The sequence below is a fragment of the Hemitrygon akajei genome, chromosome 9 (assembly GCF_048418815.1).
Source record: "Hemitrygon akajei chromosome 9, sHemAka1.3, whole genome shotgun sequence".
Classification (NCBI taxonomy): domain Eukaryota; kingdom Metazoa; phylum Chordata; class Chondrichthyes; order Myliobatiformes; family Dasyatidae; genus Hemitrygon; species Hemitrygon akajei.
Window position 1 is genome coordinate 136,371,353 of NC_133132.1, and position 1,054,570 is coordinate 137,425,922.

At 40.3% G+C, this 1,054,570-nt stretch overlaps 7 protein-coding genes, 1 long non-coding RNA gene and 1 other non-coding gene across 32 annotated transcripts; 1 reads left to right on the top strand and 8 right to left on the bottom strand.

Moving 5' to 3' along the window:
- Nucleotides 1-29,632: 29,632 nt before the first annotated feature.
- cimip2c (ciliary microtubule inner protein 2C) lies at nucleotides 29,633-177,879 on the bottom strand. Of its 3 annotated transcripts, none has more exons than XM_073055455.1 (4): nucleotides 177,694-177,879; nucleotides 171,198-171,471; nucleotides 169,150-169,262; nucleotides 29,633-29,755 (listed from the first exon to the last, which is right to left on the bottom strand). In XM_073055455.1, the coding sequence occupies exons 1-4, from the start codon at nucleotides 177,765-177,767 to the stop codon at nucleotides 29,674-29,676; spliced, it is 543 nt and encodes a 180-aa protein (XP_072911556.1). In that variant the 5' UTR covers nucleotides 177,768-177,879; the 3' UTR covers nucleotides 29,633-29,673. The 3 variants fall into 3 exon arrangements, with proteins under 3 accessions (XP_072911556.1, XP_072911555.1, XP_072911557.1); XM_073055454.1 differs by lacking the exon at nucleotides 29,633-29,755 and adding an exon at nucleotides 150,976-151,131; XM_073055456.1 differs by lacking the exon at nucleotides 29,633-29,755 and adding an exon at nucleotides 157,247-157,812.
- A 30,521-nt stretch (nucleotides 177,880-208,400) lies between these two features.
- otofa (otoferlin a) lies at nucleotides 208,401-569,119 on the top strand. Of its 10 annotated transcripts, none has more exons than XM_073057033.1 (48): nucleotides 208,401-208,719; nucleotides 219,482-219,540; nucleotides 300,508-300,596; nucleotides 362,519-362,618; nucleotides 393,780-393,994; nucleotides 437,338-437,382; nucleotides 444,787-444,869; nucleotides 450,627-450,750; nucleotides 456,851-456,905; nucleotides 461,263-461,394; nucleotides 462,751-462,813; nucleotides 465,715-465,799; nucleotides 469,085-469,244; nucleotides 470,158-470,344; nucleotides 474,651-474,837; nucleotides 475,006-475,229; nucleotides 477,004-477,112; nucleotides 479,349-479,532; nucleotides 482,343-482,463; nucleotides 484,799-484,899; nucleotides 485,708-485,798; nucleotides 486,693-486,809; nucleotides 487,795-487,947; nucleotides 495,238-495,427; nucleotides 496,311-496,435; nucleotides 500,859-500,993; nucleotides 509,304-509,465; nucleotides 510,748-510,867; nucleotides 512,151-512,312; nucleotides 514,602-514,764; nucleotides 517,465-517,595; nucleotides 519,157-519,186; nucleotides 520,440-520,565; nucleotides 522,092-522,161; nucleotides 524,745-524,887; nucleotides 530,008-530,142; nucleotides 534,006-534,143; nucleotides 534,914-535,041; nucleotides 536,073-536,243; nucleotides 541,965-542,125; nucleotides 542,422-542,564; nucleotides 545,250-545,338; nucleotides 548,683-548,781; nucleotides 555,063-555,304; nucleotides 561,020-561,198; nucleotides 561,320-561,420; nucleotides 567,052-567,245; nucleotides 567,519-567,654. In XM_073057033.1, exons 1-47 carry the CDS (start codon nucleotides 208,641-208,643, stop codon nucleotides 567,230-567,232), a joined length of 6,087 nt encoding a protein of 2,028 aa, XP_072913134.1. In that variant the 5' UTR covers nucleotides 208,401-208,640; the 3' UTR covers nucleotides 567,233-567,245; nucleotides 567,519-567,654. The 10 variants fall into 10 exon arrangements, with proteins under 10 accessions (XP_072913134.1, XP_072913136.1, XP_072913137.1 ...); XM_073057035.1 differs by lacking the exon at nucleotides 548,683-548,781 and adding an exon at nucleotides 548,867-548,965; XM_073057036.1 differs by having other exon boundaries at nucleotides 524,775-524,887.
- Nucleotides 512,467-550,724, bottom strand: LOC140733560 (uncharacterized). Its single transcript, XR_012100313.1, has 4 exons — nucleotides 550,582-550,724; nucleotides 524,119-524,233; nucleotides 517,351-517,518; nucleotides 512,467-512,705 (listed from the first exon to the last, which is right to left on the bottom strand). It is a non-coding gene; the product is annotated as an uncharacterized lncRNA (long non-coding RNA).
- A 1,227-nt stretch (nucleotides 569,120-570,346) lies between the features above and the next one.
- Nucleotides 570,347-662,080, bottom strand: drc1 (dynein regulatory complex subunit 1 homolog (Chlamydomonas)). Its single transcript, XM_073057043.1, has 17 exons — nucleotides 656,334-662,080; nucleotides 655,828-655,918; nucleotides 647,441-647,553; nucleotides 630,621-630,804; nucleotides 623,717-623,854; nucleotides 611,082-611,168; nucleotides 607,598-607,720; nucleotides 604,099-604,238; nucleotides 598,751-598,885; nucleotides 595,537-595,772; nucleotides 590,251-590,438; nucleotides 584,987-585,076; nucleotides 583,221-583,310; nucleotides 576,809-577,023; nucleotides 573,585-573,728; nucleotides 572,130-572,232; nucleotides 570,347-570,692 (listed from the first exon to the last, which is right to left on the bottom strand). Exons 1-17 carry the CDS (start codon nucleotides 656,447-656,449, stop codon nucleotides 570,636-570,638), a joined length of 2,250 nt encoding a protein of 749 aa, XP_072913144.1. The 5' UTR covers nucleotides 656,450-662,080; the 3' UTR covers nucleotides 570,347-570,635.
- Nucleotides 662,081-662,202: 122 nt separating this feature from the next.
- Nucleotides 662,203-727,395, bottom strand: selenoi (selenoprotein I). 2 transcript variants are annotated; one of them, XM_073057044.1, is made up of 10 exons: nucleotides 727,183-727,395; nucleotides 692,282-692,350; nucleotides 691,688-691,796; nucleotides 690,509-690,583; nucleotides 684,643-684,905; nucleotides 672,338-672,446; nucleotides 669,835-669,883; nucleotides 668,222-668,402; nucleotides 664,205-664,387; nucleotides 662,203-663,436 (listed from the first exon to the last, which is right to left on the bottom strand). In XM_073057044.1, exons 1-10 carry the CDS (start codon nucleotides 727,378-727,380, stop codon nucleotides 663,371-663,373), a joined length of 1,302 nt encoding a protein of 433 aa, XP_072913145.1. In that variant the 5' UTR covers nucleotides 727,381-727,395; the 3' UTR covers nucleotides 662,203-663,370. The 2 variants fall into 2 exon arrangements, with proteins under 2 accessions (XP_072913145.1, XP_072913146.1); XM_073057045.1 differs by lacking the exon at nucleotides 690,509-690,583.
- Nucleotides 727,396-737,142: 9,747 nt separating this feature from the next.
- On the bottom strand, nucleotides 737,143-873,017 carry agbl5 (AGBL carboxypeptidase 5). 10 transcript variants are annotated; one of them, XM_073057049.1, is made up of 19 exons: nucleotides 872,499-873,017; nucleotides 857,922-858,221; nucleotides 856,428-856,599; nucleotides 841,959-842,125; nucleotides 838,794-838,971; nucleotides 833,229-833,407; nucleotides 830,849-831,419; nucleotides 824,405-824,574; nucleotides 823,420-823,558; nucleotides 820,472-820,653; nucleotides 815,238-815,458; nucleotides 807,518-807,724; nucleotides 783,369-783,484; nucleotides 769,102-769,179; nucleotides 764,963-765,015; nucleotides 761,444-761,598; nucleotides 760,651-760,766; nucleotides 740,039-740,134; nucleotides 737,143-738,953 (listed from the first exon to the last, which is right to left on the bottom strand). In XM_073057049.1, exons 2-18 carry the CDS (start codon nucleotides 858,140-858,142, stop codon nucleotides 740,063-740,065), a joined length of 2,997 nt encoding a protein of 998 aa, XP_072913150.1. In that variant the 5' UTR covers nucleotides 858,143-858,221; nucleotides 872,499-873,017; the 3' UTR covers nucleotides 737,143-738,953; nucleotides 740,039-740,062. The 10 variants fall into 10 exon arrangements, with proteins under 10 accessions (XP_072913150.1, XP_072913147.1, XP_072913149.1 ...); XM_073057046.1 differs by having other exon boundaries at nucleotides 761,441-761,598; XM_073057048.1 differs by having other exon boundaries at nucleotides 761,441-761,598; nucleotides 823,420-823,555; nucleotides 872,499-873,016.
- A 681-nt stretch (nucleotides 873,018-873,698) lies between these two features.
- On the bottom strand, nucleotides 873,699-873,771 carry trnaa-agc (transfer RNA alanine (anticodon AGC)). The gene has a single exon. It is a non-coding gene; the product is annotated as a tRNA-Ala (tRNA).
- Nucleotides 873,772-883,106: 9,335 nt separating this feature from the next.
- Nucleotides 883,107-923,090, bottom strand: tmem214 (transmembrane protein 214). The gene is made up of 17 exons (XM_073057058.1): nucleotides 922,882-923,090; nucleotides 916,449-916,651; nucleotides 915,431-915,581; nucleotides 912,553-912,687; nucleotides 909,381-909,463; nucleotides 907,327-907,429; nucleotides 905,010-905,091; nucleotides 901,988-902,089; nucleotides 900,905-901,046; nucleotides 898,385-898,476; nucleotides 895,743-895,791; nucleotides 894,850-894,963; nucleotides 892,275-892,392; nucleotides 886,767-886,863; nucleotides 886,036-886,204; nucleotides 885,427-885,578; nucleotides 883,107-884,996 (listed from the first exon to the last, which is right to left on the bottom strand). The coding sequence occupies exons 1-17, from the start codon at nucleotides 923,012-923,014 to the stop codon at nucleotides 884,870-884,872; spliced, it is 2,052 nt and encodes a 683-aa protein (XP_072913159.1). The 5' UTR covers nucleotides 923,015-923,090; the 3' UTR covers nucleotides 883,107-884,869.
- Nucleotides 923,091-940,329: 17,239 nt separating this feature from the next.
- mapre3b (microtubule-associated protein, RP/EB family, member 3b) lies at nucleotides 940,330-1,008,027 on the bottom strand. Of its 3 annotated transcripts, none has more exons than XM_073057061.1 (7): nucleotides 1,007,874-1,008,027; nucleotides 974,055-974,182; nucleotides 971,604-971,749; nucleotides 953,860-954,016; nucleotides 946,683-946,825; nucleotides 943,365-943,517; nucleotides 940,330-941,119 (listed from the first exon to the last, which is right to left on the bottom strand). In XM_073057061.1, exons 2-7 carry the CDS (start codon nucleotides 974,173-974,175, stop codon nucleotides 941,048-941,050), a joined length of 792 nt encoding a protein of 263 aa, XP_072913162.1. In that variant the 5' UTR covers nucleotides 974,176-974,182; nucleotides 1,007,874-1,008,027; the 3' UTR covers nucleotides 940,330-941,047. The 3 variants fall into 3 exon arrangements, with proteins under 3 accessions (XP_072913162.1, XP_072913160.1, XP_072913161.1); XM_073057059.1 differs by having other exon boundaries at nucleotides 953,815-954,016; XM_073057060.1 differs by lacking the exon at nucleotides 1,007,874-1,008,027 and adding an exon at nucleotides 977,778-977,799 and having other exon boundaries at nucleotides 953,815-954,016.
- Nucleotides 1,008,028-1,054,570: the final 46,543 nt, after the last annotated feature.

A 1,054,570-nucleotide genomic window follows, 5' to 3' on the forward strand; every position in this document is an offset into this window, starting at 1 on the left:
AATGTATGAAACACCTAAAAGTAATAGAGCTCTGTTTGTAATTGTAACAGCCTGGTATACATCCCTTTCAAGCCCATCTTCTGACCAACCAATTTGTTAAAACACACTAGTCATATTTAATCAACTACTAATCATGGCATCATTAATTTTCACAAAACAGCCCATTAGAGTGTTCCAACAGAAATAGATGTGTCTCCTTGGAATTTCACACATAGCTTCCTGCAAATTAATTTTCAAATAATGTTGTGATATTCTTGCAAAAAGTGTAATTATAATTTCCGCTCCTGAAGCAAATGTGCTTAGAAAATGTCATACAATTCTTCTATATGTCCAACATTGGCCAGGGGCTCGGGTTTTAGATATACAATCACACATTACATACAAATGCTGCATTCAGCAGTTCTCTGCGTTTGTTATTTTTGTACTGACTCCTAAATAATATCTTTATGAGTATCACTGATTTTTGCACATTATGCTACATTTTAAAGTGCATAGAACATTATTGGCATGAACTTGAGCAGTAACGTTCCAACCAAGTCCAAACCAGATGTGTGTCATCATGGAATGACGTCTTTAAAGAATTGATTTTAAATCAGCTGGAATTCATATCATGTACTTATGATTTTAGCAGAAGTATACTGGAAGCATATATGGGTGCATATAGCAAGCAGTAGTTTTTTTTTATAAATAAAGGTGGCAGAGGGAAATGAAAGCAACATGTTGGGATGACTGCCATTGCCTGGCAAGCTCAGTACATTGTGAAGTTATTAGTAATGCAGTCATAGCTGGGCACCTAACAGAGGTTACAAGTGGTGTGCAAAATGAGGCATGCTATCACAATGGTGTCTGTTGCAATGTATGCTTTATCTACAGATGTAGACATTTTAATTTTTGTTTTATAATGAAACACAGAGTTTAAGGATGTATGTTATGCAGAAATGAATGTTGTTTGGCAGTTTTGTCAAATCTGTACAAAGGGTTGTTCCCAAAAATACAGAATCCTTCAAAAAGTACAAAAACTTACCTTGTAAATAATGGAAGAAAAACTCTAAAACTACAGTACTGGCACATACAAACTATGAACAGCCTGACTTGAAATTATCAAACCTTTTTACCCTTTACAACATGGGAAATAGAATGAATCTCTCTTTCACATGTTCAAAGCATATACAGAGTCCAAAGATCCAGGGAATTGTTACTGAATTCATTTTGGTTCCTCCTAGTAAACGGATGTTTTATCCTTTGTGTTCATACAGTCCCTCCAGTATGCAAGTTTTCAAAGCTCCATACACATTTTGTTCCAGCTTGTATCCTGACTTTGAATTCTTCCAGCAACTGTAGCTCTCACTGCTGCCCAAGGGTTTAAATCCTCCATGCATTCAGAATTGCCATAGAGCCATAAAGTGTAGAGACAGGTACTTCCGCCCAACTTCATGCTAACTCCTTATCTTTTCTAACCCATTTGGCCCATTCCCCTCTTCTCATTTCCTATCCATGTACCTATCTAAATGGCTCTTAAATGTTGTAACTGCATGTACCACTCCAACTTCATCTGACAATTTGTTCCATGCACGCAATGTGTGGAAAATATGCCCCTCCGATCTCCTTTAAATATTTCCCCTCTCTCCTTAACCCTGCCCTAAGGGTAAACTTTCCTACCCTGAGAAAATACCGTGACTATCTACTATCTACCCCATCAAAGCCTCTCATAGTTTCATAGACCTCTATAAAATGTACCCTCAACTTCCAGTCTATCCAATATCTCATTTAAACTAAAGCCCTCCATTTCAGGCAACAATCTGGGGAATCTCTTCTACAATCTTTCTAGTGCTAGTTCATCCATTCTACAGTGTGTCAGCCAGAAATTATCACAATATTCCAAATGTGGCCTAACCAATGTCTTTCAGAGATGCAACATGATGCCCCGACTCTTACATTAAATACTCCTGCATTTGAAAGCAATCAAGCTAAACACCTTCTTCACCACACTATTCGATGTGTCTCCATTCTCAAGGAACTATGAAGTTGCAGCCTTCGGTCCTTTGGTACATCATTTTTTCTAAGGTCCCCACCATTTACCATGTATGTCTAGTCAACATTAGATGACCTAAAATGCATTAACTCACACTTGTCTGGATTAAATACCATATGCCTTTACTCTACCCAACTTTCCAGTGATCAATGTATCTCTGTATCCCTAAGCAACCATCCTCACCATCTACAATCCCACCAATCTTTATGCCATCTTATCAAACCACATACATTCTCATTGAAGCCATTTGTACAAAAAACTAACACAAAGGTCCCTGCCCAGATGCTAGTTGGAAAAATAAATCTCCATGTGACAAGTCAATTGTGGATCCAGTTTGCCTCAATATCTTGGATCCTATATGCCCTTATATTCTGAACCAGCTTACTATATCAAAAACCTTGCTAAAGTCTATGTATACCACATAAACTGCCTTCCCTTCATCAATTTTCTTCATAACTTCTTCAAACAACTCAAATAGATTTATGAGTTTCATGGCTTATCCTTTCTGCCCTTCTTAAAAATAGGAAAAATGGTAACCTCCAGTTTTTGGTACCTCACCCATTGTTAAAAATGATGCATAAATCTCTGAGAATTCCAGCAATCTCCTCCCTTGCTTCCCATTGCACCCTAAAATAGATTTCTTCGAGCTTTTGAGATATGTCCACCTAAATGTGCGTGAGTATCACTGGCACTTCCACTTCTCTGATAGACTCTGTCAGTGAACAAATTCCTTAATTCTCTTCTCCCCATTGTAGTCATTCAGGACGACACATGTATTCCCTGACTTCACACAAAGACCTACTCTTTCTTAGATACCCTCTTGCTTTTAATATATTTGTAAAAGGTTTTTAATTCTGTCAGGCAAGACAATTTCATGTCCTCTTTTTGACCCTACATGCTTCCTTAAGATTTCTCCTACATACGCAATAAACCTCAAAGGACTCACTTGATCGTGCTTCCTCCTACTTCTTGGTCAAACGCTCAATTTCCTTTGCTAACCATGTCCCCTAATCTAACCATCTCTTCATCTTAGCCCTACAGGGACATGCTGACTCTGAATTCTTACTATTTCACTTTTAAGTGCTTCCCACATATTTGATGTTGTTTTTCCTTCAAGCAGCTGATCTCAATCTATTTTAGCTAGGTCCTTTGTTATACTCTACTATTGAAGGTAGATTTTAATTCCAGTTCTAGCCTTATCCTTCTCCAGGAATACCTTAAAACTTACTGACCTATGATTGCCATTACCAAAGGATTTCTCTTCTGGCACTTCCAAAACTTATCTATCCTCATTCCCTGAGTACAGTTCCTGCCTTGTAAGATTCTCTTCCTTTTGCTTTAAAAACCCTTCCTTTATACATTTAACAAATTCCACTAAAAAGGCTGCTTCGACGAAGGCAATCGCAGTCAATATTAAGAAAGTTAAACTACTACAACTTAATTGCTTTTATATACCACGCTATCTGTCTACATATCTGTTCTTCTAAAACCTGCTGACTATTTGGTGGCATTTTGTTTAATTCCATTAAAGTCATTGCCCCTTTCTTATTCCAGATTTAGACTCATCTAGTTTAATTTGCTCGTCCTTAGAGGATATATTCTATGAGTACTGCTCTCCCGGATGAGCAGTGCAGCACCTCCTTCCTCACTGGAAGTTGCTCTCCACCCCATCACACCTGGAGAATACTATACTCAGGAACAATGAGCTGCCGTTCCTGTCCTTCAATCAGCCACGTCTCTGTGATGGGTCCAATATTGTTATCCCACATGTTGATCCACGCTCTGAGCTCATCCATCATGCTTGCGAGAAATCTTGCATTAAAGTAAATGCAGTTAGCCTTCAGCCCTCTTATGTTCCCCCAACCATCTCCAGATGCTCTGCCCACTAAACTTGCCTGCTCCATTCACTACATATGCTTCTCTCTCACCTTCCGCTCTGCTGCTCACTTGTTTAGGGTGCCATTCCCTTATATCTTAAATTAAAACCATCCTAAGGAGCACTGGCAAACCTTCCTGCCAAGATATTAGTCCTCCTCCTGTTTACATGCAACCACGGGTCACCTGTACAGGTGTTCTGGTCACCTCTTCCCTGCAGGGAGTCCAGTTATCCAAACAACTGAAGATCTGCCCCTGCACCAGCTCTTTAATTGTTTCACCTTCCTATTTCTGTTCTCACTACTTTGTGGCACGGGAAGTAATCCTGAGATTCATTTAGGACTTTCATGACTACAGGCACTTTTGGACAAGAAAAGAAGTTATGACAAGCCTGAAAACACTAGTTATCCCTGGAGCACAGTATCCAGTTCTGTGCATTGCCCTGTAAGAAACATGGGTGGGAAGAACAATGCCTGCTCGCAAAACAGCTAAGAGCAATCTTAACAGCGGTGGAACTAATGGAACTGCTGTCTCACAGCGCTAGAGACCCAAGTTCACACCTGACCTCCAGTGCTACTTGTGTGGTCCCTGTGAGAAGGTATGTTGGTTTCTTCTCTTGTGCCAAAGACAAACGGATTTTCAGCTGAATTGGCCTTAGTGGTAGAATCGAGACAGAGTTAGAAATATAGAATACGTGGGTGCTTGGAGGACTCGGTGAGCCAAGTTAAGACTCTATAAGAATCTAAAGCACTTAAGTCCACTGTTGTAATTGCAAGCAATATATATATATAGTATTGTATATAAAGTGGTATATATTATTAAAGACAAAACATTAATTTATCTTTAACTTTCTCCTTTCCAGACTGGACTTGCATATCCTGGCTGTGGTCAAAACAGGCTCAGGAACCAAGATCAGATTTCCCAGCATAGGTACTGGGAAACTCAGCAAGTTGTGTTCGGTTGTACGATGCCACGCTGAATATAATGAACGAGTACAGCCTGGAAGTCATTGGATGGGCTCTGCCAGCTAGTTTGGGACTACAGTTTCCTAAACTCACTGGCACTTATGCTGAGGTACTCTGGCAGTCTGCATAGGGTTTGATCCAATGTCTCCAGCTAGTTTAATTGGTAAGGTCTGGACAAGACCAAACTTTGGATGAGCAGTTTCACATCTCAGAAAGCATATGTGAACGTGGAACCTCACCCCATCAATCTATTTGTGGACTGGCTCTGTGCCTGCTCATGACACATCCACGAGGAGGCATATAAACGAGATCAATCTTAATGCAACCTGCAAGACAAGAATATCTCAAAGGAAGCTTACTGATTGAGATGTGCTCATCTTGTACAGTAGAAGGAAGGCACAGGAGGAGGATTTCAAAGTCCTCACTATGTTTACGAAGGAAGGAAAGAGACCAGGTTGCTTTAACCCTAAGGGTATACAGCAGCTGTCTTTCTGATGGATAGCTGATCAGTCCTGAAAGTTACAGTCAGTTTTCTGTAGGGGAATACTGCACGCTTTATGCAGTGGCATCCAAAGCCCCTGGATGCTAACAGAACTGTGGGCTTTCACAAAAGGTTCCAACTTGCTGGAATACTCTGTGAAAGAAGATAAAAACACATGTCCCATATAGCTACGTTCATAACTTAATCGCATTCCGAAACATTTAAGAGCAAATGAAATATTTTTCAAATGTAGGATATGCAACAACCAATTTTTTCATAAGCATTCACAAACAGCAATGTGAAAATTGTCAGATAATGGGCCAAACTAATGGCTATTTGGAGAATTATTTTAAATCAGAATACTGGTACTAACCTGTCATTTCTTCATTAAGTATTTGAAAGGCAGATGAGTTCTTGGTTTAACACTTAATCTGAATGGAAGATACAGAAGCCTGAAGGCACACACTCACCGATTCAGGAACAGCTCTTCCCCTCTGCCATCCGATTCCTAAGTGGACATTGAAACTTTGGGCGCTACCTCACTTTTTTTTTAAATATACAGTATTTCTGTTTTTGCACATTTTTAAAAATCTGTTCAATATACGTAATTGATTTACTTGTTTATTCATTATTGTTTTATTTTATTTGTTATTTTTTTCTCTCTCTGTTAGATTTTGTATTGCATTGAACTGCTGCTGCTAAGTTAACAAATTTCATGTCACATGCCAGAGATAATAAACCTGATTCTGACTCCAACAATGTGCCAGTTATTTAATACCACCCTACCATAACCCCAGATGAGTATTGGTCATGTTAGAACTCTCTCCTTGAGCATTCACAATATTTTTTACTGATGGATCTTCTGAAAATATTGTATCATATAAAATGCTGAAGGACTTCACTTGCATTCAGTGAATTACAGCTACTGTTTTTTATTATGCAAACAGCAAAATTCTTCAAACTACAGTGAAATGAATCTGCTTTGGGTTATGTTATTGAATTTGAGTGCTGGTATGCTTGTCTCTTTGTTGGGTTGTAGGTTCAAGTGCTGAAATGTGTATGAAACAGTCTGAATGTTACACTGCTGTACAAGGCACTTTGTTGAATGACATATTGCACTAAGCCCATCTGCCTTTCAAGGCTGAAGTGAAAGATGACAGTTTAAATAAAAGCAAAAGCAGTGGACTTCTGCAGATGTTTTCATGACCATTGACACCATCAATGGTTGATGGCTAGGATGATCCTCAGATATTCTCAAACACTGCTGACATTACTTTACCAGAAATGCAAGCAAGAAGCACAAGTTTCTGTTGGATGTTGAGGAAAGAACTGCAGGAGCAGGAGCACCTGTCATAAGTCACACCACTATTTGCAGGAACAAATAAAATGTTGGAGGAACTCACCAGGCCGAGCAGTATCTGTGGAGGGAACTGGACAGTCAACGCTTTGGGCCATGACCTTTCATCTAGACTCTTCACGGTTTGTGTGGCTTTGCTATGCCTAGCTTGGTTTCCACCTTCCGCTAAATTGAAACAGTTACCACAGTAAGAAGAAACTTTTTTGATCAGAAAGTCCTTTAAGAGTTGTTGAGATGGAGAACAATGCAATATGCTGTCTCATTTCCTCCAGATAGAGATAAGTGACTGGGATCACCGAATGACATTAGAAATCAGTTGTGGTTTGAGGATGCCCCGTGTTGCAGCAACCTCACAGCTTGAAGATCCCAAGCTTAATTTGGATCTCATATACTGTGTGCATTGTCTGTACATTCTCCCCTGACTCCATGGGATTTTCTTGGCTGCTTCAGTTTTCTTCCACATCCCAATGGTGTGGGGGAGGTTAACTGGCTACTTTCAATTGTCCCTTAATATAAGTTAGTGACAAGAAGAATCAAAGGAGAGTTGATGAATCTGTGAGAACATTGCAGGGAAAGTGCATGGGGAATGGGATAGCTCCCGTGAGATCTAACATGGGCTTAGTGAGTTAAATGACCTCTGTCAGTGTCTAAAGCGAAGAAAGGAGGAAAGAAATTGTAATTTTAAAGATCTGTGTGTACTTATATTTGGAAAGTGAATTGCCAAAAGACAAGCTTTTATATATATATTTGTAAAACAACAATTCCCAGAAACTATGTAGCATCATTTTGATTCCCTGGGCGTTGTACTAAGTTGATAGAAAGTTCACTGGATGTATTTGTTTGTGTGTTTCTGATGGTTGGATCTGGCACTGCTTAATGCTTTACATGCTGGCAAATAAGGGACTCTCAGTCACCATGATGATCAAATCCTCTCTCTCACAGCCTGTTAAGCACCAGGCTACAATATACAATCTCCACTCATCTCAAACATTTTCTCCACCATGCCATCACGAATAAGATGTGTAGCCCTGACTACTTCAACATTTCTTCATGCACTGTAGTTTCCCAACATGCCTGTACTGATCTCAGTTCCGTTGTTAAAGGCACCTGGGATTCACCTGTTCTGCCGATAGTTTCCTAAGCCAAACAAGAAAGGCATAAAACATTGCTGCAGAAGGGCCTGGACCAAGGTCTGCACTGCTGAGGTCTATTGATGCTCTAACTGCCTACCCTCTTATACAGACATTCTGTAGAAGTTAAAGCTGACCAAAACAGAGTGATGAGTTTTCTTCTTTACATGATGTTTACAGAACCATTTATTTTAGTTTGAAACCAGATGAATGTAATTCTATTTCAAAGGAATATACTCCTGGAGTTTACCTGTGACCAGAAAATCATATTTCTTGGGTGTAAATACTAATCCTCCAGTAAACTTCACTCTCCGTAGGACAAGAAAGAACACCCTTTCTTCTCCTATACCCTTCTCCAACAAAAGTTCTGTCACTTTTTTTCCCACTAGAAGAGTCATAAGACTCACATTTTCATATCTATCTTTTCCACTGTCATGTGGTCTCTATGATCACATTGATTTCTGGAATGAATTCAAAACTCCTTACGTCCAGTTCGGTTTTTGTGGGTTTTTTTGATCTTTTGAGACACAATATGAATTAAGTAATACATTATTCATATAGGTGCAGGATAAGAGAGGAATGAAGTTGTGCATGTATTCCTTTGATGGTGGTAAAAGAGAATGAAAATTCTGCTTAAAGTTTGGATCATTTCACTTCAAGGAATATGTGAAGGCCTTGGCAATGGTTTGATATTTTCTGCTGGCTCCTTGGAAAGAATTCCTTGGCACAAAAATTCAAGATTGTTGCACCTTGAATGTCACCCTAGAATTGAGGTCAAATGCTCTCACAACATATTGAACCCTTGGGAAACTGATAACTTGCAGCAGTATTATTAGTTTGTGCTTGTTACTGTAAAGTAACTATTTAAATATTTTGTAAACTGACTGTGTGTTTCTTGTTATCTAAGCAAACTGCTTCTTTCAAATGATATGTACATTGAAATTGCAAATTCAGCCACCTTTGTTGTTAGAACAATGCCAATGCTCCCAAGTGCTTTGAAAGGTCTTATGTATCATAAAACCTCAGTCTAGAAGCTGTGAACTTTGTGTGTTTTCTAATCTCAATGAAAAAGAATCCTCACTTTCTATTTCAATATCTTGCTGATTCCTTTGTTTGTTCACCAATTAAAATGTGGTGCATAGGAAATGACAGCCAGTTTGTGCCTGGCTGACAGAGTAGAAAGTAAAGACGACAACATCTGAGACACATCACATTGCTTGTTCTTCCTTGAAGTTACAATTAAAGTTAAATAAACAACCAACCAAAATATTTCACCATGTAAATCTCATGATTAGAGTGCATTTAAAGCACAAAAGAGTTCCACCCTCTTTTCTTCATATTGTTTGCCAAATATTGACATAAATATACCCGATGTGGTTGTATATCAGCCCAGTAATCTCAACCACTGAGTCCCACATGGACTGCCTTCACTATTAAATGTGGGGAAATCAACGTTAGCAGAACATTTATATCATCCAGGAATAAATTTCTCATCCTACATCAGACATTGTTTGCCAATATATTTAGGAGGCTATTTTTGTTTATTTCAGTATAATTGTCAGGAAATGTGGAGGAAGCTTGATCCAAATGCAAAGCAGTGGAGACAGTTTAGTGGTGAGCAATAACTTTAATAATAAATTGCAAACTAACAAGCCACAAAAAAAAAGAGAACAGATTAACAGGTCAAGACAACAAGGTAGCTGAAGGCTAGGAGCAACTGGTTGAGGCTGGGTGGTTTGATAAGAGAACAAGGGCTACGGATGAGAGTTGCTTTAAATAGGCTGCAGGTGATTCCTGTTAACTGGGTGGAGACTGGAAGGTGTCTGCCTTTGCAGGCCCAAGAATAATTCTGTGTAAAAGCATTCTGAGGCAACATTCTCTGATTCCAAATTCCATAAAATAATTTAGATAATTTCAATTTCACAGTAGCATGCACAAAATATTGGCAAACACAAGCTTTACTATGCTCTGCTAATCCTGAATGCTTGGTGCTATCTTGCAGTGAAACAGACACTGTTGTTAAAAATGTTCTTGCTGCCAAGCTGATTATTATCTGAGCTGATTTGTAAAAGCTTAACAGTAGCAGAGTTATTTGATGGTTAGTTTATGGTAACAATAACCATTTGTAGCATTTGTAAGCGGCTGAGGTTCTAAGGCTTTTTATTTTACCCGACCAATTACTTGGTATCCATTGTGGAAATGGGTTTTGAGCAGTGGAGAAAAATGGGCCTTCCGATGACATTGTAAAGGTTATGCCTTGTCAGTTTCATTTTACTTCCCAAGCCAAGTTAAAATTATAGTTCAAGAGAAGGACATTTCCCATGGTATTGTGGCAATGATTGTGTAACCCAATCACTCTTTTTCTGAAACCATGCTCCCAATGGAAAATCTTGTCTCCCAGAACATCCAAATTTCAGAAAATATCCCCAAAGGGGTTTGATATTAATGATATTATTCATGCCTCCTCAATCAAGTACATCAAAGTTGGAAAAGATTTAAGCCTGGAAGATTGGACAGTGGATGAAAGAAGCAAGCTAAAATGGGACTGCGGGGGTGAGGGGTGGAGAGGGGTCGCATGGTAGCTTTATACAGAACCATGAGGGAATAATTTCCATGCCTTTGGAACATGCAAGGGAAGATACACAAAAGAAGTGGAGAACCCAGAACTTTGCTGCAATTGCATCAATTAACCTCTTGTAATCACAGGAATTGCCTAAGACATCAGCTTACCATTTTTGTTATGGGTTAAACATTCAAAAGCGTAGTTTTCGAGGGCAACCACTTCCAAAGGAGTGTAGTGATCTCAGGTGATCTAATGTTAAGTTCCCCATCGTCCTCTGCTGCTTGCTTATACACCAAAGAAATCAGAAGATAATCCGAGTGATTGATGAAGGGGTGGGAGGGGAGTCAAAAAGAAAATTGAAAGCTTCTTCTGCAAATGCTGAGAGAATGTGGTCTTCTAGAGCTGAATCATGGCATGATCTTCAGTAATAGTGCAGGTGAGTTGAAAACTCAGTCAGCTCCATCATGGGCAATAGCCTCCCCAGTATCCTGGACAACCTTCAAAAAATGATGCCTCAAAAAGGTGGCATCCAACATTAAGGACTCCCATCACCCAGCACATGCCCTCTTCTCATTGCTACCATCAAAGAGGAGGTACAGGACCCTGAGGACACACACACACACTTTAGGAACAGCTTCTTCCCCTCTTCCATCAGATTTCTGAATGGACAAAGAACCCATGTATGTAACCTCTATTTTTTCCTGACTTTTTGCTCTCTTTTGCACTACTTATTTAATATAATTATATAAATATTTCTTATTTTAATTTATAGTTTTTTTAAATGTATTGCCATGTAGTGCCGCCGCAGAGCAACATATATCATGTCATATGCCAATGATATTAAACCTGATTTGGATTTTGTGATTATTTCATTTAAGAAGTGTGCAAGAAGTCTTGTTTTTTTTTTCATTAATGTCTTGCTTCCTGATCAAACATCATGGTGACACATAGTCATAAATCTGTAACTTATTGTTGCCAAACACTCTGAAATGTGTAAGGAATGATGAACCCACAATGCCCTTGAGAAATCTGTGTCACGTGGTCAACCATTGTAACCATGCTTCAATTCAGTTGAGAGGCCACAGTCTTGTATAAAGATTTGTCTCCCTGATGCTCCGGGTGTGTTATGTAATACTTTACAATATGAACTTAAGAAAAATCACCTTGAGGGTGGCCACAATGAGGCTGGCCTCAGGGTGGAGGAAAAAGACCTTATATTCCATCTGGGTAACCTCAAAGCTGATGGGAATGAATATTGATTTCACCTTCTTGTGTAAACAAATCTCTCCCCCTCCACCCTTCTATTCCACACTCTGGTCCCTAACCTCTTTTCATGTGCTTATCACCTCCTCCTAGGTCCCTTTCTCCTGTGTCCACTCTTCTCTCCTATCACGTTCCTTCTTCTTCAGCCCTTTACCTTTCCTACCTACCTGGCTTCACCTATCACCTTTGAAATATCCTCCTTCCCCTCCCCAACTACTTTATTCTGGCATCTTCCTGCTTCCTTTCCAGTCCTGAAGACAAGTCCGAAAAGTTCACTGTCCATTTATTTCCATAGCTGCTGCCTGACCTGCTGAGTTGTTCCAGCATTTTGTGTGTTTGATAGTAAAAATCCAGTTCAACAAGAATGAATACCTCTTGGAGAGTTTGTTCAGGCGTGACCGATGAGCCTGGCAAAACAGGAGGATGAAATTGCCAATACTGAGGTAAGATGTATAAATGGGGTTCAAGACAAGATGTCAGATGCAGCACAGCTGGGTTGCTTCAGAAGTCTTTGTTAATATGATAGAATCCTAGAGGCATTTACCATTTAAATTGAAAATTAAATATGTCTTTCAATGCCAAAAACATTGGTATTTTTTGTCTGTGAGCAGTACAAAAATGTTGTTATCTTTGAATGAAAGAAAGACATGCTAACTGTGAAAGAGGGCTTGGACTCTTAAATAACACAACGTTCAGTCATTACTGTTGCATAATACAGCACTATCTGAAATGTTTAATATACAAATCCAATATACATAACTGGATACCAGATGAGGCAATCGGTAAGTGTGTGGTAAATTTGAGGGACCATGCGAAACATTGCAGTATTAGAAGATGACTGGAATAAGTCTTAAAGAAAGCTGATATGTGGGCTAACTGATGAGTCTATACAGGTTAAACTATAACCAAACCCCACTGGCCAAAACAATGTCTTACTGCACATGGGCTTAACAGAAATGCTCAAAACTGGAAAAAAAAGTGGCAAACCAAACTTGGGAAAACAGTTTTGGTCAGAGATTAGATCACAACATTTGAGCAATGATGTGTTTAAGCACCATGCCCGGTGTGGAAGAAGACACGCAAGTAGCTGGATTTTCCCTCCTAAGTCCCATGGTCCACTCTTGATCCAACATAGTGAAGCAGAGTAAATGAACGTCAAAAAAGCTGCTGATGCTTGAAAACTGAAAAAGCGGGGAAAAGATTTCGGCAGGTCTCACAAAATATTGAAAAAAGAAACAGTTAATGGGACTATCCGACCTGGGATTTTCCAGTGTTTTCGTTTTTTGTTTCAGCAAAGTGGAGATGGTGTATAGCAACTCAAGTAAAAGTGTAACACGATTAAGTAGTACTAGTGAGGATCAAAGAATCACCATGAATCTCCATTCAATTGTTACTTCAGGACTGGTGGTCTACCAACAACTATGCAAAACCATGTTGCATGACTAACTACTATAACTACTAACACAAGCAGGTCTGCAGAAGATGCTTCATGTCCGTTGAGAGTCCACCACAACCATCGCAAATTTATTTAATACTCCATGTGACTTAATCCATGTCATAATTCATGGTTCAAGTAGAACTCAATACTCTATCTTGAGTTGAAATTCCTAACTAGTTTACTGCTGCATGCCTTGCTGCTTTATGTGTGAGCATAACACACATATAGTTCAAAGTATATATTATATGCACTTTGTAATTGATTTTATTTTGCTTCAAACTCATAATGCAAAAATATTTTGAAGTAAAATCTCTATGCTCTGTTCTTTAGCTTGGGATCCTCCAGCACAGCCTACAACATGGCAGTATTTGGTCTTTATATTTAAGCATTGTCAAATTTTCCAGTTGCCTTCACTTGTGCTTTATTTATATTATTCTTCAAATAATTTCCCTATAACACCTATGGAAGTGCTCAACCCTAGTTGGCTATGTATCATGATGTTCACAGCCTTCAGGATGATCTCATTTAGCACCAGTGACTGGGACCTTAACAATTCTGCCAGTTGGCAGCTGATTTAGGTGCATCTCCTAATTATAGCATACTTAAATAGAAGGAAAAACTCAAAATGCTGGAAATCTGAAATAAAATTAAGAACTGTTGTAAGTACACTACAGACTGGTCAAATGCCAGGAAATGGCAGTCTATAATGTTTGGGGTAAATTAGCTCCCATTTTGTTAGCTTTCTGAAGCTTGATTTTAAGACTGCTGAAAACATTTTGATCTTGCCACTTCTTGTCCTTCCTTGGACTTTGCCAATATTGGACCCACTGGGAATTTCAGTTTGCAACACTCAGGATGCTAAAAACAGTATTAATTAATTATTTGTTCACCTCTAGGTCTGACCCTACCATTTCTGGACTATTTACTTCCTTTGCTTCTAATTACTTAAGGTTGATAGGGTCACTGTTAGCTAAAAAAATACAATGTCATGTGGTTAACAATTGCAACGTGTAATTTTGATTCTGACATTCAATGATTTTCTGCAATTATTAGAGCTCCACAATTCTTTTGACTTTGTTTCCCAACTTGGTCTTAACTTGGGGCTACTGGAGGGCCCCATTTTGTAGGTAGGGTCTGTGTAAACATTGAGTGAACAAGCCAGGAAAGTGAGCCAGTGTCAGGATAGGTCAAAATGGCAGAGACGGAGATATGGCCTTACCGTGAAAGGTAGATTATTGGGATAGCAGTCTATTCAGCTATTATTTCATGTGGTTGAATTCCTGTGCTTTATGGAAGGTTTAACGATTCATTTCTATGCAAGGCAACTATAGATATTTTCACCTTACAAAAAGTAACAACATATCTCTGGACTCATTCACTTTAGTTGTTTTGCCTTAAAGTAAAATAAAATGCATCCTCCTTTTTTATCAGGAAATTATTTAAGAAAAAGGGAAATCTATCGTCACACATTTAAGCAGCCTTAATCAGGACTGAACTGAACAAGGCACTTCAGGAGGATTTTTTTTTTAATCTTATAACCAGTTGGTAAATTTATGAGAAATTAGGTTTGACTGGAAGCATTCAACTTGAATCAGTCTTCACGATATGCTAATAGGAAAAGAATAGTAAGAACAACAAATGTAAAGCAGGATTTTGGTGTAAACTCTTTTAATAGCTAGTTTGCGGCAGTAATTGAATTTGTTTGCACACATTCCCTTACTCCCCTTGGAAAATGAGGTCACAGTATGGTTCAGTCCTTGCTTTCCACTTGACATGCACAACCAAGTGAAGGAGGGCAAAGGTTTCCATATAGAATTAAATGTTTTCAAACAAACAATGACATATTGCTTCTGAAAATCTGAAAATATACTGAGAAGCCACTTTGAACAATGATCTCTTTATCAGCATTGTTTTAAGTTTAGATTGCACATTTGTCTATTTATGAATATAATTTTCCACACTTGGTAACTCAATCAATAATTTGTGGTCAAGGATCACTTACCTGAAATGCTTTGTCTCCTGAAAACGCCTGAGCTGCCGGGCCCTTCAGGCATTTTTTGCTTTAATTAATTAATTATGGTTTGTGGTTTGTGTTTATTTTTCATTCCCATTTGAAGCTGAAGCGATAAGAATAAGGCAGAAGAAGTAATAACTAAATGGATGGCATAGCAGACTCAAACAATGTTGAGAAAATCAGATATTTGGTTCAGTCTTTTACATTTGGTTGCAGAGCAATTAAATGGAATGTCTATCGATTATCCTGTTACTATCAGGAATTAACTGCATCAGACAGGGGTTTATGCTAACAATCAGTATGATGGAGTTGCCACTGACAGAAATATTTTATTTAACCTGTTAACATAGTGTCAGACAGAGAAGGGCACCTATACAGGCTGCTCAGCCCAATGAGTCAGGCACATTTTGACACTTAACATACTTTTCCCCAATATTTTCCCCATGTTGCCATTTATTCATTGTTACCAGGACTCCCTCCTGACCCGCGGGTTCCTCTCAAAACATTAATTCACCAAACTTAAAATCTTTGAGGAAACAACTGAAGCTAGCAGTCATAGGATGAATGTGCAAACTCCACAGACGTAGTAGCATGGAGGTCAACTGGGTCAGTGGAGATATGAAGTTGTGGCTCTATTTATGCACTATGAACTGGCATTACAGTTAAGTAATAGGTCCAGCAGCCAATATTCTAGGCCACTGAGGCCAGTAAGTTTGAATCCCAGCATATCTACAGGTGGAATTTAAGTTTGAGCCATTGCACACTCATGAAATGTATTCTTCTTAAAAGAAAACGAGGCTTAACAGCAATAGTCATGAAGTAGTAAAGATCCACTGATGCCCTTCAGGGAAAGAGATTAGTCATCCTTTCCTAATTTAGCCTGAGACACTAACATGGTTGACTCTTCACTTCAGAAGCAATTGGCAGTGGGCAATAAATGCTGATAGTACCAGCGATGTTTATCAATTAAAAAAAGGTAAACGTCAGGAGCTACTCTAGTGCGGTATTAAATATGGGCTTTGGAAATTTGAGGAGCGTGCAGTGAAATCTGTGAAGGCAATTAGCAGCATTAAGAGGATGCAGAAGAAAATGTTTCGAATACTGCGACTCTTGACTTCTGATAAAAAGATAAAAGAGAAATATAGCAGATACTTATGAAATTATAAAATAAATCTACAGTGTGAAATTGACAAGACTATAACTATTTGTTGGTCATTCCAAAGCAACAGTTCATAAATAATAAATAGCCAATGTCAGTTGAAATGTAAGTTGAAGTCTTAAAATTAGAACAAAAAACTTCTGTCAGCAATTGAAAAAGTTGAAGTTAATGTTAATGTGGATCCTGCGTCCAAGTACATTCATAACCTTTTCAAGTTTCTAATACTTTATTTTCCCTTTAATAGTAAATTTATGGATTTATTAAAAGAATAGTATTCTTTCCCCAAACCTATATAGTCCATGGCAAGCATCTTAATAAAAAAAAAGTCCATTGGGTTTGTAAAATACTTTGCTGTATATCAGAAAATAGCATTCTAAGAAGCTTGATATTTTTCTTAGATTATCCTGACACATTATATAATTGAATATAGTTTTCCAAATGTTTGGTTTTATTGTAGTTTTGAACTCAAATTACCATTATTGCATTCAGTAAAATCCTGCTTTGAGACTACAGTTTCTTCATCTGAATTTCCTCAAAATTCTGAGATCAGATGTATTTGACCTAAACTTCTTTCAGGAAAACAATCTAAATTTGGAAGTGTGAACTTTACAAATTGTGGTAATCGAGGATATTGAAAGCAATTTTCATATTCAGCAGAAATAAAAAAGATACATTGCCAATTCCAGAAAATTTAAATAAAAACAGAAAATGACAGAAAATACACAGCAATCCAGAACTTCAAAGAAGATGAGGGTTAATGTTTTGGGTGTAGATCCTTCCATCAGACCCTGTACAACTGCTGCTAATTACAACATGTTAGTGTTTCCTCTATGCTCCCTTTTAAGGTCTCTAAAATTACAAACCTGTGAGCTCTCTGTTATTTGGAGATTTAGCCATTCAACATTTCAACTTCTATTTATTTATTATTCTGACTTTTCAATTTCAGAAGAGTGCTTGTGCCACCTGATTAATGACAGTGGGAACAATATTTCCAGACAAATAAATGAGAAGTAGCATAACAGTGGTGGTAACCAAAACCAAAGGTATAAAAAAACACGGAATGCTGGCAGAACTCAGCAGGCCAGACAGCATCTATGGGAGGAGGTAGTGACAACGCTTCGGGCCAAAACCCTGCATCAGGAGGGTATAACCCTCATATAACCCTTCACCCTCCTGATGAAGGGTTTCGGCCTGAAACGTTGTCACTACCTCCTCCCATAGATGCTGTCTGGCCTGCTGAGTTCTGCCAGCATTTTGTGTTTTTTTGTTATTTATTTCCAGCATCTGCAGATTCATTCGTGTTGCCTTTGAAACCAAAAGTATTGTTGTTTTCATGTTTTCAGACTTTATAAGCACACCAGGGCTTAGCCATGGCACAATCAATTTATGGTGGAAGCATATGTCTAACTTTCATCAGATTATGCAGAGCAATTTGAGGACTCCGATTGCCTGATTTTTCCATATTCATCTCCACCTAGTGCACATGAAAAAATACTCAGGAAATTTCACCCAATTTATTTTTTGAGAAATAGAAAATTACATTATGAACAATTGAGTTTCAAACATGGATTCTCCTCTCGTATCAACCAGAGGTACTGGTCATGTGAAACTCGGAAAATCCACAGAACTCTCCGTACTAAAGCACGAAAGAGTGAACTCCTTGACATCAAGATTCCAGTGACAGTCAACAAAGAAAGCAAGGCAATCAAACCAAAAACAAAAATGCTTTCAGCAGAAAGATATAGCATAAATGAATTTGAGCAGAAGATATGTAAGAGCATGATGTAATGATAATAGTAATCCAAAAGTCTAAAGCTGCACGTAACTCAAGTAGGGTACAGCAAAACATGTTCTGAAGAGACCCATAAGGATTCCCTGAATGTCATTATTTGCAGATTTCTACGTACTTAGCAAACCTGTTGTATCTATTAGAATATGTTTGGGGAGTAATCTTTGTAGTCTTAATCCTACAAATGTAGGGAATCGTAAAAAGCGAACTATAAACTTAGGAGAACATAGATTTGGCTGACCTTAGAATGTTTCTTATAGTCATGCTCCTGGAAGGCAGCGTATGTGTGTAATTTCAAATGTGGGAGCAATTTTACTTGTAATGAAGCAAATCTCAGTAGATTTTGCCACTGATTTGTTCATTCTTTCATCATACTCTGTACAGCATACACTAACATATTACATGAAGGTTCACAAAAGGGCCAATTAAGACAGGATTAATCATGCTGTAAGAGCAACTATGTAGCAACAAAGATTATTTAAAAGGTACATTAAATGAAGACATAATAAATGTAAATAAAAAACACATGGGCCTGAACAGAAAACAACAAAATTTAACTTGACGCTAATTAAAATGTACTTAAAGATTAAATTTCATCTATATTGAAATGCTAAATGGGCACTATATTTTTACCAATACCAAATCAATTGTTACAAAAAATAAGCACAAAATTTGGGCATTCTTGCTTTCAGGGTTTTCTCCTTTTAAGAAACATTAATAGTAAGGCCTGTCAAAGACATGGGGAAAAACTGGTGGAGTGATTGTGGAAAAATAGAATATGTAGAAAAACGAGTGAGTTATGGTTCATAGATCTTCAGATATGCTTTCACCAACCCCAAGGTACATAGAGTGGACGGTGGCAACAATAAGGCCACAGATTAGGGCTTCTGTGAACTGAAACTATTAGTGGACAAAGGTATTGAAGTGTATTCAGAATTGTGGGCAATGTATGTATTTTGAATTGACCAGAAGAGCTTATAAGTATAAAAACATTATCCAGACAGACATACTTTAGATCCCAGGATTCAATGCTTTCCATATCATGATCTCTTTTTTGCTGTGAGTTATAATTAAAAGATATTTATAACCTCCAACTTTCCTCCAGTTTTTCTTGGTAATTAAATGACGAGTTTGGTTCAATTTGATGATGTCATTGTGACAGCAAAGTATGAGGGGATAAGAAGCAGAAAACTTCCTGGAAATAATAGGTTGGGAGTAAATAAGGAGCTCAAAAATGATAGTAACGCTGGCAGAAAAACTGGTATTTGAAAATTACTCATGACCTGGTAATGTAAATTTAGAATTTTTATAAAGTGGGGTTGCACTAGTTATCATCTTTCTAAATTCTGTAGATTCTACAACAGCTCCCAGAAGATAGCAAATGTAACTCTAGTATTTAAGAGCAACATAAACCATGAACTAGTTAGCATTACATATGTAGTAGTGAAAATTCTGGAAGCTATTATTAAGAGAGTAGTTCTACAACTCTTGCAAAATAAAAATAGGATTAGGCAAATTCAGCATTAATTTCTGAAGGGAAATCCTGTTTGACAATGTTTTGAAACTTTTTTTTTACAGTTATATCTAATAGAATTGATAAGTGTTGAGTGATGTAATTAGTCTTTTTGAAAGCCTTTGCAAAGATGCCACACAAGATCAGTCAACAAATTTAGAGCAGTTAATGTCGGGATAATCACTGGCATGTTCTGAGCATCGGACAGAGAGCAGGAAATTGGAATAAATAGATCGCATTTAGGTTGATACGTTGTGAACTGTTGGGTGCTTCAGCTATTTGCAATCTAAATTAGTGCGTGAAGTCATCAGATAATCTTCAGATGTATTGCATATAGACTGGCAAATAGATGGGCAAGGACATCCCAGATAGAATATGAAATACATTCCTGATATAATGTGGAATAAAGTGAGACAACCCTCTTTTGATTGAAAAAATCTAAAGCTATAGTTCTAAATGGAATATGGAATATATTGTAGAAGAGTATAGCACATGAACAAGCCCTGTGGCCCATAGTGTTGTGCTGCATTAACAAAATTCATAATTAAAAGTCTAACCAAACTATTACCTTCTGCCCACACATTCACGTGCGTAAGAATCTCTTGAATGCCTCTATTGCACTTGTCTCCATTAACACCATATGCAGCACACTCTAGCCACCCAAAAAAAGCTTACCTCACACATGTCCTTGAATTTATCCCCTCTCACTTTAAACGCATACCTACTGGTACTAGATATTTCAACCCTGGGAAAAAGATACTGGGCTGGAGTACTCTATCTATGCCTCTCATAATCTTATAAACATCTATCAGATCTCCTGTCGGTGTCTGCCACTCCAGAGAAAACAAACTAAGTTTGTCCAAACTCTCCTCTGAAAGCATCCTTGCAAACTTCTTGTGCACCCTCTCCAAAGTCTCAACATCCTCCCTTATAAAGAGGCAACCAAAACTGAATGCAATATTCCAGATGCAGCCTAGATAGAGTTTTATAAAGCTCCAACATTATCTCGCAACCTTTGAACTCAATTCTTCACCCAATAATGGCAAGCATGCTATATGCCTTGTTTGCCACCTATCAATCTGTATAGCCAGGGAGAAATGGTGAGAAATTGAAAAGAATTTATGTTTAGAGGGACCTGGCTGTATTTGTACTTGAATAACAAACAGGTCTGATTTCATGAAGGCCCTGTATAATTGTAACAAGGCATCTTTGTTCTTGAACTCAAATCTTAATTCTACTGAACCCAGATAAGTGTGAAGTGGTTCATTTTGGTAGGTCAAATATGATGGCAGAATATAGTATTAATGATAAGACTCTTTTGGCAGTGTGGAAGATCAGAGGGATCTTGGGGTCTGAGTCCATAGGACACTCAAAGCAACTATGCAAGTTGACTCTGTGGTTAAGAAGGCGTATGGTGTATTGGCCTTCATCAATCGTGGGATTGAGTTTAGGAGCTGAGAGATAATGTTGCAGCTATATAGGACACTGGTCAGACCCCACTTGGAGTGCTGTCCTCAGTTCTGGTCGCCTCACTACAAGAAGGATGTGGAAGTCATAGAAAGGGTGACTTTCATGTTCTAAACTTTTTTTCTGTCATTCTGAAGTTTTTCTGTAGTTCCTTTACTGCAGTCTCTAATGATATTGCCATGGTTAATGCCTGATCTAAGGTTATGTCTCTTTCTGACAGTAGCCTCTGTTGAGTGCTGTGATTATGCCTGTCCTTTAATGCATCAGAATGTCTACATCCAAAGTCCCCGTATTGAGAAAGTTTGCACAGTTCTGCAAAGTATTCAGAGGTGCTTTCATCCTTTGACTGGTTCATTTTGTAAAACCTAAATCTCTCAGTTATTACCAGTGCTTTTGGGCTCAAATGATTTTGTAAAGTTGAAATAATCTCATCGAACGTTTTGCTGGCTGGCTTTTCAGGAATTCCTAAGTTGCACAAAAGCCTATATGTCTTAGCACCCATTAAGCTAAGAAGTGTGGATACTTTCTTTTCCTCATCCACATCATTCACATTACAGTTAAACTCTCTTGATATAAGATTCCCAGTTTTCATTAGCACTCAAATTCATCAACTTTCTTGAATAAGGCCATCATTTTATTTTCACTTTAACTTTGTTAGTTGTGCATCTTTCACTGTTACTCACTCATCCCTTTGTTAGGATCGTGACTGCCTTCTTTGTACTGTTAAACACTTTCCTCTCGCTGTCTCTTTTCCTTCCTCTGAAGGCAGTCATCCTGTAACTATCAGTGCAGTTGGTGAGATTCACTGACGTTCAGGTTCATACTTATCACCAATTTGTTGTGTCTGTGTCATTACTCTAAAAGACATAGATCCACACATTACATTCCTGCCCATTGATGATGTCACAGTTATCAATTTTCTACTACATTTACAAAATTTTTCCTCAACTTGTTCAATTTATCCAAGTCAGCTCATATGGATTTACATCAATCGACATCTCAGCGGCATCCGGAACAATGGTGATCTGCTGAATTTTTCAGTAATGATTCCATGGCTTTAGAAAATGTTCTTGGTGTTTACTCCCTCCTGCTTCCACCAGCTTCTAAAGGCTCGAGTTTTTCATTCAACAATTGAGTCCATGCGTTTTCTATTTTACACGAGAGATACATTGATGATTTAACCATGACATATTGGCAAAGAGGTAAAATCCAGTTCTTGAGAAGGTTTACTTGTGTTCTGAATGAAATGAATCTTTGTAGTGTGTACATTGGCACAACACTGTTGATTGTACAAACATTCATGCTTAGAAACAAGCACCAGAATTGTTTCATGGTATCAGTTGAACTGATCTACCCCAACAAATTCAGCTGAAATCCGCACCTGGATGGAGAAATATGCAGATGCCAGAGCTCCATCGTCAATGGTATGGGACCCTTCTGAGTAGAAATACATGAAGAGAAAATTATTTGTGCAAACAGAAAAGTCCCATTCTGTCGCTTTCCAGTTCTAATGAAAGATCCCACCCTGAAATGTCAACTATTTATTCACCTGATTGAAATTTTTGAGGACCTGATTGAATTTTTTGAGGATGTGATTCCTGATTAATTTGTTTTGAGGATGTGACTAAACACATTGATGAAGGTAGAGCAGTAAATGTAGTGCGTATGGATTACCCCATGCAAGGCTTATTGAGAAAGTAAGGAGGCATGGGATCCAAGGGGACATTGCTTTGTGGATCCAGAACTGGCTTGCCCACAGAAAGCAAAGAGTGATTGTAGATGGGTCATCTTCTGCATGGAGGTCGGTGACCAGTGAGGTGCCTCAGGGATCTGTTCTGGGACCCCTACTCTTCGTGATTTTTATAAATGACCTGGATGATTAAGTGGAGGGATGGGTTAGTAAGTTTGCTGATGACGCAAAGGTTGGGGGTGTTATGGATAGTGTGGAGGGGTGTCAGAGGTTACAGCGGGACATTGATAGGATGCAAAACTGGGCTGAGAAGTGGCAGATGGAGTTCAACCCAGATAAGTGTGAGGTGGTTCATTTTGGTAGGTCAAATATGATGACAGAATATAGCATTAATGGTAAGACTCTTGGTAGTGTGGAGGATCAGAGAGATCTAGGGGTCCAAGTCCATAAGACACTCAAAAATGCTACGCATGTTGACTCTGTGGTTAGGAAGGAATACGGTGCATTGGCCTTCATCAACTGTGGGATTGAGTTTAAGAGCTGAGAGGTAATGTTGCAGCTATATAAGACCCTGGTCAGACCCCACTTGGAGTACTGTGTTCAGTTCTGGACACCTCACTACAGGAAGGACGTGGAAACCATTGAAAGGGTGCAGGGGAGATTTAGAAGGATGTTGCCTGGATTGGGGAGCATGCCTTATGAGAATAGGTTGAGTGAACTCGGCCTTTTCTCCTTGGAGCGACAGAGGATGAGAGGTGACCTGATAGATGTGTATAAGATAATGAGAGGCATTGATTGTGTGGATAGTCAGAGGTTTTTTCCCCAGGGCTGAAATGGCTAGCACAAGAGGGCATAGTTTTAAGATGCTTGAAAGTAGGTACAGAGGAGATGTCAGGGATATGTTTTTTACGCAGAGGGTGGTGAGTGCATGGAATGGGCTGCTGGCAGCGGAGGTGGAGGTGAAAATGATAGGGTTTTTTAAGAGACTCCTGGACAGGTACATGGAGCTTAGAAAAATAGAGGGCTATGGGTAAGCCTAGGTAGATATAAGGTATGGACATGTTTAGCACAGCATTGTGGGCCGAAGGCCCTGTATTGTGGTGTAGGTTTTCTATGTTTCTATCTCCATAGATGCTGCCTGACCTGCTGAGATATCCAGCAATTTGTTTGTGCTGATAAAGAAAATTACTGCCAAATTCTCGATCACAACTTGGTACATCTGCAAGTGGAAACCACAAACAAGCTGTTGGAGGACCAGCTGGCTTGTCCTTACTAAATCATCATCTGATAATGTTTCAGGCATGATATCAAACACTGTTAATAGTGTATATACAGTTCCAAGTTGTTTACAGTAGCACTTCATATCTGTGCTTTTGCATCCCAAATATAATATTGTGTGGATTGTCAGAGGCTTTTTCTCAGGGCTGAAATGGCTGCCACAAGAGGGCACAGGTTTAAGGTGCTTGGGAGCAGGTACAGAGGAGATGTCAGGGGTAAGTTTTTTACGCAGAGAGTGGTGAGTGCGTGGAATGGGCTGCCGGTAACGGTGGTGGAGGTGGATATGAAAGGTCTTTCAAGAGACTTTTGGATAGGTACATGAAGCTTAGAAAAATAGAGGGCTATGGGTAACTTCTAAGGTAGGGACATGTTCGGCACAACCTTGTGGGCTGAAGGGCCTGTATTGTGCTGTAGGGTTTGTATGTTTCTATAACTGTCTACATCTATGCCTGTACGTATAATTACACACTGTCTTGTCCAGGTTCTGTACTGATGAGAGCTTGCCACATTTTGCCATAAAATAACTTAACTACTGCTTCAAATTTTACTCCATTACATAGTTGCTGTCAAGAATATATTTTCATAAATTTATTTATCAAGATTTATTGGTAAAATTTAAAAATCATACCACCAGAGGCCATTTGTCATCTGTGTCATCAACAAAAACATAATATTTCTTCAGTTAAATTTCTTCAGCTTTTGTTAAGCCACTACGGGATCGGCTGTGCTGGATTGGGTGTTGTGCAATGATCCGGAGGTGATAGGAAAGCTTAAGGTTAAGGAACCCTTAGGGAACAGTGATCACAATATGATCGAGTTCACATTGAAATTTGAGATGAAAAAAAATCAAATCCAATGTGTTGGTATTTCAGGGGAATAAAGGAAATTACAATGACATGAGAGGGGAACTGGCCGAAGTTGATTGGAAAAGGACAGGAAGGACAGCAGAGTAGCAATGGCTGGAGTTTGTGCGAGAAATGAGGGAAGTGCAAGACAGATATATTCCAAATAAGAAGAAATTTTCAAAGAAAAGAAGTGTCTGACAAGTGAAATCAGAGCCAAAGTAAAAGCAAAAAAGAGGGTATACAAGGAAACCAAAGCTAGTGGGAAGATAGAGGATCGGGAAGCTTTTAAAAATTTGCAGAAGGAAACTAAGAAGGTCATTAGGAAGGAAAAGAGGAATTATGAAAGGAAGCTGGTGACTAAAACGATACTTAAAGCTTTTTTAAGTATATAAAGGGCAAAGATGTATAGGACCAATACGAAAAGACGCTGGAGATATTGTAATGAGAGACGCAGAGTTGACAGAGGAACTGAATGCGTATTTTGTATCAGTCTTCACAGTGGAAGACATCTGCAGTATACCGGACATTCAAGAGAGTCAGGGAAGTGAAGTATGTGCAGTAAAAATTATGACTGAGAAGGTGTTCAGGAAGCTTAATGGTCTGAGGGTGGATAAATCTCCTGGACCTAATGGAATGCACTCTCGGGTTCTGAAGGAAGTATCTGGAGAGATTATGGAGGCACTAACGATGATCTTTCAAGAATCGATAGATTCTGGCATTGTATCAGATGACTGGAAAATTGCAAATGTTACTCCACTATTTAAGAAGGATGGGAGGCAGCAGAAAGGAAACTATAGACCTGTTAGCCTGGTATCAGTGGTTGGGAAGTTGTTGGAATTGATTGTTAGGGATGAGATTACAGAATACCTGGAGGCACATGACAAGATAGGCCAAAGCCAGCATGGTTTCCTGAAAGGAAAATCCTGCCTGACAAACTACTGCAATTCTTTGAGGGAATTACAAGCAGGGTAGACAAAGGAGATGCAGTATACGTGGTGGACTTGAATTTTCAGAAGGCTTTTGACAAGGTGCTGCACATAAGGCTGCTTAGCAAGATAAGAGCCCATGGAATTACAGGGAAGTTGCTAGTGTGGGGGGAATACTGGCTAGTCGGCAGAAATCAGAGAGTGGGAATAAAGGGATCCTATTCTGGCTGGCTGCCAATTACCAGTGGAGTTCCACAGGGGTCGATGTTGGGACTGCTGCTTTTTACGATGTATGTCAATGATTTGGACTATGGTATTAATGGATTTGTGGCTAAATTTGCCGATGATTCAAAGATAGGTGGAGGATCGGGTAGTGTCGAGGAAACAGAGAGCCCGAGAGAGACTTAGATAGTTTTGGGGAATGGCAAAGAAGTAGCAAATGAAATACAATATTGGAAAGTGTATGGCCATGCACTTTGGTGGAAGAAATAAATGGGCAGACTATTATTTAGATGGGGAGAGAATTCAAAATGCAGAAATGCAAAGGGACTTGGGAGTCCTTGTGCAAGATACGCTAAAGATTAACCTCCAGGTTGAGTCAGTTGTGAAGAAGGCAAATGCAATGTTGGCATTCATTTCTTGAGGTATAGAATATAAGAGCAGGGATGTTATGCGGAGGCTCTATAAGGCATTCATGAGACCACACTTGGAGTATTGTGTGCAGTTTTGAGGTCCTAACTTTAGAAAGGATCTGCTGACATTGGAAAGGGTTCAGAGAAGATTCACAAGAATTATTCCAGCAATTAAAGGGTTACTGTATGGGGAACATCTGGCAGCTCTTGGGCTGTATTCCCTGGAGTTCAGGAGAATGAGGGGGGATCTCATAGAAACATTCCAAATGTTACAAGGCCTGAACAGATTAGATATAGCAAAGTTATTTCCCATGGTTGGGGATTCTTGGACAAGAGAGCATGACTTCAGGATTGAAGGATGTCCATTAAGAACAGAGATGTGGTAAATCTGTGGAATTTATCGCCATGAGCAGCTGTGGAGGCCATGTCATTGGGTGTATTTAGGACAGAGATAGATAGGTTCTTGATTAGTCAGGGCATCAGGTGGTATGGGGAGAAGGCAGGGGAGTGAGGATGACTGGAAGAATCAGATCAGCCCATGATTGAATGGTGGAGCAGACTCAATGGGCTGAATAGCCTACTTCTACTCCTATACCTCTGGTCTTATGGTCTAAATGAGTTTTATTTTCCAGCATCTTATTGTATGTATATTTTTATATAGAGTACATGGTATATAACTGTTGTGTAAACACAAGAAATACTCAGTTGCTAGAAATCCAAAGCAAATTACTTAAAAAGAAAATGAATAAACAGTCCGAAACCCTCCTTCAGGACTGCAAAGAAAGGGAAAGATACTAGGATAACAAAGTAGGGAGACGGGGAGACAGGGAGAAAAGCTAGAAGGTGATAGTTAAAGTCAGGTGGGTGGGAAAGGTAACGGGCTGGAGAAGAAGGAATCTGATTGGAGAGGAGAGTACGCCAGAGGAGAAAGGGAAGGAGGTGGGGCACCAGGAGGGGTGGGTGACTGTCAGGTGAGTATTCAGCATATAATCAGAGTGTTGGTGATACCGTACTGGAGCCATCATAAGTACAATGAGTTGGCGAATCCAGGCTTCATGTGTTTACTCTGCCGATATTAAAAGGCCTACACTATTGCACTATTTCAAAAGCAACAAGGAGATTCTTTAGGGCTACTGACCAATATTTATTCCTAAATTTAGAATACAAAGGAACATTATCAGCAATTCGAGTGAATCTGCAGATGCTGGAAATAAATAAAAAACACAAAATGCTGGCAGAACTCAGCAGGCCAGACAGCATCTATGGGAGGAAGTAAAAACGACGTTTCGGGCCGAAACCCTTCATCAGGAGTGAAGTAACATGGGATGGTGGAGGAGGGATAAGAAGTGGGGGAAGGGATGAAGTAGAGAGCTGGGAAGTGATAGGCTGGAGGGAAATGGGCTAGGAGGAAGGTGGAGAATTATGGGAAATAAAAGAGAAAGAAAGGTAGGGCTGGGGGGAGAGATTATAGTGAGGGGGGGGGAAAAGAGAGAGAAAGAGAACCAGACTAAAATAATAGATAGGGATGGGGGTAAGGGTGGGGGGCAGGGAGATCTCCCATCCACAGCGCACCAGTCCATTGTCTCCCAAACCATTTCCGATCTCATCAGCTCGGGAGATCTCCCATCCACGGCATCCAACTCACTGACCTCCATTGATACCCCTGCCCCCCACCCTTACCCCCATCCCTATCTATTATTTTAGTCTGGTTCTCTTTCTCTCTCTTTCCCCCCCCCCTCACTATAATCTCTCCCCCCAGCCCTACCTTTCTTTCTCTTTTATTTCCCATAATTCTCCACCTTCCTCCTAGCCCATTTCCCTCCAGCCTATCACTTCCCAGCTCTCTACTTCATCCCTCCCCCCACTTCTTATCCCCCCTCCACCATCCCATGTTACTTCACTCCTGATGAAGGGTTTCGGCCCGAAACATCGTCACTACCTCCTCCCATAGGTGCTGTCTGGCCTGCTGAGTTCTGCCAGCATTTTGTGTTTTTTATTATCAGCAATTAATTATTTGGTGTTTGTAGAGATTACTTACCTAAAACTTCAACACTTTTTCCTGTCTTTATGTAAATCAAAGTCAAACATTTAGAACATGCTCAAAATAAGAATTTTTTTAAATATCAGATAATACTGGAACCCTCTGCAGGTCTGGCATCCTCAGCAGAGATTGACTTAATATTTCAGATTGAGAAAATATCTTTAACCTGAAAGGTTCTCTCTGGTTTTCCTACCACGGATATGCTTGATCTGCCGAGTGCTTCCAGTATTTTCTGTTGAAATTGTGTGCTATTTTTAAACATTTGTGCAAGCTTATTCCCATCGCTTTTATCTGCACCTTATAAAATGTAATCCAGATTTCTGCTGCTTATTCTGCATCTAAAGTCACTTGTGATCTCCAGTAACTTGCATTTATGTAGTTTAAAAGCTTCTTTGCTCTTCCATACAAAACCTATTGCTTGTTGAGTGCCTGTTCCTCTGATTACATTCTATACATTCTCCTTCCATTCAGCCCAAATTCTATGGATTATCACCCATAATCCTTTCTTCTATATACAAAAATAATCTAAGGTTAGTTCTTCACTAAACTTTGATAGCACATTTTGTCATTTGTTTCCCTTTTGTCTCTTTGTAAATTTGGTTTGTGAACACTTTCTTGCAATAATCAGTAAAATATAAATTCAATTTCTTTTCCTGTGAAGATTGTGTTTTGAAGTGATGCATGGAGGTAATTATTAGAGAAATGTTTCGTAAACTACTGCCATCAACAACAAGATTCAGAAATTAAGACACACATCAGACATTATTTTCTGTCCAATTATTTAAGTAGCTGAAAAAGCATGCAAAGCCTAAATATTTACAACAGGAGAAAATCTGCAGATGCGGGAAATCCAAGCAACACACACAAAATGCTAGTGGGACTCTAGAGACAGCATCTGTGGAAAAGAGTACAGTCGAGGTTTCGGGCTGAGTCCCTTCAGCAGGGCTCAATATTCACTGTGTGTTGAGCCATACCATTGGAAATATCTTAATCATAGTCATTGCAATATAGAATGGTACAGAGTTTCACATAAAACATTCATGTTATCGCTGATATGATTTTATTGAAATCCATGCAAGTATCTTTGGGTGTGTGTCCTTTTCATTTATACAAGTACCTTTTAAATCATTTTTGTTCTCTTAAGAAATGGGACGCCATGGTAGCATAGCAGCTAGTGCAATGTTATCACAGCTTGGGATGTCGGAGGCTCGGAGTTTAATCCCGGCGTACTCTGTCAGCAGTTTGTCCATCCTCCCCATGGTAAGAGTGGGTTTTCTTTGGGTGCTCTGCATTCCTCCTACAATCCAAAGATGGACCGGTTAGTTGGGTGATTGGTCACTGTAAATTGTCCCGTGTTTAGATTAGGGTTAAATCAGGGTTTGCTTGTTGGGTCGAAGGACCTGAACAGCCGATTCCGCACTGTCCCTCTAAATAAAATAAAATAAAATTCCTCCCCACTTGTGAAGATTCCTTTGTAAGAGCAGTCATTTCTCTATATTATTGTTGCCATGATGTAACTGTGCTGAATTTTCCAGCAATAGAAATTCCTCTATATTACAAAATCATTTCAAGCTTCTCCAGCATGAGGTACAATGTCACCTTTTGAGTTTGAAGGAACACAGACTTACAAATACTGCACACAATGACATGAAGAGTTCTTTTTTCAAATATCTGAGATGATATGAGAAGGATATTACACTTTATTATGTTGATGATAGAAAGTAGAGCAATGATGGAAGAATTCAGCCAAAGTAGTCAGATATATATCAGAAGACAGGAGGGGGAGGGATAAAGTTAACATCTGGAAAGCTGATTGGAAAAAGGAATACTCCATCTTCTTCTGGTGCTCCCCTCCCCATTTCGTTCTCCCTAGGCCTCCCATCACATGATCCTCTCCCTCTCCAGCTGTGTATCCCTTTTGCCAATCAACTTTCCAGCTCTTAGCTTCATCCCTCCCTCTCCTGTCTTGTCCTATCATTTCAGATCTCCCCCTCCCCCTCCCACTTTCAAATCTCTTACTATCTCTTCTTTCAATTAGTCCTGATGAAGGGTCTCGGCCCAAAACGTCGACTGTGCTTCTTCCTATAGATGCTGCCTGGCCTGCTGCGTTCCACCAGCATTTTGTGCGTGTTGCTGTGACTACAATTACTGAACTAAAGCTAACCCTCTCTTGAAGAGAACCTCAGATAATGGTAGAGAAGGCAAAACTATTGATATAATTTGAATGTCACTCAATATTTTACTGTGCTATGAGTAGTTTACCTAAGTAAGGTACATTACTTGGTTGGTCACGTTCAGTCTCATTAAATTGTTACTCTTAAAAAAAGTTATCAGGCAAGAACTCTGATGGCACTATTCCATCACTGGGCTTTTGTGGTATCATGGTGATGTATTTTTTTTATTTAAAGCTGTAAAAAGATTTCTACTTTGAAATGCTATGTGTAAACATTAAACCCAATACTAGATTTAAAGGAAGGGCTTAATTAAGATACACATGCAGCATCTCGCTTTCTTGGCACTGAGAATGTGTAAATAAAAAAGCATATGTGAACTGAAAAGGAACCAAATGATAAAACAAAGTTTATGAAGTCATTGAGGCCCGTCTTGCCATGAACTTTTTGTGGAAATGATTGATGTGATATTTTTATAAGAATAGAAGTTTTGCATTCCTTTTTAGGGACATATCAAATGCAATTAATTATGAAATACTGCGGGAAAATGGATTATTGTGGATGATGAAATACTTATACATAATTAAAAGTACATATTTTCAAGAATGATCCCATTCACCAGTCAGCACTGATTAAAGCTCCTTTAGTGGCTTTGCCACATATGGGTTCAACAGTACATTCCCTTCATTAACACAAACCTAAGGGCACTAAGAAAAACAGGTTAAATGTGAAAATAGTTACTAACCCAGAGACCATTAATCATTGCCTTATGTCACATCAGAATCAGATGATCAGTCGCATTCTGTAATTTAGATTGCAGTTGGTAGAAAGAGATTTTTAATGTGCAGATGTCATAACTCTAAACCACATAGAACCTTGGAAAAGCTGGATCTGAAACAGATGCATTAACAACCCATAGCAAAATAAGATATATTACAATTAATACACAAAGTAAAAATCTCATTATATGTGGGGGTAGGGGAAGGAGGAATGTGCCAGATTTCTGAATTAAGCTTCCTTTTGTATTAACAAACTAGACACGGACTATCGAAGAGATAATTGATCCATTGGCAGTTTCACGTTTAATTATTTATCCCCTGTACATTGAAAAAAATGGTGAAATGTGTCAAATGCTTTAACAGCCAACAAGCACAAGGATGTGCTGGAGGCAGCCCACAAGGGCTGCAGTATATTCCACCGCCAACACAGCATGCCCAAAATGTTCATCAGAGCAACACAAGCAGAAGCAGCAGCAACAACGAAACAAACAAGACAATACAAGGAAAACAAGTTCCTTTTCCACTCACACAACAGAGACAGAATCAGAATCAGGTTTATTATCACCGGCAGGGGTCGTGAAATTTGGTAACTTAGCAGCAGCTGTGCAATGCATAATATAGAAAAAAAAATAATAAATAAAACATTCAAATACAGAATACATATATTGTATAGCTTTAAAATCATGCAAAAAACAGAAATAATATATTTATAAAAAGTGAGGTAGTATTCAAGGGTTCAATGTCAATTTAGGAATCGGATGGCAGAGGGGAAGAGTTGTTCATGAATCACTGAGTGTGTGCCTTCAGGCTTCTGTACCTTATACCTGATGGTAACAGTGAGAAAAGGACATGCCCTAGGTGCCGGAGGTCCTTAAAAATGGACGCAGCCTTTCTGGGACACCACTCCTTGAAAATGTTCTGGGTACTTTGTAGGCTAGTACCCAAGATGGAGCTGACTAAACTTACAACCTTCTGCAGCTTCTTTCGGTCCTGTGCAGAAGCCCCCTATACCAGACTGTGATGCGGCCTGTCAGAATGCTCTCCACAGTACATCTATAGAAGTTTTTGGGTGTATTTGTTGACATACCAAATCTCTTCAAACTCCTAATGAAGTATAGGCACTGTCTTGCCTTCTTTATAAATGCATCAATATTTTGGGACTAGATTAGGACCTCAGAGATCTTGACACCCAGAAACTTGAAATTGCTCACTCTCTCCACTTCTGATCCCTTTATGGGGATTGGTGTGTGTTCCTTCGTATGACCCTTTCTGAAGTCCACAATCAGCTCTTTCGTCTTACTGACGTTGAGTGCCAGATTGTTGCTGCGACACCACTCAACTAGTTGGCATATCTCACTCCTGTATGCCCTCTCATCAGCATCTGAGATTCTACCAACAATGATTGTATCATCAGCAAATTTGAGCTATGCCTAACCACACAGTCATGGGTATGGAGAGAGTAGAGCAGTGGGCTAAACACACACCCCTGAGGTGCACCAGTGTTGATCGTCAGCGAGGATGAGATGTTATCACAAATCCAGACAGATTGTGTTCTCAAAAAGGAAGCCAAGGATCCAATTGCAGAGGGATGTACAGAGGCCCAGGTTCTGTAACTTCTCAATCAGGATTGTGGGAACAATGGTATTAAATGCTGAGCTCTAGTCAATAAACAGCATCCTGACCTTGGTGTTTGTGTTGTCCAGGTGGCCTAAAGCCATGTGAAGAGCCATTGAGATTGCATCTGCCATTGACCTATTGTGGCGATAGGCAAACTGCAATGGGTCCAAGTCCTTGGTGAGGCAGGAGTTAAGTCTAGTCATGATCAACCTCTCAAAGCATTTCATCACTGTAGATGGAGTGCTACCGGGCAATAATCATTATGACAGCTCACATTATTCTTCTTAGGCACTGGTATAATTGTTGCTTTTTTGAAGCAAGTGGGAACCTCCACCCTTAGCAGTGAGAGGTTGAAAATGTCCTTGAATATTCCTGCCAGTTGGTTGGCACAGGTTTTCAGAGCCTTACCAGATACCCCATCGGGACCTTCCACCTTGCGAGGGTTCACTCTCTTTAAAGACAGTCTAACATTGATCTCTGAGACAGAGATCACAGGGTCAACAGCTGTAGCTATATTCTCTGTTTCAAAGTGGGCAAAGAAGGTGTTGAGTTCATCTGGTAGCGAAGCCTCCAACCCCAGCACAGGCCACCTCTGAGCACTCAGTCCATGGTCCCAGACACTCAGACTAACAGACACTGAGCCTCCAACCACCAGTCCCTAGCCTAGGCTCACAGAAATTGGGCCTCTAACATTTATCTCCTTCATTCCCATTATTACCAGCTACTTCATTAACGGCTCATTCTACATAAAATGACAATTTCCCTCAGTGACATGTTAGATCTGATGAAGCACCTTAAGTAAGGTACATTATTTAGTTGGTCACGTTTAGTCTCATGAAGATCTATTGGTAACATGATTTTTTTCTTTAAACATTTCAGAAATTAATCTCTATTCATATCAAAATATGAATGATTTAATTAGATTATTTAAATTGTGATGGGGCATTGCAATTTTTTTACTTTGATAATTCAAAGAGCCTATTGTCACAAATGTGTAAGTACTAAAATGGTGTTTTGATGCAAAGCCTTCTTCAAGACTACTTTGGAATATTGCAATAAGTTTAAGTCTGTTTGACAGATGTTACGAAAAACAGTTAAGTTATAGGAAGCATCTGCAGGCAACCTGCTCCCTGATTTTTTAACAATTTCATTCAGAATTTAAAACTTCAGAGCTGCTCTGCAAAACATCTGCCTCTGTTCCATCTAAACGTTCTGCACAACACTATCTCTGAATGTGCAGCCAAGATAAAGGTAAAATTAAATGAATGGCTGATACAAAACAACTTCTGTCCATACTGCATTTATCAGAATGTCATCACACATTGCGATCAGTGATACTGCATTATGCAATGTTGAATTTCACTGCAAAGATACAGAAAACAACAAATCCAAAATTATCATTCTTTGTACCACAGACACTCAAAGGCATCAGTTTAAAATATTTGACTAATTTGTAACTATTTTTTCTTCAAATTCTTCAGAAATGCATTTGTTTATTAGTTGGAGTAAGCAGGGGAACTGGGGGGCATGATCCTCCTCTGAACAAGTATTTTCCATCTGCTATAGAACAATGAGTCATTGCCAAGATTAAAGAACAATCAAACTCACTCTGTACTTGATTAACAATAATGATGTAATTTGCAAGTAATGTTTTGGATTTATTCAACACTTGTGGAATTAACCCTTTAAAACAGTAACACTGAATGAGCAGACAGTATGATAGAGTCATATTGTCACTTTCAGCTTCTCAAGATATAGAAAAGTAGCAGTGATTGTTAAATAACTACAGCATGGCTTCAGTACAACCCACACGATAACATTCAAATGAATGCCCCCAACTTTCTGGTAGCAACACAAGTAGGTCAGAAGATTCCTTGTTCATGATAATTCATTATCCCGTGACAAACAAGAACCACAAATTAACAGACCGTATACCGCATACAATTAAAGGATTTAGCTTTATAATTCTTAGTTTGACTAAAGTGTTAGTAAAGAAAAAGCAAAAGGGCCCATTTTAATGAAACAGTTTAATGTGCACAAGTTGAAGCTCACGTTTCCCTTTTGCTGATCCTCCTTCAATCTCCCCGAGCATTGTCAAATCATGGCCCCGCTCTGGGTCAAGTCCTACAAACTCTTCCCTCTGGTGTCTTCTCCCTTCATCTCCCACCAAACAAAAGACCCAGCTCACACTAGTGTAAGGCACACAATATGAAAAACACACTCCCTTCATTGGGCGGCTCACATTCCAAAGCCCCCGTTATCTCTAACCATAACCCAAACACTGCTTCTAAAGAAAGACCATTACATTAGCAGTGAAACCTTTCCCAGGGTGTTGCATTCAATTCTTCATCCATCTGTATCGATGAGTTAAAATCTGATGGTCCACAATTTAGACCATAAGACCATAAGTGATAAGAGCAAATTAGATCATTCGGCCCATTTTTCCTCTCAACCCTAATCACCTGCCTCCACCCGGTAATTTTTCACACCTTAATCAAGAACCTATCAACCTCTGTCTTATGTACACCTAATGACCTGGCCTCTACAGCCACCTTTGGCAATGATTTCCATAGATTCACCACCATCTGACGAAAGAAACTACTCCTCATCTCTGTTCCCTCAAGTCTGAGGCTGTGCCCTCTGGTCCTAGAATCCTCCCAATATAGGAAATACTCTCTCCATATCCGATCTATCTAAGTGTTTCAACATTCGAGAGGTTTCAATAAGATCCCCCTTCATTTTTCTAAATTCCAGTGAGTACAGGCCAAGAGCCATCAAATGGCCTTCATACAATAGCCTTTCCATTCCTGGAATCATTCTCCAGAATCTCCTCTGAATCCTCTCTAATGTCAGCTCATCCTTTCTTAGGTAACAGACCCAAAATTGACAACAATTCTCCAAATAAGGCATCACTAGTGCTTTATAAAGCCTCAGCTCTACTCCTTGCTCTTATATTCTAGTCCTCTTGAAATGAATGCTATCATTGCACTTGCCTTCCTTACCACCGACTCAACCTGCAAGTTAGCCTTTAGGGAAACCAGCTTGAAGACTCCCAAGTCCCTTTGTACTTTGTATTTTTGAATTTTCTCCTGTCTGGAAAATAGCCTACACTTTTGTTCCTTCTACCAAAGAGCAAGACCATGCACTTCCCAAAACTGTATACAATCTGCCACCTTTTCCTAATCTGTCTAAGTCATTCTGCAGCCTCTCTGTTTCCTCGCACTACCTGCCTTCTTTGTATTATCCTCAAATTTGGCCGCAATGCCATCAATTCCATCATCCAAATCGTTGATATTTATTAGAAAAAGAAGTGGTCCCAATACCGACCCCTGCAGAAAACTACCTGCCACTGGCAGACAATCAGAAAAGGCCCTCTTCGCTCCCACTCTTTGCCTCCTGCCTATTAGCCAATGCTCTATCCATGCAGTATCTTTCCTATATAACCAAGGACTCTTATCTTATTAAGCAGCCTCATTTGTGGCACCTTGTCGGAGCCCTTCTAAAAATCGAAGTATGCAGCATCCAGCAATTCTTCTTCGTCTATCCTGCTTGTTATTTCCTCAAAGAATTCCAACAGTTTTGTCAAGTAAGATTCCCCTTAAGGAAACCATACTTACTTTGGCCTATTTTATCATGTGCCTCATCCTTAATAATCGATTCCAACATCTTCCCAAACACTGAGGTCAAGCTAACTGGCCTAAATTTTATTTCTTTAGCTTTCCTCCCTTCTTGAAGAGTGGAATGACATTTGCAATAATCCAGTCCTCTGGAACCATGCCAGAATCCAATGATTCTTGAAAGATCATTATGAATACCTCCAAAATCTCTTTCAGAGCCCTGGGGTGTAGTCCATCTGGTCCAGATGACTTATCTACATTCAGGCCTTTCAGCTTCCAAGCACCTTCTCTCCAATGTTAGCAACTGTACTCACTTCTGCCCTCTTGAACGTCCACAGTGAAGACTGATACAATATTTAGTTCATCTGCTATTTTCTTGAACCCCATTACTACTTCTCCAGTGTCATTCTACAGCAGTCCAATATCTACTCTCACCTCCTTATTATTCTTTATGTATCTGAAAAAACCTTTGGTGTCTGCTTTGATACTATTGGCTAGCTTACCTTCCTATTTCATCTTTTTCCTCTTTATGACTTTTTAGTTGTCTTCTGTTGGCTTTTAAAAGCTTCCCAATCCTCCAACTTCCCAATAATATTTGCTCTATTATATGCCCTCTCTTTTGCTTTTATGTTGTTTATGACTTCTCTTGTCAGCCACGGTTATGTCATCCTGCCTTTAGAATACTACTTCTTCTTTGGATTTAAGATAAATAATTGGTTTTATTATTTCTCTGTGTCCAATTGAAGGTTCGCAACCTGAAATGTCAACTCTTCATTGCCCTGCATAGATGCTGTCTGACCCACTGAAATCCCTCAGCACTTTGTGTGTGGGTTTATGAGTTCCATTGCTTCCACGTGGAGTCAGAGTCCAGTAAATCAATTTCCCCTGCTGTATCACCAACAACAATGTCTTGGAGGGCAGACCTTGGAGACAAGAGTTTGTGAAAGTACTCTGGTTGCCTGGTCCTCGTTTTGCATCAATAAAAAGTTTTACACTTAGCTTATTAGACCTTTCTGTTGACTGCTGGCATCTACTAAGCAGGCTAATTTTCATTGGTAATGGAGTTAAGATTCTCCCTAAAATTTTACAGCAACTATTTTTCCTTGCAGTGACAGTGACAGGACCTGCAATGACATATGTTTGTGAAAAGCCATTCCTATCTTCATCAAAGAAAGCAAAGAGTCTCTGCCAGCCATCATCTATTTAGATACACTGATGCTCACCAGCTGTAAGTCAATGGGGCCCATGATACAGCAGGAAAGACTAGTATACCCAGTACCTCCAAGATGTGTCTTCTCTTAAAGAAGCAGAGAACATTTGGCAATGATCTGTAACCAAACTGTATACTTATATTTTCTGATGATCAGTAGTTCAAACTCCAGCCATTATCATTTCATACATGAGGATTCTGCTGTATAGGGATATCTGTCTCTGGTGTTCTACCCAAGGCAGGTTCTGACTCGAGTTTCACATATGAATTTTCAAAGCCACGTACTAAGAAAAAGTAGTTAAGCTAGCATTCCATTATTCATGATTGTACTTCCATAAGAATCTTCTCACAACTACAAAATACAGAGATCTCTACATTGAAAGGGGTGGGAAATCATTTGGAGTCAGGGCTAATCATACCCATGACCATCATATTGAAGAATTTCCATGAATGTTAATCCAAAATTTAGGCCTATGTATATCTGGTGTGGTACTTGAACTTAAGGCATCTATATCAAGTTGGGAATATTGTTATTTAGCCAAAATAGTGACAGTCAAGTTCAAAGTCGAGTTCATTATCACACACACACACTAGTACACACTGTATATATGCAACTGCAATTTAAAACGTTGCCATGAGTTAATAATGGCATCAGATAAGCAGCATCCACAAGAAAAGTATAAAATAAATAGTTGCAGGAAAGAACACCACCAGAACAAAAAAAAGCCAAATGTAGTGCAAATGGAGAATGTGGTCATAGTGTTACAACATTGAGGTTTTGATTAGGATTGTGCGGGTTGGTTCAAGAACCCAGTGGTTGAAGGGAAGTAACTGTTGTTGAACCTGTTGGTGTGGGACATCAGGTATCTCTACCCACTGCCTGATGGTAGCTGCAAGAAATGGCATGGCCCAGATGGTGTGGATCTTTGATGATAAATGTCACCTTCTTGAGGCAGCACTTCATGCAGATAGTACCGTTACAATAAATATGCAATCAATAAGGTTTTTAAAAATTGTCTGATTCCCCATCCCAGGTGTTATATATTTATTCTCTTAACTATTTAGTGATTTAACCTTCCTAGCTGGAATTTATAAGCTGTACTTTGCCTTTGTTATAAGACACATTACCTAAAATTCTCCTATATTATTAATTTTTTGCAAGGTTTGCAAAAAGTGCCTTGGCTTATGCAGAAGTTCCCATGAAAGTCTGCTGATATTCAGAATGCCTCGGGTCTCTGGGGAGTGTGAACTGTAAGAGGCCTACACATATACCCATTCCATCTAAAGCTGTACTTCACTGGCGTTGTGGCTTTCAGTTACTTCCTCCTATGCCTGCTACTTAGGATTATTAATTTTGTTAAACAATTGATTGCTTCTTGATAATCAATTACAGTCCAGATTTTGTTGGATTATATTAAAACTCACTCCAAAGTATACATTCTTCAGTCAGTTTTTGATGAAGTTATTATTACTTTTACCGCTATGTTTTTCAGCTACTAATTAATCACCATATTTCAGAATGACAAAAATTTTAATATTAGATTTCCATGCTGCAGAGAAAGGAATAACATGATTAAATGGTTAGAAATCTATGATGTACAGGTAATCTAAGAAGTGACTACTGCAGATGTTAGTTGTTAATTTCATTCTGAGTAATCATAGAAAGAGATCTTTTTTTAACTTTAGTTTTGGGAAAGGAAGCCCCTCTATTGCTCAAAATTTATTAGGGAATGGTGACATTTAATTGAGTTAGAATTTTCGCTGGACATTTGAAACTGAGTATTTTACCAGCTCCAAACTGAATAAACAGCCTTAAATATACTTTTTTAAGTTAAAGCTGAACTTATTTGTTATTTATTTGTTGAAATCAGGGCTGTATCTGTCCCCCTCGCCCTTCAAGCCGTACTACCCAACAATCCTATAGTTAATCGTAGCCCAGTCACAGAATAAGTTACAATAACTAATTAACCCACCACTGTTAAGTCTTTGGACTGTGCGAAGAAACTGGAGCAGCCAGGGGAAACCCACACAGTCATATACAAACTCCTTACAGGCAGCAGCGGGAATTGAACCCGGGTCGCTGGTACTGTAAAGCATTGTGCTGATCACTACACTACCATCTCACCTACATTGTTGAACACAAGCCCTTTGCAATTACCATCAGGATTAGTTTCCATTGTTACATCCATCATATTCTGCCCTCTAATTAAGCTGGTCCATAAATAGCAATTGGTGCCCATGGCACAGAGAGTGTTTTGCAAATCTTAATCAGAATCAGGTTTAATATCATCGGCATATGTCATGGAATTTGTTAACTTTGCGGCAGCAATAAAATGCAATACATGATTAATAAACAAAAAAACTGAATTACAGTAAGTATATATGAATATTAAATAGTTAAATTAAGATAAGTCATGCAAAAAACAGAAATTTTAAAAAGTAGTGAGTTAGTGTTCCTGGGTTCAATGTCCATTTAGGGGAAGAAGCTGTTCCTGAATTGCTGAGTGTGTGCCTTCAGGCTTCTGAACCTCCTTCCTGATGTTAACAATGAGAAGAGGGCTTGTTCTGGGTAGCAGGGGTCCTTGATGATGGAAGCCGCATTTCTGAGGCACAGTTCCTTGAAGACGTCTTGGATACTACGGAGGTTATTACCCATGATAGAACTGACTAATTTTACAGCTCTCTGCAGCTTGAGAACTGGAAGTTCACATATTGCATGAATTCATGGCTGCCTCATCTTGTCCTTTGTGCTATCTGCAGCCACCCTTGGAATGCAAGAGGCAGAATAACAGTGAGGTCAGTACGGAGACAATTATAACATGCATACACTTTCTGTATAGTTGGATAAAATCTATTACATGCTGTAAACCACCCTGCAATCTCTCATGTAGTTTCATCTTAATAGATTCAAAGATTAGCTGTTTTTCCACATATTTCATGGTATATTATATTCCCAAGTGTGCAATCAGTTTCCTCAGCTATTTCCTCCAAACAGATTTCATCAATTCTGCACTTATTTACACACATGTAATCACCCACTATGATGATAGTTTCATTCATCTTATTTTTCCCATATGTTATTAAACATTGTCCATAGACCAGAGATATCTTTCCACTCCATTACAAGGAACACACACAAAATGCTGGAGGTACTTAAGTCAGGCAGCATCTATGGAGGGAAATAAACAATAGGTGTTTCCTACTAAGATCTACTTGTGTGTGTTGCTAAGATTTCCAGCATCTGCAGAATTTCTTAAGCCATCCTTACTCAATCCAAAATTACTTGTCAAGCCATTCAGTTATTTTTTTGTTCCTTCACCCACTTCACAAAGGGCAAGATTGGCAATAAATATTGGATTTGCCAGTGATATCTAGATTAAAACAAATAAATAGATGAAGTGTTATGTCTTTTACAATCACACAAATTTTGTCTCAAAACATAAAAACATTGTCATAATGGTGAAGGGAGATGGGTGGGAATGTAAATTTGGATCAAGATCTGCTGTTGTGGAAGAAAAGCTTTATTCTAGCTGAGACTGAATTAAATAAAAGGGTTTGTGCACAACAACTCATAAGGCTCAAGGAACAGGGGTGAAAATGTTTTTAATGAAAAGAGGAGAAAAGCATGTTGAGATTCTGGCTAAGGTGATGAAGATATCCAAAAGTTCTAAAAGTTTAATTTGGATAATACCTAATGGAAATTTGTGATCATTTACATGTTTTAAGAATTCTGAATATAATAATAACTCATGTATGAACTCAAAAGCACAAAACAGAAATGTATCATCAGAGAAAGCTATTAGACTTTATTAAAAAGGCTTAAATATTATCAATTCACTCTAATGTTTTCAGTTCTGTATTAGGACATTTGTGTTCAGTTAACCAATTTTAGTTGCTAGTAGGTGGAACGTGATCATTGGCATCTGCGTTTTTAGGTTACAAAGAAGAAAGTCATTTTGGGATTTTCTGCCTGATTACTCTCTAATGGCTCCTGCTGGCAGATGTGAATGAAAAGACATTGAGAACAAGAACTGAGCTCAGATGTGATATTTTCTACCGCAGAGTGGACATGAGCACTCATTGTCCTGACTTCTTCCTGAATAATGGTGTCAGAGTGTTTTTGTCTTGTTCAGAACAAATTCGGCATGAAGAAAATTGAAAAGGAGGTAGAGGTGTAATGCGTGAAAGCAGTTGTTAGTGTTCTAAATCAGCCAATTGGAATATTCAGCATTCACATGTCTATATATAATATAATTGAGCACATATATCAAAACTATAAAGGGAGAAATGCAAATCAATACCACACGTTTCAGCTTAAAATTATTTTTTTTTCTTTCATAGGCTATATAGTATTTCACCTGAGGCAGGAAGATTCTTAGCAAATGGCATCACCTTTAAATATGTGTTCCTGAGTTGTAAGCATAAGCTTTTATTGAGCCAGCTCTGTTATCAAAATGGTGTAAATAGAAACTCCAATGCTGCTAATTTCTATACAGCAATAGCATATAGATCTGCACAAAGGGTATGTTTCTTCTTAAACATTGGTACTGTATACCTGCATTCAAACTTTGAATTGTGCTGACAAATTTGAAGAAAGTCCATTCATCCAGTGATAAACATGGATACAGGCCTGTGATTTGATTTATTTACTGATACTTATGCCACTTTTCAACTCTGTCACATATTAGCAAGTGAATCATATGTTGTACTTGCATCTGTTCATTAGATATTTTGTTTAAAGTCAGAATAAAAGCCCTTTTATTGAAATGTGATACCTACCCTCTTTGTCCAGTCCAAGTTCCATTTCTTTCAACTTCAAGATGTTTAAGAATTGTGGCTGTTCAGAAAATCAGGGAAATGTGATCCACATGCATTTCATCCACTATATTTTGTTATGAGAAGCTTCAAAAGTAGTCATCTCCTTCTGAATGAATTTGCTTCAGTTTTTTTTCTGCACATATGCTTTGGCAAGTTATTCTTATCAGTTCTCATTTATTCTCATTGCTTAGGGAATACCACTGATTATTATGGTAAACCCATGGGTTCTCTAATTATGTGAATGGCCATTATTTGCCAGGTTTGTATGCAGTATCTAAAAGGAGAGAATATATTTTTACCCTTCTAAGCTAGCAGAAAGATTCAAACTGCAATTTCTTTGCACCAGAATTTACAGAACTTTGTGACCTACCTATGTTATATTTTACCAGCACTGCATCCCTTACCCCACTCTTGCTGTGACTTAGTTGTCACTTTTTGCAAGTAAGCAGATTCAATTGAATATTGTTTAACATTTCATCTACACTTTACATCAATATTGTAAATGGAAATTGTTTCTGAAATAAACCAACAGAAGATGTAATTGCATAGTAGGCATAGCGACTATTCACCAATATTGTGATGGAAAAAGCAATTTCAATAATGGCCACACTTGACATAATGCCATAGCCAGAGACTTCAATGAAAGCAATTCAGAATCCAATCTTAAAAGTGATTTAGGTATTACCAACTTAAGATCATAAAAATAATCACACTCTGCCAGACATGTGATTACTGAATTATATTTATGTTGATTTGAGTGAGACGAAGGAAACAATTTTCTTTAAGTTTTCAAATTAAGTTTGTTTTTCTTTCCCGTGGCATATTAACGTAGTCTTCTGTCAGTGCAAATGCAAAACATATCTGACAAGCTTAAGAGGATGTTGCAGTGTGAGTAGACACTATAGCAAATGAAACGCAGGTTAATATACTGTATTTTGGATGAATTTGCTAAAATGTTAAAGCCACCCATCGACCACCGATGGTGAAAAGCAGTCACAGATACTGTGCATTATTTTTCCTAAAATCTGATGCACACCTAAAATCATAATTAATATCAATGTAGTTATATCACAGCAAAGCCTGAATGATTTTAAGGTGGTTTGTGAAGTGCTATTCAGGACTAGAAGAGGGGAAATGACATCTTTTTCCCCAATAACTGGAGGAAATAAAATTGAAGCTTGCACCAAGATTATGTGGATTATGTGGATGTAACATCAACTCAGGTGGTTTAAAATGGTTTATTAATAGTCAGAGCAGGAAAAGCAGCTGTGTTTGCTGATCGAACCGCATTCTGAGCTAACAACTACCACGGCCACACTCACTAACTTTGCTCAGTATACTTCCAAAGTTCAAAGTAAAATTTATTGTCAGAGTTCATACATATCATCACATACAACCCTGAGATTCGTTTTCCTGTAAGCATACGCAGCAAATCAATAGAACAGTAACTGTAAACAGGATCAATGAAAGAGCAAGAGCATAGAAGACAAGAAACTTTTACAAATGGCAAGTGTAAATAATTAGCAATAAATAATGGGAGCATGAAATAGTAGATAAAAAGTCCTTCAAAGTGAGACCATTGGTTGTGGGAACACCAGAAATAGAATGAATGTAATTTTCCTTTTTTGTTCATGAGCCTGATGTTTGAGGTGTAGTAAATGTTCTTGAACCTGCTGGTGCGAGTACTGAGGTACTAGTACCTTCTGCCTGATAGCAACAGCAAGAACACAGCATGGCCTGGGTGGTGAGAATTTTGATGATAGATGCAGCTTTCCTACGACTTCATCACATCACACTGCCCAAATGCCCAGTTTTCATTACCCCTAATGCAGTGCACGTGTGGCATGTGGCCAAGTGGTTAAGGAGTTCAACTAGCGATCTGAAGGTCATGAGTTCGAGCCCAGCCGAGGCAACGTGTGTGTCCTTGAGCAAGGCACTTAACCACACAATGCTCCAGTCTACCCAGCTGAAAAATGGGTACCAGCAAAAAATGCTGTGGGGTCAACCTCACAATAGACTGGTGTCCTATCTGGGGGGGGGGGGGGGGGGGAAGTCTCGTACTCCCAGTCGCCTCACAGAAACCGGCACAAGCATCAGCCTAATGAGCAGGCGCGGGACAGGACTTCGACTTTGAATGCAGTGCACACACACATGATCAATATGTGAGAAGTTCCAATATTATCCATATATTTGGGAAAGAATGTTATTATGTATGTATTGAACCAATCAAGCCATTCTCCTCTGACCTTTCTCATTAACAAAGCATTTTCGCCCATAGAAATGCTGCTCACTGCATTTTTTTTGTTTTTCGCACCACTCTCTGTAAACTCTAGCGACTGTTATCCATGAAAATCCCAGGAGATCAGCAATTTCTGAGACACACAAACCACCCTGTCTGGCACCAACTGTCATTCCAAACAGTCAGTCACTTAGATCATATATCCCTCCCCATTCAGAATAACAACTGTACCTCTTGACGATGTCCTCATGCTTAGTCACTTTTCTTGCGATTGCAGGACCCTGTTGGATTTTGTTATTGTGGATTGCTGCAAGTCCAATTCACTGGTTTATTGGCGGGGAGCTGCGTGGCCTCAGTTATAGTGAGGACTGGGCCTCGAGCCATTCGATTGGCTGTTTACATTTGCCCAGGAGAAAGACATCAGACGCAGTGCACTCTTCCAGAGCTGGTGTAGCACGGCATCCAAGCTGGACTCAAGGCTGCCCCCAGTGGTTGTTCAACAGAAGACAAGCTATCTTGTGTTTCCCTACAGATTTCTGCAACATTCATGAGTTCAGGGTATTGGAATCTATTTTGTTTTGTGTGAATAAATTGTACAAATAACTTACGCGTGCTTGCTATCTTATATATGCTTTGTGCTGTATATAACTATTTTGCAGCTTAACTCTGGAGTAACACTGTTTTGTTTGGCTGTATTCATGGGAATTTCATGTATGGTTGAATGACAATTAAACTTTAAGTATGAACTACTTGCCATGGACTTGTTTTGGTGGTAGGTGAATTGCAGTGGGTTGACTATGTGTGGGAGGCTGGATTTAACGCATACCCTGACCAGCTTCATGCTAGCGGATGACTGAGCCAAAGGGCGACGGTCAGGAAAACACATTACTTTGTTCTCATAGGTACCAGATGATGGTAGTCTTCTTAAAGCAGGTGTGAAGCTCAAATTGAAGCAGGGTTGGGTTAGCAATGACTGCAAATTCCCCTTCCACTGATGTGCTTAGTATCTAAGAACACAACTAGGGATACCATCCAGACAGGATGCTTTCTGTGGTTCATTCTCCAAAGAACTAATCTTGCATCTGCAGTGTTGACTGGGGATCTAGTTGTCTTGGAGACTGTCAGGGAGGGTGGTGACATTCAAGTCTCCTTCTGTTCAGAACATGCATAGAATGTATTCAGCTCATTGGGAAGGAATGCACAGTTGTTGACAATGCTGTCTGATCTCATCTTGTAGCCTGTTATAACATGTAAGCCCTGCACAAATGACAGTGATTTGGGACTCTATTCTGGATTGATATTACCTCCTGGCATCCCTGATAACTTTATCGAGATCATGTTGTTCAAAAGATCTGGGCCATCTGATTTGAACACTGCAGATCTGGACTTCAGTGGGGAGTGGATCTCTCAGTTAATCCATGGACTTTGTTCTGGGAACTCCTCACTTTTTCCCTTTTTCACAGTTCTCAACACACCTGCTCATCAAGTCTGTCACAGTGGTGATGGTCTCATCTAGGCTGGCTGCTAGACAGAAGGTAATTACATAGAAGCTCATGTTTTTCCTCAGACAAGCATGGTATGACTTTCAGTATTGGATCTTCATGTTTCAACTTCTGTTTGTATGCAAAGAGAAGGAGGCCTGCTGGTCTGATTTGCCAAAGTATGTACCGGGAGGGTGGGGATGGTGGGATGCATAGATGTGGGTGCAATGGCTCAGCAGGCATCTTTAACTGTGTAGCAATAGTCAACATATTAGCAGGGCAAATTGCCACAAAGTTTGTAAACACAAAGTACAGCAGCCGGGGACAGTCACACAGCCTTAGCCTTGCAGTGTGAGGAGCCCCCAGACTACCTGGACTGGCATTTAAAGTGTCTGAGCCTCACAAAAGGAACCAGGTCCCACGATGGTGAATCACTCTGGGACTAGATTTCACTGCCGGAGACGTCGTTCTCAACCTCTCAAAATCAGCTCGGAGCTTAGACCGATCCGGCCTCGCCGGACTCTCAATATCCTGCCTGTCCAGTCTATCTGGGCCGGCTTTTAATTTGTCCAAACAGCATATGTAGCTCGCATTTAGGACCCAGGCCTCACTGTAGCAGGTCACTCAGAGTCCAGAACTTGCCGATTTGTTTCGGACCTGGATTTTGCTGCCAAAAAAGCCAATCTCAACCTCACCAAATTGGCTCGGTGCTTATAGTGATCAATCCTTGTACTGGGGTAAATTGGACAGGCATTGGAACTTCTCCACTCCAACCAGCATGGCTCCAACTCCCAGTACATCGATCTTGCAGCACACCAGCAGGGCACATCTCTCAAGTTCACTTTGCCCTCACTTGTCTCTTCATTATCTGAGGTGATAGCTTACCACAATTTAATTCAAAAAAGTGTATCAATAATGTTTTTTAATCAAGTTCATTTGCTTTCCAACCACAAGTAAGCTGTCGCACATTTTCAGTAGTGCCATCTTAAACCGGAAAACTCTGAGTAATATCGTAAATATATTGCATGATTAAGCATTCTTTAATGTTTATAAAATTGATTGGAGTTATATGTAGGAAGTACTTGAATGGAAAACGTCATCATACTGCCTTGTCATACGTATCTGCGTGACTTGTTATAGAAACTGAGACGTTCTCCTGGGCTCCCATTTTTTTCAGTTACAAAACATAATGGTTTGGGCCTTTAGTGAGACAGGAGACATGCTGGTAGTACTTTGGTAAAGCAATCTTGAACTTCCTCATGTTCCTCAACTTCCTCAACACAATCTTCAAGTCTACCATCTCTTAAACAGAACTGTCACCCTGCCAGTCTCAAACGCCACTGAGAGAGGGATTCCAAAAAGAAAGCTCATGACTAACGTTTCATGGCAACTAAAGAAGGACGTTAGCCTTAAAATATTAATCAAAGCAATATTGCTAGTTCAACAATTGCCTTAATTCATTGGAGTTTGAAGTGATTTGGTGTATCACCAAAGACCGTTACAAATTTCGACAGATGTTCAGTGGAGATCATTCTGACTGGTTGTATCACAGCCTGGTATGGACCCTCCAACACACAGGATCACAAGAGACTGGAGAGGGTTATAGATTCAGCCAGCTCCATCATGGGCCCAACCCTCCCCTCCATCGACAACAGCTTCAAGAAGTGGTACCTCAAGAAGACAGCATCCATCCCTCACTATCTAGGACATGCCCTTTTCTCATTACTAACATTAAGGAGGAGTTACAGGTGCCTGTAGACCCATATTCAATGATTCACCTCTACCATCAGATTTCTGAAAGTTGTGTGAACCCATGAACACTACCTTATTATTCTTTATTTTGCACTATTTATTTATTTATTTTTAATTATGCATTTTTATGACTTTGCAATGTACTACTACATCAACACAACATATTTCACATCATGTATCAGTGATGATGCCCATAAATAACAAAAATTACTGAAATATCTTATAATTGGCACGGTGGTCTGACTTTTTTTCCACTGTTGGGGTCCATGCCCTTCATTGTGACTCTCATAGAGATGTTTATGTCTCAGTATATGCTTCTATTCCCATGCAATGATTTAATTCTGATTGAATTTTCTGTTTTTTCCCTCCTGCTTTACAATCTGCATGTTTCTGGAAACATGCTATAGCTGTTTGCATATATAATAAATCTGCTGTTCATATAGGCCAACTCAATCAATAGAAATTTCTATCAACAGGCTTACAATAAGTTTCTTGCAACTGTACCTGAGAACTGAGCATTCTCACAGCAAGATTCAAAATATTAAAGTTGACATGTTCAACTTCTTTTTCTGTCGATCGCACCTCATCACATATTTCAATCAAAGAAGAATGCTAAGAAATGGAAATTATCTGGACTAGTTAACAGTCCCATGTGATTGAACTTCCATGTGAGCTCTTACACTGACTGACAAGATTCATATGGCAGGAAAATTTTAGAGGGTCCCGTATCCCATACTGTGAAGGTGGGACCACTGGTACTAGCCAAAGAAATCTCCATTCATTAGGTGTATCTGATTAGACTTTCTGCACTTCTGATTAAGAACATTCATTACTAATGAACCATGGACTCAGGTGAAGTTGGTTAAGTCTGCTAAGTTTAGTGGAGAATCTATACTTAAAATATAAAGAGCAGAATTAGCCCATCAAGTCTGCTCTGCCATTTCATCATGGCTGATCGATTTTCCCTCTCAACACCATTCTCCTGCCATCTCCCTGGAACCTTTCATGCCTGACTGATCGAGAACCTATCTATTTCTGCCTTAAATACACCGAATAACCTAATGTGTAGCTGCCTGTGGTAACAAATTCCATGGATTTTCTACACTCTGGCTATAGAAATTCCTCTTCATCTCTGTTCTTAATTGATGTCCCTCTATTATGGGGCTGTGTCCACTGGTCCTAGACTCCCCCACCAAAAGAAGCATCCTCTCCACATCCAATCTATCTAGGCCTTTCAACATTTGATAGGATTCAGTAAGATCCCCCTCATTCTTCTAAATTCCAGTGAGTAGAGGCCCAGAGCCATCAATCACTCTTCATACAATTAACTTTTCATTCCCGGAATCATTCCCGTGAACCTCTTCTGAACCTTCTCCAATAATAGTACATCCTTTCCTGCATAAGAGACCCAAAACTGCTCACAATACTCCATGAGGCCTCCTCAGTGCCTTATAAAGCCTCAGCATTACATCCTTGTTTTTGTGTTCTAGTCCTCTCAAAATGAATGTTAATATTGCATTTGCTTTCCTCACCACCAAGTCAACCTGTAAATTAACCTTTAGGTAAGCTTGCATGAGGATTCCCAAGTCCCTTTGCATCTCCGATTTTTTAATTTTCTCCCCATTTAGAAAGTAGTCTAGGCTTTCATTCTTTTTATCAAAGTTCATGACCATATGCTTCCTGTCACTGTATTCCATCTGCCACTTCTTTGCCCATTCTCCTAATCTGTCTAAGTCCTTCCGCAGTCACCGGCTTCCTCAACAATATGGTCTGCTTACTTTTGCATTCTGACAAAAGCTTCCATAATGGAAAGACTTTTATCACAGTGCCTGAGAATCATTTTTTCTTCTTTAATTTTCTTCAAAAATATCAAAGGGGTTTTCCACAGAACTAAGACCCTTCTAGATATTTAATATTTTGAGTTTCATCATAACAAATGCTTTACAGATGTTTGCTTATTTCATTGTTTCCTGGCTCTATATGACTTGGACTGTGGTTGTCATTTATGAAGACTAATTTAAAGAATTAATTTAATGCATCTGCTATTTCCTGATACTCTCTATCAATGATTTTTAAAACTTTCTGTGGATTCAGGAGGCATCTGCCTTTCATTCCAAAGACAATGTCTGCCACATAAAGGAAATCCACAAAGCCATCATTTATCAGTAGAAAACAATTATAGACAACAATGGCAATCGTCCGGATATCTAAGCTTGAAATATCTATCTCCTCTTACTTGAAAGTCATATTATGTACCAATGTTTCCAACTTAACTCTTTAACAATCAGAGATACTTTATTATGGCATTATTTTTCAAAGTGCTTTGGCAAATATTGTTCCCGCCAAGAATGGAAGTGGGTAGCAACAAACATGAAGCAGACTTAGAAGAAAAGCTAAGGAAAGCAGCCAAAGGCATTGTCAAACAGTGTGGAGTTTAGAAGGATTTATAGATTAAGAGTATTGTATCAAGACAGCTGAATTTGGAAAGAAAATTTAAGAGTGTATGTATGTAATGAATTATAGATTTATCACTGACAAAGGATCAGAGAAATATATCATGCTGATGGATTTTTTTTCTATTTGTCGCGTTTCTATTTATAACTACAAAACTTCAACATGGGAAAATCAATATATGAGAATTTATGTGCATTTAGACAAAATTTGTGAATTCCACTGACGAATAAAAACTGGTGTAAGAGATTCAACCTTGATTCCACAGCTTGCTCTCCTCTCATAGATTGACGAGCAAAAGGTACTTCAATACCTTGTGCAACAATGCTATGATGAATGCAGTATTCGTTTACACAGACCAATGTTCATAACTAGCATGAAATTACTGAGACAATTAAGTGATGGGATTGGAAACTTTAAGAGGGAATATCTAAAGCATAAATCTTGTAACATCCAACCTGGGACATTTACACAAACGGTACCCTCCATGGAAGTATTTGTTGTGTGCAGTGAACTCAAATAGGAGGTCAGGTAAAAGTAAACTCATTTACTGTGCTTAAGTCGGCCATCTACAACAGGCTGAGAAGTGTCAAATTTGAAAGCTAGACCTCAATAAATTTATTAAATTGTAAAATAACTACATATACCAGACAAAGACTTCATAGGTCACTGCCAAACAAACAGACCAAACTAATACATATTCTGGCCTGGGTGCATTAAATCCCCATTCCATTGTAATTAAGGGGCCCATTTAGCCTTTGTTCACTAATATCCCTGTAGTCTGGCAAAACTGTAGAACTTGCCGCCTGTTTCTATCGGATCAACATAATCATGCTATACATTTTTTTGATATACAGCAGCATAATTGTATTGTACAATACCAGAATAGTTGTTGCTTGACATCAGAATACGCATACACTCACTGCAAAGAAGCTTATAACACAGAACTTATTCTGGATACATTCCAATTGACTGTTTCCATAAATCCAGAGCAATGTTTACCAGATATCAAATATAATCCAAGACAAACATAAGCATTTGTCAGCTAAATCATAGAATTAGAGCCTAGGTGTTCTGCTTATTTGTCTTGGGCGGTGAGAAATCTCCATTCAGTGATTCCAGAGCGAAGCGAGTTCTTTCTGCAGTGTATTGAGGAAAATTGCCTTTAAGTGCAAATGCTGTAATTTTCCATTGACTGCTATTTAGTGTAATATGTTAGAAACAGGAATAATATTCATAAACAATACAATTATACTACAAGTAGGAAAGACTTCACAAGCCTATGGTGTGCTGTATCAATTCCCAAGACAGGATAAAAAAAACTCTTTATACATACATAAATCAAGTCTTGCTAATGCAAAAATTATGGAAGTAACCGGCTGTGATTAAGTCGGAAACCATTATCAAAAGGTTGATTCAAGAGAACTGTAAGATGATTTTAGATATCACATTATTAGGCTGTTGCCAGGGGAGAAATTCATTTTTGCTGCATTTCTGTCCACTTCTCTATTCATTAAATATCTGTCTCAACCTCTATAATACAGTGAACACAACGGTGTGTTTGGAATATAATGCTCTCTCAGCATCAAAAACATATTTCCAATATTTACATCTCACATTTCCTGTAGAGCATTGGTACAATACAGTTAATATAAAGTGAGTTTGCAATATAATGTGAAATAATCAAAACCAACAAGCAAAATTTGCTGATTTTTTATAACTTTACATTGTCAATTTTTATACTGATTGCACACTTTTAAACTTCTCCCGTTACTTGTAATAACAAATACCATTTTAACCCTTGTTTATTTATAGATCAAATATTGTTCCACACTGTATACACACTGTAAATATTGTTGCACTATATACACATTTAAATACATATCTATTGTATTGAGAATTGTTTTATGATGAAGCAATTTTGCTATCATTTCAATTAAGTGGGTCAAAGAGAAATTTGTGTTATATTTGAGACTTTGAATAAAAGTAGTAGATTGAAGAGGTAAAACAAAAAATACTAGAAATATTGAGACAGCTGGGAGATTTTGTTGTTTTCTGAACGTTAACAGCATCCACAAATTTTTTTTAAAAATCAGGGCATGAGTCTCAAAGTGACAAAAGATTACTTTGGTAGCTCTGCAGCAGAAAATACTTGAAAAAGTACATATTAATGCTGGTGTGTTTGATCATTAACTTCTGTTGTATTTGTCTCATCTTTTCATTTACCAATTTTTACCAATGCACCATAGAAAGTAACTTATCCAGATACATTACGGCTTGGATCTACAGCTGCTCCTGCTTCCCCAGCACAATAAGTTGGATTCTTGGCCTCACTATTTGTTTACCTGTACTGCACTTTTTCCGTAGCAATATTTATTTCAAATAAACATGAAAAAGTCCTAGTGTTGAGTATATAAAAATGAAATTTGCTTCAGCTGAAATAATTCATAATTCTGGGCCACATCCCAGCAAACAAGATCATGTGTCCCAAGATCCACTTGTCAGAGTCCTTCCCAAGCAACTGGAAGAAAATCGAGTTTGAATTCCTCTTGACTGGCACCCTTGGAATCTGCTTGGTTCCAGACCACAGAAGCTACCCCCAATCATCTCCATCTGAGCAGAACAGCCCTTTTTTTTAGTGCAGGCCCTCCCCAGAAAACATATGGTTTCCAAGAACTATCTGTAATCTGAAGTTTTTCTAAGTCAGATATGATGCTGGTAGAGATTGCAAAATTTGTACTGGTTGGTTAATTAGCTACAGAACTGTTCAAATCATAGTTAATTGCAGATCTTAGTATTTCATAATATGCCGCTCCACAGGAATTGCCAGACCACAGGGTTTAAACCTGTACACACTCTGAGAAAAAGGTATCCAGTCATTGAGAACAAATTCCCAAGCTGAAACTAGGCCCTACCTGTTTCTATGAAATACATCTGGGTCAAATATTCAAACACCTTTATTGCAGTGATTACAAGTACCAAATAACAGACAGTTTAATTTCATGATCCTTTGCTGAATCACAACCTTACCACCAGTAAAATCTGTATAGCTAATGTAAAGCTTTCATCTTATCATTCTGGAATGCATGCTAACTAAAACCAAAGATTAAAGAAGGTATTAATTCACTGTGGTAATAAGCCTTCTTTATACACAGTCGAGTATATCATTTAAGTGGAAAAACAGTATTCCTTTTTTATCATACATTGCAGCTGTAAAACATTTACTCTGTCAAAGCATGTGTATCTACAGAAGCATTTGAGCATATAGAACAACATTGGACTTGGACACCAATGCCCAATGACCACTTTGAAGTCCTGATTTATGAGCAAAGACCTTCTGATCAGTCATGCTTGCATATAAACGTGTTAATGCTTATATAACACACACAAGAATTTTTATGTGCGCAGTGTTGCAACTTTGAATGAGCCACACAGAGACCAAAGCTGTAGATGTAACGGGTCTTTATTCAACACAAGCAGACACTCAGGTGAATGACCTGGTAGGAAAGTCTTATGGTGGCATCTCCCTGAAATGAAAATTCATCAAGCTTTTAAACTATTTAACCACAGTGATAACTACAGGCAACTGAGTACTATTTCAATATTGTAGAGTTTATACTTTGATTGTAGACAAATAGTTCCATAGAATTACATCTTAACTGACAATATTTTGAATAATCTTTGCTGTGACAAAGTAGTTTATGTGGGTGGGCTAAAAATTTCTAGGATTAAAAAAAAGACTAAAACTTTGGTGACAAAGAGAAATTGAAGAGAACTTGGAAGGGGCATATAAAAATGTTCAGCCATGTTCACCAGTTGCACTAGCAAACCCATTGGTTAATGCTGGGAAGGACTCTGCTTGCAGTGGCATTAATCAAGGGGCACACTTGGAAGCTGACAACTTGTATTTAAAACAAGGCATTGCAAGCCTAAGTGCAGAAGCTGCAACATTGAAAAAACTCATAGAAAAGCAGCAGGTTACTGCTTCAGACTCTAGTAAAAGCTCTACTGAGAAACGATTTGCCAATAAGATTACCAAATGTAGTAAAGTAGTACATTTTATACTAGATAAATTTTCACTGGAACTGTTGTCATTTCACTATAGTTAACTTGTAATTTCTTGTAAATGCTTCTGTATGTTCTGAATCGTACATTATGAAATTTGTCTTTTGTGAACTTTGTGATAAACATTGTATGATGAAAACATTCACTTCTGTACATTCAACTGCCTGAAACAATTCTACAGATGAACCTTTTATATTTTGTTTTATCAGACATCAAAAAGCCAAGTATCAGGTACAACAATTAAACAGTTGATGGAAAAAAATTATGTTAAAAAAAGGATTCGGAACAAGAAGGCATCAGGAGAGCACCTAAGGATTTGCAGCGGGAAGACATTTTGAGTTCTCGGGGGAAGAGACAGGTCAGACTGCGCAGGCATGTGACGTCAGCCAGCTGAGAGCGAACAGTTTAAAAAGAAGGCAGCCATATCCAGTGGGCAGCGGAGTGAGAGGCAGCAGAGTGAAGGGGCTTTGGCTCCACGGGCTTCGGCGGTAACAGGACAAGGTGAGGCAGTTGTTGATTGCAAAAGGAGGTAGTATGTGTGTGAGGCCAGTTTTCTGTGGTTGGTGTCAGATGTGGGAGGTCCTGGAGTCCCCCGGCGTCCCGGACGGCCACATCTACACCCAGTACATCAAGATGCAACTCCTAAGGGACCGTGTTTGGGAACTGGAGATGCAGCTCGATGACCTTCATCTGGTCAGGGAGAGTGAGGAGGTGATAGAGAGGAGTTACCGACAGGTGGTCACTCCGGGGCCATGGGGGACAGAGAAATGGGTCACAGTCAGGAAGGGGAAGGGGAATAGTCAGGTACTAGCGAGTACCACTGTGGCTGTACCCCTTGACAATAAGTACTCTTGTTTGAGTACTGTTGGGGGGGACAGCCTACCTGGGGGAAGCGACAGTGGCCGTGCCTCTGGCACAGAGTCCGGCCCTGTAGCTCAGAAGGGTAGGGAAAGGAAGAAGCAGGCAGTAGTGATAGGGGACTCTATAATCAGGGGTTGAGACAGGCGATTCTGTAGACACAGGAAATAAACTCGGATAGTAGTTTGCCTCCCAGGTGCCAGGGTCCGGGATGTTTCTGATCACATCCAAGATATCCTGCAGTGGGAGGGAGAACAGCCAGAGGTCGTGGTACATATTGGTACCAATGACATAGGCAGGAAAAGGGAGGAGGTCCTGAAAGTAGACTACAGGGAGTTAGGAAGGAAGTTGAAAAGCAGGACCTCAAAGGTAGTCATCTCAGAATTACTGCCTGTGCAACGTGACAGTGAGAATAGGAATAGAATGAGGTGGAGGATAAATGGGTGGCTGAGGGATTGGAGTAGGGAGCAGGGATTCAGATTTCTGGATCATTGAGAACTCTTTTGGGGCAGGTGTGACCCGTAAAAAAAGAACAGGTTGCACCTGAATCCCAGAGGGACCAACATCCTGGCGGACAAGTTTGATAGAGCTGTTGGGGAGGGTTTAAACTAGTTTGGCAGGGGGGTGGGAATCAGAATGTGAGTGCAGAGATTAAGGTAGAAGGACAAGGGCATGATGCTAAGAGTTCTGAGTTGATGAGGAAGGACAGGCAGGGGACAGAACATAATTGTAGCCAGTTAAAGGGGTTGAAATGTGTCTATTTCAATGCTAGGCTTATTAGGAACAAGGAGGATGAATTTAGAGCATGGGTTAGTACGTGGAACTACGATGTTGTGGCCGTCACTGAAACTTGGTTGGAGGAAGGGCAGGATTGGATGATGCAGTTCCCGGGATTCAGGTGTTTTAAAAGGAATAGGATGGGAGGTAGAAAGTGGGGGGGGGGGAGTGGCATTGCTGGTCAAGGATAGTATCAAGGCTGTAGAAAGGGAGGACGCTGCAGAAGGAGTGTCCATGGAGTCAGTCTGTGGAGGCTAAACTGGATCTAGTTCTGGGTAATGAACCTGGCCAGGTGACAGACCTCTTGGTGGGGAAGCATTTTGGTGAGAGTGACCACAACTCCCTTAGCTTCAGCATAGCTATGGAAAGAGATAAAATCAGATGAAATGGTAAAGTGCTTAACCGGGGAAGGGATAAGGCAGGAACTAGCGAGAGTAAATTAGAAACAGATGTTCAAAGGGGAAAACACAGAAGTAATGTGGGAGAAGTTTAGGGATCACTTGAGCTGGGTTCAGGATAGGTTTGTCCCACTGAGGCAAGGAAAAAATAGTAGGAAAAGGGAAACGTGGCTGACGAAACATGTGAGGCAACTCGTCAAGAGGAAAAAGGAAGTATATGTTAGATATAAGGAGCAGGAGGAAGGAGGGGCTTATGAGAAATATAGGGTAGCCAGGAAGGAGCTAAGAAAAGGACTTAGGAGAGCTTGAAGGGGACATGAGAAGGCCTTGGCATGTAGGATTAAGGAGAACCCCAAGGCGTTCTATGCGTATGTGAAGAATAGGAGGATGATAAGAACGAAGGTGGGACTGCTAAAGGATAAAGAGAGCAACATGTGCCTGGAGGCGGAGGAGGTTGGGGAGGTCCTAAATGAATACTTTGCTTCAGTATTCACAAGTGAAAAGGATCTTCATCAGGATGAGTTCGAAGTAGAGCAGGCCTGTGTACTGGATAGTGTGGAGATTAAGGAAGAAGTGCTGGATCTTCTTAAAAACATTAAGATTGACAAATTCCCAGGGCCGGATATGATACACCCAGGTTGTTGTGGGAATTGAGAGAAAAGATCGCAGGAGCATTAGCTATGATCTTTGAATCCTCTTTGGCTGCAGGGGAAGTGCCGAAGGACTGGAGAATGGCAAATGTAGTTCCTTTGTTTAAAAAAGGTAACAGGGAGAAACCTGGGAACTATAGACCGGTGAGTCTTACGTCAGTGGTATGCAAACTACTGGAAAGAATTCTTAAGAATAGGATCTACGAGCATTTGGAGAAGTACAGTCTACTCATGGATAGTCAACATGGCTTTGTGAAGGGAAGATCCTGCCTCACGAGCCTGATTGAGTTTTTTGAAGAGTTAACAAAAGGAATTGATGAGGGTGGGGCAGTGGATGTGGTCTACATGGACTTTAGCAAAGCATTTGACAAGGTCCCTCATGACAAACTCATCCAGAAAGTCATGAGGCATGGGATAAGTGGAACCTTGGCTGTTTGCATAAAAAATTGGCTTAAAGGAAGAAAGCAAAGGGTGGTTGTGGAAGGAAAGCATGGAGGTTGGTGACTAGTGGAGTGCTGCAGGGATCTGTTCTGGGACCCCTGCTGTTTGTGATTTTTATAAATGACCTGGATGTAGAGGCAGAAGAATAGGTGAGTAAGTTTGTGGATGACACAAAGATTGGAGTTGTGGATGGAGCTGTAGGTTGTCGAAGGTTACAAGAGGATATAGACAGGCTGCAGAGTTGGGCAGAAAAATGGCAGATGGAGTTCAATCTGGACAAGTGTGAGGTGATGCATTTTGGAAGGACAAACCAGAAGACTGAGTACAGGATTAATGGTCAGTTACTTAAGTGTGTGGATGAACAAAAGGACCTTGGGTTTTAAATCCATACATCCCTTAAGGTCGCTGCACAGGTTGATAGGGTAGTTAAGAAGGCCTATGGGATGCTAGGCTTCATTATCATGGGGATTGAGTTCAAGAGGGAGGGAGGTCATGTTGCAACTCTACAAATCTCTGGTGAGTCCGCACTTAGAGTATTGTGTTCAATTCTGGTCACCTCATTATAGGAAGGATGTGGAAGCTATGGAGAGGGTGCAGAGAAGATTTACCAGGATGTTGCCTGGTTTGGAGAACAAGTCATATGAAGCAAGGTTAGCAGAGCTGGGACTTTTCTCTTTGGAGCATAGAAGAATGAGAGGGGACTTGATAGAGGTCTACAAGATTATGAGAGGCATAGATAGGGTGGATAGCCACTACCTGTTTCCCAGGGCACCAATAGCAAACACCAGAGGGCATATGTACAAAATTAAGGGAGGGAAGTTTAGGGGAGACATCAGGGGTAAGTTTTTTACACCGAGGGTTGAGAGTGCCTGGAATGACTTGCCAGGGATGGTGGTGGAGGCTAAAACATTAGGGGTATTTAAGAGCCTCTTGGACAGGCACATGGATGAAAGAAAAATGGAGGGTTATGGGGTAGTGTGGGTTTAGTACTTTTTTTAAGGATTATATGGGTCAGCACAACATGGAGGGCTGAAGGGCCTGTACTGTACTGTAGTGTTCTATGGTTCTATGGTTCTAAAACATGGAGCGACCACTCCCCATTGAACATTGATGGCTCCTCAGTAGAGATTGTAAAGAGCACCAAGTTTCTTAGTGTTCACCTGATGAAGAATCTCACCTGGTCCCTCAACACCAGCTCCATAGCAAAGAAAGCCCAGCAGCATCTCTACTTTCTGCGAAGGCTAAGGAAAGTCCATCTCCCACCCTCCCCATCCTCATCACATTCTACAGGGGCTGTATTGAGAGCATCCTGAGCAGCTGCATCACTGCCTGGTTTGGAAATTGCACCATCTCGGATCGCAAGACCCTGCAGCAGATAGTGAGGTCAGCTGAGAAGATCATCGGGGTCTCTCTTCCCGCCATCACGGACATTTACACTACACACTGCAACTGCAAAGGAAACAGCATTATGAAGGACCCCATGCACCCCTCATACAATCTCTTCTCCCTCCTGCCATCTGGGAAAAGGCTCCGAAGCATTCGGGTTCTCACGACCAGACTATGTAACAGTTCCTTCCTCCAAGCTATCAGACTCCTCAATACCCGAAGCCTGGACTGACACCTTGCCCTACTGTCCTGTTTATTATTTATTGTAAATGCCTGCACTTTTTTGTGCACTTTATGCAGTCCAGTGTAGGTCTGTAGTCTAGTGTAGCTTTCTCTGTTGTTTTTTTTGCCGTAGTTCAGTCTAGTTTTTGTACTGTGTCATGTAACACCATGGTCCTGAAAAACGTTGTCTCATTTTTACTATGTACTGTACCAGCAGTTATGGTCAAAATTACAATAAAAGTGACTGGACTTGACTTGACTTAAAACAAGAGATTCTGTAGATGCTGGAAATCCAGAGCAGCACACACAAAATGCTGCAGGAACTCAGCAGGTCTGGAGGCTTCTATGGAAAGGAATAAAGAGTCAACAGTTTGTGCCAAGACCTTTCATCAGGACTAAAACTTCTTTTATTTATACACACGATTGTGAGTGTTGTGATGTCCATAATTGTGTCTGATGTGCTGAACAGCAAATTAGCCAATCAAAAACCTCCCTTAAATTTTGTCAAATAGTATGAAATATCTTACTTCAAGATATCTAATGATTGGTTCATGTGGACCAATTAAGATTAAGCTATACATCTGGCCAGTGCAGCTGAGAATATCCCATGGTCATATCAGTTTCCAAAGTATATTTCTTAAGTAGCCTCCTGCTGGTAATTGGTAACCGGTTTCCTTCGCAGTGTTTCATATTCAGTCTATGTACCATAATTTCAACACTGACTATAATTTATAGGTTACATTTGAAAACATTTGAAGATTGAATATTATTTGTACTAATAGCCACACTCTATAATTCTTGATGCATAGCTGCTTCTCCCTAACACATTTCTGCGAAAACTTTACATATAGCAAGTACTATCTGATGCCATCAAAGGTGTTTTCATTAAAACCAACATATTCAAAGCCCTGTATACAAAATAGAATAATGGAAAGCTGAGGCAAATATCTTTTTCAGAATCAGAATCAGCTTTAATATCACCGGCTGCTATGCAATGTAATACAAATAGTTGAGAAAAAAAATTGTGAATTACCTTAAGACCATAAGACATAGGAGCAGAATGAGGCCATTTGGCATTCAATCATGGCTGATCCTTATTTTCCCCTCAATCTCATTCCCCCCGTCTTCTCCCTGTAACCTTTGATGCCATGTCCAATTGAGAACCTATCGATCTCTGCCTTAAAGACACACAATGACCTGGCCTCCAAAGCTGTCTGTGATAACAAAATCCACAAATTCACCACCTCTGGCTAAAGAAATTTCTCTGCATCTCTGCTGTAAATGGATGCCCCTCTCCCACTATGGGAAACATCCTTTCCACATCTACTCTGTCTAGGCCATTTAACATTTGAAAGGTTTCAATGAGATCCCCCTCATACTTCTAAATTCCAGCGAGTATATTCCCAGAGCCATCAAACATTCTTCATATGATAGCCCTTTCATTCTCATAATCATCCTTGTGAACCTCCTCTTGACCTTCTCCAAAGCCAGCACATCTCTCCTTAGATGAGGAGCCCAAAACTGTTCAAAATACTCAAGCTGTGGCCTCACTAGTGCCTTATAAAGCCTCAGCATCACATCCCTGCTCTTATATTCAAGATTTTTTAAATGAACACTAACATTGCATTTGCCTTCAATTACAATAAGAATCTATATTTAAATATATTAAAATATTAAATAAGTAATGAAAAATAGAAATTAAAAAACAGTGAGGTAGTGTTCATGAGTTCAATGTCTATTCCGAAAACTGATGGTAGAGTGGAAGAATTATTGATTGTGTGCCTTCAGGCTTCTGTAGCTCCTTCCTGATGGTAGCAAGATAAGAGGGCATGCCCTGGGTGATGGGTGTCTTTAATGATATACACCGCCGTTTTGAGGCGGCTTTATGCACAGTTGTTCCCTATATCCTCAAAAATAATAATGACTCGTATACTTGACCAAATTTCACCAATGGCAAGCTGGAATAAAGAACTACTCAAATTTAAACATTATCATGTTATCCTTCTTGTTTATAATTGAGATTTTCTGTTCAAAATTGGACTAAATAGAAAATCAAAAATTTTTGTGTAACCTTTCTGATATTAAAAGGAAAATTCTACCTTGAAACACAATTTTGCAGACCTTCGAGAGGAGATTTGAACACACTAAAGTGACTGAAAGACAGAAATATCTCATCTATTTAATGAAGCCATATTTAACTCAAATTGCACATATTGTTGTAGGAACTTCAGCAATGACTTACATGGGTCTAGACTTCATGAATTTGTGTGTAACAGGTGGTATTGAGTTAGGATACGATTTTACGATTCTCCAGTTTTTAATTCCAGTAACCTTAATTGCACCAATGAATTGTTATGGTAGCATAATTCAGACTAATTGCAAAAGAAAAAGTAACTTGTTTAAAATGACTTTATTTAAGTTGATTCGGTCCAGTAAATAGTATATTAATGATTGCATCTCAATAACTCATGGCATTCCAAACCCCAGAACACTTTACACAATTTGTTGAATACTTGGCACTGCCTCAATGTGATATCATTAAAACAACCACTTAGGGTAGTGGGAAACTATGCAGAGATTTTATTTAAACAGGCCCCAATGTTGTTAGTGCACTTGTTTTCTTATAAGATTTTAATTATTGCTAATTCTTTCCATACATTGCAGATGGATATCCACAGACACACTTTGAATATATTTTGATATTTTAGTAAGAAATATAAAACTAGTAAGTTTGTTTATCTTAGGGAAATCAGCTTGACCAGTCTAGTAGGTCTCTATTGGGAAGACATCAAATGAATGTTAAAGGCCATATCTCCATGAAGATTACTGCAACCAAGTAAGACCCCAAAGTTGAACATTTCAGAGTAGCGTCATATCATATTGAACACGCATAATGATAGCACATTTCAATGTTCTTAAAATGAAAAAGTATAGTTTACCTTCAATATTAGAGTTTTCCACATCCACCACATACTAACATCAATGACAATACTCAAGAGATTTGGAAGCACCCAGACAAAAAAACGACTGGAATTCCATTCACCAGCAGAATGTCTGCTCTCTGCACCACTGACAACTTTCCCTAATTCTACGATCTCGGCATCTAGGGCATATTGTGACCAGTTGTGTATATCTGAAGTGTCATAGAGAAGCAACAATAGAGCTGTTGCTTCACTGTGCCGGAGACCCTGGGTTCAATCCCGACCTTGGGTGTTGTCCAGGTGGAGTCTGCATGTTCTCTGTGTGACCACTAAGACTTCCATTGTATAGTCCAGTTTCCTTTCAAATCCTAAAAATGTGTGTAGTTAAGTTAATTGGCTGCTGGGAGTTGTCCCAAAGTGTATAGGTGAATAGTAGGATCCGGGCTAGAGTAAATGGGAATGTGGGGGAAATGGAAATATGCCCATTTGCCTCTATAGATGCTGCTTGACCCATGGAGTTGCTCAGATTCAGCATCTATAATCTCATGTACCATGGAGAGCATTCAGACAAGCTGCATCACTGTCTGGTATGGGGGCAGTGGGGGGGGGGGTGCTACTGCACAGGACCGAAAGAAGAGAGTCGTAAATTTAGTCGGCTCCATCTTGGGTACTAGCCTACAAAGTACCCTGGACATCTTCAGGGAGTGGTGTCTCAGAAAGGCAGCTTCCATTATTAAGGACCTCCAGCACCCAGTACATGCCCTTTTCTCACTGTTACCATCAGGAAGGAGGTACAGAAGCCTGAAGGCACACACTCAGTGATTCAGGAACAGCTTCTTCCCCTCTGCCATCCAATTCCTAAATAGACATTGAACACTACCTCACTTTTTAAATATATATTATTTCTGTTTTTGCACAATTTTTAATCTATTCATTATATGTATACTGTAATTGATTTACTTATTGATGTATTTATTATTATTATTTTTATTTTTTCTTCTTCTTCTAGATTCTGTATTGCATTGAACTGCTGCTGCTGTTAACAAATTTTACGACACATGCCGGTGAAAATAAACCTGATTCTGATTTTGATGTGGGCTTCTGAAGGGAATAAATATTTGATTAGAGTAGGATTAGTGAAAAATGGGTGATTGGTGGTTACCATGGATTCAGTGGGCTGAAGGGTCTGTTTCTATGCTATCTGATGCTGTGATTCTATGTCTCATTGCAGCATTCAAGTTAATGTTAAAATTCTTCATTTTGTAAGAGTAGCACAGTACTCTGCAACTCCCAAGTGCTCAATTATAATGTCCAAAGAAAATAAAACATCCTCGTCTTCCTACAAGTTGCTTGTTTCATCGGGAAAGTACTGAAGCAAACAATAAAAGCAAAGGAGCTAGAATTATTGGAGTGTATTTACAAAACATACTGCAATTCAACCAGAGACCTTGGCACAACTTTCTCGAGGGCAATTGGAAATGGCAATTATTGCCACTTTGGCTGTGGCATACAGACTCTAAAAACGAACAAGAGAACTTCCAAGTTAATTAAAGTGGCACGAGTCATGAATAGACTTGAGAAGATTTAATTTAGCCGGAATGTGAGAATTAGAAGCACATTAAAATTAAATATTCTGCAGACAGCAGTTTAATGAGGATCTGATGAACATCCCATCACAAAAGCACATTTACTCTAAGGGAACAATGGGCAGAAATATCATAAAGCAGAATGGCTGTAGTCCTGCTGGGATTATAAAAATGTTGATTGTGGAATGCAACTGAAGTTGAATAATTTGGACTAATAAAGAATTTTCCACTCAATTGCTTTCCAACATTAGGGAAACATTTTACTGTTTCCTCTTTTTGAAACTATTACTGATGACTATTTCTTTCAGGAGGTTAAATAAATGAGCGAGAATGTTTGACACTGTAAATTGTAATCATTCAAAGCAGAAGTGTGTTAGATCAGTTAAGTCTCCTCTTTCTTCCATTTCATATGTTTCTAGACACATACAATCATATCTGGACTAAATGATGCCATGGAGTTGAAGTGAGCTAGAATCTGAACAAATTTTGATAGCCAAATGAACTCTCACATGAACTGGAAAATACAACTATTTGTTATAAGCTCCTCTGCAGAATATACAGGCTTCTATGCATGGAACACTAGCAGCTCAAAGAATGTGTAATTTATTTAAGACTTCTTCAAAGAGTGTCTCAGCATATTGTTGTAACCCAAAGAGCAATTAGTCCTGTCATTAGACAAAATCTTCAAAGAGTGGCAGCCTTAAAGAATACCATTCACAACCATTTTTTAAAAAAAGAACTGCTGATGATTTGTTGTTATTCTGGCAGAAGGCTATCAGAACCCAGAAAATGGTTGAAAATGGTTGCTTAAGCTGCTTTCCTGTATTTTTTGTCACTTGTAAGCGAGAGTTTCGGAAACCAGAAATGTGGCTTATGGGATCAGTACGGTATCGGGTGCACAAGGTAGCACAGCAGTTAGCATAATGCTATTGTAGCTGTAGCGGCCTAGGTTCATTTCCCACCGTGGTCTGTGGGAGTTCAGATGTTCTCCCCGTAACAACATGGGTTTCCTCCAGTTGTTCTGATTTCTTTCTCCATTCCAAAGAATGGATTAGTAGGTTAGTTCGGTTCTTGGGCATAATAGGGTGGAATGGGTTTGTTGTCATGTTCCAGTGTATCTCTAAATAATTAAAATATAAATAAATTTTACAATGAATTCTCTTGCCATGCATCAATATTGGTTGCTCTGCAAAATCCCCTAAATAATGTGGGAAAGAATATCGTTAACAATATTGTTTCAGAGTGAGAACCTTCATCAGCCACAGCTCCGATGAAAGGCCTTAGCCTGAAATGTCAACTGTTCCTTTCCCTCCATAGATACTGCCTGATGTGTTGAATTCCTCAAACATTTTATGTAGCTCATGGTTTCCGGCATCTGCAGAGTTTCTTGTTTATCCAACTCCTTGGCTCAGTACATTACAAAATCCCCGTGGAACCAATGGTGCACCTAAGTCCAAAATGTGTTGATGTATTTTCTACAGCTGACAGGTGACTTCCTGTGGAACCACCAGCTCATTATCTGTGTGTTCTAGCCCAAAGGGCAAAAATGGAAAACAAAGTTAAGTCAATAGCAAAATGGATGTACTATTGTTGAAGATGGAGTCTGTTCGGAACTCTTGCAGTAAGTAAGAGAAATCTAACTAAAGTTAGAACAGGCTTAAAACATCACGGCTTTTATTTCATTTTGCTTCAAGGAATCTGATTTCAATAGTCAATTACCTTCAATCCATGATGTTCCTTTCAAACCTTCAAGTACATTTAGGAAATTGAAAACAGAGGAAAATATGTAAAGAATATATGGAGTTCAACTGAAAGTTCTTATTTATGTCCAAGTATCTGAAGTTGCTGATATTAATACAGTGAGTAGCTGGGCAAATAGGATCAAAGGGCTTCTCCTGCCTAAAGCTGTCTTTGTGTACATACATCTACATATTATGGACGTTCTGATGTAGAACTCCTCCATCAATGAGACAACAGAAATAAGTATTACCCTTCCAAAAATCCAGCCCATGGAATCTTAACAGCAAAACCCAGAAAAGTACCAAATGTAAATGCAGAAATACAAGAGCTTTCTGGACTGTAAAGCTGTTTGCTGCACTTTTATATGAATCTTGGCCCATTGCTTGAACACCTTTATTCACGTACAGTAACACTCTTACAAATGAAATTGCAATGTATTAAGTTGCAGCCTTGATATTTCATTTTTATCCCATGAAATTGATGGCTCTGAATTTACACAGTTTTTTGAATATGGAATTAGTGAGATGTCTAAATAAATGACTATAATGGCTATTGTGATTGTATGAGCCCCAGATACATCATGTCTTCTTGCTGATTTGCTCTTCTTATAGTGGCCAGATTGTGGCTTTCTGTACAGACGTGCTTAATTAAAAGTTCCAAGTTGCTGTTATTCTCATTGAAGTTGTTCCTAGGATAGATATTTGAATTTGCGCATTGAGGCCAGGGCACATGATTTGCCACGCTCACAAGTTTCATTGCTGATGAATCCAGAGTTGAATGGTGATGAATGCCGACATGCCAGCTGAGCCCGAAGTTGCCCTACCATAAGGCAGCTGAGTCTTGAGTTAGCTCTGGTGAACATCTTGCTGCCATTGCAATCTGGGAGCCCTATCTCATCCTCTGTCATTCTGTGTCCAGTCCATTTCTGTGCCTGTGTCATCTGAAATAAGGCTTTTAAAAACTATGGATTTCACATCAGAATGCAAATAATTAGAACAGAAAAGTGTTTAAAATAAAGGTGAAGAATTTTCTGTTTGGATGATTTATGTCCTCCTGATGGGAGAATGACATAAAAACATTGCCAGCACTGAAAATTATCTTAATTAGTGGTAGAGGTTGTGGCTTTGTGAGATGCTACTGGAAAAGTCTGGGCAATAACTGTGATTTTTTTGTAGATGTCACACACTGTCTGCTGCTGGTGGAGGGTTGAATGATTAGGGTGATTGATGGGGTGTTAATCAAATGTACTGCTTGAGTCAAGGTTCTTGTGAGCTGCTGATTTTGCACTTTTTCCGACAAATAGAGTGTATTCTGTCATGCCCCCGACTTGGGCTTTGTAGATGGCAGAATGACCCTGGAATTTCTAAAGTTGAATCACTCACCTCAGGACACTCTGCCCAGGACATACTTCCTTAATTCTTTATGACATAGGAACTGTTGTTGCGTAAATGAAGTCCCCGGAGAAAATTACTGGTAGATACAAAGCAGCTTCTTTATTCGACAAAACAAGGTACAGCAGGCATCTTTCGGTGTAAAGGTCTCCCGGTCCAACATAGAACTCGATATTTATTTGCTAAACACAAAGGACAATTCCATATTTACAACATATAGATAATGTTGTCTTTGCAACTGCGTACAAATCTCACACCTTCTGACTCGCATCCATCCCACAGACGCCAGCAGTATCTGGACTGGGATCCACAGCTTTTAGTTCCAAATTAAATCCACAATACATTGTCAAGGAACAGAAGATTGGTAGCCAAAGCCATTTGCTAAATGTAAATGACTTAAACCCAAAAATCACTCTAGTGGGAACCATTTCTTCCATAAAGCCCACACTGGCCCACTGAGTAATCCCATTCCGCATTAATTTTCTCTGTCATCATCATCTGATCAAGTTCCCCCCTCCTTACAGATTTCCCACTCACCAACAGATTAGAACCTATTTCTTGTGGGTATTATCCATCCAAGATGCAGATAGGATGTGGGGAAAATCCAGTAACAAGAAGTATGTGTAAACTTCATACAGATGAAATCAAAGGTCAGCATTAAACCTGGGACACAGGAGCTATGCGAATCAAGTTTCGGGACAGCGTGACCCAACAATGGCACTTATCAGTGGCCTATTCCTGAAGGATCAACTTTATTCACCGAATTGTTATTCCTCTCCACACCTTGTGGCACATCGGGTGGCAACCTTGTCATTTCTTTAGCATTCTGCCTGTCCTTTATGAGGCCAAGTTGCTAGCTCAACGCTCAACCTAGCGTGCACAGAGCCAGTCAAACTCGAACCCAGGTCCATTCACTGCAAAGTCCAGTGCTGATGCCACTACACCACCAGCTGGCCTTTATACATGCACATTTACATGCATTAGGAATTTGCTGTGGTATGTTGGCACAACATGCAACAGAAAAGCAGAAGTCACCATTTATAAGGAATAAAGAATTATATAAAAAATAAAGTTAGTGATTAAGGTTGTAACAGTCATATTGCATTGTTTCATTTGCAGAGAGGTTGCAAATGGAATTGCAACGTGTGCAAAAATTAGCAAACATTCCCATTTCTGACCTCATGAGGGAATTAAAATCAATGATGAAGCAGCTAAAATGTTGGACCTAGGGCACACTGCTGAGGAACTTTAGCAATGATGTCCAAGAGCTGAGACAATTGACCTTCACCAACCAGAAACAGCTTTCAATGTAGTGTTTTCCCTATGAAGTCTATTAACCAGTTTTACTGAATAACCTGGTGCCACAATTGGTCAGATGCTCCTTTGATGCCAATTGCAGTCAATCTCATCTTAACTCTGGAATTCAGCTCTTTGGTCCCTGTTTGGAGCAAGTCTGCAATGAGGTCTGCAGCAAGTGGTCCAGTAAAACCAAAACAGGATACTAGTGCCTAGGTTAATCTGAGAAACTGTTTGTAGTATAATTGATGACAAATTTCCAACATTTTACTAATGATTGATTGATTGCAATTGGATTCATCCTACTTTTCATGAGAAAGATATATTTGGGCAGTATTCTGTTATTGACTAGATAGTGGTGGTGTCATTGTGTTAGAAAAGCTTAGCTAGAAGCACTACTATTTCGAGAGAATAGGTCTTCAGTATTACTGCTAGGATTTTGTCTGGTGCTGTAGCCTTTACTGCATCCATTGCTTTGGGAAATTTCTTGACACCACATGGAACAAATTGGTGAAAGACAGGCTTCTGCAATCATACTGGCTAGATCTCAGGAGGAAGAAAAAATAGGTAATCTATTTGGCTAAATGTATTTGTAAATGATTCAGCCTTTTGTTCAGCAGCTACTGGCTAGGTTCTGTCATCATGGAAGAAGATAATGTTCTTGAAAACTCCTTCAATTTGCAATGAGATATGATAGGAATATATTTAATGCAGAATTAAAACCTAATCTATTATTTAGCTCCCTTCATTGTGTAAAATTCCTGAAATGTAGTGTACAGTTATTCCTGTATTGTGGTCTAACTCAGCTGGTGCTGCACTTGGCATGCCCTTCTGCACTTCCCTTTGAACCAGAATTGATTGTATGGCAAAGTGAAGGAAATGCCAGGCTGGGAATTCACAGATTATGTTGGTGTATATTTCTATTGTTGCTGCTGCGGGTCTACAGTTCTTCATAGATACTTGGCTTTGAGCTGCAACAACTATGGTATTGTAGAACCAGGATGGAGGAGGATCCTTGGTGTGAAGGTGGATGACATTCTGTACAAGGGATTATTTCTGCCAGGGCTGTCATGGACAGATGCAATTGTCACAGGAACTTTAGTGAGAATGAAGTCAAGTGGGTTTCTCTCTCATATTGAACCCCCCTCACAATAATCAGCACTCAAACTACCTCAGCTCCAGTCTGACAACTATGTCCTCCAGGACTTGGTGAACTTGGTCTGTGATGCTGCTACCAAGAAAAGCTTGGTGATGAACACTCCACAATGCACTACCGCTCACTGTGTAAGACCTATCCTGTTTGGTCCTACCAAAGTGCAACACCTCACATTTGTCTGCATTAAATTCCATCTGTTACTTTTCAGCCCATTCTTCCAGCTCATCCAGATCCCGCTGCAAGCACTGAGAGTCCTCCTTGTTGTCCGGTACATTCCCAATCTTGGGGTCATCTGCAAATTTACTGATCTAGTTAACCACATTAACATCCAGGCCGTTGATGACTGACAACAATGGACCCAGCACTGATCCCCACAGCACTCCGATACTCACAAGCCTCCACTCAGAGAGGCAATCATCTACTACCACTCTCTGGGATCTCCCTCAAAGCCAATGTCTAATCTAATATACTACCTCATCTTGAATGTTGAGCAATTGAAACATTTTGACCCACCTCCCAAGCTGGACCTTGTCAAGTGCCTTGCTGAAGTCTATATAGACAACAACCACTGCCTTGCCTTCATCAATCCTGGTAACTACCATGGACAAAACCTTGCTGGCTATCCCCAGTCAGTCCCTGTCTATCCACATACTCATATATCCAGCATCTTGGAATACCTTCCAGTAATTTTCCCACAGCTGATGTCAGGCTGACTGGGCTGTAATTTCCTGGTTTATTCTTAAAGGCTTTCCTAAACAGTGGAACAACATTAGCTATCCTCCGATTCTCCAATACCCCACATGTTGCTAGTGATGATTTAAATATCTCTGCCTGGGCCCCTGCAATTTCTGCACTTGCCTCACACAGGGTCCGAGGGAACACTTTGTCAGGCCCCGGGGATTCATCCACCATAATTTGCCTAAAACAACAAACACCTCCTCCTCTTGTAATCTGTACATGACCCATGACCTCACTCTGCTTTGCCTCACTTCTACAGACTCTGTATCCGACTCCCAGGTAAATACAGATTTTTAAAAATCATTTTAAGATCTCCCCCGACTCTTTTGACTCCACACATCCTATTTGGATGCCTGCAATGAGAACGTGAGAAACCAGAGCAGGCGTACGCCATCTGGCCCAACGAACCCGCTTCACCATTCAATAAGATCATAGCTGATCTGGCCATGGACTCATTTCCACCTACCTGCCTTTTCCCCATAACCCTTAATTTCCCTAATAAGCAAAAATTCATTCAAACTTGTCTTAAATATATTTACTGAGGTAGCCTCCACTGCTTCATTGGGCAGAGAACTCCACAGGTTAATTTTGCTCTCAATATTTCTGTAGAAGCCCTTGGGCTTCTCCTTCACCTTGTCTGCGAGAGCAACCTCATGCCTTCTCTTAGTTCTCCTGATTTCTTTCTGAAGTTCTTTTGCATGTCTTATACTCCATAAGCACATGATTTGTTCCTATCCTGCTTATACCTGTTACGCAGTTCTATTTTTGTCTTAACTAAAGCCTCAATATCTCTCAGAAACCGAGGTTTTCTAAACCTGTTATCCTTGCCTTTTTTCTGACAGGCACATACAAGCTTTGCACTTTCAAAATTATTCCACTTTTGAAGGCCTCCCACTAATCAAATATACATTTACCAAAAAAAAAAAGCCTGTCCCAATCCACACTTGGCAGATCCTCTCCGACGCCATCAGAATTGACCTTTCTTCAATTAAGAATCTCAACCCAAGAACAAGATCTATACTTGTCCATAATTACCTTGAAACTAATGACTTTATGGTCACTAGATACAGATCACAGAGTGTTCCTCTACATAAACTTCTGCCCTGTCCCATTCCCTAATAGGAGATCAAGTATTGCACACTATCATTAGGACTTCTATGTACTGATTACAGAAACTTTCCTGAATACATTTGACAATCTCTATCCCATCTAGCCCTTTTACAGTATGGGAGTTCCAGTTAAAATATGGAAAGTTACGTTTCTTACACCAGTCTGTGATCTTAAATTTGTTCTATAAATTCTACGATCTACAAATGTGTTCCTCTAAATCTCCTGGATTGTTGGGTGATCTATAATATAACCCCAGTAACCCATAAAACCTCACTAGATGAGTTCTCCAGCCTGTCCTGACTGAGCACTGCCGTGACATTTTCCCTAATCAGTAATGCCACTCCTTCTCCTTTAATCCCTCCCACTCTATCATGTCTAAAATAATAGAAACCCCCAATTTTGAGCTGTCAGTACTGCCCCTCCTGCAACCCAAGTCTCACTAATAGCTACAATATACATGGTAAATGGTAGGGTATTAAGGAATGCAGTAGAACAGAGTGATCTAGGAATAATGGTGCATAGTTCCTTGAAGGTGGAATCTCATGTGGATAGGGTGGTGAAGAAAGCTTTTGGTATGCTGGCCTTTATAAATCAAAGCATTGAGTATAGGAGTTGGGATGTAATGTTAAAATTGTAAAAGGCATTGGTAAGGCCGAATTTGGAGTATTGTGTACAGTTCTGGTCACCGAATTATAGGAAAGATGTCAACAAAATAGAGAGAGTACAGAGAAGATTTACTAGAATGTTACCTCGGTTTCGGCACCTAAGTTACAGAGAAAGGTTGAACAAGTTAAGTCTTTATTCTTTGGAGCGTAGAAGGTTGAGGTGGGACTTGCAGAGGTATTTAAAAGTATGAGGGGGATAGATAGAGTTGACGTGGATAGGCTTTTTCCATTGAGAGTAGGGGAGATTCAAACAAGAGGACATGAGTTGAGAGTTAAGGGGCAAAAGTTTAGGGGTAACACGAGGGGGAACTTCTTTACTCAGGGAGTGGTAGCTTTGTGGAATGAGCTTTCAGTAGAAGTGGTAGAGGCAGGTTCAATTTTGGCATTTAAAAAAAATTGAATAGGTATATGGACAGGAAAGGAATGGAGGGTTATGGGTTGAGTGCAGGTAGGTGGGACTAGGTGAGAGTAAGCGTTCGACATGGTCTAGAAGGGCCGAGATGGCCTGCTTCCTTGCTGTAATTGTTATATAGTTATAATGTCATAATTCCATGTGTTGATCCATGCCCTGAGCTCATCTGCCTTTCCTACAATATTTCCTGTAGTGAAATATATGCAACTCCGAACATTAGTCCCACCACGCTCAAATTTCTGATTCCTGATTTTGTCTGAGGTCTTAACAACATCTGTCTCCATAACCACTCTACTATCCGTTCTAGTATTCTGGTTCCCATCGCTTGCATCTCTAGTTTAAAGCCCCTCCACCACCTCCCCCCTCTGTACAGTACTAGCAAACCTTCCTGCTGGGATATCAGTCCCCGTCCAGTTTAGATGCAAACTGTCTTTTCTGTACAGGTCTCACCTTCCCTGGAAGAGAGCCCAATGATCCAAAAATCTGAAGCCTCCCTCCTACACCAACTCCTTAGCCTTATTAGGCTCTGCTCAAACTCTGAGACTGCCACAAAGCGCTCCTTTTTAATGCACACGCGCCCACCTGGCTCTTCTCTGGCTCCTGATCTCTGATTGGCCGTTGTACAGTGCAGCCGCATGTCTTAATACATTTGGTCTTGGGCCATCACAATACTTGAATTTGTTTCTCTGTCCTCTGAGACTAGAACACCTGCAGATCTTGACTAAATATTGCATTTGGAAGAAAGTATAGAGAAGTCTTGATCCCAGTTCCTACTGTTGATCGAAGGGTTTTTGCTGCCTTGCACCTTTCCCATAAGGTTCAGCTATTAGTTTGACTTCCTTCTAATAATGACTGTTCAGTATGTATCCGGAAAGTAACTTTCTGATGTTGGTCAAAACAATATTCCCCTTAACTTCCCATTGTACAACTGTCCCTTTGAGATTCTGTAAGCATTTAGACTAAGCAGCAGCTGTATATTTTGACGTAACAACTTTTCACAGGATGATGACCCAAGGTGGTCATAAACATTTTAATGAGCTGACATCGGAAGTTCACTAGAGGTCAGCATTTTAACTTGTTAAAGGCCTGGAGAGCCATCTCACCAATGATTTTGGAGCCATTTTCTTTTCCTCTGTTAAGATCAGGATGCTAACCGACTTATTTGTCACTTCTTATTGAGTAGCTGCAGCTCCTGTTGAAACTGCGCTGCTGTAAAATCACCCAGGGAGCTTAACTCCCCATTGCCAAATCACATTTGAACAGGCAGTGATTCAGAACGATAACCTAACTTATTATTGTGTCATTAAGTTAATAAAGCATTCCAAGTCTCTTTGCAGCAGCAATATCAGACAAAACTTGACTCCGAGCTTCATGTGGGGATTTTAATTATGTTCATGGCCTTTAACATGATAGGCAATGAACAAGGTAAAAGCAACCCCAGTATCCCAGCCATTTTCCTCTCCTTACGTTCTCCCAGAGGACCGACGCCGATTTTCTTCCACCCCAGTCTGTGAAGTTCTAAGCGAGCTCACAAGGCCCATGTGGACTCTCCCGCTGGTTGGATCATTGTGAGTGAGGGACATGTGAATGCTCTGGGAAGTGATGGGTTCCTTACACATTTGTGCTGAGCTTCCACATGTTCCCAATGCCCTTCGCAATGCTCCAAAATTCTGAACATGGATGGCTGTGGCTCCCCATAACACTGAGGATATTACAATTTTCCAAGGTGCATCTGTCTCCATGTAATCTCTTACCTCTTGCCATGAAACAGCTTGGAAGTCCGATGCGTGTGATGTGAACGATATAGCCTTTCCAACAAAGCTGGTAAGTGTAATCAGTGGCTCAGAGTTGTGGATATTGTCCAGAAAGAATTAGTTTACTTAGCCTGAAGGATAATAGGTTAACAGAAACAGCAGCATCCTTCCAGGGCTTTAATGGTCTTTAGTAGATAGTCCATGTCTCAGATGCATACACAGAGCTGAGAATCATAGCTGTTTAGTAGACCACAAGTTTTCTACTGGGTTAGAGGCCTTGAATTTGAAACATTTTGTTTCCCTTAGATAGTCAAAGGCTTGATTAATGCACTGAAATTTCATCATCCTGCCTGCTTCCCACTATTTGGGACACTTACAGCGACAGGTGTGTAAAAAAGGCCCGAAAGATCACTGGGGACCCAAGTCACCTCAAGCACAAACTGTTTCAGCTGCTACCATCTGGGAAATGGTACCACAGCATTAAAGCCAGGACCAACAGGCTCTGGGACAGCTTCTTCCACCAGGCTATCAGACTGATTAACTCATGCTGACACAATTGTATTTCTAAGCTATAGAGACTGTCCTGTTGTATATTTTACTGTACGTACTATTTATTACAAATTTCTATAATTTCCACATTGCACATTCAGACAGAGAAGTAAAGATTTTTTTTTCTCCTCACGTATGTAAAGGATGTAAGAAATAAAGTAAGTTCAATTCAATGACTGCCAAGATATGGAAAGTGATTGATATTTTCCTAGGTCTCATAATGGACATGGACATTCATTGTCGGGGTGGTGGTGCGCAGCAGGGAAAGGTTGATAAAACACTGCTCTTTCCTAGGCTTCAGTGAATAAGTCAGTAATAACCAGGAACTCAACATTAAAATGTATTTAGACAAGCATCCTCAGAATACTATAGCTAATAGACAATAGACAATAGACAGTAGGTGCAGGAGTAAGCCATTTGGCCCCTCTAGCCAGCACCGCCATTCACTGTGATCATGGCTGATCATACACAATCAGTACCCCGTTCCTGCCCTCTCCCCATATCCCTTGACCCCGCTATCTATAAAAGCTCTATCGAACTCTCTCTTGAATGCATCTAGAGACTTGGCCTCCACTGCCTTCTGGGGCAGAGCATTCCACATATCCACCACTCTCTGGGTGAAAAAGTTTTTCCGCATCTCTGTTCTAAATGGCCTACCCCTTATTCTTAAGCTGTGGCCTCTAGTTCTGGACTCACCCATTAACGGGAACATGCTTCCTGCCTCCAGCGTGTCCAATCCCTTAATAATCTTATATGTTTATTAATCTTATATGTTCAGCTAAGTGACTGAAGCTAGACTAGCTTTGCTTTTGGAGGAGTGGGATTTTCAGTTCATATCCCATCATTCTGCAAAGGTCACTGTCAACAACAAATCTTGCTGTTCTAGTTGAGCATTTATTCATCAATGAAGAAATTAATTAAGTACATTTCTTTGAAAAATGCCTGTCCAAAACATTCAAATAAAGAAAATTAAGAAATAGTGGGCCCTGTGGGGTGGAATTCAAAGTGCTGGCAAGGCTGGGCTGCAGTTGGCCACCGCCTGTTGTTTGGAAGCATTTGTACTATTCCCTGTGAAGCAGAGGGAGAAAGATTGGAAACACTGGTGCTCAGCTGGTGAAACCGCCGTTAGTCCCATTCAGATCTGGCAAAAGAAACAAGATTCCATTAATTTCCTTGCAGAAATCTTGCCTGACAAATCTGTTGAAATTCTTTGAGGAAATACAGGCAGGATAGAGGAAGGAGAGTCAGTGGATGTTGTTTATTTGAATTTTCAAAAAGCTTTTGACATAGAGCCACACATGAGGCTGCTTAACAAGATAAGCGTCTGTGGTATTACAGGAAAGGTACAAGTAAGGATAGAAGATTGGCAAACTGACAGGAGGCAAAGAGTGGAAATAAAAGGGGCCTTTTCTGATTGGCCGCTGGTGACTCATGGTGTGCTGCAGGGGTTGGTGGTCAGGACCACTTTTTTCATGCAGCACCATATGTCAATATTTTGGATGAAGAAGATAATGGCTCTGTGGCCAAGTTTGCAGACAATACAAAGATAGGTGGAGATACAGGTAGTGTTGAGGAAGCAGGGAGTCTGCAGAAAGACTTTGACAGATTAGGACAAAGAAGGCAAAGAAGTGGCAGATAGAATATAGAAGCAGAGAAACATAAGAAAACTACAGCACAATACAGGCCATTCAGCCCACAATGCTGTGCCGAACATGTACTTACTTTAGAAATTACCTAGGGTTACCCATAGCCCTCTATTTTTCTAAGCTCCATGTACCTGTCCAGGAGTCTCTTAAAAAACCCTATCGTATCCGCCTCCACCACCGTCGTCGGCAGCCCATTCCACGCACTCACCACTCTCAGCATAAAAAAATTATCCCTGGCATCTTCTCTGTATCTGCTTCCAAGCAGCTTAAAACTATGCCCTCTCCTAATAGTTACTTCAGCCTGGGAAAAAGCCTCTGACTATCCACACTATCAATGCCTCTCATCATCTTATACACCTCTATCAGGTCACCTCTCATCCTCTGTTGCTCCAAGGAGAAAAGGCCAAGTTCACTCAACCTATTCTCGTAAGGCATGCTCCCCAATCCAGGCAACATCCTTGTAAATCTCCTCTCCACACTTTCTATAGTTTCCACATCCTCCCTGTAGTGAGGTGACCAGAACTGAGCACAGTACTCCAAGTGGGGTCTGACCAGGGTCCTATATAGCTGTAATATTACCTTTCATCTCTTAAACTCAATCTCACGGTTGATGAAGGCCAATGCACTGTATGGCTTCTTAACCACAGAGTCAACCCGTGAAGCAGATTTGAGTGTCCTATGGACTCAGACCCCAAGATCCCTCTGATCCTCCACACTGCCAAGAGTCTTACCATTAATACTATATTCTGCCATCATTTTTCACCTACCTAAATGAACCACTTCACACGTATCTGGGTTGAACTCCATCTGCCACTTTTCAGCCCAGTTTTGCATCCTATCAATGTCCCACTGTAACATCTGACAGCCCTCCACACTATCCACAACACCCCCTACCTTTGTGTCATCAGCAAATTTACTAAACCATCCTTCCACTTCCTCATCCAGGTCATTTACAAAAATCACGAAGAGAAGGGGTCCCAGAACAGATCCCTGAGGCACACCACTGGTGACTGACCTCCATGCAGAATATGACCCATCTACAACCACTCTTTGCAAGACAATTCTGGATCCATAAAGTAAGGTCCCCTTTGATTCCATACCTCCTTACTTTCTCAATAAGCCTTGCATGGGGTACCTTATCAAATGCCTTGCTGAAATCCATATACAGGTCATCTGCTGCTCTACCTTCATCAATGTGTTTAGTCACATCCACAAATATTCAATCAGGCTCATAAGGCATGACCTGCCCTTGACAAAGCCATGCTGACTATTCCTAATCATATTATGCCTCTCCAAATGTTCATAAATCCTGCCTCTCAGGATCTTTTCCATCAACTTACCAACCACTGAAGTAAAACTCACTGGTCTATAATTTCCTGTGCTATCTCTACTCCCTTTCTTGAACATCTGCAGATCTCCAATCCTTTGGAACCTCCTCCGTCCTCATTGATGATCCAAAGATTATTGCCAAAGGCTCTGCAATCTCCTCCCTCACATTCCACAGTAGCCTGGGGTACATCTTGTCCAGTTCCAAAAGCTCCAGCACATCCTCTTTCTTAATGTCTATATGCCCAAGCTTTTCAATATGCTGTACATTAACCCTACAATCGCCAAGATCCTTTTCCGTAGTGAATACTGAAGCAAAGTATTCATTAAGTATCTTTGCTATCTCCTCCTGTTCCATACACACTTTTCCACTGTCACACTTGATTGGTCCTGTTCTCTCACGTCTTATCCTCTTGCTCTTCATATACTTGTAAAATGCCTTGGGGTTTTCTTTAATCCTGTTTGCCAAGGCCTTGTCATGGCGCCTTCTGGCTCTCCTAATTTTATTCTTAAGCTCCTTCCTGCTAGCCTTATAACCTACTAGATCTCTATCATTACCTAGTTTTTGAACCTTTCATAAGTTTTTCTTTTCTTCTTGACTAGATTTACAACAGCCTTTGTACACCACGGTTCCTGTACTCTACCATCCTTTCCCTGTCTCATTGGAACCTACCTATGCAGAGCACCACACAAATATCTCCTGAACATTTGCCACATTTCTGCCGTACATTTCCCTGAGAACATCTGTTCCCAATTTATGCTTCCAAGTTCCTGCCTGATAGCTTCATATTTCTTACTCCAATTAAATACTTTCCTAACTTGTCTGTTCCTATTCCTCTCCAATGCTATGGTAAAGGAAATAGAAGTGTGATCACTATCTCCAAAATGCTCTCCCACTGAGAGACCTGACACCTGACCAGGTTCATTTCCCAATACCAGATCAAGTACAGCCTCTCCTCCTGTAGGCTTATCTACATATTGTGTTAAGAAACTTCCTGAACACACCTAACAAACTCCACCCCATCTGAACTTCTTGTTCTAGTGAGCTGCCAATCAATATTTGTGAAATTAAAATCTTCCACCATGACAACTTTGTTATCATTACACCTTTCCAGAATCTATCTCCCTATCTGCTCCTCGATATCCCTGTTACTATTGGGTGCTCTATAAAAAACACCCAGTAGAGTTATTGACCCCTTCCTGTTTCTAACTTCCACCCTCTGAGACTCCGTAGACAATCCCTCTATGACTTCCTACTTTCCTGCAGTCATGACACTATCTCTGATCAGCAGGAATATAGTGTAGTGAAATGCATTATCATGCACTTGGCGCAAGGAATAAAGGTGTGGACCATTTCCTACATGAGGAGAAAATTCAAAAATCAGAGGTGCAGAGGGACTTGGGAGTCCTCGTGCCGAACTCCCTAAAGGTTAACTTGCAGGTTGAGTCAGTGGTAAGAAAGCCATTCATGTCAAAAAGACTAGAATACAAAAGCAAGGATGTAATGCTGAGGTTTTACAAGGCATTAGTCAGTTTGCACTTGGAGTATTCTGAGCAGTTTTGGGCCCCTTATCTAAGAAGAGATGTTTTGGCATTGGAGGGTCCAGAGGAGGTTCATGAAAATGATCCCAGGAACGATCCAGTTAACATGTAAGGAGCATTTGATAGCTCTGGGCCTATATTCACCGGCTTTTAGAAGAATTAGGGGGGAAATCTCATTGAAACATATCAAATATTGAAAGACCTGGATAAATTGAATGTGGAGAGGATGTTTCTTATAATGGGAGAGTCTAGGACCAGAGGGTACAATCTCAGAATTGAGGAATGTCCATTTAGAACAGAGATGAGAAAAAATCTATGAAATTCATTGCCACAGATGGCTGCGCAGGCCAAGTTACTGGATGTATTTAAGACAGAGTTGGATAGGTTCTTAATTAATCACAGTGACAATTGTTACAGGGAGAAGGCAAGAGAATGGGATTGAGAAAGATAATAAATCAGCTATAACAGAATGGCAAAGCAGACTCAATGGGCTGAATGGCCTAAATTACCGCTATAGCTTATGGATCTTAGGGCAGAGGATTAGAAGACAAGTTACTTTTTCAAAAGATGTATTTTCCTTATTTTAATATGTCTATGAAGGTTTTCACTCATCCGGGTCATTGTATATCAAGGGCACAGGACTTGCTGTGTTGCCTATAAGATGTTTTGTCACTCATCTGAGAGACTTCTTCAGTTCTGATCCCTGGTGGGTAGTTTTCCGGCTTATAAACTCTGTGAACCATAGAACCATAGAACACTACAGCACAGAAAACAGGTCATTCGGCCCTTCTAGTCTGTGCTGAAACCTTATTCTGCTAGTCCCATTGACCTGCCCCCAGTCCATAACCCTCCAGACCTCTCCCATCCATGTATCTATCCAATTTATTCTTAAAACTTACGAGTGAGCCCACATTTACCACATCAGATGGCAGCTCATTCAACACTCCCACCACTCTCTGAGTGAAGAAGTTCCCCCTAATGTTCCTCCTAAACCCTTCCCCTTTCACCCTAAAGCCATGTCCTCTTGTATTTGTCTCTCCTAATCTAAGTGGAAAGAGCCTACTCGCATTTGCTCTGTCTCTACCCCTCATAATTTTGTAAACCTCTATCAAATCCCCCCTCATTCTTCTACGCTCCAAGGAATAAAGTCCTAACCTGTTCAATCCTGTTTAATACTATAGCAATCACATGAGGGTCGCTAAGTGTCATAGAAGTAATGAGAGGGTCATTAGTCTTATCTTCGCATGAGTGGAGGTGTGAACTTTTGTGGAGCCACCGGGATAGAGATGTTCGGATTGCACTGTAAGAAGAAGCCTCTCGGATGAGTGGCGAAACAACTTCTAGACAACACAGCAAGTCTAGTTGCCTTGATTTACAACTGCCTTACTTTAATGTTTTAACATCTAAAATCTCATTTTTGCCAACGTTTCAATGTTTTTAATTACTTACTTTAGTCTGAAAAGTTTTGAATTTCTCTGAATATCTGCAACATTTAAAAACTATTAAAAATTAATTGCCTCTCATCCAGCAAACAAAACCTTGCCTATGGTTCAGTTTTCCTGGCTTCCAGAGCCCGCCAGGTGCAGGGCCTCCCTGCTATGCTGCTGAGAGCAGGCTGCCGGACAGGATGTGCAGGGCCAGCAAAGCTCCACGGCCACAGAGTGAAAACCACAACACCAACAAATGACGTAGTCCGCTTGTCAACAAGTTAAAGTTACAACTCCAGCCCGAGCCAGAAGACAGAAAGTAACGCCAAGTTGATGAACATCGAATTTTTTTTTGCATTTATCAGGATTTTCTTTATCAACTACAGCTTGGCAATCAACAGTACCCTCAAAACTAAATCACTAAGCTTCAAGACCTTAGCCTCAATACCTTCTTGTGCAATTGTATCCTCGATTTCCTCACATGAAGAGCCCAGTCTATTCTGATTGGCAACAACATCTCCCCCAGAAACTCCATCAGCACTAGTGCACCACAAAGCTGTGTGCCTAGCCCCCTGTTCTACTCAGTTTACACTATGACTATGTGCTGCTTCAATGCAACACTAAGTGTGCTGATGACACAACTTACTTTAATCCTTTTCGCTCCTTATGGAGCATAGGGCCTCAACAGAAGTCCTCCACTTCCTGCGATCTCTAGCAGATGTCTTTGCAGTCTCCCAAGTTTGGCCGGCGGCTTTCAGTTCATCCAAAAACCTACGCCTCCAGGTTTGCTTTGGGCGACCTCTTCTTCTCTTCCCTTGTGGATTCCATTCGAGTGATTGTCGAGTGATCTCACATTCCACGTTCCGATTAGGATAGATTTCTTCTGTGAGAGCAGCTTTGGAACCTCCATTATGGTTTTCCTCGGGTGAAGGAGGGTTGTCAGCCCTGCAGCTTCCTGACGGGTTTGGTTGCAGCGCGTCATCAGCCTCCTGAATGGGGCCCTGCTTTTCCCGAGATCTGGGTTAGTGGTTGACAATCTGTTGACGGTTTCTGTGACAATTGCTTGTTTTACGTGAACGGGTTGTTAGCCCATTGCACAACCCCCAATCTGGAGGACCAGGGGTTTTCTGTCAGGGTCACCTTCCCCTAGGCAATGGCATTTCCATGCTAACGAGCTCCTCCTGCCCGGGTTTGAAATCAGAGTTTACCCTCTCCTGGATAGGCTGCCATCCAAGGCTAACAAGTCCTATCTACCTGGGTTTGGAATCGGAGTTCCTTCTCCTAGGCTATGTTGGTTCGTGGCACCTTCTTCCATATTATCCGGTGCACCCCTCACACGAGGGATCCCCCATCCACCACCCAGGGGACGCGCCCCAACGCCGTATAGCCCCAGCGCAAGGTGATGACACAACTGTCACAAGCCAAAACAAAAGTTGTGATGAATATGCATATAGGAGGGAGATTGAAGATCTGGCTGACTGGTGCCAAAACAACATCTCACTCACTGTCAGCAAGACTAAAGAGCTGATTATTGATCTCAGAAGAAAGAATCCAGAGGTTTGTGAGCCAGTCAGGGGATCAGAGGCGGGGAGGGTCAGCAACATTAAATTCCTTGCCGTTATATTTCAGAGGACCTGTCCTGGACCCGGCATGTAAATGCAATCACAGAGAAAGCACCACAGTGCTTCTGTTTCCCAAGGAGTTTGTGAAGATTCGGCATGACATCTAAAGCTGACAAACTTGTACAGATGTATGGAAGTGAGTATATTGACTGACTGCATCACAGCCTGGTAATGGAAACTCCAATGCCCTTGAATGTATAATCTTACAGAAAGTAGTGGATACGCCCAGTCCACCATGGGTAAAAGCAGCATCCATCATCCGGGATCCCCACCACACAGGCCATGCTCTCTTCTCACTGCTGCCCTCAGGAGAAGGTACTGGAGCCTTAGGGCTCACGCCACCAGGTTTGGCAACAGCTACTACCTCTCAACCACGGCACTTTTGAACCATAGGAGACTTCACTCGATTTCACTTGCCCCACCACTGAAATGTTCCCACAACCTGTGGACTCACTTTCAAGGATTTTTTAACTCATGTTTTAATATTTATTCCTATTTATTATTATTTTTATCAGTTGTTTTCCTTTTGTATTTGTACAGTTTATTGTCTTTTGCACACTGATTGTACACCCAGTTGGTTTGGTCTTTCATTGATTCTATTATGGTTGTTAGATCTATTGGGTATGCTTGCAAGAAAATTAATCTAGAGGTTGTATATGGTGACTTGTATGTACTTTGATAATGCATTTACTTTGAACGTTGAACTTTGAATTCTTTTGACCAGTACTATTCCCTAAAGGTTAATTTTTTCATTGAGGAAGACAAATGCAATGTTAGCATTCATTTCGAGAGGACTAGAACGTAAAAGCAAGGATGTGATGCTAAGGATTTATAAGGCATTGGTCAGACTAGACTGCACTTGGAGAATTGTGAGGAGATTTGGGCCTCCAATGTGCTGGCATTGAAGAGAGTCCAGTGAAGGGTCACAAGAATTATCCCAAGAATGAAAAGGTTAATGTATGAGGACCATTTGATGCCTGTACCCATTGGAGTTTAGAAAAATGAGGGGGTCTCATTGAAACCTAGCGAATGTTGAATGGCCTAGATAGAGTGGGTGTGGAGAAGATGTTTCCTATAGTGGGACTAATCATGAACATCTACGGCTTATTTGCACTTGCTTATTTCAAGACCACTCAAGGCTTGTGTTTTTGCTATGAGCATGGAGGTTGTGAATGAGGGGGTAGGCATGGGGACAAAGGGAGATCAGATCTAAAGGTGTGCAGTGAGAAGGGAGCTGGAAGAAGGAATTGGAGATGCCCTGAGTAGGGGATGGAAGGGGCAGACAGGCAGCAGCTAAGGATTAGTGAGGGTGTCTTGGAATCAGCAGTGATTCGCCAAGAATTTAGGAATTTGGTGCGGGGCAGGGGAGGGGTGAAAGGACAATGTTGCGAGTGGGTGGTGAGAGCAATATTTGGGTTGTGTAGGCAACAGGCTCCATTATGGCTGCCAAGAAATCAAGGGGTCTGCAGATATTGCTGAAGAATTTTAGGGAATCATGGAATTGATGCATTGTAAGAGCAGACTTTATAAGAATTTCAGGGATTGGAAATTCTGGCGTTCAGTTTGCTGGAGGTCCACAGTATCTGAAGGTTGCATCCTGAACAGTGCAACGTGATGGGATGCCCATGCATCATGATCAGCTCAGGAAAGCTGACTCATTTAATTTAATACTTATTTAACAGGTTTACTGATCTGGTGTTGCATGGGGAAGTCCTGAGATGTCCAATAGTCATCACTCCTGGGAGAACTTGGTTCAGCTTCCCCTGAAATCTGTCTGAACCTTCTCTCTGATGATTTTCAATTGCATAACATTAAATACAGTCAGTGTTGTGCAATCAAATGTCTATAAGACCATAAGATCTTAAGACATACAATTAAGCCAAACTATTTACCAAAATAAGTAAGTTGTACTCCTTAATATCATTGCCAAAGTGGGTCATAGTTGATGCTCCAAATATGTTACAATCATCATCCCATGCACCATCAATCTTCAGGCCATGACATTCAGAGGCTTGTGCTAATACCATTATTATTTCTTTTTTATATAACTGTATGTGCTATCTTAAATATTTGTGCAACAGTATGTGCTGTGTGTGACTGTATGTATTGTCTTTTGCACCTTGACACTGGAGGAACACTGTTTCATTTAGCTATCACATGTGTATGGTTGAATGACAATTAAACATGAACTTGGACAATGCCCCCTTATCCACTTGAAAAATTTATCACATAGATATCACAACAACTTGCTGATTGTCCTGCATGCAATACACAGACATCTTTTAAAAATACTGCTTTAAGGGATAATGTCTGAATAGCATGATGGAATGGAAATCCAGATTTTGCTTATTTTTCCATCCATTTTCAATATTCTACTAAAGTATCTCCAAACCACAGGCTGTCTCTCATCAAACCCAGGATGAAGTTTACCAAATTCCATTCAGGATTTACAGATTAACCTAATAGATGTTAAAAGTTGTAAGAAGCAGTAGAATTGAATTCAATGTTGTTTTTATGTATATATGGCAGGTCATAATGTTTTCCTGAAGTAAGCCTCTTTGACCTCACAATGCACTGATCTCTGCCTCACAGCCACATCGATAATGTGTTGCATTCAGCTCAGATGTACTTATCCGGGGTTTGCATTATGACCTATGCTATAGAAGAAAATGTTTACCCTAAAATGCTGTTTTAAATTAAAATAAATAATGCATTGAAGAACTACTTCAAAACATCATCCCCAACTTTCCCCTTAGCACTTTGGCGCAAATATATAATCCATTGGCATAATTTGACTTTCCATTCTGTTTTTTTGGCACACGTTGCCTTTGTGGTGTAATCTACATTTTTAACAGATTTTCCCATTAATACCAGTAACTTTATCTCCACTGTGTTATTAATTTAGAGTGGATATTGTTTTAGGCAGAGTGTTATTTACAGCCGGCCATGAACTATTTTAACATCATCTCCTCATTCCTCATCAAAGATGTTCATTCAATCATCTTGCAGCTGGTCTTAATAATGTCCCAGATAGAAGAACTAAATTATCTTCAGCAAGCAGCTGTCACAGTGATGGAGATCTATTTTGAATGTACATCACTAACTGCAGGGAAAAGAGGAGAATGCTTTCTCTATTGTTTTTCTCCAAATTTTCTAGTCATTAGTGAAAGGTACATCAAAAAGTTTTTGACCAATTATATAAGTTCACTCTTTGCAGACTTAAGAGCTAGTTAACAGATCCATCCACAATTAATTGATACTGTGTTTCCCATAGCTTAAATACTACATCCTTAAATGTTTTTCTGACACCACTTGGTTTCTCTCATTTAAGTGATTAAGTCACATTGTCAGAGTATCGGTCAAAAGGTCTTGCGGGTTTAGATTGCCTGTTGTTTTTACCCAGGAGAATAAAAGAGCTGCATTACTAGACTCAACAGGGCTGATGTATTCCTATTTGGTCAGTTAGACGTAGTACAATTGGCACACATACTAAAACAACATCCAATCAACAATTTGGAATGATGCAACCCATTTGGCCCATCATGTTTAAAAGAGCTGTCCAATTACATAAATTTTCTCCCACTTATATCACTTTTGCCAAACTCTTTTGTTCTGGCTTGACCACGATATTCTTGAGAGGCTTAAGTGTAAAGGAAGTTGAATTACATTCTAGGCTATGGAATATGTCGGGTGCCATTCAGCTGAAGTCCTTGTCAGCGGCTAAGCATCTGACGGCAAGCTTGCAAGCAGCTCATTATTCAGCAAGTCCAAAAACCCTAGTAAACTCATACAGAACCAAGTGGTCAACCAAGTGGTGATAACAGAGTAGAAAAAGTAAATAACTGGAAGCAGGGAGAGTGAAGCAGGAAGGGTCTGGACTTGATATCTCCAGGAACCTAAAGAAATATTTATGCTTCACTAATGCTAGAAGGTTTTACTGCTGAGTGCAGCATGTTACCCAGCCTGCAGAAAGAAGGTGGTCTTAGCCACATTTTGAAAATGGCAGGATCACCTGTCAGGATTTCAGCAGCAGAGCTCCCACAGAGCTTAGCCATGGAAAGGTTCTGTCATTCATCCTGCAGTCTACTTTCACTGTCAAGAAAAAGGTGCTCTCCTATATTAGGCCAAGAAAGTTTCTGTATGTGCTCTGCAGTATCATAAAGTAACATATATTGGTTGATGTCACTGCTGTGCCTCTCATGCCCTCTCTACACAAGAACATTGGAGGCACAAACACCACATCTACAGCTTACACCATCTACTCACCTACAGTTTCACCACCTGCAAACTCCATCACCTCACCTGCACGGAGTTAATTTTTGTACTGCTATGTTTAAGGTTTGCTTGTTGCACCAGGCAGACTTCCCCATCTTGTTTCTCATAGCTACCCACTCATGATTACTCACCCTCATTCACCTTAGCAGACAAGATCAAGGAGAATCCCAAGGACTTCTACAGATACATTAAGAGCAAAACGATAGCAAGGGACAAAATTGGTCCTTTTGAGGACCACAGTCATCAGCTATGCATAGTGCCAAAAGAGAAGAGGGAGATCTTGAATGGATTCCACCTGGGTAGCTTTCAACCTGAAGGCACAAATATCAATTTCTCTTTCCAGTAACAATTTTTTCCCACCCAGCCCCAGCTTTTTGTATTCCCCATTCTGATTTCTTACCTCTTCTCACCAGCCTATCACCACCACCTGAGTCCCTTCTTCCTTCCTTTCCTCCTACAGTCCACTCTCCTCTCCTATGAGATCACCTATCTCCTTCTAACTATCTCTTTCCCCTCCATTCACCTTTTTACTATGGTGTCTACATCCTTCATTTCCAGACCATAAGACAAAGGAGAAGAAGTCGGCCATTCGGCCCATCGAATCTGCTCCATCATTTCATCATGAGCTGATCCAATCTCCCCTTTAGTCACATTCCCCCGCCTTCTCACCATAACCTTTGATGCCCTGACTACTCAGATACCTATCAATCTCTGCCTTAAATACACCCAATGACTTGGCCTCCACTGCCGCCCGTGGCAACAAATTCCATAGATTCACCACCCTCTGGCTAAAAAAATTTTTTCACATCTCTGTTCTGAATGGGCGCCCTGCAATCCTCAAGTCATGTCCTCTCGTACTAGACTCCCCCACCACGGGAAACAACTTTGCCACATCCACTCTGTCCATGCCTTTCAACATTCAAAATGTTTCTATGAGGTCCCCCCTCATTCTTCTAAACTCCAAGGAGTACAGTCCAAGAGCGGTCAACCCTCTCATTCGCGGAATCATTCTAGTGAATCTTCTCTGAACCCTCTCCAATGTCAGCACATCCTTTCTTAAATAAGGAGCCCAAAACTGCACACAGTATTCCAAGTGAGGTCTTACCAGTGCCTTATAGAGCCTCAACATCACATCCCTGCTCCTATACTCTATTCCTCTAGAAATGAATGCCAACATTGCATTCGCCTTCTTCATCACCGACTCAACCTGGAGGTTAACCTTAAGGGTATCCTGCACGAGGACTCCCATGTCCCGTTGCATCTCAGAATTTTGAATTCTCTCCCCATTTAAATAATAGTCTGCCCGTTTATTTTTTCTACCAAAGTGCATGACCGTACACTTTCCGACATTGTAATTCATTTGCCACTTCTTTGCCCATTCCCCCAATCTATCCAAGTCCCTCTGCAGACTCTCTGATTCCTCAGAACTACCGGCCCCTCCACCCATCAATAGTCCTGACATTGGCCACTCCAGGACATTAACTTTGTTGTCTGCAACATCGACTGTTTACTCATTCCATAGATGCTGCCTGATCTGCTGAGTTCCTCCAGTATTTTGTCTGTGTTTTGCAGAATTTCTTGTGTTTTTATTTTTTGCATCTGCATTTACTCATGAGACAGACACAGAGTCTAGAGAAGTGAGGCAAACAGCAGTGAAGTCATGGAGTGTACAGATCACAGAGGAGGAGGTGCTTGCTATCTCGAAGAAAATTATAGTGGATAAATCCTCAGGGCTTGACAAAGTAGTCCGTCAGCCCTTGTGGGAGGCAAGTGCAGAAATTGCAGGGGCCCTAGCAGAGATATTTAAAATGTTCTTAGCCACGGGTGAGGCGCCAGAGGATTGGAGGGTAGCTAATGTTGTTCCGTTGTTTAAGAAAGGCTCTAAGAATATGCCAGGAAATTATAGGCTGGTGACCCTGACATCAGTAGTGGGAAAGTTATTGGAAGTTATTCTAAAAGACCGGATATATACAGTGCCTATAAAAAGTATTCACCCCCAGCGTTGGAATTTTTCATGTTTTATTGTTTTACAACATTGAATCAATGGATTTAATTTGGTTTTATTGACACTGATCAACAGAAAAAGACTCGTTCATGTCAAAGTGATAACAGATCTCTGAAAGTCATCTAAATTAATTACAAATATAAAACACGAAATAATTCATTGCATAAGTATTCAGTCCCTTCAAGTCAGTATTTAGTAGTTGCACCTTTGGCGGCAATTATAGTCTTGAGTCTGTGGGGACAGGTCTCTTCCAGCTTTACACATCTGAACACGACAATTTTCCCCCATTCTTCTTTACAAATCTACCCAAACTCTGTCAGAATTCACGGGGATTGTGAGTGAACAGCCCTTTTCAAGTCCAGCCACAAATTCTCAGTTGGATTGAGGTCAGGACTCTGACTTGGCCACTCCAGGACATTAACTTTGGTGCTTTTAAACCATCCCATTGGCTTTATTCTTGGTGTCATTGTCTTACTGGGAAACAAATCTTCTCCCAAGTCATATTTCTTGACTGCATCAGATTTTCCTCCAGGATTTCTCTGTAATTTGCTGCATTAGTTTACATTCACAAGCCTTCCAGGGCCTGTTGCATGATGCAGCCACCACCGTGCTTCACTGTACGGATGGTGTGTTTTTGATGCTGTGCGGTATTTGTCCTACACTAAACATAGTGTTTAATCTGATGGCCAAAAAACTCAATTCTGGTTTCATCAGACTATCGAACCTTCTTCCAGCTGACTTCAGAATCTCTTACAAGCCTTCTGGCAAACTCTAGCTGAGATTTAATGTAATTTTTTTGAACAATGGCTTTCTCTTCGCCACTTTCCAATGAAACTGCAACTGGTGAAACACCTGGGCAACAGTTATATGTACAGTCTTTCCTATCTCAGTGACTGAAGCTTGTAACTCCTCCAGAGTTGTCATAGGTCTCTTGGTGGCCTCCCTCACTTGTGCCCTTCTTGCACGGCCACTCAGTTTTTGAGGGCGGCCTGCTCTAGGCAGATTCAGAGCTGCGTCATATTTTTTGTCCATTTCTTAATGATTTACTTGACTATACTCCAAAGGATATTCAGTGACTTGGAAATTTTCTTTAATCCACCTGCTGGCTTACACTTTTCAATAACCTTTCCACAGCGTTACTTGGGGTGTTCTTTTGTCTTTATGGTGTTGCTTTTGCCAAGATACCGACTCACCAGCAGTTGGGCCTTCCAGATCCAGGTGTATTTTTACTACAATCAATTGAAACACCTTGAATGCACACAGGTCTCCAAAAACAGATCTCCATTTAACTGATCATGTGACTTCCAAAACTAAATGGCTGCATCAGTGATGATTTGGTGTGTCATATTAAAGGGGAGTGAATCCTTATGCTATCAATTATTTTGTGCTGTATATTTGTAATTAATTTAGATCACTTTGCAGAAATCTGTTTTTGCTTTGACATGAAAGAGTCTTTTTTCTGTTGATTAGTGTCAAAAAAGCCAAATTAAATCCACTGGTATTCAATGTTGTAAAACAATAAACCTGAAAACCTCCAAGGGGGGAATGAATAATATTGATCGACACTGCTAGTATTTGGATAGACAGTATTTAGGATAGTTAATATAGCTTTGTGTCTGGTACTTAATGACTGTGACTCATCCAAGTCTTATTGATCGCAAGACCCTGCAGCGGATGGTGAGGTCAGCTGAGAAGATCATCAGCGTCTCTCTTCCCGCCATTACGGACATTTACACTACACGCTGCATCTGCAAAGCAAACAGCGTTATGAAGGACCCCACACACCCCTCATACTAACTCTTCTCCCTCCTGCTGTCTTGGAAAAGGCACCAAAGCATTCGGGCTTTCATGACCAGACTATGTAACAGTTTCTTCCCCCAAGCTATCAGACTCCTCAATACCCAGAGCCTGGACTGACACCTTCCTGCCCTATTGTCCTGGTTATTATTTATTGTAATGCCTGCACTGTTTTCTGCACTTTATGCAGTCCTGGGTAGGTCTGTAGTCTAGTGTAGTTTTTTTCTGTGTTGTTTTTGACGTAGCCCAGTCTAGTTTTTGTACTGTATCATGTAACACCATGGTCCTGAAAAAACATTGTCTCATTTTTACTATGTACTGTACCAGCAGTTATGGTCAAAATGACAATAAAAAGTTATTTGACTTGACTTGATTACATTCATTTCAATATTGGCCTTCATTAGACTATAAGACCATAAGATATATGAGCAGAATCTGGCCAATTGGCCCATCAGGTCTGTTCCACCATTTCATCATGGTTGATCTAATTTTCCTCTCAGCCTCAATCTCCTGCCTTCTCCTTGTATCCCTCCATGCCCTGACCAATCAAGAATCTATTAACCTTTTGCCTTAAATATACATAAAGACTTGGTCTCCACAGCTGCTTGTGGCAAAGAATTCTGCAGATTCAATGCCCTCTGACTAAAGAAATCCCTCCTCATCTGCATTCTGAAAAGGCACCCCTCTATTCTGAGACCGTGACCTCCGGTCTTAGACTCTTCCACCATAGGAAGCATCCTCTCTATCAAGGCCTTTCTCCATCTGATGAGGTTTCAATGAGGTCACCCCTCATTCTTCTGAATTCTGGTGAATACAGCCCCAGAGCCATCAAACACTCTTCATATGACAATCCATTCAATCCGGGAATCATTTTTGAGAACCTCCTTTGAACCCTTTCCAGTTTCAGTACATCCTTTATAAAATAAGGGGCCCAAAACCACTCACAATACTTCAAGCAAGGCCTCACCAGTGCTTTCTGAATTCTCATTAGTTATCCAGTAAGTGTATTGTTGTCACTTCATGAACAGTGTCTATTCCATTTACTTCAATCGAGCAAATGTCAGTGAGCAGAGTGATTTGTAAGCTATTGCCACTGACATTAAAATATTAAGATCATCTACTTGGTCTCTCTAATGGCATCATTTGTATTTCTCTTCTCCTGGTTCAAGTTTTCGTCCTCAGCAATGATCTCAGATACTAATCCAGAATACCAGCTCAGAATTTTTTCATTGCTTTATATTGGCTAAAATGCTGCAACTTTCTAAACCTTATTATATTTGTCTATGCCTGAGAATTCCAAACATTGTTATCTATAGATCCTTTTTGCCCGTTTGTCCATTGACACTATCATATACACGCTGAAAACTGTAAATCTGCAGGAGAATAATTCTCCCTGTCATACTTGGCAGTTTCTTACCAAGGATCCAGTCTCCAAAACAAGTTTCCTGATGAAAGGGAATGTTAGTATGATGTGAAAGTTACGTGTGACATTTTATGATGGTGTTTTTCAGAATAATTGTTTTTCACTCTCAGTAAGTGCATCAAACCATGTGAAGGAGTGGAACTATCCTTTGCAAAGTATGTGAAATAATTAACCAATTTGATAGGACAAGAGGTGGCTGGAGATTTGAGAATGGTAGCTTAGAAATCAATGAAGACTCTAGGTCGCTTATGTGTCTGCTCAATATTTCCTTTAATTAGGAAGGTTCTTGGTTTGATTTGTTTTTATTTTGATCAATTGGATATTATGTATTTTCTGCCCTATGCATTTGTGAATCTCTGGAAAATACAATTTGTATAGGCAGGTTGCAATTTTTAATTATATAAATCTAACAATTCTCCAAGTTAAATGGGTCTATGAATTATTTGATCCTGCTTCCCTAAGCCATGTAAAATTTGTACAAGAATCCTTGCAAATGTCATGCCTTAAGGGAAGCCTGCAGAAAACAATAACAATGAGCCAGAGTTTGCTGATGCGATGTTCTTTATTCTAGTTGAGGCAGGTTTAAGCTTGAAAATGTCTTTATACTTCCAGTTTAGTTTCAACAATCAGAAGTTTAATAAAAAAGAAATTATGAATTCCTAAACTTTATTTTTGCAGTTCAATGGATAATTAATGAACAAATGCAATAACTACATGAAAACTGCTAAGAAAATAAGCACAAGATGCCTCTTCCAAAAGCTAATGGAATTGCAAATCAAATAAGACAGCTGCTTGCAGCAATTTTCAATTCACGGGTGCCTTCTCCTCACAACAGTGCAGTCAGCGAGGAGCAGTGAGCATCATTTGAAAGCTGTCATTTCTTTCGGCAAAATCTTCTACCATGTTTTAACAGTAAGAGCTCTGCCAACAAAATTGTCACTGCCATGTCCATATCAGCAGTTGTTTCAGATCTTTGGATATAATTACTTGACTTCAGTCAGTAGAAGTATTTAAGTGCAATTATGTTAATTATTACCTAACCATTAAAAAAATCATTTGTAACTATAGTCATTTTCAAACAGTTAATCAAGACTCCAAATCAAAGTAGTTCTATTGAGCCTTATTTTTTTTATTTTAAGTGTATAATTTTGCATATATCAGGAAAGTAAATTGACTGTGTTTATGAATTATATTTTTTTCCAGTTTGAATATTGTCATTGAGATTCTTTGTACAGTTAAATTTTAAAAAAAGTTCATCAGGACTTTTCCCAACAATCAGTTGTGCAGCAGCAAAATCTACAGAGATTCTATTTAAGTACCTTAAGCTGAAGTTACTGGAGGTAATTGGAAGGAAACTTGAAGAAATTCTGGATGTTAAAAGTAATCTTGGGGGGATTAATGAGGGAATTGTCTGTCCATGTTGAATCTTCCAAAAAATAGGAACTCTGCAAGTTTCAAATAACAACTCCATCTCCAGCTTTAGAAGCCATAATGTGTTGTCATAGAAGTTGTCATAATTCCAATATACTGCAGAGAAAAATGCAACCTAAATGTGTCTGCAATAGAATCCTTGGCAAAGCACCAAGTTAAGTTCTGAGGGGAAGTGGATGAAAATTAAAGCAGGCAAAATATGAGAAGAAAGTAGCAGCTGATTTAAGAGTGAACCCAGAAGTCTTTGAGGCAAATGGAGTGAGAGGAGGCATGAGAATGATGAAGAATAAAAATGATCTATGAATAGAAGTAGATATAGTGATTTGTTTGGTCAAAGGCAGAGGATGCTCCCAAAGTCTTAGTAGGAGGTTTGTTGTTTGGAAAATAGGATGGGCTCAAATTAATAAACCTGGTGGTACTGGAAGAGCAGCTTTTGTTTGAAGTGTGCAAATTACCAGGTCTGAGTGAAATGCATTGTAAGTTGCTGTGGGGGGAGGGAGTGGGGTGGTGGGTACAGATTACAGAAGCGTTTGCCATAATTGTCCAGTTCCCCGTAGATACAGTGCAGTGGCCAAAAAAAACCTAATAACCTTGCTCAAAATTAAGTGCAGGGCATTCCAGATAGCAATATTCCCCTCAGGTTGATCTCAACTGGAGAAAATTATCAGAAACTAAACTGAGGATGAAAATGATAAATAGGGACATTGAAAATTGGAATTGATAAAGGAGAGCCAGCTCAGTTTTGTTGATGGCAAATGGCAGTTGACTAACCTGACTTAAATCTTCTGTCTAAATAACAGAGAGATTTGAAAGATGTCATCTGCAATGTTTTCAAAAGGTTTTTCATGAAGCCACATACTAAGAGCTTAATAAAACTGATGCCTGAGGGGACTGAACAATTAATTATATATTGATAGGAAATAGGCTTTAAGACATAAAGTGGAGTGTTTTATGCCTTGAAGTCAATTCAAGGCATATAATATTCTCCTATGCTTTGTCCACACAAGGACCGGGTGTTTATTGGTTGATTTACATATTGTAGGATTGTGGACTATCGCATTCCCCAGCAGTTATTGCAGGAACCTTCTGATTTTGTGAATATATTAGTGGTTTAAATATACGGTAATCATGCAGGGTAATATTTTGAAATTTGCAGATGACACCAAGTACTGAAGAGTAGAGAACCTTGAGGATAGGAGTAGACTGCAAAAAGTCATGGATAGGTTGCTGAATGGACAGGCAACTAGCAGATGAAATTCGTTCAGTGGTGAAGTGATACTTTGGCAGGAAAAATAAGAGGGAATAAGAGAGACTAAATGGCACAACTCCAAAGGGTGTGCGGGAGCAAAGAGACCTTAGTGTACATATGCATAAATCTTTGAAAGAGGCAGGGGACATAGGTAAAATAGTTAATAAAACACATGGAGTCCTTGGCTTCATAAATAGAGGTATCAAATATAAGGAAGCAAGTTATGTTGAATTAGAACATAACATCTACCCCGCAGCTGGAGGACTATATCATTTCTCGACACCACCTTTCAGGAGGAATATGAAGATGCTTAAGAGGCTGCAGAAATAAATATTACACTGGTTCAAGGGATGAGGGATTTCAGCTGTGAATTTTGACAGAAGAGTACCACGGTATCATAGCAGTTAGTGCGACACAATTACAACTGGAGGCATCAGAATTCAGAGTTCAATTGCAGCACCATCTGTAGTTCCTCTCATGAGAGTGTGTGTCTCCTCCAAGTGTTCCATTTTCCTCTTACATTTCAAAGATGCAACAGTTAGGAGATTAATTGCTCATTATAAATGTATCCTGTGATTAAGCAGGTGGGTTTTGGGTGGTGCAGCTTGGTAGGCCAACACCATTAAGCAAGGGGTCCATGGACTCCAGGTCAGGAACCTCTTCTCTAAATCAATGGAGGTTCAGAAGAGATTTTACAGACATTATTAGATACATGGGTTATGACCAAAGGAAAAATGGCTGGAGTTGCTTAGCACTTTAGTTCAAGGGTGTTTGTTTGATGCATCAAAAATCAAACTGAAAAAAACTGAGTGAAAACAGTGAAAAGAAAACTGCCAATATTTACAAAAATTTATCTATGAGAAAGCAAAATAATAGCTCCATACATTGTTCAGTGTGAACTCCTGACAACCTTGACCTCGCTCTCTCACTGAGGGCAATGACCTTTTTATTTGGCACTAGGACATACTGTACCATCTTCAATTACTAACAAAGTTAACTTAACACTACACATGAATTGGAATTAAGTAACATGAATCCAACCCAAGCACATCAGCTTGGTTTAGGACCCATTATGTGAATGTACTGGGGAAGATACTGAAATGTGTCCACTCAGAGAAAGACAAAGTGGCGTTTGTGTGTGTGCAAATGCGTGTGCGTAAGTAATGTATTTACTGAGAGTTCTCCATCACATTGTCACCATCCCCTCCTGCGGCAACAATGCTCGGCAGCCGAATCAGGTGATTTGCAGTAACATTTCCTTTCCCTGCTTGATGGTGTACACACAATTTGAAGGGTTACAGCTCCAGGTACTTCCGGGTCACTCTGGCTTTACAGTCCTTTATGTCAACACTCAGTGGTCTGTGCAAAGGTCAAACTCCCTACCAAGGAGGTAGTACCGGAGGCTGTCAAGGGCCCATTTAATTACCAGACACACAGTGGTGGAATATCTAGTTCCCCTCGAGAGGAGTTTGCATCTCCGGTAAAGGATAGGTCTCTCTTCTCTAGGTTCTCCTTGTGCCAACGCTGCTCCAGTGCCTACTCCTGAGACAAGGAACTTTTTGTCAAAGTCAGGTCTCTGAAGGACCAGTGAAGAACACCTGTGGACTTCAAGGGCTTCAAAAGCATTTTCACATGCACTTGTGCACATCACTGGCTTGCTTACAAGCTTCCCAGTAAAATTAGACAGAGTTTCAGCCAGAGAGGTGCACTGGGGAATGAACCTGCAATACCACACTACCAGACCCCGAAGGACTTCACTTCCTTTTTGGATGGCGGGCTCCATTTAGAAGCAGTCGTACCAATACTGTGCTCAATCTGCATCAGCTGTATCGATAGGGTTAAGACTGGGTGAACTTAACTTTCACTTTCTGACACAGACACGGTTTAGGAACGGCGATTGCCACGAGTTTCAACAACAGCACTACTACCAAGACATTTTGGTGGTGCACTTTGAAGTACTTCACTGACAGAACTTCATGTTCTTTGGCTCATGGGCCTGAAGATAGTTTTACCTGATACCCTGGCCCAAGGTTCTTCACAAAGAATGATCAAAAATCATGATTATTTGGCCCATACAATTGCCAACTATGTAACAATTCACAATATTTGTATAGTCTCCTTGCTGAAGCAAGAAACTTATGATAAGCCAATACATAGAAACATAAAAAACCTATGGCACAATACAGGTCCTTTGGCCCACAAAGTTGTGCTGAACATGGCCTTACCTTAGAAATTACTAGGCTTACCCATAGCCCTCTATTTTTCTAAGCTCCACGTATCTATCCAAAAGTCTGATAAAAAAAACCCTATCGTATTCACCTCCACCACCATTGCCGGCAGCCCATTCCATGCACTCACCACTCTCTGAGTGAAAAACTTACCCCTGACATCTCCTCTGTACATACTCCCCAGCACCTTAAACTGTGTCCTCTTATGGCAACCATTTCAGCCCTGGGAAAAAGCCTCTGACTATCCACACGATCAATGCCTCTCATCATCTTGTACACCTCTATCAGGTCACATCTCATCCTCCATCGATCCAAGGAGAAAAGGCCAAGTTCACTCAACCTATTCTCATAAGGCATGCCCCCCAATCCAGGCAACAACCTTGTAGATCTCCTCTGCACTCTTTCTATGGTTTCCACATCCTTCCTATAGTGAGACGACCAGAACTGAGCACAGTACTCCAAGTGGGATCTGACCAGGGTCCTATACAGCTCCAGCATTACCTCTCGGCTCCTAAATTCAATTCCACGATTGATGAAGGCCAATACACCTTAACCACAGAGTCAACCTGTGCAGCTGCTTTGAGCATCCTATGGACTCGGACCCCAAGATCCCTCTGATCCTCCACACTGCCAAGTCTTACCATTAATACTATATTCTGCCATCATATTTGACCTACCAAAATGAACCACTTCATACTTAGCTGTGTTGAACTCCATCTGCCACTTCTCAGCCCAGTTTTGCATCCTATCAATGTCCCGCTGTAACCTCTGACACCCCTCCACACTATCCACAACACTCCCAACCTTTGTGTCATCAGCAAACTTATTAACCCATCCCTCCACTTCCTCATCCAGGTCATTTATAAAAATCACAAAGAGTAGGGGTCCCAGAACAGATCCTTGAGGCACACCACTGGTCACCGGCCTCCATGCAGAATATGATCCATCTACAACCACTCTTTGCTTTCTGTGGGCAAGACAGTTCTGAATCCACAAAGCAATGTCCCCTTGGATCCCATGCCTCTTTACTTTTCAGTAAACCTTGCAAGGGGTTCCTTATCAAATGCCTTGCTGAAATCCATATACACTACATCTACTGCTCTTCCTTCATCAATGTGTCTAGTCACATCCTCAAAAAATTCAACCAGGCTTGTAAGGCACGACCTGCCTTTGACAATGCTATGCTGACTATTCCTAATCATATTATACCTCTCCAAATGTTCATAAATCCTGTCTCTCAGGATCTTCTCCATCAACTTACCAACCACTGAAGTAAGACTAACTGGTCTATAATTTCCTGGGCTATCTCTACTCCCTTTCTTGAATAAAGGAACAACATCCACAACCCTCCAATCCTCTGGAACCTCTCCTGTTCTCATTGATGATGCAAAGGTCATCGCCAGAGGTTCAGCAATCTCCTCCCTTGCCTCTCACGGTAGCCTGGGGTACATCCCATCCAGTCCTGGAGACTTATCCAACTTGATGCTTTCCAAAAGCTCCAGCACATCTTCTTTCTTAATATCTACATGCTCAAGCTTTTCAGCCCAGTGCAAGTCATCACTGCAATCACCAAGATCCTTTTCCATTGTGAATACGGAAGTAAAGTATTCATGAACTAGCTCTGCTATCTCCTTCGGTTCCATACACACTTTCCCACTGTCATACTTGATAGGTCCTATTCTTTCACGTCTTATCCTTTTGCTCATCACATACTTGTAGAATGCCTTGGGGTTTTCCTCAATCCTGCCCACCAAGGCCTTCTCATGGCCCCTTCTGGCTCTCCTAATTTCCTTCTTAAGCTCCTTCCTGTTAGCCTTATAATCTTCTAGATCTCTAACATTACCTAGTTCTCTGAACCTTTTGTAAGTTTTTCTTTTCTCCTTGACTAGATTTATTACAGCCTTTGTACACCACGGTTCCTGTACCCTACCATAACTTCCCCGTCTCATTGGAATGTACATAGGGGCATAATATCAATGTAATACCAATGTAGGGGCATAATCCATTGCAACAACAGCAGTGAACAGTAGACATTTGCCTAACATCTGTGTCACCTACTTCTCCCCCCCCCCCCCCACCCACCCCATCATAAGCCAAGTCAGAACTGGTAACAAACACGATTAACTGGACACCACTAAGAAGGAATACTTGGAATTGTTGGCATAGAAACCTCAAATGCATTGTGTAATAAATAACTCCTGACTAAAGAAAGACATACTACACTAAATGTGTATTCCATTGTTTTTATTTGATACAATTCGAAAGAAGTACATTTACAGAATCAACTATTGTTGCTTGCCAATTCTAAATGTGTGTAAATAAAGAAGAAAACATTTCAACAACTTGTCTAAGATTATCTTGAATGCATTACACATTGTATGCGCCTTGCTTTGCAAGACTCTGTTGACAATAACAATTTGGATATGTTTCCCATTAGGATTATTGTTTGGAGATCTCTCGTATTCCTGTTTTCACATAAATAACTCTAGAAAAAAGGGTCTCATGTTTTCATGCCATTGAAAGGGCATCTGCAGTACAGGTAATCTCCTGTAGTTTGGCATTCAACATTTGGCATTGAACAAGTTAGGTCTCTATTCATTGGAGCGTAGAAGGTTGAGGGGGGATTTGATCGAGGTATTTAAAATGTTGAGAGGGATAGATAGAGTTGTCGTGAATAGACTGTTTCCATTGAGAGTAGGGGAGATTCAAACGAGAGGACATGATTTGAGAGTTAGGGGGCAAAAGTTTAAGGGAAACACGAAGGGGTATTTCTTTACTCAGAGAGTGATAGCTGTGTGGAATGAGCTTCCTGTAGAAGTAGTAGAGGCCAGTTCAGTTGTGTCATTTAAGGTAAAATTGGATAGGTATATGGACAGGAAAGGAGTGGAGGGTTATGGGCTGAGTGCGGGTAGGTGGGACTAGGTGAGATTAAGAGTTCGGCACGGACTAGGAGGGCCGGAATGGCCTGTTTCCGTGCTGTGATTGTTATATGGTTATATGGTTATGGTTATTTCAAAATTACAAACAAAGCAATGCTGCTTTTAAATCCAGAGAATTGTATTTTCTAATCAGTATAACCAGAGGTAGTACAGAGACATTTTTCATTCACACTGTCACGGGTGACTCAGGGAAGTGCGCAAAAATCAAGGTATTAAGTGGATCACTAAATAGCAGATATATTTGATAAATAGTACCAGACTGGACATAATCATTGCTGTTGCAAGTTATAATTTTTTGTTGGCCTTCTGTGCTAATCATTGTTTCTTGTAGATTTCATTATGTTTTGTCAGTCACTTCTTCATCTGTTGAAGAGTTGGAACTTCAGGGCTCTATCTCCAGTACCTTTGGAAATTCTCATTTTTTTGTTTTGGAGACTTGAGAACAAACTAAGGTCCTTCTGATCCTAGAAGAGGTACTTGCAGTGTATCCAAAGAGGAATGAGCACATTAACAAAACAAAAATACTGACATGCTGACTGAAATTTCAAAAATTCAGCATCTGATGTTACATGGGTCCTAAGTCCCCATCATATCCAGGCATCTTTCTTTGGCCCCCATCACAAATTCTGAACTTGTTCCATTTATTCTATCCCCTACCCAGATACTGCCTCAAGCTCAGTAGAATACTTTGCAACTTTTTTTCTGTGCTCATCTTAACCCAGTGCTCACTTCCAGGATTCCGCTTATACCTTGTCATCATCTGACGCAAACAATCAAATGTTCTGCCCACAGTCTTCACATCTTCTAGTTTCTGAGCTCTTCCAAAACACCTGCATGCAGTACCTTCATCTCTGGTCAACCTACACGTGCAAGTTAAAATTCTCAGTGTTATATTTTAAACCATTTTGTCAATGGTCTTTTTTTACTAAAATCCTTCAAGCTCGCCATTTACGTAGATTTTTTTCTGCACCATTGCCCACCCTTTTCACTTTAATTCATCATTGGGATGTATGTGATGTCCAGGGAGGGGAGACACCTCTGGTGAAGGGACTTATCATGTCCATTCTGGGCAGCTCACTCACCTTTGGTCCCCACTGGACACTCAGCTCTCACCTGTGTCTTCAAGTAGCTGATTGCATGCAACAACAGCCACACCCTTGCACACCACTTCAAAAAGTGGGCTAAACTTGGTGAAGGTAACCAGCAGGTCCCATAGGAACATGCCTGTCCAAGCATGCAAAGTCATCTCCAGCGGACTGGGCAGATAAGACCTTCAGTGAGATCCAACAGCCAGAAAGGTGGTTCTGCAATGCTTTGTGGAGTGCATAGGGCATGGTAAGGCAGAGAGGAAATCACGGTTATCCATCGCGACCAAGGAAGGGCCCAGTTTGTGATGACTACTTGTAACCCTGGACTCAGACAACCGAGGTTGAGGGAGTGGAACTGTCCCAGCTTTTCCACTCCTCTTGAAGGATCTTTCATGAATTTTCTTAGTTGGCAACTATCTTCGATAAAGCAGTACATGCATAAACTGGATTTGCCTCCAAGAGCCAAGGTTTAGAGATCAAGAGTGACATTATGGCAATACTGAAGCAAGCTGGTTTAGCTAGCTTATGGAAGAAATTAATTCCGCTCGTAATACTGACGAATGGGTTGATGTCTTTTAAAATACTCTGTCCAATGAGAGCAAATGAACATTGCAATTTTATTAATTCTACTGGGAGGAATGTGAAGAAATAATGTCAGGTTATTTGTATTATCTGATTCAGCTTCTAAATGGTGTAATGTTGGTGGAGACCTGAACAGCTGCTCAGTTAATAATCAATTTTGAGAAGTGTGTCGATGTGCCAACAATTGCATCTTGCTCCAAGGCATTGTTTTTGCTATTTTATTCACTCTGAGAGAGCCAGAAAATTAATGGATATTTATTTATTTCCTCTCTAAATCTCCAGCACTCGGAGGGAGCGTTACGGTTGCAGTGGGGTAGAACTTGAATCCTCTCCGCACCTTGTGGTGCATCAAGCAACAACCTTGCCGTCTCTTTAGCATTTGTCTACTTTTGCGAGGCCAAGTTGCTAGCGCGATGCTCAATCTAGAACAAATGGAAAACATGCAAGGGGCTGGCCAGATTCAAACCCAGGACTACTCGCCTCAAAATTCGGTGCAGAAGTAGCATAGAATGGTACAATCTAAATGCCAGTCTATTAGCATACCAACGGAGAAAGGAAATAGTTACTTTAAAAAATTCTAGGAGCAGAGGGGAAATAGCCCATCACAATACATGAGCCAAAAAACCAGTCAAGAGCAGCAACCCATATCACTAGCTAAACAGAAACCTTAGTTTTCCCACCATGTCCACCTCTACTAAATACCGGCCATTCATAATAAATATCTTCAAACCTTAAAAAGGCATTAACCCAGCATATAAGCTCCAGTGCCAAGAAATCTGCAGTCTCCATAATCAATGTGATTACAAATTTTACTCTGGCTTCAAACTATTCATATGTGTGTCTGTGCATAGTCTTGGAAGTGTAATTAAAATATAAACAAATGGTACCAAAATATCAAGCTTTAACTTTATTTTAAAAATAAATGTTAATGACCCGGAGAGCTATTTTAGCTGGAACCAGGGCTTTATGTTTTGGCTCTTGGTTGGGGCATCCATGCCAAACAGGTCAAAGGGTAGAGCACAAACTAAGAGTGGACCACTGGTCCTCCAGGTTCGGGCGTTTAACTCGGGGCTAACAATTCTGACTGGAAACAGCAATAAAAAATATTTCTACATCACTGGAAGATTTTCATTGTTGTTCTAAACGCAGGCAGGCGTAACAGGCAGTAAGTAAATGCATTTTGCATAAGCTTAAATGCTATCATTAGTTCAGAAACCCATGACTGGCTCCTGAAGTAAATGGATTTATTTCTTTGAAAATAAATGAATCAGGACAGGACACTAGATTCCAGCTCCACATTGTCTGCCTAGTACTTCGAAATGAAGCTGAACCATGATAAAAGTCTGAAAGATGCAGGGTGACACATATGAAATGTATTTACCAAATGGATCACATTCAAAATGGGGTCATAGAAGTCCTCCATTAGCTATCTAGGTAATTAATAGCATCAGCTGAATTGCCAGGTGTCCTCTCACTTCTGAGTACATACGTTTTGTCCAAAGTACTAGTCCAAAGCAGAGGGCATAACCCAAATGTATAGGCCCATGCAGAACCCAGGGAAATATGCAGTGGAGAGTAGCTGTATTTGGCAAGTTACTGGAAGTTTGCATCTGCCCTCTTACAGCATATAAAACATCCCATGTAGAGTGTCGAGAAAAGCAGGAGAATTTCCCTAATGTCCTACAGCTATTGTTTGTCTTTTGGCTAATGCTACACCATCGTATTATCTATCCAATATCAATCTATTTCGTCAACCCTGAACAAGGAATATTACATTTTCACAAGTTGTTGAGATGATGGATATTTCTCCTGGGCAATTACTATAGAAGATATTTCCATCCAAACGTAGCTTTGAATTCCTTTCTCTCCCGAAGTGGAGATTGAATATGACACGTCATTTATAAATTTTAAAGGGAGGAAGATAAATATGAGAAGCCCAGTTATAAAAACACAAGTAAATAAGTAGAGTTGACAAACATTCATTATTAGTTACATCATGTATATGCAGTATGCATGGCTTGCAAATCACTTGTGAAATGCAGTTTCTGGAACAGCGCTAACTGTTCTTGTTTTTTCAAGCAAAGTTAACAAAATAAAGTGTTAAATATGCATTTTATCAACATTATCTTGTCTCAGTTATGAAATCTAATAACCCAGTTGTCTAGTGAAATTCATTTGATCACACCTTTGGCATCTCCTCATTATGCTTCAGTTGTTACAGAAGGCAAAAGTATGAAGCCTCATTATTTATGTTTCATTACTTTAACTTAACAACAGATCTTACGGTTTAATTCTTTGTATAGGCAGCTCTTTAACTGCAAAAATTAGAGGAGAGCTCTGGGCAGGATCTCAGGAGAGAATCCCGACCACGATTAAGGCCTGAACTAAATTGTGATATTAATGGAGGTCCTGATTCCATGATATCAGGCCTCAGTCTCTTTGGATTTACCACTTCATGTTTCTGAGGTGTCCTAAGGAGTCCAACCTCATTCTCCAGTCCTCCCACAGTCTCTGACCTCTATCTCAATGGCTCCAATGGTTGCTGATTTCCATCTCTGCTGCTCTAGGCATCTCCAGCTTCCATCTGCACTGTCCCCACAGTCCGTGACCTCCATGTCAATTGCAATCACTAGTTGCTGGCCTCTTGCCATAGCCAATCCTGTGACTCTGGTCTCCATCCCAGCCACTTTCATGATCACTGGACTCTAGTTTAACAGCTCCCAGGATCACTGATTTTGCCAGGTTGCCTGACCTCCATTTCAGCCACATGCAAATGTTACCATCAGCCTAGCCAATCCCAGAGCCAGATTCACTGGTTTTGCCTGCTGACCCTGTAAACCAAGCCAATCGTACAATATGTCTGAGCTTCCCATGAACTGCAGCACTTCTTTATGAGGAAAAGAAGCAATTACTGAAGAGAAGTTCTCCATGTACATAATTCAACAGCATAAATTTAATAACTTACAAAATATAAAAGATTATTTTGTGGTTTAGGCTGAATTCCCTCATGAATTAAATATACCTGGGGCATTGATAAGAGCAATCAGCAAGCAAATTAGAGGAAAGATGTAGACGGGTCATATTCTATATGAAGGTTGGTCACCAGTGGTGTGCCTCAGGGATCTGTTCTGGAACCCCTATACTTCGTGATTTTTATAAATGACCTGGATGAAGAAGTGAACAGATGCGTTAATAAATTTGCTGATGACACAAAGGTTGGGTGTGTTGTGGATAGTGTGGAGGGATGTCAGGAGTTACAGCGGGACATTGATAGGATACAAAACTGGGCTGAGAAGTGGCAGATGGAGGTCAACCCAGATAAGTGTGAGGTGGGTCATTCTGGTTGGTCAAATATGATGGCAGAATATAGTATTAATGGTAAGTCTCTCGGCAGTGTGGAGATCAGAGGGATCTTGGGGTCTGAGTCCATAGGACACTCAAAGCTGCTGCACGGGTTGACTTTGTGGTTAAGAAGCCATACAGTGCTTTGGCTTTCATCAATCATGGCATTGAGTTTAAGAGCTGAAAGGCAATGTTACAGCTATATAGGACCCTGGTCAGACCCCACTTGGAGTACTGTGCTCATTTCTGGTCACCTCACTACAGGGAGGATATGGAAACTATAGAAAGTGTGCAGAGGAGATTTACAAGGATGTTGTCTGGATTGGGAAGCATGCCTAACGAGAATAGGTTGAGTGAACTCGGCCTTTTTTTTCCTTAGAGCGACAGAGGATGAGAGGTGACCTGAGAGAGGTGTATAAGATAATGAGAGGCATTGATAGTGTGGATAGTCAGAGGCTTTTTTCCCAGGGCTGAAATGGCTAGCACAAGAGGGCACAGTTTCAAGGTGCTTGGAAGTAGGTACAGAGGAGATGTCAAGGGTAAGTTTTTTACGCAGAGAGTGGTCAGTGCATGGAATGGGCTGCTGGTGATGGTGGTGGAGACAAATATGATAGGGTCCTTCAAGAGACTCCTGGACAGGTACATGGAGCTCAAAAAAGTAGAGGGCTATGGATAACCCTAGGTAATTTCTAAGGTAGAGACATGTTCAGCACAGCATTGTGCTGTAGGTTTTCTATGTTTCTATGAGGAACAAAAGCATTCAGCATTCAACCAGAAAATGCTTAGGAGACAGGAACTCACTGCTTGAAACACTTGTAGAACTCCACTATCTCATTTAAGTATGAGATGCATATTTGAAAGCCATAATGAGCAGAAACAGAGACAGATTGCTGGAAGATGGGATTAGACTTGGTTTGCCTTTCACAGTTACACACACACACTCACACAATAAACTGAACGGCCACATTCTATATTGCAACTATTAATGCCACCCTCGCCTGCATTTCCTCCATTTCCCCCATCTTCCATGTTCACCCCATCTTCCCGCCACCTTAAAAGTGATAGAGTTCGTCTGCTTCTTACCCACCTGCCCAACAGCCTCTGCATCCGACATGTTACCCTTCACAACGTACGTACGCCATCTCCAAAGGGATACTACCACTAAACGTATCTGCTGCCACAGTGAAACCACACTCGGGGTGAAGGAGCAAAACCTTATGTTCCATCTGAGCAGCTTCCAACCTGATATGGCATGAATATCAGTTTCTCCTTCCAGTAAACAAATTCCACGTGCCACCACCTCCCCCCTACTCTCTATTCTCCACTCTGGCCTTTTACCTTGATGCCCCTCCTTCACCCTCTTCTCCTATGGTCCACTTGCCTCTCCTTCTTCTCCACCCCTTGATCTATCCCACTCACCTGGCTTCACCTATCACCTTCCAGCAAGCCGCCTTCCCTCCCCTCACTTTTTTATTCAGGCATCTTCCCCCTGCCTTCTCAGTCCTGAAGAAGGGTCTTGGCATGAAACGCTGACCCTCTATTCATTTCTATAGATGCTGCCTGACCTGCTGAGGTCCTCCAGCATTTTGAGAATGTCGCTTTCTATGTTGTAATTTATTTTTCCTTTTTTTCTATTTTATGCCTTCAGACTCCTGCAAATAACGTAAATTAATACTTTGAAATATTACTTTCTAACAAGCTTTTCAACCAAACGAGGCAAATTTTTAAAGTTCATTGTCACTTAGCGATAATGGAGTTTGGACTTGGATCCATATAGCAGCAATGCATAACATAAATACACATTCCTTCAATTTTATTTTGTGTTAAAAGAAAGTGGCCAATGAGAGATACCTGAACTGCAGCCTAGGTAAACATATAAATCACTGCAACTTCAGCAGCAGAAAACTGAGAAATGCAAAAATAATTCTTCTGAAGCCATGTATAATACTTTGTAGGATCAAGTTTCTGCTGCATTAATGAGACATGATGTTTTCGACCATGATCTGGACCAACCTTCTCAGCTTTTTGAGAAATAGGATGCGATTGGATTCCCACTGCTGTCAGCTCCTTTATGCAGGGAGGGTGAGCACCAGCAGACCAGTCAAGAATAGCGGGGAGGAATTACCTAGTTGATCTGACTCAATTAACATTGTCAGTTCTGGAAATTTCAAGTGTCCGATAAACCAAGACATTGCCTAAAGGAGTTTAAGGTCTGCAAGTCATAAGTTCATTCATAAGTCTGTGAGTGAATATTTCCAGATTGTACAGCGAGGGCAGTGAGTGCTGAAAAGTATTGGTGAAATATACATAGGCAAAGTAACTTACTGCCTCAGGTGATTTTGTAGCATCCAGTGTTTTTTTTGTTTATCACCTCACAAACACAAGCTCGATTAAAACCAGCTTTGTCTCAGCTTCCAGATAATACAGTGCATGATACAAAGTAAAACTAAATGCAATGTCTCAGCTGAACTGCTCAGAACAATATAAAGCTAATGTTATTGAATATCCCTTTATAGTACTCAGACAGCGATTTTCCAGTTCTTGTTTACAACATGATATTGACTTCTCCGCTCGCCTCACCCATTCCAACCCTAACCCCACTGAATACGCAGCACCCCACTCACTTTCTACTAATCCCAACTTCCTAAATGAAGCCACGCTGGCAGCAATGTGATCTTGCGCCTTGCAGATGCTAGTCAGCTCCTCAATATCGTGCTCTGGATCGTGACTTCATGAACCAACACAAGGTCACTGTCTCCCACTTTGAGCCCACCAGTCCAATAAGATTCTCATTCTCTTTGTTCACCTTTTCCATTTTCCACTGACTTCCCCCTTGTGTTACCGACATTCATCACCCTCTCCCATCTGCTTGCCTTTGCCTGTCGCCCACATATTTACGTAGCTACCTAGCAGACTTCTCTGTTTCATCTTCTTTATCCCTTACCCCTCTACGTTACATCTTCCCATTGTCCCTCCCTTATCTGATACCACTTAGCACCTACCACTCCCTGCCTCAGCTCTTCCACTTCCCCTCCCCGAATGGCCTCACCAAAACATTTTTTCTTCTTTTACATTTCCACCCCGTCACAATACTCTCTCCCCAACCATCATCTGATTCCACCTATCACCTACAAATTCTGCCTCACTCCTTCCACTCACCTGTAAATACTGGCTACCTTCCCTCGATGCTCTCCATTCTGGCATTGGGTCTTGACTTGAGACCTTGGCCATGCCTTTGCACTCACCCACTGAGTTATTTCAGCAGCTTATGTTTTCATTCATGTTCCAGCATCTGTAGTCATCTGTATCTCTAGTAGCTTTTTGTCTGTTTGCGTAGTGATGTCGTGGAAATACCTTCCATCACATGACCTCTTACCAGAATAGATTCTTCCAGTTTTGTTGTGGATGTAATGAGCCTTGAAGAGGCTTAGGAAAGTTATCTATATACCAGAAGGACTAATAAAGAGGATAACTGTCTGATCCTATGTTACCAATGTGAACAATTATTTTAATTTTATTTAATTTATTTAGAGATACAATGTGGAATCTAGCCACCCACCTATTTTAGCCCACAAGCCTAATCGCAGGACAAATTACAATGAAAATTGGCCTACAAACCAGTCTTTTGAACAGTGGGGTGACAGGGAGAACATACAAACGGCACCAGAATTGAACTTTGAACTCTAGCACCCTCAGCTGTGATTGTGTCGTGCTAACTGCTACGCTACTGTGGTGCCCTGCTGATGGCACCTACCAAAATTTCTATGAATAATTTCATTGGCTTCATTTTCATGTCCCATTGTGTAAGAAATTAAACTTCCCATTCATACCAGGAAGATCTTAGAGGAGAGAAGATCTGAAACTTCACTTCCAGCTGCTCATCGTAGTGTCAAATGGTTGACGAACAGGTGTGTGATGGGTCAGAGTTTCAATTGACTGGTACTAGTTCTCATTAGTTCTGCATACACTCTGTTAAGTGGAAAAAATTAACTTCTTTCAGAAAATAAAGGGGAATTCCAAAGAGTGAGATGTATGAACCTTGCTTTTGAATGGGGAAGGAGTTAAAAGGCTACCTGTACTGGTTATTTTCATGTATAATGTATGGCCCATTCTTAACTGTCCTTGAGAAAACAGTGATGAGCCATTGCCTTATAGACTGTTATGTTACACCAGGCAGCAACCTTGCCATTTCTTCAGCATTTGTCTGTTTTTTACAAGGCTGAGTTGCTAGCTTGATGCTCAGCCCAGCACGGATGGAGAACGTGCAAGGTGCCGGCTGGATTCGAACACAGGACCTCTTGCCGCGAAGTCTGGTGCTGATGCTGCTACACCACCTGCTGACTTTCTGGTGAAGGTGCCACCACAAGTTTGTTAATGGTTGGTGGCGGTGTAGCGGTGTGAGAAGAATGAGGAAAGGCTTCAAAGAGACAGAGGCAGCGACAGGCAACATAACAATCAAGGACAAAACAGATGGAATACAAATAATACAGAAAATATAGGTCACCCAATTTGATAGAAGAAAAACAGAAAGAGCATTTTTAAATGGTGAGAGACTGAAACCATTCAGATAATTCCACTGCACAAATCTGAGAAAATTAAGATGCATTTGCAAATTGGGAGGACAAATGCAATGAGGTCTTTGATGCAAGAGGAATTGAGTACAAAATTAGTGGTACCTTGTACTAATAAATTGTTCTTTTGTGAAGGTGCATCATGAATCTTATGTACAGATCTGATCTTTGTAAGGGTGAATGGAGCTGTGATTGAGTGAATGATATAAAGCTTCAACTAGATTACCACAAAGACTCTGCCATACACCCACAACACCACCCCCAACCCCCCCTCCCCGCTCTATAAGCAGATTTTGTTTGACAAATTGCCAAATTAATTCCTGGAATAGTAAGTTTGACATATGAGGAGGGATTAAGTAAATGACATGGTGATATGACCTGTGATATTGTGTCATTCTGTCATGCTTAACAATTCACTAAGCTCCAACTTTTTAAAGCCACTACCAAAATTTGTGTGAACTGGAGGTACAGGGAGGGTGTCTTTCGACTAGATCATGTGAAGTACAACACTAAATCTCTTCAGGGATTTGTTTCCTGGTGAACTCTTGATGTGAGATAACAGCAAGCTGCTTTATTCCATTTTCACCATCCAAATCCACCCCATAAAGTACGGCATCTGGACCGCTGCAAATCTCTGATATTTAGAAATCATTCAAAATAATGCAGATAATGCCAAGAAATTAAACAAAGTCTGCAGTTATAACATTAATGAGGTACTACCTTCTTCCTGATTTCATACTGAAAAATCTGACAACTGACGTTGAGCACATTACCACAGAGAAATTTTGTGGGGTGGGAGGTATGGTGCAGTTAAATAAAGAGAGGGAAATATCCATTGGAAGGGAGACCATAGGTTTCAGGGTGCTCCATCACAACGTAGAGCATCTGCTGCCAGCCTCCAGCAACATCCACACTCACCATAAAGACGAGGGTGTCCTGACAATCACACCACTGTAACCTATACAGGCAGTCTTATCACACTGAGCCAGACGGAAATCTATTGTTAGGTTTACACCAGATTTCTCATCCAGCAGTGCAGCCAGAAATGCTTTATATGTTAAAGTAATAACACCTTTTGGGCACTTCCATTTCTGGAAACGCACCCTCGGCAGTAGCTGAGTTACCAGTGTTTTGAATGGAAGTCGCATTAGCAAAGAAACAGTAGTTCTAGAAGTGAAATGGTACATTTAAAAATGCAAGTTGGAAGTATGTTAAAAAAGACAGTACTATTATTTATTAGGCAAGAGAAAAGAAAATGATTGGTCGACACACACACAAAATGTTGGAGGAGCTCAGCAAGTCAGGCAGCATCTATGGAGAGGAACAAAGAGTCAATACTTTGGACTGACACCAAGATTTCCAGTATCTCAGAATCTCTTGTGGTTAGAACATGATTGGTTCTGAATTTTTCATTATTTATATAATGGTGCCAAAGTGTCTTTCTGCCATATTCTAATTTAATTCTAATTTTAACAATGGCTCAGTTTTCAGCGGAATTCAGTGAAACAATTATGATTTCAGTTTAAAATATCTGTTCTGGGATCAATGAGGCCTAATACCTTAATTGTTTAGCAACATTGAAATGCCATCAATGGAGTTCAAACCTTCTTCATTTTTCAGGAATTTTCAGGACCCTTCCCATCATTTCAAAAACACAAAGCCATGAAAATTCTCCATTTGCAGAGCAATAACCTTCCAGAATCTCTACTCCAGGACAATGCAGAGTGTGCCTAGGCTACTCTCAAACTTATAACTCTACCACAGAAAAAGATCAAGGCATAGGAAGATCACTACCAAACTGCACACTTTTGTGATCTGGAAATACATCTCTGATCATTCTTCATGGGTCAATATCTTAGAACTTCTGACCCAACCAAGAAGTTGGCTTACTGAAGGCAACAAGAGATGAGGTACAAGTACTTAACTTGCCAACGAGACCAGTTCACAAAAATTAAGCTAAACAAAATGGCAACTGATCTATACTTGCAGAGCACAAAGGCCACATGCAAAAAGCAACACTAGGCTGAGTCTCCATACTGTCCAATGGTAACTTGTGAACTGTACCTATGAAGGAGAAGAGGCCATAGATCATGTTTACATAAGCTCCATGCCCTAATAGCCACCTAAGTTTCTTTCTGATTGATGTTACCTTTTTGGACTCATCTTGCCCTGAGTTAGGTTCTCCCTGTGTCAGCCAGTTTCTATCTGGCAGAAATTAAAGTCATGTCCCACAGATATGACTAGGTATGGACCTCCTTCAGCCGGCAGCCTAGTGGTTGGTTTCAAGCTATTGCACCAGTGGGGATGTGGCCAAGGTCAAACTTGAAGTCCTCTTAATCCAAAAATGGGACTATGAGAATGTAGGGGAGGGTGATGAGGAAGACAATATGTTCTCCATGTGATATCTTATGGTGGTTCCTCCCAACAAGATCAGAGTCTTACTGGTTTTCTTCATCAATACGCTTCACAGATTTTACTTAATTAAAATCCCAACAGTATCACTCCCTGCACACCATCTCCATACCCCAAGGCACTGCCAAATGACACCCACAAGGATGGAGTATGCATTCTACATCAGACAAACAGAAACAATGCTGTACGTTTCTTAATGGTATACGTTGGAGGTTTGAAAACATGCAAAGATGGGCCTTCGCTGTATGGTGGACGCACCGAGTAACCAAACATAGGTTTCAGTCGGAACCATTCACCCTGAACCTTTCTTGTTCTACATGACTCACCGTGCATTGCAGTTACCCAAGAATAATCACTTGGGAGAACTATTGGAAGCCTTCCATCAGTTGAGGATCTTAACTCAACAAAAATAAAATCTTTCTTTAGAAAAGGACTAGCCGGGAGGACAACCGGAAAAGAAAAATGGAATGTTCGTCAAAATAGATTAGTAACGTTCATAGTCTGCGAACCATTTACTTTTGGTCCTTGGGTTGGAACAGATTTATGCACAAGTCTCGTGGTAATTGTGCAGTACCTCTGGATTCATGGCTGTTGCATACAGACTCACTGAAACAACAGGAACAAGAAAGAAAAGAGGAATGTAGAGAAGTTTTTTTTAATCAGTTTTTCACATCTCACACACCCTACAATTATCGCTTTTGTTTTGGACTCGTACACGCTGATTTAAGCTTTGTGATGCATGAGGCCATTCATATCGAAAGACTTAGAAACTGTGAATAACAGATGTGGAAGTGACTATACAACAATGATACAACTGGTGGTTTCAGATTATATCATTGGGCACAAGAGCAAAATTTATGCAGTTTATATCCATCATTTGAACCCTGAAGTTTAAAACAGTCTTAAACCACTCTTTTATAACTGTTTTTGTTTATGATACTCTCTGTTTCAATTTGATGTGGAATTTTATTTTGTTGTCATGCTGGCAGTGACCAAGCATGGGAGTGCCAGCTGGTGGAAAAGTCATGTCCAAAATTCAGAAAGACATTCAAGCAAGAGGATTAATGGCTATGATGTAAGTGCTGTAGACTTACTGAAAAATAAGCTGCAACTAATTGCCAGGAAATTCAACGCCCAGTAGGTATGGCATGTTAATAAATTAAAGATATTTGTGACAATCATTTCAAGTGATATTATAGAGCCATTGTACATCAATAAACTTCTTTTTATTAGCTAAACCATGAAGAATACCAGCAGTGGTTTAGTCAATTTTCAGGACAATGTTGCGAAATAGATGGAATGGATCTCCGCTGCCATCTTAAGGGCAAATCCTTTTTTTCATAAGTTTTTAGACTCAGGGATGTAAGTCATGTTTTAAAGGATCGAACAAGATTTATGTTCCTAACATAAATGTAATCATATCCTGAAAATAATATTTTACCTCAAGCATTAGTAGTCCTGCATCGTGAAATTAACTAAATGCTTTAAATTGGTATTTATATATTATTTCATTCAGCTTTCATTTGGATTTAATTTATAATTTTGTTGGCTTGGACAATACTGGGTTTACCATTGGCTGTGTGAGAGAAAATACTGCATGTGCACACTCATTTTCATCTTTCAGTAAAGAAATAGTATGGGTGGACAGCATTCGTTTTTTTACATTGAAGTTCCATCCATTTTTTTCCACCACTTACTTAAGAATATTGATGTTACAGTAGCTCAATGGTTCAATGTAATATCAGTGAAGATCCACCTGAAATTCTCAAAAGTGAGAAGTAAGATTCAATGAACTTCCTTACCTTAACTTCAGTGGCTATTACCTACTTGCAAAACCAGAAAGAAGAAAAAAAATCATTCTGAATTGCTGAATTGCTTCTCGTTTCTGATTGAACACTGAGAATCAGGTTACTGCAGGTGGTTCTATGTCCCTCGGCATCCACTATTTCCTTGTGCTTTACTTGTGTGACTCTTTTTTTAAAAATTGGCTTGGTATCTTCACAATTTCCTCTTTTTCTGTTGTAATACTTAAAATGAATGAAGTGTAGGGGCAGGTACTTGGCTTAGGTGATTCCAGACAGACAATCCATTGAAACCAAATGTTTCCACCCCCAGTTTAACAGCAGAGGTTTTGCAGTAAGTTATACTTTATTCTCCATGCAGATAATGATAATAAAAATAATATTTTAACCCTTGAAGTACAATGTAAGGGACAATTTTACAGCATTCAATTTCCTTGTCATCTTGGGTGATTAGAAAACTTTGCCGGCCTATTGAATTCATAAGTTCACCATCAGTCCAACAGGTTTTCATTCAAACATTCAGAACAAACAAAAGATTTCTGGACTAAATATCCTTTACATAATAATTAACAAGAGATGACAGGCAACAGCACCATTCTGAGCAAAACTCTGCACTGCTAACAAGCAGGAATGAATCTAACCCATTACCTAAAACTCAGGCAGCTCCCCTAGGCCTCACTTGTCTCACTATCTGTTAAACACATCTATTCCATTACAAGTTACCTTGAATGCTCTAGTAAATGATCATAAACAAACTATTATATGTTCTGATACCCTGGGTACCACGTCTAGCTGCAATCCAACAGTGCTTTCCATCTAACAAAGAAGGAATTTGCTCCTAATATTGACCCAGTGTTGGTTGGTGCATTTTTAAATACATTTATGAATCTCACTTTCAATGCAAAACTGCAATTCCTGGAAATCATGTGTCAGGTAAGCCAATATTAGATTCAACTTTCCGACAAACAGGTGTTCTGGGTATCACAAAAATCAGTCAGAAAAGGTACGGTAATTCATTTTTTTCCTGGAAATCATATGACCTGTAAATTCAGTCAAGTGATCGGAAGAAGATCCCAATTTCCACAGCTTTCTACTTCTCCTCAGATAAGCTATATATCAAAGAGAAAATTAAAAATAGTTGTGAAACCCTGTTGCTATAGATTTACATGCAAACAAGAAAGTTGCTAATCTATAGCAATTAGCAGAAATTTAAAAGTGGCAGAATATCAGTTTCACTTTCTGTAATGTCAATTTGAAACCAGATAATGGCCAGATATTTAAAGCACCCTGTTTCTCCTTACTGTTGGCAAATTTGTTGACATCGACAAAGTCCATCAGAGCTTACAGTAAGATCCAGACCAACTGATGAAATGAGCTGAAAAATGGCAGATGGGATTTAATGCAGACAAACGTGAGTTGTTGCACTTCGGTAGGTCTAACCAGGGTAGGTCTTACACAATGAACAGTAGGGCACTGAGGAGTGCAGTAGAACAAAGGGATCTAGGAATACATGTCCATAATTCATTGAAAATGGTGACACAGGTAGATAGGATCATAAAGAAAGCTTTTGGCACATTGCCCTTCACAAATCAAAGAGTCTCAGCCTGAAACCTGGACTGGTTATTCCTTTCCATAGATGCTGAGTTCCTCCAGCATCTTGTGTATGTTGCCTTGGATTTCCAGTATCTGCAGATTTTCTGGTGTTACTGAGTACAGGAGATGGGATGTTATGTTGAAGTTGTATAAGAAATTGGTGAAGCCTAACCGGGTGCAGTTTTGGTCACCTACCTAGAGGAAAGATGTAAATAAGGTTGAAAGAGTGCAGGGAATGTTGCCCAGACTGAAGGACCTGAGTTATAAGGGAAGATTGAATAGGTTAAGTCTTTATTCCATGGAAGGTAGAAGATAAAATGAATGCAAGCAGGCTTTATCCACTGATGCTGGGTGGGACTACAACAGGTTATGGATAAAGGGTGAAACATGAAAAGTTTAAAGGGAACATGAGGGGAAACTTCTTCACTCAGAGGGTCATGACCTCGGACTTCAACTACTGCACGGAGTCTTGCCATCCTCAGAAGTTTTCAGATGACTCTGCCATAGTTGGATGCATCAGCAAGGGAGATGAGGCGGAGTACGGGGCTATGGTGGGAAACTTTGTCACATGGTGTGAGCAGAATCATCTGCAGCTTAATGTGAAAAAGACTAAGGAGCTGGTGGTGGACCTAAGGAGGGCTAAGGCACCGGTGACCCCTGTTTCCATCCAAGGGGTCAGTGTGGACATGGTGGAGGATTACAAATAGCTGGGGATACAAATGGACAATAAACTGGACTGGTCAAAGAACACTGAGGCTGTCTACAAGAAGGGTCAGAGCCATCTCTATTTCCTGAGGAGACTGAGGTCCTTTAACATCTGCCAGACGATGCTGAGGATGTTCTACGAGGCTGTGGTGGCCAGTGCTATCATGTTTGCTGTTGTGTGCTGGGGCAGCAGGTTGAGGGTAGCAGACACCAACAGAATCAACAAACTCATTCGTAAGGCCAGTGATGTTGTGGGGGTGGAACTGGACTCTGATGGTGGTGTCTGAAAAGAGGATGCTGTCCAAGTTGCATGCTATCTTGGACAATGACTCCCATCCACTCCATAATGTACTGGTTAGGCACAGGAGTACATTCAGCCAGAGACTCATTCCACCGAGATGCAACACTGAGCGTCATAGGAAGTCATTCCTACCTGTGGCCATCAAACTTTACAACTCCTCCCTTGGAGTGTCAGACCCCCTGAGCCAAGAGGCTGGTCCTGGACTAATTTCCACTTGGCATGATTAACTTATTATTATTTAATTATTTATGGTTTTATATTGCTATATTTCTACACTATTCTTGGTTGGTGCGGCTGTAACGAAACTCAATTTCTCTCGGGATCAATAAAGTATGTCTGTCTGTCTGTCTGAGAGTGTGGAACGAGCTGCCGGCACAAGTGGTGCATGCAAGCTGAATTCCAATGTTTAAGAAAAGTTTGGATAGGCACATGGACTGTAGGAGTATGGGGGTCAGTGGTCCTAATGCAGGACTATGGGGGTAGGCAGTTTAAATGTTTTGGCATGGACTAGATGGGCTGAAGGGCCTGTTTCTGTGCTGTACTTTTCTATGACTTTATGACTCTTTGTCATGAGCTGGAGATTTGAGTAAAACCAATAAAACTGAGAAAAAGATTACCGTAGATTCCGGACTACAGAGCGCACCTGATTTTAAGCCGCTGGCACTAATTTTAGAAATAAAATCATTTTTTTAAATGTAAAGGCCGCACCGGATTTTAGGCCGCACCGGATTTTCGGCCGCAGGTGTCCCACGTTGTAATATGAGATATTTACACAGAAAGATATTACACGTGAGGATTTTTTTAACTTTTAATTAAATCCATATGGTAACAAAAACAAATACATATTGCAAATGCTTTTTTTCGAACCGTGCCCGTACGCGGCTACTTTTAAATATACGTTGCGTATACTTCTTTACTGAACAACATTCCAATATCTCCTAACGACTGGTAAAAAATATATATACTGCAGCCTACCAGGAAAAGTTATTGATACCTTTAACTTAAAAGCAGAGTTCGCTCAGATCCAAAGCCGCTCGCGTAATCCGCTCCCCCCCTCCTTTCCGTTTCATCGCAAACGGCATTTTCCCACAAGACGCCGCGAAACCGGGTGTGACGTCATAGCATCCCGCGATGTAGTACAGAAAACAAATATAGTTTAAACTAAGTAGGGTAGGTAGCACAATGCTTCGAGTGTTTTCCATGTTGATGAGGGTGAGTACAAATGACTGATTTACAATAATTTAATTGTGAAAGTGCGCTTGATTTATCGTACAATTTCATTGGACCTCTGTGAACTACTCATCAATTTTATTGGTCTACTGTTACGAGGCAAAATGTTTACGAGGCGGCATGAAAAAATTAATGTATTAGCCGCTCTGGATTATTGGCCGCAAAGTTCAAAGCTGTTCAAAATGTGGGAAAAAAGTAGCGGCTTAAAATCCGGAATCTACGGTAGATGGAAGAACTCTAGCAAAAGAACTAATGAACAGAATGTTCACTAGACTGGTGGGCTGGAGATAACCACAGTAATTTTCTCAGACACCAGACCAAGGCTACAGTTACCTCAATGATCTGAAAAGGGAAGACAAGTTAAAATACACACATTATTTGCATCACAGGATTCTCCAATGAATTACTCTCACTTCTTAAAAGTGTACATATTCCTCATGTAGACAACCACACTAAGCTATCGAACCATTATTCTTCCACATAATGCAGCTCGGAACTCCTCTCAAGCTACCAGATGGTGAGCACCTTCCTGAACAAGATCACTTACTGCTGTGGCACCTGAGAAGTAATCTTGAAAATATCTAGGGAGAAAATCCAGGATTAGGGCAAATCTTACTACACAAAGATGTACCGGTTAGTAGGTTAATTGGTCATTGTTAATTGTCCCGTGATTAGGCTGGGGTTAATTCGAGGGTTGTTGGGCAGTGTGGCTCAAGGGCCAAAAGGGCTTATTTCATGTTATATTTCTAAATAAAATAAATAACAATTTTTTTTTAATGGTAAGCTGTGAAGCTACTGTGCAGACATCCTGTCTAGGCTATTGATAGCTGGAGATGGCTGTTGTAATTGTGTACAAGGTATTGGTAAGGTGATAATATGAGCATTTTTGTAAGGTCTATGCTTATTATTACCACCATCCATCATTTGAAGAGGATGGTGGAGGAGTAGACTGAACCCTTTATTTCTTGGGCTCTCTCTTTCACACCATGAATTATTCATTCTCCTTTCAGATTCATTAGCTCAGATAGGATCTTAGAGTTGGGATGGGGGAAAATAAAGTATCATGTTATGGGGTCCAACCACAGAGCGTAAAGGGGCCCGCAGGATGCAAGAGAAATCAGTGCCAGGGCAATTTTGGAACAGAAAAGAGTTGGCAGGGTTGAAGGATAATCAGCACCAGACAAGGGAGGAGGAGCCTCAGTTGGTCTATGCAGAGAAACAACTGGCCTTGCTCGAGGAGACAAATAGATTCAGGTTAACTTATTTTGCTCTGAAGAGAATAAACATCGGCGCTAATCTAATCAAAGTCCTGACAGAAGGTGTATCTGCAGAACAAGACCATTAAGCCACTTGTAAATGATACATCATATCTGAGAAGTTCTGTTTTGAATTTATTAGATGTTCCCTTTCTTAAGTGCCATCAACAGATGTGGCTGGGTGGGTAGATGCGTGAATATTGGGTCAAGATGTAGTTGGGTTTGGCTCCCCTGGCTTCCAGCTGAAAATTGGCACTCAGACAAGGTAATGCTGACAATGGAATTATCCTGAGGTAATTGGCTACTCATAGCAAAGAAGGAAAGGAAAGAATGTTTTTAAGTTCTCTAGCATTTAGTGAATGCCATATCCTTCCCAACATGAACAGAATACATACAAAAGTGTTTAAAATAATTTAGCAATCTCTTCCTTCCTCTTTCCCTGACCTTTGTATCCTGTCTCCTACCCAAAAGCTAAATGCCAACCGTTAAGAATTTCTCTTAACACAGAAAGATTCCAAGAACAATTAGAAGCTAACAATACAGTCATCCCTGAGCACTCTGGATTTACTGGTGAACAGCTCTGGTTAAATACCCCACTTCAACTAAAACAAACAGTCTTTGCAGAAACCTTTTATCAAGACCAATGAAAGGGGTCAAGTAGTACAAAGAAATATTAACAAATGATTAATCAATGCAAAATAAAGATCCAATTTAAAATAGAAATATCTATCTCCTGGCTTTGACTTTCTTCAAACTCAGTGGTGTGTCATTAACCACTTCAGAACTACAACAGGTCATTGAGCATGTCTCTTCTACAAATTAAATTAAAAACATCTAGTCACAATGCAGCTGAGGCCATACAATCCAAACTATAGGCCATGTAACAAATCACTGCAGTCTGCACTCTTTCAGCAATGACACAGTGAAACAACACAAACTCTCCTTTAAGGCCCTTTTGTGGCTCTCAGAACTCAACATTGACATTTAGCTCCTGAACATATTGCCTTACACAAGAAGAATGTGACATTTATCTAGATAAATTGGTGATGACAAATAGGGAGAGAAAAAAATCACCATGGAGTGCAGGCAGTGGCTACTAATATAGATAACATTCTCTCTTCATACTGTTTATCAATGAAATCCTTCCACTGATATTTCAGAATTTGCTACTAACAAGCTATGTGGTCAAATGATTAATATAAACAAGGCTTTAGTTTAGAATGGGATCAGGATTAATTAAATGAACTAACTAATTAATGCCAGATGGAGTTTAATGTGGACAAATGGGAGGTAATAGACACTGGAATATGAAACCCGTCTCTTTCATAAAGGTGTGGAATAATAAAGATGGAAAGGCATTTGATCATTTAAGTTAATGTATCTGGTCAATGTGAAGCTGTTGGCAACAAAATTAATCAAGTACTGGAATGCATCACAAGGGAATTCGATTATAAATCAGAACAAATTATTTTAATCCTGTGGAGATGAGGATATATTTGAAACCTCATTAAATTTGAGACCCCTGCCTCAAAGCGGCAGCAACGGGTCAGTGAGATTGGAAAATAAAAAGGAACCAGTAACTAGGGCATTAAATTATGAAGACAGTTCAACAAAACGGAACCATTTTCATTAGACAATATAATTGACAAAGGGACACAACCTCAAGAACAAACGTATTCTTAATGGAATATTACTGACAGGACAATATCAGAGTAAGACATTATTTGTCAACCATTATTGACAATTCAGTGTACTTGGCACCAATCGTTGCAGTGCAGGTGATTAATATCTCGAGTTGGCTTTGGACTAAGGTTGCATCTCATCCATGATGCTGGAAATCTTGAGCACACACAAAATACTGGAGGAACTGATGTCCTCCTCGTGTCCTGATAAAGAGTCTCAGCCCACAACATTGACTGTTCATTTCCCTCCATAGATGCTGCCTGACACGTTGATTTCCTGCAGTATTTTGTGTGTGTTACCCCCTCCATGATGTTCATTTCATGATGCCAAATTTCTTACCATGGGCAATATCTTAAAAATCAGCAATAATATGTGGGGTTAAAGGTACTGCTGGGAATTATGATTACTTTCACAGGATCAGTCTTTATCCCAAACACAATCGTTATTCAAAATTAGCAAAGAATGTCAATGATTTGAGATGAAAACTTTGAACTTTGTCATAGCTAATTATTAAAACATTGTGGTTGCATTTGAAGCTGCCCTACAATGAACAACAATGACTATATTAAAGCAATATTAATATTAATTAAATATAGAATCTGCCCACCCCACATCAAAATTGCCCTGATGTGGAAGGCTGGCTAACTGGGTGTCCATCTCCTGGAGCCTTGAGCAGGAGCTGCCCTTGAAGCACTCCTGACAGCCAGCAAATCCGGTAGCAATGTTGTAGGTACAGGTGGCCCCCATTTTTCGAACGTTCGCTTTACAACACCTCGCTGTTACGAAAGAGCTATATTAGTAACTGTTTTCACTAACCAAAGAGGATTTTTGCTTTTACGAAAAAAAAATGCCTGCTTTATACATGTGTTTACCCCGAGAAAGACCACCATGACTGTGAAGCCTTGTGCGGGCAGTTATGTGCACATGCGTGTACGTGCGTAGGCATGTATGTGCGCATGTGTGTACGTGCAGATTTTTTTTCTCCAAATCGATTTTGGCTCGCTGTCTTCCCGATTCTGATAAGTGAAACTACACCGTACATGCAATATTTCTACTTTATATAGGCTGAATATTTATCATATCATTCCTGCTTTTAATATATGTTCGTGTTGTTTTAGGTTTTATGGGTTATTTAGTATGAGTTGGTAGGTTATGTTTTTGGGTCTGGGAGCGCTCAAAAACTTTTCCCATATAAATTAATGGTAATTGCTCCTTTGCTTTATGACATTTTGGCTTACAAATGGTTTCATAGAAATGCACTACCTTCGGATAGCGGGGAAACCTGTAATTTTAATATTTTTAAAAGCTGTGGGAGACTGAAGTGATAAAAGAAAATAAAAAGAAATAACACAATTTAAGAAAAACATTTTTTGAACTCATTTTTTCCTTTGTCCTGAATATCTCTGCCAGACAATCCCCACTGAAGTCCACAGGGCCTAGTTTCAATCATTAGTTTAAAGATTTTAGCCTGATTTGGGATAAGGACTCTGCAGCGTAATGCAGTGGTCCAGCAAAACAGGGGACCGTAACTGAAATCCGTGTGAAGGTTACACAGCAAACCGAACTGCCAGATATGGACTTTTAATAGCAAGTCTCTGTCAAGAACTAGGAGTCAAAAATCCACAAACGGCACATTTGTGAAATCTGAAACGTAACTGGAAAGGTTCTGAAAACCCTTCATTTGAACTCTGTTGAATTGTTATAAGCCTGAAATATTGGCCCCAGAATCAGAAGTCAGTACTTAAAAGTAAGAGGCCGTCCATTTAAGACAGAGGTTTTCTCGAAAGGTCATGAGTGTTTGTTCTCTTCCTCAGCCTAGGATGGAAATTATACTCGGTACTTTTTTAAACCAGAGGTAGATGGATTCCTCATAAAGGAGTAAATGGGAACATGGAGTTGATGTTACAATCATATCAGGCATGATCTTATTGGATGGCAGAGCAGGCTCCATGGGGAAAGAGGCTTACCACTTCTGCTCTTACTTAATGATTGTATATACTTCCTCCTTTCATATCAAATCTCCTAAGGTTGTACTCTGATTTCACTCCAAATGGCAAAGCTCCGTCAGCTCTACTCGCTACAACAAGCATGTTCCAACCCACATATATAATGATTCACAAAATCAAAAACGCATTCACTAGAAGTTTATTACAGAACACTCCAGGGAAAGAAGCACCCATTGAGGGAGCGAATAGAGATGTAGGAAGAAAGCAGGGGCACTTCAAAGGCTGGTGGTAGTCAGCTTTGTAAGGTGGGACTTGGTTTGGCTCAGATGTGTCTGCTTCTTTCTTCCTGTTGAAATTTAAAAGCATTCCAATATTGCTTGGCCTCAAAGCTCTAAAATGTTTTCAGGAAATTATTCCCTTTCAATTTTACTCTCTCAAGTTGAAATGTAAAGCTATAATCTGTAACGTCTAATTGAACTAATAATTCTTTCATAGAGTTTGCTGGATTTATGACCATGGATTTAAGTTCAAAGGATTATTCTCTCTGAAATTCTCATGAACTTCAGTAAGTTTGTGTATTGTACTTCATTTATCTACAACTCACTGAGCAGACAGACCATTCAATCTATATTTTTCATTATTAAAATGACTAACCACTTGTTTGTTGCACGGCTATGAGAAAATTTTCTAAACAAAATTATACATCTTTAAAGTAAAGTTTAAATGTAACACGATATTGTAATTGGAATGTTAGCATTATTGGTGTAATTAACATCCATTCAATTTATCTTTATTAGTAAGTATTAAATTAAAATCAAGAATGTTAATTTCCCATTGGAGCTGTCTATTTCTATTATGAGAAACATTTTTGTATTCAAGTTTATCCTTTTTATTTTCCTTTCAGGAAATTGCCACATCTCAAGTCTGACAAAATTGTTCTCTGAAAGATAAGGCACATTTGAAAGAATATTGAATATCAAATTTTAAAATGTGCATGTCCTTTATAGAGTAAAGAAATCTTTCTTCATGGGACAAGAACCAGATTAATTCTTTACTTGTAACCTAGGTTATAAAATGTGATAAATGGGATTAGTTTTCTTGTATCAGTCAAGTTTGCTGGACACTGCTGCATTAAAGAGTCAGTTCAAAGATACAATCCATGCCACAACTAAAGCAGATAAGAGTTCAGCACAGGTTTATCATCACTTCCTTGTGTAGTTTGAGTTTGGGCTTCTTGTTTCATGCTGGGGGTGATTTATAGGGGAATAAAATTGACAGATTAACAGTTAAAAGTTACTTATTAATTAGCTGGAAAAGTTATTTATGATTAACTAAATTTCTTAAAATCAGTTTAGCTTTATCTCTGTGAAAGTATTTTCTTTACAGGAAAGCTACTATATAGTTTTTGATTACCAATAATACAAGGCAATAGTTTAAATTTAACCCTACTTAGTTACAGCAACAAAGAATGAATTGCATTCCATTGAGAAATCATCAGTTGATTTATGACGTAATAACATTTATCAGTGCCTTGTCATACTCTGTTGAACATAGCCATCCAGAATTAACTCTTGTCACACTTTGTCATTCTCACCGACAACATCTGCAGCCATAAACCTTTCCACACGAAAGATGAAAGAGTGGCTTTTCATTTCACCAGCAGTAAATATTATGCACATAAAGTTGCAAAAACAAAACAAATTTGCTACAAAATATCAAATTAATTATGCTTTTGTACTTATGCATATTATTACAAACAAGTTCACAAAATCCAATTATTCCCACTATCATACTGAGTGAACTTATTGCAGAAATATTATTAAGTGTGGGTGGGTTCTTAATCATCTCTTTGTAGCTGTGTAATTGGACAGATTTCAGGAAGGAGAATTAATAGTGTTAATTAGCATGATGGCAGTATTGAATCGCAGTTCAGCTGCCAGTTAACACTGGCATGCACTGGGCATTGTTTAAACTGGGAGAGATATTCTTGGTTGAATTTGAATCAGAACAGTTCCAGTGATTCCATATGAGATGAGTGTTTCCAACTTCTTTGTCAAAACCAAACTTAATTAGTAATGAATAAAAATGAAAAAAAGTACTTTTTTAAAAAATACAAGTGAAAGATATATGCTTTAAATAGTTTCCTGAAAAAAAATGACCACTGTATTTTGAAGATATATTGCGTATCTCAAGTCCAAATGTAAATGGTGATCATTAATAATGCTTTTCAGTAATTCCTAAACCTTTCTAAAATAATACTTAAGGAACAGGATGAACTTTGGGGGAAATAGCTGCAAAATGTGCTTGATAATTTCATGTAATTCTTCAGTTAGGGACATTTTTGAAATGAAGACTTGCAAGTTTGTATGGCTTCAATGACAGGCGATTGACAATCATTCATTTTAGAAGCATCGAAACATAGAAAAACATACAGCACAATACAAGCCCTTCAGCTCACAAAGCCGTGCTGAACATTTCCCTACCTTAGAACTACACCTAGGCTTTACCCATAGCCCTCTATTTTTCTAACCTCCATGTATCCATCCAGGAGTCGCTTAAAAGACCCTATCATTTCCACCTCCACCACCGCCGCAAGCAGCCCATTCCACACACTCACCACTCTCTGCAGAGTCTCAGCAATCTCCTCCCTCGCTTCCCACAATAGCCTGGAGTATATTCTGTTTGGTCCCGGTGACTTATCCAACTTGATGCTTCCAAAAGCTTCAGCATGTCCTCTTTCTTAATACTCTCAGCGTAAAAACTTACCCCTGACATCTCATCTGTACCTACTTCTAAGCACCTTAAAACTATGCCTTCTCGTGCTAGCCATTTCAGCCCTGGGGGAAAAGCCTCTGATTATCCACACAATCAATGCCTCTCATTATCTTATACACCTCTGTCAGGTCACCTCTCATCCTCCGTTGCTCCAAGGCGAAAAGACCAAGTTCACTCAACCTATTCTCATAAGGCATGCTCCCCAATTCAGGCAACATCCTTGTAAATCTCCTCTGCACCTTTTCTATGGTTTCCATGTCCTTCCTATAGTGAGGTGACCAGAATTGAGCACAGTACTCCAAGTGGGGTCTGACCAGGGTCCTATATAGCTGCCATATTACCTCTTGGCTCTTAAACTCAATCCCACGATTGATGAAGGCCAATGCACTGTGTACTTTCTTAACCACAGAGTCAACCTGCATAGCAGCTTTGAGTGTCCTCTGGACTCAGTTGCCAAGATCTCTCTGATCCTCCACACTGCCAAGAGTCTTGCCATTAATACTATGTTCTGCCATCAAATTTGACCTACCAAAATGAACCACCTCACACTTATCTGGGTTGAACTTCATCTGCCACTTCTCAGCCCAGTTTTGCATCCTATCGATGTCCCGTTGTAACCTTTGACAGCCCTCCACACTATTCACAACACCTCCAACCTTTGTGTCATAAGCAAATTTACTATTCCATCCCTCCACTTCCTCATCCAGGTCATTTATAAAAATCACAAAGAGTAGGGGTCCCAGAACAGATCCTTGAGGCACACCACTGGTCACCGGCCTCCATGCAGAATATGATCCATCTACAACCACTCTTTGCCTTCTGTGGGCAAGCTGGTACTGGCTCCACAAAGCAATGACCCCTTGGATCCCATGCCTCATTACTTTCTCAATAAGCCTTGCATGGGGTACCTTATCAAATGCCTTGCTAAAATCCATATACACTACAACTACTGCTCTACCTTCATCAATGTGCTTAGTCACATCCTCAAAAAATTCAATGAGGCTCATAAGGCATGACCTGCCCTTGACAAAGCCATGCTGACTATTCCTAATCATATTATGCCTCTCCAAATGTTCATAAGTCCTGCCTCTCAGGATCTTCTCCATCAACTTACCAACCACTGAAGTAAGACTCACTGGTCTATAATTTCCTGGGCTATCTCTACTCCCTTTCTTGAATAAGAGAACAACATCCGCAACCCTCCATTACTCCGGACCCTCTCCGGTACTCATTGATGATGCAAAGATCATCGCCAGAATCTCAGCAATATCCTCCCTCGCTTTCCACAGTAGCCTGGAGTACATTCTGTTTGGTCCCGGTGACTTATCCAACTTGACGCTTCCAAAAGCTTCAGCACATCCTCTTTCTTAATATCTACATTCTCAAGCTTTTCAGTCCACTGCAAGTCATCCCTACAATTGCCAAGATACTTTTCCATAGTGCACACTGAAGCAAAGTATTCATTAAGTACCTCTGCTATTTCCTCCAGTTCTATACACACTTTTCCATTGTCACACTTGATTGGTCCTATTCTCTCACGTCTTATCCTCTTGCTCTTCACATTCTTGTAGAATGCCTTGGGCTTTTCCTTAATCCTGTCTGCCAAGGTCTTCTCATGGCCCCTTCTGGCTCTCCTAATTTCATTCTTAAGCTCATTCTTGCTGACCTTATAATCTTCTAGATTCATATCATTACCTAGTTTTTTGAACCTTTCGTAAGCTCTTCTTTTCTTCTCGACTAGATTTACAACAGACTTTGTGCACCACGGATCTTGTACCCTACCATCCTTTCCATGCTTCATTGGAACATACCTACTCAGAACCCCACACAAATATCCCCTGAACATTTGCCACATTTCTTCGGTACATTTCCCTGAGAACATCTGTTTCCAATTTATGCTTCTAAGTTCCTGCCTGATAGCCTCATGTTTCCCCTTACTCCAATTAAACGTTTCCTTAACTTGTCTGTTCCTATCCCTCTCCAATGCTATGGTAAAGGAGATAGAATTGTGATCACTATCTCCAAAATGCTCTCCCACCGAGAGACCTGACACCTGACCAGGTTCATTTCCCAATACCAGGTCAAGTACAGTCTCTCCTCTTGTAGGCTTATCTACATATTGTGTTAAGAAACTTCCTGAACACACCTAACAAACTCCACCCCATCTAAGTCCCTCACTCTAGGGATATGCCAATCAATATTTGGGAAATTAAAATCTTCCATCACAACAACCCTGTTGTTATTAATGCTTTCCAGAATCTGTCTCCCTATCTGCTCCTTGATGACACTGTTACTATTGGGTGGTCTATGAAAAAACACCTAGTAGAGTTATTGACCCCTTCCTATTCCTAACTTCCACCCAGAGACTCCATAGACAACCCCTCCATGACTTCCTCCTTTTCTGCAGTGGTGACACTATCTCTGATCCTCAATGCCACGCCCCCACCTCTTTTGCCTCCCTCCCTTTCCTTTCTGAAACACCTAAAGCCTGGTACTTGAAGTAGCCATTCCTACCCCTGCACCATCCAAATCTCTGTAATGGCCACAACATCATAGCTCCAAGTGCTGATCCACACTCTAAGCTCATCCGCTTTATTCATTATACTCCTCGCATGAAAATAGACACATCTCAAACCATCGGAGTGAGCACGTCCCTTCTCTATCCTCCCTTTCGCACTGTCTCCAAGCCTTCTCTATTTGTGAGCCAACCTCCCTTTCCTCCATCACTTCAGGTTGGTTCCCATCCCCCAGCAATTCTTGTTTAAACTCTCCCCAATAGCCTTAGCAAACCTTCCCGCCAGGATATTGGTTCCCCCTTGGAATCAAGTGTAACCCATCCTTTTTGTACAGGTCACACCTGCCCCAGAAAAGGTCCCAATGATCCAGAAATCTGAATCCCTGCCCCTGCTCCAATCCCTCAGCCACACATTTATCCTCCACCTCATTCTATTCCTATACTCACTGTCACTTGGCACAGCCAGTAATCCTGAGATTACTGACTTTGAGGTTCTGATTCTCAACTTCCTTCCTAACTTCCTGTAGTCTGTTTTCAGGACTTCCTCCCTTTTTCTACCTCTTTGTACCAATATGTACCACGACCTCTGGCAGTTCTCCTTCCCACTTCAAGATTACATGGATGCGATCAGAAACATCCTGGGCCTTGGCACCTGGGAGGCAAACTACCATCCGCGTTTCTTTCCTGCATCTACAGAATTGCCTACCTGACCCCCTAACTATAGAGTCCCCTATCACTGCTGCCATCCTCTTCCTTTCCCTGCCCTTCTGAGTCACAGGGCCAGACTCTGTGCCAGAGGTGCGACCACTGTTGCTTCCCCCATGTAGGCCATCTCCCTCAACAGTACTCAAACAGGAGTAAGGGGGACAGCCACTGGGGTACTCTCTAGTACCTGCTTCTTGCCCTTCCCTCTCCTGATGGTTACCCACTTCTCTGCCCCCTGTGGTCCACGGGGCGACTACCTGCCTATAGCTCCTCTCTATCACCTCCTCACTCTCCCTGACCAGACAAAGGTCATCGAGCTGCAGCTCCAGTTCCCTAACGCGATCTCTAAGGAGCTGCAGCTCAATGCACCTGGTGCAGGTGTGGTCATCTGGGAGGCTAGGAGTCTCTAGGACTTCCCACATCTGACACCGAGAGCAGAAAACTGGCCTCACACACATACTTTCTGTCTTTATTTTGTTGAAAAACATACAAAGCAAAAAATAGGATGCACTTTGACAATCCGATAACTGAAAAAACTTGGTCAATCACTCTCAAAGTACAAAGTACATAGTAAATTTATCATCAAACTACACATATGTCACTATATACAACTCTGAGATTTGTTTTCTTGCGGGCATGCACAGTAAATCCAAGAAACACAATGGAATCAATGAATGACCCCACCCAACAGGATGGGCAAACAACCAAAGTGCAAACTCTACATAGCACCATCCAGAGACAGAGAAGCAGTTTCAGCGACAGGTTACTATCGATGCAATGCTCCTCAGACAGGATGAAGAGGTCAATACTCCCCAATGCCATTAGGCTTTACAATTCAACCGCCAGGACTTAAGAACTTTTTAAAAGCTATTATTAATGCTTTTTGAGATAGTGATTTAGATGCATATCATATTTTTTTACTGAGTTAAGTATTGTATGTAATTAGTTTTGCTACAACAAGTGTATGGGACATTGGAAAAAAAGTTGAATTTCCCCATGGGGATGAATAAAGTATCTGTCTATCTATCTATCTATCTATCTATCTATCTATCTATCTATCTAAATGTTGGAAATGCGAAAGGAAAGATAATAAGGCGGCAAAAGGGTTTTCTGCCCAGGTGGTGGATGGGACAATGATCTGTAGATGTGTAAGGCAGGTGGAAAAATAAAACACCACTGATGGACCAAAACAGAAACAAATCCAGCCATGTCTGCACTCAGATTGGGCGATCTCGTGTCAGCATCTATTCTGCATGGTTAGGGGCGACTAAAATCAAATCCTGGCTGCAGGCATAAAACACTATATACCCTTTCACTTTAGAAATGGAGAGATACCGAGGAAATAGAAAGACCATGGAAAAATGGACAGGGTATACATTGTCCCAATAGTAATAACCACAACTGGTTTCATCCCAAAGTCACTACACAATAGCATCAAACAATTTGGCCCACACAGCAATATTTATGTAAATCTCCAGAAGGCCACAATATTAAACACTACTAGAAAAGTACAAAAGTTCCAAGCAATTAAGAAGTAAGTGTGTTTGGCCATGCCTGTACATCAGTTTTTACCAGCCTGAGCCGAAAAGAAAAATAATAATAATAATAATAATAATAAACAATAATAATAATAATGAAAAACAATAGAGAGAATATAGCTTGAAGGTGAGTCCATAGGTTGTGGGAACAGTTCAGTGATTGGGAGAGTGAAGTTGAGCCTGATAGTGTGGCGGTGTGGGTCCTGAATCTCCTCCTGAAATCAATCATCATCTCCGTGGTCTTGCTGACATTTAGTGAGAGGTTATTGCTATAGCACCACTCAGCCAGATTTTCAATCTCTTTCCTATAAACCAATTTCTCACCACCTTTTATCTTTCAGATAGCGACAAAAACTTAGTTTTAATTAACTGCTGGATCTAGTAAACAATTAACTGCTAGGAAAGCTACCAGCACTTTGAAAGTAGCTAATCTGTGATAAATTAAGTGATTTGAAATTTGCTCAAAAACATACGTATCTGAAGTGAGGAAACACATTGCACACCCTGCATGATCTGAGCCCCAAGCACAATTCTGTCACGTTCATAACGTGTTGGTAATCAGCATCCACAATGTGTGCTGGTGATTCAGAGCTACATTGTTGGTGGAACAAAGCAACTAAAATTATTCTGTCGGAGAAAAGAGGAACATAATTATCTGAGAAACCTGAGTAGGGACTATTATGTTTTGTATCTTCAAAACATTAAATTAATTCAAAGGAAGACACGGGGTTCTGAAATGTGACTCTAACTTCATGTTTACTTTGAGTGAGGCACATACGTATCCCATGATAGTGCCGTGATGTTTGCATTTAACACATTTAAAACACATTATGAATTATGTAAATAAACAAGAATGCTTAATCATCCAATACAGACATGCAAGATTACTTAAATATTACTGAAATATTAAATACTCCTCCCTGCTCAGCTATAAACACCAACTCAATATAGAGTGCATCTCAAAACAGTATGCCATATAATACAACTGCTATACAGACATCCACAGCATAATAAATTTTAAATTGTCACTTTCAGGCTTAAAGATTGGATCACTGCGGAGGCTTTCTTAGTTGGGATAACATCTTTCCTGACAAGTGGTAATCACTCTGCTTGGCAGAAGAGATGTGTGGCTGTGAAAACAATCTCAGTTGAATCTCAGACTGCAAAAAGTGGTTCTGACACTTCTGGACAACTTTCTTCTCCTTCCTTCTAGTTTGAACATCTCGATCTTGGGAAGGTGCATTTACTTCGCTGGAGTAAACTCTTAGTCATCCTTCTATTGCTCCTTTTATGATCTGATCTCTCCACATCCACAACATCATCTGATGGATTGTCTGTTTTCGTATCTCCACTGACTCCTTTCTTTTTGACCTTCCATTCACCCAGCTGGGCTTTGGTCTTCACATTTACTTTTACAAGCAGATTTTTGTCTCCCACTTGAAGTTCATGCAATAACTTCAATGCATGCAGGGCAGATTCTGGTTCTTTATACTCACAAAAGCCAAATGCTTGCAACATTCTCTTACAGCTTCGAACCAAGCCACAGTTCACAAGTAACTGCCTGATTAACACATTGGAACCTTTCTCAGTTATGTTGACTACAAAAACTCTTGTAGTCAGATCACTGTTTTCATAACTTTCACTATTCCTCTGAGCAGCATGGTTCTTCCATAATCCAATATGCTTTCCAACCGGAGGCACAGAGGTTGGTGCCAACATCTGTTTATCTTCTGTTGGGCCATGTTTCATAGTATACAACATGGAGACAGATTTGGCATCATCCAATACCTTTCTTAATTTGCATTCAGTTGGCTTCATTGCAGGATATGTGGCATGAAAACAGTGGACAGATCTCCAATCAAGTTGTAGCTGTTTCAGCCAATCATACTCCACAATGTCGGTCCTCATGTTTTTACCACATACAAGCTCAATGTGGCTAATGTATTTCACCAGCATTATATTTTCTCCAGTAAAGTTCTTAGTTAGATATCTGCAGGCTTCAGTTCAGTATCTTTGAAAAGCTTCTCAAACTCTCTTGTGGAATGACTGAAATGTCCAATTCCATTTTAATTAATTTCCCATTCTCTTCTGATGTAAGTCATATCTGAGGTTTCAATTTTGTAAATCTCAAAGCAACACAGTACTGTGTCAATCCCATCATTATCAAATTTTTCATCAAAAGCATGCAGATTAGTTCTCTTTTTGAACTGCAACTTAACTTTTAAGCTTTTCTCTTCCCCATGAAATCCATTAATTATTGCCTGTCCCAAACAGGCTCTTTGTCTGTGTCCTACTTTGTTGCATTTTCTGCATGTTACATCTTTATATCTGCATTGGTCTGGTGTATGTGAACCTCTGCCACAAAGATAAACAAATTTGTTAGATCAGATTTCAGTTTAGACATTGCAATTTTGTTCACATCCACTTTCATTCTTGACTGCAACTCAATAGCATCTCTGTCTGCAGTTTCCATTGATACAGCTATTTCAACAGGTCTTTTAAATGTAAGTTGTGTTTCAGTTAGGAGCCATTTTTGAATGCTTTCTTGTAAGATTCCATAAACTAAACAATCTCTCAGTGCATTATTAAGCCCACCATTGAACTGACAATGCCCAGGCAATCTCTTCAATTCATCCAAGTATGCTGAAATAGACTCCCCTTCTTTTTGATTCCACTCATTGCATCCTGCAATCAACAATGACTTTGGTTCTAAATGTTCCTGCATTACTTTCACAATATCAGCAAAGCTCAGTTCTGCTGGTTTGGTTGGAGCAGTTAAAATTCAAACCAAGCTCTATGCCTTTAAACCCGATACACTCAGCAAAATTGGTTCTTGTTTCTCTTTGACGATTTTATTTGCTTCAAAATATTGTTCAATTAGCTCAGTATACATGAGTCAGTTCCCCACTGAGCAATTGAACATATCTATCTTTCCAAAGTAGCAAGCCATTTCTGATCTTCTTTTATGATTACTATCACCCAGTACTCACTGTATATGAACCCATGAATTCTTATATTTACTGTCTCTGCACATGCTGCACTGTTTTTCACTCACCATGCTCTTTCTTTTTACTCGAATGTTTCATTGTGCATTAACAATTCACGGGCCATTTTTACAATACCTCATCACCACCGTTAGGTTTTGTGAAATCAAAACATTAAACTAATTCAAAGGAAGACACAGGAACCTGAAATTTGATTCTATCTTCATGTTTACTTTGAGTGAGGCATGCACGTATCTAATGGTAGTGTCATGACTGATGTAAATCACATACATAGACATATAACCCGCAGTGATTTACTTAATTATTTAAACAAACAAACCCTGGAATCACAACAAGGAACTGCCAGTTTATTGGTCAACTCCTGTATGAGTAACCTTGTTTCGTGGTTATTTAGGGCTGTCAGTTCTAATTTCTGCATTGGCTTCTGGATTCTCTATGCGAACCTTGTCTCTGTATAAAGACCCTCCTGGATACTGGCTTTCCATTCGCAGTGGTGCTAATGCCTAACAAGTCTGCCTCAGTGCCTGTGTCCTGCACCTGAGTTTGTCCCCAGCCACATCCTTGCAACACACACTCAGATTGGAGGAGCAACACCTTATATTCTGTCTGGGTAGCCTCCAACCTGATGACATGAACATCGATTTCTTGAACTTACGGTAATTGCTCCCTACTTCACCATTCCCTTTTCCCATTTCCCTCTCTTACCTTATATCCTCACCTTCCCATCACCTCCCCCTGGTGCTCTTCCCCACTTCCATTCTTCCATGGCCTTCTGGCCACTCCTATGAGATTCCCCCTTCTCCAGCCTTTTATCTCTTTCACCAATCAACTTGCCAGCTTTTACTTCACCCCTCCCCCTCTCCCAGTTTCACCTATCACCTACTACCTTGTACCTCCTCCACCCCTCACCCCACCTTCTTACTCCAACTTCTCGTCTCTTTTTTCCTGTCCTGATGAAATGTCTTGGCCTGAAACGTCGACTGTACTCTTTTCCATGGATGCTGCCTGGCTTCCTGAGTTCCTCCAGCATTTTGTGTTTATTTGATCTTCAGCATCTACAGATTTGCTGTTTTTTGTGTACGATCAATGCCTACGGCAGACCCAGGGTGATTCATGAGTTGGAATTCAGAGTTCCCCCAACAACAGCGGCAATCAAGTCTCCCAGTGACAGCAACAATTGAGTGCTGACTAAGAATTGTGAGCCCTGAAATCTTTATGGAAATCTTACCACGTAGTATTTAGTGTGGTTCATTTGTGCTTTTTGTTTTACTTTGTTGTGCTTGTACATGTCCCGGACACTCGAAATGGTTGGGGCTTTTACAAGCCCATTACACAGCCATGATAATGCAGAGCAGACTCAATAAGCCAAATGGCCTTTCTGCTCCTGTGTCTTATAGTCTTATGTTTTCAGTATCTTATTGAAAAAGTGTCAATATCCCATTGATTCATGGGAACTTCTGAATGCAGGACGATTTTGGGATGGCATGTGAGTTTAATTCCATTTATAGGAAAGCACGAAAGACCAGCATGAATGCACATGAAGGAAAGCTTGCTCAGATGTTGTGGAACTGCGTGGTGCACAGGAAATCTTCTCATAGGATTTTAGGCAGAGCTAAGAACGTACTCCTAGTAGTCTGGAAGTGCAGTCTATGTGACTTAACATTTTAAAGATGTTCCTTATCATTCTTCACAGATATTTGAACTCACTACTCCCGAAAGGAAGCATCTTATAATATTTATTTTTTATGTCTTGCACTGTACCACTGCTGCAAAATAACAAATTTCTCAGCATTCAGTATGTCAGTGATAATAAAACTGATTCTGGCTGAGTTAGTCTGTTTCCTTTCACATGAATCATCTAAGATTTATGTTAGTTAAAATCTTTTCTTCAGACATCTTGGTCTGAAGAAATATGTAGTTTAGAGTACAGGAGAAGGCTTCAGAAAAGTGCAACCATTCATAGAGCAATAGATTTAAAAAGCGAGCGGGGCCTGTCAGGACTTGTCTGTGGAGTCGGAGATCATGAAGAGTTGAGGTGGCCATTGCGGTAGTGGGCCAGGCTTTGGTTCAACAGATTTCAGCGAGAATAGGTAGAGGCTCTAAGTAAGTTTTTAATAGGTTTATTTTTCTCTTTCTTGTCTATTAACATGTAACTAGTGCATTCAAGTCAAGTCAAGTCACTTTTTATTGTCATTTCGACCATAACTGCTGGTACAGTACACAGTAAAAATGAGACAACGTATTTCAGGACCATGGTGCTACATGAAACAATACAAAAACTACACTGAACTACACACTGAAAAAAAAATCTACAGAATGGTCCTTAGTGGTATGTTCTTCGTGTGAGATGTGGGGACTCTGTGAGACCTCCAGTCTCCCTGATAACAACATCTGCACAAGCTAAATCGAGCTGCAGCTTCTCAGATAAAGAACCGGAGCAACAGCTGGATGACCTTTGGAGAATGATGAAGTGATAATTTGGAGCTACAGGGAAGTAATCACCCCTAAATTGCAGGAGGCAGGTAGCTGGATGATTGTCAGGAGAGGGAAAGGAAATGGGCAGCCAATGCAGAATACCCTGTGGCCATTCCCCTCATTAATGAGTATTCCACTTTGGATACCGCCGGGGGAAAACTTACCAGAGGGAAGCCAAGGTGGCCTCGTCTCTGGGACTGAATCTGGCTCTGTGGCTCAGAAGGAAAGGCAGGTGAAGGAGAGTGCAAAAGTGACTGTGAATTCCATAGTTAGAGTGGTAGACAGGAGATTCTGTGGATGTGAAAGAGACATCCAGATAGTATGTTGCCTCCCAGGTACCAAGGTCAGGGATGTCTTGAATCAGGTCCACAACATTCTAAACGGGGAGGGTGAACAGCAAGAGGTCATGGTACATATTGGCACCAATGATATAAGTAGGAAAAGAGATGAGATCCTGAAGAGAGAATATATGGATTTAGGTAGAAATCTGAAGAGCAGGACCCTAAGGGTAGTGATCTCTGGATTGCGGCAGTGAGGGTAAGAATAGGATGATTTGGCAGATTAATACGTGGCTGAAGAATTAGTGAAGGTGGCAGGGTTTCAGATTTCTGGATCATTGCAATCTCTTCCAGGGAAGGTATGACCTAAACAAAAAGGACGGGTTACACCTGCACTCGAGTAGCACCAGTATCCTTGCGGGCAGGTTTACTAGAGATACTGGAGGTGTTTAAATTAATTTGGCAATGAGATGGGAACTGGGGTGATAGGGCTGCAGATGGGACAGTTGATATACAAGTCGATGCAGTGTGCAATCAGACTGTGATTGGCAGGTGGCAAAAGAGTCCAACTAAAGGAGTTGATGCTGGTTAACGCTCGTTGCAAGTGGTGTTTTGCATAAGGCATAGATGCAGAATCATGATATTCAGCCCATCAAGACTGCTCCACCATTCCTTCATGGTTGACTTATAAGGAGCAAAGTTATATTGTGTTAGAGAACTCAAATTAATAATATAGAATAGTCCAGAAAATCCACCAGTCTGGCACCAACAAATTCTCAAGCATGTGCTTTTTCAGATTTTACTGTAACTTGTTACTGGATCTCTTGTGAATTGGAGGAAAGTCATACTCTTAGTGTCTTCTTGACTCGATTAGTATGAAACTGTATTTTGTTGGTGCTCAGTCATGGGTGCTGTGGCTTTAATTAATGTCCTTCTCTGCTAGAACCTTTAATTAAGCTAATTGATTACAGTTAATGATTTCTGTGCTCAGTGAGAAATCCTCAACCACAGGTGTTGTTAATAAAGCCAGCTGCATTCATCCCTTCTAATGAAGTCTGAACCAGTCAAAGTCCAAAATGTTTTTTCACTAAGAAGAAGATAGAACAACACTTAAAACTAAAACCTTATCGTGTAGAATTAGTACAGATACCTTTAATTTTTTTTTAGGAATTTGGCTTGATAAAAGACTCATGTTGTGAATGCTTAAGGAAGTAATAACCAAAAGTAAAAAATGCTAAATGCTCTGAGGAGTTTAATAGGAAATCCTTGAAAGTAATGTGTGTCAGTGAGCCGATATTTGACTCCATTTCACCGATTGTTCACCAATTAAATGCGACGAGGGAGACAAAAAGACCAGCTGCCTGCCTTTTTATCGGTGGGGGATCACTCTGCTATGGAGAGGGGAGATTGCCTTTTTAATCACTGGTGAGATCACTCTGCTATGGAGAGGGGAGATTGCCTTTTTAATCACTGGTGAGATCACTCTGCTATGGAGAGGGGAGATTGCCTTTTTAATCACTGGTGAGATCACTCTGCTATGGAGAGGGAGGATGTTGCCCAGGTTTTATGTGTTTTGGATGTGGGCTTAGACTGTGGACTCTTGGTGATCTAATGGATTTTTTGTATTCTGTGTTTTTTGCCCAAACTTTTTTATTTTTTTTGTGTGCAGGGGAGGGCGACTTGGGGGTTGATGTGCCTGTTCCATTTTTGATAGCATTTTTGTGCAGTGGTTGATGATTATGCTGCTGTTCTTTTCTTTCTTGGATTTGTGGCTATCTGAGGAAGAAGAATTTCAGAGTTGTATATTTTGATAATAAATTAACCTTTGAACTTTTGAAATAATTATTATGGATATTTACAAATGTACACAAATGCTCCAAAAATGCTAATAGTAGAGTAGGGGTAGGATTTGTACTGCCTGGTTTTAACATAAGGATAACTGATGGTTTCTCAGTGAATACAGGTGAAATTACCGACTGTAAAACTAATAACATAGCTGTTGAGGAAGTAAGACCAATGAGAGTTGTAATATTGCCTGATTCAAGTACAACAATCAGGAATCTAAAAGATTTGCATTCAGAGGCAAGACCAGATATTATGTATGAGACAATACAAATGTTTTTAGACTTAAAATGATGGGAATCTCTGTATATTTTATATGTATTCCAGCACATGTTGGTATTAGCAGGAATCAAAGGCAGGCAACTGTTTGAGCTGAAGTGGACATTCAAATAAATTACAATAAAGGAGAAATAAAAAACTTTATTAAAAGTGGAAATTAAAAAAAAGTGGAGAAAGCAATGGGATAAAGAGAGAATAGTAAGAAGTGGGATGGTCAAGGAATGCAGGAAAGAGCAGGAGGGAGGAGGTGATAATCCCTTTTCCTCTAATCCACTCTCCTCTTCTATCACATTCCTTTTTCTCCAGCTCTTTACCTTTCCCACCCACTTGACTTCACCAATAGTCTTCTAGCTAGTCTCCTTCCCCTTCCCCCACCTTTTTATTCTGGCATCTTCCCCCTTCATTTTCAGACCTGAAGAACAGCTTCAGCCTGAAATGTCAACTGTTCATTCCCCTCCATAGATGCTGCCTGACCTGTTGAGTTCTTGCAGAATTTTGTGTCCGTTGCTTTGGATTTCTCATGTTTATGATCATATCTGATTGAGGTTTGGGCACACAAGGTTAAATAGCACATTGTTTTTAATGAAGAAACATAGTAATGAGAGGTGTGAGTATTGTTAACAAGAAATAGTGAAGCATTAACTAGGGAGGTGTTCACTATGAGGCAGATACGATGGAGTCTTTTAAGAGACTCCTGAATGGCTACATGGAGCTTAGAAAAATAGAGGGCTATGGGTAAGCCTAGGTAGTTCTAAGGTAAGCACAGCTTTGTGGGCCGAAGGGCCTGTATTGTGCTGTAGGTTTTCTATGTTTCTAATATATAATCAGGAAAGGGGATGGTTGATTTTAAAGTTATCATGGAATAAAATACAACTTAACATTAACAATATTTTGCAGAAAGGATCACAGGATTATTGCTTTAAATACATAGTGCAGTTCCTTAAGAATACAGGTTTTTTAATAGAATTTGATACAAATATAAATACACTGGATTTAGATATCCTGTCCCACACTCCAGTTCAGAAGGTGGTGGTAATGCACCTTAAAGCTGTTTGCCAACCACAGTAAAACCCCAGAAGAAGCAGAATAAGGAGCTTTTGGTTGCTTTCAGGAAAACAAAGTGGTGGATTGTCATTGCTGGGCTGGCTCTCAGACTGCATGCAGTTGGATTGGGGTTACAGCGAAGGATGGAGCCTGTTTCTGGGAGTTTGCTCTCAGGCAGGAAGGGGGTAGAAATGGTAGGAATTGATTGTGAAGATGAAGGTAGCGAACTGGAGATGGTATCGGGTGATGGAGTTGTATGGAGGAAGGTGGATGGTAGGTTTCTGGGAAACAGAAAAATAAGTGGCTGATTTTTGTATAACAAAGGATTCTCTGATTGATGATAAACCAAAGTTTGTCACTTTCATGGCAGATGTGGTAAATTGCTAAGGACAAACTAAAAGTAGGACAAAAGAATTAACATTATATTAAAAGCTGCAGAAAAACATCTAGAGATCAAAGAGTTAACTCTGTTAACAATGCCTTACAAAGAAGAATAAATAATATTCAGACTTCAAAGGAGGTTTGTCAATTTTTTTTCCTAATCTTACAATGAAATGCTAGAAGCCTGTTAACTAATGGTCAAGAATTAAAGCCATATTTTAAAGATTTACCAAATAAACCTGATGTTATGCGTACAGGAAACCTGGTGGAAATCTTGTCTAAGTTTTATGATACAAGGTTATGGTTATATAAAATAATTAATGGAGGAGGAGTGGCTGGAACTCCTAAAATGGCAAAACATACAGTTTTGGAGATTGGGGTTGTTTATGTGTCAACTGTGGTTGAAATTAGGAAAAGAATAGTGAAGTACAGATATTAATTTGCTATAACCCTTGTGAAAGGTTAACACGTGGGTGGAAATTGGAAAAATAAGGTTATCAGGTGTAGGGCTTGTAGTGACACAAATGTGAATGGGATGGTGGTGGAAGACTTTCTGGAAAGAAAAGTGTAGTGCTTGAATGATAGCAGGAGTACAAGGATAAATCTATTTAACAACACCATTTCTGCTATAGATCATACGCTGGTATCTAAGGATACAGCAGGTGTAACTGGGAAGTGTATAATGATGTAACAGTGGGGAGTGTTCATTTCCCCATTATCTGTACAATGAGAACAGATTTGAATCAGAGGAGAGGTTCTCGTATACCCAGATGGAATTTTAAAAAGGCAGATTGGGATGTATTTGGTGATTTACATGAAAGTAAATTCCCTGGTCATTTGGTTTTTGGAAGATATTGTGTTAAGTAATAATACAAAATAAAAGATCTCAAGCTGTAGTTAGAAAAATAGTGAGAAAGGCAATGAAAATGTACTGTGATAACATTGGGAAAGAGATCCAGGTAGGGGAAGTTTGGGGTTGGATACATGAGATGTGGGGAGTTAAACTTGATGTATTACCACAGCAGCACACACAAAATGATGGGGGAGCTCAGCAACTATAGAAAAGAGTAGACAGTCGATGTTTCCAGCCAAGCCCCTTCATCAGCACTGTGAGTTAAAGGGCAATTTCCTGCTTGCTGGAAATTCAGTTGTTATCCCTATATTGAAATCTGATAAGAATCAATCTGATCCTTCCAGTCATAGACATTTTTCACTAACTTTACATGTATGGAAGATAATAGAACAAATGGTTATGGCAAAGCTTTCTTCTGCTGTGGAAAACAGTGAATAATTAGCTGTATATCAATCTGGATTTCGTAAAGGGAGAATGACCATGAACTCGGTGTTAAATTTGGCATCTGATATTCATAAGGTCCAAGTTAATTAAGAATCAGTGGTAGCAGATTCCTTTGATGTAGAGAAAGTTTATGATTTGTAATGGACACAAGGATTGCTGCTTAAACTGGAAAAGATGGGAATAGGTGGCAGAATGTTCAATTGAATTCAAGTTTTTTTATGTAATAGGAATATAAAAGTTAGGGTGGCAACAACATTCTCCAAGGAGTATAAGATAGACAATGGGACTCCACAGGGGGGGGTACTCCTTTTTAATATTATGATTAATGATATTTTCTTAAATGTTCGCTCAGACATTTCAAAATCCTTATATGCTGAAGATCAGGCAGGAATATAAATTATCTGGTCAAGAAAATGCAGGCAGCTATTAACGAAGTAGAGGAATGGGGACATCGGTGGAGTTTCAGTGATAAAGTTTCTAGATATGTGAATGCACACAAGGTTAAAGTGGAAGGTGCATGTGAATAAAGTTGTAGAGAAGTGTACAAAAAGCCCTTAATATGTTCACATGCTTAGTTGGGTGTCAATAGGAGGTCACTTAAACAAATGAATAGTACTTTAATCACATCTGTCTTTGATTGTGGATTTGTTGTTTATGGGTCAGCCCCACCTGCAGCAAAGTCCCTAGGTAAAGTTTTCAAGCTCAAACATTGAGATTATGTTATGGTGCTACCAAATCATCCCCAATCGGAAATACCTTTACATCTGTGCGGCTAACATTTGGCAATGTTTTTGGGGTTAATGTAAGAAGACATGAAGTTGGTAATGTAATATTAGCAATATTAATAGTGTTGGGAAGATTGCATTCGTAAGGTCTTCAGTTTTGGATGGATGGGAAATGAATGTGACCAAAAACTTGGGTTGTTTATTGTGGATTATGGCCCCAGTGTACCCTTTTGTCACTACACCATGGTTTTTCCCTTTGACTGTTGTTGATTTGGGCCTTCAGATAAAGATTAAGATGAGGAGTGATTGGTTATTGGTGGCACAGGAATTTCAGTAATATATTTAAGATAGATATTATGGATTCTTACATCTGAGGTTCAAAAGATTGAGTGACAGATAGATTGTTCATATGCTTCAGTTTACATTCCAAAGTTTCAGGTGACCATTAAGAAAATATTATCAGATAAATTATCAGTATTCAGGTTTCAGATGGTTGCTATCATTTTAGCCTTGGAATGTATTGGAAATGTACACCCTGATTATGTACTTCTCTGCTCTGATTCACTCTTGGTCTTGATACCTATTAAAACATGTATTTCTAATTGTAGGCCAGACATTCTTCTTGATATTGGACAACATCTGAGGCTGCAGCATCTGGCCCTGTGTATTCAGTTGGCCCTGCAATTCATATGGGTTCCTGACCATGTTGGGGTTGAAGGAAACAAGGTGGTATTCATTCTAGCCAAGCACTCACTTAAAATTAAGGATATAAATGTAGGATATATAAGGGAGAGATGAAAGCCATAATTAAAAAGTTACTGTGGCCACAAAGTTGGGGTAAGGAAAAGAAAGGGGGATATTTATATAAAATTCAGAGGATGGTGGGAAATCAACAGCAAGCTGGGTATAAGAGGAGGGAAAATGTTATATTTACATATTGGACTTACTAGGTTGAATAATTGCCTGTTCACAATTAATATGCTTGATACAGGCATTTGTAGGGAGAGCACTTGTCAAGAAAAGGTGCAGCATATATTGTTTGAATGTAGTTCCTGAGGTGCAAACGAAACATCTAATTTCTAAATTGAGATTTTTGGGACAGGCATGGTTTAACATTGTAAGTTTATTAGGATTATTACTGTCATCGTAATGTATATAATTGTGTACTTGACTTTCTGAAAAGCATTAGACTTTTCGATACTATTTGAGATTATTTCGGGGGGGGGGGTATTTAGTGGGTGTACTTCCTGTCTGTTTGCTCTGCACTCCAATTCAGTAGGTGATGGTAATGCACCTTATGTTGGTCTGCCAGCACCATTAAACTTCACGAGAAGTAGAACTAAATGGTGTTTTCTCTGTAGTTACCTCACTCCTCCACTGTTGTCTGCTTTTTTTATTATTGGAATCTGGTTGGTTTTGTGAAAATTTGGTGCTTGGAACTAGCCTTGGTCTGTAAAAACAGAAGCAGGTGAGGAGTATAAAGTGAAAAAGTAAACACCTCCGGTTTCCTCCTCTGTCACAAAGATGGCTCTGATTTGCCACGGTGAGTGAGTGATAGATTTCAAAGGAGGTTGATGAAAATGTGGAAAGGAGAGGTTACAGGGACAATGACTAAGAACTGGATTCCTATGAAAATTGACACAGACCTCAAGCTAAAATGGCCTTCTAAATTAGCTATAAACATGGATGCTTTAATGAAATGTAAATGCCAGCACTAACTGGTAGGCTAAATGGCCAGTTTATTTACTATATAAGCTAAGTGTTATCCTTGACCTTTTACAGATATTGACCACAATTCCGGTCTAGAAGGTCATGGCCAGTTAACTTACTCCTCAGAAAGTCATTGGTAGGACTGTGGTTTAATGAACAGGCATAAGGCAGGGAGAGAGCTTGCTTTTCAGTAATCACTCAGAATATGTCTTCCCCGCCTAAACGCACTTCCTCGGTGCAGCACCAGCACGGAAATATTTGAGCCCTCATCTGGCAGCTGATAGTAACCAGCCTCTGAGGTATAGCATACTCTGTAGGTTATTGACTGAGTAGTTCTTTTTCACACAGCAAAACTGTACAATTTAAAAAATCTCTATGAGCAGCCAACAATGCTTGTAGGACAGGGAGAAAAGAAATTGAGGTAGTTTCAATTCCAACTGAGTGTTGCATCTGCAAGACATCATTATGCCAATGTCTTAGATGTCTCATCTGTATTGATGCAGCTTGTGACCAGGCATTGAGTGGCAGTGCATAAAATGTTTAAAAGACCTGTGCTTGGAACATTGTTTTCCAGTCCCATGCACTTGAATTTCACAGTGCTATGTAATCCAACTATTAAGCCAGAAAGACACTTTGCGGGAGATCAGCCAACTGAGATGTACATTATGAGGTACAACAGCGCCATCTATAGTGAGTATGCTGGAAAAAAACAACAGGAGCCACAGGGCGAGACAAAACTCCCAAATGAGAATGGCGATCAGCAGCCATGCAAATTTTAAATAATTTGTTACACTGCTTTCTGAAAATCTTAACCACCTTCAAATTCTAGATTTTACCATTTCTTGGGAAGAGGATGCCGCAGGGACGGTGGGCATTTAATGCCCATACCTCATTACATTTTGAATTAGACTCAAATTTAATTATCCCATTTATAGCAAAACACAGTGAAATGTATCATTTGCACTAACTTAAAGAAGGCAACCCACAAGAGCCTCCACACACTCTGTCACCAGCATAGCATTCCCATAGTGTTCATCAGAACAATACAAACAACAACAGCAAGTGGCGTTGATTTGCATAATATTTTGTTTCAGTGGGATACTTAAAGAGGCTTTAACCAGTTTTTCTTCTCTTTCTAAAATTTGGTTGTCTACTTGATAAAGGAGGAACAAAATTTGACGATGTGAGAATCAATGGAATGGAAAACAAAGGTAACAAAAGTAAGTAACTTAAAGAAATGCCAGTAAGCCACCCTCCTAAACCACTGCAGAATTTCCATGTCACTATTTGGCACCCTAGAATGGGTCCTCAGTTACTATGAAGAAAAAGTGTTACACTTTCAAGTCAGGGTGGTATGCGTCTTGAACAGGAGTTTGCAAGTGGTGGTGTACTCTTCCTCAGAAGTAGAGACTGTGGGCATTGGTAATGCTGTTGGTGAATCCAGGTAACAACAAGGCATTTTGTAACAGAGGTAGGCATTGCATCTATGCTTGAAAATGAATGTTTAGGATGGTGGATAGAATGCCAGCCACACTTTTTTTTTCTTGAATGATGTCAAGATTCTTGTTGCTGAAGCTGCCCTCCTTTAGACATGTGAGTAATATTTCTTCACAACTGACTTGCACCTTCTGGATGGCAGAAGAGCTTTGGAGTGTCAGAGAGTGAGTCATTTTTGCACTACATAATTTGAACAACAGTGAACACCTTATTAAAGAGGAGATGCTGCTTAATAGTGTTGCAGTTGGAGATACTTTAATTTCCATTTTAATGTTAGGGCTTTTCATGTACATTTACACTTGCCATTTAAGTGTAAATGATAATATGAAACAAATTGATGTGGAGTTGTTTCTTGCAGAGCTTGTGCTTTGGCAGAAGAATAGCAGTGGTACTTTGTGAAGCCACTATTGCAAGATGTAGTTGTAGCATTAAAAGACTACTGAGGCTACTTCCATCGTAAATATGGAAAGATCAGGTTTAACATTACTGGCATAGGTTGTGAAATTTGTTTTGCAGCAGAACATTGCAATATATAGTAATAATAAACTATAAATTACAATAAGAAATACATATAAAAATTAAATAAATACTGTAGTGCAAAAAGAGGGCCAAAATCAGTGAGGTAATCTACATGGGTTTATTATCCATTTAGAAATCCGATGGTGGAGGGGAGGAATTCTTGAAGCATTGAGTGTGTCCCTGTAACAAGGGCATGTTCTGGCTGATAGGGTTCCTTAATGACGGATGCTGTCTTTTTCGGGCATCACAATTTGAAGATTTCCTTGATGCTGAGGAAACTAGTGCCCAGGGTGGAGCAGGCTGTGTTTACAACTTCCTGCATCCTTTTTCCAATCCTGTGCAGTGGCCTCTCCATTCCAGACAGTGATGTAACTAGTTAGAATGCTATCTATGGTACATCTGCGGAAATTTGCAAGAGTCTTTGGTGACGCAAAAAGTTTCTTCAAACTTCTAATGGTAGCCACTGTCATGCATTCTTTGTAATTCTTTCCAAGGTTTTTTTTTAATTATCATGGTACAATTTTAAAATATGATATATGCAGCTACATAGGACCCTGGTCAGAACCCACTTGGAGTACTGTGCTCAGTTCTGATCGCCTCACTACAGAAGCCATAGAAAGGGTGCAGAGGAGATTTACAAGGATGTTGCCTGGACTGGGGAGCATGCCTTATGAGAATTGGTTGACTGAACTCAGCCTTTTCTCCTTGGAGTGACAGAGGATGAGAGGTAACCTGATAGAGGTCTATAAGATGATGAGAGGCATTAATCGTGTGGATAGTCAGAGCCTTTTTACCAGGGCTGAAATGGTTGCCACACAGGTTTAAGGTGCTGGGGAGTAGGTACAGAGGAGATGTCAGGGTTAAGTTTTTTGCGCAGAGAGTGGTGAGTGCATGGAATGGGCTGCCGGCAATGGTGGTGGAGGCAGATACCATAGGGTCTTTTAAAAGACTTTTAGATAGGTACATGGAGCTTAGTAAAATAGAGGGCTATAGGTAAACCTAGTAATTTCTAAGGTAGGGGCATGTTCGGCACAACTTTGTGGGCCAAAGGGCCTGTATTGTGCTGTAGGTTTTCTATGTTTCTATGTAATTATTAACACCAAGAATTTCTGCAAGTAATCACCAATAAAGCATTTTAATTAGCAGATTTTTGAAATATTACAAGTATATAGATGTTTGCATTGTCAAAATTACAAAGGATAAAAAGAATCTTGGACAAGGAAGAATGCAATGAGTAGTGATAACAGGACTTAAATTTGAGTCTGATCTAATGTGTTGAAGTTATAAGTACTAACAATGGGCCAAAAGAAAGAAGCTGCGTGAAGCAAGAGTAAAATTTGGGGTGCTGTTGGGTTGGAAGGAATTAAGTTAATGGAGAAGAATTTAACAAGACTGTAATTGAAAAGATGAATGATTGAACCTAGATGCAGAGTTTAGAATGCACTAAAATTAATGGCAATGATGAACAAGATGATTTATTGGTGAAACAAGTTTTTAAAGTGACAAGCATGAATAACAGTATCATTAGGTAGCTGTGCTCTTTCTGCAATGTGGAGGTGTATTGGCTAAATCATGGAAACTGGAAACTCTGCTTCAGCTCAATGATGCAAAAGATTGTGAGTAATCTGGTTTAACTGCAAATAATAACTAGGAAGAGAATAATCCTACTAATAGAAGAGTGTGGACCTCGCAGCAGTACCCGTGCCATGCTCTTTTTGTCTCATCCCAGACTTTAGTTGGTGAAATGACTTGTCAAGACTGAGCATTCAAAAGGGAACTGTGGCTGTTGTGAGGAGATTGAAAGATGGTAGGATGTTTGTGGCTATTTATCATTAGTGCATTGGGGGTGCTCCTCATTATTGTGTCCCCCTGCATGTGAGATTTTTGGGCTAGAGTTAGAGTGTTGCATCCTAGGGACGAGGTGATTGGATGGGTAAAAGTGGAATCCCTGAAGCTACAATGCAGGAGAGTGATTAGACCATTAATCGAAAAAAGGGGTCAAAGGAATTGAAAATCCAAGGAGGGTAATATTGCCATATACCTTGCACATGATTTAATTTGAGTCACTTCATGTTTGTAAGGGACATTGACCTGATGCTGGATTCAGTCAAGGAGTTGTAAGACAAACTTTTCTCAGGAAGGTGTCAAATACTCAAGCAATATAGGAGAAAACTTTTGTCAGTGGACAGAAGTTGTTGAATTTTGGGGTGTTTTGCATTGAGGAAGATTGATGACCTCACCAATGTTTGTATTTTGCATCACTGAAATGAGGGGCAGCTATGGTGTAGCAAAGAATATAATGGGAGTCTAGTGAGTCATGTAGATAAGCTAAGCTTGAGATGGTGAAGACTGGTACATTTATTCTACAAGAAAAGAATTGAAGTGAGTTTAGGTCTATTGGACATACAGGAGGGAGAGAGAACATATAGCCTGAATTTAGACTAATAAAGGAGTTGTGAGTTCCTTATGCAATAAAGTTAGGATTGGAAGAGCAATGCACATTTTCAGTTGGTTAAAATGAGGCACAGTTTTTAATCTCTGGGGTTAATTTTGAATATCTTGATGAGTCTGATAAAGCTATGGGGTGAGCAGTCTATTGTCAGTAATTTAAACCAATTGCTAATTAGGTGCACATCTACAGAATAGGGGTGTGCATACTTAAAGGAACTTGACATAGGAGTAAACTTTTTTTGTTGCTGGAGCTGTCAGCCTGCAATTTCCCTGTTTTCTGACTTTATGCGTGATCAGATGCTTGTCATTGTTATAGTCGTGAGGAGTGAAGTGTTAAACCTGGGAGAGTGAATAATTGTCAGTAGCAATTTATCTTTTGCTTTTTCTGTGGAAAAATGCTGTGTTTTTATTTTGTTGCAACGTGGTTTTTCCCTACTAACTGTTCCATAAAGCCTAAGTTTGTAAATATGTTTTCCTAATAATTTTATGCAGTGTACAATCTGTTATTCCGTGCCGACCGACAATTGTGTATGGGTAGTGTTACACAGCATCAGCTCAAATCAAGGTATCTTTAATCAGAACATCACAACATTTCTATTTGGCTGAATCCCAAATCATATTGACCCTAGATGCATATTGTTTATGAAAGGTGACCCTTTCATCACTGAGTCCCATGGCTGTTAGTAAAGTTGGCAAACAAGTCAAGTTTGCATACGAGACTTGTGAGAGGGTTGCACTATTGACACCAAAAAGAGAAGTGTGTGGTCAGCAACTTAGTGAGGAAAAGGATTGAGGAAGCAGGTCTCTAATGGACAAATTGAGTTTAGCAAAGGTCTCTTGTCCAAAGCTAGTCATTTAAAGATATAAAGATTAGCTTCATTTGTCACACATCCATTGAAACATACGGTGAAATGAGTTGCTTCTGTCAATGACTAATGCAGCCTGAGGATATGCTGAAGGCAGCCCAAAAGAGTTGCTATGCTTCCAGAGTCAACATAGCGTGAACAACTTACTGATCGTAACTTTGCAACGTGGATAGAATCTGGAACACCCAGAGGAAACCCATATGTGCGTGCAGAGAACATACCAACTCCTTACAGACATTGGTGGGAAATGAACCACACTCTTCCAATTGCAGACGCTGTGAAGTGCTATGCTAACTACTGCACTATTGTGTCAACCTCTTTCTTGTGGAGGCCACCAAGTACAGATTAATCCTAAACTGGAAACTAATATCATTAGTTGGGGCTATGGCACAAATGATTTTCTTTTCATTTTGTCCTTTGTTGTGCTGAAGCACACTTCTCTTGAAGGTGGAGATAGTAAATGTTCAATTCTCCAGTCCTTTTGGTATTAGGTCCTTTCGCAGTTGATTCAAAAACTATACAAGGGTTAACAGTGATCTAAAAGGCATTACTTCTCCTTCTCATTCTAACAGTATAGATACAGCAGTCTGCTTAGATGCACCTATAATGGCTACTTCTATAACAGTTCTCCAAAATTATTATTTTGTGGCCTGGCTACAGCTTTGCATCAGTTAGATCACTGGTTGATATTAATGTGGTGTCATTCACAATTGCACCCATTGAAAGCTCTAATGAATTGATGCCTCATTTCCAAAGTGAATGTAACAGTGATTTTCTGCCTTGCGATTATGAAGCCTCACATTCATTTAATACAATCACGGACTGATGTTTTAAATGTGCCTCTGAAACCACTGAGTGTGGCAGTAGTATCACAACTTCATATTGTGGTAACATTCACTTCTATTTGCAGGTGGAGAGACACTCCCCAGTCAACCTCTGCTTGATGATTGCAGCATTGATCCAGCTAGTCACCCATCTATTATCTTCTGTAAACCAAAGTTGTTTAAAACTCTGAATCCTGTCCTTCATCAAAAACATCTTGTTCAAGGCCAGAAGTAATTCACTACTTTCAGATTTTAAGATCTGTAAACTAGGATCTTCTTTGTGTTTAAATGTCTTCATAACGCTGTCCTTCCTAGTCTCTGAAGCTTTCATTTCTGACTCCAGTATTACTGTATTCTCTACTCCTTTGTCCTACTACTGAAGCTCCTGTATTCAGCATTCTGTGCCTAACCTGTTGGAAGTCTCTATTGATTACACCATCTTTGACACTTGACATTTAACCATGAAAAATATTCTGCTGCAAAACTCATCTATTCGTCCTTTTTCTTTGTTTGGCTCTATACTCTACTTTGTGCTTCTATAATATCTTTCGCTCTAATCACTTCTGTCTTTAAGAAAATGCATGTACAACACAAAACACATCTGAACAGATGTTTGGTAGGTAAGGTGTAAAAGGGTATTTCCTAATGCAGGAAGTTGAAATTCACATAAAAAATCATCATGTCAGCATGGACAAGATGGGCCAAATGGGACATTTTTGTGCTGTATGATTCTATGATCCTTTCTTTATGTTAGACCAAGCTATTCTATTGTTATCAGGACATCAAATTCAACACTTTCATACCTTACTACAACCACCGTTTCACACAAATGTTGGAAATGATTCTGCTGTTTATATATCTTATTGCCTTCCATAATATTTTTGTCATTTTTTTTCTTGCTTCCCTTCTCTACCTGTTTCTACAGAATGTCATTTACTGAAAGCTGATTAATCTGAAATGTTTCTTTTCTCCATTACTGCTACATGGCCAGTTTCCAAAGTTTTGAACAACTGAGTGTATTGTCGTCCAACTCTACATTTTCTTCTAATTTGTCCGCAGAAGTCTTACATCTATATGCTTTCTGCTGGCCAAAAGAAATGCAAAAACTGACAATTTTGATTTCAATGTAGAACTTCCACCTTCCTCATTGCTCTGTTGTTACATTGTCATCTTTCATACAAACATCAGAATGTTGTGCTATTTTATCCCCGTTGAATATTTTCCAACTGGAACATTTACCACCAATCACGCACAAATCCAAGGTACATCGTAATTGTACTATTGTGTTGTATCCCAAAAGTAACTAGTATCTCAAGCATTCACTGTGCATTCACGTCATTTGAATCTCTCTCGGTTCTTTTAATTCATATCATTCTGATTTAATCCTAATTTGGATTAATGTGGATTGTGCTCATGTGGCAACAGGGAGCCACTGACAAAACCTAGATTAACAGACATGAAATATAGCAATGATGACGCCCAAGTTTTGGGAGCTTGTGTTATAGTGTACACCTATTGTTGTAATAGAAAACTAGATTTCCTTGTAAAATGTGGAAATATTTTGTTCTGCACTCAGTGCCTACTCTGTTACTTAAATATTTTTAGAGCCACCTTTCTGTTATCAAAGTGTAGTTTTACTGGTAATCCTGTCAACTGAGAATGTACGGGAAAAGCTGCACCAAATTCATGTTCAGGCAGATCAGCTTTGACTGCTCTCCTGCTGCACACCAGTTTTTAATAAATTGTCCGTTATTTTCAACACCAACTCCATGCACCCTTTCAGTTTGTTCCTACAGTGCTGATATGGGTTATCTTGACCTGGGTAGTTGAGCTGATATGAGGACAAAATGCTATTAGGATAGAAACGGAAAAATACTTGATCTGATAAATACGATAAAATTGCTCTGATATCACTTTCTCCATTTTCTCCCATCTCGCTTGATTTATTGACTTGGTTTGTAAATGGGCAATTATCAGGGCAAGAAGAAGCAGTATAAAATGATTGCTACCACATTCTGAACCGTTCATTCCCTAAGGCTCAGAGGAGAAAAAGACAAAAGTAAGGAATATGTGCACCTTTTTATTACAATTCAAGCTCTAAATTAGTTAAAACGGTAATTTTTATTTCTTGCAGTTATTTGTCTTCACAAAAATATGTTGTTTGATCGTATCCTGCTTGGTAGTCAGTAACTTTCTGGGGACTACATCGTAGTGGGGATGTTGGGCCATTGCCACCAAAGAGCATCCCCTTATCCAGTTCTGGGCAGTGCAGGTATCTGCAAGAAATGAATGAGTGAAGCAAACAGTGTTTCAAGTCAAAGCATTTTCTCTAATGTTGCTGGAAGTTGAATAGAGCTTGCTTATCTGGTGTTTCTTGTTTAATAAGTGTTCTGCTTTCCTTTGAGCATTTTTAAACATTAACCTGCACAGTTGTTTTTCTGAAAATACACCGGGTAGCAAAGCTCATCATACAGTGCCACAACTAATATCCGGCCTAACCTGGACCATGCTTGTCTTTCAGGATTTCAGGTGGAGCAGGCAGATGATGCCAGGTAAGGGAGGACAGCAAGCGTGGAGTTAGAAGACTCTGGCTGGGGAATGATAGATTAAGGCAGAGGATTAAGATTAACAGATGGAACAGAAGGTGGGAGGAGTGAAGTATGAAGATGGGGACACTGCTGGAGGGAGATAAGCAAGAACACAAAGAGCTATTAATGTCAGATTCAGATAAGGAGATGTGAATGGGAGGCATTGGAGAAGAAGGGAGAGGTGAATGATAGTTGGAACCAATATAGGGTGGGGGCAGAGAACCTGTGTGTAAAATGGCTGGATGGAGCCATAAGGGGGAAAGGGATAAAAATGGAGGGGAGACTGGAACTGGAAGAGAGATAAAAATGGGATCACCAGAAGATCAGAAGGAAGCCGGAATGGGGGGGGGGGGGGGGGGGGAAAGAAAGAAGTGAGGTAGGTGGGAGTTGACCTAAAGCTCAATAATCATGGCACTGCAGATGCTGGAATTAGTAGCAACAAGATGAACTCAGCAGGTCAGGAAGGGTACATGGAGGGAAATGGACAGTCAATGACTCGGGTCATGACTTATCTGCACCAAAGGGGGAAAGGGGTCAATGAATGGAGCAGGAGCTCAGAGGCAAAAGGTGGACATAAGTAAGGAGTGGTGAGAGGCAGCTGGAGGAGAATGGAAAGGTGACAATGATGGACAGCCCTTGCTCTCTATCACCCCAAGTCACTGTTATTGCTGAAAGGAACCATTCACAGCTTCAAACATAGCATGGCTAATAAACTCCTCTTGGATATTAGCATGGCTGTTATTAACTTCTGCAGTAAATTTGCAATATTCATTGAAAGGTTCGAAACTGTGTTCTGCCAACTAGTCAAGTAGTCTCCTACACTAATTATTATCATCTAAGTGAGTTAGATGGGCGTTTTCCCTCATCGAACTGAATTTTGACATGTTTATTCACCTCTTCTGGGAGATAACATGGTTTTCAGGTGCACTGAGACAGTTTTGGGTGGGATATGCTGAGATCGTTAAAATGATTGTAATTATCTGAGGTGTTCTTGCTGAAACAATCACTGTCCACTGTCACCTGGATGTTGTGCATCCTTAGCCTGGGGATATGGTGATTGTATCAGATACTTAAACAACTATCGTTCTCGAAAATAAGTTAGTCCATCTCATTTCTATGTTAAGTGTACCTGCTGGATATTAAAATGAAGCTTATTACTCCTTGGCATTGCACATTTAGATTGAGACATAACAAAGATTTTTACTCCTCATGTGTATGACGGATGTAAGTAATAAAGTCAATTCAATACTAGCAATGCTACTCACGGGGGTTTGTTCACGGCAACATGTGTATCTCCTCTAGGAGAGATGCAGAGAGCAGCTTCCAAATTATCTTTGCAGAGACTATCTAAGCACTCGCGTGGCCACGAAATGTAGTTAGGAGAAGGGCAATCATCTTTGTCTCGTTGGCTGTTTGAAGATTGTTCACGACAAGAGTTAGTTCTTTTTTCCAACGCCTGTTTATTATTTTCACTTTTCTCTTGATATCACAATGGACATAACTTTATTTCCATAAATCAGTTTCATTTGGTTCATTGGGTCATTATTGTACAGCTCAACATCTTAGCCTTATTGTGTGTATAAAATAAATTATTTTTACTGGAACAAAATAGCTAAATTAACATCCTTTGAACCTATAAGAGATACGCTTATTGGGGAAAGATATTGGATGGCTTTTTGTCCACTTAATTCTATTCCACTAGCCAATACTTCAGTTGCAACACTCTTTGATAAATTATCTGAAATATTAACTCTGTATTTCTTTCCAAAGTTGCAACCTGACATGCTGACTTCAAGCATTTGCAAATCCTTGAGTAATTTCAACTCTATTCCACTAGATGGCATTGTTTCTTTTGTAACAAAAATCTGCCAAGTTTACCAAACAGATTTTAACATATTGCATAATGTAAATGTTTTAAATCTGCAAACCAGATTAGTAAACTCTAAATCTGTGCTCATGCACATCTCTAATCTTCTTCGCTTGATGCTAGACTGAATCTCAGGAAACACAGAGCATTTCAACCTATGGAATGTAATTCCCTTAAATCCAGCTTTTGGACAGATTCTGTGTTTTCTATGTGGTTTCACACATAGCTGAATTGAAGCTAGAGGATAGCATCTTGAAGTGTTAATTTTGGGAGATGAATACAAATTTTATTGACAAAAATTAAGTATAATTTGAGTTCACCTGCTATTTCATGTAATTGATACAAGTCAACAGTGTGATGTCAAATTGATTAAGACAATGATGCTTTGCTTTTAACTTGTGGTGGCCAGTGCTATCATGTTTGCTGTTGTGTGCTGGGGCAGCAGGCTGAGGGTAGCAGACACCAACAGAATCAACAAACTCATTCGTAAGGCCAGTGATGTTGTGGGGGTAGAACTGGACTCTCTGACGGTGGTGTCTGAAAAGAGGATGCTGTCCTAGTGCTTATAAAGTTTGCTTTGAAACATCATTTTACAGCAAATCTATACAGGCATTCATCTTCAAGTCAAGTTTGTTGTCATTTAACTATATACGTGTATATAATGTATATAACCAAATAATGTATGTGGAAATAAGGCAGCATTTCACCGAACCAGAGTGTAGAGTATGAGGGGTGATTGATAAGTTTATGGCCTAAGGTAGAAGGAGTCAATTTTAGAAAACCTAGCACATTTATTTTTCAGCACCCCTACTGTGGACACTTTCTGGAGGTCCAAGATCCGTATGCTCCACGACTGCTGGACTAAGTGTGTAAATGTAGGAGGGGACTATGTTGAAAAATAAATGTACTAAGTTTTCTAAAATTGACTCCTTCTACCTTAGGCCACGAACTTATCAATCACCCCTCATAGTATACATAACACACACTACACATGATAATTTATGGATAAAATCTATAGATGAATCACACAAAAATAACAAACTAAAGTGCATTAATATTAAATATTAATACAAAACAAATTAACCAGTGACACTTCACAAACGGTGCGGCAAGGAGATCAGAAGCCTAATGGCCTGGGGAAGAAACTTAGCAAACAGCTTATCAAATATATAAACTATTTTCTCAAGCATTAATAAAAGCACTTGGAAAACAAACTGGATTTTCCACAGATCATCTAAAAATCAAAGCAGAGTATAATGTAAAAGTAAGTGTTTCACCTTCCCTTCTATCCACTTCTACAGGTGGAATTTCCTCTGTAATGAGACATGCATATAAAAAAACAATCTAAAATAATATTTATAGAAGCACATACACACCAGTTTCTAACTTTTTTGATCCAGTTCCAGTATACATTTCATTCCATTAAAAAAGGCTCCACTCTCAGGGTAAAAAGAAGCATTGGGGTTTTATTGTAATCTGTGTGTGTTTATTATTCGTATCTGGCTATTTCATTGAATGTTAAATGGCATCTGTAAAAGTTGCCCAGCAAATCTGGGAAAAGCCTCCAGACTTGCATGTTGCTATTGACTAATGTAAATAAATGATGTTTAATTTGGAACTGCACTGTACGCAGGGACCATCTTTGAACCTTATAACTTCAACGATCATTTTTAAAGAACAACACTATATTCACACTTCCATTAAGCCTTGAATATTTCCATTTATAAATTAATGAGGTGTTAAAGAAACTTGAGTGAAAATATAACCACAAAATGATATTTTGAGTGTAACCTTCAATTAGTCTCCCTGGAAATTTCACCCATACACAGGAAGGAACAATTATAGAAACAGCACGTAGAAAGTTCTGCTTTAATAACTGAGAATGGTCATACAATTCATTCCCTTGCCCATCCTGCTTAATTGTTGCTTTGCATTTTAAGCTAAATCCCAGAAATGCTTGTAGCTGTCACTTTGCTTGCAACCACTAAACTCAACTCATTGCATGTCACAAGCTATAATTTAAACTGGTTTTTGAGATTACCCTCAGCCATAGAAAATTCTTTGGGCTGCAAAATATAGAACAGTTGGCCTGTAAGTGATGAGTCACCAAGCAATGGAGGAAATAATAATAAAAGGATAAAATTAACTAAGCCTGAGAATCAACCAGGCTTGGCGCTCTCACTGTTTCTAATTCACGTCCGTTTTTCGCTGTCTCCATGATTTTGAGCGAACCCTCACCACGCAAGGTGGACTTTTCATTAACTATCCTGGGATAGGGCAGAGGTTCTGTGTTCATTAACCTAGCAATATTCTTTAGGGCAACACCAATGTTCCTGAAGCTTCCAGTTGGACTGTACATCACATCAGCACTGCCTCATAATGTTTAAAGTACATAATGCACATTCTGGACAGGTTTGCCCTAAGTCACAGGCCCAAATTCCATTTCACAATTGTGTTAATAGTAAATGCAACTATAAACTGTTTCTAATTTTTAAAAGAGAATATCTTATTTGCCAATGCTCCTTCATCTAGCTTGTGTATGAATAGGACCACAAAGTATTAGATTTTCTCTGCATCCCTCTTTGGCAGTTTATGGAGGTCCATCTTTCTGCAATGTTTCTGCTCAGGCAAGGGAGAGTCTCCACAATCCTACCACAGAAATGTAACTTTGTTCCTAAAGTTTTCCAGCTTTAGTATTCTACTGGTCTCTCTTGTTGCTTTCCCCTCTCAAGCTCTGCCTTAAGGCTTTGTTGTCTGTCATTTTACTCCCTATCGCAACATCATCCATACAAATAAATACCGCAGAATTTAAAGCTCACTTTCAAATGCATCTGGTGTGATATTACATATTGTGTACTTGTCATTATAATTGCTTAGTGTATGCAGTGCTCAGCCGGTGGATAGTTGACCTCTTGAACTTACTACTGTGGTTGGCCTTCCAGTTGAAAACTAAGAAAACAACTGGAATTATTTGGGGATATATGCTCCCAGTGCATCTGGACTGAGCCGCGGCATTTTGAAGCATTTTTTGTGTGTGATTTTTGTCAGAGCCCACTGACAACCTATTTGTTTACGTTCAATAATATTGTGATTCTTCTCAACCAGCAGCAGTTCAAATGAGTTTGGCAAACTGTGGGAGCAATTGTAGACATGGTTGCTCATCCAGTCCTCACTGTAAGTGTTTTTAAATATGTTTATATTAAGGATCGAACGTTCAAGTGATAGGTATTGCACATGTTGCTGAAGGATCCTCACCACTACAGTTTACATGTCTTGCTTAAAGGGGATAAGGTTAAGTATGGAGAACACATTTTTAGGGGTTGCCAGGGTCTCGGCTCAGTATCCTTAAGGTGCATGATGTTGGTAACGATTTTGACTTGGATTCATTTTGTACTCATTAAAAGATGTATGAAGTCTAATTTCCAGCTAATTCTATTAGACATCAGCATTTACCTTCCATTTACTGTTTTAAAAAAAAATATTATTTAACTGATGTTATGACGCACCCCAAGCTTGGCTCCTCTGCGCTGTTAACAAGTGAAGTTGACAGCCTTGGCTGGATTTATACAAAGACTCCAACTCTTACAGCATTTTCCCAACCATCCATTCTCATAACAGCTGGAAAGATGACCATACTCTTCAATACTCCAGGAGATATTCCCATCGCCAGCAATTTTTTTGTAATTCATAATTTCCTTTCAATGCACTTTTTTTTTTAATCTGGGGTACTCCCTGCAGAATCCTCAGATTAATCTACAAATATTAGAGATGCCATAACAATCCAGGAGGATTGGCAACCTTTGAGACTTTGGTCATCAATAGGAAGCTAGAAACTTTCCAGATTGAAGACAAATGTTCGAATAACATGCAACTCCATGGAACTGAACATCCTCATAAACATAAGCTAATAATAAGAGGCATGTTTTAAATCACAGTGTATTTTACTTGGCAATAAACATAAAGTAACAATTAAATTATTGTCTCAGCTGCTTTGGCATACTTCCAGAGAAGTGACACATATTGATAGTAAGAGAAAAATGCATCTGGTAAAACATCACTTTCCATTAAACATAAATGTTAATTGACCATTAAAGAACTCAAGCTTTCGAATAAAATTAACTCTTTTTTTCTTACTAATGAGAAGATAAATGGTTACAACTTTCAATCGTATTGGATGCCAAAGCAGCAGTTGAAGATTTATCTTCAGTTCAGTGATTTGGCAGGTATTAAATAAAGCACAGAGCAACTTAAGTACAGTCATTTACAAAATTACTTAACAATCATGTAGTCACTTAAAATTAGACCTCTTTAAAATGAAATTAGGACTTGGATAAAAATTAAAACCATATAGATTAAAAACTAGAAAAAATAAATTGAATTTCAAAAGTCAATCATTCCTCAGATCTGTAAATATTATTTGCCCTGAAAGTCCTCCTTTTCTCCCAGATCTATGAAGCTTGGTTTTATTGCAGATTTCTGGTGTGTTGTGTGGAGTAAGCTACCTGCAGAAATGTATAAAAATAAAGGCAAGTTATGCATAGTAAAGCACTTCATTAAATAAAATATAATAAAAAAAAATTGCAGATCCTGAAAACCTGAAATAAAAATGAAATACTAGAACTGCTCAGGAGACGCAAATGGAGAAAGAAGCAGGATTAGGTCAGTAATTTCTCAGTACCAGAGTGGAAAATAAGCATGATTTAAGTTAAAAGGGGGTGCAAGGAGAAGCGAACCAAGGTATTGGTACTGGTTTGTAATTCTCACATGTGCTAAGATGTAGTGAAAAGCTTGTCATTCATATCGTTCGTACAGATCAAATCATTACACAGTACATTGAGGCAGAACAAAGGAAAACAATAACAATTACAATAACGATAACAGAATAACAGAATAAAATAACAAAAACAATAACAGAATAAAGTGTAAAAACCACAGAGTGCAGTGTAGCTAAACAATAAAGTACAAGGTCATAACAAGGTAGATTGTCAAGAAGGTTAAAGTGATCTAAGAAACGTTTCTGGTGCTTTCCAAAGAAGGTAGTGAAAGCTTGTAAGTCCTAGCTGCTCTGTCTGGAGGAGTGTATGTACAAGGTGAAGAATGATGATAAGAGAGAAGAGAAACCAACGCTGAAAATGAAATATAAGCCCTTATTTTATTTCTTCATGGGATTTGGGTATTGCTGGTGTTCATTGGAAAATCCTTTGAAAACTAGTGATGAGCCATTACTTTAGGAGATTGCAGTCTTTTTGATGAAAATGCTGACAGTGAAAACCTTTGGCAAACTCCTTATAAAGCATACACACAGCTGTTGTGTTGTGCAGTGGTGAGAGAGAGTATTCAAGATATTTGATTGCCAAGCAAGCAGACTACTATACACAGAGTGGTACTGAATTCATACACAGTGGATTCTGGTTAATTGGTTCATCAGTTAACCAGGGCAGATGCTTATTTGGGACAATGCTTAAAGAACAAAAACTAATTGAGAAAAAAAGCAAGTATTCCCTTCATTTATTTGGAGCACCATGCCACTTAATTCAGACAGGCTGCTGCTGAACAGTTCCTAACTAGCATCAGGTGCATGAAGTTGTGTGGCCATTACATGCTACATAGTGTTTAGAGCAAACAGTTTGTAAGTAGTATCAGTTATGTGTGCTTGTGTTCAAAACCATTGAATTTTGTCACTGACAGTTGTTGAGAAATAAGCAGCAAGACAATTTAGAATTATTTTGCTCACTGCAGTTTCAAGCATTCAGGCTTGGAAATGCCAGAGACAGCCAGAAGTGAAAATGAAACAATTTTACTACTTCAAGTTAGGAACTGCAAAGAATTTGAAGACATCACCAATCATCTTGAATGTTACAATGAAAATGAAGTTATAGAGGACGTAATCATTGAAAGCACTGAATGAAGGCAGTCGTTTAAATGCACTAATTATGTTCATTGACAGTCAATCAAAAGAACACAGCAGCATGTTGGTTGTCCGTCACATCCAATTATGACAGCGAAACCTGTGCCGGAGAGATTTTGAAGTAGAAAAGTCATTGCACTGGGACTGTTCCATGCTCTCGACCTCGGAAGTCCAGGTCCAGTGGTATGAATGCTCATCACAAACTGGAGTCTTCCTTGGGTGCAGTGGGTAACTTCTATGCCTTGTCATGCCCTTTGCTCTCCATGGAGCACTGCAGAACCACCTTTTTGCCCAATGGATCTCACGGATGATCTAATCCGCCCAGTCCGCTGGAGCTGACTTCACATGCTAGGACAGGTATGTCCTTAGTTTACTCGGGTATGAGGCCCGCCAGCTACCCTCCTCTGGTTTAGACTGCCTGTCAAAGCAGCAAGCAGGGGTAGAGATTCTATCACATGCAGACAGCTTCTTGGAGCCACAGGTGAGAACTGAGTGTCAGGTGGGGACCAAAGGTGAGTGAGTTGCTCCAGAATAAACACAAGCCCCTTCACCAGAGGTGCAACCCCTCCCTGGACACCCCATACACGAGAGCATACATCCATCAATAATTAGCAACTGCAGAGTTTTTATAGTACCGTAGTAGCATTGACAATGTTCTCACTTGTTCTGTACTTCATTTAAATACATAATTTGTTGCTCAGTTAAATGGTATTTTGACTTTTTTTTTTATACCTTTAACTATTTCCATAAAACCAGCTAATTGAAGCAGCCACGTAATTGGGCCAAAATGTACTGCTAGATTTGTCCCAATTAACGAAAATCCAGTGTTTTATGGAACTGCACTCATCTTGGGCAAATGCAGAATATTAAATCCTGATGTAGTACAAATGATGTAAAGCTTTGGGGGCAACAGAGTAACTCAGGTTGCTAACTACCTAATTTTCCTTGCAAACATTGTACTTATGTGGCCGGTACAATGGGTTAATCCAAGATACTGATGCGACTTCAGCAATGTTGAATAGCCATTGAATAGCCAAGGAAAACTGACCAAACTGGAGATAGTCATTCTCTCTCAATTGTACAGCACAAATGTTACTTGAGACTACTAGCTCAAGCATGAATTGTAACTAGATCTTGCACTACCATAAGACATAGGAATAGAATTAGTCTATTCAGCGCATCGAATCTGTCTGTCATTCCTTCATAGCTGATTTATTATCCCTCTCAACCCCATTCTCCTGCCCTATTCCCGTAACCTTTGACACCTTTAATAATTAAGAACCTATCAACTTCTGCTTTATGTATAGCCAATGACTTGGCCTCCAAAGCTGTCTGTGGCAAAGAATTCCACAGATTTACTGCGCTCGAGCTAAAACTTCCTCTTCATCCCTGTTCTAAAGTGACATCCTTCTGTTCTGAGGTTTTGCCCTTTGGTCTTAGACACCCCCAGAAAGGAAACATTTTCTCCACCTCCACTCTATCTAGACCTTCCAATATATGATAGGTTTCAATGAGATCCCTCCACATTTTTCTAAACACCAATGAGTATAGGCCCAGAGCCATCAAATACTCCTGATACATTAAACCTTTCATTTCCAGGATCATTCTTGTGAACTGCTTCTGGACACTCTCCAATGCCAGCACGTTTTCCTAGATATGGTGCCCAAAACCGTTCACAATACTCCAAGAAGAGCCTGAAAAATGCCTCATAAACCTTCAGCATAACATCCTCTTCCCACCATCGCCTGTAAAATTGCCATTCCCTTGTCTCAGTGCCTTCATTTCTGCTGCATCTGTTGCTCAGATGAGGCTTTCTTATCCAGCACTGGAGGTTTCCTCCTCCTATGAATGTGGTTTCACTTCCTCCGCCATTGAAGCTGCTCTCACCCACATCTCCTCCATTTCCTGGACTTCCACGCTCACCCCATCTTCCCACTGCCTTAACAGGGATAGAGTTCCATTTGTCCTCACATACCACCCCATGAACTTCCACATCAAACACATCATTCTCCCCAACTTCCACCATCTTCAACAGGACCCTACCACAAACACATATTAACCCCCCCCCCCCCCACCATTCTCCACTTTCCACAGAGATCAATCCCTCTGATTCCCTTTTCCATTTGTCTCTCCCCCTGTATCCTGGCACTTATCCCTGCAAGCAGAAGAAGTGCTACAACTGCCCATTCATCTCCTAAAACAGTTGAATTTCCCCATGGGTCGGTCGGTCTGTCTGTCTGTCTGTCTGTCTGTCTGTCTGTCTGTCTGTCTGTCTGTCTGTCTGTCTGTCTGTCTGTCTGTCTGTCTGTCTGTCTGTCTGTCTGTCTGTCTGTCTATCTATCTATCTATCTATCCTTCCCGAAAGGTCCTTCCAGCTGAGGTAACACTTCACCTATGAATCTGTTGGGATTGTCCACCGTATCCAATACACCTGATACGGACTCCTCCTCCACATTGGTGAGATCTGACGCAGAATGGGGAACTGCTTTGTTGAGTCTCCCATTCTTCCATCTGCAAAAAGCCGGATCTCCCAATGGCCAGCCATTTTAATTCAAACCTTTGTTCCCATTCCAACATGTCAGAACATTCTCTCCTCTTCTGTTATGATGAGGCCACTCTCAGGTTGTAGAAACAACATCTCATATTCAATCTAGGTAGCATCTGCAGAATCTTTTGTGTTTTGAACTACATCCTTGCTTCTATATTCTAGTCCTCTTGAAATGAATGCTAACATTGCACTTGCCTTCCTTACTACAAATTCAACCTGCAAGTTGACATTTAGCAAATCCTGCAGGAGCACTTTCAAGTCATTTCGCACCTGATTTATGAATTTACTCCCCAGTTAGAAAGTACGCTATTCCTTCTACCAAAGTGCATGACTATCTATTTCCCTACACCATATTCCATCTGCCACTTCTTTGCCCATTCTCCTAATCTGTCTAAATCCTTCTGCAGCCTTCCATCCTCCTCAACACAACTTGCCCCTCAAAATATTGTCCACACGCTTGGCCAAAAAAAAAATCAATTCTACATCAACCAAATCATTGTCATATTATGTGAAAAGGAGCAGCCCCAACACTGATCCCTGCAGAACACCATTAGTCACGAGCCAATCAAAAAAGGACCTCTTTATTCCCACTCTTTGCTTCCTGCCAAGTCAACAAGATGAGTTGTTTTATTTTCTGAGGAGTTGAAATTATACTGAATTTCAACACTGCCAGTTAGATGATTTCTATATTATGTGTTGTGTAGGAAATATATGGGCATATTTTTCTAGTTTTTAAAACAATTCAAGCACTTGCATATTTTTTAAAAATCAATGTAATAACCGTTTTTAGAATGCATTTGATCAAGTACAGTTTGCCTATTTTAACATTATTTAATGGCAAAAATTCTGGCATATAGATGAAAATGATGTGTTTTAAAAATAGCATGGAAGTTACAAACTGCTTTAGCTCAATCAATAGCACTTGCGTAAGTTCAGTAATCTATTTCAATCTCGGTCTTTATAGTGTATGAAAGAAAATTGCTGCTTGTCATGTAAAGTCAGCTGATAATGCAATGTAGTTTAACAAGCAAGAGAATGAATGTTAGAACCAAGAGGAATGAATGGAGGTGGGAGAATGTTGATCATTTGGTAAAAGGTGCCAGCCATTATAATGGCTATTAACAAAATGCCAATTTGCCAAAACTGTTTACTATCCAAATACTGATGTGTACACCAGGTCTACAGAATTAAGACACATCATCCAATCTCACATGTTCTCACATGCGTCAACTCATGCCAAGCCAACCTGAAATGTTCCCTATGGAAGCATCTCACTGTTCTCAGCTCTATTTGGCAGTAAAGTAAAATTATTATTTACTTTTTTTTATTATGGCTGGGGTTAAAAGAATCAAGGGGCAGCTCTGCAAACCATTTTTTGTTTGCGTGCCATAGGTTTGCCATTCCTGAACTATGCACTGATGCTCCTAGGCCTGTGGTATCATTACCCTGCCCAGTGCTCATAGTACATGTTCTATGTTGGTTTGACTTTGCAAACACATTGAAACAATCATGAAAATAGTACACCAGTGATTCTACTTTATTCACCAAAGACTTGCAAATTTCCACAGATGCATGTTGATGAGCATTTGAAAGCATCATAGCCTGATATGGTGGCTCCAATGCTAGGGGTTGTAGACTCAGCCAGTTCAATCATGGGCACAACCCTCCTTATAATCAAGGGTTAATGCCTCAAGAAGATGGCATGCATCATTAAGCATACTCGCACACTTGTAACCCCCATCAGCAAGGAGATATGGGAGCCTGAACATGAAAACTCAATGAATCAGGAACAGCTTCTTCCCATTTGCCATCAGATTTCTGAACTGTCCATGAACATTTCATTGTTCCATTTTTATTGCACTTTATTTTGCAATTTATATTAATTTTCATGTCTTTGCACTGTACTATTACAAGACAAATTTCATTTCATAGACAACCATGATAGAAAATCTGATTCTGATCAGTCTCCTCACACTTATTTGTAAGATTTCTAAAAGGATGCAGGGATACAAGGGCACAATTTGTTTTAAGTGACAGGCTGGGCTGGGATTTATCCAGAGAGGCACAGAATACAAAACCAAAATGAATTGAACCTTTCTACAATACTGCTGGTGATTATTAACTCATTATAGAGAGATGTGGAAACATTCAGGAAAGAACAGAAAATATTTACAGGAATCAATGAATGATTCCTGGGTCGGATTACAATTACTGTACATGGACAGAATGGAGATGCTGGGACTGTTTCCGAAGAGAAGACTAGGGTGAGATCTAATGGAAAATGGTTAAGACAGCATGGAAATGGGAGGGATTGGTGATGGGATAGAGGATTAGAAGTTGCAGGTACAAATTAAAGTGGAAGAGTTTTTTTTTACATAGCACTTAGTTGGAATCTAGAAAGTGGAAGCAAGTTTCATTGTGGCCTTCAATAAGGAATTGGGTATGGCAAAAATAAACTTGCAGGGCTATAGAGAAGAGCCTAAGAAGGTGGAATTAGTGGGTGGCTTTAGTGGAGAGCTGTACATGATGGGCCAGATGGCTGCCTCCTGTTCTGTATCGATTCTGTCTTCATGTGTATTGTGCTTTAGCAAAGAAACCAATGTTATAATGAAGTATTACTTCACTGTAATACAGTGAACTGTATTACTGTAAGTAATACACTGTGAGTGGATACACATTCATCTGTCAAAGCACCAGCTCTGGTCTCACAGCAAATTTAGATGTTGTCCTGTCCTTCTTTCAGCAAAAGATAGAGCAGCTGTGCACTGCATTTTACTCTACATTAAATGACTGCACATCCATCAAATGCACAGACTGATACAAAGCACTAACATAGCTGTATTTTGTCCTTAAAGGAGCTACTCTAATCAGGAAATACTACTAGTAATCTTGTGATTCTTTTTTCAAATACATGAAGTCTTATTGGCCAACAGGAATGGGAATAGTTTTCAGATTCCATACTAAATGTAGTACTGTTTTGTGAAGCTAAATCAATGTGAAGAGGTTTATAATAAAGATATCAAAATTTAACTGGACAGGGATCTAACAATTAAATTTTTCTTGTTTCAAATTGAACTAGCAGCTTCCAATACTGATTACTGTAATGTGCATTTCTGTTAAAGTCTAGTACAGTATTATGATTCAAATAGCTCTAGTTAAATAGTGAATATATTGATTTAATGTCTTAGCATTGAAGTTTGCTACATTGATCGATTTCTCAATTGAAGTAATGTTGATCAACGTCCAATATTGCTGTTTGTCACTTTTTGGGTCAAACTCTACACACGATGTCAAATTAAATCTGTACACTCAAGCTATTACAAAACAAACTACAAATGTACTTTTGTGATGCATCTGCAAATCTACAAAAGTAATAGAAGATGAGTGGCTATTCCAAAATGCCCATTCTTTGGATAGTGATTCCATCATAAAATGATGTAAACTGTTTCAATATTTGAATGATACTTAGCTTGAATAATCTTGGATTGATATCTTTCTAAATCAAAAATGTAATCATCTATCCATCTGTATTTGTGTAAGTGTACTAGTTTACAGCAGTAATGGACCTTGCTAAGCACTATGAAGAATTACCAATACTAACTGATGCTTCAGTAAGGATGGAGCTAAAGTACAAATGGCCCTATAACACATAGGCTTGATCAAATGCAATACCATAAGAGCTGATTTAAATTCCTAGAGAAAAAAAATCAATTTCTCAGCAACACATTTTGGGAAAAAATAAAACAACAGACACTGGAAATGTGAAATGGATAAAAATGCTAGAAATATATGATGCCTATGCAAACAGAATGGAGTCAACATTTCAGGTGAAAAACCCTCCATCAAAACTGGAAAGGAGAGAAACGCTATTATCAGCTTGCAGGGATGTGGATACCATATCATGAATACTCTCAGTATTCTGAATACTCCGCTCTCAGGATGAGGCTTTTCATTCCAGGATGAGGGAGATGTCTTCCTTTTTTAACCAAAGGGGCTTCCCTTCTTCCACCATCAACTCTGCTCTCAAACGCATCTCTCCCATTTCCCGCACATCTAGCCTCACCCCATCCGCCCACCACCCCACTCGGGATAGGGTCCCCCTTGTCCTCACCTACCATCCCACCAGCCTCCGGATCCAACGTATAATTCTCCGTAACTTCCGCCACCTCCAACGGGATCACACTACCAAGCATATCTTTCCCTCCCCCCACCCCCCCTGCTTTCCACAGTGATCACTCCCTACGCGACTCCCTTGTCCATTCATCTACTCCCCCCATCCCTTCCCACCGATCTCCCTCCTGGCACTTATCCTTGTAAGCGGAACAAGTGCTTCATCTGCCCTTACACTTCCTCCCTCACCACCATTCAGGGCCCCAGACAGTCCTTCCAGGTGAGGCGACACTTCACCTGTGAGTCAGCTGGTGTGGTATACTGCGTCCGGTGCTCCTGGTGTGGTCTTTTATATATTGGTGAGACCCGACGCAGACTGGGAGACCGTTTTGCTGAACACCTATGCTCAGTCCGCCAGAGAAAGCAGGATCTCCCAGTGGCCACACATTTTATTTCCACGTCCCACTCCCATTCTGATATGTCTATCCATCGCCTCCTCTACGGTCTAGATGAAGCCACACTCAGGTTGGAGGAACAACACCTTATATACCGGCTGGGTAGCCTCCAACCTGATGGCATGAACATTGACTTCTCTAACTTCCATTAATGCCCCTCCTCCCCTTCTTACCCCATCCCTGATAATATTTAGTTTTTTTCCCCCCTCCTTTATTTTTTCTTTCTCTCTCTGCCCATCACTCTGCCTGTTCTCCATCTCCCTCTGGTGCTCCCCTCCCCCTTTCTTTCTCCCTAGGCCTCCTGTCCCATGATCCTTTCCCTTCTCTAGCTCTGTATCCCTTTTGTCAATCACCTTTCTGGCTCTCAGCTTCACCCCGCCCTCTCCGGTCTTCTCTTATCATTTTGCATTTTCCCCTCCCCCTCCTACTTTCAAATCTCTTACTATCTTTCCTTTCAGTTAGTCCTGATGTAGGGTCTCGGCCCGAAACGTCGACAGCGCTTCTCCCTGTAGATGCTGCCTGGCCTGTTGTGTTCCACCAGCATTTTAACCATATAACCATATAACAATTACAGCACGGAAACAGGCCATCTCGGCCCTTCTAGTCCGTGCTGACGCTTACACTCACCTAGTCCCGCTGGCCTGCACCCAGCCCATAACCCTCCATTCCTTTCCTATCCATATACCTATCCAATTTTACAATTTTACTTTAAATGACAATTTGTGCTTCATGAATACTCTGCTTTTTCTAAATAATCTTCCTCCAATTTTATGCAACATAAAAATGGTTTGCTTGTTTCCAATATTACCCAATCTGCTACGTGTTTTCAAATTTCTATTTTGGAGGAATCTTTGTAGTTGGTTTGAAGATCTTATCCATATTTTTTTCCATTTTGCCATCATAAATATAAAAATGTTTGGATCATAAACTTTGGATGAGATATTAAATAGTTTGAAATTAGCCCAACTTGTTTATCTGTGCAGAAGGAGCTCTCAAAGTTGTAAGAACAATAAATGCAGATTTCATTTGGTTGAAGTATCTCAAAACACAAATGTAGTTGAGACTCTCATTTTGATTTAACCAGAGGAACCATGTTGGATGATTACCAAGTTTCAATCTAAATTTGCTCAAGGGTTTATATATGTTGTACTTTCATTCACTAATATCATTTTAAGAAATGGTAACAATGAAAGTTGTATGGGAATCTGTTAGATTTTATTAACAGTCAATACTCTAAAAATCAGTATTTTTTAAACTAATGGAACCTGCATTTAGTAACATTGTATAAGACTTTCCTTTCATTATTTGCAGCATTGTTCCTGATTTCTAATTTTGCTGCAATTCAAATGCACATTTTTGTGAGCAAGAAAATTTAATATTTCATAACATGGAGATATAAATTCTGTTTTCATTTGGATTAGATGTTGATATTAACTTAAAGGCAGGGGTACATCATAGTTTAGATAAAGGAAAATTAATGCATCTGGGATAATGAACATTTGGAATTCACTGAACTGCAAGGAAGATACTTGCAGGGATAACAACTGTAATTTTTGGCAAGGAGCTATTGAAAGATCCAAGGGGAAAGTAAGCTTTAAAGTCCATGCCTTTTGAGTAGGTTAATGTTTGGAAATAATTCTTGGACCTTCAGTGGAATTTTATTTTGGCCTCCTTAGTTGTACTCAAGTGTTTAGAGTCACACCTCATGCATTAACCACACTAGTCACTAGTGGACAAAACTCAAGTAACGATTATGTATAAAATGAATTCTTTGGACGTTTCTCATCCTTCAATGCATTCTTAAAATTCCTCAGGATTGAAATTGATAGTAAAAGTCTTCTTTTCAGTGACAATTGCACTAAAACAAAAATCACATTAATGCTATTCGATCTGATTTACAAATAGTTTTTGCACTTATGCACTCTATCAGGAAGTTGGAATATTTCCACTGCTCTCTAATGCATGACACAATGCCAGAAATTCAACTACATGACTAGCAATCTGTAGACTAAGCTCTAATACCACAATAACAAGTTTAAAAACATAATTAAATGAAATCTTTGATTAAATTTAATTAGGTTACTAAGATCCTTATCAAAAGATTGCCAACATTCCTAGTTTAACCCAATCTTATGGGGTTCTTCACTCTATCAATGGGGCCAGCAAGCCAGTTTAACTATGACTAATTACTAAGTGTTATGGAGAATACGAACAAAATTATACAGAGTTATCATGATGACACATCCCATGATATTACCACTGTCACACAAGAAACAGCAGATCTTCGAATCTGGAGTGAAAAATAAGCTGCTGGAGGAACTTAGCAGGTCAAGCAACATCTGGGAATGCCAAAGAATAGACAACATTTGGGCAAAATCTGAAATCGAATCTCATCTTTCCCTCTGCCTGCACGGATGTTGTTTTATCTGCTGAGTTCCTCCATCAGTTTGTTACATTATACTATAGTTACATTACATGACAGAGCCCATGATAATACAGCTTTGCCAACCAACACCACTTGCATCCACACTGGCCACGTCCCACTTGAAAGTGAAGATTTGAAATAAATAATAACCGAGAATTTCCTATTGCAGTCTATTCATTTCTGCATTCAGGAGGCCTCTATCTTGGAAAATATATATGATCAGTGACACAGGGTAAGTATATTTTGAATATCTTATTACAAATTTACTGTAAACGATAGCATAAGCAACCAACTTAATGAAGTTAAATTAATGCATTAAATTCATTTTCAAATGATCTATAAAACACTATTGTTTTAAATTGGTGAAATGATCTTGCATCATGTTATACTCACATTTTAGGTAAAGAAGGGAATGTGTCTTCCTCTCTTCCGGGCAGCACAAAATGATCTACTCTGGGTATTATGCCTGTCTTGTCTTTGTAGTTCTCCCGGTGTTGCTGAGATAACTAGTGAAAGTACATTTCATTAACAGTTCAATAAAGATGGAGCTGTAAGCTATCTAATGTTATTTCCTTCCTCATTGTTTTCCTATGAGCCAGTAATATGCCCTAGGTTGTCCTAAGTAATTTGTTTTTCTGTAATATTGCTTGGCAACACAGTTGTACCCAACTTCTTTATTCCACCATTTCAGTTTTGCAATATAATCAATTGTTTTCTCACATGTTTTATAACTACATTGATCACTGCTTGAACTGTGGTGTCACTGGTTCCTGTTTGACATTGTAAAATAATTCTTAGATTCTTGAATAATTTTCTAACAATACTGTGTGGTGTCACGTAGAACAAATGATATTAATCCTTCTTGGCACAGAAACTGTGGCTGACACAATAGCACAACTAGTAGAGCTGCTGGCTCACAGCACTGCTGACTTGGGTTCAATCCTGACCTTGGCTGCTATCTATGTTCATTTACTTGTTCTCTCATGTAACCACATGGATTTCTTTCCCACATCCCAAAAATGTACAAGTTGTTTGGTTAATGCTTAACAGACAGGGCGGGACTTGAGGCTCTGCTGTATAACTCTAATTTCTTCATTCCCAATTGGTAGAATTTTAAACAAATTTTGACTTAATAATGAGTCCTCATTGAGGAGGTGATGTACCAAATAATCTGTAAATTCCAAATCAATGGGAATGTTCAGTAAGATGAATCATGCATCTCAAACTAAAATGTCTGAGGTTATTATAAGCCATTTAACTTCCCAGTAGTTCCTGAAAGTGTGACTTAAGCACAGCCAGCTACTTTTTCAGCGACCATTCCTCTATCACAAGCTGAAAATTAGTGGCATTGCTAATTGCAGTATTTATTCCTACTTCAGCTCTAATAATTCATTGCTAAGTGCCTACAGGCAACAAGACCTTGATAACATTCAGGCAGGTCCTGCCAAGTAGCTAGTAACATTTACACCACACAATTTCTGATCAATAATCATTTCCAGCAAGAGCAACTCTAACCACCATCACTTGATAGTCATTAACAATGACTTTGCCAAAACCCACACAATCGACATCCACAGTTATCATCGACTGATAGAATAAATGGCTGGGTATTCTGTGGTAAATAATTCTCCCCTGACTCCCATTACCCTCCCACCATCTATGTGTGGCATGACAGTTAGATACAAAACTCTTCATTTGATTTTTTTTTTAAATAGTTGAGTTCTCAGTCTGGTCTCCCCAGGCATTTCTTCTGGTTAAAATTATTAGAAATTATTTTCACCTGTTGATTAAGCCGAAATTAAGCTTTTCCTTTAATTTAAGAAAGTGCTCTTCGAAGATATGCAGCGTGTTTAACAGTTTTTGTTGATCTAAGCAGAAAATTGCTGTCAATTCACCAACAGCTTGATTTGTACTTCTGGACCTCATTTTGGCATGTACTGCAGGATTACCCATGAATCTTTGCAGCCCATTTACTTTGCATTTTGTGGCATTACAAAGTGGTTTTAGCTCTTCTGATAAATGGGTAACGAAATCAGCTAGCTTGACTCTTGGCCAAGAATGTGAGAACACCAAGGAGGTGGCCCCATAACACTATCAGCGCCGACATAACAGCAAACTTCACCAAACAATGTGCCGTCAGCAAGAAAACTTAAATTTTAAATCTTTCATTTTAAAAAAAAAATCTTGGCAAAGGACTGTGTTGTCCAAACCTTTTAATAAGCATAATATTTCAGTTGGTTCTGAGCACAGGGGAGTCATCCGGAATGATGCATATTTATAAAAGACACCAGCAATGTCTGAGGAAAATCAGGCAAGGGTCTGCACAGGATAGGCAGTAGATAATGCACATCCACGCAGACTGTCTACTCCAATCTAACTAAGTAGACACTTCTGGTGCAAAAGGTATAATTGTTCCATTAGTTTCTCAGATATTTTGTTACCTTATTGAACACTTTCATTTCTTCCTCTCTGTCGAAATCCACATCATAGCGAGACCATTGTGGTGCATATAGCCATCTATTCCTGTTGCGCATCCTATTTTCTATCACAAGAGATGGGTTGTTGGAATAAATGGTTGGAAATTGCCCTCCTTTGCTGTAAGGACTCTGACTTGTATTCAGAGCTGACATACGGAAATCTTCAAAGTATTTCCTGGTGGTGTTCCCATAAGTATCGCCATGTGTAAAGTTTATTGTTGGAACAAAGCCACGGTATCTGGAATCAAGAACATAATGTCAATAGTGTAAAATGGATGGATTATTACAGTACAGGAAGGGGCCTTTCAACCTATTGTGTCTGGCTAAGTAGTTCCATTGCTCCTGCTTCCCACTTTTTTTCCCCTTAAACCCTGCAAATTGCTCTCTCTCAAATGCCCATCCAATTTCCTAGTGGAGACAATAATTGATTCCTTATCCACCAGCCATACAAATAATTCCAGATCTTAAATAGTTTGGTTCAGTACATAAAAAAACTCAAGGATGAAAGGACACTGTCCCAATTATTTGTCATTATACATCAATGAATGAGTGAAACATGGTGATCCAATCACAGGCACACCGTCAGGCTGAGATCTGAGAATTCTGGAACGGAGAGTAATTCACCCCAGAATGGAACTGGAAAGATTTAGCCACAAAGTCAGAACAGAGGCAGCATCTTGTGGAATTTGGGTGGGAAATAAATGAGTTATGAATTTCTTTATACCATGCATGATTTTATTTCTGGTGTCTGTATTGCTAGAGCTAGCAGGAAACTCTGATGCTGAAAAACCCGGCAGGGAGGGAATTAAGAGTTTTGGTTGGGTTGTGCTCATCTCCATGCTGCCAGCACAAAGGCAGTCATGTCAATCTCAGCCCAGAATTCAGACAGCACTGCCACATTAGGGACAATACTTTTCTTAAAATCATGAAATAACAGTAACAATTCCTGTCCCTTTACATCGTGCTCAATCGCAAACAAAAGCAGTTGATTTAGTGGAATAGGTATTGCCCGTTGTGATGGAAAAGTATTTTGCATTATGATGCAGAAGTTGATTAATATGGTGTCTATAGTTTGCACTTCATGCACTCACCTATTTTGAAAGGCTATTCCAACCATAAAGCACATGCTGAAAGGCTGACCAGAAAATAATGAGTACCAAATTACAAATACGACAGACTGAAAGTCAGAACATTTATCACTAGAGAATTATGAGCACTGTGAAAATGCCAAAATTCCAAAATATTTTGACAGGTTAAAGAGCAAAATTTTGCTTCTACGGGTTGCAATAACATTCCAAATGGGTGTAATTTGTTGATTCGTTGATCTGGAGAATTTGATGCATCAGAACTGAATGTTAGAAATACGGAAAGGTTGTGCGTAAAATATCCTTTATAAATAAACATTTTAAATTGATTCGACATTGGATGCCAAAGCTAGGAACATAGATTTCACTCTGTATAGGAATGAAAATTAACCCTAAACTATTACAATTTTACAAATGTATTTCATGTGATTCAGAAAAATGAAATGAATTGGCTGTTCAATGCACTCAAAGAGAATGATTGAAGTCATAACAGAACAAATGGCTTGAATTTTGAGTAAATGTGTTGAGGGCCTCTAAAGCCCACCTGGAATTTTACTACTTTTAATTAAAAACACAAATGTGATTCCAATGTTCGTAATCTCTGAGTTCCCTTCCATGGCATCTAGTGTCATCCCTCAGACGAAATAGAGAAAATAATTCATGTAGATGAAAAGATAGAGATTTATCTTCAGTTACAGTCAGCCCATTACAGGAAGGATGCCAAAGCTTTGGAGAGGGCACAGAAGAGTTCTACCTGATGCTGTACGGATTAGAGGGCATATGTGCTATAAAGAGCAGCTGGACAAACTTGGGTTGTTTTCTCCGAAGCAACAGAGGCTCAGGGAGACCTAATCGATGTTTAAGATTATGAAAGAGATACACAGCCAATATTTTTTCCCAGGATTGAAATATCTAATACCAGAGGGCGGGTATTAATGTAAGTTCAAAGACAATGTGTGGGGCAAGTTGTTTCAGAGTGGTGGGCGCCTGGAATGCAATGCCGAGGGTAGTGGGGGTGGCAAACACAATAGAGGTGTTCAAGAGACTCTTGGGCCCAGATGTACAGGAAATGGAAGGACATGGATGTTGTGTAGGCAGATGGGGTTAGTTTAGCTGGGTATTTAATCACTAAATTAAATTAGTTCAGCACAACGCTGTGTGGTGAAGGCCCTATTTCTGTGTTCTAGGGTTGAAACAAATCAACAAAAATGGTTTAGATTCCAGGTCATTTAACATGCCAAGAAATTTTAAGAGAATGTAATCTTTTAATAAAAGACAAGTATTTTGAAGTTATGTTAAATGTAAAATGGGTTCTCAGTGAATGTACATTTGTTACATGTAAACTCGATGTAAGTACAACTCTAATCCACTGCCAAAAGTACCCATTGTCTGAAAAATATCCAATAGCACATGTTTAAAGTATGTAAAGCCTCCGTCTTTGTAAATCAATATATTCCAAAGGTCTTGGAAACAATTCCACATGTTAAACATGCTGGTATACTGGAGGCACTTGAACAACTTATTTAAACATTCCTTTCCATCATCTCTAGCTTAAAGAAATTTAGTTTTCTATTGCCAGTTGTCAAGGGAGCTGAGGTTAAACTTCTCATATGTTCAGACTATTCAGCCCTTTGTGTCAATGCCAGCTCTCCAAATGATTCCATTACCCTGTAACTATACCCCCTTGCATGCCTATCAGCTCCCTGATTCTCCTATACTGACAGTAATTTACAGTAACCTATTAACGTACCAATTATCATACCTTTGTGATGTAAGAAGGAACAGAAGCACCCCTGAGAGAAACCTATGCAGTCACAAGACGAACATGCAAATACTGTCCAGGTCAGAATCAAACATAGTTTACTTGAGCTTAGAGGCCCTACCCTGTCACCCAATACTGTATTGATGGATTTTCCTTTTCTGCGATATCTTTCCTGCCTGATAGAAATCAGTATTACACTTAGTGCTGCAAACTAGCAGTGATGGTTTTCTTGACAGGATCACTTTCTTTAGAACTGATGATTTCACTTTTCCAAATGATGTAAAGGAGCAAAGGGACTTTGAATTAAATAAGGAGCTGATGAAAACTTGAGGATTAACTTATGGAGGGAATTTAATTATAGGTAATGATTTTTTAACAGAAGGGCCAAAAACTAATAGACACAAATTTCAAGTAATTGGTAGAAAGATTAGAATGGAAATGAAGAGAACACTATCACCCATGGAGTGTAAAAGGATCCCATTGCCCAAACAAACAGCAGAGATGAAGTCCCATCAAATTTAAAACTAGCATCCTTGATTTTCAGACAGAGTGCTGGAAGACAAAATTAAGCTTCTTGATCTTTTTCAACAGGTACAAATGGCATATTGTAATTTTTTTGTTATTTTACTCTGTATAAATGGTTTCAATAACCTATTTAATGACTCAAATTTTTCCAACGTTTTACCTGTTAATAGTGCAATGGGTTATCACATTTACTTCATAGTTTTGTTTACTGATATTGAAGGTACTTTGACTTGTTAACATTTAATTTCCATGTTTCTGAAGCCATTTCCCAGTACCTGACGGGCTTGGCCATTATCAAGAAATTCTTCCTGATGAAAAGTTCTCAAACAGATGGTTGCTGATCCTGATGCAGGATCTTGGCTGGAAATTCTGATGATTTTTTTGCCTTTACAGACCCACAAGTTCCACCAGCATTTTTTATTTGTTCCAGATTACAGCATCTGCAGTCTCCTTTCTCCAGCCTCGAGGTCATCAGCAATGGTCAAACTTTATCAATTCCCAATCAATTATATCAAAAGCCAATTATAAGGGCTGCAATACTGATCCTTCAGATACTGCACTTGTTCTGCAGCATTCCAGTTTAGCTACTTGCATGACCAAGGCCATCTTTCACCTTGTGGGTAAATACAAGTCTATTTTAGTGATTCTGTGATAGGTTTTTTGTCCTTGTATGCGGCCTCCGTCGGTCGTGGTCGACCATTTGTACTGCGCCTCTGGTAGTCACTGGTTTGTCGAGCAGCATCGACTGTGGGTATTGAGGCTGATCCTGGAACAGCAGGCTCTGCCACAGTTGCTGCACGTGTAGGGTGTCGTGGAATTGTTGTCCGCTGTGCTCTCTGTTTAACTCTCCGCTCTTCAAACTGACTCAGGATCACTCTTTCGCCTTGCTCTCGGTCTTGCTGAAGAGTACCTCGCCATTTATTGTGGTCATCTGCTGTGTCCTCCCAGCACTCTGCGTTGATTTTTAAGGCTTTCACGCAGAGGTCCTTGAAGCAAAGTTGGGGTCTACCAATGATCCTCTTGCCTGTTGCTAGTTCTCCGTAGAGGATGTCCTTTGGCGGTCTACCCTCCTTCATACAATGGACGTGGCCCAGTCAGTGCAGTCTGCGTTGTCTTAAAAGCGTGAACATTGTGGGAAGTCCAGTGTGGGAGTGGACCTCAGACCTTATGCTGACCACCCACATAACACTGCAATAAAGATTTTGATCACGTCTGGATAATCAATACCTTTACCTTTTGGGCTCTCTTTACGTCAAAAGTTCTCAGACCTTACAGATTTCTACATTCGTCATTGTTTCATGACAAGCTGAAATGGATCCCACCTCTGAAACTTCTAAATGGGTATAATGACCTCACGGATGAACCTTTATTATTTTGTAATGCATTCTTGCCAAGGTTTTACTCAAAAGATGTTGCAAACAAGAGCAAGGGTATAAAATAATTTGTCAACAGTTTATACTAAATGCCACAATACCTGGGTGTTGTACCTTCATGATCAACCCGTTCTATCTGTGTCCAATTAGTCCTAATTCTTTGCATTTTCCCTCAGTTATTTGACCAATTCCCTTCTTAAAAAAAATAGATGGATGGTAGAAATATGGAGGACTATTTGGAAGGGAAGGATTATATTGACCTTGTGGGTTTTAAAAAAAAAGTTGGCACAACATTGTAGGCTGAATGGTCTGTACTGTGCTGTATTGTTCAATGTTTGGATTGGTACATGGATGTACCGGTACAGAGGGCTATGGTCCAGCTGCAGGTCAACGGGAGTAAATAGTTTTAATGGTTCAGCACAGACTAGAAGGGCTGAAGGGCCTGCTTTGTATTTTTCTACCCCATCAGACAATCCATTCCAATCTAGAACCTCTGGTTCCTGACCGCAATAAGGGTGAAAACAATTTCTTCTTGAGCAACACACACAAAATCTTCTTTTTGAAATGTTCAATTATTCTGAATATTTTCATTATTTTTATCTGTTTGATCTACATAACAGCTATCACTGCAGAGGATATACTACGTATTCAAAAGGAAAAAGCAACCTTCATTAAATAAGAGAAGTCAGTATTTCTTTCTGCAAATAGTTAAAAGTCTGTCCCGAGCCTTATAGGCTCATCTGGCCAGTGCTTATGCCAGTTTCTGTGGCATGAAGTGACTGAGAGTATGAGACTCCCCCTCCCCTCCCCCCCAGCCTCGGATAGGACGCCAGTCTATCGCGAGGTTACCCCCAGCATTTTGCCGGTACCCATTTTCAGCTGGGTGGTCTGGTTTCTGCAAATACTTACCGGTATTCAATAAATGGAATTTGTCCAGAGCAGAGTTAGTTGCCTATCAATTTGTTAATCATACCTTTGATAAATCATAAACACAAGAGATTCTGCAGATGCTGGAAATATTGAGCAACACACTGAAAATGCTGGAGGAACTCAACAGATCAGGCAACATCAAGACCTGGTCTCAGCTGGAAAGGTTGACTTTTTATTCTCCTCCATAGATGCTGCCTGACCTATTGAGTTTAACTCCAGCATTTTGTGTATGATACTGGGACAAATGGTGAGAAAGGAGGAGCTGTTTTTGAAAGGTTAAATCATGAATTTACTTAGCTAATGTAATTGTTCAATAACTTAATGAATAATGAAATTTATAACCATTTAAACCAATGGCTATAATCTAAATCTAAGGAACCTCCTAACTGGGATCTAAGAGTGGGTATTTAGTGTATAGTTTACTGATGGAATCTAGTTTCAATCAACAGATGCTAAATCTTTCATTATTAATGGGTAGGGTAAAATTTTATGATTATTCTCGACCAGATCACGACAAATTTGGATAAATTTGGGAATGACTAGAAGACTGAAAATCTCAAAACAACGGTGGTTTCTGAAGCATTATCAGCTACAACATAAATATTCAACATGACCAAACATTTGGTCGATCTTCTGAACATTAGCTTTTATTAACACACCCAAAATAGTATTTTCAATGTGCTCTTTATTCTGGTATTGTATTCGCTCATTGCACAATATAAACAATAACACAAAGCCTGACAATATTAACAAACACGAGAAGATCTGCAGATCTGTTTTCTTACCCCGGCATTAAGGCGGGAGGAATGTATGTAGCATTGTAGTTAGTTATGAGAGTTCCAGCACTCCGGGAAGCCATGACTCCAGAAGGGAAATGCTGTTGACCACAACGACCTGCTTTTATTTATCACTTTTTTCCTACGCCCGCGACATTTCCCTGGGAGAGCTGTCAATCAGCGCCGTCCTGTGTGTAACAATCTGTAACCAGGCAACCACAGCGCGCTGCCCGCTGCCCGCTGCAGTACAGGAAGAGAAACGCTCTCCCTGTGAAGCGGGCTGGCATAATAGCCAATGTGTCTCTGCCATCGTCGATAATGCTGCGCTCATTGCAAGTTACATTGCTTGCATGTGGATATGTTTAACAAATCCTCTTCTTTTTCCAAATCGCTGTAACCTGTATCACTTTGTTTAACTTTCAGACCGATTAGTATTGCAAAAATATTTTTATTGCTAATTAATCAGTTTAAAGGGGAATTATAAAAATTCTCGGCTGATTCTGACATGAATGCATGCTATACATATTCATAATAGACTTCTGAACTTGCGCTTAAAATTTAAATCGTACACACTAAAATAGTAAAAATTAAGCTAAAGCCAAATACACAAGAAGCTACTGGGACTTTTATTTTGACAGTTGGGGGGGGGGATCAAATCTCATTTTGTTCCAAATACACGATTTTGTATGCTTCAGTAGAATCGTCTTGTGTTTCCAATGAAAATTATTTGCTCAAATACAATTTTTCAACAGTATATAAAATGAAGTGATTACAAACCTGGTTGGTAGCATTTTGCCAAACATCAAGTTCTTGGATAACCCTACTGTGAAAACTCTACTTAAGTAGTACCAAGTTACATTGCAAATCCAGCCTCCAAGTTACCAGTTACAGTAGGTGTAATGCGAATTTTAGACGTTAGAAAGTATCAAACATGTTGTATTTGCTTTAGTACAATAATATTAATGTAGCATCACAGTATGCATACTATCTGTTGGCTTGGATTAAAAATACTCTACCTAGCAATTTGGATATCCAGTCCTTTTTTTTTGCTGTGTAAAAATTCATTTGATAATCCGAAATATGATGCATTTGCAACCATTCCAGATGAAATACACTAGGAGTGAAAGTCCATCTGGGTTCAGATTTGTCCTTGTTTATCTGATTTGATGTAGGTTGGATGCTATTAAAGTTTGCAGAGAGGCCAATAAACAAAAAAGTTCATTGGTGTGCCTTGCAATTGCACTACAGATTAGTTATAAGGGTGCCAATGATCTCTAGATCACAGAACTATTCAAACTGCTTTGCTTAGTTGAACTGCATATCTGCTTTTTAATGTATTCAACACAATTTTCAAGATGCAACTCAATACTTTCAGAAGAAATATAGAAATGACATTATTTTGTTATTTATAGGTTCAGTCAACAGGAGCTCTGAAAATCATTACTAATTTTTATCATTCAGTGATAGGTTTGTTCTTGCCTGTGTGCCTTTCTCATGGTTACTTTCCTTTATTTCATTTACTAACACAATGTATTTTATATTTTGTTGCTTGTTTGTCCCACCTACTTATAATGTTCTCCCTAATTTACTTTGGTATAAAGAATAAAGATGTGGGCTATTTTCTAAATGGATAAAAAATTCAAAAATTTGAGGTACAAGAGGACGTGGGAGTCCTCATGCAGGGTTCCCTGAAGGTTGACTTGAAGGTTGAATCAGTGATAAGTAGGCAAGTGCAATGTTAACATCCATTTTGTGAGGACAAGAGTCAAAAACAAGGATCCAGTGCTGAGACTTAATAAGGCTTTGCTCAGATTACTCTGAGTATTTTGAGCAGTTTTGCACCTCTTATTTAAGAAAAGATGCACTGGCATTGGAGAGTGTTCAGAGAAAATTCATGAAAATGATTCTGGGATTGAAAGTCTTACCATATGAGGAGCATTTGATGGCTCTGGACCTAGTCACTGGAGTTTAGAAGAATGAGGACGGAATCTAATTGAAACCTATCAACTATTGAAAGGCCAAGATGGAGCGGATGTGAAGGGAATGTTTCCTATAATGAGAGAGTCTAGGACCAGGGACCACAGCCTCAGAATAGAAGGACATCTATTTAGAAGACCAGAACCATAAGACCATAACATATAGGAGCAAAATTAGACCATTTGGCCCATCAAGTCTGCACCACCATTTCATCATGGCTGATCCATTTCCCTCTCGGCCTCATCCTGCCTTTTACCTATAACCCTTCATGCCCAGACTCTCAACTCCTGTCTCAAATATACCCAATGGCCTGGCCTCCACAGCCGCTTGTATCGACAAATTCCACAGATACACAACCCCCAGCTAAAGAACTTCATCCTCATCTCTGTTCTAAATGGTTGTCCCTCTCTTCTGAAGCTGTGTCCCCTGGTCTTAGGTTCCCCCACCATAGGAAACATCCTCTCCACATCCACTCTATCGAGGCTTTTCATCATTCAATACCCTTCAATGAGATCCCCCCACCTCATTCTTCTGAATTTCAGTGAGTACAGGTCCAGAGCTCTTCATATGATAAGCCTTTTAATCCAGGAATCATTTTTAAGTACTTCCTTTCGAGCCTCTCAAATGTTAGAACATCTTTTTTTAGATAAGGGGCCCAAAACAGCTCTCAATAGTTTACATATGGGTCTCACAAGTGCCTTATAAAGCCTTAACCTTACATCCATGCTTATATCTTCCAGTTCTCTCAGAATGAAGGCTAACATCACATTTGCCTTCCTCACCACCTACTCAACATGCAAATTAACCAGGGAATCTTACACAAGGACTCCCATGTCTTTTTCCACCTTAGATTTTTGATTTTTTTTTTCTCAATCTAGAAAATAGACAAGCTTTTAGCACTTCTACCTAAGTGCATGACACAGTTCCTGGCACAGTTTTCCACCTACCATTTCTTAGTCCGTTCTCGTAATCTCTCTAAATCTTCTCTGCTTCCTCAACTCTACCTGCCCCTCCTCCTATCTTCATATCATCTGCAAACTTGGCAACAAAGCCATCAATTCCATCATCCAAATCATTGACATATAGCGTAAAAGGAAGCTGTCCCAACACAGACCCTGTGGAACACCACTAGTCACTGGCAGCCAACCAGAAAAGGCTCCTTTTATTCCCACTCGTTGCCTCCTGCCCATCAGCCACTGCTTGATCCAAACTAGTATCTTTCCTGTAATACTATAGGCTCTTAACTTGTTAAGCAGCCTCAAGAGCGGCACCTTGTCAAAGACCTTCTGAAAATCCAAATACACAACATCCACTGATTCTCTTTTGTCTATCCCACTTGTTATTTCTTCAAAGAATTCCAACAGATTTGTCAGGCCAGATTTTCCCTTTAAGGAAACCATGCTGACTTTGATCTATTTTATCATGTGCCTCCATATACCTAGAAAACACATCTGTAACGATCAATTCCAACATCTAACATACACTGAGGTCAGACTAACTGGCCTAGAATTTCTGTTCCTCTGCCTCTCTCCCTTATTGAAGAGTGGAACGACTTTTTCAATTTTCCATTCCTCTGGAACCAGGCCAGATTTTCAAAGGTTTCAAAGGTACATTTAATGTCAGAGGAATGTATACAATATACATTCTGAAATGTTTTATGAAAGATCATTACTAATGCTGCCACAATTTCTTCAGCTACCTCTTTCAGAACACTGGGGGTGTACGCCATCTGGTCCAGGTAATTCATCTACCCTCAGACCTTTCAGTTTCCCAAGCACCTTCTCCCTAGTACTGTATGGGAACTTCACTCATTTCTGCTCCTGACATTCTCAAACTTCTGACATGCTGCTACTGTTTGCACTGTGAAGACCAATGCAAAATACTTATTCAGTTTGTCCACCATTTCCTTGTCCCCCATTACTACCTCTCCAACATCATTTTCCAGCAGTCCGATAACTATTTTCGTCTCTCTTTTACTCTTTATATATCTGTCCACTATCAGTAATCTCAGCACATGATGATCAAGAAGGAGACCACTTTAACTGGGACACAGTGGAGATACTGGTGCAAGCAAACACAATACAAGCATGAGAAATTTTATAAGTGTGGCTCTCTTCTGAATACTCCATAAACAAACATTTAGAATTAGACGCCATCCACGAACCTCTAAGAGCCAAAGAATCATGAGCCAATAAAATTCAAAGGTCATCTGAGGGGGTATCCAATCAGCACTGAGGCAAGTGAACAGGGGCTTTATAAACGTGAGCACTCCCAGAGAGAAACACGGGCAACTGCACACTGAGGATGTCACTTTGACTGGTGATGAAATGCCCGCAAGCTAATCGTCAAATTCGGTTAACACTACAAAATCAAACATCTGAAGAAACCTTTGGTATCTGCATTAATAGTATTAGCTAGCTTACCTTTTCATTCCATCCTTTCCCTCTTTATATCTTTTTTACTTGCCATCTGTTGGTTTTTAAAATCTTCCCAATCCTCTAACTTCCTTCTCTTTGGCTTTTATGTTTGCTTTGACTTACTTTGTCAGCCACAGTTGCATCATCCTGTCTTTATAATACTTCTTCTTTGGGATGTATGTATCCTGTGCCTTCCGAATTGCTTACAGAAACTCAAGACTTGCTGCTCTGCTGTCATCCCTGCTAGTGTGCCCTTCCAATCAGTTTTGGCCAATTCCTCTCTCATGTTTCTGTATATCCCTTTACTCCACTGTGAGGTTGATACATCTGACTTTAGCTCTCCTTCTCAAATTGCAGGGTGAATATTATCATGCCATGATCACTGGCCCCTTTGTGTCCCTTTAGTTGAAGATCTGTAATCAATTCCGGTTCATTGCACTACACCCAATCCAGAATAGCTGATGTCCTAGTGGCCTTTAACGCAAGCTGCTCTGAAAAGCCATCTCATGGGCATTCTACAAATTCCCTCTCTTGGGAATTTGTAGAATAATTTTCCTGATCTACCTGCATATTGAAATCCCCCATAACTATTCTAACATTGCCCTTTTGACATGCTTTTTCGATCTCCCATTGTAATTTATAGCTCACATCTTGCTGCTGTTCGGAGGTCTGAATGTAACTCCCATCAGTGTCTTCATACTCCTGCAGCTCTTTAGTTCCACCCACAACGATTCTATACCTTCTAACCCTATGTCACCTCTTTCTCAGAATTTGATTTGATTTTTTACCAGTAGAGCCACGCCACCCCCTCTGCCCACCTGCCCGTCCTTTCAATATAATGTGCACCCCTGGATGTTAAGCAACCAACTATAGCCCTCTTTCAGCCATGATTCAGTGATGCCAACAACATCATACCTGCTGATCTGTAACTGTGTTACAAGTTCATCTACCTTGTATGGAATGGCTTATTAGACTTGATGAGCCAAATGGCCTAATTCTGATCCTTTGTTTTATGGTCTTAAGACCATGAAGGCATAGAAGCAGAATTAAACCATTTGGCCCATCAGGCTTTGCCCGCCATTCAATCATGGCTGATCCATTTTATCTCCTCCTCAGCCCCACTCCCCAGCCTTCTCCCTGTAACTTCTCATGCTGTGGTGAATCAAGAACCTATCAAGCTCTACATTAAATACACCCAACGACCTGACCTCCACAGCTGCCTGTGGTAACAAATTCCACAAATTTACCACTCTCTGGCTAAAGAAATTTCTCTGCATCTCTGTTTTAAATGGATGCCTCTCTATCCTGAGGCAGAGCCCTCTTGTCCTAGACTCCCCCACCATGGGAAACATTCTTTCCACATCGACTCTGACTAGGCCTTTCGAGGTTTTAATGAGATTTCCCCCCTCAACCTTCCAAATTCCAGCATGTACAGGCCCAGAGCCATCAAATATGCCTCATACGATAAACCTTTCATTCCCGGAACCATCCTTGTGAGACTCCTCTGAACCTTCCCTGATGCCAGCACACCTTTTCTTGGATGAGGGTCCCAAAACTGTTCACAGTACTCAGGGTGAAGCCTCACCAGTGCCTTATAAAGCCTCTGCATCACATCCCAGCTCTTATATTCTGAACCTCTTGAAATGAATGCTAACAGTACATTTGCCTTCCTCACCACCGACTCAACCTGCAAGTTAACCTTCAGGGTGTTCTGCACAAGGACTCCCATGTCCCTTTGCATCTCAGATTTTTGGATTTTTTCCCTGTTTAGAAAATAGTCTGAACATTTATTTCTACTATCAAAGTGCATGACCATGCATTTTCAAACATTGTATTTCATTTGCTGCTCTTTTGCCCATTCTCCCAATCTGTCTAAGTCCTTCTGCAGCCTATTTATTTCCTCAACATTAGCTGCCCCTCCACTAATCTTCATATTATCTTCAAATTTAGCAACAAAGCTGTCTATTCCATCATCTAAGTCATTTATATCCAGCGTGAAAAGATCTTTACTAATGCCTCCACAATCTTTACCCCTACCTCTTTCAGAACCCTAGGGTGCAGTTCATCTGGTCTGCGTAACTTATGTACCCTGAGATCTTTCAGCTTTTTGAGCACATTCTCCCTTGTAATAGTAACTGCGCTCACTTCTCTTCCCTCAGACCCTTCATCATCTGGCACACTGCTTGTTTCTTCCACAGTGATACAAAATACTCATTTAGTTCATCTGTTAACTCCATGGCCCCAGTTATTATTTCTCTGACCTCATTGTCTAACAGTCCTATATCCACTCTCTTGTCACTTTTATTTTTTCCATACTTGAAAAAGCTTTTATTAGTCACTTTGATATTGTTTGCTAGCTTGTTTTCATATTTCATCTTTTCCCTCCTAATCATTCTTTTAGTTGCTCTCTGAAAGGTTTTTAAAAGCTTCTCAATCCTCTCCCCTCTAATTTTTGCTTTGTTGTATGTCCTCTCTTTTGCCTTTACATTAGCTTTGACTGCCCTTGTTAGCCATGGTTGTCTTTGTTTTTGGAATGTCCTTCCAATTTACTTCAGCCAACTCCTCTCTCATAACACTGTAATTTCCCTTACTCCTTTTCTCATTTTCTCCCTATCAAATTTCAAGTTGAACTCAATCATATTGTGATCACTGCCTCCTAAAGGTTCATTACCTTGCTCCCTAATCGCCTCTGGTTCATTACATAACACCCAATCCAATATAGCTAATCCCCTAGAAGGCTCAACAACAAATTGCTCTAAAAAGCCATCTCACATGCATTCAACAAATTCACTCTCTTGAGATCCATTACCAACCTAATATTCCCAATTGACCTGCAAGTTAAAGTCTCCCATGACTATTATAACATTGCCCTTTTGACATGCCTTTTCCATTTTCTGTTGTAATCTGTAGTCCACATCCCAGCTTGGAGGTCTGTATATAAATACCATCAGGGTCCTTTTACCCTTGCAATTTCTTAACTCGACTCACAAGGATTCAAAGTCTTCTGATCCTATGTCACATCTTTCTACTGATTTGATGCCATTGTTTACCAGCAGAGCCACGCCACCCCCTTTGCCTCTCCGATACAATGTGTAACCTTGGACATTCAGCTCCCAACTACAACCATCCTTCAGCCACGATTCAGTGATGGCCACATCATACCTGACAATCTGTAGAAGTACAATGTGATTATTCACCTTATTTCTTATACTCTGTGCATTGAGATATAACAATATGAGAACTGTATATGCTGCCCTTTTTGATGCTGCATCTCTAAGTTTAGTCAATTCAGAAGAGTTGTTACTCTTTTGGAATACAGAACTAAACCATTTCTTTACTGCAATTGATCTCTGTTACTGGGATTTTATCACTGCCAAAATACTGAAAGAAGTCCCCTCAGAGTTAGTGACAATATCCATTAAGACTGCAATAAAGGTCATCTCCTTTATCTTTCCTGACTGTCTGCAGACTTTGATCTGATTGAGTTAAATGTCCACATTCATCACTCACCAGAAGAATCTAGCTGAGTAGCACTGCATTCTCTGGTTCCATTCTTTTCTAAGAATTTGCTTTGAGTTCTCAGAAAATAATGGAATGTTTTGCTACTCATTCTTGTTCATAATCTCAAGAGTCTCTTAACCACCTTCTGTTTCTGAGCACATTCTGTCTGCAAAAATACCATTAGTTTCTTACCTCTTCTCACCGGCCTATAACCACCATTACTCCTCCTTCTTCTCTTTCTCCTGTGGTCCACTCTCCTCTCCTCTCCAATTTTTATTTTGGCATCTTCTCATATCCTTTCCAGTTTCGAAGAAAAGTCTTGGCCAAAAACATCTATTGTTTATTGACTTCCATGGTTTCTGCCTGACCTGCTGAGGGCCTCCAGCATTTTGTTCCTTTTGTTCCAGTATCTGCAGAATTTCTCGGTGTTTATTATTAGTGTCTACATGTTGCTGACAATGTTCCTCAAGGATCAAGGATCAAATATTCACCATACTCTATATATTTGCTGTGGTGTGTTGGCACATTATGCAACAACAAAAAAACATTATTATAAAGAATAAAAAAATTATATTAAAATAATGTTGGAGGTTAAAGTACAGATATTACATATAATATACATAAATATACAAAGCCAGCATGCATTTACAATATAAACAGCATTATCAAAAGTGATTTAAGGTGTTTACAATGCATTACATTGACTGCGATCGTGGATAGAAAAGGGTGGAGGCTAATTAGAATTGTTGATCGGGTTAACTGCCTGGGGTAAGAAACTTTTAAAATGGCATGAAGTTTTTCTTTTGTTTTATTAGCCCTGTAATGTTTTCCAAAAGTCAGCTTTTGGAATGGGCAGAAAAAAAATCTTTACAGAAATCTACCCACCCAGCAGTGTCCATAATGATTTTTTCTGCCTGTTTCTTTCTCCTGGACATACACAAGTCCTGCAGCGATGGTAGACTGTAGCCAATGATCCTTTTCTGCTGACCTGACAGTTCATTGTACTGTACGTATACTGTGAGAGGATGCTAAGTCAAACCAGATAGTAATAATTAATGTGAGGATGCTCTTGATGACAACAGTGTAGAATTGCACCAGTATGTTCTAGAGCAGATTGAACTTTACCAATTTCACCAACAAGTTTTTTTGGCCCTTTCAACTGCTTCTGAATATTGGAACTGTTTTTCCAAAACTTGTTACTATTTCTGACTATTGAAGCCGTTGTCTCTGATCTCTACCATAGGAGAAAGGGAGGCACAGGAATTTGCTGCTTATTTTCAAGCATTTAACTGATCAAAAGCTCAGGATTCCTGAGCAGGCATTAATGGTGGCACGGTGGTGCAGATAGAAATTCCAATAGCTGGTGGTCTGAACTGATCATGATTTCTGGTGTCTGCATGAACAGGTATAATCAGCAAGCAACTGGCTCCACCCTAATCAAGCCTTAGATGTTGGGTGAAGAGCCCCAAAACCAGTGGTCTGAAAATCTTGCGTGAAGAGTCTGGCTCTGGTGGAAAAGGTGAGGAAATAGACCTTCTGCATTAAATCTCTCACGTGACATGTCTGACGTGAGGGGGCGGGGTGGTGGGATTTCATGCCTGGCAGCAATAGGTCATCTCAATCAGAATCAGAATCATCGCCATGTGACATGAAATTTGTTAACTTAGCAGCAGCAGTTCAATACAATACATAATCTAGCAGAGAAAATAAATAATAATAAATAAATAAAATAAAACATAATAAATAAACAAGTAAATCAATTGCGTATATTGAATAGATTTTTTAAAACGTGCAAAAACAGAAATACTGTATATTAAAAAAAGTGAGGCAGTGTCCAAAGCTTCAATGTCCATTTAGGAATCGGATGGCAGAGGGGAAGAGCTGTTCCTGAATCGCTGAGTGTGTGCCTTCAGGATTCTGTATCTCCAACCTGATGGTAACAGTGAGAAAAGGGCATGCCCTGGGTGCTGGAGGTCCTTTATTAAGGACACCACTCCCTAAAGATGTCCTCAGTACTTTGTAGGCGCACACTCTCTGTGGTACAACTACAGAAGTTTTTGACTGTATTTGCTGACATGCCAAATCTCATCAAGCTCCTAATAAAGTATAGCCGCTGTCTTGTCTTCTTTTTAACTACATCAATATGTTGGGACCAGGTTAGATCCTCAGAGATCTTGACACCCAGGAACTTGAAGCTGCTCACTCTCTCCACTTCTGATCCCTCTATGAGGATTGACATTTGCTCCTTCATCTTACACTTCCTGAAGTCCACAATCAGCTCTTTCGTCTTACTGACGTTGAGTGCCAGATTGTTGCTGCAGCACCATTCATATGACATATTTCACTCCTATATGCCCTCTTGTCACCACCTGAGATTCTACCAACAATGGTTGTATCGTCAGCAAATTTATAGACGGTATTTGAGCTATGCCTAGCCACACAGTCAATTGTATATAGAGAGTAGAGCAGTGGGCTAAGCACACACCCCTGAGGTGTATCAGTGTTGATCATCAGCGAGGAGATGTTATCACCAGTCGGTACAGACTGGGGTCTTCTGGTTAGGAAGTCAAGGATCCAATTGCAGAGAGACATACAGAGGCCCAGGTTCTGCAACTTCTCAATCAGGATTGTGGGTATGATGGTATTAAATGCTGAGCTATAGCCGATGAACGGCATCCTGACATAGATGTTTGTGTTGTCCAGGTGGTCTAAAGCCATGTGGAGAGCCATTGAGATTGTGTCTGCCATTGACCTATTGTGGCGATAGGCAAATTGCAATGGGTCCAGGTCCTTGCTGAGGTAGGAGTTCAGTCTAGTCATGACCAACCTCTCAAAGCATTTCATCACTGTAGATGTGAGTGTGACCAGGCAGCAGTCATCGAGGCAGCTCACGTTATTCTTCTTAGGCACTGGTATAATTGTTGACTTTTTGAAGCAAGTGGGAACTTCCACCCATAGCAGTGAGAGGCTGAAAATGTCCTTGAGTACTCCTGCAAGTTGGTTGACACAGGTGTTCAGAGCCTTACCATGTATTCCATTGGGACCTTCCACCTTGCGAGGGTTCACTCTCTTTAAAGATAGCCTAACATCTGCCTCTGAGACAGAGATCACAGGGTCATCAGGTGCAGCAGGAATTTTCACATCTGTAGTTGTGTTCTCCCTTTCCAAGCGGGCATAGAAGGCATTGAGTTCATCTGGTAGTGAAGCATCGCTGCCATTCATGCTATTGGGTTTCACTTTGTAGGAAGTAATGTCTTGCAGACCCTGCTAGAGTTGCCGTGCATCTGATGTTGCCTCCAAGCTCGTTCGAAATTGTCTCTTCATCCTTGAAATAGCCCTCCGCAAATCATACCTGATTTTCTGGTACAGGCCTGAGTTGCCAGACTTGAATGCCACAGATCCTTCCTTCAGCAGACAACGTACCTTTTGGTTCATACCTGGCTTGTGGTTTGGGAATATACAATAAGTCTTTGTAGGCACACACTCATCCACACAAGTTTTAATGAGGTCGGTAACAACTGCAGCATACTCATCCAGATTCAAAGATGAATCCCTGCATATAGTCCAGTCCACCGATTCAAAGCGGTCCTGTAGGTGCTCCTGGGCATCCCTTGTCCATATCTTCTTGGTCTTCACTACTGGTGCTGCAGTCTTCAGTCTCTGCCTATACTCAGGGAGCAGAGGTACAGCCAGGTGATCAGACTTCCTGAAGCGAGGGCGTGGAATGGCACAGTAGGCATTCTTGATGGTGCTGTAGCAATGGTCCAGTGTGGTGGTTCCTCTGGTATTGCAAATGATCTGTTGATGCTGTTGCTTAATCAGACTGGTCTGGTTAAAATCTCCCAAAATCATGGTGAAGGCATTAGGGTGATCTGTTTTGTGCATTTTATCCCACTACGCAGATCGTCTAAAACCTGCTTGACATTGGCCTGTGGTGAAATGTAAACTGCTACCAAAATGACCCCAGAGAACTCCCGTGTTAGGTAAAGAGGACGGCAATTTACTGCTAGATGTACCAGGTCTGGTGAGCAGAACTGGGACAGCACTGATATACTTGTGCACCAAGAAGAGTTGATCATGAGGCATACTCCTCCACCTCTGCTTTTGAGAGACTCTATAGATCTATCCTGATGGTGTATAGTAAACCGGTCAATCTAATCAGGATTCCGTGAAACAAAGGTCACGCGGTCCTAATGTCCCTCTGCTCTGAGATCATTTATTTTATCCACCAGGGACAGCACGTTCGCCAGCAAGATAGTCGGTATAGGGAGTTTAAAACCCTGTTTCCTTAAACGCACTTGTAATCCTGATCTACACCCGCGCTTCCTCCGTGGGAATCGGTGTTGCTTCCGTCGGTTTTAAGCAGCGATAGTTCATTTAAAAGCATTAAGACATCTTTGTTGACTGTACAGACCTTGGAAGCAGTTGCGCTTTTTAGCTGTACCAGGCTGAAACGGGCTTATTTTACTGTAATCATATCTATTAAGAGTATTGCTGCTACTCGAGTCGCGCTGAGGCGCCCCGGAATCTAAGCCATGTGCCGTGCAAATTAACAAAAATGTCTTAATGAGTTATTGAAGGTTGATTTAAAACAAGCTAATACATAAACCTCACAAAAAATATTACAGTCCAAAGTATTTTTAACATAAAATAGTGAGCACAGCCTCAGTCTTCTGTAGAATAGAAGACAGAGTGGTTGCTGGGGTAATGTATTGATGGTGCTGAGAAAGGGATTGAAATGGGCAGGATGAAGCCAACAGCCAGCAGGTGCCTTCTTTATGATAATTATACAGCGTAGTTCAGAATAGTATGAACATACAAATTACTCTTAGGCCACTTAGCCCTTCAAATCTGTTCCATCATTCATTAAGGTGGAATGCGGAGTTGAGATTGCAGTCATGGCTGATCTGAAAGCAAACTCAATTCCTCATTGTCACCTGCCTTCAGTAGCCTTACGTAGGGAAAATGAAAGAGTACCCCCAGCTGAAGGTGGATGGAGAAGGTTCTGATTTTGCTTTTAATATGAGAGGCTGATGGAAAGTCTACCTCCTTGGTGTGGCTGAATCTTCAGGCTGTCCAAATGCAGTGATGAAATAAATAGACATTCCACCAGCTCACACTAATGTTAACAATCTTGAGCATGCTTGGACAGTTCTTCTGTACCACAATATCACCAGGCACTTGAATCCAACATTGCCAGTCATTGAAACTCTGAGCAGGTAGTTGAGCAGTATGCACTATTTCTAAAGCTAGATAGGCAATTCCATAATGGTGCAGCTTCAAACATACTCTGCGGAAGTTTGGGTATTTGATGTTGGCACACTACATTTTCTGAACTCCATCACGGACTCAATTGAGAACATAGAACATAGAAATATACAGCACATTACAGGCCCTTCGGCCCACAATGTTGTGCTGACCATGTAACATACTCTAGAAACTGCTTAGAGTTTCCCTAACACATAGCCCTCTATTTTTCTAAGCTCCACGTACCTATCTAAGAGGCTCTTAAAAGACTCTATTGTATCCGCTTCTACCACCACCACCCACAGTGCATTCCACGCACCCACCACTCTCTGTGGGAAAAACCTACCCCTGACATCCCTTCAGTACCTATTTCCAAGCACCTTAAAACTATGCCCCCTCATGTTTCCACTTCAGCCCTGGGAAAAAGCCTCTGACTATCCACACAATCAATGCCCCTTGATGATCAATGATGATCATTATACACCTCTATCAGGTCATCTCTCATCATCTGTTACTCCAAGGAGAGAAGGCCGAGTTCACTCTATGTATTCTCATAAGATACACCCTCCAATCCAGGCAACAGCCTTGTAAATCTCCTCTGCACTCTCTATATAGTATCCACATGCTTCCTGTAGTGAGGTGACGAGAATGGAACACACTACTCCAAGTGGGGTCTGACCAAGGCCTTATATAGCTGTAACATTACCTCACAGCTCTTGAACTCATTCCCATGATTGATGAATGCCAACACATTACACGCCTTCTTAACAGCACTGCAACCGGCACAGCAGCTTTGAGTGTCCTATGAAGACCTTTCAGATCCTCCACACTGCCAAGAGAACTTCATATTTAAAAAAAACTTAGAAAGATGGATGTGCAGAGGAATGTTCAGAATAAAACAACCAACACATGCAGTGAGAAAATAGATAGATTGACTTATTATTGTTACATGTACTCAGATACAATGAAAAAAACTTGGACTGTACACCGATCAATTCATTACAACAGTGTACTGAGACAGTACAAGGCAAAGCAATAACAGAGTGCAGAATAAAGTGTGATAGTTAGAGAGTGCAACGCAGGTAGACATTAAGATGCAAGGTCAGAACAAGGTAGACTATGAGGTCAAGAGTCCATCTAATCATACTAAGCAGCCTTTTAATAGTCTTGTTAAAGCAGGGCAGAAGCTGCCCTCGAGTCTGGTGGTATGTAATGCAATGAGACTTCCATCAGTCAGGTCGACCATGGATGTTTCACCCCAGCTGTCTAGGTACACAAACCAGGGCAGTACAATATGGAGAGGAAGCTGTTGCCCATGTAGCAAGCTCCCCCTCTCCATGCATCTGATGAACCAAAAGGAGCGGCAGAGACCAATACAGTTTGGTAGCAGGAGCTTCGCAGGAGTTGCCAGTCAACATTAAACTCAATGTAGGATGGCCTTAGGGACTCCAGCTCTGGATTTTTCCCTTGGAGTTTACTTCCAAAGCCTTCCCCATGAGTGGGTATAGCTGCAAGGCAGCCGAGGTTCCTTCTCCTGGATGAGCTGTCAACCACAGCTGACGAGGCCCATCTACCTGAAGCAACTGGTTTTAAAGCACCAGTAGCCCATCTTTGCCCCTTCTCCTATCAGTAGAAATAATTCTGCCAGGCTTAGTAGCTAAACAATTGAAGGCCAGGAGCTGGACTTGGTAGTCAGAGGCTATTTGAGTCGCCCGCCATTGGGGCCATTTAATAGATAGTGGGAGCTTGTCCCCATTATCACTCTCACCTGTAACAACCTTAAGGAACCAATGGTATGTGCTTTCAGGCTTTTGTATCTTCTACCTGATGGGAGGGAAGAGAAGAGATGATCTCCAGGGGGAATATAGTCTTTGATACTGTCTGCTTTACTGTGGAAGTGAGAAGAGTAGACAAAGTCAATGGAGAGGAGGCTGGTGTCTGTAATGTGCTGAGCATGTCCGCAATTCTCTGTAGTTTATTTCAGTCCTGGGCAGAGCAGTTGCCATACCAAGATATCAGGCTTCTAGATGCGCAGAGATAAAAATTGAAGGTTGAAGGGGACAAGTGAAAATCTTTTTAGTCTCCTAAGAAAATAGAGGTGCTGGTGAGCTTCCTTGGTCATGGCATCTACGTGGTTGGAAGAAGACTGGCTAATAGTGAAGTTCACACCTAGTAGCTTGAAGATCTCAACCCTTTTGACATCAGCATTGATGTAAACGGGAGCATTTATACTGCCCCCCCCCCCACCATGCCCTTTCTGAAGGGAATGAACAGTTCTTATGTTTTACTGACAATGAGGAAAAAGCTGTTTTCATGTCATCATGTCACCATGCTCTCTCTGTCCTTCCTGTACTCCAACTCATCATTATTTGAGATATGGCCCACTATGGGGCAGCAGTGCTGAGAATTACAGTTACTGCTTTTCCTGCTGATTCTGGTCTGTTAGTCAGGAAGTCAAGGATACATTTGCAAAGGAAGAATTAATTCCAGGTCTAGGAGTCTGGAGATGAGTTTTTTTTGGAAATATAGTATTGAAGATAGACTGGTAGTCAATAAACAATAGTCTAGCATGGGTGTCCCTACTGTCCAGATGATCTGGAGATGAGTGTCTGCCATGGACTGGTTTTGGCAATAGGTGAACTGCAGCGGGTCGAGGTTGACAGGGAGGTTGGAGTTATTGTGTCTGATGACAAGCCTCTCGAAACACTTCTTAATGGTGAATGTCAGAGTCACTGGACAGTAGTCATTAGGACTCAGTAAACAGAGATTATCAATGAAGGTTGAAGTAAATCCTTTTTGGTTTTCAAAGTAGGTGTGTGAGTCTTCTGATTCATTGAAAGGGAAGGAGTTGCAGGAACCATGCTGTAAAACTGAGTGTTGACAAATCTGTCCTGTTAAGCCATTCCTTTGATGTTGCATTCTGCTCACTCAGCTGTTTCCAAGCGTTGTGCAAACCCAAAACTTTATTCAGAAGGGGGAAATTGAGGATAACTCTGACTACTATCCCTAGGGATTACTGCAACATTTCCTGCAGTTTATACAGGCACCAGCTATGGCTCTTTTGGAACTGTTGATCATTTCACCTCCTACACCAATATAATGTCACATTCAAGGACGCTAAGTGTCTTTTTACAATCAGCCAACTTAAATTGTACCAACAAAACTTTGGTGGTTGATCATTATTTACGAGGTTTATGTTTCATATATTTTTCGGAGATCTAAGGAGGGAACTTTTCACACAGTAGTCGGAGCCTGGAATACAAACTCTTATGACATTTATGGAGCATCTGGACAAGTACTTGGGTTACAATGGTATATAAAGCTATAGACCATGCAGGTAAATGGGGTCAGAGTAGATCAGCACAGTGGGGAAGTATGAATGTGGTGGGCCAAAGGGCCTGTTTCTGTATTGTATAACTCTATGATGATTCTCTGAACCTGTTGAGTTCACCTGTTTATAGCATACACAGATATCAATCAATGGGGCATCTGGCAAAGATCAAAACAATGAATGAAAGCCACTGTTAAAAGCGTCGTGACCCCTGATGGCTTGGAGGAGAACAGCTACAATGATATATGTTCGATTACATACATTCAGTGGCCACTTCATTAGATACAGCTGTACACTAGCAAACACCTAATCAGCCAATCATGTGGCAGCAACTCGATGCATAAGAGCATGCAGACATGGTCAAGGGATTCAGTTGTTGTTCAGACCAAACATCAGAATGGGGAAGAAATGTGATCTAAGGAGCCTCAGGATTTACACATCCAGGTTCAAGAACAGTTACTACCCCACAACCATCAGGCTCTTGAACAAAGGGAAGGAGTACACTCATTTGCCCATATATTGAAATATTCCCACAGCCAATGATCTCACTTTAAGGACTCTTCATCTTGTTATTTCATGACCTCGTTACTTTATTGCTCTTTATTTATATTTGCATTTGCACAGTTTGTTGTCTTCTGCATTCTGGTTGATCTTTCACTGATCCTGTTATAGTCACTATTCTATAGATTTGCTGAGTATATTGCAGGAAAATGAATCTGGTGACATATAAATTAACTTGAGCTTTGAACTTTAAGTGACCTTGACCGTGAAATGATTGTTGGTGCCAGTTGCGGTGGTTTGTGCATCTTAGAAGCTGCTAACCTCTTGGAATTTTCACACACATTAGTGTCAAGAGTTCACAGAAAATGGTGCGAGAAACAAAAGAAATCTAGTAAGTGGCAGTTCTGTGCATGAAAACAGCTTTTAATTGAATAGGTCAGAGGAGAATGGCTTGACTGGTTCAATGTATACAATTTATGTAATAATATATATCACTGTATCAATTGTTGGCCAATTATTTTTCCCTAAAAATATGGATTATTTTGGAACTCTTAACAATAGAGGCACCATACATTGATCTTTGCACTGCATGAATATTCAGGTTTTGCAATCAGGCACTTCACATTAATTAATGTTAAAGAATGGGAGCCCTCATATATGGTGTTCAAAGCCACATGAATGTCATCAATTATCCCTACCATTCTGTGGAAGCCAACTATTTTGTAAATTACCAGTAGCCTCTGCCACCTACTCAATGCTGGTCATCATTGTCTATTGGTCCCACACTGGCATCTAGAATGAGCCAGGCCTGTTAAAACATGAAAAGTGTTCTGGGTCTGAATGATGGCTGTGCAGGAAAACACCTATACTCTCCCTTAGTAAATCGTAGGTTAGCACAAACATTGTCTTTGTGAGGCACACAATAAAATTACTGCCAATGAAGTGAAATCTTCACTTCTATGGCTGAAATTTGAGAGTATGCAACTTGCTCTCTTCCTCCAGTTTAATAAAGGCAGGAATGACAGGGGTAGGATGAGCCAATTTAAACCATTACTAAAGTAAATAAACAGGGAATTCCCAGCAATCTACTGATATATTATTACATTATTTTAATATATTATTTGGGAATATATGGGAAAAGTCCAGATGGACTGAAGTGCAATTTTTTTAAAAAATGACTGGAAGATTGATGGGAATGTACTGAAGAGGGCTGGAAGAACAACTGCATTGACAAATGTTCAAAACCTGTCCAAATAGCAAGGTAATAATGACAAATAAATCCAACTACACTTACAGTGATAAAGTAACAAGTAAAGAATGTACAATCTAGCAAGTCCTGGAAAGAACATCTGAACCTCCTTCTGTAAGTGAATCATTGATTTCCTCACTGGGAGACCACGGTAGATCAGTAATAGTGCTTCCTCACTGACAATCAACACAGGCACATCTCAAGGAAACGTGCTTAGCCCGCTGCTCTACTCACTCATGACTGTGTGACTAGACACAGCCCAAATACCATCTATAAATTTGCGAATGACAGCACTGCTGTTGGTAGAATCTCAGATAGCGATGAGGAGGCATACAGAAACAAAATAGACTGGTCAAGAGGTGTCACAACAACAGCCTTGCAAGAGCAGGGAAATGACTGTGGACATCAAGAAGAGAAAGTCAGGAGAACACACACCACTCCTCACTGGGAGATCAGCAGTGGAACGTGAGCAGTTTCAAGATCCTGGGTGTGAACAACTCAGGGGTTACAACACATTGATGCAAGAAAGCACAGCAGCAGCTAGAATTCATTAGAATTTCGTGAATATTCGGTATTTCATCAAAGACTCCAGCGGATTTCTACAGTTGTGCAGTGGAGAGCATTCCGACCAGTTGCATCACATCCTGATATGGAGGCTCCAATGCGTACGATCACAAGAGGCTGCGGAGGGTCGTAAACTCAGCCAGCTCCAACATGGGCAAAACTCTCCACACCACTGAAGACATCCTCAAGCGGTGCCTCAAGAACTCAGCATCTGTCATTAAGAATCCTCACCATCCAGTGCATATACTCTTCTCATTACTAGCGTCAATCTGAAGCCACACACCAAGCGCTTTAGCTTCTTCTCCTCTGCCATCAGGTTTCTGAACAGTCCACAAACATCACTTCATTATTTATTTATCTATCTATTGATTGATTGATTGGAATTCATGGTGATTTTTATGTCTTGCATTGTAAAACAACAGATTTCACAACATACGTCAGTAATAATAAACGTGATTCTGATTCTGAATGGGTGGTATCAGACTTTTAGTGGACAACCTAGGGCCTATAGAGTGGTGGAGCTTACTCAGGAGCAGCATTTAAAAGTCAAGCAGAGTTACACTGATTATAGAAAAGGACAAAAACAGCTCAGGAGTGAAAACTTTAAATGGAGGAAGTTTCAAGTTAAACTTTAAACTTGACTACGCCAAGGTCACATTTACTGATCTGAGATACGATTTTGGAATAACTGGCTGGAAGCAACGTGGAAGGAAATTAATTTCAGAAGCGAGGATTCCTGTGAAACGTTACCCCATTTAAAGGTGAAAACATTCAAAAGCTAGAGAGGATAAGGCAAAAAAAAGGGAAGATTATGCAACTAGCAAACTGTGGAAAATCTATAATTTGGAGAAGAGTTGAAAATTTAAAAAAAGTAAATTATGAAGGCAAAGTGGTTACATAGAAAAATACAAGCAGGTAGTGTCAAAAATGTCTATTGTTTTATAAATGCTTAAAGGTAAAGAGGAAACCAAAGAAAGAAATTGTTCTTTATTAAGGTCAAAATGAAGATTTGAACGTGGTTGCAGAAGAGCAGCAGATGCAAACAGATTCAAGTAAATACTTTTATTCTACCTTTACTGAAGGGTGATAAAATATATTGACACTGAGAAAGAAAATTGTGAAATATATAAGTAAAATAATTTACACTGTGGTCTTCGAGTCTGGGGGTAAGAGTTGAGCATTTCTGTTCCTAGCTTTAGATGCCCTCACAGTATCTATCTTGTCAATCCCTCTTGAGGTCCCAACCTATTGCTTTTCTATTCTCCAGTGTATATAGATTAATTTTCTTCAATCACTCTTTCAACCCAATAACGTATCTAGTGAATCTACACTGCACTAACTCCAACCAAGCATATTCCATCTTCAAGTACAGATCAAAGCTAGACACAGCATTCTAAATAAGATCTTACCAAAGTGCTCTACAACTTGTGCCATATTTCCTAACTTATGTACTCAGAATTTTCATAATAAAACTCAATGTAGCATTTGATATGCTAATTGTGTCTTACTATTTATTTCTAAATCTTGTAAACCACTGAAAGCAGATGTGTGTAGCCCAATAGTTATTGATTTGTTACTTTTTAAAATATATTCTGTTTTCTGTTCTTTATCAGAGTATTAAAATATCAAAGCATTTCCAGACATCCTCACAGATTACCACACATTGTAGATGTTGCCCCATTGGTTACTAATCATGGAGACCTCTCAATCCATGCGCCTATCAACCTTTACAGATATCTGTAAGTATGAATTTATTTTTCATCCATGTCATTAAAATGGTGAATGGTTGAATATACAAGATTGACCTTGCTAATAATCATCTGCCTACCTGGAAAAAGGCCATTAACCCAACTTGTTCAGGACATTGTTGGTGCCAGACTAGCAGATTTTCTGGACCATTGGGTATTATTCTACTTAATGATCCATGTTCTTTTTATGTTTTCATAAAATTTTCAGTGAACCAACTGAGTTTCAAGGGAATGCGGGAAACAGAACCATGCGAACTTAAGTTGGAGGAAAGCAGGACATGCAGGCACTGGGATATTTTAAAGGAATCATCTCCAGTAAGCTCATCATTAGATATAGAACTGCCACAATTTTACTCCTTATCGGGGACATCACGTGATGACGTAGGATCGAGACGCAGGGACCCAGCACTCCCATAAAAAGTTAATAAATTAATGTTTAAATGAAGAAAAGTTAGTCAATACTTTCTAAAAGTTACTTATAAACGACTCTGGACTGTGTCAAGCTATGCCTCAAGGAAGGAAGATGAAGAAAACTAATACCGGGAAGACTACGCAAGTTGGAACAAGAACAAGGCCCACGTCTACCGAGGAACCGCGGTCTCAGGTACATTATATCACCGGCGATACGGAACATGAGACTGTGGCAACATTGGCCACAGGAAAAGACCATCGTGAGCTGCGCAAACGGGAGCATCAAGAACTACAAAGCCCAGCTACCACTGCAACTGAAAGTGATAGCGAATCGGAGGGAGAGTCAAATCTCTCGGAAGGATCAGCTGAAGAAGGAGATAAAAGTCCTTCTAGAAATATAGAAAAGACTTTGAGGCAAATAATGCGTAAATTAGACACATTAAAAGTAATTAAAAATAATCAAAAAATACTCGAAAAAAGAATGACCAATATGGAGACTATGCTTGATAAAATGGCAAAGAGACAGGAAAAAATGGAAAAAAGAATTACGGACTTGGAAACTACAACGGAAGATATGGTTGAAAGAATGGACAAAATGGAAAAGGAAAATACTGCTTGGACATCAGAAAGAAAACAATTTATGGAAAAAATTGATAAGCTTGAAAATCTCAGTAGACGAAATAATATTAAAATTGTTGGACTTAAAGAAGATATAGAAGGAGAAGATCCAATAAATTTTTTTCAAAAATGGATCCCTAAAAAATTGAAAATGGAAAGAGAAACTCCAATTGAGATTGAAAGGGCGCATAGATCTTTAAGGTCAAGACCTCGAGCTGATCAAAACCCACGATCAATTTTGATAAAATGCTTACGATACCAAGACAAAGAAAAGATCCTGAAGGCCGCTGCCCAAAGTGCCAAAAATAGAAACGGGCCATTGATGATAGCAGGGAAACCAGTTCTTTTTTATCCGGATATAAGTTACAACCTGTTGAAGAGAAAGAAGGAATTTAACCCAGTGAAAAAAGCCTTATGGGAAAAGGGTTATAAATTTACAATGCGTCATCCAGCAACACTGATAATTTTTTTGGAGGAGGGAAAAAATTTTTTTTCCGATTATCGAAAAGCGGAGGAGTTTGTACAAGAACTTCCATCTATTCGCTAATTACATATAGAGGCTTCCAAACGTAATGGATTAAAGATGAAGATAGACCCAAGGAACAGAAGTGATGGACATTTATGGATATTATAGAAGAGAAAAGCAAAATTTTAGAAATACTAAATGAGAATAGTATTTTTTTTCTCTTCTTATACATATACGTTCTTATGTTGCGGGGGGGCTGGGAGGCTGTGGATCGGTTACTGCGGGATTCACGTGTGTAATCATGGCGGTTGCCATGACCCGTACAGCAGAGGGGGGTAATGTTGTGTTTTTTTTCCACAACATTAGTAAGGGGGTATTTTGGGTTTTTTTTCTTTATATTTTAATTTTTTTCTATTTTTTTGCCTGGATGATTGGTGGGGACACACATAGCAACATGGAGATTTTTATAAAGATTTCCCAGGATACCACGAAAGTGGAAAGATTAGGTATTATTATAGATTGGAGTAATATAATAATAAAAAAATAATGACTAATCTACTAAATTTTTTAAGTTTTAATGTTAATGGGCTTAATGGGCCAGTAAAAAGAAAAAGAATTTTAACATATATTTTAAAAAAATGAGAACTCCGTGGGGCATGTGGGGATCTTCCAACATCCAGGCATTCCCTTTTTTTTTCTTTCTTATTTTTTTTTAATAGGGATGTTGGGGGGAGGGGTTAAGGGGAGGGGGGCTGGGTAACACTTTTTTTTCATACATTTATTCTGTAACTATTTGAAAACAATAAAAAAGTTTTTTAAAAAAATTTACTCCTTATCTATTGTTTTCCAAATGTCAACTAACCACTATCCATGATAATTTTACTCCAAACCTTTACAAAGTAGCATTTTGGAATCAGGTTTAATGTTATTGACATTTGTCATGAAATCTGGATTTCAGCATCTGCACATTTTCTCCTGTTTGTGAGTTGAGAGTTTGGTTCATTGAGTCTTTGGCAAGGAGAGTCCAGGCCATAAGTAGATATTTTTTCATTATTTATTCTTTTATTTCTTATTGCACATTTAGGGCAGTGTGGATGCCAGACAGGGTACTGGAATGTTCCTCTTGCTGGATGTGGGACCTTGGTGTCACCGATGTCTACACCTGCAAGAAGTGCATCCAGCTGCAGCTTCTAGCAGTGGAGCTGGAACTTAGTGAACTCCAGATCATTCAGGAGGCTGAGATGTTGCTAGACAGGACATACAGGGAGGCAGTCACACTGAAGATGCAGGACATAAGTAACTGGGTGACAGTCAGGAAGGGGAAAAGGGTTAGGCATCCAGTGTAGTTAACCCCTGTTGCCATCCCCCTCAATAACAGGTACATCACTTTGGATACTGTTGGGTGGCATTACTAGTTGAGGAAAATGTCACGGCAGTGCTCCATCAGGACAGACTGGAGAACTCAACTAGTGAGGCGTTATGGGTGCAACTGAGAAATAAGAAAGGTATGACCACGTTAACGAGTTACATTACAGACCAAGTAACAGTCCTAGGGATTTAGAGGAACAAATTTGTACAGAGATCGCAGACTGTCGTAAGAAACACAAGGTTGTTATAGCAGGTGACTTTAACTTTCCACGTGATTGACTGAGAAGCCCATACTGTAAAAGGACTAGGTGGGAGAGGGTTTGTCAAATGTGTTCAGGAAAGTTTCCTCCATCAATATGTAGAAGTCCCAATGAGAGAGCTTATGATACTGGATCTGCTATTAGGGAATGGGACAAGACAGATGTCAGAGGTTTGTTTTGTTGTCTATGGCAGATTTAAAATGCGGAAGAAAATGTTGAACTTGAATGGGTCAAGGATAGGTGGAAACAGATCAACTGTCTTTGTTTCTGCCGTGTGCTTGAAGATGGAGGCCACCATTTTGTGGAACTGTTTACTGTCCTCCATTTTGTGAGATGAAGTTGCTTCGTTTTCTGTGTTTTAAAGTGAAAACAATGTTGCTTCAGGTAATCTCTGCTGGACTAGAGATAAGTTCCCAATAAGAAGTTATTTGTGAGGTGTTCTTGATGTAATATAACATGCAGCTTTGCGAATATTGGGGCCTATGCCTGCCTGGAATAATTTGAACTGGTTACTGAAGAGAACAAAGAGCCAGAAATTACCGATTTCCGCTTGCTGGGAAGAGGGCAACAAATGGATGCTGACCTGGAGCAGAGCCAATAAAAAGGTTAAAGGTCAGACACATGACCTACAGCCTTTGACACTGGAATGCAATATTTGAATTGGTTAGGAGCAAATATAAAAAAAAAGGACACTTCAGTGATGCTATCAGCAAAAACTCTCTCAAGAGACTCACCATCACAAGGAAGAACTCCCATGCCAGGGGCTGGGTGAAGAACGGATTGATCATCTGGCCAGTGGAGATCCACTCTTTCCGTTATAAATTGGAAAAGTGGTCTGACTGAGTATTGGTACAGAGAGAACAGTAGAATTCATGTTCTAAGTTGTTGGCCCAGAGTCAATATAGTTATGTTGTTGTTTGTGCAAAGACAATGAAGTATGAGCTTCAATTAATTATGAGTTGCATAGTGAATTTCCTAACCTAGTTCTGTTGACAAATGATGAATAGCGTAGGGGAACACTTTGCATCCAGTTACTGCAATGCCATTAGTTTCAAAGTAAATATACAAAAAGGTAGGTCTGGTTGAGATTCTAAATTGGAGAAAGGTCAATTTTGATGGTATCAGAAATGATCTGGCAAGTGTGAATTGGGATAGGCGGTTTTCTGGCAAAGGTGTACTTGGAATCTGAATATTCAAGAATGAAATTTTGAGAGTACAAAGCTTTTATGTGTCTGTCGGAATAAAAGGTAAAGGTAACAAATGTAGGGAACTACATTTTCAATGCTGTACTTCTCTATGAATCTATGACTCCCTAAAATCCCTCTTCAGGGTGTTCTTGTCATTCTTACCTGTGCCATTGGTATCAATATGTACCAAGACTTCTGGCTGCTCACCCTCCTCCTTTAGAATGCCATGGAGTCGAACTGAGACTTCCCTGACCCGGCTGTCTCTTTTGTGTCTACAGAATCTCCTCTCTATTCCTCTGATAATGGAATCCCCTATCACTACTGCAGTCCTCTTCATCTCTCTTCTCTTCTGAGCCACAGCACCAGATTCAGTGCCAGCAATCCAGTCGCTGCAGCTCCGCCAAGGTAGGTCACCCCCTCAACAGTATCCAAAGTGGATATTTATTATTATGGGAATTGCTGCAAGGATACTCTTCGTTGACTGCCAATTCCTTTCCTTTTCCTGACGGTCACCCAGTTACTTGCCCCTTAAAACCTAATGGTGATTACCTCCCTGTAGCTTTTTCTTATCCGAAGGTCATCAGGTTACAGCTCCAGTTCCTTAACACGTTCTCTGAGGAGCTGCAGCTCAGTGCACTTGGTACAGGTGTGGTTATCTGGGAGGCTGGAGGCCTTCCAGAATTCCCGCATCTCACACACAGAAAAAAGTATTGCCCCTGGGCCCATTCTCATTGCATTAACTGTGCCCTAACAGACAAAGAATGAAGAATAAAGGGAAAAAAAGGAAAATTAGCAAATACTTACCTTACCCAAAGCCTGATGAGCTAAATCCTCTCCAACACTTGTCCACTCACAGAATGGCCGCTCCGACAAGGTTTGCACCACATGTCCCTGCCTTATATTTATTTGTCCTTTCTAATGAATCCTGATCAATGATTTAGTACTGTGCAACTCTGAAAAACTATAGTGAAACGCTGCCTTTTTAATCTTGAATGCAAATCTAAGTGAAAAATGGAGCTCACTTCTCATGCTCTGATTAGGCAACTCCCCTATTTTAAAAGGGCTGGATGGGAAACAGTTTGATAGATGTGTTCAGAAACTTTCCTTAATCAATTCATAGAAGTCCCAACTAAAGGGAGTGCAATACTAGACCTCCTATTAGGGAATGAATTTGGCATTCAACACCATAATTCCCTCCAAGCTCAACAAGAAGCTCAGAGACTTCGGCATTCACCCTGTCTTGTGTAGCTGGATCCTGCACTTCCTGTCAGATCGCCGGCAGGTGGTAAGAGTGGGCTCCCTCACCTCTGTCCCTCTGATCCTCAGCACGGGTGCCCCTCACACCTGTGCCCTAAACAGACAGACTTTATTGATCCCGAGGGAAATTGTGTTTCATTACAGCCGCACCAAGAATAGTGAAGAAATATAGCAATATAAAACCATAAATAGTTAAATAATAATAAGTAAATTATTCCAAGTGGAAATAAGTCCAGGACCAGCCTATTGGCTCAGGGTGTCTGACACTCCGAGGGAGGAGTTGTAAAGTTTGATGGCCACAGGCAGGAATGACTTCCTATGACGCTCAATGTTACATCTCAGTGGAATGAGTCTCTGGCTGAATGTACTCCTGTGCCTAACCAGTACATCATGGAGGGGATGGGAGACATTGTCCAAGATGGCATGCAACTTGGACAGCATCCCCTTTTCAGACACCACCATCAGAGAGCCCAGTTCCACCCCCACAACATCACTGGCCTTACGAATGAGTTTGTTGATTCTGTTGGTGTCTGCTACCCTCAGCCTGCTGCCCCAGCACACAATAGCAAACATGATAGCACTGGCCACCACAGCCTCATAGAACATCCTCAGCATTGTCCGGCAGATGGTAAAGGACCTCGGTCTCCTCAGGAAGTAGAGACGGCTCTGACCCTTCTTGTAGACAGCCTCAGTGTTCTTTGACCAGTCCAGTTTATTGTCAATTCGTATCCCCAGGTATTTGTAATCCTCCACCATGTCCACACTGACCCCCTATTAAACCCCCTCCTCTACTCTCTATGTTGCCACATACAGCTCCAATCTGCTAATTAAATTTGCTGATGATGTTACACTGATCTAATCTCAAATACTAATGAGGCAGCCTGCAGAGAAGAAGACATCACCCTGACACAGTGGTGTCAAGAAAACAACCTCTCCCTCAGTATCGCAAAAACAAAACGGCTGGTTGTGGACTACGTGAGGAATGGAGATGGGCTAACCTCTGTAGACATCAATGATCAGGGGTTGAGAGGGTGAACAGCTTTAAGTTCCTCGGCATCCAGGTCGTCATGGATCTCACGTGGTCTGTACATACATGCTGTGTGGAAAAAAGCACAACAGCGCCTCTTTCACCTCACAGTTGAAAAAGTTTGGTATGAGTCCCCAAGGACTTTCTACAGGGGCACAATTGAGAGCAGTCTGAACTGGCTGCATCACTGCCTGGTATGGAAACTGTGCTTCCCTCAATCACAGGACTCTGCAGAGAGTGGTGTGGATAGCCCAGCATATCTGTAGATGTGAACTTCTCTCTATTCAGGACATTTACAGAGACAGGTCTGTAAAAAGGGCCTGAAGGATTATTGGGGACACGACTCACCCCAACCACAAACTGTTCCAGCTGCTACCATCTGGGAAATGATACCGCAGCATAAAAGCCAGGACAACAGGCTCTGGAACAACTTCTTCCACCAGGCCATCAGACTAAATAATTCATGTTGATACAGTTGTATTTCTATGTTACATTGACTGTCCTGCTGTAAATACTATTAATTATAAATTACTATATATTGCACATTGCACATTTAGACAGAGATGTAATGATTTTTACTCCTCATGTATATGAAGAATGTAAGGTCAATTGAATTCAAGATAGGGCAGGTGACAGAAGTTTATGTAGGGGGACACTTTGCATCTAATGATCACAATTGCATTAGTTTCAAGATAATTATGGAAAAGGATAGGTCTGTCCCTCAGGTTGAGATTCTAAATTGGAGAAAGGCCAACTTTGATGGTATCAGAAAGGATCTGGCAGGTGTGGATTGGGATAGGTTGTTTTTGGCAAAGATGTACTTAGTAAGGGGGGTGTCTTCAAAAGGGCAATTTTGAGAGGACAGAGTTTATGCAGTATGTGCCTGTTGGAATGGAGGGCAAGGATAGCAGGTTCAGGGGACCTTGAGGAATATTGAGGCCCTGGATAAGAAAAAGAAGGAGGTGCATTGCAGGTATAGGCAAGTAGGAACAAATGAGGTACTTGAGATGTATAGGAAAGCACGAGAACACTTAAGAAGGAAATTAAGAGGAAAAAAATAGAGTCATGAATTTGCTCCAGTAGACAGGTGAAGGAGAATCCTAAAGTCCTCTACAGATATATTAAGAGCAAAAGAATATGAAGGGATAAAATTGGTCCTCTGTAAGGTTAGAGTGGTTATCTATGCATGGAGCTGAAAGAGATGGGGGAGGTCTTAAAAGGATTTTTTGCATCTGTATTCACTTGGGACATGAATAGGGTCTATAAACGTGAGGCAGTACAGCAGCAATGTCATGGATCCTATACAGATTATAGAAGAGGGGGTGTCTGCTGTCTAGAAGCAAATTAGGGCAGATAAATCCCCAGGGCCTGACAAAGTTTTCCCTCAGACCTTAAGGGACACGTGCAGAAATTTCAGGGGCCCTCGCAGAGATATTTAAATAATCCTTAGCAATAGGTGAGGTACTAGAGGATTGAAGAATAGCAAATGTTGTTCTGCTCTTTAAGAAAGGATCAGGAGTAAACCAGAAAATTATGGTTGGGTGAGCCTGAGATCAGTCGTAGGAAAGTTATTGGAAGGTGTTCTGAGGGACCGGATATACAAGTATTTGGATAGACAGGAACTGATTAAGGATAGTCAACATGACTTTGTGTGTGGTAGGTTGCCTCTAACCATTATTTTGGAGATTTTCAAGAAAGTTAACAGGAAAGTTGATGAAGGCAAGGCAGTGGATGTTGTCTACATGGACTTCAGCAAGGCCTTTGATGAGGTGCCACTTGGGAATTTGGTCAAGCAATTTCAGTTGTTTAGCATTCAAGATGAGGTAGTAAATTGGATTAGACATTGGGCTTCGGAGAAGAAGCCAGAGAGTGGATGGAGATGGTTGCCTCTCTGTCTGGAAGCCTGTGACTAGAGGTGTGACATAGGGAATCAGTGCTGGGTCTGTTGTAGTTTGTCATCTATATCAACAATCTGGATGATAATGTACTAAACTGAATCAGAAAATTTATGAATGAGACCAAGATTGGGAGTGCAGTGCATAGCAAGGAAGACTCTCAAAGCCTCCAGCAGGATTTGGACTGACTGGTGAAATGGGCAGATGGAACTTAAGGCAGACAAGTGTGAGGTGTTGTGTCTTGGTATTACAAGCCAGGGTAGGTCTTACATGGGGAGTGGTAGGGCACTGAGGTGTGTGGTAGAACAGACAGATCTGGGAATATAGGTCCATAATTCCTTGAATGTGGCATCATAGGGTAGGGAGGTTTGTAAAGAAAGCTCTTGGCACATTGGCCTTCATAAATCATTGTATCAAGTACAGGACTTGGGATGCTTAAGATGTTGGTGAGGCCTAATTTGAAGTATTGTGTCCGGTTTTGTTCACCTACCCATGGGAAAGATGTAAGTAAAACTGAAAGAATACAAAGAAAATTTACATGGATGTTGCCAGGACTTGAGGACCTGAGTTATAGGGAATGGCTGAATAGGTTAGTACTTTATTCCCTAAAACATAGAAGACTGAGGGGAAATTTTAAAACATAGAAAAACCACTGCCACCAGCAGCCCATTCCACGCACTCACCGCTCTCTGCATAAAAAAACTTACCCCTGACATCTCCTCTGTACCTACTTCCAAGCACCTTAAAACTATGCCCTCTCATGCTAGCCATTTCAGCCCTGGGGAAAAAAACTCTGATTATCCACATGATCAATGCTTCTCATTATCTTGTACACCGATATCAGGTCACCTCTCATCTTCTGTCACTCCAGGGAGAAAAGGCTGAGTTCACACAAACTATTCTCATAAGGCATGCTCACCAATCCAGGCAACATCCTTACAAAATCATGAGGGTATATGCAAACAGGCTTTTTATACTGAGGTTGGGTGAGACTGAAACTGGAGACCATGGGTTATGGATGAAAGGTGAAATGTTTAAGGGGAATGTGAGGGGAACTTCTTCACTCAGCGGGTGGTGAGATTGTGGAACAAGTTGACAGTGAGAGTGGGGGATGCACGGTCGATTTCAACGTTTAAGAGAGATTTGGATTGGTACATGGATCCAAGGGGTACGGAGGGCTATGGTCCTGGTCAGGTTGATGGGACTGGACAGATTAATGGTTCGGCATGGACTAGATGGGCCAAAGGGCCTGTTTCTGTGCTGTAATGTACTATGACTCTAACTTTGGATTCAGGCCGAGAGGTTCTAGAGCCCTAACTCTTCCCCCCTTTTGACCTGCGGATCTGTTCACAGTGCTCTCAATTCCTTCACAGCCCTCCTTCAGTGCCACCACCTACCTTAGCTTCCTTTGCTGCCACTAGACCTTCTGTTTTCACTCAGCTGTCACTGTTCTGCCACAAGGAAGAGGGATGCAAAATATTTGACCAATGCTTTGGCCAATTCTTTATTTCCCCGGATAGGAAGAAGCCCAATGCAGGCTGCATGCTGTGCCACACTAACTCCCAGTGCACCAGGAAACCCTTTCCCTGTGTGCATGTGTATATTGGAGATGTATTTGCAGCAATCCCACACCGCATATGGACGCCCCCAACAGCTGGATAGACTGAACTGACGTCTGGTGAATGATTCTGAGTACGATCGTGGGGCAGCTTTAAAACATGTCAGCGATATCCGCTCTGTTAATGAAGCTCCTGAATAATTTAGGGATCCCGAACAACACAACGGATGATCCACAGTGAGTTGTACACAGGGGAGGAGACTCCGGGAGCTGGTTCTCCCTGCCGCTGCTCAGCAGTGTGGTGTAACTGACCGAGGGAAGCGAGTCAGAGTCCAGCGGCACCTGCTCGGGGAGCAGCACTGACCGGAGTCGGCATGGCTCTCACAGTGCACCTGAAAACCGTCACCGACCTCCGGGGGAAAGGAGACCGCATCGCAAAAGTGTCCTTTCGAGGTAATTGGAGCGATCCTTCTCCTGTGCACTTACAGAGCATCGCGCCGCATTTGGATGGAGGGTTGTGATTGTAATGCGATGCCAGATTATCGGAGGTGACACCAAATGTATATCCAGGTGTCGGCTAGGCAGAGGCAGCTGACTTGTACTGTATTGTGCTGTGAGCCGGGCGAAATCCATTCGATGTTGGCACCAAATAATAAAAAGTTATGTTGCCCTGAGCGGTAGCGCCGCGTTTATGAACTGAAAGTCGGTCTGAATTAATTAGTTATGCTAATCCCGGTATATTTTGATAATCCATCTATCATCCTGCGTATGCTAACTCCGGAATATTGTGGCATTGCATCCTGTCAATTACTTCTTGTAAAAAGTACTGTAATAATTATAAATGTTGCATAAAAAATCTGTGCAGCCCTGCGACATAAATGCAAGTTGTGCCTGATGTTGGTCACAGCAGAGCTGATCCACATTTCAATCTATGGGAACATGCATGGGAATCCTAAGGAAAAAGCACCATTTGTGTCCATAGCCACTGCCGTGGCCGCTAGCGAAGCCGGCGAACTGAGGTGTGAGGGCAAGAATTGTTGAAGTGCTGGTGAAGCACCTGCCCTGGCACTTACCTCCGCCTTTCCCGTTATACCGGGCGAGTTGCGAGAGCAGGAGTGGTGGAAGGAAAATACTTAAACCAATGTGTGTCTGTGAATTAAGGGAGCAGTCTGTGTGTAAGTGTATGAACATGGCTTTGGCGATGTTACTGAGTCGAGACCTGCTTCTTGGGTTCTTCAGTCTGCTCATCATGAAGCGTTTTACTTCAATGAACTGAGCGCTTTAATATTGCCGTTGAAATAGCGGAAGGGGGAAACATATCCCCGAAATCTTAAGCATTGGTTCACTAACGTGGCCAGTCATAACTCTGAACCCGTGTAGCATTATGAAGTGCAGAATTCCTTCGTTTTCCTTTCTTCATTAAAAAGTGAACATTATGCAAACATTCAGTGGGCCAGGCTGCAACGAAAGAGAGTCCTCGTTTCAAGTCAATTCCTTTTTTTTTATTCAGTTGATATTGGACGTAGGAAGCGGGGAGAAACATTATTCACGTGTTACTAAATAATCTTTATTGGGCGACGGCTGAATATTTATTTTAGAAATATGTATAATCTTCACAGGAAATCCAGTTTAACTTTATTGATTTGATCAAAGAAATACTCCATTAAGTTTAGAGTCGCTGTCATTTTGGTGAAGACCGGAGGATAAGCAAAATGATATTTTGATCTAATTTTTGATGCTGAAATTATATTGCATTTCTTCTTCTCTGAGAGGGCTAGTTGTTTGGAGAGACCTGAATTATACGGAGAGCTGGGAGTTGACCTGTGGAGGTCTGGGGCTCCACAGACCCCAGTGGTTAATCTAAATGGATAAACTGTGGCTAATTAAATCAGCAGATTATACTGATGAAATTGCAGTTATGGAAGTAACTTTGGGCTCAAGAATATCATTGAAGTTTAAATAGAACCAAATATAGCTGCCAATGTACAAAAGTCTGCCTGACATGAGATAAACAACCTCATTTAGTGAGGCCAGTTGGTGGATAAATATCATAGAACATCTGCAGACTTCTCCAGATGCCTTTGACCAACATTATCAGTCTATGAATTAGAGGAGGGGCTGCACGTATGACCCACAGCAAACAGAGGAACAAACATAGTCAATTTATTCAGTAAACAATCTGTTTAAGGTGCAGAGGAAATAAATTACTGCAACTTCTCTCAGTAACAACATGAGAATTTTCTCACATCCCCTTCTTAAAAAATAGGTGTTAAAGAACATCTATAGAACAACCAAGCCTATGAATGTGGTGTAGGGAGGGGCGGGGGGGGGGGGGAAGAAGGAGAAAGGGGAAGAGTGGGGGAAAGGATGAGGGGAAGTGGAGGGAAGAGAGAGCCCACGACCTTAATGTGAGCTCTCATTAAACCTCCCACCCACAACATCATTAAGCCTGCTACTTTCTGATTTTTTTTATTACCTTCTGACTCCAGCCAACTTCAGACTATATATTCTAAAAAAAAACGTTATTCTCTCTATGAACAACAGTAAACTCTCACACATGTAATTTCTTTGTGTCATGCTATATCACTCTGTGCTTGCCGACATACAGGACATTTATTGTTAATTAAGCAATGTTTCAATTTCACAATCTCACTCTTGTTCCAAATCCTCGCATAAACTTGGCTATCACACCAATATAATCTCCTCCATTTCTGTTGTTATCTAAGATATCCACAACCTTTTCGTTCTATCATTTTGATTATTCATAGTTTTAATCTGCTCCTCACTTGCGACTGCACCATTATGTGGTAAAGTGGCAAGCTCTGGAACTCCCTTCCCCGATGACTCTACCTCTCCAGCTCTCTCTCTCTCTCTCTCTCCACTGCTGAGACACTTTTTTAAAACTATGTCTTTGATTAAACTTGTGACCATCTTCCCATGCACGACATCAAATATTTTTGAATATTCTACTATGAATCACCTTGGTACAGCTTACATAGTTACAAATGCTCCATAAATGTAAGTTGCTGCTGAAATGTGGCACTTTGTACAGCGCTATATCGCTTCAGTACTGCACTAATGTGTGGGAATCAAATGTAAATTCTTCTGTAACTGAATGTTGTCATCAATCTCCACTCAGTCTGAGGAGTGGCTTACAACTTCCAATAGCATTTACATCCAATTCTCCATGTCCATTCTTAATCTGACATATCATCTGTACCCCCACCCCACCCCCACCAGGTTTCAAACAGGATGCCCAGTGTAAGCCTGGGGAACAGATGAGCTTCAAGACTTAACAATACACCCCCTTTTCTCCTTGCACCATAATGGGCCAGTTCTGCTGTAAGGCTATTCATCTGTAACTTTGATTAAAATGTCCTCTCTCCACACACACGCAAACACTTCTGGTGTGCGGGGCATTTCCAGCATTTTCCCTTTGGTTTCAGATCTCAGCAACAGCTCTGACCTGAATTTCACAGCTTTAATATGTCCTTTTGCCTGTCTTATCTTCTTCTGTCACCTTAATTGACTTACTGGCTTGCTCCATAAACATTAACGCTTCTCAACTGCCCTGGTAACATCTTATTCCATTTTAGCATAGCCATCCTCCCCACTCCATCCTCTCTGCTCTTAATAAAAACACAAAATGCTGGCAGAACTCAGCAGGCCAGACAGCATCTGTGGGAGGAGGTAGTGACAACATTTTGGGCCAAAACCCTTCATCAGGAGTTTTTTTTCCCTCTTTCCCAGTTCTGACAATATGGATCTAATCTGAACAGTTCACCACAGATATTACCTAACCTGCTCATAGTTTTAGCATTTTCTGTTCTCATTTTTATTCTTCTGTTTTGTAGATGAAAGTGTTATCAAACTGATAACAAAATGATTGAACACTGGAGAATGTCTCTGGGATCCACCTAATCACCAGTGCCTTTTTAATGTATTTCAATTCTTATCAAGATGGTTTTGTATTTAGTGTATTTCTTGGTATCAAAGACTTGGATAATGACTCACACTACTTGGTTTTAACATATTCAGAAATCATATTGAAGAAAGACTGTGAGGTTATGTTCAGCAGCATCTATGGAGGAGAATGGAGAGTCAACATTTTGAATTGAGGTTGGACTTAATGAAGTCTCGACTCAAAACATGAACTGTCCGTTTCCTTCCATAGCTGCTGCCTAACTGGCATAGTTCCTCTAGCATTTTGTGTGTTGCTCCAGATTCCAGCACCTGAAATCTCTTGCATCTTCTTAGGTTGTGGTGCTTTGGTTGATTTGAAAATTATATGAAAAAAATTTAGATCGATGTAATTGTGTTAGTTTTACCAGTCTTAAAATCATTGTCACCCCTAAATACTTCTCAGTTTCCCATCAGAAATACTTTTTACAGTTGTAATAACTATGAAATTACTTTTTAATCTAAGTTCATTGTTGTACATGTATTGTTGAGTTCCATGCAACCAAGCAGGTCAGATTCTGAGTGAGCAGTCTGAAATTTGAAATGCACTTGTGCCAAACCCCCAGGCTATAGTCAGAATGAAAATTAAAGAGAAGGTTTTCAAGGAAATGTCTTTAAAACCAATGCGAGGAGATTTCACAATCGGAGTTTAATCACAACGAGCATGTAACCTTTAAAACATATTTTACAACTTGACAAAACACAAAATGAAGGACGTGAAGCATATATTGGATCCACATAAGATAAAACCGTTAGTAAGTATGAACATATAATGTATCTCACAGCCATATAACGACATAATCTGCAATTTATATTTTTGTGTTTGTCATTATCACTCCACATATTGTTCAAGGTTCAAAGTATGTATACATTATACAACCTTGTGATTCATCTCCTTACAGGCAGCCACAAAACAAACAACCCCAAAAATCCCATTAAAAAGAGAAGACTGTCAAACACCCAATGTACAGAGAAAAAAACAATAAAAGCAAGCAAATAGCATTTAAAACTGAAGATACTGGTGTTACTTTCTAACACAACTGTCATATCTGCTACTATTGTTAAAGATAATGAAACCTGTTTTATTTCTTGTTTTTAAGGGACCTTCCTCTCTTTCAGAAAAGAAGAAATCTAAATAGCTTTTCCAATTTTAACCTCTATACAATTGACCAAAAAATAAGTTAAGCAAATTTTAGCATGGTTGTTTGCAGAAGTTATGAAGCTGTTTTAAAAGAAAATAATACATTCAGTAGTTCGCAATTTATTGTATTGGTAAAAAAACTATTGTCACTTTTTGCTACGTACCAGTTAGGGAAATTTAAAAAATTGGAGTACTTCTCTTTGAAGATTCAAATTACAGGTTGAAAAATAGATTTGTAAAAGTCACATTCAATTATTTTATTCTTATAGTAAAAAATAATTTACTCATTTAAGGGATATGCCTGCTTTTGGCTTGGTCCAGTTAAGTTTTAGCTAATAGTAATTCACAGTGCTTTTGGGTAGAGAGACCCTGGATTTAATGATGAAGTGATGATATACATTTCCAAGTCAGAACAGTGAGTGACTCACAGGAGAACTAGCAGGTGGTGGTGTTTCTGTGCATCTGCTGCACTTGTCCTCCTTGGTGGTAAAGGTCGCAGGTTTTGGAGGTGCTGCCTGAGTACCTTGGGCAAGAAACTGCAGCATCCTTTGTAGATGCTATATACTACAACCACTGTGTGCAGGTGGTGGAGGGAAGGTTTTGGTGGCTGGTAGGACACTAATCAAGCTGTTTGCCATCTTTGACAGTGTTGATCTTCGTGGCTATCGTTGATGCTGCAAGTGGAAAGTATCCAATAATATTCATGAGTTGCAGAAAATGGAATGGTTATGGTGTATTCTCAACATTACTACTGTGACAACTCTTCACCAATACTGCATTATAGAAACATGGAAACATAGAAAACCTACAGCACAATACAAGCCCTTCGCCCCACAATGCTGTGCCAAACATGTCCCTACCTTAGATATTACTAGGCTTACCTATAGCCCTCTATTTTTCTAAGCTCCATGTACCTATCCAGGAGTCTCTTAAAAGACCCTATCGTATCCACCTCCACTACTTTAACCGGCAGCCAATTCCATGCACTCACCACTCTCTGAGTAAAAAACTTAACCCGACATCTCCTCTGTACCTGCTCCTCAGCACCTTAAACCTGTGTCCTCTTGTGGCAACCATTTCAGCCCTGTAAAAAAGCCTCTGACTATCCACACAATCAATGCCTCTCATCATCTTGTACACTTCTATCAGGTCACCTCTCATCTTCTGTCACTCCAGGGAGAAAAGGCTGAGTTCACTCAACCTATTCTCATAAGGCATGCTCCCCAATCCAGGCAACATCCTTGTAAATCTTCTCTGCACCCTTTCTATGGCTTCCACATCCATCCTGTAGTGAGGCAACCAGAACTGAGCACAGTGCTCCAAGTGGGATCTGACCAGGGTCCTATATAGCTGCAACATTACCTCTCGGCTCCTAAATTCGATTCCATGATTAATGAAGGCCAATACACCATACGCCTTCTTAACCACAGAGTCAACCTGCGCAGTTGCTTTGAGTATCCTATGGACTCGGACCCCAAGATTCCTCTGATCCTCCACACTGCCAAAAGTCTTACCATTAATACTATATTCTGCCATCATATTTGACCTACCAAAATGAACCACTTCACACTTATCTGGGTTGAACTCCATCTGCCACTTCTCAGCCCAGTTTTGCATCCTATCAATGTCCCACTGTAAGCTCTGACAGCCCTCCACACTATCCACAACACCTCCAACCTTTGTGTCATCAGCAAACTTACTAACTCATCCCTCCACTTCCTCATCCAGGTCATTTATAAAAATCACGAAGAGTAAGGGTTCCAGAACAGATCCCTGAGGCACACCACTGGTCACCAAACTCCATGCAGAATATGGCCCATCTAAAGCCACTCTTTGCCTTTTATGAGCAAGCCTGTTCTGGATCCACAAAGCAATGTCCTCTTGGATCCCATGCCTCATTACTTTCTCAGTAAGCCTTGCATGGGGTACCTTATCAAATGCCTTGCTGAAATCCATACACACTACATCTACTGCTTTTCCTTCATCAATGCGTTTAGTCATATCCTCAAAAAATGCAATCATGCTCATAAGGCACAACCTACCCTTTACAAATCCATGTTGACTATTCCTCATCATATTATATTTCTCCAAATGTTCATAAATCCTGCCCTTCAGGATCTTCTCCATCAACTTACCAACCACTGAGGTAAGACGCACTGGTCTATAATTTCCTGGGCTATCTCTACTCCCTTTCTTGAATAAAGGAACAACATCCACAACCCTCCAATCTTCTGGAACCTTTCCCGTCCCCATTGATGATGCAAAAGTCATTGCCAGAGGCTCAGCAATCTCCTCCCTCGCCTCCCACAGAAGCCTGGGGTACATTTCGTCTGGTCCCAGCGACTTATCCAACTTGATGCTTTCCAATAGCTCCAGCACATCCTCTTTCTTAATATCTACATGCTCAGGCTTTTCAGTCTGCTGCAAGTCATCACTATAATCACTAAGGTCCTTTTCCATAGTGAATACTGAAGTATTCACTCGCACATTGATGCACAATGTTTTTTTTAACATCTTGGAATCATGAAAGCGATAAATGCAAGTCTTGCTTTCTTCATAGTTATTATATTGCTAACCATCCTTAACAGATTTCATTGAGTTTGATATCTTTAGAGGTCCCGCTGTGACCTGAGCAGTTTTAGCTAGCAGTGATTTGTTTTAGACCTGTGGCAAAATATATTTCTGGAAGGTGTTGCAGACATTAGATCCAACTAAGTGTCTCTTAGCCTTCCTTCATTTCTCACCAGGACCTTTCATTGCTCTGATGCCTGATTTCCTGAGGTTGCTGCACTATAGCCCCATTGATTGTTTTGTGGTTGGACTGCTACATCATTGCACTTAGTAACCACTCCTCCATTTTAATTCATGTGATTTCCCCACTGCCTGGGTGTTAAAGTGACTGTATCAGTACACTCACTGCAAATTGTTATTATTCCCCTCAAAAACCTTGTTAATCATTGATCAATTTCTAGCCTATCATTTTTATTTGTATTCATAAAAGTTATTCTCAAATTTATTCATCAAACGGAATGATATTTAATAGAAATACTGCCACTGGGGACCCTGTCAATATATCCCATGGTATATTGTAGATGATTTGAACTGAATCTTTCTTAGAACTTAGATGTTGAGTTTCATTTTCATGATTCATTTAATTTTCATTTTTTGGGATCAATCCTGGATGTTGGTGAGCTTTTTGGCACTGCACTCATCCAGACAATTGGAGAGTACATCATCACAGTCCTGACTTCAGTTCAGCTTCTGACCCATCCTTGAAGCCATGGTATTTATGTGGCTGGCCCAAATGAGGTCATGATTTATGATAACATTGTTGAATGTCAAGGATAGGTAGTTAGATTTTCTTCTGTTGTATATGATTACAAGAGCATATCAGAGGGTGAGTATCCTGTAGCAAGTGACTCACCTCCTGACACTCAATGCTGTTAGCTAGCACTGAGGTGATGCGAATGTTATGTGCCTGAAGAGTTTAACCCTGTGCCATCATCTGTGAGCTTCCTCATTGATGGAAGGACAGTCATTTGTCATTCCAAGGAACTCCTGCAGTAATTTCCTGGGGCTGGGATGATCAACCTCCACCATCTCCCTTTGTGAGCGGTACAACTTCAAGCACTGAAGTGTTTTATTTTCTTTGAGGCCCATTGACTTCAGTTTTACCAGATTTCCTTGATGCCACTCACTGCTCTGTGGTCCAGGGCAATTACTCATACTTCATCTTGTGTTTGGACCAAGGTTGTGAAAGGTCTAGAACAAAGCGATCCTGGCAAAATCCAGACTGGGCATCAATGAGAAATGTGTCACTTGATGGCACTGTTGATGACACTTCACTTCACTTTGTCATTGATTGGGAGCAGACCGGATGGTTGTTAGCTAAATCGAACTTGTCCTGATTTTATACGACCAGGGTAAACTACAGTGATTTTCCACATCTCGGAAATGCCAGTAAAGTAATTGTACTGCAACACCGTGAGATGCTGCTAGTTCTGAAGCACTACAGTTGTAATTTTTGCCTAATTCCACTGTCTGTATTTTATCCGTTGTTCTCAGCCAATATCATCTCAGTGGTATTCCTGTTCTGTCCAGCATATTGTTATTAAAACTGGATCATTAGATGAGCAAAGACACAAGACACTACTATCAGTGTCCCCACTAAGGAATGAGATCAAAAATGAAAGATAAATATCTAAGTATGAACATAGCAGAAATGATCAGCCCATGCAAACTAATTGCCTTCTCTGACTGCTTGCCCTATTGTAAATTGTTGGAGGCTTCACAACATATCTCATTCAACCTATTACTCGTACGTTAAACACGAAATGCATAAACAATACATCATAGTGAAATAATTACTATAATCTATTAATTCCCCTGCCATTTTATAAGCCTCCAATAATGGATAGATTTACCAAGAATTTTGTGTTAAGTTTAGGCAAATTTCTTCCTGAATAATAAGTACAAACTGAATTGTAAAGATGCACAAAGAAACAGACAGATTGGTTTTGTATATACCAGCTCAGATATTGATTATATTACTGGGCTAATAGTTTGCATTGGTGTCTTTGCATTGCACTGGTTCCTAACGTTAAAGGTATTAAATATTTCTAATCATCTGAATATGCTCTTTGACTGCTCATTAATCTATTGCTATGGTAATGGAAATCCTTTTCCTGTTTCAAATAACTACCTGCATATGTTTTAATGGAGAAGATAGTTTTCTCTTTGTTCTATGGTACATTACTGAACTATGTTAGACTAGATTGTATCAAATTCAGTGCTAACAAAATGTTTTAAGTCCAATAAATACATACAATAAATTGGTAGTTTCAATCTCTCGCAATCTACCCATATATTAATAATACATAATGAAAAAAATGAATCTTATTGTCAGTATTCCAAAAATATACTTTAGAAACAATCCAATATACAAAAACTAACTTTTTATGTAAAAGTGGTGTATTAGGAATTTACTTGCTAGAAGTCCAAGGAGCAAGGCAGCAAAAGCATTGATTAACATTAACCTAATTCTTCCCTCAGGAATTGTTTTCATCTGAATCAAGTGTAGTATTCAATTATTAATCCCCTTGAAAAGGCAAATTATATTTCTTATGCTAAGTATGGAACAGGGTTGCTTTAACTTTTCAAAACACAATATAATTGAATTTCTCTAGTTCCCAAGTACCAGATAAAAGCACCTCAATCCCCATTGAGTGAAAGTGGATTATGATGGATAGTTGGTAGCAGTGTAAGAATACAACATTAAATTAATTGCAGAAAGAGGTACAAAAAGAGAAAAGAAGATTGGGTTAAGAAAAAGGAATAAAAGAGATAGAAAGTAAAGTTACATAAAAATTAAATTGAAAAATTTGACAATTTAAAGTTTCCCAAAATGCTCTCAAGCAGATAACCATAACTATTTACTTACTAGGGAAGTGGTGTTGATGGATTGACATTAATGAACATTATATGGTTATTTGGGCTGTTAATTGCAAGCACATATTAACCAGTGAAAACACTTTCATTCCTTTTAATGAACATTAAAAGGATTTTTTGAGAAGTTTCAAGTTGCAATAACCAGAGTATTTTTTTGCTAATTCCAGAATACAGCATCTCAGAAGAGGGCTTGATAATGCATTTTATTGAAATATTTCCAATGGGCCTATTAAAGCAGTTTATATTTTCCTGATCTTAATCTTCAAAATTGGCAATTGTATTTATAATATAAATTAAATGTTGCCACATTCAAATTAGTTATGAAGATTTTATTTGCCTTTCGATCATAGTCAAAATGTATATATAGATTTGGAACTTTTAAGTATTGTCACACTTTACTCATTCAAAATATCCTGATCCAAATTAATAAACTGCTCATTGTAACTTTGAACAAGTTAGAAACACATCTGCATATGCTGAAATAAATACTGAAGTTTCTAGAAACACTCAGCATGTCAATAGCATTTGTAGAGAAAATGTTGCCTTAGACTATTGAGTTTTAGACAGTATTTTTAATTAAACTGAAATTATAAATGCCATTGAATTCAGCAATACCGTGTTTTTGTCTTTCCTGACTGACATTTTTGTTTTCTGCTAAATTTCAAGGCCTTTCATTTTACACAAGAGTTCTGGAAAACTGTGAAGATGAGGCACAATTTGATGAGGTAAAATTATCTTCTCAATTATTTTATTATGTTAAAAATCTGTTCTGGCCAGCAGTAGATTCATGTAACGCATGTCAGTCCATAGCCTCCTCTACTGCTACAATGAGGCCATACTCAGGTTGGAAGAACAACACCTTATACTCTGTTTCGACAGCCTCCAACCTGATGGCATGAACATCAATTTCTCGACCTTTCAGTAATTTCTCACCCCCCCTTCACGATTCCCCCATTCCAATTTTGTCTCTCGCCTTATCTCCTTACCTGCCCATCACCTTCCTTTGGTGCTCATCCCTCTTCCCTTTCTTCCATAGTCTTCTATCAGACTCCCCCTTCTCCAGCCCTTTATCTCTTTCACCAGTCAACTTCCCAGCTCTCTACTTCACCCATCCCCCTCTTCTGGTTTCACATCATTTACCACCTTGTACTTCTTCCTTCCTTCCCCCCACCCCCACCTTTTGGTCTGACTTCTCACCTTTTTACGAGTCCTGATGAAGGGTCTCGACTGAAACGTTGGCTATTTACTCTTTTCCTTAGATACTGCCTGGACTGCTGAGTTCCTCCAACATTAAGCCTGATTTGTCCCCATAACCTGATTGGTTCCCTCAAGCTTCATGCACTTACGTTATGGATTTATCTAATGATTGCTCAACACACCCAACCTTTGTGACATCAGCAAATTTACTAACCCAACCCTCCACTTCCTCATCCAGGTCATTTATAAAAATCACAAAGAGTAGGGGTCCCTGAGGCATACCACTGGTCACCGGCCTCCATGCTGAATATGACCTGTCTACAACCACTCTTTGCCTTCTGGATCCACAAAGCAATGTCCCCTTGGATCCCATGCCTTCTTACTTTCTCAATAAGCCTTGCATGGGATACCTTATCAAATGCCTTGCTGAAATCTACAGCTCTACCTTCATCAATGTGCTTAGTCACATCCTCAAAAATTCAATCAGGCTCGTAAGGCACAAACTGCCTTTGACAAAGCCATGCTGACTATTCGTAATCATATTATGCCTCTCCAAATGTTCATAAATCCTGCCTCTCAGGATCTTCTCCATCACCTTACCAACCACTGAAGTAAGATTCCCTGGCCTATAATTTCCTGGGATATCTCTATTCCCTTTCTTGAATGAGGGAGCAACATCTGCAACACACCAATCTTCCAGAACCTCTCTATTGCCAGATCCATCATCACTGCCAGAGGCTCAGCAATCTCCTCCCTCGCTTCCCACAGTAGCCTGGGGTACATCCCGTCCGGTTCCGGTAACTTATCCAACTTGATGCTTTTCAAAAGCTCCAGCACATCCACATCCTCTTTCTTAATATCTACATTCTCAAGCTTTTCAGTCCACTTTAAGTCATCCTTACAATTGCCAAGATCCTTTTCCTTAGCGAATACTGAAGCAAAGTATTCATTAAGTGCCTCTGCTATTTCTCCCGGCTCCATACCCACTTTTCCATTGTCACACTTGATTGGTCTTTTTCTCTTACGATTTATCCTTGGGGTTTTCCTTAATCCTGTCCACCAAGGCCTTCTCACGGTCCCTTCTGCTCTCTCCTCCAGAAGAGCTCTTAAGCTCCATCCTGCAAGCCTTATAATCTTCTAGATTCATATCATTACCTAGTTTTTCGAACCTTTCGTAAGCTCTTCTTTTCTTCTTGACTAGATTTACAACAGCGTTTGTGCACCACAGATTTTGTGCCGTACCGTACCATCCTTTCCATGCCTCATTAGATTATTCTACAGTTGACAGATTTTGGTGCTTTGGAGTTCTTAGTTGGATTCTGATAAATGAAATTAAACAGAGTATAAGGAAAGGGCATTATAAAATCTGGAAGGAAAATTTGTTTGAATGCATATGTATCATTGGTTTTATATTGCTATATTTCTTCACTATTCTTGGTTGGTGCGACTGTAACGAAACCCAATTTCCCTCTGGATCAATAAAGTATGTCTGTCAGTCTGTCTGTCTGTCTGTCTGATTTGTGTCAGCAGCTATCAAGTAGCGGATAGAGGCGTACACAGACTGGACATCCATTTTCACCATGGACATCCAGTCCCTATACACTTCCATTCCCCAATCAAAAGGGACTTTAAAGCTCTCTGCTTCATTCTGGAAGCACCTCAACCAAGAAAATGGGCACTCAATCAAAAAGAGAATGGACTTTGTGTTCAGGCAGGTGGGATGATTTATTCTGTGGCCCACTGCAGTTTCCAGTTCCTCTCTTTGTAAAACAGTCTCACTGCCATTTTGGGCCTTCTCCCTACTAAAATATTGTTGTACAGTCATTCAGACCAGATCTGGGACTGGATCCTTTTTATATTGGAACTACCCCATTCAAGTTCAAGCTTATTGGCATTCAACAGCTAAACAAAACATCACTCCTCAGTTACCAAGGTTCAAAACACAGTACATATATCACATACAGCAAATAAAATAACATTAATATTATAATACTAACAGATAAAAAAGTATTCTGCAGATATATGTACAAGTTAACATAAAGTGCATATACAGTATGACATGTAGTTAAATATACAACAGTCCTACTGCTGCAGGTGCTGTCATAATGTGTAATGGTGGTAGCCGTGTGTTCAGAAGTCTCACAATCAGGGGGATAACACTGTTACCCAGCCTAATAGAGCTTGTTCTTATTTGGCAGTACATTCTGCCTGATGGTAGGAGGTCACAGAGATTGTGGGATAGATGACAGGGATCCTTAACAATACTGTGGGTTCTAACAATGCAGTGTTTCTTGTGTATGTCATGGATTTAAAGGAGAGAGATGCCGGTGTTTCTCTCAGTAGTCCTCACAATCCATTGTAGGGTTTTGTGGTCAGATGCCTTGCAATTCCCATACCAGACAACAATATAGCTAAGAAGTAGGGACTGGTAGTCACCCAGCTTCCTTATTTTTTGCCCCACTCTAAAGGGCCTCATGTTGATTATAGAAATGTTATTCAAGACTGTTCAATATCTCTATAACTTCAGATTTCCATCAATGAACATTTTCTCAGTTTACTTGAAATCATAAAGTATCATTCTACTGTCCCTGTAGTGACCCTATAAGTGTCTGGTTCTACAGTTCTGCTGCTCCTGAACCCTTTCATTATAGACCAACTATAACAATCAATATCCTAACCAGTCAAAACTCAATCTTTTTGTATCCTGAATCTCACTTTCCTTACATTCTCCCAGTACTGCCACATTTACAAGTTATCACTATTCTAAATATTTTAATCTGTGCCTGAATGTTAGAGACATTTAGTAACCACTACAAAGCATTACGGCCTCTGACAGGAGGTGAGCTTGCACTATCCTGCCTTGACTCTTGTTAATACTGTCTAGTTTGCTGTCTGGGGCCTGGTAAGGGCTGAAATCCTGCCACACAGGGTCAGTGAGCAAACCGCTGCATCTGCTTGAGAAAAGTGTGCAGACGGAGATGTTGAGCAGCAAGTCCAGCCAGTGAGCCAAGTCCAACTCAATCTGGTTCAGTGCAGTTCACTGAGAGAGACACAAATGCAAGATAATAAATGGAGGTCTAGGCCATCAGGCCCCTCAAGCCTGTCCCATTTTTCAATATGTATATAAGAATCTATCTTTTCTGTACCAATTCTTCAATAACTCTCAATTCCTCGATCTTTCAAATACTTACCCATCTCCACCTTAAATATATCTAATGATCTGTCCTACACCACCCTCTAGCGCAGAGAATTCCAGCGATTCACAACCCTCTGAGAGAAGAAATGTCCAAGAACCTCAGTTTTATACAACTGGCTCTTATTGTGTAGTTATCCCCTTGTTTGTGTTTCTTCCACTCATGACCTTATCTCAACATCTACCATTTGGACCATGTATATTTGAAAAAGTGTCACCCCCTTATTGTTGTAAACTCCAAGGGAGTTTACAAGCTGTCCAGCCACTCTTCATAGGCTAATCCTAGTACCCTTATGAATCTACTTCGGATCACCTCCAATGCTACTACATTGCTTTTGGGTAAGGGGACCAAAACTATGCACAGCATTCCAGATGTGGTCTCACCAACGCTCTGTACAACTGTCAGAAAACCACACCAGCCTTAAACTCCATCACCTTTGCAATAAAGGCCAACATGCTGTTTGGCTTCTTAACTACATGCTAGATCTCCACTAGAAGGATCACCTCTGTTTAACATAGCCTTCCTACTCTATAGCTCTCCTGATAATGAAGATGATTTACTCTGAGTATTGGTTAAACGGTGTTCCACTGTAGATTTTCTGAAACATTGATCACAATATGTTGTCACCAGAACTGCACATGGCATTCCAAGAGAGGTTGAGCTTAGCTTGTGCAAAAACAGAATATTGTACCTCCTCACATGCTCAAACTGCTCACGAATATGTTCAAAAGTCATAACTGTACCAGCATTTACTCCATGCTGTGCTCCCTTATATTTGAACGTGCACACAGATGTCTTTTCTTTTACAACTAATTAACTCTTTCTTTGAAAAATATATGAATGTTCATGAGTCTCTCCATCCACATGCAAATTACTACACTTATCAAAGTCAGCAACATTTGCCATTTTCAAGCCCCATCTCCCAACACTTTATTATCCATCTGCTCTGTTTACTTGCATTTACGCTTTTGCATTAGCTGTAGATTTACAGATCATAAACCCAACTACATCCAGATCACTGAAACAATCACAAAGTATCCAAATCCACCTACAGTTGCACGATGTTTAGCGGGTTTTCAAATCAGCGTGATTTATTGCCATTGATACCAGAGGCTCTGATCTTTAAAAATCTGCTATGTGATTGAGATATTGAACTACATTTGTTCTATTTACCTGCTGAACTTCCTTCGTACGTTATTGGTGTCACTTCATCAAAATTTACAATTAATTTTATAAAATGTGCCATTGTGTTTGTTAGCCCTGACTGATTGCCTATTTCAATTCAACAAAGCATTCCCAAAGACAGATTCAATCATTTTACTATTATTGAAGTCCAACTACTGAGCCTGGAGACACCACACCCAGGCTTACCTGCGTTGCTCCATATTCATACTGGCACTCATTTCAAAACTGGAAGCAGTTATTCCTCCAGCTTTTGTGGCTGTAGTAAGTACCAAGGAGACTAAAGGATAGTAACAGTTTTAGGCAATTAAAAATATTGAAAGTCTGCTTCATAGGAGTTTCAGTGCTGGGAAACTTTGGAGTCACTGATTTAAAGTATTTCTGGTCTTTAGTGTAATGGCACAGAAAATGGGACAATTACTTTTTTTCTCATGTTCAAATCATATACGAAAATATGGGCTAAGTTCCACAAGCAATCATCTGAAGGTGTAATTGCACCCATTGGGAAATCTCCTGGCACAATTGATCTTGTTTTTCAAGTATCTGTTGTGCACCTGATGATATCAGCATTAATCAGCCACTGTATTTGGTGTTGCAGATACATGAAATTTTATCACTGGTTCTTCTACCATTAATTTCATTCTTTTTGTATTTGTGCATATAGCTACAAGCTGCAATTTCTGCCTTATTAATCATATGCACTTTTCAATTTTCCAAGAACCTTCTCCCTAGTGATGACAACTTCATGATTACTGACACCTGGAACTTCCACCATAAGGCTAGTGTCTTCCCCAGAGAAGACTGATGCAAAATACATATTCAGCTCATCCACCATTTCCTTGTCCCATTACTAGCTCTCCAGCATCTTTTTCCAATGGTCTGATATCCACTTTTGCTTCTCTTTACACTTTCTGAGGAAACTTTTGGTATTCTCTTTAATATTATCGGCCAGCTTACTTTTGGATTCTATCTTTACCTTCTTAATTATTTTTAGTTGCCTTCTGTTGGTTTTTAAAAGCTTCCCAATCCTCTACCTTCCCAGTAATCTTTGCTCTATTATATGCCCTCTGTTTTGCTTTCATGTTGGCTTTGACTTCTCTTGTTAGCCACAGTTATGACATCTTCCTTTTATATACTTGCACTATAGGAATTTCCCTCATGGAATCCAGCACCAACCTAATTTTCCCAAACCACCTGCATATTGGAATCACATTGCCCTTTTGGCATGCATTTTATAATTCCCATTGTAATTTGTAGACCACATCCTTCCTACTCTTTGGGGGTCTGTATATAACTCCATTTAGGGTCTTTTTACCCTTGCATTTCCTTAGCTCTATCCACAGTGATTCATCAAATGATGTTGTGGATGAGGAAACCAAGAGGAGAGATAAGATCATAAAAGGAGCAATAAAAGTTCAAATGTTCAAAGGTTCATTTATTATCAAAGTACGTATCCATATATCACTCTGAGATTTGTCTTCTCCAGGTAGCCATGAAACAAAAAAATCTATGAAAATCTTTCAGAGATAAAAACATCAAACCACTCCCATACTAAAAAAAATGGCAAGCTGATCATCGACCCCCCCCCATTCATCCTTCCCCCACACAAAAAGTAACAATATGGAATAAGACATCGACCCCAAACTCCCCTCCTCTCACACAAAAAAAACCAACAGAATGCAACAAGAACATCAACCTCCAAATCCACTCCCCTTGCACAACAAAACAGAAAGGAATGGTCGAAAACACAGAATTTAGAAACTGTAAGTCTGAAGAAGTCCACACTCCTGAAGCATAATAGTCCAATCCATAAACGCAGAGCCATGGTAACATCCTACAACAGCATCAAAAGAGAGAGATCACTTGAACACAGAAGCCCCGCCTGCCACAGCGAGCCACCACAGAGGCATAGGCCAATCACAGACTCCTTCTCCAGCTGCAGAGGGATCCCATCAGCGATCAAAAGGCAGGCAGTCGGTATTGAACGCTCGCTTGCCTGCCGCATTCGCCTCGATGACTCTTTCTTCATCAATGTTTTAATTGGTGATTAATGGACACTATCATTGGCATAACGGAGTTGAACATCTCTAAGTTTCTTCACCTCGAGGCCATTCGGGTGTGCACTCGCTTCCTGGAATATTCACGCAGCCAGCAAAGCACTGGATCATTCAATCTATCTCCAAACTGTCGATCACAGGCTCTAACAGCTTCAGAAGGATTAATAAGATAATACTCCAGTGAACTAAATGTACTTTCACAAGATTAAGGTGCTCAAACTAGAAGAAGAAAAAGAAGGGAAGAGATGAAGAGAAAGATGTCTTGCACACAGCATTAGCATTTGGTTTTGAAGATACTTGAAATATTATTACTGTTTCTTCTACCGCTAATGTAATTATTTTTCTATTTGTGCATTTGGCTACAAGTGACTATTTCGGCCTTATTGATCATCCTACAATTTTCAGTAGTATTCAGTAAGTCATGGCACTGGACTCAAGTAGGACAGACAATCTTGTAGGACACTGCTCAAACACCATGAGATCATCATGTTCTTCTTTCATTTTCCCTCATTTCCCTGCTGTAATCTTTGCAACTATCTGTTGCTTCTATGGCAAGAGTCCCCTAATGATATAAAGCATATCACACAGTTCTGTTATGGCATAGAAGCAGAGTTAGGAGCTTTTCTTGGAGTTCTTTTTAGGAAGTGCATGGGTCTTGTTCTAATGCACAGTTCTGAGCAGAAAACACTATACACCTGTTCATATAATGTTGGCCAATTTCACTACTTTTTTGTGGGGTAACTGTCACAGTACACACCAAAAAGAATGATGTCAGATTTCCTATCATTTTATCATATTGTTTTTCATTTCAGACATTGAATCTGCTGAAGGAATTTCATAGTACATACTAGGAATTTTTATACTGGAGTTTCTTTCAAGTGTATTTCATATGGTCCTATTAAAGACACGGACTCCAGCGATTTTCAGTGTAAAATGCTAATTCAGGCTGTTCTGGATTTTGCAGTTTATAGAACAAGAGCAAGATAACTGTGTTATGTGGAACATGCTAGTATCAGAAGAAGTTCCATTATTGCTAATTACATTTTCTAGGTAGAACTAATATTTAAAATAATCCCAACTCCTGAGAATATTCCTCTGTCTTGGAGCAAATCTGAATCACTAATATGTGACTGTGGGCTGTATGACTCTTTTCTGTCTCCTAAAATATAATAAGATAATATTAATGAGGTATCGCAGGAGTTTGGACAACACAAGTGTCTTGTTTCATATGTTTTACAATTCAATTTGAATGGAAAATCAATCACGTGGGAAATCAGTGAACTTGTACAAAATTCCATGAGCCGTATTTTCCTTCAGCATTTCTATACATCTGGGTAATTGATGTTTGAACAACATCTTGTTGCTTCTATAATTTAGGTTAGCACATACGTGGGAGATACCCTACCGGTTAAGTTCAGCTACTCTTAGGGACCAGCTCACTTTGTAGGTTACAGCCCCATCCAAATCCTTGAAACTTTACCCAACCTCCCTGCAGTAATGATCTTTACTTTAACGCTGCACCCAGAGTAATATACTAACCAACATTCAAGAATCACCAATCTTTCCCACACTTCCATCTCGACTCATTTACTAATAGCCTACTTAACAACTCGAAATGGATGTCTGAGTGTGGTGCATTTGGCCTCAACTGCTGCTGAACTGTGAAATGGGTTCTCAAAAAAAATTATCAATTTGCCCTGCACAAACGTTATAGCATCATTCCAGTTCTAGACAATTGACTTTATTAGTGAATTCCTTTCTGTTTGGAAAGGACTGCGAAAATTTGTGCTGTTCCAACTGAGGCAACACCGATGTGGTTTTCCCTGATTTATCTTATCAGACCAGCTTTTGAAGACAGCATTAAACAGTATTAATCTGTATCTGAGGAGAAATCCTGAAGTTGCTGTAATTTTCAGTGTTGCTGCCAAAAAGCAGTAGTTTTGCCAATAACATTTCATTCTTTAGGAAGAACACATTTAGATTTTCTGAATTTTTAAAAGGAAATTGCATATAGATATACATAAAATGTTGGTGGACAAACAAGAGAAAATCTGCAGATGCTGGAAATCCAAGCAACACACAGCAAATGCAGAAGGAACTCAGCAGGCCAGGCAGCATCTGTGGAAAAAGAGTAAACAGTCAATGTTTTGGGCTGAGACCCTTAATCAGGACTCGATAAAAAAGATGAGAAGCCAGAGTAAGAAGGTGGGGGGAGAGGAGGAAGAAATACAAGGTGTTAGGTGATAGGTAAAATCGGGAGGGGGTGACTGGTGAAGTTAAGAGTTGGGGAAGAGATAAGATTGATTGATCTCTTATAAGAGGTAAGACTGGTGAAAGAGATAAAGGACTGGAGAAGGGGAATCTGATCGGAGAGGACAGAAGGTCATTGAAGATGCATGGATTATTTCTATTAAGCGAGAAAATTGAAAAATGTTAGTATTCAGAAAGAGCTGGATTCCTTGTATACAAATTACTTAAAGTTAACATAGAGGTATAGCAGGAAAATAGAAAGGAATTTGGAACATCGAACTAGTTTGGCAGGGGGGGTGGGAATCAGAATGTGAGTGCAAGGATTAAGGTAGAAGGACAAGGGCATGATGCTAAGAGTTCTGATTTGATGAGGAAGGACAGGCAGGGGACAGAACATAATTGTAGCCAGTTAAAGGGGTTGAAATGTGTCTATTTCAATGCTAAGAGTATTAGAAACAAGGAGGATGAACTTAGAGCATGGATTAGTACGTGGAGCTACGATGTTGTGGCCATTACTGAAACTTGGTTGGAGGAAGGGCAGGATTGGATGATGCAGGTCCCGGGGTTCAGGTGTTTTAAAGGGACTAGGATGGGAGGTAGAAAAGTGGGGGGGGGGGAGTGGCATTGCTGGTCAGAGATAGTATCACAGCTATAGAAAGGGAGGATGCTGCAGAAGGAGTGTCCACGGAGTCAGTCTGGGTGGAAGTCAGAAATAGGAAGGAATCAATCACTGTGCTGAGAGTAGTCTATAGGCCCCCAAATAGCCCTCGGGACACCGAGGAGCAGATAAGCAGGCAGATTTTAGAATGGAGCAGGAAATACAGGGTAGTAGTTATGGGTGATTTCAACTTCCCTCATATTGACTGGCACCTCCTGAGTGCAAGGGAGATAGATGGGGCTGATTTTGTCAGGTGTGTTCAAGAAGGATTCCTGACACAGTATGTGGACCGGCTGACGAGAGGAGAGGCTATACTGGATCTAGTTCTGGGTAATGAACCTGGCCAGGTGACAGACCTCTTAGTGGGGGAGCATTTTGGTGAGAGTGACCACAACTCCGTTAGCTTCAGCATAGCTATGGAAAGGGATAAAATCAGATGAAATGGTAAAGTGCTTAATAACTGGGGAAGGGCTAACTTTGAAGGGATGAGACAGGAACTAGCGAGAGTAAATTGGAAACAGATGTTCAAAGGGGAAAGCACAGAAGTAATGTGGGAGAAGTTTAGAGACCACTTGAGCTGGGTTCAGGATAGGTTTGTCCCACTGAGGCAAGGAAAAAATAATAGGAAAAGGGAACCGTGGCTGACGAAACATGTGAGGCAACTCGTCAAGGGGAAAAAGGAAGCATATGTTAGATATAAGAAGCAGTAAGTAGGTGGGGCTTATGAGAAAATAGGGTAGCAAGGAAGGAGCTAAAGAAAGGACTTAGGAGAGCTCGAAGGGGGCATGAGAAGGCCTCAGCATATAGGATTAAGGAGAACTCCAAGCCATTCTATGCGTATGTGAAGAATAGGAGGATTACGAGAACGAAGTTGGGACCGCTAAAGGATAAAGACAGCAACGTGTGCCTGGAGGCGGAGGAGGATGGGGAGGTCCTAAATGAATACTTTGCTTCAGTTTTCACAAGTGAAAAGGATCTTGATCAGGATGAGGTCAAAGTAGAGCGGGCCTGTGTGCTGGACAATATGGAGATTAAGGAAGAAGAAGTGCTGGATCTTCTTAAAAACATTAAGATTGATAAATCCCCAGGGCCGGATATGATACACCTGAGGTTGTTGTGGGAATTGAGAGAAGAGATCGCAGGTGCTTTAGCCATGATCTTTGAATCCTCTTTGGCTGCAGGGGAAGTGCTGAAGGACTGGAGAATGGCAAATGTAGTTCCCTTGTTTAAAAAAGGTAATAGGGAGAAACCTGGGAACTATAGACTGGTGAGTCTTGTGTTGGTGGTATGCAAACTACTGGAAAGAATTCTTAAGGATAGGATCTATGAGCATTTGGAGAAGTACAGTCTGCTCATGGATAGTCAACATGGCTTTGTGAAGGGAAGATCGTGCCTCACGAGCCTGATTGAGTTTTTTGAAGAGGTAACAAAAGAAATTGATGAGGGTAGGGCAGTGGATGTGGTCTACATGGACTTTAGCAAAGCATTTGACAAGGTCCCTCATGAGAGACTCATCCAGAAAGTCATGAGGCATGGGATAAGTGGAACCATGGCTGTTTGCATAAAAAATTGGCTTAAAGGAAGAAAGCAGAGGGTAGTTGTGGAAGAGAAGTATTCTGCCTGGAGGTCGGTGACTAGTGGAGTGCCGCAGGGATCTGTCCTGGGACCCCTGCTGCTATTTGTGCTTTTTATAAATGACCTGGATGTAGAGGTGGAAGGATGGGTGAGTAAGTTTGCGGATGACACGAAGATTGGAGTAGTTGTGGATGGAGCTGTAGGTTGTCGAATGTTACAAGAGGATATAGACAGGCTGCAGAGTTGGGCAGAAAAATAGCAGATGGAGTTCAATCTGGACATGTGTGAGGTGATGCATTTTGGAAGAACAAACCAGAAGACTGAGTACAGGATTAATGGTCAGTTACTTAAGAGTGTGGATGAACAAAGGGACCTTGGGGTTCAAATCCATACATCCCTCAAGGTCACTGCACAGATCGATAGGGTAGTTAAGAAGGCCTATGGGATGCTAGGCTTCATTAACAGGGGGATTGAGTTCAAGAGTAGAGAGGTCATGTTGCAACTCTACAAGTCTTTGGTGAGACTGCACTTAGAGTATTATGTTCAATTCTGGTCACCTCATTATAGGAAGGATGTGGAAGCTATAGAGAGGGTGCAAGAGGAGATTTACCAGGATGTTGCCTGGTTTGGAGAACTAGTCATATAAAGCAAGGTTAGCAGAGCTGGGACTTTTCTCTTTGGAGCATAGAAGAATGAGAGGGGACTTGATAGAGGTCTACAAGATTATGAGAGGCATAGATAGGGTGGATAGTAAGTACCTGTTTCCCAGGGCACCAATAGGAAACACCAGAGGGCATATGTACAAAATTAAGGGAGGGAAGTTTAGGGGAGACATCAGCGGTAAGTTGTTTACACAGAGGGTTGTGAGTGCCTGGCATGACTTGCCAGGGATGGTGGTGGAGGCTAAAACATTAGGGATATTTAAGAGCCTCTTGGACAGGCACATGGATGAAAGAAAAATGGAGGGTTATAGGGTAGCGTGGGTTTAGTACTTTTTTTAAGGATTATATGGGTCAGCACAACATGGAGGGCTGAAGGGCCTGTACTGTACTGTAGTGTTCTATGGTTCTATGGTTTCCCAAAGGAATTTAGCGTATGTGAATGTGATTTCTTGCTCTGGTTGTATCAGGCCATGGTAAGATCACAATAAAATATTTTGTGCAAATCTTATCTAAATAATGATATACATAGGGTTGTCAGAGTACAAGGAACTGGGATTGTGGTTTTAAGGAGATATCAGACAGTGTTTAGAATAATGATCTCATTGAAATTTCCAAAATTTTTATCGTGTTTTACAGGGAATGTTAATGTTTGGCACCAGGAATTGCAGTCTCAAAAACAAGGGTTTGGCCATTCAGAACCTTAATGTGAAGGAATTTCCTCAAAGATCCTAGTGATTCAGTTGTTATGAAACCAAGTCCTATATCTCCTATTTATCTCAATAGATTTTCAGCTGGTGAGATTGTCAATTAGTATGTGGTAATGAAGGGAAGTGGCACTCCCTGACATAATATCTCCACCATGACCTTATTAAATAGCAAGAGTAGATGCTATGGGCTTAATAGCTTTGTCCAGCTTCTATTTCTTAAGTTCATATAATTCATAGCATTGGTTTGAATACAGGTTAATTAAAAAATTAAAATTTGTGTATCAACATTTTTTCTGGAAAAGCAGTTTTAAAACTAACTTTCAAATCATACACAATTCATTAAAAGATCAATTTCTTAAGAAGCAGCCCTGAGGCATTTTGTGATTTTTGTTTTCTGCTGACATAGGGGAAATGGTGAGATATCAAATCACTTGTGTTTAGGAAATAGTGGAATGTCAGATTTGCAATCCAAATGACAAACTTACAACGGTGTTTCTGTACCATCCTCATTTCTCCTCAAAGCCTTAGCTTTGATACCAACATAGTGCATATCTATGCATATCATGTTCCTTTAGCAAATATAAAACCCCCAGTGAGTGAAATAGCCTCCTGGGGAACAGGGCATATAATGTCAATGTTCAACACAGTAAAATCTGTAGATGAAGGAAGAGGTGATTAAAAAGGAAGTGCAAGATATTTTTTGTAGAACTAGGAAGAGCAGAGTGCTGGCATGTAGTCACCTCCTTCCTGGCAGACCGAGTCCAGCAATTATGTAAGCTCATGATTAAAGGGTATCCATGAAGAAAGAAGCAGAGTTGCAGTTTCAGTTTATGAACTTCCTCCCAAAGTCAAAATACTGCAAATACATGGAATATCTGAAACATGAACTTTTCTCTCTCCACAGTTACTGCCCAACTTGCTGAGTATTTCAAGCAGTTTCAGTTCCATTTCAGATGTCCAGCAACTGCTATATTTTGCCCATGAGTTTGCTATTATTGGTTCAGGACATGCATCTCTACTAAAAAGAGCACATTAAAATTAGACAAAGTAACTTTCCCCTGGTATATTTTTGACTCCGGTCTTTAGACAGGGTTTTTGAGTCATCGATCTGAAAGAACCAGTGAAGCCGAGTTGCCTTTCCAGCCAGTCACTCAGTGGTTAAAAGCTGACTATTTAATGCTGATATTTCACATGCAGAAACATACTCTGCTGCAATGAGTGAACTAGCTGTAATTCTTTGAGTTAACTTGCCCTCATGATGATGTAATATTTTCATCCTTTCTGTACTGCTATCAGTAATTTATGAAGACTGAGAAAAGAACACTTGAGCATAGTTGCTACAGCTGGCAACACATGAGTCATAATCAGCAATACTGGAGAACTTGTGTCTTCCTAAATAACCTCAAGGAAGCAATACCATGTAGAGCACATTAATACAAAGCTCTGCTTAAGTGTTTTTATGTTGCCTGATTAATTTTTGAAAGCACTGTGCTTCCTGTAAGAGTAGCAAACGATTAATATGTTGTGCATTTTTACCTGTAGGATAAGATGCAAAATGTAATTACTTGAAATACTGTGATTTATCTTTGTGCAATTTTTAATATTAGGTAAAGTTCATTGACACTGATAAGGGGTTTGTCTCCTTTTGTATTTTCTTTACTTTAACTCTGTATTTTTGAAATTATTACATTTACATGCACTTCGAGAACAAAAATATTGTTTTGTTAAGGGATGTCTACAGCAACGTTTTCTTTTAAAATGTGCTTTGATTATAAGAAAAACCATCAGGCTGCTAAGCAACCAAGCACATTGAAATTTTTTCAACAAGTACAGAAAGAAATCATACAATCTTCAACCATTGTAAATGTTTTATAAAGACTGAAATAATGACTGGACCATACAGATAACATTAAGCTTAGTACCAGAAGAGCATCAGCAAACACCTTCAAAATCAAATTTCTTATTATTTTAATTGCATGAAATTTTACAGAACTATTTGAGGGAATGACATTGTTGCATGGTAATTGTGGCTTAATATGCCATTCAAAACTGTTATAACATTGAAAGTATAACAATTTCCCAAACATACAAAATGCTTGAGGAACTCAGTAGGTCAGGCAGCATCTACAGAAAGAAATAAACTCTTCAAGGGTGTCAGCCCAAAACATTGAATATTTATTCCTTTCTATAGATGCTGCCTGACCTGCTGAGTTCCTCCAGTATTTTGTGTGCGTTACTCTGGATTTCCAGCATCTGCAGAAGCTTTTGTGTTTCGCATGATCAATGATGTGATGATGATACTTCACTTTAGCAGAGAAAAAGAAAGAAGAATTTAATCTGAATGATGAGAGTTAGAGTACAAGAAGCAGGAGTCAGTGATCAACTCCTTGGGTCTTCTTTAATAAGATTCAACCTTGGTTCCCAACCACTTTCCAGTTCTCTCCCTATCTCCCTCCGTTTCTTCCAATTGAAATGTTGAATATCTTCCGGAGATCTCCAGGCAAGTCTACCTCCACAGCTTCATGAGGTTAAAAATTCTTAAGAGTCATTAGAGTGAGAGAAGAGAAAATGCTTTACTTATATGATAAATGGGCATCCCCTTACCTTGAAAATATGACTCATAGTTCCATATATACCCATTCAGAGAAGTGTATAAGATGATGAGAGGCATTGATCCCGTGGACAGTCAGAGGTTTTTTCCCAGTGCTGAAATGGCTAACATGAGAGGGCACAATTTTAAGGTGCTTGGAAGGTAGGTACAGAGGAGATGTCAGGGTTAAGTTTTTTTTTACGCAGAGAGTGGTGAGTGCATGGAATGGGCTGCTGGCAACAATGGTGGAAGCAGATACGATAGGGTCTTTTAAGAGACTCCTGGATAGGTACATGGTGCTTTGAAAAATAGAGGGTATGGGTAACCCTAGATCATTTCTAAAATAAGTATATGTTTGGCATAGCATTGTGGGCCGAGGGGCCTGTATATTGCTGTAGGTTTTCTATGTTTCTATCTCAACATCCATCGTATTATTTCTCCCTAAGAATCTCATATGTTTCAATGAGATCACATTTGATTATTTTAAACTCTCAAGATGAAAGGCTTAACCTACTCTGGGATGTGAAAAGATCCAAGTGTCTTAGTGAATAATTTGCAGAAGATGGAATGCAGCTACTGCAAGAAATTCTGGATGCTAACAATGTTATTATTTATTGAAAGATTAATGGAATTGAACAGTAAGGAGGTAAGACATTGGTTGCATTGGACATTGGCAAAATCATTATTGGTTTCCTTATTTAATGAAGTATACAAATGCTCTAGGAGTTCAGTGAATTAGTCTACTAACATCTAGAATAGCCAGGTTGTCTGATAAGCAAAGTTTGGATTGCTAGAATTTAGACAAGGAAGCAGGGATTTGATAGAAACATTAAAAAGTCCTGAGGGGTCATGACAAGTTGACTGTGGAGAGTACTTTTCATCTTGTGAAAAACCCTAGGTCGCTCTTTAAAAATATGGAGTCAGCATTTTGGGCCAAACCCCTTCCTCAGATCTGATGAAGGGGCTTGGCCCATAACATTGACTGTTTATTCCTTTCCATAGATACAGCATGACCTGTTGAATTCCTCCAGCATTTTGTGTGTGCTGTATATTTGCTCAGCAATGGCCATAGATTTACACAATTCTTCATCCATGATTGTAATCTGTGAAGAAGATTAGATTATTTGTCACAAACATTGAAACATACAGTGAAATGTGTCATTTGTGTCAATTCAGATCATTGAAGATTGAGCTGGGCTGCCCACCAGTGGTGCCACGCTTATGGTGCCAGTATGCCCACAACTGACTAATCCTAAACCATACGCCTTTTGATTGTGGAAGGAAATCATAAAATCTAATGATCACTGATAAATATAGCTCTATGTGCTGTGCATGCACATACAAGGTGAAGTTTATTGTAATGTTGAAATATCACTCATGCAAATGGATCTTTGAAATGGTGGGCAGCTCGGCCATAGTTTGACAAATGGTCTGATGTAGTCTCACTGAGATAAGACCATCTTTTTTCCTCTGCATTTAATATGTTGCAGCCCTTAACCTGAAAAGAAAATATCATCAATAATTCATTCAAGTACTGATTTCATGGCCTGTGATGCTGCTTGATACTCCACTGTTCAAACCTGAAATGGTAACTTTCAGGGTTGCTGATAAAATCAAAGGTTATAAATGTAGTCATTCAAAAAAATCAAAAGTGATGTTCATTGATAATATTGTTAATGTAAACATTCCAAGTAATTCTATGACTCATAATGTTGTATAAATTAAAGCAACAGGGTAAGTAAAGTAAGGCAGCAAATAACAGACTGTTTGGTGGAATGACAGAGAAAAACCAGTTTTAATGTTGAGTTGTTCACTGGCTTAAATCGGGTGTCTATATTAAAAATGATGAAGCAATAACCTACAAATGATTGTGCAAGCTGTTTTCTTCTTGGATTCATGGCAAATTTATCTTAGGAGAGTCATATACACAAGTGTTGAAGCCAATTTATATATAATTAGTTAGCTATCTCCATTTATCATTTATTTTGAAGCCCTATTGGGATCTATGTTTTCTCTTTTCAAAATAAAATAGGAAATTATTTCGCGTTTCTTCACAGCCTCTTATTTATTTACTTAAAACTAACAGAATTTATTATATAATGAGAATAAAATACTAAATTTCTATTCAATAAGAACATAAGACCATGAGACATAGGAGCAGAATTAAGCCATTCAGCCCATTAAGTCTGCTTCACCATTCCATCATAGCTGACATACTATCCTTCTCAACCCTATTTCTCCTGCCTTCTCCCCATAACCTGAGATGCCATCAGTAATCAAGAACCTATCAACCTCCGCTTAAAATATACCCTATGAATTGGCCTCCACAGCCATCTGTGGCAATGAATTCCACATATTTAATACACTCTTGCTAAAGAAACTCTTCCTCTTCTCTTTTCTATACGGACGTCCCTCCATTCTGAGGCTGTACCCTCTTGTCCTAGAAACATCCTGTCCACATCCACTCTATCTAGGCCTTTCATTTGCAATTTTCCACTCCTCCAGAACCATTCCAGAAAATAGTGATTCTTGAAAGATCATTAATAATGCCTCCACAATCTCTTCAGCCACCTCTTTCAGAATGCTGGATGGAGTCCATCTGGTCGATGTGACTTATCTATCTTTAGACCTTTCAGTTTCTGAAGCCCTTTAACCTTAGTAATAGCAACACTCACTTCTGCCCCCAACACTCTTGAATATCTGGTATTTTGCTTGTATTTTCTACAGTGATGATCGATGCAAGGTACTTTTTAAGTTTGTCCATTATTTCTTTGTCTCCCCCATTACTACCTCTCCAGTGTCATTTTCCAGTGGTCCAATTGCCACTCTCACTTCTCTTCTATTCTCTCTTTCACTCTCTCTATCTATCCTGCACCTTCCAAATTGCTCCCAGCCACTGAGCTTCCCAATCCTCTATCTTCCCACTAACTTTTGCTCTATTATATGCCATCTCTTGGTTTTCATGTGGAGAGAATGTTTCCTAAGATGAGCAGGAATTTCTTTAGCCAGAGAGTGGTGAACCTCTGGAATTAATGCCACAGGCGGCTGTGGAAGGCAAGTCTTTACGTATATTTAAGGCAGAGGTTGATAGATTCTTGATTAGTTGGGAGTGTGAAGGGATACTGGGAGAAGGCTGGAAATTGTGGCTGAGATGGAAAATGGATCAGCCATGATGAAATGGTGGAGCAGGCTCAATGGGCCAAATGGCTTAATTCTGTTCTTATATCTTATCGTCTTATAAGTTCAAAGTTCAAGGTAAAATTTATTATCAGAGTACATACATGTCACCATATAGAACCCTGATATTCTTTTGCTGTGGGCATACTTAGAAAATCTATAGAACAGTAACTGTAAGCAATGGACAACAAACTGTGCAAGTGCAGATATAAATAAATAGCAATAAATAACAAGCATGAAATAACAAGATAAAAGAGTCCTTAAATGAGTGTAGTTATTTGTTCAAGAGCCTGAAGGTTGATGGGTAGTCACTGTTCTTGAACTTGGTGGTGTAAGTCCTGAGACACCTGTACCTTCCAACCTGATGGTAGCAGCAATAGAAGAGCATACCCTGGGAGGTGAGGATCTTTGAGGATGCATGCTGCTTTTCTACAGCACTGTTTCATGTAGATGTGCTCAATAGTTGGAGGGTTTTACCCGTGATGTATTGAGACAAATCCACTACCTTTTGTAGGATTTCCCACTCAAAGGCATTGGTGTTCCCATACCAGGCCATAATGCAGCCAATTAACACACTTTCCACTGCCCAACTATAGATGTTTTCCAATACATGCCGAATCTCCACAGACTCCTTAGGAAGTAGAGGCACTGTCGTGCTTTCTTTGCAATTATATTTATATGTTGCACCCAGGGCTGGTCCTCTGAGATAGTGACACACAGGAGTTTAAAGTTACTCACTCTCTCCACCTCTGATCCTCCCGTGTGTTAACGGATCATCAATACCTGTTTTCCCTCTCATGAAGTCTACAATCAGTTCCTTGGTCTTATCGACATTCAGTGAGAGGTTCTTGTTATTACACCACTCAGCCAAGTTTTCAATATCCCTCCTATATGTTGATTCATCACCACCTTTGATATGGCCCTCAGCAGTGGCGTCATCAGCAAACTTGTATATGGTGTTGGAACTGTACTTAGCCACACAGTCATGGGTGTAAAGCGAGTAGAGCAGGGGGCGAAGTACAGGTTCCTGCTGTGCTCCTGCGCTGATGGAGATTGTGGAGGAGATGTTTTTGCCAATCCGGACTGACGGGGGTCTGCAAGTGAGGAAACCTGAGATTCTACCAACAACAATGGTATCATCAGCAAATGTATAGATGATGGTATCCACGCAATCATGAGTGTAGAGAGAGTAGAGCAGGGGGTTAAACACATATCTTTGAGGTGTGCCTGTGCTGATTGTCACCAAGGTGGACATGGTATTACTAATCTGCACTAACCAGACTGTACTGCAGCTGAAGCCTTAGAGTAGAGAGGTCAGGAAGGAAACAATATTGTCTGAGGCAGAGTAAAGGAAAAATACAGCATGGCCTTTTCAGCCCACTGAGTTTGCACTGACCAGAACACATCCACTTTTATGTTAATTCTGTCCTTTTATTTTCCCCACATCCCCATCAACGTCTGCCTGACTTTCCCACACTAGAAGCAATTTACAGTGTCCAGTTTACCTACCAAAATATCTTTGATAGAATTGGGGAAGAAACTCACGTGGACACAACACTGGAGGGTGGAATTGAATCTAGGTCGATGGAGTTGTGAAGTAACAGGTTTAGCTGTGCCATTCTACAAGGACGGAGAGTTTCTCTTTAGAATTGTGAAGTTGAAGATGAGGGAAATAATGCCACTGACTACTGGTAAGATTGGAGAAAGCAGCTGAGCTGATGAGGTCACAGTATGAGCATTTGTAATCCAAATTATGTTTTTAATTTCTTCTATTTTTCATTAATTACAACTTAATTTGAAATCAAGTGTGAGCTGGAAAAATAAGTGCAAATATTGCCCGCATGTAAAAATCCATTTTTTTCCCCCTGAATGACTCATCCCATAGTGGTGTTTTCTACATCAAAGACATTGTTCTTCTTGTTATTGGATCTAAATCTGCCTACAGGTGCACTACTATAATACAGTCCCTCCCCATTTCAAGTTGAATAATAGAGTTAACAATGGAGTTCCAAATATTAAGGATATTTTTGATATTATTCAGAGACAGAAGTCAATTTTCCTTCATGTCCAAGCTTTAAGTTCGGATAGGTCTGTAAAGCCATGTGTTTTTCTCAATTTCACACAAAGTGAATATTGTGCGATCGGTCTCAAGCTCCGACATGCTAAATTTTCATTCTGATTTTGAAACTGTTTAGGGATTCTCACCAGATACTGAGGTTGCCTTGTTTTCTTTCTACTTGGCTGTGCGATATTTCATTGAAGATTGAATGTAATAGGTCCAGATTTTATACATTCAAATAGCTTTAAAGTAGCTGTCTTGCATCACAGCGGGGAGTATTCAAAGAGGCTCGCAATTTAAGAAGTGTAGTGGTTGCTCTCTGGATCCACTTAACCATCTCACTGCATCCTTATAAAATAATTCATTTACTTTGTTCTTATTCTGAACATTCGCATGATCAAAAAGCCATTTCAGTGCTGCACATTCAACAACATATATGGGCCAAATTTACTTTAATTGATAAACTTGATTGTTAGGTTTACATTTAGTTTGAAAACTGCCATTTTAATTATTATGAGATAATCCTAGAAGGAACATTTAGCACATTAATATAAAGATCATACAGGGTATTCTTGCCCACAGTAACTGGCTGCCCAGGTTAAACTAAAAAAGGAATCCAAGCATCATAAGTAGAGACATATAGTAAAACATGTGGACTTCCGAGATTAGTAAAGGAATATAATGAGTAACTTGGAAGAGTTTTCTTTAGAGATTGATGATAATGTGGGATTTACTGTCACATTAAATAATATTTAACAATAAATAGGGAGAAAAGATTAGATATTCTAGTGAAAACATGGGACAAAATGGGCTAGGAAATCTGTTCTGGCCATAAACTCTAGGATATGGTTTCTGGGCTGAAGGCCTACATTTCTGCTGTACGTGGATATTTGGCCATCATTGTTGTGAATTAAAGTGTTAATTGGATAAGCATTCAAAGGAGTCATTATTTATACCTCTGTGCATTTTGTGTTATCGTCAGTAATTACATCATTCTGCAGAATGGTATACAAGATTGTTGTTCATCAACTGCATTCAGCCTCCTGCTGACTGAGTGCAGTTAATGGACAACTTAGAAGTGTTGTAACCAGTGAGGAAGATAGGAACCTTTTTCAAAAAGATGCAGTTGAATGGCAGATAAGTAGCAGATGAAATTTAATACTGAGAAGTGTGACCTGATGAAGGAGAGCAAATACAAACTAAATGGTACATTTCTGAAGGATTCATAAGAACTGTATTTGTGCAAAATCGTTAAAGATGGAAGGGAATGTTGATTGTTTAGTAAAGCAACATGCACTTCCATCTTTAAGGATTATGCACAAATACTAATCCTGTTTTCCATCAATCAGCCACACTATTCACACTATATATGCATTATAAATTTCAACCACCCTACAGCTGAAATATCATTACTCAAATCCCCTACCCCTTACTTTCAAACTACATAGTCTTGAGTTTTAGACACCTCTGCTAAAGGAAAAGTTTCTCAACTTTTACACTACTTATGCCTCTCATAAATTTGCTAATTCAATCTGGCTCTACCTCGGCCTTCTACACTCCTAGGAAAACAAACCCAGCCAAGGCATGTTCTTCTTATAACTGGAAGACTCTATCTCAGGTAACATTCTGGTATATCTGCTCTGTCCAGTGTAATCACATGCGACAGCCAGAATGGTACACGGTACTCTAGCTGTAGCTGATTCATATTTTATATTGTTTCTTTCTGTGCCTTGTAGTGCATTGGGCAGCAACTTTGCCAATTCTTTAGGAATTGCCTGTTTTTTTCACAAGGCCGAGTTGCTAGCTCGATGCTCAACCAAGCACGGATAGAAAGCATGCAAGGAGCCTGTCGGATTCAAACCTGGGACCACTTACCTTGAACTCCAGCACGGTTGCCACTACACCACTAGTTGGCTTATTATTTTATATAATTCTATCATAATCTTGTTCTTACATTCTATGTTCCAGTTAATGAAAGCAAACATCCTTCCTAACCACCACAGGTACATGTGCTGTTGTCTTCAGGAATCCTTGATGATGCATACCAAGGTCCAATCTGTTCCTCAGTATCTCTCAGGGTCCAATCTTCTATTTTGTTTTATTCATCCTCCCAAAATACATCACCACACACTTTCCAGGATGAAGTTCCATCCGTCTATTCCCTGCCTGTCTTACTACTTCATCAACAATATTTTGTTGCTGAAGATCATCATTCTCACTAGCAAAGATACCACCAAAACTTTTGTCATCTACTAAACACACCTGGGGCTCCCATATCCAGATTATTAATTCACGTAATCAACAACAGCAAGTACAGGCACTTCAGATGCAAGAATGGATGTAGAATGGTTCCATGAATGACAGATTTCTGCTGTATGCATGGAACATTAATTCTTGAGAAACAAAGAATGTGGAGAGGATATTTGATGGAGATGTATAAAGCCATGATGAATTTAAACAGGGTAAGTGAAGAAAACATGTTCCCATCAGCAGTTTATTGAGGGGCTGAGCTTATAGATTTAAAAATTGGGCAAAATGTATGAGAGGGTTGTGAAGAAAGCTAAATAAAAATCAAATAATTGTAAATATTGGAAATCCAAAGCAAATGCAAAGGTGCAGAAAATAATATTTCTGATAAAGGGTTGCAAATCTGAAACAATGATTGACTGTGTCTCTTTCCGCAGACGCTGCCTGTCTCAATGCATTTTCGAGCTGCTTTGGCAAAGTCTGTTGATTCTTTGGTTGCTTTTTCTTCATTGGTTCATGATAAATTCAGTAGATAAGGGCTTCATTTTGTTGACAAATATCAGAAACAATTAATTAATCGCAATGTCATTGGACATCCATCTTGTTGCAATTTCATTTGAAAGAAATTGACATAATCCTCAAAGTGTTTCACCCTTTCAGATGAGTTTCTCTGGTGTCAGTTCAGGTCCCCTTCTATAAAGATGAATAGAGGCACCCTAGACTCCTAGTCAGCACAGGAATTCCACTGGAGTCCAGATCCTCCCATAAGTACTTCCATAAACCTCACTCAAAGTGATATAATTTTACGAAGTGTTTGTCTCATGTGGTCCATCTTAGACCCATTAGAAAATATGTAGTAAAGACCTTTATTTTGGACTGTGGTTTCAAAGAAATTAAGGACTTGAACTTGATTTGAGGGTATGGGTGGGATTTATTGCATTGAGTGAAATTGCAGGACAATTGGTCATATATTTTTCACCAACAAAAAAACACTTTAATTTGTTCAAGCCTATATCTTAAGTCAATGAGTGATTTTAAAAGAGAATCACAGAAATATAAACTTTACATGGCACCATTTAATTAACTTTAGTTAAGTGAATAGGGTTATTTAAATATGACTTTGAATAAATAGTGGGTAAGCCCAAAGAACATAAAGTCTGCCTTGTGTGGGGACACTGAGCCCAAGAAATATTTTGGTGTGTTGAAGACCTTTAAAAAAAAATTTGCTGGTGTTCCACATTTGGAACACGCACAGCTGTTTATTGTTGAAACAATTATGCAAATATGCAATTAGAACACTTCCTTGCATGGCTGTGCAGATTCCCAGCCCAAACAACTGAAAATGTTCCAGAGGCACTTTCTGGCAAATTCACGGATGTGACAACATTGCAATCACCAACAAGGCAAACACTGCAGCCTTGAGATAAGCAAATTCTCTTCAGAAGCACTAAGTGAAATGGAAGTTTTCATCTGCACTCCCTGTGAAAAGGTAAATTCAAATTACTGAATGAGCAAGTACTGGGAAAGGTCAGACATTTTAAATCCTTTCTTTTGTTAGAGCAATATTTGTAAATTTATTATAGAGCACAAGCAAACAAGAATTTTCAAAGTTGAATGTTTTGAATATGTACTTAGGATATTAAAACAGTTTGATACATGGGGCTATAAGATTAGTAAATCAGTGACTACTGTGGATTTGGACAAAAAATTAATGGTTCTCGATCAATCCTATCTGATTTCCACCAAAGTTAATGAAAAGGGGCATCCATGGATCCATTAATTTGGGATGGTATCATGAACAGTTATTTTATGAATAGTGAACAAGGAGTTTATAAACAGTTAAATAAAATTCTACACTGTAGCACAGGAATAGGCCCTTCATCCCACAGTGTTTTGCTGAACGTGATGCCAAATTAAACAAAATCTCTTCTGCTGCACATATTCCATTTCCTCCATGTCATGCCTATTCGTGTGTCTCTTAAATACCATTAAGAATGGTATTTAAATTGTGTCTGCTTCCACCACTACCCCTGGCTGTAGATTCCAGGCACCTACCGGTCTCTGTAATGTTTGGGGAAAAAGTGCCCTACACCTCATATTCGAATGTCCCCCTTACTTTAAATGCATGCACTCCTGTATTTGACATTTCTAACCCGGGAAGAAAATTCCAACTACTTATTTATGCCTTTAAGTCTCATAAACTTCTATCAGGTTTCCACTCTGCCTCTAATGTATGAGGAAATAGCTACCGAAGTTTATCCAACTTCTCCTTATTGCTCATAGCCTCCAAATCCAGCAAATATCTTGTTAAGTTTCTGCACCATTTCCAAAGCCTCTGCATCTTTAGTGTAATGGGGCCAATAGAATTGCACTCATTTGTCTTTATGGAACTGAAATATGATTTAGAAACATAGAAAGCCTACAGCACAATAAAGGCCCTTCAGCCCACAAAGCTGTGGCAAACGTACTTACTTTAGAAATTACGTAGGGTTACCCATAGCCCTCTATTTTTCTAAGCTCCACGTACCTATCAAGGAATCTCTTAAAAGACCCTATCATATCTGGCTCCAACACCTTTGCCGGTAGCCCACTCACCACTCTCTTTGTTTATATAAAAACAAACCTACCCCTGACATCTCCTCTGTACCTACTCCCAAGCACCTTAAAACTGTGCCCTCTCCTTATGCTCATACAGCCTACTGTTATGGAAGTAGGCAGTTTAAATGGTTTCAACATGGACTAGATGGGCCGAAGAGCCTGCTTCTGTGCTGCACTTCTCTAGGATTGCATTTCAATATGCTAATGAAGGCATGGATGCCATCTACCACATTTATCATCTTGTGCGGCAGTTTTCAGAGATCTGTAGACTAGAACCCCCAAGAAATATTTGTATAATGCTGCTATTAAAGGTCTTGCTATTAACTAAGTACTTTCCCCTTACACTTGAACACCCAAAGTAAAACACCTTGTTTTCTCACTTTGAACTCCATTTCACTTAACTTATCTGTATCCTGCTGTATTGTCTCGTAGCCCTCTACACTGTTCAGAACTATACATATATAGTCACTGTGCATTCCATTCATCTTAATCTTCTGCTTCATTTTATCAGTCTATAATTTCTTGCATTATTCTAATTTCCCTTCTTGAATAAAAGAACCACATTGGTTACTCCCCAATCATACCTCTCGATTGTGAGGACACAAAGCTTTTTGTTAAGGTCTCAGCAATTTCTGTCTTGTCTCTTTCAATCACCTTGGATATTTCCTATAAGACCCTGGAGACTTACCCATCTTAATACTCATTAAAAGGCGCAGCACCACTTCTTTTCTGATCTTCCCAGTTCACATTAGCAGAGTTTGTAATTACCAGCATCTTCATTTTCTTCAGGATTAGTTTTGATTATTTTTAACTTACAGCTTTTGTATAATAAACAAATTCCTTTATCTTCATTGGTGAACTCTTATAAGTAGTTACTATTGGCAAGACTGCTCTTATCAACCATCCCATCCCAATTTTTCCTCAGAAACTGTAGTATTCTTGTGATGGTTCACTTGTTAGCACAATCAGCCAGACTGCAATGGGTTCAAGTTATATTGTAGAAATGTGAAAACTGAAACTAAGACTGATGCTGCAGTGTAATAGAGAGTGAATTTTTCCCTCTGGTGGCTGCCATCTTTTCAGTGAAATTTTCAGGTCTGAATTCTCCCTCTGATAGATGAAAGGAGTCACATAACAACATTTTGAAGAAGAATAGGAAAATTATCAGAACAAATGTTTATCTTGACTAAGACAAAAATGATATGAAAATATTTGTCCATTATTGAAAGACTATTGTGATTGTTGCATATAAATTAACTGACATGTTTTCTGCATCTCTAAATGATTGCACTTCAGAAAGCACTTCATTTACTTTGTTTAATCGGGCTGACTAAATGTCATTTAAAGCTTAAAGCAAATGCAATGTTTCCTTGTTTCTAATTAAGTATTCAAGATATTTATACTAGGTGTAGGAATGAGCTTGCAGTTCAATTGATGCTGCAGGAGAATTGTAATGTCATAATATAGAACATAAAATGTTTTGATCTACTCCATAGAGGTCAGGTTACATTTATAGAGAGAGAAATATGTGGCAAGAGCATGCAGTGCCTTCTTCACCTACACATATCTTTTCCAGATGTAGCAAACTAATCAATTAACTTTGCACATCCAGGGGCCAGACTAGGGTGTGAGCTGAAAATCCAGTAGACCCTGATCACACTTGGCTGTCTGATGAGAGATCTATAAAGAAATTCAAAGAGATTTGCGTAATTAAAAACTAAAAGTTATTTAATGAAATAAAATCATGCATTCTAATACACTTCAAAACAAAAAGAAGTAATACAAATAATCCACTCAGCTGCGCACATCAGTTCCTGCAGGATCAAATCAAATGCCTCCAATCCATTTCTCCAGCAGGGCTGCTGGTTTCAGTGGTGAGTTCAGGAATGGAGTGAGAAGCAGTTTCCGTTCCTACGTCTTGTGATCTAAGCAAGGAAAGTTCAAAGAAAATGTATATATATGTCACCATATACAACCCTGAGATTCATTTTCCTGGGGGCATACTCAGCAAATCTATAGAATAGTCACTATAACAAAATTAATGAAAAATCTACCAGAGTGCAGAAGACAACAAACTGTGCAAATGCAAATATAAATAAATAGCAATAAATAATGAGAACATGAGATACAGAATACTTAAAGTGAGAAGTCTGGTTGTAGGAACATTTCAATATTGGAGCAACTGAATGTTACCCCCTTCTATTCAAGAGCCTGATGGTCGAGGGGTAGTAACAGTTCATGAACATAGTGTTGTGAGTCCTGAGGCTCTTGTACCTTCTACCTGTTGGCCTTAGCAAGAAGGCATGACCTGGGTAGTACGAATATTTTATGATGGATGCTGCTTTCCTACAACAACATCTCATATAGCTATGCTCAGTGGTTGGGAGGGCTTCACCCATGATGTACTGGGCCATATCCACTACCTTTTGTAGGATTTTCTGTTTTAAGACATTGGTGTTTCGATACCTGGCTGTGATGCAGCCAGTCAATACACTCTCCACTACACATCAGTAAAGTCTGTCAAAGTTTGTGATGTCCTGTTGAACCTCCACAAACCCCTGAAGAAGTAGAGGCACTGCTGTGCTTTCTTCACAATTACACTTACATACTAGGTCCAGGACAGTTCCTCTGAAATAGTAACACTTAGGAATTTAATGTTGTTAACCCTCTCCACCTCTGATCCTCCACTGAGAACTAGTTCATGGACTCTGGTTTCCCTCCTGGTTTCTCTTGCTCCCATTGAGTTGTTGTCATGACAGCACTCAGCCAGATTTTCAATCTCTCTCCTTTATGCTGCTGCTTCACCTTTGATTCGGTCCATAACAGTGGTGTCATCAGCAAACTTGAATATAGCATTGGAGCTGTGCTTAGCCACGCAATCATGGGTGTAAAGCGAACAGAGCAGGGGGCTAAGCATGCAATTTTGTGGTGTACTGGCACTTATGAAAATTGTGGAAGTGACTTTGCTGCTAATCTGAACTGACTGATGTCTACAAGTAAGGAATACCAGGATCCAATTGCAGAAGGAGATACTAGAGGCTAAGGTCTTGGAGCTTACTGGTTAGTGTTGAGCGGATGATGGTTTTGAATGCTGAGCTGTAGCTGATAAAGAACATCTTGATGTATGCATCTTACTGTCTAGATCTTCCAGGATTGAGTGAAGTGCTAATGAGATTGCATCTGCTGTGCACCTATTGTGTTGGTAGGCAAATTGGAGCGGATCCAAGTCACCGCTCAGTCAGAAGTTGCTATGTTTCATCACAAACCTCAAAACACTTCATCACCGTGGATGGAAGTCAAACTGGGTGATGGTCATTGAGACAAGTCACAATGCTCATCTTGAGCACTAGTATAATTGAAGCCTGCTTGAAACAGGTGGGTACCGTACATTGCTGGAGCGAAAAGTTGAAGATCTCAGTGAACACACCAGCCAGTTGGTCAGCACAGGTCTTCAGAACATGGCCAGGTACCCCATCTGTTCCAGATGCTTTAAATGAATTCATCCTACTGAAAGCAGCCTGCACATCAGCTTCGGAGACTAAGGTCATAGGATCATCGGTGAATGTAAGGGTTTGCCATGGTTTCCCCATGTTCTGACGTGAAAGCCAGCATAGAAGACATTGAGCTCATCTGGAAGTGAAGTCCTGTTGACTCCTATGTTGCTTCATTTAACTTTGTAGGATGTTATATCATTCAAGCCCTGCCACAGCTGTTGAGCATCCCTCATTGATTCAAGTTTGGTCTGGAATGTCCACTTCGTCTGTGAGATGGCTTTCCAGAGATGCTGGTGTCCAAATAATTTGAGTCTTGTATATTTGGCTGAGCATTCAATGAATTCAGGAGTGAGCCAGGTGGCTGAATCTTGGCAATTCTCTGCAGAACTGCCACCCATTGGCCAACTCATTTTGGACCAGATTTGTCATCTCAGGCTTTTCCTGCCATCTCAGGTTCCACCAGACATTTTAGGCTGATGACTTTTCACCTGATATAAAATGTGCCTATAAAAAGTATTCAACCCACTTGGAAGATTGCATGTTTTATTGTTATACAGCATTGAATCATTATGGATTTAATTTGTCTTTTTTGACAAAGACTCTTTCATGTCAAAGTAAAAACAGATCTCCACAAAATGATCTAAGTTAATTACAAATATAAAACACAAAATAATTGATTGTATAAATATTCACTCCCTTTAATATGACACACCAAATCACTCCTGATGCAGCCAGTTGGTCTGAGAAGTCACATATTTAGTTAAATGGAGATCACCTGTGTGCAGTCAAGGTGCTTCAATTGATTGTAGTAAAAATACACCTATATTTGGAAAGTCCAACTGCTGGTGGGTCAGTATCCCAGCAAAAACTACATCAGGAAGACAAAAGAACACTCCAAGCAATTCTGCAAGAAGGTTATTGAAGCACACAAGTCAAAAAATAGATATAAGAAATTTTTCAAGTCACTGAATATCTCTTGGAGTACTTTTAAATCAATGTTCAAGAAATGGAAAGAATATAGCACAGCTCTATATCTGACTAAAGCAGGCTGTCCTCAAAACTGAATGACCGTGCAAGAAGGGGGAAAGTGAGGGAGGCCACCAAGAGACCTACGACAATTCTGGAGGAGTTACAAGAATCAGTGGCAGAGATGGGAAAGATTGCACCTACTACAACTATTGCATAGGTGCTTCATCAGTCACAGCTTTATGGGAGAGTGGCAAAGAGAAAGCCATTGTTGGGGATAAAAAACTCACATGAAATCTCAGCTAGAGTTTGCCAGAAGGCATGAGGGTGACTCTGAAATCAGCTAGAAGAAGGTTTTATGGTCTGATGAAATCAAAATTGAGCTTTTTGGCCATCAGTTTAAATGCTATGTTTGGCATAAGACAACACTGCACATCATCAAAAACACACCAGCCCTACCATGAAGCATGGTGGTGTCTGCATCGTGCTGTGAGAATGCTTCACTGCAGCAGACCACGAGAATGTAAAGGGTAAAATGAATGCAGCAGCATACAGGGAAATCCTGACGCAGTCTGCAAGAGAACTGTGATGGAAGAAGATTTATTTTCCAGCAGGGCAGTGACCTCGAGCATAAAGCCAAAGCTACACTGGAATGGCTTAAAAACAAGGTTAGTGTCCTGGAGTGGCCAAGTTGGTTCCAGACCTCAATCCAATTGAGAATTTGTGGCTGGGCTTGAAAAGGGCTGTTCATTCATAATCCCCATGAAACTGCCAGAGCTTGAGCAGTTTTGTAAAGGAGAATAGGGGAAAAATTGCAATGTCTAGATGTGCAAAGCTGACAGACCTACTGCAGTATCCATATAGACTGGAGGTTGTAATTCAAAGATGCATTTAATGTCAGAAATGTATACAACACACATCCTGAAATGCTTTTTCTTCGCAGCCACCCACAAAAACAGAGGAGTGCCCCCTAAGTATGAACAACAGTTAAATGTTAGAACACCAAAGTCCCTCCTCCCCCTCCCCACCTAGCTCCCCTCTTTCCTGGGCATAAGCGGCAGCAAGCAACAATCCCCCGACCAGCAAGAAAAAGCATCGGCACCCACCACAAGCACTCAGGCGTGCAGCAAAGCAACAGCAAAGACACAGATTTGCAGTACCCCAAAGACTACTCGTTCACCCGGTATTCAACATATCACAGGCTCTAATAAGGGAGAAAGAGGTGTCTCCGTTTCACAGCGAGAGGGGAGACGTAACAAACAACTCGCTGGTTTATGATTTTAAAAGTCCATTGCATCACTTTTTCCAAGCTCTGTGCCCAATGATCTCAGGTCTCTGGGCACAGAGCTGGAGATCTTCTGACTCCCATGACACACCAATCTCCTGCCAGTTCACCAACAATCGATCCGCACGTCTCCAGAACCACGAGACCTCGGACCTCCGAAGCTGAACTAAGCTCTTAGGCCGTGTCCATGGCATGTCGAAAAGCAGCCAGTCGTGAAACCCTGAGAGCAAGACCCATTCTAGCAAAGAACAAAGTTGGCGTGTAACTGCAGATCAGGGTATTCAAAAGAACCCTGAAAGGGAAAATAGAGGTATTAAAGATTCAATGTTGTAAAACAATAAAACTTGAAAACTTCTGAGGTGGGGGAGAATGAATACTTTGGATGGGCATTGTATCTTGTTGCAGACATGCCTTTAGTTTTTTTTCCTACACTCTTCCTTTTTCTGCATCTTAAAAATTGTTTTATTTCTTCCAAATTTTGATCAGATGTCATTCACCCAAAATGTAAATTGTTTCCCCTACTGCAGCTGCTGCCTGACCTGTTTATAGATCAAGAATTTTCTGTTGTTTCACATTTCAACCAAATAAAGTAATATATAGTTCATAAAGACTCAAACACGAGGAAATCTGCAGAAGCTGGAAATTCAAGCAACACACACAAAATGCTGGTGGAACACAGCAGGCCAGGCAGCATCTATAGGGAAAATTACTGTTGACATTTCGGGCCAAGACCCTTCGTCAGTGTCCTGACGAAGGGTTTCGGCCCAAAATGTCGACAGTGCTTCTCCCTATAGATGCTGCCTGGCCTGCAGCGTTCCACCAGCATTTTGTGTGTGTTGCTTGTAGTTCATAAGAGCTGCTCTTTCTATTCTTGTTGGATGCAATGGCTGGAGGGATTGAGAAGTGCTACTTAACCAGCTGCATTGATTTAGGGTGCTGATGTCAGTTGAACATAAATAATACAGCCAGTGTTGCACTGGGAAGTGATAAAATAATTATAGGAATCTACTGGTATGGATTTAATAATTTTTATTTTAATTGCCAATGAATATATCACCTTAGTTATAATTCCACACACTCAACTTTGGGAATATAACCATCAGGCTGTTTAAAAACTGTGAGGACTGGCTGGTGGAGTGATGACGACCACATTGGGTCACCAATCCTTAGCAACTGAGTTCTGCATGTATTGTTATTTTAAGCTTTTTTTAAAATCTATTTTGCAGTGTTTTAAAGTTTTTAGGTAATTTTTAATATATTTCCTTAAATCCATTTAAACTGTACTTAAATGTCTCAAACTTTGCAAAGCTTCAAAAACAGTCAAAAATCTGTGACTGTTGTGTTACACTGAATGTGAGCAATGTTCCTCAATGGAATTGTTCTGTTGAATTGAGCTATTAATGTCAGGAGAGCAACTTGGGTGTTACAGTGGCACAGGAGATGTTAACTCACAATTCTGGCTGTCCTCGTTGAATATCCGGAGATACCTGCATGGAGTTTGTCCACACAGATATCTGTGTTGCCCCCTAGTTTGCCATCTTGTGACTGTGTGGGTCCCCCTCCACACTGTACTCATGCTTCCTCCCACATCTGAAAATGTGGTTTGGCAAGGTTACTGGCCTCTTTGATTTACACAGATGATACAATCAGGCATAGGTGAAAATTGACAGGAATATACAAAGAATAAAGTGCAGCTAGTGTAGAGTTATTATGAACGATAGCTGGCAGAGGTTCTGTGAGTTGAAAGGCAATTTGCATGTGCATGTGAATACAGTGGCTTTTGGTATCTTCTCTCATGGAGAGACGATTCACCTCTTGTCAGAGTTTTACAAAAACTCCAATGTGCCCAGAAAGCAGATGAATTATGTATATCATCTGGATGAAGAATCATAAAATGTATCCTCTGTATTGTCCTCTTCTTTTCCCTTATTTTTCCTGTGAATGATTCCTCCATTTTCACATTCCTCAGGTACAAATTGTGTTGCAATGGAGCCAGATTTAACTGAGGAAACTTTACAGGAAGGAAGTATGCAAGTTATTTGAACTAAGTGCATTGTTTTATCATTAGTCACAGTCATCGCTTGTTTGGGAAGAAACATTTAAAATGCTTGGTAGCACTAATCCTTGGGCCCTTACTGATTTATGACTTTACAAAATAACAGCTTTAAGACTGCAAACTGAATTTCAAACAAAATAATTCCTATTAAATTTCTTTAGTCTAACCTGTACCTAAATTGACCCTGTTCTTCATTTTTGGTTCACGGTAATGTTTTGCAAGCAAAAATATCCAAAGTACATTGCTGTATTGCTGATTCAAGCTTCCTGTTGATTCTCTTACTAAATTTTATTGTCATTAAAATGCTGAATACCTGGTTAATATTGCTGCTGCGTGTGAGTACTTTATATTAGATATAAAGTGCTTTTAGATTTCCTGAGATGAAGATGGACTATATAATGTCAGGTCTGCCTTTCCTGCATTCTCACCAAATACAACTGTAATTGATTTGCAAGTGTATATATTGCATTGAAGAAAATATTGTAAAATGATCCACACGTTTGCAATGAAAAGATTACCTCCACAGGCAAGCCCAGCCATTTTATGGCAAATACAAAAGCTGATTTCGTGAACAAAACAATCAGGGAAGTCCTATGCACTGTGTGAAATGTAAATCAATATATTGTCAAATTTCACCCAGAAGAGGTACAAGAATAATTTTAACCTCCAAAAGCAAATGATTTGTATTAGATGTGAAGTAGAATTTTTAAAGTTATCTCAGTCCATCACCTCTGATTTTGACAAAAGCTATATTGGAGGTCTGTGGAAGGTAGCTCCTTTGAAAGAGGTCATGAAGGTGTTGCAAAGTGTTGCTTTGTATTACACACTAGCCAGGTACAACTAACTCAGCAGCTAGAGGGAGCTTGTGTAATCCCAAGATGGCTTGAAGGACAAGAGCAAGTGGTGTTCCACTTCCATTGCACTCCCCTACCCACCAACATTACCCCATCTTCCCCCAGCAAGAAGAGTAGGAGTGTTTCACATCTACCCTTTTCCCCTCATGAGGAGTAGAAGTGGATTACACCTACCTCACTCTGCTCCGTTCTGTCCACCCACCAATGATCAGTAGTGCTTGACATCAACTAATTCATCCCCAGGAGAAACTGGAGCCCTCAGCACCCCCAACATGCTCATCTCCCATTCTCCTCCTCTTTTCTCTCTCCTCCCATATCCTCCACTGTTCCCCGCACCCCATACACCCACCAAATTTCTCAAGTAATTCCCTTCTTTTCAATTTTTCAACCATCAAACTCTACAGGCTCTATATTGATATTTCTTCCCCTTCCACCCCATCCATTCCAATGTTTTAATGCATTGACAAATAAAGATCTGTTTTGTCTCATTCTGCTGTATGGTGCCTGCGATGTGTGTTATCTATTTGAAGCAGAGCAGCAATCTTCCTAGGGTTCTTCAGCAGGGTTCCCAAAATCTCTGGCTTTCAGTAGTATTGCAGCTGCTTGCACTTCCCACCTGCCTCATTTACATCAGCAGGAGTGCATTGCAAACACATCCATTCACTTCATTAGTGAAGCTTTTCCTCTCACTTTTTAATATTTGTTTATCATTTTCATTCTCAGTTATCTGGTTCTTGACCCTCTCATGAATGGGAATGTCTTCTTTCCATTTAATTTGTACCTTTGAAAAATGTAAGTAACTCGTCAGTCTGTTCTGTTTCAAGAACAATAACACAGCTTCCCCAGTCAACCAAAGGCAGCTATCCCTGATGTCATTCCAGTAAATATCTTCTGCATCGTCTTTGAGGCATTAATGTTTATCCTTATGTGTGCTATGCAGAATTTAGTAAAAAAAAAACAATACATCAGATGAGATCTATCAGTGTCCTCTTAAAAATTGAGTGATTTTCTGTTCTTGTAGCCCTTGCCTTAATTTCTAAACACTTGCTGTCAAGTGTGCTTCACAATCTCTTGCCATTTTCATTCATTTACAATATGTGCCTCAGATCTCGGTTTCTGCAGACCTTGTAAAATTGTTGCCTCTAGGTTATATTGACTCTATTAATCTTAAAGCAGAAAACTACAAAGTGTAACACATTGTAAGTTTCTACCTTCCATTCCATCAGTATATTTGTACCCTATTGAGTGCCAATGTACTTGTATTTCCAACTAGTTCTGTTTCTTTTGTTTGCAAATTTGAAAATTTTGTCCTCAACACCCAAGTCAAAGTCAATATATTACTCAAATTAAAAACACAAAATGCTGGCAGAACTCAGCAGGCCAGACAGCATCTATGGGTGGAGGTAGTGACGACGTTTCGGGCCGAAACCCTTCATCAGGAGTGAAGTAACATGGGGTGGTGGAGGGGGGATAAGAAGTGGGGGGAGGGATGAAGTAGAGAGCTGGGAAGTGATAGGCTGGAGGGAAATGGGCTAGGGGGAAGGTGGAGAATTATGGGAAATAAAAGAGAAAGAAAGGTAGGGCTGGGGGGAGATTATAGTGAGGGGGGAAAAAAGAGAAAGAGAACCAAACTAAAATAATAGATAGGGATGGGGGTAAGGGGGGGCAGGGGTATCAATGGAGGTCTGTGAGTTGAATGTTCATGCCGGCAGTTAGGAGGCTACCTAGGCGGGAGATAAGGTATTGCTCCATCGACCTGCATGTGGCCTCATCTTGACGGTAGAGGAGGCCATGGACAGACATGTCGGAGTGGGAGTCGTCTGTGGAATTGAAGTGTGTGGCTCAAAGTTGTGGATCACAGACCTAAGTGGAGATCTTTTAATGGAACTGCAGGAGATGGGCAAGATCCTCAGTATTTCTCTTTTCTTTTTACCATGAAGAAGGACATGATGACTTCAGAACTTGAAACAGATAATAGGGAAGTATTAGGAATAATCTCCATTTAATGTACTGTATGTCTTAAAATATATATAGGTAGATAGTTCTCTAGGGTTTGATCAGGTATATCCAAAAAAACCAGGAGGCTAGAGAGGTTGTTGTGGGGGCCCTATGAGATTGTGCATCATCATCAGTGATGGGTGAAGTGCTGGAAGACTGGAATGTGGCTAATGTGTCTTTATTTAAGAAGGACTTCAAAGAAAATCTGGGTATAATACCTGTGGAACGTAAGTTACTGGAGGGGATTCTGAGGAATAAGATATAAAAACATTGGAAAAGATGGGTTGATTGGGGATAGTCACCACATCTTTGTGCATGGGAGATAATGTTTCACGAATTTGATTGCTTTTTTTTGGAAGAGGTAACCAAGAAGTTTGATGAGGTCAGGATGGTAGATGTGGACCATATGGACTTCAGTAAGATCTTTGATAAGCTTCCACAGGGTAGGCTGACATTGAAAGTTGCATCACATGGGATGTGGGGAGAAATGGCTAATAATCTACATGCTTCATGGTAGCAAGCATAGAGTAATGGTGGAATATTGGTTTTTGGATTGGAGGCCTGTGACTAGTGGTGTTCCCAGAGCTCAGTACTAAGTTCATTGCTACTTGTCATCTCTCTCAATAACCTGGATGTGAATTTGCAGAAGGTTGCAAACTCAGCCAGCTCCATCATAGGCACTAGTCTTCCCAACATCAAGGACATCCTCAAAAGGTGATCTCCCAAAAAGGGAGCATTTGTCATTAAGAACCCCCATCACCCAGGACCCTTTTTTCGAGGTCATACAGGAGCATGAAGGCACACACTCAACATTTTAGGAACAGCTTCATCCCATTTTCCATCAGACTTTTGAATGGACAATAAACCCATGTACACAATCTCACTTTTTACCCTCTCATTGAAACATGTCTAGTGTTTTTATTATATATTGCACTGCTGCCGCAAAACAACAAACTTCACAATATACGCCAGTGAGATTAAACCTGATTCTGAAAAGGCCTGGTCAGTAAATTTGCAGGTGACACTGAAATAGGGGGTACCATTTACAGTGAAGGTCATCAGTGCTTGCTGGATAAATGGGCCAAGGAATGGTAAATGGAGTTGAATTCAGGTAAATGTGATGTATTGCATTTTGAGAAAACAAATCAAGGTAGCACAGTCACAATCAGTGGTACGGACCTGGGAGTAGTTTTAGGACAGAACTTTCAAGGAGTACAAGTACATTGTGTCATCACAGGTAGACCAGTAGTGAAGAAGGCTTTTGGGATGCTGGCTTTCATTAGTCAAGGCATTGAGCATAGAAGTTGGGATGGTATATTGCAATTTTACATGACATTGGTGAGACCATATTTTAAATATTGTCTTCTATTTTGGTCACCGTACTATAAGAAAGATATCATTAAGTAAGAAAGGGTACAGAGGGAATTTACAAGTGTGTTGTCTGAATATGGGGGAGTGAAATATGGAGAGAGGCTGATTCTATGGGGTGCTCTTGTAGATGTATATAGAATCATGAGGTGCATTTTTTTTTTCCCTTCAAGATTGAGGAATCAAGAACTACAGGGTGTAAGTTTACAGTAAGAGGGGAGAGATTCAATAGGACCCTGAGAAGCAACTTTCTGATGCAGCAAGTGGTCAGTTTGTAGGATGAGCTGCCAGTGGAGATGGTTGAGGCAGGTATGTACATTAACAACATTTAAGAAGTACTTGGGCAGGTATATAGAGAGGAAATGTTTAGAGGACTATAGGCCAAACACGGGAAAATAGGAGTACTTTAGATGGTTAGCCTGAACCAATTTGGCCACAGGGTCTGTTTCAATGCTCTATAACTCTGAGAGATTGTAGAGTTCTGAGATAAAGATATCTGGATGTCTGAGTGCATGACTCTCAAAATACTAGCATGCCAGAAGTGTAAATGGGAAAACTAACAGAACATGTTTTATTGCTGGAAGAATTCAATGCAACAACAGATAGTTTGTTTCAGTTTTAGAAGCTATTGATGAGACCATCAGTGAAGAACTTTGAATAGTATTGATTGCCTCATTTAAGATGGGATGTAAATATGCTGGAAGTAGTTCAGAGAAGGTTTACTGGACTAATACTTGGAATGAATGAATTTATTTACAACGTTGGACAGGGTAAGCTTGTATCTGCTAGAACTTAGAAGAATGAAAAGGACTTGAAGCACATGAGATCGTGAGAGGTCTTCACTGAGTGGAGAGGATGCTTCTTGTGGGAAGATCTCAAACTAGGCATCACTCTTTAAAAATATGCAAGAAGCCACTTAAGACAGAGATAAGGTAATTATTGCTTTAGAAACAGTTGTAAGTCTTTGGTCCTTTATTCCTCAATTGTGATAAAAGAAGAGACTTTATTTTTTTAAATGTGTAGATAGATTCTTGAAAAGCAAGGAGATATAAGGATATTGCGTGTAGGCTGGAATGTAGAGTTGTGTTATTATCACATCAGCCTTCACATTGAATGATGGAGCAAAGCACAAAAGACCATGTGACTTGCTCCTGCAAATTAGTATATTTGTACGTAAAGTTCATGCACACTTACATCACCCACATTTTCCTCTATCAATGTAGGCCTTTAACAAATCTCTGCATGATTTCCCCAGTCAATATTTGTCTAATTGACTACTAATACCACCCCAAGCTATCGTTACAAACATCTGCAAATGCTGGAAATCCAGTCAACGCACACAAAATGTTGGAGGAACCTGGCAGGCCAAGCAGCATCTACTCTGTATCCTGCCGAAGGGTTTCATAGAACATTACAGGCACATTACAGGCCCTTCGGCCCACAATGTTGTGCTAACACTTAAACCTTGCCTCCCATATAGCCCACTCCTTAAATTCCTCCACATACCTGTCTAGTAGTCTCTTAAATTTCACTAGTGTATCTGCCTCCACCACTGACTCAGGCAGTGCATTCCATGCACCAACCACTCTCTAAGTGAAAAACCTTCCTCTAATATCCCCCTTGAACTTCCCTCCCCTTACCTTAAAGCCATGTCCTCTTGTACTGAGCAGTGGTGCCCTGGGGAAGAGGCACTGGCTATCCACTCTATCTATTCCTCTTAATAACTTGTACACCTCTATCATGTCTCCTCTCATCCTCCTTCTCTCCAAAGAATACAGCCCTAGCTCCCTTAATCTCTGATCATAATCCATACTCTCTAAACCAGGCAGCATCCTGGTAAATCTCCTCTGTACCCTTTCCAATGCTTCCACATCCTTCCTATAGTGAGGCGACCAGAACTGGAAACAATACTCCAAGTGTGGCCTAACTAGAGTTTTATAGAGCTGCATCATTACATCGCATCTCTTAAACTCTATCCCTCGACTTATGAAAGCTAACACCCCATAAGCTTTCTTAACTACCCTATCTACCTGTGAGGCAACTTTCAGGGATCTGTGGACATGTACCTCCAGATCCCTCTGCTCCTCCACACTACCAAGTATCCTGCCATTTACTTTGTACTCTGCCTTGGAGTTTGTCCTTCCAAAGTGTACCACCTCACACTTCTCTGGGTTGAACTCCATCTGCCACTTTTCAGCCCACTTCTGCATCCTATCAATGTCCCTCTGCAATTTTCGATAATCCTCTACACTATCTACAACACCACCAACCTTTGTGTCGTCTGCAAACTTGCCAACCCATCCTTCTACCCCCACATCCAGGTCATTAATAAAAATCACGAATAGTAGAGGTCCCAGAACAGATCCTTGTGGGACACCACTAGTCACAACCCTCCAATCTGAATGTACTCCCTCCAGAACGACCCTCTGCCTTCTGCAGGCAAGCCAGTTCTGAATCCACCTGGCCAAACTTCCCTGGATCCCATGCCTTCTGACTTTCTGAATAAGCCTACCATGTGGAACCTTGTCAAATGCCTTACTAAAATCCATGTAGATCACATCCACTGCACTACCCTCATCTATATGCCTGGTCACCTCCTCAAAGAACTCTATCAGGCTTGTTAGGCACGATCTGCCCTTCACAAAGCCATGCTGACTGTCCCTGATCAGACCATGATTCTCTAAATGCCCATAGATCATATCTCTAAGAATCTTTTCCAACAGCTTTCCCACCACAGACGTAAGGCTCACTGGTCTATAATTACCTGGACTATCCCTACTACCTTTTTTGAACAAGGGAACAACATTCGCCTCCCTCCAATCCTCCAGTACCATTCCTGTGGACAACGAGGACATAAATATCCTAGCCAGAGGTTCAGCAATCTCTTCCCTTGCCTCGTGGAGCAGCTTGGGGAATATTCCATCAGGCCCCGGAGACTTATCCGTCCTAATGTATTTTAGCAACTCCAACACCTCCTCTCCCTTAATATTAACATGCCCCAGAACATCAACCTCACTCATATTGTCCTCACCGTCATCAAGTTCCCCCTCAGTGGTGATTACCGAAGAGAAGTATTCATTGAGGACCTCGCTCACTTCCATGACCTCCATGCACATCTTCCCACTTTTATCTCTAATCGGTCCTACCTTCACTCCTGTCATCCGTTTGTTCTTCACATAATTGAAGAATGCCTTGGGGTTTTCCTTTACCCTACTCACCAAGGCCTTCTCGTAACCCCCTTCTTGCTCTTCTCAGCCCCTTCTTAAGCTCCTTTCTTGCTACCCTATATTCCTCAATAGACCCATCTGATCCTTGCTTCCTAAACCTCATGTATGCTGCCTTCTCCCACCTGACTAGATTTTCCACCGCACTTGTCACCCATGGTTCCTTCACCCTACCATTCTTTATCTTCCTCACTGGGCCAAATTTATCCCTAACATCCTGCAAGATATCCTTAAACATTGACCACATGTCCATGGTACATTTCCCTGCAAAAACATCATCCCAATTCACACCCGCAAGTTCTAGCCTTATAGCCTCATAATTTGCCCTTCCCCAATTAAAAATTTTCCTGTCCTCTCTGATTCTATCTTTTTCCATGATAACACTAAAGGCTAGGGAGCGGTGATCACTGTCCCCCAGATGCTCACCCACTGACAGATCTGTGCCCCTGACCCGGTTCGTTACCTAATACTAGACCTAGTATGGCATTCCCCCTCGTCGGCCTGTCAACATACTGTGACAGGAATCCATACTGGACACACTTAACAAACTCTGCCCCATCTAAACCCTTGGAACTAATCAAGTGCCAATCAATATTAGGGAAGTTAAAGTCACCCATGATAACAACCCTGTTATTTTTGCACCTTTCCAAAATCTGCCTCCCAATCTGCTCCTCGGTATCTCTGCTGCTACCAGGGGGCCTATAGAATACCCCCAGTAGAGCAACTGCTCCCTTCCTGTTCCTGACTTCCACCCATACTGACTCAAAAGAGGATCCTGCTACATTACCCACCCTCTCTGTAGCTGTAATAGTATCCCTGACCAGTAATGCCACCCCTCCACCCCTTTTTCCCCCTCCTCTCTATCCCTTTTAAAACACTGAAATCCAGGAATATTGAGAATCCATTCCTGCCCTGGTGCCAGCCAAGTCTCCGTAATGGCCACTACATCATAACTCCATGTATGTATCCAAGCTCTCAGTTCATCACCTTTGTTCCTGATGCTTCTTGCATTGAAGTACACACACTTTAGCCCTTCTACCTTGCTACTTTTACACCCTTTATTCTGCTTCTCTTTCCTCAAAGCCTCTCTATATGTTACATCTGGCTTTACTCCATGCACTTCTTTCACTGCTCTATTGCTCCGGGTCCCATCCCCCTTGCAAATTAGTTTAAACTCTCCCGAACCATGCTAGCAAACCTACCTGCAAGGGTATTGCTCCCCCTCAAGTTCAGGTGCAACCCATCCAATCTGTACAGGTCCCACCTTCCCCAGAAGAGATCCAAATGATCCAAAAATCTAAAACCCTGCCCCCTGCACCAACTCCTCAGCCACGCATTCAACTGCCATCTCCTCCAATTCTTACCATCACTATCACGTAGTACTGGCAGCAGTCCTGAGAACACCACCCTTGAGGTCCTGTTCTTCAGCCTTCTTCCTAGTTCCCGAAACTCACACTTCAGGACCTCATCCCTCTTCCTGCCTATGTCGTTGGTACCAACATGTATCACGACTTCTGGTTGCTTTCCCTCTCATACCAGGATGTCATGCACCCGGTCAGAGACATCTCGGACCCTGGCACCCGGGAGGCAACAAACCATGTGGGTTTCCTTCTCACGTCCACAAAATCTCCTGTCTGCTCCCCTGACTATAGAGTCTCCAATGACGACAGCTCTCCTCTTCTCCGTCCCATCCTTCTGCACCACAGGGTCAGATTCAGTTCCATAGGCCCTGCCACCGTGGCTCACACCTGGTCAGACATTTCGGCTCGAAGCGTCGACTGTGCTTTTTCCATAGAAGCTGCCTGGCCTGTTGAGTTCCTCCAGCATTTTGTGTGTTAATCAAACTGCAGCTGACTGCTTTGTGATTTCAAGGTTACCAATTTAGTACAACCTTTCATTCTTTAGGTTCCATCCCTGAATCTGCAGATATTTGAAAGATTATGGCTAGTAATCTTCTCAATTTTCATGCTTTATTTCCTATTATGTTCATTTTAATTAGCTGAAAGATCACATTTATCTTTTTCCAAACTCTCAGGTTGCTCAAAATATACAAATGTCTTTATTCCGGTGATGCTGATAGTCTGATTTTTCTTATAATACCACTTGTACTGAACAGGTCCTTCAGCAGAAGCATCCTATGCGCTATTTGAAATTATTTTTATGTGACATCGGGCATTCAAATACTATCATAAACACAAGAAATTCTGCAGATGCTGGAAAACCAAAGCAGCAAGTACAAAATGCTGAAGGAACTCAGCAGGTCAGGCAGCAACTATGGAAAAGAATGAACAGTTGACGTTTCAGGCCAAGACCCTTCTTCAGGATTTTATACAAAACCTATGTTATGAATGTCGGAAGCACTGGAGGAGAATTATTTTTTTCTGTGCAATATCCAAGCCCCGATGTAGTTAAACCCCAGCTGAGCTACACTAGCTGCTATTGAAGTTGTTTGTGAATTTTTACGAAGTCTTCATGCTGTGGAATTAAAATGTTTTTGAGCTGCCACTCTTTATATCAAATTACAGATTGGCATGATGAGGTGGAGTATGAACTTCTAGATATGCATACTAGGGACAGATTTGTTAGTTGTCTGATTTAATAAGGAGCTAGATGTCAAATCACAAGTGAACAAATAATTTCAGTCCCTTCAGACAGCAGTACCAATTATGTATTATGCAGTTAAATGATGTTAAAAAGACCACCCCCAAATTCTGTCTTTATCCATGAACAATTGAAGGAATTTAGAACAATTAGTGGATACCATAGAAACAGTGCAAACACAAGCGTCCAGAATTAAAGGCGCAATTTATATTGAACTATAATTTTGAGTTTTGACAAATCTTTCCTACTACGATCAGCCCCAAGTGTTGGAGCAGATGAGCGGATTTTAATTTTGCATCAAAATTAGGATTCCATTCCATCTACTCATCCACTGATGGTGGAGAAAACACTTGGGTGGCTTACAATCTAAGTAGTTGGGGGGAATTTTCAATCAATTCAAGTAAAACTTATGAAAGCTTCTGATAAAAGAATTCAACTGTCAGCTTTATTTGGTGTATGATTGCAATGAATTCTGAAGCAATTCCAGAAATGCTAGGTCAGGAATTAAAGGTTGGGGGGGGGGGGGGGGAACAAAGTTCAAAGGAAGTTTATTATTAAAGTACATGTATGTCACCATATACAACCTTGAGATTCATTTTTGCAGGCATACTCAATAAATCCATAATAGAATAATAACTGTTATAGAGTCAATGAAAGACTGCACAAACTTAGGTGTTCAACCAGTGTGCAAAAGACAACAGACCGTGCAAATACAAAAAGAAAGAAATAATAATAAATTTTGAGAACATGCGATGAAAGTGAGTCCATATGTTATGGGAACATTCAATGATGGGGCAAGTGAAGTATAGTGTAGTTAACTCCTTTGGCTCGAGCTGAATGGTTAGCAATAGTAACTGTTCCTGAACCTGATGGTGTGAGTCCTGAGACTCCTGTACCACCTTCCAATGGAAACAATGACAGGGGAACATGGCCTGAGTAGAAGGGATCCCTGCTGACGGATGCTACTTTCCTGTGACAGCACTTCATGTCGATGTGATAAATGGTGGAGAGGGCTTTACTCCACTATATTTTATAGGATTTTCCTTTCAATGGCATTAGTGTTTCCATACCAGGCTATGATGCAGCCAGTCAACATATTCTTCATCAAACATCTATGGAAGATTGTCAAAGTTTTAGATATCATGGAGTACTGGAGTACTGTGTCCAGTTCTGGTCGTCTGACTATAGGAAGGATGTGGAAGCATTGGAAAGGGTACAGAGGAGATTTACCAGGATGCTGCCTGGTTTAGAGAGTATGGATTATGATCAGAGATTAAGGGAGCTAGGACTTTATTCTTTGGAGAGAAGGAGGATGAGAGGAGGCCTGATAGAGGTGTACAAGATATTTAGAGGAATAGACAGAGTGGACAGCCAGCGCCTCTTCCCCAGGGCACCACTGCTCAGTACAAGAGGACATGGCTTTAAGGTAAGGGGAATATTAGAGGAAGGTTTTTCACTCAGAGTGGTTGGTGTGTGGAATGCACTACTTGAGTCAGTGGTGGAGGCAGATACATTAGTGAAATTCAAGAGACTACTAGACAGGTATGTGGAGGAATTTAAAGTGGGGGGGATGTATGGGAGGCAAGGTTTAAGTGTCGGCATAACATTGTGGACCAAAGGGCCTATACTGTGCTGTACTATTCTATGTTCTATATGCCGAATCTTCACAAACTCCTAAGGAAGTAGAGAAGCTACCATGTTTTGTTCTGGTTTCATCCTCTTGAAATCTATAATCAGCTCCTTGGTCCTGCTGACACTGAGTAAGAGGTTGTTGTGTCACCACTCTGCCAGATTTTCAATCTCCCTACTATATGCTGATTTGTCAACACCTTTGATTCAGCCAACAACAGAGCTGTTGTTACCAAACTTGAATATGACATTGGAGCTGTGTTTAGCCACACAGTTATGAGTGTGAAGCAAGTAGAGAAGGGAGCTAAGCACACAGCCTAAGTTAACAAATAGGTTTTTAAATCGGGGTTCAAGCCAGATTGGCTGCTTGTTATTCATTTCAATTGATGGGAAAATCATTTGACATTGCTGACCTTGCACCCCTGACCATCACACTATGAGATGTATTCACTCAACTTCCAGGGGATTGTAAGAAACAACCATTTCCATCTGTGTGGTATCCCCACCAGCCCTTTTATTTTCCGCCTTCAACTTCAGAGGATCGTGGAGATATTTTTGATTTCCAGTCTTCAACTGGAACTCGATAAGAACTAAAGCTCCCTGATGTGAAAGCAAGACTGGAGACTTCATCATGATCAATTTGGCATCCTGACGGTCATAGTGGTGTAACTGGTATGGATGTCTATAGAAGGTGGAGTCCTTGTGCTTCTCTTGCATATCTTCTCTGGCTCTCTCATTGGTGCTGCTTCTCAAGTTAATCAGGTAACCATCTGATCCCCTCAGACTTCTGCATACTCTTTATTGAATAATGCCTAGTCACCTTTGGTCTGTGAAGCCACAACGAAAACGCTTTCCACCAGGTTGAGCCCTTTACATGCAGTCAGACCTAAAATTAGCTGTACTCTCTTATCTACAATCGATAGCTGTGCCTTTAGGTGCTGGTCCTTGTGCTTGAAGGTCACTCTACAGACACCTTTTACTGGAAAGCTCTCTCCAGTACATCCAGTCACTTTTAAATTCACTGAGTAAATCTTGCTCCTTGAGAGTCTTGTAATCATGCAGGGATAATAGATTTACCTGTGCTCTGGTGTCAAGCTTGAATGGAATTACTGCCTCATTCACAGTCACTGGAAGAATCCTTTCTGTTTTACCAGCACCAGCAGTCTGTAGAGAATCTGCAAAGACTTCCTCAATTTCCTCATCAGCAGTGTGCACCTTCATCTTGGTAGCCATCAGCTTTGCAGAGCTTTGCAAAATAATTCCTCTTCCCTCAATTATTGTAGGACACCTCTCCAGCATCTTTCTGCCTCCACATAGGCTCAATCTGTAAATGCAGCAAATCTCTTTGGTTGTTCAGTTGCATTGTGAAAGGCCTTGTGCTCTGCCCCTATGTTTTCACTGCATGCACTGTTTCTGCCCTCAAATACTCCTCAGAGTTTGTCATCAGAAGGTCCGATGTAAAGTCTATTCCATCAGTTTGAAAGATGTTATAGATGTTCAAAGCATCTCCGCCAATTACGTGTGGAAAGTTAGGCACTTTCAATTTTTCCTCTGCTCCAGCAGCTCTGCTCATTGCTAAATGTATATTGACTCGCTGTTTGAAGCATTTCCAATTATCAGCTAGATTGCCGATAAATTGTATAGCTGCTGGAGGACTTAAGTTATCCACTACACAATTTTTCAAGCTTCTCTCACCCGGTATTCTCTTGGTGAATCCAATGAACTTCGGCAGCTTCAAAACACAATGTGCTCTCTGGGCAGCAGCTTCTCTCTGTCCGAACCTATCATCTCTTTCTGAGAGGTTGGGGGTATTTATTTAAACCTTACGCTGACTTCTGACACCATGTTACGTTTATTCTTGATAAAAGACAAGCTTGCATGGGTTTTCAATGTTAACAGGAGGCAGTCATCACTTCTAGTGCCATGCTTTAGCCCACCAAGAACGTATGTGTGCCCCATTCATCAACGTCACCTCCAGTTTCCAGGTGACCCACCTGCAATGCACACTGGGAACAGAAGTACTCCATAGTGTATACACATGAAAACACATTAAGTGCTGCTGATTTATAACCAAGGAAAGCTGCAAAATGCACTTTTATGGATACAAATGTGAACTCCATCAGCAAATTATTTGAGTTAAAATTCTGAATGCTCAGAGCATGATCGTGATGCTCTGAAAATAAAACAGGGTGGAGCATGTATCCAGAGATGAGCCCGAGGTATTCGTATTTCCTGCCAGAAAACCTCTTGTCACATATCACAACATTGAGCGGTTGCATTTACGAAGCTCCTTTAAGGCAGTAAACCATTCCAGGATATATGCTTTAACGTGTTTGTTTACACTTTTCATGGATTCACTGCAGTATCCAAGAGCCTGAAAAAATAATACTATGGAAGCATTTTATATTTTTGTATCCAGTTTTCTGTTACTGTAGTCAACAGCTGTTTTGGTTTTGTTGTATGATAAAATGAATATGCAAGTTCCTTGGTACATCAGCTGACCAAGTATGTATTATATAACCTGCAAATGAATGTAAGAATTTACTGCCATGTAATATTTTCAATTGTGAATTAAGGTTAAATACTATGGGTTATACTGTTGGGTTGATGTTCTGGAATTTCATTGACTCTTGTAAAATATTTAAGTGTACCTTTTACTGAATATTTTCTTAGAGACAGAAATGGATTCTTTAGCCCATTGGACTCTCACAACCATCAAGCTGATCATATTTTATTCACCCCACTAACTCCTACTCCACCTCCAAAGATTATTGCGTTTACATATTGACTAAGAGCAATAATCAGTCCCTTCACATCTCTCTTTCTCAGATCCCATTGTTCTACCACACTCCTCAGTGCCACAGTGAACACGGGTCCATAACTCTTTGAAATTGGCGTCACAGGTAGATAGGGTCATAATGAAAGATAATGGCACATTGGCCTTCATAAAACGATGTATTACGTACAGGAGACGGGGCGTTATATTGAAGTTATTGTGTATAAGACATTGGTGAGTCTTAATTTGGAGTATTATGTGCAGCTTTAGTCACCTACCTACAGGAAAGATGTAAATAATGTGGAAAGAGTACAGAGAAAAATTTTAAGGGGAACATGAGGGGAAATTTCTTCACTCAAAGGGTATGTGAGTGTGAAATAAGCTGCCAGCACGTGGTGCATATGAGCTCGATTTCTAAGAAGTTTAGATGGGTATTGAGATAGTAGGCTTTGGAGGGCTAAGGTCCCAGTGCAAATCTACAAGACCATAAGCCCTGGAGCAGAATTAGGCCATTCAGCCCATTGAGTCTGCTCCACCATATCATCATGGCTGATCATGGATCCCACTCAACCATATACACCTGCCTTTCCACCATATCCTTTGATGCTCTGACTGATCAGGAAATTATCAACTTAAGTACACTCATGGACCTGGCCTCCGCTGCAGTCTAGGGCAGAGCATTCCACAGATTCACTACTTTCTGGCAAAAAAAAAAATTCCTCCTTGCCTCTGTTCTGAAGGGTCACCCCTCAATTTTGATGCTGTACCCTCTAGATCTGGATACCCTCACCATAGGAAACGACCTCTGCAGATCCACCCTCTGGTCCTTTCAACATTTGATAAGTTTCAATGAGATCCCCATGCATTCTTCTAAATTCCAGTAAGTACAGGCCCAAAGCTGCCAAACACTCCTTGTAGGTTAAGCCCTTCATTCCAGGAATCATCCATCTGAAACTCCTCTGAACTCGCTCCAATGAGAACACATCCTATCTGAGAGATGGGGCCCAAATCTATTGACAATACTCCAAATGCAGCCTGACGAGTGTCTTACAAAGGCCCAGCATTATCTCATTGCTTTTATATTAAATTCCCCCTGAAATAAAATGCCAACATTGCATTTGCCTTCTTTACCACCACGCATTTATCTGCCACCTCATTTTATTCCTGTCCTCACTGTTACGTGGCACAGGCAGCAATCCTGAGATTACTACCTTTGAGGACTTGCTCATCAGCTTCCTTCCTAACTCCGTTTTTTTTTCTTCAGGACCTCCCTCCTTTTCCTACCTATGTCATTGGTACCAATATGTACCACAACCTCTGGCTGCTCTCCCTCCCTGTTCAGGATATTGTGGATGTGTCCAGAAATGTGTTACTGCTGCGAGATGTGGGAACCGGTGGACCCCATTGAGGGACACGGCGACTACATTTGCAGCAAGTGTTTGTTGCTCGAGGAACTCCAGCTTCATATTGATGAGCTGCAGTCCGAGCTTCAGACGCTGTGACACATCAGGGAGGGGGAGAGTTACCTGGACTCTGTGTACCAGGAGATAGCCACACCTAATAGATTAACTAATGTAGATTGCAGTCAAGCACAGGATGGTGTGGCTATGAGTGAGGCAAGTAGGGGAATCCAGGAGGTAGGGCTGGAGGAGATGCAGGCCTTGCTCTTGTCCAACAGATTCGAGGCTTTAACTCCCTGTGAGGGCAGGAGCGGGGACTGTGGGGAGGATGAGCAACCTGCCCATAGCACCGTGGAGTGGGGGACCATTCCAGAGGGGGGAGTCAATAGAAATGTTGTAGTAATAGGGGACAGTATCGTCAGGGGGATAGATAGGGTTCTCTGCAACCGAGAGCGAGAGTCCCGAAGGCTATGTTGCCTGCCTGGTGCCAGGGTTAAGGACATCTCTTCTGGGCTGGAGAGAAACTTGCAGTGGGAGGGAGAGGATCCAGTTGTCTTAGTACACGTCGGTACTAATGACATAGATGGGACAAGGAAGAAGGTTCTGTTACAGGAATATGAGCAGCTAGGGGTCAAATTAAAAAACAGAACCTCAAGGGTAATAATCTCTGGATTATTACCTGAGCCACGAGCAAATTTGGCTAGGTTAAGTAAAATTAGGGAGTTAAACGCGTGGCTCAAAGACTGGTGTGGGAGAAGTGGGTTTTGCTTCTTGGGACACTGGCACCAGTACTGGGACAGGAGAGAACTTTTCCGGAGGGACGGGCTTCACTTGAACCGGGCTGGGGATAGTGTCCTGGCGAATCATATAACTAGGGCTGCAGAGAGGTCTTTAAACTAACTAGTGGGAGGGAGGATTCTAGAGAGCAAATAATTAAAAAGACAATGGCGAAGGTAATGGATGTAGGTAAAAGTGGAAGAATAAAAAGACAGTGTGTCAGGAGGGGAAAGAATGTACGGAGATAAGCATAAAGTTGTACAAAAGGAAAAGGTAGGAAATAAGTGTCAAACATATTTGAAAGTCCTTTATTTGAATGCACGTAGTATTAGGAATAAAATTGATGAGTTGACGGTACAAATAATTACGTATGGTTATGATGTTGTGGCAATTACGGAAACATGGCTGCAGGGTGACCAGGACTGGGAATTAAAAGTACAAAAGGTATTCGACAATTAGGAGAGACAGGCAAGAAGGAAAAGGAGGTGGGGTGGCTATGTTAATAAAGCAAGAAATCACTGCAATAAAGTGAAATGATATTGGTTCAAAGGATCAGGATAACGAAACAATTTGGGTAGAAATAAGAAATAGTAAAAGGAAAAAAGCAGTGGTGGGAGTAGTCTATAGGCCTCCAAACAGCTGTAACTCAGTTGGTCGAAGCATAAATCAGGAAATAGTTGGGGCTTGTAATAAGGGAACAGCTATAATTATGGGGGATTTTAACTTTCATATTGACTGGACTAATCAAGTCGGACACGGCAGCCTTGAAGAAGAGTTTATTGAGTGTATTCGGGATGGGTTCCTTGAACAATACGTTACTGAGCCAACAAGGGGGCAAACAGTCTTAGATCTGGTCCTGTGTAATGAGACAGGACTAATAAAAAATGTCCTAGTAAAGGATCCCCTTGGAATGAGTGACCATAACATGGTCGAATTCCATATTCAATTAGCGGATGAGAGGGTTGGATCTCAAACAAGCGTACTGAGCTTAAATAAAGGAGACTATGATGGTATGAGAGCGGAATTGCTTAAGATGGATTGGGAAAATAGATTAAAGGGTAGATCGGTACTTGATCAGTGGTGTATATTTAAGGAGTTATTTTACAACTATCAAGAAAAATATATTCCACTGAAGAAAAAAGGGTGTAAAAGAAAAAATAGTTATCCGTGGCTAAGTAAAGAAATAAAGCAAAGTATACGACTAAAAAGAAAGTTATATAAGGTAGCTAAATCTAGTGGGAAGATTGAAGATCGAGAAGCTTTTAAAGATCAGCAGCAAATAACAAAAAGATTGATTAAGAAGGGGAAGATAGATTATGGAAGTAAATTGGTGAAAAACATAAAAGCAGATAGTAAGAGTTTTTATAGTTACATAAAAAGAAAAAGGGTGGCTAAAGTAAATGTTGGTCCCCTAGAAGATGAGACCGTGAAATTAATGGTAGGAGACATGGAGATGGCGGAAACGCTGAACAAATATTTTGTATCAGTTTTTACAGTAGAGGACACTCAAAATATCCCAACACTGGATAAACGGGGCTCTAGGGGGAGAGAAGCTAACTACGATTCAAATCACCAAGGAAATGGTACTTGATAAATTAATGGGACTGAAGGTGGATAAATCCCCTGGACCGGATGGCTTGCATCCTAGGGTCTTAAGGGAAGTGGCGGTTGGGATTGTGGATGCATTAGTGATAATTTTTCAAAACTCGCTGGACTCGGCAATGGTCCCGGCAGATTGGAAAAATGCTAATGTAACTCCTTTATTTAAAAAGGGCAATAGACAGAAGGCTGGGAATTATAGGCCAGTTAGCCTAACATCTGTGGTTGGCAAAATGTTGGAATCGATAATTAGGGAAACAGTAACAGGGCATTTGGATAAACATAGCTTAATAGGACAAAGTCAGCATGGCTTTACAAAAGGGAAGTCATGTTTGACAAATTTGTTGGAGTTCTTTGAGGACATAACATATAGGGTAGATAAAGGGGAACCAGTGGATGTGGTGTATTTAGAACTTCCAAAAGGCATTTGACAAGGTGCCACACCAAAGATTATTACTTAAAGTAAAAAATCATGGGATTGGGGATAATATTCTGGCATGGGTGGAGGATTGGCTTTCTAACAGAAAACAGAGAGTTGGGATAAATGGTTTATTCTCAGACTGGCAGTTGGTGACTAGTGGTACACCGCAGGGGTCGGTGTTGGGACCCCAACTCTTTACAATCTATATTAATTGGAGAAAGGGACTAAGTGCAATGTATCGAAGTTTGCTGATGACACAAAGATGGGAGGGAGTGTAATGAGTGCGGAGGACATTGAAACCCTGCAGGGGGACATAGGCTGAGTGATTGGGCAGACATTTGGCAGATGAAATATAATACTGACAAGTGTGAGGTCTTGCACTTTGGCAGGAAAAATAATAGAGCAAGTTATTATCTAAATGGAGAGAAACTGGAAAGTGCTTCTGTGCAAAGGGATCTGGGGGTCCTGGTGCAGGAAACACAAAAAGTTAGTATGCAAGTGCAGCAGGTCATCAAGAAGGCCAATGGAATGCTGGCTTTTATTGCTAGGGGGATGGAGTATAAGAACAGGGAGGTCAAATTTAAGACTTTTATTGGAACAAATTACGGGAATAAAACTTCCTCATAATCCAATATTACTTTTACTAGGTGATATTGAAGGGACAAAACCAAAACTCAAACTTAATAAATATCAGAAAGAATTTATAAAAATTGCGCTGGCTGTAGCTAAAAAGGCTATTGCAATTACTTGGAAATCAGATACATATTTAAGTATAGATTGTTGGAAAAAAGAAATCTATGGCTGTATTCCATTAGAAAAAATTACTTATAACTTAAGAGATAAATATGAAACATTTTTGAAAATCTGGGGCCCTTATTTACAAAAGACAGGATTAAATATATAGGTGCTCTGAAGAGAAAATTAATGGCTACTTGGGGAAAGAAATAAATACATATACTAAAGTTATTAAGAACTCCATGGAGCATGTGGAGACCTACCAACAACCAGGCACTCTTTCTTTCTTTCTTTTCTTTCTTTCTTAATTTTTTTTTATATAGGGTAGTTAGGGGGGAGGGATTAAGGGGAGGGGGGAAGGGTCACATATCCTTTTTTTTTCACTTGTAATCTTTTAAAAATTTAAATAAAATTTAGAAAAAAAAAAAAAAAAGAACAGGGAGGTCTTACTGCAGTTGTACCGGGTATTGGTGAGACCACACCTGGAGTACTGCGTGCAGTTCTGGTGTCCATATTTAAGAAAGGACATACTGGCTCTCGAGGCAGTGCAGAGAAGGTTCACTAGGTTAATTCCGGGGATGGGTGGGTTGATGTATGATGAGAGGTTGAGTAGATTGGGACTCTACTCATTGGAGTTCCGAAGAATGAGAGGCGATCTTATTGAAGCATATAAGATTGTGAAGGGGCTTGATCGGGTGGATGCGGGGAGAATGTTCCCAATGATGGGTGAAACTAGGACTAGGGGGCATAATCTTAAAATAAGGGGATGCCGTTCCAGGACTGAGATGCGGAGAAATTTCTTCACTCAGAGGGTAGTGGGGCTGTGGAATTTACTGCCCCAGAGAGCTGTGGAAGCTACTACACTCAATAAATTCAAAACCGAGATAGACATTTTCCTGGATAAAAATGGCATTGGGGATACGGTGAGCGAGCAGGTAAGTGGACATGAGGCTAGGTTTAGACCAGTTTTGGATAGCCTGGATGGGTCAGAGAGGAATTTTCCAGATTTTTTCTCCTCAATTGGCAACTCGGTTTTTTTTCCCCCGGGTGATCACATGGGTTTGGGCGGGATGAATAATAAAATAAAATGGGCGGCATGGTGCCCTGTTGGTTGGCACTGTTGCCTTGTGGGATTCGGTGAAAACTAGAGTTAAGATTGGATCAGCCATGATCTTGTTGAATGGCGGAGCAGGCTTGAGGGGCCGATTGGCCTACTCCTGCTCCTATCTCTTATGTTCTTCTGTTATGTAAATGTCTCGGACCCTGACACCAGGGAGGCAAACTACCAATTGTGTTTCTTTTTCCCATCCACAGAATCACCTATCTGTCCCCCTGAGTATAGAGTCCCCAATTACTGCTACCATCCTCTTCATTTCCCTACCCTTCTGAGCCACAGGGCCAGACTCGGTGCCAGAGGCATGGCTGCTGTTGCTTCCCCCTGGTAACAGTACACAAAATTGAGTACTTATTTTTGAGGGGAATGGTCACAGTATCTGATGTTCTCCCTTCCCTCTTCTGACAGTCGCCCATTTATCTGTCTCCTGTAGCTTTGGGGTGAATACCTCCTTATAGCTCCTGTCTATCACTGCTTCACTTTCCCTAACAAGCCAAAGGTCATCTAGCTGCAGCTCCAGTTCCCTACACGGTCTCTTAGGAGCTGCATCTTGATGCACTTGGCCATTGGGTAGGCTGGGAGTCTTCTGGAAATCCCACATCCAACACCCAGAGCAGAACATTGGTTCTGTAGTGATGCACCCTATTCTCTCTACGGTTAAATGAGGAATGAACTTAACTTGGCTCCGCCTGTTCTCGCCAAAGCCCAGTTAAGCCAAAGCATTACTACTCTCTCAGACTACTCTGATAACTGCTTCCATGATGAATGCTCCACTAGGTGGTACCGCTCTTTTATAGAGACTGGGTTTCTAAAAGCTCTTTGTTAGACCTGCACTGTACTCTAATCAACAGTCGATTGGGGTAGGCAATTTAAGTGGTTTTGGCATGGACTAGATGGGCTGAAGGGCTTGTTTCTGTGCTGTACTTCTCAATGAGTAGTTGTACCACTTTATCTGTGTGATTCAGTGCTGTTTGGGAGAGTCAGTGAGGAGGGGATCGTTTTCCATTCAGTGCTACCACTGTGGACCAGTTCATAGAAAATAATCAGTACATTCTTCTGAATTTATAATTGTATGAAAACATGTTTAAAGTTATTTTGTATTTTTCATCTCCTCTGTAGGTGATGCATACTAATTGTTATGACTGATGTCATAATTGTGAGAAATTGAGATTTAAATTATGATTTTAAATTGGATTTTGTATCCTACCTATTTGGTGCTTTAATAATTTGTATATTACCAAAAATAAGTTTGCTAAAGTACAACTAAGTAGAAGATTTGGAAAAAAAAGAGCTGAACAATCACTTTACAGTACTCTTGTTTTGCACTCTGGCCATCCTGACCTTGCCTCCTTCATCTTTAAACACTAGCTGAATTTGCCATTGAATTGTAGAAGAAACTACACTGAAAATTAAAGCACTGATACCATTGTTAGAAATGTGAGATAAATATTAATGCAATGTCGATCAAATATCTGACATAGAAAGCAGTGATTTTAAACTGTTAAATCTCTTTCCATCATGATTACGTGCTTTTAGAGATTTGAAAAATCACAAAATCATTTGTTATCCCTTGTCTTTGCCTCTGTTCTGTTCTTTCAGTTTCTGTTCTGCACTATTTCTCACCTCATTCTTTTGATTTGACATTGATTGACTCATTCATCAATTTTTTAAAATTAATGTTGCCTGCTGAAGGATGCACTATTCCTGCAAAACTTGAACACTGCGTTCAAGCAATTATTTTCTACTTTACTCAAAAAGTTAGTTATTGAAGCATTTAATGTGATATTATACTACCTATCATTCATCTGAATATTTTGTTCTAGTTTAGGCCTTTATTATACATGACTTGTCGAACTGAAATGCCTGCAAAACATTCAGTCAATACCACTAAATGCCAGCATAACCACATCTATCAGTTTCAATATGTATCTTCAGTAGCAGAGTGTATTTAAACACAATCTCAAACTAATTTAGTTATATGGCTGTCATTAAGCACAACGTTTTTTTCTCATCTTCAACATACCTTAACATGTTGAAAATGACTGTGATATTGTTATTCTGGGATCTCTTAACTCCCCTTATTCTAAATCTATTTCCTTCAGTATATGTTATCTTATTCAACTTGCATTTTTAATTTGTCTGTATTAAATTTATTTTGCCATTTTTCTTTCCAAGCACAGAATGTAATTCATCTTACTACCAACCTTGCCTAGATCTATTTGTTGGAGGCCAGTGACTAGTGGTGTGCCTCAGGGATCTGTACTGGGTCCAATGTTGTTTGTCATATACATTAATGATCTGGATGATGGGGTGGTAAATTGGATTAGTAAGTATGCAGATGATACTAAGATAGGTGGCGTTGTGGATAGTGAAGTAGGTTTTCAAAGCTTGCAGAGAGATTTAGGCCATTTAGAAGAGTGGGCAGAAAGATGGCAGATGGATTTTAATGCTGATAAGTGTGAGGTGCTACATTTTGGTAGGAATAATCCAAATAGGACATACATCGTAAATGGTAGGGCATTGCGGAATGCAGTAGAACAGAGTGATCTAGGAATAATGGTGCATAGTTCCCTGAAGGTGGAATCTCATGTGGATAGGGTGGTGAAGAAAGCTTTTGGTATGTTGGCCTTTATAAATCAGAGCATTGAGTATAGGAGTTGGGATGTAATGTTAAAATTGTACAAGGCATTGGTGAGGCCAAATTTGGAGCATTGTGTACAGTTCTGGTCACCAAATTATAGGAAAGATGTGAACAAATTAGAGAGAGTACAGAGGAGATTTACTAGAATGTTACCTGGGTTTCAGCACCTAAGTTACAGGGAAAGGCTGAACAAGTTAGGTCTTTATTCTTTGTAGCGTAGGAGGTTGAGGGGGGACTTGATAGAGGTATTTAAAATTATGAGGGGGTAGATAGAGTTGACGTGGATAGGCTTTTTTCATTGAGGGTAGGGGAGATTCAAACAAGAGGACATGAGTTGAGACTTAAGGGGCAAAAGTTTAAGGTAACGTGAGGGGGAATTTCTTTACTCAGTGAGTGGTAGCTGTGTGGAATGAGCTTCCAGTAGAAGTGGTAGAGGCAGGTTCGGTATTGTCATTTAAAGTAAAATTGGATAGGTATATGGACAGGAAAGGAATGGAGGGTTATGGGCTGAGTGCAGGTAGGTGGGTCTAGGTGAGAGTAAGTATTCGGCACAGTCTAGAAGGGCCGAGATGGCCTGTTTCCATGCTGTAATTGTTATATGGTTATTGTTCTTCATTTTTCCCCTCGATATTGAGAAATTTCTAACTTGTTTTGGCATCCAGGTTATTTACTATGCGAGTGAGAAACAGCAAACTTCAAATAGCAAATATGCTATTTAATTTAAATCAAAAATATTCTCTCCCATTTATAATTTCCCATTGTTCAATTTTCTTAGGTCTTGGTTAAATTTGCATTAATTTCTAGAGCTATGACTGAGCATTTTAGAAAGTCCAGACAAATGAAGGCCTATCAATACTTCTTGATAGTATCGTATTTGCAGAACTGAGCAAACTCATCTGGGCATTTTTTTAAAATATTAAAAGCAATTTAGTTACTTGCAATCCTGTAATAATTCCAGTAAAATTTCCACTGTGCAAGTTAGTGTCTTGCAATCTTCACGGATCCCCTTCATTACCCAAAATGTATCCAAAAAATGACTTGATTTGCACTCATCATACCACAGTGGAGCTGCCCCGTCATGCAAAAAAAATCTTTTGTAATCCATAACTTAATACAAACTGATTAAGTTTCACTTTGAAGAACAGTTCAAGAAAGTTGAACTGTTCAATAATTTATCTTAGAAAACGTAGAAAAGCTACAGCACAATACAGGCCCTTCGGCCCACAAAGTTGTGCCGAGCATGCCCCTACCTTAGAAATTACTAGGCTTACCCATAGCCCTCTATTTTTCTAAGCTCCATGTACCTATCTAAAAGTCTCTTAAAAGACCCTATCATATCCACCTCTACCACTGCCTCAGGCAGCCCATTCCACACACTCACCACTCTCTGAGTTAAAAAAAAACTTGCCCCTGACATCTCCTTTGTACCTTCTTCCCAGCACCTGTGTGCTCTTGTGGCAACCATTTCAGCCCTGGGAAAAAGCCGCTGACTATCCACACTTTCCTTTATACTGAAGGGAATAGATTTATCACATCTTTCCTTTATTTGCTCCATATTTTTAAAGTATAAACATCCTCCTGAACAGATGAAGACAGAAGATAATGCGTTAACATTATAAACACTAGAGAATCTGCAGATGCTGGAAATGCAACACACACAAAATGCTGGAGGAGCTCTGCATCTCAGGCAGCACCTATGAAATGAAGAAAGAGCTGCTGCTTCAGGCCGAGACCCTTCCCCAGGATTGGAAATGAAGGGGAAAGATAACAGAATAAAAAGATGGGGGTTGAAGCGAGAAGGTGATAGGTGACAGTGGCTGGGAAAGATAAAGGGCTGGAGAAGAAGGAACTGATAGGAGAGGAGAATGAGCCTTAGGGGAAAGCAAAAATGGAAGAGCATCAGGGGGAGGCGACAAGCAGCTGTTGAAAAGAAGTAAGAGAACAGAAGAAGGGGCAGAGGAAAAAGTGAAATGTTGTTTAAATACTACTTTACCCTTCCCCCCACCACCCATTTTCACTTTCCACAGAGATTGCTTCCTCCATGAATCCCTTGTCCATTCATCCTTCCATATTTATCTCCCTCCTGGCACATAGAAGCGACAGAAATACTACACCTGTCCATTCAGGGCCCCAAACAGTCCTTCCAGGTGAGGCAACACTTCACTTGTGAATCTGTTGATGTTATCCAGTGCTCCTTATGCGGCCTTCTCTACATTAGTGAACCCCGACATAAACTGAGGGTCTACTTTGATGAGCACTTCCGCTTCATCTGCCAAAAGTGGAATTTCCCTCTGGCCAACCATTTTAATTCCTCTCTCCATTCTGTTCTGATATGTCGGTTCATGGCCTCCTCTTTTGCCACAACAAGGCTACTCTCAGAGTGGAGGAGCAATACCTCATATTCTGTTGGCATCAGCATCAATTTCACCTCCTGGTAATCACTACCCCTCCTTCCCTCTTCGATTCCCTTCTCTGGCCTCATACTCTTCTCCTCACCTCACCTGCCTATCAGCTCACTCTGGTCCTCCTCCTCTTTCCTCCATGATCAACTCTCCTCTCCAGCCCTTTGCCATCCCACCCACCTAGATTCACTCATCACCTTCTAGCTAATCATACTTCCACTCCCCTGACTTTTTATTCTGCTGTCTTCCCCCTTCCTGTCCAATCGTGATGAAGGGTCTTGGCCCAAAATGTCGACTGTTTATTCATTTCCATAGATACTGCTTGACCTGCAGAGCTCCTCCGGTATTGTGTGTGTTGCAGGCTGAAAGGTGATGGATGAAGGCAGGTGGAGGAGGGGGGATAAAGTCCTCTAATTGCAGTATAGTTATTCCCATGTCCCACTCCTTTCCTTCACTCTACTGGAATGTGGCATGCAATCGACTGTATAGTCATTTCAAAATTCAGGATTCTCATTTATTTATTGTGTATATCGAAACATACAGTGAAATGTGTCATTTGTACCTGCAAGTATCACCACACATTCCAGCACCAATACAGCATGCCCACAAAACAAAACAGAACATGACAAGTAGCAAAACAACAGCAAAGCAAAACCTGTTCCTCCCTAACACCCACCCACACGTACATACATACAGTCTTCTAACCACAGGACAGCCGCCTTCAGCTTCCAGCTCCAGTGGATATGGACTATGGTTCACAGACATCGGGCTTTGAATTCCCCAGTGGTCTCGCAAAGATTTGCAGACTCGGGGTTCCAGACCTTGAGCCTCGATATCAAATTGACCCTCGAGCCCCAATCCTCAGCATTGACCTCGGCTATTCCTGAATAGCTATATATTTTGATTTGTTATTCTTACAGAATGACCATCAGTACGTTGTCTTTTGGTGCAATCTCCTTATGAATTAGAAATCGTCCTTAAACTGTTTAGGGAATTTCTACTGATAGGTTCTGTAATCTTCCAGAGTATCTGAAATTTATATCTTCAATATAAATTTCAAAGTATAATTTATTATCAGACTATGTAAATGTCACCACATACAATCCTGAGATTACTTTTCCTGTGGGCCTACATAGCAAACCTGTAGAACGGTTACTGTAAACAAGATCAATGGACAACAAACTGCAAATGCAAATACAAATAAATGGCAATAAATAATGAGCATGAAGTAACAAGATAAAGAGTCTTTAAAGTGAGACCATTGGTTGTGGGAACATCAGAAGTAGAAATAGAGTAGTTTAGCCCCATTTGTTCAAGAGTCTGGTGTTTGAGAGGTGCTAACTGTTCTTGAACCTGCTGATGATGTGAGTCCTGAATCACCTGTGCCTTCTACCTGATGGCAGCAGCGAGAGAAGAGCATAGCCTGGGTGGTGAGGGTGGATGTTGCTTTTCTATGTGATGCACCATCAATAACTCACGCCGAGACTTAGGAAGTGAGATATCGGCTTTTATTGACTGAAGAACAACACTACATCCTGGGGAAATGAGGGAGAGCAGCAGGCCACAGTCGCCTTTATACAGGGGTCTGTGGGAGGAGCCACAGGGGTAGTCAGCAGGGTCTTGGGAGGAGCCACAGGAGCAGTCAGACAGGTATATCTAGTTCACCACATTCACCCCTCCTTTGTTTAAAAAAAAAATTCCCAAGTATATTTACAGGTTAAGTCGATCAGGTGGTCGAATCGTTCGCTGCGATCTACGGAGCTCCGGCTGCAATTGCACAGGAGCCGGAGGTGATGACGGCACAGGTGCCGGAGGTGGTGTGTGCTCCGAAGGCGGAGAGTGGGTTAATTCTGTCCCAACAGGAGGTGTCAGGGATCCCTCGCGTGTGAGCGAGGGCCCTGGAACAGACGCATACGGAGTCTGTGTGGGGCACGGTGCGCGCGGAGTCACTTCGGGTACAGGGTGCAAAGTTACCGTGGAGTGCTCGGGGTAGTGGTCTGCTGCTCCGGCGGGCGCCAGGTCGCGGACAGAGACCGTGTCCTCCCGCCCATCAGGCAAGACCACGTAGGCATACTGGGGATTAGTATGCAGGAGGTGAACCTTCTCGACCAGTGGTGAGTACTTATTACTCCTCGCATGTTTACGCAGCAGCACTGGCCCCGGGGACGTCAGCCAAACTGGCAGGGTGGTCCCAGTGACAGACTTCCTGGGAAAAGAGAATAAGCGTTCGTGAGGGGTGGCATTAGTGGACGTACACAACAGGGAGCGGATAGAGTGGAGTGCCTCAGGGAGGACCTCCTGCCATCGGGAGACCGGCAACCCTTGTGACTTAAGGGCTAAAAGTATGGCCTTCCACACCGTGGCATTCTCCCTCTCCACCTGTCCATTCCCCCGGGGATTATAACTCGTGGTGCGACTAGTAGCTATGCCCCTAGCAAGCAGGAACCGGCGCAACTCGTCACTCATAAAGGAGGACCCTCTATCACTGTGGACATAGCAGGGATATCCGAACAGTGTGAAGAGCTGGCGCAGGACTTTTATGACCGACGTGGTAGTAGTGTCGGGGCAGGGAACGGCAAAGGGGAATCGCGAGTACTCGTCAATAATACTGAGAAAGTAGACATTGCGGTCGGTGGAGGGAAGGGGGCCCTTAAAGTCAATACTCAGTCGCTCAAAAGGGCGGGTGGCCTTGACAAGCTGCGCAGTGTCAGGACGGTAGAAGTGCGGTTTGCACTCAGCGCAGATCTGGCAGTCCCTGGTCATCGTCCTGATGTCCTCCAGGGAGTACGGCAGGTTCCGGGCTTTAATGAAGTGATAAAACCGGGTGACCCCCGGGTGGCAAAGTTGGGCATGAAGGGCATACAGCTGGTCGAGCTGGGCACTAGCACACGGTCCCCGGGATAGGGCATCAGACGGTTCATTGAGCCTGCCAGGCCGGTACAGGATATCGTAAGTATAGGTGGAGAGTTCTATTCTCCATCGCAAAATTTTATCATTTTTGATTTTGCCCCGCTGTTGGCTGCTGAACATGAACGCAACCGAGCGCTGGTCGGTCAGCAAGGTGAACCTTCTGCCGGCGAGATAGTGCCTCCAGTGCCGAATAGCTTCCACTATGGCTTGGGCTTCTTTCTCCACCGTGGAGTGCCGAAGTTCAGAGCCTTGAAGGGTACGGGAAAAAAACGCCACTGGCCTGCCTTCCTGATTGAGGGTAGCAGCCAGCGCGACGTCAGAGGCGTCACTCTCTACTTGGAAGGGAATGGTCTCGTCTACCGCATGCATCGTTGCTTTGGCAATGTCCCCTTTAATGCAGCTGAAGGCCGCGCGGGCCTCGGCAGAGAGGGGAAAGGTGGTAGACTTGACCAGGGGGCGGGCCTTGTCTGCGTAATGGGGAACCCATTGGGCGTAATAGGAAAAAAAACCCAGGCACCGCCGGAGGGCCTTGAGAGTAGTGGGAAGAGGGAGTTCTAACAGGGGGCGCATACGGTCGGGGTCAGGGCCAATGACCCCGTTCTCCACGACATACCCAAGGATAGCGAGTCGTGTGGTTCTGAACACACACTTGTCCTTGTTATAAGTCAGGTTCAAAGCATCGGCCACCTGGAAAAAACGTTGGAGGTTGGCGTCATGGTCCGACCAGTCGCGACCACAGATGGTGATGTTATCTAGATAGGGAAATGTGGCCGTCAGTTTGTACTGGTCCACCATCCGGTCCATCTCCCTCTGGAAGACCGAGACCCCATTTGTGACACCAAACGGGACGCGCAGAAAGTGATAGAGCCTGCCACCCGCCTCGAAGGCGGTGTAGGGGCGGTCCTCTGGGCGGATGGGGAGCTGGTGATAAGCGGATTTCAGATCAATTGTCGAGTACACCTTGTACTGAGCTATCTGGTTGACCATATCCGCGATGCGGGGTAGGGGGTACGCGTCAAGCTGCGTGAATCTATTGATGGTCTGGCTGTAGTCCACAACCATCCTATTTTTCTGCCCAGTCCGAACAACGACCACCTGGGACCGCCATGGGCTTGTGCTTGGCTCAATGATCCCCTCCCTGAGCAGCCGCTGCACCTCTGAATGAATAAAGGCCCTGTCCCCCGCGCTGTACCTCCTGCTTTTAGTTGCCACAGGTTTACAGTCGGGGGTCAGGTTGGTGAACAGCGATGGGGGAGGGATCTTGAGGGTGGAGAGGTTGCAAATAGTGTCAGCAGCACAGCTATCGACATGGTGCTGGGCGGGATGTGGGGTTCGGGGTGTATGTGCGTGTGGTAACGGAGTATATGGCGAAGTCCCACCAAACTGAGGATTCCTGACAGTGAGTGGCGGGTGGGGCCCGTCATATGCCATAGTCACACTTTCGAGATGGCTCTGGAAGTCCAGCCCCAATAGCACAGGTGCGCACAGTCGAGGCATGACCAGGAACGCAAAGTTCCGATATTCTGTGCCCTGCACCACCACTGCTACACAACCCACCCGGATGTCTGTGGAATGCGACCCTGAAGCCAAGGTGATCTTCTGACGGACCGGCCGTGTCACGAGTCCGCAGCGTTTCACTGTGGCCGGGTCAATAAAACTCTCAGTGCTGCCCGTGTCAAACAGGCAGCTAGTCCTGTGCCCCTCCACCAGGATGTCCATCATCGACCTTGCGAGCTGGTGCGGAGCGCTTTGATCGAGGGTCACGGAAGCCAGCGTAGAACGGGGCGTGTCGGGGGCGGGGCCTGGTGACGCCAGCAAAGATGGCCGCTCACATCCGGGCATGCAAGATGGCGGCTCCCAGGTCGCACACGGGTAGGTAGGGGCGGGGCCTGGTGACGCCGGCAAAGATGGTTGTCCACATCCGGTCATGCAAAATGGCGGCCCCCAGGTCTCAGACGCGGCGCTGCTCGACCCCGGGCGCGGTTTAGATTTACAGACCTTGGCGAAATGGCCCTTCTTCCCACAGCTGGAACACGTCGCTTCGCGCGCCGGACAGCTTACCCGAGCATGTTTCCGAAGCCCACAAAAGTAACAGAGTTTCGTACCTGGCGAATTCGTGGGGTTTGAGATACCGCGACTGGCAGCGGCGTTGGCGAATTCGCTCGGAACCGGGGAATGGCTCGGTTGGACTTTTTCGGCGTACAGTTGCGCAGCCTCTATCGAATCGGCCGTCTCTATCGCGGAGCGTAAGGTAAGATCAGCTTTTTCCAGCAGCCGCTGGCGGATACACACTGACCGAACCCCAGTCACAAAAGCGTCTCGGACCAAGAGTTCCTTATGCTGTTCCGCTGTGAGCGCTTTGCAGTCACAGTCCCGCGCTAGGGTCAGTAACTCGCGGAAAAATTCAGCAGTCGACTCCGTAGGCCGCTGTTTTCGCGTTGCCAAGCGGTGCCGTGCATAAACTGGATTTACTGGCCGCAGGTACTGTCTTTGGAGGGCGGCAAGCGCCTCCTCGTAGGTGGATATGTCCCTGATGAACGAATAAACTTTTGGGGCGACCCTCGAGAAGAGAAGTTTGTGCCGAACAGCCGAGTCGGTGGCACGAACCTCCTCTAAGTACGATTGGAAGCACACCAGCCAGTGTTCAAAGGCAAGAGCTGCTCCAGGGTCTCGGGGGTCCAAGTCTAGGCGTTCTGGGCGTAAAGCGGTTTCCATGTTGTAACTTTCAGTCAATAAAATTGATGCACCATCAATAACTCACGCCGAGACTTAGGAAGTGAGATATCGGCTTTTATTGACTGAAGAACAACACTACATCCTGGGGAAATGAGGGAGAGCAGCAGGCCATAGTCGCCTTTATACAGGGGTCTGTGGGAGGAGCCACAGGGGTAGTCAGCAGGGTCTTGGGAGGAGCCACAGGAGCAGTCAGACAGGTATATCTAGTTCACCACACTATGACAGTATTCCTGTGCAGTGTTCCTGTGCTGTGGAAGATGTCCTGCCTTATCCCTGTACCGAAGATGCCGCGCTCCAGTGGCTCCAATGACTACAGACTGGTGGCGTTGACCTCCCACATCATGAAGACCCTGGAGAGACTTGTTCTAGAGCAGCTCCGGCCTATGGTTAGGCCACACTTAGACCCCCTCCAGTTCGCCTATCAGCCCCGATTAGGAGTTGAGGATGCCATCGTCTACCTGCTGAACCGTGTCTACGCCTACCTGGACAAGCTAGCGAGCACTGTGAGGGTCATGTTTTTTGACTTCTCCAGTGCGTTCAACATCATCCGCCCTGCTCTTCTGGGTGAGAAGCTGACAGTGATGCAGGTGGATGCTTCCCTGGTGTCATGGATTATTGATTACCTGACTGGCAGACCACAGTATGTACGCTTGAAACACTGTGTGTCAGACAGAGTGGTCAGCAGCACTGGGGCTCCACAGGGGACTATCCTGTCTCCCTTTCTCTTCACCATCTACACCTCGGACTTCAGCTACAACACAGAGTCTTGCCATCTTCAGAAGTTTTCTGATGACTCTGCCATAGTTGGATGCATCAGCAAGGGAGATGAGGCTGAGTACAGGGCGACGGTGGGAAACTTTGTCACATGGTGTGAGCAGAATCATCTGCAGCTTAATGCGAAAAAGACTAAGGAGCTGGTGGTGGCCCTGAGGAGGGCTAAGGCACCGGTGACCCCTGTTTCCATCCAAGGGGTCAGTGTGGACATGGTGGAGGTTTACGAATACCTGGGGATACAAATAGACAATAAACTGGACTGGTCAAAGAACACTGAGGATGTCTACAAGAAGGGTCAGAGCCGTCTCTACTTCCTGAGGAGACTGAGGTCCTTTAACATCTGCCGGACAATGCTGAGGATGTTCAACGAGTCTGTGGTGGCCAGTGCTATCATATTTGCTGTTGTGTGCTGGGGCAGCAGGCTGAGGGTAGCAGACACCAACAGAATCAACAAACTTATTCGTAAGGCCAGTGATGTTGTGGGGGTGGAACTGGACTCTCTGACGTGTTTGTCTGGAAAGAGGATGTTGTCCAAGTTGCATGCCATCTTGGACAATGTCTCCCATCCACTCCATAACATACTGGTTAGGCACAGGAGTACATTCAGCCAGAGACTCATTCCACCGAGATGTAACACTGAGTGTCACAGGAAGTCATTCCTGCCTGCGACCATCAAACTTTACAACTCCTCCCTCGGAGTGTCAGACACCCTGAGCCAATAGGCTGGTCCTGGACTTATTTCCACTTGGCATGATTAACTTATTATTTATGGTTTTATATTGCTATATTTTTTCACTATTTGATGCACCATCAATAACTCACGCTGAGACTTAGGAAGCGAGATATCAGCTTTTATTGACTGGAAGAATAAACAACACTACATCCTGGGGAAAATGAGGGAGAGCAGCAGCCCACAGTCGCCTTTATACAGGGTCTGTGGGAGGAGCCACAGGAGCAGTCAGCAGGGTCTGTGGGAGGAGCCACAGGAGCAGTCAGACAGGTATATCTAGTTCACCACATTCACCCCCCCCCCCTTTGTTTTAAAAAAGTCCCCAAGTATATTTACAGGTTAAGTCTATCAGGTGGTCGAATCGTTCGCGGCGATCTACGTAGCTCCGGCTGCAATTGCACAGGTGCCGGAGGTGGTGATGGCACAGGTGCCGGAGGTGGTGTTTGCACCGGAGGCGGAGAGTGGGTTGGTTCTGTCCCAACTGGAGGTGTCAGGGATCCCTCGCGTGTGTGCGAGGTCCCCGGAATAGACGCGTACGAGATGCAGCTCGACCAGCTGTATGCCCTTCATGCCCATCTTTGCCATCCGGGGGTCACCCGATTTTACCATTTCATTAAAGCCCGGAACCTGCCGTACTCCCTGGAGGACATCAGGACGATGACCAGGGACTGCCAGATCTGCGCTGAGTGCAAACTGCACTTCTACCGTCCTGACACTGCGCAGCTTGTCAAGGCCACCCGCCCTTTTGAGCGACTGAGTGTTGACTTTAAGGGCCCCCTTCCCTCCACCGACCGCAATGTCTATTTTCTCAGTATTATTGACGAGTACTCGCGATTCCCCTTTGCCGTTCCCTGCCCCGACACTACTACCACGTCGGTCATAAAAGCCCTGCGCCAGCTCTTCACTCTGTTCGGATATCCCTGCTATGTCCACAGTGATAGAGGGTCCTCCTTTATGAGTGACGAGTTGCGCCGGTTCCTGCTGGCTAGGGGCATTGCTACTAGTCGAACCACGAGTTATAATCCCCAGGGGAATGGACAGGTGGAGAGGGAGAATGCCACAGTGTGGAAGGCCACACTTTTAGCCCTTAAGTCAAAAGGGTTGCCGGTCTCCTGATGGCAGGAGGTCCTCCCTGAGGCACTCCACTCTATCCGCTCCCTGTTGTGTACGTCCACTAATGCCACCCCTCACGAACGCCTATTCTCTTTTCCCAGGAAGTCTGTCACTGGGACCACCCTACCAGTTTGGCTGACGTCCCCGGGGCCAGTGCTGCTACGTAAACATGCGAGGAGTAATAAGTACTCCCCGCTGGTCGAGAGGGTTCACCTCCTGCATACTAATCCCCAGTATGCCTACGTGGTCTTGCCTGATGGGCGGGAGGACACGGTCTCTGTCCGGAACCTGGCGCCCGCCGGAGCAGCAGACCACTACCCCGAACATTCCACGGTAACTATGAACCCTGTACCCGAGGTGACACCGCACACACCGTGCCACACCCAGACTCCTCACGACGCTCATGTACCGGGCATCTCGTACGCGTCTATTCCGGGGACCTCGCACATGAGCGTCGTGAGGAGTCTGGGTGTGGGACGGTGTGTGCGGTGTCACCTCGGGTACAGGGTTCATAGTTACCGTGGAATGTTCGGGGTAGTGGTCTGCTGCTCCGGCGGGCGCCAGGTCGCGGACAGAGACCGTCAATAACTCACACTGAGACTTAGGAAGCGAGATATCGGCTTTTATTGACTGGAAGAATAAACAACACTACATCCTGGGGAAAATGAGGGAGAGCAGCAGCCCACAGTCGCCTTTATACAGGGGTCTGTGGGAGGAGCCACAGGAGCAATCAGACAGGTATATCTAGTTCACCACACTATTCTTGGTTGGTGTGGCTGTAATGAAACCCAATTTCCCTCGGGATCAATAAAGTATGTCTGTCTGTCTGTATTTCCTGCAGCCATGCTTAGTGGTTGGGAGAGATTTACCTGCGATATACTGGGCCGAATCCACTACCTTTAGTAGGATTTTCTGCTCAAAGGCATTGGTGTTCCCATACCAGGCCGTATTACAGCCAGGCAGCACACTTTCCACCACACACCTATAGATAGAAGTTTGTTGATGTTTTTGACATGCTAAATCTCCACAGACTCCTAAGGAAGTAGAGGCATGACCATGCTTTCCTTGTAATTATTTATTTTTTATAAAATTCCCCTCCTTTAGTATTCCATAGCTATATGTTTTAATTCTGTTTTTCCAGGTTTATGTTTCAGCCATGTTAGGGTCAGGAGGATAACTCCAGAGTGGAAAGACAAGATTGAGAGATGAGCCATGTGGAGGTGACAGGCAGATGAGGAAAATTGGAAAGATGACTGAGAGATGAACCATGTGGAAGTGAGAGCTCGGAGCAAATTGACAGCACAACAGATGACACTTTCAAGAAGCTGTCTTACTGGAGGTTTCACCCAGTGAGCAGAGCTAATAACACAGAATGGTAAAATGACATGTTTGGTTGAGTGATTGCTCAACAGCAATCTTGCAGTCAATATCAGCAAGAACAAAGAATTGATTGTGGACTTCAGGAAGGGAAATATGAGAGAATGCACTCCCATCTTCATTGAAGCGTCAATTGTGGGAAGAGTGAGTAACTTCAAGTTCCTTGGCATTGGGGTCCCAGAAGATCTGTCCTGGGCCCAATACATTGATGTAGTCATGAAAAAGGCATGGTAGTGGCTATACCTCATTAGGAGTCTGAGGAGATTTGGTATGTCACCAGAAACTTGCAGATTTCTACAGATGTATGTTGGAGAGCGTTCTAACAGGTTACATTACCACCTGGTATGGAAGCTCCAATGTGCAAGATCAAAATAAGCTGCAGAGTGTTATAGACACAGCTAGCTCCAACATGGGTACAGCCTCCCCAACATCAAGGATATCTTCAAGAGCCGTGCCTCAAGTGCCCTGCCTGGGCTTCCTGTCAGATCGCCGACAGGTGGTAAGGATAGGCTCCCTCACATCTGCCCCTCAACACAGGTGCCTCCTAGGGTTGTGTCCCGAGTTCCCTCATCTACTTTATACCCACAACTTTGCTGCCACACACAGCTCCAATCTGCTGATCAAATTCACAGATGACATGACATTGATCGGCCTTATTTCTATCAGTGATGAGACAGCTTATAGAGGAGAGGTTAACACCCTGACAGAGTGGTACCAAGATAACAACCTCTCCCTCAATGTCCAAAAAACAAAAGAGCTGGTCGTGGATTACAGGAGGAACAGAGACTGGCTCACTCCAATCAATATCAATGGGACTACAGTTGAGAAGGTGAGTAGTTTCAAGTTCCTCGGTATACAAATCACCAAAGATCTCACCTGCACTGTACACTCCGGCTGTGTAGCAAAAAAAGCACAACAGCATCTCTTCCACCTCAGGCAACTGAACATGAGCCCCCAAATCCTCAAGACACCATTGAGAGCATCCTGACTGGCTGTATCACCGCCTGGTACAGGAACTGCACCAACCTTGATAACTTCCCTCCATTGAGGACATTTATAGCAGCAGATGCATAAAGAAGGCCTCGAAGATCATCGGGGACACCAGTCACCCCAACCATAAACTGTTTCAGCTGCTTCTGTCTGGCAAACTGTATCACAGCATTAAAGCCAGGACCAGCAGGCTACAGAACAGCTTCTTTCTACAAGCCATTAGACTTACAAATTCACATGCCTGTACATTGTGACAGAGTCATAATGCAAAAGTTTTTACTCTCTCGCATTGTGGGGTGGATGTAAGATTTAAATAAATTCAATTAAGAAAGTGACAACCATAGTTAAGGACATCATCTGCAGCATGCCCCTTTCTCATTACTTCCATCGTGGAGGAGAGTGAGGATTCTGAAGACTGCACTCAATGCTTTAGAAACAGTTTTTTCTCTTCTGCCATCAGATTGCTCATTTGCACTTTTTTTTTGTTCATGAAATCTATAGTCATATAGTTTGTTTTGCTCTGTACTGCTACTGCAAAACAAAAACTTTCATGACGTATGTCAGTGATGGTCAGCCTGGTTCTGATTCTCACACGGTAGTGCTGGCTCTCTGCTCCGTTTGTTGCATGTTTTAGAGAAGCAAGTGGATGCATGAGTGATTTTGAAACTCCTTCACTGAAACTGATATCACAGAAGGTGGTATTCACAGGAATATATTTGGAACTTCTTTGGGCAGATGGAGCTCGTCAGCCTGGGAAGACAGTCCATCTAAGAGAGGGAAAACTCTGATTTCAAATCTCCGCTGCCTCACGGCCATACCCACTTATGAGAAAGGCTTTGGAAGTAAACCCTGAGGACAAATCCAGAGCTGGAGTCCCTAAGGCAGTCCGAGATTGCCTTCAATCTCGTTCTGGCAACTCCTGCGACAACACTGGTGCCAAGCAGTATCGGCCCTTGCTCTTCCCTTGGCCAACATCGGTGACGTGGAGAGGGAGACTTGCTGCTTGAGCAACAGCCGGTCTTCCATACAATCTTGCCCAGGCCTGCGCCCTGGCGTGGACTCTCCAGATTGAAGCAAGATTTTCCAGGCACAGATCCATGGTCTCGTGAGACTAACGGATGCCACCATTTGGAACTTCTTACTCTGGTACACCCTCCTGATTGTGATGTGGTGGTGCAGGAGGCAGCCCATATTTGAAAGAATAGTTTTCTTAATGTCACAGGGAGATGCAGCACAGAAGCAAGTTCTCTAGCCCACTGCCACAGGGATTCATAGAACTTTGAGTCATAAAAGTTATTCCCAAATGTAGTTGACTACATTAATTTCTCTCATGACAAAGATGCTTCATAATAACAAGATGGTTAAACTCATTTTTGTTGATTGCAAATGAGTTTCTGCACTTGCAGTCAATCATTATAACAAGTGGATGCTGTAACTTTTTAGTTGATGCTTTCACATGTAAAATGGATTACATGATGCAGGATGTACCTTAAAACAGCACAGTTGATCCCAAGCACCTATGGATATCTGCACTGTATTTCATATATACAAAAAATGTGTTGGTTGTCTGTCTATTTTTAGTACGGAAACCAATTTCAGCATCTAACTCTTTATGTTGGCAATTTTGCTTTTCCTGTGTATCCACCAATTCTCCATGCCCATAAAACTACACCATTCTGGAACTTCTGTGGTTTCTACCTGCATATTGAAGTTAAGTACTATATTAGTCAAACTGCATCCCATCTGTTACCATTGTATAAGTCCCTCAGGCTCACCTGTGGTGCATGGCCAAGTGGTTAAGGTGTTGGACTAGTGATCTGAGCCCCAGCCAAGGCAGCGTGTTGTGTCTTTGAACAAGACACTTCACCACAGCTGAAAATGGCTCACAGCACTTTACTCCAGTCCACCCAGCTGAAAATGGGTACCAGCAAAATGCTGAGGGTTAACCTCGCGATAGACTGGCGTCCTATCCGGGGGGGGGGGGCGGGGGGCGGGGGGGAGTCTCGTACTCAGTCGCTTCATGTCACAGAAACTGGCATAAGCATGAGCCTATAAGGCTCGGGACGGACTTTAACTTTAACTTCAGGCTCACCTAAATCATCCTGCCTTTTCAATTGTGCAATTCCTCTCTTAAAGTCATTTAACAGTACTGAAGCAGATACTTAAACCACTCAAACATTGAGAAGAATTATATGGGAAAAGTTGATGAGAAGTATTTCAGCAATTTCTCATTTCTGACTATAAATACTGACCATTTAATTTCTACCTTGAAATAGTGCAGCAGAAATATTGAAAGTTCAAATTTCAGAACTCTGTCTCCAGGGAATTTAGCTCCATGTTAATTGATTTAACTGTTTATAAACCTGTCAATGAAAAAGATTTAATTCCCACTGAATTTTAATCCACACAAAATTGAATTCAGGTGGAAAGTTGAAGTCACTCTCTACTCGTGGCAAAGAACTTTTGTGATAATGATGTTTTTCTACGATACTTTAATTTCTCTTTCCCAATCTATGGCCATTGAAAAGAAAGAATTAAATAGCTCTTTGATAGAGAAGTGAATTGAAGGAAGGATAGCTGGTGAATAAGTAAAAGCAAAAATTAGAAGTATTGTGAAGTGTGATTTTATTCTTTTAAAGCTTGAGGGTAATGAACTGGGCCAAATCCTGCAAACTGAAAATAATAGTTCCAAAGGATATGCTGTTTACACCCTGGGCATATATTAAGATGATAAGACACAGGAGCAGATATATGAAGAGATGCAGAAGTCCCAAGATTTCTTGAGGTCAGAATTGGCAACTCCTGCTGTTTATTCCATCGATGGACTCTTCATTAAATCCAGTGAGAATAGATGATATAATTTCTACTTTGCTCATCTACAATCTTTCTCTGTATTCCTTATACCATCAAATCTCTTAGAATATTTCAATTCCACTCATGGTTCCTAAAAGCAAAATGTGAATGAAGCATTTGCAAGGCTTTTACACAGGACCCAATCACTGGCTGTCCACTGATGGAAGGGCACTAGAGTTGGTGCTTCACTACAAAATCTTTAGGGAGACTGCACTGAACTTCATTGCTACCCTCATCTCCTTACACTAGAACACCATCAAAAATTTAGCAGACCAGAGTGCATGCTTCAAGTTAATGATCTTCCAACCGCAGCTGATGTTATTTCAGTATGCAACCCTGAAATTGGGCAGGTCAGAGTCTGTTACTATACAGCTGCTTGGGGCAGCATAGAACCATGTGCACTCACAACAGGCACTCAGCTTTTCATTAGGATGACTAATGTAGCAACAGTGAATTGGATCACCAATGACCCCACTGTAAAAGTATGTGGTGGACTAATCTTGCATTAATGTTTCCAATTACTTTTCATTGCTTAATTTTGTTTTTCAATTAAATTTACTTTTAATCATTTAGATAAAATCATTACAAACTAAAATGTCTCTAATTATAAGAATTTTTCTTCAGAAGAAGTGTCTTAAAAGTATTTTATGGTAAAAAAAAAATCAGAAAATAACATCTAAAACCTTGTCACTGAATGGAACCTGCACCAACTGGCCAAATGGTTCGGCCTTCACAAACAGTACCAGTAGGAAGGGGCTATAAGTAACATGGTGTGCAGCATACCTGGTCTGGGACAGCGTGGCCTGGTTGGCTCTTGCGACAAAGAATATATATAGCACAGTTGTTCTGAGCATTAGATTCTTGGAGCAAACATGTAATTTTTGTCATAACACACAAAATACTGAAGGAACTCACAGGCCAGGCAGCATCTATGGAGAACAGTGCAATCGATACCTTGGCTCCAATTGTACTCTTTTCCATAGATGCTGCCTGGCCGGCTGAGTTCCTCCAGCATTTTGTGTGTTGCTGCTTGGATTTCCAGCGTCTGCAGATTTTCTCTTGTTTGTAGTAATAATGTGTACCTTATTGGAAGTTAGTTTTTTAAATGAAAAGCCTGTACTTTGTATTGCAATAAAGGTGAACTGCAATTTATCCTTTTAATTAGACAAAAATGTGTTAAACCACAACACCATTCACTTCAGAGAAATTAGCACAAGGCGAACTCTCATTACTGCTTTCATCAATCAACACATGATTAGTTGACAATTAAAAATCCTCATTTAATAGAATGGTGGAGCAGTCTGAATGATTGCACTGAGTGTAGTTGCCATTATTCAGCTGTTGATTAGCTCAATAGAATTTAGAGAGGCCATTATAATCACTGAGGGTAACATTACCTAGATGAACGAAAGTACAACTTTCAACTTGGTAGAAAAATAATGGGAATATGCATGGTACAGTCTGCCTGTACCCACTTCAGTTTCCTTGTATAACATCACAAAAATAAGTTCCAAGTCTCGAAGTGAACCATTTACTGTATATATTTTATGGCTATTTTGAATTATTATTGATAATGTAAAACCAAGTGACTTATGTTATGCCGTTGGCCCCCTCCTTTGTGAAAATCGCAAGAACTCTAGTTAAGGGGGGTCAACTGACCCAAGAGAGAGAGACGTGCGGAAGACCACGTTCTCCCAAGAAGCAGAATAAAGGTGACTTTGACTATTGTCTCATGGAGACTACGTGAAAAGCCCTCGGGCAAAGTGGGCTGGTTGAGAGAAAGATCGCATTACCTGCAACTTGATTGACACCTGCGATCCCATGAAGAAGTATAAAGGCGGGTCTGAGGGGAGGACCCTCAGACGCACCCAGTAGACGCACCTAGTAGACGCACCCAGGAGACACGAGATCGATTCCCGTGGGAGCGGGACGCCATTTTGAAGGAAGCCACGTGCGTTAGATTCCGAATTTGAATCTGTGGCTAAAACCAACGAAAGACTGCTTTTAAATAACAACGGGGAAGTCTGCTCCCCTGATTCCAAGGATTGGTTCTACCAAGACGACGGGCAAGTGTATATCTTTTCTAAATCATCTCTTTCTCTCTACAACGTAAAACAAACCCCAGCGGGTTCCCAGAAGGAAAAGCCTGCAAACTTCTGAGTGACTCTTTATACTTCCGTTGGACTCAGTATTACCCCCTAGACAATTGTAGAACTTATTTCTGATTGATTATGGTTACACCGGTGTTTTAGATTGAGTTTTGATGATGTGTATGATCTGAATGTTTTGTATTAACCATACGTTTGTGCCCTTGTTGAATAAAACGTTTGAAAATAGTAGCATCCGACTCAGCTGACCCATCTATCTTTGCTGGTAAGTTACCTGGTTACGGGGTTTTCGTAACACTTACAATTGTTTGTCCCCATACATTAAAAATAGTTAGCAGCAATGGGTTTAGGACAGAAACAGTAGAATTTTGAGTAATTGGAAATAAGTAGGTAATTAGGTCTACATTTCTGAATTGTGTTAATGGTTTGGATACAAACCATTAATATTGTCATTACATTTAGTGATGATACAAATGCAAATAGTAATGCAGGAGAGAGGATAGTAAGAGGAAGAAGGCTGATGGATAAAATTTAATGCAGAGTACCATGCAGTGATCCAACTTTGCAGAAAGAACAAAGAGAGGTGGTTTAAATAAAATGATACACTTTCAAGGGATTACAGAAAAAGAGAGAACCAAAAGTGTGCTGATGCATCTTTGAAAATGGTAGCAGAATTTGAGGATGCTGTCGGAAAGCCTCTTTGACCATTGGCTTTAAAAATAGACTGCAGTACAGAAGTTGAAAAGGTTTGTCTAAATTTCTATAAAGTGCTCCTTGAACCACAGCTGAAGTAATCTATTTCTGGGCACCGTACTGTAGGAAAAATGCTATGGCCTTGTTAAAACCAGGTGGCACAATATGCAGCGGCATAATAGCATAGCAGTTAGTGGAATTCCTTTACAGTGCCAGCAATCGCAGATCGCTGCCTGTGAGGAGTTTGTATGTTCTCCCTGTGAACACATGGGTTTCCTCTGGGTCTTCCGGTTTCATCCCATATTCCAAAGACATGCAATTACAGTTTTTAAGTTGGGGGCATGCTATGTTGATGCCAGAGCCGTGGCAACACTTGTGGGCTGCCCACAGCAGAGTTCTCACTGATTTGATGCAAATAACACATTTCTCTGTATATTTTGATGCGTATGTGACAAGTCGGAATTTAGAAATCAAACACTGGCTATTTCTGATACGCACTAGAAATCTGCTTGACTGGAATAGTTAAATTCAGTGTGAAATCCCGAGAGGTGTAGTGCGCCGAATCAGAAAATGAAGCGCTATTTCTTAAACTTGGGTTGGGCTTCATTCGAATAGTGTAAGAAGACAAGGACAGCAAAGCCGGAGTGGAATTTGGATAGAGAATAGAAATGATCTTCAATTAGAAGCTGAAGACCGCCCATGCAGCCATTACAAGCGTTCCACACAGCCTTCACTCAATTAGATACTCTAATGTTGCAGCAATCATATAGTGCACACCGCCACAATACACTAAATTGGAAGAAATACAAGTGAATCACAGTTTAACCTGGCAATGTTATTTTAGCGTACTTAAACTTTGGGTTCAAGTTAGTTTGTTGTGACAAGAATTTTCTTCAGCAATGAACCCTGATTGATGGGTTTGGTTTCTAGTCAGGAGCAAAACACTCTAGAACCTGATTTTTATAAGAGAGGTGCACTATCATGGGACAACAGAGGATGAGCCTTTACCAGCTAGGAGAGATTGTGCAGAACTTCCCACTCTGTTGTTGATATATGATTAACTGGATATAAAGTTCAAAGTAAATTATATTATCAAAATGCATACACGTCACCATATCCAATCCTAAGATTCATTTTCCTGTGGGAATAATCAGCAAATCAATAGAATAGTAGCTATACAGGATCAGTAAAAGATCAACAAGAGTGCAGAAAACAACCAACTATGCAAATATAAATCAATAGCAATAAATAACAAGAACATGAGATGAAGAGTCCTTAAAGTGCAATCATGGGTTATAGGAACATTTCAAGTGAGTGTTGTTGAGGGGCAGTAACTGTTCTTGAACCTGGAGTTGTGAGTCCTGAGGCACCTGTGCCTTCTACCTGATGGCAGCAGTGAGAAAAGAGCATGACTTTGGAAGTAGGAATCTCTGATGGATACTGCATTCCTACAGCACCATTTCATGTAGATTTGCTCAATGGTTGGGAGGGCTTTATCTATGATAAACTGGCTTGAATCCACTTCCTTTTGTGGGCATTGATGTTTCCGTACCATGCCATTCTGCAGCCTGTCTATATACTCTCCACTATGCATCTATTGAAGCTTGTCAAAGTTTTGGATGCCATGCCTGATCTCCACAGACTCCTAAGGAAGTAAAGGCGCTGCCGCGTTTTCTTTGCAATTGCACTTGCATGCTGGGTCCAGGACAGGTTCTCTAAAATAGTAACACCCAGGAATCTAAAGTTGCTAACACTCTCCACCTCTGATCCTCCGATGAGAACTGGCTCATGGACCTTTGGTTTCCCTCTCCTGAAGTCTACAATCAGTTCCTTGCTCTTGCTGACATTGAGTGAGAGGTGGTTGTTATGGCACCACACAGCCAAATTTTCAATCTCCCCCATGTATGCTGATTCATCATCACCTTTGATTTGGCCCACAACAGTGGTGTCATCAGCAAACCTGAATATGGCAGTGAAGATGTGCTTAGTCATGCAGTCAAGGGTGTAAAGTGAGTAGAGCAGGGGTCTAAGCACACAGCCCTGTGGTGCACCTGTGTTGATGGAGATTATGGAGGAGATTTTGATGCCAATCCAAACAGACTGGGCTCTACACATAAGAAAATCCACCATCCAATTGCATAAAAAGGGCTTGGAGCTTATTGATTAGTTTTGATGGTATTGAATGTTGAGCTGTAGTCCATAAAGAGCAGCCAGGTGTATGCATCTTTACTCTCCAGATGTTCCAGGATTGAGTGAAGAGCCAATGAGATTACATCTGTTGTGGACCTGCTATTCCAGTAGGCAAATTGGAGCAGATCCAAGTCGTCTCTAAGGCAGGAGCAAAAACGTTTAGTCAACAACCTCTCAAAACATTTAATTACTGTAGACAGAATGACTACCACCCAGTTGTACTTGAGGCAGGTCACTACGCTGTTCTTGGGCACTGGTATAATTGAAGCCTGCTCGAAGCAGGTGGGTACCACACACTGCTGAAGCGAGAGGTTGAAGATCTCAGTGAACACTCCAGCCAGTTGGTCAGCACAGGTCTTCAGTCGTAATCAGGTACCCCTTCCAGTCTTTCAAATCTACTATCTTTCCTTTCAGTTAGTCCTGACGAAGGGTCTCGGCCCGAAATGTCGACAGTGCTTCTCTTTATAGATACTGCCTGGCCTGCTGTGTTCCACCAGCATTTTGTGTGTGTTGTTCGAATTTCCAGCATCTGCAGATTTCCTCGTGTTTACCCCTTCCGGTCTAGATGCTTTCCATGGATTCACCCTCCTGAAGGTAGCTTGGCCTCCACAGCTGCCTGTGGCAAAGAATTCCATAGATTCACCACTCTCTGGCTTAAGAAATTCCTCCTTATCTCATTTCTAAAAGGACACCCGTCTATTCTGAGGCTGTGTACTGGTCTTAGACTCACCCAGCATAGAAAACATCGTCTCCACGTCCACTCTATCAAGCTCTTTCACCATTTGATAGGTTTCAACGAGGTCACCCATCATTCTCCTGAACTCCAGTGAATTCAGGCCCCGAACCACCAAATGCTCTTCGTATGGCAAGTCATTCAATAGTGGAATCATTTTCATGAATGTCCTTTGAACCGTCTCCAGTTTCAGAACATCCTTTCTAAATTAAAGGGCCCAAAAGTGCTCACAATACTTCAAATGAGTCCTCACAAGTGCTTTATAAAATCTCAATATTGCAACTTGCATTTATATTCTAGACTTCTTGAAATGAATGCTAGCATTGCATTTGCTTTCTTCACCACAGACTTGACCTGCAAATTAACCTATAGGGAATCCTGCACAAGGACTCCCAAGTCCCTTTGCACCTCAGATTTTTGTATTGTCTCCATTTAGAAAATAGTCAACCCTTTAGTTTCTTTTATCAAAGAGCATGACCATACACTTCCCATCACTGTATTCCATCTGCCATTCCTTTGTTCATTCTCCTAATCTGTCCAAGTCCTTCTGTAGCCTCTCTACTTCCTCAAAACCACCCGCCCTTCCACTTACCCTCAGATTGTCTGCAAACTTTACAACAAAGCCATTAATTCCATCATCCAAATCAGTGACATATAACGTAAAAAGAATCGGTCCCAACACAAATCCCTGTGGAACACCTCTAGTCCCTGGCAGTGAACCAGAAAAGGCTCCCTTTATTCCCACTCTTTGCTTCCTGCCAATCAGCTACTGCTTATGTTCATTGTTATGTTCAATAGGAATAAGCATTATGATGTGATCAGAGATCCACTGAGGGCCTGGTTTATAATTTGTTAGAAGTGGAATTTACCACTGAGTGTACAAAGCATGGATTGCAATTGCTATTGTACGTGCCAGAATTATATTGTGGTAAAGCATTTAACTTCATTGTGTCTGAGCTGTGAAGATGTAACATCAGCCAGGTTTCCAACAGCAATTATTGTTCCATATTGCTGACTAGCAAAAGGTTTATGCATGGTTACATACCCAGGACCAGGTTAATGTCAAACAATCTGCTGGAAGGTCTGAAGAATAAAAATTAGCTGTCTGGAAAAAGGTATGAAAGAATTGTCAGTTGAATTACAAACATAGAGATGGGAATCATTAAGTATATCTGGCTCTATAAACTTACAATTAAAATCGATTTGCACAGAATCAATGATATGTTGAAGGTTCCAGCACTGATGGAGGCTGTTCAACCAATATTTTTCAGACAGCTTTTTGGTTGTTCACTAATTCCAGTACAAGCTCTCCATAGTCCTATTCAATTTGTCATTTATACTGTGTAATAAATCTTCCCTTGGAACAATAATGGGCTCTGCTTTTAATCTGTGGCTTTTTGGGCCAGGAAATTTACCCCTTGAAGCATTTATTAAAATTGACGGCAATTATTATTGAACAATTCATCACTGATGTAAAGGTCTATAGTTTATAAAAATCTAATACAACTTAAGCTTGATAAACTTTTTTGGGGTGCATGATTTATGAGTTCTAATGGCAGGTATGTACATTTTGTTTATAAATTGTTCTTAAAATGTTCCAGGATATGGTTTTGAATTTGAGCACTTTAGAAGCTTAGCAATTGTTTGTATTGTGTGAGTCAGATTACTGAGTTAGAACTAATGATATTGATGCCTGCCTCATCAACATGACACCACCTCTGACTTGCATAGTCTGTGCTACCAGGAAAGGTAAGGGGAGCAGTCATGTAGTAACGCCACCACTACAAGCTGTCCCCCTAAGGTCACACACTAATTTTGACTTAGACCTATATTGCTCTTTTTTCATCACTAGGTCAAAGTCCTGGAGCTCACAACCTAACAATTATCTGAAAAGAAATTCAAAAAGTGATAGATGCTGACATGGTCCCTTGGTATAACCTTCACTTGATTGTCCACCTGTACCATACTTTGTCCGAAGCTGTTACACCTTAATCTGAATTCCGTTATTGTTTTACTTTGTTCTACCTCAATGCAATGTGCAATGAATTGATCTGTATTAACAGTCTGGAAGACAAGCTTTTCATAATACCTTCTGGGTGAAAGAGAAACAGAGTTAATGCTTTAGGTCTGAGGCCCAATCTCAGTATTATGGAAGGACTTGGACCATGTTGTAGCTGTTCACTCTGCCTTCTGATTATCTAGCAGTGAATATTTAGGTTGATCTCACTAGCGCATTCCTAGTGTTTGGGGAAAAATGTGTCCTTGATCACAGCCAAATCATAGAGAATCTCAACCCTCATAATAGGAGCTGGCATATGTTATATAGGCTGCAAACCACAATGACTATTGCATTCAAGATTGAAGATTGCTTACTGTGATTCTTCAGCATGCAACTGAAACAAGAACAAAACAATTGTTACTGTGACTCCAGTGCACAATAAAAAACGATGTAAATTTTAAAACAAACCTATAAAGCACAATGTATGAGTAACTGTATGAGTGAATTATGAAGAGACTGCATGCTTGTTTTGTAGATATTGTAAAGCTCTCTCGGTACATCTTTGCCATTAATACCCGGGGGTGGGGGGGAGGGGGTTGGGCGGAATGCAGGCTACGTAGCTGGCATGTAATTGTAAGATGTTCAATTGTAACAGAACAGTGACTGCTAACTACAGAAGAGTTTGTGTGCCAACCTTTGTTGATGCATACAGAGTCCACCACCTTTGGATTTCCCCAACAGAGTGTTCCTATCCACTTGGAACAGAGCGTCCACCACCCCCAATCCATTCAGACGGTACCATATTACTGATAGCTACTACTTGTACACTTCAAATGTCACTGTGAATGCTATTGTGATAGTCGTTTTTCACCTACATGAACCTTGTCTACAGTAATCAATATACTGCAATGCTCATAATTTCCTTTTCATACTCAGTTTATGGAATTACTCTGACAAGTCTTACTTATTTTGATCCCTTTGCTTAATTGACAGACTTTCCGATGGCCTGTTGCCAGCAACATTAATGGGACTGAAATGCTGGAGATCCAAGTTTTCAACTATAGCAAAGTCTTCACAAATAGGTACAATCTATTAATTTGGTTTAATGCACAAAGTTTGACTTTACTGATCCACTTCTGTCTTTACTCAGTGGAGTTAGTCAGATGTATAGTGAGCCAGGTTATTGGATGTGTCTCCTGACACAAAATATTTTAAAACTGCAATTGATGTTTTAGTCCTGTGTTTATGCACTTAAGAAAGGAATAATAATGACTGTTGTCAAGTGAAGTCGTGGATTCAGAAAACATTTAAAGTAATAATGCACTGAACATGCAAAGTAAATTATGGTTGGATCTAATCTCCACTGTTGACAATGGGTGACAGGTCAATTGCTAATTCCCCAGTTTCTTGGCTTTACATATTACCTTCTCTATATTAAGAAATTTTCATCTCTCAACAGATAAATGTGTTACATCAGTATCAAAGGCTATGAAGAAATTATATTTTACTGCAGGACTTAAGTTATAAATTTTCAGACTCTTGGTGTAGATCACTAATTGGCAGACTTGGAGGTCAAATGTTTGCATGCTTGCTCAAATATCAGGATTTTCCATTCTTTCATTATGATATGACCACAAATAAAACAAATGCTTGAAGTCCAGTGTGGGCTCCTTACTCCACAAACTATGCTCTAAGAAGACTGCAGAATTGTGCCTTTACTCACGGTAACTCAATGCCAGATAGCCCTTTAAACCAGCTATGGATAAGTTTCTCTCTTTCAGTGTTAGACCATAGGACATAGGAGCAGAATTTTGCCATTTGGCCCATTGAGTCTGCTCTGCATTCTATCATGGCTGATCCTTTTTCTTCCCCCCCCCCCGCCCCACTCCCCAGCCTTCTCCCCATTACTGTGATGCCATGCAGTATTTAAGCACTGCCTTAAATACACCAAATGACCTTGGCTCCACAGCTGCCTATGATAATAAAATCCACAAATTCACCACCCTCTGGCTAAAGAAATTTCTTCACATCTCTGTTTTAAATGGATGCCCCTATATCCTGAGGATGTGCCCTTGTCCTAGACTCCCCCACCATGAGAAACATCCATTCCACATCTACTCTGTCTAGGCCTTTCAATATTGAAAAGGGTTCAATGAGAACCCCCTCATCCTTCTAAATTCTAGCAAGTACAGACCCAGAGCCATCAAATGTTCCTCGTATGATAACCCTTTCATTCTCAGAATTATCTTTTTGAACCTCCTCTGAACCCTCTCCAATGCCAGCACATCTTTTCTAAGATGAGGGGCCCAAAACTCTTCACAATACTCAAGGTGGGGCCTTACCAGTATCTTACAAAGACTCAGCATCATATCCCTGCTCTTGTATTCAAGACATCTTGAAATGAATGCTAACATTTGCCTTCCTCCCCACCTCCAAGTTAACCTTTAGAGTGCTCTGCACAAGGACTCCCTAGTCCTTTTGCATCTTAGATGTTTGAATTGTCTCCCCATTTAGAAAATAGCTTGCAGATGTATTTCTTCCCCATTCTCCTAATCTGTCTAAGCTCTTCTGCAGCCTACCTGTTTCCTCAACACTATCTGCCCCTCCACCAATCTTCATATCATCTGCAAACTTGGCAACAAAGCCATCTACTCCATCATCTAAGTCACTTGTATACAGCGTAAAAAGAAGTGGTCCCAACACCGACCCCTGCAGAACACCACTAGTCGCTGGCAGCCAATCAGAGAAGGATCCTTTTATTTCCACTTGCTGACTCCCACCAATCAGCCAATGCTGTAACCATGCCAGTAACTTTCCTGTAATAACCTGGTAAGCAGCCTCATGTGTGGCACCTTGTCAAAGGCCTTCTGAAAGTTCAAATATACAGCATCCAGTCAGAGGAAATAAAAGGAAACTTAATAGAAGCTTATCCAGAGCCAATGCCTCTTCCAAGCTGAATCCTGCTTTGAGCCAAAGACTGACGCTCCTACTCTCACCACTGGCCTACTCCGGACAATGGCCGCCCCGCTCGTCCCTTCTGTACTTTTAAGCCTCCGTCGCCGACCTGTGAGAAACCTCGTTGCTGTCTCTACCTTCCCAGTTCAGAGACAAGGTTAGATTGTTGCTCTAAGCTAGACTGTAATGTGGAAGAGATTCATAAATATTGAAAAATGAAGCCGAATTCTTTTTGGGTCACAAACAAGAGAAAATCTGAGGCTGGAAATCCAAGCAACACACAAAATGCTGGAGGAACTCAGCAGGTCAGGAAGCATCTATGGAAAAATGTACAGTCGATGTTTCGGGCCGAGACCACCCACCTGCCAATTGTCCACAAGAAAGAAATCACCGAGAAACTGACCAAAACCAATATAAGGTATGGTCCTGCCAAAGGATCTCTGCCCAAAACATCAACTGTACTTTTTTTCCATAGATGCTCTCTGGCCTGCTGAGTCCCTCCTGTATTTTGTGTGTTGCTTCTTTTGGGTGGCTGTCAAAGGTTCATTTCACTTTCATGTACAATACAACGCTGATATTTGCCTACTCCAGATAGCCATTGTATATAGAAAGACCATGGAGATTGATGGAAAAAAAGGGCATCAGCTCCCCAACTCCCGGCACAAAACAGAATGGAAGTAAAACTCGCAAACCTCAAAATCTCCCCTGCCCCACAGCAAAATAACAGCCACATTAGCAATCACTGACCCCCTCACTCACAGAAGAGTGACAGTAGCACCATACCATCAGCCCTGCCTCTTACCCACAAATATTAACAGACCGCCCACCTGCCAATCATCCACAAGACAGAAAACACCAAGAAACTGAAGGAAGCAAATGTAAAGTGCAATCCATAAATCCCCCGCATATTGGAAACTTCTTTTTCTCTGCATTAGAGGAAAGCAGCTGCAGGAGCTTGATCCTTTCATAAAGAGTGACTGCCGACCCGGATCTGAATGCCACCGACCTGGGTCCAAACACCACCAACCAAATGTGCTGAACTGGGGCTGGACAGCTGCTGACTATTGGGAGCCATCGCTGACCCCCTCTGCATTCACCTCAATGTTTCAGTCTTCCTCGCTGCTTCAAGATGGAGTTTTTCATGACCCCACGCCTCGTCTCTGTTCTTTTCCATGAGCCAGCATGCATTCTTGGACCTTTCCAGTCCAGTCTCTGATCTGCACCAGGCAGCTCTTTGGACACAGCATAGTGCTGGATCTTTCAATAGAGAGTCACACCGTATGTCAGAGGCTCAAACTGTTTCCGTAACACAAACATGACAAAAAGAACAAGCAGGAGGCATAGAAAAAGTGAAATAATTGGATAGATCTGCTGTCTGGAAGTTGTCGCACACAGAATCATTGTTCGCTGGTGCCATATTGACCAGAAGTCTTCATAAGCGATAAGACACAAGCACCAAGTGTAAGACACGAGTGATAGCAGTATCAAAAAACATTCTAGAAAATTACCAATATTCAGTAGTTCTGAAGCAGCTTTGTCATTTGCTACTCTTTTCCAGGTAGGGTTGCATCTGTAATCGTGGCGGGACAGTCACACCAGAGCTTAGGTTGTGACATCCTGTTTCTGGTAGATTTGGGGTTTTTTTCCAGGTGTACATAGGATATGTTGCAATTGCTTCTGTTCAGGCTGGCAGAAGTTATTGTTCCTTACACAACTTATACCAAATGTTCACATGCTGTTTCAAGAAACATTGCAGGACAAGGCCCTAAAATTTCTTCATGCTCACACTTGTATCCCAGATATATTTTGAATAATATAAATGTGCATCCTCCTCATCTATCTTATTTCATATTGAGGTTGCATTTGAATGGCAGAGAAAGCAGAGTTTCTGTCATGCAGACGGGCACTGTGGGAGCAGAGGTCAGGTTGCTGACCCAGATCCAACACAACGTAGTCAATATATTTTTGATGAAGTTGCTTCTAAGCAAGTACAGAACCTAGAAGGTAATGGGCATAATCACTGATCAAAGGTTGCTTCAAAAATCTAGTGAAAATCCCAGGTATGTTAAAATTGCCTCAATATTTAAATATCCAGTCAGATGAATACCTTAATACTTTTGCAAATATCTGTTTACCTTAAACAATTAATATGTTTGCAATGACAAGTCTTGTGAGACTTTGCCAAATATTTTACAAATAATATGACCAAGCAAAATAATTTTAATAAAGTTAAACATTTCATGTTGTATGATTGCAAGAGAATGGATTGAATACTGGCTGTCACATGGAAAATAAAAACATTGGGTCCTTTCTGGCTGGAGGAAAGTGTATCCTACTAATGTCCTGACAAAGGGTCTCAGCTCGAAGCATCTACTGTTTATTTTCCTCCATAGATGTTGCCTGACCTACTGAGATCTTCCTGCATTTTGTGAATATTGATCCATAGTTCCAGCATCTACTCTCTCTCCAGTCTCTGTTGTGAAGGGATTGAAGTTTAAGGAAATTTTGTTACAGATGTGAACAGAGGCCACATCTGGAATACCATATACATAGGTTTGATCCTTCTACATAAAGATAGACTTAATAGCATTGTAGGATGGCCCATGGACATTTGTCAGGCTAATTTCTGGGATAGGAAGGTTACTCTATGAAAAGAGGATAGATAGTCTCTATCGTTATAGAGCTTCCACCAACGGTCAATCCAGACATTGGAAGTTTGAAGAGGAGGGAACTTCAAGCAGGTCTACTACCTAAGGAGCAAGTCAAAAAATCCTCAAATTTTTTTTCCTTCTCTTCTTTATATCTGCTCAGCTAGGACAGCAGAGATGTTGGACAGGATAGTGCAGTGCTCCTCTTGTGGGATGTGGGAACGCAGGGAGACGTCCAGTGTCCCTGACAACTACAACTGCGAGGTGCATCCAGCTGCAGTTTCTAACAAGCTGTGTTACGTAGTTGGAGCTGGAGCTGGAGCTGGACTGGGTAAACTCCAGATCATTCAAGAGGCTGAAGGGGTGTTAGGTAGGTCATATAGAGAGGTAGTTACACCCAAGGTGCAGAGTACAGGAAACTGGGTGACAGTCAGGAAGGGGAAAGGGTTTAAGGAGCCTGAGAAGAGTACCCTTATGACCATCCCCTCAACAAAAGGTATATCACTTTGGATATTGTTGTGGGGGTGACCTAACAGAGAAAAGTCACAGTGGTCGGTGTCTGGCACTGAGTCAACCACTGCCTCAGAAGGGAAGGGGTAAGAAGAGGCATGCAATGGTGCTAGGGGATTCATTGGTTAAGGGAATGGACAGGAGATTCTGCGGGCAAGAATAAGATTCCCAGATGGTATGTGCCAGAGTCCAAGATACCTCAGATCGAGCCCTCAGAATTCTTAAGTGGGAGGGTGAACTGCCAGAAGTCATGGCCATATAGGAACCAATGACATGGGTAGGATGAGTGACGAGGTTTTGTATAGTGTATTCAGGGAGTTAGGTGCTAGATTAAAGGGCACAACCTCCTGGGTTGTGATCTCAGGGTTTCTGTCCTTGCCACATGCTAGAAAGACTAGAACCAGGAAGATTGTATAGTTTAACACATGGCTAAGGAGTTGGTGTAGGAGGGAGAGTATAAGATTTTTGGATCATTGGACTCTCTTCCAGAGAAAGTAGGACCTGTTCAGAAGAGACAGTTTCACCTGAACTGGAAGGGGACTAATATCCAAGTGGGAAGGTTTGTTAATACTGCATGGTGAGGTTTAAACTAGAGTTGCAGGGGGATGAGAACCAGAGTGCCAAAACAGTTATGGAGAAGTTGTGGAGGCAAATGTTGGTAAGGCCTCAGAGAGAGTTAGGAATCTAAAGGTTGAGTGTGGTGCAACAAAATTGAAAAGGGTGAATACAAGACTGAAAGTGTTATATCTGAATGCTACAGTTTACTGAAGAAGGTAGATGAACTTGAAGCAAAATTGCAGATTGGCAAGTATGATGTTGTAGGCATCACTGAATCATGGCTAAAAAATTATAGCTGGGAGATTGATGTCCAAGGATACATACTGTATCGATAGGATAGGCAAGAAGGCAGAGGTGGTGGCATTGTTCTGTTGGTAAAAAAAAATTAAATCAAATCATTAGAAACAGGTGACATAGGGTCAGAAGGTGTTGAATCATTGTGGATAGAGCTAAGGAATTGTAAGGATAAAAAGACACTGATTGGAATTGCATATAGACCCCCAAACAGTAGTAAGGATGTGGGCTACAAATTACAATGCCAAAAGGGCAATGTTACAATAGTCATGGGGGCTTCGATATGCAAGTAGATTGAGAAAATCAGATTGGTGCTGGATCACAGGAGGGGGGATTTCTAGAGTGCTTTTAGAGCAGCCCATTGTTGTGCCAACAAGAGGATCAGCTATTCTGGATTGGGTGTTGTGTAATGACTCCGAATTGATTATAGAGCTTAACGTGAAAGAACACTTAGGGTGAATTTGATCACTTGCCTCTAAAATTTGAGAAGGTGAAGCTAAAGTCAGATGTATCCATATTTCAGTGGAGTAAAAGGAATTAGAGGCATGAGCGAGGAGTTGGCCAGAATTGATTAGAAAAGAACACTAGCAGGAATTATGGCAGAGCAACTATGGCTGGAATTTCTGGAAGTAATTTGGAAGGCACAGGATTTGTATATCCCAAAGCGGAGCTATTCAAAAGGTAAGATGACATAACTGTGGCTAACAAAAGAAGTCAAAGCCAACGTAAAGTCCAAAGAAAGGGCATATAATAGAGTAAAAATTAGTGGAAATTTAGAAGATTGGAAAGCTTTTAAAAACCAACAGAAGGCAACTTAAAAGAAAGTCATTAAGAAGCTAAAGATGGAATACAGACAGACATACTTTATTGATCCCGAGGGAAATTGGGTTTCGTTACAGCCACACCAACCAAGAATAGTGTAGAAATATACCAATATAAAACCATAAATAATTAAATAATAAGTTAATCATACGAAAGTAAGCTAGCCAATAATATTAAAGAGAACACCAAAAGTTTCTTCAGATACATAAAGTGTAAAAGAGAGTGCATCCATAGACCCTTAGTTAAGCGCAGAGCCAAGCAACAAGCTGATCTGACCCTTCCCTTGCCCTGGGCCTTGACATCCTAACTTTCTCAATCTGGCTGGTGCCTAAATCTTTGTCCAATCATCAGGTTCAGTAGTTGTGATACACGCTGGGGCTTGGACCCCACTGCTTCAATTTGGCCTGTACCCCAGCTTTCCAATTCAGCCTGGCACCCAAATATCGTCATCCAAACATTGGGTTCAGGTACTTCAATATGCTCTGGGGCCTGGACCCTGCCACCTCGATTTGGTGCAATATTCAATGTGCATATGTAGTTATCTAAATTTGTGCAAAGTTAATTTTAAAAATTAACTTAAATGTAAATAGTTTGGCAGTGACCATTGATGAATTTACAGGTTAGCAGAGAATACTATTCACTTGCAGGAGATTGGATTAGTTGGTAAAACCCATGAGATATAAGGTTTTCTGTACAGAGCAAATTCAGTGAACAGGAGGAAATTACATACAGATTCCTCCTGATCTGAGAAGTATTTTTTTTAATCAAGATGCTGAAAAGATAATTTGCATAATAATTCAATAAATATATATTATGAACCACTGTAGTTAGGTTTGAATTTAAGAAACCAAATTGCTTTGATTTGAAACATAATCCTAAAGTAGTAACCTAGAGCAATTTGATAAAATTGAAATGGGTCTAATTACAAAATACACCCATTTTTACTCACTATCCTTAGTCTATTGCTAGATTGTAGTTCATTTTTAACTCAGTGAAGATAACTGTTAGAAGAACATAATATCATTTTCTCATTATATTTGGGTCGAGTAGTTAATTTCTTAATAAATTGTATCAAAAATCATCAAAGCAAATATTATCTGAAACTCAATTGTGATTTTTTTTTTAATCTGGAGACTTACTCAGTTTTCTTTACAAGGATACACAGTGTATAGCGGTGTCAGGTGTCATGCAGCTGATAATTAGTGCACTAAGCTTGCATTCTGAATTGAGACGAATCTGCACAAAATCTTATACACACAATGACAGAATGATAGAAAATGCAAATTTGTACTCTGAAGGTTTTGGATGTACCATGCATTGTTTCTGCATTGGATTCTACATTTGAAATTTGGTTCCTCTGAGGTTAACGCATTTCAGGAAGTGGAGATCTGTATGTGTATATGTGTGTGTATATGTATGTATGTATATATGTGTGTGCGTGTATATATATATACATGTACGTGAGTTTTCATGCATACAAATGATCAAGTACGTTCATTTCACAGATCAATTGAAATACAAATAACAGACTAAACAAATTCTACTTGTTTCCTTGATTTCACTTTTTCTTCTCAAAAAATATTGATCTTTCAAACATAGTCTTCAAATGCAACACAATTGCAAACTCCCCAACTCACCTGTGGGCCATTCAAAAAATGGGGGTCAGAATAAACAAATGAATAAGTTCAAATCTATCCTCCTAATCAGTGGAAACAATACTGTCATTCATGTAGTGGATATATACTATTTACATTTAAGATAAGATGGTAAGCAAATAAAGAATTCTATCCCATTTGTCGAAAATCTATCATGCCCCATTTGTTTGAACCAGTTTCTATAAGAAGACTGTACAACCACCTGCTTCTGAAAATACTTTCACTGATATTTGTGTTCATAGAGAAGTTGATAGGACAGTTTGTGAACTGCCAATACATCACCTTTTATAACCCATAATGCAAATTTATATTTCACTGTATTTAATCACAACAAAAGCCAAAAAATAAAGGGAATGAAGGTTTCCGAGTTCAGAAATACATATAGTTGCTCTATATCAACCATGTAGTTACAGCTTGAAGGCACACAGAAGATGCCTCCTAATGGCAATAAATTCTGAACAACTATTAATTTGAAAACACGACTCAAAACAACTCATGCTCATGAAGTCCCACCAAGCATAAGTCAGTTGCTGTTTGTTATGTAAAGAAAACATAGCACTAGTCTTTGTTCATAGCTATCTGTTATACTTTATAAGTTGCAATTTGTTGTGACATGCTGGACTGGCTGGTGTAGTGTTTGGGAATGGGTGGCAAGTGATACTTAGTTTTTCTTCTTTAAATAAAGCCTTTTCACTCTTGGTAACCAATGCTGCACATCTGTCATTGTTTCTATCTGATGCAGTAATTCTATTGTCTACCGCTTAGCTATCTTATTCTTTTCCAATTATAGCACCACATTTATGACCCAGTTTAATTTCTGACAGGGAAATTAAAGTTACCAGCTATTCCATTAATATTTCACAGACACTGTTCCTCCTGCTGAACAACAGAAACAGGAATGGATGCAGTATCAAATGGACTCAGATTTAATTATTGAATCTGATAGGATACCAAATCCAAAGCGTCAACATCTTTTGGGTTTCAAACACTATGGGATTAATTACTTGTGTAGAAAACCCCTAACTTATCCAAGGTAGATCTTCTGAGAACATTTGCAATAAGACATGGATGTCACTATTTCAATCAATCCTGAGATATTGATGTTCAGATCTTCTGCCACAGACTGAGCCGTTGGACATGTTTACAAGTTTGCCACTTTCCCAGTATCTGTACATAGAATTCCTTCAGAAATATAGCTCGCTGAGGTGCAAAAATATTTTCTGCAGCTGAAACAGGAAGATGGCATGATGAAAATTAGATGAAAGATTTTTCCAAACTCAGTTGGTAAAATTTCCTCTCAATGAAGCTGATTACTGACATTTTCCGATGCTGCCTTTTTGAGGCAATGCCATTTCAAGGTGTCCTGGATTCTGAGCAGGCTAATGTCCATGATGGAGCTGGTTGGATTTACAACCTTTCTGCAGCTTTTTCTAATTCTGTGCAGTGGTCTCTCCATATCAGACCGTGATGCAACCAGTTAGAATGCTCTTCACGGTACATCTGTAGAAATTTGTGACAGTCTTGGGTGACATACCAAGTCCCCTCAAACCCCTAATTAAATATAGCCACCATTGTGGCTTCTTTGTAATTGCATCAATATGATAAACCTTTGGAGATATTGACACCCAAGAACTTGAAATTTCCCTTGACTTTCCCTTCCTGAAGTACACAATTAATTCCTTGGTCTTACTGACAATGAGTGCAAGGTTGTTCCTGTGACACCACTCAACCAGATGATCCATTTCATTCACACCCCAAAACCCCTCTCTGCACCTCACTAAACCCTCTCCTTACACAGAAACCCTCGCCCTCAAAGCTCCTGGTGCCTTCTAGCTATTCCTGCTGTTGGAGCACCCACCAATCCCAACCTAGTTCTCATTAACACCTACAGTATATTACAATTGCATCTGAACTACAGATAGGGATAATGCTCATAACTGATGTTAATTGACACAGAAGAAAATGTGATCTTTGAGAAAAGGCCTAAGTGCAACTATGGAGCACCATTCTTTAGTTACACTCACCATGGGATCCCAAGAAACTCAAAGGTCAGGAGGAAGAAATGGAGCGAGGGTCAGAATTCCAGAATGCACAATGCATTTGTGAATTCATGTGGACATCAGTAAATTAGGAAAAAAAGTAGAGGGAAGATACAGCAAGCAGCAATCACTTAGTGAGAAAGGCATTGTTTAGTAACAACAAGGGATGAAATTACTGGAATAATAACTACACAGGAGGCTTGACCACTATGTTACTTTTCAGTAGGAAAATGAGAAATAGTAGGAACTCCAGTACTGACAGATTTTATAGGTGTATGACATTGTGAATCATTCAACTTTACTGCAGATGGTCACCAGATATACTAATGAACTCTGACTCTCACCCTCAACGTATATAATGGCAGCCTACAGTCAAAGGTTGGCACTCAAAACTCCAGTCCAGAAACAGCAATGCCACCACACAACTATAAGTGGCATTAATCTAAATTATAGATGTCAAGGCAATTACTTCCCACATAATTGCTCCTATAAAGAAACCAAGAGTCACACACGTCAGAGGAAAAGACACATCAGAATCGGGTTTAATTTCACTGGCATGTCATGAAATTTGTTAACTTGGCAGACCCAGAACAATGCAATACATGATAAATATGCAGTAGAAATAAATTATAGTAAGTATATATGTATATTAAATAGTTAAATTCAACAAGCAAAAACAGAAATCATTTTTTAAAAAGTGTGGTAGTGTTCATGGGTTCAATGTCCATTTAGAAATTGAATGGCAGAGAGGAAGAAATCGTTCCTGAATCACTCAGTGTGTGCCTTCAGGCTTTCTCTACCTCCTTCCTGATAGTAACAATGAGAAAGGAGGGCATGTCCTGGGTAGCAGGGATCCTTAATGCTGGACACAGCCTTCCTAAGGCACCGCTTCTTGAAGAGGTCTTGGATACTACGGAGGCAAGTACCCACGATGGAGCTGACTCATTTTTCAACTTTTTGCAACACACTTAGATCCTGTGCAGTCCCCTCCTCCCCATACCACACGGTGATGCAGCCAGTCAGAATGCCCTCCACAGAATATCTTTACAAGTTTTCAAGTGTTTTAGGTGACAAACCAAGTTTCCTCAAATTTCAAAAATAAAATGGAGCCATTGTCTTGCCTTCTTTATAGCTGCATCAAAATGTTGTGAACAGGTTAGGTCCTCAGAGATATTGGCCCCCAAGAACTTGAAATTTCTCACTCTCTCCACTTCTGATCCCTTTATGAGGGTTGTTTTGTGATCCCTCATTCTACCTTTCTGAGGTCCACAATCAGTTCTTTGGTCTTCTGTTACATCAGAGTAGAGCTCACATCTGTATGTGAGACATCATACAGAAGTGTTGTTTTCAAAGGTTTAAAGGTCCAATTCAATGTCAGAGAAATGTATACAATGTACATCCTGAAATGCTTTTTCTTTGCAAACATCCACGAAAACAGAGAAGTGCCCCAAAGGATGAATGATAGATAAACATAAGAACCCTAAAGCTCCCCCCCCCCCCCAGCTCACCCCCTGACACATGGACGCGGCAGTGAGCAACAATCCCCCCTCCCCCCAATAGCAAAAAATAGCAAGCATCAGCACCATCACCAATGCAATAGTGGAACAGTAAAGGAAGGTCTGCAATAAGTGTGAAATCAACAACACATCAGACCTGAGGTAGACCAGGTAGACTTTAATGTGTCGAACAAATACACCACAAGTGATGTTAGTGTGAAGCAACAAGACTTTAATGTCACTGTGGTTATCAGGTGCAAGTCACATGTAATGCAGATTACTCAGTGGCTGATTATTCAACTACTGTACATGCAACTGGAAACATTTATCCAACCCCCCAACGAGAAACATGATCAGTCTTTATCTTATTGGGCACAATTTGAACTTAGTTGCAAAGCCCTAAGTTACCAAGACTTGTAGCTGACAAAGCTATTGAATGCAACACTAGACCAACACTGTTGTGACAAGGATTTGTCCGGAAGACCCAAACATGCCTTTCGTGTATTCATACAGACATCAAAATAGCCTTCTGATAGTTTTGAGTTTCTGCATGAATCCTCAAAAGGCATCTTTATGGATATAGTTGTGAAAATGCAGTGAAGACTCCAAAGGTACTTCCATAATATACAAGAAAAAAGGCACATTATCAAACATGATGTTATAACCCATCCACTATAAACTATATACAAACTTCTTGTATCAGTCTTCACTTTGGAAGACACTAGCAGTATGCCCGATGTAGTGTGTGAAGAAAGAGAATTGGGCGCAGTTACTGTTACAAGAGAGAAGGTGCTCAAAAAGCTGAAAGGCCTAAAGGTACGCAAGTCTCCCAGACCAGATGAGCTGCACCCTATGATTCTGAAAGAGGTAGTGTTAGAGATTGTGGTGGCATTAGAAATGATCTTACAAAAATCATTGGACTCTGGCATTGTGTCAGAGGACTGGAAAACTGCAAACGTCACTCCATTCTTTAAGAAAGGAGGAAGGCAGCAGAAAGGAAATTATAGACCAGTTAGTCTGACCTCAGTGGTTGGGAAGATGTTAGAGTCAATTGTTAAGGATGAGGTGATGGAGTACTTGGTGACACAGGACAAGATAGTACAAAGTTAGCATGGTTTCCTTCATGGCAAATCCTGCCTGACGAACTTGTTGGAATTCTTTGAGGAGATTACAAGTAGGATAGTTAAAGGGAATGTAATGGATGTTGTACATTTGGACTTTTGGAAGGCCTTTGATAAGGTGCCACACTTGAGGCTGCTTACCAAATTAAGACCCTGTGGTATTACGGGAAAATCACTAAAATGGTTAGAGCGTTGGCTGATTGGTAGGAAGCAGCGAGTGAGGATAAAAGGATCCTACATGAGGAAATCTACAGATGCTGGAAATTCAAACAATACACACAAAATGCTGGTCCTGATGAAGGGTCTAGGCCCGAAATGTCAACAGTGCTTCTCCTTATAGATGCTGCCTGGCCTGCTGTGTTCCACCAGCATTTTGTGTGTGTTGTATAAAAGGATCCTTTCTGGTTGGCTGCCAGTGACGACTAGTGGTGTTCTGCAGGGGTCAACACTTCTTTTTATGCTGTATATTAATGATTTAGATAATGGAGTAGATGGCTTTGTTGCCAAGTTTGCAGATGATACGAAGGTTGGTGGAGGGGCAGATAGTGTTGAGGAAACAGGTATGATGCGAAAGACTTAAACAGATTAGGACATTGGGCAAGAAAGTGGCAAATAAGATACAATATTGGAAAATGCATGGTCATGCACTTTGATAGTGGAAATAGATATACGATCTATTTTCTAAATGGGGAGAAAATCCAGGAATCTGAGATGCAGAGGGAGTTGGGAGTCCTTGTGCAGAAGACCCTGAAGGATAACTTGCAGGTTGAGTCAATGGTGAGGAAGGCAAATGCAATGTTAACATTCATTTAAAGAGGTCTTGAATACAAGAGCAAGGATGTGATGCTGATGCTTTATGAGACACTGGCGAGACCTCACCTTGAGTATTGTGAACAGTTTTGGGCTCTTCATGTTAGAAAAGATGCTCCAGCATTGGAGAGGGTCCAGAGGAGGTTCGCAAGGATGATTACGGAAATGAAAGAGTTACAATACGAGGAAGATTTGATGACTCTGGGTCTGTACTTGCTGGAATTCAAAAGGATGAGAAGGGATCTCATTGAAAACTTTTGAATGTTGAAAGGCCTAGACAAAATAGATGTGGAAAGGATGTTTCCTATTTTGGGAGAGTCTAGGACAAGAGATCACAGCCTCAGGATAGAGGGACGGACACACTTTCAAAACAGATGTGGAGAAATTTCTTTAGGAGAATTTGTGAAATTTGTTGCCACATGCAGCTGTGCAGGCCAGTTTGTTGGGTGTACTTAAGGCAGAGATTGATAGGTTCTTGATTGGACATGGTGTCAAAGGTTACAGAGAGAAGGCTGGGAACTGGGATTGAGGAGGAGATTAAAAAAAAAGGATCAGCCATGATTGAATGGCAGAGCAGACTCAATGGGCCAGATGGCCTAATTCTGCTCCTGTGTCTTGTGGTCTGTGGTCTTGTACCCTGTGCCTTATTCTTTAAAATGTCAAGTGGAAGAAGAACATGCTGAACTTGAGAAAGGTGGAGTCTTGTGGTCAGCTTGTAGATAATTCCAATAACAATTAAACAGATATGACAGAATGTACAGTGATAATAAGACAAATAAATTAAGTAACTTATGATGTGTAATAACTTCTGCCAACATCTCAAGACCTACATGTAGAAATAGCTGGAGTGTAGCTCTTCACGTAATTGAATTCATCACAGATGCATGTACAGCTAGGTCTGGATAAGAAAAATCAGTTAAGTTTCATTGCCAAGATACATAGGAGTTTGTATTTATGTATTGCTGTACAGAGTTAATTCTTCATGGTAGATCCTCAATGTGAAATTGAAATAATCCATCTATATTTTTGTTAAACCAAGATTTGTGGACCTCGGTCCAAAAGCAGATTATAATAGATTACAGTAAGAGCAAAGCTAATACTATGTTGAAGTAAAAAGAATATGGCAGAGCTCAGGTCTTTATTGAATATTAATCCAGATTCTTAGTAGGTAAAGCTGCGGGGATGACATGATTGTAACATCCTCCTAAGAAGATGAGAGGGATCCTGGACAATTCATCACCAATCAGTACTGTATATTTGATTGATATAATAGAGTAAGTCTCTATTGGCTATCCAGATGTGATAAAGTCTCTGTGAAGTGTGGATCATGAAGTGGGTTATTTCATTAGCTATGTTAATTATGATAGACAAGGAAAATAAACAGCATTTATATGTCAGATTCTCTGAACAGGTGAGCAAATCTGTGTACAAATCAAGAGGCCCCATTTACTTCAAGGAACAATGAGCTTCTGAAGTGGCCACCAGGTTGCTTGAATTTTGGCACAAATTATGCCTGAAAGGCTATTTGTACGTCAGTTAAAGTTGTATTACATATTTTCAAGCTTTTGTACTCCTACCCTTTGGGGTGGGGGAGGAGGGAAGAAGAGAAAATGCCCAGGGTGGGTAGAGCTATGATTATGTTAGCTGGTTTCTCAAGGCAGTAAGAATTGTATTCAGAAGCCATAGAGGAGAGGCTAGTTCCTGCGACATGCTGAACTGAGTCCATTAGGAATACCAGGTACATTGGCTATCTTTCTCTCTCTGCAGGCACTGCTTGACCTGATGAGTTTTTCCTTCATTTTCTGCTCACACTTTAATAATAGAGAGCTTGAACCTCAAGAGTGAAGTGGAGATTGTGTGGCTTGTTGATGACAACCACAAGTGATAACTACAGGAAAAAATGATATGCATCTCTGGATCTGCTCAGTTGTTGTTTCAAATCCTCCTTTGATCCAAAGAGAAAAGCCCCAGCTCATTCAACCTTTCTACATAAGACATGCTATCCAATCTAGGCAGCATCCTGGTAAATCTCCACTGCACCCTCAATAAAGTTTCTGCATCCTTCCCATAAATGAGACAACCAGAACTGAACACAATACTCCAAGTATGGTCTAACCAGATGTTTAAAGAGCTGCAACATTATTTCACAGCTCTTGAAATCAATCCCCTTACGAATGAAGGCCAACACACCATACAATTTCATAACCAGCCTACCAACTTGTGTGGCAACTTTGAAAAATCTATGGATGTCGACTCAAAGATCCCTCTCTTCTTCCCCACCCCCCTCCACCAGCTAAAAATCCTATCATTGACTCTGTACTTGTCCTTCAAATTCAGCCTCAAGTTTATTATTTCACATTTTTCAGGATTGAACTCCATTTGGCATTTCCCAGCCCAGTTCGATATCCTATTATCTGTTAAAACCTGCGACAACCACCTGCTTTTATCCAGAACATCACCAGAATTCATGTCATCTGCAAATTTACTATCCCATTCTTTGACTTCTTCATCAAAGTTATTTCTAAGAATCACAATGTGCAGGGGTCCCAGAACAGATAATCTGTTGAATCCTGGTGAACTTCCTCTTCACCCTCTTCAGTATAATCACATCCTGCACACAAGCTGCAGCTTAATGTATCTTCTATAAAATTGTATCTTAATCTGTGCCCAAGCTAAAGAAGGTCAATACCCCAAACATAGTTCTTCACTTTATCTACTTATGCTGAGATCTTCAGAGAACTACGGATTTATACAACAATGACCTTCTGTTGCTTAGTACTTCCTCAGGCTCTACTATTTATGTTATTTCTCCTACCCTAACTGCACCCTGTATTTTATTATAACTGTATCAGTCTCTGCCATTCCTTTGAATTCATCAGCTACATGGGGGTGGGGGGGTGCTGTGGCATGGCAACAGCTTACTTTCTATATCACTCTGCCCTGGCTTGCATACTATGTAGACAGCTAGGATACCACATCCGTGGTTGACCTCGACCTATGGAGGGCCTCAAATTATATCTCCTAAAATTCATCATCTCACATTTATCAGAATAAAAATCCATTCTGCCTGTTACCAGCTGATCAATATCATTCTGTAATCTTAGGCTATCATCTACACTGTCAACACCACTGTTTATTTTGTCATCAGCAAGCTTACAAAACGTATTTCCTACATTTATGTCCAAATCAACAGGAAAGGTCAGAACACTGATCCCTGAGAATCACTACTGATCACAGGTTTCCAGTCACAAAAATGATCACCTTTCTTCATAAAAGGAGTATAAAAGTTCATTCATTATCAAAGTGTTCAACTCTGAAACTCTTCTTCTCCAGATAGCCACAAAACCAAGAAAGAAAAGAATGGCAGTACGATCATCAATTCCCCCCCCAACAATTCCCCCCTGCCCGCACAAACAAAAATGGAACAGGCATATCAAGCCCCAATTCCCCCTCCCCCACACACAAAAAATGAGAAAGATCAGGCAAAAAACACAGAATATAAAAAAACTATAAGACTGAAAGAAAAGAATTTATAGTGTAAGTCCATGTCGGAAATACAGAAAACCTGGGTAGCATTCTCCGGACAAGGCAGCAGGCTCTTCACTCACAGGTCGCAGAGCGATCACCAGCAATCAAAAAGCAGGTACTGGCTCTCTCCTTCCATATTTGCCTTGATATTTCAATCTCCCTCGTCACTTTAATCAGCAAAATGGAGTCAAACATCGACTCATGCCCATCCCGGGCTCACCACCTCTGCCTGCTGGAATCCTCTCAGAGACTACAAAGTGCTGGATCATCCAAACAATCTCAAAACTTCAAATCACAGATTCCAAAAGTTCCAGAACCACATTCAAGACAAAAAAAAATGTAAAAGGCATAAAATCTATCCAGAAGATGTTGATTGAAGGAGCGTTGCACGCAGGCGCCATCTTAACTGGAAGTCTTTCCTCACTTCCCTACTGTGACTTTTTTCTCACCATTTTGAATTTTTTAAATGCTAAAAATTCCAGTTATTAGCATTTGACATGTCTGAGCTAACTCTCCTGTTTTAGCATAAACTTCTCCCAGTGCCTATCAATATTTACTGTATTATTTTTGAAAGCTTCTCAAAACACCACTTCTATGACCTGAAATTTTCTATATTAGAAAAGTAACAATTTGGTCTTCGTAGAAGTTCAGCTATTTCAATATAGCCTGCCTTCATAATTAGGATTTTTCTACAACTGAAAACGTCCTATAGTGCCAAATACAAGTTAGTGTTAGGGAGGTATATATAAACAGTTTGCATGATTTTCACATTTTCCCCTTCCCCTCCTATTTTCAAATCTCTTACTATCTTTCCTTTCAGTTAGCCCTGACGAAGGGTCTCGGCCCGAAACGTTGACAGTGCTTCTCCCTATAGATTCTGCCTGGCCTGCTGCGTTCCACCAGCATTTTGTGTGTGTTATTTGAACTTCCAGCATCTGCAGATTTCCTTGTGTTTGCATGATGACCTGGCCATGTGTAATGGTGGACAAAATAATATAATAACTTAGACAGTCATTAGATTATTGTATGTCATCATCTCCTCTGCTGGGATTCCTGATTTACCAGGCACTGGAACAAAGAACCACCTTGACCAGATGGAGCTGGACAGATGGACAGTGGAATAGGTTGGGGTAGATTGAAAGAAAGAGGAGGGAGGTGGAAGGGGGAGGGTGAAAGAGATATTGGGAGATGAGAGGGAAGGGGAGTTGGGAGGGTAGAGATTCGTATATAGATGGGGAAGGTGTACATTGTTAGGGGAGCTGGGGAGAAGGGAGTTTTCAAAGCTACTGCATGTCTTGGTCAAATGTACTTCCTGGCCTTTTCATTATCCACATCTATTCATGTTTAACACTGGTCAGAGGACAGAGAAGAGATTACTCACCAAATCAGGAGCTGATCAATTGCAAGCATTGTGATATACCCTCTACATGTTCATTAAAAAGAATTTTACCACATGTTCTCGTCTTCTTTGGGAGACAGAGATAGGGAGGTGAAAATGGAGAAGGGATTATTCTGGGATTATGTCGAGCAAATTAGGCCATTCAGCTATCGGGTGTACTCCTCCATTTCATCATGGCTAATCCATTTTCCTCTCAACCCCATTTATCTGCCTTCTCCCTTTAACCTTTCACACCCTGATTAATTAAGAAACTATCAACGTCTGCCTTAAATACACCCAGAAAACCTGGCCTGCGTAGTTGTCTATGGTAATGAATTCCACAGATTTCTCCACCCTCTTGGTCAAGAAATTCCTCCTTTTCTCTGTTCAAAGTGGCCATGACTCTACTTTGATGCTGTGCGCTCTGGTCCTAGATCCCCATGAAAGGAAAAATGCTCTCAACATCCACTATCAAGCGCTTTCAACAGTTGTAAGTTATTTTTAATATGGGATCTCCACCCATTATTGGAGATTCCAGCAAGTAATGGCCCAGAGCCGTCAATCACTTCTCATATGATATGCCTTTCATTCCTGGAGTCGTTCTCCTATCTTCCTAGAAACCATTTCCAATGACAGCATTACTTTTCTTAAATAAGGGGCATAAAACAACTAGTGAAGTCTCACCAGTGCGTTATAAATCCTAAGCATTACATCCTTGCTTTCATATTTTACTCCTCCTGAAATGAATATCAATATTGCATTTGCCTTTCTCCCCAATGTCTCAACCTACAAATTAATCTTTAGGGAATGCTGCATGCTGACTCCCAAGTCCCTTTGCAGCTTGGACTTTTCAGTTTTCTCCATGTTTAGAAAATAGGCTCTTCCAAAGAGCACACCATACACTGAATTCCATTCTTCTAATCTGTCCAAGCCGTTCTGCAGCCTCCCTCCCTGCTTCCTCTTGCCACTCTGCCTGTCTTTGTATTGTCCACAAACTTGGCCACAAAGCCATCAATTCCATCATCCAAATCACTGACATACAATATAAAAAGAAGCAGTCACAACACCAAAACCTGCTGAACACCACTAGTCACCAGCAGACACACAGAAAACGTTCCATTTATTCCCACTCTTTGCCTCATACCTATCAGCCAATCTCTTCACACAAATATCTTTCCTGGCATGCCATGGGCTTGTTTTGATTGTGCAACACCTTTTCAAAGGCCTTCTGAAAATCCAGATACGCGTCATCTAGTGATTCTTCTTTGACTTTTCTGCTTGTTATTTAGACCATAAGGCAAAGGAGCAGAAGTCAGCCATTCGGCCCATCGAGTCTGCTCCACCATTTCATCATGAGCTGATCCAATCTCCCCTTTAGTCCCATTCCCCCGCCTTCTCATCATAACCTTTGATGCCCTGACTACTCAGATACCTATCAATCTCTGCCTTAAATACACCCAATGACTTGGCCTCCACTGCCGCCCGTGGCAACAAATTCCACAGATTCACCACCCTCTGGCTAAAAACGTTTTTTCACATCTCTGTTCGGAATGGACACCCTGCAATCCTCCAGTCATGTCCTCTCGTACTAGACTTCCCCACCATGGGAAACAACGTTGCCACATCCTCTCTGTCCATGCCTTTCAACATTCGAAATGTTTCTATGAGGTTCCCCCTCATTTTTCTAAACTCCAAGGAGTACAGTCCAAAGGCGGTCAAACGTTCCTCATATGTTAACCCTCTCATTCCTGGAATCATTCTAGTGAATCTTCTCTGAACCCTCTCCAATGTCAGCACATCCTTTCTTAAATAAGGAGCCCAAAACTACACACAGTATTCCAAGTGAGGTCTTACCAGTACCTTATAGAGCCTCAACATCACATCCCTGTCCTATACTCTATTCCTCTAGAAATGAATGCCAACATTGCATTTGCCTTCTTCACCACCGACTCAACCTGGAGGTTAACCTTAAGAGTATCTTGCATGAGGACTCCCAAGCCCCGTTGCATCTCAGAACTTTGAATTCTCTCCCTATTTAAATAATAGTCTGCCCATCTATTTCTTCTACCAAAGTGCATGACCGTACACTTTCCGACATTGTAATTCATTTGCCACTTCTTTGCCCATTCACCCAATCTATCCAAGTCTCTCTGCAGACTCTTTGTTTCCTCAGAACTACCGGCCCCTCCACCTATCTTTGTATCATCAGCAAACTTAGCTACAAAGCCATCTATTCTATTCTATTTCCTCAAAAAAATCTCACAGATTTGTCTGGCATGATTTTCCCTTAAGAAAAGCATGCTGATTTTGGCCTTTGTTATCATGTACTTCCAAATATCATGAAACCACATCCTTAATCGTCTCCAACATCTTCCCAACCACTGAGGTCATGTTTATTGACCTGCAGTGCCTATAAAATGTATTCATCTCCCTCCCAGAAATTTTCATATTTTATCGTTTGATAACATTGAATCACAATGGATTTAATTTGGCTTTTTTGACACTGATCAACAGAAAGACACTTTTTTGTGTCAAAGTGAAAACAGATCTCGACAAAGTGATCTCAATTAATTACAATTATAAAACACAAAATACTTGATTTGCACAAGCATTCACCTCACCCCTCCTGCACCCCCTCCCCTCAATGTGTTGATGCTACTAGCAGGCAGGTCAGGAGCAAAACACAGGACTCCGAGATCTGCTCCTCTGGATCGTCTACTTAGATTAAATTGCTTAATTGTTATTTTCTTTGCATTAATTACTAGTTCCACCCTATTAGAAACCAGCAGGATGGAAAGCTTTTGGAACTTAAGGGAACAGAAGGGTCGGGCAGATTTGAAACTTGGACGTTCATGTATTGGAATGAGGCTGAGGTAAATCAAGGAAGACTGTTGGGTGAAGGATTCAGGATGTGATGTTCAGAAGGAACATGGTACATTAGGGATCACTGATGTAGAGAACAGTGAAAGCTAACAACACTTGCAGTAGGAAATGGATATGATACGGTATTTAAGAGACTCCTGGACAGGTACAGGGAGCTCAGAAAAATAGAGGGCTATGGGTAACCCTAGGTAATTTCTAAGGTAAGGACATGTTCGGCACAACTTTATTGGGTGAAGGGCCTGTATTGTGCTGTAGTTTTTCTATGTTTCTGCAATTATTATTTGTAAATTTTCTTAATTACAATGCACAAGATTTTTTAAGGCAGGCAGACGGGGGCAGGAAGGCACAACTGCAGTGAACTCAGATCTGTTATTAAAACCCTTTCTAATGGATTATATGCCAATAATAATAAACCAGCCTGCTGGTTCCAAGCTACCGTCTTCACCAGCTCACTTGCCTTGCTGAGCCATGAGATAACCTGAGTTCAGGTTGTAGAACAGGTGAGCCCAAAATTGCAGGAATTCAGAGTACTTACTGTGGAGCTGAGAGTATGAGAATGCTGCCCCTAAATGTACTCCACAATCTGTCGTCAGTCCTCAGAAATTTCAATCATCATCTTAACTAGTAACGGACCTCTGATTTTGGTAATGGAGAAGTCTGAATAATGGCAATGTGGTAACAGAATGGTAAATCTATGGACCAACAAAGCTAAGTAACAATCTTTGGAATTTGTTGCCACAGGAGGCTGTGGAGGCTAAGTCATTGGATGTAATTAATGCAGAGGTTAATAGGTTCTTGATTGGTCATGGCATGAAGAGATACGGGAAGAAGGCAGGAGATTGGAGCTGAGAGGGAAAACTTAAAGCACACGGTATTGGAGGTATGGTATTGATGTGGATAGAGAATTGGTTGGCAGACAGGAAGTAAAGAGTGGGAGTAAACGGGACCTTTTCAGAATGGCAGGCAGTGACTAGTGGGGTATCGCGAGGCTCAGTGCTGGGACCACAGTTGTTTACAATATATATTAATGATTCAGACGAGGGAGTTAAATGCAGCATCTCCAAGTTTGCAGATGACACGAAGCTGGGCGGCGGTGTTAGCTGTGAGGAGGATGCTAAGAGGATGCAGGGTGACTTGGATAGGTTAGGTGAGTGGGCAAATACATGGCAGATGCAATTTAATGTGGATAAATGTAAGGTTATCCACTTTGGTTACAAGAACAGGAAAACAGATTATTATCTGAATGGTGGCCAATTAGGAAAGGGGGAGGTGCAACGAGACCTGGGTGTCATTGTACACCAGTCATTGAAGGTGGGCATGCAGGTACAGCAGGTGGTGAAAAAGGCAAATGGTATGTTGGCATTCATAGCAAAAGGATTTAAGTACAGGAGCAGGGAGGTTCTACTGCAGTTGTACAAAGCCTTAGTGAGACTGCACCTAGAATATTGTGTGCACTTTTGGTCCCCTAATCTGAGGAAAGACATTCTTGCCATAGAGGGAGTACAAAAAAGGTTCACCAGATTGATTCCTGGGATGGCAGGACTTTCATATGAAGAAAGACTGGATTGACTAGGCTTATACTCACTGGAATTTAGAAGATTGAGGGGGGATCTTATGGAAACGTATCAAATTCTAAAGGGATTGGACAGGCTAGATGCAGGAAGATTGTTTCCGATGTTGGGGAAGTCCAGAACGAGGGGTCACAGTTTAAGGATAAAGGGGAAGCCTTTTAGGACTGAGATGAGGAAAAACTTTTCACACAGAGTGGTGAATCTGTGGAATTCTCTGCCACAGGAAACAGTTGAGGCCGGTTCATTGGCTATATTTAAGAGGAGGTTGGATATGGCCCTTGTGGCTAAAGGGATCAGGGGGTATGGAGAGAAAGCAGGTACAGGGTTCTGAGTTGGATGATCAGCCATGATCATACTGAATGGCGGTGCAGGCTGGAAGGGCCGAATGGCCTACTCCTGCACCTATTTTCTATGTTTCTATGACCCAGTCACTGTGCTCTTCCGCCAGTGTGTCCCCCTCAAGATTATCCAAAGTGGTGTACTTATTATTAAGGGGAACAGCCGCAGAAATACTTTGCACTACCTGCCTATTTCCCTTCTTTCTCCTGACAGTCATCCGGTTAACTGTGTCCTGCAACCTAGGGATGACTACCTCCCTGTGGCTCCTATCTGTGACTTTCTCAATCTCTCGTATGAGCTGAAGGTCATCGAGCTGCAGCACCATTTCCTTAACATGTTCTCTAAGAAGCTGCAGCTCGTGTACCTGGTGCAGATGTGGTTATCCAGGAGGCTGGAAGTCTCCCAGAATTCCCATATCTTACACACAGAACAAAACACTGCCCCTGGGACAATTCTTACTGCACTAACTGTGCCCTAACAGACAAGGAATGAAAAATAAAGATGGCAAAACAAAGAAACTTACCAGATACTTACCTCGCCCAAGGCTAATGAGCCAAACCAACTCACAATAACGGCTGTTCCAAGAATTCCTGCTCTGCTTGTGCCTGCCTTTTTTTATTCGCCCTTTCTAAAGAAACCCATTCAATAATTGGTCACAGTCCAACTCCAAAAAACTGCATCAAAGTTCTACCTTTTCAATCTTGAATGCAAACCTAATTTAAATCTAAATCACTCCTGTTGCATTACATGTCAAGGCTGTGGTACATTTTTCAATATATTCCACTTGAAGATGGCTGTAAAGACTTCAGAGAGCAAATCAGAGGACTTTAGTACCTTTCACATCCTGCCATCCAATCATCACCTTTTGCATACCAAGGATTTTTGTATACCACACTGTAAGTAAGTTAACCAAGGCAGGAGCGATTTAATTACTATCTCTACTGTAATTGCTGCCATATTTGCATCTTTGGCTTTATTGGAAGTAATTCCAATGTATTGAAATGTGCCTAAAATTATTCAGCTTTATATTCACATAGAATGCATTAGCAAAGTGTTCCTCTTTGATGTTTTAATAGGGAACAACTATTTGGACTAAATAGATTTATCACATAGTTAAATAATGCAATTATGAAAGATAAAATAGCATGTTAACATACACATAATTTGAGTATAATATCATATAGAGCCTAGCCTGAACTCTGAGTTAGTCATTTTCAAGTGTCAGTGGAGACTCAATGGGGTTTAATAACGAGAGTAAAACAGAACGGAAAACATCCCTTCTCCATCGCAGCCAAGTTCCTTCACTTGAGCCTATCCAGTCTGCCTGCATTTGACACATCTCTCGTTCTTCTCTCTTCTACCATTGGAGAGAGGTTAAGTTTGGGAGCAGTTATTGCACTGCAGCCATTCACTCACCTCAGAGCTGAGGGCTCACCTTCAACACTCTGCAACTCATGGTCTATACATTACTTGTTTACTTTTTTTTTACTATTTGTATGATTAGTCATCATTTTCACGTTGGATGTTTGCTGGTCTTTGTGGGGTGTGGGTTTTCATGGATTTATTGTGTTTCTTGTCTGCAAGAAGATGAATCGCAAGATTGTACATGGCAAAACATACTTTGATAATAAATTTGAACTTTGCTGTAAAAATTGTTGTTTTGCAGCAGCAGTACAGTGCAGGGGCATGAATATTACTATAATCACAAGATAAATCATACAAAATAAGGAATAATATGGACTGTTCAGAGATCTGATTGCAGAAAGGCGGAATCTGGTCCTAAGTTACTGAGTGTGAGTTCACTAAACATGTGAATGATAGTGAGAAAGAAATTGTTGGTTTGTTTTATTACATGAGTACATACTTAGAGCTAACCAGTCTGGATGATGTTGATGTTTCTCATTAAACTGAAAACTCTACATGTTTCATAGCCTTGTAGCCTGTGATCTCCCATTTAAAATAAAACACACAGCTGTACGTAGATGTCAGGAAAATTTCTGTTGGGATCAATTTCAGAACACTTAAAGGCAGTAATTTTCAGTATTCCTTGCAGGGGCTGAAACAGGTCTTCAATGACTGGCTTCAGGAAATCCCACCATATTGAGTAAGAATAATGCTGCCTCTAAAACCTTAGAGTGAACCTAAGACATTATCAACTTTACCTCCAACTTCCACCGTGCCCTCCAATTTAACTTATCCATTTCCGACACCTCCCTCCCGCTTCTCAGTCTCTCTGTCTCTATCTCTGGAGACAGTTTATCTACTGATAGCTTTTATAAACCCACTAATTCCCACAGCTACCTGGACTATACCTCTTCCCACCCTGTCACTTGTAAAAATGCCATCCCTTCTTTCATTTCCTCCATCTCCACTGCATCTGCTCTCAGGATGAGGCTTTTCATTCCAGAACTAATGAGATGTCCTCCTTCAAAGAAAGGGGCTTTCCCTCCTCTACTATCAACTATCAATTTCTTGAGCTTCCAGTAATTGCCCCCTTCCCTTCACTGTTCCCCATTCCTCTTTCCTTCTCTCAGCTTATCTCCTTACCTGCCCATCACCTCCCTCTGCTCCCCCTCCCCCTCCATGCTCTTCTACCCTCCCCCTTCTCTAGCCCTTTATTTCTTTCACCAGTCAACATCCCAGCTCTTTACTTCACCCCTCCCTCTCCTTCCGGTTTCACCTATCACCCTGTTTGTCTACCTACCCCCAACCACCTTATTGCTCTGACTTCTCGTCTTTTTTCCAGTCTTAATGAAGGATGTCAGCCCAAAGTGTTGGCTATTTACTCTTTTCCATAGATGCTGTCATTAGAGTAAGGATAATGGTTTCTATGTGATATCCAGGCTTCTTATTGTAAAATAGAAAGTGAATACCAGGTAGAAAGGATCATTCCTTAATTACAAGGAATTCCTTGTGCTTTGAATGCTAGAATTGATCCTGGAGGGTCTCTAGTAATATGAATATTCATGAAGGATGCTTCAACTGCGTTAAGGATTTCTGTGGGTGAGAGGACTACTCAGAATTGACCTGGAGATGCTACCCATTTCATGCAGAGTTCCAGTACCCCTGGCTTCTGCCCCACCTATAATCACCGAAGTTAGCAAGAACCAAACTGCAACTTCAGAATCCTGGCAGCGATTGTGCTGTTCTGGCTCGTTTGAGGCAGTGGAGTTTCACACCTAGAAACAAGATGTTGTTAGTAACAAAAGATATATCTATATCTTTAAGAAATATAAAAGCAAAAGCTCTAAATTTAACTGTAACTGCAGCCAAAAAGACATTTGCTGATATTATATGCAGGAACTGACAGTATATCATTAATGCTGCTTTTTGGAGCAATGCAAGTGCCTTTCAAAAGTTTCAAAATGGTATTCTGAGGTTATGGTAACTGTTGCTGACAGCAAAACCTGTAACCGTGTAGTATATGTAATGCCTTGGTTTTGTTTTGGGTGTAGAGTGGCACTGCTAACACACCTGCCACATCACAGGTACAGCAAGCTGAGTTCGAAACCGACTCTGTGGAGAATCTGTGCATTCTCCTTCTTCCACATCCCAGATTCATGTAGGCTGGGAGAGCGCCCCCAGTGCATAGATGGGTGGTAGAATCTCAGTAAGTTGATGGTAACGCAGAGAGAATAAATTAAGTTGTAACACAGAGGCAAAATTCATAAGGGCAAAGAATGTAGGACTGAAGGTGTATTTAAATGCATGTAGCATTCAGAAAAGAGTGGACGAACTTGTGGCACATTTAGAGACTGGTTGGTATGACATTGTGGGCATTACTGAGTCATGGCTGGAAGGAGGTCATAGTTGGAAGTTTGACATTAAAGGATATACTTTGTATCGAAAGAACAGGCAAGGAGGCATCGGCAGTGGTGTGGCTCTATTGGTAAGAGATGGAATTACATCTTTAGAAAGAGGGCCAGAGAATGTCAAATCTTTGAAGGGTGGAGTTAAGAAACTGCAAGGGTAAAAAAAAAGAACATATATGGGCCTCCAAATAGTAGCCAAGATGTTGGGTTGTTTTTGCAAAGGGATGCTGGAAAGGGCATGTAATAAGGGTAATGTCACAATTGTAATGGAACTTCAATATGCAAGGGGTTTCGGAAAATCAGGTTGATGTAGGAGTGCAAGAGAGGGAATTTGTTGAGTGCCTACTAGATGGCTATTTATAGCAGCTTGTGTTTAAGACTACTCTGGGAAAGGCTATTTGAGTCTGGGTGTTGTGTAATAACCCAAATCTTATTAGCCAGCTTAACATAAAGGAATCCTTAGGAAGCATTGATCATAATATGATTGAATTCATACTGCAATTTGAGGGGAAGAAGCACAACTCAAATGTATTATAATTGCAATGCAATAAAGGGAATTACAGAGGCACTAGAGAGCAGCTTGCCCAGGTGGATTGGAAGAGGATATTGTTGGAGATGGCAGCAGAACAGAGGTAGCTAAAGTTTCTGGGAATAGTTCACAAGGCTCAGGATTGATATGTCCCACAGAAGAAGTTGTCAAATGACAGGGCTAGGCAACCGTGCCTGACAAGGGAAGATAAGATCTGCATAAAAGCCAAGGAAAGGACATACTGTTTAAGGTAGCAAAAGTGAGTGGGAAGTTGGATGACTGGGAAGCTTTTAAAATCCAGACAAAGGCAACTACACAAGCTATAAGAAGGGAAAAGATGAAATAGGCAAACTAGCTGATAGTATAAAGCAGGATGCTAAAAAAAATTTCAGTTATATAAAGAATAAAAGGGAGGTGAGAGTTGATATTGTACCACTGGAAAATAATGCTCATTAAGTACTAATGGGGGGGGGGGCAGAGAAATGGCAGATGAACTTAATAAGTACTTTGCTTCAGTTTTTAATGTGGAAGACACTAACGCTATGCCAGAGGTCTGTGAGGGTCATGGAGCAGGAGTGAATGCCATTGTTTTTACAAAAGAAAAACTGCTAGACAAACTGAAATGTCTAAAGGTGGATAAGTCACCTGGACCTGATGGACTACATCCCAGAATCCTGAGAGAGGTTGCTGAAGAGAATATGGATGCATTGGCCATCATCTTCCAAGAACTACTTGATTCTGGCGTGGTCCCAGAGGACTGGAAAATTGCAAATCTCATTCTCCACTCTTTAAGAAGGGAAGAAGACAAAAGAGAGGAAATTATAGGCCAGTTAGCCTAACCTCACCTCAGTGGCTGGGAAAGTGTTGGAGTCCATTATTAAGGATGAGGTTTCAGAGTACATGGAGACTAATGATAAAAAAAAGTCAAAGTCAGCATGCTTCCTGTAAAGGGAAATCTTGCCTGACAAATCTGTTAGAACTCTTCGAGGAAGTAACAAGCAGGGCAGACAAAGGAGAGGTAGTGGATGTTATTTACTTAGATTTTCAGAAGGCATTTGATAAAGTGCCTTACATGAGGCTGCTTAACAAAATAAAATCCTATGGTGTTATTAGGGAGACAGAGAGAGCCTGTGGTATTTTGAATTACTGGGTGAACGAGTAATCGCTGGGGTACTCCAAGTCTATGTCTTTATTGATGTTTTCTGCACACTCGAGTGCTCGGTGGTGTCGTGGTTACTTGAAATGACTTGGAGACACAGACAATTCTTCAAGAAAATTAAACCTTTATTTGCAAACAAAGGCTGAGGTAATCAATGAACTTGTCACCGAAAGCCCACCGAGCTCCAGTGTACAGCATTCTTTATAGTAATTTCTTATCTCAGTTACATTTCGGTTTTATTAGCATACCCAATCAATTTTTAGTTGCATATCATCTATATATGAATTAATTAATCGCTCTTGCCTAGCCCACGGTACGTCACCATTGTTTTTCACCCGTTCGCATTGGGGCCTTATTCGTGGCCAAGATTATGTTTTTCAGACAACCTCCCTCACAGTACATTCCTGCTCGCAGCATCCTGTCCGCCACCGTTATCTCGTACTAAACAAAGGCTGAGTGTAATACATGGGATACATCGCAGCTAATGGTGTTGCAAAACAAACAGGTGTACTGTAAGTGCCACAATATGCAGCTAAGAGAGTACAAAGTATCTAGTGAAAACAACACATAACAAAATGTGCCTAGTAAAATAATACATATTAATATTCGGTACCTTGAAGTGTTTACATAGTATAGTAAATAGCTAATACATAGTGATTATAGTTCAGGTATATATAATGATTATATCAGGTATATTTCTCAATAGTGTAAGGTGCTAATGCTTTTTTGCTGGTGGAGTTGGGGGGGTCGTTGCCTTGTACGTGAGAGGGGGAGCTGGGGGAGGGGCTTTAGGGTTCTAATGTTTTAACTGTCTTGCATTCTTTAGGGCGCACCTCTGTTTTCGTGGATGTTTGTGAAGAAAAAGAATTTCAGGATGTACAGTTGAAGTCAGAAGTTTACATACACTTAGGTTGAAGTCATTAAAACTCATTGTTTAACTACTCCACAGATTTCATATTAGCAAACTATAGTTTTGGCAAGATGGTGAGGACATCTACTTTGTGCATGACACGAGTAATTTTTCCAACAATTGTTTACAGATAGATTATTTCACTTCTAATTGACTATATCACAAGTCAGAAGTTGTTGGGTCAGAAGTTTACAAACAAAATCAAAAGAAATCAGCCAAAACCTCAGGAAAAATAATTGTGGAGCTCCAGAAGTTTGGTTCATCCTTGGGAGCAATTTCCAAATGCCTGAAGATACCACGTTCATCTGAACAAACAATAGTACGCAAGTACAAACACCATGGGACCACGCAGCCATCATACCGCTCAGGAAGGAGACGCATTCTGTATCCTGGAGATGAACGTACTTTGACGCGAAAAGTGCAAATCAATCCCAGAACAACAGTAAAGGACCTTGTGAAGATGCTGGAGGAAACAGGTAGACAAGTATCTATATCCACAGTAAAATGAGTCCTATATTGACATAACCTGAAAGGCTGCTCAGCAAGGAAGAAGCTACTGCTCCAAATCCGCCATCAAAAAGCCAGACTACAGTTTGCAAGTGCACATGGGGACAAAGATCTTACTTTTTGGAGAAATGTCCTCTGGTCTGATGAAACAAATATTGAACTGTTTGGCCGTAATGACCACCGTTACATCTGGAGGAAAAAGAGTGGGGCTTGCAAGCAGAAGAACACCATCCCAACCATAAAGCATGGGGGTGGGAGCATCATGTTGTGGGGGTGCTTTGCTGCAGGAGGGACTGGTGCACTTCACAAAATAGATTGCATCATGAGGAAGGAAAATTATGTGGATATATTGAAGCAACATCTCAAGACATCAGCCAGGAAATTAAAGCTCGGCCACAAACATGTCTTCCAAATGGACAATAACCCCAAGCATACCACAAGTTGTGGCAAAATTGCTTAAGGATAACAAAGTCAAGGTATTGGAGTGGCCGTCACAAAGCCCTGACCTCAATCCAATAGAAAATTTGTAGGCAGAACTGAAAAAGCATGTGCGAGCAAGGAGGCCTACAAACCTGACTCAGTTACACCAGTTCTGTCTGGAGGAATGGAACAAAATTCCAGCAACTTATTGTGAGAAGCTTGTGGAAGGCTACCCAAAACGTTTGACCCAAGTTAAATAATTTGAAGGCAATGCTACCAAATACTAACAAAGTGTATGTAAACTTCTAACCCATTGGGAATGTGATGAAAGAAATAAAAGCTGAAATAAATCATTCTCTCTGCTATTATTCTGACATTTTACATTCTTAAAATAGTGATCCTAACTGACCTAAGACAGGGAATGTTTTCTAGGATTAAATGTCAGGAATTGTGAAAAATCGAGTTTAAATGTATTTGGCTGAGGTGTATGTAAACTTCTAACTTCAACTGTATATTGTATACATTTCTCTGACATTAAATGTACCCATTGAAACCTATTGCAATATACTGCCATAGAATGTCTGACATGCAGGAGGCAGTCAGTGGAATAAAGGTGGCCTTTTCTGGTTGACTGCCAGTGACTAGTGGTGTTCCTCAGGGGTCATTACTGGGACCACTAATTTTCACATTGTTTGTCAATGACTTAGATAATGGAATTGATGGCTTTGAGGCAAAGTTTGCAGATGACATGAAGATAGGTGAAGGGATAGGTAGGTAGTGCTGAGGAAGTAATGTGACTGCAGCAAGTCTTAGACAAATTGTAAGAATGGGCAAAAAAGGCAGATGGAATACAGTATTGGGAACTGTATGATGAGGCATTTTGGTAAAAGGAACAATAGTGCTGATTATTACCTAAATGGGGAGAAGGTTCAAACATCAGAGGTGCAAAGGGACTTAGGAGTCCTTGTTCAAGACTTCCAGAAGGGAGTCTGTGGCAAAGAAAGCAAATGCAATGTTCATATTTATTTCAAGGGCAATAAAATATAAAAGCAAGGAAATAATGCTGAGCCTTTATAAGACACTAGTCAAGCTGCACTTGGAGTATTGTCAACAGTTTTGGGCCCCTTATCACAGAAAGGATGCATTGTCTTTGCAGACAGTCCAGAGGCAGTTTGCCAGGATGATTCTGCCAATGACAGGGTTAACATGTGAGCAGCGTTTGGTGGCTCTGGGCCAGTACTCACTGGAATTTAGAAAAATGTGTGGGGAAATCATTGAAGCCTACCAAATGTTGGAAGGACTAGGTATTTAAGGCAGAGATAGATAGGTCCTTGATTAGCCAGGGCATCAAAGGGTATGGGGTGAAGGCAGGGCAGTGGGGATGACTGGAAGAATTGGATCAGCCCATGATTGAATGGTGGAGCAGACTCGATGGGCCGAATGGCCTACTTCTGCTTCCATATCTTATAATAGAATGGAGAGGATGTTTCCTGTGGTAGGGGTATCCAGAACTAGAGGGCACAATCTTAAAATTGAGGGATAACCTTTTAGAACAGACGTAAGAAGGACTTTTTTTAGCCAGAGTGATGAATCGGTGGACTTCTTCGCATTTTATTCATCCAGACATATCTATAATATACAGATTCCAGATGCGTGCATGTTTTAATATCAAATAATGACATGTAACATTAGATCTCCCAATGCATTGTGAGGTCATTGGTGACACCAGAAAGATAAACTTTGCTGAAATCTGAGAGCTTGTGAATTATAAAGCACCTAAGAGTAAATTGTGCAGCAACAAATGCTGAATATTTTATGTTGGCCTTTCTGTATCTGCTCATTGGCAAAAACCTGATACACTGGTGCTTGAATAATTTACATACCAGGGGCTTCCAGCTGCAGAGCAGGGGCCAAGAAACTGTTTCCTCTACATGCACAAAAATTAGAGGATATCGGCTGACTTATCTCAGAATAATTTCACCTGAGTTATAAGGAAAAGTTGGATAGCGAAGGACTTCATTCACTTGAGTACAGGACAATGAGATATCTTTTAGATGTTTGGGACAATGAGGTATCTTTTTAGAGATATACAAAATTATGAGGAACATACGTGAAAGCTTGCAGACCATTTTCCCCTCAGGTTGATGAGACTAGAACTAGCGGTCAGAGATTAAGCATTTAAGGGGAGTTTGAGGTGGAAATTCTTCACTCAGATTGTAGTACAAGCTGCCAGCAGGAACAGTCCTCATCAAGGGGTCAGCAGTGGAATGGGTGAGCACCTTCGAGTTTTTGTGTGTCTACATCTCTGAAGATGTATTCTCGGCCCAGCACATTGATGCGATCATGAAGAAGGCATGCCAGAGTCTATGTTGCATTAGGAGTTGAGAAGGTTTGGTATGTTTTCAAAGACTCTTAGCAAATTTCTACAAATGCACCATGGACAGTATTCTGACCTGTTGCAGCATCTTCTGGTGTGGAGGCACCAATGCACAAGATCAGAAAAAAGGTTGTAAAGTGCTTTATTAATGCTGACACTTTATAGGGCATTGGTGAGGGCTCAACAGAGTACTGTGAGCAGTTTTGGGCCCGTTATCTTAAAAAGAATGTGCTGACACTGGAAAGGGTTCAAAGGAGGTGCACAAAAATGATTCCAAAATTGAATGGCTTGTCATATGAAGAATGTTTGGCTCTGGGCCTGTATTCATTGGAATTCAGAAGAATGAGGGATGACCTTATTGAAATCTATCAGATGGTGAAAGGCCTTGATAGAGTGGATGTGGAGAGGATGTTTCCTGTGGTGGGAGAGTCTAAGACCAGAGGGCACAACCACAGAATAGAAGGGAGTCCTTTTAGAATGAAAATGAGGAGGAATTTTGTTAGCCAGAGAGTGACTTGTCATTACATCCTTTACAACCCTCTGTAGTTTTTTCTGATCTTGTGCATTATGGAGTTCTTTGCCACAGGCAACTGTGGAGGCCAAGTCTTTATGTATATTTAAGAAAGAGGTTAATAGGTTCTTGATCGGTCAGGGCATGAAGTGAAATGGGCAAAAGGCAGGAGATTGGGGCTGAGAGGAGAATTTGATCAGACATGATGAAATGGCAGAGCAAATTTGATGGGCCAAATGGCCTAATTCTGCTCCCATATCTTATGGTGTTATGGTAAACTTGGCCAGCTCCATCATGGGCACTAGCCTTCCCATCATCGAGGACATATTCAAAAGGCAATGCCTCAAGAAGGAAGCATCCCTCATTAAGGGCACTCACCATCCAGGCCATGCCCACTTCTCATCACTGTCATCAGAGAGAAGGCACAGGGGCCTGAAGACACACATTGAATGTTTTAGGAACTGCTTATTCCCCTCTTCCAAAGATTTCTGAATGGTTTATCAACCCACAAACAATGCCTCGCTATTTTGCTCTCTTTTTGCACTATTTATTTTTTTATTTATTTCTTATCGTAATTTCTAGCATCATTTATGTATTGCACTGTACTGCTGCAAAGCAACAAATTTTACAGCATATATCAGTGAAAATTAATTAAATTCCGATTCTGGTAGATTCTAGGTCAATTGAGACACTTCATGGAGTTTAGATAGGTGCATGGATTAGAGAACTGGTGACCTAACCATGCTAGCCATGGCATGTCACAGTAGCACAGCTGTATTATTTATTGAGATAAGCATGGAGTTGGCCCTGCTGACCCTTCGAGCCAGGCAGCCCAGCAAAATCCAATTTAACGCTAGCCTAATCACAGGACAATTTACAATAACTGATTAACCTGTCCCACCCTGTCCCACCAGAATGTTTTTTTTACATCAGCTCAGCTTTTAACACAATCATCCTTCAGAAGCTGGTGAGTAAAGTGTCATTGTTGGTTCTCCACACCTCTCTCTGTAATTGGATCTTGGACTTCTTGACAGAAAGGCCACAGTCAGTCTGTGTTGGCAGAAATATCTGTAGATCTATCACGTTGAGCACCACCTTACCCCACCTCCCAGGACTGGCTGCTTGAAACTGATTTATGAATCATGAAGTTTGCTGAGGGCACAACAGTGTTCGACCTCATCAACAACGATGACGAGACGGCGTATAGAGAGGAACTGGAACAGCTGGTAGAATGGTGCACAAAAACTTGAGTCTCAATGTGGACAAGACCAAAGGGATGATTGTTGATTTTAGGAAGGTGCATGCTCACCACTCCTCACTGCAAGTAAATGGCTCCTCCATGGAAACAGTTAGGGTTGCCAAATTTCTCAGTTTCTCAGAGTGCACATTGCAGTCGGTCTCACCTGGTCCCTCAACACCGGTTCTTTAGTCAAGAAAGCACAGCAGCCTCTCCACTTCCTGAGGAGATTGAGGCAAGGCTCGCCCCACCCCATTCTAACCAGTTTTTACAGGAGCACCATCAAGAGTGTCCTAACTAGTTGCGTTAGTGTCTGTTATGGACATTGCAAGGCTTCTGACCACTAATCACCACAAAGGAATGTGAGCCTGTTGGGATGATCAAAGATCATCAGGATATCTCCATCAGAGATATCCTTCTGGAGTGCTGTGTATGCAGGGCCCTTATCATTGTCACTGATCCCTCCCATCTGGCCAACAATCTCTTTGACTCCCTACCATCAGACAGGAGGTACTATAGTGTTAGGATAAGAGCTCTTAGGATGGGAAACAGCTTCTTCCTCCAGGCTGTAAGAGTACTGTACTCCCTGCTGCCACCCAGGTCTCTTCATGTATGAGGCATGAGTAGAGTTAGAAATACTTTTTAACTTTTGACATAAATGCACCTTATTATTTGTTAGTTTATTTGTGGTAATATTACTTTGTGTGTGTTATATGAACTGCGTTGTGCACCTTGGTCTGCAGGAATGTTGTTTCATTTGGCAGTATACATGTATAAGGTAGTATGACAAACTGAACTTGAATTTGAACTTGAGAATTATGGAGGGCTATGGTCCGAATATGAGTAGATGGGACTAGGCAGAAGACCAGGATAGCATGAACTGGATGGGTCAACAAGCCTGCTTCTGTGTACTCTATACCTTTAATAACGTTTTGTTCATTTTGGACTCATTTAAGAATTTCTTTACTTCTTAGAAAAAGATATCTGAAACTCATTGTACTTGGCAGGGAGTGATCTGTACTGTGAAACATATTTTACAAAGCTTAATCAGTTTTCAGGGATAATTAACAACTTCCTCAATAAGTCCATTGAGTAGTGGGGCAAATCATCTGTAACCCTGAAGGAGACTATTCTACCAATTGTCTCCAAGCTGTTAAAACTAATACAATTTCTCAGCTCCCAGTCTGCAGCCTTCTAGGTTACGCTTACAAATGCTCATTGAACACATTATAAACATGAACGTTACTTCCTCCACAATCTTCTCCCTACTAGCTTCAGCCTCACACTTCCCTTGGATTTTACTACCCTTTAGTCTTTCAGACAATACATTAACTGCAAATAATTATTATTAATCTGTCTATTAAACTTTCTACTTGGGGAAATAGGTTCTTCCTTTCCATAACTTTGAATAAATTAATCAGTTCTCTGTGTTCCTTTGCACTTCACAACATCTTAACAATCTCTGTGTATTTCTGGGTTGCTTTGCCCAAATGTGCTGCTTCATTCTTTCCTGGACCTAAGAGTTGTCAATTTTCTGCCGTCCTGATTTATCCATTGATATCTGTTTGTTATCTTTCTCGCTATCAAACACACAGCCAGTTCGTATCTTCTGCCTATTTTCTAATCATCATTCCTAAAGCCTGTATCATATATACAACAGAAAATGGTGAAAACCACCCCCCATAACTCAAAATGAAAATACCCTTTCAATCACAGAAATATACAGCAACAAGCATTTACTTCTTCTTATTCACAAGCCAAAATTTACATCCAATTTGGTTTTCTTCCTTGCAAACATTCCTGAGGGCTTTCATTTTTCTGATCAGAATATTATGTACAACTTGCCAGACACTTAGCTAAATCAGTGACCTCAGACATAATAAACTCTTTGCTATTCTCCTTGTCACCAACATGAAATATAGTCAACTTTATCAGACTATGTCTACCCTTAACTAATCCACAAAGACTGTCTACCGCTCAAAATCCATCACCCAAACTGAGCTGTATTTGATCTGCCGCCCACCTACACCCATCCTGTTTAGGTATAGAGAACCAAACAAGCTCCTCTGGGAGCTGAGTCCAAGGCATGGTGAGGTGCCAGAGGCCCAACAACAAAATTTGTTAGGAGACATGGCTGGAGCTACACCTCACCTCTAGTCAAAACTGATTGGCATTAGCAGAATTGTATTGAAACTATTAAAGTATTTAAATATATATAATTTCAAAAGAAATGTAAATGAGTTAAGTGTGTTAAAATATAAATAAGTATTACAATAAAATGAAGCTTAAATTGCTTGAATTTTTCCTCTTCAACTCCTGGTCAGGAATTCCTCTTTAAGTGGAGTCCAGTGGAGGAGAGGAGTAATGCATTAATATCTCAATCAGCTTATCCTGAACATACCATGGCTTCATAAAAAGCCAGAACATACTTACCCACAAGGTATAGCCATTAATATCTGACACATGATATTTTACACTGCCCTCAGATTTTTTATAAAACCACTTGTTTACCAATGGCTTTATTCCAATTATCTCGTTCTCCTTCTATAGACAATGGTACTGCAGTTGAGCCTTCCATTCTTCAGTTAATGTTTTAAAAAGAATTAATAGACAATAGACAATAGGTGCAGAAGTAGACCATTTGGCCCTTCGAGCCTGCACCGCCATTTTGAGATCATGGCTGATCAATTACTATCAATACCCGGTTCCTGCCTTGTCCCCATATCCCTTGATTCCCCTATCCATAAGATACCTATCTAGCTCCTTCTTGAAAGCATCCAGAGAATTGGCCTCCACTACCTTCCAAGGCAGTGCATTCCAGACCCCCACAACTCTCTGGGAGAAGAAGTTTTTCCTTAACTCTGTCCTAAATGACCTACCCCTTATTCTCAAAACATTCCCTCTGGTACTGGACTCTCCCAGCATCTGGAACATATTTCCTGCCTCTATCTTGTCCAATCCCTTAATAATCTTATATGTTTCAATCAGATCCCCTCTCAATCTCCTTAATTCCAGCGTGTAAATAGTTGAGGTAATTGAATCTTTTGGATTAATTTTGCATATTGTCAATACCTAACTCTATAATGTGACAAGCATAGGTTATCAATATTCTGGTGGCCCCCTCACCCCTTCTCCCTCACTCTCATGCCCTGCCCATCACCTTCTCTAGCTGCCCGTCTCCTCCCATTTATTCCATGGTCTACATCCTCTCCAATCAGATTTTTTCTTTAGTCCTTTACCTCTTCCACATATTACTTCCCAGCTTCTCACATCATCCCTCCTTCATCACCTTTCCCTCACCTAGTCTCACCTATTATCTGCCAGCTTGTTATTCTCCCCCTCACCCACCTTCTTATTCCAGGTTTGGCCCCCTTCCTTTCCAGTCCTGACGCAAGGTCTAGGCCCAAAATCAACATTTTATTTGCCTCCATAGATGTTGCTTGGCCTACTGCGTTCCTCCATTATTTAGTGTGTATTGATCAGTTTGTTCATTTGGTTTCTGCTGTCTGATCAAAGCTGAGGGCTTTTATCTGACCATCCCTCCCAGTGTCAATGAATACAACAGGCCTAAGGGGCCCACCTATGGACACTGGTATTTTTCTGCAACATTAATCCCAACAAATTGCATATTCGGTTATTCCTCATATCCCTCCATACTTCCAAAACAATTATTCTTAAGAACTTAATAAAAAACACAAAATGCTGTGGAACACAAATGGAGTCCTGATGAAGGGTTTCGGCCTGAAACGTCGTTATTACCTCCTCCCATAGATGCTGTCTGGCCTGCTGAGTTCTGCCAGCATTTTGTGTTTGTTATTATTTCCAGCATCTGCAGATACACTTATGTATTCTTAAGAACTTGCATATTATAGTTTAAAAATTTATTGTGCCAAAAAATCCCCTGTTTAATTTACTCACTGAAATCAAATTTCCTGATTTCCTCCTCCTTCTTCTACCCAATCTAAGTGAAGAAGGTACTCCCTCCTCTGACCTAAAAGCAAACGTACTGCAAATATTGCTGGACACCTGATATGAAATACTCAAAAGGCCATGCAGTAGATGTGTAGAGCAGGCCAGAATTTAGGTTTCAGGCCAGTGAAATGAGAGGAGTTAAAGATAAAGCAAGATGCAGAGAATTGTGGTTGGGAATGGCAGGGATGTAGATGGTGGGGTTGAGGACTGTGCAGACAGAACACAATGCAAGGCTTGTGACAAGCTGGAGAACAGGAGTGGTTAACAAAAGATAGTGCTGCGAGGGGTGTGAGTAAAAGAAGGTGCATAGTATTTGAAATTATCAGAAGAAAAAAAAATTGTGAACACTGGAATTGTGTGATACCAAGGCTGAAACTGTTGATAACCTTAATTGTTCATCTGCTAGTCAACTCAGCTTGTGGGTGAAATAGCAAAGTAATATGAATTCTGCAATAGATTTGTTTTAATTTCACAAGATATGTTATACGAATCACTAACAGGCCCAGTCTGTCAAGGACTTGATGGGGAGAAAAGATATCCAATGCAAAGTAGAAAAGACAGCATAGCTCCTGAATTAGTGAAAAGTCAGAGAATGAACCTTCAACAACAGTCCCAACAGAGCAATTTGAGAAGAAACAAGATAGCCACAACCAATGCTCTAGACAGATAATGTAACTTGCTTTGAAGTTTAAAATACCAGACTTTGTCAAAAGCAGTGACAAGTGTTTCATGAAAGTGCTTAACAACAGAGTTCCAAAAGGACAGAGCAGGAAATAAGTTTTTTGGTGCTAGAGAAACAATTAGGTAACTCAAGGAATCAGCAGAGCTTTGATGGGCTTAATAGCTGTATTCTTTCTTTGTATGATTCTATGAAATCATTATTGAATTCATTGCAAATTACTGCTGTTCAGGCATTGTGAATTATTCAGGTTGATTTATTGAGTTGGTTGTGAACTGTCAAATGGCTCATAAGAAGCAATTTTATTGTCTCACTCGTCATTCACAACCTTCATTTCATGTTAGTTTTTGTCAGAAACAAAATGTACATCTATTAGTGGAAGATCACAATCCTGAACCTTACATAGGAGCAGGCAGAAATTTATTTTTTTTATCTATAAATTTCTCTGATGTGCCATTATTTGAACACTTAGTCTGTGGTTTGTAATTGCTAATGAGATTCAGTGGAACTGAAGATAATATTTGTATGGAGTAAAATAAATCAATTCTGTAAATGAAAAGAGCAACATGATTAATTGCAGGTGAATGGGACTAGACTAACCAATTCAATCAGACTAACCCATTTCAACACCATCAAACAATGCAACCCTAAAAGTTTACAAGCAAATATAGAATAACTATTCTCCTAATCTCACCCTAAGTATTCCAAGTTAAATAACATTCAAACCCTACAAATGTACCTTCCTTTTTGAAGTTGGAGTCATTTTGTACTAAGGCTAGACTCTCTGGTTGTCTCTCTGATTGAAGGCCTGTGGCCTAGTGTGCTGCCTCTCTCCTAGTGACAGTAAGCAGGCAACACCCCGGCTTGCAGCGAGTCCTCACTGTGACCAAGGCCACGAGGCCCCTCTGCCATCTGCCCCATCCTCTGCCAGTAAATCAGTAAATCGAACTTGCAGCATTCCACATTAACAATGCCCAAAAGGGTCTGGCGATCACAAGTAAAATGACCAAGACGGTCACTCACCATTAGACTATACACTTCCTTCAACAAACAAAGAATGCTTAATCAACAACTTATTTACAATATTACTCAATTATTAAATACGTAACACTCACCCCTGCTTAGCTATAAATTCCAACTCATTATAGATGCATCTGAGTTTAGATACATATACTATCTAATACAATAACTATATAGAGACATCCACAGCATTGTAATTTGTAAATTGTTCCATTCAGCCTATAGATTTAATCGCTGCGGAAGTTTTCTTACTCTTGTGGGATTACATCTTTCCTGCCAAGAGGGATCACTCTGCTCAGCTGGTGGGACTTGCGGCTGTGAAACAATCTCAAGTTTTTGGGGCCTTCTCTGTGGTAATTGAAGGACTTGACTCTGGGACTGGAAGTGGTTCAGACAGTACTGGACACCTTTTCTCTCTTAGGTTTCCTGTCTGAATTTACATCAAACCTTGCTTCTTTCATGGCCCTGGTTTCTTCCTCTCTCTTATCTTTCTCATGTTCCTTCTCCCTTTCATGCTTTTCTTTTTCACATTCTCATTCTTTCTATCTCTTCTTTCCTTTTCAACTTGTCTTTTTCTTGCCTTCATTTTTATTCTTTCTAGGATGTGCATCTTGATCTTGGGAAGGTGCAGTTAGTTGACTGCAGTATTCACTAAATAATCCTTCTATTGCTCCCTTTAGAATCTAATCTCTTCTCTTGGTATCCTCCTCCAATACATCATTTGACAAATCCTCTGCTTTCATAACTCCATTGACTTTTTTTGGGCCTTTCATTCATCCAGCTGGTCTTGATCTTTGCATTTACATTTATAAGCAGCTTTTTCATCTCCCAATTGAATTTCATGCAATAATCTTTGAGAGCAGGTTTTGGGACTTTATACTCACAAAAGCCAAATACTTGCAATTTTCCTGAATCTCCTTGAACTCTCTTCCAACTTAAAATGAAGCCACTTTTTGCAAATAACTATCTAATTAACATATCAGAAGTTTTCTCAGATGCGTTACCTACAAAAACTGTTGGAGTCAGACCACTGCTTTTGTCAATTTTACCATTCCTCTGAGCAGCAGAGTCCTTGCTTGGTCCATGTCCAATAGGCACCGATATCCATTAACCCTTTTTTGAGCTGTTACGCCCGTGGCCCCCTCCCTTTTGAGAATCGCAGGATCGCTATTGATTCGAGTCAGGAGACCCAGGGAATGAGAGAAAGACATGCAGAATCCACAAAGAGTTTGGAATGTGTCCTGGCCTCCGAAAGGCGGAACCATTGATAACGGCTATTGTCTCTTGGAGACGGAATTGTGTATTGAATCCTGTACGATGCATCGAAGCCCGAGGCAATGAACCGAGGGGGGGGGTTGGTGGAGGGATTGCATCATCCCACCCTGATTGACATCTGAGACCCTGTGAGTCAGGATAAAAGAGGGTCTGGGGAACAGCCCCGTTGGACGCACCAGAAGAAACGCTAGCGATCCCGTAATAGCAAAAGCCGGTGGGAAGGCCAGGTGCGTCCTTTTCCATTTGCCCCGGAATCAGTGGGCCTTTACCATGGAAGAACAGTTTTTAGCTAACAACGGGGAAATCAACTCCCAACGACTCTCGAAGGATTGACATCATAAAAGGAATGGGCAAGTTTTAACCCGTCTTTCTCTCCAACCAAAAAGCTGCAGCTTGAATGAACTAAAGTGACTTTTATATTTCCATCGGACAATACATTATCCCCTAGACAACAATAGAGCTATTCCTTATTGATTATTATTATACCCGCGCTTTTAGATTTAGTATTGACGACGTATATTATCTGTATGTTTGCATTGATATTATTTTTGTGTATTTTTATCAATAAATACTGTTAAAAATAGTACCATCAGACTCCAACGGACCTCTCTATCTTTGCTGGTAAGTGACCCAGTTACGGGGTACATAACAGAGCAATGGTCCATGGTGTACAGCATGGAGACAGATGTAGCATCATCCAATACCTTCTTTAATTCAGGATTTGTTGACTGTATAGCTGAGGATGGATATCCCATCAAGTTGTAGTTGTCTCAACCAGTCACAGACCCACAATCCTGGCTCTCCTGTTTTTACCACATACAAGTCCAATGTGGCTTACTGGTTGTTGTATTTCACTGATTTCACTGTTACAGATGTCGTTTCCAGAGGAGTTATCTTTTCTTCAGCATAGAGTCTTAATTGGATATCTTTTGGCTTCAGTTCTGTAGCGTTGAAATGCCGTTATAACTCATTTTGTGGAATGGCTGAAACAGCCAACCCAGTGTCCAATTCCATTTTAATTAATCTGCTATTCACTTCAGGTGTAAGCCATAAGGTTTCTCTCTTGTTAGTTTTCAAACATGCGAAGTACATTTATTATCAAGGAATATGCAAATTGTTGTAAAGCTCAAGGTTTACCCATTACATTTTCACATTGTAAATCTCAAGGATACCGGATCCGTGTCACTCTCATCACCAACAAATTTTTCATTAACATCATGCAGATAAATACTCTTTATGAAACTGCAGCATGACTTTGTATCTTTTTCTCTTCCCAGTGCTGTCCATTTATTTTTGTCTGCCCAACTTGCTCTTTGTTTGTTTCCACATGACGATAAGGTATAGGAGCAGAATTAGGCTATTTGGCCCGTCGAGTCTGCTCCACTATATCATTACGGCTGATCTAATTTTCCTCTCAGCATCAATCCACCTGCCTTCTCCCCATATCCTTTCATGACCTGACCAATCAAGAATCTATCAGCCTCTGCCTTAAATATGCATAAAGACTTGGTTTCCACAGCTGCCTGTGGCAAAGAATTTCACTCTCTGGCTAAAGGAATGCCTCCGCATTTCAGTTCTAAAAGGATGCCCCTCTATTCTGAGGCTGCGTCCTCTAGTCTTAGACTCCCTCACTAAAGGAAACATCCTCTCCACATCCACTCTGTCAAGGCCTTTCACCATTCAATCGGTTTCAATGTGGTCACCCCTCATCTTTCTGAATTCTAGTGAATACAGGCCCAAAGCCATCAAACACTCTTCATATAAATGTCATTGAATCCTGGAATCATTTTCATGTGTCTCCTTTGAACCCTCTACAAGTTTCAGCACCTCTTTTCTAAGGTAAGGGGCCCAAAACTGCTCACAATGCTCCAAGTGAGGCCTCACCAGTGCTTTTTAAAGTTTCAACATTACATCTTTGCTTTTATATTCTAGTCCTCTTGAAATGAATGTTAACGTTGCATTTGCCTTCCTCACCACAGACTAGAACTACAAATTAACCTGTAGGGAATTGTACACAAGGACTCTGAATCCCCTTGCATCTCAGTTTTTTGTATTTTCTCTCTATTTAGAACATAGTCAACCCTTTCATTTCTTCTAGTAAGGTGCAGGACAGTACACTTCCCAACACTGCATTCCATGTGCATTCGCCTAATGTCCAAGTCCTTCTGTAGTCTCCCTACTTCCTCAAAACTACCTGCCTCTCCACTAATCTTCATTGACATATAATGTAAAAAGAATCAGTCCCAGCACAGATCCCTGTGGAACACCACTTGTCATTGCCAGCCAGTCAGAAAAGGCTCGCCTTATTCCCACTCTTTACCTCCTGCCAAATAGCCACTGTGATATCCATGCTAGAATCTTTCCTGTAATACCATGGCCTCATAACTTGTTAAGCAGCCTCATGTGTGACACCTTGTCAAAGGCCTTTCCTACTTTCTTGATGCATTTTCTGCAAATTTCTCCTTTAAATCTGTATTGGTCTGGTAACGCAATTTGCTCGGCCAAGTTGCTTTATGTTTAGACAATGCAATTTGTTCACACTCACTTTCATTCCTGACTGCAATTCAATTGCATCTCTGCCTGCTGTTTCCAGTGATACAGCTATTTCAAATGCTCTCTTAGATGTAAGCTGTGCTTCAATTAGGAGATGCCTTTGAATGCTTTCTTGTAAGATTCCACAAACTAAATGATCCCTCAGTGCATCACTAAGCACATTACTGAACTGACAATCTCTTTAATTCAGCCACATAGCCTGAAATGGACTCCCCTTCCTTATAATTCCATTTATAAAACATAAAGCTTTCTGTAATTAACAAAGATTTTGGTTCTAAATGTTCCTGCTTTACTTTCACAATATTAGCAAAGCTCATTTCAGCTGATCTGGTTGGAGCAGTCTAACTTCAAAGTAAACTTTTAAATCCAAAGCTCTCCCATCAAAATTAGCACTTGCTTCTCATCAGCTATTCCACATGCTTTAAAATACAACTCAATTTGCTCAGTATACATGAGCCAGTTATAAATGGAGCAATCAAACCTGTCAGTCTCTCCAATATAGCCAACTAATTCTGCTCTTTTTTATGATTGCTATCACCGTACTCACTGATAATGAACATGTGGATTTGTTCTTTCTCTGCCTTTTTTTAATTCAACCAAGTTTCTACCCTTGCAAAAAAAAAGTGTGCTGCGCTACTTTTTTTTTTCAACTCGACTGTTTCTCGGTGCGTTTTTTTTTAAACTCAAGTGTCTCACAGCACTTCAACTGTAGGGTATCGTCTCAGGTTCATTTTAACAGCACTTCATCACCACTGTTCTGTCTTGTGCAATCAAAAACATTTTTAAAAGAAAGACAAGGGAGCCGAGAGACATGAGTACGTTATTTTCGCATTAAGCGAGGTATGTACTTATCACATGGTAGCATCATGACATACGTAATTCACATATTTAGTTAAACAAACAAAGAATGCTTAATGTCACTGAAATATTTAATAGACAACACCTTGGATGTGGCAGAACAGGTAGGTAGAATTGTAAAAAGAGCTTTTGGCACATTGGCCTTCATAAATTAAGACATTGAGTACAGTGTTGGGATGTTATGTTGAGGTTGTACAAGATGTTGGTGAGGCCAAATTTAGAGTGTTTTGTGCAGTTCTGGTCACCGGCCTACAGGAAAGATATCAATAAGCTTGAAAGAATACAGAGAAAACCTACAAGGATGTTGCCAAGATGTGAGGACTTGAATCACAGGAATAACTTTACTCCCTAGAGTGCAAGGGAATAAAGGGAGATTTTATAGAGGTATACAAAATTGTGAAGTGTATATAGGATAAATGAATGCAACTTTTTCACCCAGGTTGGATGAAACTAGAACTAGAGGTCATAGGTTAGGGTGAAAAGTGAAATATTTAAGTGGAACCTGAGGTGGAACTTCACTCAGAGGGTGGGGTGAGTGTCAAATGAGCTGCCAATGAAAGTCATGGATGGGGGCTTCAACTGTAACATTTAAGAGATGGATGAGAGGTAAATGGACAAGAGGTATAGAAAGCTAGGATCTAGGTGCAGATAGACAGAAAACTAGGACAGAACAGACTAGATGGGCTGAATGGCCCTTTTCTCTGCCATAATGCTCTATGCTTCCATGAACTTAAATCAACCTAGAAGTTAAATCAAGTTTAAAACAACAAGTGTGGTCTGTGAATGAAAGGTGTGATACCTTCCTTCAGGTCATCAATTACAGTTGCTCAGCTGGAGTAAATTTGAGTTACATTAAAAGAGCTTTCAAGTTGTATGTTCACAGTAACCAGGAGCAATGTCAAATCTCTGTAAATTAAAGGAACACAGCAATTTAAAGTGAAATTGTAACTGACTGCTTTCCATGTACAAAGGTCAGTGGCATACGAAATACCCAGTGGATACAGGACTGCCAAGCTCTCTACACTATTAAGCACATCGCCAAGAAGCAATGACACAGGAAAACAGGCCATGCTCTCTTCTTACTGCTGCCATCAGGAAAGAGGTGAAAGAGCATTAGATCCCATATCACCAGGTTCAGGAACTGTTATTACACCTCACCATCAGGATCCTGGACCAGAGTGGATAAATTCACTCACCTCAACACTGAACTGATACTCCAACTGATGGACTCACTTTCAAGGGCTTTACAAAACATGCTCTCAATATTTTTTTTAATTTTTGTATCTGCACAATTTGCTGTCTTTTGCACATTGGTTGTTTGTCTTTGCTTAGGTGCAATTTTTAATTGTTTGTATTGTGTTTCTTTGAATTTACTGTGAATGCCTATGAGAAAAGGAATCTATAGTATATAGTGACATAAATGCTCTTTTTAATGAACTTTGAACTGGTAGCTTCTTCCACATGTAAAAAAAAGGTTCAAATTCAAGCTCAACTGTATTCCCGTATACTGCCAAACGCAACATCCTTCCTCTGGAACTAGGTGCATAACAGAATACATACATCTCATGCACGTAACACATAAAGTAATATTACCACAAATAACAACAAATAATGTGTATAAACAATACAAGTTAAAAGGTTCAAAAGTATAATGCTGCTGGCGCTTCATATGTGGTGCGACCTTGGTAGTGGCTGGGAGGTCAGTTGTTCTATGGCCTGGGGTAAAATGCTATTTACCATCCGAACAATTCTTGTCCTAATGCTATGAGACCTCCTGTCTGATAGTAGGGGGGTCAAAGAGATTGTTGAACAGATGGGAGGGATCACTGACAATGCTAGGAGTCCTGCATGCGCAGCGCTCCTCATACGTATCTCTAATGCCATTCTAGACTTTATTAGAAGCTAGAAAGATGCCTACCTACTGTACTACATAATATTAGAATGCATTGCAATTGCAAATGTAAAAATGTTAATATCTCTGAGAACCACTTTCACCTGCTTTCATGATTGATAATGTCATATCTTTAAACTGAGGCTTGTGTGATTCTGTTAATCACTGCAGATTTCATTCCTTATCAAAGGAGAAAAGTTATCATGCAAATGTGAAATTGGAGTAATTAAATTTGTTGTTTTTATACTTCTACTGTTAGTTGAACCCTTTAGTTACATTTGCACTGTGGTTTTAATTCTGTGGCCATTAACTCAAATCACTGTTGCAATATATATTCATCTACCATGTAATTGGAATTGTTATGTGTTATACTTTTTATTTTGTGCAGAACAATGGACAAGCCATGTCTCATTGTAAATGAATGTGTGGGTGACTTGTATGTTATTTCCTCATAAAGTTTAAATATCTTGTTTTAACTGCCTGAGACACCACAGTAACATGAAGTAGAACAATTTCTCCTTCATTAGTGCTGATGGTGAAGAATAATGCAAAAGTGAACATATTACTCTTTCAGATCAAACTCCTTATTATCTAACAGAGTGGGGCTAAAAAATTGGAGACTTGTATAAGCTCTGTTACCATTGAAGGACTGACCACAATCATTTTCATTGTGGGTCAATTAACATAAAATTGTTGTGGAATTGTTCTATGAATTCACATAGTATGGGTTCTGTGGGGGATAAGGAAGTATGAAATGGAAGATTTCAGTAAGGCATTTGATAAGATTCCCCATGTGAGGCTCATTCAGAAAGTAATGAGGCATGGGATCCAAGGAGACCTTGCCTTGTGGCTAGAATTGGCTTGCCCACAGAAGGCAAAGGGAGGTTGTGGATGGTTCATATTCTGCATGGAGGATGGTGACAATGACCAGACCCCTCCTCTTTGTGATTTTTATAAGAGACCTGGAAGAGGAAGTAGAAGGAAGGGTAAGTAAGTTTGCTGATGATACGAAAATCGGGGGTGTTATGGATAGTCTGGATGGTTGTCAGAGCTTACAGCGGGACATCAATAGGATGCAGTACTGGGCTGGGAAGTGGCAGATGACGTTCAACCCAGATAAATGTGAAGAGAGAATGTAATATTAATGGTAAGACTCTTGGTAGTGTGGAAAATCAGCAAGATCTTAGGGTCCATGTCCATAGGACACTCAAAACTGCTGCACAGGTTGACAGTGTTGTTAAAAAGGAATATGGTGTATTGGCCTTCACCAACCATGGGATTAAGTTCAAGAGTGGTGAGGTAATGTTACAGCTATATAAGACTTCAGTTAGATCCGACTTGGAGTACTGTGTTCAGTTCTGGTCACCTCACTGCAGGAAGGATGTGGAAGCCATAGAAAGGGTGCAGAGGAGATTTACAAGGATGTTGCCTGGATTGGGGAGCATGCCTCATGAGAATAGGTTGAATGAACACGGCCTTTTCTCCTTGGAGTGATGGAGGATGAGAGGTGACCTGATAGAGGTGTACAAGATGATGAGAGGCTTTGATCGTGTGGATAGTCAGAGGCTTTTCCCCAGGGCTGAAATGGCTAACACGAGGGTGCATAGTTTTAAGGTGCTTGGAAGTAGGTACAAGGGAGATGTCAGAGGTAAGTTTTTCACAGAGTTGTGGGTGTGTGGAATGTACTGCTGGCAACTTAGATACCTTAGATAGGTACGTGGAACTTAGAAAAATAGAGGGCTATGCACTCTATATAATACTGATAAGTGTGAGGTGCTAAATTTTGGTAGGAATAATCCAAATAGGACATGCATGGTAAATGGTAGGGCATTGAAGAATGCTGTAGAACAGAGTGATCTAGGAATAATGGTGCATAGTTCCTTGAAGGTGGAATCTCATGTGGATAGGGTGGTGAAGAAAGCTTTTGGTATGCTGGCCTTTATAAATCAGAGCATTGAGTATAGGAGTTGGGATGTAATGTTAAAATTGTACAAGGCATTGGTAAGGCTGAATTTGGAGTTATTGTGTACAGTTCTGGTCACTGGATTATAGGAAAGATATCAACAAAATACAGAGAGTACAGAGAAGATTTACTAGAATGTTACCTGGGTTTCAGCACCTAAGTTACAGGGAAAGGTTGAACAAGTTAGGACTTTATTCTTTGGAGCGTAGAAGGTTGAGGGGGGACTTGATAGAGGTATTTAAAATAATGAGGGGGATAGATTGAGTTGACGTGGATAGGCTTTTTCCATTGAGAGTAGGGAAGATTCAAACAAGAAGACATGATTTGAGAGTTAGGGGGCTAAAGTTTAAGGGTAACACGAGGGGGAATTTCTTTACTCAGAGAGTGGTAGCTGTGTGGTATGAGCTTCCAGTGGAAGTGGTAGAGGCAGGTTCGGTATTGTCATTTAAAGTAAAATTGGATAGGTATATGGACAGGAAAAGAATGGAGGGTTATGGGTTGAGTGCGAGCCAGTGGGACTAGGTGAGAGTAAGCGTCAGCATGGACTAGAAGGGCCGAGATGGTCTGTTTCCATGCTGTAGTTGTTATATGGTTATAGGGAAATTCTAGGCAGCTCCTAGAGTAGGCTACATGGTCAACACAACATTGTGGGCCGAAGGGCCTGTAATGTGCTGTAGATTTTGTATGTTCTATGTCCTATTTAGATCATTAATTAATCCTGTAGACAAGACTAGTCATAGGTTTAGGGTGAATATGTAAGGGGAATCTGAGGGGGAGCTTCTTCACTCAGAGGGTGGTGTGAGTATAGAACGAGCTGCCAATGGAGGTCATGGAGTGGAGGTTCAATTGTAACTTTTGAGAAAAGTTTGGATAGATGTGCAGATGAGAGGTATGCAGGGCTATGGTCCAGGTACAGATAGATAGGACAAGACAGAAAACTAGGCCAGCACAGATTAGATGGGCTGAACAGTTCATTTTTCTGTCATATTGCACTATGGCTTCATGAGTCTGGACCCTGGAATTTAAGTAAAGTACAAAGGAGAAGTACATTCTATGAATGAAAGCGGGATGCAGTCCTTCAGCTTGTTTTCTACATAATCCTTCAGATTATGTTTTCCTCAGATGGAATAAATTTGAGCTACATTGAAAACAATTCACAGTAACCAGTAGCTATGTCAAATCTCCTTAAATTTAACATTTAATGGAACACTTAGCGGGTAGGGCTAACAAAAGAAATGTTTTATTAAGTAAATCTTACAAAAAACAATCACAGAAGCTTGTGGTGCACTCCATCCAGTTTGTGCTATGCTTTTTTAATGCTGGGGTCACCATTTTGTGATGCAAACAAGCAGAGACTCAGTTTTTATATCAACATTTCCCGGAGCTGAAATGGCTAACACAAGGGTGCATAGTTTTAAGATGTTTGGAAGTCAGTAGAAGGGAGATGTGAGATTTCTTGAAATCAATTTTGAGTTTAAGGCTCCTCTGAAGAATTTTGTTTGATCTCATGAGAAGAGTTAACTTCTATATCCTGTTAATATTCTGTGTGTGCCTACCTTGCAACTGGCTCGCAGAAATTTTATACTAAGAATATTTAGCATACTGTGAGCACCTGGACTGAAAATATTATTCACCTGAGGGGTCATATTAATGAGATTAGGTAGTGTTCCAGCTCCAACACACTTACACTGACCAGCTTTGACCATCAGCTGTCCAGACATTGCAAGTTTGGAGAGGAGGGGACTTCAATCGGGGGGAGGGTGGGGAATAACCTAACAGAGGAAAGTCTCAGTGGGCATGTCTCTGGCACTGAGTCTGCCTTTGTGACTGAGAAGGGAATGGAGAAGAAGAGGCACACTGTGCTAGTAATGGATTCATTAGTTAGAGGAACGGACAGAAGGCTCTATAGGCAAGACCAAGATTCCCAGATGGTATGTTGCCTCCTGAGTGCCAGGGTCCGGTATATCTCGGATCGTGTCCTTAGCATTCTGAAGTGGGAGGGGGAACAGCCAGAGGTCATGGTTCATGTAGGTACCAATGAAATGGGTAGGGCAAGTGACAAGGTTCTGCATAAGGAGTTCAGGGAGTTTGGTGCTAATTAAAGGGCAGGGCCTCCAGGGTTGTGATCTCAGGATTGCTACCCATGCCACATGCTAGTGAGGCTAGAACTAGGAAGATAATACAGTTTAATACGTGGCTAAACAGTTGGTGTAGGAGAGAGGAGAGAGATCTTTCATGGAAGGTGAGTCCTATACAGAAGGAATGGTTTGCACCTGAACTGGAGGGGGACTAATATCCTATTGGGAAGGTTTGTTAATGCTACACGGTAAGGTTTAAACTAGAGTTGCAGGAGGATGGGAACCAGAGGCTGTTGATAGGGCAAAATTGCAGTCAACAGGATGAATTGCAGCATAAAAGGTGGACAAAGTCAAAAAGGGTGAATACAGCACTGAAAATGTTGTATCTGAATGCATGCAGTATCATGGCTGAAAGATTATAGCTTGGAGCTCAATGTCCAAGGATGCATATTGTATTGAGTGGATAGGTAGGAAGGCAAAGGAGGCGGCATTGATGTATTAGTAAAAAATAAAATAAAATCATTAGAAAGAGGTGACCTAGGATCAGAAGGTGTTGAATCATTGTGGATATAGCTAAGGAACTGCAAGGATCAAAAGACTCTGATGGGAGATGTTTTCAGACCCCCAAACAGTAGTAAGGATGTGGCCTACAAATTACAATGAGAGATAGAAAATCCATGCCAAAAGGGTAATGTTAGAATAGTGGATTTTGGACCGCTGGAAAATGGTACTGGAGAGGTAGTAATGGGGACAACAAAATAGTGGATGAACTGAAAAAGTATTCTGCATCAATCTTCATTGTGGAAGACACTGGCAGTATGTTGGAAGTTCCAGGTATCATGGGGCATGAAGTGTGTGAAGTTACAGCAACCAGAAAGAAGATTCTTGGAAAACTGAAAGGTGTGAAGATAGGTAAGTCACCTGCACCAGATGGTGAACACCCCAGATTTCTGAAAGAGGCGGTTGAAGAGATTGTGGAGGTATTAGTAATGTTCTTTTAAGAATCACTAGATTCTGGAATGGTTCCAGAAGACTGGAAAATTGCAGATGTCTGTCCATGTTTCAAGAAAAGAAAGAGACAGAAGAAAGGAAACTACAGGCCAGTTAGTCTGACCTCAGTGGTTGGGAAGATGTTGGAGTCAATTATTAAGGATGAGGTCTCAGAGTGCTTGGAAGCACATGATAAAATAGGCAATAGTCAGCATGGTTTCCTCAAGGGAAAATCATGCCTGACAAATCGCTTGGAATTCTTTGAAGAAGTAACAAGCAAGATAGACAAAGGAGAATTGGATTTGGTGACAATACATAAAGGAACGATAGGATACAGAGATGTGAGGAAGCTGAAGTGATGCATGTGGTTGAAGTGATAAGATCCATAAAGCATGAATAATCTGGTGATATTCATTTCCTAAATCACAGTCAGGTCTCTGATGCCTTTTAGAAATGTTTGTATTACCTATTATTATTCAAGCAAGTACAAATTATATAGTTTATGCAATTGAAAATGATCACTGACATTTCCCCTTTTATTATCACAGTGACTTTTCATTTTACAAGCCTAATTTTGGTTTGGCCTTATATATAGGATGCAGATGGGATGCAGAGGGCTGAAAAGTGACCATTCCAGGAAACTGAAGTAACACATTTTGAAAAGTCAAACATGAAGATAGAGTACAAGGTTAATAGCAGCATTCTCAGCTGTGTGGAGGAACAGAGGGACCTTGTAGTCCATGTCCATAAATCCCTCAAAGTTGCATGCAAGTTGATAAGATGGTTAAGAAGGCATATAGTGTGTTGGCCTTCATTTATCGGGAGAATTGATTTCAAGAGCTGCGAGAGAATGTTGCAGCTCTATAAAGCTCTGGTTAGACCACATTTAGAGTATTGTGTTTAGTTCTGGTTGCCTCATTATAGGAAGGATGTACAAGCTTTAGAGAGGGTGCTAAGCTGATTTACCAGGATGCTGCCTGTATTAGAGAGCATGTCCTAGAAGGAGGGATTGAGGAAGTTGATTGAGCTGGGTTTTTTCTCTTTGGAGTGAAAGAGGATGCGAAGTATCTTGATAGAGAGTTATAAGAAGATGAAAGGCACAGATGGAGTGGACAGCCTGTGCCTTTATTTGGGGTAGAAATAGCTAATTCAAGAGGGCATAATTTTAAGATAATTGGTGGAAAGTACAGGGGAGATGTCAAAGGTAATTCTTTACATTACCTCCGAGGGTAGTGAATCTGTGGAATTCTTTGCCACAGACAGCTGTGGCAGCCAAGTCATTGAGTCTATTTAATGCAGAGATCAATAGGTTCTTGATTAGTAAGAGCATCAATGGTTATAGAAAGAAGGCAGGAAAATGGTGTTGAGAATGGTGGTAAGTGCTTGTGTGCACTGCCCGGGTTGGTGGTAGAGGTGAACACGTTAGGGAATACATATAAAACGTTGGAGGAACTCAGCAGGCCAGACAGCATCATTGGAAAACAGTTCCGGGCCAAGACCCTGCATCAGGATAATGTTGACTGTGTACTCTTTTCCATAGAGAAAATCTGCAGATGCTGGAAATTCAAGCAACACACACAAAATGCGGGTGGAATTTAGCAGGCCAATGTTTGGGATGCATTAGGGAGAAACTCTGAGGCAGGGAGGAATTAAGTTGATCTTGGAATAGGTTAAAATATCAGCAAAACATAGTTGCTCGAAGAACCTGTAACGTACTGCATCAAATACACATGCAACCAGAAATTTTAATTTTTGTATTTATTTACTGTTTTTCACATTTTTGACAAGTGGTTTATAAATTCTGTAAAAGCAAGCTTCTGTTAGCTGCTTCTGCATCTGTACAGTAGGTATGCTGATAGTCACATGGTCTGAGCAACAAACTATTTGCTCCCAAAATTGGAAGAAAGCACGAACCTCTACAAACTGCAAAACATTCACAGCTAATGACAGATGAAATACCGTTTCTTGTTTCCACCTGGGAGCAATTAGCTGGAGAGTAGGGAACATATCATTAATAAGGCTGTCCATTTTAAGCAGTATAAAAATAGGAGAAAAATTAAGAGAGTAATGTTTATTACAAATATAATTATGTGAGACTATTTTTCACTGAATTTATTCTGATGCTCAGGTCTCTTCTTGTGGGAGGCTATTAGTGCTTGAGTCAGACTTTGCCAGGGCTAGCTGACATTCTGTTGTTCTGTGCTCAGCCAATTTGAAGTGCATCCTTTTCAACTTTTCCTATAACTTCTGTTTCCATCAGTGCCTACACTTAACTTCCATATCAAGTCCAACTCTTGCCTCAGGTGATAAAAATAGGGCAGAGATTCACTGGAGATCATTTTTGCCACATAGGCTAAAGCGATACTGGTTGCATAACATTAGTATGCTTTGCAACACACTGCTGAGCCAAAAGATGAAATTTCTGCAGGACACTATTACCCATTGAGAACCATGAATGAATATGTACACTTGGTTATACCAGATGCCCATGATACATTTCTATATATTTTCTTCTAATTTTAATTAACTCTGGCTAATATGATGTAAAAGGAATGTAAAAAGAATTTCAAAGGGATGCCTTGTTTTGAATAATGAAATTTATTTCTATCCTATGCTGCTATAATAAGATTGTTTGAATATATGGTTTGAATTCGAACTCCTCGTTATTTTGTTCCCTGTCAGTCAATATCACATCACAATGCACATTCAATAATTTTTTGGATAGAAACCTAGAATTTCCTCTTCATGTTGCTCCACCTAAAATTTTGGGATTAGACTGAATCAAGCATTGGTTATTACTGCTTTCCCTATTTACAGTTTCAGTAAAACTTCTTATGCACGATAAAATATCTAACTATTCACTTCATTAGCAGCTAACTATCAATAGTTCTAAAAGTGACCACCTGAGTGTCAATGAACGCAAAAAAAGCAACAAGATCTTGTTTCATTTGGCTGTTAATCTTAAGAAAACCTTTTTTAAAATACAAACCCCATTTCCAGAAAAGTTGGGATATTTTCCAAAATGCAATAAAAACAAAAATCTGTGATATGTTAATTCACGTGAACCTTTATTTAACTGACAAAAGTATAAAGAAAAGATTTTCAATAGTTTTACTGAGCAAATTAATTGTATTTTGTAAATATACACAAACTTAGAATTTGATGGCTGCAACACACTCAACAAAAGTTGGGACAGAGGCATGTTTACCATTGTGTTATATCACCTTTCCTTTTAATAACACTTTTTAATCGTTTTGGAACTGAGGATACTAATTGTAGTAGATTTGCAATTGGAAAGTTTGTCCATTCTTACTTTATATAAGACTTCAGCTGCTCAACAGTCCATGGTCTCCGTTGCCTGATTCTCCTCTTCATGATGCGCCATACATTTTCAATAGGAGATAGATCTGGACTGGCAGCAGGCCAGTCAAGCACACGCACTCAGTGTCTACAAAGTCACACTGTTGTAGCCCATGCAGAATGTGGTCTGGCATTGTCCTGCTGAAATAAGCATGGACATCCCGGGAAGAGACGTCGCCTTGATGGCAACATATGTCTCTCTAAAATCCTAATGTATGCCTCAGAGTCAATGATACCTTCACATACATGCAACTCACCCATGCAATGGGCACTGATGCACCCCCATACCATCACAGATGCTGGCTTTTGCACCTTTCGCTGATAACAATCAGAATGGTCATTTTCATCTTTGGCACGGAGAACTCAACGCCCATTTTTTCCAAAAACTAGCTGAAATGTGGACTCATCTGACCACAGCACATGGTTCCACAGTCTTTCGGTCCATCTGAGATTAGCTCGGGCCCAAAGAACTCGCCGGCGTTTCTGCATAGAGTTGATGTATGGCTTCCTCCTTGCGTAATACAGTTTCAGGTTGCATTTCTGGATGCAGTGATGGACTGTGTTAAGTGACAATGGTTTTCTGAAGTACTCCTGAGCCCAGGTGGCTGTAATTGTCACAGTAGCATGACGGTTTCTTAGGTAGTGCCGCCTGAGGGCTCGAAGATCACGCGCATTCAACAGTGGTTTCCGACCTTGCCCTTTACGCACTGAGATGTCTGAATTCTCTCAATCTTTTCACAATATTATGTACTGTAGATGTTGAAAGACCTAAATTCTCTGCAATCTTGCGTTGAGAAATGTTCATTACTAACAATTCTCTCACAAATTTTGTCACAAAGGGGTGAGCCACGAGCCATCCTTGCTTGCAAAGACTGAGCCTTTGATGGACGTTACTTTTATACCCAGTCATGATATGTCACCTGCTACCAATTAGCCTGCTTAATGTGGAGTCTTCCAAACCGGTGTTACTTGAATATTCTGTGCACTTTTCAATCTTATTTTAACTCTGTCCCAACTTTTGTTGAGTGTGTTGCAGCCATCAAGTTCTAAATTTGTGTATATTTACAAAATACAATTAAGTTGGTCAGTAAAACTATTGAAAATCTTTTCTTTGTACTTTTGTCAGTTAAATAAAGGTTCATGTGAATTAACATTTCACAGATTTTTGTTTTTATTGCATTTGGAAAATATTCCAACTTTTCTGGAAATGGGGTTTGTACTTAACAGTACTATTCCATACCGAAGAAAATGTATTTAAAACTATATTGATTTGACCTTAAGCTTTTCATTCAATTAAAAATAGAAATATGTAAATATATTTAATGTTCAAAGGAACTTCTTAGAGGAAAATAATCTAGAGGGTATGTGAATGTTCTTAGTCTACTCAAATGCTGTTCCTTAATTTAGTCAGAGTGCAACTGTCTTCCATCATCCCTGGATCATAAATTCAATAAATAGTCCATAAAGGAAATATATAGATTTTACTTTTATATTTATTGAAAATAGCATTACATTTTTCAAATGCAGAATTTACATCAGAAATTCAATATAGTCAGAGATATTACTCAATGACATAAATGAGTCAAAAATAAAAATCTTATTCAATCTGATAAAGGAAGAACTTATTACTCAGTGTACAGTGCCAATAGAAGATATTCACCCCCTCCCCCCCCAGAAGTTTTCATGTTTTATTGTTTTACAGCATTGAATCACAATGGATTTAATTTGGCTTTTTTTTATACTGATCAACAGAAAAAGACTTTTTCATGTCAAAGTGAAAACAGATCTCTACAAAGTAATCTAAATTAATTATAAATATAAAACACAAAATAATTGATTGCGTTAGTATTCACCCCCTTTAGTATGATATGACAAGTCATCACTGGTGCAAACAATTGGTCTGAGAAGTCACATAGATAGAGATATGTTTTTGTGCAGTCAAGGTGTTTCAATCGATTGCAGTAAAAATACACCTGTTTCTGGAAGGTCCAACAGCTGATGAGTCAGGATCCTGGCAAAAACTACACCATGAATGCAAGCGACTCCATGAAAAGGCCTTTGAAAAGCACAAGTCAGGAAATGGATACAAGAACATATCCAAGTCACTAAATAGTTAAGTCAGTCATCAAGAAATGGAAAGAATATGACACAGCTGTAAATCTGCCTAGAGCAGGCAACTGAGAAACTGAGTGGCCATGCAAGAGAGGGACCTATGATAACTCTTGTGGAGTTACATGCTTCAATAGTTGAGATGGAAGAGACTGCACGTACAACTATTGCTTGGGTGACTCACCAGTTACAGCTTTATGGGAAGGTGGAAAAGAGAAAGCCACTGTTGGGAGCAAAACTCACATGAAATCTCAGCTAGAGTTTGACAAAATGTATTTGGGAGACTCTGAAGTCAGCTGGAAGAAGGTTCTATGGTCTGATGAAACCAAAATTGAGCTTTTTGCCATCAGGCTAAATGCTATGTTTGGCGTAAGTCAAACACCACACATTATCAAAAACACACCATTCCTACCGTGAAGCATGGTGGTGGCTGCATCATGCAGTGGGGATGCTTCACTGCAGCAGGCCCTGGAGGGTTTGTGAAGGTGGAGGTTAAAATGAATACAGCAAAATACAGGGAAATCCTGGACAAAAACCTGAGGCAGTCTGCAAGAGAATACAACTTGGGAGAAGATTTGTTTTCCAGCAAAACAATTACCCTAAGCATAAAGCCAAAGCTACACGAGAAAGTTAATGACCTGTAGCATCCAAGTCAGAATGCAGACCTTGATCCAATTGGGAATTTGTGGCTGGGCTTGAAAAGGGCTATTCACTCACAATCCCCATGCAATCTGGCAGAGTTTGAGAAGTTTTGTAAAGAAGAATGGGGAAAAATTGCAGTGTCCAGATGTCCAAAGCTGAAAGAGACATACCTACATAAACTCAAGGTGCATCTACTAAATACTGACTTGAAGGGGGTGAGTAATTATGCAGTCAATTATTTTATGGTTAATAATTGTAATAAATTTAGGCAATTTGTAGAAATTTGTTTTCACTTGGACACGAAAAAGTACTTTCTGTGGATCTGTGTCAAAAAAGCCAAATTAAATCCAATATGATTCAATGTTCTAAAGAAATTAAACATGAAAATCTGTGGAGGGAGGGGTGAATACTTTTCATAGGCACAGTACATAATAAACAATATCTGACTGAGAGTTCAAACCTCTCTACTTGCAGGAAACTTGTTTGTGCATCTACTTTAAAAAGCAAATGAAAAATCCGATCCCCAGTTATAAATGAATGAGCATTTGGTATTATAGTGATTCAGTTACAGGACAAAGGCTTGAATGTCACCATGGAAACTCGGCACTTCAAGCAAAGAAGAAAGTCATTTTTATAGAATTGGCTTAAAACACAATTTGGTTCATTAATATCCTTTGTTGAAGGAAATTCACCATCATTCCTCAGTCTGACCTTGCATTCCAGGAATTATTAAATTAAAATAAACAAGCAAACAACATAAAGAGAACCAAGCAGCAAAGAAAGCAAAGAGACCGATCATTGCAGCATAATCTACAAACCAAAATAAAAGCTCATATAAAAATCTTTAAATGTGTTTGGAGTGACCTGAGAATCCTCACTTCATCCATTTGGTTAACTTGCTGACCTCACAGAAGTAAATAAATATATGTAACAAGCTAAATATGAAATGAATAAGGTTGTACTTTCAAGCAACACATACAAAATGCTGGTGGAACACAGCAGGCCAGGCAATGTCTATAGGAAGAAGCATTGTCGACATTTCAGGCCGAGACCCTTCGTCAGGACTGAGATCTTGGACCTCCGGAAGGTCCATGCGTGATTGATAAGTTCATGACCTAAGGTAGAAGGTTCCACATGGTAGGCTTATTCAGAAAGTCAGAAGGCATGGGATCCAGGGAAGTTTGGCCAGGTGGATTCAGAATTGGCTTGCCTGCAGAAGGCAGAGGGTCGTGGTGGAGGGAGTACATTCAGATTGGAGGGTTGTGACTAGTGGTGTCCCACAAGGATCTGTTCTGGGTCCTCTACTTTTCTTAATTTTTATTAACGACCTGGATGTGGGGGTAGAAGGGTGGGTTGGCAAGTTTGCAGATGACACAAAGGTTGGGGGTGTTGTGGATAGTGTAGAGGATTGTCGAAGATTGCAGAGAGACATTGATAGGATGCAGAAGTGGGCTGAGAAGTGGCAGATGGAGTTCAACCCAGAGAAGTGTGAGGTGGTACACTTTGGAAGGACAAACTCCAAGGCAGAGTACAAAGTAAATGGCAGGATACTTGGTAGTGTGGAGGAGCAGAGGGATCTGGGGGTCCACATCCACAGATCCCTGAAAGTTGCCTCACAGGTAGATAGGGTAGTTAAGAAAGCTTACATAAGTCAAGGGATAGAGTTTAAGAGTCGTGGGGTATTGATGCAGCTCTATAAAACTCTGGATAGGCCACACTTGGAGTACTGTTTCCAGTTCAGGTCGCCTCACTATAGGAAGGATGTGGAAGCACTGGAAAGGGTACAGAGGAGATTTACCAGGATGCTGCTTGGTTTAGAGAGTATGCATTATGATCAGAGATTAAGGGAGCTAGGGCTTTACTCTCTGGAGAGGAGAATCAGAGGAGACATGATAGAGGTATACAAGATATTAAGAGGAGTAGATAGAGTGGACAGCCAGTGCCTCTTCCCCAGGGCATCACTGCTCAATACAAGAGGACATGGCTTTAAGGTAAGGAGTGCAAAGTTCAAGGGGGATATTAGAGGAATGTTTTTTACTCAGAGTGGTTGGTACATGGAATGCACTGCCTGAGTCAGTGGTGGAGGCAGATACACTAGTGAAATTTAAGAGACTACGAGACAGGTATATGGAGGAATTTAAGGTGGGGGGATATATGGGAGGCAGGGTTTAAGGGTCAGCACACATTGTGGGCCAAAGGGCCTGTACTGTGCTGTAAAAAGAAGGATAAAAAAAGAAAGATGAGTTATACAGCTCTCGTTACATGCACATGCAGGTCAACTCTTTGATTATGCAGAAAGTTTGAAGTTAATAACTCGTCTCCTACCTTAGGCCAGAAACTTATCAATCACCCCGATGAGTTATTAACTTCAAACTTTCTGCATAATCACTCAGAGTTGACCTGCATGTGCATGTCACGAGAGCTGTTTAACTCATCTCCTCCTACCTTAGGCCATGAACTTATCAATCACCCATGCTGTGGACACTTTCTGAAGGTCCAAGATCCGTATGCTCCACGACTGGGGGACTATGTGGAAAAATAAATGTACTAGGTTTTCTAAAATTGACTCCTTCTACCTTAAGCCATGAACTTATCAATCATCCCTCATATATTTGACAGATAGGCAGGACAGATAAAATGAAAAATAATATTAATGTATTCTGAAATATTTTAAACACATAGCAATTAAAAACAATTATAAAATCAGTTGGTTTGATGGAGGAGGGCTCCTTTGACTAGGCCACACTGGCACAAGCTGTTTGAATAGATTTGCAAATGAGTAGAAAGAAATTGTCAAAACTTGTCAACAAACTCCACAAGGAATTCAGCAATGTTGTGCACTCATGGCATCATACATGAGAAGCTGTGAGCAAATTTTGAACTTACTTACTTTATTGTCACCAAACAATTTATATTAGAGCGTACAATCATCACAGCAATATTTGATTCAACTTCAAACGCAGCCTGAAGGCTCGAGTAGTAGAGTTGTCACTTACGAATTCCAGGTACTGAGTTCAATCTTGCTGTCAGTGCGGAGTTTCCACAATGTCTAGCGACCTTTGGGTGTTCTCCAGGTGCTCCCATTTCCTTCCACATCTGAAATTCCCAAGGGTTGGCAGGTTGACTGACCACTACATGTTACCCCTACTTTGTTGATGAATGGTGAAATCTGGGAGGAGTTGATGAGATTGTGCAGGGAATAAAATGGTTTGGGGACAGAATTCTATAAAAAAAAAAGGGATTCCCAACCTCAGGCGCACAAACATAAAATGGTAAGGGTCATTGGCATAAAAAGGATTGGGAACCCCTGCTATAAATGGTGCTTGATGGTTGGTGCAAACTCAGTGGGCTAAGGTTCCATGCTGTTATCTCTCTGTGTAATTTTTAACTTGCTTAAAGTAGCTATTGTCTGTTTTTTCCCATTAGTTTTGTACAGCAAACTATAAGTTGACTTATTTTTGGAAATATGTGATGACTGCACTTATTCATTGCTACCACTTGGAATCGATTCAGGAAAAGCTGATGTTTCCTTTAATTACTTGCAGGCTAATTGGGACATTTGGGATGGTGTTACAAAAGGTGGTGGAAGAAGGGCAACTGGAAGTGTCAGACACGTTAATAGATGACAACAATACCTCCATCAGAGTAAGTTTCTGGACATTTTTCTCCTTAATATTTTTCTCTCATCTTGTCTCACCCAATGTTTCAGTAGTGCAAACAGAATGAAAATTAATTTCCAAAGAAGTGACTTGGAGATCTAGCTGAGATGATTTGTTGGAACATTTGGCCCATGGAAATCTGTCCATGGCCTGCTTTACTGCCAGGATGAGACCACACTCAGGTTCTGTGTGGGTAGCCTCCAACCAGATAGCACAAACATTGACTTATCCGACTTCCGGTAATTATCACCCTTACCCCTTCACTTTTTTCCATTCCTCTTTCTGCTCCCCCTCTCACCATCTCTCTTCCCTTCACCTGCCCAACATCTCCCTCTGGTTCCCTTCCTCCTTCCTTTTCTTCCATTGTCCACTGTCCTCTCCTGTCAGATATCACCTCATTAGTATTTTACTTTTTCCAACCATTTCTTCCCAGTTTCTTACTTCAATACCCCTCCACACCCCCCCCCCCAGCCAGTTTCATCTATCACCAGCCAACACACACTGCTTCCTGTCCTCCCTCCCTCCTTATTTTGGTTTTCCCTTTACTTTCTGGTGCAGTTGGAAGGTCTCAGCCTGAAACATCGACTGCTTATTCCCCTTCATAGATGCTGCCTGACTTATTGAGTCCCTCCAGCACTTCGTGTGTGCTGCTCTAGATTTCCAGCATCTGCGGAATCTCTTGTGTTTAAAAATAACATATCCACAGCCTTCTCCCCTCCCCCACAATAACCTTGTCCTCCTCCCAGCCACCCTCATCCCATCTTTATTGATTTTAGGTTTGCAGTAAAAGAGGGACCATAGTTAAATAAAAGATCATGAAAAAATATATTAAAAGATTAATTTTAATTGTTTCTAAACACAGTTCTCATTATCCAGGCTTCCATGTCTTCAAAGCCTTGCTCTTCTATTCATAAAGGCTCTCTTCTACTTTCTAGTTCACAGTCCCCAAGGCATATTCCAAACCTCTTCTGTTGTAGCCTCTGTTTAAAATTTGCAGTCTTGTTGTAGCATGACTAACAATATGCTGCTGCACTGTCAGCTATTCTCACTGCAACGCAAAGGGGCCAAATCATACTCTATCTAGCATGCTTCCTGGACACATTGCTTACAATGTTCCCTGACCAGATCCCCCTCTTTCCCCCCTCTTTCCCCCCCTCTTTCCCCCCCTCTTTCCCCCCCTCTTTCCCCCCCTCTTTCCCCCCCTCTTCCCCCCCTCTTCCCCCCCTCTTCCCCCCTCTTCCCCCCTCTTCCCCCCTCTTCCCCCCTCTTCCCCCCCCTCTTCCCCCCCTCTTCCCCCCCCTCTTCCCCCCCTCTTCCCCCCCTTCCCCCTCTTCCCCCCCTCTTCCCCCCCTCTTCCCCCCCTCTTCCCCCCCTCTTCCCCCCCTCTTCCCCCCCTCTTCCCCCCCTCTTCCCCCCCTCTTCCCCCTCTTCCCCCCTCTTCTTCACCCTTCTTCCCCTTCCCCTTCCTCTAACCCCTACACCCTTATCCCTTTACCCCCTCTACCCCCCTCTCCCCTCCCCTTCCATCCCTTTTGCCCCCACCCTCATCCATCCACCAGTCACCCTTCTCTTCCTCCACCCACACCACTCTCCTCTTCCTCTCTCCCCCCTTTTCTCCCCTGTCTCTTTACCCCCTCTCCTCCCCGCTCCTCTCCCCCACACAGCTATCTTTGAGGGCACACTCCCCTCTCTGACACCTCTCCCCTTCCCCCTCTATCCCCTTCCCCCTCTATCCCCTTCCCCCTCTATCCCCTTCCCCCTCTATCCCCTTCCCCCTCTATCCCCTTCCCCCTCTATCCCCTTCCCCCTCTATCCCCTTCCCCTCTATCCCCTTCCCCCTCTATCTCCTACCCCCTTTACCTTCCCTTAATCCCCCTCTATCCCCTACCCCTTTACCTTCCCTTAATCCCCTCAGCCCCTCTCCCCCTTACACCCCTTCCCCCCTGCCCTCCCCACCTCTCTCCCCCTCTTCCCCCATACCATATGCTCTAATCATGTTAATCAACTTCCAGAATGGGACTTTGTCAAACATCTTCTGAAATTCAAATACACCCAATCTAGTTCCAGTTCAAGTTTAATTGTCATTCAACATGTATATACAGCCAAACAAACCAGCATCCTTCCAGGGCTAACCGCAAAACACCTTACCAACAGTCACACACAGCACACAACACATAGCACAAATGATTACAGCAGTAGATAAAAATACAGTCACAAAACAAATAATAATAATAAATAACAAAAAATAGCAGAAGAAGTAGCATGGCCTTTGGAATGATGGTGCATGGGATTTTGTCCCGGAGCCTCGTTTCAGCAAGAAGGGTGCACCAGTTCCTCAAGTCCTAATGCAGCTGCAAACAAACACAATCCAGCTTGTTTTCCCCCGAACGAACACCGGAGGGCAGCACAGCGGGAGGGACCAGCCCACAACCCAGCATGGATCCCTGGATGCCCACAGAGACCTCTGCTCTCTCCCACACCACTTCCAGCGTCTCCTGTCCTGTGTGGCATGAGGTCATGGTCTGCCATCCACAGGTTCCTCTACATTTCTCTGAGTCACATCTTTAAAGAACTTCAGAAAATTAGCCTAATATGATTTTCCTTTCATAAATCAATATTAGCTCCACTCAGTGCTATTAGACTGTTTGCTATTACATCATTATAAATTTCAGCATTTACCTACCAGTGACATTGGGCTAAGTTTTCACTCTCCTTAAATTCCTAAATAGAATTTTTTAAATGCAACTCTTCAATCTGCAGGAATAATTCCAGAAGCGTTGCCACTTATTTATCATTTGGAGGATGATAAATCAAGCGTACACTATATCTAAAGCCTTCTCTTCTAAAATTCCGAGATGTAAGTCATCGAGTTCTTAGAATTAGTCAGCTTTCTAACTCACCAGCTTCACTAGGACTGTTTTATATACAATTAGTATTTCCTTTGATTTCTCTCTTTCAAAAGACCATTATTATTCTGAATGTTAAAAGGCCTGAACAGATCAGATATGACAAAGTTATTTCCCATGGTAATGGATTCTAGGACAAGAGGACACGACTTCAGGATTGAAGGACGTCCATTTAGAACTGAGATACTGAGAAATTACTTTAGTCAGAGGGTGGTAAATCTGTGGAACTTGTTGCCACGAGCAGCTGTGGAGGCCAAGTCATTGGGTGCATTTCAGGCAGCGATAGATAGGTTCTTGATGAGCCAGGGCATCAAAGGGTATGGGGTGAAAGCAGGGGAGTGGGGATGACTGGAAGAATTGGATCAGTCCATGATTGAATGGTGGAGCAGACTCGATGGGGTGAATGGCCTATTTCTGTTCCTATATCTTATGGTCTTATATATAAGGCCAGTAATTACCATAGCTTTATAGACACTCCTTAGAAAGTCAGTGATCGACAAGACACAGCCTTCTGTAAGACAAGGAAGCAGATAGGGAATGCATAAACCCAATTGTGGAACTTATCCGCATTCATGAGACAGAAACCCAACAGAGTTACTGCAGGTTCTTAAATGCCCAGTCCTCTAGTATCTCTACCTTCACATCATTCAAATACTGTCCCAGTAAGGAGATTGTTTTAATGTGCTGCAAATGTTTTAGTTAAATACTTAGAGTCATAGAGTACTACAGCACAGAATCAAGCCTTTCAACCCATCTAGTCTGTACTGAGTCATTAATCTGCCTAAACCTACCCATCAAACTGCACCTGAACCATAGCCCTCCATACCCCTCGCATCCATGTACCTATCCAGATTTCTCTTAAATGTTGGAATCAAAGCTGCATCCACACTCCCACCAACTTCTGAGTGAAGAAGTTTCCTCTCATATTCCCCTTAAACATTTCACCTTTCACTCCTAACTTATGACCTTTAGTTGTTTTCTCACCCAACCACAGTGTGAAAAGCCTGCTTGCATTTACCCTATCTATACCCCTCATAATTTTGTATACACCTATCAAATCTCCACTCAATCTTTTACATTCTAGGGAACAAAGTCCTAACCTATTCAGGTCCACAAGTCCCAGTAACATCCTGAATTGTTTTTCTACACTCTTTTAATCTTATTTACATTTACATTTCTCCTTCAGGGAGGTGGCACACAGTATTCCAAATTAGTCCTTTCCAATGCCTTATACAATTTCAATATAACATCCCAAGTCCTGAACTCAATGCATTGATTTATGACGAGCAATGTGCCAAAAGATTTCTTTACAACCCTATCTACCTGTGACGTCACTTTCAAGGAATTATGAATCTGTATTCCTAGATCTTGGTGACATCCACAAATTTGCTGATCCAGTTTAGCACAACGAACCCAGCATCACTAGTCCAGGGCCTCCAGTCAGAGAGCCTCTTCCCTGGCTTCTTCAGTGAAGCCAATGTCTGATTCTTTGTGTGACCTCATATTGAATGCCTCCAACCTGATGGCATGAACATCAATTTCTCAAACTTAGTTATTGTCCCCCTTCCTCCTTCACAATTTTCCATTCCCTCGGTCATCTTATCTTCTTACCTGCCCATCATCTCTCTCTGTTGCTCCTCCACCTCCCTTTCTTCCATGACCTTTTGTTCTGTCCTATTAGATTCCCATTTCTCCAGCCCTTTACCTCTTTCACCCAGCTCTTTATTTCACCCCTCCCTGTACTGGTTTCACCTATCACCTACGATCTTGTACTTCTTACACTTCTCTCCCCAGAATGGAGAGGTTCAAATTGTCTGCAAATACTCCTGCTAGCCAATTCAGCTGTTTCTTCAGGCCAGCACAGTACAACTTTATCTTCTGGACCCTCACACTTCAATATCAGGAGCGAAGCCTGCTGTTATGATTTACCGAAGTGTGAGCAGGAGCTGAATCAATAGACATTCCTGATGCTTAGGTAACGATTGTCAAGGGTGTTTGAGCCCTGGTGGGACTGGAGACCTGCCAAATGTAGAAACTCTCTTGGCTCTATTTCATAAAAGGGCAGAGGATTATAATTGAGATCCAACAAAAATTATCCTTTACTCAAAATCTATTCAGATTTTGTTGTCCTCATCATATTTTTAGTTATGAAAGCACATAGTGTGCATCTTCCCTCTTATATATTCTTTCCCTGGTCCTCCATGTCTGAGACCATGGTGAGGATTCTGCTGCTTGCACTATCTCCTACCAAAGGATGAATGTGTGAATGAGCTGCCATGATTGATTAGTTGGAAGTGCAGGTAAGGTGTGATATGTGTGTATGAGAAATAAACTTGTTCGTGTTTATTGGAGTCATAGGTTAAGTAACATTTGTTAGGGATTATTGTTTTGTGAATTTTGAAGGTGTATGTGCTATTGAATAACAGCAATTGTAAAGTTATTGGTAAATGAGCTTGAACAGTTGTTAAACTTCTCAGTGTACTATACAAGATGAACTTTTCACCCTTCTGACAGGTCAGTCGTTCAATCTGACAACATGGTTCAGTACACTCAATTTTATTTGTCCGCATAGAATAAATATACATATATATTAAAGCATGTTAACAATGCCTAAACAGACGTCATTGGGTCATAGTACAGGCTGGGAAAATCCAGTGCTGTTAAACAGCATCAATGTATTCCAGGGAGCCCAACCAGAACTCTGCTCTTTCCTCAGAGACCAAAACAAAGTTTAGCCACCAGTTTACATCAGCATCTCCCCTGAAGGCACTAAATTTGTGTTCAATCTCAACTACAAAATGCTGTGCTTCTCCACTAAAATTATCCAAATAATATGAAGAAAATGTTTTCCCTCTTTATCAGATAAATCTGCATGTCCTTGTATCTCTTATCAATAATTTTGTTCTCAATGTATCTGCGCATTATATATTTGATATAGCCTCCCACCTAAGGACAAAAAGCAATTCTATGTCTAACTTGTTAAGCTAAAGCCATTTTAACGCAAACTATTCATTTATCTATCTGACCTTTTAAAATATGGCCTCCATGATATTCTCCTTCTTTCCAGCATCCTCCTTAGTTCTCTTAATTTTATAGCTACAAGATTTCATGTATTAAAACAGCTGAGAGCAGGTCTTGGGAAAGACACTCTGACTACAGTATTAACCTCTCTGACCACCAGTTTGTATTGATGTTTCCCAGAGATCTAGAGGGCGCTTTGACTTCCAAAAAATGCAGAATCCTTCTAACAATATGAATCCATTTAACAATATCCACCCTCTATCCAACGATTGACTTGAAATCAGGATGCCTGCCTCAATATTTGCATTTCTGTACACTTATATCATTGCATAAAGTGCGCACGCACATGTACAGCACGCACACGTGCGCACACGCGCACACACACATACACAGAGTGATCAGGTAAAACTGGGGACACCTACTGCAGAATGTCACTTCAGGGCACATTTTAGGACAGGCAATTAAATTTCTGAGCATAGATATTGATGCAGTAAACCTGCATTGCACCTTCCAAGATTAATATATCCTCCCCAATGCCTGGAGTCCAGAATTGCTCTGCACGACAGCTGTGAGCTAACCAGACCTCTATCCTAAAGGCATAATTTCTAGTTCCTCGTATTTCTTTCATGAAACTCCTCATTCCCTAAGTGCTTCTGACATATACAGTTCAGTACTCTGCATTACTGATCCATGATTACTGGATTTGAACATGAATGGACATTGGTGCCAACTGTAGGGAAAAGAAATAGATCGCAGTCAAACAATAGCAATCCTATGTCAGGCAGCTGTTTATTCATTACAGCTCAGCATTCAACACCATCAAAGCTTCAGTACTAATCATCAAGATTCAAAACCAGGACAACTGTACCTTCTTCTGCAATTGGGTCGCTGCTTCCTCATCTGGAGACCACAGTCAGTGCAGATCAGAAATAACATCTCCTCCTCATTGACAACTAACATTCTAACTGGTTCCAGCATTTTTCTAACTGGTCACATCACCTTCTGGTGTGGAGGGGCCACTGCACAGAATCAGAAATAGCTGCAGGAAGTTTCCAAATTCAGCCAGCTACATCATGCGCAGTAGCCTCCCCAGCTAAGAGATCTTCAGAAGGCGATGCCTCAGAAAAGCTGCATCCATCATTAAGATCATAAGACATAGGAGCAGAACTAGGCCATTTGGCCCATCAAGTCTGCTCTACCTTTTGATTGTGGCTGCTTCATTTCACTCTCAACCCCAATCATCTGCCTTCTCCCTGTAATCTTTCACACTCTGACTTATCAAGAATCTATCAACTTAAATATACCTAATGACCTGGCCTTCACAGCTACCTGTGGCATCAAATTCCACAGATTCACCTTCCTCTAGCTAAAGAAACTCCTCCTCATCTCCACGGTTGTCCCTCTACTCTAAGTTTGTGCCCTTTGGTCCTAGACTTCCCCACTATTGGAAACATCCTCTCCACGTCAACTGAGGCAAAAAAGGTGGGGGCGTGGCACTGTTGATCAGAGGTAGTGTCATGGCTGCAGAAAAGGAGGAAGTCACGGAAGGGTTGTTTACAGACTCTCTGTGGGTGGGAGTTAGGAACAGGAAAGGGTCAATAACACTACAGGGTGTTTTTTATATAACACCCAGTAGTAACAGAGACATCGAGGAGCAGATAGGGAGACAGATTCTGGAAAGGTGTAATAATAACAGGTTGTTGTGGTGTGAGGTTTTAATTTCTCAAATATCAATTAGCATGCCCCCAGAGCAAGGGGTTTAGATGGGGTAGTGTTTGTTAAGTGTGTTCAGGAACATTTCTTGACACGATATGTAGATAAGCCTACAAGAGGAGAGGCTGTACTTGATCTGGTATTTGGAAATGAACCTGGTCACATGTCAAATCTCTCAGTGGGAGAGCATTTTGGAGATAGTGATCACAATGCTATCTCCTTACTTATAGTATTGGAGGGGGATAGGAACAGACAAGTTAGGACAGCATTTAACTGGAATAAGGGGAAATATGAGGCTATCAGGCAGGAACTTGGAAGCATAAATTGGAAACAGATGTTCTCAGGGAAACGTACGGAAGAAATGTGGCAGATGTCCAGGGGATATTTGTGTGGAGTTCTGCATAGCTACATTCCAATGAGACTGGGAAAGGATGGTAGGGTACAGGAACCCTGGTGTACAAAGGCTGTTGTAACTCTAATCAAGTAGAAAAGAAAAACTTACGAAAGGTTCAAAAACTAGGTAATGATAGAGATTTAGAAGATTATAAGCCTAGTAGGAAGGAGCTTAAGAATGAAATTAGGAGAGCCAAAAGGGGCCATGAGAAGGCTTTAGCGGACAGGATTAAGGAAAACCCCAAGGCATTCTGCAAGAATGTGAAGAGCAAGAGGATAAGACATGAGAGAATAGGACCAATCAATTGTGACAGTAGAAAAGTCTGTATGGAACCAAAGGAGATAGCAGAGGTACTGAATTGAATACTTTGCTTCAGTACTCACTATGGAAAAGGATCTTGGCAATTGTAGGGATGACTTAGAGCAGACTGAAATGCTTGGGCATGTAGATATTAAGGAAAAGAATGTGCCAGAGCTTTTGTAAAGCATCAAGTTGGATAAGTCACTGGGACCGGATGAGATGTACCCCAGGATACTGTAGGAGGCAAGGAAGGAGATTGCTGAACCTCTGGAGATGATCTTTGCATCATCAATGGGGACTGGAGAGGTTCCAGAGGATTGGAGGTTTGCGGATGTTGTTCCATTATTCAAGAACGGGAGTAGAGATAGCCCAGGAAATTATAGACTAGTGAGTCTTACTTCAGTGGTTGGTAAGTTGATGGAGAAGATCCTGAGAAGCAGGATTTATGAACATTTGGAGACACATAATATAATTAGGAATAGTCAGCTTGGCTTTAGCAAATGCAGGTCGTGCCTTACGAGCCTGATTGAATTTTTTGAGTGTGACTAAACACATTGATGAAGGTAGAGCAGTAGATGTAGTGTATATGGATTTCAGGAAGGCATTTGATAAGGTACCCCTTCAAGGCTTACTGAGAAAGTAAGGAGTCATGGGATCCAAGGGGACATTGCTTTGCGGATCCAGAACTGGCTTGCCCACAGAAGGCAAAGAGTGGTTGTAGATGGGTCATATTCTGCATGGAGGTCAGTGACCAGTGGTGTGCCTCAGGGATCTGTTCTGATATAGCTTCTCTCTGTGATTTTTATAAATGACCTGGATGAGGAAGTGGAGGGATGGGTTAATAAATTTGCTGATGACACAAATGTTGGGGGTGTTGTGGATAGTGTGCAGTGCTGTCAGACGTTACAGCGGGACATTGATAGGATGCAAAACTGGGCTGAGAAGTGGCAGATGGAGTTCAACACAGATAAGTGTGAGGTGGTACATTTTGGTAGGTCAAATATGATGACAGAATATAGTATTAATGGTATGACTCTTGGCAGTGTGGAGGATCAGAGGGATCTTGGGGTCCGAGTCCATAGGACACTCAAAGCTGCTGTGCAAGTTGACGCTGTGGTTAAGAAGGCATTTGGTGCATTGTCCTTCAATCGTGGGATTGAGTTTAAGAGCTGAGAGGTAATGTTGAAGCTATACAGGACCCTGGTCAGACCCCACTTGGAGTACTGTGCTCAGTTCTGGTTGCCTCACTACTGGAAGGACGTGGAAACCATAGAAAGGGTGCAAAGGAGATTTACAAGGATGTTGCCTGGATTGGGTAACGTACCTTATGAGAATAGGTTGAGTGAACTCGGCACTGATCATGTGGATACTCAGAAGCTATTCCCCAGGTCTGAAATGACTAAAACGAGAGGGTACAGTTTTAAGGTGTTTGGAAATAGGTACAGAGGTAATATCAGGGATAAGTTTTTTTTAATGCAGACAGCGGTGAGTGCGTGAAATGGGCTGCCTGCGACGGTGGTGGAGATGGATACTATAGGGTCTTTTAAGAGACTCCTGGATGTGTACATGTAGCTTAGAAAATTAGAGGGCTATGGATAACCCTAGGTAATTTCTAAGGTAAGGACATATTCGGTACAGGGCCTGTATTGTGCTGTAGAGGCTTTCTACGTTTCTATGTTCTGTGTTTCTATGTATCTAGGCCTTTCAATATTTGATAGGTTTCAATGAGATCCACCTTAATTCCTCTGAACTCCAGCAAGTACAGGCCCAGAGTTAGCAAATGCTCCTCATATGGTAACCCTTTCATTCCTGGAATAATTTTCCTGAATCTCTTTTAAACCCTCTCCAATGTCAGCACACCCCTTAGCTAACGGGTCCAAAAGTCTCACAATACTCCAAATGAGGCCTCACCAGGGCCTTATAAAGCCTCAGCATCACTTCCTTTCTCTAATATTCTAGTCTTCTTGAAATGAATTCTAACATTGCATTTGCCTTCCTCACTACTGACTCAACCTGCAAGTTAACCTTTAGGGAACCCTGCATGAGGGCACCCAAGCCTTTTTGCACCTGGGAGTTTTAATATTTTCTCCTTGTGTAGAAAATAGTCTATGCTTTTGTTCCTTCTCCCAAAATACATGACCATACACTTCCCAATACTGTATTTCTTTGTCCACTCTCCTAATCTCTCTAATCCTTCTTCAATCTCTTTGCTTCCTCAACACTACCTGCCCCTTCACCTATCTTCATATTATGAAGATAAGGACCCCCCCCTCCGCCCTCATCACCCAGCACATGCCCCCTTCTCATTGCTTCCATCAAGAAGGAGGTACAGGAGCCTGAAGAAACAAAGTTTTAGGAACAGCTTCTTCGCCTCTTCAGATTTCTGAATGGACAGTGAACCCATGTGTACTACCTGACTTTTTTTTCTTTTTTGCACTCTTTGTGGACTACTGTTTAATTTATTTTTACCTTATAGTACTTTTTATTATAATGCATTGTACTTTACCGCTGCGGCAAAAAAAGCAGACTGGGAAATCCCTTTGTCGAGCACCTTTCTTCCATCTGACATAGCAGTCAGGGTCTCCCAGTGGCCAGCCATTTTGACTCAACTTCCTATTCCTACATTGTACGCAGCCTCCTCTACTGCCAAATTGAGGTGAAATGCAGATTAGAGGAACAGCACATCATATTCTGTTTGCTAGCCTCCAATCCGGTGGCACCAATATCAATTTCTGTAACTTGCAATAAACACTCCCCTTTGTTTATAAGACCATAAGATGTAGGAGCAGAATTTGACCATTTAGTCCAATGAGTCTGCTACACCATTTCATCATGGCTGATCCATTTTCCCTCTCAGTGCCAACCTTCTGCCATCTCCCCGAGTCCCTTCATGTCCAGACTAATCAACAATCTATCAATCTCTGCCTTAAATATACCCTATTACTTGGCCTACACAGCTGCCTGTGGCAACAACTTCCACAGTCTCACCGCTCTGTGGCAAAAAAAAACTCTTCCTCATTGTCCTTTCTAAAAGAATGCCCCTCTATTCTGAGGCTGTGTCCTCTAGTCTTAGACTCACCCACCATAGGAAACAACCTTTCCACATCCACTCAATCCAGGCTTTTCACATTTGATAGGTTTCAATGAGATCAGCCTTCATTCTTCTGAATTCCCATGAGTAGAGGCCCAGAGTCACCATATGCTCCTCATATGACAAGCCTTTCAGTCCCAGAATCATTTTTGTGAACCTCCTTTGAACCCTCTCCAATTTAAGCACATCCTTTCTTCGATAAAGGGTCCAAAACTGCTCACAATACTCCAAGTGAGGCCTCCACAGTGCTTTATAAAGCCTCAACATTATATCCTGATTTTTATATTCTCGTCCTCCTAAAATGAATACTACCATCGCATTTGCCTTCCTCACCACAGATCCAACCTACAAATTAACAATTAGGGAATCCTGCCTGAGGACCTCCAAAACACTTTGCACCTCTCATTTTCATATGTTCTCTCCATTTAGAAAATAGTCTACACTTTTATTTCTTCCATCAAAGGGCATGGCCATACATTTCTTGACACTGTATTCATCTGCCACTTCTTTGCCCATTTTCCTTCTATAGCCTCTCTACTTCCTCAAAACTGCCTGTCCCTCCACCTATCTTTGTATCATCCAGAAACTTTGACACAAAGCCATCAATTCTGTCATCCAAGTCATTGACATATAACATAAAAAGATGCAGTCTCAAAAGAAGCAATTGTATGATCTTGCCTTCAACATACTTCTTCCTGTTTAGGATTTTTTTATCCTGCACCTTCTGAATTGCTCCCATAACTTCCAACCATTGCTGCTCTACTGTTATCTGTGCCAGTGTTCTTTTCCAATCAATTTGGGTCAGTTCCTCTCTCATACCACAGTAATTCCCTTTACTCCAATTTTAGATGGATACATCTGACTTTAACATTTCCTTCTCAAATTGCAGGATATTATATCTATCATTTTCTGGATCACTGGCCCCTATTACTTCCTTTACCTTAAGCTCTAATCAATGCTGGTTCATTGCACAACACCCAATCTGGAATAGCTGATTCTCCGGTGGGATGAACAAAGAGCTGCACTGGGAAGCCATCTCAAAGGCATTCTAGAAACTCCCACACTTGGATCCAGCACCAACCTGATTTCTCAATCTATCTGCATATGGAAGACCCCACGACTATTGTAACATTGCCCTTTTGGCATGCATTTTCTATCTTCCGTTGTAATGTGTAGACCACATCTTTATGACTGGTAGTTTATTCCCCCCACCCCCCTTCATTTTCCCTTGTCCCTGCAGCCCTATTACCCATTCTATTTCCCCTCTCCCTGCCTCACAACCTCCACATCAAGCTGTTTTTTCTTGGAGCGATGGAGGATGACAGATGACCTGATAGAGGAGTATAAGGTGATGAGAGGCATTGATCGTGTGGATAGTCAGAGGCTTTTTCGCAGGGCTGAAATGGTTATCACAAGAAGGCACAGTTTTAAGGTGCTTGGAAGTAGGTACAGAGATGTCAGGGTAACTACCCAATAATAGACATATTGAGTAGTTTTAGAGTGCAGATCAACAGGCCAAAAGGCAATTGCAATGTTGAAAATGAAGTGTTATGAAGAAGTGATAAAACAAGTCTCCAAAAGCATAGAATGGATTAAAATAAACCATAGATCCAGAATTGTAAACTTCATTCTTTGTGGGACTTTGGCCAACTTATCTGCCCTGCTTGCCTGCAAGATAAAACAATTTGACTTCATAAATGATTAATTGATGGCAAATTGCTTTGCAATATCCTGTGGACTAACAGACACCATATACAGTGCCTATGAAAAGTATTCACCACCCACCCGCCCCCCCAGAAGTTTTCATGTTTTGTTGTTTCACAACATTAAATCACAGTGGATTTCATTTGGCTTTTTTTGACACTGATCAACAGAAAAAGACAGCAGATGGATCCAAAAACATTTCCAACTCACTGAATATCTCTTGGAGTACAGTTAAGTCAATCATCAAGAAATGGCAAGAATATGGCTGAGCTGTAAATTTGCCTAGAGCAGGCCATCCTCAAAAACAAAGTGACTGTGCAAGAAGTAGACTAGTGAGGGAGGCCACCAAGAGACCTGTGACAACTCTGGATGGAGTTACAAGCTTCAGTGGCTGGGATGGGAGAGACTGCACATACAAAACCTGTTGCCTGGGTCCTTCACCATTTGCACCTTATGGGAGAGTGGCAAAAAGAAACCCACTGTTGGAAAAAAAAACTCACATGAATTCTTGGCTAGAGTTTCCCAAAAGGCATTTGGGAGACTGTGAAGTCAGCTGGAAGAAGGTTCTATGGTCTGATGAAAGCAAAATTGAGCTTTTTAGCCATCAGACTAAGCACTATGTTTGGCATAACCCAAACACTGCACATCATCAAAAACACACCATCCCTACCGTGAAGCATGGTGGTGTCTGCATCATGCTGTGGGGATGCTTCACTGCAGGAAGCCCTGGAAGGCTTGTGAAGATGGACGATAAAATGAATGCAACAAAATACAGGGAAATCCTGGAGTAAAACCCAATGCAGTCTGCAAGAGAACTGTGACTTCGGAGTAGATTTGTTTTCCAGAAAGACAATGACCACAAGCATAAAGCCAAAGCTACACAGGAATGGCTTCAAAACAACAAAATTAATGTCCTGGAGTGGCCAAATCAGAGTGCAGACCTCAATCCAATTGAGCATTTGTGGTTGGACTTGAAAAGAGTTGTTCATTCATGATTCCCATGCAACCTGGCAGAGCTTGAGCAGTTTTTGTAAAGAATAATGGGGGAAAGTTGCAGAGTCCAGATGTGCAAAGCTGATAGAGACCTATCCACACAAACCCAAGGCTGGAATTGCTCCCAAAGGTGCATCTACTAAATACTGACTTGAAGGGGATGAATACTTATGCAATCAATCATATTGTGTTTTATATTTGTGATTATTTTAGATCACTTTGTAAAGATTTGTTTCCACTTTGACACAGAAGAGCATTTTTTGGTTGATCAGAGTCAAAAAAGCCAAGTTAAATCCAATGTGATTCAATGTTGTAAAACAATAAAACATGAAAAATTCTAAGGAGATCGAATGTTTTTAAAGGCACTGTAAGTCTCCATTGGCTAGATGAGATATACCTCAAATTACTATGGGAAACATGAGGAAAGATTGTTGGGGTGTTGACAATGACTTTTGCATCATCCCGAGCTACAGGAGTAGTACCTTATGAAAACAGGTGTAGTGCCTGATGAAAACAGGTTGAGTGAACTCGGCCATTACTCCTTGGAGCAACGGAGGATGAGGGGTGACCTGATAGAGGTGTATAAGATGATGAGAGGCATTGATCATGTGGATAGTCAAAAGCTTTTTCCCAGGGCTGAAATGGCTGCCACAAGAGGGCACAGGTTTAAGGTGCTTGGGAGTAGGTACAAAGGAGATGTCAAGGGTAAGTTTTTTTACACAGAGAGTGGTGAGTGCGTGGAATGGGCTACCAGCAACGGTGGTGGAGGTGGATACGATAGGGTCTTTTAAGAGACTTTTGGATAGGTACATGGAGCTTAGAAAAATAGATGGTTATGGGTAAGCCTAGTAATTTCTAAGTTAGGGACATGTTCGGCACAACTTTGTGGGCCTGTGCTGTGCGGTAGGTTTTCTATGTTCTGTTGGAGGATGGTAATTATTGTTCCATTGTTCAAGAAAGATAACAGGGATAATCTTGGGATTTATAGACCAATGACCCACACATTAGTAGTGGGCAAACTAATGGAGAGGATTCTTAGGGACAGGATTTATGAGTAGTTGACAAGGTACCGCACATGAGGCTGCTAAACAAGTTAAGAGCCCATGGAATTGTGGGAAAGTTACATACGTGGATAGAGCATTGGTTGATTGGCAGGAAACAGAGTGGGAATAAAGGGATCCCATTCTGGTTGGCTACCGGTTACCAGTGGTGTTCCACAGGGGTCCGTGTAGGGGTCGCTTCTTTTCATGTTGTATATCAACAATTTGGATTATGGAATAATTGTCTTTGTGGCTAAGTTTGCTGATGATACAAAGATGGGTGGAGGGGCCGGTAGTGCTGAGGAAACTGATAGTCTGCAGAGAGACTTGGATAGATTGGGGGAATGGGCAAAGAAGTGGCAAATGAATTACAATGTCGGAAAATGTATGGTCATGCACTTTGGTAGAAGAAATAAATGGGCAGACTATTATTTAAATGGAGAGAGAATTCAAAGTTCTGAGATGCAACAGGACTTGGGAGTCCTCGTGCAGGTTACCCTTAAGGTTAACCTCCAGGTTGAGTCGGTGGTGAAGAAGGCGAATGCAATGTTGGCATTCATTTCTAGAGGAATAGAGTATAGGAGCAGGGATGTGATGTTGAGGCTCTATAAGGCACTGGTAAGACCTCACTTGGAATACCGTGTGCGGTTTTGGGCTCCTTATTTAAGAAAGGATGTGCTGACATTGGAGAGGGTTCAGAGAAGATTCACTAGAATGATTCTGGGAATGAGAGGGTTAACATATGAGGAGCGTTTGACTGCTCTTGGACTGTACTCCTTGGAGTTTAGAAAAATGAGGGGGGACCTCATAGAAACATTTCGAATGTTGAAAAGCATGGACAGAGTGGATGTGGCAAAGTTCTTTCCCATGGTGGGGGAGTCTAGTATGAGAGGACATGACTTGAGGATTGCCCATTCAGAACAGAGATGCAAAAAAATTTTTTTAGCCAGAGGGTGGTGAATCTATGGAATTTGTTGCCACGGGCAGCAGCGGAGGCCAAGTCATTGGGTGTATTTAAGGCAGAGATTGATAGGTATCTGAGTAGCCAGGGCATCAAAGGTTATGGTGAGAAGGTGGGGAGATTGGATCAGCTCATGATGAAATGGCGGAGCAGATTCGATGGGCCAAATGGCCGACTTCTGCTCCTTTGTCTTATGGTCTAGTTTGTACTAATTCATAGAAATCTGCTTTCACTTCAACATCAGAGTCTTTTCTGTTCATCAGTATCAAAAAAGCCAAATTAAATCCATCATGATTCAATGTTGTAAAACAACAAAAAAAACACTTCCAAGGGAGATGAATACTTTTTATAGGCACTGTTGAGTGCAAGATCTTTCTAATGCATTCATTTCACTGTTTTGTACCTTTTTAAACCTCACAAGTAACCTCCACAAATAAACAAAGGTAAATGCTGCATATCTGAAACAAAAACATCACTAATGTAATACATAATTCAGCAGTAGGAATCAAACCACATCCATGCAAAGCAGTGCATACAAAATGCTGGAGGAACTAAGCAGGCCAGGTATCATCGACATGATCAGTCGGCATTTCAGACCAAGACCCTTCATCAGGACTGGAGAAAGAGATGAGAACTCAGAGTAGGAAGGTGGGGGAGGGGAGGAAGAGGTACAAGGCAGTGGGTGAAACTGGAACTGGGGGAGTGGTGAAGTAAAGAGCTGGGAAGTTGATTGTTGAAAGAGATAAAGAGCTGGAGAAGGGGGAATCTGATAGGAGAGGGCAGAAGGCCATAGAAGAAAGAGAATGGGGGAGGAGCACCAGAGAGAAGTGATGGACAGATAAGGAGATAAGGTAAGAGAGGGAAATGGGAATGGTGAAGGAGTGGGGGCAATTATCAGAAGTTTGAGAAATCGATGTTCATGCCATCAGGTTGCAGGCTACCCAGACAGAATATAAGGTGTTGCTGCTCCAACCTGAATGGGGCATCATGGCAGTAGAGGAGACAGTGGACTGACACATTGGAATGGGAATGAGAAGTAGAATTGACGTGGGTGGCCACTGGGCGATCTTGCTTTTTCTGGCAGATGGAGCACAGTCTTCGTTAGGTCTCACCGATATACAGAAGACCTCACCAGGAACACTGGATACAGTAGATGACCTCAACAGACTCATAGGTGAAGTGTCACCTTACCTGGAAGGACTTTTTGGAGCCCTGAATGCTAGTGAGGGAGGAAGTGTAAGGGCAGGTGTGGCACTTATTCTGCTTGCAAAAATAAGATAGTTTAGGGGAATGGGCAAAGAAGTGATAAATGAAATACAATGTTGGAAAGTGTATGGTCATGCACTTTGGTGGAAGAAAGAAAGGGGCAGACTATTATTTAGATGGAGAGAGAATTCAAAATGCAGAGCTGCAAGGTGAGTTGGGAGTCCTTGTGCAGGATACCCTAAAGGTTAACCTCCAGGTTGAGTTGGTTGTGAAGAAGGTGAATGCAATGCTGGCATTCGTTTCCAGAGGTATAGGATATAAGAGCAGGGTTGTGATGTTGAGGCTCCATAAGGCACTCATGAGACCACACTTGGAGTACTGTGTGCAGCCTTGGGCTCCTTATTTTAGAAAGGATATATTGACATAGGAGACAGTTCAGAGAGGATTCACGAGAATGATTCCAGGAATGAGTGTGTTACCGTATGAGGAATATCTGGCAGCTCTTCGGCTGTATTCTCTGGAGTTCAGGAGAATGAGGGGGGGATCTCACAGAAACATTCCAAATGTTAAAAGGCCTGAACAGATTAGATGTGGCAAACTTGTTTCCTATGGTAGGGGAATGTAGGACGACAGGGCATAACTTCAGGTTTGAAGGGCATCCATTTAGAACAGAGATGTGGAGAAATTACTTCAGTCAAAGGGTGGTAAATTTGTGGAATTTGTTGCTACAAGCAACTGTGGAGGCCAAGTTACTGGGTGCACTTAAGGCAGATATAGATAGGTTGGTAGGTTCTTGATTAGCCAGGGCATCAAAGAGTACAGGGAGAAGGCAGGGGAGTAGGGATGACAGGAAAAATTGGATTAGCCCATGTTTGAATGGCAGAGCAGACTTGATGGGCCGAATGGCCTGCTTCTGTTCCTATATCTTATGGTCTTAAGTATCAGAAGGGAGATCAGTGGGGAGGATGAATTTACAAGGAATTCATATATGGAGTGATCCCTGCTGAAAGTGGGGAGAGAGAAAAGTCTGCTTGGAAATGGGATCCCACTAGAGATGCCGAAAGTTGCAGAGAATTATGCGCTGGACGCAGAGTTTATTGGGTTTTATAGGTGAGGACGAGGAATTCTGTCCCTGGTGGGGTAGCAATAGGATGGGTGAAGGCAAATGTGCACAACATGGAAGAGATGTGGGTGAGGAAGGTTAATTGTGGAGGAAGGAAAGTCCCTTTCTTTGCACAAGGAGGACATCTCATCATTTCTAGAATGAAAAGCTTCATCCTGAGAGCAGATGAGGTGGAGATGGAGGAATTGAGAGAAGGGGGATAGCATTTTTACAAGTGACAGGGTGGGAAGTGGTGCTAGAAATTGACCAGATAAATTTGAGGGCAGGGTGAAATCTGGAGGCAAAGTTGATGAAATCAACGAACTTGGCATGTGTGCAGGAAACAGCACCAATGCGGTCATCAGTGTAGTGTGAGAAAAGTGGGGGAGTGATACCAGTGTAGGAGTGGAACATAGACTGTTTCACGTAACTGACAAAAAGGCAGGCATAGCTGGGACCCATCTGAGTGTCCTTGGCTACAACTTTTGTTTGAAGGAAGTGAGAGGAGCCAAAGGAGAAATGATTGAGAGTGAGGACCAGTTCCGTCAGATAGAGAAGAGTGGTGGGGGAGGGGAACCGTTTGGGTCTGGCATCCAGATGTAAGTGGAAAGCTTTGAGGTCTTCCTGATGGGGAATGGAGGGGTATAGGGACAGGACTTCCACAGCAACTTCCCAGCTCTTTACTTCACCCCTCCCCTCCTCCCAGTTTCACCAATCATCTTCTACCTTTTAGTTCTTCCTTCCCTCCCCCCACCCTCTTAATCTGACTTTTCATCTCTTTTTCCATTCCTGATGAAGGGTTTTGGCCTGAAATTTCGACTGTTTACTTGTTTCCATAGATGCTGCCTGGCCCACTGAGTTCCTCCAGCATTTTCTGAGAATTAATTTGATTTCCAGCATCTAAAGATTGTCTCTTGTTTGTTGTCCAGGCAAACTAGAGTTCCTTCATCATCAGTTGTTGCTCCCATTACAGCCAACCTGATCCCATATTCAAGCTACCTTTCTATCTTGTTTGCACAAATTAAAATTAAATCAATACAATGTACTGTAAGTGATCTCCACAGTCATTGTGCTTACAGCTTGAATATGGTATGTATACTTGAGTATTGTACCTGGATTTTTAATTGGGTCTCATAACTGATTAATTGTTCAAATCCAAATAAAGAAGTTGAGATGACCTCACCTTTATTTGAGGCTGCATAGTTTTTCAACTCTGAATGAGAACACAATACCAATTTAACTGCTGCCTAGAAAAAGAGGATTTTTTTCATTTTTGTCAGCAGCTACATTTTTTTTTTTCTTTTTGCAATTTCAAAGAGTCATACCTTTTAGCTTAGTAAAAGTTTTTTTTTTTCATCTCAAAACAGTCCCAAACCAAGCCCTTGGGCATTTCATACTAAAAACTGAATGAGCCAGTTTTCTCAGTAACACCTTTCTTCCTCCCCCTCTCCCTATCCTCCTACTACCTCCCATTTTTGACCCCCTCCCTCTCCTGAGTCCATTCAACAATCGCTCACCAGTTCTCCCACACCCCACTCTCCCCCTATGTTACGCTGGTCCTTTCTGCCTTTCACCTCGCCAATGATGGTTCCTATTATCCTCTTCCTTATTTATCAGGTTCCAGCACTTTTCATACCTGCTCACCACCCTCCAACAGCTGTCTCCACCTTCACCCTCACCTATCCATCCATCCTCCTGGCACTATATTTGTCCTTTTTTTTGTCTACCTCCATCTATCATTCACCTACCTTTGTTTCCCATCTCCACACCTCCCTCTTCTCCTTTAGCGAGCTCTATGTGCCCATCATTCTTCAGCACCAACCCCAAACCCCAGTCCACCAATCAACTCTGACCATGGTGCACCACTCACCATCTCTTTATACTGGCCATCTCCCCTCTCCACTCTTAGTCCCAATGCAGGGCCTCGACCCAAAACTTCAACAGTTCTTCTCCACAACCCCCACCCCCTTCTGCTCAACTCACTGAGCTCCTCCAGCTCAGGTAGCTTGTGGCTGCAGATTCCACCATCTGTGGTCCCCAGTAGCTTCACTTAAGTTTCAGTTGATGTTGCTTTTTTAGTGCATTTCTCATTATTCAGAATTGGTTTTAAGAGCAAGGACAAAGCATGAATTAATAATGCTAAAGCCAATCTAGGAGCAAAGGAAACGATTTAAATGGATTTGATTGCATATCTGGCTTTTAGAGACCTGAATGTTAAAGGATAAAGGGAACAGAGGGGAAAATAAGAGTTCAAGACAACATATACAACACGCTGGAGGGACTCAGCAGGTCGGGCAGCATCAGTGGAAATGAACAGTCAATGTTTCAGGCCAAGACCTTTCATCAGGACTGAAGAAGGAGTGGGCAGGGGTCCTATAAAGAAGGTGGACGGAGGGTGGAAGATGCCAGGTGAAAAACCAGTAAGAGGAAAGATCAAGAGGTGGGGGAGGGGATAGGCAGGAAAGGTGAAGAAGGAATGTAAGGGGAGAGCACTATGGGTAGTAGAAGAAGGTAGAATCATGAGAGGTGATAGACAGCTGGAAGAGGAGGCAGAGTGAAAGTGGGATGGGGAAGGGAGAGGGAGGGAATTACTGGAAGTTGGAGAATTCAATGTTCATACCAAGGGGCTGGAGACGACCCAGATGGTATATGAGGTGTTGCTCTTCCAACCTGAGTTTGGCCCCATCATGGCAGTAGAGGAGGCCATGTATGGACATGTCCGAATGGGAATATGAAGTAGAGTTGAAGTGGGTGGCAACCGGGAGATCCTGTCTGTTGTGGCGGACGGAGCGGAGGTGCTCGACGAAGCGGTCCCCCAATCTGTGTCGGGTCTCGCCGATGTAGAGGAGGCCGCACCGGGAGCACCAGATGCAATAGATTACCCCAACAGACTCACGAGTGAAGTGTTGCCTCACCTGGAAGGACTCACCTGGAGGGCCCTGAATGGAGGTAAGAGAGGTGGTGTAAGGACAGGTGTAGCACTTACGCTTACAGGGTTAAGTACCAGGTGGGAGATCTGTGGGGAGAGATGTGTGGACCAGGCAGTTGCGGAGGGAATGATCTCTGTGGAAAGCGGAGAGAGGTAGAGAGGGAAAGATGTGCTTAGTGGTGGGGTCCTGTTGAAGGTGGCAGAAGTTGCGGAGGATAATATGCTGGATCCAGAGGCCGGTGGGGTGGTAGATGAGGACAAGGGGAACTTGGTTCCTGTTGTGGTGACGGGAGGATGGGGTGAGTGCCGAAGTGTGGGAAGTGGAGGAGATGCGTGTGAGGGCACCATTGACGACGACAGAAGGGAAACCACAATCATTAAAGAAAGAGGACATTTGAGATGCTCAGGAATAGAAAGCCTCAGCCTGGGAGCAGATGCGGCGGAGGCGGAGGAACTGGAAATAGGGAACAGCATTTTTGCATTTGTTCAAGATCTTCGGTCTTTAAAAAAAAGATTTATTTAAAGTAGGAGATCCAGAGTTGGTTTTCTATGTCTTTCATAATTAATGCCAGTTTATACTCTACTCATTGGGTAAAATTTATGCTTAATCACAATGTGAATATAATCTACAGCTTCAGTAGACCCACATCTGGAAAGCAGAATACAACAAAAGGTTGCTCCTGTTCTTGCATGGCCGAAAGTAAATTACCACTTTTTTTCTGGTCTTGATCACATTATATTCATCTATAACAAAACTGTCATTTACAGCAAATTTAATCCCACAATCCCAGTTTGGAAACTATGTTTAAAGGTTGAGAGAAGCGAAGGATTGGATCCAGTATTATAATCCATTCTGAGAAATCAATGCATTTACCCTTTGGATCTGTGCTTCCATAATAAAGAATTTCTTTTGAGCCAATCTATTATTTAGTTGGGGAGAGAATTCACAGTGCAGAGATGCAAAAGGACTTGGAAGTCCTTGTGCAAGATACCCTAAAGGTTAACCTCCAGGTTGAGTCAGTTGTGAAGAAGGTGAATGCAACGTTGGCATTAATTTCCAAAGGTATAGAATATAAGAGCAGGGATGTGATGTTGAAGCTCTAAGTCACTCATGAGACCACACATGGAGTATTGTGTGCAGTTTTGGGCTCCTTTTTTTAAAAAAGGATATACTGACATTGGAGAAGGTTCAGAGAAGATTCACAAAAATGATTCCAGGAATGAAAGGTTTACCGTATGAGGGACATCTGACAGCTCTTGTGCTGTATTCCCTGGAGTTCAGGAGAAAGAGGAAGGATCTCATGGAAACATTCTGAATGTTAAAAAGCCTGAACAGATTAGATATGGGGTGAAAGCAGGGGAGTGGGGATGACTGGAAGAATTGGATCAGCCCATGATTGAATGGCAGAGCAGACTCGATGGGCCAAATGGTCTACTTCTGCTCCTATATCTTATCGTCAATCAGAATGTGAGTTATTCCAAAGTAATTTTTGTATGGCATAGTAATCTTATTGGCCTCTGATGATTACAGTGTATCTAGTTAAAGGAGATCTAACAGCTGGCCATTGGATGGAAGGAATCAATGTTCATCATTTCATTAGAATCAGAGAGGATCTGATTCAACTGGCATACATTACCTTTGATTAGTCTTCAGATCATAATCTGTTGTATCTAATACACAGTAGCAGACATCAAAAATAGGTTGAGAAATTTATGGACTTTCCACATTCCCTTTTGCTTTTGATAGACTCCATAATTCTACTGCACTTGATTATCTGGAACTATTCTTTCCTCAAGCAGCTTGTCTGGGTTTACCCATGCTTTTTATGTCCATTATCAGCAGGAAGATCTTGCTCTCTTTTTTTTTGTAATTTATTTTTTATTGAAGTTCATCATCAAACAAACATTTCCATAAGATATATTTCAGATATTGTACATAAATATCATATAGTCATATATGCCACAAATGTCCACATAATGTTTATCTGAGGTATACACTTATAGAAAAGCGAGGAAAGAAAGAACAAGCGAAAGGAGAAAACTATGTACAAGGAGGGAGTGATTTTTTTTTTACAACATATTTGTTGATTTGTGAGAATAAAATCAGGCCTATGAGGTGTTATGTAGTTAAACCATTTTTCCCAGTATGAATCAAATTGGTCCAACTTATGATTAACAGATGCTGTTATCTTCTCCATTTTGTAAATGTCCATTGTAATTTCCATGCATGCATTTAAGGTTGGGCTCTCCTGTGATAACCATTTCCTGGTAAGAGTCTTTTTACCAGCCACCAGCAGTATATTCATTAAATAGTTATCTCTTTTCAATGCATTATTTGGATTCAAATAGATGAAAAAATTTTCTAAAGCTCTAATATTTTCCTTTTATACAAGTTGACAAGTATGTGGCATATACTGTAACCTGCAATATTCTGCATTGGCAAAATAGAATTAGTGAACATTAATAGCTAGAACTTAAATCTATAGAAGAAAAAAAACTTTTAACAATTTTCTTTGTCTAATGGTACTAATAAATTATGTCTAAAGTGCTTTAAATAAGATTTTATGGTATTTCAAATAAGTGTGTTATTTAAATTGGAAATGTTGCTTAGTAATAAACTAGTTTTTTAAGTTTGTACCATGCCCACATTGAAGAACACAACTTAGTGTAAAAAATAGAAGAATATTTTCATATCACACTCACTGTTTGCTCAATGACTGTAAAGCTTGAGTAAAACTATAAGTCATATTGGCACCTCCAAGATGATGCTGGTGAATCATGGCAATACTCTGTAGGCTGCGTACAATATTTACTTCTAAATATAACTCATTTCAATTAATCCCAATGTCATTGGCAGCATGTAGTTTCCCTTTAAGCAATGTACTTTTAATTCAACTTAACGAACTACAGATTTCATGATCTTCAGAAGTAATCAGCGGACATAACACTCAACCAAGCAGGTGTGGCACCTTTAAGCGGACAAAGGTTCATTGCCATGGCTGGAAGCGGGGAGACTCCAGGCCAGGCTGAAACACAGAGGAGCAAGGCCCCCCTCTACCCAGTACCTTGTTAGAAAATGCGCAGTTGCTGGAGATCAAAATTGAGGTCCTGAGGCAAGATTGTGTATCAAAGTGAAATGAGAAAATTGTCTGTTTTGTGTTTTACCAAGAAGTGGCTTACTCAGAGTACACCAGATATGACAATCAGACCCGAAGGCTTCTCAATGCACAGAATGGACCGTACTGCTGATTCAGAAAAGGCAAAATGTGGGGGTCAGTGTTTCATGATAAACTCTGTGGTGCTCCGATGTGGCGGTTTTGTCATACTCTTGTTCCCCCAACCTTGAACCTAAGGATCAAATGCCGACCATTCTATTTTCCAAGAGAGTTTCCCTCCGTGATCCTGACCGCAGTTTACTTACCACCATCAGCCGACTATAATCAGGCTTTTGATGCTGTCACCAAACAAGATAAAGTCCACTTCGACACATTTCAAATCATAGTCGGGGATTTCAGTAAGGCTTGCTTGAAGAAATCCCTGCCCAATTACCATCAACGTATAACCTATGGCAACAGAGATCCCAATGCACTAGACCAACTTCAATACTAAAATAAGAAATGCCTACCATTCCATGCCCAGACCACACTTTGGGAGATTTGATCATTTGGCTGTCCTTCTCCTACCTACATACAGACAGAGGCTAAAGAGCAAGGACAACAAAGAAGTGGTCACAGGAGGCAGAGGAGCAGGTATGGCATTCTTTCGAGTCAGTGAGCTGGGCCATGTTCTAGGACACATCTCTGGATTTGAATGACTACACTGTGATTGTTACAGACTTCATAAAAATAGTCATAAATGAATGTGTCCGCACAAAATCATTCAGGGGCTCCCCCAACTAGAAGTTCTGGTTGAACCATGAGATCCACAATCTGCTGAGGGCCGGATCAGAGTTATTCAAGTCTGGTGACTAAGAAAGTTACAAGGTACAATCTCCGGAAATCCATCTCACAAGCAAAGTGACAACTCCAGGCTAATCTTGAATCAATCAAGGATACTCGACAGCTGTGGCAGGGCTTGAATGCCTTTGCCTCTTACAAAGTGAAATCAAGTGACAGGGCTTCACTTCCAGATTATCTCAATGCCTTCTATGCTCGCATTGACTGGCTAAACATGGAGAAACCGTCACTAACTTCCACAGCATCCGATGTTCCTGTAATTTCTGTCTCTGAGGCTGAGGTGAGAACATCCTTCAGGAGGGTGAACTCACAGAAAGCATCCAGCCCAGATGGGCCACCTGGCCAAGTTCTAAAGACTTCTGGTCTTTAGTATTCACTGAGATCTTTAACCTCTTGCTTTGGCTGTCGGAGGTACCCAACTGCTTTAAACGCACTTCAATTTTACCAGTGTCTGGGAAGAATGTGGTAATCTGCCTCAATGTCTATCTTCCATTAGTACTTACATCCACAGAGATGAAGTGTTTTGAGAGGTTAGTGATGAAACACATCCACTCCTGCCTGTGAAGCGACTTGGACCCACTCCAATTTGCCTACCGGCACAACACATCCACAACAGATGCAATTTTATTGGCTTTTCACTCAATACTGGAACATCTGGACAGCAAAAGTACATACGTTGGGTTGCTGTTTATCAACTACAGCTTGGCATCCCCTCAAAGCTAATCCACAATCTCCATCAGCACAAGTACTCCACAAGGCTGTGTGCTCAGCCCCTGCTCTACTTGCTTTACACTTAAGACTGTGTGGCTACGCACAGCTCCAATGCCATATTCAGGTTTGCTGATGACACCACTGTCATTGGCCAAATCAAAGGTGGTGAAGAGCCAGCATACAGGAGGGAGGTTGAAAATCTGGCTGAGTGGCGCCACAAGGAGATAGGAACTGAGTGATAAGCCTGAGAATCAGGCAGGCAGTACACAAACAGAGACAGTGTGTACGACTGTCAGGAAGGACAGGTAGATGAGTCAGTGGGATGAGTTGCAGAGTGCAGGGGGTTAAAAGCGAAAAAAATGATGAGTACAAGATCGAAGGTGTTATATTTGAATGGCAAATAGTGGATTTAGTGCATTTAGTGATTAGCAGTTATGACATTGTAGGTGTCACTGAGTTGTGTCTGAGGTTATAGTTGGGACCTTAACATCCAAGTAAATATTTTGTATCTAAAGTGTAGTCAGAGAGAACGGTGTGGCTCTTTTGGTAAAAAAAAATGAAATCAAATCCTTACAAAGAAGCAGGATGTAGAATCATTGTGAGTAGAGTTAAGCTGCAAGGGTAAAAAGATCCTGATGGGAGTTTTATACAGGTCTCTGAACAGGAGCCAGGAAAATGCATGTCAAAGGGACAATGTTACAACAGTCATGGAGGATTTCAGTGTGCAGGTAGATCGGGAAAATCAGATTGGTGCTGATTTTGAATCCCAAGAGAGACAATTTGTTGAATGCCTACAAGGTGGCTTTTTAGAGCAGTTTATGGTTGAGCCCACTAGAGATCAGCTATTATGAATTGGGTGTTGTGTAATGAACTGGATTTGATTACGGAGCTTAAGGTAAAGGAACCCTTAGAAGACAGTGATCATAATAAGTTAGAATTCACCCTGCAATTTGAGAGTGAAATGCTGAAGTCAAATGTATCAGCATACAGTGGAGTAAAGGGTATTACAGTAGCATGAGAGAGGAGCTGGCCAAAGTTCAATGGAAGAGGACATGAGCAGGGATACAGGCAGACAGACATACTTTATTGATCCCGAGGGAAATTGGGTTTTGTTACAGTCGCACCAAACAAGAATAGTGTAGAAATATAGCAATATAAAACCATAAATAATTAAATAATAATAAGTAAATTATGCCAAGTGGAAATAAGTCCAGGACCAGCCTATTGGCTTAGGGTGTCTGACACTTCGAGGGAGGAGTGATAAAGTTTGATGGCCACAGGCAGGAATGACTTCCTATGACGCTCAGTGTTGCATCTCAGTGGAATGAGTCTCTGGCTGAACGTAGTCCTGTGCCTAACCAGTACATTATGGAGTGGATGGGAGACATTGTCCAAGATGGCATGCAACTTGGACATCAAACTCTTTTCAGACACCACTGTCAGAGAGTCCAGTTCCACCCCCACAACATCACTGGCCTTACGAATGAGTTTGTTGATTCTGTTGGTGTCTGCTACCCTCAGCCTGCTGCCCCAGCACACAACAGCAAACATGATAGCACTGGCCACCACAGACTTGTAGAACATCCTCAGCATCGTCTGGCAGATAAATAAAGTATGTCTGTCTGTCTGTGGATGACAACAGAGCAGCAATGTCTGGAGTTTCTGGGAGCAATTTGGAAGGTGCAGGATAGATACATCCCAAAGAAGAAGAATTCTAAAGACAACATGACACAACCGTGGCTGACAAGAGAAGGCAAAGCCAACATAAAAGCAAAAGACGGCATATTATAGAGCAAAAAATAGTGGGTAGTTAGAGGATTCATAAGCTTTAAAAACTACAGAAGGCAACTGAAAAGATGATAAGGAGGGAACAGAAGGAATAGAAAGGTAAATTAGCCAATAATATCAAAGAAGAATCTAAAAGTTTTTTCAGATATGCAATATAAACTGTAAAAGAGAGGTGAGAGTAGATTTTATCTACTGGAAAATGACACTGGAGAGGTAGTAATGGGGCACAAGGAAATGGTGGATGATCTGAATAAGTATTTTGCATTAGTCTTCACTGTGGAAGTCACTAGCAGTATGCCAGAAGTTCAAGACTGTCAGAGGGCTGAAGTGAGTGCAATTGTTATTACTCGGGAGAAGGTCCTTGGGAAGCTGAAAATTCAGAAGTTAGGTAAATCACCCAGACCAGATGGACTACACCCCAGGGTTCTGAAAGAGGTAGCTGAATAGATTATGGAGGCATTAGTAATGATATTTCAAGAATCACTAGATTCTGGCATGGTACTGGAAGACTGGAAAGTTGCAAATGTCACTCTTCAAGAAGAAAAGGAGACAGTAGAAAGGAAATTCTAGGCCAATTGTTAAGGATGAGGTTTCAGGGTACTTGGAGGCACATGGTAAAATAGACCAAAGTCAGCATGGTTTCCTTAAAAGGAAAATCTTGCCTGACAAATCTGAAATCAATTCTTCAAGGAAATAATAAGCAGGATAGATAAAGTAGAATCAGCGAATGTTGTGTACTTGGATTGTAAAGAAGGTGCCGTATATAAGGCTGCTTAGCAAGGTAGGAGCCCATGATATTGCAAGGAAGATACTAAGCATGGATAGAGTATTGGCAGGAAGCAAAGATTGGTAATATAAGGAACCTTTTCTGATTGGCTGTCGGTGGCTAGTGGTGTTCTGCAGGGGTTGATGTTGGGACTGCTTTGTTTTACATTGCCTACTAATAATCTGGATGACATAAATTATAGCTTTGTGCCCACGGTTATGGACGATACAAGAGACAGGTGGAGGGGCAGATAGTGCTGAGGAAGCAGGGAGGCTGCAGAGGGACCGAGACAGGTTTGGAGAATGGGTTAAGTAGTGGCAGATGGAACACAATGTATGGCCATGCTCTTTGGTAGAAACAATAAAAGTTTAGACTGTTTTTCTAAATGGGAAGAAAATTTTTTAAAATCTGAGGGGCCACAGGACCTAGGAGTCCTCAATCAGGATTCCCTAAAGTTAATTTTCAGGTTGAATTAGTAATGAGGAAGGCAAATGCAACACTAGCATTCATTTCAAGAGGACTAGGATATAAAAACAAGGATATATTGCTGAGGCTTTATAAGGCACCAGTGAGGCCTCTATCTAAGAAAGAACGTGCTGACATTGGAGGCAGTTCAATAGAGGTTGACAAAAATGATTCCAGGAATGAAAGGCTTATCATATGAGGAGCATTTGATTGCTCTCTGCCTGTACTTGCTGGAATTTAGAAGAATGAGGAGGGATCTCATTGAAACCCATCAAATGTTGAATAGGCTAGATGTGTAAAGGAATAGGGGAGTCTAGGAGCAAGAGGCACAACGTCAGAATAGAGGACGTCCATATAGAATGGAGAAGAGGAGGAATTCCTTTAGCCAGCTAGAGGTATCCATTGCCACAGGCAGTTGCGGAGACCAGATCATTGCATGTATTTAATACGGAGGTTAATAGATTCTTAATAAGTCAGGAGTTGAAAGGGTACAGGGAGCAGGCAGGAGAATGAGATTTAGAGGGAGATGGATCAGCCATGATCAACTGGCAGAACAGACTCAATGGGCTGAATGGACTAATTTTGCTACCATGTCTTGTGATCTAACAACATTAACTTCTTACTCAATGTCAGCAAGACCAAGGAGCTGATTACTGACTTTAGGAAGAGCTAACCAGAGGTCCACAAGCCAGTCCTCACCAGGAGATCAGAAGTGGAGAAGATCAGCAACTTTAACTTCCTCAGTGTTTTCATTTCAGAAGAACTGCCCTGGGCCCAGCACGTAAGAGTGATTACAAAGAAAGTACGTCAGTTTACGAAGATCAAGCGTGACATTGAAAAGCCTTGATTAACTTCTATAGGTGTGTGGTGGAAAGTATGCTGACTGTTTACATCACAACCTGGTATAGAAACACCAATGTCCTTGAATGGAAAATCCTACAAAAGCAGTGAATATGGCCCACACCATAACAGGTAAAGCCCTCTTCATCATTGAACACATCTACATGGAGTGTTGTCACAGGAAAGCAGCATCCTTCATCGGGGACCCCCACATCCAGGCCATGCTTTCTTCTCACTGCTGCCATCAGGAAAAATGTATAGGAGGCTCAGGACTCACACCACCAGGATTGGGAACAATTATTACCCCTCAACCATCAGGGTGTTGAACCAGAAAGGATAACTATACTCACCCCAACATGAAATTGTTCCCACAAACTTTGGAGTCACATTCAAGGACTCTTCATCTCACGTTCTCAATATTTATTGCTTATTTATTTATTATTTTATTTTTTCCTTTCTTGTATTTGCACAATTTGCTGTTTTTGTTCACTAGCTGTTCATTCTGTTGGTGCAGTCTTTCATTGATTCAATTATGGTTATTGGTTTTTATTGAGTGTACTCGCAAGAAAATGTTTCTCGGGATTGTATATGGCGACGTATGTGTACTTCGATAATAAATTTACATTGAGCATAAGAACATAAGACACGGAAGCTGATCTGCCCATTCGGCCCATCGAGTCTGCTAATTTATTATCCCTCTCAATCCTGTTCTGCCTTCTCCCCATAATCTTTGACACCCATATTAAACAAGAGCCCATCAATCTCTGCTTTAAATATACCAAACAGCCACAGCCAGCTATAGCAATGAATTCCATATATTCAGCATCCTCATCTCTGTTTTAAAGTAACATCCTTGCATTCTGAGGCTGTGCTTTCTGGTTCTAGACTCCCTGGTTATTGGAAACATCATCTCAACATCCATTCTATCAAAGTTTTAATGAGATGCCCCTAAATCTTCTAAACCCCAGTGAGTAAAGCCCACAGTCATCAAAATACAATCTGACCAATGTCTTATAAAGCTTCAGTATAACATCCTTGCAAATAAATGTGAGCATTCATTTAGGTACTATTCATTTTCATTCAATGAATATTAACATCATGTAAGTATTGTACTTATATCTATGCTTATGAAACTATATACAGATTAACTAGCTAGATTCATCCTGCTTAAAATCCTTTATCAGTGATTAGAGAAAGAATAATGTGTTTCTGCTCTGGCTTGCAGTTCCTGGTGTTCATTTTCTCCTTTCTTTTTGTCTAGACCTGCGTCTCCATCGGGATAAAGTACCAGGCAATAGATGGTACAGTTGGAGTCTGGAACGAAAATGACTTCTTTGAAAATCCAAGCCAAAGATCAGAGCAAGAGGCTACATTTCATTTTGAAACAGATAGTTTACTATCTGATGGTGGCCAGAGTCAGGGATCTGGGGCTTCAGCAGGCAAATCCCACCAAATCCTCTTAGGAGAAAAGAAAAAGTAAGTAAACTTCCTTTTAAATTAGAGCAAGGATTATACCTTTGGAGCTGTATAATATTTTAAAGAAGACCTACTTGGGGAGTATACAGCATGAAAACTGTTTCCTTGTCCTACCAAGTTCATGTCCACAATCTACCATCCATTACACTAATCCTTCACCAATTCCATTATTTTCTCCCCACATTCTACCATTCACTGCCATGCTAAGGGCAAATTTAGGGCAGCCAGGCTACAAGTCTTTGGGATGTGGGCAGGAAACCAGAGCGCTCAGAGGAAACGTGCGGGGATGGAAAGAATGTGGAAACTGCACACGACTGGTAACAGAGGTCTGTAATCAACCTGAATCACCGGGGCCTGTGAGACAATGGTTCTACTACCTGTCATTCACTTAGTCACTTCAATTTTGTTTCCACTTTGAAGAAATCTCATAGTCAAAATTTTTCAACAAACAACCAGTATTTATTTTCAAAAAAATATGTATGTTAATAATTGTTCTATATCTTACCATTTTGTTCCAGAAGAGTGAAAGTTAAGGGAGGAAAATTACTTTTGCTGCATTTTGTTCTTTAATGAACGGTGTACTACTTTACCCAGTAAAATAAAAAACCCAGCCAGTTCTTATCAACTGAAAGATTTCAAACGTAATGGGGATCCCTGGTAAATGTGCAATCTATGACTCCAATAAATTTCATCACTTCCACAATTCTTTTTATTGTTATCTTCATTTCACATTTACTTATCATCTGCCAACTCTTTGTTTCACAAAGAGATTTTAGTTATTGAATTTGATTATTTTTTCCATGTTTCTGTTGAACTAGATGTTGGCACACGTTTTCACACAATGATAAAAAATCAGGCAAAGGAGATCAGGAACTGATGGAAATTTCTGAATAGCAAGACTGTTCCAATAGTACAGAAGTTCATTGGAGAAGAGCCACTTCCATTGTTCCAAATAGAGTTTTTCTTTTGCAGATAATATGGAGTAATTCACCACATAGAGTAGTGTAGGTGAAATTTAAAAGGATTTGAGTGAACTTTGCAAACTACGAGGGGTGATTGATTAGTTTGTGGCCTAGGGTAGAAGGAGTCAACTTTAGAAAGCCTAGCACATTTATTTTTCAACATAGTCCCCTCTTACATTTATACACTTAGTCCAGCAGTCATGGAGCATACGGATCTTGGACCTCCAGAAAGTGTCCATAGCAGGGGTGATAGATAAGTTAATGGCCTAGGGTAGAAGGAGTTGAGTTATACAGCTCTTGTTACATGCACGTGCAGTTCAACTGTTTGAGTGATTATGCAGAAAATTTGAAGTTAATAACTCATTAGTTAATAACTCATCAGGGTGATTGATAAGTTTGTGCCCTAAGGTAGAAGGCGATGAGTTATTAACTTCAAACTTTCTGCATAATCAAAGAGTTGACCTGCATGTGCATGTAACGAGAGCTGTATAACTCATCTCCTCCTGCCCTAGGCCATGAACATAACAATCACCCCTCGTAGAATAAAACTGTGTGCAACATTGGTACCAATATTGGGGAAGGAGAGAGCTGTTCTGCACCTGAACCGTAGTGAGACCTGTGTCCTTGCAAATCACATGACTGGGGCTTTAAACTAAATAGTGGGGTAGGTTCAACAGATTACAAAAGTATGTATGGAGTAAAAGGGAACGAGAGTGCATGAGAGGTTACTGAAGTCTCCAGAATAATAAAAAAAAGACAAAGTTTGGAAAGAATGAGGATTTAACTTCAGGCAACATGGAGACAAATTAAAGAGGAAGAGAAGTGAATGTAGGACTGAAGGGGGTATTTTTGAATGCATTTTGTATGTGAACAAAGATTGATGAGCTTACAATGCAGTTAGAAATTGATGCTGAGGGCATCACAGCGTTGTGCGTGAAAGAAGATCACAGCTGGAAGCTTAACACTCAAGGATGCAGATCCAATCAAAAAGATAGCCAGGTGGACAAAGGGTCTGGTGTTACTCTGTGGAAGAACATGAAATCAAATCCTTTGCAAAATGTCGTTTAGGATCAGAACATGTAGAATTCTTGCGGATAGAATCTCAAGGGTAAAAAGATCTTAAATGCAGCAAACTACAATGGAAGATAGGAAAGGCAGGTAAGAAAGACTATTTTACAGTGGTCATAGGTTATTTCAATATGTAGGTAGACTAGGAAGATCAGTTTGGTGCTGGATCCCAAGGGAAGGAATTTGTAGAATGCTTATGAAATGGTTTTGTAGGACTGTGGAAAGTTTAAAAAGTGAGTGGACATTGGGATCCAGCTCATTCAGGATTTCTGCCGATCACATCAGCACAGGTGAGGAGATCCTGAGTGAGCCCGTGAGGTGGAAAGTGGTTGTTTGTCCACGGTGCTGAAAGATAAGTGGTGCTTGTAGAAATCGGTGCCAACAAAAGTCAATATTTTAAGAAGCGGAAGAGGAAAGTATTAGAGAAAAAAATAAAACAAGCAGACAGCTTTTAAATGTTTATGCTGGGCTGAAAAATTATTCCTTGAACTATTAAGTGCCAGCAACATCAGCAGTGAAACTGCGTTGGTGGATTTAATGAGCCCAGCAGTATGAGACATCCAAACGAACATCAGTAGAAACAGTCATTAACCCAAATAGCTTAAGTAATTGCAGCAAAATAGCTCCAGTTTTCTCCTAATGTCATTCACTAACCTCGTAGCCACCCAGACACTTCCTGCTGATAATATTCATTATTTATTTTTAAGGCACTTCCTCTTTGTGCACTTTAAGAACTATGTTTAAGTGCACTAAGAGTGCACAACTATACTGCTTTGTATCAACATAGATAAAAGTTTAGATTCTCTGGAGTTGCTGTCTTGCTGTTTAAAGCTGGATCCCCTACTCTAAACTAGCTAAGTACATAAAATTTATAATCATCGTATTGCCAACAGATGATTGTGTGTGCACATTACTGCGAGCCTTAATGAATTTCTAATTACTCAGAAGTGAGATATGCTGAGTTTTACAGAAGGCTCTTTACAATATTACTCACTACAGAGTTTAATTTCCTTCTGCGCATGACAAACTTAAAATTAATTTCTGGGCTATTTTAACGTAGTTAAAATACGTGGTTATGGTATTGTATTTAAATGTTACACAAAGGAATTTATTTGAATATAGGTCACGCTTAGAACATAACAAAATCACTAAAAATGCATACCCATCATCAGGAAGTTAAGCTAAGTAACTACAAAATTTTCAGAGTTCGGACAATACCGAAAGGCATTTACTCACAAGTTACCCTGAGGAAATCCTAATGTGCTTTCAGTTGATGTAATCATTTTGGATGTGTGATGCTTTCACCTGCTTACTAACAAATAACTGAGTAGAACAAACTGCACCACAGGGAACCATAGAACAATATTACAGTGGAGTCCAGATTCCGTGTGATGTGGAAATAAAGGGAAACAAAAACAAAACATTTCTGCTGAGGTAGGGGTTTTGTTGTGCTTGAAGGTTTAATAGGATTTTTTTCTACTATGCAGAGATAATTATATTCACATAAGACTTCTTTGTGTGCTATTCATGTGTACCTACACCACCTGCTTCTGTATCGGCAGAGGTACGTACTCCGGCAATTCCACAGCCAAAACATCCTCAGTAGGCTTCTGCGAAAGATAACAGGATGATGATTATGTGATTGTTTTATGTATACTTCATTGAAGGATAAACATTAATCAAGGTTCAGGGAGAAATTCAATGACCCTTCAAAGTATTGCGATTCATTTCAAAATTAGAGGCTTTCTATGCTGTGTTCGTATAGCACCTTAGTGTAGGATTCAATTCTGACTGAGACCTCTAACTCATGGAATGAACCTTGTGATCAGTACCTATTGGCATACATTTGTTAAAAATACCAGGAGTACTGAAAAGAGATGAATTCTCAGATCTAGAGGACTGCTTTTATATTACCGCAATCAGTTGAAAATTGCCTCAAAATTTTTGTAACAATAGAAGGTAATTTGCCTGGGAAAGGTTAGCAAATAATAATATTGTGAATTCATCTCTTTGTATTGTGTGAATTCGTTCTGCTTTATACATTTCAATGATGTAATTAATCAGGAGGTCAATAAACTAAAATTTCTGGCAAAGGAAGTGCTAAGATCTATCAAATCCTGCATGATTTGAGGGCTGTGAAATTTAATAATGACAACTGTTAGTTTCAATGTTATAAATGGTGATAATCATTTTGCTAAAATAACTTGTATTTGCTCTTTTGGATGAGGTTGTAATGGAAAAATGTGTCATTGAGATAAGTGGCAGTTGTATTTACATTTGGAGTTAATACCATGAATTCTGCCGAGGAACTCATCCCAGACAGCTTGGAATATACTGGGCAGCTGGAAGGGAACACATTTACTGAAGAAAAGTTTATATCTGTTGAACAACATGGTATTTCTTTGTCAATGACATTGCTTCTCACACTTCCTAATGTGTGCTATGCAATGCATATAAGAAATAGAAAAATACGAAAATATTGCTTAAAATAGAGTACTTCTTGATAGAATAAGTAACAAAAGTTACCATCTAATCTATTGGATAACAGGTTATTAAACAATATTTTCCACAGTGATTATTTTAATCTTTTATTAGAGGAAGGTAGCATTGTTTTCATTATAGTGTATACCGGTGCAAATGTCACTTGGTGGTGTTCTGAGAGAACAAGAGTTTGGGTCTGACAGTTGTTTCGATTCACAATCTGCAGTATGGTACCATTTGATCAAAAAGAATCAAAAGAAACTGACTTCAATGATGTAACATTTTAGAAGAATACAACCCAGAAGCACAAATATTTTGTATGTTTGCTTTGCTGCCCATCAATGTGTTTTATCCACATACTTTTAAAATATTTTACATAGTACACAGTAAAAATTTGGAATATTTGCATGATTAAATTAGAAGTCATAATATAAGAAAAATTTTTTAACATAGGTTATTCTGTTACCATAAATTTAATGTTTATCTGAGGACATTAAGATATATTCATAAATTAATTAGGGTCAGTAAATTTGTTAAACATTAATTACAGCTAACTCTCCCATTAAAAATTGGATTAACCTTTATTCCAATTCTCTAGTTTTTTTTGCTTCATGAATAATTTGTAAATGCAAGGAACTCTTGCCAGATCACCAATTTATAGCTTAGCATCTTTGTAAATTGGAAGAGTAGGAGCAGGGAACCATTCATGGGAAGTTATAGATTTACACAGCTAGCTGAAGAACATTATTCAGAAAATGATAATGGCTTCACAGTGGCAAATATCGACAGCTCAGTTGTTATTAAAACAGCAGACTCCTGGCCATCAATATAACACTCTAGAGGATGTTGCCCTATTAAATGTAAGGATACATTATCTTCCTGAAATTAATAAGAAATTTGTTTTAATAAGTATAAAGTATATGTATAAAAGCATTTTTAACAATTATGTTTCACATACAGTACTTTCATTAGATGCTCCAGTAGAGCTATCCTTAAATTCTGGATAGAAACATAGGAAACCTACAGCACAATACAGGCCCTTTGCCCCACAAAGCTGTGCCGAACATCTTACCTTTGAAATTACCTAGGGTTACCCATAGCCCTCTATGTTTCTAAGCTCCACGTACCTATCCAGGGGTCTCTTAAAAGACCCTATTTTATCTGCCTCCACCACAGTTGCCGGCAGCCCATTCCACGCACTCACCACTCTGCATAAAACCTTGGCTCTGACATCCCCTCTGTACCTACTTCCAAGCACTTTAAAACTGTGGCCTCTCGTGTTATCCATTTCAGCCCTGGGAAAAAGCCTCTGACCATCCTCACAATCAATGCCTCTCATCATCTTATACACCTCTATCAAGTCAATTCTCATCCTCCATTGCTCCAAGGAGAAAAGGCCAAGTTCACTCAACCTATTCTCATAAGGCATGCTCCCCAATCCAGGCAAATTCCTTGAAAATTTCCTCTGTCTTTCTATAGTTTCCACATCCTCCCTGTAGTGAGGTGACCTAGTGAGCACAGTACTCCAAGTGGGGTCTGATCAGGGTCCTATATAGTTGTAACATTACCTCTCGGCTCTTGAACTCAATTCCACGGTTGATGAAGGTCAATATACCATATGCCTTTTTAACCATATAGTCATCCTGCACAGCAGCTTTGAGTGTCCTATGGACTTGGACACCAAGATAGATCCCTCTGATTCTCCACACAGCCAAGAGTCTTACCATTAGTGCTATATTCTGCCATCATATTTGACCTACCAAAATGAACCACTTCACACTTACCTGGGTTGAAATCCATCTGTCACTTCTCAGCCTAGTTTTGTATCCTATCAATGTCCCATTGTAACTTCTAACAGCCCTCTACACTATCCACAACACTCCCAACCCTTGTGTCCCAGCAAATTTACTAACCCATCCCTCCACTTCCTCAACCAGGTCATTTATAAAAATCACAAAGAGAAGGGATCGCAGAACAGATCCCTGAGGCACTCCACTGGTCACTGACCTCCATGCAGAATACGACCCGTCCACAACCACTTTTTGTCAACTGTGGGCAAGCCAGTTCTGGATCCACAAAGCAAGGTCCCCATGGATCCCATGCTTCCTTACTTTCTCAATAAGCCTTGCATGGGGTACCTTATCAAATGCCTTGCTGAAATCCATATACACTACATCTACTGCTCGTCCTTCATCAATGTGTCCAGTCACATCCTCAAAAAATTCAACCATGCTTGTAAAGCAGGACCTGCCTTTGACAAAGCCATGCTGACTATTCCTAATCATATTATGCCTCTCTAAATGTTCATAAATCCTGCCTCTCAGGATCTTCTCCATCAGCTTACCAACCACTGCAGTAAGACTCACTGGTCTATAATTTCCTGGGCTATCTCTACTCCATTTCTTGAATAATGGAACAACATCTGCAACCCTACAATCATCCAGACCCTATCCCCTCCCCATTGATGACGTTAAGATTATTGCCAGAGGTTCAATGATCTCCTTCCCCACCTTCCACAGTAGCCTGGGGTATATCTTGTCCAGTCCAGGGTTCAAAAATAGTAATAAAATGCTTAAATAATAGTGTTATAATAACATATCTGTAATTAAGGCACTGTAATAGAACGAAGCTGGAAGCATAGATAATCAAAACAATGATGTGACTTTATAATTCGTATTTTTATTAAGCTAAACTACGGAAATGCCGACTCAATGCAAGATCTTTGCCATGCATGACACAATGAACCAAACCGCGTTCACCCTTGGCATGGGTTTGCAAAGATCCATCTCCAGCTGCATCCTTTTCACACCTCTATTATTTTAAGCATGTTCATCTGACCTCCAGCTATGGTATGGACTCAGCACTGAGTTCGGAGCAGTTCCTGATAATTGTAGGCTCAGGGACTACAGCATTTGCTTCTGGCACTTTAGCTTTGATTGGTGTATCCAGTGCGGTCTCATTTATTTGAATAGGTTTGTCATTTTTAATTTTAAAAAGTGAAGATTAAGTTTTTATTTGATTTCTTTTAATTCCACTTCATATTCAATGTTTTTCAATTAATTTACAGTGGCAAAATATGTTAACTTTTTAATTACTTAACTTAATTTTATTTTGATTAAACATATTTCAGTTGTTTCTATATGATACCAATCATCTATCGAACTGGCCTTTGTTAAAAATAATTATAATAGTAAGTACTTTATTGACCCAGAGTAGGAAGTTCTTTTGTTATAGCAGCAACATTAAAAACACACAGCTTAACCAATAATAATGTAATAAGCAGACTTAACCAATGATAATGTACAGAATAATAATATGCACAATCATAATGTGCAAAAATAGCTTACAATAAAATAAAGCAGAGACTATTGTACTATGACGTGTTCCCCTGTTGCACTGAGGTGAACGTGAGCTCTCTGGGGCTGGGACCTCAGATTGCACTGCCTGAGGCTTGGTCACTGATCATGTAACTCACAGCCATGGGGGTTTGTTGTTGAGCAGCAAGACCTACAGGGTGTTGGAAGCTATGCAGCCACAGAAAGTCCATGCAAGTGTAGGACTGGTGTGGGGTTAGATTCCAGGTACAGATTGCACCAAACACTTCTCTAGCCAATAAAAAAATTGCCATTGTAGCCTCTAATGTTGTTGAATCTCAGGACTGATGGTGATGGAAACTGTTACAATAGTGAGGAAGAGAGTGAAGTGAATACAAGGTCGAACAGGAGAGGAGCAGCCTGAAGAGTCTGGCCCTTTTGAGAGTGAGCGTGTGTGTGTGTGTGTGTGTGTGTGTGTGTGTGTGTGTGTGTGTGTGTGTGTGTGTGTGTGTGTGTGTGTGTGTGTGTGTGTGTGTGTGTGTGTGTGTGTGTGTGTGTGTGTGTGTGTGTGTGTGTGTGTGTGTGTGTGTGTGTGTATCCGTCCATCCTCTGTTCATCTACTGAAAATTGTTTAAAACTGTTTCATGACCAGTCTATCAGTTAAATAACTCACTGCAATGTCTTTTATTATGCTTTTTCACATTCTAGAGTTTAATACATTTTTTGATACCACAAGCTATTTCAATTCTTTTTGTTGATCTCATGGCAGCTTAGCACAACCTTGCTTTGAACACATTACTGCTATATTTCATTTGCTTATTTTCATGTCTTCTTCACATTTGGCTCTAGACTGACTCAAATTGCCATTCTTCAGATATATAATTTATAAGAGTAAAACATCTTATAAGAGGTCATCCATGCCAGTGCTAATCCCATCTTCAACAAATATGTGTTTTTCAGAGGAGTTGATGAACTGGGGTCAGTCGCTATTACTTTACACCTGCACAGGCACTGATGGCAAAGCCCACACCTGAGCAATTAAGCCAATGGAGATCAGTGATTCATGTGGCTACTGTGATCCAATTTGGGAACTCCCTGACATTGCAATCCCCTGCATCAACGATCTCTTTCTAAATCACAGCAATCACACCAATTAACTTTCCATTGGTCTCTTCCTTAGCATTGAACTAATTGAAATTTACAAACAAAAATAAAACACAATGGCATCTTTCCTGTAGATCTGCTTATTTACCAAATGTCTGGTCATGCATCCTTTTTACTGTTTCTAACAAGATTGATTGATTTGAAAGTGTGGATTTGACTGTATGTACAACAGTATTTTAACTCTCTGAATGATAAGTTGAATGCTGATTTACCTCTTCACAAATGACTGAATGTAAATTGAATATGAAACTAACAGATTTAGCAAAAATGAATCTGATATTATTGTGCTATTTTACGTTGATAGGATAAAAGTTTAGACTTCCAATTACCACAAAATGAAAACCACAATCTTTGAATCGCAGAACACCTACAGCTCAAGAGGTCATTTAGCCTGTCCAATCTACATCAGTTCCATTTAATAATAATCCAGCGAATACCACTCCTTGGCCTTTCCCCAGAATATCCTGTTATTTCAGATAGTTAACCAGTTTAGACCATAAGACCTTAAGACATAGGAGCAAAAGTAGGCTATTCAGCCTACCGAGTCTGCTCCGCCATTCCATCGTGGCTGAGCCCGAATCACACTCAACCCCGTACACTTGCTTTCTTGCCATATCCTTTGATGCTCTGACCAATCAGTGATCAACTTCTGCTTTAAATATACCCACGGACTTGGCCTCCACACCAGTCTATGCAGAGCATTCCACAGATTCACTGTTCTCTGGTTAAAAAATTCCTCCTTACTTCTGTTGTAAAAGGACACTCCTCAATTTTAAGGCTGTGCCCTCTAGTTCCAGATACCCTCACCAGAGAAAACTCCCTATCCACAAACACCTTACCTAGACCTTTCAATTTTCAGTAGGTTTCGATGAGATCCCCCTGTATTCTTCTAAATTGAGTACAGGCCCAAAGCAGCCAAACACTCCTCATATGTTAACCCCTTCATTTTGGAATCATCCTCGTGAATCTCCTCAGGATTTACCCCAATGACGACACATCCTTTCTGAGATAAGGGGCCCAAAGCTGTTGACTATATTCCAAGTGTAGCCTGACTAGTGTCTTATAAAGCTTCAGCATTATCTCCTTGCTTATATATTCTATTCCCCTTGAAATAAATGCCAACATTGCATTTGTTGTCTTTACCACAGAGTCAACCTGTAAATTAACCTTCTGAGAGTCTTGCATGAGGGCTCCTACTGTAAGTCCCTCTGCACATTTGATGTTTGAATTTTTCCTCATTTAGATAATAGTCTGCACTACTGTTCCTCTCATCAAAATGCATTATCATACATTTCCCAACACTGTATTCAATCCATTATCATTAACAAACAACTTGAAAAGCAGTCTGCCTTGTTTTTGCCCATTCTTCCAATTTGTCTAAGTCTTGCTGCAATTGCCTTGTTTACTCTGCACTACCGACCCCTCCACCTATCTTCATATCATCCGCAAACTTTGCCACAAAGCCATCAATTCCATTATCCAAATCACTAACAAACAATATGAAAAGTATTGAGAAAGTAAGGAGGCATGGGATCCAAGGGGACATTGCTTTGTGGATCCAGAACTGGCTTGCCACAGAAGGCAAAGAGTGGTTGTAGACAGGTCATATTCTGCATGGAGGTCGGTGACCAGTGGTGTGCCTCAGGGATCTGTTCTGGGACCTTTACTCTTCATGGTTTTTATAAATGACCTGGATGAGGAAGTGGAGACAAAGGTTGGGGATGTTGTGGATAGTGTGGAGGGCTGTCAGAGGTTACAGTGGGTCACTGATAGGATGCAAAACTAGGCTGAGATGTGGCAGATGGCGTTCAACCCAGATAAGTGTGAAGTGGTTCATTTTGGTAGGTCAAATATGATGGCAGATGGTAAGACTCTTTGCAGTGTGGAGGATTAGAGGGATCTTGGGGTCTGAGTCCATAGGACGCTCAAAGCAGCTGTGCAGGTTGACTCTGTGGTTAAGAAGGCATGCAGTGTATTGGCCTTCATCAGTAGTGGAGTTCAAGAAGGGGGCATGAGAAGACCTTGACGAGTAGGGTAAAGGAAAACCCCAAGGCTTTCTTCAATTATGTGAAGAACAAAAGGATGACAGGAGTGAAGGTAGGACCGATTAGAGATAAAGGTGGGAAGATGTGCCTGGAGGCTGTGGAAGTGAGCGAGGTCCTCAATGAATACTTCTCCTCGGTATTCACCACTGAGAGGGAACTTGATGGTGAGGACAATATGAGTGAGGTTGATGTTCTGGAGCATGTTGGTATTAAGGGAGAGGAGGTATTGGAGTTGCTAAAATACATTATGATGAATAAGTCCCTGGGGCCTGACGGAATATTCCCCAGGCTGCTCCACGAAGCGAGGGATGAGATTACTGAGCATCTGGCTAGGATCTTTATGTCCTCGTTGTCCACAGGAATGGTACTGGAGGATTGGAGGGAGGTGAATGTTGTCCCCTTGTTCAAAAAAGGTAGTGGGGTAGTCCAGGTAATTTAGAGATAGGATCTATGGGCATTTAGAGAATCATGGTCTGATCAGGGACAGTCAGCATGGCTTTGTGAAGGGCAGATCATGTCTAACAAGCCTGATAGAGTTCTTTGAGGAGGTGACCAGGCATATAGATGAGGGTAGTACAGTGGATGTGATCTACATGGATTTTAGTAAGACATTTGACAAGGTACCACACGGTAGGCTTATTCAGAAAGTCAGAAGGGGATCCAGGGAAGTTTGGCCAGGTGGATTCAGAATTGGCTTGCCTGCAGAAAGCAGAGGGTCGTGATGGAGGATGAACATTCAGATTGGAGGGTTGTGACTAGTGGTGTCCCACAAGGATCTGTTCTGGGACCTCTGCTATTCGTGATTTTTATTAATGACCTGGATGTGGGGGCAGAAGGGTGGGTTGACAAGTTTTCAGACTACACAAAGGTTGGTGGTGTTGTGGATAGTGTAGAGGATTGTCAAAGATTGCAGAGAGACATTGATAGGATGTAGGAGTGGGCTGAGAAGTGACAAATGGAGTTCAACCTGGAGAAGAGTGAGGTTGTACACCTTGGAAGGACAAACTCCAAGGCAGTGTACGAAGTAAATGGCAGGATACTTGGGAGTATGGAGGAGCAGAGGGATCTGGCAGTACATGTCCACAGATCCCTGATAGTTGCCTCACAGGTAGATAGGGTAGTTAAGAAAGCTTATGGGGTGTTAGCTTTCATAAGTTGTGGGATAGAGTTTAAGGTAATGATGCAGCTCTTTAAAGCTCTGGTTAGGCCACACTTGGAGTACTGTGTTCAGTTCAGGTCGCCTCACTATAGGAAGGATGTGGAAGCATTAGAAAGGGCACAGAGAAGATTTACCAGGATGCTGCCTGGTTTAGAGAGTATGCATTATGATCAGAGATTAAGGGAGCTAGGGCTTTACTCTCTGGAGAGAAGGAGGATGAGAAGAGACATGATAGAGGTATATTAGATATTAAGAGGAATAGATAGAATAGACAGCCAGCGCCTCTTTCGCAGGGCACCACTGCTCAATACAAGAAGACATCGCTTTAAGGTAAGGGGAGAGAAGTTCAAGGGGGATATTAGAGGAAGGTTTTTCACTCAGAGAGTGGTTGGTGCGTGGAATGCACTGCCTGAGTCTGTGGTGGAGGCAGATATACTAGCGAAATTTAAGAGACTACTAGGAGGAATTTAAGGTGGGGGTTTATATGCGAGGTAGGGTTTAAGCATCAGCACAACATTGTGGGCCAAGTGGCCTGTACTGTGCTGTACTATTCTATGTTCTATGAATTTAGGAGATGAGAGGTAATGTTGCAGCTATCTAGGACCATGGTCAGACCACACTTGGAGTACTGTACTCAGTTCTGGTCACCTCACTACAGGAAGGATGTGGAAACTATAGTAAGACAGAGGAGATTTACAAGGATGTTGCCTGGATTGGGGAGCATGCCTTATGAAAACAGGTTGAGTGAACTCGGCCTTTTCTCCTTGGAGTGACGGAGGATGAGAGGTGACCTTATAGAGGTGTATAAGATGACAAGAGGCATTGATTGTGTGGATAGTCAGAGGCTTTTTCCCAGGGCTGAAATGGCTGCCACAAGAGGGCACAAGTTTAAGGTGCTTGAGAGTAGGTACAGAGGAGATGTCAGGGGTAAGTTTTTTACGAAGAGAGTGGTGAGTGCATGGAATTAGCTGCTGGCAACAGTGGTGGAGGCATACGATAGGGTCTTCTAAGAGACTTTTGGATAGGTACATGGAGCTTAGAAAAATAGAGGGCTATGGGTAACCCTAGGTAATTTCTACATGTTCGGCATAACTTTGTGGGCCGAAGGGCCTGTACTGTGCTGTAGGTTTTCTATGTTTCTAAAAGTAGTGATCCCAATACTGACACATGAGGAACACCACTCGTCACTGGCAGCCAACCAGAAAAAGCCCCCTTTAGTCCCACTCACCGCCTCCTGCCTGTTAGCTAGTCCTCTGTCCATGCCAGTATTTTCCCTGTAATGCCATAGGATTTTATCTGTTAAGCAGCCTCATGTTGGCACCTTATCAAATGCCTTCTGAAAATCCACATAAATGACATCCACTGCCTATCCACATCCTTTGCCCACCCTGCTCGCTACTTCCTCAAAGAACTCTAACAGATTTGTCAGGCAAGATTTCCCTTTACAGAAACCATGCTGACGTTGACTTATTTTGTCATTAGTTGCCAAGTCCTCTGAAACTTCATCCGAAACACCACTGAAGTTAGGCTTATGGGCCTATAATTTCCTTTCTTGTGCCTTCCTCCCTTAAAGAGTGGAGTGACATTTTCCAGTCCTCCGGGACGATGCCAGAATCAAGTGATTCTTGAAAAATCATGACCAGTACATCAGTTATCTCCTCAGCAATGTCTCTCAGGAGTCTGGGATGTTGTCCATCTGGTCCAGGTGACTTAACCACCTTAAGACCTTTCAGTTTGCCGGGTACTTTTTCCTTTCTAACAGCAATGGCACTCACTCTTGCTCCCTGACACTCACGGATCTCCGGCGCGCTGCCAGAGATCTTCCACGGTAAAGACTCATGATCTCTGAATACTGAAATCAGATCTTTCCAACACTAAACCAGGCATTTAATTCCAGATTCAGTTACTCATTTTGTAAAACAAAAGGATTATTTTCCTCTTTATTGTCATGGTAAATAACAATTAATATTTAAAATCTTCACATTGAGAAAGCAAAATGGCAAGGCAGACTTTGTAAATTAAAAAGTTTGCTGATTGAGGGTGGGATGTGGTGGTGGGAAGAACAGGATCAGGTGGGGCAATCATCATAATGGAGAATTTCAAACTCATATATTCCAATATCTCTATCGATTCTCCTCAGGAACCCCCCCCCCCCCCCCCAAAGAATGGGAGAAAGCAAATATATTAGTTTCTATTCTTTGCAAGGAAATGCATGGCATACTTTCACTGTTCTCCATAACGATATCTCATTAGGTCCCTGGTCTGCAATATACCAGCCCATTTCAATACCACCTGCTTTGATAGTGAGCCCAACAGAAAGAATTGATCATAGGCAAATTCACAGCATTGAAATCACATATTGGCGAAAGAAAGGAAAATGGTTCTAAAGAGGCTCCCTGGGTTATGAATCACCTAACATACAAAAATCTGACTTTATGTAAATTGTTCCATACATTTTTTAAATCATTTTGGAACTAGTAATAATTAAATGTTTCATGATATTTAGTAATGACATAATATTGTATAGATATATATATTCTATTAGTTCAATTATAGGTAGCATTAAGGCAATTATTAAAATAAATGAAAGAATAATACCAAGTGTTAAGGAGCGATAAAATATGGGTAACTGTAGAAAAAGAACATTTCCATCTTACAGAGAAATCGGTTTACAGACACCTCGCAGGAACAGAACACTTGCATAACCTGGAGACGGCTTGTACTACAGGAAGCATCTAATGGATTGCCATCATTGTATTAAAAGTGGAAAATTAAGCAGGTGGGCAGAAAGTGGGCAAATAACATTGTGTTTATAAAAAAAATGCTGCAAACATATCTTTCTGATCCACATATCCCTGCCTTCAATACTATATTTCCAAGCAAGCTCATCTTCAAACCCCTAAACCTGGGACTCAATGCCTCATTTTGCAACTGGATCCTTGGCATTGTGATCAGCAGACCACAATCTGTAAAATTAGGGAGCAACACTGCCACCTTGATTTTTCTGAAAGTTGGCACCCCACAAGGCTATGTCATCAGCCTTCTATTCAACTCTCCCTACAGTCATGGCTGCATGAGCAGATTCTGCACTGACTCTGTCCTTATTTCAGATGCCACCATAGCAGTGGGCTGTATCTCAAATAGTGATGAGTCAGAGATAAAGAGCCTAGGGACATGGTGTAATGAAAACAACCAGTCCCTCAATGACAACAAAACAAAAGAGCTAGCCATTGACTTCAGGAGAATGGGGAGCGATACACATGCTCCTGTTTACCATCAGTATTGAGAGTAGTAAACATCATCAATAACCTGTCCTGGTTCAACCACATTGATACCATGGCACAAAAGCTCACCAGCGCCTCTACTTCCTCAGGAGGCTAGATCACCAATTTTTATTGATCCACCATAGAAGGTATCATGCATTACAGCTTGATATCGAAACTGCTCTGGCCATGACTGCAATAAACTGCAGAGGTTGTGAACACAGCTGGGCACACCATTAAAACCAGCCTCCCCTCACCCCAATGGGCTCTGATACTTTAGTAAAGCAGCCAACATAATGAAAGATCCCAGTACAAGACTAATGAATAAATCCCAGTATGATAAGATTGACTCTTGACATCACAATCTACCTCATTGTGCCTTGCAGTTTACTTTCTACCTGCATTGCACTTTCTCCGTACTGTAATACTTAATACTGCACTGCTGGTGTTTTACCCTGTTCTACCTCAGTGCACGATATAATGAATACTTCTGTATAGATGGTATTCAAGGCAAGTTTTTCACTGTACCTCGGTACATGTTACAATAATAAACCAATCCAATATTCCTCGATTCCTGGCTTGTTCCAGTCGTGACAACACTTATAAATTCTTTTTTTTTCATTTGTTGTAAACGCCTTTGGAACAATCTGAGATGTCAAATAACATTAGTTAAATAAAACATAATGCTGAAAATCAACGGCGGATGGTGTTGGAGAACTGAATTACAAACATTAAATGCTGGAGACACTCAGGGTCAGGCAGTATCTTTGGAAAGAAACATAACTAATATTTCAGGTTAAAGTCTGTCTTCTAAATACTTAAAAGGCACAGGTAAGATGGTGGCACGCTTGGGTGCAGTGGCCACTCTGCATCTAATTAAAAGTTTATTTGTTCATCTTGTATGTCTTTTTTAAGATTGCAAGTCAATGCTGGAAGCTAGGAACATCAAGTATTGCAGGACCACCCATAAGTGAGTTGCTCAATAGTGAGGGAGCTGGATTTATTTTGTACTTGTGCTGTCTAATGGATTTGTTGTATACAATTGGACGGTGCACAGTGCGAGTGATTGTCTTGGACATTTTTATTGCGATCGCAAGACCCTGTTGAACGTTAGACATAGAAAAAACTTGCAGCACAAAAAACCTTCAGCCCACAAAACTGTGCCAAACATCTCCTTACCTTAGAAATTACCTAGGGTTACCTATAGCCCTCTATTTTTCTGAGCTCCATGTACCTATCTAGGAGTCTCTTTAAAGACCCTCCACCACCGTCGCCAGCAGCCCATTCCACGCACTCACCACTCTCTGTATCTACTTCCAAGCACCTTAAAACTGTGCCCTCTTGTGCTAGCCATTTCAGCCCTGGGAAAAAGCCTCTGACTATCCACACGATCAATGCCTCTCATCATATTATACACCTCCATCCTGTCACCTCTCATCCTCCGTCACTCCAGGGAAAAAAGGCCGAGTTCACTCAAACTTTTCTCATAAGGCATGTTCCCCAATCCAAGCAACATCCTCATAAATCTCCTCTTCATCCTTTCAATGGTTTCCACATCCTTCCTGTAGTGAGGCAACCAGAACTGAGCACAGTACTCCAAGTGGGGTCTGACCATGGTCCTATATAGCTGCAACATTACCTCTCAGCTCCTAAATTCAATTCCACGCTTGATGAAGGCCAATGCACCGTATGCCTTCTTAACCACAGAGTCAACCTGAACAGCGGCTTTGAGTGTCTTATGGACTCGGACCTGAAGATCCCTCTGATCCTCCACACTGCCAAGAGTCTTACTATTAATACTATATTCTGCCATCATATTTGACCTACCAAAATGAACCACCTCACACTCATCTGGTTTGAACTCCATCTGCCACTTCTCAGCCCAGTTTTTCATCCTATCAATGTCCCACCGTAACCTCAGACAGCCCTCCACACTATCCACAACATCTCCAACCTTTGTGTCATCAGCAAATTTACTAACCCATTCCTCCACTTCTTCATCCAGGTTATTTATAAAAATCATGAAGTGTAAGAGTCCCAGAACAGATCCCTGAGGTACACCACTGGCAACCAACCTCCATGCAGAATATGACCCATCTACAACCACTCTTTGCCTTCTGTGGGCAAACCAGTTCTGGATCCACAAAGCAATGTCCCCCTTGGATCCCATGCCTCCTTACTTTCTCAATAAGCCTTGCATGGGGTACCTTATCAAATGCCTTGCTGAAATCCATATACACTACACCTACTGCTCTACCTTCATCAATGTGTTTAGTCACATCCTCAAAAAATTCAATCAGGCTCATAAGGCACGACCTGCCTTTGACAAAACAAAGCTGACTATTCCTAATCATATTATGCCTCTCCAAATGTTCATAAATCCTGCTTCTCAGGATCTTCTCCATCAACTTACCAACCACTAAAGAAAGACTCACTGGTTTATAATTTCCTGGGCTATCTATACTCCCTTTCTTGAATAATGGAACAACATCCACAACCCTCCAATCCTCTGGAACCTCTTCTGTCCCCATTGATGATGCAAAGATCATTGCCAGAGGCTCAGCAATCTCCTCCCTCACCTCCCACAGTAGTCTGGGGTACATCTTGGTCAGTCCTGGTGATTTATCCAACTTGATGTTTTCCAAAAACTCCTACACATCCTCTTTCTTAATATTCATATGCTCAAACTTTTCAGTCTGCTGTAAGTCATCCCACAAATTGCCAAGATCCTTTTCCATAGTGAATACTGAAGCAAAGTATTCATTAAGTACCTCTGCTATCTCCACTGGTTCCATGCACACTTTTCCACTGTCACACTTGATTGGTCCTTTTCTCTCACGTCTTATCCTCTTGCTTTTAACATATTTGTAAAATGCCTTGGGGTTCTCCTTAATCCTGTCTGCCAAGGCCTTCTCATGGCCCCTTGTGTCTCTCCTAATTTCTTTCTTGAGCTCCTTCCTGCTAGCCTTATAATCTTCTAGCTCTCTATCATTACCTAGCTTTTTGAACCTTTCTAAACTCTTCTTCTTGACTAGATCTACAACAGCATTTATACACCACGATTCCTGTATCCTACCATCCTTACCGTCTCATTTAAACGTACCTATCCTGAACATTTGCCACATTTCTTCCATATATTTCCCTGAGAAATCTGTTTCCAGTTTATGTATCTAAGTTCCTGCTGATAGCCTCATATTTCCCCTTACTCCAATTAAGTGCTTTCCTAACTTATCTGTTCCTGCAGCTGTGACACTATCTCTGATCAACAGTGCCACGCCCCCACCTCTTTTGCCCCCCTCCCTGTCCTTTCTGAAACATCTGAAGCCTGGCACTCGAAGTAACCATTTCTGTCCCTGAGCCATCCAAGTCTCTGTAATGGCCACAACATCATAGCTCCAAGTACTGATCCACACTCTAAGCTCATCCGCTTTGTTCATTATACTCCTTGCATTAAAATAGACACATCTCAAACCATCGGTCTGAGCGCATCCCTTCTCTATCACCTGCCTATCCTCCCTCTCGCACTGTCTCCAAGCTTTCTCTATTTGTGAACCAACCACCTTTTCCTCCGTCTCTGCAATTTGGTTTCCATCCCCCCCACCCCAGCAATCTGAGTTTAAACTCTCCCCAATAGCCTTAGCAAACCTCCCCACCAGGATATTGGTCCCCCGGGATTCAAATGCAACCCGTCCTTTTTGTATGGGTCACACCTACCCCAAAAGAGGTCCCAATGATCCAGAAATCTGAATCCCTGCCCCCTGCTCCAATCCCTCAGCCACGCAGTTATCCTCCACCTCACTCTATTCCTGTACTGTCACGTGGCACAGGCAGTAATCCCGAGATTACTACCTTTGTGGACCTGCTTCTCAACATCCTTCCTAACTCCCTGTAGTCTGCTTTCAGGACCTCCTCCCTTTGGTAACATCAAATACTGCAAGTCCAGTTCACTGATTCATTGGCGAGACTGACGACAGAGGAGCTGTGCTACCTCGGTTGTGGCAGGACTAGCCGACACCTCAAAGTCGCCTATTTCACCTGACCAGAAGAGGAGACAACGAGGCAGTGTGGAAATGCCTCTGTGGGTCATGCTGAAATCCAGACCTGGGTTGGAGGTTGGCCCCTCCTGTCGATACTGCTCTCCAATGTTTGCTCGGTGCTGCCCTCCAGTGTTTGCTTCATGGAAGAACAAGCTGGATTAGGACAACTTGCTATCAGTTCTGCAATCATGCCTCTCTGGGATTTGGGCTATTTAATTTTTTTTCTCTCTATGGCTGTATGTTTTTCTGAAATCATAGCTACATGTTCTATTTGTGCTGGATGCTGTGTGCTGTTGGTCATGGGTTTTGCACCTTGGCTGGCCCCAGAAAAACACAGTTTCATTTAGTTATGGTCATGTATAGTTGAATGATAATTGAACTTAAGTGTTTCTGTATTTTCTGTTTTGTAGTTGTTTAGTGCAAGCTGTGAGGTGTACCTATGACTCGTGTGGAATTATCCTATGTATGAGATGGTAAAGTCAACCAGTGAATAATTGGGATGAGCCCTGATTGATAGCAATTGTTGGTTTGTAAGGGGGGAAAGAAAGAATGGAACTTCTGAGGGTTATCATGCTGTTGGTGGAATATAGTTCTTCATGTAGGGTTATTTAAATTTTAGGATCTTCCAGAAATGTCTCAGGGAGCTTACTACTAACATTGTCCACATTGTGATCCCTTTGTATTCTGCAGAGATTCTGAATATTCTGACATTTTTCAATAGAGCTTATCTGCTCCCCTTTTCAGTTCCTCTCAGGTCACTATTGGGAAATCTTGAAGACTAATGGCTCCCAAAACATGTCACACAACGTTAACCACCTTAGAAGAATATCCACCATTTATTCCAGCAACAATAGCCTCCCTTTAAAGTGTGCAGGCTAGCTTTATTTGGAACCAGCCTCATAGATTTTGAACATATTGCTGAAATGCACAGCTACTGTATACAAAATTAATTTCTATGCCAGCTGCACAAACAACTTCAACATCAATGATGAAGAAGAGAGAAATCCAGCAAGTCAGGCAGCAACTATGGAGGGGAATAAAGAGTTAATGTTTCAGGCCAGACTTTCAGTCCTGATGAAGGGTCTTGGTCCAAAACATTGACTGTTTATTTCCCTCCATAGCTTGCTGAGTTCCTCCAGCATGTTTGGGGTGTTGCTGCAGATTGATTCTAGCATCTGCAGATTTCTAAGCAATCAGACTGACAAGTCCTAACTGAGCCGGTCTGAGTCTATCATTGTAATCTTCTGTAGGAAACAAAGGGTGAAAGAACTATGAGGGATGAAACAATCCAAAAGAAAAAAGTAACAACTTTTTAAAAGATTTTGAATGACAATTAAATTCTAAAGGAATGAGACTCCATCATTTAAAACATCAATTTTCCCTCCCCAAGAGGAAATCAATTGTGCAAGTGATTCAGATTTATTGTTTTAAAATTCATCTGTGTTTGAATGTGCCAGCCAGAAATTTCAGTGCTACTTTGGTGTTTAACTCCTAAGTAACTTTCAAAAGATGAAGGATTTCACTTAGTAAGATAGAGATGTGGTGTTGTAGTTTTTCTTTTGTTTGTTCTTCACCACATTTACTGCTGCTTCCCAGGATAGCTTAGTTAAAGGCACCAGCTACTTCCAATGGAAGGGTGGGCCTTACTAAGACTTCCTCTCTTTTTAATCAGCTTATCTATAAATCTGCTGAAGGTCTCAAAGGAAGTGTGAGTTTTCTTTTTGATTTTCTGTCCCTTTCGTGAGCTTCTTTGCTGCCTCTTCTGAAGCTACAAATTGGTGCCATTTGCTTTTGCATTGGGCTTTTTCAGGTGTATTCTTCGACTGAGAGCCTCACATACCAGTTCATTGACCCCAGCATCAGAAGACAGGCCGGGTGGAGCCTCTGTGGGTGCTCCACCCTGAAGTACAGAATTCTTTTGGGTATCTAAAAATGGGAAACACCATTAATAATTCCTTGTATTGAAAGTAAATCAAAACCTTAATTTAAGGAAGTGAGATAATTTTCTGTTTCTAGAGGTTGCATTCAATTAAGTTAAAACACCAATTCAAAACATGATAAAACTAATGACACCCCAAACGAATCACTTTCTCAACATTAATATTTCTTTTATCTAAGCCTTAAATTCCAGTGAAGAAAGTTAGTGAGTTGGCAATGGGATGAGCTAACTGAAGGAAGAAGCAGGCCTAAACCATAATTGTTTAATGGTGTGTAGTACAGTAGGATGTGTATGCTGACGATATAATCCTAACACCCTTCCATTGTTGAACAAATCCAGTTTACTAGTCAACCTGTTTGTGTGCCATACAGGTGAGGCAGTAATTGTTTGAAACAGGTGTTCTGAAAGGACAGGACCCATGAGAATTAGATCCACTGAATATTTAAATAATGTTACGCTGAACAGCTGTGTCGACAATGCCCTGCATATTTCTTTTGATTAATTGAATAATTGCACAAAGTACCAGACAGACCTTAGAATGGTGTTCATCTTTCAGCCCCACCCTATATAGACTGTTTTGCTATTGAGCCCTCACCATTCCTTGCAAGTAATTATTAATAGTAATGCAAAACAAATAGATTTTCATATATGTTATTGTTAGTTAGTCAAGATTATATAAAGAATTCCAAAATATCTCTCTCACAAAGGAGTGTAACTTTTCAAATTTTCTCCTCAATTTTATTCTGTGGTTTTATAATTCTGACAACTATCTAGAAGAATAGGAAAACATCACAACTTAACAATTTTAGTACTGCATTTATCAGAATAATTAATTTAGTTTCAACACATTTGAAAATTTCCAAGCAACACACACAAAATGCTGGTGGAACGCAGCAGGCCAGGCAGCATCTATAGGAAGAAGTACAGTCGACGTTTCGGGCTGAGACCCTTCTTCAGGACTAATGAAGTTAGGGTCTTGGCCCGAAACGTTGACCGTACTTCTCCCTATAGATGCTGCCTGGCCTGCTGCGTTCCACCAGCATTTTGTGTGTGTTGTTTGAATTTCCAGCATCTGCAGATTTCCTCGTGTTTGTGAAAATTTCCAAAGCTGGCTCTGTTTGTCAAGTACAAGTATTTAAGTTGAGAGCCACCTTCTTGTACCACTGCAGTCCTCTGGTGCAGGAGCCCCCACAGTTCTATTGAGGTGGGGGCTGGCATGTTCAGAATCAGTAATAATAAAGAAGCAGGTCAGGGTGTCATGGAGAGGGGAACCTGCAGGTGAAGGTATTCCCATGTTCCTGTTGCTCTTGCACTTCCTGGCTTTAAAGGTCACAGGTTTGAAAGATACTATTAATCAAATTATAAATGGTTTATATTACTGCATGTTGTGGAAATAGTGGAGGAAATGTATGTTTAAGGTGGTAGATGGTGATCAAGTGCTGGTCCTTGTCCTAGATGGTGTCGAATTTCTTGACAGTTGTTGGAGTTGTACTCATCTGGGAAAATGGAGAGTATTCCACCCATTGGAATACCCTGCGTTTTGCTTGTACTTTGCCAGTGGTGGAAAGGCTTTGGGCTATCGGGAGATGAATCACTAACCACAAAAATGCCCAGCTACTGATCTTCTCTTGTCGTCACAGTATTTCTGTTGCTGGCCCAGTTGAGTTTCTGATGGTGACCTCTTAGCTGTCCTTGTCTGAGGACTCCATGATGGTATTGCAAGCTGAATATCAAGAATGGGCAGATAATCATTCTTGTTAGAGATGGTCAATGTCTGCCACTTTTGTGGCATTAATATACCATTCCCTTAACAGCCCATGCATGAGCCTTGCCTAAGTCCTGGAGTATGCTAACAGGAGTGACTATTTTGGGTGTTTTGTTTTATAATTCACTTACTGTAATATTATGGACAATTTGCAGAATGTAAATCTACTTGAATGTAAACTTTAATTGGAGCTTCCTGAAGCTTAAGTTGCTATTGGTTGTTTATCTTAATATCTCATTAAGAGTCAAACATTATCAGGGCATAAATCAGGCTGGATTAACACTGGTCAGTATTATGTGAATCGACTGACTGAAGGAACATTTCAGGATTCTCAACTATTGTGAGCAAAAGCAAGAGAAAAAGGGAAATAAACCTGGAATTTTGTTAACTACTGACCCCTAGTGGTAATGAAATAGTTCAACACGTTCAAGGGATAACTGGATATTAAACTAAAAGAGATCACTGGGTTGTGGATGATCTACTTACATAGAATATGTAGCACAATATGGAATCTTCAGTCGAAGATGTTGTGCTGACCAGTATAAACCTATTCCATGTTCAATATAACCCTTCCTTCCAGTTATGCCCATGAGACTGTCTAAGAGTCTCTTAAATGTCCCTATTATACCACTCCCGGAAGGACATACCAGGCATCTACCACTTTCTGTGTAATATATCTACCTCTGACATCCCCCATAAATTTTCCTCCATTACTTTAAACAGATGTCCTCTGGTATTGGCCAGGGAATAAGTCAATGGCTGTCCCCGTCTATACCTCTTATAACCTTATACAGCTCTATCAAGTAGCCTCTCATCGTCTTTCTAAAATCCAAAGAATCCTAAAATATGGAGAATCCATTGGCCTTATTTAAAATCCATATACACCACATCTACTGCTCTACCTTCATCGATTTGTTTCATTACTCCCTCTAGAAAGGCTATCAGCCTCATGACACATGATTTGCCTCTCAAAAAGCTATGCTGACTATCCCTATTAAGATTATGCCTCTCCAGATGCTCATAAATCCTGCCTTTAAGAACCAGTAAGAACTGCCCATAAGAAGTGGTAGTTTTCCCACCACTAATGTGAGATTCAGTGGTCGGTAATACTCAAGATCATCCCTATTACCTTTCTTGAACAATGGAACAATAATTACCATCTTCCAGCCTTCTAGTACTACGCTTGTGGCTAAGGATGATACAAAATTCATTGTCAACACCCCAGCAATCTTTCCCCTTGTTTCCCTGGAGACTTGCTGTATAGCTCCCAACACTGCTGTTTTCTTAAGCTTGACATGCTCCAGCAAATTAGCCTGATCTACATAGTTAACTCACCTTCATCAAAGTCTCCCTCACTGAAGCAAAGTAATTATTAAAGACATCCCTTGCCTCCTCTGCTTCCATGCATGTTTCCCCCTTTATCCCTGATCAAACTTACCCACACACCAGTCATCATCCTGTTCTTTGCGTGTGTGTGTGTATAAAAAATAAAACACGTTGGGGTTTTTCCTTAATCCTATTTTCCAAGGCCTTCCCATGTTCTCTTCTAGCTCTTCTAAGTTCCTCCTTAAGGTCCTTCATGGCTACCTTATAACTCTTAAGAGCCCCAACAGATTTTTGATTCCAAAACCTTAGGTATGCTTCCTTTTCCCTCTTGACTAAATGTTCCACCACTCTTGTCAACCATGATTCCCTCACTCTACCATCCTCTCCCTGCCTCGATGGGACAAACCTATCCAGAAGGCAATGCAAGCGCTTCCTAAGCAACCTTTACATTTCTGTTGTACATTCCCCCAGGTACATATGCTTTTAATTTGCACTCCCAAATCCTGTCTAATACACTCTCCCAATTAAATCCTTTCCCATATCTTATGCATTGCCATGTGAAAGGTCAGGGAGTTGTGGTCATCATCTCCGAAATGCTCACCCATCAAGAGATCCATCACCTGACTAGATCCAGTATGGTCTCTCCTCTAGTCAGTCTGTCCACATAGTGTGTCAGCAATCCGACCTGGACACACCTAACACATTCCGCTTCATCTAAACCTCTTGCATGAAGGAGATGCCAATCAATATTAGGGCAGTTAAAGTCACCAATGTCAACCTGCCTATTATTTCTGCACCCTCCCAAAAACTGCTTATTTACCTGCCCTTTAGTGTCCCTGGCACTATTATCGACCTAAAGATTACTCTCAAGAGAACCATTGCTGCTTTATCTGTTTCTGACTTCCACCCATACTGATTTAGCGGATGATCTGCAGCCGTGATACTATCCCCGATTAGCAATGTTGCCACTTTTCCTCCCTTCCTACTCCTTCTGAAACATCTAAGCCCCACAATATCAAGCTGCCAATCCTGTCCTTGTAACAGCCAAGACTTTATATTGACCACAGCATCATAATTCCATGTACTGATCCATGCTCTAAATTCATCAACCTTGTATTTCTCGCATTAAAGTAAACACATTTCAACCCATCTAACTGACGGCATTTATGTCCTATCCACTGCCTGTCTTTCTTCATTCTCCCTGTATCTGCCTTTACACCAACTGCTCCATCATTTGACCTAACATTCTGGTTCCCACCCCCCTGCCAACCTAGTTTATTTCCTCCCACAACTCTGCAAACCTATCTTGGAGAACTCTAAGTTGAGACAATTCTCCTATGCATTTTGAAAACATTTTTCAAGATAGTAATAAAATTAAACTCTCCCATCTTGGAGACACAAACGTTTTCAGATGGTGGAATCTGGAAATACAAACAAGTCTGCTGGGGGATCGCAGAAACCTGAGCTGCATCTATGAGGGGAAATGTCGATAATCCTTTCTGCATACAAATGCCTCTTGAGTAGCTGAGTTCTATGGGGAAAAGTTTTTTGATGTATAGATAAATTATGTATACCATGAGTTTAATTAAGAGTAATGTGTGGGTTACCACAAAATGAAAGAATTATAGCAACTATATATAGAGCAAGACAGTACTAGTAACTTTAGAGAGAAATCAGGTTGCAGACAGTTTTCAAGAACAGAACCTGAGGATTAACTGTATAGCTTTCTAACAAAATTTACCAGAGCTGTTGAGTGTGAAACAGAATCTAACGCATTTAATGATTTTTATGTTTTAAGCCAGTTTAACTAATTCTGCATCAACATTTCTCTGGCATATGTGAAAATTAACAATTTTTAAAGGTCTTAGTTATATTTATCAAACTACTTGATGGACATAGTATAATAGAAGTAGACAAAAACTGGAAAAAAAAAGAGAAATCAACTGTTTTGGAAATTCAAGATCTGAAAATCTGCAATATATTAGGCAACAAAATAAACATGCATATTTGTTTATATTAATGATAAAATAATACATAAGATCATCCCCTTCAAAGAAAATCACTAGGGAAAAGAGAAATTATAAAAAAAATTAACTCTACACAAGAGGCCACAAGTGATTCTTTCCTATTAACAACCCATCAAAATTCTTACACAAACGCTCTTGTGAATTCAAACAGGTGTGTTCGAAGATAACTCTCACTAGCAGCTAAATTGTTTGTTGACAGCTTGCATAAACTGGAACTAAGAATATTTTCTTCAGAAAATTTGCAAGTTGGAAATGCAGATAGATAACTGAGAAGGGAGTAAAATCTGATGTTCAAAGTTTAGAATATTTTAAAAAGTTCATAAATGGTCATAGAAGAGAAAATTAATTCATTATTGCAAAGTAACCATTTCACAAATGTAATACTATCACTCACCATCTGTAATTTCTTGTTGCATTTTGCTGCAAAATGTGAAATTATTATTAAAAAGCCTGAAACAATTATTGATTTGTATAAATCATTAGTTTATCTCAACAAGAAAGGTAATTGTTTTGTAAAAGATCAGCTAAATATTAACAGAACAGGAAAATATGCAGACTGATGTACAAAATTAATTTGTTCCATCTAGCGTTTAGAGTTATGCATAAGCATAACTATTTGAGAAAAGGGTTATGTGGTTCCCACCACCTTTCTTTCTGTTGGTATTCATCACAAGCAGTAACCGGAGCTAACAATTCCAAACATGATATCTCCTGAAAGGTCATTAATATAAAAATTTGATATCCACTGGAAAAGCACGTGTCAACATGCAGTCACACTCTAGTAAATTATTGATATGTTCCTAGCGGTGACTCAACAGTAGGTTACTTGGCAACAAGTAATCAAATTGATTGGGCAGTAATTCTGATGTAAATGAGTCAAATAAACATGCTTTTGTAGTTTTGCAAATTTCTATGAACCTGGGCAATGGTGTTAGAAATAGTAACTGTCTGTTAAAAACAGCTGCAAAAGAAGATTTCTTATCTTAGATGGCACAACTGCAAAAACATCTCGTGTATCACCACAATCAGTTCTCAGTTTTGTTGTTGCAACGTGTAGTGTATTTACACAACATTTGGATTTCATTGAGTAGAGAACCAAGTTAAGTTTAATTGACAAGAGACTTGGATCATTTTCATAATGGATAGAAGATATAACAGTAAAGTGAGAAGATTATGAGGTAGTGAACCCTTAACACCAATCTTTGTGCGTGACAAAGGAAAGGTGCACAAACACATTCTTTTAACCATTCCATTGCATTCCCTCAGTGATGGGAACTGAGGGTAGTCAGAAGGTGCTTCCTTCCCTTCATCAAAGCTTTCATTGGAATCTTTAGCTGCAGTTCTTTGTTAATCACAAGTGACTTGAGATATCAGCAGTTGATCTCCAGTTTCCTGTCCTGTTTTTTTTTTAATTTTCCTGTAAAGTTCACAAAAGGGAACACTTGGACTAGGACTGAGCTAAGCCACATAACTGGTTGAAATCTGGAAGTGGTAGTCCTCTGTTCCAGTCACAATTACTGCATTCTAAAGGCAAGATGACACAACCGTGGCTAACAAGAGAAGTCAAAGCCAACACAGAAGCCAAAGAGAAGGCATAGAGCAAAAATTAGTGAGAAGTTAGAGGATTGGGAAGCTTTCAAATACCCACAGAAAGAAACTAAAAAAGTCATTAAGAAAGTAAAGATGGAATATGAAAGTAAGCTAGCCAGTAATTTTAAAGAAGATGCCAAAAGTTTCTTCAGGTAAATAAAGTGTAAAAGAGAAGAGTGAGTGGATATCAGACTGCTGGAAAATGATGCTGGAGAGGTAGCAACACAGACAAAATGCTGGAGGAACTCGGCATGCCAGGCAACATCTATGGAAGAAAGTACAGTTGACTGGATATCCAGCATCTGCAGATTCTCTCTTGTTTACGTCTGGAGGGGTAGTAATGGGTGACGAAGAAATGGTGGATGAATTGAATAAGTATTTTGCATCTGTCCTGTGGGAAGTTACCATAACCAGAGAGAAAGTTCTTCAGAAACTGAAAGGTTTGAAGGTAGATAAATCACCTGGACCAGATAGTATACACCCCAGAGTTCCGAAAGAGGTGGCTGAAGAGATCGTGGAGGCATTAGTAACGATCTTTCAAGAATCACTGGTTTCTGGAATGTTTCCGGAAGACTGGAAAATTGCAAATGTCACCCCACTCTTCAAGAAGGGACAGAGACAGAAGGAAAGAAACTATAGGCCAGTTAGTCAGACCTCAGAGGTTGGGAAAATGTTGGAGTCAATTATTAAGAATGATGACTCAGGGTACGTGGAGGCATATGATAAAATACGCCATAGTTAGCATGGGAATTTTCAAGGGAAAATCATGCCTGACAAATCTGTTGAAATAACAAGCAGGATAGACAAAGGAGAATCAGCTGATGTTGTACTTGGATTTTCAGAAAGCCTTTGACAAGGTGCCACACATGAGGCTGCTTAACAAGCTATGAGCCCAAGGTATTACAAGGAAGAGTCTTACATGGATGAAGCAGTGCTGAGTGGCAGAAGGCAAAGTGTGGGAATAAAGGAAGCATCTTCTGGTTGTCTGCTGATGACTAATGGTGTTCCACAAGGGTCTGAGTTGGGATCGCCACTTTTTACGTTATATGTTAATGATTTGGATGATGGAATTGATGGCTTTGTTGCAAAGTTTGCAGATGATATGAAGGTAGGTGGAGGGGCAGGTATTTTTACGTAAGTAAAGAGGCTACAGAGGACTTAGGTTGAGAGAATGGGCAAAGACGTGGCACTGGAATACAGTGTTGGGAAGTGTATGGTCATGCACTTTGGTAGAAGAAATGAAAGTGTTGACTATTTTCTAAATGGAGATCTAATCCAAAAACTGAGGCACAAAAGGACTTGGGAGTCCTTGTGCAGGATTCCCTAATGGTTAGTTTGCAGGTTGAGTCGGTGGTGAGGAAGGCAAATGCAATGCTAGCATTCATTTCAAGAGGACTAGAATATAAAAGCAAGGATGTAATGTTGGAACTATAAAGCTCTGGTGCGACCTCACTTGGAGTATTGTGAGCAGTTCTGGGCCCCTTATCTTAGAAATGATGTGCTGAAACTGTAGAAGGTTCAAAGGAGGTTTACGAAAATGCTTCCAGGTTTGAACAGCTTGTCATATGAAGAGCATTTGATGACTCTGGGCTTATCTTCACTGGTATTCAGAAGAATGAGGAGTGATCTCATTGAAACCAATCAAATGGTGAAAGGCCTTGATAGAATGAATGTGGAGTGGATGTCTCCTATGGTGGGAGAGTCTAAGACCAGAGGACACGGCCTCAGGAATAGAGGGGCTTCCATTCAGAATGGAGATGAAGAAGAATTTCTTTAGCCAGAGTGTGGTGAATGTGGAATTCGTTACTGTGGGAGCCAAGCCTGTACGTATGTTTAAGGCAGAGGTTGATAGATTCCTGATTGCTTGGGGTGTGAAGGGATACGGGGAGAAAGCAGGAGATTAGGGTTGAGAGGAAAAATGGATCAGCTTTGTCAGAATCATGGAACACACTCAATGGGCCAAATGGCCTATTTCTACTCCTATATCTTATATTCTTATGGTTATGGTCTTATAATCTGCCCCACTAGTTTGTTCAAGGTGTTCTTTTCTAGTTGTTGGAGCAGGTGTGGTGGTCTCAAATTGGACGTGGTGATTGAGTAGTTTACTTACTATCAGATTTCGACTGTGGCTTCTGTTATTTCATTGCAGCAAGCAGCATAGTGATGAGTTGCTTCCCACAGACAGAGCAGGTGTCAAAGCAAACAGATATCAGCATTCTTGTCAGCAAGTAATGAAGATTGTGCAGCATTTCTCCAGATAACAAAAGACAGTATAATCTTTATTAGAGACTAGGCACTAAAACTCTCAGGACCCCATAGTTTACTTGCCGCTTGAGTGAGTTATTACTTCATGCCATGTTAAATAAAAGATCATGTAATTTATGACCATACTTTGCCAAAAAATTTAATTTAATACTTTATTATTTTTGTTTAAAAATATGTTTAAAATCACATTTTTAATTGAAGTACATTCATCCCAAAGAATTGAATTGAATTGACTTTATTACTTACATCCCTCATATACATGAGCAAGAATCTTTACGTTACATCTCCATCTAAATATGCAATGTGCAAGTTATAGTAATTTATAATTATATATAATTTTTGGCAATTTATAATTATATATAATTTTTAATTTATAATCAGATATTACTTTTATCAGTCTTCTACTTTTTTGAGTTATGTTTCAAATCAAAAATTATTTCCATATAGTAATTTTAATATCTTTAACATTCAATCCATCATCCCCTTAAAACTAATTAATAAGCTTAAAGACCTTGGCCTCAATACCTCTTTGTGCAATTGGTTCCTCAATCTCCTCACTTGCAGACCCCAGTCAGTTCAGATTGGCAACAAAATCTCCTCCACAGTCTCCGTGAGCGCAGGTGCACCATAAGGCTGTGTCCTCACTCTCCTGTTCGACTCACTTTGCACTTATGACTGTGTGACTAAGCACAGCTCCAGTGCCATATTCAAGTTTTCTGATGACACCACTGTCTTAGGCTAAATCAAAGGTATTGATGAATGAGCATAGCCGACGGAGATTGAAAATCTGGCTGAGTGGTGCCATAACAACAACCTCTCACTCGATGTCAGCAAGACCGAGGAGCTGATTGCTGACTTCAGGAGGAGGAAATCAGAGAGCCAGTCCTCACTGGAGGATCAGAGGTGGAGAGGGTCAGCAACTTTAAATTCCTCACTGTTATCATTTCAGAGGATCTGTTCTGGGTCCTGTACATAAATGCAATTATGAAGAAAGCACAGAAGCACCTCTACTTCCTTAGGAACTTGCAAAGATTCAGCATGACATCTAAAACTTTGACAAAATTGTATAGGTGTGTGGTTTTAAAAAGCAAACACGAGGAAATCTGCAGATGCTGGAAATTCAAGCAACACACACAAAATGTTGGTGGAATGCAGCAGGCCAGGCAGCATCTATGGGAAGAAGCATTGCCGACATCAGGACGAAGGGTCTCAGCCCGAAACGTTGACAGTGCTTCTCCCTATAGATGCTGCCTGGCCTGCTGCGTTCTACCAGCATTTTGTAGGTGTGTGGTGGTGAGTATACTGACTGGCTGCATAACAGCCTGCTATGGAAACACCAATGTCCTTGAATGGAAAATTCTACAAAAAGTAGTGAATACGGCCATCCCCACCACTGAGCACATCTACACAGAGCATTGTTGCAGGAAAGCAGCATTGATCATCAGGAACCCCCACCATCCAGGTCACGCTCACCTCTTGCTGCTGCCACCAGGAAGAAGGTAGAGTAGCCGCAGGACGCAGATCACCAGCTTCAGGAACAGTTACTACTACTCAACCATCAGACTCTTGAACCAAATGGGATAACTTCACTCGCCCCATCACTGAAATATTCCCGCAATCCATGGACTCACTTTCAAAGACTCTTCATCTCATTTTCTTGATATTTACTGCTTATTTATTTATTATTATTTATTTGTTTTTGTATTTGCACAGTTGGTTGTCTTTTGCACTTTGGTTGAATGCCTAGTTGGTGCAATCTTTCCTTAGTTTTATTATGGTTATTATACTATTATAGTTTTATTGAGTATACTTGCAAGAAAATGAATCTCAAGGTTGTATAGAGTGACATATATGTACTTTGATAATACATTTACTTTGAACTTTGAACTTGATTAAACCTTCAATTCTTTTAACATGCATCAATTACTATTTCCTCATACCAGTGAATTTGAAAAACAATATACTGTATAAGTTCTAAAATTTATAAAATTGTAGTTCAATTGTTCAAGGAAATAATTATTTATGTTTTGACAATGTCTTCTGTGTGTGTGTGTGTGTGTGTGTTTAAAAGAAATGACCCCATTATACATTCCTTAACAACCAAGATACAATTTCAGTATAATATTGCATTCAATTTCCATTTTAGAAAATTTTCTAATGTTAAGAACATATTCAACAATGAATATAAAATTGTTCCTAAATACCACAGAATCTATGGATGTTCTTTGTTTCACCTCAGAACAAATGTTCTGAGACAAAAATTTGTTTCATAATTACTGTACTCAAGGAAGAAAACATTGTTGGGTAACTGTAGAGCTTTCTCTAAAATAGGAAATATCACCATAACTATCTCCTTTAAAGTCAAGCAGTTATAATAATTTAGAGTCATCTTCTATTTTCTGCAGCAGGACTTTTTCTGCCTCGATTTATTTATTTAACTGGTTTATTTTTAAAACAGTTAGCAGAACCCGAAACCTCACCAAACCCACTCCAAAAGTGACCATTTCTGTACTCACTGCTTGAGCTAAAATATGCTTTTGAACATTGTAAATTTTAACAACTTTGATGCTGAAATGTCGTTTAACTTTGTGACCATCATATGTTCAAGAAATAGAATGAAGTGGCCATTAATTATGCCAATTTGAGGATAAACCCAATTATACTACAAGGGCTAATTCCAAGAAATCTAAGTCTTAAGGGAACTGTATTGTACTACAAACGTTGGAAAATTTGGAAGTTTTCATATTGCGTGCTGAGAAAAAAAGCTTATGCATTTTTGTGACTCAATGGAAAAGTAAAACAGTCCATCTAAATATGAAAAAATATAAAACTTGCATTAGATAATTATGGGGCCATTTCGCCATCAATCTAATGAGCCTCAAAATGAACCTCATAATGCAAGATTTTGACTTTAAATGTTGACAGTACCCATCCCCACACAAATGCTGCTTGACCTGTTGAGTGTCTCCAGCATTTTGTTGAGCCTCAAAATGATTCCTTGATACACACAAATCTGATACATAGAATCATAGAACACTACAGCACAGTACAGGCCCTTCAGCCCTCCATGTTGTGCCGACCCATATAATCCTTAAAAAACAGTACTAAACCCACACTACCCCATAACCTTCCATTTTTCTTTCATCCATGTGCCTGTCCAAGAGGTTGTTAAATACCCCTAATGTTTTAGCCTCCACCACCATCTCTGGCAAGTCATTCCAGGCATTCACAACCCTCTGTGTAAAAAACATACCCCTGATGTCTCCCCTAAACTTCCCTCCCTTAATTTTGTACATATACCCTCTGGTGTTAGCTATTGGTGCCCTGGGAAACAGGTACTGACTATACACCCTATCTATGCCTCTCATAATCTTGTAGACCTCTATCAAGTCCCCTCTCAAGTCCCCACACTCTTAAGTAACTGACCATTAATCCTGTACTCAGTCTTCTGGTTTGTCCTTCCAAAATGCATCACCTCACACTTGTCCGGATTGAACTCCGTCTGCCATTTTTCTGTACAGCTCTGCAGCCTGTCTATATCCTCTTGTAACCTTCGACAACCTACAGCTCCATCCAAAACTCCTCCAATCTTTGTGTCATCCGCAAACTTACTCACCCATCCTTCCGCCTCTACATCCAGGTCATTTATAAAAATCACAAATAGCAGGGGTCCCAGGACAGATCCCTGCAGCACTCCACTAGTGTCCGACCTCCAGGAAGAATACTTTCCTTCCACAACTACCCTCTGCTTTCTTCCTTTAAGCCAATTTTTTATCCAAACAGCCAAGGTTCCACTTATCCCATGCCTCATGACTTTCTGGATGAGTCTCTCATGAGGGACCTTGTCAAATGCTTTGCTAAAGTCCATGTGGACCACATCCACTGCCCTACCCTCATCAATTTCTTTTGTTACCTCTTCAAAAAACTCAATCAAGCTTGTGAGGCACGATCTTCCCTTCACAAAGCCATGTTGACTATACATGAGTAAACTGTACTTCTCCAAATGCTCGTAGATCCTATCCTTAAGAATCCTTTCCAGCAGTTTGCATACCACTGACGTAAGACTCACCGGTCTATAGTTCCCAGGTTTCTCCCTATTACCTTTTTTAAACAAGGGAACTACATTTGCCATTCTCCAGTCCTCCGGCACTTCCCCTGCAGCCAAAGGATTCAAAGATCATGGATAATGCTCCTGCGATCTCTTCTCTCAATTCCCACAACAACCTGGGGTGTATCATATCTGGCCCTGGGGATTTATCAATCTTAATGTTTTTAAGAAGATCCAGCACTACTTCTTCCTTAATCTTCACACTATCCAGCACACAGGCCCACTCTACTTCAACATCATCCTGATGAAGATCCTTTTCACTTGTGAATACTGAAGCAAAGTATTCATTTAGGACCTCCCCAACCTCCTCCGCCTCCAGGCACATGTTACCCTCTTTATCCTTTAGCGGTCCCACCTTCGTTCTCATCATCCTCCTATTCTTCACATACGCATAGAACGCCTTGGGGTTCTCCTTAATCCTACATGCTAAGGCCTTCTCATGTCCCCTTCGAGCTCTCCTAAGCCCTTTCTTTAGCTCCTTCCTGGCTACTCTATATTTCTCATAAGCCCCTCCTACTTCCTGCTTCTTATATCTAACATATGCTTCCTTTTTCCTCTTGACGAGTTGCCTCACATGTTTCGTCAGCCACGGTTCCCTTTTCCTACCATTTTTTCCTTGCCTCTGTGGGACAAACCTATCCTGAACCCAGCTCAAGTGGTCTCTAAACTTCTCCCACATTACTTCTGTGCTTTCCCCTTTGAACATCTGTTTCCAATTTACTCTCGCTAGTTCCTGTCTCATCCCTTCAAAGTTAACCCTTCCCCAGTTAAGCACTTTACCATTTTGTCTGATTTTATCCCTTTCCATAGCTATGCTGAAGCTAACGGAGTTGTGGTCACTCTCACCAAAATGCTCCCCCACCAAGACGTCTGTCACCTGGCAAGGTTCATTACCCAGAACTAGATCCAGTATAGCCTCTCCTCTCGTCAGCCGGTCCACATACTGTGTCAGGAATCCTTCTGGAACACACCTGACAAATTCAGCCCCATCTATCCCCCTTGCACTCAGGAGGTGTCAGTCATTATGAGGGAAGTTGAAATCACCCATAACTACTACCCTGTATTTCCTGCTCCATTCTAAAATCTGCCTGCTTATCTGCTCCTCGGTGTCCCAAGGGCTATTTGGGGGCCTATAAACTACTTCCAGCACAGTGATTGATCCCTTCCTATTTCTGACTTCCACCCAGACTGACTCCGTGGACACTCCTTCTGCAGCATCCTCCCTTTCTACAGCCATGATACTATCCCTGACCAGCAATGCCACTCCCCCCCCTTTTCTACCTCCCATCCTATTCCTTTTAAAACACCTGAACCCTGGGAGTTACATCATCCCATCCTGTCCTTCCTCCAACCAAGTTTCAGTAACGGCCACAACATCATAGCTCCACGTACTATTCCATGCTCTAAGTTCATCCTCCTTGTTCCTAATACTCCTAGCATTGAAATAGACACATTTCAACCCCTTTAACTGGTTACAATTATGTTCTGTCCCCTGCCTGTCCTTCCTCATCAACTCAGAATTCTTAGCATCATGCCCTTGTCCTTCTACCTTAATCCTTGCACTCACATTCTGATTCCCACCCCCCTGCCAAACTAGTTTAAACCCTCCCCAACAGCTCTATCAAACCTGCCCGCCAGGTTTCCATTGGATTGTTCACTGTCGTCAAGCAAAAGACAAATGTTTTCTTTTTTACAGAGAATTGTTCATTTGGTATGAAGCAAAGGATATTGTAATTTTAAACATTTTGACTGGTTTGATACCCAGTGACCTTACAAAAATTTATAATTATGAAATGCCGATTGAAGAAATTCACAGGGTTAAGATAGTGAAACCAATAAATGTGCAATCACCATTCCATAGAATGGAAATTGAATTTTTTTTTGGTATGCTAACAAATAACCTATAGATCCCAGGTATTTGAAGGGCAGATGTGTTTTTTGTAATTTGCTGAGCAGGCAACATAGACAAAAGGGGACTCCCACATCACTAATGCTGCTTGAATACGTACGTATGTCAGATTATAATAATAACTATTTATTATAATAGTTTGAATTGATGCAGTATTTACAGGGAAAGGGGAAATTTAAGTTAAGATTGTTGTAAATGAATATGAGACACAAACAAATTTTAAAATTAAATTCCCTATATTATTTATATTAATTTCTTATATTTACATTATTAACCTATTCAGCCAGATAGATTAATAATATAAATTAAGACCATGTAGATCGTACTAATCTCAGAGACAGCATCGGATCCTGGGAATGAAGCACAGTTCATTTGGCAATGAAATCTTGGTAACCCAATTCATGGATTGGGATATTTGTTGAAAGGCTCCTCTTTGGGACAATCAATGCAACCAGAATGAAGGGCTTCTCCAACCTATTATTGACAGTGTTATGTAGTGAAAATTGTTGTGTAACTAATTGTGTAATCAGTGAAAGATGGAGTGAATAGAATGCTTATATTCAAAGATACAAGTAATTGGAACATAGATATCCATATTGCTTTTGCATTTGGTAATTGCGCACAACTAACTTTATTGAGTATTTTGAAAATGAAGTAGTGAGCATCATTGAGGGAAATGTGGTTGGTATTGTTACAATTTGAGATCATTTAAGAATGAAGCTCATTAAATAAAATTGACAACAATAGATAAAAATTGGCAAAGTTACTGGAAATAGGTCGTTGTTCTGGCTGACAGTAATATACAGTGGAGATTCCAAAGAATCAAAGTTCAAAGGTTCAAAGTAAATTTCTTATCAAAGTACGCATATGTCATGATATACAACCCTGAGATTCATTTTCTTGTGGGCAATCACAGTAAATACAAGAAACATAACTGAGTCAATGAAAAATCACACCCAACAGGATGGACAACAACCAAAGTGCAAAAAAACAACAAACTCTGCAAATACAGAAAAAAAGAAAAGAAAGAAATAATGAATTTTTCTCCAGTTCTGATGAAGTGTTTTGGCCCGAAACTTCAAATGTTTACTCTTTTCCATAGATGCTGCCTGGCTTGCTGAGTTCCTCCAGCATTTTGCATGTGTTGCTTGGCTAACTAGAGGGTACTTTCTGCAATATGAGGAGGTACGGTTAAGCAGAATGGCTTTTTGAAGCAGAAGTTGTAAGATTATGGAGATAAGCCCTTGGCTTAAAAGAGGTTTCAGTGAAAGGACACAGGAAAGAACATACCAGTTTTGTTTTTGATATTCATCCTCCTGCAAGTTGTAGAAATTTAGGGAACCTCATGGTCTCCCTGATGATTGCTTCTGCAGGAAGAACACCCAAGTTCATCACTCAAGGAAATGGAGCTGGAGTTAAATGTTCTCAAGCCATCCAGAAGGCTGAGAACCTGATAGATGACATCAATACTGAGGTGGTCACACCCAGGGTACAGCCTACAGATATTTGGATGAGTTCAAAGAATTGTAAGAGGAGTAGGCATTCATTTCAGGGATTCCTCTCACAAACAAGTATACACTCTTGGATACACTGGAGGGTAATGTTTTTTCAGCTATTAGCAGCAGTAGTCAGAGCTCTGATGTTGTGACTGGCTCTGAGGCTCGGAGGGGAAAGATGAGTCAGACAGGGCAATAATGATAGCAAACGATAGTATGGAGATATAGGAGATTCTTTGGTCTCGAAAGAAATCTGATGATGGTACGTTGCCTCCCAGATGCCAGGGTCAAGGATGTCTCTGAGCAGATACACAGAATTCTCAAGGGGAGGGTGAACAGCCAGAGGCCATTGTACATGTTGGTACCAATAACATAGGTAGGAAAAGGAATGGGGTCTTTAGAATGTGAATAGGAGATTAGGTAAGAAGTTAAGATGAAGGAAGTTAATCATCTCTGGATTATTCTGTCATGCGCCATCAAGGTCAGAAGTAAAAGGATAGGCCAAATAAATTTGTGGCTGAGGAGCTGGTGCAGGGAGGCAGGTGTTCTGATTCTTGGACCATTGTCAAAAAAAGGACAGGTTGCGCAAACCAAAGAGGGGAAATTTGCCAGTAGGACATGGGAGGGTTTAAACTAGATTGGCCAGAGGGTGACACTGAGCAAGAGCAACCCATGGGATAAAGCGGTAACCAGTGAGAGAAAGTCATAATTAGAATAGCCAGGAGCACGATAAAGGCAGGGGCAGGAATACATATTCATTCAACTGCATTTATTTCAGTGTTTGAGGAGCATGTTAGAGAAATTGCTCATAGTTATAAGAATAATAGGGCCGTACTAGAGGGAGATTTTAACTTCCATAGTATTGACTGGGCTATCCAAAGCGCTAAAGGCTTGGATGGAGTGGAATTTATGAAATATGCCTAAGGTAGTTTTCTGAGTCAACAAGTAGAGGGCCCTACTTGGGAAGCTACAATACTGGGCTTGTTAGGAATAAGGCAGGCAAGTAACTGAAGAGGCAGTTGGGGATTACTTTGGCGGTAGTGACCATAATGCTATTAGTTTTAAGATAGAGATGTAAAAAGATAGGACCAAAACTGGAACGGGCTAATTTGGTGGAAGGGTATAGCAAAGGTTATTTGGGTGAGTCTGTTTGAAAGGAAAAGAATGAATGGCAAGTGGGAGGCTTTTAAGAGAGTCCAGGAACAGCAATATCTTGCTGGGGTGAAGAGTAAGCCTGTCAAGTTTAGAAAACCTTAGCTGATGAGAGATATTCAGGCTCTGGTCAAGGAAAGGAAAGCAAACAAATCTCTTGATGACTATATAAAAAAGATGAAGAATACTCTTGAGCGAATTCAGAAGGTTAAAGAGAGGAACTGAGATGGATCTGGCAGGTAAGGTCAGGGAAGATCCTAAAAGGTCTACAGCTATATTAAGAGGAAAAGATTGGCTAGGGAGAGAGTAGGACCCCTTAGTGATCAGTAGAGTCACCTATGTCCTGAGTCACTGGACATGGATATTAGCAACTTGTGATAAACTATGTGTATACCTGTCTGGACATGCCCCTCTGCTGACTGCTCCTGTGGCTCCTCCCACAGACCCCTGTATAAAGGCGATTGGAGGCACTGCTCCTCCCTCAGTCTCCAAGATGCTGTGGTCACGTTTGCAGCTAATAAAAGCCTATCTTTTGCCTCCCGTCTCCGAGAGTTATTGATGGTGTATCACAACTATTTCTCCTCACTGTTGACTGAGCAGAAAATCATGATTGCTCAAGAGACAAGGGAAAACAAGTGGATGTTTTAGAAGACATTCAAATTACCAGGAAGGAGGTATTTGCAGCCTTTCAGACTATTAAAGAGGATAAATCCACTGGAGCGTATCCTTGGACTTTGTGGGAAGCTAGAGAGAAATTGTTGAAGCCCTTGCATCCACAATAATAGTTTCATCAACATTATGCAGTTCCTGAAGACTGTAAGTTGGTGAATGTTATTCCTTTGTTTAAAAAGGCTAGCAAGGACAAGTCAGGTAATTACAGGCTAGTCAGCCTGACATCAGTAATGGGGAAGTCACTGGAAGGAATTCTGAGAAACAGAATTTACTAGCATTTGAATACATGGAGTCTGATTAAAGGGAGTTAACATGCTTTTGTGCATGGGAAGTCTTGCTTGAGAACTCTTTTAAAGACTTTTACAGCAGTGAGCAAAAAGATAAATGAGGGTAGGACAGTGGATGTAATCTACTTGGAATTTAGCAAAGTCTTTGACAAGGTCCCACATGGTGTGAAAGATTAAGTCCCATGAAATCCAGGAAGAATTTGTTAGGATTAAAATTGGTTCACGGTGTTTGCAAGGTTTGGTGTTGAGACTCTTGTCATTAATATAAATGATTTGGATGTCAATGCATAAGGCTTGATCAGTAATTTTCAGAAGACACAAAATTAGTATGTGCTGTTCTTCATGACTAAATTTATTACAGAATAGAAGGGATCTTGTTCAGTTTGCAAAGTGGGCTGAAGAGTGGCAAATGGATTTCAATGCAAAGTGAGGTAATGCATTTTGGAAAGACAAACCAGCAAAGACTCATATTATGAATGGTGGAGCACTAGGGATCAGGGGGACTTGGAGTCCAAGTGAATAGTTCACTGAATGCAACGCTACAGATAAAGTGGATAATGAAAAATAGTGCTCAGTACATTGGTCTTCGGTCAGGGCACTGAGTATAAGTTGGGACATTCGATTGCAGTTCTATAATTTGCTGATAAGGCCACACTTGGTGTACTCTGTAGCGTTTTGGTCACCCTGTTACAGGTAAGATGTGGTTAAACTGGAAAGATTTAAAGGATGTTACTAGAACTAGAAGGTCTGAGATAAAGGGAGAAGCTGGGCAAGCTAGGTTTTTATTCCTTGGAAATGGGAGAATGAGGTGATACTTCAGCAACGTTTAACATTATGAGAGGCAAAGAGAAGATAGGTGGTATTTTGTCTTTTCCCCAGGGTAAGGAAGTCCAGAACTAGGAGGCATAGATTTAAGGTAAGAGGGGAAAGGTTTAAAAGGGACATGAAGTGCAACATTTTCACACAGAGCATGTTGAGTATATGGGACGAGCTACCAGAAGAAATAGTTAAGGCAGGTACGATAGTATACCTTAAGAAACACTTGAATAGGTACGTGAAGGATGGGCCTAGAGCAGTGGTTCCCAACGTGGGGCGTACGCCCCACGGGGGGGGGGTAATTTGATTTTTAAGGGGGGCAATTCGAGAATGAGTTATTAACAGTGAATTTTTTCTAGTAAGTCTGTGTGAGTATGAGTGTGTGTGTGAGTTAATACATATGTGTATATACAGTATGCATACATAAAAATACTTGTGTGTATGTACATGTGTAATTGCGTATGTACTGTATATATAGTGTATCACCATCATTACAACCATCAAATGGCTTTCATAATTAAATTAATGAATTGACTGATGTAGGGAGGAACGAATGAACAAGTCCAAACGCGTAAGAAACTCGTACGAGGTCGCGCCAATGCTGCTTTTTGCAGTAGCTTTCGGTTCTTGGTGGTGTGTAGGTGTGTACATTGCGTCATCTCTTTTAAACGGTGTATCTGTGTTTGTATGCTGTAGAAACGAATCGGCATTGTTTTATTTATTTATTATTATTATTTTAATATCACTTAATGTTCTTTTTTTTTACAATTTCTTCCTGAGAACTTTAACAGTCCTTTGGTTCTTTTATTTTTCTCTTTCATGAATGCCATGTTCTTTGGAAGCTTGTTTAAACCAAGTTAATGGTCTTTTAGGCTTCCTCCAGGTGAATAGGAGTTCACTTTTTGAATAATAAGAATTATATATCACCACAGGGGGCATCAGGATTTTAGAGGTGATTAGGTGGGGCATGGCCAAAAAAAGGATGGGAACCACTGGCCTAGAGGGATCTGGGTAGAATGCAGGGAATTGGGTGGAAACAGACTCATTGTCTGAAGGGGCTGTGTTCATGCTATATTGCTCTATAATTCTGAGATGATGAACATTGGTTCAGCCACAACTGGAGTACTGTACCTAGCTCTGTATGCCAGTATTTCAGGAGAATATCATCATCATTATGCGCCATGTTGTATGACATGCGTGATCGTGGTCTCATGACCATGATTGTTCTCGGCAAATTTTTCTACAGAAGTGGCTTGCCATTGCCACCTTCTGGGCAGTGTTTTTACAAGATGGGTGACCCCAGTCATTATCAATACTCTTCAGAGATCGTCTGCCTGGCGTCAATGGCCGCATAACCAGGACTTGTGATATGCACCAGCAGCTCATGCTCCCATTTCTCCACGTGATTCTGATCAGTGGGATGAAGCAGGTGCTTCCCTTGCCCAAGGGTGATCTGCAGGTTAGCGGAGGGACGGAGTGCCTTACACCTCCTTTTGTAGAGACTTAACTCCACCTGCCGTACAGAGTATAGGTTTACAAAAATGATTCCAGGCTACAAATGGGTGAAAGACCAAAAGAACACCAGGAAAATTCCTTGAAAAATATTAATTTAGTTCTTTTCAACCACCTGAAGTACAAACTGGATCTCCACCCACACCACCCCACCCACTACACCCAAATGAGTCCATCATACTGACAGCACAGTCCACCCACCACACCTGTGATTTGTTCCTTGTGTTTAAAATAAGCTGTGGGCTTGAAATGTCCATATTTTTGACTCAGTGTGGGCACTGCACCAAGACTAGCACTTGAAGTGCGTGGAAGCTGTCAGAAACCAAAGTGAACGGGGGTAGATGAAAACATGCTGAGCTGCTGTCAAGATAACGTATTTGTGTTCTGCTACTGGAAAGAGCTAACATAATCAATGTCAGCCGTGTCACAAGGAATCCAATAAGTTTCTTGCTTGGGTGTAATTACAGAAAGGAAAGGAGTTGCTTTCTATTTGTAAAGTAGTAAGATGCTGATTGCATTTATATTTAGGAACTAAATATGAGGAGAAATCATATGTATAAAGGAACAATTGTTCAAAAATTCTTTGCTTGATTATTTACAAATACATTGCTACTGTATTGTGACACATTATCACATTGCTTATATTTCATTACTTTTGTTGGTCATCTATTACCCAAATATCAAATCATGTTTTGAAAGAATTTCACGAAGCTATTTGCCATTTAACTATGTAGAGTGTTGATATAATATTCTAGTATTTTAGCTCTACAAGGAATGCTGTGATTAGTTAGACCTGCAAGTTCAGAAATGTGTGGGTTTGTTGTAAATTACCACTAAATCAGCATTTATAAAGATGTTTTCTGGGTGATTTTGCTTTTATTTTATTCCTACTGTATTTCATTGCTGCTTCGGAATATTTTCAGTGGGTAAACCTGCTGTGGTCACCACAAAACACATAAATGATGTGATTGATTTTGTGATTGCAGAAGCAATGATAGCCAAGACAAAAATCCACGTGTCACACCGTTCAGGTACTGGCTTATATCTTTATAAAGCAAAAAAAAACAGATTCTCAGTGTTCCCTCCATTCTTCCACACTGCCGTCGTCACATCCAAAGGGCATAATGTTGGAATGAAGCCAGTCTGGTCATGAACAATAGGACATGTAAATTTTGTGTGTTTTATGTCTCTGTTTCCTATGTAACAGCGAGTTTTTGTTTTATGCTAGCACACTTTCTCCATGAACTAGGGCCTTTAATTTATGCAACAATTTCTTATGTGACAACTTGTCAAATGCCTTTTAGAAATCTGAATGCACTACATCTACAGGTTCTGCTCTCTCAGTTCTCCATGTCACACCCTCAAAGAATTCCAACAAATTACCTTTAATAAAACTACATTGACTAGGTTTGATTACATCAGCTTTTCTAAATTGCTGGAGGAGCTCAACAATGACATTTATGACATTATGACATAAATGACATTTATTATCAAAGTATGTATAAACTATACAACCTTGAGTTTTGTCTGTTTACAGGCAGCCACAAAACAAGAAACCCAAAAGACCAACAAACACCAAATGCACAGAGAGAGAGAGAGAGAAAAAGCACAAATTGTGCAAACAATAAAAACAAGCGACAGCATTCAGAACAAAAGTGAGTGCAAAGACACTGAGCAGGCCCACAACTTCAGCTTGATTTCATCACACAGTGGAGAAAACATCACCAAGCTCAAAGCAGCCGGAGCAGGCCCACTGCCTCAGCCTTAGTGCAGACATTGCAGAGCTGTGAGCAGAGGCGGCCCAACCCTCAACTCCAGTCCAGACCCTGCCTTTTCAATCCATCCTGCTCACCGTTTAAGCAGGTCATTCCTTGCTCTGACACCTGGGCCCTGACACATCAATAAGCTCTAGGCCTGGACCTCGCCACCACGTTACAGCCTGTCCCCAACCTTTCCAAATCGGCCCTGCATGCAGATCGATCAGACCTCACTCTCAGCTTGGTGGATGGCCTCCAAAACTCTTCCACTCTGACTTTACTCCGCTTCACATGCCCCAACTCCATATCTCGACCTCACTCCAACCACTTTTCCACGTGCTCTGACTTTGCATCGCACCTACATGCCTCGACCCTCAAGTTAACCTCGCCTTCACTCATCTCTTCATTGTGCTGATCACTTACTATAATTTTATACAGAAAAAGTGTTATTAATGAAGTATTTAGTTGTATATCTTGTTTTGGGAACCACTAGTAAGTTGTCACTAGTCTTCATTCAGGTCACTAGTCTAAACAGATCAGGTCAGGCAGCATTTGTAAAGAGAAATATACATTTAACATTTCAGACAAGACTCTTCATCTGGACTCACTTCGAAGGATTCACTAGTCCAGATAAAGATTAGCGTTCTCTAACATCTTAAACTGCCTCGCCTTACATCTTTTCTCCCTTTTTTGAACAAGAGAATCATGTTTTTTTTAAATTATTTATTTATTGAGATACTGTGCCCTTTCAACCCAGCAACCCCTGATTTAACCCTAGCCTAACCATAGGGCAATTTACTATAAGCAATTAACTTACCATCTTTGGACTGTGAGAGGAACTTTATACATCAAGTTAGAAGCTTTAAGAGAAATATAGGTAGCAGTAGAGCTTGTGGTTATGGTCTTCGGCCCATCTCTTGGCCACAGACCAAACACTCACTTCAGTTGGCAGTTGAGCTTCATATAATTAAAACAGCCCAGTGAGCATCATCATTGGCCCACCAGAACCATGTAAACCTCTCTGGCCCAATTAAACCAAGACTCAAAATTCAACTATTGACAAGTATTCAAATGGTTCTTGCTGGTAATCATTTGATCTAGTGGATGGTGGTCTTTTGTGAATTTAATTCCTATTTGAGGAAAGGAAAAGTGTAAAGATTTAACATGGTGTTTACCACATCTTCATATATCAAATGACTCAGATCAACCTCAAGCACTGACAAATCCTAGAATCAAAGCTGCCAGCTCATTAGACACTGGAGGACAACAGGGAGATCAAGGGAGGCGAGGTGTAACAATATGAATCAAACAATGTATTGAAATTACATAGTTTGATCCATTTATTTGAGCAATAAAGCTTTTCAACTAATAATGGTATGGCTTTGAAGAAGCACAGAATTCAAGTATGGTATTAACTTATAGTTATTTCTATTTTAAAATCTGTATGGAAATGTCCAATAAACAATGAGCGGTGGTGCTAGAAATGGGAAGGTATATGACTATATACCCAGCTTTATCTAACATTTAAGGTAAAGTCTACAGATGGGGAAATCCAAGCAACACACAAAATGCTTCAAGAACTCAACAGGTCAGGCAGCATGTACGGAAATGAATAAACAGTCAATGTTTTGGATTGAGACCCTTCTTCATGACATATATGTAACAGCTTTGAGTTCCACAGAGTATTCATGCAACAGCAACAGGGTTCATTGCTGCACTCACAATTTAATTTTATCGAGAGAAGTAGACTAAAAAACCAACACAATCTGCAGTGATAAATTCAGAATAAACCCTCATATTAAGAAAATTGTTCTGACTTTTAATTACTGTTAAATTCAGAACTAGGTAACAACCTTTTCTTTCTTCAGTCCTCACACAAATGTTATAATCGTGCCAGGCAGTATCTATGGAAACGAGTAAACAGTTGACTTTTCTCACCGAGACCCTTCATGATGAAGCATTTTGTGTTGCTTAGATTTGTAGCATCTGCAGGTTTTGTCTTGTTTGTGATTTGAAGCAAGGAACTACTTTGTACCATGGATCCAAAAGGAATGCACAAGATCTAAAAAAAAGATTATGTAACAGTTAATCTTGTGAGATGAACATCAGTGGAGATGCACACCATCCTTTAATTAGCTGATTTTATTTGTAAATGAAGTTCAAAGAACTTGGTGAACTGACTTTTGTCAGTTCCATATAGGAGTAGTTCCATATGCATTGTAGTATTTATGTGCTCTATGTGGACTTAAGGGAGCAGATTTCAATTTTTACTGTGTTACCAAATGGGAGCATAGTTTAGTTTGATAACATAGTAGTGGTTTGCAAGGGAAGTGTGGGTTTCAACCTTCAACCTACATGTAGAACTGTTATTACCATACAACATACAGTAGTGTCCTGAGAACCCAATAGTGCTGTCACTTGACCATATCCATTGTTTCCACTTGTCAGTCTTCTAACGGCTGTGGAGCCTCTGATGTGTCCAGCATTGTCCTACACAGATAGGAGCTGGTACTTTTTAAAAAAGCACTCTGCAGGGAACCATTAAAGAGTTTATATGAATTCAGTTATTCAGTTATTCAGTTTTATTAGAGTAGTCCATTGTGTGAATTCAGAACAAAGTAATAGTTAACATCTGTCTTGTGGAACATAACAGGATTGAAATGTGCCTCTGAACATGGGGAAAATTCTATCAGACTGACTTTAATTATTTACAATCAGCAATTAATTAAGAAAGCAGCTAGAATGGAATTAATAATAAATAAATAGCAATAAAAACGTTACATCATTTACAGTTGCACTTCAGGTAAGAGTACCTTAAAAAGTCTGAAACCAGTAACTTCTATTAGAGAGAGAAAAATAACTGGGTAATGGATAAAAGATGAGGAAATAGTTGACTAATATTGTGATGTTTGATTTTATAAAGAAAATATGCAATATGTTTGAACTTTGGTAATAAGTTACAATGGGATTGTTAGGATTACATCATATACTGATGAGAAAAGTGTTTTGAGTTATGCTTAAGTGTATTTTCACAGATAATTGTAGTTTCAGTAATTGTGTTTGTCACTTCTGCCCTTGAAATGGAGGATGGTACCGGTGTGAATGACTGATCTAAGCATTCTCTTCAGAGTCTCATATTCTCCACATCTCATGCAACATTCAACAAGTGCCCTCTCACAGTTCTGGTCTCTTATCTCTGTCCCATTTAAAGTGTATTTTTGGTCCCATTTTCCAATGTTGCTTCCCCTTTTTGAACGCCATCAATATTACCCTCAAGATGGCCTTAAAAATGAGTAAGAGGAGCAACATATTCTGAGGAATTTTTTATTTTATACTTCCCAACGTGGGAAATTTTGACGAGTGCCAGAAATTCAGTGTGGAAGCAAGTGTTCTAAACGGTACGTAGCATTCATGTATTGTCATTGATGAAAAAGGCATTTTATTGAGAAAATCAACTTGATCCATAAAATACAACATATGCATTGTATTTTTAATTCAGCAATAAACTACAGTGTGCATTTGAGATGAGTAGCTTTTAATGAAAATTTCAAGTAAAATCAATGATGAGTAATGTGTTTCAAAGCTCTTCTAATTTGATCTGATACTGAGAGATATGCTGTTCTTAAGAAATTGAGTGAATCATGTTTAATTTAGGTAATTTATTTATATAATGTACACTTTATTTAATATATTCAGATACTACAATGGTTTCTAATTACATTTCTGATTCAAAATGTTGAAATTTGACATAAGCATGAAATATGCCCATTAAATATAATAATGAAAGCATTAGTTGCATGGCAGCAATAAAGCTAGTAACTAAAAAGCAGCAAAGTTATCTTTGGAAAAAGTTAATTGAGCTTTAACAAATTTGCAAAAATGTTCACGCAAAGCTTTATTTTGCTCAGCATAATTAATTTAGGACAGTAATTTAAAATCTTGTTTACAACAATATGATATTCTATTATCTGATTGAATAGAAACAGCTTTAAAATGTGATAGTACTAACTGTCCTAGAGGTCTGTTTCTTACTCTGAGTATCTAATCAAACATTATTTCCTAACTGTAACTTTTGAGGCTATTTTTAATTTCCAAGCTGTGGTACTTTGGATTTTTTAAAATTTAATTTTGTTCTATATTGTGTGACATAAACCAGTTAAAATAAAAAAGACAAATTATTTACTTTGAGATCAGAGTATATGTGGGATTCTGAATGATTATATTTATTTTGCATGTCTTCTTTGGTGTTATTTATATTTGATTATTAAATAGTATTAACAAAAGATATTTTAACATGCATTGGCCATAAACTACTGAATTATGAGAACAAATTGCTCTTGCGCACAAAGATATGAAAATCCTTTGCTGTTGTCTGAAACTGTTGGAATGGTCTCAGCCATGATCTAATCATTAACTGCTGACTTCAAAGAATCAGCAACGGATTGTTGTTAATTTTCTATTGTCTAAAGAAGGGTGGCAGGGTGGAGGTATGTCTCAACTAAAGGATGTGTAAGGCACTCATTCCTTCCACTAGCCTCCAAGTCACCCCTGAGCAAGGTGCAGTGCCTGGTTAACACCCCCCTACACACACCCCTCCCCACCGATCAGGTTCATATGAAGATATGGGAGTAGTTGGTGCATATCACAGATCCTAGTTATGTGACCACTGAGACCAGGCAGACAATCTCTGAAGTGTATTGATATTGTCAGTGGTCACCCATCTGGTAAAGACGCTGCCCAGAAGAAGGCAATGGCAATGGGAAACCACGTCTGTAGAAAAACTTGCCATGAACAATAATGGTCAAGACCATGATCACCCACATCATACGACATGGCCTATAATGATTGAATGAAGGAATGAAAGGAATTGGGTAAATGAAAGTTTAAAACAGAAGGAGCATTTGCTTTCTCTTTGACACCACTAGCACTTTAACTCCAAGGTCTTGTGAAGCAATGAAGCCTTTGTCTCATTAATAGTTGTCAGTCAAAACCTGATATTTCAACTTGCTGTCAGAAGATGAGTGTTCCTTACTGGCCCCATAGGAGAAAGCCAGATTAACTACTTAGCAGGCTCAGTGGAGGCAAGATCATTTGTCTAGCCAAAACAAAGTTATTGTTTTCAATGGTTAATCTTTGTGGCAGCTGAAGAAGCAAAATCTAGGTTGGACTCAAATAGCCTTGGCCAGACCACCCTTCACTGCAGATTTGAAAGAGGCCCTTCTTCCAAGCCTCTGGCTATGGTCATCTGTCCATCTGCTGGCCGCAGGCTAAACGTATGTTTCAATTGGCACTTGAGCTTCATGTAATTAAAACAGACAGGTGAGCATTACTATTACCCAACCAGAATTACGTATGCCTCTTAGATCCAATTAAACTGGAGATTCAAAATCCAGTTATTAACAAGTATTCAAATGGCTCTTGTTGATGTTCAGTTAGGTATTGATCTAGTGGGTGGTGGTCTTTTGAGAATGTAACTCCTATATGAGGAAAGGAAAACCGTAAAGATAGTGAATTTTATGTTCTACCACATGTTTCAATATAAAATGACTCAGATCAGTCTTGAACACAGACAAATCCTACAATCAAGGGTCATTAGACACTGGAGGACAACATGGAGATCAGAGGGAGGTGGTGTAACAATATGAATCAAACAATGTATTGAAATAGCACAGTCTGACTATTGGAGCAAAATATTTTTTCAACTAATAATGGTATGGCTTTGAAAGAGCACAGGATTAAGGAATGAGATTAACTTATAGTTATTTATACTTTAAAATATATATGGAAATGTCCAATAAACAAAGAGTGGTAGTGTAGAAGTGGGAAGGTATATGAAGATATTAGAAGCAGCTTTATCTAACTTTTAAGGTAAAGCCTTTCACTTCAGTTTGAGACAAAAGTTACAGCTTGACCTGCTAAATTCAAATCTGTTGTTTACCATTGGTTCTTAATATTTCCAGGTGCGTAACAGTTTCTTTTTGGCCATTAACACAGTTAAAATGATGTATACCTAAAAAAAAAGATCTGAGGGGGAAAAAGGGAAAGACATATCTTGAAAAGGCTGCTTTTTAAGATTCAGATGAACACAATCGCCTTTTCAGCTCTATAGTCCACTTTTTGTCATACATATGCCATCACCAGCATCCTAAGGGAGAACTTTTATGTGCTCCTAATTCAAACAGACTTCCAATGGAAAACATGGAAAGCAGAAAAATAATACTAGGTTTCAAGTTTGAAGAAAATTAAATATATTAATTTAGAGAATTAAATTAATTAAGAGAATTGAATTCATTCAAATGCACTCACAGTTTCCACCTCAAGCAGGAAGGCATTTCCAAACACAAAATTATACCTTCACGAGTAAAATACACTTTAAGCTCATTGTTTATTATTTGGCTTCTTGTGGCAAGTTGCCTTCAGATTTAGCAATACAAATGCTATGTTCACAAACTATTGTCTGGCTTCAAGATATTATATTACTTCAGTGTTTTCTTTCATTGTTCATCTACAAGATATTGCATTACCTTGAAGTTTTTATTAAAGGCATCAGTTTGTTTTCAAGTTAACCCCAAGTATGATAAGAGCAATGTTAATTTTAACTGATTTTGTCCAACTATACATATGAATAACAGACATTTCTATCTGTCCTGATATACATTGCAACTGGTTATTTTACAGAACAGCTGGGAAAGGAGTCTTCTCTGGAATGAAGCTCGGGAAAGCACGCCATTCAAAAGATGATCACAAGAAGGGTCATGGAGGTAAAGACAACATAGACCCAAATTCCCTCTCTCCCATCACATTTGTGAAATTCCATCAGACATACAGATATTAGAATTTAAGAAATAGAAGCAGTTATCATTTACAAGACCACATGATCCTGTTGTGCTATTCAGTATTATGGAGAACCCTACCTCATGCACTGTTCCACTGATTCACACATATCCCCCCCCACCCCCATTGCATTTGATAAGAACATACATATTTGATAAGAACATATGGCGTGTTGCGGAGGAAGCATTAAGAAGAGGGACGCCTCACGTCTTAATAAGCTGGTAAGGAAGGCGGGCTCTGTCGTGGGCAAAGTACTGGAGAGTTTAACATCGGTAGCTGAGCGAAGGGCGCTGAGTAGGCTACAGTCAGTTATGGAAAACTCTGAACATCCTCTACATAGCACCATCCAAAGACAGAGAAGCAGTTTCAGCGACAGGTTACTATCGATGCAATGCTCCTCAGACAGGATGAAGAGGTCAATACTCCCCAATGCCATTAGGCTTTACAATTCAACCGCCAGGACTTAAGAACTTTTTAAAAGCTATTATTAATGCTTTTTGAGATAGTGATTTAGATGCATATCATATTTTTTTACTGAGTTAAGTATTGTATGTAATTAGTTTTGCTACAACAAGTGTATGGGACATTGGAAAAAAAAAGTTGAATTTCCCCATGGGGATGAATAAAGTATCTATCTATCTATCTATCTATCTATCTATCAGGAGCTGGATAGACCAAACATTCTGTGTGACTGCTATACCATTCATTAAGGTCAACTCTACTTTTCTGACAGGTCTTTATTTTACAAACAATGAGGGCAAACCAGCAAGTATATGGCAAATGAAATATTGCTTTCAATGCATGTCGTCTGCAATATCGTTTGATGTATCTCCCACACAAATTCTATCATATTACCATGATATTTCCCTGGAGGAAACTTACTGGTTAATCCTGTCTCATTATACCAGCTGAGAGTTAAAAACACCAGAGCATGATATTTAACCCAGGAGATGTCTATAATCTGAAATGCACTGCCTGTGAAGATGCAAGAGACAGGTGCATTCAAAGCATTTATGAAGCATCTGGACGTGCAGTTGTAGACTATGGACTCAGAGCTGGTAAATGGACAACACACACAAAATGCTGGAAGAACTCAGCAGACCAGGCAACATCTGAGGAAATGAATGAACAGTCAACAATTTGGGCCAAGATCCTTCATCAGGACTGGATAGGAAGGGGGGAAAAGACAGAATAAGGTGGTGGGGGAAGAGAGAGGGGAAGGAGGACAAGCTAGAAGGTGATAGGTGAAGACAGGTGGTTGGGGGAGGGAAGATGAAGTAAAAAGCTAGTAGGTGATAGGTGGAAAAGGCAAAGGGCTGGAGAAGAAGGAATCTGATGGCAGAGGAGAGTGGATCATGGGAAAAAGGAAAGGAGGAGGGGCACCAGAGGGGAAGTTATAGGCAGGTAAGAAGTGGTATGAAGCCAAAGTGGGAAATTGAAGAAGAGGGAACGGGGAGGAGGATAAAATTACCAGAAGTTCGATGTTCATGTTATCAGGTTGGACGCTACCTAGACAGAATATGAGTGCAGAAAATAATATACCAAGATGTTGCCTGGACAAACAGGCCTGCATTATGAGGAGAGGTTGCATCAACTAAGACTTTATTCCATGGAACATGGGAGTTTGAGGATTGGCCTGGTAGAGCTATATAAGATGATTAGAGACATGGACAAAGCAAAAGCATATAATCTTTTTTCCCAAGGAGGTGTTGCTACAACATGAGGGTGTAGATTTAACATCAGAGATGAGAGATTTAAAAGGGACATCAGGGACTATTTATTCAAAGTGTAGTGTATATTTGGAATAAACTGCTGGAAATAGAGCTTGAGGCCATCTAGATGAGTACATGGATAGGAGAGGTCTAGAGGCTGTGAGCCAGATGGGATTAGTTTACATGGCAACACAATCCACATGAACGAGTTGGGCTGAAGAGTCTGTTACCATGCTGTGTAACTCTGTAACCTCTCAATGTTGGGAATTTTGAAGGGTCACAACACTAGAGGAAATTTCTCATAAAAAGGCCTGCATGTTCTAAACAGACAAACCCTTGTTACAGTTCCTTCGGGTCCTCTATTCCACATTCTGGAGAAACATTTTTCCTGCACCTAGTACTCTAAGAATTTTGAAACAAGGACAGAAAATGCTAGAAAAACTCAACAGGTCAGGCAGCATTTGTGGAAAGAAAAGCAGGTAATGTTTCATATAAGGGTCCTCCAGCACACCTGAGGAAGAGAGAAATACATCAGCCTGGATAGCAACAAAATGTGGGTGAACCCAAAGAAATTTCACCACAACGAGGACGATTATGAAAAGATCCCGTATTTCATTATGCACAGGATTTAATTTTGCCACTTAATTCTAGTTTTATGTTTCACTATATTTGAATTGATAAACCTATGATTTAAGTAAGTTATAATACAGATTAGCTATTTTGGGTAGAAAGTCATCCCATTACCTTTTTTTTCAGGACTGATGTTTCTTTCTTGTCATCAGAGTCCACACAGTAGCAGTGACTCACTAGGCTGAATTAATGTTTTTCTTCAGTGCAATATTATTCTTCCTCCCATCCCAAAAGATAAATTATTATCTTAAGGTAAAGAAAGTAAGTAGTGTTCTAATAAGAGTGTAAGCATGAAAAAGCAACATTGTAGATGAAGTTCTTGTAAGGATTGTATGCTGGAACAGGAACAGACATAAGCCACTGTAAAGAGCTAGAAAATTTTAAATAGAAGAGTCACATATGTATATATCACATTAAGCACAGAGGTTGCAGAACTGTGAAATTAATAATGCAGCGACTATGATAAGAAACATGAATAGGAAATCAAGTGCAGAAAAAGAAATAGAAAGGATGAAAATGGATTAAGGGAGAAAAGAAACAGAAATGAATATACATACAGTTGCAAGAAAAGGTTTGTGAACCCTTTGCAATTACATGCTTTTCTGCATTAATTACTCATAAAATGAGGTCTGATCATCTAAGTCACAGTAACAGACAAACAATCTGGCTAAACTAATAACATACAAACTATTGTACTACTTCTCATCATTACTGAGTACACCATTTAAACAATCACAGTCTAGGTTCAAAACAGTATGTGAACCTCTGGGACAAAAGCTATTTGAAGTCAGGTGTTCCAAACAATGAGTTGAGATGTGGGTTGTAGAGGTGCCCTGCCCTTTAAAAAAGACACACAATGTCAGGCTATTGACAGAGTCTGTGCTCCTCGGGGAAGATCTGTTTATGTGGACCATGCCTCGATCAAAACAGCTTTCAGAGGACCTTAGAAGAAGACATGCAGGTGAAGCTACACGTGAAGATAGGTGAAACTGGAAAAGGCTACAAAAGCATTTCTAAAGATCTGAGAATTCATAATTCCACAGTAAGAGAAATTATCTCCTAATGAAGGAAATCCAGTACTGTTGCTACTCTCCTAGGAATGGGTGTCCTGAAAAGATCACACTAAGAGCACAATGTGCAATCCTGAAGAAAGTGAGAAAGAACTCAATGGTAACAGCAGAAATCTCCAGAACTTGCTAAAATCTTAGTGTCCAGTATAAGAAAAGCACTGAACAACAATGGTGTTCATGCAAGGACCCCACAAGGAAACCACTGCTCTCCAAAAAAAAACATTGCTGCACGTCTCAAGTTTGCAAAGACTATCTAGATGTTCCACAACATTTCTGGCACAATATTCTGTGGACAGATGAGACAGAAGTTGAACTTCTTGGCAGAAGTGCACACTGCTATGTTTGGAGGAAAGAGGGCACTGCACACCAACACCAAAACCTCATCCCAACTGTGAAGCATGGTGAAAGGAGCATCATGATTTGGGGCTGCTTTCCTGCCTCAGGGCCTGGACAGCTTGCAATCGTTGAGGGAACGATGAATTTAAAATTGTATCAAGACACTTTGCAGGAGAATGTCATGGTAGCGGTCCATCACTTGAAGCTTTATAGAAGTTGGAAAATGCAACAGGATAATGATCCAAAACGCAAGGTTGAATCAACAACAGAATGGAATCAAAAAGAAGAAAATCTGTGTTTTGAAATGAACAAGTCAGAGTCCAGATCTTAACCTAATTGAAATGCTGTTGCATGACCTGAAGAGGGCTGTTCATGCAAGGTACCCCAGAAATATTGATGAACTGAAACATTTTTGTCTGGAGGAATGGTCTAAAATTCTTCCTAGCCCATTGTACAGGACTGATTAGAAGAAACGTTACTTGAAACGTTTAGTTGAAGTTATTGCTGTACAAGGGGGTCACAGGAGTTACTGAAAGCAAAGGTTAAAATACTTTTTCCAACAAATACATCTAATATTGGATCATTTTTCTAGATAAATAAGTGAACAAGTATAATGGTTTTGTATTATTTATTTAATTGGGCTCTCTTTATCTAGTTTTAGGACGTGTGAAAATCTGATCACATTTTAGGTCATTTTTATGCAGAAATAGAGAAAATTCTACAGGGTTCACAAACTTTCTAGCACCACTGTGTGTGTGTGTGTGTGTATTTATTTAAACATTTCAGATGTTCCAATAACCAAAGGAGGAATCAAAAGGCAGATCATTGTTCATTGTCTGCCTTTTTATTTAGGTTCATGAATTTCATGAGGTTAGCAGCCAGGTAAAGCAAGCAATTAAAAAGGTAAATGATATATTGAATTTTATTGCAAAGCGATTAGAGTTTAAAATAGGGGAGTTTTGTTACAATTGTACAGGGTGTGAGTGAAGACACACCTGGAATATTATGCAGTTTTTGGTCCCCTCCTAACAAGAAGACTTAGTAGCTTTGAAGACAGTCCAAAGGAGATTCACTAATCTGATTCCTGAGATAAAAATCTAAACAGGTTGGGTCTGTAGTGTTTGGAGATTAGAAGAATGGTGAGTGATCTTATTGAGACATATATAATCCAGAGAGGCATGACAGGGCAAATATTTTCATTAGTGAGAGAATGATATTATATTGTTAAATGATAGGGAGAAAATAATCTAAAGCCGTATGTGTTAAAATGTCTTTTCACGAAAGATGGTGAATTTCTAGAATTCTTAGTTGTGGCAGCTAGATCATTAAAAGTATTTAAGGTGGAAGGAAATATTTTTTGAAAGATTGTGGAATTGAGTGCTATGAGAAGTTGAAACAGAAGAGGAGTTGAGAGCAGCGTAAATTAGCCATGCATGTGTGGAATGGTGGGGCAGGCTTGAGAAGCCATGTTACCTGCTTCTGCTCTTATTTACTTGTGTTATTGAATGATGCTTCAAACTTGTGAGAACTAATTTTCAATTTAGGAGGTTATTTTTCAAGAAATTTACAATCATCATATTAAAATATTACTTCTACATGATATGATTCAACTGCCTGTGGCAAATTTATTTTTTATTGGCTGTAAGTAATGAGGAATACTGCAAGGTATTTTTTTACAAATTTAATAGTGAAGTGATACAACTCACACCAAGATGTTTGAATGTTAGTATTAAACTACTCATTTGCTCCTCACTTAATATTAATGTGCCAACCTTTCCATAAATAATTTCAAATGTCATAGATATTATGACATTGAAATCTGGCTGGATGTTATGGAATGCTGATCTATGAAGGAAACATTATTTCAGTAATTGTACTTGATTAAGTAAAGTAAACAATTCTGGATCCATTTAAGAAACTCATTTAATCCTTCCAGATGAACCTGCTGTTCTTGAAACAGAAGACCTGGACAGAAAAGGCAAACGGTTTAGAGGAATGGACCCTGACTCCATCTCACTGGCATCCGTCACTGCAGTCACTACCAATGTTTCAAACAAAAGGTAACTGCACATTTGCAGCCACTAGTTTTGCAAATAGATTCCTTGTGGTTCAAAGGACAACAGAAATATGGGCCTTTGCCAGTTTGTTGCTATTATCCTGGCTGGATGAGGAGGTGGACTCAAGTGTTGCCTCCTTCATCATTCCCATTCCATTCAAAAACATCTGAAAACCCATGTAGGATCCTAAGCCTTCCCTTTTTTTCTGACAGTTGAGTTGGAAGAAAACAGGTTGATTCCACACTGAGACATTAACAAGATATTGCAAATAATATCTAACCCAGCATTCACACTGTAAAGCAGAGTCACACCTTACAGATGCTGGGTAGCAGATGGCCAATACCCTCATGGAAATTAGCAGCAACCAAAGACAGCATTGGCGAGATTTTGCAGAGAGAAAGGCTCAATTGATGGCACATATATTACCACTAATGTATTGAAGCTTCATGCATAGAAATGGGTTCTAGTCCACAAGTGTGCAGTAAATCTTAATCATAACTGCAAAACCATACAAGTTAAATGCTACTTTCTGGTAGCTGCTGTGATTCATTAATTTTACATTTGCTAAAGTCTAAGGCATGACTCCTTTTGCGCTATGAAATTTGAAAGATCAGGATCTGAAGAGAAACACATAAAAATTTACTTGGGCACAGGAAACCTTCAGTATTCAGGTACTTGGTTCACAAAGCAGAATTTAGCATTACAGATCAACTACGTTGTTGAACTTGTTGTCTGAGGTGCCTTGTTGAATGGAGACCATTATTCAGTTGAGTGCCAAGAGGAACAATAAATATTGAAAATAAAAAAATTTAAAAGAATCTAAGTGTTAACATAATTTTAAAAATCTAATGAAGTGCAAATGCTTAAAATATGAAGTAAAAAGATAAAGCACTGGAAACACTGAACAGATCAGCACCTGTAGAAAGAAACGCAGTTAATACTTTAGGTCTAGAATTCTTCATCAGAACTGTGAAAGGAAAAACAAGTTATTCTCAGTAGCAAAGTAGAGTGAGAGGGAGATGGATGGAACAAAGAATACAGACAGCTACCTACTTAACTTACTCCCACTCTGCTTCTTGCAAGGATTCTATTCCATTCTCTCAATGCCTCCACCTGTCACATTGTGCTGATAATAGATTTTTCCACAAAGATACTTCTTACTTCTTTCCCTCAAACATTGTGCATCTCATCTATTTACAGAATGACAGTTCTCAGCTTCTCACGTCCTAAACAGAGAGGGGAAAAAAAGCAGCTCCCTAGGTCCTTCCCCTCTGCCTCACCGGTCTTCACATGCAAGTTTGAGGAACAAGGCTGGTTACCTGGCGATATTCTCCAAGTTTAGATCATTTTCACTTTTTTCTGTTTGTATCAGCTGCTGAATGAGATTTTAAGTGCACCTTGACCGCCATATTATGTTATCATGTCATACCCTGTCAGATATAACCCCCATAACACTCCCCCACCTTCTCTGCTACCTGAATGAATTCTCTTTCCCAGTAATGAAGAAGGCTCTCAGTAATGAGAAACCATTTCTCTTTCCACAGATTCTACCTGAAATGTTAAAACTTTCCAGTATGTTCTGATGATATTTATATTTTTTTAAAAAAGGTGACAGGCTATCTTTCAGCAGACTCTGGAACAGAAACTGAAATATCAACTGCAACAAGCAATCTGCTGGAAGAACTCAGCAGGCCAAGCAGTATCTGTGGGAGGAAAGGAATTGTCAACATTCTAGGTCATGTCTGTGAGTGGTGAGGTGTGCAGCATAGAGAGGAGAAAGGGAGTAGTGAGGATGGATTCTGAGATGATGGGTAGTCTGAGAAGGGGAACATGATGACAAGCAAGCAGTGAGTAAGTCTTGCTAAGAATGTGGTCAAAGAGTCAGAAAGCAGTAGAGGCAACACGGGGGAGCAGTGAGAGAGGGTCTCAGAGAGATTTCTCCCTTGTTTGGATTAATCACATCAAAGTGGAAAGGAAGCTGCAGATAAAAATCAGGGGTTGCCTGCCATCAATATGAGGAAGAACTGTTTCAATAAGTTTAACAGCCCAGAGCCAATTGTTTTAACAGTGCTGGGAAGAGGAAATTCAGCTATTGAATGCTCAATAAAGACAATTTAAATTTGGCAATGAAAAGACAGGAATGAGGGAAAAGAGTCGTGAACAATCTAAATCAAGGTGTGCTATAAAAAACTGAAAGGATTGAAATCAGCAGAGCAAGCCTGTGAAAATTCACTAACAGAAAGTAGGAGGGACTTCAGGAAAAGATCAGTTTGAAACTGCGGGAAGATTAGCTAGAGTGTGAAACTGATTAGCTCAGTCGGAGGACTGCAGAGTCCTAAAAAGATCATGCTAACTGTTAACTGACCATTCTGATAACTGACTATTCAGTCTTTAGCAAGAGAGACAGGAGAGCAATTACATCTGACCCTCAGCTTCAAACCAGAGCTGCTTGATTTTGACATTTGAATTGATGGCTGTAACCCTTTGTAAAATTTTTTTTAAAAGCACAGATAAATTATTGATATAATTTACCTTGCTCTAATAATTTTAGTCATTTTTCAGTATTTTAATGTTTCAATTATTTTTATAACTTTTGTAAATTATTAAAATCTATTTGAATACCTTGGTAGGATATCCAAGGTTGTCGTGGCCTTCTGGGCATGACCCCAGGGGAGGATGTCAGAGACCACTTGGCTTTGTGTGATGCTTTTCAGCATCAGGGGCAGGGCTTACAGAAAGAATCTGAAGCAGAAGTCAGTCATATGCCTCCTCCAGTCAAAAAGATCACAGCTCACGTAAAGAGGCGTTCTGATTCAGTTACTGTCATATCGCCTCAAAACCTGGACTATTGATCTGAAGGCGTGAATTCTGATCCCACCTTTATAGCCTCAGAATTTAATTCAAGCAATTAAGTATTTTAAAATATCCCATCAAGCAAGATGTATTTTAGTGCAACTATGATATTTTCCCCCTAGTTGCTCACAGCAATAGGAAAGCCAATTTATCAACTAGGTTGACAACATCTTTTTATCCCTGGCTGCTCGGGAGCTGTCCTGGGAAAATGGCTAACCTTGGCTAATTCAAAGAACCAGAAAGGAAAAGGTAGATTAGGGAGCACCTCAGAAAATTACACATTATTATTATTATTATTCAAATGCAGGAAGTTGCCAAATCTGTGTTTGGTTTGGGCAAAGACAGATTACACCTTGTTTTAGGATTGTGGCATACTAAAACATGATGTGAACTAATGTGAACTAAGTCTATCAAATGGAAGCTGTGACCAATAAGAAGTGGGAATAACCCAGAAGAATCCGCTCCTCACAAAAGAGGCAGACACCATGCTGTAAATGGTAATGAAACCTGATAGATGTGAATTATAGAAGATAAAGACAAAGTGGTACAAAAAAGGGCAAATGGTAATCTCAGAAATGGAACAGACGTGAACCTTACATATTGTCAAGAGAATTTTTCAAGGTTAATGGTAAATTCCTGAAACCTCAACATAGAGGCTTCAGAACAAATACTGCAAAAATGAAGAAAATGAGAGAGATTTCAGCATCAGGTTTAAAATCTCTGGCATATGCTGTGAAATGTGTTGTTTTACAGCAGCAGCATATTGCAATACATAATAATAAAAGCTACAAATTACAAAAAGAAAAATATAAAATAAATTAAATAAGTAGTGCAAAAACAGCGGAAAAACTGAGGAAGTGTTCAGTCACAAACAAGAGAAAACCTGCAGATGCTGCAAAATCCAAGCAAAACACTCAAAGTGCTGGAGGAACTCGGCAGGCCCGGCAGCAACTATGGAAAAGAGTAAACAGTCGACATTTCAGGCCGAGACCCTTCTTCAGGACTCAAGGAAGCGTACAGGGTTCACTGTGCATTCAAAAATCTGATGACAGAGGGGAATAATCTGTTCCTGAAAAGTTGAGTGTGTGCCTTCAGACTCCTGTACCTCCTGCTTGATGGTAACAATGAGAAGAGCCCATGTCCTGGGTGATGGGGGTCCTTAATGATGCATGCCACTTTTTTGAGGCTTCACCTTTTGAAGGTATCCTGTGCCCATGATGGAGCCGACTGAATTTACAACGTTCTGCAGCTTTTTCCGATCCTGTGCTGTGGCCTCTCCATAAAAGATGGTGATGCAACCAGTTAGATTGCTCTCTACAGTACATCTGCAGTGTCTTTGGTGACGAGCCAATTCTCCTCAAACTCCTAATGAACTATAGACACTGTCATGCCTTCTTTGTAATTGCATCGATATGTTGGGCCCAGGATAAATCCTCAGAGATGTTGATACCCAAGAACTTGAAACTGCTCACACTTTTTATTTCTGATCCCTGATGAGGATAGGTGTGCCTTCCCTCGACTTAGCCTTCCTGAAGTCCACAATTAATTTCTTGGCCTTAATTGAGTACAAGGTTGGTGTTGTGACACCAATCAACCAGTTGATCTATCTCACTCCTGTATATCTTTTCTGCCAACATTCGTTGTGCCATCGGCAAATTTATAGATGGCATTTGAGCTGTGCCTAGCCACACAGTCATGGGTGTAGAGAGAATAGAGCAATGGGCTAAGTAGACATCATTAAGGTGCACCAGTGCTGATTGTCAGTGAGGAGGAGAAGTTATTTCCAATCTGCACAGACTGTGGTCTTCCAATGAAGAAGTCAATGATCCAGTTGCAGAGGGAGGTACAATGTCCCAGGTTTTGGAGCTTTTTGATTAGTACTGAGGGTATGATTGTTTTCACCGCTGAGCTGTAGTCAAGAAACAGCTGCCTGATGCAAGTATTGCAATTGTCCAGGTGATCCAAGGCCAGGGAGATTGCATCTACTGTACACCTATTGTGGCAATGGGCAAATTGCAGTGGGTTCAGTAAGATGAGGGTCCAGGAAGAGGAGAGATGAACTAGAGATTGGCCACATGAAGTTCAGATAGAAATGGAATACTTCATGAGTGATTTAATTAGATTGGTACCAGAACAGGAGGCAGCACCCATGGAATTATGAAAATAACAAAGAAAAAGATTAACGTGATGCTTGGAGCCAAATTGGAATAAGAAATGTCGAACAAAAGGACAGCTATTACACAAGGTGATGCCTTAAGCAACCGGAAAGGGGGTGAGGGCATGAAATAATTGTACTAAGTTGTAGGGGTTTATACAAGTTGTAATCCATTGCTCTAAGTTCTACATGTTACAGTCTGGAAAATGGATTTTGCCTGCTTATGGTACGATAACCGTCTGCTATGGTTACCTCTAGTGCTAAATCTGAAGTCACTAAAAATCATGAAATCTGCACATCTTTGCTTTTAAAAAAAATTGTGTTTTACACCCTGAAGACATACTAAAGCCAGATATGTACATGAGCTACTGCTCATGGTATAGGCAGAAGTGATGATATTTATTGTACTACTCTATGTATGAGCTTGCCATGGAAATAGAAAAGCACTCTCAAAAAGATCTCTCCATTCATTCTACCATGGAGATGTCAAGTGGATGGGAGGGACTGTGAAAAGTGAGAGCCTGGGAGGGGGTGGTGTAATGGGCTATGCAATCTCAAGCCCCATGTCAGTGGCATTAAGGGGTATGTGGATGGCAGTGATTACCCGTACTTCATAGCACCAGTTATATAAAATAGCAACATTTTCAACATTTACAAAGGATATACCCAAGGACATTTTGAACTGTGAGATTTAATTGTTGTTAGCGTGATGAACTGCTTATTGAACTTATTGTTGGTCTGGTCATAAACTATAAATCTTTGATCCATTTCTGCCATTAACTAAGCTATAAATTCTGCACATGTTGACGATGTCACTATATGGGCAAAATATGATGGGGGGGAATTGACATCTATGTTAAAAAGATTCAAACCAGAGAGTACTTGGACTAATTTTCTAATGGACTTCGTTAGGACATGTATGCAAACACGTCAACATATCCAAAGCCAAACATTCTGCGCTATTCTCATATAAATAGTGATGTCAAATGGATTACCTCTTAACCAAAGTCTCAGTTTATCTATTTTACAAAAAAAAGTGCATCAAACAACATTATTGTTCCTGACTCCTCTTGAAAAAAATGTATTTATTTACAGATCAAAGCCTGACATCAAAATGGAACCCAGTGCAGGCAGACCTCAAGATTACCAAGTAAGTTCCAGAGGACTGCTTTCTCTCTTTCTTTAGTACATTGGACTGGTTGGAAGGTCTGTGAAGCTGAATAATTTGACACATTAGAGAAATTGGCCGGTTTTGTTTCAATACTATTTCAAAAAGACTTTCTGTAGCAATCGTATTACTCTGAGTCCAATATTGTTTGTTGAAACAGTTCTCTTTGGTATAGTACTAGAGAACTGCTAGTGTACTTAGTACTTTTATTACTAATGTAATTTACATTGTCAAGTGTGATTTTATATATCTCTCAATTGCACCAATGCTCCTTATTTTAGTATTAATCTGTTACTTCTGCTTGATCATTTTTATTTTATTGTAGAAGATTCTACCTTCATTTTTCAGAGCAAACTATAGCTTTTCTCAAAAGATATCTCTGAGATTGAAAGAGACCTTAATGCTGATTATGATGGACTGAAATTGATAACTCAGTTCCACCAGACACCAAGCTCAAACCTTCTTAACCACTTCACCCAAATGGAGTGGGAAAAAAAATCTCATGCGATTACATTGAAGCAATTGGAGGTCATTCAGTCTAACTTGGCCAACAAATCAACACAGTTATCAATGGTTTACTCTGGCTGTACATAAACTCATAAAGCATAAGATTATGATTTAATTCATTATCATTGTCCATTCTCGTGTATTCCTGAAATAGGAGAGTGTGCCCTAGATTATTGTTCTATTTTCTTTTGTGTTTTATTCTGCATTACTCATCTTTGCACAACATTGTGCAATTACAGTGCTCTGATGTCATTGTCAACTGTCTCAGACAATGACTGCAGCTGCACTAAGACAAAAAGGATATTGTTTTTCTTCCTCCCCCCCCCCAACAAAACATTCTGATACAATGACAAAAGACTTCTGTTAATAGAGAAAAGAGTGGGAATACTTAAAATGCTTGAAGCATACAATACAAATTCTAATTTTCAGATAATAGAGTGACAGGAGTTGGAGGAGGAAATGTAAAATACTGCACTAGATAAAGTAATGAGCATCAAAGCCATAATATACTGATACTGTATTGGTAAAATTCAGAGATTTATTTCGGAGTAGTGTTTTTGAATATAGGAAGTTATTTTAAAATCTTTTTCATGAAGTATGATTGATGCAATCATCCTTTCGTTCTCCTGGTGATGGGCATTAGCCACAAACCAGCTTCTATTATTCATCATAGTCATGGGAAATAGAAGGCTTTTGCTAAATTTGTGAAGTCATTTAGCTTTTCAGCAAAATGCATTTGACTTACTACATTGTGCTGGTTTCTGTACAACAGCAAAGGAAAAAGAAAGAGTTTGCTACTGTATGAAGAGGCTTGAACATTCACAGAGGTTATAAATAATTCTGTTTCTGTAGCTCAGGTAGAAGGTAGCTAATTAAATGCTTAAAATATTAAATAGCTTGGATCAGGTAAATCAAAGTATTAATTTACAACAAGACAAACTGATAGGACAGTGAAGATGAAACATATTGCCATCCACACCTTTTGCGAATCTGAGGATTGAAGTTCGGTCACCAAAGTGATGACATTTGATGTCCTTTTGTACTTAGCAGGGACATTTATGGCTGGATTGTCACCAACTGTACAGTAAAAGGGACAATAAAATCAAAAATCTATGGACAAAACTGGTAGCAGGTGGATACTAGATTGTGCAGTTACCACAGTACCTACCAGTTAGAGATAGTAGAGAAAGGAGTTTCAGTATGGGGTGATCTACATGGTTAATAAGATACAAATATTTTATAATGTTTAATAGAGAATATTGTTGATGAATTGATGTTATAGCTCAATCTAGTGCAATATTCCAACACTGCAAAAAGACATTTGATTTAAACATTATGCAATTAATCTAGGTTTTAGGAACATATGCTTTCAACATTTGTTTTCATTTCACAGGGCTTTAATAAAGGCAGGCATGCTTCCAACAGATGTCATTAAAATAATTTTAAATGAGCTATACAGTGTTCACTTTGTATTTAATTAACATGAAAGTATATCACATCAGTTCTCGATATGACAGTTTTGTCATAGTACCAAACAATAATAAACATGATCAGTAATTTAGTAATTTTATGAAATTCAATATATTCCCACTGGATCCATATAACAACAGTATCTATGATATAATTACAGGAGAACTTGTTAAGTTTCTTTGGCTTTTTAAATCAAATGCATGTTTTTATGGTTAAGCAAATTTATGAATGTAACCTGTCTTCCAGTCACTGCACTTTCTAAAAAGTTTGCTAATGTAAACATGTTTTATGAAATAGTCAAATCTATTGTGAATGCATAATAAAATTTAAAATAAGAAAAAACTGCTAAATATGATCATTTATACACTTCAAAAAAGGAACAGTATGACCATTTATCTCAGTGGAAAGTTATAGCTGGTTTTCTGCTGTGAATTTGACACGGACTGTGCTGTGAGATAAAGCACAGTACATGATGCAACATTATCAGAATGGTATGCCAATAACAAGTGAAGTTGCACTGTGTAAATCAACAGCCAAACAACATTTGTGTGCCAGCATAACAGGATAGCAGTGCAAGCCAATGTTGCAGAGTTACATCTGTTCAAATTGGGCATAGGGAGACACATAGCAACACAAAATTTTGTTCGAACTGAAGAAGAAAATAAAGGACAATGATCCACCAGTGATATTGTTATAACCGTAACGCTGCTAGTGGACAATGGAGTTTTCAATAGTCATAAGGCTACTTTATGGTATTTACTATCTTCCAGTAAATGCTGAATGCCTAAATTCACTTCTCAGTCCCTGTCTGTGATTTGCCAACTGTGCACTGATATAGAAGGCTTCATGGAATCAGATGAATGAATTTGAATATGCTGCATTTGTCCTCGCAGTAAGATGGAGGCACATTCAATCACAGTGACGTCTATGGAGTCAAACAATGGTGTTATTATTCTTTTTAAATGTATTTTTGATTATCACAAAGCCCTACTCAAAAATTAAGAACTTAAAGTACTGCAGGTCCACCCCATCAGTGCGTTAGCCATTGGCGGAGAAACTGAAGGAGCCGGACTTTGTGTGGATCAAGCTGCTCCCTGCATCAGAGAGGCATCAGAGGAGTTGGTGCACCAAGGCTGAGTGTAGTTTAACAGCAAGTTATCACCTTAGTCACGTTTCTTGTTATCGCAAGACCCTATTAGGCATTGTTAATATGGAATGCCACAGTCCAATTCACTGATTTAATGGCAGATGGTGGGGAGGGGGCTGTGTGGCCTCCATTGTGGTGAGGAATAGGCCTCAAGCTGCAAGATCACCTGTTTACAGCCGCCCAGGAGAGAGGCATTAGTGTCGCACCGGACGTGGTGTGGCACAGCACCCAAGCTGGAGATGGTGCTGCCCCCCCCAGTGTTCGTTCAGCAGAAGACAAGATATATTGTGTTCAGCAGCAACCCCATTCATGGACTCAGGATCTTCGAATGTATTTTACTGATATCATTCATGCGAAATACGTGCCTTGTGCTGCGTGTGACTGGTCAAACTGTGCTTTTCACCTTGATCCCAGAGTAATGTTTTGTTTGGCTGTATTCATGGGTATTCATGTCTGGTTGAATGGCAATTAAACTTGGACTTGAATGTCACTTCTGCTGGCTGAATTTTTGATTCAGAATCATTCGAGGTCTTTGACAGTTAGATTTGGAAGAATTTTCTTGGTCTACGAACAAAAGATTTTATATCCCTCTTTAGAAGCAGAGCAACATTAGGCAGCATTAATTTGAGTAATTTGGCAAAAGTTCAATTTGTATTTAACCATTTAAGTAAGTGACAAGCATAAGCAATTCACCTCCAGCAACAAGTCTTTGGCAGTTCATTGGCTCACTGTTTTTTAATAGCAACAAGATGCTGGAGAATAAAATATTTCTGTCATCGTGCATTAGGTCCAGTTCAATCTTCACAAGAGGATTGGTATGGTTATCAAACAAAACTAGCCAAAGCATGCAAGAATACATTTGGAAGGTCAGATGGCATCTATGGAAAAAGTAACTGATTTAATAACCCAGGATAGATACTATTTGTCAGAACCATCTGCTGAACAATTCATTATATTCAAAATAAATATCAAACCTAGTCTATTGTCCTGGTTTGAGAGTATTTCATATGTAAAAGAATGCAAAAATATTTTCCTAATTGAAATTAGAAACAGAAACTATGAACTGATAATGGTGCACGACACTTTGAATGGTTTTGGGACCGTTTTCAACCTAGCTGAAGTTAGCCATGTTTCTTTAGCAGTTTGCCTCACTTTTTTACAAAGTACCAAAATGATTTTAGGTGCTATTGTATTGACATTATTTTCTTACTTTAGGTGAGTATTACAATCATTGAAGCAAGGCAGCTAGTGGGATTGAACATGGATCCAGTGGTTTGTGTTGAGATTGGAGATGAGAAGAAATATACAAGCATGAAGGAGTCAACAAATAGTCCCTACTACAATGAGGTGAAGTATTTTTGCTTGCTATTTCTTCAGTCACTTGTCCTCGCATAACTCATGAAATAGTAACCCATGCAAGCACTTGATTCCACTTCACAGTTTCTAAAGTAAATCCCCACTAAGCATTTGATAGAGCTTTTTAATTTGTTTAATAATAAGAATGCATATTTTAGTTTAACATTTCTTTAGAAAATGAATTTAAGATACAATTCTGTGGGCAAAATATGTCATTTACTATATTAACTTGATCTACTTTCAAAGGTTAACAAAATGTTACTTCAAATAATTCCAGCAAACAAATAATCCTGTAGCAGGGGGTACTGATGTTACTGAAATATAATGAAGCCCATCAACAGATTAAATTTTTCACAAATGTGTCTACTAAATTAACAGAAAATTCTTGAGTATGAATAGTGTTCTTCCATTGTTGCATTCTTTCACTGGTCTATCTTGTAGAAAAAAATTACTTTTATTTTAATATTATTGATTACCAAGTGTATAAAATTGATGGTAGAATATATGGCTAAGTCAAGTATCTGAGCTGTTTTATGAGCTAAATGTTTTTACTTCAGAAGTGACTTTAATTTTATTTTAAATATTTTTAGCAGGGATCCATCTGGAATAGATTTTAAATGATAAGATGTATTGCAGTTTAACCAATTTTGTTCATTTATAAAAGAGTACAAACTTGAGATAACACAGCTCATTATATCACAATTTTGAATGTCCCAGTCTCCCAAGACAATGCACACTTTGTTCCAGAACCACAGAAAACCAGTTATATTTGCAGTAGAACGTAACAGATCTTGTTTGAGGATGACTTCCCATCAACAATGGTACTGTGAGGGAAGCAACAGATTCTAGAAATTATCTGGGATACTTAATCTACAAATTACAATTGCAGGAATTCAGAAAGATTGATTAAAGAGCATCAGCTGGCATATGGGAAATCTATTTGGGGTGTGTGTGTGTGTGTACTGTCTTGCATAAAAGAGAAGAGAGTTTCTGAAATTAGATGAGTGTTAATTTAACTTGCTATATCATACAAGTCCCTTACATTGTGTGTTAAAGTTATCCTTCTGGCACCACATTATCTCACGGTTGCACTCCAATTCAGGTCTTCACAAGCACCCTACGTACATGGACTCAATGTCATCAGTGAACACCATTTTGTTTATCTGTACACGTGTATGGTTGAATGACAATAAACTTAAACTTGACCTTGCTCACCCCTTTATCCTTAATGATAGCTAAAGTTGACTAATTATAACTAATTATAACCATATCACAGATATTCTTTCTAATGTTCAGTGAATACCAGATGGATATTTAATAACATTATCCTTTTGTTTCTGCATTCAGTACTTCGTCTTTGACTTCCATGTGTCTCCAGATGTCATGTTTGATAAAATAGTCAAACTCTCGGTAAGAACGCTTATATATTATAACAACATACTACTTGTTCTGTATAGAAATTTGCATATATAAGACCTTTCCAAAATCAAACTGGTAAAACATTAATTATAAACTTTTCCAAGATCTGATGCTCTTGTATTGATGTGATAAATAGCTCCCATTGATTTTACAATGGTGTAGCCAGCTGAGGGTGGGGTTACAGGAAGCTCCTAAACACAGCACAATATATTGCAGAAGAATTAATTATTACCTTAAAAGATCCTTCCTAAGTTTGTTGTGATAGCGGAATCAGAATGAGAATGATCTTTGATATCACCAGCATATGTTGTGAAATTTGTTAACATAGCGACAGCAGTAAAATGCAATAAGTGATAAATACAGAAAAAAATAAATCAGTTACAGTAACTGTATGTGTGTGTATATACACACACACATGCTTACTGTAATTGGTTGATTTTTTTCTATATTTATCATATAAAGTAGAAAAAAAAACAAATAATAAAAAGGTGAGATAGTGTTCATGGGTTCGATGTCCATTTAGAAATCAGATGGTAATGGGGGAAAAGCTGTTCTTGAGTCGTTAATGGTGTGTCTTCAGGCTTCTGTACCTCCTTCCTGATGGTAACAATGAGAAGAGGGCATGTTTTGGGTGATGGGGGTCCTTAATAATGAAAACTTGTTAAATTTTCCCACTGCTAATTCATCATAAATCTCCAACTGACATTCAAAAGCTGTCATTATCCTCGAAGACCACCTTGACAGATGAATCAAATGCATCCACCTCAGAAGCCAGAGTCTGAGATGGGCTTTGCTGAGTGAAAGCTATTTCAGTGGGATCCGATGATTCAAGGATTTGATTATTACATAGAAATAAATAGGGTATGACTTTATTATGAAGAATAGATACTTCAGAGGTTATGTTAGGAAAGCTATTTTCTAACAAATTCTGTTGAAATCGGTCATGATTTAATTGAGTACAATCATTCTAAGATGAGCATTTCTTCATGGGAAACATACCTTCAAATCAGAGATGATGCATCTGCCAGAAAATTTAATTAAATAAAATAACCTAAATTCTAATTAATTATCTTGGGGAGTAATGAATATTTCATTTTTGTAAATGTAGTCAATAAATTATAAGCAGATAACATATGGAAAGCAATCATTTTATTTCAAATACAGTTGTAATAAGCTGCAATCTCCTAGCCCTGGGCTTGTAGCACAGTAGAGGAGAGTTAGTGTGATGGAGGCCAAAGTTCAAAGTAAATTCATTATCCAAGTAATGAATTTTCTGCAATTGCAGAAAAAAAATAATAACAATAACAAATAAATATATAAGGAATACATATCGATTAACATGAGATGAAGACTCCTTGAAAGTGAGTCCACAGATTGTTGGAACGGCTCAATGATGGGGTGAGGGAAGTTGAGTGAAGTTATCTACTCTGGTTCAAGAGACTGATGGTTGAAGGATAACAACCGTTTCTGAACCTAGTGGTGTGGGTCCTGAGGCTCCTGTACCACATTCCTGATGGCAGCAGTAAGAAGAAAGCATGGCCTGGATGATGGGTCCTTGATGATGGATGCTGCTTTCCTGCAACAGCGCTCCATGTAGATGTACTCAATGGTGGGGAGGGCTTTACCCATGATAGACTAGGCTGTATCCACCATTTTTGGAGGCTTTTCTGTTCAAGAGTATCGGTGTTTCCATACAAGAACATGATACAAGTAGTCAATATACTCTCTGCCACACATCTATAGAAGTTTGTCAAAGTTTTAGATGACATGCCAAACTTTTGCAACTTCTAGGAAAGTAGAGGTGCTGCGGTGCTTTCTTCATAATGCCACTTAAGTGCTGGATGCAGGACAGGAAGGATAACACCAAGGAATTTAAAGTTGCTGAACCTCTCCGCCTCTGATCCCCTCCTCATGTGCCTCCAGTTTCCCCTCCTGAAGTCAATAATCAGCTCGTTGACCTTGCTGACATTGATTGAGAGATTAATACTGTGGCATCCCTTAGCCAGATTTTCATTCTCCTTCCTAGATGCTGACTTGTCACAACTTTTGCTTCAACCAACAACACTGCAGCAAATTCAAATGTGGCCTTAGAGCTGTGCCCAGCTACACAGTCATAAGTGTAAAGTAAGTAGAGCAGGGGTTAAGCACACAGCCTTGTGGTGCACCTGTTCTGATGGTGATTGTGGAGGAGATGTTGTTGCCAAACTGAACTGACTGGGTCTGCAAGTGAGAAGATTGAGGATCCACTTACACAAGGCGGTTGATCAGTTTTGTGGGGCTGATAGTATTGTATGCCGAGCTGTCGTCAATGAAGAACATCCACTGTATGCATCTTTGCGGTCCAAATGTTCCAGAGTTGAGTAAATAGCCAAAGAAATGGTGATGATAGGTAAATTAGAGCAGATCCAAGTTGCTTCTCAGGCAGGAGTTGATATATTTCATCACCAACCTCTCAAAGTAATTCATCACCATAGATGTAACTGCTACTGGACAATAATCATTGAGGCAGATTACCACATTCTTCATAGGCACCAGTATAATTGAAGCCTGCTTGAAACAAGTGGAAAAATCTATTACACAGATAAGCAAATCGCATATGAGCCTCATATTGTATTTTGGTTATATTGAATTGGTGTGTTGTCTGTTACATGTAAACAAGAATCTTCAAATGGAATGTAAAGGTAGTGCATGGAACAATTCAATGCAAAATTAAAAATATAATATCCTGGAAGCAATGAAACAATAATATTAGTAAAACTAAATAATTTTCCTTTTTAATGCCATAATTTAAATATAGACCTCGGTGTCTTCACTTTATACTCTAATTATAAGCAATGTTTATTGCTTGGCCGAATAAAGAATGTTCATCAAAATGATTTCTTTCTTTCCCAGGTAATACATTCCAAAAACCTCCTGCGAAGTGGGACATTGGTAGGCGTGTTCAAACTTGATGTAGGAACCATCTACTCTCAACCAGGTAATCACACAGAATTACAAGGAGTCTACAACACACAAATATGCCTCCTGCCCCCATTGGATAATGGTACTATTTGTACACAACTTCAAACAAAATTTTCTGAACCTTTTCCCAATATTCCTTTATTCTACATGCTTTCATTGAGATCTGTCATTTTATTTGCAAACCCCATCCCTCCCCATTATGGAATTATCCTTCAAAGGGATTTTCTATGTCTTCACTATAGAGTTATTATTTACTGAACAACTCTGTCGACTGGAGAAAATGGTGAATTAGATTCATATCAACATGGTAACTTGTTTGTTTCCAAACTAATAGCACTGGCTTTAGGCTGCTGAACTACAAATACAATCTTGTTTTTTACATAAATAAAAGACACATTGCAAATAAGACCATAAGACATAGGAGAAGAATTAGGCCATTTGGCCTATCAAGTCTGCTCCACCATTCAATCGTGGCTGATCATTTTATTTTTCCCCCTCCTCAGCCCCACTCCCCAGCCTTCTCCCCATGTCCTTTGATGTCATGTCCAAGCAAGAACCTATCAAGCTCTGCCTTAAACACACCCAACAACCTGGCCTACACAGCTGCCTTTGGTAATAAATTCCACAAATTGACCAACCTCTGGTTAAAGACATTTCTCTGCATCTCTGCTTTAAATGAATGCCCCTCTATCCTGAGGCTGTCCCCTCTTGTTCTAGACTACCCCACCAATGGAAACATCCTTTCCACATCTACTACGTCTCGGCCTTTCAACATTCGGAAGTTTCATTCATTCCCCTTCATTCTTCTAAATTCCAGTGAATACAGACCCAGAACTATCAAACATTCCTTGTATGGGAATCCATTCATTACTAGAATCATCCTTGTGAACATCGGCTGAACCCTCACCAAAGCCAACACATCTTTTCTTAGATGAGAAACCCAAAAACATTCACAATACTCAAGGTGAGGCCTCACCATTGCCTTATAAAGCCTCAGCACCACATCCCTGATCTTGTGTTCTAGACCTCCTGAAATGAATGCAAACGTTGCAGTGCCTTTGCACTGACTTTACCTGCAAGATAACCTTTAGGTTGTTCTGCACAAGGACTCCTAAGTCCCTTTGCATCTCAAATTTTAAGATTTTCTCCTCATTTAGAAAATAGTCTGCACATTTATTTCTTCTACCAAAGTGCATGACCGTGCATAACCATGCATTTTCCAATATTGTATTTCATTTGCCACTTTCTTGTCCATTCTCCTAATCTAAGTCCTTTTGCATTCTACCTGTTTCCTCAACAATACCTGCCCCTTCACCAATCTTTGTATCATCTGCGAATTTGGCAACAAAGCCAACAATTCAATCATCTATATCATTGATATACAGCATAAAAAGGAGCAATCCCAACACCAATCATTGCGGAACACCACTAGTCGCTGGCAGCCAACCAGAAAAGGATCTTTTTAATCTTACTTGCTGCCTCCTACCAATCAGCCAATGTTCTATCCATGTTAGTAACTTTCCTGTAATACCATGGGATCTTAACTTGGTCAGCAGCCTCATGTGTGGCACCTTGTCGAAGGCTTTCCACAAGTCTAAATATGCATCATCCACTATATCCTCTTCATCTATCCTACTTGTAATCTCCTCAAAGAATTCCAACAGGTTCATCAGGTAGATTTTCCCTTAAGGAAACCATGCTGACTTTGTCATATCTTGTCCTGTGTCACCAAGTACTCCATAACCTCATCCTTAGCAATTGACTCCAACATCGTCCCAGCCATTGAGGTCAGGCTAACTGGTCTATAATTTACTTTCTTCTGCCTCTCTCCTTTCTTAAATAATAGAGTGACGTTTGCAATTTTCTAGTCCTCTGGCACCAACCATGCTCGAGTCCAATGATTTTTGAAAGATCATTACTAATGCCTCCACAATCTCTACCACTACCTCTTTCAGAATCCGAGGGTGCAGCTCATCTGGTCCGGGTGACTTATGTACCCTTAGGTCTTTCAGCTTTTTGAGCACCTTCTCCCTTGTAATAGTAACTGCACTTACCTCTCTTCTCTCACACCCTTCAACATCTGGCACACTACTACTGTCTTCCACAGAAAAGACTGATGCAAACTACTCACTTAGTTCATCTGCCATCTCCTTGTCCCCCGTTGTTTTATCTCCAGCTTCATTTTCTAGCGATCCAATATCTACTTTCATCTCTTTTATTTTTTACAGACTTGAAAAAGCTTTGACTATCCACTTTGATATTGTTTGCTAGCTTGCTTTCATATTTCATCTTTTCCCACCTAATGACTCTTTTAGTTGTTCTTTGTACGTTTTTAAAGCTTCCCAATCCTTTATCTTCTCTCTAACTTTTGCTGTGTTGTATGCGCTCTCTTTTGCTGAATTCTCTTGTCAGTCCCGGCTGTACTATTTTGCCATTTGAGTATTTCTTCGTTTTTGGAGTTCATCTGTCCTGCACCTTCCTCATTTTCCCCAGAAGCTCACACCATTGTTGCTCTGCTGTCATCCCTGCCAGCATCTCCTTTCAATTTATTTTAGCCAACTCCTCTCTCAAACCACTATAATTTCCTTTCCTACACTGAAATACTGCTAATTCAGACTTTCCTTTCTCCCTATCAAATTTCAAGCTGAATTCAATCATATTGTGATCACTGCCTCCTAGTGGTTCTATTACCTTAAGCTCCCTAATCATCTCCGGTTCATGACATAACACCTAAACCAGTATAGCTGATCCTCTAGTAGGCTTGATGACAAACTGCTCTTAAAAGCATTTTCATAGGCACTTAATGTACTCACTGTCTTGAGATCCATTACCAACCTAATTTTCCCAGCCGACATCCATTTTGAAATCTCCCATGACTATCATAACATTGCCCTTCTGATACGCCTTTTCTATTTCCCATTGTAATCTGTGATCCACATCCAGCTACTCTTTGCAGGCCTGTATATATAACTGCCATCAGGTCCTTTTACCCTTGCAGTTTCTTAATTCAACCCACAAGGATTCAACATCTTCCGATCCTAAATCACATCTTTCTAATGATTTGATGCCATTCTTTACCAGCAGAGCCATACCACCCCTTCTGCCTACCTTCCTATCCCTCTGGTACAACATGGACATTCAGCTCCCAATTACAATATGTAACCTTGGACGATCAGCTCCCAATATAAAGTGTAACCTTAAAATATTAATTATATTTATTCACCTTAATCAGCATTCAAGATGTTCAAGATTTGAATCACCAGCTTTGCAAACTTACTGTGAACTTTTCTTGTTTAAACAGAACATCAATTCCACCATAAGTGGGCAATACTCTGCGACCCTGGTGACATCACTGCTGGGGTGAAAGGTTACGTAAAGTGTGACATTGCTGTGGTTGGAAAAGGAGATAATATTAAGACACCACATAAATCCAATGAGACTGATGAGGATGACATAGAAGGGTAATAAATTGAATTTTTACCTAAGAATTTGAAAGATTTTTAGGGCTTTTATTAAGATGATTTGAAATTAATTAAAAATTAATGTTTCTCTTTTTTCTCAAATAAAAAATGAAATGATTGGGTTGCATGTACAAACTATGGTTCAATTTAAAAAAGTGATTTCTATCAATGCAGAGAATGTCTAATTTTATTTGTCAATATGGAAATACTCAGCAGGCCAAACAGCGAACAATGTACATGATTTCCTCTGCAGCACTTGGCCTCATCAAGAAAGAATGGAATTCTAATCTGACCACTTTATTTCTGTTTGAATTTTGAAAAGAATTTGCATGCTAAAATGCTATCTGATCTGCACAATTTATATAGAGGTTATATTATTAAGAATATAATCATGGGGAATTTTTTTCTGATAATCTATGGCCCAACAAAATATAAAATAATTCTATTATTGTCTTATTGCCATTTTAAATGTCAGATTAAAGTCAACTTTTGTGATCAGGAGCCTTTTCAAATGCTTGAATAAGTATTACATTTTAATATTGTGCAACTTTCAAAAATTTTGTTGAGCATGCTCACTTTTAATTTGTTTTGACACATGATTTACCAACAGTCAATGGCATTGAAGTGTTTCGTGGTGCATTTTGTAAGTGACCTTAATGTCATGAAATGGATCGTGATTTCCCCAGTATTATGTGTGCCAGTACATTGCCCCTAATAATCCTCACAAGTTACAATCTGCTCTTAGTCTCGACCAATCTGACAACATTTGTCACGCTGCAACAATGGACTTAAAAGTGAAATAATCAAAGTAAAATATTCGAGGTGCAATGATGAAGCCAAAATACAATATTCATGGTCATTATTAACCCTGGATAGTTTGTGACTTTATCATACATTTTTGATTTATCAATAGGAACTTGCTGCTTCCCGAAGGAGTGCCCTCAGAGAGGCAGTGGGCTCGGTATTATGTCAAGATCTACAAAGCAGAGGGACTGCCAAAGATGAACACCAGCATAATGGCTAATATGAAAAAGGCACTCATTGGTGAAAACAAAGACTTAGTCGATCCTTTTGTTCTCGTGTCATTTGCAGGACAGAAGGTACAAATATAAAACTGTATCTTCACTTAGTAGCCATTCTGTTTACAGTAACGTCTACATATGATACAATAATATTTACATTTTTAATTCTTTGTTTTACTTTCATTACAGCTAGTTGTTGGCCTAACATAGCCTTTGAATCTAAAAGCAAATTACTGCAGATGATGTTTTACTGTAAAACAAAAAACATTGAAGACACTTCACAGGTCAGGCAGCATCTGCAAAGTATGAAACAGCATTGCTATTTCAGACTTCTTCAGAAAAATTCTTGCAAAAATCATTGACCTAGAAGTTTGGCCTACAAATTTGACTGCACCATTTTGGTGCTGTCAAACTAGCATCCTGTATTTCCTTATTGCAACTTTAAAAAGTTCAAAAGATCACAATATTTGAATGAACACTTTAAAAAAGCAATGGTTACAGTCCTTCATTATAATACCAGCTTGGTTCAGAAAGAGCAGGCGTTACTGAAAATCTCTAAACTGAATTTCTCATAGTTGCTGGCAGTGTGTTGCAACTACTTGAGTCAGCCCTTTTAGGTGGCAATGCATGGCATCAGCAGCACTGTTGCAGCAATTGGAGAATGCTGTTTCCTTTATGGACTTCACCACGCATTCCTAAGAGTAGGGAGTGTGCACTGGACCACTTCATTCTAGGCGAGATAGTCCTGGCAGGAAATTCCAGGGAGATCTCTATGAATTTTGATGACACAACTATTGTTGACAGAATCCAAGATCATGATGAGAAGGCGTACAGAAGTGAGATGGATAGGTGGTTGAGTGGTGTGATGCGCTATCAATAACTCTAGGAGACTGGAAGTAGAGTACAAAATGATACGCTTTTATTAACAGTGAAAACGGGCACGACCATGTTGAAGACTGAGGGAGGAGCAGTGCCCCAATCGCCTTTATACAGGGGTCTGTGGGAGGAGCCACAGGAGCAGTCAGCGGAGGGGTGTGTCCAGACAGGTATACATGGTTTACCACATGGTGCCACATCAACAACCTTGCACTCAACATCAGCAAGACAAGTAAATTGATTATGGACTTCAGGAAGGAGAAATCGAAGGAATGCACACCAGTCCTCATCAAGGGATCGACAGTGGAAAGGATGAGCAGTTTTAGGTTTCTGGGTGTCAGTATCTCTGAAGATCTATTCTGGGCCCAACATGTTGATGCAATTATCAAGAAGGCACGTCAGTGGCTATATTCCATTAGGAGTTTGAGGAGCTTTGGTATATCCCCAAAAGCTCTAACAAACTTCTACTGATATACTGTGGAGAGCATTCTAACTGATTGCATCACCATTTCTAATGGAGGAGCCACTAAACAGGATTGGAAAAAGAACTGCAGAGTGTTGCAAACTAAACCAACTCCATCATCAGCATGAGCCTTCCCCGCATTGAGGGTATCTTCAAAAGGCAATGCCTCAGAAAGGTAGTATCCATCATTGAGGACCCCCGTCAATCGGAAGATAATTTCTTCTTAATACTGCCATCAGAGAGGAGGTACACACACTCAATGTTTTAGGAACAACTTTTTTCCCTTCCACATCAGATTTCTGAAGGGGCAATGAACCAACCCATGAACACTACCTCACTCTTTTTCCTCTGTTTTTGTACTTCTTGTTTAATTTATTTTTCATATATATTTCTTATTATAATTTATCATATTTCTATGAATTGCACTGTACTGCTGCCACAAAACAAATATGTCAGTGATATTGATTCTAAGTCTAAAATATTGTATGATTTTCAAATGCCAACTATTGTATAATTAATACAGCAATTGATCAGTATATGACTATGTATTAATGTCTAATTCACTCCTGGGAAATAAGTGTTTGGGAATGTTTTAAATGAGTTTAGTAACTTCTGTAATTGTAATGTACTGTACATCCATTATTTTAAAAGAACACTTTTCATTTTCTATTAGTTTGTGTTTTAATTGCCAATCTACTAAAACTCAGTATCCCAAGGTGACACAAAATCAGGACCAAAATCTGATAGCAAAAACAGGCAGCGTTCAAGTGCAATTTGTAAAGTCACCATTCACAGAAACAGAGACACAGGTTCAATCCTGACGTGTTTTTGTGTAATGTGTACATTCTACCTGACTGGGGGTTTTCCCTGAATGTTCCAGTATCTTCCCACATCCCAAAGATGTTTTATTTTTCTTTATTCAGAGAGATACACCTCAATAAGCTGCACTGCCCAGTAAAACCACCTAATGACAGGACAGTTTACAATGACCAATTAACCTCGTAACCAGCACTTCTTTGGAATGTGGGAGAAACCAGAGTGCCCAGATGAAACTCATGCATTCACGAGGAGGATGTACAAACTCCTTACTCCAGAGTCGGAATCAAACTTCAAACTCTGATGCCCTGAGTTGTCATGGTAACCACTACACTACCATCAATTAACCTACCATCCTGTGTTCAGGATGGTAAATTAATTGGCTAGTGTGTATTGTCAAAGTGTGCAGGGAACTGCTGAAATCAATGGGAATTTTTTTTTTAAATTATTGAGACACATTGTGGAATAAGTCTTTCCAGCCCTTCAGGCTGTGCCATGCACCATCTCCCTGATTTAATTCTTAGCCTAATGACAGTGATCCATTAACCTACCAACTGGTATGTCTTTGAACTGTGGGAGGAAATTGTAGCACTCAAAAAAACCCATGCTGCCACGGGCAGAACGTAGAAGCTCCTCAGAGGCAGCGGCAGGAACTGAACCCGGGTTGTTTGTACTGTTCTGTACTATGCCACCCGAAATGTGCGGAGAATAAAAAAGCAGGACTAATTTAGAGCTAGTGTAAGTAGTTTGTTGATGGCAGGCATATTAATGGTGGGCTTAAGGGCCTGTATCTCCCTGAAACTCCATGACTCTTATGATTCTGTGAGCGCCATCAACAGCAGCAAGCATCTGTGGTCACACCGGTTAGTGTGGGCTTATGAGAAGTAGATGGTTAACGCCCTCTCTAATATAGCAGTGGTTAGCAGACTAACATCAACAGGAGAGGGCAGGAATTATTCTAGTGAGGGTGAGTCTGACTTCTTGAGGGAGCCGCACAGGCATGTGTGAGGATTAATAAGGGCACATGTGGGTGGGGGCTGCCTTGTGGAAGCTTGACTTCTGTAGATCTTGATCCTCTGCTTGCAAGTAAGAGGGTGGAACCATATGAGGCCAAGTCTGATAAGCCCTTGCTTACAACAATTCTCCAAATATTTCCCTGGTACTTGAGAGTAGTACATGGCTTTGCTCATGTTATTTCCATCAAAAGTCAAAAGACATTAGTAAAAACCATTAGAATTCAAAATTAGGGAACACCATGGCATCCACTACTTCGAGCTCCCTCTACCAGTCATCAAAATCATGGCTGATCTTCCACCTCAGAAACATTTTCCTGCATTGTTCCAATTCCTCTAATCCCTTAATATTCAAAAGCCTATCAAATGATCAATCAAAGTTAATTTTAACCATGGTGTACTTTTAAAATTGCAACAAAAGATAAGTTTTCTCTGGGAACTGCGTGCAGAGTAAACCCTGGCCTTTAAGTAACATTATTCCATTGTAATTGGCCCTTTAAGTAACATCGTCTCTGGGCTTTCTGTGTAAGGTAAACTGCGACTGTCTTTTCTCAGACCAATGTAGATGAAAATTTTTCAGCTGCTGAATTTTGGGTTTGATGAAAGAGAAAGAAATCAAAGTTCTAGGATCATTGACAATGAGTATACAGTGTTGGTGGATTGTGCTGAAACAGACAGAAACATCTTGTGTTAATGTATTGTTCAGTTTTACAACACCTTCTATTCGGTGGCCCAGATCAATTTCTAGTCTGTTGACCTCGCTGCCTCAATAAAGATTCAAAGTGCATTTATGATCAAAGTATGTGTGCAGTATATAACCCTTAGATCCCCACAGACAGTCATGAAAACAGAGAAAACCATGGAACCCATTCAGAGAAAAACATCAACCTCCGCCTCCCCATGCGCAAAAAAAATCATGCAGGCAGCAACAGAACAAAATTAGCAAAAAACATATAAAACAGAAAATCGAAAACTGAAAGATCAAAGCAATCCAGACATGGACAGTTCAGCTCAGTGTTTGTTTTCTGCAGGGGGTTCTGATTCAAAATCACCCAAAATAGCAACAAAAAAGGAGCGACCAGACTGACAACTATTTAATACTCATATATATATTTACTGTAATTGATCCACCTATGTATTTTTTCCACAAAACTAAAGTTATAAAGTTTCCTGGTTTACTCTTATGACTCTGACTGGTCTTTTATTTTCTTGCTAGGGAAAAACCACTGTCCAAAAAAACACTTATGAACCAACATGGAATGAACAAATCATATTTACTGAAATGTTTCCACCCCTCTGTACACGAATTAAGATCCAAATCCGTGATTCAGACAAAGTGAATGAGGTTGCGATAGGAAGCCATTTTGTTGACCTGAGAAAGATTGCAAATGATGGAGATAAAGGTAAGGACATGCTACTTATCTGTCAAATTCTCTTCATTGTCTACAACAACATCTGAAGGTAAGTACAAGGATCCTGACAGTTTCTTCCATTAGATACTTAATTCTACAGTCTGAGCTGATATAACTTTATCCTTTAAGTCAAGAAACTGTCATGGTTTGTTTTTATAGGATTTCTGCCCACTTTTGGACCTTCCTGGGTGAATATGTATGGCTCCACTCGTAACTACACATTAATGGATGAACATCAAGATTTAAATGAAGGTCTTGGTGAGGGCGTTTCATTCAGAGCTCGATTACTTCTCAGTATTGGCATGGAAATCTTGGACACAACTTCAACAGAAATAATGAGCTCTACTGAAGTTCAAATTGAGTCAATACAACAGTTATCAGATGTAAGTATTATTATTGTCTGTGAAAGAGTCATGCCATCCTGGCATTGTTCGTAAGGAAGACAGATTTACAAACATTACACTGTAAACTTAAATATCCTGTCTGCAATGGAAATGGTCTTCCCTTATTAGTGGAGATACTTTCCCATATGAAATAAACAGATTGATATCTACAATATTAAATATCATTTGCAAAATCAGCTTCTATGACTTGACAGATTAAGGTTGGAAAACAAGCATTGGTTGTTGTGACTTATTCTTTTGGTTGGTCACAAATTACATCAATAAAGACATCCTTAATGGTTTTCAGAGGATGTTTCATTATCATTGTTGATAGATACAGAGTCCAGAATCCCCTCCCTAACACTTCAATCATGGACTACTGTGACTAGAGTTATGCAGCTTAAAACTGCAATCATATTGCCTTAATATTATTGGCTAGTGCCATGTTTATTATTTGGACCATTTTATTAAGGGCTGAATTGTGTTTGCTGCTGAGAATCCTTACACAGTCCCCCACATATCTGCACCTACCCAGACCTGATATGATGGCCCCATGCTATTGGTTTGCTAAAGCCTCTAGCTCAGTATAAAGGCTCAAACAATAATTCGATCATGGACAGTATGGAACTTACAGGAAATCAACCCTGTTTAAACGAAGAGTACAAGAGGAGACAGCAGATGAAAAGTTCAAAGTAACAATTATACTAGGCAATGTCCTGTTCTAACAGCAAGGAGTCTAACCACCTACATTTGACTTTCAATGGCATTACCTTTGCAGTGACTCTGATTTCAACATTTTACCAGCCACAATTAACTGCAAATACAACTGGACCGACCACATGAAGACTGTGGTTACAAGAGCAAGTATTCTGCAGAGAATGACTCACCTCCCGACACCCAAAACCCTTTCCACGATCTGCAAGCCATGTCAAGACCAAGACCAGATACTTTCCATTTGCCTGGATGACTGCATCTCTTAAGAAGCTTAACAAAGCTGCCTGCCTGACTAATACCTTGTCCTTAAACATTAATTCCTTCCACCGCTAACAGACAGTGGTTGAAGTGTGTGGTATTTACCAAATGCACCACACTTACTCTCATTTGTTACTCCAAACAGTATCTCCTAAACGTGCTACTTCTGTCATCAAGAAGGAACATCACCATCTTCAGATTTCCCACTAAGTCATATACCATCCAGTCTTTGAAATATTTCACCATTCTTCATTTCCGCTGTGTCTAATTCCTAGAATTCCTTCCACAACCATGTTGTCAGAGCACCTTCATCTGAACAGCTGCAGCAGTTCAAGAAGTCAGCTCACCACCACCTTCTCAAGGACAGTTAAGATGAACAATATATCCTGGCCTTGGCAATAATGCTCAGATCATAAGGCATAAGTAAATAAAAGTGGAGTTAAAGTGGCCTTAGATAAAAATCTTATTTATGTTACTGAAAACAGCCACTAAATTGCTAAATCCAGTTTAAATGTGAACCTGTGCTATGGCAAGACAGCTGTAAATATCATACCCCTCCTTCCCAACCCCACTCCAAACAATTCCCTCAGCACCCCCCTCCCCTCTCCCCAGTAGTAGATGTAGATCCATTGGGTTCAGGGGCTTTAATAATCTATCTTGAAAGAAATAGCTCCTCAGCATTGTACATTTTAGGAATTCAGCAGCTGAAGATACTTTAAAAATAAATTAAGAATAATATTAAAGCATTACTTTATGAAGTGAGAAAAATGCTATATTCATATATTTTAATTTTTAATTACAGAACTCTACAGGAAAAATTGAGGAGTTTTTCTTCTTTGGTGCCTTCTTAGAAGCAACAATGCTCGACAGGAGAATTGGAGATAAACCAGTCAATTTTGAGGTTACAATAGGTAAGTGAGTAATCTCAATGTCTCGGCTGAGTAAATAACAAGACCTATTTACTATGTTGGTGCTCTATGGAGAACAAAGCTTGTGAAATTGTCCCTGTCCAACCCATCATTAACATGAGTAAATAAGACTTTGTACCATTTCACATTGTATTATCAGGTACGAGAGGGAGAGCACATTTTCCCTCCATGGTACTCTGATAGTTCATAATAAATGGAATGTCAACCCCAAATTTTGAAGAGGATAAATAATATGAGTAGAATCACAGGTGCAACAAATGGTGTGAGTGAACAAGAACTCAAAATTTCACACTACAATAAATGAAACAAGATCTAACTGGAGATACATTATAAATCATCACAATAATATAAAATTCAATCAACTTGTCCAAATGTCAGAAAATTCACAATGCAGACACTTTTGTTTAATGATTTGAAAAGAATAAGAGAGAAAAAAACAATTACAAGGAGGTCTAACAACATCTCCAGAAATAAAACACTTTTGAACCTTCACATTTGAAAACTGAAACATTTCCAATACCTGCAAAAGATTGCAATATTCCAAAATACACTCAGTAGCCACTTTATTAGGTACAGTAGGCCTCCGTTAGTCTTGGTAGACCATGGAAAGTTTCCAGGGCCCAAGCCTGGGCAAGGATTTTTTATGGAAGACCGGCAGTTGCCCAAACTGCAAGTCTCCCCTCCCCACACCACCGATGTTGTCCAAGGGAAGGGCATTAGGACCCATACAGCTTGGCATCGAGCTGTACAATGCAAATATATAATCAGTCAACCATGTGGCAGCAAATAAATTAATAAAAGCATGCAGACATAGTCGAGATTTAGTTGTTGTTCAGACCAAACATCAGAATGGGAAAGAAATGCAGTCTAAGTGACTTTGACCATAGATCAATCTATCTTTGATCTATCAGAGTACCATTGTTGATGCCAGAGTGATTTGAGTGATGTTGAAATTGCTGATTTCTTGAAACTTTCACGTGAAACAGTCTCTAGAGTTTACGGAGAAAGATGTGAAAAGCAAAAATATATCCAGTGAATGAAAATGCCTTGTTAACAGAAGAGTTCAGAGGCAAAGAGTTCAAGTTGACAGGAAAGCAATGGTAACTCAGATAACCATGCTTTACAATACTGGAGTGCAGAAAGGCATCTCTGAATGCACAGCATGTTTGAACCTCAAAGTGGCTGGGCTACAGCAGTAGATCATGAGCATACACTTAGAGGCCACTTTATTAGGTACAGGAGGAATGACTAAGAAGTGTTTTAATGTCTTGTGGACATGCAATCAATTATCTTTGTGGACGTTTATTCTAATTTGCACATCACTAATTTCAGCAGACAATAAGATTTCCAACCAGTCAAACAGCTATGAGAGTTAGTCTGAAAATCAATACTGTACATCTGTTTTGTTTGGACTGGAATTGGTTGGGTAGGTAGTCTTACACTATCAGAGAAATCTTCCAACACTATAATTTCCACATGCCAGCATTTAAGTACCATTAGTTTTGTGTTGGGGACTGTTCACTTAAATTTTGCTAATTAATATCTACTGCACCTCATAAGAGGGTTTTATCCATATTATATTGAGGTACAGGTATTGCTGCATTGATGGCCAGAAAGAAGTGAAATAATGTTCTTATCAATAAAAAGAAAATAAATACCCTTTTCATTACTTGCATGAAATACATGTTTTGTGAATTAAACTCACTCTCTTTCTGTGATGCATAAATCTCTGACTCTATGGAATCCATGGAAGTAGATCTCATGTAGAGTGTTGCAATCCATACATATATAGGCGACTGTTAGTCTCGTGAGACCATGGATTTGCACCTTGGAAAGCTTCCAGGGCACAGGCCTGGGCAGGGTTGTATGAGACCAGCAGTTGCCCAAGCTGCAAGTCTCCCCTCTCCACACCACCGATGTTGTCTAAGGGAAAGGCAAGTGCTGATACAGCTTGGCACCGGTGTCGTCGCAGAGCAATGTGTGGTTGAGTGCCTTGTTCAAGGATACAACACGCTGCCTTATCTGAGGCTTGAACTAGCGACCTTCAGATCACCAGTTCAACACCTTAACCACTTGGCCATGTGCCAACACACACACACACACACACACACACTCACACTCACACTCACACTCACACTCTCACACTCATATAGTATACATACATACAAACAATATGTGAATGATTGTCCATATTAATGTTGTCTCTCTTTATTTCTAGGTAACTATGGAAACCAAATTGATGGATTAAGCAAGCCAACTATTCGTAAGAAAAAAGGTGGGGGAGATGGTGATGAGGAAGAGTCAGAGCTTCTCCAGAACTCCAGTGAAGATGAAGCAGATGATGATGGGGACTTAGTTTCTGTGTCCTGCACACCACCAATGAAACCTGTGATTACTGACAGGTTTGTGTTCCATAGACCAAGGAGGATATTACTAAACAATCCACTCATCTTTCACATAAAGAACTGTGTGACTTTAAGCACACAGCCTGTTCTGCAGTGCATGTTTTCTTTCAGGAACAAAGAAGCTGATGTGAGGTAGTTTACTCTGGAATTTCTGAAAGGCATCTGAATATGGTACCTTAATGAAGAGGTATCAAGAGTATGTGTTCTCTTCATTCAACTGACAACAATACAATTATATTATACAAGATGTGAAGTACAATTATTGCAGATGGTGTTTACAGGATTCACTGTGAATGCGGAGCAGTGTGCATTGGTCAGACGGTGGAAACCCACATCAAGAAGCATTTGAGGTGCATCTGTTTGGGTTACCCAGAGAAATCAGTGGTAGCAAAATATTGAATTTGCAATAAGCACAGGTTTGATTTCAGCAGCGCAAACTACTGTGACGTGACAATAGCTTCCTTCACCAGTCGGTCCCAAAAGATGGCCTGGTGAAGGAAGCTGTTGAAATGAAACTAGAGGATAAGAATTTTAAACAAAGACGAAGGTCTTGCTCTAAGTAAGAATTGGAGTACGATTTTAAACAATGTCGGACAGGGGAAACCTGTTTGATTGAGGACTAACTAATCAGAAGGGACAGACTATAGGGGTATAAATAACACTGGACTAGACGTGCCCAGGCATTATCCCTGATGAAGGTGGCAGAGTTTGTCATCAAAACATAGGTGGAAATCGACACCTGTTCCCTGCTGGATGTCCTAGAAGGATTTATGCTTCATATATGCCAGGAAAGCACAAGATCCTTTTTCCAGAACAATATTTCTTAACTGCCCTGTTAAACCATTGGCCCAGATTGACAGCCAAGACCACCTGAGACCAGCCACCAACTGCAGTGTATCATTTTTCCAGTAGCACTCTGAAGTAGTGAGAGAGGGTAAATAGCTCACAAGCCTCAGGACAGGGTGCTGTTACAAGGATTACCATTAGTAGCAATGATTAGACAGGCACAGAGAGAATCTGTACTTATTGACAAGTGCTTTTATACTCTCAGCTAAAAAGCACATGAATTTACACCTGCACACCTACAAGCAGTTTCACAAAATGGCAGTACTGATTCCTTCAACCTCATGGCAAGCACAAAGACAATTGGTCTGTCTACTTCCACTGTCCTTGATTCATTTGAATTCACTGATTTGTAGACCATAGTTCTTTCAGGTCAACAGTCCACTCAAAAATAACCTGGACTAATGATAAGCAGTAAAAATGGTAAATCAGATGATGAGTTGTCTGCAAGATAATTTTGTTCAAGGCAATAGTCATGATCTTGTGTGATATCTGATGTAGTTTCCCAGTAATGCTTCTGTTCATACACTCAGTGATCACTTTATTAGGTACATCTGCTCGTTAATACAAATATCTTATCCGTCAGTCTTGTGGGCATAATTCTGCATAAAAGCATCCAACTCCATTTTCCTGTCTTCTCCCTGTAACCTTTGACACACTTACTGAACAAGAACCGTTTTAAATATACCCAATGACTTGACCTCCTCAGCCATCTGTGACAATGAATTCCACAGGTTCACCACCCTTTGGCTAATGGAAGTCCTTCTCATGTTTCCTTCTCATGTGTGTTCAAAATGGGGCATCCTTCTATTCTGAGGCTCTGCCCTCTAGTCATAGACTCTCCATCAGGGCTTTTCAATACTCAATATGTTTCAGTGAAATTTTCCCTACCCCCACCACCATCACTTTTCTAAACTCCAGCAAGTAATGCTCAGAGCCATCAAAGGCTCCCCACGGTTAGCCCTTTAATTCCTGGTAAACCTTCTCTGGACCACCTTCAATGTCAGCATGTCTTTTCTTGTATATGGACCCAAAGCTGCTCACAATACTCAAAATGTGGTCAGACCAGTGCCTTACAAAGCCTCCTCATCACATTCTTGCTTTTATATTCCAGTCCTCTCAAAATTAATGTTAATATTGCATTTGCCTTCCTTACCACTGACTCAAACTACAAGTTAACCATTAGGGAATCCTGCACAGGAACTACCAAGTCCCTTTGCACCACTGTTTTCTGAATTCACTTTCTATTTAGAAAATAGTCTATGCCTTTATTCCTTCTTCCAAAGTGTATGACCACACATTTGTCAGCACTGCATTCTATTTGTAACTTTATATCCTGTCTAAGTCATTCTGCAGACTCCCTGCAACACTACCTGCCCCCCCATCTATCTTTGTATCATCCACAAACTTGGGCACAAAGACATCAATTCTGTCATACAGATCATTAACATATAACATGAACAGTAGTGAACCCAACACTGACCCCTCTGGAACATAACAAGTCACAGCAGCCAACCAAAAAGGCCCCCTTTATTCCCACTCTTTGTCTTCTGCCAATCAGCTAATCTTCTGTCCATGCCAGGATCTTTCCAATCACTTACTGTGCTCTTGTTTAGCAGCCTCATGTACAGCACCTTGTCAAGTGCCTTCAGAAAATCAAAGTAAACATGATTGGCTCTCCTTTGCCTGTCCTGTCTGTTATTTCCTCTTAAGAATTTCAACAGTTTGTCAAAAATAACAGTGTCGTTTGAAAATAACACCACTACAAGTAGAGTGAATAAACTATTTTTATTAAACCAATATTAATATTTTTTTGAAAAATGAAGTATTATATTAACAGATGATACTTTTCAGTAATATTCTGCTAGTCCACCAGTGAACAGTGTACAGAAGAAAGCAATATGCATGATAGGAAAACCCTTTTGGTCTAATCTACATAGTTACCTGTTGCTATTTCATTTCAGAAATTATTTCCATTTACCGTACTTTGAAAAGAAACCTTGCACATACATCAAAAGCTGGTGGCAAGACCAACGAAGGCGACTTTACAATGCAAATATCATGGACAAGATTGCAGATAAACTGGTGCGTTATTTTTGCGTGATGTTCCTTTTCTAAAGTGCCTACTTAAACAGGGTATTTCTCATTGGCACTGAAATGTAAAATCCCTTCTCAGTGCCCAATAGCAAGAAATTGTAAGCATGCAGCATAGCCTTTAACTGAACCCTGCAATCCAATTTCAATAAGAAATCAATTGGATAGAAAGTCTGGATAAAAAAAAGCAACTTCCATAAAGTCTGCAGTTCTCTTCTCAGCTTCACCATACTTTGGAAACTCTAATGCATAGAGAAGCTAATCTTGAATAGGCTGTGAAGCGTACTGGGACGGCTTACGTAATTTATGACAATGCATTAAGTTTGTTGCCAGTTGGAGACACTCAAACAGAACCAGGGCATTCCAATATTCCTTCACTCATTATAGGGGGCTTGCATGGCCCAACAACACATAGCCTGCTTGTGACCATCATGATTAGGAGCCTATCACTCACTCCCCATTCACCTTCAGTTCAAATTTATCACTGCTTGCACACTTCCAAAGGCCCATGATCTGAATTCCATTCCATCCTACCAACCCAAATCACACACCTCATTAAATACAAAATGCTGGTGGAATGCAGCAGGCCAGGCAGCATCTATAGGGAGAAGCGCTGTCGACGTTTCCGGCCAAGACCCTTCGTCAGGACTAACTGAAAGGAAAGATAGTAAGAGATTTGAAAGTGGGCCCACTTTCCTTTCAGTTAACCCTGACAAAGGGGGTCTCGGCCCGAAACGTCAACAGTGCTTCTTCCTATAGATGCTGCCCGGCCTGCTGCGTTCCACCAGCATTTTGTGTGTGTTGCTTGAATTTCCAGCATCTGCAGATTTCCTCGTGTCACCTCACTAAATGTCAGGATTCATACAAATGGTCCCAAATCTCCTTGCACCCTACGCTCCCACCTCCCCAATATTAGCTAGACCCAGATTTAACAAACCAGTTTCTGTGTGTTCCACAATTCAAGGTTCAAGATTCAGATCCATTTAAAACATATACGTTGAAGCATGGAGTGAAATGCATTGCTTGCGTTAACAACCAAAACGCCCAAGGATGTACTGGGGGCGGACCTGACCCCAAGTTCAACTCTCTTTCTCCATAATTATCCCCATGAAACTACAATAGCTTATTCATCATCCAGTCTCTTTGATCATGGGCTGTAACTCCTCCTCACGTATAGCTTTGCAGATGCCTTATTATTTCATGACAGTTGTCAGCTGCCAAAAATAAACTTTCTTCTTATGATATTTTAACTGGAACTGTCAATTAACATAAATTAACCTGATCACAAACAAATAGATTAATTGTTGTTCCTCAGACAATGGACTCCCCTCTCAAGTTACTCATGGTCACCTCCAGTCATTGCACATCCCAGCCAACTCACTTACACAAAGTTAATCAGGAGGTGTGGAAGTGAAGATAGGAACATGAGATCCATTAATAAGGAGGTTAGACCAGAGCATTTAGAAAATCGAAAGACGATTGAGCAGAATCAAAATGGATTTATGAAAGAGAAATTAGCAAATTTGCTCGAATTTCTTGAGGATGTTACAAACAGTGGATAAAAAAACTGATAAGTGTAGTGCATTGGATTTCCAAAAGGTGCCATATAAAATGTTATTGGGAAAGTCACTGCAACATATGGATTGGAGGTAATGTATTAGAATTGGCAGGGGATTGGTTACCCAACAGGAAACAGAGAGTCAGGATAAATGGACCAATTTCAGTTTAATTCTCAGTAACCAGAGGAATGCCACTGTGCTCTTAACCATTCGTAATCCACACTGATGACTTGGATGATAAAATGTACTGATGACATAAAGACAGCTGAATTAGTATGAAGGGATACGGAGAGATACAGTGAGTAGGCAAGAAGCTGGTGATGTGGGGGAATATAGGAAAATCCACTTTGGAAGGGAAAATGAGAAATAAGTTATTATTTAAACTGAGTGAGACTACAAAATACTACAATACAAAGGGATCTGCAGATCCTAGTCCTTGAAAAACAAAAGGTTAATATCCATACAGTCATAATTAGGATGTGTAATGGAAAGTTGGTTTTTATTGCAAGATGCATGGGATTTAACAGTAAGAATATATTGGTGCAGCTTTGCACAACACTGACAAGACTGTGGATTTGGTCCCTACATAACAAGGGTTGTGCTATGTTTAGAGGCAGTATTATAAATTTTCAGCAAGCTTGATTCAGAAGGGATGGAGAAGTGGAACATTGGTGAGGTTTAAGGGAGAATGGACAGGAGTTGGGGGGAATTGGAGTGTCTTTTCTTCAGTCTTGCCGTTGTGTAATAGCTTTAATTTTTGACAATAGGAGGAAGGTTTAAATGATGTTCAGGAGATCATCAAGACAGAAAAGCCACACCCAGAGCGGCGGCTCCGAGGCGTCTTGGAGGAGTTGAGCAATGGATGCACGTGGGTATAAATACAATTCTCCTGGCTCAAAAATGATTGTGATGCTGTTTAGTTGTCAGATGGATCAAGATAATCCATACACATTCATTCCCTAATTAGTTAAAGAAGGCAAATGTAATTTCTTGTGGCACATTCAATGTATGATGCCTAATTAGGTTTATGTTGAAAACTTATTACCTTAAGGAAATAACATATTATAATCTTACTTTATACTTTAATCTTGTGTTTATTCTTTATACTTTTCTGCTTCAATTTATTTATTTTTTTTATTTTCAGCTATATTGATTTACTTCCTGACTGTGTCTATAATTTCTGATGAATCACTATTCCTTTCTAGCTTTGCACAATCAGGTAGGTTCATGTGGTAACACACTTATTTATGGATTCCAAAGTGTGTGTTTAGTTCAGCTTTGAGTGACTGCTGCATTATTGTAGCAAGATTTAGTCATCTTGCAGCAGGTGAATGTTACAAAGCTCATGATACGTTTAGAAGGAATAAGCATTTCTTTACTAGTATCACCATGAACAGATTAAATACCCATTTATCTCATCACACAAAGTTCTGTATCATTCATGAATATGACACAGTAACTATATCATTTACAACACAGCAAATATCATACATCAAACAAGTAATTGACTGGAAGGTGCCTTGGTGTATTTGGAGAGCAGAAAAAGGAAGTATTTAAAACTAACAAAATGTGTGAAATTTATCACTAGAATGAAGCTATTCTTAATTTCACGTTCAAAATACATTCTGAAGAAATCAACTTTCTATCTAAACTTTTGTGCCTCTGTTCTCCTACAGCCGTTTTGTGTCTCTGGGAAATAAGGACCAAAATGCACTGGGGAGGACAAAGCTGGACAGAGAGCGGCTGAAGACCTGCATTAGGGAGATGGTACATAAAATGTTCCTCATCTCTTACAAAGGAGTTATGTAAAAAAAGCATTGCTGAGAAATCAAGGGCCTGTATTGCTCATGCAAATATTGTATTCAACTTTCATTGTGGCATTGCAGTTTGTACAGGAGGCAATATAATATTATCCTATTTAAGCAATTACTTTCGACCCTGATTTACAACTCAGCGTCATAGTCTCAGGTGAAGTTAGCCTTTTACGACTAGCATGAGAAGAAATGATTTCACTCAGAAAGTTACTTGCAGTATTTCAGAGCACTTTATATGTTCAGTTGATGAAAATATTTGAGATATAGATTTATAGGTCTGAGGGAGTTTAAGAATGTATAGATTTGGAAGAGTTTGGACCTGAGAATCAGATGCAAAGCACAGGAATAGTTTAAATAGCCTTATGCACTTACTCCTGTTCCTATTCTTTTGAGAATTTCCTAATTTCTTACAATTGATGAATTTATAGTTTAATGATTACTCTTTGTGGCTATTTGAATCCCCACTCCTATTTCAATTTAACATCATTTGGAATTTTACCTGCCCATTCTCATAATATATGGCAGAGTGTCAGAAAATTGCACTGCTGACATATGACTCTTCTGAAGAGACACTTGCCTGATATTTTTTAAATCATTCAGCGTAGAGAAAATTGCTATAATTATACCATAAGTGGTTTTGAGAAATAACTTGCCGTGCTGCTTTCATAGATAATAGCTGTCAATGACCAATACTAATTTTATGTACTTAGGGTAGTCAAGATAAAAATGCAGTACCAATACAGAAAATGTAAATTGCATAATATGAGTCTACTTTTTAAAGACAAAATAAACAAAAGGTCAGATTTTAATGTTTATACTAAACACTAGCACATCTGTCTGATTTCAGGAGAACATGGCACAACAAGCAAAGACAATGCGAACCCAGGTGAAGAAAAACACATTCAAGGACAAGATGAAGCAAGTTCAGAGTTTTCTGCATAAACTCCGCTTCATGGCTGAGGAAGTAAGTAAGAGGCTTGTCTGAATGCAGAATATGAGAACTATGTTCTACATTGCCAAGAATGCTTTAGATTTTAATCTTGCATTGATAATATGCTTATTGTTTCTGTTGAGGAATAAAGGTAGAAAATAATCTCTTTTATGCTCTCATATTTTATGACCGTTGTTCCAAGAGCCTCACACAAATAGTTGATAATGTATAATTTTGAATACTGTATTTGTTTTTGAGTTGTAAAGAATTGTATACAGATTTAAATCTAACTTGTCCATGCCAACCAAGGTATCTATCCAAGCCAGTGCCATTTTCCTGCATTTGGTTCAGATCCTTCTGTGCCATTTCGATCCAAGTAACTGTCTAAATGTCTTCTAAACATTGTAATTGAAACTTCCTCTGGCAGCTTGCACCATATACCCAAGAGCCTCTTTGAGAAGGAAGTCATCACAATTAACCATTAAGATAAACCAAGGTTACACCAATGCCAAATATTTTTAAAAGTTAATTATCCAAACGCTAACATAAAGACATTGTCACTTACTTGAGCTTCCTCCATTGATCCCAGTAAATATCCAATGGCTCAATGTCAAAGAGAGAATTCTGCTTTCTTACATTCTGTGTGATTCAGTGACTCCGTTTCGAAACGGAGAGCCTCAGATGCCCCCAGTGTTAAGTTAAATCTATATCTTACAGTTTATAACAGTATCACTGATTAAGATACTGGAAGATAGGTTGTAAGTAAAAAAAAAAGCAACGGAATTTGAAGGCACTAATCAAGCCTTAAGCAACACACCCAAAATGCTGGAGGAATTCAGCAGGTCATGCAGCATCTATGAATATGAATAAACAATCGACATTTCGTGCCAAGCCTTTCAATGGTACTGGAAAGGAAGAGGATAAGAAGGTGGGGAGGGGAAGGAGTATAAGATGGAAGGTACCTGTAATGAAGCAGCAATTGCATTTTCTTTACTAATATATTGAACTTCTATGTCAGCCTCAACACAGCATTCCTGACATTTTCATCTGGATGTTGAGCAACAACAAAAGGATGGCGTATGCTCGAATTCAATCCAAAGACATTCTGTACTCAGTAGTGGATGAAGAAACAGGCAAAGACTGTGGAAAAGTTAAGACAGTCTTCCTAAAGGTAATCTGGTGTTTCTACTGCCTGGATTACTAGATAGTTTTAAGCCCCTGGAGGAGGGGGGCTTTGGAAGAATCCAGGCAGGCAATAATAGTCTGCAAAGCAAGCTTTGGCCAGTATTATAACATGTTTCCTTTGCATTCTGATAGCTATCTAGCTGAATAAATACAAGGGGTTAAGGGATGAGGAAAGCCAGACCCGCGTAATGATTGTGGTATATGTAGACATCCCAGGGGAGCAGAGGCCCAAACCTGTGGGGCTTGGAGGATGACAACAACAACATGGTGATGGGTTCAGATTCTGTTTTATATACTGACGAGCCCAGCTTAAAGCCTCAGGATCTGAGTCTTAGAAAAGATGGGCTGTACTATAATTTAGAAGTTATGAGAGAGATTCGCTTCTGCACTGTGACACTGGCTACCAGAACAATCATGACCTCATTTTTCCTCTGCTAGGTCAGCTACTCTGCTAGGTCAACTCTGAGGCTGCTTAACAGGATAAAATCCTATGGCGTTACAGGAAAGATGCTGGCATGGATGGAGAAATGGCTGACAGGCAGGAGGCAGTGAGTGGGACTAAAGGGGGCCTTTTCTGGTTGGCTACTGGTTAGTGTTCATCAGGGGTCAGTATAATGCTGAGCCTTTATAAGACATTGGTCAGGTCTCATTTGGAGTATTGTCAACAGTTTTGATCCCCAAATCTCAGAAAGGATGTGTTGTCATTGGATAGAGTCCAGAGGAGGTTCATGAGGATGATTCCGGGAATATGGGGTTAACATGTGAGGAGCGTTTGGCTGCTTTGGGCCTGTAGAAGGAAGTGGGGGGAGACTCATTGAAACCTACTGAAGGTTGTAAGGACTAGATAAGGTGGATGTGGAGAGGATGTTTCCTATGGTGAGGGTATCCAAAACTAAAGGGCACAGCCTCAAAATTGAGAGCAACCTTTTAGAACAGAGGTAAGGAGGAATTTTTTTTAGCCAGACAGTAGTGAATCTGTGGAATGCCAAGTTCATGAGTATACTTAAAGCAGAAGTCGGTAGTTTTCTGATTGGTCAGGGCATCAGGGGATATGGCGAGAGGGCAGGTGTATGGGGTCGAGTGGGATCCAGGATCAGCCATGATGCAATGGGGGAGAAGACTCAATGGGCTGAATAGCCTAATTCTGCTCCTATGTCTTGTGGTCTTATGGTCAATGTTGTTGTTTCATATGGCATTCACAGTTCTAATTGAAGTGTGGCCTGGGAGGGGCAGACGTGAGTCTGTCCATTTGGAGGCCGAGGTTGGATCAATCTTCATCTGGCATCTCATCCACAGTCATTCCAACATGGGTGGCCCAGAGTTGGCATCGCCTGATGGAGTCCTTGAAGCACGCAAGCCTCCACCTGAGGTCAATGTGTTGATCCAGGTCGTGGAGGTGGTAGGTCAATAAACCAGTTCATTAGTTTAGCCCTGGGTCTCTCCCAGTACAAGTGATCAGCTTCTGCTTTGGCAACTGGTTTGGCCCTTCCTCAGGCACTCATCACCAAACCTATCCCCAAAGTCAAAGCTTTGACATTCACAGACATTCAAAAGCGCCCTGGGAACTATGAGGCAACAAAACCATGCTACAGAATAAAAATTAATACAAGAACTTCATAAAACTTCAAAACCTGGAAAATACTGACACATTTCAGTAAGTGGAACTATATTCAAAGGTTTTAAAGGTACATTTAATGTCAGAGAAATGTATACAATATACATTCTGAAATTCTTTTTCTTCGCAACCATCCACGAAAATGGGGGAGTGCCCCAAAGAATGAATGACAGTTAAATGTTAGAACCCAAAGCCTCCCCAGCTCCCCCTCCCATGCACAAGCAGCAGCAAAGCAACGATCCCCCCACCAGCAAAAAAAGCATCGGTAGCCCCCCCCCACTGAGCACTCAAGCATGCAGCAAAGCATCGGTAAAGACGCAGACTTGCAGTACCCCAAAGACTTACTTATTCACCCAGTATTCAATACACCACAGACTCTTTCTCTCCCTAATAAGGGAAAAAGAGGCGTCCCCATTTCACAGCGAGAGGGGAGACATAAACAACTCACTGATTTACAGTGTTATAAGTCTGTTGCATCGCTCTTTCTGAGCTCTGTGCTCAAAGAACTCAGGCCTCTGGGCACACAGCCAGCAGCCAGCTTGCTGCTTTCAATCTTCCGTGTACTCCCACGACGCACCGAACAGCGGCACCGATCTCGACCACTTCCAGAGCCACAAAATCCTAAAACCCTGAAGGCGCTCTAGTCTTCTAGGCCACGTCCTTGGTGTATCGAATAGCGGCCAGTTGTGAGACTCTGAGAGTGGGTCCTATTCCGCAAAGGTAGCATTCTAACTCCAGGTCATGGTCTTCAAAAGAACCTTGAAAGGGAAAAATAGAGACATTAAAGATAGAAGAGGAGCTGTTTACGAAGATGCAAGCAAAGGAGTCGCATTAGGTGCCATCGTCACCTAATTAAAGGTTTAGGGTCAGAATCAGGTTTTTTCTGTGTTGTGAGATTTGTTATTTTGCAGTAGACAAGGTAAAGATGCTATGTTATAAAAATATATAAATAGTGTTAAAGAAGAATAATGAGATAATGTCCACAAGTTCATGGTCTGTTCAGAAATTTGATAGTGAAGGAGAAAAACTGTTCCTAAAACATTGAAAAGTGGTCCTTTAGGTAATAGCGAAAAAGGGCAAGTGGTGGGGGCCCTTTAAGATGGATGCTGCCCTTTTCAGGCACCACCTCCTGAAAATATCCTCAATGGTGGGAAGGTTTTGTCAGCTGCCATTTCTTCCCCTTGATTTCAAAGGTGCTGCTGTCGTTGTGGCAGAATAAACTTGCTGCTGGTTCGGCGGGCAGATGTAAAGCCCAAGAGCTATCGAGCAGGTGATGTTTCTGCCGCATCAGGCCAGCATCATCTCTGGAGTTAAAAGGGACTTCCATCAGTCTGACATAAACCTGGGTGGAAGGTCTCCCCAGTGTCAGTCACTGCATTTTTAAATAATTTCTTAGAATAATCACTTCCGGCTAATGGACAACCATCTCTGTTACACAGTACTGTAGTTATAATTTTGCCAAGGGTATCATTAGCATTTCAGTGCTTGAGTAATTACATTAAAGCTAATTACTAGCACCCCTGTAATTATCATTTTAGTATGAAAGATTTCATAGTGTAATAAAGTATATTTATCCCTTAATAACATTATTATAACGCATCCTCGGGCCATCCCTAGCAGTGAAGAATGTGTGTCCTTTAGAATGGCAAACCCTTTTGGGAGTGTGTTCCTACCTAAACTGGTGACAATCTTCTAAAGAATAATTTTCTCACATGCCATGGGAATTTTGAGCAGAGATTGCCATTGAAAGTGGATTGGGAAAACTAGGCCAGTACTGGACCTCCAGAGAGGGAATCTGTAGAATGTCTAAGGGATGGTTTTTTAGAACAGCTTGTTGTTGAGCCCACCAGGGGATCGGCTGTGCTGGATTGGGTGTTGTGCAATGATCCAGAGGTGATAAGAGAGCTTAAGGTTAAGGAACCCTTAGGGAACAGTGATCACAATATGATTGAGTTCACTTTGAAATTGAGAAGGAGAAACTGAATTACTATGTGTTGGCATTTCAGTGGAATAAGGGAAATTACAATGGCATGAGAGGGGAGCTGGCCAAGGTTGACTGGAAAGGGACACTAGCAGGAAGGACAGCAGAGCAGCAATGGCTGGAGTTTCTGCGAAAAAAATGAGGGAAGTGCGAGACAGATATGTTCCAAGTAAGAAGAAATTTTTGAATGGAAGAAAGACAGTACTGTGGCTGACAAGTGAAGTCAGAACCAAAGTAAAAGCAAAAGAGAAGGCAGACAAGGAAGCCAAAGCTAGTGGGAAGACAGAGGATTGGGAAGCTTTTAAAAACTTACAGAAGGAAACTAAGAAGGCCATTAGGAAGGAAAAGATCAATTATGAAAGGAAGCTGGCGACTAATATCAAAGAAGATACTGAAAGCTTTTTTAAGTATATAAAGGGTAAAAGAGAGTTGAGGGTAGATATAGGACCAATAGAAAATGATGCAGGTGATATTGTAATGAGAGACGCAGAGATAGATTCTGGCATTGTACCGGATGACTGGAAAATTGCAAATGTTGTTCCGCTATTTAAGAAGGGTGGGAGGCAGCAGAAAGGAAACTATAGACCTGTTAGCCTGACATCAGTGGTTCAGAAGTTGTTGGAATCGATTGTTAGGGATGAGATTACGGATGATCTGGAGACACATGACAAGATAGGCCAAAGCCTGAAAGGAAAATCCTGCCTGACTAACCTACTGCAATTTTTTGAGGAAATTACAAGCAAGTTAGATAAAGGAGATGCAGTGGATATGGTGTACTTAGATTTTGAGAAGGCCTTTGACAAGGTGCCGCACATGAGGCTGCTTAGCAAGATAAGATCCCATGCAATTACAGGGTGGAGAATTGGCTGATCAGCAGAAAACAGAGAGTGGAAATAAAGGGATCCTATTCTGCTGGTTACCAGAGGAGTTTCACAGGGGTTGGTGTTGGGACCTTTGCTTTTTACGATATATGTCATTGCTTTGGACTATGGGATTAATGGATTTGTGGCTAAATTTGTCGATGGTACAAAGATAGGTGGAGGAGCGGGTAGTGTTGCAGAGAGACTTATATAGTTTAAGGGAATGGTCAAGGAAGTGGTAAATGAATTACAATGTTGGAAAGTGTATGGTCATGCACTTTGGTGGAAGAAATAAACAGGCAAACTATTATTTAGATGGGGAGAGAATTCAAAATGCAGAGATGCAAAGGGACTTGGGAGTCCTTATACAGGATACCCAAAAGGTTAACCTCCAGGCTGAGTCAATGGTGAAGAAGGCAAATGCAATGTTGACATTCGTTTCTAGAGGTATAGAATATAAGAGCAGGGATGTGATGTTGAGGCTCTATAAGGCACTTGTGAGACCACACAGAGTATTATTTTAGAAAGGATATACTGAGATTGGAAAGGGTTCAGAGAATATTCACAAGAATGATTCCAAGAATGAAAGGGTTTCCATATGAGGAACTTGTGGCAGCTCTTGGGCTGTATTCCCTGGAGTTCAGGCGAATGAGTGGGGATCTCATAGTAGCATTCTGAATGTTAAGAGGCCTGAACAGATTAGATATGACAATTTCCCGTGGTAGGGGAGTCCAGGACAAGAGGGCACAACTTCAGGGATGAAGGACATCCATTTAGAACAGAGATCTGGAGAAATTACTTTAGTCAGAGGGTGGTAAATCTGTGGAATTTGCTGCCACGAGCAGCTGTGGAGGCCAAGTCATTGGGTGTATTTAAGGCAGAGATAGATAGGTTCTTGATTAGTCAGGGCATCAAAGGATATGGGGAGAAGGCAGGGGAGTGGGGATGACTGGAAGAATTGGATCAGCCCATGATTGAATGGCGGAGCAGACTTGATGGGCCAACGTCTGCTCCTATGTCTTATGGTCTTATTTATGAATTAGTAACAAGAATTATAGACTTAGTTATTGAAAAATGATGGATCCTGCTGCTTATTTACGTGTATTCATTGTTTTACTATTATTAAAAGTATAACAAAGACAGATTGAAATAAATGTACTTTAGAAAACTTGGTAAAAATTATTATTAATAATCTTTAAAAGACAATTAAAATAGGATGATTTCTAAATTGTATTGTTGTTGTAACAATTTACTATCCAGTTACTGATGTGAAGACAAGGTCTGCAAGGATCTCAACATGAATTATTCAGCATTACATGTCCTTACAACCATCTAGCTGGCGTGAGAGTTTTCCTGTGAAAATATCTCACTGCTCTCAGGTTGTCAAAAGTCATTTGCTGCTCCAACTGGCAGTAAAGATAATCTTTACACTTTTATTGTGGATGGGGTTTAAAGAATTGAGGTGTGGCACTGCCTGCCATGTGCCAACAAAAATTTTACACATTTATGCCAGAGGTTTGCTACTTTTGACCATGTGAAATTAGCTTTCAAAAAGGGTATGGGGGGAGAGTCATTTTTGACTCATGGTTAATAATCTCTATTCTCAATCCCAATCCCAGAACATGACCTGAAAATGTCAGCTGGTAGTGCTGAGGTGGGTGACATCTTAAAATTAAACATATTGTCAGGTCAATGCAAGAAAAAGATTGCAATGCAGTATTTTTAAAAAAGAGAACTGTTCTTTGTATTTTTTTTGGTCTTCACCTGATAACCAATATGGCAAATCATTTGATCTGTTTGTGGGAGCTTGCTGTGTACAAATTAGTTGATGTGTTTCCTACATTACAGCCCATAATTCAAAATATTTCATTGCCTCTAAAATGCTTTGTAACATTTTTAGATTTATCAATATTGATGTTTTTATGCAATCAAATGTGAAGTGCATCAGAATATTTTGCTACACTCAATGGGATAAGACAAATGGAAATCTTTACTCTACCCCTTCATCTTCTGAAACTCAATTTAGGATAAGCTTTAGGAAAAATGTGTGCTTATAATCCTCTACCTGAAGCACTTTATCCCACTTAAAGTGGTTAAATGTTTTTGAAAGAAACTGTTAAAGGAAATGGCAAGGGACGGGTCAATTAAATATTTCAACAAACCGCCCTGGACACTGTGCATTGAAGAACCTTCTCCTGAAGTCTAAATTCTTTTGGTGTAAAATTCCTCCACAAACCCACTTACTGTTTAAGCTACTGGTGCCAGCCAGCCTTTGAGTGATCCCATTTTGTTTTCTTTCCTTTTGCAAAGGAGCATTTTATATGCAGTCTGACAGTAACCTGTAGAAAGAGTTGTCAAATTGGGATTCGAATCTCTAGCCTCCTTTTCTGCATTCACTATTCTGGACTTTTTCATGTCCTGATCATCGGGTGATTAGAATAGATCCTTCAGCCCAATTGGTTCAGACTGACAAAGGTGCCCATTTGAGTTAGTCCCAATTATTGTCCTTCCAACATGTGTTGATATATGCTAGTGGTCAACCCAGATGAAAGGTCCCATCTGACAATGCGGACCAACATCAGCAAAGGAGGTCTTTAGGCATCTTGGTTTTATAAAACACATTTCTTTCCAGAGTTTCTTTGTGCCAAATCTGTTTCAATATGCTTCTTGGGACTGAGGAGGCAGTTCAGACTGTGTAACCTACTAATCTCCCCACATTCCTGACAATTCTGCTTCTCACCAACACTGGTTAATTGGTGTGCTGCTGTGCATTTACTTAAATCAATCAAAGAGACTTACTTACACTTACTTTCTCCACAGCTTCCTGGAAAGAAAGGCTTTGGCACTGCAGGTTGGACAGTTCAGTGCAAAATAGAGGCCTACTTTTGGCTGGGTCTGAATAAGCAGAGGAAGGATTTCCTCAGTGGCCTTCCAAGTGGGTATGAGGAGAACAAAGCAGTAAAGGGTCCAGGAACACAGTCAATCCCTCCTATAAGTCTGACCTACATCAGTAAGTACCAGTTCTAAAAGTAATTAATTACAGTATAGTGTTTCATATCCAGATCTTAATCCATGCACTAGAAAAAAAATAATTGCAAGAAATATTCAACTAGTCAGGCAACTTCAAAGTTCATGAGGCAAACTATTTAGCTCACCTCCCTGACTCACACTTCCCAAGACTCTTAACATGCTAAAGAGGTATGGTTCTAATCATCTTCTTTCCCATCCTGGAGACAGGCTGCAAGGCCTGAAGTGTAACTAAACTCCAGCCAGTGAGAAAGCCTTTTATATCTCTTTGCATGTCAGAGGCCTTTTGACATTGCAGGTCTCAGGTAATCTCAATAGATCTTTTTAACTTATTTTAATGTAACTTTTAATTCTTTCTTACTTTTCTTTTAATATTTGTATACAGTATTTGTACATCCGTGCACTTGTAATGCTACTGTCTATAATTTCCTTTGGGATCAATAAAGTATCTATCTATCTAGATTTAAGCAACTCATTTAAATAGTTGAAAATGTGTTAAACATGAACAAGTAATAAAAAGCATACAATTATCTTTCTCCATGGAGAAGGACACCCATTCTAATAAATGGAATTATTGTTTGAACACGTTTCCTTCCATTGGCTTCGGAGGAAAGGAAGTAAAGGTCTACCAAAAGTTATACAGTGCATGAGTGGCCCCTGCTCAACTTCAGACGTATTGATGAAATTATCATTGCTTTAATGGAGGCATCAAGTTCTTGAAAAGAGGAACCTAATAATTATATTAAAACAAACTGACATCCATAGCGTTTACCATTTTACCCAGTGAAATTTGGAATTTAACTTGCTTGCATAAGTTCATTGTGTAATTTGTAATAATTTTGTTTTTTTTTATTTTGCAAAATCAGAAAAACAGCTTTTCCAGCTGAGAGTTCACATGTACCAAGCACGAAGCCTGTGTGCAGCAGACAGCAGTGGTCTCTCCGACCCATTCGCACGAGTCTTCTTCTCCACCCAGAGCCAGTGCACTGAGGTAATTACCATGTCATCCAAAGGGACTTGCTTTTATGAAATGAATTTTCCAATATAAAAACTTGCCAGTTCCCTATTTCTCTAAGTGTTTCACAAGTACTGAACTTTCGCAAGGGAAAGGCACCAATATAAGCAGACTACTACTGAAATGGAGAACCCAGGCTCTGCTGCCAGGTGTAGGTACAGAACAAAAAGAGTATTCACTTGAAGACAAAGAAAGTATTTACCATTTTACCACCCCGCATCTTGGAGGGTGTCAGCTGCCACAGCTGCTCATCTGATAAGTGGCTTGAGAGATGACAATGATTACTAGATTCACATGTTGTCCTGTTTTGGCTTTTGCCAAATTACAGAAAGCACATGGAAACAAATGACGTCTGGTTAGCAAAAGCAGGAATACACCAAGGTGGAGTGGCTAGATTTTAGATCATTAAATTGTCAGTGTTTCTGTACTTGATGCGCAGTGGCATGCAAAAGTTTGAGCACCCTGGTCAAAATTTCTGTTACTGTGATTAGAAGATGAACTGATCTCCAAACGTTATAAAGTTAAAGATGAAACATTCTTTTCAACATTTTAAACAAGTTTAGTGTATTGTTTTTGTTTTGTACAATTTTAGATGAGCTGGCTGGACTTCGGGGCAAGAGGTCCTGAGTTCAAATCCAGCCGGTTCCCTTCAATGCTCTCCATCCGTGCCTGGGTTGAGTGTCGAGCTAGCAACTCGACCTTGTGTAAAAAAAAACCTGCAGAGGGATGGGCTCCACCAGGTTTCAGATGCCCAAGACATGCCGTACAATGAGCAATCACTAAAATGATCGGTGTAGAAAGCTTGTCATGACGGCACTCTGATGACTCCACCAGGAGTTAAAGACGTGCGCACGTGAGCGCACACACACAATTTTACAGTGAAAAAAGGAAAGGAGCACCATGCAAAAGTTTGGGCACCCCAAAAGATTTGAGCTCTCAGATAACTTTTACCACTGTCTCAGACCTTAATTGGCTTGTTAGGGCTATGGCTTTTTCACAGTCATCATTAGGAAAGGCCAGATGATGCAAATTTCAAAGCTTTATAAATACCCTGACTCCTCAAACCTTGTCCCAACCATGGGCTTCTCTAAGCAGCTGCCTAGCACTCTGAAGATTAAAATAAATGATGCCAGCAAAGCAGGAGAAGGCTATAAGAAGATAGCAAAGCACTTTCAGGTAGCAGTTTCCTCAGTTTGTAATGTAATTAAGAAATGGCACTTAGCAGGAACGATGGAGGTCAAGTTGAGGTCTGGAAGACCAAGAGAACTTTCCGAGAGAACTGCTCATAGGATTGCTAGAAAGGCAAATCAAAACCTGTTTGACTGCAAAAGACCTTCAGGAAGATTTAGCAGACTCTGGAGTGGTGGTGCACTGTTCTATGGTGCAGCAACACCTGCACAAATATGACCTTCATTGAAGAGTTATCAGAAGAAAATCTTCCCTGTGTCCTCACCACAAAATTCAGTGTCAGAAGTTTGCAAAGGAACACCTAAACAAGCCTGATGCATTTTGGAAACAAGTCCTGTGGACTGATGAAGTTAGAATAGAATTTTTTGGCCGCAATGAGCAAAGGTATGTTTGGAGAAAAAAGGGTGCAGAATTTCATGAAAAGAACACCTCTCCAACTGTTAAGCACAGGGGTGGATCGATCATGCTTTGGGCATGTTTTGCAGCCAGTGGCACGGGGAACATTTCACTGGTAGAGGGAAGAATGAATTCAATTAAATACCAGCAAATCCTGGAAGCAAACATCACACCGTCTGTTTAAAAAAAAAGCTCAAGATGAAAAGAGGATGGCTTGTACACCAGGATAATAATCGTAAACACACCTCGAAATCCACAATGGATTACCTCGAGGCGCAAGCTGAAGGTTTTGCCATGGCCCTCACAGTCCCCCACCCAAATATCATCGAAAATCTGTGGATAGACATCAAAAGAGCAGTGCATGCAAGACGGCCCAAGAATCTCACAGAACTAGAAGCCTTTTGCAAGGAAGAATGGGCGAAAATCCCCCAATCAAGAATAGAAGGACTCTTAGCTGGCTACAGAAAGCGGTTAAAAGCTGTGATAATTGCCAAAAGGGAGACTAAGTACTGACCATGCAGGGTGCCCAAACTTTTGCTTCGGGCCCTTTACCCTTTTTGTTATTTTGAAACTGTAAAAGATGGGGGAAAAAGTAATCTTGCTTAAAATATTAAAGAAATGTGTCATCTTTAACTTTATGCCTTTTAGAAATCAGGTCATCTTTTACTTGCTTAGCTATTCACAGTAACAGAAATTTTGATCAGGGTGCCCAAACTTTTGCATAACGCTGTATTTAAGAACCGAACTCCACAGCCATGTTATACCAACCACCCAAGGCCTTTTCAATTTAACCAAAGCTGAGAACTAGACGTGTCTTGTTAAATCTCCAGGTACAAACCTCCAGAGAAAGAGGTGAACATGTACCCAAGTGTGACACTCATCTTCATTGCTATTTTTGTCAGTGGTTTCATCAAGCTGCATCCGGACCTTGTGTACACCAAGTGTCACTTCATGGCAAGTTCATTGTTACATAGTATGGACATGTCCTTTCCAGCTGTAAACTACCTATCTGTACTATCAACTTGTCCCCAGTGTTGCCTTAGAACTTCCCATTCAGTTAGACCATGCCACGTTTTAGCCAAAAGAATGCTTCTGATGACAAGTTGATCAAGCAGCGGTTGATGTAAAGTCTCATCATAGCTCTACTGGGAAAGAATACAGCGGATCCACTGTGATGATTTCTAAAGCTGACTGTCAAAGTTGTTTGCCAGACTCTTCACCAGAGCTGTCAGACAAGCACATGAGTGACAAGGCCAACCTTTTAAGAGTGTTCTGGTTTGGCAGGCTATCAGTCTTTGTGATAGCTGCACTGGCAGTGACATCACTGCCAATTTCCTTCTCAGTGAGTGCTTTGCCACGAGCATGGGTGGGTCAATGGGATTGTTGCAACTTGGCCCGAACAGCTGAATAACAGATCCATCTCTGCTGTGCGATCTGCTCCTGGAGGCACAAACTGCAATTGTCAACTGCTGCTGGAGAACTATCAAAGCAGTGAAAGACATCCCCTTTTCTCCCCAAGTCTCACTTTTCATCCAGGGTACAATGTTGACAGTGATCAAGTGCTGCAAACTAAGATCCAGAGCCACATATTCAGAGATGTGTTGAAGACATTGCAAAGGCTGCAATTTCAGGCCTTCCAGCCTGAATACTAAGTGGCTGGAATCTGTGTGAAGACTACGAACTGTTTGCTCAAGGGATGTATACAAATGTTAACTAGTTAGCTATGTTTAGTAATTTGAAGAGCATGACTTGCAATGGAAACATTGACATAATTTTTTGTATTACGTGCACCTGAAATCTTTATGAGTGGAGTAGATTCTAAAATTTAAAAATCGTATACCTGGAAATAAGGAAGTGAGAGTTTGATTGTTCTGTAAGTTTAGGCTCTGAACTCTCTGGCTTTTAGGCAAGTGAAGTGTGTTTTAAAAAAATAAGCATCCCACATTAATTCAAGATAAGCAACAGTAGAAGCATGAATACATCAAACTACTTCTCAAATGAATATTGGTGCAGGAAGAAAGCAAGAGCTAATTACTTAATCCTTTTAAAATAAAATTCAATACATCTCTGATTTTACTTTTGATCTATAATGTTAGAAATATAGAATGATGAGAGATGACCACGTTAAAACATTTAATATCATTAAGAGGCATGGTAAATGTCAAGATGTACCAGCGGAAGAATCTTGAACAATAAATTTTAGTTGCAAGATTAGTGTGCTGTTATTTAAAACAGAGATGTTTAGGGTAAATTCTCACAGAGAGTAGTCAATCTCTCGAATTCTCTAACCCAGAGCTTTGTAGAGGCTGGCTCATTGAGAGTATTTAAAGAGAAAGTAGGTTTCTTAAAAGCATTCAGGGCTATGGAGAACTGGCACAGAAGAGGAGATGTCAACTGTGGCAAATTAGCTATAATCATATTGAATGGCAGGTAGATTTGAGGGCAGAGTAACCTACTCCTGCTCCCATTTTCTTGTGTTCTTATCTTTAAAACCATTTGAGCTAATGCTAAATTAAGGTTAGAAGTCCTGTCCAATGCAATAGCTAGCAAATTATACTGTAACTTTGACTGTAAGATCTGCTGATTTAGACCTCACTGACTAAATTTTCTTTTTCTTCACTGCTCTGTTATACATTATTTGTAATTTCTTTTAGATTACTATAAAGTCAAAATACATGGGATCATGTCTCTTGTATTAACTTTAGCTAAGTGTTGCTGGAGAAATACAGAAATGGATGCAGGAATCTAAGCTTTAGCATATAACTTCAGTATTGTCGTGTGTCCAATTTCATCTTCACTATTTTCCCTTCCGTAGGTTTTACAGGAGACACTTTGCCCAACTTGGGACCAGCTGCTAGTGTTTGACAACATTGAGTTGTATGGTGAAGCACAGGAACTGAGAGATGACCCTCCGATTGTGGTCATAGAAATTTACGACCAGGACACTGTGGTAAGGAATCCAAATTCTTTATGCTAAACAAAGAGTTTGACATGCCCAGTCCATAGAAAGTTTTAATATTGTAAACTACTGTGAAAATAGGAAATTAGATCTCCCAGTTAAATTAAAGAGCAATTCAGTACATGCATTTAAAAATGGTCTTATACAAAGTCTGTTAGTATTTCCAAAGGTATGTGGAATTTAACACATGAACAGGAAAATACCTTTCAACCAATAGTCTGTATTTCACAAACATTATGTTATATGGTCTGTCTCAAGTTCCACCCATGGCCACTGCTGTGTACCCAATCGTACTTTGTACATTATTCATCACTCAATCAGTTTGCCATCTTAATATGGACACATGAAAGATCGCTGATACTGGAAGTCTGGAGCACACACAAAATGCTGGAGGATCTGAACCTCCTGAGTCCTGATGAATGGTCTCGAACCAAGACATTGACTGTCCATTTTCCTCCATAGATGCTGCCTGACCAGTTCAGTTCCTCCAGCAGTTTGTGTGTGACTGTTTTAATAAATCAAATCAGAATCAGGTTTAATATCACTGGCATATGTCATGAATTTGTTATCTTTGTGGTAGCAGTACAATGCAATACAAGATAAATATAGAAAAAAAACTGTGTAACAGTATATATATATATAGGCACCTATATATATGTGTGTGTGTGTGTGTGTGTGTGTGTGTGTGTGTGTATTAAATAGTTGAATTCAAATAAGTAGTACAAAAGAATAATAAAAAAGTAGTGAGGTAGCATTCATGGGTTCAGTGTCCATTCAGAAATTGGATGGCAGAGGGGAAGAAGTTGTTCCTGAATCATTGAGCGTGTACCTTCAGGCTTCTGTACCTCCTTCCTGATGGTCACAATGAGCAGAGGGCATGTCCTGGGAGATGAGGGTCCAAAATGATGGACGTCAGCTTTCTGAGGCACTGCAGTGGTTTTAGAAACCAGGAATGACAGAAGAGCTCCATAATCACACTGTGCTCTTTACCGTTAAAGCTTTTGATCCTATCCCTAATTAAGAATTTATCCATCTATCTTTTGTCAGTAATCTCACTATAGAATTTACGAAGTATAGTTTATTTCAGGAGTCGTTTGACTTGTTTTCAATGTGAATGCAAGCAAGTTGAGCATTGTATAAAATGAATGTCTGTTTGCTCTTGTCCATTAGTACTCTTCCCAAAGACTTTCATGACACATCATTCTATGCCGGTTTACTGGCATAAGAGCCCTTTCAGGCAGACCTCTTCTCAGAGGCAGGATTAATTAACACAGAACATGGTTTTGAGGCAAATAAATATCCCTCTCATATCCCAGATATTCCTTGCATGGTAGTATGGATTGCTCACTATTAACCATATAACATATAACAATTACAGCACAGAAACAGGCCATCTCAGCCCTTCTAGTCCGTGCCGAACACTTACTCTCACCTAATCCCACTGACGCGCACTCAGCCTGTAACCCTCCATTCCTTTCCTGTCCATATACCTATCCAATTTTGCTTCAAATGACAATACCGAACCTGCCTCTACCACTTCTACTGGAAGCTCATTCCACACAGCTGCCACTCTCTGAGTAAAGAAATTCCCCCTCACGTTACCCTTAAACTTTTTGCCCCCTAAGTTTCAACTCATGTCCTCTTGTTTGAATCTCCCCTATTCTCAATGGAAAAAGCCTATCCACGTCAACTCTATCTATCCCCCTCATAATTTTAAATACCTCTATCAAGTCCCCCCTCAACCTTCTATTCTCCAAAGAATAAAGACCTAACTTGTTCAGCCTTTCTCTGTAACTTAGGTGCTGAAACCCAGGTAACATTCTAGTAAATCTCCTCTGTACTCTCTCTAATTTGTTGACATCTTTCCTATAATTTGGTGACCAGAACTGTACACAATGCTCCAAATTTGGCCTCACAAATGCCTTGTACAATTTTAACATTACATCCCAACTCCTATACTCAATGCTCTGATTTATAAAGGCCAACATACCAAAAGTTTTCTTCACCACCCTATCCACATGAGATTCCACCTTCAGGGAACTATGCACCATTATCCCTATATCACTCTGTTCTACCACATTCTTCAATGCCCTACCATTTACCATGTATGTCCTATTTGGATTATTCCTACCAAAATGTAGCACCTCACACTTATCAGCATTAAACTCCATCTACCATCGCTCAGCCCACTCTTCTAACTGGCCTAAATCTCTCTGCAAACTTTGAAAACCTACTTCATTATCCATAACGCCACCTACCTTAGTATCATCTGCATACTTACTAATCCAATTTACCACCCCATCATCCAGATCATTAATGTATATGACAAACAACATTGGACCCCAGTACAGATCCCTGAGGCACACCACTAGTCACTGGCCTCCAACCTGACAAACAGTTATCCACCACTACTCTCCGGCATCTCCCATCCAGCCACTGTTGAATCCATTTTACTACTTCAATATTAATACCTAACGATTGAACCTTCCTAACTAACATTCTGTGCAGAAACTTGTCAAAGGCCTTACTGAAGTCCTAGACTATATTGCTATTATTATTATTATTATTATTATTATTATTATTAATTAGACTATATTGCTATAGTCTTTTCCTTTCCTATCATTATTCATGGTCTTTCCTTCAAAACATAAGCACATTTATGTTTCCATTATAATGTTGCATTTACAAACATGCATGTCAACATCTTCTATTCTATAAAGCAGCCTTTGAACTCAGTCAGATACTTGTACCTGCTGTCAGTTTAGATTAATGGTGCTCTCTATGATGACGGCAATAATGACAACCATTTAAGATCATTTCACCATCTGACAAATATAATTTCAGAGCAGTTCCTGCTACCATCTACGGTCCATTATAACAGTGACTAAGCCACATGGAGATTGGAGATGGTAAATGTAAAAGGTCTTTATTCATCAGAACAAGCGAGCATTCCCTTGGAGACACTCAGCAGAATTTCTCTGAACTCACACACAATGAGTTTGTATATTCTTACAAACAAAGATAAACAGTAGGTCATTCAATACAATTTAAATATCTGCAGTGACATCATTTACTTCAATATTTTGTGCCTGATAAACTGAAGTGCATATTTCCAGTGGGGCCACACTTTAACTGACAAAACACTTCTAAATGTTCAAGCTCATTTCTTGGGATGAAGTAATTTAAATCAAGAAGCTTCTGAGGACACAAACACTCAATTCAGTGCTGTGAGGGCTGACTCTCTGGCTACCAAAACATTCCATTTACTGCAGATGGAGTAAATATGCTTATGACATGCTAAGTGATATAATAAGTCTGGTCAGGAACCGTCCTAGATGTCAATCACTATGATGCAAAATAGCTTAGCGAACAATGCCTGACGTCTAGTCTGATGTAAGCCAATTCACGTGCCTCTTTGTCTTATATTTGGTTGATGCTTATGAGAATGTCTTGGAGTCACATCAATTTGCAAACAATATTTGCCTGGACTCTGTAGAGAGTATGGTTTGTTTACAAAGTTATCCTGTTTATTTCAAAACTGATTGTAGGTCTGCTTTGTTTAAAGATTTTTAAATGCAGGTTCTCATTTGTATTAATGTCTGTTAACTACATAATTACTGAAAGATGACACAAGTCTAACAATCTTTGACACTGATCAATGAAATAACACACATGAACTGTGTTTATATACCACCATGAAAGTAACACAACTTTACTATTTTAGGTTTGTATAGGGCAGTTGACTTTAGATTGTGAAACTGAAGCCAGAGAATAATATAACATGATTACTTTGGTGTTACGTTTGCTATCATCCTCACAGATCCCGCGTAAGCTTTGATTTCCATGTACTGACATTAATAAATAAGGGCTGACTATATGATTTTGCTTTTTTTCCTCATATTCACTTTTGCTGGATGCTTTGTATGCCATGGGCTAAGTAGAGTTTGCATTCTTCAGGCTTGCTGTAGTTTGAATAGTATTAGAAATAGATTTTCATTAGATTAGATTAGATAGCTCACTGTAAAATATGTTGCAACAGCCAGAATTTCTATATGTTATTTTCTGATTATAACTCAAGTGAAAACAGTGTTGCACCCTTAAATCGTAATTACATGTTTTATGCTGTCAAATAATGTATATTTGTGCTAGACAAATATTATGAGTGCCAAATGGTTCTTTAAGATGATATTCCTATTAAGACTTCCTGCTTTATTTTCATCTAATTTTCAAATCCATTTTCTTTCAATGTTTAAATCAGCAGTGAATGATATTTTTGGTTGATTTTTCATTACAGTTCCTCAGTGGAACAGGAAGCAGATCTAGCAGCCCAAACATTTGGCACTTTTGAGTGACCTAGCAATAGCCGTAGGAATAAATAAACTGAATTAATAGCCTCTCTTTCCAATCTCAGGCCACCCTAATGTATTTTAAAGCAAATGGATTGTTTAAATTAAAGCCTCCATCATTTTAACCGTATGCCACCACAGTCTACAACCCTGACGAAGGGTCTCGGCCCGAAACGTTGACTGCTCATTTCAACGGATGCTGCCCGACCTGCTGAGTTCATCCAGCTTGTTTGTACGTCTTGATTTGACCACAGCATCTGCAGTGTACTTTGTGTCTACAACCCTTGTTGTCCCATCACCACCAAGGCAAAAATATGGCTGTTGAGAGCACCATATGATGTTTTTAGATTGAGGTATCAATCCAGTGAAGCTGTCTTATAAAGCAATCTACATGGCAAACAGCATATAGATCTATGGCTAACCAGAGTAGAACACTATAGCTGTCCTATGTGAAGAACACAAGGTGTTTCCCAATTGCACTTCCAAATGACACAGCTGCACCCTCAGGATTAAATCCTCTGTTGCTGAAATACCCCACTGGAGGGAATATCTTTTTCTATATGAATACTATTGAATTCCTTCATCATTTGAAACACCTCACTCAGATCACACAAATACCTTCTAAACTGAAAGGAATATCAGCCATATGTATGCATCCTATCCTCTTAGCATAACATTTTAAATATAATTCTGGTATGTATTTGAGCTCTTTCCTTGAAAGGCCAATATACTTAACCTGTGGTTTGGTGTCCACAACAATATACATAACTGGGAATAGGAAATGAACAAATTTCTATGCAACTGAAACATCACATCCAACATTGAATTCTAACTCCCTTGAGAAGAGGACCAATATTCCATTATGATTATTTATTATACTTTGTTACTAGCTTTAGTGGTTTGTGAACTTGATAACTAAATGCCTTTGGTCTTCCAAAATTCCTGATTTCTTTCCGTAGCGGATGAATAAAGCCCACCTTCTATACTTACTTAAGTCTACTTACTTAATTTAATTTCCTTTGTAAATTATCCCCAGCCCACTGTGCTTCCTAACAGTATGTTCAAAGAAGACTAAATGTATAAACATACAAATTACCAGCAAAATAAAAACAGCATTTGGGCCTGTGATTCTTTATATAACATGATTGTATTTATTTTTCCTGCCAAAGTGGACAGTTTTACCTTTCCTACATTGACAGGCCCTTGCCCACCCATTAACTCTATCTACCCTATATCTCTGTATCTGCTTTATTGTTTGTGTCTAGTTCACAATTATAGTTCCAATCTATCTTTAAACATCATCAAATTAAGCAATGATATGTTTGGTGCCACCATTTATTGCTTCCCTCAAGTCCAAAGTGTTTACGATTTACATCAAAGCCTCAGAATAGATCTCCATGGAGCACCACTTCCTGCAGCCTGCCAATCAAAAATCACATCCAAATTCTGTCTCCTTCCTTCTATCGAACTACTGACCCCTGTTTAAGGCTCCCTCCTGCAGTGCCATTCTTTTTCATTGTAATTAGATTATTGCCCTGGAATTCCAGATATAACTTTACTCGGGGAGTACAAATCTCCTCCAGGAATACGACAGATTAAAGGACAAGGCATATGGATAACTAAGGTGTGCAATAAGTATAGTTTTGTCAGCATCACTCACCTAATGAAATCAATCACAAATATCCAAAATAGTTGACAAAAATATCACAAAAGCCTTTGGCTGTAACTCTGCAAGCTTCCCCCGAGTGGGTTTTACTATTTCTACCCAAGCCGAGCAACGTATAGTGAAGTTTTATTTTTATGCAGAGGCATGCTCCAGATCAAATTTGATGCTGTCTTCATGTTTCCCATGGTGCATTAGTTATCTAGGAATAGACGATTATTGGATCAGTTAACAGATTGTGTTTAGTACTGTCAACAGTTCCATTGCAGGAACACTAGGGGTGAAATGGGGACAAAATGAAAATAAAGCAATTTGCTTCTTTTTCTTTTGAGGAGTATCACAAGAAAGAGTGGTTAAAGTTGCTAGAGTTAGATAATATTTTCTGTAGCAAACTTATCCTTAATTTGTAAACTGTTAGTTTACCTTTACAACAATATTTAAGTTGCTGTTCTGCATGCTAGCCATAAAGTCTTGAATCCCTCAGAAAGAATATTCCATTGATAAAGTTCCAATTCTTTTAAATGACTATTCTCACAAAACCTTTACTAGCCTGGACCATTCATTCATACCATTAAAATTTGCCATCTTCCTTTTTTGATTTTTAAAAGAAGCACTTTTCCTTCACTGCCAGCACTTTAACTGACCTGAATGTCATGTTCCTGGGACTACTCATCAGAATCAGAAAGAAGTTTAATCTTTCTAGCACATGTTGTGAAATTTGTTGTTTTGTAGCAGTACTACATTGCAATACATAATTTAAATACTATAACTTACAATAAGTATATATAAAAATGAAATTAAATTAGTACAAAAAGAGAAAGAAAAAATATTGAGGTAATGTTCATAGGTTCTTGTCCATTCAGAATTCTGATGGCAGAGAGCTGTTCCTGAAACGTTAAGTGTCCGTCTTCAGGCTCTTTTACCTCATTCTTGATGGTGGCATGTTCTTGGTGACGGGGGTCCTTTTTCAGGCATCATCTTTTGAATGTGCCCTTGATACTAGGAAGTGCCCATGATGGAGCTGGATGAGTTTACAACATTCTGCAGTGCTTTTTTTTTCCAATCCTGTGCAGTGGCCTCTCCATTCCAGATGGTGATGCATCCAGTTGGAATGCTCTTCGCGGTACACCTGTAGAAATTTGTAAAGAGTCTTGGGTGACATACCAAGTCTCCTCAAACTCCTAATGAAATGTAGCCACTATTGTGCCTTTTTTGTAATTGCATCAATATGTTGGGCCCAGGATAGACCTTCAAAGATGTTGACACCCTTTTCATCAATGAGGACTGGTGTGTGTTGCCTCAACTTCACCTTCCTGAAGACAACAATCAATTCTTTGGTCTTACTGACATTGAGTGCAAGGTTGTCACTGTGGCACCAACCAGCTGATCTAACTCACTTCCATACACCTCCTCATCACCATCTGAAATTCTGCCAACAATGGTTGTGTCATTGGCAAATTTATAGATGTTGTTTGAGTAGTACCTAGCCATGCAGTCACGGGAATGTGTATTCTCACCACATGACCTGTAGCCATTCAAGAAGATAGCTGACCATTGAGGGACTTGCAACAAATGCTGACCTCGCTCCTGACATCAACATCCTATCAATGAATTTTAAAGTGTCAAGGCTTTGAGGCAGTCTGCAAAAAGCAAATGTAAATAAAACTGACACCAATGATACAAGGAACCAATGATAAATTGTGATGGTAATGCAGGAAAAGTAAATTAATGGAATCATTCTTTCTGAGAAAATTTAGAGTATTTGAATGTACTGTGTCTTAAAGGAAATTTAGAGATAGATGCAGATCACTTGACAGCATGTTATGACTTTGGATAACCCTGCCACTAACTTTTCCATCTTATGAACACAATGAAATACCAAACAAAACAGCCTTCAAAGTTTGACATAGATCCGGTAAGAACAATTTTAAGATTAGTTATTGATGATTGCAGTAGTCATAGTGTGGAGTGGTAGAAGAAATAGTGTAGACAATAGAAATATTTCAGTAAATAACAAATATTACAAACAAGGATTCCTAGAGCAATTGTAAAAATCAAAAACAGTAATCTAATGAGCTCTGAAAGCAAACTCTAACATCCAGGTTCCTAAAAGCCACCATGGACCCATGGTACCTGCTCTTTCTTGAACAAGATTTGACAATCCACATAGTCTGATGCTGAGTGTGGACAATTCAACAACTAAAATTCTCGGCAAACCTTATGCGCCTATGTGTGTACTTCTCTCTTTCACTTGTATAAAGTTAGGTAATTCTTTGCAAACTGTGCTTGCAGGGAAAAGCAGAATATATTGGTAGAACCTTTTCAAAGCCCGTGGTAAAAATGGCAGAAGAGGAGTACAGCCCCCCTCGATTCCCTCCTCAATTGGAGTATTATCAGATCTATCGAGGGAATTCAACAGCTGGGGACTTACTTGCTGCTTTTGAGCTCCTGCAGGTAATGTGTAATAATATCGTACTCAGGTTTGCTGCAGTTAGTTGTCTGAACAGAAAGGTTGGGCAGAGTTTCTGCACTTAATTTCTTTTTTAATTTTCTTCTGTGACCTAACATTTTTGTGGCAGGTATTGGTGCAAAAGGAAACAATAGCATAAGCAATGGATTCCAACCACATCTGTGCCAATGCATCATCATAACTGACCCCATGATGATACCTTATTGCAATGAGTCAGTATCAAAGCTATTTTGTTCTGCCAGCTCTGAGGATAAAACCAGGAACTCTCTGTGGCCTGAGCACTTGAGTGTAAAACACTCCATTTCATTGTTAAATTTAAGATTTGTGCCACTTTCTGGGAAACATATTATAATTCTACTAATCCGCTAAAGACAATACATGATTGATCTATGGGTGAATCAACGACCATGGCTTCAGACTTGACCAAATTTGCATAATAGATTTCATTTCCCACAATAGGGAGTGCTTAAAATGAAGATTCACTGTGATTCCTACTGGCTGATTCCTTTGCTAATTTCCTTAAGATTATTGTCTCTGGTTACCAAGCACCACACACCAGCCCCAGTAGTGATCAAAAGAATTCATGGTTTTGAGTGTCTCTGTAAACTGATGTAAGGTTGGATAGTTCTTGAAGAAGCTTGGATTAGTTCCACAAATGGAATACTGTTAAGGATAAACCACACAATTTTCCACCTGCAAAAGTAAAAACAACAGGTCGTACTGGCTAGTGACATTATCTCTCATCTGAACCATCATAAAAATGGGAGTGAAAGCAGCAGCAAGAAATACAGTAGACAATAGTTGAAGAATAGCCTACCAAATTGGAAATGCTTGAGCAATGCCTGATTGAACATGTGTTTTTGCATCAAGTAATCCTCCCATACGTTGATATAGAAATTAGTATCATGAGAATGTGAAGGTTGTCAACCTCTCCATTTGAAAGACATTTTCTTGATGTGTGTTCTGTGAAACATAATATTCTACAACTCTGAAAAGCTCCGTTTTATTGAAACACTTTATTAATAATATTGCAAATATTAGTTCACTTAATCAGTGGTTTTGAATGCAAGCCAGAAATGCTGGAGATGCAACCTGAAACATTCATGTCTTGCATAGTTGCCAATGCACTTTCTGTTTTGAAGATAAAATGTATCATTCAGTGATTTTGCCAGGTTGTGGTAGGTTTTTCTTTGCTAATCTCAAACTGAATTCTTAGATCTTAATCTTAGCTGATTACTGACATATAATTTTATTCCTTCTATCCAGATTCCTCCTTCTGGAAAACACAATCTGCCACCAATTGATGGTCCAACAGATCCTGACCGTGGTCCAATTCTCCCTGTTCCAAAGGGGATCCGCCCAGTATTAAGCAAGTACAGAATTGAGGTAGGGAGATGCTTGTCGTTGTTAGAACAGAATATTAAATGAGCAATTACATTATAGTCTGATGAGCATTTAATTTCCAGACCTTCTATCCTGAGTTCAAGAAAGGTCAACCACATCGTAAGAGAGACGGGATACAAATGCCAAGTGTTACTGTTAGCCTTCCGTCAGGATTTTCATAGAAACACAAAATTGATAGAATAGAAGGAAGCCAATCAGACCATTGTGTCCCTGCTGACCAAGAATGAAGAACCTAATCTAATTTTACTTCCCAGTTCAAATAAACCAGCAATGTTCAGTTTACAGTCAGATGATATTTGACTGATTTGACAATGATGTCTGTATGATTTAGCAGGGGCTGGTGAGATGGAACAAAGAAGTGGACAGTGTTATATGTGTATCAGCATAAACCAGGCCATCATCTTTATGTCACTGGAAAGAATATGGTGTGCTGAGACCAGAAGACACAGCCTCAGAATAGAGGAGCATTCTTTTCAAACAGAGATGAGGAATTTCTTTAGCCAGAGAGTGGTGATTCTGTGGAATTCTTTGCCGCAGGCAGCTGTGGAGGCCAAATCTTTATGTATATTTAAGGCAGAGGTTGATGATTCCTGATTGGTCAGGAATGAGGGGATACAGGAAGAAGGCAGAAGAGTGTGATTGAGAGGAAAACTGGATCAGTCATGATGAAATGTCGGAGCAGACTCGATGGGCCAAGTGGCCTAATTCTGCTCCTCTATCTTATGGTCTTCTGGTCTTAAGATGGAATGTGAGCTTCTTCCACCAGCTATGTTTCTGAACACAAATGGACTATTTCAGAAAGAAAAACTCAAGCAATTCCTTAGTGGAAGGAAGAAAAAGTTGGAAAGTGAATTGATATCTCTCGCAAAAGTAGGATCATCTCTCTGAGGAATGAACAACCATCCTTAGGGATGAACAAGCATTAATTTTGTAGGGAAAAATGGGCCTACTTTAATATCAATCTAAAACATTAACTCTGTTTCTCCCTTCACAGATGCTCCTAACTTGCTGAGTACCTTCAGCATTTACTGCTTTTATTTCCTGCTTTAACTTTAATCTTTGATGCCTATTGGTTCTAGGTGATTAAATGCTCTTTTGAATAAGTAAAATGGCTACAACAAAATAACAAAATATAATTGATCAAATGTATTGGATCCAACCTCAATATACAGTAAACCAGTGTGACTGGTTTCTCACAGATTGCAAGTATTGCTTTTGATAATGGACATATAGATAAAGCAATCGTCCTCTTTAATTTCCTGCAGATTCTCTTCTGGGGGCTCAGAGATCTTAAGCGTGTGAACCTGGCGCAGGTTGATAGACCACGAGTTGACATTGAATGTGCTGGAAAGGGTGTGCAGTCTGTGGTCATTCAAAACTACAAAAAAAATCCAAATTTTAGCACTTTAGTCAAGTATTTTGAAGTGGTAAGTAAAGACTATTGCTGTTGTGCATGCTTTAAGTTTGTATAATGTTAGCAGCTGTGCATTACATAACATCTTCCAAATTTAGTTCAATCTACTGTACTTTATTGGAGCTATAATCTCAGAAACAGAGTACAACATTCCACTGTTCCCACATTGTAGGTCTAGTACAAGTGAACAAAGAGCCTGAAATTGTTTTATTTATACAGACTGATTGCAGATGATGGTCATTAACAGGTTTAAAATGAAGCAACAACGTAAGCCACGAGGAAGTTCATTTTTCCCATGATTATGCACTTGCATGTAGAAATTTTAAGAGATGGATAGTCGGTCCATTAGATTAGTCTTTTCCACATGGATGGTGCTCCTGTGTTTCCTCTGCATCAATCGGTGGAACTAATTACAGGAGAAACAAAGCTGAGATCAATTTCAGCTGAAACACTTGGAATTTTCTCACAAATTCACTGAAACAAACTGGAAGATATTGGAGTTACCATGATTACAGTTTATCATAAAATCACTGTTCTATTGCCTGCAGTTTTTCATATATTCTGGAGATAGACAGGGTAACACAAAATTCAACATTGATTTCATAGGTGTAGTAGAAGTTTGCTAAATTTAAATAACAGAAAATTTGCCAATTCAAAGTAATTGAATATCAAACAGCAAGTAAGTAGTGCAGGCAACAAAATCCAGGAGAGGTTACCCAAGTTACAGAGAAAGGTTGAACAAGTTAGGTCTTTATTCTTTGGAGCGTAGAAGGTTGAGGGGGAACTTGATAGAGGTATTTAAAATTATGAGGTGGATAGATAGAGTTGCTGTGAATAGGCTTTTTCCATTGAGAGTAGGGGAGATTCAGACAAGAGGGCATGAGTTGAGAGTTAAGGGGCAAAAGTTTAGGGGTATCACGAGGAGGAACTTCTTTACTCAGAGAGTGGTAGCTGTGTGGAATGAGCTTCCAGTAGAAGTGGTAGAGGCAGGTTTGATTTTGTCATTTAAAAAAAAATTGGATAGTTATATGGACAGGAAAGGAATGGAGGGTTATGGGCTGAGTGCATATAGGTGGGACTAAGTGAGAGTAAGCGTTGGGCACGGACTAGAAGGGCCGAGATGGCCTGTTTCCGTGCTGAAATTGTTATATGGTTATAAACGAAATGCACCAAGCTCACTGTCAGACTGAATATTATTTTGTTAAATGCTTTTGAGACCAATCTTCATTGAACCTTTGAGTTACAAGATATTGATATGAAAATCATTATTGCAATTTTTAATCTTTCTTTGTAAGTGGCCTGAAAAATTATAAGAAGCTAAAAATAAGGGTTACCTGAAAGTTTGTTACAATGCAGGCTAAGTCAGGTTTTCTGATGAAGATCTGGCATTGCAGAATTCTACTACACACAAGGCCCAAAGCCTCAGGCACAGAAGGACAGGCCTAGTGCTCAGTGGATTTCACTTAGTCTTCCATAGAGGAGTGAGCAGAGTAAACCATGAAAGTTATAATTTGATGGCTGTGAGAGATGTTGGTGGATGGGGAGTAAAGTTCAGGGATGTGTGTAGAGAGAGAGAGTCTGTCACGAGATAGACATACATTTGGAAAAGCAGTGAGTGTGACCTGGAATTATATTGCAGATTTAGATTGAATTAGTTGGGGGAGGTGGTGGTATTTAGCCTGCATTGTGACAAGTTTTCAGGATCTTGGGAATTGAAACAGAGCACTGTCAGTGAGAGGTATCATCAGCACAGAAATCAGTTGGAATGTTCAGTTTGAGACTTAGCAGGTTGAGGGGACTTGTAAAAGGTCACATTTCAGGGGGAAAATTTGAGGTTTGAGGCAGAGTAATTCATGGCAAGAAGCATCCGCCTGCGTCCATTTCCTTGAGGTAAGTTTCTGTTAAAGCATCGCTGAAGCAGACCTTATCTTGGTTTGTTTCCCTGCCAACCATCAAGCAAAAATTTACATCTTTATCTCCCAACATTCTGATCAATGCATCCCCCAGATTCTGCATTACAGTAGCCAATTAACCCATCAAGCTGCATGACTTTCCAATACTGTTGGGGACATACTGTGAATTGATGGTTTGTTCCGTTGGAATTGTCTCGTCATCCTAGAGAAAACCATCACAGATGCACCTGGTCCACCTCAGTCTCAAAGACAACTGTGGCTTAAACTCAGCAAAGCAGGGTTTTCAGTGAGAACTGTGACATCTGTCTAAGTGTAACCATCCAATACCCGTGTCTTATTCTCAGGTATGCACTAGAATTCATAGTAATTATCCCTTCCATTGTTCATAGGATTTACCAGAGAATGAATTGCTTCACCCTCCCCTTAATATCCGAGTGGTGGACTGTCGTGCATTTGGCAGATACACGTTAGTTGGCTCACATGCTGTTGGCTCCTTAAGGAAGTTCATCTACAGACCACCTGACAGCGTAGTTCAGAACTGGGCAAATGCAGGTATGTTTATACTTAGAAAAACAGCATATTCATAGGGACGAACAGCTCTATCAATTACTAACACAGTAGATCTCCACCTATTTACTCGGTATTACCACTTGGAAACTTGTATCTTGTGTCTAGATCATGTCACTCTCTGAATCAGATGCACTGAACTGAGAGGCTTTGAGGAACTTCTGATGTGCACTTTTATCTAATATTGAAATACTCTGTAGTCATTCAAAGCCACCTCCAATCTTTACATACAAGAGAAAATTATCGAATTACGGTATTGCTTTGCACTGCTGTAACTATATGCCGTAATTATGTGGTTTTGTCAGTGTGGGTCTTGGTTTGTCCTTTATTTTGTGATATCACTCCGGAGGAACATTGTATCATTTCTTAATGCATGCATGCATTTCTAAATGACAATAAACGAGGACTGAGTGTCCTCATAATCTAAAAAAAAATCTGCAGATTCTGGAAATCTGATCAACACACACAAAATGATGGAGGAACTCAGCAGGCCAGGCAGCATCTAAGAAAAAAGGTACAATCAACAGTTTCTGCCTGTTTTGGCCTGAAACATCAACTGTACTTTTTTCCATAGATGCTGCCTAGCCTGCTGAGTTCCTCCAACATTTTGTGTTCATTGCTTCAGTCTTTACATCTTCAGTCAATTTTGCAAAAAGATGTTCAAGTCTGCTTCACTTTAATTGATTTACATATAGGAACTTCTATAAGTGTGTTTCTTTCCAAGTAAACAAAGTCAATATGCAAGAGAATTTGATCATCTATTTGATTTTATTTTGATTTATCGATTTTGTATTCTTGGCTCTCATTTACTCATAAACAGGCACTAGAATTATGGGGCACTTTTATCTGCCTTGTACACCAGGCAGGAAACCACACTGAAAGGATAAGGAAAAGAGCAAAAATACTATAACAATGATTCTTCAAGTCATCGGTCCATGCTGAAAGTAGAGGATTAGTGACAAATGAAGGGCACTTCACATTACTTGAATTCAATGCTTCTTAAAGGGAAAAGAATGTATAATTATGTTCTAACCATGTAATAGTAAATTCTGGACGTGTAGCCTATGTAAACTTGGTGTTGTTGCAGGGAGTGAGGAATTCAATTATCCATTTCAATTTTGTCAGAGTAGAGGCTATTATAAATAACAAAACCTAGCCTCTGTAGTAGCAGATATCCAATGTACATTTTTCTGTTATTACTCAAAAATTTGAGTTGGTTTAACCCTTAAATATTTTTTTCACATGTATGCCAGAAGTCACTAGCATAAGGTGTAAATAAGCTCTGAACTTAATAACTGAAACCCGCCTCCCATACATAGCAGTCCTCAGGGATTTGCAAAACCTGTAATGTACTATAGGAAGAATTGAGTAAAACCCAAGAACATACAATATTATTTATTATAAATCTAGTCAGAGATATCCAAAACAATGGATAAGAATTTTCCAGTCATTTCGCATCTCCTCTCCACCTGGTTTCTTGTGTACCCAGATGGAAATATGGTTGTATCCTATTGGTGCACCTCTGAATATTCTGCTGACCCGTAATGTTGCAATAGGAAAAGAAATCAAAACCATCAGAAGAGTACGTAAGTGATGCACTTTGTACACAAAATAATTAAGATCTCCAATTTACTCTACAAAAACCTCATCGATAATTTTTTCTCTGTCTTGACCCATTGGAGTAAGATAGTGCACAGAGTGTGCCAAAAATAGTCAACTATCTAATCTTAGAGAAGTCACAGAACCAAATGGAGGGTAAATTGGATTTGGGACTACAGTACTAGTGGAGCAAGATGTTGAGTGGGAGGCTTCAGCACCCAGAGAACAGTTACGTTCTTTACCACCTCAAACTATGTGAGAGTATTCCATAGTGACCTTGGTTTTGAGGGGAAGTTGATGGTGTCTTAAACTTGAATTTTCAAAAATATTGTGCTGCTGAGACATAAAGATATTGATTTTGAAATAACTGTTGCCATAATATAGTGTTATTAGATGAAGTTGTAGAGATGCACTGATTCTTGGTGTAAGTTGTTATAAACTGTTTTCAATGGATAATAATAAGCAATCCATTGTGATATTTGATCAATAAAAGACTGAATATTGTGCAATAAATATATTATTGTTTGTAGCAATGCTAGTAGATTTCCCAACAATTTCAGTTTTTTAAGTTTTATTTCTGATCTCTGACATTTTAAGTTTTGCCACTCGTTCCATTGAAGAATCTGTGCTCTGTGAGGAAAGAATTGTATTTCAGTCCAAGGAAGATGGACTATCTTCCCAATCCCATTCAGAAGCACAACTCCTCAAAGGAGCAGTTCGCAAACATCTCAAACTATGGGTGTAAGAAACTTCAGTACTTGGTCAGTATAAATAGGTGTCCAGTAGGCTGGGGGTGAATGTTATAATGAGATGCATCAGCTTCTAAGTACAGCTTTGCATAAGTTCAGAATTCATTTTACAGTACTTTTCATCATAGGAATATGAAATTCTAAGTGGTTGACATGCCTGTTTTACACTTAACAATAAAACACCATCTTCTTAGGTACACACTTTAACATCTTTTTTTCTTACCCTTTCACCTTTAGAAGTTTTTCTGTCCACTTCCTCATACTTTTTACTCCATGTTCTATCCTTGTCTTTTCCTGTGTATCTCTCTCTCCTGGATTCCACTGGGTTTCTGTTCAGCTACATTGATGAATGGATTCTTGGCAATGGCAAATGGGGGCCCAATCTCTCACCCTGCAGGCGATATCAACATTAACATGGAGACAGAGGTTCCAGTAAAGAAAACAGAAACTGTAGTCAAGCTGGATGCTGTAAGTATGGCATTTATTTTAACCCTGTCGTTGCCTTTTTAGTAACCAGAGGCTTTTAAAAGTTGAATTGCAGTGATCACAGCTCCATTAGATCAACTGACTCTGAATCTCAAGGTCTGCTGGTTATCCAATACAATAGCCATTCACTTTATTAAGTAAGGCTACTGCTATGTTACCAAGAGTCCAATCTGGAGATAATATGGTTCTGCCATGGTTCAGAAAACTCAGGGATGAAATGGAGGCTCCAAAAGATAATTGACTATTACAGTTGAAGGAGCCTCTCCTGTCCCCTTCATTAGTCATTGCCTCTCTAAACTGAAGCTTTCTCAATCACATGACATGTGTAAGTGGATTTTGCAAAGGGACTACTCCCATTTTCCAGTAGATTGAGCTCTTGCATTGAGTCCTTCAGACCAGGAAACTTGCAACCCATTTGCATGATCTCTGTGAATTAATTCCCTTATGCCAGGTCATCAGTGAGGTCTCGGCAACAGCCTCCCTGTTTGAAGAGGGTAAACATACATATGGGTTTCAAAGACATGGGTTAGTTGATTAATTGGTCACGTTGGTGTAAATGGGCGGTATAGGCTCATTCACCTGGAATGCCCTGTTACTCTGCTGTGCCCCTAGTAAAAAAAATAAAAATAAAATCAATAATAACAAACAAGATGCTGGAGGAACTCAACAGGTCAGGCAGCATCTGTGGAGGGAAATGGACAGTCAACACTTTGGGCTGAGACACTTCATCAGATGAAGAGTGTTGACATCAAAAGTTGACTGTTCATTTCCTTCCATCCATGCTGCCTGGCCTGCTGAGTTCCTCCTGTAACTGTAGTCTTTTGTGTCTCCAATCAGTCAGGTAATTTGCAGTAACTGATTCCAGCCAGACACATATCAAAGAGGATGGGGCAGGAACTCAGTGGAACAAGAAGGTGCTGTCATTAGGAATCTGCACGTGCTTATGTAACTGGGACAGGAGGGGTCACTCCATGCAATCCTAAATGTTGGTCTGGCACTGGTAAACACTTCAGATGTGAATTAGATCATCTCAACCACCTCTTCCTTCTGGCATCAACTAAATTTCTGTTATGAGTGATAATTCCCAGACAACATTTAGAGGAATTGACTTTTATGAGAAATCTGGAAGAATAAATGGTGACCAACAACAGCGAGGTGCTCTGAGATCCGTTGGTCCATCTGTTACTCCATTTTGGCACAACTCTTCAGGTGGAGCTGCTCTGTTGTTTCTATTGAAACAATACGGTTCCAGGGAACCTTTCTAGCAGTACTAACTGATGATTCAGGTGGATGGGTAGAGTTTCAAGATGCCAGTAATTCATGTCCACAAGCTTGATTTTATTTCAAATTTTAAATCTTTTGTAACAATTTTTGAGTGTTGTTAACATCCAGACATGTCCCAATATCCATGAGAATCTGTGTTCCATTTCTGTTGTGTTTGTCTATTTATAATTAAGATGCAGAGAAAATTAATTTAATAAGTTTGCTACCAGGTTTGTGTTGTTGGCATCATCTCATTTTGTCTGTTTTCATTCAATGACAGAACTCTGATGCTGTTGTCAAACTTGATGTGGTAAGTTTAAAATAGCATTGATAAATTCTCATAACAAAGCACTCTTCACAAACTTTATTTATAATATCTCAAATTGAGAATTAAGAGACACATTTTGTCTTTTCCATTACAACCCTGTTTTGTGTAATGGAATCCTCACTATCTTATACACACCACTATGTATAAGCTTTCCTCCTTTGTTCTTATTGATCTCCACACACTAACATATGTGACACCATCGTTACCACCTCGACATAATGTAGTCAAGAATCATTTCAAGTCTCTGATTCCAGGACCTTGCATTACAATAACTCCACACCTTGTCACTATATTCCCTTTTCAAACTTCAGGCTGCCAAGATCCAAGCAAAGACGTCACCAACTCATTATTCTTCATTTCTCATTTCTGAATTCATTAATAGCTTCAGGCTTAGTTTTGCCCTACTACAGCATTGATATTGGTGTCTCCATTAGAACACCATGATGTGTCATGCAAATTTAGATACAGATATGAATAGATCTCAAAGCTTCATATCTTATAGTGTAAAACCCAGTATCCCCTTATGGTCTTCAGTGAATCAAGTTCTGTGATATATTGGAGCTAAAGAAGTGGTATCCACAGAGTGCCAGGTGTCATTGATTTAACTGAAGGGAGCCATAAGAGAAGTGATGTATCAACGTATCTTAAACATATCTAGGTTCCACCGGAGACTCGATCTAGGATTCCACAATAAAGGGATTTCTCTCGTACAGTCTGGGTAGGATTGTTAAACACAGCCAGTGAGGCCATTATAATAAGATATAATAATCATCATATTTGTCAGAAGTTTTAATTAGACTTCCTTCAGTTACGAGGACTGCAATATGCACTGAATGAGCAGAGACAAAAAGAAAACTTTTCTCTATGCCCCAACTAAAGAAGACGTTTAAAAAATATCCAATAGGAGGTTGATGGAAAGATACCAAAAACATTTATTAAACTGTGAAGAATTTTACCACACATTCAGAATAGAAAGTATATTTGGAAATGGATAAGATCAAAATCACCAGTGAGATCAGAAACCAACTAATTTTGCAAATGGTTTCATTGCCTGGTTTTACTTGCGGTAAAATAATTTAGAAACAGAACAGTACTGATCAAGGTAAAAGTAGCATCCAATGAAATTAAATAAAAGATTGCTGTCTCCACCATCAACTCATTACAGACACAAGGAAAGCCTTCATTTGCTCCAGCAGATCATTACTTTCTCAGTTTGTGTGTTTTCATATCTCTAGAATGAAGATGAGAAATTGAAAAAGAAGAAGAAAAAGAAAGGAGAAGAAATAGAAGAGGAGGAGCCAGATGAAAGCATGCTGGACTGGTGGTCAAAATATTTTGCCTCCATTGAAACTCTCATGGAGGTACGCCGTGATTTAAAAGTGTACTTCAATGTCTATTGTAGACAATAATCTTATAACTGAATCATAAAATATGTTCATCAGTTAGGTATAGCAATGTAAAAATAACCTAAGGCAAGCCTTACACAGTAAATGCATTGCATATGAATATGAAACATTATACCATCTAGAGTTCCTGAAATAGATTTCTAAATAGATGTGATACATTGCTGACTTTCCTACATGATTCCCAATACCATTCATCTAAAAAAAAACAGCAGCTTAATTTCCTAGTTGCTGGTTTCTGACACAGCAATGCCAAACCCTCAGCTACTCTGGAGTCTACTTCATTCAGGCTTTGCAGGATTCCTATGGCAATGTTCAGTGGTCACGTTTTAATACAGCAATCAGAGTGTAAACAGCTCTAGCCATACCTTAAAGATGAGTTTGCCCAATTCTGCGACTTTTGTTCATTAGGTATCATATCTAAAAGTAGTATTTATTTATTTTATTTATTTATTGACTTTATTTCTTACATCCTTCACATACTTGAGGAGTAAAAATCTTAAGGGTACATCTCTGTCTAAATGTTCAATCATAGTAATTTATAATAAATAGAGCAGTCAATGTAACATAGAGTACACTCAAATCAGCGTGAGTTAATCAGTCTGATGGCCTGGTGGAAGAAGCTGTCCTGGAGCCTGTTGGTCCTGGCTTTTATGCTGTGGTACTGTTTCCCGGATGGTAGCAGCTGGAATAGATTGTGGTTGGAGTGACTCAAGTCCCCAATGAACCTTTGAACCCTTTTTTAACACCTGTCTTTGTAAATTTGCTGACCAGTGGAAAGTTCACAACTACAGATGCGCGGGGTTGTCCACACCACTCACTGCAGAGTCCTGTGATTAAGGGAGGTACAGTTCCCATACCAGGCAGTGGTGCAGCCAGTCAGGATGCTCTCAATTGTGCCCCTGTAGAAAGTTCTTAGGATTTAGGGACCCATACCAAACTTCCTCAATAGTCTGAGGTGAAAGAGGCGCTGTTATGCCTTTTTCACCACATAGCTGGTGTGTACAGACCACGTGAGGTCCTCAGTGATGTGAATGCCGAGGAACTTGAAGCTGTTTACCCTCTCAACCCCAGATCCATTGATGTCAATAGGGGTTAGACCATCTCCATTCCTCCTGTAATCCACAACCAGCTCCTTTGTTTTTGTGACATTGAGGGATGAGATAAGGCTAAAACTCAACGTTTTATTCTTACTGTTGATCTTCTAGTATGTAGGGCCTATTTAGGAACACTTTACATTATCTAATGGCAGCCATCTGGAGGAACTTTCGACTAAGAGGATTAAAAAGTTACACTGTTGAGTTGGAATTCCCTGCAGGCTAGAGTCAACATCTTTTTTACAGTCCACCTGTCCAGCTACACAGCAACGTTGATGACAAGGTGTTGAATATGAAACACGTAAGACAATCAGGAAGCCATGTTATCCTTTTACTTGTGATGTGGCTTTTGAAATTCAGAGGGTGATCTTGTGAATTTCCTTCCAGCAACTCCGACAGCAGGAAGCAGCTGCAGCTGAGGCAGAAGAGAAGGAAGATATGGAGATAGCAGCAGAGGGTAAATGGAGGGGAATGACGGAATGTGCATGTTGTGAAGTAGGCATAGGTGATTGTTTTGTGGTGACAAACTCAACTATCTGTGAACATTAATAACTGGGATTAATGAATTGATGCTAACAGCTGAGAATATGTTAACAACAAAGTCGCAATTTTTTTGCGAAAGGTAGTAAAGATACTTTGCCTCAGTTATCCAATCAAAATTCGCAAAGAACCACAGAAGACAATAGTAGACAGAAACAGAAGTTCATTTAATTGAGCAGATTGTAAGAAACTTTCTAAAGGAGGAGGGAATTCAAGAGCTAAGGTCTGAAAGGAAGGAATAGCAATGTTGAAGTGAAAAAATTAGAGAAGTTCCTGGAAAAAATGGAAGAATGTACAAGTTCCCAGGGGTTATGGGTGTGGAGGATAACATATAGATTTGGATGGATAATACCAGGATTTAAAAAACACAATTAACAGATTTACACGATAGTATTGGATTAGGATTAGGTCAAGAAGCAAGGGCTACATCTGAAATGGATAACACACGGCTTACTCAGGGTAGAAAATGGCGGGGGGGGCAACAAGGAAGGCAACAGAACAGGTGGGCAAGAAGTAGCAAAGCAGGGCTATCAACAGCAGCTGAACTGGGTCAGGAGATAGCTGATGTTGTGGAGGTGAACGTAGCCTGGTATTTTACATTGTAATTTGTGTCAATGTGTTCACAGATGTGGCTGGATGCTAGCATTGATTCATGTTTTTGATCTTATCACAATATCCTATAATTTTACATTAAATAATGCAAATCCTACTGAATTTCTGACCTTTCTGTGTTACTTGAAGATAATGTAATCATTCATAAGAATCCTCTTTGGATGATGTAGGATTTCTAATGGAAGAAATTATAGAATATTTGGTAAGGATTTTCTGCAGAGGTGAATTTTTTGAATGATCGGCATTGTATTTGGATTTGTATCAGATGCGTCAATCTCAGCTGTTAATGAAAATTGTGTGTTTCTGCTTACTGCACGTGCTTTGCTTTGCCTGGTCATCTTCCATTTATATCACGACAGAACCTGTCACTCATCCACATTACTCAGCTATCATGAAAGTTGGCACAAACTAGACATGAGGGTCACTATAGAGAATAGAACTCCTAGCTAAAAATGCCAGGCAGATATAGCTGCAACTGCTTGTTATCGGAGAAGTGACCAGAAATGGGAAGAGTGCTTCACAGGTCCAGGCAAGTGCTGCCTCGCACTCTCAGCATTCCTTCAGAGCCCTAGTTCATAAATCTGCTGTCAAAGAACTTGCTGAAGGAGGAGTAACTTGTGTAATAATATAGCCTTAGCATGGATTTTGTTTAGGCTTTCCACTGGTGAATTAACCTGCAGCAGTGTTTCGTGTGTGATAGTTAAAATGAACATTTGTTGAAGTGGCTTCAAATGACATGAGCTTTGAAATCTTTAACAATGTAATCCTTTAATCTAGTTGTTGAAAATTTCCAATTGCAGCTTAATGGATTCTTTCATTAAGATTGATCAGCTTCACTATTTTAATCAATACACATTTCAATTTGATAACCGGTATCTACATACGGTAATGCTGTTAATACAGTCTCTTTCTCTTTGTTTCTCCCATGTGCACGCGCACACATGCAGACAGTCTATCAGGTTCATCGATAAAAGTATTGCATTACATTGAACACAAACTAATCGATGAACATTGCTGAAAATTTGCAAAAGAATTAAAGTAATGCAGGCCGGTGAACCACAGTTATGCATTTTGTAAATGAGACACTATGCTAATATACAAATCAGATACCCCGACTTCAGCTGATTAAATTACGTCTTCAGAAAAGTAATAAATAAAATGAGAGGTACTGAGACTATCAAATGCAAAGTTTAATACAGCATTAAAATTCTGAATCACTGGATCCATAATATGAATAATTGTTAGCTTTCTGAAATACGTACTTTTTAATTAACAGATCCCAAAGGCAGAAAGTGACTGAAAAATTGACCAGCAAGCATCTTGAGTACTAAATGACAGTGTGTATCCAGAATGTCCAACTTCAGGAGAAAGTCCTCTCTATAAGAAATAAAAATGAATATAAAGCACTTGGAGTAACAGGCAATCTTGAGCTTGTCTATAACAACACAATCTACAGGATTAGCACAGGCAGCAGGCGTTCATAAAGAATTTTCCATGAAACAAGTGACAAAGTTAACAAATAAGAGATTGCATTATCAGTTGACTAAACTAAATGAAGGTAAAAACAGTGTTCCAGTCCATACGAGTCTCTGAAGTTTGTTACCAGATGCTTGTCCTGCATTGGGTTGGTGATAAATTTCTCAATTTGTTTAGGTCCATTGTTGCATTCAGTGTTCTTTGTTGGATCCTCGTATTCAAAATGGTCTGATTGTCTTTGGAACATAGTTTTTAGTGACTAGTTTATCATTGTAGCGTTAGTGGTCTGCATTAGAATATAGTTCCGGTTTGGGTAGTTTCCATCCTAGCCTAGCAGAAGCCAAAGTGTCAACTTTCATGCCATTCATGTTTGAGTGTTTTGTGCCCATCCTCCTCCCTCCTCCATATTCAGAGATCAAAATTGATGACTCTCCCATGAAAGGCACAAAACCATCCAAGGGTAAAGATAAGGCCAAAGGACAGGAGAAAGAGAAGAAGAAAAAGCAGTTGGAAGTAGTTGAAAAGAAGGACAAAGTGAAAATTGATGAATTACGCGTGAGTACAGATACATTTAAATACACTTGGTTGCAAATTATTGATCTGAAAATTCTAAACTATTCGAAGAAAATTGTCAGCTTTTACCTCAGGGAGATACATGGAGTAACTAGCTTCAATCACATTCAAGACGACCTGTGCTTCAAGTGAGCCTTTGTGACTGAATGGATTCCAGGTGACTCTAAGGCTGTACTGATGGATCACCACAGTGGCTTTTCATGATCAAATGCCTTCTCCACTAATGATCATGAACATTTGGAATCAGTTAGCATGGACTTAATAGTGGGGAAAAGAATATAAAGTCTAGTTGAAAATAAAAATGTAGTTAAATGCTTTAAATTAAAAAAATAATAATATAAGCAAGTATGAATTGACAAAGTAAATACTTGTATTTTGCTGCAACACGAGTGAATCTGCAGATGCCAGAAATAAATAAAAACACAAAATGCTAGCAGAACTCAGCAGGCCAGACAGCATCTATGGGAGGAGGTAGTGATGACGTTTTGGGCTGAAACCAAGGGTTTCGGCCTGAAACATCGTCACTACCTCCTCCCATAGATGCTGTCTGGCCTGCTGAGTTCTGCCAGCATTTTGTGTACTTGTAGTTTGCTTACATTTTTTGATGAAGGTCAGTGACCCTACCCACCCCTCTCCCCCACCCCAACCCATATCCTGATGAATGAGGTTGCCTAGATGGCAGGATTACAACTGAGGGACTGGGATGCAAAGTGCACCCAATCCCTGAGTCATTTCAACAGGAGACTCTAGGCAGAGTAATGCAAGGCTTCAGTGCCTTCCATATTCCACATTGCTATGCATAGGAACAGAAGGTATTAAAGTGCTGACCTTTCCTTACCAGTGCAAACAAAAGGTAAGCATGATTTGTTCGATCATCTGCTGTCTAGGAATTATAAAATCAAAGAAGCATAGACACATAGAAATTAGGAGCCAGAATAGATCAGCCATTCAATATGAGAATATCTGATCTTACAAATGCAGTGCCCTATGTTTGGTTTCTCCCCACATTTTTGATTATCATTTAATATATCTAATGAATTGGTTTCAGCTTCCTTCTGTGGTAGAGAATTCCATAGTTTGACCAGTTCTTAAGGAAAGAGTTATCTCCTCAACTCACTCCAAAACTCACTTCAACTATAAGACCTGTTATGGACTTAACCTTCACAAAGCCTAGTCCAGCCAGTCTACTGCTAGACTCAGATTGCAGAGTGTCTCTGGTTGAAAAAAAAGTAGTTTTATATATAAGACTGTAAGATATAGGAGCAGAATTAGGCCATTCAGCCCTTCATGTCTGCTCCGCCATTTCATCATGGCTGATTCGGGATCCTATTCAAACCCATACACTTGCCCTCTCACCATATCCCTTGATGCACCTATCAATCAGGAAATTATCAACTTCCACTTTGAATATACCAACTGACTTGGCCTCCACCTCAGTCTGTGGCAGAGCATTCCACAAATTCACCATTCCTTGGCTAAAAAGGTTCCAGCTTACTACTGTTCTAAAAAGGTCACCCCTCAATTTTAAGGCTGTGTCCTCCAATTCTGGATAGATTGCAGTAGACCATAAGATGATAAGATACAGGAGCAGAATTAGGCTATTTGGCCCATCAAGTCTGCTCCGTCATTCAATCATAGCTGATCCCTTTTTCCCCTCCTCAGCCTCCTCCCCATAACCTTTGATGTCATGTCCGATCAATAACCTATCAAGTTCTGCCTTAAATACACTCAACGACCTGGTGTCCATGGCTGCCTTTGGTAATTCACCATCCTCTGGCTAAAGAAATTTCTCTGCCTTTCTGTTTTAGATGGATGTCATTCTATGCTGATGCTGTGCTACCTTGTCCTAGACTCCCCCACCATGGGAAACATCCTTTCCACATCAACTCTCTCTAGGCCTTTCAGTATTCAAAAGGTTTCAATGAGATTCCCCCCCCCCCCCCCACCTTCTGAAGTCCAGCAAGTACAGAATCAGAGCTATCAAATGTTCCTCATATGATAACCCTTTCATTCCCGGAATCATCCTTATGAACCTTCTCTGAACCCTCTCCAATGCCAGCACATCTTGTCTTAGATGAGGAGCCCAAAACTGTTCACAATACTCAAGGTGAGGCCTCACCAGTGCCTAATAAAGCCTCAGCATCACATCTCTGCTCTTGTATTCTAAACCTCTTGAAATGAATGCTAATATTGCATTTACTTTCCTCACCACTGACTCTACCTGTAAGTTAACCTTTAAGGTGTTCTGCACAGGGACTCCCAAATCTTTGCATCTCAGATTTTCTTCTCATTTAGAAAAAAGTCTGAACATTTATTTCTACTACCAAAGTGCATGACCATGCATTTTCAAACATTGTATTTCATTTGCTGCTCTTTTGCCCATTCTCCCAATCTGTCTAAGTCCTTCTGCAGCCTATCTGTTTCCTCAACATTACGTGCCCCTCCACCAGTCTTCATATCATCTGCAAATTTAGCAACAAAGCCATCTATTCCATCATCTCAGTCATTTATATACAGCGTAGAAAGTGGTCCCAACACCAACCCCTGAAGATGGCCACTAGTTGCCAGCAGCCAACCAGAAAAGGATCCTTCTATTCTCACTCTCTGCATCCTACCTATCAGCCAATACTCTAACCATGCCCATAACTTTCCTACAATACCATGGACTCTTAACTTAGTAAGCAACCTCGTGTGTCACCTTGTCAAAGACTTACTGAAAGTCAAAATATATAACATCCACTGCATCCCCTTTTTTCTATTCTATGTGTAATCTCCTCAAAGAATTCCAACGGGTTCATCAGGCAAGATTTTCCTTGAAGGAAACCATACTGACTTTGTCCTGTGTCAGCAAGTACTCCAAAACTTCATCCTTAACAATTGACTCCAAGATCTTTCCAACACTGAGGTCAGGCAGACTGGTCTATAATTTCCTTTCTGCTGCTTTCTCTTTTCTTAAAGAGAGGAGTGATATTTGCAATTTTCCAGTCCTCCGGCACCATGCCAGAGTCCAATGATTTTTGAAAGATCATTTCTAATGCCACCACAATCTCTAACACTACCTCTTTCAGAACCCTAGAGTGCAGTTCATCTGGTCCGGGTGACTTATGTACCCTCAGGTCATTCAGCTTTTTGAGCACCTTCTCTCTTGTAATAGTAACTGCACCCACTTCTCTTCCATCACACACTACAACGTCAGGCATACTGCTAGTGTCTTCCACATTTGCCTTCCTCACCACCGACTCCACCTGCAAGTTAACCTTTAAGATGTTCTGCACAGTGGCTCCTCAGTCCCTTTGCATCTCAGATTTTTGGATTTTCTCCCATTTAGAAAATAGTCTGCACATTTATTTCTACTGCCAAAGTGCATGATCTTGCATTTTCCAACATTGTATTTCATTTGCCACTTTCTTTCTTGCCCATTCTCCTAACCCCTAAGGCCTGGGTCTTTAATTTCTACTGCCTTCCTTCTTTCTTGGAGTGGAGTGATATTTGCAATTTTCCAGTCCTCTGGCACCGTGCCAGAGTCCAATCATTTTTGAAAGATCATTACTAATGCCTCCACAATCTCTACCACTACCTCTTTCAGAATCCGAGGGTGAAGATCATCTGGGCCAGGTGACTTATGTACCCCTGGGTCTTTCAGCTTTTTGAGCACCTTCTCCCTTGTAATAGTAACTGCATCCACTTCTCTTCCCTCACACCCTTCAACATCAGGCATACTGCGAGTGTCTTCCACAGTGAAAACTGATGCAAAATACTCATTTAGTTCATCTGTCATCTCCCTGCCAAAATTATTATTTCGGCAACCTCATTTTCTGCAGGTCCTATATTGACTCTCATCTGTCTTATATTTTTTACATACTTGAAAAATCTTTGATATTGTTTGCTAGCTTGCTTTCATATTTCATCCTTTCCCTCCTATGATTCATTTAGTTGTTCTCTGTAGGATTTTAAAAGCTTCCCAATCCTCTACCTTTCTGCTAATTTTTGCTTTGTTGTATGACCTCTCTTTTGCTTTACCTTTGACTTCCTTTGTCAGCCATGGTTGTACTATTTTGCCGTTTGAGTATTTCTTTGTTTTTGGAATTCATCTATCCTGCATCTTCCTCATTTTCCCCAGAAACTCACACCATTGCTACTCTGCTATCATCCCTGCCAGCAGCTCCTTCCATTTTAATTTGGCCAACTCTTCTCTCATATCACCGTAATTTCCTTTACTCCACTGAAATACTGCCATGTCATACTTTACTTTCTCCTTGTCAAATTTCAAGTTGAACTCAATCTAAACCATCTATGCCACTGAAAATCTGGAATGAATATGCAGTTAAATTCTCAGCTGATAGGAGGTCAAGAAGGGTAGAGATCATGGTGATGAAACACAGGGCTAAAGATTCCAAATTCCTATTCCAAGATGATCCTTTGTATAAAGACTGAGTCAGGATAAGTTTGTTTGTGATTTCCCCATTACCTTTAGAGTTCTTCATGAGTATGTTAAAATAGATAAGACTTGTGAGTACCAAACTTATTCTATCTGTAGAATGTGCAGTGTGCACCCCAAAATAAAATCCACTATCTCCCTGTTGAAACATCCCAAAAGTGCCATATAGTACTAAATGTATTTACATTGAAAAGCATTTACCTCCAACATGAACTCCATAGAACTTGCAGTAATTTGGTGCTGGATTTATTATATTACTTGAAAGCAGTTGTGTCACAACATTTCAGGTATCATGACTGTAATAGGAAAATATTTGTATTTTATAGATTTTGAACAATATCACTATCTACCAAAAGGAAGTAACTTTTAGGATTTTATGCTGATCCACTAAGAACATAGGTAGTTGGCAAGACCCCTGGAATGATTAGGAACACCCAGATGATAGGATACAATAGGGTCTTTTAAGAGACTCCTGGACAGGTACATGGAGCTTAGAAAAATAGAGGGCTATGGGTAACCCTAGGTAATTTCTAAGGTAAGGACATGTTCGGCACAGCATTGTGGGCTGAAGGGCCTATATTGTGCCGTAGGTTTTCTATGTTGCTCTGATTAAACAGCATTTTCAAAAGAAGTTTGAGTAACAGCCTTCCATTCCACTGTGCAGGTTTACCACAAAGAATTGGAAACTGAGTTTGGAAATTTTGAAGACTGGTTACACACGTTTAATCTTTATCGAGGTAAAATCGGAGATGATGATGACAATACAACAGATGATGAACGGATTGTTGGCCGTTTTAAAGTGAGTAAACACTTCAAAGTTGTTAAAGTTACTAGCATTCATTTAAATAGATTTGGATAACCACTTGTTAAAAATACTTTTTGGGCAATGAGGAAAAAAGTGGAGAAGTGGAACTGACAGGATTGCCCAACTAAACTGGTAGACACCTGATGGGTCAAATGCCCTCCAAAAATGTACTATTTTTTTAAATTCCTATATTTTAAGAATGCCGACTTGCTGATGAGTTATTAGGGAAAAAAACAGCAGCAAGGAAAGTAACAACTTATATTAATTGTGGTGAACATTCAAATGTTCACAACTTAAAACTGAAATCTTCTCCTTCCTGCCATCTGGGAAAAGACATCGAAGCATTCGGGCTCTTACGACCAGACTATGTAACAGTTTCTTCCCCCAAGCTATCAGACTCCTCAATACCCAGAGTCTGGACTGACACCAACTTACTGCCCTCTACTGTGCCTATTGTCTTGTTTGTTATTTATTGTAATGTCTGCACTGTTTTGTGCACTTTATGCAGTCCTGGGTAGGTCTGTAGTCTAGTGTAGTTTTTTTCTGTGTTGTTTTTACATAGTTCAGTGTAGCTTTTGTACTGTTTCATGTAGCACCATGGTCGTTTTTACTGTGTACTGTACCAGCAGTTATGGTCAAAATTACAGTAAAAAGTGACTTGACTTGACTTTTACATCTGGACGCAGCTGCTTTCAGCCAATGTTTAGATAATCTAAAACTAAACTTATTTATTTCAGCTTTGGTAACTAAAAAGACCTCACCATAAGTTCATTCAATATAAACGTTTTATTAAAAAAACATGCATTAAGAGCATTAATGGTATTCAAAAGGTGTGCCCTTCATATGATATCTTTTCTCTAATTACACTTTGAATTAATCTAACAGGTGTGGCAGTTGGCAAAATTGCTTACATCCTGAAATGTTTCAATTAAATAAAAAAGCTTCAACAGTACTCGAGTTCATTGTCACATGCAGAGCTACGTTTATGCACAAGTGCAACAAAAAAAATTTATTGCAGTAGCATTCACTGGCACATAGCATCATATAAGTGGCATCCATAAGAAAACCACAGATATAAATATAAAAACGTAAATTAAACCAGGATGCAATTAGAACAAAGAAGTCCATTTAAGTGTAAAGTTATCCAAGTGGTCTCAATGCTGTAATGATTAATTGTAATAGATTTCCAGTAAGATGGCAGCATGGTCAGGTGCAGCAGCCAATCAAAGGTGTTTTTTATGATCATAAGACTATACTGGACTCCAAGAACTTCATGTACAGTGGGTCTACCACATCAGTGAGCTGCTTGTTGATCGGAGTAGCCAGTCAGGTTGTCAAAGGAGCTGACCGGCAGGTGGGAGAAGAAGGGTCCATCTGGTGGGTTGATGGAGGAGGTGTCAGAGGAGGAGGAGACAGCTGGCAGACGGGTCATTGGAGGAAGAACCGGCCGGTGTGGCGGAGGAGCCGGATTGGATTTGGAAGAGCTGGCCATGGTGCAGACCGTGTTGCTGCCTGCTACTCAAAGGCATTGGAGTTGGTGCGAGAAGGTGACGTGCAGTGTAACCGCGAGTGATTTTCTCAGATGTTTGTCTTGTGATCACAAGACCCTGCTGTACATTGATAATGTGAAGTGCCGCGGGCCTGTTTCCCTTGTTTGGTGGTGAGACAGGTGGCGCAGGAGCTGCTCAGCGGTTGTAGTGAGGACTAGGCCGCAGGTCAGGAGCTTGCCCCTTGCTGTAACCCAGGTGATAGGACGGCCAAGGCAGTGTTGCATGCTCGCTTGGGGGCTGGCCACTCCTGTCAATGCTTCTCTCCAGTTTTCAATTGGTGAAATGACAGTCTAGATTGCCAGGAACTGGACAATCGATTTGTGGTTCAGGTTCTTGGATTATATCTATTCTTTTTTGCATGACTGTGTTTTCTTTTCTCACTATTTTGAATGTGCTGTGTATGTTTTGCACCTTGGTCCCAGAGGAATGCTGTTTCATTCAGCTGTATCCGTGTATGGTTGAATGAAAATTAAACTTGATTTGATTGTGGTGATGCCAGATGATTCAAGACCAAATGGCTGAAGAGAAGTAGCTGTTCTTGGACCTGGTGGTGTGGGACTTTGGACTTGATGCTTTCTGCCCAATGATCGCTGTGAGAAGATGGAAAGGCCTGGATGGTGGGGATCTTTGATGATGGATGTTGCCTTCTTGAAGTAGCATCTCCTTTTGACACTACCAGTGGTGGAGAGAAATGTGTCTGTGAAATATTAGGATGAGTGCACTACTCTCTGCAACTTCTTGCGTTCTTGTTGACTTCGGTGACAATATAGATAGGTGGATTAGCAAATTTGCAGATGATTCTAAAATTATTGGAGTTGTATACAATGTAAGGGACTATTGAAGAAAACAGTGGGATATAGATCAGTTATAGGTATGGACAGGGAAATGCCAGTTGGAGTTTAATTTGGGTAAGTGTGAGATATTGCACTTTGGAAGGTGAAAGTATACAGCTAATAGTAGGCTCCTTAACATGGTGAAACTACAAAGGTATCTTGGGGGCCAGGTTCATAGTTCAGTGACAGTAGTGACACAAGTGGATAAGGTGGTAAAGAAGGTACGTGGAATGCTTACCTTCATTAGGAGGCGTGTTGAATGTGAGAGTAAGGAAGTCGTGCTACAGCTATGTAGAACTTCAGTGGGGCCACACTGGGAGTGTTGCATGCAGTTCCAGTCACCCCATCATAGGAAAAAATGGAGGATGTGTAAAAGCTGCAGAAGAGGTTTACCGCGATGCTGCCCAGAACAGAGGCCATTCGCTGTAAGGACAGGTTGGACAAGCTTGGACCGTTCTCTTCAGAGGCTGCGGGGAAACCTGATGGAAGTTTTTTTAAATTATGAGAAGTGTTGATGGAGTAGACAGTCAGAATCTGTTCCTCAGCACAGAAGTGTCAAAGACCAAAGATGCTTTTAAGGTCAGAGGGTGGAAGTTCAAAGACAACAAGTTTTTTACAAGGAGAGAAGTAGATGTTGGGAATGGGTTAGTTACCATGGGTGGTAGTGGAATTGGGCAGTTTGGTGGAGTTTAAACATCTTTTGGATAGTCACATGAATATGGAAGGATATGGATGATAAAGAGGAAGAGGCCATTCAGTATAAATCAGCATCAAGATTGGAACGCCATTGTAGGTGAATGGCCCGGCCAGAGATGTGCTGTTCTATGTTCCATGAGACATTACTGTCTAGGAAATAACATTTTAATTTAACAGTTGACATCAAAATGTTCCTACAAATATGTAAATGACAGAGGAAGAACAGGTCAACTGATTCATCGAGCCAGCACCATGCAATGAATCGTTGGGGCAAATAGAAAAAGACTATATAATCCTCAGGGAGAATCATTAGATTTTCCATTGTTAAATGTAACATGCTTCAGAAGTTGCTTTTTGAAAAGGAATCTATTTGCTTGTGCAGTTCATCATTTGTTGTGACCCCATTTTTATGGTGGAATTTTGAATCACAACAGAAAATGCAGGCATTTTCAAAAACTGTATGGAATTTATGAAGCATGCACAAATTCTCCATCTCGTGCAGTATTATAGCCATCAGGTTCAAATGAAGCACTTAAATGCCTGCACATAGTTTGAAAATACTGCTGTATTCATTTGCTGCTTGAAATAAAATTTCACTTTTTCTTAATTTTGTAAAAAGAAATTACTTAAAGAACCCATCTCAAAATCCTCAGCTTATGTGGCTTTGATAGGTAAATCAATACAGATTTTTATATATTTATTTATTTATTTACTTACTTGACGTGTCTTACAGTCTTGTTATCTTTCACTTCCATGTGTGTTTTTTTAATGTGTGCAGGGCTCTGTCTGTGTGTACAAGGTACCTCTACCAGATGATATTGCTCGGGAAGCAGGTTATGAACCCACGTTTGGAATGTTCCAGGGTATCCCAAGCAATGATCTCATCAATGTTTTGGTCAGAGTGTATGTAGTAAGGGTAAGTAGTGAGAAAATAAGTCTCTCAAAAGCTGGAGAGTTTCACTTTTGCATCTGTAGACAGAACATGAACATTTTCTGCTGATCAAACATCCTTAGTATTTCCTTCACCCAGATGAAGTTGGCCTTTTATCCCATTTTAATCAATTAATTGAATTGAATTAACAGGCATCAAATAAACCTTTGTTAAATGTGAAAGGTCCATGAAGAGTTGCCAAAATCAGCAGGTTTGGTGATCCTAGCCTTAGTGTCAATCTGAATTTCACTGATTCAGATACTACCACTAGGTGGCACCAGTTTCACAGACAAGCATGAGGAACATCTGAGGGACGTGACTGCCAAGGTAATTTTAAACTTTGTGTGCTGATGTAATAACATGAGGCAACTTACAACAGTGATTGGGTGTGCCTCACAATCAAAAAAACTGGAACTATCTCATAAATCTCTTTTTATGCAAGACACATCCAAAACTGTTCAAAGGTATTAGCAAATTATTTACTCCTCGAAGGCTCAAAGTCTGATCTGTGAGCACAAAGTATAGTGAACTGAAATGTGGGAAGAAGAATCTTGAAGGGTTGCCATCTACCATGCCTTCGAGACAAACACACCGTAAGCATTCACAACCAGCTATCTAAGGTATTAATTACGCTGCAGTCTCTTCCATAATTTGAGGTTATACATTTTCATTCTTGATCATTCACCAAATTTAGTTCAGATGAATTCTCATGGATCCTTTGATTCTTAGCTTTATCATTTAATCTGTTTCCTTAGGCTACAGACTTACATCCAGCCGACATCAATGGCAAAGCAGACCCATATATTGTCATAAAACTCGGCAAAACAGAAATCAGGGACAAGGAGAACTATATCTCCAAGCAACTTAATCCTGTCTTTGGCAAGTAAGTCATGCAGATGAGTCCAGAAAATAGTTTTGGGATTTTTGTTGCTGCCATTTCAAGAATAAATAACTGAATTTTGGGGTGACATTATAAGATTACTTCATCATAACAGTCATGGATAGGGAACATTGGAGGCTTGGTCCATGAATAGATAGATAGATACTTTATTCATCCCCATGGGGAAATTCAACATCTTTTTCCAATGTCCCATACACTTATTGTAGCAAAACTAATTACATACAATACTTAACTCAGTATAAATATGATATGCATCTAAAATCACCCTCTCAAAAAGCATTAATAAATAGCTTTTAAAAAGTTCTTAAATAGTTTACTAAGCTCAGTCCTAACCCCGGCACTTTAACATATCTTACCCCTGGCGGTTGAATTGTAAAGCCGAATGGCATTGGGGAGTAATGATCTCTTCATCCTATCTGTGGAGCATTGCATCGATAGCAACCTGCCGCTGAAGCTGCTTCTCTGTCTCTGGATGGTGCTATGCAGAGGATGTTCAGGGTTTTCCATGATTGACCGTAGCCTACTCAGCGCCCTTCGCTCTGCTACCGATGTCATACTCTCCAGTTCTGTGCCCACGACAGAATCCCACCAAGTGCATCTTTGATAGCCCCAGGTTCCTAAAGCTTTTGAAATCAGGTATAAATTTTGAAGTAAGTTTAGGCACTGAGGTTGGCCCCACTTCACTTCAGAACAGAGACGCAAAGTCTTTGACTTGAAACATCTCTAATCCAGCTGTTTAAATCACTGTGGGCTACCCTTTCCAAGTCTCAGAGACACACTGCTAAAGAGCAGCTGTTTGTTTCCAGCACCAAGCTGACTAGGGATTTGGTACAGGATTCTATCAGAAATTAACCAGTAGAGACAAATTTTACTCCACCACACCAGTGCAAAACATTCCACAGTATGTATTGCTGACTCTGAACAGGTATTATGTATTACCATTTTATTGGCAGATTTAAGTATTTTTTTCCTACTTGTTGTTTAAGTTCTGATGATTTTATCCATTCATCCAGATCGTTTGACATTGATGCCACATTTCCAATGGAGTCCATGCTGACAGTGGCCATATTTGACTGGGATTTAGTGGGTACAGATGATCTAATTGGAGAAACAAAAATTGATCTAGAGAATCGCTTCTATAGCAAACACAGAGCGACCTGTGGCATCTCACAGCAATATTCAGTGTAAGTAACACTAATAATTTTAAGAAAGTTACATTTTAAATCACCATTAGTTTATGATGCATAGTGGATGTTAATGTTCATGTCTATTGTAGAGAGACTATAATTTGAATCCTGGTCTTCTGTTTAATGTGACATTCAGAGGAAGTCTAGGACAATATTCCTTTATGAAATATTGAAGACGATGAGGGGTGGGGTTAAATGGTGAAAGTAGGAATTTGAACTACTGACTAGACCTATCAGGATACTGAGGCCACACTCAAGAACTGCTGTGGGAATCGTTCTGGCATAAAATCTGGTGCATCAGCCAAGTGCTTGTCTGACCGAAGTGCGCATTCAGAAGCAGCTTACTTGTTTTGGGCATGCAAAGATCGATAGGCCTAAGAAGCAGGTAAGTTATTGATGCGATGAGAGGAGGTAAGAGATACACTCAGGCAAAGCAGAAATCTGCAGTTGCTTTGCATTTGTGTGTGGGATTGTAACAGCCATTGTAACATCTTCCATGGGATGCATGGGGATATGAAGTGTGGGAACACGACAATCATTCCCGCTGCATCAGGTTTTTAGCTCCAGGGGAGCTTTGTTCTTATTTGGAAATTATGAAGTCTCATGAGCTGGGCAGGGTAACAGGGTCAGGAAATGAGGAGTGGGATGGGGTCATGTGTGACACGGTGAAAGTAGGCAAGAGTGGTAGAAGGCTGGGCTTTGGGCCTGTGTTAAAAATGCTTTTGTTTGTTTGCAATAAACAATTGCAGGATATGTTAATAGAAGTGGAAAAGCTCATAAGACCATAAGATATAAGAGCAAAGTCTCTCCATCAAGTCTGCTCCACTATTCAATCATGGGCTGATCCAATTATTTCAGTCATCTCCGCTGCCCTGCCTTCTCCCCATACCCTTTGATACCCTGGCTAAGCAAGAACCTATCTATCTCTGCCTTAACTGCACCCAGTGACTTCACCTCCACAGCTATTTGTGGCAACAAATTCCACAGATTTACCTCCCTCTGACTAAAGTGATTTCTCTGCATCTCTGTTCTAAATAAACGTCCTTCAATCCTGAAGTCGTGCCCTCCTGCCCTGGACTTCCCTACCATGGGAAATAACTTTGCCATATCTAATTGTTCAGTCCTTTTAACATTAGCAATGTTTCTATGAGATCCCCCCTCATTTTCCTGAACTCCAGGGAATACAGCCCAAGAGCTGCCAGACGTTCCATATACGGTAACTCTTTCATTCCTGGAATCATTCTCATGAATCTTCTCTGAACCCTTTCCAATGTCAGTATATCCTTTCTAAAATAAGGAGCTCAAAGTATGATCTCACAAGTGCCTTATTGAGCCTCAAAATCTTATCCCTGCTCTCATATTCAAGACTTCTAGAAATGAATGCCAGCATTGCCTTTACCTTCTTCACAACCGACTCAACCTGGATGTTAGCCTTTAGGGTATCCTGCACAAGGACTCCCAAGTCCCTTTGCATCTCTGCATTTTGAATTCTCTCCCCATCTAAATAATAGTATGCCTGTTTATTTCTTCCAGCAAAGTGCTTGACCATACACTTTCCAACATTATATTTCATTTGCCACTTCTTTGACCAGTCCCTAAACTATCCCATTAATACCGTAGTCAAATCATTGACATACATTGTAAAAAGCAGTCCCAACACCAATCCCTGTGGAACTCCACTGGTAACTGGCAGCCAGCCAGAATAGGTTCCCTTCATTCCCACTCTCTGTTTTCTGCCAACCAGCCAATGCTCCACCCATGCTAGTAACTTTCCTGTAACTCCATGGTCTTTTATCTTGCTAAGCAGCCTCATGTGCGGCACCTTGTCAAATGCCTTCTGAAAATCCAAGTACACCATGTCTACTACATCTCCTTTGTCTACCCTGCTTGTAATTCCCTCAAAAAATTGCAGTAGGTTCATCAGGCAGGATTTTCCTTTCAGGAAACCATGCTGGCTTTAGCCTATCTTGTCACGTGCCTCCAGGCTGTTCTGTAATCTCATCCTTAACAATTGATTCCAACAACTTCCCAACCACTGATGTCAGGCTAACAGGTCTATAGTTTCCTTTCTGCTGCCTCCCACCCTTCTTAAATAGCGGAGTAACATTTGCAATTTTCCAGTTATCCAGTACAATGCCTGAATCAACTGATCCTTGAAAGATCATTGTTAATGCCTCCAGAATCTCTCCAGCTACTTCCTTCAGAACCCAACGATGCATTCCATCAGGTCCAAGAGATTTATCCACCCTCAGACCATTAAGCTTCCTGAGCACCTTCTCAGTTGTAATTTTCATTGTACATTCTTCACTTGCCTGACACCCTTGAATGTCCAGTATACTGCAGATGTCTTCCACTGCGAAGACTGATACAAAATACTCATCCAGTTCCTCTGCTATCTCTGTCTCTCTCATTACAATATCTCCAACTTCATTTTCATACATCTACCCTCAACTCTCTTTTACCTTTTATATTCTTAAAAAAGCTTTCAGTATCTTCTTTGATATTAGTCACCAGCTTCCTTTAATAATTCATCTTTTCCTTCCTAATGACCTTCTTAATTTCCTTCTACAAGTTTTTAAAAGCTTCCCAATCCTCTGTCTTCCCACTAGCTTTGATTTTTTTGTATGCCCTCTCTTTTGCCTTTACTTTGGTTCTGATTTCACTTATCTGCCACAGTAGTGTCCTTCTTCCACTCAAAAATTTCTTCTCATTTGGAATATATCTTACACTTCCCTCATTTTTTTGCAGAAACTCCAGCCATTGCTGCTCTGTTGTCCCTCCTGCTGGTGTCCCTTTCCAGTCAACTTTGGCCAGTTCCCCTCTCATGCCATTGTCATTTCCCTTATTCCACTGAAATGCCAATACATTGGAATTCAGTTCCTCCTTCTCAATTTCAAAGCAAACTCAATCATATTGTGATCACTGTTCCCTAAGGGTTCCTTAACTTTAAGCTTTCTTATCACCTCCGGATCATTGCACAGCACCCAATCCATCACAGCCGATCCCCTGGTGGGCTCAACAACAAGCTGTTCTAAAAAGCCATCCCTTAGACATTCTACAGATTCTCTCTCTTGAGGTCCAGTACTGGCCTGGTTTTCCCAATCCACTTTCATGTTAAAATCCCCAATGATTATCATGACATTGTCCATCTGTCACATCTTTTCTAACGCCTGCTGTATTCTGTAATCCACATCCCGGCTGCTGTTTAGAGGCCTGTATACAACTGCCATTAGGGTCCTTTTACCCTTGACATTTCTGAACTCAACCCATAGAGACTCTACACCTTCCGATCATATATCATACCTTTCTAATGATTTAATATTATTTCTTGTACACAGGGCCACACCACCCCCTCTGCCTACTAACCTATCTTTCTGATACTCTGTATATCCTTGGACATTCAACTCCCAATGACAGCCGTCCTTTAGCCAAGTTTCAGAGATGGCCACAACGTCATACCTGCCAATCTGTAGCTGAATTTCAAGATCATCTATTTTATTTCTTATGCTGCGTGCATTCAAATACGACATTTTCAGTCCAGTATTTGATGCTTTCTGTTTTAACTGCACCATGCCTGTATTGCCCTGTAACTCATCCCACTGGATGTGATTATGCCTCATCTCCTGCCTGTCCTTTCTATCGTCTCTATCGCATGCTATCTTTGAGTTATTTCTGTTTTCCCCTTCCTCAGCCTTATCACTCCGGTTCCCAAACCCCTGCCTAATTAGTTCAAATCTTCCTGAACAGCTCCATTAAACCTGCCTACTCGGATATTGGACCCCTTTGGGTTCAGCTGTAGCCTGTCCTTTTCGTACAGGTCGTACCTCCCCCAGAAGAGGCCCCAATGATCCAGGAACCCGAAGCCCTGCTCCCTATTCCAGTATCCCAGCCAAGCATTAATACACCTGATCATGCTATTCTTGCACTGGGTAGCACGTGGCACAGGCAGCAATCCTGAGATTACTACCCTGGAAGTCCTGATTTTCAGCTTCCTACCCAACTGCCTGAATTCTCTCTACAGGATCTCCTCCCTTTTTCTATGTATGTCATTTGGTACCAACGTGTACCAAGACTTCTGGCTATTCACCCTCTCCCTTCAGTATACTCTGCACCTGATCCAAGACATCCCATGCCCTGTCACCTGGGAGACAACACACCATGCGGGTATCTCTATCAGGCTGACAGAACCTCCTGTCTGTTCCCCTCACTATGCGATCCCCTATGACTAACGCATTCCTCATTTTCTTCTCGCCATTCTGTGCCACGGAACCAGGCTCAGTGCCAGAGACCTGATCGCCGTGATCGTCCTCTGTCAGGTCACCCCCCCCCCCCCCCCCAACAGCATCCAAAACGAGATGACGATTACGGAGGGGGATGGCCACAGGGGTGCTCTCTACTATCTGAGCTCTTCCCTTCCCTTCCCTTCCCTGACAGTCACCCACTTGTCTAACTCCTGCAGCCTCAGGGTGACTAACTCCCCGTAGCTCCTCTCTATCTCCAGCTCGCTGTCCCTAATAAGCCGTAGGTCAACCAGCCACAGCTCCAGATCCCTAACACGGTCTCTCAGAAGCTGCATCTCAGTGCATCAGGCACAGATGTGGCCATCTGGGAGACTGGATGATTCCCAGGATTCCCACATCTGACACCCAGAGTAAAGTGCTAACCCTACAGTCATGTTCTCTATAACTCCAAAAAAAATGCAAGGGAAAAAAAACAAAGTCCATTTACCCACTTACCTCACCGAAGCCAGAATGAGCCAAAGCCCTACCATTCTGCCTCAGACCACTCCTCTGATGACCACTCGGCTAGACAGTGTCTCCCTTTTATGCCTGAACCTTCCCAGCTCTCCAACTCATGATTGGTGCTCCAGTTACAGCCAAGTTCCCGTGAAGCTTTCCCCTTTTAAACTTCGCTCCCAGACCTGTGTGCCGCCTTCTCTCTCAGAGCTCTCAGATTCACGATTGGTGTGCCGGTTATAGCTCATAGATCAACTGGACAAGTGAGACTGTAATCTGTAGTGTTGGCTGAGGAGTATTGGCGATACTAAAGTAAGTGTCAGGAATTAGAAAAAAAATTGGCAGGTGGTTGAGTCAGAAGCTGTAACAATATAATATTTGACAAGAGAATGTAGGGAAAGAGTTGATGGGATATAAAAAAGAGCAAGTCAGCGTGATTAAAACCACGGGAAAATTTACAATGCCAGCATGTAGGAGAAATTCATCTTCCAGAGTGTCAACAGCAGAGTGGTCAATGGGGTTCAGTTGGTAGAATCCAAGTTCCTGTTCCAGGCCACCTCATGTCCTTTTGGCAGCTCATACATTTAATAATGAAAAATCATTAGTATTAATTGAAATCAACCAAAAAAATCTTACCTCTGACCAACTTTTCCATCCGCGTTGGCAACTCCCTACCACTGTGGATGGTGAAAGTTGTGAAATGATCAAGCTCATTCAAGCTCTGAAGTGCAAGAGCCCCACAGTAAGAATGGGCTGGATTGTGCTGGGCCTGATGATTGCCTCCCACCACAGCCAGTGTACAATATTTATGTGTCAAAAATACGCAGTGTAAGGATCACAATATAAATTGGAAGTGCTTTAGAGAGTAGTGCTATGACATTATTGGTGTTAGTTTAACAAAGCAACACAGCTGGGGTTTGTTGCATTTCACTGTCAGTCATCAAACCACTAATGCGTACCAATGTGTTCTTCCTGTACACAGTCATGGATACAATGTCTGGAGAGATCCAATGGCCCCAACTCAGATACTAACAAAACTTTGCAAAGAGGGCAAAGTAGACGGGCCTCACTTCGGACCCAGAGGAAGAGTAAAGGTCGCCAACAGAGTGTTTACAGGTCCAACAGAGATTGAGGATGAAAATGGTATGAAGTAATAGTTAATCATTTCTGTTCCCCATCATCACAAAACCTGATAGTTACAGGAATATGAGAAAGTATGTGTCCTGGACTTTAAAAATACTTTGTTTTCTTTGTGACAAATACTTTCTATTTTATTTTGGGTTTTTTTTTTATTTTATTTCATTTGTTTTGTTTTATTATAACAAATAGATTGCACATGTTATAAGTTTCACAGCTGCTAACACTACAGTCTCATAAATTTCCCTCTGAAGAGCACACAGAACCGAAGGTGGCCAACTTCTTTAACTTCTCCTCTGCAGGGGTGAAGAAGGAGACTGACGAACACCTGTCCCTGATTGTCCTGCAGCACTGGGAGCAGGTGCCACGGGTTGGCTGCAAATTAGTTCCAGAACACGTGGAAACAAGGCCTCTGCTGAACCCTGAGAAACCAGGCATCGAGCAGGTACAGTAAAGATCATACAGTGTAATTTTGTAAGAGTGATCACCATGAGTACATTGAAGTATAAACAATTATTAGTTTCAGATCATAGTCTACCTGGAAAATAATGATCTGTATCACCTGAGATTTCAGATATATACTCCCTGCAAGTAAGGCATTCCGTCAAGAGCACAGATGGCACAATTGTCATATTTCTGTGTAGGTAAGAGCAACGAGGTATGGCAGAAGCTGGATATTTGAAATACAGAAAATGCTCAACAGGTCAGACAAGCTCAATGGAGAGAGGAACAACGTTAATTCTGTCTGATCTGCTGAGCATTTTCAGCACTTTCCACATCATTTCTGATTCCTATTCTTGCCCTGGCTTCAGTTAGGTTATTGAGAAATCTAAGGCTATCATAGAGTCTGCCATGGTATTATGCTTTAGGTCAAACTATTTGATGACTAATGTGGCTTTCAAAGAAACCCCAAAATAGAATCCAAATTATGAACCAAATAATCGCTGAAAAGAAGCTAGGCCGTGGAGCAGTGCAGAAAGAATTGCCAGTCAGAAAAGGTCACTTCCATCTGATTAAATATTGATCTGGAATCTCTGGTAATGTGCTCAGCACCTGGGGTCACCAATCCTCTACCTGCACCTAGCAATTCAGAGAGCCAATTAAGCCACACTACAAAGATACAGCAGCTATCAAAGATGATATAACAACATAAAGAGCAATTAAAATTCTGAAAGGCAAGTATATTAAAGTTAATGGAAATAAATTATAAAACTGTAAAAAAAAAAGGTTGAATCTCTCTCTCTCTCAGCCATTGCTCTCCTTGAAGATGAATGTAGTTTCTGGGTCCGATGATAGAGTTCCCAGTTTATCTGCTTGGAAATCTCTACAGATTCTGGCTGCACTGTGATGTCCATCTGCAATGCAGTACATATATACAGCAGTCCTTTCATTGATCATCAGCCAGGTGGAAGTTTACAACTTCTGAGTTTGCGCCTGGCCATACTGAACTTCCATGCATAGAGAGCACTAAAAGCTAACTGTTCCACACACTTAGGATTTATGGCTTTTTGATGGAACGTTTCTATAGTAAGAGGAAGATGTATATTTATATCCGTTAAAAAAGTTAACACAATTAAATAACAGAATAATATAATGTCAATGTCCTGTTAGTAACACTGCAGTTAACATTTTTATAGATGCTGGCATTTAATGCTACATCAGATTGGTAACATGAAGGATTTTACCAAAGTCAAAGAGAAAAATCAGAAAGGAGACATTGTCATTATAATGTTAAGAATCTGCTGCATCCTTCTCCCTGCTGGAGAGACCTATTCCACATTCTTAAGAGTCGATTCATGGAATACTGATACTAGATACAAAAGACCCACTCATCATAGCTTTCCCTATATGGAGAATGGAAAATAAAATCAAAATCCAAAAACTGCAAATGCCGAAAATCTGAAATAAAATTGGAAAATATGCAAGCACCCAGAAGGTTAGACAACATTTGTGGAACAAGAAACAAAGTTAACGTTTCAAGTCAAAGAAACTTCTATTTTGGTAAAGGGTTTGTTTCCCTTTCCACAGACGGTGCCTGACTTGCTAGATGTTTCGGCAATTGATTTATTTTACATTTAAAAATATCCAAATTGTTTTCAACTATCTGTCATTAATGAATTCCATTCCCCTATGATTTTGCCAAATCTAGCTCTATGTTCAAACTTACTCTCCAGAAAACTCGGATGCATTACTAACACGAGATGCCATCAAAATTATTTGTTTATTCTCATGGATAGAACAATACTATTTGTAGAAAAATTCTTGATGGAAGAAGTCACCTTGATCTAACAATTGGGGAAGGGTAATTCTCTTGCCAGTTATCTAACAAGTGATGATTTTAGTTACTATCCTGGTGGAAAATAGTTCAAATTTCTATAATTTAGCTTTCTGCACTGAAAGAGTGGGATCCTTAATTATGAATCTATTAGGACCCATGATGTCTTTTGAATATTTACTGATGGCTGGAGCCTAGAATTCACTGTGGAGTTAGTTTGAGATGCAAAACAGAGCTTGAGGCCAAAAAAAATATTTATTTTTACTTTCCAAAACAGAATTAGTTGAAGCTACCAAAGTAAACCAGTCTGTTATTACAAAAAACGCAATGCTTTTGAGTTGTGAATTGGACTCCATATCTGTCATTGCACAGTCTAGAAAGCAATTTTCTTCTTTTGACTTTTACTGATGGCTAGTGGTCCAACTTATAGGTGCATTACTACCACCAACTCTACTGGAGTGTGGTGTAGAGAACTGAGAAATAAAACTTTATCGAGAGAAAACTAAATTACCCCAAAAATCCCTATAGTGAAAGACAATACTGTGAATTAAATTACAGTCACTTCCATAACTTAATGAAGTTTTTAAATGAAAACTACCTCCAAAGATTGTAGCGAAGCCTGCATTTGATTTCCTTCAACCTTATATGCTTCACGATGTAATAGAATGTGTTCAATTGTATCATAATGATGACAAAACCTACACAACACCGAAGGATATTTCCAACAAAATATAAGGAATAATTAAGCATGGTATGCCCAGTTCTAAGGCTGAGTCGGTATAATAGAAAACATTTTGCAAATTGGCACTGTGCTATCTATAATTAACCTGAAAGTTGGCTTCTGTATTATTTCAGGGCCGTATTGAACTGTTTGTCGATATGTTTCCAAAGGACCAGCCTGCACCAGGAGCAGCAATTGATATATCACCAAGGAAGCCAAAGAAGTAAAGTATTTCATATTACATTTTTAATTCAGCACAATTGTTCTTTTTTATGCTTATTGCAATAGTTGTGAGGATATTGCTGTTTCTTAAGTTCCTAATACTTCTCTCCTGAAGAGGACAGATTAACAACTAGAAAAAGAGCCTGGTGTTTGGTACTGTATTTTTAAATGACAAAATACATTTCATTTTAATTTATGAACATTTTCTTATTGTAGCTGATGTGTGAATTAAACTTACCACAACTGAAATAGGACAAATCGCTCAAAATTTTTAGTCACCAATAACATTCTTTTACTTCTGTGAAAATCCCACCTCAAAGCTTTTCCAACATTATTTAGGAATTGCTACCCAGCTCCTGGATCCTAATTCTGAATCACCTGGTCAGCAGTGTCATGTTTTATGGCAGATATTATCAACCAACAAGTCTGCCATTATCTTCTCTGCAGTTAATACACAAAGGCCTCAGGGTGGATATTATTTCTAAAACTGAGAGAATAAAAATAAAATCATCATGATTAATTTTCAAGCCATGCAGAGAACCTTTGTTCTCTAATCACAGGATATTCAATATGTTGACCTATTAATGCAAAAGTAAATTTCCGATCAAAGTAGATTATCTTTCTTACAGATCATGACCGCTCTCTGTGCTGTCGTGTCTGAGGTTTACTTTGCAAGATTTAAACTTAGCTAGACAAATAACATTATGCTCATTTGTTTTTGTCATATTTCTTCGGCCTTTGGGTCCCTGTGTGAACCCTTGCCCGTTGGAACACAATTTGAATATTAAGCAGCAGAATCTCACTGTTTTGGCGAATTGACAAAATGTAAACCCCTGTCGCCCAGGCCCAGCGTCATGAAAATCAGAACATTTTCCTGAGTGTATCATACATGCCTCAGAGTTCAAAAATAGAGATGACATCACCCCACAGTGCAATGATGAATTAGAAACATGAGAACATATATTCAGTAGTAGGATATTTAGTCGCTCCAGCCTGAGCTTAAGTTCAGAGAGGTTATGAGTGATGTGGCTACACTTTTCCTCATATCTGTTAATACCCTTGGTTTAAAAGTGGCAAAAACAGAACATCAGATGCTATTTGCAAAAGAGAGTCTCAAATGTCCACAATGCTCAGAGTGCAGAGAATACTTTTAATTTCAGATCTGAAAGACCCCTAGATGCATCTTCAGACTGGAACCTCAATCAGTGGACGAAATACTCCTTTTTATCTTGAAAGCATTAAGAAAATCTCCTTTGTATTACTACATTCCAGGGATTACAATGTTTGCTTGTTTTATCACTCAGTGTAATGTTGTTTAAGAATCCTGTCTTGTTTAACACTTATAGTTTCTTGAACAGCCTCTGGTATACTCCAGTATACGTGCTGTAATCATATCCTTGTTTTACGGTTAATTGTTTCAGACAATGTCAGGTTAATTGATTGAGTGTGAATATTGTTGTTGCATTTCTCCATGAAGTATTTGTGAATATGTGAATGGAATCCTACTGTGCTGAGAAGACACAGTGCCAAACATTAGTGCTGAATTACCATCAATGCAGATAATCTATTGCCCCTCTAGGGGATATTCTCTAATGTTCTAAAAGAGTTGTCCCTTAGATATTTTCTTCACTCAGTTATTTATTCTTGATTAACCTACTTGTCCTAATTATAAGGATGAGAAAATATGAGAAATTAAACTTTGCTGAGGTTCATTGACGGTGTGGCTATTGTTGTGTGTAGTCATTGAACATGACAATTTCTGCAATTGCTTTCTAAAACAAAAACTCTGATTATTAAGCAAGATAATACAAATACTGTTTTGCAATGATAAAAACTTGCTGAACTTTGAAGAATCTGAAGGATGAAATTTTCTCCAATAAGAGTCTAATCAGTAGTAGACACAAAGTACACTGCAGATGCTGTGGTCAAATCAATACATACAAACAAGCTGGATGAACTCAGCAGGTCAGGCAGCATCCGTTGAAATGAGCAGTAGTCAACGTTTCGGGCCAAGACCCTTCATCAGGACTGAAGAAGGAGGGGGCAGGGGCCCCATAATGCCGTCATCAACGATGCCCTTACCTGCATCTCCTCCATTTCCCACACTTTGGCCCTCACCCCATCCTCCCATCACCACAACAGGGACCGTGTCCCCCTTGTCCTCACCTACCACCCCACCAGCCTCTAGATCCAGCATATTATCTTCCGCAACTTCCGTCACCTTCAACAGGACCCCACCACTAAGGACATCTTTCCCTCTCTACCCCTCTCTGCTTTTCACAGGGATCATTCCCTCCACGACTGCCTGGTCCACACATCCCTCCCCACAAATCTCCCACCCGGTACTCATCCCTGCAAGCGTAAGTGCTACACCTGTCCCTACACCTCCTCTCTTACCACCATTCAGGGCCCCAGTCCTTCCAGGTGAGGCAACACTTCACTTATGAGTCTGTTGGGGTAATCTATTGCATCCGGTACTCCCAGTGCGGCCTCCTCTACATCGGCGAGACCAGACGCAGATTGGGGGACCGCTTCGTCGAGCACCTCCACTCCGTCTGCCACAACAGACAGGATCTCCCGGTTGCCACCCACTTCAACTCTGCTTCACATTCCCATTCAGATATGTCCATACATGGCCTCCTCTACTGCCATGATGAGGCCAAACTCAGGTTGGAGCAGCAACACCTCATATACCATCTGGGTAATCTCCAGCCCCTTGGTACGAACATCGAATTCTCCAACTTCCAATAATTCCCTCCCTCTCCCTTCCCCCATCCCACATTCACTCTGTTTCCTCTTCTAGCTGCCTATCACCTCTCTCATGATTCTGCCTTCTACTACCCATAGTGCTTTCCCCTTAGATTCCTTCTTCACCTCTCCTGCCTACCCCCTCCCTGCTTCCCCTCCCCCACCCCTTGTTCTTTCCGCTGATTGGTTTTCCACCATCCCTCCACCTTCTTTATGGGGCTCCTGGCCCCCTCCTTCTTCAGTCCTGACGAAGGGTCTCAGCCCGAAACGTTGACTACTGCTTATTTCAACAGATGCTGCCCGACCTGCTGAGTTCATCCAGCTTGTTTGTACATGTTAATCCGTAGTAGAGTTATGTCCAGCAAGATTACTGTCTCAAGAAGTCAATATAGTGCAAATCAAAGGAACGTTCTAATAAAACCTTGTTTCAGTTCCTCACTTCCCTTGAGTACTTTTCGGTAACCCACCTTCAACTGAAAACACTTGGAAGCTTTGTAGTACCAAGTTAATTCCAACAGAGAGAATGCAGCTTGATGGGTGTGCAGTCATGTTACATGTGCCCCAGCATCTTATCCTGCTTTCCTTCCTCCCTGCCAGATATGAGCTTAGAGTGATAGTTTGGAATACAGATGAGGTTATCTTGGAAGACGATGATTACTTCACTGGAGAGAAATCTAGTGACATTTTTGTCAGGGGGTATGTACATCTGTGTGACCTGTGTGGGATTTTGAAGTGTGTTTTTGTTTGCTCATTTTTCTTTGTTGCTTTTGTTGTTAACCAGTTATGAACTGCGTGTTATTATTTGGAACACTGATGATGTTATTCTTCAAGATGATGCTTTCATGACAGGAGAGAAGATGTCAGACATCTATGTCAGGGGGTAATGATTCAACTGCATGGCTCATCTCCCCTCTATGCTGAGCAATCATTCATTTCCCACCCTGTATGTCTGCAACATAGCGATTTGCAATTGCACTTGACTCCATTTCACATCCATAGCAAGCATATTTCTAGTTCTAGTTCCTCCGGTAACTTGTGTAAAGTGTAATGTAGTAAGAAAAAGGAAAAAAAAGTGTAATTTCCTATCTTACAAGGTCATTTTTTAGAAATTTTGTTGTAATAGAACTCAACTCCTGATTGAACTGATACCTCCCTCTGTAGGAAGGACAAATCCATTTAGAGTTAGAATGCTATTTCAGAAGAAGACTAAATAAGTTAAACTGAGATAGAAGGCACTAAAGAGTATGGAGGAAGACAAGCAATTTAGCTCAATAAGCATGTAAATAACTCTTCCAATATATTTAGGCATCTAGGAAGTATAATGTGATGTATTTATAACCCTCAGAAGTTTTCATATTTTCTCCTCATCAGCTATTTCAATTGCTTCCACCATTTGTCAAGTCATTGAATTTAGCCTGGTTCACATTTGAGGAATTCACCTGACATTCCCAGTTTTGGCTCACTGCCTGCCCTCTCTTCCCAATCATCCAACAAAGCCTGTTGATTCTCCTCTCTTTTCTTCTTTGTGCAAGTGTATCTCAACTCTGAAGGACCTCCTTGACTGCATCCCCTCACATCATATTGAAATTAGACATATTTCAATTTAAAAGTTTGACTGCAGAATTTTTCTTGTCCTTCTCTATTACTAATCCAAACTTTATGACACAAGATTATTCTTATTGAAGATCTTCTTAGCTCTTTTCATTCCTCTTTGCAAGTTCAGTACCACCTCCTTCTTCGTGGGCAAGGAGATATTGGTCAGTCATTCACATATCAGAAATCCCTGTTCTTCCTTTCCCTCTATCTTGATCTTACCCAAATTAGTATTTGATGCTTGCATTCTCCAAATAACAACACTCTATAGTTCTAACACAAATCAATAATTCCTCTGCAGATTTACCGATTTGCACTTCCCTCACCATCTGATGGCTAATAAAACATTCTTGGTTGAACAAACACAAAACAATCTGCATATGCTGGAAATCCAAAGCAACATACACAAAATGCTGACGATCCGTAGGCATAGGCAGCATCTATGGAAAAGAGTGAACAAAAGGATCTCGGCCTAAAACATCAACAATTTATTTTTTTCCCATAGATGCTACCTGGCCTACTGAGTTCCACCAGCATTTTGTGTGGTTGCACAATCATCCCGTCTTGGCTTTTTAAATCCAACTAAGTGGATTTCATCCACTTTACCATGGCAGTAATCTCAATGGTAGCTCACTCAGCTTTGACACATCCCAAACCTACCCTTGTCTACCCTATGGTCTTTCTTAATCTGTGACTGTTCGGTATAGTACTAATTTCTTCTATAATGCTATCCAGCATACTCATTTTATTGTACCTTAGCCAAATTTACATCAATATACTGTGGCCTATCACCTACCAAATTAGATGCAATCATCTACATTCAAAGTAGTAATAGTTCTCAATGTACCTGAATTGATTCTTTCCTACAATATAGTCCAAGCCTTAAATAATTGTATCTCTAACCTGTGAAGCACAAATTCAATGAAGAGATTGTTATCTTCTTCTCAAGTCCATGTCCCCCACTGGATCACTGGCTTCTGACAGATCCTTCCTCTCGCAAGGATGGGTCTTTGGAGCTTCTGATCGCATTCCTCTAGCTCTAGATTGTTATGGGATGGGGTTGCTCACCCCATGCCCAAAAGATTGTTATCCACGTCGTTTTTCGGTACTGAATGTGGTTAACTGATTAACTCAGAAATAGCAAGTACCTTGATAAGGGTCAAGTCTGGCAATGTGTAATCTGAAAAGAACTAAAAATCTGGTTGGTATGGCATCACTGCTAACTGCATTTTTATGTGCTTTAATGTTTATTTCCTTCAGTGACTGCTATATTAGTGTTTTTTCTTTGCAAAATGAATGCAAGCTTTCTCATGCATGACTAATGTTCAAATTAATTGTGCTTTGAAAACTGCTGGCTTATTACTATTTTTAAAAAGCTTATAACAAAATAACTGAAACATTTGCCTGCGGGTGTATGAGGGCTGTAATGTCTTTCAAGTTAATTATCTGGGATCAGTAAATCCTGCTAGTATCTTTATGAACTACATGAATTTTGGCTCTTATTAACTTTGTTTTGTAGCACTCCTTGATGCACCATTGCTCCAGGTTGTTCAAAACTTTAAGAGTGTCCTTAGATCACTTTCATTACTAATTCCAACAGTGCACATTGTACAAACCTATTTCATTACTAACAGTATCTTATAATAGCTACAAAATGTAATTCATAATGTGCCTATAGTGCATATAAAAAGTATTCACCCCCTTGGAAATTTCATGTTTTTTTTGTTTTACAACATTAAATAAGAGTGGATTTAATTTGGTTTTTTTGACACTGATCAATAGATCAGTGTTTCTACACACTGGCATCTTGTGTCAAAGTTAAAACAGGTCTCTACAAAGCGATCAAAATTAATTACAAATACAAAATAATTGATTGCATAAATATTCACCCCCTTCAAGTTAGTATTTAGTAGATGCACCTTTGTCAGCAATTACAGCCTTGAGTCTGTGTGGACATCTTCAAGGAGCAGTGTCTCAGAAAGATAGTGTCCATTATTAAGAACCTCTAGCACCCAGGGCATGCCCTTTTCTCACTGTTACCACCAGGTAGGAGGTACAGAAGCCTGAAGGCACACATTCAACGATTCAGAAACAGCTTCTTCACCCCGCCATCCGATTCCTAAATAGACTTTGGGTGTATTTAAGGCAGAGATTGATACATTCTTGATTGGACATGGCATCAAAGGTTACAGGGAGAAGGCCGAGAACTGGGGTTGAGGAGGAGATAGAAAAAAGGATCAGCCATGATTGAATGGCAGAGCAGACTTGATGAGCCAGATGGCCTAATTCTGCTCTATGTCTTATGGTCTTATAGTCTAATGTTGTAAAATAATAAAACATGAAAACTTCTGGGGGGATGAATAATTTTATAAGCACTGTATACTCAAAATGGTCTTTGTTCACAAGAAAGTTTATTGTAAATAATTGACACATGTTGATCATAAAATCATAGAATGGCTACAGCACAGAGGGATTATTTTGCCCATCACATCTGATGCAGCTCTGTAGCTGACCAATTATAACCAACCAGTGCGTGTGTGTGCGCCCTTAACTCCTGGTGGAATCGTCAGGGCGCCGTCATGACAAGCTTTTTGCATATGGCGTGTCTTGGGCATCTGAAACCTCTCCAGGTGTTTTTTTTAAAACGAGGTCAAGTAGCTCGACACTCAACGTGAAATGGAGCTGGCTGGATTCGAACTCTGGACCTCTCGTCCCGAAGTCCAGCACTGATGCCACTATGCCACCAGCCGGTTAACCAACCAGAAGAAGCATAAAAATATATCTTCATTAGTTATTTTCTTCCTCTCTGTCAGATTTCAGCTTCCTGCACCCCACACTCCTCCATGAAATCCTTTCTGTAAAAGTCAGCAGTGACCCCTTTCCCAAATGTCAACTGTCCATGTAACGAGAACAGACAGGATGATTCATCCTGAATATTTTTGTTCCTCCTTGTAGGTGGCAGTCCAGCCAAGCCCAGAAGTCACTCAAATAAACTATTGCATCCTACAGTTCTGTGACATATCACGCTATTTTGGAGCCATTACTTCTCAATAAAATAGAAAAATACAGATGTTTTCACGTGTAGGCCACTTTTTAGACACTCTCCAATTGCATCTGAATGCCAAGGGCACTAAAGGAGGACTTGCTGAAAGGCTTTTGTCTGAAACATTTATTAAATAAACAAACATTTTGCAGAAGATATCGTAACGTAATTCATAAAACAACCATGTAAGTTGGTTCCCAAAGTTTTGTTTTGTTTTTGGGAGTCTGGATGAGAAAGAAAACAAATATGTGAGTATTCTGACTGTCAGTTAAGTTTAGATCGTTTATTATACCCAAGCAACAAACATGTTCGGAATGTACTTCCCCACTCTACCAGCTGCAGAAAGAGAATGTCAGGAAACCTAGAGGAAATGACTTTGTTAATAATGAAAGGAGAAATAAGAACATCAAAAGAACTTTAAAAAATAGTGCCATTATGTCTGTTTCAGCTATTGCAATGATGTAAACATGTTCAATACCTGTCATGGGCATGTTTATGTAAGGAAAATTGCTACATTGCTTGCAGCCAGTTCTAGTCATGCATGAGTATGTGCAATACGTCAACCAATAATGCCATCTGCAAAGAGGGGAGGCTGAGTTAGTGAGATTCAAATTAGTTTAAAATCTACTTTTCCATGTGATTATCAAATATCTGCTCAGGTAATTTATCATTCTCAACTTCATTAATTTCATTTATTAATATTTTATATAATATTTGAAAAAGTCAAGAAGATGATTAATCACAGGATCCTGTTGTGAAACCAAGTGCTGTAAGCTGTTTTTCCTTTTTACTTTGTCAATAGCTGCTGGGACAAACTATGAAACTGCCAGTTTTTGTTTATTGTGAAACCTTGATCTTAATTGACACATGAAATGTCTTGGGCCTATTAATTATTTTTAAGTTGTTTGACATCATAAAAACTTTGGGAAGGACAGTATGTTTTGTAAGTCTAGTTACAGGTACAACCTCTAATTAACAGTTTTGTAAGTTAATGAGCAATATTGTGTATTTTATATATTCCTACTTTAACAGTATCCTTATTGAGCTGTGTTTTTGAATTTATGAACTGTGCATTGATAAAATGAGGCACAGGATGTGAAGCTCATTATATTTATATCCACAAGATATCCTTGAAACACTGCTTTAGGGAAAACAATAGCCATTTAAACTCAAATGTATTGGGTTGTTGATCCCATGACAGGACAGATCTTCAGACATAACTGTCATTGGATATCAATATACCACAAGAAGCACATTAATATATTTCAGTAATAGAATGTATAGCAGTCACTAAAATCATGCTAGACCCAAGACCAAATTGGGAAATAGTTATATACCATACAACATAACGTTTTCTGCAAATGTGGCATTTACCATGGGGAATGCTTTCTTATTATCCTTAGTCACATACTCATCAAATGAGTGGCAACCTTCCCCATTCATAAAAAAATGCCCAATTCATAAGAGGGAGCCTTCCTGGGCACACATAGAGTAGTCATCAACTGTCTGCACGCACAGGGAACTAGCCAAAGTGGCAATTCCCATGTTCTGACTTTCCAGCTGGTCTTCTTTAAAAATCAAGTCAGATGAAATCCTTTCTCCAAGAATAGACTGCCAAGGGACATCTGTTCCACTGGTAACTCGCTAACTTGCAGATGTGAACTTGCCACTTGTCCATTGTGACATTGTGTAACGAGCTTCCAATGATGAAGAGTTTGCCCAAAATGTGTAGAATTAATACTTTGGCAGCTAAATGTTGGAAAGAACTCACCCTCTTAGAAATGGCACACTATGGAAGGTTTCTGAGAAGTTTGCAGTGAGTTCTGAAGGTGCCCAGTAATGTCTCTCAATGTCAGGAAAGTGGCTCCTTTAAGTAGGAAAAGCATGAAACAGAAGAAATGTTTCAGAGGTCACAGCTTTGAATTCCAGTTTAAGTCCGAAAGGGAGAAAATGGTGTTGTGTGATTAGTGACATCTTTGGATACACGGCTGAGACGAGTAAAATGTGAAATGGATGTGCCAGACCAATCTTGTGATGAGCAAGATATCTCAGTAAACAAATCTCCAGCACAACCTATGTCAGGTTCACATTAATTCATACATCTGCAAAGTATCTCTTTCTCCGCAATCCAGTTGGGTAAATATTTTCATCCAAGAACATGAACAAAATTAATGCTAGTTCATTAGTTTGAAACCAGGTTGATCTTTAGACTATTCCCAACAGTGAAGACTAGAAATCCAAGATCCAAGGTACAGACAGAGATTTGTTTTAGTCTGGATTTCTTTTGACTGGTTTAAAGTTTTTTGGTATTAACCATTCTGCTGCTGGCTGCCTCTTATAGCTGGCTGAAAGGGCAACAGGAAGACAAGCAGGACACTGACGTGCACTATCATTCACTGACTGGCGAAGGCAACTTCAACTGGCGGTTCATCTTCCCCTTTGATTACCTGATGGCTGAGGAGAAGATTGTCATGTCCAAAAAGGAGTCCATGTTTTCTTGGGATGAGACAGAATACAAGATACCAGCACGCTTGACTCTGCAGGTCTGGGATGCTGACCACTTCTCAGCTGATGACTTCCTTGGTAAGATGAACTATCATTTAGAACCATAGAATTTTTCTTTTACCATCTTGAGTATTAAATCCAGACACATTTGTACATTTATGTTTATCATTAAGAAAAACTCTCCTACTTTGAAACAGAATGAGGGAAATTAACCAATCTCCTTACTTGCCCCAACTTAAGATAAATATTTGACATCAATGATGTAATGCATGATGTAATGTAATGTAATGCAGTTTCAGTGTTACACAGTGCAGAAACAGGCAATTTGCCCTTTCCTCCCACTCACACCATGTCCAACCCAACAAGTACCAATCTATACTAGTCTGATTTACCTGTAGCTTTCTCTGCCTTGATAGTTCAAGTACTTTCATAGATACTACTAAAATGTTCCGAAGGCATTTGCCTCTAGCACTCTCAGGTGGTGGTTTCCTTCTGGATGTTAAAAATCTTTAGGCAATTCCCTTCTTAGTCTCCCATCCTTTATCCTAAACCTATGCCCTGTTTTTTGAAACCATGGGTAAAACTTCCTTGCAATCTAATTTTTCATTCCTCAGTCAGGTTTTCCTTCAGCCTTCTCCATTCCAAGGAACATAAATTCTGACTAAGGATCTAGTGCTTTCCCGGTGTATATGACAAATAAACTCTTCTCAGGCTTCCAGCTGGCACAAGTATTGATTTTAACTGGCATTTGATGACAAACTCCACAATCTTCATCAGTGGTGATGCCTAGGCACGTCTAGCCGGGTGGCATATATCCATCCCTCCCGATTGGTTAGTCCTCGACTAATCAGGTTTCCTCTGTCCCACCTTGCTTACAGTTGAATTCCAGTTCCTACTTGGAGCGAAACATTCATCTTTGTTAAAATTCTTTTCCTCTAGTTTTATTTCAATGGCTTCTTTCACCAGGCGGTCCCAAAAACCATTGGCGTGGCAAAGTAATTTTGTGCCATCTAAGTCATTGCGACTGCAATGTTCTGCTACTGTCAATTTCTCTGGGTACTCAAATGATTGCACCTCTGCTGCTCCTTGATGCAGGTTTCCACCATGCATCCCATCTGGCCAATATAAGCTGCTTCACATTCACAGGGAATCCTGTAAATGCCATTCGCAATGGCAACAGGATTGATTTCAACAGTACAAAGCTACTGTGCTGCACCAATGGCTTTTGGGATCACTTGGTGAAGGAAGTCATTGAAATAAAACTAGAGAATGAGAATTATAACAAAGATAAAAGTTGAGGACTAGCCGATCAGGAGAGACATGCCTAGGTATTATCCCTGATGAAGATGGCAGAGTTTGCTGTCCAAGTTGCATGCCATCTTGGACAATGACTCCCATCCACTCCATAATGAACTGGTTAGGCACAGGTGTACATTCAGCCAGAGACTCATTCCACTGAGCGTCATAGGAAGTCATTCCTACCTGTGGCCATCAAACTTTACAACTCCTCCCTTGGAGTGTCAGACACCCTGAGCCAATAGGCTGGTCCTGGACTTATTTCCACTTGGCATGATTAACTTATTATTATTTAATTATTTATGGTTTTATATTGCTGTATTTCTTCACTATTCTTGGTTGGTGCGGCTGTAACGAAACCCAATTTCCCCTCGGGATCAATAAAGTATGTCTGTTTGGCATTGAAACATCAGTTACAAGTGATACCTATACCCAGCTGGAAGCCCAAGAAGAACTTATTAATAAATCCAGACTATTCAATCTTTCCTCAGTGAACAATACTCCATCCTGAGCAAAATGGTGGTGAATCTCCTCTGCACCCTCTCCAGAACAATCACACCCTTCCTAACTCCATAACTCCAGTTATGACTTTATCAATGTTCTATAATGTTGAACCATATCATCCCATATGCCTTTGCCGCCAGACCTGCCTGTGCTGCCACTTTCAAAGGTCCTTGGAATTGTACATCAAGATCTCCCTGTTCCTCAATATCCCCTAGGGCCTTATCGTGACTGTGTATAGACTACACTTACTAGTCCCCCAGAGGGAATCCCTTCACTCTTATCAGACTAAATTTTACCTGCCACTGCCTTACCAGTGTTTACCAATGCTGTGCTGTAAACTTAGACTATTCCTGTCAATGTCAACAGCACCACTAATTCCTGTGTCATCTGCAAACATTAAGACAGCATCAGCAAAGATTCAATGCATATATGCATCTTCAAGCCTCAGGAGCTTCAGGTTGGACTTTATTCCCTGGAACATAGGAGACCAAGAGTGACCTTATCATAAGGTCATAGACAGTATGAACACATGTAGTCTTTCTTCCCAGGAAAGGTGAACTAAAAACCAGAGGGCAGAGGTTTAAGGTGAGAGATGAAAGATTTTTAGAAGGGAGCTGGGGGGCAACCTCTTCATGCAGAGGGTGGTATATATACAGAATCAGCTGCCAGAGAAAGTGACTAAGGCAGGTACAATAACAACTTTCAAAGGACGGTAGGGTAAGTTCATGAATAAGAGGGTTACAGACCAAATGGGATGAGCTTGATGGGCACAGTGGGTAGTATGGATGAATTGGGATGAAGGGCCATTTTCTATCCTGTATTACTCTATGAATCCTTAATGCCTCCAGCACACGTGGTCTCTGTATTACATCCTTGTGATCATCTTCTGTGTGTAACATTTAAGAGCCAAACAAAGAGAAGCATCGCAAAAGCAATGTCACCTCATGCCTTGGTGTTGTAAAACTTCTGGGTAAAATATATTACATAGGCTGTAGAGATGACCACTGCCAGTTGCGTGGCCTATCCTAGAGATCAGGAAACATCTGCACACCATTTCAGTTGAAGACCTTTTGTCAGAAATGAAGAGAGAAACCCAGTTAGCTTTATTTTTGCAGAGAAGATGGGTGAAGAAAAGACAGGACAAAGGGACAACGTTACAAAAAAATTCTGGTTAATAGGGTCAATATAGAGAGATAACAAAGAAAAGGGAATAAATTGTCATAAAGTGCAGGTCATAGTTATTGTTGAGCTTGAAATTAAAAAAGGGAATCAGGCTGCATCTGTAGACAGAGTAATAGTCAATAAATATTACAAATTGATAACCTTACAGTAGAATTATACAAACAGAAAATCTCGATTACCTGAAATTGTTCAGTTTGATATTGAGACCCAAAGGCTGCAATATGCCCAGAGTAGAAGCCTTTTCTGGAGCTTACCACATACCTCCTTGAGACCAGACTAGGACATTAGTCAGAGTGGGAGGTGATGAAGAATTAAAGTGACCAGTACCTGGAAGCTCAGGATTGCTACCAAACACTGAAAGGAAATGCTGCACAGTCACTTAATCTGTATTTAGTTTCTCCTGTTCAACGGAGACACATCATGAGCACTAAGTGTAGTACAGTAGACTAGAGGAAATGCAATTAAATAATTTCTTCACCTTATAGAATGGTTTGATTCCCCAGATCATGAGAAGGGCTAAGTTAAACGAGCAGACATTGGTTCAGCTGGTGTTGCATGGGAAAGTGCCATGAGAAGAGTAGATCAGGGCATCGTAAAGAGCACAGTTCCTTTAAGATGTTAGGAGCAAAGTAGATCACTGGTTTTGTGATAGAATCTCATCGAAGGTATCAAACACCGCAAAGGATGAACCATTATATGCAAAGGATGGTGCAGCAGAAAATGAAGACCCTGGAAAACAAGTGAGAACAGAGGAGCAGAAAACTATACGAGATGTAGTCCAGAGCTCTTTCCAATGCAGTGGTTAAAGAGGAGGACATGCTAGGGGCAACCTGGGTGGGAAGATATTACCGAGGGAGAGGAGTGAGGAGAATGGAATAGATCCTTACATAGAGCAGGGAGGGAGGAAGTATTTACTGAGGAAGCTGTAGGAGATTGTGAGCTTCAAATAGATTTTGGTTAGGAAGCTGTTCCCTGAGGTGGAGATAAGGGAATAAAGCAGAAAGAAAAGGGAAGAGTCAGAGGTACAGTTGAAGTCAGAAGTTTACATACACCTCAGCCAAATACATTTTAACTCAGTTTTCCACAACTCCTGACATTTAATCCTAGAAAACATTCCCTGTCTTAGGTCAGTTAGGATCACTACTTTATTTTAAGAATGTGAAATGTCAGAATAATAGTAGAGAGAATGATTTATTTCAGCTTTTATTTCTTTCATCACCTTCCCAGTGGGTTAGAAGTTTACATACACTTTGTTAGTATTTAGTAGCATTGCCTTTAAATTGTTCAACTTGGGTCAAATGTTTTGGGTAGCCTTCCACAAGCTTCTCTCAGTAAGTTGCTGGAATTTTGTTCCATTCCTCCAGACAGAACTGGTGTAACTGAGTCAGGTTTGTATGTCTCCTTGCTCGCACATGCTTTTTCAGTTCTGCCCACAAATTTTCTATCGGATTGAGGTCAGGGCTTTGCGATGGCCACTCCAATACCTTGACTTTGTTGTCCTTAAGCAATTTTGCCACAACTTTGGAGGTATGCTTGGGGTCATTGTCCATTTGGAAGACCCATTTGTAACTGAGCTTTAACTTCCTGGCTGATGTCTTAAGACGTTGCTTCAATATATCTATAAAATTTTCCTTCCTCATGATGCCATCTATTTTGTGAAGTGCACCAGTCCCTCCTGCAGCAAAGCACCCCCACAACATGATGCTGCCACCCCCATGCTTCACGGTTGGGATGGTGTTCTTCGGCTTGCAAGCCTCATCCTTTTCCCTCCAAACATAACGATGGTCATAATGGCCAGACAGTTCAATTTTTGTTTCATCAGACCAGAGGACATTTCTCCAGAATGTAAGATCTTTGTCCCCATGTGCACTTGCAAACTGTAGTCTGGCTTTTTGATGGCAGATTTGGAGCAGTGGCTTCTTCCTTGCTGAGCAGCCTTTCAGGTTATGTTGATATAGGACTCATTTTACTGCGGATATAGATACTTGTCTACCTGTTTCCTCCAGCATCTTCACAAGGTCCTTTACTGTTGTTCTGGGATTGATTTGCACTTTTCGCGTCAAAGTATGTTCAGCTCTAAGAGACAGAATGCATCTCCTTCCTGAGCGGTATGGTGGCTGCGTGGTCCCATGGTGTTTATACTTGCATACTATTGTTTGTACAGATGAACGTGGTACCTTCAGGCATTTGGAAATTGCTGCCAAGGATGAACCAGACTTGTAGAGGTCCACAATTTTTTTTTCTGAGGTCTTGGCCGATTTCTTTTGATATTATTCGTAAATTTCTGACCCACCGGAATTGTGATATAGTCAACTAAAAGTGAAATAATCGGTCTGTAAACAATTGTTGGAAAAATTACTCATGTCATGCATAAAGTAGATGTCCTCAACATCTTGCCAAAACTATAGTTTGCTAATATGAAGCATGTGAAGTGGTTAAACAATGAGTTTTAATGACTTCAACCTAAGCGTATGTAAACTTCTGACTTCTACTGTAGATATGTGAATATGAAAGCAGGATTGAAATTGTCAAGCAAAAGCCAAGGAATTTCCAAGTTCTGTAGAAATGCAGCAAGCAGTACCAATACAGAATACCGGGGGAAGAGCTGAAGTTGCAAATTTAGTGGGATGGTGGGGATAGTCAGACTGAAACAAAAGAAACATTAGTTTTAACACTGCATAAGTTCTGGAAAGCATGCAAGAATGTTAACTTTAAAGTGAGTATTTAGAAATGCAAATGAAATAACGTGGAACACTTTCCTTCAATTCAGTTGTGACTCTCCCTACTGGAATGTTTTTTTCCCCCTGACAGGTGCAATTGAATTGGATCTGAACAGGTTCACCCGAGGAGCAAAAACGGCCAAGCTCTGTACAATTGAAATGGCTACAGATGAATCTTCATTCCCCATTGTCTCCATCTTTAAGCAGAAGAGGGTGAAGGGTTGGTGGCCTTTTGTTGCCAGAAATGAAAATGATGAAATGGAGCTTACGGTAGGGAGTTTTGTCTTTTTCGGGTTTAGAATTATCACTTGCAAGCCAAAATTGCCGTGTGGACAGGGATGTGGATGTGTAAGTCATTGCAATCTTCAAATCAAATGCTTTATGGTTCCAGGGTAAGGTGGAGGCTGAGCTGCACTTGTTGACAGCAGAGGAAGCTGAGAAAAGTCCTGCAGGCCTGGCTCGAAATGAGCCAGAACCACTGGAGAAGCCAAAGTAAGCCAACCATTCTAGTCTAGTTCATGTCTCCACAGTCCAGATCAATATGAAACATGCCACTTCAAGATCCAGTTTCCCTGATAACTACATCTTCATGAAGTGTATTAAGCTGCAGCTCCTTGACTCATATGGGAGATTAAGGAGGTCACAGATAGGAGCTACATGGAGGGCATCACCCCTAGCTTGCAGGAGTCAGGTACCTGGGTGACTGTCAGGAGGAAAAGGGAATAGGCAACCAGTGAGGCCATTCCCTTCAAAAGTAAGTATACAGCTTTGGATACTATTTAGGGGAATGATCTACTGGGGGAAGCCACAGCAACAGGGTATCTGGGAAGTGGGGGAGGAGTGCAGCAGTGATCGGGGATTCCATAATTAAAGGAGCAGAGAAGAGATTCAGTCACCTGGATGGTATGTTGCCTCCCAGGTGCCAGATATGTCTCAAGTTGGGTCCACAGCATTCTAAATGGGGAGAGTGAGTAGCCAGAAGTCATAGTACATATTGGGACCGATTCCATTGGTAGAAAAAGAGAGGAGGTCCTGAAGAGAGAATATAGGGGGTTGGGCAGAAATCTGAAAAGCAGGACCTCTAAGATGTTACTCTCTGGATTACTGCCTGTGCTATGTGCCAGTGAGGGTAAGAATAGGATGATTTAGCAGAAAGGTATGTGGCCGAGGAATTGGCGCAGGGAGGCAGGGTTTCAGATTTGCAGATCACTGGAATCTTTTCTGGGAAAGGTATGACCTGTACAAAAAGGACTGGTTACACCTAACTCAAGAGGGTGGGGCCGATATCCTTGCAGGCAGATTTGCTAGAGCTGTTGGGGAGGGTTTAAACTAAAGTGGCAGGGGGTGGGAATTGGAGTGATAGGGTTGGAGAGGGGGTAGTTGGTATACAAGTCAATCCAGAGTGTAGTAAAACTGTGAAGAAGGACAGGCATTCTGATTCTGGTGATAGAGCAAAATTGCAGTAAATGGGATGAGGGTGAAGTATAACATGGGGAGCAAAATGGAAAGGGTGAAGGTGTAATATTTGAATGCACACAATATATAGAATAAGGTAGATGTTCTTGTAAACACAGTTAGAGATTAGCAAGTATGACTTTGTGGGAATCACTGAGCCATGGCTGAAAGAAGATCACAGTTGGGAACTTTAATATCCAAGGATACACATAGTATTGATAGGACAGGCAGGTAGACAGAGGGGATGGGGTGATTCCGTTGGTAAAAAAAAAAGAAATCCAAATCTTTAGAAGGAGGTGACATAGCACTGGAAGATGTAGAATACAGTACTTGTAGATAGAGTTAAGAAACTGCAAGGGTAAAAAAATCCTGATGGGAGTTATATACAGGCCTCCGAACAGCTGTCAGCATATGGGATACACATTCAAAATTCTAAGTACGTATACTACATACAACCTTCAGATTCCTCTCCTTACCAGCAACCACTAAACAAAGAAACTCAATAGAACCCGTTAAAAAAGACTGTCAAACACCCAATGTGCAAACAATAAAAGTAAGCAAATAACATTAAGAAATGAAATTCATAAAGGTGAGTTCACAGCCATAAAGTCAGTCATCACTGCAGCCAAACCAGGAGCCCATTAGTTGCAAGCTACAGCTTTGGTCCAGCACAGAAAAGAGTAAACATCACAGAACAGTGAGCTGAACACTGGCCTATCCCTCACCTCTGGCCTCAAAGCCCTGACCTTTTCAATATGGCAATGCTTAAATCAGCCAAACCTTGGGCTCCCAAGACCTGCCGGCTTGATTTGGCCTATATCCTATCTTTACAATTCGGCCCAGTTCCACCAACTCAACTCTGCCTTGCCTCTGTTCTGAAGTGCCTCCAAGACCACTCCAGCAGCCAAACATTCGGGCAGGTAGCGTTGAAGAAGCAGGGTGTCTGTAGAAGGACTTACACTGATTGGGAGAATGGGCAAAGAAGTGGCAGACTGAATATAGTGTAGGGAACTTGATGGTTATGCACTTTGGCAGGAGGAACAAAGGTGTAGATTATTTTCTAAATAGGGAGAATGTTCAAAAATCAGAGGTACAACGGGACTTGGGAGTCCTCATGCGGGACTCTCTAAAGGTTCATTTGCAGGTTGAGTCGGTGGTAAGGAAGGTAAAATGTTAACATTTATTTTGAAAGGAATAGAATGTAAAAAGGAAAGATGTAATATTGAGGATTCATAAGGTATTGATCACATCACAATTGAAGTATTGTGAGTAGTTTTGGACCCCTTATTTAAGAGAAGACGGGCTAGCACTGGAGAGGTGCAGAGGAGGTTCATGAGAATGATTCTGGAACTAAAATGGATAATTATGAAATGTGTTTGATTGCTCTGGGCCTATGCACATTGGAGTTCAGAAAAATGATGGGGAATCTCATTGAAACCTATTGAATATTTAAAGACCTAGATGAAGTGGATGTGGAGAAGATGTTTCCTATAGTGGGAGAGTCTAGGACCAGAGGGCACAGCATGAGAATAGAGATTCATCCATTTAGAACAGAGATGAACCAGAATTTCTTTAGCCAGAGGGTAGTGAATCTCTGGAATTCATTGCCACAGACTGCTATGCAGGACAAGTAGTATGTTTAAAGTAGAAGTGATAGCTTCTTCGGTAGTCAGGGCATCAAAGGTTATGGGGAGAGGTCAAGAGGGATAATAAATTAGTCATGATGGAATGACCTAATTCTGCTCCTATGTCTTATGGTCTCATTAGATAGAGAGGCATTGGTGAGCTTTCCTGATTGTGTGGAATGTATTCCGGTTTGCGTGAGATGTGCACTTGCAAGAGTTTTAAACTGCTTGCAGTTTTCACTGCTCTGCTGCTGATAATAAAGAGGGGTATGAGTTCTCCAGAAATCAATAATCATCTCCTTTGTTTTGTTGATATTGAGGAAGAGGTTACTGACCTGGTTCCAGGACTCGAGCTCTTTCACCTCCTCTCTGTAGGCAGTCTCATCATTGTTGGTGATGAGCCCCAGCACCGTCATGTCATCAGTGAACTGGACAAAGTGGTTACTCTGGTGTTTGTCCATGCAGTCACGTGTGAGCAGAACATACAACAATGGCTCAGCAAAGAGCCCTGGGGATGACGGGGAGGGAGGAGTGGTTGTGCATCCTGACTATCTGAGCTCTGTTGGTTAGGAGGCCCAACACCCAGTTGCACAATGATGTATTTAGACCAAGGAGTAGGAGTTTGTTGACCAAGGTCTGTGGGACAATTTAAGGAACAGTGTAATGGGAGTGGATAGAAGTGATGAGTTGTGTGCACAATTCAAAATATAATCTGTACAGGAGAAAAATGGTCCATTTTGTGGTCTTATTCATGGAGTCACAGAGCAGTGCAGAGGCAGAGTACTGTACCTACTGAATCTGTGCCAGGCATCAATCACCCAATAATACCTCACATTTGGCCAGATTAAATGATTTCTGCCTTTGTCGTCATCTGCAACTGATCAACATCCCATTGTATCCTTTAACATTCTTCTATGCCATCCACACTTTTTATGATCTGTGAACTTACTACCCTACCCATACACTTTCATTCAGGTCATTTATATATAATCACAAAGTGTAATGGTCCCAGTACAAATCTCTGCAGAACATGACTGGTCAGAGAGCGCCACCCAGAATAAGTCCAATCAACCACTACCCTTGGTCTTCTGGGCAAATTAATCCTGAATACAAATGGCTAGATCACCATGGATCCCATTCATCTTAATCTTCTTGATGAGCCTTCCATGAAGACGACATCTACAGCTCTACCTTCAGCTTTGTCACCTTGAAAAGGTTGAGTTATTAAGATACAACTTGTCCCACACAAATCCATGCTAGCTGTTCCTAACATTAGCTACTCTCTAGTCCTCTGGGACCCTACCGGTGACTAGAAAGGACATGAAGATCTCGGTCAAGGTCCCAGCAATCTCATCCTTTGCTTCTCTCAATAACCTGGGGTGCATCCCATCAGACACTGTGGGTTCCCTAACACCACACAGCTTTTTCTTTATCTCAAAATACCCTAGCATGTTAGCACATTCCATATTGATCTCACTTTCCTTCACATCCTTATCCTTGACAAATACTGAAGCCAAGTACTCATTTAGGACATTGCCTATGTCCTTGGGCTCCAAGCATAATTTCCTTCCTTTATCCTTGAGTGGGTCTAGTTAACATCTTACTGTTGATATACTGTACATAAAGAATGTTTTTGGATTCCCTTCAAACCTATTTGCCATTGATTTGCATGGTCTTTCCTAATTCCCCTCGAGTTCTTTTCTAGCTTCTTTTTCATCCTCAAGGGTTCTGCTTGATTTTAGCTTCCTAAAACTGAAATAGACTTGTGTCTTCCTAACTAAATTCATCACCCCCCTCAATATTAAAGCTTCCCCTACCTTGCAATCTTTTTCTTCTTTCTTATTGGAATCTAATCTGTCCTATAACCTATGCAGTTGCTCTTTAAACATCCTCCGTGTCAGATGTGGAATTGCTCAAAAAACAGCTGATCTTTGGTAATTTCCCCTGCACATTTAATACTCCCCTCAAAGGTCCTGAGCTGTACCAGCTGATATTGCCCTGTCAGGTTAGCACAGCTCTCATCTGATCTCCAGGTACAAACCATGCCTGGCATATTGAAAAAGGCCTGAGAGCTTGTGTGTTACATTGGAAAACTGGGCAGGGTTCTACACTAGAAGTTGATTTTAGAAGGCACTTTCAGATAGACCAAACACCCACAATGTCTAAAAGGTCATGTAGAGAGGTTATTTCCAGAAGTAATGTGAGAATTATGAAGGCATTGGAACCACAGGTAAACAAAATTTGAGATCAGATTTGTGAACAATGTGCTGGAAGAATTCAGTGAGTGAAGCAGCATCTGTTTGGGTGGTGGGGAGGTGGGTGTGGAAGGAGAAGGAACAGGCAATGTGTTGTGTTAAAATCCTACATCAGGGCTGAAAGTGGAGATATGAGACAGCCAGTATAAAGAGGGGAAGGAGTGGTGAGACAGGAACTCGGTGATTGGTGGCCTGAGGAGGGGAGTAAGATGAAGTCCAGTGCCAGTGGCAGATGGAAAGAGACAGAGAAAGGAGAGGTAGGTGGAGAGTGGCAAGTGGAAACATAAAAGCTACAAGTGCTGGAATCTGATCCTTTAGGGGAGAGGCAAATTACAAATGTAATCAGAATTATATGAAAGACAATGGCGTAAAGTTGGAAAACTGTTGATGTCATTAGTTTGCAGATGAGGCATTAGTTAAGTGATGGCATAACTTGAAGAATCCTCTTGTGAACACAGGGAAGCTTACAATTAGGTGAATGTCCTAGATTCTGGAGTGATGTTGGAGGATAATCTGATAGAAGGAAACAAAATAATGATAAACTCCAGAGAGGGTAGATATTTGGAAAGTTCTTCCCATTGTGGTCTACTGTTCCATCTTCATTGCAATGTTATGAAAAGTTGAAATACTCAGTAACTGCGGACTATTTGTAGTTAGTGAAACAGCAAGAAATGTGGTGTTTGTGACATATGTTTGAAAAAAAATGTTGAAATTCTGTTTGACACTAATTAGTAACTGTATTCTTTCTTTTCTCCTGGCTTTCTTCCTGCTTATATTTTCCTCTGCAGTCGCCCTGACACCAGCTTTATTTGGTTCATGAATCCTCTAAAGTCAATCAGATATTTCATCTGGCATAATTATCGATGGCTACTTTTGAAGATCATTGCACTTGTGCTTCTTCTCCTTCTGTTTGGCCTCTTCCTTTACTCGATGCCTGGTTACACGGTCAAGAAAATGCTTGGAGCATAGTGATCCCCAAATGGTAGGAGGTTGTTTTGTGGACTGGAAGTCCATAGCAAGTGGTGCTCCCCAGGGCCCATTGACTTTCTGGTTTCAATTAATGATCTTGCTCTAAATGTACATTGCAGGGTTAGTAAGTTTACAAATGTCTCCAAAATTTGTAGTTTTGTATCAAGACTTTCAGAGGGATATAGTTTAGTAGGTTCATGCCCACTTACCGTTGACAGTTAAGTGCATATATGTCATTCACTACTAAATTCTGTCTTTTGTATTTCTTTATTGCTGCTGTGGACAGTCGACCAGACACATCTTTTATATGGTTTCTCAATCCATTGAAATCCATCAAATACCTCGTCTGCAACAGATATAAGTGGCTTATTGTGAAGATTATTCTGGCTTTGCTATTGGTGATCATGATAGGCCTGTTTCTCTACAGCATGCCTGGTTACATGGTGAAGAAGCTACTTGGTGCATGAATCACCATTCTTTGTGGATTACCGATGACATGATATATTTAAAAATCAATTCTCAGTGTGTGAATGTTAGCAGATAAGGGTCTAAAAATTTCTGGCGAGTCACTTGTGAAAACTTTATCTACACCTCAGCAATCCATCATTTTTTGTGTGTGCAGTGTCCAGCTATCCTGGATCAATGTTTAAAGGACCGATTAATGTTATTTTCAGTTCTTGATTTTCATTTGTAAGTACAATGTGCTTGCATGGTTTTCAGCTTTAGTAATTCTCAAAGATTACATGACTATCAATTTGGTTGAGCAATTTCAAGTTTTCTTTTGTATGTTAAAAAAAAAGTTTTGACCGATGCATGTTGTCTACTCACTGATCTGGAAAAAAGCTACAAAAAATTGATTATTGGCCGTTTCATTTCACTGTTGTTGAAATTTTCAGAACTCGTTACAAAAGCTACAGCACACTAGAAGGTAAATTTTCAGTCTGCTCTTGTCTAAACATACCTCAACCTGGAATTCGGGGAGGGGGGCAAAAAAATCATACGTCTTCTCATGTATTCTTATAATTAGCACTTGAAGCTAGCAAGCAAAAGTACAACCCAGTAGCTGTCAACTGATGGTTGATAAATGTACTGTACATTTATCAACCAACAGATTCTGTTCTTTGCCTTTAAACAGACATTCTTACACTCCCATTCCATGACTACATGTTGCATTCATGATTTTCTGAATTCCTCACAAGGATCTAAATCTACCAATTTTTAAAAATGTGATGTTACCCAATTAACACAAATGGATCAAGACAACTTCTCTCAGTAGACTGCAAACCTCCATCTGGAAGGGCAATGACAGCAGTGTCTGAATGTTTTTAATGGGTCACTAAACAAAGTCTTCAGCTGGAAGGAGATGAGAGATTACAATTAGATCCACTTAAGTACATACAGTGAGCATGCCAGTTGATGGAACCATAAGTGAACAGTTATCTGCAATTCACCTATTCAGGATTTAACTATCATTGGACTAGGTATTTCTGGTCATGAGAAACAAACTCACATGGAAATCCAACAAATACATGAGGTCACAAGAGTATATTTAGCTGCAGCCACACTAACAGACCAATCTCTAACCTTTCAACTCACAAAACAAAGTAGCACTTTACAAACTTGATTGCACCGAGGTAAATGGCAGACAGCATGTCCTCCAAAATTCTCATTGCTGTTTCAATTGGTTGTTGCCTCTTTGTAAAACATTCCTTATTGTGTACATTGTGAAATTATGAAAGTACAATTTTATGTCCACAAAAAACTATCAAGTTCAATTTTTGCCTTTCTCTTTGTATGGATCTTCGTGTAATTAATTTTTGGTTTCTGTTGTGAGAACAATGCAATTAACTATTGATATTTAAAATAAAGTTTTAAAAACTGCATCAACATGTGGCTACCCAGCTTTTGAAGGTTTATGACAATTGCATTAATTACTCATTTGGTGGAATTCTGAAATGACCAGATTACCTCCTGAACTGAAGTTGATCCTCTTCTCATTGGTCCTTGGCTTATTAGAGCTGATCTTACCGAAAACATAAGACAGTTTCAAAGGATAGTTACAAGGATCATGTTTTCCCATTTTGTTGTGTCTCAGCTTGGCTTCACTCTTGACATGGGAGGGGGTGGTGGTGTTAGATACTATATTCAATGGTTCCATTTTATATCAGAATATATACAACCTGAAATCCTTACTCTTCACAGATATCCATGAAACACAAAAAGAATGTTAGAACCCCAAAGCCCCCCTCCACAAAAGCATCAATCCTCCCCTCTCCCCACACTTGTTCTAACAAAGGCATCAGTGCCCCATCCCCCACCACATGAGCAATAGCAAGCCCCCAAAGACCATGATCTAGTCCATCAAAAACCACTGTCCATCTTCAACATCTCACTAGGCTCTCTCCCCCTCATACTAACGAGGGAGAGAGATATTACTCCTGCCACAGCGAGAGGGGAGGCCAAATTCTCACTGTTGTGATGTTACAGGGATGTTAAGGGACTGTTTCAGGACTGAAACTGGGAATTCTCTATCCCAGAAGGCTGACATTTAAGATTTTTGGATAAGAGAGAAATTCAAGTAGTCCTGACATAAATAATCAGCTATAATCTTATCCAACTCAACCTAACAATCCTATCTACTTCTGCTTGTGGTGTTTCCTTAACAGACAGTTGTAGAGAACAGCCACATTCTTGATTCACCTTACCACTCCATGCCACCAAGCAACCTGAACTACAAATGCAAAATTAACTTTCTCCTGTCCAAGTTTCTGATAAAAGACTCCAGTCTCTTGTCATTGTGGTTTCTGTGATTGATAATCATGGAATTGTATGAGCCACTTACACTTAATTCATTGTTAATAACCAATCTTTACAGCTCAAATTAACAAAGGCAGATTTCAACATCAGTCAGCAGCACAAGAAGTAATTTGTCAAAGCAGCATATATAGTACTAAAATGGCTCCCTTTGCAGACATGGGTGCAAAGCCTGTTTATGGAATGTGATTTATGGACTCGTGTCTCCTAGTTAACTCAGTGCTCTTTATCTCTAACAAGAAAACATTAATCACAGCACAAAAATGATTTAAAATTATTTTCATTTCAACATTTCTCATGAATTTTATTTGACAGTTGCCAGTTATAAAATAACAACTTACACATAGAAATAATCCCAACAATTAGCAAAATGTTAAGGTAAATATTTCTTCCAGTACTAATTTTTAGATAACTAGCTATTAGAAAGCACACTGAAGGGTTACATTGTCCATAGGCAGCAAAAGAGAAGTGTGGAAAAAACATACCATTGCCCAGGCATAGTCTACTGCAAACTCCAATAAATCACTGATCGCTCCCCTTACGCATTAATTGTACATGCTGAATGATCTTCCACGTTAACAGTTTATTTCTACTCAAAATTAAATTGCATCAGTTGTGTTGGTGGAATCTCAAGCTCATTGTTCACCTAGGGGTAAAAATAAAGCACAAAATTCTCAGTTCAACAAAACATTGCTACTAGTCTGTGGATACCTTTGTTCAGAGCAAGGTAAAAATTATACTTTTTGCACCGTCTGCAAACCCATTACACAGCACCAAAGGCAACACATGTTCCCCAAATCATTAAAAAAAATTAAACAAATTCAAGAATTCTTCTCCAAAAATCAAACAACTCATTTGGCCAGTATTTGTTCCAACTTATTATGTGGTTGCTATCACTCCACAGCACCACCACCACAGAGTTGTATATCATTTCTCATTTGTGAGTAAACTATTTTACCTCCAACAACAGTCTATCAACTGGCCAAGCAACCATACTGCAAATCTGACTTCATTTACTGCACTTTCTTAACACCAAATAGGTATCTGCTTTATCTATAACACTGCATCTCAAAGTGAATATAAATGAAAAATAAATGATTCCACATGCTATCCTTGAGGAAGTAAAAAACAATACTGACAAGACATTTGTTTTTTTTTGGAACTCTGAATAAAAGAGCTGCCCTGCAGAACAAAGTGCAAAAATGTTAACAGAAACAAAACAAAAAAAAAAACTTGAAAATAATAATGCATTTTGTTCTCTCAGTTATATGCATTGTAGCTTTGGTCCTAACAAGTTGGCTCCACTCCTCTTGCCACTCTCTAGGATTCTAAATGTCCCAATGTGATCATGTATCAACTTTCTGAAGTTGAAAAAGGACATCAACTATTCTATAATTCTTCATTGGATACATCCAATGAATTGGAAATTCATTTAATACAATCACAAATAGTATCCAGTCAGCTATCAAGAAAAAAATCCTTACACACATTTACCTGCCTAACTAACCCACCAACAAAAGAAGCACTGGAGGAACTTAGTAGATCAGGCAGCGTCTATGGAAAAGAGTAAACAGTTGATATTTTGGGTCAAGACCCTTCTTCAAGACTTCCTAACTGTTTGCAGTATCTGGAAGTGAATTTTGTCCAACTCATAAACACAACATGACATTCTGTACATTAGCTCATCTCTCACCATTCTTTTGATTATATAACAGATAGTTTGAAGACTCAAGGAATGCCAATCTAACACTCTGAAAGAGTCTGACCTGATAAATTACTAATATAAAACAATATGTTCCTAAGGCTTAGCAGTTCAGTCAGCATCTGCAGAGAAAGAACCAATGATTCTGTATCAGATCAGTGAACAAAAGAAGTTCATCAACCTTAAATGTTTCTAATGAAGAAATAAAATGACCTATTAAATGCATATATGACACTGCAGTTTGTATCTCCGAGTGGTCATGAAGCTAAATTGCAAAATGGCAAATGTTATCAGTGGAATTAGATGTTTACATAAGGAAGTTGTTTCACTGCCTGCAGCAGGAAAATGGGAAAAAAACATTAATTATGATGAATCACTTACTGTAGAATGCATGTACTGTTGCAGTAACAACCTGAACTCCGCATTTTGCTGAGCAAGGCTGCTTTTCTCATTGATTAAGTTTGCTCTTTTGACCAATATTTGGCTGTAAAAGGAAAAAAAACATTAAACATAGTCAAGTATAAAACTTGCATTTACACAGTTGTAAAAAGCTGCAAAGAGAATTTTGCCGGATCATAACTACTCTTTTTCCTTACCAGCTTCTAGGATTCCTCTGAAGAGAGGTTGCCAAGGTTACTGTGTAAACTCTGCCTGCTATTTACACACTATTCTCTGCCATCAGACCATGTGTACAGTAAAATGGTGGAGTTGAAGCTTACAGATATCATGCCCAACATTTTGTCTGGGCCATCAGCAGCTTGTTATACTTAGCCCAAGTTCTAGAAACCCATTCAATTTAATGGGGATTACAAAGATGCAAGGAATGAGGGCAAGAATAAGCCAAAGTCACTTCCTCTGATAACTTCTGTTCAGTTTTAGTGTACTACCATATTTGTTGATATTAGTCTTTTACTGATTTCTTTAACATCTTTTGGTATGATTCCATGTCAGACATTGTTATGTGAGAGAAAAGATGAAGCTGAGGTTTTGTCAGAGAGGTTTCATGAATGTTTATTTCTGACCCACCCACAAAGACAGATATGTAAATCAAGGCCATGTCACCAAACAGAACGTCCGCTGAGATGCATCAGGATCCAGATCAGGGGATGTCTGGGAAAAATGGGGAATGCTGACAGAGAGTTCAACTCAAGTTTTGCAGTGGCAAATCTCCACAATACAATGAGTGCAGAAACCAAATTATATTTAAAAAAACTACTCTTTAATTTTCCTTTAAGGATCAGAACAGGACCAATGATTCAAACAACAAACATTGTGCCCAAAGTCTATTTGTGTACACAGCAATTTATAAATATATATAGAAATTGTGGAAGTAAATTGATGCACAAAAACATGTAAGAAAATAACAGTTAATGTTTTAGCATGGCAATTATACAGTATATGCAGCTTGCCTACTTTTTAAAAATGCTCAGGATTGGGACATTGATGAGAGTCAGCCCATTGGTAGGCCAAGGATATATCATCATACATATATAAATAGAATATCAAGTTCACTGTCAGGACAAGGCTTGAAAGCTAAAATGTCCCATGCCTGTTTAAAGGCTCTTATTGAGAATGGTTTAATATTTTCTTTTAAAAACTCCACTTAGGTGACAGTTAGACATTGCAAAAGAACTAGCTTAAATGTGTCAACAATTTTATACACATTCTTTAACATAGTATTGCCACAAATCACAAATTAGACTTATAAAGCTTAATAAAGGAAAATAAGGGTGAAACAAAAATTGAAATTGTTTCCTGTTCAGTTTAATTGTCAAATTTAACTTGTAATATTGTTTCATTAGACATTGTGCTACACCCAAAATGTAAAATACTTACTAGTATTTGCCCAAAGCATCCTCCAGACAATTCCAGACCTTTAATTTGCTCTCAGGAATTACCTTTGCCATTGCATTCCAGTATGCACTATCTTGAGAGCTATCCCTCTCCTTCACAGTTGATGTTTGGGTCTGGATTTTATCCCTTGAGAAAATAAGCTCAGTAAAACATTGCTGGAAATTTCCATAACCTTAGATTTAAACCTTTAAAATTGAACTTTAAAGTTGATGAGAGAATTGATTAGAGAGTTTAAGGTCAAAGAACTCTTAGGGGAAAGTGATCATAATATGATCGAATTCACCTTGAAATTTGAGGAGAAACTAAATTAAAATGTATCGGTATCACAGACGAATAAAGGTAATTACAGAGGCATGAGAGAGGAGTCGGCCAAAATTGGTTGGAAAAGAACACTGCAGGGATGATAGCAGAGCAGCACTGGCTGGAATTTCGGGAAGCAATTCAGAAAGCTCAGGATATATATGTCGAAAAAGAGAAGTTGAAACCAACATAAAAGCCAAAGAGAGAGAATATAATAGAGCAAAAATTAGTGGCAAGGTAAAGGATTAGGAAACTTCTAAAAACCAACAGAAGGCAACTAAAAAAGTCATTAAGGTAAAGATGGAATACAAAAGTAAGCTAGCCAATTATATTAAAGAGGACACCAAAAGTTTCTTCAGATACACAAAGTGTAAAAGAGAGGCGGCAGTGGATTTTGGTCTACTGGAAAACTATGCTGGAGAGGTAGCAATGGTGGCCATTGAAATGGCAGATGAACTAACTACTTTGCATCAGACTTCACTGTGGAAGACACTAGCAGTAGGGTGGAAGTTTCAGGTATTAAGAGGCATGAAGTATGTGAAGTTACCATAACCACAGAGAAGGTTCTTGGGAAAACTGAAAGGCCTGAAGGTAGACAGGTCACCTGGACCAGATGGCATACACCCCAGAGTTCTGAAGGAAGTTACTAATGAGATCATGGAGGCATTAATAATGAAACATCAAGAATCACTAGATTCTGGAATGGTTCTGGAAGCCTTGAAAATTGCAAATGTCACTCCACTCTTCAAGAAGGAAGAGAGCAGAAGAAAGGAAACTATAGGCCAGTCAGTGGTTGGGAAGATATTGGAGTCGATTGTCAAGGATGAGATCTCAGGTTACTTGGAATCACATGACAAAATAAGCCATAGTCACATGGTTTCCTCAAGGGAAAGTCTTGCCTGACAGATCTGTTGGAATTCTTTGAAGAAATAACAAGCCAGATAAATAAAGGAGAATCAGTCAATGCTGTGCATTTGAATTTTTAGATGCCTTTGATACGGTGACACACGAGGCTGCTTAATGTAAGGCAGAGGTTGATATATTCTTGATTGGTCAGGGCATGAAGGGATACAGGGTGAACGCAGGAGATTGGGCTAAGAGGAAAAGTGGATCAGCCATGATGGAAAGAGCAGAGAAGACTTGATGGGGCAAATAGCCTAATTCTGCTTATATATCTTATGGTCTTATGATCAATCTCAAATGGAATTTAAAAAAATAGCAATAAAACACCTGCCCATATTTTCTGAGCTTTGATGAGAATATCAAGTGGGGTTAACTTTCAAACTGCTTTTCGCTTTTATGCGCACATGGGATTACATTCATGAGATATGCCTATCACAGGATAGGCTAGTTTTTGATGGCCATCCCTGATTGTCCTCCTGAAGATGGAGTTAAGCCACTCCTTGAACCGCTGAAGTCTGTGGCATGAAGGAACTCCCACAACACTTAATGCACGAGGGCTTTCGGAGTGGCTTGCTAGGCCATTTGAGAGGGCCATTAAGTTCAACTAGCCAGATATTTTTGGTCATGCAGGGGATTTAGTAATCCTCTTAAGTAAAGTTCTTGGAAAGTCGGTTACAAATAAAACAACTGCTTAAAATGAAGCGCATTACCAATCATAGATGTAATGCAGTAGTATGGCCATTAATTTGAGAGGGCATTTCTGAACATATGGAATTCATTCATATTTTTGGATGTTGGCTTCATTCACAAAGTAAGCATTTGCTGTCTATCCCTACATGGGCATGAGAAGCTGGGTGCTGTTAAACTGGAGGTACTGCTACAGTGTTGTTAGGTTGGAAGTACTAGGATTCATAACCAATGACAATAAAGGAGCGATGATCTATTTTCAATTCAGGATGGTGCAAACTTAGAGGAACCTTAAAGTGTGTGCTTTGTTCTTCTTGGTGATGTGAGAAGTGCCCATTGTGGGACTTGGACCCACATTTTCAGATCACTGTTACAGTCCTCTAGATTACTGGTCTAGCAATACAACAGCAATTCCACTGTTGTATTCTAATGACACCAATTTCTAACGACACCAATTTCAATAGAAAAATAAAATGTTATATCCACCATTCAGTTCTTGAAAGCTGGTAGCCAGAACTAACACAATAGAATCAAGAATGTAAAAGAAGAAAGATGACGATGAGAACCTTCAATAGGAACACAGTAAAATAAAACTTATGAATGAACATGAGCATTCATTAATGCAAGGCTGTATGATACAATGACAAAACTGCATGCTTGTCAAAAGGCTTTTAAAGAATTGTCTAAAAACAACAGACTCAAGGCTTTGTAATTTTGAAGTCATCCCCAAATGCTTCCTGAAATAACTAAGTCTCAGCATTTTCTACCATACTACTGCATTACATCTATGATTGGTAATGCACTTCATTTTAAGCAGTTGTTTTATTTGTAACGGACTTTCCAAGAACTTTACTTAAGAGGATTACTAAATCCCCTGCATGACCAAAAAAATCTGACTAGTTGAACTTAATGGTAAATAATTTGATAAACCTTATAATCAAACACAAAGGATGTTGCAAAAAAATTGTGCAAATAACACTGGACCTTCTTGAAAAATTCTATGTACATTATGCTAATTAAACAACATGTTACCAAGCCACAGCAAGCACTCAAGTGAACAGTGATGTATGTTGAAAATGTGAAACTAGCTTCAACCCCTAACAAGGATCCCTTTCCTCCCATCTCCTGCATCAAGGTTTTCTCAGTTTGGGTGGAATTTAAAAATATTGCTGTTTGAATGAAGGATGTAGGGCTGCTAGAGAACATCTTCCCTCTCTTAGATTTCCCGTTCAGAAGATAAAGGTAGAAAGAAGAAAGTACTAAAATGCCTTTAAAGTCCAATGATGATTAAGGCTTGAGATGTAGAAATCACTTACCTTGTTTGCTGATATTCCTCAAGAAAAAGTCTTAGAGTTCTGAGGACAACGTTTGGGTGAACAAGTCGTAACTGCTGCTGGGACTGCAAATCTTCACAGGCTTTGATCTTTTTCTCTTCATCTTCAGTTATACATACTTCTACTTCTTGACCTTCTACAGCTTGCATTTCTGCTAATACTTCTTCATCAAGCTGTTGCAATAATACATCTGTCTCCTAAAACAATGAATACATCTACTTACAGAACAGAGGAATCAACACTGATCTTGAAATATCAATATAGCATTGCACTAAATTATCAGTTTACTCTAAAATAGAGTTCAAGTTCTTACATTCAAAATATTACACGTTCAACTTCTCTGTACATCTTTTTACTTCCTTTATGTAACAGTCAAAGTGATGTGTATTAATTTCAAATATATTATTCACTAGTGAAATTGTGTGAGGGGCAATTACAACAATAAATGCCCATCAATCAGTGTCACAGTTAAAGGTAAATATTCTAAGCAAAACCTTCATTGGCCATGAAAGATTTATCATGGAACTACTAAATATGGTTAGCAGCATGAGGAAATCTGGAAGTACAAAGTCATTGAACCAAAATGTGAATGCGATTTCACTTCTTGACCATTTCTTAAATTTGTTCTATCGCTAATTGTCTTTTCAATTTCAAGGTCCCTAAACTATCCAATCAAACTGAAGTAACTTTATTCAGCATTTCGAAAATCAGGAACAATGATCCTTCATGAAATTCCCCATCAACAGCTTTAGTGTCACCAGGTACATTGCTTACTTCCACATCATTAATCATATCAGGTTCACTTTCATTTCATTACACTGTTGCCAGACATTGTACCCATTTCTTCGTGATCTGAAGAAACAACTATCTATTGCAGGGGTCAGCAACTTTTTTGCCTCTGTTGGTCGGATCTCGTATTACTGAGCGGACGGAGGGCCAAATAAATGCCATAAAAAACTTGAAATATGGGAATTATCCATTTAAATACTCTAGTTATGTTTTGCCTCAAATTAATGAATAGCACATGCTAGAAAATCATTTGTGCTTAACCAAGGATGCCAATTAGTAATCAAAGAACTCGGTTTAGTTGCAATTTATTTCAATCTTTTGAATCTATTAAAAGGTCACAAAGAATCTTTAAACATAAAATGTATGAACATGTTGCATTGAATAGTAGTAAATTAAGTATAATAAAAAAGAAAATTTTAATGCAAAAAGTTGATGCTGTTTGTTGCTTGAAAGCTTCTCAATACTGGGTGTCAGACTTGTTGATGCCAAGAGCAAGACATTATCCAGATGGGCATCAGTCAATCTTGTTCTCAAATGGTTTTTGGTGTGCTTCAGTTTTGAAAATACAGTTGAAGTCAGAAGTTTACATACACCTTAGCCAAATACATTTAAACTAGATTTGTCACAATTCCTGACATTTAATCCTAGAAAACATTCCCTGTCTTAGGTCAGTTAGGATCACTATTTTAAGAATGTGAAATGCCAGAATAATAGTAGAGAGAATGATTTATTTCAGCTTTTATTTCTTTCCTCACTTTCCCAATGGGTCAGGAGTTTACATACACTTTGTTAGTATTTGGTAGCATTGCCTTTAAATTGTTTAACTTGGGTCAAACGTTTTGGTTAATCTTTCGCAAGCTTCTCTCAGTAAGTTGCTGGAATTTTGTTCCATTCCTCCAGACAGAACTGGTGTAACTGAGTCAGGTTTGTACGTCTCCTTGCTTGCACATGCTTGTTCAGTTCTGCCCACAAATTTTCTATCGGATTGAGGTCAGGGCTTTGTGATGGCCACTTCAATAGCTTGACTTTGTTGTCCTTAAGCAATTCTGCCACAACTTTGGAGGTATGCTTGGGGTCATTGTCCATCTGGAAGACACATTTGCAACTGAGCTTTAACTTCCTGGCTGATGTCTTACAGCAAAGCACCCACACAACATGATGCTGCCACCCCCATGCTTCATGGTTGAGATGGAGTTCTTTGGCTTGCAAGCCTCACCCTTTCTCCTCCAAACATAATGATGGTCATTATGGCCAGACAGTTCAATTTTGTTTCATCAGACCAGAGGACATTTCTCCAAAAAGTAAGATCTTTGTCCCCATGTGCACTTGCAAACTGTAGTCTGGCTTTTTGATGGCGGATTTGGAGCAGTGGCTTCTTCCTTGCTGAGCAGCCTTTCAGGTTATGTCGATATAGATATAGATACTGTGGATATAGATACTTGTCTACCTGTTTCCTCCAGCATCTTCACAAGGTCCTTTACTGTTCTTCTGGGATTGATTTGCATTTTTCACGTCAAAAGTACGTTCAGCTCTGAGAGACAGAATGCATCTCCTTCCTGAGTGGTATGACGGTTGTGTGGTCCCATGGTGTTCATACTTGGGTACTATTGTTTGTACAGATGAACATGGTACCTTCAGGCATTTGGAAATTGCTCCCAAGGATGAACCAGACTTGACATCATTTTCTAACCTCAATCTGATAGAAAATTTGTGGGCAGAACTGAAAAAGCATGTGCAAGCAAGGAGACGTACAAACCTGACTCAGTTACACCAGTTCTGTCTGAAGGAATGGAACAAAATTCCAGCAACTTACCGTGAGAAGCTTGTCGAAGGCTACCCAAAATGTTTGACCCAAGTTAAACAATTTAAAGGCAATTCTACCAAATACTAACAAAGTGTATGTAAACTTCTGACCCACTGGGAAAGTGATGAAAGAAATAAAAGCTGAAATAAATCATTCTCTATACTATTATTCTGACATTTCACATTCTTAAAATAAAGTAGTGATCCTCACTGACCTAAGACAGGGAATGTTTTCTAGGATTAAATGTCAGGAATTGTGGAAAAACCTAGTTTAAATGTATTTGGCTAAGGTGTATGTAAACTTCTGACTTCAACTGTAATTGCTCACACAGATAAGTGCTGCCAAACAATGATGCCATCTTTTCTGCATGGTCCACTAAGTTAGGATACTTCCCATTTGGATAAATATATTTTCTACAGAAGTCAAGCACTAACACATCTTCAGAATAAAATTTTGATCTCAATATGTCGTCACACTGCATCTCAATCAATTCCATTGGAAAAATTTCTGATGCAGTGTCCACTTCCACATCAAATGGAGTAGCAAACAGCTTGAACTCATTTGCATGCAAGCGAAAATCAGCAAAACAAGATGAAAACTCTTTTCTCAATTCTTGGACCTTTGTCTCATTTTCTAGGCAAATGAGACAAACTGGTTTCCCAGCTTGCTTGATGAAGAAATAATCTAGTGTCCAAGTGTCTTGGAAATTTCGGCACTCAGTATCTACCTTCCTGTGTTTTGCATTCATTGCCATTGGAATGTTTTTCTTCAATTTTATTTCAAAACACGAGTTATTCAACAAGTATCGTAGCACATGTAAATATCTGGATATTTAGTGTGGATTTCTTGTTAAAACACAGTGACACGGTTTCTGTTTACAAATTTGAATGATCCCATCTGAAAACCTACACATGCACAGAGTGTATCTAATACATATTAATAAGGTAGTCTGCTTTCCCATCACTTGTATATACCAGTGTTTGGTTTGGAACAAAACGGAACCTGGGGTCAGTGTAACAAGACGCCATACATGTCCATCAGTGTGGTCACGTGAAACACTCAGAATAAGGAAAAATCACTCACGGGCCAGATAAGCATAGTATCCCAATATTTGCTCATGGGCCGAATCTGCCCTGTGGGCCATAGGTTGCCCACCCCTATCTATTGCTTCCTTGCCAACTTTCCAACCTGCATGCTCACAAATCTTAATTCTTTCAAATTTCTTAGTAAACCACATAATGCAGAGTCTAGCAAGCTCATGTCTACCACCCTCATCCTCAATTTACTCTGGCTACTTACTTTGGAAACTCTGTTAATCTGCAGAACTTTCTTGTCTTTCAACCTTCCAAATCCCATCTCCTACTGGTAATGTCACAGTCCAAATTCTGGGAATTTCTGCTTTACTTCACACATCCTCCAGCTTGACTGAATCATCTCAAGCCTCCTATTACTGCCATTCTTTTCTTTATGCCTTCTTAAACATAGTTTGGATTTTATTTTCTTGTGTGTTCAGCATTTGTGATCAATTTCTCAAGCTGAATTTATAATTCCAGTCATTCTCCCTCGAAGGAAACAACCAAAATGATAATAGCACTATTCTGCAGAAGTCATGGTCCATCCTTGGCATCCTCAGATGCAATCATGAGCCTGTACTCCATCCTCCACAAACTTCATATTATCTAAAAAACCACTTCCTATATTCTTCATCATTGGTACCATAGCTCAATTTCTACCCTGTTCTTTTTGACCTAACACTATAATTATTAATACTTTAAAATCAATCGCTTTGTTTAGTGGAACAATTCTTTGCGACTGTTTGTACCTTCCAATCCCTGCAACCAGTCCAGCCCCAACAATCATTGAGGGTCTGCCTGTTTTTCTATCTTGAGCTTTTTTAAAAATAATTTCCTGAAACTTATCTCATGGGCTAAGCTCTCTGGATATTTCTGCTGAAGGGTCAATAGATTGAAGATTGAACCTGTTGTTCTTTCTACGAATGGTGGCAGAGCTGCTGAATGTTCCTGACATTTTCTCTATTTGATCCTAACGCTTCCTCTGAGTTCGTAATTTCTGTCTTACTGCATTTCTGAAAGGACCATTACGTGCAATGCAACTGTTCATTGTTAAATCTCCTCTAAAAGCCAATGGTGCATGAGCCAATGCTCTGTGCTTCGATAAACTACAGCAATGATTCAACTTTTTCAATATGTAATGAAAACAAACATATACAATGAAGTTTCTGTATGTTTGGGACATCCACACAAATGTAATTTAACTTGGAAGTCCCGAATCAGGTATTCAGTGCTTCTCCATAGGCTGTATTGTCCTTGCAAAAACCAAAGTCAGAAAATCGAAAAAAAAATCTCTACTTTTTCTACTCTCCCAATGCCTCTGAGGAGGCTGAAGAGAGCTGAACTATGTACATCTATACTATCCTTATACAGATGTGCAGTGGAGAGCATCCCAACATGTTGCATTACTGCATGGTATGGAAACTGCACTGCGGCAGACAGGAGGCCCTAGAACAAGTAGTCAAAACCTCTCGACGCAACACCACCCTACCTATTACCAAGGGAGGGACGGAGGGACAGACATATACACACATACGCAGAAAGGTGCCAGAAAAGGGTCAGTAACATCATGAAGGAACCCACACCCCGCTGATGGAGCGGTTATCCCACTCCCATCAAGCAGGAGGCTGCGTGGCATCCATGTCAGTACCGCCAAACTCAAAACCAGTTACTTTCCACAAGCAGCAAGGCTGATCCACACCTCCACCCACTAACCTACACCTACAACACCCTATCTATGTGGATACATGTTTATTCTTGCTACATTGGATTCAGAGTAACAATTATTTTGCTCTCCTTTTCATTTGTGTGCTGGAAATGACATTTGACAATCTTGAATCACCTTGCACCTTAACCTTACACACAATTTAGGTGTTTCACATAAAGTTCAAAACAGCTTAAAATTGAGTAATGTCTGCTTTGACAATTATTCTTGACTGAATTCTTGACTCAATGACATATCAGAGACCTAGTTTACTGATGTTCAACAGTAATTGTTACTGGAAATGGGAAAGTCGCTGCACTGCCGCAGGGGTCACTATATCAAGTGACCAACTTTCTCTGAGGTCATCAGCAAGTGTACTGATTCCTTGCCTAATGTGGACTACAGCCTACTGCAAACTGATTCCAATCTCTTTCCATTCTGCTGGGATAGAGGAATCCACTCCGCCATTTGTCCTACTATATACATCATTAGAAAAACTGCATTGAAAGTCCACAAATAAATGCCCAGTCTCCTAAAAAAAAAAATTCTGTGATACCAAAGAAATAAAACAATAGGAAATTTCCATCTGGTTGCAAATAACTCCTTAACAAAGGCTTAAAAAAAATGCTGTTGTATTTGTACAACACTACTATGTTTGGAACACCAGAAAACTTTTAAAATTAGACTCACTGAAGTGATGAAGGAAACACCAATTAATTTTTACATCAGAAATAACTATGAAGTAACCAAGGTAATTTAAGAAATACTGCACGCTTGGAAATCCCCTCGTTTGGTCACTGTGATCTTTCAAGTCTACCCAGACAGCAAATCAGTTAGTTCAATGACTCTTCCAAAAGGTGGCAGTTCTGAAGAAATTAACAATTTTCAGCATTACATCCAAACTTTTGTACAGAAACTTGAATAGGCCTAGTGTGTTCTAAAGTTCCTGTAAATGCAATTCTATGCTAACCTTTCTTGAAAGTGATAATGACCAAAAGTTTGTCTGTATCAAAATAATTATCTTACCTTATCCAATTCATATTTAGATGTTTCAGAATTCTGTGTAAAAAAGTCTGTCAGCTTGATGATATCATCCGCATTTTCAATTCCCAAAGCCTGTGTATGGTGAAAATGATTCACAATTTCAATTTTAATTTTCAAATCAGAAATATCTCAAACAGATGTCCCATATTTCTCTCTCTCTCTCTCTCTCTCTAGAAAAAGAACTAATTTAGTTTTTACTGTAATTTGGTCCCATGTAACACAAAGGCAGTCAGGCTCTCCCTACCCTTGATAAAATTACTCACATTTACTCACACCCATACCTCCACCTGATTTATTCCTATAGAAGAATTTCAGTAATTATCTTGTCACCTTGGGATTTGCGTTCACTCCATATTGGGCTAGGTGGTCACTGAATCGACAAAAATGTAGTTGGTGCTTTGCCAAATATTTCTAATATGTTATTAGGTAATGAATGATCACCGAAATAACCAAGCTGGCAAAGAGTCCACCTTTTATGCAATCAACCTGCTTAAAAAATCTGATCTAGTTTTGTAGTCAGACAGAATACAGCAGCAGCTTCACCAAGGATTGATCCAAAGCTTCAGTCCTTGAAAGTCAACCATGCACGAGAACTGCACACTAATATTGTGCTGTTTTGGAGGAACTACACCACTTTGTTCCAATGCATTTACATACTTATGTGAGTTGAAGAAAAGTCAATCATGATATTTTGCTTATCACTGCACTCAACAGCAACAGTTTAAAAACCATACATTTGCTGAAATGAACTTTCAGTGAACCTCTTAAAAGGAGAAGGTTGTCGCACATTTCAAATGCAGATGAGTGTGTTTATACAAAATAGGAAGCAATGAGAGGGAGGATGGTGGCACAAGAACAGGGTGTTGCTTTCACGTATGGTGATATTGCAAATACATAAAAATTGATAGGAAGAGAGAGATGCTGCACTTTTGAGGAAGGTCCAAGAACAATGAAAAGGTAAAGCAAATACATGTCTAAAGTGGTGACACAAAATCTTCCCCATAGTGCCATGAGAAATGTAATGATCCCATATGTCTGATATGTTCAAAAGAACAAAGCACTCACTCACACTTTTGGCCTATTCATCACACCTGCATCACTCAGCAAACAATAATCTCCAGAGATGAACACATCTGCTCAACAGTCAGATGGTGACATTTTCTCACAAGCTCACTATCAGCACAACCTTCACCTCCCATTCCTTACACACCTCCAGCTATAAAACCATGAAGCACTCTGCAGATACTAGAGGAGGTAGCACTTAATCACCAACTGCAGCAACAGACTAAAAAGGGCTTTGCTGTGCCCTCTGTCCTCACTAAAACCATACATTTGTGCCCAAAAAATACGATCTGGTCAACCCAGCAGAGGCACAATCTGACTGTCTTGCCCAAAGAACAAGAACTCATAGCTACCTTGTTCTATGAGTAGCAAAAGGTCGAGCTATTAGCAAATAATCATCTCAGCTGCGTAAATGACCTGAATTGTTACACAGTGTTTAAAACCATGAACTCGAGCATGGAACTAAATGATGAAAATTCACCAATGATGTCCAACACAATTTTTTTTTTAAACACAGGAACAGCATTTTAATTAGATACAGCCATACAGAATTGGAGACTACGATTATTGACTGCATCATGAAACAGTAAATCCTCAATTATAAAGTGAAAATGGGTCCTTATAAACTTGATGTAAAGCATAAAGGCTGCTCAGAAATGTTCCCATAAAAAATCTTAAATTCTTACAGCAAATATGGCATCAAGTTTAATTAGTGATCCTTCCTCTTGCTTGAGGGAACCAAGAATTTTACGAAGCTTGCCTTCAATCAGGAATCCCTGTCAATAGGGGAAAAAATGCCATTTTAAATTCTAAGTACAGCAATGTAAAAGCAATTCTGTAGAAATGAATATATTCCCTGTGAAATTAAGATCAAGCACTCATATGTGGTACAAACATATCCTGCATTAATTCATTGTCAAGAGAAAACACTATGGAATCATCTAAGTTCTTGTAATTGGAATAATTAATGCTCATGTGTGGTATGACGAAGTTCAATTGGAGACAATGTTGCGTCTTCGGAGAGCATCTTAGATAAGGGTCACTGTTTAAAAGTAAGTGGTCACCCATCTAAGTTAGAAACAAGTTGAAATTTCTTCTTTTGGAGGATCATGAGCCAAAGGAATAATTCTCCTCAAAAAGATACTATAAGATGACTTTTTGGCTACATTTAGAGTGGTGGTAGACAGATTAGAAGATTTTGAAGGCAGAGTTTCACAGCAGTTTTTTTTCTGATTTGAGGAGTAGTCAATCAGCAAGCAGTGGTGCGTAATAAGAGCTACCTTTCAGTCAGGTCTGCATTCAAGATTTAAAAAGCAGAGCTTTCAGCCAGTTTTCTTTGAGTTGGACAACCACGTCAGGGGTGTGTAAAAAGAGCTACTTTTTGAATCAGGACTGCAATCGAGAGCTTGAAGGCAGAGTTTCGTGGCAGTTTTTTCTGATTTGAGGAGCAACCAAACAGCAAGAGGAATTAATTTGAAAGGACCAATAAGAATTATTCAAGTGCAAGTGCAGTTGTCATTGTCTTGGAGGGTGACAGTCTTTACAGTGGCTTTGGCTCATCAAACCTACAAGAGGAGAGGCAGTACTTGATCTGGTATTGGGAAATGAATCCAGTCAGATGCCAGATCTCTCAGTGGGAGAGCATTCTGGAGATAGTGATCACAATTCTATCTCCTTTACCATAGCTTTGGAGAGAGATAAGAATATGCAAGTTAGGAAAGTGTTGAACTGGGGCAAGGGAAAATATGAGGCTATCAGGCAAAAACTTGGAAGCATAAATTGGAAGCAGATGTTCTCAGGAAAACATACGGAAGAAATGTGGCAAATGTTCAGGAGATATTTGCGTGGAGTTCTGCATAGGTTCGTCCCAATGAGACAGGGAAAGAATGGTAGGGTACAGGAACCGTGGTGTACAAAGGCTGTTGTAAATCCAGTCAAGAAGAAGAGCTTACAAAAGGTTCAAAAAACTAGGTAATAATAGTGATCTAGAAGATTATAAGGCTAGCAGGAAGGAGCTGAAGAATGAAATTAGGAAAGGCAGAAGAGGCCATGAGAAGGCCTTGGCAGACAGGATTAAGGAGAATCCCAAGGCATTCCACAAGTATGTGAAGGGCAAGAGGATAAAACATGAAAGAATAGGACCAATCAAGTGTGACAGTGGAAAAGTGTGTATGGAACCAGAGGAAATAGCACAGGTACTTAATGAATACTTTGCTTCAGTATTCACTAAGGAAAAGGATCTTGGTGATTATAGGGATGACTTACAGAAGACTCAAAAGCTTGAGCATTTAGATATTAAGGTAGAGGATGTGCTGGAGCTTTTGGAAAGCCTCAAGTTGGATAAGTCACCGGGACCACACGAGATGTACCCCAGGCTACTGTGGGAGGCGAGGGAGGAGATTGCTGAGCTCTGGCGATGATCTTTGCATCATCAATGGGGACGAGAGAGGTTCCGGAGGATTGGAGGGTTGCGGATGTTGTTCCCTTATTCAAGAAAGGGAGTAGAGTTAGCCCAGGAAATTGTAGACCAGTGAGTTTTACTTCAGTGGTTGGTAAGTTGATGGAGAAGATCCTGAGAGGCAGGGTTTATTGATATTTGGAGAGCTATAATATGATTAGGAATAGTCAGAATGGCTTTGTGAAAAGCAGGTTATGCCTTACGAGCCTGATTGGATTTTTTGAGGATGTAACTAAACACATTGATGAAGGTGGTCCAGTAGGTATAGTGTATATGGATTTCAACAAGGCATTTGATAAGATACACTATGCAAAAGTAAGGAGGCATGGGATCTAAGGGGACATGCTTTGTGTATCCAGAACTGGCTTGCCCACAGAAGGCAGAAAGTGTTTGTAGATGGGTCATATTCTGCATGGAGGCCAGTGACCAGTGGTATGACTCAGGGATCTGTTCTGGAATCCCTACTCTTCATGATTTTTAGAAGTGACCTGGATGAGGAAGTGGAGGGATGGGATAGTAAATTTGCTGATGACACAAAGGTTGGGAGTGTTGTGGATAGTGTGGAGGGCTGTCAGAGTTTACAGCGGGACATTGATAGGATGCAAAACTGGGCTGAGAAGAGGCAGTTGGAGTTCAACCAGTGTGAGGTGGCTCATTTTGGCAGGTCAAATATGATGGCAGAATACAGCTCTAATGGTAAGGCTCTTGGCAGAATTTGTATTAATGGTAAGACTCTTGACAATGTGGAGGACCAGAGGGATCTTGGGGTCCGAGTCCTCAGGACACTCAAAGCTGCTGTGCAGGTTGACTCTGTGGTTAAGAAGGCATATGGTACATTGGCCTTCATCAATCATGGGTTTGAGTTTAGGAGCTGAGAGGTAATGTTGCAGCTATATAGGACCCTGGTCAGACCCCACTTGGAGTACTGTGCTCAGTTCTGGTCGCCTCACTATAGGAAGGATGCGGAAACCATGGAAAGAGTGCAGAGGATATTTACAAGGATGTTGCCTGGATTGGGGAGCATGCCTTATGAGAATAGGTTGAGTGAACTCAGCCTTTCTTCCTTGGAGCAACGGAGGATAAGAGGTGATCTGATAGAGGCGTATAAGATGATGAGAGGCATTGATCATGTGGAGTCAGAGGCTTTTCTGAAATGGCTAGAACAAGAGGGTCCAGTTTTAAGCTGTTTGGAAGTAGGTAGAGGAGATGTCGGGGTAAGTAGTAGTTGTTTTTTTACGCAGAGTGGTGAGTGTGTGGAATGGGCTGCCGACAACGTTGGTAGAGGCGGATACAATAGGGTCTTTTATGAGAGTTCCAGATAGGTACATGGAGCTTAGGAAAATAAGAGGGCTATGGATAACCCTAGGTAATTTCTAAAGTAAGCACATGTTCGGCACAGCTTTATGGGCTGAAGGGCCTGTATTGTGCTGCAGGTTTTCTATGTTTCTATGATTTAGATGATGGAAATGACAGCTTGGTTGCAATGCTTGCAGACGATATGAAGATAGGTGGAGGGGCAGATGGTTTTGTAGAAATAGAGAGGCTACAGAAGGACTTAGATTAGGAGAATGAGCAAAGAGGTGGCAGATGGAATACAGTGCCGGGAAGTGTATGTTCATGCACTTACGTAGAAGAAATGAAAGGGTTCACTATTTTATAAAAGGAGAGAAATGGAAAAAAACTGAGGCGCAAAGGGACTTGGGAGACCTTGCGCAGGATTTCCCAAAGGTTAATTTGCAGATCAAGTCTGTGGTGAGGAAGGCAAATGAAAGGTTAGCATTCATTTCAAGAGGAACAGAATATAAAAGCAACAATGTAATGTTGAGACGTTATAAAACACTGGTGAGGCCTCACTTGGAGTATTGTAAGCAGTTTTGGGTTCCTTATCTTAGAAATGATGTGCTGAAACTGGAGAGGGTTCAAAGGAAGTTCACGAAATGATTCTAGGATTGAACAGCTTGTCATATGAAGAGCATTTGATGGCTCTGGGCCTGTATTCACTGGACTTCAGAAAAATGAGGGGTGACCTCATTGAAACCTATCAAATGGTGAAAGGTCTTGATAGAGTGAATGTGGAGAAGATGTTTCCTGTGGTGGGAGATAATAAGACCACAGGACACAGCATCAGAATAGAGGGACACCCTGTTAGAATGGAGATGAGGAGGAATTTCTTTAATCAGAGAGCGATGAATCTGTGGAATTCATTGCCACGGGCAGCTGTGGAGGCCAATTCTCTACGTATACTTAAGGCAGAGGTTGACAGATTCTTACTTAGTCAGGGCATGAAGGGATACAGGGGAGAACGCAGGAGACTGGGGCTGAGAGTAAAAATGGATCAGCCATGATAAAATGGCAGAGCAGACACAATGGGCTAAATGGCCTAATTCTGCTCCAATATCTTCAGGACTTATTAAGAGGATAAAAAAAAATTGCTGAGGGTAGATGAGAATTCAGTTGAGGTTACAATTAGATCAGGCTGAATTTTATCCATTGCAGGAGCAGAGCTGAGGAGCAGGTTGAATGCTCTTTTTTCAAATATTTGTATGTTGCTAACCTCCTGCTCACTTGTTGCGTGAACTTCATATACAACAGTGAAAATAACAAATGAAATTATTTGCTTGTGGTGAATTCAGCAATCAGAAGCCAAATAGTATTTGTAAATGCAACACTTTTCTGATAATATCATGATTCAAATGGCCATTCAAACTCATTCATTTAATGACAAATGAAGTATTGTCCATGCTACAAACTATAATTTCCTGCAAACTAAAATATTCCACAAAAGGTCTCAGTCCGAAATGTCAACAGTGCTTCTTCCTATAGATGCTGCCTGGTCTGCTGCGTTCCACCAGCATTTTGTGTGTGTTGCTTGAATTTCCAGCATCTGCAGATTTCCTCGTATATTCCACAAAATCTTTAATTGTGCAAATATTTTAGTGAATCTGAAATGGGATTTAGTAAAACAATAATAATATACAAGAACAGAATTAGGCCATTTGGCCCATCAAGTCCACACTGCCATTTCATCGTGGCTGACCCAGTTTTTCTCTCAGCCGCAATCTCCTTCATGACAAATGTCGGAGAAGCTTGTCCACTCATAGTAACTAACTAATATTTTAAATAGGTTTAAACTGACTTATAAAAGGAACACAGAACCATTCATGGCATTTTTTTCTAACAACAAATAACTTTTTTTAAAATGTTGCTGGTGTCCTTGCCTTGCGAGGAAATTGAATTTTAAAGTGTTTATTTGTCAACCCTTACATGAGCACCAATAGCAAAAATATTGTCTAATGAAATCTAGGGACATAACTAATTTCCGCCAAGTCCCATTGGATTTTGGAAACAAAACATTGCACATTAGAGCTCTGAATACACTATACAACACAATAAAAACATGTTACATTGTCAAGGATTTTTTTTAAAAAGCTGATCAAAGATTTTTAATCAGTACCAAGGCTAGGAAGATGAAACTGAAATGCAGTTACTCACAGTTTCATCACACAATACTTCCAGCAATGTTTTAACTGTGTTCAAAGAGATCGCTCCAGGTTTTCCACCACACAGTGCCATTGCCTTGTCCTCGATAGCTGAATAACAAGTGTTTCGGAAAATGGCATTATATGTGTCTGATTTATCCCCTTTTCCTGCTCCTTCCTGTAAATCCCATGGCTGTTTGTCTGTCAAAAAAAGTTTGAACAGTGTGAAGGTCACAGTTTTCCCCATTCAAGAACAACACATGCTGGAGCATTAATGCATAGAACTGTAGAATTATAGAATATAACTGCAGCAATGTCACTCACTTTCTGGATACATTTTTCTTTTTTCAGAATTCAGAACTAAAACACGGTGCAAGCTAGATACAGAATGGTAACAGCATTCCCTAAATTGAATAAAGTTACTTGGGCAAGATAAAGAGAGAAATAATTCATGGATAAGAAAAATAGATGAAATTTTTAAAAATGACTAATATTGGAATTTATTGAAACTGACCAATTATCACCTTCTCAGCATATACTTAATCATTTGCAGAGGCATGCAAGGTGTCATTCCCATGACATTTACTTATTTAACCTGCCTGTTCAGGCCTTTGGGCAATTCATTAATGTTTTTCTATGTGGTTATGCAAACAAGGCTTTTATTTTAATGAGCAGTTTCTGATCTATATTAGGTCACTTCCCGTGCAGCCAGGAAGTAGTAAGTAGAAAAGCACTTTGGCTGGCAGTAGACCAGAGGTTGATGTTAAGAGCAAAAGATTCTATTGAAAGCCATTCTGTTGTTTCCCCAGCAGAAGCACTGGCTGTAAGTTGAAGTTATATTGTTTAGAAGTTAATTTAAAGGCATCAATAACCTCTTGCTGAAATAGAATGTTTTTGAGTTTATTAGACACTAACTTGGATACTAATGATTTACACATTATTTACCTGTAGCATTTACAGTGCTATAAAATATATTCACCCCACTTCGAAGTTTTCACATTTTATTGTTTTACAACATTGAATCACAGTGGATTTAATTTGGCTCTTTTGGCACTGATCAATGGAAAAACTCTTTCATGCCAAAGTGAAAACAGATCTCTACAAAGTGATTTAATTAATTACAAATATAAAACACAAAACAATTGATTGCATAAGTATTCGCTCACCTTTAATATGATACACCAAATCACTGGTGCAACCAATTGGTTTTAAAAGATACATAATTAGTTAAATGGAGAACTGTTTTAGGAGACCTGTGTGTAGTCAAGGTGTTCCAATTGATTGTAGTAAAAATATACCTGTTCTTGGAAGGTCCAACAGATGGTGAGTCAGTATCCTGGCAAAAACTACATCAGGAAGACAAAAGAACACTCCAAGCAACTCCACGAAAAGGTTATTGAAAAGCACCAGTCAGAAGATGGATACAAGAAGATTTCCAAGTCACTGAATGTACATTGGAATACATTTAAGTCAATCATCAAGAAATGGAAAGCATATGACACAGCTGTCAATCTGCCTGGAACAGGCTGTCCTCAAAACTGAGTGACCGTGCAAGAAGGGGACAAGTGAGGGAGGCCATCAAGAGACTTATGATAACTCTGGAGGCGTTACAAGCTTCAGTGGCTGAGATGGGAGAGACATATAACAACCGTTGCCTGAGTGCTTCACCAGTCACAGCTTTATGGGAGAGTGGTAAAGAGAAAGTCACTGTTGAAAAAACTCACATGAAATCTAGGCTAGTTTGCTAAAAGGCACGTGGGAAACTCTAAAGTCAGCTGGAAGAAGGTTCTATGGCCTGATGAAATGAATATTGAGCTTTTCGGCCATCAGACTAAATGCTGTTTGGCATAAGCCAAACACCGAACGTCATCAAAAACACACCATCCCTACCGTGAAGCATGGTGGTGGCTGCATCATACAATGGGGATGATTCACTGCACCATGCCCAAGGCTTGTGAAGGTAGAGGGCAAAATGAATGCAACGAAATACAGGGAAATCCTGGAGGAAAACATTATGCATTCTGCAAGAGAACTGTGACTTGGGAGAAGATTTGTTTTCCAGCAAGACAATGACCCAAAGCAAATACCAGAAGTACACAGGGATGGCTTTAAAACAACAAAAGTTAATGTCTTGGAGTGGCCAAGTCAGAGTCCAGACCTCAATCCAATTGAGAATTTCTGCCTGGGCTTGAAAAGGGCTGTTCATTCACAATCCCCATGCAATCTGAAAGAGCTTGAGCAGTTTTGTGAAGAAGAATGGAGAAAAATTGCAGTATCCTGATGTGCAAAGCTGATAGAGACCTTTCCACTCACACTCAAGGCTGTAATTGCTGCCAAAGATGCAACTAGTAAACACTGACTTGAAGGGGGTGAATACTTAGGCAATTATTTTGTGCTATATATTTGTAATTAATTTAGATCAATTTGTAGAGATCTGTTTTCACTTTGACACAAAAGAGTGTTTCTGTTGATCAATGTCAAAAAAGCCAAATTAAATCCACTCTGATTGAATGTTGTAAAGCAATAAAACAAGAAAACTTTCAGGAGGGGGTGATTACTTTTTATAGGCACTGTACTTGTCCAAACTTAATAATATTTACCTGCAGGAAACCTAACTAAATCCTTACTTATCTGTATATGTTTACTTGTGTAAACAGAACGACATAGTAACTGCACTACATTTTGTTGTTTTCAGTTTCACTCCTTATTCACTATGTCACGTCAATGAGTCTGCAATAAAACAAAGGAGCTGGGACACTGTACCCTGACTCTAATGTCTTTTTTGAATGGACTTTGGCTGACTGTCTAGTTCATGTCAAATCTGGGTGAAAAATTAACCAAATTTCAGAATTCCAGAAGCTGAGGGAACTAATTAACCTCTTCATCGAGCCCATCATTTGACTAACCACCACACTGAAGATTCCTGGGATTTGTGGCATTGATAACTCCCACAAAGACAATAGTTGTAAGTTGTACTTATTAGAGGCCAATCAGCCAGGCAGTCCCCAATGCCAAATATTGTGTTATCTTCAGCTATTTTATCAACTACTTTTCCTCCATCATATGTTGTAGTCAGAAATAGGGAGGCTTGAACAATGATTGCAGAATATTCAATTCCATTCACAGGTCCAATTCAAACCTGCATGCAGCAAACTCTATCTGGTCAGGCAGTGAAAAATGACAATTGGCATTTAGACTATTTTCAACAAGAGAATCAAGCCACCTATCTTCGACATCTGGTATTAGCCTTCAGTCAATATTGGCACAAAATTTAACCGAAAACCATGTTAATACTGCAACAGAGTTGCTCAGGCACTGGTTATTGTATGGCGAGTAACAGGTTTCCTGAAACTCAAAACACTTTCCAACACAGGGTACAAATTAAGAGTGCCAATAAATATTCAGTGTTTGCAAGATGATTGGAGCTCAAACTACAAACCAAGTCTGATACCATTCAGGACAAGGCACTGCACTTGACTATCATTTCACTTACCAGTCTAAACATTCAGTCCTCCTATCACCAGCACACCACAAATCATCCCTCATTGTTACAGTGTCCATATACTGAAAGTCCCTCCTCCACATTCTATGGTTGAAAGGAGCAATTCACTACTAGATTGCCAAAAGCATTAAAATGAGGAGGATAGTTCTAGCCTTGCCAGCAATGAACAGTTGCCAGCCAAGGAATAATTTTCTTTGTTAAATTTCTGTTGAAATGTACAAAATATGGTGTACAGTTTCTTCAAAATCTTTTTATTTTTTCGTTCTTTCGGATGAAGAAATTGTGAGGTGATAAGCCACTTTAGTCCTCCTTGTTTAGATTCTCCTGAAAAACCCTTGGTAAAGGAAACAAAATGCAAGGTTTCTAAATTAAATGGAAGGGTAGATTGCGATGAGATCCTTGATTCTGCAACAGAATTCAGAAAGACTGGGTGAAAACCTGGCAAATGGGTTTAATGTGAGAACATGCAAAGGTTATGTTAGAGCAATCAAAAGGTGGATTATTATCTACATGGAGAGTAACTGCAAATGACTAAATTTCAGAGGAATCTAGGTGTTCTAGTACGTGTATCACTAATGTTATCAGGCACGTACAACAAGTAGTTCGGAAGGCAAACAGCTTGTTGGCTTTTATTGCGAAGGGTTGGAATTTAAGAATAAGGAGGTTTTGTTACATTTGTACAGGATGTTGGTGAGGCCATACCTAGAACACTATGCACAGTTTCGGTCTCCTTTGGTAAAATTAAAGGAAGACAGCAACTTTGGAGGCAGTCTAAAGGAAATTTACATGACTAATTCTTAGTGGGGTTGACAGAGTAGATGTTCAGATGCTCTCAGAAGTGCGGGAGTTATGAACAAGGAGACACAGTTACAATACAAGGGACTTACCATCTAAAGTGTGCAGTAATTTCTTCACTGAAGGCGTAGCAGTCTCTGGAATAGTCTGATGAAGGCCAGATTATTAGATATTTTTAAGGTGGACATAAATAAATATTAGAAGTTTCAATGTATTGAGGATTATTAATTAGGACATGGAACAGAAGAATAGTTGGAGGCCAGCACAGATCAGCCATGATCACATTGAATGCTGCATAGGCATGAGGGCCCGGTGGCCTTCCCCAGTTGCAGTTTCATTGTGTTCTTCAGCAGTGCTAATCTCTAGATTGTTTGAAGTGCAATTGCCAGGGTAAATGTATAATATTGTGCCAGCTCCTGATTTGTTTCTTTAAGATGGTGGAACTACTTTGAGATGTCAAAAATTGAGTGATTTGCCACAGAAGAGTTTTTGACCTGCTCCAGTAGCCACAATATTTACACACCTGGTCCTCTTCAATTTTTGTTCAACAGTAATATTCAACATTGATGAGAAAGACTTGGCTATGCTAATGTCAAGGAAAGGTGATTGGACTGACCTACTGGAGTGACTAATTCTTGATAAGTACACTAGTCCAACACTATTGACCCTTTCCAAATATTACCTGCTTTACTAACTGAAAAGTTGTACATGGAATTTAATATGATCCCTTCTAAACTTATGATGAAGAACAGGAACATCTTAAGGTGCAGAGAGAGAAGGATAATTTTTCTTTCATTTCTAGTTTTTACACAAGGGATCATCTCAAAGGCAAGTCAAAAACAATTTATATATAATACTATGTATATTATACATTTCCTACATAAATCATCTATCTTTCTCCACACCTGATGACATTATATATCTGAATATTAGGTTTGGCTATCCAAATATTGCCTTAGATATTTGATAAATGGATTTACAGACCAAGTTTCATTTTCCTACCTCCTAGAATAACTTCTTCTGCCAGCTGGACCGCTGACTTCTTCTTCTCGGTGCAAGGCACAATTGGCCCAACATTTTCCATGAAACACAGATCTGGCATTGTCCAGCTCAATCCAAGCTGCTGATGGTGAATTATCCTATCAGCATCGAGAACCTTTTTGACTAGATTCTTTACCTCTTCCTCATTCATAAGCCAAACGCCTTCAAACTTTTTTGCATCAACAGCAGCAAAATGTCTGATAAAAGAAAAACACTGATTTCCACATTTTAAACTACTAGAAGAAATGTGTTACAGAGCAATTACTTTTGTTTTAATGATCTGGAAGACTGACAAAAACTATGACCTAACTCTACTTAAAATTGAAGCATTTTAGTGCTGAGCTTATTTCAAGATTTATAGTCACAAACACAAGAGATTCTGGAGATGCTGGAAATCTAAAGCAACACATGCAAAATGCTGTAGGAACTCCACAGATCAGGCAGCATCTATGGAGTGGAATAAAGAACTGCCAAGACCATTCCTAATGAAAAAGACAATTTTTTTGTTCAATAGGAATTTTGAGGAACTGGACACTATCCACAGGGCAAGCAATTATTGGCCAATCTTAATAGCCAATTAAGAGGATGTTATTTAGGGAAACGGTACAACTGAAATGAAAACAAGCAATGATGTGACAGCAGGTTGTTCAGCAGGTTAAGGATGTGATTGACTGTAAACATAAGCTAAAAGATTAAAACTTCTGTAACCTTGATATGATCAAACTCGATTTGGCATGACATGGTTAACTCTTTAAACTGTGCTCCAGCTATATGCAGTCTCTAGACTTGAGAAAACAATGACAGGATTACACCTGTCAAATTATATTTTTTTTAAAGTTAAAAATCTACTGAAAACAAGGACACCAGGGATGGGAAAGAAAGGTTAAAGAAACCAATAGCTTGAGAATATGTTCAGATCTGGCTATCAATTTTTCTAAATGTCAGATAAGGAAGAGAGACTGAAAGAGTATAACAAAATTTCTCTTGAAGAATATAAATGAGTACACTGAAGTTGAAAAAAAGCTGCAGAAGGTTGCAAATTCAGCCAACTCCAACATGGGCACTAACCTTGCCAGCATTGAGGACATTTTCAAAAGGTGATGCCTCAAAAAGGCAGTATTAAAGACCTCATTATTATCACCCAGGACATGTCCTCTTCTCAATGCTACGGTCAGGGAGGAGTTGGAAGAGCATGAACACACATACTCAGCACTTTAAGAACAGCTTCTCCCCTCCACCATCAGATTTTTGAATGGACAATAAACCCAAGTACAACCTCTTCTTTTTAATCATATAACAATTACAGCACAGAAACAGGCCATCTCGGCCCTTCTAGTCGATGCCGAACGCTTACTCTCACCTAGTCCCACTGATTCGCACTCAGCCTATAACCCTCCACTCCTTTCCTGTCCATATACCTATCCAATTTTGCTTCAAATGACAATACCGAACCTGCCTCTACCACTTCTACTGGAAGCTCATTCTACACAGCTACCACTCACTGCGTAAAGAAATTCCCCCCATGTTACCCTTAAACTTTTGCCCCCTAAGTCTCAACTCATGTCCTCGTTTGAATCTCCCCTACTCTCAATGGAAAAAGCCTATCCACGTCAACTCTATCTATCCCCCTCATAAATTTTAAATACCTCTATCAAGTCCCCCCTCAACCTTCTACGCTCCAAAGAATAAAGACCTAACTTGTTCAATCTTTCCCTGTAACTTAGGTGCTGAAACCCAGGTAACATTCTAGTAAATCTTCTCTGTACTCTCTCTATTTTGTTGACATCTCTCCTATAATTCAGTGACCAGAACTGTACACAATACTCCAAATTTGGCCTTACCAATGCCTTGTACAATTTTAACATTGCATCCCAACTCCTATACTCAATGCTCTGATTTATAAAGGCTAACATACCAAAAGTTTTCTTCACCACCCTATCCACATGAGATTCCACCTTCAGGGAACTATGCACCATTATTCCTAGATCACTCTGTTCTACTGCATTCTTCAATGCCCTACCATTTACCATGTAATTTGGATTATTCCTACCAAAATGTAGCACCTCACACTTATCAGCATTAAACTCCATCTCCCATCTTTCAGCCCACTCTTCTAACTGGCCTAAATCTCTCTGCAAACTTTGAAAACCTACTTCATTATCCACAACGCCACCTACCTTAGTATCATCTGCATACATACTAATCCAATTTACCACCCTATCATCCAGATCATTAATGTATATGACAAACAACATTGGACCCAGTACAGATCCCTGAGGCACACCACTAGTCACCGGCCTCCAACCTGACAAACAGTTATCCACCACTACTCTCTGGCATCTCCCATCCAGCCACTGTTGAATCCATTTTACTACTTCAATATTAATACCTAACGATTGAAACTTCCTAACTAACCTTCCGTGTGGAACCTTGTCAAAGGCCTTACTGAAGTCCATATAGAGAACATCCTCTGCTTTACCCTCATCAACTTTCCTCGTAACCTCTTCAAAAAATTCAATAAGATTTGTCAAACATGACCTTCCACGCACAAATCCATGTTGACTGTTCCTAATCAGACCCTGTCTATCCAGATAATTATATATACCATCTCTAAGAATACTTTCCATTAATTTACCCACCACTGACGTCAAACTGACAGGCCTATAATTGCTAGGTTTACTCTTAGAACCCTTTTTAAACAATGGAACCACATGAGCAATACGCCAATCCTCCGACACAATCCCCGTTTCTACTGACATTTGAAATATTTCTATCAGAGCCCCTGCTATTTCCTACACTAACCTCCTTCAAGGTCCTAGGGAATATCCTGTCAGGACCCAGAGATTTATCCACTTTTAGATTCCTTAAAAACACCAGTACTTCCTCCTCTTTAATCGTCATAGTTTCCATAACTTCCCTACTTGTTTCCCTTACCTTATACAATTCAATATCCTTCTCCTTAGTGAATACTCTTGCTCTCCTTTTGCACTAATTTCATTCAAATTTTCTTTAATATATTTCTTATTGTATTTTATAGATTTTTATTATGTATTGCAATGTACTGCTATCGCAAAACAACATACAGTATGACAGTGATACTAAACCCAATTCTGAACCCAAATGCACAAATAAACTTCTTGAAAATTACAAATAACTAAATACAGATTTTGTAAACCTCATTTTCTTCTGAAGGTCTTTGTATAGTTCCACGGTTCTCTTGTATTGGTCAGTTAAGGACTGGTTCTCTTCTCGATACATTTTCTCCTGTTTAGCTGATTTTGCCAATAGTCTATTCAAAACATCATGTAACCTGGGAAGAATTCAAGAAAGGAAATATTTATTTAGAGGAGCCTTCATAGTGCTCTACAATTCCTACATTTTTGGTTCACATTGATCATGTGGATAGCCAGACGCTTTTTCCCAGGGCTGAAATGGCTAACACAAGGAGGCATAGTTTTAAGGAGCTTGGAAATAGATACTGAGGGGATGTAAGGGGTAAGTTTTCCCACACAGAGTGGTGGGTGCATGGAATGCACTGCCAGCGGCAGTGGTGTAAGCAAATACAATAGGGTCTTTTAAGAGCTTCTTAGGTACATGGAACTTAGAAAAATAGAGGGCAATGTGCTAGGGAAATTCTAGGCAGTTTCTAGAGTAGATTACTTGGCCAGCATAGCATTGTTGGTCAAAGGGCCTGTAATGTGCTGTAAATTACTATGTTCTCTGTTTTGTCATACTTGTAATGCTTTCCTCTTCAAATCCTTGTCACGCCCTAAATTAGACAATCTGTAGCTATTTTTAGTTCAAGTACTTTTGGAAGCTACATCGGTGCCTTTCTACTCTCCTTCAATATTCAGAAATTTCAGGGATAACATGACAATATATCATTAAACCACCTTGAAAACTCAGTTGACAACAATTATGTATATTGGTCCTCAAGATAAAATGTCTCACCAATCGATACTTCACTCTGTTTAATGAGATTATGCCGTGTATTCAGATATCCTGCCTTAAATTATCATGACTGAATATAAGAGAACATTGCTACTTTTTATCGTTTCATTTTGCTTTAAGACATGTTGGATTCTGGTGTTTAAATCCAAGGTTCATTTAGAAGTCAGGATGAGGCATAAAGCTTGCGGCTTCATGATCATTTTCTTAAGAGTTGATAGAACAAAGAGAACAGGAGCAGCAGTGACAGGTGGCCTTGCCACTTGAAGAAGAGGATCTAGAGAAAAGAAAGATGGCGCCTAGCAAAAACACAGCTACTTTTATACAATAGAGATTAGAAAAATTCCACTCTAATTGGAAAATTAGAATTATTCAATGCTGCAATAATAAGTTAACCAATGGGAAAACACTAGCCACATAATGACAGACAAAAGTTTTTAAATTATACTTTGTATAGCCACTAAGGGCACATTAAACTGTAATGTATACATGGTGTAAGGCCTCCGTCATTCAGAGTTGACCATGGATATTGTGTCCTGGCTGTCTAGATACACAAGCCTGGACAGTACGATATGGAGAGCAAGCTGTTGCTCATGTAGCAAGCTCTCCACGCATCTGATGAACCTAAGGTACCAGTAGCACCACAAGAGTTGTCAGAAAGGATTGAACTCAATCTAGGACACCTTTGGTACTCCAGCTCCAGATTTTTCCTTCAGGATTTACTCCTGAAGCTTTCCCCGTGAGTGGGAACAGCCGCAAGGCAGCAGAGGTCTGAGATCAGAGTTTTTCTTCTCCTAGATGAGCTGCCACAGCTGATGAACTCCATCTGCCCAAAGCAACCAGTTTTAAGGCACCAGTAACTCACCTTTTCCCCTTCTCCTGTCAGTGAAAATGGTTCCACTGGGCTTAGTAGCCAAACCACACATGGTGGCCAGGAGCTGGACTTGGTTGACAGAGGCTATGAGGCACACACCACTGGGAGCATTTAATAAGTAGTGGGAGCTTCTCTCCATTACATAGACTGGTAATCCAAGTAATCCAAGAAACTTCTGAGACATTTCACTGTACTAGTGCAACAATGGACACAAAAAAAGTCTATTTTAACAATGAAAGTTACTTATCAATGGGTTTTACAGGGACTGGTGATCCAAGTTGTCCTGTTGCATTGTGTCTAGTCTGTGGCAAACTACTTACCCATGCAGGAATGACTCCAGCAAAATTAAAAACACACTTACCTACAAATAACAGCTATATGACATGTTGAAGACCTGATTATTTTAAACGGCTATTGAAATCTCAAAGCAAACAGAGTAATTTGTTTGTTAATAAAGTCATAATCAGTAAAAGGACCCACGAAGCAAGTTAATTAGTAACAGAACTTATTACCCATTAAAGGAAAAGTTGGTGAGAACCTAATAATGCAAGCATATAAAATTATAGTGGGTAAAGTGCTAGGACAAAATGCAGTACAAGGAATTGAAAAGGTTTCACCCTCAAACAGTATGATAAGTTGACATACTGATGACGTGACACATGATGCAGAAGAGGTTTTTGTGATAAACTGGGAAACAACAGCTTCTCTATCGAGGTTGACAAGCCAACAGGTTTCACCAATAAAGGTCATGTTGTAGCATTTGTAAGATTCGTAAATGATGGTGAAATTCAAGAAAACTTATTCTGTTGTAAACAGCTGTCCAAAACAAGCAAAGGCAAATATATATTTAATGATTTGTCTTCATATCTGGAAACAAAAGGTCTGTCTTGGAGGAACTGTGTTGGCATCTGTACTGATGGTTTTGTTTCTCTTGAAAAAAAAATCCAACACACTGCTTTTTTTTTTTACAGACAGGTGCTGATATCAAAAACTCTTTGAGATGAGATGTAAGAAGTTCTGGATGTTGCTACAAAAATGGTTAACTTTATTAAACAAAGACCAGTTCACTCAAGATTGTTTTAAAAAAACTGAAAACCTGGACAAAGAGCATACAGAAACCTGGTGGCGTAGCAGAGGAAAAGTTCTCAAAAGGGTATTTGAGCTGAAAGGTGAATTGCATGAGCACATTCTAGAAAATAGTAGTGCAGATTTTGCTGAGTGTTTTGAAGATGAAGAATGGCTGCAGAAACTAGCCTACCTAGCAGACATTTTTCAGAGTGTGAACCAGTTGAATAAATCTCTGCAAGGCCTTAGAGAAAATGTTTTGACTTCCAGTGACGAGATTCTTGGATTTAAAAGGAAACTGAATCTTTGGGGAAAAAATCACGTTCTATATGGAAATCTTGAAATGTTCCTACTTTTGCTTGGACTTGAGAGTGAGGAAGGATATCAGGAAGTCTCAAGTCTTATTGAAAACCACCTGGAAGAACAGCAGAACAAAACTGAACAGCATTTTTCCTCCCTCTCAAGGCAAGAGTATGATTGAGTGAGGGACCTTCTCTCAGAATCTTCTGCTCAGCCTGAGAAATTGACTTTGAGAGAAGAGGAGGAACTTTGTGAGATACAGCCTGATCATGCACTCAAGATGAGATTTAATGATCTGCTGATGGACAAGTTCTGGATTTCTGTGAAATTAGAGTATCCTACCATTCATAGGAAAGCAATGAACATTTTGCAGCAGTTTTTAAACTTTTACATGTGTGAGCAAACTTTTTCTTGTTTAGCAAGCATCAAGAGCAAAGATAGAAATCACCTCATTTCAGTTGTAGGCGAAGTCTGTGTGCACTTATCTCAAGTTTGACCCAGAATTGAGTATTTGTGCGGCAAAAAAAACAAGTACAGGTTTCACATGCTGGGCCTATATTTGAGCCTGGCATGTCACTTAGTGAGATTTTTTCCCCCAAAGTCTTGTATAAAATTGTGTCTTAGGCTGTATTTTTATTCATATTTCTTTGGTTTATAGTTTTTAATAACTTTACTATTCAACATTGTCAATAAATTTTCATGTTATAAATAACATTAATTAAAATCAATTTACAATCTTTATTTAAATTAAATCTACCAAGCCTACCTTTGGAAAAATTAAAACCCATTTTCACTTAAGCCAGTTATTTAACAAGTTAAGTTTGCCTTACATGTTTTCAACATTTATGAAGGGGGGGGGAGAGAAGAGATAACTTCGAGAAAGTAAGCTAAACTTAACTACAATTATTTTTAGATTATTGTTTCTACAACTTACTGATAACGCTAATGTACCAGGAGCTGTAGATATAAGCAGGCGTTCCCTGAGACCTGAAAATTATTTCAGGGGTTCCTCCAGGGCAAAAAGGTTGAGAAAGGCTGGTGTAGAAGATTGGCAAAGATACAGCTCAATAAAGATCAGTTGCAGATAAGTGGCAGATGGAGTTTAACCTAGATAAATGTGAGGTGTTGCACCTTGGTAGGGCAAATGCAAGGGCAAGATAATCAACAGTTTGCTAAGCAGTGTTCTTGGGATCCAAGTTCAGAGGTCATTGAAAGTGACTAAACAGGTCGATAAGGTGATTAAGGAGGCTAATGGAATGATTGTTTTATTAGTCGAGGCATTGAGTTCAAAAGTCAAGAGGTTATTGCAACTTTATAAAACTCTAGTTAGGCCAGAGTATCAGGAGTATTATGTGCAATTCTGGTCACTACACTACAGGAAGGAGGTTGAGGCTTTGGAGAGGGTGCAGAAGAGGTTTACCAGGATGCTGCCTGGTTTAGAGGGCATGTGCTATCACAAGAAGCTGGATAACTTGTTTTCTCTAGAATGCCAGAGGCTAAGGGGAGATCTGATAGAGTTTTACAGGGTTATGAGAGGCATAGATAGACTGGACAGAGAGAATCTATTTCCCAGGGTTGAAATGTCTAATACCAGAGGGCATGCAATGAAGTTGAGAAGGGGTAGGTTCAAAGGAGATGTGAGGGGCAAGATTTTACACAGAGAATCACGGATGCTTGGAATGCACTGACTGGTACAGTGGTAGAGACAAATACATTGGAAGCTTTTAAGAGACATTTGGATAGGCACATGTATGTAAGGAAGATTGAGGGATACGGACATGGTGTAGGTAGGAGGGATTAGTGCTTGGGTGTTTTTGATTTGCTTTTTAGCTAATTTGGCACAACATTGTGGGCTGAATGGCTGTTCCTGTGCTGTACTGTTCTATGTTCTACATAAAAGCTTTTAGTGGTTTGAATCTGTATCGAAGACAGCAGGTGAATATTCCATAACATATTCAGTTAAAATCACCAAGGATTATCAAGCCCCTTATAAACCAGTGGAATGTCTAGGGTATCTGATGTATCTGATGCACAAATACTGATTGCAATATCACTACTGATTACTTGCTTTGGATCAGGAGAAAAGAGTCTGAAACAACCCTATTTGGGTCTTCCTGGCCTGCCCATTACAACTAAATACAATGTGAGACACAACATTTACCCACTAATCCTTTTGAACCAGAATATTAAACAATAATAAAAATGACAATTCAATCACAAGGTGGGATATTAAGATCTAAGATGAGAAAACAAGACTTGGAGTATTTACGCTCAGCGTACACCTTTTGCACTAAACATGCTTTTGATCAGTAAAATTCGATATAAATTAATGTAACCTTGCAATCTTTCTCTTCAGTTGCAATTTTGTGATTGTGTTCTCCTCATCACGTTTCTTTAACACCTGGAAGTTATATTCAAGTTTCTCTTGATTTAGTTGATATGTAGCTTTCATCTGCTCCAGCTGCTGCTGTAGAACCTGTAAATATTAATTTTTTAAATGATATGCCTTTGTGCATAGCTTACAGAAGAGATGTAAACTAATTAATATTTTTCATGTTTAACAGACGAGTTCTAATTGAGACAAACATACCTCTGTTGCTATGTGCACCATGCTTTGTTAAAAAAAAGCCATATTAACCAGCTTCATCTTCAATTTCTCTGTGCTCTTCTGACTTCATCAATATCAGCAGTAGAGACACAATATACAGTAATAATGTGAATGCGATTTATCGGATTCCTTAATGTTGTTATAACTGGGGTGGTAATAGGGAAAAGCTCCCACCATCTATTAAATGTTCCCAATGGCATGTGCCTCAAATAGCAACTGACAATCAAGACCAGGTCTTGGCCTTCACGTGAGGCTTAGATACTAAGTCCAAGTGGAACCGCTTCTACCAACAGGATAAGGGGCAAAGACTAGTTACTGGCATCTTAACACCAGTCGCTTCAGACAGATGGGGCTTGTCAGCCATGGTTGGCAGCTCATTTAGGAGAAGAAAAACTCTGATCTCAAACCTCTGCTGCCTTGTGGCTACACCCACTCATGGGGAGGCTTTCAGAGTAAACCTTCAGGGAAAAATCCGGAGCTGGAGTCCCTAAGGCAGTCCTACTTTGAGTTCAATGCTGACTGGCACCTCCTGTGATGCTGCTGGTACCAAACCATATTGGTCTCTGCCGTTCCTTTGGGTTCACCAGATGCGAGGAGGGGGGAGCTTACTACATGGTGTTACGCCTGCACCCCAACTCTGAGGGGCTGAAGGGTAGAAAGAAGCCCCCTCCTTTTTGAGAATCGTAAGATCGCTCTTAATTCAGGTCAGGAGACCCAGGAAATGAGAGAGAGACGCAGAATCCACAGGGGGTTTGGAATGTCCTGGCCCTCAGCGATTTCAAAGCCACGGGAACCGGCCATTGTCTCTTGGAGACGGAATTGTGTATTGAGCGCTGTGCTATTCATCGATGCCCTCAAGGAATGAGCAACGTGGGCTGGTTGGGGGGATGGCATCCTCCCCAACCTGATTGACATCTGGGACCCCGTGAGTAAGGATGAGGTCTGGGGTACAACCCCTTTTCAGACGCACCAGAAGAAACGCTAGAAATCCTGTAACAGCGTAATAGCGAAAGCCGGTGGAAAGCCCACGTGCATCCTTTTCCATTTGCCTCAGAATTGGTGGGCCTTACCACAGAAGAACGGTTTTAGCTAAAACAAAGGAGAAATCAACCCCAACGACTCGAAGGATTGACACCATAAAAGGAATGGGCAAGTTTTAAACTCTCTCTCTTGACTCCAACCAAAGGCTGCATCCTGCAGCTTGAATGCACTGGAGTGACTTTTATATTTCCATCAGACAATACATTATCCCCTAGACAACGATAGAGTTATTTCTTATTGATTATTATTATACCCGCGCTTTTAGATTTAGTACTGACGACGTATATTATCTGTATGGTTGCATTGATATTATTTTTGTGTATTTTTAATCAATAAATACTGTTAAAAATAGTACCATCAGACTTCAACGGACCTCTCTATCTTTGCTGGTAAGTGACCCAGTTACGGGGTACGTAACAATGGGCAACAGCTTGCTCTCCATATTGTGCCACCCAGGCTTGTGTATCTAGACAGCTAGGACACAATATCCATGGTTGACTCTGACCCTCAGAGGCCTCACTCTCTCACTCAATTATCAGGTACCTCAGCACACGCTAATATTAACTAAATAGACACTTAAAGACGGGACAACTGTCATTTTAATACCTGCAGGAATCTCAAGTATCTATGTCAAGATGTTGTTCATCGACTATAGCTAAGCATTTATTACCATCATTCCCACAAACCTGATTGAGAAGTTGCAGAACCTGGGCCTCTGTACCTCCCTCTGCAATTGGATCCTTGACTTCCCAACTGGAAGACCACAATCTGTGTGGATCGGTGACAACATCTCCTCCTCACTAACTATCAACACTGGTGCATCTCAGGGCTGTGTGTTTAGCCCACTGCTCTACTCTCTATATACCCATGACTATGTGGCAAGGTATAGCTGAAATATCATCTATGAATTTGCTGATGACACAACCATTGTTGGTAGAATTTCAGGTGGTGACGAGAGGGTGTACAGGAGTGAGATATGCCAACTAGTGGAGTGGTGTCACAGCAATAATCTGTCACTCAACGTCAGTCAGACAAAAGAGCTGATTGTGGACTTCCGGAAGGGTAAGACGAAGGAACACATACCAGTCCTCACAAAGGGATCAGAAGTGGATAGAGTCAGCAGCTTTAAGTTCCTGGATGTCAAGATCTCTGAGGATCTAACCTGGTCCCAACATATTGATGTAGTTATAAAGAAGGCAAGACAGTGGCTATACACTCAAAAATTTCTATTGATGTACCATGGAGAGCTTTCTGACAGCCTGCATCACTGTCTGGTATGGGGGAGGGGGGGGGGGAATACGGCACAGGACCGAAAGGGGGTTGTAAGTCTAGTTAGCTCCATCTTGGGCACTAGCCTACAAAGTACCCAGGACATCTCCAAGGAGAGGTGCCTCAAAAAGGAAGCGTCCATTATTAAGGACCACCAGCACCCGGGGCATGCCCTTTTCTCACTGTTACCATCAGGTAGGAGGTACAGAAGCCTGAAGGCACACACTCAGTGATTCAGGAACAGTTTCTTCCCCTCTGCCATCCGATTCCTAAATGGACATTGAACCCTTAGACACTACCTCTTTTTTTTTAAATGCATAGTTTTTCTGTTTTTTGCACGATTTTTAATCTATTCAATATATGTATACTGTATAAAGTATACTGAATAAGATTTACTTTTTTTCATCTATATTCTGTATTGCATTGAACTGCTGCTACTAAGTTAACCAATTTCACGTCACATGCCGGCAATAATAAACCTGATTCTGATTCATCTAATATCTAATAGTATTACGTAAAAGTGTTTACTTTATCCAGAAGCACCTCCGAAGGACTGCCAGTACACTCTCTACATACAAGCACATGGTGAAGCAGTAAAAGCCAAGGACACAATGAGAATTGCTGACAGTCAGCAAGATTTCACTCCCTTGGGCCAGATACACTGCATACCAGGAGAGTGAGAATTCTGTAAACTGTACTTGTTTATTCATTTAGAAATACAGTGTGGAACTGTGGAACTCATTCTGGCCAATGAGTTGCACTGCCCAGCAACCCACTCATTTAACCCTGTTCAAGACACACTGTATAGTCAGTCGAAGGCTCTTTCCCCATCCATGGAGTCACTTGGTAAGCAATTACTGTATTCATATATCAACAAAAGCAAAATGGGGATTTCAATTTGTGGGCAACCCACATACCTCTACATCGGTCTGCAACTTCATTTTGATCATATTGTATTCCTCTGCATCTTGAACCCGCAACTGCTGAAGTTGATTCTCGTACTCCTCAGCCTTCTCCATTCTAACAACAAAATACTCCACCTGAGAAAATTTAAAAAACACTGCATATTGACTGAAAAATAAGCAATTCTTTCCTTGCAATTTTCCTACTTTGTGGAAAAGTTATATTTCTGATCTTTTACAGTACTGTGCAATTTATATTTTCTACAAAATGTTCCAAATGAAAAACAATGCGCAAATTGGAAAAAGCAATGGGGGGAGAAAAACAAGCAAAAAATTCAATAATGTCATTTTCAGCAGCATTGTCCAACAGTACCGATCATACTGCCGATTTGTGCCCAAATGCTTCGCTTTGTTGTCAATCTATATCAGTGCCTCTTAGGATAACACAACATATGCCCATCTATTTCATCTTTTCCCTTGCACCTTATTGCCTACCTACTCTGCACTCTCTTAACTGTAACTCACACTTCATTCTAAATTCTGTTATTGCTTTTCCTTCTGTACTATTTTGATATATTTGTATCTCAGAGCAACCTGCATGGTTAGCATGCAAGTCAAAGTTTTTCACCTGATCTTGGTACATGTGACAGTAATATACACATTGCTTTGGAGTACAATGGAAATTGTGTCTATTCATGACCCACGTGTATCTATGAACCCAATACCCTCACAAGACATTGTAAAATAGGCAGATAAGGCTGGGTTTGACAAAGCAGGCCAGAAGGATGTGGTAGTTATTGGAACGAGCTTACAAGTGAGGATCTATCAAGATCATGAACAGAGATTGTAAAAGAATGTTCCAATATTGCACTGGCACTGAAATAACTGTATATAATGAGGCTTTCAGAGGTCATATCTGGATTTAGCATAGGTCTCTGGGTCTCCAGCTCTCAATGCCACATATCTAGCCCTCAGACCATGAATCCCCTGGGTCATACTGGGTTTCTGGTTTGGGAAGTCCTGAGATGGTTCTGTGGGCACCTGTACTCGACCAAGCAGGTCTTATATCAAGAGTAAAAGGGAGGTGAGTGTTAATATTGGACCACTGGAAAATGATACTGGTGACGTAGTAATGGGGACAAAGAAATGGCAGATGAACTTACAAGTACTTTGCAGTCGTCTTCACTGTGGAAGACGCAAGCAGCTTGACAGAGATCCATGAGTGCCAGGGAGCAGGTGTGAGTGCCATTGCCATTACAAAGGAAAATGTGCTAGACAAACTCAAAGGTCTTGAAGGGGATAAGTCACCTGGACCAGACGGACTACATCCCAGAGTCCTGAGAGAGGTTGCTGAAGAGATAATTAGTGCATTGGTCATGATCTTTCACTTTTTTCTGGCATGGTCCCAGAGGATAGGAAAATTGCAAATGTTTCTCCACTCTTAGGGAGGAAGCAAAAGAAATTGTAGGCCAGTTAGCCTAACCTCACTGGTTCGAAAAGTGTTGGAGTCTATTATTAAGGATGAGGTTTCAGGGTAATCGGAGACTAATTATAAAATAAGTCAAAGTCAGCATGGTTTTTGAGAAGGGAGATCTTGCCTGACAGATCTGTTAAGAGTTCTTCGAGGAAGTAACAAGCAGGGTGGACAAAGCAGAGGCCGTGGATGTCATTTACTTGGATTTAAAGAAAGCACTTGATAAGGTGCCACACGAGACTGCTTAACAAGGTAGAATCCTATGGTGTTACAGTAAAGATACTGGCCTGGAAAGAGGAATAGCCTCCTGGCAAGAGGCAGTGAGTGGTACTAAAGGGGGCCTTTTCTGGTTGGCTGCCAGTGACTAGTGGTGTTCCTCAGGTGTCAGTATTGGGAACGCTACTTTTCCCATTGTTTGTCACTGATTTTAGAAAATGGAATTAATGGCTTTGTGGCAACATTTGCAGATGATATGAAGATAGGTGGAAGGGTAGGTAGTACTGAGGAAGCAATGCAATTACAGCAAGACCAAGACAAATTGGAAGAATGGGCAAAAGTAGCAGATGGAATACAGTGTTGGGAAATGCATTTCAGTAAGAGGAATAATAGTGCAGACTCTGATCTAAGGGGGGAGAAGGTTCCAACATCAGAGGTGCAAAGGGACTTAGGAGACCTCGTGCAAGACTCCCAGAAGATTAATTTACAGGCTGTGACTGTGGTAAAATAGGCAAATACAATGTTGGCATTTATTTCAAGAACAGAATACAGAAGCAAGGAGATAATGCTGAGGCTTTACAAGACACTGGTCAGGATGCACTGTATTGTCAACAGTTTTGGGCCCCATATCTCAGAAAGGATGTGTTGGCATTGGAGAAAGCCCAGAAGAGCTTCATGAGGATGATTCCGGGAATGAGTGGGTTAACATATGAGGAGCGTTTGGCAGCTTTGGGCCTATACTATTGGAATTTAGAAGAATATGGGAGTATCTCATTGAAACCTACCAAATGTTAAAAGTGGAGGTGGAGCAGATGTTTCCTCTGGCGGGGGTAAGCAGAAAAAGAGGGCATAGTCTCAAAATTGAGTAGTGACCTTACAAAACATAGTTAAGGATTTTTTTTTATAGCCAGAGAGTAGCAAATCTGTGGAATGCTCTGCCACAGACTGCGGTGGAGACCAATTCTGTGGGTATATTTAAAGCAGAATTCAATAGTGTCCTGATTGGTCAGAGCATCAACGGATCTGTCTAGAAGGCAGGTGTACGGGGTTTAGTGGGATCCGGGATCAACCATGATAGAATGGCAGAGCAAACTCAATGCGCTGAATGGCCTAATTCTGCTTCTATGTCTATGGTCTTGATGAAGTCTGTGACAACTGTGGCATTCATTCCGAACCACAGATACAGAGTAGCCCTGTATGTGCTCCTCCACCTCCCTTGACATACCTTCATGGTCACTTGAAGACATTATGTCTTTAGCCATTTAATTTCAAATCAGATAATCAAAATTTTATGTTATTGTTTCAGATACTTGGATTAATACATTTTTAAGTCTTTTTGACTACAACCTTGTGAGCTCCAGATTATGAAAGTGATCTTAAACAGTGAAACTGAAGCGAAGGGACATCTGGAGAAATTTAAATCTTTGTGGTAATTAGATTACTAATTGTAAACAGCCTTGACACTCTCTTAATTAAATTTCAAGTATGGCAAAGTGAGTACATAAAATGTCCTTCAAACACTGTCACAAACCAAGCAACAATGATGTTTAGCTGCCTCCATCACTGGCTATCATGTCAGCTTTTTAAAGTCTTAAGAATTTTTTTTGCAAACCAACACGTGATCCAGACACTCATTTTTGTCATGGGACCTTCAATTAATTCTCTCACTAATTTAAAATCCTGCTTGCAAATGTTGACTATAACCAATATTAATTAATAATCTATAGTGTTTGAATTTAAGTACATTAAATGTACTTCAAAAATCCTTAATTTTTTTCTGTAAGTAGACAATAAATACTAAATATTCACCTCTTTGTCTTTTCGCATCTGCATTTTCTTTTCCCACATTAACAGATTATTTTTCATCAGTTCATGGCGTTCCAGCTGAAAGGCTTTCTGTTAATAACAGAGAAATGAAAATAGATAATCTACAATTTAAATCTATACCATTCAAAGGCATGCATGATAAATCATTTTACAAATAGATTTGTTTTTATTTTAATAATTATCAGGACTGTTAAAGAAGGATTTGTTTGCAGAAAAGAACACAAAGGATTGATAAAGGAAAATAATCAAACTTCTTTGAAAAATTAGGTAAAAATCTGTTAATGCTGAACCAAAAAAATGGCAAACTAATACCTGAACCATTTATCAGAACTGTAAAATTGGGAGGAAATGGGAATCTGGAATTTCACATCACCAAAGTTAAGAATAAAAGTATGGAGCAAACACGAGGAAATCTGCAGATGCTGGAAATTCAAACAACACACACAAAATGCTGATGGAACACAGCAGGCCAGGCAGCATCTATAGGGAGAAGCACTGTCGACGTTTCGGGCCAAGACCCTTCGTCAGGACTAACTGAAGGGAAAGATAGTAAGGGATTTGAAAGTAGGAGGGGGAGGGGGAAATGCGAAATGATAGGAGAAGACCGGACGGGGTGGGGTGAAGCTGAGAGCTGGAAAGGTGATTGGCGAAAGTGATACAGAGCTGGAGAAGGGAAAGGATCATGGGACGGGAGGCCTCGGGAGAAAGAAAGGGGGGGAGCACCAGAGGGAGATGGAGAACAGGCAGGGTGATGGGCAGAGAGAAAAAAAAACAAACAACTAAATATATCAGGGATGGGGTAAGAAGGGGCATTAACGGAAGTTAGAGAAGTCAATGTTCATGCCATCAGGTTGGAGGCTACCCAGCCAGTATATAAGGTGTTGTTCCTCCAACCTGAGTGTGGCTTCATCTTGACAGTAGAGGAGGCCATGGATAGACATATCAGAATGGGAATGGGACATGGAATTAAAATGTGTGGCCACTGGGAGATCCTGCTTTCTCTGGTGGACCGAGCGTAGGTGTTCAGCGAAACGGTCTCCCAGTCTGCGTCGGGGACTCCATAAAAGTATGGAGAGCAGAATAGCCAAATATTCACCCCTTCTGTGTTGCATTGTGCTTTAAAAGAGTTTCAAACTGAGCACATGTGAATCAGTACCATTTTGTTTCAATATGTACATTTAATGTCAGAGAAATATATACAATACACATCCTGAAATTCTTTTGACAGGTTTGGATTTACCAAGCTATTCCCTTCATAATCTCATTTGCCTGGTCTCTGATATGATGAGCAATTCACCAATTCAATTTGCTTTGAACCTGCCTCAGGACCCCTGACAGGCAGAGTGCTCCGTCAACCTGTAAAGCAGATGGTTACAGATCTCAAAAGATCAGAGAAGAATAAACGCCCCTATTCAGTTAAATAAAAAGGCAAGCAGAAAGCAAGAAACTATAGGGTTAGGTATCCTAATGTGTTATTGGGAACATGTAGGAATGTATCATTAAGGTAACAATAACAGGAATTTTAAAAGATCATAATACAGTCAAGCTGGGTTAAAATGATATTGCAAAAGTAAAATCATGTTTGACGGATTTATTACATTTCTTTGACAGTATAATGAGTAGGTGGATTTAAAGAAACCACCTGGATATTCGGATTTCCAGAAGGATTCCAAAAAAATATGGAAAGTTAATGTAACCATTGCTCCAGAGAATGGTCAGTTCTAGGCTTCAGCTAGTTTCAATCTAAATCAATATATTAGATTAAAGTATCAAATGTTCTGCAAAATACTAATCACTCATAATGCTGATGAGCGAGCATATTGTGATGAAAATAGCTGATTCTGTACAACATCGGAAAGATTTTGACAGGAGAAGTGGAAATTCAGTAGTGTTTAAATGGAATAAGAATACAGAATCACATGGAACAGAAGGGTTTGGGAACCTTATGTTCCAAGTATCAAAGACAGCACGCAAGTGCTGCAATCCAGTAAGATGGCAAGTACAGTGTTGAAAGTATTGTCTGAAAAGGCTGAGCCTTAAAAGAGCACAACATTTTGGATTTCAGAAAAATAAGAGGTTTCTGATTCTTAGATATCTGATCCTGAGGGGCCTGACAAGACGATTTTGAATGAGATTGCTTGTTGTCGTATTATCTAGATCTAGGGTCCATAGTTATAATGTAAAGGGTCACTTGCTTAAAACAGAAATGGGGAGGACTGTGAATCTTCAGAAGTGTCCACCCCAGAGAACCTTAGCAACTACCGTAGATTCCGGACTACAGAGCGCACCTGATTAAAAGCCGCTGGCTCTAATTTTAGAAATAAAATCAATTTTTTACTTGTAAAGGCCGCACCGGATTTTAGGCCGCACCGAATTTCTGGCGGACCGGATTTTCGGCGCACTGGATTTCCGGCGGACCGGATTTTCGGCGCACTGGATTTCCGGCGGACCGGATTTTCGGCACACCGGATTTTCGGCCGCTTGTAATATGAGATATTTACACAGAAAGATATTACACGTGTTGGGCTTCAAATTCTGCCCTGTGTTCGTTTTGGAAGAGAGACAACCAACACCGGATTACAGTGCAGCGTGGCTTTATTGCAGAACGCGTTTTGCCTTCCCCTTACATTCTGCTCTTATTTATACTCCTTTTTCCCCCAAACCAAACCCTCGCTACACATATTTGGTAAGGCTAAACTTTGTTATACCTACCGGTATTTGGTAACATCGGACACTTGTGTCCTTATTGGCCCGATACCATTCACACACAAGTTTTACTGTTTTTTTGTTTACTGAATCGCTAGCAGTTTCGGTGCAGCGGAATCCTCAGTTTCGCTCCCTCCCTCCCTTGTACTGCTGTCTAATTGTATTGTAGGAAAAAGACTGTGGGACTTGAGAGGTTAATGGGTTGCTATAAGCTCCCACTGAGCAGGTGGTATTTGGTGGGGTAGTGGGTTGTTAATGTAGCAGGATGGATGGCGTCGGGCCAGGAAATGTAACAATGCAATCGGTCCCAGCTCGTCAACCGTAACGCGTCCTAAATTGTCCTGTGGTAACTGTACCGTGTAGGCATGTAGGGGCACTGTACACTGTACAGGATGTCATTGTTTTAAGAAGATATTTATTGCTCTCATTGTTCTAAGGGGATATAGAAAGGGGCCAGGGGCTGTGAGGTGCAGAGAGAAGACAAGCGGAAGACAGGGAGAGGACGACATGCAGTCCGTGGAGAAGGACAACAACTAGCAAGACCAGAAGGAACCCCAGGTGGGGACGAAACATCCCAGGTGAAGACCGCGTTCGCTGGCGTGGGTGCTTCATTACACCTGTTCCTGGCCCCGTATGAGTCGTGTGGGAGTGGGATTAACCACACGTTGATAAGTATTGCTTGTATCGGGAAAAGGGCAGTTGCACAGCGTGGGTAGTTAAGCTAAGCCGCTTTCCGCAATGAAGTGTCATTTACCTTACCAATAAATAAGTGTAATACTGTGATCTGGTGTACAGTCTCATTCTTGTCGCGGATACATTTTCTCTGATACCACGTTCCTGCTTGGTCGGATAACTTTCCGTCCATAACACTAATATCACGTGAGCCATTCCTGACCTGAAGCGGCAGTCCCAAATTAAATCCTAACACACGTGAGGATTTTTTAAACTTTTAATTAAATCTGTATGGTAACATAAACAAATACATATTGCAAATGCTTTTTTTCGAACCGTGCCTGTAACACGGCTACTTTTAAAATACATACCTATCGGTAACACACAAATTACGTTGGGTATACTTTTTTACTGAACAGTGCATGAACAACATTCCAACATCTCCTAACGACTGGTTAAAAAATATATATATTCTGCAGCCTACCAGGAAAAGTTATTGATCGCCTTCTTCATCTTCCTCCTGCGCACTAAAACCATCAAAGTCCTCTTCTTCAGTGTCCGAATTGAACAACCTCAGGATCTCATCACTCACTTCAATCTCTTCATTGTCGCTCTCACTTGAGCGCACGCGATCCTCTTCATCACGCAGCAGTCCAGCCTTTCGAAACCCGTTGGTGATGGTGGATGTTGTGACATGGCTCCAAGCATTTAGGATCCACTGGCAGACTTGAGTTAAAGATGCTCTTCGCATGTGGCCTGTTTTGGTAAAGGATTTCTCGCCGCTCGTCATCCAAGTCTCCCACTCAATGCGTAGTGCCACTTTAAATGCCCGGTTCACGCTGATGTCCAGTGGCTGCAAATACTTCGTGGTGCCCCCAGGAATCACAGCTGGAATTGAGTTTGTACTCTTGATGGCAGCTTTCACTGAATCTGTTATATGAGCCCTCATGCTGTCCATAACGAGCAACGCTTTTTTTATGTGAAAAAATCCCCCCGGTCGCTTGGCGTAGCACTCTCTGAGCCAATCCTTCATTAGACTCTCCATCATCCAACCTTTCTTATTGACTTTCACCATGATTTCTTTTGGGAATTTTTCCTTTGGCATTGTCAGCCGCTTAAAAATCACCATCGGTGGAAGCTTTAGTCCGGATGCTGTGCAGCTCAGAACACAAGTAAAATGCGTTCTCTCATGGCCACTTGTTTTCAGTATGATGGACGACTCACCTTTTTTATTAACAGTCCGAGTGAGAGGCAGGTCAAACGTCAAAGGTACTTCATCCATATTTATGATTTCATCTGGCCCGATGGAATTCTCCGCTATCTTTGTTTGAGTGAATGTGCGGAAGTTAGCAAGTTTTTCCTCATGGTCGGGAGGGAGCTGCTGACACAGAGTCGTGCGTACCCTGATGGACAGGCCTTTTCGTCTCATAAATCTAAAACACCACGATGGCCCACCTCTAAAATCTTCGATTTTCATTTTGGTGGCGATTGCTTTAGCCTTCAGTCTGATCTGCACGGTGGAAACACCGCGGCCGCCTGCTCTCTGTGTGTTAACCCAGTCTTCAAGAAAGTTTTCAAGTTCGGGCCATCTGCTGTGATTACCTCTGAAAGCTTTTGTCGTCTTTTTGCATTGATTCAGTTCATCGCGCTGGCGTCTCCACCGTCTCACCATCGATTCATGTATGCCAAGATTACGCGCAGCAGCTCGATTTCCTTGTTCAACCGCCAGATTGATTGCCTTTAACTTAAAAGCTGCATCATATGCTTTTCTTCGAGTGTTTTCCATGTTGATGAGGGTGAGTACAAATGGCTGATTTACAATAATTTGTGAAGTGCGCTTGATTTATCGTACAATTTCATTGGACCTCTGTGAACTACTCATCAATCTTATTGGTCTACTGTTACGAGGCAAAATGTTTTGGCGGCATGGGAAAAAACCTTCTATTAGCCGCACCTTATTATAAGCCGCTATGTTCAATGCTGTTCAAAGCATGGGAAAAAAGTAGCGGCTTATAATCCGACATCTACGGTATATCACAAAATATATTGAAGACCAAGCCACACAGTTAATTGGTCTGTAAAGCAATCAAGGGTTATAGGGAAAAAGCAAGAGAATGGAACTAAGAGTAACATCAGATTAATCACACAAGTGGAGTATTCCATTGCATCTTACTGTGTGATGGAGCAGGGCCTAGCAGCCAAGTGCATGTAACAGCAAAAGTAGATAGTTCTCTTAGTTATAAACCTAGGCAATCAATTGTTTCAAGCATTTTATGTGTCACCAGTTCCTCAAAGATTGTGAACTTCAATCTGAGAACTTGGATAAATTCAGTTAATATTAAAACTCATTATTGATATTTTCTGAAAATTCAGGAATACTTGAAGCACTTTAAACGCCATTTATACAAACCACTGATAATCCTTTGAGAATTAACAAGTGCTAAAAAAAATTGAATATTTTTTAAACACACTTTCCAGCATCTTGGTAAGCCCTCTTTCTGCGCTCAATCCAAAGCCTCCACATCCCTCCTATAATGGGCAACCAGAACTGAATACAATATTTCAGATGAAGCCAAATGTGAATGGCATTACATAAGCTGCAAATACCTCTGCTTCTGATCCCATTGAGGGCATTTATGAAGCAGCAGGTAGTCTGTAGTCATGAAGCTAAGATAACTGACATCCAAGCACCACCTTATACAAGGTACACTCCAACCATGGAAGTTTTCACGATTGCCATTGATTTCAGTTTTACCAAAACACTTCAACACCATCGTCCTCAGTAAAAATGTTGCCTTGATGTCATGAGCAGTTACTCTGATCTCAACACTGGAATACATTTCTTTGGGCCAAGGCTATGATCATTCGAGAGCCAATTTGTCCTTGAAAGAACCAACTGGGCATCACTAGCAGATTACTGGAGACTGAGTTCAGTTTGACAGAATTGTTGAAAACACATTCCCTCAATTGGCCGATAACTGGGCTGACAGCAACTGGGCAACAATTAGCCAATTTTTATTTGCTCTGCTCTTTGTGAGCAATAAAGCTCTGAGCAATTTACCCACACCGTCAAGTAAGTATCAGTGTTATATCCGCACTGGAACAACTCATCTGGGCACTCTCAATAACTTACATATTTTAACCCTCCAGGAGTACATGATCTAGCAATGCCCATAATTATTTTGGAAGTGCAAAATTAACAGACTTTGTACAGATTACCTGGAATTAAGAAAATAATGATGTGGAATTTTTCTCAGGTGAAATAAAAAGGGTATCAAAAGCCTTTAGCCAATCTCTCAAACTTTTCATGATACTTAGTCACCTTAGGATATATTGTACGAGATCCAATGTATAAACAGGAATCTACAACTAACTACTGTACATGGTAGTAACAAGATACTATTTTTAAACTGACTTCGATCAAGATATTTGGTAGACCAGACCATAAGGAATAACCTTTTTGCTGATGCTTAAAAAAAACAAAAGAGAAGAATAGATGAGGTCACAGAAGTGTGTTCTCAGAAGTGTCAGATTACACTTGTGTTCAAGTATCTGGGATGGGATCTGAAGTCACCATCTTCTGATTCTGACATAGCTGAGCAAAGGAAATACACTAAACATGATTCATATTCTGTGAATGATTTTTAATTGTGATGTTGCTACCCTCCAGAGATTTTAAATCAGCTTTTAACATAAAATGGACAATCTAGAATATCAGTGATATAGGATACCTGCATTGCGATCTAGTACAACTGCCTGCAAACCTGTGGACAAAGACAATAGACAGTAGGTGCAGGAGTAGGCCATTCGGCCCTTCTAGCCAGCACCGCCATTCACTGTGATCATGGCTGATCATACACAATCAGTACCCCGTTCCTGCCCTCTCGCTATATCCCTTGACCCCGCTATCTATAAGAGCTCTATCTAACTCTCTCTTGAATGCATCCAGAGACTTGGCCTCCACTGCCTTCTGGGGCAGAGCATTCCACATATTCACCACTCTCTGGGTGAAGAAGTTTTTCCGCATCTCTGTTCTAAATGGCCTACCCCTTATTCTTAAACTGTGGCCTCTAGTTCTGGACTCACCCATCAGCAGGAACATGCTTCCTGCCTCCAGTGTGTCCAATCCCTTAGTAATCTTGTATGTTTCAATCAGATCCCCTCTCATCCTTCTAAATTCCTGTGTATACAAGCCCAGTCGCTCCAATCTTTCAACATATGACAGTCCCGTCATTCCGGGAATTAACCTTGTGAACCTACGCTGCACTCCCTCAATAGCAAGAATGTCCTTCCTCAAATTTGGAGACTAAAACTGCACACAATACTCCATTTGGGGTCTCACCAGGGCCCTGTACAGCTGCAGAAGGACCGCTTTACTCCTATACTCAATTTCTCTTGTTATAAAAGCCAGCATGCCATTAGCTTTCTTCACTGCTTGCTGTACCTGCATGCTTGCTTTCATTGACTGATGTACAAGAACACCTAGATCTCGTTGTACTTCCACTTTTCCTAACTTGACTCCATTTAGATAGTAATCTGCCTTCCTGTTCTTGCCACCAAAGTGGATAACCTCACATTTATCCACATTAAACTGCATCTGCCATACATTTGCCCACTCACCCAACCTGTCCAAGTCACCTTGCATTCTCATAACATCCTCCTGACATTTCACACTGCCACCCAGCTTTGTGTCATCAGCAGATTTGCTAATGCTACTTTTAATCCCTTCATCTAAATCATTAATGTATATTGTAAACAGCTGCGGTCCCAGCACCGAACCTTGCGGTACCCCACTGGTCACAGCCTACCATTCCAAAAGGGACCCATTAATCACTACTCTGTTTCCTGTCAGCCAGCCAATTTTCATTCCATGTCAGTACTCTGCCCCCAATACCATGAGCCCTAATTTTGCCCACTAATCTCCTATGTGGGACTTTATCAAAAGCTTTCTGGAAGTCCAGGTACACTACATCCACTGGCTCTCCCTTGTCCATTTTCATAGTTACATCCTTAAAAAACTCCAGAAGATTAGTCAAGCATGATTTTCCCTTCATAAATCCATGCTGACTGGGACTGATCCTTCTACTGTTAACCAAATGTGTCGTAATTTCCTTTTATAATTGACTCCAGCATCTTTCCTACCACTGACGTCTGGCTGACCGGTCTATAATTCCCTGTTTTCTCTCTCCCTCCTTTTTTGAAAAATGGGACAACATTAGCCACCCTCCAATCAGCAGGAACTGTTCCTGAATCTATAGAACATTGGAAAATGATTATCAATGCGTCCGCGATTTCTAGAGCCACCTCTTTAAGTACCCTGGGATGCAGACCATCAGGTCCCGGGGACTTATCAGCCTTCAGACTCAACAGTCTATCCAACACCGTTTCTTGCCTAATATAATTTTTCTTCAGTTCATCCTTTACCCTAGTTCCTTTGGCCACTATTACATCTGGGTGATTGTTTGTGTCTTCCCTAGTGAAGACAGATCCAAAGTACCTGTTCAAGGGCAATGCTGGTTTAATTCCCTTATTTACCAACATTCAACATACTACTTATATTTTATCAGAGGTTGAATACAGTTTCCTTATCTGTGTTTGAACACGATTTTCTTGGCAACCTTCACATAACATAAAAGTGCTATTTGAAGTTTGCCAAATCACACAAAAAAAGACTGGTTCTGTAGGAATACAGGTTTACCCAGCTGCTCTGTATTATCAGACTAGATGCTTTAATCAGCTGCCACTTTCTGAATAAATACAAGAGTGCCCTGTGAAACACACCACCTTTTTCACAACCATAAACAGGCCTTAACATGTGTAATGACTTTGGATTGCAACTCCTGTCCTAATATCTGCCTCAAGAGATCAACAGCAGATGCAATTTCTCTGACTCTTCACTCTGTTCTGATCCAGCTGGGCAAAAGGAACTCATATGACAGGCTTCTGTTCATTGACTACAGATTCAAGATCTGGGCCTCTGCACCTCTATAGCAACTGGATACCCAACTTTGGCAGAGCTCAATTAGCAAGGATTGGTAACAAAATCTCCTTGTTTTGTCATCAACACAGACCATATGCTTAGCCCCTTGCTCCATGCTCTATACACACAACTATGTGGCTAAGTATATCTCCAATGCCACCTTTAAATTCATTGGTGACACTACTGTTGTTGGATGAATTACAGATGGTGATGAGTTCCCTTACTGGAGTGACACAGGACACCTGTTTAAGTGGTGCTGCAGCAACAACCTCTCACTCAACATCAGCAAAAATCAAAGACAGCAGTAGACGCGCAGCCACATCACGGGCATATTCCTCCCCTCCACTGGTAGTGTCCGCAGGTGACACGGGCTCAAGAAGGCAACACCTATCAAAGATTCCCACCATATCCCACTTTCACACAGCTATTACTGGGCAGAAGGGACAATTGCCTTAGATTCCACACCAGCAGTTACAAGAACACATGGAGCATGGCACTGCTGATCAGAGGTAATGCCATGGCTGCAGAAAAGGAGGAAGTCATGGAGGGATTGTCTACTGAGTTTCTGCGGGTGGAAGTGAGAAAGTGGAAGTGAGAAACTGGAAGGGGTCAATAACTCTACTGGGTGTTATTTTTTTATATACCACCCAATAGTAATAGGGTCATCGAAGAGCAGATAGGGAGACAGATTCTAGAAAGGTGTAATAATAAGAGTGTTGTGGTGAGAGAGTTTAATTTTCCAAATTTTGACTGGCATCTCCCTAGAGCAAGGGGTTTAGATGGGCTGGAGTTTATTAGGTGTGTTCAGGAAGGTTTCCTGACACAATATGTAGATAAGCCTACAAAAGGAAAGGCTGTACTTCATCTGGTATTAGGAAATGAATCTGGTCAGGTGTCAGGTCTCTCAGTGGGAGAGCATTTTGGAGATAGTGGTTGGAGAGGGATAGGAACAGACAAGTTAGGAAAGTGTTTAATTGGAGTAAGGGGAAATATTAAGCTATCAGGCAGGAACTTGGAAGCATAAATTAGGAACAGGCATTCTCAGGGAAATGTATGGCAGAAATGTGGCAAATGTTCAGGGGATATTTGTGTGGTGTTCTGCATAGGTACATTCCAATGACACAGGGAAAGGATGGGAGGGTACAGGAACTATGGTGTACAAAGGCTGTTGAAAATCTAGTCAAGAAGAAAAGCTTAAGAAACGTTCAAAAAATCTAGGCAGCGATAGAAATCGAGAAGATTATAAGGCTAGCAGGAAGGAGCTTAAGATTGAAATTAGGAGAGCCAGAAGGGGCCATGAGAAGGCCTTGTGACAGTGGGAAAGTGTGTATGGAACCGGAGGAGACAGCAGACATACTTAACGAATACCTTGCTTCAGTAGTCACTACAGAAAAGAATCATGGCGATTGTAGGGATGACTTGCAGTGGACTGAAAAGCTTCAGCATATAGACATTCAGGGGATGTGCTGGAGCTTTTGGAAACCATCAAGTTCGATAAGTCAGCAGGACCAGATGTGATATACCCCAGGCTACTGTGGGAGGCAAGAGAGGAGATTGCTGAGCCTCTGGCGATGATCTTTCCATCATCAATGGGGATGGGAGAGGTTCTGGAGGATTGGAGGGTTGCAGATGTTGTTCCCTTATTCAAGAAAGAGAGTAGAGATAGCCCAGGAAATTATAGACCGGTGAGTCCTACTTCAGTAATTGGTAAATTGATGGAGAAGATCCTGAGAGGCAGGATTTATTAACATTTGGAGGGGTGTAATATATGATTAGAAATAGTATGGCTTTGTCAACGGCAGGCGTGCCTTACTAGCCCGATTGAATTTTTTGAGGATGTAACTAAACACATGGATTTCAGCAAGGCATTTGACAATGTAGTTCATGCAAGGCTTATTGAGAAAGTAAGGAGGCATGGGATCCAGGGGCACATTGCTTTGTGGATCCAGAACTGGCTTGCCCACAGAAAGCAAAGAGTGGTTGTAGACAGGTCATATTCTGCATGGAGGCCGGTGACCAGCGGGGTGCCTCAGGAATCTGTTCTGGGACCCCTTCTCTTCATGATATTTATAAATAACATGGATGAGGAAGCAGAGGGATGGGCTAGTAAATCTGCTGATGACACAAAGGTTGGTGGTGTTGTGGGTAGTGTGGAGGGCTGTCAGAGGTTACAGTGGGACATTGATAGGGTGCAGAACTGGGCTGAGAAGTGGCAGATAGAGTTCAACCCAGTAAGTGTGAGGTAGTTCATTTTGATAGGTCAAAATATGATGGCAGAATATAGTATTAATGGTAAGACCCTTGGCTGTGCAGAGGATCAGAGGACACTCAAAGCTGCTGCACAGATTGACTCTGTGGTTAAGAAGGCATATGGTGCATTGGCCTTCATCAACCATGGATTGAGTTTAAGAGCCAAGAGGCAATGTCACAGCTATACAAGACCCTGGTCACACCCCACTTGGAGTACTGTGCTCAGTTCTGGTCACCTCACTACAGGAAGGATGTGGAAGCCATAGAAAGGGTGCAGAAGAGATTTACAAGGACGTTGCCTGGATTGGGGAGCATGCCTTATGAGAATAGGTTGAGTGAACTTGGCCTTTTCTCCTTGGAGCAGTGATGGATGAGAGGTGTCCTGATAGAGGTATATAAAATGATGAGAGGCATTGATCGTGTGGACAATCAGAAGCTTTTTCCCAGGGCTGAAATGAATAAAATGAGAGGGCACAGTTTTAAGTTGCTTGGAAGTAGGTACAGAGCTGATGCCAGGGGTAAGTCGTTTTTTAAAAAACGCAGAGTGGTGATTGTGTGGAATGGGTTGCCGGCGACAGTGTTGGAAGCGGATATGATAAGGTCTTTTAAGAGACTCCTGGATGGGTATATGGAGCTTGGAAAAATAGAGGACTATGAGTAACCGTAGGTAATTTCTAAAGTAAGTACATGTTTGGCATGGCATTGTGGGCCAAAGCGCCTGTATTGTGCTGAAGGCTTTCTATGTTTTTTTTAACCATAATCACTACAATATTATCACAATGATCACTTTGCACTAAAATTAGACTTGCTTTTTGTTCTAATCATGTTCATTTTATAGAAAGAAGTGCATAATTTATGTTTTTCTTCTGGATGCTGCTTATATGAAGGAACATGCTTGTGCTGCTGCTGCAAGTAAGTTTTTCATTGCACCTGGGCATATACGTACTTGTAAATATGGCAATAAACCTTACTGTCTACACAAATGGAAGGGAAGAAAAAGGTTTAGTACCTCTATCTCCTTCATTTCCATTCTGTAGGACTTGGTTATGGTCTTTATTTGACCTTCCATACGTTCCAACAGCAAGTCAATATCTTCAGCAGATTTCTTTAGATCCTTTACATAACGATCATCACTCAGCTTTAGGTCCTGCAAAATCAAATAACATTAAAACATCACCATTTGTGGAATATTTATTATCCCTTCAATCAGCATGTTAATATAGCAAAACAATAATCATAGAATTGCAAACACACGAGATCCAGCAGATGCTGAAAATCCCAAGTAACACAAAAACTGCTGGTGGAACTCAGCAGGTCAAGCAGCATCTATGTGAACAGTTGATATTTCAGGCCAAGACTCTTCTTCAGAACTGGAAAAGGAGGAAAAAGATGCCAGATTAAAAAGGTGTGGGGAAGGGAAGGAGGACTAGCTTGAAGGTTATATCTGAAACCAGGTGCAGGGATATATGCCTGGAAGGATATTAGTGGGGAAGGACAAATGGACAAGGGAACCATGGAGGGAGCGATCCCTGCTGAAAGCAGAGAGCGGGGTTAGGTAAAGATGTATTTGATGGTAGATGGTTTAAGTTATGGAGAATAATGTGCTGGATGAAATGGTGGTTGTTCTTTGTGGACTTGGACCGTTCTCGGTTAGAAAACTGAAACATGGTGGCAATGTGTCAATATGGATGGAGTTCCATCACCAACTAAAAAGGCGCCTGTGAAACGTTATCATTCATTATAAAGTTCTCATAAATATGTTGTCCACGTTATAACGCTTTACAATGTAAATGATTCCAGTTTTGAATGGCTTGTTATATGAAGAGCATTCTTTGGCTCTGGGCCTGTATTCACTGGAATTCAGAAGAATGACGGGTGACCTCATTGAAACCTATTGAATGGTGAAAGGCCTTGATAAAAGTGGATGTGGAGAGGATGTTTCCTATGGTGGGAGAGTCTAAGACCAGAGAACACAGCCTCAGAATAGACGGGTGTCCTTTTAGAAAGGAGGTGAGGAGGAATTTCTTTAGCCAGATGTGGGTGAATCTGTGGAATTCATTTTTGCAAGCAGCTGTGGAGGGCAAGTCTGTATGTACATTTAAGGCAGAGGTTGATAGATTCTTGATTGGTCGGATTCTTGAAGGGATTATGATAGGGGTATTGGGGGGGGGGGGGGGAAGAGAGGCAAGAGATTGGGGCTAAGAAGAAAATTGGACCAGCCATGATGAAATGGCAGAGCAGACTCAGTGGGTTAAATGACTTAATTCTGCTCCTGTGTCTTCTGGTAATATATAGTGTCCACTTGGGTTTTCCTTCTTAAGCGAAACTCTGGGATTTGCTTTATCCATTTTGAGGTTCTGAAGAGGTTAATGAGGCCATTGTGGGAAACAATGACTGCTCTACACAATGCACAAGAGGTGTCTGATACTGTAAGTGATGGAGCAGTTCATGAGTCAGGTGCTCCTTCACTCACTTACGAAGAATTTTTCTTTGCTTCTTATAAATGGTCTTGAGGTTCTCAATACCAAGTCAAATGCTGCCTAGAGCCTGAGCTGAAAAGACAAGAGCCCATATAAACGGGTAACTGGCAGGATAGATTGATTCAATGACAAGACATGAGTGGCAATAGCCTTTGAATGGGGCAAAGGTAAAAAGCATAAAGTCATAGAGCATGGAAACAGGTCCCTCCACAGCCAGATATGTACAACTACCAAGTTATAATGATAGAGTCATAGAAAAGTACAGCACAGAAACAGATCCTTCGGCCCACCTAGTCTGTGCTGAACCATTTACACTGCCTCCTCCCATCGACCTGTTCCCCATACCCTTACCATCCATGTACCTGTCCAAACTGCTTTTACAACATTGAAATCAAGCTCACATCCACCATTTCTACTGGCAGCTCGCTCCACATTCTCACAACACTCTGAATGAAGAGATAGCCCTCATGTTCTCCTTAAACTTTTCATCTTTAATCCTTAACCCATGACCTCTGGTTTTAGTTCCACCCAATCTCAGTGGAAAGAGCCTGCTTGCATTTACTCTATCTTTACCCTTCAATTTTGTATACCTCTATCAATTCTCTTCTTAATCTTCGATATTCCAAGGAATATAGTCTTAACCTATTCAATCTTCCATTATAACTCAGGTCCTCCATACCCAGAAACATCCTTGTAAATTTTCTCTGTACTGTTTCAACCTTATTTACATATTTCATGCAGATAGATGACCAAAATTGCACACAGTACTCCAAATTAGGCCTCACCGATGTCTTATACAACTTCAACGTAACATTCCATCTCCTGTACTCACTACTTTGATTTTTGAAAGCTGATGTGCCAAAAGATTTCTTTATAACCCTATCTACCTGTGATGCCACATTCAATGAATTATGGACCTGTATTCCCAGATCCCTTTGTTCTATCACATTCCACAGTTCCTTACTATTCACTATGCAAGATCACAACTCGCTGCATTAAATTCCAATTGCCATTTTTCCAGCTCGTCCAGATCCTACTGCAAGCCATGATAACCATTCTCACTGTCCACTACACCCCAATCTTGGTGTCATTGTTAAATTTGTTAATACAGTTAACCACATCATCCAGATCATTGATACATAACAATGGACCCAGTACTGATCTCTGCAGCACTCCACTGGCCACAGGCCTCCAGTCAGAGGCAACCATGTACTACCACTCTCTGGCTTCTCCCACAAAGTCAATGTCTAATCCAACTTACTATCTCATCTTGAATACTGAGCAACTGAACCTTCTTGGCCAACCTCCCATGCAGGAACTTGTCAAATGCCTTACTAAAGACCATGTAAACAACGTCCACTGCCTTGCCTTCATTAACTTTACTGGTAACTTTCTTGAAAAACTCTGTAAGATATGGTCAGACATGACCTACAATGCACAAAACCATGCTGACTATCCTCAGTCAGTCCATGTCTATCTAAATCCATATACATCTGGTCCCTCTGAATAACTTCCAATAACTTTCTCAGAACAACATTGGCTATCCTCCAATCCTCTGGTACCTCACCTGTTGCTAAGGATGATTTAAATATCTATACTAGGCCACCTGCAATTTCTGCACTTGCCTCTGTCAGGCCCTGAGGATTTATCACCAACTACACCAACTTGCCTCGGGGCAGCAAACACCTCCTCCTCTGTAATTTGTATAGGGTCCATGAAGTTGATGCTATTTTGCCTCACTTTTATAGACTCTGTCCATCTTCTGACTAAATACAGAAGTAAAAAAATTATTTTACATCTCCCTCATCACTTTTGGTTTATGCACATGGATTACCATTCTCATCTTCCTGAGGACCAATTTTGTCCCTTGCAATTCCTTTGCTCTTAACATATCTCTAGAATCCCTTAGGATTCTCCTATCCCTTGTCTGCCAGAGCAACCATATGCCTTCTTTTAGCCCCCTGATTTCTGAAGTGTTCTCTTGCATTTCTTATACTCCATAAGCACCTCATTTGTTCCCACCTACCTATACCTGCAATGCACTTCTCTTCTCTCCCTTAACCAGGGCCTCAATGTCTCTTGAAAACCAAGGTTCCCTGCATCTGTTATCTTTATCTTTTATTCTGACAGGCACATACAAGTGTTGTACTCTCAAAATTTCACTTCTAAAGGCCTCTCACTTACCAAGTATACCTTTGATATTACACTAACCCATGGGTTCCCAACCTTGGGTCCATGGGCTCCTCAGTTAGGTGTAGGGGTCCTTGGCATAAAAAAAAACATTTGGAACCCCGGCACTAACCCCATTTAATTCTCCCACACAACCTACTGAGTCCTGCCAGATTCTATGACTCATGTGCGAACTATTGGTAGTTCAGAGCAAACGTTTCACCTAACAATCCACGTCTTTGCGGGGGAGCACCCCAAGGAAACGCATGCAGTCAGTGTTAAAATGTAACTCTGCAGTCGGTAGAGAGATCAGAATGAACCCAGGTTACGAGAGCTATGAGGCAACAGCTGAACTAGGTATACAAAGCCATTAAAGAAATGTCATGAAATAAGAGGAGGCAGAATTTAGATGAAGTGTGCTTCTAATTTTGACAATAACAGTTCTTTTGGCAATCAATATTGTAAGAAGTATTTTATCAAGACATAATCAACGTCTGCCTGAACTATAAGATTTGAGTCAAAGAGAGTTAGTGTGACCAAACAAGCTGTCACATTAAATTGATTCTTTTTTTTGCTCAGTGGAGGAACAAATCCTTTTGGCACATAGTCAGAAACAATCCACTTTACAAGTTATGTGCAGTTCTGTAGGCTGAAGGAGCTGATCACAAATTAAAATCAACCAAGACATAACACTTCAGAATTTCTGCAAAAATTAATTTGAACACTTCATCTTCAGATCAACATGTAATTGCATTTGTTATATTATTGGCAAGAAGGGCTATTTTATTAAAATGGAAAGATACTTCTGCCCCTTCATTAATTGAATGGTTCTCTCAAGTAATGTTATGTCTCAGTTTGGAAAAAATTAGAAGCAGAACTTTTGATCCCCGATTCGATTTTGAGAAAAGATGGGGGTCTTTTGCCAAATACTATCATTTAATTTGAATTATTTTAAATGGTTTCCTTCCAATTTTATTTTATTTTTATAAATATGAATTGGCAGTTGATGACTCCACACACACACACACACAATGGTAAGACGTATTGCTCCAGGGGGTTGATTCCTAATGGGTTTTTTTCCCTTTTTTTTGTAGTCAGTGGGTTTTTTTTTCCTTAGTTAGACAGGGTTCTTTTTTTTCCTTCTTTTCCTTATATATAAAGTTTTTTTTTCCATTTTTATATATTATGATCAGCTTTTTTTCTTCAGCTTTATTAATTGTATACATATTAATTTGTTGAAGTTTTGTATCATTTTATAGCTGTAGAAGATCATGTATCAATAAAAAGATTCTAAAAATGAAAATACAAACCCCATTTCCAGAAAAGTTGGGATATTTTCCAAAATGCAATAAAAACAAAAATCTGTGATATGTTAATTCACGTGAACCTTTATTTAACTGGCAAAAGTACAAAGAAAAGATTTTCAATAGTTTTACTGACCAACTTAATTGTATTTTGTAAATATACACAAATTTAGAATTTGATGGCTGCAAAACATTCAACAAAAGTTGGGACAGAATTAAAATAAGATTGAAAAGTGCACAGAATATTCAAGTAACACCGGTTTGGAAGACTCCACATTAAGCAGGCTAATTGGTAGCAGGTGAGGTATCATGACTGGGTATAAAAGTAGCGGCCATTAAAGGCTCAGTCTTTGCAAGCAAGGGTGGGTCGTGGCTCACCCCTTTGTGCCAAAATTCGAGAGAGAATTGTTAGTCAGTTCAAAAGGAACATTTCCCAATGCAAGATTGCAAAGAATTTAGGTCTTGCAACATCTAGAGTACATAATATTGTGAAAAGATTCAGAGAATTCAGAGACATCTCAGTGCATAAAGGGCAAGGTCGGAAACCACTGTTGAATGCGCGTGATATTCGAGCCCTCAGGTGGCACTGCCCAAGAAACCGTCATGCTACTGTGACAATTATAGCCACCTGGGCTTGGGAGTACTTTGGAAAACCATTGTCACTTAACACAGTCTGTCGCTGCATCCAGAAATGCAGCTTGAAACTGTATTACGCAAGGAGGAAGCCATGCATCAACTCTATGCAGAAACGCCGGCGAGTTCACTGGGCCCGAGCTCATCTCAGATGGACTGAAAGACTGTGGACCCATGTGCTGTGGTCAGATGAGTCCACATTTCAGCTAGATTTCGGAAAAAAACGGGCGCGAGTTCTCCGTGCCAAAGACGAAAACGACCATCCTGATTGTTATCAGCGAAAGGTGCAAAGGCCAGCATCTGGGATGGTATGGGGGTGCATCAGAGCCCACGGCATGGGTGAGTTGCATGTATGTGAAGGTATCATTGACTCTGAGGCGTATATTAGGATTTTAGAGAGACATATGTTGCCATCAAGGCGACGTCTCTTCCCGGGACGTCCATGCTTATTTCAGCAGGACAATGCCAGACCACATTCTGCACGGGCTACAACAGTGTGGCTTTGCAGACACAAAGTGCGTGTGCTTGACTGGCCTGCTGCCAGTCCAGATCTATCTCCTATTGAAAATGTATGGCGCATCATGAAGAGGAGAATCAGACAACGGAGACCACGGACTGTTGAGCAGCTGAAGTCTTATATCAAGCAAGAATGGACAAAATTTCCAATTGCAAATCTACTACAATTAGTAGCCTCAGTTCCAAAATGATTAAAAAGTGTTATTAAAAGGAAAGGTGATGTAACACAATGGTAAACATGCCTCTGTCCCAACTTTTGTTGAGTGTGTTGCAGCCATCAAATTCTAAATTTCTGTATATTTACAAAATACAATTAAGTTGGTCAGTAAAACTATTGAAAATCTTTTCTTTCTACTTTTGCCAGTTAAATAAAGGTTCACGTGAATTAACATATCACAGATTTTTGTTTTTATAGCATTTTGGAAAATATCCCAACTTTTCTGGAAATGGGGTTTGTAAATTCAGCACCATTCAAGACAAAAAAAAATTAATTTGAACACCAAATAAGACTATTTCCACAATTGCGCAAAAACTTATTTCATCAGAGGTCTTTATCACTGGAACATATACACCCACTCTGTGAGCCTGGAAAAGGCTCAAAACCCAAATCTAGGATAAAGAAAGCAAAATATTCTCAACTGCTCTGCCTTGTCCTAAGGGTGCTGAACAAATTTGTGCCCACAAATTATAACCTGCAGAGAATGTGCATTTTAATTATGAATCCCCAAAATGAAATAAAAAATACAATGTATAAAGTCAAACTACTCACCACTAAATATTCACCCAACCTTCTAATGCATAAACAATTTACCTCCTGCAATGTATTAATAAGCTTGTTTTTTCCTTTGATTAATTGAGCACATTGTTGCTGCTGTTTCACGAGAAGGTCACTCAAATCCTGGGGAATCTTATGAGCTTTTGCTGATAACCACTTTTTTGTGATGGCCTCAAACTTTTCCTCACTTATGATGGCTTCATTCTCCAACTTTGCAGTCCTTCAAAAAAAAAAGAAAACTGAACTTCAGGAACCTATATTGTAATCAAATAGCTTAGGTAAATGAGTAAATTTTCACCTCTCCTCCCACCCAACTATACAACAAAGAACATAGAAATATACAGTACATTACAGGCCCTTCAGCCCACAATATTGTGCCAACCATGTAACCTTCTCTAAAAACTGCCTAGAATTTCCCTAGCAAATAACCCTCTATTTTTCTAAGCTCCATGTACCTATCTATTTTTTTGTAATTTATTTTTTTATTGAAGTTCATCATAAAACAAACACATCCATAAGATGTTTCAGACATTGTATATATCATATAATCATATATATCACAAATCTCCACAAAGTATTTATCTGAGGTATACACTTATAGAAAAGAGTGGAAAGAAAAAACAAGCAAAAGGAAAGAACTATGTACAAGTAGGGAGTGATCTTTCTTTTAAACAACAGATTCATTGATTTCTGAGAATAAAATCAGGCCTATCAGGCATTATGTAGTTAAACCATTTTCCCCAAATTAAATTGTTCTAGCTTATGATTAACAGATGCTGTTATCTTCTCCATTTTGTAAATGTCCATTGTAATTTCCATCCATGCATTTAAAGTTGGGCTCTCCTGTGATAACCAATTCCTAGTAAGAGTCTTTTTACCAGCCACCAACAGTATATTCATTAAATATTTACCGTATCTCTTTTCAACCATTCTTGAGGTATATATCCAAAATATATGGTCTTTCTCTCTAAGGGTATTTCACATTTAAAGATGTCTTGTAGGGCATTGTGTATCCCCCTCCAATAGTTTTTGATAACAGGGCAGTCCCAAAAAATATGATAATGATTTGCATTTTGATTTCCACAATTTCTCTAGCAAACAGGGAGGTTACTATCATAATAGGATTTCTGAGAGGGTGTAATAAAATATCTTATCAAGTTTTTCCATCCAAACTCCCTCCATTTCTGTGAATTGGTACACTTCCATTGATACCTCCATATTGTTGTCCATTCTTCCTCAGATATAATTATCCCTCCTTCCTTCTCCCATTTTGTTTTAATGTATGAAGTCGAATGTGTTTTAAGATTTGACAGCCCCTTATACGTGCTTGAAATGATTCTTCTACCATTATCTTAATTATATGCTTTTCTAAAGAGCTCTATCAAGCATGTACTTGCCTTGGTTACATCTTTAAGCATCTTATTAACATATTGTTGCATCTGTAAATACCGATAAAAATCTTGTTTTTCTAATAAGTGTTTCCCTTTAAGCATTTCAAAACTGAACAGTGTTCCTTCTTTCATTATGTTGCAAAGAACTGTTATTCCTTTAGCTGTCCAGTCCTTAAATCTAGCATCCAGTTTATTTGGTGTAAAATCCGAGTCATATGCACACCATTTAAGAATGGCAATATCTCACTCTAGATTATATTCTTTTATAGTAGTTTTCCATATTTTAAGAGTCAATTTTGCCCATGGGCTAGCAATAGTATTTATGTACCTTTGCAGGTTGTTATCAGCCAAAATTGCTTGTATGGGGATGGGAAGTACCCACTCCTCAATGTTCTTTCATTGAGCGTCATATGATGGGTTGCACCAACATATCACAGCTCTCAACTGTGCTGTAAAATAATAATCTCTAAGAGAAGGTAGGCCCATCCCCCATGTTCCTTTGCTAATTGCAAAATTTGAGACGAACTCTAGGCCTTTTACCCTGCCAAATATACCTTGATAGCATCTTGTTCTATTCATTGAATTGATTTTGATTAATCTCCATTGCTAGGGTCTGAAAGAGATATAACAGTCTGGGCAGTATATTCATTTTAATAGACTCAATCCTTGAACTGAGATGGAAAAAAGGAATCAGGTTCCATCTTGCCACATCTTCCTTAATTTTTTTATATAAAGGCTGATAATTACATTCTGATAATTTTGCCAAATTTTTTGGCATAATGATGCCCAAATATTTGAAAGACCATGTGCCATGCCCAGGGGTATCAACTTTCAATTTCTCTTGGTGGGCTATAGTAATATGAAAGTAATTGGGTTTTATCTATGTTGATCTTGTATCCTGATAATTGACCATATTGTTCAAAGGATTGCATCAATTTAGGTAAAGAGTATGTTGGTTGCCCTAGGTAGATCAAAATGTCATCCGCGTAACAAACCAATTTATGCTCTATCCCTTTAAGTAGTAATTCCCCTGATATCTTCATTTTGTCTAATGTATTGACCTAATGGTTCCAGATATAAAGCGAAGAGTAGCATTGAGCATGCACAACCCTGTCTCGTGCCCCTTTCTAGGGTAAGACTATTTGATAAATATCCATTGATTTTAATCCTAGCAGTAGGATTGTCATATAGTGTCTGTACAGTTTTAATAATTGTGTCTTGGAAACCAAATCTATGTAAAACTCTGTAAAGAAAATTCCAATAAACCGAATAAAATGCTTTTTCAGCGTCCACACATCACTATTGCTTCGATTTTATTTTTTTGTATATGATCCATAATGTGAAGTGTCCTTCGTATATTGTCTTGTGTCTGGCGTTGTCGTATAAAACCTGTCTGATCGTTACATATCAGTATGGGTAGAAACTCCTCTAATCGTTTGGCCATGATGGAGGTAAATAATCTATAATCTACATTAAGAACGGATATTGGTCTAAATGACTCGCATTCCATTTTATCCTTGCCTTCTTTCGGTATAGCTGAGATTATCGCTTCCTTCCAACTGGGTGGCATTTGTGCCTTTTTTTAGAGCCCAGTTCAGTGTGGGGAGTAAATCAGGAATGAACACATTTTTAAATTCTTTGTACCACTCTGCCGAATACCCATCTGATCCTGGTGACTTGCTTAATTTAAGCCTACTAATTGCAGCTTTTAATTCAACTTCAGTTGTGTCAGCAGTCATCGTTCTATTTTGTTCTTCGCTTAAAGTGGGTAATTCTAGAGAATTCAAGGTGGTGTCAATTTGGGTTATGCTTCCCCCGGAACTTTGGAATATAGAGTTTCGTGAAACACTTCAAAAGCTTCTTGAATTGCACTTAGCTTATTTTTTTTTTAAATCATTTTCATTCTTGGGTCCCTACTTCTATGAATTGTATTTTCTGCTATCTTTTTTTTCAGTTTCCACACCAGTATTTTCATAGATTTCAATCCACTTTCATAATGTCTTCATTTCAGAAACATTAAGTTTTTCCTGATTTCTTGCATAGCCAAACTATTTATTTCATTCCTAATTCTTTTAATTTCCCCAATGTATTCTGTGCCAAATTCAATTTGTGTTTTTTCTCTAGTTCCTTCAGCCTATTTTGTAATTCCTCTGTTTTATTCTCTATTTTTTTCTTATATGAAGATATCGCTATAATTTTCCTTCTTAAGACCGCCTTCAGAGTATCCCATAAAATGGGAGATGAAACCACTCCATTATCATTAAATTCTAAGTAGAGACCAATTCTTTTTCAATTTGTTCCTTAAAGTATGGATCATTGAGTAGACTTGAATTTACTTTCCAAATTGTATTCTTTGGTTGTAGGTCAAAATCAACAGATAAATATATAGGTGCATGGTCACTTACATCTATTGTCCCTATTCCACAGGTGTTTATTTTGTCTTTGTCTTTTCCAAATGTTATGAAATAGTCTATTCTTGTATATACAGAATGTGGAGCAGAGTAATGAGTGTAATCCCTTCTGTCGGGGAAAAGGTACCACCATATATCAATTAAACCAACATCCTCAAAAAGTATATTAACTTTCTTATGTAAAGATTTTGTTTCATAGGTTTTTCTATTGGAAGAATCTAACTTTGGTTGTAATTGTAAATTTAAGTCTCCCCCACATATCAGGAGACCTTCTGTTTCCATTACCATAATATCAGTAATTTTCTGAAAGAAACCAATATCACTTCCCGGGGGTGCGTATATATTCAATAGAGTAACTGAATTTCTGTCTATGTTCCTCCTTACCAGAATATATCTGCCCTCTTTATCTCCCATTTCGAATAAGTTTTCAAAATTTAGCTTACTTGAGATAAGAATAGCAACTCCTCTCCTATGTCCTGATTTATATGAGGAGAAAAAACAGCTTAGTGAAGCCCTTTCTCTTTAGTTTTTTTGTGCTCATTATCACTTATCTGAGTTTCCTGTAAATATACTACATGGGTTTGTTCTTTTTTCGTGTTGGATAAAATTCTCTTACATTTGATTGGATTTAATAGCCCATTGACATTAAAAGAAATGAATTTTACCTTGTCCTTAGCCATCTGTATTTATCTGTCAATGTATCATTGAAATTAGAATAAAACTTAATCAATCTGCTCCCTGAACAAATAAGAACCAAGAAACGCAAATAATAACAAAAATGGCAACAAACATGTGATTCCAAGGCTGCGGTCTCTAGTAGATGACCCTGCGTTGAGCTAGAGGAAATGTCTAGCTGTGGGGGATAACCCTTCCTACTTGTGAGTTGAGGACCCCCATTGCAGTATTCATAAAAGTCAGTGAACAAATCCATTACACAGAAAAGATGTGTGTGTGTGTGTGTGTGTGCGTGCATGCGCTTACGTATACACATACACACACACACATATATTCTCATTTTGGTGGGGGAAAAAGGAGTAAGTGAGCGAATAAAGAACTACTAAGTAATATAAAATCCACATTATAATAAGTATTTCTTGAGATAGGTATACCACCGTCTATTCTTGCTTGCGTTTAGCTTCTCAACAATTTTAAAGTTAGCCAAACCTTGTGGCTCTTCTGGTGGGCGTGAGGGCTGTCTTTGGAAAACTCCCGGTCTCCTCCTGATATACTTCTCTCGGCCTCCTCCCATCTCCTGCCTTCTCGATTCTCGCACTATTTCCCAAGCAGAGTGGGATAATTCCTCAGCCAGGCTTTCCCTCGTTTTGGTCACGCAGACTGGCCTTCATGTCTGTAGTCGCCTCTTCCACTGTCTGGTACAACTGCATCTCATCGTCACAAAACACTCAAAGTTTAGAAGGGTACGGAGTTTGAAATCTAATCTTTTTTTGCTTTAGTACTCGCTTTACTTCGGAGTATTCTTTGCATTTCTGCAGCACCGCGGGGGGTGGGGGGGGTAATCTTGGTCGAAATATATTAATTTATCGTCTAAAAACACTCTCTTCTTACCCCAGGCCCTTCGGAGAATCTCCGCCTTGGTACTGTACTGAATGAATTTAATTATTATTGAGCGTGGCTTTCTATCCCGGGTAGGTTTCGGGACGAACGCATGATGGGGCTCTTTCGACTTCCAGCTCCATAGCCGAGGGAAGATCCAACGCGTCCCGCAGTAACTTTCCGACAAACTCCGTCACAGACGAGCCCTCCGCTCCTTCTGGAACGTTGTAGATTCTGATATTTTTCTGCCGTGATCTTTCTTCCAGGTCAAGTAGTTTACCTTCTTGGTGATTTAGTATTTTTATTGTCTTACTCAGTATCCGTTCCATGTTTTGAACGCGATTTTCCACCTTCTCAATTCGAGTCTCTGCCACCGCTATTTTTTGATTGATGCTGGCGAGCTCTGACTTAATATCATGGAGCTGCTGCTCTATTTCTTTCCGGAAGTCCCTTATCTCTTTCAGGATTTCAATCATATTCGCCGCTTTGCCTAAATGAGACCCAGCGTCCGCCTCGCTAGCACGCGGTCAGGTAGGAGAGCCGCTCGCTGCACTCCTCTCGGCCGCAGGCTCCACAGTGTCGCTTTTTTTTATGTCCATTCCTTTTCCCCATTCTTGCCCCTCTTTTCAGTTCAAATATTTTTCAAAAAATACTGTATTTGATGGGCTAACGGGGCTTAATATGCTTTTTTCCAGAGCAGCTAGTGACTTAAGCTGCCATTCTCGACGATGACATCACCAGAAACTCTCCATGTACCTATCTAAGAGTCTCTTAAAAGACCCTTTTGTATCTACCTCTACCACTTTTGCAGTGCATTCCATGCACCCACCATTCTGTGTGAAAAACTTACCCGACATCCCCTCTGTACATACTTCCAAGCACCTTAAACTGATGCCCCCTCATATTAGCCATTTCAGCCCTGGGAAAAAACTTCTGGCTATCCACACGATCGATGCCTCTCATCATCTTTACACCTCTCTCAGGTCACCTCTTATCCTTTGTCGCTCCAAGGAGAAAATGCCAAGTTCACTCAATCTATTCTCATGAGGCATGCTCTCTAATCCAGGCAACATCCTTGTATATCTCATCTGCACTATTTCTATGGGTTCCACATCCTTCCTGAAGTGAGGTGACCAGAACTGAACATAGTTCTCCAAGTGGGGTCTGACCAACGTCTTACATAGCTGTAACATTAACTCACAGCTCTCGAACTCAACCCACGACTAACGAATGTCAACACACCATGCACCTTCTTAACAACACTGTCAACCTACGCAGCAGCTTTGAGTGTCCTATCAACATGGACCCCAAGATCTCTTAGATTCTCCACACTGCCATGATTATTATATGCTGCCTTTAAATTTGACCCAGCAAAATGAACCACTTCACACTTCCGTGTTGAAGTCCATCTGCCACTTCTCAGCCCAGTTCTGCATTGTATCGATGTCCCGTTTTAACCTTTGACAACCCTCCAGACTATCCACAATACCCCCAACATTTGTGTCATCAGCAAACTTACTAACCCACCCTTCTACTTCTTCATCCAAGTGATTTATAAAAATCACAAAGAGGAGGGGTCCCAGAACAGATCCCTGAAGAACACCACTGGTTACTGATCTCCATGTAGAATATACGAACCATATACAACCACCCTTTGCCTCTGCGGGCAAGCCAATTCTGGTTCCACAAAGCAAGGTCTCCTTGGATCCCCTGCCTCTTTACTTTCTGAATGAGCCTTGCATTGGGAACCTATCCAATGCCTTACTGAAATACAAATACACTACATCCACTGCTCTACCTTCATCAATGTGTTTTGTTACATCTTCAAAGAATCCAATCAGGCTCATAAGGCACAATGTGCCCTTGACAAAGCCATGCTGACAATCCCTAATCAGAATATATCTCTTCAAAAGTTCATAAATCCTGCATCTCAGGATCTGCTCCAACAATTTGTCCACCACTGAAGTAAGACTCACTAGTCTATAATTTCCTGAGCTATCTCTACAACTTTTCTTGAACAAGGGAACCCTCCAATCCTTCAGTACTTCTCACGTCCCTATTGATGATGCAAAGATCATAGCCAGAGGCTCAGCAATTTCCTCCCTCGCTTCCCAAGTAGCCTGGGCTATATCTTGTCTGGTCCCTACCTTGCATAGCACTTCTTTGGTAACTGACTCAACAAATGTGGCACCTTCTTTGCTGTTCACCATCATTAGGAAGTTCCAATTAATTTTCCTTTTTTCAACTCTTCGACAAGGGTCCAAATATTAATCTGCATTTTTCTGCCAATTAAATTAAAGACCAAACGCTTGTATTCCAATCCAATTAAAAGTTAGATTTACATGTCATCTGTTTTAAAAAAAATACATCATTTTTTTTACCGAAAGGGCTAGCATTGTTGTACTGAACTGCTCAAGGTGTGAAATGGACTACTGCAGTCCTCCTGCTGAAAGTACATGCTTTCAGAATTTAAACCAAAGATCACAAAGGAGCGGTGATACACTTCCAAATCAGAACAGAGTGGACAGTGCTAAATTCCCATGCACCTCTTGACTTGTCCTTCTTTGTAGTAGAGGTCCTGAGTTTGGAAGGTGCTGGTGGAGTAAACTGGACAATTTAATTAAATTTTATGGATTACACACACAACCATTGTGCACTGATGATGGAAAAATGTTTAGGAATGTCACCTGGCACCAATCAAGATGGCTGCTTCAGCTCAAATAATGTTGAGCTGCTTGTGATTTGCTGACACTGCACTAATCCTTTCAAGGATAACTGGAGTTTCAACAACTGTTCTTTCAGGTTCCTGATAGAGGGTGTAAAGGCCTTGGGGTATCCAAAGGAGAGTCAAGTCACGCACTGCCACAGACTCAATTTCTCATTTCCTTTCCTACCGTGGTATTTGTGTGGTTGATTTATTTGACCTTCTATTTAATGGTGACATCAGGAGATTAATGGTGAAGGGAGAGTTTGATCATAATGTCAGTGAATGTCAATGGTAGTTGGTTAGTCTCTCCCTTGTTAAAGTGACATTGGTTGATACTTTTATAGTTTGAATATTATTTGCTACTTATCAGCCATGTCTGACTTGTTAACCTGAACTTGCATGCAAACATGGACTGCATCATTTGCTGAAGTTGCAAATGGAATCGAACGTGTAATAATGTAAGTCCACTTCCATTCTAAATGACGAAACTGATCTAAATCATGTGACCATGTCACTATCCCAAGGAACTCCTACAGGGATGTGATGCAACTGGGATGACTGACCTCCAACAATCAAACCACCTTTAGTGTGAGGTACAACTCCAACCACTGACGCAATCTCCTGCATGTCCTTTGACTTCAGGTTTACCAGGGTACTTGATACTGCACACACTCCAATATTGCTTTAATATTCAAAACAGTCACTCAAACCTCCAGAATACCACTCATTGGCCCAAAGCTGTGATGATGTCCAGAGACGAATAGTTCTGATAAGACCCAAATTAGGCATCAGCGAGTGGGTGTTGGTGACAAAGTTCTGTTTGACAGTGTAATTGAAAACATCTTTCATCACTTTGCTATTCAGAATGGGCTGCTTGGGTGGTAATTAGCCAGATTGCATTTGTCCTGTATAGTGTGAACAGGACATTACTGGGCAATTTTCCACACACATGGTAGGTGCCAGTGTCATAGATATACAAAAAACATCTTGACAGAAGGTGCGTCAAGTTCTGGAGTGCACGTCTTCAGCACCACAGCTTCATGCTGCACTTGTTCATTTGCTGCCCTGACACTCCCTGGTCCTATAGCCTTTACTGCATCCAGTGCTCTCAGCCAGCACTTAATATCACGTGAAGTGAATTAACTCAGCTGAAGATTGGCTTCTACAGTGGTGAAAACCACTATGAAACACCACCTTGGCACTTCAAACAAAACATGACTACAAATGGTTGCCTTTCCTTTAGCATGCCCACGCTACTACCATTGTGATTGTTCATGGTGAATCCTCCTCTGTCAGCTATTCGATTGTCAACACCATTCACAAAGCAGATACAGGAAGACTGCAGATTCTGACCCGAGCCATTGGTTCTGACTCCACTTAGCTCTGCCACTTCGTGTTGTTTTTTGCTACTTAGCACACACGTAGTACTGTTGCAGCTTCATGCAATCACATTTCATATTAGTTTAGATACTTCTGGTACGTCTCCAGTCATGCTCCTGTCCACATCCTCAATAGGTTTGAATTCCTCACTTGATAGTGTAACCAACCAGGCTTGCCGCTCACGTTCGTCTAAGGGAATCAGCTTTCGGCCCCGCCAAACAGGGTATTCAAGTTTGGGTGGATGATGTGAAATGTATTCCCGTCACAAACCCACAATGCAAAATATCAGACAGTACAACATATACAATCGAATGATAAACTTTATGAATCTTAATTCAGACATAAGGTTAGTATGAAAAAAACAAAAAGGGCCCACAGTTAAAGTCTCAAAATACGTTGGAGCTCACGCAGCAGGCATTCTGCCATGAACAACCTCAGCCGAAACATCGCTGATCCTCGGACTCTCGGATTCCAGTATACGCCATCCAGTGGTCTATCAGTGTGCTCCGCATGCATCCTTCCTCTTCACTCTCCTCAACCGAACAACCTGCAAAAACCCCAGTTCCCAAACAAACCAGAAAGAATAACACTTCTCCCATTGGATAGCCCTGAATACCAAAGCCCCGTTATCTCCAGTCATAACCCAAACATCGCAGCTACAGGGAAACCATTACTTCAGTAGTTAACATTACAGAGAAGCCATCACATTCTCCCCCCACCCCCCCCCCCCACCGAATTCAGTCACGCCCTCATGATGTTGAGATAGTTCGCCAACCCTCCTGCAAAACACAAAGCCCAATCCAGGTGTAAAAAGCAGTGACGTAGCTCCCCGAACAGAAGAGATCAAACCCTGTTCCCCAGGCGCTACATAGGCCAACCTATCCAATGGGTTCCTAATTTTCTGATACCTCGGCACCTCCTCATCTAACTCCTCAGGTTCAGACGCTACTGGGGATACTTTGTGTCTGCTTAGTGAAACCCCCCACGGTCTATCACTCAAAACCCCCTACAACTCAGACAACTGTTTCGTGTCCAAACCCCGGCTCTTCTCCTTCAGGGTCCTTCTGTACACCAGGCTGCCCACCAATAACCCCCCTAACCTCACCTGACTCAGTGGGAGAAGGCCCAGGATCTCATCCTCAATCAATGGGGAGCTAGTGAAAGGTAGCATGTATCACACATCCAGGTCCTCATCCTCCGAATCAATATCCCTCTCAGGGGCGGGCCCCGACCCAACCTCTCCCGCTGGGGGCCCTGCAGTCGCCCCTCATTTCCACAGAGTCTTCTCACTAGGTGTAGACTCCCAACTGGGTTCTGGGTCTAACTGCACCTCTTGTCCCAGGGGCAACAAGTGGTTCCGATGAAGAATTTTGACAGGCCCATTCCCCACCTCTGGTTTCACCCAGAACACTGGTAGGTTTGGCATCTGACTCTCCACCACATAGGGCGTGGCCACCCAGCGGTCAGCCGACTTGTGCTTTCCAGGTATCCTCAGATTCCTTATGAGGACTCGATCTCCTGGCAGGAGTTGGGAGAATCTCACCTTCTGATCACACCTCCTCTTATTTCCACGATTCTGCTTGGCAGCTGTAACACCAGCCAATTCATAAGCCCTATTCAGCTCTCTCCTCATATCAGACACATACTTCAGATAAGGCTTCGGTGGTAAGTCAGCTCGTCAGTCCCAAAACAAAGGTCAATAAGCAACCGTGCCTCTCGCCCAAACATCAGATAATATGGCGAGTACCCAGCAGCTTAATTTTCTGTACAGTTGTAACAATGAACCAGGTGCCCAGTATGTTGACTCCACCTGCTCTTCTTGCTGATCTCCAGAGTCCTGAGCATATCTAGCAAGGTCTGATTAAACCTCTCATGCTGGGGATTGCCCTGCAGGTGATAGGGCGTGGTCCTCAATTTCTCAATTCCAAGCATGCCCAGCAACTCACAGATGAGTCTGTTCTCGAAGTCCCATCCCTGGTCACTATGTATCCACCTGGGAAGGCCATAATAAACAAAATACTTCTCCCATAACACCTTTGCCACTGTAGTCACCCACTGGTCTTTGGTAAGAAAAGCCTGAATATATCTGGTGTAGTGGTCCGTGATGACTAAGACATTCGCCGTGTTGCTGGCATCGGGTTCTATGGACAGGAAATCCATACACACCAGGTCCAGGGGCCCTGCACTCTGCAAGTGGGACAAGGGAGCTGCCCGAGTAGGCAACAAATGCACGACTTGCAATAGTCTTCAACCTCCAACTTCATTCGGGGCCAGTAAAACCGGTCTTTGAGCAATCCATAGGTCTTTTCCACCCCCAAATATCCAGCATCCTCATGAAGTGCCTCAACTCAATCCTCCGATACTTCTCGGGCAGAACCAGCTGGAAATGCCGGGATCAGTCTGGGGGTGACGTGACCCGGTATAAGATCAGCTTCTTCAACTCCGAGGCCATTCTTTCAGTAATGGAGGCACCGAAGAGTTTTCACTTTCTCCACCTGAGCCATGTCCCCCTTTTCAACCGCGTACCAAATAGTGCCAATGCCTGGATCATCTCGCTGAACCGCTGCCACTTCCTCAGAACTCAAGTCCAGCAGCTGCTTGGTCTTCAGAGCAGTCAGGTTACAGTAAACTTGGGTATGGCGTCATCAGAAGCCCCCAACTGATCCATGGCTCGACCCAGCCTCTCCTTTTCCTCGGCTTCACGGTGATAGCAAACTGACACATGACCTTCACCCCAGGGGCACGAACGCGCTCCCACTCATCATCCTTCTCCAGTCCCTCATGCATCCGCCAGGACAAACCATCCGCATCAATGTTAAGGCTCCCCGGCCGGTACTTCAGGCTGAAATCATAGGCAGACAATGCTGGCAACCACCTGGCCTGTGGCATCCAGTTTTGCTGAGGTCAAGATGTAAGTTAGGCCGCCCCCAAACCCTCTCAGCTGGCATCTGTGCGTAGTATATACGGCAATCGAGGGTCCACAAAAGTCAGCACCGGTGCCTGGGTCAGCAACTCTTTCAGCGACTGAAAAGCCTCCTTACATTTTGCATCCCACCTGTCCAAAGGGCTCTGACGGGTTTAGATATTCTCCAACCTCCTGTCCTTTTTTCCTTTCCCTTTCTACCCCAAGGGAGGGTAACCACAAACAGCTGATTCAAGGGGCGACTCACTTCAGCATAGCCCCTCACGAATCTCCAATAATAACCACAGAACCCCAGGAACTAGCGCAGAGCGCTGACAGTCTTCGGCCTCGGCCAAGTGGTCACTGCTTCTATCTTAACCGGGTCTGTAGCTACTCCATTCCTTGAGATTATATGCCCAACATAGCTAACAGACTTTTTGCAGAACTTGCACTTGTCCAGGGAAAGTTTTAACCCTTCATCCTTCAGATGGCTTAGCACCTTCAGTAGTCTCGCTTCGTGTTCTTCCAAGGTGGATCCAAATACTATCAGGTCATCCAAATGTACCAACACTTCAAGCAAGTTCATATCCCCCACTGTCTTCTCCGTGACCCTCTGGAAGGTGGCAGGGGCTCCCGATATGCCCTGGCTCATCCTTTTGAACTGGAAGAATCCCAGGGGACATATAAGTGCTGTCTTCTCTTTATCGACCTCACTCATTGGGATCTGGTAATATCCACTCCTCAAGTCCAGCACACTAAACCACCTCACACCACTCAGGCAGGCCAGCATGTCCTCGATCCTCGGGATCATGTACTGGTCAGGGACGGCGTGCCTGTTCAGAGTCCTATAGTCCACACACATGCATACCTTCCCGTTCTTCTTCCAGGCCACTGCTATTGGGGACGCATAGGGGCTTCGGGACTCAGTGATGATCCCAGCTTCCTTCAACTTACACAAATGCTGCTGCACGTCTTCCACGTTCCTGTGACCTTTCTCTAAATGGGGTGCCCTCAGTCACCCGAATAATGTGACAAGTACTCACATCAAACTCACCAATGGAAAAGACACCTTCCAGCTTCAACATCTTTTCCACCAGCCTCCTTTTCCAGCCCGGTGGCACAGGAGAGTCCTCGAAGTTAAAAGCCTCAGCGGTCAGCTTTTCCCTTTTTTTTCCAAAAGTTTCTCCCCAGCTGGCCTCATGGGGGTGCTAGACATCACCGTGACCGGGAACAAATGCGCCGGGGCATCCCTCTCTTAAAGGTGACCTCTCTCTTTGTAGTGGTCCTGACAATCACAGCCATCCTGCTCGCCTGTACAACCGAGGGCCTCTGCAACTCAAGTCTCACCAGCACCCCAGCTGGAAACCGTGACTGGAGCATCCACTAAGAGGGCTTTGCCCTCAGGCACTCTGGGAAATCTGGGTGTCCCCATCACTCTCGCTACTTCCCCAGGCCATATCACCTTAGGCTTCAACTGGGTGAACCACACAGTCCCTCGTTTAAATTTGGTATCCGGCCTAGTGCAGCCACACACTTCCTCAAACGCAGCTCAAACACTGGGTGCACAGACACGGTCCCCAAAAAGCTCTCACCCCCACTTCTCCTTGCAGGCCCCCATGTGCCTCCGTACCAGAGGGGTGCTGGTCCCCACCAGAATGGAAACACTGCCCGTCTCAACCGGATCCGGACAAACCAGCACTAATGTATCAAGAACCTCAGACACTCCCACATCATCCTCCAAGAACTCCAACTTCACTGACAAATAACCATCGAATGGATACTCACCAGCACTGACATCCCAAATCTCCAGCGCACTGAATGGGGTCAAGGGCAAATGCTTCAGATACTGGTTGTAGAACGAACAGTAAAGTAACCTGTGACCCGTTGTCCAGGATGATTTTAGCATAGATTCCCTCTATCCGAAGCGACATGCTGGAGCAGGGTCCCACTAAGCCTACTGGAATAGGGTCTTTTGCTTTCAGGGGTTCCTTGGTACATTGCTGGGAACGTGTTCCCCTAGCGACACCAGGCCGTTCCCTCACTGGGTCTCCTCTAAGTTTCCCGACACCTCTCCCTGCTTGGATACCCGTGAGCTCGCTCTCCGAGGAGCTTCCTGCCCCTCACATTCCCACTGGAAGTGTCCCTTTGCCCTACAGTTACAGCACATGCTACCAGTCGCCCCTCTTCTCACGGAACCCCGGCCACCCGCAGGCCTCTGCGTAGTCCATCTACCAGTCCTATCATACAGAGGATCCACCCCCGCTGTTAACACCTGGGACATCTCAGTTCTCAGCTCTGCCACCATCTCCTTTACCATTCCCCAGGTTGGGCTGGCCCCAGTCACTTCACCACAAGAGGCTACTACTGAGGATTGCACTCTGCTAACAGAGTCCTTTCACGGCCCCAATGCGTTTGCCTCCTCCCGCACCTCTCTGATCAGCTAAACGAACTGGGGGGGGGGGCGGGGGTCGCATTTTACAGGACTGCTGGAGACCTCAAGCAATCCTGGGCCTGGGCGCCCCTATTTACCTGGTCCATCCTTAGCTGATCCACCTCAGTTGCCTGAATGAACCCCGCCCCCTCCCCCCCGGCGCCACAGACAATTTAGCCGACTCTCTAGCCGAAAAAGGTACGCAGAGAGCTTCTCACCCTTCTTCTGATGCATGTTTGAACACCCCCCCCCCCAATGAGGTCCCAGTCAGATCAAAAGCACCTTCCAATACATCCAAATACACAAGGGAGGCAGAGGGCTGGTTAACATTCACACCTCTTACTACCTCAGCAACCAACCCCCTCAAACTTTCAAACATTCTCTGCTTTTCATCATCAGAGCACTGCCACTCACCTAACAACTGAGATGTCTGCTCCACCCATGTCTCATACTCCTCCTCCCCCTCAGGGGTGGGCGTTATTCCAGCAAAAATTCTTAGCTTCTGGTGGGGGCCCGCTGCCTTACTCACCAAGGAGTTAATGGCGGATGTCAACTCAGAACTTTCACCCTTCACTGGGAGACGGGAACTAATCAAACTTTGCAAATCTGACCACTCTTTTCCCTCATCCCTCAGAAACGATAGAACCTGTTCTCTAAAATCTCCACCTTCAAATGCTTGCAATTCAGCTCATGCCACAGCCCGCTGATTTCCGTTTTGCCCCTCCCTGACAATATAAACACGCCATGGTCCCGCCTCCCCTTGGTCACCAATAGACTCCGGCAGTCCCACTGCCGTGATGTCAGCGCTAGTCTGACACAAGGTCTGAGCTCGCCATTTTATCAAACTTTCGCGCTACGATTTCAACCTTGCCAACAGCTTTAGCTATACTCAGATATCGAATTAGCAATTCATCCGGGGTGCGAATATCCACACCACTCAACACGCACGCATTACTGATAATCCCTCAGGTGCACACCAGCGTTCGACCCCAGCAGCATCCATATCAGCAGGGCGATCACACAGATTCCAACGGAATCAAATCCAGGACGCAGCCCTACAAATGTAACCCACCAGGCTCGCCGCTCACGTTCGTCTAAGGGAATCAGCTTTCGGCTCCGCCAAACAGGGTATTCAAGTTTGGGTGGATGATGTGAAATGTATTCCCGTCACAAACCCACAATGCAAATTATCAGACAGTACAACATATACAATCGAATGATAAACTTTATGAATCTTAATTTAAATATAGGGTTAGTATGAAAATAAACAAACAAAAATAAAAGGGCCCACAGTTAAAGTCTCAAAATACGTTGGAGCTCACGCAGCAGGCATTCCACCATGAACAACCTCAGCCGATACGTCGCCGACCTTCGGACTCCAGTATACGCCGTCCAGTGGTCTACCTGCGCTCTCCACACACGTCCTTCCTCTTCACTCTCCTCGACCAAACAACCCACGAAAACCCCAGTTCCCAGACACACCAGAAAGAATAACACTTCTCCCATTGGATAGCCCTGAATACCAAAGCCCCGTTATCTCCAGTCATAACCCAAACATCACGGCTACAGAGAAACCATTACTTCAGCAGTTAACATTACAGAGAAGCCATTACAATAGTAGTAGCAGAGCAAGTAATATGGTAAGGTAAGATACAAGTTACAGGCTGTGACAGTGCACACTCTAGCTCCTGCTACTGGTGTACAGTTTCTCATGGATTCCTGGTTTCAAGACACCAGATCTGTCCTGCGTTTTTCCATTTTGCATAACTGCATACATATTGGATGGTGCCCACCCTCTGGGTCATGGACTCAACATATGACAAAGCCATTTCATGCTAAACCCATTTTCACACGTTAATCCAATATTATAAGTTACATTCAGGAATGTATCAAGGAGTAATTGTGAAAGAAATTGTAAAATATAGTTAAACACTGCATAATTGTGCTGCTAATGGCAGAGTTTGTGCTTGCTGTTAATGCACCAGAGTGACACTGCATATCTGGAGTGACTGAAAATCAGGTCAAGTTTACATGGGAATCTGGAAAGTTTCTCCTTTGGGCACAGATACTATTCACTCACCTTTGCTTCAGTGCTTCTCTCTGTGCATTTCTCCTGTGCATCTCCCTTGAGTCTTCAGCAACTTGTACATTTGTGACAAATGACATGCCATCTCTTTGTAGCTTTGTCAGTCTCTAAAAGAATTAACAGAACCTTAAACTTACTGCACCTCATGCTGTTCCTCAGTTCATTGAAAGAAACCACTTTCATTTTTATTAGCAAACATCACAATGAGCTTCTTTATACAGGATAGAGGTAGTACAATGGTGGAGGAGAGAGAAATAATTAAAATAAACGTTAAAGAATGCCAACTGCACAATTTGATATTTCTGTTTTAGTCTTTGCTCCCTCTTAACTGAATATATCCTTAATAGAATTTAATTAAATTACAAGCTTAGTATGGGTGCCTTGCATGTCAAATACCTTACTGTCAGTGAAACTTTGAAAGAGAATAAACAAACAGATTAACAAGCCATTCAAACCAAATGATCTGTCGCACATTTGCACCTCAAGATCCTTCCTACACCTAGTACAATATCTGCCTATCCTTTATACCTGTCTCCCTCACACATTTAACTACATCTCCATATTAGTGCAAATTCCACAAACCAAACGTTCAAAGTCATTACAGCACATTCAGCTCATGTCTATGCCCACCATACAAGCAAAAGTACCGATCTGATTTACCAGCATTTCATCCAGAGCCACATTTATGCCTTATCAATTCAAGTGTTTCTCGAGATAATTCTCACATGTTGTGAATGCATCTGCCTTCACTTTCCCTCTGACAGCGAGTTGCAGATTCCAACCACTCTGAATAAAAGTGATTCTTCCTCAGATTCTCACAATGCATTTCCTGCCCTTTTACTTAAGCATATGCCCTGCAGTTTGAGACACCTCCACTTTGAGGTAAAGCTTCTCATGGTCCATACTATGTACGCCTCCCAACATGAACCAAAACCTGCAGCTGCTTACCTTCACTTTTAGAATGTTCTTCAGCTATTTAGTGGTGTCCTTAACCTAGCCAGGGGGAAGCTCACCATTTCGAATTCACATTTATGGCTGCAAAAGCATCTATCTATACTTCACTATCTGGTCTCCTCAGTGTCTTGATTCCTTTCCCTTGTGCAACTAACTAGATCTTGGATCTGACTGGATGCCTCAGAAACATTCAGCTCCACCATTTTCCCAAATCATGCAATGATTTTGGAGTGAGCTGCACTTTGAGGTTTCTCTGACAACTTGCCTCTCTCTCCCTTCCTCTGGTGGCCAGTTATTTCTCTCTTCATCACCTTTCCTTAAATTTTCAGCATGGACTAGAAGGGCCAAGATGGCCTGTTTCCGTGCTGTAATTGTTATATGGTTATTATAGAGTGACCACCTCTGAAAACATGCACACTACAGAACTTCAATCCTCACTGATGCATTGTAGTGTCAACCAGGCTGTGCTCAAGCTGGCCAGACTGGAGGTGCTTCAGACAACTGTGGTCACCCAATCCACAAGGAGCAAGCACTTCAGAAGTCCACGTGACAAGTCACAAAACACTAAGGATAGAGCATTCTTTTTACATAATCCAGTCTTTGTTCCTACATCATATTTGAACTGCAATAGTGAAAATGGTTACCAACCACCTATCTGGCACAAATGTCACACTGTTCAACCAAAGGATAATAGTGATTTCTCAGGGACTGCCCTCACAGAGTCCCTTCACTATCAAATCCCTCAGTGACACCTCGGTACTCTAAACTGTCGTAATAACAGGCTTTGGTTCTTCTGCCTCATTTTTATTTTAAAAGAACTTAAACAAAACCGGCCAAGGTAAGTGAAACTAACTGACCTCCACTGAAAAATTGAGGATGACCATTGTCATTGTAAAATGATTTACTTCATCTGAAATTGCAAACTTCAAAATAAAAACATATGTAAAAGCTACTCGTTCTCATTACTAAGGATAAAATTAAAATGAAATGCACACTTATTCCATAGGAGAACACTGCAGTACAAGAGCCATTCATTGAAAAATCTTTGTGGTTGCTTTAGCCTCTCGTTGAAAAGTAACTCAAACATTAGTCCAGTTGAAATTAATTCTAATTGTAAATTTCTGAAATTAGGTCACCTCAAGATACCTTGTTTACCTCTGCAGCTGAAATAGTAAGGTCAAACTGAAAACTGCACCCACAAGGATTATTAACACAAAATAAACACAATTACAGAAACTTTTCTGTCACTTATCACAGCCTGCACTCTGCAACTACTGCACTCCAAAGATCATTGTGAAAATACTTAAAATCTGCCCAGATTTTAACTAAACACCCTTTATTTCTTTCACAGGTGAGCACTTCCTGCAGGCAACCACTTAAAAGTGAGAAGGACTTCACTAAACAGAGTGAGTCACGAGTCAACACCCTCCAAGACAAAGAAGGAAACTGTTTCAAAGATGATGAAGACATTTTCAACAGAGGGACTGAGGATTGTTCAGACTTTTATAATTATCAGACCCAAGGAGATCCCACCTTACTCACAAGCCAGGACTTGTCAAACAACGATGTGTTTCCAATTTTGCTGGAAGAAATAGAAGCAACCGTAAGATCACTAAAGAATGGGAAAGCTGCAGGAATGGACAACATCCCGGCTGAGCTGATAAAGTATGGGGGAGAGACAGAGACAGACATGGTCACCAATATCTGCAACAAAATCTGGCAGACCAGGGAACGGCCAACACGCTGGACAAAATAACTCATCATCACTCTCCCCAGGAAAGGCAACTTACAGCAGTGCCAGAATTATAGAACTACAAGTCTTAACAGTCACGCAAGCAAAGTGATGTTGAAAGTCATCTTGAACAGACTGAAACCACGGGCAGAAGAAATAATCGCCAAAGAGCAGATTGGGTTCAGAAGCGAAAGTAGTACAACAGAACAGATATTCAAACTCTGAGTACTAATGTGAGAAATACAACCAATGTCAACAGGACATCTTCCATGTGATCATAGACTTCAAGAAGGCATTTGATAAGGTGTAGCACGATGCACACCGGGCCACAATGAAGAGATACAACATGGGATAGGAGCTGATCCAAACCATTAAGCAGCTCCACACCAAAGTTAGCAGTGCAGTACTTGTTCAAGGCACAGCTGGAGAGTGGTCCCACTCATCAGCTGGAATTCGAACAGGTTGCCTTTCTACGTTTTCCTGGAGCAAATAATGACAGATGCCCTGGAAGACCATATCAGCATAGTCAGCATTGGAGGATAGATCATAACCAACCTCAGGTTCACCGGTGACATTGATGGGCTGGCAGGAAGTAAGGATGAAATGGCCTACCCTGTGATAATACATCTACCAGATATGGCATGGAGGTCGCTTCAGAGTAAACCAAGCTGATGAGGAACTATGTGGAGCCAGTCACGACAAAAATCACAGTCAGTGGACAAGAACTCCAGTCTCTCAAACAGTTCAAGTATCTTGGTGCCATTAACAACCAAGAACAATCAAAGCCTTAAGTCCTTGCAAGGATAACCCAAGCAACAGCAACACTGGCTAAATTAAAACCAATCTGGAGGGACAATAACTTTGCTCTCAGATCCAGGTTGAAACTCCTGCATGCACTTGTGTTCTCCATCTTCTTGTATGCATGCAAATCATGGACTTTGACAGCAGAACGAGAGAAGGAGATGCAGGCTGTAGATACCAAATGCCTTCAGAAGGTTCCTTAGCATCTCCTATACAGACCATGTCTCAAACAATGAAACATCACCCAGCACATGAGACACTACAAAAATCTCAAGCACGAGGAAATCTGCAGATGCTGGAAATTCAAACAACACACAAAATGCTGGTGGAACGCAGCAGGCCAGGCAGCACCTATAGGAAGAAGGCCCTTCATTGGGACTAACTGAAAGAGATAGTAAGAGATTTGAAAGTGGGAGGGGAGATCTGAAATGATAGAAGACAGGAGGGGGTCATTTTGGATAGAATTCATCCTGTAGTTAGAGAGGGAGAAGTTATAGTCATATGTATCAGTATTACAGAGGAGTAAAGGAAATTACAGAGGTATGAGAGAAAAGCTGGCCAAAATTGATTGGAAGGGAACAGTAGCAGGGAGAAAACAATTGGTGTATTTCTCAGGACAGTTGGACAGGCACACGATAGATACATCCCAAAGATGAAGTAACACACACACACACACACACACACACAAAATGCAGGAGGGACTCAGTAAGCCAGGCAGCATCTATGGAAAAGAGTACAGTCGATGTTTTGGGCTGTACTCTTTTCCATAGATCCTGCTTGACCTGCTGAGTTCCTCCAGCATTTTGTGCCTACTGCTTGGATTTCCAGCATCTGCAGATTTTCTTTTGTTTGCCAAAGATGAAGTAGTATGCTAAAGGCGTAAAGGCAACTATGGCTGGTAAGGGAATTCAAAGACACCATAAAAGCAAAGGAGAGGACATGCAATGTAGTTTTAAAAAAGTGGGAAACTTTTAAAAACAGAAGGCAACTAAAAATAAAGAGAGAAAAAAGCTATAATATGAAGGTGAGTTAGTCAATAACATAAAAGACACCAAAAGTGTTTTCAAATATTCTGTATAAACGAGAGTGAATATCAGACCGCTGGAAAATGACACTGGAGAGGTAGTAATGGGGCACAAAGAAATTACAGACAAACTGAATGTATTTTGCATCTGTCTTCTCTATTGAACACTAGCAGTATGCCAGAAATTCGCGTATTAGGAGGCAGAAGTGAGTATTGTTGCTATTACTAAAGAGAAGGTGCTTGGGAAGCTAAAAGGTCTGAAGGTAGAGAAATTGCCTGGACCAGATGGACTGCAAATCAGGGTTCAGAAAGAGGTGGCTGAAGAGATTGAGGGGGCATTAGCAATGATCTTTCAAAACTCACTACATTCTGGGATGGTTCCAGAAGATTGGAAAATTGCAAATGACACTCCACTCTTCAAGACAGGAGAGAAGCAGAAGAAAGAAAATTATAGGCCAGTTAGCCTGACTTCAGTGGTTGGAAAGATGTTGGAGTTCATTAAGGATGAGGTTTTGGGAAACTTGGGAGGCACATGTTAAAATAGGCCAAGGAGAGCATGGTTTCCTGAAGGGGAAATCTTGCCTGACCAAACTGTTGAATTCTTTTGAGGAAATAGCAGGCAAGATAGACAACGGAGAGTCAGTGCACATGGTTCAGTTGGATTTTCAGAAGGCCTTTGACAAGGTGCTGCACGTCAGGTTGCTTTACAAGGTTAGAGCCCATGGTAGAAAATAGCCCATAGAGAAAATAGTACAGATAGAAAATGTTCTAACTGGCAAAAAGTAAAGAGTAGTAAAAATGGGGCTTTTTCTGGTTGACTGCCAGTGATTAGTAATGTTCTGCAGGAGTCTGAGTTTCCTCTGAGCTGCGTGACCATGCAGTAACTGAAATTCTCTCAAGCACATAGCCTTTGTTGCCACGCAGGTGGAATAAAGACAGAGGAGAAAAAGTTTATGAAACATGAACGATATTCTTTGTTGAAGTGCATTTCATTAGGCCCTTCATTAATAAATAAAATGTGAATTTTCCATTTTTATTCTTAATATTCATAGCATTTTACAAAAAAAAATTAAAGCGGCATGCATTTTTCACGTTGTGTAAAGATTTCCTGCTCCAAGCAATGGATGGTCCGCTTAGCTGTAAATAAATTTAAGGGAACATTGGTATTGGGACCACTTCTTTTCATGTTATATGTGAATGAGTCGGATGACAGAATTGATGGCTTTGTGGCCAAGTTTACGAAGCGAACAATGTATAGGGAGGGGCGAGTAGCATTGAGGAAGCAGGGAATCTGCAGAAGGACAGGCAGATTGGGAGAATGGGTAAAGAAATGGCAGATGGAATATAGTGTGGAGAAGTGTATGTTCATGCACTTTGGTGGTATAGATTCTTTTCGAAACGGATAAAATTCAAAAATCAGAAGGTGCAAAAGGACTTGGGTTCTTGTGCAGGGCGCTCTAAACATTTACTTGCAGGTTGAGTCAGTGGTAAGGAAGGCAAGGATATCATGCTGTAGTATAAGGCATTAGTCAGACCATACTTCAAGTGTGAAGCATTTTTGGGCCTCTTATCTGAAAGATGTGCCGGCATTGGAGAGGGTCCAGAGGAGATTTACAAGAATGATTCCAGGAATGTAAGGATTAACCTATGAGCAGCATTTGATGGCTCTGGACCTGTACTCACTGGAGTTTAGAATAATGAGGGATCTCATTGAAGCCTATTGAATATTGAGAAGTCTGGACAGAGTAGACACAAGGAGGATTTTTCCTATAATGGGTGAGTCAAGGTCCAGAGAGCACAACCTCAGACTAGAGGGACATCCATTTAGAACAGAGATGGGGAGGTACTTCTTTTGCCAGAGGGTGGTGAGAGTGTAATTCATTGCCACAGACAGCTGTGGAGGCTAAGTCATTGAATATATTTAAAGGTGAGTTTGAAAGTCAGAGTATCAAAGGTTAAGGGGAGAAAGTAGAATAGGACTGAGAGGGATAATAAATCAGCCATGATGGAATTGTGGAGCAGACTTGATGGGCTGAATGGCCTAATTCTACTCCTATGTCTTAAGGTAATGGAGCTATAGATGCTGCTGCCAACACAGACTGATTGAAGTCCTTATCAAAAGTCCAAGATCCAGTTACAGAGAGGGGTGTTAAGCCCCAACAAAAACAGTTTATCCACCAGATTTATCAGTCAAGATTTCCTCTTTAGGAAACCATGTTGACTTCTGCCTATTGTATCATGTGCTTTCAAGTACCCTGAAACTTCATCCTTAACAAGAGACAATAACATGGTGCCAACCACTGAAAATGCAGAAAACTGTCCTACAATTTCCTGTATTTCACCTTCTCCCTTCTCACAGAAAGGAGTGTCACTTGCAATTTTCCAGTCCATTGGAACCATTCCAGTATCTTATGGCTCTTGAAATATGCTTCCACAATCTCTTCAGCTTCCTCTTTTAGAACTTCGGGATACATAGTCCGTCAGGTCCAGGCGACTTTTAGTTTCGTAAGCACTGTCTCATTAGTAATGGTGACTACACACATTTCTGATCCCTAGTCCTCTTGAATTTCTGCATACTGCTTGTTGTCTTCCAGAGTGAGAACAGATTATTATTGGCTAGTTTACCTTCATATTTCATCTTTTCTCACCTAATTTCTTTTTGGTTTTTAAAAGCTTCCCAAATTCTCTAGCTCACCACTAGCTTTTGCTAAAATGTTTGCCCTCTCTTTTGCTTTTATCCCATCTTTGACTTCACTTGCCAGCCACAGTTGTTTTATCCTGTTTTTAGAACACAGCAGTTTTCTGTGGGATGAACCATATCTGTGTCTTCAAATTATTCCTAGAAGCTCCTTCGCTGTGCTATGGTTATCCTTGCTAATGTCCCGTGTTCAATTTTGATCTGCTCCACTCTCATCCCTCTGTAATTCCCTCTACTCCACTGTAATACCATATAACAATTACAGCATGGAAACAGGCCATCTCGGCCTTTCTAGTCCGTGCCAAACGCTTATTCTCACCTAGTCCCACCTACCTGCACTGAGCCCATAACCCTCAATTCCTTTCCTGTCCATATACCTATCCAATTTTTTGTTTAAATGACAAAATTGAACCTGCCTCTACCACTTCTACTGGAAGCTCATTCCACACAGCTACCACTCTCTGAGTAGAGAAATTCCCCCTTGTGTTACCCCTAAACTTTTGCCCCCTAACTCTCAACTCATGTCCTCTTGTTTGAATCTCCCCTACTCTCAATGGAAAAAGCCTATCCACATCAACTCTATCCCCCTCATAATTTTAAATACCTCTATCAAGTCCCCCCTCAACCTTCTAAGCTCCAAAGATTCTACACACCAATATATATGATTTTAGCTTCTCCCTCTCAAACTGAAGGGTGAATTCTATCATATGATCACTGCATCCTAAAAGTTCCTTCACTTAAACTCCCTAATCAAATGTGGTTCACCACACAACACCCAATCCAGAATTGCCTTTTCCACCAATTGTCTCATCCACAAACTGCTCTTAAAAATACATCTTCTGAGCATCCTGTCAATTCCTCTTCTTGGGTTCTAGAAACAACCTGATTTTCCCAATTTACCTGCTGGAAAAGGCAGATCAATGGTTAAGGTTCTGGGGAAGAAAAAGAGAAAACAAAGATAATTTCATAGAGGATCAGGAGGAGGCCATTACCTCTTGAACCCATCTGTCTTACACCCATCATCACTTGGTTCTTGTCATTTTCAATAATGTAAAACTACCAACGACCCCGTCTCACCTATGGCAGCATTTACAGGATCCATATTACAGTACTTCTTCAGAACCTAGAGAGTTAGAGAACCAAGGGCTGCTGAGGAAGAATGTCAAACTAACCTGGCGCGAATCCAAAACTTGTTTGCAGCTTTTACTAAGTTCTTCTTTGTCATCTCCTCCTTCTTTCACTTCATTTTCACCCCTGGCTTGCCTGGAGTGTTATTTAAAATATCCATTATATATCAATTGGTGTTAAAAGCTTAACCTACAAACCAAAGGAAGGGGGCAAACAGGGAAGGCAGAAAGAAGGGAACAGAAGAATGGCTGAGGGGAAAGTAGGGAACTGGGGAAGTGTGAAGAGGAAATGGGAAGGGGAAACAAATGCCGGAAGAGGGGAATTTAAAAGAAAATACAAAGGGGGCATGGGAGGGAGGGAGCACGGTGAAGAGATACACACGAGTGAAGAGTGGTCAGATAAACCAGAAATGGCAATGTATGGAACTAGTGAGGCTCAACGTTTGTTTTTAGATGGAATGTGAGAAACTAGGAGAGGAACTCGGTGGGGGGTGAAACTCAGAGAGAGGGTGGGGGTTGGAATTGAGGTGCGTCGGAGTGGCGGCTCTCACCGTCGTTTCTCCTCTTGCCTCTGGGCAATCCGGAGTCGGCGAGCGGCGATCCTCTCTTCACGGTCTTCAGAGTCCACACTGGGGGCGGGCAAGGGCTCGGCCTTGGAAGAGGCCATGGTATGCCGGGGGCGCGGGGTCTGTGCCGAAGGGAGCAGGATGCGTGTGTGTGCCCGGCCTCCACTCGCCGTGAGTCCGGTTGCTCAGAGACAGCGACACAAATACGGGTGACGTAGGGCGCTCTGCACCGAGCCCCTGGAATGAGGTGCTGGTAACTCTCCGCTTGGGAGGATGAACAGAGACGGGGGGGGGGAGGTATTCACAGCGGCTACAGGCAATAAATAATAGCGAGGGATGAAATAGTGAAGAGTTGATCAGTAGAAGCGGAGGGAGTAAATTATGACAAATGAGAAAGTTGAAGTAGAAAACTTTAAAAGACGTAACCTCCAGCAACAGCAGCTGTACACTGGTTGATCGCTCCTCACATTTAAAAAGATCTTAACAAGCTCTTTAATTGCCAATAAAGGCTGCGAATTTAGGATTGGTAGAAGGATTTAATGTATAGGGGGAACTCGTTGATCGCTATGCGAGTGAGTTGAAGCACTTGTTTCTGCGCTTTGTGAGCATGACCTTTCAGCATGTTCGGACTTTATTACAGATTACCGAGAACTCAACTGTAAGTAAGGACTTCGAGGAATAGATAAAATATTCCCGTTAATCTACGCTAATATTCGAGGAAACAAGATGACAAATTGTTATCGTTTTCCAATTTTATTCAACTTTCAAGTCATCTTTACAATAAATAAATCGCACTATAGTGCCTTACAAACTACGAGCTACCAGATACCTTGGTCAACAGCACACATTCTCTTCTAATCATAGTGTGAAGTGAATATCGTAAACTATATTCTATTGAACAGTGCCTGATGGCTATTTGCTCTGACTCTGCATATGCATTGTATTGTGCCCAGTCATATGCAGTTTGAAGAACAAGAGACAGCGAAATTGCGATTATCAACTAAATCGATAAGCCATCAGCAGTTGCAAATTTAAAATACTGTATTTCAGAATATTGCGTTATCTTCATGTTTACAAAATGCTAAATTTATTAACCTCATACTGTTCAAGTATATGCTTTTTTGGTATGAAGTTGATCTGTACAGGACAGAGGCCCTTTAAAAATAAATCAAAACCTTAACATCAAATTGGCATCCTTTGAGAGACATACCTTGATGGAACAAATACAATTTTTTTTTTCCATTTTCAAGACCAAATTTAATTGATTCATAGTGACTGAAGAAAAAAAATTAGAGAATCTGAAACAAAATTTTGCCCTACTTTTATTGATTGCTTGACACAAAATTATTGTGCTGGAAATTAAGCATCACTGGGTGTCTTCACCTATTACAACAACCTGAATCCAAATAATTTTTTTCTTCTTTCAAGCTTGTGCTCATATACAGTTCACAGGTTTGAATTTGTGAAGCTTATACTCAATAGTCTGATTGCAAACAATTTTATCAAAAATAGAAGACAATATTCTAATGGTATTGGCCTTTAGAGATTACATTAGTATCAGTTACAGTTAAGATATTAATAGCAGTCATTCCTGTATCAGTCATCCCATGACATTTTCCTATTGCTAATGAGGTAGAATGGGATTTGCAAGCCATAAAGGCAACAAGGGATCATTTGGTCTTTCAAGCTATATCTCCAATCAAACATTAAATCACATGAAGTAACAAAATATCTTAGTCTTATTCTGATGGTTCTTAAATAGAAAGAATAAAATCGCCTATCACACAATAAATTAACCATACACACATAATACTGACTATTCATTATACACTTATTTAATTCTCCAGCTGCATTTTAATTTGACAAAAGGCCTCATTAAAAATTTAATTTTTGTAAATAAATCAGCCATATATAGATAGCATACTGCCAACTTAGAACTAAGTTATCATTTTGAAATGCACATGCACTTTCCCAAAGCTGATAGCTTTTTTATTCTGCAGAGCTGTCGATAACTTTACATGGTTGACATCTCTAACAACCATCTTTAAGAACCAAATTTAGAGATTAAACAGTACAGAATCTAACATTTAAAATGTAAAATATTTCATTCAAAGCTACAAACACACAGTTATAATAAGAGCTCCTGTTTTAGTTAATATGAAGTTTCTGCTTCCAGAAGCCAGAAACGCTTCATCATGAAAGCAGGGACATCTCAAAGGATCCCAAATTAACTGGTGCATTGTGTAAGTTATGCATTGAGGGACACTTCGCCACATCACCTTCAAAAATACTAGCAAGGTATATTACTATTGCATCTGAAAACAGGGAATTTATTTCCTTTCTTACAGCCACAGCAATACAAAACTTGCAGCCTGCCCCAATATACACCACTGGTGTTAAACTGGGGAGAATGTTAATGATAACAAAAATATTTGACCTATTGATGCTTTAATAATTTCTTCAACTTTCTAAAGATTTCAGAAAATTATTTCTACGGCAATCCTTCTCCAAGTCCAGTATGCTTTCAAATTCAGATGAGATGCAATGCTAAGTTCACATTTCAATTTAAATATTGTTCACTTAAGACTGCTATAGACAGTAACATGATGCTCTGGAGTGTTTGTGGCCAAATAATTCAAAAATAATAATATTAAATTACAAGGGAACTGAGATGCAAAGTGAAAAAATATCTAAAATACATGGTATTATTCAGCAAGCATTTACCAAAAGGCAACATTAAAATCAGGCACACACAACTTCTGAATGAAATTCTTCCCAATATTTAGCAAATTTTATCAGCATAATTAGATCAAAACATTTGAAAAATATGTACTCTTATAAAGAGAAATTTGTGATTTTGTAACTCAAATCTTGAGTAAATAAACAAAACAATTTTAAAGTACTTGACCCTGACCAAATACAACCAATTTGAACTTTAGCAAGATATGTACCAACAACATGTTTGCAAAAGGCACTGAAACCAACAGAAAAGGTTGAATTTTGTTGAGTACTTCCCCAACAAAACCATGACTAACTTTCAGATATGCCCTTTCAGTTCTTATTTGTGCAGTTACTAATGCTGCAAATTAAAAATGTTTTACTTTCTGAAGTACTTTATATCAAAAGAATCTTAAAATGAATCATAAGCACTATCAGAATTTAAGGTTCCCAAGGCCCCATCAAAAGATCCCATTCAAGAACAGCTGCTAAAAAAAATTAATTTTGTTGACACGCTCAAAGTCCTCTTTTTCCAAGCATTACCTTCTTAAATGCATGAATGAAATTTCTATTTTGTCATAATAAGAATTTGACATGAAGGAAGAATTGTTAGTGATTAGTAATAAACCCAGACAGATCATGATGTTCAAACTTGGTTCCTTTTCTCCCCCAAAACAGTATTGCACATGTTACATCTTGGTACAGTGCAATACTGATGCAACTTGGATGTTGAGAGAAAATTTAACAATAGTTTATAAGACTCCACATGACAACTGAGAGCAACATTTATCTAATGTGTCTCCAGAGATATGGTAATACCTCCAGCATCTCCAAATGGACAATATAACAAAGCATGTTAGAGGCAGCATTGTTTCCATTTGTCTCACAACTTCCTTGTTACCTAGTAAACCATAGCAAGTACTTTATAATGAGAGGGAGTGGGAGAGGGTGAGGCTTTAACTTTGAGAAACAGTCAAAATAAATTTAACAGATAAGATGTAACAGTGGTTAATGTAGACATTACGTTGCAATGTAAAAGGAGCTAAAAGTTAATACTTACTAAAAAAAAAACTATAACCAGGCCTCTGAAAATTTCAATTCTAAAGACTGCAAATAATGAAAGCAGTTAACATAATCCACAGAAATGAAGTATTACTTAAATAGCAAAGTGCTTTATTATTCATAAAATCTGCTTTCAAATGTCAGAGATCAGATTTAGATATCTAGTAAATCACAAAATTACTAGTTAAAACATTTCAAATCACAAAAAATGAAACTAAAAACATTGTACTGGAATTATGTTGAGACTATCAAAAATACAGGTCTGACTATTAGCCCTTTACATATAATAGTTTTCTAGAAATTATAGACAGTCGTTACTTTTGAAATTTAAAATTTGAAAGAGCTATGTAGATGTTCTTCAGATCCACAAAAAAAAAATTAGAGTCTGCAATGTAAATCATATTTAATCCAAAAATTTAGCGTAGGGAAGAAAAAAAGAGGAAGTGCACTTGCAGGCAGCATATGGTAAATTGTCAAGAATATTCCAGTTCTTTTACAAGTTAAATCAAAACATGTATTGGTGGGGATAGGTTCACTTTCTTTCTCCATAGAGCTTCTAAATCGGTAGGGTAGGAGATTGGGAAGAGACATGGGTACATTACAGCTTGCTAAGTTAACACTGGAGTTCCACAAAATCTTGGAGATTACTAAGAACCACCCAACTACTGACTGCACAGAGAATATGAATGATAAATGCACAAGAGCAATCTCTTCAGGAATATTTATACCATTCTAAAACGGAGTACACAAATCCTTCAAACAAATTCAATTTTAACTAGAGTCCCACAGTCAAAGACTCAAATTTTACTTGCCTCCCAATTATTCTTTTTCACTAATTGTGCATAGCTTCTGGGCAATATCATAATCAGACAAATAAGCATGACCTTTCTAAGTGCTGCTTAAGATATTTTTCAAATGATGACAAAGCAGGGATCCACTCGGACGCTGAATGTAATATTTACATGTTCTCCAAGACCATATGGTTTCCTTCAGACATAGGAAAATTATGAACTATGAACACAATTTAAATTAACAGCTATTTTATGGATTACTCAACAGAAATTTTTTGAATTATCAACTGAAGCTTAGTGGACTCAATTAAGTGCATTAATGTCTATTGTATTACATTTCTACTTGCATTAATTTCTAAAAGATAACTCTTGAAATTAGTAACTGAAATGGTATGATAAAAGAATCATCTTAGTTCCATAAAATTAAAATGAACAGACACAAGATGATCAAACCACCATGAAGCCAGCCAGAATACACTTTCCATCCTGGTTTAAATGAATAAATAGGAAGACCCAATAAGCTCTTCTCAAATTCAAAAGAGAAGCAAATCAAATTCAAACCCCAACAGACCAAGTAAAATAACAGTGTGCTCACACTAACTGCTATACCATTCAATCAATATAGAATAATTTCTTCCATTGTTAAATTGTTTCTGCCATGTACTACAAAGAACTTCAAGTATGAACCAATTGTGTATTGAAACCATTTTGGTAAATTTGAATGATCTTGCTGAACACAAATTTAAGTGATAAATTCAGTTTCAGTGACTAAAATGCAGAGCTAAATTTTAGGAATTCAGTTCTAAAGATATTCACAATATATGCACCTAATACCAGAAAATACTGCTGCAGTATTAAAAGGCAGGACTTTTCTGAAACAGACGAGCTCAACAGGATACAAAGATAATACACAAGTGCAATGCTTCCTTGATACTTATATGGCCCCACTTTTGTAGTTACATGAATTTTGTGCTGATATTATTACATAGAATTACATAACATTTAAATTCTATCAGCACAAAAGTCTAATTTCTATAGTATCTTGAGACAATGTAGATACAATTATGATGTGCAACACACATTTCTTAAGTAAATGAAACAGATGAACAATACAGTCTTATAGCCACAGACTGGAAGTCAGAAATATATCAACATCTTAATATATATTCATTTGGATCAGTTGAATTGCTTTAAATCAGTCATAAATAATTAATGCAAATTAGGACTGCCATAATTCTATTGATCAAAGCTAAATTTCAAACAGAAATTAGACTGATGTAATATGAAGATGAATATTGTTGCCATGTTTTATTATGGTAATCATTACTTGTAAGAAATACAGTACCTTCATGGAAAATAATCTTTACTAAATTGTAATCACTTTAGGAAGGCCCCATCATGCCAAATTGTTACACTATCAAGCTGGACCGCCGACATAATCCGAATATCACCCACCAACCCCAAAGCAGTGAAATCACTAAAATGTCAAACTCCACACAGTAAATTCATTGCCTTTCCTAAACACAGTTTAGGTACAAATATTTTGCTTTTGAAACTATACAAACAGTTAGTGTTAGTCATGCTTGTTCCTTCCAAGTATACTTTGCTCCAAGGCTTTTAGTATACTCTTCATTCAAGCACAATCCTCCAGTAAAGAAAAATATAGTAGAAAATCAGCATGCATTCACCATCACAAAACTGAATATATGAAAAAGTAAAAATAGCAAAAGGTTTTGAGTGGTTTCTGAGAATTATCAATGTTCAAAATGATTGTACATTTTCATTCAATTCCCTTTGTAAGTTCTATAATTTACTCATTCAAAATGTTTCCTTTAGATACATGCCTGAATCACATTTTGACAATTTTCAATATATACTGCCCCTCTAAAACAAGTCAGTTTCCATTATCATGTTTACTTAATTGGGCTATGAAATAAAATATGAACATTGCCTGATTGGTACGATGAACAAAGTGAAATGATCTTTCAAAACAGGTATTTAAGAAAAAGCTGCACAGAACTAATAAGTTACAAAAACGTAATTGTAATGCCCAAGTCTTAGACTGCAAATCTATAAAATAGAAATCTGTTGAAAGATTTCCCAGATTTTCTTAAATACATGCTACCATCTAGGTTATTAAAGACTTCAACAGCACAATAGAAGTTTAATGACAGCATCACAAAAATAAAATCCAGTGCTAGTCAGTTGCACACATTGTTTACTTGTGCACATTCAATGTCTATTTAAATACTTCATTTAACTATTACACCTGCAAATCACTTATAAAACAATTTTAATACTTAGGAACCATCTTATTCTTCTGTTTTCTACTGATGACGGTGGTGGGCACAGTTTACAGTGATGGCTGAAGCATTCACAGGCTGCTGGAATGACCATTCATTACAATATTTCAGAAGCCTGCAAACCAATTTTCTGCTCTTCTTCCTCTAGTCATTCGGTATTTGGTTTCTTCAAGGAGAAGGCGTATATGTTAAAATGTTTGCTCAGCTGATTTACCTGTTTAAGATAAAAGTAAAACACTGTACCCTGAAGTTTTTAAATAGAGGAAGAGTCACACCTGTGCCAACTATCAAATGCCACTCAGCACTAATTGCATTAACCAGGATGCTGATCTGTAGCCTCCAATCCCTTAGTAATTCAAGTGCTTATCTTGATGCTTTATAAATTATTAGTGTACCTGTCCCTACCTCTTCAGTCAATGTGTTCCATATATCAACCTTCTTTGTAAAAATGTTCTTTCTCAGATCCCCACTAAACTTCTTCCCCATTCATCCTTTGCAAGAAATTGACACTTCTGCATTAATTACCATCTCCTGTCATTGGATAATTTATAACAAACAATTTTTCCCCCAAGTCATACTCTGTCAAAACTATTTTTTTTTAAAAAGAGAAAAATTTTTGCACGAGTCAGTTCACTTACATTTTCATGACATTTATACTGTATATGACAAACAATGGACTCGACGCCAATCCTTGACGTACGCCACTAATTACCATCTACCTGACAGAAAACACCCTTCTGCCTTCTAAATCAAGCCAATTTTGCATTCTATATGTCCTAATCATTAGGATCAGACTGGAATATTTTCTAAACTCCAGAATCGAATTAATACAACACTACTGTGTGGAAGAATATTCTAGAATTAAGATGGGAATGCTACTAAGATAAATTTCAGTCATCATTCAGAAGTCTTAGAATTTACCCTTCAGAATTACTTTGATGTTACTATTTAGTAATGAATGAAGAACAAGAAATCTACTCACCACACATACTCCATAATGAATGTGTGCAGCAGTTACCACTGTGGTCAATATGATAAGGAGATAATATTCATTGTCATGTAGGGTACCAGAGATCACAAAGAGTACACCCACAGCCAAAGGCAAGAGAAGGCAGCTGAGGGGCTGACAGCGTGTGTTACTCATCTGGCAAACTATGAGCTTGCACTAAAAGCAGAAAGAAAAAGCAAATTACATTATGTTGTGTTTCTGCAAAAAAAGAGGAAAAAACCTCTTTATAATCCACCCAACCTCTGAATACTTCGATTTTCAAGTGATTTGAAAATGGACAGGATCACATCCACTGGTAGGATCTATTAGTGGAATTTTAAGTCTGTATAAGGTTAATAAATGTCTTTCTGATTGTGTAGGGTCTACACATTGATATTGAAGCTGCTGTACAGCACACGGGTACTGTGTAATCTAGATTTAAAAACAAATACAAGTTTAAAGTAGAACAACATTTCTCACGTTCGCATATAGTATACATGTTTTACACAATTGGGGGGGGAGACAGTAACCAACATTCAACTCTGATATCACTGGACAGCAATTTTTTCCCCCAGAAGTGTTGTATCCTCAGAATTTTTTTGTAGTTAAGATAGAATGCTTGAAGCTGAATGCAAATATAATTTCAGATTACTTGTATCATGTAGGAATTTGGAGAAAAAGAATTTAACTTTAATTGAATACAATGCATTTAATTGCAAAACTGTGCTAAGCTAAAATGTTTTGTTGATGATTTTCATTTGTACTCGGTGTCTGAGGCTTCTCACTTAAGTGTCTAACAATAATCAACCAGCATTGCTGGATTTCGTTGTCCTGATACTGTTTATCTACAACCGTACACATGGTGGAACCTTTCACCGTGCTCATCACATGCCCCACAACTTGCAGGGAAGATGTCGAAATGGGAACACAGAAAATTAAGCTTTAGTGCCATTTTGTACTTCATGGTTTTTTATGCTTAAAGCATGTTGTCAATCAGCTGCATGTAGTTTGCTATTCTGTAGTTGCCAATAAAATTTTCAACAACTTCCTTGAGTGCCTTCCATGCAATTTTCTCTGGTCCCACTATTGATGACCCGTTTGACTGTGGACCAACAAAAATTCCTTCCTTAATCTTGGCATTAGTTATTCTGATAAATATTTGTCTCAAAAATTGAAATCCTTCACGAAAATCTTTGCATGTGGTGACAGCAGATTCCATCCGTGCAGTCTTGAACACAATAATTCTGCTTTTGCCTTTGACAAACCCAAGTCTCTGACTAGGTCAGATTGAGTTATGAGATGAGGCTCACTTGACATTAAAGGTTCAAAATCTGTATCAAATCAGAATTGGTGTTGTTTTCTATTATCATGTGGCACAGGCTAAATCTCCCTTAACGGCTAAAGGGAGATTGGAATAGTCAATGGATTTCTTGTTTTTAGCAGAGAAACCATACACACCGGTCAGACAGAAGTAGCAGCCTGTCACATGATCCTTCTGCTCTGGCCATATCATTGGGATTGATTTCTGAGTACCTCCAAGCCATACTCGAAGATCGAAAGCAACAAATGTGAGGAGCCCAGGCTTTGTCTTGGTCGCCAATTTTACACCCAAAATAGAGCTCATAGACTTTCTTATTAAGAGGAGTAGTGCTCCCTCTTTGAGATTTAAGTGCATACTCACCACAAATATAACAAAGTATCACAGCTGTGGTAACACTGGTGAGGCATTTTGCTATCACATATACTCCTGACTATACAATTACTTTATTATAATAAGTACACACAATATGCTATGCACATAGTGCATGCACATCAACTGATCACAAACCGATATACATTTAAACACAATTCGTAGAACTGTTTCTATGTGATGCTTTTATAGTCTTTCTTAAACTGGTCCTGCCATGCAGCATCTGCCCTTCCTATGCAGGCCCAACCATTCCCGGACAAGATAGAAACTTTTCAGCTTACATTGTGTGCAACATTTTAATTGACTTGAATTTTGAATTGAAATAACAAATACAGGCTATTACAAAAAAAAGTGCATGGCAAGGAAATTTCATGGTGATTTTCATGTTCAGCAGCCCAAAATCCATAAGATACACCCAAAAGTATTCAGGAAAATCTTTGTTGTCCATGCTTTTTATGATGTCAGTCTCATATATAAAGTGACACTGCTCTTTAAAGGTAACACCAACAGACAGCATTATTGCTAAGAGTGAAAACTGACAAGTAGAAGACTGAAGGACAATGAGATCATACTAGAAGCTAAAAGCACGTAAAGGTTAGATTGAGATAAGTTACTTTTGAAACAAAGCTTGAAGTCCAGGACTTTGACAGTACTTTGGCACATAGGAAGTAATAGGGAGTTTGGGAAAGACAGACACAGGTTTGTGAGGTAACCTGCGTGCATGAGAAAAGGAGAGATTAAAGTTGGGACAGCAATTTGTAAGAAGTTGCTCAAAGTGTTTGAGGAGTAAGGCAAAATAGATCGAAGGAGATACACAAGGATCAAATGTTAAACATCACTTTCTTTGGTCAACAAAACATGTGATGACTGGTAACTTAGTGGACATAATCATCAAAAAGCAGTTGGTGAATAAGGTTTGATCAGATTGGTAAATTAGCGGAAAAATCAGTAAGAAACCCTAGATGCAAGATCATGGTTAAACTGGAGATTGGATAAAGGGAATGAAGTCACAGAAGCAACTGAATGAATAGCCAGTGTTAGTGCCAGGACTAGAACAGGTCAATTAAGACAACAGCTTGCAGTAGATAACAGATGTCAGTGTTATATTTATAATTCTGAATGATCCCAGAATTGTAAATAGAAGGATCAGATAGGGGCTACATGGACATGGAGAAATTTCACAAATTCACCAACATGAGTTAGTAAGTCAGCCATAATGTTAGATCTTACCATAATACAGGTTGAGTACCCATTACCTGAAATGTTGCAGGCCAGAAGTGTTTGGATTTTTTTGGATTTCGGAATATATAATACGATAGCTTAGGCTCGCCACCATTTCCAACTCGCTACTGGTAAGCAATCTTTGTCTTAGACTTGTTCATCGCATATATGAACAGTAAAAATTATTACATACCATTAATATAATGAAAATATAGTGTGTGCAGGGTGACAAAAGCAGCATTTAGAAAACTTGCTCAGGTGCTACATTTTCTTCTGTGACATTTTGACAATTTAATGCTGAGCCTCTTATTTTATTTATTGAGAATCAGCCCTTCCGCTGCCCTGCTCATCAATCCCCCAATTTAATCTTAGCCTAATCACAGGGCAAATTACAATGACCAATTTACCTACTAACTGGTACACCTTTGGACTGTGGGAGGAAACCCATGTGGTCATGAGGAAAACATATAAACTCCTTACATACAGCAGAAATTGAACCCAGATTGCTAGTACTGTAAATCATTGTGCTAACCACTATGTTACCGTGCCACCCCAATCTTAAATTAAATTCCTTACACTTTTGCAACCAGTCTGCTGAATATTCTCAATTACCTTCAATTTTCAGTTTGACGAAATAGATCTTTGCTTGCTTCATGATCAGCATAATGTTAAGCTGTGTATGTTTACTCCAACACTGACAAATCCAGTCTTTCAATACATGATCAGGATTTTTCATTTAATGCACAGTATTTCTATTTCTCATTAACATCATCACATGTGAGATGACTTCTCAAAATTATCTGTGGTGTGCAGAGACCTGTGCATCATTTTGGAACCTTCCCAGAGTCTTATGCAATTTTCCATTTGTGATGTTGACAAAGTTATTGTCTACAAAAGGCATTTTATCATAAATTGCTTTACCATGCAATATAGCACAAAGCTCCCGATATCTCAAGGTTTAGCTCAAGACAGAACTCCCACTCAAGGAAAACTTTATAAAACTTCTTTTTTACCACTTAAAAAAAATTCAGATTTTGGATAAAGGGTACTCAACCTGTACTACAAAACGTTTACTGTAATATTACGAAATGCTGACTTACCGTAATATTAGAAAATGCTGTCCCAACTAAAAAATATAAAATTCTTGGATGTTTCTCTAGAACATCATATGGTGATATACGGACCCAAAGTAGACAGAGACTGAAGAGTAATACTGGTGAAACGAATGGAAGCATGGCTTCATAGAAAGAGTGTTGCTTCAATGTGCCAGACCGATATGCCCTAAAAATTAAGAAAACCAGAGTTAAGCGAAATATTGCAACATTGTCATAGTTATTGTCTACAAAAGGCATTTTATCATAAATTCCTTCCCCATGCAATATAGCACAAAGCACTTGAAATATCTCAAGGAAAAGTTTAAAACTTTTTTTTTAAAAAAGGGTCATACTTTACTTTGCAAATCTTAATTTTCCATGAAATCTCCTTTGAGTATGCTCAATAGTTTGGCTAAGTTTGTATCCAGAAATAGTTTATAATATTAGCAAAACAACATTATGTCAGTTATGTATCATCATTGTGCTTCACTTCAGATCTATTTTGCATTAGTTCTTAATCAATTGAACTGACCTTGATTTCTTACATCCTTCACTTGCATAAGTAAAAATCTTTACATTATATCTCTGTCTAAATGTGCAATGTGAAATCATAGTAATTTACAATAATTTATAATAAATAGAACAGTCAATGTAACATAGAATACACTCAAATCAACGTGAGTTATTCGGTCTGATGGCCTGGTGGAAGATGCTGTCCCGGAACCTATTGGTCCTGGCTTTTATGCTGTGGTACCATTTCCCGGTTTGTAGCAGCTAGAATAGATTGTGGTTGGGGTGACTCGGGTACCCGATGATCCTTCGGGCCCTTATTACACACCTGTCTTTCTAACTGTAATGAATCATGGGAAGTTCACAACTAGTGATCTGCTGGGCTGTCTGCAACCCTCTCTGCAGAATCCTGAGATTGGCAGGGGGGGGGGTACAGTTTCCATACCAGATAATGATGCAGCCAGTCAGGATGCTCTCAATTGTGCCCTTTAGAAAGTTCTTAGGATTTGGGGGCCCATACCAAACTTCCTCAACCCTGAGGTGAAAGAGGCACTGTTGTGCCTTTTCACCGCACAGCTGGTGTGTACAGACCACATGAGGTCCTCAGTGACTTGGATACCAAGGAACTTAAAAGCTGTTTGCCCTCTCAACCCCAGTTCTGTAATGTAATGCTATAATTAAAGTGTTATCTTCCCAGCCAATGCAAAACGCTTTTGTTATCACTAAGTCCTTTACTGTATAGATACACGCAGATCTTATGCTCTTAACTTCTGAGACTATTTGAAATGGAGACTGATAATAAATAGAAAATCTTTACTGACTGGTATTCATGCATGACCATCTTATCAGTGTGAACTTGTAAATCTGGTAATCTTTGACTTGTAAATCTTTCACATATTATTTTTAAGGTAACTTTTTTATTCTTTACTTCTCTTCTAATATTTGTATATCTGTGCACTTACAACATTACTGTGACACTAATTTCCTTTGGGATCTATAAAGTATCTATCTACCCACTTAATTACAAAATATTAAAATATTAGCTTTGAAAGTAATCAACAATTTACTTAAAATAATCTCAAATGGAAAATAATTCAAATCAAACTTACTTGAAAACATTGTACAAACTCACAGGAAATGTGACAATAAAGGCACAACCTACAAAGCAAATTAATTCATCTTTAAGCATTAGTACAAATTCATTCAATTGCAAACATTTTCATTCCAACTCAAATTTAGTAACATTTAACCAAATTCCATATCGAAAGAACCAGATGTTCTGATTGAGATGACAATGAGTAGGGGAGATTTACAAGGATGTTGCCTGGATTGGGGAGCATGCCTTATGAGAACTGGTTGAGTGAACTTGGTCTTTTCTCCTTGGAGTGACGGAGGATGAGAGGTGACCTGATAGAGGTGTATAAGACGATGAGAGGCATTGATGGTGTGGATAGCCAGAGGCTTTTTCCCTAGGGCTGAAATGGTTGCCACAAGAGGACACAGGTTTAAGGTGCTGGGGAGCAGGTACAGAGGAGATGTCAGGGGTAAGTTTTTTTTAAACTCAGAAAGTGATGAGTGCATGGAATGGGCTGCCGGCAATGGTGGTGGAGGCAGATACGATTGGGTCTTCTAAGAGGCTTTTAGATAGGTACATGGAGCTTAGTAAAATAGAGGGCTATAGGTAAGCCTAATAATTTCTATGGTAGGGATGTATTCAGCACAACTTTGTGGGCCGAAGGGCCTGTATTCTGCTGTAGGTTTTCTATGTTTCTATCTAATGAAACATCAATGATCTCTTGTGCCCAGCCACAGACATTATGTGTCTCTCTATAATACATTGGATAAGAATTGAAGCTGGACATCATCTTTACTTTTAACATTTCCATTTACAATTATGTCAAGAAGTCCAATGTTGTGGTAATGAGGTGGTAGGATTTTCCATTACTTCGACTATTATATCCCTATGATGGACATAGACCCAACATGCATACCGCAGATCATTCAATTTCAATATCCAAATCCTACCTACATGTATAGAGGTATCACAATATCACGTTATTTTGTCCTTTAGCTGTTTGAATTTCTTAAACCTTGTTTGCTTAATCAGTACTTGACTTTGAGAAACTAATAGGAATATAAACATAGTTTAAGGATCTTATGGATGCACTTACAAGATCCAAAAGTAAACAGCTTGACTGGATTTAGAATACCTAAAGTTTTCATAACTTCTAGCTGCTTGCACTCTTTAACCATCACCCACATTTACTGTAACTACGTGAACCATTGCAACATCTTTTTCACTTGGGAATGTCGAGTCAAGCAAAACACAATCAAGTGTGCCCAGCTGACAGCAATCAATCCTAAATTATTGCCTCAAAATGGCTTCAATTTGCAATCATTGCAAATCTGATGATGCACCAGCCTTGTCCAAGACAAGGAGGCAAGGAAGGAATGTTGTGGGGCAAAGGGCAACAGTCTAGGTACCATGCCAGCATGATTGAAACATTGCCATGTGTGCAGCCGTATCAGAACCTGGTCTTTGGCATACACCTCAACAAGTGGGCCTCATATACCCCCTCCACACTTGATCACGTTCCTTGATGGGCTTTATAGACAACTCAGCATTTGAGGAACAGGATGCCAGGATCAATGGCCCACACTATGTCATCATTTGGAGCAATGTATCTTTCCACCACTTGCAATGACAGACCAGTTTAAGGTTCGTGCATGGAATTCCTTCCACCATACTTGCCATTCCTTAACCCTATTAAGGAGATTTTCTTCCTAAAGATGAAGTCTATGACAAGCATCCTTAGGACCAAATGCCACTGATGGACTCCTTGACTGAAGCTTGTTGATAATCACTGTGTTTGACTGCCAGGGCTGGGTACTACTGTACTGCCCAGTGGCACACCCTGAAATAAAATTTCATTACCTCATCATGAACTAACAACAATATGCCTAATTACATCCTTTTCAATTCTTTACCAGATGAAATGGTGAAGGTTTGGAATGGGAAAGCAGGACAGCTCCACTATGTCAAATGTTGAAAAGTCCTCGATAGAGTGGATGTGAAGATGTTTCCTTTGATGGAGGAGTCTAAGACCAGAGGACACAGCCTCAGAATAGAGGGACATCCTTTTAGAGATTGAGGCTCAGAGGGAAAATGGATCAGCCATAATGAACTGGTGGAGTAACCTCAATGGGCCAAATGGCCTAATTCTGCTCCTGTATCTTATGGTTATAAATATAATCTCACTCCCTACGTGTTACCCAAAAACAAAGGGAACATGAATTCATACATTTCCATCACTCTGCCCTATCTTTTCAATGCACACAAAAATTAAAAGGTAATTAAATGCATAGAACACTGGTCTTCATAAACTCCCTTAGTATAGGGTTCCAAAATGAAAATAGATAGGTAAACAAAAGTCCGACATTTTCATTAAATCCACTTGCAACAGAGTTTTATAAAGGTTTCACAATAAAAATATTTATAACATACCTCCTGTGCCTTAAACTGAAATCACTATGAGGAAAACTGCATATGTAAATCTTTGTCTTTTTATATAAACCAAGATACACAATAAATAGTTAAAGGAAGGTACATACTCAATATCATGGTAGTAAAGAGATCTCTGTACTGGAAATTGAGGAAGATGGGTCCATACCAAGCTTCAACTCCAACAATAGCAGTTATAATGTATACAATTGAAATGGTCTGCAACAAAATTAGAGGAAGGTTTTTGTTACTATTTGAGAGCAATCTCATCTCTGGTTTGTATACAAAATTGCATGCAACAGCTACACAACATCCACATTATTTGACAATGAACAACTGACAATTATTGTTAACCGTTTCTACATATTCTGTAAATGATTTTATCTTTCCTACGCAGCAAGGTCTCAACTGTTAAAAACTATATACAACGCTGAACACAGAACTGTGCATTTAAAAGAGGTACCAGCAAACATCATTAACAGTTGCATCTAAAAATGAAATAATTTTCAATGGCCCAGTCAATTCAGAATTATGATGATATATAATCCTGAAAGAGGCAATGACATGCCCATCACATCCATGCTGGTGACTTCCTAATACTTGGCTTGTGGTCATGTAGATACAGTAGCATCTACACTTTGAGACTGAAGCGTGCAAGGATCCCTATCCCTTTCTGACACCTTTCTACAAGAGCACCATCAAGAGTGCCCTGTCTGGCTGCATCATTGCATGGTACAGAAGATGCAGGTATCCTACAGAGGATAGTGAAAAAACACTGAAAGAATCATCAGAGGTCTCCCTGTGCCCAAAAGCTATTCGAAGTCAGGTGTTCCAATCAATAAGATGAAACTGGAGGTGTGGGTTGCAGAGGTGCTCTGCCCTATAAAAAGGACAAACGAAGTCAGGCTACTGACAGAGCCTGCTCTTCTCAAGATCGACCTGTTTATGCCTTATTCAAAACAACTTTCAGAGGATCTTAGGAGAAGAATTGTAGGACTATATGAAGCTGGAAAAGGTTACAAAAGCATTTCTAAAAACCTGAGTGTTCATCAGTCCACAGAAAGAGAAACTGCCTACAAATGGAGGAAACTCAGTACTGTTGTTACTCCCCCTACGAGCGGGCATCCTGCAGAGATCACACCAAGAGCACAACATGCAATGCTGAAGGAGGTGGAAAGACACTCAAGGGGAGCAGCAAAAGACATGCAGATATCTCTAGAGCTTGCTAAAATCTCTGTTCATGTGCCCACTATAAGAAAAACACTAAACAGGAATGGTGTTCTTGAAGGACACCACGGAGAAAACACTCTGCTCTCCAAAAAAAAACATAAACAAACATTGCTGCACATCTCAAGTTTGCAGAAGACCACCTGGATGTTCTACAAAGCTTCTGGGACAATGCTCTGTGGACAGATGAGACAGAAGTTGAACTTCCTGGCAGAAACGTACATTGCTATGTTTGTAGGAAAAAGGGCACTGCACACCAACACCAGAACCTCATTCAAACACAAACTACACTGCAGATGCTGTGGTCAAATCAACACGTACAAACACGCTGGATGAATCAGGATGAAGGGTCTCAGCCCGAAACATTGACTGCTTGTTTCCACAGATGCTGCCCGACCTGCTGAGTAGAACCTCATTCAAACTGTGAGGCATGGTGGAAGAAGCATCGTGGATTGCAGACTGCTTACAATCATTGAGGGAACAATTAATTCAAAATTGCATCAAGACATTTTACAGAAGAATGTCAAAGTAGCAGTCCATCACCTAAAGCTTAATAGAAGTTGATAATGCAACAAGACAGTGATCCAAAAGACAAGAGTAAATCAACAACACAATGGTTCAAAGAGAAGAAAATTTGTGTTTTGGAACAGCAGAATCAAAATCCTGGCCTTAAACCTATAGAAATGTCATGGAAGAACCTGAAGCAAGCAGTTCATGCAAAGAAGCCCACCAACATCCCAGAGGTGAAGCAATTTTGTAAGGAAGAATGGCCTAAAATTCCGCCAAGCCAATGTGCAGACTGATCAACAGTTACCAGAAATGTTTAGTTGAAATTACTGCTGTACAAGGGAGTCACATGAGTAACTGAAAGCAAAAATTCACATACATTTTCCAACAAATACATGTAATTTTGGATCATTTTTCTCAATTAATAAATGAACAAGTTTAATGTTTTTATGTTATTTATTTAATTGGGTTCTCTTCATCTAGTGTTATGACTTAAATGAAGACCTGATCACATTTTAGGTCATATTTATGCAGAAATAGAGAAAATTCTACAGGGTTCACAAACATTCTTGCACCACTGAATTTCCTTATCGTACAGAATAAGGAAACTTTACTGAACACATTTGAAAATTCTATCCCATCTAGTTCTTTTACAGTATGGGAGTCCCAGTCAATATGTGGAAAGTTAAAAATCACCTACTATAACAATCTTATGTTTCTTGCAATAGTCCGCAACCTCTTTACCAATTTGTTCCTCGAAATCCCTCAGACTGTTGGGCAGTCTGCAATGTAGCCTATTAATGTGGACATGCCTTTCTTATTTCTCAGTTCCACCCGTAGCATCTCACTATACAAGTTCTCCAGTCTGTTCTGAATGGTCACTGCCGTGACATTTTCCCTGACTAGTAATGCCACCCCTCCTCCATTAACCCCTTCTGCTCTGTCATGTTTAAAACAACTGCTATTGAGCTGTCAGTCCTGCCCCTCCTGCAACTAAGTCTCACTAATGGGTACAATATCACAATTCCAGGTGTTGATCCATGCCCTGAGCTCATCTGCCTTTCCTACAATAGTTCTTGCATTGAAATTTATGCAGCTCAGGGTATTAGTTACACCATGCTGAACCTTTTGGTTCTTGACTTTGTCTGAGGTCTTAACAACATGTCTCCACAACCTCTCTACTAACTGTTCTGGCAAAAGTCTAGACAATCTACCCTCAGCCCTGACATCGTCATTGTAATTCTCTTCTGTATCCTCCACTGCTATTGTCACCTCTATGCATGCAACTTTCTAATCTCGGCCTTAATGATTTACTCATTACAGCACTCTCAAAGCAGGAGCATTCGACCTATCAGACAATAAAGAATCAATTATGCCTTCTTAATCACTTTATCAATCTAATTATCTTCAGGAATTTATTAAAAGATGCCTCTGCTCGTAGTTTCCTCATTTATTTTATATTTTCCTATACTATATGCCTTCTCAAAAGATATTACCTCATACTTCTCCGCACTGAATTCCATTTACCAATTTTGTGTCCACCTAATCAGCTCACTGGTTTTCTTCCTCACTCTCAACAACAACTGTCAAGGTTGGTATCAGAAAGCACCTTAATTATTAGGACCTTAAGTCCTGATCATTTATATACATCATGAAAAGCAAATGCCTCACATTTAAGCCTTTCTGGCATAAAATTCCTGAATATAACTGCTTTCTAAATGAACTATTTTTTAAAAACAATTTGCCACCATCTTTTGAAACACACAGTTTTGTAATTTCTTTCAACAATCTGCCATTTGGGACTTCAAACACTATCAAAACTGAGTGATCTTACTTCAATCAATATAAACTAGCCTCTCAAAAAAAATTCCAATGAAAGGCAGATATGACATTTTGTTCACAAATCTATGTTGACTGTCCAAATCATATATCATGGAAATGGACCATTTGCCCCAACTTGACAATACTGATTGTGTTACCCAGCAAGCAAGTCCCATCTGTCTGCATTTGGCCCTCTCAACTCAAGAAGGCAACATCAATCAAGGACCACCATCACCCAGGACTTGCCCTTTTCTCATTGCTACCAACAAGCCAGTGGTACAGGAGCCTGAAGACACACACTCAAAACATTTAGCTGGGAACAGCTTCCTCCCAGTCATCAGATTTTTGAATAGACACTACCTCACTATTTATTTTGCTCTCTTTTGGCACTACTTAATTTAATAAGATTCTTATAGTAATTTATAGTTTTTCAAATTATTATGCATTGCTCTGCTACAGATTTGTCGACATATCTGTATTTGTATTTGTCGACATACATCAGTGATATTAAACCTGATTCTGAACTCTCCTATCCATGTACTTATTTAGATGGCTTTTAAATATTGGTAGTGTGCCCATCACAACCATTGCTTCTGGCAGCTTATTCCAAATACGCACCATTCTTTGCGTGAAGAAGCCACCCCTCATGTCCCTTTAAAATCTTTCACCTCTGATCATAAGCCTATGCCCTCATTTATGGCACCCCCTTGGGGAACCAAAATCCTATGCAATACTCTAAATGCAGCCTCACCAAGGTCACATACTGCAACACAGTCACCAATGCCCAGAATCGCTGCCCTGTCTGAAGGCCAGGATGCCAAACACCTTCTCTACCAGTGATGCCACTTTCAGTGAACTATGCACTTGTACTCTGTTCCATAACACTGATCACCCAAAATGCAATACCTCACATTTATCTGGATTGAAAGTAATTTGACAATCCTCAACCCACCCGCATCTGCCAGTCTGTGTCCTTTAAAATGCCAATTTACACTTGCCTTTAGTTATTTTGCCTCAACAATTTGCCCACTAATGTCAGACCAACAAATCTGCAAGTGCTTAGTTTATTCCAATGTGCTGCTTAAACAAAGAAATCGCATCAGCATCGCACCAGTGATCAAAGAGCAATGAAAAATTATAGTCAAGTTTTGCAATAGTACCCCATTTCATTCAGGAGTCTGCATCAAGATGGCGGCGCGACGACGCAGGGCGCAGCGGCCACTCCAGTAAGGAATATCCGTTATCTGTAAGTAGGGGCCGTGCACAATCCTGATTTGATTGAGACGGATGTGTGAAGCACGGAGGAACATCTGGCGAAACTTCTGACATGCCTGTGCTGCTGACGCTGCTACTGAGCGATCGGAGAGATCTCCAGGGGGGAAGGCCCCGAATCCTCGGCTTTGCCTGTTGCTTGGTGGCCGGGGCCGGGGTTGAAGCACTCGGCAGAGATGGTGCTCGGTGCTCGGTGTCGGAGGGCTGGTCGGAGGCACGAAGTTGTCGGAAGTTTTCGGACGGACTCACAGTTGGCTGTGCTCGGGTGCTTCCAGAGGCTGCATCGGGAAGTTTTGCCACGTTGGAGGTTTCTTCCTTCTGCCATCTGCGTGAGATGATGGGCTATCTGGGACTTTGAGACTTTTTTTTTTACCGTGCCCATGGTCTGCTCTTATCAAATTATGGTATTGCTTTGCACTGTTGTAACTGTATGTTATAATTATGTGGTTTTTTGGTCAGTTAGTCTTGGTCTGTCTTGTGTTTATGTGATATCATACTGGAGGAACATTGAATTTCCCCTTGGGGATGAATAAAGTATCTATCTATCTATCTATCTATCTTATCCTTCATTAAAGGACAAGGCAATTTAAACCCAAACATCAGGTAAGTCTTATAAAATACTCTGTTACAGCATTTAATTTCTTTGCAATGTATTGATGCTGAGTAGTTCATGAAAAGGCAATTATTTCTTTTAAGAATCAAAAATTTCCTGTCAGAGAAATAATGAAGATACAGATAAGCAAACATTTAATGGTGATAAAATAATGATGAGAGAATGAATTTGGATTAGAGCAGTTCCCGATTCACACGGGGACATGGGCTGACAAGAGCATGTTTTTGTAGTTGCATTACTCAAAACAAAATCAGCAGCTTGACTCATGGCATGAGTAGGCTGCAAGTTAAAAAAATAACAGGACTATCATCACTATGGTTGAGGAGAATAAGTTACCTATCTTATACCCAAATGTTTGAGAAGCAAGATCACAGTCGCAAGAAACTGCCAGATCAGTTCTGCTCCACGTTGTTTCAGCTGAACAGTAAGTTAAAATTAACAGGGAAATGAGAGATCAGAAACCTGACCATCCACAACTTAGCCCAAGATAAACTGATCACATTGGAACTAGCAATGTAGGCTTGAGTGACAAATTAATAAAGAACCCCAATACAAATGTCCTATCTATAAATAAAGGAGCATGGCCTAGGTAGCAAAATCAGGAACTGATTACTTGCACACAACAATATACAAATTAGAAACTAACAAAAAAGCAGAAGGTAGTATTGCTATTGGAAGAGTCAGCCTGGTCCGTTGAACTCAAAAGTGCTTTTGTAAATGTAGCTTCTATATTCAGAATTTAAGTGAAAAGCAGTGGATTTGTGTGTGGAATATATCAAGAGATCAATAAAAGTGGTTGGAGTAATGTTAACAGAGTACAATGCAGAAGTCTTAGGCACATGTAAAAATAAAACATTATAAGCACAGATGCTTACAAAAATAATGAAAGGAGAAGTTTCTAAATATCAAAACATACTATAAAGAACAGTAGACAGTAAAAAAAAACTAAATCAAATCAATATTTGGTATGACCAGCCTTTGCCTTAAAAACTGTATCAATTCTCTAAGGTACACTGTCATGCAGTTTTATAAGAAAATCATCACTGGTTAAGATGGCGCTGGTGATGCACAGGCACTACTTGACAGTAGCAAACAAAACTACTACTAATCAAAATTTTTATCTGGCAAACAATCACTACAATCAATAGCCTGTCAATTACCTTTCGGAGTTAAGCTTTTGAACCACCTGTACAACCAGGTATTTTTGAGGTGCAAACTGAAATCTCAAAGGCACAGGACAGTTGCGGTACGGCATACACAGGCTGAATCAAGGCAACAGGGCCAGGACCCAGACCCGGGCCCAAGAGCAGCGAATGAGTCGATGTCTGGCCATTGCTGGAGCAGACTTGGATTCAATGCAGCAGGACTGAGTGAGGTGAGGCACAGTCAAGGGAGCAGGGCCCAGGTCTAAAGTCCCAAGGCTAGATCCATTTAAGCGCTAGGAAAGGTTGGGGTAGAGGCCAAATCTTGGTGGCAAAGTGTATCAAAGCACCAGGACCTGGGTCAGACAGAGAAGAACAGCCCAAAGTTCGAATGATTTAAGTGGTGGGCCAGATTGAAAAGATCAGGATGTTGGGGCTGGCCAGTTCAGCTCCCTGCTCCATGGGGTTTACTCATCTCTGCTCTGAACTGTGACTGTAAGCCTGCAACTAACGGGCTTCTGAATTGGCTACAGTGATGATTGTCTTTGTGGCTATGCACTCACTTTCATGAACTTCAAATTTGAATGTTAGTTGCTTATTTTTATTGTTTGCATGATTTGTTTTTTTTCTTCTGCACATCGGGTGTTTGACAGTCTTTTCTTTTATGGGTTTTATTGGGTGTCTTTGTTTTGTGGTGGTCTGTAAAGAGAGAAATCTCAAGGTTGTTTATAGCATATACACTATGATATAAATGTACTTTGTTTTGTTCGGTAGGTTGTTTCACACACCTTGAAGAACTTGCCACATTTCTTCTGCAGACTTTGGCTGTCTCATTTGCTTCTACTTCTCCAGATAATCCCAGACAACCTCGATGATGTTGAGATCCTTGTTCGTCTTTTTCGCTGAAGATAGTTCTTTATGACCTCAGCTGTGTATCTGGGGTCATTGCCCTGCAGCAGAATGAAGTCAGGACAGAACAGATGCCTCCCCGATGGCATTATGCGATGAATGAGAATCTGCTTGTACTTCTCAGCACTGAGAATTCCATTAATTCTGACCTGATCACCAGCTCCATTTTCAGAAATGTAGCCCCTAACCCGCAGGAAACTTCCACCCTGCTTCACTGTTAGCTACAGGCACTCAACCATGTAAGCACTCCCAACTCTTCTACAGACAAACTGCCTCCTGGTTAAGCCAAATGTTTCAAATTTTGACTCATCAGTCCAGAGCACTTGCTGCCATTGTTCAGCACCTGAGTCCTTATGTCTTTAGAGTGTAGGTGAGTCTCTTAGCTTCGTTTCCACTTCAGAAGCATGGCTTTTTGGCAGCAACTCTTTTATAAAGTTCACTTCTGACAAGACTTCCCAGACTGTAGAGGGGTGTACCAGGGTTCCAGTTGTTTCTGTGAGTTCAGTACTGAGAGCAGTGCTAGACTTCTTCCAATTTAGACAGGGCGTCAGTTTGATGCATCTCTCCTCTGCTGCAGTTTCCGTAGCCGACCACTGTGCTTCTGGTCCTCAAACTTGCGTGGTTCTCTGTACTTCCTCAGAAGAGCTCAGGCAGCACATCTTGAAACTTCTATCTTCTGCAAAATTTCTGCTTCAGGGAGACATTGTTGATGCAGGATGACCACCTTGTGTCTTTCCATGGTGTAAGAATTGATGATTTGAAGGTTAAACTGTAACATCTGCCTCACCATCTTTTAATTTGGCTGTCCTTCACCCATTTTTGCTTCAGTTAATCAGTTTAGTTCATTCAACTCATTATGTCGTTGATCATTAGTTCAAAGGTTAAAAAACATTATCAAGTTACGTATGGATTATACAACCTTGAGATTCATCTCCTTCGCCACAAAACATAGAAACTCAAAGGATTCCTTAAAAAGGACAAACACACAATGTGCAGAAAAAAAATCAAATCATACAAACAATAAAAGCTAGCGAATAGCATTCAGAACCACAGACACAAAGCCCAGAATACCAGGAGCAGACCACATCCTCAGTTCAGCACAGAGCCAAGTAAACGTCATGAAGCATGGAACAGCCCACAGCCTCAAGTTCAGTGCAGTGCCAAGTAAACATCATGGTGTAGAGTGCAGAACCCTCACCTCCGGTCCTGAAATCATGCCTTTTCAATCCATCTGACGAGGCATTTCAAATCAAACTAAACTAACATAGGATTGTTCTCTGTACTAGGACCTGGTGTAAATGCTCTGGGCCTGGACCCTGCCACTACTTCTCAGCTCATATGTGCCCTTTCCAAATCAGTCTGGCACTTAGACTGATCAAACCTCACTCTTGGTTTAGGTGGACAGGCCTTGAATTTGCCTTTCCTCCAATGTTGACTTTGCTCTGCTTGCCCCCAATTTGACTGAGCATTGCCTTCGCCTGCCCTTCATTGTTTGCAGTGATCATTTACCATAAATTTTATAAGAAAAAGTGTTATTAAATTATTTAGTTGTATTCTTTGTTTTGTTTGCTGCCAGTAAGTAGAATGTTTGGAAATCTAAAATTTGCTCTTTCTACTGACACACTAATGCAAAAGACAGACAAACATCTGAAACAAAATTCATATTAAAAAAAATCTAGGTATCCAAGACTGTTGCACAGTATCATGGCTAATATCAAACTTGAATAAAACTGTTGGATGTCTACTTTTTTTTTTACAAATTCACATATCAACTTATACACGAGGTAAACCTGTCAGTGTGCTTTTTCCTCTAAGAAATTATTCTGATAGAATTAAAACGCAGCAGATGCTCAGAGATGGGCAGTATGGAACTCACGGGCCCATTCTCAGAATGATTAATCAGGACATTCTGCACTGTACATGGAACACAAAAAAAATACAAGTCCTCAATTACCTCAGAAGATCAAATGCTCAGTATCTGAGCATTTTCTGGGTTGAATTCAATAGAACTTGAAGGAAATCAGAGGGTATGGGATAAAATGCAGAACATTATGCAGCTTTGAGGCAACAGACCTTCAAGTGCTGTCAAGTTCAATCCTGACCTCCAGTGCTGTCAGTGTGAAACTTGCGTGTTCTCCCCATGGCCAGGTGGGGCTCCCTGGGTGCTCCAAATCCCTCCCCCCCACCCCACATCTGAAAACACACAAGTTGGTTGGATACTTGACCACTGTAAATTGCTCCTTTTGTGTGGATAGATAGTAGCTGGGTAGGGAAAATTTACAAGAATATTGGAAGAAAGGATTACAGGATCCTAGACTTCCTGACTGGGAGACCTCAGTCAGTCCGGATCGGGAGCAGCATCTCCAACACCATCACACTGAGGACAGGGGCTCCCCACGGTTGCGTGCTCAGTCCACTGCTGTTCACTCTGCTGATCCGCGACTGTGCTGCAACACACAGCTCAAAGCATATCATCATGTTCACCGATGACACCACCGTGGTGGGTCTCATTAGCAAGAACGACAAGTCAGCTTACAGAGAGGAGGTGCAGCGGCTAACAGACTGGTGCAGAGCCAACACCCTGTCTCTTAATGTGAGCAAAACAAAAGAGATGGTCCTTGACTTCAGGAGGGCATGGAGCGACCACTCCCCGCTGAACATCGACAGCTCCTCGGTAGAGATCGTAAAGAGCACCAAATTTCTTGGTGTTCACCTGACGGAGAATCTCACCTGGTCCCTCAACACCAGCTCCATAGCAAAGAAAGCCCAGCAGTGTCTCTACTTTTTGCGAAGGCTGAGGAAAGTCCATCTCCCACCCACCATCCTCATTACATTCTACAATATTGAGAGCATCCTGAGCAACTGCATCACTGCCTGGTTCGGAAATTGCACCATCTCGGATCGCAAGACCCTGCAGCGGATAGTGAGGTCAGTTGAGAAGATCATCGGGGTCTCTCTCCCTGCCATCACGGACATTTACACTACACGCTGCATCCGCAAAGGAAACAGCATTATGAAGGACCCCTCACACAATATCTTCTCCCTCCTGCCATCTGGGAAAAGGCTCCAAAGCATTCGGGCTCTCACGACCAGACTATGTAACAGTTTCTTCCCCCAAGCTATCAGACTCCTCAATACCCGAAGCCTGGACTAACACCTTGCCCTACTGACCTGTTTATTATTTATTGTAATGCCTGCACTGTTTTTGTGCACTTTATGCAGTCCAGTGTAGGTCTGTAGTCTAGTGTAGCTTTCTCTGTTGTTTTTTATTACATAGTTTAGTCTAGTTTTATGTACTGTGTCATGTAACACCATGGTCCTGAAAAACATTGTCTCATTTTTACTATGCACTGTACCAGCAGTTATGGTCGAAATGACAAAAAATGACAATAAACTTGAGGATAAATTAGTGAGAGAATGGCATTGGTCTGCGAGCCAAAGACTCGATGGACTGAATAACCTCTTCCTATGTTCTAAGGAGCAGGTCAACTGAATGGTGCAAATCTCAAAAGGTCACAACTTCCTCATGCTTCTGCTACAAGTGTCTGTATGTTTTAATTTTCATAAATGATTCATCATCCTCTAGAATTTGAGGCAAATTTGTGGAATATGTTAGTACAGGCAGCTGTGGCAGTGTACTTAAGGTGGAGATTGATAGGTTCTTGATTGGCTATAGCATCAAAGGTTACAGGGAGAAGGCTGGGCAGTAGGGCTGAGGAGGGAGAAAGGATCAATCATGACTGAATACGGGCACAGACTCATTGGGCCAAATAGCCTGACTCTGCTCCTGCCTGTTATGGTCTAAAATTATCAATCTGCAAATGCCAAATTGTGAGAGACAGTTGACATAGTAACAAACCACAACAAGACGTTTACAAACTTGGATATGTAATTGGCAAATAGATTTTAATGTGTTGCATTTAAATACACAAACGAGGACACCAGATAACACTTAACAATAGGTTTCCAAAAGCATTCTGAGGCTCAGGTAAACTAAATCAGTAAAGTCATGAAATTTCAAGTGAATAATTTAGAAAAAGTCTGATGTGCATACATACATTTATTGCCCCTCTCCTCCATCCAACCCCCTACTTTTGGTAATTGTATTTTAAGCCAGTTTTGTTCTTGAAATAATTCATTATAATACTGTGGAACATCATGTGCATCTCCTGACTTATAGAGAAAACCAATTTAAGGATGTCTGTAAAAAAAAAACTGGAACCAGTTTATTGCCCTGGTACTGGAAATCTGAAATGAAGACAGAAATGTTGGAAATACACAACTGATCAGACAACATCAGGGGAAAAAGGTCAATTGGCAATTTACCTTAATCCTAAAACAAAGAAGCTCTTTCTCTTTGCACAGTTTCTACTTGATCTCCTGAGCATATAGAGCATTTTTCATTTTTTTTTTTTAAACTGGTGACAGAGATTACTATGGCTGTAAAATCCAAATCAAGCAGTGGAGTGCATGATTCGAGGAATAGAAATGAAAAGCTTACATTAAACATTAAAACTGTTAATACTGGACTATCATAGATTGTTCTGGTATCCTTACTATTGATAAAGACATTGTACAGATCTTTTCTACAGCTTTCTGGTAAGAAAACCCAAACTCTAAATAAAAATATTCTGAATTATCACCTCCCCCACCTAATCAAGAATATTTATGCAGTGAACAACAGTGACTTTTGGCTGAGAGCACAATTTAATTCAGTTTACACCACTACCAGCAGGCTTGAATACTACCATTTCATTCAATGAAATGCATTACAAATTTTAAAATCATTGGACTTAAGCCCACTACTAAACAGATCACACTGCTGGATAGCTTGACTTGCAAAGAAAGGTACAACCAGTCAAGAAAATATGCAACCCTTCAGCAAAATTCTATAAAAGAATATTTTACTTTGAAAGTCACTTACCACTTGACTAATGTCATATCCCCAAGGAAGGAAAAGAATTCCTGTATTGTACTTCTCCCAATGGGAAAGGATGAAGGAAAACAGAACCACCCACAAAATGAGGAAAAGTGTGAAGACACTGACACCAGCCTCCCCACGTCCAAAAATAGAGTAAACAGTGACCACAAAAAATATGCACGCCCAGCTGTCCAAACCATGGTCAAAGAGTTCTCCAAGGGGAGTACTGGAGTTTGTTCGTCTAGCTTGCTTCCCATCAACTCCATCTGCAAGAAATCAAAAAGGGATTTTAAAAAATATCACAATATACCCTCTTAAGGAAATTCTCAGTTTCATTACTTTAGATTTATGTTCATTGCAGAAAGCAGAACTACCAACATATTTATACATGGAAAAGAAACCACCTCATCTGCAAATGTCAGTAAGAAAGCGAGTTTCCTGATATTCACTAAAGATCTTACCATTTCAGTTTTAAGAAACTGGAATAGGTCCTTCTGCCCCCTTCAGCCTATCTACTGTTCAGTTAGATTTTGTTCAATCTATATCAATTCAATTTGGTCCTCTGAATTTTATTTCTTCAGTGGTTTGAACAGGGCATGACTGCCCAAGCTTGTGGAAGTCGGCACTGAGAACAGCGGGAAGAATTTAAAATGAAGACAGATTTACAGAGCGGGCATCGGAGGAGCGGGCGACAGAGTAGAGAGAGACAGTAGGAAGGCTTTGGCTCAACGGGGCTTTGGCGATAAAGGGTCGAGGCGAGGCAGGTTATCTGTTTAGTATACAGACGAAGTATGTGTGTGAGGCCAGTTTTCTGTGCTCGGTGTCAGATGTGGGAGGTCCTGGAGAATCCCAGCCTCCTGGACGACCACATCTGCACTAGGTGTGTCGAGTATGCAGCTCCTTAGGGAACATGTCAGGGAACTGGAGCTGCAGCGCGATGACCTTCGTCTGGTCAGGGAGAGTGACGAGGTGATAGAGAGGAGCAATAGGCAGGTAGTCACCTCCAGAGCCCAGGAGACTGAGAAGTGGGTAACAGACAGAAGAAGAAAGGGCAAGAGGCAGCTGCTAGAGAGTACCCCATTGGCTGTCCCTCTTAACAATAAGTACTCCTGTTTGAGTACTGTTGGGGGAGACAGCCTACCTGGGGGAAGAAGCATCAGTAGTCACACCTCTAGCACCGAGTCTGGCCCTGTGGCTCAGAAGGGTAGGGAAAGGAAGAGGATGGCAGCTGTGATAGGGGACTGTATAGTTATGGGGTCAGAGGGGCAATTCTGTGGACTCAGGAAAGAAACTCAGGTAGTAGTTTGCCTCCTAGGTGCCAGGCTCTGGGATGTTTCTGATCATGTCTACGATACCTTGAAATGGGAAGGACAACTGCCAGAGGCCATGGTACATATTGGTACCAACAGCATATGTAGAAAAAGGGAGGTCCTGAAAAAAAAAAACTACAGGGAGTTAGGAAAGAAATTGAGAAGAAGGACCTCAAAGGTAGTAATCTCGGGATTACTGCCTGTGCCACGTGACAGTGAATGAGGTGGAGGATAAATGCGTGGCTGAGGGATTGGAGCAGGGTGCAGGGATTCAGAATGGCTGGGGGGTGGGAACCGAACTGAAGTGATGGAGGAAAGGGAGGTTGGTTCACAAACAGAGAAAGCTTGGAGACAATGCGAAAGGGAGGATAGGCAGGTGATAGAGAAGGGATGCACACAGACCAATGGCTTGAGATGTGTCTATTTTAATGCGAGTGTTATGAATAAAGCAGATGAGCTTAAAGCGTTGATCAGCACTTGGAGCTATGATGTTGTAGCCATTACAGAGACCTGGATGGTGCAGGGAGAAGAATGGCTACTTCAAGTGCCAGGCTTTAGATGTTTCAGAAACGAAAGGGAGGGAAGCAAAAGAGGTGGGGCGTGGCACTGTTGATCAGAGATAGTGTCACCACTGCAGAAAAGGAGAAAGTCATGGAGGAGTTGTCAATAGAGTCTCTGTGGGTGGAAGTTAGGAATAGGAAGGGGTCAATAACTCTAGTGGGTGTTTTTTGTTTTTTTTTTAAATAGACCACCCAATAGTAACAGGGACATAGAGGAGCAGATAGGGAGACAGATTCTGGAAAGAAGTAATAATAACAGGGTTGTTGTGGTGGGAGATTTTAATTTCCCAAGTATTAATTGGCATCTCCCTAGAGTGAGGGGTTTAAATGGGGTAGAGTTTATTAGGTGTGTTCAGGAAGGTTTCTTGACACAATATGTAGATAAGCCAACAAGAGGAGAGGCTGTATCGGGAAATGAACCTGGTCAGGAGTCAGGTCTCTCAGTGGGAGAGCATTTTGGAGATAGTGATCACAATTCCATCTCCTCTACCACAGCATTGGAGAGGGATAGGAGCAGACAAGTTAGGGAAATATTTAATCGAAGTAAGGGGAAATATGAGGCTATCAGGCAGGAACTTGGAAGCATAAATTGGAAACAGATGTTCTCAGGGAAACATATGAAAGAAATGTGACAAATGTTCAGGGATATTTGCATGGAGTTCTGCATAGCTATGTTCCAATGAGACCGGGAAAGGATGGTAGGGTACAGGAACTGTGGTGTACAAAGGCTGTTGTAAATCTAGTCAAGAAGAAGAGCTTACGAAAGGTTCAAAAAAAAAACAAAAAAAAAAAAACAAATAGGTAATGATAGGAATCCAAAAGATTTTAAGGCTAGCAGGAAGGAGCTTAAAAATGAAATTAGAACCAGAAGGGGCCATGAGAAGGCATTGGCAGACAGGATTAAGGAAAACCCCAAGGCATTTTACAGGTATGTGAAGAGCAAGAGGATAAGACGTGACAGAATAGGACTAATTAAGTGTGACAGTGGAAAAGTGTGTATGGAACTGGAGGAGATGGCAAAGGTACTATGAATACTTTGCTTCAGTATTCACTACAGAAAATTATCTTGGTGATTGTAGGGGTGACTTGCAGTGGACTGAAAAGCCTGAGCATGTAGATATTAAGAAAGAGGATGTGCTGGAGCTTTTGGAAAGCATCAAGTTGGATAAGTCACCGGGACCGGACGGGATGTACCCCAGGCTACTGTGGGAGGCGAGGCAGGAGATTGCTGAGCCTCTAGCAATGATCTTTGCATCATCAATGAGGATGGGAGAGGTTCCAGAGGATTGGAGAGTTGCGAATGTTGTTCCCTTATTCAAGAAAGGGAGTAGAGATAGCCCAGTGAGGCAGGATTTATGAACATTTGGAGAGGCATAATATGATTAAGAATAGTTAGCATGGCTTTGTCAAAGACAGTCGTGCCTTACAAGGCTGATTGAATTTTTTTTTTGAGGATGTGACTAAACATTGTTGTAGTGTATATGGATTTCAGCAAGGCATTTCAGCAAGGCTTATTGAGAAAGTAAGGGGGCATGGGATCCAGGGGCACATTGCTTTGTGGATCCAGAACTGGCTTGCCCACAGAAGGCAAAGAGTGGTTGTAGACAGGTCATATTCTGCATGGAGGTCGGTGACCAGTGGTATGCCTCAGGGATCTGTTCTGGGACCCCTACTCTTTGTGATTTTTATAAATGACCTGGATAAGGAAGTGGAGGGATGGGTTAGTAAATTTGCTGATGACACAAAAGTTGGGGGTGTTGTGGATAGGGTGGAGGGCTGTCAGAGGTTACAACGGGACATTAATGTGATAGATAGATAGATAGATAGATAGATAGATACTTTATTCATCCCCATGGGGAAATTCAACTTTTTTCCAATGTCCCATACACTTGTTGTAGCAAAACTAATTACATACAATACTTAACTCAGTAAAAAAATATGATATGCATCTAAATCACTATCTCAAAAAGCATTAATAATAGCTTTTAAAAAGTTCTTAAGTCCTGGCGGTAGAATTGTAAAGCCTAATGGCATTGGGGAGTATTGACCTCTTCATCCTGTCTGAGGAGCATTGCATCGATAGTAACCTGTCGCTGAAACTGCTTCTCTGTCTCTGGATGGTGCTATGTAGAGGATGTTCAGAGTTATCCATAATTGACCGTAGCCTACTCAGCGCCCTTCGCTCAGCTACCGATGTTAAACTCTCCAGTACTTTGCCCACGACAGAGCCCGCCTTCCTTACCAGCTTATTAAGACGTGAGGCGTCCCTCTTCTTAATGCTTCCTCCCCAACACGCCACCACAAAGAAGAGGGCGCTCTCCACAACTGACAATAGAACATCTTCAGCATCTCACTACAGACATTGAATGACACCAACCTTCTTAGGAAGTACAGTCGACTCTGTGCCTTCCTGCACAAGGCATCTGTGTTGGCAGACTGGGCTGAAAAGTGGCAGATGGAGTTCAACCCAGATAAGTGTGAGGTGGTTCATTTTGGTAGGTCAAGTATAATGGCAAAATATAGTATTAATGGAAAGACGGCAGTGTGGAGGATCAGAGGGATCTTGGGGTCCAAGTCCATAGGACAGTCAAAGCTGCTACGCAGGTTGACTCTGGTTAAGGCGGCATATGGTGCATTGGCCTTCATCAATCGTGGGACTGAGTTTGAGAGATGAGAGGTAATGTTGCAGCTATATAGGACCCTGGTCAGACCTCACTTGGAGTACTGTACTCAGTTCTGGTCGCCTCACTATAGGAAGGACGTGGAAACCATAGAAAGGGTGTAGAGGAGATTTACAAGGATGTTGCCTGGACGGGGGAGCATGCCTTATGAGAATAGGTTGAGTGAACTCAGCCTTTTCTCCTTGGAGCGACGGAGGATGAGAGGTGACCTGATAGAGGTGTACAAGCTATTGAGAGGCATTGATCGTGTAGATAGTGTTGGGCTTCAAATTCTGCCCTGTGTTCGTTTAGGAAGAGAGACAACCAACACCGGAATATTACAAAACTTGGCTTTAATGCAGAATCGTATCTGGCACAGCGAGTGCACAAAACCTCGCTGGAGAAGGCGCGTTCTGCCCTCCCCTTTCTTCTGCTCTTGTTTATACCCCTTTTCCCTTAGCCCAACCCCTCGCTACACATATTTGATAATGCTGAACTTTGTTATACATATTTGGTAATATTGGACACTTTTGTCCTTCTCATTGGTCCGATGCCATTCTCTCACGAGTTCCCTGTTTTACTGAATCACGTGACACTAGCAGTTTCGGCACAAAGGAATCCTTTGTTTCGCTCCCTCCCTCCCTTGTATTCCTGTCTTCTAATATCACGTGAGCCACTCCTGACCTGAACTGGCAATCGCAAATTAACCCTAACAATAGTCAAAGGCTTTTCCCCAGGGCTGAAATGGCTAGCATGAGAGGGCATAGTTTTAAGGTGCTTGGAAGTAGGTACAGAGGGGATGTCAGGGGCAAGTTTTTTTAAATAAATAATGCAGAGTATGTGGAATGGGCTGCGGCGGCAATGGTTCAGGCAGAAACAATAGGGTCTTTTAAGAGACTCCTGGGTGGCTTCATGGAGCTTAGAAAAATAGAGGGCTATGGGTAAAGCCTATGTAGTTCTAAGGTAGGGACATGTTCAGCACAGCTTTGTGGGCTGAAGGGCCTGTATTGTGCTGTAGGTTTTCTATTTCTACCATTGCTCAGCAAATTTATCAAAATTAAACTTCCAAAACTTGTCAGAAAAAGAGCGCTTCCTGATATTACTCCTCATGGATCAGCTCCAATTTACTGCCAGACACAAATAATTCACTTTTCTGTAGTTTTTCACAACTCTTGTGGATTTGAGGTGGATTAAAGGTGTGAACTAGTTTGATACAAGACAAAGAGCAGATTGCACAGTCCATTATGATAATAATCATAAATAAAAACAATTCCAAATGTGCTGTCTATAAAACATCATGGTTTAATTCATGAGAAATCAGAAATTAATTTATTATTACCTAGAGTATATGCTGTAAAATTTAGAAGACCAGCAACAACCCATACCCAACTTGGAACGTGCTCATAACCTTCACCTGAAACAGAAAAGCAAAGATTATGGACATCTCCTGTCAGAACAACATGCTTTTAGAAGCATTTACTCAACATGCTTTCAGAATGTTGAGAAAAGTTCCAAGAAGACAAGCAAGTTTTTGAAAAATGCTCAATTTTAAATAGTGTGACAGTTCCTTAATTTAAAGCATAGCTAATTTCGATTATAAATTGATTTCTAAAATTCAAATGACATATGGAAACAAATTATTTATGCAGGTACTTCAATTGGGAAATGAGATAGCTATGCCTTGTAGCTAATCATTGGAAAATACTCAAAAATGTCTGTTTGAAATTTTTGTATGAATTCATTCACAAGCTCCTGCTTAGCCAGTGTCAAGGAATTTTGCCTAAAATTGCCTACAATTTTCCAAATATACAATTATTTCAACTGTGAGCAACATAGAGCCATATGTAATCACAGTCAAAGGATTTTAGAAAGGTCAAGAAGAAATGAAATAGGGCTGTTGAGCAACCCAGAACAATCATATAAATTTGAAACTTGCAGATTCATCCCACTTTTAATGACACTATTAAATTATAAAATATTAATAATTTACATTTTCTAAACTGATTTTAGTTTAATATTTTGAAATCACATTTTTCATCATTTATATTTTGTGGCTATTTACTCAGGGCATGTAAACCCATGCCCAAGTTGGTATTTCAATTTGGTATTCTGGTTGGTTGCTACTGGTCTACACGTTGGACAAAACAGTTCCAATTTATTTCAGCATCAAGAGGAAGCCGATGATGATAGTGCTTAACTACATATTCAGCAATCTTCAGATGAAACTCCAATGGAAATATTGCAACATTTTGGGTTATGGCTTCCATCATCACAGTACTAATGTCCAATCCAGACTACTTGGAGGCATGCAAGACAAAATGTACTGTAATAAACTTAATCTAAGCTGAGGCACTAGACACTGCATGTTCCTTAAGTAGCTGTCTGAACAGCATTTGCAAAGTTCTAACACAAGTTGTGAAAAATACTACTATAAATGAGGTACCTTTGCATTATGACATCAGGATTTGTTACCCCTAACTAGTTTTCAACCATATTATTTTAAAAATCCAGACCTTACCTGAAGCATAGAAATCATAATCAAAATAGGCCAGCATACAAAAATTAAGTACTAGCAGCATGAAACCACAGAACGTCAACAGATTTGGTGCCAACCATGTGGGTAAAATCTATAAAAGCAAAGACAAAGGTTGGTAAGTAGGGAGATCATAAATTCTCCACTGTAGATTAACTAGATTTTACAGACAATTACACAAAATCTTAGTGATTAAGCTAGGCTAGCTAGCTACCACTTATTTGTTGTAAAACAATACAGTGGATCCTTGCACAAATGTGAGAGTGAAATTATGATTCTGCAACCATAGCATATGCACTTTCAAGAAACATCTCTACATTGATTTTTTTTTTTTTTACATATACGGTTCTTAATATAGCTTCTATCTTTAGCCTTGTACTTCGGAGTTGTCTGCATTTTAAATAATACTGTGTGCTATTAAAAATTGAGCATTATCAGCACATCATCTCTGAAAACCTATGCTGTTGCTCAAAGTAATTATTTTAAACCAAGAAATCTAATATACAATTTTAATAAAATTCTTCCTGCCAAATTTTGTTCCACCTCATACCATTCTACAAGTTATTAACTTAATCTTACCTTTACTACAGAGTTCCAAAAGGGGTGCATAACATATACAGACAACGGATTGGTATCCACTGCACTATACTGTAAAGCAATTAGAAAGAAAACTGATGCATACATTTCAAAAATAAATCAATATTTAAATTATTTAAGTGTTCTAAATGCCAGTACAACTATTGCAATATCTGAGAAAAATTAGACTTAAGTAAACCATCTGGGTTGTTTCTCTATTGGATGTTAAACTAATTAGCAATTTAACCAGCAAGTTTTTTGGAATTTTAACTCCTAGGTTGGATTCACATTAATTTTTTTTTTAGTTACTATTCATAGTTGTGAAATGTGCAGGTCTAATATTTTCTATAAATCAATTAAAAGTAAAAATCACAAATAATACATTAAGTGTTCAGGTCAAGCAGCATCCATGAAAGAGTGAGAAACTATTCACAGCTTTCATCACCTGGATATTAGTGACCTATCAAGTTCTATTTCAAATTTCCAGCATCTATAATATTTTACTCTAAAAATAAAAACAAAGTTTTGCATCTTTCACCATAAGTCAAAGATTCTCATAAACAGCTTGCAAAAGGTCTAGAACAAGTGGTAGTGCTGAAAAATGCATCAAAATTAATTTCTGGTTTTAAAACTGAACACATGACAGAAGAGATATTATGCAACATTCTCTATCATTTTCCTAGTCCCAAAGTAATTCTTTATATTTATTTCCAGTCTGATGCTCAAAAATTTTGTATCTATACTACTGAGAAAATACTGGAGGAATTCAGCAAGTCAGGCAGTATTCATGGAAAGGAATAAACAGTCAACATTTTGGGCCAAGAATTTTCTTGTATGTGCTATTCTGGATTTACAGCATCTGCAGAACCTCTTGTTTCTATATTTATGATCTGCTTCATTTCTATAATTTAAAAGCCAAATTTAGTTTAACTGCTCATAACTGTTCCCCCAAGAACAATTAATCTTTTTAATGAGCTTATCATCAAGATTTCAATTGGTATTCAGATTTGAAAAGTCACAATGACTACCTTACAACTTAATACAACAATTCAAGATTGCAACATTGCATTTCTTTTAAACAAAGGAGTTGGAAGAGAGGGAAAGCAGCGAGAGCCTTCAGTAGTATTTAAAATTATTAACCTGAAAAGTAATAATGAAAATCTATGTCATAGGCACATAGGCAGCAACCTCCTTCAAACATGAAAGATTCTATCTCCAAAATTAAACTCGTGATATAGTACACAGAAAATCTTGAGCATGCATCTTTAACACCCCATCTTCAAGTAAACAGTATAGATGACAGTATTAATATAGTAAGTTTATTATGAACCGTCCTATCACACAGACGCAAATTTTCAGCATATCACTGGGTCCAAGAACATGAGAAATTCACTAGATTTTAGGTTTGGGAGTTTTAATTTGCAGGGAGATTTTGTTTTGGCTTGTGAACTTGATCTTAAAATAACTTCAGTGAGACGCAGTGTAATTTTCATGGAATGGTTCTCACCAAATAAATTGGACACAAAAGTAAGGTTCAGTATTGCCAATGTGAAACATCCAGATCGTTATAAAAACCTATACACAGCACTAATGCACCTTCAGCGAAGGAAATCTGCCCTTCTCAGGCAGTCTGGCCTTTAACCCCACAAATGTAGCTTTTTTAATTGGCATTTGAAACAGCTTTTAAGGGGGTTTAAAGGGGGTAAAGCAGGATCAACAATTTCAACAAAGGGGAGAAAAAACAATTTTGGAAGAGCTCATTCAAGCAAGACCTATGGAGACAAGAGATGCAGGTCAACATTCCTGTTTGAGACGTTGCATCAGAACAGAGAGGGAAAAGGAAATGTTAGTGGGGCATGGTGCAGGAGGGTAAAGGTGGTAGGTGAACCAGAAAGGAAGGTGATGATGGACAGATGGAACTGAAGGGGTGGCGATGTGAGGAAGTAGGAGTGATGTACAATGGGAGATGAAAAAAATTGAAGCGTTCAGGTGAGTGTGTTTGGGAAGAGAATGCCAGGAGTGTGGGCTACTGGAAATTGGAAAATTCAGATGTTCATGCCATTGGGTTGCATTCTATCCAAGTAAAATACAATTTCTATTAGAACTCTCCATAAACATGGAACATGGTGTGGAGGAGGGAGGGAGAGTTAAAATGACATGCAACTGAAAGCTCGAATGGTTGTTGCAGACAGAATTGCAGGTGCTAACCACTATTGACTAGCTAATTATTTAATGCAGTCAGCAATTATAGCTTGACATCAAAACGCTGGAAGAATGAAGCAAGATCAAAAGAGGCCTCCTTCATAGTGGCAACATAAGCTGGAATAGGTTTCCTCAATGTTGTTGCAATATGCCTTCAGCTCACACACAGCAGAACTTTCAGAAAGTTATTCAGTCTTGTCAGACTGAGAACCAATATACATATTGCAGATGTTCCTCAAGGATATACTACAAAATACTTCCTTTGACTTTTGAAGACAATCTCACATGCCCGTAAAACTTTCTGAATGACTACCTGCATCAAAGCAGCAAGTGTCATGGCATGGAACTCTACGATATAACCAAATAGCTCTAGCAATGTGTTACTGGAGGTTTTTGACAGCTCTGCAGATACATCTGCAGGAATGCATCACTTAAGTGCTGAAATTAGCTCAGCAGTTTTTGCAACACGCATGGCCAAGTTCAACTAGAGAACAAGGACTAAGTGCAACTTGACAAACAACAAAAACTTCAAGTCTGAGCAATGTCCTTACTGTACTCTGTGGCAACTTTATTAGGGGCACCTGTTCATTAATGTAAATATCTAATCAGTTAATAATGTGGCAGTAACTAAATGCATAAAAGCATGCATACATAGTGAGGAGGTTCAGTTGCTGTTAAAACCAAATATCAGAATGGGGAAGAAATGGGATCCAAGTGAGTTCGACCATGAAATGATAATTGGTGCCAATGGTGTGGTCTGAGTACATTAAAGTACTGATCTCCTGGAATTTTCACACAGTTTATAGACAATGGTGCAAAATCAACAACAAAAAAAACATCCAGTAGGTGGTAGTTCTGTGGGTGTTGATGAGAAGAGTCAGAGGAAAATGGCCAGACTGGTCAAAACTGATGGAAGGCCACAGTAACTCAAATAATAGTGGTGTGCAGACACATTGAAACTTGCTGCTGTAGCCCATCCACTTCAAAAGTCCACAAACATACAGATATACACTCAATGTACCTCTTGTACCTATTAAAGTGGCCACTGAGTGGATATTCCTCTGCAGTACCAAAGGATAAAGTTTCCACTATTAATTTATGAAAGCCATTATGAAAATAAGAGCACTGTGTTTGTTCTTAAAATAAGATCTGTATATCCAGGTATTATATTTTCCAGATAAATATCTATCCTCCATTTTGTCCTACTTCTCTAACAGTTGCCTTTTTCTGTCATAATTCTGTGTTGTTACTTCAGACTTGCATTCTGAAATTAAGTTACTTACATTCTCTCAAATATTCCTCTATTATTTCACTTATTTCTTTGGGGCATCTTTCTAGGACTGAAATACGTGAGCAAATTCAAACCAGCTTTTCCCTTTGAAATGTTTATTTTGGGAGTGTAGAAAAATTATATTGAAAAGGTACAGACGAGAAGATCTGCAGATTCTGATTTGTGTGTGTATTGAAACAGTACAGAACAAGAATGACTGTGGTTTGAGGGGACTGGATTGTGAGAAATAATTGTACACAAATGGATTACTATTTTTGGAATTCCAGAAAGAAGAAAATGTAAATTTTAACAAAACGGTGCACTCTACTTAAAACACAAGGGTCCAGCTGGGCTAAATGTTAAGTAAAATCTCCTACACATCCTAAATAAAAGATGGCCAAATCCTAATAATTTGACTCCAATTTACAACACGCACACCCACACCTGCTCAGATTTTCAGAGAACTTTGTTATAACATCTGTTGAGAGCAGGGTTTTATTTTATTAACATATTTATATCGAGATCCTAACTAATTTAAGTTCAACTATCTGCACTGCAAGTTACCCCAGAAGACAAGATGCAGTGAAGTGAAGGAAGGAGTGCTGATCTACAAATGCCTACAACTCACACAATAACCTGGAATAATTTGGAAATATATCACTGGTCATTCACTGTTGTTCTGTCTAAATCCTGGAACCTGCTACCCAATACTTAGGACACATCTTGACCAGAAATGTTACGGTGAGTGACAACTCATTGTTAGCAACTTAAGGACAGTAGAGACAGGCAACAAATGATATGCTTGCCAGTGATGCTCACATTCCTTAAATAGAGAAATGTTCCAGCATTCCCATTTTCCTCTCCAACACTAACCCCCCCCCATCTCCTCAGTTTTGATGCTTCTTAACATTACTTCTTTTCCCCTAGTTCCAATGCTACACCATAACTTTTACTTGTCTGTTCCACCCGCAGCTATTAAGTGATCTGTTATATTATCCAACACTTTCTCTTAAAAAGATGAATTATTAAGTCACTTACCTTTCAGTGCCCACCAAATGAACAACCATACTCAACAGAAATGCAAATTGGTATTGTCACATTGACAATGCACCTTCAGATTTTTCAGTGCACAAAATGTTTCAGATTCTCACTCTCCACCTACTACAAGCTGCAGAAGAAAAGTCACCAAAGACCTCTATTCAATTCAGCTGATTTTGTTTTCACATATTGCACAAAAGATTGCAGATTTTTAGCTTTGCAAGACCAGTCAGCATGCAGCACCTCAAAGGTTTCCCTATGCTCCCTGAGCCCACTCAACTCCTCCACAACGAAGGCTCCACTTTAAATAATTCCACTCACCCCAACAACATGCCCACACCCTACCCTATGGCCCTGTGAATCACTGGTATGGCCAGTTTTTTACTGACCATTCCCAATACATCTTGGCAACTGAGCAAGTTGTTCGGCCATTTCCAAGTGTTTAACAACTTACTTGAGTTAACCACATAGGTATGTCCAGAATAGCACACAAGCCAGAGTAGGCAAGTATGGCAGGTTCTACTCAAGAATGGAATAATTCCTTTAAATTCATATGCATAAAGTAGTGGTACAGCCCAGTCCATCACAGAAAAAGCCCTATGCACCAATAAGCACATCTACATGGGAGTGCTGCTACAAGAAAGTAGCATCCATCAAGAACCCTCAGTCCATGCTCTCTTCTCGCTGCTGCCAAGCGGAAGGAGGTACAGGAGCCTTCGATCTCACACCACCTCAGTTATTATCCCCTTCAACCATCAGGCTCCTGAAACAGCACTGATAACTTCACTCAACACTGAACAGATTCCACAACTGATGGATTCACTTCCAAGGACTCTACAATTCATGTTCTCAGGATTATTTATTTATTATCTTTTTTTTAAGTATTGGCACAGTTTGTCTTGCACACATTGCTTGTATGTGTCTTTGTAGTTTTCCAATCATTCTGTTGTATTCCTTTGTTCTACAAAATGAATATCATGTTGACATTTCAAAAGCAAACACTAGGAAATCTGCAGATGCTGGAAATTCAAGCAACACACACAAAATGCTGGTGGAACACAGCAGGCCAGGCAGCATCTATAAAGAGAAGCACTGCCGACGTTTCGGGCCAAGACCCTCGTTAGGACTAACTAAAAGGAAAGATAGTAAGAGATTTGAAAGTAGTGGGGGGAGGGGAAATGTGAAATGATAGGAGAAGACCGGAGGGGGTGGGGTGAAGCGGAGAGCTGGAAAGGTGATTGGCAAAAGGGATACAGAGCTGGAGAAGGGTAAGGATTATGGGACAGGAGGCCTAGAGAGAAAGAAAGAGGGAGGGGAGCATCACAGGGAAATGGAAAACAGACAGAGTGATGGGCAGAAAGAGGAAAAAAAGGAGGGGGGAGAAAAACAATATATCAGGGATAGGGTAAGAAGGGGAGAAGGGGCATTAACGGAAGTTAGAGAAGTCAATGTTCATGCCATCAGGTTGGAGGCTACCCAACCGGTATACAAGGTGTTGTTCCTCCAACCTGAGTATGGCTTCATCTTTACAGTAGAGGAGGCTATGGATAGACATATCAGAATGGGAATGGGACGTGGAATTAAAATGTGTGGCCACTGGGAGATCCTGCTTTCTCTGGCGGACAGAGTGTAGGTGTTCAGCGAAAGTCTCCCAGTCTGCGTCGGGTCTCACCAATATATAAAAGACCACACTGGGAGCACCGGACGCAGTATACCACACCAGCCGACTCACAGGTGAAGTGTCGCCTCACCTGGAAGGACTGTCTGGGGCCCTGAATGGTGGTGAGGGAGGAAGTGTAAGGGCAGGTGTAGCACTTGTTCCGCTTACAAGGATAAGTGCCAGGAGGGAGATCGGTGGGAAGGGATGGGGGGGATGAATGGACAAGGGAGTCGTGTAGGGAGCGATCCCTGTGGAAAGCAGAAGAGTGGGGGAGGGAAAGATGTGCTTGGTAGTGGAATCCTGTTGGAGGGGGCGAAAGTTACGGAGAATTATACATTGGACCCGGAGGTTGGTGGGGTGATAGGTGAGGAGAAGGGGAACCCTATCCCGAGTGGGGTGGTGGGCGGATGGGGTGAGGGCAGATGTGCGGGAAATGGGAGAGATTCGCTTGAGAGCAGAGTTGATGATGGAAGAAGGGAAGCCCCTTTGTTTAAAAAAGGAAGACATCTCCTTCGTCCTGGAATGAAAAGCCTCATCCTGAGAGCAGATGCGGCGGAGACGGAGGAATTGCGAGAAGGGGATAGCATTTTTGCAAGAGACAGGGTGGGAAGAGGAATAGTCCATGTAGCTGTGAGAGTCTGTAGGCTTATAGTAGATATCAGTAGATAAGCCATCTCCAGAGATGGAGACAGAAAGATCAAGAAAGGGGACGGAGGTGTCAGAAATGGACCAGGTAAATTTGAGGGCAGGGTGAAAGTTGGAGGCAAAGTTAATGAAGCCAACAAGCTCAGCATGCGTGCAGGAGGCAGCACCAATGCCGTCGTCGATGTAGCGAAGGAAAAGAGGGACACGGATACCCGTACAGGCTTGGAATATGGACTGTTCCACAAAGCCACCAAAAAGGCAGGCATAACTGGGACCCATGCGGGTGCCCATGGCTACACCTTTGGTTTGGAGGAAGTGGGAGGAGCCAAAGGAGAAATTATTGAGAGTAAGAACTAATTCCACTAGACGGAGGAAAGTGGTGGTAGAGGGGAATTGGTTAGGTCTGGAATCTAAAAAGAAGCAGAGAGCTTTGAGACCTTCCTGGTGGGGGATGGAGGTATATAGGGACTGGACGTCCATGGTGAAAATAAGGCAGTGGGGGCCAGGGAACTTAAAAATCATCGAAAAAATTCAAAGCGTGAGAAGTGTCACGAACATAGGTGGGAAGGGGTTGAACAAGGGGGGATAAAACAGGTCAAGGTATGCAGAAATTAGTTTGGTGGGGCAGGAGCAAGCTGAGACAATGGGTCTACCTGGACAGGCAGGTTTGTGGATCTTGGGTAGGTTGACATTTGCATACTTTAATAATAAGTTTACTTAGAACTGTGAACAGAATGTATATTATAACAATGTTATAACTTCCATCTTTGCATGACAAAAGATATATTCAAATGTTATGAAATGGAAGCAAGTGGTGGCAAACAATAGCCACGGCAAGAATGATTGCAAAAATCAAGAGGCTAACGTTCCACTCCCAGGATAGGGGAAATATCAACCCAAAAGATACAAAATAAAAATTGCTGTTGGTCAGGGATAGTAGGCCAAAAATATAGGCAATCCAAGGTATTACAAATTTGTCCTTCGTATGGAGAAACTAATGTACAAGACAGATTTGCCTTTCTTGAGGAGGCACTTCTCAACTCCAATAAAAAAGTTTAAGCGAAGTGGCCATTGTGAGAGTGGTCATAAAGTGAGTGGGCCAGTCTTTGAGTAGGGGGTTTCACGCTTTGGCTCATAGAGGCTTCAGCAAGGAGAGGTAGAGGCTGCAGGCACATTTCTTCTTTCAGGTTATTGTCAGGACATACAGGGAGTTAATTACATCCAAGGTCAAGGACACAGGTAACTGAGTGACCATCACAAAGGGAAAAGAGGAAAAGGCAGCAGGTGCAGAGTATCCTTCTGGCTGTTCCCCGCAACAGGTATACCATTTTGGATACTGCAGGGGGAAATGGCTTTGCAGAGGAAAGTCACAGCAGTCAAGTATCTGGCTCTGAGTCTCTGGCACTGAGCCTGACTCAATGGCTCAGACAGGCATGGGGAAGAAGATGCAAGCTGCAGTGATAGGGGATAGTGGTTAGTGTAACAGATAGGAGAGTCAGTGGACAAGAATGAGATTCCCAGATGGCATGCTGTCTCCTGGGTGCCAGGATCAGGGAGATCTCAGATCGAGTCTATATTATTCTTAAGAGGGTGAACAGCCAGAGGTTGTGACCCACGTCAGTACCAAAGATGTGGGTAGGAAGAGTGACAAGATCCTATGAAGTTAGTTCATGGAGTTAGATGCGAAGTTAAAGGACAGGATCCCCAGGGTTGTGATCTCAGGATTACTAACCATGCCGTATGCTAGTGAGACCAGAAATTGGAAGATTATACAGTTTAACATGTAGTTCAGGAGATGGTGCAGGAGGGAGGACTTCAGATTTTTGGGTCATTGGGCTCTCTTTCAGGAAAGGTAAGAACTATACAGAAGGTGTGGTTTGTACCCAAATTGGAGGGTGACCAATATCCTTGTGGGAGTGTGTGAGAGAGAGAGTACTAGAGTTTTGAGGAATGTGAACCAGAGTGCCACAACCAATAGTTGAGAGGTTGTGGGGAAGGATGTTGTTAAGCCTACATATAAAGTCAGGAATCAAACTTTTGAGCTTAAGGCACTGATCAGCACGTGGAGTTCAATATTCTGGGGTCCAATGCAGAGTGGGAGGGATTAAGGGCAGAGGGGTGGCTAGTCTGGAAAATGTCACATCAGTGCTCAGACAAGGCAAACTAGAAAGCTTTTATACTGAGGCTTTCTGAGTGTGTCTGAGGAATAAGAAAGGGGTGACCACAGTAATGAGATTATATTATAGACCACCCAAAAGTCCATAGGATTTAGAGGAACAAATTTATAGAGAGATTGCAGACTGCTGCAAGAAACACAAGTGTGTTATAGTAGTTGATTTTAACTTTCCACATATTGACAGCAAGAGCTGGATGAGAAAAGGTTCGTCAAATACATTCAGGAAAGTTTCTTCAATCAGTACATAGAAGTCTCAACTAGAGAGGGTGTGATCCCAGATCTCCGATTAGGAAATGAAACAGGGCAGGTGACAGAGGTGTGTGTCCAACACACTGGGGGTCCATGGCATTAAAAAAACACATTGGGAACACCCGGTGTAAGGTAACATTTTGCACTGAGTGATCATAATAGCATTGGGGGAGGAGGTATAGACAGCAAGAAGTCAATGAGACACTCGAGTATAAGAAGTGCAAGAGGACATTTAAGGAGGGCATCAGGAGGTTAAAAGAAGCCAAGAGGTTGCTCTAGCAGACAAGGTGAAGGAGATACAGATTCTACAGATATATTAAGAGCAAAAGTACAGCAAGAAAGAAAAATTGTACTCTTGAAGATCAGATTGGTGAACTACGCATGGAGCCAAAGAGATGGGGGCAGATCTTAAATGGATTTTTTTTGCATCTGTATTTACTTGTGAGACAGACAAGGTCTATAGAAGTGAAGCAAAGCAGCAGTGGGATCATGGACTGTATACAGATTACAAAGATGTTTGCTGCTTGGGGAAAATTAGGGTGCATGAATCCCCAGGGACAATAGTCCCTGTAAGTCCCTGTGAGAGGCTAGAGCAGAAATTGCAGGGACACTAAAAGAGATATTTAAAACATTCTTAGCCATGGATGAGGTACCAAAGAATTTAAGGATATCTTATATTGTTCTGTTATTTAAGAAAGGCTCTGAAAATAAGACAAATTTATAGGCTAGTGAACTTGACATCAAAAGTGTGTAAATTATTGCTAAGTATTCTAAGGGACCTGATATATAAGCACTTGTCAATATGGTTTTGTGCGTGGTAGGCCATGTCTAACCAATTTTATAGAGATTTTCAAGGAAGTTATCTGTAAAGTTGATGAAGACAAGGCAGCGGATGATGTCTACATGGACTTTGCCATGGCCATTGACGAGGTCCAGCATGAAAGGTAAGTCAAAAAAGTGCAGTTGCTTGGTATTCAAGATGAAGCAGTAAATTGGATTAAACATCAGCTTTGAGGGAAAAGCTAGAGAGTGGTAGTAGATGGTATCCTCTATGACTGAGGATCTGTGACTACTGCTATGCTGCAGGGAATCAATACGGTGTCCATTGTTGCTTGTCATCTCTATCAATGATCTGGATCAAAATGTGGCAAACTGGATCAGCAAATTTGCTGTGACACCAAAACTGGGGGTGTAGTGCACAGTGAGGAAGACTATCAAATCTTGAAGTGGGATCTGGACCAGCTGAAAAATTGAGTTGAAAAATGGCAGATGGATCTTAATGCAGACAAGTGAGAGATGTGCCACTGTGGGAGGACAAACCAGCATAGGACCTACACGGTGAGCGGTAGAACACTGAGAAGTGCAGTAGAAAAGGTATCTGGAAATAGAGACCCATAATTCCTTGAAAGTGGTATCACAGGTAGACAGGATATATACATCCCAAAGAAGAAGGAAGTATACTAAAGGCAAGATGACATAACCATGGCTAACAAGAGAAGTCAAAGCCAACATAAAAGCCAAAGAGAGAGCATATTAAGTAAAAGTTAGTGGCAAGTTCGGAGGATTGGGAAGCTTTTAAAAAACAACAGAAGGCAACTAAAACAGTCATTAAATAAAGATGGAATACAAAAGTAAGCAAGCCAATAATATTAAAGAGGATATCAAAAGCTTCTTCAGATACATAAAGTGTAAAAGATAATCGAGACAAAAGATGAAAGAGCTGATTGTGGACTTCAGGAAGGGTAAGACGAAGGAACACATACCAATTCTCAGAGGGATCAGAAGTGGAGAGAGTGAGCAGTTTTAAGTTCCTGGGTGTCAAGATCTCGAAGGACCTAACCTGGCCCCAACATATCGATGCAGTAATAAAGAAGGCAAGACAGTGTCTGTACTTCATTAGGAGTTTGAAGCAATTTGGTACATCAACAAATACACTCAAAAACTTCTACAGATGTACCATGGAGAGCATTTTGACAGACCGGGCTGCATCATTGTCTGGTATGGGGGGGGGGGGGGGGGGGGAGGGCGCACTACTACACAGGACTGAAAGCTGCAGAAGGTTGTAAATTTAGTCAGCTCTATCTTGGGGTACGAGTCTACAAAGTATCCAGGACATCTTCAAGGAACAGTGTCTCAGAAAGGCAGCGTCCATTATTAAGGTCCAGCACCTTGGGCATGCCCTTTTCTCACTGTTACCATCAGGTAGGGGATACAGAAGGTAAAAAAACAAAAATGGGCTGTAGTCAGCATGGCTTCCTCAAGGGAAAATTTTGCCTGACAAATCTGTTGTAATTCTTTGAAGAAATAACAAGCAGGATAGACAAAGAAGAATCAGTTGATGTTGTGTAATTGGGTTTTCAGAAGGCCTTTGAAAAGGTGCCACACATGGGGCTGCTTAATAAGCTATGAGCCCATGGGATTACAGAAAAAATAGTAGCATGGACAAAGCAGTGGCTGGCTGGCAGGGTGCGAACAGTTGGAATAAAGGGAGCCTTTTCTGATAGACTGCCAATGACTAGCGGTGTTCCACAGCGGTCAGTGTTGGGAACAATTTTTTTTATGTTATATGTCAACAATTCAGATGGCTTTGTTGAAATGTTTGCAGACGATATGAAGATAGGCGGAAATGCAGATAGTTTTGAGGAAGTACAGAGGCTATAGAAGGACTTAGATTAGGAGAATGGGCAAAGAAGTGGCAGAAGGAATACAGTGTCAGGAAGTGTACGGTCATGTAATCTGATAGAAGAAATGAAAGGTTAGACTATTTTCTAAATGGAGGGAAAATACAAAAACCTGAGACACATAGGGACTTGGGAGTTCTTGTGCAGGATTCCTTATAGGATGTACTTAATGGATGCTTTGCATCAGTCTTTTCTGTGGAAGACATTATCTGTATGTCCGGGAGTGTCAGGGAGCAGCAGTGACTGCCGTTGCTATTACAACAGAAAAGGTGCTCAGCATTCAAAGGTCTTAAGGTGGGTAAGTCACCTGGACCAGATGGACTACATCCCAGAATCCTGAGAGAGGTTACTGAAGAGATAACAAATGCTTTGGTTGTGATCTTTCAAGAATTACTTGATTCTGGCATGGCCCCGGGGCATTGGAAAAGTGCAAATGTCATTCCAATCTTTAAGGGAGGAAGGCATAAGAAAGGAAATTAGAGGTCAGTTAGCCTAACCTCAGCGACTGGGAAAGAGTTACAAGTCCATTATGAAGGATAAGGTTTCAGGGTGCTTGGAGTCTAATGACAAAATAAATCAAAGTCAGTAAACACAAAGCACACTGCAGATGCTGTGGTCGAATCAACACGTACAAAAGCTGGAAAACTCAGCAGGTCGGGCAGCATCTGTTGAAATGTGCTGTCAACGTTTTGGGCCGAGACCCTTTAAAGGGAAATCTTGCCTGACAAATCTGTTAGAACTCTTCAAGGAAGAAGCAAGCAGGGTAGACAAAGGAGTGGATGTCATTTATGTGGATTTTTAGAAGGTATTTAGTAAGATGCCACAAACGAGGCTGCTTAACAAGATAAAATCCTATGGCATTACAGGAAAGATACTGGCATGCATAGAGGAATGGCTGACATGCAGGAGGCAGTGAGTGGGAATAAAAGGAGGCCTTTCCTGATTGGCTGCCAGAGAATAATGGTGTTCCTCAGGGGTCAATATTGGGACTGCTACTTTTACGAATGATTTGGATAATGGAATTGATGGTTTGTGGTAAAGTTTGCAGATAATACGAGGATAGGTAGAGGGGTAGGTCGTACTGAGTTAGCAATGCAATTGCAGCAGGACTTGTACAACTTGGAAGAATGGGCCAAAAGTGGCAGATGAAGTACAATGTTGGGAAATGTATGATAATACATTTTGGTAAAAGGAACAAGTGTGGACTATTATCTAAATGGGGAAAAGGTTCAAACATCAGAAGTGCAGAGGGACTTAGGAGCCCTTGTGCAAGACCCCCAGAAGGTTAATTTACAGGTTGAGTCTGTGGTAAAGGAGACAAACGCAACGTTGGCATTTATTTCAAGGGGAATAAAATATAAAAGCAAAAAGATAATGCTCAGCCTTTACAAGACACTAGTCAGGCTGCACTTGGAGTATTGTCAACAGATTTGGGCCCTATATCTCAGAAAGGATACTTTGTCACTGGAGACTCCAGAGGAGGCTCACGAAGATTATTTTGATAATGAAGGGGTTAACATGAGGAGCATTTGGCAGCTTTGGGCCTGTACTCACTGGAATTTAGAATTTGGGGGGTGGGGGGGGGTTAAGTGGATCTCATTGAAACCTACCACATGCTGAAAGGACTAGCTTAAGGACAATATGGACAGGCTATTTCCAATGGGGAGATATCCAGAACTAGAGGGTCCAGCCTCAAAATTGAGGGGCACTCCTTTAAGACAGAGCTAAGAACTTTTTATTTTAGCCAGATAGTAGTGAATCTGTGGAATGCTCTGCTATAGATGGGTATATTTAAGGCAGAAATTGATAGTTTCTTGAAAGGCTTGTCATATCAAGAACGCTTGATGGCTCTGGGCCTGTATTCACGAGAATTCAGAAGAATGTGGGGTGACACCACTGAAACCCACTGAATGATGAAATGCCTTGATAGAGTGTATCTGGAGAGATTGGCTCCTATGGTGGGAGAATCCAAGACCAGGGAACACTGCCTTAGAACAGAGGGGCGTCCTTTTAGAACAGAGATGAGAAGGAATTTCTTGAGCCAAAAAGTGGTGAATCTGCTAAATTCTTTGCCTCAGTCTGCTCTGGAAGCCAAGTCTTTAAGTATATTTAAAGCAGAAGTTGATAGATTCTTGATGGTCCAGGGCATGAAGGGATATTCATTTGGAAATTTGGATTGGTACATGGATGCGAGGGGTATGGAAGGTTATGATCTGGCTGTAGTTCGATCAGACCAGGCATATTAATAGTTCAGCATGGACTAGATGCTCAAAGGGCCTGTTTGTGTGTTGTTGGGTTCTATGACTAAGACTCTAAAACTGTTAGAAAGGGCGCAAAGGAAATTTACAAGGATGTTGCCTGGATTGGAGAGTATGTGGATAGCCAGAGGCTTTTTCCCCCAGGGCTGAAATGGCTAACACGAGGGGGCATAGTTTTAAGATGCTTAGAAGTAGGTACAGAGGGGATGTCAGGGGTAAGTTTTTCCACACAGGAAGTGGTGGGTGTGTGGAATGCACTGCCAGTGACAATGGTGGAGGTGGATACAATAGGGTCTTTTAAGATACTCCTAGACAGGTACATGAAGCTTAGAAAAAAAAGAGGTCTATGTGGTAGGGAAATTCTGGGCAGCTTCTAGAGTAGGTTGCATGGTCATTATTTCAGGCACAATTTTAAAGAAGAAAACCATGCGACTTATCAAGGAAGCAATAACCATCTGTTGTTTGCTGAAAACGATTCTTAATTAGGTAAAGAAATCAATAAAGAGGACAGAACCATTCAAGAATAAAGAGGAGAACATTTGTCTGATACGGAGGATGTGAGGTGAGGTCCTCAGTGCGTACATCAGTAATTCATAAGCAGGACGTAGAGGATAGGAAGATCAGTGCCAATATATTGATATGCTCAGGCATTTTGAGATAAAGAAGGAGACGGTGTTCGGACTCTTAAAGAGCATTAAGGTGGACAAGTCCCCAGGGTCTGATCGGCTTTACCCAAGGTTACTGAGAGAAGCAGGAGAAGAGTTAGCTGGGGCCTTGACCAATAGCTTTGTGTCTTTTGTAGCCACAGGCGAGGTCCTAGAGGACTGGCAAGTAGCTAATACGTCATTATTCACGGCAGTGATATGAATTTGGAGAATTCTTAGGGATAGGATTTATCAGCATTTGGAAAACCATGGCCTGATTAAGGAGAGCCATCATAACTTTGTATGGGGCAAGTTGTGTCCTACTGACTTGATTGAATTTTTTGATAAGGTGATGAGAGTGACTGATGAAGGATGTGGTCTACATGGATTTTAGTAATGTGTATGACAAGGTCATAGAGAGTTGTGGGTGCATGGAATGCACTGCCTGCAGTACTGGTAGAAGCAGATGCATCAAGAAATTTCTAATAGGCACATGAATGTGAGGAAAATGGAAAGATAATGGACATTGTGTAGGCAGTGGTGATTAGTCCAGTTGACAAATTTGAATACTAATTTAATTGGTTCAGCACCACACTGTGGGCCAAACCGTTCCTGTGCTGTGTTCTTCTATGTTAAATTGTTTGAACTCTGAAATTATATTTCCTCTGGATTCGCTGCACAATCTAGATAAGAATTTGTAAAGCGAGCCTGGTACAGCAAAAACCGCATTCAAGATTTAGTTCACCCAAATCAGTCATGTCAGTGGGCACCAAATCTTCCCCAATTGAGAATTATATATTTTGGTTTATCTGCAAGTAATCTGAATAATAAATTCATCAATTTATAAATTTTACCAGTTATGGAATATGTCATCATGATTTTTTAGTCCAGAAAGGCAAAATAACACATTTAGTTTTCAGAAGTCTATCAAACTGACCAAGATTTAATTATGGCAGTTGGAAAATGATTTAGTTTAAAATAATTTAATAATCTGCAGCAACAAGTTTATTTTTTTAAAAAAAACAAAAACTGCCCCTGTTCACAAGGAATATTTGGTGGTCACCATATTCTGAAATATATAAATACAAACTCCAATATGTTAAGGAAAAAAATTCCTTTTAATCACACTAATTTCACTGAGTTATGGACACATGAAGTAGATACTATTAAAAGAATTTCAAATGGACTTTACAGAAAGACAAGATGCTATTTTTTTGGAAACTCACATTTTTAGTTAAACGACAAGAACTTATAAATAGAAATAAATTAACCAACTTAATTTGATTCATTTAATGGCACAGCATGGAGAATTTTCTACATGACAAATATCAGATAAATTTATTAATGATTTTCAGAAATAACAGAGAAATTGCAGTAAAATAACTCCTGTTGAGATAACTGATTATTATTCAGCTAATTTTCTCCACTTTGTTTATTGATCAGGCAGACACACCTTAGAAAAGAATCAACTATCAACTCAGCTACTAAGCAAATATTTTTAATAAACTAATTAAATTTTTGTGTCCCATTCCAGCTTGGTTTAGTTGAAAGCCAATTTGCCATATTCTACAAGGATCATAACAATGACATTACGCCAGGCAAATCAAGATTTTCTACTGGCAGGGCATATAGTACAGTGATCAGGACTTTAATCTACAACTCAAAGGTTGTAAAATCAGATGATGTCACTCTCTGACCAACTGGTCAAACTTCAATCCAAGTTTAAAATATAGTTCCCAACATACAAAATTAATCTTAACTTTTCAACGTGGCAACTGTGAAGTCAAAAAGCAACCTCTAAAACCAATCCAGCTTTTTTGGTTAAAAGAAAAATATCTTCTAGGAATAAGTTAATTCTGCACATTGATTGTGTGGATAGCCAGAGGCTTTTTCCCCCAGGGCTGAAATGGCTAACACGAGGGGGCATAGTTTTAAGATGCTTAGAAGTAGGTACAGAGGGGATGTCAGGGGTAAGTTTTTCCACACAGGAAGTGGTGGGTGTGTGGAATGCACTGCCAGTGACAATGGTGGAGGTGGATACAATAGGGTCTTTTAAGATACTCCTAGACAGGTACATGAAGCTTAGAAAAAAAAGAGGTCTATGTGGTAGGGAAATTCTGGGCAGCTTCTAGAGTAGGTTGCATGGTCATTATTTCAGGCACAATTTTAAAGAAGAAAACCATGCGACTTATCAAGGAAGCAATAACCATCTGTTGTTTGCTGAAAACGATTCTTAATTAGGTAAAGAAATCAATAAAGAGGACAGAACCATTCAAGAATAAAGAGGAGAACATTTGTCTGATACGGAGGATGTGAGGTGAGGTCCTCAGTGCGTACATCAGTAATTCATAAGCAGGACGTAGAGGATAGGAAGATCAGTGCCAATATATTGATATGCTCAGGCATTTTGAGATAAAGAAGGAGACGGTGTTCGGACTCTTAAAGAGCATTAAGGTGGACAAGTCCCCAGGGTCTGATCGGCTTTACCCAAGGTTACTGAGAGAAGCAGGAGAAGAGTTAGCTGGGGCCTTGACCAATAGCTTTGTGTCTTTTGTAGCCACAGGCGAGGTCCTAGAGGACTGGCAAGTAGCTAATACGTCATTATTCACGGCAGTGATATGAATTTGGAGAATTCTTAGGGATAGGATTTATCAGCATTTGGAAAACCATGGCCTGATTAAGGAGAGCCATCATAACTTTGTATGGGGCAAGTTGTGTCCTACTGACTTGATTGAATTTTTTGATAAGGTGATGAGAGTGACTGATGAAGGATGTGGTCTACATGGATTTTAGTAATGTGTATGACAAGGTCATAGAGAGTTGTGGGTGCATGGAATGCACTGCCTGCAGTACTGGTAGAAGCAGATGCATCAAGAAATTTCTAATAGGCACATGAATGTGAGGAAAATGGAAAGATAATGGACATTGTGTAGGCAGTGGTGATTAGTCCAGTTGACAAATTTGAATACTAATTTAATTGGTTCAGCACCACACTGTGGGCCAAACCGTTCCTGTGCTGTGTTCTTCTATGTTAAATTGTTTGAACTCTGAAATTATATTTCCTCTGGATTCGCTGCACAATCTAGATAAGAATTTGTAAAGCGAGCCTGGTACAGCAAAAACCGCATTCAAGATTTAGTTCACCCAAATCAGTCATGTCAGTGGGCACCAAATCTTCCCCAATTGAGAATTATATATTTTGGTTTATCTGCAAGTAATCTGAATAATAAATTCATCAATTTATAAATTTTACCAGTTATGGAATATGTCATCATGATTTTTTAGTCCAGAAAGGCAAAATAACACATTTAGTTTTCAGAAGTCTATCAAACTGACCAAGATTTAATTATGGCAGTTGGAAAATGATTTAGTTTAAAATAATTTAATAATCTGCAGCAACAAGTTTATTTTTTTAAAAAAAACAAAAACTGCCCCTGTTCACAAGGAATATTTGGTGGTCACCATATTCTGAAATATATAAATACAAACTCCAATATGTTAAGGAAAAAAATTCCTTTTAATCACACTAATTTCACTGAGTTATGGACACATGAAGTAGATACTATTAAAAGAATTTCAAATGGACTTTACAGAAAGACAAGATGCTATTTTTTTGGAAACTCACATTTTTAGTTAAACGACAAGAACTTATAAATAGAAATAAATTAACCAACTTAATTTGATTCATTTAATGGCACAGCATGGAGAATTTTCTACATGACAAATATCAGATAAATTTATTAATGATTTTCAGAAATAACAGAGAAATTGCAGTAAAATAACTCCTGTTGAGATAACTGATTATTATTCAGCTAATTTTCTCCACTTTGTTTATTGATCAGGCAGACACACCTTAGAAAAGAATCAACTATCAACTCAGCTACTAAGCAAATATTTTTAATAAACTAATTAAATTTTTGTGTCCCATTCCAGCTTGGTTTAGTTGAAAGCCAATTTGCCATATTCTACAAGGATCATAACAATGACATTACGCCAGGCAAATCAAGATTTTCTACTGGCAGGGCATATAGTACAGTGATCAGGACTTTAATCTACAACTCAAAGGTTGTAAAATCAGATGATGTCACTCTCTGACCAACTGGTCAAACTTCAATCCAAGTTTAAAATATAGTTCCCAACATACAAAATTAATCTTAACTTTTCAACGTGGCAACTGTGAAGTCAAAAAGCAACCTCTAAAACCAATCCAGCTTTTTTGGTTAAAAGAAAAATATCTTCTAGGAATAAGTTAATTCTGCACATTGATTGTGTGGATAGCCAGAGGCTTTTCCCCCAGGGCTGAAATGGCTAACACGAGGGGGCATAGTTTTAAGATGCTTAGAAGTAGGTACAGAGGGGATGTCAGGGGTAAGTTTTTCCACACAGGAAGTGGTGGGTGTGTGGAATGCACTGCCAGTGACAATGGTGGAGGTGGATACAATAGGGTCTTTTAAGATACTCCTAGATAGGTACATGAAGCTTAGAAAAAAAGGTCTACGTGGTAGGGAAATTCTAGGCAGTTTCTAGAATAGATTAAATGGTAGGCATAACATTTTTGCCCGAAGGGCCTTTAATGTGCTGTAGATGTCGATGTTATATGAAGATCTTTCGTACCTAGCCCAGCTTAGTACTGGTATGGGCAGGCTCTCGATGGTGACGGGGGTTGTGGTGGTACAGGTTTACTACACTGTACAGCACAAAGTAATACAAAATACAGTATCAAACTTTCTTCCACTTTCAAATACTAATCAACTTCTTTCAGCCCTTTCTTTTTCAGTTTTGCTTTGGATGTACATCCCCATAGCTTCACAATGCTTTAATATCACAGCTGACCAAATTACCTATCACATAATGACAATAAAAACATTAAAACTATGTGTGGTGAACTGCTCTAAGGAATCAACTCCCTTTTGAGTCATACAAGTACATAATTTCTATTAACACAGGGCAAAAGTATTTTTAATGCCAAGTACAAACTTCAAAAATTAACTTTTTAATAAATCTCTCAATACTGGTTTGGTTGTGTGTGTAAATTCTTCCCAAGCAAACAGAAAGCCTTGTACTGTGCAGTATATTGTAATTCATTACATTGATTTCAGCAGCTGCACATTGGTATATATCAACTTCCAGAATACATAGCAAATAGACCTGAAACAATTTATCATGAATTAAATTCTACTCAGGAATACCTCTTCTTCTTTGGTTGTCCATCGAAATCTGATGACGATGCTCACTCCTTTAACTGTGAGATCTTTGATGACTATACATTCCTATCCTGGACCCACAAGCTCTACTGCAGGTGGAACATGTATATGTGATAGTGGTGGTAGTGATGGCAATCATGGCTGCATTTCTCCTGGCTCTCTTCTGTCTTCTAGTTGTTCTCTCCATCTCCAGAATACGAACCCCATCTCTACACAGCTGTTGCCAAGTGACACAGTCAACAGCAACATCCTCCAGGTCCTCAGGTCTGATCTTGCACCTCCTTAAAACATTCTTCATCTGATCCTTATAGCACTTCTTCAGCCCTCCAGCTGAGCGTCGACCATGATGTAGTTGGCCATATAACACTCTGCAGTGTAGTCGACATGGGGGCATCCTTATCATGTGCCCCAGCCACTGCAGCTGATGCTGGGTGATCATGGCCTCAATTCTTCTGCAGTTGGTCTTTACAAGTATTTCAGTGTGAGGCACCCGCTCATGCCAGGTAATTCCCAAGATGCGCTGAAGGCAGCTTATGTGGAAGCGCTCCAAGGACTTGATGTGACGGTTGTAGGTTACCCAAGCTTCACAGCCATAAAGGAGGGTGGTGACACAGACCGCTTGGTATACGGTGACCTTTGTGGAGGGACGAAAGCTCCTGTTCTGAAAGACTCTACGCCGAAGTCTCCCAAAGGCAGCTGATGCCTGTTTAATGCGGCTCTGGATGTCGTTGTCAATGCCGCTATCCTCAGAGAGAACGCTCCCCAGATATTTGAAAGATGGCACTACTGACAGCTTTTCATCACCAACAGTGAAGGCAGGTAGGGTGGGTGGGACACTGGTACTCCATTGGCAAACCACTTCTGTCTTGGTGGTATTGACAGTCAGCCCCATCCTGCTGTACGCTCTCACCGCCACAGTAAGGACAGTCTGGAGATCCTCTGGAGTATGGGCCACAACAGCACAGTTGTCTGCATACTGCAGCTCCAGGACCCGCTCTCTGCAGAGTTTGGTGCCTCCTGATGTCAAAGAGGTTGCCATCTAATCTGATGTCCACTGCCACACCGCTGCTGTCTTCAATCTCATTGGAATACCCCACACTTATCACCACAACCAATTTCTGCACTCTCAGAAATCAGTTTTGATTGGAAATATATTCAAAGATGTGTTCTGACATTTTAAGAAATACAGCATTTCATTAGCCTTTTTAAACATTTCATGGCAAATTCAGGTTAGTAACATTTCAATTTATAAAACATGCATTTGTTAATATTGCTGCAGAGTCTTGCATTCTTTTTATATGTTACATGTAACATATAAACAACCTCAAAAGATGAGAAAATCTGCAGATACTGGAAATCCAAGCAACATATTCAAAGTGCTAGAGAAGCTCATCTATGTAAAAGAGTGCAAGTCAACATTTTGAGCCAAGACCCTTCATCAGTCCTGTTTACTATTTTCCACAGATGCCGCCTGGGCCTGTTGAGTCCCTCCAGCATTGTGTATTGCAACCTCACAGAAAGATCCTCTGCCAAAGATCCTTTGGCAGAACCAGTAATATTCATTACCACACAGAGCAAGGCAAAAGCAGCATTAAAACAATTTAAATTGCAAAGAATATAGAGAATATTTCAGTGTGCCCATTTAAAGAGACTGATATCAAAGTATACTGATATTTTCTATAAAATTTATTTTAAGAGATTTCTGTTATGCTTTGATATAGGAGCAGAGTTAGGCTATTCCACCCATCAAGTCTGCTCCACTATTCAATCATGGCTGACTTGTTATCCCTCTCAATTCTCCTGTCTTCTCCTTTGACACCCTGATTAATCAAGAACCTATCAGCCTCTGCTTTAACTATACTCAATAACTTGGCCTGCACAGCTGTCAAGAGAGATTCTTCCCTCATCTCTGTTCTAAAGGCACATCTCCCTATTCAGTGCCCTGGTCCTTGGCTCCCCCACTATAGGAAACATCATTTCCACATCCACTCAGTCTGGGCTTTTCAATGTTGTGAACACACACAAAATGCAAGAGGAACTGGCCCTTCAGTCTCAGCCCAAAACATCGAACGCACTCATTTTCCATAGATGCTGCCTGGCCTGTTGAGTTCCTCTGGCATTTTGTGTGTGTTGCCTGGATTTCCAGCATCTGCAGATTTTTTTGTTTGTCTTTCAATGGCGTATAGGTTTCAATGAGATTGCCCCTAATTCTTCTAAAGTCCAGCAAATAAAGGCTCAAAGCCATTAAACACTCCTCATATGTTAACTCTTTCATTCTTGGAATATTTCTCATGATCCTCCTCTGGATCCTCTCCAATGCCAGCACATCTTTTCTTAGATAAGGGGCCCAAAACAGCTCACAATACTCCAAGTAAGCTCTGACCAATGCCTTATATTCTAGTCATCTCAAAATGAATGCTAACATTGCATTTGCCTTCCTTAACATTGATTACACCTACGAGTTAACCTTTAGGGAACCCTGCATGTCCCACTGCATCTACAAATTTTGAATTTTCTCCCCATCTGGAAAATACTCCACACCTTTATTCCTTCTACCAAAGTTCAAGACCATCCACTTCCCTACACCATACTCCATCTGCCACTTCTTTGCCCATTCTCCCAATCCGCTTAAGTCCTTCTACAGTCACCCTGCTAACTCAGCACTACCTAAACCTTCACCCATCTTCGTATCATCTGCAAACTGGGCCAGAAAGTCATTAATTCCATCATCCAAATTATTGACATGAAAAAAAAGGAGTGACATTTGCAATTTTCCAGTCTTCCAGAACCAGTCCAGATCTGATTCTTAAAAGATCAATGCCTCCACAATCACTTCAAGATTGCTTGATGAAGTGTCTTAAAAGATAGAATGTTATCTTGCCTGGAAATAATCTATAGGCAACAGCATCTATGAGAAAACAGGTAATATGTAAAGTGTGTTAGACTTGGGGAAGGTTAAAGATATGGGAAAAAAGGAAAAGGAAAAGGTATCACAGGATTGTAAGCCAGTTGGATTTGAATGCCAGTGTTAAAGTGCAAGGTGAGGGTGGGTGGTAAAGGGGTAAATAAGGGTTCAAGTCAGTCAGGGGAAGCTGTATTACAAGTAGAAGTATTAAACCACAGCAAGGGTTAAGTCTGGAATGCACTGCAGATTAAACTGCAGTGCATTGGCTCACTGCACAAGAGGGACAGGCAATTATAACATTCAATAGAGCTGGATAATCTCTCAAAAGAATTTGCAGGGCAAATGAATGGGACAAGTTAAATTGCTTTTGCAGAGAGCAGCTGCTGGCCCAACTACCAGCAACATCCTTCCATGATGAACACAGGATAATTGAGATAAAAGTGCTGGGATCATTAATTACCTAGACAATTTGATTTCAGTGTGATAGTCTGAAAAGGTAAAGTGCCTCTATAAAGAGTCATTACATTTTCATACTCTTTCAACAATTTTAAACTGTTCTACATGAACTTCTACAACTGCTACTCAAAAACAACTACCGTAGATTTCGCACTACAGAGCGCACCTGATTAAAAGCCGCTGGCTCTAATTTTAGAAATAAAATCAATTTTGTACTTGTACAAGCCGCACCGGATTTTCGGCCACACCGGATTTTCGGCCGCAGGTGTCCCACATTGTAATATGAGATATTTACACAGAAAGATATTACACGTGAGGATTTTTTAACTTTTAATTAAATCCATATGGTAACATAAACAAATACATATTGCAAATGCTTTTTTTCGAACCGTGCCTGTAACGCGGCTACTTTTAAATATACGTTGCGTATACTTTTTTACTGAACAACATTCCAATATCTCCTAACGACTGGTAAAAAATATATATACTGCAGCCTACCAGGAAAAGTTATTGATCGCCTTTAACTTAAAAGCAGCGTTTTGGCTCCGCCGCTCACCCCCCGCCTTCCCGTTTATCTCAAACCGGTATCCCACAAGATGCGGCGAAACCGGGTGTGACGTCATAGCATCCCGCGATGTAGTACAGAAAACAAATATAGTTAAAACACTTCTAACTTTAACTAACAAATGAATTACTAAGCGAAAATATTATAAACTAAATAACTGCCATAAAGGCAGCACAATGCTTTTCTTCGAGTGTTTTCCATGTTGATGAGGGTGAGTACAAATGACTGATTTACAATAATTTAATTGTGAAAGTGCGCTTGATTTATCGTACAATTTCATTGGACCTCTGTGAACTACTCATCAATTTTATTGGTCTACTGTTACGAGGCAAAATGTTTTTGGCGGCATGAAAAAAAATCATGCATTAGCCGCACCGTAGTAAAGGCCGCAGTGTTCAAAGCTGTTCAAAATGTGGGGAAAAAGTAGCGGCTTATAATCCGACATCTACGGTACGTGTTTTGCTGAGAATGATCAGAGGTCAGGTGAATCTAGTATTTCAGCACGGTTCAGCTGTTCTGAGCCGAAGTAACAACCTGATACCATTTCTTAACTGTGTGTAATCACATTTAATTATTTAAGGGGATCTGGTAACCAGAGAAGGGTGGAGGAGATGAACCATTTAAGCAATGAAGACTACAAGATAGGGCAGATTATACCTAGACTCCCTTTAATGAGACAACGAAACTGATACCCTGCAAAAGCAAACATCTTTGCAACACACAACTTATATCACATAGGCCTTCCAGGATTTCGCCCTTTTAAAAACACACCCACCATAAACAATTTCAATACAAAGACTGAACTATAATGGAGATCCTATTTGATCCTTTTAACATATTTAATTTCTTTCTGAATATATTTAAGTTCATGTAATGTATTTTCTCCATTACATTCTTGTGGCAAAGAATCTCATACGTTCAGCACACTTCAGGTGAAAACAATTTCTTCCAATCCCAGCTCTAGATGTATCTAGAGGCCATGACGCCTAATTCTGTCCACTCCTGCTGTCGGGAACACCTTCCTTTGTAGTCTGCCTTGTCCTATTACTTAATGGATTTCCACAAGATTGCCTCTCATTCATGAATATGGTGAACATAAAACTAACACATCCAATCTCTCATACACCAGCATTTCTGTTCCAGGAAACAGCCCAACCGCTACTCCACTGAATTTCTAGCAAAATCCCTCCCCAGACAGGACCAGATCTGCACCCAAAACTCACCAAGGCCATGTATATTGTTCCTATACAAAAGCAGTCTTTCAATGAAGGTGATATATGATTTGCCTTTTTAAATTGCTTATTGCTTAAACACTTGCTTTGAGTCGATGGGGTACTGTTACCCAGGTCCCACTGCATCTTCCCTTTACCCAAACTATCACCACCCACATAATGTTTTCCTATCACTGTTTATAATTTGACATGAAACATGAACTTATCCTTCTCTAGCAATCAACTGACTATCAAAATCAGGTTCTGCTAACTTAGTTCCACTTAGCCATTTAGGATGACGAAGTTACCGCACAAAATAAGTTTCTGATAAAATTTATAGTGAAAAGACACGATGCTTGATATGGAAATGAGCTAGATAAGCAGGACAGGACCTTGGGAAATAAAACTGAAGAAAACTAAATCTATCAGAAAGACCACAGAAATATTTAAGATATAACAGAAAGTTTAGAGAAAACTTCTAATCCTGTAAGCAAGTTAAATTGTCATACTTGAATACATGCAAATTAGCTGCATGGGTTCTACCTTCTCTAAAGCATTGGACAAGAAGTGATTCTTGACAGTTTAAAAGTAGCTTTAATCATCACCATGAACTAAAAGGATTGTGGTTTAGTGATTGTCACTGGACAACGGGGGCAAAAACGTCCCCAATGTCACCCTCACCCTGATGGCCAGCTTCGTGTGTGGCTGCATCAGGTTGTGTGTGGATCCCAGGTACGTGGGCACCAAGTACCACTATGTGTCCAGGTTCTACCTGTCACCCTGGCTACGAAGGATGGGTCTGGCCCCTTTACCGCGCAACACCCTTGTCAGCTAGCCGTTGCCACCGTATCTGTCCTTCATAGAGAAGTTCTTTCAAGTCAACGCCTTTGACCACAGGGCCATCAGGCAGTGGTCAGCACGTAAGGTCCTGCAGGCACTGCAGGAGAAAGACGTGATAGACACAGGGGGGTAGTTCCCTGAGCAGATCGTCCAGTTCATCTGGCAAAATGCCTTATCGCCAGACCTCACCAACAGGCACCAAGACCTCACCTGGCTGGCGGTGAGAGGGGCCCTCCCAGTCCGATCCCTCCTGTACGCCCAGAACGTTGTCTCCACAGCCCTCTGCCCACAGGAGGACTGCAGTGAGAAGTCGGTGACCCACCTCTTTGCACACTGTGGGTTCACCGAGAAGGTGTGGAGGAGGCCGAGGTTCATCCCCAGCAGCTGCATAACAGAGGACTCTCTGATCTACGGGCTGTTCCCGGGGACACACACGGAGACCAACATCCGGTGCTGCTGGCAGATCATCAACTCGGTGAAAGAAGCTCTTTGGTCGGTCCAAAACTTGGTCTACCAGCACATGGAGATGTCCGTGGGGGAATGCTGCCGACTGGCACATTCTTGGCTGCAGGAGTATGTACTGAGGGACACACTCAAACTTGGTGCAGCCACCGCAAGGGCCCAATGGGGAAGAACCACAGTCTAGGGTGTATACTCCTAAACAAGTGTATGTAAATATGGAATAACAGAGTGCCACGTGGGTGGCAAAAGTATGGGAATGTAAAGACTGTAATGGAAACATCTGTAAAGGACTAAGAGTCATTGAATGGTTTATTGTACATTATTCAAAAATAAAATTAAGTATATTTTGTTTAATTTTAAAAAATGAGCAATTGCTACTCAAGGAACCCCATTATAATGGGATTCCTTGAATGCCTGAGTTGTATTCTTCATCAAAAAAGACATTTGCATTTTTGCACCTAATATTAAAAAGGTAAAAATATTGTAGGACCTATAATTTGATTTAATGGCAGCCATCTGAAAAGTATGTGGATTTAGTATGACAATACTAGAAGTCAAAAATTTTCGGGAGGGATTCAGCGCATCAAGTAACATCTGAGAGATAAAAGGAATTGTCATCAGGTCTGCTGGGAACTTTTTGGCAGCTTCACAGTTTAACGTTTACTGGATAGAGTACTTAGGGTGATACTGAAGCTGCCAAGAAGTTCCCAGCAGAAATGAAGAAAATAATTACAGAAGGTGGTTATTCGTATAAGCAAGTGTTCAACTGTGACAAAACTGCAACTTATTGGAAAAAATTGCCGAGCACCCCAACCTTCAACAACTCAGCCTAATACACCATCATCAGTGTGCTCGCTGTCTTCCCAATTCCGGTAAGTGAAACTACACTGTACATACATTATTTCTACTTTATATAGATTTATCATATCATTCCTGCTTTTACTATATGTTACTGCTATTTTAGGTTATGTGTGTTATTTGGCATGGTTTTGTAGGTTATTTTTTGGGTCTGGAAACACTCTCAAATTTTTCCCCATATTAATAAATGGTAATTGCTTATTCACTTTACGACATTCCGGCTTATGAACCGTTTCATAGGAACACTCTACCTTCAGATAGCAGGGGAAACCTGTACCACAATGCACGTCACTAATTTACGTCATCTCACCTTTCCTGTTCTGGTTTGTACAGCTGCATCATGGCGGCAGCCATCTTTGGCGGACAGTATTCATATCGCAAAGTTTACAAAGATCTGTTTCAAATCCTGTAGATAGCTTACTAAGTTTTTATTGAAAAAATATTGATTCACTGTGTTGAATTCAAAAGAAGCGAAGGGCGTGAAGCGCAAAAGAACTGCAAATTTGTTTAAAGTTGAATGGCTTAACAAAATAGTAGAAACTGCTACACCGAAAACATCACAGTAGATACAAGTTCGCTGTTGACTTTTATAAAGTCTTTGTGTTCATTTAGAAGAAAGGTTTCTTGAAGATGAGGTATAAGAATGGTCAGCTTTTAATTTCTCCGCAATTGCAGATTGTGACTTCATATTTGGCGATGAACAATGGCCTTACATCTAAAATAGCATGATCTTATAGCTGAAAATACTGTAATAGTTAGACAGTTTAATAATTTCAAATTTTCCAAGCAAGAAAAAATTAAATCCAAACTGATTTCAAACTTTGCTCAAATGGTGGCATTTGTACTTCAAAATGAACAGTTTTGCAACCTTGCACAGTTGATGGACATCGGGGGAACCTTTCTTGCGTCTAGTGTGGACTGTGAGCGAGGTTTTAGCTAAATGAATCAACTCAAAAACAAGTTAAGAAACCATTTAGGTGAATGTCATTTGGATATGTTAATAAGAATCAAAAGCTATCAATTGGATGGAAGTTCTATTAGTCTAGATAGAGTTTACAAAGAATGGGTAAATGCCAAAGACAGGAGAGAGAAAAAAATAACTAAGTGACTTAAATATGTATATTACTTTGTTGTTATTCTGTGCAGTTTTAGGTCACATGTTTTGTAAACCTACATAAACTGTGCCAATTTGCACAACATAAGACTTTTGCACACACTGACTACTAAAAATTAGCCGAACATGTACTTACTTTAGAAATTACCTAGAGTTACCCATAGCTTTCTATTTTTCTAAGCTCCATGTACCTATCCAAGAGTCTCTTAAAAGACCCTATCGTATCTGCCTCCACCACCATCACTGGCAGCCGATTCCATGCACTCACCACTCTCTGTGTAAAAAAAAACTTACCCCTGACATCTCCTCAGTACCTACTTCCAAGCACCTAAGAATTGTGCCCTCTTGTGATAGCCATTTCAGCCCTGGGAAAAAGTCTCTGACTATCCACATGATCAATACCTCTCATCATTTTATACACCTCTATCAGGTCACCTCTCATCCTCCTTTGCTCCAAGGAAAGAAGGCCGGGTTCACTCAACCTATTCTCATAAGGCATGCTCCCCAATTCAGGCAACATGGCTTTCTCTTTGTGGAGGACCCAGTAGTGAGTCAAAAATTTAACACTTCCCTCACAAATAACAATGACTAATATTGAACAAAACAGCTAAAAAACTTGAACTTCACCACCCAATACCCATTTTCCACTCAAATCTTTGTTGTTCAATCTCCTCTGTTGACTGTCACAGAAATTCAAGGCATAAGAGTTTTGCTACAACTACTGTTGTGAATAATAACAAGGACTGAAGCAGCCACCAACTTATATTACAGCTCCGGGGTATTAGACATGGAAATAATTAATTACAAGCTCATCAATTCTCACTTCATTGTCCAGAGTCCTCAGGATCAAAGGTGACTTACATCCACACTGGTTTTGCGGCAAGTTTTGTCCACCTGGACAAGCCGGCGAGCACTGTGAGGGTCATGTTTTTTGACTTCTCCAGTGCATTCAACACCATCCGCCCTGCTCTGCTGGGTGAGAAGCTGACAGTGATGCAGGTGGATGCTTCCCTGGTGTCATGGATTATTGATTACCTGACTGGCAGACCTCAGTACATGCGCTTGCAACACTGTGTGTCAGACAGAGTGGTCAGCAGCACTGGGGCTCCACAGCGGACTGTCCTGTCTCCCTTTCTCTTCCTGATGAAGGGTCTCGGCCTGAAACATTGGCTACTCTTTTCTCACGTATGCTGCCTGACCTGCTGAGTTCTTCCAGTGTGTGTACATATCCCTTTCTCTTCGCCATCTACACCTCGGACTTCAACTACTGCACAGAGTCTTGCCATCTTCAGAAGTTTTCTGGTGACTCTGCCATAGTTGGATGCATCAGTAAGGAAGACGAGGCGGAGTACAGGGCTACAGTGGGAAACTTTGTCACATGGTGTGAGCAGAGTCATCTGCAGCTTAATGTGAAAAAGACTAAGGAGCTGGTGGTGGACCTGAGGAGGGCTAAGACACCGGTGACCCCTGTTTCCATCCAAGGGGTCAGTGTGGACATGGTGGAGGATTACAAATACCTGGGGATACAAACTGACAATAAACTGGACTGGTCAAAGAACACTGAGGCTGTCTACAAGAAGGGTCAGAGCCATCTCTACTTCCTGAGGAGACTGAGGTCCTTTAACATCTGCCGGACGATGCTGAGGATGTTCAACGAGTCTGTGGTGGCCACTGCTATCATGTTTGCTGTTGTGTGCTGGGGCAGCAGGCTGAGGGTAGCAGACACCAACAGAATCAACAAACTCATTCGTAAGGCCAGTGATGTTGTGGGGGTGGAACTGGACTCTCTGAAAAGAGGATGCTGTCCAAGTTGCATGCCATCTTGGACAATGTCTCCCATCCACTCCATAATGTACTGGTTAGGCACATTACGTTCAGAGTAGAGTACGTTCAGCCAGAGACTCATTCCACCGAGATGCAACACTGAGCATCATAGGAAGTCATTCCTGCCTGTGGCCATCAAACTTTACAACTCCTCCCTCGAAGTGTCAGACACCCTGACTTATCCTGGACTTATTTCCACTTGGCATAATTTACATATTATTATTTAATTATTTATGGTTTTATATTGCTATATTTCTACACTATTCTTGGTTGGTGTGACTGTAACGAAACCCAATTTCCCTCTGGATCAATAAAGTATGTCTGTCTGTCAGGCAATGAAATACAATGTAAATGGCAGTAAATGAGCACGTGCCAATGAGTTGAAAGAGAGAAAGCTAGATTAGACAAGACAGTATTCAGAGATCAGAAGATCTACATTAGCACCATGGTAGAGGCCAAAACTTACTTCATGCGATTCAGAGTCAAGACTATGTGGACATGAACTACAGGACTGGGTATCATACATACATACATTTCTGTGGTGTTCCAACGTCAACTAGAAATATGTAAATACGGACAGGTTGGTTGGGTATGAGCAAAAGAGGCATTTTTAAAAACAGTAAGGCCAACACCTACGAGAAAAATTTAGCTACAGAAAATAGTGGCAGGAGATGACAATAAATAACTTATTTATATATTTTTATTATGTTATGAGCGATGAACAGACCTGATGGAAATGGGGTGCAGAGTTAACCATTCCCCCCCCCCCCCCCCAAGAACAATGAACTATTGCTGTTGCTATGCTGCTAATGAGAAAGAGAGATGACACCCAGGCAAGAACATCCGCTACAGATGAGAGGGGGAGAGAGACTGTTGATTTATTGTACTTTGACTCTTCCTGGATTATTTACCTTTCACTACAAGGACTTTACTTTGCTCGTTAACATTCCTCAGGAGACAGCAGGAGTGGCCTGATTTGATGGACACAGTCATTCAGAGTTGATGGATAGCTGAGACCCAGTTAGTAGGGATAAAAGACAGGTCTGGAGAGACACCCTTCAGACACACCAGTGGACACTGACTGAGTGTTGGGAACCCACAGAAAGGTGGGGGCTTCGGAGACCGAACCAGGAGATCGGTCAGTAAAGCTCACAGTGTTACAGCAGGGCCGGTGGGGATTTGTGTGTGTGTCCACTCATGCCAGAGTGACGAGTCCACCACAGAAGAATGGTCTAGCTGAAGACCAGAGGGGTCATAACTGAATGGCCACAATGATACGACGGGTTAAGAAAGCCACAGGTTTGCCTGCTGCAGCTGCCTAATCTCTCACTCTCTCCCCAACGATTACAACACAACAACCATAACTACCTCAGCATGTATGAACTGAACTGAACTTTATACTTTTCTATGACAATTCATTTACCCCTAGACATCGATAGAGCTTGTTTATTATTGTTCCTCCACATAGGTTTATTATTGCTAACTTGTTTTACATGTATATTTGCATTTTTGATACTGTATTGCGTAGTTTACTAATAAACACCTTTAGTTTTGGTACTACCAGACTCCAACGGATACTTCTATCTTTGCTGGTCTGACACACAGTTACGGGGTACTTAACAATTACAATAAGTTTTAAGGCATGTCGCACCCTGACCAACACACCACAGCAAATTCCTAATACATGTAGATGTATATGGCGAATAAAGTTGATCATTGATCCCTTTTAATACGATAATCACCAAGCAGGTTTCCTTCTTTCAACTTATGAAATTTCAAGAATGGAATATAACTCAACAACCCTATGCATGTAATCAGCAGTAGAGAGAGCAAATTCAGTCAACTGGTAACTCAGCAGACAGAATGCCTCCTACTGCAGATATCAGCACCAAGTGTTTGAGGAGCCACAAATGCAACAATTACTAACATTTGTATCTATATATTCTGCCGCTGAAACAACAGTTCACTCAAGAGTGTTTGTCAATACATATCCTAAAGACAAAATAAAAATTCAGCGAATTCAAAACAGAATTTCAATTACTTTTTGTTTTTGGAAACAGAAGAGACTGCAGATGCTGGAAACTAGCATAATTTAAAAAATGGGAAAAGCCAGGTCCTGGCTAGTCTTTACCCAAAACATCAACCATCTCCTCCACAGATGCTACATAATCTGAGTTCTTCCAGCAGTTTAATTTTTCCTGCAATTATTTTTCTTTAGAAAGATTTTACAAACACATTTCAAGACACTCAACTACACTTGGTCTGCTAGTTAGGGCCACTGTAGAACTGATACTGAAGTCTTATTGTTTTGATTGGAGGTGCAAATCATGCAGTCCAATGTTTTATTACCCAAAACTCAACCAATTTTTAAACTATTTTTTTTTGCCAGTTTTACACACACACACACACACACACACAGTCTTCAATTTAAAACTCACATTAACTATTAAGGAACATATTAAAAATACAGTTATGCCAACTGGTGCGATATTTTATAATAACTAGATGTAATTATTTACAAATACACCTTTGAATTCATCAAAATATACTGTATGAACCTTTAACAAAAGCACCCATGTGAGACAACTGATTTTTGCTGGGAGATGAGAGGTTTTGTTTAAATTTATTCACAGGAAATGAACTTCACAGACAAGACCACACAATTTATTGCACAATGTCTGATTGATCCCTTTGCCCAATGCAGAAAATAGTAAAATGTCAAGAGTCTAGAATCTCACATTGGCCTAAACACATTTCCTTCCCAAACAAATGAACTAGTGACCCTTTACAGCAACCACATTTTAATAACACAAGATCTTTGCAGCACTACTGTTGGGAGTAGAAAAGGATTACCAACACTACCTAGTAATAATAATTCACATATACATTGCAAAATTAGGTTTGAATACACTCATTTGACGTAAAAATCATTATGGTCTTTTAAAAGTTCTGATTAATTCTGAAATTAGTACAATTTAGACTGCTACACAAAATGGTTCCAGGGACAAGTAAACATTTTAAATCCATGAACAATGGAAAGGGCTGCCTGCTATTATTAAACCGCGTTGGCATTGTTATGGAAATATAACAACCTACACAAGCAGTTCCAATTTCGTAATAAGATTGCTTGATTTGTCTTGAACTATCACAGAACAAGAATACCAGTTTAAATAAAAATCACCTCTTCATGCTGCATTATATTTCCAAGTTAAAATGCTAAAATTAATTAAATGAAGACAAGAAACCAAAAAAATTCAGCATGTATTTCTGTGAACATCAAGATCTCACAGTAAACTTTCAAATATAAATTGCGTCAATGAATAGAGGTGGAAAATGGTAAACAGGTGTAGGCTGCGTCTGTGACAAAATTAGTTGGAAATTCACTTCAGGGTCAAATAGAAAATTGACTCTATGATCAGTCATGTATAGACTATGCCTGTGACCAAATAAAAAGATGGACTTATTGAGACTGGAGTAGAGTACAATTGGGTGGGAGGACGCAATAACGTGGCTTGGGAGTGGTTAAAGACAACCCTTCACTTTTCCCGTGTTGCTGAAAACTGCTGAGTTTGACGATTTATACTTTGTGTCATTAGTTAATCTCATGTCACAATCCACAAGACAATATGCAAGAAAAGTAGTTGTAAGGTAAAGAGCAGGTAAAGCAAAAAAAAATCAAGGAACAATGCAGGCTAGAAAATTGTTTTCCATAGTCCATTAAGGGTTCAGATATCTTGGTCTCATTGTTTTCAGAGTGAAGACAGTCAGGAACTAATCTTACAGAGAATTCAATGAGTAACTTTCTAGAGAAGAAAGACCAGGGACCTAATTTGCATAAAACCTAGCGGCAAAGACGGCTATCTTCTACTTTCAAGGAAAAAAAGACGCAAGGAGTAGGAGAAAACGTTAGACGAGTATGGGATGCACCGGGTGTAGAGTACGAACGCCCACAAGAAATTAAGCAACAAACTGCTGGAGAAACTCAGCGGGTCAGGTGTTATCCGTATATGGAAACAGACGACGTTTCGGGTCGAGATCCTTCAGCTGCACTGCAAATCTAGAGCCTGTTCGGACGACTAGTTTCCTTCGTAGATGCTGCCTAACCTGCTTAATGCCCGCGGGTTTGTTTTTACAGGACCTTCAGCTAAAGTTTTGGACCAAGCACCCTTATCAAGACGGAAAAGGGTAGGGCAATGGGAGTGCGGGTATGATAAGGCGGAGGAGGGTGTGTGTGGAGGAGGGAGGTGATTGGGGAAACGTGCCAGGTGGATGCGGTCGGTGATGATGTGGTCAGGAATGTTATAGGACAGGGAAGGGAGAAGGGGGAGGTGTGAGGTGCGGAAGTGGGGAGGAAGAAAGAGAGTGGCAGCGGGTGTGATCGGGAATGATGTGGGGGAGTTGTGGATAAGGGTGGAGGAAGGAGGCGATTAGGATGGGGAGATGCTGGTGGAAAGGGGGTTGTGCGTTGTGTTGGAGGCGGAGGATGGGGATGTGGAAGGGGAGAATGGGGAGGCGTTGTGTGGGGTGACGGTGAGGAGGGAGGCCCCTCTCCGGTAGACACCGATCCCTGCCGCCGGTGAGCAGCATTCTACCGGCTACTAACGTGATGTGAGCTGGCTAGGTCCCGGCAGCGCGCCTTTACCTTGTATTTGTCGAAGCCGGCCAGCTGCTCCTCCGTGACATACTCGTAGGAAAACATGACTAGCAGCGAGTACAGCTTCAGAAGGCCCCACACTCGAGCAGTTGGTGTGCCCGCATTGATATCCGAGGCAACAATGAGCGGAGCAGCGGTCAGGAGTGGCGCCAACCTCAAATCCGGGCCATCCACACACAGCACCATCTACAGGGCACGGCGCCTCTCCTAGGGTGAGGCAGAGCATCTTCAAACTTACGCATACACCTCACTTTCAACTTTAACACCTTTCTGCAGGAATGCAGATTTAATTTCTAAATTGTAATCAGTCAGTCTTGATCTTAGCAACCCGATTTCCTGGTAGTATATTTATTTTAAATCAATCATTTTCTGTAAAAAGAGGCATGATTACAAGTTCAAAGTAAATTTATTATCAAAGTACACGCATGTCACCATATACGACTCCGGGCATATACAGTAAATCTAAGAAACACAATAGATCAATAAAAGACTGTACCCAACAGGACACACAACCAATGTGCAAAAGACAACACAATGCAAATACAAATGAGAAAAATTAATAAATAAATTATAAATATTGAGACCATGACATGAAGAGTCCTTGAAAGTGAGTTCATAGGTTGTAGAAACAGATAAGGGACGAGTGAAGTTATCCCTTCTGGTTTAAGAGGCTCTAAGTTAAGGCTCCTGTACCTTATTCCTGATGGCAGCAACAAGAGAGCATGACCTGGGTGATGGGATTCTCCAATGATGTATGCTGCTTTCCTGCGACAGCACTCCATGTAGAGGTGCTCAATGGTGGGGAGGGCTTTACCCATGATAGACTGGGCCTTATTCATTATCTTTTTGTAGGATTTTCTGTTCAAGGGCATTGGTGTTTCTATACCAGGCCACGATACAGGCAGTCCATATACTGTCCTCCACACAGTAATAGAGATTTGTCAAAGTTTTAGATGTCATGCCAAATCTTCACAAACATCTGAGGAAGTAGAGGCAGTGCCGTGCTTTCTTCATAATTGCATTTTATGCTTGGCCCAGGACAGATCCTGCAAAATGGTAACACCAAGGAATTTATCGTTGCTGATCCTCTCCACCTCCAATTGTCGATGAGGTCTGGCTAATGGACCTCCAGTTTCCTCCTCCTGGAGACTCATATCCTTGGTCTTGCTGGCATTTAGTGAGAGGTTGTTGTTGCGGCACAACTCCGCCAGATTTTTAATTTCCCTCCTAAATAGTGATTTGTCACATCCTTTGATTCAACCTATGACAGCGGTGTCATCAGCAAACTTGAATATGGCATTGGAGCTGTGCTTAGCCTCACAGTAATACATATAAAGCGAATAGAGCAGGGGGCTAAGCACACAGTTTTGTGGTGCTCCACAGCTAATGGAGATAGTGGAGGGGATGTTGTTGCCAATCCGTACTGACTGGAGCCTGCAAGTGAGGAAATTGAGGATCCAATTGCACAAGGAAGTATTGAGGTATGGTCTTGGAAGTTTATTGATTCAACAAGGACATGCTCTGTTAGGCAAATTTTACAATGTAAGGAGATCCTCAAAACTTTTCAGCCAACAAAATAGTTTCAATGGATGGTTGCTGTTGCAATATGGTAAATAAGCAACTAAGTATGAAATTTATTTATTGTGTTAATAGACCTTGAATTTCATCAGAGAACTATTCTTGTAGTGAAATACCAGTATTATGTATATTTTACCAGTTATATTAAAAATGGTGGTTATATATTGTCCTTGGCCTGTTCCAAATCTGTTTAAGAGGGCTCAAGGAAGTACTTTTTCCAGCTCCTTGGCAGTGATTCCCATTTCTTCTTCCAAACGCTATCCTATTGAGATACATTGTTCCATTAAATTTTGTCATGGGAAGTCCGGTATAACATGATCTCAACCAGCTTGGTGCTCACCAACTGCTCAGAGATGTGTGGAGAAGTAATAAGTTCATAGGTTCAGCGTCCATTTAGAAATCTAATGGCAGACAGGAAAAGCTGTTCCTGAATCACTGAGTGTGTGCCTGCAGGCTTCTGTGACCTCTTCCTGATGGTAACACTGTAAAAAGTGCATGCCCTGGGTAGTGGGGGTCCTTAATGATGGATGCTGCCTTCCTAGGGCACTGGTCCTTGAAGATGTCTTGGAAACTACAGAGGCTGGTACCCATGATGTAACTGACTAGTTTCTGCAACTTATTTTGATCTTATGCTGTAGACACCCCCCCCCCCCCCACACCCCATACCAGATGGTGATGCAGCCAGTCAAAATACTCTCCATGGTATATTTGCAAAAGTTTGTGTTTCAGTTGCCAAACCAAATCTTCTCAAACTGCTAATGAAATATTGCATGTGTCTTGCCTTATTTATAGCTCTATCAATACATTACGTACGGGTTAGGTCCTCAGAGATGTTGACACCCAGGAACTCAAATTGCTCTATCTTTCCACTTCTGATCCCAAGTTTTATAAGAAAATCAGCTGGTAGGTTATTCCAAGCATCTTGAAGAACTTACTCCAGTTCTTTTGCAGATATTGGCTGTCTTGCCTGCTTCTGTCTCTCCAGGCAATCCCAGACAGCCTTGATATTGAGATCAAGCCTCTCATCATTCCATCTGAAACCATATTTTTAAAAAACCTAGCCTACTTCAGACTTTGGTACAGTATTGTATTGTTAAAATCAGATACCAGAGTAAGCTTATCATTATTCTTATTCTTATGATTACTACTATCGCTGCTACTCTAAATTTAAAACTTTACCTAATAAAAGAACCATCTATAAGCCCGACTCTCTGATTCATCAAAAGACTGGTCACATCCCAGATTGACTGGAATTCATGCTGATTGAACCAGTTTGAAAAACAAAAATATTAACTGCAAACACTGGAAATACTCAGCAGGCCAGGCAGCACCTGGGGATGGAGAAAAACAGTCCTTTTCAGACCGATGAGATTTCACCAGAACCAGCTAGTATCACTTTAAATGGAAAGGTGCTGAAATCTAATCATTCATCCAATCTGCATTTGGTTTCTTCACCACAGAGGAAGTCACATAATGAGCAACGTGAAATGGGAAAAGAAATGAGTGTTGATAAACATGGAAGTTGAACCAGAGTATCATAGAATGAGAATATCTCCAGTGATGGGAGAGGAGTGTATTACAGTGGATGATCAGTTTCAAAGACAAAAAATGAAGAATGAGGTTATGTTCCATTTTGTCACTGGATAGCAATTTTGACTAACAACAAAGCTCTGGAAAGTCTCGTATAAGCTTCAAAATACTGAAAGGAGACAGCATGACGAAGATGGTATTTGGCGTGTTAGATAGGTCAAGGGGTACAGGTGTTGGAATGTCATGTTGAAGCCGTACAAATGGCTGGTGAGACCACTTGGAGTATTGAGTGCAGTTCCAGTTGTCCAGCTCAAAGAGGAATGGCATTCAGCTGGAAATGGTGAGAAAGATTCACAAGATTGCTACCAGGACTGGAGGGCTTGAGCCCTCCAGTGAGGCTGAATTCCTCCACTGAAGGGCAGGAATCTGAGCTATGAACTTATGGAGGTTTATAAAATCATGAGAGGCATAGATAAGGTGTAAGGTTAGTCTTTTCCCGCAGCATCAGGGAATCAAACACTACAGGGTATAGTTTTAAGGTGAGAGGGAAAGATCTAAAGAGAACCTCAGTCAAACTTCACACACAAAATGCTGATGGAACACAGCAGGCCAGGCAGCATCTATAGGGAGAAGCACTGTCGACGTTTCGGGCTGAGACCCTTCTTCAGGAATAACTGAAAGGAAAGATAGTAAGAGATTTGAAAGTAGGAGTGGGAGGGCAAAATGTGAAATGATAGGAGAAGACCGGAGGGGTTGGGGTGGAGCTGAGAGCCGGAAAGGTGACTGGGAAACTTGTTGACATAGAAGGTTGTGAATATATGGAACAAGCTGTCAGAAGAAGGAGGAAGGTGCTATTAAAATGTTAAAAAAGTTAGACAGGTATTTGGAGAGAAGAGGTTTATAGGGATTTGAGACAAATATAAGGAAGTGGGACTAGCTTGGATATACATCAGAATCAGAAACAGGTTTACTATCACTGGCATGTGACATGAAATTTGTTAACTTAGCAGCAGTTCAATGCAATACATAATCTAGCAGAGAGAAAACATAATAATAAATAAACAAGTAAATCAATTACATATATTGAATGATTTTTTTTAATGTGCAAAAACATAAATACCATATATTTAAAAAGAAGTGAGGTAGTGTCCAAAGCTTCAATGTCCATTTAGGAATTGAATGGCAGAGGGAAAGAAGCTGTTCCTGAATCACTGAGTGTGTGCCTTCAGGTTTCTGTACCTTCGAACTGATGGTAACAGTGAGAAAAGGGCATGCCCTGGGTGCTGGAGGTCTTTAATAATGGACGCCGCCTTTCTGAGACACCGCTCCCTAAATATGCCCTGGCTACTTTGTAGGTTAGTTCCCAAGATGGAGCTGACTAGATTTACAACCTTCTGCAGCTTCTTTCGGTCCTGTGCAGTAGCCGTTCTGTACCTGACAGTGATGCAGCCAGTCAGAATGCTCTCCACAGTACATCTGTAGAAGTTTTTGAGTGTATTTGTTGATATGTATTAGTCAGCATGGACAACTTGGGCTTAAAGTCTTGTTTCTGTGCTGCAGAACTCTGACTCACTCTCCAAAAACTAGATATTCGATATGGAATTGCTAAATAAAACCTAAGCCTTCTCTTGTGTATATTTTATCCAAATTACTATCTCAATTAATTCATTATGTCCTGTAACAGATGGTACCAGACCCAATTACTACCAATCACTGCTTTCCTTCTCTGAAGCCAGCTTTCTCAGCTGCTTTTCTTGTTCCAGTCATGACATCTCACTCTCTATTGCCGGCTCTGTCACCATCCCATTCCCTATCACAAACACAATCCCCAAAGTTCATTTTGATTAGCTGACAGGGAAGAAGTGGAAAAAAGTGATTATGTCAGTATTAAATTTTACAAAGTCTCACTGCTTTCCTACTTCTGTGCTCCTCCAGACCCTCCCTGCAAGAAGCCAATGAAAATAGTTGGGTGCATTGAAATCTGTAACATGATCTTAGACAAAGGTTGTGTGGAATTTGTGAGGATCTGCTCGCCTATTTGGAAGGGGATTAAGTAAAAGCGTCTTCTGAGTTTCAGTCTATTGCATTTTCGATAATAAGCTGTTCCTTCATGTAGGTGGCTACATTGTACTTTGTTATCTCTGCTTGCAATGAGTTGATCCCTGGGACAGTAGGCATAACAGCTGGATTGATATACAAGAAGGATTTCTTCATACAGATTTTGTTCACATTCGTGTGTGTTGTTCATATTCCTGTCAGAAAACTTTTTTGGAAGTGGTGATTTTTTGCCTAGAAAGGCATTTCACTGATGAGCTAGTTCTATTCTTAGTTCTAATCCTTCTTGTACATGTTTTCCAGTGCATTTTCACTGATTGGGCTGGAAGTCAATAAATAAGATTCAGTTGGCTTCTCTGATACAAGTATCAAAGTGAAACATAAACAAATTACCCACTTTCATCCAGCTTAGTCTACTATACCATTATAAACAGTTTACCACCATCATTAAGTAAACAAAATACTCATGCCTACCTTAGCTATCAATTGTGATCATTTGTAATAAGTTATTTTCTGTTAAAATAAAGCAAACAGATGGCATTCATTGTTCTGAATGCAAGAATTCTTCAATATCATTTATATTCTTGTAAGTAACACTATTTTTTGATAACCTAAATTATTTCAGCATTTTGGAGACCAAAAGAATGTACACACATTCTCTACAAGAAGGGTCAGAGCTGTCTCTACTTCCTGAGGAGACTGAGGTCCTTTAACATCTGCCGGACGATGCTGAGAATGTTCTGTGAGTCTGTGGTGGCCACTGCTATCATGTTTGCTGTTGTGTGCTGGGGCAGCAGGCTGAGGGTAGCAGACACCAACAGAATCAACAAACTCATTCATAAGGCCAGTGATGTTGGGGGGGTGAAACTGGACTCTCTGACGGTGGTGTCTGAAAAAAGGATGCTGTCCAAGTTGCATGCCATCTTGGACAATGTCTCCCATCCACTCCATAATGTACTGGTTAGGCACATTACGTTCAGAGTAGAGTACGTTCAGCCAGAGACTCATTCCACCGAGATGCAACACTGAGCGTCATAGGAAGTCATTCCTGCCTGTGGCGATCAAACTTTACAACTCCTCCCTCGGAGTGTCAGACACCCTGAGCCAATAGTCAGGTCTTGGACTTATTTCCACTTGGAATAATTTACTTATTATTATCTATTTATGGTTTTATATTGCTATATTTCTACACTATTCTTGGTTGGTGCGACTGTAACAAAACCCAATTTCCCTCAGGATCAATAAAGTATGTCTTTCTGTCTGTCATAAGTAATCACTAAGTGGAATGGTTAAAAATTTAATTTGAAATTGCTATTACTATCTCAGTATTTCAGTAAGCTTATTTTTTTGTTGTTTTATTACAAAGTAGCTGGTTGTGGACTACAGGAGGAATGGAGACAGGCTAACCCCTATTGACATCAATGGATCTGGAGCTGAGAGGGTGAACAGCTTTAAGTTCCTCGACATACACATCACCAAGGAGCTCACGTTGTCTGCACACAACAGCACCTCTTTCACCTCAGACGGTTGAAGTAGTTTGGTATGGGTCCCCAGATCCTAAGAACTTTCTACACAGGCATAATTGAGAGCATCCTGACTGGCTGCATCACGACCTGGTTTGGGAACTATACTTCCCTCAATCACAGGACTCTGCAAAGAGTGGTACGAACAGCCCAGTGCATCTGTAGATGTGAACTTCCCACTATTCAGGAAAATACAAAAACAGGTGTGTAAGAAAGGCCCAAAGGATCATGGGGGACCCGAGTCACCCCAACCACAAACCGTTCCAGCTGCTACCACCAGGAAAACAGTACCGCAGCATAAAAGCCAGAACCAACAGGCTCTGGGACATCCACCAGCCATCAGACTGATTAATTCATGCTGATACAATTGTATTTCTATGTTATATTGACTGTCCTGTTGTACATACTATTTAATACAAATTACTATAAATTGTATATTTGGATGGAGACATAACTTTAAGTTTTTACTCCTTGTGTATATGAAGGATGTAAGTAATAAAGTCAATTCAATTCAACTAGTTTAAAATCACAGAAAATTCCAAATCAGATAGGATTTGAACATGGCAGTTGCAGTCGTTTTTTTAAGAGCTCTGCAGAAAGAAACAGTGTCAACCCTGGCCAAGCTAAGCACCACACAAATACATTCTGCTCTCGTTGTTTCAGACAATGACTTGCAGAGGTACACACTCATTCCTCCAGAGCTCCAGGTGTTTAGTATTTATATTGCTCCTCTTGACTTAACTGGATGATTTGTTCAATTGCCTCAGATTGCATGAAATACATTTGATTGAGTAGGATGCATTTTGGGGAGATATTCACATGACTGCACTTAATATCTTGCAACCTCACGGTCATACCTCAAGCAGATATTCCATGATTGGCAATGCAACCTCAGATGGCCAATCCTCAAACCTTACCCTCAGAATGTATCGATTTTTACTGCTATGAAAATTCTTTAACTGTTTTGAATAGTTTGGATAATTAGAAAACTAAAATAATTTAAGTAGATTTAAATTAATAAAAATTTAAAATCTATTTAAAACTAAATAAACAAACATTTGTGATAATAGAAAACTATAAATTAAAGAAAAAAATTCAAGTCCTTAGCGAGACATATCTTCTCAATCCTGGTCAGTGATCCCATTCAAATAAATAGGCTGCTCAACATACAGCATCAACTTGCATAGATCAGAAAACCTTGAGGTCTTCAAATTAATAAAAATTTTACTCTGCCTTCAGTCATGGTGCCGAGTTATTTGGCATTGAAGATTGTCAGGTGTGCTAGTATCTGATCTCTAACTTTTTCCCCAAAATGACACAGAAGTTCACAAGCTAATGGGGAACACAATCTAACCCAGTGAGTTACTAGAATTAGAGCTTTTATTAAATCCAAATACACAACCTGCTATATCTCAGAAGAGCAGATACAGTGCCTATAAAAAACCCTTGGGGGTTCATGTTTTATAACATTGAATTACAGTGGATTTAATTTAGTTTTTTTTACACTAATCAACAGAGAAAGACTCTTGTGTCAAAGTGAAAACAGATCTCTACAAAGTGATCTAAATTAATGACAAATATAAATCACAAAATAACTGATTGCATGAGTATTCACTCCCTTCAGTCAGTATTTAGTAGATGCACCTTTGGCAGAAATTACAGCCTTGAGTCTCTGTAGATAGGTTTCTATCAGCTTTGCACCACTGGACACTACAATTTTTCCCCATTCTTCTTTTCAAGACTGCTCAAGCTGTCAGATTGTGTGGAGATCGTGCGTGAACAGCTTTTTTCAAATCCAGCCACAAATTCTCAATTGCATTGAGGTCTGGACTCTGACTTGCCACTCCAGGACATTAACTCTGTTGTTTTTAAGCCATTCTTGTGTAGTTTTGGCTTTATGCTTGGGGGTGATTGTCTTGCTGGAAAACAAATCTTCTCTCAAGTCGCAGTTCTCTTGCATACTGCAACAGGTTTTCCTCCAGGATTTTCCTGTATTTTGCTGCATTCATTTTAACCTCAACCTTCACAAGCCTTCCAGGGTCTGCTGCAGTGAAGCATTTCCAAGCATGATGCAGCCACCACCATGCATCACATTAGGGATTGGGATGTTTTTATGATGTGCAGTGTTTAGCTTATGCCAAACATAGCGTTCAGTCTGATGGTCAAAAAACTCAACTTTGGTTTCATCAGACCATAGAACCTTCTTCCACCTGACCTCAGAGTCTCACACATGCCTCCTGGCAAACTCGTGTGAGTTTTTTCTCCAACTGTGGCCTCCTCTTAAAGCTGCGACTGGTGAAGCACCTGGGCAACTGATGTTGCACGCATAGCCTCTTCCATCTCAGCCACTGAAGCTTGTAACTCCTCCCAACTTCCCATGGGTCTCTTGGCCTTCTTTGCTAGTCCCCTTCTTACACAGACACTCAGCTTTTGAGGATGGCCTACTCTAGGCAGATTTACAGATGTACCACATTCTTTCCATTTGATTATTGACTTAACTATAATCCAAGGGATATTTAGTGACTTGGAGATTTTCTTTGTATACAGCTCTTGACTTGCTTTTCAATAACCTTTGCATGGAGTTGCTTGGAGTGTTCTCTTGTCTTCATGGTGTAGTTTTCGCCAGGATACAGAATCGCTAGCAGTTGGACCTTCCAGATACAAATATATTTTTACTGCAATCAATTGAAACACTTTCAATGTACACATTTAGTTAATTATGTGACTTTTAAAATCAATTGGCTATGTCAGTGATGATTTGGTGTGTCGTATTAAAGGGGGTGAATACTTATGTAATCAATTATTTTGTGTTTTATTGATTTGGATCACTTTGTAGAGACCTGATTTCACTTCAACACAAAAGTTTTTGTCTGTTGATCAGTGTCAAAAAAAGCCAAATTAAATCCACTGTGATTCAGTATTGTAAAACAATAAAACATGAAAACTTCCCGGGGGGGGAATATTTTTATAGGCACTATATAAGCAAAAACAGATCATTGCACCAAAACAAATTCTTGCTTTTCAAATTAACTTCAACCATGTTCTCAGTTTCCATGGTTTTCTAACAGTTATATGCTTTCAAGCAAATTACTATTTCCACATAGCACGTCTTTAACGTTGGTTAGAATTTAGTTTTGCAGAATAAAGCTTACACTATTTTCAAATTTTCTACTTCTGCAAAGAAGAATTGGGAAAGCTTTGTTTCTGAACCATTTGCAAGAGCCCCAGTAGTTAATATGAACAATAAGAAATAAATCTCTGAACATATTTTTATTCAGTTGCTTTACGTACAAAGTGGAAATCTTATCATCCAAATCTTGACAACAACCCCAAATTCAATCTTCTGCAACACATTTTTATTACATACATCTGTAGTCAAAGTGAAAATTGTCAATTGGTAGCAAGTTTTAATAGACAAAATTATCTGTATGTATAGTGTCCATTGTAAATGCAAGTTACATCATAAAATATCCTTTGACATTTTTTGTGACTGCATCAGCACAATGTGACCACAAAGAGAAGTGCTTATTTTTGGCCTCATTGCTCAGACCAAAACCTGCTATCTTGAACTTCAGAAAATGTCTTTTCAACCATATGTAAATAAAACCTGTTATCTAAGAAGAAAGTGTTTAGTTTATTGTGTGGTATGTGGGATAGAGAAATAGGAAAAGACTGCCTAAAGTAGTGTTTTTGAGCTCTTCAAATTTAGTTTTGAAGTATTTGTTTCACAGTTAATGAACTGGCTTTATTTTGAACTATTGTGCAAAGTGTTAAAATTCCTTTAGAAAGCCCAAACATTCTTTCAAAAATTAAAAATTGTTAACAATATCTTGTTAGATATACCATACTGAAGAAAGATCATTATTAAAAAAGTTTAAGTTAATATTCTCAAATTTATAATGAGATCTTCAATTGTACAAATAAATAAATCATTTTTAACCATATACAATTAAGTGACAGGTGGAAAACAATCAAATACAAGTTTCACTCAAATACTTAACATTGAATCAAAATGATGGAATGTTTCACAGTTAGTCAGTTTGCTGTTCCTTTAGCTAAAAATTGTTACCACAACTAATCATGTAATCATTACTATTAATCATTTGTTACAGAGAATAATTTCCCTGAAACGATTTACAAATTCAGATGAATATCTGTTGCACAATTAAAGTTACATTTACATGTCTATTTTTGAAAGATAGCAAAATAATGTCTTAAATCACAGTACAATTCAAATAACTGGAATGTTTTAACTTGGATGTACAGTATCCCAAAACAATGACAATGAATTCCAGTATAATTTCCACAATCACATTACTTTAGATGCACACATTGCAGAATATCTAACTTTGTGTAAGAAAATTAATAACTTCAGAAATTATACTTATCAAGAATACAACTTAACTCTGAAAAAAGTATTCCAGTTCTAAATTCAAAATGTAAGAAATATTCAAATGTCAATATAAATTTTAAAAGTAACATGAACTACATCCATAATGATGTAAAAGTAGGCATGAGCCAATCGATATCCTAAACAATAAAGGTGGTGTAGAGAAGTGAAAGATCAAGTGATATAAAACAAAAACCAAATAATCCAAAGTGTTTGTTTTACAAACTCTCGATTTCTACGAACTACAAAAATAGTGCTGAACTGCCTGACCAAACAGGCCACCTCTGTGCTGAAAGAATTATTTTTCTACACATACAATCAGGCACTTATGTAACAAGTCATTAATTAGATAATATGTTGCAGACTGCAATAACAGCAGACAGCAACAATCTGCAGTCTTTTGAAATGAATACAGATGAGCATTTTTGGAACCAGATACAATACGATAATTAAACTTATTTGTTTCTTGATGATAACTGAGTCAACTCTTTGAAGTCCAATGCCTTACATCCACTGCAAATCACTTTGTGTTTCTGCAGTTGCGGCAATTAAAATGATAATATTTGCATTTAGTTGTCTTTATTCATTTCCATCAAAATACCTTCTGGGATTCTTCTGCATCTCACGATGATTCCATCATTTGATCTTCAGACATTTCTAATGTCAGTCCAGTTTTAACGATGCTGGTATCAACCAATGAGAATGAATGATTATATTAAAAACATCTTTTTGAGAGGAGTGTTCATAACAGTATAGAATCTCAATTTTTTAAATATATAGATATAGATAGATATCTAGTATAAAAATGAAGAAAGATTTGTCAAAAGTGGACTGGAAAAATAAACTGTATAGAAGTAGTGACAGACAGATAGGATACATTAGATAATTCTCAATAGATATATGACCTTGAGAAATAAAGGCTCAATATCAAGTTCAGCAGAAAGACCTCCACATATCATCCCCATTTTTAAATGCTTCAAAGTGACAGGAATATTATAAGCACCGTCTCCTTTACTTCCTATCCCATTTCACAATATTTATAACTAGAAATAGCTATGAGTCAGGCCAAATGTTTGTTAATGCCATATTTTTAAATACTCATTACAATTTTAGTACTTTGAGAAACAGGAAAAATTAAATGCAGGGGCAGGACATGTGATCCAGATGATCACCAGTGGTGCCTGCCTTAAGCTGGCAAAATGAGTTTTAATTGTTTTAGTTTAAGGAAGTGAGAACTAGAAAAAAAATTCTGTTACTTCTTTGATATATCACGAGTGGCTACAAGCATGGACAGTTTCTTGAAGAATCCAAACTCTGATGAAAAGTTTAAGAACCAGTGTTAAAAGTTCTTAACATCTGCCTGGTGTTTTGGACTGATAGCCTACCTTGTTTACGCATAACAGGAAAGTTTTCAAAATTTCAGAAAAAAAACTTACATTGGCACATTGCTAGTTTTGAGCTACAAGCATCAATGTTTTTCAAAAATATATAGATGACTTAAAAATCTGTAGATGGATTGAAAACTTAATTTCTATTTAATGCACATAAAACATTGCTTTCAAAAGGAATAGGAAGCCATTGTTTTGAAATGCTACATTTTGCCTATGGAAGCATACACCACCAAAACCATTTTGTCAGTGAATTTCAAGATTTTAACTCAACAACAATAAAGATGGTATTTTCTCTAAGTAAACACAGCAACTGACACCAGATACACACACAGTTCAGGCAGACTCAAAGACACTAGAGAAAGCAGCTCAATACAAACCATAGAAACAGTATAATTATGGTATCAACCATCAGTGCAAAAAGAAAAAATCTTCCTATATGTAGGTATCTGGTCTGTTCCTGTTGCCAACGGCAGCTGTAGGAAAAGATATAGAAGTGGCTATGTAAATATTCACATTTCTAATGCTTTCATCATTCATCTGAAAGCAAATTATTCATGCAAGTGCTGAAATACATTGCTGTCATCCTCTTAGATCATTTCAATTAATTGCAGTTTGCATCTAAAACCCAAGGCTACTGATGAGATTTTGGAAGTTGAACACAGGTCCACTGGATAACATATAGGAAATGAGGAATTGAACACTACAGAATTTTGTAAAAGTATATCTAACCAACTAACAAAATATCTTAACACTTCATTCAAATCATACATATTCTGGATATCACCAGTGTTGTACAAGATCTATAATGGTTACATTCATATCCCCCTTTGTTTTTGTCATTCTTCTGTCTATTCGATATGTAGTAATTAAAATATAGCAGCCATTTTTCAAATATCAATGAAGTCTATTCCAATGAAAGACTACATCTGCAGTATGCTACCACCCACACTGAACTCCCGACAATTCACCTACCAACACAACCAATCAACAGACATTGCCATAGTCACAGCACTATACACCATCCTCACTCACCTGGAGAAGAGGGATGGTTATGTTAGAATGCTGTTCCTGGACTACAGTTCAGCATTCAACACTATAACTACCCCCCCACCCAGGTTCGACGATAAGCTCAGAAACCTCGGCCTGCACTCTGCCTTGTGCTGCTAGATCCTGAACTTCTTGTCCGATCACTGGCAAGTGGTAAGGACAGGCACCCTCACCTCTGCCCCTTTGAAGGTCAATGCAGGAGCCCCCCAGGGCTGTGTCCTGAGCCTCTCCTCTACTCCCTATACACCCACGATTGTGTTGCCATGCACAACTCCAATTTGATCAAATTTGCAGATAACATAACATCCATAGGCCTTATTTCCAACAATGCTGAGACAATGTACACAGGAGAAGTCAAAGCCCTGACACAGTGGTGCCAAGTAAACCTCTCCCTCAATGTCAACAAAAAACGAAGGAGTTGATTGTGGATTACAGGAGAAATAGAATCAGTCTAGCTCCTGTTGACATCAATGGTACTGTAGATGAGAGGATGAGTAGTTTCAAAGCTCCTCAAAATACGCATCACCGAGGATCTCACCTAGACCATAACACAACAGTGCCTCTTTCACCTCAGATGGCTGAAAAAGTTCGGTATGAGTCTCCAAATCCTCAGGACTTTCTGCAAGGGCATCCTGATTGGGGAAACGTACTACCCTAATCACAGAGCACTGCAGAAAGTAGTGCAGACAGCCCAGCACAGCTGTGGATGTAAACTTTCCTCTGATCAGGACATTTACAGCAGCAAGTGAGTGAAAAGGGCCCGGAGGATCATTAGGGACTCCAGCCACCCCAAGCACAAATGGTACCACAGCATTAAGGCCAGGACCAACCGGCTCCGGGACAGCTTCTTTCACCAGGCCATCAGATTTATCAATACACATTGATCTGATTGCATATCTGACTGTGCATACATGTATACAAAACAATTATGTACATATAATCTTAGTGTTTAGGCAATATCCTCCTACATCTCCATTCCTTATTGCTTGTACATAGCGATGGAGACGCAACAAAGATTTTTACTCCCTCATGTTGTGAGATGGACGTTCCCAGTCTAAGTAAAATCAAAGTAACAAATTGTTGCTATTGTAATTTATTTGAGTCAATTGGACACTTTACTAGATTACAAGCATTGTTTAAACATAATGAAATGCCAAGTACAATTTCCAATATCATTTTAACAATAACATGTCAAAAAGGCAATGTTATGTTAGTCGTGGGGGATTTCAATATGCAGATAGATTGGGAAAATCAAGTTGAACCCAAGGGAGAGAATTTGTGGAATGCCTCTGAGATTAATTTTTGGAGCAGATTGTGGTTGAGCCCATTAGGGGGATTATCAATTCTGGATTGTGTGTAGTATAATGAACTGGATATGATCAGGGAGCTTAAGGTAAAGGAACCCTTAGGACATGGTGATCTTAATATTCACCCTGCAATTTAAGAAAGAAAAGTTAAAGTAGATAAAGTAGTAGTATCCATACTACTGAGAAGTATAGAGACATGAAGGGGCATGAAAGAGGAGCTGGCCACAGTTGAGTGGATGGGGACACTAGCAGGGATGGCAGCAGAGCAGCAATGGCCAGAGTTTCTGGGAACAATTTGGAAGGCGCAGGATAGATATAGCCCAAAGAAAAGGAAGTATTCTAAAGCATGATGACATACCCGTGGCTGAGAAGGGAAGTCAAAGACAATGTGAAAGCAAATGAAGGGGTGCATAATATAGCAAAAATTAGTGGGGAAACAAGAGGATTGGGAAATTTTTAAAAACCAACAGAAGGAAACTAAACATGAAAGAAACTCAACATGTTCCCTTGAGGAAGGCAGACAAGAATGGCAAAGTTTGAAAAACTTAATAATGAGTTGTTACAAATTGAGACAAAAAGAAAAAGGAAACATGTCTACAGTTCAGGAAGCTGAAATTGGACAAGGCCCTTGAGGAATATAAAGGAATCAGGAAAGAACTTGAACAGGAAATCAAGAGGGCAAAAAGGAGCGATGAAATGTCCTTGACAAGTAAGATTAAGAAGAGTTCCAAGGCATTTTAAAAGATAGCAGTTAAAGTAAATGTTAGACCATCAAGACAAAGCGGAGAATTGGTGGGGACTTAACAGAGATCTTTGTATCTTCTCCAGTCACAGGCGAGGTATTTGAGAAAGCAAAATTGTTACTTGTTCAAGAAGGGCAACAGGGATAATCTGGCAAATTATAAATGAGTGAGTTTTCATTCATAGTAATTATTCAAGAAGATTTTTAGAGGTGGGATTTATTCACATGCGCAAAAGTATGGACTTGCCTGGTGAATTCAGCATGACTTTGAGTGGGGAAATCATGCTTACAAACTTAATTGAATGAGCTTTTGAGGAGGTGATGAAAATGACTGATGGGAGTAAGGCAGTGGATGTTGTACACATGGACCTCAGTAAATTATTTGATTGGCAGGCTGATCCAGAGGATTAAAGCACATGGGGTCACTTAGCAGATTGGATTCAAAATTGGTTTGGCCATAGAAGACAAAGGGTAAAAGGTTGTTATTCTGGGTGGAGATCTGTAACCAATGGTGTTCTGCAAGGATCGGTGTTGGCAACCTCTATTGTACGTGACATATACTGTGTTAAAATGATTCAGATAAAATATAAGTGGGCTGATTAGTAAGTTTTCAGACAATAGGAAAATTGGTGGACTTGTGGACAATAAGGAAGGTTGTCAAAAGATATAGATCAGTTTGAACTATTAGCTGAGAGACAGATGAGGAATTCCACTTTGGGAGGTCTAATGGAACAGGAAAGTATATAGTAAATGGCAGCATCCTTAGGAGCAATGATGTACAAAGGGATCTTTGGGAGCAAGTCCAAAATTCCCTACAAGAGGCAACACAACAATAAAAAGGCATACTTGCCTTGACTGACCAAAGAGGTGAATATAAAAGTTGGCAAGTCAAGTTGCAGCCATAGAAAACTTTGACAAAGCCATATTTGAAAAATTGAGAGCAGTTATGATTGCTGCATTACCAAGAGCATGAAGGCTTTGAAAAGGGCATACACTGGCTCTGAATAGGATGTTACCTGGATTAGAGAGCATTAGCTGTAAGGAGAGGTTGGGCAAACTTTGATCGTTTGTAAATGGGAGGTATAGGAGCCTGAAGACCCACATTCCATGTTTTAGAAACAACTTATTTCCCTCTACCATCAGATTACCGAACCCATGAACCCAACATCATTATTCCTCTTTTGCACTACTGATTTATTTTTTTGTAACTTATAGTAATTTATAGTAACCCTAATGCCAAAACACAACTAATTTCATGAATTATGTCTGTGACAAAAAAAACTGATTTTGATTCTGTTTTCACTAGAATATCAGAGACTAAGGTATAACCTGATAGAATATAAAATTATGAGAGGCACAGATAGGGTCGATAGCTAGAGTCTTTATCCCAGAGTGGAAATATCAAATATTGGAGCACATAACTTTAAGCTGAGAGTGGAAAGTTTAAAAGAGATTGGCAAGTAAATATTTTCTTTACATGGAATGTACTGCCAAGGAAGATGAAACAACAATGTTTAAAGGCCATGGACATGAAGAGGCAGGCAAAAAAAGGGAAACAGATTATATGCAGTGAGATAGGATTATTTTAAGTGGACATCATGGTCAGCAGAGATATCACGGGATGTAGGTTCTGTTTCTATGCTGTACTGTGCTATGTTCTAATAAATGTTAAAATGCATTAAAAAAAATTTAAATCTAAAATTCATTTTAGATTTTCAACTGTTCTGAAACCTTTCTACATGCATCTTACTGGGTAAATAAAATTTTTGCTTATTAAAGATATAGTTTGTGCATATATTGGTGTGTTAGAATAACAACCAATACATTCAGCAGGATTCTGTATAGGAGCAAGGAATTAAAATCATTTTTGAAGGGCACTGTTGAACAGATGCATGTTTATCAACATTTCTGAGTGTTCTTAATGGTTCTACTGATTATAGGGCTGCACACCCCTGCTGGTCAGCTCCAGTGTATGCCATTTGTGGTGGCCTGAGTTGCATTGTTAACAGCATCATCCTAATATCTTCTGTATCAGTGCAAGTCCTTCATCACCCTGTGGTGTTTGAATCAGCTTCTGTAGTTTATATAAATGGATGATGTATGTCTAATATATTTATATATGAAGAGTGTAGTTAGAAAGAGAAGAGTAAATAGCATGCACAATTTAGCAATTCTCCAAGGCTCTTTCTTACTGCTTCGTTAAGTTTGTGACACCAGTTGTTCTTAGAATAAGAATATACATATACAGAACAAATTTTGATCAGTATGTAATGAACATGATCAGTTTTGAGGCCTATATCCAAGGAAGGATGTTCTGGTATTGGAAACGGTCAAGAAGGAGGTTATCAAGAATGATCCCAGGAATGAAAGGCTTAATTAATGAAGAACATTTGTTGCCTCTGGGCCTGTACTTTTTGGAGTTTAGAAGAATGGGGGTGGGGGTGGGGGAATATCTTATTGAAAACTACTGAACATTGAAAGGCTTAGATTGGACATGGAGAGGATGTTTCTTATTTTTTTTTAAATTAGTTTTTTTATGCATTTTCTACATCGCTACAGATTAAAAAAAACCAAATCAAAATGAAGAACATTAATACAGTGCAAAAATAAACATACAATATAATACAAAAAAAGATAATTGAGAAAGCACCCAAATTGAAGACATGTAAAATTAGTATCCTCCCCAAGCCCCGCAACAAAAAAGAACTCCAGACCAACCACAACACAATATAGAGAATATAAATCAGGACATTCAAACCCCCAAAACTGTAAATACACTTAAAAACAGAAGATAATAATGCCTACTACCAAAAAAAAAGGAGCTGAAAGCAAGGGACCGAAAAAAAAACCTTAGTTAAAAGGGAGGTTATGAAAGTACTCAATAAAAGGTCCCCAGACCTTATGGAACTTTATATCCGAATTAAGAACTGAATAATGAATTTTTTCAAGGTCTAAGCAGGACATAATATCATTAAGCCATTGAGCATGTGTGGGCGGGGCAAAATCTCTCCATCTAAGGAGGATTAAACGTCTAGCCAGGAGAGAAGCAAAAGATAATAATCGACACTTAGTCGAACTCAAACGTAAATCTGTCTCACCCAAAAAACCAAACAAAGCAATTAAAAGGTTAGGTTCTAGGTGGTGATTCAGAATATAAGATAAAGTTATGAAGACATCTTTCCAAAATTTCTCCAAGCTAGGACAGGACCAGTACATATGAATAAGGGAGGCCTCGCCCCTTTTGCATTCATCACAAAGAGGACTAATATTAGGGTAAAATCGAGATAGTTTAGATTTAGACATATGGGCTCTATGAACAATCTTAAACTGTAAAAGGCAATGGCGAGCACAAAGAGAGGTTGAATTAACCGATTTGAGAATCAAGTCCCAAATCTCATCAGAGAAGGAGATATTTAAATCATGCTCCCAAGCCATTCTAATTTTATCCGCAGGGGCACGTTGTAAGAATGCTAATTTATCATGAATAAATTATATTAAACCTTTACCCAGAGGAGTAATAGAAAGAAATAAATCCATAACATTTTTCTCAGGCATTTCAGGGAAGTTAGGAATTTAAGGATTAATAAAGTGTCTAATTTGGAGATATCTAAAAAAATGAGCATTAGGCAGATTGAACTTAGCAGAGAGCTGTTGAAAAGATGCGAAGCGATTATCTATAAAAAGATCTTCAAAATGTCTAATGCCCTTCCTATACCAATCATGGAATGTTGAATCATACGTAGAAGGTAAAAAAAGGTGATTATGTAAGATAGGGCTAGAAAAGGAAAAACCATAGAAACCATAAAATTTCCTAAACTGAGCCCATATACGCAAAGTGTGTCTAACAAGAGGATTAACAATTAATCTGGACAAACTACTAGGGAGTACAGAGCCAAGAAGTGCAGAAATAGATAAATCTTTAGTGGAACTCAACTCCATTGCCACCCAATTAGGGCACTCGGGTTGGCCATGGAAAAAAGATCAAAAGGTAGCACAACGTATATTGGCTGCCCAATAATATAAACGAAAGTTAGGTAAAGCCATGCCACCCTCTTTTTTAGATTTTTGGAGATAAACTTTATTAATTCTAGAACGCTTATTCTTCCACAGATATGACAAAATAATAGTCTAAGGAATCAAAAAAAGATTTAGGAATAAAAATTGGGATTGATTGAAATAAATATAAAAATTTAGGGAGAACATACATTTTAACAACATTAGTACGACCTACCAAAGACATAGATAGAGGTGACCATTGTAATAGACTCTGTTTTGTAGTATATAAAAGATTTTCACGAAAAAGATCTTTAAACTTCCTTGTGACTGTAATCCCAAGATAAGTAAATTGATTATGAACTACTTTAAAAGGGAGATCACGAAATGTTAATTCTTGTGCTTCTTTATTAATTGGGAAAAGTTCACTCTTATGTAAATTAAGTTTATAGCCAGAAAACTGGCTAAACTGATCAAGAAGTGAAAACATTGGAGGTAAGGATGTAGACGGATTTGAAAGAAAAAGTAATAAGTCATCAGCATAAAGAGAAACTTTATGCTCAACACCCCCCCCCCCCCTCCAAATCCCGGTCAATTCAGGACAGTTTCGAAATGCTATCGCCAAAGGTTCTATAGCCAAATCAAAGAGAAAGGGACTTAAAGGGCATCCCTGACGGGTGCCACGTTTGAGGTTAAATAACTGGGATTTCTGAAAATTAGTCAAAACAGAGGCAGTAGGACACAGATACAGCAGTTTGATCCAAGAGATAAAACTTTGACCGAAGTCAAATTTTTCTAAAACTGCAAAAAGGTAGTTCCACTCTATACGATCAAATGCTTTCTCCGCATCGAGGGAAATAACACATTCAGGAATCCCAGTTGAAGGTGAATATAAAATGTTAAATAAACGCCGAATATTAAAAAAAGGAAGACGGTTTTTAATAAAACCAGTTTGATCATCAGAAATAATAGAGGGAATAACAGTTTCTAATCTATAAGCCAAAACTTTGGCCAAGATTTTAACATCAACATTAAGCAAAGAAATCGGCCTATACGAGGAACACTCTGTTGGGTCTTTACCCTTTTTTAATAAAAGAATAATAGATGCCTCATTAAAAGAGGGTGGCAATTTACCGTATTTAAACGAGTCAGATAATACTGAGAATAACTGAGGAGAAAGAAGTGAAGAGAATGATTTATAAAATTCTACGGGGAACCCATCAGGTCCAGGAGATTTCCCTGAAGACAATGCAGAAATTGCAAAAGATATTTCTTCTGATGATATAGGCGCATTAAGTTTGGCTTTAAAATCAAATGAAAGCAAAGGAATATTCAGATTATTTAAAAAATGCTCGACAGAGATATTCTCATTCAGAGATTCAGAGGAATAAAGTCGAGAATAAAAATTTTTAAATGCGTCATTGATTTCTAAGTGATCCGATGTAAAATGTTCCTTCCGGATCTTTGTAATATGTTGTTTAGCTTTGGAACGCCTCAGCTGATTGGCTAGAAATTTACCAGATTTGTCACCATGAATATAAAAGCGACTCTTACTTTCAAGAAGTTGGCGTTCAACAGGTTGAGTAGACAGAAGATTAAATTTAGTTTGAAGTTCTACACGCTTCTTGTATAATTCAGGATTCTTAGTTTGAGCATACAGTTGATCTAATTCTTTAATCTGATTAATGAGGTCTAATCGATCTGCACAGGACTTTCTATTAAGATTTGCTGTATAGGAGATTATTTGACCCCTCAAATATGCTTTCATGGCATCCCAGACAATCTGGAATGACATTTCAGATGACATATTGGTGTTAAAATAAAAGGTTATCTGATCCTTAATAAATTTTAGAAAATCATCATCCGATAATAAAGTCGAGTCAAAACGCCAACGTTTATTCCTCTGAGGGAGACCAGGAAAATTTAAAGACAAAGTAATTGGGGCATGGTCAGAAATCAGTATACTCTGATAATCACAAGAATAGACAAATAGAATAAGTTGATTATCAAGTAAAAAGTAGTCAATTCTAGTAAAGGTATGGTGAACATGTGAAAAAAAAGAATAATCTCTCTCAGTAGGATGAAGGAAACGCCATATATCAGAGATACCATAATTAGAGAGAAAAGAGTGAATAGCTAAAGCAGATTTAGTAGGTAATCTAGTAACAGAGGACGATCGATCCAAATTAGGATCTAACCAACAATTAAAATCGCTACCCAGTATAAGAGAGTATGAGTTTAAATCTGGTAGTGAGGAGAAAAAACGTTCAAAAAAATTAACATCATCAAAATTGGGAGCATACAGGTTTGCTAGTACAACTTTAGTATTATATAATTTACCAGAAACAATAAAAAAAGCCATTTGTATCAGATATCTTATTATGGAGTTCAAAAAGAATATTTGAATTAATAAGGATGGAGACCCCCCCCCCCCAGCTTTGGCGGCAAAGGATGAATGAAACTGCTGACCTGCCCACTTTGACAAAAGCCGAGAATGATCAAAACTACGAATATGAGTTTCTTGAAGGAAAGCAATGTCAGCTTTGAGTTGTTTAATATGCAAGAAGACCTTCCTTCTTTTAACAGGATGATTCAATCCCTTTACATTCCAGCTCACAAATTTAAGTGTATTAACCATTATCAATTGTTAGTGCATAGAAGGTAGCAGGCATATAAAAAATCAAGCAGTACAGTAACAGTCTGGGAGCAAAAATGTAAACATAGATCCGTAGAATCAAAACAGAGACATGTCCTGAATAACAAAGGAAAACAAAAGAAACAGTCAGTAGTGTTGGAACTGGAGAACCCACCCCTCCCTCGCAACCCAAAACTAGACGGCTACCTAAAAAAGCAGCTAGCTCTACTAAAAAAATTAACCCAAAAATGACTTCCAATTCCGTATCGTTAACAAAAGTTCCGTATAAATAATATAGCAAATAATAACTAATTTATGCACTAGAAAACAAAATTACAAATAGGAACAACTTCAACAGAAGTATAAAACTTAATACAAAAAAAATCAGAAGAAAACTAAAACTAACCTACTGGCGAAAAATTATAAAAGATTAAAACAGAAAAAAAAGGAGGGGGAAAAGGGGGAAATTATAAATTTAAAGACAGTACTTATCAACCATTTACAGAAAAAAAAGCAAAACTTAAACTATAAATCAACCAACAGGGAGGCCTTCAATAAAAACTCCAAACCTCCAAAACAAGTTAAAATCAATTGTAGTTCTCTATAAATAAAGTTATACAAAAATAAAATAGATTACACAAGTAAAATCTAAAAGTCCACAGGGAAACATTAAACTTAAATCATCTATTTAGAAAAAACGCACCAAGTCCAGGGAGAGATTGACTACAGCCCTTAGAGTTTCAATAGTTAATGTCTGAATTATTCAAGTAAAGTCTGAGTTCGGAAAAAATAGTTTTACTTCGAGAAGTACTTATCAACCATTTTAGAAGGTCAGGCCGGTTCAGAAGAAGACGAGGTGGCTGGAAGACTTCCAACAAACGCCTCAGCCTCCTTCACTGATTTAAACCACTTATAATCTCCAGTAGTAAGCGTAATTCGAAGATCGGCTGGATTTCGGAGAGAGGGTCTGAATCCGCGATCAAAAAGCACTTTCGTTACACCTTTAAACTCAGCACGCATCTTCAGAACCTGGGGGGCATAATCCTCCACAAAACGAATGACCGTATTTTGAAAAGCAAAAGTACCTCTGCGGCGTGCCTCCATAATCAAACGGTTTTTCACCTGGTATCGATGAAAGCATAAAATAACCGGCTGTGGACGGGAACCCAGAGTTGCACGAGGAACATAAATCCTGTAAGCCCTTTCAAGCTCAGGTGGAGTCGGAAGAAATTCTTTCCCGAAAATCTCACAGAGAAAATCAGAAAAAAATTCAATGGGAGAGCCCTTTTCGGTGGCCTCTGGCAAACCAAGAATTCATAGATTGCAACGTCTGCTCCGATTTTCAAGATCCACCATTTTGGAAGAAAGTTTACTGTTCTTCTCCTCTAGTTTGGAGCAGAAAGTTTCAAGATGTTGAACACGGCGTTTTAAATCTTCAGAAGTTAAGTCAATGCGAGATAAATGTTCAGCATGTTCATCCACTCTAGCATTAATCTGATCCAATTTGGAATCCAGCTGGTTGAAAGAAGTTCTAAATTCAGTTCTAAACTCCATTAAAATATCTTGTCGATATTGTTCCAAAACAGCAAGAATCTCAGCCGACAAAGCCGTAGAAGTTTCCTTTTTCCCGGTTTTAGTACTTTTGGTAGCCATTATAAGATAGATGTGTTCGCAGGCAGGTAAAAGAGAACTCATAAAATACCTAACTAAGGTTTAAAAAGGGAAGCATATAGTGCAAAGATAAGAAGAATAATGGAGCAAAAGTTCAGAGCGACTAAACAATCGCCATCTTCTGTTTCTTTTTTAAACAACAGATTCATTGATTTGTGAGAATAAAATCAGGCCTATGAGGCATTATGTAGTTAAACCATTTTTCCCAGTATGAATCAAATTGTTCCAGCTTATGATTAACAGATGCTGTTATCTTCTCCATTTTGTAAATGTCCATTGTAATTTCCATCCATGCATTTAAAGTTGCGCTCTCCTGTGAAAACCATTTCCTAGTAAGAGTCTTTTTACCAGCCACAAACAGTATATTCATTAAATATTTATCTCTTTTCAACAATTCTTGAGGTATATATCCAAAATATATGGTCTCACTCTCTAAGCATACTTCACGTTTAAAGATGTCTTGTAGGGCATTGTGTATCCCCCTCCAATAGTCTTTGATAACAGGGCAGTCCCAAAAACTATGATAATGATTTGTATTTTGATTTCCACAATTTCTCCAGCAAACAGAATTTTCATAATGGGATTTCTGAGAGGGTGTAATAAAATATCTTATTGTGGCGACCCACTTCCCAGCGCACTTGAACCAGCTCACAAAACGGCGTGTACCGGCATAGAGTCTGGTCCCAAAAAGGGCGCCAAGCCTGCTTCACCAGCAAGGGGAAAAGCCTGCGCGCGGGACGGGACTGTGAAGGGGAGGGCGGGATCAGGAAGGCTTTAAAGTGAGGCCGCAAAGTTTGAATAAATCTTTTTTGCAACTGCAGCTCACCGACTCCGTGTCGTTATTGCAGCGCTGCGTGTAGCACACCGCTACAATTGGTGACCCCGACGGCCCAAAAGATATTTGGGCCGAAGATGAATGACGCCACATCTGTTCATGTAGTTTCGTTAAAACTGCCAAGCTTCTGGACGCTGCGACCTCACCTATGGTTCCAGCAAGCAGAAGCCCAATTCCACATTCGTACTGGACATTGGGGGGAAAGAGGAGGTTTTCACGGTGGACCGACTCAAACCGGCCCATGTGGACGTGGCGCAGCCGGTCGAGATTCCATCACTGCGGCGCAGAGGCAGACCTCCCAAACAGAGTTCGACCTAGACTGTGGACATTGGGGGGTGTATCGCCGGTTCTTGGGGGGGGTGGTTATGTGGCGACCCACTTCCCAGCGCACTTGAACCAGCTCATAAAGCGGCGCGCGCCGGCATAGAGGCCGGTCCCAAAAAGGGCGCCAAGCCTGCTTCACCAGCAAGGGGAAAAGCCCGCGTGCGGGACGGGACTGTGAATACGCGCCCGACACCGACTCCGTGTCATTATTGCAACGCTGCTTGTTGCCCACCGCTACATTATCAAGTTTTTCCATTCCGAACTCCCTCCATTTCTGCGAACTGGTACACTTCTGTTGATATCTCCATATTATTGTATATTCTTCCTCAGATATAATTATCCCTCCTTCCTTCTCCCATTTTGTTTTAATGTATGAAGTCGAATGTGTCTTAAGATTTGACAACCCCTTATACATGCTTCAAATGATTCTACTACCATGACCTGAATTATATGCTTTTTTAAATAGCTCTATCAAGCATGTACTTGCCTTGGTTACATTTTTAAGCGTCTTATCAACCTCCTGTTGCATCTGTAAATACCGATAAAAATCTTGTTTTTCTAATAAGTGTTTCTCTTTTTAAGCATTTCAAAACTGAACAGTGTTCCTTCTTTCATTATGTTGCAAAGAACTGTTATTCCTTTAGCTGTCCAGTCCTTAAATCTAGCATCCAATTTATTTGGTGTAAAATCCGAGTCATATGCACACCATTTAAGAATTGCAATATCTCCCTCTAGATTATATTCTTTTATAGTAGCTTTCCGTATTTTAAGAGTCAATTTCACCCATGGGTTATCAATAGTATTTATGTACCTTTGCAGGTTGTTATCAGCCAAAATTGCTTGTATGGGGATGAGAAGTACCCGTTCCTCAATGTTTTTCCATTGAGCGTCATATGATGAGTTGTACCAACATATCACAGCTCTCAACTGTGCTGCAAAATAATAACCTCTAGGAGAAGATAGGCCCCATTCCCCCTTTTCCTTTGCTAATTGCAAAGTTTTGAGACGAACTCTAGGCCTTTTACCCTGCCAAATATACCTTGATAACATCTTGTTCCATTCATTGAATTGATTTTGATTAATCTCTGTTGGTAGGGTCTAAAAGAGATATAAGAGTCTGGGCAGTGTATTCATTTTAATAGACTCAATCCTTGAGCTGAGACTGAAAAAAGGAATCAGGTTCCATCTTGCCATATCTTCCTTAATTTTTTTATATATAGGGGCTGATAATTACATTCTGATAATTTTGCCAAATGTTTTGGCATAATGATGCCAAAATTTGAAAGACTCTGTTTGCCAAGCCCAGGGATATCTACTTTCAATTTCTCTTGGTGGGCTATAGTAATATTGGGTTTTATCTATGTTGATCTTGTATTCTGATAATTGACCATATTGTTCAATGGACTGCATCAATTTAGGTAAAGAGTATGTTGGTTGCCCTAGATAGATCAAAATGTCATCTGTGTAACAAGCCAATTTATGCTCTGTCCCTTTAATAGTAATTCCCCTGATATCTTCATTTTGTCTGATGTATTGAGCTAATGGTTCCAGATATAATGCGAAGAGTAGCGGTGACCATGCACAACCCTGTCTTGTGCCCCTTTCTAGGGTAAGACTATTTGATAAATATCCATTGATTTTAATCCTAGCAGTAGGGTTGTCATATAGTGTCTGTATAGTTTTAATAATTGTGTCTTGGAAACCAAATCCATGTAAAACTCTGTAAAGAAAATTCCAATTAACCGAATCAAATGCCTTTTCAGTGTCCACGCTTAACACTATTGCTTCGATATTATTTTTTTGTATATGATCCATAATGTGAAGTGTCCTTTGTATATTGTCTTGTGTTTGGCATTGTTGTATAAAACCTGTCTAATCGTTACGTATCAGTATGGGTAGAAACTCCTCTAATCGTTTGGCAATGTTGGAGGTAAATAATCTATAATCTACATTAAGAACGGATATTGGTCTAAATGACCCACATTCCATTTTACCCTTGCCTTCTTTCGGTATAGCTGAGATTATAGCTTCCTTCCAGCTGGGTGGCATTTGTGCCTTTTTTAGAGCCCAGTTCAGTGTGAGGAGTAAAACAGGAATTAATTAATTTTTAAATTCTTTGTACCACTCTGCCGTATACCCATCTGATCCTGGTGACTTGCTTAATTTAAGCCTACTAACTGCAGCTTTTAATACAACTTCAGTTATGTCAGCAGTCATCATTCTATTTTGTTCTTCGCTTAAAGTGGGTAACTCTAGAGAATTCAAGAAGGTGTCAATTTGGGGTGTGCTTCCCCCTGAACTTTGGAATATAGAGTTTTGTAGAACACTTCAAAAGCTTCTTGAATTTCACTTAGCTTATTTTTTATCATTTTCGTTCTTGGGTCCCTAATTCTATGAATTGTATTTTCTGCTATCTTTTTTTTTCCAGTTTCCATGCCAGTATTTTCAAAGACTTTGATCCACTTTCATAATGTCTCTGTTTCAGATACATTAAATTTTTCTTGATTTCTCGCGTAGCCAAACTATTAATTTCATTCCTAATTTTTAAAATTTCCCCTAATGTATCCTGTGCCAAATTCAATTTGTGTTTTTTCTCTCGTTTCCTTCAGCCTATTTTGTAATTCCTCTAATGTTTTATTCTTTATTTTTTCTTATATGAAGATATCGCTATAATTTTCCTTCTTAAGACAGCCTTCAGCGTATCCCATAAAATGGGAGGTGAAACCTCTCCATTATCATTAAATTCTAAGTAGAGACCAATTTCTGTTTTAATTTGTTCCTTAAAGTACGGATCATTGAGTAGACTTGAATTTAGTTTCCAAATAGTATTCTTTGGTTGTAGGTCAAAATTAACAGATAAATATATAGGTGCATGGTCACTTACATCTATTGTCCCAATTCCACAGGTGTTTATTTTGTCTTTGTCTTTTCCAAATGTTATGAAATAGTCTATTCTTGTATATACAGAATGGGGGGCAGAATAATGAGTGTAATCCTTTCTGTCGGGGAAAAGGTCCCTCCATATATCAATTAAACCAACATTGGAGAGGATGTTTCAAGTATGGGAGAGTCTTGGACCAGAAGTTACAGCCTCAGATACAAGGATGTCCCTTTGGAACAGAGCTGAAGAGGAATTTCTTTAGACAATGAAGCTGTGGAATTCATTGTCACAGACGTCTGTGAAGGTCAGTTATTTGGGTACATTGTGGCGACCCAATTACTAGCACACTCGAACCGGCTGACAATTAGCCAGCGTGCAGGCACAAAGGAAGAAAGCCTGAGGGGGTTTCAGTATGTGCCTCTCGAGGCATCCGGTGGGGGAGAGAGGCTTTAAAAGCAAGGCTGTGAAGTTGGAATAAACTTTATCTTTGACTGCAGTTTACCGACTCCGTGTCGTTATTTTAGCACTGCGTGTAGCACACCGCTACAATTGGTGACCCCGACGGTCCAAACGTTTTTGGACCGGAGCTGAACGACGCCACATCTGTTCATGCGGTTTCCTTGAAACTGCCAAGCTTCTGGACGCTACAACCACACCTATGGTTTCAGCAAGCAGAAGCCTAATTCCACGTTCAGCAGATAACCTCAGAGGACACCTGTTACTACTACGTGGTGAGCTCCCTCGACCAGGACACAGCGGCCCAGGTCGCGGAGTTCGTACTGTCTCCCCCGGCGGACGGTAAGTACACGGAATTCAAAGCCCTGCTCAGAAGGACTTTCGGGCTCTCCCGCCACGAGCGAGCTGCCCGTTTACTGCATCTGGATGGCTTGGGAGACAGGCCTCCATCAGCTTTAATGAATGAGATGTTGTCTCTGGCCGACGGACACACACTCTGCCTCATGTTTGAGCAGGCATTCCTGGAGCAGCTGCCCGAGGACATACGCCTACTGCTGTCCGACGCGGATTTCAGCGACCCCCGGAAGGTGGCAACCCGGGCGGACTTGCTGTGGAACGCCAAGAAGGTGAGTGGGGCGTCCATCTCACTGATCACCCGGCCACGCTCCCAGCAGCAAACCAGTCCAGGCCCGGCTGCAGAGCCCGCTAAACCCAGAGGCCAGGGTGTGGAGCCCAACGAGCAATGGTTTTTCTACCACCAACGGTGGGGCACAGAAGCCCGCCGTTGTCGCACGCCCTGCCAGTTCCCGGGAAACGCCAGGGCCAGCCGTCGCTGATGGCTACGGCGGCTGGCCATCGGGATAGCCTCCTGTATGTGTGGGACAGCAGGTCGGGACGCCGGTTTTTGGTTGACACCGGTGCCGAGATCAGCGTCTTACCTCCGACAAGTTACGACACCCGCAGCAGGGCGCCGGGTCTCCCCCTGCGGGCCGCGAACGGCAGCACAATAAGGACCTATGGCACCCGTCCGGTGCAGCTACGGTTCGGCTCCAGCCAGTTCATGTGGGACTTCACACTGGCCGCCGTAGCCCAACCGCTTCTGGGTGCGGATTTCTTGCGGGCTCACAGCCTACTGGTCGACCTGCCCAGGAAGAGACTGGTCCACACCAAGACCTTTCAGACGTTTTCCCTGGGTGCAGCCCAGTTGCCAGCCCCTCACCTCGGCTCCATCACGCTGTCCGACAACGACTTCACCAGGGTCCTGGCGGATTTCCCATCGGTTCTGGTACCGCAGTTCACGGCAGCCATGCCCCGACACGTTGTACAGCACCACATCCTGACCCAGGGACCACCCCTCCACGCCCGTGCTCGATGGCTTCCCCCGGACAAGCTCCGACTGGCGAAGGAGGAGTTCAAGAGAATGGAGGAATTGGGGATCATCCGGCGGTCCGACAGCCCATGGGCCTCCCCCCTGCACATGGTGCCCAAAGCGACAGGGGGCTGGAGACCGTGTGGCGACTACCGCAGGCTGAACGAGGCTACAACACCGGACCGCTACCCTGTGCCGCACATTCAGGACTTTGCAGCAAACCTGCACGGCGCACAGATCTTCTCCAAGGTAGACCTCATCCGCGGATACCATCAAATCCCAATGCATCCGGACGACATCCCCAAAACGGCTCTCATCACCCCGTTCGGCCTTTTTGAGTTCCTCCGCATGCCGTTCGGCCTGAAGAATGCCGCACAGACGTTCCAGCGGTTGATGGACGCGGTGGGACGCAACCTGGACTTCGCATTCATCTATTTGGACGACATCCTCATAGCCAGCAGCAGCCGTCAGGAGCATCTGTCCCACCTCCGACAACTCTATGCCCGGCTGAGTGACTACGGTCTAACAATCAACCTGGCCAAATGCCAGTTCGGGCTCGACACCATTGACTTCCTGGCACACAGGATTACCACAGACGGGGCAACCCCTCTGCCCGCTAAGGTAGATGCGGTCCGCCATTTCCCCCGACCCACCACAATCAAAGGCCTTCAGGAATTCATAGGTATGGTCAATTTCTACCACCGCTTCCTCCTCCCTTCAGCTGCCCGGATCATGCGCCCCCTGTTTGCCTTGCTGTCCGGTCCGGGCAAGGACATTACCTGGGACGAGGATTCCGCCGCCGCCTTCATTCAAACGAAGGATGCCTTGGCGAACGCCGCGATGCTAATGCACCCCAGAATGGACGTCCCTACCCCCCTCACAATGGACGCATCTAATACGGCAGTCGGTGGGGTACTGCAGCAGCTCATCGCGGGCCGCTGGCAACCCCTGGCGTTTTTCAGCAAACACCTGCGGCCACCCGAGCTCAAATACAGTGCTTTCGACCGGGAGCTGTTGGCGTTATACCTGGCAATCTGGCATTTCAGGTACTTCTTGGAAGGTAGGCCCTTCACCGCGTTCACGGACCACAAAGCGCTTACCTTTACATTCACGAAGGTGTCCGATCCCTGGTCGTCCCGCCAGCAGCGCCATCTGTCCTACATCTCTGAATACACGACGGATGTCCGGCACGTCTCGGGTAAGGACAATGTCGTGGCGGATGCGCTCTCTCGCCCTAACATTCACGCCCTTTCCCAAGGGGTAGACTTTGAGGTGCTGGCAGAGGCACAGCAGGCAGATGAGGAGATCCCAAGTTACAGGACCGCAGTCTCCGGTTTGCAGCTCCAGAACCTCCCCGTAGGCCCAGGTGAGAGGACCCTACTCTGTGACGTCGCCACCGGCCAGCCCCGTCCCATCGTCCCGCCACCTTGGCGACGACGTGTTTTCGACTCTATTCATAACTTGGCGCACCCCTCCATCCGCACTACCGTCCGGATGGTCTCCAGCAGGTTTGTTTGGCACGGACTCCGCAAGCAGGTCCGTGAATGGGCCAGAACGTGCATGCACTGCCAGACGGCCAAGGTGCAGCAACACACCAAAGCCCCGCCGCAGCAGTTCCACCCCACCCATCGGCATTTCGACCACATTCATGTGGATATCGTGGGCCCCTTGTCAGTGTCGCGCGGAGCGCGGCACCTCCTGACTATCGTGGACCGGTTCACAAGATGGCCAGAGGCGGTCCCGCTCACTGACACCACCTCTGAATCTTGCGCCTGGGCACTGATTGCCACCTGGATGTCCCGCTTTGGTGTACCGGCCCACATTACCTCCGACAGAGGTGCCCAGTTCACCTCCAGCCTGTGGTCAGCGATGGCCAGCCTGTTGGGGACTCAGCTGCACCACACCACTGCCTACCACCCACAGTCGAACGGACTGGTGGAGCGTTTCCACCGTCACCTGGTCGGCTCTCATGGCCCGCCTGCGAGGAGCTAACTGGGCGGACGAGCTTCCCTGGGTCCTACTCGGCATCCGCACGGTGCCCAAAGATGATCTGCACGCTTCGTCGGCCGAGTTGGTGTACGGCGCGCCCCTGGTCGTTCCCGGGGAGTTCATACCAGCCCCAAGGGGGCGAGAGGAAGAACCCGCAGCAGTCCTGGGCAGACTACGCGAGAGGCTCAGTGCCCTGGCCCCCATACCCACTTCACAGCATGGGCAGCACCCGACCTGCGTACCCAAAGACCTGCAGAACTGTAAGTTTGTGTTTGTACGATGGGGCAGGCATTGGCCACTGCTGCAACGGCCCTACGAGGGGCCGTTTACGGTGATCAGAAACAACAGGTCCACTTTCGTGCTGGACGTTGGGGGGAGAGAGGAGGTTTTCACGGTGGACTGACTCAAACCGGCCCATGTGGACTTGGCGCAACCGGTCGAGATTCCGGCACCGCGGCGCAGAGGCCGACCTCCCAAACAGGGTCCAGCCCAGACTGTGGACATTGGGGGGTGTATCGCCGGTTCTGGGGGGGGTTATGTGGCGACCCAATTACTAGCACACTCGAACCGGCTGACAATTAGCCAGCATGCAGGCACAAAGGAAGAAAGTCTGAGGGGGTTTCAGTACGTGCCTCTCGAGGCATCCGGTGGGGGAGAGAGGCTTTAAAAGCAAGGCTGTGAAGTTGGAATAAACTTTATCTTTGACTGCAGTTTACCGACTCCGTGTCGTTATTTTAGCGCTGCGTGTAGCACACCGCTACAACATTATATTTAAAGCAGAGGTTGATAGGTTTTTGATTATTAAGGATGTCAAAGGTTATGGAGAGAAGCTGAGAGACTGGGATTGAGAGGAAAAACAAATGAGCCGTGGTCAAATGGTGGTGCAGACTCAATGGGCCAAATGGCCCAATTCTGCTCTGATGACTTGTGAACTAAATGAATGTAATAGACAGATTTATATAATAACACATTAAATTTTAAAAGATGTCTCAAGGAGGACTTTACATTAGTTACACTATGTAAGCAGCAACATGATTTTAGCATTAAAAACACGTCTGTGCTAGATAGACATGATAAAATTGCTGATTTACCTTTCACTAAATGAAATTTTTCATGTCCTAAAGTAAATTAAGTGTCTCAGTACAATAAAGCTGTCAAAGGTCTGTTAGGCAACACACACAAAATGCTGGAGGAACTCAACAGGTCAGGTCACATCTATGGAAATTAATAAAGAGTCATCACAATGGGCTGAGACCCTTTATCAATACAGAAAAGGAAGGGGAAAGTAGCCAGCTTAAGAAGGTTGGGGAGGGGGGAGGAGAGAGGGGAGGAGTGATAGGTAAAGCCAGGCAGGTAGGGAAGGTGAGGGGGGAAATGAAGTGAGAAGCTCAGAGGTGATAGGTGAAAAAGATAAAGGGCTGAAGAAGAAGGAATCAGATAGGAGAGGAGAGTAGACCATGGAAGAAAGGGAAGGAGCAAGGACACCAGAGGGAGGTTATAGACATGTCGGGAGAAGAGGTAAGAGGAATTCCAGAATGGTGAATGGAAGAAGAGTGAAAGAAAGGAGAGAGAAATTACTAGAAGTTAGATAAATCAATTTTCCTGCATTCAGGTTAGAGGCTACACAGACATAATATGAGGATTTTCTGCTCCTACCCGAGAGTGGCCTCATCATGGCAGTAGACGAGTCTAGGTCAAACCACTTAATTCTGTTAATTACATCAAATAAGTAGCAAGTACCTTTGCACATACATCCAGCTGAGTTTCTGCTTCATTATTAGTAGTGCATGCAGAATCTTGAGAGTTATGGCTCATTGCTGGAGTCAAGCTAATTGCAGAACAATCCAATATGCAACCTGTCAAAAAAATCCATTGACTATTTATTTCACATCCTGGATAAAAGCAGGAATAATTTTATATGGAATACTGATGATTGAAACTGCAATTTAGTTCATCTTTGAATTAGGAATCTCAAGTGAAAACAAATTATTAAAATAGTCTCCTTCCATCTTTTCACAGCACATTTTCTTACATGTCAATTTCTCCATATTCCCAACTACTGAATTAGTGAAAAGATATTGACAATGCACAATGTGATACTCCATTTACTGTCAGTTCCTAATTTCTTCCAAGCTGAGAAGGCGTTGTTATCAATCACTTCGGTAGATCAGAAGTTTTATTTAGTACAGTATGGTAAGGATAGACAACTTGCTTCCCTGAAGGATATTTTTAAACCAATTGTGCTTTGTGCAATTCCTGTCATTTCAAGTTTAACAGTGATACCTGCATTAATCCAATTATCTGATTGCTAAAGTTAAATTCCCAGCTACCATGGGGGTGTGGGGGGTGGGGCTTGAACATGTATCATTGGAGCAAGGGCCAAGATCAGCAACCCAATCACAGCATGTGTACCACAGCAACTGCCAGTCTGAGTTGCAATGACGTAGCCGAGTGCTTCAAAATCAAACAAAATATCCTCAACACCAACCTAAAGTGAGAGATCAGACAGAACCAAGAATCATGAACTTACAACCTTTAGGCTCGTTTTGCACTACATTAGGCTGGACACTTTTCAGTATCTTCAGTTGTGGGCTATGATCGACAGAACTACTCAGGCGGAGATTTCCTTGGGACGTAAGTGTGCCACTTATTCTCACTGGGATTCTACTGGGTCTCAGCTGTTCAGAACTAAATAAAGAAAAAAAACAAGTCAATACATTGACCAGAAAGACACAAAATATATCAAAACCTTTAACTTATATCCTGGAGGAATATGAGTGACATCGGTGGGATGAAATTGTGTTGTTGCTCCAAAGACTTTTTAAATAGATGAGCTGGATATATAGTCTAACAGTATGATTAAAAGCATTTACTCTGAATCACAATGGGACAGGCTTTGTACAATTTCCAAGATCCCTATCTGCTTGCCCTGGGACAAGCATAGGACAATGCAGAATAATCCCAGAATGGCTTTGATAGCCAGTGACACCTTTCCCCAGGATTACAGACAGTCCCATGATCCTCTCCCTTCTCCCTTCTCCAGCTGCATATCCCTTTTGCCAATCAACTTTCCAGCTCTTAGCTTCATCCCACCCCCTCCAGTCTTCTCCTATCATTTCGTATTTCCCACTCCCCCTCCTACTTTCAAATCTCAGTATCTTTCCTTTCAGTTAGTCCTGACAAAGGGTCTCGGCCCGAAACGTTGACAGTGCTTCTCCCTATAGATGCTGCCTGGCCTGCTGTGTTCCACCAGCATTTTGTGTGTGTTGTTAGAAACTTATTGTCAGGGATGGTCTGGCAAACTGACTTCTACACACAGCCATACCTCCCAAACATTCTTCACACTTGAGGAACAACACTTCATCTTCTGTCTGGGCACATTGTAACTTTTTGGACTCAATATTTAATTCTATAATCTTCAGAAACTCACTTTCTCTGCTGTATCAGAACAGGCCATTTCTACTGGAAGTCAAACATCTATGATATCGGCTCAGTTTTTCTCTCTCCATTTACACAGGGTAACTTGCAGGACATGTCCAAACATGGTATAATCTCCGAATCTGCCATTCATCCATCAACTCTTGGTCTCACTCTCTCAAAAATATTCCCTTTGTCTTATACATTCTTCTCTCCCTGCAACTTAATACTAATGTTGCTTCTCCTCTTTCTCAACTCTAAAGAAAGGTCTACATCCTGTTTCTCTTTTCAAAGATGTAGCTGTACCTGCAGAATGTTTCCAGCATTTTCTGTTTTTGTTCTACAGAGCAATATCCAAATTAAACATCCATACAGATGATGATCTCGTAATACATATAGAAGCGATACAAGACTGATTCTTGGCCTAAATAAGCTCAGCTACAGTCAAGTTTAAAAACCTTTTCAGCACACACAAAATGTTGGAGGAACTCAGCAGGCCAGGCAGCATCAATGGAAAACAGTACAATCACGTTTCAGGTCAAGTTCCTTCGGTCCTGCTGAAGGGTCGTGGCCCAAAACGTCACTTGTATTTTTTTTCCACAGATGCTGCTCGTCCTGCTGAGATCCTCCAGCATTTTGTGTGTGTTGCATGGATTACCAGCATCTGAAGATTATCTTCGTTTTAAAAATCTTTTATCTGTTCTTAAGTACAAGCAACCAAGAGATGAACCTGTAGACATTCGTGAAATAATTAATAACAGGACAATGTTTCTGGCATAAACTTCAATTGCTGTGTACCTTCCGAAACAATTTGAAATGGTTTCCGACTTGGGTAGAGACTGTATGATTGTTAAGGTATGAGTTGTGTCTAAATATAGGTAGCACATAATACACACATGACTTCCCAACCTGTTATTCCTGCAGTAGCTAGGGAGGACTTTTACAAAGAATCTCAGTTTTAGAATTTTTGCCATCCAGAAGAAATTATATCATTAACGGTGGCAGCTGATGGAAATGAAGAATTTTCCTGCCTGTTTGGATGAACATTTGTAGTCCAAATATCACAATACTCCTCTCCATTGCTTTTACTTTTGCTGATAGATACAGTGAGGATTTATTTATCATATCCAATAATTCAAACAACTGGTAAGAAAATCACAATCCCATTTATTGGATCTCACAACAAATTAATTGTCACATCCAGTCCACTGTTGATTCATAGTGCCTGTTAAATCTTGTCATAGGTCATCCTACAATGAGAGAGTCATTATGAAGTAAAAGAATACCACTGGGCACATCATGTCAGTACCAGCTCTTTACACAACAATTCCATCAATTCCTTCCCCCACTCTTTCTTATTGTTTGGAAAATTATTTTCTATCAATTGCTGATTTGCTGATCTATTTCCCTTTGGAAAGCCTTAATTATGCCTTCACCACACTTACAAGTTACAAACTCCAGATCCACTTTCCCCTATTCTCATTTGCCTATTTTTTTTTAAATCCATCCCTTCGATTCTTGAAGCATTCATAAATGAAAACTGTTTCTCTCAATCAGCCCAACTTTGATCTTAGCAGACTTCTATCAATCACCTCCCAATTATACTTTCTCTAAGGAAATGACCCCAAGTGTCCCAGTCTAATATCACAGTTGACATCTCATAATGCTAGAGTCATTCTAATAAATAGTTGGATAGTGGATTGTCAGAGTTTAATGTTAACTTGGATTTGGGCGAGGCTTGCAGGCAAGAATATCAGGCAAAATATCTAGCAGTGTGCAGTTATGAAAGTGTAACTCTTAATTTAAACTGATTTACAGTGATTTACCAAACAGTATAACATTTAAATCACACACAATGTTTCTGCTGCAATTTCCATTTTATTGTCATTTTCAAATTTGAGTAGTTCAATTTAGCTCTGTTACCAAGATGATTTGCATAGAGTTAGGTATCAGCATTTGGAAAGTTATAAAATATGTATTTTCTTGCAGATATAAACATAGATAATTGTGCACCCAGCACAACTCCTAGACTATAGTTCAGGTCACATTAGCTTGCATGAACAAAATTGAATATACAGTAATTTGCAAAATTTACCCATTTCTCTGAGAATGCCAATTATTTTAGAAAACAAACAGAATGCATTGTAATGCACAAACATAAAAATGGAAAACAATTCAAAATTTTCAGTAAAAGATAAACTTGAAGTTTTCATTCCATTTTAAATGGCATTGTGCAGTTTATTACAACAGAAGCTAAATAGAAAGAACATGCACCATAGCATTTAGATTACTTGTAACAAACTTGCACAAATTTATATTCAACTTTAAGAGGATATTAACTGAACATCTAAAATTTTAGTTTTATGGTCATATGAAATCAGATAAAATGCATTTGCCTAAGTTTCATAGATAAAACTTCTGGAGTATTAAATAATGTTTCTGCCTGTTCTAAAGAAAATACTGTAATAGTTCTATGGCACATTAAATGAAATTGAATACAACTGAAAGAAACTGAAATGAAAATGAGCATCTTACTAAGCTGATCTTGATGCTGTCAATCACTACAAGTTGGTGTGTGTGAGAAGTTTTTATAAGAAAATGAGCTGGTTAAGAATACAAAGATATGTTGCACTACCTGGTGATATCAAAAGAAGCTCTGAATTTTAATTTGTTCTTCTTCAGTGGGTTCTGGGGGAACAAAAGAGATTTTTAAGACAACTGAAACACAGCAGATGACAAAAAACAAGAATCACAAGTATGATTTTTAACCCAGTGAATAGCTTAGAAATAGACTTTGTGCACATATAAATACATGTTGTCAAGAGAAAATGATAAGCGCATTCACCCATATGTACTGTGGCAGTGATTCTGTTAGGTCTTTATAACAGGTTGTATGACAAGCTAGTAAGGCATATGACAAGTATAGGAAAGTAACTATTTATCCATTGATACTGCTTAAAGGCAGCCTTCAACTCCCTATCACAGAACTGTTATAATATCAAAGATCCATTAAGTCCCTTAAAACCATACAACATAAAGAGAAATTCAGCAAAGCCCAAGCCTATCCCCCCCAAAAAAACCCTGAAAGTTTTTTTCCTTTCAGATATTGATTTAATTCTCTTATGAATTAGCTTCCAGTACTATGCACGGCAGTAGATTATTTATACTATAACCACTTGGATTGTTAAAACATTTCTCATGACTTCACTTTTTGTCCATAACTTTCATGCCCTGTCTGCCAGTTGTTGACATTTCTGCCAGTGGAAATGTTTTCTGTCTACACCATTCATATTTTCCAAACATCTCCATCCTATCTTCTTGTGACATCCTCTGTTCTCAGAACAACCCCAGCTTCTTCCTTGCAGCTATATAACTGAAAATGCTCATTCCTGGAAATATTCCACACTCTGCAAAACTTTCACTTTATTTTCTAAAGTGAGACTCACAGAACTATATGTAATACTTCACTTGCAGCCAAATCAGTGTTTCTAAAAATCCATTGTTATCCTTGTACCTCATACCCCCAATCACAAAGCTTAAGATTCCATGTACTGATTTTGAAAATCACTTTTCAAGCCTGCCATGTCACTTTCAATAAACTTAACACATGCTCCCATATTCTTGTATTTTCAGAATTTGACTGATTAGTTTTAATCTTTTCTTATTTTTCCACAGTATTTTGCCATCTATCAGCCCATTCAACCAGTCTGTCTATATCTCCCTGAAGTCAATTGCTACTTTCCTCATAGTTCACAGTGCTTCCACAGTTTGATTCATCTTTAAATGTGGAAACTGTACACTGGATACCCCAGCTCCAATCATTAATGTAGATTAAGGAAGCCAGTGGCTCCAGTGCCAGTCTCTGGGGAACTTCACTGCATGCATCTCTCCAATGCAAGAAACCTCATGGTTCTACAATATTCACTACTTCTTGTCACTTAGCTAATTTTCTACCTTTTTAAATTATATGGCTTTTAATTATGAATGCAAGCCAATTATGTGCAATTTGTGAAATGCCTTTTGGAAGTCCATATATACAATTACAACCATGTTTCTTTCATTGATTCTTTCTACTGCTTTATCAGAATGCTTCCATCCAGTAAACAATCATTTACCTCTAACAAACCTATGCTGCCTTTCTCTAATCAATCTGGATTTGTCTAAATGACTGCTGATTCTGACCCCAATTATTTTTGTTGAACTCTCCCACCACAGGAGTTAAACTGGTCAGTCCATAAGACCATATGCCGTAGGAGCACTGTAGTCAGTGGTTATCATGTTTATCCACACCTATTTCAATTTTTCATTCCTCAGGATCAGCTCCTAAATTTTTTGACATATACACAGAGCCTCTGCAATCTCTTGCCTTTCTTCGTAATGCACCTGCGTTTGCATCCCATCTTAAGACAATAAGGCCATTATATACAGGAGCAGAATTAGGCCATTCAGCCCATCCACTCTGCTCTGCCATTCCTTTATTAGTGACCCTGGATCCCACTCAACCCCTTAGCCCTGCCTTCTTGCCATATCCTTTAAAGCCCTGACAGATCAGGAAATGATCAACTTCCACCTTAACTATACCCACAGACCTGGCCTCCACCATAGTCTGTGGCAGAGCTTTCCACAGATTTACTACTCCTTACCTTCTTACCTCTGTTCTAAAGGTTTGCCTCTCAACTTTGAGGCTAGATATCCCCACCATAGGAAACATCCTCTCCACATCCACCCTATCCAGTCCTTTCGACATTTGATATGTTTCAATGAGATCCCCCCATGTTCTTCCAAATTCCAGTGAATACAGGCCTAAAACTCCCAAACGCTTCTCATATGTTAACCCCTTCATTCCTGGAATCATCATCGTGAACTTCCTCTGGACTTCCTTCAATGCCAACACATCCTTTTTGAGATATGGGGCCCAAAACTGTTGACAATACTCCAAGTGCGGCCTGACTAGTAACTTATAAAGGCTCAGCATTATCTCCTTGTTTTTATATTCAATTCCACTTGAAATAAATGCCAACGTTGCATTTGCCTTCTTTATCACAGACTCAACCTGTAAATTAACCTTCCAGGAGGTTCCATGAGGACTCCCAAGTCTCTCTGCACCTTTGATGTTTGAACCTTTTCCACATTTAAATAATAGTCTGCACAATTGTTCATTTTACCAAAATGCATTATCATGCATTTCCCAACACTGAATTCCATCTGCCACTTTTTTTTGCCAAATCTTCCAATTTGTCCAAGACCTGCTGCAATCGCGTTGCTCCCTCAGCACTACCTACCCTTCTCATCTATCTTCGTATCATCCGCAAACTTTGCCACAAAGCCATCGATTCCATGAACTAAACCACTGACAAACAATGTGAAAAGTAGCAGTCCCAATACTGACCCCTGAGGAAAACCACTACTCACTGGCAGCCAACCAAAAAAGGCCCCTTTTATTTCCAATCATTGCCTCTTGCCTGTCAACCATTCCAGTATCCATGGCAGTATCTTTCCTGTAACATCATAGGATTTTATCTTGTTAAGCAGCCTCATGTGTGCCTTCTGAAAATCAAAGTAAATGACATCCACTGCCTTTTCTTTGTCCATCCTACTTGTTTCTTGCTCAAAGAACTCTTAACAGATTTGTCAGGCAATATTTTCCTTAGCAGAAGCAATGCTGACTTTGACTTATTTTATCATTAGTCTCCAAGTACCCTAAACTTCATCCTTAATGACAGACTCCAACACTTTCCCAACCACTGAGGTTCAGCTAACTGGCCTATAATTTCCTTTGTTTTGCCTTTCTCCCATCTTAAAGAGTGGAGTAACATTTGCAATCTTTCAGTCCTCTGGGATCATCACAAAATTAAGTAATTCTTGAAAGATTATGACCAGTGCATCCATTATCTCTTCAGCAACTTCTCTCAGGACTCTGGGATGTAATCTACCTGACCCAGATGACTTGTCCACCTCAAGATCTTTCAGCTTGCCTGGCACTTTTTCCTTTAAAATAGCAATAGCACTCACTCCCGCTCCCTGACACTCACGGACCGCTGGCACACTGCTAGTGTCTTCCACGGTGAAGACAGATGCTAAGTACATGTTAAGTTCATCTGCCATTTCTTTCTCCCCCATTACTACTTCACCAGCATCATTTTCCAGTTGACTAATATCAACTCTCACCTCCATTTTACTCTTTATATAAGTGGGAAAAACTTCTAGTGTCTGCTTTAATATTATTGGGTAGCCTGCCCTCATATTTCATCTTTTCTTTCTTAGAGCTTTCTTAGTTGCCTTTTGTTGGATTTTAAAATCTTCCCAATCATCCAACCTCCCACTCAGTTTTGCTACCTTACATGCCCTTTACATTAAGCTCCCTAATAAAATCTGGGTTATTACACAATACCTAACGTAACGATAGCCTTTCCCCGAGTAGGCTAAAGCACAAGCTGCTCTAAAAAGCCATCTCGTAGCCATTCAACAAATAGCCTCTCTTGCAATTTGACACCAATCTGATTTTCCCAATCCCCTTGCATACTGAAGTCCCCCACTACAATTGTGTCATTACCCTTATTACATGTCCTTTCCAGCTCCTTTTGCGATCTCAACCCCACACCTTGGCTACCATTTGGAAGCTGAAATATGATTCCCATAATGGTTTTTTTAACCTTTGCAATTTCTTAACTCCACCCATGAAGATTCAACATTCTCTGACCCTTTCTAAAGACGTAATTCCAAATCTTGACCATATGATCAATACACATTGAATGTAGATGGTTATTTTAGTACCTCCTCTTCATCAATCTTAAGCCCATTAAGAATCTCAACTATATCTTCCTTTACTTGGTCTTCAACAGCATCTTCTTCCTTTGCAATAAAAAAAAACATTTGTACTCATTTAGCACCTCAGTTATGAGTAGATTTCCCCATTTGGTCTCTGATTATTTCTCCTCTTATAAACCTTTTCATTTAAAAAATAGTAGTTTTCTATTCCCTTTCATATTTGATAGTAAACTCTCACTGATTTGCTTCCCCTCTGACCTTTGCATAATTAATCTGTTACTCACTTACTGTATGTAATAATCTGATTGTTTTACTCTCGCTTGTCCCTGTGAGCTATGCATTAGAATGTTCTCTGCCCATGGAATGATGTGTAATTAAAGCTTTACAGAAGTGCAGAAACTTTACACTATTATTATTCCTTTATTGCAAATTATCTTTTTTATGGGACATGTTAACTGTCATTTAAAATTTCTGTTTCTGATCATTTCTGATTAACTATGCATTTTTTTACATTAATTCAATTTGTTTTGTATTAAGGAATCCAGAGAATTTGCCAATATTGGTAATCTTAACTGTGGCTTTAGCCATTTACCCTCTACGTTGAGAGCAAATATTTGATATCAGACACATTTCTTCAAATTACATAAATATATTTAAATACTCAATATCGAACATGGTATTATCTCCATATTCTGTGATATTCCCATTGAGCTCTGCTATCCTATCTTTCTATATCACTCCCCCATAACACTTCTTGTATCCTGTATGATTTTAACTTTGACTCTGTTTCATCAAAAGATTTCTATAGTGGTTTCCTCTGTTACTGTACAGGTACAGCACTACTCTTTTGTGAACTCCTTTCCATCTTACAGGAATATGATTATAATGTACTTCATCCTTCTTGTATTTGAAGATCCCCCTTTGCTGATCCAGCAATTCATTGCAAAATTTTCTGCCCTATCAAATTTGACTAAGTTTCCTTTCATCATACCCAGTGATAACTTCCAGGCCCTCACATTAATGTTTGTCTGAATATCATCCTTTAGAATCTGCTTTTACCGGGCCAATGTCTCTGTCTCTAAAGAGGCAGCAAAGAGCTCAGTTCTCCCCCATGCAAACCGTGTAGACAATTCTCTCTCAATAAGTATTTTTTGCTACCTGCAAAACGACCATATTTTCTCATTGTATTTCTGTGGCATTGGGACCAATGCTGGGGGAGGTGTCACCTGTATAGGTAGGATGGTTGCCACCTCAACAAAACTGTCACTAAAGAGTGTATTGGTGCTTCTTATACTAATTTGCCAGATGTTTGAAATATAGCAAAAGAGAACAGTCGGCCCTCCTTATCCGGGGATTCCACATGCGTAGATTCAACCAACCGCGGATCGGGAAAACCTGGAAGTTCTCTCTCCAGCACTCATAGTTTGAGCATGTACAGACAATTTTTTCTTGTCATTATTCCCTAAACAATACAGTATATCAACTATTTACAGAGCATTTACATTGTATTAGTTATTATAAGTAATCTAGAGATGATTTAAAAGTACAGGCAGTCCTCGGGTTATGAAGGAGTTCCGTTCCTGAATCCATCTTTAAAATGGATAAATAATCAAATAATCAAACCACTGCATTGCTGAGTAATAATTGTAGCTTGCATCGGGGCAGGGCCTTTCATATTATCTGTTAAAATTGTTCCGATCATTGACCGACTGTGGCCTAACGCTTTTCCAATGACCGATGGTGTTTCACCTCTTCCCGATCGCTTTATTACTTCCACTTTATTTTCAATCATGATCGTGATTATTTTCGTGAACAGAAACACTGCAGATTCAGAGCTGCACCGGTCCTAAAGACCACCACACTGATACAGGTTAAATAAGGTCTGGGGTTCTGCTGGGTCCAAAAGACCACCGCATTGAGACAGGTTAAATAAGGTCTGGGGTTCTGCTGGGTCCAAAAGACCACCACACTGATACAGGTTAAATAAGGTCTGGGGTTCTGCTGGGTCCAAAAGACCACCGCATTGAGACAGGTTAAATAAGGTCTGGGGTTCTGCTGGGTCCAAAAGACCACCACACTGATACAGGTTAAATAAGGTCTGGGGTACCGCTGGGTCCAAAAGACCACCACACTGATACAGGATAAATAAGGTCTGGGGTTCTGCTGGGTCCAAAAGACCACCGCATTGAGACAGGTTAAATAAGGTCTGGGGTTCTGCTGGGTCCAAAAGACCACCACACTGATACAGGATAAATAAGGTCTGGGGTTCTGCTGGGTCCAAAAGACCACCGCATTGAGACAGGTTAAATAAGGTCTGGGGTTCTGCTGGGTCCAAAAGACCACCACACTGATACAGGTTAAATAAGGGACTTGAGCATCGGCGTTTTTTGGTATCCACAGGGGGGGGTCCCAGAACCAATCCCCCACGGATAAGGAGGGCCGACTGTACTAAAGGAATAAGGAGAGATAATAAGCACCACGATAAGAGTGCATAAAAGGTCTACGATAGGCTTATGTAAATACAAAAAGCATCTTAAACAATGTTTATGATTTATCCCACGAACTGTAATTATTTCCCATTGGTAATTTAGCATACAACAGCTAAGGTCCTAAACCCTGCAATTCCTCTAAACATTTTTTAGCATTGTATATCTTTTTTCTTCTTTAAGATGCTCCATTGACAAACTCTAGGTCACCTGCCCCAATGTTACTTAAGTAACTCAATGTCAAATCTTCTTTTAAGAGTTTTCAGATATTTTATGAGATAATGCAGTACAGTATATAAATAGAAGTTTTGGTTAACAGAGCAGGATAGAAGCCATGTTGATCAACAGTAAAGGAATTATAACAATTGGGAACACGATTTTACCATTATGTCTCTGGGGATAAATGGCGTTTTTACATTTGTTCTTGGTCTAAGTATAACTGGGACCTCTACTGGCTGCAATAAATATAAATAACCTGGATGAAAATGTTGATGGGTGGTTTAGTGAGATTGTAGCTAATACAAAGATTGGTGGTGCTGTGGATAGTGTAGAAAATTGCTAAAGGATATAGTGGGATATAAATCAATTGCTCATATGGGTAGAGAAATAAGACCACAGGACACAGGAGAATTAGACCATTCAGCCCATCGAATCCAGTCCGTAATTCCATCATGGCTGATTTGTTACCTCCCTCAACCCCATTCTCCTGCCTTTTCCCTCTAAACTTTGAGACTTTGATGAATCAAGAACCTATCAACATCTGCTTTAAATATACTCAAAGACTTGGTCTCTATAGCAGCCCATTGCAATCAACTCCACAGATTTACAAACCGTAGCCTAAAGAAATTCTTTCTCACCGCTGCTCTGAATTGATATCCCTCAATTCTGAGGCCATGCCCTCTGGTCAAGACTCACCCACAACAGGAAATATCCTCACTACATTCACTCTATCCAGACCTTTCAATTTTTGATGGGTTTCAATGAAATCCCTCCCTCATTCTTCTAAACTCCAGTGAGTACAGGCTCAGAGTCATCAAATGCTCCTCATACATTCACCCTTTCATTCCTGGAATCATTCTTGTGGACCCCCTCTGGACTCTCTCCAATGCCAGCATTTTATTTCTTCAATTAAGGGACCCAACACTGCTCACAATACTTCATGCAGTCTGACCAACGCCTTATAAAGCTTCAGCATTACATCCTTGCTCAAACAGTGCCTTGAGAAAGTATTCAGCCCCCAATCTTTGTTCACAAAAAATGAGTATTACAATCAGGGATTTAGATCAATGTAATTCAGAAGTTTTTTGTGAATCACACATTCCTTTTAAACAAGAGCTCCACCCCCACCCCAAAAAAAAAAGGAAATTTGTAAAGCGTGGAAAACAAAAAATTCAAAAACTGAAATATCAGCAGCTCAAAAATATTCATCTCCCTTTGAACAGTACTTACGTAGTTCTAATAGTACTCAATATTATTATAGCCAGTAGTCTTTTTGAAAAAGTCTCTATTAGCTTTGCACAATGTGATGGAGTAAGGTATGCCCATTCCTCATTGCAAAATTGCTCAAGGTGTGCCAGGTTAATTGGGGAGTGGTGATGGACAGCAATCTTGAGGTCTTGCCAAAGATGTTCAGTCAGGTTAAGATCAGGACTCTGACTGGGCCATTCAAGGACATCAGTCTTCTTCATTCAAAGTCACTGCATGGCTGCTCTGGCAGTGTGCTTTGGGTCACTGTTCTGCTGAAAGACAAACTTCCTCCCTACTTGAAGCTTTCTGGCAAAAGCTAGCAGGCTTTTATCCAGGATGGCTCTGTATTTATCAGTATGCATCCTCCTATCAATTCTGACAGATTTCCAGTCCCTGCTGCTGAAAAGCATCATCACAGCGTGAAGCTTTTACAGTATGGATGGTGTTACCTCATTAATGAGCAGTATTAGATCTATGCCACACTTAACCACTAAAAAAGCATACCCTTATCTGTAAAGACTTTGCAAAGCATCATTTAGAAGATACTGTAAATATGTGGAAGATGGTCTTGCATTTGGATGGGACTAAAGTGGAAATTTTTGGCCTCAACAGTAAGTGGTATATGTGGTGTAAATCTAATATTGCACAACACCCAGGTAACACCACCCTTACTGTAAAGTAGGCTGGAGGTAACATCATGCTGTGGGGATGCTTTTCAGCAGCAGGGTCTAGAAATCTGGTCAGAATTGATGAGAAGATGAATACTGCTAAATACAGAGAGATCCTGGATAAAAACCTGCTCATCTCTACCTGAAAGCTTAAAATGGAGAGGAAATCCATCTTTCAGCAGAACATCAACCCAAAGCTGCCAGAACAACCATGGAAAGGCTTCAGATGAAGAAAACTGGTGTCCACGAGTGGCCCAGTAGAAGTCCTGTTCTTAACCTGATCGAACATCTCTGGCAAGACTTCAAGTCGCTCCCCAACTATCAGATTGCCAACAGGTGATAAGGATGGGCTCCCTCACCTGTGTCCCTCTGACCCTCAACACAGTTGCCCCCCAGGGTTGTGTTCCAAGTTCCTTCCTCTATGCCCTATACACCCACAACTGTGCTGCCACACACAGTTCCAATCTGCTGATCAAAATCGCAGATGACATGACACTGATCTGCCTTATACCTAGAGGTGACGAGACAGCTTACAGAGGAGAGCTTAACACCCTGATACAGTGGTGCCAAGATAACAACCTCTCCCTCAATGTCCAAAAGAAAAACAAAAGAGTTGGCCATGGATTACAGGAGGAACGGAGACAGGCTTGCCTCGATCAGCATCAATAAGACTGCAGTTGAGAGGATGAGTCGTTTCAAGTTCCTTGGCATATACATCATGGGAGATCTCACTTGGACTGTATACAAGCACAATAGTGTCTCTTCCGCCTCAGGTGACTGAAGAAGTTCAACATAAGGCCCCAAATCTTCAAGACCTTCTATAGGGGCACCATTGAGAGCATCCTGACTAGCTGTATCACCACTTGGCATCAACCTTGATCACTGGGCATTGAGAGTAGTACAGGCAGCCCAGCACATGTGGATGTGAACTTCCGTCCATTGAGGACATTTACAGCAGCGGGTGCATAAAGAAGGCCTGAAAGATCATCAGAGACACCAGTCACCCCAACCATGAACGTTTTCATCTGCTTCCATCTGGCAAATGGTGCAGCACAATTAAAGCCAAGACCAACAGGCTACGGGATAGCTTCTTTCTACAAGCCAATATATTATAAATAGTCTGTGAGCCAGTAGGATTGATCTGAGGGGAATAATGCTCATGGTGATTTTTGGCAAGGTATACATCTCTAGACTTAGAAAATATGTGATAGCATTGCACCAGTGGTAGCTTTATGTATGGTATGATGCATTTTATAACACTACCCTAAAATAAGCATTTCTGAAAAGTGATCAGTAATCCCTCAACATTGAAATTTGTCACAATGATAGCTGAGTTCAAGCACTTTTCATCAAATGTTATAAAATTCTACACTGAAAACTGTCATTGGTGGCACTCGCAGTGCAGTGCCCGATTTCAGTGGAGTGAATCATTTCATTTTTAGAAAAATATTTCTCTTTTGTTTATTTTGAAAAAGTCAATAAAAACCTTAGGACACATATAATGACATGGATTTGAAGAGAATTTATTCAGGAATTCAAATAAGTAACCACCTTTTTGTATATTTTCCATATTAACATCGGTACAGCAGAAAATGTTACACCCCCCCCCCCCAAAGGTAAAAAACCTCATTTGGGAGAGATTTCTGGAGTTTTATCAATGTCATTATATTTTCCATATTGTTATATCAAATCAATCTTATGCTTTTGTCATAGCATACAGAATTACAGTACAATAATTCAAATGTGGGGTTTCCACATGGCAGTAACCTAGGCCCCATTTGGTTATGAATATATTTAATCAAAGACTGCTTTCCATATTTTCTTTTCCATACTTTCATAACCTATTAATAATCATAATAATTTTCCAAGTCTTCCACATCTTCCACATTTTCATCTGAACTTTCCACACTCTCTGAGGTGGGTGCCTGGTTCTCACAGTCTGCCAGTCTACACATGTCAGTGCACCTGAGGCCATTTGCAACACACATACATCTTGGGAGTGAACATTTTTTTGGACAGTTACAGGCCAGTAGATCCAGGACAGCATTGGGTGCTGGCCGGCCTTCCATCCGGTGCACCACCAACTGTTGAGCTTCCTCTTCTCTCTCCATCTTCCCTACAAACTTCCATACCAACAGTGGCAACAACCTTCCTGATGTCTACAAGCCTTTTACAGGTTCTAGTGCCACACTTCTGGAACACTGGGGCCTCAATCTTGTCACAAAATGCTAAAGACGTGATAAAGACATCTGTGTCTTCTGAGCAGATTGGTATCCCTCTCTTGTGGCATGGGCAGCATGGAAAAGTAGGTGGCCATCTGCTTCTTGTTGTTGACACTGAAGAGCTGACACCTCTTCACTGTCTTGGGATGTGATTCTGTAACATTTGTCATTCACAGTTGCATACAGAATCTTCTCCTGTAGCTTTGCTCTGTTCTCCACCTTCCTCCATTCATGGTCTATGAAGCTAATGAGACTATTTTTGTTACTGACTTTGGTCAGGAAGATCCTCCACTGCCTCACCATCTGTGTGCCTGTGATACCTTGCAACTCATGACCAGTCTCTTCACCTCATAGAGATCTTTCACTATTCTTGATAGTTCTCCTTGTATGTGTTGAACACAACATCTTTTCTGCTACTCTGACTGCCTTCCCTCACAGCCATACCCAGAACTGTTGTGGCGGCATCTGTGAAAGTAACTTGATCACCTTTCACTCTTTGGACCAAGTTCATTCCATCAACCACTGTAGCAGAGTTTCCTGGGAGTTTCTCTTCTACTGCTACATTTGTCTGCAAGGTTGTGGCTAAAGTAGCTTTATTTATCTTTCTCAGCAATCCTTCTGGTGTGGACAGGGCTCAGGACAATGGTCCAGGGAGAGGAGAAAGGATATCCTCCATACGAAGACTGCGCCTATGATGTGTCCAAACAAAGACCTGTCCGCATTGAAGATGATCGCCCTCCCATTTGATTTCACTTCTCTCTTCTTACACATATCACTGAACGTTTTCAGCTTGTAGGTTTTCATTGAGTCATGGAATTTCTTTGCTAGTGCTACATTTTGGTAGGACTAATCAAAATAGGACATACATGGTAAATGGTAGGGCACTGAGGAATGCAGTAGAACAGAGTGATCTAGAAATAATGGTGCATAGTTCCTTGAAGGTGGAATCTCATGTGGATAGGGTGGTGAAGAAAGCTTTTGGTATGCTGGCCTTTATAAATCAGAGCATAGAGTATAGGAGTTGGGGTGTAATGTTAAAATTCTACAAGGCATTGGTGAGGCCAAATTTGGAGTATTGTGTACATTTCCGGTCACCGAGTTACAGGAAAGATGTCAACAAAATAGAGAGCGTACAAAGGAGATTTACTAGAATGTTACCTGGGTTTCAGCACCTAAGTTACAGAGAAAGGTTTAACAAGTTAGGTCTTTATTCTTTGGAGCATAGAAGTTTGAGGGGGACTTGATAGAGGTATTTAAATTATGAGGGGGATAGATAGAGTTGACGTGGATAGGCTTTTTCCATTGAGAGTAGGGGATATTCAAGCAAGAGGACATGAGTTGAGAGTTAGGGGGCAAAAGTTTAGGGGTAACACGAGGGAGAACTTCTTTACTCAGAGAGTGGTAGCTGTGTGGAATGAGCTTCCAGTAGAAGTGGTAGAGGCAGGTTCGATATTGTCATTTAAAAAAAATTTGGATAGGTATATGGACAGGAAAGGATTATGGGTTATGGGCTGAGTGCAGGTTGGTGAGACTAGGTGAGAGTAAGCGTTTGGCACAGACTAGAAGGGCCGAGATGGCCTGTTTCCGTGCTGTAATTGTTATATGGTTATATGGTGGGTCTCCCTCTGGTCTCTCATCCTTGAAAGTTGCATAGCATTGCTCACCAATCTCATATGCCTTCATCAGGTCAAAGGCAATGTCCTTGGGGGCTGCCTTTGCCGTAGAGATGCTAATGAGGTCCTGCTTCTCTGCAAATGGGTTGACCCATTCATGTATGAGGCAAACCACTGCTGAAACTGCTTCCTCATCTTCCTGGATTCTTGGCCGCATGACAAAGCTCTGGTTTGTTGCCTTGCACCATCTCCCTTAACTGTCCCAGGAATGCACTGTGGTGCTCAGCTGGTATGTAGTAATGCTTGATAGCTCCCGCATTCAGGCTGAACTGTGATGTGCCTCCAGGAGTCTGTGTGTCTTTGTTCACTGTGGCTTCAATAGCCTGGTCCACAAGGATCTGCCCAAAGGGGTTGTTACTTGACAGCTGCACTGAGAATTGGCCTGTCTTGAAGGCCTCATACACAGAAGGATTCTTCTCTGGGAGGTTCATCATCTGAGCAAAGTAAGGGGACAGGTGCCTGGCATGATTCATCTTACCTGGCAAAGCACCATGGGATCATGGTTCTTATAGCATGGAGGTTACCATGCAAGCTACCACCACTAATCACTATAAGAATTATTCCCCCCAGATGGTACCGGTGGCCCAAATTTGGGGTCCTGGCTCATGGACTAAAATTCACATGTCTATACATTGCAACAGAGTCATAACGCAAAGATTTTTATTCCATCACATTGTGGGATATATGTAAGATATAAATAAATTCAAAACTCAAACCTGGCAGAGCTTGAGCAGTGTTGCAAGGAGTAGGCAAGCCTTGCTTCATCACATTGTACAAAGCTAATAGAGACTTATCTAAAAAGACTACTGGTTATAATAGCTGCGACAGGTGGTTCAACTAAGTGCTAAGCAAAGGGGGGGGGGGATGAATACTTGTAAACTGCTTCCATTTCAGTTTGTGATTGTTTTCAAATTTTTCATGCTTTGCAATTTTCCCTATATTGTGAGCTCTATAGTGAAAAGAGCATATGATTCACAAATTAAGATTCTCAGTTAAAGTGATCAAAATTCCTGGTTGTAATACTCATTTATCTAAACAAGGGGTTGGGGTTGAATGCTTTTTTCAAGGCACTGTGTATTCTAGTTCTCTCAAAATGAATGCCAATATTGCACTTGTCTTCCTTAACACCAACTCACACTGTAAGTTAACCTTTAGGAAATTCTGCACAAGACTCCCAAGTCCCTTTGCACCTCTGATTTTTGAATTATCTTCCCATTTGGAAACTGTTCAATGCCTTTATTTGTTCCATTAAAGTGCATGACCATACACTTCCCTACACTATATTCCCTCTGCCACTTCTTTGCCCATTCTCTCAATCTGTCCAAATCCTTCGGCAGACTCCCTGCTTCCTCAGCTCTACTTGCCCCTTCACCCATCTTTGTATTGTCAGCAAATTTGGCCACAAAGCCATTATTTCCATCATTCAAGTCATTCACATACTATATAGCATGAGAAATAGCAGCTCCAAAACAGATCCCTGCGGAACACCACCAGCAGCCTACCAGAAAAGGCCCCCTTTATTTCCGCTCTTTGCCTTCTTCCAGTCAGCCAATCTTCTATCCAGGCTAGTATCTTTCCTGTAATACCATCGACTCTTATCTTGCTAAGCAGCCTCAAGTGTGGGACCTTATCAGAAGCCTTCACAAACAACATCCACCGACTCTCCTGTTACTTCCTCAAAGAATTCCAACAGATTTGTCAGGCAAGATTTCCCCTTAAGGAAAGCTTGCTGACTTTGGCCTATTTTATCACATGCCTCCAAATACGCTTAAAGCACATCCTTAATAACATCTTCCCAACAGCTAAAGTCAGGCTAATTGGTGTATAATTTTCTTTCTTCTGCCTCCCTCCTTTCCTAAAGAGTAGAGTCATTCCAGAATCCAGTGATTCATGAAAAATGCCTCCACAATCTCTTCAGCAAACTCTTTCAGAACCCTGGTATGTAATTCAGCTTTTCTTATCTTCAGATCTTTCATCTTCCCAAGCACCTTCTTATTAGTAATAGCAACAACATTCACTTCTGCCTCCTGACATTCTCGAATTTCTGGCATACTTCTAGTGTCCTTCATAGTGAAGAATGATGCAAAACACTTAATAAGTTTCTCCCCCATTTCTTTATGCCCATTGCTACCTCTCCAGCATTACTTTCCGGCGGTCCGATATCTATTTGTCTCTTTTACTCTTTATATATTTGAAAAAACTTTTGGTATCCTCCTTTATATTATTGACTAGCGTCCCTTCAGATTTCATCTTTTCTCTCCTTATGGCTTTTTAGTTGCCTTCTGTTGGATTTTAAAAGCTTGCCAATCCTCAATTCCCACTAATTTTTGCTTTTATACTGTATTTGACTTCCCTTGTCAGTCACCCACAATGGAAGATGATGCCTCATCTTCCATTTAAACTACTATACTTCTTAATCTTTGGGATACATCTATACTGTGCCTTTCAAATTGTCTCATAAAACTCGAGCCATTGTTGTTCTGCCATCAACCCTGCTGGTGTCCCCTTCCAATCAACTTTGGCCAGCTCCTTTCTCATGCCTCTGTAATTCCCTTTACTCCACTGTAATATTGATTCATCTGACTTTAGCTTCTCTCTCTCAAACTGCGGGGTGAATATCATATTATGAACACTGCTTCCTGAGAGGTCATTTACCTTAAAGCCCCTAATCATATTTGTTTCATTACACAACACCTAATCCAGAATTACCTTTCCCCTAGTGGGCTCAACCTTATGCTGCTCTAAAATCCACCTCATAGACATTCTACAAATTCCTTCCTCAGGATCCAGCTCCAACTTGACCTTCCCAATCTACCTGCATATTGAAATGCCCCATCAACCTTCACATAAGGTAAAAGAACCTTTGGGAACCAGTGATCACAATATGATTGTGTTCAACTTGAAATTTGACAGGGAGAAAGTAAAGTCTGATATAGCAGTGTTTCAGTGGAGAAAGGGAAATTACAGTGGTAAGAGAGAGGAGTTCGCCAAAGTAAATTGGAAGCAGCTGCTGGCAGGGATGTCAGCAGAGCAGCAATGGTGTGCGTTTCTGGTAAGCATGAGGTAGGTGCAGGACATGTGTATTCCAAAAGTGAAGAAATACTCAAATGGTAAAATAGTACAACCATGGTTGACAAGGGAAGTCAAAGCTATTGTGAAAGCAAAAGAAAGGGCATACAACAAAGCAAAAATTAGTGAGAAGACAGAGGATTGGGAAGTTTTTAAAAACCTACAAAGAGCAACTAAAAAAATCATTAGAAGGGAAAAGATGAAATTGAAAGCAAACTAGCAAATAAAAGTGTTTTAAATATATTAAAAATAAGAGAAATAGAGTGAATGTAAGTGTGCTTGAAAATGAGGTAGGAGAAATAATAACGGGGGACAAAGAGATGGCTCCTGAATTAAATAAGCATTTTGTATCAGTCTTCACTGTGGAAGACACTAGCAGTATGCCTGATTTTGTAGTGTGTGAAGGAAGAGGAGTGGATGCAGTTACTTTTACGAGAGAAGGTGTTCAAAAAGCTGAAAGACGTAAAGGTACATAAGTGACCCGGACCAGATGAACTGCACCCTAGGGTTCTGAAAAAGGTAGCGTTAGAGATTGTGGTGGCATTAGAAATTGTCTTTCAAAAATCATTGGACTATGGCATGGTGCCAAAGGACTGGAAAATTATAAATATCACTCCAATCTTTAAGAAAGGAGGAAGGCAGCAGAAAGGAAATTATAGACCAGTTAGCCTGACCTCAGTGGCTGGGAAGATGTTAGAGTCAATTGTTAAGGATGAGGTGATGGAGTACTTGGTGACAAAGGACAAGATAGTACAAAGTCAACATGGCTTCCTTCAGGGAAAATCCTGCCTGACGAACCTTTTAGAATGCTTTGAGGAGATTACATGTAGGATAGATAAAGGAAATGCAGTGGATGTTGTATATTTGGGCTTTCAGAAGGCCTTTGACAAGGTGCCACACGAGACTGCTTATCAAGTTAAGAGCCCATGGTGTTACAGGGAAGTTACTAGCATGGTTAGAGCATTGGCTGATTGGTAGGAGGCAGCGAGTGGGAATAAAAGGATCCTTTTCTGGTTGGCTGCCAGTGACTAGTGGTGTTCAGCAGGGGACAGTGTTGGAATCACTTCTTTTTGTGCCATATATGAGTGATTTAGATGATGAAAGAGATGGCTTTGTTGCCAAGTTTTCAGATGATGTGAAGATTGGTGGAGGGACAGATACTGTTGAAGAAAGAAATTGAATACAGAAGGACTTAGATTAGGAGAATGGGCAAGAAAGTGGCAAATGAAATACAATGTTGGAAAATGCATGGTCATGCACTTTGGTAGTAGAAATAAATGTGTAGACCATTTTCTAAACAGGGAGAAAATCCAGGAATCTGAGATGCAGAGGGACTTGGGAGTCCTTGTACAGAATACTCTGAAGGTTAACTTACAGGTTGAGTCAGTGGTGAGGAAGGTAAATGCCATGTTAGCATTCATTTCAAGAGGTCTAGAATACAAGAGCAAGGATGTGATAGGCTTTATAAGGCACTGGTGGGGCCTCACCTTGACTATTGTGAACAGTTTTGGGCCCCTCATCTTAGAAAAGATGTGCTGGCATTAGAGAGGGTCCAGAGGAGGTTCACAAGGATGATTCCAGGAATAAAAGGGTTATCATACGAGCAGTGTTTGATGGCTCTAGGTCTGTACCGCTGGAATTCAGAAGCATGAGGAGGGATCTTATTGAAACCTTTCGAATTTTGAAAGGTCTAGACAGAGTAGATGTTGAAGGATGTTTCCCATGGTGGGAGAGTCTAGAACAAGAGGGCATGGCCTCAGGATAGAGGGGTGGCCTTTCAAAACAGATATGCGGAGAAATTTCTTTAGCCAAAGGGTGGCTAATTTGTGGAATTTGTTGCCACATACAGCTGTGAAGGCCAGGTCGTTGGGTGTATTTAAGGCAGAGATTGCTAGTTTCTTGATTGGATATGACATCAAAGGTTATGGGGAGAAGGCCGGGAACTGGGATTGAGGAGATTTTTTTTTATATAAAAGGTTCAGTCATTATTGAATGGCAGAACAGACTTGATGGGCCAGATGGCCTAATTCTGCTCCTACGTCTTGTGGTCTTATAACATTGCCCTTTCTACATGCCCTTTCTATTTCCTGTTGTAATTTGTATTTCATATCCTTGCTACTGTATAGAGGCCTGCATATAATTCACATCAGGGTCTTTTTACCCTTGCAGTTTCTTCATTCTACCCACAAGGATTCTACATCTTCCAATCCTATGTCATGTCTTTCTAAGGATTTGATTTATTTTTTTCCCCAACAGAGCCACACCACCCCCTTTATCTAACTGCTTGTCCTTTCAATATAAGGTGCATCCTTGGATGTTAAGCTCCAGCTCTAGCAAATCTGCCCGCAGGTGGTATTTAACCCAGTCAAGTGTGACATGTTGCTTCTTGGTAGGTCAAATGTAAAGGTCAATGTTCATTGCACGACCTGAACAGTTTTCATAGTTCATAGCTCCTTGGCAATGGCTGCACAAATTGAAAGGATGGTATAGAGGGTATTTGGCATGCTTGATCTAAAGTTTTAGTTAATAGTCCACAAATCTGGTCTACAAATATATTGGTAATCTAATTACTTTACTCAATTACAGTTGAAAGTCAGGATGTTGAAAGGCAGCAATTTAGTTTTGTATTTCAGAACTACTTTAGAACTGTTCTTCTTATTCACGACATTGAAATAAGTTGTTTTGTACCTGCACAATGCTTGTTCTTCCAGTAACTGTAATATTTTCCAATGTCTGAGCATGTTCTTTAATTTCCTGAGGAATGCCATTGATAAATGCACCAGGCATGATCGTACCTTTGAACCCTAGAATGTTAATAATTGTAAATATAAGCATTCAGCACTTTGTAAGTTTTATTAATTTTCACCACTCTGTTAAACAGAATTTCAATTGTCTTGATCATATATTTCCAAATTCAGATTACTGTATTTCAGGAAATTAATTTGCTCCCAGTTCTTGCTGTTGCAACTCATTAAGTTCCATATATTCCAGATACTTTTACTATTTTCATCTGTACAAACACTCCAGCACATGTATAATATAGTTCATTCTTCAAAATAGGATGGTAATCTCAACAACAAGTTTTTCATTTCCAAACTGAGTAAGTTTCTAGCTATCTTAATGAGTTCTGTGATCTTATTTAAAGAACTCATAAAGATCAAAATAGTAATGGAAATGAACACCTATGTTGCCATGGAGATGGTTCATAGTCTTTTGCATAACCTAATAATTGGTTCAGAGGAACACTCAGTAATGCCTGGAGTTTCCAGATTACCATGAGGGAAAAAAAAGAGGGAAAAAAACAAGTTTATAGGGAAGATAAATGAGAATGTCACTAAAATTATTATTCTTGCGCAATCATGTAGTGTTAAAATTTCAATATTATTTCTGAAATTTAATCAATACTATTAATGCTTCAGAATAATTCTGTTGGCATTGCTGTTTGGGTGTTTACTATTTTCCACAACCAATTGTATCAAAGGAACAAAGTACCTCTAAGTCTTCCTATAGAAGGAAAGTTACAAAGTACAGTGGATTCCAGTTAATTGGGCCAACAATTAATCAAAGCAGCCACGTATTTGGGACAATTCTTAAAGAACAAAAACTAATCAAGAAAATAGTCAGGGTTTTCTTCATTTATTTGGGATACTATGCTGCTCCACTGGGACAGGAGACTGTTGCCCAACAGTTTCTAACTAGCATCAGCATTGTGAAATTGTGTGGTCCTTAGACATTAAACCACGTGAACACTTTTTAAATATCCTCAGTTGCCTGTGTTTGTGTTCAAAACGCAGTGACTTTTGTCACTGATGGCTGGTGGGAAATAAGCAGTAAAACAATTAACTGTTTTGCTCACTGTGGTTTCAAGCATTCAGTCTTGGAGATGTCAGAAACAGCAGGGAGTGAAAATGAAATGATTTTGTTGACTCAACAAGTTAGGCACTGTGAAGAATTTGAAGGTGTTAACAATTGTCTTGAATGTTATAATGAAAATGAAAATTTGGAGGATGTAATTACCGAAAGGCACTTCATTATCTGAACTAGGTGCCTTCAGATTTTGCTCATTTTTAGTCAATCAAAAAACAACACAGCAGTGTACACTAGATGAATTCCCCTATTGATAACTATTAGGAGCTAATACAGTTTTATAGTACTGTAGTGGTATTGGTAGTGTTCTAATTTGTTCTGTACTTCATTTAAATAGTTTGCTACTCAGTTAAATGGTAGTTTATATTTTTATACTACAGTATTTTTAACCATTTCCATGAAACTTCGGTTAATTGAGACAGCCACTTCATTGGACCAAAATGTACTGGTCCTGATGTGACCCAATTAACTGTTTGTGAAATAGGAGCAAGTGTTAGCCACTTGGCCCCTTGGGCTCTTCCACCTGTCAAAGATAGATGGGAATGAACTTTTATATTTAGAATGTAAACTGACATTTAAATGAAGCAAGACTGAAGGAAAATAAATTTTGATAAGTTATTGATTCCTTCACACGTCCCCCACAAAAAAGTTTTCTACTTAGCATTATAGACTGGAAAAGCAAATTACTTATGGCTTCTTAAGGGGGCTACTGTCATATACTTATCTTGTCATCCAGAAATGTACCTTTCCTTCCTCTTGTCCAGCAATCTATGTCTTTATCACTTTTCATCTGAGTCTTAAATTCCTATCAATTTTTCATCCCTCCCAAATAACCACACAAATGTTTGTTTATGCTTCTCTCTTCATTCTCCAAAGCAATTATTGGAATCTACACCCCTGCCTCTGCATCAGCAGTAAATAGCAATGGTGTTACTTAACTGTCTGCTCAATGTACGAAGTCACAAATGGGTCTCTCTTCCCTATATTTGAATATTTTTTCTTTAAATTCTCTTCTTGCTTTTAAAACAATTGTCATGATCCACTTATAGATGACTCATTTGCAACCCCTCCCCCATTTCCTGAGGTACCTTCTCCATCCATAATCATACATTTCCCTTCCCACTGACCTATGACATTGCCTTGTGTATTAAGGGTCTCAGCCCAAAATATCATCATTTATTCCTCTTCATATATGCTGCTAAGTTCCTCCAGCGTTTTGTGTTTTTCTCTTATTATTCAACCCCCTCCCCCGACCCACCTTTCTCTCACCTGTTCCACCCATCACCTGCCAGCTTGTACTCCTTCCCCTCTCCCCACCTTTTATTCTGCCTTCTCCCCTCTTCTTTTCCAGTCTTGGATGAAAGATCTCAGTCAAAATGTCAACTGTTTATGCATCTCCATAGATGCCACCTGATCTGCTGAGTTCCTCCAGCAATTTGTGTGCTTACCTCTGGATTTCCAACATCTGCAGAATTTGTTGTGCCCACATTGCCTTGCTTCATTTCTTCCTGTATAACTCCTGGGCAAAACTCTCTCCCCCAGATTACTTATATTTACAATTTTGGGCATTGCACAAAACAGGGCTTTGCTTCTCTTTTACTGGAATATCTCAGCAGATTATGTCTTCTTCAATCACCTGCTCATGCCCAGTTTTAGTGTCCTTATCCCCTGAAAACTGTTGTGGTCTCACACCCGATTGTTCTTCTTGATTGGCCCCTAAATTCACTCTCACGCTCAAGAAGTATGCACTGGAGTACATGTATGACACAGAACTATTTTAACCACTCGTATCTTGCTGGACTGTGTCAGATGTTATCCTCCACCTCTCATAATTCAAAATCATCAGAGAAAATTATGTGGTTGCAGCAATCCCATTTTTCAAACATATGCAGTCTGTTGGTGCAAAAACAACACCCTCCCTCCATCTCCTGTCAAATGCTTTGCTTGCCCTTAAAATCTTCTGCTGCTGTTATTAACCTTTGCCCACAATCCTTATGGGAATCCTATTTCATTACCATTGTAAATGGTTTCCTCTGTTCCCTTTGCTTTTAAAACTGTCATCACTCTCTCTAAAATGTGTATCCTAGAGCTCCTTGTCCTTGCTGATTGCTACATTTGATCCAATTTTCATTTGCCCTCAAATCTTTGAGAAAGGTGTAGCCTCCCATAAAAGAGTTTGTTTTTAAAAGCACATTTGTATCTCTTCTGTCAGTCATATGCCCCAGTACAGTAGCAAGGCAAACTGAATTGAAGGCACAGCAGTGGCTATGGTATATTAACTTGGAAAATCTGCATGGTTTCTGTGGTTCCAGTACTCCTTCTGTAACTTCAACTGTAGTCAAAAATAACCCGTTACATTTGTCGCTTCATTGTTGGTTAAGGCATTCAGTTTACTGTATCAGAATAACAACTGATCTCAAGTGATTCTTAACCATCTTCCCTCTCACCCCACCACACCAAGATAACTGCTTTTAAAAGTACTTTCTTGACCTTTGGATTTTTCCATCTTATATAAGGGAAGATAAAATATAGCTGATAACAGAGGTGGGCAATAGAATTTTGTAAATCAATTCAATGTATTGGTATATTAGTGTTCTAAAAGGATCAAAACAAGTAAAAGTTATGTAACAAGAAACATACAGTAATAAATTATAATTTTATTTATACTTTGTTTTGTACCTGGACATAACTGACAAGACCAGCATTTACTGCCCATTCCAAATAGTTTAATTTTCAAAGGCATTTCTGAATCAACCATATTGCTGTGGGTCTGGAGCCTCATATAGGTCAAGTCTCAGATAAGACGACAGATTTCCTTCCATGTGGATATTTGTTAACTCATTTGAGTTTTATAACAATCCAGTAATACCTTCAGAATCAGATTTATCTCTGACATGCAGCAGCACAGCGCAAAACCAAAATCTACAAAATGCAAAGATAAATAGTACAAAAAAGGGAATGGCAAAGTAGTGTTCACGGACCATCCAAAAATTTGATGGCAGAAGTGTACCTAAATCACTGAGTATGATCTTCAAGCTCCTGTATCTTCTACCTTATGGTAGTAAGGAAAAGAGGTCATGTACCAGATGGTGAAAGTCCTTAACGATGGATGCCATGTTTTTGAAGCACATTATTGATGCCACATTTTTGTCGTCAATGGTGCCCATGGTAGAATTAGCTGAGTCTGCAACCCTCTGCAGCTTCTTTCAATCCTGCCCATTCCAAATAGGGAGCCCCTATACCAGGCAGTGATGCAACTGGACACAATGCTCTCCATATACTTCTTTAAAAATCTAAACTGTTTCATGACATACAGTATCAAATCTCTTCAAACTCCTAATGAAGTAAAGCCACATTGGCCTGCTTTTTTCGTGATTGCATTGATGTGTTGGGTTCTGGATAAATCTGATATGTTGATGCCAAGGAACTTGAAGTTGCTCATCCTTTCACTGTTACCCTTCAATGAGGACTGATGTGTTTTCTTTCTGACTTTCCTTTTCTGAAGTCAAGAATTAGTTCCTTGATTTTCCTGACGTGAGTGAGATTGTTGTTGTACGGTCACCCAACCAGTCCATCTATCTCTCTCCTGTACACCACCTCATCACCATCTGAGATTTTACCAACAACAGTTGTGTTATGAGCAAATTTATTGATGGTGCTTAGCTACACCATCATGACTGCAGAGAGCACTGCAGTGGGCTAAGTATGCATCCTGAGGTGCATGCGTGTTGATTGCCATTACCGATGTTATTACTGCTCTGCACTGATAGTGGTCTTCCAGTAAGAAAGTCAAGGACCCAGTTGCAGAGGGAGGTACAGAAACCCAGGTTTAAAGCTTCTTTGTACGTACTGAAGGAATGATGGTGTTGAATGCCAAACTGTAACTGATAAACAGTAACTTGACATATTTCGTGTGGTTGCCTAGGTGTTCCAAAGCAGAGTGGAAAACCAGTGAGAATGTTTCCTCTGTAGACCTGTTGCGTATTGAAGCATGTCCAGTTCCTTGCTCAGGAAGGAATTAATTCTAGCCATAACCAACCACTTGAAACACTTCATCACAGTAAGCGTGAGTGCTTTTGGGTGATGATCATTGGGGCAACTCACCATGTTCTTCTTAGGCACTGGTATGATCACTGCCTTTTTGAAGCAGGTGGGATCCTCAAACTGAAGCAGAGGGAGGTTGAAGATGTCTTTGATCATTCCAGCCAGTTGGTCAGCATAAGTTTTAAGTACCCAGCCAGGTACATTGTCAGGACTGGATGCCTTGCGAGAGTTCACCCTCTTGAGGGATGTTCGGACATTGGTCTCTGAGAGAGAGATCCCACAGTCACCAGCTACTGTAAAGATTTCCACAGGTGTAGTGTTATTTTCCTTTTCAAAGACCACAAGTGTATGCAACATATTGATGCAATTACAAAGATACAACTGTGGCTGTATTTCATTAGGATTTGAGGACACTTGGTATGTCACCAATGCTTCTTGCAAATTTCTACAGATGTACCATAGACAGCATTCTAATTAATTGCATCACCATCTGGTATGGAGGATTGGAAAATGCTGCAGAAGGCTGCAAACTCAGGCAACTCCATCATGGGCATTAGAAACATTAAAAGTTGATGCTTAAAAAAGAAAAAAGGCGGAATCCATCATTATGGGCCCTCATCAACCAGGACGTGCCCTCTTCTCAAAGCTACCATTGAGGAGATACAAGAAGCTGAAGACACACACTCAAAATATTGGGAACAACTTCACCACCACCAGATTTCTGAATGGACCATGAAACCAGGAACACTACCTCACTATTTATTTTTCTCTTTTTGCACTACGTAATTATTATATATCTGAAATTTATAATTTTTAAAATTATGTATTGCAAAGTACCACAGGCACAAAACATAATTCACAACACATTCAGAACTGCTTTTAGCTCTCATGATGGCTTTCTGTAGGATGTACCTGGTACCTGGCCCAAAACCTTGATTTTGGACCGCGGGTCTTAACCAGCACAGATCTAGGCCTCAGCAGACTGCTATTCTCCTGGTTCATTCAGAGCTTCGGGTTTGGGAAGATTTGGTCTTGATCAATACTAAGATTCCTTCTTTTAAAATAACTTAGATTATTAACTGCATTTAAAGTTCATGGTGGAATCTGAATGAATGCCTCTAGATTCTTCATCTAGACCTCTGGGCTACTTCCAAGGTAATTTAATCACTGTCCCTCCAGCACCTTAACCAAGGGCAATACCTAGTTAAAATTTTCCTTTCCTTCTTCACTGAAGAAAATTACTACTAACATTTAATAGAAAATATCAAAATCATTACCCTATAATTCCTAAAAGTTGAGGCATTTTACCTGAACAGTCCTTTCACTGTATATAAAGCATGAATATAAAATAAGTCTAACAATTTGTTCAGGAAATGCAAAACCAGAATTGTGCTTTTGTTTTCTTTCAAATATCCATGCCCCCAAATAATATGTATTAATTAATCACAGTAGTACACAAGTTTTGTGAAGTTATTGCTAAATGTTCGTAATTCAGAGAGACAGATGGTTAAAATACAACATATTCTCTACACTGAAACAACAGTAACAAGATCCACAAAGATTTATGCAACTCAAAGGCAGTATTAACAGACCTCCAGTTCAGATGCTTAAAGGGTTCAGAATCAAAGTCAGCCATGTGTATTATTGTATAACTATTGAAGTAAGCTGCCTGGGCTTCTCAGGCCTAGTAATACAAGTGCTAGGCTGCAACAAGCAAATGCTGACTGGAGAGCTTGTTTACAGCATAATTGGTCTCCTGCAGGTTTTCAGGCTGCATTCTGCTACAGAAGTGAACCATCTTCAGGATATGATTTCAAAAGTGAAGAGAATACCAAAAACAAACACATCTGTGATTTAATGTACACCAATGCTGATCAGGTATGAACATTACTAAAATGATAAATAACATTATCAAAAAAGTGTTTTTCAACATTTGTTTGCTTGGAATAAAATATAAACTATGTTTATCCTTTCTGGTATCTGAAAGGATATGTGGTCATTATATTTTCATTGATGAAAAGCCAACTCATGGCAGAAACTGGCATAGCAGACAAAGCAAAACTAATCATATTTTGTCATTGAAATGACATAACATGCTATGCTGCAAAAGCTTATTAAATGTTTATGGCATATTACAATTACCAAGCAAGCTCCAATAGAATTGTAAATATTCTATTGAATTGCACTTGCTACCAAAAGCTTACTATTTGAACAGTTAATTCTCTTGATAAACATCTGCAATGTATGTTTTTAATTCCATTAACCTGATTTTCAATTACAATGATACATTTACCATCAACCCCTCAAAATTAATCAGCAAATTTCAACACCTCAGCCTCAGTACCTCCTTGTGCAACTCCATCCTCAATTTAATCACTTGCAAATCCCAGTCAGTTTAGATTGGCAACAACATCCCCTCCAAAATCTCCATCGGCACAGGTGCAGCAAAAGACTGCATGCTTAGCCCCCTGCTCTACTCGTTTATACTTATGACTGTCTAACTAAGTACAGTGCCAGTGTCATTTCCAAGTTTGCTGACACCACCATTGTCATAGACCAAATCAAAGGCGGTGATGAAATCAGCATGTAGGAGGGAGATTGAAAATCTGACTGAGTGGTACCACAACAACAGTCTCTCACACTCAATGTCAGCAAGATCAAGGAGCTGATGATTGACTTCAGGGGGAAGAAACTGGAGGTCCATGAGCAAGTCCTCATCAGAGGTGATGAGGCTCAGCAACATTAAATTCCTTGGTTTTATCATTTCAGAGGACCTGTCCTGGGCCCAGCATGCAAGTGCAATTACAAAGAAAGCACGGCAGCATCTGTGCTTCCTTAGGAATTTGCAAAGATTTGGCATGACATCTAAGACTTTGACAAACCTTCAGATATGTGGTGCAGAGTATATTGACTGGCTGCATCACAGCCTGGTACAGAAACAACAATGCCCTTGTGTGGATACAGCCCAGTCCATCACCGGTAAAGCCCTCCCCACCATTGAGCAAATCTACATGGAGCATTATCACAGGAAAGCAGCATCCGCCATCAGCACCCCCACTACCCAGAACATGCTCTCTTCTCACTGCTGCCATCAGGAAGGAGGTACAGGAGCCTCACGGCCCACACCATCAGGTTCAGGAACAATTATAACCCCTCAACCAACAGGCTCTTGAGGATAACTTCACTTGCCCCATCACTGAAATATTTCCACAACCTACAAAAACTCTTCATCACATGTTCTCAATAATTATATTATCCTTTCTTTCCTTTTGTATTTTCAGTTTGCTGTCTTTTGCATACCAGTTGATCGTCCAACTTCGTGTGGTCTTTCATTGACTCTATTATATTATTACTCTATTATGTATTTATTGAGTACGCCTGTAAGAAAACGAATCTCAGGGTTATATGTAGTGACATAGAGTATATATACGCACTTCGATAATAAATTTCCTTTGAACTTTGTATTTATTTGCACAGTACAGTACCTTTAGTCCACAATGTTGTGCTGACTTTTTAATCTATTCCAAGACTAATCTAATGTTTCCTTCCCACAAAGCCCTTCATTTTACTTCCATGTGCCTATCTAAGAGTCTCTCAAACATTCCTAATGTATCTGCCTTTACCACCACCCCCTGGCAATGTGTTCCACACACCCACAACTGTGTAAAAATACTACTGCGACAACCTCCCAGTATTTTTCTCCAATCACCTTAGAATTATGCCACCTTTTATTAGCCAGTTCTGCCCTGGGGAAAATGCGCTTTAACCTTTAATTCTTTTGTTTAACTAGATACAGAGTAGATGGGGAACAAAGGTTCACACATAAAAGTGGATATTACTGATAAAAATTCAGAGTTTTATTGGGTAGAGTCACATCAGCACAATCACAATCAAGGTGCATTTATGCAATTATTCAGCATGTTCTTTTGATGATTTTGACTTGTTTCTGCACAGGTTTTAAATTCTGGTTTTTTATCCTCTCTGTTGAAGTTTCAGAAAATAACACCCTCGACTTTGGCTTACTGTTTACCACAGCATATTTAAAATTCTAACTCTTGAATGCCTAGGTATTCAAGTATTGCAAGTATTAGCTTTAACCTTCTCTCAAGCTTCTAACAGAATACCCTCAGCTCAACACACACAAAATGCTGGTGGAACACAGCAGGCCAGGCAGCATCTATAAGGAGAAGCATTGTCGACATTTCGGGCCGAGACCCTTTGTCAGGACTAACTGAAGGGAAAGATATTAAGAGATTTGAAAGTAGTGGGAGGAGGAGGAAATGCAAAATGATAGGAGAAGACCGGAGGGGTGGGATGAAGCTAAGAGCTGGAAAGGTGATTGGCGAAAGTGATACAGAGCTGTAGAAGGGAAAGGATCATGGGATGGGAGGCCTCAGGAGAAAGAAAGGGGGGGAGAGCACCAGAGGGAGATGGAGAACAGGCAGAGTAATGGGCAGAGAGAGAGAGAGAGAGAGAAAAACAAACAATTAAATATGTCAGGGATGGGGTAAGAAGGGGAGGAGGGGCATTAACAGAAGTTAGATAAGTCAATGTTCGTGCCATCAGGTTGGAGGCTACCCAGCCGGTATATAAGGTGTTGTTCCTCCAACCTGAATGTGGCTTCATCTTGACAGTAGAGGCGGCCATGGATAGACATATCAAAATGGGAATGGGATGTGGAATTAAAATGTGTGGCCACTGGGAGATCCTGCTTTCTCTGGCGGACCGAGCGTAGGTGTTCAGCGAAACGGTCTCCCAGTCTGCGTCGGGTCTCACCAATATATAAAAGACCATACCGGGAGCACCGGACACAGTATACCACACCCGCTGTCTCACAGGTGAAGTGTCGCCTCATCTGGAAGGACCGTCTGGGGCCCTGAATGGTGGTGAGGGAGGAAGTGTAAGGGCAGTTGTAGCACTTGTTCCACCTACGAGGATAAGTACCAGGAGGGGGATCGGTGGGAAGGGATGGGGGGGGGGGGGAACGAGTGGACAAGGGAGTTGCGTAGGGAGCAATCCCTGCGGAAAGCAGAAGGGGGGGGGGAGAAAAAGATGTGCTTGGTAGTGGAATCCTGTTGGAGGTGGCAGAAGTTACGGAGAATAACACGTTGGACCTGGAGGCTGGTGGGGTGATAGGCCAATCACCTTTCCAGCTCTTAGCTTCATCCCACCCCCTCCGGTCTTCTCCTATTATTTCGTATTTCCCCCTCCCCCCACTACTTTCAAATCTCTTAGTATCTTTCCCTTCAGTTAGTCCTGACGAAGGGTCTCGGCCCGAAACGTCGACAGTGCTTCTCCTTATAGATGTTGCCTAGCCTGCTGTGTTCCACCGGCATTTTGTCTGTGTTGTTTGAATTTCCAGCATCTGCAGATTTCCTCATGTTTACCCTCAGCTCAAACTTATTTAACTATTTTTATCCGTCCTTAAAAACATAGCACAAACTTTTTATTTGCTGCAATGTTTTTGTGCTTAACTTTCTCATAAGAATGGAATAAATAAAGAGCATGTTTTAAAAAAATGAATATTGCTGCAACAATCAATTTCAAAAATAAATTCCAGGTTATCAGAAAGTCATAACATAATCTATTTCAAATTATCTGTTGTACTCTGTTGTGATAGGTAAAGTTCTCTAATTGTATTTGGCAAAAGACCATTACATCCAATTTTCCTTTTAAATGCAAATTTAACAGTGTACTTTAAAAAAACTCATATACATATTTAAAATCAGTTTAATGGACATTTATCATGAAGACCACATGGAAAAGGTCAAAAACCACAACTCATTGAAGCAACTGTTATAAACATGGCTTCTTTCATTGATGGAACAGAAGAAATAGGTTACTCACTACTGAAATGGAATGGGTCCAACAGCTTGCATTTTAGTGGCATTGCTAAAGTCAACTTTCATCACTTTGTATTTCATGTACACCAATAACTGCATTTGACACTTTAACAAGAGGAAGTCAAGATCTATTTATTACCTAAATGGGAAATGATAGGAAATTGTTGAGTGTTTTCCACAGTAGTACATACAAAATGCTGAGGGAACTCAACAAGTCAGGCAGCATCTGTGAAAAAGGGTAAACAGTCAACGTTTTGGGCTGAGACTTTTCATCAGGACTGAGAAGAAAGAGAGAAGATCCCAGAATAAAAAGGTGGGGGAGGAGGGGAAAGAGGCCAGCTGGAAGGTGATAGGTGAAACCAGGTGGATGGGAAAGGTCAAAGGCTTAAGAAGAAAGAATCTGACAGTAAAGGAGAGTGGACAATAGGAGAAAGGGAAGGAGGAAGTGACCCGGGGAAGTAATAGGCAGGTAAGAAGTGAAAGATCAGAGTGGGGAATGATGGGGGGAGGTCAGTGGAATTTGTTCACCAGGAAGAGAAATTGATATTCATATCATCAGGTTGGATGGTACCCAGACAGAATACAAGGTGTTGCTCCTCCACCCTGAGGATGGCCTCATCTTGACACAAGAGGAGGCCACAGATCAACATGCTGTAACAGGAATGGGAATCAGATTAAAATGCTGGCCAATAGGATGTCCCACTTGTGGTAGATGGTGTGGAGGTGCTCAATGAAACAGTCTTCCAATTTACGATGGGTCTCACCAATGTAGAGGTTGCCACATCGGAAGCATCAGACAAATAGATGAGTCAACTATTCGCAGGTGAAGTGTTGCCTCAACTGGAAGAACTGTTTGGGACTCTAAATTGCGTTTTCCACCATTTGCAATCCTGCTGAAACATCAGATAGAGTGATCTGACCATTAATTTTTGACCATTTTATTGAACCATCATTCAATAAAATGATGACTGGTTTAAACTTTGGCCTCAACTACACTTTCCTTTCTGATCAAGGTGTAACACCTGGGCTTAAAGTCACAGGGAAAGGCATGATCATTAGTCTTAAGACACATTGGGATGCAGGTTTCAGCCCACAACATCATGGATGTCTCTGGGCTGTATTCACTGGATTTCCGAAGAATGAGGGGTGATCTCATTGAAACATAATGTATGTTGAAAGACCTCAGTTGAGTGGATGTGGAGAAGATATTTCCCATGGTGGGAGAATCTAGGGCCGAGGACACAATCTCAGAATAGATAAGTGTCTTTTAGGTCAGAAATAGGAAGGAATTTCTTTAGCCCAAGAATGGTGAATCTGTGGAATTTGCTGCCACAGGCCAAATCTTTACATATATTTAAGGTAGAGATTGATAGATTCTTGATTGGTCAGGGCATGAAGGAATATGGGGAAAAGGCAGCAGATTGTAAAAGATGATGAGAGGCATTGTTCGTGTGGATAGTCAGAAGCTTTTTCCCAGGGCTGAAATGGCTAACACAAGAGGGCACAGTTTTAGGGTGCTTGGATGTAGGTAAAGAGGAGACGTCAGAGGTAAGTTAGTTAGTATTTTTTTTTAAATGCAGAGAGTGGTGAGTAAGTGGAATGGGCTGCCGGCAATGGTGATGGAGGCAGATACGATAGGGTCTTTTAAGAGACACCTGGATAGGTATATGGAGCTTAGAAAAATAGAGGGCTATGGATATCCCTAGGTAATTTCTATAGTAGGGACATTTTCGGCACAGCTTTGTGGGCCGAAGGGCCTGTACTGTGCTGGAGGCTTTCTACGCTTCTGTTTCTATTGGGACTGAGAGGAAAAATGGAGCAGTCATGATGAAATGCTGGATCAGCTTCAATGGGCCAAATGGCTTAATTCTGCTCCAATGTCTTATGGTCTCAAGGAGGAATTAAGGGTAAAATACTGTATTTAAGATTAGAATGGATGCAGCAGCCAGTTCACAGTAGCCGCAAAAGACGACATGGAAATACTAGTTAATTTGATTTTCTAAATCAGTGTTACACAAGCAGATTTTTATAAGTTTGCACTAATTGTAAATGAAATATTATTTGACATTTAAGGATAGTTGTTAAGTGTATAATTTTGATGTCCTGTTTAGAATATTACAAATTAATAGGAAAAAACAAAGCACTTCATCATAAAAAAAAGGGATTGTTTTCACTTTTGGGGGTGACAGACAGCTGGTGGTATCAAACTGGCTGTAAATTAAACACCCAATCAAGTTTTCCTTTCTCAAGTACTCATCAAGCAGCTGACTTACATCACCAATTTAATGTCAGTGCTGAACATTGAAATTATTCCCAATGTTTCCTGATGAGATATTAGGTAGGCCACTTTATTACAGAAACTGAGAGATAATCAACTTCATGAAATTAGATTGCAAACAGATTTTGCCATCTAGCATAACGGCACTGTGTGTACTCAACACCTTCCTTGGCTAAATAAAAATGTTCAAATCCCACAACTTGTGGTAGTTATTACATTTAAAGTGGTAAAGAGGTGAAATGAAAGCTTATTTGGCCAACTCAGAGACAAATTGATTCTTATTTGGGGGTTGAAGGTGCATAACATATAACAGAGGACCAGAACAGCAATTCACTTGGGAACCAGTACAGCCAGATCAGATAGGATTGGCTTAAAAAAAAACCTGTGCAAGGAGGAAATAATTAAGTCTTTGTAAAGCCTGTCTTGGTTCAAATATTTCACATATAGTTGGCTTACACTGTTCACCTCACTGGAACGCTGCAATTGGCCTTCCACTGATGGAAAAATGACCAAAGCAGCAAGTGCTATGACAGTAACTCATACAAAATAGGTTTTCATTACATTATTAAATAGAACAGCACAGCAGATCAAAAAGGATAATGTCCTCTTACCAGAATGACCAGTGATGTTAACGCCAAGAATTCTACTGAAAACCAGAGTTTCCAATTTCAATTCAACATTCAATGTAGTTTCTATTACAAGTCGCCAGTGTTCCTTTGCTTCCAATACATTCACAGGTTTTGTAAAATACCGCATTCTTATTTTCGTATCCTCTCCACGTGAAAAAAAATTCATAAGATGCTCTGATGACATCACTATCAAGGGCTGTGGGTAACTTGGTGGAAATTCCTTCTGCTGAACATCCAAGTCCACTGGAATGATGATTGCTCGGAAGCTGAATCTTAAAAATGTAGTGCTCCTACCATTAAATATTAACAAACTCAAGTACCAAATCAAATCAGGTTCCTAATCAGTGGGATTTATGTGACTTATTAAACATAGCCAGTTAAACTAATCTGACCTTTCTCCAAAGACCAACTCCATTACACAAAGTAGTGAGAAAAGCAGTTTAGGTCTATATCATAGTACACAGTACAGACACTTCGACCCAAGAAATTGTGCCGACCTTTTAACCTACTCCAAGATCAATCTAACACTTCCTTCCCATGCAGTCCTCTATTTTTCTTTTATCCACATGCCCATGAGTGTTAAAACCTACTGAAAGATCACGCTTACCCTTACCTCATGCAACCCTCCATTTTTCTATCAACCATGTGCCTATCCAAGAGTTTCATAAATGTCCCTAATTAATCTGCTTCCATTGCCACTCCCTTTAGGGCATTTCATGCACCCACCATTCTGTGTAAAAAAAAAGTACCCCTCACATCCTCCCTATACTTCTCTCCAATCACCTTAAAATTCTGTACCTTCATATCAACCATTTCCACCCTGGGAAAAAGTTTTATGATGAGATCTATGCCTCTTATCATTTGTACAATTACCGTAGATTTCGCACTACAGAGCGCACCTGATTAAAAGCCGCTGGCTCTAACTTTAGAAAGAAAATCAATTTTGTACTTGTACAGGCCGCACCGGATTTTAGGTCGCACCAGATTTTCGGCCGCAGGTGTCCCACGTTGTAATATGAGATATTTACACAGAAAGATATTACACGTGAGGATTTTTTAACTTTTAATTAAATCCATATGGTAACATAAACAAATACATATTGCAAATGCTTTTTTTCGAACCGTGCCTGTAACGCGGCTACTTTTAAATATACATACATATCGGTAACACAAATTACGTTGCGTATACTTTTTTACTGAACAACATTCCAATATCTCCTAACGACTGGTAAAAAATATATATACTGCAGCCTACCAGGAAAAGTTATTGATCGCCTTTAACTTAAAAAGCAGCGTTCGCTCAGATCCAATGCCGCTCGCCCCCCACCTTCCCGTTTATCGCAAACCGGTATTTCCCACAAGACGCGGCGAAACCGGGTGTGACGTCATAGCATCCCGGGATGTAGTACAGAAAACAAATATAGTTAAAACACTTCTAACTTAGAAATTACTAACAAATGAATTACTAAGCGAAAATATTATAAACTAAATAACTGCCATAAAGGCAGCACAATGCTTTTCTTCGAGTGTTTTCCATGTTGATGAGGGTGAGTACAAATGACTGATTTACAATAATTTAATTGTGAAAGTGCGCTTGATTTATCGTACAATTTCATTGGACCTCTGTGAACTACTCATCAATTTTATTGGTCTACTGTTACGAGGCAAAATGTTTTTGGCGGCATGAAAAAAAATCATGCATTAGCCGCACCGTAGTAAAGGCCGCAGTGTTCAAAGCTGTTCAAAATGTGGGAAAAAAGTAGCGGCTTATAATCCGACATCTACGGTATATCAAGACACCTCTCAACCTTCTTCACTCAAAAGAGAAAAGTGCTAGTTCGCTCAACCTGTCCTCATAAGACATGCCATATACAGTATGGTATATACTGTGAAACATAAGACATTGTACACAAGACATATCCTACCATATACACATAATAAAACTATTTATGGCATGGGCAAAGTGGTATTCAGGTTAACGTCCACCCTTTAACTAAAAATAGATCAGTGCATAAACTGGCTTAGGACCTATATAAAAAAAACTTTAAAATCCAGATGCTGGAAATCTGGAAATCTAAAATAAGAACAGAAAATACTGGAAATACTCAGCAGATTGGACTACATCTGTATGAAGAGATGAATTGTTAACTCTCTGTTCCCAAGATGCTAAGTATTTCTAGTGGTTTACGTTCTTATTGTAATTTATACACATTGGTTATTATGTGTGCACGCATGATCTCATTGAAAAAAGGAACAATACAAGAGAAAATATTTTTGAAAACATATAAATAAAGTTTATTTACCAAAAACACACATATGAAAACACTGCACAAACTCCACAAGAATAACAAAATTATTGAAGGATATTTAAATTACAGAGATATGAAACTGTCAATTATTCATAGGAGTATCAATATATTCTAAAGGTATCAAATACAATCAATTAGACACTAAGGATAAATTACAAACTTTAACACATACAAAAAAATTCTTGCTTGCTTTGGTACTTGTGCTATTAGAAATGTTGGACTTATTTCATACAACAGAGCACAAACCTTGTGCACCTTCACCTTTCCTCTAAGCAGGAATAAATTATTCATTTTAAGATGACCATTTTCATGTTTCAGAATGAATGTTGTGCTATTTTATATCTTGCTCATTTCTGAATTTTTCTTACCTTACCTCATGTCATAAAATATTCTGCAATTTCATCCCCATATCCTCTGCCCCTCAACAGGATATTTCATATTCTAGCATACGAAGAAAATAAAAGAAATAAAGCATTGGTTGCACTGTAGGTCTCAAATAGTTCTGTGCAAAACTACAACAGCAAAACACAATCTAAAACTACTTCCAATATAAAAGACAATTTTATTTAAAAAAATGCAAATTCAATTCCAAAAAGTACTAAAACTTGTTCAGCACTATTGGTTCAATTCTAAATTATTCAAAACCATCTACTGTAGAATCAGATAAATGCTAATGGAAAATCAGACTACTGCAAAATTGTTTGTCAATTTACAATTTTTTGGATGTTTTCAAACCCAGACTATTATAGGGAATGCACTGAACAGAGGCAAACACTTCAATGAGGATAGGGAGTGTGAAAAGCTTTAACTCCACACTTTACTCACTGCTGAGTTGTAAATCAAGCTGTGCCACTGAGAAAAAACTTAACTGCCGCAAAAACAAAAGCACCAATATTTACATACAGACTGTCACCTGCGGAAGGTGTTTACGATATGCAGCTTTAAGCCATAAAGGCCAGAAGTTGGACATTGGTTATTAAGTTATTAAGTTACCACAATCAACTCACTAAATGAATTTAGAAAGTTCTGAAGCCTTGCACAAATTTCCATCTCAAGTGCAATACCTATAGACAAGAACTTAGTTTTCACAACAATTATACTGCACATCTCAAACACTCTGACAGCAAACCAATGCATCTTTAAATATCAGAAATATCACAAATCCTATCTGATATCCAGTCGTGAAAGATAAATGTTAAAAAAGGCAAATCTAGTAAGCCACCAAATCAGTTTTCAAACAGTTCTGAATACATTTATAAGCCTGCATCTTTTATATGACAAAGTCAATAAAATTATTCTGATGAAATTTTCACAGCTGAGCAAATGATCCCTCCAGGTAATTACATCAAACATAAACAAAACAAGAAGTTACTTGAAATGAGCCTCAACTTGTCATTTTAGCATAAGACATCTTACATGTAGATGAGCAGTAAAACCGGCTAGCTGATATATATTTAATGTAATGAAACAAAGTTTACTTTGTTAACCAGTAAAACAGACTCTATTGAAGGAACTCAAATTACAATTGCATCAGCAGCTCCAGTTCTAGTTCCAGTTTTCTTTTGTTTTCAGGATATTACCAAGAACAACATTTTAGCCATACTACAAAAACCAAAATGGTCTCAAAATTACATTAACAAAGTTCAGTGCCCACTGCCAAATATTATCACATAACCATTAGCGAATAACCAGGAATGTTACTGCTAAAACTTATCCAATGTCATGTATTATAAAGTTCTGTGAATGTCGAAATGGTGAGGAATGGAAATTTGTAGAAAGAAGAACAATAAGTAAAAGATAAATCCTCATTTCCATTGAAATGTATGCTTTCACACTTCAGAAAAACAAATAGAATTCAGGTCACTTAGATCCTTTCTTCAAATAACTTCATACATTACCCATTATCAAACTACTGTCAAGTATTAGAGGTACAAAAGATAGAGGTGGACTCTAAAGTGCTTTTGCAATCACATTTGACTTCATTAGCAAGATACCAAATTTCAGTGATAGAGGTGGACTCTAAAGTGCTTTTGCAATCACATTTGACTTCATTAGCAAGATACCAAATTTCAGTGTACAATTTTCATCAATACAATTTTACACCAGAATCTGTTTTACTGTATCAATTCAAACAAGGAATTATGAATAAATGTGCACTAACATTCATAACATTCATCACAGTTATAACCATGTCAGTTGTTTCAATTCTTGCCCAAGTTTTTCCACATTCCATCTAATAAAACACATGCAACCATATTCATAATCAACATTATAATTCACCAATCTGGCATCCTTCACTTCCCTAATAGGTTAGAAAATATGATTCATTTCATAACCAATTATCTTCATAGAAAGCAAATAGTATTTTAATATAAGGTGCAATGTGACAAAACAAAGTTTTTAAATTAACAATGGATTGACTTCTAATAATTAAAATCAACAATAAACAAACTTAAATGGTAACTTGCCTTCAAAAGAAAGTAGCCATTTTGATTTCTTCATCTCAGTCACGAATTGCTTTAATGAAGTAAATGTTTTTATATTGTAGTGCATTTGCCATTTAAATTTGCCTTTAAGGCAATATTTCAAGTTCTTACTTTGTTTACTGAGTATACTTTTACTATAACTTTATTCTAAATCAGTGAAACAAATAATGGATATTACTGCCTTGGGTGGAATAAATAAATTTAGATATGCATATTCAGATCTATTGCTAGAAGATAAATGAGTAAGAATGGGTCTTTATTCAAAAATCATGCACACATGAATATAATGTGGCACAAGAACTGAAAGGATCGCTTAATCACAGTTCACGTAACTAATTTCCATGATGAAAATTTTAAATTGCCCTTGAGTTTTATTCACTCTTCTTAATAGAACTGGAAGGAATAGAGTGTGATCACCTGACTTATTCTTACACACTAATCAAACTTTCATAGAACTTCACTGGAGTTAGATACATAGATCTTCTTCAGGACTTCTTCAGGTTAATTCCTGGGATGTCCGGACTGTCTTACGCAGAGAGGTTGGAGAGACTGGATTTGTACACGCTGGAATTAAGGAGATTGAGAGGGGATCTGATTGCAACATATAAGATTATTAAGGGATTGGACAAGATAGAGGCAGGAAATATGTTCCAGATGCTGGGAGAGTCCAGTACCAGAGGGCATGGTTTGGGAATAAGGGGTAGGTCATTTAGGACAGAGTTAAGGAAAAACTTCTTCTCCCAGAGAATTGTGGGGGTGTGAAATGCACTGCCTCAGAAGGCAGTGGAGGCCAATTCTCTGGATGCTTTCAAGAAGGAGCTAGATAGGTATCTTATGGATAGGGGAATCAAGGGATATGGGGACAAGGCAGGAATCGGGTATTTTTAGTAGATGATCAGCCATGATCTCAGAATGGCGGTGCAGGCTCGAGGGGCCGAATGGTCTACTTCTGCACCTATTGTCTATTGTCTATTGACTTTTAAAAGACTGTGCTTGATATTTTGTTTAAAGTTGTAATCTTTAACTGCAATAAAATTGCTTACAATCTCTAATCATCATCTTCAATCTCAAAAGACAATATGCCCTCAACTTGTGTTATCTCCATAATAGACAAAGATATGTAAATTAAGATGCTTCAATTTCCACGTAGCATAAATCTGGAGGCTCTCAAATTGAGGTACAGGTTGAGCACCCCTTTTCCAAAATGCCTGGGGCCAGAAGTGCTTCCATCTTTATAACCAAAAACCTTGGGGATGTGACCCAAGTCTAAATTTGAAATACAGTTACATTACATATGCAGCTTCTACATATACGCTGAAGGTAGTTTTATGTAACATTTTTAATAGCTATCACTACCTCGGCAGTCAGTGGCTGTTTGGCATCGCCATCATCCCCAATATTGAATGTTTGTGCTACCAGTAAGCAGTCTTTGTCTTACACTTGTTCATCAGACATATGCTATGTACTGATGAAGCTGTTCAGCATGTTAGATTTTCATCGGTGATAATCCTGGCCATTTAACATCATGCCTCATCTGAAATTTCTGTAACCAGCCTACTGAGTACTCAGAATTACCTTCAATATTCAGTTTGTCATGAAAGATCTTTGCTTATTTCATGATCAGCATACACTTAAGTAGTATATGTACACCAACATTGGTGAATCCACTCTTACAATACACGTTTAAGATCGTTATATCTTGCTTTGTGCAGTGTTTATTCAATTTTTCATTAATTTCTGTTCACTAGACGTGTGCAGAGACTGCATTAGATATGCAGAGACTTGCGCATCACCTGTGAACCTTCCCAGCACCTTGTGGAATCTTCCTTTGGTGATGCTCAAAAAAATTTTGGATTTCAGAGTTGTTTGGATTTTGGAATTTCGAATAAGGGGTGCTCAACCTGTATATGATATTCCAATACATTGATGAAGAGTGGTCACAAGCATTTATGCCGGATACTGAAATTCCATCTCTGGATTCAAAAGCTGCAATCCAGAGCCACAGGAGATTGAAGAAACACTGTGCCAGTTGGGAAATACAATTGCCTTTGCTGCTATAACTGAAGTTTTACGGAATTTTACATCACACTTTTTTTTACTTAAAACTATTGCAAGCTAAACAAACGTTATTGAAAAAAAATGTCTACCTTTTTGAACGTCTGAACTTTGCCAGCAAACGGCAAAAGGATTCAATCTTCTTTTAAACTGGGCTCCACAACAACGCGTAATGACACTAAGGTTTTGTATGGGTTTCAAACCAAATCTCAGGGGAGTGTGTGTGTGTGTGTGTGTGTGTGTGTGTGTGTGTGTGTCTGTGTCTGTGTATATAAAAATGGTGTAGGACACTAATATACATACAAGGTAGAATCATGGAAAATACAAAATAGCTGTGCAGTATTGCTCAGTGTAACAACAAATTTCAATAGGTGCACACATCAGTTTGCTACTTTGAATGCCATAGTATTCAAAACTTGTTTAAATGGGTAGATTTACACAAACGATATCTAAAATAACCTTTTAATATTGGTACATCAAATTCAAAAAGTGGATGTTCATGCACCTACAAATTTAAAAGTAGGCCTTAAAACAGGCAATTTAAATTCTTAGATGATTAATTTTAAAATTTCAGTTGTATTAAACATAAAACAATATAGATATGATCATTTATTTATAGTTCTTATACATGCTATCTACAGATATGCACAAAAGTATGAACGACAATCTCAATCTCATCTGACTTGTTCGGTATCACACTGAAGGTCAGATAATTTCAATTTATTGACTGCAGGAAGGTCCTGGCTTATACTCCTCACATCCTCAACTCTGAAAGTCAGTCAAATAAGAAATAACCTGCTTTTAACTAGAACTGTTCATCGTCTCAGGATGTGTCAATATACTCTGTAGCCAAGTCATTTTGAAGCACAAGAAAAGGTGCACACACATTTGATTTGTAAACAACTAAGTTCTATAAGCAACGTGATAAACATCCAAGTAATTTCTCTGAAAATGGCTTGGAAATAAATGTTAGCATAGACATTCAGAGAACTCCATTTTTCTCTGTACCATGCCACTGCCTCTCAAATGTGGGGGAAGAGGAAGTCCTCCCTGAATTAGAACTCCTTTCACTTGGGAACATTGCTTAAGTCTCCAGGGGTGGAATGCAATGGCAGAAACTTTGAAAGATTCACAAGTTTCTAATAAAATAAGAATTCTGTTCACTAATTCAGCCTTCACCCTTAGTCTAAAACTTTGATTTTAGACTTTCTGGGCTAAGAAAATAATATCCTAGTATCTACCTTGTCAACCCTCTCAAAAGCTTCTAACTTTCTGTGGACTGAGGGATATTATGAAAAGTGGCACTCCCCTGCAGAAATCAATTACATGCAACAATATTGCACCACCTCAAAATCAAAAGTATATTTTAAAAATCTAGCACACGTCTTGAATTTAATTTACTGACTTGATAACATTAAATTGCAATCTCATTCACCATCATCTGTTCACTGTATTATCCACACATTTTGATATGATATCCAACATCAAATTACATTTTTCAGAAATGACACAGGCACATTCAAGTACATGGATCAGGAAGAAAGACACGAATTAATTCCTCAGTTTTTGCCACTTAACCTCCTTTCTATCCATATTCACTCTTACATTGTTTGTAAGCAAACTTCTCATTGGAACCACAAAGTACTTTTGAAATTATTTTTTTTTTTTTTTTTTTTTACAGAATTTGCACATAATTAAAATAATATCCAGTATTTCCCCCTGTACTGACTTATGGTAGCTAATACAATCCTGATATTAAGCTGCTCTTCAGCAAAAAGCTGATTTTCAACTTTGGGAATGATAGTGCTACATCCATTAAATTCTATGTTCTTCCATTACTTACAGATCTAGGAATGGTAATGAGCAAAATGAAGAATTTTCCAATGACTCAAATCAAAGCAAGACCACTTTTTTGGCATCCTATCAATAATTAAAGGACATAGCCTCCTTCTATATTTTAATACCGTTAATATACTTCAGTGGTATATTGCCATTCCAAAATGAGAACATTTCTTATTTTTTCATCCATATCTCCAAACTAGGCTAATTTTTTTTCACCAACTGGTTCTCAGCTGGAATAGCAAATTTCAGTTCTGGCAATAACCCTATTACTGAGCAAGACAGAAATAATATCCTAGTATCTACCCTGTCAAACCCTCCCAAAAAGTGCCATTACCAGAACTGGAGCTATCATCTTTCACATCCAACCTACTGCAAAGGAAGTGAGAGTAGATGTGCAGACTGGCCCAGCTCAGTCCGTCGAACACCCATCCAAATAAGGAACAGTCTTATACTTGACAAGACAGAATGACTTCTGATTATGGAACTGAGTTAAAAGGTATGAGTTTGGGTAGGGAGGAATCTCAGAAATCAAAAAGACTGGGACAAGAAACTTATTTCTTAAATGTTAAATAGAAAATACAATACATACTAAGAATTAGCCTATCTAGAGGCCAACAAATATTGATAATACAGAAATAGCAAACAACTAAATACACAAATGGTATAAACAAATTCATAGGCTTTAAAATATCAGTTCCCTTCTCTATGTAATGCTATTCTCAATAATACTGAAGTCTACAAGTCAAATACTTTTTTGCTCCCCTTTGGTGACATTTAAGCATACAAAACATGGCTGTACTTGGAGAAAAAAAAACACTAAATTATCCATCCCCTGGTTACTTGGGACAACAATAAAATATAATCTCTTTCATTATCATGAAAAGTTATCATTAAACAAACAATCTTTCACTTAGTTTGTCTAAAGATAATTTGTCAACACTGAAAAACCACACAGGGTCCGAAACGTCAACTGTACTCTTTCCCATAGATGCTTCCTGGCCTGCTCAGTTCCTTCAGTATTTTGTGTGTGTTACTTTAACAGCAATGCTATCCATCAAAATCCAAAATGAGGGGAAGAAAGATAAATTTGAGATTGCATTTTGTGGTGGAACAGACCTTCTAATCAGTTTGTGGAACCGAATGCACAACCAATTATATCAGGAAAATCTCAAAACAATAGAATCATGTTGGTCCCTCATTCTTGCAACAGTTTCTAGAAAGAAAATGTGATATATACTGTGTTCTCTTTCAGTTAGTCACATTTTATTGTCAACTCTGATTTTCCCTTCCTTGCTGGCTCTTGATTCTATACGAAGATCCCAAAACTCTGTTCTTTTCATTCAGAAATCCCAGGGAAGGAACACTCGGGTGAAGCAGAGGTGACAGGTGTTTGCTTAGGGCTTCATTCAACAGACTTGGTTTGGAACTGGATTTCAGAGATGGGTAATACTTGGAAACGCTTTGAGTTTTGATTGCATACAAACCTGATATGTTGAAGGACGGTTGAAGAGTACAGGACCCTAATTTAGAAGGCTGAACTTGGGTTGGGTCTCTTGAGTATCCAAGGGAGACAGTTGTAGGGCACTGCATGTATCGATAAGTAGGAGAATTACGCTGGCTGCCGGAGTTGTTGACTGCTGCTGCTCGCAGCATGGCCTGGTGCTGACGACGCTTCTCCTGTGCTCTGGTTTCTAAGCGAACAAAACACAAAAGCTACAGAGTTAATGAATTGTAATTCTACATGTAACTTTCACATGAAAAGAGTTTAAGTTGGAATACTGTCGAAATTAAAGTTATGCCACGTTTACTTACAGACACACAATGTTCTTTTCAAGTCTCTTTACAGTTTAGTTAATATTAAGTTAATATTTTACATTGATTTCATAAAATTATCATGAAGATAATTATTTAACTATCCAACATAACTTGTTTGTTACATAACACTGAACAATTTTTTTCATTTTAGTTTTTATATAAAAATGAACAATTCTGAAAGTCAAAAGAACTTTATTTTGGGTAATGGAATATATGGAAGATATTCATTCTTATACAAATACAACACTACAAATACTGAATGATCAAATAGGGATTTTGTTATTAGGGTTTTGTCTTGCCTACTTTATAACTGCATTGATATGTTGGGACCAGGTTAGATCCTCAGAGATCTTGACACCCAGGACTTGAAACTGCTCACTCTCTCCACATCTGATGCCTCTATGAGGATAGTTATGTGTTCCTTCATCTTACCCTTCTTGAAGTCCACAATCAGTTCTTTCATCTTACTGACGTTGAGTGCCAGGTTGTTGCTGTGGCACCACTCCATTAGTTGGCATATCTAACACCTGTACGCCCTCTTGTCACCACCTGAGATTCTACCAACAACGGTTATATCGCCAGCAAATTTATAGATGGTATTTGAACTATGCCTAGCCACACAGTCATGGGTATATAGAGAGTAGAGCAGTGGGCTAAGCACACACCCCTGAGGTGCACCAGTGTTGATCATCAGCGAGGAGGAGATGTTATCACCAATCCACACAGACTGTGGTCCTCTAGTTAGGAAGTTGAGGATCCAATTGCAGAGGGAGGTACAGAGGCCCAGGTTCTGCAACTTCTCAATCAGGATTGTGGGAATGATATTAAATGCTAAGCTATAGTCGATTAACAGCATCCTGGCATAGGTGTTTGTGCTGTCCAGGCGGTCTAAAGCTGTGTGGAGAGCCAAAGAGGTTGCATCTGCTATTGACCTGTTGTGGTGACAGGCAAATTGCAATGGGTCCAGGTCCTTGCTGAGGCAGGAGTTCAATCTAGTCACGACCAACCTCTCAAAGCATTTCATCACTGTAGATGTGAGTGTTACCGGGTGATAGTCATTAAGGCACTCGTATAATTGTTGCCTTTTTGAAGCAAGTGGGAGCTTCCGCCCGTAGCAATGAGGTTGAAAATAGTTTTGAATACTCCCACCAGTTGGTTGGCACAGGTTTTCAGAGCCTTACCAGGGACCTTCCGCCTTGTGAGTGTTCACTCTGTTTAAAGACAGCCTACCATCAACCCCTGAGGCAGAGATCTCCCTTTCAAAGCGGGCATAGAAAGCATTGAGTTTATCTGGTAGTGAAGCATTGCAGCCATTCATGCTATTGGGTTTCGCTTTGTAGGAAGTAATGTCTTGCAAGCCCTGCTAGAGATGCCGTGCATCCGATGTCACTTCCAACCTCAATTGAAATTGTCCCTTCCCCTTGAAATAGCCCTTCGCAGATCATGCCTGGTTTTCTGGTATGGGCCTGGATCGCCAGACTTGAATGCTACAGATGTAGCATTCAGTAGATGCCATACCTCCTGGTTCATCCACAGCTTCTGGTTTGGGAATGTGCAGTATGTCTTTGTAGACACACACTCATCCACACAGATTTTAATGAAGTCGGTAACAAATGCAGCATAGATAGATAGATAGATAGATACTTTATTCATCCCCATGGGGAAATTCAACATTTTTTCCAATGTCCCATACACTTATTGTAGCAAAACTAATTACATACAATACTTAACTCAGTAAAAATATGATGTGCATCTAAAATCACCCTCTCAAAAAGCATTAATAATAGCTTTTAAAAAGTTCTTAAGTAGTTTACTTAAATACATTGAGTCCTAACCCCGGCACTTTAACATATCTTACTCCTGGCGGTTGAATTGTAACGCCTAATGGCATTGGGGAGTATTGATCTCTTCATCCTGTCTGAGGAGCATTGCATCGATAGCAACCTGTCGCTGAAACTGCTTCTCTGTCTCTGGATGGTGCTATGTAGAGGATGTTCAGGGTTTTCCATAATTGACCGTAGCCTACTCAGCGCCCTTCGTTCTGCTACCGATGTTATACTCTCCAGTACTTTGCTCACGACAGAGCCCGCCTTCCTTACCAGCTTATTAAGACGCGAGGCGTCCCTCTTCTTAATGCTGCCTCCCCAACACGCCACCACAAAGAAGAGGGCACTCTCCACAACTGACCTATAGAACATCTTCAGCACCTCACTACAAACATTGAATGACGCCAACCTTCTAAGGGAGTACAGTCGACTCTGTGCCTTCCTGCACAAGGCATCTGTGTTGGCAGTCCAGTCTAGCTTCTCGTCTAACTGTACTCCCAGATACTTGTAGGTCTTAACCTGCTCCACACATTCTCCATTAATGATCACTGGCTCCATATGAAGCCTAGATCTCCTAAAGTCCACCACCATCTCCTTGGTCTTGGTGATATTGAGACGCAGGCAGTTTGAGTTGCACCATATCACAAAGTCCTGTATCAGTTTCCTATACTCTTCCTCCTGTCCATTCCTGACACACCCCACTATGGCCGTGTCATCAGCGAACTTCTGCACATGGCAGGGTTCCGAGTTATATTGGAAGTCTGATGTGTACAGGGTGAACAGGACCGGAGAGAGCACGGTCCCCTGCGGCGCTCCTGTGCTGCTGACCACCGTGTCAGACCTACAGTCTCCCAACCGCACATACTGAGGTCTATCTGTCAAGTAGTCCACTATCCAATCCACCATGTGAGAGTCTACTCCCATCTCCGTTAGTTTGTGCCTTAAGATCTTGGGCTGGATGGTGTTAAAGGCACTAGAGAAGTCCAGGAATGTAATCTTCACAGCACCACTGACCCCATCCAGGTGAGAGAGGGATTTGTGCAGCAAATACGTGATAGCATCCTCCACTCCCACCTTCTCCTTATACGCAAACTGAAGAGGATCCCAGGCGTGCCTGGTTTGTGGCCTCAGATTCTGTATTATCAGCCGCTCCATGGTCTTCATCACGTGCGACGTCAAGGCAACAGGTCTGAAGTCATTCAACTCCTTTGGTTGTGGTTTCTTCGGTACCATACTCATCCAGGTTTGAAGATGAATCCCTGAATACATTCCAGTCCACCATTTCAAAGCAGTCCTGTAGGTGCTCCTGTGCTTCTCTTGCCCATACCTCCTTGATCCTCACTACTGGTGCTGCAGTCTTCAGTGTCAGCCTATACTCAGGGAGTAGAAGTACAGCCAGGTGATCAGACTTCCCGAAGTGATGGTGTGAAATAGCATAGCATAGCATAGCATGGTAAAATCTCCCAAAACAATGGTGAAGGCATTAGAATGCACTGTTTCGAGCATGTTGCTCCCATCGCTCAGATCATGTAATGTCTGATTGTCATTGGCCTGAGTGGAATGTATACTGCTACCAAAATGACCCTGGAGAACTCCCATGGTAGGTAAAAAGGACAGCACTTTATTACTAATTATTCCAGGTCTGGTGAGCAGAGTTGGGACAGCACTGATATATTTGTGCACCAAGAAGAGTTGATCATGAGGCATAGTCCTCCATCTCTGCTTTTGAGAGACTTTATAGATCTATCCTGACGGTGTATAGTAAACCTGTCAATCTGAATCGCTGCATCTGGTACAGAAGGGGTTAACCAGGATTCCATGAAACAAAGGACACACGCGGTAGTGAAGTTCCTCTGATTCAGCACCCTCACTCTGAGATCATCAATTTTATTCACCAGAGACAGCACTTTTGCTAGCAAGGCAGTCGGTATTGGGGGTCTAAAACCCCAATTCCTTAAATGCGCTTGTAACCCCGATCTACCACCAAATTTCTTCTGTGAGCTCTTCCATCCACAGTCAGTTGTTTCCGTCAGTTTTAAGCAGCGATACTTCATTTAAACTCATTTATCTTTGTTGACTGTACTGACCTTGGAAGCAGTTGTGCTTTTTAGCTGTATCAGGCTAAAATGAGAATATTTAATTATATCCATTGAGAGTATTGCTGCTACTCGAGTCGCCCCTAGGCACCCTGGAACTAAACTACAATAAAATTACAAGAAAAAATAATGTAGGAATGAATGTGCTTTAAATGTTCCAACCAATGCAAAGCAGTTGACTATTTTCACACCTTATTCAATGGAAAACATTTAAATTGACCAGTGATTCCTACAGCAAATAGTTTACAATTGTTCATGTTATTTTATTATTGTTCAAATAGTATCATTGTTCAACTAGTATCATTCAAATAGTATTGTTCAAATAGTATTGCAGGAAATTATACCATAGCAAATCATTTGGTCTATCTATAACTGGATCTTTGGGCCTGATTCAAGTACTCAGGAACTAAAAGGGAAGAAAAGTCTAGTCAATAAAGGTAAGGAGTTAAGTATTCATTGAAAAGTACCGGCATAGCTCTGAGAAGAAGAAACTGCTAACTTTATTATCAATCTGCCAACACATGACAAAATATAATTTTATAAAAGGCAAATTTACTACCAAGAACAAAATATTCTCATTTACGATAATTCTGAGTTATTCCACATCATTTTATATAATGCCAATGAGTGACTCAGTCAGTGCACTATAATCAAGAGAGAAGCAACAAACAATAACCACATACCAAACCAAATCAGCAAATGACAAGTACAATACACATATCCAAGTTGTTATTGAGTGTAATATAGTGTTCATGAAAATCTATATCTGAGATTAGTAACCCGAGTCCCAATAGGTGACATGTAATTCATTTCGAAGCACATTTTGGTGCAATAACTACATTTTTTCTGTTTATGCTAGCTTTTACATAATTATAAAACAAGAGAAATCTGCAGATGCTGGAAATCCAAGCAACACACACAAAATGCTGGAGGAACTCGACAGACCAGGCAGCGTCTATGGAAAAGAGTACAGTCGACTGTTCAGGCCGAAACCTTCGGCAGGACTGGAAGGGTTTCAGCCCAAAATGTCAACTGTACTCTTTTCCATAGATGCTGCCTAGCCTGCTCAATTCCTCCAGCATTTTGTGTGTGTTGCTTTCAGTAATTTTACACACTTTCATTCTGATTAAAAAATACAAGTAATTGTTTTTAATATTCTCCACTGTCAACTCTTACAACAAGATTTGTATGACAACAGCTTATATAGTACTTTAGTTATCACAGAATACAATTTTGAAGCTTTAACTAATCTCAGAGATCAAAAACATCTTCTCTTGCTGGTGAAGTATACACCATCTTGTACCTAATTTGAGAATTCACCATGAAAGGAAGTCTAAAGCTAAAAAAACTGATGAGTGCTTTTATTACCAATCAATCCAAGTACATAAAAGGCCCTGAAGGATAATACTTTAAACCAAATATAATACAGAACATCAGTATATTTTCTGCAATGCCCTGAAGTTGACTTGAAACTAGAAAATATAGTACAGGTGTCCACCATTATTCAAACGTTCGCTTTACAACACCACGCTGTTACGAAAGACCTACATTAATTACCTGTTTTCGCTAACAGAAGGTGCTTTTATTATTATGAAAAAAGGCCGCGTGTGCGCCAAGCAGCCAAGCTCCTCCCCCGGAACTGCATTCTAGCCGGCATTGCTTAAACACGTGCCTGTGAGCATCTGTGCTTTATGTCGATTTACTTTGTGCATCTGTTAGCAAGATGAGTTCTAAGGTATCAGAAAAGCCTAAAAGAGCGCGTAAGGGTGTTACACTTAGCGTAAAACTACACATAATAAAGAGTTTTGATTGTAGGGAACAAAGTAAGGACATAGTGAGTTTGGCTAAGGAGGCTGGGTTTGTGGAAGTTGACGAAGGTGATGTTGAAGAGGTTTTGGTATCCCATGACCAAGAACTGACAGATGAAGAGCTGATGAAGAGGAAAGGATAACAATTGAAACCGAACGCAGTAGCGAACAGCCCGAAAGTGAAGTCATCCAGGAACTGAACGGGAAGCAATTGCATGAGATTTTCACTGCGATTGACAGCACTGCAACGATTGCAGAAAAGTATGACTTTAATTTTGAAAGGGTATATAGGTTTAGGGCACATTTGCAGGATGGTTTGAGTGCTTACAAAGAACTGTATGATAGAAAAATGCACAAGGCTAAGCAGTCAAGCATACTCTCGTTTTTCAAGCCTTCCACAGAAGCCACAGCAGACAACGAACCTCAACCTTTGACATCGAGGCAGGCAGACATAGAAGAAGGTGACCTGCCTGCCTTGATGGAAACAGACGACGATGAGATGACACAACAGTCTCCTCTACCCCCCACCACCCCAACCTCCGGTGACTCAGCCTAACACACCATCATCAGTGTGCTCACCGTCTTCCCGATTCCGGCAAGTGAAACTACACTGAACATACATTATTTCTGCTTTATATAGGCTATGTATTTTTATGTGTTATCTGGTATGATTTGGCAGCTCCATAGCTTAACGGTTACTGGAAAGAGTGTTTCTGCCGAGAGCACTTGCGCCACTTGTTTCTGCCAAGAGTGCTTGCGCCGAGTGCTTTTGCTGTGAGTGCTGCCGAGAGCACATGTGTGAGATTTTCTTTACGGTGGACAGTGCTGCAATAATTACAGAAAAGTATTCCTACTTTATATAGGCTGTGTATTTATCATATCATTCCTGATTTTACTATATGTTACTGCGATTTTAGGTTTTATGTGTTACTTGGCATGATTTGGTAGGTTTTTTTTGGGTCTGCGAACGCTCACAAATTTTTCCCATATAAATGAATGGTAATTGTTTCTTCACTTTATGACATTCCGGCTTATGAACCATTTCATAGGAACGCTCTACCTTTGAATAGCTGGAGAAACCTGCACAACTACCAGAAAGTTATAAATATTTGCACTGCAAATAAATAAAAGGTTAAAAGGATTATTCAAACTGATAAAAACAAATTCACTGATCCTTTAGTGATGTGCACTGCATTTATAGATACTCTTAATGTAATTAATTTGCTCAAGAATTGTTATGGCTAATTACTACAAAGATCTTTTGAAAGTTGATAAATGTTAAGTAACTATTATGTTGGTCATTTATATGGTGTATCCTCCAGACATCAATAGTCTGTCCATCTTTCCAAGTAAAATCATCAAACACCACCTATAGGGTTTTGTTCTCTGGTGTATTGGTAGTAAAATGGAACTTCTGACTATTCACCTGATCACTAATGTTTCATGAAACAGTTATCTTTATCCAAGTGAAAACATTCTATCCTTTTCCCTGCCAAATAATTTTAAATATTCATGATACATATAATACTTAGATTTAAAAATAAAAACATTTGAAATAAATCCAAAAAGCCATCAACATCAGTAATTTTCTGCATCAAAGGTTAACACAGCAGACACTTCCAGTAACCACTTACAAGTACATATCAAGGGACATCTTACCTCTCACTGGACCAAGTGTTTTGTGGCCACCTTTTGGAGAATTATGATTAGATGCTGGTGTACAAATCCCTTTGGTTAGTCCAGAGCTGCAGCCAAATGTGAAACTGGGAGATGTTTTTATCTGAGGTGGATTTTGATGCACATTACTGTTTCCATGAATCCCTGTCCCATTACTCCTGGTCTTACTCAGAGAATTTTCTGAGACTGAAGATGTTATCCCACTAAGAAATGAGAACAAACAGTTTGTAGTGTACAAACAACAATAATCTGTATTGATAAAAGTGAATTTTAAAATTACTCTTTAAAAGAGTAATCTTCAAAAGTTTACTATAATAATGCAACATTAACTTTGAATAGAGGAAACAGACAAAGGGCACTCATATAACTGACTGGATAATGTCTATGTACAAAAATGCAAATTAGAAACAGCAGAAGCTAAATAACAGTTCACGGGAAAAGTATGCTGTGATCAGTGAACTCCTCTACAAATCATATTCTCATTTTTACAGAGAAGAAAAATCGAGTATCAATTCCTTCGGCATTTTTTTCTAAACATGCTTAGACTACTGCTGCTAACATTTTACTTCATTTGTAAATGTAATTGCCTTGGTTCAGATGATCAAATCAGACAAGAAAAAGAAATGCTTACAAGATCCTTGGGTATTAATATGTTACAAACTTGCTGCAAAACATTTAGACCCCACATCAGTAACTAACTTCCTTTGATTATATCTAGTATGATAACAAATGGCAACTACATGTAAAATAGTTAATTTCTTTAAATTATTTGTTATGCTTAAGGTGTGTAAGATGGTAGCGCATATACACACAACGGCCACTCAGGGGCCAACCAAAGGAGCTTTTTCTTTGTTAAATGTGTTTTTATACATAGTAAGACTATTCTCAACTCCAATAACTACATGCATAACAGGTCAACTGCATCAGTGAGCTGCTCATTGTTCAGAGTAGCAGCCATCAGGCCAGGGAAATTGAGTCAGACTACCAGGCCTAGGAAGTTGAGTCAGGCCGCAGGAGAAGCTAGACTGGGTTCGGAAGAGGTGACCTGGGTCCAGACCATGCTGCTGCCTGCTACTTGGAGGCACCTGTGTTGGTGCCTTCAAGTTGGCGTAAAAGCAGCGTGCAGTGAAACTGTAAGTCACTGTCTTGGATGTTACTTTTGCAATCGCAAGACTCTGTTGGATACTGATTGCTGCAGGCCTGGTTCCTTTGTTTGGTGAAGGGGCAGGGGCAAGGTAGCAGTGTTGCCTCAATTGTTGCGAAGACTAGGCCTCAATTCTCTGCCTTGCATAGTAGTGCAGCATCCCAGTCCGGATGGGGGTGGACTCTTCCGTTGGTGTTGCCCTCCAGTGTTAGATTAGTGGAATTACATGCTGGACTATCAATTTGTAGGACTTCTCAGAATCAGAATCAAGTTTATCACTGGCATGTGATGTAAAATTTGATAACTTAGCAGCAGCAGTTCATAATCTAGCAGAGAGAAAAAAAATAAAATAAAATAAAACATAATAGTAAATAAACAAGTAAATCAATTACGTATATGAAATAGATTTTTTTTAAAAGTGTAAAAACAGAAATACTGCATATTTTTAAAAAAGTGAGGTAGTGCCCAAAGTTTCAATGTCCATTTAGGAATTGGATGGCAGAAGGGAGGAGCTGTTCCTGAATCGCTGAGTGTGTGCCTCCAGGCTTCTGTGTCTCCTACCTGATGGTAGGAGTGAGAAAAGGGCATGCCCCGGCTGCTGTCAGGGTCTTGGACTAAAAATGTATTTTCTTGCACTATAATGTTATTTTTTTCACTCTCATCATTATTTTGAATGTTCGTGTATGTTTTTGCACCTTGGCCGCAGAGGAACGCTGACTCATTTAGTTGTATCCAGAAGTGGTTGATTTGATTTTGATTTTGATGCTTTGTGAGATTTAAATCAAGAGTCACACAGGCATATAAAAATAGGCTTTCAGCCCACTAAATCTGTGGCAATATCGAGTATCCATCTGTACCAATCCCATTTTTAAAATTTGACCTGTGGCCTTCTATGATTGGCTATTCACACGCTCAGTTACAGATACTTATAGTACTGTGCAAAAGCCTTAGACACAAAAAAGCAAGGGTGCCTAAGGTTTTTACACAGTACTGCATTTGTCAATGTAGAATGAAGAGCGAGTTTGTAAATCTGGCGGGAACAAATTATATTAGGAATAGCAAGGGTGGAGAATCATGGGAGAGGTGTGGGACTGATAGCAAAAAAGGAGTATCAGAGGAGGGGGTGAGGGTGCAGACGCATACACCCGAGACACCAGGCACGGTCATTTACTTCCTAACTATTGGTTTATTGATCATTACAGAAAATCTCTCTGCTGCTTCCTGGTCCCTCCCCTCTCCCTTCCCCTTTTCCCAACTATGATTCCCCTCTCCCTGCCCCCTTCACACCACTCTCAGTCCACTATAGAGACCCATAACAGAATCAAGTTCACACACAGTATATACATACACACACACACACAAGACTTTTGCACTGTACTGTAAATATCATGAAATTACCTGCTCCTACCACCTAATCATCATGCTCCAAAACCTTTAATTATATTGTCTCCAGACACAAAAATCATACTCCCTACATTCACACACATATCATTAACGTTTGTTAAAAAACAAAGCTTTCCAGCTAGGATCCCTCTGGTAGATCACAGGTCACAGGCTTCCAATCCCAAAACAATATATCTAACATAACTCTAACTCCTTCTACAAGTCAATTCAATTTTAGATCCAATTTGCCAAACAGCACTGGATTCCATAGGCTCTCACCTTTTGGGCCAGAACCCATGTGGGACCTTACCACAGTCTATGTGGGCTACAACAATAGCATAGCTTTCTTCAATACACTTACTTAAGATTTCGAAAACTTTAAAACCATCACCACTTAGCACAGCCATGATCCATTATCAATCAATCCCTTCTTTCCCAGATGTAGGTTAATCTTTTTCCTCAGCAATCTTCATTAGCTTCCTGATCAAAGAAATTAGTCTCACACAAGCATGTAAGCAACTGGCCTATACCTTCTGTCCTTCAATAAAAATACCACATTTTCTGGCTTCAGTCAATCCAGCACCATATTCTTAGTCAGTGAAGATTTAAAAATTTGTTGGGGTCCCAGCAATCTTCTCCCTGACAGCAGCCTGGGATAAATTTTATCAAGCCATGGGCATTGATTTGCCTTTTAATGTGCTAAAACATCCAATATGTCAATTTAGAATTCACCATCCTTCTCTCTAAATCTTCTAACTCCAATGTCCTCCTCTTCAGTGAATTTAGCTGAGAAATATTCATTTAAGATATCACACAAGTACACTTTCTCACTTCTCTCACAGATTGTCCCCTTGACCCTTAATGTGTTCTACTCTTTCCTTGGTTTACTCTTTTTCCTTTAATATACAGATAAAATACTCTGGGATTTTACTTAATCATGTCGGCAAATGGTTTTGTGGCCCTTTTCACTTCCTAAATATATTAAGTACATTAAAGTACACTTTCTAAATTCCTATTAGACATCCCGTTTTTAGTTCTCTGTACATACTATATCTCCTTCATCTTTTCCACAACATTCCTGGACATTCTGGGGCTCTTAGACTTGTTATCCTTAGACTTCAACATTAAGGAATCCTGACATCTCACTATTTCACTTCTGAATCACTCCCACTAATCAGATGTAGAATTATCCACGAGTAATTGCACTAAACCTACTTTTGCTAGAACCTGCATTATGATATTGCTCGTGGCCGTATCCCAAATTCAGTACCCTAATTTCCAATCCATCCTCCATCCCTTTTTCATAACAATGTTAAAGCTTAAGAGTTCTGCTTATTATCTCCAAAATATTTTCCACCGACATCAGTAAGATTAGGTCCATCCTTTCCTCTGATTTCATGGGGCATACTTTTAAAATATCTATCTCCTGCCTTTCACATTAAGATAAACCCAGTTAAGAGCTGTGAAAATAAACTAGATAATGAAAATAAACTAAATTTTGAATCCACATTGTTGTGTTTTTTTAAACTGTATTCTTCAACTCCTTTGAATAACAATTATAGATACAGTTGTCTTAGGCTGAATAAATATTTGATGAAGATGCACAATAATTTTCAATATAAACGAAGTGCTGTTTTCATTATTTGCTGGAACATGGATAACTAACTTATAGTCATATGTTATCTGGAACTTTATGCTTGACTAAGTTTCACTAAAATAGGTAAAATAGGCAAAAACTACTATTTCTTTAATAGCAAAGATCATTTTCTAAATGAGGAGAAAATTCAAAAATCCAAGGTACAGAGGGCTTTGGGAGCCCTCGTGCAGAACTCTTTAAAGATTAATTTTCAGGTTGAATCAATGGCGAGGAAGGCAAATGTAATGTTAGCATTCATTTAAAGGAGACTAGAATATAAATGCAAGGTTGCAATGCCAAAGCTATATAAGATACTTGTGAGGCCTCATTTGGAGTATTGTGAGCAGTTTTGAGCCCCTTATTTAAGAAAGGATGTGCTGACATTCAAAAGAGCTCAGCAGAGGTTCACGAGAATGATTCCGGGAATAAAAGGGTTATCATATAAGCACCGATTGAAGCTCTGGGCCTGTAGTCACTGGGGAGGGGAAGGAATGAAATTTCCTTGAAACCTACCAAATGCTGAAAAGCCCAGATAGAGTGGATGTGAAGAGGAGGTTTCTTTTGCTGGGGCTGTCTAGGACCAGAGAGCACAGCTGCAAAATAGTGGGACGTCCATTTAGGACAAAGATGAGGTGGAATTTCTTTAGCCAGAGGACAGTGAATCTGTGGAATTCATTGCCATGGGTGGCTGTGGAGGTCAGGTCACTCAATGTCTTTAAGGTGGAGGTTGATAGGTTCTTAATTAGTCAGGGCGTGAAAGGAGGAGGCAGGAGAATGGGGTTGAGAGGGAATTGGATCAGCCATAATGAAATGGCAGAGCAGATTGCATTGGCCCAATGGCTTAATTCTGCTCCTAGATCTTATGGTCTTCATAAAAATATAGCCATTTGCACATAGCTATAAAAAGTTCATTTCAATGTTATTACTGCTAATATATCAGGACTCCCACAAACCTTAATGATGAAAAATAGCTTTAAAAGATGGTGAAAATTAGGAAAGTTACATTCAGGTCACAAACAATGAATTACCATCACAAAATATTTTGTTACCTACCTGGAACCTTTCAAAACTCTTGTACCATTTCTCTTCGACATTGCTGTGCTTCTTATATTCCGAACATGCTTCAACATCCATGCTCGAAGTTTTGTGAGACAACTGTACTCTGACATAACAACTCTTGGCCAAGGATTGCAATCAGCTATATCCAAAGCTGCAATGGCTAGAGCTCTCCCTATCTGAAAAAATAAGTGGAACACAAAGCTATTCAACAGAGCAAATAATACCTTTTAGATAAAAGCCATAGCTCTCCTCCTTTCCCAGTCTCTTCAAATAGATAATTCTCATTCCATTCAAATGGCTGACCAAGCACAAGATCAGATTTACCAAGTCAAGTATCTATTCCATACTTCTGGAACCTTTGAACTTGCAATTTTCTCAGTCACTCAATCCAGAAGATAAATAACTATAAGATTATTAACTAACTCTTATATTATTCAATTCTATGCCTCAGATTCAGTCTATTATTTATTTGTTTCCTGGATAGTGTCATCAAGAAAATGTTGAATTCTTTCCATGAAGTTCAAAGTAAATATATTACCAAAGTACAGACATATCACTATATACTACCCTGAGATTCATTTCCTTCCAGACTTTCACAGAAGGAATACAATATAATCAATGAAAACCTACACACAAAGACTGACAAACCACCAATGTGCAAAAGACCAGCTATGCAAATACAAAGAAAAACAAATACTAATAAAATTGAGAACACGAGTTGCAGTGTCCTTGAAGCGATTCCATAGGTTGTGTTGAATGATCAGTTCAGTGTTGAGGTGAATGAAGTTTCTGGAGCATGTTGTTTGAAGGGCAATAACTGTTCCCAAACCTGGTGGTGTGGGACCTAAGGTCCCTGTACCTTGTTCCCAATGGCAGCAATGAGAAGAGAGCATGGCCTGGGGAGTGGGATTCTTTGATAATGGATGCCGTTTTCTGGTGGCAGCGCTCTTTTTTAGATGTGCTCAGAAATGGGGAGGCCTTTTCCTGTGATGGATTAGGATGTATCCCCCACGTTTTGTAGGTTTTTCCATTCTTGGCCATTGGTGTTTCCATACCAGGCCATGATGCAACCAATCAGGATATTCTCCACTGTGCATCTATAGAAGTTCTTCAAAATTCTAGATGATATGCCAAATCTGTGCAAACTTCGAAGAAAGTAGAGGCACTACTGTGCCTTCTTTGTAATGGCACTTGCGTGCTGCTTCCAGGACAGATCCTCTGAAGTAGCAACACCAAGGAATTTAAAGTTATGGGCCGTCTCCACCTCCAATCCCTTAATTAAGACTGGCTTATGGATATCCAGTTCCTACCTCCTGTAGTCAATAATCAGATGTTTGGTTTTGCTGATCTTGAGTGAAAGGTTGTTATGGTACCATTCAACCAGATTTTCAATCGCCTTCCTATATGCCAATTTGTCACCACCTTAAATTTGTACTTCAAGCTACTTTGCTGATTAGTTTTCCCTAATCACATGAACATTAACACATAAGCCATTCACTGTGGCCCATTTCAGTGACATACACCTGATACCATTACCAAATATATTCTACTATAAGACAAGGAGTTTGACTTTCTCCGACATTAAAATATCTCAGAATTTTACATCTCATATTCATTACAATCCATTTGAAAAACTGAGTTCTGACTTCCTCATTTGATCTCCGCTCAAGATGACAATTACCATTAAGACTATAAGCTACAGCAGTGTTTTCAACTGACTCACTAGTTTCCACACTTTGTTGTTTCAGAACCCCACCTACAATTATTCCACATTCAGATATCTAAGCCAGAGATACCCATTTAATTTATATTTTGCCAATTTAAAGTCTAATTCTTTGGAATACTGAATTACTCTGGAGCTACATCCTGGTTACGGTGTAATTATCATTCCTTGTGCATCAAAAACAATGAGCCTATTATGGATGTTCTTTAGTTTAAGAAATTCACATGCCTTGGAGAGCTTTGGCATTACTTATTTTTAGTAGTTGAATTGTCAGGACAATTTACAAAATGTTATTAGAACAGTGTCATTAAATACAAAAATCAGCCAATGCCTTTTAAAGACAATTAGAAAGCATTAACGCATTCTGACCATGAAAACGTTTTTTGCTACTTCAAATTTGTGAAGCTTTCTGCACTCACCTTTATTATAAAGTGAATAACTTCTAGCAAAAGTAAAACATGCCCTGTTAAGCATAAAATTACATTACTTTATTAAATTACTACTGTTTCAAGATGTATATCTGTCTGTGTAATTGCAATACTTGCCTACTACCCACTTGGGCAGCCTAAATATTTAACTGAATAATTTTCCTTATCAGTTAGAACAAGAAACATCTGGGCTGAAGTCAAGTACAAGTATCATGAATTAACAAAGTACGTATTGTGAACTGAAAATAATGTCTATGCCTGTATTGTGTGTAGTCTCATTTCCTCAAATGTATTTTTCCCCCATTTCGCTGCAATCTCCTTCAATTGTGTTAGTCCCAGGTTACATAATTTACAATAATTAACTATTCTAATTTATTCTGTCAAGTTTAAGCCTTGTGCACTTCAGCAAAGATTCTTTAATCTGATTGATTAAAGATCTTCACTGATATTTGTTCTTCTCACACCTGGCACAGCTCCTTTGTAAAGGCAACGTGTTTGAAATGAATTAAAAATACGTGATGTTGCCCACTCATCACTGCATAACAGAAAGTCTATGAAGTCTCTGGACAACTATTAAATGTTCTGGATGGAGAGGGACATTTTTCATTGACAACCTCAAAATCCTGGTTATTCATTTATACTTTTCCAAAAAAACAAATAATTATCAATGATGCTGTGTGTCTGTACTGAATGCAACTATAACTTAAATATTATTTTAAACTACAATATTGCCAAAATCATAAATTTGTGAATACTTAAAGTACACACTGTAAATCTGTAATTTCACATACTTGCTCAAAGACTTCTATAGTGTATTTAGGAGGAAAGGTAGGTACTGGTGGTGGAGTTGCTCGTCCATTATCATGGCATGCAGGAGGGACTGAATTCACGTAACGGCCTGTGTTGTAATTGCATTCCAAAGTATAGCTGCTGAATAGAATACAAAAATTCAGAAGAATAGAATAGATTATGGAAACATTCTTCTGCAAGATTAATATTCAATTAAGTGGTTAAGCTGACAAGTAAGAAAAACCACTATGAATTACTCAGTTTTTCTTTCATATAATACAGGACAATCAGTCTTAAGTCTATCATACAAGAATCATCTATCACAATCAAATAAGTCATAAAAAGAAAAATATACCGAGCAGCACCATAACATTCCAGATATGCTTATGCTCACAAAGCCACGCCATGATTAGAATCAATTTAACATTTAGATAAGTGGCACCATCTTCCCCAAAATTAAAGTGACAAAATTCCAAATAGCTAAACTTTACAAGTAGCTTTCAATGCAGTCCATTATGAAAAACTTGTACAAGATAATTGACTTTAAATTAAGAATGGATTTCAAAGTTTTGTCAACAGAGAAAGCAGAATGTTTTATTGATTAATATATCAACTCCTATTTGTATTTCATTATGTCCAACAGGTCAGATAATAGTATTACCAAGTTTGAAAGTAAAAGCTTTGGAAAATTTTATACACACTGAAGAAAATGTGCTCATTTTGAATATAAGTATTTAGGCCAAATTGAACAGTTTTTTAAAACAACTTCAAATTTGAAAAATGTAATACTTTCAGCTTTCCATGTTTGTAATGCCAGATAATGTAAACCATGCAAAATTTGGTTTCCAATCCAAATTTGGTGAATAAACAAGCCGCCAATAAAGTAAACTATAAAACCGAACATGATAAGTTTTATCAAGATTTTAAGCATTTCCAAAGAATATTTGTATCCAATCCAATTTATGAGCTCATTAAACATCCTATCACCTGTGAATAATTCCTGTGGCTTTGTAAATTGCCACTCTGCCACTTCCTTCTTTAGACTGTCCATCCCTTTTATCTTTGGCATACATGTTTCTCTCAGAGAAATTACAAGCCGCAAAATCAAAGTGAGCTGAGTTCATGGATATCAACTTTGGAAACAACATATTCTCTACCTGCAGAGACAACAGAAACAATGCAGTTATCAAATATAATTCTAGGTTTTGTAATGACAGCAGACCGAGACCTTGGTTTGGAAATGTTCCTAGTCATAATGAGCAAGCCTGTTAGTGAGAAAGATAAGTGTAAGCTCTTGATTCATAAGGTCCATGAGACCTTGAAGTATACAGATGTAAGCCATCAAGGAAGGTGATAACTTGTTTTCTTTTTCAAAGATGAGCAAAACCATTTTGGTTGGCAAAGTAAACTCTTGACTGATAAGATTTTCTGAAACAAGTGAGACCAGTTCACAAGATCTTCCCTATATGTCTATTATTACGAAATAATTCATTTTAGAATTGTAGCTGATTGGTATGTATAGATTAGAAAATAAGCACATGATTTCTATTTTATTTAAGTGTAAACAGTGAGCAAGCTTACTGGACTTCTGTCCTCCGACCGAATCCAGCCCGGTTGTCATAAGTTGGAGTCCTCGATGAGAAGGGCGCAAAAATCGCTAAGGAATTAATTATTCTGTACTTTGTTTTAGACTTGTAGCTTTGTTAATCCTTTGCATAACTTAGTAGAAGGGCATGGGACATGTTCTTTTATTAATTATTTTACACATTGCTTTAGACTTAGTGTTTTATTTCCCTTCATGTTTCTTTTTCTTTTCACTTCTACTCTAATAAAATACCCTGCAGCAACTTACGAGTGTTCCTTCTCCTTCATTGACCTAAATTCTTGTAACCTGCCTATCATTCCCTTACACACAGGTATGCAGAAAGTGCAGGAAGCCCTCGTGCTTGTTCCCTTTTCAAAACTGGTATTCTGTGTTGGACACCGTTGAGGTCAGGTCTCCCAGAAAAAAGCAGCAAAAACCTAGTTTTTGACACTATGGAAGTCTTTGCTGCATAGAAAGGAAAATTAAGGCTACAGAGTGACAATGTTAGAGGATTCTATCAATGGTGGTGGGGGGGAGGAGTGGAGAAGAGGCAGCTACATAAACAAGATTCTAGGACAATACTGCCTTCCTGGGGCTATAGTCAAGGTGTCAATTGCAGGGCTTTCTGAAGGTGATGGTAATGTCAACTAGTCAGAACAGAAAGTAAAATCCATGTTAGGGGAATACAAAGCTAAAATGCATTTAATTTAATGCAAAGAATCTAAATAAGATTAACTTAAAACTTTAATATGTGGGAACCATGATATTGCTGCCATCACTGAGACATGATTAAAAGATGGACAGGCCTGGCAACTCAATATCTCGGAATTCAGAATACTCAGGCAAGACAGAAGAAGTAATTATAAAAAAACTGGATTCAAAATTGGCTCGGAGGTAGGAAACAGAGGATGGTGGTTAATGGTTGTTTTTGCAGCATGGAGGCTAGTGACTCGTGTACCACAGGGGGTGGAGTCTTCTCTTTACCATGTAACTGCAGCTTGACATCCTATAAAGGATGTCATCCCAGAGCTCTGTGAATATGAAGCACAGCAGTGGATCAAACTGACAGAGTTAGCACAAAAAAACCAAGAGTATTCAGTTGGTAAAACAGCATATGTAGAGATACAGATAACATTTCATGTCCCTTGATCAGAGCTAGGAAAAATTACAAATAAAATATGGTGAAAGTTGCAGCAAAATAGTGAGGGATGGGGATTAGAAAATAGTTATTTGTGATAATTATTTATAAAAAACGATACTTTTAAAAATTGCAGAAGGAAACTAAGGTGGTCATTCAGAAGGAAAGGATGAATTATGAAAGGAAGCTGGCGACTAGTATCAAAGATAGATAGATAGAGGACAAACACAAAACGACGCTGGAGATATTGTAATGAGAGATGCAGAGATGGCAGAGAAATTGAATGCGTATTTTGCATCAGTCTTCACAGTGGAAAACATCTGCAGTATACCTGACATTCAAGAGTGTCAGGAAAGTGCAGTGAAAATTACGACTGAGCAGGTGCTCAGGAAGCTCAATGGCCTGAGGGTGGATCTCCTGGACCTGATGGAATGCACCCTCGGGTTCTGAAGGAAGTAGCTGGAGAGACTGTGGAGGCATTAACGATGATCTTTCAAGAATTGATAGATTCTAGCATTGTACCAGATGACTGGAAAATTGCAAATGTTACTCTGCTATTTAAGAAGGGTGGGAGGCAGCAGAAAGGAATCTATAGACCTGCTAGCCTGACATCAGTGGTTGGGAAGTTGTTGGAATCCATTATTAGGGATGAGATTACGGATGATCTGGAGGCACAAGGCAAGATAGGCCGTAGCCAGCATGGTTTCCTGAAAGGAAAATCCTGTCTGACAAACCTGCCGCAATTCTTTGAGGAAATTACAAGCAAGATAGACAAAGGAGATGTAGTAGACGTGGTGTACTTGGGTTTTCCAGAAGGTCTTTGATAAGGTGCCACACATGAGGCTGCCTGGCAAGATAAGAGCCCATGGAATTACAGGGAAGTTACTAGCATGGGTGGAACATTGGCTGGTCGGCAGAAAACAGAGAGTGGGAATAAAGGGATCCTATTCTTGATATCAATGATACAAAGATAGTTGGAATAGCAGGTAGTGTTGAGGAAACAAAGCCTGCAGGGAAAATTAGATAGTTTAGGAGAATGGGCAAAGAAGTGGCAAATGTGGGTGGTAAATCTGTGGAATTTGTTGCCATGAGTGGCTGTGGAGGACAAGTCATTGGGTGCATTTAAGGCAGAGATAGATAGGTTCTTGATTAGCCAGGGCATCAAAGGGTATGAGATGAAGGCAGGGAGTGGGGATGACTGGAAGAATTGGATCAGCCCATGAATGAATGGCGGAGTATACTCGATGGGCCGAATGGCCTACTTCTGCTCCTATATCTTATGGTCTTATGATGGTGTGGAAACCTGCTAGTTGACAGTGTGCTGAAGGCATGTGAATTACAGGTGGTTTGTCTGGAGTGGTGTGCATAAAGAAAGATGAATAACAACAGGAGACAAAAATAAAAGGCATTCAAAAGCTGCCAGTAGTTCTGGGATCTCTGCACTTGACAGCATGCTTGTTGAAGCCTTGGTCACATTTTCATTTAAACAAGTGAATTCTAGCAGAAACATGCAAAAGTTTGCAAATGCTGGACATCTAAGCAACAGTCACAAAATGCTAGAGGGACTCAGAAAGCCAGGCAGCATTTATGGAGAAGAGTAAACAATCAATGTCTCAGGCCAAGACCCTTCATTAGGACCGGGAAAAAAAAGTCAGATCAAGAAGTTGTGGGGGGAGGGGGGGCGGTGGTGGAGGAAGTAATACAAGGCGGTAGGTAATAAATGAAATTGGGAAAGGGAAGGTGTGAAATAATGGAAGTAGACTGGTGAAAGACATAATGGGCTGGAGAAGGGGAAATCTGATGGGAGGGGTTAGAAAACCATGGAAGAAAGGGAAAGAGGAGGAGCACCAGTGGAAAGGTGATGATATGTGAGGTGAAAGAGGAAAACAGGAATGAGGGAATGATGAAGCAGGGGGGGTGGAGTGGCAATTACTGGAAACTCAAGAAGTCAATGTTCATGCCATCAATTTAAAGACTACCCAGACGGAATAAATGGTTTTGCTCCTCCAGCTTGACTGTGGTCTCATCGCAACAGTAGAGGAGGCCATGAACTGACATGATGGAATGGGAATGGGTAGTGGAATTAAAATGTGTGGCCATCGGGAGATCCCACTTTTTCTGGCAGGCGGAACATGGGTGCTCGGCAAAGTGGTATTTTAATCTACATCGGGTCTTACTGGTATAAAGGAGGCCAAACCAGGAGCATCAGATACAGTAGATGACCCCAACAGACTCACAGGTAAGTGTCACCTCATCTGGAAGGACTGTATGGGGCCCTAGAATGGTAGTGAGGGAGGAGGTGTAGGACTTGTTCCGCTCGCAAGGATAAGTGCCAGAAAGGAGATCAGTGGGGAGGGATTAATGGACAAGGGAGTCACGTAGGGAGCGATCCCTGTGGAAAGTGTAAAGTGGGGGTGGGGAAGGGAAAGATGTGCTTGGTGATGGGATCCCATTGGAGATGGAGCATTGTGTGCTGGATGCGGAGGCTAGTGGGATAGTAGGTGAAGACAAGAGGCACCCTATCCCTGGTGGGGTGACGGGAGGATAGGGTGATTGGAGGCATGCGTGAAATGGAAGAGTTGCAGGTCAGTGCAGCATTGATGGTGAAGGAAGGAAAGCCCCCTTTCTTTGAAAAAGGGGGCCATCCCATTAGTTCTGGAATGAAAAGCCTCACCCTGAGGGCAGATGTGGCAGAGATAGAGGAACTGAGAGAAGCTCATGGCATTTTGACAAGTAACAGGATGAAGAAAAGGTGAAGTCCAGGTAGCAGTGGCAATCAGTGGGTTTATAAAAGATATCAGTAAACTGTCTACAGAGATAGAGACAGAGACAGATCAAGAAAAGGGAAGGAGGTGTCGAAAATGGACCAGGTAAATTTGACAGGAGGCTGGAAGATGAAGGCAAAGTCGATTAAGTCGATGAGCTCAGCACGAGTGCAGATTCCTTCTCCAGCTCTTTATTTCTTTCACCAATCAACTTCCAAAGCTCTTTACTTCAGACCTCCCCCCTCCCAGATTCACCTATCACCTACCACCTTGTACTTCTTTCTTCCCCTCCCCCACCTTCTTGCTCTGACTTCTCATCTTTTCTTCTCCATCCTGATGAAGGGTCTCAGTCCAAAATGTTGACCATTTACTCTTCTCCATATATGCTGCCTGGCCTTCTGAGTTCCTCCAGCATTTTGTGTATGTTCCTTAAGTAAATTCTAGCAGTGCCTTTCAACAATCTACTTACTGCAAACTCTTGTACATTCACATCCAAATCAATTATTTAAGTAATGAATAACAAGAAAGATGCTAGTTTTCTCTTTAGTTATATATTTTCAGATTTTTTAGCTCCTTGTTTTTAAAAAACTTTTAAACTAAAATAGTTTTCAATGATGCTAATGTCAAAGACAAAGACATTCAAATAACTGTCAAAGTCTCCAACATTTGGTGTCAAGGATTAGCCAGCTGAAAAAGTTTCCAGGTACACTTTTAAAGACAACAGCTCTTCAATGGACTACTCAAAGTCCTAATTCCATTCAGCTAATGTGGAGTTTGTGCACCACCCTTCTTCCTGCAGTAAATGACCAGCTCTTTTGTTTTGCTGACATTTAAGGGAAAGGTTACTGTCATAACATCCATGTCACTGGATTCTTATCTTCTTCTTGCACCGTGACTCATCATTGAGGTTCGTCTCACTGTGATAGTGTCATCTTAAAATTTGTAGATGAAGTTAGAGCATAATCTGGCCATGCAGGCCTTACTTTATAGGGAGTAGAGTTAGTGGTTAAGGATGCAGTCTTATGGGGTGCCAGTGCTGAGGATAATTGTGGTGGAGGTGTTGCTGCCTGTCCTTACTGATTGTGATCTGTTAGGAGATGAATAATACTGAAGGCAGAGTTGATACTCCTTTAGGGTACAGTTCTGCAAAGGACCTGCATTATGTAATTTTATTTTAATTACATTCTAAAGGGAATTAGGTTTCTATCTTTTGAACATACCTCAAGAATTCTGTATTATTAGTTTACCATCCACTTCAGAGTACAACAGATTTGTGATGTCATTAACATTCTTTCCACCATGATCGCAGTGTGAAGCATCCACTAAAAGAAATGGCTGACATTCCTAAATGTTGGACTGAACAAAAACCCAGCTAAGGTATTGATAATGTGATAGTGAACACTACCTTTAGCCAACTATTCCAGAACAGTTACAATACTGGCAGCCAGTCTGACAAATTACCTCCCAGTTGTTCTTCTGTTAATCACCAGAAAAGTGACGGAAGCTATCATCAACTTTCAAGATCAATCCAGGACAAGCAAAAAAGAACTAATGGAAGAATAGAAAAGTGGTAATGCTGATACTATACAAAAATCTTGCTTATAGTACTCTGTCTCATGTTGTTGCCCTTCTGAATCTAGTGTTTAGAGTTAGTGCCTAGTGCTTAAAGTTTGAGTGTTTAGAATTATGAAGAATAAAACAAGACAGTCCTTAATATTTCTGGAATTAAGAGTCAAAAATACAAGAGCCAATACTAAAGAATTGTAATACAAGAGCTTCTTTCTAGAGTTGGGGTTATGGAATCCATTGCCTAGATTTGTGATCAAAGCAAAATTAACTCCACCAAGCAAACACAGTATTTAAAAGAAATCAAATAAAGTTACCGTTGGCTCATGCATGCAATGTCCCAAGCAATCATTCAAAAACAGACAATGGAAACTAACCTGGTTACTTTCAGATGGAAGACAATTTCCATACATAAAACAACCGCGCTTTGAAGCATGTCCATGCAAGTCCACATAGTAGGCAATCCCACTCTCATGAGGAGGAATGTGCTCTGCATTTTCTGAAGAGTCAGAAGTATCAATTGCTTTCTCATTGAGTGTATCTTCACCATTCGACGTATTAATTTTCTCACAGTGTGATTCTGGAAACAACTGTTTATCATTATTTTGGCTTTGAATCAATGGACCTATTTGGTCATAGTCTTTAAAGGAAATGAGGCGGTCCACTTCACTGTTTGCAACATTCTTGAAATTTTTGCTTTTCTCCAACTCTGACAATGAGATCTCAGAGGAAATTGAAGGGTTATTGACGGAATGATTCAAGTTTTTTGTCCATAAAGGACCATTGGACAAAAATGACGAGAACATTTTCAATTCACAATTGTCCGAAGGCACACGATTGTTGACGTGGTGATAGAGGATGACTGCACGTGCCGCATAAATTGAAGGATGCAAATGAAAATCTGGATTCATATAGAAACGATTCAGATTCACACCTCTAGAATCAGTCCTGGCAAATACAAAGCACGTCAGATTAAAACAAAGATGATTTGTTTTGATTAAATTGTTAATTCAAGTCTCCATAAGACCATGAACAGAATTAGACATTCGGACCATCAAACCTGCTCTGTCATTTTATCATGGCTGATCCCAAATCCCACTGAACCCCATACACCTGGCTCTTCGCCATATCCTTTGATGCCCTGACCAATCAGGAAACAACCAAATTCCGCCTTAAATATACCCACGGACTTGGCCTCCACTGCAGTGTGTGGCAGAGCATTCACTACTCTCTGGCTAAAAAAAAATTCCTCCTCACTTCTGTTCTAAAAGGTCGTCTCTCAATTTTAAGATTGTACCCTTTAGTTCTGGATAGCCCCACCACAGGAAACATCCTCTCCACATCCACTCGATCTGGTCCTTTTTCCTTTGTAGTAGCAATGGCACTCACTTCTGCTCCCTGACACTCACAGACCTCTGGAACACTGCTAATGTCTTCCACAGTGAAGACAGATGCTAAGTACTCATTAAGTTCATCTGCCATTTCTTTGTTCCCTATTACTACCTCACCCGCATCATCTCTAGTGGTTCAATATCAACTCTCAACTCCCTTTTACTCTTTATATAACTGAAAAAAACTTCTGGTATCCTGCTTTATATTATTGGCTAGTTTGCCCTCATATTTAATCTTTTCCCTTCTTATAGCTTTTTTAGTTGTCTTTTGTTGGATTTTAAAAGCTTCCCAATCATCCAACTTCCCACTCACTTTTGCTACCTTGTATGCTCTTTCCTTGGCTTTGATGCAGTCCTTAACCTCCCTTGCCAACCATGGTTGTCTGCCCCTGCCATTTGAGAACAACTTCTTCTGTGGGACCTATCTATCCTGCGCCTCATGAACTATTCCCTGAAACTTCAGCCATCTCTGTTCTACTGTCATCCACACCAGTATCCTCTTCCAATCCATCTGAGCAAGCTTTCTCTCACATCTTTGTAATTCCCTTTATTCTATTGTGATACCGATATATGTGACTCATGCTTCTCCCTCTCAAGCTGCAGTATGAATTCAATCATATTGTGATCACTGTCTCCAAGGGTTTCTTTCCAATAACTTCTCTAATAAGATTTGGGTTACTACACATAGCCAATCTAACATTTTTTCCCATGTAGGCTCAAGCACAAACTTTCAACAAAAGCTTCGAAAGCAATCTCAACCCCACATCTTGGCTACTATTTGGAGGCCTATATTTTTTTCCATTATATTTTTTTAACCCTTGCAGCTTAACTCCACACACTAGGATTCAACAATCTCTGATGCTATGTCACCCCTTCCTAAAGATGTAATTCCATCTCTTACCAACAAAGCAGTACAGTGCCTATGCCCTCCTGCCTGTCCTTTCAATACAACACATATCCTTTGATGTTAGGCTCCCAACTACAGCCTTCTTTCAGCCATGACTCAGTGATGCCCACAATGTAATACTGAGCAATCTCTAATTGCACCAAGAGTTTGCCCACCTTATTCCAAATGCTGTGCACATTTAAATACAGCATCTTCAGTCCTACATTCTTCGCCCTTCTGAATTTTGCCTCTATGGTACAATTTCACTCTTTGCTTTGTCTGCATTTGTACCCAATCATTAGCTTGTCCTTCCTTACATTCATGTTACATCCATCATCTACTTGTAAACCTGCTGGCTAATACTCAGCTCAATCATACCAGTTCCCAGCATAATACAGATTAGCCAAGAGAATGAAAGGAAACAAATTAATTATAGACTTTTCTTTAATGCTTCAAGCAATTAAATATTTACTAGCTTACCGATAATGTCCCCTCACTACACCATCTGGATTCAACATGGGTATAAGTTTAAAGACATACATTCGCCTCAACATCCGGGCACGAAGATCATCAGCTCGCAAAATAAATTCCAGAAAACCATTGAACACAAAACTGGAGGGAGTTTCACCAGGATGCACACGACTGCTGAGGAAAAATACCTAAAATAGAAGACAATCACTTTATATTTGTCAATTTATCAAATATGTTCTAGATGCATATAATTTGAAGCAACAACTGACAAATATAAAATAACTCCAGAACAGTGAACATTTGTTCACTTATTAACAAATTCTAAGTTATAGCATTGCTAATTCTGAACATTAATCATCAACACCCAATGTACACCACTCAGGGGACTGGTTAAGAGAGATTTTAAAAGTTTTTTAAAAAAAGAGTTGGAGAGAAAACACTTTAAACTGCACTCGCCTGTACCCAATTCTCTATTTCTTCTTGTTTAGATTTCCTGTTTGGTGTTGCCTTCATATGTTGAACAGATATCCTGAAACCTCTATCCCCAGGAATTGCTGCATTTGTAAGTCTGTCAGTCTCAGAATATGAAGCCCCAAGTAAGTACAACGTGCTAATTCTAGGCAATTACAAAATGGGCAAGAATAAAGATAGAGTAAGCAGAGGCTATAATTTTACTTTCAAATTATTAATGGTAACTAAATCAAACAATTTATCATTTATTGTAGTAAACAGAACTGTAGTAATGTACATTAATTGATGTACCTCAATTAGCTAATTAGCCAATCAATAATACTTGGCAGCAGCCGGTAAAAGTAATTAAGGTCAGTTGTCTGTGTTGCTTGGATTTCGAGCATCTGCAGATTTTCTTGTGCAGGGTCATTTCTGAGGGTTGAGGTGAAGTGGTGGAGTAAATAGCCCAGATGTCGGGACAGCAACTCCTTATGTTTAAAAAAAAGGTTTCACATTGAAGAAATAAGTAATGTTCTGGGTGCAGCTATGCTGAAAGGAAGAGAACTACTGAGGCTTTGGTTAGGGAGGCTAAGGTGCGATTCATGTTCAGGTAAGGTTCAGGATGTAGGAAATCAGGGAAACCTCCAATGTTCTTGATGATAAAACCTACAAAAAGTGCACCTGGCTGCAGCTCCTTAGAGAACTGGAGATGGATGAACTGTGTATCATTTGGAAGGCTTTGGCAACGCCATAGGAAATCTAAACAGGAAGAAATAGAGAATTGGGTTTAAAGTGTTTTCTCTCCAACTCTTTTTTTTTACTTTTAAAATCTCCCTTAACCAGTCCCCCTGAGTGGTGTGCATTGGGTGTTGATGATTAATGTAATTATACTGCTTTGGCTAATGTTGGGAGTATGACCTACAAGTGGAAAGCCAGTGGTCAGGTAGTCACACCTAGGTTGCAAGTAAGTGGCTGACAATCAGGAGAGAGAAAAGGAATAGGCAGTCAGTGTGGGGCACCCCTATGGCTGTTACCCTCAATAATTATACTGCTTTGGCTAATGTTGGGAGTATGACCTACAAGGGGAAAGCCAGTGGTCAAGTTACCGGCACTGAATCTGGCTCTGTGGCTCAGAAAGGAAGGAGCATAAGACGGTTTTGTTTCAGACTCAAGTCTTTGAGCATTTTGCCCATCTTATGGACAAAAAAACCTTATGGACCACTTAAGGAGTAGACTGTAATAGAGGATTCATTGGTTATGGGAACAGACAAGCAAATTCTGTGGATGAGGACAAGTTTCCTGGATGGTATGTTAGTTCCCTGGTGTTGGGGTTAGATGTCTCTGATTAAGGTCACAGCATTAACAGAGAGGGTGAGCATCCAGAGGTCCTGGTATATGTTGCTACCCACAATATAAATTGGAAAAGGGATGAATCCTGAATTGTGAATATGGGGTAGAAAGTAAAAAGCATGACCTCAAGGGTATTAAGCTTTGGAAAACCTAGGATGATATGGCAGATGAATATGAAACTAAAGAGTAGGTGCAGAGAGCAGGGTTTCAGATATGTGGATCATTGGGGATATCTTCTGGGAAAGATGTGATCGGTACAAAAGGGATGGCTTGCACATGGACTCTGGAGGGATCAACATCCTTGCAGGCAGGTTTGCTAGAACTGTTGGGAAGGGTTTAAACTAAGTTGCCAGGGGGATGGGAACCACAGTGCTAAATCAGATGATGGAGAAGTTGACGTAAAGATAGAGGCAATTTGCAACATAATTTAGAACATAAATTGGAAATAGATTTACTCAGGAAGATACAGAACAGAAATCTGAGGTTGTTTAGGAAACACTTAGGAGGAGTTCTGGATATGTTTACTCACTGAGACAGGGAAAGGATAGTATGGTGAAGGAACCATGGTCAAGATGCAGAACATTTAGTCAAGAGGAAGAAGGGAGCATACTTTAAGATTAAGGAAATAAAAATCAGATAAGGCCCCAAGGTAGTCAGAAAGAAGCTTAAAAAGGGATTCAACAGCTGGAAGGGGACATGAGAAAACCTTGGCAGGTAGCACTGAGGAAAATACCAAGGTGTTTTACAAGTATAAGAAAAACAGGATGATAACTAGAGGGAGGATAGGACTGCTCAGGGATAAAGGGGTAAACATTCCTGAAGGTAGGGGAGGTCCCTTACTTCAGTGCTCACTAGCCTTTCTAGTTGGTTGTTGTACGTGCATATTGGCATTGGTATGTCCCAGGGCAACAAGTCCCTTTAATCTGTAATTATATTCAACCATTCAAAGTGCAATAATATATTTATTATGTTTATTTTCAAGCCACTATCAAGTCTTCCAATCAAGCTAGTGTCTGAATTGTAACCATAAAGCCCAAATTCTTACATGGTTTCTTCTGAAATGATTTAAAAATACCTTCCACTAAAGTAGAGAAAAGGGAATCCAATCGGCAATAATTTAAAAATTGCTAGTTTCCCACATATACTACACCATTTTCTACTATTGTTTCTAACTGACCTATCATTCTATTCAATATTATTCCTTCTCTCTTGAATGGATATGTATCCACTGAGTAATAAAGTCAAATTCCAAAGTATATGGAATTCTAGGTTTGATTTTTGACCTCCATCTACCAGCACTGAAGCCACCTTCTTAATCAATGAGATGTTGGTTATAAGGTAAACATGCATTATTCACATTCATTTATGGAGTTATTAGAGTACTAATCTTTTGCATGCTAATTTCTTGAAATATCACATTGACACTAAACCCATGCTTCCCCAATGCTTCTAGAATTTTGCTGCATCTTCTACCATGGAAGTTTTCAACTCTGCTATATTCTACCATTTTAATTTTTCCATTCACAGCTTATAAATGATCCATGCTCATTTCTACAAATGGTAGGAAATCATGAACAAAAGGCCAAGATTTTAGAAGTTTGGGCCAGATCATTTGGGAATGAAATCAGGAAGTAATTATCAAAAAGAATGTCAGCAGCTTGGAATTTTCTCTTTAAAAATAGCATGGAGGCTGAGTAAATTGAATTTCTTCAGCAGTTCTTAGTAAGGAACATAAGAGCATAGACATAAGAGCAGAATTAGGTCATTTGGCCCACCAAGTCTGCTCCACCATTCAATCACGGTTGATCCTTTTTACTCCTTCTTAGCCCCACACGCCGGCATTCTCCCAGTAATGTTTGATGCCATGTCCAATCAAGAACCTATCAAGCTCTGCCTTAAATAAACCCAATGACCTGGCCTCCACAGCCACAAAAGCATAACCTGTAATAGTACAAAAAAATCATCCACCTTATTTCTTGTACCCCATGCATTGAGATCTAACACTTTAAGTACTGTATTTGCTACCCTTTTTGATTCTGCATCACTGATACTCACGCTGCTGGCTGCAATTTTGTCCTATCATCTGCCTAACCCTGACAGTCTGACTGCATGCTATCTTTGCTTTTTTTTTTAAAAATCACTGTCCTATCCTGAGTCCCTTCACTACAGTTCCCACCTCCCTGCCAAATTAGTTTAAAACCTCCCCAACTGCTCTAACAAACCAGCCATCAGGTTCAGGTACAGGTTATACCTCCCCCAGAAGAGATCCCAATGATCTAAGAACTGAAGCCCTGCCCTCTGCACCAGCTTCTTAGCCACACATTAATCTGCCAAATCATCCTGTTCTACCCTCACTGGTGTATGGCACAGGCAGCAATCCAGAAATTACAACCCTGGAGGTCCTACTCAGCTTTCTGCCTAGCTCTCTAAATTCTCTTTTCAGGGCCTCTTTGCTTTTCCTTCCCATGTCATTGATACCAATAAGTACCAAGACATCTGGCTGCTCTCCCTCCCCCTCCAAAATGCTGAGGACATGATCTGAGATGTCCCTGACCCTGGCACCTGGAAGGCAACATATCACTCAAGTGTTCCATTCATGTCGACAGAATCTGCTGTCTGTTCTCCTGACTATTGAGTTCATGAATCAAGGTGGCTCAAGTTTCAAGGAATTTGTGATTTAAAACAATGACAGGGAATCTAATGGCTTGCAAATTATCCTTTAGCCACAGTGCAAATAAACTAGAGAAAGAAATTTATTAGAATTTTGACTGTTGTAAGAATGCATAAGAGAAAAGCTCTTAAAACATTCTTCTTCCTCTGAGACAAGGAGATTGTAAAGAAGCAAAAGGGCAATTTCATGGAGGATTTCAAATCTTTGGCAATAAGACAAATAAGACAATCTCCTTGCATCAGCAAGGGAGATGAGGCTGAGTACAGGGCTACAGTGGGAAACTTTGTCACATGGTGCGGGTGTCAGATACCCTGTGCCAATAGGCTGGTCCTGGACTTATTTCCACTTGGCATGATTAACTTATTATTATTTAATTATTTATGGTTTTATATTGTTATATTTCTTCACTATTCTTGGTTGGTGCGGCTGTAACGAAACCCAATTTCCCCTCGGGATCAATAAAGTATGTCTGTCTGTCTGTCTATTATCCTGGATGTCAACATTTCAGAGTATCTATTAATGTAATGCTGAAGAAGGCACAGAAGCAGCTAATACTTCATCAGGATTTTAAGGAGATTTGATATGGCATCAAAGACCAGCAAATTTCGACAGATGTATGGTAGAGAATGGTAGGGCTGATTGCATTACAGCCTAGTATGGAGGCTGCAAAGCACAGGATTAAAAGATAATGCAGAGGGTTGTAGACTCAGCCTGCTCCATCCTGGTCACAAGCTTCCCCACTGTCAAGGACATCTTCAAAAGATGGTGCCTCAAGGTGGCAGGATTCATCAATAAGGACCCTCACCATTTGGGTCATACCCACTTCTAGGTCTGTGAGATTCATAAAAACTGGTTGCGTTGATGATAAAGTCTAACCCTGACAACCTGCTGAAATATTTGCATGATTCTTTACCTCATTGAAACTTGATACCTTTCAGATAGCTGGAGAGATGAGCAGTTGAGTTCTTAAAAAAAATAAGATCTAACAATTACTCATTCGTATTAAAAATGAACAGTTATGTAATGATACATAATATACGTCAATAAATAAAAAGCAATATTACACAAAAGTCTTCATAAAATGAGTTCGACTATTTTCTTACTTGTTTTCCAGAGAACAGATGTGGCCGAGAAATGGAATGGTCTGGAAAAAGATTTTCCAGTCTTGGTTCACATTCAACCATCATTCCGTGGCATGAAGAAATTGTGATGAGGTCAACACGTAGATTGTCCAGAGAGTAACACAGAGGCTCACGGTGATAATAAATAGTATCATCAGGGCTGAAAATATTGTTATGACAAGTTAATTTCTTCACAAAATTAAACCGCTTTAAAAGGCACACAATGTCAAAAGAAAGCAATGGTTAATTCAAATTACTTTTCAATTTACAGAGATATGGATAAAGAGACTCCACTGTAGAACTTAAGGAGAACTTCAAATTCTGGCCTGCAGTCTGTGGTAGCTTTGTAACACAATGGACATCAGCACAAGAAATACCATTAAGAGTTATACAAGTTAAACATACAGAAAAAAAAATGGTGCCATAATAGGTTACAACAGCTACAACCACAGAAACAGGAGCTGGCCATTTCAGCTTAGGAATACCTTACGCTAGACAGATATATTGTTGATCTTCTACAATGGTCCATATATCTACCCTTTCCTCAAAAATCATTTCCAATACCTTCGGCGAAGTGTTTTACTCAGTAAACATTCGGAAGATTTTAAACTGATTGATGCCTAAATCTTTAGCTGCATACATTGGAACTTTTGAAAATTTTAAGTGATTCTGCTTATTTATTCACCTCCAGGGTCCTGATTGTAACCCTTTAAGACTTAACATGAATTTAAAACTTGAAATTTTAGTTTTAACTCTTAAAAGAAAATCATTAACTACAATTCTAATTACCTGTGCTGTCCAAATTGCTTTTCCAATTCACACACATTTTAAAAGATACAAAGTCTTGGGGACAGATGTGAATGTATAAAAAAAATTGCAATAGCACATCTTTCAATAAAGCCCTACATATTATTTAGGTAACAGGGTTAGCAACAGACAGAGGCTGGGACACTATTTTTCAGGAAAATCTTCAAGAAAATGCTGAGTCACGACCATTTTGCATTTTAGCAATTGCTATTTCCCGCTATGACCTTGATCATTCTGGACTTGAGCTGCTACCCTGACATGCTCCATCACAACTCTTGCCTGTTTGCATTTTTTTTCCCTAGAAGTACAGAGCTAGCATCTGCATCTGACAGGTGCTTGGCAGGGTCAACAAATGAATAGGACTGCTACTTCTATGCCAGCCCTTAATGGTGTGCAATCATCCAGACGCTCACTTCAGAGTACAATTTCACCACAAGGTTCTATGATTGTACAGTGATCATCAGCTATGCAATTATTGATATCCAACATGTCTTGGACTTACAATTTTTATTTTGTATATGCAGTAAATCATTGAGTTACAAATGCCCAACACCCATGGGCTCTTGCTAGAACTATCAGCCAGCATGACTTGGCCTAATATATCCTCTGAAGTTCACACCTAAAATATCCTCTGAAGTTCACACCAATTCCCCAACAAGTATTTGATGCTTCTATCAAAATAACAACTTCTACATTTTGTCTGGATATGCATATATTATTGATTTCATACTGGCATCACTCAACTTATATCCATCCCTTGGCCTAAAGCTACAAATGTTAAATTTTATCTTGGCCATAATAAAAAACAATACTACCAATTTATTATAATACAATACGGGCAACATAAATCTGGCAATATTTAACCTGATTTCAGCATGAATACTAGGTACTGTAAATTAAATTTCAATTATAAATCCAATCAAATAATATAGATCATTCTACAGTCAAAAAAAGTTGACTCAAATTTTTTCCAAGAGATTCTTTGTAGAAATTCAAAAGGACAAGTTGGTCCAAGGAGCCTGTTTCCGTGCTGTATGACCACAGCTCTAAAAAACTAAACCATTAGTAATTTCATTGTAAATTTCATAATTAAAACTCATCTCTCACAACTGCTTAGTCAGTAGCAAAACTGTAGTCACCTAATTCATATGCATTTTCGTATTATGCAACAAATTGCTAAGTTATGCAACAAGCCCAAAGATAATCATAACTTACAGATGGGAAGTGCTATTTTGGATTGGTAAGACTTATTCCAAAGACAGCTACTACTGTACATATTTTCTACCACTACGTCAAGAAATAATAGAGTTGATCTCTTTCCCTCTATTCATTTTAAATCAATATTGTCCAGATCCCATCTGATTTGCATAACCAAGACTGAACCACTGCTTATTCAGTTAATCATCCCACTTAAGCATTTATTATTTAGAATCACTGGTCTTGATTTTGATAACAAGTCAAAAAAAAGTCTGCAAGTTCTAGTTACCGAAAATCCCAGTACTCCGAAGCAGTGAAAGGGAAACATTTTGTCTATTAGCAAGATAATTGTCAGCACCTAACTAGAGTAACAAGTTTAACCAAACTTCTACAATTTCAGAACATCATAGAGTACTTCACAGTTAATTCTTACTTTTAAAATGTAATTATTTGTAACTGAGCTAGTACAGAAAAAAGCCCAGAAAAAAGAGCATTAAAATAGCAACCCACTTGTTTGGTGATAACCTGATATCACCAAGTTCAACCTCTCATTCAAAAAAAGGTACTTCAGACATGTCCTCTGTATTTTGCTAGTGCCATCCTGGATTGTGCATTAAAATCACTCAAGAAGGACTTGACTATGAATTTCGCCATATAGATAGGAACATTACCACTGAACCAAAATTGTCACTGATAGGCAAGACTAAGAAAAATAGTAAGGAAACAAAATTTACCCAAGAGATTCTGGTTGGATTTTTTTGTCCAAAATGTGAAAAATATCATCTTTAATTTGGAACAGAACCTATAAACAGGTTAAAAATCACAAGCAAGACTGAGCAAAACACAATGATTCTTTCCTGTTCCTCTCACAAACTTCAAGTCTCAGCTATTGACTGGAACAGACCTTTAACGTAAGTTTAGTTTTTCTACAGACTTAAAGACAGTCTGGACATTAATTAATTGAATACACAGTCCTAAAGCTGAAAGACAATAGTATATTCCTACTCATCAAATCCAAACAGTAATAAAACATTCAATTATGGATTATGCAACTGATTTTCCAACAGAATAATTGCATTTTCATGTAAATCATTTGGAAGACTAATTGCACTAAGAATAATCTGTTGGTACTTTGTACAGTACCTGTTTATAGTCAGCCGTTTACAATATTCAAATCTTTCGTCCAGTTGCATCAACATTTCCTGACATTCAGCATATGTGAATGGAAAACAAAATGCAAAGTAGGTAGTTGCTCCACGGTATTCAAGAAAGCGATGCATGAAAGAGAGAATAAATTGGTTTTCCACCATCTGAATTGAAAGAAAATGGAGAGAAATAAAGGAATAAGAAAAAAAATTGGCATCTTCTATGTAGATGAATTGCACCAATTCAAATATCAAATATGCATATCAAAGAGAAACAAGTTGATTAGCAATATCTGTTGTTACATACCCCGTAACTGGGTGTCTTACCAGCAAAGACAGAAGTATCTGTTGGAGTCTGGTGGTACTATTTTCAACAGTGTTTATTAGTAAAATATACAAATCAATATCAATGCAAATATACAGATAATACACGTTAGCAATACTAAGCCTAAAAGTGTGGGTATAATAATAATCAATAATAAACAAGCTCTATCGTTGTCTAGGGGATAATGAATTGTCACATGGAAATATAAAGTTCAGTTCAGTTCATGCAGGCTGAGGTAGTTGTTGGTCGATGTGTTGTAATTGTTGGAGAGAGAGAGAGAGAGAGAGAGAGAGAGAGGGCGATCAAACAGTGACAGCTATTGTCTTGCAAACCTTCCTTTACAGTCTTGATCCGTTGATGTGTTTTTATGGCCATTCAAGGATGACCCCTCTGTCCTTTAGCTAGACCGTTCTTCCATGGTGGACTCGTCACCCAGGCAAGGGTGGACACACACACAAGCCCCCACCGGCCTTGCTATAAACACTGTGAGTTAAAATTGACCGATCCTTCGTTCGGTCTCCGATGCCCCACACTTTCTCATGGGTTTCTGATGCTCACTAATGTGTCTCCTGATGCGTCTCTTGGTGTGTCTGAGGGGTGTCACCCCAGACCTCACTTTTATCCCCACTCACGGGGTCTCAGGTGTCAATCAGTTTTGAATGGCTTAGCCCATCAAACCAGCCCACTCCGGCTGTCCACTGAGGAATTTTAATAAACAGAATAGTACCAAGTAAACAGCCCTCTCCAGAGCCGCAAGTCTTACAGGAGTCATAATATGGTCTCTCTCCCCCAGTGTTATCAGCAGCAGATGTTCCAATTTGTTTTGTTCTTATCTGTGTCTCTCTCTCATTCTCTCTCATGAGCAGCGTGGTAACAGTAACAGTTTGTGATTCTCCCAGGGGAGGGGACATGGGCAACTCTGCACCCTTCTGCCCATCAGAGCTGTTCATCTTTCGTAACTCTGTCGTAACATTTAATTAGAGGTAAGTTAGCACAAACACTGACCCTGCTCATCTTATAACTCCAACCTTGGGTTTGATTAAAGAAAATTTGTTTCATATAATCTAATGAAACAATCATGCAAAGATCCTTCAAATGTATATACTTAGTTAGAAAAGATGAACTCTTCTTGAAGAGGCATTAAAAACAAATAAGCTTATGCTGAAAAGTTAACTCTGTTTCCCCCTTCTCAGATTCTTCCTGGTTTACTCAATATCTCCATATATTATTGTTTAAATTGTATTAAATTGTTAATTTACTCATCAACTTCTCAGCAATTAAAATTACAACAAAGGGAGGCAATTTTTAGTGACCAGCGTTAACACCAAATTTGAAAATAAATAGATTGTTTCTTTCCTTCAGGCACTAAATTGTTCCACATTTAAAAAAGACACTTAGCAAACTTTTATTCCCATCTGTTCAAGAACAGCCAATGAATTACCTGCAATATTTTCTCTCCTGTTAATTCACAGTGTCCTTTGGGAATCACCTGGGCCATTTCCTATTTTTCATAGATATACTACCTCTATATTTACCAAGAACGTCCACTTCAAACTCTAACACTATCCAGCTTCACTCCCGCGACAGCTCCTTTCTTGTTCAAACTTTGTCAAGATCACAAACTTGACTATTTTGAGGCATCAATTAATGGATTCAATCCATCAACCTGGAGTTACCTATTTTCTTGCCCCATCTAAACATTTAATCTACCATGCAGTTGGTGACCTATTTGCTAAGTTGAATACCTCAAATTTAAAAATCTCATTCCAGTTTTCAAATGCCATACAAAATCACAGCCTCATCTTCATATCTTCCACCAGGCACTGCAGTATTGCAGCAGTTAGCATGACACTATTCCAGCTTGAAGTGTAGGAGTTTGGGGTTCAATGCCAGCATCCTGACCCTCATGACAAGTTACCATAACCCATAATAAATGCACAACACAAAGTACAATACAGACAGACAGAATTAGATACATGGCTCCTACTTACTAGCCCCTAAATATTACACACTAATAATTACAACTACACACAACAAAAATAGAAGAAATGAAATTTTCAAGGATAAACACCTTAACATTGATGCAAATAATCTTTTTTTTCTCTTCTTCAGGTCAAGTCATGTAACAGGTCTGAGGTTACCAGCATTTAGTCCAATATAGAGTGATCTTTACCACCAGTAAGTAAGTCAAGTAAAAGTCATGAAGCTTCTAGAATCAGATTTAATATCACTGTCATGAGATTTGTTAACTTAGCAGCAGCAGTACAGTCCAATATATTATAATATAGAAAAACATAAGTGAAACAATTAAAAATATATTTATATATATACACAGCTAAATTTTAAAATTAGTGCAGAAACAGAAATAATAAAGTGAGTTAGTGTTCATGGGTTCAATGTCCATTTAGGAATCGGATGGCAGAGGGGAAGAAGCTGTTCCTGAATTGCTTAGTGTGTGCCTTCAGGCTTCCAGACCTCCTTCCTGCTGGTAACAATGAGAAGAGGGCATGTCCTAGATGATGGGGGTCCTTAATGGTGGACGCCACCTTTCTAAGTCACCACTTCTTGAAGACGTCCTGGATACTATTGAGGCTAGTACCCAAGATGGAGCTAATTTCTATAACTTTCTGTAGCTTCTTTTGATCCTGTGCAGTAGCCCCCTGCCTTCTTTCCACCCCTCCATCCCCTAATACCAGACAGTGAGAGCTGAAGCTCCTCAAATCTCTGCCTCCTGTAGAAGACAGATCTTAGTCTTAGGCCTGTCCAGACAGCTGGTCTTGGTATTGATGCACACCTGTCGTACACATCCTCTTCTTTTTGGAAAGACCTGAATGACTATTCTGATGATCCATGAATTGTGAGGTACTGTCTGATCAACTAAAAGAAGTCTCTTGGGAGGAAATTGCCCTTTATACCTGACCATTTCTGATGTTCCTGTAACTGTGGTAAGTAGTCCTTGACCCACCATTTCCAAAACAAGTTTGACATGTATTGGACCTGCTTCCATCATCAACAAGCATAAATTTATTCCTTTTGGAAATTCTTTAGGTCTTCAGAAGCAACAGAAGGTGAGAGTTAATGTTTCCAAATCATTGGGAAATACTAATCAATCCTTAGTAATTGGATGGCCATTGATAAGCCTTTACTTCATGAAGGACTGTGCGGAAAACCTCTTCATCAAGGTTCTGTACCTTCATGAGGGAAACCGAGAACCATTCCCACATAACTGATCAACCTTTCCCATGATCTTCTGTGATGTGAACAAGCCAGGGGGTTAAAAATCCACTTAATTCCTTTCTGAAGGAGGGCATCACTGATCCATGAATGGTTCCACTTCTCAGTGGCTTCTCTCAACATCTCCATCTCGTTGACAATTAACACTGGCACTCCACAGGGAGGCGCGCTTCGCTCACTGCTCTACTCTCTCTACAGCCATTACTGTGTAGCTAAGCATAGCTCAAACAGCACCTATAAATTTGCTGATGATACAACCATTGCTGGCAGAATTTCAGATTGTGAGAAAGGGCATACCAGTTAGTTGAGTAGTGTCTCAGCAACAAACTTGCACTCAACACCAGCAAGACCATAGAGCTAATTGTAGACCTCAGGAAGGGCAGAACAAGGAAACACAAAACAATACACAAAAATTGCTGGTGGAACACAGCAGGCCAGGCAGCATCTATAGGGAGAAGCGCTGTCGACGTTTCAGGCCGAGACCCTTCGTCAGGACTAACCGAAAGGAAAGATAGTAAGAGATTTGAAAGTAGTGGGGGGAGGGGGAAATGCGAAATGATAGGAGAAGACCGGAGGGGGCGGGATGAAGCTAAGAGCTGGAAAGGTGATTGGCGAAAGTGATACAGAGCTGGAGAAGGGAAAGGATCATGGGACGGGAGGCCTCAGGAGAAAGAAAGGAGGTGGGGGAGCACCAGAGGGAGATGGAGAACAGGCAAACAACTAAATATATCAGGGATGGGGTAAGAAGGGGAGGAGGGGCATTAACGGAAGTTAGAGAAGCCAATGTTCATGCCATCAGGTTGGAGGCTACCCAGCCGGTATATAAGGTGTTGTTCCTCCAACCTGAGTTTGGATTCATTTTGACAATAGAGGAGGCCATGGATAGACATATCAGAATGGGAATGGGACGTGGAATTAAAATGTGTGGCCACTGGGAGATCCTGCTTTTTCTGGCGGACCGAGCATAGGTGTTCAGCGAAACGGTCTCCCAGTCTGCGTCGGGTCTCACCAATATATAAAAGGCCACACCAGGAGCACCGGACACAGTATACCACACCAGCCGATTCACAGGTGAAGTGTCGCCTCACCTGGAAGGACTGTCTGGGGCCCTGAATGGTGGTGAGGGAGGAAGTGTAAGGGCAGGTGTAGCACTTGTTCTGTTTACAAGGATAAGTGCCAGGAGGGAGATCGGTGGGAAGGGATGGGGGGGGGGGGACGAGTGGACAAGGGAGTCGCGTAGGGAGCGATCCCTGCGAAAAGCAGAAGGTGGGGGGGAGAGGGAAAAATGTGTTTGGTAGTGGGATCCCGTTGGAGGTGGCGGAAGTTACGGAGAATTATACATTGGACCTGGAGGCTGGTGGGGTGATAGGTAAGGACAAGGGGAACCCTATCCCGAGTGGGGTGGCGGGTGGATGGGGTGAGGGCAGATATGGGGGAAATGGGAGAGCAGAGTTGATGGTGGACGAAGGGAAGCCCCTTTGTTTAAAAAAGGAAGACATCTCCTTCGTCCTGGAATGAAAAGCCTCATCCTGAGAGCACAAACACAAAACAATGCTCAGAAGGGATCAGAAGTGGAGAGTGTGAGCAATTTCAAGTTCTTGGGTGTTAATATCTCTGAGGTTCTAATCTGGTCTCAACATATCAACGCAGCTATAAAAAAAGGCAGGACAGTGCCTATATTTTATTAGAACACTCACCAAAACACTCAAAAACTTCTGCAAATGTACTGTGGAGAGCATTCTGACTGGCTGCATCACCATCTGGTATTGAAGGTTTGGGGGGGTGGGGGGTGGGTGGGCTACTGCACAAGATCGAAATAAGTTGCAGAAACTTGTAAGATTAGTCAGCTCTATCATGGGTACCAGCATCCATAGTATCCAAGACATCTTCAAGGAGCAGTGTCTTATGAAGGTGACGTCTATCAATAAGGATCCCCACCACCCAAGCCATACAATTCCTAAACAGACATTGAACCCATGAACACTACTTCATTGCTTTTTTTGTAATTTTGCACTACTCATTTTAACTTAACTATTTAATAGACATATATATGCTTGATGTAACTTTTTTTCCTCATTGTTTTTCATTGTACTACTGCTATAAAGTTAACTAATTTCATGACATAAGCTGTTGATATTAAATCTGATTCTGATTCATCTCATGCTCAGCTCCAACAAAGTTTGTTGCATTACCTCAGCACAGTTCAAGGACTTGACCTCATCTTGCTATAAAGCATCAAAATGCAATAACAAAGAAATCAGTGACTAAAGATGATGTCACTTCAATGTGAACAGCTCATATAGATAGACAGGTAAATATGACCCCATACTTCTTCACTATACCCTTCTGCTCTTCATTTCAAAGGTCCAAAGTAGTCCACTCCTACATGTGTATACAGAGGTTCATCTGGAGAGACCCTGTCTAGAGATAGATCTGGCAGGGGTTGGCATCCTGAAGCTGTGTGCAACTCTCGACAAACAACACACTTAGAAAGAATTCTTCCCGGTACCAGCACTGGGAATCTAGTATTTTTGGTGCAACATGAACAACATGTGGTTATGGCCACCAAGTTCTACCTCTTGATGCAAATGCCTCAGAATGATGTCTGAGATTTGGAGATCCTTTGCCAATATAACAGAATGTTTGACTTTTTAGGCATGGCTGCCCCACTAAGCTGTTCTCCAACTCTCAAGACACCATCTTTAAGTACTAGATTGAGCTTAAATTCTCCCCTTTGCAAACATGAGAATTCATCTGGAAATCTCCTTCTGTGGCAAAACCCAGTGATCTCCATTTCAGCCTTTCTGTGCTCTTCCACAGAGAGCAATAATAATATTGTTGTTCTTCTTCATCCAGGTCAGAATGAGCAAGAGTGATGCTCAATTGCTTCCTCTTTCAACTAAGAAACAAGAGCAGGTTCTTAAATCTAATAATCCAGACCACTGTCTTCCACAAATGGATCCAAGACGAGAAGTGATGGATTATACATCTTACCGCATCCACCTCCTCTTCAGTCTGCAGGCATACATTGTAACATTCTTCTTGACTTCCAGATCATCTAACAGTTCTCCAGAACAATCAGGATTCACAGGCTATTTCCTTACAGGCTGCAGAAGATACTGAGGTTCTGAGACCCATGTTTTATTCTCAACCCTTCATAGGCCACATCTGCCCAGTTGCTTGGAGTGTTTATATACCCTGATAGAGATTTCTGTGAGACCTTAAGAATTTATGTAATTGTTTGCAAAGGTTCAGAAACTAAGTTTTATTCTTAACGTACTTCAGCACAGAAGTACTTTCAGTCAAAAGAAAAAACTGAGTCATTAAGCTGCAAGCTCAGCTCCTTCTTCCACAATGTGTCCATACGTCTTGCCATCGTAGCAGCAGTGAGCTCCTTACAAGGGATGGAAACTACTTCAACAGAGACACCCTAGATTTTCCCCATAATAAAAGCACTGTGCACCTGAGAGCTCGTGTTGTGCAACAATAGATAGGTCACTGCTCCATAGCCATTTTCACTTGCATCTATAAAGTGATGTAACTGTGTAGCAGTCACTTCTCCAAAATCCAGGGCTTCAAACAAACAAACTTGAAGTCTTCCAACTGCCAGAGCTCTTCCAGGCAGCTCGTCCACTCATGAGCAACTGATGTTGGTATAGTGTCAGCCCAGCCAAACTCTTTCTTATGTATCGTCTTTTGGCAGATAGCACCATCAGGCTCAAGATTCCAAAAGAATTATAGATGGAACTAACTGGGGAGAGGATCCCCCTTTCTGGAGATGGTCTGTCTTGGATGGTGATCTTAAATGTGTAAGCATCAGACTGAATGCACCTTTGTACACACAATACACTCTCCACTGAAGGTATATCATGATCCAAATCCAAAGTTGTCATATCCTTAACAGGAGAAAATCTGTAGATGCTGGAGATCCAAATAACACACAAAAATGCTGGAGGAACTCAGCAGGCCAGGCAGCATCTATAGAAAAAAAGTACAGTTGATGTTTCGGGTGAGACCATTTGCAGGTCTCTGTCATATCTTTCATTCCTTGCACTTATGGTATCACAGCTAGCACACTATGACTGTTGTTGATCCATCTTTAGCACACATGTATACAAGGTCATGATAGAGACTTCTTCAGAGGACACTGACACAGGGTACACAACATAGAAGCAATGCAAAATCTTATCCACTGTCTCACAGCTGAACTGTTTTTCATTGTCTTCAGCACATTTCTAAGTGTGAAGTTGGCACAGCTCAGTGATAACGTTGATCCAAAGAGATAAGCTACGATACTAATGTCCATCATGTCTTCGCTGAGCATATCATCAGGCCACCAGAAACCTCAGCAAAACTGCATCTTCTGCAAGGACTTTAACCTGATGAAACATTGATTCAGTACCTCCCATGATCACCACTGGTTCTTTTCTGAATCTCATTATGACTCCAGTAAGCTAGTAAGATCAGGTCCCTGTAAGAGCGGAGTATTAAGTGATATTCCTTGAAAAGTCGCTCCACAATCAAACACAACACCAACTTTTCCTTTTCAGGAATGATAAACATCATGATGTGGCATATACCTGATCTGTCCATCATGCCATTCCATATACAGTGGTACTAGAAAGTTTGTGAGCCCTGTAGAATTTTCTCTTTTTCTGCATACTAGATCTTCACGCAAGTCCTAAAACTAGATAAAAAGAAAACCCAATTAAATAAATAACACAAAAATTCTACAGGGCTCAAAAACTTTCTAGCACCACTGCACTCTGCAGCCACTCTTTCAGCATAACCTTTAGAAATGACATCCTTCATGAAAGCTGTGTAATCAATGTGAAATTACAAGTCCTTCTTAAACCTCTTCCTTAGATTAAGAGCATTCTGTTCTGCAATATTCCTGTTTCTTTCTTTCTCAAAGGTTAACTGACTTGATAGCAGCTAACCACGTGATTTGCAGTATTTGTAACCAGCTCCATGAACTTGTGGTCTTCTCTTTAAAAACCAGATTGTTAATCCTGACTGCATTCAGGGAAGTTTGCTGTGAATTGTCACTGCCAAAGCTCATCCAAGTTCAAAAACTCAGTTTCTGTTAATTGTCAGCTCTGGCCGTGCAGCCTCACCCATCACTATGTTTCCTTTTCATTCACAGTCCAACCCAACATTGTTCTGATTGCATAAGATCCCTTATTAACGCTGCAAATCAATTACAACAGCTCCAATGTTTTACGCACATTCATCCATATCAACAGCTCAATTTCTGAATCAATCGCTGGTAAATGGACATATATTAGGTGAGACCATCTCTGGAGATCTCTCTGATGTGGAAAGTTCCCTTCATGGACAGGCACTTATTCCCTGTGTATAGATGTCTGATAGTTCACAGTAATTTTCACCATCTAAAGGCAGCCACATCCAATCCTGAAATAACGTAGCTACTCATGACCTCCTTTGACCCATGGTACATAAAAAAATGCGTATACTTTTTCCTTTGAGGCTGAGCTTGTTCATGAGGCCCACTGGGCAGAACTACAGTACTTCTTTGATCTAGGAAAGCACAAGTAACCACTGCCTTGTTACCCTTCTTAGACTTCACCTGTACAGGAACTACGGGAAGTTTACAATCATGATCACCAACCCTTGTAAGACCATTGGATACCAAGGCACTATTCACTGCTGTGTCTGAAACTTTCCTGGCTTGTTTTGATTCTGCACCCTTTTCATCAGAGTGAATATGAAGTATGCTAGGATGCTTGCTACTGCATAACTTGCATTAAAGACACTGTCTGCAATCCTTGCTGATGTGTCCTGTATACAAACAGGTACAGTGGACACCATTTTCCACTAGGAAGGTGATCTCTTCACTATGAGCTCCATTCTCCAGCTGAAAGCTGTTCACCCTTGCAGAACAGACAAACACATTTGGATGATGAGACCATTTCTCTTGAATTAGTTCCAGATTCAGTTTTAGATTTACTTTTTAGTGGTCAAGGTAGTGGCAGAGCTGCTTCTCTCTTAGCCTTAGAATAAAGTTGTGACATTAATTTGTTCACACCTTTGTTACTGCAAGTGATGGAGCATCCTGTATATTCCCAAATACTGAGTCTGTTGCAATATTTACCTGCCTTTCAATAAAATCAACAATGTCAGCAAAAGTAGTATTACAGTTGTGCCTTTCTTGCAGGTTACAGACCACTGTTCTCCATTTATCTCTAACCATATAGGGCAATTTCTTTATGGCAAATGACATATTGCCTGGCATGTCCAGCTCACATATATAATGCACTTCCTTAGCACTTTAACAAACTCTAAGGAAAAGACTGTATTCTTGAAGAACTTTCACGTGTACAGATTTAATAGGTACCCAAGAAAGAGCCTTTTGCATATAGGCAGGTACAATTATCTGTTCAATACCAAAACGTTCCTGTAGTAAAGCCTTAGCCTTGACATATTCTTTCTTAGGGTCAACAGGCTGACAACTTCTAACTAGGCCCCAAGTGTATTGTTCAAGGAAGTGGTGACAGTCACTATATCTGTCAGTCTTGCCTTCAGCAGTATGTTCAAAGGCCTTCATGAATGCATTTTGCTAACTCATAATATCAACAATATATTTTGACCTCCATCATCTGTAATGAAAGCATTTCCAGATGTCCCCATGAGCACTTTGAGCTGTTGTATATGATGCATGTTGACAGTGCCTTTTCAGTGCAGGCTGAAAATAAACAACCTACACTTGTTCACGCATTCCAAATAATTGATGAACAAACAAATCAACACTGACATTGGCTGTTTTTGTTTTTCTCTGTACCTTTTCAATAAAGGAACTCACACCACAGGACTGTCTTGCTGAAGCACTTTAGTACTCACCACACATGAAGACCTTAGCACATTAACTTTAGCCATATGTGCGGCAATTTCTTCCTACAACTTAAGCTGTTCTTGCCTTTTCTGTAGTTGTTCCAAGAGGAGCAGCTCTTGCTCTTCCAGCATATTTGTCCTTCAATTGTTGACGTGCAATCAATGCAGCTAAATCACCCTCTGTTTTAATGCATAGAGCAGGTTTTCAGAAATTTTCTTCCTGCAGTAAAGCTTCAGGTGCTGACAAATGACATTTGATTTCACATAATCTTTAGGGTCACCTACTATGTGTGCAGTCAAAACATGCCTTGGAATTTGAGAAGTATCATCTATTGGAAGGTGAGAGAAGCAACATGACCTTCACTACAACATGTTTGGGTCAACCATCATTTTATAACCTCTACATTGCTACAGCTATCAAAGCTTGAGAGATATTAATTCTGTTCTTCTTGTACATCCTTGAGAAGATATGAAATTAGCATGTGATGTTGCTTAGCAACAACTTCACAGAGCTCAGTCAAGTCCTCAAGACGAGATTATACTTGTAAGGCATTTTCCTTATTTTCCATAAGATTCTTAATGGATGGTATTAAACCTTTAATTTTGTTCACATTTGTTTTATACTTCTTTTGAAGACTTCCAACTCCATCTGCAAAAGCTTTAGCAGCAAGTATAATTTCTCTTTTACCACCCTGATTTCAGAGTCACTGACATCAGTTCCATGCTTCAATTCATTCACATTACTTTCTCCTTATTGCTCAACTCACAATTAACTCTTTGTTCACCCAAAGCACATTCACAAATGCACCAGCAATATTCTGCTCAATAATGTAGGCAACAAAGTGTCCATGCATCCACAGCTCTTAAACCAGACCAAACAGCATTCGATTCAAATGTCGACAACCAGAACAATATGTCAGCAATTCAACAAAACAAAGCGATGCACCCTCAGGTAAACACCAAACAATTGAACGATGGTCCACAATGGATACACAGCACTGACCTTTCAAAACTGTGTTCAAACAATAAATACACAGCATAAATCAACACAAGTTTGCAGATATTCCTACTGCAAGCTGTTCCAGTTTCACCAACAAGTCCAAGGCAATCCTTTGACAAAATGACTGGTGTTCATTTGGTATAACTATTTTTGTTGACAAAATGTAGCAGTTACTTTAAGATAAATCAAAACCACTGAGAGACTGAGCAAAGGACTCAACACTGTATGACATGCTTCCAAATAACTGAGTTCCAAGACAAAAAGTATATTTGATTCTTTATTATGAAAGCAGCAAAAATGAACTATTTTATATAGCGATAAAAAACTAAAATAAATTAGCTATATGGCAAAATAAGAGCACTTAGCATTCAAATTAGCAGTCAACAAAAATATATCAATCCTGTCCCTGGCTACCTCTCACTAACAACTAAACCAAACTAACTAAATAGGACAAAGCACAATACTTAACTATACTCATTTACTTCTACGACACCCAACCAATGTGACAAATTACTGTAACCAATAATAAACATACAACATAAAATACAATACAGGCAGACAGAAAATAAATTCCTTTTGCCGTTTGTTAAAGCTTTGAATATTTTGGAACTACAAAACGGTGAATTTCCCAATTTTGTTTGGGCTACAGAGAACATCAAAGACTAAAAAATTTTGTTCAAAATTGGAATACCTACTAATTTTCTTTTAATTTTTGGAACACCGAACAGCACAGTACAGGCCCTTCACTCCACAATGTCATACTAACATTCTAACAATCCAACCCTTTCTTCCCACGCAGCCCTCAATTTTTCTTTCTTCCATGTGCCTACCTAGGAGTCTCTTAAACATCCCTAATGTTTCTGCCCCTACCACCACCCCTGGCAATACATGAACTAAACAGTATGTATAAAGCACCTGCTTCTGACATTCCCCCATACTTTCCTCCAATCACACAATTATTACGTCCTCTCGTATCTGCCATTGCCACCTTGGGGAAAAAAGTGCTGGATATCACTATCTGTGACTCTTATCATCTTATAACACTTCTGCCAAGTCTCCTCTCATCTTCCAAAGAGAAAAGCCCAAGCTCACTCAACCTTTCCTCAGAAGACATTATTTTCTAATCTAGACAACATCCCCATACTCAATGGAGTTCAGAAGGATGAGGGATGATATCATTGATACATAACAAATACTGAAAATCGTCAACAGATGAGACATGTAAAGGATGTTTCCATTAGTAGAAGATTCTAGGATTCAAGCATACAGCCTCAAAATTAAAGAACATCCCTTTAGAAGTGAGAAGTCGAGGAATTTCTTCAGCCAGAGAGTGGTGAATCTGTGGAATGTCTTGACATACAATTGCAAGAAAAAGGTTATGAATCCTTTGCAATTACTTGGTTCTGCATTACTTACACATAAAATGTGATCTAATCTTCATCTAAGTCACAATAATAGACAAACACAATCTGCCTAATCTAATAACACAAAAAATTGTACTTTTCATGGCTTTATTGAACACATTGTTTAATCATTCACAGTATGTCAAATCACAAACAAGAGAAAATCTGCAGATGATGGATATCCAAGCAACACACACAATATGCTGAAGGAACTCAGCAGGCCAGACAGCATCTATAGAAAAAAGTACAGTCAACATTTCAGGCGAGACCATTCAGAAGGACTGGAGAGAAAAAAAGATGAGGAGTAGGTTTTGGAAGGGGGGGGGAGGGGAGAGAGAAACACAAAGTGATAGGTAAAACCAGGAGGGGCAGGGATGAAGTAAAGAGCTGAGAAGTTGATTGGTGAAAGAGATACAGGGCTGGAGAAAGGGGAATGTGATAGGAGAAAACAGAAGGCCATGGAAGAGAGAAAAAGGGGGAGGACCATCATAGGGAGGCAATGAGCAGGCAAGGAGATAAGTGGAGAGAGAGAAAAGGGGATGGGGAATGTTGAAGGGGGCAAGGTCATTACCCGAAGTTTGAGAAATTGACGTTCATGCCATTAGGCTGGAGACAGAAGAAGCGGGATCTCCCTTCTCCAGCCCTGTATTTCCTTCACCAATCTTCCCAGCTCTTTACTTCATCCATCCCCCTCCCAGTTTCACTTATCACCTTGTGTTTCTCTCTCCCCTCCCCTACCTTTTAAATCTACTCATCTTTTTTTTCCTCCAGTCCTGCGAAAGGTCCTCGGCCCAAAACGTCAACTGTACTTTTTCCTCCACGTAGACAGTACTATGTTTCCTCCATTTGTAGACAGTTTCTCTTACTATGGACTGATTTAACTCTCAGGTCTTTAGAAATGCTTTTGTAGCCTTTTTTTCCAGCTTCATGCAGCTCTATAATTCTTCTTCTAAGGTCCTCTGAAAGTTGTTTTGATTGAGGCATGTTGGACATAAACAGAACTTTCCTGAGAAGAGCAGGCTCTGTCAGTAACATGACTTTGTGTGTCTTTTTTTTTAGGGCAGTGCACTTCTATAACCCACACCTCCAATCTCATCTCATTGATTGGAACACCTGACTCCAAATACCTTTTGTAGAAGGCTTTACCCCAGAGGTTCACATACTTCTTAGTGTGTTATTAGTTAAGGCAGATTGTGTTTGTCCATTATTGTGTCTTAGATGAAGAAGAGACCACATTTTATGAGTAATTAATGCAGAAAAACACGTAACTGCAGAAGTTCACAAACTTTTTCTTGCAATTACAGAAGGCTGTGGAGTCTAAGTCAATGGATGTATGTAGGCCAGAGGCTGATAGATTCTTGATTGGTAAGGGGTGGAGGTTATGGGTTATAGGAACAACACAGAAGAATGAGGTTTAAAAAAAAAATGAGCCTTGAGTGCTTGGAAGTGAAGACATGATAGGCAAATTGGGCAAAATTGTTCCCATTTCTTATGCACCTTTTGACCATAGTTATTCAAGTAGAATCTCTATATGTGGTTCAATTTAACTGAAAAATTAAAGAATTCAGCCATTTGACCTTTACTCACAGTTTTCAAGTCTACCCTTGACTTAAAAACAAATCCATGCAATATTTCTAATTTTAGTTTCCATACCTCATATGTCGGTCGATCTCGCACACGTTCCCAACGTGGTCTTCCAGGCAAGGTCCTAACAAATGGTGCCATTCCTTGGGAGTACAATTTACTTTGTTTGTTCATATTCATAATATTGATTTTTATGACTTTACTTGGAATTCCCCCCTTCACACTGAAATAAAACCAGGACCTAAATATAATCAAGGCAAAAATGAGAATTAACATACAACATAAATTCAAGCCTTTGCACGTTTAGCAAACTTCTACATAAAATATCTCCAATGAATATTACAGAATAGGAAATGTCCTCAAACAGAAGAGTTTGTTTTTCTTTGGAAATGCCACAAATCCATAATTAATTAAGATTATTTTAGAGATTATTTGAATAAAAGAAATAATAATAAAGATATAAAGGTAAGTAACAAACAGGGCTAATTTCTAATTTCTGTTTGCATAAATCAGAGAAGACAATGTGTTTATTGGCCGTTAATTAATATTGTCCATTTAATGCAAATTTCAGGAAGGTCTGTACTATTAATTAATATTCTAGTCAGTTGTACATTCAGGGAGCCATCCTTCTGCAGGAATATTTTCGGTGTTTGGAGTTTGTGATCAGAAGCTTTCAGACCTGCAACCAGTATTTGAATTTTCAAAGGGATTCTGCTAGTTAAGATGTACTATTTGAAGTTACCAGTCTATACTCAGAATGTTAAACCTAGGTAGGTGATTATAACTACTGACACTATAGCTTTATCATCACTGTTGTCCTCAGGTTTAAAGGGTATAAAACGTTGAGGAGGAGATCTGCTTTGAAAGATAACATAAATCTCCCAGTAACAGCTTCCCTGTGTGAGGGTTTTAGGAAAACAAGCAGAACAATAGATAAAAATAGGTCTGGTGGGGTGGTGAACCAGAGATGACTGAAAGATGTGAAGACAGTTAGGTACAATGGAATGCAATAATAAGGAGCAGAGGGAATTATTTCTGTGTCAGTGAGTATTCAGAATTGAGATTGTAGATACCCTATCTACACATAAAGCATCAAAGACCACTAAGGTCACTGATGACAAATGCAGAAGTGGAAACAGTCAGACTCTTCTTGATACAGCACATTCTGCTTTCACAGTAAGTTCCTGGTGGAGGCAGGGCCTACAAAGCACAATGACTGCATTATCAACTATGACTGACCATATGTTGACTTTCATCTGATTGGCTCTATGTGATAATGGAATGTCTGTACATTGGGTGAAAATGTTAAGTGATCTACCACGTACCAAACTCCATATAATCAGTGGCAAAGCATGAATCACCTTCTCTCATTTGCAAATTTTTACATCTTTTTAACAATTTCCATGAAAATTAGGCTATTTGGGGCAGCCGATTAATTAAGCCAAAAAGTACTGGTCCCAATGTGTCCCAATTAACTGAAATCTATCATACATTGAAACATTTTGAAATCTTGAGATTAAAATAAAACTTTAATCTGGTGGCAGAAAAAACATGCAGAATTACCTATTACTATTTTCAAACTCAGTCCCTGCACAATCTGGTTTGGTCCACACATTAAATTCACAATCTGGAGTGGATAAGGTATTCCCAAGATTCCCAGAGGTTCCATTATTGCCGGGAGCTGAATCTTCTGCTCCTTCAGAACGTTCCACCTTTTCAACTTGAGCAATATTTCCAGAATCAAACATAGAACTGAAAAGCAAGCCACCACAACGAATTTCCATTTTTGTGGCAAGAGAGAGTGTTTCAATACATATGACATGCTTTTCTGTCCTGCTAAGTGGACAGCTGTGCCTTGAAGATCTAGATGAAAAAAGAAACAACTATTACTAATTGGATCAAGTTATATTAAAACAAAAGTAAACAGAAACAACTCTATAAAATTAAGCATCTAGATTTTTCAAAATCAAAATGAAAACAGAAATTTTCATTTGTATTTGCAGATCCGATTTTGCAAGGTTTCCATTTGAAACACTGACAACTCCTTTCCTGCTACAAGTGCTGCTTAACCCAGCGAGCTTTTCCAGCAGATTGTTTTAGATCCTCTTAAGCAATGCTTCCAAGTGAAGTTCCATACTTGCCAAATCCATGCATACTAATGGATCATTAATGTACAATCTATTAATGTACAACTTCTGTCCTAGAAGGATTTATATAATTCAGAATCATAATTTAAGGGAACTTTGACAGTTTCTCAGCAATAGTCCTGAATACTGTCACTATGGTAGTGGGAAGAAAAGCAAGAAGAAACCCGGCAGAGAGTGATCAAAACAAAGTTCAAAGTAAATTTATTATCAAAGTACATGTATGTCACCCTGAGATTCATTTTCTTGCAGATATTCACATTAAATAGAAGAAACAATAGAATTAATGAAAGACTACCCCCAACCAATATGCAAAAGACAACAAACTGTGCAAATACAAAAGGAAAAAGACATAGATGAGATAGATAGATAGACAGACAGATAGATAGATATCGAGAACATGACATGAAGCATCTTTAAAATTTAGTCCAGTTTTGGGAACAGTTCAGTAATGGGGTGGATGAATTTATCCCCTCCGGTTCAAGAGCCTGATGGCTGAAGGGTAATAATTGTTTCTAAGCCTGGTGATGTGGGTCTTGAGGCTCCTGTACCTTCCTGATGGCAGCAGCGAGAAGAGAGCATGGATACGGTCGTGGGGATCCTTGCAGCTTTCCTGTGACTGCACTTCATACAAATGTGCTCAATGATGAGGAGGGCTTTACCGATGATGGACTGGGCTGTACCCACTACATGTTGTCTTTTGTAGGTTCTTCCATTCAAGGGCAAAGACACAATTTTTTTTAAACTGTTTTAAGTAAATTTATTATCAAAGCACATATATGTCACCATATACAACCCTGAGATCCATTTTCTTGTGGGCATACTCAATTAATCTCTACAATAATAACTACAATAGAATCAATAAAGACCGCACCAACTTGGGTGTACAACCAGTGTGCAAAAGTAAACAAACTGTGCAAATACAAACAGAAAAAATAATAGTAATAAATAAGCAATAAATATTGAGAACATGAGATGAAGAGTCCTTGAAAGCAAGTCATGGGGTTGTGGGAACATTTCAATGATGGGGCAATGATGGCACAATAGACTCAGCAATGACTAAATAAAGCTGTGCAATTTAATAAAACACTCAGCACATTGTAATTAAGCAATGCAGATCACCTCAGCCATATTTTCTTGAATGTGCCACTTCTCCATCGCAAATGGACCCTCAAACTATTGTCAGAAAATTAGTTATCAAACCTTTCTCTGACAATTATAAATGCAATTAAGACATATACAATATTCCCATTAACACCTCAATCTATTATCCAACTTATGAAATATGCAGTAATATCCTAGTTTACTAATGCCTTCTACTTATTTAAAAGCAAAACAGTCAAAATAACACAATACCCAAAGTTGCTTCTCAAATGTTCACAAAAATGTCAGTGTAAAAAAAAACCCATCTTTCCTTTCTACATCTGAGTACCTCAAACATAACATCTTCAATTAAAAAGTACATTTGCTCCAGTAAAGTATACCTCATCTCACAAAAGTATTATCAAAGAAAATTTAACCAAAAGAAGATTTTTAAGGCAGGTGAATAAAATCTTGGTTAAACAGGAAGCTATAAGGAGCATTTTAAAATAAGGGACAGGTGCAGATATTTTAGGAAATCGATGTAAAGATTTAGGACCCTAGACATGCTTTAAGTTTTGAGTGAGATTAATATGATGCTAAAGTCAGAGAGACATGGATTTTGGAAGTTTTCAGAACAGTATGAAATAGGAACTGTTTAATGCCTTCTTTAACAGCCCTGCCAAAAGTGCTCTTCTGAATGGCAGTTTTATTATACATCAATTCCTTAATTGTCTTGCTTTCTCATGAGATGACTTGTCAGTTATGTTTTTGCAAATGGATCAATTAACAGATGTAATCATGCAAGTTTAAGTTGTTCCATACTCCAGAACTCAGTATTTCAAGCAGGTGTAGACTGTACCAATTTCATATGTGAGATTCTAGTTCCTCCAACTCATTCAAAATTCATTATTCTATTTGAAATCAATAGAACAAAGCTATACTTCCTTAGCTATCTAGATCATTATTTGACCATTCAAATACAGATATTTTTGAAGGAGGATACGAGAGTGCAAATTAACAAATGTTTGTCCATCATAAAGCAAATCTTCCATTGAGATTAAAATGTATCCATCAACAGGTACAGCCATAATTTAGTTATTCCAGAACAGAGGCTAGTGTACACAATATACAAAATCTACAGCGAACTATCATGGTAATAGAATAGGACATTGGCTACAGTCTACTATCATGCAGGACTTCTATGTGTTCGAAGTACATTATCAAAGCACATATGTCAAGATATACAACCCTGAGATTCATTTTCTTGTAGGCATTCACAGTAAGTACAGGAAACAAAACAGAATCAATGGAAGAATGCATCCAACAAAACAACCAACCAGTAGGCAAAAGACAAACTGTGCAAATACAAAGAGAAAGAAAAATAATTATTAAATAAGCAACAAATATCAAGAACATGAGATGACGAGTCCTTGAAAGTGAGTCCATAGGTTGTGCGAACAGTTCAGTGATGTGAGTTGAGTAATCCCCTCTGGTTCATGAGCCTAATGGCTGAAGGGTGATAACTGCATCTGAATCTGATGGTGTGTGTCTTGAGGCCCCTGTAGCTTCTTTCCTGATGTCAAGGACAAAGAACCTGGAGGGAAGTTTGCTACTGCTGCTCAGGTGGTTTTTAAACTAGAGTTGCAAGGAAATGGGGACCAGAACGCCAGATCAGCTAGTGGAGTGGCTGTGGGAAAAGTACATGTTAAGCCTACATGCAAAGACTGAAACCAAAAGGTTAATCTTGGTGGGACTAAAGTTCTGAATTGTGTTTATTTCAATGCAAGGAGTGATGAATGTAGGCAGATGACCTTAGAACATGGACGTCGTGGCCATTGGTCATACTTGGTTGCAGGGGTGGGGGGGGGCAGGACTGACAGCTCAATGGTCAAGAGTTCTGTTGTTTTAGACATGATGGAAACAGATATTAAGGGGAGAGAGGTGGCATTACATTACCCATCAAGGAAAATGTCACAGCAGTGCTCAGATGGGCAGACTGGAGAGCTCGTCTACAGCTTTCCAGAATGTAAATCTACTCTCTTAGTTTTTCTCCTCTGTTAATTTTTCACCCGCCTTTGAAACCTGGAGTTTCTGGCTTGTTGATATATTTATGAGACACTTGTTCGAAAACAGTTTGGAAATTCATAGAAATGTAAACAGTTCCAAAAACATCAATATTCACATCTTCAAGATGCTTGAAAATGAGTAAAGAATTACCGTGACATCTTCCAACTATAACAAGTGAGTGGAGCACACTTTTTAGCCCTTCAGATCTATATGCCCATTCAACAGATTACAAGACAACCTCAGCATATTTCTCTGTAAAATCCCCATCTCCTTCAACTTGACTGGTGTCAGCAAACCTACCAATCACATTTTGAATATTTATATAGCAAGCATTCACAACCCTGAAAAATTAACATCTTGTAGCATGACATTTCACCAAATCTCAGTCCTGTATAACCACTTATTACCAGACCGTACTTCAACGTGACTCCAGATCTACACTATTGTGCTCATCTTGCACTGTACCATCTAACCCAAAGTGAGCAGACTACGGTACATTAACCAAATTCACCTCCCTCAACTGTAGGAACGTGCAAAAATATAAACATGAGAAAATCTGCAGAAGCAGAATTCAAAGCAATACACTCAAAATGCTGGAGGAACTCAGCAGGTAGGCACCATCTGTGGAAATGAGTTAACACTGAACGTTTCAGGCTGAGACCCTTCTTCAGGACTGAGAGGGAAGGGGGGAGATGGCTGAATTAAAAGCTGGGGTAAGGGGAAAGAGGTTAGCTGGAAAGTGATAGGTGAAGCTAAATGGGTTGAAAAGGTCAAGGGCTAGAGAAGAAAGAATCTGATCAAACAGGAGAGTGGACAATAGGAGGAAGGGAGGAGGAGGGGACCCGGGGGGAAGTAATAGGCAGGTGAAAAGTAGTAAAAGGTCAGAATGGGGAATAGTTAAAATGTTTGGATGCAGGGAAGTCCTGCTTGTGGTGGATGGTGCGAAGGTGCTCAACAAAGTGGTCCCCCAATTTACAAAAGGTCTCACCAATGTAGAGGAAGCCACATTAAGAGCACTGGAAACAATACACAACCCCAGCAGATTTGCAGGTGAAGTGATGCCTCACCTTAAAGGACTATTTGGGGCCCTGACTGGAGGTGAGGGAGGAGGTGTAAAGGTAGGTGTAGCACTTGCAGGGATAAGCACCTGGAGGGAGATTAGTGACGATTGAACAAGAAAATTGCAAAGGCAGCGATCTCTGCAGAAAACAGAAGGATTGTGGGAGAGGTAAACATGTTTAGTGGTAGGGACCCTTTGTACATGGCAGAAGTTGATGCGAATAGTGGGAAGATGGTGGGAAGATGGGGTGAGCACAAATGTACGGGATATGGAGGAGATGCAGGTGAGGACTGCATAATAGTAGATGGAGGGTAACTTCTACAATAGCAGGAGGACATTGCTGATGTCCTGGAATGAAAAGCTGCAGAGATGCAGCAGAGGTAAAGAAACTGAGAAAACGGAATCGCATTTTGCAGGAGATAAGGTAGAGAGGTACAATGGTGCTAGAAAGTTTGTGAACCCTGTAGAATTTTCTCTATTTCTGCATGAATATGACCTAAAATGGGATCAGATCGTCACACAAGTCCTAAAACTAGATAACAAGAACCCAATTAAATAAATAACACAAAAACATTATACTTGTTCATTTATGAGAAATATGATCCAATATTACATGGAATTGTTGGAAAAGTATGTGAACCTCTTCTACAAAAGCTATTTGGAGTCAAGTGTTCCAATCAATGAGATGAGACAGGAGGTGTGGGTTGGAGAGGTGCCCTGCCCTATAAAAAAGATACACAAAGTCAGGTTACTGACAGAGCCTGCTCTTCTCAAGAAAGACCTGTTTATCTGCACCATGCCGCGATCAAATTAACTCTCAAGAGGAACTTAGAAGAAAAATTGTAGAGATGCATGAAGCTGGAAAAGGCTACAAGAGCATTTCTAAAGACCTGAGTGTTCATCAGTCCACAGTAAGAGAAACTGTCTACAAATGGAGGAAATTCAGTATTGTTGCTACTGTCCCTATGAGTGGACATCCTGCAAAGATCACACCTAGGGCACAACATGTAATGCTGAAACAGGTAAAAAAGAATCCAAGGGTAACAGCAAAAGACCTGCAGAAATTTCCAGAACTTGCTGAGGTCTCTGTTTATGTATCCACTATAAGAAAAATACTGAACAAGAATGGTGTTCATGGGAAGTCACCTGGGGGGAAAAAAATCACTGCTCTCCAAAAAACATTGCTGCACGTCTCAAGTTTGCAAAAGACCACCTGGATGTTCTATAAAACTTCTTGGAGAATGTTCTGTGGACAGATGAGACAAAAGATGAACTTTTTGGCAGAAATGCACATTGCTATGTTTGGAGGAAAAAGGGCACTGCACACCAAAACTTCATTCCAACTGTGAAGCATGATGGAAGAAACATCAGGGCTTGGGATTGTTTTGTTGCCCCAGGGCCTAGGCAGCTTGCAATCATTGAGGGGAAAAATTAATTCAAAATTGTATCAAAACATTTTACAGGAGAATGTCAAAGTAGTAGTCTGTCACCTGAAGCTTAATAGAAGTTGAATAATGCAACAAGACAATGACCGAAAGACAAGAGTAAATTAACAACAGAATGGTTTAAAAAGCAGAAAATTTGTGTTTTGGAATGGTTGAGTCAAAGTCCTGACTTTAATCCTATAGAAATGTTGTGCAAGGACCTGAAGCAAGCTGTTCATGCTGAAGCAGTTTTGTAAGGAGGAATCACCTAAAATTCCTCCAAGCCAATGTGTTGCACTGATCAACAGTTACCGGAAAAGTTTGGTTGAAGTTATTGCTGTACAAGGGGATCACATCAGTTACTGAAAGCAAAGGTTCAAATACTTTTTCCAACAAATACATGTAATATTGGATCAGTTTTCTAAATAAATGAACATAATGTTTTTTTGTGTTTTTTATTAATTGGGTTCTCTTTATCTAGTTTTTGGACATGTGAAGATCTGATCATATTTTAGGCCATATTTACACAGAAGCAGAGAAAATTCACTGTATAGTCGAGGTGACGATGGGAATCAGTAGGTTTATAAAAGATGTCAGTTGACTGTCTCCATCTGTGGAGACAGACAGATCAAGAAAGGGGAGGGAGTCAGTCAGAGATGATCCAAGTGAATACAAGGCTGATTTGTCTTGGGACACAACCTGCTTCTCGGGTTCATCACCTGTCAATCTTGTGGAACTGCATACGTTTTCCTGAGTACAGAACTCAAACAAGCCAGTCAGCAAACTCCTCCAGTCCAAATCCAGATAAATCATTACTTGTCACAAAAATGTCATAGCAGTGCTCAGATTAGACATACTAGAGGGCATGTTTGGAGAAGTCTGAAGTACACAAAAACATAGGATTTTAAGGAAGATAAATCATGCTTGACAAATTAGCTGAAGCTCTTCAAGGATCTGACAAGCAGCGGTGATGGAAGGGAACATGTAGGTAGGTACACTTTATTTGACAACATGAGAATCTAAAGTCAGATCTATCAGTATTACAGTTGAGTAAAGGGAATTACAGAGGTATGAAAGAGAAGCTGGCGAGAATTGATAGGAAAAGAACAATGGCAGGGACGACAGCAGAGCACCAATGGCTGCAATTTCTGGAAGCAATTCAGAAGGCACAGGATGTTTGCATCCCAAAGAAGTAGTATTCTAAAGGAATGATGACACAACTGTGGCTAACAGGAAAAGTCAAGCCAAAATAAAAGCCAAACATAGGGCATAGAACAAAAATCAGTGGGAAGTTTTCAAATACCAACAGAAGGCAACTAAAAATGTCATTAAGAAGGTACAGATGGAATACAAAGTAAGCTAATAAGAGGATACCAAAAGTTTCTTCGGATGCATAAAGTGTAAAAGAGAGGTGAGAGTGGATATTGGATCACTGGGAAATGATGCTGGAGAATGGGGGACAAGAAAATGGCAGACAAACAACAAGTATTTTGCTTCAGTCTTCACTGTGGAACACATTAGCTGGATGGTTGAAGTCCTAGGCATCAGGGTCATGAAGTGTGAAGTTATCATTACTAAGGGAAAAGGAGTTTGGGAAACTGAAAGGTCTGGAGGTGGCCGTGACCTGGACCAGATAGCATACACCCCAAGATTCTGAAAGAGGTGGCTGAAGAGATTCTGGAGGCAATAGTAATGATCTTTCAAGAATTACTAGATACTGGTATGGTTCCAGAAAAATTCAAAATTGCATATAGCCCTCACTCTTCAAGAAGGGAGAGGCAGAAGAAAGGAAATTACAGGCCAGTTAGTCTGACCTCATTGTTTGATAAGATGTTAGAGTCAATTGTTAAGGATGTGGTTTCAGGGAACTTGGAGGAACATGATAAAATAGGCCATAGTCAGTATGGTTTCCTCAAGGGAAAATCTTGCCTGACAAATCTGTCCAAATTCTTTGAAGAAATAACAAGCAGGATAGACAAAAGAGAATCAGTCAATGTTGAGTACAGTCGGCCCTCCGTATCCGCGGGGTCCACATCCGCAGATTCAACCAACTGCGGATTGAAAATATTCGAACAAAATATTCCAGGAAGTTCCAAAAAGCAAACCTTGAATTTGCCGCGTGTGCCAAGCACTACGCTGAATCCACACGAATGAAGTGATATGTAGGCATACCCTGCTGTAGCCTCCCGCCATTTCACAGATCCTCAGTCTCTCTTATTGGAATATAAAAGTATAAATTTTGCTGTGTAACCAAAACTATGCAGTCAGTTTTGAAACTTGCTATTTGATATGCATGTACTCAATTTAGTAGGAGAATGAAATCTTAAGAATGTAGAAGACAATGGTGTGTTAATGAGAGGTAGCTAAGAGATGTAGATTAGAACATGATTAAGTCAATTGGTAGAAACAATGGTGGCAAGATGTACGTGTGGTACGTGTGATACACAACTATAGACCGATTACATATGCTAATGCAACTGGTCCAGGAGATTGCTATAAAAAATGCTGTGTCCGAGGATCGGTGGGCAATCAGTGACTAGCTCAATGACTGTCTCAGCTTTGATTTGCAAATTAAAGTTTAATATTTCTTGAAGAATCTTCTGCGTCTCCTGGTCATTTGTGGGGCACGAGAAACCACGACACTCTCCAGCACTCGCTGTTTGTGCATTGTTCGCCTCGTGTCTCATTCATTTGCTACTTGTGTTGTGAGCGAGAGCAAGGAGCTTAAGGCTAGTAAGGGATGGCTGGCTAGCTATGTAAAGCGCTACAGCCTCAAGAACTTCAAGATCATGGGAGAATTGGCAAGGTGTCACACGAGGCGGTTTAACAAGCTACAAGCCCATGGTATTAAAGCAAATATTCTACCATAGATAAAGCAATGGCTGACTGGCAGGAGGCAAAGAGGGAGCCTTTTCTGGATGGCTGCCAGTGATTAATGGTGTTCCATAGGGGTCTGTGTTGACATCAATTCTTTTTATGTTATATGTCAATGCTTTGAATGATAGAATTGATGGCTTTATTGCAAAGTTTGCAGATGTTACAAAGATAGGTGAAGAGGCAGATAGTTTTGAGTAAGTAGAAAGGCTATAGAAGGACTTAGATAGATTAGGAGAATGGCAAAGAAATGGCAGATGGAATACAGTGTCAGGAAGTGTATGATCATGCACTCTGGTAGAAGAAATGAAAGAGCTGACTATTTTCTAAATGAAGAGAAAATACAAAAACCAAGGTGCAAAGGGACTTGGGAGTGCTTGTGCAAGATTCCCTCAAGGGTAATTTGTAGGTTGAGTCTGTAGTGAGGAAAGCAAATGAAATGTTAGCATTCATTTCAAGAAGACTAGAATACAATAGCAAGGATGTAAAGTTGAGACTTTATAAAACACTGATGAGGTTTCAACAGCTCGTCATATGAAGAGCATTTGATGGCTCTGGCCTGTATTCACTGGAATTCAGAAAAATGAGGGGTGATCTCGTTGCCACAGGCAGCTATGGAGGCCAAGTCTTTATGTATACTTAAGGCAAAGGTTGATAGATCCTTGATTGGTCAGGGCATGAAGGGGTACAGGGGGGAGAGAAGGCAGCAGATTGGGGCTGAGAGGAAAAATGGATCAGCCACACTGAAATGGCAGAGCAGATTCAATGGGCCAAATGGCCTAAATCTGCTCCTATGTCTTATGCCACATAAAAGACATGTGTAAGAGTTCCTAATATTGGCGAACAGTCTGAAGATTAGTTGTAGCGTAGAAGACAAAACCAGAATAAAATATATTTTTCATGCTTGATGTAACTGGTGGACTGTTCCCAGGACCAGTTCTTAAAAAGATGTACCATAGATAGGTTGACTGAATGGGTAAAAACTTGGAAGACAATGTTTAAAGTGGAGCTACATGAGATTGTGTACTTTAGTGTTAAGCAGACTATAAGATAAACAGATAAAAATCACAGATGAGAAAATTAAGTGCACACAAAATTGTAAGAACAGGTGCACTAAGTGGTTTGAAAATGAAAAGGCAAATTAGTCTTCATGTCAAGAAATGTTGATGTTTACAATTGTAACAAAATACTGTTAAGATCACATTTAGAGTACCATGCAGAGCTTTGTTGCTCTCATTTAAGGAAGGAATAGCATTGGGGACAATCCAAAAGAGAGACATAGGGTAATTTTTGATGAAATTATCATTAAGAAATTATAAATTCGCAGCACCTTTTCTGTGACTATTCCCCCCCTCCCCATCATGCCTTTAATGCTTAGACCAACTATCTTGATTCTATATCCCTGCTTTTGAACACTTTGTTGTGGAAAATAGGATTTCATATTTAATCCATCAAAGCCAATTGCAGGGATGACTTACAGCGGACTGAAAAGCTTGAACATGTAGATATTAAGGAGGAGGATGTACTGGAGCTTTTGGAAAGCATCAAGTTGGATAAGTCACCAGGATCAGAAGAGATATACCCCAGTCTACTGTGGGAGGCAAGGGAGGAGACTACTGAGCCTCTGGCAATGATCTTTGCATCATCAATGGGGACAGGAGAGGTTCACGAGAATTGGAGGGTTGCGGATGTTGTTCCATTATTCAAGAAAGGGAGTAGAGATAGCCCAGGAAATTATAAAGCCGTGGGTCTTACTTCAGTGGTTGGTAAGTTAATGGAGAAGATTCTGAGAAGCAGGATTTCTGAACATTTGGAGAGGCATGATATGATTAGGAATAGTCAGCATGACTTTGTCAAAGGCAGGTCATACTTTACGAGCCTGATTGAATTTTTCGAGGATGTAACTAAACACATTGATGAAGACAGAGCAGTAGATGTAGTGTACATGGATTTCAGCAAGGCATTTGATAAGGTACGCCATGCAAGGCTTATTGAGAAAGTAAGGAGGCATGGGATACAAGCAGACATTGCTTTGTGGATCCAGAACTGGCTTGCCCATAGAAGGCAAAGAGTGGTTGTAGACAGGTCATATTCTGCATGGAGGTGGGTCACCAGTGGTGTGCTTCAGGGATCTGCTCTGGGACACCCCACTCTTTGAGATTTTTATAAATGACCTGGATGAAGAAGTGGAGGGATGGGTTAGTAAATTTGCTGATGACACAAAGGTTGGAGGTGTTGTAGATAGTGTGGAGGGCTGTCAGAGGTTACAGCAGGACATTAGTTGGATGTAAAACTAGGCTGAGAAGTTACAGAAGGAGTTCAACCCAGATAAGTGTGAGGTGGTTCATTTTGGTAGGGCAAATATGATGACAGAATATAGTATTAATGGTAAGATTCTTGGGCAATGTGGAAGATCAGAGGGATCTTAGGGTCCGAGTCCACAGGACACTCAAAGTTGCTCTGCAGGTTGACTCTGTGGTTAAGAAAGCATACGGTGCATTGGCCTTCATCAATAGTGGGATTGAGTTTAGGAGCTGAGAGGTAATGTTGCAGCTATATAGGACCCTGGTCAGACCCTACTTAGAGTAGTGTGCTCAGTTCTGGTCGCCTCACTACAGGAAGGATGTGGATACCATAGAAAGGGTGCAGAGGAGATTTACAAGGATGTTGCCTGGATTGGGGAGCATGCCTCATGAGAGTAGGTTGAGTGAACTCGGCCTTTTCTCCTTGGAGCGAAGGAGAATGAGAGGTGACCTGATGGAGGTGTATAAGAAGATGAGAGGCATTGATCGTGTGGATAGTCAGAGGCTTTTTCCCAGGGCTGAAATGGCTAGCACCAGAGGGGACAGTTTTAAGGTGCTTGGAAGTAGATACAGAGATGTCAGGGTTAGGTTTTTTTTAAACGTAGAGAGTGGTGAGTGCATGGAATGGGCTGCCAGCGAGGGTTGTGGAGGCGGATACGATAGGGTCTTTTAAGAGACTCCTGGACAGGTACATGGAGCTCAGTAAAATAGAGGGCTATGTGTAACCCTAGGTAATTTCTAAGGTAAGGACCTGTTTGGTACAGCTTTGTGGGCCGGAAGGCCTGTACTGTGCTGTAGATTTTCTATATTTCTAAAACCACTCAATTTCATATCTATAAATAAAGATTTTCACTCCTACTCAAAAAATCAATTTCAATAACTTGCCCAACAAAGACAAACTGACTGGTGTATATTTACAAGATTTTTCCATTCCTCCTTTTGCAAAACAAGAATAGTTCTTTTTATCATGGCACCATTTCTGTCAACTTAAGATTAAAATATGATGACCAGATCCTCCCTAATTTTTGCTAACGCATATTTAATAGCTTTTGGTCTGTCACCCAGGCCCGGCAGTTTATCTCTTTTTAAACCCCTTTATACTTCTTCCATTGATATGCTGTTTGCATCCAATATCTCACTCATCTTGCTTTAACAACAACTTTGATGTCCTCCTTTTTTGGAAACAAAAGTATGTTAGCCACACAATGGCTACATTTTTATCTGATGTTACTCTGTTGCAAGAACAGGTGTATCCCAAGGCTACTTCTTGAATACTGAAGAATACATGTGTGGTAGCTAACGCTTTCGTTTACAACCACTAGCAATCAGCCAGCAAGATTGATTGCACCAAAACTTAGTCTCAACAAGAGATGGATGTCTTTAATTAATCAACTCATTAAGAGCAGATTAAAATAAATACCAGAAAAAATATTAAGCAAAACGCACAAATGCTGGAGGAATTCAGTAAGGAAGGCGGCATCTATGAAACTGAGACCCTTCATCAAGACTGGTAAGGAAGGGGACAGAAGTCAGATTAAGGTGGGGAGGGAGTGAGGGTGGAAGAAGTAAAGGGCTGAAGAAGAAGGAACCCCTATCACCCTGTCACTTGGAAAAAAATGTTATTCTCTCCTCTTAATTGCTCCATCTCTGTCGTATCTGTGATCAGGATTATGCTTTTTTACCCTAAAACACAAAATGTCTTTTTTCCTAAGAACAGGGTTCCCTTCCACCACAATCATCGCTGTCCTCACCCAAATCTCCTCCCATTTCCCACACATTTACCCTCACTCCATCCTCCCACCGTCACAAGAGGCATAGAGTTTCCCTTGTCTTTAACCTACCAATCCACTGAGCCTCTTCATCCAGCACATCATTCCCTGTAACTTCTGCCATATCCAACGGGATCTTAACACTAAACACATCTTACTTCCACCCCCATCCTCCTCCCAGCTTTCCATATGGATCATGCTCTATGTGACTCCCTTGTCCACTCATCCTTCCCCACTGTTCTCCCCCCTAAAACTTATCCCTCCAAGCATAATAACTGCTACACGTATCCTTAACCTCCTCCACCAGCATTCAGAGCCCCAAATAGTCTGTCAGGGCCATTAGAAACCAATGCAGTCACTGCTACATCGGTGAGATCTGATGCAGATTGGGGGACTACTTCACTGAGCACCTTCGCTCTGTCAGCCACCAAAGGCATTACTTCCCGGTGGCTACCCATTTCAGTTCAACCTCCCATTCCTATTCTGACACCTCTATCAATGGTCTCCTCTACTGCCACCATGAAGCCAAATGGAGGTGGGTGGAGCAACACCTTATATTCTGTCTGGGTAGCCTGCAAGTTGACAGCATGAACTCTGATTTCTCCAACATGTTAATTTCTGCCCCTCCCTCCTCCTTTCTTTTTCCATTCCTTATTCTGGTTATCCACTCATCTTTCATCTTCTCTACTACCCTGTACTTCTTTCCTCCAGTCTTCCTCTTCTTCAGCCCTTTTGTTCTTCCACCTATCACCTCCCAGCTTCTCACATCATCCCCTTCCACATCACCTGTTCTTACCTATCACCTGCCAGCTTGTACTCCTTCCTTCCCCCCAGCTCCTTATTCTGGCTTCTTTCTTCCAGTCCTAATGAAAGGTACGGCCAGAAACTTTGACTATTTATTCCCCTCCATAAATGCTGCTTAACTAACTAAATTCCGTGAGCATTTTGCATATTGTTCAAGATATCCAGCATCTGCGAGTCACTCGTGTTTAGAAAAAAAATGCATTTCCTTCAATTTTTAGCGATATCAGGTTCTGTTGTACCATAAAATGCATAACAGATCGTCATTTGACCATTACATCATTGAAGACAGCTCTGCTCAGCCACAGGTGCAATAACTCATTCATTGTTTAACAGAAATTACAGGTATTGGTAATACTGACAACAACAGAACAATTATCAGTATCGAATGTCAGTTGTCCCACAAATACCACTACAATCCCACTGTAAATGCCACTACCAGTCGCATCCATACCGACCCGCTCACTAACATTACTTTTTTACCAGTCTGGCAGCAGTTGACGCCACTGATGTTACAAGCTAATCGTTCAGCCCACTGCTAATAGCAGTCCACACAGGCAGCAACTCGCCTTGTCACACGTCGGCTGCTGCCAGCAGCTCCCTGTCCTCGCTCACCTGAACTCAGCGACCACGCCGCCGTCCCGCAGCGGGGCTCAGCTGGAGCCCAGCACTGCGGCTTCCATTCCCCGGGTTCTCGGCGCCGTCCTCAGACGTGCCAGCGACCTCTTCCTCTGGCTGGTTCTCCAAAACCGGCCCCTCGAACTCCAGTTGCTCGCCACCCCCTCCTCCCGAGCCGCCGATCAATTGCTCTCTCCGGCTCTGGGTCACGGCGTCACGGTCACGCCGCCTCCGCTCCTCGACTTCCCGCTGCCTGCGGCTCCTCGAGCCGTTGTCCCGGTAGCTGACCCGCTCCTGGTTCGGTCTCCGGCTGCCGCCTTCGCCCGTGACCCTGGCTGCCCGCTGCCCACCGATATTGCGGTCTCCGCCAGCCGGTCTGTCGGGCTCCGTCTTGCTCACTGCCTCAGTCGCTAACGGCGACTCCGGCTCTTTGTCTATTTCCCCAAACAAACCGATGCCAACTTGTCTTCCCCCCGCTTGACAGCAGCAACGAACACCGTTATTGGCCAGCGCGCAGTCGACGTTCTTGGCACAGCAGCACAGTTGACGGTGATTGGGTTAACAACAAAGCACTGCGCTTGACCCATTTCTAGAACGCATGCGCGCTCGGTTGCTGGTGTTTTACTGGTATCTAGGGTAGAGAGCGGCTGTTGGTGTTCGCTCGATCTCTCTCTCTGACAAGACAGATTCCAGCGTTTCTCCCCCACCTCAAAGTTACTGCCCCAACGAGTCGTAGGCACAATGTGGAGTGAATAAGTTTCAGGGGAAACTAGTCGGGAAGAGTTAAAAACAAGCCAGTACATAAGATAGTGCAAAAATGGGCCGAATCGCAAATAACCACGCTGAAACCCGAGGACTGTTGTGTTAAAACAAAACAATGAGTCTACCCCCAATTTCTTTTCTAATCCAGTATGTCACACAACACACACAAAATGCTGGTGGAACACAGCAGGCCAGGCAGCATGTATAGGAAGAAGTACAGTCGACGTTTCGGGCCGAGACCTGACGGCAGTCTTTCACTTTCGTTTGGGCTCCCGAGTGAGCCCGGCAGTGCCAAGGTAAACCTGACACGAATTAGATGGCTATTTAAGGGACAAACATATTAAGGTTTAATTTTCACTTTTAAAATATGTACTACGTGCAATTTCTCGCCCAACTGTGAAAGAAATGTTACAAAACACATGCAAACAGAAAACTTGGAGGATGCGGGCATCGATCCCGCTACCTCTCGCATGCTAAGCGAGCGCTCTACCATTTGAGCTAATCCCCCACTTCGATGAAGTCTTCAGGAAGGACTCTGAAGAAGTATAAATAATAGATATTTCACAAAAGTTTCTAATACTGTCCAAAAAGTTCCTCTCATCATCACCCGATTTCCTGCAACCATTTCCCCCCAACTTAAGCCTCGCACGATAATTTATTCACAGAGTGTTTACATAAAGAGAGAAAACAGGGAATTATAGACCGGAACACACACAAAATGCTGGTGGAACACAGCAGGCCGGGCAGCATCTATAGGGAGAAGCGCTGTCGACGTTTCGGGCCGAGACCCTTCGTCAGGACTAACCGAAAGGAAAGATAGTAAGAGACCGGTTAGCCTGACGTCAGTGGTGGGAAAGATGCTGGAGTCAATTATAAAAGAGGAAATTACGACACATTTGGATAGCAGTAGAAGGATCAGTCCGAGTCAGCATGGATTTATGAAGGGAAAATCATGCTTGACTAATCTTCTGGAGTTTTTTGAGGATGTAACTATGAAAATGGACAAGGGAGAGCCAGTGGATGTAATGTACCTGGACTTCCAGAAAGCCTTTGATAAAGTCCCACATGGGAGATTAGTGGGCAAAATTAGGGCACATGGTATTGGGGGCAGAGTACTGACATGGATTGAAAATTGGCTGGCTGACAGGAAACAAAGAGTAGCGATTAACGGGTCCCTTTCAGAATGGCAGGCTGTGACCGGTGGGGTACCGCAAGGTTCGGTGCTGGGACCGCAGCTGTTTACAATATACATTAATGATTTAGATGAAGGGATTAAAAGTAACATTAGCAAATTTGCCGATGACACAAAGCTGGGTGGCAGTGTGAAATGTCAGGAGGATGTATGCTCTCAAACGAGAGGACATGATTTGAGAGTTAGGGGGCAAAAGTTTAAGGGAAACACGAGGGGGTATTTCTTTACTCAGAGAGTGATAGCTGTGTGGAAAGAGCTTCCTGTAGAAGTAGTAGAGGCCAGTTCAGTTGTGTCATTTAAGGTAAAATTGGATAGGTATATGGACAGGAAAGGAGTGGAGGGTTATGGGCTGAGTGCGGGTAGGTGGGACTAGGTGAGATTAAGAGTTCGGCACGGACTAGGAGGGCCGGAATGGCCTGTTTCCGTGCTGTGATTGTTATATGGTTATATGATGTTTTGAGAATGCAGGGTGATTTGGACAGGTTGGGTGAGTGGGCAAATGTATGGCAGATGCAGTTTAATGTGGATAAATGTGAGGTTATCCACTTTGGTGGCAAGAACAAGGAGGCAGATACTATCTAAATGGAGTCAAGTTAGGAAAAGGGGAAGTACAACGAGATCTAGGTGTTCTTGTACATCAGTCAATGAAAGCAAGCATGCAGGTACAGCAAGCAGTGAAGAAAGCTAATGGCATGCTGGCTTTTATAACAAGAGGAATTGAGTATAGGAGTAAAGAGGTCCTTCTGCAGCTGTACAGGGCCCTGGTGAGACCCCACCTGGAGTATTGTGTGCAGTTTTAGTCTCCAAATTTGAGGAAGGACATTCTTGCTATTGAGGGAGTGCAGCGTAGGTTCACAAGGTTAATTCCCGGAATGGCGGGACTGTCATATGTTGAAAGATTGGAGCGACTGGGCTTGTATACACTGGAATTTAGAAGGATGAGAGGGGATCTGATTGAAACATATAAGATTATTAAGGGATTGGACACGCTGGAGGCAGGAAGCATGTTCCCTCTGATGGGTGAGTCCAGAACTAGAGGCCACAGTTTAAGAATAAGGGGTAGGCCATTTAGAACAGAGATGCGGAAAAACTTTTTCACCCAGAGAGTGGTGGATATGTGGAATGCTCTGCCCCAGAAGGCAGTGGAGGCCAAGTCTCTGGATGCATTCAAGAGAGAGTTAGAGCTCTTACAGATAGCGGGGTCAAGGGATATGGGGAGAGGGCAGGAACGGGGTACTGATTGTGTATGATCAGCCATGATCACAGTGAATGGCGGTGCTGGCTAGAAGGGCCGAGTGGCCTACTTCTGCGTCTATTGTCTAAAACGTCTGCTGGGGCAATGGCAGCTGCACGGGTGATGCCAACAGGCTCAAAAACTGGCTAGAAAGACTGAAAAACACAAAATGCTTTGAAGGGTTTCGGCCCGAAACGTCGTTATTACCTCCTCCCATAGATGCTGTCTGGCCTGCTGAGTTCTGCCAGCATTTTGTGTTTTTTTATTTATTTCCAGCATCTGCACATTCACTCGAAAGACTGGCTCGGTTGTAGGAGTCATACTGGAGACTGTCGTAGGACAAAGGACCCTCTGGAAATTCCTGACATTCTGAACAATTTTTCTCACCCTCTGCATGCCACCTTGGAAACGTGAGAAAGAGGAGCACTTTCAGTAAAAGTGTAAGACGACTGCGCTGCTCCAACGAGCGCTATATGAGGTCATTCTTACCATTAGGCTCTATAATGAATCAAACTAAGCCGGGGAAGTGATAACCTCCTCCTGTTACACTGTTATTAACCTCCGTTTACCACACCCTGCTATCGTGGACAGTGCAATACTGGGCACTGGTATGTGCACCCATTACTGTATAACACTACGGTAATTTTATCAGTGTGAACTTGGAAATCTTGTAATCTTTGACTTGTAAATCATTTTTTACTTCTTTCTTCTCTTCTAATATTTGTATACTATATCTGTGCACTTGTAATGCCACTGTAATTTCCTTTGGGATCTAAATGTCTATCTAAAAAGGAAGACAGTCAGAAACTAAAACACATGTCCTTCGAGCCGGAATCGAACCAGCGACCTAAGGATTACAGCAGAGCTCCTACAGTCCTCCGCTCTACCAGCTGAGCTATCGAAGGCGCTGCAAGATTAAGCGCTCTCACGCCTCCTGTGTCCGTCTATGCTGCTAGCGATGTGCTTTTATGGGTTTTTAACCCGTCCAGCAGTTGCTGTAGAGCAGTGGTTCCCAACCTTTTTTTGGCCATGCCCCACCTAATCACCTCTAAAATCCTGATGCCCCCTGTGGTGATATATAATACTTATTATTCAAAAAGTGAATTCCTATTCACCTGGAGGAAGCCTAAAGACCATTAACTTGGTTTAAACAAGCTTCCAAAGAACATGGCATTCATGAAAGAGAAAAATAAAAGAACCAAAGGACTGTTAAAGTTCTAAGGAAGAAATTACTAAGAAATTGTAAAAAGAACATTAAGTGATATTAAAATAATAATAATAATAATAATAAATAAATAAAACAATGCCGATTCGTTTCTACAGCATACAAAGACAGATACACCGTTTAAAAGAGATGACGCAATGTACACACCTTCACACCACCAAGAACCGAAAGCTACTGCAAAAAGCAGCATTGGCGCGACCTCGTACGAGTTTCTTACGCGTTTGGACTTGTTCATTCGTTCCTTCCTACATCAGTCAATTCATTAATTTAATTATGAAAGCCATTTGATGGTTGTAATGATGGTGATACACTATATATACAGTACATACGCAATTACACATGTACATACACACAAGTATTTTTATGTATGCATGCTGTATATACACATATGTATTAACTCGCACACACACTCATACTCACAGACTTACTAGAAAAAATTCACTGTTAGTAACTCATTCTCGAATTGCCCCCCTTAAAAATCAAATTACCCCCCTGTGGGGCATACGCCCCAGGTTGGGAACCACTGCTGTAGAGGAAACACAACGGTCTCCAGATGCTGTAGCAAAAATAATTAAATGCTGGAAAATTTCAGCCGGTCAGGCAGCATCTATGGAGCGAAAGAGATTATCAACGTCTCAGGATTGATATCCTGAATCGAGATCAAGAGCTTTGAGGAAGAAAAGTAGTAGGTGAAGTCTCGGATTTGACAGATGGATTCAGGTAGGAGGAGGGCGAGTAAGTGGCGGGGCTGATGGATGGAAACAGACTGGGGAAAAGGAGAAAGGAACCAGATGGAGGTGGGACAGTGGCTAGATGATGATCTGGAGGTAAAAGCACAATGCTGGGCTCTAATAATTAAGAAAGGTGTTACGTGGAACTAAGTAAGAGAGGGATAATGGGCAGATGGAGGGTTGGGAAAAGGGTGAATGTGATGGATAGTGGTGCGTGAAAGAGAGTGTGAATTAGAATTTTTATTTCTTACATCCTTACATCCTTCACGTACATAAAAATCTTTGTTTCGTCTCCATCTAAATATGCCATGTGCAATCATAGTAATTTATAATAAATAGAACAGCCAGTGTAATATAGAGTACACTCAAATCAGTGTGAGCTAATCAGTCTGATGGCCTGGTGGAAGAAGCTGTCCGGGGGCCTGTCGGTCCTGGCTTTTATGCTGTGGTACTGTTTCCCGGATGGTAGCAATTGGAATAGATTGTGGTTGGGATGACTTGGGTCCCCAATGATCCTGCAGGCCCTTTTTATACACCTGTCCTTGTAAATGTCCTGGATCATGGGAAGTTCACAACTACAGATGCGCTGGGCTGTCCACACCACTCTCTGCAGAGTCCTGCGATTAAGGGAGGTACAGTTCCCCTACCAGGCAGTGAGGCAGCCAGTCTCATGTACAGATGTGAGGCGTGGACGCTTACCAAGATCATGAGAAAGTCACTAGATGGTTGTTATACACGAATACTCCAGATGGCTCGACGTAAGTTGGCAACAGCACATGACGAACGTCGAGTTCTATGACAACCTACCGATGCTCACTACTAAAATCGAGGCGAGAAGACTGCAACTAGCGGGGCACTGCCTACACCACCCTGAGCTACCTGCATCACATCATCACATGGGAGCCCAAGCATGGGAGGATGAACCCTGGGCACCCTCCCAAGACTATGGTCAACATGCTCCTAGAAGATAGCGACACAGCTGATGTAGATTAACTGAACACACGGAGGAGTGGAGAGTCCGTCATTGTGCCCCACACCGGCCCCCTAGGCCTGAGTCGACATAGTAGTAGTAACCATTTTGTATACCTCCATCAGATCATCTTTCATCCTCCTTCTCTCCAAAGAGGAAAACCCTAGCTTGCTCAACCTTTCCTGGTAAATATAATCTGCACCCTCTCTAAAACTTCTATATAATGAGATTCCTATAATCAAAGTTTTATAGAGCTGCAATATTACCTTGTGGCTCTTCAACTCAATCCACCAGCTACTGAAGACCAACATTCTCTATGTCTTCTTAACAGCATTATCAACTTGCACTGTAACTTTGAGGGGTCTATTGACATTGAACCCTGATACATCTATTCCTCCAAATCTGTGATCAACACTGTATTCTGCCTTTAATTTTGGCCTTCCAAACTGAATCACTTCACACTTCTCCTGATTGAACTTAAAATGGCCATTCTTAGCTCAGGTCCACATCCTATCAATGTTCCTTTGTAACTTTCAACAACCTTCTACACTATCCACAACACCACCAACCTTTGTGCCATCTGTTGACTGACTAACCCACTATTCCATTTCCTCATTTGTCATGTATCAAAATCACAAAGAGCAGGAATCCCTGAACAGAACTGTGTTGAATACCAGCAGTCACTGACCTCCAGGCAGAATACATCCATCTAGTACAACACTCTGCCATCTGTTAGCAAGCCAATTCTGAATTCAAGCAGCCACGTTTTCTTGGATTTCATGCCTCCTGACTTTCTTAATGAGCCTAATATGTCAAACACTTTTTTTTTTTTACAATCTATATACATCAACTGCTCTGCCTTCATCAACATCTCATCATTTTCTCAAATCAAGCTCATGAGGCTAGACCGCCTGCTCACAAAGCAATGCTGACAATCCCTAATCAGACTTTGCTTCTCCAAATTGTTGCAAATCCTGTCTCTAGGAATTCTCTCCAATAGTTTGTCTATCACTGATGTAAGACTCACCTGTCTATAATTTCCAGGGTTATTCCTATTACCTTTTTTGAACAAAGGAACAGCATTTGCTACCCTCCAATCCTCGAACACTACTTCTGTGGCCAAAGAGAACTCAAAGCTCATTGCCAAAGATGCAGCGGTCTATTGCCCTATTTCCCGTAGTAACCTGGAGAATATCCTGCTCAGAACTAACTGGGACTTATCTGTCCTAATGTTTTTTTCCCCCAAAAGTTCCAGTGCATCCTTTTTCTTAACATTGACATGTTCCAGCATATTAGCCTGTTTTACACTGACCTCACATTTGGTAAGGTCCCTCTGATTTGTGAATTCTGAAGTATTCTTTAAAGGACCTCCCACCTCCTCCAACACCAGGACAATTTCTCTTTTATCCTTGATCAGTCCTACCATCACCTCAGTCATCCAACTGTCCTTCACATATCTGTTGTTCTCCTTAATGCTATTCGCTGAGGCCTTGCCCTGTCCCCTTCTAAATCTTGTCCATTCTTAAGCTCCTTTCTAGCCATCTTGTAATTCAAGAGCCCTGTCTGATCCCTACTTTTTAAATTGTCTGTGTACTTCTTTCTTTCTTCTGATTAGATGTTTCACATCACATGTCAATCATTCACCTGATCATCATTTTCTTGTCTCAATGGGACAAACCAAGGCTCCCTGAACAACCTCCACATTTCCCTGAGTAAATCCTCTCCCAAGTCCCTGCCCAATAGCATCATAGTTCACCTTCCCACAATTATTTTTGCATATTGTCTTCTTTTATTCCTGTCCAAGGCTCTCATTAATGTCAAGGTTTTTTGGTCACTATCTCAGCCATCCAGGAGATCTGTCACCTGACCAGGTTCGTTGCTAGTACCAGATACAGTATACCGTTCCTCTAGTGGGCCTGTCTACATACTGTGTCAGGAATCCTTCCTGGCACACCTAACAAATTCCACCCTACCTAAACCTTTTTCATAAAGAGCACCAAAGGCAGTAGACGCCCAATCCAACCATTGCTTCCCTTCCACAAATGATGCTTGAATCTACTGAGTTCCTCCAGCAATTTATTTTTAGCCACAAGTAAGGAGCTGCTGCTTCCAATGTTAAACTACAACTGCATATTGCCTCAGGGGAGCTTGGAAACATCCTACAGTTAATAACTATAAGCTGTAAGGAGCAGACAAACTTAGAGGCATTGAGAATTGTGAAGTTCAACTCCTGACCCCATATGCAAGCCCAAGATGAACTACTGCACCTCCCTCTGGATAATGTATTTGGAGGTCAGACAACAAAATATGGGAGGATGGCATAAAGGCTCAAGTAAAGGGGAGAGGAATTGTATGGTCAGATCTGAAATATTCGATCTACATTAGTTTAAACAATAAGGATCAAATTTTAACATCAGAGAAACAATTACAAGACTATTAATGCAATGAGGCAAAAATCAAATCAAATTCAAGTTTAATTATCATTCAACTATACATGAATACAGCCAAAAGAAACAGCATTCCACAAGACCATAAGACAAAGGAGCTCTGCTCCACCATTTCATCATGAGCTGATCCAGTCTCCCCTTTGGTCCCATTCCCCTGCCTTCTCACCATAACCTTTGATGCCCTGACTACTCAGATACCTATCAATCTCTGCCTTAAATACACCCAATGACTTGGCCTCCACTGCCGCCCGTGGCAACAAATTCCATAGATTCACTACCCTCTGGCTAAAAATTTTTTGCATCTCCGTTCTGAATGGGCGCCCTGTAATCCTCAAGTCATGTCCTCTCATACTGGACTCCCCCACCATGGGAAACAACTTTGCCACATCCACTCTGTCCATGCCTTTCAACATTTGAAATGTTTCTATGAGGTCCCCCTTCATTCTTCTAAACTCCAAAGAGTACAGTCTGTTACGTACCCCGTAACTGGGTGTCTTACCAGCAAAGACAGAAGTATCCGTTGGAGTCTGGTGGTTCTATTTTCAACAATGTTTATTAGTAAAATATACAAAACAATATCAATGCAAATATACAGATAATACACATTAGCAATACTAAACCTAAAAGTGTGGGTATAATAATAATCAATAATAAACAAGCTCTATCGTTGTCTAGGGGATAATGAATTGTCACATGGAAATATAAAGTTCCGTTCAGTTCATGCAGGCTGAGGTAGTTGTTGGTCGATGTGTTGTAATAGAGAGAGGGAGAGGGGAGGGGAGGGGGAGGGGAGGGGAGGGGGAGGAGAGAGAGAACGATCAAACAGTGACAGCAATTGTCTTGCAAACCTTCCTTTACGATCTTGATCTGTTGATGTGTTTTTGTGGCCATTCAAGTATGACCCCTCTGTCCTTTAGCTAGACCGTTCTTCCGTGGTGGACTCGTCACCCAGGCAAGGGTGGACACACACACAAGCCCCCACCGGCCTTGCTATAACCACTGTGAGTGAAATTGACTGATCCGTTCGGTCTCCGATGCCCCACACTTTCTCGTGGGTTTCTGATGCTCACTAGTGTGTCTCCTGGTGCGTCTGAGGGGTGTCACCCCAGACCTCACTTTTATCCCCACTCACGGGGTCTCAGGTTTGAATGACTTAACCCATCAAACCAGCCCACTCTGGCTGTCCACTGAGAAATTTTAATGAGCAGGATGGTACCACGTAAACAGCCCTCTCAGCAGCCATAAGTCTTTCGGGAGTCATAACATGGAGGATAAACATAACTCTCTCTCAGGCTGTTATCTCGCCCTTGTCTGAAGCAAATGTTCCAGTCCCAATATGTTTTCGTTCCATCTCTTTCTCTCTCATTAACAGCCTGGCAACAGTAATAGTTTGTGATTCTCCCAGGGGAGGGGGACATATACCCAATATACCCAATGACTTGGCCTCACAGCCATCTGTGGCAATGAAATACACAGATTCACTACCTTCTGGGTAAAGAAATTGTTCCTCATGTCTGTTCTACATGGATGTCCCTCTACTCTGAGGCTGTCCCAATAACACTTATGCTATTTCCTATCCAGATTCTTTGCAGTTACTTTGTTCCACAATATCCTGGTCACCCTTGAGGTTTGATTTTTGACCAGTTTCAATCAAGCCTTTCAGAGATGCTTCTTAAGAGAACTGCGAACACCCAACACAGTGTAACCATATCTTCAGGAGGGTGCAAGTGAGAAAACTCTTCCCATCTCTCAAATTGAGAACTTTGCCTGTTCTGCAAACCCAAGTAAACCACTCAACTAAACACTAACAACACACACAAAATGCTGGAGGATTCAGAAGGCCAGGCAGCATCAATGGAAAAAGTAGTCATCAATGTTTCCGGCCAAGACCCTTCGGCAGGGAACTTCCCATTTCCGTACCCAACTAATCACTACCCCAGTATTACCAGCTCAAGATATTTCTGAAAAACCAACAGAGTGTTTTGTTAAAAATTCATAAAGAATATTGAACAGTTTAGAATGACATTAAGATTAAAGATTCAAGACTAGTTCAATACCATTTATTTTCACCAGGGATTAATTCATGATTGAAATTTACATTTAAAGCCAACACATTTCTCCTGCAATAGAAATAAAATATAACCAGCTTGCCAAAGTTTCACTAACCAGCATTCCGGTTCATATATACATTGTAGAATTCGCCCCAGTTAAAATTACCATTTAATAAATTAGTCTATGAACAAGGCAGGTGTTCCATTGCAACAGCAAAACAAAATGTCACCTGTAAATGGAGCCAGATGAAGGGATAACCAAAGGATATTTTACAGTATATACAATCAAATTTGAATATAGTGCATATTAGGAAAGGAAAAAAGAGTGACATTGACAAAAAGTAATTAAATAGCAACTTGAAACACTTTTCAAATTTATTTGGAACAAGATCTGAATGAAAATATTGGCTCTTCATTCACAGAATCACTGAACTCCGGATGGTATTTAATTAGACATAGACAGTACTCCTGAACCCGAGTATTTTAACCTTTTGAGAGAGCATTTGTTGTTGCTGCAATTTATAGATGCCGTGGGGGGGAAGAAGAGAGAAAGAGGGAAGAGAAATTAACTATTATATTTGCAAATGAATCAGTCTTGCATTCGCCTACTGAAATGAAACATTCACACAAAGCATGATCAAACATCCATTTGTAGATATTATCAAAAAATTTACATCTTTTCAGATGAGGACATTGAGTTCTACATCTGGATTCTAAAGGAACAGTCGCAAGGACACAGGCAAAATACACATTAGACAACTTATATTTCATTTGTCATCCAATTGTTTTCTTAAGTTAGGTATAGCCAAATACAATTTTAAATTTACACCACATCTTCAATGAATTATAAACTGTTACAATTGCTGCACCAGCAAGATAGAAACAAAATGCCTGTATAACTCGCCCTGTAATCGACTATGTTTAGTATAACCAGGTCGCATTTAAAATTATGATTAAGCAGACACCTGTCTTGCCATTGTACCACTTTCAGAAAGAAATTCTACACGATGTGACGGCAACATGACAATATTCTGGTGTTAAAATGAGTACTATAATTAACAGCATGAGGCAAAAGTTGCTTTTACAAATACAAAAAATGTTTCAAGGTCATGTATCAGAATTTAAAATATTCAAGAGCTGTAAATAGATTTAAATTACAGATTTTCAACCTGTATCAATTAGTCTATTTCAAGGTGACATACAAGTACTATTGAACTTGGATACCCATACTTGTTACAAACCATATTTCACATGGAAATTCTTGATAGACTGCATGCAACATTAATGTCTTTGACTTGTTAATGTAGTAACTGAACACGAACCACCAATAATGATAGACTAGCCATCAGCTGTTAACATTGCAATCACTTTGTACACATGGTGCCAACAGTGTACAATTAATTTGTATAATATTGGATATTCATTAAAATACTGTATTCAATATACTATCTGGAATCAAAAGTATCAGTGTGAAAAGCTATTTATAGCACATTAATAGGTATTGACTTTTTTCATCCAAAATTATAAAGCAAAGAACTTGTAAATACAGTATAGAGAGACCAAAGTTTTGGAAAAACTGGGTACAAAAAACATGCATTTGATATAAAGTTTTTTTTTTTACAAATGAAAGTGGAATTTGTCCTTTCAGTTCAACTGAATCTCTATGCTCTCGGCAGCAAAAATTTTAATTGATTGCCTCAAAATTGCTGAAACTGTACAATTGCTACTCCCAAAATAACACAAACATGCTTCTTGTTTAATGATTGGAGATCACTGAGGCAGCCCAGTTTTTGATAGCAGTAGTAGTATTTTGCAGATAACTCCACGTTACTTGGGTAGCATTCACAAGGTGTTTCCTCATACAGTCCCAATTGATTTCATCCCTAAAGTTTGGCAAAGGTGTTAAAAAAAAAGTTAAGTAAGATCACAAATACTAGCTAAAAGTTGAGGCTAACTGAGTATGCATTTGCAAACCATCATCGGATAAACTAAATGCTGGAAATATTAATGGTTAGGCATCTGGCTCATCAGTGATACTTCCCCACCATTGCTCCCTATTGATGGTGAGGACATGGACGTGGGGACCTACAAGTACCTGGGGGTGCACCTTATTTACTGTACATCAATAGCAATATTGAACAGTCAGATGATCTTGAACTGGAAAATTTCAACGTACTCAAATAAAATGACCAGAAGTGCTGGACTGCAGAAGTAGCCAAAACACACTGAATTTCTCTGAAAATGATTTAGGCTGGCTCCAAACAGCTTGAGAAAAAGAAAAATGCAACTGTAGATAACAGAACAGATACTTACTCGCAAGAATTAACAAACAGTTTCCACCACTGCATTATCACTATTTTTGTATATTCCACAGCTGGTAATATATAATTCTGATGGATAAAGAGAAGGATTTCCTTGACATATTCTACAAAGTGAAACACTGCATCCGGTAGATTAGAGTGAAGCTGGAAGAGACAAGACAAAGTGAATCAGGGCACTATAGACTTCACATGGCATCTTAGTCTTGATTTTCACAAGTGGGTGAAGTACCATGCAAATTAGAATCTATTTGAGCATCACAGCACTCAAACTCCATTTGTGAAACATATAGCAAAGACAGTGCAATACAATTAGAGTATCTATCAATTATGCAAAATAACCACTTTACCATTTGAAAGATAGATCTAAATATATAGTTACTAAGCTGTGAGCAAAAATGGAGACAGTGGGATCTCATTGTGTATTTTTACATTAGTAACATATTGTTATCAAACCATGCAAAACAGGAACGTAAAATGACAATTCATTATGTAAAAACTATATTGTTACAGTGACCAGATGTATTCACTTTGCATTCAAACATATTGCACAAGCCTCCATCAAAATTAGTTGAATGCATGGAATGATGGAAACATTACTTACCCACTCTGTAAACCGAGGCAGATTTTCAATGATCCATGCAATATGAATTGACAACTTCTCCTTTATATACACAGCTGATTCACATAGCTTTGTCCAACCCAGTTCAAGACTTGGTCCAAACAGACTTACAGCTTCTGAATAATAATGAGGAGTATTTGTTTCTACCCAGCTGTGAAAACGATGAACAGAATCATGTGAACAGTCAGCATAAAATGCACTTTAAAGATGGAGATAAATTTATAGATCATTCATCTAGTCTCCATTTTGAAAATTTATGTTACAGAAAACCTCAGGTTTCAAATAAATATTATGAGAGAAAACTTTGTGCACTATTTGATGACAGACACCAAGCTAATTATAAAACAACCTTGACATCGTCGGTTTTTTCACTGTATGCAAGTTCTTTGGAATAATTATTTTAAATGAAAGCTCAATACAATTTGAAATTGAAGAAATGATTTCACAATAGGTAGAGCGTCCATTGGTTTCACACCTTGATACAACCTGTACCTCCATTCCTCCCCCTCTCCTCACCCAATTCCCACTAGTCTCAAACCTCCTCCACCCATTCTTATCAATTGGAAAAATTAACTGTATTGTGTGTCCATTTAAAAATATAACATTTTACCAAATCTCAGATAAAAAATACAGATTTAATGGATAGCTGATATGATTTGACTACTCTGTAACATTGTTCCCCCTGAGAGTACAAGTTGATCAATTGCACTCACCTATATCCTTGCTTTGAATAGTAAGAAACTTTATTCCATGCCTGCTGAGATACAGACATTACTCCCGACTGTTGTAGGATATGAGCGGAAGACGAGGCTGAGGAAGATATTAAACAGGATCAGTGGCTGGACAGTACAAATAATATTCACATACTTTTTAAAAAAAAGTGATTTCAATAGTTTAAAATCATACCAAGTTTATGAATATGCCCCCAGCAAAATACATTCTGCTGTCTGAAGTTTCCTTAAGAATTCACATTAAGCACAAACACATCAATAAGAATATCTTAAGCACTTTTATTTTATAAGAACACATCCAAGCTCACTTGTATGATTAAAAGTTTCTCCATATAAAATGTGATTAAATAGAGTAGTCGGCCCTCCTTATCTGCAAGAAATTGGTTCCAGGACCCCTCGCGGATACCAAAAAACCTGAATGCTCAAGTCCCTTATTCAACCTGTCTAAATGTGGTAGACCTTAGGACCCAGCGGAACCCCAGCCCTTATTTAACCTGGCTCAGTGTGGTGGACATTAGGACCTCGCAGCGGAGCTCTGAATCCAGTGTTTCTGTTCACGAAAATAATCATGATCACGATCGAAAATAAAGTGGAAATAATAAAGCAATCAGTGAAATGCCATTGGTCATTGTAAAAGCATTAGGCTACCTTGGTCAATGATTGGAACAATTTTAAAGGATAAAGTGAGAAAGGCCCTGCCCTGATGAAAGTTACAATTATTACTAAGCAACGCAATGGCTTAATTATTGGGTTTTGGGTTTTTGATCCTCCACATCAATGGATGGAGAGCACACTCGATAGCGGTCTGTCACTGGATCGAATTCGGGAACTTGTTCCCGTGCCCGGCGCTGAAACACATGTTCTTAAGTGTTTTATATGCATAGTAAGGTAAAATATATACTATATACTAAGACAAACGTTTGACTAATTGACGCTAAATAATACCGGATGTACCTGTTCCGACTTATTTAGTAAGAGAACTATCGATTTTTTCGATCCCGATCCACACACATCCTCCCGTATACTTTAAATCATCTCGAGATTACTTATTATACCTAATACAATGTAAATGCTATGTAAAATGGTTGTTATACTGCATTGTTTAGGGAGTAATGACAAGAAAAAAAAAAGTCTGTGCATGCTTGAACAACAAGTGCTGGAAGAGCACTTCCTGGCTTTCTCGATTCACAGTTGGTTGAATTCGCAGATGCGGAACTCGCGGATAAGGAGGGCCGACTGTATAAATAAAGTCTGATTGAAAGATTAACTAACACTGTTTTTCCTTGATGGATCATAGGAAGTTACTGAACTATTTTTATATCACAAGTTGTATGATGCCATGTGGATTTAGACATCTGCATTTCTACAATAACCAATAAAATAACCAATAAAATCCAATAATTTTACATTTCTCTATTTGCAAGGGCTGATCTTCCAATCTGATGCATTATTCCACTACCATCTGTGAAAACAGCACAGGAGCAAGTAGATTGCTAAAGATAGTCAATCCAACTTGCATTTCTTGCTGGAAGACACTGTCAAACTTTGATGGGTCCTGAACCAACTTCAAACCTATGATGCCCTTCCATCAAATATGGAAAAATGTAGCAATTTCCTGTATACACTTGCAATATGCAGGCAAGTTAGGTATCAATAATCAAGCTTGAGCTTGGCAGTTCCAGCACACTCAAGCACAAAAACATTTACTTGTTATATGGCTATATGTGCCTCATATGAACAAGGGCTATAAAGCAGAACTCCATGCATGATTCAACAGAAATTAGAGCAATCAAAGAGTCATGTTGAAGAATTTAAAATTCACTAAATTTCAACTTCATCCAAAACATTGAATATATTTAACTTGAAATGTGAACAGTAAAACCATCTCTATCCTGTTTACCCTTCTGCAAATGCAAACTTAAATTTTCAGCATGCCTCTCTAGTAATCAACTATCTTTAATTGAGTTCAGGATTTGTAGAAACAGAGGAAATGGCTTCCTTACTCTCTAGATTGTAAACAATCTGCTGGCTGGCTAACTGTCAAAGTTACTTGAGCTTCGCCTATGTTTCTATAAAGAATTTGTACTGCACAATCAAAATGCAGATCATTATCATATTTTCTGGGAATGCCCCATTATCAAAGACTATTGGAGTGTGATACACAATGTCCTACAAGACATCTTTAAATGTGAAATACCCTTAGAGAGTAAGACCATATATTTTGGATATATACCTCAAGAATGGTTGAAAAGAGATAAATATTTAATGAATATACTACTTACTGGTGGCTGGTGTTATGATCCCAGCCCCCTCCTTCTTGAGAATCGCAAGATCGCTATTAATTCGGGTCTTGGACCCAGGAAATGAGAGAGAATCCTCAGCAAGACAAAGCAACGGATTTGGCCATTGTTTCTTGGAGACACCTTTGTGGATTGCGATCCTATACTACGTGCCAGCTCTCAGGGCAACGTGGACTGGGCTACGTGCACACCCTCGGGTAATGTGGGCTGGGGATTGCATCACCCCACCCTGATTGACATCTACAACCCTGCAAGTCAAGATAAAAGAGGGGTTGCAGGGGGCAGTCCCCTAGCGAAGCACCAGAAGGAGACACCATCGCTCATCACTCCCGTGATAACGGGAAGCTATTCGGAAGCCACGTGCATTCCGTTTCCCCTGGCCTGGGGAGCGGATGGCTGATACCACCAAAAAGGACTTCGAACTAACAACGGGGAACCAACGTTCCCGATTCAACAGTTTTGCGTCCTAAAAGACTGGGCAAGTTTCTCTTATCACAAATCTCTCTCTCTCTCTCTCCAACCAGTGAAAACCCAGCGGTCCCCAAAGGCTAAAGCCTGCATGAACTTGAGAGACTTTTATATTTCCATCGGACAATATTTTTACCCCTAGACAAAACGATAGAGCTACTTCTTATTGATGATTATTACTATACCTGCGCTTTAGATTGAGTATTGATGACGTATATTATCTGAATGTTTGTATTAACCTTACTTTTGTGCCCCCTTTATAAATAAAAACTTTTAAAAATAGTACCATCAGACTTCAACGGACCTCTCTATCTTTGCTGGTAAGTGACCCAGTTACGGGGTTCGTAACACTGGTAAACAGACTTACTAGGAAATGGTTATCACAGGAGAGTCCAACCTTAAATGCATGGATGGAAATTACAATGGACATTTACAACATAGAGAAGATAACAGTATCTGTTAATCATAAGTTCGAACAATTTGATTCATACTGGGAAAAATGGTTTAACTACATAACACCTCATAGGCCTGATTTTATTCTCACAAATCAATGAATGTTATAAAATAAAAATTACTCCCTTCTTGTACATAGTTTTCTCCTTTCGCTTGTTTTCTTTCCTCTCTTTTCTATAAGTGTATACCTCAGTTAAATATTCCGTGGAGATTTGTGGCATATATGATTATATGTACAATATCTGAAATACATCTTATGAAAATGTTGGTTTGATGATGAACTTCAATAAAAAATAAATTACAAAAAAATATTGTGGGAGAAATGAGGTGGTGAGATCTGGTGTTATGCAAATCCTTCTTATTTAACTAATTACTCATTTAAATTACTCAGGTAAATAAATATTCTGGAACAGGATCCAGGCAAGTTGAGGTGTGTATCTAAAATATCAATAAGGGGTGGGGTGTTGACCTTTATGGCCTCCAAAAATCACCCATAAAAGTTGAAAGGATCATTTACACATTTGCCAATTTTGTGAGCTGCCATCTGTCACAATTTGTATGTACTTTTATTCTGATATTAATCAGTAAACAATTCTTAACCATTTGAAAAATTTCTCAACCCTTGCAAGTCTCATCCTTGAACTGTTCTGACAAATCCTTTCTACACCCTCTCTAGGGATTTGTTAATTAAAAATATGATAGCCAAATTGAACACAGAACCCCAAGTCAGGCCTGACTGGCATTTTCTAAATCTCAGCACAACCTGTTCATGTTTCATGCTTCACCACAAAGCCAATACAATTTTAAAATATACCAATGATTTTTCAACTTGCCCTGTCCGTTAAAAGATTCTGTATGATTCCTTGATATACATTTCCATAATTCCTTTACTATTACATTATTATATTGCTTCTCATTACCCTTTTGAAAAGGGATTATTCCTTGATATACATTTCCATAATTCCTTTACTATTGCATTATTATATTGCTTCTCATTACCCTTTTGAAAAGGGATTATTTCACACTGAACTCAAAAACTTTCATTCTTCTGCCTATTAATTTATACAAGCTGATGTTAAGATCCTCATCGGTGTCAATTTTTATTATCTGCAAACAAATTTCATAGCAAAAAGGCCAGCATCTGGGTATTGTTCTATAGAAATTGGCCATTCATTCCTGAAAGCCCAGTTGTCATAGTTAATTTGTACCTCCAGCCTTGAATTCATATGCCTTTACGCCCGTACAAATTAAAAACTTATGTAGTCTTGACAATTAAATCAACAATTGTACTCTTTTAGGTAATAGGAACTAAAATATCCATTAAGCTCTTGAGGAAAAAGTGCTATTAACTTTCAACCCTGACCTTAGTTTTAAATTTTTTTTAAAAGACCATAAGATAGAGAAGAATGAGTCCATTTGGCTCAACAAGTCTGCTCCACCATTTCGTTATGGCTGATCCATTTCCCTCTCAGCCCCAATGTTCTGCCTTCTCCCCACATCCCCTATCCAATCAAGAATCTATCAACCTCTGCCTTAAATATACCCAATGACTTGGCCTCCACAGCTACCTCTAGCAACAAATGCCACAGATTCACCACTCTCTGGCTACAGAAATTCTTCAACTCCGTTCTTAAGCAGTGCATATTATTCTGTATCAACAGTGCACAAATAATTTTAGGCACAGTGAACATTCTTCACCACAATGAATGCCCTTGCCTTGTAGATAGCTTTTTGTTCTTCCTGAAGCCTTGCCACAATCAGAGCAGCGCCCAACAATCTTCAACGACTGCCAAACAGATTTGTCTTGATAGCCTACAACTACAAATTATGTCCATATCTTTGTATTCCAATGGTGACTAGCCAGTTTCTGATGTGGCTTTGTAGTAAGGCATCACGATGAGCAAAATGCTATCCACAAGCAGAGTAAAAAGGTTAGGAATAAAGATGGACTATACCATGTGCCCACTTTCAAAATTCCAGAGCTGAACCAAGTGGTCTATTTAGTTACCAACTAAAATTATGCTATTTCAAGTTGTAGCTTAATATTTGAAAAGTAGAATTTAAAGACTCTCAAGAGGGATTGCTCTGCATTTTTCTCTTACAAGACCTTATTAACACCACCTGCCCCAACATTTGGGTTTGGAGTAAAACAAGACACTTAAAGCAGTCACTAACTTGGTAGACTACGTTCATCGCAGTCAAAATATTATCAAGTATTTTCAAAAGAACAAAAAAGTAACATTCAACCATGACAATTAATTTTACTAACCATTGAAGGATCCGTGTACTTTAATATCATGCAGTACAAAGCCTGCCGTAAAAATCAATAGGACAAGTAACAGACGAAACCAGGGAAAGCCACCGCCTCTCAACTTCTGCAAAAGATTCTGGAAAATGGACATGTGAAAAGTTACTATCCAATACAAAGTAACTAAAAAATATTGTTCTCCAATTGATCACAAAAAGAAGAGCAGGCACACAATCTGGCATTCATGTTTTGCGTTTAATCAACTAAAGCCATTTAAACTTCAAACCACAATGACCATCAAGACTCCAGAGACCCAAGCACAAAAATACAGCCGATGTCCAAATATTCTGTAAGTGCTCTCTTTCAGATGTGTTACTATCTGCCTTTTATTTCGACAAGAGATATTCTACATCACTTTAGAAAAGCAAGGAAGTTATCCCTGCAAACATCATCCTACATTTTTTTAAATTCCATATCACTGGAAGCGTAACTCTGCATTTCAAACAGAAGTGACTACCCCTCAAAAAGGCTGTCAGAACGTGAAAGTGAAAGCCAGAGAAAAGCAAACCTTTCTCTTTTTAAGATGATTTTAATTTAGGACGAAAGGTTTTCATAAACAAGATAATAAACCTAATTAAGGTGGCAGCAGAATAGAACTAGATCCAGACTGGTAAATAGAAAGTGATGTCATCTTAAGATGCTCCAAGGACCAGAATTGGAGAAGAGCAAGTGCAGATATTCACCATTACCACCTGCATGTTCCTATCCCAAGTTTAACATGGATTCCTTACCACTGGGTCCAAAATATTGCAACTTAATAGTTACTGAAATGGCAGTTTTTCCCTCAAAGAATGTAATGATGCAAGACAACAGCTCATCATCATCAAGAGGGAATTTTGGAATGAAAGCTTAACTTCTGGATCAATATACCACAAGACAGTCCGAAACATCTGCCATGATTATCAACCTGGTCTCCCGCAAGGCTACATTTGCAGCCCCTTACACTACTCCATATGCACTCATGATATAAATGGTGCCGATGTGTAAATATCACCAGTTGGCCTGACAATGTAGACACCATGGCCAAGGTGGTACACCAGCACCTCTACTACTTCCAAAGCCTGAGGAAATTTGGCATGTCCCTATTGATCTTAATTTTTAATCAATGCACAATGGACAGCATCTTATCCTGAAGAATATTGGAATGGGAACAGTTCAGCTCAAGACTTCAAAAAAATCGCAAAGAGGTGTAGACACAGCTCAGAACATCACAAAAACCAGCTTTTTGTCCACAGACCTTGTCTACATTTCCTGCTGTCTCAGAGATGATGCAGCCGAAACAAAAACCACTCCCAACCTGATCATGCCCACACGGACAGTTCAATCCTGTTGTAAGATGTTTGAATAGACCTCAAGAAAAGGCAAACTCTTCATCTCACAATTTAGCACATTGCGACTGTTACACATTAGTGTCTATTTCCACTGCATTTTCTGTGCTTAAGCACAACTCAAACACCATCTATAAATTCACATTTGACAGAGTTGTTGGTAAGATCTCAGTGATGATCAGGTGTATAGGACTGAGATTGTTCAGAATCTGGAGTAGTGAAGCAACAGCCTCACGTTCAACATTAGCAAAACAGAGACACCGAATGAGGATTCATCAAGTTATGAGAACAAACCAGTCCTAATTGTGGGGTGGTGGTGAAAAAGGTGAGTAGCTTCAAGTTTCAGGGTATCAACATCTGAGATCTATCCTGGGCTCAACATATCGATGCTATAATGAAGGTGGCATGTCAGTGGCTCAACTTTGTTAGAACTCTGAGGAATCTTGGTATAGTAAAGACTCTTACAAATTTCTATAAATATATGGTGGAGAGCATTCTGACCGGCTGCATCACAGCCTGGGATGGAGGTTCCAATGCATGGGATTGCAAAAGTGCATGAGACTGCAGAAGGTTGCAGACTCATTCACTTCCATCATGGGGACAACCTGCTCTATCACTAAGGACATCTTTAAGAAATGGGATCATCATCCAGGACACACCCTCTTGTTATTACTATCAGGAAGGAGGGACAGGAGCCTAAGCCCCATACTCAATGAGTTAGAAACTAGGTCTTCCCCTGGCTATTAGGATTTCTGAAAAGTCCATAAACCAATAGACAATACCTTTATTCTTTTTTGCACTAATTTACAGTAATTTAATGTCATGGCATTGTACTGCTACCATAAAATAATTTCACATGACTCAGTGATAACAAACATCATTATGCTTTTACTTTTCCCTATGTCCTACCTCAATGTACTTGTGTCTTAAAATCTGGATGGCATGCAAAACTGATCTGCTCTATCTCAGTACATGTGACAATAGATCAATTATAAAGTTAAAGGACACCACCAGTGACAACCACATTCAACTTGGTTTTGAGACAAAATCTTGGGGGAACAAAAGGAAAAAGTAATTCCGGCTACAATTAGGAGCTTGTATACAAGACCAGGCACAGACATTCCCATGCAAATAAAACAAAATAATAATGTAAATTCCCAATACTAATGCATGCACAAAACAAATATTAAGTTTATTTAATCTCTTACATTGCATGCAGTGTCACAGGCATTTATTTCTTGTGAATTCAAGGTACCCTTTCCAGACAGTTCTTCATTTGTAACTTTAAATGACCGCACTGTTTCCTGCAGAGATTTCTGCACCTGCAATGAGGGATTTTCAAAGTTCACTTATTTATGCAAGCATACATGTACAAAGTACATTTTTTAAAAAGTAAACACTGGACACATTCATAAAACTGATGATTGCTCATTACCTGTCACTTTTAGAGAGGTATATTTTTCCCACTCATTTACTGATGACCAAAGAACTTTTTTGTTATGACAATGGTTCAGTGTTATTTATTTTGATTTCAATATTACAAACTTTCAAGTAATATATTAAACAGTAACACTTCTATAACAAAAGAGAATTCAACAATGGACCAGTTATTTAATTACAAATTTCCCACTCTTGTAATTTGGAAACATACCATCCCCTTGAACACTTCAGATTCCAAGCAGTATTGGTGACCATACTACCCCATGTTAAAGATCACATCAAGATGTTTTTGTCTGTGGCAGGAGGATAGAGCAAGTCTCACACTGTATGGCACAAATTCTTTGACTAAACAAAATTCACAACTCTTCACTTAGTTGCAGATACATAGTCACTGAACCTACCAGCTCCATACAATTATGTATTAGAGCAATATTTCAACACCGTTCTAAAACCTGCAAAATTTCAGAATAAAAGGAATTGCATCAATTTGAATTATGTCCCAACAATGTTAAGAAAATGTCCCCAATTCTATTCCATTTAGTAGTCAGGCGAAAACCAATGAAACCAAGGCCATAAATAATTTAATAGTAATACTTTCCAACATCAAAATTACTTAAACAACTGTTCAAACCAAAAATAAATTATCAACATTTAATGTTACCTTGACTGGAATGTTGTCCCAGGTTTCCAAAAGACGATTTAGCAGAAGACTGGAATAAAAATCATCACTTAATATGCAATACACTTTTCACTTTGGAAATTACATCAACTATGCTAGTAAAACTAAATTTCAATTATTCAAACATGCATGTAGAGTGCTGTATGAGTGAACATTTGATTTCTTACATCTTAGCACCATAGATTTATAGTATAAAAAGATAAAAATGACTTTAATATAACTTTTCATCAGAAAGATTTATATAACTTGAAATTAAATGGAGATCACATCTTCGTCGGGAAAATGCAGATAATAATCCTCTTGTATTTGCATTCAATTGGACTGCAAAATATATTTTGAATTAAATAACCTCAAACAAAATGTAATGTTAAATGCTGCACTAAGGTAAATTAATTAATGAAAACCAGCTTGGTTTTCAGCTTGGTTATCAGTTAATGCTATTATCAGCTATACAGCTCAATATAAAAAATATACACAACTGTCTGTATTCTTTTTTTTAAATATAATGTTTTTAAATTGAATTTTCAAATGGGTTACATAAGGGAAAAAAATTATCAACCCTTCCCCGCTCCCCTTAACTCCTCCCCCCTAACATATCCCTGTAGAAAGAGAAAAAAAGAGAAAAGAAAGAATGCCTGGATATCAGAAGATCCCCACATGCTCCATGGAGTTCATAATAGCTTTAGTATATTTCTTTCTTTCCCCAGATAACCAATAATTTTATCTTCAGAGCACCTTTGAAATAGAAACTTTAATTCAAAAAGGAAAAATTAAAATATTTATTTCTTGTATGTATAGTTTTTGATTCAAAAACAGGCAATTAAACAAGGAATTCATAAGTCAAGACAAAAATGGGAAATTGATTTGAATATTAAAATTGAAGAAACAAGTTGGTCAAGACTATGTCTTGACAGTATGACAAATACAACAAATGTCCGGTTAAGATTAGTGCAATATAATTTTTTACATCAATTATATATTACATCACAAAAAATAAACAAATTAAACCCAAATTTATCTGATCGATGTTTCCGATGTAATCAAGAAATTGGTACTTTTTTTTTTACACTCTACTTGGTCTTGTTTTAAAATTCAACCTTTTTGGACAAATTTAAGAATTTTATTGGAACACAACTTCCACATAATCCAACATTATTTTTACTAGACACTATTGAAGGGATAAAACCAAAATCCAAACTGAATAAATATCAGAAAGAATTCATAAAAATTGCAGTGGCAGTAGCCAAAAAGGCTATTGCAGTTACTTGGAAATCGGATTCATACTTAAGTATAGATCGTTGGAAGAATGAAATTTTTAGCTGCATTCCACTTGAAAAAAATACTTATAATTTAAAGAGCTAACTGTCTGTATTCTTGACTGCACCTTGCAGTATGTTGCAAAACCTCAAAGAAAAATAGTGAACTGTACAATGGGCTTAAAACGACAAGGTCATGTCGTTAAAATACTATGCTTGGCTACTTCAACCTAGTTATCACTCATCTGCCATCTTTGAACTGAATTAGAAATAATCAACATGATTGCAACTATTAATATAATGGCAAGCCTAATTTTGTTCCTGGCATCAACACAATTGTTGTACCCATTTCATTAATCTTGCAATTCTCCAGAAGGTATGATACACAAAAATATTCTTAAGTAAATTAAATATGTTGAAAAGCAACCAGTGGCCTTCATACTATTTAAATTTCAATAGCCTGTACTTTTCTCAAGAACAGGCTACTGAATCTGTCCTGGATCCAGGATCTATCCTGGCATAGCTCCAAAACAGTAAGGGGCGGGGTGGTTTGAAGAATCACTATCTAATAGGACATATTACTTTAATGACCTGCTTTTCACCCTTCATACTGAAAACTCCTTGCATCACCTGAATTTCACCTTTTGCCCTCAGTACTGTAAGAGCAAAATTGTTACCAATCGAGAAGTTATCTAGTAGTTAGCAGGTATTGGCAAATTATTGGTTGACTCATACCCGAGTTTATATACACACCGTCTAGATTGAACGCTGCTAAAGAATACATTTCAGTGAACTTAATCCAGATTACAAGGTCATCAATATCATCTTAAAATTATTGAGACACAGAGCAAGGGAAAAATAATCCAAAATTCTCTTGCTCACGAACATTCATGACTTCTGGCAACTACATTGGCTGGGGTTCAACTACTGCCCTGGATACTTGGTTTCAATGTCAAAGTTCCTCATTGCCAAAGTGAACATGTATGGCTAAAAATCATCCTTGACTTACTGATGACAAGATGTGCACTGAACTCAGAAAAACACACTACCGGTATATTCACATCCAGTTGCAACAGAGATTTCAAAATGGGTCAGGTCACTCAAAACAAATCTCAGAACATAAAGGGCTATGGGTAACCCTAGGTAATTTCTAAGGTAAGGACATGTTTGGCACAGCTTTGTGGGCCGAAGGGCCTGTATTGTGCTGAAGGTTTTCTATGTTTTTAAAATAGAGAGAAAAAAAACAGGATCTTATGCTAGCTCAAGATAGATTTTGGACAAGTTACCATAAACACAAGTATAGTTTCTCAGTTATTCCAGTAAACCGACAAGTTGTTAATCACCATTTCTTTTAGTTTAACTACTTACCTGGACTGTGAAAGATGTTTGGTGTAGAGCTGTCTCCAAACGCTGAAGCTGTTAGAATCTATGGTCAAGCATTCAACCATACATCTTAAGAGCTGGAAGTTAAAAGTAGGACATTTGCTTCATTTTATACCAACCTGAACAAGACCTATGATGTGATTTAGAATCAGCACATTACACTCAGTGGCCACTTTATTAGGAACACCTGATCATAAATGCAAATATCTAGTCAATCATGTGGGAGCATCTCAGTTCACAAAAGCATGCAAACATGGTCAAGAGGTTCAGTTGTTGTTCAAACCAAACAACAGAATGGGGAAGAAATGAGATACAAGCAATTTTGACTGTGGAATGGTTGTGGAATCCTCACCTAGCACCCCACCAGCATTGACGTCCAGCACATAATTCTCCAAAACTTCCTGCACCTCCAATGGAATCCCACCACCAAGCACATCATCTCTCTCCCCCCACCCCCCACCCGCTTTCTGCTTTCCACATGGATCACACCCTACGCGACTCCCTTGTCCATTCATCCCTCCCCACTGACCTCCCCCACTACCATCCAGGGCTCTAAACAGTCCTTCCAGGCGAGACAACACCTCATCTGCTAATCTGTTGGGGTCATTTACTGTGTTTGGTGCTCCCAGTGTAGCCTCCTGTACATCGTTGAGACATGACGTAGATTGTGAGACCACTTCGCTGAACATCTACACTCAGTCCGCCAGTACAAGCAGTATCTCCCAGTTGCCACCCATTTTAATTCCACTTCCCATTCCAATAGCTCCACCGATGGGGGGGGGGGGGTGGGGGTGGGGGTGGTGGTGGTGGGTGTGGGTGTGGGTGTGGGTGTGTGTGTGTGTTCGGCACTGCCGGGCCTGCTGACTGTGTGCTCGGCACTGCCGGGCCTGCTGAGTGTGTGCTCGGCACTGCCGGGCCTGCTGAGTGTGTGCTCGGCACTGCCGGGCCTGCTGAGTGTGTGCTCGGCACTGCCGGGCCTGCTGAGTGTGTGCTCGGCACTGCCGGGCCTGCTGAGTGTGTGTTCGGCACTGCCGGGCCTGCCGGGCCTGCTGAGTTCCTCCAGCACTTTTTGTTGCTCGGATTTCCAGCATCTTCACATTTTCTCATTTGGTGTTTTATTCCTTTTAATTACCCTCATCTACAAACCCATCTCCCCAAGGTTCCAGAAGGATAGTCTAAGTTCCACAGATATAAAACACATTCTATAACTTAGATGCATTCTTTATGGGGAACCCATGACAGTCACCATGCCCAGGCCATTTTAACATGGTGCTGGTGTAGTAAGGTTAAAATGTCTGTACTTCAAAATAAAACACTTAACTTGTAATTAGGACCAAAATTATTTCCCATTTAATTTATTGAGAAATACTAAAGACTTCATGGAATTCAGACCTACAAACAACAGCAATTGTGATTGATCCACTGATACTCCTCTCATTTTGTCAGTTATGCCACCAGATTTTACTCCAGGTGACAAAAAAAGAGATATGAAATACAAGTGCAAGCACTTCAGATACACTAGTATCTGTGGTACCTCTCACTACTCAGTTATTTCACACTAATTGTTGCATTTACTTCCATATGAACTGTTCACTCAAAGCTTTATACAAGGAACTTATCGCACGCCAATGTATATGAGAATAAACTAATCTGAATCTGAAGTGTCTTCAGTTTGAAAATACACAAACATAACTATCTCCTCACAAGGTGTAAATCAGAGCAGAGAACATTTTTGAGCATGTGTAGTCAAACTGGCAATAACCTTCTAAAAAATTCTGAAGTTCCATCATAACTTTGAGCAGCAATCACCATTGATCAACTTTAAGAAAAAAAGATAAATCCTGTGCTTGATTACGTGTATTTATTGTTGTACTATTAATAAGTGCAAGACAATTTGAAATAAAGCATTTTAGAAATCCTACTCAAAAGTTATTATTAATATTTTAAAAGATAATTGAAAAATAACAATTTTAAATAGTATTGTTATTGTACTGTTTATTATCCAAATACTAATGTGTACACCAGGTCCATGAGGACTTTAAAGTGTTTCATCCAATGTCATGTTTTCTTGCAACTATCTAGCTAGTGCCAAGCCAGTGTGAGAGGTTTCCTGTAAAAACATCTCACTGTCCTTGGGTTGTAAAAAATAATCATTTAACAAGATATTCATTATGTATGTTTTTTATGATGGGTGGGGTTTAAAGGACTGCATGCCATGTGCCAACAATACTTTTATGCATGCATGAGGCTCACCACCCCAGTCTATAATATTATTAAGAGATTTTAGTCAAAGGAAAATTACTTTGGTGCAAGCACAACCATGTTGGACATTTTTTTTAAAAAAGGTCTGTGCAAAGCCTCAGAGTTCAGGGACAGATACAAAGTATTTTTCTAAATAGAAATTAAATACTGAGAATGCACTTACAGGAAGAAGCTTGACATAAAAACCTAACTAGTCTCTCAAAATTGCATTTGATTGCTGCAAAATTAGGGTTGCTCACTCACCTCTTTCTTCATTTCTGGAGGACAGTTGGGCGTTGCTCTGGACAAGAAAGAGGGAAAATAGGTGTGTAGTGTAGATTCTGGTTTGGCTCCAAATGCCAATACTTTCAACTTTGGATAAAGTTGGCGCAACTGATCCTGCAAACTAAAAAAGTTCAAAAATGGTAGATTATCAAACAATTAAAAAAATTACTTCCCTGCTCCCAAGCTGTTACACCACATAGGCCATACTCTTAAATGTTACACGAAGATGCTCTGAAACAACACACCTTCTGAATAATACTTCTAATTCAGTGCTTTGATAGATATAAATCAGTTGAGAATACACTGCATTTATATTGCAAAGCAAAAAGGATTACTTTAACATTCTAATGTTGCAGTAAGATATGTAATTTTTAGCTGTCTTTAAAATGGTACTGACACATTTGTGACATTGCATAGAAAGTAGCTTGGGAAAGTAAAGTACTCACATTTACCAATAATATCAATAGTTAGCTTACTTTAAAATTCTGAAATCTTCCCATGTAATGGCATTAAGTATAAACATAGCTAGCCTAAGTACTTCATATGATCTTTTCCCCCAGCTAAGAAATAGCCACAAACTAAGGCAAGTCAAAAGCAGTTTGATACATAGGTGTTAAAATAGAAAACTGCAGACTCCAGGATGATGATCAAATACCATTCAGTATATTATTGAAGCTGAGCTGAATACATATCTATGAAAACAGCTCAGTTTGGCTGTCATATTTGTATCACATTATTTGAGAATCAGGCTGAGCAAGTATTCAGTTTTACTCTCAGTACTAATTTCATCTGTGCACTTGTGTTGTTTGGAAGAAATCTAATGAAAAACAGTCTCAAAATCAACTTTAAACACAGAACAATTCCAGAAGCTCAAACACAAGGAAATCTGCAGATGCTGGAAATTCAAGCAACACACACAAAATGCTGGTGGAATGCAGCAGACCAGATAGCATCAATAGGAAGAAGGACAGTCAACTTTTTGGGCCCAGACCCTTCGTCAGGACCCTTCCCAGAAACTGTCAGCTTTCAGACACTAGCATCCAATTCAAATTTCTAACTTACTTGGATGAGAGTGAGTTGTTTGGCATGTATGCGAAGTCCAGCAGTGGGAAAAAATCTTTTGGTCCGATTGTTCCAAATCCTTTGGACAAGTTAGAATGCATCCTAAAGCGCAATTAGAGAGAGATCAAAAGTTTAATCTGTAGCATAAGTGGGATAAATAGATAATCAGGTAAACACCTGTCAAGTTCTCATTAATATCCCATTTTTCTAAATGACACTTTTCATTCTTAATTGTGATCGAGCAATTAAATGTTGGGCTAGCTAAGACCACAACAGCAACTCAAATGCACAACAAAAACAACAGTTCTTGTCTTAAGGATAAGAGCAAGTGCGTATTCAACAGCAACTCACTGCATTGGCATACATGCTATTAAAAATAGTTGGCGCGTGGCCAAGTGGATAAGGTGTTGGTCTAGTGATCTGAAGGTCGCCAGTTCACGCCTTGGCTGAGGCTGCGTGTGTGTCCTTGAGCAAAGCACTTAACCACACATTGCTCTGCGATGACACAGGTGCCAAGCTGTATGGGTCCTAATGCCCTTCCCTTGGACAACATCAGTGGCGTGGAGAAGGGAGACTTGAAAGCTTGGGCAACTGCCAGCCTTCCATAAAAAAAAACCTGCCCAGGCTTGCGCCCTGGAAACTTTCCAAGGTGCAAATCCTTGGACTATCGAGACTAACGGAGGCCTACCTACTAAAAACACAAAAAAGTCAAAAGATAATCTGCTTAAAATCCAAGATACACAATGTACTCCAACAGCATCTAATTGGGGAACCAAGTGCATACAAGTTGCCCACAGATGTTGCAAAAAAAGAGCCACTGCCTACAAATGTAAGATTTTTAAAAAAAATCTTCATTACATCACTTTTACAAATCAGAGTATCCTTGATTTCTACAATAGTTTATGCTGGAGATTTAAAAAGCAGCAATTTAAGACAAAGCAAAAAAAAAACGCTGCGGATGCTAGAATTCTAAGCTGAATCTGCAGATTGGGCAAATTGAAGGATCATCAACCCACAGTATTAACTCACTGACGACAACTTTCTAGCTTTGTTTATTATTACAATTTAAGGTGCACTGTCTTATCCATTTCATCTGTCTTTGCCCATTTTTAGCAGCATTCTGTATACTATCGCAGTCTAATTTATATTTCCAGGTTTGGATTGCAATCAAATCAGAATTCAGCAAGTTACCCAACAGGCCACTGTTTTCACTGGCTCACAGACACCACACCAAAACATGAGTCACGACTGCAAATAAACATGACTTTTAGAATTAAGGCAAATCATCACCAACATCGGGCAAGCCATTTTGGAATGAAAATGTAAACACTTAAAATCTTAATATGAAAAGCAAACAAAGCTAGTTTTGTTCAGGAAAGAAGCTCCACCAAAATTCTTGTTCAAAAACAAAAAATGACAGCTTAAAACATTAGCTGCTGAGGTGCTTCACCACCACAGATGAAGGATTACTACGTGCTTGTATATGAAAAATGCTATACTAAAGGAATAAAAACATTAAAGTACTTATTGAGTCTTCCTACTATTTAACTTAAGGGCAACACAGTCAACCCTATTAAGGTCTACAGTCTCCACTAAAGTTGATGAAACCCTTTTTTTTTTACCCCTGTTCAATAGTCTGTTTTGAGGCAGCTTAACTCTGGTAGGACTGCCTTCAGGAATTTGACAATTCTCATTTCTACAAATTAAGCAAGTCAGCTATACTCTAAACTAAACTCATGCAGAGGCCAAAAGCTTTCGCCAATTTAATTCTCATAAACTTACACAAAGGGATCTTGTATTGAGAGAACCCAACAACAACAGCAGGACAGAGTAGATATGTTTCACAATTGAGAACTTAAAGTCACATGCTGAATCCTAAATTCATTCTACAGTTAGGAAGAGAAGCAACTCAAGTCCTTTGTCATTTAACTATATGGTTATATATACATGTATAATGTATATAGAAATGAGACATTTCTTTGAACCAGGGTGCAAAGCACAGTAGTACACATAACACACAATAACTTCTAAATGCAAGAATAAGATCTATAGAGGTATCACACACATACAAACTAAAGTACATTATATTAAATATTGTTAGGTATGGAACAGATTAACCAGTGACACTTTGAATACGATGCGGCAGGGAGTTCAGAAGCCTAATGGCCTGGGGGAAGAAACTGTTTCTCATTCGAACTGTTAATTGTTTTCTTGCATTGTAGTCTCCTGCCTGATGGTAGAAAGTCAAACATGATGCTGGATGGATGGCTGGAATCCTTAATAATACTAAGAGCCCTGCGTACACAGCTCTCCTGCTAATTGTTCCTGATGGAGGGTAGGAAGACTCCTATCATCCTCTCAGCTGTTCTCACAGTCCTTTGTAAGAAATTCTGCTCCAGTGCTCAAACGCTCCCACAGCAGACGGAGATGCAATATGTCAGGACGCTCTCAATAGTGCTCCTGTAAAACGCAGTTAAGATGCGGGTGGGGGAAGAGAATGAGAACGTGTCAATCTTCTTATGACGTGGAGGCGCTGCTGTGCCTTCTTGTTAAGGGAGGTGATATTAAAGGGACCAGGTGAGATCATCCAAGATGTGAACTGCCAGGAACTCCATGCACTTAACTCCCTCTTCGGAGAAGCCATGTATTCGCAGAGGGGGATGGTTCATCTGCACCTTCCTATTTCCTTTTGTCTTCTCTACATTCAGGCTTAGGGTGTTCTTCTCAAACCAATCCACCAGCCGCTCCACTTCCTCTGCATACTCTGTCTCGTCATTATTCTCAATAAGGCAAACCTGACGACACGGTTTGGGCTGGACCCAGTGACACAGTCACACTTCAGCAGTGTGAACAACAGTGCCGCCCACATGGACTGACTGACTTTACAGATCCCCCATCAGCTTCTGCGGTATGATTATCTTTATTCTTTACTATACTGAATACATCTTGGACTCAAGGCATACAATGACAGATATTGTAATGGGTTTTCAAAATTTATAACTTGATATTTATGTATACTCACATTAGCAGTCTATCCAAATAGCAGATTGCAAAAGCAGACAGTGCTTTGATGCCCAATACAGGAAGCATAATGTTAAGCCATACTAGAGAGGAAGAACAGAGTAATCTTCAGATCAAACTATGTTGCAAGAGAAAGAATCACCTGCACTAAATTTGCTTTAGATCTAATATATTTTGTTATTATTATTTGAAAGAGACAAGACAAATGGGGGACAAATTTAGACAGATAATCAGTTTATTTAATGGAGTTTCAAATAAGAATTCCCAAAAGGTTGAAAATCAAAATGTCAGAAACTCGAAATGTTTATAAAAATATAGAAAACCAGAGTTGTCTAGCATAAATGGCCAATCGTGCTGCAGACAGATGACAAAGTTACCAAGTTTTCTTTCCCCATTATTCTCGATAGCTTGGAGTCAATGGCCTGTCATTAGCAACATAAAAAGCATAAATGTGCTACTGCCACATGAACCCATTTGATCTCACTGTACAAGGGAACCTTAACTGATGAGAGATATTGTGGCTTGGGTTAAGAAAAAGGAAGAAGCATTCATTGGATTTAGGTCAGGGATGAGTGAATTCCTCGATAACTATGAAAAGATTAAGAATGTATATAACAGAGTAAAGAGGAGTGCAAAGAGAGAGTATGAAAATTATCGGGCAGGTAATGGTAAGGAAAATCCCGAGAAGTTCTGTAGCCATACTAAAAGGGTGAGGGAGTAGGTCCCCTCAGAGAACAGCAAGGCCGCCTATGCCTCAAGCCCCAGGAGATGGGTGGGATTTTTTAAACAAACAGAGAAAAATCACTATTGCTCAAGAAATAAAGGAAACAAGTGGAGATGTTTTAGAGATCATTTATATTACAAGACAGGGCGTATCTGCAGCCTTACAGTGCAGTAAGATAGGTAAATCCCCAGAGCCTAATTGAGTGCATCCTCAGACTTTGTGGGAAGCTGAAGAATTGCAGAGGCACCTACAGTATGTTAGCCACTGATGAAGTTCTCAAAGCCTGGAGGGTGGCTAACATTGGTCCATTGTTTAAGAGTAACAAGGACAAAGCTGGGGAACTACAGGCTAGTCAGTCTGAGATCAGTAGTGGGGACATTACTGGAGGGAATCCTAAGGGTCAGGGTAAAAACAGCATTTTAGACCACAAAATATAGGAGCAGAATAATGCCATTTGGCCCATCAAGTCTACTCCACCATGCCAATTATCCTCTCAGTCCCAATTTGCTGCCTTCCCCCCCCCCATATCCCTTCATGACCTGACCAATCAAAAAACTATCAATCTGACTTAAATATATCCACAGGGGAATAAATTCCACAGCTTCACCACCCTCTGGCTAAAGAAATTTCTCCTCACCTCCATTCCAAAAGGACATCCCTCTGTTTTGAGGCTGTGGCCTCTGGACTTGGACACTATAGGAAACATCCTCTCCACAGCCACTCTATCAAGGCCTTTCACTATTCAATAGCTTTCAATTTTGATAAGACAAGAGAGTGATTAAGGAGTCAGCATGACCATGTGAAAGTCATGCTTGATGTACCTTCTAGAGTTCTTTGAGGAGGTAACCAAAAATTTAGACTTGGTTAGGCACTGGAAGTTGTCTATTTGGACCTTAACAAGGCCTTCAAGGTCTTACATGCCAGGCTGATCTCCAAGGTGATGTCCCGTGGAATCCAGGGAGAGCTAGTTAGGCAGATTCATACTGGACCCAGAGGTGGGAAGCAGAAAGTGGTGGTTGAAGGTAGTTTAGAGCTAGAACCAGAAGGCCTAAGTTATAGGGAGAGGTTTGCCAGGCTGTCGTTATTCCTAAGAAAATCAGAGAATGAGGGGACACCTTTCAAAAATGTTTATGAAAAGCTTGAGTAGGGGTTCACAATCTTTTTTTATGCCATGAACTATTAAGCATGGACACCAGGTTGGGAACCCATATTAGAGGGATACGAACTATACACAGGAAACTGGGATCAGCTGGGTGGGGACTGTGGACAGTGTGGACTTGTTGCGGCTTTACTGGTGCTGTATGACTCCAGAAATATTCCTTTTGATCTACCCATCCTTTCCATTACCTTCCCTGCTACTGAAAATTAATACTATCCCCAGCTTTCCCAGTACTGAATGGTTTTGGGCTTGAAACAATAATTTTTTCCACAAGTGCTGCCAGATCTGCTGAATGTTTCCAGTATTTTGAGTTGCTGAACATTAAAACAAAACAGCAAAGCTTATAAACCAAGATCGAGAAAGAACAAACAAATTAATAGTATTAAGCCAATCTTTCCCATTTTTGCACTTCCCAACTTAATTATGATTCCTTACCTTTCAATCCTTCAGCCAAATCTGTTCCTGCTTGTCCTAGAGCCCACATGATGGTAAGGCATTTAGCTGGTTTATTATATTGGGATCTCAGCATTTCTAGGTACTGAAAATTTTAAAATTTACTATTTTATATTTGCAATATAAATTAAAAGTTAGAGCACAAAGCTTTGTAATTAAAACAAAATTGAATCTCTTAACTATTTGCCTTAAAATTTGTTATTTACTTATTAATAACAAAATAATAAACATCACAACCTTATTACCCAAGGCCCCGAAGGTATTCACAATAGAAATCATTGAGCAAATGTTAAAAAGTATCACCCAACCTCCCAATGTGAAGCAAAGCAAATTGAAACTTATTATGCAAATTATTCCAAATGGTCACAAATCTATTAACACTTATTAAACAATTTGATAAAAATCCAGAAATACTGCTTCCTAATTTTCCCCATTCATGCTATAAACAGCAGTGGATGTTCTGCAAGTGTATGCAGATCTTGGAACATGTATTTACAATTCAACTGGTCAATTCCAAGAGATCTGCATATACTTTAAACAATCATTTCCTATAATATTAATGCAATTTCATACTTTTCAAATCTTACACAAATTTGTTTAAAACTTGTCATTAACAATACATCAACCAAAATATGCCAGGAGGAAACAAAAGGCCCCTTATGTTATTTTCAAAACAGAAGCAAAAGGAAATGTCAGAAGAGTCGGGGTGGGGGGAGGTGGAGAGAGAGGTAGGATAGAGAAGGAAAATAGTCAGGATTTATTCCACCATACCAAAACTAATGATCAAATGCTCAGATCATTGCTGAAATGAAACCCATCAACCAGCTCTTCAGAATTCTGATTCATCCAAAAATGTCCTCACCTTTGCATTATAACAGTCAAACATCAAATAGAATAACATTGTTTTTTAAAAGATAGTGGGCAGATTAACCCAGATCTTCAACAATCAAATATGATAAATAATATGGTGCAATCAATAGGGATTGGGGGAAGAGTGAGGAAACAGCAATACAGACGGCCATCCTTCTCTGCAGGTTCCACATGCACAGATTCAACCAAATGCAGATTGGGAAAACCTGGAAGTTCTCTCTCCGGCACTCGTCGTTTGAGCATTGTTCGTCTTGTGTTGTGAACAAGAGGAAGGAGTTTAAGGCTAGTAAGGGATGGCTAGCTAGCTATGTAAAGCGCTACAGCCTCAACAACTTAAAAGATCACGGGAGAATCGGGATCGGCTGATGCCAAGGCGGCATCAGCGTTCCCAGAAGAGCTACGATGGTTGTGTCTGTACTGAATGTGTACAGACCTTTTTTTCTTGTCATTATTCCCTAAACAATAGAGTATAACAACTATTTACATAGCATTTACATTGTATTAGGTATTATAAGTAATCTAGAGATGATTGAAAATATACGGGAGGATGTGCGTAGGTTATATGCAAATACTATGCCATTTTATATAAGGGACTTGAGCATCCGCAGGGGGTCCTGGAACCAATCCCCAGTGGATAAGGAGGGCCACCAACTGTATGTTGTGTACTGAAAGTCAGTCAGTGTACCTCATAACATGTATAACTGAATTGTTTAATGAAGTTCCAGATCTGCAATAAAGACAAAATGTGAGGCTGACACATGAAACAGTAACATTTGAACTAATTTGCGTGCATTCAAGGACAGGTGGTCCAAAAATTTGACACAAAAAATGTTTACAACCAATGGGAAAGGGAGGTGGAATACACTGAACAATTGCAGAATCAAATCTTTGGAGATGGCAGATGTCGGCCAACAATGTGTCCTTAAAAGCGTGGCTTTTCACCCATAAGACAAGGTATTTAATAGAGCAAGTAGCAACTTGAGTTTAACTAGTGCAAGACAACACAGGTTGTACTCAGTCTCTTCCCATTTTTCTTCATCCAAATCTATCTTAAACCTGTATTCCCTCATTCGTACAGAAGTCCAATGTTTATTAACGCTTTAACTAGTGGTTGTAAATATTTTGTTTAGATTTGCAATAAGACAACATAAAACAAATTTGCTTACCTTTCCCAAATTTATTGTTGCAATTTTAGGTTTGTCTGCCAGAATAGCCTGAATACAAATTCTGTAGCCATGCAGAGATTCACCTGAAAGCAGCAAATTTATCTTAATTAAGTATTGGCTTTTTCATTTGAACGTGTATTACAAGGATGCTCATCAGTCACGTCCATTGAACAATATATCATTGACCATCCATACCTACTCCATTCCATTTCTTACCAGTTCAGAAACACGTAAAATGATACTCTCCTCTCAACCAGAACTCTGAGCCAAGACCACAAACTCCACAATGTGATTAAATTAAACAATTCTAAAAACTACAAGGTATATCATACATGGAACAGAAAGTCTTCAGCCTGAAAGTTTTCACTTAGTAATGCTTAGCCAAACGTGCACTTGATAAGATCACGCCCTTACACAAGACCTGGGCATCATCTACAGCCAGGCTGAAAAGTTACTTCCATTAGACCAATTTTCAGCAATTTCGGAGTCCATCCAGTTCTCTAACAACCATAAACTTCAAGGAGGTCACTGCTAAACAGGGCACAAGATCTTCATAGCAGAAGGTAGGACCCTGGATAGCACTGCAGAACAGAGGGACCCTGGAGTACAAGTACATGGTTTCTTGAAAGAGGCATCACGGGTAGACAGGGTGATGAAGGGGGATTATTGCCCTCCAGTCTTCATCAGTCAGGGCAGCGAGTACAGAAGTTGGGATATTATGCTTCAGTAGTACAAGACAATAGTAAGATTAAGTTTTGTTTACCCTGAAATAGGAAAGATGCCATTAAGCTGAAAAGAATGCAGAAAAGATCTACAGCAATTTTGCTAGGACTTGGGGAACAAGGTTATAGAGAGAACCTAGGCAGGCTGGACTTTATTCCATGAAGTGCAGGTGATCTTATGGAGGTGAGAAAGATCTTGAGAGGCACAGGGTGAATGCAGTCTCTCCCTAGGTTTGGGGAATAGACTGGTGGTCATTAGGTTTCCTTAAGTATTTTATCGGCTGGGGGAGGGGGATGGATAAGCACCCACAATCTATTGAACGTTCCCATTGGCATGCATTTCAAATAGCTCCTGACAACCAAGTCCAGCTCCTGGCCTTCACATGTGGCTTAGCTACTAAACCTGACAGAACCATTTCTACTGACTGGAGAAGAGACAAAGGTACCTTAAAATCAGTCATTTTAGGCAGGTAAGACTCGTCAGCCGTGGTTTGCAGCTCAGCTAGAAGGAAAACTCTGATCTCAAACCTTGCAGTAAACCCCAAGCTGGAGTCCCTACTTTGAGTTCAACATTGACTAGCAACTCCTGTGACACCACTGGTGCCAAACTGTGCGGTCTCTGCCATATAGGTACAGTGAAATTGTGTGTGTGTGGGGGGGACTGCTATACGGGCAACAGCATTCTCTCCATATTATACTATCCTGGCTTGTGTATTCAGTCAACCCTGCCCAACAGAGGAACCTCACTGGCTTATGAGTAGGGAAAATTTAAGAACCTGAGGGGTAACAATATTCACCATATTTTCACGGATTGGAAAGGTTTAGAGAGAAAACAGGCTAAACATAAGCAAATGGTACTAGCTTATATGAGCAACATGGTCAGCATGGAAAAGATGAGCCAAATGGCCTGTTTCTGTGCTATGAGAGAAACCTGAGTGAACAAAAGTCAGTTCCTGCAAACGTTGGGGATCCTCCTGGCACTCAAATCTCTTGAGCAAAGATTCAGGACAATCTAATCTTCATTTCCTTGTGAGTGAAGCGCTAATATTTGTAATTCAAATGTGGACTCCTTACCCAATCCTTCATCCACCAACCTTAATCAGTCTCAGCTACTGTCAGCACCTCTTGAGGCATCATTGAAATACACATGCATTAAGCTTTCTTAACAAGGTCGTCAAAATCTGTACCCAGCACCACCCAGATTTAAACACCTGCCAATGTCTTACAGCATAATTAGCATATAAATCTTTCCTCTCTACTACAATTCTGTGATCCACTACTGGAATCAAATACATTTTACTACATTTATTACAGTAGGTTACAGAATCAACGGTTGGCCAACCAACCGCAGATCAGGAAAGCCCAAAAGTTCTCTCTCCAGCACTCGTTGTTTGAGCATGTACAGACTATTTTTTCTTGTCATTTTCCCCTAAACAATACAGTATAACAACTATTTACATAGCATTTACATTGTATTCGGTATTATAAGTAATCTAGAGATGATTTTAAAGTACAAGCAGTCCCTGGGTTATGAACGTGTTCTGTTCCTGAGTCCGTCTTTAAGTCGGATTTGAAGTCAGAGCAGGTACATCCGGTATTATTTCGCCTCAGTTAGTAAAACATTTGTCTTAGTATTTAGTATATATTTTACCTTTCTATGCATATAAAACACTGAAGAAACATACGTATTTCAATAATTAAACCACTGCATTGCTTAGTAATAACTGTAGCTTTCATCGGGACAGGACCTTTCAAATGCTCTATTAAAATTGTTCCAATCGTTGACCAACTGTAGTCTAACACTTTTCCAATGACCAATGGCGTTTCACCTCTTTCCGATTGCTTTATTACTTCCACTTTATTTTCAATCGTGATCGTGATTATTTTCATGAACAGAAACACTGCGGATTCAGACCTGCACCAGATCATAAAGTCCACTGCACTGATACAGGTTAAATAAGGTCCGGGGTTCTGTTAGGTCCTAAGGACCACCGCACTGAGACAGGTTAAATAAGGGACTTGAGCATCCGCGTTTTTTGGTTTCCGCGAGGGGTCCCTGAACCAATCCCTCACGGATAAGGAGGGCTGAATGTATAGAAGTGATTGAAAGGTACTGGACAACTATAAAATTAGCACTGTTTTATGAGCAAAGTGATCATATCCAAAGTTTAAAAAAATAATAGCTTTATATTTTAAATCATTGCAGGTTTCAGGAGCGAAAGCATCACGACTGATAAGAAGAAACATAACTCAAGTGAAGGTAGTGTGATGGCTAAATCTACAAAGTGATGTAATTTTACACAAAGACTTGATGAACAGGAGGCTACATATGGAACATTTATGGAACACTGATTCATAAAGATTCAGGGTGGACCACTGCGCTTGACCCAAGATGACACCACTTACTACAAAATGTAAAATTCCTGAAATGGGTCACAGCAACTACTTACCAGCAGCCTTATCTTGTTCGCGCAACATTGTGTAAATACAGTGATCAAAAAAATGCTCCAAGCTGTCAGATGCTTTCCCCAGCAGTGATTTGATAATGTTCCTCAGCTCCTTACTTGTAAGGCAATATGGATAATCTGCAAAGTATTTAACAAAAAGGCAGCTGAAGTTAAAAACTGTTGTTCTTGCAACTACAAGACCAAACATCACAAAGCACCATCAAAACTGAAAAGATCAAAAATGAAAAATTGCTCATTTGTTGTACCAACTCAATTCATTACAACAGTGCATTGATAGTGTAAGGTGAAACAATAGTGCAGAATACAGTGTTGCAATATAGAGTAATAGCGCTGGTAAGGTGCAAAGGCACAACAAGGTATATTGACATCATTTTATTGTACTTATGACTCATTTTCCATTATATTTGCCTGCTTCTCTAACATGCTCGTCACCGAATTATAAGAAAGATGTCAACAAAATAAGAGTACAGAGATTTACTAGAATGTTACCTGGGTTTCAGCACTTAAGTTACAGAGAAAGGTTGAACAAGTTAGGTCTTTATTCTTTGGAGCGTAGAAGGTTGAGGGGGGACTTGATAGAGGTATTTAAAATTATGGGGGATAGATAAGAGTTGACGTGGATAGGCTTTTTTCCATTGAGAGTAGGTTGAGAGTTAAAGGGGCAAAAGTTTAGGGGTAATACGAGGGGGAACTCCTTTACTCAGAGAGTGGTAGCTGTGTGGGACGAGCTTCCAGTAGAAGTGGTAGAGGCAGGTTCGATATTGCCATTTAAAGTAAAATTGGATAGGTATATGGACAGCAAAGGAATGGAGGGTTATGGGCTGAGTGCAGGTAGGTGGGACTAGGTGAGAGTAAGCTTTCGGCACGGACTAGAAGGGCCGAGATGGCCTGTTTCCGTGCTGTAATTGTTATGTTATACGCTATTACACAGAAATTATGGCACTACCATCAGTAAATCCATACTGCACCATTTTTAATCATCTCCACTGTAATCACGGAATCTCATTTCAATGGATGCATATGATACTACATTACAAGATTTGGGGTTTTCTAAATGGCAAACAAGGTTACTTACTATTCTGCATCCTCTGACCCTAAAGTACAATTGTGTACTGTTATTTCTTCAAATGAAGATTTCAAAATAAGTAATTTAGTTTTAAAATAGTATTTAAGCTTTCACACTTCACATGTTCATTACTCTGCCATTATTTAATGCTCGTATATGCTGCTTAAAAAGATTAACAATTCTGCTATCGATATGTTGCAATGTGAATGGCTGCTCACTTAGCTAAATGTTTTTGGTTTGAACTAACATCTTAAAATTAGGTATCAATAAAAGGATGCTTGGGCCACACAAACAGGTATTTCATGGTTTGAGAACTCTTTCCAGGACTAGTGTCAGGTATTGACTAAATTCTGAGTCAAAGTGAAACTGTTCAATTTTAATCAATTATAACATGCTGATTAAGGGGCCTACCACTATTGACCGCCATACATACAGAGGTTGGTCAATGGAGCAAAACACATAGTAGCCAATGAAAAAAAACAACCACCATTGCACCAACACCTTTAAAAGAACATCCAATATTTACAGTGGAGTATAGAACTATGCCAGCAACAAAAAAAAACTGATATCAGTAATGGACTAGATTTATTACCACCATGGAGAATAAAATTACAATTGCTCTTTTTTTTAAATCATTGACCTCCCCATTCTCCGAACAATTGCTGGAGAAGGTGAAGAATTAATAATCCAGCACTAAAAGCACCAATTTCAAGAACATTCCATCTTAATGTCTAACTAGAAGTTTTAAATAGTCAAAATTTAAACTACCAAGTCCTGAAAGAAAACAATGGTCATAGTAATATGGTGGTACTTTCAAAGCTCTTTTTAAGCAGAGCTAGCAACAAGAGAATATGCTTGCATAAATCAGGAGTAAATCAGCATACAAAAGCTAGATAGAACACAACCTCTTGTTCAATGTCAGTAAAATGAAAGAGCTGATTACTGACTCCAGGAAAACCAAGCAGAGCAAACATGCACAAATCAGCATTCTTGGAGAGGGTCAGCTACTTTAAATTCCTGGGTGTAAACATATCAGATGACCTGCCCTGGGTCCAGCACATAGATGCAAATACAATAAAGGCACACTAGCATCTTTACTTTTTTTTTTAAAAAAGGTCAAGGAGGTTCAGCATGTGACTGAACACCAAGTTTTAAATATCCTGACTGCTTGCATTATGGTCTAGTACAACAACTGGAACGTGGAGGAACAGAACAAACTGTGGAGTGGTGGAGTCAGCCCGATACATCACAGGCATATCCCCTCCCCGTCATCAGTGGTATCTACATGAGACATTGCCTCAGGGTGGCAACATCCAGCAAAGATCACTACCATCCAGGCTGTGCCACCGTCTCGCAGGAAGTACAGAAGCATTAAGTGCCATACTACCAGATCCAAGCTACTTACCTTCAACTATTTAGTTCTTAAACCATAACCACTACACTGACTACCTGGCACTATCATTTACTGATATATTTGGTTCTAACTGAATTCTCTTTTTTTTAAAAAAAACAAGAGTGTGTATAATTAGCTTTTTTTGTGAATCCTGCTTATCTGATGTTATGTGCCTATAATGCTGCTGCCAAGTTTATCTTTGCACTTGTGCATATAACAAACCACTTGGCAGACTTTTAAAAAAGAGCAAAGATCTTTTTGTTGCATGTACTAGATACCCTACAATCCATAACATGGCTACAAAACATGTTAATTGACAGGTTATTTGGAAATACTGAATATATATATATAGATACATATGCATACTAATAGAGACACCTAATAAATAGAGTCCAACTGACCATAAGAATACTGACTGAGGGTGGGCTCAGATTCCGGTGCCTGCAGTTTATAATTTAAGTAACCAGCCAAATCCTTCACCCAGACAGATGGGTTCCCAGGAAACAAGTCCTGACTTTTATCCATTTGCTCCTGAAGTTCTTTCAAATCAAGCTGCAGTTAAAAAAAAAAGCATGTTAGATATTCAACTTCAATTAATACTACAGAAAAATTGTATAATTTTGTTTTGGTTTTCCAAGAGAAGAAATACCGCATAGCAATAATTAATAGATGAAGAAAAATGTTTTTTTAAGTTGACAAATACTAAGATCTTCCAAGGAAGGAAAGGATAGAACATCACTTAGCAAAATCTGAAAATATGCAGCCTATGGAAAGTTTAGAGCCTTCAAATACAACAATTAACATGCCATGGTGAGATACAGAAAGCAAATCAATGGCTAATTTATTTCTGATAATTATATACAAAGCTCTAGAATTCAGAATGTCAAAGACAGTCAAGTTGCTCCTTAACATCAGTGGGAAATAAGTTACTTATCACATCTAGAAATTTCTACTCGCAGCGAGTAGAAATTTCTAGATGTGACAAGTAACTTATTTCCCATTGACGTTAAGAAGCAACTTGACTGTCTTTGACATTGTGAAAATATGGCCAGCATGCAAATACTGATACATGCATGGGCCTTTTATGTAAATATAAGTCAATTCTAGGCTAATAGCTAATTTGAAAATCTTGGGATTTTTATCAACTAAAGGTTGTAAAGAGATCATCTGTGAATCTGAACAAGCCAAGAAGTTCCCACGTGATAGTGATTGTGTCAACTGTGTTTGGAGTACAAAAAATCATTTCTACTATATTCTACAGAAGCTGAAAAATAAATATTTTAATAACTGTAGATATTATATTTTTATAATGCAAGATTTCAACACTTTCACCAAGACCAGTTTAAGAGAACTCCAACATATTGCACTGAAAGGCAAAACAAAATATAAAATATAGAAAACAAGTATTTGAATACATACAGCTTTAACAGCCACCTCTAAAGAAGGAAATGTCTTGTGTTTCAGTCCACTGTCACCACTAGATTTCTTGACCAATTTTCCCCCAGAGGCTGGCTTCTGCTGCGCTGGCTCAGCTGATACAGGAGGAACTTGCTCTTTGTTCTGCTTCTTTCCCATTTTCTCAAATCCAAGTTCAAAGAGGGTTTCAGAAGGTTTCAAAGGAGCTTTAAAAAAAAGTTATGTCAAATAGTTCTGCTTTCACAAAGAAATACTAAAAATTACATTTCAACATTTGTTTAATATATGGACTTGGGTGTACAAGACAATTTCCAAACTTGGAAGCATATGAATTGATTGTAAGGATAGAATATGCCTGAACTTTGCCAAATTTCATAGTGTCTTGAGCTTTAGAAATGAAAAACTCACATGTCGTCAGATATCTATTGAAAAGACCATAAGATACTGTAACAAAGTTAGGCCATATGGCCCATTGAGTCTGCTCCACCATTTCAACATGGCTGATCTATTTCCCTCTCAACCCCAATCTCCTGCCTTCATGCCCTGGCTAATTAAGAATCTATCTACCTTAAATATCCCAATGCTCTCCACAGCTACCTGTGGCAACAAATTCCACAGATTCACCACTCTCACACTAAAAAAAAATCCTCATCTCTGTTCTAAATGGGTGCCCCTCTGTTCTGAAGCTGTGTCCTCTGGTCCTAAACTCCCCCAAACTAAAATTCACATCCACTCTATCAAGGCCCGTCAACATTTGATTGGGGGGGGGGGGGGGGGATTTCAGTGGAACCTCATTCTTTTGAATTCTACCGAGTACAGATCCAAAACCAAACAGTCCTCATATGTTAACCATTTCATTCCTGAAATCATTCTCATGAACCTCTGAACCCTCTCCAATGTCAGCTTATCCATTCTTACATAAGGAGCCTAAAACTGCTCACAATACTCCAAATAAGGCCTTACCAATGCCTTATAAAACCTCAGCACCACATCCTTGCTTTTGCATTCTAGTCCTCTCAAAATGAATGCTAACCTTGCATCTGCCATCCTCACCATCATCTCAACCTGCAAGTTAACCTTTAGGGGATCCTGCACCAGGTTTCCCAAGTCCCTTTGCACCTCAGAGTTTTGAATTTAGAATTTAGAAAACCGTCTACACCTTTATTTCTTCTACCAAACTGCATGATCATTCTCTTCCCAACACCGTATTCCATCTGCCACTTTCTCCTAAGTCTGTCCAAGTCCTTCTGCAGCCTCCCTGCTTCCTCAACACTACCTGCCTCTCCACCCACCTTCATATCATCCACAAACTTGGACACAAAGCCATCAATTCCATCATCCAAATCACTAAGGTAAAACATAAAAAGCAGTCCTAATAGAAACCCCTGTAGACCACTAGTCACTAGCAGCCAACCAAAAAGTTTCCCTTAATTCCTACTCTCTGCTTCCTGCCAATCAGCCACTGCTCTCTCCATGCTAGTATTTTTCCAGCAATACCATAGGCTCTTAACTTGTTAAGCAGCCTCATATGTGGACCTTGTTAAAGGCCTTCCAAAAATTCAAGGACACAACATCCACCCATTCTCATTTGTATATTCTGCTTGTTATTTCTTCAAAGAATCCCAACAGATTTGTCAGGCAAGATTTCCCTTAAGAAACCCATACTGACTACAGCCTATTTTATCATCTGCCTCCAGATACCCCAAAACCACATCATACCAGATCCTTAACAATCAACTCCAATATTTCCTAAACACTGAGGTCAGTCTAACCGGCCTATAAATTCCTTTCTTCTGCCTCTCTCCCTTCTTAAAGAGTGGAGTTCTGTTTGCAATTTTCCAGACACTATTCATTGTTGAAAGAACTAATGCTTCCAGAATCTCTTCAACCACCTCTTTCAGAACCCTGGGGTGTAGACCATGTGGTCCTGGGGATTTCTACCTTCAGAACTTTCAGTCTCCCAAGCACCTTCTCCCTAGTAATAGCAACTTCACAGAACCATTTTCTACATGCATTTTCCTGCGACTTCAAATTCAGAGTACATGTCTTACCCCAGTTACAGCACAGTTCTGTTCCTGTGAAAGTCACACAGTTATTAAGTGTGAAAGTTTACCAAGCTCTGTTTATGCCTGGTGGTTGTTTTGTCAATGCTGGACAAGACAATGAAACCAGAATTACCCTTTGTATACTTAATCCAAGCTTCTACAATTAGGTGAGACACGTTGTCTTGAGCACATTGCTATTTGTATTGCCCGAGTAACACTTTTCATTAATCATACTGACACAAAGTACTGCATGCAACGATTTGGTAGACCAAGATCATTTGTCCGGTGTTGCAACTATTCTCTACCCATGGTGCCCTCAGGATATCACTGCATTTTGTGAGTCAGTAAAACATTTCCCCTTTGATCTCTTATCAGGGCTCCCTGTTGCCACGCTCCCAAATGCTGATGCTTTGCCAATAGACATGCTCTGCTTGAGTGATAATTATCTTTGTTCTATTTTGTTAATTCTGTTTATGGACAGAATATATCAGATTCATAACTATCTGCAAATCAGATCTCAGTGCTGCAGACATCTGCATGAACAAGAAAAAAAATCAAAACACCTGATAAATTATCTCATACAAGAACTACAGTTAACGCAGTCTATACTAAAACACAGGCCAGCCATTCTTTTATCAACACATCATCAGAATTCTTCACCCCTAACTTTTAACAAAAAGGACCAAGTAGTGAACATTAAAAAACAGCTTCCATTACTCAATTAACTACATTTTAAATTTTATCCCAACATTTCAAACCTTTGTATCACCTCATTCAAATGAGCATTTACCCAATCTGTTGTCATATAATTTTGATCCTGAGCATCAGCAGTTTTATAACTTTCTTCACTACAGGTAGGTATGTAGAAGATACCTTCTCCCTCAAGACTTCATAACCACCAATGCTTTCAATTTTGCATAGAAGCTCACCAAGAGTCATTAAAATATACAAACAGTAATGTTAAATTACTTTTTATTCAGACTAGAAGTGGTAGGCTTGGGCCCCTTACAGACAGGAACAAGGTAAATTATAGCAGAGAAGAAAAAAAATTAATTGGTGAATATTTTGTCTATTTTCACAGAAAACAAAACCCGCTGAAGAATCTGGGCCCAGTGATAGAAAGGACCAAAGGAAGCTAGCACGATTAAAAGTAGAATGATGAAGCTTACAAATGCAAGGGAGACAATGATTTGCATCCTAAAGTTTTGAAAGATGGATATGCATTGATTCTAGAACTGTTGTTATGGATTGGAGGTGGCAAGTGCAATCCCACTATTTAAGAAAGGAGGAACCCGTACCAAACACTGGTTGTGAAATTATGGAACCCATGATAAAATAGCAAAACACCTGAAAACGATATTATTTATAGGCAAATGTAGATTTATGAAAGGAGAATGATTCTTGATTAATCCACTAGAATTCATTGAGGTGATCATACAGTTAAGTAATGAAAGATTAGTATAGCTGGTGTTCAAAGTGACCTCATACAAAAGTCGTACCACCATGTGAGTGCTAGAAACAATTCTAAAGGCAAATAGTATATCAACCCTCATTACAAAGATACAAACACAGGAATGAGGAAGTCTTGTTGCATCTCGTAGAGCTTTACCTGAAGCTGTAACTGAAATATTGTGATCTCCTTACCAAAGAACATCAGCACTTACAATAGATTCAGATTCAAAAACTTAATTGTCATTCTAACCGTACATCAGCTCTGCAGGGCAGAATTGAGACAGTGTTTCCCAGGAGCAAAGATGGATGGATCAAAGCAAAGATTCACCAGACCAGCCATCGAGAATGCAGGTTTGCGTACAGGAGAGATTTTTCTTACCATATTCTCCAGAGCTTAGGAGAGAAGAGACCTCATTAAAACACTTGACACACTACAGGATGCGTCTAGCAGAGGAGTCTTGGATCTAACAGCAGAATAAGACCCAAGCCAATCAGAACCAAGAGGAAATGACATTTCTTTAGTTAGTAAGTATTGAACTTTGGGAATTCTTTACCCTGGAGAAGTGTGAAAGTTCAGTCACAGTGTTCGTTCACAACATTCAATAAACAGCTGGACATGAAGATGATCAAGGGTTGTGAAGATTGTGCTGGGAAAAGGCACTGAAATACAAGACTGGGCAGTACAATGGCTGTCACACAGCTCCAGCCAGAACTTCAAATGCCGTTTCTGGAGTTTGCACATTCTCCCTGTGACTGAGAGTTTTCAACAGGTGCTTGTTTCCACCCACTTCCAGTAAAGATAGTGCTGAACTACAGGCACCGTCAAGGTCACAGCTCAAGCTTAGTGGTTCTTAGAGTCATAGGGGAGGTTTTAAGAACAGACAGAGGAGTTGGGCGTCAGGTTAGGGCTAGGGACAGGGATATGGAGGAATTAGAGGTCAGGCTGGAGTCTAGGCCTCTGCTCTGTGCTTGAAGGCCAGTGATGGGGACACGCAAGGAAGGACACCTGTCGTCAGATCAGCAGGTGTTGGTTATTAACACAAATGTGACATTTCATTGTATGTTTTGATGCACGTGTGATAAATAAATCTGTAACTAATTTCATCATCACAAAGACATGCAACTTGGTAGGTTATTTAGCCATTGTAAAATACCCCAAATGTATAGGCGAGTGGGAGGCAAGTAATTGATGAGGTTCGGAGTGTAAAGATAGAGAAAATCAGTAGGGGAATTTGAAACAGTAGACAGTAAATAGGCTAAATGGTCTCATATGTGAGAGAAAAAATGGATAATGAACGGCAAAACAAGCTCAAAGGACTAGCTTCTCCCTATAGATGCTGCCTGGCTTGCTGTGTTCCACCAGCATTTTGTGTGTGTTGTTGACTAGATATCCTGCTAGTTATGTTACACACGAATGAATAATTCAACAATAGAGTTCATGCTATTTCAATGTTTAAGTCACAATGGCCTAAAAAGTTACAAACTCCATTACCTTGCAGGTGCTGAGCAACTTCAATGCTGGCAAGACTACAAATCAAATAATCTGAACACTTTGGCGTTTCTACCAGTGATAAAGGCAGGTTCGAGTGTAAGTGCTGATGCAACTTAAAGCAGTTTCAAAATAATCTCGAAACATTTTTTTTTTAAATCTATACCATGCCAAAGAGTCATTTTGTGCAGGCGACAATAGCAATGGAAATACAGAAAACCTACTACTAAGGTTGTTCATATCCTTTGACTGTTTTATCACCATTAAGAAAAAAAATCAGTAAACACAAATGAGAAAAGATAAATAGTACAGGTGACATGGCATATGTAGCACACAACATGGGTTGTATTTTCAGGGAACTTGCCCTTCATTTAAAAATGTTTAATCATACTTTCAACTCCACCAAAAAAAAAATCACAGGAAGTTTTCATTTTTTGAAAAAAATAGAACACCTCAGCTTATTCTATACTATAATCAATTTAGGAAAGTACAAATAATATTGGGCTGCCAAAATACTAACCTATCCAGGCACAGCATCAGGGCAAAACCGAAGTGCTGGAATTGCTTAGCAGTGGAGTGGGGGTGAAGAGAAGGAAGAGGGAAACAGTCAATGCTTTGGATTAGAGGGTTCTTGATCAGTATTAGAAAACTGAGAAGACAAATATGGTTTGTTACAGAACAGGTATGTTTAGGTACTGCCTAACCGTCGGTAGAACTTTTTTTTTTAAAAGTTGGAAAGAAAAAATGAGAAATATTGAAGCGGAAATTGCAACCTCATCCACGAAAAACAATTTCCAAAATCGTTAACTTGAGCCCAGATGGCAGCACAGTATCCATATAAAAGCAGAAGGACTCATCCTGACTTTCCGGAATACTTTGGATAAATGCTAGTCAGAGGTCAGACAGTGAGAGACACCAAGTTAAACATAACACATGGCGACTCTCTCCTCAAGCCTAGCACGCCTTCAATGTGATCGCAGCTTATCACCCTTAGACCCCAACTCTACTGTACCAGAATCTCTTTAGTTCCTCTCGTTGATCTGACTAAACCTTTCAACTTTTCCCAATCCTTTCTAAAGTAAATGACAGCTTTCATCTGTATCTTATCACCTGCGTACCCTTCCTTCCCCCACCCTGCAATTTAAATATACTCCTCACAAGATTGAGGACCCTTGTCCCAAAACATTGTTTCTTTCACTGTTCCACCCGCTTCTGTGTTTTGTTAAAATATCGCCTTCCCAAGCAGCTTTGGGGTGGGTTTTTTTGCTCTAATTATAGCACATGGAAATAAGAGTGTCACTTGCATCAAAAAATTCAGAGATAAAACTGTGAACGGACACACAATCATGCGTCGTTACGGGGCGACTCGGGACAAACCACCCTCAGTCCCCGAGCCTCCACCGTGCAGAGCCCGTGTCGGAGGTGGGAGGGCACGGCGCTCGATACTCACAGACTGGGTCTATCCGAGGCATATTCTCTGACAACGCTTTCCGGGCTAGCTTCTTCTCATTCTTGGTGAAGGCGGCTTTCTTGTTCTTCTTATTGACGATCTCCCACTTGCCGGAAGACGCCATGGACGACATCACGCACTGTGAACACCAACCGCTCCACCGCCTTCCTGGGCCGGGAGCCTTTCAAACGGCGTCTCCCAGCCAATCAGAGCGCTCGAGCCCAGCAGCCCGGCACGTGGTGCACCACGTCGCCTGGTCGCCGTTATTACAAACAGCGAGTGGGGAGAGGGGGAGGGCTCCACTGGAAGGGCGGGGTGAGTGACGTTACGTCACAGCGTTCTCGCTCATTGATAAGTTATCTGATCTTCCAGGTTCATTCACGCAGCGTCAATTTTCCAGCTCAGCGCCATGTTTCTGCACTGTTGTCATATCCCTTAAAGTCACATGTCTATCATTCACCGTTTTCATTGAACTCAATAACTGAAGTTCCACGGCACTTCTAGAGAATCACAAATACATTTGTTATGTTTTGTAACTTCGACATTGAACCAATTCGAAGGAAGACACGTGAAATATGAATCTAACTTCGTGTTTACTTTTAAGCGAGAAGTACACGTATCGCTTGATAGCGTGATGACGTACACAAACACGTATTTATACATATAGACGCGTAATAGGTTGTTTAAATCAAAATCAGATTTAATATCACCGGCATATGTCGTGAAATTTGTTGTCTTTACGGCAGCAGTACAATGCAATACACACACACACACACACACACACACACACACGTTAAATAAGTATTGCAAAAAATAAAAAAAGTAGTCAGGTAGTGTTCATAGGTTCAATGCCCATTCAGAAATCGGATGGCAGAGGGGAAGAAGCTGTTCCTGAAAGGTTGACTGTGTCTTCAGACTTCTGTACCTCCTTCCTGATGGCAGCAATGACAACAAGGCATGACCTGGGTGGTGGGTGTCCTTAATGATGTACGACCCCTTTTAGAGGCACCACTCCTAGAAAAATGTCCTGGACAATATGGAAGCCAGTGGCCATGATGGAGCTGACTATCTGTTTATATTTTGCACTAGGTTATTTTCATAATCTATTATCTCTTTCTTTATTGCATGCATAGTGGTTCCTTGTTGCTTTTTCAAGTTTTCCCAATCTTCCAGTTTCTTGGCAACTTAGTACACACAATCTTAGTTTCAAGTCTTGTTTTATTTCCTTAGTTATCCAAGGCTGGCTCTCACCACTCTTACTGCCCTTGCTTTTAACTTCACAATACATGCTGAGCACCATGAAAAATCTCTTTGAAAGTCTTCCACTGTTCCTCAACCTTCCCACCATATAGCTTGTATTCCCAGTCTACCCTATCCAACTCCTCCCTCATCCTATTGTAGTCTCCCTTGTTTAGGCATAATACACTGGTTTTAGATCAAACTATAGCACCATCTATTTGTCTGAGGAACTCAGTCATACTGTGATCACTCTTTCCAAGAGAATCCCTAACTACAAGATTTGCTAAATTTTACCTGTCTCATCGCACAGGACTAGATCCAAGATAGCATGTTCCCTTGTAGGTTCAGTAACATGTTGTTCAAGAAAGCTAACACATTTGCATTTTATGAAGTCTTCCTCAGGACTGCCTCGACCAACTTGATTCACCCAATCTATTTGCAAATTAAAGTCTCCCATGACAACCGTAAATGCCTCAGATATTTCTCCGTTTATTGCCTGTGCCACTGTAATGTTATTATTCAGTGGCCTATAGTCAACTCCCACCAGTGATTTGTTTCCCTTCACTATTCCTAATCTCTACCCAGATGGATTCAACATTCTGCTCTGTAGATCATATATCGTCTCTATCTCCCTGATCTCATCCTTAATCAACAGCACTACCCCCACCTCCCTTACCTTCCTGCCTATCCTTCCATATTATCTGATATCCTTGAATATTTAATTCCCAATCCTTTCAGCCCTGTAACCACGCTTCTGTAATGGCCACTGAATCATACCCCTTTATACTGATTTGTGCCACTAGTTCACTGACATTGTTACAAATACTATGGGGATTTACTTTATCTTTATCCACACTTTTCTCTTTTACTTTATCCATACTTCTCCAATCTGTTGAACACAACCCCCCCCCCCCGCCCCCCAGCTATTTAGTTTAAAGCCCTATCTACAACCCTAGTTATGTGATTTGCCAGGATCCAGGTCCCATCACTGTTCCGGTGGAGCCTGCCCCAATGGAACAGCTCCCTCCTTCCCTAATACATCCTTCCTGTTATACTCTAGTCCTCTTGAAATGAATGCTAACATTGCATTTGTCTTCCTCACCACTCACTCAACCTGCAAATAAACCTTTAGGTTAGTTTAGGGATTAAGTTTGTTAGTCCTTCACACCTCAGATTTTTGAATTTTCTGTCTTTGCCCATTCTCCTAATCTGTCTTTTTGTAGCCTATCTACTTCCTCAGAACTACCTGTCCCTCCACCTATCTTTGTATGGTCCACAAACTCAGCCATAAAGTCATCTATTTCATCATCTAATCATTGGCACATAACGTAAAAGGATGTGATCCCAACACAGACCACTATGGAACAACACTGGCCACAGATAACCAACCAGAAACAGCTTCCTTCATTCCCATTTTTTGCCTCCTGCCTACCAGCTTCAGCTCCATCCATCTTACATGTAATACCATGAGCTCTTAAGTTGTTAAGCAGCTTCATATGTGGCATGTGTCAGTCCAGAGCTTCCTCTACTGTCACGATGAAGCCACAATCAGGTTGGAGGAGCAACCACCTTCTATTACGTCTGGGTAGCCTCCAACATGATGGCATGAACATCGATTTCTCGAACTTCCGAACTCCCTTCATTCACTATTCCCGTTTCGGTCTCTCACCTTATACCCTTACCCTTACCCTTACCGACTATGGAGGAGGCCCCAGAACCTTTGATTGTTCCACAGCCTCAAGTCTGACCTTCACATCAGTCCTAAAACTGGATAACAACCCAATTAAATAAGTATCACAAAAAACATTATACTTTCTCATTTATTTATTGATACAAATGATCTAATATTACATGTATCTGTTGGAAAAGTGTGTGAATCTCTCCTACAAAAGCTATTTGGAGTCAGGTGTTCCAATCAATGAGACGAGATTGGAGGTGTGGGTTGTAGAGGTGTCCTGCCCTATAAGAAAGACACACAAAATCAGGTTTCCAACAGAGCCTGCTCTTCTCAAGAAAGATCTGTTCATGTGCACCATGCCTCAATCAAAACAACTTTCAGAGGACCTTAGAAGAATTGTAGAGCTGTATGAAGCTGGACAAGGCTGCAAAAGCATTTCTAAGGACATGAGTGTTCATCAGTCCACAGTAAGAGAAATTGTCTACAAATGGAGGAAACTCAGTACTGTTGCTACTCTCCCTAGGAGTGGACATCCTGCAACGGTCACACCGAGAGCACAATGTGCAATTCTGAAGCAAGTGAAAAAGAATCTAAGGGTAACAACAAAAGTCCTGTAGAGATCTCTAGAACTTGCTAAAGTCTCTGTTCATGTGTCCACTGTAAGAAAAACACAAAACATGAATAGTGTTCATGGAAGGACACCACAGAGGAAGCCACTGCTCTACAAAAATCATTGCTGCACATCTCAAGTTGCAAAAGACCACCTAGATGTTCTACAATGCTTCTATGGACAGATGAGACTAAAGTTGAACTTCTTGATAGAAATGCACACTGCTATGTTTGGAGGAAAGAGGGCACTGCACACCAACACCAAAACCTCATCCCAACTGTAAAGCATGCTGGAAGGAGCATCATGGTTTGGGACTGCTTTGCTGCCTCAGTGCCTGGACAGCTTGCAATCATTGAGGGAACAATGAACTCAAAATTTTATCAAGACATATTACAGGAGAGTGCCAGAGTAGCAGTCTGTCACTTGAAGCTTAAAAGAAATTAGATAATACAACAAGACAATGATCCGAAAGACAAGATTAATCATCAACAGAATGGTCCAAAAGGAAGAAAATCTGTGTTTTGGAATGACCAAGTCAAAGTCCTGACCTTAATCCCATTGAAATGTTGTGAAAGGACCTGAAGGAAGAAGTTCATGGAAGGAAACCCAAACCAACATCCCAGAGTGGAAGCGGAAAGTTGGGTAAAGAGGAAAGGCCTAAAATTCCTCCAAGCTGACATGCAGGACTGATCAACAGTTACTGGAAACCTTTGGTTGAAGTTATTGCTGTACAAGGAGTTTATAGCACCAGTTATTGAAAGCATACCTTTTCCAATAAATGCATGTAATATTGGATAATTTTCTCAATAAATAAGTGAACAAATATCATGCTTTAGTATTATTTATTTAATTGTGTTCTCTTTATCTAGTTTTAAGACTTATGTGAAGATCTGATTATATTTTATTTCATATTTCCTACAGGGTTCACAAAGTGTGTGTGTGTGTGTGTGTGTGTGTGTGTGTGTGTGTGTGTGTGTGTGTGTGTGTGTGTGTGTGTGTGTGTGTGTGTGTGTGTGTGTGTGTGTGTGTGTGTGTGTGTGTGTGTGTGTGTGTGTGTAGTTTATAGCTAAGCAGGAAGAAGTGTTGTGTATTTAATATTTCAGTAATATTCAATTAGTTTCATTAGTACATAGTGGTACTAGACCATATTGGTGAGACCAGTTTAGATTAAGAGACCACTTCAATGAACACCTGCACTGTCTACCAGGGTAAACTGAATCTGCTGGTTGCCAACCACTTTACATAATTCTCCCATTCCCACATCAAAGTGTCTATCTTCAGACTCCTCCACTTGCCATGATGAGGTTAAACACAAACTAAAATAGCATCACCTTACTTTCCACCTGGATGGTCTCCATCCCCGTAGCATCAAAACTGAATTCTCCAGCTTCCAGTAATCCACTCTCCAAGCCCACCAAACCACATGCTCCACCCATGTCCCTCTCTTCTGCCCTCCCAATGTATTTATCAGTGGACTGTACCACATTTAGGGATTCATCTTTGGATCTGAATGAATTTGCCACAGCTGTTAGCAACTTCGTCAGGTCCTGTGTGAATCAGGGTGTGCATTTGAGAATATACCCATACCAGAAACCATTAATGAACCATGAAATTCACAGTCCGCTGAGGCTAGATCTGTGGTGTTCAAGACTGGTGATTCAGAAATCTACAAGAATTCCAAGTATGACTTACTTAAGACCATCTTAAGAGTGGAAAAACAATTCCAAGTGAATATGGTGATAAAATCGGATGCATGTCAGCTATTTCAAGATTTGCAGGCCAATACTTCCTACAAAGTGAAACCTAACATCATAATTGGCTGTGATACTTCACTCCCTGATGAGCTGTATGACTTTTATGCATGCTTTGAAAGGGAGAATAAAACTATACCTGCATGAATCTCTGCAGCATGTGTTGACCCTGTGATATCTGTCTCAGAGATGACATCTGAACATCTTTCAACTTAATGTCAATCTTCTGGAATATATTTTATCATTTGTTAATTTTTTTTGATAATATATATTCTATGTGTTGTGTGTGAGTTACATGTACTGTGTTGTGCACCTTGATCTGAAGGAATATAGTTTCGTTGGCAGTATACATGTATAACAATAAACCTGAACTTGAACTTCAAGAGGGGGAACCTTCACAAGGCATCAGGTCCCGATGGTGTACCTGGCAAGGCACTGAAAACCTGTGCTAACCAACTGGCTGGAGTGTTTAAGGACAGTTTCAGTATCTCACTGCTGCAGTCAGAGATTCCACCTCCTTCAAAAGGGCATTAATCAGACGGGCACCTAAGAACAGCAGGGCAAAATGCCTCAACGACTATCACCCAGTAGCATTCGCATTACAAGTACCGTGATGAAGCTCTTTCAGTGATTGGTCATAGGTAGAATTAACTTTGGCTTAAGCAAGGATCTGGACATGCTGCAGTTTGCTTATCACTATAATTGATCTACAGCCAATGCAGTCTCTTTGCCTCTCCACTCAGCATTAGGCCACCTGGACAACAGTGAGACCCAAGTTTGTTGATTATTGCTCCGCATTTAACATTATCATCCCCTCAGTACTAGGCCCCTGTATCCCCCTTTGCAACTTGATCCTCAACTTTGTCATTGGGAGATCAATCAGTGTGGATTGCAAATAACATCTGCGCCTTGCTGACAATCAACATTGGGACACCTCAAAGTTGTTTGCTTAGACCACTGCTCTACTTTTACACTCATGATTGTGTGGATAGGCACAGTTCAAATGCCACATATAAATTTGCCGATGATACAACCATTGTTGACAGAATCTCAAATGATGTACAAGAGTGAGATATACATCAGTTTGTTGAGTGGTGTTGCAGCACCAACCTTGCACTCAATGTCAGTAAGACCAATGAAATGACTGTGGACTGCAAGAAGGGGAAGTCAGAAGCAAATACACTGGTTCTCATTTAGGGGTCAGAGGTGGAAAAGGTGAGCAGCTTCAAGTTCTTGGGTGTCAACATCTCAGAAGATCTATCATGGTTTCAACATATTGATGCAATGACAAAGGCAACACACCAGTAGCTATATTTCATTAAGAGCTTGAGTAGATTTGGTATGTCACCAAAGTCTCTAGCAAGTTTCTACAGAACTACCATGGAGAGCATTTTCACTGGTTGCATCACTGTAGGGTATGGAGGGGCTAATGCTGAGGATCGGAAAAGGCTACAGAGGGTTGAAAACTCAGCCAGCTCCATCGTGGGCCTCCCAACCATCCATCATTTTTGGATGGAGTTCTTCCATCATTGTACTTCTGCCTGAGAGATGGTTTCCGTGAGGAAATCCAGTCACCTATAAGTGGATTAGCACACCAAATAATTATCTCTTTGCTGTACCTGTGTCCTACTGCTTCTGTTCTAACTAACTTTCAGAAATCCCAAGTATTCAATCTCAAACGTGGCACCCGTCAGGGATGCCCCTTAAGTCCCTTTCTCTTTGATTTGGCTATAGAACCTCTGGCGATAGCATTTCGAAAATGTCCTGAACTGACCGGGATTTGGAGAGGGGGTGTTGAACATAAAGTCTCTCTCTATGCTGATGACTTACTACTCTTTCTCTCATATCCGTCTACATCCTTACCTCTAATGTTTTCACTTCTTGACCAGTTTAGCCAGATCTCTGGCTATAAACTCAACTTACATAAGAGTGAACTCTTCCCAATTAATAAAGAAGCACAAGAACTAATATTTCGAGATCTCCCTTTTAAAGTAGTCCATAATCAATTTACTTATCTTGGAATTACAGTCACAAGGAAGTTTAAAGATCTCTTTCATGAAAACTTTGTCAACCTTTCATATGCTACAAAACAGAGTCTGGTACAATGGTCACCTCTATCTATGTCCTTGGTAGGTCGTATCAATGTTGTCAAAATGTATGTTCTCCCCAAATTCTTATACTTATTTCAATCTATCCCAATTTTTATTCCTAAATCTTTTTTTGATTCCTTAGACTCTATTATTTTGTCATATCTGTGGCAGAATAAGCGCTCTAAAATTAATAAAATCCACCTCCAAAAATCTAAAAAAGAGGGTGGCATGGCTTTACCTAACTTTCGCTTATATTACTGGGCAGCTAATATACGTTGTGCTGCCTTCTGGTCTTTCTTCCACGGTCAACCTGAGTGCCCTAACTGGGTGGCAATGGAGTTGAGCTCCACTAAAGAATTATCTATATCTGCACTTCTTGGCTCTGCACTCCCTAGCAGTCTGCCCAGATCAATAGCTAATCCTCTGGTTAGACACACCTTGCGTATATGGGCTCAGTTCAGGAAATGCTATGGTTTCCAGGGGTTTTCCATTTCTAGCCCTGTCGCACATAATCACCTTTTTTTACCTACCATGTTCGATTCAGCATTCCATGTTTGGTACAGGAAGGGCATTAGACATTTTGAAGATCTCTTCATTGATAACCGCTTCGCTTCTTTTCAACAGCTCTCTGTTAAGTTCAACCTGCCTAACGCTCACTTTTTCAGATATCTCCAAATCCGACACTTTACTGCTCCTTTAATTCCTAACTTTCCTGAAATGCCTGCGAAAAATGCTATGGACCTATTTCTCTCCATTAATCCACTAGGTAAAGGTTTAATTTCAATTATCCAAGATAAACTAGCAGCCTTACGACGGGCCCCTGTGGATAAAATTAAAATGGCCTGGGAGCAGGATTTAAATATCTCCTTATCCGAGGAGAGCTGGGACTCAGTTCTCAAATCGGTCAACTCAACCTCTCTTTGTGCTCGCCATTGTCTCTTACAGTTTAAGATTGTTCATAGAGCCCATATGTCTAAATCTAAACTATCTCGATTCTACCCTGGCATTAGTCCGCTCTGTGATAAATGCAAGAGGGGCGTGGCCTCTCTCATCCATATGTACTGGCTCTGTCCTAGCTTGGAGAAATTCTGGAAAGATGTCTTCACTACACTATTGGGTATTCTGAATCAGCACCTAGAACCTAACCCCTTAATTGCTCTGTTCGGTTTTTGGGGCGAGACAGATCTATGTCTGGGTCCGACCAAATGCCGAATACTATCCTTTGCCTCTCTCCTGGCGAGACGCTTGATCCTCCTTAGATGGAGAGATGTTGCCCCGCCCACTCATGCGCAATGGCTTAACGACATTATGGCCTGCTTGGACTTCGAAAAAATTCATTATTCAGTTCTCAATTCGGATTTAAAGTTCCATAAGATCTGGGGGCCTTTTATCGAGTACTTTCATAACCTTCCTCTTGACTAGGGTTTTTTTTTCTTTTCAGTCCCTTGCTTTCAGCTCCCTTTTTTTTTCTGGTAGTAGGCATTATTATCCTCTGGTGCTAAGTGTATTTACAGTCTGGGAGTTTGACTGTCCGGACTTATACTCTCTATATTGTGTGGTGGATGGTCTGGAATTGTTTTTTTTTCTTGTGTTGTGGGGTTTGGGGAGGACACTAAGCTCACGTCTTTAATTTAGGTGTTTTTTTGTTAAATTCTCTTCCTGTGTAGCATATTGTTATTGTATGCTCTGTATTAATGCTCCTCATTGGGATTTGGGGTTTTTAATTTTGTAAAATGTTTTGAAAAACTAATAAAAAAACTTTAAAAAAAATAATTATCTCTTAATTATTATATTGAATTATTAGCTGCCTTCTGAGTCCATTGAATTCTTTGTGCAGTTCAAAAGCTGGTAATCACATTTCAAACTGCTCATCAGATCACAGTCCTCCAACGATAAGCAACATGCAGATTTATAAGGTCACAGCAGCAGAAATATAGTAAAATGCCAGGAGTGGGTTCCTGCTAAATAATAAAGACATCAATATAGCATTCATAGAAATAGACTATTTACACAATAGAGTATCCTACTTTTCGAGGTGAACAGCACTTTACACACTTTCACAGCATAATGAGAGGGCAAGATCTGGAATTGATTGCCTGTAGAGATGATAGATATAACCACCTAGTGCTTTCAAAATAGACTTTCTTTTCAGAAACAATAATTTCCAGGAATATGAGGGGGGAAATAGGGGGATGGGAGGATGTGATTGCTCTCTGAGAAGCCTGCATTAATTTGATAGGTCTAATTAAATCTTAATTTAGATAATAAGCCCTTTGATTCTTCTTACAGAAGTGTATGACTTCACTCTCTCCAACATTAAACTCCATTGGCATATTTCCATCAACTCACTCAACCTGTCTATAATATCTTGCAGAATCTAAATATGTTCATCACGATATGCCTTCCCTTTTACTTGTGCAGTGTCAGCAAACTTGGACAGTTATGGATCATAAATAATTGAGGACCAAAAACTGTTCCTTGAAGCCTTAACTACCTGTCTGTCCAGTCTTAATAAAACCAACTCTGTCTTCAGAGTTATTTTCAGACTACGTTCCTGGTCAATTATTCATCAACAAGCTTTCCTTGTTTTTTCTCTCTCCCTTCTCTTTGAAATACATGGATTTCAAGAAAACATGTTCTGACATGTGAAAATAAAGAGCCCTTCCTGTTTGTTAAGCCATGGATAAATAAGCCAGAAAGTGGTGAATCTGTGGAGTTTGTTGCCACAGGCAGCTGCGGAGACCAAGTCTGTAGGTATATTTAAAGCAGAGGTTGATAGATGATAGATTCAGGGCATGAAGGATACAGGGAGAAGGCAGGAGACTGGGGCTGAGAGGAAATATGGAACAATGATGAAAAGGTGGAGCAGACTCAATAGGCCAAAAAGCCTAATTCTGCTCCTATGTCTTACAGTTTTATAATTAGACTATTTTGCATCAGTCTGAAATAGATTATGTGCTGTGATATTTTGCACAGGGAAATGTCTGAACTTAAAATGATTTCAATGGCTACAATCCAAAGTACTTTTAAAGACTTTAAGTTTACTTATTTAAAAAGTCCATGTGCAATTATTTTCACAAATTCTGTAATGAGTATCAAAAATCCCTGAAAAAGACAAATCTCCCCCTCATTCTCAACATCTTTCACAATTGATCCCCACAAGTATACTTATAAACAACATACAAAACAAAACTGTAATCATATTTGCTAGCTGGCAACCATGCCCACTCAGTAGTGGGGACTATGATTCCACCATTACAGATAGCAATCTTCAGCGAATGTGATTCATCCCACTCAACATCATGTAACAAGCTGAGAACACTGGATATAGCGTAAGTTATTGGACCAAAGAAACATATTCAGTACAGTAGTGAAAACTTGTGTTCCAGAATTAAATGGGGCTTGAGCAAAACTATTACCAGCAGAGCACTCCAACACTGGTATCTATCCTACAAGGTAAATTATAAAAGGCTACTTATGTCTTGGTCCATTACAAAAAGTTACATTTACTCTGCAAATTACTGCTCAGTCCACTCACGCTCATAGTGACTGGTGCATCAAGTAGCATTTAAGCATTATTTTCCTGCTCATTAATGCCCATTTTGTGTTTTCTTCACATCTGTGACTGAAAGAGCCATTTGAAACAGTGTGTCATTAAAGAGACCAGTAAAACTGAACTCTTTGGGAAAATAGAAAGAGACTCGGATGCTGGAGTAATACCTTGCACAAATATAGATTACTCTGATTGTTAGAGGTCAATCATCACTGCCTCAGGATATCACTATCATCTGGGTAGTGTCCTTGGTTCAACCATTTCCAAACCTTTATCAAAGATCTTCCATAATAAATTTCAGATGCGGGTATGTTCACTGATGATAATGGTCGGGGAAAATTCAAGAGACTGGTTCCTTGATCTTTAATTCCTTAGAGTTTAGAAGAATAAGGCGACATCACTAAAATGTACAGAATTCTTCTAACTGGAACTAGGGTTCAGGTCACTTAGATCTTTAGTGAAGATATATTTCTTCCCTTACTGGGTGATGTATCTTTAGGCTTTTCTATCCTGGATGGCAGTAGAGATAGATTTTATTTGGTCAAGGCAATGTATTGGCTGGCAAAAAAAAGTCATGCCCAGGCATCTTCCACTCCTTAGAAATGGAGTGGAAACCAATCATCCTCTGTCCCAAGGGATAGAAGATAATAATGGTTCAGATTCAATTCCCTCACTAATTAGGCATTCAAATGTTTCAGCTGCCTTAGGGAAGCTCTTCAAATTGTACTGCAATTTTTGGACACATGGACACTACAACAGAAGTTTTAAAATAATTTCATTTCAAAGTATTTAGTTTAAGAACAAACTGACCTGTCGACTCCATTTAAATTAACAAACTGCTCAGTGTATCTTCTAAGCAATTTTAAATTATTAGTGACGTATGTTATTAAACTTCCTTTTTATCATAATTTTGTCTTTTATAACAAAAAGATTATTAGTTTTAAATATATCAAAGAATATTTTTAATGTAAGAAGAGTCAAGTACATTCAGTTACACTGGCCCATGGAAATCTTCCAATTACACAAAATATTAATGTAATCTCAAAAAGTTAACCAGAAAAAGTCTGAGTCCATTTTCCTGATTGTGCCCAAGCAAAAAAAAACCCATCTGATAAGTACAGCAATCTTTCCCTAAGTATGCTGCAGACCTGCCTTCCTTGTGCCTCCCATATTCCAAAGTACTGGATATTCTGTTAGAGATGCTGTCTCTTTAAATTCAAGCTGTTTGGTAGAGCTGAGGTTTATTTCTGTCCTTCCACAAACCTACACAGGTACAGTCAGCCATCTCTATTTGTTCATAAATTGCACAATTCAGAAGTCAGTGCAAGAACAATCCAGTGGTCTCCACCCCCAATCCCCTCTGCAGTGCAACAAAAATAAACGTCTCTAGATTTTGCATAGCAAAATATCAGACAGCGTGATTTTCAGTATTTCACAAACTTTATGTTCAAACTCACAGTGCTGCTCTTGATGCTCCTCTTCGAGTCATGGAAATCCTGCAGTCCCAGGCCAAATGGAATCGTTGATATGAGGCTTTCCCAGAGACCTGACTACTGCTGTGCAGCACTGTCTCAACTTCAATTTTCAAATAAGAATTACAGCCATGGATTCTGAATATTGCTCACTATCATATAAAAATGCAACATCCTTTGCTTATGATACAGCAGGATTTACCAAATTTCTATTATCTGATCTAGCAGATTTGTTCCTTGCTTTACAAATGTAAAATGAGCCTTGCAGAGCGTTATCATTGGCTATTCTTCTGTAATTCTTGCTAATTTATTTATATTGTTCTACATCTATAGGTAAATTGGAAGCATCTGCCACTTTGGTAGCTATTATAAGCTGGTCTATGTGTAAGAAGGTGAAAAATATTCCCTCAAGAGAACAAATTCTCTAAAGGTCATGTTTTTTCATCTGTGACCCTCGTCAAAGACAAAACCAGCATTCTGCCTTTAAACAGGTGAGCTCAAAAATGGATAACAACTGAGCTCTTTAAACTCTGGGGACAAAATTTCCATAATTATCTATTGTTAAATACCATGGAGAAATAGAATAAATATGACTGAACATATAATTTGACATTTTCCATTAATGGCAGGCAGGTTTCAAACTGAATAGTGCAAGTGTAGCTGTGAGAATGCATAAACCTCCTGGTTTGAGAAATCTTATCAATCAGCATAGGATGATTTAAAATATTTTTATATAATTGTCTAATTGCTCATGGAATTATGTGATAACACAACTGTGAAATTGTAACTTAGAAGTTATCCTGTGATTAATGTACAGTCCTACATTGAAACAACCCAAAGACAATAAATGATTTGCATGCTTCTTGTTGTCCATGCATTCTTATTGTTCAGAGAAGAATACATGGACAACAAGAATCATGCAGGTTATTTGTGCACACATCACAGTTCATGTTTTGTCCCCTGTTCATTGGAATAATCTGTTCATTTCCCACACCTGCTCTTCCACTTTTCACATTTTGTCATCCTGCTGTAAGTAAAAATAGAAAGCCACAGCTTGGGAACAGGCCCTTGGGTCCACACCAACTCAGTCAACCCATTTTTATTCTACCAGCATTTTTGTCAAATTTCCTTCAGATTCTACAAGTCATGATTGGTCATGAAAACATCACTGCAGTCCCCTGAAGATATTCCTCTTCAGATTCATTGGGTATATTTGAAGCAGAGGTTGATAGGTTCTTGATTAGTCAGGGTGTCAAAGGTTATGGGGAAAAGGCAAGAAAATGGGGTTGAGAGGGGTAATAAATCATGGTTGATAATAAATCAGCCATGATGGACCAGACTCAATGGGCCAAATGGCTCAAGTCTGCTCCTATATTTATGGCCTTATGATACAAACAGTGAGATTGCAGATAATGAGAGAGAGACTGTGGTTTGTTGGCAAAGACATGCTGGGCCAAAGAGCCTGTTCCAGTTCTGTATTGCTCTACGCTCTTGTCACTGAAGCTCCTTGCCACAATTGTTACGATTTCTGCAGTGATGCCATCTGCCCTCAGTGCTTTGTTATTTTTGAGTTTGGATAGACGCACCTCCGCATTTCCTGTTGGCCAGGAGTCGCAACAAAGCTTGTCTGAACACATGTGGAATGGAGTCCTGTCAAAGACAGAATTGCAACTGAGGAAGTCCTGGAAGAGTTCCTTCCTGCAGACATCTAATATCCTGACCCCAAAGATTTTGCTGTGGTTCTTGGCTCTCAAAAAGGTAGAGCCCTGGGCATTGCTCATACTGAATAAAAGAATTTGTATTAACCATTAAGCAAGCACCTAAATTAATTCCATTTCATTCTTCCCATAATCCTAATCAAATTGCACCTCCCATGATTTCTCCATTTACCTACATACATGGCCAAATGATTTACCAACCTACACACTTGCAGTGTTTGGAGACCATCACTCAGGAGGAAACCCCATGGAACACATTAGAGGTCAGGAATGAATCTGGGTTGCTAGAGCAACTCTGCCACTAAGGAAAAGGGCTGGATGTCCAGGAGAACAGCAACATCTTCAGCAAAAAAAAACTGTTGGAGAAACTCAGCAACTCCTGTGGACACATCCTGATGCAATATCTCAACCTGAAACATTGATCATCCCCTTTGCTTCCAGAGATGCTGCCTGACGAAATGAGTTTCTCCAGCAGTTTTTCTTTCACTCCATATTATAGCATCTGCAGCCTCCTGTGCCTTCAGGTCAGACACCACCCTTAGATGGAAATATATTGGTTTTCCTTCATCGCTGCTGTCTCCATGTTGTGGGAGTTCCTTCACTAGACCAACTGCACTGTTTCAAGTGGTGGCCCATCCTTGTCCTCGTACGTGCAGTGGAGATGGGCAATAAATGCCAGTTCTGCCTGCAGTATACAGAACTTGAAAAATGAAATATAAAAAACCCATCCTGGCAGTTAAAGGCATCATAATTATGCTTCAAGCTGGCAACTGGGAGCATGTACTGCATATTTATTTATTTAGAGATGCACTGCCGAGTTGATTTAACCCTATCCTAATCGTGGAACAATTTACAATGACCAATTAGCCTACCCCGTACAACTTTGGACTGTGGCAGAAAACCAATACACCTGGGGGAAACCCATGCATTCCACCGGAAGCTCCTTACAGATATGCCAGAATTGAACTCAAAACTCTGGAAAGCCCTGTTACGAGGAAGCAAACATTAAACAGGACCATATCAATGTTATGTAATATGCAATGAAATATGAAATAGAGAATTAAAATATCATTTTAATTATAATTGAGGCCATAGGAAACTCTAGGCAACACACACAAAATGCTGCAGGAACTCAGCAGGCCAGGCAGCAGAGTAAACTGTCGATGTTTCAGGCCAAGACCCTTCATCAGGACAGGTCCTGCATTTGTGTGTGTTGCTTTGATTTCCAACATCTGCAGATCTTCTGTTAGTAATTTGGCCATAGGAAACTCTGATACCAGAGAAAGGGGGATAGATGTCTGAAGCCATAAAATAAAAAAGACATTTTATATGGCATCCTTCATGATCTCAGGGCGTAATAAAACTTCCACAGCTTTTGAGGAGCCATCATTACTGAAGGAATAGACTGCAAATCAAACTCCCATAACAGAAATATGATATTCAGTAGATAACTGCTTTCTTAGTGATATTAACAGTGTCAAATACTGGCCAGAAAACCATAATGAGTTCATCCGTATAGTTCAAAGCAGTGTATGGGATCCTATAAATTCACCCAAATTTATGCTGTATTCTCTAAAGGATTTAACCCACAACTTCCAAACTAAAACTGAGGGTACTAACAACTGTGCCATAGCTAGTGGCCAAAGACATCAATTTTGTGTTCAGAATGATTAAATAGTTATTTTAAGTTTAAGCAAACATTTATCTAGTTGTAAATATTATTTTGGAACATGATATAAAGTATGTGATCTTAGGATATGTTTTTAAGTGCACACAATTGTGGAAATCAGTATTCACTGGTGCCTTATAGTGCTTAAGATGCATTCATGTGAGCACTAATGGGATTAATGCCTAAATGGGTCATTAGAAAGTTATAGCTGTTGAGACACGTTACTGACAACATTGCTATGCCCAAGCACATGCTCTCCTTATTGCGACTTGTCACTATTCCAGAGACGTGGAAAAAATTCAGCAATGAACTTGCCCCGCTCAGTGTAAAGAGGCTGCTTGTGATAGTAGGTGTTTGCTGGGCTAGTGTAAGCAGTGCAGCTGCTCTGCACTGAGATAACATCAGATATGTGGGTCCCTGTTGGGCACAGGGAGCACTTGTGTTGACAAGCTGCTTGGTTCCTACAGTTTCTCTCACCATTTATTGGATACGTTAGAAATTGATGTGTCCTCCTCTCTTTATCTGCCTACGCACCTCTCCCAACCCAGAGAGTTCACTGTTGTAGCAACTCAAAGTGTTCACTGGTTTTGGTGCATGTACAGCCAAACAAGAGAACAGAGACAGCAGCTTCTATTATACAGTATCCATCTAAGAGTGATTAGTAATTGTAGTATCTGTGCAATGTGTTAACACAAGGAGTGGGCACTGTGAGCTCTGGGTAATAGTTTGCTAGCCAGGGTACAGCTCTGACAGCTGAACAGACACTCTACTTGCACAGCCCGCCCCACCCGTCCTCAGAGGCAAATCTCTACATTGACCCATATGTAATTGCTATGGCAGTGCCAGCAGAGAGGAGGGACTTGTAACAGGTTACCAGCAGTGGGTAGAGCAGGGATGCATGCTAGGTTTTCAGTCCAGCAGCACACAACAATAGTGATGTTTTCTTTAGACTAGAGGGGAGTATGCACCTGTGAGTGTTTGATCTAGAGATCCAATCACTGCTCTGAGGTACAGCTCTGAACAGAGGACCAGTGTAATCTCAGCATCCAATAGTTGTAGAGTTAGCATTCACAATCTCTGATTAAGTCTTTTTATTTATAAGTCTAATGTCCATTGAGATCAGCATTCTGACTGAAATGAGTCCAAACCTGATTATATTGGAGTATAAAAGTTGCATTGTTTGCTGTGTAACCAAAACTATGTAGTCAGCTTTGAGCTTGCTATTTGCTATGCATGTATCCAATTTAGTAGAGAATGAAATCTTAAGAATGTAGAAGATAATGGGGTGTTAATGAGAGGCTAGCTAAGAGATGTAGATTATAATGGTGTGTTAATGAGAAGTAGCTAAGAGATGTAGATTAGAACATGATTAAGTCAATGGGTAGAAACAATAGTGGCGGATGTACTTGTGATACGCAACTGTAGACCGATTGGATATGCTAATGCAACTAAACCAGGAGATTGCTATAAAAATGCTATGTACAAGGATCGGTGGGCAATCAGCGACTAGCTCACTGTCTGTCTCAGCTTTGATTTGCAAATTAAAGTTTAACCCTTCTTGAAGAATCTTCTGCGTCTCCTGGTCGTTTGTGGGGCACAAGAAACCACGACAATTGTAAACATCAAACATACATTTAAACAAGACAGGCATTAAATATACAAAGCATCTGCAATTTTTCACACATTTATTTTAAATAAAATTTCACAGATGCAGGTTTTGTTTCTGCACGCCACTGTCATGGGCACAGTATCAGAAAGGTGATGCAAAATGTGATGTCAAAGGCATACTTTAGTGTTTTCTGATGAAAAGCAGCTGGAATTGAGTTAATCATTGTCACATCAAAAAGCATCCCTTATTCTTCATGTATATAGCAAAGTATAATAAATAATTACCTTTAAATTATTAAAATTTTAAACTCCTGACTTCAATATGCCAAGTCACTTTCTCAAAGCTAATTTGCATAAAACACCATCTTCCCTGCCACAAACATTTTGCTAAAGTATCTACATGCTTTCAGAATTTATAAAGTGACTAAGTATATCCAAGCTGTTTCAACCTTAAAAGAAACCTAGACTGCATGCTGCTTATAAGACAAAGGCAAACAACTTGCATTATCATCCTGGATTTCTGATTACTTTCAAACCAAAGTGCAAGGTACTCATTTAAGAAAAATATACAAATTAAATATATTTTATAATAGTTTGTCAGTAATAGTGATGAGGATGATATAGTTGTAGCAATCTGTGATACAGAGTGTATAGATTTATTGTGACTGTGCAGTGGCTGTACAAACGCAACTCAAAGTAATGTTAGTAAACAGCCTGGGAGATTCTCAATCACAGACAGCAGACAGGTTAGGAAAGATAAAGGTGCAATTACACAAGCTTAATATTCATCCTGCTCATCTTCTGGATGACTTATATTAATGTCATCGTCCTCTGGAGGAGCAAATCCATCCTACAGAACAAAAATACAATTTATTAATTCATCAGGACTCAATAAATCACATGTAAATAACATTTATTACATTAAAAAAATTCTCCAATCTGCCTCATGTGACTGTTATTAATCAAAATCTGATCCAGGAAGAAGAAAATGAGTGAATACTACTGTAAATGAAACTGTTGCAAATGTATGTGCATTTCCAAATAAGTTTTGTGTTTAATCCTTTCGAGTCTTTCATTTGGAATCAGTATTTAAGTAATTTTAGAATCAGATTCCACTGCCGTTTTAGGTGCAACATTAATGGTCCTGATATTGAGAACGAAAAGCCTTATAACTCTTCCTTCTAGAGCAGGGATTCCCAACCTGGGGTCCACAGACCCCTTGCTTAATGCTATTGGTCCATGGCATAAAATAGTTTGGGAACCCCTGTTCTAGAGCTATAATCAATAACTGCATTCCTATGGTTATGGGCACACCGGTTAGAGTGTAAGTCATTTGTCTCTAGAAAGATTTATTTTTGAAAGGTCAATTTGTAACTCCATTGCTTTATTATGCAGTAAACAGAACAAATAAGTTAAACATTTTCACTTATCTAAAGTTCCTTCAACTAGGTAACATTCTGTTTGGATATTTCCTTTGTACTCGAGTTTTTTTTCTTGATGCATGACAATAGCTTTGATTGTCCACAATACTCCAACAGAGGCTTAACCAATAATTGATAAGATTCCAACAACCTATATTTTTAAATCCAAGCAACCTCATGCTTTTTAATCACCTTGATCTTTTTGATTAATGAATAGTTTCTGCACTGACTGTTTACTGCCCTCCATAAATGCTGACTGACCTGCTGAGTTCCTCCACGGTTTCTGTTAAAATGGCATCACATTTGTATAGAGTTTTTGGCCTTCTTAAGTTCTAAAGTTGGCATATTACATTGAAGTTGTATACTATGCTGGTATGGCCTAATTTGGAGTACTGAGTGTAGCTTTAGTTACCTACCAACAGGAAAGGTATCAATAAGATTGAAATAGTACAGAGAAAATTTACAAGGATGTTACAGGGGCCTGAGGGATAGGGAAAAATTGAATAGGTTAGGAATTTATTTCCTAGAATGTAGAAGATTGAAGGGACATTTGAGAGAACTAAACAAAATTTGAGGTAGCACAGTAGCTATGACTAATGTGTTGACAAAGGTCAACACAACACTTTACAATACCAGCTCTCAATGCTGGCTGTAAGAAGTTTGTACATTCTCCCCATGACTGCATGGGTTTCTTCCAGGTGCTCCAGTTTCCTGCTGCAGTCCATTGACATACCAGTTGGTAGGTTGATTGGTCATTGTAAATTGCCCCATGATTGGGCTAAGATTAAATCAGGTGTCTGCTGGGTGGTGCAGCTCGAAGGGCTGGAAGGTCCTATTCCACGCTGTATCTAATAAGTAAACAAACAACGAGGGGGCATAGATGCAAGTAGACATTTTCCCACTGACGTTGGGTGAGACTAGAAAGGTCACAGGTTAAGAGTGAAAGGTGAAACATTTAAGGGGAACCTGAGGGGAATCTTCTTTACTCCGACAATGATTAAAGTGTGGAATGAGGAAGTGGCAGATGTGGGTTCGATTGAAACATTTAGGAGAAGCTTGGATAAGTACATGAATGGGAGAGATATGGAGGGCTATGGGCCAGGTGAAGGTTGATGGGACTCAGCATAATAGTAGTTCGGCAAGTGATTGTACCGCTTCCTTGATGTAGTGCTCTATGACTCTGGGAAGTAACATATCTTTACAAGATCCATTATTTTGTGTTTACTTAGAGCGCCAGGTAATGATTGTAGGTTGTCTGGTACAGTTAATGCCTTAAAATGCATTCAGAGTAAGTAAGGTCAATTGGGTTGAATTTTCCCAAAGTCAAATAGAGATGCATCATTAAACATATTTATAACTATTAAGTGATGCTGAATATGGGATATTGCCAAGAAATAGATAATATATAAACAATTAACTCTTGTGTATCATAAATTACTTTTTTTTAATGAAAAAGACTAAATAACAATCTTTAGATGATAAAAATACTACTGCCTTCCTATCAATTCAAACTAAAAAAAAGAAAAAAAAAATCCAGATCTTCAGCAGTACACATATGTGAGGAGGTTCTACTTGGCTTTCAAGATAATCAGTCTAAAAGAAGAGTCCATTATGATTAGTATTTCTAAATACTTAAGTGAATTTCAAAGGAAACACAGTAATTGAAATACATACTTCAGTTGCATACAGAATCTCCACAATCCTCTGAACTGCAGGGATGTTCTCACTTTCATGTTCTTGGCAGATGAGTTCAATGTCTCTTAGTTTACTGAAGTAAAAGTCTCTCTCCTTCTCAAGTCCATCTACTGTCAGTTTCAGTTCCATTAGCTTTTAAGATTTAAAAATAAGGAGTTAATAAAATAAATCACATTTGTTTTTGCAATATTTGGAATGAAAATATTCAAAGGTAATCTGCATATATCTGCAAATATCTTACAACCACATGTATTTAAAAGCACTTAAGTGCTGGTTAGGATTTGCAGAAAGAGATTTTACTTTAGAAACATGTATAGTGGTTAAGAAAATAATCAATTTTCTTATCAAAGGCATGGAAATTCTTCAGGTGTTTTTCATCTGAAATATATTGGGATGGATTCTACCATCTGATATTTTCAACAGTTCTAGAAGCAAACTAGAAGCATTGTCAAACATTTCATGCTCTGAACAGACTGCTTGATGTACTTAAAATGCACCTTATATTAGGAACAGTTGAATCTATAAACAGCATCTCCTTTCATATGAGTGGATTTTAATGACCCTGTATAAATAGCTACGCATGTGTAAATAAGTGCCTTGCTAGTTTTAATTGCTGTTAATTAAATTCATATTTTAAAAGTTCTAAACAATGTTTTTGTAAATGCGACTATTTGAACAGATTTTTAAAGGCCTCCAGGGTGATCAGTTTACCAGGCACTCTTTAGTCAGAAAATATTAGTCTGGATCTAGAATGATGTGGTCTACCATGTTCATTTCCTGGAAGTTGGTACACTGATGTAATTTTAATTTAATTGTGTACAGTACCACTTAACAGAACAAAGAAGTTATTACAGGCTGCAGACATAAGGGTTTTAAGGTGGTGAAAGGATGAAGATGCATGTGTCACATAGTGCGGAGGAGGTTGCCTGAACATGACAGTTTCTTTCTCAGAGTTATGATACAAAGATAACATGGGATGACTTTGGAAATTACATCATACATCATGTTCAAATACATTGAATCAAGTTCTCCTACAGCAGTAAGGCAAACTCCACTAATTTATTCTTGGCAGTTAACTATGAAACCATTTTTATACTTTTATTCAAAGTTTTACCTTATTTTACATATAAAGGATGTTGTTAAAGAGTAAAACTGAAAAAACAAAAATAACAACATTCATCATTTGCTGAAGAAAGAAATAGGAATTATCTGTCTGTGTTTCCCAACTCTACCATTAAAATTATGGCACAAGTCTCACTCAGCCAATTGGTACTGATACAAATGGAAAGTGGTTAATATGAAATCCATGCTACATTTCCAGTAAATTTACCAACAATGTGCATTCTTGAAAAAAGATATTCAAGGGGATGTTTAGCCCAAGCCACTACAAAACAAACTTCCTTAGTGAAATTTTTACAAGTAATTAGTTTTGTTCTTCCAGTGTTGAAATATTGCTGGAGGTATCAGTCAATTAAAAAAAGTTAAAAATTTTCCCATGTGATTCTTAGAATCTCATATTTTTTCCTCCTTTTTGGTTTGCTTTCTGTACAGTAATGAATCAACTAATCCAATTTACACTTTCTTGTCCAAACTCGACCCAATACATCAAAGGTACAATATACTAGTCAAAAAATTATATTGACATTGTCCTATCAGATCATTGCTTTTCAAGTGGCTGGAAAGCACATTTTCTAACAGTCTAGAATTCAGCTCTTTCCTAATGTCAGACTATAAGGTCTTGATTTTTCTCTCCCTCTTTTATTGCACATCATTGCTCAGATTTGCTGCCCTTATCTGCTGAAGCCATTCCAAAATCTATAAAATAAAATAATGGAAGGTGTTAACCAGACCATTCACAGCCATTATGGTCACATCTTTCAAAGCTCTGGGCTGCAGATCCTGGGTGCATCATTAATCAAGCTAACTAACTTATCTTGCTGTATTTTGACCCTAATACTCTGGTCAGCTAACTATAATATCCACTGCTGCCATGGTCAAGTTTCAAAGTTTAAAGTAAATTTATTATCAAAGTACATATATTTTACTGTATAAAACCCTGAGATTTATTTTCTTGTAAGTATTTACAGTAGAACACAGAAATAAAGTGGAATTTATGAAAAACTATAAATATCAAAGAATGACAAGCAATGTACAAAAGATGACAAATCCTGCAAGCGCATTGAGACAATTCAAAAGTGAGTTTCTTACAGAGAAATTACAGGATGCAGATATATTGCAGCAATAACAGCTCATAAGACCACAAGGCGTAGGTGCAGAATTGTACCATTTGGCCCAATGAGACAGCTCCACCATTTCATCACAGCTTATTTATTATATACCGCAACTCCATTCTCCTGCCTTCTCCCCATAATCTTTGATGCCCTTATTAATCAAGAGCCTATCAACCTCCGCTTTGAATGCACCCAATGACTTGGCCTCCACAGCTGTCTGTGCAATGAATTCCAGATTCACCACATTCTGGTTAAAGAGATTCCTCCTCATCTCTGTTCTAAAGGGATATCTTTGTATTCTGAGGCTGCGCCTTCTGGTTCTAGATTCCCCCACTATAGGAAACATCCTTTCCATGTCCACTTGATCTAAGCTTTTAGTTCAGAAGATGTATATCTGGTAGTTTTGTGAGTTGCCATATATTGCCAGGGCCATAATTAATAACATGCATACATAGTGGATAGTCAGCGACTTTTTCCCAGGATGGAATGGCTAATACAAGAGGGAATCATTTTAAGGTGATTGGCGGAAAGTCAGAGATGTCAGAGGTGGGTTTTTTACTCAAAGTGGCAGGTCTGTGGAACACCGTCAGGGATGGTTTATAGAGGTAGATAGATGAGGGATATTTTAAAAATTCTTAGATAGCACATGGATGATGGAAAAATGGAGGACTATGTAGGAGGGAAGGGTTAGACTGATCTTAGAATAACAACACACACAGAACACTGCAACTCCAGTTCCATAATACGTTCTCTGAGGATGTTCATCTGTTCATATTTTGAGCTCATTAAAATAAGGCCAAGAAACTGCAACTTTAAGAATAACAGCTCAATTCTTTAATTTATTTCCTCCACTTTTCCAAATGTCTTCAATTTGAATTTACATTGTACTCCACTGCTCATTATTTCTGCTAATTTACATGATTTGAAATTATAAATCAAGACAATGGAGGTATTTTGTGTTTCAGAAGGTGAATATTCATATTCATACGAACTATGTAGTCTGCAATGAACATTCTGTACTTCGTTCATGTGGGACAAAAAAGTATATTTCTACAATTTTACAAACCTGCTGATTTAGCTCTATTATCTGGGCATCAGCATCGCTTGCTCCATTTCGAGAAAGATGCTGGGCTTTCCTCATGCCCATTGAGGATGGTGCATTTGGCGTTCTTGTAATCTTAGGTACAGTAGGAGATGTTCTCTGTGGCACTTAATCAGAAATAATTTCAACATAAGGTCAAACATAAAAATGTGAAGATTAAAGTTTACAGGCCAATATTCTGGAAAGTAAAATATTACAATCTAATCAGTTCATTTTTAATACTGAACATCTATTCTTTTGTCCTCCATCCTCTTCACAAACCTCAGCACCCAAATCCAAAATCACTATTACAAAGAAGTTGTCAACATCAATCATCAAGGTTTCACTTTGCTTTGATTTAATGTATAATCTCATCTCCTTACAATGTGTTATCTCCATCAAAAACATATGATTTTAAAATCACCTTTTCAACACCAGCATTAAAATCAAGCTTTTTACTTGACATCAGTATAATCAGTTAAGAGATACATGCTTGCACTAACTTGCTGCACTGGAGAAAAATCAGACATCTTTCATCAAATCACAGAAGAGGGCATTAGAACATTATCACTACTAAGTTTGGCAAGGAATAAAGTTTCCCACAGCATCTCAAAAGATAAAAGCTAGAGCGGCAAAGAGGCATGCTATAAAGATGAAACAGATGCCAGAATGATACAGTAAAGAAAGTGGAAATTTAATAAGCAGTCAGCATTAGAAGGACATACAGCACTTGGAGAGTTGGAGGCTAGAGCAAAGAAAAACCAAATCAGAATTCTGAAAGTCACTGGATGATCTGGGAACAGACAGAAGACAAAGCAAGCAGGTTCCCCATGCTTTTATAAAAAGACTGTGGTAAATTTTAGATCGACAAGGAGGCATACAACATATGATATAATATACAGACAATGCTGGAGGAATTCAGCAGATCAGGCAGTATCTACAGAGGGAAATAAACAGTTAACTTTTCAGGCTGAGACTCATCATCAGAACCTTAAAAGTCCGACACTCAATTAACCAACAAGATTATATGCTCAGATATCTGCAGTAAACCTGACACTTTCATCTTCTGCTTTGGAAGGATATAACTTCCAACTACCAAGACAACACCTACTTCCTGTTGCTTTCTGCCATTTAAGTACAGCTTCTGGATCAATCATGACACTGAGGCTTGAACTATAATAGGCATTTATTCCTCTTTAGTTCCTCTTTATTAACCCTAACCTCTGTTGATTTCACAATAACTGTTCAGCGATGATTTCTTCTGCTCCCCTGCTAGCATTTTTACTCTGTTTTCTCTAATTTCACATGCAGATCTATTAGAGGAGCTCATGGATAGATTTTGATGAAGATTCACATTTACCCTATAATACCCATGAAATCTGCAATTAACTTTTCTGATACATTTGATGGATAGTTTTTTTTGGGGGTATTTTGAGTTTGCAGTTCCTTATCCTGGGCACCATAAAGTTAAGCAGTTTTATTTTGCTAAAATGCATTAAGGCAATCTGTTCTTCAGTATTAAAAATACGTTCACTCGTTACTTCCAATACTACATGTATCTAAGCTGAAATTGAGCTTACTTCCTGCCAGACATGTTGCCTCACTGATCCTCCCTCCCAAAGCACTCTTCGAGAGACTAGCACGGGTTGAACACCCTTTCTTCGAAATTCCAAATCCAAGAACCTCTGAAACATGAAATTTTTTTGAGCGCTGAAATGATATCACAAGTGGAAAACTCTCCAAGGTGCAGGTGATGGGACCTTGTAGGGATGTGCTACACACAGCGCTGAAATAACAACACGCAGTCGGTAAGTCGTTTCGAGACTAGTTCATTCAAACTTCGCGGCGTTGGCATTTAAATCCCTAGTGCCCGCCCTCTCCGGGCGGAAATGATGTCAGAGGTGCATTACTAAAGTCTCCCCCCTGCGCGCTGGCTATTTGTGAGCCGGTTCGCCTGCACAGAAAGTGGGTTGCCACATAACCCCTCCCCCCAGAACCGGTGATACACCCCCCAATGTCCACAGTCTGGATCAGCCTCTGTTTGGGAGGTCTGCCTCTGCGCCGCGGTGCCTGAAACTCGACCGGCTGCGCCAAGTCCACATGGGCTGGTTTGAGTTGGTCCACCGTGAAAACCTCCTCTCTCCCCCCAATGTCCAGAACGTACGTGGACCCGTTGTTGTTGATCACCTTGAATGGCACCTCGTACGGCCGCTGTAGTGGTGCCCGGTGTCCGCCCCTTCGTACAAACACAAACTTACAGTTCTGCAGGTCTTTGGGTACATGGGTCGGGGTCCGTCCGTGCTGTGAAGTTGGTACGGGGGCCAGGTTGCCGAGCCTTTCGCGTAGTCTGTCCAGGACTGCTGTGGGTTCTTCCTCTTGCCCCCTTGGGGCTGGTATAAACTCTCCTGGGACGGCCAGGGGCACGCCTTACACCAACTCGGCCGACGAGGCGTGCAGATCCTCTTTGGGCGCTGAACGAATTCCAAGCAGGACCCAGGGAAGCTCGTCCAACCAGTTAGGTCCTCTCAGGCGGGCCATGAGAGCCGACTTCAAGTGACGGTGGAAACGTTCCACCAGTCCGTTCGACTGTGGGTGGTAGGCAGTTGTGTGGTGCAGCTGCGTTCCCAACAGGCTGGCCACAGCCGACCACAGGCTGGAGGTGCACTGGGCGCCCCTGTCGGAGGTAATGTGGGCCGGTACCCCGAAGCATGCTACCCAGGTTGCAATCAGTGCTCGGGCGCAGGAATCAGCAGATGTGTCGGTGAGCGGGACCGCCTCTGGCCACCTCGTGAACCGGTCTACCACCGTTAGGAGGTACCACGCTCCTCAGGACACTGGTAGGAGGCCCACGATATCCACATGAATGTGGTCGAACCTCTGGTGGGTGGGTTCGAACTGCTGCGGCGGGGCTTTAGTGTGCCGCTGCACCTTGGCTGTTTGGCACTGCGCGCACGTTCTGGCCCATTCACTGACCTGCTTGCGAAGTCCGTGCCATGTGAACTTGCTGGAGACCAGCCGGACGGTTGTCCTGATAGATGGGTGCGCCAAACCATGTATGGAGTCGAAAACTTGCCGCCTCCAGGCTGCCGGGACGATGGGGCGAGGTTGGCCAGTAGCCACGTCGCACAGGAGGGTCCTATCACCTGGGCCTACAAGAAAGTCCTGCAGCTGCAAACCCGAGACTGCGGTCCTGTAGCTGGGCATCTCGTCGTCTGCCTGCTGCGCCTCCGCCAGTGCTGCATAGTCCACCCCCAGGGACAGGGCCTGGACAGCTGGTCTGGAGAGTGCATCCGCCACGACGTTGTCCTTTCCCGAGACATGCTGGATGTCCGTCGTGTACTCGGAGATGTAGGACAGATGTCGCTGCTGGCGAGCCGACCAGGGATCGGATACCTTCGTATACGCGAAGGTCAACGGTTTGTGGTCCGTGAACGCGGTGAACGGCCTGCCTTCTAAGAAGTACCTGAAATGCCGGATTGCCAGATACAGTGCCAACAGCTCCCGGTTGAAAGCACTGTACTTGAGTTTGGGTGGTTGTAGGTGCTTGCTGAAGAACGCCAGGGGTTGCCAGTGCCCCTTGATGAGCTGCTCCAGCACCCCACCGACTGCTGTGTCGGATGCATCCACCGTGAGTGCGGTCGGAACGTCCATTCTGGGGTGCACCAGCATCTGCCAAGGCTTCCTTGGCTTTAACGAAAGCGTCTGCAGCCTCCTCGTCCCAAGTAATGTCCTTGCCTTTACCTGACATCAGGGTGTACAAAGGGCGTATGATATGGGCTGTTGAGGGGAGGAAACGGTGGTAGAAGTTCACCATACCAACAAACTCCTGCAGGCCTTTGACCGTGTTGAGCCGGGCAAAGTGGCGGATCGCGTCTACCTTGGCAGGCAGAGGTGTTGCCCCGTCTTTGGTAATCCTGTGGCCCAGGAAGTCGATGGTATCAAGATCCGAAATGGCATTTGGCCGGGTTGATCGTGAGGCCGAAATCACTCAGGCGGGAGTAGAGCTGGCGGAGGTGGGACAGATGCTCCTGACGACAACCGCTGGCTATAAGGATGTTGTCCAAATAGATGAACGCAAAGTCCAGGTCGCGTTCCACCGCGTCCATTAGCCGTTGGAACGTCTGTGCGGCATTCTTCAGGCCGAACGGCATTCGGAGGAAGTCGAACAGGCCGAACGGGGTGATGAGTGCTGTTTTGGGGATGTCTTCAGGGTGCACCGGGATTTGATGGTATCCCTGGACAAGGTCTACTTTGGAAAAGATTCTTGCCCTGTGCAGGTTTGCTGCAAAGTACAAATGTGCAAAGTGCAAATGTGCGGCATGGGGTAGCGGTCTGGAGTTGTAGCCTTGTTCAGTCTGCAGTAGTCGCCGCATGGTCTCCAACCCCCGGCTGCTTTGGGCACCATGTGCAGGGGGGAGGCCCATGGGCTGTCGGACCTCCATACGATTCCCAATTCCTCCATCCTCTTGAACTCCTCCTTCGCCAGGCAGAGCTTATCCGGGGGGAGCCTTCGTGCACGGACATGGAGGGGTGGTCCCTGGTCGGAATGTGGTGCTGTACCCTGTGTCTGGGCATGGCTGCCGTGAACTGCGGTGCCAGAATTGATGGAAAGTCCAAAAGGATTCTGGTGAATTCGTTGTCCGACAGCGTGATGGAGTCCAGGTGTGGGGCTGGCAACTTGGCTTCACCCAGGGAGAACGTCTGGAAAGTCTCGGCATGTACCAGTCTTTTCCCTTGCAAGTCGACCAGCAGGCTGTGAGCTCATAAGAAGTCCGCCCCCAGGAGTGGTTGGGCCACCGCAGCTAGTGTGAAGTCCCACGTGAACCGGCTGGTGCCGAACTGCAGCTGCACTGTGCAGGTGCCGTAGGTCCGTATCGTGCTGCCGTTTGCAGCCCTCAGGGTGGGTCCTGGCTTCCTGTTGCGGGTGCCGTACCCCGTCGGGGGCAAGACGCTGATCTCTGCTCCAGTGTCGACCAAGAAGCGGCGTCCCGACTGTTTGTCCCAGACGTACAAGAGGCTGTCCTGGTGGCCAGCCACCATAGTCATTAGTGGCAGCTGGCCCTGGCCCTTGCAGGGCGGGCGACAACAGCGGGCTTTTGTGCCCCACCGCTGGTGGTAGAAACACCACTGTTCACTGGCCTCCTCACTCCTGCCTCTGTGTTGTGTGCGCTCCCCTGCCGGGCCTGGTCTGGTCTGCTGTTGGGCGCATGGCCTGGTAATCTGACCGACGGACGCCACAATCTCCCTCTTTGCTTTCCACAGCATGTCTGCCCGGGCCGCCACCTTCCGGGGGTCGCTGAAATCTGCGTCGGTCAGCTGCAGATGTATGTCCTCGGGCAGTCGCTGTAGGAACGCTTGCTCGAACATGAGGCAGGGCTTGTGTCCGTCAGCCAGGGATAGAATCTCGTTCATCAATGCTGACGGCAGTCTGTCTCCCAAACTGTCCAGGTGAAGCAGGCAGGCCAAAGGTCCCAATCAACAGCTCCTTGAATGCTTCATATTTGCCTTCTTCCGGGGGCGACTGTATGAAATCCGCAACCTAGGCGGCCGTCTCCTGGTCAAGGGCACTCACCACGTGGTAGTAACACGTGGAAACAGAGGATATCTGCCGAATCTGGAACTGGGCTTCTGCTTGGCTAAACCACACGCGTGGTCGCAGCATCCAGAAAGTCGGCAGTTTTAGCAAAACTGCGTGAACAGATGAAGAGTCAGTCATCTTTGGTCCAAATCCCGTTTGGACCGTCGGGGTCACCAATGTAGAGATGTGCTACACACAGCACTGAAATAACCACACGCAGTCGGTAAGTCGTTTTGAGACTAGTTCATTCAAACTTCGCGGCGCTGGCATTTAAATCCCTAGCGCCCGCCCTCTCCGGGCGGAAATGACATCAGAGGTGCATTACCAAAATCTCCCCCTGCGTGCTGGCTATTTGTGTGTCGGTTCGCCTGAACAGGAAGTGGGTCACCACAACCTCACATATATAATGAGCAGAAGTTCATGAAAAATAGAAAAGCATTGCATAAAGCAAAAAATAAAGATCTCATTCATGTGATTGAAAGAGTGGATTCATCAGCGGCTGAGTGAGCATAAGCTGCTTAAAGGTATGCTGATCATGAAACAAGCAAAGATCTATTATAACAAAGTGAAAACATGGTAATTGTGAATATTCAGTAGGCTGGCTGCAGAAATTTAAGAAAGGGGACGGCATTACATTTTCAAAGATTTGTGATGATAAAGCATCTGCTAATCATTAAGCAGCAGAGAAATTCATTGATGAGTTTGCCAAGAACAACACTGATGAAAATCTAACTTGTTGAATGGCTGTATCAGTACCTATGTGTGATGAACAAGTATAAGACAAAGAAAGGCTGCTTACAGAAAGCACATAAATTCAAAGTTGGGAATGATGGCAATTCCGAACAGCCACTGACTGTCCTCCTGGGTGGCTGAGGTATAAAAGCATACCTTTCTGATGGTTTAATGTAAATATTATTGCTTCATGTATAAAATTATTAAAAATATTATACAAAACAACCTTCATGGTATATGTTTAAGCTGTATACGTAATGTAAATGGATTTTGTGTTTAGACTTGGGTCACACCCCCAAGGTATCTCATTATATAGATGCAAATATTCCAAAATCTGAAACACTTCCAGCCCCAAGCATTTCAAATGAGGAGTGCTCAACTTGACCTGTCCAACGTTAATCATTTTCCTCTTTTCCATGCCCGCCAATCTGGCTTTGGCACCTATTCCCTTCCTCCTTTTATATCAACCTCATTCTTCATCCACAATAGCAAGATCAATACCAAGATCTTCTTTCACTGAGTTTAATTATCTTATTTTTTTGCTTTTGTACATATGCACTGATATTCCTCCTGTTTAGCCAAGCTTAATGCCTTTTTCAATGATATAATGAACTTTGTCATGAAGTGTCCCACATTCTGTTAACTACATAACCAAGTTTCTTCAGTCATTTAAATGCATTTTGCATTCATCTTCAGCACTCAACCTTGTATACAGCTCAGCATAAGAAGTAAGAGTATATTGAGTTATTAATTGCGGATGCTTAAAGGGGGATATTCCCATAACCCAACAGGTCATTATAAATTTACCTGCAGTGCCTACAGGTCTCTTCGGTTTGTTGAATATTTGTTCACCTGGGTTGTGTGGTGGAGTTGCATCCTGCCCTTGTCTTGCCAAAACTGGGTCATATTCCTTTCCATCATAGTTTGCATCGAAGAATTTTTTGAACCATTGAACAAATTCAAAATTGTCTTGGAACTTTCCTTTTACTAATCTTTCGACTGGAATAATCTGTGGGGGAAGAAAAGCATAAACTTAATTTTGGCCCTATCTTACTTGTTTTTAACCTTCAAATCATGTTACAATACATGCTGATGACGTAGACCAATTCAATGTATCTGCCTCCTTAAAAGATATAATTGCCATTGATATTTCACATAGAAAGTGTCTTATTTGAAACTTCAGCCAAGTTAGTTATTTTTATTCTTGTTATCAATACCTGGTTTAAACAATTTAAAAGTACAATGCTGCAGCAGTGACTGTTGCTACTTTATAGCTCTTGATATGGGTTTGATCCTGTCTGGACAGGTTTACATGCTCTGTGACCATGAGAGTTGTTTCCAGGACTTCTAGTTCCCACCCATATGCCAAAGTTGTCCATGTTGGGGGCAATTCATTATTCCCATCCCCCCCCCCCCCCCCCCCCAAATTTCACTATCTTTACAACTTATTCTCTCAGATGTATCCATCACCTCCCTTTTGATTATTTTTGACTTAATTTATGCTAAGTAGACAATTGCCAATAACCCATCATTGGGATGTGGGAAGAAACAAGCTATCTACAGGATACTCACCGCAGGAGCTGCCTTGGACCCAATGGTCTCTTCCATGTTTTTGTAAGCATAGGAAAAAATGTAAGAAAGCCATGCCCTAAGAGAGGCATCATTAACTAATTTCCCCAGATCCAAAATTAGAGAGCAGAGCGACATACATAAGAAACTGAATAATGTTATTTGAAGAATCCTGTGCAAAGAACAATAGATATTGCTTTCAAAAATATGTATGTAATAAATCTATGAATTATTAACCAGACAAATGTTGGTTATGTTTGTGAATAAAGACCACTGAGCATTTTTAATCTGTAGTTTCAAATTACACTCTGTAATGTCTTACACAAGTCTGTTAAAAGATGATTAGGGAAGTGGTAAAAGATTTGTGGATGGAAATTTATTTGCCAAGAAAAAGGCAATGACATTGACAACAGGAAAAAAATGGAAAGTGTCCCTCATGGATTCCTTTTTTCCCCCTATAATCTTTTCAAATGTCTTTACTGGTCTTCACTGTTCATTTTGTACTCCTGAAAGTAAGGATAAGGAGATCCTTCAATTATTAGCCATAATACATCTGGAAAGGTAATCTTGCAGACCATGATTGTTCTGATAAAGCACTGAGAGAAGGAAGGGCCTGGCAAGATTCAAAGGCATGGGTGATGTATCAAAACAAGCCCTGTCTAAGGACCTCCTTTGAAGAAACTTGCTCTCAAGATTTTTCAGCGCTTCAGAATGTTTTTGACATTCAGAAACAAATGAAAATGGTTAAAAATGAAAAGGACAATAAAACTTTTAATATTTGTAACATAAACAAAATCAACTACAACACTTAAAATATAAACAAAAACACAATTACGTGAAAAAATATGACTCACCTTTCTTTCTTACAGCAGGATGATATCCACTGATAAGAATGACAAACTTGGAAACAGAATGCAATTGGAATACTGCAGAATTTTAGCAGCAAGTTCAAATTTCTACATTTTTGTGAAAGTCTAATGTCCATGCTTCTGGGTGACTGTCATGAAGGAGAATGGGAATAACAACCAGTGCAGACTACTCCTGTGGCTGTTCCCCTTAAATAACAGGTATACCACTTTGGATACAGTTGGGGGGGGGGGGGTACATAGCAGAGGAAAGCCACTTAACTCTGTGGCTCAAAAGGCAAAGTGGTGGGAGAAGAAGAGAAGTGCAAAAACGTCAGAGGATCCCATAGTCAGAGGAGCAGACAAGAGACTCTGTGAATGTGAAAGAGATACCAGAACGGTATGTTGACTCTCAAATGCCAGGTTCAGAGATGTCTCAGATCAGGTTCATAGCACTCTAAAGTGAGCAGATGGAAGTTGTGGTATGGCTGAGCAATTGGTGCAGGGGACAGGGTTTCAGACTTCTGGATCACTGTAATCTCTTTTGGAGAAGGTATGATCTCTACAAAAAGGATGGGTGTCACTTAAACCAGAAGGGACAAATATCCATGTGGGCAGGTTTGCTAGAGCTGATGGGGAGGGTTTTAACTAATTTGGCGGGTGAGGAGGGGTGGAAAGCAAAGTGAGGGCTGAGAATGGGCCATTAGCATACCTGTAGATGCCGTGTATAGTGAGACTGTATGGAAGGACAGGCAACATTAGGGCAAAATTTAGATCAATGGGCTGAGTTGAAGTGTAACATGGGTTAGACTGCCAGGTATGACATTGTGGGCATCACTGAGAAGTGGCTGAAAAAGGTTGGGACCTTAATATCCAAGGCTGCACATTGTATCAAAAGGACAGCTGGGTAGGCAGAGGAGCTCGGGTGGCTCTGTTGGTAAAAAATGAAATCAAATCCTTAAAAAGAAGTGACATTGGATCAGAAGATGTATAATCATTGTGGATAGAGTTAAGAAAGTGAAAGGATAAAAAAACTCTGATGGGAGTTATATATAGGCTTCCGAACAGTAGCCAGGATGTGGGATACTAATTACAGAAGGAGATAGAAAAGGTATGTAAAAAGGGTAATGTTATGATGGTCATAGGGGATTTCAATATTCAGGGATATTAGGAAAATCAGGTCGGTGCTGGATCCCAAGCACTGGAATTTGTAGAATACCCAAAAGATATTTTTTTTAAGAACAGCTTGTAGTTGAGCCTACTAGGGAAAAGACAATTCTAAATTGGGTGCTGTGTAATGACCCAGATTTGATTAGGGAGTTTAAGGTAAAGGAACCATGAAGAGGCAGTGATCATAATATGATAGAATTCACCCTGCAGTTTGAGAGGGAGAAGCTAAAGTCAGATGTATATTACACTGGAGTAAAGGGAATTACAGAGGCATGAGAGGGGAGCTGGCTAAAGTTGAATAGAAGGGGACACTAGCAAAGGTGACAGCAAAAAAGCAACAGATAAAGTTTCTGGGAGCAATTCAGAAGGAAAAAGATAGATAACATCTCAAAGATGAAGAAATACTCTAAATGGAGGACGACACAACTGGGGCTGACAAGTCAAAGACAGCATAAAAGCAAAAAAGAAGGCATATAATATGGCAAAAATTATTGGGATGTTAGAAGAATGGAAAGCTTTTAAAAACCAACAGAAGGCAACTTAGAAAAAGCCACGAGAAGAAAAAAGATGAAATTTGGAGGTAAACTAACCAGTAATATAGAAGATGGTACCAAAAGTTTTTTTCAAATATATTAAGACTAAAAGAGAGGCGTGAGTGGATACTTTGACTGCAGGAAACTGATGCTGCAGAGACAGTAATGGGGGACAAAGAAATGGAAGGCAAACTTAATGAGTATTTTGCGTCAGTCTTCACTACGGAAGATACTAGCAGTACACCAGAAATTCGAGAGTGTCATGGTGCAGAAGCGAGTGTAGTTGCTATTACCAAAGAGAAGGTGCTTGGGAAGCTGAAAGGTCTGAATGTAGATAAGTCACCTGGACCAGGAGGACTACACCCCAGGGTTCTGAAAGAGGTAGTTGAAGAGATTGTGGAGGCATTGATAAAGATCTTTCAAGAATCACCATATTCAGGAAAGGTTACAAAAGACTGGAAAATTGCAAATGTCACTCCACTCTTCAAGAAGGAATAGAGATAGAAGAAAGGAAATTATAGGCCGGTTAGCCTGCCTTTAGTGGCTGTAAAGATACCGAGTCCAACATTAAGAATGAGGCTTCAGGGTACTTGCAGGTACATAATAAAATCGGCCAAAGTCAGCATGGTTTCTTTAATGGTAAATCTTGCCTAAAAACTCTGATGGAATTCTTTGTGGAAATAATAGGCAGGATAGATGAAGTAGAGTAAGTGGAAGTTGTATACTTGGATTTTCAGAAGGCCTTTAACAAAGTGCCACATGTGAGACTGCCTAACAAGATAACTGCTTATGGTTTTACAGGAAAGACACTAGCCATGGATAGAAGACTGGTTGAATGGCAGGAGGCAAAGAATGGGAATAAAGGGGAAACTTTTCTGGTTGGTTGCTGGTGACAAGTGGTGTTCTGCAATGTTCAGTGTTGGGACTGCCTCTTTTTTAGTTATATGTCATGATTTGGATATAATTAATGGCTTCGTGGACAGTACAAAGATAGGTAGAATGGCAGGTAATGTTGTGGAAGCAGTAGGGGCTTAGAAAGATTTGGATAATGAGCAACAAAGTAGCAAATGGAATATATTGTAGGAAAGTGTATGGTCATGCACTTTGGTAGAAGGAATAAAGCCGTACATTGCTAATCTGTTAATTAAATTTGCCGACGACACTACATTGATTAGTCTAATCTCAAATAATAATGAGGTGGCCTATATATAGGGAAGAAGTCATCTCTCTGACACAGTGGTGTCATGCAAACCTCTCCCTCAATGCTGCAAAAACAAAGCAGCTGTTTGTGGTTACAGGAGGAATGGAGACTGGCTAACCCCTATTGACATCAATGTATCTGGGGTTGAGAGGGTAAACAGATTTAAGTTCCTCGGTGTCCACATCACCCAAGATCTCACATAGTCTGTACACACCAGCTGTGTGGTGAAAAAGGCACAACAGTGCCTCTTTCACTTTAGATGGTTGAGGAAGTTTGGTATGGGCCCCCAAGTCCTAAGAACTTTCTACAGGGGCACAATTGAGAGCGTCCTGACTGGCTGCATCACTGCCTGGTATGGGAACTGTACTTCCCTTAATCACTGGATTCAGCAGAGAGTGGTGCAGATAGCCCAGTGCATCTATAGTTGTGAACTTCACATGATCCGGGACATTTACAAAGACAGGTGTGAGAAAAGGGCCTGCAGGATCATGGGGCCCCAAGTCACCCCAACTACAATCTATTCCAGCTGCTACCATCCAGAAAACATGACCGCAGCATTAAAACCAGGCGGGACAGCTTCTTCCACTAGGCTATCAGACTGATTAACTCACGCTGATTTGCGTGTATTTCTATGTTACATTGACTGTTCTATTTATTATAAGTTATTATAAACTACCATGATTGCACATTACACATTTAGACAGAGACGTAACATAAAGATTTTTACTCCTCGTGTATGTGAAGGATGTAAGGAATAAAGTCAATTCAATTCAGTATTTTCTAAACAGGGAGAAAATTCCAAAATCAGAGGTGCAAAAGGACTTCGAAGTTCTCGTGCAGGATTCTCTACAGGTTAACCTGCAGGTTGAGTCAGTGGTATGGAAGGCAAATGCAATGTCTGCATTCATTTCAAGAGGATTAGAATATAAAAGCAAAGGATATAATGCTGAGGTTTTATAAGGCATTGGTCAGACTGCACTTTGAGTGTTGTGAGCAGTTTTCGACTCCTTATCTAAGAAAAGATGTACTAGCATTGGAGAGGGTCCAGAGGAGGTTCACAAAAATAATTCCAGGAATGAAAGGGTTAATATGCAAGGAGCATTTGATGGCTCCAGTCCTGTACTTGCTGGAGTTTATAAGAGTGAAAGGGAGGATCAAATTGAAACTTCTTGAATATTTAACTGCCTAGATAGATGTGGAGAGGATTATTCCTAGAGTGGGAGAGTCTAGGACCAGAGGGCACAGCCTCCGTATAGAGGGAAGTCCATTTAGAACAGAGTTGAGGAGGAATTTCTTTAGTAATAGAGCAGTGAATCTGTGGAATTCAATGTGTGTTGAAGGATTTTGGACCAATCCAAAATGGTATGTGATTCAGAAATTTGCCTAGTTAACAGATTCATCCATGCGGTTTTATTGTTTTCTATAGTTGATAAAATTGAATTGTTTCATAAATAATTTCAGAAAGAAGTTAGAAGTCAACAATGAGATAAATTTACAAAGACTATACCAGTAAGAAACTGCAGGTTTCTTTCAAAACATAGCAAATGAGTCAGTTGCTATTTTTTTTTATTTAACAGCCCCTCATGGTTACTTTTACACATATGAACTTCTAATTCTACATTTATTCATTTGCAAAAAATTGTGTTGAAAGTCAAAACTGTTAACTGTGATTTGACTCCTATGTTCTGCATTACAAGCTCAAGTCACCAAATCAGTGTTCTTTCTAATTAGTTAAGGGTAACACTCTATAATATAAACCTAACACTACTAATGCCAGAAATTACCTTGATTATCATGAATTGAGCAATTCTACAGTGGAATACATACCTCTATCACAATTCATGGGATAGAGTATGCTTAAACTGGCGAAACCTAAAGCTAAAAAAAAAATCAAATTGCAAAATCCAAGTATAGCTTCTTATAATATCAGAGGGTAATTGAAGTAATAGCTGGTAAATTCCCGAAGAATAGGCAAACATCTTAAAAAGTGTCTTTCTTGCCGATATCAAATGACACCGCAATGCCATTGCAAACTTACAGACACTCAATTGAAACATGAAAAAGGAGCAACCCATATGATCCACTAAGCATGTTATTGGTGTATACATAATCGAGCAAATGAAATTCACTTCTGAATATGCTTCAGAAACAAAGATTGATACTACCAAACAGCATATTTCAGTTTTTGAAATTCTGCAAGTTATCCGTTGCTGTTGGATTGTGCAAAGAAACATAACTCACCTTGATAAGGATTTCTTCCTGACTTCAGTGTAGTTTATCCTTCATATACAGATGAATCAGGTCTGTCATCCAATGGGGGAAATCACAAGACTCTGTCCTTTTAACAATGTTCCTCGCAACAGCCATGTGATCTCCCTCACTCCCACACTGTACACAAGTCATCGATCCCGAATCCCTCCTTAGGTTTTTTTGACAGAGGTGGCTGAAAAGTAGACCGAGGTGGTATAACGAAGGAGAAATTAAATAAAATTAACAATCAACCTCCAACTCAGCATGAAGACAACAGGGAAGGAAGACAGAAGTTCTTAATTCAGAGGATAAAATATACGTAAAGAGTGAGGAAGCATCAATACCAAAGGTGCGTCATCATATTTTCTTCCTCATTTTTATTCTCCAGATAAAGACAATATCGGGATTATTGGAAAAATGGAGATGGGCAATTCTGTGAATTGATTTAAATACCAATTTACAGAACTGATCTTGCAAAGGCGGTTATTTGCCCTTGCAAATATATCCAAACAATGGTGTTTGAAAATGCATCAAGGCACTCCCAAGTAAAAGCAGCTAATTTTGCAATGATCAATTCAGAAGCCACGGACTTGGTAGAACAAACCTTTAAGTAAGTTGCCAAAACAGCTAACTTATTACAAAAGAGAAATAAACTCCTTTATCCTTCCACCGTGCATCTCTTGGCAATTCATACACCAAGAAAATCTACCTCAAAGGAGCAAGTTGTTGTTTCACATAACAGTCCCTTGATCCAATCCATTTTACGTTAACACTCAATGTTGAAATCAACTTCTGATAACAGAATTTGAGAGAAAAAATCCAAAATATTTTTAATAAAAAATGTAAGAAGGATGAGGAAGTCTGCACTTGAACCCCAAAGTAGTGGCTGCAACACCAAAGCATGTCAGTTCCCTGTCATGCAAAAATAAGCACCAAGAGATCAAATGATGCAAGATGTCAGATGATCACAAGAATATGGCTTAAATGCTGAAGAAAAAGTGATAAGTATCACGTTTCTCCAAAGTTCTATACATAGAAGCTCATTTATATCTTTAGAATAAAGAAGAGCCAATATGCAAATGTATGCCTAAATCATCTTAATTTCAAGTGCATTTAGAAAGTGCATTTCTAGTGTCAGTTAGGATGACAAAATGCCTGGGATCTTACTTGGAACAATTAAAACAATAAATACATGAAAACAAGCCTGCCCAAAAATGTGTCAGCTACCTACAGCAAAATCAAATGCAGAGAGAGGAAGAAGAGAGAATGGTCAACTTGCAAAGTGGACAACTATTTTCTTTCTTCAGATAGTTTCAACAAAAGTGGATAAATCCAGTTAATTTTCTGGAGGATCTTGAAGTCTGAAAACTAAGTTGCTTTCAGAGCCATTTGAATTATGCCCTTCAAAATCTTCTGAAATATTCTATAGTATATGCAAATGCAACGCAGAAAGGTCACAGCATAAATACAAAATTTTGTATGACTCATCAGAGATTGATAATTAACACAATATTTAACTGCTAGGATTCTGAACAGTATTCAACAATTTCAGCTTCAATGGACATGTGCCATTTGATGATGCACAAATTTCATTCAGTAAGCAAGTAGGTCATCTGAATTTGAAAAGCACAGCAGCCAGAGCCAGCAACATGATGAGGTGGCATTGTTTTGTGTATTCAATACTTGCGATGATCAATGGAATATGCAGCTAATGAGTATTTAAACTTTGCCATCTGCTTGGTACTCAGTATACTTTTGAAACCAGAAAAAACAAAAAAAGGAATGTTAAGCAAAATAAACTAATTTTCAGTAGCAAATTTAGGTAAAAAGGAATTAAATATCAGGTATACCGTAACCTCAGTTAATTCATTGTATTAAGCAACATTCAGCAGTGATTGTAAGCCAGGTAATACACTGTAGATGCAGCATGAAAGAGTTTGTACAAACCAGAGTGTGGAAGGATTCAAGTGAAGAGAAAATAAGGCATTTTAAAAAAAAGGCAGAGCCAATTAGCAATTCATTTGTGGAATGAGACAAGAAAGTAAGTTGTTTTAATTGTAATATGCAGCATAAAAAGGAAAAATGTGGTTAAAATTATATCTGAAAACAAGGAACCTTTGCAATACTATAGTGACAACAATGAAACAAATACATACACGTCAGTTTGACCTGATAATTATTACAGAGCTGTTGTCTAGAATAGTAATTAAATACTCTGGACTACTTAATACTTAAAAGTACCAACAGAATGAATGAGGTTGTGATTACGGGTTGCGAAAGGTAGAGAAAAAGTGGATAACCCTGATGATAGAAGAATAACTGAGGACTGAAATTGGTCTTGAAAAACAAAACAAAATGCAAAAGTAGTTGGCACAAGCAAAACATCTGCAGATACTGGAAATCCAAGCAATATACACAAAATGATGGAGGAACTCAGCAGGCCAGGCAGCATCTGTAGTCAACGTTTTGGGCTGAGACCCTTCTTCAACCCTAGAGAAAAAAAGATGAGGAGTAGAGTTAAAAGGTGGGGGGGGGGGGGGAGAGTAAGAAACACAAGGTGATAGGTGAAACTAAAACCCGGGGGGGGGGGGAGGGGGGAGGGGGGAGGGTGAAGTGAGGAGCTGGAAAGTTGTTGATCGGTGAAAGAGATACAGGGCTGGAGAAGGGGTATCTTCTGTCCTGGAGAGGACAGAGGCCATGGAAGAAAGAAGAAGGGGAGAAGCATCAGAGGGAGGTGATGGGCAGGTAAAGAGATGAGAAAGAGAGGGAAAAGGCAATGGGACTGGTGAAGGGGGGGGGGATGTGAAATTACTGGAAGTATGAGAAAATGATGTTCATGTCATTAGGTTGAAGGCTACACCAGACAGAATATAAGGTGTTGCTCCTCCAACCTGAGTGTGGCCTCATCGTGACAGTAGAGGAGCCATGGACTGACATGTCAGAATGGGAATGGGAAGTGGAATTAAAATAGGTGGCCACTGGGAGATCTCACTTTTTCTGGCAGATGGAGGGAGGTGCTCGGCAAAGCGGTCTACCAATCTACGTCAGGTCTCACCGATATACAGGAGGCCAAATCGGGAGCACCAGATACAGTAGATGACCCCAATAGACTCATAGGTGAAGTCTTGCCTCACCTGGAAGAAATGTTTAGGGCCCTGAATGGTAGCAAGGGAGAAGATATAGGACCAGGTGTAGCACATGTTCCATTTGTAAGGATAAGTGCCAGGAGGGAGAACAGTTGGGGAGGGATGAATGGATAAGGAAGTCGCGTAGTTCCTGCGGAAAGCTTAGTGGTAGGATCTCAATAGAGATGGCAAAAGTTACTAGGAATTATGAACACAAAGTGCACGGCAGATGCTGTGGTCAAATCAAGACGTACAAAAAAGCTGGATGAACTCAGCAGGTCGGGCAGCATCCGTTGAATTATGTGCTGGACACAGAGGCTGGTGAGGTGTTAGGTGAGGACAAGAGGAATCCTATTGCTGGTAAAGTGACAGGAGGATGGGGTGAAAGCAGACGTGTGCGAAATGGAAGTGATGTGGTTGAGGACAATATTGATTGGGAAGGAAGAGAAGCCCCTTTTTTGAAGGAGGAGGACATCTCCTTCATTTTGGAATGGAAAGCCTCATCTTGACAGCAGATGCGGCAGAGATAGAGGAATTGATAGAAGGGGATTTTTACAAGTAACTGGGTAGGAAGAGGTACAATCCAGGTAGCTGTGAGAGTCAGTGGGTTTATAATAGACATCAGTAGATAAGCTGCTCCAGTGATAAGAGACTGAGATCGAGAAAGGGGAGGTAGGTGTCAGAAAAGTACCAGGGAAATATGAGAGCAGGGTGGAAGTTGGGGGGCAAAGTTGATTAAGTCGATGAGCTCTGTATAGATTTAGGAAGTAGCACCAATGCAGTCATTGATGTAGCATAGGAAAAGTTGGGGAGTGGCACCAGTGTAGGCTTGGAACATAGATTGTTTCATGTAGTTGACAAAATGGCAAGCACAGCTGAGACCCATGTGAGTACCCATGACTACACCTTTTGTTTGAAGGAAGTGGGAAGGATGATTGAGGAGAAATGATTGAGAGTGAGGACAAGTTCTGCCAGATGGAGGAGAGTGGTGGTGAAAGGGAACTGGTTAGGTCTGGTGTCCAGAAAGAAACAGAGAGCTTTGAGGCCTTCCTGGTGGGGGATGGAGGTGTATAGGGACTGGACATCCATGGTGAAAGTAAGATGCTCGGGGTCAGGGAACTTAAAATCAATGAAAAGATCAAGAGTGTGTGAAATATCATGGATGCACATAGGAAGGTACTCAACTGGGGGAATAAAACTGAGTCGAGGTGTGTAGATATGAGTTCAGTGGGGCAGGAAAAAGCAGAAACAATGGGTCTACCTGGACAAAAAGTACACCCTATCCCCATTATATGCATCTTCAGACTATGCGGATTCAGTTATGCGAGGAACTATTTCTACCAACATCTCCTTATATGCATCCAAAACTCAGAGTTATGCAAGGAGCACTGCTTTCCTGCCAATACAAGTCACGCGCGCGTGCCTCACGATCTCACTCCCGCCAGTCTCGCATTGGTTTTGGTAACGTATAGATGTGCAATCTTGCACTCTTAAACTTTTGTTGGTTTTACCTACAGTGCAGTGATTTTGTGCTTCAAATATTTAACTATGCCTTCTAAGCATCCAATGTCATGTCCTGGGTCATCAGCTGAACAGCAGAGAACCGCTTTAATACCCGGTACTTGAAAAAAAGTTGGGAATTATAAACAGCGCGGCATCAGCTGAATGTAACACAGATCTGGGACTGCCGGGAACAGAATCTTGCCTTTAAAGTTCTTTTGTTCCTTGACAATGCGCCAGCCCATCCTAAACATTTGGACAGCATTCATCCTAACATAATAGTGCGTTTCCTGCCGACTAACACAACATTGCTGATTCAGCTACTCAACCAAGGTGTGATATCCACATTCAAGGCATTTTTTTTTATGGCGAACTATCTCTCAGATGCTGCAAGCAACAGACGATTTTGAAAATCCCAGGAGTTTACCAACGGTAAGAGAATGGTGGAACTCGGCACACTTGTCAAAAATGGCGATGGACATGGATCCAAGTTTAGAATGGAGTCAGCATTTCAGTCGTTCCCTGCCGTCAACCCTTCTTCCCTACAAGCAAATTTATGCTGAGAAACAAAATGCTGCCAAGCAAACAACCCTCACCACTTTCTTCAAACTGGTGTCATCTCCTGCTGCCAGCAGTTCTAACAGTTCTGTGAGTCTTCCTTCACCCCTTGTTGTGCTTGATATGATCCCGACACCACAACACCCACTCATCTCCTGGAGCGAACACACCTGCCACTGTTGGTGAGTACTGTAATCCCCAGTATATTAACTTTCTATGATTTATTACATTGAATATTACCTTAAATTGATGAAATATAATACGAATGTTGCCTTGTGGTACTGCTTTTGTGGCGTATTGGTATGAAAATGTGAATAAATTATAGATAAAGCATATTTAGGAAGCCCTCTGGGACGCATCCCTATTTTCTCCATTTAAATAATTATTCACATTATGCATTTTCACATTATGTGTTGACTGCAAGGACCGTATGCCCCACATATAATGAGGATAGGGTGTAGTCTGTATTTCACAGAAACTTTTCAGGTCATTTCCTGTTACAATATTTTATGTGCAAATGAGGACAGTATAATTTAGGATGAATTTTTGTATAATTAGGATTAATTAGTCCGCTGGGCAAAAGTGTTCATAAAGTGATAAAATTTACCTTACTATCTCCCAAGCAAAGTCAAAGACTAGAGTTCAAAATTTAAATAAAAATACTAAAGTATATATGAGGATTTTAAAAGACAGAGCCAAGCAGCAGCAGTTGAAGGTGCTTTAAGGAATTCAATTTAAAGATTTGCTGCTTGTCAATGGCACACATTTAAAAATAATTTCATCATTCTTTTAGAGCATTAAAGAGCATTGCACTGAAAAGTTAAAACCCCATCCATTCATGGCAATCCAGGGAGCTCAAAGATTTAAAAAAATTGGCTTAAATTTGTAGCCAGGTAAATTCTTAGAAGAGAGGTGGGGAAGCAATAAGAGGGAGAAGATATGATAATAAAACAATTTATCAAGAAGCATATTTAAACTATTTAAGAATGTTAACAAAATTAAATGTTGGTCCCTTAGAAACAATAGAAGGAGAAATCATAATGGTGAGGCAAGAATGGGTAAAACACTCAACAAGAATTATGTATCTTCATTGAAGACACAAATACAGCTAAAGTGAAAGGCTGCAAAAAAACCCTCATTATTCTCACTAAAGAGAAGTTACTGCCAAATTGCAGGAGCTAAGGCCATATTGTTTTGAATTTAACTCTGAACCCGACAGGCTAAGTCTCAGAGTTCTCAAAGGGACAGCTGCAATGTCAGCATTGACTATGACTGTCTGATGTCCCCTAGATTCTGAAAGTTCTTACAGATTAAATAGTTGGAAATGTAACACATCATAAGGAGGGGAAAAAAATAGAACTTAAGACTAGCTAACCAGACATCTAACATGTGGCTAATTGGACTCAAGCTCTATTTAAATAGAACCAACAGGGTGTTATGCAAGGAAAATCATATTTCATAAATATGCTATGAGTTTTTTTAAAGATGCAATTAGCTGTCTTTCACTTATGGAGAGCTGCAAAGATTCTCAAATGTTTAAAATGTATTACTGAATTAGATCAAAAGACAGATGCCTAGAAGAACAAGTCCTGTCAGGGGCGATAAATGCATTATATAGCAACATTAGTGAGTTGCAATCCTGAACAAGGAATCAAAAAAGCAATGCATCCAAATTTTCTTGAAGAAATGAAACAAAGTATGAAAGTGCACTGCAAGGAGATACAAACAGTATGCACAAGTATGCAATATATTAAGCTTTTGCAAGAAATGGGATATGGAGATAAATGTGGGAAAATGTGATAATCATTTTGAAAATAAGAATTTTTAAAATTCTTTAGATAACCAGCAACAGTGAAGTGTTTGCATTGAGAGGGATTTTGGTGTGCTGGATCACATTACACAAAATATGTAGATATAGAAAAGAAACAATTAGAAAAGCTAATGGTAAACACAAAAGATTCTGCAGATGCTGGAAATCCAGAGCAACACACAAACTGCCGGAGGAACACAGATAAGGTAGCATCTATGGAGAGGAATAAACAGTCGACATTTTGGGCCAAGACCCCCTCATCCTGATGGAATTTAAAGAGGAGAAACACAGAAGGAAGGTGAGATTGTACTGGCCTTAAATCAGACCTCACTTGAATTATTGAGAGCAGTTTTGGTCTCTATATCTGAAGAATGAAGAGGAGGATGGTCCATGTAGTAGTTTGTAAGAGATGATCGCACAAATGTAAAAGAGAGGGTTTGACAGAGTAGATGCAAAGAGATCTGGAAAAATTGGAGAAATCTTCAGAAGCAGTTATTAGGGTCTATGATACTTTCTCCCACTTCAGTCTGTTGATTCTGAATTAACTGAAGATTTTATGGAATCCGCCATCTCTGCCACAAGTGAAGACTGATGAGATGAATAAGTGGAAGGCATAGGATATATGAGCAGTTATTTCTTTTTGCTTGCCAATGATCTCTGCATTTTTCACTCATAAGAAATAAAGATCTTGGTGCCTTCTTGAATGGTCATTTTGAGTGGTCAAGAACTGGAATTCGGATGAGTCAGTGAGTCCTTGAACTATTTTTTCCTGTCCTGAAGATCTCCTGTGATGGAATGTGGAGTATAGTGCTTTTTCAAGTGGGCTGGTGTCAGGCATGGGGACAATGTTGCTATTCATTGAAGCCCAGTTAACATAATCAGAGCCTCAATGCTGGGGTTGTAGGCCCCCAAAAGAAGAGTGACATTGGCTTGCTTATCTAGCCAATTGAATGGAGAGATTTTGTTGGTGGTACTCATGGTAACTGAGGTTGTTCATTATTTCAAAGCATAAAGGAAGGCATATTGCTTTTCACAGTCCATAAGCCTAGTGATCCTGTACAAGCATAAATTCGCAGACTAAGATTCTGACCACTTAGAAATGAGCAGAAAACTTGCTACATGGAGAAATATAAACCTATGAACTACTTGTCTGAACAACTAAACTGCTCCAGTAACCATGACAGTAAGCGCAGGACAGACTCGATGCATTTTGCACAGAGAGGCTCTTCACTCCTTTCCACATTCTGAAAAATGTGGTACTACTGCAGTAATGAATTAAAAGGAAGGATTAAGGACTGAGTTGTTAGATAAACCAAAATAGTGAGAGAGATCATGTAGCCTTAGAGGAAGACACAAAGCATTCCTGTGATTTCATTTGCTGAATGACAGACCCAATTCATCTGATAATGGAGGATGTATGACTTCATAAAAATTGAAGATACTTTCTGGAGGTATGATGTCTTGATGGAATGATGCAGGACTGTGCAGATATTAGGTATTTTTAAAATGTTAATTGTCTCTATTCAACATCATGTGCACATAAAAACACTTGCAAACATAGTTACCTTTGCATAAGCTTCAATGTAAAAAAGAACAAACTTTAGGATAATGAAGTTCATTTTCTGATGGCCAACTTCAAGAAAAGTTATCTTAAATTCATGTAACTCTCTTTATCAGATGACCATACAGAAACTGTAAAGAGAACAAATATTAATACCTAAAACAAACCACAATAATTCAAGAGCTTACCTTTAAATTCTCAAAAAAAAAATCCAAATAGTTTTCAAGACTAGAATTTACCTTTCTTTATTTGTACACTATTGATTGGATAAGCCTTCATTAATGACTAATGACTTTGCTAATGACTTCATTAGCAAAACAATTGCAAATGTTCCTTCAACATAACTAAACCTCGATTTTAATAACTTTTACAACAAACTATAGCAATAAATATAGGCCTTTTCTCAATAATATATGAATGTTTCTTTTCCTTTTACTGTGCACATGGGATTGAATAAGAAAGATCAGTTTGCATATATGCCTAGACTAAAACCAGAACCTACAATTCAAAATTTAAATTTTCCATGCTTGGTGTAAAAATGCATAAATAGGTATAAAATAATACAAATTCAACATTTGAAACAGTGAAAGATAATTAATGAATATAATTTAATTAATACCGTCAAAGTTAACTGTTTGGACAATAATTGCTACACTATTTAAAAGAGTCATTTTCTGGAAACTTAACAGCACAACACCCACAGTTAAGTACCAATGCAAATAACCCAAAGTAACAACAGTGCAAAAGGTAATTGCAAAGCCACAATTATTGTCATATATCACATCTCGGTTTATAAAGCTCTAAGAAAGGACTTTCACCTTTAAATCTTTACTTGGACTTGGTTCAAGGAAAGTTGTAATGGCATTATATCAAGGTGGATTCAGCAACATAATGCTTGAAATATTATTTTCAAATTCCAAGATTATTTAATGTCATTTCCAGTACACAAATGTAAAGGAAAACAAAATAACTGTTACTCCAGATCCAATGCAACACAAAAAAACACTATAAAGAACACAATAATAAAAAAATACAATAAATACAAATACATAAGAGAATTTAATCATACATTGATTGTATGTCTGTGAAGTGACACAACGCACAGGGGTGTCTGTGCATAAGGTGACTGACAGGAAATGATAGTGATGGTGAGGGGTGTGGAAGTGCGGGTTTTAAAGGTTATGGGGAGAAGTAGGAAAATGGGGTTGAGAGGGATAAAAATCAACCATGATGGAATAGCAGAGCAGACTCAATGGCCTAACTCTGCTCCTATGTTTAATGGTGTAATGGGTGAAAGTGTTGATCAACCTTACTTTCGGGGGGAAGTAACTGTTCTTGATTATGGTGGCCCTGGTGTGGATGCCATGTAGCCTCTTCCCTGGTGGCAGTGGGAGTGGTGAATTTAAAAGATTAAAAGATATATTTACATAGCAATTGTGTGGTATTGCTTATTTAATAGTTTATATTTTAAATAAGCTTATATTGTTAGAAATAAAAATAGCAAGTGTTCTCCACATTCCATGGGTCAAAGAACATTCATAGAAAAAGACTTTTAATGTGTCTGCCTTTCAGCAGAACTGGAATACACATGGCACTTAAAAGAAACAAAGAGGAAAGGGGAAACATCTATCATTAAGACACAAAACAATTCATTAATGGAAAATGATGAAATGACAGAGTTGACATTATCAGAAACCAACAAATTAAGATATTTTTATGGAGTACAATTAATCTGCTTATGAATTGAAGGGAAGGGGAAAACTGAAACCAAAATATGAAAAAAACTGGCAAAGGCTTTAAGAGGCAAAAAAAAAGCCTGGGTATAACTGCCTGCTGGCCTCAATGAAGGACCACACACAGTTTCTTATCTCAGATTTACTTTACTATTTTTCTGCTTTCAAAAATGTTGTAAATCTGCATTATCATTCACCTTTTCAGTTATTTGCACATGCTCATGCCTTACAGAATTTTTTCTTCATATCTGTCATCTTATTTAGGGATGTATTTGCAAACAGATTCCCACATTTCTTTTTGTACTGTTCCCTTTAAATACTCTGTACCATCAATCTCAGATGAAAGGTCCAAAGCTGAAGTATGAACTAATTTCTCCATGGATGTTTTGGAAGCTTTAAGTACTGTGTTTCCCTTTAAAATTGCCAGCATCTTAATCTATTTTTCTTAAATATATTGTTGATTCCTATTATTTAAAGAATACATTGAATTTCTACGTTAATTTGAATGCTGAAATAGTTTGCATTGAAAGCAGGGTTAACACAGAAAATAAGCATAAGAGATTGCTTAATAAGAAATCATAATTTTTTTGTTGCCTTCAGGAACACTTAAAATACAGAATGTCATATTGAATCATTAGCCCAAGAAGAAAATGAAACAAGCAGCTGAAAAAGAAAAAAAACTTAAACAGTTCTACCTTACAAAGAAAAAGGTACAACTTTCATCAGAATGCAAGTACATACTTTATCAACGCTCATTTTCTTGAAGGCTGCCTGTAAGATTTTAAAATGTTGGATATATTCATGCTCCAATTTTGCATGGAATTTGACTTTCTTTAGATGAATGCAACCCGGAAATAGCATATCCATAAACTGACAATATGCAGTTCCTGTTGGGAAAACAATCCACATTTTAGTGAGCGTGCACTTACTCTTAAAAATTGCTCAAGAATTCTAAAATATAGATAGGTATTTCATTAATATTGAAAGCTACATTTATTTGATGGATGCACTGAATACCCAGGACCCAATAATCATTGAGAGTTACCAGCAAAGATTTATGGCTATCCAGCCCATCATATTTAACCTCTTACCTATTTCCTAGGGTGAAAGACAAAATTAGTTATTTCTATCAAGCCTCATGTGAAATTAGAGTATTGGAATTGCCCATAGCATTGGCTAAATATCTTGTGGAATATTGTTCTCACTCTCCTGAAGGATCTTGCACCTGATATGTTAACAATGTTTCTCTTTCCATAGATGCCAGCCTACTGAGTGTTTCTAGTATTTTCTTTTTTTTTCATATTTCTACTATATGCAGTTCTTATTGTTTATCATTCCCAGTTGCACACAGTTGGCCACAGTAGACAAGTCACAACATTTGCATGCATGGCACCAGATTCCTGAAACAGATATTCTAATCCATTCTAGATCATAGGAAGAGATTACTATGTAGAGAATTGAGAAGATTGAGAAGAAGGGAGTAGGCAGTTTAAATGGTTTGGCATGGACTAGATGGGCTGAAGCCTGTTTCTGTGCTGCACTTTTCTATGACTCCACATGCTCAGAGTTTTTTTGAAGAAATGCAACATCCCCTTTTTGTGAAATCTGCAAATGACCACACAAAGTGAAGAAGCATTTGGGCTGATGTTGAGAACCTTGAAGCAAAACATGTGCATTTCGAGATCCTGTCTACGTGGCAGAGAGAGCAAAGCACTTTACAAATGACTTATGCCCTTGCCCCACATGTGGAAGTGTTAACAATTCCAAAATTAGTTACTCCACTACCTGGTGTGGAAGTAATTTATCTCCAGTCTTGAGGGATTGCTTGGAATCATAATTTGAATTGAGAAATCATGGTTTACTTTTAAAGTTCTTCTGTTTATGATTGTTGTGTTGTAGGTTGGAATGTTTTCCATTTTAAGTTGACAAGAACGTCAAGAACTTCCATGCTAGGACAAACTCCAGCATTCTCTGTTCCTTGAGTTCTGATGAGTAGCTCATGCGCTTGGTGACAGACAAATGTTAAGACATTTTTGTGAGTCTAAAATGAGATCTTGTTGAGGGTTATTTTCAATGGAAGCATGCTTACCTCATAGTGAGAGGTAATGGAATACCAGAATTCTCTACAGTATTTTTCAGAACAGATTAGTTCACATGCAGATTGTATCTATACCATATATTCTGATAACTAGATTCATATTATGTAAAATCCCTGGAACCAGCAACCAAAAATGTTTTTTGTAGAAATAGCCCTGCCTCTTTTTAAGTCTATTTCTTTCAGTATTTTAAATAAAATGGTAGAGAAAGAACAGGTTGTGAAGTCCAACTCTCCCCTCCGTTGGTTTTATCGTCCTTTCCAATCACTACTACCCTTCCCTACCTCCATCCTCCTGTAGTCCTCTTACTTTGCCCCCCTTTCTCCCTCTCTTTGTTTACACACACACACACGTCTCCTACCCCTTGTCCTTGCCTGTAGTCCTCTTACTTTGCCCCCCTTTCTCCCTCTCTTTGTTTACACACACACACACGTCTCCTACCCCTTGTCCTTGCCTGTAGTCCTCTTACTTTGCCCCCCTTTCTCCCTCTCTTTGTACACACACACACACACACACGCACGCACGCACGCACGTCTCCTACCCCTTGTCCTTTGCCTGGTTCCGGTTCCAATTTTCATTCTCCCCTCCCTTATTTGCTAGAATCCAGCACTGATAGTGCTTTGTGTTCGTCATCATCTCCTTCTAGCAGCTGTCTCCAATTTCCACTTTGCTCGCACCACCTTACTCCCTCTGTTTATCTCCCCTCTACCTTTGCTTGCCTCCAGCTACCACTCACTTGCTACTGTCTTGCAACTCCACCCCTGCTCCCCTCGCCGAACTGGTATAACTTGCCTGTCACCTTGCAACCCTCCTCAGTCCACCAATGATCCCTGACTCATTTCCCTCCCCTTCTCTTCATGCTAACCAGCTCACCTCTCCATTCTCAATCCTGGTGCAGAGTTTTGCCCCAAAATGTCGACAATTCCTTTCCTCCAACAGATGCTGCATGACCAACCAAGTTCCTCCAGTACGTTGTTTGTTGCTCCAGATTCCAACGTCTGAGGTCTATTCTGTCTCCTTGTACAGTTTCACCAGCTATTGCTTTTGCAAACAAGGCTCATTACTTATACAAAAGAATTAATAATCATCATCTTACCAGAACATAGCTGCTCTATTTTGGTGTAACTGAGCTGGAGGGAGTCATTGACCCATGCCAACATATCATGTCGGCTCAGATTTTCACTTGTCACAGAGGTGGAATAAACATTTACTGCCATCCCCCAGCTGCAGAAAAAAAATACAATAAATTAGTTGAGAGAGACACAGAACAAATGGACAGTACAGACATCCTAATAAAGGTATATTTCTCTCCTTTGTACTTCAGGCACTAAACAATAGTAGACTGCTTTACCAAAATTTATTTGAACAAAGGGAAATTAATTATAAGTGAAGTGCTGCAGGGGAGGAGCTGAATGAGGATGAAAATAATTCAGTAATTTTAGAACTCAACATTTCCCTTTTCTTAGAGTTTGCAAAACCAAATTCATTCCCTCCCACTAGCTATACCCTACTATTCATAAACACTATCTATAGCCACTGTCCTGATTAAGGGTCTCTGCCCAAAATGTCGTCCGTTTATCTTTTCCTTAGATGCTGCCTGGCCTTCTGAGTTCCTCCAGCATTTTGAGTGTGTAGCTTTGGATTTCCAGCATCTGCAGATTTTCTTAACTATTAATAACACAAAAAATAATAATATACCAAATAATAAAGCAGAGACTATTGTACTATGATGTGTGCTGTCCTGCTGCACTGAGATGAATTATTGTATATGCTTATTGCATTAGGTAGGAAAGTTTTTCTGTAACGATCCTTGTGAGAGTGGAGCTGAATGAGTCTGTTCAAAAAGGTGCTCTGCTGCTTGTTCAGTAGGTCATGGAGAGGATGTGCCTGATTGTCCATTAATGGATAACAGTTTGTTTAGTGACCTCCTCTCCACCACTAACTCAAATGAGTCCTGACTGTAACCAAGGACCAGCCATGACAGAATGGCAGAGCAGATTCGATGGGCCAAATGGTTAACTCTGTTCCTACGTCTTATGTTTTTATGATTTTATACCTACTGTCCCATTAATCTGGTTCCCATTCCCCCAACCAATTAGTTTAAACCCTCTCCTACAGCTCTAGCAAACCTGACTGCAAGGATATTAGTTTCCCCAGAGATCAGGTGTAACCTGTCTTTTTTGCACAGGTCATACCTTTCCCAGTAATGATTCCAATGATTCAGAAATGTGAAACCCTGCCCCCTGCACCAGTTCCTCAGCCACAAATCCATCTGCTAAATCATCCTATTCTTACCTTCACTGGCACGTAGCACAGGTAACAATCCAGAGATTACTACCCTGGTGGTTCTGCTTTTCAGCTTTCTACCTAATTCCCTATATTGCATTTTCAGGACCTCATCCCCTTTCTTACCTGTGTCATTGGTACCAACGTGTACCATGACTTTTGGCTGCTCACCCTCCTCAATTAGAATGCTGCGGATCCCTGATACTGGTACCTGTGAGGCAACCTAACATTCTGATGTCTCTGTCACATCCACAAAACCTCCTCTCTACTCCTTTAACTATGGAATTCCCTATCACTACAGCACTCCTCTTCTCCCTCTTCACAGGGGTACTTTGCACTGTTGACCTATTCCCTTTCCTTTTCCTAATTGTTACCAAGCTAACTGCCTCCTGCAACTTAGGATTGATTGCCCTCCCATATCTTCTATTTATCACCTCCTCATTCTCCTGTAGGAGCCAAAGAACATCCAGCTGCTGTTCCAGTTCAGTAATATCAAGTCACAGGAGTCCTTGTATCATTCAACAAAGCATTCTAAGTCCTATAAATGCTATATAATCCAGAGAATTCTTTTCCCAAATCCAGAAACTTCTCAGGACCCAAAAGAAACACTCTACATTCTTAAATACAAGTTAGCAACTTTAGAATACATCTTCCCAAAATTAAAGAAAACTAAAGTCACAAAAGAAACATAAATAAACAAATTGAACAGTTCTACAGTGCCTTAGGTATAACTATGGAAAAATTACTAATTTGTGAAGCACAAGTATTTACATCTATTATGGCAGTAGAATTATGTAGAGTCATAGCAATTGTAAAATCTATCAGATAATTTGTCCAAAATTCTACTGTAATAAAGAATCTACACATGAAATGATTCCCAAATCAAACATGATCTCCAAAAAGAACAGCAACTGATCCCACCGACTAAGTATAGGTAGCAATAGGTTTTCCTTTTTTGTTCCACACTCCGTAATAAAAATAATGCTGATCATTATGGGATACACTGATCAACAATATACTGTGTCTGATCATGCACGTTAAATAAATTATGAAGTTACAGTTATGTACTCAACTTCAAATTTCACTCTACTGTCACCTTCTAAATGTCAGTTATGTACATCTCAAGTGAGATTTTGGTATACTCTCCAAAAAGATAACACTAACACCACAAATTTGAACAACTGCAAATTGTGATGTGAGTAAATATTCAATTCTATAATGAAATTAGCAAAAAAAAACTACCTTCAGTTTTTCCTTCAGTTATTGAGAACAAAAAATGGAATAATGAAACTTTCAACATTCTCAAAATCTTTTCATTTACTCATTTTCCTTACTGCACATAGTTTTGCATTGAATTAAGCGTTCTAAGTTATCCTTCTTGATTTTGATTCCAGCAATCACAAAAATATTCTGATAATAGCATTCTCTGAATTAACATGAACATCCCTTTTGAAGACTTTGTGCCAGTAGCCTCAAGGTCCTGCTTAAAAGTTTACATTAAGACTGCATATGTAATAAGCACCATCATTGAGGTGAAAATGTGAAATGTGTTAAATGAAGGAAATTCATATTAAGTGCGAATAGTTTATCATGCTATTGTAGCGATGTGTTACACACAGCGCTGAAATAACGACACGCAGTCGGTAAGTCGTTTCGAGACTAGTTTATTCAAACTTCACGGCGATGGCATTTAATCCCTAGCGCCCGCCCTCTCCTGGCGGAAATGACATCAGAGGTGCATTACCAAAGTCTCCCCCCGCGCACTGGCTATTTGTGAGCCGGTTCGCCTGCGCATAAAGTGGGTCGCCACACTATCTCATTAATTTTCAATAGGAGTGGACTGGAGACCAGGTTTTCTTTTCAATTAACCTGAAAATACTTTGAATTCTATTTTAATGTCAGATAAAAGATTGGCTCTTTAAGAACCTAATACAGTGAATGTTGCTGGAATGTAGTGGCATGAGCACTGGACTTCGGGGCGAGAAGTTCAGAGTTCAAATCCGGCCGGCTCCCTTGCACGCTCTCCATCCGTGCCTGGGTTGAGTGTCGAGCTAGCAACTCGACCTTGTGTAAAACAAAAACCTGAAGAGGGACGGGCCCCGCCAGGTTTCAGATGCCCAAGACACGCCATACGATGAGCAATCACCAAAAAGATTGGTGCAAAGCTTGTCATGACAGCACCCCGACGACTCCACCAGGAGTTAAGGGTGTGCACGCGCACACACACACACACAATGAATGTCCCCATAAGGAGGTTCACAAAGGAGATGGAGATGACACTTAGAGAAGTTCAAGCAGGCTGAGCATAAACCCACTGCACTGTGACGTGACCTTCAGAAACAGAATGAGGATTATTATCACTTCAAAGATAACCCTTTGTTATCAAACATGACGTGAAATTTGTTGTCAATGGTGGTAGAAGGGAGAGCGAGTAGTGTTCCAGCCAAGATTAGATCAGACATTATTCTAACCAATGGTGGAGCAAGATAAAAAAGCTGCCTGACTTATTCCTAGTTCTTTTTAATGTCCTTACCTGTTAAGATCTGTTACTTCTCCATGCCAGTTTGGGAGATGACTGTAACAGAAAGAGTTCCTGATACCATTTTTAACTACTGTCAAACATAACTGATCTGATAAATATTAAGAAATTCTGCACCTTCAATGGTATATTCCTATGAAACTTTGCAACTCTTCCCATTTCAATCCTATCCAATTCTTTTGGAACATTTACATTTCTATTTTGGTGCCAATGGAAAAGAACTGCAAACTTCCATGTGAACATATTCCATTTATATGGCTATGTTTGATACAAAATTGTACATTAAAAAAATAGAACAATCCAACAATGTATTTAATTTTTCGTAAAAAAGCAGAACTTTATTTGAAAATATATATTTAAAAATCAGCCATTCTTTTGTGGGTCCAACTCTATCTGACTAGGAAGGGGAGGAGGGAAGAGAAGAGAGCGGTATTGATAGGGGATTCTATAGTCAGGGGGGCGGATAGGAGATTTTGTGGGGAAGATCGGGAGTCTCGGATGGTATGTTGCTTCCCTGGTGCCAGGGTCCGAGACATCTCAGATCGGGTGCAGGTTATTCTCGAGAGGGAGGGCAAGAATCCAGATGTTGTGGTCCATGTAGGGACCAATAACGTGGGTAGGATGAGTGAGGGGGTCCTGCGTAGGGAGTTCAGGGAGTTAGGTGCGAAGCTGAAGAGCAGGACCTCCAGGGTAACAATCTCAGGATTGCTACTTGTGCCACGTGCGAGTGAGGCAAGGAACAGAAGGATTATAAAGATTAATACGTGGCTGAGAGGATGGTGCAGGAGGGAGGGCTTCTGGTTTGTAGATAATTGGGCTTTGTTTCAGGGAAGGTGGGATCTGTTCCGAAGGGACGGTTTACACCTGAACTGGAGCGGTACTAACATTCTTGCAGGGAAGTTTGCTAGTGCTTCTTGGGGGGGGTTTAAACTAAATTTGCAGGGGGCGGAGATCCAGAATGTGAGAGAGGATAGCGAGAGGAAGAATAAAGGACAGGTGGGGACTACACGGTTCCGGAATATTAAGTGTGTAGTTGAGGAAGGTGGGGCGGAACAAGTGATAAGGAGGACTCATGTACAGAGGGATGGTCTGACGGAACATGGAGTTAAATGTGTTGAAAGAATAAGTAAATTTAGGAAGGACAACAAAATTCTAGGGGCGTATAGCCCGATGGGAGTTCGGGGAGCTGGGTTAAGCACAATAGGCAGCGATTCAAACAGAGAGAGGAGAAATGGGTTAAAAATTCTATATCTGAATGCACGGTGTCAGAAATAAGGCGGATGAGCTTGAAGCTCAGGTGCAAATGGGTAACTATGATGTTGTTGGGATAACGGAGACATGGCTGCAGGGAGATCAGACCTGGGAAATGAATGTACAAGGGTATACGTGCTATCGTAGGGACAGAAATGTGGGCAGAGGGGGTGGGGTGGCCCTGTTGGTGAGGAATGAGATTCAGTCCTTTGCAAGGGGGGACATAGGGTCAGGAGAAGTAGAGTCTGTGTGGATAGAACTGAGGAACAGTAAGGGCAAAAGGACCCTAATGGGTGTTGTCTACAGGCCACCAAACAGTAGCATGGATATTGGGTGCAAGTTGAATAGGGAGTTAACACTGGCATGTGGCAAAGGTAATGTCGCAGTAGTTATGGGGGATTTCAACAAGCAGGTGAACTGGGAGAATCAGGTTGGTGCTGGACCAGAGGATAGGGAGTTTGTAGAGTGCCTAAAGGATGCATTCTTGGAACTGCTTGTACGAGAGCCGACCAGGGACAAGACTATTCTGGATTTAGTATTATGTAATGAACAGGATTTGATAAGCGATCTTGCAGTAAAGGAGCCATTAGGAGGTAGTGATCATAACATGATAAGCTTTTATCTGCAATTTGAGAAGGATAAGCGCAGATCGGAGGTGTCGGTGTTGCAGATGAACAGGGGAAACTATGGAGCCATGAGGGAGGAGCTGGCCAAAGTTGACTGGACGGATAGCCTAGCAGAAAAGACAGTGGAACAGCAATGGCAGGTATTCTTGGGAATAATGCACAAGGTGCAAAATCAGTTCATCCCCCAGCGAAGGAAGGATTCAAAGGGGGGAAAGGGGCCACAGTGGTTGACAAAGGAAGTCAGAGATTGCATAGCATTAAAAAAAAAGGAAATATGACAGAGCTAAGGTGAGTGGGAGGACAGATGATTGGGAAGTTTTTAAGGAACAACAGAACTTAACTAAAAAGACAATATGGGGAGAAAAAATGAGGTACGAACGCAAGCTAGCCAGGAATATAAAGGAAGATAGCAAAAGCTTTTTTTTTTTAGGTATGTGAAGAGAAAGAAGATAGTTAAGAACAATGTTGGGCCCTTGAAGAATGAATTGGGTGAAATTGTTATGGGAAACAGAGAAATGGCAGAAGAATTTAATTAGATCTGTTTTCACTAAGGAAGACACAAGCAATCTCTCAGATGCATGGATGGGCCAAGGACATAGGGTAACAGAGGAAATGAAACAGATTGACATTTGGAAGGAAACGGTGATGAGAAGACTAATGAGACTGAAGGCTGACAAATCCACAGATCCAGATGGTCTGCACCCTAGGGTACTAAAGGAGGTGGCCCTGGAAATTGCGGATGCATTGGTAATCATTTTCCAATGTTCCTTAGATTCAGGATAAATTCCTGAGGCTTGAAGAATGGCTAATGTTATCCCACTTTTTAAGAAAGGAGGGAGGGAGAAAACAGAGAATTATCGACCTGTCAGCCTGACATCGGTGGTGGGAAAGATGCTAGAGTCCATTATTAAGGATGAAATAGTGGCATATCTAGATAGCAGTGATAGGATTGGGCCGAGCCAGCATGGATTTACCAAGGGTAAATCATGCTTGACTAATCTGTTGGAGTTTTTCAAGGACGTAACCAGGAAGTTAGACGGGGGAGATCCAGTGGATGTAGTGTACCTCGATTTTCAGAAGGCATTTGATAAGGTCCCACATAGGAGATTGGTGGGTAAAATCAAAGCTCAGGGCATCGGGGGGGGAAGGCATTAACATGGACAGAAAACTGGTTGGCAGATAGAAAGCAAAGGGTAGCGGTGAATGGGTGTTTCTTGGAATGGCAGGCGGTGACTAGTGGGGTGCCACAGGGCTCGGTATTGGGACCACAGCTGTTTACCATTTACGTTAACGATTTGGGTGAAGGCATAGAAAATAACATCAGCAAATTTGCTGATGATACTAAGCTGGGTGGCAGTGTGACAGGTGATGAGGATGTTAGGAGAATTCAGGGTGACTTGGATAGGCTGGGTGAGTGGGCAGATACTTGGCAGATGGCGTTTAATGTGAATAAGTGTGAGGTTACCCACTTTGGGAGTAAGAACAGGAAGGCAGATTATTATCTGAACGGTGTAGAGTTGGGTAAGGGAGAAATACAAAGAGATCTCGGAGTCCTTGTTCATCAGTCACTGAAGGTGAATGAGCAAGTGCAGCAGGCAGTGAAGAAGGCTAATGGAATGTTGGCCTTTATTACAAAGGGAATTGAGTACAAGAGCAAGGAAATCCTCTTGCATTTGTACAGAGCCCTGGTGAGACCACACCTGGAGTATTGTGTACAGTTTTGGTCTCCAGGGTTAAGGAAGGACATCCTGGCTGTAGAGGAAGTGCAGCGTAGATTCACAAGGTTAATTCCTGGGATGTCTGGACTGTCTTACGCAGAGAGGTTAGAGAGACTGGGCTTGTACAAGCTGGAATTAAGGAGATTGAGAGGGGATCTGATTGCAACATATAAGATTATTAAGGGATTGGACAAGATAGAGGCAGGAAATATGTTCCAGATGCTGGGAGAGTCCAGTACCAGAGGGCATGGTTTGAGAATAAGGGGTAGGTCAGTTAGGACAGAGTTAAGGAAAAACTACTTCTCCCAGAGAGTTGTGGGGGTCTGGAATGCACTGCCTCGGAAGGTAGTGGAGGCCAATTCTCTGGATGCTTTCAAGAAGGAGCTAGATAGGTATCTTATGGATAGGGGAATCAAGGGATATGGGGACAAGGCAGGAACCGGGTATTGATAGTAATTGATCAGCCATGATCTCAAAATGGCGGTGCAGGCTCGTAGGGCCGAATGGTCTACTTCTGCACCTATTGTCTATTGTCTATCCACACAAAACAAATCTTATATTGTAAACTAGTCCTTCTGAATAGCTAAAGGATTAAATGATATTGAAAATGCTATCCTGGAAAACTTATGTTTTGTAAGTACAAGCAAGAATAAACTATAGCTTTAGCATTTATCACATAAACAAATTCTAAAATTGGCAAATAATGTTTTCTTAGGCTAACTGGGTACAGGTATCGATCTTAACCGACATGCATCTCTCCTGATTGGTCAGTCCTCGTCTTATCAGATTTCCGCTGTCTCACCTTGCTTACAATCGAATTCCAGTTCTTACTTAGAGAAAGACCTTTGTCTTAGTTAAAATTCTTTTCCTCTAGTTTTATTTCAATGGCTTCCTTCACCAGGCAGTCCCATAAGCCATTGGAGTGGCACAGTAGTTTTGCGCTGTCAGAGTCAATCCTACGACCTTTGCAAATGCAATGTTCTACTATTGCTGATGACTCCAGGTAACCTAAATTGATACACCTGCTGTGCTCCTTGATGCAGGGTTCCACCATCTACCATCTCTGGTGTTTACAGGATTCTCTGCGGAGCAGCGTGTATCAGCCAGTTGGGGTGTATGCTGGAAACTCTTTCTAAAATTGGCAGTTTCATTGATGATGGTTTGGTCACTGCATTTTATGAAGACATTATGCAATTATCAAAAAAGGGGGAGAATGCTAAACCAGATTTTTAAAAAAACTTTGGTCAACAGCTTGCATTGAAAATTGAAAGTTGTCAAAATTGAAGGCTGCATATTGGAACACATGAATGTAAGAAATAGAAGGGAGAGTCAAGTGGGAATTTATAAAAAAGAAAAGGGCATGCTTTGAACAGAAAGGGGCTAATGAAGGTTGACGAGGATGAAGATTAATGAGAATAAAGGTAACGAGGAGCAGCACAGTGCAGACAGAATTCATCCCATACAAACAAGCTGGATGAACTCAGCAGTATGAACTTCGTCCTGACGAAGGGTCTCAGACCAAAACGTTGACTGCTCATTTCAACGGATGCTGCCCGACCTGCTGAGTTCATCCAGCTTGTTTGTATGTGTTGATTTGACCACAGCATCTGCAGTATACTTTGTGTTTACTAGATAGAATTCATGTAGCTTTGTTTTGTACAAGATGCTATTTGTGAAAAGTGGACAAGGATTCAACTTAAAGAATGGACAAATCAATTAAATCCCTTTTCAGACTTTGTTTCAAAGAAAACAACCTCTGTAACAGCTGCCATCAGAAAGCAGAAGCTGCTGACAAAATAGAAATGCATTTGCTGAGTTGAATGAGCTTCCAACCATTTGGAAACACATCAGATAAGCAACAAAGAGTACAGAGGAAACGAAGATCTCAAGGGGCAGCAGAAACAATACTGTAAAAAGTTTAGAAATTTACAGCAATGGGTGAAGATATTCAGACTTTCAATCCATACCAAAGCAGTTCTGTTCTCTATACTTAAAACAATTATGCTTTTATTACCCTTAAAAGTATTTGGTCTTATTCTGGAACACTGCCCAAATAAAAGTATTTCACACAACATGTAGAGTAAACTCATACCCTTGATATTCTGCACCTCATTGTTATCTTTTATTTACAAATTCTCTGAATACAACACTGGCAAAAAAAATCATAAACCCTCATTCAATTTATACTCTTTATTCAAGGATGACATTTACAAAAAATATCCAACTGTAATATCAATTTACATATTCTGATTGTGAAAATGACACTCCTTTCAAGCTGAAGACCTAAAGCCAATAAATGTCTTGTAATTTCAGTTACACTGATTCAATGTTGCAAGTATAAGTTCTTTCTAACATCCATCTCAAAAGAAAGCCAATGAATAAGTTGAACAATTTCAACTTTGGAAACTCTTGTTAATGCATCTACTTATGCCACTTTACAGAATTCTCTATCAGATTTCATGTTCCTTAACCAGATCGATAAATAGCATTTCAGTAGTTGCATCTCCTAGGTCAAAATTGCACATACTGAACCTTCAGGAAAAGTCAGCTCATTGTTCAAAATAAAACTTTATTGAAATACTGTAAAAATGTTTCAACCATTTATAATATGGAAGCTGAACTGGAAATTTCTCTAGCTATATGAGCCACAGTACTGGATTCTGAATGAATTAAACTTTAATGGTCAGTTTCATTTGCACTAATTGGTAACAATTCTGCAATTTCTTAAAGGTCAAAAAGATACCAAAGCAAATCCAATTTTGCCTCCATAACTATTGCACTTGTTGTAAAATGAATGTGACATTTTAATGGCTGTAACATTCCTTTAATGTAAACCAATGCAGTTAAGGTTGAATGGTGATAAATATTGTTCATTTACATGATTAAACACAATTAATTTATCCATAGTTGTATGCCTTTCTCATCAAGGAAATCTGAAATTTTCTTTCATAGGTATTTCAGAATACAAAGTCAAAATTCATTTCTTAAGGAATGGTTACAGTAAATTCCCACCTGCCTAAATGATAAATTTGCTCCAAGATTTAACTAATGATATATTGAAGTTTTATAATGTACCATACTACAACCTATTCTACTGCAGATGTTATACTGCAACATTGGAATAGAGTCAACTGCACTAAAACAGAACATTTCTCACAACTTAATATGTAAAACCTGAGGCAGCTTTCCTTAGAGCCAAATAGTCTAATATTTTATTTGTATAAATAACCTTTATTAATAAAAATTACTTTAAATGGTCTGAATAGTGCTAAATAAAAAAGTGAATGTTATTCAGAGGTCATTTTTTACTGACAAGGAATAGTAAGTTCTTCACAATGTAATCAATCTTCAGACATAATATTTTTTGCATAGTAACCAGGCAAATATTTTCATTAATTATATAATTTAATGCTTCTTCTACCTTTGATTAAAGATTCACTAAATACTTGTTCCATGGTTTCAGATTGCCATTTATTCTTAAGGCAACCTGTTACATGTTCTATTTAAAGTACAGTAAATTGCATCATTAAAATTGCAAAATTGAAACTGTGAATGAATCGTTTTCCTTACTGTTTGAAGCTATCATTGCTATCTTTACATTCTGTTAACATGTATCAGAACCATTTGTAGATAAACTGACTATGTAGATTCTGATGACGCACAGACAGAGAACATTTCATATTCTGAAGTAGACTTGGTTTTGTATAACCAAGTAACAGTTACAAATATTTTAAATTAGAAGAACAGTATAATTAAAAATTAAACTAACTGGCTGTTCAAATATATTGTACTTTAATGTTCACTAGCTTCAATGGACATCACAAGATAACTTTTCTTCATATTACAATTTTGCAAAACTAAGTATAAATATTTTTCCAACATGAAAAATAAATTACAAAACTGTTGCCTGAATTTGCAGCATATCAAATTCAACTCACAAACGACACCATACCTACAATGATGTTCTTGCAAACAATCTTGCTTTCAATGGAACTGCTGTTTCTAGATGCAGAACAAATAGAGACAGTGGGGAAGAAGCCATAATGATATTGAATAAAATGCTGCAGTGACTCAGCATTTGGTTCAAGCGACTATTGGAGCTTGTTTGACAGAGATAATAAAGCTCACCTCCCACGACATAATGGCAAATAATTGCTAAAGAATTTTGAATATTAAGTGCTTTGAGAAATGATTAGATTGGAGGAGCAAAAAGGAATCATGGTTACATATATGATATGTTATATAGATCACCGGCATGTGATGTGATATTTGTTAACTTAGCAGCAGCAGTTCAATACAATACAATCTAGCAGAGAGAAAAAAATAGTAATAATAAAAAACTAACAACTAAATCAATTACATATATTGAATAGATTAAAAAAAACATGCAAAAACAGAAATACTGTATATTAAAAAAAAGTGAGGTAGTGTCCAAAGCTTCAACGGCCATTTAGGAATTCAATGGCAGAGGGGAAGAAGCTGTTCCTGAATCACTGAATGCGTGCCTTGAGGCTTCTGTACCACCAACCTGATGGTAACAGTGAGAAAAGAGCATGCTCTGGATGCTGGAGGTCCTTAATAATGGACGCTGCCTTCTGAGACACTGCTCCTTGAAGATGTCTGGATACTTTGTAGACTAGTACCCAAGATGGAGATGACTAAATTTACAACCCTCTGAAGCTTCTTTTGGTCCTGCGCAATAGCACCCCTCCCCATACCAGACAGTAATACAGCCTGTCAGAATGCTCTCAACGTACATCCATTGAAGTTTTTGAGTGTATTTGTTGACATACGAAATCTCTTCAAACTCCGAATAGAATATAGCCGCTGTCTTAACTTCTTTATAATTGCATCAATATGTTGAGACCAGGTTAGATCCCCAGAGATCTTGACACCCAGGAACTTGAAACTGCTCACTCTCTCAACTTCTGCTCCTTCTATAAGGATTGGTATGTGTTCCTTCATCTTACACTTCCTGAAGTCCACAATCAGCTCTTTCGTCTTACAAACGTTGAGTGCCAGGTTGTTGCTGTGACACCATTCCACTAGTTGGCATATCTCATTCCTGTACGCCCTCGCGTCACCACCTGAGATTCTACCAACAATGATTGTATCATCAGCAAATTTATAGATGGTACTTAACTATGCCTAGCCACACAGTCAGGTGTATATAGAGAGTACAGCAGTGGGCTAAGCACAAACCCAAGGTGCGCCAGTGTTAATTGTCAGCGAGGAGGATATGTTATCATCAATCTGCACAGACTGTGGTCTTCCAGTTCGGAAGCCAAGGATCCAATTACAGAGGGAGGTACAGAGGCCCAGGTTCTGCAACTTCTCAATCAGGACTGTGGGAACGATGGTATTAAATGCTGAGCTATAGTTGATGAACAACATCCTGACGTAGGTGTTTGTGTTGTCTAGGTGGTCTAAAGCCGTGTGGAGAGTCATTGAGATTGACCTATTGTGACGATAGGCAAATTGCAATGGGTCCAGGTCCTTGCTGAGGCAGGAGTTCAATCTAGACATAACCAACCTCTCAAAGCATTTCATCACTGTTGATATTGTAACATATTGTAAATTTCACATATTTTACATTATATCATATATGGTTACACATATGATGCCATTCAATACTATCAGCCCATCAATATTAATCACCAAGCTTCTAAACCTGGGCCTTGGAATCTCCCTATGGAGCTGGATCCTTGATTTTCTCCTGGAAGACCACAGTCAGTACAGATCAGTGATGGCATCTCCTTCATGCTGATAATCAACGTGGGTTTAAGAACTTCCCATGAGGCATGAGGCAAGATGGCAGCACAGCACTGAGCGCTGACATATAACCCTCCTTTTTCATGTTCTTTAGGGCTCACAGATGGTCTTAATACAAGGTTGAGTTGGAGAAAGATCTAACTAAAGACAATACCTCAAAAAAAGATCCAAATTCAACCACAAAACAAGATACCAGCAGACGACACCAAGCTAGCGATTCATCCGAGGAAATAGCTATGCTAATTAAACAAAGAATGGCAATGGAGATGGAATCGCTGCAAGAAATGGTAGCCCACATGCTAAAGGAGTCGCTGGAAAAGGTTCTTGACCCCATACAGAAGCGTATGACAGAGAATAGCAACATTCTCCAGTCATTAAAGGAGCAAACGGACATTCATGCTAAAAAAAAATTAGCACGGTCTTCAACAAAATAGACAACATTCAGGTTAGCTTAAGCAAGAATGAGAAAGTTACTAACTCCTGTCTCGTGGAGGTGACTAAGATATGGAAGAAGCTAAACGACTTGGGGGGTAGATCCAGGAGAAACAATGTGCGGCTGGTTAACTTACCGACAGGTGTTGAGGGCGACGATCTGAGAGGCTACCTCCAGGAGATGCTGCCTAATTGGATTCCAGCACTCATGAATTCCCACAGCACTCCATTGGTGTTCGATAAGAGCACACAGGATCTTTTCCAACAACACCTCAAGACCACGGACCATGGTCTTTAGGCGTCTACAGTACACTGACCGGCTGGCTATCCTGGAGGGCACGAGGAAAGCCAAACCTACTCTCCCTGATGGCACCCAGCTGCAGTTCTTTGCCAACTACAGCCCCAGAACGATGCAGGAACGGCAGGGATACAAGGAGATCCGTGCTAAACTTTGACAGAACGGGATTGTTGACAGTTCCTCATATACTCAGCGATTTTGAAAGTGAATATCAAGGGTATGAAGATGTTGTTTAACTTGGCAGAAGGAGCAAAAGAAGCCCTGAAATCATTGGTGGTGGGAGATATGGAAGAAGACCCTGGGCAAATCCACACGCCCCTCAGGAGGAGATGGAATTGCATTCTCAGACCAGCATGTATGCGCAATCTAACAGGCACGGGCAAGTTAACGTCCTAGATGTGAAGTTTTCTGGTTATTCTTCTATTGGAAAGTCATTCGATGCACTTTTGTATTTAGTTAATTAAGGGGCCAATTTGTTTCTGAGTATTGCAGTTCAGAGTTTTAAGGTAATAGCTCAGTTAACTTGTTAGTGCAAGAATAACATGGTAAGGTGATATAAGTCCGCCTAGAAAATACTTTTTATCTTTTACTTTCTAAGGTGATATTCAATACACCCAAATGTCATACTTCATCAAGAACGAAGCTGAAAACAGCAACTTGTTTTCGGATAACTTTAGTTGTACATGTTCATTTCAGGTTATGTCTCCAGTAGACTTGTTTACGTTCATGGGTGCCAAATAAGACGTCGCTAGCATCAGCGCTAAGCAGCGGTCTATTAAAGCAACAGTCTCCCACAAGAGAGCTGCTGGGGTCTTGATTATGTGTTATATTTGAGACGGGAATGGTTTTAATTATATAGGTTAATGAGTTTGACAAGGTTTTTTTTCTTGTCTCTTTGATATGATTGTCTATGAGAACCGCTTTGCCTTTCTAATGTGTTGGTGCTAGAAGGGGCAGTTAATGTTCAGTGTCTGACATTGCTAAGTGACACTCACACATGTTACAAAGTAAAGGGATGAATGGGAGGGGGGGTGGGAAGGGGGTAACTCAGGGCTCCACCACCAACTTACAACATATCCAGGGGAAGATGAGCAATACAGATAAAGTAGAAAATCTTACTATTGTATCATATAATGTTAGAGGATTAAACTCTCCCTACAAGCGTTCAAAAGTTTTAGATTTCTTACGCAGGAAGAAAATAGATATCGCGCTGCAACAGGAAACACATCTTAAACCTAATGACATTCCCAGGGTTCAACACCGCTTTTATAAACCCGTTGTGGCATCAGCTGATGGTACTCGTATGAAAGCAGTTATGATATTAATGAGACGTAGTACTAACGTATCAATTGAAAGGACTGGCGCCGACAACGAAGGACATCTAGCTTTTTGCTCTACATCCATTCAGGGTAAAAAAAATTGCATTTATTAGCCTATATGCCCCAACTATATTTGAGGTTGAATATTTTCCCTCAATTACCTCACAATTACTGAAGTTAAGTGACTACCAACTATATGTTGGTTCAGACATGAATGCTTTGTTAAGCAATAACCTCGATAAGTCTTCCTCAACTATATCAAGCTCTCAAGAATCTGCTTCCAAAGCACTTAACCTCTTTCCAACGGATTTAAATTTAACTGATGTGTGGAGGGTGCATAATCCATCTGCTAAAGACTATACCTTCTTCTCCACAAGACATAAAACTTTCTCTGATAGATTACAATCTTATATCCTCCAGTTTGCTACCTTTGGTACACTCAATAGAATTTTTGCCCAGACATCTATCTGATCACAACCCATTCATATCTACTTTTAATTATGGCAAAACTAAAAATAAGGCTACTAGGTGGAGATTTAACACCACCCTTCTAAAAAACGACAAATTTCTAACACAACTGAGAACAAAACTGATGGAATTTATAAATTTAAATAAAAAGTGTCTTGGATGTGACAGTGATTTGGGCCTCCATCAAGGGTTTCTTATGAAATAACACCATATGGTTCAGTTCCCACTTACATAAAAGCCAACGCCAAAAAACTTCCACCCTAGAAAAACAATGTAAGGTTTTGGAGAATGAACTCAAAAGGAGATACACCATACCAAAAGAAAACGAGCTCAAAACAAGCAGAATTAAATGATTCATTAAGAAGCAGGGCAGAACATATGATCCATATAACCAAACATAAGCAGACATCCCACCTCTCCCAGAAGTTCCGTGAGTCTCCCACATATCGATAGCAGCACCCCGACGCCCGTGAATTATATACAATATCCCAGAAATAGATTTTTTGAGAGGAAGTGGAGGGGGGAAGGGTAGGGGGAGGGGAGGGGTAGGGGGAGGGGAAGGGCACCATGGCAGAGTGTTCCAAAAAAAGAAAATAAACTTCACCGCAGACTACACTAAAGTGACCCCTGCCTAATAGGGGTCAAAAATAATGACAGTGTTGCTCACTGCACTGTTTGCAACAGTGACTTTTCTATTGCCCATGGTGGACTAAAATGTAAAAGACATGTTGAGGTGAGTTTAACAGGTGTCATTCATTCATTAGCATAGCTAACGTTATTTAAATTAGCTGACTAACTCCTAAGGAGCTACTCTATTGCAGACATCCCACCTCTCCCGGAAGTTCCAGGAGTCTCCTGCAAATTGATGGTGCTATCTCCCTGAAATGAGTTTTTGCAGGGTGGGATGTCTGCATAAGTATTAAGCAGAAGGCAGCAGACCAAGCCATCTTTTGGCACTAACACTCAAACAACAGGAAGCTAAAAGGTCTATACCAGCGATTAGATGTGCTAAACGTGGAGTAGTATCTTCAACAGAGGAAATAAATGAAACATTCAAGAATTACTTTAAAGAACTGTATACAAGTGGCTCAGTTCCTTCTGAGAATGACTTCACAGATTTTTTTAGTGGATTAGACCTCCCTACGTTGTCATTAGAGGACACCAAAACTCTAGACTCTCCTATTACACTGGATGAGCTACTTAAAGCAGTCAAAGCTACAAATAAGGGCTGTACGCCAGATATAGATGGCATACCAGTGGAACTTTACCTAGCACTTTGGGATATTCTTGGACCAGTATGGTTAGAAACATTAAATTATGCTATTAGAAATGGTGCTTTCCATAGAGATCTAAACACAGCCCTGATCACAGTTATACCTAAGCCCGGTAAAGACCCCTTGGAGTGTGCCAATTACCATCCAATCTCCTACCGACCTCAAGATATTTTCCAAAGTCTTAGCCAGTAGACTTGCGACAGTAGTTGGGAAAATAATTAGCCAGATCAAACGGACTTTATTAGGGGACGTCTCATATCTGATAATATTCGCCGGCTCTTACACATATTGAGTGCAACACATAAAATCCTGCCTGCCGGTGGCCTGGTATTTCTGGTTGCTGAAAAAGCGTTTTGATCGCCTTGAGTGGCCATATCTTTGGAGAATTCTAAAAGAATTTAAGTTCAGCGATAAATTTATCAATATGATTCAAACACTGTATGCTAATCCTTCGGCCCAGGTATGTGTGGGAGGAGGTTTCTCAGAGTTATCTGACATAAGATGGGGCACATGACACCTGTCTCCTTTAATTTTTACTGTATCTATTGAACTGCTTGCACATTTAATCAGAAACTCTCCTCGATCTCCCCTATTACAATAGGTACAACATCACATTTGATATCACCTTATGTGAATGACACACTAGTTTATATGGCAAATGTTCAACAAGCTCTCCCCTATATTTTAAAAACACTGGAGCAATTTGGATTTTTTTCAGGATACAAAGTTAATTTGTCAAAATCAGCACTGATGCTGATTAATAGATAAAAGTAAGGTGTTTCTCCCTCCCCAGATTAAGGTTACAAAAGAGGTCCTCTACTTAGTACTTCCCTATTGTCTGTGGCAAATTACTCTTTAATTTTGAAAAAAATAGAAGATATTAATAGATGGAGGCAACTGCCAGCACCAGTCCCAGCCCATATATCGGTCATTAAAATGAACATCTTACCCTGCATTAATTTTATCAGCTCAATTCTCCACCTTGTGCCTCCAGCAGGATATTGGCAAAAACTGGACTCCTTACTACGTTGCTATGTTTGGAATGGTAAACGACCCAATATAAAGTGGTCAGCTCTACAATTCAAAAAGTCGGATGGGGGATTGGCATGTCCAAATTTTAAGTTGTATCACTGGGCATTTGTATTAAAAAGTCTTAGCTATTGGATGGAGGAGTCATGGAAAAATATAGAAGAGCTAGTAGCACCAATAAGGTTAAAGGACTTTCTCCTTATAGGTATGTCTACTAAAAATATGATTTGCATTACGGTCCAATTTTAACCCATATGCTACAAGTGTTTAGAGCAGCAGAAAAATTCCTAAAATCTAAAAGTGTTTGGTGCAAATCATCTCTATTATAGAACAATAATCATCTACTTGGGGGGGAAACCATTCACTAACAGAACTTGGGAGGATAAAGGTATTATTACTCTTCAAGATATTAATGGGGCAAGTACTATCCTTAGCTTTCAAGAACTGGTATCTCGATATAATATTGATAAACACTCTCTTTTCTTCTACTTTAGAGTAAGATCAGCTTGCAAAGCCTACAAGGCTCCCTGGGGGTCAGATTTAAAGGAGCATCCCATTTTAAGTTGGATACAGAGTGCTCCAGGACAGATAGTGTCATATATCTATGATAAATTAAACTCCCAGAAATATATGCCCACATCAGGAATGAAAGCCTGGGATAGGGACATATCTGAATTGGGACAAGACTTAGACTGGGATGTGATTTGGGATCATGCTGCCAGTTCTTCGAAAAACCCAAATCATCGGTATATACACTTGAAATTTTTTCATAGAGCATATTTAACACCGAGTATTAGACATCAAATGGGCCTGGTTCCTGACCGATATTGCTCATTTTGCCCCCACGGAACAGTTGGCTCTTGTTATAAATGTTGTATGGGAACGTCCAAGGGTTTTTGGTTTGTGGGGAAAGGTTATCAGTACTCTTACAGAACTAACTGGGGTACAATTACCAATAGACTCTGCTGTACATCTTCTGAATGATGACTCCCACCTTTCCCTTACAGAAAAAACAGGCAAAGTCTGGCTGGCAGGCCTGACTGCAGCTAAAAAGATTCTAGTCCAGCGTTGGAAACCTCCTCATGATATTTCAAGTACTCACTGGCTTCGGAGCTTTTTGGACGTTTCTTACCTGGAACTATCCTCAGCAAGAGTAAATGATACACGACCAAACACAATCTTAGTGTGGACAAATTTGATATCTAACTTAAAAGATCTTTTGTTAAAAAAGGAATGCTCTGTCTGTGTATGCACTGCTATTCAGTTGGTTGGTGGAGAGGTGGAGAGGGGGGTGGTGGTGAAGGTTGGAAGGTGGCTGCGTTAAAGTCAAAATGTAATTGACAACTGGTTGTACTGAATGTAATTTGTTGGTGTTGCAAAAAATATTACTGATATTAAAAAAACATGGGTTTAAGGATGCATGCTCAGCCCACTGCTCTACTCTTTCTACATTCATGTCTGCATGGCTAAGCACTGGTCAAAAGTTATTTATAAATTCACAGATGACACCATTGTTGTTGGTAAAATCTCAGATGGCAATGAGGAGGCATACAGGAATGGGAGATCAGCTGGTTGAGTGGTGGGACAGCAAGAACCTTGTACTCAACATTAGCAAAACCATGTAATTGACTGTGGACTTTATGCATGCACGAGCCCTCATTGAGGAATCAGCAGTGGAAAGGATGAGTAGTTTTAAGCTCTTGAGTACTGGGACCACTGATGCTCTCTACCTACTGTATGTTGATGGGCAGATGCAGATGTGAGAAAATTCAGGTAATGTAATTATTCAAATATATGGTGAATTTACTTTCCAATTATATGAAGTGTTACAAGTGTCATTATTCCATTCCTTACAAACAATAATTTGCATGTTTCCAAAATAAAAACTGTAAACACTAAATAATCAAGTCAGATTGGCATCTGTGAAGACAGAAATGAAGTTAATATCTCAGGTCAACAACTTGTCAGTAAAATCAAGAATAATTAGATAAAGTAAAATATAATATGCAAAAAAAATTGAGCATCTTTATAACTAATTTATCAGAGAATGATACTGACCAGGCCGCTTATTGAGGAATTGCCATGGACTTGATAGGCTTTTATAGCATTTTGCAGTATAATGACTCAAAAGAAGATACTGGAGCTCTATAACACTTTTTTTTAAAGATGGAATATCTAGATACAACTTGAGGCAGATAGCAAATCAAGACCACAGAAGCCAAGTCCTTCCAAGATGCAAGGAAGACTAACGCACCTTCAAGGTGATGGATTTTCGTGGCTCCAGAAACGGGATGATCCAAGGCCGGTGCCACTGACTAAGGAGTCACGGGAGAACACGGAACATTGAAAGCAGCGGGTTAGCTGCCGTCTGTGTGTCCAGAGAGCTGTGCCTTTCTGGGGCCAATTCTCTGGGCGCAGAGCTCAGAAAAAGTGACACAACAGACTTTTAGCATCATAAATCAGCGAGTTGTCTGCTATGTCTCCCCTCTCACTGTGAAATGGGGACACCTCTTTTTCTCTGATTAGGGAGAGAGAGAGCCTGTGGTATGTTGAATTACCGAGTGAATGAGTAGTCTTTGGGGTACTGCAAGTCTGTGTCTTTATTGATGCTTTGCTGCATGCTTCAGTGCTTGGTGGAGGGCACCAATCCTTCTTTGCTGGTGGGGGGGGGGGTGTGGTCATTGCCTTGCTGCTGCTTGTGCATTGGAGGGAGAAGCTGGTGGGGGGGGGGGGGGGGTTGGGGTTCTAAATTTAACTGTCATTCATTCTTTGGAGTACTCTTTTTTGTGGATGTTTGTGAAGAATAACTTTTTCAGGATGTATATTGTATACATTTCTCTGACATTAAATGTACCTGTTGAACCTAAGGTTAATGACAGTTATCATTTGGACGAGAAGCAGACAAATTAAACAAATTCTTGTTGATTCTCTTAATGAAGGCTCTACTTGCTTCGAAAAAGGTATTCATTAACAAGTTGATGGATGCTGAAAAATCACCATTGATTTAATTTCAATATATGTTTTATGGGAATATGCTTTTTGGGAATATAGGAAAGTTACTGGTGTTACCTTGTGCTTGTTGCTCCAGTATTCCTGAGTGTTAAAGGTGAGATTTAAAATGAGCTATTGTGGAAACTTGCAGGATATTTCAGTATGATACCCCCAGTCAATCAAATCATGTGAGTGAAGGACAGTTTATCAATCAAGCAAGCTGTTGAATACCAGATTATGTGCTCTTTAGCATTGTTGGAGCACCCCAGGTGAAAAGTATTTCACTAAATTCCTAATTTGTATTTTGTGGAAAGTGAAAGTTAAGGAGTCACTGTTTAGAACAAGCTGCTCTTTGCCTCACTTTAAGCTTACTTAACAGATGTAGACTGCATTTTAACTACATTGTAAAACTTCACAAACCCCTTGCTCAAAACAGAATTCCTTGAGAAGATACGATCAAATTTTTCTAATCTCTCGAGCACTGTTTTCCATATTTGCATCAACTTCCAAAATTTGTTTTTATTTTGTATTCATCTTTCTTTGACATAACGGAGAACCTTCTTCCTTTACAGGCTAGAACCAGTTGTGCCATGGCTCCATGATGCCACAATAGATTTAATCCAATTTTTTTCCTCAGATTTTTCATTTAGTTTCTCATGGATTTATTGGCTCTACTTAACAAGCGTGCATAATTACTTAGTGCAGGGAAAAGACCTTACATAATTTAAGTCTTAAACTGATTTTGAACAACAGAATTGCTTGCTTCCCAAGTTGTATTACCGTAGATTTCGCACTACAGAGCGCACCTGATTAAAAGCCGCTGGCTCTAATTTTAGAAATAAAATCAATTTTGTACTTGTACAAGCCGCACCGGATTTTAGGCTGCACCGGATTTTCGGCCGCAGGTGTCCCACGTTGTAATATGAGATATTTACACAGAAAGATATTACACGTGAGGATTTTTTAACTTTTAATTAAATCCATATGGTAACATAAACAAATACATATTGCAAATGCTTTTTTTCGAACCGTGCCTGTAACGCAGCTACTTTTAAATATACGTTGCGTATACTTTTTTACTGAACAACATTCCAATATCTCCTAACGACTGGTAAAAAATATATATACTGCAGCCTACCAGGAAAAGTTATTGATCGCCTTTAACTTAAAAGCAGCGTTTTGGCTCCGCCGCTCGCCCCCCACCTTCCCGTTTATCGCAAACCGGTATTTTTCCCACAAGACGCGGCGAAACCGGGTGTGACGTCATAGCATCCCGGGATGTAGTACAGAAAACAAATATAGTTAAAACACTTCTAACTTTAACTAACAAATGAATTACTAAGCGAAAATATTATAAACTAAATAACTGCCATAAAGGCAGCACAATGCTTTTCTTCGAGTGTTTTCCATGTTGATGAGGGTGAGTACAAATGACTGATTTACAATAATTTAATTGTGAAAGTGCGCTTGATTTATCGTACAATTTCATTGGACCTCTGTGAACTACTCATCAATTTTATTGGTCTACTGTTACGAGGCAAAATGTTTTTGGCGGCATGAAAAAAAATCATGCATTAGCCGCACCGTAGTAAAGGCCGCAGTGTTCAAAGCTGTTCAAAATGTGGGAAAAAAGTAGCGGCTTATAATCCGACATCTACGGTAATTATAAAAACTAAGTTTTTTAAAGAATTAAGAACACATCTTCTGTAGTTTAAAAGCAAACACGATCAATTTTCTCATCATTCCCTTTTCCTACATTTATGCATCTTTCTGGCCTCAATTTGTGTTCTAATTGAATGAGGCCCTGATCCATTACTTCCCAACATGATGGTTATTCTATCACAATTCCTAATTACACATATTATATTAAATATCTTCATATATAAACAAAAATAACTCAAAAAAAGTTCTAATATATCTTACCTCAAGAAATCTTTTTTAATTTGCATATGATTAAAGTAAAATGTTCGTGGATCACAAACTGAACAGATCTTTGGTGAGCACGACGTTAAAGAAAATAAACTATAATCAGAGGTTTATAAAGTAGAAGGTATTAATTTAAATTAGCCTTCAAATTTATAGTGGGTGCAATGGGAAGAGAGGAGAATTATACCCTGTAAACTGACATGACCATCAGACATTCTCATATGTATTGGTCAAATGTACAGTTATCTTAACTGAACTATGTTGAACTAGGAATCAAACATCCTGAGTCACAAACTGACAAAAGTCAACAAAACCTCTAAACTATCTATTTTGCCAATTATTGCATCAAACATGGCCAAAATAATTTTTGTTCTATCAAGATTTGGAATGTTTGTATATACAAGGAAACACCCTTCACAATCCTGTGATAAAAAGAGAATAATGCTTTAGCCTGGGGTTTTTGTCCTCAAAAAGCTTTAGACCATCTACTTTATCCCTCCCAAAAGCATTTTAATTCTCAGAGCTGCTGTTACCAGTTGAGTCCTATTATAAATAAGTAATTCGAGAGAACCATTTGTCTACAATAAAAATGTTTATCTCCAGGTCATTAAATTCAAACACTTCAGACAGAACAGTACAGCACAGGAATACGCCCCTCCACCCATTATGTCTATACTGACCACACCAAATTAAACTACTCCCATTGTTTGCATGTGGTTTGTTTTTCTCCATTTTCAGCTTGTTTATTTGCTATGGTATCTGCTTCCACCACCTCCACTGGCAACACATTCCAGACAGCTTTGTGTGTCAAAAAACTTGGCTCACACATCTCCTTTAAACTTCACCCATCTCACCTTGTGGCTCTGTTCTGGTACTTCACATTTCTAGCCATACAAAAACAATCCATCAACCCTATTAATGCCTTTCATTATTTTAATCAGGTCACCCCTCAGTTTCCAATGCTCCAGACAATCAAAGTTTGTCCAACCTCTCCTTACTCACCAGGTAACACCTCAGTCACTTCTCCACATCCTTCCTGTAATTCAGTGACCAGGGATGCAGGCAATACTTCAAATGTGGCCTAACCAAAGGTTTACACAGCACAGTAGTGTAGTGGCCAGCACAACAGACAACAGGGGTTCAATTCCCGTCGCTGCCTATAAGGAGTTTGTATGTTCTCCCCGTGACCATGTGGGTTTCCTCCCACAGTGCAAAGATGTACCAGTCAGTAGGTGCACTGGTCATTGTAAATTGTCCCATGACTTCGCTAGGATTAAACTGGGGGAATGCTGGGTGGCACATCTTGAAGGGCCTATCCACGCTGCACCTCAATAAATAAATGAATAAGCCTACCATGAGAGATCTTGCTGAATGTTTTACTAATGTCCATAACTCTTAGTCATCTTCATCACCTCAAAAACTCAGTAAGTTCATAAAACATGACCTGCCTTGCATAAAGTCATGCTGACTGCCACTAATAAGTCCATTTTTTTTTCCACAAGTGAATAATTCCTATTCCCAAGAAACATCTCCAATAATTTCCCTAACACTACTGGCCTGTAATTTCCTATTATGCCTGTAACTGAGCATTACACCAACAAATTCTATTTACAGTTTTAGCCTAAGAATCCAAGTGAGAAGCAAAAATATACAGCTTAGTAACTTATAGAAACATTTTTGGCAATGAAGCTTCCAAATTAAGACTACACAGAGGTAATGCATAACTTATGAATGGTTAGAATGAAGTCGTGCAACATGTAAACAGGCCCAACAAGTCAATTCTTTCTATTGTCCCTACATTCCCATCAACTCCCAAAGGTTCTCCTACTCACCTACATAGCAGAGGCAATTTACAGAGATAATTAACCTACTATCCCACACATCTTTAGAGACTGGAGCATCTGTTCACAAGGGCATGCAAATTCCACAAAGGGAGTAATGGAAGTCTAGATTGAACCCAGATTTGCTTTGGGGAACAGACTGGCTGCTCAATGTCCAAGCTTGAAAACTAAGACATGGCAGAAAATACTTAAATACTCCCAGAAAGTATGCTATCTGTTTGTATAATGAAAATGGCACTGATAAGGCCATAAGACATAGGAGCAGAATTAGGCCATTCAGCCCATCAAGTTTGCTCCAGCATTCCATTTTGGCTGATCCCAGATTCCACTCAACCTCATACACCTGCCTTCCCGTCATAACCTCTGATACCCTGACCAATCAGGAAACTACCAATTTTCACTTTAAATATACCCACAGTTTTGGCCTCCACAGCTGTCTGTGGCAGAGCATCCCACAGATCCACTACCTTCTGGCTATGAAAAAAATCCTCCTTACCTCTGTTTGGAAGGGTCACCCCCTCAATTTCGAGGCTGTGTGCTCTAATTCAGGACACCCCCACCACAGAAAACATTGTCTCCACATTCACCTTATCAAGTCCTTTCAACATTCGGTAGGTTTCAATGAGGTTCACCACATTCTTCTCAATTCCAGTAAGTACAGGCCCAAGGCTGCCAAACACTCCTCACATGTTAACCCCTTCATTCTCGGAACCATCCTCTTAAACCTCCTCTGGATTCCCTCCAATGACAACCCATCCTAAGATATGGGGCCCAAAACTGTTCATAATACTCCAAGTGAGGCCTGACCAGTGTTTTATAAGGCTTCACCATTATCTCCTTGTTTTTATATTCTATTTCGCTTGCAATGAATGCCAAAATTGCATTTGCCTTCTTTACCACACATTCAACCTACAAATTAACCTTCTGGGAGTCCTACATGAGGACTTCCAAGTCCCTCTGCACCTCTGACATTTGAATTTTCTCCTCATTTAGATAATAGGCTGCTCTTTTGATCCTTTTACCAAAATGTATTAATATACATTTTCCCAACAATGTATTCCATCTGTCACTTTTTTGCCCATTCTTCCAATTTGCCTAAGTCCTTCTGAAATTGCATTGTTTCCTCAGCTCTACCTACCCCTCCACCTACCTTTGTATCACCTGCTAACTTTGCCAGAAAGCCATCAATTCCACTATCCAAATCAATGACAAACAATGTGAAACCTAGCAAACCCAATACTGACCCCTGAAGAACACCACTAGTCACTGGCAGCCAATCAGAAAAGGCCCCCTTTGGTCCCACTTGCTGCCTCCTGCCTGAAAACCATTCATCCATACAGGTCAGTAACTTTCCTGTAATGCCATGGGATTTTATCTTGCTAAGCAGCCTTTTGTGTGGCACTTCAACAAATACCGTCTGAAAATCCAAGTAAATGACATCCACTTACAAAAATCATGCTGACTTCGACTTATTTTATCATTAGTCTCCAAGTGCCCTGAAACTTCATCCTTAATGACAGACTCCAACCACCAAGGTTAAGCTAACTGGCCTATAATTTCCTTACTTCTGCCTTCCTCCCTTCTTAAAGAGAAACATTTGCAATTTTCCAGTACCATGCCAGAATTAAGTGATTCTTGAAAGATCATAGCCAATGCATCTGCTATCTCTTCAGCAACTTCTTTCAGAACTCTGGGATGTAGTCCATCTGGTCCAAGTGACTTATGCACCTTAAGACCTTTCAGTTTGCCTCACACTGCCAGACTGGGTAAAAGCTTCTTCCCTCAGGCTATGAGACTAATAAATACCTTGCCACCACTAAGGTCTCATCACTAGGACAACGAGCTGTCTACTGTTTACCTGTGCTGCGCTTTACCACATGCATTTTAAATTATATTTTATTAATTTATTTCTAGTATAACATTTGATTTATATGCTGTGTGTGATACATGTTTTGTGGGTGCACTGTGATCTGAAGGAATGGTGTTTCATTTGGTTGTATATATGTACAGTCAGATAAACTTGAAATTGAACATAAACCAAGTAAATAAGCAATTAGTCCTATGACAAACAAGAGTGCATTTTCACCTCCCACCCAAAAATTATTGACTTTTACTTGGAATTAGCTCCAAAGACAAAAATTTACTTATGGTGAAAGTCAAATTGACCTGCTACAGAATGCAGCCAAGGCCAATCCGCACCTGCACCCCACAGCCAAAATAATTGTTCCTCATAGCTCAATTTGGTCTTACCATTGTATCAGTATGATACAGTAAAAAAACAAACAAGAATTTAGAGAAGCAACACACACAAAATGCTGGTGGAATGCATCAGGCCAGGCAGCATCTATAGGGAGAAGCACTGTCGACGTTTCGGGCTGAGACCCTTCATCAGGACTAACTGAAAGGAAAGATAGTAAGAGATTTGAAAGTAGAAGGGGGAGGGGAAAATGTGAAATGATAGAAGACCGGAGGGGGTGGGGTGAAGCTGAGAGCTAGAAAGGTGATTGGCAAAAGGGATACAGAGCTGGAGAAGGAAAAGGATCATGGGACAGGAGGCCTAGGGAGAAAGAAAGAGGGAGGAGAGCACCAGAGGGAGATGGAGAACAGGCAGAGTAATGAGCAGGAGAGACAAAAAAGGAGAGGGGAAAAAAACTAAATATATCAGGGATAGGGTAACTCTCCTCCGTCTAGCGGAATTAGTTCTTACTCTCAATAATTTCTCCTTTGGCTCCTCCCACTTCCTCCAAACCAAAGGTGTAGCCATGGGCACCGGCATGGGTCCCAGTTATGCCTGCCTATTTGTTGGCTTTGTGGAACAGTCCATGTTCCAAGTCTATACAGGTATCCATCCCCCTCTTTTCCTTCGCTACATCAACGACTGCATTGGCGCTGCCTCCTGCATGCATGCTGAGCTCGTTGACTTCATTAACTTTGCCTCCAACTTTCACCCTGCCCTCAAATTTACCTGGTCCATTTCCGACACCTCTGTCCCCTTTCTTGATCTTTCTGTCTCCATCTCTGGAGACAGCTTATCTACTGATATCTACTATAAGCCTACAGACTCTCACAGCTACCTGGACTATTCCTCTTCCCACCGTCTCTTGTAAAAATGCTATCCCCGTCTCACAATTCCTCCGCCTCCGCTCTCAGGATGAGGCTTTTCATTCCAGGACGAAGGAGATGTCTTCCTTTTTTAAACAAAGGGGCTTGCTTCCCTTCTTCCACCATCAACTCTGCTCTCAAACGCATCTCTCCCATTTCCCGCACATCTGCCCGCCACCCCACTCGGGATAGGGTTCCCCTTGTCCTCACCTACACCCCACCAGCCTCCGGGTCCAACATATAATTCTCCGTAACTTCCGCCACCTCCAACGGGATCTTTCCCTCCCCCCACTTCTGCTTTCCAGAGGGATCGCTCCCTACACTCCTCCCTTGTCCATTCATTCCCCCCCCCCCCCCCATCCCTTCCCACCGATCTCCCTCCTGGCACTTATCCTTGTAAGCTGAACAAGTGCTACACCTGCCCTTACACTTCCTCCCTCACCACCATTCAGGGCCCCAGACAGTCCTTCCAGGTGAGGCAACACTTCACCTATGAGTCGGCTGGTGTGGTATACTGCGTCTGGTGCTCCCGGTATGGCCTTTTATATATTGGTGAGACCCGACGCAGACTGGGAGACCGTTTCGCTGAACACCTACGCTCTGTCCGCCAGAGAAAGCAGGATCTCCCAGTGGCCACACATTTTATTTCCACGTCCCACTCCCATTCTGATATGTCTATCCATGGCCTCCTCTACTGTAAAGATGAAGCCACACTCAGGTTGGAGGAATAACACCTTATTTACCGGCTGGGTAGCCTCCAACCTGATGGCAGCATGAACATTGACTTCCCTAACTTGTTAATGTCCCTCCTCCCCTTCTTACCCCATCCCTGATATATTTAGTTTTCTCCCCCCTTCTTTTTTTTTCTCTCTTTCTGCCCATCACTCTACCTGTTCTCTATCTCCCTCTGGTGCTCCCCTCTCCCCTTCTTTCTCCCTAGGCCTCCTGCCCCATGATCCTTTCCCTTCTCCAGCTCTCAGCTTCACCCCACCCCCTCCGGTCTTCTATCATTTCGCATTTCCCCCTCCCCCTCCTACTTTCAAATCTCTTACTATCTTTCCTTTCAGTTAGTCTTGACGAAGGGTCTCGGCCCAAAACGTCGACAGTGCTTCTCCCTTTAGATGTTGCCTGGCCTGCTGCGTTCCACCAGCATTTTGTGTGTTGCACTTGAATTTCCAGCATCTGCAGATTTTCTCGTGTAAGAATTTAGAGAAATTACTCCTTTTTTCAATTTACTGTTTGAAGTTGCTTAAGGTGACAAGACAAACTATGAATAAATTATGAATTTCACTGCAAGTTTAGAAAACTGAGAGAAGGAAAACAATCTTGCAATAGAGGAAACTGATGCTTATAAGGAAAATTACATACACACTGGGCAGGCCATCTTAAATGCAGCAATCAAATTGCTGGAATCAAATAGTCACTTTCGTACTAATTGTATAAATACATGAAATCAAAATGCCTACTTTGGCCTCAAGCCTGAACGATAAGATTCCAGATGATCTGTGACCTAAATCCGCTTATCTGAATTTTCCCCTGATCCATCCAAAATGCTGCTTTCAGAAATTTATCTTTAAACCATCAAATCAGGAGGTACTCTTGAGGAGGAACTCCTGAATTCATTCCTAAGATACCTGATTCTATTTTTAAGGCCCTGTTATCTTCAACTCTGAGCCCTACCAACAAACAAAAATATTGTTGCTACCCTACTATTCTGATTATTCTCTTCAAAACGTAACTCATGCTATAACTTCCAAATCCCATATTATTGTTTTCTCCTCATAATTTCCCCTAAGCAATGTGGGTATGTTTCTGTTATAACATTCTTAGTCCTTCCAAGATCATTGTATCTTTCCTAAAGTATGATGCTTAGAACTCTCCCAACTCCTAATCTGTCAATCTGTCAGTTCAGGTACAAAATGCAGGTTTCCTCCACCATCTGAAGGTAGAGCACTCCTATGAAACCATTTGTAAGCCAAAATGCCGCAAAGCAAAGAAGCAATTACCATTTATTAATATGGAAAAAATTTGTGAGTGTTCCCAAACCCAAAAAATAACCTATAAAATCATGCCAAATAACACATAAAACCTAAAATAACAGTAACATATAGTAAAAGCAGGAATGATATGATAAATACACAGCCCCTATAAAGTACAAATACTTTTCTGCAATCATTGCTGCACTGTCTAGCATAGCGAAAATCTCACTTAGCGCTACTAGCATAGCGGAAGCAGTCTCATACCAAATACCACATAAAAATACACAGCCTATATATAGTAGGAATAATGTATGTACTGTACAGTGTAGCTTCACTTACGGGAATTGGGAAGACAGCAAGCACACTGATGATGGTGTGTTAGGCTGAGTCGTCGGAGGTTGGGGTGCACAAAACACAATGGGAAGTGTTTTCTTATCAACGCCTTTAAGTGCCCTCAGATTTTCCGAATGGTACACTAGTAGAGGCTTAAGGACAGCATCGCCAGTGGCGTTAATCACAGGCATTAGTGTAAACCTGGCCATCGATGCCTTGTGTCCCTCAGCCTGCTTTTCTTCCATCGAAATAAATGTCTTGCTCGGCAATTTTTGCTCGGAACTTTTCGGCAGCTTCAATATCAGCTGAAGCTCTCTCTCCAGTAAACGTTAAACTACGAAACTGCCCTTGCCTCAGAAACCCATCAAACCACCCATGACTACCTTTAAATTCCACTTTCGCAAACACTTTCATCACCATCGTCCAGTGCTTTCTGTTTAAGCTTATTAAAAAGACTGACTGATTTCTCCTTAAGTATAAGATAACTTAATGGATTACCACACTTTGTACACCCATCAATCCACTCAAGCAATAGACTTTCATTTTATCCATTATTGGATGCCAACTAAGAGAGAACACTTTGCTACAAGCAGAACCAACAGTAACATCGTCAGCTTTCAAGATTCTTTCTCTCTGCGTGTAGTGTGAATGGTTCAACTCGCGGACAATGTCCTTACTTCGTTCACCATGATCGAAACGTTGAATTATGTCTAGTTTTACGCTAAGTGTAACACCCTTACAAGCTCTCTAAGGCTTTTCCAATACCTTAGAACTCATCTTGCTAAAGGATGCACAAAATAAATTGACAAAGCACAGATGCTCACAAGCACTTGTTTAAGCAATGGCTGCTGGAATGCAGATCCGGGGGAGGAGCTGCCTTTTTTCGTAACAGTGAAAACACCTTCTGTTAGCGAAAACAGGTAACTAATGTAGTTCTCTCGTAACAGAGAGGTGTCGTAAAGTGAAACGGGGCCATCTGTATCAGGACAAGAATAAATCATTTTGTTTTTCTGACAGAAGAATCAGTTCGGATTGGCAACAGCATCTCCACAGTCACCGTCTGCACAGATAGATGCACCACAAGGATGTGTGCTTAGCTCATGTTCTACTCACTTATACTGTGAAGCCAAGTAGAGTTCCAATCTCAAATTTAAGTTTGCAGATGACAGCATTGTTGTTTGCTGATTCAAAGGTAGTGACAAATCAGCATATGGGAGGGAGATTGAAAATCTGGCTGAATGCTGCCACAACAACCTCTTAATGTCTGAAAAACCAAAGAATTGATCACTGCCTAGGGAATGAGGAAACCAGAGGCAAATTACCCAGTCCTCATAGGGGATCAGAGCTGCAGAGGTCAGTAACTTCAAATTCCTTGGCATTATTATTTCAGAGGATCTGTCCTGGGTCCAGCAGCTAACTGCCATTACAAAGAAGGCATGGCAATGCCTCTTCTTTCTTAGTAGCTTGCGAAGACTTGGCATGTCATCTAACCCTTTGACAAACTTCTATAGGTGTACAGTGTAGAGTATACTGACTGGTTGCATCACAGCCTGGTATGGAAACGTCAATGCTCTTGAATGGAAAAGCCTACAAAAAATAACCAGTCCATCGCAGGTAAAGCCCACCACACTACTGAGAACAAAGGAGTTCTTTTCTCACTGCTTCCATCAGGAGGGAGGTACAGGAGCCCCAGGTTCCACACCACCAGGTCCAGGGACAGTTATTCCCCTTCATCCAACAGGCTCTTGAACCAGAGGTAATAACTTCACTCACCCCAACACGGAACTAGTTTCATAACCTATGGACTCACTTTCAAGGTCTCTATAAATTATGTTCTTGATATTTATTGCTCATTTCTTTATTATTATTATTTCATTTTCTTTTTTTTGTATTTGTGGTCTTTTGCATTTTGCTTGGTTGTCTATCTTTGGCACAATTTTTTATTGATACTATTGTGTTACTGTGAATGCCCATAAGAAAATTAATTTCAGGATAGTACATGATAACATATATGTATTTTGATAATAAATTTATTTTGAACTTTGTACTAAATAAAGTCAAAGTAAAATTTTAACTGTATACCATATACAACTTTGAGATTCATCCTCTTGCAGGTAGCCACAAAACAAAGAAATGCAATAGAATCCACGAAGACCCACACACAACAAAACAACATCTAATGTTCAAAAGAGGACAAATCATGCAAATAACAAAATAAGTAAACAAGTAATACATAGAACATGAGCTGTGGATCCAGTTCAGCACTGAGGTGGCTGAAGCTGGTCAGCAGCTCCATTGGCTTCAGGGCAACAACTGCTCTCAAACCTGGACCGAAGACCCCAGCACCTCCCACCTGAAGAAGTAGCGAGAAGAAAGGAGGTGGGTCAAAAATGAAGGCAGATGGTGCAGAACACTAGTTGGCTTTCCGCTCACGGGCCTTGATCTGGCTCGACGTTTAAATCGGCATAGAATAAATGGGCTGAATGTCAATTTGTTTTCAGTTCTTGGGCCTGAAGTCAAATTAAAGAATCAAGGAGCAGACTCAAAGGGCCGAGTAACCTGTTCATACTATATTTTTGTGCTCCATGCTAATTAACAAGCATCCCCTTAAATTTGTCTTCAACATTTTCTTTACATTAAATCCAAAACATAATTGGCTTTTTGCTTCATGGCTGCATCTCCCCTCACTGAGGATGCAATGAAATTATTTAATCCCATGTGATCTTTCTCTATCCACTATACCTTTCAGATGCACCTAAGTTTACACCTATTTATCTCAACATCCATCCTATCAAGCCTAGTAAGTTTTGTTAAAGAAACTTTAATATTAAAGATTTCTTCTCATTCGACTGCCGTAGTGAACCACAATCTTCAATGCATTCCCTCAACAACAGATATATCCTTTATTCCAGGCGAGTACACAGTTCTCTAGGCGAGGCTTCACCTTGGCCTGATTTAGATAAATAGTTTAGGACAGATTTAATCCTGTAAATCTTGTGACAGAGGTCAACATACAACAACTTGTTTTCCTCGCTGCACAGGGTGCGTGAGAGAAAAAGAGAGCATTCAGGGAAAAGGGATGTCAGCGGAGTTATTCATAAAACAAGAGATTCTGCAGATGCTGGAAATCTTGAGCAACAACACAAAAAATGCTGGAAGAATTTAGTAAGTCAGGTAACAATCTATGGAGAGGAATAAACAGCCGACGTTTCACGCTTCGGCCCGAACTGTCGTTAGTGGAGTGCTGGGGGGAAGGCAATCGCGATGAGTGGAATGAGTTAAGAGGTATCTCACATGACATGCGGGAGACTGGGGTGCAGGGAGGAAGGGTTGCAGACGGGTACGGGCTGGGAGAATGTGTGGGGGTGGGAGATGTGGAGTAGGAGTTTGAGGTTTGTTGCAACTGGGGTTTGAGGGCTGTTGGGGTTAGTGAGGGGAGATAGCGAGCTATGGGGAAATACATGCTGATCCACCTCCCCCCACGGGTTCCCGGTGGTGAGGGCGGGGCGGGGCTGACGCCGATCTTTGCCGTTGGTTTTTGAACAGGACAGTTTGCATTCGACGCCGCCGTGTTGTTATGTAACGCCGGCTGTCACCGCGGCCCCGGCGGCAAGGCAAAGCCGCGGGGGCGGAGTGTTCAGCAAGAGAACTCCCGAAAGCGCCGTGAACCGCAGACGGGAGACGGTGGGGGGGGGGCGGAATCGGCCACCGGAGGAGCCCAGCTAACTCACCGTTTGCAGCAGGTCTAAAGCCGCACTCAGGCCGCTGTCTCCGAATCAACGCAACTCACCGGAGCCGCACTGCGCCTGCGTGCTCCAGCCGGGGGCGGGGTTGTGCGCAGTCCCCTTGCCGCTGCGGCACTGCTCCGGTGGGCGGTGCGCGCTCTCTGTGCCGCGCGTGTACGCGCACACTACGGAATGCAACCTCCCCTCGCTGAAAACTTAACGGTTATGTCTTCTAACTCCAGAAACTAATCAAAAGAAAAACACAAAAGCAGGGACATTTACCCAGTTTTTCCCCTCCTTTAGCGAGGCGCTCACTAATAATTGTCTTGTGCCCATTACCGTCTTACTTTTAAAAGTGATCCACTCTGCAAATCTCTTCTTCTTCAGAGCCGTGCACGCCAGCAGACGGTGAGATAGAAACGCCTCGTAGATTCGCAGCTAGTTGGCTGTCTTCTATGTACAGCAAAATATCGTACAGTGCTCTTACACGCTTCTGTGAGAAAACTGTGAGTGATGCACACCAAATTAGTGGCAACTGACTATGGAGACCACCATAAATTGGTAGAACCGTAACTCTTCACTATTTTTCTTCCGGCCAAAGGGGAGCAAGAACAGGTTTAATCCGATTTAATCAGCTACTTGGGTCTACAGGTGAAGGCAATACAAGGAAAGCGCAGGGGTTTTTCCGGCTCTAAGTTATGCAGTATTCACATCATAAACATGAGAAAATCCATATCTTCTCGCGTATTTTCATAAACACAGAAATTCTGTGGACAGAAGCTGGAAATCCAAAGCAAAACACACGAAATGTTGGGGAAACTCAGCAGGTCAGGCAGCATCCGTTGAAGTAAATAAACAGTCGAAGTTTCCCGCCTAGACCCTACTTCAGGATCGGGAAAAAACAAGAAGAATGACAGAATAAAAAGGTTGGGAGAGGGGATGAAGGATAGCTAGAAGGTGATTCCCACCTTTTTATTCTGGCGTCTTCCCCCTTCCTTTCCAGTCCTGAAGAAGGGCCAACGGGTTGTTCATTTCCATGGATGCTGGCTGGCCTGCTGAGTTCCTCCAGCATTTTGTGCATCTTGTGTACTCTGAGGGAAGTATTCTAGTACTGGCTCAAGGAAGTGTGAGTGTAACTCCAATGAAAGCTGGTTCATTTCATGTCAGTCCTCATTCTAATAAACTTCTTGAATAGTGCCAGATCACAGGCCAATACTGTATGGTAATGGATATACCCGTTTGGGTATGACTTTGTGACTCCTGTCTGGAACCTCAGATATCCTGCACCACTATCAGAAATCTCAGTATTGACTACCAATTTGCTTAATTTATGGTGACTTCCTAATTTTTAAATCTAAAGTTGAAAATATTATGCATTTCTATTTTTGAACAATATGCCATTTTCTTGCCCACTCATTTCACATTTTACATTGCTTTGCTGTCCTTACCATCTTGCTTCGTATCATCAGCAAACTTAGGCAATGGAATCAAGGACGAAGGTTATCCACATACATTGTAAACAGCCCAGATGCAAGTGCTGAACCTTGTGGTATCCTACCAGTCAAAAATGTCAATCTGAGAATGAGGAAGAGAAAATATGCAGATGCTGGAAATCCAAGCAACACACACAAAATGCTGGAGGAACGGAGCAGGTCTGGCAGCATCTACGGAAGAAAGCACAGTTCATGCTTTGGGCTGAGATCCTTTTGGCAGGACTCATTCTGAGAATGATGTGATCCCAGGATCATAGTTTGTACAACAGAAGAAATAGGAAATGATTCCAAATCTAGTAGATTACATGCTTACAGGCTGTGGCTAACCAACGACGCACATACCACTCATGGCACGTATAGCCTGAGTTGGTTGGTGATTTCCATAACAAGGAGAAAGAGTCAATTCTGCATCAGACTGGCTGTTGGCCATTTAAAATACATTAAATCTACTGCAGCACCGCTTTAAAGTTAGTGAAGGTATTTAAAGAACGAGAAAGTCTTTCTATTCACTATTATTAAATTAGCAAAACTGTAATTCACAATTTCAGAACTTGTTTTATTTAAATCCATTCTTATAAAATGAATGAATATCAAAAGCACTATTTGGATCACATTGATAAGGGTATTGTTCTGTAGTCTATAGAATCTACATTCTGAGAACGATTGTGCAGGGTCCAACACAATGCTTTGGTCCAACAGGAAATTGAGTAGGATTGTATGGAGGAAATTAATATGTAGATATGGAAGATGTAAGAACTACTTTCAGCAGTGAATACATTTGTCACAGATCAACCTAATTTATCTTATGAAAAACAAATGGCAGTTTAACCAAGCACTGTGCTGCACATTTCCCAAGGAGAACTGAATGGCCTTCCACCCAGCTCCATTATCTATATATGGCTTTGCTCAACACAAATCTTACCTTAAACATGCCATTTACATTTACTATTCTGGTCAAGATGATACCTGTGTACAGCTCCTTTGGTTGACATCTTCTGAGATCATGAGACCATCTTTTTTCATTTCTTCTATATCTTTTACATTTGTTTCTCAACTTGAATGTGATTCTGGAACAGTTGGAGCCCGTATTTTGATGTTTAGAATAGTACAGCACAGTACAGGCCCTTCGGCCCACAATGTTGTGCCGACCCTCAAACTCTGCCTCCCATATAACCCCCCACCTTAAATTCCTCCATACACCTGTCTAGTAGTCTCTTAAACTTCACTAGTGTATCTGCCTCCATCACTGAATCAGGCAGTGCATTTCATGCACCAAACTCTGCCATTTTCCAATTTCTTCATGAATAATGCCTGGGCAAGTCTAGTCTGGTGGTATTTATACTTATATTTATATATTTATATAATATACTTATATTTATATTGATGTCTGGAGATCATTTGGGTGCTTCAGCACTCTGCTGTCTCTGAGAGAGCGTCCCGGGAGGCAGAGACAGCGTGAGTGAACTTTGTGGCAAGAAGGCTGCAGGATGGCATGAGAGCTGATGATTGATGCCATTTTGCTGATAAAACCTTTCATTGTTTGTGGATTAAATCGACGAAGGTGATTGAAGCATCGATGCAAGTGAGCGCTGGCTGCTTGCCTTTTGATTGGTTGCTCTGTCTCAGGGAGGGCAGACCCTGCTGCTGTGCCTGGAGAGTGTTGCCCAGGATATCCTGTGCTTTGGATGTGGACTTGAACTACAGACTTTTCTTCAGTCTTATAGTTTTTATATTCTGTGTTTTTTCACCCAATCTTCTTGCGTTGTTTTGTGCGAGAAGAGGGATTTGGGGTCGAGGTGCCTAATCCGTTTTGCTCATTTTTTTTGTGCAGGAGGAAGGTTTTGGCCTGTTCTGTTTTTGTTTGTTTGTTTTTGCAGGGAGGTGGGTTGGGGGGGGGGGAATGGATGATCACACTGCCTTTCTTTTCTCTTTTGGTTTCATGGTTACACAGAGAATTGAAGAATTTCAGAGTTGTATACTTTGAAAATAAATAAACCTTTGAACATTTGAAGATATGATGAACCAACCTACATTTTCTTTCAGAGATTTAAAGCCTGCTGATTTACTCTATCCATTGTTCTTTGAATGAAAGGGCTGGACATGGGAGCATGTTTGCACCTGCTCCACGATATGGCATAAATGTGAAAAATCTCTTCCGCTGCTACAGGGACTCACATAGCAGACATACACTACGGGCTTTAAGCCTGGTGAAGCCTTTTTTTGCCTTTTTATCATCTCACTCTTTAAATTCTTATGATTCATACCTACTCCTGGTTGATATGCCAAAATTTATAAGGTGATACATAAGGATAGTAAACATTTACAATGCATCTCTTTTGCCCCTTTGAAGAAAGATATTTTGAATATTGTCCACCTTTGATCCTGGATAGACTTCACTCTGTGAATGGAGAAATTGAGTTAAGTTCTACAAATAAATATCTTGAATTTACAAGAACTTTGTGATATTTTGAGAATTTCTAGAAACATTTAATAATGTTCTAACAAAGATAAATGTGGAAGTTAACTTACAACTAGTTATCCCATAAACAACAAATACTGATTTTTTTTTAGTTGAAAGTGGGATGGTGGCTTGCACATGAATTCTCCTTGCTCATCAAGTTGTTTCAAAGGATGATTTATGTCCACCTCCATTGGCAAATAAGATTTTGGTTTGTTGTTTTATTTCAACAGACAGCCTTTCACGCAGCAGCACTCTTTGTGTGATTCTGAAATGTCATCCGAGTTTATGCGCTGAGATCGTGAAGTGGTATTTGAATCAATAGTTGATTTAGCTGAGAGGATGTTGCCAACAATACAAGCCGGCACAATACATGAGAACAATAATAAAGCAAATTAAACTAAATGGTGGAAAATCATTTGTATGGCAGCACCAAATAAATAAACTAATTCAAATTCCACAGATTCAGACCTGGAAAGGACAGAGAGCATTGCACGAACCCACTGCAATTTGTCTGCCATCACGACAGGTCAACGGCAGACGCAATCTCAGTGGGTCTTCACATGGCCTTAGACCACCTGGACAATATCAGCACCTATGTCAGGATGCTGTTCATCGACTATAGCTCAACATTTAACACCATCATTCCCACATTCCTGATTGCAAAGTTACGGAACCTGGGCCTCTGTACCTCCATCTGCAATTAAATCCTCAGCTTCCTAACCGGAAGATTGGTGATAATATCTCCTCCTCACTGACGATCAACACTGGCGCACCTCAGGGGTGTGTGCTTAGCCTACTGCTCTACGCTCTCTATACCCATGACTGATTGAGCTATGCCTAGCTCAAATACCATCTATAAATTTGCTGATGATACAACCATTGTTGGTAGAATCTCAGATGGAGATGAGAGGGCGTACAGGATATGCCAACTAGTGGAGCGGTGTTGCAGCAACAACCTTGCACTCAAAGTCAGTGAGATGAAAAAGCTGATTCAGGAAGGGTAAGTTGAAGGAACACATACCAATCCACATTGAGAGATCAGAAGTGGAGAGAGTGAGCAGTTTCAAGTTCCTGGGTGTCAAGATCTCTGAGGACCTAACCTGGTCCCAACATCGATGCAGCTACAAAGAAGGCAAGACAGTGCCTATACTTCATTAGGAGTTTGAAGAGATTGGGCATGTCAACAAATACACTCAAAAACTTCTATAGATGTACCATGGAGAGCATTCTGACAGACGGCATCATTGTCTGGTATGGGGGGGAGGGGGGTGGCTACGGCACAGGACTGAAAGAAGCTGCAGAAAGTCATAAATTTAGTCGGCTCCATTTTAGGTACTAGCCTACAAAGTACCCAGGACATCTTCAAGTAGCGGTGTCTCAGAAAGAGATATATTCAAAGAGAGTCTTGAATATGGTGGTTGTTGCTCGTTTTTGCTGAATAAAGGCATCAATATACACTTGATTCGGTGCCTCTCTGGTAGCTTTGTTCATAGTCACAGCAGGTACAAGGTGCAGAAACAACACGTCCCCTACAAATAAGGGGAAAAAATACCATAATGGAAGTCTTTGGTATAAATTAAATAGGAGTCATGAACAAACTAATCACCAAAGATCGATAATGCAATAATTATTTGCAGTAATTTAAGGATCTCTCTCTTACAAATTATTATGCAAACAAACCTTTTTGTTGGCAACGGTAGGAGGTCAATTTCAATAAGAAAGAAGAATGGGAGTTGGCACATATAAGAATGTTCTATAGACAGTGGAATGTTGATGTTGGGAAGGGAAAGAGATATTTCTGTGCATAAATAACACCGAGTTATTTATGCATTGACCAGACATGGTTCCCATGCCCATTCCCAAATAGTTACCCTTTTAAGTCTCACTGTTGCTTAAAACACGGAAATCCAGCTGAATGCAGAACAGGGACAGCCATTTTGCCATGCTTTCAGAGTTGCTCAGTGATATGTACATTGGAGCAAAATTAAATGAAGGGAGAACACATTCAAAATTTTAGGGTGTACCTAAATGCTATGAAGGTATTGTATTACAAAGAACAGCAGAGCAGAAGTAATACAGGCAGGATGTCAAAAGCGACTGATTGCCTGCCCGCAGCTAAAAAAAATTGATTTTTCCTCAAGGATAGGTGGGATATTAACAAAAAATATGTTTATCCAGTGTCAAAATATCAAATATTTCTCAATGCTGTTTTCACTCAGTGTTAAAATTTAGTTAATTTTGGTATAGTTAAAATCAAAGAAATGGAAAAATGATTTAGAACTCTGATTTAACTCCCTTCACCCGGCAGAAATCAGATGGGGAACATTTTGTGTTGGCAAAAATGTTTTCTTATTTTCTTGCAGGCATTAACATGAAAAGAAATGCAACAGAATTTACAAAAATCTAAACATAAACAGACAAAAAACTGACAAGCAATCAATAGCCAAAAGATAAACTCTGCGAATTTTAAAAGTACTGAGAACATGAGTTGTAAAGAGTCTTTAAAAGTGAGTCTGGAGGTCATAGAGTCAGTTCAGAGTAGTGATGAAGTTATTTACACTGGTTAAGAAGCTTGATGGCTGTAGGGTATATAACTGTCCCTGAACCTAGTGGTGTGGGAACTAAAGCTTCCATAGCCCCTACCCAATGGTAGTAGCAAGGACTGGATGCTGGGGGTCTTTGACGATGGATGCTGTTTCTTTGCGGCAGCACTCCATGTACATGTGCTCATTGGTGGGGAGGGCTTTGCCTGTGATGGATTGGGCTGTATTCACCACTTTCTGTAGCCTTTTCCGTTCTTGAGCATTGGTGTTTCCATACCAGCTGGGATACTCTCCAGTGTGCATCTGTGGAAGTTTGTCAAACTTTTTAGTGGCATTTATTTTTGTTTTACTTAGCGATACAGTGTGGGGTAAACCTTTCAGCCCTTCAAGCCATGCCACCTCAGCAACCCCAGACAACCTAGATCAACCCTAGCCTAATTACCGGACAACTTACAATGACCAATTCAACTATCTGGTACATCTTTGGACTGTGGGAAGAAACTAGATCTTCCAGGGAAAACCCATGTATTCCACGAGGAAAATGTACAGGGACTCCTTACAGATGGTGTCAGATTTATACTCCAAACTCTGATGCTGTAATAGCGTTGCTCTAACCGCTATGCCACGTGATGTGCTGAATCTAAGCAAACTTCTCAGAAAGTAGATGTAGTGTCATGTCACCTTTGTGAGGACACTTTGTGTTGGTGCCACGACAGATCTTCTGGTATGTCAACACCAAGGAATTTAAGCCACTAACCCTCCCCACCTCTGTTCCCCTAATGAGAACAGGCTTACGGACCTCCAGCTACTTCCTCCTGTAGTTGATAATCAGCTCCTTGGTTTGGCTGACATTGAGAGAGAGGTGAGAGAGTATCTGGCATTACTCAACCAGATATTCAATCTCCCTCCTATATGCCAATTCATCACCAATTTTGATTCAGTCAACCAAAGAGGTGTCATCAGCAAACTTAAACATGGCATTGGAGCTGTATTAGCTATACAATCATAAGTATAAAGATTGTACAACAAGGTGCTCATCACACAGCCCTGTGGTGCACCCGTGCTGATGGTACAGCGGAGCTGTTAGGCCAATTCACACAAACTGTGGAGTGACAACATTGAGGATCCATTTGCACAGGGGGGTATTGAGCTTAACAATGAGTTTCAAAGGGATGATGGTTTTGAATGCTGATCTGTAGCAAATAAAGAGAATCCTGATGTATGCATCTTCATGGTTCAGGCATTCCAGAGCTGACAAAAGAGTCAATGAAATAGCATGAGATGTTGACCCATTGTGACAGTAGGCAAACTGGGGTGGATCACAGAGACTTGATAAGCTTTCATGACCAACTTCTCGAAGCATTTCATCACGGTGGATGAAAGTGCTGCTGAACAATAGTTATTGAGGCAGTTTACCCCATTCTTCATTGGCACTGGTATGATTGAAGCAGGTGGGAACTTTAGACTGCTGAAGTGAGAGGTTGAAGATGTGCATTAACACTCCAGTCAGTTGATTAGCACAGGTCTTCATGATGCTCTTTTGTTGCACAATATTCTCAAAACCAGCCATCTGAATTGATCTTTCACACATAAGACAATAATTCTCACAAAATGCTGGTAGAACACAGCAGGCTAGGCAGCATCTATAGGGAGAAGCGATGTCGACGTTTCGGGCCGAGACCCTTCGTCAAGACTAACCGAAAGGAAAGATGGTAAGAGATTTGAAAGTAGAGGGGGGAGGGGGAAATGCGAAATGATAGGAGAAGACCGGAGGGGGTGGGGTGAGGCTGAGAGCTGGAAAGGTGATTGGCGAAAGTGAATCAGAGCTGGAGAAGGGAAAGGATCATGGGACGGGAGGCCTCAGGAGAAAGAAAGGGGGGGGAGCACCAGAGGGAGATGGAGAACAGGCAAACAACTAAATATGTCAGGGATGAGGTAAGAAGGGGAGGAGGGGCATTAACGGAAGTTAGAGAAGTCAATGTTCATGCCATCAGGTTGGAGGCTACCCAGCCAGTATATACCGTGTTGTTCCTCCAACCTGAGTTTGGATTCATTTTGACAATAGAGGAGGCCATGGATAGACATATCAGAATGGGAATGGGACGTGGAATTAAAATGTGTGGCCACTGGGTAGACAATAACTCTGTTCTCTTTCCACAAATATCACTCAAATGCTGAGTGTGTCCAGTAACTTCTGATTTCAGGTTTCAGCAATGACAGTTTTTTTTTAAACCAGCTATCTGACCTACGACGACTGAGTGCTGGGAAATCCAAACCAGAATGATTTTGAGATGGTAACTCAAAAGACGAAAGGACCAGAATTTTGCAATGAACAGCTGATCCCCATGAATAGAACTTGGGACCTGCTAAATTAGGGCTAACCCAGCTGTTAAATCCAGCCATTTAATTACAGCTGATCTGCATCAAATAACAGCTTAAAACTGGATAACACAGTAGAATTGGATAGATAGAGTTGCTGCACATGTTAGGCAGCTGATTGTGCATTTCAGAGAAAAACTTGGCTCTTAGCTATATCTCTTGGATTAACATTGAGAACAAAGCAATGTTTATCCTATCAGATATTACGTTCAGCAATGCACAACATGGATATTTCAAGAGAACAAAACATTAGGGGAGATTCTTTTATGAATGGAGGATCATTTGGGTATCCCAGGATATTGAAACTATCTTCATGAAGACAAGGAAAGTACTACACATACTCATTGAAATGAGATAAACAATATGAGTTCCTGGAATCATAGTTGAAGTTGCAAGCTTCTCAGCCATACAAGGTTAACTAAAACTCAAGTTTTTATACTAATTTTAAATCATTTTTCAAATATGCTTATCAACGAATAAGCAAAATTTGTTTTACATCATACTTATGCTAGCTTTTTAAGCCAAGAATCTTTCTTTTGCATGTAGAATTCTCATTATACCTGGATATTTCTGGCCCCTCAAACTGTTTAGAATTGTACAATGGGAAATGCCTGTGTGGCACTGGCAATTACAATTTCCCTGCTCTCGTAATCACTCATTCAGGGCCAATTGCATCTGAATGAACAGGATTTGAATACCTTAAATGCAATGTTTTCACTAAATTTATGACCTCATACTTCTGTACTTCAGGAATACTACATTCCAACATTACCTTTGCTGGAAGAAAATCAGAAATGTTTAATCAAACAAGAATTTTCATCGCACACTACAGTATTCATGAAGATGGGTTGCTGTCACTTTGGGGATGAATCATAGAAAATTTACAGAACAAGAGGACATTCAAGCTATCAGACTCATTTTGTTGAAAAATGTACCCACATTCCATTCCTCTGCCCTTAGCTGTGAAGTCGATGTCTCTTCATTACATGCTTAAATACCACAAAGGCATTTTCTGCCTCTATTACACTTTTTAGGCAGCAAGCTGCAGGCCCATACAACCCTGTGGGAAAAATATATTTTTCTCCTCCCCCTTTAATCCATCTTCCAATTACCAATCTTCCAATCTATACTCAATCATAATCTGCAACCTCGTGGCCTGATACATCCCCAATATACTATCAACATCAAACCAGGTCTTCAATCCTAATTCAATAAAGAGTACAGGAGGGCATGCCAGCAGCAACACCAGGCATACCACAGAATAAGGAATAAACCTAACTAATCTACAAGACAGGACTAGCATGCCAAGCAACATAAACCACATGAAACACAGTGCCATGTATTCCAACAACCAACAGATCAGACACTCAGTGGCAACTTTATTAGGTACACTGTACACCAAATGCCAATTCAATCATCCATGTCAGCTTCCTTCAGTAGTCCTCAGTTAATTTGATTCACTCTTCATTATATCAAAATGCTGAAGGCATTGAATGCAGCAAAGGCTATGGGCTCTGATAACATTATAAAAATAATATTGAAAACTTGTGCTCCAAGACTTACTAAACCTTTGGCCAAGCTGTTTAATGACAGCTGCAACTCCCTGGCAATGTGGAAATTTGCCCAAGTATGTCCTGACAGCAAGATGCAAAACAAAATGAACTTGGAGAATTACCGCCCCATTCATCTACTTTTAATCATCAGCAAATTGATGGAAGAGGAGATTGATGGTGCTATCAAGTGGCACTTACTTAGCCACAAGATGCTAGCATAAGCTCAGTATAGATCCATCAAAGACAGTTTCTCACCTCATCACAGCATTGGACAAACTGCTGAACTGCAGAGGTGAAGTGAGAGTAACTGCCCTTGACTTGAAGGAAACACTTGATAAAGTTAGCATCAAGGAGCTAATAGGAGTCAATAGGAATCGGGGGAAAATCATCCACTGGTTGGAACCATATCCAACACAGACAAAGGTGGTGTGGTGCAATCACAAACAAGAGAAACTCTTCAGATGCTGGGAATCCAAGCGACACACACAAAATGCTGGAGGAACTCAGCAGGCCAGGCAGCATCTTTGGAAAAGAGTATAGTCGATGCTTTGAGCCGAAACCCTACAGCAGGACTGGAGAAAAAAAGATGCGGAGTAGAGTTAAAGGGTGGAGGGAGAGGAGGAAGAAATGCAAGGTGATTGGTGAAACCAGGAGAGGGAGGGGTGATGTAAAGACCTGGGAAGTTGATTGGTAAAAGAGATACAGGGCTGGAGAAGGGGAAATCTAATACGAGAGGACAGAAGACAATGGAAGGAAGAAAGAAAAGGGGGTGGAACAGGCAAGGAGATAAGCTGAGAGAGGGAAAAGGGAATGGGGAATGGTGGAGCGGGGCATTACCCGAAATCAGTGTTCCTGCCATCAGGTTGGAGGCTTCCCAGAGGGAATATAAGGTGTTGCTCCTCCAACCTGAGTGTGGCCTCATCATGACAATGGAGGAGCCATGGATAGGCATATCGGAATGGAAATGAGAAGAGGAATTAAAATGGGTTCCCACAGGGAGATCCCACTTGTTCTGGTGGATGGAGCGTAGGTGCAACGAAGCAGTCACCAAATCTCCGTCAGGTCTCACTGATCTAAAGCAAGCCATGCTGGGAGCACTGGACACAATATATGACCTCAACAGATTCACAGGTGAAGTGTTGCCTCACCTGGAAGGACTGTTTGGGGCCCTGAATGGTAGTGAGGGAGGAAGCGTAGGGACAGGTGTAGCATTTGTCCTGCTTGCAAGGATAAGTATCAGGATCAGTGGGGAGGGACGAATGGACAAAGGAGTCGCATAGGGAGCGATCCCTGTGGAAAGCAGAAAGTGGAAGGGGAAACAAAGACGTGCTTGGTGGTAGGATCCCGTTGGAGATAGCAGAAGTTTGTGGAGAATTATGTGCTGGACGTGGAGGCTGGTGAGGTGGAGACAAGAGGAGCCCAATCCCTGGTAGAGTGGCGGGAGGATGGGCTGAGAGTAGACATGTGTGAAATGGAAGAGATGCGGTTGAGGGCAGCGTTGATGGTGGAGGAAGGGAAGCCCCTTTCTTTGAAGAAGGAGGACACCTCCTTCATTCTGGAATGGAATGCCTCATCCTGAGAGCAGAAGCAGTGGAGACGGAGGAATTATGAGAAGAGGGTGGTGCTTTTGCAAGTAACAGAGGTATAGTCCAGGTAGCTGTGAGAGTCCATGGGTTTATAATAGACATCAGTAGATAAGCTGTCTCCAGAGATAGAGACAGAGAGATTGAGAAAGTTGGGGGAGGGAGGTATTGGAAATGGACCAGGTAAATTTGAGGGCTGGTGGGTGGAAGTTGGAGGCAAAATGGATGAAGTTGACATGCTCTGCATGGGTGCAGGATGCAGCACCAGTGCAGCCGTCAATGTAGTGTAGGAAAAGTGGGGGACGGCCACCAGTGTAGGCTTGGAACATAGACTGTTCCACATAGCTGACAAAAAGGCAGGGAGAGCTGGGACCCATGTGAGTGCCCATGGCTACACCTTTTGTTTGAAGGAAGTGGGAAGAGCCAACGTAGAAATGATTGAGAGTGAGAACAAGCTCTGCTAGATGGAGGAGAGTGGTGGTGGAAGGGAACTGGTTGGGTCTGGTGTCCAGAAAGAAATAGAGAGCTTTGAGGCCTTCCTGGTGGGGGATGGAGGTGTATAGGGACTGGACATCCATAGTAAAAATAAGATGATGGAGGTCAGGGAACTTAAAATCATTGAGAAGATCCAGAGCGTGTGAAATGTCATGGATGTAGGTAGGAAAGGACTGAACTAAGGGGGATTAAACTGAGTGTAGGTATGCAGATATCAGTTCAGTGGGGCAGGAACAAGCTAAAACAATTGGCCAACCTGGACAAATGGGTTTGTGGATCTTGGGTAGAAGGTAGAAATGGGAGGTGTGGGGTGTGGTAACTATGAGTTTGGCGGCAGTGGATGGGAGATCCCCAGAGCTAATAACGTTGGTGAGAGTGTGGGAGACAATGGCCTGGTGGTCCTTAGTTCACTGGCAACTGCTGACGATTCAACACTCCCCTCTCCAATTCCAACCTCACTTCTTCCAAACACTCTGCTCTCCTCTGCCTCTACACTAATCCTAACCTTACCATCAAACCTATAGATCAGAGGGGTGCTTTAAAGGTCTGGCATACTGACCTCTACCTTGCAGAGGCCCAGTGACAACTCTCAGACACCTCCTCTTATTTACTCCTCGAACAGAACCTCACCAAGCAATTCACCAAGACTCCTTCTCCACCTGGGACCTGATCCAGTGCATTCTTGGACCTTGTGCGAAGCTAGAGAAGAAATTGAAGAAGTGGTTACAGAGATTTTTGCTTCTTCTCTGGCCACAAGTGAGATTCTGGAGGACTGGCAAGTGAATAATATGGTGCCATTGTTTCAAAAGTGTAGGAAAAACAAGTCAGAAAGCTACTGGCCAGTGAATTGGCATCAATGGTGGGTCAGTTGCTAAAGGGAATTCTGAGGGATAAGATCTACCAACATTTGGAGAGACAGGGTTCAATTTGGGACAGTCAGCATGACTTTGTGAATGGGAAGTCTTGTCTGTTAAGCTTGAGGAGGTAACCAAGAGGTTAGTTGAGGACAGGGTAGTAGATGTTGTCTATATATCAAGTCCTTTGATAAAGTCCCTCAAGGCAAGCTAGTATGAAAGATTAGACCGCAGGGGTTCGGGGGAGCGAGCAGATTGGATTCATAATTAGCTCAGTGGTAGGATGGTTGGGGGTATTGGAGTATAAAATATTATGGAGTATAAAACTTATATTATTTGCTGTGTAACCAAAACTATGTGAAATGCTAGGAATGTAGAAGACAATGGTGTGTTAATATATGTTAATGAGAGGTAGCTAAGAGATGTAGTCAGCTTTGGAGTTTGCTATGTGCTATGCATGTATCCAATTGAATGTAGAAGACAATGGTGCGGTAATGAGAGGTAGCTAAGAGATGTTTTGCTTTGAACTTGTCTGCTGTGTAACCAAAACTATGTAGTCAGCCTTGATGTAGATTATGTAGTTTGAACTTGCTATTTGAAATCTTAAGAATGTAGGAGACAATGGTGTGTTAATGAGAGGTAGCTAAGAGATGTAGACTAGAACATGAATAAGTCAATAGGTAGAAACAATAGTGGCGGATGTACTTGTGATATGCACCCATAGACAGATTGGATATGCTAATGCAACTAAACCAGGAGATTGCTATAAAAAATGCTATGTACAAGGATCGGTGGGCAGTCAGCGACTAGCTCTCTGACTGTCTCAGCTTTGATTTGCAAATTAAAGTTTAACCCTTCTTGAAGAATCTTCTGCGTCTCCTGGTCATTTGTGAGGCACAAAAAACCACGACAGGGGTTATTTCTTGGACTGGAGGTTTGTATCTAGTGGTGTGCAACAGCAATCAGTGTTGGGACCTTTGTTGATTGCAATTTATATCAACTATTTGGGTGTGAATTTACAAAGCATGGTTAGAAAGTTTGTGATTGATACTAAAATAGGTGTATAAAGTTCGTCAAGCATATATAGTTCTGAATAGTTATGGGGGGTGGTGTGGAACTTGGACAGTTGGATATGTGTGGCTGAGGATGGGCAAGTGGCTTTCAATTCAGATCAGTATGAGGAATTCCATTTAGGGAGATCATACCAGAGTAGGACTTCTACAGTGAATGGTTGGGCTGTAGAAAGTGCATAATTCACTGAAAGCAGCATTGTTGCTATTCAGAGTGGTGAAGAAGGCATTTGATATGCTGGCCTTCATCAATCAGGGCATTGAGTAAAGGAATTTGGAAATCATGATGCAGTTAAATTGAAGAGGCCACACTTGCAGAACTGTGTACAGTTTTGGTCACCTTAATTCAGTTATATAGGAAAGATAGTATTAAAATAGAGTGCAAAAGAGATTTAACAGAATGCAGCCTGGATTTGGGGGCCTGTGTTACAAGGAGGGGTTATGTAGATTGGGACTTTATTACCTGAAATGTATGAGATTGATAGTTGATCTGACAGGGGATCACGAGGGGTATAGACAGGGTGAAAACACAGACTTTTTCCACAGAAAGAGGATGCTAAAAAGAAAAGAAGACACGGATTGAAGATCAGAGGGAAAGATTTAAAAGAAACATCGAGCAGCTTGTTCATGAAAAGGGTAGCGCATATTTGGAATGAGCTCCCAGAAGTGCTGATTAAATCAGGGATATTGGCAACATTTAAAGTCATCTAGATATGTACATGGATAGAAGAGATTTAGAGAGAAACACAGGCAGACGGGGTTATCTCACTTGGGCAACCTGGTCAGCATGGCAGAATTGGGCCAAAGAGCCGGTTTATATGCTGTACGACTCCGACAAAAAGGTTGTTAAGGGAAACTCTAGATATTATTAAAACTTTGGCTTCATTGATAATTTAAATCTATTTTGCAAAGCGCCAGATTTTTCAAACCTGATGGTCTTCACCCAAACAATCTGGGCCCCCAGACGCTGATGGCAAATATATGGCATTGCACTCTGGTAAACCCATGTGTGATCAATGAATGGCACATGTGATGCTTCCCTACTGTTTCCTCCTGACCGTCCTGCAGTTCTGTAAATGCTACCCATCTTACTCAGATCATTGTCACTGGAAGGGCCCCTGGATTCAACTATCCTATTAAAGGTGCTAACAGAAATATCCTTCTACTCAAAATCTACCTCCCCTGTTACACCACTCTCTTCTAAATGTGAGATTCCTTTCAAAGAAGACTTTTATCTTAAATGGTTTTATTCCCTCTCGAGAACTTGACGTTATGTTCTTAACTGAGGCCTGATTAAATCCAAATGAATACAGCCAGTTATCTGAACTGTGATCCCCTGACTATCACAGTCTCAGTGTACCAAAGCCTAGTGGCTGAGGTGCTGGGCTTACCACCACTTTCCAAAATCATATTAGGTGCAATCCACTGTCAATCAAAAATGTTTCGAGGTACATATGCTTCAAATTTGTGGCACGGATCCTGTCCTCTGTGTTATTATTTATTGCATCTTGCACTGCCTGCTTTCTCTTGGAATTCTCAGAATTCATATCCCCTATTGAAATATGACAGGATTCTCTGGTGATTTTAATATTAATATTATTGATCTCTCAGTTGTGAACTCTATCGCATCTGAATTCACGATCTTACTAGACGGTCTTCATCTTACCCAGCATGTCATTAAGCCCACCCATCAACTTGGAAAAACACTTGAATTAGTAATGACAAAGGGTTAAATATTATTGGCAACACGAGTGAATCTGCAGATGCTGGAAATAAACAAAAACACAAAATGCTGGCAGAACTCAGCAGGCCAGACAGCATCTATGGGAGGAGGTAGTGACGACGTTTCGGGCTGAAACCCTTCATCATGAGTGAAGTAACATGGGATGGTCGAGGAGGGATAAGAAGTGGGGGGAGGGATGAAGTAGAGAGCTAGGAAGTGATAGGCTGGAGGGAAATGGGCTGGGGTAAGGTGGAGAATTATGGGAAATAAAAGAGAAAGAAAGGTAGGGCTGGGGGGAGATTATAGTGAGGGGGAAAAAAGAGAGAGAAAGAGAACCAGACTAAAATAATAGATAGGGATGGGGTAGGGGGGGGGCAGGGGTATCAACAGAGGTCTGTGAGTTGGATGTTCATGCCGGCAGGTAGGAGGCTACCTAGGCGGGAGATAAGGTATTGCTCCATCGACCTGCGTGTGGCCTCATCTTGACGGTAGAGGAGGCCATGGACAGACATGTCGGAGTGGGAGTCGTCTGTGGAATTGAAGTGTGTGGCCACAGGGGCCCTCACCCCATCCCCCCGCCAGCCCACCAGGGATAGAGTCCCCCTGGTCCTCACCTATCACCCTACCAGCCTACAGATCCAACGCATAATCCTCCGTAACTTCCGCCACCTCCTACGTGATCCCACCACCAGACGCATCTTCCCCTCCCCCCCCCACTCTCGGCTTTCCGCAGGGATCGCTCCCTGTGCAACTCCCTTGTCCATTCATCCCCCCCATCCCATCCCACGGACCTCCCTCCGGGCACTCATACCTGAAAACGGAAGAAGTGCTACACCTGCCCCCACACCTCTTCCCTCACCACCATCACAGTCCTTTCAGGAGAGGCACCACTTCACCTGCGAGTCAGCTGGGGTGATATACTGTATCCGTGCTCCTGATGTGGCCATTTATACATTGGGGAGACCCGCCACAGACTGGGAGACCGTTTCACCGAACACTGGCTCTCAGTCCTCCAGCAGTGGCGGGATCTCCCTGTGGCCACACACTTCAATTCCACAGACCACTCCCACTCCGATATGTCTGTCCATGGCCTCCTCTACCGTCAAGATGAGGCCACACGCAGGTCGATGGAGCAATACCTTATCTCCCGCCTGGGTAGCCTCCTTCCTGCCCGGCTTGAACATCCAACTCACTGACCTCCGTTGATACCCCTGCCCCCCCTTACCTCATCCCTATCTATAATTTTAGTCTGGTTCTCTTTCTCTTTTTCCCCCTCACTATAATCTCTCCCCCCAGCCCTACCTTTCTTTCTCTTTTATTTCCCATAATTCTCCACCTTCCCCCAGCCCATTTCCCTTTAACCTATCACTTCCCAGCTCTCTACTTCATCCCTCCCCCCACTTCTTATCCCCCCTCAACCATCCCATGTTACTTCACTCCAGATGAAGGGTTTCAGCCCAAAACGTTGTCACCACCTCCTCCCATAGATGCTGTCTGGCCTGCTGAGTTCTGGCAGCATTGTGTGTTTTGGTTAAATATTATTAATGTCTCTCTGTCTGATGCCACTATCTCTGATCATTTTTGCAAACTTTTGCAAAAACCCTTCTGCTTGGAACCGAAATAAATTACAGTTAAAAAAACAGTTTCTTGATGCTGCAATGCAACTTAAATTCTCTGAGCTGGCAAGTTTATCTCACCCATGTGACCTAAACTATTCAGTATGTAACTGAATGTAAAAGTTTGTAGTTGATGACTCATCGCCTTCTACCTTAGGCCACAATCTTATCAATTGCCCCTGATGAGTTATTAACCAGACTTTCTGCATAATCACTCAAAGAGTTGACCTGCATGTGCATGTAACGAGAGCTGTATAACTCATCTCCTCCTACCTTAGGCCACAATCTTATCAATCGCCCCTGATGAGTTATTAACTGATGAGTTATTAACCAGACTTTCTGCATAATCACTCAAAGAGTTGAACTGCATGTGCATGTAACGAGAGCTGTATAACTCATCTCCTTCTACCTTAGGCCACAAACTTATCAATCACCCCTGATATGTACAGACCACCCAAACAGTAGTAAAAATATGGTTTACGAATTACAATGGGAGATAGAAAATGCATGCCAAAAGGGAGATATTACAATAGTCGTCGGGGATTTCAATATGCTGGTAGATTGGGGAAACCAGGTTGGTGCTGAATTCCAAGAGGGAATGCCTATGAGATGGATTCTGGTTGAGCCCAATAGGGGATCAGCTATTTTGGATTGTGTGTTGTGCAGAATTGATTAGAGATTTTAAGGTAAAAGAACTATTAAGGGTGAGTGATCATAGTATGATTGAATTCACTCTGAATTTTGAGAAGGAGAAGCTGAAGTCAGATGTATCAGTATTAAACTGGAGAAAGGGGAGTTACAGAGGCATGAGAGAGGAGTTAGCCAGAATCATTGGAAAAGACAAATGGCTGGAATTCCTGGAAGCAACACGGAAGGCACAGGATATATATATCCCAAAGAGGAAGAAGTATTCTAAAGTCAAGATGACACAACGGAGGCAAAGAAGTCAAAGCCAAAGACAGGACATATAATAGAGCAAAAATTGGAAGTTGGAGGATTGGGAAGCTTTTAAAAACCAACAGAAGGGTACTAAAAATGTCATTAAGAAGGTATAAATGGAATATGAAAGTAAGCTAGCCAATAATATCAAAGAGGATAGCATAAGTTTCTTCAGATATATTAAAGTGCTAAAGAGAGGTGAGAGTGGATATCAGACTGCTGGAAAACAATGCTGGAGAGGTAGTAATGAGGGACAAGGAAATGGCAGATGAAGTGAATAAGTATTTTGCATCAGTCTTCACTGTGGAAGATAGTAGCAGTACGGTGGAAGTTCCAGGTGTCAGGGGTCATGAAGTGGGTGAAGTTATCATTACTAGGGGGAAGATTTTTGGGAAAATGAAAGGTCTGAGGGTAGGTAAGTCACACAGGTCAGTTAGTGTACAGCTTAGGGTTTTGAAAAAGGTGGCTGAAGAGATAGTGGAGACATTAGTAATGCTCTTTCAAGAATCACTGGATTATGGAATGATTCCGGAATACCAGAATGTCACTCCACTCTTCAAGAAGGGAGAGAGGTGGAAGAAAAGAAATTATAGGTCAGTTAGCGTGGCCTCAGTGGTTGGGAAGACGTTGGAGTCAGTTGTTAAGTATGTGGTTTCTGGGTACTTGGAGGCACATAATTAAATAGGCTGCAGTTAGCATGGTTTCCTCAAGGGAAAACCTTGCTTGATAAATCTTGGAATTTATTGAAGAAGTAAGTAGGATAGACAGAGGAGAATTGTGATGTTGTGTACTTAGATTTTCAGTAGTCCATAAGACCATAAGATAAAGGAGCAGAAATAGGCCATTTGGCCCATTGAGTCTATACTGCCATTCAATCATGGACTGATCCAATTCTTCCAGTCATCCCCACTCCCCTGCTTTCTCCCCATACCCTTTGATGCCCTGGCTAAACAAGAACCTATCTATCTCTGCATTAAATGCACCCAATGACTTGGCCTCCACAGCAACTCGTGGCAACAAATTCAGCAGATTTACCACCCTCTGACTAAAGTAATTTCTCAGCATCTCAGTTTTAAATGGATGTCCTTCAATCCTGAAGTCCTGCCCTCTTGTCCAAGACTCCCCTACCATGGGAAATAACTTTGCCATATCTGATCTGTTCAGGCCTTTTAACATTCAGAATGTTTCTATGAGATCCCCCCTCATTCTCCTGAACTCCAGGGAATACAGCCCAAGAGCTGCCAGACGGTCTTCATACGTTAACCCTTTCATTCCTGGAATTATTCTCATGAATCTTCTCTGAACCCTCTCCACTGTCAGTATATCCTTTTTAAAATAAGGAGCACACAATACTCCAAGTGTGGTCTCACGAGTTCCTTATAGAGTCTCAACATCACATCCCTGCTCTTATATTCAAAACCTCTAGAAATAAATGCCAACATTGCATTTGCCTTCTTCACCACCAACTCAGCTTGGAAATTCACCTTTAGGATGTCCTGCACAAGGGCTCCAAAATCCCTTTGCATCTCTGCATTTTGAATTCTCTCCCCATCTAAATAATAGTCTGCCCATTTATTTCTTCCACCAAAGTGCATGACCATACACTTTCCAACATTGTATTTCATTTGCCACTTCTTTGCCCATTCCCTAAACTATCTAAGCCTCTCTGTTTCCTCAACACTACCCGCTCCTCCACCTATCTTTGTATCATCAACAAATTTAGCCACAAATCTATTAATCCCATAGCCCAAATCATTCACATACATTGTAAAAAGCAGCAGTCCCAACACTAACTCCTGTGGAACTCCACTGTTAACCAGCAGCCAGCCAGAAAAGGATCCTTTTGTTCCCACTCTCTGTTTTCTGTCGATCAGCCAATGCTCCACCCATGCTAGTAACTCCTCTGTAATTTCATGGGTTCTTATCTTGCTAAGCAGCCTCATGTGTGGCACCTTGTCAAAGGCCTTCTGAAAATCCAAGTACACTGCATCTACTACATCTCCTTCATCTACCCTGCTTGTAATTTTCTCAAAAAATTGCAGTATGTTAGTCAGGCAGGATTTTCCTTTCAGGAAACCATGCTGGCTTTGGCTTATTTTGTCATGTGCCTCCAGGTATTCTGTAATCTCCTCCCTAACAATCAATTCCAACAACTTCCCAACCACTGATGTCAGGCTAACAGGTCTATAGTTTCCTTTCTGCTGCCTCCCACCCTTCTTAAATAGCAGAGTAACATTTGCAATTTTCCAGTCATCCGGTACAATGCCAGAATCTGGTTTCCTTCTGCAAAGTTTTAGAAGCTTCCCAATCCTCTATCTTCCCACTAACTTTGGCTTCCTTGTATGCCCTCTCTTTTGCTTTTATTTTGGCTCTGACTTCACTTGTCAGCCATGGTAGTGTCCTTCTTCCATTTGAAAATTTCTTCTTATCTGGTATATATCTGAATTGCACTTTCCTCATTTTTCATAGAAACTCCAGCCATTGCTGCTCTGCTGTGCTTCCTGCTAGGGTCTCTTTCCAGTCAACCTTGGCCAGTTCCTCTCTTATGCTATTGTAATTTACTTTATTCCACTGAAATACTGACACATTGGAATTTAGTTTCTCCTTCTGAAATTTCAAAGTGAACTTGATTATATTGTGATCACTGTTCCCTAAGGGTTCCTTAATCTTAAACTCTCTTATCACCTCCGGATCATTGCACAACACCCAATCCAACACAGCAGATCCCCTAGTGGGCTCAACAACAAGCTGTTCTAAAAAGCCATCCCTTAGACATTCTACAGATTCTCTGTCTTGAGTTCCAGTACTGGCCTGGTTTTCCCAAACCACTTACATGTTAAAATCCCCAATGATTATCATGATATTGCCCTTCTGACATGCATTTTCTATCTTCTGCTGTAATTTGTAATCCACATCCCGGCTGCTGTTTAGAGGCCTGTATACAACTGCCATTAGGGTCCTTTTACCCTTGTCATTTCTTAACTCAACCCACAGAGTCTCTACACCTTCCGATCATATATCATACCTTTCTAATGATTTAATATTATTTCTTGTACACAGGGCCACACCACCCCCCTCTGCCTACTAACCTAGCTTTCCGATACACTGTATATCCTTGAACATTCAGCTCCCAATGGCAGCCATCCTTTAGCCAAGTTTCAGAGATGGCCACAACGTCAGACTTGCCAATCTGTAGCTGAATTTCAAGGTCGTCCATTTTATTTCTTATGCTGCGTGCATTCAAATACGACATTTTCAGTCCAGTATTTGATGCTTTCTGTTTTAACTGCACCATGCCTGTATTGCCCTGTAACTCATCCCACTGGATGTGATTATGCCTCATCTCCTGCCTGTCCTTTCTATCGTCTCTATCGCATGCTATCTTTGAGTTATTTCTGTTTTCCCCTTCCTCAGCCTTATCACTCCGGTTCCCAAACCCCTGCCTAATTAGTTCAAATCCTCCTGAACAGCTCCATTAAACCTGCCTACTCGGATATTGGACCCCTTTGGGTTCAGCTGTAGCCTGTCCTTTTCGTACAGGTCGTACCTCCCCCAGAAGAGGCCCCAATGATCCAGGAACCCGAAGCCCTGCTCCCTATTCCAGTATCCCAGCCAAGCATTAATACACCTGATCATGCTATTCTTGCACTGGGTAGCACGTGGCACAGGCAGCAATCCTGAGATTACTACCCTGGAAGTCCTGATTTTCAGCTTCCTGCCCAACTCCCTGAATTCTCTCTTCAGGAACCCTCCCTTTTTCTACCTACGTCATTTGGTACCAACGTGTACCAAGACTTCTGGCTAATCACCCTCTCCCTTCAGAATACTCTGCACCCAAACCGAGACATCCCGTACCCTGTCACCTGAGAGGTAACACACCATGCGGGTATCTCTATCAGGCTGACAGAACCTCCTGTCTGTTCCCCTCATTATGGGATCCCCTATGACTAACGCATTCCTCATTTTCTTCTCTCCATTCTGCACCACGGAACTAGGCTCAGTGCCTGAGACCTGATCACCATGGTCGTCCTCTGTCAGGTCATACCCCCGAACAGCATCCAAAACGAGATGACGATTACGGAGAGGGATGGCCACAGGGGTGCTCTCTACTATCTGAGCTCTTCCCTTCCCTTCCCTTCCCTGACAGTCACCCACTTGTCTAACTCCTGCAGCCTCAGGGTGACTAACTCCCTGTAGCTCCTCTCTATCTCCTGCTCACTTTCCCTAATAAGCTGTAGGTCATCAAACCGCAGCTCCAGATCCCTAACACGGTCTCTCAGAAGCTGCATCTCAGTACATCTGGTGCAGATGTGGCCATCTGGGAGACTGGACGATTCCCAGGATTCCCACATCTAACACCCAGAGCAAAGTACTAACCCTACAGACATAAAAAAATTGGAAAGAAACAAAACTAAGTCCACTCACCCACTTACCTCGCCGAAGCCCTACCACTCTCCCTCAGACCACACTGTCCATGACCACTCCTTTGATGACCGCTCTGCTAGGCAGTGTCTCCCTTTTATGCCTGAACCTTCCCTGTTATCTAACTCACGACTGGTGCTCTGGTTATAGCCGCTGACAGGCCATGTACAATGGACAAATGCTCTCAAAGCTTCCTTTTTAAATAACCGCTGCCGACCTGCAAGAAATCCCTCCTGGTAAAGCTCTGTTGTTGCCACTGATAGGTCACGTACAATGACAAGGTGCCACACGTGAGGCTGCTTAACAAGCTACAAGCCCATGCTATTACAGGGAAGATTCCAGCTTGGATAAAGCAGTGGCTGAGTGGCAGGAGGCAAAGAGTGGGAATAAAGGGAGCCTTTTTTGGTTAGCTGCCAGTGACTATGGTGTTACAGAGGGGTCTGGATTGTTTTTATGTTATATGTCAATAATTTAGATGATAGAATTGATGGCTTTGTTGCAAAGTTTTCAGATGTTTAGAAGATCAGTGGAGGGGCAGGTCGTTTTGAGGAACTAAAGAGGATTCAGAAGGATTTAGATAGATTAGGAGAATGGGCAAAGAAGTGGCAGATGGAATATGCATTGTGATGTGTATGGTCTTGCACTTTAGTAGAAGAAATGAAAGGGCTGACTATTTTCTAAATGGAGAAAAAATTCAAAAATCTGAGGCACAAGGGGATTTGGGAGTGCAACAGGTCTTGGGAGTGCTTGTACAGGGTTCCCTAATTTGTAGTTTGAGTCTGTGGTAAGGAAGGCAAATGCAATGTTCGTATTCATTCCAAGAGGCCTAGAATATAAAAGCAGGGATATAATATTGAGAATTTAAGCACTGGTGAAGCCTCACTTAGAATATTATGCGCAGTTTTGGGCCCCTTTTCTTTGAAAGGATGTGCTGAAACTGGAGAGGGTTCAAAGGAGGCTCACGAAAATGGTTCCAGGATTGAATGGCTTGTCAGATGAAGAGCGTTTGATGGCTCTGGGCCTGTCTTCACTGGAATTCAGAAGAATGAGGGGCAAACTCATTGAAACCTATTGAATAGTGAAAGGACTTGATAGAGTGGATGTGGGGAAAATGTTTTCTGTGGTGGGTGAGTCTAAGACCAGAGGACACAGCCTCAGAATAGAGGGTTTCCTCTTAGAATGGAGTTGAGGAGGACTGTCTTTAGCCAGAGAGTTGTGAATCTATGGAATTTGTTGTCACCAGCCAAGTCCGTATGTATATTTAAGGCAAAGGTTGAGAAATTTTTGATTGGTCAGGGCATGAAGGGATAAGGGGAGAAGGCAGGAGATTGAGGCTGCGAGGAGAATTGGATCAGCCGTGATGAAATGGCGAAGCAGACTCAATGGGCCAAATGGCCTTATTCTGCTCCTATGTCTTATGGTCTGACAGTTATTCATGCTCCCTTTAGGAGACATCATTAGAGAGCATGAACTTGATTTCCACAGTGACATACAATTGTTTATCTCAGTTGAGCCTGATACCTCCTTAGCATTTTTGATTTTTGGTATGGCTGCAATAAACAAAAGGATGAACAAAAATTTCCTAAAACCAAAGCCAAGCGAAATGGACTTGGGAACTTTGCTCTCCTTGTAAAATCAGAAGTAACGTGCTTCGATATTATCCCTGATTCAGATTTGAATTTAAAATCCCACATAAAGAGAGAGACCAGAACAGCATTTCTACACTTAAACATATTGAAAGTCACATCTGTTTCTGTTGCATAATGAAGCAGAAAAACTAATTCACACCTTTTTACTGATTATACTATATTACTGCAAAGCACCTCTTTCTGGTTGCTATGTTTTGTAACTTCAAAACATTAAACTAATTCAAAGGAAGACACAGAAGTCCGAAATGTGGGTCTAACTTTGAGTTTACTTTAAGCGAGGCATGTATGTATCACATGGTAGTGTGATGACGTATGCAATTCATGTTATCATACATATAACTCATTAAGAATTATTAACGGACTGGTGCAGAGCCAACAACCTGTCTCTGTGAACAAAACAAAAGAGATGGTTGTTGACTTCAGGAGGACACGGAGTGACCACTCCCCGCTGAACTTCAATGGCTCCTTGGTAGAGATAATTAAGTGCACCAAATTTCTTGGTGTTCACCTGGCGGAGAATCTCACCTGGTCCCTCAACACCAGCTCCATAGCAAAGAAAGCCCAGCAGCGTCTCTACTTTCTGCGAAGGCTGAGGAAAGTCCATCTCCCACCCCCCATCCTCATCACATTCTACAGGGGTTGTATTGAGAGCATCCTGAGCAGCTGCATCACTGCCTGGTTCGGAAATTGCACCATCTCAGATCGCAAGACCCTGCAGCGGATAGTGAAGTCAGCTGAGAAGATCATCAGGGTCTCTCTTCCTGCCATCACGGACATTTACACTACACACTGCATCCGCAAAGGAAACAGCATTATGAAAGACCCCATGCACCCCTCATACAATCTCTTCTCCCTCCTGCCGTCTGGGAAAAGGCACTGAAGCATTTGGGCTCTCACGACCAGACTATGTAGCAGTTTCTTCCCCCAAACTATCAGACTCCTCAATACCTAGAGCCTGGACTGACACCTTACGGCCCTGTTGTCTTGTTTATTATTTATTGTAATGCCTGCACTGTTTTGTGCACTTTATGCAGTCCTGGGTGGGTCTGTAGTCTAGTGTAATTTTTTTCTGTGTTTTTTTTTACGTGGTTCAGTCTAATTTTTGTACTGTGTCATGTAACACCAAGGTCCTGAAAAACGTTGTCTCGTTTTTACTGTGTACTGTACCAGCAGTTATGGTCGAAATGACAATAAAAAGTGACTTGACTTGACTTGACTTAAATGAACAAGAATGCTTAATCAAGTTAAGTAAAGTCAAGTCACTTTTATTGTCATTTCAACCATAACTGCTGGTACAGTACACAGTAAAAACGAGACAACGTTTTTTCAGGACCATGGTGTTACATGACACAGTACAAAAATTAGACTGAACCACGTAAAAAAACAACACAGAAAAAAACTACAATACAAGATTACTGAAATATTATGGAAATATTAAATATACAACACTTTTCCCTGCTTAGCTATAGACTCCAACTCAATGGAATGCAGCTCAGTTACATACACAGTATATTATATAATACGACTACTAAGTACAGACATTCGCAGCATAGTCAGTTTAAATTTCCATTTCAGACCTGAAGATTTAATCGCTGTGCAGGATTTCTTACTTTTGTGGGATAACGTATTTCCTGACAAGGTTTCATCTGCTTGGCAGGTGAGGCTTGTGGCTGTGAAACAATCTCAGGTTCTGGGGCCTCCTCTGTGGTGGTTGTAGGAGTTGATTCTGAGATGGCAGGAAGTGGTTCTGACAGCAGTAGCCATCTCTCTTCTTCCAGTTTGTGCATCGTGATCTTGGGAAGATGCATTTAGTTGACTGGAGTATTCTCTTATTAATCCTTCTATTGGTCCCTTTACAATCTGATCTCTCCTCTTGGTTTCCTCATCGACAGCATCATCTGACAAATTGTTAGATATGTGGGTTATGACTAAAGGAAAAGATGGTTGTAGGTTTTTGCAAATAAAATGATGTGAGGCATTTTATGTTTAAGAGAAACCTTAACAACACATTTATTGAACTCCAAAAAAACTGAGCACAAAGAATGGTAAAGGCCCTTTACATAATTGTGTCATCTCATCAGATCAGTCTCTTAATGTGAACCCCCAACTCAATGTCGGCAGATGTAAATTATGTACTTTTCCAGCAGTTACATTACCCTACAGGAGTTGCTTAGCACTTTTGTGCAGGGGTGTTTATTAAGTGCATAAAAAGAAACCAAAGTTTCTACCTGGTGAAAATAGAAAAAAGAAAGCGGCCAATATTTACAAAAAGATATCTACCCAAAAACACAATAATAGTTCCCTAATATATTTGGCTAGTGTGAAGTACTGGCGGTCCCAATCTCTCTCTGCCAATGAGAGTGAAGAGCTCCATTTATTAGACAGCAGGACATACCATCGTTTATTACCTACAAAGTTAATTTAAGATTACACATGAAGTTAGAATATGATGCACCCCATAATGTAATTACAATCATTATAAAAAAGAGAGAAATATCTGCGTTAAATACAGTATACAAACAATATATACACATTTACACATCTCCATTACTGTGCTGCCCCAGTAGTTAGTTATTTTTAGTTGTTATTTAACACCCTCTGCTGGTGGTTTTGTATAGCAGTCATTTAGGTCATGTGATCTGTGTTTCTAGTTGATGGCATCATCAGTACATATTTGAGCAGTTCTCTATGTTAGAGCTGTGGAAAATTTATGCCTTTTCATCCTAATGTTCAGGCCTTTGAAAGCATTGTTGGTAACCTTTGGGTTTATCATTTATTGATATATATGCATATTTTCACAAATCAGATATTTGAATGGTTTGTGTGCAGATAAAAATACAGATGGGGTATTCATGTGGGTCACATGTTCCTACAGACAAAAAAGGGATTTAATACAACCTGACAAGGAACCATTTAATTCTAAATAGTATCATCTTTGTAGGCCTCTTTGGTAATGGCATTATTTTCTTGGGAGTATTATTGTCATTGTTTTATAGTTTATGTTTTAGGAATGTCTTTTAAAGTTTTATGGAATGCAGGGTAAGTAAGGAGATTTAAGGTACCCATATAGGTAATAGGTATCACTGTATTCAGCAGTTGATTTAATTATTCAGGGTTGAAAGGGATGATATTTGTAAAGGTCAAATTCCCCTTTTTAAATAATAAATGCCGTAGCTGTTTTTAACATGAGTATTGTAGTAAAACTCTTTTGACCATTGTCAGTAAGAGTAGGTACTGTAATTGTGTTTGCTATGGGGGTAAATTGATTATGAGTATCCTAATGGCACAGAATGCATTGGTGCCTCAAGAAATAAAGGTTCATTGTGGGATGTTTGCAACTGGACTTTGTTAATTAGTTGCTAATTAGAGCTCAGAACAAATTAAATTTACTCATTCGCAAAATGTAGAAAGTTCCAAGAGCATTTAGCAACTAAATGTTTAAGATATAGCTCCATATAAAGCAGCTTTCCCAATAAGCTGTGGGCAGCCATGGCTTACAATTCCTTGATTCCAGAATGTTATGGCAATTGTTGGTCTCTTTTGACTGCTTCAGTAACAACATGCGCATGTATTGCATCTGAGATTGAAATTACTTGATAGAAAAACAAGCCATTAAGTTGAATCCTGATAATGTATAACCCTGGCTAGTTTGTTGTGAGAAAATGTGCATAAGATACATTGTATATAGCAACATCATGCTTACCAGTAGCCTATCTCTGTGATACATTTGGAACGTATTTGTATACAGTATATTGTGTATTATTTTGTATCATTTGTGGTATATTTAATACTTACCATGATGGGAATTTGGACATTTTTTGACTGTTATGTTTTTCTTTCTGTCAGTTTTTACTCTACTGCTAGTTGCTACATTAAAGGAAGTCAACTTGGAACATCTTTCTCAGTGTAGTAACTGGGGATGGAGTTTATCTGCCTGTCAATTCATACAAGGCGTGTGAAGAGCATAGGAAAATGACTAAGGAAATGGAATATTCTCCATGTATGGTGGGAAAAGTACCATAAAGCCAAACCTTTACTATCCTTTATTAGAATATACCGGGGAAGACGTGGAGGTGCACACACCCAGCAGAGTCACGTGTTCGTGTTTGTATTGAGAACTCTTTGTCATGAAAATCCTCTGTTTTCATATCCCCATTGACTCCTTTCCTTTTGTCCTTTCATTCATCCAACTGGGCATTTACTTTTACAAGCGGCTTTTTGTCTCCCGCTTGAAGTTATACAACAACATTAATGTACATAGAGAAGAATCTGGTTCTTTATACTCATAAAAGTCGAATGCTTGCAACTTTCCTGATGCTCCTTGAACTTCCTTCCAGCTTAAAACTAAACCGCAATTTGCAAGTAACTGCCTGATCAGAAATTTTCTCAAATATGTTGCCTGCAAAAACTGTTGTAGTTGGACCACTGCTTGTGTCACTTTCATGATTCCCCTAAACAGCACTTGGTTCAAAACACCTTCCAACCTGAGGCACAGAGGCTGGGACCAATACCTCTTTGTCCTCTGTTGGGCAATAGTTCATGGTGTTCAGCATCATTCAGTACCTTTCTTAATTTGCTTTCAGTTGGCTTTATTGCTGAGAACATGGTAAGCGAATGGTGGTCGGATCTCCAACTAAGTTGTAGTTGCTCAGTCACTCATGCCCTCACAATGCTGGTCCTCCTATTTTTACCACATAATGTGGCTTTTGGTTGTTGTGTTTCACTGTCACAAATATTATTCCCACAGGAATGATCTTCCCTCCTGCGTAAGTTCTTAGCTGGATATCTTACCTGCAGGCATCAGTTTAGTATCTTTGAAATGCCTCTCAAGCTCATTTTGTGGAATGACAGCAACAGCCAAACCAGTGTCCAATTCCATTTTCATTAATTTGCCATTCACTCTGGTGAAAGCCATAATGCTTGTATATTGTTAGCTTTCGCATTGTAAATCTCAAGGGTACCCGGTCTATGTCACTCTCATCGTGATCAGATATTTCATCTGATTTTTTGAAACATGACTCTTTAGCTTTTTCTCTTCCCTGTGCAGTCCATTTATTTTTGTCTGCCTGACACGCTCTTTGTATGTGTCCTACTCTCTTGCATTTTCTGCAAGTTCTGCCCTTAAACCTGCATTGGTCTGCTGTATGTGAGATCCTGCCACAACAGTAACACAACTTGTTCAGCAAGCCTGATTTCTGTTCAGACATTGCAAATTTGTTCAAGCTCACTTTCATTCCTGATACAACTCAATTCTGTCTGCAGTTTCCATTGAAACAGCAATTTCAACAGCTCTTTTTAATGTAAGTTGTGCTTCAGTTTGGAGCCATTTTTGAATGCTTTGTTGTAAGATTCCACAAACTAAACAATCTCTGTGTCTCTAAGCCTATGACTGAACTCAGATAATCTCTTCAATTCAGCGTTATTGATACTGCTTTTGAAACCTAAAGTATTCTGCAATCAGCAATAGCTTTGGTACTAAGTGTTCCTGCATCACTTTTTATAACACAGGTGGCCTCCGTTTTCCAACCGTTCGCTTTACGACAGCTCGCTGTTACGAAAGACCTACATTAGTACCTGTTTTCGCTAACCAAAGAGGATTTTGGCTTTTATGAAAAAAAGACGCCTGCTTTATATGTGTGTTTGCCCTGAGAAAGACTACCATGACCGTGAAGCCTTGTGTGGGCAGTTGTGCGCGCATGCGTGTACGTGCCGATTTTTTTTTCTCTCCACATCGATTTTGGCTCGCTGTCTTCCTGATTCTGATAGGTGAAACTACACTGTACATACGATATTTCTATTTTACATAGGCTGTATATTTATCATATCATTCCTGCTTTTACTATATGTCCGTGTTACTTTAGCTTTTATGGTTATTTGCTTTGATTTGGTAGGTTATTTTTTTGGGTCTGGGAACGCTCAAAAAATTTTTCCTTATAAATTAATGGTAATTGCTTCTTCGCTTTACGACATTTCGGCTTGCAAACGGTTTCATAAGAACGCTCTACCTTCGGATAGTGGGGGAAACCTGTATCAGCAAATCTTACATTTGCTGGTTTGGTTGGAGCAGTCAAACTTTGAAGCAAATTACATGCCCTTAATACTGGATTGGGTGTTATGTAATGAACTGGAGGCAATTAGGAAGCCTAAGGTAAAAGAACCCTTAGGAAGCAGTGATCACAATATGACTGAGTTCAACTTGAAATCTGAGAGGGAGAAAGTAAAGTCTGGCGTAGCAGTATTTCAGTGGTGTAAGGGAAATTACAGCGGTATGAGAGAGGAATTGGCCAAAGTAAATTGGAAGGAGCTGCTGGCAGCGATGTCAGAAAGGTGTGCATTTCTGGGGAAAATGAGGAAGGTGCTGAACATATCTATCCCAAAGATAAAGAAATACTGAAATGGTAAAATAGTACAACCGTGGCTGACAAGGGAAGTTAAAGCCATTGTAAAAGCAAAAGAAAGGGCATATGACAAGGCAAGAAATAGTAGAAAGATACAGGATTGGGAAGTTTGTTTTGTGATTTATTTTTTATTAAAAAGTTCATCATCAAACATTTCCATAAGAAGTATTTCAGATATATGACTATATGATATATATGTACAATATGCCGCAAATCTCCACATAATATTTATCTGAGGTATACACTTATAGAAAAGAGAGGGAGGAAAGAACAAGCGAAAGGAGAAAACTATGTACAAGTAGGGAGTGATCTTTTTACAACATATTCATTGATTTGTGAGAATAAAATCAGCCCTATGACGTGTAGTAGAGCTACTAGGACTTGATGTTTCAATCCCAATGATAAAGTCGGCACTCTTGATGTTGGTAGTAGGCTTGGAGTGGTGAAGAGGAGGGTAACTACGTCATCGGGGTCATCAGGTGGGTACCCTCCTTCTTTGACATTTCGTTGATAAGCCCACAATATCTCCAGAGGGTTCAACGATGCTACCTGGTGTCCCAGATAGACAATAGACAATAGGTGCAGAAGTAGACCATTCGGCCCTTCGAGCCTGCACCGCCATTTTGAGATCATGGCTGATCATCTACTATCAATACCCAGTTCCTGCCTTGTCCCCATATCCCTTGATTCCCCTATCCATAAGATACCTGTCTAGCTCCTTCTTGAAAGCATCCAGAGAATTGGCCTCCACTGCCTTCCGAGGCAGTGCATTCCAGACCCCCACAACTCTTTGAGAGAAGAAATTTTTCCTTAACTCTGTCCTAAATGACCTACCCCTTATTCTCAAACCAAGCCCTCTGGTACTGGACTCTCCCAGCATCTGGAACATATTTCCTGCCTCTATCTTGTCCAATCCCTTAATAATCTTATATGTTGCAATCAGATCCCCTCTCAATCTCCTTAATTCCAGCGTGTACAAGCCCAGTCTCTCTAACCTCTCTGCGTAAGTCAGTCCGGACATCCCAGGAATTAACCTTGTGAACCTACGCTGCACTTCCTCTACAGCCAGGATGTCCTTCCTTAACCCTGGAGACCAAAACTGTACACAATACTCCAGGTGTGGTCTCACCAGGGCCCTGTACAAATGCAAGAGGATTTCCTTGCTCTTGTACTCAATTCCCTTTGTAATGTTACGTACCCGTGACACGTGACAGTGGTACCCTTGTCACGTGACTGGGGTTGAAGTTATACTGGACTTGAGGTAATGGTCTTGTGATGGTGGAGTGATGTCATTTTCCCGCCAGTAGAGGTCATGTGACAGGTTTTTTTTACAGGTTATAAAAGGAAGACCCACCCTGTCAGGTGGGGCAGTTCGTGGCTGGATTTGCCAAGCTGACTTCATGTCACTGCATGATTTAATGTGATGACGCAGTTTAGTTGAAAAATGAAGTTTTATATAATGCCTAAAGTTTAAAAGGTCATTGCCTGCGGTTTCTTTGCTGGTGGAGAGTGAAGATAAGAATTTGGAAGATAAAGATCGAAGAGAATCGATTTTCGACAGTGGAAAGTTCGACCTTATTTGATCCTCATTCGGAAGGATTTCGTTGACTGTTCTCGTGTTAATCTCCGCTGGGATAGCGGGAGATTGAGAATAGTGTGGAAGGAAGGTCAGTGCCTTTTAGCCGTTATATTCCATAAAATTCTTCGTGGGAAAGTTCGACGCCGGGGAATCGAAGGACAACGACGTGGAAGAGAATTTAAATCATTTTAAAAAGTCTCTCCTTTTAAAAGGACTGTGAGCTTTTGAACTTTCGGCATACTGCTTTAAAGAACTGTTTTTTTTCAATACTGCTTTAAGAACTGTTTGAACTGCAACGCTATTAAGAACTGTGAATCTGCCGCACAGCAGCTGAGTTCCGGTTAAGCTAGTGTTTGTTTACTTTTGGGGGGTTTGTTTTCAGTGTTTAATAAACGTGTTATTTGTTATAAAAACCCTTGCCTAACTCATATATATTTATTGTTGCCTGAATACGTAACAGTAATAAAGGCCAACATTCCATTAGCCTTCTTCACTGCCTGCTGCACGTGCTCATTCACCTTCAGTGACTGATGAACAAGGACTCCTAGATCTCTTTGTATTTCTCCCTTACCTAACTTTACACCGTTCAGATAATAATCTGCCTTCCTGTTCTTACTCCCAAAGTGGATAACCTCACACTTATTCACATTAAACGTCATCTGCCAAGTACCTGCCTACTCACCCAGCTTATCCAAGTCACCCTGAATTCTCCTAACATCCTCATCACATGTCACACTGCCACCCAGCTTAGTATCATCAGCAAACTTGCTGATGTTATTCTCAATGCCTTCATCTAAATCGTTGACGTAAATCGTAAACAGCTGTGGTCCCAATACCGAGCCCTGTGGCACCCCACTAGTCACCACCTGCCATTCCGAGAAACACCCATTCACCGCTACCCTTTGCTTTCTATCTGCCAACCAGTTTTCTATCCATGTCAATGTCTTCTCCCCAATGCCATGGGCTTTGATTTTACCCACCAATCTCCTATGTGGGACCTTATCAAATGCCTTCTGAAAATCGAGGTACACTACATCCACTGGATCTCCCTTGTCTAACTTCCTGGTTACATCCTCGAAAAACTCCAATAGATTAGTCAAGCATGGTTTAGCCTTGGTAAATCCATGCTGGCTTGGCCCAATCCTATCACTGCTATCTAGATATGCCACTATTTCATCCTTAATAATGGACTCTAGCATCTTCCCCACTACTGATGTTAGGCTGACAGGTCGATAGTTCTCTGTTTTCTCCCTCCCTCCTTTCTTAAAAAGTGGGATAACATTTGTCATTCTCCAATCCTCAGGAACTGATCCTGAATCTAAAGAACATTGGAAAATGATTACCAATGCATCCGCAATTTCCAGGGCCACCTTCTTTAGTACCCTAGGATGCAGACCATCTGGACCTGGGGATTTGTCAGCCTTCAGTCCCATCTGTCTACTCATCACCGTTTCCTTCCTAATGTCAATCTGTTTCATTTCCTCTGTTACCCTATGTCCTTGGCCCATCCATACATCTGGGAGATTGCTTGTGTCTTTCCTAGTGAAGATAGATCTAAAGTACTTATTAAATTCTTCTGCCATTTCTCTGTTTCCCATAACAATTTCACCCAATTCATTCTTCAAGGGCCCAACATTGTTCTTAACTATCTTCTTTCTCTTCACATACCTAAAAAAAGCTTTTGCTATCCTCCTTTATACTCCTAGCTAGCTTACGTTCGTACCTCATTTTTTCTCCCCATATTGCCTTTTTAGTTAAGTTCTGTTGTTCCTTAAAAACTTCCCAATCATCTGTCCTTCCACTCACCTTAGCTCTGTCATACTTACTTTTTTTTTAATGCTATGCAATCTCTGACGTCCTTTGTCAACCACTGTGATCCCTTTCCCCCCTTTGAATCCTTCCTTCTCTGGGGGATGAACTGATTTTGCACCTTGTGCATTATTCCCAAGAATACCTGCCATTGCTGTTCCACTGTCTTTTCTGCTAGGATATCCATCCATTTAGCTTTGGCCAGCTCCTCCCTCATGGCTCCATAGTTTCCCCTGTTCAACTGCAACACTGACACCTCCGAGCTGCCCTTATCCTTCTCAAATTGCAGATAAAAACTTGTCATATTATGATCACTACCTCCTAATGGCTCCTTTACTTCAAGATCGCTTATCAAATCCTGTTCATTACATAACACTAAATCCAGAATAGTCTTGTCCCTGGTCGGCTCTCATACAAGCTGTTCCAAGAATGCATCCCGTAGGCACTCTATAAACTCCCTATCCTGGGGTCCAGCACCAACCTGATTCTCCCAGTTCACCTGCTTGTTGAAATCCCCCATAACTACTGCGACTTTACCTTTGCCACATGCCAATGTTAACTCCCTATTCAACTTGCACCCAATATCCATGCTACTGTTTGGTGGCCTGTAGACAACACCAATTTGGGTCCTTTTGCCCTTACTGTTCCTCAGTTCTATCCACACAGACTCTACTTCTCCTGATCCTATGTCCCCCCTTGCAAAGGACTGAATCTCATTCCTCACCAACAGGGCCACCCCACCCTCTCTGCCCACATTTCTGTCCCTACGATAGCACATATACCCTTGTACATTCATTTCCCAGGTCTGACCTCCCTGCAGCCAAGTCTCCGTTATCCCAACAACATCATAGTTACCCATTTGCACCTGAGCTTCAAGCTCATCCGCCTTATTTCTGACACTTTGTGCATTCAGATATAGAATTTTTAGCCCATTTCTCCTCTCTCTGTTTGAATCGCTGCCTATTGTGCTTAACCCAGCTCCCCAAACTCCCATCGAGCTATATGCCCCCAAAATTTTGTTGTCCTTCCTAAATTTACTTACTCTTTCTGCACATTTAACTCCATGTTCCGTCAGACCATCCCTCTGTACATGAGTCCTCCTTATCACTTGTTCTGCCTCACCTTTCTCTACTACACACTTAATATTCCAAAACCGTGTAGTCCCCACCTGTCCTTTATTCTTCCTCTCACTATCCTCTCTCACATTCTGGATCCCCGCCCCCTGCAAATTTAGTTTAAACCCCCCCAAGAAGCACTAGCAAACTTCCCTGCAAGAATGTTAGTACCGCTCCAGTTCAGGTGTAAAACGTCCCTTCGGAACAGATCCCACCTTCCCTGGAACAAAGCCCAATTATCTAAAAACCTGAAGCCCTCCCTCCTGCACCATCCTCTCAGCCACGTATTAATCTGTATAATCTTTCTGTTCCTTGCCTCACTCGCACGTGGCACAGGTAGCAATCCTGAGATTGTTACCCTGGAGGTCTTGCTCTTCAGCTTCGCACCTAACTCCCTGAACTCCCTATGCAGGACCCCCTCACTCATCCTACCCACGTCATTGGTCCCTACATGGACCACGACATCTGGATTCTTGCCCTCCCTCTTGAGAATAACCTGCACCCCCCTCAGTTCTGTACCCTCCTGTCTTCATCTTGCAGCCCAGTTATTGTCTTTCCTTTTAATCCAAATTCAATTGCTGCTTTCTTCTGCTGCATTTGACAAGGACTTGATTGCTTGTTGGAGGGAGACACCCCTCACCCCCACCTCCTTCAATAGACTGGTCGTAGATGTAGCAATGAATCCCCTGCATCTCACTTCTACAGGGAAAATCTTGGTTTTTCAGCCGTTCTGAGCAGCTTCAGTTGCCAGTTCCGAGTACTTGGTCTTTTTCCTCTCATAAGCTTCTTCAACGCCATCTTCCCATGGTACTGTCAATTCCACAACATGTGCCAGCTTGGCTGTTGTGGACCACAGGACTACGTCTGGCCGGAGTGTTGTAGCCGCAATGTCTGGGGGAAACACAAGCTTTTTCTCCAAGTCCACGTCCATTTTCCAATCCCGAGCAACATGCAGAATGCTTATGTCCTTTGATGTTACTTGGTGCTCAGGAGGTTGGCCTGCTGGTACAAATAGTGCAATGTGGATATTTCCTGTCGATTTTTTTTTTTGGAGAGCTTTTACGGTGGTTTGCCTCTGTTCCAAGATTGATGCCAGCTGTCTGAGAACTTGGTTATGCCGCCAAGTATACTGCCCCTGGCTGAGGCTCATGGTGCATCCTGTTAAAATGTGCCTTAGTGATCCAGGTGCTTGACAAAGAGAGCAAGTGGGGTCTTCTCCCCACCATTGGTTCAGGTTTTGAGGTGTTGGTAGGAGGTCATAATTGGCTCTGATGACAAAACTTAGCCGAGATCCCTCCATCTCCCAGGTGTCACACCAACTGAGTTTTCTCTTTTCCAGGCTCTCCCACTTAGTCCATTGGCCTTGCTTGGCCATTGAAATGGCTCTGGCATGTCACTCTGCCTCCTCCTGTCTCCTCACCTCCTCCACCACGAGCTGTCTCTTCTGCACTGATGTTGCCTTGTGTCATTGTGGTAAACTACATATACCTGTCTGGACACACCCCCCTGCTGACTGCTCCTGTGGCTCCTCCCACAGACCCCTGTATAAAGGTGATGGAGGTCTGAGCCCGGCCTCTCTGTCTCCAGGATGTAGTATAGTGGTCACTCACTGCTTGTTCCTTCTTCCAGTCAATAAAAGCCGATATCTTGCCTTTATGTCTCAGAGTGAGTTATTGATGGTGCATCAGTCATTGAGGAGCCTTTGGGACGAGCCCGAGACCGGCTCTCCCATGTTGGACTTGGCCAACCACATCCCTGAAGTGAAGAGCAGACCTAGCACTCTGAACGGCTTCAGATGGGGTCCACTTCCTCCCCGTTGCCACACGGGGTGGGGGGGGGCACTGTTTGAATAACAGTATCTTCAGGTTCAGTGAGGGTCATGACCAACCTTGCTTTGGTACATTTGTATTCTTCCACAAGACTTGTAATTGGTAATTCCAATTGTTCCCGTACAATCCAACAGGACTTAAACATCGTGGAAGTCCAAGCCACTGTTTCACATATGTGCTGATCACTCTTTTGAGCTTTTCCACCTTGTTGATGGGATTTCATACACTGTTAAAGGCCACATGAGTCTCAGGAGTATGCTGAACTGGAAGCACCACAGCTTGAGTTTTGTTGATGCGAGCTATATAAGTGATGGTATCCTTTTTGAGTTGTAATGCAGTTAAACCATTTTTCCCAGTGTGAATCAAATTGTTCCAACTTATGATTAACAGATGCTGTTATCTTCTCCATGTTGTAAATGTCCATTGTAATTTCCATCTATGCATTTAAGTTTGGGCTCTCCTGTGATAACCATTTCCTAGTAAGAGTCTTTTTACCAGCCACCAGCAGTATATTCATTAAATATTTATCTCTTTTCAACCATTCTTGAGGTATATACCCAAAATATATGGTCTTACTTTCTAAGAGTATTTCATATTTAAAGATGTCTTGTAGGGCATTGTGTATCCCCCTCCAATAGTCTTTGATCACAGGGCATTCCCAGAAAATATGATAATAGTTTGCATTTTGATTTCCACAATTTTGCCAGCAAACAGGGAGGTTACTATCATAATGGGATTTCTGAGAGGGTGTAATATGTCAAGTTTTTCCATCCAAACTCCTTCCATTTCTGTGAATTGGTACACTTCCATTGATACCTCCATATTATTGTCCATTCTTCCTCATATATAATTATCCCTCCTTCCTTCTCCCATTTTGTTTCAATGTATGAAGTTGAATGTGTTTTAAGATTTGACAAACCCTTGTACACGCTTGAAATGATTCTACTACCATGACCTGAATTATATGCTTTTCCAAATAGCTCTATCAAATATGTACTTGCCTTGGTTACATTTTTAACTGTCCCATTAACATATTGTTGCATCTGTAAATACCGATAAGTCTTGTTTTTCTAATAAGTGTTTCTCTTTAAGCATTTCAAAACTGAACAGTGTTCCTTCTTTCATTATGTTGCAAAGAACTGTTATTCCTTTAGCTGCCCAGTCCTTAAAACTAGCATCCCGTTTATTCAGTGTAAAATCCGAGTCATATGCACACCATTTAAGAATTGCAATCTCTCCCTCTAGTTTATATTCTTTTATAATAGTTTTCCATATTTTAAGAGTCCATTTCACCCATGGGTTATCCATAGTATTTATGTACCTTTGTAGGTTGTTATCAGCCAAAATTGCCTGTATGGGGATGGGAAGTACCTACTCCTCGATGTTTTTCCATTGAGCGTCATATGATGGGTTACAGCAACATATCACAGCTCTCAACTGTGCTGCAAAATAGTAAACTCTAAGAGAATGTAGACCCTATTCTCCCACCCTCCCTTTTCCTTGGCTAATTGCATAGTTTTGAGATGAACTCTGGGCCTTTTACCTTGCCAAATATACCTTGATAGCATCTTGTTCCATTCATTGAATTGATTTTGATTAATCTCTGTTGGTAGGGTTTGAAAGAGATATAATAGTCTGGGCAGCATATTCACTTTAATCGATTCAATCCTTGAACCAAAACTGAAAAAGAGAATTAGGTTCCATCTTGTTATATCTTAATTTTTTTTATATATAGGCTGATAATTGCATTCTGATGATTTTGCCAAATCTTTTGGCATAATGATGCCTAAATATTTGAAAGACTCCGTTTGCCATGTCCAGAGATATCTACTTTCAATTTCCCTTGGTCGGCTATAGTTATATGAAATTATAGGGAGAAGCGCTGTTGACGTTTCGGGCCGAGATCCTTTGTCAGGACGAAGAGTCTCGGCCCGAAACATCGACAGCGCTTCTCCCTATAGATGCTGCCTGGCCTGCTGTGTTCCACCAGCAGTTTGTGTGTGTTGCTTGAATTTCCAGCATCTGCAGATTTCCTTGTGTTTGTTATATGAAATTAATTGGGTTTTATCTATGTTGATCTTGTATCCTGATAATTGACCATATTGTTCAAAGGATTGCATCAATTTAGGTAATAGTATGTTGGTTACCCTTGATAGATCAAAGTGTCATCTGCGTAACAGGCCAATTTATGCTCTGACCATTTAATAGTAATTCCCCTGGTATCTTCATTTTGTCTGATGTATTGAGCTAATAGTTCCAGATATAATGCGAAGAGTAGCGGTGACCATGCACAACCCTGTCTCATGCCCCTTTCTAGGGTAAGACTATTTGATAAATATCCATTGATTTTAATTCTAGCAGTAGGGTTGTCATGTAGTGCCTGTATAGTTTTAATAATTGTGTCATAGAAACCAAATCTATGTAAAACTCTGTAAAGAAAATTCCAATTAACCAAATCAAATGCATCTTCAGCGTCCACACTTATCACTATTGCTTTGATTTTTTTTTGTATATGATCCATAATGTGAAGTGTCCTTCGTATATTGTCTTGTGTTTGGTGTTGTCGTATAAAACCTGTCTGATCATTATGTATCAGTAAGGGTAGAAACTCTACTAATCGTTTGGCCATGAATAATCTATAATCTACATTAAGAACAGATATTGGTCTAAATGACCCACATTCCATTTTATCCTTGCCTTCTTTCGGTATAGCTGAGATTATTGCTTCCCTCCAGCTGGGTGGCATTTGTGCCTTTTTTTTAGAGCCCAGTTCAGTGTGGGGAGTAAAACAGGAATTAACTCATTTTTAAATTCTTTATACCACTCTGCCATATACCCATCTGATCCTGGTGACTTGCTTAATTTAAGCCTACTAATTGCAGCTTTTAAATCAACTTCAGTTATGTCAGCAGTCATCGTTCTATTTTGTTCTTCGCTTAAAGTGGGTAACTCTAGAGAATTCAGGAAGGTGTCAGTTTGGGTTGTGCTTCCCTCCAGAACTTTGAAATGTAGAGTTTTGTAAAACACTTCAAAAACTTTTTGAATTTCACTTAGCTTACTGTTTTTTTAAAATCATTTTTTTTCTTGGATTCCTAATTCTATGAATTGTACTTTCTGCTATCTTTTTTTCAGTTTCAGTATTTTCATAGATTTTGATCCACTTTTATAATGTCTCTGTTTCAGAAGCATTAAATTTTTCCTGGTTTCTTGTGTAGCCAAACTATTAATCTCATTCCAAATTTAAAAAAAAATTCTTCTAATGTATCCTGTGCCAAATTCAATTTGTTTTTCTAGTTCCTTCAGCCTATTTTTGTAATTCCTCTAATGTTTTATTCCTTATTTTTTCTTATATGAAGATATCGCTATAATTTTCCCTCTTAAAACAGCCTTCAGAGTATCCCATAGAATGGGAGGTGAAACCTCTCCATTATCATTGAATTCTAAGTGAAGACCAATTTCTTTTTTAATTTCTTCCTTAAAGTAGGGATCATTCAGTAGTCTTGAATTTAGTTTCCAAATAGTCTTCTTTGGCTGTTGGTCAAAACCAACAGATAAATATATAGGTGCATGGTCACTTACATCTATTGAGCCAATTCCACAGGTGTCGACTGTACTTCCTTAGAAGGTTGGCATCATTCAATGTTTGTAGTGAGATGCTGAAGATGTTCTATAGGCCAGTTGTGGAGAGCGCCCTCTTCTTTGTGGTGGTGTGTTGGGGAGGCAGCATTAAGAAGAGGGACGCCTCACGTCTTAATAAGCTGGTAAGGAAGGCGGGCTCTGTCGTGGGCACAGAACTGGAGAGTATGGCATCGGTAGCAGAGCGAAGGGCGCTGAGTAGGCTACGGTCAATCATGGAAAACCCTGAACATCCTCTGCATAGCACCATCCAGAGACAGAGAAGCAGCTTCAGTGGCAGGTTGCTATCGATGCAATGCTCCTCAGACAGGATGAAGAGATCAATACTCCCCAATGCCATTCGGCTTTACAATTCAACCGCCAGGGGTAAGATATGTTAAAGTGCTGGGGTTAGGACTGAGCTTAAGTTACCATTCAATGTATTTTAGTAAACTATTTAAGAACTTTTTAAAAGCTATTTATTAATGATTTTTGAGAGGGTGATTTTAGATGCATATCATATTTATACTGAGTTAAGTATTGTATGTAATTAGTTTTGCTACAATAAGTGTATGGACATTGGAAAAAATGTTGAATTTCCCCATGGGGATGAATAAAGTATCTATCTATCTATCTATCTTTATTTTGTCTTTGTCTTTTCCAAATGTTATGAAATAGTCTATTCTTGTATATACAGAATGGGAGGCAGAATAATGAGTGTAATCCCTTCTGCTGGGGAAAAGGTCCCTCCTTATATCAATTAAACCAACATCCTCAAAAAGTGTATTAACTTTCTTATGTAAGGATTTTGTTTCATAGGTTTTTCTATTGGAAGAGTCTAACTTTGGTTGTAATTGTAAATTTAAGTCTCCTCCACATATCAGGAAACCTTCTGTTTACCATAACATTAGTAATTTTCTGAAAGAAACCAGTATCACTTCCTGGGGGTGCATATATATTCAACTGAATTTACCAGAATATATCTGCCCTCCTTATCTCCCATTTCAAATAGATTTTCAAAATTTAGCTTGTTTGAGATTAGAATAGCAACTCCTCTCCTATGTCCTGATTTATATGAGGAGAAAAACAAATTAGTGAAGCCCATTCTCTTTAGTTTTCCATGCTCATTATCATTTAAGTAAGTTTCCTGTAAATATACTACATGGGCTTGGTCTTTCATTTTGGATAGAATTCTACTATGTTTGATTGGATTTTACAGCCCAGTGACATTAAAAGAAATGAATTTTACTTTGTCCTTAGCCATGTGTATTTATCTGTCAATATATCATTGAAATTAGCAGAATAAAGTTTAATTTATCTACTCCCTGACCAATTAAGAACCAAGAAACACGAATAATAATGGAAAAAAAGTCAATGAAGGTGTGAATCCAAGGCTGAGGTCTCTAGTAGATGACTCTAGGTTGAGCTAGAGGAAACGTCTAGCTGTGGGGGATAGCCCCTCCTACCTGTGAGTTGAAGGCCCCCGTTGCAGTACCCACAGAAGTAAGTAAACAAATCTATGTCCATTACACATAAAAGATATCCCTGTGTATTCCATATATATTCATTCTCATTTAGGTGGGGAAAAAGGAATGAATGAATGAATAAAATAGAATAACTGAGTAATATAAATCCACATTATAATAAGTACTTCTCGAGATAGGTATATCACTGTTTATTTTTGCTTCGGTTTAGCTTCTCAACACTTTTAAAGTTAGCCAAACCTTATGGCTCTTCTGGCGGGGGTGAGGGCTGTCTTCAGAAAACTCCCAGTCTCTTCCTGATATACTTCTCTCGCCCTCCTCCCGTCCCCTGCTTTCTCGATTCTCGCACTATTTCCCAAGCAGAGCGGGATAACTGCTCAGCCAGGCTTTCCCTCGGTTTGATCACACTGACGGGCAACCCTCCGGCCTTCATGTCTGTAGTCGCCTCTTCCACTGTCTGATACAGTTGGATCCCATCGTCATAAAACACCCACAGTTTAGCAGGGTACGGAGTTTGAATTCTAATCTTTCCTTGCTTTAATATTTGCTTTATTTTGGAGTATCCTTTACATCTCTGCAGGACCGCTGGGGGGTAACCTTGATCGAAATATATTAATTTCCCATCCAACAACACCCTCTTCTAACCCCAGGCCCTTCATAGAATCTCCGCTTTGGTATTGTATCAAAGGAATCTAATTACTATTGAGCATGGCTTAACATCTCTGTTTCCGGTAGGTCACGGGGCGAACGCACAATACACCCTCTCAATCTCAAGCTCCATAGTCGAGGGAAGCTCCAGCGCGTCCTGCAGCAACTTTCGTATACACTCCATCAGAGGCATACCCTCCGCTCCTTTGGGAACATTGTATATCCTGATATTTTTCCGCCATGATCTTCCCTCCAGGCCAATCAGTTTACTTTCTTGTTGATTTAATATTTTTATTGTCCTGCTTAGTATCTGTTCCATGTTTTGCACGCAATCTTCCACCTTCTCAATTCGTGTCTCTGCCACCGCTACTTTTTGATTGACGTTGGCGAGCTCTGACTTGATATCATTTAGTTGCTGTTTTATATCTTTTTTGGAACTCCCGTACGTCTCCCAGAATTTTTATCATATTTGCCGCTTCGCTTGAACGAGGCCCATCATCAACCTCGCAACCACACATTTGGGTAGGAGAACCGCTCGTTGCACTTCTCTCGTCCACAGGCTTCGCAGTGACGCTTTTTAAAATCTCCATTCTTTTTCCCCATTCTGCCCCCCTTATCAATTCAGATATTTTTGAAAGATCTTATATTTGATGGATTAACAGGGCAAAATATGCGTTTTTCTGGAGGAGCTATTGACTCAAGCTGCCTTTCTGGACGATGATGTCACCAGAACCGTCGGATTGGGAAGTTTTAAAAAAACTAGAGAGCAACTAAAACAATCTAGAGGGGAAAAGATGAAATATGAAAGCAAGCTAGCAAATAATAACAAAATAGATAGTAAAAGTTAGTAAAAGTTTTTTCAAGTATGTTTAAAAATAAGAGGAATGAGAGTGGATATAGGACCACTAGAAAATGAGGAAGGAGAAATAATAACGGGGGTTCAAGGAGATGGCTGCTGAACTAAATGAGTAATTTGCATCAGTCTTCACTGTGGAGGACACTATCGGTATGTCTGACGTTGTAGTGTGTGAAGGAAGAGAAGTGGGTGCAGTTACTATTACAAGAGAGAAGGTGCTCAAAAGGCTGAAAGAACTAAAGGTACACAAGTCTCCTGGACCAGATGAACTGCACGCTAGGGTTCTGAAACAGGTAGCATTAGAGATTATAGTGGCATTAGAAATTATCTTTCAAAAATCATTGGACTTTGGCACCATGCCAGAGGACTGGAAAATTGCAAATGTCACTCCACTCTAAGAAAGGAGGAAGGCAGCAGAAAGGAAATTATAGACCAGTTAGTCTGACCTTAGTGGTTGGGAAGATGTTTGAGTCAATTGTTCAGGATGAGGTGATGGAGTACTTGGTGACATAGGACAAGATTCTTTGAGGATATTACAAGTAGGATAGACAAAAGGGATGTCATAGATGTTGTCTATTTGGACTTTCAGAAGGCCTTTGACAACGTTCCACATATGAGGCTGCTTACCAACTTAAGAGCCCATGATATTACAGGGAAGTTAATAACATGGTTAGAGCACTGGCTGATTGGTAGGAGGCAGCGAGTGGGAATAAAAGGATAAGTTTCTGTTAGGCTGCCAGAGACTAGTGGTGTTTTTTTTATGCTGTACAGTATATAAGTAATTTAGATGATGGAATACATGGCTTTGTTGCCAAGTTTGCAGATGATACAAAGATTGGTGGAGGGTCAGGTAGTGTAGAGGAAACAGGAAGTATGGAGAAGGACTTGGACAGATTAGGAGAATGGACAAGAAAGTGGCAAATGAAATACAATGTTGGAAAATGCATGGTCATGCACTTTGGTAGTAGAAATAAACTTAGACCGTTTTGGACCCCTCATCTTAGAAAAGATGTGCTGGCATTGGAGAGGGTCCAGAGAAGGTTCACAAGGATGATTCCAGGAATGAAAGGGTTACCATATGAGGAAAGTTTGATGGCTCTGTGTCTGTATTTGCTGCAATTCAGAAGGATGAGTGGGGATCTCATTGAAACCTTTTGAACGTTGAAAGGCATAGACAGGGTAGATGTGGAAAGGATGTTTCTCATGGTGGGAGAGTCTAGGACAATAGGGCACAACCTCAGGATAGAGGGGCGCCCTTTCAAAACAGGAGAAGGCTGGGAACTGGGGTTGAGGAAGAGATAGAAAATAAGGATCAGCCATGATTGAATGGCAGAACAGACTCGATGGGCCAGATGGCCTAATTCTGTTCCTATGTCTTATTGTCTTCTGCATATTGGTTGTTTTTCATTGGTCTTTCATTGATTCTTGTTTCTTGGAATTACCGAATGGCTGCAAGAAAATGAATCTCAAGGTTGTATAGGTGATATATCCAGTATGTACTTTGGTAATAAATTTACCTTGAACTTTTTAAAACTGAACTACCTCCCATGATTTCGAAGGTCTTGACAGTAGCTAGAAGTTCTTATTCTCATTGTAGGTAACCAGAGGCTGAAGTTAAAACAGTGAACTACCCAAAGGTGAAGACTTGGTTATTATACATAGATCAGAAAACTGTCAAGAGCAATCAATTCCATGCTCCTGTGTCAGATTGGCTAGGCTGGGGTTTAAGAGCCCCTCCCCTTTGATAGTGATGTGAAAACAGAGTACATCAGCAGCGATAACCCACGGGCAACACCTGTAAAAGGGTGACTCAGTTCAGAACTCAGAAAATACTGTAATCCATTGAACTGAGAGGGGTGAGGAGATCGGGGGATAGAGGAAATAGGCTGGAGGAGAAATGAATGTGGAGGTTAGGGGATGTAGGTGGTGGGGGCTGGAGGAGTGAGGGAGCGATGTGGCAGTTAGGAGTAGTTAGAGGATGGAGGTGTGAGGCTGGAGTGGAGCAGTTTGTGGAAGAGAGTACGGCCTGGAAGAAGGGTGTGGGGGGATGGAAGAGGAAGGGACCTGGTGTAGAGAAACAGAGGGGGCTGGAGGAGGGAGGGGGAGAGAGAGGAGGCTGGAAAAGGCTTTTGCCTGGGGAATGTTTGTCTTTCTGCACCATATAGCCCCATATCTACCTGGGGGATGGGGTGGGGTGTTATTTGAATTGGTCTGTATTGGGGTGGTATCGCTAGCGGATGATGTACAGTGGATGTATATGAGTTCAAGGAGGACACATCTTCCCTGCCTTGTGCAGTTTTCTGTGGTCTGTTTAGTATCTGGGTTCATGGGTATGTCCCCAGTCTAGGTTAAAGTAACAGGGAATGTTTCACGCATAGTTTAGACCATTTGGACTCTTGCTTAAGTGGTTACCCAAGTCCAAGTAATGTGTTTTGTGAGTCAATGGATTGAGTAGCAATTCAAGATAGTGAACTAAATGCAAAGTCATAGATTAGTACAGCATAGAAACAGGCTCTTCACACCACCACATCCATAGTGATTTTTTTTTCATCTACACCATAGACCATAAAATAGAATAGAATTAGGCCAT

Coding starts and splice junctions, on each gene's coding strand:
- cimip2c (XM_073055454.1), bottom strand. CDS start 177,767: ATGGCTTCCCGGAGTGCTGGAACTCTCATAACTAACTACAATGCTACA. Junction 169,263..171,197: donor AAATGAAAGTGTTCAATAAG/GTAACAAAATAT, acceptor TACTTTCACTAG/TTATCTCAGCAACACCGGGA. Junction 151,132..169,149: donor TTCCCTTCTTTACCTAAAAT/GTGAGTATAACA, acceptor CATTTCTTGCAG/ATACCTGCACTGCCCAGAAC.
- otofa (XM_073057032.1), top strand. CDS start 208,641: ATGGCTCTCACAGTGCACCTGAAAACCGTCACCGACCTCCGGGGGAAA. Junction 474,838..475,005: donor TGCAAATGATGGAGATAAAG/GTAAGGACATGC, acceptor TTGTTTTTATAG/GATTTCTGCCCACTTTTGGA. Junction 475,230..477,003: donor CAATACAACAGTTATCAGAT/GTAAGTATTATT, acceptor TTTTAATTACAG/AACTCTACAGGAAAAATTGA.
- drc1 (XM_073057043.1), bottom strand. CDS start 656,449: ATGGCCTCTTCCAAGGCCGAGCCCTTGCCCGCCCCCAGTGTGGACTCT. Junction 647,554..655,827: donor AAGTTTTGGATTCGCGCCAG/GTTAGTTTGACA, acceptor TAATTCTTTTAG/AGACTGACAAAGCTACAAAG. Junction 583,311..584,986: donor AACTTGATGCCATATTTGCT/GTAAGAATTTAA, acceptor CACCATACACAG/GCTTTGGGAATTGAAAATGC.
- selenoi (XM_073057044.1), bottom strand. CDS start 727,380: ATGGTGCTGTGTGTGGATGGCCCGGATTTGAGGTTGGCGCCACTCCTG. Junction 672,447..684,642: donor GATATGACATTAGTCAAGTG/GTAAGTGACTTT, acceptor ATTTTGTTGCAG/ACCATTTCAATTGTATACAT. Junction 663,437..664,204: donor TTCATTATGGAGTATGTGTG/GTGAGTAGATTT, acceptor TATCTTAAACAG/GTAAATCAGCTGAGCAAACA.
- agbl5 (XM_073057046.1), bottom strand. CDS start 858,142: ATGGAAATTCGTTGTGGTGGCTTGCTTTTCAGTTCTATGTTTGATTCT. Junction 807,725..815,237: donor AACACTTGGTCCAGTGAGAG/GTAAGATGTCCC, acceptor TTGTTCGCTTAG/AAACCAGAGCACAGGAGAAG. Junction 765,016..769,101: donor TTAAGATTGATGAAGAGGAG/GTACTAAAATAA, acceptor TTGTTCCCCCAG/AACCCACTGAAGAAGAACAA.
- tmem214 (XM_073057058.1), bottom strand. CDS start 923,014: ATGTCGTCCATGGCGTCTTCCGGCAAGTGGGAGATCGTCAATAAGAAG. Junction 907,430..909,380: donor CAACAATAAATTTGGGAAAG/GTAAGCAAATTT, acceptor TAAAATTTTCAG/TACCTAGAAATGCTGAGATC. Junction 885,579..886,035: donor TGCCTCGGTTTACAGAGTGG/GTAAGTAATGTT, acceptor TGTCTCTTCCAG/CTTCACTCTAATCTACCGGA.
- mapre3b (XM_073057059.1), bottom strand. CDS start 974,175: ATGGCAGTAAATGTTTATTCCACCTCTGTGACAAGTGAAAATCTGAGC. Junction 971,750..974,054: donor AATAGAGCAGCTATGTTCTG/GTAAGATGATGA, acceptor TTTTCCCAACAG/GAACTGCATATTGTCAGTTT. Junction 946,826..953,814: donor GAGACCTGTAGGCACTGCAG/GTAAATTTATAA, acceptor TTTCTGATTAAG/TGCCACAGAGAACATCTCCT.